The 1,081,850-nt window shown below is 51.4% G+C and overlaps 349 protein-coding genes across 349 annotated transcripts; 181 read left to right on the top strand and 168 right to left on the bottom strand.

Annotated features, from left to right (window-relative positions):
* Nucleotides 1–1,550: 1,550 nt before the first annotated feature.
* CABS01_02495 (serine/threonine-protein kinase SRPK3) lies at nt 1,551–3,058 on the bottom strand (the record flags this gene model as incomplete). Its single annotated transcript, XM_060535873.1, has 3 exons — nt 1,551–2,152; nt 2,201–2,772; nt 2,841–3,058. The coding sequence occupies 3 exons, from the start codon at nt 3,056–3,058 to the stop codon at nt 1,551–1,553; spliced, it is 1,392 nt and encodes a 463-aa protein (XP_060396178.1).
* A 1,869-nt stretch (nt 3,059–4,927) lies between these two features.
* CABS01_02494 (subtilase) lies at nt 4,928–8,778 on the top strand (the record flags this gene model as incomplete). The annotated part of the gene is made up of 11 exons (XM_060535872.1): nt 4,928–5,116; nt 5,182–5,926; nt 5,980–6,107; nt 6,182–6,318; nt 6,372–6,511; nt 6,568–6,765; nt 6,844–6,893; nt 6,951–7,090; nt 7,160–7,590; nt 7,644–7,822; nt 7,876–8,778. The coding sequence occupies 11 exons, from the start codon at nt 4,928–4,930 to the stop codon at nt 8,776–8,778; spliced, it is 3,240 nt and encodes a 1,079-aa protein (XP_060396177.1).
* A 338-nt stretch (nt 8,779–9,116) lies between these two features.
* CABS01_02493 (uncharacterized protein) lies at nt 9,117–10,043 on the bottom strand (the record flags this gene model as incomplete). The annotated part of the gene is made up of 1 exon (XM_060535871.1): nt 9,117–10,043. The coding sequence occupies one exon, from the start codon at nt 10,041–10,043 to the stop codon at nt 9,117–9,119; it is 927 nt and encodes a 308-aa protein (XP_060396176.1).
* Nucleotides 10,044–12,777: 2,734 nt separating this feature from the next.
* Nucleotides 12,778–14,488, bottom strand: CABS01_02492 (major facilitator superfamily transporter; the record flags this gene model as incomplete). Its single annotated transcript, XM_060535870.1, has 5 exons — nt 12,778–13,740; nt 13,788–13,950; nt 14,011–14,216; nt 14,278–14,322; nt 14,381–14,488. 5 exons carry the CDS (start codon nt 14,486–14,488, stop codon nt 12,778–12,780), a joined length of 1,485 nt encoding a protein of 494 aa, XP_060396175.1.
* A 1,802-nt stretch (nt 14,489–16,290) lies between these two features.
* CABS01_02491 (uncharacterized protein) lies at nt 16,291–16,749 on the bottom strand (the record flags this gene model as incomplete). The annotated part of the gene is made up of 1 exon (XM_060535869.1): nt 16,291–16,749. One exon carries the CDS (start codon nt 16,747–16,749, stop codon nt 16,291–16,293), a length of 459 nt encoding a protein of 152 aa, XP_060396174.1.
* A 636-nt stretch (nt 16,750–17,385) lies between these two features.
* On the top strand, nt 17,386–19,772 carry CABS01_02490 (uncharacterized protein; the record flags this gene model as incomplete). Its single annotated transcript, XM_060535868.1, has 3 exons — nt 17,386–17,410; nt 17,466–18,208; nt 18,264–19,772. 3 exons carry the CDS (start codon nt 17,386–17,388, stop codon nt 19,770–19,772), a joined length of 2,277 nt encoding a protein of 758 aa, XP_060396173.1.
* Nucleotides 19,773–20,005: 233 nt separating this feature from the next.
* CABS01_02489 (F-box domain-containing protein) lies at nt 20,006–22,072 on the bottom strand (the record flags this gene model as incomplete). The annotated part of the gene is made up of 2 exons (XM_060535867.1): nt 20,006–20,026; nt 20,096–22,072. 2 exons carry the CDS (start codon nt 22,070–22,072, stop codon nt 20,006–20,008), a joined length of 1,998 nt encoding a protein of 665 aa, XP_060396172.1.
* A 1,849-nt stretch (nt 22,073–23,921) lies between these two features.
* Nucleotides 23,922–25,007, top strand: CABS01_02488 (D-isomer specific 2-hydroxyacid dehydrogenase; the record flags this gene model as incomplete). Its single annotated transcript, XM_060535866.1, has 1 exon — nt 23,922–25,007. The coding sequence occupies one exon, from the start codon at nt 23,922–23,924 to the stop codon at nt 25,005–25,007; it is 1,086 nt and encodes a 361-aa protein (XP_060396171.1).
* Nucleotides 25,008–25,499: 492 nt separating this feature from the next.
* On the bottom strand, nt 25,500–27,305 carry CABS01_02487 (major facilitator superfamily transporter; the record flags this gene model as incomplete). Its single annotated transcript, XM_060535865.1, has 1 exon — nt 25,500–27,305. One exon carries the CDS (start codon nt 27,303–27,305, stop codon nt 25,500–25,502), a length of 1,806 nt encoding a protein of 601 aa, XP_060396170.1.
* A 4,249-nt stretch (nt 27,306–31,554) lies between these two features.
* CABS01_02486 (uncharacterized protein) lies at nt 31,555–34,282 on the bottom strand (the record flags this gene model as incomplete). The annotated part of the gene is made up of 3 exons (XM_060535864.1): nt 31,555–31,744; nt 31,802–33,945; nt 33,998–34,282. The coding sequence occupies 3 exons, from the start codon at nt 34,280–34,282 to the stop codon at nt 31,555–31,557; spliced, it is 2,619 nt and encodes an 872-aa protein (XP_060396169.1).
* A 2,457-nt stretch (nt 34,283–36,739) lies between these two features.
* Nucleotides 36,740–37,453, top strand: CABS01_02485 (thyroid receptor-interacting protein 13; the record flags this gene model as incomplete). Its single annotated transcript, XM_060535863.1, has 5 exons — nt 36,740–36,865; nt 36,946–36,975; nt 37,039–37,132; nt 37,183–37,390; nt 37,447–37,453. 5 exons carry the CDS (start codon nt 36,740–36,742, stop codon nt 37,451–37,453), a joined length of 465 nt encoding a protein of 154 aa, XP_060396168.1.
* Nucleotides 37,454–39,599: 2,146 nt separating this feature from the next.
* On the top strand, nt 39,600–41,554 carry CABS01_02484 (uncharacterized protein; the record flags this gene model as incomplete). Its single annotated transcript, XM_060535862.1, has 3 exons — nt 39,600–40,513; nt 40,565–40,748; nt 40,805–41,554. 3 exons carry the CDS (start codon nt 39,600–39,602, stop codon nt 41,552–41,554), a joined length of 1,848 nt encoding a protein of 615 aa, XP_060396167.1.
* Nucleotides 41,555–42,828: 1,274 nt separating this feature from the next.
* CABS01_02483 (potassium uptake protein) lies at nt 42,829–45,619 on the bottom strand (the record flags this gene model as incomplete). The annotated part of the gene is made up of 4 exons (XM_060535861.1): nt 42,829–44,712; nt 44,782–44,968; nt 45,027–45,074; nt 45,147–45,619. Coding segments are annotated over 4 exons (2,592 nt in total), but the record flags the coding sequence as incomplete, so codon positions are not given.
* A 3,230-nt stretch (nt 45,620–48,849) lies between these two features.
* CABS01_02482 (branched-chain amino acid aminotransferase) lies at nt 48,850–50,317 on the bottom strand (the record flags this gene model as incomplete). The annotated part of the gene is made up of 3 exons (XM_060535860.1): nt 48,850–49,215; nt 49,287–50,050; nt 50,149–50,317. Coding segments are annotated over 3 exons (1,299 nt in total), but the record flags the coding sequence as incomplete, so codon positions are not given.
* A 1,376-nt stretch (nt 50,318–51,693) lies between these two features.
* CABS01_02481 (uncharacterized protein) lies at nt 51,694–54,337 on the top strand (the record flags this gene model as incomplete). The annotated part of the gene is made up of 8 exons (XM_060535859.1): nt 51,694–51,743; nt 51,835–51,936; nt 51,990–52,122; nt 52,189–52,244; nt 52,308–52,430; nt 52,501–52,820; nt 52,889–53,763; nt 53,834–54,337. 8 exons carry the CDS (start codon nt 51,694–51,696, stop codon nt 54,335–54,337), a joined length of 2,163 nt encoding a protein of 720 aa, XP_060396164.1.
* A 422-nt stretch (nt 54,338–54,759) lies between these two features.
* On the bottom strand, nt 54,760–56,212 carry CABS01_02480 (cytochrome P450 oxidoreductase; the record flags this gene model as incomplete). Its single annotated transcript, XM_060535858.1, has 4 exons — nt 54,760–55,180; nt 55,256–55,428; nt 55,512–55,810; nt 55,876–56,212. 4 exons carry the CDS (start codon nt 56,210–56,212, stop codon nt 54,760–54,762), a joined length of 1,230 nt encoding a protein of 409 aa, XP_060396163.1.
* Nucleotides 56,213–57,015: 803 nt separating this feature from the next.
* On the top strand, nt 57,016–59,438 carry CABS01_02479 (uncharacterized protein; the record flags this gene model as incomplete). The annotated part of the gene is made up of 7 exons (XM_060535857.1): nt 57,016–57,263; nt 57,322–57,341; nt 57,404–57,502; nt 57,556–57,625; nt 57,683–58,665; nt 58,727–58,891; nt 58,972–59,438. 7 exons carry the CDS (start codon nt 57,016–57,018, stop codon nt 59,436–59,438), a joined length of 2,052 nt encoding a protein of 683 aa, XP_060396162.1.
* A 1,336-nt stretch (nt 59,439–60,774) lies between these two features.
* CABS01_02478 (uncharacterized protein) lies at nt 60,775–61,798 on the top strand (the record flags this gene model as incomplete). Its single annotated transcript, XM_060535856.1, has 4 exons — nt 60,775–60,933; nt 61,102–61,159; nt 61,279–61,442; nt 61,643–61,798. 4 exons carry the CDS (start codon nt 60,775–60,777, stop codon nt 61,796–61,798), a joined length of 537 nt encoding a protein of 178 aa, XP_060396161.1.
* Nucleotides 61,799–62,616: 818 nt separating this feature from the next.
* Nucleotides 62,617–65,639, bottom strand: CABS01_02477 (glycosyltransferase family 20; the record flags this gene model as incomplete). The annotated part of the gene is made up of 4 exons (XM_060535855.1): nt 62,617–62,657; nt 62,712–63,381; nt 63,434–65,414; nt 65,617–65,639. The coding sequence occupies 4 exons, from the start codon at nt 65,637–65,639 to the stop codon at nt 62,617–62,619; spliced, it is 2,715 nt and encodes a 904-aa protein (XP_060396160.1).
* Nucleotides 65,640–67,640: 2,001 nt separating this feature from the next.
* Nucleotides 67,641–67,823, top strand: CABS01_02476 (uncharacterized protein; the record flags this gene model as incomplete). The annotated part of the gene is made up of 1 exon (XM_060535854.1): nt 67,641–67,823. One exon carries the CDS (start codon nt 67,641–67,643, stop codon nt 67,821–67,823), a length of 183 nt encoding a protein of 60 aa, XP_060396159.1.
* A 1,055-nt stretch (nt 67,824–68,878) lies between these two features.
* CABS01_02475 (uncharacterized protein) lies at nt 68,879–70,796 on the top strand (the record flags this gene model as incomplete). The annotated part of the gene is made up of 6 exons (XM_060535853.1): nt 68,879–69,020; nt 69,125–69,249; nt 69,346–69,389; nt 69,689–69,701; nt 69,839–69,942; nt 70,469–70,796. The coding sequence occupies 6 exons, from the start codon at nt 68,879–68,881 to the stop codon at nt 70,794–70,796; spliced, it is 756 nt and encodes a 251-aa protein (XP_060396158.1).
* Nucleotides 70,797–75,261: 4,465 nt separating this feature from the next.
* CABS01_02474 (uncharacterized protein) lies at nt 75,262–76,712 on the bottom strand (the record flags this gene model as incomplete). Its single annotated transcript, XM_060535852.1, has 5 exons — nt 75,262–75,572; nt 75,629–76,068; nt 76,127–76,250; nt 76,299–76,440; nt 76,503–76,712. The coding sequence occupies 5 exons, from the start codon at nt 76,710–76,712 to the stop codon at nt 75,262–75,264; spliced, it is 1,227 nt and encodes a 408-aa protein (XP_060396157.1).
* A 611-nt stretch (nt 76,713–77,323) lies between these two features.
* CABS01_02473 (WD domain-containing protein) lies at nt 77,324–78,935 on the bottom strand (the record flags this gene model as incomplete). Its single annotated transcript, XM_060535851.1, has 2 exons — nt 77,324–78,649; nt 78,711–78,935. The coding sequence occupies 2 exons, from the start codon at nt 78,933–78,935 to the stop codon at nt 77,324–77,326; spliced, it is 1,551 nt and encodes a 516-aa protein (XP_060396156.1).
* Nucleotides 78,936–79,465: 530 nt separating this feature from the next.
* On the bottom strand, nt 79,466–80,880 carry CABS01_02472 (uncharacterized protein; the record flags this gene model as incomplete). Its single annotated transcript, XM_060535850.1, has 2 exons — nt 79,466–80,403; nt 80,454–80,880. The coding sequence occupies 2 exons, from the start codon at nt 80,878–80,880 to the stop codon at nt 79,466–79,468; spliced, it is 1,365 nt and encodes a 454-aa protein (XP_060396155.1).
* A 522-nt stretch (nt 80,881–81,402) lies between these two features.
* CABS01_02471 (MutS domain V) lies at nt 81,403–84,619 on the top strand (the record flags this gene model as incomplete). The annotated part of the gene is made up of 8 exons (XM_060535849.1): nt 81,403–82,122; nt 82,176–82,497; nt 82,548–82,588; nt 82,642–82,911; nt 82,963–83,050; nt 83,106–83,506; nt 83,554–84,022; nt 84,096–84,619. The coding sequence occupies 8 exons, from the start codon at nt 81,403–81,405 to the stop codon at nt 84,617–84,619; spliced, it is 2,835 nt and encodes a 944-aa protein (XP_060396154.1).
* A 684-nt stretch (nt 84,620–85,303) lies between these two features.
* On the top strand, nt 85,304–87,773 carry CABS01_02470 (uncharacterized protein; the record flags this gene model as incomplete). The annotated part of the gene is made up of 7 exons (XM_060535848.1): nt 85,304–85,362; nt 85,413–85,539; nt 85,622–85,709; nt 85,761–86,210; nt 86,271–86,522; nt 86,618–87,601; nt 87,676–87,773. The coding sequence occupies 7 exons, from the start codon at nt 85,304–85,306 to the stop codon at nt 87,771–87,773; spliced, it is 2,058 nt and encodes a 685-aa protein (XP_060396153.1).
* A 440-nt stretch (nt 87,774–88,213) lies between these two features.
* Nucleotides 88,214–89,348, bottom strand: CABS01_02469 (myo-inositol 2-dehydrogenase; the record flags this gene model as incomplete). Its single annotated transcript, XM_060535847.1, has 2 exons — nt 88,214–88,957; nt 89,022–89,348. The coding sequence occupies 2 exons, from the start codon at nt 89,346–89,348 to the stop codon at nt 88,214–88,216; spliced, it is 1,071 nt and encodes a 356-aa protein (XP_060396152.1).
* Nucleotides 89,349–90,760: 1,412 nt separating this feature from the next.
* CABS01_02468 (uncharacterized protein) lies at nt 90,761–93,599 on the bottom strand (the record flags this gene model as incomplete). The annotated part of the gene is made up of 7 exons (XM_060535846.1): nt 90,761–91,000; nt 91,064–91,170; nt 91,260–91,962; nt 92,040–92,581; nt 92,755–92,801; nt 93,137–93,297; nt 93,582–93,599. 7 exons carry the CDS (start codon nt 93,597–93,599, stop codon nt 90,761–90,763), a joined length of 1,818 nt encoding a protein of 605 aa, XP_060396151.1.
* Nucleotides 93,600–95,282: 1,683 nt separating this feature from the next.
* CABS01_02467 (uncharacterized protein) lies at nt 95,283–97,141 on the top strand (the record flags this gene model as incomplete). Its single annotated transcript, XM_060535845.1, has 4 exons — nt 95,283–95,782; nt 95,836–96,348; nt 96,410–96,810; nt 96,873–97,141. The coding sequence occupies 4 exons, from the start codon at nt 95,283–95,285 to the stop codon at nt 97,139–97,141; spliced, it is 1,683 nt and encodes a 560-aa protein (XP_060396150.1).
* An 832-nt stretch (nt 97,142–97,973) lies between these two features.
* Nucleotides 97,974–100,406, bottom strand: CABS01_02466 (fungal specific transcription factor domain-containing protein; the record flags this gene model as incomplete). Its single annotated transcript, XM_060535844.1, has 4 exons — nt 97,974–99,574; nt 99,634–99,812; nt 99,894–100,031; nt 100,096–100,406. 4 exons carry the CDS (start codon nt 100,404–100,406, stop codon nt 97,974–97,976), a joined length of 2,229 nt encoding a protein of 742 aa, XP_060396149.1.
* A 9,562-nt stretch (nt 100,407–109,968) lies between these two features.
* On the top strand, nt 109,969–111,761 carry CABS01_02465 (uncharacterized protein; the record flags this gene model as incomplete). The annotated part of the gene is made up of 3 exons (XM_060535843.1): nt 109,969–110,062; nt 110,140–111,314; nt 111,372–111,761. 3 exons carry the CDS (start codon nt 109,969–109,971, stop codon nt 111,759–111,761), a joined length of 1,659 nt encoding a protein of 552 aa, XP_060396148.1.
* Nucleotides 111,762–113,232: 1,471 nt separating this feature from the next.
* On the bottom strand, nt 113,233–115,905 carry CABS01_02464 (vacuolar sorting protein VPS1; the record flags this gene model as incomplete). The annotated part of the gene is made up of 5 exons (XM_060535842.1): nt 113,233–113,493; nt 113,550–114,758; nt 114,811–114,937; nt 114,987–115,549; nt 115,609–115,905. The coding sequence occupies 5 exons, from the start codon at nt 115,903–115,905 to the stop codon at nt 113,233–113,235; spliced, it is 2,457 nt and encodes an 818-aa protein (XP_060396147.1).
* A 1,071-nt stretch (nt 115,906–116,976) lies between these two features.
* Nucleotides 116,977–118,768, bottom strand: CABS01_02463 (sugar transporter; the record flags this gene model as incomplete). Its single annotated transcript, XM_060535841.1, has 5 exons — nt 116,977–117,511; nt 117,588–117,961; nt 118,024–118,158; nt 118,231–118,337; nt 118,390–118,768. The coding sequence occupies 5 exons, from the start codon at nt 118,766–118,768 to the stop codon at nt 116,977–116,979; spliced, it is 1,530 nt and encodes a 509-aa protein (XP_060396146.1).
* Nucleotides 118,769–119,425: 657 nt separating this feature from the next.
* Nucleotides 119,426–121,901, top strand: CABS01_02462 (uncharacterized protein; the record flags this gene model as incomplete). The annotated part of the gene is made up of 3 exons (XM_060535840.1): nt 119,426–119,547; nt 120,056–120,751; nt 120,818–121,901. The coding sequence occupies 3 exons, from the start codon at nt 119,426–119,428 to the stop codon at nt 121,899–121,901; spliced, it is 1,902 nt and encodes a 633-aa protein (XP_060396145.1).
* Nucleotides 121,902–122,155: 254 nt separating this feature from the next.
* CABS01_02461 (Cel3c) lies at nt 122,156–124,925 on the bottom strand (the record flags this gene model as incomplete). Its single annotated transcript, XM_060535839.1, has 5 exons — nt 122,156–122,537; nt 122,592–122,983; nt 123,039–124,080; nt 124,158–124,737; nt 124,805–124,925. 5 exons carry the CDS (start codon nt 124,923–124,925, stop codon nt 122,156–122,158), a joined length of 2,517 nt encoding a protein of 838 aa, XP_060396144.1.
* A 664-nt stretch (nt 124,926–125,589) lies between these two features.
* Nucleotides 125,590–126,417, bottom strand: CABS01_02460 (3-oxoacyl-(acyl-carrier-protein) reductase; the record flags this gene model as incomplete). The annotated part of the gene is made up of 1 exon (XM_060535838.1): nt 125,590–126,417. The coding sequence occupies one exon, from the start codon at nt 126,415–126,417 to the stop codon at nt 125,590–125,592; it is 828 nt and encodes a 275-aa protein (XP_060396143.1).
* Nucleotides 126,418–127,902: 1,485 nt separating this feature from the next.
* Nucleotides 127,903–129,269, bottom strand: CABS01_02459 (uncharacterized protein; the record flags this gene model as incomplete). The annotated part of the gene is made up of 3 exons (XM_060535837.1): nt 127,903–127,949; nt 128,011–129,034; nt 129,186–129,269. The coding sequence occupies 3 exons, from the start codon at nt 129,267–129,269 to the stop codon at nt 127,903–127,905; spliced, it is 1,155 nt and encodes a 384-aa protein (XP_060396142.1).
* A 545-nt stretch (nt 129,270–129,814) lies between these two features.
* Nucleotides 129,815–131,170, top strand: CABS01_02458 (uncharacterized protein; the record flags this gene model as incomplete). The annotated part of the gene is made up of 1 exon (XM_060535836.1): nt 129,815–131,170. One exon carries the CDS (start codon nt 129,815–129,817, stop codon nt 131,168–131,170), a length of 1,356 nt encoding a protein of 451 aa, XP_060396141.1.
* A 77-nt stretch (nt 131,171–131,247) lies between these two features.
* CABS01_02457 (aldehyde dehydrogenase) lies at nt 131,248–132,864 on the bottom strand (the record flags this gene model as incomplete). The annotated part of the gene is made up of 3 exons (XM_060535835.1): nt 131,248–132,226; nt 132,282–132,680; nt 132,737–132,864. 3 exons carry the CDS (start codon nt 132,862–132,864, stop codon nt 131,248–131,250), a joined length of 1,506 nt encoding a protein of 501 aa, XP_060396140.1.
* A 1,318-nt stretch (nt 132,865–134,182) lies between these two features.
* On the bottom strand, nt 134,183–134,584 carry CABS01_02456 (endoribonuclease L-PSP; the record flags this gene model as incomplete). The annotated part of the gene is made up of 1 exon (XM_060535834.1): nt 134,183–134,584. The coding sequence occupies one exon, from the start codon at nt 134,582–134,584 to the stop codon at nt 134,183–134,185; it is 402 nt and encodes a 133-aa protein (XP_060396139.1).
* Nucleotides 134,585–135,474: 890 nt separating this feature from the next.
* Nucleotides 135,475–137,200, bottom strand: CABS01_02455 (uncharacterized protein; the record flags this gene model as incomplete). Its single annotated transcript, XM_060535833.1, has 2 exons — nt 135,475–135,671; nt 135,727–137,200. 2 exons carry the CDS (start codon nt 137,198–137,200, stop codon nt 135,475–135,477), a joined length of 1,671 nt encoding a protein of 556 aa, XP_060396138.1.
* Nucleotides 137,201–138,477: 1,277 nt separating this feature from the next.
* CABS01_02454 (alcohol dehydrogenase GroES domain-containing protein) lies at nt 138,478–139,647 on the bottom strand (the record flags this gene model as incomplete). Its single annotated transcript, XM_060535832.1, has 3 exons — nt 138,478–138,569; nt 138,632–138,727; nt 138,795–139,647. 3 exons carry the CDS (start codon nt 139,645–139,647, stop codon nt 138,478–138,480), a joined length of 1,041 nt encoding a protein of 346 aa, XP_060396137.1.
* A 1,129-nt stretch (nt 139,648–140,776) lies between these two features.
* On the bottom strand, nt 140,777–142,747 carry CABS01_02453 (tetratricopeptide; the record flags this gene model as incomplete). The annotated part of the gene is made up of 1 exon (XM_060535831.1): nt 140,777–142,747. One exon carries the CDS (start codon nt 142,745–142,747, stop codon nt 140,777–140,779), a length of 1,971 nt encoding a protein of 656 aa, XP_060396136.1.
* A 2,394-nt stretch (nt 142,748–145,141) lies between these two features.
* On the top strand, nt 145,142–145,717 carry CABS01_02452 (uncharacterized protein; the record flags this gene model as incomplete). The annotated part of the gene is made up of 1 exon (XM_060535830.1): nt 145,142–145,717. One exon carries the CDS (start codon nt 145,142–145,144, stop codon nt 145,715–145,717), a length of 576 nt encoding a protein of 191 aa, XP_060396135.1.
* Nucleotides 145,718–146,041: 324 nt separating this feature from the next.
* CABS01_02451 (uncharacterized protein) lies at nt 146,042–147,191 on the bottom strand (the record flags this gene model as incomplete). The annotated part of the gene is made up of 3 exons (XM_060535829.1): nt 146,042–146,217; nt 146,283–146,938; nt 147,004–147,191. 3 exons carry the CDS (start codon nt 147,189–147,191, stop codon nt 146,042–146,044), a joined length of 1,020 nt encoding a protein of 339 aa, XP_060396134.1.
* Nucleotides 147,192–149,016: 1,825 nt separating this feature from the next.
* On the top strand, nt 149,017–150,957 carry CABS01_02450 (cyclohexanone monooxygenase; the record flags this gene model as incomplete). The annotated part of the gene is made up of 1 exon (XM_060535828.1): nt 149,017–150,957. The coding sequence occupies one exon, from the start codon at nt 149,017–149,019 to the stop codon at nt 150,955–150,957; it is 1,941 nt and encodes a 646-aa protein (XP_060396133.1).
* Nucleotides 150,958–151,686: 729 nt separating this feature from the next.
* On the bottom strand, nt 151,687–152,347 carry CABS01_02449 (uncharacterized protein; the record flags this gene model as incomplete). Its single annotated transcript, XM_060535827.1, has 3 exons — nt 151,687–152,063; nt 152,122–152,188; nt 152,243–152,347. 3 exons carry the CDS (start codon nt 152,345–152,347, stop codon nt 151,687–151,689), a joined length of 549 nt encoding a protein of 182 aa, XP_060396132.1.
* A 4,064-nt stretch (nt 152,348–156,411) lies between these two features.
* On the top strand, nt 156,412–163,134 carry CABS01_02448 (uncharacterized protein; the record flags this gene model as incomplete). Its single annotated transcript, XM_060535826.1, has 2 exons — nt 156,412–156,578; nt 156,639–163,134. The coding sequence occupies 2 exons, from the start codon at nt 156,412–156,414 to the stop codon at nt 163,132–163,134; spliced, it is 6,663 nt and encodes a 2,220-aa protein (XP_060396131.1).
* A 1,013-nt stretch (nt 163,135–164,147) lies between these two features.
* Nucleotides 164,148–166,903, bottom strand: CABS01_02447 (uncharacterized protein; the record flags this gene model as incomplete). The annotated part of the gene is made up of 2 exons (XM_060535825.1): nt 164,148–165,053; nt 165,104–166,903. The coding sequence occupies 2 exons, from the start codon at nt 166,901–166,903 to the stop codon at nt 164,148–164,150; spliced, it is 2,706 nt and encodes a 901-aa protein (XP_060396130.1).
* Nucleotides 166,904–167,597: 694 nt separating this feature from the next.
* Nucleotides 167,598–171,775, top strand: CABS01_02446 (uncharacterized protein; the record flags this gene model as incomplete). The annotated part of the gene is made up of 2 exons (XM_060535824.1): nt 167,598–168,975; nt 170,073–171,775. The coding sequence occupies 2 exons, from the start codon at nt 167,598–167,600 to the stop codon at nt 171,773–171,775; spliced, it is 3,081 nt and encodes a 1,026-aa protein (XP_060396129.1).
* A 671-nt stretch (nt 171,776–172,446) lies between these two features.
* Nucleotides 172,447–172,653, bottom strand: CABS01_02445 (uncharacterized protein; the record flags this gene model as incomplete). The annotated part of the gene is made up of 1 exon (XM_060535823.1): nt 172,447–172,653. One exon carries the CDS (start codon nt 172,651–172,653, stop codon nt 172,447–172,449), a length of 207 nt encoding a protein of 68 aa, XP_060396128.1.
* Nucleotides 172,654–172,903: 250 nt separating this feature from the next.
* CABS01_02444 (sugar transporter) lies at nt 172,904–174,843 on the top strand (the record flags this gene model as incomplete). The annotated part of the gene is made up of 4 exons (XM_060535822.1): nt 172,904–174,260; nt 174,346–174,489; nt 174,554–174,662; nt 174,726–174,843. The coding sequence occupies 4 exons, from the start codon at nt 172,904–172,906 to the stop codon at nt 174,841–174,843; spliced, it is 1,728 nt and encodes a 575-aa protein (XP_060396127.1).
* A 1,016-nt stretch (nt 174,844–175,859) lies between these two features.
* CABS01_02443 (uncharacterized protein) lies at nt 175,860–176,270 on the top strand (the record flags this gene model as incomplete). The annotated part of the gene is made up of 1 exon (XM_060535821.1): nt 175,860–176,270. One exon carries the CDS (start codon nt 175,860–175,862, stop codon nt 176,268–176,270), a length of 411 nt encoding a protein of 136 aa, XP_060396126.1.
* A 223-nt stretch (nt 176,271–176,493) lies between these two features.
* Nucleotides 176,494–177,929, bottom strand: CABS01_02442 (lectin; the record flags this gene model as incomplete). Its single annotated transcript, XM_060535820.1, has 3 exons — nt 176,494–176,905; nt 176,973–177,688; nt 177,765–177,929. The coding sequence occupies 3 exons, from the start codon at nt 177,927–177,929 to the stop codon at nt 176,494–176,496; spliced, it is 1,293 nt and encodes a 430-aa protein (XP_060396125.1).
* Nucleotides 177,930–180,653: 2,724 nt separating this feature from the next.
* CABS01_02441 (cellobiose dehydrogenase-1) lies at nt 180,654–182,103 on the top strand (the record flags this gene model as incomplete). Its single annotated transcript, XM_060535819.1, has 7 exons — nt 180,654–180,912; nt 181,045–181,157; nt 181,209–181,302; nt 181,396–181,506; nt 181,556–181,638; nt 181,707–181,793; nt 181,864–182,103. 7 exons carry the CDS (start codon nt 180,654–180,656, stop codon nt 182,101–182,103), a joined length of 987 nt encoding a protein of 328 aa, XP_060396124.1.
* Nucleotides 182,104–183,045: 942 nt separating this feature from the next.
* CABS01_02440 (ABC transporter) lies at nt 183,046–187,971 on the top strand (the record flags this gene model as incomplete). Its single annotated transcript, XM_060535818.1, has 11 exons — nt 183,046–184,014; nt 184,078–184,360; nt 184,416–184,649; nt 184,705–185,471; nt 185,532–185,694; nt 185,763–186,110; nt 186,168–186,291; nt 186,355–186,414; nt 186,480–186,530; nt 186,584–186,648; nt 186,701–187,971. The coding sequence occupies 11 exons, from the start codon at nt 183,046–183,048 to the stop codon at nt 187,969–187,971; spliced, it is 4,335 nt and encodes a 1,444-aa protein (XP_060396123.1).
* Nucleotides 187,972–188,534: 563 nt separating this feature from the next.
* On the bottom strand, nt 188,535–190,284 carry CABS01_02439 (uncharacterized protein; the record flags this gene model as incomplete). The annotated part of the gene is made up of 7 exons (XM_060535817.1): nt 188,535–188,925; nt 189,002–189,097; nt 189,175–189,551; nt 189,648–189,721; nt 189,782–189,815; nt 189,939–189,958; nt 190,089–190,284. The coding sequence occupies 7 exons, from the start codon at nt 190,282–190,284 to the stop codon at nt 188,535–188,537; spliced, it is 1,188 nt and encodes a 395-aa protein (XP_060396122.1).
* A 1,981-nt stretch (nt 190,285–192,265) lies between these two features.
* CABS01_02438 (FAD binding domain-containing protein) lies at nt 192,266–193,862 on the top strand (the record flags this gene model as incomplete). Its single annotated transcript, XM_060535816.1, has 2 exons — nt 192,266–192,355; nt 192,423–193,862. 2 exons carry the CDS (start codon nt 192,266–192,268, stop codon nt 193,860–193,862), a joined length of 1,530 nt encoding a protein of 509 aa, XP_060396121.1.
* A 337-nt stretch (nt 193,863–194,199) lies between these two features.
* Nucleotides 194,200–195,084, bottom strand: CABS01_02437 (uncharacterized protein; the record flags this gene model as incomplete). Its single annotated transcript, XM_060535815.1, has 1 exon — nt 194,200–195,084. One exon carries the CDS (start codon nt 195,082–195,084, stop codon nt 194,200–194,202), a length of 885 nt encoding a protein of 294 aa, XP_060396120.1.
* A 2,360-nt stretch (nt 195,085–197,444) lies between these two features.
* On the bottom strand, nt 197,445–198,062 carry CABS01_02436 (uncharacterized protein; the record flags this gene model as incomplete). The annotated part of the gene is made up of 1 exon (XM_060535814.1): nt 197,445–198,062. The coding sequence occupies one exon, from the start codon at nt 198,060–198,062 to the stop codon at nt 197,445–197,447; it is 618 nt and encodes a 205-aa protein (XP_060396119.1).
* Nucleotides 198,063–199,797: 1,735 nt separating this feature from the next.
* CABS01_02435 (RNA recognition domain-containing protein) lies at nt 199,798–201,275 on the bottom strand (the record flags this gene model as incomplete). Its single annotated transcript, XM_060535813.1, has 4 exons — nt 199,798–199,860; nt 199,918–200,476; nt 200,529–201,044; nt 201,094–201,275. 4 exons carry the CDS (start codon nt 201,273–201,275, stop codon nt 199,798–199,800), a joined length of 1,320 nt encoding a protein of 439 aa, XP_060396118.1.
* Nucleotides 201,276–201,991: 716 nt separating this feature from the next.
* Nucleotides 201,992–202,678, bottom strand: CABS01_02434 (uncharacterized protein; the record flags this gene model as incomplete). Its single annotated transcript, XM_060535812.1, has 1 exon — nt 201,992–202,678. A coding segment is annotated over one exon (687 nt), but the record flags the coding sequence as incomplete, so codon positions are not given.
* A 3,056-nt stretch (nt 202,679–205,734) lies between these two features.
* CABS01_02433 (uncharacterized protein) lies at nt 205,735–206,241 on the top strand (the record flags this gene model as incomplete). Its single annotated transcript, XM_060535811.1, has 1 exon — nt 205,735–206,241. One exon carries the CDS (start codon nt 205,735–205,737, stop codon nt 206,239–206,241), a length of 507 nt encoding a protein of 168 aa, XP_060396116.1.
* Nucleotides 206,242–214,150: 7,909 nt separating this feature from the next.
* CABS01_02432 (proteasome component ECM29) lies at nt 214,151–219,859 on the top strand (the record flags this gene model as incomplete). The annotated part of the gene is made up of 3 exons (XM_060535810.1): nt 214,151–214,306; nt 214,375–214,421; nt 214,486–219,859. 3 exons carry the CDS (start codon nt 214,151–214,153, stop codon nt 219,857–219,859), a joined length of 5,577 nt encoding a protein of 1,858 aa, XP_060396115.1.
* Nucleotides 219,860–221,269: 1,410 nt separating this feature from the next.
* On the top strand, nt 221,270–223,023 carry CABS01_02431 (UBX domain-containing protein; the record flags this gene model as incomplete). The annotated part of the gene is made up of 2 exons (XM_060535809.1): nt 221,270–221,858; nt 221,918–223,023. The coding sequence occupies 2 exons, from the start codon at nt 221,270–221,272 to the stop codon at nt 223,021–223,023; spliced, it is 1,695 nt and encodes a 564-aa protein (XP_060396114.1).
* A 1,887-nt stretch (nt 223,024–224,910) lies between these two features.
* On the top strand, nt 224,911–225,313 carry CABS01_02430 (uncharacterized protein; the record flags this gene model as incomplete). The annotated part of the gene is made up of 2 exons (XM_060535808.1): nt 224,911–225,153; nt 225,251–225,313. Coding segments are annotated over 2 exons (306 nt in total), but the record flags the coding sequence as incomplete, so codon positions are not given.
* A 455-nt stretch (nt 225,314–225,768) lies between these two features.
* Nucleotides 225,769–228,055, top strand: CABS01_02429 (uncharacterized protein; the record flags this gene model as incomplete). The annotated part of the gene is made up of 4 exons (XM_060535807.1): nt 225,769–225,850; nt 225,910–225,940; nt 226,014–226,330; nt 226,395–228,055. The coding sequence occupies 4 exons, from the start codon at nt 225,769–225,771 to the stop codon at nt 228,053–228,055; spliced, it is 2,091 nt and encodes a 696-aa protein (XP_060396112.1).
* A 3,133-nt stretch (nt 228,056–231,188) lies between these two features.
* Nucleotides 231,189–232,505, top strand: CABS01_02428 (uncharacterized protein; the record flags this gene model as incomplete). Its single annotated transcript, XM_060535806.1, has 2 exons — nt 231,189–231,486; nt 231,625–232,505. The coding sequence occupies 2 exons, from the start codon at nt 231,189–231,191 to the stop codon at nt 232,503–232,505; spliced, it is 1,179 nt and encodes a 392-aa protein (XP_060396111.1).
* A 433-nt stretch (nt 232,506–232,938) lies between these two features.
* CABS01_02427 (uncharacterized protein) lies at nt 232,939–233,344 on the bottom strand (the record flags this gene model as incomplete). The annotated part of the gene is made up of 2 exons (XM_060535805.1): nt 232,939–233,153; nt 233,215–233,344. 2 exons carry the CDS (start codon nt 233,342–233,344, stop codon nt 232,939–232,941), a joined length of 345 nt encoding a protein of 114 aa, XP_060396110.1.
* Nucleotides 233,345–236,179: 2,835 nt separating this feature from the next.
* On the bottom strand, nt 236,180–236,818 carry CABS01_02426 (uncharacterized protein; the record flags this gene model as incomplete). Its single annotated transcript, XM_060535804.1, has 1 exon — nt 236,180–236,818. A coding segment is annotated over one exon (639 nt), but the record flags the coding sequence as incomplete, so codon positions are not given.
* A 2,117-nt stretch (nt 236,819–238,935) lies between these two features.
* On the top strand, nt 238,936–239,457 carry CABS01_02425 (uncharacterized protein; the record flags this gene model as incomplete). Its single annotated transcript, XM_060535803.1, has 1 exon — nt 238,936–239,457. One exon carries the CDS (start codon nt 238,936–238,938, stop codon nt 239,455–239,457), a length of 522 nt encoding a protein of 173 aa, XP_060396108.1.
* Nucleotides 239,458–240,386: 929 nt separating this feature from the next.
* CABS01_02424 (uncharacterized protein) lies at nt 240,387–241,796 on the top strand (the record flags this gene model as incomplete). Its single annotated transcript, XM_060535802.1, has 1 exon — nt 240,387–241,796. The coding sequence occupies one exon, from the start codon at nt 240,387–240,389 to the stop codon at nt 241,794–241,796; it is 1,410 nt and encodes a 469-aa protein (XP_060396107.1).
* Nucleotides 241,797–242,161: 365 nt separating this feature from the next.
* CABS01_02423 (uncharacterized protein) lies at nt 242,162–243,726 on the bottom strand (the record flags this gene model as incomplete). The annotated part of the gene is made up of 3 exons (XM_060535801.1): nt 242,162–242,346; nt 242,399–243,556; nt 243,606–243,726. The coding sequence occupies 3 exons, from the start codon at nt 243,724–243,726 to the stop codon at nt 242,162–242,164; spliced, it is 1,464 nt and encodes a 487-aa protein (XP_060396106.1).
* A 583-nt stretch (nt 243,727–244,309) lies between these two features.
* CABS01_02422 (dimethylaniline monooxygenase) lies at nt 244,310–245,859 on the bottom strand (the record flags this gene model as incomplete). Its single annotated transcript, XM_060535800.1, has 3 exons — nt 244,310–245,041; nt 245,108–245,669; nt 245,723–245,859. The coding sequence occupies 3 exons, from the start codon at nt 245,857–245,859 to the stop codon at nt 244,310–244,312; spliced, it is 1,431 nt and encodes a 476-aa protein (XP_060396105.1).
* Nucleotides 245,860–247,521: 1,662 nt separating this feature from the next.
* Nucleotides 247,522–247,938, top strand: CABS01_02421 (uncharacterized protein; the record flags this gene model as incomplete). Its single annotated transcript, XM_060535799.1, has 1 exon — nt 247,522–247,938. The coding sequence occupies one exon, from the start codon at nt 247,522–247,524 to the stop codon at nt 247,936–247,938; it is 417 nt and encodes a 138-aa protein (XP_060396104.1).
* Nucleotides 247,939–248,277: 339 nt separating this feature from the next.
* CABS01_02420 (uncharacterized protein) lies at nt 248,278–248,934 on the bottom strand (the record flags this gene model as incomplete). Its single annotated transcript, XM_060535798.1, has 3 exons — nt 248,278–248,411; nt 248,557–248,651; nt 248,726–248,934. 3 exons carry the CDS (start codon nt 248,932–248,934, stop codon nt 248,278–248,280), a joined length of 438 nt encoding a protein of 145 aa, XP_060396103.1.
* A 417-nt stretch (nt 248,935–249,351) lies between these two features.
* Nucleotides 249,352–249,591, top strand: CABS01_02419 (uncharacterized protein; the record flags this gene model as incomplete). The annotated part of the gene is made up of 1 exon (XM_060535797.1): nt 249,352–249,591. The coding sequence occupies one exon, from the start codon at nt 249,352–249,354 to the stop codon at nt 249,589–249,591; it is 240 nt and encodes a 79-aa protein (XP_060396102.1).
* Nucleotides 249,592–250,700: 1,109 nt separating this feature from the next.
* Nucleotides 250,701–251,492, bottom strand: CABS01_02418 (uncharacterized protein; the record flags this gene model as incomplete). Its single annotated transcript, XM_060535796.1, has 2 exons — nt 250,701–250,883; nt 250,962–251,492. The coding sequence occupies 2 exons, from the start codon at nt 251,490–251,492 to the stop codon at nt 250,701–250,703; spliced, it is 714 nt and encodes a 237-aa protein (XP_060396101.1).
* A 1,855-nt stretch (nt 251,493–253,347) lies between these two features.
* CABS01_02417 (sugar porter family MFS transporter) lies at nt 253,348–255,107 on the bottom strand (the record flags this gene model as incomplete). Its single annotated transcript, XM_060535795.1, has 2 exons — nt 253,348–254,448; nt 254,508–255,107. The coding sequence occupies 2 exons, from the start codon at nt 255,105–255,107 to the stop codon at nt 253,348–253,350; spliced, it is 1,701 nt and encodes a 566-aa protein (XP_060396100.1).
* Nucleotides 255,108–258,998: 3,891 nt separating this feature from the next.
* On the top strand, nt 258,999–260,321 carry CABS01_02416 (uncharacterized protein; the record flags this gene model as incomplete). Its single annotated transcript, XM_060535794.1, has 4 exons — nt 258,999–259,205; nt 259,260–259,294; nt 259,352–259,673; nt 259,737–260,321. 4 exons carry the CDS (start codon nt 258,999–259,001, stop codon nt 260,319–260,321), a joined length of 1,149 nt encoding a protein of 382 aa, XP_060396099.1.
* A 2,255-nt stretch (nt 260,322–262,576) lies between these two features.
* On the top strand, nt 262,577–263,713 carry CABS01_02415 (pectate lyase; the record flags this gene model as incomplete). Its single annotated transcript, XM_060535793.1, has 3 exons — nt 262,577–263,044; nt 263,107–263,512; nt 263,577–263,713. 3 exons carry the CDS (start codon nt 262,577–262,579, stop codon nt 263,711–263,713), a joined length of 1,011 nt encoding a protein of 336 aa, XP_060396098.1.
* A 448-nt stretch (nt 263,714–264,161) lies between these two features.
* On the bottom strand, nt 264,162–266,026 carry CABS01_02414 (carboxylesterase; the record flags this gene model as incomplete). The annotated part of the gene is made up of 3 exons (XM_060535792.1): nt 264,162–264,947; nt 265,005–265,266; nt 265,332–266,026. The coding sequence occupies 3 exons, from the start codon at nt 266,024–266,026 to the stop codon at nt 264,162–264,164; spliced, it is 1,743 nt and encodes a 580-aa protein (XP_060396097.1).
* Nucleotides 266,027–267,034: 1,008 nt separating this feature from the next.
* CABS01_02413 (aldo/keto reductase) lies at nt 267,035–268,306 on the bottom strand (the record flags this gene model as incomplete). Its single annotated transcript, XM_060535791.1, has 4 exons — nt 267,035–267,366; nt 267,425–267,835; nt 267,904–268,081; nt 268,142–268,306. The coding sequence occupies 4 exons, from the start codon at nt 268,304–268,306 to the stop codon at nt 267,035–267,037; spliced, it is 1,086 nt and encodes a 361-aa protein (XP_060396096.1).
* A 570-nt stretch (nt 268,307–268,876) lies between these two features.
* On the bottom strand, nt 268,877–269,416 carry CABS01_02412 (uncharacterized protein; the record flags this gene model as incomplete). The annotated part of the gene is made up of 2 exons (XM_060535790.1): nt 268,877–269,165; nt 269,349–269,416. The coding sequence occupies 2 exons, from the start codon at nt 269,414–269,416 to the stop codon at nt 268,877–268,879; spliced, it is 357 nt and encodes a 118-aa protein (XP_060396095.1).
* A 3,705-nt stretch (nt 269,417–273,121) lies between these two features.
* On the bottom strand, nt 273,122–273,343 carry CABS01_02411 (uncharacterized protein; the record flags this gene model as incomplete). The annotated part of the gene is made up of 1 exon (XM_060535789.1): nt 273,122–273,343. A coding segment is annotated over one exon (222 nt), but the record flags the coding sequence as incomplete, so codon positions are not given.
* Nucleotides 273,344–287,231: 13,888 nt separating this feature from the next.
* On the bottom strand, nt 287,232–287,528 carry CABS01_02410 (uncharacterized protein; the record flags this gene model as incomplete). The annotated part of the gene is made up of 1 exon (XM_060535788.1): nt 287,232–287,528. A coding segment is annotated over one exon (297 nt), but the record flags the coding sequence as incomplete, so codon positions are not given.
* A 682-nt stretch (nt 287,529–288,210) lies between these two features.
* On the top strand, nt 288,211–289,443 carry CABS01_02409 (methyltransferase domain-containing protein; the record flags this gene model as incomplete). Its single annotated transcript, XM_060535787.1, has 1 exon — nt 288,211–289,443. One exon carries the CDS (start codon nt 288,211–288,213, stop codon nt 289,441–289,443), a length of 1,233 nt encoding a protein of 410 aa, XP_060396092.1.
* Nucleotides 289,444–292,011: 2,568 nt separating this feature from the next.
* Nucleotides 292,012–293,300, top strand: CABS01_02408 (uncharacterized protein; the record flags this gene model as incomplete). Its single annotated transcript, XM_060535786.1, has 4 exons — nt 292,012–292,307; nt 292,370–292,566; nt 292,658–293,131; nt 293,197–293,300. 4 exons carry the CDS (start codon nt 292,012–292,014, stop codon nt 293,298–293,300), a joined length of 1,071 nt encoding a protein of 356 aa, XP_060396091.1.
* Nucleotides 293,301–294,513: 1,213 nt separating this feature from the next.
* CABS01_02407 (isocitrate dehydrogenase subunit 1) lies at nt 294,514–296,041 on the top strand (the record flags this gene model as incomplete). Its single annotated transcript, XM_060535785.1, has 3 exons — nt 294,514–294,546; nt 294,889–295,898; nt 295,957–296,041. 3 exons carry the CDS (start codon nt 294,514–294,516, stop codon nt 296,039–296,041), a joined length of 1,128 nt encoding a protein of 375 aa, XP_060396090.1.
* A 3,037-nt stretch (nt 296,042–299,078) lies between these two features.
* CABS01_02406 (uncharacterized protein) lies at nt 299,079–299,888 on the top strand (the record flags this gene model as incomplete). The annotated part of the gene is made up of 1 exon (XM_060535784.1): nt 299,079–299,888. One exon carries the CDS (start codon nt 299,079–299,081, stop codon nt 299,886–299,888), a length of 810 nt encoding a protein of 269 aa, XP_060396089.1.
* Nucleotides 299,889–300,636: 748 nt separating this feature from the next.
* Nucleotides 300,637–302,656, top strand: CABS01_02405 (cytochrome P450; the record flags this gene model as incomplete). The annotated part of the gene is made up of 7 exons (XM_060535783.1): nt 300,637–300,831; nt 300,933–301,230; nt 301,298–301,414; nt 301,469–301,872; nt 301,927–301,948; nt 302,004–302,204; nt 302,265–302,656. 7 exons carry the CDS (start codon nt 300,637–300,639, stop codon nt 302,654–302,656), a joined length of 1,629 nt encoding a protein of 542 aa, XP_060396088.1.
* Nucleotides 302,657–303,683: 1,027 nt separating this feature from the next.
* Nucleotides 303,684–305,231, top strand: CABS01_02404 (uncharacterized protein; the record flags this gene model as incomplete). The annotated part of the gene is made up of 3 exons (XM_060535782.1): nt 303,684–304,214; nt 304,271–304,398; nt 304,511–305,231. The coding sequence occupies 3 exons, from the start codon at nt 303,684–303,686 to the stop codon at nt 305,229–305,231; spliced, it is 1,380 nt and encodes a 459-aa protein (XP_060396087.1).
* A 591-nt stretch (nt 305,232–305,822) lies between these two features.
* CABS01_02403 (uncharacterized protein) lies at nt 305,823–306,614 on the top strand (the record flags this gene model as incomplete). The annotated part of the gene is made up of 2 exons (XM_060535781.1): nt 305,823–306,294; nt 306,394–306,614. 2 exons carry the CDS (start codon nt 305,823–305,825, stop codon nt 306,612–306,614), a joined length of 693 nt encoding a protein of 230 aa, XP_060396086.1.
* Nucleotides 306,615–308,180: 1,566 nt separating this feature from the next.
* Nucleotides 308,181–309,230, top strand: CABS01_02402 (zinc-binding dehydrogenase; the record flags this gene model as incomplete). The annotated part of the gene is made up of 1 exon (XM_060535780.1): nt 308,181–309,230. The coding sequence occupies one exon, from the start codon at nt 308,181–308,183 to the stop codon at nt 309,228–309,230; it is 1,050 nt and encodes a 349-aa protein (XP_060396085.1).
* Nucleotides 309,231–309,805: 575 nt separating this feature from the next.
* CABS01_02401 (dynamin family protein) lies at nt 309,806–312,433 on the bottom strand (the record flags this gene model as incomplete). The annotated part of the gene is made up of 2 exons (XM_060535779.1): nt 309,806–310,363; nt 310,421–312,433. The coding sequence occupies 2 exons, from the start codon at nt 312,431–312,433 to the stop codon at nt 309,806–309,808; spliced, it is 2,571 nt and encodes an 856-aa protein (XP_060396084.1).
* Nucleotides 312,434–314,202: 1,769 nt separating this feature from the next.
* CABS01_02400 (short-chain dehydrogenase) lies at nt 314,203–315,201 on the bottom strand (the record flags this gene model as incomplete). Its single annotated transcript, XM_060535778.1, has 1 exon — nt 314,203–315,201. One exon carries the CDS (start codon nt 315,199–315,201, stop codon nt 314,203–314,205), a length of 999 nt encoding a protein of 332 aa, XP_060396083.1.
* Nucleotides 315,202–315,980: 779 nt separating this feature from the next.
* CABS01_02399 (uncharacterized protein) lies at nt 315,981–316,401 on the bottom strand (the record flags this gene model as incomplete). The annotated part of the gene is made up of 2 exons (XM_060535777.1): nt 315,981–316,309; nt 316,386–316,401. 2 exons carry the CDS (start codon nt 316,399–316,401, stop codon nt 315,981–315,983), a joined length of 345 nt encoding a protein of 114 aa, XP_060396082.1.
* A 996-nt stretch (nt 316,402–317,397) lies between these two features.
* Nucleotides 317,398–318,167, bottom strand: CABS01_02398 (transmembrane adaptor Erv26; the record flags this gene model as incomplete). Its single annotated transcript, XM_060535776.1, has 3 exons — nt 317,398–317,732; nt 317,789–318,022; nt 318,098–318,167. 3 exons carry the CDS (start codon nt 318,165–318,167, stop codon nt 317,398–317,400), a joined length of 639 nt encoding a protein of 212 aa, XP_060396081.1.
* A 582-nt stretch (nt 318,168–318,749) lies between these two features.
* Nucleotides 318,750–319,665, top strand: CABS01_02397 (methyltransferase; the record flags this gene model as incomplete). Its single annotated transcript, XM_060535775.1, has 2 exons — nt 318,750–318,772; nt 318,840–319,665. 2 exons carry the CDS (start codon nt 318,750–318,752, stop codon nt 319,663–319,665), a joined length of 849 nt encoding a protein of 282 aa, XP_060396080.1.
* A 580-nt stretch (nt 319,666–320,245) lies between these two features.
* On the bottom strand, nt 320,246–320,946 carry CABS01_02396 (NADH-ubiquinone oxidoreductase 19.3 kDa subunit; the record flags this gene model as incomplete). Its single annotated transcript, XM_060535774.1, has 2 exons — nt 320,246–320,696; nt 320,756–320,946. 2 exons carry the CDS (start codon nt 320,944–320,946, stop codon nt 320,246–320,248), a joined length of 642 nt encoding a protein of 213 aa, XP_060396079.1.
* A 1,425-nt stretch (nt 320,947–322,371) lies between these two features.
* CABS01_02395 (C6 zinc finger protein) lies at nt 322,372–323,041 on the top strand (the record flags this gene model as incomplete). The annotated part of the gene is made up of 2 exons (XM_060535773.1): nt 322,372–322,390; nt 322,455–323,041. The coding sequence occupies 2 exons, from the start codon at nt 322,372–322,374 to the stop codon at nt 323,039–323,041; spliced, it is 606 nt and encodes a 201-aa protein (XP_060396078.1).
* Nucleotides 323,042–323,718: 677 nt separating this feature from the next.
* Nucleotides 323,719–325,475, top strand: CABS01_02394 (cytochrome P450 monooxygenase; the record flags this gene model as incomplete). The annotated part of the gene is made up of 5 exons (XM_060535772.1): nt 323,719–323,760; nt 323,812–324,612; nt 324,681–324,995; nt 325,064–325,230; nt 325,313–325,475. The coding sequence occupies 5 exons, from the start codon at nt 323,719–323,721 to the stop codon at nt 325,473–325,475; spliced, it is 1,488 nt and encodes a 495-aa protein (XP_060396077.1).
* Nucleotides 325,476–326,083: 608 nt separating this feature from the next.
* Nucleotides 326,084–328,888, bottom strand: CABS01_02393 (uncharacterized protein; the record flags this gene model as incomplete). Its single annotated transcript, XM_060535771.1, has 8 exons — nt 326,084–326,159; nt 326,227–326,305; nt 326,361–326,891; nt 326,962–327,169; nt 327,238–327,341; nt 327,425–327,695; nt 327,753–328,049; nt 328,106–328,888. The coding sequence occupies 8 exons, from the start codon at nt 328,886–328,888 to the stop codon at nt 326,084–326,086; spliced, it is 2,349 nt and encodes a 782-aa protein (XP_060396076.1).
* Nucleotides 328,889–330,691: 1,803 nt separating this feature from the next.
* CABS01_02392 (uncharacterized protein) lies at nt 330,692–332,425 on the top strand (the record flags this gene model as incomplete). The annotated part of the gene is made up of 1 exon (XM_060535770.1): nt 330,692–332,425. One exon carries the CDS (start codon nt 330,692–330,694, stop codon nt 332,423–332,425), a length of 1,734 nt encoding a protein of 577 aa, XP_060396075.1.
* An 869-nt stretch (nt 332,426–333,294) lies between these two features.
* Nucleotides 333,295–334,203, top strand: CABS01_02391 (uncharacterized protein; the record flags this gene model as incomplete). The annotated part of the gene is made up of 2 exons (XM_060535769.1): nt 333,295–333,655; nt 333,713–334,203. The coding sequence occupies 2 exons, from the start codon at nt 333,295–333,297 to the stop codon at nt 334,201–334,203; spliced, it is 852 nt and encodes a 283-aa protein (XP_060396074.1).
* A 998-nt stretch (nt 334,204–335,201) lies between these two features.
* Nucleotides 335,202–337,112, bottom strand: CABS01_02390 (uncharacterized protein; the record flags this gene model as incomplete). Its single annotated transcript, XM_060535768.1, has 1 exon — nt 335,202–337,112. One exon carries the CDS (start codon nt 337,110–337,112, stop codon nt 335,202–335,204), a length of 1,911 nt encoding a protein of 636 aa, XP_060396073.1.
* Nucleotides 337,113–338,138: 1,026 nt separating this feature from the next.
* CABS01_02389 (uncharacterized protein) lies at nt 338,139–338,947 on the bottom strand (the record flags this gene model as incomplete). Its single annotated transcript, XM_060535767.1, has 2 exons — nt 338,139–338,483; nt 338,534–338,947. 2 exons carry the CDS (start codon nt 338,945–338,947, stop codon nt 338,139–338,141), a joined length of 759 nt encoding a protein of 252 aa, XP_060396072.1.
* Nucleotides 338,948–341,615: 2,668 nt separating this feature from the next.
* Nucleotides 341,616–343,478, top strand: CABS01_02388 (uncharacterized protein; the record flags this gene model as incomplete). Its single annotated transcript, XM_060535766.1, has 1 exon — nt 341,616–343,478. One exon carries the CDS (start codon nt 341,616–341,618, stop codon nt 343,476–343,478), a length of 1,863 nt encoding a protein of 620 aa, XP_060396071.1.
* A 574-nt stretch (nt 343,479–344,052) lies between these two features.
* Nucleotides 344,053–345,588, top strand: CABS01_02387 (glycoside hydrolase family 76; the record flags this gene model as incomplete). The annotated part of the gene is made up of 3 exons (XM_060535765.1): nt 344,053–344,626; nt 344,685–344,933; nt 345,053–345,588. 3 exons carry the CDS (start codon nt 344,053–344,055, stop codon nt 345,586–345,588), a joined length of 1,359 nt encoding a protein of 452 aa, XP_060396070.1.
* Nucleotides 345,589–345,863: 275 nt separating this feature from the next.
* Nucleotides 345,864–347,414, bottom strand: CABS01_02386 (uncharacterized protein; the record flags this gene model as incomplete). The annotated part of the gene is made up of 3 exons (XM_060535764.1): nt 345,864–346,657; nt 346,718–346,998; nt 347,059–347,414. The coding sequence occupies 3 exons, from the start codon at nt 347,412–347,414 to the stop codon at nt 345,864–345,866; spliced, it is 1,431 nt and encodes a 476-aa protein (XP_060396069.1).
* Nucleotides 347,415–350,055: 2,641 nt separating this feature from the next.
* CABS01_02385 (C6 zinc finger protein) lies at nt 350,056–351,560 on the bottom strand (the record flags this gene model as incomplete). Its single annotated transcript, XM_060535763.1, has 2 exons — nt 350,056–351,285; nt 351,522–351,560. 2 exons carry the CDS (start codon nt 351,558–351,560, stop codon nt 350,056–350,058), a joined length of 1,269 nt encoding a protein of 422 aa, XP_060396068.1.
* Nucleotides 351,561–352,443: 883 nt separating this feature from the next.
* Nucleotides 352,444–354,338, bottom strand: CABS01_02384 (uncharacterized protein; the record flags this gene model as incomplete). Its single annotated transcript, XM_060535762.1, has 8 exons — nt 352,444–352,946; nt 352,997–353,064; nt 353,124–353,497; nt 353,556–353,623; nt 353,687–353,723; nt 353,786–353,970; nt 354,022–354,160; nt 354,213–354,338. The coding sequence occupies 8 exons, from the start codon at nt 354,336–354,338 to the stop codon at nt 352,444–352,446; spliced, it is 1,500 nt and encodes a 499-aa protein (XP_060396067.1).
* A 5,131-nt stretch (nt 354,339–359,469) lies between these two features.
* CABS01_02383 (high-affinity nicotinic acid transporter) lies at nt 359,470–361,280 on the top strand (the record flags this gene model as incomplete). The annotated part of the gene is made up of 6 exons (XM_060535761.1): nt 359,470–359,621; nt 359,699–360,019; nt 360,093–360,305; nt 360,367–360,788; nt 360,864–361,056; nt 361,115–361,280. The coding sequence occupies 6 exons, from the start codon at nt 359,470–359,472 to the stop codon at nt 361,278–361,280; spliced, it is 1,467 nt and encodes a 488-aa protein (XP_060396066.1).
* Nucleotides 361,281–364,672: 3,392 nt separating this feature from the next.
* Nucleotides 364,673–366,381, top strand: CABS01_02382 (uncharacterized protein; the record flags this gene model as incomplete). The annotated part of the gene is made up of 3 exons (XM_060535760.1): nt 364,673–364,738; nt 364,851–366,121; nt 366,261–366,381. 3 exons carry the CDS (start codon nt 364,673–364,675, stop codon nt 366,379–366,381), a joined length of 1,458 nt encoding a protein of 485 aa, XP_060396065.1.
* An 830-nt stretch (nt 366,382–367,211) lies between these two features.
* On the top strand, nt 367,212–367,523 carry CABS01_02381 (uncharacterized protein; the record flags this gene model as incomplete). Its single annotated transcript, XM_060535759.1, has 1 exon — nt 367,212–367,523. One exon carries the CDS (start codon nt 367,212–367,214, stop codon nt 367,521–367,523), a length of 312 nt encoding a protein of 103 aa, XP_060396064.1.
* A 156-nt stretch (nt 367,524–367,679) lies between these two features.
* Nucleotides 367,680–368,707, bottom strand: CABS01_02380 (dienelactone hydrolase; the record flags this gene model as incomplete). The annotated part of the gene is made up of 4 exons (XM_060535758.1): nt 367,680–367,882; nt 367,973–368,322; nt 368,405–368,504; nt 368,569–368,707. The coding sequence occupies 4 exons, from the start codon at nt 368,705–368,707 to the stop codon at nt 367,680–367,682; spliced, it is 792 nt and encodes a 263-aa protein (XP_060396063.1).
* Nucleotides 368,708–369,539: 832 nt separating this feature from the next.
* CABS01_02379 (riboflavin transporter MCH5) lies at nt 369,540–370,994 on the bottom strand (the record flags this gene model as incomplete). The annotated part of the gene is made up of 2 exons (XM_060535757.1): nt 369,540–370,493; nt 370,557–370,994. 2 exons carry the CDS (start codon nt 370,992–370,994, stop codon nt 369,540–369,542), a joined length of 1,392 nt encoding a protein of 463 aa, XP_060396062.1.
* Nucleotides 370,995–374,458: 3,464 nt separating this feature from the next.
* CABS01_02378 (glycosyl hydrolase family 7) lies at nt 374,459–376,053 on the top strand (the record flags this gene model as incomplete). Its single annotated transcript, XM_060535756.1, has 5 exons — nt 374,459–374,637; nt 374,707–375,130; nt 375,198–375,286; nt 375,345–375,801; nt 375,865–376,053. 5 exons carry the CDS (start codon nt 374,459–374,461, stop codon nt 376,051–376,053), a joined length of 1,338 nt encoding a protein of 445 aa, XP_060396061.1.
* Nucleotides 376,054–377,695: 1,642 nt separating this feature from the next.
* On the top strand, nt 377,696–378,795 carry CABS01_02377 (uncharacterized protein; the record flags this gene model as incomplete). The annotated part of the gene is made up of 2 exons (XM_060535755.1): nt 377,696–377,909; nt 378,005–378,795. 2 exons carry the CDS (start codon nt 377,696–377,698, stop codon nt 378,793–378,795), a joined length of 1,005 nt encoding a protein of 334 aa, XP_060396060.1.
* A 136-nt stretch (nt 378,796–378,931) lies between these two features.
* CABS01_02376 (acetyltransferase/esterase) lies at nt 378,932–379,765 on the bottom strand (the record flags this gene model as incomplete). The annotated part of the gene is made up of 1 exon (XM_060535754.1): nt 378,932–379,765. The coding sequence occupies one exon, from the start codon at nt 379,763–379,765 to the stop codon at nt 378,932–378,934; it is 834 nt and encodes a 277-aa protein (XP_060396059.1).
* A 916-nt stretch (nt 379,766–380,681) lies between these two features.
* On the bottom strand, nt 380,682–384,651 carry CABS01_02375 (uncharacterized protein; the record flags this gene model as incomplete). The annotated part of the gene is made up of 5 exons (XM_060535753.1): nt 380,682–381,991; nt 382,589–382,617; nt 382,997–383,271; nt 383,348–384,097; nt 384,172–384,651. The coding sequence occupies 5 exons, from the start codon at nt 384,649–384,651 to the stop codon at nt 380,682–380,684; spliced, it is 2,844 nt and encodes a 947-aa protein (XP_060396058.1).
* Nucleotides 384,652–386,018: 1,367 nt separating this feature from the next.
* CABS01_02374 (PLAC8 family protein) lies at nt 386,019–386,612 on the top strand (the record flags this gene model as incomplete). The annotated part of the gene is made up of 3 exons (XM_060535752.1): nt 386,019–386,103; nt 386,205–386,316; nt 386,417–386,612. 3 exons carry the CDS (start codon nt 386,019–386,021, stop codon nt 386,610–386,612), a joined length of 393 nt encoding a protein of 130 aa, XP_060396057.1.
* A 387-nt stretch (nt 386,613–386,999) lies between these two features.
* CABS01_02373 (uncharacterized protein) lies at nt 387,000–387,519 on the bottom strand (the record flags this gene model as incomplete). The annotated part of the gene is made up of 2 exons (XM_060535751.1): nt 387,000–387,283; nt 387,357–387,519. 2 exons carry the CDS (start codon nt 387,517–387,519, stop codon nt 387,000–387,002), a joined length of 447 nt encoding a protein of 148 aa, XP_060396056.1.
* A 1,476-nt stretch (nt 387,520–388,995) lies between these two features.
* On the bottom strand, nt 388,996–392,512 carry CABS01_02372 (uncharacterized protein; the record flags this gene model as incomplete). Its single annotated transcript, XM_060535750.1, has 3 exons — nt 388,996–389,940; nt 390,002–391,003; nt 391,589–392,512. The coding sequence occupies 3 exons, from the start codon at nt 392,510–392,512 to the stop codon at nt 388,996–388,998; spliced, it is 2,871 nt and encodes a 956-aa protein (XP_060396055.1).
* A 1,639-nt stretch (nt 392,513–394,151) lies between these two features.
* On the bottom strand, nt 394,152–396,077 carry CABS01_02371 (siderophore iron transporter mirB; the record flags this gene model as incomplete). Its single annotated transcript, XM_060535749.1, has 3 exons — nt 394,152–395,098; nt 395,165–395,781; nt 395,863–396,077. The coding sequence occupies 3 exons, from the start codon at nt 396,075–396,077 to the stop codon at nt 394,152–394,154; spliced, it is 1,779 nt and encodes a 592-aa protein (XP_060396054.1).
* A 2,632-nt stretch (nt 396,078–398,709) lies between these two features.
* Nucleotides 398,710–398,985, top strand: CABS01_02370 (uncharacterized protein; the record flags this gene model as incomplete). The annotated part of the gene is made up of 1 exon (XM_060535748.1): nt 398,710–398,985. A coding segment is annotated over one exon (276 nt), but the record flags the coding sequence as incomplete, so codon positions are not given.
* A 2,930-nt stretch (nt 398,986–401,915) lies between these two features.
* On the top strand, nt 401,916–404,669 carry CABS01_02369 (OPT family small oligopeptide transporter; the record flags this gene model as incomplete). The annotated part of the gene is made up of 9 exons (XM_060535747.1): nt 401,916–402,030; nt 402,079–402,380; nt 402,447–402,718; nt 402,780–402,979; nt 403,043–403,299; nt 403,380–403,706; nt 403,764–403,946; nt 404,012–404,576; nt 404,659–404,669. The coding sequence occupies 9 exons, from the start codon at nt 401,916–401,918 to the stop codon at nt 404,667–404,669; spliced, it is 2,232 nt and encodes a 743-aa protein (XP_060396052.1).
* A 957-nt stretch (nt 404,670–405,626) lies between these two features.
* On the top strand, nt 405,627–406,873 carry CABS01_02368 (aldehyde reductase II; the record flags this gene model as incomplete). The annotated part of the gene is made up of 4 exons (XM_060535746.1): nt 405,627–405,879; nt 405,944–406,324; nt 406,389–406,511; nt 406,563–406,873. 4 exons carry the CDS (start codon nt 405,627–405,629, stop codon nt 406,871–406,873), a joined length of 1,068 nt encoding a protein of 355 aa, XP_060396051.1.
* A 2,006-nt stretch (nt 406,874–408,879) lies between these two features.
* On the top strand, nt 408,880–409,398 carry CABS01_02367 (uncharacterized protein; the record flags this gene model as incomplete). The annotated part of the gene is made up of 1 exon (XM_060535745.1): nt 408,880–409,398. The coding sequence occupies one exon, from the start codon at nt 408,880–408,882 to the stop codon at nt 409,396–409,398; it is 519 nt and encodes a 172-aa protein (XP_060396050.1).
* A 669-nt stretch (nt 409,399–410,067) lies between these two features.
* On the bottom strand, nt 410,068–410,310 carry CABS01_02366 (uncharacterized protein; the record flags this gene model as incomplete). The annotated part of the gene is made up of 1 exon (XM_060535744.1): nt 410,068–410,310. One exon carries the CDS (start codon nt 410,308–410,310, stop codon nt 410,068–410,070), a length of 243 nt encoding a protein of 80 aa, XP_060396049.1.
* A 1,897-nt stretch (nt 410,311–412,207) lies between these two features.
* CABS01_02365 (5-methyltetrahydropteroyltriglutamate-homocysteine methyltransferase) lies at nt 412,208–413,484 on the top strand (the record flags this gene model as incomplete). Its single annotated transcript, XM_060535743.1, has 2 exons — nt 412,208–412,868; nt 412,916–413,484. 2 exons carry the CDS (start codon nt 412,208–412,210, stop codon nt 413,482–413,484), a joined length of 1,230 nt encoding a protein of 409 aa, XP_060396048.1.
* A 632-nt stretch (nt 413,485–414,116) lies between these two features.
* On the bottom strand, nt 414,117–416,162 carry CABS01_02364 (uncharacterized protein; the record flags this gene model as incomplete). The annotated part of the gene is made up of 5 exons (XM_060535742.1): nt 414,117–415,059; nt 415,112–415,195; nt 415,257–415,342; nt 415,419–415,586; nt 415,647–416,162. 5 exons carry the CDS (start codon nt 416,160–416,162, stop codon nt 414,117–414,119), a joined length of 1,797 nt encoding a protein of 598 aa, XP_060396047.1.
* A 3,438-nt stretch (nt 416,163–419,600) lies between these two features.
* CABS01_02363 (uncharacterized protein) lies at nt 419,601–419,801 on the bottom strand (the record flags this gene model as incomplete). The annotated part of the gene is made up of 1 exon (XM_060535741.1): nt 419,601–419,801. One exon carries the CDS (start codon nt 419,799–419,801, stop codon nt 419,601–419,603), a length of 201 nt encoding a protein of 66 aa, XP_060396046.1.
* A 2,025-nt stretch (nt 419,802–421,826) lies between these two features.
* On the top strand, nt 421,827–422,224 carry CABS01_02362 (uncharacterized protein; the record flags this gene model as incomplete). Its single annotated transcript, XM_060535740.1, has 2 exons — nt 421,827–421,869; nt 421,932–422,224. 2 exons carry the CDS (start codon nt 421,827–421,829, stop codon nt 422,222–422,224), a joined length of 336 nt encoding a protein of 111 aa, XP_060396045.1.
* Nucleotides 422,225–425,811: 3,587 nt separating this feature from the next.
* CABS01_02361 (uncharacterized protein) lies at nt 425,812–426,462 on the top strand (the record flags this gene model as incomplete). The annotated part of the gene is made up of 1 exon (XM_060535739.1): nt 425,812–426,462. One exon carries the CDS (start codon nt 425,812–425,814, stop codon nt 426,460–426,462), a length of 651 nt encoding a protein of 216 aa, XP_060396044.1.
* Nucleotides 426,463–427,059: 597 nt separating this feature from the next.
* On the top strand, nt 427,060–427,834 carry CABS01_02360 (uncharacterized protein; the record flags this gene model as incomplete). Its single annotated transcript, XM_060535738.1, has 3 exons — nt 427,060–427,063; nt 427,119–427,479; nt 427,534–427,834. The coding sequence occupies 3 exons, from the start codon at nt 427,060–427,062 to the stop codon at nt 427,832–427,834; spliced, it is 666 nt and encodes a 221-aa protein (XP_060396043.1).
* Nucleotides 427,835–429,555: 1,721 nt separating this feature from the next.
* Nucleotides 429,556–430,669, top strand: CABS01_02359 (uncharacterized protein; the record flags this gene model as incomplete). Its single annotated transcript, XM_060535737.1, has 2 exons — nt 429,556–429,729; nt 429,854–430,669. The coding sequence occupies 2 exons, from the start codon at nt 429,556–429,558 to the stop codon at nt 430,667–430,669; spliced, it is 990 nt and encodes a 329-aa protein (XP_060396042.1).
* A 326-nt stretch (nt 430,670–430,995) lies between these two features.
* CABS01_02358 (glycogen debranching enzyme) lies at nt 430,996–435,863 on the bottom strand (the record flags this gene model as incomplete). Its single annotated transcript, XM_060535736.1, has 3 exons — nt 430,996–431,091; nt 431,154–435,537; nt 435,634–435,863. The coding sequence occupies 3 exons, from the start codon at nt 435,861–435,863 to the stop codon at nt 430,996–430,998; spliced, it is 4,710 nt and encodes a 1,569-aa protein (XP_060396041.1).
* Nucleotides 435,864–437,244: 1,381 nt separating this feature from the next.
* On the bottom strand, nt 437,245–437,554 carry CABS01_02357 (uncharacterized protein; the record flags this gene model as incomplete). Its single annotated transcript, XM_060535735.1, has 2 exons — nt 437,245–437,393; nt 437,440–437,554. Coding segments are annotated over 2 exons (264 nt in total), but the record flags the coding sequence as incomplete, so codon positions are not given.
* Nucleotides 437,555–442,754: 5,200 nt separating this feature from the next.
* On the top strand, nt 442,755–444,151 carry CABS01_02356 (glycerol-3-phosphate dehydrogenase; the record flags this gene model as incomplete). The annotated part of the gene is made up of 2 exons (XM_060535734.1): nt 442,755–442,813; nt 442,930–444,151. 2 exons carry the CDS (start codon nt 442,755–442,757, stop codon nt 444,149–444,151), a joined length of 1,281 nt encoding a protein of 426 aa, XP_060396039.1.
* Nucleotides 444,152–444,860: 709 nt separating this feature from the next.
* CABS01_02355 (gliotoxin biosynthesis protein GliK) lies at nt 444,861–446,198 on the bottom strand (the record flags this gene model as incomplete). The annotated part of the gene is made up of 1 exon (XM_060535733.1): nt 444,861–446,198. The coding sequence occupies one exon, from the start codon at nt 446,196–446,198 to the stop codon at nt 444,861–444,863; it is 1,338 nt and encodes a 445-aa protein (XP_060396038.1).
* A 1,364-nt stretch (nt 446,199–447,562) lies between these two features.
* Nucleotides 447,563–449,827, bottom strand: CABS01_02354 (chromo domain-containing protein; the record flags this gene model as incomplete). Its single annotated transcript, XM_060535732.1, has 1 exon — nt 447,563–449,827. One exon carries the CDS (start codon nt 449,825–449,827, stop codon nt 447,563–447,565), a length of 2,265 nt encoding a protein of 754 aa, XP_060396037.1.
* Nucleotides 449,828–450,820: 993 nt separating this feature from the next.
* On the top strand, nt 450,821–451,708 carry CABS01_02353 (uncharacterized protein; the record flags this gene model as incomplete). The annotated part of the gene is made up of 3 exons (XM_060535731.1): nt 450,821–451,417; nt 451,482–451,554; nt 451,608–451,708. 3 exons carry the CDS (start codon nt 450,821–450,823, stop codon nt 451,706–451,708), a joined length of 771 nt encoding a protein of 256 aa, XP_060396036.1.
* Nucleotides 451,709–451,934: 226 nt separating this feature from the next.
* Nucleotides 451,935–453,486, bottom strand: CABS01_02352 (ThiF family protein; the record flags this gene model as incomplete). The annotated part of the gene is made up of 3 exons (XM_060535730.1): nt 451,935–452,937; nt 453,006–453,219; nt 453,279–453,486. 3 exons carry the CDS (start codon nt 453,484–453,486, stop codon nt 451,935–451,937), a joined length of 1,425 nt encoding a protein of 474 aa, XP_060396035.1.
* A 412-nt stretch (nt 453,487–453,898) lies between these two features.
* CABS01_02351 (uncharacterized protein) lies at nt 453,899–454,450 on the top strand (the record flags this gene model as incomplete). Its single annotated transcript, XM_060535729.1, has 1 exon — nt 453,899–454,450. One exon carries the CDS (start codon nt 453,899–453,901, stop codon nt 454,448–454,450), a length of 552 nt encoding a protein of 183 aa, XP_060396034.1.
* A 1,518-nt stretch (nt 454,451–455,968) lies between these two features.
* Nucleotides 455,969–456,688, top strand: CABS01_02350 (stress-induced bacterial acidophilic repeat domain-containing protein; the record flags this gene model as incomplete). The annotated part of the gene is made up of 4 exons (XM_060535728.1): nt 455,969–456,003; nt 456,076–456,189; nt 456,254–456,373; nt 456,490–456,688. 4 exons carry the CDS (start codon nt 455,969–455,971, stop codon nt 456,686–456,688), a joined length of 468 nt encoding a protein of 155 aa, XP_060396033.1.
* Nucleotides 456,689–459,408: 2,720 nt separating this feature from the next.
* CABS01_02349 (uncharacterized protein) lies at nt 459,409–459,859 on the bottom strand (the record flags this gene model as incomplete). Its single annotated transcript, XM_060535727.1, has 2 exons — nt 459,409–459,452; nt 459,655–459,859. 2 exons carry the CDS (start codon nt 459,857–459,859, stop codon nt 459,409–459,411), a joined length of 249 nt encoding a protein of 82 aa, XP_060396032.1.
* Nucleotides 459,860–459,970: 111 nt separating this feature from the next.
* CABS01_02348 (Ulp1 protease family protein) lies at nt 459,971–461,249 on the top strand (the record flags this gene model as incomplete). The annotated part of the gene is made up of 5 exons (XM_060535726.1): nt 459,971–460,156; nt 460,223–460,250; nt 460,499–460,548; nt 460,603–460,622; nt 460,694–461,249. The coding sequence occupies 5 exons, from the start codon at nt 459,971–459,973 to the stop codon at nt 461,247–461,249; spliced, it is 840 nt and encodes a 279-aa protein (XP_060396031.1).
* A 1,086-nt stretch (nt 461,250–462,335) lies between these two features.
* Nucleotides 462,336–465,337, bottom strand: CABS01_02347 (uncharacterized protein; the record flags this gene model as incomplete). Its single annotated transcript, XM_060535725.1, has 2 exons — nt 462,336–462,797; nt 462,872–465,337. The coding sequence occupies 2 exons, from the start codon at nt 465,335–465,337 to the stop codon at nt 462,336–462,338; spliced, it is 2,928 nt and encodes a 975-aa protein (XP_060396030.1).
* Nucleotides 465,338–467,580: 2,243 nt separating this feature from the next.
* CABS01_02346 (uncharacterized protein) lies at nt 467,581–468,666 on the bottom strand (the record flags this gene model as incomplete). The annotated part of the gene is made up of 1 exon (XM_060535724.1): nt 467,581–468,666. The coding sequence occupies one exon, from the start codon at nt 468,664–468,666 to the stop codon at nt 467,581–467,583; it is 1,086 nt and encodes a 361-aa protein (XP_060396029.1).
* Nucleotides 468,667–469,814: 1,148 nt separating this feature from the next.
* Nucleotides 469,815–472,313, top strand: CABS01_02345 (uncharacterized protein; the record flags this gene model as incomplete). Its single annotated transcript, XM_060535723.1, has 1 exon — nt 469,815–472,313. One exon carries the CDS (start codon nt 469,815–469,817, stop codon nt 472,311–472,313), a length of 2,499 nt encoding a protein of 832 aa, XP_060396028.1.
* Nucleotides 472,314–472,972: 659 nt separating this feature from the next.
* On the bottom strand, nt 472,973–475,072 carry CABS01_02344 (acyl-CoA oxidase; the record flags this gene model as incomplete). Its single annotated transcript, XM_060535722.1, has 1 exon — nt 472,973–475,072. One exon carries the CDS (start codon nt 475,070–475,072, stop codon nt 472,973–472,975), a length of 2,100 nt encoding a protein of 699 aa, XP_060396027.1.
* A 2,257-nt stretch (nt 475,073–477,329) lies between these two features.
* CABS01_02343 (aristolochene synthase) lies at nt 477,330–478,420 on the top strand (the record flags this gene model as incomplete). Its single annotated transcript, XM_060535721.1, has 3 exons — nt 477,330–477,618; nt 477,678–477,951; nt 478,003–478,420. The coding sequence occupies 3 exons, from the start codon at nt 477,330–477,332 to the stop codon at nt 478,418–478,420; spliced, it is 981 nt and encodes a 326-aa protein (XP_060396026.1).
* A 1,802-nt stretch (nt 478,421–480,222) lies between these two features.
* On the top strand, nt 480,223–481,529 carry CABS01_02342 (pectate lyase; the record flags this gene model as incomplete). The annotated part of the gene is made up of 6 exons (XM_060535720.1): nt 480,223–480,374; nt 480,428–480,606; nt 480,665–480,771; nt 480,837–480,955; nt 481,006–481,182; nt 481,262–481,529. The coding sequence occupies 6 exons, from the start codon at nt 480,223–480,225 to the stop codon at nt 481,527–481,529; spliced, it is 1,002 nt and encodes a 333-aa protein (XP_060396025.1).
* A 788-nt stretch (nt 481,530–482,317) lies between these two features.
* CABS01_02341 (glycosyltransferase sugar-binding region containing DXD domain-containing protein) lies at nt 482,318–483,664 on the bottom strand (the record flags this gene model as incomplete). Its single annotated transcript, XM_060535719.1, has 1 exon — nt 482,318–483,664. One exon carries the CDS (start codon nt 483,662–483,664, stop codon nt 482,318–482,320), a length of 1,347 nt encoding a protein of 448 aa, XP_060396024.1.
* A 911-nt stretch (nt 483,665–484,575) lies between these two features.
* Nucleotides 484,576–486,718, top strand: CABS01_02340 (acyltransferase; the record flags this gene model as incomplete). Its single annotated transcript, XM_060535718.1, has 2 exons — nt 484,576–484,796; nt 484,888–486,718. 2 exons carry the CDS (start codon nt 484,576–484,578, stop codon nt 486,716–486,718), a joined length of 2,052 nt encoding a protein of 683 aa, XP_060396023.1.
* Nucleotides 486,719–487,934: 1,216 nt separating this feature from the next.
* CABS01_02339 (uncharacterized protein) lies at nt 487,935–489,290 on the top strand (the record flags this gene model as incomplete). Its single annotated transcript, XM_060535717.1, has 1 exon — nt 487,935–489,290. One exon carries the CDS (start codon nt 487,935–487,937, stop codon nt 489,288–489,290), a length of 1,356 nt encoding a protein of 451 aa, XP_060396022.1.
* Nucleotides 489,291–490,383: 1,093 nt separating this feature from the next.
* Nucleotides 490,384–490,869, top strand: CABS01_02338 (uncharacterized protein; the record flags this gene model as incomplete). Its single annotated transcript, XM_060535716.1, has 1 exon — nt 490,384–490,869. One exon carries the CDS (start codon nt 490,384–490,386, stop codon nt 490,867–490,869), a length of 486 nt encoding a protein of 161 aa, XP_060396021.1.
* Nucleotides 490,870–493,367: 2,498 nt separating this feature from the next.
* Nucleotides 493,368–495,096, top strand: CABS01_02337 (cytochrome P450; the record flags this gene model as incomplete). The annotated part of the gene is made up of 3 exons (XM_060535715.1): nt 493,368–493,601; nt 493,656–494,043; nt 494,099–495,096. The coding sequence occupies 3 exons, from the start codon at nt 493,368–493,370 to the stop codon at nt 495,094–495,096; spliced, it is 1,620 nt and encodes a 539-aa protein (XP_060396020.1).
* A 530-nt stretch (nt 495,097–495,626) lies between these two features.
* Nucleotides 495,627–496,414, bottom strand: CABS01_02336 (uncharacterized protein; the record flags this gene model as incomplete). The annotated part of the gene is made up of 4 exons (XM_060535714.1): nt 495,627–495,786; nt 495,861–495,970; nt 496,059–496,221; nt 496,296–496,414. The coding sequence occupies 4 exons, from the start codon at nt 496,412–496,414 to the stop codon at nt 495,627–495,629; spliced, it is 552 nt and encodes a 183-aa protein (XP_060396019.1).
* Nucleotides 496,415–497,286: 872 nt separating this feature from the next.
* CABS01_02335 (uncharacterized protein) lies at nt 497,287–497,878 on the top strand (the record flags this gene model as incomplete). The annotated part of the gene is made up of 2 exons (XM_060535713.1): nt 497,287–497,642; nt 497,740–497,878. 2 exons carry the CDS (start codon nt 497,287–497,289, stop codon nt 497,876–497,878), a joined length of 495 nt encoding a protein of 164 aa, XP_060396018.1.
* A 516-nt stretch (nt 497,879–498,394) lies between these two features.
* CABS01_02334 (calcium-translocating P-type ATPase) lies at nt 498,395–501,933 on the bottom strand (the record flags this gene model as incomplete). Its single annotated transcript, XM_060535712.1, has 2 exons — nt 498,395–499,258; nt 499,315–501,933. The coding sequence occupies 2 exons, from the start codon at nt 501,931–501,933 to the stop codon at nt 498,395–498,397; spliced, it is 3,483 nt and encodes a 1,160-aa protein (XP_060396017.1).
* A 3,763-nt stretch (nt 501,934–505,696) lies between these two features.
* On the top strand, nt 505,697–507,635 carry CABS01_02333 (quinate permease; the record flags this gene model as incomplete). Its single annotated transcript, XM_060535711.1, has 5 exons — nt 505,697–505,799; nt 505,859–506,665; nt 506,725–507,037; nt 507,103–507,323; nt 507,436–507,635. 5 exons carry the CDS (start codon nt 505,697–505,699, stop codon nt 507,633–507,635), a joined length of 1,644 nt encoding a protein of 547 aa, XP_060396016.1.
* A 1,440-nt stretch (nt 507,636–509,075) lies between these two features.
* On the bottom strand, nt 509,076–509,544 carry CABS01_02332 (uncharacterized protein; the record flags this gene model as incomplete). The annotated part of the gene is made up of 2 exons (XM_060535710.1): nt 509,076–509,380; nt 509,442–509,544. 2 exons carry the CDS (start codon nt 509,542–509,544, stop codon nt 509,076–509,078), a joined length of 408 nt encoding a protein of 135 aa, XP_060396015.1.
* A 1,163-nt stretch (nt 509,545–510,707) lies between these two features.
* On the bottom strand, nt 510,708–511,101 carry CABS01_02331 (uncharacterized protein; the record flags this gene model as incomplete). Its single annotated transcript, XM_060535709.1, has 2 exons — nt 510,708–510,886; nt 511,041–511,101. The coding sequence occupies 2 exons, from the start codon at nt 511,099–511,101 to the stop codon at nt 510,708–510,710; spliced, it is 240 nt and encodes a 79-aa protein (XP_060396014.1).
* A 2,260-nt stretch (nt 511,102–513,361) lies between these two features.
* CABS01_02329 (uncharacterized protein) lies at nt 513,362–515,382 on the top strand (the record flags this gene model as incomplete). Its single annotated transcript, XM_060535707.1, has 4 exons — nt 513,362–513,487; nt 513,550–514,222; nt 514,461–514,471; nt 514,723–515,382. 4 exons carry the CDS (start codon nt 513,362–513,364, stop codon nt 515,380–515,382), a joined length of 1,470 nt encoding a protein of 489 aa, XP_060396012.1.
* Nucleotides 514,825–515,289, bottom strand: CABS01_02330 (Bys1 family protein; the record flags this gene model as incomplete). The annotated part of the gene is made up of 1 exon (XM_060535708.1): nt 514,825–515,289. One exon carries the CDS (start codon nt 515,287–515,289, stop codon nt 514,825–514,827), a length of 465 nt encoding a protein of 154 aa, XP_060396013.1.
* A 1,572-nt stretch (nt 515,383–516,954) lies between the features above and the next one.
* On the bottom strand, nt 516,955–517,787 carry CABS01_02328 (uncharacterized protein; the record flags this gene model as incomplete). The annotated part of the gene is made up of 2 exons (XM_060535706.1): nt 516,955–517,431; nt 517,614–517,787. The coding sequence occupies 2 exons, from the start codon at nt 517,785–517,787 to the stop codon at nt 516,955–516,957; spliced, it is 651 nt and encodes a 216-aa protein (XP_060396011.1).
* Nucleotides 517,788–518,839: 1,052 nt separating this feature from the next.
* On the bottom strand, nt 518,840–520,609 carry CABS01_02327 (tannase and feruloyl esterase; the record flags this gene model as incomplete). Its single annotated transcript, XM_060535705.1, has 2 exons — nt 518,840–520,098; nt 520,186–520,609. 2 exons carry the CDS (start codon nt 520,607–520,609, stop codon nt 518,840–518,842), a joined length of 1,683 nt encoding a protein of 560 aa, XP_060396010.1.
* A 1,899-nt stretch (nt 520,610–522,508) lies between these two features.
* CABS01_02326 (uncharacterized protein) lies at nt 522,509–523,147 on the top strand (the record flags this gene model as incomplete). Its single annotated transcript, XM_060535704.1, has 1 exon — nt 522,509–523,147. The coding sequence occupies one exon, from the start codon at nt 522,509–522,511 to the stop codon at nt 523,145–523,147; it is 639 nt and encodes a 212-aa protein (XP_060396009.1).
* A 1,573-nt stretch (nt 523,148–524,720) lies between these two features.
* On the bottom strand, nt 524,721–526,377 carry CABS01_02325 (uncharacterized protein; the record flags this gene model as incomplete). The annotated part of the gene is made up of 2 exons (XM_060535703.1): nt 524,721–525,635; nt 525,685–526,377. 2 exons carry the CDS (start codon nt 526,375–526,377, stop codon nt 524,721–524,723), a joined length of 1,608 nt encoding a protein of 535 aa, XP_060396008.1.
* A 5,042-nt stretch (nt 526,378–531,419) lies between these two features.
* Nucleotides 531,420–532,448, bottom strand: CABS01_02324 (glycosyl hydrolase family 61; the record flags this gene model as incomplete). The annotated part of the gene is made up of 1 exon (XM_060535702.1): nt 531,420–532,448. One exon carries the CDS (start codon nt 532,446–532,448, stop codon nt 531,420–531,422), a length of 1,029 nt encoding a protein of 342 aa, XP_060396007.1.
* A 2,867-nt stretch (nt 532,449–535,315) lies between these two features.
* CABS01_02323 (uncharacterized protein) lies at nt 535,316–537,328 on the top strand (the record flags this gene model as incomplete). The annotated part of the gene is made up of 1 exon (XM_060535701.1): nt 535,316–537,328. The coding sequence occupies one exon, from the start codon at nt 535,316–535,318 to the stop codon at nt 537,326–537,328; it is 2,013 nt and encodes a 670-aa protein (XP_060396006.1).
* Nucleotides 537,329–538,512: 1,184 nt separating this feature from the next.
* Nucleotides 538,513–540,111, top strand: CABS01_02322 (riboflavin transporter MCH5; the record flags this gene model as incomplete). The annotated part of the gene is made up of 4 exons (XM_060535700.1): nt 538,513–538,675; nt 538,747–538,977; nt 539,037–539,129; nt 539,207–540,111. The coding sequence occupies 4 exons, from the start codon at nt 538,513–538,515 to the stop codon at nt 540,109–540,111; spliced, it is 1,392 nt and encodes a 463-aa protein (XP_060396005.1).
* A 1,189-nt stretch (nt 540,112–541,300) lies between these two features.
* Nucleotides 541,301–542,872, top strand: CABS01_02321 (NAD-dependent deacetylase sirtuin-7; the record flags this gene model as incomplete). Its single annotated transcript, XM_060535699.1, has 4 exons — nt 541,301–541,448; nt 541,564–541,766; nt 541,847–541,919; nt 541,986–542,872. 4 exons carry the CDS (start codon nt 541,301–541,303, stop codon nt 542,870–542,872), a joined length of 1,311 nt encoding a protein of 436 aa, XP_060396004.1.
* A 353-nt stretch (nt 542,873–543,225) lies between these two features.
* Nucleotides 543,226–545,194, bottom strand: CABS01_02320 (uncharacterized protein; the record flags this gene model as incomplete). The annotated part of the gene is made up of 2 exons (XM_060535698.1): nt 543,226–544,995; nt 545,123–545,194. The coding sequence occupies 2 exons, from the start codon at nt 545,192–545,194 to the stop codon at nt 543,226–543,228; spliced, it is 1,842 nt and encodes a 613-aa protein (XP_060396003.1).
* A 520-nt stretch (nt 545,195–545,714) lies between these two features.
* Nucleotides 545,715–546,041, bottom strand: CABS01_02319 (uncharacterized protein; the record flags this gene model as incomplete). The annotated part of the gene is made up of 1 exon (XM_060535697.1): nt 545,715–546,041. The coding sequence occupies one exon, from the start codon at nt 546,039–546,041 to the stop codon at nt 545,715–545,717; it is 327 nt and encodes a 108-aa protein (XP_060396002.1).
* A 1,961-nt stretch (nt 546,042–548,002) lies between these two features.
* On the top strand, nt 548,003–548,491 carry CABS01_02318 (uncharacterized protein; the record flags this gene model as incomplete). Its single annotated transcript, XM_060535696.1, has 1 exon — nt 548,003–548,491. One exon carries the CDS (start codon nt 548,003–548,005, stop codon nt 548,489–548,491), a length of 489 nt encoding a protein of 162 aa, XP_060396001.1.
* A 1,187-nt stretch (nt 548,492–549,678) lies between these two features.
* CABS01_02317 (pisatin demethylase) lies at nt 549,679–549,963 on the top strand (the record flags this gene model as incomplete). Its single annotated transcript, XM_060535695.1, has 2 exons — nt 549,679–549,774; nt 549,841–549,963. The coding sequence occupies 2 exons, from the start codon at nt 549,679–549,681 to the stop codon at nt 549,961–549,963; spliced, it is 219 nt and encodes a 72-aa protein (XP_060396000.1).
* Nucleotides 549,964–550,650: 687 nt separating this feature from the next.
* On the bottom strand, nt 550,651–553,279 carry CABS01_02316 (fungal specific transcription factor; the record flags this gene model as incomplete). The annotated part of the gene is made up of 6 exons (XM_060535694.1): nt 550,651–551,206; nt 551,269–551,519; nt 551,592–552,029; nt 552,084–552,379; nt 552,430–552,917; nt 552,969–553,279. 6 exons carry the CDS (start codon nt 553,277–553,279, stop codon nt 550,651–550,653), a joined length of 2,340 nt encoding a protein of 779 aa, XP_060395999.1.
* Nucleotides 553,280–553,729: 450 nt separating this feature from the next.
* On the bottom strand, nt 553,730–554,020 carry CABS01_02315 (uncharacterized protein; the record flags this gene model as incomplete). The annotated part of the gene is made up of 1 exon (XM_060535693.1): nt 553,730–554,020. One exon carries the CDS (start codon nt 554,018–554,020, stop codon nt 553,730–553,732), a length of 291 nt encoding a protein of 96 aa, XP_060395998.1.
* A 334-nt stretch (nt 554,021–554,354) lies between these two features.
* CABS01_02314 (ATP-binding cassette sub-family B member 5) lies at nt 554,355–558,701 on the top strand (the record flags this gene model as incomplete). Its single annotated transcript, XM_060535692.1, has 11 exons — nt 554,355–554,456; nt 554,515–554,702; nt 554,758–555,414; nt 555,467–555,746; nt 555,799–555,945; nt 556,009–556,750; nt 556,801–556,970; nt 557,034–557,551; nt 557,605–557,720; nt 557,776–557,966; nt 558,018–558,701. 11 exons carry the CDS (start codon nt 554,355–554,357, stop codon nt 558,699–558,701), a joined length of 3,795 nt encoding a protein of 1,264 aa, XP_060395997.1.
* A 3,636-nt stretch (nt 558,702–562,337) lies between these two features.
* Nucleotides 562,338–563,165, top strand: CABS01_02313 (uncharacterized protein; the record flags this gene model as incomplete). The annotated part of the gene is made up of 1 exon (XM_060535691.1): nt 562,338–563,165. One exon carries the CDS (start codon nt 562,338–562,340, stop codon nt 563,163–563,165), a length of 828 nt encoding a protein of 275 aa, XP_060395996.1.
* A 1,191-nt stretch (nt 563,166–564,356) lies between these two features.
* CABS01_02312 (uncharacterized protein) lies at nt 564,357–566,518 on the bottom strand (the record flags this gene model as incomplete). The annotated part of the gene is made up of 3 exons (XM_060535690.1): nt 564,357–564,551; nt 564,614–565,753; nt 565,835–566,518. 3 exons carry the CDS (start codon nt 566,516–566,518, stop codon nt 564,357–564,359), a joined length of 2,019 nt encoding a protein of 672 aa, XP_060395995.1.
* A 1,920-nt stretch (nt 566,519–568,438) lies between these two features.
* CABS01_02311 (uncharacterized protein) lies at nt 568,439–569,501 on the top strand (the record flags this gene model as incomplete). Its single annotated transcript, XM_060535689.1, has 3 exons — nt 568,439–568,540; nt 568,664–568,695; nt 568,751–569,501. The coding sequence occupies 3 exons, from the start codon at nt 568,439–568,441 to the stop codon at nt 569,499–569,501; spliced, it is 885 nt and encodes a 294-aa protein (XP_060395994.1).
* A 1,700-nt stretch (nt 569,502–571,201) lies between these two features.
* On the bottom strand, nt 571,202–571,427 carry CABS01_02310 (uncharacterized protein; the record flags this gene model as incomplete). Its single annotated transcript, XM_060535688.1, has 2 exons — nt 571,202–571,257; nt 571,322–571,427. 2 exons carry the CDS (start codon nt 571,425–571,427, stop codon nt 571,202–571,204), a joined length of 162 nt encoding a protein of 53 aa, XP_060395993.1.
* A 2,969-nt stretch (nt 571,428–574,396) lies between these two features.
* On the bottom strand, nt 574,397–575,434 carry CABS01_02309 (isoflavone reductase; the record flags this gene model as incomplete). The annotated part of the gene is made up of 3 exons (XM_060535687.1): nt 574,397–574,849; nt 574,919–575,347; nt 575,405–575,434. The coding sequence occupies 3 exons, from the start codon at nt 575,432–575,434 to the stop codon at nt 574,397–574,399; spliced, it is 912 nt and encodes a 303-aa protein (XP_060395992.1).
* A 986-nt stretch (nt 575,435–576,420) lies between these two features.
* CABS01_02308 (major facilitator superfamily transporter) lies at nt 576,421–577,980 on the bottom strand (the record flags this gene model as incomplete). Its single annotated transcript, XM_060535686.1, has 3 exons — nt 576,421–577,174; nt 577,232–577,607; nt 577,734–577,980. The coding sequence occupies 3 exons, from the start codon at nt 577,978–577,980 to the stop codon at nt 576,421–576,423; spliced, it is 1,377 nt and encodes a 458-aa protein (XP_060395991.1).
* A 2,198-nt stretch (nt 577,981–580,178) lies between these two features.
* CABS01_02307 (uncharacterized protein) lies at nt 580,179–583,058 on the top strand (the record flags this gene model as incomplete). The annotated part of the gene is made up of 1 exon (XM_060535685.1): nt 580,179–583,058. The coding sequence occupies one exon, from the start codon at nt 580,179–580,181 to the stop codon at nt 583,056–583,058; it is 2,880 nt and encodes a 959-aa protein (XP_060395990.1).
* A 1,099-nt stretch (nt 583,059–584,157) lies between these two features.
* Nucleotides 584,158–586,627, bottom strand: CABS01_02306 (phytase; the record flags this gene model as incomplete). The annotated part of the gene is made up of 3 exons (XM_060535684.1): nt 584,158–584,932; nt 584,986–585,950; nt 586,010–586,627. 3 exons carry the CDS (start codon nt 586,625–586,627, stop codon nt 584,158–584,160), a joined length of 2,358 nt encoding a protein of 785 aa, XP_060395989.1.
* Nucleotides 586,628–588,254: 1,627 nt separating this feature from the next.
* On the bottom strand, nt 588,255–589,486 carry CABS01_02305 (uncharacterized protein; the record flags this gene model as incomplete). The annotated part of the gene is made up of 2 exons (XM_060535683.1): nt 588,255–589,180; nt 589,234–589,486. The coding sequence occupies 2 exons, from the start codon at nt 589,484–589,486 to the stop codon at nt 588,255–588,257; spliced, it is 1,179 nt and encodes a 392-aa protein (XP_060395988.1).
* Nucleotides 589,487–590,251: 765 nt separating this feature from the next.
* Nucleotides 590,252–590,533, top strand: CABS01_02304 (uncharacterized protein; the record flags this gene model as incomplete). Its single annotated transcript, XM_060535682.1, has 1 exon — nt 590,252–590,533. The coding sequence occupies one exon, from the start codon at nt 590,252–590,254 to the stop codon at nt 590,531–590,533; it is 282 nt and encodes a 93-aa protein (XP_060395987.1).
* Nucleotides 590,534–593,486: 2,953 nt separating this feature from the next.
* Nucleotides 593,487–595,294, bottom strand: CABS01_02303 (cytochrome P450; the record flags this gene model as incomplete). The annotated part of the gene is made up of 5 exons (XM_060535681.1): nt 593,487–593,649; nt 593,720–593,886; nt 593,962–594,276; nt 594,335–595,120; nt 595,211–595,294. The coding sequence occupies 5 exons, from the start codon at nt 595,292–595,294 to the stop codon at nt 593,487–593,489; spliced, it is 1,515 nt and encodes a 504-aa protein (XP_060395986.1).
* A 1,925-nt stretch (nt 595,295–597,219) lies between these two features.
* CABS01_02302 (prolyl 4-hydroxylase) lies at nt 597,220–598,779 on the top strand (the record flags this gene model as incomplete). The annotated part of the gene is made up of 2 exons (XM_060535680.1): nt 597,220–597,520; nt 597,584–598,779. 2 exons carry the CDS (start codon nt 597,220–597,222, stop codon nt 598,777–598,779), a joined length of 1,497 nt encoding a protein of 498 aa, XP_060395985.1.
* A 952-nt stretch (nt 598,780–599,731) lies between these two features.
* CABS01_02301 (uncharacterized protein) lies at nt 599,732–600,297 on the bottom strand (the record flags this gene model as incomplete). Its single annotated transcript, XM_060535679.1, has 4 exons — nt 599,732–599,772; nt 599,832–599,938; nt 600,005–600,018; nt 600,091–600,297. The coding sequence occupies 4 exons, from the start codon at nt 600,295–600,297 to the stop codon at nt 599,732–599,734; spliced, it is 369 nt and encodes a 122-aa protein (XP_060395984.1).
* A 2,972-nt stretch (nt 600,298–603,269) lies between these two features.
* CABS01_02300 (major facilitator superfamily transporter) lies at nt 603,270–605,218 on the top strand (the record flags this gene model as incomplete). The annotated part of the gene is made up of 7 exons (XM_060535678.1): nt 603,270–603,425; nt 603,486–603,755; nt 603,876–604,001; nt 604,060–604,075; nt 604,131–604,372; nt 604,434–604,854; nt 604,920–605,218. 7 exons carry the CDS (start codon nt 603,270–603,272, stop codon nt 605,216–605,218), a joined length of 1,530 nt encoding a protein of 509 aa, XP_060395983.1.
* A 206-nt stretch (nt 605,219–605,424) lies between these two features.
* On the bottom strand, nt 605,425–607,282 carry CABS01_02299 (dicarboxylic amino acid permease; the record flags this gene model as incomplete). The annotated part of the gene is made up of 4 exons (XM_060535677.1): nt 605,425–605,654; nt 605,723–606,620; nt 606,675–606,825; nt 606,894–607,282. 4 exons carry the CDS (start codon nt 607,280–607,282, stop codon nt 605,425–605,427), a joined length of 1,668 nt encoding a protein of 555 aa, XP_060395982.1.
* A 909-nt stretch (nt 607,283–608,191) lies between these two features.
* Nucleotides 608,192–609,460, top strand: CABS01_02298 (cysteine desulfurase; the record flags this gene model as incomplete). Its single annotated transcript, XM_060535676.1, has 1 exon — nt 608,192–609,460. The coding sequence occupies one exon, from the start codon at nt 608,192–608,194 to the stop codon at nt 609,458–609,460; it is 1,269 nt and encodes a 422-aa protein (XP_060395981.1).
* Nucleotides 609,461–609,720: 260 nt separating this feature from the next.
* CABS01_02297 (uncharacterized protein) lies at nt 609,721–611,776 on the bottom strand (the record flags this gene model as incomplete). Its single annotated transcript, XM_060535675.1, has 5 exons — nt 609,721–610,045; nt 610,137–610,439; nt 610,499–610,715; nt 610,778–611,484; nt 611,748–611,776. 5 exons carry the CDS (start codon nt 611,774–611,776, stop codon nt 609,721–609,723), a joined length of 1,581 nt encoding a protein of 526 aa, XP_060395980.1.
* A 534-nt stretch (nt 611,777–612,310) lies between these two features.
* Nucleotides 612,311–613,333, top strand: CABS01_02296 (alcohol dehydrogenase; the record flags this gene model as incomplete). The annotated part of the gene is made up of 1 exon (XM_060535674.1): nt 612,311–613,333. The coding sequence occupies one exon, from the start codon at nt 612,311–612,313 to the stop codon at nt 613,331–613,333; it is 1,023 nt and encodes a 340-aa protein (XP_060395979.1).
* Nucleotides 613,334–634,766: 21,433 nt separating this feature from the next.
* On the top strand, nt 634,767–635,452 carry CABS01_02295 (uncharacterized protein; the record flags this gene model as incomplete). The annotated part of the gene is made up of 2 exons (XM_060535673.1): nt 634,767–635,055; nt 635,121–635,452. The coding sequence occupies 2 exons, from the start codon at nt 634,767–634,769 to the stop codon at nt 635,450–635,452; spliced, it is 621 nt and encodes a 206-aa protein (XP_060395978.1).
* Nucleotides 635,453–636,169: 717 nt separating this feature from the next.
* Nucleotides 636,170–636,797, bottom strand: CABS01_02294 (uncharacterized protein; the record flags this gene model as incomplete). Its single annotated transcript, XM_060535672.1, has 2 exons — nt 636,170–636,190; nt 636,246–636,797. The coding sequence occupies 2 exons, from the start codon at nt 636,795–636,797 to the stop codon at nt 636,170–636,172; spliced, it is 573 nt and encodes a 190-aa protein (XP_060395977.1).
* Nucleotides 636,798–637,575: 778 nt separating this feature from the next.
* On the top strand, nt 637,576–638,681 carry CABS01_02293 (1-aminocyclopropane-1-carboxylate deaminase; the record flags this gene model as incomplete). Its single annotated transcript, XM_060535671.1, has 2 exons — nt 637,576–637,878; nt 637,956–638,681. The coding sequence occupies 2 exons, from the start codon at nt 637,576–637,578 to the stop codon at nt 638,679–638,681; spliced, it is 1,029 nt and encodes a 342-aa protein (XP_060395976.1).
* Nucleotides 638,682–638,837: 156 nt separating this feature from the next.
* Nucleotides 638,838–641,447, bottom strand: CABS01_02292 (uncharacterized protein; the record flags this gene model as incomplete). The annotated part of the gene is made up of 1 exon (XM_060535670.1): nt 638,838–641,447. One exon carries the CDS (start codon nt 641,445–641,447, stop codon nt 638,838–638,840), a length of 2,610 nt encoding a protein of 869 aa, XP_060395975.1.
* A 1,040-nt stretch (nt 641,448–642,487) lies between these two features.
* On the top strand, nt 642,488–642,838 carry CABS01_02291 (uncharacterized protein; the record flags this gene model as incomplete). The annotated part of the gene is made up of 1 exon (XM_060535669.1): nt 642,488–642,838. One exon carries the CDS (start codon nt 642,488–642,490, stop codon nt 642,836–642,838), a length of 351 nt encoding a protein of 116 aa, XP_060395974.1.
* A 1,452-nt stretch (nt 642,839–644,290) lies between these two features.
* Nucleotides 644,291–645,320, top strand: CABS01_02290 (uncharacterized protein; the record flags this gene model as incomplete). Its single annotated transcript, XM_060535668.1, has 2 exons — nt 644,291–644,969; nt 645,037–645,320. 2 exons carry the CDS (start codon nt 644,291–644,293, stop codon nt 645,318–645,320), a joined length of 963 nt encoding a protein of 320 aa, XP_060395973.1.
* Nucleotides 645,321–645,662: 342 nt separating this feature from the next.
* Nucleotides 645,663–646,235, bottom strand: CABS01_02289 (uncharacterized protein; the record flags this gene model as incomplete). The annotated part of the gene is made up of 1 exon (XM_060535667.1): nt 645,663–646,235. One exon carries the CDS (start codon nt 646,233–646,235, stop codon nt 645,663–645,665), a length of 573 nt encoding a protein of 190 aa, XP_060395972.1.
* Nucleotides 646,236–647,439: 1,204 nt separating this feature from the next.
* CABS01_02288 (uncharacterized protein) lies at nt 647,440–648,801 on the bottom strand (the record flags this gene model as incomplete). Its single annotated transcript, XM_060535666.1, has 2 exons — nt 647,440–648,534; nt 648,616–648,801. 2 exons carry the CDS (start codon nt 648,799–648,801, stop codon nt 647,440–647,442), a joined length of 1,281 nt encoding a protein of 426 aa, XP_060395971.1.
* Nucleotides 648,802–650,865: 2,064 nt separating this feature from the next.
* CABS01_02287 (uncharacterized protein) lies at nt 650,866–651,936 on the top strand (the record flags this gene model as incomplete). Its single annotated transcript, XM_060535665.1, has 2 exons — nt 650,866–651,545; nt 651,609–651,936. 2 exons carry the CDS (start codon nt 650,866–650,868, stop codon nt 651,934–651,936), a joined length of 1,008 nt encoding a protein of 335 aa, XP_060395970.1.
* A 1,552-nt stretch (nt 651,937–653,488) lies between these two features.
* On the top strand, nt 653,489–654,508 carry CABS01_02286 (dihydrodipicolinate synthase; the record flags this gene model as incomplete). Its single annotated transcript, XM_060535664.1, has 1 exon — nt 653,489–654,508. One exon carries the CDS (start codon nt 653,489–653,491, stop codon nt 654,506–654,508), a length of 1,020 nt encoding a protein of 339 aa, XP_060395969.1.
* Nucleotides 654,509–658,157: 3,649 nt separating this feature from the next.
* On the top strand, nt 658,158–659,050 carry CABS01_02285 (uncharacterized protein; the record flags this gene model as incomplete). Its single annotated transcript, XM_060535663.1, has 2 exons — nt 658,158–658,886; nt 659,003–659,050. The coding sequence occupies 2 exons, from the start codon at nt 658,158–658,160 to the stop codon at nt 659,048–659,050; spliced, it is 777 nt and encodes a 258-aa protein (XP_060395968.1).
* A 3,453-nt stretch (nt 659,051–662,503) lies between these two features.
* On the top strand, nt 662,504–664,448 carry CABS01_02284 (peptidase family M20/M25/M40; the record flags this gene model as incomplete). The annotated part of the gene is made up of 3 exons (XM_060535662.1): nt 662,504–662,850; nt 662,984–664,224; nt 664,294–664,448. 3 exons carry the CDS (start codon nt 662,504–662,506, stop codon nt 664,446–664,448), a joined length of 1,743 nt encoding a protein of 580 aa, XP_060395967.1.
* Nucleotides 664,449–664,749: 301 nt separating this feature from the next.
* On the bottom strand, nt 664,750–670,273 carry CABS01_02283 (WSC domain-containing protein; the record flags this gene model as incomplete). Its single annotated transcript, XM_060535661.1, has 3 exons — nt 664,750–669,627; nt 669,756–669,877; nt 670,189–670,273. The coding sequence occupies 3 exons, from the start codon at nt 670,271–670,273 to the stop codon at nt 664,750–664,752; spliced, it is 5,085 nt and encodes a 1,694-aa protein (XP_060395966.1).
* A 4,998-nt stretch (nt 670,274–675,271) lies between these two features.
* CABS01_02282 (uncharacterized protein) lies at nt 675,272–677,718 on the top strand (the record flags this gene model as incomplete). The annotated part of the gene is made up of 2 exons (XM_060535660.1): nt 675,272–676,921; nt 676,975–677,718. The coding sequence occupies 2 exons, from the start codon at nt 675,272–675,274 to the stop codon at nt 677,716–677,718; spliced, it is 2,394 nt and encodes a 797-aa protein (XP_060395965.1).
* Nucleotides 677,719–678,514: 796 nt separating this feature from the next.
* On the top strand, nt 678,515–679,648 carry CABS01_02281 (uncharacterized protein; the record flags this gene model as incomplete). Its single annotated transcript, XM_060535659.1, has 1 exon — nt 678,515–679,648. The coding sequence occupies one exon, from the start codon at nt 678,515–678,517 to the stop codon at nt 679,646–679,648; it is 1,134 nt and encodes a 377-aa protein (XP_060395964.1).
* Nucleotides 679,649–680,433: 785 nt separating this feature from the next.
* On the bottom strand, nt 680,434–682,366 carry CABS01_02280 (FAD binding domain-containing protein; the record flags this gene model as incomplete). Its single annotated transcript, XM_060535658.1, has 2 exons — nt 680,434–681,883; nt 682,074–682,366. 2 exons carry the CDS (start codon nt 682,364–682,366, stop codon nt 680,434–680,436), a joined length of 1,743 nt encoding a protein of 580 aa, XP_060395963.1.
* A 2,160-nt stretch (nt 682,367–684,526) lies between these two features.
* On the top strand, nt 684,527–686,163 carry CABS01_02279 (uncharacterized protein; the record flags this gene model as incomplete). The annotated part of the gene is made up of 8 exons (XM_060535657.1): nt 684,527–684,677; nt 684,755–684,780; nt 684,847–684,883; nt 684,940–685,010; nt 685,070–685,092; nt 685,174–685,333; nt 685,406–685,515; nt 685,599–686,163. 8 exons carry the CDS (start codon nt 684,527–684,529, stop codon nt 686,161–686,163), a joined length of 1,143 nt encoding a protein of 380 aa, XP_060395962.1.
* Nucleotides 686,164–688,068: 1,905 nt separating this feature from the next.
* CABS01_02278 (major facilitator superfamily transporter) lies at nt 688,069–690,009 on the bottom strand (the record flags this gene model as incomplete). The annotated part of the gene is made up of 3 exons (XM_060535656.1): nt 688,069–689,333; nt 689,433–689,792; nt 689,949–690,009. 3 exons carry the CDS (start codon nt 690,007–690,009, stop codon nt 688,069–688,071), a joined length of 1,686 nt encoding a protein of 561 aa, XP_060395961.1.
* A 3,999-nt stretch (nt 690,010–694,008) lies between these two features.
* Nucleotides 694,009–694,278, top strand: CABS01_02277 (uncharacterized protein; the record flags this gene model as incomplete). The annotated part of the gene is made up of 1 exon (XM_060535655.1): nt 694,009–694,278. The coding sequence occupies one exon, from the start codon at nt 694,009–694,011 to the stop codon at nt 694,276–694,278; it is 270 nt and encodes an 89-aa protein (XP_060395960.1).
* A 985-nt stretch (nt 694,279–695,263) lies between these two features.
* Nucleotides 695,264–695,794, top strand: CABS01_02276 (uncharacterized protein; the record flags this gene model as incomplete). The annotated part of the gene is made up of 1 exon (XM_060535654.1): nt 695,264–695,794. One exon carries the CDS (start codon nt 695,264–695,266, stop codon nt 695,792–695,794), a length of 531 nt encoding a protein of 176 aa, XP_060395959.1.
* A 72-nt stretch (nt 695,795–695,866) lies between these two features.
* CABS01_02275 (uncharacterized protein) lies at nt 695,867–696,735 on the top strand (the record flags this gene model as incomplete). The annotated part of the gene is made up of 2 exons (XM_060535653.1): nt 695,867–696,252; nt 696,306–696,735. 2 exons carry the CDS (start codon nt 695,867–695,869, stop codon nt 696,733–696,735), a joined length of 816 nt encoding a protein of 271 aa, XP_060395958.1.
* Nucleotides 696,736–697,264: 529 nt separating this feature from the next.
* CABS01_02274 (uncharacterized protein) lies at nt 697,265–698,444 on the top strand (the record flags this gene model as incomplete). The annotated part of the gene is made up of 4 exons (XM_060535652.1): nt 697,265–697,382; nt 697,671–697,988; nt 698,099–698,269; nt 698,413–698,444. The coding sequence occupies 4 exons, from the start codon at nt 697,265–697,267 to the stop codon at nt 698,442–698,444; spliced, it is 639 nt and encodes a 212-aa protein (XP_060395957.1).
* Nucleotides 698,445–699,313: 869 nt separating this feature from the next.
* CABS01_02273 (uncharacterized protein) lies at nt 699,314–699,676 on the top strand (the record flags this gene model as incomplete). Its single annotated transcript, XM_060535651.1, has 2 exons — nt 699,314–699,432; nt 699,496–699,676. Coding segments are annotated over 2 exons (300 nt in total), but the record flags the coding sequence as incomplete, so codon positions are not given.
* Nucleotides 699,677–699,684: 8 nt separating this feature from the next.
* On the top strand, nt 699,685–704,915 carry CABS01_02272 (uncharacterized protein; the record flags this gene model as incomplete). Its single annotated transcript, XM_060535650.1, has 4 exons — nt 699,685–699,771; nt 699,840–700,211; nt 700,277–704,509; nt 704,562–704,915. The coding sequence occupies 4 exons, from the start codon at nt 699,685–699,687 to the stop codon at nt 704,913–704,915; spliced, it is 5,046 nt and encodes a 1,681-aa protein (XP_060395955.1).
* Nucleotides 704,916–705,661: 746 nt separating this feature from the next.
* CABS01_02271 (uncharacterized protein) lies at nt 705,662–708,556 on the bottom strand (the record flags this gene model as incomplete). Its single annotated transcript, XM_060535649.1, has 2 exons — nt 705,662–705,795; nt 705,886–708,556. 2 exons carry the CDS (start codon nt 708,554–708,556, stop codon nt 705,662–705,664), a joined length of 2,805 nt encoding a protein of 934 aa, XP_060395954.1.
* Nucleotides 708,557–709,881: 1,325 nt separating this feature from the next.
* Nucleotides 709,882–710,436, bottom strand: CABS01_02270 (YjfJ protein; the record flags this gene model as incomplete). Its single annotated transcript, XM_060535648.1, has 3 exons — nt 709,882–709,976; nt 710,034–710,225; nt 710,325–710,436. The coding sequence occupies 3 exons, from the start codon at nt 710,434–710,436 to the stop codon at nt 709,882–709,884; spliced, it is 399 nt and encodes a 132-aa protein (XP_060395953.1).
* A 1,167-nt stretch (nt 710,437–711,603) lies between these two features.
* On the top strand, nt 711,604–712,727 carry CABS01_02269 (uncharacterized protein; the record flags this gene model as incomplete). Its single annotated transcript, XM_060535647.1, has 3 exons — nt 711,604–712,086; nt 712,192–712,385; nt 712,499–712,727. 3 exons carry the CDS (start codon nt 711,604–711,606, stop codon nt 712,725–712,727), a joined length of 906 nt encoding a protein of 301 aa, XP_060395952.1.
* Nucleotides 712,728–712,958: 231 nt separating this feature from the next.
* CABS01_02268 (TTL domain-containing protein) lies at nt 712,959–713,942 on the bottom strand (the record flags this gene model as incomplete). Its single annotated transcript, XM_060535646.1, has 2 exons — nt 712,959–713,846; nt 713,907–713,942. 2 exons carry the CDS (start codon nt 713,940–713,942, stop codon nt 712,959–712,961), a joined length of 924 nt encoding a protein of 307 aa, XP_060395951.1.
* Nucleotides 713,943–715,785: 1,843 nt separating this feature from the next.
* On the top strand, nt 715,786–718,641 carry CABS01_02267 (uncharacterized protein; the record flags this gene model as incomplete). Its single annotated transcript, XM_060535645.1, has 4 exons — nt 715,786–715,973; nt 716,041–717,430; nt 717,485–717,620; nt 717,677–718,641. The coding sequence occupies 4 exons, from the start codon at nt 715,786–715,788 to the stop codon at nt 718,639–718,641; spliced, it is 2,679 nt and encodes an 892-aa protein (XP_060395950.1).
* Nucleotides 718,642–721,701: 3,060 nt separating this feature from the next.
* Nucleotides 721,702–722,544, top strand: CABS01_02266 (uncharacterized protein; the record flags this gene model as incomplete). The annotated part of the gene is made up of 2 exons (XM_060535644.1): nt 721,702–721,972; nt 722,093–722,544. The coding sequence occupies 2 exons, from the start codon at nt 721,702–721,704 to the stop codon at nt 722,542–722,544; spliced, it is 723 nt and encodes a 240-aa protein (XP_060395949.1).
* Nucleotides 722,545–722,975: 431 nt separating this feature from the next.
* On the bottom strand, nt 722,976–724,822 carry CABS01_02265 (prenylated Rab acceptor 1; the record flags this gene model as incomplete). The annotated part of the gene is made up of 2 exons (XM_060535643.1): nt 722,976–724,220; nt 724,298–724,822. The coding sequence occupies 2 exons, from the start codon at nt 724,820–724,822 to the stop codon at nt 722,976–722,978; spliced, it is 1,770 nt and encodes a 589-aa protein (XP_060395948.1).
* A 6,380-nt stretch (nt 724,823–731,202) lies between these two features.
* Nucleotides 731,203–732,282, top strand: CABS01_02264 (uncharacterized protein; the record flags this gene model as incomplete). Its single annotated transcript, XM_060535642.1, has 2 exons — nt 731,203–731,285; nt 731,475–732,282. The coding sequence occupies 2 exons, from the start codon at nt 731,203–731,205 to the stop codon at nt 732,280–732,282; spliced, it is 891 nt and encodes a 296-aa protein (XP_060395947.1).
* A 3,036-nt stretch (nt 732,283–735,318) lies between these two features.
* Nucleotides 735,319–738,156, bottom strand: CABS01_02263 (Cullin family protein; the record flags this gene model as incomplete). The annotated part of the gene is made up of 3 exons (XM_060535641.1): nt 735,319–735,493; nt 735,549–737,818; nt 738,082–738,156. The coding sequence occupies 3 exons, from the start codon at nt 738,154–738,156 to the stop codon at nt 735,319–735,321; spliced, it is 2,520 nt and encodes an 839-aa protein (XP_060395946.1).
* Nucleotides 738,157–738,955: 799 nt separating this feature from the next.
* CABS01_02262 (DNL zinc finger) lies at nt 738,956–739,519 on the top strand (the record flags this gene model as incomplete). The annotated part of the gene is made up of 1 exon (XM_060535640.1): nt 738,956–739,519. The coding sequence occupies one exon, from the start codon at nt 738,956–738,958 to the stop codon at nt 739,517–739,519; it is 564 nt and encodes a 187-aa protein (XP_060395945.1).
* Nucleotides 739,520–739,822: 303 nt separating this feature from the next.
* Nucleotides 739,823–747,777, bottom strand: CABS01_02261 (down-regulated in metastasis; the record flags this gene model as incomplete). The annotated part of the gene is made up of 2 exons (XM_060535639.1): nt 739,823–746,345; nt 746,399–747,777. 2 exons carry the CDS (start codon nt 747,775–747,777, stop codon nt 739,823–739,825), a joined length of 7,902 nt encoding a protein of 2,633 aa, XP_060395944.1.
* A 341-nt stretch (nt 747,778–748,118) lies between these two features.
* On the top strand, nt 748,119–749,824 carry CABS01_02260 (uncharacterized protein; the record flags this gene model as incomplete). The annotated part of the gene is made up of 2 exons (XM_060535638.1): nt 748,119–748,135; nt 748,198–749,824. The coding sequence occupies 2 exons, from the start codon at nt 748,119–748,121 to the stop codon at nt 749,822–749,824; spliced, it is 1,644 nt and encodes a 547-aa protein (XP_060395943.1).
* A 3,905-nt stretch (nt 749,825–753,729) lies between these two features.
* On the top strand, nt 753,730–753,978 carry CABS01_02259 (uncharacterized protein; the record flags this gene model as incomplete). The annotated part of the gene is made up of 1 exon (XM_060535637.1): nt 753,730–753,978. One exon carries the CDS (start codon nt 753,730–753,732, stop codon nt 753,976–753,978), a length of 249 nt encoding a protein of 82 aa, XP_060395942.1.
* An 87-nt stretch (nt 753,979–754,065) lies between these two features.
* Nucleotides 754,066–754,434, bottom strand: CABS01_02258 (uncharacterized protein; the record flags this gene model as incomplete). Its single annotated transcript, XM_060535636.1, has 1 exon — nt 754,066–754,434. One exon carries the CDS (start codon nt 754,432–754,434, stop codon nt 754,066–754,068), a length of 369 nt encoding a protein of 122 aa, XP_060395941.1.
* A 424-nt stretch (nt 754,435–754,858) lies between these two features.
* On the bottom strand, nt 754,859–756,735 carry CABS01_02257 (rhodanese-like domain-containing protein; the record flags this gene model as incomplete). Its single annotated transcript, XM_060535635.1, has 4 exons — nt 754,859–756,017; nt 756,077–756,296; nt 756,365–756,432; nt 756,497–756,735. 4 exons carry the CDS (start codon nt 756,733–756,735, stop codon nt 754,859–754,861), a joined length of 1,686 nt encoding a protein of 561 aa, XP_060395940.1.
* Nucleotides 756,736–763,852: 7,117 nt separating this feature from the next.
* CABS01_02256 (uncharacterized protein) lies at nt 763,853–766,404 on the top strand (the record flags this gene model as incomplete). Its single annotated transcript, XM_060535634.1, has 6 exons — nt 763,853–763,976; nt 764,079–764,446; nt 764,875–764,993; nt 765,441–765,657; nt 765,908–766,039; nt 766,219–766,404. 6 exons carry the CDS (start codon nt 763,853–763,855, stop codon nt 766,402–766,404), a joined length of 1,146 nt encoding a protein of 381 aa, XP_060395939.1.
* A 130-nt stretch (nt 766,405–766,534) lies between these two features.
* CABS01_02255 (uncharacterized protein) lies at nt 766,535–766,849 on the top strand (the record flags this gene model as incomplete). Its single annotated transcript, XM_060535633.1, has 1 exon — nt 766,535–766,849. One exon carries the CDS (start codon nt 766,535–766,537, stop codon nt 766,847–766,849), a length of 315 nt encoding a protein of 104 aa, XP_060395938.1.
* Nucleotides 766,850–769,485: 2,636 nt separating this feature from the next.
* Nucleotides 769,486–770,154, top strand: CABS01_02254 (uncharacterized protein; the record flags this gene model as incomplete). Its single annotated transcript, XM_060535632.1, has 1 exon — nt 769,486–770,154. The coding sequence occupies one exon, from the start codon at nt 769,486–769,488 to the stop codon at nt 770,152–770,154; it is 669 nt and encodes a 222-aa protein (XP_060395937.1).
* A 1,431-nt stretch (nt 770,155–771,585) lies between these two features.
* Nucleotides 771,586–772,208, top strand: CABS01_02253 (uncharacterized protein; the record flags this gene model as incomplete). Its single annotated transcript, XM_060535631.1, has 2 exons — nt 771,586–771,714; nt 772,086–772,208. The coding sequence occupies 2 exons, from the start codon at nt 771,586–771,588 to the stop codon at nt 772,206–772,208; spliced, it is 252 nt and encodes an 83-aa protein (XP_060395936.1).
* A 3,725-nt stretch (nt 772,209–775,933) lies between these two features.
* On the top strand, nt 775,934–779,191 carry CABS01_02252 (DNA polymerase phi; the record flags this gene model as incomplete). Its single annotated transcript, XM_060535630.1, has 3 exons — nt 775,934–777,080; nt 777,137–777,536; nt 777,595–779,191. 3 exons carry the CDS (start codon nt 775,934–775,936, stop codon nt 779,189–779,191), a joined length of 3,144 nt encoding a protein of 1,047 aa, XP_060395935.1.
* Nucleotides 779,192–779,632: 441 nt separating this feature from the next.
* CABS01_02251 (uncharacterized protein) lies at nt 779,633–780,508 on the bottom strand (the record flags this gene model as incomplete). The annotated part of the gene is made up of 1 exon (XM_060535629.1): nt 779,633–780,508. The coding sequence occupies one exon, from the start codon at nt 780,506–780,508 to the stop codon at nt 779,633–779,635; it is 876 nt and encodes a 291-aa protein (XP_060395934.1).
* Nucleotides 780,509–781,625: 1,117 nt separating this feature from the next.
* On the top strand, nt 781,626–782,058 carry CABS01_02250 (uncharacterized protein; the record flags this gene model as incomplete). Its single annotated transcript, XM_060535628.1, has 2 exons — nt 781,626–781,763; nt 781,930–782,058. 2 exons carry the CDS (start codon nt 781,626–781,628, stop codon nt 782,056–782,058), a joined length of 267 nt encoding a protein of 88 aa, XP_060395933.1.
* A 993-nt stretch (nt 782,059–783,051) lies between these two features.
* Nucleotides 783,052–784,578, bottom strand: CABS01_02249 (uncharacterized protein; the record flags this gene model as incomplete). Its single annotated transcript, XM_060535627.1, has 1 exon — nt 783,052–784,578. The coding sequence occupies one exon, from the start codon at nt 784,576–784,578 to the stop codon at nt 783,052–783,054; it is 1,527 nt and encodes a 508-aa protein (XP_060395932.1).
* An 854-nt stretch (nt 784,579–785,432) lies between these two features.
* Nucleotides 785,433–786,062, bottom strand: CABS01_02248 (uncharacterized protein; the record flags this gene model as incomplete). Its single annotated transcript, XM_060535626.1, has 2 exons — nt 785,433–785,789; nt 785,853–786,062. The coding sequence occupies 2 exons, from the start codon at nt 786,060–786,062 to the stop codon at nt 785,433–785,435; spliced, it is 567 nt and encodes a 188-aa protein (XP_060395931.1).
* A 498-nt stretch (nt 786,063–786,560) lies between these two features.
* Nucleotides 786,561–786,845, bottom strand: CABS01_02247 (uncharacterized protein; the record flags this gene model as incomplete). The annotated part of the gene is made up of 1 exon (XM_060535625.1): nt 786,561–786,845. A coding segment is annotated over one exon (285 nt), but the record flags the coding sequence as incomplete, so codon positions are not given.
* A 1,437-nt stretch (nt 786,846–788,282) lies between these two features.
* Nucleotides 788,283–789,713, top strand: CABS01_02246 (DnaJ domain-containing protein; the record flags this gene model as incomplete). The annotated part of the gene is made up of 3 exons (XM_060535624.1): nt 788,283–788,355; nt 788,422–789,344; nt 789,423–789,713. The coding sequence occupies 3 exons, from the start codon at nt 788,283–788,285 to the stop codon at nt 789,711–789,713; spliced, it is 1,287 nt and encodes a 428-aa protein (XP_060395929.1).
* A 1,837-nt stretch (nt 789,714–791,550) lies between these two features.
* CABS01_02245 (uncharacterized protein) lies at nt 791,551–793,511 on the top strand (the record flags this gene model as incomplete). Its single annotated transcript, XM_060535623.1, has 4 exons — nt 791,551–791,694; nt 791,758–791,862; nt 791,936–792,856; nt 792,924–793,511. 4 exons carry the CDS (start codon nt 791,551–791,553, stop codon nt 793,509–793,511), a joined length of 1,758 nt encoding a protein of 585 aa, XP_060395928.1.
* A 1,024-nt stretch (nt 793,512–794,535) lies between these two features.
* Nucleotides 794,536–795,417, bottom strand: CABS01_02244 (uncharacterized protein; the record flags this gene model as incomplete). The annotated part of the gene is made up of 1 exon (XM_060535622.1): nt 794,536–795,417. The coding sequence occupies one exon, from the start codon at nt 795,415–795,417 to the stop codon at nt 794,536–794,538; it is 882 nt and encodes a 293-aa protein (XP_060395927.1).
* A 2,648-nt stretch (nt 795,418–798,065) lies between these two features.
* CABS01_02243 (proteasome A-type and B-type) lies at nt 798,066–799,242 on the top strand (the record flags this gene model as incomplete). Its single annotated transcript, XM_060535621.1, has 3 exons — nt 798,066–798,068; nt 798,212–798,436; nt 798,589–799,242. 3 exons carry the CDS (start codon nt 798,066–798,068, stop codon nt 799,240–799,242), a joined length of 882 nt encoding a protein of 293 aa, XP_060395926.1.
* Nucleotides 799,243–801,536: 2,294 nt separating this feature from the next.
* CABS01_02242 (pyruvate carboxylase) lies at nt 801,537–805,789 on the bottom strand (the record flags this gene model as incomplete). Its single annotated transcript, XM_060535620.1, has 10 exons — nt 801,537–801,644; nt 801,704–803,004; nt 803,063–804,812; nt 804,880–804,941; nt 805,000–805,119; nt 805,181–805,212; nt 805,267–805,304; nt 805,459–805,466; nt 805,528–805,548; nt 805,660–805,789. The coding sequence occupies 10 exons, from the start codon at nt 805,787–805,789 to the stop codon at nt 801,537–801,539; spliced, it is 3,570 nt and encodes a 1,189-aa protein (XP_060395925.1).
* Nucleotides 805,790–806,300: 511 nt separating this feature from the next.
* On the bottom strand, nt 806,301–806,963 carry CABS01_02241 (uncharacterized protein; the record flags this gene model as incomplete). Its single annotated transcript, XM_060535619.1, has 2 exons — nt 806,301–806,793; nt 806,908–806,963. 2 exons carry the CDS (start codon nt 806,961–806,963, stop codon nt 806,301–806,303), a joined length of 549 nt encoding a protein of 182 aa, XP_060395924.1.
* A 759-nt stretch (nt 806,964–807,722) lies between these two features.
* CABS01_02240 (uncharacterized protein) lies at nt 807,723–807,911 on the top strand (the record flags this gene model as incomplete). The annotated part of the gene is made up of 1 exon (XM_060535618.1): nt 807,723–807,911. One exon carries the CDS (start codon nt 807,723–807,725, stop codon nt 807,909–807,911), a length of 189 nt encoding a protein of 62 aa, XP_060395923.1.
* Nucleotides 807,912–809,078: 1,167 nt separating this feature from the next.
* On the top strand, nt 809,079–809,348 carry CABS01_02239 (uncharacterized protein; the record flags this gene model as incomplete). The annotated part of the gene is made up of 1 exon (XM_060535617.1): nt 809,079–809,348. One exon carries the CDS (start codon nt 809,079–809,081, stop codon nt 809,346–809,348), a length of 270 nt encoding a protein of 89 aa, XP_060395922.1.
* A 2,477-nt stretch (nt 809,349–811,825) lies between these two features.
* CABS01_02238 (uncharacterized protein) lies at nt 811,826–812,639 on the bottom strand (the record flags this gene model as incomplete). Its single annotated transcript, XM_060535616.1, has 3 exons — nt 811,826–812,099; nt 812,182–812,254; nt 812,567–812,639. The coding sequence occupies 3 exons, from the start codon at nt 812,637–812,639 to the stop codon at nt 811,826–811,828; spliced, it is 420 nt and encodes a 139-aa protein (XP_060395921.1).
* Nucleotides 812,640–816,901: 4,262 nt separating this feature from the next.
* CABS01_02237 (carbohydrate kinase) lies at nt 816,902–818,185 on the bottom strand (the record flags this gene model as incomplete). Its single annotated transcript, XM_060535615.1, has 4 exons — nt 816,902–817,033; nt 817,095–817,814; nt 817,915–818,012; nt 818,083–818,185. 4 exons carry the CDS (start codon nt 818,183–818,185, stop codon nt 816,902–816,904), a joined length of 1,053 nt encoding a protein of 350 aa, XP_060395920.1.
* A 633-nt stretch (nt 818,186–818,818) lies between these two features.
* On the bottom strand, nt 818,819–821,095 carry CABS01_02236 (ATP synthase subunit alpha; the record flags this gene model as incomplete). Its single annotated transcript, XM_060535614.1, has 7 exons — nt 818,819–819,082; nt 819,140–819,657; nt 819,723–820,191; nt 820,246–820,366; nt 820,427–820,483; nt 820,621–820,778; nt 821,024–821,095. The coding sequence occupies 7 exons, from the start codon at nt 821,093–821,095 to the stop codon at nt 818,819–818,821; spliced, it is 1,659 nt and encodes a 552-aa protein (XP_060395919.1).
* A 1,338-nt stretch (nt 821,096–822,433) lies between these two features.
* On the bottom strand, nt 822,434–823,079 carry CABS01_02235 (ribosomal L5P family protein; the record flags this gene model as incomplete). The annotated part of the gene is made up of 3 exons (XM_060535613.1): nt 822,434–822,727; nt 822,794–822,876; nt 822,935–823,079. 3 exons carry the CDS (start codon nt 823,077–823,079, stop codon nt 822,434–822,436), a joined length of 522 nt encoding a protein of 173 aa, XP_060395918.1.
* Nucleotides 823,080–823,546: 467 nt separating this feature from the next.
* Nucleotides 823,547–824,495, top strand: CABS01_02234 (LSM domain-containing protein; the record flags this gene model as incomplete). Its single annotated transcript, XM_060535612.1, has 6 exons — nt 823,547–823,570; nt 823,646–823,654; nt 823,733–823,804; nt 823,865–824,176; nt 824,232–824,313; nt 824,365–824,495. 6 exons carry the CDS (start codon nt 823,547–823,549, stop codon nt 824,493–824,495), a joined length of 630 nt encoding a protein of 209 aa, XP_060395917.1.
* Nucleotides 824,496–826,029: 1,534 nt separating this feature from the next.
* On the top strand, nt 826,030–826,917 carry CABS01_02233 (uncharacterized protein; the record flags this gene model as incomplete). Its single annotated transcript, XM_060535611.1, has 5 exons — nt 826,030–826,048; nt 826,103–826,221; nt 826,300–826,589; nt 826,643–826,730; nt 826,786–826,917. 5 exons carry the CDS (start codon nt 826,030–826,032, stop codon nt 826,915–826,917), a joined length of 648 nt encoding a protein of 215 aa, XP_060395916.1.
* A 1,821-nt stretch (nt 826,918–828,738) lies between these two features.
* On the bottom strand, nt 828,739–828,935 carry CABS01_02232 (uncharacterized protein; the record flags this gene model as incomplete). The annotated part of the gene is made up of 2 exons (XM_060535610.1): nt 828,739–828,837; nt 828,891–828,935. 2 exons carry the CDS (start codon nt 828,933–828,935, stop codon nt 828,739–828,741), a joined length of 144 nt encoding a protein of 47 aa, XP_060395915.1.
* A 171-nt stretch (nt 828,936–829,106) lies between these two features.
* CABS01_02231 (uncharacterized protein) lies at nt 829,107–829,628 on the bottom strand (the record flags this gene model as incomplete). Its single annotated transcript, XM_060535609.1, has 2 exons — nt 829,107–829,145; nt 829,344–829,628. The coding sequence occupies 2 exons, from the start codon at nt 829,626–829,628 to the stop codon at nt 829,107–829,109; spliced, it is 324 nt and encodes a 107-aa protein (XP_060395914.1).
* On the top strand, nt 829,170–830,011 carry CABS01_02230 (uncharacterized protein; the record flags this gene model as incomplete). Its single annotated transcript, XM_060535608.1, has 2 exons — nt 829,170–829,684; nt 829,921–830,011. The coding sequence occupies 2 exons, from the start codon at nt 829,170–829,172 to the stop codon at nt 830,009–830,011; spliced, it is 606 nt and encodes a 201-aa protein (XP_060395913.1).
* A 5,031-nt stretch (nt 830,012–835,042) lies between these two features.
* CABS01_02229 (uncharacterized protein) lies at nt 835,043–835,686 on the top strand (the record flags this gene model as incomplete). The annotated part of the gene is made up of 3 exons (XM_060535607.1): nt 835,043–835,060; nt 835,107–835,398; nt 835,445–835,686. 3 exons carry the CDS (start codon nt 835,043–835,045, stop codon nt 835,684–835,686), a joined length of 552 nt encoding a protein of 183 aa, XP_060395912.1.
* A 1,167-nt stretch (nt 835,687–836,853) lies between these two features.
* CABS01_02228 (uncharacterized protein) lies at nt 836,854–838,479 on the top strand (the record flags this gene model as incomplete). Its single annotated transcript, XM_060535606.1, has 1 exon — nt 836,854–838,479. The coding sequence occupies one exon, from the start codon at nt 836,854–836,856 to the stop codon at nt 838,477–838,479; it is 1,626 nt and encodes a 541-aa protein (XP_060395911.1).
* A 704-nt stretch (nt 838,480–839,183) lies between these two features.
* On the top strand, nt 839,184–839,513 carry CABS01_02227 (uncharacterized protein; the record flags this gene model as incomplete). Its single annotated transcript, XM_060535605.1, has 1 exon — nt 839,184–839,513. The coding sequence occupies one exon, from the start codon at nt 839,184–839,186 to the stop codon at nt 839,511–839,513; it is 330 nt and encodes a 109-aa protein (XP_060395910.1).
* A 1,897-nt stretch (nt 839,514–841,410) lies between these two features.
* On the bottom strand, nt 841,411–841,566 carry CABS01_02226 (uncharacterized protein; the record flags this gene model as incomplete). Its single annotated transcript, XM_060535604.1, has 1 exon — nt 841,411–841,566. The coding sequence occupies one exon, from the start codon at nt 841,564–841,566 to the stop codon at nt 841,411–841,413; it is 156 nt and encodes a 51-aa protein (XP_060395909.1).
* CABS01_02225 (uncharacterized protein) lies at nt 841,547–841,927 on the top strand (the record flags this gene model as incomplete). Its single annotated transcript, XM_060535603.1, has 3 exons — nt 841,547–841,569; nt 841,652–841,744; nt 841,813–841,927. 3 exons carry the CDS (start codon nt 841,547–841,549, stop codon nt 841,925–841,927), a joined length of 231 nt encoding a protein of 76 aa, XP_060395908.1.
* Nucleotides 841,928–842,497: 570 nt separating this feature from the next.
* On the bottom strand, nt 842,498–844,456 carry CABS01_02224 (uncharacterized protein; the record flags this gene model as incomplete). The annotated part of the gene is made up of 1 exon (XM_060535602.1): nt 842,498–844,456. One exon carries the CDS (start codon nt 844,454–844,456, stop codon nt 842,498–842,500), a length of 1,959 nt encoding a protein of 652 aa, XP_060395907.1.
* A 2,025-nt stretch (nt 844,457–846,481) lies between these two features.
* On the top strand, nt 846,482–847,267 carry CABS01_02223 (uncharacterized protein; the record flags this gene model as incomplete). Its single annotated transcript, XM_060535601.1, has 1 exon — nt 846,482–847,267. One exon carries the CDS (start codon nt 846,482–846,484, stop codon nt 847,265–847,267), a length of 786 nt encoding a protein of 261 aa, XP_060395906.1.
* Nucleotides 847,268–848,023: 756 nt separating this feature from the next.
* Nucleotides 848,024–849,985, bottom strand: CABS01_02222 (uncharacterized protein; the record flags this gene model as incomplete). The annotated part of the gene is made up of 1 exon (XM_060535600.1): nt 848,024–849,985. One exon carries the CDS (start codon nt 849,983–849,985, stop codon nt 848,024–848,026), a length of 1,962 nt encoding a protein of 653 aa, XP_060395905.1.
* A 693-nt stretch (nt 849,986–850,678) lies between these two features.
* CABS01_02221 (peptidase family M13) lies at nt 850,679–853,158 on the bottom strand (the record flags this gene model as incomplete). Its single annotated transcript, XM_060535599.1, has 4 exons — nt 850,679–852,049; nt 852,103–852,336; nt 852,396–852,841; nt 853,023–853,158. 4 exons carry the CDS (start codon nt 853,156–853,158, stop codon nt 850,679–850,681), a joined length of 2,187 nt encoding a protein of 728 aa, XP_060395904.1.
* Nucleotides 853,159–855,280: 2,122 nt separating this feature from the next.
* CABS01_02220 (DnaJ domain-containing protein) lies at nt 855,281–856,399 on the top strand (the record flags this gene model as incomplete). Its single annotated transcript, XM_060535598.1, has 5 exons — nt 855,281–855,301; nt 855,427–855,496; nt 855,558–855,618; nt 855,675–856,227; nt 856,322–856,399. The coding sequence occupies 5 exons, from the start codon at nt 855,281–855,283 to the stop codon at nt 856,397–856,399; spliced, it is 783 nt and encodes a 260-aa protein (XP_060395903.1).
* Nucleotides 856,400–857,249: 850 nt separating this feature from the next.
* On the bottom strand, nt 857,250–858,788 carry CABS01_02219 (uncharacterized protein; the record flags this gene model as incomplete). The annotated part of the gene is made up of 1 exon (XM_060535597.1): nt 857,250–858,788. The coding sequence occupies one exon, from the start codon at nt 858,786–858,788 to the stop codon at nt 857,250–857,252; it is 1,539 nt and encodes a 512-aa protein (XP_060395902.1).
* A 1,641-nt stretch (nt 858,789–860,429) lies between these two features.
* Nucleotides 860,430–862,121, top strand: CABS01_02218 (uncharacterized protein; the record flags this gene model as incomplete). The annotated part of the gene is made up of 1 exon (XM_060535596.1): nt 860,430–862,121. The coding sequence occupies one exon, from the start codon at nt 860,430–860,432 to the stop codon at nt 862,119–862,121; it is 1,692 nt and encodes a 563-aa protein (XP_060395901.1).
* A 216-nt stretch (nt 862,122–862,337) lies between these two features.
* Nucleotides 862,338–863,357, bottom strand: CABS01_02217 (uncharacterized protein; the record flags this gene model as incomplete). Its single annotated transcript, XM_060535595.1, has 1 exon — nt 862,338–863,357. One exon carries the CDS (start codon nt 863,355–863,357, stop codon nt 862,338–862,340), a length of 1,020 nt encoding a protein of 339 aa, XP_060395900.1.
* Nucleotides 863,358–864,862: 1,505 nt separating this feature from the next.
* On the top strand, nt 864,863–865,971 carry CABS01_02216 (alkaline phytoceramidase; the record flags this gene model as incomplete). Its single annotated transcript, XM_060535594.1, has 4 exons — nt 864,863–864,952; nt 865,039–865,225; nt 865,284–865,737; nt 865,788–865,971. 4 exons carry the CDS (start codon nt 864,863–864,865, stop codon nt 865,969–865,971), a joined length of 915 nt encoding a protein of 304 aa, XP_060395899.1.
* Nucleotides 865,972–867,381: 1,410 nt separating this feature from the next.
* On the top strand, nt 867,382–868,721 carry CABS01_02215 (uncharacterized protein; the record flags this gene model as incomplete). Its single annotated transcript, XM_060535593.1, has 3 exons — nt 867,382–867,803; nt 867,865–868,090; nt 868,140–868,721. 3 exons carry the CDS (start codon nt 867,382–867,384, stop codon nt 868,719–868,721), a joined length of 1,230 nt encoding a protein of 409 aa, XP_060395898.1.
* Nucleotides 868,722–869,829: 1,108 nt separating this feature from the next.
* Nucleotides 869,830–870,446, top strand: CABS01_02214 (uncharacterized protein; the record flags this gene model as incomplete). Its single annotated transcript, XM_060535592.1, has 2 exons — nt 869,830–870,045; nt 870,129–870,446. The coding sequence occupies 2 exons, from the start codon at nt 869,830–869,832 to the stop codon at nt 870,444–870,446; spliced, it is 534 nt and encodes a 177-aa protein (XP_060395897.1).
* A 1,342-nt stretch (nt 870,447–871,788) lies between these two features.
* Nucleotides 871,789–874,402, bottom strand: CABS01_02213 (peptidase S41 family protein; the record flags this gene model as incomplete). Its single annotated transcript, XM_060535591.1, has 4 exons — nt 871,789–872,805; nt 872,857–873,563; nt 873,629–874,024; nt 874,195–874,402. The coding sequence occupies 4 exons, from the start codon at nt 874,400–874,402 to the stop codon at nt 871,789–871,791; spliced, it is 2,328 nt and encodes a 775-aa protein (XP_060395896.1).
* Nucleotides 874,403–876,684: 2,282 nt separating this feature from the next.
* Nucleotides 876,685–878,315, bottom strand: CABS01_02212 (fasciclin domain-containing protein; the record flags this gene model as incomplete). Its single annotated transcript, XM_060535590.1, has 3 exons — nt 876,685–877,743; nt 877,920–877,964; nt 878,181–878,315. The coding sequence occupies 3 exons, from the start codon at nt 878,313–878,315 to the stop codon at nt 876,685–876,687; spliced, it is 1,239 nt and encodes a 412-aa protein (XP_060395895.1).
* Nucleotides 878,316–880,159: 1,844 nt separating this feature from the next.
* Nucleotides 880,160–881,053, top strand: CABS01_02211 (uncharacterized protein; the record flags this gene model as incomplete). Its single annotated transcript, XM_060535589.1, has 1 exon — nt 880,160–881,053. One exon carries the CDS (start codon nt 880,160–880,162, stop codon nt 881,051–881,053), a length of 894 nt encoding a protein of 297 aa, XP_060395894.1.
* A 489-nt stretch (nt 881,054–881,542) lies between these two features.
* On the top strand, nt 881,543–882,478 carry CABS01_02210 (SnoaL-like polyketide cyclase; the record flags this gene model as incomplete). Its single annotated transcript, XM_060535588.1, has 1 exon — nt 881,543–882,478. One exon carries the CDS (start codon nt 881,543–881,545, stop codon nt 882,476–882,478), a length of 936 nt encoding a protein of 311 aa, XP_060395893.1.
* A 1,932-nt stretch (nt 882,479–884,410) lies between these two features.
* On the top strand, nt 884,411–886,581 carry CABS01_02209 (alpha-L-arabinofuranosidase; the record flags this gene model as incomplete). Its single annotated transcript, XM_060535587.1, has 4 exons — nt 884,411–884,536; nt 884,597–885,058; nt 885,117–885,233; nt 885,295–886,581. 4 exons carry the CDS (start codon nt 884,411–884,413, stop codon nt 886,579–886,581), a joined length of 1,992 nt encoding a protein of 663 aa, XP_060395892.1.
* Nucleotides 886,582–887,282: 701 nt separating this feature from the next.
* CABS01_02208 (heterokaryon incompatibility protein) lies at nt 887,283–890,144 on the top strand (the record flags this gene model as incomplete). Its single annotated transcript, XM_060535586.1, has 1 exon — nt 887,283–890,144. The coding sequence occupies one exon, from the start codon at nt 887,283–887,285 to the stop codon at nt 890,142–890,144; it is 2,862 nt and encodes a 953-aa protein (XP_060395891.1).
* A 284-nt stretch (nt 890,145–890,428) lies between these two features.
* CABS01_02207 (uncharacterized protein) lies at nt 890,429–891,497 on the bottom strand (the record flags this gene model as incomplete). Its single annotated transcript, XM_060535585.1, has 2 exons — nt 890,429–891,242; nt 891,313–891,497. 2 exons carry the CDS (start codon nt 891,495–891,497, stop codon nt 890,429–890,431), a joined length of 999 nt encoding a protein of 332 aa, XP_060395890.1.
* Nucleotides 891,498–892,523: 1,026 nt separating this feature from the next.
* Nucleotides 892,524–893,598, top strand: CABS01_02206 (short-chain dehydrogenase; the record flags this gene model as incomplete). Its single annotated transcript, XM_060535584.1, has 5 exons — nt 892,524–892,723; nt 892,791–892,867; nt 892,926–893,009; nt 893,073–893,141; nt 893,198–893,598. 5 exons carry the CDS (start codon nt 892,524–892,526, stop codon nt 893,596–893,598), a joined length of 831 nt encoding a protein of 276 aa, XP_060395889.1.
* A 285-nt stretch (nt 893,599–893,883) lies between these two features.
* On the bottom strand, nt 893,884–895,512 carry CABS01_02205 (uncharacterized protein; the record flags this gene model as incomplete). The annotated part of the gene is made up of 1 exon (XM_060535583.1): nt 893,884–895,512. The coding sequence occupies one exon, from the start codon at nt 895,510–895,512 to the stop codon at nt 893,884–893,886; it is 1,629 nt and encodes a 542-aa protein (XP_060395888.1).
* A 1,744-nt stretch (nt 895,513–897,256) lies between these two features.
* CABS01_02204 (uncharacterized protein) lies at nt 897,257–898,637 on the top strand (the record flags this gene model as incomplete). The annotated part of the gene is made up of 4 exons (XM_060535582.1): nt 897,257–897,982; nt 898,044–898,310; nt 898,384–898,521; nt 898,581–898,637. The coding sequence occupies 4 exons, from the start codon at nt 897,257–897,259 to the stop codon at nt 898,635–898,637; spliced, it is 1,188 nt and encodes a 395-aa protein (XP_060395887.1).
* Nucleotides 898,638–899,525: 888 nt separating this feature from the next.
* On the bottom strand, nt 899,526–902,358 carry CABS01_02203 (CocE/NonD family Hydrolase; the record flags this gene model as incomplete). The annotated part of the gene is made up of 6 exons (XM_060535581.1): nt 899,526–901,092; nt 901,157–901,396; nt 901,473–901,558; nt 901,619–901,743; nt 901,819–902,208; nt 902,292–902,358. The coding sequence occupies 6 exons, from the start codon at nt 902,356–902,358 to the stop codon at nt 899,526–899,528; spliced, it is 2,475 nt and encodes an 824-aa protein (XP_060395886.1).
* Nucleotides 902,359–902,980: 622 nt separating this feature from the next.
* Nucleotides 902,981–903,931, bottom strand: CABS01_02202 (crisp-1; the record flags this gene model as incomplete). The annotated part of the gene is made up of 1 exon (XM_060535580.1): nt 902,981–903,931. The coding sequence occupies one exon, from the start codon at nt 903,929–903,931 to the stop codon at nt 902,981–902,983; it is 951 nt and encodes a 316-aa protein (XP_060395885.1).
* Nucleotides 903,932–905,249: 1,318 nt separating this feature from the next.
* On the bottom strand, nt 905,250–907,407 carry CABS01_02201 (glycosyl hydrolase family 2; the record flags this gene model as incomplete). Its single annotated transcript, XM_060535579.1, has 5 exons — nt 905,250–905,550; nt 905,603–906,063; nt 906,124–906,530; nt 906,590–906,774; nt 906,836–907,407. 5 exons carry the CDS (start codon nt 907,405–907,407, stop codon nt 905,250–905,252), a joined length of 1,926 nt encoding a protein of 641 aa, XP_060395884.1.
* Nucleotides 907,408–918,848: 11,441 nt separating this feature from the next.
* On the top strand, nt 918,849–920,277 carry CABS01_02200 (transmembrane amino acid transporter; the record flags this gene model as incomplete). The annotated part of the gene is made up of 2 exons (XM_060535578.1): nt 918,849–918,968; nt 919,039–920,277. The coding sequence occupies 2 exons, from the start codon at nt 918,849–918,851 to the stop codon at nt 920,275–920,277; spliced, it is 1,359 nt and encodes a 452-aa protein (XP_060395883.1).
* A 2,030-nt stretch (nt 920,278–922,307) lies between these two features.
* Nucleotides 922,308–925,146, top strand: CABS01_02199 (kelch domain-containing protein; the record flags this gene model as incomplete). The annotated part of the gene is made up of 3 exons (XM_060535577.1): nt 922,308–923,004; nt 923,053–923,130; nt 923,189–925,146. 3 exons carry the CDS (start codon nt 922,308–922,310, stop codon nt 925,144–925,146), a joined length of 2,733 nt encoding a protein of 910 aa, XP_060395882.1.
* A 2,062-nt stretch (nt 925,147–927,208) lies between these two features.
* CABS01_02198 (uncharacterized protein) lies at nt 927,209–928,529 on the top strand (the record flags this gene model as incomplete). The annotated part of the gene is made up of 3 exons (XM_060535576.1): nt 927,209–927,437; nt 927,499–927,749; nt 927,816–928,529. 3 exons carry the CDS (start codon nt 927,209–927,211, stop codon nt 928,527–928,529), a joined length of 1,194 nt encoding a protein of 397 aa, XP_060395881.1.
* Nucleotides 928,530–928,656: 127 nt separating this feature from the next.
* On the bottom strand, nt 928,657–929,989 carry CABS01_02197 (2OG-Fe(II)oxygenase superfamily protein; the record flags this gene model as incomplete). Its single annotated transcript, XM_060535575.1, has 4 exons — nt 928,657–929,313; nt 929,405–929,548; nt 929,609–929,776; nt 929,828–929,989. 4 exons carry the CDS (start codon nt 929,987–929,989, stop codon nt 928,657–928,659), a joined length of 1,131 nt encoding a protein of 376 aa, XP_060395880.1.
* Nucleotides 929,990–930,753: 764 nt separating this feature from the next.
* Nucleotides 930,754–933,056, top strand: CABS01_02196 (high-affinity nicotinic acid transporter; the record flags this gene model as incomplete). The annotated part of the gene is made up of 12 exons (XM_060535574.1): nt 930,754–930,764; nt 930,882–931,323; nt 931,391–931,543; nt 931,603–931,654; nt 931,714–931,766; nt 931,823–931,889; nt 931,961–932,220; nt 932,287–932,438; nt 932,491–932,552; nt 932,624–932,682; nt 932,748–932,774; nt 932,838–933,056. 12 exons carry the CDS (start codon nt 930,754–930,756, stop codon nt 933,054–933,056), a joined length of 1,557 nt encoding a protein of 518 aa, XP_060395879.1.
* A 372-nt stretch (nt 933,057–933,428) lies between these two features.
* On the bottom strand, nt 933,429–936,104 carry CABS01_02195 (low-affinity potassium transport protein; the record flags this gene model as incomplete). Its single annotated transcript, XM_060535573.1, has 8 exons — nt 933,429–933,761; nt 933,874–934,703; nt 934,763–935,092; nt 935,159–935,203; nt 935,255–935,548; nt 935,603–935,739; nt 935,810–935,930; nt 936,068–936,104. The coding sequence occupies 8 exons, from the start codon at nt 936,102–936,104 to the stop codon at nt 933,429–933,431; spliced, it is 2,127 nt and encodes a 708-aa protein (XP_060395878.1).
* Nucleotides 936,105–937,358: 1,254 nt separating this feature from the next.
* On the bottom strand, nt 937,359–940,499 carry CABS01_02194 (rnapii degradation factor def1; the record flags this gene model as incomplete). Its single annotated transcript, XM_060535572.1, has 3 exons — nt 937,359–938,644; nt 938,711–940,039; nt 940,199–940,499. The coding sequence occupies 3 exons, from the start codon at nt 940,497–940,499 to the stop codon at nt 937,359–937,361; spliced, it is 2,916 nt and encodes a 971-aa protein (XP_060395877.1).
* Nucleotides 940,500–941,941: 1,442 nt separating this feature from the next.
* CABS01_02193 (uncharacterized protein) lies at nt 941,942–942,349 on the top strand (the record flags this gene model as incomplete). Its single annotated transcript, XM_060535571.1, has 1 exon — nt 941,942–942,349. The coding sequence occupies one exon, from the start codon at nt 941,942–941,944 to the stop codon at nt 942,347–942,349; it is 408 nt and encodes a 135-aa protein (XP_060395876.1).
* Nucleotides 942,350–943,010: 661 nt separating this feature from the next.
* On the top strand, nt 943,011–944,397 carry CABS01_02192 (uncharacterized protein; the record flags this gene model as incomplete). The annotated part of the gene is made up of 3 exons (XM_060535570.1): nt 943,011–944,170; nt 944,224–944,257; nt 944,317–944,397. 3 exons carry the CDS (start codon nt 943,011–943,013, stop codon nt 944,395–944,397), a joined length of 1,275 nt encoding a protein of 424 aa, XP_060395875.1.
* A 699-nt stretch (nt 944,398–945,096) lies between these two features.
* Nucleotides 945,097–946,140, bottom strand: CABS01_02191 (zinc-binding dehydrogenase; the record flags this gene model as incomplete). The annotated part of the gene is made up of 1 exon (XM_060535569.1): nt 945,097–946,140. The coding sequence occupies one exon, from the start codon at nt 946,138–946,140 to the stop codon at nt 945,097–945,099; it is 1,044 nt and encodes a 347-aa protein (XP_060395874.1).
* Nucleotides 946,141–947,815: 1,675 nt separating this feature from the next.
* On the bottom strand, nt 947,816–949,267 carry CABS01_02190 (uncharacterized protein; the record flags this gene model as incomplete). Its single annotated transcript, XM_060535568.1, has 1 exon — nt 947,816–949,267. One exon carries the CDS (start codon nt 949,265–949,267, stop codon nt 947,816–947,818), a length of 1,452 nt encoding a protein of 483 aa, XP_060395873.1.
* A 2,599-nt stretch (nt 949,268–951,866) lies between these two features.
* CABS01_02189 (uncharacterized protein) lies at nt 951,867–953,888 on the bottom strand (the record flags this gene model as incomplete). The annotated part of the gene is made up of 1 exon (XM_060535567.1): nt 951,867–953,888. One exon carries the CDS (start codon nt 953,886–953,888, stop codon nt 951,867–951,869), a length of 2,022 nt encoding a protein of 673 aa, XP_060395872.1.
* A 2,142-nt stretch (nt 953,889–956,030) lies between these two features.
* CABS01_02188 (uncharacterized protein) lies at nt 956,031–957,288 on the top strand (the record flags this gene model as incomplete). The annotated part of the gene is made up of 2 exons (XM_060535566.1): nt 956,031–957,095; nt 957,184–957,288. 2 exons carry the CDS (start codon nt 956,031–956,033, stop codon nt 957,286–957,288), a joined length of 1,170 nt encoding a protein of 389 aa, XP_060395871.1.
* A 541-nt stretch (nt 957,289–957,829) lies between these two features.
* Nucleotides 957,830–960,278, bottom strand: CABS01_02187 (uncharacterized protein; the record flags this gene model as incomplete). The annotated part of the gene is made up of 4 exons (XM_060535565.1): nt 957,830–959,027; nt 959,094–959,469; nt 959,586–959,704; nt 959,767–960,278. 4 exons carry the CDS (start codon nt 960,276–960,278, stop codon nt 957,830–957,832), a joined length of 2,205 nt encoding a protein of 734 aa, XP_060395870.1.
* Nucleotides 960,279–961,696: 1,418 nt separating this feature from the next.
* CABS01_02186 (uncharacterized protein) lies at nt 961,697–963,535 on the top strand (the record flags this gene model as incomplete). Its single annotated transcript, XM_060535564.1, has 4 exons — nt 961,697–961,893; nt 961,957–962,112; nt 962,165–963,042; nt 963,096–963,535. The coding sequence occupies 4 exons, from the start codon at nt 961,697–961,699 to the stop codon at nt 963,533–963,535; spliced, it is 1,671 nt and encodes a 556-aa protein (XP_060395869.1).
* A 456-nt stretch (nt 963,536–963,991) lies between these two features.
* On the top strand, nt 963,992–965,946 carry CABS01_02185 (uncharacterized protein; the record flags this gene model as incomplete). The annotated part of the gene is made up of 6 exons (XM_060535563.1): nt 963,992–964,267; nt 964,322–964,410; nt 964,492–964,636; nt 964,705–964,768; nt 964,843–965,707; nt 965,769–965,946. The coding sequence occupies 6 exons, from the start codon at nt 963,992–963,994 to the stop codon at nt 965,944–965,946; spliced, it is 1,617 nt and encodes a 538-aa protein (XP_060395868.1).
* Nucleotides 965,947–966,174: 228 nt separating this feature from the next.
* CABS01_02184 (major facilitator superfamily transporter) lies at nt 966,175–967,769 on the bottom strand (the record flags this gene model as incomplete). Its single annotated transcript, XM_060535562.1, has 3 exons — nt 966,175–967,376; nt 967,433–967,513; nt 967,583–967,769. 3 exons carry the CDS (start codon nt 967,767–967,769, stop codon nt 966,175–966,177), a joined length of 1,470 nt encoding a protein of 489 aa, XP_060395867.1.
* Nucleotides 967,770–968,736: 967 nt separating this feature from the next.
* Nucleotides 968,737–970,677, top strand: CABS01_02183 (fungal specific transcription factor domain-containing protein; the record flags this gene model as incomplete). The annotated part of the gene is made up of 1 exon (XM_060535561.1): nt 968,737–970,677. The coding sequence occupies one exon, from the start codon at nt 968,737–968,739 to the stop codon at nt 970,675–970,677; it is 1,941 nt and encodes a 646-aa protein (XP_060395866.1).
* A 431-nt stretch (nt 970,678–971,108) lies between these two features.
* On the bottom strand, nt 971,109–971,541 carry CABS01_02182 (uncharacterized protein; the record flags this gene model as incomplete). Its single annotated transcript, XM_060535560.1, has 3 exons — nt 971,109–971,135; nt 971,196–971,255; nt 971,377–971,541. 3 exons carry the CDS (start codon nt 971,539–971,541, stop codon nt 971,109–971,111), a joined length of 252 nt encoding a protein of 83 aa, XP_060395865.1.
* A 1,159-nt stretch (nt 971,542–972,700) lies between these two features.
* On the bottom strand, nt 972,701–973,779 carry CABS01_02181 (fumarylacetoacetate hydrolase; the record flags this gene model as incomplete). The annotated part of the gene is made up of 3 exons (XM_060535559.1): nt 972,701–973,572; nt 973,628–973,709; nt 973,768–973,779. The coding sequence occupies 3 exons, from the start codon at nt 973,777–973,779 to the stop codon at nt 972,701–972,703; spliced, it is 966 nt and encodes a 321-aa protein (XP_060395864.1).
* A 3,450-nt stretch (nt 973,780–977,229) lies between these two features.
* Nucleotides 977,230–979,247, top strand: CABS01_02180 (fungal specific transcription factor; the record flags this gene model as incomplete). Its single annotated transcript, XM_060535558.1, has 4 exons — nt 977,230–977,268; nt 977,352–977,482; nt 977,547–978,842; nt 978,899–979,247. 4 exons carry the CDS (start codon nt 977,230–977,232, stop codon nt 979,245–979,247), a joined length of 1,815 nt encoding a protein of 604 aa, XP_060395863.1.
* Nucleotides 979,248–979,758: 511 nt separating this feature from the next.
* CABS01_02179 (uncharacterized protein) lies at nt 979,759–980,850 on the top strand (the record flags this gene model as incomplete). The annotated part of the gene is made up of 2 exons (XM_060535557.1): nt 979,759–979,850; nt 979,929–980,850. The coding sequence occupies 2 exons, from the start codon at nt 979,759–979,761 to the stop codon at nt 980,848–980,850; spliced, it is 1,014 nt and encodes a 337-aa protein (XP_060395862.1).
* Nucleotides 980,851–982,290: 1,440 nt separating this feature from the next.
* On the top strand, nt 982,291–984,107 carry CABS01_02178 (cytochrome P450; the record flags this gene model as incomplete). The annotated part of the gene is made up of 4 exons (XM_060535556.1): nt 982,291–982,475; nt 982,552–982,711; nt 982,777–983,211; nt 983,265–984,107. The coding sequence occupies 4 exons, from the start codon at nt 982,291–982,293 to the stop codon at nt 984,105–984,107; spliced, it is 1,623 nt and encodes a 540-aa protein (XP_060395861.1).
* Nucleotides 984,108–984,273: 166 nt separating this feature from the next.
* On the bottom strand, nt 984,274–985,117 carry CABS01_02177 (uncharacterized protein; the record flags this gene model as incomplete). The annotated part of the gene is made up of 3 exons (XM_060535555.1): nt 984,274–984,456; nt 984,536–984,667; nt 984,803–985,117. Coding segments are annotated over 3 exons (630 nt in total), but the record flags the coding sequence as incomplete, so codon positions are not given.
* A 1,428-nt stretch (nt 985,118–986,545) lies between these two features.
* Nucleotides 986,546–986,881, bottom strand: CABS01_02176 (uncharacterized protein; the record flags this gene model as incomplete). Its single annotated transcript, XM_060535554.1, has 1 exon — nt 986,546–986,881. One exon carries the CDS (start codon nt 986,879–986,881, stop codon nt 986,546–986,548), a length of 336 nt encoding a protein of 111 aa, XP_060395859.1.
* Nucleotides 986,882–987,910: 1,029 nt separating this feature from the next.
* Nucleotides 987,911–988,231, top strand: CABS01_02175 (uncharacterized protein; the record flags this gene model as incomplete). The annotated part of the gene is made up of 1 exon (XM_060535553.1): nt 987,911–988,231. One exon carries the CDS (start codon nt 987,911–987,913, stop codon nt 988,229–988,231), a length of 321 nt encoding a protein of 106 aa, XP_060395858.1.
* Nucleotides 988,232–989,713: 1,482 nt separating this feature from the next.
* Nucleotides 989,714–990,542, bottom strand: CABS01_02174 (uncharacterized protein; the record flags this gene model as incomplete). Its single annotated transcript, XM_060535552.1, has 2 exons — nt 989,714–990,455; nt 990,508–990,542. The coding sequence occupies 2 exons, from the start codon at nt 990,540–990,542 to the stop codon at nt 989,714–989,716; spliced, it is 777 nt and encodes a 258-aa protein (XP_060395857.1).
* A 1,388-nt stretch (nt 990,543–991,930) lies between these two features.
* Nucleotides 991,931–993,102, bottom strand: CABS01_02173 (uncharacterized protein; the record flags this gene model as incomplete). Its single annotated transcript, XM_060535551.1, has 3 exons — nt 991,931–992,702; nt 992,766–992,795; nt 992,906–993,102. 3 exons carry the CDS (start codon nt 993,100–993,102, stop codon nt 991,931–991,933), a joined length of 999 nt encoding a protein of 332 aa, XP_060395856.1.
* Nucleotides 993,103–993,658: 556 nt separating this feature from the next.
* On the top strand, nt 993,659–994,586 carry CABS01_02172 (short-chain dehydrogenase; the record flags this gene model as incomplete). Its single annotated transcript, XM_060535550.1, has 2 exons — nt 993,659–993,824; nt 993,880–994,586. The coding sequence occupies 2 exons, from the start codon at nt 993,659–993,661 to the stop codon at nt 994,584–994,586; spliced, it is 873 nt and encodes a 290-aa protein (XP_060395855.1).
* Nucleotides 994,587–994,848: 262 nt separating this feature from the next.
* Nucleotides 994,849–995,660, bottom strand: CABS01_02171 (dolichol-phosphate mannosyltransferase; the record flags this gene model as incomplete). The annotated part of the gene is made up of 2 exons (XM_060535549.1): nt 994,849–995,467; nt 995,563–995,660. 2 exons carry the CDS (start codon nt 995,658–995,660, stop codon nt 994,849–994,851), a joined length of 717 nt encoding a protein of 238 aa, XP_060395854.1.
* Nucleotides 995,661–997,968: 2,308 nt separating this feature from the next.
* CABS01_02170 (uncharacterized protein) lies at nt 997,969–999,066 on the top strand (the record flags this gene model as incomplete). The annotated part of the gene is made up of 2 exons (XM_060535548.1): nt 997,969–998,023; nt 998,204–999,066. The coding sequence occupies 2 exons, from the start codon at nt 997,969–997,971 to the stop codon at nt 999,064–999,066; spliced, it is 918 nt and encodes a 305-aa protein (XP_060395853.1).
* A 5,515-nt stretch (nt 999,067–1,004,581) lies between these two features.
* CABS01_02169 (uncharacterized protein) lies at nt 1,004,582–1,007,674 on the top strand (the record flags this gene model as incomplete). Its single annotated transcript, XM_060535547.1, has 3 exons — nt 1,004,582–1,004,641; nt 1,004,707–1,005,255; nt 1,005,311–1,007,674. 3 exons carry the CDS (start codon nt 1,004,582–1,004,584, stop codon nt 1,007,672–1,007,674), a joined length of 2,973 nt encoding a protein of 990 aa, XP_060395852.1.
* A 636-nt stretch (nt 1,007,675–1,008,310) lies between these two features.
* CABS01_02168 (uncharacterized protein) lies at nt 1,008,311–1,009,916 on the bottom strand (the record flags this gene model as incomplete). Its single annotated transcript, XM_060535546.1, has 2 exons — nt 1,008,311–1,009,808; nt 1,009,876–1,009,916. The coding sequence occupies 2 exons, from the start codon at nt 1,009,914–1,009,916 to the stop codon at nt 1,008,311–1,008,313; spliced, it is 1,539 nt and encodes a 512-aa protein (XP_060395851.1).
* Nucleotides 1,009,917–1,010,953: 1,037 nt separating this feature from the next.
* CABS01_02167 (uncharacterized protein) lies at nt 1,010,954–1,015,135 on the top strand (the record flags this gene model as incomplete). Its single annotated transcript, XM_060535545.1, has 1 exon — nt 1,010,954–1,015,135. One exon carries the CDS (start codon nt 1,010,954–1,010,956, stop codon nt 1,015,133–1,015,135), a length of 4,182 nt encoding a protein of 1,393 aa, XP_060395850.1.
* A 362-nt stretch (nt 1,015,136–1,015,497) lies between these two features.
* CABS01_02166 (uncharacterized protein) lies at nt 1,015,498–1,016,247 on the top strand (the record flags this gene model as incomplete). Its single annotated transcript, XM_060535544.1, has 1 exon — nt 1,015,498–1,016,247. One exon carries the CDS (start codon nt 1,015,498–1,015,500, stop codon nt 1,016,245–1,016,247), a length of 750 nt encoding a protein of 249 aa, XP_060395849.1.
* Nucleotides 1,016,248–1,017,184: 937 nt separating this feature from the next.
* CABS01_02165 (oxidoreductase family protein) lies at nt 1,017,185–1,020,611 on the top strand (the record flags this gene model as incomplete). The annotated part of the gene is made up of 4 exons (XM_060535543.1): nt 1,017,185–1,017,402; nt 1,018,313–1,018,893; nt 1,018,955–1,019,495; nt 1,019,846–1,020,611. The coding sequence occupies 4 exons, from the start codon at nt 1,017,185–1,017,187 to the stop codon at nt 1,020,609–1,020,611; spliced, it is 2,106 nt and encodes a 701-aa protein (XP_060395848.1).
* Nucleotides 1,020,612–1,021,015: 404 nt separating this feature from the next.
* CABS01_02164 (Tim44-like domain-containing protein) lies at nt 1,021,016–1,022,966 on the bottom strand (the record flags this gene model as incomplete). Its single annotated transcript, XM_060535542.1, has 2 exons — nt 1,021,016–1,021,691; nt 1,021,753–1,022,966. Coding segments are annotated over 2 exons (1,890 nt in total), but the record flags the coding sequence as incomplete, so codon positions are not given.
* Nucleotides 1,022,967–1,023,152: 186 nt separating this feature from the next.
* Nucleotides 1,023,153–1,023,872, top strand: CABS01_02163 (uncharacterized protein; the record flags this gene model as incomplete). Its single annotated transcript, XM_060535541.1, has 1 exon — nt 1,023,153–1,023,872. The coding sequence occupies one exon, from the start codon at nt 1,023,153–1,023,155 to the stop codon at nt 1,023,870–1,023,872; it is 720 nt and encodes a 239-aa protein (XP_060395846.1).
* A 244-nt stretch (nt 1,023,873–1,024,116) lies between these two features.
* Nucleotides 1,024,117–1,024,951, bottom strand: CABS01_02162 (uncharacterized protein; the record flags this gene model as incomplete). The annotated part of the gene is made up of 2 exons (XM_060535540.1): nt 1,024,117–1,024,773; nt 1,024,847–1,024,951. 2 exons carry the CDS (start codon nt 1,024,949–1,024,951, stop codon nt 1,024,117–1,024,119), a joined length of 762 nt encoding a protein of 253 aa, XP_060395845.1.
* Nucleotides 1,024,952–1,026,136: 1,185 nt separating this feature from the next.
* Nucleotides 1,026,137–1,029,668, top strand: CABS01_02161 (uncharacterized protein; the record flags this gene model as incomplete). Its single annotated transcript, XM_060535539.1, has 6 exons — nt 1,026,137–1,026,211; nt 1,026,298–1,026,855; nt 1,027,062–1,027,608; nt 1,028,228–1,028,273; nt 1,028,326–1,029,349; nt 1,029,477–1,029,668. The coding sequence occupies 6 exons, from the start codon at nt 1,026,137–1,026,139 to the stop codon at nt 1,029,666–1,029,668; spliced, it is 2,442 nt and encodes an 813-aa protein (XP_060395844.1).
* A 727-nt stretch (nt 1,029,669–1,030,395) lies between these two features.
* Nucleotides 1,030,396–1,031,436, top strand: CABS01_02160 (uncharacterized protein; the record flags this gene model as incomplete). The annotated part of the gene is made up of 1 exon (XM_060535538.1): nt 1,030,396–1,031,436. The coding sequence occupies one exon, from the start codon at nt 1,030,396–1,030,398 to the stop codon at nt 1,031,434–1,031,436; it is 1,041 nt and encodes a 346-aa protein (XP_060395843.1).
* A 295-nt stretch (nt 1,031,437–1,031,731) lies between these two features.
* On the bottom strand, nt 1,031,732–1,034,494 carry CABS01_02159 (serine endopeptidase; the record flags this gene model as incomplete). The annotated part of the gene is made up of 2 exons (XM_060535537.1): nt 1,031,732–1,033,641; nt 1,033,738–1,034,494. The coding sequence occupies 2 exons, from the start codon at nt 1,034,492–1,034,494 to the stop codon at nt 1,031,732–1,031,734; spliced, it is 2,667 nt and encodes an 888-aa protein (XP_060395842.1).
* A 1,834-nt stretch (nt 1,034,495–1,036,328) lies between these two features.
* On the bottom strand, nt 1,036,329–1,040,415 carry CABS01_02158 (uncharacterized protein; the record flags this gene model as incomplete). The annotated part of the gene is made up of 7 exons (XM_060535536.1): nt 1,036,329–1,036,358; nt 1,036,475–1,036,816; nt 1,036,876–1,037,177; nt 1,037,242–1,037,578; nt 1,037,642–1,037,905; nt 1,038,094–1,038,641; nt 1,038,711–1,040,415. The coding sequence occupies 7 exons, from the start codon at nt 1,040,413–1,040,415 to the stop codon at nt 1,036,329–1,036,331; spliced, it is 3,528 nt and encodes a 1,175-aa protein (XP_060395841.1).
* Nucleotides 1,040,416–1,041,663: 1,248 nt separating this feature from the next.
* CABS01_02157 (uncharacterized protein) lies at nt 1,041,664–1,042,065 on the bottom strand (the record flags this gene model as incomplete). The annotated part of the gene is made up of 1 exon (XM_060535535.1): nt 1,041,664–1,042,065. The coding sequence occupies one exon, from the start codon at nt 1,042,063–1,042,065 to the stop codon at nt 1,041,664–1,041,666; it is 402 nt and encodes a 133-aa protein (XP_060395840.1).
* A 1,062-nt stretch (nt 1,042,066–1,043,127) lies between these two features.
* On the top strand, nt 1,043,128–1,045,432 carry CABS01_02156 (uncharacterized protein; the record flags this gene model as incomplete). Its single annotated transcript, XM_060535534.1, has 2 exons — nt 1,043,128–1,044,313; nt 1,044,369–1,045,432. The coding sequence occupies 2 exons, from the start codon at nt 1,043,128–1,043,130 to the stop codon at nt 1,045,430–1,045,432; spliced, it is 2,250 nt and encodes a 749-aa protein (XP_060395839.1).
* A 162-nt stretch (nt 1,045,433–1,045,594) lies between these two features.
* Nucleotides 1,045,595–1,046,666, bottom strand: CABS01_02155 (hemolysin III family channel protein; the record flags this gene model as incomplete). Its single annotated transcript, XM_060535533.1, has 2 exons — nt 1,045,595–1,045,987; nt 1,046,085–1,046,666. The coding sequence occupies 2 exons, from the start codon at nt 1,046,664–1,046,666 to the stop codon at nt 1,045,595–1,045,597; spliced, it is 975 nt and encodes a 324-aa protein (XP_060395838.1).
* Nucleotides 1,046,667–1,047,150: 484 nt separating this feature from the next.
* Nucleotides 1,047,151–1,047,567, bottom strand: CABS01_02154 (uncharacterized protein; the record flags this gene model as incomplete). The annotated part of the gene is made up of 1 exon (XM_060535532.1): nt 1,047,151–1,047,567. One exon carries the CDS (start codon nt 1,047,565–1,047,567, stop codon nt 1,047,151–1,047,153), a length of 417 nt encoding a protein of 138 aa, XP_060395837.1.
* Nucleotides 1,047,568–1,047,755: 188 nt separating this feature from the next.
* CABS01_02153 (uncharacterized protein) lies at nt 1,047,756–1,048,145 on the bottom strand (the record flags this gene model as incomplete). Its single annotated transcript, XM_060535531.1, has 3 exons — nt 1,047,756–1,047,850; nt 1,047,943–1,048,032; nt 1,048,124–1,048,145. The coding sequence occupies 3 exons, from the start codon at nt 1,048,143–1,048,145 to the stop codon at nt 1,047,756–1,047,758; spliced, it is 207 nt and encodes a 68-aa protein (XP_060395836.1).
* Nucleotides 1,048,146–1,048,940: 795 nt separating this feature from the next.
* Nucleotides 1,048,941–1,052,350, top strand: CABS01_02152 (uncharacterized protein; the record flags this gene model as incomplete). The annotated part of the gene is made up of 4 exons (XM_060535530.1): nt 1,048,941–1,050,914; nt 1,050,969–1,051,510; nt 1,051,584–1,051,941; nt 1,052,126–1,052,350. The coding sequence occupies 4 exons, from the start codon at nt 1,048,941–1,048,943 to the stop codon at nt 1,052,348–1,052,350; spliced, it is 3,099 nt and encodes a 1,032-aa protein (XP_060395835.1).
* Nucleotides 1,052,351–1,065,013: 12,663 nt separating this feature from the next.
* On the top strand, nt 1,065,014–1,065,514 carry CABS01_02151 (uncharacterized protein; the record flags this gene model as incomplete). The annotated part of the gene is made up of 1 exon (XM_060535529.1): nt 1,065,014–1,065,514. One exon carries the CDS (start codon nt 1,065,014–1,065,016, stop codon nt 1,065,512–1,065,514), a length of 501 nt encoding a protein of 166 aa, XP_060395834.1.
* A 762-nt stretch (nt 1,065,515–1,066,276) lies between these two features.
* CABS01_02150 (uncharacterized protein) lies at nt 1,066,277–1,067,125 on the top strand (the record flags this gene model as incomplete). The annotated part of the gene is made up of 2 exons (XM_060535528.1): nt 1,066,277–1,066,489; nt 1,066,688–1,067,125. The coding sequence occupies 2 exons, from the start codon at nt 1,066,277–1,066,279 to the stop codon at nt 1,067,123–1,067,125; spliced, it is 651 nt and encodes a 216-aa protein (XP_060395833.1).
* Nucleotides 1,067,126–1,067,609: 484 nt separating this feature from the next.
* CABS01_02149 (uncharacterized protein) lies at nt 1,067,610–1,067,993 on the top strand (the record flags this gene model as incomplete). Its single annotated transcript, XM_060535527.1, has 1 exon — nt 1,067,610–1,067,993. The coding sequence occupies one exon, from the start codon at nt 1,067,610–1,067,612 to the stop codon at nt 1,067,991–1,067,993; it is 384 nt and encodes a 127-aa protein (XP_060395832.1).
* Nucleotides 1,067,994–1,068,270: 277 nt separating this feature from the next.
* On the top strand, nt 1,068,271–1,069,887 carry CABS01_02148 (uncharacterized protein; the record flags this gene model as incomplete). The annotated part of the gene is made up of 2 exons (XM_060535526.1): nt 1,068,271–1,068,955; nt 1,069,040–1,069,887. 2 exons carry the CDS (start codon nt 1,068,271–1,068,273, stop codon nt 1,069,885–1,069,887), a joined length of 1,533 nt encoding a protein of 510 aa, XP_060395831.1.
* An 8,119-nt stretch (nt 1,069,888–1,078,006) lies between these two features.
* Nucleotides 1,078,007–1,078,144, top strand: CABS01_02147 (uncharacterized protein; the record flags this gene model as incomplete). The annotated part of the gene is made up of 1 exon (XM_060535525.1): nt 1,078,007–1,078,144. The coding sequence occupies one exon, from the start codon at nt 1,078,007–1,078,009 to the stop codon at nt 1,078,142–1,078,144; it is 138 nt and encodes a 45-aa protein (XP_060395830.1).
* Nucleotides 1,078,145–1,081,850: the final 3,706 nt, after the last annotated feature.

Raw genomic sequence — 1,081,850 nt, 5'->3', positions numbered from 1 at the left:
GTATGATCAGCAAACCAAGCATTTGTTATTCTGCTTGGGCCGCCGGCGGGTTTGTGCCGGTTCATTTAGCACCGCCTCCATTGCTTCAAATTTCCATGGAAAACTGGGAGTGATGCGAAGCTCGTGTCGCAGATCACTGTCGCCGTGGGGAAAGCATCTGCGGAGGCCGAGGCCAGCGATTGAAGTATTGAAGGTGAAGGGAATAGGCGGCCTGGGCTAACTGACTTGGTCAGTTGGCTCGTGCCGAACAGCTCTGACACCATACTACAGGAGCTAGTGAGTGAGGATATGCTGTCTCGTGTGGGCTTCCCCTTTGGGCTTTCTGAAACAGCGCTTTTTCCAGGCCATCGGCAAGCGATCCTTTCAGTCTCATTTTTGAGATGGATTAGAGTTAAAATGTTGAGTTGAATAGTTCACTGTTCATGAAATATCCATCAACTGGTCGGGCTTTGACTTAGGTACTGAAAAATTCAGACTAAGATGTGTTGCGCGTCCCTGCTTGCTTGGACGCCCGATCCGGGCGTTCGGCCAGATCATCATCCCAGCTTCTTTCACAGTTCTCTCTCACGGCGTCTGGAGTAATTGATTTCGATGTTGCAGGCTGTCCGATTATCCGCGAACTCTTTACCTGACGGGCTAGGAGCTTTTTTGCCGCGGAAACTAGTTGCCGTGTCTTTGTTAGCGACAAGCTAGGATTTAAGTTGTCTCAAGTAAAATGAGTGTTGAGCAGGTTTTACCGGGTGGGTTGAGCCTCTTCTATGAGCCTTGGTCTTCCAGCCAGGTGTATCCTTGCTCGAAATCTATCCCACGACCATGGAACTATCATGATGCTCTGCCGTGATCCGAGCTGCCCGCAAGTTAAGGAAAGCATCAGAGAATGTGCCCATTGTGATGAGATGAGTTCTGTTAGATCGAATGGCAGGCTGCATCTTTCTCCGCATGTGCAGAAACAGTCAGAGGAGGTGGATGAGCTCAACCGTGCGGTATTAGTCAACACTTGAGTCAGTCAGTAAGGATGACATGATCGTTGACGCTTCAACTTCATTGAGGCTGGAAAGTCACCGGTCCGTGTTTAAAAATTCTCACGTGGCAACGATCTTCTCAATCTTCCGCGGGATCCCATGATCTGTCCCGACGGGATAGGGTACTTAGGTCTTCATCGATGCTCGGAGCTCCGAGAGTACTCATACGTGACGGCCAAGAAATCTTTCAGTGGCTCTGCATCTCGCTTTAAGAGGCAGTAGCCATTCAGATCGCCACATGATGGACGGTCTTGAGAAGAGAGCCTGCTGAGTAGAAAGAAAAGCAAGGCCGACTCTTCTTATTACCCCCAGCAAGACCAGGCATTGGAATATTCTTACTGTCAAGAACCGTTTTCTGTCTACTTTGACCCTAGAAGAACATGATAATGATTTCGAATCTTCAATGAAGCCATAATTACGACGAGCCTCTACCTCTAAGAAATGCGAATTGCCGCACTATTGTGGTAGTGAATATCGAGGATGGATTTACTTATTGTGAATTCGTTGCATATTTACTTGTGTTTCGCTTCAAGTAGTCAACCAAGAGAAATCAAGCAATGTCCCTGCGGATGGGCGTTGCAAAGGATCGTAACGGAAAAGGGCCCTCAGAAATGACACGATCTGCTCTTCTTCCTCATCGCTCATATTGGATGCCTTATGGACCTTTACTAGCTTTTCGAGTGATTTGTGGACTTGTGGCGGAACGCGCTTACCTAACTCGAGACCCGACCCATCCACATCTTCGACTCCATCAGAGCTACCATCAATTGAACGACAATCAGAACTGCTTTCTTCAGTGAACCCATCTATGATATCCGTTGGGACCGAGTCGAGTCTTTCTCCGCTAGAACCATAGTATTTTGCTGCATTGGACCATTTCACCACAAGAGTCTGTGGGAGAGGTCCAATGATGTCGGTCATCTGTATCAAATGTTCGTCTTTTTTCTCGCTATCGCTAAGGCCGAAAGGAGGAAGTTGAAACAGTGCGGCGCCTGTGACAAGCTCGTAAACGATACAACCAAAACTCCAGATGTCAATGCCTGTCCCGATAGCTTCGTTGAGGATCGCTTCTGGTGCTCGAAGGGAGACTGGAGTCAGAACAGACAGCGGCGGATCATCAATGCAGAAAGCTGGACCCACGTTAACTTCAAGAATTATAGAGACTCAGATGTGCCTACCTCCACCAAGATCTGATAGCTTTGTCACTTGATATTGCCCCTCAAGCATGTAATCTGACAGGGGATCCGATACGGCCAGATATTTAGGCGCCCACCTGTCGAGCTTGCCATCAATACGCCGCAACATGTCTATCTTTGAGGCGTCATTTTCATCTTGCTTGAGCACTTGACGATCCAAAAGATGAAAATCTTGTAAAGCGAACAGGATGTTGCCTGATTGAAGGTCGCCGTGCACAATTCCATTGCTGTGAAGGAAGTTGAGGCCAGAAAGCACATGCCGCAAAATGCGTTTTGTTTTGTCACTCTTAAAGCGTCGTACAGGAGGGTTTCGGGGATCATATATCTCGACCGGCGCGTTAAGAACCGATGACAGGCTGGGACCCATAGGTTCAAGTACGAGGCAAAGGTGATGACCGTTGGGGCCATCCTGATAGAAGTAGTCCAAAAGGCCCACGACAAACCTCGAGCTTTGATCATTTGATACCTTATTGGCCAGAACGCGATATATCTTTACCTCAGTTGGATCCTTTCGCTTGGCTACTTCGATCTTCAGAGCAACGTAGCGGTCACGGCTGGATAGGATATCAACATCGCTGTGAAAATAGAAACATTGGAGATATGGATACAGTTGAAGACTTACGACGAATCGAATGCCAGCCAGACCGTGCCGCAGGAACCGTTCCCAAGCTTACGAAGAATCTCGTAACGGCCTTTGAAGACGTCGCCAAAGTGGACCGGATGAAATCCTCCTGGACGATAAGACTCGGCCCACTCGCATGGTGTACCGCTTTGAAGAAATCTGAAGTTCCTCTCAGAGTTTGGGTCCTTCGGAGAAGGCGTTGTTGCTGGCGAAGACATCGCGAAATTACAGATGGCCTGAGAGATGTGGCAGAGAACATGCAATAAGATCATGCAGAAGTTTGGAGTGTTTGGAGTGTCGATTTGGACAAATTGTTCAATAAGCCTCCTAGTCTAAAGGAGAGTTGGCGAGCTGCTTTTAGGAAAAGGCGAAATGCGGATCAACCTGAGAGGTCCGGTTTTTAATGACTGACTGGGTGCTCAATTGGCCTCAATTCCGCCCCACCATTGGCTAGAGTTTCAATGATTTATCTGTTGTAACGATGAGTCCAACTCCAAAGGATGCGGCAAATTAGAGAACACCGAATCCTCGATCATCATTTAATACACAAGGGGAACAACCTCATCTTTCATCGTCGGTACTCCTCTAAGTTTCTCTCCAGAAGTTGTTAGGGAGACGCGGCTTCCATTGGTGACGAGTTCGGGAATGGTGAGGATACTAGCCACCTTTATTAGGAGGATACAACTCAACGCGATCTTTTTCGTCTCAGAGGTAGATTGTCAAACCGCCTCTGCGGACTATACGAGCATCTGGTTTGAAGTATTGTGCTGCAACTTCCTCAATAGATCGTATTTCAAACCGCTGAATCGAATAATCGAGTTTGATCCCGCCCCTCCCCACAATCTGATAGCCTGGCATGCTGCTCTTGTAGCGCAGTAGTAATTCGAGGGCAACCAGCATCCAATCCCAGTTTCCAGACTTTCAATTAGATGCACACTCTTTCAGGAAGGTGTGTTGGAGTCATTGTCCTTCGGCTCCAGGGATCAAAATTTGCGGACACATGTTGTACCCGGTTCCGTTGCAATCAAGCAGACGAAGTGTCTTGGCCGCCTTATTTTGTTCCTAAATTCCTGGCGAGGGAATTACCCCTCATCACCTCACCTACCACGCCATGCAGGGTCTTTGCCCAATATTGCATGCTTGGCACCGCTCGGGAATAACTCTATACGACAAGACAGGCATGTCAGAACGAATCAAGGCAGGGCCCTGCGCGTTACCATATTTGAAGGCTCGGCTTTTGGCTGGGGATCTTCTAAGGTGAATATTGTGTAAGACTTTAGTCAGTTCAGCGGCCTGCCAGCTAGAGTTAACTTCCGATGAATGACGATCAGCCCTCTGCTCCTGATTTTACCCGCAAACCTTCCATCTCGTAACGGATTTCCTGTCAATAATAGACGACCGACTTCGGATCTTCGACAAGGATCCCGATTAGGCTTCGTTCCGAACCTTCCACCTTTACTTCAGCAAACAGGCCGGGACCTGCATGAGATGCCGGAGCAAAATCCTCATTGGAACGCACAGTGGTAGTGTAATGCCTCTACATTCAGTCCGTGATGGTCTTTACTCCTGCGTGATGGCCGGGGTAGAAAGTCATTACCACCATTATGCTCGGCGCGATACCCGAGCTGGAAAAGTCTCGCCTTCTACTACGCCAGTTCCGTGATTCGTTTCAAAGACTTCAATTGGCGAAGATGTGCCAAGATCCGACCACGGATGTCACCTCGGTAGAAACAAGGTGACCACCGACTATCACCGAGCAGGAAGCTAGCATCTAATCTAATCTTTTCCGTCTTGCTTGATCCACTCGAATGCAACTGAGTACAACCAAATCCCTGCATTCCACTTGATCCAGTTGACAAGATACTCCGCGCCAGGCGGGACGAGGAGCATTGGGAATTTTGGTAACATCCCCTACCTGAGTTTCTACGCCGTTGGCTTCCGTAGTATATAAGGTGACAAGAGCCTGCATCGTTGGTCATTCATGTTGCACTATCCCACCGGCTAAGGCTCAATGCTGCCTTGTCCCTCTCGTCAATCAAGACCTGCCCTGAGTCCTGAGTAATCGTTGTCAGACGTTACTTTTCATCATGGGAGTCAAGTCTCTCTTGGCTTTGGCCTCCTTCATCTTCTGTGGAGAAGTCCTAGGTCAGACGTCTCCAGATGACCCTGAAGCAATTCTTGGGCCCATTTCTCCAATCTCCATCGAAAGCGGCCGATACATCGTCAAGTTCTCATCCTCCGGCTCAGCTAAATTCAGAAAGCGTGACGGAGATCTTGTATGACTATCTCAGTCCCTGATTTTGTTTTACGAAAGACATTAATTTCTCTGACACAACTACAGGACACTGCCGGCTTCTTTACCACCCTCCAGAATGCCGGCAAAGATGCTTCCCCAGCAGTGAGCTTCAACTCGCAGCTGTTTCACGGAGCTTCCTTTGACTTGGGGAATGATACCTCTGAAACTGTAGCCGATATTCAAGCTCTGCCGGAAGTTGAGAAGATATGGTCTGCTGCACTTTTCTCACTTCCCATCACGACTGAAGCGGTTGTACAGACAGAGTTCCCCACTTGGAGCCCTCACAATGACACCAACGTCGCTCTTGCACATGCCAACGGCCATTTTGGCGAAGGGGTGACCGTCGCTATTGTTGACTCCGGCATCGATTACAATCATCCCGCTCTCGGTGGCGGCTTCGGCTCTGGGTTCAAGGTTGAGAGTGGCTACGATTTTGTTGGCGACAACTACGAACCTGGAGACATCTACCTCCCAGACGAGGACCCGATTGACTGCAATGGCCATGGCACACACGTTGCTGGCATCATCGCTAGCAGTAACGAGTTTGTGCCTGGTGTTGCACCCTCGGCTCGTCTTCGTGCCTACAAAGTATTTGGGTGCGGAGGTAGCACCTACGAGGATGTAATTGTTGCGGGCTTCCTCCGAGCTCACGAGGAGGGCGCAGACATAGTCAGCGCCTCGCTTGGTTCTAACAGAGGATTTGTTGACACCCCTCTTGCGGTGGTGGCAACCGCCATTCAAGCTGCCGGCACTTTTGTCTCTATCGCCGCCGGAAACGCTGGTGAAAGTAGTGAGTTCTCCTCAATCCAGGAAAAATCATTTCTGACTGATTGGCGTCAATAGATGGCCCTTGGTATACTAGCAGCGGCGGCAATGGCATTGGTAGCACTGGCGTCGGGAGTGTAGAGCATGATGAGCTCGTTGCATGGACGGCAACCGCGCGTTCCAGTAGTGGCGAAACTCGTGATTTTGTTCGTATTTGATACCCTAGCAACTGCAGTGGTTGTATCTTCCCGATTGGCTCGCAGCTCATACATGTTTTCAGATCTACCTTGCAGACAACGGGGTCCAGTGGTCTCTTAACGGAACGGCCCCAGCTTCATGGGCCCCCAATCCTCGGGACCACGCTGATCAGTGTGGTATCGACTTCACTATTCCTGACACCAATGTTTTGGTCCTGCCGTAAGTTCAAATGACTGCCAGTTTCCCTGAGTCTTTCTAACACAGGATTCCAGCCGGGCGGACTGTGGATGGCAAAGAACCGATAGTGGCTTAATGGAAAAGGTGGACTGGGTTCTGATTTACAACTATAACGGCTCCGATTGGGAGATCCCTGGCCGTGTTCGATACGATGCTGAGCGGCAAGCCAAAGGGTGTAAGTTAGATATCTCTCGCGTCATGCACAGGAATGAGTCTGACCACTACTACCAGACAGCTTGATCAACTACGAGGACGGAGACTGGCTCGTCAGCCAACATGAAAGGAACTACACCGTGACCTTTGAGTTTGTCAACGACAACAAACCTGCTGCGATTGATCGTCCTTCCTTCGCAGGAGGTAGGATCGACCAGTTCACATCTTGGGGGCCAACCCTAGATGCGCGCATGGTTCCCCAAATTTCCGCACCAGGTAGGTTTCCCAATCGATCTAAGAGATTATGCGATTGACACTTTAGAGGCGGCTCGATATTCTCGACTTTCCCGATAGGCTCAGGCAGTTGGGCAACACTTTCAGGTACCAGCATGGCTACTCCTTACGTGAGTGTTGTATCGAGAGTACCGATGCGAGCTGGATGTTTGACTGATACCCATTAGATATCCGGCGTTGCTGCCTTGTTCTTCTCATCGCGAGGTGGACGCGCTGCCCTCGGGGATGGCGGTGCCAAGTTGGCTCATGAAGTCATCGTTTCAAGCGGCAAGCCCATTCGTCATTACGACGGCACTGATAGCCTCGCGTAAGTGGTTCCTTCCTGTCTCGTCTTTTTCTTGGGAGACAAACGCTGATACAAGTTCTATGCTCTTAGCTCTGTGATTCATCAGGGAGCAGGTTTGGTTGATGCCTTCAAAGTTGTGGGCTACTCGACCCTCGTGAGCCCAGCGGTGCTCAACCTCAACGACACAGAGCATTTCCAGGGTACTCAAAGTGTGCAGATCACCAACTCTGGGGATGAGTCTGTGACATACCAGTTCTCACATGAAGCCGGCATTACTGCCCTCACTAAGAGTGCCGGAACTGCCTGGGTATCCGTTTCACCTCCATACGTCTCCGGGGATGGGAATACTGCCACAGTCGAGATTTCCCCCGCCGATCTGACCTTGAGTCCCGGTGAAAGTGGATTTGTCTCTATCACTTTCACTGAGCCGTCTTCACCTGATGCTGCCACTCTTCCAGTCTACGGAGGGTCAATCGTGGTCGCTGGGTCTCAGGGAGAAGCAGTACGAGTGTCGTACATGGGTGAGTCGGGTATATTCCAGAATCCACATCCGTTTTAGCTAACCAGGCTCCAGGAATCAAGGGCTCTCTGTATTCCAGTGATATTTGGGAAATGGAACGAGGCGTTCCCCTACTACTCAGTGGATATGGCGGTCTCATGGAGGAGGGCCACAACTACACATTTGAGGAGGGTGGCGATGTCCCGCAGCCGTACTTCAATGTTCTTTGGTCAACTCAAGAAATCAGCTTCGATGTAAGACCGGTCACTTCACTTATTGGTACGAAGCTCTAACACTGCACCACTAGTATGTCGCTCGCGACTGGAACGAGACAGACTGGGCCTACCCAGCAGTCCCTGGGCAGGCCAAATACTTAGGTTCCTTTATCACAGTTCCCCAGGGGCTTTCGGACTCTATCACCTCTTTTCCTCTAAGGAACTACCCGCGGAACGGTGGCGGTGTCTATGCCCCTCCACAGAATGTTTTCGCTCATGGGGGTGATATCCCAGCTGGCGAGTACCGCATTCTCTGCCGCGCACTCCGTACCTTCGGTGATCCCAGCAACCTCAATGACTGGCAGTACAAAGTCTCACCCTGGTTCCGCATCACTAGGGAGAAGCCTCCGGTAACTGCAACCCCCACGACGGCGGAGGCTACCCCAGCCCCAACGACCTCTTCCGTCAGCTTGCCGGAGCCATGCGCCGCAACTTCGACACCAGTCAGCATCGAAGCAACCCTTGCTTCGGGCGAAGGTCCTTACAACCTATACCTCTACGCTGACTTTGCATCGATTGACCTGAGCGGATCTCAAACCCCGTTGAACTTCTCCATTACCAACGGCACTCAGGTTGAGACCTGGTTCAACTCCTCTTGGAGGTTCCTCTCTGTGCATACCAACACCAACAGCTTAATCTACGTGTACGCGTCGAGCCGTGTGACTGGCGCCTTTTCTTTCCTCGGATGCACAGTAACAGATGGTGTTTTGGGGTGCGAATCTAACGGCAAGTCTGCGCTTTACGTTTGCGATAGCACGACTGGACTTTTGCGTCACGGAACTCAGCCTCTGGATGGGTGCCAGACTGTCACGCTCAAAGTCGGGCCAAGAGAGAATCCGAACTGCGCAGCTACAACGACTTCTATCACTGCTACGGAAATAACAGTGGCGCCTACTACTTTTTCGACTGCAATTGTCTCGGTCTCGTCGTCTTAGCTTGAATCTGCTGGAACTTTCGGATGTGATCCTGGGTAGTTGCTAACCAGAGTGGTACCGCCGATCTAGTAAATACTGTCATTTGACTCCGTATATAGTATTTTACCTTATCTGATGTAGCTACAAACGCTGTCGGCACATTAAATCCGATGCACAAATTTCCGTCAAAACCTAGATGTTGCCTTGAGTGCGCCAGCGAGATGCTCTCATTTATTTGCGTATAAATTTGCTTCTCAAACTATATAGACGATGAACTCATTGCACCAGAAAGTTTCCATATCTCGAATGGTAAAGATTTTACTCTCAACTCCAGTCATAAAACATCTGTGATTCATCCCTTAGTTGGGGTAGTCCTTCAGTAAAATTCCGTATCCCTCAAGCAGAGATGGGCCACCGGCAACAACCGTGATCTGGTCATTGGTTCCGACAACAACACCATAGAGGTACCGATCTCCGTTCTCGTTGATCCAGAAGGGACCTCCAGACTGTCCACCTTGAGCATCGGCATCAGTCACAACAGGAGAACCTCTGTCACACAGAGTCGCGGAAGAAGCTGTAATAGCCTCTTGACGGTAAGGCTGTTGTCCGCCCTTGTCGCCAGGGTATCCGTAGTGGAAGAACATGGCGCGGTTGAGCTGAGTGTCAGGGTTCACCGTCTTCAACCCAAGCCAACCGTTGGTGGATCCAGCCTTCTCGCCGAGGACGAAGATGGCCCAGTCGTAGGCGTTGGCGCACCAGCCTTCCTGACCGTAGTCGGGGCGGAAGACGCGGATCACGTCGTAGCCGCCGAGGGCCTCGCCATTGTCGTATGCGGGCTGGAAGCGGGCGGTTGCACCATTCTCTGGGATGCAGTGGCGCGCTGTGACAACGTGGCGGGAACCTATCAAGGCACCGCTGCAGATTGCACCGTTGGAGAGTGCGATTCTGCCCATGGCCCGGTAAGGGTAGTCCTTGTTAGTCCAGAGGACGCGGTTGTCGACACCCCCGATGATACCGCGCTTAGAGGGTTGAGAAGATCCGGGATTTGAGGGGGGGAAGTCCGTGAAGTTCGCATCCTGGCCGGTAAGGCTAAGAGTGATGACCTCGGGGACAACTCCTGCGACCTTGCGCTCCTTTAGCGAGGAGACAATGGTAGGGTCGAATCCGATGGGCTTGATCAAGGTTGATGGATCTGGCAGTTTTGCACCTTCCACCGTGGGAGCAGCGAAGGCGCACGATCCAAATGAGAGAGCCGCTGTGGCTGCAAAAGAAACAAAGCGAACCATTGTGATATGAGGTCTTGAGAATAACCGGTTGATAGTGATCGGGATGTGAGACTGGGATGAGCTGATTCTGGACTCAATGATGTCTGCGAGCAAGACAGACTTTATACTGCTGTATAGTAAGCTAAATGTCAACTTCTCATCACATCAATAATACTGCATGTGAGATAATCTCGACCTGGTCATGACCCAAAGCTGGGGATGTTCACTAGAATCATTGCTGCCTGGGAATGCATGCTACGTTGACTTGGACCCCATCAACCAAGCTCTATACGATGTTGCTACGCAGTCAGACTGAGCTGGGGAAGATGGCCCCCATCGTCGGACTGAATAGCGAGCATAAGCGCCTGGAACGTTCGTTCGGAAACTAAGGAACGGGTAAGATCCTAAGTCTACGCTATGAGGACGAGCGGCTATTCAGACTTCTGCCCTGTCGATCCAACTACAAGGTTCAGAACCATCAGCCGACGACCAGAGACCTTTGCAAAGGACCGCTTGGCGCATCCAAAGGAAGATGAGAAATGGCACGGTCTTCAGGGGATGTTTAGACAGTCCTGCAGCGCTGATAGGTGAGATCGCGTTGATCCCTGTCTGTTTATTTAGGTTGCGAGATTGAGCTGAGGCGGATGCTACCCGCCGTGGAAGCAGTCAGACGAACTCCGCAGAATCCTTCAGGGCCATGTTAAGTTGAAGCCTATTCGAGGATGCGGGTTGTGGAAACAGCACAACCGGATGAACGGTAGGGTGCATTTACGGTTGTCGGTATCTTTTTCAGTATTACTAATTACCGCACTTTCGCATAATATCCACATTGAACAGTCCTCTCTTGATCTTCACTTTCTGACCAAAGGCTTCAACTTGGTCGCTAACCGCAAAAGACCATGTATTTCCAGTCATCTCAACTCTCCAAGCACCCGAACTCCGTTGGACATCCAAGGCAACATTCGCCGTTGACAATTCTAAGCACATGAGATGATGCACATTTGAGTTTCTGGTTAGTGAGACGAGAATGCAGCTTGATGAACTTTACCTTTTCCGTGATTGTCAGCCCGACCTCTGGGTAGTGATCCCACGGGGTGGAGCTGTGCAAGTAAGCAGAGCGTAACATCGACTGAGAGGAATTGAGTGCCAAGCTTCACAAAAAGCATTCACCAGTCACGGTAGAATCAATCGAATCACGCAACATCCTAGATTCCTCATTCTCACGCGGAGTATTTCTCTGTGCCTCAGTCGTCAAAAGTTAGTGTGGCTGTGTGCATGTTCGAAGCCCAAAAATACACTGGCAATCTTGAACAGTTTGTGAGTTACCTTCTGTGGGGCCGCCGATGCAGGTGAGCCTCCTTCGTGGGCAGGGTAACTTCGCTCAAAGTGTCTACTACTCAACTTCTCAAGACGTCTTAGCTCATGGTAAAAGCAAATAGCTGGCACGATTTTGGGACCGGCTTATTCATCGTTTACTTTCAATCAAGAAAAGCCATGCGCAACTCTTCTGAAGCCCATCTTCTGTGAAGCACTGGAGCATAGGACATTGGGATTATGGTCCACTTAGGGTAGGTAGACCGCAGAGCTAGTTTACAAATGGAGGCATACAATGACAACCATAGGGCCTTCGGCCGCAAACTCCTGCCCAGAGCTTCGGCCCGAACGACATCAGAGTAACCACGACTGGTAAGGAAAGTGATAGATCGTGTAATACACTCTACTCTCAAGATCCGTACTCGGCGGAAACCAGCAAAGTAAACGTCATACAATCAACGGTCGACACAGATGATAGTGTACGGCGGACAGTGGATCCCGAAAACACGGCTGCAACACTCGCACAGGACTCGATCTCGGATCTGTCGTCCAGAGAAATCAGACGGAGCAGCTTCACAGACTCCTCAGTATCTTGTCGCCAACCTCCCCTCTACCTATCCAGGCACCGTTTGGAGGCAAAACAAGGTCCGTCGTGTAGCCGCGCAATCGAGCTCCATGGCACAACCCAGATTGAGAAGTTTGCGCGCGCGTGGAAAGAGCCATTCCAAGTGCCTACGTGATGTGCAGCGGCGTCACAGACCCAATGAATGTATTTTTCAACTTTTGAGACGGTCGAGCTATGGTGGTAGGAGGCACGACACGCCGCCGTATTGGAAGGTTTGTGGCGATGTGCTGTAATGTCTTAAATGTTGTCAGGTTCGGTGGTCCATCAACGGTCAACCGTCCCGACTGCATTATGGGTCCGGCGTCTTCAGAAATGTTACCAGGTGAAAGATTAGAAGATGGGGATCATAAGAATTGCTGTTTCGAGCAAAATGCAAAAGGTTTGGGCCCTAACCAGGATTCGAACCTGGGACCTCTCCCAGACGTGTCGCGAAGACCCTAAGGGAGAATCATACCGCTAGACCATCAGGGCGGTGGACCAGATCTTGGATCTGATTCGTGACTTCTCGGCTCAATTTGGGACTTATAGATGGTCATAGCCTCTCAGAGAGATGAGTTTCCATTACATCTGGTACAAGAGGCCTTTGGCTTGAATGACAAGAGCTTGCGTGGCAATCATAGCAGACGGCAATTCTTAGTTGACTAAGAGGTGTGAGATTTCGCATCGATAAAGACACGTCGTCTATTACATCAGTGCATCTCTTTGGCCACAAGACATTTCCCCCAGTGCAAGTATCATCCATTCTCCTGAGAGGTTGTTCATGGCATCAAGTCTAAGTGAATAGACAAGGTCTTGTTGAAATTTCAGTCCTGTGCATTACAAGGTGTACTGGAAGTCTGGCCTCTTGTCACCGAGCGCCTCAATCTCCTTCTCAGATTTATTCTCAACCCAGTGATCTCTTTTCCCCTGCCTCCTCTTCTTATTCTCGATCCTGAGCAAAGTCGTCATGAGCGCACTGCCGCCACACAAGAAAATGGACATGTACGCCAACACAACGCCATGGCCCTCTGGGAACCGCGGGCCGTGGAAGTAAATGTTGGAGCTGACGATACCATTCAAGTTTCCCCATCCAATCACAAAGCCCAGTACCACGCCGCGCTTGTAGACGCCCTCATTGTTGTTGGCGACCCAGGTGATGGTGTTGGCGATGCATGGGTAGATGCCGAGAGCTCCGAGAAAGGTGCCTGCGTATTTGACTTGGGCGCTCTCGGTAGCGATGAGCATACAGAAGCCTACCATGCCGATGAGGCTGACTCCAATGTTGCATAGACCACGCTGTTTCGTCCTGTCCGCCACATATCCGATAAAGATGGTGAAAATCGCCGCCGCAGCATAAGGCGGGACCGTCATCAGCTGCGATCGTACGATACTCGTATTCCACCCAAGTTCGTTGACGATGGTGGGCAAGAACAGACTAAAGGCGTAAAGCGGCATGTCGCAGCCCATGTAGATGACCATGCCCAGCCACATCTTCCAGTCTTTGACAGCCTGCCAGAAGAACGTCATCTTGAACTCCTCGTGGTTGGCAGAGGCCTGCTGGTCCATCTTTAGACGTCGGATGACGCGGGCCCGATCGTCGTCGGAGAGGAACTTAGCCTCGTCGGGGAAGTCGTGGACCATCCAGAAGGAGGCGACGCCGAAGACCACGGTGAGGAGGCCTTCGAGGATAAAGATCCATGCCCAGCCCGGGCGGCCGCCGACGCCGGCCATTTGCTCGATGCCTGCTGCGAGGGCGCCACCGAATGAGCCCGAGATGGCTGCAGCTGAGAAGAAGACGGCCTGGACAGGTTAGCTTGGAGGGACGTCTAGTTGAGCTGAGAACTTACAGCGCGGATGCCAAATTCTGATCTCTTGTACCAACATGATAGGTAGTAGTTAACGCCCGGGAAAAGCCCAGCCTCGGTAAGGCCCAAGAACCAGCGCGCGGCCATCAACCCACTCCAGTTGTGTACGAATCCCATGCCCGTCATTGATGCCCCCCAGAGAATCCTGTACTGGGTCAGCACACCATGCCAGATAAAGACTGGAACTAGGCTGTCCTTTGCTCACATGATGATGGGAATGAAGATTGACGGTCGCAATTTCTTGAGCAGAATGTTCGTCAAGGGCTCGAACACCGCATACGAGACGAAGAAAATTGTGAGCGACGAGTTGTACATGGAACTCGTCAGGCCCAGGTCTTTGTTCAAACCGGCGATTTTCGCATTCCCAATGTTGGTTCTATCGAGGAAAGCTAAGAGGTAAAGGATGCATAGCTGCGCCGGCGTCAGTTAAATGCACTTATGCCCGCAGGACATGAGCATGCATGATACGTACCCATGGAATCAGGATCCAGTCGAGCCTCCTGACTAACTTTCGCTCCTGCAATGTGTAGGTCAGTTTACTGGGCGTTTGATTGGACACGAAGGGCATGACATACGACTTCAAGCCTCTCTTCTTCACTGAGGTGCGCGTCAGGGTCACGCGGAATATCCTGCGTGCCTTGGTCTGATGTATGGGAGGCCGCAGCCTTCTCTGTGTCGCTCATCGTGGTGGGGTGTATCTGAAGCCGATATCAAAGTTTGGTTTCGGCCGCGTTTGAGACGAAATAAGAGAAAAGCCTCGCAATAGAAGGCTCAGATTTTGAGAACAGACGTAGTCAGATATTGGGGGGAAGGCTGAGTAAATGCTGGCTCGGGTGGCGGACGAATGAGTTTGGGGTGGTAACCAAGATGCTTGACGGAAGCCAAACCAGATCGGCGGGAGACCTGGTCAAATATAAACTAAGGAGACCTGTCCGCGACGGCGGGAGGTGGGGAACGTAAGAGCAACCCTCCCCCATCACCGGCAGACGACCTTCGGGATACACTCGGCAATGGAACCTTCTCTGTGACTGGTAGCCAAACCGCTGCAGCGGAACAAGTGGCTTATCGTTAGTAGCCATTGGGGGCTCCACGTTTGACGTGGAACAGAGAACTCGGTCAAGGGATGTTGATACGCCGCTTTCGAGCGGCGTGATGAATCTGACAGAATACAATGCTAGGGTCTCCAGTACCGATTAGACCGCGTGGTTATCCTGCAGGACCAAGACCAGGAACGCGGGCGGCGACGTCAATAATAAAGGGATGAACCTCAGCAGCAGTATCTGCTTCTCGAAGGATGCGAGGGAAGCCAAGGGGAAGACATCGGAGACACGCGCGCATCGGTTGATTTCTCTGACGTGTCTTAGCCTTGCGAACTCCAGTCCATGACCACGAACAGGTATTCACCATGGACCGGAATCCCGAGACCCATGGTGGCTTGCGAGGTAGTCTAGAATCGTTGGGTTCACAGCATATTCTGACTCCATGCTTGAGGAAGTCACAGGTAGATGGGAGAGAGGGCGCATCTCATCCGCATCGAATGCTTTTCCCGACAAGGTGAGAGCTTGCCAGTGGAGCTAGTTGACAACATTGTATGAGCCGGGGGCTCCATCTGAGACTCCATTTGCCCGTGGGGAGAGTCTGGGGAGGGGGGTTCTACCCGTCGAGACTAAGAAGAGAGGGGGAATCTAACGGTCATCGGTCCGCGTGGGCAAAGACTAGCTTATCTCCGGCGTGACCCCGCGGTTGCAAGCTCAGTCACTCGACCACAACAAGCATTGATCTGCGTCCTAGCGCTCTAGCATTGGGGCGGGCTGATGCCGGGCAAGCTTGATTTGACGGCCGACACTTCGAATGGAAAAGAAGTACCGCTGGATCTGCAGTAAGCTCGGTCAATAGCAACTGGTTGACGGTTCCCCAAGATGATGCCAGCCACTCTGCCCTTCCTGCTAGTCTTAGTGGGACGGGGAACGGGCTGGGTCGTTGTGCACGTATTTGGAATACACCCACGTGAGGACAAGGGTGACGCCGTTGCTCAAGATCTGTGCAGTAGTCGCACGAACACCGCCGAGTGGCACAAGAAACACCGTATGGCGAGGTTGGATGGCCAATAATGCACCCTGCTCGGTTGAGCTGGTCTTTCTGTGCGACTTGTATGTAATGCAGATGGCCGCCCCACAGATAAGTCTTTGATAATCAGAATAGGCAGGTCCATGACTACAATGGACTGACGTGCGACCACGGGCATGATTCAAGCATATCGCCGGTTCGAAGAACGACGTTACTTGGGGGTTCGTCAACAGATGGGCCCAAAGATGCTGGCCGCATTTGCGCCGTTGAACATCCCCGGGATGGTAGGTCTTGTCCCGGCTTGGCATGCTGCAGCACCATGGTCCCTGGCAGAGAATGCTAGTAATCATGATGGGTCATTGGGCGGATCGATGATCAGTCGGTGCTGGATATTCATCCGAAGATGAGTGGACAGGGGCTAGGTATTTGGTGCCATCCGAAGTTCTGAATAAACGTAGGTAGGCCCACTGACTGCACGAAGCCGAAGAGATATCCATGTCGGTGCGGCGTCTGGTCCCGAACCGGCCGTAACGGGTCCCGACGCCCTGGCTTGGCAATCCGCGCCCGGGGCCAGGCTGGCGGTAAGGAGGGCCTGTAGCTCGGGACATGGCAGAAAGCCGTCGATAATTCTCTGTCGCAAGCCGACTGGCCGTCGTTGGGCCGCTCCGACCATCAGCCGTCTCGAATAGTCCCTGCTTTCGTGTTCCAAGCTTTCGGGGCGGGAGCTTGCCTCAGAGTCGATGGACTGAATGGTTCTCTTCAGACTTCGGGAGCTTGCGGATAGCTGGACTTCCAGGCTCGGCGTCCTGGACTTGTTCGACAATTGACATTGGTCGAACTCAACCTGCCCGGAACAAGACATGAAGGCTTCCAGCATGGCTGGCATTCTGGCGGTGCTGGAGCTGACGATGCATGCCCACACGGTATTGCTTGTCAACTGCGGACGTTTCGTGCATCAACTGCATTGCATAGATGGCGGACGTGTCGCAGCATTGTGTAACTAATGAGACGATGAAATTTCATGATGACATATTGGCGTGCGAAAAAGGCGATGCTTAGACCGCGAGCTGCAGTGGATGCGATGATGGAGCATGGAGAAAGAGGGTTGGGAGATGGTGATGACAGAGGCCAGTGGAGTGGACGGGAGTTGCCAGCCGGCTAAACGTCATGCCGGCTGGCGCTAAACAAGACCAACCCAGCTGAGTCATCGCGGAAAGCGCCGGCGTCGATCGGCGACAAGCCCCACCATTGCCGCTAATCCCCGACTGCGACGATGGCGCTTTCGGCGGTGGCTTCTGACGTGAGAACTTCATCTCTCAGGCGATGAGAGGTTGCAGTGCTCACCGTCACATGTTCCCGTCTTCAAGGGATGCTATATACGATACCCTTCCCCCAATTCATCCCGAGTTCGACTTCCTAACCCATCCAACAGGGGTTTGATTCTGTCAGTGAGGGGCAATTCACTCACACACTCTCGAACACCCCACCATCCCCTGCGTTGAGACCCATCACCATGGCCAAACGTGTATGCATCGTCGGTAAGGACCACCTTCTCTCTCGCGCCCGAGTCTTTGCTAACACCATAGTCTCAAGGCGCCGGCCCCTCCGGCCTCGTCGCCGCAAAGACTCTCCTCCACAACGCACCAAAGGGCGCCTTTGACGTGACAATCTTTGACGCCCAACGGCGCATCGGCGGCTTATGGCCCACGCGCCGCGACGATGTCGACGGCCTCGTCCACCCTCTCATGCTCGCCAACCAGAGCAAGCACACCGTGCAGTTCAGCGACCTCGCCTGGGCCCCTGAGGACCCGGACTTCCCGCGCGCCTGGATGGTTGGCCGGTACCTGGAACGCTACATCGAGCGCTACCTCAAGGGCACTGATGCTGCCGCTGCAGCAACCTTGAAGCTCGGCCACCGTGTCGTCGAAACGAAGCTCTCCTCCAAAGACGGCTCATGGACCGTCACCGTCGAGAGCGAGGCTGGCGGAAGGGAGACGAGCGTGTTTGATTACCTGCTTGTGTCTTCCGGCTTCTTTGGCAAGCCCATTGTGCCAGACGTCGTCTCTGGCGGTGCCGGTACGGATATCCCCGTGGTCCACAGCAGCAAGTACCGGGATCTACAGACCCTGTTCCCGGACGGCGTCAAGAACGGCGGCAAGATTCTAGTCGTGGGAGGGCAGATGTCTGGCGTCGAGATCGCGGGGACCATCGCCACGCACATTTCCTGCGCCATCAACGCACCGGACCCGAACCCCGTGCCGAACGCGGAGAAGCTCACAGTCGAGCATCTCACCCAGCGTCCTACGTGGGTGTTTCCACTCCACACCACGCCAAAGGTATGCCCCATCTTCCAGACATGGAGAGACTCGACTTGCTGACACAAAGCTCAAGCCCGGCGCGAAAGCAGCCCCCTTCCTACCACTAGACTTCCCATCCTACAACCTCAGCAACCGCCCACACCCCCTCGAGAACAGCCAAGGCCACATCACCCCAGACGCCGCACGCCTAACCCACGGCATCTACACAACCTCCCTAGGCCAAGACCAATCCGACTTCTCCCCCTCCGTCGCCGTGACGTCCAAACACCACTCGGACCCGGCCTACCTCGCCGTCTCGGAGAACTACATGGAATTCGTCCGCGCCGGCCTCATCAACATCACAACCGGCAAACTCGACTCCGTCACCGGCACAACCGCAAAAATCACGAACCCTTCCTCCTCCTCCTCCGCCGCCACTCCGGAAATCGAGAACGTCGCAGCCGTCATCCTCGCAACGGGCTTCGACCCCTCCCCCTGTCTCTCCTTCCTCCCCTCCTCCGTCCTCACAACCCTAAACCACTCTTCCTCCCACCCCTCTCTCCCCCTCGCCCTCGCCTTCCACGGAACCCACGTCAAAGACCTCCCGACCCTCGGCTTCGTAGGCTTCTACCGGTCCCCCTACTGGGGCGTAATGGAAATGCAAGCCCGCTTCCTCTCCGCCCTCTGGACGTCATCCCCTTCGACACGCCCGCCGGCCCTCACCGAAGCCCTCCTAGACGACGCCTCAGACTGGCGCACCGTCTCCCTCCGCGACGACCCCCGCGCCTCCCAGTTCCCAATGGGCGACTACGCCTACCTAATGCAACAATTCTCCCTCGCCCTCTCCATCCCCATCTCCCTGCCCGCGAGCCCCCTCACCCCGGCCCTCCCTCACAACAACAAACCAATGGACATACTCACCCCAGCACGCTACCTCTCCCCACTCGCCTCCGAGTCCGCAAAATCCGAAGCCGAGAAGTCTCTAGCACAAACAAACGACACAGCAGTCGCAGGCCTAACCACATCCCGCTTCGTGCCCCGCGCCGTCTTCCGCAGCTTACTGGGAACATGGAAGCTAGAACGCGATCTCACGAGCAGATTACCGAGCCACCCAAGCGGCCACTTCAGCGGGACAGCGCAATTCCTCCTCCGCAACAAGACCGCCGACGGCCTGAAGTGCGCCTCCAGACCCGCCTCCGCGGATGAAACCCCAGACGCCAACGACGACGGCGCCCTGGCGACAGAATACCTCTACATCGAAGACGGCGAATTTCGCGCCTCAAACGGCCTCGTCTTCCGCGCGACCCGCCGCTACGTCTGGCGCTACGACGAAAAGAAAGACACAATCAGCGTCTGGTTCGCAAAAGTCAACGAGCCGAAGCGGGCAGATTACCTCTTCCACGAGATCGAGTTCGAAGGACCGCCACAAGATGACCAGAAGAACCCCTGGCAGGCAAAGGCTGGGCACCTTTGCATTGACGATTATTATGACGTAAAGTACGACTTCACCTTCAAGGCTGTCAACCTCGAGGAGTGGAATATCAAGTATACTGTCAACGGGCCACAGAAGGATTACACGATACATGGCATCTATAGACGCTAGAAAGATCAATGACTAGAAGACGGATGAAGCGAAATCTTACATCTCAGGCTTTGAGAATCTAATCATTTCTATAGGTAATACTTTTCTATTTCCTGTAATTGTCCATCATTCGCTATCGGCCAGCATTGCTGAAACCAGCATAGCCCAGTGTGCAGTCTCGCTATTGCACACCTCCAAAGATAACATTTTCCATCCTCGCCACTGGAAACACATCAGTATCGCTCACCAGGATGTCAGCGTTTGTCCTGTGCCGCCTAATAGTTCATCGTCAGTGACCAATCCTAGCCCGTCTACAACATCGTCAAATCCCCATCGCCGTCCACCTTTCGCATGCTTCCGTCACCCAAGATTGCATGCCTTCGCACGAGCTTGGTGTTTCCGGTGTTCAATGCCCAGCAACGAGCCAAGCCCTCTCTTCCAAACGCCCAGATCATCATATCAGGGCCTAATCCCATCGAAAGGTCGACGATGCCAGAGCAAACGGCAACGACTTGGCCGTAGACATCAATTGGAAACTTTGGCCTTGGGTTCCGGTTGTCCTTGCTGTTCAACCCGCCGTTCTTGGCTTTGAGAAATTGTTGAACTGTATGCTGCAATGTCGGCCACCAATGAGCCCATTGATGTTCCCCTTGGCTGTCGACCAAACTCAGGAGGCTGTTAGTGCTTGAGAGATCTCGGAACATATCTGGTGGGATGGTGTAGAAAGCGAGAATTTGCTCCCCTGGTTGGAACCCTTCTCCTTCCGTCCACCGTGTCGTTGGGAAAACGGCAGCAATTCTCACACCATGTACCAAGTCCCTCCCAACGGCATACATGAGCGGCGCACTTTCGCATGCTGCCGCTGGTGGACAAAACTTCACCTTGGTCACAATGCCCCGCCTCGACCATTTGGTATCATCACAAACCAGGCTCAGGTACCTAGTCTTGGGGTCTGTAAAAAGGATGTGAGACCCGTCGCTCAAGGGCACGGCTCGATAGTTGTCGGCAGTGGATAATCTAGGCCTTGGGAGGACTCTTCCCGTTCTTGTCCACTGGCTTCTTTGATTGGCAAAGGGACCGAGGGAGGCGGACAACTGCTGCTCCATGATGGTATAGACGTTCGAAGCGTCTTCCTCTAGTTCAGACGTCTCAAGTCGTGAGATGATAACCGGGACTTGGGGGGTAAAGTTGATTTCATTGAAGCCAAGCCCACCCAATACGTCTTGCAGCGAGCCGGCGTGGCAGTCTGAGATTGACGCAGCGCTGATCAGGCGAAGTTTGCGTCTTGGGTCGTTTGCGTCACCCGGAGGAAGGAAATAGATGTAGTCGCTGGGTGTGGACAAAGCAAAGCGGCGGGCATTTTGCTTTGCACCTCCATCATTGTTATGTATCTCGATAGCCGAGGAGCTGCCAAAGGCGACGTAAGAACGATGAGGGCAAATGGCGACGGAGCGAGGAGGACAGTCGGCCGTGCCCACGTTGTAGTGGGTGGATTGTAGCTTTGCTTGCAAAGGCAGGGAGTGCGGTATTTGCTGTGTGTCACAGTTACACAGTTTGTTTTGGGTTGAGTACTTGATGGGCAATACGGGTAACCCTTGGATTTCGAAGACAAGGCCAAGACGGCCTTGAACGAGCACAGCAACATGGTTGCGTGCCCATGTCGTGTCCATAGCGCAGGCAAGTACAGGAGATCCGCAGTTAATGACAGTGATAAGTCGAAGTTGGCCCTTGCGACTCTTGCGATAGTTCGAGTGCTCCTTCCGAGAAGATATGGGCCATGGACGTGAGAAGCTCTCTTCGCACTGGTGATGCAGCTCATAGACCAGGATGGTGCATCCGTGGGTGACCATCAAGTATCGACCGCACATACTTACGGTGTAGACAATGTTTCGTTCGTCGCTGGTAGATATCGGAGAACCGCCGATGAAGTGCGTCTGGCCGATTTCGACGAAAGCGGGCTTGCTCCCGTTGTGACGCGGGCCGAGAGTGCATTCTCTCGTGAGCCATTTGGACATGACAGACGCTCGACTTGGCACCGACTTGTCCGTGTTGCTGGAAGCTTGATGGCCAAGTATGCTATTGATGCTCGAGGTCCACCCGCCCCTCGACAACATGCGGCCAAGAATAGTCTCATTCATGCCGGCTAAGAACCAGGAGCGGCAGGTGTGCCGTGAGGAATTGAAGTCGCATGGATCCAAGAGCAAGTAGATACCAAGCAATATCTCGATTGGGAGCCTTTGAGAAACTGGCAGCTGTTGCATCGCGTGATAGCCATGGCCATGGCTGTACAACAGCGGACGCTGGCCGGGCTGGTTCGTCATGGCAGAGTCAAGCCAGGGATCTGAGGTCTGAAATGTTGTCGAAGAAAAGATACCTAAAGAGAGTGATAGAGTAGAGACCGGGATAAAGGTTCAGGGCGTACTTCGGGCGATGATAGAAGTCCCTGGAACTGCTGGTGATGCAAGTGGTGACGTGGGTGATGTTGATGCTGGTCGGGGCTTGATGATTGAAGACGATGTTGTGGTCAAGAAATGAGTTCTCACGAGAACGGGGACTCGCGATTCTGCAAACTCATAAGTAGGATACAAGCTCTATGTACGCCTCTTGCCAGCAGGTGACTAAAAGTTTCTGGAGTTTCCATCTTGTCAGTTGCAGTGAGAAGGTGAAGAGATAACGGCAGGTGAGTGCTAGCCGTGTGGGTTGCAGGAAGGCAGAAAAGCAGTTGCCAACGACATCAAAGTGCCTGAAAGAGCAACATCTCCTGATTTAGATACCAGAGTGCTCCTACCCATCCAAAGCTGTCTTCATTAGAGAGAGTCTGGAGAACACAAAAACCGACAGGATGCACGGCAAAACTGAGGGGGAGGAGAAGTCGAGGAACCGAACAAGCTGAACATTCAAGTATGAGCCAGCTCCAGGGGATTATCAACAACTGGTCGGTTAGCTCAGTTGGTTAGAGCGTGGTACTAATATTTCACCTGAAATGTTGTGTAATGCCAAGGCCGGGAGTTCAAGCCTCCCACTGATCATTCTTTTGCTTTTTGATCGAGATAATTCGTACAAAACACCCATCACGTGCCCATATTATTATTAAAGACATTCTTCTCGCGATTTTCGTGAGTTTCTTGTTCAAAAACGTTGTTGTGGTGGTAGCTTTGTGCGACTCTCGGATCTACACTCATTTGCTGACTCATTCAGTACCTCGAGCGTGTCTGTGGACCTGAGAGGGTGCGTTCATGCAGTGGAAGACCCAGCCCGGAAAAGCATTTAAGGTGAAGAGACCGATTGTTCTTATGATTGGTTTTCCAACATGCATGAGTGAAGATGAATCTGAGTATTCTCAAATTCGTATTGTCTCGAGTCCTCAACCGTGAAGCTGGTGATGTCGATGAAAACGCTCAAATGCGACTGAAGATTTACTGGGGCTCCCCTGAAGATCCAGGGCAGGGCGCCTGACAGTTCCTCTGACAGGACCGGACCCAGTGGGGTTGTAATTCTGCTTTCGGTTAGCGAGATGCCCAGAGCTCCCGACCTGGCAGAAAAGCATTCATGGATGGCGGGGTAGCTCTGGGCGCAAGCGAATGGCATTCACCACGTAGTCAAGCTTAAAAAAAGAGTAGCAGCTGCAGTTGGGGGTTCATCCACGTCATCTGGCAGAGTTCAGCTGGAAACTGATTTTGAGCGCCGGATTGGGCAACCACAGAAAGATGCTGACGCAGATTTTGCCATTGACACTGACATGGAGAAGGAAAGAACGCGGGCACTGCACTTGCTGCTCCCAATGCGGCACGAGGCAAGATGTACCTTTGAATAGGTACCTTAAGGTAGGTAGCTAAGGAAAGAGAAGGTAGGAGGGAGAAATGAGGGAGGAGGAAGGAGGCATGGCCCGTCTGCGGGCAGCCAAGAAGGAGAAGGAAGGAGCTGACGCGCGCCTTTGCTTGGCTTCGTTCGTTCCCGACCCTCCTCCTTCTTCTCCTCTGTCTCTGCTCTCCCTCATCTTCATACAAAATCCCCTCAATTCGTACCACCAATTCCGATTAACTTTTCCATCCTGCTCTGCACCCTCTTCTTAGACACCTTTACAGAAGACTCTCCCCAAATACCTACTCAGCCAGCTACTGTCTCTCCACGGCATCAAACTCTACCCCTCAATTGCGTCCGACCGCCACAATGAAGCTCGCCGTCTTCAGCGCCAAGGCGTACGACAAGAAATACATCAATGCCGCCCACGACGTCAGGAAGGAAGAGTTCAAGAAGCATAACGAGAAGCTCGTCGACGACAACACTGACTTTGGCATCATCTACCACGACTTCTCCCTCTCCACCGAGACCGTCTCGCTCGTCAAAGATGTCGATGCCGTCTGCGTCTTTGTAAACGACTCCCTCACCGCCGACGTCGTCGAGGAGCTCCACAAGGCCGGCTGCAGAGCCATCCTCCTTCGCTGCGCAGGCTTCAACAACGTCGACCTTAAGACTGCCGAAAAGTTGGGCATCTTCGTTGCCAATGTCCCTTCCTACTCCCCCGAGGCTGTAGCCGAGTTCGCCGTCGCCCTGCTTCAATCCCTCAACCGACGCACCCACCGAGCCTACAACCGAACCCGCGAGGGCAACTTTAACCTCGATGGCCTTCTCGGCAAGACTGTACATGGCAAGACGGTGGGCATCATTGGCACCGGCAGGATTGGCGTTTCCATGGCCCGCATCATGAAGGGCTTCGGCTGCACACTATACGCCTTTGACCCCTACGAGTCAGACGCCTTCAAGGAGCTCGGCGAGTACCTGCCTCTGGAGGAGCTCCTTCCCAAGTGCGACTTCATCAGTTTGCACTGCCCTCTGATGGAAAAGACGAAGCATATCATCAACGAAAAGACGCTGAAGCAGATGAAGCCTGGCGCTATGCTCATCAACACATCTCGTGGCGGTCTCGTCGATACCAAATCTGTCGTTCACGCCCTCAAGACTAAGCATCTTGGCGGTCTGGCCCTGGACGTATACGAAGGCGAGGGAGATCTCTTCTACAATGACCACTCTGGTCATATTATCGACGACGACTTGCTGACCCGTTTGATGACCTTCCCCAACGTCCTCATCTGTGGCCACCAAGGTTTCTTCACCGAAGAAGCGCTGCAGGAGATCTCCGAGTGCACATTCCGCAACCTCGAAGACTTTATGCTGGGACGCAAGTGCGACAACTCTTTGGTCAAGGAAGAGTTTTTAATGTCTCGCAGAGAGTCTCTCCCGGTGCGTATTGTCTGAGGTTAGGAGAACCCTGCTGGTGGCTGGTGGGTATGAAACAAAGACCTGTAGATTGGTGAATACCCTTCTCTTCAACTCTTGAGCAAATAGATGGCTACAGATTACGACTTACGAATAGACGATTCCCTACATCCACTGTCGCATCGCTCCTCTCATGCAGATGAAACGTTTGACGAAGAACGGATTGATATTTCCAAATGGTTGCATTACCCACATGTGCATGCACTTGAACCCGACTGTTTCAATTTCAATTTTATTTAGGATTATGAACGGCGCCGGCCGTTGGGCTTTATATGGGTCTATAGTCTAAATGCCTTTCGCTCCTGGATTCCACTATCCAACGCCAGCCTCCTCTTTACGCCGAATAAACAAAGATTACCATCGAATCCAGGGCCGATAGCCAAGGCGCCAGGAACAAGTCGCTGAGATACAGCAGCTCTCTGGGTGTTTTGCTATGTATCGAGATGTATACATATCGAATATCCGAATCGCTTACGCGGGCTCAAAGGTGCGGGTAGGAGCCAACGCGTTCTTCGGCGGCTTGGCCTTTTCCTCATCGGATCCCGACGTCTCCTCGTCATCACCAGAATAGGCGTACTTGCTCCTGGCACGGATGCGGGCTCCGTAGACCCAGAAGAGGAAGGGAATCGCACAGCACGCGAGACCGAGGAAGGCGAGGAGGGACGAGGCCCACTGGTCGCCGAGGCGGTCATACATTTGCTCGGTGAAGAGGACGACGGCGGCGCCCCAGAAGGAGCGGATGCAGGTCTTTGCGGCGAGGGCGGAGGCGGCTTGGTGCTGGTAGGAGTCGACGAGGTAGTTGTTTGCCGAGTTGTACAAGAAGATGAAGCCGAAGCCGACGGGGAAGCCGCCGAACGCGGGGCCGGCCCAGTGGAGATCTGCGTAGGAGGTCCAGGCGAAGATGAAGAGGCCGATGGGGATGAACCAGCAGCTGAGCATCATGGGGATGAGGCGGGCCTCGGCGGGCGGGTGGCCGTTGTGCTTCGCGACGAGGGTGAGGTAGTGCTTGTTCACCCAAGGGGAACAGGCGGCCGACAAGAGAACGCCGACGGCGAGGGGGATAAACATGAGACCCGTGGAGGAGGCGGAGTAGCCCTTGCGCTTCTGGTAGATGATGGGGAAGGCGACGAAGAACATGTAGAGCAGGCCGTAGAGGACGGACATGTAGATGGAGATGAGGAAGACGATGAGCTCGCCAAAGAGGAGCTGGAAGGGCCGGATGAGGAAGATTCCCAGGCGCTCGCTGAAGGGACGCATGTCGATGTCCTGCTCCGTGACGTGGGTCGCGTCGCCGGTCTCCTTGCGCATTTTCGCGGCGCGGCGGGCGAGGATCGTGGGCGCGTAGGTCTCGGGGACGGTGAAGGAGATGAGGACCCAGACGACGAAGGCCATGATGAGCTGGATCCAGTACAGCCAGCGCCAGCCTGCCGCGTCGGAGAGGAAGCCTCCGACCAAGGGACCGATGGCGGGGCCGATGAAGGGCGCGGCGGAGAAGGCTGCCATCGGGACGCCGCGCTCCTCGTTGCGCCAGAGGTCTGCGAGGGTGCCGCCCACGAGGGTCATGGGCGCGGAGAAAGCAATGCCGTCGATGGCGCGGCAGACGAGTAAGGTGGCGAGGTTCTTGGCGACGGCGCAGGGGATGATGAAGATTACGGCGAGGAGGAGGGTGGACGCGTAAATCACCTGGCGGCCGTAGATTTCGGAAAGGGGCGCGAAGGCCATGGGACCGATGCCGAAGCCGATGACGAAGACGGTAATGGAGACGAGGGCGGCTTCCTCTGAGACGTGGAACTCTGCTGCGACACCCTCGATGTCGGCCGTAATTACGGAGGAGCAGAAGGCGACGACGAAGCAGGTCAGGGCGACGACCATTGTGCAGTACCACTTGTATGCCTTGCTCCAGTTCTTTGGGTTCTGGGGGTCGTTGGGGACGAAGGTGACGAGCTTGTAGTCTCCTCGGCCCGCGGGCGCTGCTGAGCCGTCGGCTGGGATCTCGCCATTGTGGGTTTCTACGCGGTACTCGTCGAGGTTTGCGTTGGGGGAGAGGGTGCGGTAGGGGAGGTTTACGTCCAGCTCTGGGTCGATTTCCTCCTTCGTCTTTACGGGGTGGAGGACGTTTGAGGCGATGGAGGAGCGGCGGTTCGGGCGGGCGGTGCCGGAGGGAGTGCGGGTGTGGGCGGATACCGGGGCGTATTGGGGTGCTGGTGCGGCGCCGTCTGAGTCTGAGGAGGAGCCTGGCGGTAGGGTGTGTGATGATGTTCTTGATGGCTGATCCATCTTTGCGGTTTGGGTGTGTTTGCTTTGGTTGATGTGGTTTGTCTTCAGGGGGTCCCTGGTGGGAAAGGGGGGTCTTGGGAGGGAAGTCTGAAGAGTTGAGGGCTATGGTGTATGGCCCGGTTTGAACACACGATAATCAAGGAATAGTAAGATACCCTCCTCGGATGAAAGGGGGGGCATCACCCTGACTTTATACTCGGCCTCATCTTGGGGAGAAGAGCCACACACGAAGGGAACTGAGTCACTGTTGGTGTGAGATGAACAAGGTGCCTTGCATCGGGAAAGATACGCACGCCCCTCCCCTGCACTCCATTGAATGGGTAAACAACCTGAGAGTAAGGGAACCGGTCGCAATTCGGGCTATGGCTTGGGAATGGGATACTTCGGCGGCGGCATTCGGGGTGGTGCCCCACTTATCTGGATGGACGGAGACCCGCTTTTCCCGTCCGAATCGCCCAACCCGGTTTATCGTCGTGTTCCATTGTTCTCCCTCCTACCCCCTTGTTTACTCTCAAAATTTGCAGTAGAGTCGAGTCTAGACGCAGCGATAACAGCATGGTCCGTGAGTCGTTCATGTGAGGGTCCTTTTGCTCTTTCTGAGTGTAATATACCTACACGCGTCGAGTTTTCGTGGACCACTTTCTCTGATTTTCTTTCCGCCGGGATGTTCCCCACCGCGGAAAGGCGAAGGGGCGTGTGTCAAAAATTGCGAGAACGGAGGGGTGACATTCCAAGCTGCCTAGAGAAAAAGAAACATGTGAGAGGTACGAGATAACGTGCTGCCCGTTCGCGCCGCCCTAGCAGATGCAATGGCAAGCTCCCTGCAGCTTTGGGTTTGGCGGCTCTGGTCGAAGAAGGTAGTGGACGGCCATCACGGGGAGGCGAGAGCCAAGAAGTCGGGTTTGGAGTGGGGGGCAGAGTAACAAAGTAACAGTTTGTGTGGCCAGCGCGAATAGAGCCTCTTCAAAATGTCGGCGGCGCGTTTGACACGAGCGCCGACTGTTGCTTTTTTGGCTTTGCTCTACGGAGGGCGGTACTGGTTCTAGGCGCGCGTGCAGGGGGCTTCTCTGACCTTTCATACTGTAAAGACTGAAGAGACTGAATCAGATTCTGAGGCTATCCCAGGATTGGACTAGAGCGAGAATGCTGGTCTGGTCTGGTCGACAGGCCGTGTTTGGAAAAAGCTTCATTTGAGGTTGGAAGAACACGCAGCGGGAACGGATCCAGCAAATCGTCATCGCAACTTCATCCGTAATTCTCATGGGGAAATGTCCACGGCGACCCCGGACTCAGCAGCTTTTGAGGGAAAAATAAATGCTATTCCAAGTTTGAGATCTCAGTCAGCCAAAACGAAACCCTCAATACGCTTCTCGTTCTTGTGAAAAGTACACACTTCTTCGCGGCTCTGCCCGGCGACGCAAAAATGCAAAAGCAGGACGGGTCTGGGAATAAGAGGGAATGACTTTTGGGCGGCACTAGAGCGTCTTGGCCTCTGGATGACAGGGGTAGCCCCAGTCCGACGTCCGCGATTGTGTGGCCTTCCCAGGGCTGAGGAACAGGGGGGAGAAATCTCGGGACGAGCTCGGGGTGTCGTCATACTAAATCAAACTTGAGGCGATCCATACCAAATTTTTCATCTCTGGATTTTTTTCGAGCCATAGCCGAGGACTTGTCAACAATTGAGCCTCAGAATCGTTGATACTTCTATCTGCGAAGCGATTCTCTTGTCTACTCCCCTTCTGGAGACGCCTGCTCACGATCTCTCTCCGTCTGAGCCTCGAATAGCTTCATTCATCCTTCTTTGTCGGTATTCAGAAGTCAAGAACCACGGGCTTTCGAAGCCTGGGATACAGCTAATTGTATCGGTTGACAAGTTGGTATTTACCGAAGTACCTTGCGAATTTACGATTCCAGAGCCGAGCTGGGCGCCTTTCGTCCGGGATGCACGGACCGCGTGGATACCCGGCGGGCTTGAAAGTGGGCCCTCCGGCCGGACACACAGTCAGTCACGCAGATGGCTTCCCGAGATTTCGTTGCTATGGAACTTGCCGTTGGGAGTGGCAGCTTCTTGACGAGTTGATCAGCTTGCCGCAAAACCCACACCTTTTTTCTTTGAAATTCTTTCTATGTGCCTCTAAAGTCTTGATGATTGGGGTCTCGTCAAGGGTAACCAGCCAAGGTACATACTTCAGCTGGGGATGCTCCTCTCCAGCCAACATGAACGACGCCGGTGAGGCTTCGAAGCACGATACCTTCAACGTAGCAACCAAGCAAGGACTTCAGCAAGTGGGTACCGCTGCAAAAAGGTTTTCTCGAATTCCAAGGATCTCAAGACTCTTAGTGCATGCATTTGATTACGCTTGCAAGATTGTGCTTATTCCCGCCGGACCCAAGTGGGGGGCCATGGGCAGGAACTCACTCCCTGATACCTTACTCACCACAGGCTTGCGTCCGCGGCGTTATCAGCGAGAAGCCCAAGTCACCTCGGTGTTTGGGCGTATCACCATCTCACTGATAGGCGACTAGGAAGTTCCGAAGTCGTGCTGCTACAGCCTACGGTGTACAGCTGAATTGTTCCCACATGGCGGTGGCCCCGATTCTCCTCCTAGATGTAAAACCCACGAGGCGAGCCAAGAGGTTAATAAGAGGGCCCAGCGGGCGTCTCTCGAGCAATTCGAGACCTTTTCAACTGGGCGACAGTCTGACAGATGCCACCGATGTCGCAGAGATCAACAAGTGGTGATACAAGAAGAGGCTCCAGAGGCTCCAACGGTTCCAGAACTGACTGCAGGTGGATAAGGGGATACTGCAGTCTGCAGTGTACCTGTCAAGGGTGGGGGTTGGGAGCCCGCGATGACAGAGCATCTTACGATTCTCCAAGGGGTGCTTCTCCCTGAACGCAGACCTGCGAGATGAGCCCGGAATGGTGGGAGTGGGAGTAGGGGCAAGCTAAGGTTTCATTCTAAAAGAGCCTCTTTCTCGTGGCAAGATGGGCTACGGTGTGGATGGCACGAGGTGCTAACATTTCTTTGGAGATCCTGAGACCTTGACCATTGACGTGGGTTGCCATTTTGGCAATTGCTGCCTGACGGACTAGCACCCGGTATCGTGGATTTTATCCCATGATCACCTACCTTACTCATGTGTACGGCTACTAACCCTCGAAGGTAGGTAAATAAAGGTGTAAACAAACGGGTATTAACGAACCGTTGAACCATAACCAGCGCTATCGCATACCTTGAGCTCACGAGGTAAAGACTTCAAAAATAGTGGGTCCCGTTTCGAAAAAAGTCGGAGCTCGCGCCTACGGTTCCCGCGCCCCCATCCGCCCCGGCACACCTCGTGGTCGGCGTTTCCAACCCTCTAGCCCCCGTCCCTAAAGCCGCCAAGCCTTTAAGGAAAAGATTCCTTCCTGTGATCGTCACTAGACCCTAATGTAACGTAGACGGAGTGACGCATTTTGAGCCTTGGCTTTTCGATTATCTACTCTTTGGGCTCTTTGAGAGATAGCCCCGGTCTATCGGCCACTCGGGTCCCAAGCTCAAGCAGTCAGATCTTGGCTGCCTACCCGTTACCGCTGCCGTTGCCGGTGTCAGAGACAACCAAAGATACACACACAGACCTCGCGGGGCTTTTACTCTCCGCGAGTAGACCGGCCGGTGTGATAGTCCATCTGACATGCAGCCAAGCAGAACCTGTCAATCTCTCTGCCCTCGCCTCCATCTCCGCCGACTGCTCACGACCTCCGACCGCGAACGTAGACCTCCTTGTCATTTCCACGATCCGGAACGGCCAAGCTCCGCTCATCGCGAGGTGGAAGATTGTCGATTTTGGTGGTCGATGATGGCGCTTTGGAAGTCTCCGAATGGAGTGTAGCACCAGTGCAAGGATCCACTAAGCTTACCAGCTTCATCACGAGTTTTGCGATTCTTGAAAGTATTCTGTGACTGACCATAGCATAAACCCGCGGTCGGTGTCTTGGCAAGACCTATAAACCGGGGGGATTCGTCTTGAGACTTCGACAGTATCACCACATGGACCAGCCTGTCACTGAATCCGTCTGTCTGCATCGTTCATGAATTCTCATTATCTTGATGGAAACACTCAATCACTCCAAACTCCAGTGGTATAGTGCTGTTACCCCCGCTACCCACCCCGGCGTCTCCTAATCATTAAGCAATGTTCCCTTATGCACACATGAGAGTATCTACAAACGCAGCTGCAAACAGCTTGGCGAAGCTCCTACGCACTAGCGATTGTTGCTGTCAGCCTGCTGTCGCCAGATGTGCGTGTCGCCCAGGCTCATTGAGCTGTCTGAGGCGGCCGAGGCCGTGTTCTCGGGAGCATTTGGAGTCTCCGTATCCGGGCCGCTCTCTTCGTCGTCGTCCGTGTTATTGTGGACTGGCGGCGGATCCTGGTAGATCCACGGCTCTTCTAGACTGCGGAGAGTTAATGAACAGGAACGAATCGACATGGTTCAACATGGTTCAACATACCGAGAGGTCAAGCTTGGATTCGCAAAGGTCAAGCCCTTTTCTTTGTCCTCATCAATGGTGCTCCCGCGCCTGAGCAAACCTTGCGAGGGTCGCGGCCCCTCAAAGTCTTCGTCAAGTACAGCCGCATCCTCAGGGTCAATCTCAATGCGGATGCTGCGCAGAGATATGTATCGCGTAAGCGGCTCGAAACGACGTTTAAAGTAGAAGCTGTACCAGACCGTAAATGCAATCAGAGGTAAGACAGCAATAGACTGGACAAAGGCAAGCGACAGTGCCATGATACTGGAAAGTATCACCTGCGACACGAACAGACCAAGAATAACGCGGTAACTGATGATTCTCCAGGCGCCGCCGGTCGCATGCTGAGGCTGGTCCATTGCGTAGAGCAGTTGGTATTTGTAAGTGAAGTAGCCAAGAATGAAGTAAAAGAGGCCGACGGTCAGAATGAGCCAGCCGAATCCCAATGTGCTGTACAACAGGCACAGCATGAAAATGAGCATTGCCGTCGGTAGGTAGAATCCGTAGCTGAACACAGTTGGCTGCATGATTTCGGCAAAGTCCCTGGGGGTCTTGGCGCCCATCCGGTAGATCGGGTAGAGGAAGACGCTGCCGACTTGAAGCAGCCTAAAGGGGAAGAGGCCAATACCTTGAAGCATGATGAAGTTGGTGTAGAATATTCCGAGGTCCTGGATCTGCCCGGCAATTTGTCGCGTCAGGGTAGCAGGACTTTTCCAGATATCCTGGATCTGACGAACCAAGTTGGCAACGGTGAAAGCTGCGTTGGAAGTGGCAAAGACAACAAAGATGTTGAAGAAGGTGAAGAAGAAGTTTTTGGAAATGATGGAGAGCTCCACGTCACCCTTGGAGATCATACCTTGCTCGTACGAGAGGTATTCGTAGAGATATGGCACGGCAACGTTCAGCAACGAAACGAGAAGCGTTGGCAAGCCGGTTTCGATCAAGGCACGTAGTGTTGGATATTGGTCGAAAAATCCAACAATGCCAGGGAACCACGTCTGGAAGTTGCGAACGCTTAGCAGACTAGCAATAGACGCAACGATTGTCAACCACAGCACGGAGAGGACGGCGACAAATATCGTAATGATCCATGAACGGAGGCGACGAATCCCACGAGGTGCGTACGTGTTGGGCCACATTACATCAGAAGGAGCGGGTGCGGGCTTCGTAAGAAGCTGTCCCGGTCGAGGGTCGATGCGGGCCTGGATTGCCATCTGACAAGCGGCGATCGAGTCCATCGTGACGAAGGCCAGATCGGCCGGGGTGAAGTTCTTCTTTCTCGCCTCGCGGATTCTGTCGTCGAGGCGTCGCAGCTTCTCCTCGTAGTAGTCAAGGGCGTCTATCTTGCGACTCTGAAGTTTGAGCAAGCCATACCATAATCTCACTTTGGGGCGCGGTCTCTCGACGAGTTCGGGGTTGATGTTTTCGTGCCCTAGTAATCCACCATTCTCTCCAGCCTCCTCGTCGACTTCGTCTTCTCGAGGCTCCAAGACTGAGGGCTCGGCCTGGGGGTCGCGGAGGCGCTGGACTGACTTGGGGAGCGCTGCCTGTTTTCCGAGATACACGCTCCAAGTCTCTTCAAGCTGAGCCAAAGCCTGCGCTCTTTGAGCAATGAGCGAGTCGAGCTCCCGCCAGTCGCAGCACAGATTGACATGCTCGACCTCGCCAATTTCTAGCTTTTCGATGAGTTTCTTGATTTTCCCTTCGTCGCGTAGATTTCGAGGAATGCCAGTAAGGCGGAATGTTCTGTCGGTGATTGTTGACTGTGTGCCGAGGTACTCTTGACGAACATGAATGACTCTAAAGGTCGCCTTGTTTAGGACGTAGAGGGTCAAGCCCGTGAAGAAGTAGCCAAACGCCAGCCATGCCCAGATGTAGCTCTTTGCCATGTTGAAACTCTCGTCGTCGCCGTCCGGAGCATCCCAGACCGAGTTTTCGTCGTGTGAATAAACTCCCAGAGCGCGAGTCTCCATCGCGATAGAGGCCGTAGGAGTTTTACTAGGTTTTGGTTTCGTTGGAGGGAAAGTCTCAGGTCCGAGCGCAGCATTGATGGGTAGCATCACGGTATAGGCGAAGAAGGCCAGTATAGCCAGAATGCGGATAGCCATTTTGAAGAAGGCAAGAAACTGTTCCCGTCAGATAAGTATGCCCAGTCACGAGTGGTATCTTCGGACTTACGACAAAGGCATCGAGACCGGCAGAGGCGAGGACTTGCTCCTCAGTAACGCGATAAAGTCCCGGAATCCACCCAAAGAAGGTATCCGGCAGTGCGGGCAAACCGATTTTGGGGTCCAGTCTGCGCTTGCGCGCGGCGTACAGGGTCGGCCATCGTGGGCGCAAGAAGCAGAAGGTGGTGAATGCTGTGAGGCCAAGAACCAGGGACAAACCGAGTTGGACCCAAACGTCACGATCGCTCGGTTTGATGGCCTCTGGCGGTTTGTCTTCAAACACCAAATATTCCATCTTGCGTGAAGCAGGTCTCCCCGATTCGGATGCGACTGATGGAGCTATTGAGTCGCGAGTCGTTGGGTAGAAATTGGTGATGTGTTGGAGAGACTCCAAATCGTGAGGTACGGTAGTGGGTTGAAACAGGTGCTGGGAGCTCCAGGCCCGAGGGAGGTCTCCACTTTCATCCGAACCTGTGACGTGATGATGCGTCGGGTGATTGTGGTTCTGGTGGTATTAGATAAGCAACGCCACAGTTTTAATGAGGTGGCTGGGATGAACCAGCGCTCCAGCCACACGAGGGATCGAAGGGCGCGAGTGCGCACGCTGTGCCTGCATTCTTCTGCATCAAAATGCACAAAAAGGCCCCTCAAGAGTACGGGGTGTTCCGGCAGCCCTATAAGGCTTTCCTTTTGCTATCCGGTCATGGTCCCAATTGTTCAATGAGAAGAAGAGTACGCAAGGTTGCGGCCGGCACATTGCAGATGCCGAATGAGAGGCCCTACGGCACAGCTTACTTTTTCGGCAAGCCACTTGACCTTAGATTTGATACGCGGTGCTTCAAGATACTCACCCTTTACTGTTCCTTTATCTGCAGGACAATTAGTGACGGCCAAGACGGACGGCTGCTCGGCTGCTCCCTCAAAAGTTTTGGCGATCATCGGCCCCACTGCCGTGGGGTGGGACCTAGGTAGACCGACGCTCTCCCGGCTTATTTCGGCCCTTCCACTCTGTTCACCACCGCTGATCCGAGGGAGATACTTACCTCCATTCTTGCAGGGGAAGAATTCAGAGCTCATGAAGTGAAGCTGCAGGGCTTACACAGCCACGCGGCGCTCTGTCTAGCTAGTTCTGATGCCCGGTGCTGCAGGCGAGCTGCATTTCGAACGAGCACGCCGAAAAGCTTCACCGTGAGACAGCACAGCCTCAACGAAGAAGCCGTTTGGCGGAGTTTTCCATGCTATCTCTGTTCCACGGGCAGAGTATTTGGCAGCAATTACCAAGTGCTCGGACGACCAAAAGTTGAGATGGATGGGAATTTCCGCCTCAAAATTCCACAGGTTTCAATGCGTTCCTGGTGAAAGTGCCATCTGGGCAAGCCGCGCACTGACAAGTAATGTTTGCAGTGTGCCCATCACAGACATCGGAACCATGTTCCAGCTTCGTGCATCGTGCATCGTGCATTCATACCGATTATTGGGAAGGCGGTGCATCGCGGTGTTGTACCTCTTCCTCGATTCTTTGAATGACAGTGTGGTCATCTGCAGTCGGCGACAAAGAGCTAGATCATCGGGCGCCAGTGGCTGCAGAGACTTGGCGTCTGCAGCGCGCCTTGAGTAACACCGTTTGCAGTACAGAGTTCAGAGAGGCATGGCGCCCATGGACGCAGACGATGACAACTGATGCGCCCGTCTACACATGGCCAGATATGGCTTCTGCAGAGAACAAGTCTGGATTTGGCGCATGTACCTACAAATGCTGCGGACATACTCCGTCGGAAGGGTGTTGAAGTTGAAAACAACGACATGAGAAACGGGAGCAAAGAGCAGGCAGCAAAGGGAATAAAACGTCTTGCTTCAGTTGAGACTCGGGCGAAACAGTCTGCAGGGCCACTCGAGTGCCAAGGTGCGGCCCGGCCGGGGGCGAGTGCAGCGCGGGTGGCTCTGATGCAAAGACGGTCGAAGAACCATCTCATTGTTTGATTGTTCTTGTTCTGGCTGGCCGCCGTTCTTTTTTATAACCGAAACTTCAGCAAACTTCATCGAAGCAAGGGGAGCGGCGGCCATTGCCTTTGTTATCGACGGGTCTGGATTGGTTCTCCTAGTGTCACTTTTCTCTCTTGTCAAAGTCTCAGTCTCGATGTTCCTTGTATTTGGGTCTGTAAGCGGGCATCCGTACCTTAATCGAAGTGACAAACTGCGTCCGGCGACATTTGGAGACGTTCCCAAGGTTCCTTAATACGACCGGTCCCTGCCGCCGTGGTTATTAGCGCTCGTCTTCCCGCCCCTTCCCCTCCATTTACCCAGTTCCCGCCCTCCCTTTTCCCCAGTCCAGTCCCGTCCATTCCCGTCCAGACTCCAGGCTTCAAGCCCACCGCTGCACCGCATACCCTCCCGAGTCGCTCTTTCCCGACGCTGTGGAATTGGGATCAGCCCTTGCCTTCCCATCCAATTGGACTGCACCTTCCTCCAAACCGACCTGCATTGGATGCACCTGCCTCCACGGCTTTTGTCGGCCCACAACCGGTACAAAGTACATCGAGAAAAAAAAGGAAGGAAGGAGAGGAAAAAAAAAAGAGGGAAACCACTTCCCCGGTCGTTCCACTCCTCCCGGATTCGCCAATCGACCACGAAAATTTCGGCAATTTCCAATCTTTTCTGCCCCATTTCACGAACCCCTCCATGCCCCTCTCTCCTCCACAAACTGCCCGCCGACATCGACGACGATCTCCGAGAGCAATTGAGAAACAGGGACATGCTCGACACACTCAAGATGAGCGAGACCCAATTGACCTTTGGTCGGACCGACGACTACATCTTCATCTCCAAGCCCAAGAAGGGCATCGCTTATGTTGAGGCCCGTTTTAAGGATGGCAAAGGTGTACGTTCTGCCCCGCAATGCTCATTTTCACGAGCTTTTCCCCCCAAATTTTGTCGGACAGTTGCTTACAATGAGAACAGCTTGCGCACACAGACAAGGGATGCCAACTGGTATGTTCAGTTCTCTGATATGAACCTCATTGATCCCATTTTCCGTCATCTAACGTGCCTCAGCTTCTCTCCAAGCTTGAAAGAGAATGGAGCGCACCCAAACTCAAGGATGACACTGTCATCTCACTTGAGGCTGACCTCTTGAAGGAGCCAGTTTGTAAGTTTCTTCATTCTCTTTTGGGATCGCACTGCTTACCATCAGCATAGTCCACAAGGAGATTCCAAGCGACATGTTCCACTCTCTTCGTGTGGTTGAGTTCCAAGGCCTGGATCCATCTACTCGTGTCGTCTCTATCCGCGACGTTGCCATCAAAGTCAACCTCTACGGATGCACTCCAGAGTCACCCTCTGAGTCGGATGATGAGCTGGTGGACATTCTTCCAAGCGCCACTAAAGTCGATGGCATTTGGGAACTGTAAGAATACCTCTCTCGACTATAACGTGCATATTACTGACCTTCTGGCTCTCTAGATGCTGAATCTGATCACTTACTGGCTTGGTTACTGATTAAGCTACTTCATCTGAAATCAGCGAAAGAGACGCAAATACTGAGGCCGTTTCCCGTTAACTTGGACCTGGCACTTTAGTCGATCTCTCCCGGCGACATTCCGTAATGCCGTGCTTCTCACAGGGGGGACCTCCGAGGTCCGGAAAAGCGCTCGGCCGAGAACGCCGAACACCCCATCATCAGCTACCATTGTGGGCGATGTTGAGAGCATCGACTGACATCGCGAACCCGATGACGTCGAGCCACGAGTCTGCATGGCCTATTTATGTGCATCACAGACGCTCATTCTAGCAGCCTTAACAATCTAAGGGCGCGACACGCTGTCTCGGCCAGGGCCACACACAGCATGATCGACATGCTCGACCGCAATCTCTGGCATTGGCTCTACATCATATCGACGGCATCACGACGGCATGCATTGGAGCATTGCGATGAAACTCCAATGCATGAAGCAGCAAAGGCCGACGGAAGATGAGATTCGGCAATAGGCTTTCCATCAGCTCTGATGCCATACTGCTCCCGCTGATGATGTCGTTGTCGAAATAGACATCATCGATGACTTGGATTTACACCAGCCTTGTCACGACTGTTGCTGCCAACATCAAGAGAGATGGGTGCTCCGAGCGAGACCGACGGCGAGGTCCATCAGCTTGGGTGCAGAATGAAATATACCGTCATCAACGACAGTGTATATTTGCTGACCAAGATCTAAGACCTCTTGGGCATGACGAGAAATGTAGAAGATCGATTAGACTTCCTACGGCCTTTCGACATTTAATGGGCATATGATAAACTCAGGAAGTGATGGCTGTAATCGATAGCAGTAGATGAATAAAAGGAGGAATTTCCGATCCCGGAATCTCAATACTCGCCTTGCCATCTTCCAACTAATAAACCCCGCATTGTGATCAATCTTCCTCGAGCAGTCCCTTGGGGGCGAAAGCTTTAGACTCAGGGTCTGTCTCGTCGCATTCATCCAGGGTTACTGCCCAGCCGAGACTTTTGTCTCGGCCAAGCATCCAAAATGCAGTGTCCAGAAATGCCCTACCGTGCTAGCGACTTCAGCCGCCGCGTGCCGTCCCTCACCGGTACATGATCAATCACCATATTGGTTTGCTTGCATGAGGGGTCCAGACCACTCATGGCCTGAGCTTCACCGAGCGACTCGAATGAGGTGCTTCTTACTTGTCGTTCGGTGGCTTGCGTATGTCAGTCGGTAAAGTTCCTAGCGAGTTCCCCCGCACTTGATCTAGACGCCAAGCTGAAAGCTCTAGGAACTCTGGCTTCTATTTTGTCTTGGAAAATGGCCCGAAAGCGGCATCGATCAGTAACGGGCGGGAATGGGCGGGCTGCAGCTATCGTCGACACATGCCTACCGTCGAGAGATCGTCAAACAGCAAATTACGATATGTCCTCAGCTCTTCGTGAAAGCCCTTCTGAAAGTTCGATTCACGCACATGCCATCGGAGATGCCTGATTAGCCAACAGGATCGGGATCACTTCCTGTAGTGAGATTTGTGCATCAATGACTTTTGTAAGTTTCGAAGCAGTCATGTGCATTCGGGAAGCTCATGCAGTACCGTAGAGACTGTCAAAGAACATGAGGAGAGCTTCTCGTGAAGCTCTCGAGATCTGCGGTATTGGGCCAATCGCAGTGTCCCTTCGAGCTCCCGAATGTCTCATTCGCGACAGACTTGCCCATTCCCAGCGTTCACAGGTCACAGCTATCAGCCGGCGCTAGGCAAGCCTCAAAATAACATCCAGAAGCGGGATACTCCATCCGAGATTCGAATGCGCTTCTCTCAATGTCCATGGAGATGGGCCAGATCCCTGATTGCAACATCTCGGTTTCTGCCCAACAGAACATCAGGAATTGACTCCTCATCAGCTCTGTCTCGCTCGCTTCAGCTTTCAGGTAGCCACGGGGACCTCGTTCAGCTGGAAGCCATCGAACGAAAGCGTGCATAGGAGCGCTTGCAACAACAAACTCCAAGGAGAGGGAATCCGACGGCGAAAAGCCATCTCGCGTTGTGGTTTGGGCTTTGGAAAATTCGCATAAATTGCAAGAAGAAGAACAACACACAAGGTCTTTTTCCATCACATCACAAACTATAAGATGTTCAGTCTCATCCTACGAATCCTCTCACTTCCTCTCATCCCATTCAGAAGATATCTACCTCCCTCTCCACCATCCCCACTGCCCCAACCCAAGAAACCACTTCCTCCGAAGGACAGCAACAATTCCCCTTCCGCTTCTTCTTCTTCCTCTTCCAGTTCTACTACTGCCCCGCTGGTCAAATCCACCGCCATGTACGTCTATCTCGGAAAGCTCGACTGGAAGCCTTACGGCCTGGACGAGACCTTTGTCATCACCTTGCCCAACGGTCCCGCCCGCGCCGGTGACCCTGCCTACCTCTTCTCGCAGTGGACCAAGGACGCCCGCGGCGCGCAGAAGGCCAACTGGTTTCTCAACCTCGTTGTTGACAAGGTCTCCAAGACGGCAAGCGGCGATGATGTCTTCACGCTCAAGAACTCGCACTACTACTCCTGGGAGATCACTACCCAGAAGGTCTACGGCGAGCTCAAGGTCACCATGTCGAACCCCAATAAGGACAAGAGCACCATGACTTTCAACCGTATCTGGAAGTCTGAGTCCCAGACCCCCTCCGGCTCCCTGCGCATCTGGACTGGCAAGATCAACTGGCCCAACTATGCTACTAACGAGATGGCTACCTTCATCGTCCCTGAGGGCTTCGGCAAGGATAAGCCCGTTTTGGCCGTCTGGCAGTGGACCAAGAATGGCGAAGGAAAGCCGAAGAACCCCAACGTCCACGTCGCCAAGCAAACTATCCTTTCTAGCCCCGAGAAGACTGTCAAGTTTGAGTACAACTCCTTCTATCATGTGACTTGCACTTGGCAGCAGAGCACCGAGAGACTTGCTGTCCACATGAAGGGAAGTGGAATCGAGAGCAATGTTAGCCAAGAGATTGGTGATTTCGCTCTTGCTGTTCACCTGGACCGTCACTCTCAGTTAGTATACTCTTTTCCCTTGATGTGGATATAGCTGACCATCCAAAACAGCGACTTCAGCCCCCCTGAGTCCAGTCCCGACAAGTCCGAGGTAGAGCTCCGACTTCCTCAGACTCAGCCGTCTCTGCCTCGCATCCTAGCGCCGTTGCCTTTCCCGCGCGGACTAGTCAGCACCTTGACTCACGCTCAGGCTTTCATCGACCAAGCTGGCTATCTTGCCAAGTACGCCGAGGATGTATGCATTCATTGGTCTAGTCATTTTCTCATACATTGTATGCTAACATTTAGCAGCGTTTCAAGGCTCTCGATAGCGATCTCCACGCCCGCGACAGCCAACTCGCTGCTGCCGAGGCCCAGATCCGGGAGCTCATCAAGGGCAGAGACATCTTGAACAGCGACGACAAGGTGCAGAAGGCAAAGATCGCTACCCTTGAAGACCTTCTGAAACGGGCCCACGATGATGTCAATCAGCTGGAGGCCAGGGTGACCAAGCTTCAGGATGACATTAAGGAAGGCCACAAGCACGATATTGAGGACCACCAGGAACTCGACAGCTTGAGGGATGCCAGGCTGAAGCTGAAGAGAGAGCTGGAACAGGCTCTGCCCGCCCTTTCAGCTGCAAAGGCTCGCGTCACAGCCCTCACCGAGGAGGTAGCGAAGCTGAAGGCCGAAAGAGATTCCGCTCTGGCTCAGCTTCTCGTCCAGAAGAACCTCAACAAGACTCTCACGGACGAGGTTGACGAGCTCAAGAAGGCCAACAAGAAGCTCACTGAAGATTTGGAACCCCTGCAAACGAAGAATAGAGCCCTTCAAAACGAAGTCAATCAAAACGCCGAAAACTGGGACACGTATGGCAAAGAGCTGAACGACATGCGGGTTCAAAGAGATAATATCGCCCACAAGGTCGTGGTGTGGGAGGACAAGACTTACAATGCCGTGGTGATGAAGAATGCATACTGGAGGGTTCTGAACAACCACGGGTTCCTTGGTGAGGTAGAGCAACCGGCGCTCAGGAAGATTGAAGAGCATAAGATTGTTTGATTTGCCCCGAGACATTCTTACTTAACCCCTTTCTTTTATTTGTCTCATCTTTACACTAGTAATCCTTACAGAATTAATCAACAGATTGGACTGCGCAGAAGTATTTCTTAAGAGGATGAGAGAAACAGATAATGCATTCGACGAACCTCCTTATTGTGATCTTTTGTCACGTAACAGGGATAGTAGCCGCATCTCACGGAATGCTTGTTACGTACTATATTAGGTATGTATTATATATATCTTATATACAGACCTTTCTCTTTGATTTATTTTTATTCAAATAGTTGAACTACTTAATCATAATCCGTATGCCTATGAATATGTACCATAACTCGTGACATCTTTCTCATGTCCTTTGGCATCAAGTGCAGCGCAAGGAAAATACGGTTTCATTATAATACGGCTAGTCTAGATATCTAGAAGTCGAGCTGGCTTTTAGGGTACAGAGCCGACAATATCTGACACTGCTTGAGAGAACTATGGACACGATCAAGCTGCAGGGCCTGGAATACCGCCTTCCTCCAAACCACGATTTCTTCCAAGTTTTGAGCTTGATAATCAATGCACTTTCCAAATTTTGGCGGCAAAGTCGGAATACTCTGAGCACCTCTATAGATAAAAACATCATATTTCGATGGCAGCTTGGACGGCGATGTCGATATGCTGGCATATTCTTTAGAGCCCTTCGACCTGATTCCTCAACACTGGGGCATAAGGCGCGCTGCAATGTTACACAGCATTAGTACAATGTTACCGCGTATCATGCCCCACCCCCTCAAGGAACCTCTAGTAATTCATTTCTGAAACTGAGCGAGGCAGGCTATACATACGCACCGTGCTCGTCGTGTTACCATGAACAGATAGGCGTCTTCCTTTGTTCAGAAGATGTGTACTCCACTAAAATTCATCGACTCGATTGCGTCTCGTCTTCGAACATAAGATCGTATCTTCTTCTGACACTTTCCCTACTTCCGGGGATGTGAACTGCAGCCGTTGCACGTAAGGAGACTACGTCCACAGAATAGATTCCTGTACCAGAACACCTTGGCACGAGCAGGACGACTCACTTCCTGCCAACATGCAGCACAAGATGATTGCCAAGGCAACTATAGAGCACAAAAACGACAGAAGCTGCGGAAGTCATCTCTGGGGGAAAGGTTCAGTTGGAATTAAACTACGAAACCAACATATTCCAGTACAGCACCACCATTCAATCCCAACCACCAAAACCCCTCGACATAACATCATTATGTACTTGTGTGTATGTATAACTCTTAAATCTCCTTGACAAACCCAACCTCAACAACCCTATCCATCGCCAACCTCAGATTCGCAATCTTGGCCCGAGTATTATCCCGAATCCACAAGAAAGTACCCAAAGTGAAGCGCCGGAGAATACTCGTCCCTGTCCGGATATGCATCTGCCCCTTACCGACGATATACAGCACCTTGTGCGAATAAGCACGATCCAGCTTCGCCAGCTCCGCCGCAACTTTCTCGTCCCGAAGCTCCACAGGGCCTTCCGTGTCCTCCCACGAGGCGTCCGTCGTCGTCTCTCCGCATGCGGTAGCCGCCTTACTCGCCGCCTGCTGGACGACAAATTTGCGCACCTGCTCGTAAATCAACGCGCCCAGATCGGGACTGACGACTTCATCCATGAAACCGTGGCGGACGACGAGGCGATAGCAGCCCGCCAGATTTGCGAACCGCGAGATGTGGTAGCGCTCTGAATCAGGAACAGTGGGAACCTCGACGGGGTGAAGATGGAAGAATACCGCCACGTCGGGGAGCGCGCCAAGCTTGGAGGCAAAGTGCGTGAAAACGCTTGGCGTCTGTACGCCCGTCTTGTCGAAGAAGATACCGAAACCGCTGACAGGGGAAAGCACATCGCCGCCCCAGCGCTGCGTGAGCGCAAGCATGCCCTCCTTGTTCTTGGTGACGAGGGTGCTGGGCTGGAAGCGGTCCTCGGCCTCGGCGCGCCACTGGTTCTCCTTGCCGAAGCGCCAGAGGAGGAACATGCCGGCCATGAGGGCGGAGATGAGAAGCGTGAACCACGCGCCATCGGGGACCTTGTTGAGCGCCGAGGAGAGGTAGAGGCCGTCGAGGGTGGCGAACATGAGGGCCGGGAGGGCAATGAGCCAGACGGGCAGGCGCCAGACGAGGATGGCGACGAGGGTGACCATGAGGGTGTCGAAGAAGGTGACGAAGATGACGCAGACGCCGTAGGCGTGACCCAAACTGGTTGTGTTGTTGTAGACTGCCGTGACGAGGATCGTGCCGAGCATGAGGAGCCAGTTGAGCAGGGGCACGTAGACCTGGCCGTGGAAGGTGGAGGAGGTGTGGACGACCTTCATCTGGGGGCAATAGGAGAGCTTCATGATCTGGCTGGAAAGCTGGAAGGTCGCCGTGATGATGGCTTGCGAGGCGACGATGGCGGCGAGCACGGCGAGGATCAAGCTCGGGTAGAGCATGCCGGGGGGCACGGTGTTGAAGAAGGGGTTGGTGTACTTCTCCGGCATGAGGGCGAGATGGGCGGCCTGTCCGCTGTAGGCGAGGATCAGGCAGGGGTATGTCCAGAGCAGCCAGCTCATCTGCACAGCGCGCATACTGAAGGCACCGAGATCGGCGAAGAGGGCTTCGACACCGGTGAAGCAGAGGAGAACGCCGCCGAGCATCCTCCATCCCTCCGTCTTCTTTTCCATGAAAAAGTGGATCGCGTAGTAGGGGCTGAACGCCTTGAGGACGGTGTAGTCATACTTGACGAGGTTGTAGATGCCAAAAGCGCCGTTGAAGCCCAGCCAGATGATGACGATGGGCGCAAAGGTGGTGGCGAGCTTGGTGGTGCCGAGGGGTTGGATCAGGAAGAGCAGGACGAGGATGCCGCAGGTCGTGCCGACGATAGTGGAGGTGCTGATGTCGGGCTTGACGACGGACAGACCCTGGATGGCGCCGAGAACGGACTGCGCGGGGGTGAGGATACCGTCAGCGATAACCATGGAGACGGCGAGGACGCCAATGGTCTTGAGGAAGCCTCGTGTGAATTTGGACTTTTCAATGGCCGAGCGGATGCCACGAGTGACGGGGCGGACGTCTTGGGTGTTGTGGCGTTCGATGCGTACTGTTGCCTCTTCGCGGGGATCAAAGTTTGTGATGTTGGCCTTGGTGATGTTAGAGCACGTACGCGTAGAAAGAAGGAAGCATCAGTATTTGAGGCTGATTCGACTTACAAATCGGGTCAAGAGTGAGTAGCACGAAAAAGTACCACCCTCGCCCTCGTTATCGGCGTGTAAGACGATGAAGACATATTTAACCGTGACCATGAGAGTGAGGGACCAGATGATGAGAGACAGAACCTGAATGAGGTCGTTCTTAGTTGGAAGATCAGTGAAGGTGGACGAGTAGACGTAGAGAGGACTAAACCGTTGTTAACAAAACAAAGAACTCCCGCATATGTTCCTTGATATGGACTCACCTGGTTCCAATGTCGCCGTAGATGACGCCAATAGACTGGTACGCAAGCCTGCCGAACCCGTCAGCACATAAGCCCCCTCAAACCCTTACAGAGGGAGCGCGTCACGGCCAAACAACATACCACATCAACGTCGTGCCAGTAAAAACCTGCTTCTTCCTCCCGTCATCGCGACGCCAATCATCGCCACCATCATCAGCCTCGGCATTCGATTCCCTGGTAATAGCGCGCGAGAGGCGGTTCGAAGCGACGCGGTTCAGGTCGCGGCTCGAGTAGATACCGCCGGCGATGCCAGAGCTGGAGCCTCCATCAGGACCTGGGCGCGGGAACGTAGACCACTCGTCGACGGTCGAACCGGACTTGTGCTTCTCGAGCTTGTCTTCGATTGTGATTCTAGGAGCGCTCGGGGTTGTTGGGGTGCCTTGGGCGTCCATGCCAGGCTGGAATTCTATTTCAGGGGGTGGAAAGGTTGAGAAATGGGGAAGGGGAGGAAAAGAGAAGGCGCCGGCGTAAAGCACAGCGAGTGAGAGATGAGACCTAACAAAATAGCAGGATCTTGAGGGCAGAGAATATCTAGCAATGTGGTAAAAAGGGGACTTCACAAGAACCAATACACGGTAAGATCTTGCGGTTGAAGATTGAAAGGGCGGGATGCGACTTCTTTAAGTCCCGGGAATTTGGAATGACAGGGTCTTGATGTTTCTGGGTTGCCCTACCCTAATCTCAGGATGAAATCTTTGTCTCAAAAGACAAAAGACAAAGACGGCAAAGTTGGATGGAGGAAGGGGAGAGAGTGGGGGTGCCATGAGGGATCTTGGTTCATCTTGCCCATCTCGGGGACCCTCGAAGAGAGTTACAGAGAGACAGGCCAGCATGGCGGTCAAGGCTAGCCCGGCTAGTGTAACGGGAATTTCGATGCATCCTTGATGAAGCGGCCCTAGTACCGACGAGGCCTCTACTTTTTGTCAATTAGCCCCGGAGAGCAAAAGCCACCGGGCCCATATTAGCATCGAGGAACGACTGGGCGGTCGACAACGACGGCCATCCCCGGGGGTGGCATTCCAGGAACCCAGCCCACTTGTCCCCCTTCCCACCTTCTTGACGTTACCCACCTCGGGGCCTACTTGTGAGATCCCATGTGGCATGTGGCGTGCAGGTTTCCCATCTGCACATATGCACGGGCTTATCTGTAAACAGACGGGGATGCCCCTCCCCCTTTGGGTGCTTATGAGAAAGAGTTTGATGACAGAAACAAGACTGTCACAAGCTTTCTTCGATAATGGGGGTTGGCCCTTCGGAAGCGGAGCGGCTATGACTAGGTGCTCTTCCTTCGGCTCTGGGGTTGGATGGGCTCGTGTAGTGGACTTCAGGCGAAGTGCGGCAAGGTGTGCCGGGTGGGAGGAAGGCCGGATGATGCAGGTGAGGGAACGAGCGCCCGCTGCTAGGTATGTATGTGCCGGCATGCTGTAAGTAGGCTGTATCCATTAAGTGGTGATGATGAACGTTTTTTCTGCGAGACTGCTTGCGAGTAGGTAGACTGAGTGGAGGGGCCGGTTGGCAGGGGTAGCTTGCGTAAAGGTAGGGGTAGAGGCGGCTCTCCTCCAGTCAGAGATGGTGGGAGAGCACGTAGTACCTAGAGTCTTTGACTCTTTTGAGGCTAAGAATGCGGTGTTCGCGGGACCCGTTACCATAGTTGAGTTGGTGGTGTCAATTTGCACACGGCCATTGAGGCAGCTCCGGCGGCTTTGGACAGCCAAAGGATGAGGCTCGAAACTTTTGGCTTTCCATGGCAGAAAACGGGCCACACTCGCCAGAATGATGACGGCGTCTCTGTCCCTCTCGCGCGCAAAGCTTGTTGAAGGTGGGATGCCGCTGGCCATGTTGTCTCTTGCTAAGAGTCTCTAGCGCATTTTCAGCTCTCGACTTCTACACCCTCTCGCGATGCTAGGTATGTCTGAGTTGTTGGTTTTCTCTGCCAGTCTGACCTGATGTTGCCGCACGTGCCAGTGATCCAATATGCTGCCAAGCCCTGACTACAGCGCGTCTGTGAGAGCAGTCACCAAGGTGGGATGGATCCTTGGCCCTTTACTTTTTCCCTCCGAACAACTAGAGCCAACTTGCCAAGGCGGCGCCCAAAAGAGCCAAGCTGCGGGCGTAGGGGAAATTGATGTTGACGATGTGGTCCGTGGATGGATGGGGGGCATCCAGGGAAGTGAATACCCAAAGAAGGATGGGATCTGTCAGACTGTGGCCGGGCTCTGCTCTTCAACTTTGAAGCAGCAACATAATGCCTCACCATGTCCACAGTCCAACTCTGGCCACTTTACGCCGGATGCCGGTCTTTGCCGTACCTAGGTAAATGGTCCGGGCTGTGTAGACTGTAGGGCATGACTAGACGGTGATGGGCAGAATGACAAACCCCGGGAGGTTGGATGGACTCTTAGCTTTAGAGTGAAAGAGAGAAGAGAGACGGGGCAAAACAGAATGGAGGGAAGATGGGCGTCGGGAGGCAGCCCGAGCTAAGATGCTGGGTTCTAACATAGTAGCATGTACTCCGTGTGTACCTATCCATAGTAAGAGTTGAATGCAGACAAAGAAGGGGCAGGGGAGGATGCAAGCGACACGCCCGTAGCTACCCCTGCCATCCCCGGAGGGTTTCTGCGGGGACATGCAAAACAAGTGGATCCTCTCGAGAATAAAGTGGACCGAATGTTCGGAGGCAAGAACGGGTATCTGGACCCACCCGGCCGTGTTTGGTTTGTTTAGAGCTGCTAAGCTTCTGCTAGCGCCCGCCAAGCGTGCCGCATCCATTTCCTTAACAATTTCCAAGAGGTCGGCTATCCGCCCTAAGAAAAGGCGACTTTGGTCATGACAATCTCATCTAACTGAAAAAAAAAAGCCTCATATTTGAGTCTCTCCGTCAAACTTTTTGGCGTGAGGGAATTTTTGGGCAAACATGGTCCCATTGGACCGCCAAGACATTGCTCACTTTTGTTTGCCAAGACTTTTCGTCTCTCCTCCCACTCTTTGGAGTCTCTGGCCTGTTCACTGCGTATGTGTACGAAGCACACGGCTAGTTGTTTTGCATAGCCACGCGGGATACTCGATACAGCTGTCGTGCCCGTCACTTTCCAGCTTTCTTTTGCCTTCCCGTCCCATTAACAGACTGGTCAACAGACGATCAACAGAGCTGACTTGCCCATGTTGATGACAACTGACAGATCCAATCCAGTTTACGCCCGCGTGTCGCGCCTGGCACGGACTCTGACGATGCTGGTAAGATTGCATCGCATGCCTGACCGTCCCAGACTGTTGGAATCAAGCCAGGGTGAACATTGGTCTGTGACACCCGTGATGCCAGGAACCGAGAGATGCTTACTCTCGGTTGATCTCTCTTCTCTCCGTGACCTAGCTAGGGCAATGTCCGATGTTACACGGGACTCGCGAACCACAGCCTGTCGCATCTGTCAACCCAAAACTCAATCTTTCTTCGGGACTGACTATCAGAGTAGTCCGTCAAGTCCCAAGTAGCTTGCATCGCATGGCGCCGACACCATGGTACACCGCCCAAGCCAAACAGGCGTGACAAGATGCGCATCATTCCTACGCGAGGTCCGGTAGTCCGTACATCTGGGTCCAATCAATGCTCTATTTCATTTCTGTCGCTTTTTGTGCTTTTAACTGATTTACTCCACTCCCATCAAGCCCTTCCCGAAACATATGTGCGCCACAGAAACTATGCCACTCTAGACAAGTGCTGGCGACGATAATGTCGTATCATAGACATGACTGAGCCTTCCAACGTCCTCTTCCCAAGAAGAGCACCCTAATCCATCTGATCAACAGTCTGCGCAGACCCATTCGTCTTGGCCTCCCCCACAACCGCCGTGCCGTCCGCCTCGCTGACGACAAAGTTCCATCCGAACTCGTCCTTGAGCTTGCCGAGCTGGATAGCCTGCAGCGTCGACAGAAGCTTCAGGCAGATATCGCCCGCCTCCTCCTGGCTCTCGGGGATGAACGTCACCGTCTCCTCCCCAGCCTTGGCGCTGCTGACGCGCTCCTGCGAGCTGCCAGCGAGGGACTGAGGGGAAGAGGCGTCGACACGCCGCGTGATGGAGCGGATAGGCACCAGGGCTGCTGCCGTGCCGGCGGCCATGACCTCGGTGAAGGTGGGGAGTTCGCTGTACTTGATCTGTTGTGCATTTTGGATTAGCATAGTTCCTTGAACTTTCCAAGGTGGTATGATAGATGCTCAAAACTCACCACTCGCTTCTCAACCGCCCAGCCGAAGCTACGGCCAATATCCTGGATGCTGGCGCTCGTCACGCTGTCAATAACGCACTTGGAATCCGGCACGACAAGCGTAATCTTGTCGCCCTCCTTCTTGGCACCAATGAAACCACTTGTGCTAAACTCGTCAATCTCCTCGTGCTTGACACTGTCGAGATGCAGCGTAATTCCGTATCCCTCGCTCCTCGCGCGGTCACTGAAGCGCAGCACGGGCGCGTAGTTTCCGCCCACCTTGGCGTGTCCGGTACCATTCGGCGCAGCACGGTCAAAGTCGTCGAGAATCAGCGCGTTTACAGGGTGGCTGCCGTGGTAGACGCCCGTGGGGATGACAAACACGGCGAAAATGTACTCCTCGGGCGGGCTGAGGCCCAGCTGGGCGGAGGAGCCGTAGAGCTGGGGGCGGATGTACATGGCGGCGCCGGTCTCGTGGGGCGGGACGTAGCCTGCGTTGAGGGAGACGGCGGCCTTGACGGCGGCGATGAAGAGGTCTTCGGGGACGCGGGGCATGGAGGCGACGTCGGCGGAGTGCTGGAGGCGTTTCGCGTTCTTGTCGGCGCGGAAGATGTTGATTTGCTTGTCACCCGGGGCGCGGAAGGCCTTGAGGCCTTCGTAGGCTTGTTGGCCGTAGTTGAGGGCGGGCGCCATGCCGTGGATGCGCATGAAGGGGTCGGCGACGAACTTGAGGGGCGTCCATTTTCCGGTCGTGACGGAGTAGGTGGACTCGATGTGGCCGTTGACTGTAGTTGACGACGTTAGTTTGTGGTTGCTTAACGAAGACGAGCATTGCAAGAGAGGTGGGGTTGAAGGAGGGGCAGTGTTGGGAGGAAGCTCTCACCTTCGCGGATCTTGAAGCCGACGTTGGACCAGTCAATGGTGTTGACCGGAGGGGGCGGGAAGGCAGCCATTGTGAGTGTCGTGTGTGGTTGAAACGAGGATCGTGGGTTCGCGCAACGTTGATTCTGTTTGTGTTCGGGGCTCGCGGAGGGGTGGATGGCGGGGTGACTCTTAAGTCAATTGGATTTGACAATTCGATGTGGTTCGATGCTGACGAAAACTGATATCCACTATGGATCTCACGTAATAGCCTCCGTAAAGCTGGTTTCAATACAATTCAATGGAAGATTGATCGTGGAGTGGGAAATTGGGTCAGGAGTCATAATTTCGTGATTTGCTTGGGCAGAGTTCAAACTTTTGGAGGGGCGCCGATCTCGGGACTGCGGGGTGACCGCATCCGCCGTGCGTCTGCCCCTTTTGGTGTGCCGTGATTGGCTCATTGCTTACTGAGATGGCGGGGCGCCCCCTGGCGTAGCCTCCGTCTGCCGGAGGGCCGCATCTGCCAGACGCGAGGGGCCGACAGGATGGTGGTAGCAAATATTTGACAGCTCGATGGTAGGTAGACTATTCGTGATTAAGTAGGATCCATTGACTTGATGTGATGTCATTCTTGTAGTCTCGCACACGCGACAGCTGCAGGATGGACGGTCGAGGGCACGTGTAGATCAGATGAACTCTGCCGGCGTTGAGGGGAATGTCTTGGGGTTTCTGTTTTGGTGTCCAAGTATAGTGCATGCATGTTGTATCGAGTCTATATAAGGCTGCTTGAACTGTACGCAAAGTACTGTCTATCCATTGAATAGACAATGGTTCAACATACAGGTCTTCACATAAGGCATACCAGGGAAGGCACATCGATCATAACGGCCCGGTTGATGGCTTCCACGTGGGCCTCTCACTATGGGTCTTGTAGGTTCCCAAGATGGATAGTCACGTTCTCATGGGGAGCAAAATCGAAGAGGCGGATATAACCAACCACATCTTCTTGTTTTTGAGGAGAAGTCTGTAGGTTCTCTAGGTTCTAGAAGGCAATGTTCATGTTAAGCAAGACCGAACGGAGTTTCCGTTTCAAAGTTGAGTATGTGCTGCTCAGGGTAACACAACACCATAGAAGAATGCAGAGTTGAAGAGATGAACATTCAATCAGTTAGGATAGACCTCGTGATCGGCTCTATACGGCGAGGACCACGAACTTGGGTTGGAGAAGGAGGAGAAAGTCAAAGAGGAGTCTTATCAGCGGTGGGTCTTCCCCACGACCGGGATGTGTCACCCGGGCCGCCTGTTTATCAATTACCCTGCAAAGCAAATGTGCGGGGACATTCCAGTCTCTGCCATCTCCCATCTGCCACCCATTCATCCATGGTTCAAACCCATGCGAGCCCATATCATGCCGATAAGACGGGGGGCTGAATCCTTAACCACTTATCGCCTCAGCATTAACGAGCTATCTTCAAGTCCGAGTCCAACCCGAAGACCCCGGATTACAGACAGAGCATAGACTAGGCTGGGTCAACTACCATAGCGACTGAAATTCCCCTAATGGAACATGCCTCCCGATAGTAGCCTCATACATCTTGACGACTCATACATCTCTACGTACGGGAACAATACATTTCATTGACGCGTCTTGGATCATCCTTCACTGCGGAGCCCGTCCCCTCCCCTCCGGGAACCCACCCTATCGCAGCAACGCCAGCCTCTACCCTCTGGGGCTTCTTGACGTCTCCCTTGTGGTGATGGACGATGCTCGATATGCCAAACGAGCACGCCAGGCCTGCGAGCCATGTCGGTACGGAGGATCCGTAGTTCTTGCTATTCATAAGACTCTGACAACAATGATAGTCGCAAGAAGTCAAAGTGCCCAGGCGAGCGTCCTACATGCTCATATTGTGAGCGACTGGGACAACAATGCGTTTACAATGCGCCTGGCGGCGAGGTGCCAGACTCGCAACTCACAAAGCACAACAGAGAGATGGTTCGTTTTCCAGTCTAGGTTTGACTTGAGTATGCGACGGTGCTAATTCGAGGCCCGCGTCGTTAGGAAACCCGACTCAATAGTCTAGAGGATAAGATGGACCGCTTGATCCAGCATCTGAGGTTCGCCAACGTTGTTCAGGCAGCACAGTAGCAAAAGCAACTCACGTTTCTAACTTGAAGTAGTCCTGTGTCACATCATACCCAACCATCCGTCGCGTCTCGCCATGTGCTCTCACCAAGACTCAGCGTATCTGCAGAGGAAGTAGGCCCAAAACCAGACTCAGCTCCGCCAGCATGGAGTCCTACGTATGTAAACGTCAATCATGCAATCGATTCCATTCTCATCCCAAACATCTGCTTATACTCGACAACCTAGAAGCCCATCAAGTGCCGCCGAGGCGCAGTTGATGGACACAGGGCGTCGCTACCTCTTATGGTTCCACGCCCAGCCCATCACCCTATTCGCCGAGGAGACCTTTCTGCATTCTCTCGCCTCGCGAGATCCAGAGCTGATCCTATCGCTCCAAGCCCTGGTTCTACGATGTCCGCCAGGGTCCCTCACGAGCCAGATCAAACAGCAGGTGGACGACCTCGCAAGATCGGCCCGCCGCATGGTCATGGAGCGAGTCACGGAAGGGCGCGTCGAGCTGTCGACGTTGCAGTCACTATGTCTCTTGAGCATGTTTGATTTCGCCAGTAAGCGTTCCGAAAAGAAGTCATTCCTTCATCATCATCATCATCACCTAGCTGACATGCCCTCGTAGCTGGTAACATTATGCAGTCCGGGCTCAGCATCACCACGGCGAGCCACCTCGCACACAGCATCCCACCAACAAACAACCCCAACAACGCTCAAGAAAGGAACTACTGCCTCAGGACAATCATCGTCCTCCAGCATCTCCAGGGCTGCATAATGCCCGCCCCGCGACTCATGGGCGCCCTCCCGGGCCCCTCCTCCACCAACAGCGGCTCTCACGTCCTCGGTCTCACAGCATACTGCGGCATCCCAGAGTACAACCTCGACGACAACCCAGACAAGAACATCTCCACCGTCGCCTCCGACTTCTGCGTCGTCTGGAGAATGGTTCGTGTCTACGCATCCTCCAAAGTCAGCCCCGACGCACCACCGCCCTGGGACTCTCGCTCCGATTACTCCATGGTGCTGCAGAGCCACCACGACATTGACTGCCGAGCGCCACAGAGGTTCCGCTTCGCAACGAACCGTATCGATCAGCAGAGTCCTGAGTCTCTACAGGCGCAGCGGCAGTATTGGATTCCATTCCTCTTCAGCCAGTTCGTCCACGAGACTATCCCGTGTCTCCTGAACCACCCTTTCCTGCTGTCCATGCGCCTGCGGCATTTCCGACACACCATACCCGTACATTTCATCCAGCAGTCTTTTGAGAGTATGAATCGGACTGCCGGCTGGATCATCTTCTTCTTGGACGTGATTGAGAAGAAGTCGCTGCCGGTCATGGACCCGGTCATGGCGCACTGCGTCGTCATCGTGGCGACGATTCATCTACAGCATAGTTTCGTCCATGATCAGGTACTCAGGAGCAGAGCAAAGTCAGGCTTCGAAAAGTGTATGAACTTTTTACGAAAAACAGGAGCCGTCTGGCCAAGCGTCGCCAACATGGTGCGTCACCCTTTGCCCCTGTCCAAGTTACACTCTCAACTCCCCATAGACGGAACTTACCATTTCCTAGGCAGGCAATCTCCGACGCCTTCAAGACAGCGTCGTAATGAAGTCGCCTCCCGATCGCGGCGACAACACCTCCCAAAACCGCTCATTCTCCATCAACACCCAACTCCTCTGGGACCTCCTCATCTACGACCGCGCCTGTCGCCCCGACGCAGGCTGGGACCAGTCCATGTTCGGCGCCACCCTCCGCTCCGACGCCCGCGAGCTCTCCACCGAGACGGGCGCCGCTGAATTTGACCTCGTCGGCTCAGCCGGCATCTCGGGTCACAAGGCTGTGCCCAACGACGTGGGCGTGTACGCTCCCAATGACGACATTGCGCCTGTGTCGATTGCGGAACAGGCCCCAACATCGTCGCACTTGGTCGGGCAGGGGTTAGGTGATATGGGGCCGTCGTTTGAGGATATCTTTTTCGAGGGCGTAGGACCGTTTGGGGATCAGTCGAATCGTTTTATTGAGGCGAATGATTATGGAAGAGCGATTGATGATTGGTTGAATCTTGAGAATTAGCACATTATCATGACAAAAAGCTGTACAGCAAGAACGACTCTATTTCCATTCACAGTCCATCACAATGTCTTCGTGCCCGTTAGATGATCTCTTAGTGTGATCCTTGGTTGCTCCCAGTTCCAGCCGAAATATCCATATCGGCCTCAACATCGTTCTTGTGGCGATTCCAGAATGTCTTCATCTCCTGATGATTGGCCCAAGCATTATCACCAAAGGCTTGGGAACGAAACCGGTCTGGATGTAAGATCACCTTACAGGCAGCACAATTCGAAGTGATCATTCTGATCAACACGCCAGAGAAGTCGCTAATCAATTTGTCTCCTTGCGCACCCAAAATCAAGGCTTCATCCAAACTCGCGAAGTGCTCAACAACAAACGAAACGCTAGTCTACAATATGACGTCCACTGCTCTCCGTCGATGCTCACCAAGCCAACCCCTCAATCTGCCCCTGCCCAGCCCCACAATCAAGACTCCGACAAAACGACACATCCTCCCCCGTCTTGTCAGAGACATCATGCTTGGGCGTCGCTGGCCAAATCTCGCCGCCCTCCTTATCTTCTTGCTCCTTGTGCCGCATCACAAGGTTCCGCGTAATCTCTTGGAAGAAGAGCGGTCCCTTCTCTACGCGCGGGTGGAGCTCCCCGTTCATGAAAACGCCCGCGTTCAAATTCTTTTGCGCGCCGTTGCAGAGGTCTTTGTCTTCGCGTAGAACCTGCTTGAAGAAGTCCGAGATGTAGTTGAAGGCTTCGTCGGTGGCTCTGTTGTGGCGGTAGACTTCGTATTCCATCTTGGATTGGGTTGATGAGACCGGGACGCAGCGTTGGATGTACATGAAGTCTGGACTATGTAGACAAAATTGTTAGCCAGCATTCTTATGTGCTTTGAAAGCTTGTGAGTCGAGGGGGAGGGATTCTTACGTGACAGTCATGGATGCGTTAGGGTAGAGGTAGCAGCTGTGAATGCCCAGACCAGGAACGGTCTCCTTGTCGACGTTCCAGTGCTGAATCCAGTTTCCTTGCGTTTCGACCCAGTACCTTGTCAGGTCAGTGGTAGCAGCCACTGCAGGGTGACCAGTCTGGCAATGATAGCACTACGTTTTGATATCACAGTCAGCCTCAAGATCCAGAGAACACCCAAGCTCTCACAACCTAAGGATAAAATTTGCAAACGTACCTCATTGTAGTTATCGGCAAGCGTCTTCCAGTTGTAATCACCCAGCATGTCCCACGTGTGATCAAAGTGGTAGTCATCCAAATTAAACCCCTCCAACCGCGGCTGCGTATCCACCTCGGCGAAGAACTCCTCCCACGGTACCGACGGCTTCTCCGCGCCATCCAGATTCACCCAGATGAAGCCGAGCTGATCTACATGTACATGGACCTTGAACAGACTGTTCTTGCTTTTATCGAACGAGGGCAGCTCTTGGTACTTGGGCGCCTTGGCCAGCTTGCCGTCGAACCCATACGACCATGCTAATATACCAGGGTAAGCATTGCACATTCTGACCGATAGAATCTTGCTGAATAAAGTAACTTACCGTGATAGTTGCAAGCAAGCACACTCATATGTCCGCTGTCCTTCTCCACCAGGGGGTACGCGCGGTGCCGGCAAATGTTGTGGTGGCCCCTGATCTCGCCCTTGCGGTCCTTGACGAGAAAGAAGTTGAATCCCGCCTGGGTAATCTGCACAAAGTCACCCGCCTCGACGAAGCGCGCCTTGTGAGAGACGAGCATCCACCGTTTAGAGAAAATGGCTCGCCTCTCTAGCTCGTACATGGCTGGAGAGCGGTACCATATCGCGGGCAGAGCACGGACGGCCTTTGGCTCGTCGGGTTCCGTTGCAGCGGAAGGTTTGCTGAGGCCGAACCAGCTCATGTTTCCAAAGATACGCTGGGATACAAGATAGAGAGATTTTGGTATAAGTCTAGTTCAAAAGACTTTGTTAAATAAGCTCCAAAGTATGACAGGCAGTTGGACTGACAAAATGCGAAAAGAAATCTCGTCTTCAGCTCACGATTATACTAGCTTGCGGAAGATGTTGCAATATTCACTATTTGTAACAGTATACACAATCCCTGTTCATGATAACGACTCCGCAGTCCGGAGTCTACTCCATCGCTGTGAGGTATGCAATGGGGATCATCCCTTCGAACGTCGGAGTACGGAGCCGAGAAAGTGGGGACGGACCGGGCCTCCGGATCCATCTAATCGGGTGGATTACCCCGATCCAGGAGATAAACGTCCTTGTCCACCTCCGTGGCGTCCCTATCTTGAGCCATTGAGAAACTCTACGCCTATCGGTTTGTTATGATTGTCTCACATTCGATCTGCTCAGAGGATATGGAGGTTTGATGTTGCAATGGGAACGACGCCCGTACAGTTTGTTCTTATCTGCACTCCGCGCATCACACGGGCCGGTTCCGATCACTCTAATCACGCGCAGCCATCTCTGGCGCTGCTTGTCCGCATCATGCAATGACAGTCTCTGGACTTATCAAAATACCTTACCTGCATTAAACTTTGACTTGTGACACTACATCATTGGCATATCAAACTTATCTCTACACTTTCTGATCTTGATTCTAAGACTCTCACAATCTGGCACCTGCAATATCAATCCCCCTTGCAAACTTGATCAAAATCCATTGTGACACCTAGCAGAGGCTCATGACCTTACAATGACGGCGAATGGTAAAGTAGAACCGAATGCCAACGGCAGCACACATCACACCGTCAATGGTGTCAATGGCCGTCTGAATGGCAGTTATTCGGCGGCAGAGGCACCACACAGCACAAATGAGACCTCATCACATGTCCATATCAACGGCACCTCCAACCGTGTCAACGGTAGCTACGTTGATCAATTTGACAATGACACCCCCAAAAAGGATCGCCAGCGGCTTCGTGTAACCATCATAGGTGCTGGGTGAGTAGACAGACCCATGGAATATGAGAGAGAATCTTGGCTTATGGAACTGTGACAGAGTATCCGGGATCTCGATGGGTGAGTCTCGATGATTCTCACTGGCTACTGTCGATCCCGTGACTGACCGCTCTAAACCACAGCCTACAAACTTCAAAAGCATCTCAAAGACTATGTCGAGATACATATCCTTGAAAAGTCACCAGAACTTGGCGGGACTTGGTTCGAGAACAGATACCCAGGTTGGTACCCCCTTGATATGACCTGCAAAGCTGACTTCGCTCACTTTCCATAGGCTGCGCATGCGATGTTCCAAGTCACTGCTATCAGTTCAGCTTCGCGCCAAATCCCGACTGGTCACGGTTGTAAGCATGGCATGTCTTCGAGCAAGCAGCATCCGGTAAACTGATTTTATCACGCAGCTATGCTTCATCTCAGGAGATTCAGGCTTATCTTGACGGTGTAGCACGCCATTTCGATCTGCGCAAGTTCATCAAATTCAACACAACAGTGACCAAAGTAGAGTGGTCGGAAGATTCCGGCACATGGTCTGTAAACACCGCGGATGGATCAACGCTCGTATCCGAGATTCTCGTCAACGCCAGCGGCATTCTCAACAACTTCCAAATGCCAAATATTGAGGGATTCGAGAATTTTGCCGGCCCTGTGCTTCACACAGCCAACTGGGATTCGTCCGTAAACCTGAGCGGTCAACGAGTCGGCGTTATCGGGGCGGGCGCGAGTTCCGTTCAACTGCTCCCCGAGATCCAAACAGAAGCTCGCAAAATCAGTGTCTTCATCCGAACACCGTCGTGGATATCTCCGCCGGTAGCCCTGCCAGAGGCCAATCGTCCCGGACACACATACGGCATAGACGAAAAGGAAGCGTTCAGAGAAGATGAGAAGGAGTATCTCGAAACCAGAAAAGGTCTAGAATCGCAGTTCAACGGAATGTTCCAGGCCTTTTTCAAGGCGAATCCAGAGCAGAGAACTATGCGCCAGCGGTTCGAGACGAGAATGAGGAGTCTCATCCAAGACAAGACTTTGCAAGACCAGCTCGTCCCAAAGTTCGAAGCGGGATGTCGACGGATCAACCCAGGGGAGAGGTATCTACTGACACTACAGGAGCCCAATGTCGAGCCGGTGTTTGACGGAATTGAGAGAATCACATCCAGCGGTATCGTCGCGGGTGGTGTTGAGTACCCTGCCGATGTTTTGATCGCTGCGACAGGCTTCAACACCTCGTTCCGACCTCGTTTCCCGATTCTTGGCCGCAACGGCGTCAACTTGCAAGATCTGTGGGCTGAGGAGCCAACATCATATTGCGGGACTGGGGTCTCTGGGTTCCCCAATTACATGGTCTTCCTAGGCCCCAACACACCAATTTCAAACGGAAGTCTCATGGGTACGTCGTCTTTTGAGTAGATGTCATTGTTGTTGAGCGACGACTAAGTAGGTCCTTCCAGGCCCCATCGAGGCGACGGGAGATTACTTTATCAGAATCCTCTCAAAGGTCATCAGACAGCGCGTCAAATCCTTTGACGTAAGACCAGAAGCGCAAAGCGACTTTGATAAGCATACTCAAGAGTTCATGAAGAACATGGTGTGGACGGGCACATGTCGCAGTTGGTGTAAGTAAACAACAACCTCCGAGCACCAACCGCGCTCTCAACTTGAGAAAATTGCAATCACTGACAGTGTGTACAAATAGTCAAGAAAGGCGTCACAGGAAAAGTCAGCGCCCTCTGGCCAGGAAGTTCCCTTCACTACATGCAATGCTTGGCTGAGGACCGGTGGGAAGACTACGACTGGCGCTACGACGGTGAAAGGTACTCGTACTGGCGCGGGGGCTTCTCCTGGATCGAGCAGCCCGAGAAGGATCCACTCGGTATCGACCAGCGGGAGTATGCGACGTCCATGACTACCATCCCCCACAGGGCTTCTGATCTCAGCTTCTACCTGCAGAAGGCCGAGTCTCTCCCGCCAGGAGCGGTTGCGTTTGTCCCTCAGGCTCACGAACAGAAGCAGTATGTTGAAGAGGACGTGAAGATAGTGAACAATTTGGAGGGGTCTGGAAAGAAGGATGTCTCAGATGTCGTCAAAGACCAGACTTGTGCGTCTGCTCAGAGCATTCAGAACATCGAAGCTCTCAGACCGAGTGTTTTGGTCCCGGTCTAAGAGGCAGGCGGTCATAGATGATTCCTTACATTTGCAGCTTCCTTGCAACCGCGATCGGACTCTGTTAGCATAGAATTATCGGAAATACTAGAAATTAGAGGAATGATTCTAAAGTATCTAGCAACAGCTGTGGCGACCAAGTATTTTATGGATATGAAGTAATGCCCAACACTAGAGGGAATCTACAACAAGATATCTAGGAGAAGAAGGCTCACCACCGAGGGGTAAGCTGTGAAGCGTCAAGGGAATTCGGGGCGAGTAGTTCCTGTGGACATGGCCAGTGTAGTCAAATCTTTGATTCAAGGGTTCGATTTTGTTCCGTGTGTCTGTGAGTTTTACCAGAGGTAGAAAGGGTAAACGAAATTAGTCGTCGGATGCTCGTCCATGTTAGCAAGAACATTTTCAAACTCCATAATTTGCTTACAGGAATTCCGTTGCCTAATCCGGCTCAAGAGAATCAAGACGATGTATCGCGGTATCAAACAGCCACGCAGAAGTCTCAGGGCTTAATGAAGAATAAATCGAATTAAGCCCTCCAATTTTTGAACCCTAATTCAACTACGATTAGGTATGGTTCTAACCAAGGCGGCGATTATATGCTACTCAACTCGTGGAATTGGTGTTTTCCACGTACCAGGAACCAAATCACGTCTTACACGCCCAAGAGCCCCCCCATTGGAGTTTATATCTCCACCCCCAGCAAATCATCCCAGTCTTACCCCAGACTTGCCAACCTCGCCAGCAATTCACCCACTTACAATTGATCATGTCCTAGCTTCACCAAAATCAAACCACATGAATCTCAACGTCGTACCTAGATGAACAGAGTCTCACATTCAAATTCATACATCATTGTCTGGACCGGAACGCGGTCCGGACGTGTGTCATTGTGCAGGACGAAAAGTCAAAGTGGGGACGGACCGGTATCTCCGTGGCCCACGGGGACGATGAACCGCATTTCAAGGTGTTCCCACTCCACCACCATCCATCCCCTCCAAACCCCTCCATTCCCCCGCCTTTTGTCTCGACAGACAAGACTAGTTATGGCCTGGCTTGCTCCCACCGATGGCGGGCAACGAAGTGGTAAGCAAAGAAATTTGCCGAATTAAGTAATTCTTCCCTGCCCTTACGCCCCAGAGTTGACATATCACTTGAAATACCTACCTCGTCTTGCAATACGTACCTACATGCTCCGAAATAGACAGACCCTGTACAGAATAGAAGCTTGGTCCCTTCCTCTCCTCTCTTAATCCACCTGAAATCATCCATCCAAGCGCCATCTCTCCCGTTTTGACTAACACCCATTCCGCACTTCACGAGGCTCTCAGAACAAGCCATGGCTTCATCAATGGAAGTAGAATGCTACCTCCTCTCATCCAACCCAGACGCCCCGAACAGTCCCCTCCCCGTAATCCACTACAGAAACGTCCTCCCGGAACCCTGGAATGAGGAGTCGGTGACGGAGTTCCTGACCCGGAACCGGTGGGAGAAGAGGGTGAGTCTGTCATGATCACATCACAATGTGCAACCTAGACCTCAACTTTCCTTTTCCGCTACCTTTCTCTTTTCAAGATCTCTCATCACCGTCACGATAAGTGCCTCGGATATCTAGGGAGAGTAAGACATCCATTCTCAACTGACACTTTCGCGTCCCCGGCAAAAGGGTACCTGGGGCCACATCCCCATCCGCCACTTCCACCCAAATAGCCACGAGTGCTACGGTACGTCCAACTAAACCCATCACCCCGACCAATATTCTTCCATTCCCTCCCATACCACATCGACTTGATATCGAGCCGCGAAGGAGGAAGCTCTAGACAAGTATCTGATCATCACAAAGGCATCTTCAGCGGCCACTCAACGCTCCTAATCGGCAAAATCAACGAAGGCACAGGGCAAGAAATCTCCGTATCGACAGGCGACGTCATCGTCCTCCCCGCGGGCACGGCACATTCTTGTCTCGAGAGCTCGGAAGATTATCGATATATCGGCGTCTACCCCGAGGTCAGTCTATTTACTTCTGTTCACGCCCTCCCTATCTACCTATTATTCTCCTAACACATCCTCCGTCTTAATCATGCTACTCTGCTCCCTTTTCTCCTCCATGGGGATAGACCAACTGCCTCTAGCTTCATCTCATGTTCTCCCTAGCCGCAGGACACAAACGTGCTCGGCATCTAGCTAACACTATACACATAATCTAGGGTTGTCCAAGATGGGTGAATGAGATGGGCAAAAAGCCAGCCGGTACTTTCAGCCCCGTCATCAGAGATGTAGGCATGCCGGAACGGGATCCAGTATACGGAGTAGACGGGCCGTTGATGAGACTCTGGCATCGGAATGTGCTAGCAAAGTTGTAAAGAGCGGCGATGGAGATAGGAATTCATTTGTCACGATACACATGATATACATCACTCACGAGAAACGTCACGTAACTTGGTGGGAAGGCTAGTCATTCACCCATATGTGAGCATGCCGTGATAGTTGGTCTGATGCTACCCACGCCTCGATCTAGACCTCTGCAATCCTTCTAATCTTCATGCGTCTTTCCTCATCCCACTTCGTACAAATACATGGACAGGTACCCTAATGATACCAAGGGGGCTCGTCTCTACCCTTAGCCCCCGATTACACACGATACGCAACAACAAGAATTTGATAATACAGCAGAGTAGGGGGTTGTGTACTCAGAAAAGTGGTAAAGCGTTTCAAGGTCAGTCATCTGCATCGTCACAAGCTTCACGTTAAAATCCGCAGGCAGCGAACATAACTAAGCGTTAACTCGTGAGGTGTGTGTGGTACTGAAGAGGAAACAAGAACTGGGAAAAAGAGTAAAAGAGGAAAAGAGACATTAGGAAATATTCCTTTGCGAGAGTCGCCCCTCGTATGCGTATGATGCATGCCAATGCAGTCGTCATCGTTTCCCAAATGCCATGTTCGTGATCCTTCCTTCGCCGGTAGGAAAGAGTTCAAAAGAAAAAAAAAAGGAAATCCTAGCTGCCCTGTTTTATACGCCTTTGCGCTCCGTCTCTCCATGCTATCCCACTGTGGTATCATTCGCCTGGTGGCATAGCCAGGTCAATTACGATCAAATGTAGTGCGCCCAAAGTTGGCAGCACAGGGTTCACAGCGTAGAGCCGTTTGCTCGACTTTACCATAGCTCTATTAAGAGCTCGCTTTACTGAGTAGTGGCAAGCTTCTGGAGAGCTAGCAAGACACCTAGTCACAATTAATACTTGAGTACGAAATTGAGCAGAGGGACAATCAACTTACCGCTCACACCTTGTGTCAATGTCGCACCGGCCTCAGTGTTGCGGCTGTGCAAGCTGACAGTTACAACATCCTCGACAACCTTGTCTTCTCCAAGGGCGTTGGCCCACTTGAACACCTTTTCATCCTCACGCCCGTCACCAACGACCATGAGGAAGTCAACAGGGCTCTTGTGCTCCGAGTCAGGGGCCATGTGGACGCGGAGATCATCAAAGATCTTTTCTGCCGCGGTGCTCTTGGTCCAGTCAATGGGCTCAACGACAATGGAGCCATCGAGAGGAATGGCGTGGACACGCTGTGCCTCGCATGCATCGTTGACATGACTGGCACAGTCTCCAGCCTGGCGGGCCGCGGACTCGTAATCCTCGGCGCTCTTGTAGTGAAAGATCAAGCTGCAGCGCCGCTCTTCGATTTCGGCACCGGGGGTACGCTCGAGGAAGTAAGTCATGATGGACTTGACGGACTCTTTCCAGCTGGAAATCTGCTCTCTGTCCGCCATCTCCTGCCAGGTGTTCTTGCCGCAGTCCTTGAGGAAGCAGCCGTTCTCGGCAATGAGACCGAGGTTGGGTACGCGGCGGAACAATCGGTCGAGCTCTTCCGGGCGGCGGCCGGACATGATATAGACGGTGTTGCGCTCATCGAGCAGAAGCTCGTTCAAGACATCCAGGGTACGCTGCTCCAATTAGACTTGTTAATAAAGCAGAGGTTCTTGAAAGGATTCTTACCTGAGGGCTGACAGGGATGATCTGGTTCATTGGGCCCCAACTAACCAAAGTGCCTTCATAGTCGAGGATAAAGAGGCGTCGATTGCTGCGAGAGTATCGCTGAGCCAGAGTGTTGATGTTGAGACGCGGGACCGAAGTTTGGTCGTGCTTGTGCTGCTCGTCGTATACGCGATCGAGGCGGGACAAGAATTCGCTGAACCAGTGCGATCCGGTGTGGTGCATGACGGCCGAGTAAAGCGCAGTCCAGCGGCGTTCCTTTTCTTCGTCGCCCATCTCGAGTGCTGTCTTGATCGCGTCGGCGCATTGGCGGTAGTCCCAGGGGTTGACCGAAAGCTCGTTGCCGCCAAATAGCGACGATGTACCAGTGAATTCGGACAGAATTAGCGAGCCATGCTTCTTCTCGGAGAAGACCTCGCCATCCTGGCAGAAGAGATACTCGTGCGATGTCAAGTTCATGCCCTCGCGCTGGCTCGTGATCATCAGCGCATCGGCCATGGTCAACAGGGCAAGGTACTGGGGGTAGTCGATATCCTGCTTCAAGTAGACGACGGGTTGGTAGGCCAGGTTGGCCCAGGAAGAGTTGACTCGGGTGACAATGTCGCTAACAGTCGCATCCAAATCAGACTTTTCGCTACCGGAGAGGGCGACTTGGATAAGGACAATCTTGTCGCGCCATTCGGGATTCTTGTTCAGGAACAGCTCGTAGGAAAGAAGCTTCTGACGAACGCCGCGAACGTGGTCGAGCTTGTCGCGAGCTACAATGAGCTTCTTGCCCTGGTAGCGCTCCTTCATGATCTCGACCCATCTCTTCACATCGTTGTCGCCGCGGTGTTCGCTGAGGTTGACAGGATCAATGCCGATGGGCAAGTTAACCACGTCGACAAAGCGATCCTCCAACTGCAGTCCATCAGTGGTTGCTTCGACACTCAGCAACCTGCTGCAGGTCTGCAAAAAGTGACGAGTGTACTCGTGGATTTGGAAGCCAATGAGATTGGCACCCAACATACCCTCGAGAAGCTGCTTGCGCACGGCCAAGCATCTGAAAACCTCGGAAGAGGGGAAGGCAACGTGCAGGAAGAAGCCAATCTTGGCGTCGGGCAGCTTCTTGCGCACCATGCCGGGAACGAGCAGCAGGTGGTAGTCGTGTACCCAGATAACGTCGCCGCGCTTCCAGTTCTTAACAATCTTGTCGGCAAAGGCCTGGTTGACGTTGACGTAGTACTTCCATGAGTGATCCTCGAAGGCCTTGCTCTTGGGGTTGTCGGGGATCTGGTAGTGGAAGACGGGCCAGAGAATCTGCTTGCAAAAGTGCGAGTAGTGGCCGTCAAAGTCCTTGTCGGAGCAGAAGACGGTCAGCATGTCGTGCTCGGTGGCGAGCCTGTCCTCGATGTCCTGCTTCTGCTGGGTACCCTCGAGGGCGTCGGTGGGCATGCCGAGGGTGCCAACCCAAGTGTATTCTCCAAGCTTGCCATCGCGGGCAGCGGCCTCGGCGGCGTTGCGCAAACCACCGTTGCCCTGGTCGGCGTTCATAACGCGCCAGTTGGCGTGGGAAAAGACCCGGTCATGGCTGTCGCTTCTAACGAGCGGTCGAGGCTGGGTGATGCCCTGACGACCAAGTTCTCTAGCCTTCTCGAGGGTGCGACTGTGCTCGGCGATGAAGGCAGGCGGGGGCGAGCTCGCGCGGGACTTGGGCTGGGTGGCTCTAGCACCCCACTTGGGAGAACCTTTGTCGATTGGCGCACCACGCTTGCGCTCTTCGTCGGGGAATATACGGAAACCGTCCTCGTTCGTGAAGGGATCTTTCGGGACAACGTCTTCGGTCGGGGTAATGGGAGGTGTAATGTCGCGGATCGGGTTGAAGAGACTGGGTTGGTTGTCGCCTTCGGTTCGCTGGGACTTTTCGGACTTTTTGGCGCGGCGCAAAGGGTCGCCACGTTGAGGCGTTCCGGGGAGGGCGAAGTGGACGGTTTTAGGGAGAAATCTGGACGTCGGCAAATTAGTTCTTGATCTTGCATGGCAAGGCGCTCAAGATTGAAGCCCAGCAGCCGGTGGGAGTCTTGGATGGTTGCATGAGAAGTATCTGCGCAGAGGGGGGTATCCTGGCAGATACTTCGTTGACGTTGATGTGACGGAAAGGCAAGTAAGGCAGACATATCATAATCTTGAGACGCAGGAGAGCTTACAATGATGCGATAAATACCGTCATGTTGGGCAATCTGGCTAGTGGCTAGCCGTCTGTGTCGTGTGAAAGTGGGAAAAGGCCTCGGGGAGGTAGATGGTCCGGTTTGGAAGAGGCCGCCGAGTGATGGCAAGGGATGGAGGTTGAATAGAAGTTGACGTGAAGGTCGAGACGGAGGAGACGGGTAGCTACTAGCAGCTTTTCGTAGGGCAGAACATGTGGGAAGAGTCGAAGTGGTGTGTGGTTGAAAAGATCAAGTGAATGTATTCTGGGTTGAGAGGTTTCTCCGTTGTCAAGGCGAGGGAGAGGAACCGAAGGCGAGGTGACGTTGTTCGTTTGTAACAAAGTACCTCTTGCTGAGAAAAAGCCCTTAGAAAAGGACGGGATGGTGGATGAACAGACGGAGGGTTGTGTGTTTGTGGCTGAGGTAAAATGTGGGAGAGCAGTGAGAGGTGATTGGATTGATGCTTGTCTCAGACACAGCCGTAGGTGAAATGTGAATGAGGATTCCTTTAGGTCAGGTAAGAAAAGTGAGGATGTATGTAAAGGACTGGAAGATGAGGCGAGGGAGAATTTGGAAATAAAGAGCTGCCGGGAGCTGTGCAGTTAGTTGTAGTTGCTGCTGTGGCTGCTGCTGCTGCTGCTTGCTGTGTTGCTGGGAGCTGCGCAAAATGTACCGTCAGCTTTGAGCTTTTTTATTTTCTTGGTTAATCAAGTGCTGGTCCTTGTCCCCGGACCAGCCAGAGCCTGAGCCTTGCGTAATGTAAAATAGCACTGGCTGACACTGGGCTGGGCGGAGGCGCATGCGTCAGGGAAAACACAGAAAACGGTTGGGCCAGTGAGCGATGCAGCTGCGAGGAATCGATCGGGGTGGGTAGAGGGGGGAAAGGGAACGGTGGAAACAGAAGAAGTGAGGATAGGATGAAGGGTACGGAGTAGTGTTTGTGTCTGTACAGAGAGTACCGTGAAGCGTTTGTCTTGTGTTCTTCTTCTTTCTTCTCCACGATGTTTCGGCATGCAACGTTTTCTCGAGAATATTCCAAAGTGGGGTGGGAATGCCGCTCTCTCGGTCTTTTTTTCTCAAACTTTTTTCTTCTCTCACCCTCAACCCTGGGCGAAAAAAGTCACGATGAGAGGGTGGGATTGGACGGGATGGGATGGGACAGGACAGGACGGGGATTGTACTTTAGTGCGAGTTTAAGGTGAGGATGAAGTGGATGTGGTGTGGGCGTGGTGGATGTTGAAATTTGACTGGACTGTCACTGACCGGGAGAGCTGCAAGTGTGAAAATGTGGATGGAGCAGCGGGATTGGCCCGGAGGGAATTGGACGGACTCGACTGGGGTGAAGGCTGATGATGATGGGCTGGTGGATGGTCCAGGGGTGTGGAAGCTCTCGGGATGGATTGCAACTGCAAGAGCCTGGAGAGCACGGGAAGTGGAATTGTGAGGATGAAATGATGAAAACCGTCTCCTTGCTGTGTACATACTAAAGGCATGGGCTGGGGAATGACGGACTGCAATGAAGCAAGCGTGGTTTTTGAAGGTGACGCCATTCGCGGAACGGCCCAGCCCACTCACTTATTCTCTCATTCACTCACTCATCCGATTTTCTCTCTCTCTCTCTCTCTCTCTCTCTCTCTCTTTCTCTCTAGCCCTCTTACTCTTAGATGACCGGCTGTTTGAGGCCACGAGTGAGATGAGAGAGCGAGGTAGAAAGTGAGAATGAGATGAGGGTGAGGATGAGGTTGAGGATGAGAGTGAGAGATAAATCTGGCCGGGAAAGGAAAGAACAAAACAACAAAGGTGGACGGGCGGGAAGCAACTGCCAACGGGCGAGGAACGTCACTGACGTAATGAGGAAACCGAGCTACGTACCCTGGACTCCTAAGCCTTGAGCCTTGAGGCGACGAATGCGAGTGGGAGCTAACGCAGTGCACGGAGACGTACCGTCGACAAGTCGAGACTGCGCAAAACGAGGCTAATGCACGCCGTCTACCAAGACGGAACCGGAGAGATACTCAGAGTCGATGTGTACCTCTTCGTATTGCAGGATAAGTGCTGGACAAGAGAGAGCCTGGAGAGGCAGCTGCAAGATGAGATGCAGCGGGCAAGGTAGACGGGACCTCGAGCCTAGAGATAGAAAAGAGGCTGCCGCTAGCCAGAGAAGCTACCTTGATTCGAACCGGCTATGCGCTCCCTGCGATTGGTAGGTATTCGTATGGTAGATTGTACTTTGGGTAGCTCGTCCGTAGCTTTGGTTGGATTTTGTTGGCCTTTGAGGCTTGCGTGGTGGTTGTGGCGGTGGTGCTATGTTGAGAATCCCGTTGGACCTGTCTTTTTTTCGATTCTTTGAGGAAATAGGATTGTAGATTATTTCCCCTGATTTTCTAATCTGAGTATGTTTCGCGTTTCGGGTCTGGTCATCAGCGTCCTTCGACTTTTTCTTCGCGGCGTCAAATGTCGTTTTAAGTTGGGCGCCCCGGGGTAGGGTGTTCCACGTCGCAACAGCGATGCACCCTCGACACTGGAGACCGGGTGAACGGCTAGGTAGACGGGGGGAGCTCGACCTCGAGCGAGGGAGGGGTGGGATTGGGAAGTGTGGATGGGTTGGGTTCAATGGGTTGGCCAGCTGCAGCCCTGGCAGTCGACAACTGAACGCACGTGTGGAATGCGACGGACCCGACGGGCCCACGACGGAGCAGACGTCCGGGAGAGTGGACGGCGATGTTCAGAGAAGGGCGACGAAGATGATGAAGTGGACGACGATGAGGCCGAAGACTGGAGAAGATGGAGGGACGCTGAAGGTTGGCGGTAGTGCTGACGACGATGCTGAGTTGTAGTGGATAGCTTTAGGAGGTTTTGTTCCGCCACAGGATCCAACTACACGGAGTATCTTGGTTTGCAGATGCTCGATGAATTCTGAGCTCTAGAAGGTGACGGAGATGGCCCAGGGTAAATCAAGGAAGAGCCGAGAAGACCAAAGAGCTAGTGTGGGGAACGAGAGGACGAGGGACGGGAAGGGAATCGAAGATCGGGATGGCAGGAGACTTTTAACTAGTCACACCCTCACGGCTCGGGGGTGATACTGCGTGGAAGATGGAAGAGCATGATTGAAGAATCCAAGGGAACTCAGTGATCTTGTCCCATTTTCCATGTCTGTCCTGTTCTGCCCGTCCCTCCTCCACATCGCTGAGTGTGAGAGATGCCTCTTTCATCCTACCCTAACCACCCCCCCTCGAGATAGCATGCAACACCATGCCACGCCATGCAACGGACATTTTCTACGGTTCCAGAGCGAGCGGGCGATGGGGCCCAGGCCAGCCGCCGTCTCGTCTGGGAAAAGCTCAATGTGAGAAATGCAACGTCTCTCCTTCTCGGTGAGGCCTCTCCTTATCCGCGTCTACTAGGTAAAGAGGAGGAAGTACAACTGTGTACATTGAAGTTGGTGTTGCCCATCACTTGTTGCTGTTGTAGTCTGACAACTTGACAAGCATGTTTCCCACCAGAATAGAAAGGAAGCTTGTCGCCGTTGGTGTATCATCCCCGAGCAACACGACCGAAACAGAATCCTACCTCATGCGGGAAGAATTGGAAGAAGCCAGGTGCCGCGATGGCTACTACCGGAACGGATTCGCGGTACGAACATCACCACCCTAGCTAGACCTTTGCCTTACTCCGTCCAGTACGTATCCGCAGAGACACCTCGGTTTCCGTGCCGCTGTGACTTTTCAGAATCTTGGGGCTGACAGGGATGGTGATGCTGCCCATCTTCCCTGGTCAGTGGTCCCAAGGCAACGTCAGGGATCCTTCGGGAATGACTGGACGGAAGCCACAGCGCCGCCAGAAGACTGGCCAGTTTCGACAGCCATGTTCCTCATTTACAGGCACCTAGCGAACCACCAAAGGCTGCTCCGTAGCTGACCGGACGACCGAAAGGTTTTCTTATCACCCCAGGGTTCAAGACATTGAGACACGGTGGCGTGCCAATGATTGAAGAAAGCCAAAGCTGGGAAGCGCAAAAGACAAAAAGGCAAATATGACTGATGATGGACTAATGATATGTCGTTCCCTCAAGGCCGACAGGAGCCGTGAGTATGACCTTTATCGTCCATCATCAGCCGGGACTCACAGCATCACACTGCGAATGGTCGGATTCTCTCATTTGTGACTAAAAGAACTCCCTTTGGTCAAGCTTTCGGTCTGAAATTCCAACATGTCAGACTAGGACTGGCCGGCCTGGACTGTGCTCACTCAATCACTCACTCGCTCATTCACTCCCATCATGAACAGCACGAGCCAGCAGGAAGATGATGCGCTTCGTGGCCCTGGGTTGGGTCTGCTGATTTCATGTTGCCATCAAGATTGTCGAGACAAGCCCGCTTGCACCCCTTGTTACCTCGTTCAGTCCGCCTCATTCAAGCTGAAGGGGCATGAACTGAGACTCATGTCATGGACGCTCTTTTCACCAGTGTTTCCTGCCTCTCTCTCACCCCTCCTGTCACGTCAATCAACCAAGTGCAACGCGCCGACAAGCCACTGCTATTTGGTGAGGTACACTTGCCGGATTGGCGCAAACGGGGAGCGGAAGGGGCCTCCCTCGTGGAAACTGGAGACAAAATACAACCATGCGTCGGCCGTGGCTGCTACAAGAAACATCCGGAAAGCATCACATCTGGTCTGGCAACATCACGTAGTCTTTCGCTTCTGACGTCTCTCTCACATCTTCGTCCAGTCTCTATCATCGCAGCCCCCTCTTCTTCTTGGCCTTCACCTTGACTCCTCTTTTCTCCTTTGGGTTCGAATGAGGGGGAAACAAAAGACAAACACTAACACTAAACAATACCACCACCACCAGCATAACCATCACTACGACCACCTTGTTCATCTTTCTTCAGCAGCAGTTCCAACAAATCATCACTGCCAGCCAGCCACCACATCGCCGCTTAGTTTTGCCCGACGAGATTCGGCAGAAGCATCGATCACCACCACCATGGCCATCACCAGGTCCTCCAATAGCTCGGCGATACTACCGAGCGAGGACGTTCCCTTCCCTGAGAGCGTTGCCGCCCACCAACCTGGCGCGCAGACAAGCGTCGTTCTACGGTACAGCACGCCTGCACATCAACATCGACGCCGCATATGCACCTCGTGCGACCCCAGCACAGCCCGATATTCAGAGATAACCTGGTGCTTCGCCTTACGACGAACAAAACCCTTTGGATTGACGATACGCCACCCTGGGTAACCCATCCACTCGCCGCCCATCGCGTGGCCACCCTTTGACCACACGTCTAAGCACGCCTCGCTGACGAAATCCTCAAAGCTGAGATGAATGATTTTCCGGGCGGCTGTTTGTCGCCTGCAGCGCCTCCGATAGACAACTTTGAGATCTTGTCATCGTCGTGGAGCATTACGTTATTGATCCATCTGCCGTCAAGGAAGACTCCCTCGTACCACCGCCAGAGAGCTTCAACAAACATTACTACGGGCCACGAACTAACATCGCATATTCCCCGGCAATGGTAATCCGAGAGCTTGTCCCCTGGCCTCCGTTGCCCACGTTAGACCTGGTGCAACGCGGAACCCCAAACTCAATCCATCATGCAAGCTCTTAATTCCACCATTTTAGGCTCTCAAGCAATGCCTGGTTGGTGTCGCCCAGTGTTGGGAGAGCTCTACAACAAGCTGAACAAAAGACAGCTTGGGACCAGCAGAGTCTTGATTGAAGCTTGTGCAGTTTGACCGAGCGGCCAAAGCAACCTCCCAAACATTTATTATTATTTTTTTGGCTCCCATGTCATGCTTCTACACCTTGGGTGGAATCTCTGGCTCTGGCCGGGTCCCCGGTCCCTGTGGAGTTGGGCTCGCGTTCCACGTTTTTTGTCTTCTTCTTTTCTCCTGCCTTTCTCCCCCTCTGTTTCTTCAACGCTCAAAACTTTTAATGGACCATTCTGATATGGAGCAGCTTGTTCATGTGACAGGAGGCCCCCCTTGAAACTAAAAAGGGACTCGGGGAGAGCCCCAACTTTGTCTCCATCTTCAAAGATCTAGTCAATCACCCGGCCAGTTCGGCCCAGCTTCCCATCCACCTTCATCCACCGAAGCGGGCGTGGCTCAACGGTGCCCACTTCGATCTTGAGGTTCGGAGAGACCACGGCGCGGGGAAACTTCGCTCTGGGTTTTCGGGTTCCGTCAGGATGCGTCTTGTGAAGAAATTCCACAGGAACCCATGTCTACCCTCTACAGGCCCTATCATCGTTCAGGCTATCGCCCACTCTCACAGTCATCCTTAGAAGCATGTGCTTCCTGCAACGGTCCCAAAGGAGCGACTCGCCAGCAGATATCCAGGCAAGCCGTAACCTCGTCTGCCCCAACAAGGCGGAGACGGCGAGGGCCCGACAGCCTAGAGCACCGAGAGGTCCGAACCTGAACCAGGACGCGTGTTGCTACAAGTCTGGGCTATCGTGCAGCGCACCTGGGGGCCTGTACTGGTGTGTCGACTCATCATTACCTCCACGAATTCTTTGGAGGCCTCGGGAAATGGTTGAGGAGCGACATTGGCCCCCTTGTTGCTGCTTACCATTCTTCACGATGCAGCCACAACCGAAGCGCGATATTACTGAGCCTTGGTCCCTGGAGTTGTTAGTCCACACATTCACAACAGTGCCATTCGCGTTGGGCAATATGCCATTGCCAAGGGTCGACGCACTCGCAGGCCTTTCACTGCAACGCCGATCGGCAACTAGTACGGCAATATAAGCTCGGCTGTGAGTCTCTCCTATCGCTATTCGCTTTGCTTGTCAACGTTTAGGTTGGGCACCAGAACCAAATATCACCAAGTAAGAAATGCCTCAACAGCGGCCGTTCAGCCGAAGTGGCTGTGACTCTGAGAGTTGTAGCGGCCCAATCAACCTCGGGGCGAAAGAACTGTTTTCGAACATGAAGTCTTCCCTCCAGTCAAAGCTTTCATGTCAACCTCGTGGCATCCCACAACACAATCCACAGGAGAAATCCACAGCTTGATTCACTTCAACTCCAAATCGATGTCCCATCCTTCCCCACACAATGAGACCCCAGTCCAGACGACATGTTCCCCTCACATCAACCGCAGCCGCGCTGCACCCCATTTCTGTTCTATTCCTTCGATCTAAACTTCTCAAGTCTTCCTGGACACCCTCATTGATACTACATCGCCGACCACTTCGATAGCACGCGCCGGTATATCCCGATGGTGCAGTGGACACTCAGTCCTCCTTGGTTCTATAGGCTGAATGCAAGACGGCAGAGAATCATCCCTTCGGCGCCCAGCGCGTCTCAGAATCAACTTGATCGAACAAGGCGCCGCTGAGGTGACTGAGAACAGCTAGTCGATTGCTCGACTGTCCGCCACATCATGCCTCTCCTCTCTAGGCGCCAACCGCAAACCAGCCGCTTGGCATATGCCCCCTTGTCTAGACACAGAAAAAGAAACATCATATATGATAGAATTTCCCCGCCCATCTCGTTCGAAGCCACCATCCCAGGCCCTGCGCTCGAAGTACAGCTCAGCCGGATCTTGGTCACTCCGTGTCAAGTCGGTCCAACAAGGAACATTTGAATCCCTCCCCGATGTTCCAGGATCACCCGTTTGACACTCTGTCCGGATTTTGTCACTGTTCAGAGGTCAAGCTGAGGATTGAAGATTCAAGCACTAGTAATGCACCTCCATTAGCGCTCGGCTGGTCAGGCAAAGCACCAAACGCCCCGGTTCGACTCGGTGACGGCGCTGCCTGGCCTCACTCGATACTTTACTAGGGGCGGCCCGGCCCTGTAGTTCCGCCATAGCACTGGGTAAGGTAGCTACGAAATAGTGTGCACTTCCATGCACCGCCGATGGGATGCCATCATGCTCATGCCAGAACGAACCGATGGGATAGCCCAGATGCACATCCCATCAGCACACCAGCGGCACGGGATTTCTAGCCCAATCTGGATTTCAGATGGTCACGTTTGCCCATGGTGCGGAGAAGGACGTAAGGCAGTACATATTCTTTCTTTAGGATACATGATAAGCTGTTGTTGGGGAAGAGGGACGGGCCAAAGATGGAACGATCGGGTTTGACGGACTAATGCCAAGGACCCATCGCAGAGGTGCAATCGCATGCAGGCCGCGACGACGTGCAGCAGAGCATTCTCACTCTAGGAGGGATCTTCGGTACGCCTGTTCGTGCTGTCGCTTTCGTTCAGCCTCCTTCTGCCTACACAGATATTTAGGTGTTTGCTGGTTGGTGCCATGGGATGCCATGCTTAGAGACTACAGTATGCAGGGCATCCAATCCCATGGCTCGCTCAACCACAGGTACACATGGCGAATAGCACGTCTATCTCCATTCCTGACTTCGAAATTGACGAGGTATGAGGGATGTTGGGATGTAGCAACAAGTCATTGCTATCCTTGCGGTTGAGTGATGGCGGTTTAATTCCCGCCAGCGCACATCCTACACGTAGATCAGTGTGGTGGGTATATGGTGATCATTGCTAATGCCTGGGCTGCATGCAAAGGCAAAACTCGTGTTGCTCAACATTCGACGACAATGACACATCGGCAATACAGTACGTCTGAATCTCACGACTAACATGAGCTGTCTTGGTTGTGTCCTCGATCTTGTGAAGTCACCCTATTGTGGACTTGCGCTGTAGCCATGGTAAGACCTCGGCTAAGGGGAAACAACCTGATCTGATCTCCCGGCTTGTTCGGCTACAAATCATTGCCATGACTTGTTTTCCCCCGCTCCCTTTGTCCCGACTCCCGACTAGATTCCGCGATTATGCTCCGATTTCAGGATCCCGTTAGTCCGTAGGTGGGGCCGATGACATACAGTTCGGATGGATGGAGTGGGACTGGGTTCGGTGTGGGTTGAGGCTATTCGGGAGAGCGGGTGGGATTCAAGGCTGGCTTGGATTTACAGCAAGTGTGAACTCGCTAGACGCTATTTCATCAACAGCCATAATCAGTCTGTTTGTCGTGGTCATCCTTCAGCTAAACTATCTCTGGCCTACGCTTGTAGCACGAGATGATGATGCTAACATGGAGGTGCTTTAGGGGCTCTATCCCGAGGTACATAGTCCAAGATGGAGACGAGAGAACGGCAACCATACAGGGACTGTTATATATAATATCAAGCTGCAATAGGTTTAATTCTGGGGGAAATACTATTCAGGCACAGAATTAAATAAGATGCAGTGCCTTCATGTCCTCATCAACGGCTGGCAATCGCCCACGAGATACCACCGAGGTTCTGCCTCTCAATCATAGTACTACTAAGGTACACCGAGAAACAGAACTCAGCACTTGACAATTGAAGAAAAAGGAAAGAGCAAAAAAGAGTTCACCACCGGTGTGGCTACATCTCTTGGTGCTCATGCTGGGATTCGAACTCGGGTACTCGTATGCGCTAAGCCTGTCGTCGAGTAGGCTGGTTGGCGATTTTAATTGTTGACCATGAACCACTCCACCACCCAGCCAGTTTGACCTGACCCGTCGACCTAGACGGGCGCCTGCTGGCTGGTGACGGGAATGGAGTTGAGGGGGGGTATATACCTTCAGACGGGAATATACTAGGCAAGAACGGAATACTCATACATTCAGGTTCGGAATACCCACTACGTCTATCTCGAGACTTCAATGATGCTATGCACAGCAGACTTCAACCTCCAAATATTGACAACACGTAATCCAACCGAGGTGATAAGCTCCCTCCACTGATCCTCCGTCCGCTCTTGACCGGCGACCATGGCCATCATCTGGATATCGAAGGCGGTTGTCTGCGGATGTGCTAGAGCCGTTTCGACAATGTTATCGTGGATGAGTAACTTGCTGGATCCGGGCGTCATGGCGTCTCTCTGAATTTCTAGAATCTTGCGGGCTGGGGCGTCGGACCAGTCGTGGAGTATGGAGTGTAGTAGGTATGCTCTCGCTCCTGTCGCATGTGTGAGTGGTGAGTTCTAGCCTACAGACCGGAGTGAATCAACTCACCTCTTATCGGCTGTGGTGTAAAGAAGTCGTATGAAACCCTGTTTACTCCCTCCGGCAAGACAGCTTGATCTACCACGGACCCTAAATCCTCGAGATACAGTCGGGAGGCTGTCTCTGGGTAGATGGAGTGGAACTTGAGTACATCGTGCCCGGTACTCCCACCAACATCTACAAGCAAAGGCGTCTGAGCATCATCTCCTTCCATCAGTCTCTCGACTGGGAAGATCTCTGTCCACGCAGGATGTAGTCCGGAGATTGTCTGCTGAATAGTACTAAACTGCTCTTGCTGTTTGGGGTGGGCTTGGTAGTAGGACCATAGATCGCCGTCCCACCTGTGCGCGTACTGGAAGACGGTGTAGGAGGAGTCTTGCGGATTGGTGTAGTCCGTTTTTGAAAAGTATTCTGGCATTTTGGCGTACATTGGGAGGATCGTGTCATTGCTTGAGAGTGTCAGTCCAGGGATGCTCTTCTAGAAGATGGTGGAGGGAAGGTTCCCACAAGCTGTGGATCAGACTGTCGAACAATGGTGCTGTGACGGAAACTCCGAATGACGTCGGCTTGAAGACACCTACGGAGGTTTCTTCAAGAAGATGATTCGATGCCATTAGACGTAGGAACCGATCTATATCGTAAGACATTATCAACTTTACGACATGAACAGAAGACTCACAGAGTAGCGCGGGATCACAAGTGCCTCCAAGAAGCTCAGCAAGCTGGCAACTCGTCATTGGCTCGCCGTTCCGAGCTTGCCATTTCTCAAAAAGTTGCAAGTCCTTCAGAATCTTCAGAGTTGCGCCAAGGGCCGGCTGTGTCTGTGTGAGAATTAATGCAGCGAGCTGAGGGAAGTTGATTGACTATGGAGTCTATCTCTTACCTGTGTCATACAGATCCTCACCAATGTCTCCCATGGAGGTTCTAGGCGCGCCATTAGAGCGTATGTTCCGAGGAGTGCTTGCATGCGCTCATCTTCACTTGCGAAAGAGGTTGAGGTTACATCTTGGATGCCCTTGAGAAACGATGCTGTCGTGAGCTTCGTACTACTCCCATCCTCCGACGCCTTTTGTCCCTCGTCCTTGCTGTTCATCGCGTAGTTGGAGGTCTCAAGTATTTAGCTTAAAGAGTTTTCTTTAGGGTCATTAGTTGAGGTTAGGAACCTATCTTCTCGTGACCGAGGCTTTTGGCTTAAAAGGGCCTATTCTAAGGTAGCCGATAGACGGCGGTTATTTATTTTAACGCTGTGCAGATCAAACAAGTCTGCAGAGGAGATTCTTCCATTGAGTCTTGGCCATCCGGGGTGATGCTGGATGTAATGGCCCATGCTCTGGGCAAAGCAGAAAGGCAAACTTGTGTCACCATTCCAGGAACGTAGTTTGGCTTTTGACAAACGCTTACGAAATGAACAACTGGTCTAGGTGTAGAGTTTATCTGGTACAGTTCATGTCAGATTGAGGCGAATATGCAGTGCCCAACAACACAGTCCTGCGACGTCGAGCGGAGTGGTTCAAGATGTCTAGCAATGCAGGCCAAGGCAAAATTCGTGAGATAAGGCATGGGCAGCTTGGGAACAAATGGGGTATATTCTCTTTTGTGTATCCGTATTCTAGTTGCCAAAAACCCATCCATCATATGCGCAAGACCACGCATGGCAACAGTTGCCCAACTTCGCGCAGCAGAGACGCGCAAAACCTTGCCCCCTTAATGACACCACAACCTCACAGCCTTATCCTTTCCACCACTGCCCACGCGCTGGCCATCTCTGGGACTCCAGTCAACGGCATACACCTCATCCTGGTGCCCCGGAAGGTCTACAGCCAGCTTGTGCGTCGCCATGGACCACACCTTGAGCGTGGTATCTTTTGATGCCGTCACAAGCAGCCGCGAGTCGGCGGAGAAGGCGCACTGGTACACAGGCGCGACGTGTCCGCGCAGCGTGTTGATGAACTTGCCATCCCTCGCGCTCCAGAGCTTAGTATGGTTGTCCCAGCCCGCGCTGGCGATGAGAGTGCCATCCGGGGAGAAAGTGACGTGGTTAACCTGCTTCTGATGACCCAGCATACGCGCCACGGGCTTGGTGCCTTGTGACGGGTCCCAGAGGTACATTGTGAAGTCGTCGCTAGCCGAGACGATGCGTTCGGCCACCTTGCCCTGGATCTTGGCGGCCTTCTCGAAGCGCTCCTTAGCCTTGGCGCGGCGAGCCTCCTCCGTCTCCGGCGTGGGAGTGTGGTCGAAGAAGCCCGTTCTTAGGGCAAAGTCGGAAGATAGGGCGAGGTGGTTGACCCAGTGGGCGTGTGAGGAGAGCGTGTGCACGAGAGTGCCCTTGACCGAGTCCCAGACCTTGACTGTCTTGTCGTGGCTACCCGTGTAGACGAGCCCAGTACCGCCCCATTTCACGCAGCTGACGCTGCTCTTGTGGCCCGACAGGACGTGCTCTGTCCGACCCGTGTTGACGACCCAGATGCGCACCGTCGCGTCCTTGCTGGCGGATGCCAGGCGGGGAGTGCCGTCGCGCCAGAGGTGATAGGGTTCCCAGGCGATTCCAGTGACCCATTTTGCGTGGCCAGATAGGGGCTGGCCGACAGCGACGCCTTTGTCCGGATCCCAGAGGCGAACCGTCTTGTCCATGCTGCCCGTTGCGAGGCGGCGGCCGTCGGCGGACCACGCAACGCAGAGCACCCAGCCGGAGTGGCCCGAGAGTGTGAACTTCGGGGTGCCTGTCTCGGTATCCCATATACGAGCTGTCTTGTCGCCACCGCCCGTTGCTAACCTCTTGCTGGTCTCGGGGGAGAACTGGGCTGAGAGGATGGCTTCGCCGTGACCTGGGATGCGATGGGCCATGCGGGTGACGGCTTGCACCTTGAATACGGCCTGGGGCTCGGCACTAAGAGTGACTGTTGTTTCGAAGGGGTTTGCGACGCCATGGCTGCGAAGGAGCTCGAGGAGGTTGGTGGGGTATTGGTCGACGATGATATCTGTGTCGGGGATGTGGATTCGGAACTTGTACGGGAGGAAGTCTTCTCTATCCTGTCTTGGGGGTTAGACAACGGTCGTATACGGGACTGCCAACAGAAAGTATATGACTGACCTTTCCTTGCAAGGTGTTGAGAAGGAGAGTCAAGTTCTTCTCAGAAGCGTCGGCGAGGGGCACCTCGATCACCTCAGCCAGCTGCTGTCCGTCGCCATCAACGAAGCGGGCCTTAAAAGAGCCCTCAAGGCCCGGAGCCATTGCTGTGACATCTTGCTGAGTCTGTGTCTTCTCGAGCGTCTCGCGCTTTTGACGCTTCGAGGGCGGGGGGAGTACCGTCGCCATGGTTGTTGCGTCGGTTGACCGCCTGCTCGAAAATAGTCCTTTTTTGGTCTTTGAAATTGTCAGAAATATTTCGACTACAGCGATGCGGGATGGTGGGGCAGAAATTTTGATGCGCAGACGGGACGGTGGACCAGGGACCATCGGTCAAAAATTGCCCGTGGTTGCGACGCCCCCACTACAACGGTCTAAAAAATGTCATCGCTAGCATTTGCAAGTGGAGAAACAATATGTTGTCTGTTAGTGCGGGCATTGACAAGATAAAAATGACCCCCAGTTCAGACGATGAACAAACTCCGAGAGCCATCCTGGCAGCTCTCTCCCGGAACTGTGCTTTTTCAGCGAGAAGAAAACTAAGTATGTCCGGGCCAGCTTGCTGCGCTGGTATCCTTATAAACGCCATGCCCCAGTTCCTCCATCCGGTAGGGTATCTGTAACCCTCTTACACATTACACACACTGAGCCCTCTCAAGCTCATCATACACAATCTCCCCTCCTCCTCTTCTTCCAATGACCAACGGCACAAGCGGCGACTATCTTCCCATGTGAAGGCTGGGGTCGAGTGTCTGGTCCATAGCTGTCTTCTTCGGCCGGCCACGCCTCTTTGAGCTTGTGGCCGGCGAGGCACTTGACGCTCCCTTTGACATTGCATTATTTGTAGGAGTCGCAGTGTACTGATGGAACACTTGCGGCTGACCTTGCGCCGACTGCATGCCGAATTGAGGCACAGGAATAGGCGTCTGTTGGACAGCATTCTGCTGCTGGAAGGTGTTGTTAAGGTGCTGCCCGCGCATCTGCATCGTCCTCTGGTTGCGCTCCTCGATCTCAGCTTGCCGATCTCTATACTGCGCGTGCTCGTCGTGGGTTGTCTGCTCAAACGGGTGCTTAGGCATACCAGCCATGCCATCCCGGGACATCTGGTTCATCTGCTGCTGAACCCGATTGTGGTTATGGCCATGATTGTGGCCAAGATTATGATTCTGTACTTGTTGCTGCTGGTGCTGTTGGGGATGTTGTTGATATTGTTGATGTTGCACTTGCTGATGCTGCTGCTGTTGTTGCGGTTGAGGGGGTTGCTGTTGTTGGTGCTGTTGCTGTTGCTGGGGCGGTGGTTGTGGTAGTTGTTGCTGTGGTACCTGCTGCTGCTGTTGCTGCTGTTGCTGCTGCGGCTGTTGTGTGCTTTGCGATTTGCGTCGACTTTCTTCGATCTCTTGATGCTTCTTCTCCTGCCTAGCCTGCCTTTCTTGTCTCTGCATATCCTCGTTCTCGACGGCATATATGGCTGCGATGCGCAGTTGCATCTGGGCTAGTATACCCAGGCGTTCAGGTTTCGACATCTTGCGGTACTCGGACTTGAAGTTGTGAAAGGTCTCGCCGGTAAGTCGCATCGTGTTGGGAGCGGCTCCCACCATGAGAAGGAGGGCAGCTGTTGTAGGATCTGGCGCCGGACCAGAGTTTTGCACTTCCGGAACTAGGAAGGTTAGCAAGGAACAACGGATTGCACCGGGGTAGGAGGCATACCAATTGATACGTCCTGAACGACGTCGGCATCTCCCTCCGCATCAGCATCCTCCTCATCGGTCGGCGGGTCGGGCGTACGCGCTTCATGGTTGTGTTCGCTGCATATGATGGTCAAGATCCATTTCCCCAGCGTCTTACGATTGACGGCTTTGGCCTTCCAAGGGCAATTGGTCTTCTTGGTGGATGTCTTCAGCTGCGTCGCTGTGCATTTGTAAGGCTGGCCACCACGATCGCAGACGAGATCACATCTGACGACCTCGCTTCCTTTCTCGTAGGTGCCGCCGACCTTGTTTCGATGGGTACGTGACTTGACGACCTTGTACCCATCTTTTTGCATGCGCGTCTTCAGCGCCGCGAAGAGCTCGTCGAACGAGGCATATTCCTCAGTGCCGTCGCTGCGGTCGCGGGCGCCCAGGATGCCGAACATGTTGACGGCGGGGCGGGGCGACTAAACACCAATGTCGCGATGGCTTCAAAAGCCTGGTCCCGGATCGGTGTCGGTCGAGATGGGCAGTTCGAGTCGTGGTGTCGCGGCGCGACGCGGTTTGGCTTCCTGTGCGGATTGGTTTTCCAAGCCTGTCGCAAACTCTTCCTGGCGTGTCAGGGCCGTGGGGATGACGACTTGACTCCACCAGCCGACATCTCATTACTTTAGTGGCTGTGCATCCGATAGTTATGTGGCTAGTGCTTGTGGCTCCACTCCTGACAAGACCGGGGCAACCCCGGCTCGGCCGTGTAAGTCAGGCAGGAGCTGTTGCCCGTTGCTGCGATCTTGGTATGAGGTTCTTCGATTCTTCTCAACGACGCCCCATCTATTTCTTCCGAGTAAGGGTAACCCCGATCTGTTCTGCTAGTTGAAGCCTCACCTCCCACCACTGTAGTCTACCAAATATATCCTGAACTGCGAGACCGCCACTATCTCGGCTGGTGTAGTCCACATCGCCACAAGATGGATGCTCGATACTTGCGGCCGCCGAGACCTTCGACGGGTTACATGACCACTCCTTCTCAGACACCAGCACCATACGGAAGGGCGTCTCCTTACTTCCCCCAAACAACCTCAAGAACGGGCACAAGCTCAGCAAATCCGAGAGAAGAAGGCTCCTACACGGCAACGCCGATACCATCTTCAGCGGAAGATCCTGTGTCTAGTTCTTACTACACCCCAAGCTACGACTACGGTACTGATACTGGTGGTACTATATCGAGACCTCGTACGACCCGGCCGAGCACTTCCCACACTAGTCGCACGTCGCGAACCCCTTTTCTGCCCAACAGCGCCAAACACACCATTGTGTGTGCCCTGAGCGAGGCTCGCGGAATCACGCCTGCTGTTGGAATTGTATTCTTCAACGTTGATACCGGAGAAGCCATCCTCAGCCAAATCTCCGACAACAGGTTCTTCGTTCGCACTCTCCACAAACTTCAGATCATGGAGCCAACCCATCTCCTGATCGTCAGCTCGTGCTGCCCCCCGAATCCCAAGTCGAGGCTTTACAGCCATATCGAGGAACATATGCCAGATACAAAGATCACATCTCTTGATAGAAAGTACTGGTCAGAGATGGATGGGCTCAATCGTATTCAAACCTTCGCATTCCGAGAAGACGCAGAAGCTGTAAAAGTTGCTATCGAAGGCAGCTTTTATGCGACTTGCTCATTTGCCGCGGTAGAAGTATCCTCGGAAATCCACGCTAGCATAATCACTGACTTTATGTAAAGGCTATGAGTTTCTTGGAGACCGAGTTCTCCGTGCGTGTTGTTCCACACTCTCTTCGCATTCGTTACCAGCCCTCGGAGGATACAATGATGATTGACGTATCTGCCATCATGTCTCTCGAGATCCTGCAAAATCGACGCCACGCGGCGTCTAGCGACAGCCTTTACGGTGTTCTCAAGCATACACTGACGCCCATGGGCGGCCGGGTACTTCGAAGTAATCTACTGCAGCCGTCTACACTAAAAGAGTCATACCTTGAGCCAAGATTTGCTGCATTGGAGGAACTTCTTGCAAATCAAGACATGTTTGCAGAGGTCCGAACAGGTTCGATTCTCCCATCTTTTTGTCATCGGCGACTGACTAAGATTGTGCAGCTTTGAAGGCTTTTCCTGATGTCGAGAGCATGCTGACCAAGGTACCGAACCACGATAACTGCTGATATCTTCCAGGCCCTGCTGACTGGGATAGCTTGTCATCATCCCTAACAAACCGTCCGTTGAGGCGTCAGAAAGAGCAATCAATCATGTTCTGATGGTCAAGACCTTCATAGATGCCGTTCCACCAGTGTTCCAGGCGCTAGGCCCTGCCACGTGCCCTCTTCTCACCAAAATCAGAGATCTCTGCCAGCCAGAGTTGACTGCAGCCGCCAGAGAGCTTGTGTACCAGAATATTCATGAGGATGTTCATTATGTCAAAAGCGCTCTAGACCTACGAAATCAAAGAACTTTTGCGGTCAAAGTAAGTGGCTTTGCGGTCAATGATGCTGAAAATTGGCTAACAATGCAGCAGCCTGGAATCAACGGGCTTCTCGATGTTGCCAGACAAGCCTATAAGGAAAACACCGATGACGTCCATAAACATGTTGAAGAGCTAAATCGTAATTGAGCTGACCCTCCCCCACCGTCCACTCCTCATTCTGACAAGGATTGCAGGCGAGCATAGTATCGAAGCTATCCTACGGTTTGATAACGGGCGCAAGTACAGCCTCCGAATGCGAGCAGTGGATTTCGAGGACCGGGCTATTCCTGCGGTGCTTGTCAACCGGACGATGAGGGGTCGTTACATCGAATGTCTCACAATGCATCTCAAGAAACTGAACCAGAGAATCACCGACTCCGTTGCGGAAGTGGTCATGCTGAGTGACAAGGTTATTCAGGACCTCATCGACAGCATCCGGACTCAACTGCAGCCCCTCTACCGCGTCTGCGATTCAATCGCACTGCTCGACATGATTGCGTCATTTGCACAGGCAAGTTCGACCTTCGATTGGAGAAGACCGGAAATATCAGATACTCTAGCGCTGAAAGCTGCTAGGCATCCCATCATGGACAAGGTTTGGCCTACCCACTGGCTGCCTCAACACATGCTGATCGTAAGCAGACTCTGAAGGGTGGCTTTGTACCGAATGATTATTACGCTACCGAGGAGCACCGTTTCCAGATTGTGACTGGCTGCAATATGAGCGGGAAAAGCACTTACATCAAGAGTATCTCTCTGCTCCAGATCATGGCACAAATTGGCTGCTTCGTGCCTGCTGAATACGCCAGTTTTCCCATTGTACACAATATCTTCGCTCGGGTGACTACCAACGACAATATTGAGTCCAATATGTCAAGCTTCTCGCTTGAGATGAGAGAGATGGCTTTCATCCTTAGGTACGTAGTGTTGACGCAGGAGGTTCCAGTACTGACGTGCCCAAGCAATGTCACCCACAAGAGCATCGTCATCATAGATGAACTAGGTCGAGCCACAAGCACTCGAGATGGACTTGCTATTGCGATCGCCATAGCCGAAGCCCTTATACAGAGCCGTGCCATTGTGTGGTTTGCAACTCACTTCACAGAGCTTGGTAGGTCCCCTGGCACAATCCCTTGACTTCGTTACAGGTGGACCTGGTCGGGAGCTAACTCAATATGCCTTAGCCGACGTCCTAGCCGATCGTCCCGGAGTGCTGAATCTTCGTCTCGTCACGCAGGTTTCGACGACGGACAATAACGTACCCAAGTTAACTATGATGTACAAGGTTGAGTCGGGAAAGACTGAGGAGTTGCTCTATGGCATCACACTTGCGAAGGCAATGGCATTTCCCAAACGGTTCCTGGAAGTTGCCGAGGAAGTTGCTATATCACTGCATCAACGAAGGGAACAGAATAAGCAGTCTTCTCAAGCGAGGAAGATGCTCAACCGACGCAAGCTGATACTTAATCTTCACGAACAGCTCAAACAGGTGAAAAGTTCAGCAATGGATGATTCATCGATGAGAAGCTACTTGATACGTCTCCGAGAGGAGTTCGTCTTGCGTATGGAGGCCATCGAGAACGGCGGCAATCAAAGCAGTAGCAACGCTAGTGAGGCTCTCGGAGACGGGATGGACGGGGAGGATAAGGAGTTCGAGGACGAAGACGTCTTCGACACTGTTGATGCCGAGTCACTTTGGAGCAGCTGAGTGGAATACTTGAGGAAAAGCGATCTGAAGATGACTTTCAAAACAACATGGTTCTTTCGTTGCTAGGTTGTGTTATAGGTATGGGTCGGCCACCTACTTGGCTGTTGTTCATGAGATGGACGTGTATCGTAGTTCGCTTCTTCTCATAGGAACACACAAGATAAGGCGAGAGGTCTGGTTCGCTCAGTGATTAGAAACGGTGTCTCCTAGCAGCTTGAGCTTCTGACATGTCTGTCCAAGACTGCGTACACAGAGCCATGAGGACAACTAGTCTTGTATTGGTCTTCAAATGGATGGTAGGAGCTTCTTGTGCATAGAAGCAGCAAGGTGCATCATCCCAGTGCTCTTGGATTGATGCCATTCGCAATTTGGTACGTGTTGAGTCTGGCTTGGAAAGGGCAAGAAGCACCCACCGCTCCTTCCCTCCAGGGGATAGGGAGTTTACCGATCGAACGGAAGGCACCAACCACCCTCGGACCTTGCATCTTTCCCTCATCGCAACCTCCACGGTCGGTACCTCCCCATCCACCCACCTTGCCGCGTCTATCCTGTACAACGGTTTTCTTTCATCGATCGACTTCCCACTCTGCCTTGAGGCCTTGTCTTTTACATCCAATTCATTCCTCACCTCTGGACTCGAATATCTTGTGCATTGTACCACGCCCCAGCGGCCTTTTGCGCGCTATGAAGAGCCCGCCTTGTGAGTATGGCGAAGAAGCCATGGAGGAGTTCGACCTACCATCGTGAGTTCCCCCAAGGGTCTATTTATCTTCACCTTGCTGACGTCCCATAGCCTCTGGGAGACGAAGAACGACGCCGACATTCTTCTTACAATGGGTGCCAGCAAATGGGAACTTCATGACAAGGCGGTACGCGGAAAGAGCGGCTTGATCGACCACATCCTAGAGATGGTTCAGATGGTAAGCTCCTCATGCAGCGTATCGTCTCGCGAGGTCTCGCATGGCCTTCAAAGTGGCTTTGACTACTAACGGCCGTTTCCAGAAAGAAGGAATAAGAAAGATTCCACTGAAGGAGCGCATGTTCCCTCATTCAGCTCTGAACACAGTGTTGAAGTACTTCTACTTTGGAGGTGGGTGATTTCTTCGGCCTTGAGAAGGCGGAGTGTGCTGACCATTAGCAGAAAGCCTGATCACGGAAAAGACTGAAGTGATAGACCTCCTCTCCTTGTACGAGGTGTCCGCGACACTCGGCATTCTCCCGTTGCAAGAGAGGATTGCTTTCCAGGCAGGCTACTTGCTTGGCGAGATCCTCTCCAGTGGCACTGACAGAATGGGAGATTTCTACATCGTCATCGAGGTCATCATTGAGGAGCAGGACGACTTGTGGGTTTTCATGCACGAGGAGATGCAGCGAGCACTTAGCCCCTATCTCCTCAAGCTTCTTCAACAGGACACCTTCGTGGACCTCATCAAACAGAACCCGGCATTCTGTTTGGAGATTCTTTCCACCGCTGTTGATCGCATCGAGATACTCGAAGACGCTACAAAGGAGGTGACTAGTGTGAAGGGCGCGAGTGACGTCGGCACTCAAGCTGTGATCGAACATGGCAGTGGTATTCCGAGACGTTATGGTAGGTACTTGGTTGTCGAGTATCGGCTCCGCCTTCACTGACACAAAGAAGTCGAAGCAGGAACACAAGCAGACATTCCGCTGCCGCACACCCCGAAAACCATCCCTTCGGCTACAGGTAACGATGACCAGCACCCATGCTCCGACGATGAGACGATTCCTCGGCCCAGAAAGCGCGTATCCATGGTAAATTTGGGCACGGAGTTCATCAGTCGACCGGATGATGCTAAACACTCTTCGCAGTCTATCCCTGGACCGGCGAACAAGTCTAGAACGGCGGAGAATCCCAATCCCACCTCCAAAGATGCCAGAGGTAAGTCCTTTTCCAGCCATTCGGCGAGTTCTGGATCCATTTTCGAAACACTTCGGGATCCTTTTCACACGTTTCACAGGCTGATTGTGCGATAGTGAGCCAAATTCCGCAAGACTTCAAGTTCGACTTTCAGGCAAAGAGCCCCGAGGTCAAGAGTATCTCAACAGGTATCAACCAGAGCCAGGTATGCAGTCTTTCGGCGACGCCGAAAGTGGTCACTGGAAACGGGGCTGTTCCGAATGTTCGCCCTCAATCATCATCATCATCACATGCATCTACTCACTGGGAGTCTTGCAGCGAGGGTGGTGAGAGAGCCGTCCCGGTCACCGAGATGAGCAAATCAATCGCTACGTCTGCCTCTGTCGAGCTTTCATCGCACATTGGTGTAGCGCCAGAGTCTCAATCCAAAGATGAGAAGGCACAAGTTGGCTCCGGAACCAAGAAAGACACGATTTTGGGGAATTTATCGTTGAATTTCTCTAGCCATATTCAGGGGGTATGCCTACCAATTTCGCTGCCCGAAGACTCCGGTGCCCGTCAGCCCGAGCAGACTGCAGTTCCAGCCAGTTATGAGCGGTCAAGTCGCTCATACGCTTTCAAACGCGACAGCCTCCCTCGAGGCTTTCAGTTCTTCCAGTCCTCTAGTGGACCGCAGCCAGGGCAATGCGATGTCTCTACTTGCAAGGCTGCTTCTAGTCACTCTCAGGAAAATAAGACAGCTGTTACGGGAGTCGTCGAAAGACAGCGAAGAGAATACGTGTTGCGCGGGTCTGAAGTCACACAGACCGAGGGGACATCTGCTCCCGCCATTCCGGAGCGGCCAAGTCGCCCGTACGGCTTCCATAGCGCAGACCTACCACGAAGCTTCAAATTCTCTGAGGGGGCCCAAGGAGAGCACTCCAAAGAGCCGAGTGTCAAAGCATCAGGCAGTAAGACACCTAACACCAAAGCCTCCACCAGCTGCGCTCAGCAGAGTACCTCTTCGTCTTCCCACACCAGAGTGAAGCCGAGCCCTTGGAAAGCCGACAAGGCAACGGCGAAGCAAATGAGAAAAGGACGGCTGATAGTCGAGCCTCCTGGTGAGTTGCCAAAGCCGTTCAACTTTTGGTGGTGCGGGGTTCTGCCTTGCCACTGGCTGCTCTGTTATCCAAAGGCCTTCTTCTCACCATCACCACAGAAATCTCCTCCAGCTCACGAACAAACTTCAACCTCGAAGGGGACAACTTGGAGGAATGCTGCAAACCTTCTTGAAGTTGACAGATCTCCCGAAGTTCATCAGGGAACTCAGTGACGCAGCATCATGCGAGTTTTTGGCCGGGATTCAGTATCCAAAGATACTGTATGAGTACTGGATGAGCGACAGGAATGTTAGGAGAGGATGCATTCGAGGACAGAGGCATCCAACACGTGTTTATCGGTACAAGGTATGGAGATCCCTACAGAACATCGCAGAGTATGACTGACATCACCTCAGTGCTGAAGGTTTCCACCCAAGAAACAAACCCTTGTGGATCATGTATCCCTGACCATGATGGTCTGAAGGTATTGGAGTCTCAGAGGGGATGATGATGGAAGAAGCAAGTGAATGTAGTAGCGGCCATCACGGAAGGCATGGCATGATACAGACTTCCCAATGTCAGGGTAGCCTCGTAGATAGATCAAGGCCAAGAAGACCGAATGCAATTTACTGCCTACAATTGGGCCTTCTCCGTCCGGTTGCCCTGCTCGTCAAACCAGATCTTGGTTCCCTTGATCATTGACTCCTGCAATGCCGCACCGATCTTGACAGCAGCCACTGCTGAAGTCAACTTGATCGGCACAGGCTTATCCTCCAACACACTCTCGGTAAACTCAATCGCCTCGGTCGTGAAAGCAGCCCTGAACCGATCCCAGTACGTTTGCGGCAGCTCTTGCCGGATGCCTCCCGGTGTGTAAATCTTTACATGGTTCTCCGCCGGCAACAGGTTGACGGACAACTTGCCCTTGGTACCAATAATCTCCGTTGAATCCTCCTGGCCCGCGGCCATCATGCGCGAAGCATACAGATACGCGATGCGCCCATCGTAAAACTCGACCGTGCCAACAGCGTTGTCGCGATCGTTGTGCTTCCGCAAGTCCGGTTCGACGGCTGTGATGCCCACGGCGTGGACGGACTTGACCTTGGTGGTCTCCTCGTCAAAAAACCAGAGCGCGAGGTCAATGTCGTGGATACTGCAGTCGACAAAGATGCCGCCCGAGAACTGGGCGTAGGCGACGAAGAAGCCTGAGGGGTCGAGGACGTCGCAGGTCTGGCTGCGGAGGATGGCGGGGCGGCCGATGAGGCCTTGTTGCATCTTTGCGTGGGCGTCGCGGTAGGAGGCGTCGAAGCGGCGGGAGAAACCGCACATTACTTTGAGATCTGGGCGTTTTGCGGCTGTGTCGACGACGGTTTGTGACTGTGGCCGTGTTGTTAGTTCCCTCTCGCCGCACATGTTCAGGTGGGAAGGACAAGACACTTACAACTTCAACAGTAGTGCCCAATGGCTTCTCGCACAAGACGTGCTTGCCCTTCTCAATGGCCTTGTTGGCCTGCTCGGCGTGGACAGAGGTCGCGGACGCCACGCAGATGGCCTCTAGGCCTTTGTGGGCGAGCATGTCGTCGTAGGACTCGTAGACGGTGACGCCGTGGGGGGCGAGGTTCTCGGCGGCCCATTGGCGCTCACTAGCGTCGGGGGAGCTGACGGCCACGAGAGTCGCGCGGGGCACGTTTTGGTGAAAGTTGAGAGCGTGGCGCTTGCCCATGCGGCCGAGGCCTGCGACGCCTACTGAGAGCTTCTTGGTTGACATTTTGCTTTCTTTGCGGTTCTGGTGACGTTTCGTGTGGTGATTACTGAGGTGGTCGTAGTGTAGTCCGGTGTTCAGGGTTTGACTTGTGATCGTGAGGAGGGTGGATTGCGGTCTATGTCTATGTCTATCTTCTCTGGTGCGCAAATCGAACGGGAGCTTGACGGTCGTAAGGGTACTAAAGATGAAAGAATCTACGAATAATGGCGGTGACGAGGACCGGTGGGATGCTTCTCCTCTCTAGTCTAAGACCATTGGCGCAAATGTACGACCTGGGAGGAGTCGAAAGGTACCGAGGACGGCTTAACATAGCTCTACAAACAATCAGGGACCTCTGGTGTCTTATATTTCACAGCCTTTCATACGGAACCTCACCGTCCTCGGAGCTCTATCGGAAACCATTTCCCGACACGAATAAAGAGCTCCATCGCGGGGCACCTCTGACGCCGTTGAGGGGACCATCTCATGCCAATTGACCAGTGGGAAAGTGGAAGCGCATGTCGGAATCCCACAAAAGCGCGCTCAGGAGTCAAGACGCGTCGAGGAGCCCACGTGAACTTGCAGCAATGCTGAGCTGTAAGAAAGCTTTGAGGCATCTCGAAACTTGGCTTGCAACCGGTGTAAGACAGCCCACTTTCCCCTTTTTGCGAATGAGGCAGGTGGGGGGTTAGAAATGAACAAAAAAGAGCTTCGCATTGGTTGCTCAGCTTATCGGGGCAAGTTTCCCCGAATCTCGAATTGGCGTCTGCGGTAATTTTGTCCGGTCTTTATGTCTTACGGGCAGATTACGTGAACGAGACCAAGCTCTGCGTATAAGCTCGCCACCACACGACTAAGTATGGTACACTACGAATATACCCCAATATCCCAAAGCTAAAGAAGAAACTAAGAAAAACTTGTTGGGTTTGTTTAGGAACCTGGGGTAGCCGACAAGTGTGCGTTCCAGAACTGGTCATGCCCTGCATGTGTCACAATCTTAGAGGTAACATGTATTAACCCGCATTACGGATACGGGGTAATGTCCGTGTTCAATGAGTCTATCTGATCCTCCGCATTACCTAGATCCGCTTTGTCGGGATCACCAAATTCCATCCCCGTACTTCACCCCCTCCCTTTTCCCTATCCTTGGTGCCGGTTTCCTGGGGTACGGGGTAACAAGGGGGATCAGATGACTGGAAATGAAGTCGTTTAGTCCTGTCTGTACGTGCCCTTATCCCCATGTTTGTTACGGAATCGTCTCCGTGATTATTGGCCGTCCATAATAAGACATGTAGGCACACCTACGGGCAATTTTCGGAATCCTAATCCCGAACTTTTCATGTAACGTGCTGTGACTAAAGACACAAAAAACATCAACGTGGTATTACTGCAAGGTACAGTAGGCAATTATGTTCAGTACTCAAAGACATATTCAGTCATGAATCGTCCTCCCACCCCCACGCCCTCTTCAAGTGTGACTGTGCCGAAGCAGTGGGCCACATGTGCTCAACATCCGTCTTGACTAAAATATCCAATAGTGCTTTTTGCTCGGCATATTCGACGAACCTGTCCCCGCACGCCGTGACACCCATACAGGCCGTGAACATGGCTGGTATCGTCTGCTTGTTTGATAGCGCGGCGCCACATAGTTCTCGGACTTGCATACGAATGTCGTTCTTAAGTTTCCCATGTTAGCTAGATCTCAGGTCGAGATTGGTAGAATGATTGGAGCCGCTTACATCTAGCTTTTTTCGAGCTCGGATTCGACTAGGTCCTATCTTGGGAATGCTCTCGTCGTGGCACATCAAGAGCGCTCGTGCTAACGCCCCATGCACATTTCCGATTACTGGCCTATGTTAGTGGGCTCGTTCACTATGTCGCCACGAGCAAAAACTGGAAAATAAGTCCTAGCTTCAGGGAAGGGAGAAAACTAACCGACTGCATGATTAATGTAAAAGATTTGCGGAAACACCAAGCCTGAAGCAAGGTCCGGCTCAGAGTACGCGATAGGCAGCCAAGAAAGCGGCCTCGCGCGTAGCCAGTTATAGTCATACTCAACCAGCCGCTGATACTCGCTCTTGCGGTTCTCCACCTCGCCAAAACAGAACTGCACCACCTCGGCGCAGTGCACGACGATGCGATTCGCCCAGCAATCGTCATCAGTCGGCGAAAAGGACCGGTCAATGAAGAGGTGGTCGAGCTTGACCTTGATCGGCCGCTGCGTCGCAAACGCCATGGTAATTTCCTGCCGGAGGCCTACCCAGAACGAAGCCTGTCGGAGGGAGCTCGGCGGGTCGAGGGCGGATGCGTTTTGCGTGTTCATGAAGAGCTGGATGCCGAGAAGATGGCCCTCGTGGTCTGTTCCGATGAGCGGGACATCGAGCTCTTCAAGGGTGCGGAGGAGGATTGTCGCCGCGAGGAGGTCATCGTTCGTAAGGGCCGACGAGTCGTTTGAGATGGTAGTGAGGTGTTTGAGGCATTCTTGATGGTAGCGGTCCGAGGCGTAGGGGTCATACTGTTCATGGAGGCTGAGGTGGCGGGAGGAGAGGGCGAAGATTGCGTTGAGGAGGGTTGGACATGTTGTTGCTCTTCGGGGAACGACGATTGCAAAGTGCCGTCTTGCGTCGCATAGATCGAACTGAAAAGGGGGTTAGAACAGCCGTGGAGTTGCCAGATCATACTCCCTCCGAAGGTAAAAAGCGTATGACCACTCACCCAGGTGCACATGTACTCTAGATAGTACTTCATCAACCTCACCTCATGAGGCTGCGTAAAAGGAAACACGACATCGTCATGATGCTCAAAGTTGGCCAACCCGAGAGTTGACCCGGATGGAATAGCGCTGTAAACAGATGGCAAAGTTGTTGGTGTCTGCACCTGCACCTCTCTCCAACTCGCAGCCGGCGTAGAGGCGGGTTGGCTGTGAGGACTCGGGACTAGAAGCCGGGCATCACGATGATCTCGGCTATGCGAGTCGATGATGAGAGCCGGGGATGCGGATGCGGCGTCATCGGGTTGCCGTTGTTCTCGGCGTCGTTGTTGTTCTAGATCCACTAACAGCGCGGATGATGATAATGATGAACCAGGATCAGGATGTGTCGCTGGCAGTGGTACCCGCCGACCCTCCGCCGGTGCAAGCTGCGGCTGTAGTGCTGCCGGTGGATGGAGTTGCAGTTGCGCTTGTGGTTGCGGCGGCGGGCTGCCGTGTTCAGACCAATAAAGAGCCTCAAGTTCCTGGGTTTCATCGACAAAGTGTACTATGTGACCGAGTTAGGCAATTTTGACAGGAAATAAACGATGTCGGGATAAGCTTCGTTCCAAGATGATTCCAAACAAGGCATTTCTCGCCGTTTTTGCTCGTAGATCTCCTCCTCATTTTCCCCAACTTCTCCAACTTGCAAGGTCTTGGAGGTGGGACTGGTAAACTTACATCGCCGCGGATAGGGCACCCACGTCTGCTCCGTAGCGCTCGGCGTCCTAAATCAGCGAGACAAAACCCATAGTAAGCGATCAGCGTTCCCGCAAAAAAAGCAGTACAATATGGCGCATTACGGAGTCTAGAGTTGCAGATTCGTTCCCGTGACGAAAACGAAATGGGGGTACAACGTATTGTAGTGGTAAACGGGGCGGGCGAGACCATTATCTCGGTTCCGCTTTGCGCAAATCTTGACTCTTGCTTCACCAATGTCGCAACTCGCACATTGTGTAGGATAATTCGCAATTGAGCGGGGAGCGACTGGGGTGCCACAGAGCCAAGTACAAGTTTGCCAGAGTTGATGATAGGGAATGAGAGGAATTTGGCCGTCACTTACTCAGTGGCATGCTTGAATCGAATTGCGGGGGCCGGAATACAGTCCTTGCCAGTTGCTCTGCATCGAATACATGATTTCAAGTAGACGTCGGGCCGAGCAGAAGACGGAGACGCATCGTCATCTGTGCTCCACGCGCATTTGAGATGTTGCTTTTTGCAAGTCTATTGTTCATGTTTATTAGCTTTGGAGTTGAGTATGTCCGCCAACGTAGGTACGGTGGGAGTCGGAATGGGATGCAAAGTCCGACCGGCAGGCAGTCCAGTTTGGTCATCTCATCCCACAGATTCCACATCGCCAACCCCAGATATCTCAGTCAGCAGCAATTCCACAACTTCTGATTGCTTAGGCGAAATCCGGGGTAGAACACGGATCACGGAGGGTCGGGCGTGGGCGACAAACTCTGGGGAAATGGGGTGAAGAGCCAAAGCGAATAGGGCCGACTTACCAGACATGTCGTCGACATGATTTGACTCCCACCTCTTTCAGTCTCTTTTCGTCCTGCCTTGTCGCAGTTTCGTGAAATTGAGACGATCACGACGATGTAGGGAAGTTGGGGGATAAAAGCATTTCCTCCTTGGTGAAATCAGGAAATCTATGCATCGGGGCAAGCTGCTTGTTAGTGTAAAAGAGGAAGAAAGCTCCTAGTCTCTCACCCTAGGCCCTACAGCCGTCGGTGAGGCTCCTTCGGTTCAAATTTCCACGCCAACCATGTCCTGGCCTCCTCCTCCTAGCCTATGACGAAAGTGTTAATGCAGGTTGGAAATGGCCCCTGACTCGTGTTGGGGAGAGGCCACCCCCTGGTCGGCCAGCCCCCATCCAAATCCATGGAGGCTCGGCACTGCAAATCCACGGCCAGATTCCGGAGTATTCTGGTATTTCGAGACATAGCGTACAGAAACCCCACCTAACCCGTCAATTCCCCACGGGCAACTCATGTGCGAGAATCTTCTGACAGACGGCCCCTGTACTGCGTGGAAACCGCGTTCTTATCAGCTTGGAATTGCCAGAAGCACGCAGAAGACTCTAATCATGTGCAGCCAGTATCTTGTCCTCTTCGACGTCCTTCTATAGTCCCACCCAGGCACTCCGTGGTCGATGGTCGAACGGTGCCTGGAAGGGCGCACATCGTCTGTTGAGTTTTGTCATCGAACTTGATCTCGAACGCGTCTTCAATTCTTCGCAAACACCCCCAAAACTCCAACTGCCAAGTTCTCCAAATACCGTGGGGCTGACGAGGGCGGGCATAACCCCGGCCGTATTCTGTCTCTCGCTGGTTCGTCGTCAGTGCCTGAATTCGTCCTCTCTGCCGGACGGATGGCCGAGGGGTGCCCCATGCTGTCCGTGTCTGTCTCTCTTCTTCCCACCCCCGTATTTGGTGTAGCGTGAGTCGTGATTGGCGTCTCCGCGCAAGGAACGCTGGAAGCCTGACACGGTTTCCCCAATATCCCCAGAAAACCCATCTTTGAAGCACACCCCGCGATTTAGCGGCTCCTCCACGTCCATTCTTGACCAACTAGCATCCGGCCATTGGTCGTGGTACTCGTGGCGGCTATTGTGCACAAGCGTATCCGTAGCGTTCCTCTTCCCCATCCCGTCCTGTCCTCTCCCCCCCGGTGCCCACCCTCGTCACTCATCAAGGCTCGGCGTAAACAAGTATCTACGGCTTTCCAAAGATGTGGATCCCCCCAACCGTGCCCCCTAGGCCGTCAATGAATCTACTTGACGGGCGTAGTCGGGATGGCTTGGCCATGGGCCAGGCGGTGGCCCCGAAAGTCTCAGAGTTCTATAAAGACGACGTTGCGTGCCATGCTTGACGTTGATCTCGACTCCCTCTCCTGCGACTCAGGCGGGTTCGACCAAAGCTTCTTCCTTCTTCTTCAGAGATACCCCTCCCGATTTCTTCTATTCCAGTTTCATCAGACTGAACCGGTCTGTCGGATTCGTGTAACCTAAACCTCGTCCCTGGCTCATCCAGTGCAACTCCAGAACCTCAACCTCACGGCTCAGTCCGAGTGAGTTCATCCCAAGGACCCCTATACACCAGCTTAGTCACAAACCTGTTTCACTACACCACATCCATACAGCGAATTATGAAAACTTTGTCGAACTCCCCTCATACTGACGTTTCCACAATAACAGCTCAAAGATGGGTGCACGATCAACCTCCGCCTCCGAGGTGGAGAAGTCCTCAACCAACTACCCAGGCGTCTCTACCGAGCAACAAGAGACCGTCCTCTCCGATGCCTCCCTCGAGCCATACGGACCCTCTGGCTTCAGGGGAATCTTCGCATCCCACTATGTAGCTCTCTGCGCTGCCTTCTCGGCAATCGGTGGTCTCCTCTTCGGTTACGATCAGGGTGTTATTTCAGTTACCCTGGTCATGGACCAGTTCCTCGAGCGTTTCCCAGAGGTATCTGACCACGCTGCTGGCTCTGGCTTCAAGAAGGGTCTCATGACTGCCATGATCACTTTGGGTGCCTTTATTGGTGCCATGAACCAGGGTTGGCTTGCCGACATGATCTCCCGAAAGCGATCCATTATGGTTGCTGTTGTCATCTTCACCATTGGCTCCTCTATCCAGGCTGCGGCTGTCAACTACGATATGCTCGTTGGAGGTCGTTTCATCGGAGGTTTGGGCATCGGCATGTAAGTTTTGTCAATTTCCCCTTTCGGAACATATCGAATACTGACAATTCTAGGCTTTCCATGGTCGTCCCCCTCTACATCTCCGAAATCTCACCTCCCGAAATCCGCGGTTCTCTCCTCGTGTTCGAGCAACTTTCCATCGTCTTCGGCATTGTCGTAGCCTTCTGGATCACCTACGGCACCAAGGACATTCCCAACCACTGGTCCTGGCAGCTTCCCTTCCTCATTCAGATTCTCCCTGGTCTCTTGCTCGGATTCGGCGCCGTCTTCCTTCCCTACTCCCCTCGCTGGCTGGCATCCAAGGGCCGCGAAGAAGAGGCCCTCTTCAACCTGGCCAAGCTCCGCGTTCTTCCCGATACCGACCCGCGCGTTCGCCGTGAATGGATGGAAATCGTCTCCGAGGCTCGCTTCCAGTCCTCGATTCTCGCTGAACGCCACCCTACACTCGTTGGAGGCGGTAGCATTGCCAGCACTATCAAGCTCGAGTTTGTTGCTTGGGGAGATTGCTTCAAGAAGGGATGTTTGAGACGTACGCACGTTGGTGCTGGTCTCATGTTCTTCCAGCAGTAAGTTCATGTTACAGTGACAAAGAGTCGATGTTTGAAGGTTTGACTAATATTTCGATAGATTTGTCGGAATTAACGCCTTGATTTACTACTCACCAACTCTGTTTGCGACGATGGGACTCGACCACAACATGCAGCTGATCATGTCCGGAGTTCTTAACTGTGTTCAGCTGGTCGGTGTTATCCCCAGTCTGTGGACCATGGATCGGTTCGGACGTAGATCGCTGCTGTTGACGGGTGCCGTGGGCATGACGATCTCGCAGGCCGTCATCGCTATTCTTGTCGGGCTGTACTCGAACGACTGGCCCAGCCATACTACTCAGGGATGGGTCAGTGTGGCTTTCTTGCTGATGTACATGTTTGTCTTTGGCGCAACATGGGGACCTGTGCCCTGGGCTTTGCCTTCCGAGGTGTTCCCTTCATCGCTCAGAGCCAAGGGCGTTGCCATTTCTACTTGCTCCAGTAAGTTGATAACGGCCTCTTGCCATTCAGTCCTATTTCAATTGCTGACACTTATGTTCCAGACTGGATCAACAACTTCATCATCGGTCTCGTTACTCCTCCCCTGGTCCAGGGCACCGGTTTCGGCGCATACGTCTTCTTCGCTGCTTTCTGCCTCCTGGCCTTCGTTTGGGTTTGGTTCTGTGTGCCGGAGACGAACGGAAAGACTCTTGAGCAGATGGACGAGGTGTTTGGTGACCGTACTGGACTTGACGACGTGGCGAAGAAGAACCAGATCTTCCGGGAGGTTGTGGATGAGCAGACCCATGCCACGGTTACTCTGTCAGCTTAGATACTTCTGAGTGATATAGAGAGGAAGCAAATGATACTGAATGTAGCAATCATTGGTACTACTTTTGGTACTCAAGAGACTACTCACAATACGATGATGTTAAGATCTACCCACGGCTTCTTCGTGTGAAGTATGAAGTTTACGTCAGCGTAAAGAATGGAGAATATGGTTACCTATGTGTGATAGAGCAGGTATCCCCTTTTAGAATATTCGTTCCATTAGTAAGTGAGTATCCCATCGAGTGCTACAAGGCGATAGTATATCTGAGTGCGGGGGAAGAACTAATCAGGCGTTATTCCGATTTATTTTCACTATATCCGCAAATCAAAAAATTTATATCTTAGAGAATTTAGAGAAAAGCTGGAGACCATTGTACTGTCGCCTTGTAGTACTCGATAGGATACCACGGTCTTCCGGCTTCTTGAAACATACGCAAGATGGTGCCCCGCTAACCTGGAAAATCAGGCAAGGTTGGCAAGTACTGAACTTCACCTGGGTGTCCTTACCATTTACCTTGGGATGAAAGGTGCCTCCTTGTTGTTTATGCCCCTCCGTGCGCCGCCAAACTCCCGCAATCCTTCCGAAGTCATAGTGGTGATGGCCTAAAGGTATGATTTTCGTTGTGAGGGCTACTGTTCGAACCGGTGTTCCGTCACAGTTCGGCTCCATTCCTTCTGATCAAGGAACAATGCTTCCTTGCTCTCAATAACTTGATATCTTAGATGTCTCATCTGTAGTGTGACCAAACATTGAGATGGTCAGGCTAATTCTCAATGGATTTCTCAAATGAAACAGATAGAACGATAGTTGGGTATGTTGGCTTGCTTTAAAACTATAATACAGAGAAGTTTTGATATTGTACAAATGTGCCTTCTGCCTGATATATCGGACCTGCCGTAGTGACAGCGCTGGGGACAATGTCATAAGTCAGTGGCTCATCTGCTCCTCTTCCTCCGAACCCTTCCACGCCACTCCAGTTGCTCCGCTCTACGGTAGAGGTTGCCCCTTGTTGGGATATTGGTGAAGTGAGCTGGGATGAAGTTGGGGGGCCAAGCATCGGTGTGCTATGGGTAATGATTTGCCTCGGTGTCCCGTCCTGAAACCCCGGCCAAGCTGGCAATGGCCTCTGAGAGACGGGTGCGTTTGTTGCGAATGAGTATGTTTGCGTCATGGGAGTACTATCTGAGTAGGACCGTGAATGACCTTGGGTCGATCCCATTCGCTGCCCCATACTGGTGCTTGTCGCCATGACAGGTATCTTGACGCCGGCGTGGCTCGGGTTCGGGCCCCACGGTCCCGGTGGTATTCCTCCTATCTTTCTGGGACCACTATCGGAGGTTTCTGGCGGATATGACTGTGAGAGTATGCTCGATGGCAATGGACCGAAATGGAAGCCTTGGATTCGCTGGCGTACTTCGACAGGGTATCTGTTGAAGAACTTGTTCGTTTGCGAGGGGATGTAGCCAGCTGTACCCTTCCCTAACAACTTTGCATGCTCTTTCGTGAGCTCTTCGAGGTACGCTCTAGACGATCGAGAAGATTCGGCCTCGTTGCCGATTGCCGACAGCTGGTATAGGCACTTGCTAACGAGTTCGGAAGAAGACGAAAAGGTCTCTGCTGCCATCGGAGAGCTGGCGAACGAAGGAAGTCCGATTCCAGCGCCTTGGTCTTGGCGGTCGTTGGTATAGTGCATCCCGTGGACGTGAATCGTTCCGGCCGTGAAGATGCAAAAGGAAATGAACGCCGGAAGTTCCAGCAACTTTGTCTGCATGGCGTGGTCGATCAGCTCAATGATTGCCGTGGCGTGTCGGAAGGCGACTTCCGTTGCCTCGATCACCCAGTGTTGTATCATCATGGCCCCGGCCGGCTCGCTAAGGTGCAAGGGGAGAAGCGGGCGGTAGATGAGGCAGTGCACCAGGTGGTAGATGATTTGGCACTCGAGCATGGTGTTTGCTTCTGCTCCTCTCGGGTCTTGGTAGAGGTAGTCCGGGTTGCGGCTGATTTCTGCCGCCCATTGATCGAGATCATGCCGGATCTTGTGGCGATGTGCGAATGCTGCTTGTGTTGTTGGGTCCGTCACGAGCAGGTATCTGTTGGCGTCGGAAAGGATGTGGGCGACCCATACCATCTTCTGTAGCCCGTTGTCTGGGTTGTCTGCGCGTTCGCTTGGAGGCTCGCATTCGACCGTCAAAGAGCACTCGTTGTTTGGTGGCCAGCCAGCCGGTGAGGCTTGTCTGGACGACTGGATAGTCGTCTTGACGAGGGCATCGTCAATGAGTGAGGGTCTCTCGAGCCATGTTGATACGAAAACATTCATCACGTAGCAGGTGCAGAACAACCTCCTCCTCATCTTGCCCTGCGTATGGTTGTAATCGTCGTGTTGTTCTGATCCTTGGTACAACTCGAGCGCCAGGACTACGCCCACAGCTTGAGCTTCGGTTTTTCCGTTAGTTCAGTGTAAAGAAAAACGATCACACTCTCTCAACACTCACAAAGTACGCTGTAGGCTTTACGGCCGTTCCCCATTGCCGCAAAAGCTGTCACTAGCAACAGCAAAGCCTGACAGTTTTCGATTGTAGTGTCTCCTAAGTCTATGTCCTTGAGAGCCCAAGAGGCGTACGTTTCTGCGGAAACATGGCTGCTTGGCCCTCTACCGGGCTGTTCTGAAAATCTACTTTCATGTCAGGTTCATATGGTTTTAGTATCCTGATGGTTGCAAATCTACCTAGTTGACACTGCACAAATAGCGTACAGTAACGACTTTGGCATCTTGTTGTTTCTCAGCTTCTGTCTAGTGACCTCCTCGTCAAGGATACGGTACGGATTGCGGTGGAAGTGCGTAAAATAGGTGTCCACTAAGCCTTCTGCGTTGATGATGAATGGGAACTCACTAGCTCTTTGTCAGTCGGGTAGGTCCTTGGAAAAGTCGATGGATGTGAGATCGTTCTACATACTTATTGGCCCCAAAGCTTCCCTCGTGAAAAGCACTGTAGGGAGAAACATCTGATGATGCAGAGCCACAAGGGTCGGCACTGTTGTTGCTGCTGTAGACATACAGTTCGTTGAAATCGGCTGGAATAGCATCGGAACCAGGCGGGGTTGGGGTCTTGTCGGATTTGAGGAGCTCTTCGAGGCCATCGATTCGTTTGATCAAAGCACTCAGCGACTCTTTCTTGGGACCTCTCTTTTTTGGGACACCCTCTGGATTAAAGATTAGTTGTTCTGATGCACAACGACGGTGATGATGGACGACGGAGTTTACCATAGAAACATGACCTCTGATAGAGTTGACAGACTCCACACGCTGGTAACGCTCTGTCGCATTTGATCTGCACGAGGGCGGGAAGCCGATCAGAAAACAATCTTATCTGCGGCAGTGGAAACAAGATACCTTGCGGACTTGACATGGCTTGCAATTCATCACACCCCGTGATGTCTTGGTAGCTGGGCTGTCCTGAGGACTCTGCGATTGTTTTGTGCCCGACATGTTTGCACAGGATAATGTCCGTTGTGCAATGAAGTGATCTCGAGAGCCGAAAAAGTGCCAACCGTCATTCCAATCAAGTTCAAGAACGTGCCGGCATGGTCGATAATAAGTGTGGCTGATGTTTGGCTTCTAGGCTGGTCCAAAACATCACATCCAGGCTGAATCGAGGGCGATGAAATCCATGGGTCGTGTTCCGGCACCAACATTCCCGGGTGGGACGCTTGTTTTATGAAGTCATGTATTGTCTTCGCGGTATTTTCTCCAAGTAGTTACTCAACCCCCTCGCTGTGATACCAATTGCACATGGGGAAACTTCAGATGAGCTTATCCTCTCCCCTGAGCTTTCCTCGTTGAAACTGTCTTCACACCGCGGCCTGGTGGGGGTGGGCTTGGGAAAACAAACATGTTCGCTAGGGCCAGGGACCGCCCAGCACCGCTGTTCAAAGGTTGGGCCAGATGAAGTAGCCCCCTAGAAGAGCTCCAGAATCAAACGTTACCTTGTATGCAGTAGTGTTGTGTTCAGAACTTCAGAGGGGCTTGCGTCGCTAACCGCTGGGATGGCACAGACATGTCTGCCATCTGTGACGACTGACGTCTTGTGACAAGTGGCTAAGTGTCAATACATCAACTTCAGATGAAGCAGACTGAGACGAGTGTAAGGTGCCTAGTCCATCCACGGAATGATGATGAGGTACTCTTTTTCACGATTTGCGTCTTTTGGGAACCAGCGATGCCCTGGTATCTACCATCCCGTTGATTGCCGCGTCACCGTGAACGCGGTTAGTGCACATCATTCCTCGGTTGTGCCCAGCAGTTCTTCTCCGCATGTGAGCAGATCATAACAATCGATCGCTAAAGAAGTCAAAGTTGACACCGCGCGGGTGGGCAACCTGCCATTCGATAGTTTCACGGTAGATAATGTTGCAACGCCTCGTCGTATGCGGGGCTCAAGCGAAGTCCATGTCGAACTGGTAACCATTCAGAGATAGTTGTTAGTAAGATGATGTGCCGAAATTACCCACCTAGGTTAGTAGTAAATAAGGGCACTGCTGTTGCTTAGACAAAATGCATCACATCCGGACCGATTGCGAGTCGACTCTTTGGTCTTTGGCCATGACTTTGGTAAATTGCTGCCTGCGTGAAGTCTTCTCAACAATTCAACATGACCTGATCTTCAACCATGATTCCATTCCGACAAGCGAGCTTTGGGCATCTGTGGATCTCCTAAAAAGGTTATTTCACTTGTAGATCACGACCCAACCCTACGGACTGAGGCTTAGAGATCAACAAAAGGTCTTAACTGACAGTGTTATTGAATCCGAGCACAAACCACATCGGGGCAGAGGCACCCAGTTTCAGTTCCCGTATTCTAACACCACCTTGGGCGCGTGCAACCTCATGCTACTCGCAACGAATCTTGGCCCGCCCAAGAGTTGGAAGCAGTCGGTTGTTTCCGCTTATTACGAAGAGAAGGGTTTCCTGTCAGCTGTCATCCTAAACTCGTGGCAGCTCCGGCGTATCGATTCACGAGACGCTTGGCAGAAAAAGAGTATTGGTCCCGAAGGATCAAATAAGCTTGTTGCAGGTTGGGAGCATGGAAGGTCCATGACCAGATTCATAAACCTGAGACAGGAACGCGGCGATCGGTCTGGGAGCTCCCGGCTATCGACCAGGGGCTCTGTGAGCTGTCTACTAATGTCTTCTCCGTCGGCGTTTTGGGGGGAGAAATTCCGATGTGATCCGGTTTTTGGTATATTGCCCATTCCACTTGTAGTGTCGCACACTCCATTGTCGTCTCGACGAGTAGCTAAAACATGCTCACTCGCGGACTTGGGATGGCGTTGAAAGGGGAGCGCGGTATTCGTTCGGGCACAGCGCCCGAATGCTGCTGTATTCAACCGATAGGCCGCCGGGCTTCGAGCTCCCCCGCCGCCGAATATGGGGTATCATTGAAGTAAGGACTCCGCCCCCGATCTGCTGTCTCTTTCTGTGCCGGGTGATCCGCTTCGTAAGGAGGCCTCTCCGACCGCGCAACTACATGTGACTCGGTCTACAGCTACCGGATGGTTTAAGACGTGCACTCGGCCGAGCCACATTAGTGTTGACTTGATATGCACGACTTCTGATGTCGTGCCTTCGAGCCTGTATGTGGTATATGCTCATATTAATCACAAAATAGGCTTCCGGGTCTTTCAGACACCACAACATGGTAGGTGCATGTGTAATACCCCACGCAGTTAATCTCTGGGTTTGGGCTGACTTTGAGGCGCTCGAGCAACCTCACCTTACTGACACACGCTCGGAACTGAGACCCGACGCAGATGCCACATAGAATCAGCTTCTCCGCCTGTCTTCAAGGCTGTCATATCAGTCCGGTACACTAAGGTATGTCAAGACCATGTTGGGATGAGGACGTTTGACATGTCAGACCCCAGTGCGTCGGGCCAAAAGGTACCGGAGAACTTCACATCGTGACTCTGACTAGTTTCGTCTCTTTTCATAAGACATCCCACGGCTTGGCAAATTGATTCATTTCTTTCTTCCAGCGATTGGGACTTCACGACTTTGATCGCAAAGGCGTTGATGCTACACATGGTTCCTCAAGATTGCCGCCATCTAAGATTCTGCAAAGGAAGGTTACCATCGGCACTTTAGGCTGCTAAACTGAAGTCGCGACTAAAACGATTAAGGACTCTAGTGGGTTCTACTGGCGCTCTAGGGGCTTCGATTGCAGGGAAAGAAGAACAGACCTTAGCGTTGCGTCCAGCATTGTGATCCGCGTCAAAATTTGAGTAAACTGTTCAAGTCAGGGTTTAATCCTCGAGGGTTTTTCGGGCCTTCTCTTGCATCAATGATCATACGATCGTTAACACTTTTTTGACGCGGTTCCATCCTATGAAAAGTCTGTTCGCGGCCTCAATATTTGGATGATTGGTTACGACATCAAAGGGCTGATGTTAAGGTTTGCCGCTAATGTCAAGTACCGTGGTGATCGAATGTGGATGCAAGAGAGCCTCACTGAGTGGTTGGTATTGCATGAAACGGCATTGCCGATAGTCTGCAGCGAGTTGTTACCTGCAGTCCATAGGGGTAGTTACTAGGGTCGTCGGACTCGGACATCGCATAGCGAGATGCGCATAGCGCTGTCTTTCCAACGCTCAGCCTTTCCCAATGTAGTAATTACATGTAAGCGGTCTCTTCAAGCTAGTAAGGCAAGTCAACGCAAGCATTCAGCACATACTCATTGATCAAAATAACGCATTCGGGGCCTCGGGCCGAGGAAGTGGACATTCGCAGATCGAATACACGAGCTCGCAGCTTCACTTAGATGTGGACTAACGATCACCATCTGCTCTTCGGCCTTCAGGTTGCACTACGTGCTGCATTGACTTCTTACATGATGAGATTCATGCACTGGCAGATCCCCAGCTTATCCTGAAAGAGAGAAAAAGGAGACCCCAGAAGTATGAGGTATTTCTTGGGAAACTCGAGCGCCAATAGTAGCAGGGTACACCATGGAGTTCTAGGCCATGCTCGCATGCAGTGAAGCTCAAGATTGTAACCAGATAGTTTACTTGTCTGGTTCTCCGGGCTATGAGTGAAAGTCAACTTCGTACGACTGCGGGCTGCGGGCTGCGGTGAAGCCGTAGATGGTTCTAGACTCGATTTTACAGGTCGATCGAAAGGATAATCAATTATCCCTACAATGGCAGAAGCGCCAGTAACTTTCACAAAGACAGGAGACTAAAGCTGGATCTTTCTGTGGCCCAAGTGAAGCGCCAGTACCAGCAAGAAACAATAATAGTTTCCATGACTCAAGCTGTTCACTCAATTGCTATCCTCAACTCCGCTATGCCAATGTCTTAATCCATTACATTACAGGCTGTCATTCTCGAGTATGGGTGGTCAGAATAGTGCCTTGATTCAGGTTCAAACTGGAGATCGTTTCGCTCTGTAGCCAGAGTAAAGGAGCCTAAGACTAGGGTTGAGAGTCTAACTGAAGGCCAAAGGACGAAATAGCCAGTGCTTTGGCAACGATCAATGTGTATACATGCAAGAGCACACTTACCGTAACACAAGGGATGAGTCAAGTGCGAGACTGACACACTATGGTTTGGAGCTTGTTACGTACATAGTTCTATCCGAAAGAACTCCTGGAAAGACAGCTATCCTAATTTCAATCAAACTTCAGGTTGTTTTACCTCTATACAGGATCCACCCAGAACAATAATTGGGTAGAGAAATACAAGCGTAAACGACAGAACACATATTTATGCGCTCTTGATTGCAATGAAAGAAGTGACCATTGAATTATGCTTTACTGATTCAGGTCAATGTATGAGCAGTGAGCGACCTTTCTCGCTGAAACACCAGCCAGTCGCTCCCATCATCAATGAGGTCTAAGATGAAATGAGAAGAGAAGTACATGTACGCACTCATAACGATCTCCATGAAAATTCTTGATTGTTCGTCTGTTTGATTCGTGAAGGTGTACGAGGTTGTCAAGCTTACCTCGGATCTCATATTGGTTTATTTGCTGCTTCCGTAATACTCGGTAATATGTTATGCTAGGTAAGGTAGTCTACGAAGGTATCCTAAGCCAGGTAGTAGCTGCGCTTCACTCAACGCAATCAACGCGTTCATAACATCAGACTTGGATTGATTGAGCGTCGATTTATAGGAGCTAGTTGTTTTGATTGTTGAGTTGATTGATAATGTTGTGTTGAGAGGAGCGCTGAGAAGTAGTAGGGAGTTGAAGCAGAAGGTCTCCAAATCTGCGAGACCTGTACCAAGCTTGCTGTGGGCATTTTTTGAGAGAAGCAGTGTTTTCAGTCTTTAGATCTCACATTTATAGATCACACTCAAGTACTATTAGACAAAAATTTGATGAGTCGGTCGGATGGGATGGCGTCCGGCTTCCCCACCGGCCTGAAGTCATAGACGGACCCACCTTCCCCGGAGGCATAATACGTACTTCGCCGGAAGCTTCGGCGTGGAGACCCCGCAGCAGCCTTATACAACGGGATCTTGGCCCGTACTTGCCCTCTATGGAGTTTGATTCAACGGCAGATTATGGATTGGGCAGGATCACAAGCAGTCTTGGCCGAACCTTCGAGCATTCAAAAAGGGGCTGTTGCAAATCATGCCGATCTATTGTTAGTCTAAAGATTGCTTGAGGTATCTAGAGAGCATGGGAACCTATTCTCGTTAAGCTCATTGTGCGTGCAATCGCTGTCTCGAGTCATTATTCAAGCAATCGGCCGACTTCCATAAGCACGTAACCCAAGGGTGTACGGAATGTGTCGCGCTTTTTGAAAGTTAAATCTTGGAACCAGAAGATGCGTCTCTAAGCCCTATCCGACCGAAGGTTTTACTGAACGATCAAAGACTAGAAGGTCTTGAATCTCGCATCAAATCGTCGTCGTCACAGGCGGCACCCGATTATCCTGGTTGATGAGAACAAGAGTTGGATACATCTCGCAAGGGACTTCTTGATTACGAATGCATGGCCAAGCATTCGCGTCAAGGACGTATTGTACATGACTTTTCACCAGTAGCTCGGCAGCTTTCCGGTGTAGCGGCGCCACTATCGCGTTATTGGAAGAAGTTTCATATCAAAGTCCATCTGCATCAGGCTAGGAGAACAACAGGCAGAGTGGAACCCATCTCTCAGAAACGACGTCATTTTCAAGATCTGAAGACCCTGACCAAACGGCCAGGGCCCAAAAGCAAGAACCGTTCACCGTAGGTGTGGCGCTCGCGGCTCACGTTAAGCGACCCATCTCAGTCCCCTATCGCGGAAACTACTGCAGACCAATCCTGCCTCACGTTTTGTAGCGACGAAGGGCCGACGTGCGCTCGCGCGGCTGACGTGAATTTTGAGGTCAATTTAGACACCTCACCGCAGGGTCACATAATGATTCTTGTGTGCTTTGAATTGCCAGTGGTCCAGATATTGCAGGAAAAAACGGGAAAGGCTCCATTGTCTCGGAGCAGAACCACAGAGCCACAGGTTCGCTCAACATGTCACACCGTTCTGTGACCCGAACTGACGCCCCTCCTCCATCTTTCTCCTCAGGTTCTCTATCATCCCCTCATCCCCAGTTTTTCTCTAGTGACAGCCAAAAGTCCACCGTAGGCTGCCTCTCTCACCTTCAAACCGGACTCTGACTCCGACCGTCACGAAGCATTTCTCTTGCACCTGACAGGCGGGTAGAGAGGCCCTGCGTTCTTTTGCAGTTGCTTCCAGGATCTCGATCCACTCCAAGTACAAGAAACTTGGTTTCTCGGTGTGGGGCCGAATTTGCAGAATTTTCCGGCCCGGTCAATCGGCGATGCAATCGGCTTGGCACTTCCGCCTCCCGTGCTCTGTCACAACAACACCAAAAAAAAAACTGAAAGATTGATGCTCGATTGAATCGATTGAATCGAGTACTACTTACTTGATGGCAAAAGAAGATCTCCTTATTGTCCCGGGATATGGGCAGTCTCAAACAAATCCAATCTGTCCTGGGGTGGAGTTTCCATTATGAGTCTTAATCTCCCGTCCAAAACTCACACGAGTCTACCCGATGTGTGAGACTTTAACTCCGGCGTTGGATTCCCCCGATGGATTTCAGGTCAGCGAACCAATATTTCTACCATTCGAGATACATCGCAAACGCGCATACGAGGACCCGGTTTTCCCATGCGCCAGGCATCACTCGTCCGATGTGTGGAGACAAGCGGTACAGACAATCCTTCCAAGACGCCAAAGAGAATGCACAGTCAGGGTCCTGCCTTCTTCGGTTGACGTTTCGATGTCCTAAAAGCATGTGCTGTTATGAAGATCTCTGCAAAATTGCAGTGATAGACGCTGCGTGTGCGTTGTACGTCAACAAAGGGGCCTGAAACATAACATGGAAACCACGTTCTGCCAGGGACCTCGACAGTTGACAGCTTTGTCAAACCGAGTAGTTGGTAATGAGATCGGCAGAACTTTGGCCCATCGTTGAGGCTATCACCAAGGTTAAAGGCCTCCAAATGACATTCGCGACTCATAGAGAGAGCCTGAAAAGTGATCATCCACTGCAATACGTCAGTGTACATAGAGATGCCTGACACAAGATGCAGAAGATTGTTGCGCCAAGTAGGTCCAACATCGGCCTCATTGCCCATTTTGCGCAAACGTCAACCAACAGACTGTATGTTTGTGGGCCCCCGAGTCAGTTCATTTTGGGTTTGGGTGAAATTTGACTGGACGTTCAAACCACACAGTTTTTGTCCACACAGGCCCATTTCTCCAGTTCAGTTCATGCGGGAATGCGGGTGAAAAACGGACTTGACACGAGGATACAAAGGCCCGTCAGTTTTTCCGTTCGTTCTCGCCGGGCCTTGGAAGTTTTTTGTCGCATTTCATTGGTGTTGGTGCGAAACTTCAGTCGGCTCGCTGTGGGCTTGGCTCGTCTGCTGATGCGCCTGGCGCGCCTCTTCGGATTGCCCAAATGGGTAATGCCGAGAAGAGAGAAAACTCCTACAGTGTCGACGTCATCCCGAGATACTTGGATAGTGTAGATCGGAGTTGAGATTTCAACCTTTAGCTCCAACAGCCTCCACAGTTAGCCGCCATTGGTCTTGGAGACTGGAAGCCATAAGAAATGAGGATTCACAATACCAAGGGATAAACATTGAACAAGCAATGGACAAGAACATTGGCATAGCTGCCAATGCCCGCGGTTCGTCTTGTCAAGGCTTGTGCTTGTAGTGCTTATTCTTAGCATCTAGTCAAGCTTTTAGCATCCTAACGACATGTGCTCGGTTCAGCATCTGCTTAATTACTCCAAAGCGACATGGGAATCACGAGTCGGAGAAAAAGACAAAACAAAACCTAAAGTCTAACCTCCAGAAATCAATATAGCCTGAACCAGTACGTCATGTGGTCCACCAATCTCGACGCACCTTGCTACCAACAACTGCCGACATTGACAAATCGCGTGCGAGTATTTTCAACTTGAAACCTGGTTCTGTCGCCCGTCGTCCCCACGACCGCAGGTCCAACTTAATCTGCCAAAGCAGCCAAAGAGAGAGATGACAATGGCCGGGCGAGCAGATAATTGAGAGTCAGAATCCGCAGCTGCAAGCGCTCTCAGCGGTTACGATGCTACCCTGCCTTCTCAGTTCTTCCTCTGGCCAAGTCCCGTGTCCTCGGCGCTTCTCGAGAGGGAGGGCGGCGGTGGTCGGCTCAAGGTTGCCGCAGGGTTCGCACAGGGCCCCCTGACTCGCAGACGGCGCCGCTCGGACAGGAATAGTTCCAACCCAAGTCTGACTGAGCCAACGGTATTGGCCCAAGTTTAGATGTGAGATGCACAAAGGGCACTCTCGAGTCTCGAGGTACTTTTTCCCTTGCATTACTTATCAGTCTGCTATCAAAGTCTTCAAGGTATGACGTCGTAGTCTCCAGTACTTCTCCATCTAAACTCCACCGACAATGTACGATTATGGACACAATTGCGGCTCTTTTGGGTACTCTTTGCTCCGCTTTCGCACTGGTGCTGCCTTATCCTTTGGTCAAGCACGGGCGTGATGGCAAAGGTACCATTCTCGCGTCGGTGTCTCTCCGAATTCTGCCGCGCGATAGGACGGAAACTCCACGAGTGTTCGCGTCTCAGAGCGGTGAAGCCACCGTATTGCAACGTCTTGTAATGTACGAACCCGCAAAACTCTTACCCTTCCCGGCGCCGTATTGGCTACAAGCGGCCCCGCGCGTTCCATGACGGCGTCTTGGCCGGACCTGACGACATGTCACCAACCGTTCTTTGTGTCCTCCCCTCGGGCCCCATTGTCCACCCCCGTGGAACCGGATGTGGAGTCGTTACCCCCCTCCTCAAGGTCGGAGAATGTCCCCTCCCCTCCAGAGGGATCTTGGATCGTACGGGGATTGGGGGAAATCGGGGCAGCCTTTCGTGGGACGGCTGGGGATTGGCTACTTGGGGTTTTCTGGGTTCGGTGTAAACAGCACCAACGCCAGGGTCCGAGGCTGGCACGAGTAGCCATGTTACCATGTCAGTGCAGGTTCGGGCATGTACTTGCGTCTTGTGGTATGAGCGTGAGTGGTGAGGAGAAAGAAGTAATTCCTGGCGTCGCGCTGAAATTGCCGATCTTTACCCTGTCGCGGTAGGTTTGGGATTTTCATCTATAAGGTCGACACGTTCGCCATCTCAATTCGCATCTGATCTTCTTGTTGTTACCTCTCATCCCGACTCAACCTCATCCCCTTCACCAACCGATCTACGACCTACAGCCCTCGACATTGTTTGGAACCCGTCGATCCAATACTGTCCGCTGTGAAAGAGTCTCCAAGATGGGCAAGCTCAACTACTTCGGCCTCAGAGGCAAGAGCCTTAATTGGGCCATCAGTATTATCGCAGGATGTGATTTCTTGCTTTTCGGATATGGTAGGTTTCAATCTCATATCACGGACTTGACTCCGAAACGGCCGAACAACATGGACTAACTTGTCATTCTCATCCAGACCAGGGTGTCACTGGTGGTATTCTCACTCTGCCTGCCTTCCAGTCCCAATTCCCTTCCATCAACCCCGAAGAGGCCGGCCTTCTTCCTCACATCAAGAGCATGCGCTCTACCAACCAAGGTATTGCCGTCGCCTCCTACAACCTCGGCTGCTTCCTCGGCGCCATTATCACCATCTTCATCGGAAACCCCCTTGGTCGCAAGCGTATGATTATCCTCGGTACCTCCATCATGGTCATCGGAGCTGCTCTCCAGGCTTCTGCATTCTCCATCGAGCATCTCATCATCGGACGTATCATCACTGGTCTTGGAAACGGCGGCAACACATCAACAGTCCCTACCTGGCAATCTGAGACTTGCTCATCGCACAAGCGCGGCAAGCTCGTCATGATTGAGGGTGCTCTCATCAGCGGTGGTATCATGATCTCTTACTGGATCGACCTCGGCATGTCATTTGCTCCCGGCTCTGTCGCATGGCGTTTCCCCCTGGCTCTGCAGATTCTCTTCTGTCTCTTCATCCTCGCCTTTGTTTGGAACCTGCCCGAGTCTCCTCGCTGGTTGATTCTCAAGAACCGTGATCAGGAGGCCAAAGAGGTTATCGCCGCCATCGCCGATCTGCCAGAGGACGATCAATACTGTAAGAATGAGTACATTGTCATGAAGGAGACGGTCGAAGAGATGTCCAAGGGCAGCTTCCGCGACCTCTTCACCATGGACAAGAACCGCAACTTCCATCGCGCCGCTCTCGGCTACGTCAACCAGATGTTCCAGCAGATTTGCGGTATCAACCTGATCACCTACTACGCCGCCGTCATCTACTCCAACCTCGGCATGACCCGCTTCATGGCTCACTTGCTGGCTGCTCTCAACGGTACCGAGTACTTCATTGCTTCTTGGCCCGCCGTCTTCCTCGTCGAGCGCGTTGGCCGCCGCAAGCTCATGCTCTTCGGCGCTGTTGGTCAGGCTGCTACGATGGCTATCCTTGCTGGTGTGAACTCCCAGAAGACCTACGCCTGCCAGATCACTGGAATTGTCTTCCTCTTCGTCTTCAACACCTTCTTCGCCGTTGGCTGGCTCGGCATGACCTGGCTCTACCCCGCCGAGATCGTTCCCCTGCGTATTCGTGCTCCCGCCAACGCTCTCTCTACTTCCGCCAACTGGATCTTTAACTTTATGGTACGTTTCTTTCCGAGCCTACTTACTATCGAGTCAACACTAACGTTGGAACTACAGGTCGTCATGATTACTCCTGTCGCCTTCGACTCCATTAAGCACCACACTTACACAATCTTCGCCATCATCAACGCCATCATCGTTCCTGTCACCTACTTCTTCTTCCCCGAGACCGCCTACCGCTCTCTTGAAGAAATGGACTCCATCTTTGCTAAGGCCTCCCCCGGACTCAAGGGTGCCTTCGACGTCGTCGACGTCGCCCGCAAAGAACCTCACCGCTACGGCAAGAACGGCGAGCTTCTCATCACCTACGACGACGCTAAGGAGACTGGTCACGCCACCACCCGCGAGAACCGTCGCGAGGGCAGCACCAGCAGTGGTGAGCCTAACGGGCTGTGGGCGCGCCAGGACGAGGAGACCCAGAACGTTGAGAAGGAGGAGAAGTCTTAATTTGCGGTTCAGTCCCGCCCTCAAGATTGCGCACTTGAGCCCCCTGGTCGGGATGCGGAACTTGGCCAGGGTGGCCCAAAACCGATATACCCCATCTCTACGAATTATGTCCTTTGCCGGGCAGTTTCCGGCCTTCTCAAATTGGGCACGGATTGATATCCGATGTCATTAATTCCTATTCTCTTATGAAGTCTGTAGGACTTCGACTGTTGTTGAGATACCACTACCTAGTTTATCTAGATTCAAGCATAGATACCACAACAAATGATTCAATTATCCAAATACCATGAATCTACGTCTCGTCTGCTTTGATCGTGGCCAACGTTCGTAACGCCTCTTGATTGATACTGCCGTGTCTCGGGATTAACTATTGCCGTCGACGTCAGTTAGTCCATTGCCACTCGAACAACATTGGTTCCAGTTTGCCTCCCGGACGTTGCCCGGAGTTGCCAGCAGGCTAAGGTAGCGCTTACAGCAACTCCCGGGTTTGACTCGGAGGCAAAACCAAACTTTACACTTTGGATTCAGTAGTCGCCAAGATCCAAATTCACCCGTTCAGCAGACTGGTATTGCCGACTGCAGGAATCCGACCATCAAATCAATCAGTCAGCCACCGGCGGAGTGCTGTCCGGCCTCGCGAGCCTCAGACACACTACCTCTTGATGGTTGCTCCGTAAACTTTACCCCGCATGTCCCCCAGGATTTTGCCGTCCCTGTCCCCGGAATGCAAAAAAGGCACCATTGCGACGCAACTAGACAGCCTGGACCACCATAAACCACGCCATCTCATCTCTAACCGGGTCCTGACAAGAGTCTCTTTTGTTTCTTTGCACGGTCTCAGTCTCGGCTTGCCCCAAGAGGAAATCCCGGACAGGAATGTGCAACCGCTCATGCGCCGCTTCGGCCTCCCAACCTGTATCCGTAAGCGGCTGCGTTCCTGATGCACTACTTACTTTTGTTGGTAGCATCTTTGCGGCTCCCAGGGGTCCAATTTCTAGCCGATTTTCCGCAACTCTTCACTTGACTCTCCGGCCCGGGTAACACGCCACCGGAAAACTCTATCTGGGCCTTTTCATCATGGATCGTGACGAACCCCATGGGGAACCACGTTGACTCGGGGCCATCCAGAAACAGGGTTCGCGACGGTTGGCGAATCTACGGACCGTACTTCTGGGCAAGTGAGTCAGGATCCGCACAGGGTGTTCGTTCTAGACTTATGCAAGAGAAGCCATTCCTGCTTTAGGTGCGTCTTCGCTAGTAATACCATCCCAGACTGTTGATTCGTGTTCTTTAAGTGAGATACACCAAATTGTTACGGACAATCAGGCTTGATATGTATGCTTGAGAAGTGTATAGAAAACGGGAGAAATCGATGGATCTGAACTATCAATCTCCTAACACCTGGAAGCCAACTTCTATCATACACCATGATCACGGCTTTCGAGTCTCTCGAGCACCCAGTGAGGTAAGCTCACATGTCCCCAAGATTCCGAGTCTGAATTCTAGCCTTCTCGGCTATTTCATGCGCAGTTTGCAGCTTCTCAATGACTCCGTCATAGTGCGAACGTCTCTCCATTGTCTCGTCATCCTCGCGAGCGAGCCTGTGAACTTCTTCATCAGTCAACGTGAAGACCCAGTCCGTGGACAATCCCAAAAGGGGCCCCTTGGAGAAAGATACGAAATCTTCGACAATATCGTTGGTGATGTATCTGATGAAGGCCTCGAGAGAAAGCTAGACGGTGTGTTAGAAACTTCTCAAGGTGTGGCATTGCAAGGGGCTCGTCTTACTTCGTAGTAAACTTTAACAACGTCATGCACATCGTTAACCATGTTGCCCTCGATTGAGTGATGTAACTGGTGGAAGAGAACCTTGGAGCTGCTCAGGTCCAGACCTTTGAACGAAGAAAAGCTGTTGCCAATCGCTTTGAGAAGTCGAACAGTCCGTAGAGCCTGCAGCCTTTCGTGAAACCTTGCGTCTGTCGTCTGGAGGTGAGTTTCTCTCTCGCGCCGGCAGTGCTCTTTGAGCTCTCGTAAAGCTTTCTGCTTGGCTTCATGCTGAAAGTGGGTGAGGGCTCGAGCTAGCTCCTCGCACAGAATTTTTGAACAATTGTCAGGCGAACAGACATCCTCGAGAATCGAATTAGAAGCCCTTTCTACATCGTCCGCAATGTTCTCAATGTGCTGTTCAGCAATCCGTTGCCACTGCTCTGACTGCGTTTTGTAGAGGATCTGAATGACCTCTGTGTTCACCATCCCGGGGAGTTCTGTTGTCTGCCAGATGTGAAGCTGCTCACGGATTTCATCTACGAACGACGCGCCGCGATGGGACTGAGACTTGGTAGGTTGTTGAGGTGGCGGTGCATGTCGCTTCTTTGGCGGTGTTGTCGGTGGCGTAGTAACTTGCTCATGCCCGGTTGGTGTCGGAGCTGTGGCCGGTTGTGGATTTGACAAGACGGAGATCGTGTCAGAGAGCTGGGTCAAAGGGTCAACTCCATGGTCTTCAAAGGCGTGCGTATGCCCGCGTGCAAGCATTTGAGCGGTGAAGCTCTCGTTTGCGCGACGAACTAATCCTCTGACCCGTAGACTGTCCTTGGCCAACGATCCGGGGCTCTTGAGAGCCTTTGTCGCCACTGTGTGGTACTTCTCGACCACATCCCTGATATATTGCTGACGGAGACTATGGCTTGGGCGAGGCTCTCCGAGGCTCTTCCTGCTGTCCTTGGCGTCTGAGAGCAACTTCCGGACTGACTCTTGAATCGCGGGAAAGTTTCCTCGAATTTGAGCGCAGAGAAGATTGCCGAGATATTTCTGAAGCTGTACGGAGCCTCGTCGATTCTCCGGGATCCTGTCCCAAGGCGAGCGACTGAAGAGTTTGCGTTCAGCTTCTTTGAAGTCAAACTCTTCATCGTCGGCATCGGATCGATTTCTCACTACAAACCAGCCATCCTTAATAGATCTTGTAGAGTCTTTGCCATATCCACTTGCGATGTCAATGACCTGACGAGGATTAGCAGACATCTAGCAACATGAAGTCTCAGTCGCAGCTGACCTCGTTTGGATTCTCCAACCTGTCACACTTAGTGAAGACTCCAACAAGACGACTTTTGTCGACAAAATTGGCGGCCATCTTGAAGATCTCTTGCGTAGACAAATCAGCCGTAGCGGCGGCCACGCAACTGCTACTCATCAGCTTTACGAATGGCCAAACCGCGAGGTTCAACTGACATGACAATGTTCGCTGTTTGTCTCATGTACTCCTCGACCATCTGTCTCACACCATGCTCTTCGGCCTCGTTGACATCATGAGCGTAAGAGAAGATGCCAGGTACGTCAAGAATGCTGAAATGTGATCGGGAAGGACCTGACAGTTCTATCCGAAGTACTTGAGAGGCAAAGTTTTTCGTCGAATGTCCTTTGCCTCTCTTGATTCCCATGTAATTGGTGGTGATCTGCAGTGTCTGTAAGAGATGGCGCTGTGTAAGGAACATGAAGGGTTGGACAGGGCTTACACTTTCCATCAGCTGCGTAAACTCTTCGACGCCCAGATGATCAGTTACATAAGGCGGAAATTCTTTGTACGTATCATCCGGTGGATAGCCAAATTTGTCAGTAACATCAGGTTCTACTATTGTCACCTTGACGGAGCTACGACTTCCAGGCGCGGTTCTCCGAGACACGATCCTTGTCGCGAAGCGAGTGCAGCAGCCTGAACCGACTGGAAAGGGAATATCGGTCAAGCTCTGGAGTAATGACGACTTCCCTGTGGATTGACCACCGACAATGACAAGCTGAGATATGGATCAACTTGCAAATTTTGATAAGGTGCTAGGAGATATGCTAATCTTACCTGAGGAATGGCCAGCTCTTGGCTGATTCCACAAGATTGAAGCTTGTCAATGGCATCGAATAGAACCCTGCTGCTCTCACTGTCGAATGGATTTTCGGGTATTAAATCAGATTTGTCTTGATAGTGACCGTTGTCGTAGCATGGAGAGGTGGCTCCAGAGCCGGCGGCATAGTCGACCTGCGACTCGGTACCCTGTGACTCGGGGTAGGTACCGACTGGAGATATGGGCAAACCTGGCGACTTGCGTTCGAACTCGAACAAGCTAGACGGGATTGAGAGGGTTGTTGGTTGAGCCATTCTCAATCGAATAGTTATTGTAAAGTTAAAGGGAGTGATAAATTGCGGGTTGATGAGAGGGAAAGATAAGAAAGAGATATGACGATTTCGGTGTGCTGTGAAGACTTGCTGTGTGTGTTCATCAATACAAAACACGGGAACGAGACTTAAGACGAGTTAAGACATCTTTATACTCAGAAAGAGGAAGAGAATTTCAATGCCCATTTCCCTGTGACTGCCATTGTTAGTTGGCATAGGGATAAGGTTTCATCAATAACACTTGGAATTCTGCGCCAGGGGAGCTGACCCGACGAGGCAGATTCATCGCAGGTACGTGGTGTGAAGGCTGTGATCTTGGCATTGTGAAGCAATGGTGAGCAATCGAAGTGGACGTTGATTGAATCACCAACTCAATTGAGATGTAGCGGCCGATTCTGAATGCAGGGGTTGTTTGAAGTCGAATAGCACCATATTGTTGGTAGCAGGTTGGACCAGGGGCCTTTCAGGAGGCAAGGAACGACCCAATCTAGTTCGTCAACGAAAGAATGCTTATCTACCCCAAGAGACCCAAGACAGTGGTCGCGAAACGAGATGAGCGCGATCCTGGAACCGGCCACGCCGATGTAACCACGTTTTGAATGCAGTCAATAGAAATGGGTTCTTACCGCCGTGCCGGGCCGCCTCGGGCTGGACCGCAACGGGCAGGTTACTCCGCGTGGACCGAACCAACAGGACTCTGGAGTGAACTCCGCTGTTACCCTCGAGGATAAACATATCGAAACAATTCTCAAAGAGGTTAATGAGACCACATCATGAAACAACCTAGCCTTTCCGTGGCCACATTCAACCACATTCTGCTACCAAATTTGGATTCTGGCCAGAATTATTTCTCGACTAGTAAGAGAGAATAGCCCCTACATAAGGGCTGAGCCTCTCATCAGTTGATGAAGGGGCGGGCACAGCACAGCTTTGGGAAACATTGAGATTTGGCAACGTGAGATTTTTGCCCCTGAGTTTTGCTCTTGGTTCAGGAATTAAGATAGATCATCTAGTGACCGCCGAATATAGCACCACCACAGACTTCCTTCCGTGTTACGCCTTCTCCGTGTGTCTTGCGGTCACAACAATCCCGGCCTTTTCGCCGTCTTCTGGCGTAGCCTGAAACATGTCCTCCGCCTTGTACTTGCCGAATTTGCGCAGCGGGACCTCTTCGTTGAACATCCGGTCGATCTGTTCGAGAGACTTGCCCTTGCATTCAGGGATGCAGAACCACGTAAAGACAAGCGCCAGCACCAGGATTCCCGCAAAGATGAAACCGACTTTCGAACCTAATCCTGCGCCAGGAGTGTAGAGCAGGTATGGGATGCTGAAGTTGACGAGGAAGTTGGCCAAGACGTTGACCATTGACGCCGTTCGTTGAGAGGCGTCGCGCAGTCGGAGGGCCGGAATCTCGGTCGTAACGACGTAGTTCAGAGGCGCCCATGCAAAGACGTAGCCGGCGGCAAAGATCGTTAGCATGGCCACGATGCTCGTCTTGACGGCGAATGATGGTTCGGCCACTGTACCCAGAGAGCCCATGGTTACAATAGCGGCAAATTGCCAAACTGCACCGATCAGGAGGAGAGGTCTATGGATTAATGAGATTAGTACACTTATGGCCCAGAAGGCACGACAGAGACGGTCTGTGGTACAGATTTACATACCGACGTCCCACACGATCATTCAGGTAGAGTCCGACGAAGACCATGCAAAGGTTCACGACGGCGTTGATGATGGTCATGGTAAAGGGGTTAACGGTGCCAATGTCCTTGATGAAGATTGCACCGTAGGTAGAGGCGAAAGCCTGCCCGGTCGCTTGCTGGAAAAAGTTCATGGCCATCACGATACCAGTTCTCTTCAAGTTGACACCCTTGAAGAGTTCCATATAGTTTCCTTGTTCGACTTCCTGTTTCAAAGCGTACTGGAGGGCGGCGAACTGTTCATCGATCTCGGAGTCAGGGATAGTGCCGGCTCGGAGTTTCCTTAAGGAAATTTGGGCTTCTTCGACTCTGTCCTGGGTCAACAACCAGCGAGGTGACTTGAATGAAAGTCAGTAGGTGCAGTCTATCGCATGGGGGGTTGTGGTCGACATATGCTTACCTCGGGGATGAAGAAGATCAGGCCCATGACGATGACAGGAATGACATAGAATAAGCCCATCGGAATCCGCCAAGATGCATTGCCATCCAGGGTGCTGGTTCCTCTGCAGATAGAGTTGACAATCAGAGTGCCAAACTGGACAAAAAATTGTTAGTTGAGCAGGCCTGTTACCTTAACTACTCCACTGACTGGAGACAAAAAGCTTACCATGAGACTGAATTGGTAGGAGCCGACTGCAAAACCACGAATCTCCGAGGGGACAATCTCAGACTGATACACTGGGACCACAGCGAGTTCCATGCCAACGTAGATGTCTGCATGCTCCAGTCAGCAACTCTGATGCAGGACGAGGGAGAAACCGCTTACAGTTCAGAATGCGTGCAGCCATGATCTGCTCTCGGGTACTTGAAGTAATCGCGATTGTTGCAGGAATAACGGCCCACGCACTCATTCCAAACATGCACCACCGGCGACCCCAGCGAGCACTGACGAGGCTACCGATGATGACCCCGGCCGCGAAGCCGATGTAGTTGAGACTGTTGAACAAGGCGAGCCAGCCGGTGGGAAGCTTCCACTTGCCAGTTGTGGGGTTCTGGTCGCCAAACTGGCGCTGGAACGCGTCCATCGCCTGTGTTGTTGAGTAGCCGGCGTTATCGAAGCCATAGTTGAAGGTCGAGACGGCAATTACGGTAAAGGCCGCAGCCAGGGTGCCGTTGAAATGTTTGAGGATTCGGTTGGGCGCCATCGCGAAAGTGAGACCTCGTAGATCTTTGTGCGACTGTTCGAATAACCTCAGCTCCTTGCCTCAGGTGACAGGGTGCTCGGGCTGAAATTGGCGATGCATTCTTTGCCCGGTCTTTATGTATTCAGACGCGTTGAAGGAATCAAACTCTACGCCTCGTGGTTATTACGTTACTACGTCGTTCCCTGTCAAGTGGAGCCAGGACTCCCCGTTGATCTGAGCTAATCACCCCTTTCACTGGCAATAGAGTCGTCCGATCAGACGCACGAGACGAACCAACACATGGCCGAGGAGGTTTCCCCAACTTGGGGAACCCACTGGGGAAGCAAGCCGTTCACGGCGCTAGGGACGAATTCCTGGAGGTGAGTGGAGGAATGGAGAAAGCCACGCTGCGACGGAGCGACCCAGCGTACCAGCAGAGAGTCCAGAACGAAAATCTTTTGCGGGTGAGGAACCCGGTGACCGCCCGCTTGGGATTTTGGCGTCCAACTAGGGTGGCCCCCGGGGCCCGGAACTCGGGCGGATGCGAGAAAGACAAAATCAACGCGGAACTCGGGCGGAAGACATGTCATCTCTTCTTCCCCCGACTTCCCACCCCGTCCCCCGACCTTATGCATCTTCACTCTTTTGATCAGAAAATACTGCGGGTAAGACTCGAACATGGAGACGCCTAATCCATATCGCGCTTCGGGTCGGCCCCGAAAAGGGTTGCAGATATGTTTCCAGTGCCGGAACCGCAAGGTAAGTCGCGGTCAACTTGCACCCGGAGTCTCCCTGCCGCGGTCCTTCGGGAAGAGGGTCCCCTAACCCGTAGCCGATAGGTCCGATGTGACGGCGCACCTGGAGGTTGCGAAAATTGTCGTCGGCTCAAGTTTCATTGCTCCTTTGCAGCACCTGATCAGTTGCCGGATGCTGCAAATTCTTCCACTCCTAGCAGCAGTGACCCAAGCCATCTGAGGCTGGAGAAGCGTCGCGTGCGTACTGCTTGCATACAATGTCGTGACAAGAAGACAAAGTGCTGTGGCACGCAGCCCTCATGTCGGCGATGCTCTCATCGGGGTGTGGACTGCCAGTACCCAGATGTGTCTAAGTCTTCATCAACCAGAAACCCAAATTCGGATCTCCGACACCAACCACCTGCTACAGTGCGTGGTGGTTCGGAAAACAGCATGGAAAATAGAACTTCATCTATGAATCGAGATTCCTCCGTTGCGCATTCCCCAGCCTCGTCACTTGGGTTGTAAGTTGAGTCCCTTGCAAGTCTACTTGGCAATTCCCTGTGTGCTGAAGTTTACTGAAATATGTTCTGTTATGTAGTGAGTTGAACTCGAACAAGACAATCATCAAGCAACACATCGATGCTTTCTTCGACTTTGTCTATCCAATACCCTGCTATGGCTTCATCCACAAGGCAACCTTCTGTCAAAGCTGGGCACAGGACACATACAACCCGCGCCTTCTGAAGGCAATGTGTGGTCTGACAACGCGCTATATTGCATCAGGGGACAGTAACCGTCTGCAACAAGCGACTAGATGGATCCAAGAGTCGGAGATGCAGCTCTTTATGCGGCTCAGTGAGCCTTCCATGTCGGATATCGAGGCACTTATGCTCACTACACTGGACCACATCATCGCTCGTCGATTTAGTAAAATGCTAGTATCTGCTTGCCTCGCAGCAAGACTAGCATTCATGATGCGACTCAACTATGAAGATGGCCGCCTAAGCTTCCTTACTCAAGAGCGTCGCCGGCGTCTCATGTGGGGGATCTACACCATGGAGACGCTTTACTCCAGCGGAAGAACAGAATTCACCGGGTGTCCGAAGGAAACAATACACCTCCAACTTCCCTGCCACGAGCGATCTTTTACTCTGGATATTCCTGTAATGACAGAACCTCTGAAGCCCCCGGAAAATCAATGTTCTCTGGAGCTAGGTCTGATGGCATACAATATCCGAGTCCTCGACATTCGAGATCGAATACAAAGGTACAGTATCAAGATTTTATTGCTGCCTTGACGGTCTGTCGGCCCCAAGCTAACCAGTATATCTAGGTTATCGCACACAATCACACATCATCGGAAGCCCTTAGTTGAATGTGTTTCGCTCCTCAAAGGACTTGTGGACGAACTCGATGCGCTGCGCCGTTCGCTACCGCCGCAATTTGCATTCGACAAAAAGAACCTCTTTCTCCGAGCCTACACCCCACAACGCACCCCTTTCGTCATGTTCCATACATGGTGGCATCAGTGCCAATGCGATATGTACAGGTTTACAATACCGGGCTTTCGGGAAGGTCTCCCCGTGGAAGAGTTGCAAACTCTGCCTCAGGACTTGGTCTCTTTCTGCAGAGACAAGTGTCTCCAGCATGCGCTTGCTGTTGCGAATATCATGGCAACAGTGAATGAAATGGGGAGAGACATTTTTATCACAGATCCGGCCTTGGTGATGTGTACTTTCCACTCTGCCCGTGTCATATCACGGCTTGGATCAAGCCAGTTCGCCAACTTGCCCAAGGATGTCTTGATATCTAAACTGAAGGCGTGCTCAGATATTCTGGAGACGCCAGCTGAGATATACCCCACCACCAAGCTTTTGCGAGGTGGAATTGCAGATCTCATACACGATGTGGAGCGTGACTCTGGGGACTCCAGCCCGCTCAGATCCAATTGGGAGGCCGAACAGCCAGGATCCGACAACGAGGCGACCGGGGCTCAACAACCTGGTGTGGAGAGAGGTACGCAAGGGTCGGTAACGGAGGTCTATTCAAAATACAGCGTCACAGATGAGATTCGGAAACTGAAATTCCAACAAGACGGTGAAGAGGACAGGGATGAGTACCAGTCAAATGCGCCGGCAATAGGGGTGGGCGCAGATGGCGTCACACCTCAGCAGTTCCTGATGACCGATATGTCAAAGGAGCATGGCCCGCAGCCATACATGCCGATGCCTCAAGATTTGACAGCCAATGGCTTTGGCTTTTCAGAAGCTGGCTTCGGTACAAGTGCGGCACCATACGATGTATCAATGACTCTGGGATTTGAGCCGAGTTACGGGGAATGTCAGCCAGACTTATTTCTAGATACCTTCATGCCACTCCAAAACGACTGGAATATGGCTGATTCTGGTTGCTTTTGATCGTTGGTAGCACCGATCTCGAGATCTGGAACCCCAAATTCACAACGCTCTTGGCACTATTGTCATCTTGCAACGGTTTTCAATGACTTTGTAGCAGGCTTCATGGAGCTGTCGATGAGATCCTCAAGCCCTAAGCTTCGAGGCATTACGCAAGGTCTTTGTCTGAAGTCTCTATATAGAACAAATACTTAGTGCGTAGGTATATGTACATGTAACATCTGGTCAAGCCCGACCACGCATATGGGGGCCTTTACTCAAAGGCCAGTCCAGAACACGTCCTTCTCAAGCTCAAAGGAGCCATCTAAGATCGCGCCTCCTGCAACGATTGAAGCAGTATATCGGCCTCTTTCACAACACCAACTGTTCCTCTTCTCATCCCAGACAGCGGTGCTATATCTATCGATAGGAATTGAGACTCTTCTTCTCTCCCCTGGCTGCAAGAAGACTTTCTCGAATCCCATAAGCGAGCGAACGGGACGCGAAAATCTTGACTTGGGAGATGTAGTCGAGTAGTTGATGTACAGGCGAACAACTTCTGCGCCTGCCATCCGCCCGGTATTTTCTATGCTGATGTGAACTCTGGAGGACGATACCTGCATCTCCGAGATTTGGAAGGTAGTGTAACTCAGACCATGGCTGGGAGAACGTCAGCTTGCAGGCTTCTGCAAAAGTACAAGCAAGTCAACTTACCCAAATGGGAATGCAACCTCCATCTTTCTCGCTTCGTACCAGCGGTACCCAACAAAGATGTCTTCAGAGTAGTAGACCTTGCCATTGTCGCTGCCGAATGCAAGGTACGCAGGATTGTCTTCTAGCCGAGCAGGGAAGGTCATAGGCAATTTGCCGCTGGGGTTGATGCGTCCAAATATAACGTCCGCTACGGCGTTGCCCGCCTCATTGCCGCCGTACCAGCTGTGGACCATCGTCCTGGCGCTATGCCTCCAAGGTAGGCTGATTGGATTTCCGGCTTGAGTAATCACGATAGTGTTCGGTTGCGCATCTAGAACCGCTGCGATAAGGTTATCTACTTGTGGCGGCATGTTCATCGTGTCTCTATCTTTGCCCTCCTTTTCCAAGTCCGCCTAGAGTAACTATCGTCAGCTTTCTGGGATGCAACAGTCGTTGAGAGTTTCTTACGTTTAGTCCGGCAACCACAAAAGTGTACTTGCATCTCTTCGCTAGCTCGACGGCTCTCTGGATGCCCTCTTCAGGATCAATTTTACGGCAACCACCTAACCGGCACGCGCCACCTGGGATCGCTAACAGTGATCCACCCTTCACCTTTGATGTTGCAGCACTGCCGGCCTCAACGCGAAGGTGGTACCGCTTCCCAGCTGTCATCTCATACGTTGCTCGCCTTTCGGCTGAGCCCTTGCCGAAGAACATGCCTCCCGGTGTCTGTTCTGTCGAGTTGTCAATGACGAGCTCATCATTGATGAATAGGTCACCAATGCCGTAAGTCGCCAAACCGAATTCGTACGTGCCGGTGTGTTCTGGAACGAAATTCGCACGCATAGACATGAAGAAAGTTTCTCCCTTCTGGGGATGCTCGTAGTCCATCAGTTGATAGGTGGTGTCCGGTATCGTAACACGATCAAACGCCATTCGCTGTTTGATGATATGCGGCTCGTTGAAGAATTCGATCGTCACACCTCGCTGACCTTCATCATTGCACACGTTGTCTTCTGTGAAAGGCGGTAACAAGATATATCCATACACACCCGGCTCATGGTGTACTTCAGCTGTAGGAGGCAGTGAGTCCCGTATGCCCTTGAGTACGGAACTGGTGTAGTATGGTCGAAGACTCGCGCTGCCTCCTCCACAGGCAGCTGCGAGCTCAGCATTTGGCCCGATGATGGCCACTTCACTGCAGTCTTCGGTTGATATTGGCAATAGATTGGCAGAATTCTTCAACAGCACGATACTCTCGGCTGCCAAACGGCGATTCAGGGCCCTGTCTTCAAGAACATCCCGCATACTCTCTTCCTTCTCGACGCGAGCTGAAGCCGCGTCATTGACAAACTGTAAAACTTTTCGCGCTCGCTCGTCTATGGTGTGTTGGTGTACTTTGCCGGAGAAGACTGCGGCAAGGGCTTCTTTCTCTCTGTAACGACTAGGGCCGGGCATCTCAATGTCAACGCCAGCGTTGAGCGCTCCCTCACAAGAGTAGGTGCCGTACCTGCACGTGTTAGCCGATACACTGTTGAACGAATGGAGCATGAGACCTGCCAGTCACTCATAATGAGACCATCAAACCCCCACTCTTTCCGCAGGATGTCTTGAAGAATCATGGGGTTCTCAGAAACATGTAGGCCGCCAATTTTGTTGTAAGAAGACATCACTACTCTGGGGTTGCTATCTCTCAAAGCGATTTGGAAAGGTAAGAGATAGACTTCTCGCAGTGCTCTGTCAGACATGCGCACGTCGAGAGACATCTTTTCGGTCTCTTGATCATTAGCCACAAAGTGCTTCAGAGCTGCCAGAGTCCCTCGGGATTGAACCCCCCTGATGATAGCAGCTGCAAGCATTCCACTCAAGTGCGGGTCCTCAGAGAAGGACTCGAACCCACGACCATTCAGCGGGGAGCGAATGATATTGACCGTTGGGCCGAGCCAGACATGGGCACCTTTGGCGTCGCATTCTTTGGAAAGCAGCTGGCCAGCTTGCTCGATCAACTCAGGGTTCCATGTTGCTCCCAGGCCGCTCCCACAAGGGATGCAAAGCGCGGGCACTGGGTTGAAGAATCGTGAGCCTCTGACGCCATTGGGTCCATCGGTGCATTTGATGGCCGGGACGTTGTGCTGGGGAAGAGGGGTGGAGTGCCAAAAGTCGGAGCCTTTACCCATAAGCTGTCAGTACTAGGGACTCAGCTTGATGATTTTCCTTTCTTGGGGGATTCTCACCGGCAAGTAGCGAGACCTTCTCTGCGAGTGTGGCATTTTCGATGATCTGATCAACGTTGACAAGCTTTCTTGGAGGCGGTTGCATGTTGGATGAAATCAACTCGTTGTCGTGAGACACCATGTTCAACACCAACAACCAGTATAATAAACGATCTCAAAAATGATGAATAGAGAAACTATCGAAATCGAAATATGGAGTGAACTCCTCAAACGAGAGCTGAGAGGTATACGGAGAGCTACCCGGATACCCGGGCTGCCGTTTCGGATGTCGGGAGCCGGAGCAGCCCGGAAGTCGCCGTATTTGGTGCGCTGCACGATGCGAAGGTGGAGTGAGCTAAAATAAGCTAGGTACATTGCGGAGTGGAAATAGCGCTGAGGGGCATGTAGGTTAGCCTTCCAATTGCATGTGATTAACCACTGTGCCACTGTAATAGTGTGAGGACTCGTCTTTCTCATGAATACGTTACGCAGTATTCCGCAAGTCGGGCATGAAGACATGAGCTACGACTTGAACAGCCTTGTGGCTTCTTGTAATACTTCAATTTATGAATGGCTGTTGCCGTCAGATTGTCGGTCGCGGCGACCCCTTCCATGATTGAACTGATGGCAGAATCATGATATCTGACTGACAGAGAACGATGGAATGTTATGAACGTGGCGAGTATGATGGGACATGGGAGGAGGTGTGGAGGTCAAGTGAGTATTGTTCGTAAGTTACCGTGGTTGATTCATGTACTCTATCTGAAAACGTCCATATAGGTGATCCAATATGTTGAGCCATAAAATCAGCCAAAATGAGCAAGGGTTTGACGATGTCCACCGTTTGCGCTGACAGCAGCTCCGTTGACCCAACGTCCCTCTTCACTCGCAAGAAATCCCACGATATAGGCGATATCATCAGTGTTCCCAAGACGTGGACCAACAGTCATGTACTCGATCTGCTTGTCGATGAACTCCGCATGCAGTTCCCTCGCCTTAGCGAGCGCATCGGTCTCCGTGGGCCCAACCGCCACGCTGTTGAAAGTCATTCCCTTCTCTGCGGCAAAGGTGTCTGCAAAAGACCTCGTGAAGCTATCGAGCGCGGCTTTCGTGGCTCCGTACGTCATAATCGGGCTCGGATTGCCTACTCTACCGGCAATACTGGAGATGTTGATGACGCGACCACCGTACTTGGGCGCATGCTCCATGAAAGCCGTTGTCAGGCTGACCGGGGTGTAGACGTTTGCGACCATGATGTCGTTGAAGTCCTTGGCCTGCAGCGTCTTGACGTCTGAGGTGTGGGTAATATCAGCGAGAATCGCATTGTTGACCAGAATATCAATAGTCGTAACTTTCAGTCCGTTCAAGGCATCCTTAATGATCTTTGGAGCGATTGTGGGATCGGTTGAATCCGCTTTGATTGCAACAGCATTTCTGACACCCAATTCGCGACATTGTGCGAGAGTATTATCGGCAGCGGCCTTGTTTGCCACGTACGTGATGGCGAGGTTTTCCACGCCCTTGCGGGCAAAGTGTACGGCAATTCCACTGCCGATTCCGCGGGAGCCTCCGGTGACGATGGCAGTTTTGCCCTTCAAGGACCACGGCTCAGCTGGAGAAGTTGTGCTAGACATTTCAGACTTGTTGACGATGTGTTCTGATGGGATGAGTTTGATCGTTGGTGGATGGCTTATATGGGACGTGAATGATGTTGGAAGAGATCGTTGGGTTTACTACCTGTACCTAGACTGTAGGGTCCGACAGTCTTCATAAATAGTACGTTCGAACAATGTTCGCGAGTACGAGCGGTTTTAAATTTCAGACGGTGATATCACCGATGCATAAGTAGGTTTGTCATCTTCGTTCGAGCATGGCGGACCGCAAAGTATGGATCCGGGGTATCTCAAACGTCCGAGCTGTAGACCGACCGCCAAGTCCGCAAGCGTAATGTTGATCGCCAGGGTATTTCTCATTCACTGATATGGCAATAAGCATTATTCCGATTCAAGAGTATAGATACAATGACATGGATGAATAATTCATACAGAGCCAGCAAACATGCTGTCTAGGGACGGTGTAACGGCGCTGTACTTCGCACTTGGTGGGAAAGAATGCTTTCGTCCATTCTACACTCTCCCAAAAATTGGACGAGTTTTGCACAACACTGATCTACACACATTCAGATCTCCCCACTTTCAATTCTTGCTATGCAGTAAGCCATGTCATCTGCGCCTCTGTTCACTTGTGTGTCAAACAAGACTTTGAGCGCTGGCTGCTTCGTCACTGGAAAGAGGTGTTCCTAGTGGAGTTACTTGCGGAATTCATGCGGACTTGGCTAGTCCTAGTTCATCTGTTAAAAAATTGCAGTACAGCTTCTCGTATCCATGCTCACTGATGATTCGATGTGAACTGCACATCGGTTCGGCGGAGTGACAACGTTGCATAACACCCGGGCCGAATTCACTTGACATTAGAAATATGCGCCATAGGCCATGTCAGCTTGGATCCTGAAGACCTTTGGAAGAATTTTGAGAATTTTGTCTCGGCATGGACCACTAAGGCTGTGTTCAATCGCCACCTGGGCAATACTCGAGACATGTCACTCGGGCCGTGAGTTGGTTGGCCACTCGTTCAGCACTACGGTTCTCCTCAGTCTTAACCATGGTGGATTATGTCAGGTGCTGAGCCGGCCGGTCCAACACTCGGACGAACTGGGTGGGATATGGAGTTTGCGGAGGTTAGCGCCGGCACACCTTAGCGGAGCGGGTAGTCAGCTCCCCCATGCCACTGACCCGGGTCACGATCACGATTCAACGTTATCCTTTAGGAACATCCTCCTCCGGGAGGCCTAAGGGCTCCGATCCGGGCGAAAGGCTGCTTTTGATTAGCATTCTAGTTTTCGGAGACTTTCGCGCCCCCGTAATAAATAAGATCTACCCGACTATCCAATTCGCCCACTGACTTGATAGGGCGTCCACGGAAACCAAAGTGCTTCCCTCTCGTCGGAGGTATGACTTTGGTTGATTTTGTGTTCTATGCCGGTTTCTATAATAATCTTCTAACCTGGTAGAAGCCGTTGTGTTTCCAGAAATCTTCCAAGCAAGTATTAATTCCTCGATCTAGTTTTTCTTCTGGTTGATGCCGAACGTTGTGAGATGCGGCCAATCTAGAAAGCCTCATTAGCAAAGGACTCGATCATTACCAGTGAAGTAAGGTTGAAAGCTTACCGAAAGTCGTTCTGTCCGAATTAACGCGGGAGATTCGCGCTTTCTGTCCCACGCTTAGTATCTCTCCAACAGCTGATCCAAAGCAGTACCCATAACGTCCAAAGACAGGACTATACTTGGCGCCCTTGTCAACTCGGCGATCTTTATTCAGCTTCTTCCACACCAATCCACGATCGTCACTCGCAGTCTTGCCAGTTTCATAGTCAACAGTAATGCTCTGGCAACGATAACAATTGGCCGTCACAGGCATCTGGACACCGCCGTCGAACGTCAACTCGCCCCAAAAGTCCTCTGCAAAGGGACCGCTTGCGCCTTTCACGACAAGGTTCGGGCGGAACTTTCGAACGTCCATCGTCAAGTCGCCTTCTAGGCGAGAAGAAACCTCCGCGGTGGACTCTTCAGTGACGACGAGGTAGTGTGCAAGGTCGTTGAAGACAAGACGCTCCTCGGGAAACCGGGCAAATGGGACAAATGACCTGAGACGTCTGGCGAGTCTAGCCTTTTGCAGACCTGCTTTGCTGTTTGGTGCCAAAGACCCCAGGACAGGTCGCGAGCCGTCACCAATATAGGCGAGTCTCGCCTCAACACCGAGGCGCTCCGAGAACCACGTCGCAAGTTCGTCGCCCATGTCGTAGGCTTTGGCCTGACTCACGTGAAGGCTTGTGTCGATCACTTCTAGCCCCTCTGTACTTGGCGATAGGGCGAATCGGATTTCGTCAGTGGTGGTGATGTTCGCTTCGTTGATAGATTTGCCATGCTCCGTTCCCCGGCCGTGCCATTTTACTATGACTTCTCCATCGGTCGCGTTTTCTTGCCTTCCATCATGCTCAATTGAAGCCCGGAATAGTGCCATATAGAGATAGTAGCCGATGAACATGGTCTCATATGTCTTCTTGGATGGGTCGGTCTTATCCCGAATGACCTTTTGCAGGGAAAACGTCCTATCTCCGACTAAGCCGTACTTGCCCAAATGTGCTCGTTGCACAGCGCATCCTCCTAGCCCTTTGATAGGATAGATGTATAGCTATGAAACTTTAATCAGAATCATTCAAATCGGCTATTTTGCACACTGGGAGGCCAAGTTGTACTTGTGTGATTTCTAAGGGTTCACTCGCTGGTTGCGGTGACCGGGCTAGCCGGATGCCCAAAATGAGAGCTATGATCGAGCAAGCTACCAGTGCGACGGCAGTGCTCATAGTTGTCAAAGGGTTAGGCGTCATCTGGACTTCAGCCCATGTCTCATTCGTTGCAGGGTCCATTGTTGACTTGTCGTGAAGAGCTTACTCTTTATCGGGGTCGGTTGTTTGTCTACTCGAAATTTTGCAGCCATTGGGTTCAAGGCGGATTATGACCGCCCACCGGATGGGCTTCCGACGCGTTCTCTGATCTGCAAAACAAGGTTTGATCCCGGATACCAGTTACAGCTGTCACACAAAACAGTAGACCGGGTCATTTTAACTGCCGCTAAACCCCTTGGGGAAACTAGATGGACCAAATCTCGCAAACTTTGGAGCTTCGTCGAGTCAATCCAGCCCGGATCCCATCCGTGCTCATCCCCCTTTTCCCCCGCACAGCTTCCCCATCTACCGAATCCTTCTCGAGCACTTGGGAGGAGGGGCCTTGATACCAGACGGGAATCCGAACCCTGCTGATAGCAAACCACAACATCAGGCTTGGATCTCCACTCACTCGTCACTATCTGCTATCGCGAACGTCGCCGAGAGCTTACTAGTACCCAATTCGACACTGACGCAGCCTTATAAAACATCCAGCTAGCCGTCTCTTGACCGTTGGAGCCCCAAAGATGCCCACAAACAGAGTCAGGGTAGTCGAGGGATCTTGTTGGCCCTGCAAGAAGCGCCGCATCAAGTGCGACCTGACAAAGCCGCGGTGCAATCGTTGCGCCAAGATTGGGGCGGATTGCGACTTCAACGCTCGCCGCCTGAAATGGAGCACCCGGCCCACGATCAAGGCTCCGGCCATCTACCAGATCGCCACCAGAGACGCGCAGCTCGCGTCCTGTCTGGCTTCAGACGAACGGCGCGCCCTGGACTACTTCCACCACCGCCTGTGGCCGCTTCTCACGACGGCCCCGGAACCTTGCGCGGCCCCAATCTTACAGGCTCTTGAGCATCGGGTCGTACTTCTCGCGGCGTGCGTCATTGCGGATGCGCACCGGGTTCTCCAGGACGGGAGGAACAGCCGCAGTCTTCTTCGTATGAAGCGACTCGAGTGTCTTGCGGCCGTACGTGGTGAGGTCGGCGGCGCTCACATGGTCGATAAGAGTTCACTCATGACCCTGTTGCTTGCTGTGCTCTTACTCTATTTCCACGACGGATACCTTGAATGCGCTCAGGCGTCTGCGTCAACGTCCAGTCATCATGGGGGCGTGAAGGCAATCATCGACAGTCTCGGGGGCATTCTCCCGGTCCTGGAGACGAGTCATGAGTCGATCCACATGCTCCTCTCCGAATTTGCGTCAACGGATCTCACAACTATCATGCTCAAGGGAGGGAAACCCTCGTTCCCTCACGAAATATGGGATTCGATTGAGAAGAGATCCGTATGGTGGGGAAGAGACATCCTTGGACGCTCATCCCTGGCCTCAGTTTTCCAGCAAATATCTCGGCTAACAGAGTTCCGAGATGCTCTGAACAACGGCACCGAGCAACTCTCAATGGAAACTATCCGCAAGTTCGAGACGGCCTTGTCTCCCATGTATGCCAAGATCACGGACACATGTTCAGATACTGGAGATGTCGATCCGGACTCGGAGGCAAACAACGATTTCACGTTAATTCGTGCCTTTCAGCATACGGCTCTCATCTACATGTATCGAGCCATTTGCGGCCTACCAGTCTCTCATTCTCTCGTACAGCAGCACGTTCTGCCGTGTCTAGAGTGCATCATCGATATGAAACAGCCGTCAAAGGTGCTAAATTGTGTCATTTTCCCTTTGCTCGTTGCTGGTGCGCATGTTCAGTCCCCGAGACACAGAAAAGCAGTTCTGGGTATCCTTCATATTATTCGTGATGAGATGCGGTTTGCTAGCTTACATACTGTCTCTGAGGTTTTGTGCGGTGTATGGAAGGCCGCTCGAGAGGACGTAACGTGGTCGGAAATGTACTCCGACTTGGCGTCAGATGCCGTCGTGCTATAATTAATTCAAAAAGGAAGTTTGGGGCTGGCAATAGATCGTGTGGCTTTGGGCTTTCAAGATTTCTCTACTTGACCAGTTCACAGCTTGAATCCCATGTTGACGTGCACTGCCTTTGTCTGTGAGTAAGCAGCCAGACCAGCTTCTCCCAATTCGCGACCAATGCCACTTTGCTTGACGCCACCGAATGGAACACGAATATCAGAGTCATTCGAACTGTTGATCCAGACCATTCCAGATTCGAGGCGGGCGGCTACGCGATGGCACCGCTCGATATCGCGTGAGAACAACGCAGCGCCGAGTCCGTATGAAGTGTTGTTAGCCAAAGAAACTGCCTCTTCCTCCGTCTTGAAGGGCGTGATGGCGACGAAAGGACCGAAAACCTCTTCTTGGAAGATCCTCATATCTTTCTTCACGTCGGAAAAGACTGTTGGCTCGATGAAGAATCCTTTGCCATCCCCGACGTTCTTGAATGGAACTCCACCAGTCACAAGCTTGGCACCTTCATCCTTACCGGCTTGGATGTATCCCAGAATCTTCTCATATTGGATCTTGGTGATCTGCGGTCCCTGGAATGTGTCGTCGTCGAAGGGGTTGCCCACCTTGTTCTCAAGACATATCGCTTTGAACCTTGCAACATAGTCCTGGTAGACATCTTCATGAACCAGGATTCTGGATGTGGATGTGCAGATCTGGCCCTGGTTGCTCATGATGCCAACATGGCCCCATTTTGCTGCTTGGTCGAGATCGGCATCGCTGAAGACCACGAGAGGTGACTTTCCGCCGGTCTCTAGCGTGATGTTCTTCAGGTTAACGCTCGCAGACTTCATAATTTGTCTTCCGGTTGCTGTGGAGCCAGTGAAAGCAATTTTATCAACATCGGTATGAGAAACTAGGGCGTTGCCGGCTTCCCTTCCAAGTCCATTGACAATGTTGATAACGCCTGGAGGAAATCCTGCTTCCTTGATCAGAGTTGCAAAGTACAGGACAGAGAGTGGCGTTTGTTCGGCAGGTTTCAAAACCACTGTGTTGCCACATGCCAATGCCGGACCGAGCTTCCTGGAAGTTAGAATTAGTTCGTGCCTTTTAACTGCGAAGAAGAAATTTCACTAACCATGCTGCCATCATGATTGGATAGTTCCACGGAATGATTTGTCCACAAACTCCAATCGGCTGCTTGATTGTATACGCAAACTTCTGAGGCGTTGTAGGAATGGTCTCGCCGTGAATCTTGTCTGCCCAGCCAGCATAGTAGCGTAGCGTTGAGATTGTTTCCGCCACATCTTCTCCGAGGGCCACGCCATACGGCTTACCGCCGTTCCACGTCTCAAGGGTGGCCAGAGTCTCTTGGTTTGCCTCGACGAGGTCGGCGAGCTTGAACATCAATCTGCCCCGATCCGTAGCAGAGATGTCACCCCAGCCTGGGGCATTTAGTGCTGCCCGTGCTGCTTTTACAGCTTTATCAACATCTTCAGGTGATGCGGCTTCCACTGCAGCGATCTCAGATTCATCACTATGATGTCGTCAGTCTCGTGATATTCGACGAGTAACTTCAAATTCTTATCGCACCTTGGGTTGATGGCAGTGATCTTGGATCCTGAGCTAGCCTTCACGAACTCATTGTTGATGAAGAGCCCTGTAGGCAGGGAGATCTTCGTGCCATTCGGCGCTGTGAGGCTCAAGGTAGCAGCTGACATCTTGGTGCGAACTCCGGAGTGTGTGGGTAAGGGGAAAGAAACCAAGACACAACTGCCGTAGTTGAGCAAATCAGGGCAGGGTGTCTTGCTTCAAGTCGAAGACGTGAGGCAGCCCGCCCTCTTATTATCCACGCAAACTGTCAATGCATGTCGGACAGACTAGGCAATAAATGGGATCATTGTGTCTCCGCCATCAAAGTGTCCCAGACAAGTGGGGAAGCGGATCTGTGAAATTCTGCAGATCGTCAGCGGCTAGCTATCAGACGGGGCCACACTGGCGGCTCGGAGATCCTGAAGCAGACAAAAGATGGACAAGATCCCGTCTCCTAGTCGTAAGTGCCCACCAGGTTTACATGTGTCCGGATACTTCTCCCCACCTTAGTTACTCCAAGCTGTGCAGCGTCAATTTCAACCATCCCAACGCCAATGAGAGGGGTGCGGGGTTTCCCGCAGGAGCTGTCCGAATTAGGCAACTTTTTTGACCATTGGCGCGGGGCTGTTGAGGTACAGCAGCACAGGGTGGTCGGATAGCTTGAATTAGAGGGCCGGGAAGTGGAAGCTCAACTCGGTGATTGCTTGACATGATTCCAAGTTGCGGGTACGAAGCATGAGACATTTTGCCCAGTCCCAAGTCGGAACTGGATATCCGAGACAGGCAACACACCACTACATGTAGTGACGCTCAAGTTGCAGGTTGGTCGCATAGGCCTCAACTTTGGCCACGGCGGTCCATCACTACCCTGAGAAGGTTTCTCAACTGGAGCAACCAAGCTCAAGTTACTTAAACTTACTTCGGTGCCGCCAATCAGAATTTTGCCAACAGTGAGCTTACTTGCGGGTTGCGCCACCGCTGCATTTGCAGCCGACTTTGTGTCAGGATGAACTTGCGTCTTGGCTTGGACCTTCTACCAAAAGTATGGAAACTAGCGGTATCGTCGCAAGCTCGCAATGATACGTCGGAGTATTATTGGTAGTTAATTAAGGTGAAGTCGAAAACTAACCTTTTTACACTCTCGGAATTCTACAGCCTAGCCATGGTCCCTTGAAGTCCACAAGGTGGTCAAAGGGCTGTCTGCAGTCACATAGTTGCATGTACTTGAAAGTATCAGAGTTGAGTGATTTTGCAAAATTTCGCTCAGTTTGTCAAAACAAATGATTCACGGCGAAAGGCTATACGATGTTGCACTTGGTGACTGATGATGCTCTGAAGACAGATAGCCGATATGGTACATAAAGTACCCAAGACACCGCGCCGATGTTGATCGTGTCTAACCCACAAGATTGGGAAAGTTTCTCTTGCATCCTACATCCATGTTCCTTAGACGGGGATCAACGCTTCAACTTCGATTTCAACCTGCATCCCTTCCAATCCAAGCTTGCCAATTTGGATGCACGTCCAGATAGGTCTATGATTCGGGAACAGTTTCTTGAACGTCGTCGTCATGACGTCGAAACTCGAGTCCATATCAAGATGATAGGAGCGAATCGCGTAAATGTCTTTGAAGTTGAGGCGTGGGTGAACGGCTTGAAGAGCTTTGAGAGCATTCTCGAACGCAATAGCGATCTGCTTTTCGAGGTCGGTTGTGATATTCCCTTGCTCGTCCCAGCCACCCTGACCTGATGTGCGAACGACGTTTCCGGTCTTTACAGCTTGGGAGTAGTGGTATTGCTCTGCGTTGGACTCAGTCCCTGGATAGTTGAAAAATTGGGCAGGAGCCATATTTGGGACTGTAGAGGATCGTGGTAGGCTCAACCTGGTGTGCTTGAAAGAATCTAGAAGCAGTATTGATGCATAAGATTCGTCAGACGGGCAACAGTACCATAGTTAAGCTAATTATCTACGCGAAAGGCAGTTGAGAAGGGCAGCCAAGAGGCTCAAGTAGTTTGCATGCAGCTAGTGCGGGGGGTCTGTATGGTGAAGTAATGCCAAGCTCGTACCGCTCTAGTATTGCAGGATATGCTCTCGGCTTGCCGCTTTCAGATGACCTGTCTTACTCCTTAATCGAGAAAGCAAGTGAATCAACGATGAGGGCTGGCTTGAGTGGTGTTCCACAACGTAAGTCTCAAGTTGGTCCATCTTGTTACCCCTTTGGGAAGGATGTTGCTCGTAAGATAGAGGGGACGGCTAGATTTCCAGTTTAACGTGATAATGAATCAATTCTTCTCATCTACCTTAGAAGCCCTCACACAACTCGGCTGAACTACTGCCCGAAATGCGATGGCTTGCACTCGTATTCGTGTCTCGCCAAATCGGAGAACCAAGATTATGTCCTAGGCTTGCCTCATGAGTAGCACTAGAACGAAGGGATCCTCTATGAGACTTGGTCGCCGTGACTTTCAAAATGCTTGGGTGTAGGGTAGAAATGTCAAAGACAAAAATGTATGCGGGCAATCCAGGTGTACTGGGTGCCCTACAAGGATTCAGCTGCGCGGTATTTAGCGCTGACAAGTATCACATGTATAGAATAAGCTTAAGCCTAGGTGTAACTGCATGTAGGTTTTCATAACACAAACGCAGTGTGGTTAAAAGACCTCCTTTGCACGTGTGGAATGAGCGAGAATTATTGCATTAAACTCTCTGTAAGACGTAGCTAATTTTTATGTAAAGACTCAGTGTCCTGAAAGGCTATGCTTTTCTACCATGTCCCAGTAATGAGGCGCCGCCATGCGTCGCAACGGTTTCCCTAAGTACATCATGACCAGACACAGTGCCCAGAATGTCACTCCAAGAACAGCTGTGACGATGAAGGCATCGCGAAGACCAATGCTATTGATCATCGGCACTACAGCATAGCTGAAAGCGAAGCCTGGGTATGGTCAGCTTTGAATCTGACGCCAAGAGGAATGACGGCGTCAACTTACCCATCGTGTTGCGAATAAGGATAGCTGACACGAAGCCCTCGCCAGCGAGGTCCTTGAAGCTGTCGAGGATATATGTGAACGCCATGCTGGTTCCCAGAGGGAGAGTGACAGAGATCAAGGCCAGCCCGAAAGCAATACCGACCCAGTGGATTTGGTATGAAGCCCCCACGCCGTATAGGATGCAACCGACAGGGTGGGCCACAATAGCCAGGAAGCATAACCAAAGACGATGCTCTGGTTCCATTACTCCTCCATGTCGGCGGGCCATCCACACTGACAAAGAATCGCTCGCCAAGCTTGATATCAGACATCCGATCGATACTCCAATCACCGAAGCAAGGTAAAAGAGGCCGATAACGTTGGAGCCAAAGTTGTATGGTGGGTTGCCAAGGATGAGAGCCAGAGACCCGCCAACTACGTTGTACCACGAGAGGATACCTCCAACCAGAATACCGGCGAAAATGACGGAAGGGAATCGAAGGAGGTAAAAAGGCAACAGAGACTGCTTCAGCTGTCTTGGTTTTCTGTCGTCTTGATATCCCCATAGCTTGAATTTCGACCAGAAAGCTTTTTCGGGTGCTACATTGACGCGGTTCGGTATAGTGCGTGTCTCGATTTCAGAATTGACACTGGCTGCACCTTCCGCAGGCTGAGGCTTCTGGTCTTCGGTCCGCTCGGTATCGATTGCGCTCTTGTCGCTATCAAAGAGCCCCCGCTGCTGATCGGTGATGCCACCAACATCGGCTTGTGAACTAGGTCTGCAGAACATGGTCTCTTCGAAGAAGAGAAATGTCAGAATGGTTATTACGCCACCTGTAATGGATAGGATGTACTGGATCCAACGCCAACCCAGGTCTTCGGCGATGAATCCTGTAGCGACCGGGCAGAGGAAGGCACCACACCACAACATCCAACTGTAGATACCCATGTAGAAGCCTCGTTGGTGGACGAAATACAGGTCGTCAATTATGACTTCGATCAGAGTCTCCATTGGCGAAGAGACAATGCCAATGATGATGCGATTAAGAAAGAATTCGGCTCGAGACTTGACGTAGGCAGTCCAGAGACTGACAAAGGTCATCGCGACCATCGAATAAACGAGAGTCGGGCGCCTTCCGTAGTTGAGCGCGAAGTTCTGGGTGAGCAGAGTGCCCCAACCGAGAAAGAGGAACATGAGGCCATTGCCAGTGCTAAGGTCTGCTACAGAAATGCCGGTGTCTGCTTCGATTTGCAGGTAGGCGGGAGACAGGCCGGATATGATTGCAGCGCCGAAGAAGCACCATGTCATGACCCAGGAGATGTTGAACGTCTTGCGCTTTCGCGTCCATGATAGCGGATCGTTCGGGTCGCTGCTCGGTTGTGGAACAAGAACGATGTTGGTGTGCTCCGAGCCATGCTTCACGTCGAGGACGCCTTGTGTGTCGACTAGCTGCACCGTGCCCGGAATATCGAACGTGATAGTTGTGTTTGTCATGATGGTTGCTGGCACGGCCCATACGGGAGACCATCAAGAGCCCCAGCGGTGGCTCGACAATGATATACCAACCGACCAAAATTCTGCTCTTCTTCCATCGACTAAAAATTCTACACTACCACCTCCTTTTCTGCCGATTCAACGCCAACGAGGCGGACTGGTAGACCATTAAACTGCTGCATGGACCATCGGGCCCTTTTCCAAACTCTGAGGCCTCATCCATGCCGGCGCTAAACCGTACGAGGGTAGGAGATGGTCCAGCACTGCTAAGCCAACTCCTCGAAGCATGTGTTAGGCGTAAATTAGTTGGCTGCGAATGCCACCTTTCTAGGCAGTCTTATCAATGCGGTATCTAAGTTCTGGAGATTTACTGCCCAACGAGGCCGTGCACGCGCGAGGATTTCTGCGTCCGATGCAACGTGAAGACACAAGCCGGCCCCGCGATGATTCACTTCCGGGCGTTTGGCCGTGGGGGAAATGCCTCCACTTGAACCCGGAGACGCGGTAAGACGTGCATCCTTAGATAATGCAGGTCCTTTGGTGGACTCGACGTGCACTGAATGAGGTTGCAGATCTGGATGCCAAAGAAGTGGTCCAACATGTTTCCGAATTTGGCCATGCCTATCTAGCAGAGTCGCTGGTTTGATAAGACGAGATATCCCCATGGACAGGGAATCAATGTCTGCAATCTCTACGTTAGGTATGATGTAGTTGGACGGGAAAACGTGCATCACGCGATTGTTATACGGGCATGGCATGGATTATTGCGGCTTCGAAATGCGCGTGACATTTGATACGACCCAGGTGCGAGGCCATTGGTGCGATGTAAATATTGAAATCAAACATTCATGCCGGTGATACGTATGAGTACAACATGAAGTTCCGATACATACTTACGTGGCAGTCAACATGGGAATGTATCACCAATGATTGAAATCTGCGAAGAACGAAGAGACAACCACTTTGATATGAGTCTTCAGTCTCCTTGATTGACAGTCACACTCATAAACGGTATCGATGCAGATAGTAAACTTTGATATTTTGATATTTGAAAGACTTGGCAACTTCAATCAGGGCATAACTCCAGCAGCGGTCTATTTGTGAGGAGAATCTTCTTCCCCATATCATTACAAGTAATCATGTAAGACAGCCCTGTTCTTGTGAAATAACCGTTATCAACATTGAAACCTCCCTATCTTCTCTGAGGCTCTCAATCTGTCAAAAGGTAGGCTTATCCGCGGGATCAACGTTGAGCGAAACGTGTGGTATCCGAAGTCTCAATCCACATCAATCACAACCTTCAAAGCACCATGTTTAGACGCTTCTCCGAAGGTATCATATGCCTTCTCCATGTCACCAAGCTTGAAGTCTGAAGCTCCTGTCAGTCATGTTCTCATGGAATGTTGCACGATCTTAAATAGAGATTCTTACGGTGAGTGATAAGTTGTGAGGGTTGCAATTTGCCAGACTGTACAAGCTTCAAAAGCATTGGTGTCGTTGTTGTGTCCACAAGTCTAGTGGTGATTGCTGTATGATGAATTAGAATTGGCGTCGATGTTTTCGATCACCCAACAGCTCGATATTTTGAACTCACAGATATTCTTGTCCCAAAGATTTTGGAGGTGAAGGTCAACCTTGGTTCCATGAACTCCCACATTCGCTAGAACACCACCAGGTGCGAGCAGGCTCTGACAGAGATCAAAGGTGGCGGGAATTCCCACCGCTTCAATGACCGAGTCAGCGCCCTTGCCCTCCGTCAACTCTTTGACTTTGGCTGCAGCATCTGCCTTGGAGCTGTCAATAGTCTCGGTTGCGCCAAATTGCCTTGCAACATCAAGTCGCTTAGGATCCATATCGATGGCAATGATTTGAGACGGGGAGTACATCTGAGCCGTGATAATAGCCGCCAGACCGATCGGACCTGAGCCGACAATAGCGACGGTACCGCCCGGCTGTACCTTCCCATTCAGCACACCACATTCGAGTCCCGTCGGGAAGATGTCGCTTAACATCACCAGTGAGGAGTCATCGGCGCCGTCCGGGATCGGGTGGAGACTGGATTCGGCGTGGGGAATGCGGACATATTCGGCCTGGGTGCCGTCAATGGTATTCCCGAGGATCCACCCACCGGACGTGCAATGACTGTACATGCCCCGGCGGCAGTACTCACACGTAGCGCAGCTGGAGATGCATGAGATGAGGACTCGGTCTCCTTCCTTGAATCTTGTGACCGAAGCTCCCGCTGAGTGGATGATACCTACGCCTTCGTGACCCAACGTGGTGCCTGGCTGGCATGTCGCTACGTCGCCCTTGCGAATGTGGAGATCAGTGCCGCAAATGGTTGTCTTTGTGACTTTGACTATGACATCGGTTGGCTTCGAGATGGTAGGGAGAGGTTTATCCTTCAATGACACTGAGTTTGAACCGTCGTAGACGAGGGCCTTCATCGTTGACAAATGCCTCATCAACAGCGAGCCGGCAGGGCTTAAGTTTGTGCGAGTGAAGGCTGGGGAAATGCAAGTCGCTCGGCTCGAAGCTGCCAGTGCAGGCAATATTGATCTTGAAGCTCGAAACAAAAAGGATCTGGCAGCTCGTGAAGTTGCAGCCATAATGCAAGGTATTCTTCAATTACTGGCGATTCAGAATGATAGTAGTGAATTATATAACATTCCAGGACAAACAAGTATAAGGCAATCATACAATGACGGAGTTGGATGTCAGGTCGGTAAATATCATTGGCAAACGGTCCCGAGGCTCTGGACTGGGAATCGTCAGATCATATGAGTGACAAGCAGGCTGTGAGCTTATGGGCTGACGTTCCGTGACGTCTGGGGTTGATGTGGGGATATTGCCTGCAGAAGAGGGGAAGCACCTGATTCTAGGTCTGTGGTTCGTCTCGGCAAGCACGGGAACCAGGACCAACTTCACGGAAAGCCTGTTAAACGCAAGAGTATTCCCCCGCAATCGGCTAACTGGACATCTTCGCTGATCATGGGGGACGATGTTCCCTTGTTGTTGCGTTGGGGACAAGGTACAACATCAGGAGTTGCGGTTCCGCAGAGTCCATGCGGTTCCGCTCTGGACGAGTCATTGCCCTGTCATTTCCCAAAAGGTGTAGCTTCCAAATATTTGAACGTGATCAGCGCATCACAGTATAGAATGTCGAACAAAGAGGCCCGAATCTCGGGCTTCTCATTAATGAAGGCAACCTGAAGAGAGATATTTGAGGCACGCGGCGTTGAGACACCTTCAATAGCTGTTTCATTGTTTAGACGCCGTGATTCCGGCAGGTCCTGTGGCATCACGCAAGCAAGTCAATTGCTAGCGCGGTCCATCATAGATTGACTTATACTTCTGGAGTTGTGAAACCATCACTCGTCAATATCGAGGAGAGGCCGTAGTATCGCTATGGCTAGTGTGGACATCCGCTTAGCATGAGCCAGATAATTTGGTCTGATACCGTCTTTCGTGTGTGGAGGTCTATATCTAATGCAGGTGGAATGATCGTTCTGCTATTCTAGTCCACAACAAGGCCGATGAGTCTATCCAGCATACCAGGAGTCTGGGTCTTCATCTTCACTTGCGGGGAGCTGCCTTTGTGAGCCATTCCCGAACCCTCTCTGATGCCAGACGAGGAACACCATCGTACTTCTTGTCTTCATATGTCGCGTCGATATCTTTCGCCAGGCGCTGCGCCTTGGCAATGGTAATCCTCTTCGCGTTGGTCCAGTGCGTCGTCGAAACAAAGTCATCCGCGTCGTTTACCAGCATTTGGCGCTTTTGGCGCAACTTGGCGTCGTCGGTCTTCTCACCAGCGCAAAGAGCGCAGTTGCACTCGAAGCCCCACGTCGTCATAAGAGCCTGCTGTCTCGCCTCGTAGTTGCTCGACTCATCGTAGCTGTGGAAGATTTCCTCGCCCTTGGCAATTGGTCGTAACGCGCGGAGGACCATTAGATCGCCGACGTAGTCCTTCTTGGCGTTGGCAATGCAGGAATGATTGATGTAAGCCGCCCAGACCCAGAGACCGGTGCTTGCGTTCCTCGCGCCCTCCTCTCCGTACTGGCCGCCGGGCCCAAAAGCGTTACGAGAGACGATATCGTGGATCCGGAAGACGTCGACCACCGGGCCCTCTGAGGTCTCTGACGTGGCCTTACCCTCACCCTGGTAATCTCCGTAAAGATCCAGCACCTTGGCGATTTGCGAAGGATTCCTAAGGAGCTTCTGAGAGATGGCCTTAGTTAGGCCGACGGGTGCCACCCTAATATTGTCGTCGCGGACATCGTAGGTCATTGCGGTCAGAACCTCGCTCTCATGACCCCAGACCACACAGAAAGCCTTCTCAACCATGACTATCTCTCCAGCGGCAATATCGCAAGTTGCGAACAAGCCTCGGCCTCGCCCTTTGCTATCCTTGACCTCAGTCTTTGCAGTGAAGGTTGCCGCGTCGGCCCGTGGTGAGACTCTCGTGAGATTAGCCCTGATCTTCTGCAGGTCATACGACCCCTTTTCCTGTTCGCGAAGCCGCATCTCCACCTTGCGCAGATACACTGCCGCACCTCTTTCCGCGGGTGCGAGTTCGTGAGCCTTTTCGAAGTACTGCTTGGCCTCTTCAAATTGGCCCAGGTTGTAAGCGCCGCTGCCGGCGCGGAAGTAGGCTTTGCTGTCGAGTTCCTTAGACTTCTGATCGTCGGCGCCAATGAGAGAGGCCTTAGCGTCGGCGATGGCTTCGTCTTGTCGGTCCATAAGCAGATGCACGTGAGCTCGGTTCCGTGCAATGTCTCTTGCGATGTCCGGGTTCGTCTTTTGGACGGGCTCTTGCCTGGCAACCTTGAGTCCTTGGCTGTAACTTGTCCGAGTAAGAGGGAGGTCCTTCTTTTGCAGTGCCGCGTTACCCTTGTCTTTGCACTTCTTTGCAATCTCGTCCCCCTTGGTTCCATCCTCGACCTCGCTCAAGCTGCCTTTCACGATCTCCTCTCTAATGATGACGAGATCGGAGGGGTGGTCGATCCGCAGGGTAGCCTCACCCTCTTCCGTCAGCGTGAAGTACGGCTCCTTGATGATGAATCGCCGTGCCGACTCAAGGGTATCTTCGCCATCTGTTGTCTTATGCAGGACCATCTCCAAACGTTCCGTCTCCTTCTCTTCCTCATCTTGGACAACAGTCCATGACCGGGCGGCAAGAGCCACCACCGGACAGCGCCTCGCACGCTGCACTGTCAAAGAACGCCCACGGTGATGAGTCTCTAGTGTGAGTTCCGAAAATTTCATAGGCTTGAGTTCATCCAGGGATACGGTGCTTGGTGGATATGACTGCCCAACACCAAGAGCTGGGATTGTGTCCTTCTGACCCTGTCCACTCATTTGACCCATGTCCATCATGAGTGATGTACCAGTCGCCTGGCTAACAGTAGCGTGAGCATCTCGAAACTCTCTGGCGTTGCCCTTTTGTGTTGAGCATTTCTTCTGTGTCTCCTGTACAGTGGTCCGAATCCGCTGGGCCTCTTCTTCGGTCAGTAAGACAGTGTTCCCGCCGTTCTGATGCGCCATTTTGGAGTACTGCTGGTGGTGCACGGTCTTCGCGTTAATGAGATTTTGACAACTGCTAGGCGACACCGTGAAAAAAGCTGCTAGATAGAGGCGGCTATGCTCTTGGTCGTACAGAGACGGAAAAACTAGAGGTGCCGGAGCCAACGAGGCCGTGAACTTAGATCAAGTTCTGTGTGCAGTTGTTCCGAGCAAGCTTTAGGGTTCGATCTGCATGACAAAATTTACGCATGCCACCTCCGCCGTTGTTCCCACCGAAAAACTCAGAAACTAGTCAATTCGCCCAATGGTTTGGCATTTCCACGGACTTTGCCTGCGTCATGCTGCCCACTCATACCCCACCATCCTCAGCGACGTCAGTGTCACCGGGATATCCTAGATACTAGAGTTAACGTGATGGGAGGTTGACAGGATTCATTGTTTTTTCCCCCCAATACTGATAATGTCACTCCCAAACACAACCACTTGATGGGCCATGGAGACAAGCCCAAGGTATCCTCCCGAGCAATGTTCCAAGAGGAGTACTCGTCCCTGGCATTGTGACTTATCGCGGCGCATCCTGTCAATGGTCCTTTCTGGGGTGCTAAGATGTTGAACCGCCAAGTCTCTGAGGTCCAACACTCGATAGCCACTACCGTATTACTCCCAAGGTAGAACAAACGTGAAGGGACCGAGTTTCTTCTTGAACCGGCTATCCAATTTAACCAAATTAGGTGCCCTTGTTAGGTAAATGCATTCATCATGGCAGTCGAACACGGACTACGCAGGCGCTTGGGAATCTACGCTTGTTCCTGCAACTTCTACCCTTGGAACAACCTATCAAATTCTCCCATCGTCATCCGCCATTTCATGAACGACTGGGCCTGCAAAATGGCAATCTTACACTCGTCCGATATCTCTCTCGTTACAGAGGTGCTTTGTCGCAGCATGATTTTGAGGAGACTGTCGCTCAAAGTGCCCGAGGAATCCAGGTAGAAGTCGGTGGGATGAGGAGGTTACTACTCTAGAAGTCACCAGAGTCGTGCCTCGTTGTAACTCAATCCCGCGGAAAAATGCAATTTTCGACTTCAAGATTCCTTGCATTGACTTCACTGCGCGAAGGGGTACTGCGATTTTAACACTACCCACAATACTTCTGGTGACATGCAATTTCCACTCGATTCAAAAAAAAAAAAAAAAAGCCGACACCCTCGGGAGCCGTCTTGTGATAAAGAACCCTCCAGGCTTTCTGCTGACTTGCATGCGTTCACATGCATAAGCATACTCGTGAGGATTCTTGGGGCACCTCGTCTGTACGATCGTTGAATTTGACCCATGGGAGCTCGTGGGCTTTGCCAGGATGGCTCAGGTCGGCGTCCCACCATCGTCATACCCATCTACCATATCTCAATCGAAGCCACCAGACATCAGCATCCGCCACATGGCCAATTGTTCCTCCAGGCCCAATTATTGCCTAAAGATTGTGCCTGGCATTCGGCTTGATTGGTTCTGGGAAGAGTTCACCTACGCGCATGGGTGTTTACCAAAGTCCCTCATCTTTGGAAGTAGGTCAGAAAATGGCGGATTTGGCTTGAGGGCCTCGGTACCGTAGCTTATGCAGGTACGGACACAGCTCCGCTTCAAGTCCAATCCCTGGCAAGAATTGAGGCCAATCCTGACGGCCCAGGCCAAAATTAGCTGCCAATCCAATTCATGCCGTCTTCTTTCTCATTCTTCCTTGGTGTAACACAGCCTGTGGCACTCACCCACGCTTTCACTATGGCTTACGGGTGAACAACACGAGCGGCGAAGCATTCTCGTCAATGGCCGTCTGACAACTTACCGTCGCTCGAGATGATAGGGCTGTGCCACATGTATTCAGCCCCCAAGGTTCTCCTCGTGATCTGCCTCACCGCCCGAAGACCTAGGCTGACAGGACCAGGATGTTCGGTCGAGAGCGGAAATTCATTACGGGGTCAGACAACGGCCAACAGCGCTCTTCGGCCCTATCAAGCGGCTCAGATTTCAACCCGCAATCAGCGCCAAGATGCGCTCTGTAGGCAGCCGGGCGGCACAGTCAGAAGCTTGTCCAGACTAATGTTGTCGGGTACCATTGAGTTAACCTGGAAGGGAAACTGGTTGACTTCGATTTCAGCTTGCCCTAGAAAATTCATTTCCTCGCTGGAGTCATCGGGCAAGGGTACCTTTGGTTGCTTGTAGGCATCAGCCCACGATGAATTGAAACTGTTGCGTGTCTCCCGATGATAAATAGTTGCTCTGTTCCGGTTGCAAATGAATGTCCACGATCTGTAATTGCATCAATAACCATTTTGAGGACTCTGTCTCTTTCGAATAGCACCTATCAAGCTCAACCCACCTTGAAAAATCCTCCTGCTTCGTCCTTGTTACTGAATCAACATGCGCGTTGCTACCGTCATCTTCGGCGCTTTCGCCGCAACTGTTGCTGCTGCCGCCGGCGACGTCCACCTCCAGCTCCATAAGAGAATCGAACCGACCAAGATCATCAAGGTCCTTGAAGCCCGCGGCACCCCCGAGTGTACAAACGCCGTCTACGCATTCGCCAGCGCCGTCACCGGCAGCGACCCCCTCCCCACCCCGAACTTCGCCCTTCAAGAGTGGGCCGCCACCGCGTCCCTTGCCAACGGCACGGTCGACCCTTGCAGCACCATCTCCGTCACGGACTCGATGAGCGCCCAGTACACCTCATGGTCGAGCGCCGTTGAGTCATGGCAGACCGCCCATATGTCGGAGATGCGAGCCGTGTGGCATGAGTGCACCGACATCCCCATCATCGCGGCCGAGGTCAAGAGCCTTCTGGCCTCTGGAGGCTACTGCAGCACCAAGCTGGCAGCGCTCACCAGCGAGGGTGGGGCGGGGGCGACTGCCACCAGCAAGGGCGCCGCACCGAGAGAGACTGGAATGGCTGTTGCTGCTGCCGCTGCTGCCGGCTTCGTCTATGCTGCTATGCAGTAACGAGAGCTCGATACTGTTGGTGAATGTTGTCATGGTCTGAATATCCGCGATGCCCTTGGTGTTTGGTGTTGGGAATTGCCGGGATACAACACTTGGAACTTCGCCTGCTAGAATACACACAGTGTATGGAAGGCCTGCGCTTCATGATGCGTCAATGATGTTTGATACCAATAAGCTTTTTAATATAATAGTTGTTTCTCGTCATATTCTTCGTCTTGTCACTGTGTTCTATAATGATAGTGCGTAACCATTTAGAGTTCAACATTCATACAGTCCTTGATTTTCTGTGAGATCCACGGCGCTTCCGAAATTTCTGCCAAGCTTCTAGAATATGGCCAGGGCATTTGGCGGCGATCCTACAAGACAGGAGACGTTCATAGGCGCAGAGGTCAAGAAGAACGAGTACCTTCCTGTCTTTTGGCAGTATGTCGACAGGCGACTGAGATCCCATAGCTCGCCGATGGGCATGCCGAAAAGACTCAAGAAGTAGGGATGAAGAACTGCAGCAAGAGTTAGCCGGGCTCGTTCTGCCATTGTTTCCTTCCAGCTCATCACAATGACGTACCAAGATCGGTCATATTTGCCAAAGTTCCGTCTGGCTTGACAGGTGGAAATGCCTCAAAGGCACTGGAGTCGCCAGCAACAGCGGCAAAGTGCTTGTTCCAGAACCACTTGGCCGTCTCTTCTGAGCCATGCACGCCGGATAACTTATACTGCCCCAGCTTTGCAAAATCCTCCGGCGTAGGCTTATCTAGGATCTCAGTGATGCCTGTTCTAAGCAAGAAAATATCGCCCTGCTTGAACTCTACGTCTTGATGCTTGGCTACAGCCTCGATATCTTCGATAGTGATGCGGTAGCCCTCCATGGGATGGTAGTCTATCCCCTTCGCGTCGGTATATGCCTTGTAGTCGATCAAAACCCCGCGTCCCACCACGCCACCCCGCTCATGCCAGTGATCGATGGTGGGCATCTTGTTTGTCGCTGTGGACGTCGCCGAAAGTTCTTCTTGAGTTGGCTTGAAGCCATTGTAGGCGAGTCCCGTCGGCTGATGCTGCCAGTGGACAAGACTGTCCCACTGACTGCTGCCTTGTGTGTTGAACTCTAGCTCGTCGTCCCAGCCAATCCCTTGACTGAGGCCGGCAGTCTGCAGCGTGTACACCTTATGAACCGATTGCTTGCGTCCAGGGATAGCCAGCTTGTTCATGCTGTCTAGAGGCCAGCTATATAGCGTTGTGTTAGCCATGGGGCGTTGGCTCTAAGTAACTTGGTAACATGGGCATCTCACTTCAACGAGATGGACACGCCATCTCGTATTTCAGCGCCTGCTGCCTTCACAACTGAAGGGGTGAGCAGATTTAAGGTCCCGAAGAGGTCTTTCTTTCCATCCTTGTCGAAAACTCCCGAGGCACAGCCCTTGGGCATGCCCTCGACAGGCGGAAGGTCATCGTAGTCAGGAAGATGCAAGCCATCCATTGTGACGGAAGCCATGATCTCAGGGTGCTTGAACTTGAGGTCAGCTGTGACGAATGGGTGTGTAGGGGATACCTTGAACTCACTTACGGATATTTTTGGCTGAATACGTGAGGTTTCGTTCGATGCAATCGTTCACTGGAGCAAGCACAAGAGTGAACTGGTCTGGCGATGATGCACCCGCCTGGAGTGTCAAACACCTGGCTTCTCCATAAACCCTCCGTTTCGCTTGAGGGGTAAAGTCAGGGGGTTGAGGTGAACAGCGGGTCACTAGTAATGCGATGGGCATGTACGAAAGTGGGTAGAAATGCCAGTCGGTGGTTAGATCGCGAGCCGTCGATTTTCAGTTGCGTCCAATTTGGATGCACGTGGGATCCGAACTTCAATTTTTGAACAACGAATACAAGCAGAACATTGCGCGAGACTGTTCACTCTGAGACTGGCACCTTAGTTAAGTGCTTCGCGTACATTCTTACTTACTTACTTAAGTACTTCGCCCAGGTTTGTGATGGGCTCTCGGATCACTCAATGAATTGACATCGAGAGGGGTAACGTTTATCTTCATTCTACCGCACTGGTTGGAGCACCTGGTCCATAGCCATGACTACACTGATCCGCGCCATATGGTTGCAAGAATGGATGAAAACCTGGTCAATCGGTGCTTTAGGTACCGGACTCAAGCTCATGCACAGACTAACTTACATCTGTCGCCAGCATGTGGTCAACATAAGCTCGGCCATCCCATACCCCGCTGCATCAAATTTGAGTTGATGCAAGCTTATCCCTAGCTTTAATACCACATCACTATGAGACTTGAGTCTGAAGACGAGAAGCGCATAAACATCAACGTCGCCCGTCCGTACTCACTTTATCTATGCTGTTGCAGGTCAATTATGACACCAGGCGAGCTGGTTGTGGCACACGGCGGTCGCTCCCGCGCAGTCTAGCGGGAAGTACCCGTTCGTGGAGTCGTCTGATCGGTTTCGGTCTCGTAGCGGTGGGCCAGTCGCGTTGGAGTCTCGAAACCGAGCGTGCTGCACGGAGCAATGCGCATCGAGTCGTTAGACAATGACACCATGGATACATGATGCAGCAGATGCGCCACTCGCCAGGCCCCAAGCGAGACACGCATGTTCATCTCCAAACTTCTTGAAGTGTCGACCTATAATAGTACTCTTAGCCACGATAATCCACCAAGACATGCAGGTGGTGTTTGAGGCCAGACACACGGAGTTTGTTGCATCTGGCTGTCTTTGGACGACAGCTTCTCCGCAACGGTTACCCATGTAGCGGAGCAGGAGCCGGACCCTTAGAAGCTTGGCGGGTCTATGTAGATCCTGAGATCGTTTTAGTCTGGCAAAGGACAAGATCCACCATCAACTACCGCATTATTCTTTAAGCGACGTTGCTACGTTGCACTAGAAATGCGACGAACGAATACGAATACGTTTGTGTCGATCTGGACGCACTGGTCCCTCCAGTAATGGCTCGTCGGGCTCATAGTACTCCCCGACTAGCCATAGAATTATGCTCCAGTACGATGACCCGCAAACACGCCCCGGCTCAGAAATATCGTGGTAGGCGGGGACGCTTGGCCCTCTTCTAGGGAACCCCAATGGAGACCAGATGACAAGTGCGAGCATGGAGTATGTCAATGGAGCTGTTTGAGGACACCGCTTGGACTGTCCTCAACGGACATGTATTACCCGCATATTTTGGCGACTCAAAACTAGACGATTCGCCTCCTCGTAGATATGATACAGAGGTCACCAAGCAGAATCACTTACCTCAACTACACCTCTATTCAACCTGCAAGTCAAACGTCAACATGGCTGCACCTCCACAGATCACGACAGACACCGCGGCCGGGGCTGCCGCGGCCGACTTCATGGCTCTCAACAAGAAGTACACAGAGGAGAAAGAGAAGCGCCAGCGGTCTGACGGCAACGCGCAGTACATCGAGATGGAGACAAACGCGAAGTTCAGCAAGCTGGCCCAAGATCCATGGGTCGATCATGAGAAGCTCAACGCCCAGACGCCGAGCCTCAAGGATGGCGACGAGGTGAAGTTCATCATCCTCGGCGCCGGCTACGGAGGACTGCTGTTCGCAATTCGATTCATCCAAGCTGGTTTCAAGCCCGAGGATATTCGCCTGGTCGACGCCGCTGGTGGATTTGGCGGCACGTGGTATTGGAATCGTTACCCGGGTCTAATGTGTGACGTCGAATCCTACACCTACATGCCGCTCCTCGAGGAGACGGGCTATGTTCCCAAGCACCGATACTCGTATGGCCACGAGTTGCGGGCCCATGCGGACCGAATGGCAGAGACATGGGACTTGACAGACAAGGGTGTGTTCCGCTCGCAGATCAAGAGTTATGAGTGGGACGAGGACGCTAAGCGATGGATCGTGGTTATCGAGCAGGTTCGCGGCCCGAATGAGTCGCCCATCACGATGACGGTTCGATCACAGTTCGTCGTTCTGGCCAACGGTGTTCTGAACCATCCTAAAGCGGCCAAGAATCTCGAGGCATTTGAGGGCGATATGTTCCATACTGCGCGGTGGAACTACGAAGTCACTGGTGGGAACGCGGAGGACCTCGAAAATGTCCAGCTTACTGGCCTTGAGGGAAAACGTGTTGGCATCATTGGTACTGGCGCAACCGCCATCCAGCTCGTTCCACAGCTCGCCAAGTGGGCGAAGGAGCTCTACGTCTTCCAAAGAACGCCGTCATCTGTGGAAGAGAGAGGCCAGAGGCCTACTGATCCAGAAGAGTGGAAGAAGATTGCCGACGGCCCTGGCTGGCAGAGGCGTCGCCTTGACAACTTCAATTCACTCGTTTCTGGCGGCGAGGTAGAAGAGGACTTGGTAGATGATGGCTGGACGAAGATTCAGACTTACAAAGGCCTTGTCGGCGCACCACACGAGAAACCTCTTGGATTGGAGGATATTCCCAGCCATATCGGCAGTCTTCTCGCCCTGGATGCCCCGAGATCAGAGAGGATTCGACGTCGAGTTGAGGAAATTGTGAAGAATAAGTCAGTTGCTGAGGCTTTGAAGCCATGGTACCCATCATGGTGCAAGCGACCGACCTTCCATGACGACTACCTCCCGGCGTTCAACCTACCCAACGTACATCTTGTTGATACAAACGGCAAGGGAGTTGACCACGCCACCAAGAATTCACTAGTCGTCGACGGTACAGACTATCCCCTCGATGTCATTGTGCTGAGCACGGGATACAGGCCGCCTGCAGCAGACATGGCCGAGCCATCAAGCAGATCCAACATGACCATCAAGGGCCGGAACGGCGAGCTCCTATCGGATAAGTGGTCGGGAAAAGGCCCGTCTACCTTCCACGGCGTCCTCACCAACGGTTTTCCAAACCTGTTCCTGACCGGCCCTTTGCAGATCGGCGCCGCGGCAAACTTTGCTTATGCCCAGGACGTCCTTTCTCAACATTGCGCATACATGGTAGTTGAAGCTATGAAGCGCGCGGGGAAAAGCACTAATAAGGTGACTATAGAGAGCTCATTGGCGGGGGAAGAAGCATATGTCGGTTTCATTATGCAGCATGCGGCTTGGTTCTCTAGTTTGTCTATATGCACACCAAGCTACATGAACAATGAGGGCGAAAAGGCCCCACTGGAGGCACAAATGAAGTTGGCCAGAGGAGCGCCGTTTCCACATGGTATCAATGCCTATGTAAAATTCCTGGAGGACTGGCGGGCAGGTGGCTCGATGAGCGGTGTTCAAGTCACAGCATAGCATCGAGCTATATTGAAGTGACATGGACGTTTAAACAGAAAGGCTGGAGGACTCAAGTAGATGACATTATGTCAATGCATATGCAGCCTGTACGTAGCCCTTCGTCTAGCTTAGCAGAGATGAGAAGCTGAGGGCGTTTTACTACGCCTTACTTTATAGCAATTGGCCGCCATTGTGCTTGTCGGCGTTCTGTTCGTCTTGGAAAACGTTTGTAGAGCAGCAACAGCAACGAAATCCTGTCGGTCGCGGGTAACAAATAGGCATATGCCCACGTCATAGAGTCAATGGAGGTGACAATCGGGTAGATTCGATTTTCGGTGGAAATATTTCAATACGGGAGAGCTCATTTGGATATTTGAATCGACATCAATCCGCAGTTAGTCGGGTGTAGTAAGGTAGTGATAAGACCTGGGTACATAGATACATAATCAAACAACTCGACAGGAAAGAGTGATCACACGTACAGTTTATCTGTCCCCGAGAGATGACTCATTCGATGCTCCAGCTTTCAGAACTTAAGTAACTTTGAGTTTCTGAATTCATTAGCAGACTTGGAGTAATCTGCGGACAGTGATCTATAAATATGTTCCTTTCCTTTAAGTCTTGATTCATCTCCCCAGGAAGTGCTATTGACATGGTACTGAAGATATTATTCATTGTTGTTCAAGATACCAATAACAATGGCGATACTCAACGTGGACAAACCCCAATTACTTGAATGCCAGAATTCTAGTACAGCACAGCCAGGATACCGATGGCCACCGACAGCCAACTGCCAGGTTGTAGGGCTTGCGAGCCGGCTGTCGGAACGACCACGACTCCTGTGCCTGAAGCCGGACTTCTAGTCGTCGCGGTCTGCCCTGAGCCGCCGTTACCGCCGCCAGAGCCACCAGAGGCACCGCCGCCGGTAGCACCACCCCCGGTGCCACCTCCGCTACCTCCTCCATTGCCACCACCGTCTCCTCCATTACCACCGCTTCCACCTCCGCTACCTCCCCCACTACCGCCGCTACCTCCACTGCCACCACTTCCACCGCCACCGACGGTTCCAGTGGACGCAGGGGGGTTGCCAGCTCCGCCAGGTACAGTCGCACCCGGCACCATGCCTGAAAGATTGTGGTCAGTGGTTGAACGCGAGCCTCGAGATTGGAATATGTTACTCACCACCAGTGGGATTGGCCCCAGGAACGCCCATAGGTACTGTTGGCAGGCCTGTAGGTATGACAGCGCCCTTAATAATATCAGAGATTGCTATTAACACATCTTGGGAACAGGTCAAACTCACGGAGCAATCAACCGTCGACGTCAGGGACATGACCCTGATCTCAGTAGTGACTGCCGCCGTCGAACATGCGTATAGCGCAACGCCTAGCACCATGTGGGTCTTCATTTCGGCGGTAGCTCATTCAGAGGAACTTGAATGTGGTTGTTCAGAGCCCAGTGAAAACGAACCGGACTAGAGGGCCGATGTGTGTTGAGTTTATATGCCGTGGGAAGGTAAGCAGTTGGAAGATTAACCACATCGGATCCGTGCAGATGATGTCAGTCTTGTAGAAAGCCGCAAGACAGCTAAGTTCTTGCTCATCATTCAAATATTCCGGAAGAAGATTAAAGAGTTAACTACCGGGGTAATCGGTGGCGTTGCTGTTGAGAGGACATCGCGTGGGAATAGATCCAGTGTCAGGTGGCTTCAGCCTTTGCAGACTTAGCCATTCCGAGTCTGCGCTCTGGTTTCTTTATCGCGCCATTGAGGATCCGCGAGGTTATCCGCTTGCGTCTTTGACTGATTATGAAATCTCAAGGTGAATGGGTCGTCAAGGTTTAGTGATGGAGATGTACTTGGTAATGAAGTATCCTGTACCTGTTCTTGCAGACCATGCCACGAACTCGGTGAAAGTCCGTTCATGGCCTAGCAAACGACGAGGGTGTAAGCTTAACTCAAGCGTCATCCATGGATACTTCGTATTCGGATAAGATGCCGTCCTGAGCCTGGCAAGGAGGTATAGCCACAAGACTATGCAGGGTCGAAAGGATGCCGGCCCTCGCGCTTGGCATGACTGTTAGTCTGGAAATATTCGTTCGGGATACTACTAGCTAAGCACGAGCTGGATCAAAGACTTGTGATCCCTGCCTGGTACCCCACGCCGATCTGATTCCTCCATCATGCTAAGCTCATGCACCCCGGTCTTCTAGGAGCTGCTTGCAGATTATGAACGGACGTAGAGTTCCTGGCTCGAAGCTTGAGCGTATTGCAGGTCGACACCATAGAGGTAAAGCTGAACTGTCACTCTTGTAAGCCTTTTTAGGCTACAAGCCATAAGGTCGTTCGCTGCTAGGTATTCTTCCCGAAGCTTTTGCCCTCCTGTGGGGTCAAAGCCCAGCACGAGACACCAAACCTCGTATTGGAGTGAGAGAAGCTTCTGCGAACTATGTTCTGCTAGCTGAGCTCGAGGATTTAGACAAAGTAGCTTATTCTTTGAACGCGATGCTACGTTGTTAGTTGCTTGGATTTGACCGCAAGCGTCAATAGGAGAGGTTGAAATTTCCGAATAGATCCAAGGGTTAGGCCGGTGTGAGAAGATTTCGGGATCCTGATTCCACGACCGATGAGTTAGTTAACGTATTTAAAAATGCAACATCTAGAAACAGCCTAAACAGGAATGCCAAGTCTAGTGTCTTTATTCCTTCACTTTAAAGATTCCGAAATATCCTCTGCTATAAGATAATTACTAAAATCCGAAGTTGTTCCCATAGGTAACGGATGGTATATGCGGCGGCAAATTTGGTAAATTCCAGCAAATCCAGATGATTTTACTGAGTTAGCTGACACAAACTGAAATGTGGCGGCGAAACCTCACACTTACTCTGGCTACCAAACGGCTAACAGCACAACGCTTCTGGCCGACGCAATGGAACTAAGAATCCCCGTGCCTGAGACTGGATCTGGGTGATCGCCCACACAGAACGCCCGCCGATTGTTGGCACTCAACGTCGCGGCACATTGTCTCAGTTGAGTCTCCGCACAGTGTTCGCGCTACTGACGCTATTTCTGCTCTGGGTCGAGCTAACTTCTGGAGATGGCTTAATTGCCGAAGTTTATCTTCCAAGGAGGCCAGTCAGCTTTCCCCATTTGGACGACAGCGTTCTGTTTGCCGATAATGGGTATACCTGAAAATCTCGTCATGGTGCCCTTTCTGGGACTTCGGCATTACCTTTTTTCTCGGCTCTAGTGTTCCCAGCGGCACGGCTGCTACGTGTGCCGGGCAGTGCAACCACCAGTCGGATGCCTGAATGACCGGATTCTCGGACGTAATCCACTCAGCCTTGGGAGGATGCAGATATTGAGGAATGATGGAAAGCACAGGGCTTGCTGCTTTCCATTAAAGTTACTAAAGGCAAGCAGCCATCTTAGTGAGATCATCTTGTCGTGATGTCAGAAGAAGAATGTGGCGAGCGTCCTATCACTAAGTACTGACTGGGGCCGGAACCGCTTGATCAATCCACAACTTACACATAAGTCGGCCCGCAAGAGGCTGTGATTGTCAGCAATAAGGCCCAATCAATCTTTTACAAAAGCTTCGCGAACTTTACTGCTCAAGTGGACCGCAGTCTCACAATATCCCTGATCACATCAACATGACCAATTGCGTCGGCGGGATTATCGGTATTGTCTCATAGTCAGCATACATGGCTAAAATCCGAAATCATAAAATCAGCATGTTCAACACAGGTCCAAGGACCGAATTCCTCATCTGCATGTAGCGAAGTTTTACACATAGTGGACCCTCACGAGACTAGTCTGTATGCGAGCGGTGCGTCCCGTCCTCGCTGGAGCCGCTAGACGATCCAGTCAATCCACCAGAGAGCGGGTATCAAGCCATCTTTCCCCCATGCTTCATTTGTGCTAAGGGGGAGGTTTGGCATGCTCCGGATCTGGGATCTAACAAATAGGGCACGGCATGTGTTGTGGGCGATCAAAAACACCTAATCCGGGCACGAGATTAGCGACATTGACGGTCCCTTGGCTGCTACTTCGGAGCCTGCTCCTATTCCGAAGAGCGACGGCACCCCACACGCCCCCCGCACGACCACTCGATCACAAAGACATTGATCCAACTAGCAAGCCTTGTATCTCGTCTGTACATTGCAATCAAGTACATGGTGGTTCATAAACTTTGCTCAGCACCGTCAGCCAGGCCCTTGGCACTCAACTCCCGCGTCATGTTGAACGGGCTCCCTTCAACCCTTGTTTCGGGCTCAAGACATTAACTGATTCCAAAGGATTCACGCCGCGCAAAAATTTTCCGAGTTCGGTCTCGACTGAGCCGAGTTTCATGTACTTCTTTTGAGTGTATGTACAAATAATTCTAGGTGTTAAGATATTAGATAAGGAACGAAATGTTCTTGGATTAAAGTATGACCAACAGATTATGAAGCGTGCTTGATTCATGCAGGTACAACGCTCTAACAATTGTCAAAGGCTGTTTTCTACATATCTCATTTTGTAACAACCGGCTTCCTATAACTCTGCTGAATAGAGTTGCCATATCGGCATGCAGCATCAACACCAACTTGTTTTGGTCATTTAGTCATCTCGCCGGTGCTTCCGAGGCGTCAAAGGGCTTGCCTATTTTGACCTAGTCTTTCGAAGAAGAATGCTGACAGGCTAGCGAAACGCTAAGTTTTTCTATAGTCAAGCCTTCAAGCGTGCGAACTAGCGTTATTAGATCCCGGACACTGTACACTCCACTACTATTCAACCGTACACCCTCAATATCTCTCGTTGTCTTTTGCACCAGGTACCATGACAGTCTAGTCAATCACAGTCACAGTCTGATCCAGTCTTGTTCAAGATAATAACGTTACCACGCTTATGGGAACTAACGTGCTTTTGGAGCAAGAAGTATTAGCTACCTGACAACCAAACCTGCATAGGGATACGAACTTTGCCTCTCAACCATGGACTTTTGCTTCGTCAGTGTAACTGAGTGACACCCAATTAGAGTCTTGGGACAGGCTGATCACCAATGCCAGACAGCATACAGTTCCATGACGCAAACAGACAACATCTTCTGAAGCGACCGAAGGCCTCAGCGTCCAAGAGATGTCTAGGAAGACCGGGAAGGACCTTCTCCGGCCGAGAAACACAGCATGTCTGCTGTTCCTGGTGGCAACGTCTAGCTGGGTTGGCTAATTAGTTTGTTCGCAAGGCAAAAGAACGATAATCATGTTGAACGTTTGCGGAATTCTGCGAGGATGGCGTATCGCATGGAAACATCTCCAATTTGTTCTACACAACGACGAGCAACAACTTGAGATTAAAAGACGACCGTAATCTCTCTCGTAGGAGCCTTTACTCAGCCAGAGCATCAACGACATCAAGCTTCCTCTACTGCATCATCAGAAGCTCAAGGTAAGTATCGCAACAGTCGGATTCGCCAGTTACACGACAAGATGAGGTGGAAAATCCCACTGTCTCTCGTCGTCCACTGGACGGGGATTGCCAACGCCGCCGCACTCTCCAGTAACCCACCATGTCCAACAGATGCCAAAGTAATCATCGAACAGCAACCGTTCGAGATTCAATGTTCCGGGAGCATCTCCCTCTCGACCAGGACTAGGTATGTCATCTATCTCAGACTCTTGGGTCGAAGAGAACAACATTCCTTAACATCTTGCAGGACCTACACTGAGTGGGTGACCACCACCGATGTTGTCCAGGGTGGGACCACGTCAAAGGCAACGATAGTTTACACCACTTCTAATCCTCCTGATATTATTACCGTCACTTCGACCGGCACTCAGACGGGAGCTACGACTATTCCCCCAAAGAATCCCGGCGATCCGACCACTATCGTCACCTATGTTCCACCTCTGCCCACCGTCACTTCCCTCGCCAGCACCGCCGGCTTGACTACTGTTCCGCCTGGTCCAAACGGTGGCCCATCGACCGTGGTCACCTTTGCGACAGGCCCTGTCACGGTGACCTCGTCGGCAAAGACTACCGGCCTTACCACAGTTCCTGGTTCAAATGGAGGTCCTCCTACCGTCATCACTTTTGCCACCACCCCGTTGGTTCCAGTGACCGTAACTTCGACCGCTTCAGTCACCGGGTTGACAACTATTCCTCCCGGACCGAACGGAGGCTCGCCCACTATAGTAACCTTCGTGACACCCCCTGCTGCAGTCACGATCACCTCTTATGCCTCCACGACCGGCTTAACAACTCTGCCTCCTAGCCCGAACGGTGGCCCCCCAACTGTCATTACCTTTGCAACTGGGCCTCCAGGCACGGTAACGGTCACGTCTTTTGCGTCAACTACGGGCCTAAGCACCTTTCCGCCCGGTCCTAATGGCGGCCCGACGACTGTCATCACTTTTGCTACTACACCCCTAACCCCTGTAACTATCACCCAGACGGCATCCACGACCGGCTTAACAACAGTCCCTCCTGGTCCGAACGGCGGCCCCCCAACTATCATCACGTTCGCTACTATACCGCCTAGTACAGTAACGATCACTTCTACCGCATCGACTACTGGCTTGACGACCGTTCCTCCCGGCCCCAACGGTCCCTTTACTGTCATTACCTTTGCTACTGGGCCTCCGGGCACGGTAACGATTACGTCTTTTGCGTCAACTACGGGCCTAAGCACCCTTCCGCCCGGTCCTAATGGCGGTCCGACGACTGTCATCACTTTTGCTACCACACCCCTAACCCCTGTGACTATCACCCAGACGGCCTCCACGACCGGCTTGACAACAGTCCCTCCTGGTCCGAACGGCGGCCCGCCGACGGTCATCACTTTTGCCACGGGACCTCTGCCTCCCGTGACGATCACATCGACAGGATCAACGACCGGCCTGACCACGGTCCCGCCTGGTCCAAATGGCGGTCCTACTACCGTCATTACATTCATTACCGGTCCCCCACCAGTCACCCTCACATCCACTGCGTCGATAACTGGCTTGACCACCCTCCCAGTTGGACCCAACGGCGGACCTCCCACCGTTGTCACATTCGTCACGCCTCCTCCTCAGACCCCCGTGACCATCACCCAGACGGCATCAACCACCGGCTTGACTACTCTTCCCCCGGGCCCTAACGGCGGCCCGCCGACAGTCATTACCTTTGCTACCGTCCCTCCGGGTGTCACTCCTCCCGTCACAGTGACTTCGACCGGAAGTACCACCGGCCTCATCACAATCCCGCCCGGGCCGAACGGTGGCCCCACTACGATCGTTACCTTGGTCACCGGTCCTCCGCTAGTTACGGTAACGTCCTTCGGAAGCACCACCGGATTGACCACTTTACCTCCGGGTCCCAACGGAGGCCCGCCTACAATTGTCACCTTCGCAACCACCACCCCGCCAGTGCCGGTCACAATTACTCAGACTGGCACTACTACTGGGCTCACAACCGTTCCTCCAGGACCCAACGGTGGACCTCCCACAGTCATCACTTTTGCAACGGGACCTCCTCCTGTGACTCTCACCCAGACTGCTAGCACAACCGGCCTGACAACGATTCCCCCTGGCCCCAACGGCGGTGTCCCCACAGTCATTACTTTCGTAACCCTTCCTCCATTGACCCCTGTCACCCTCACTCAGACTGCGACCACCACTGGTCTCACGACAATACCTCCTGGACCCAACGGAGGGCCACCAACAGTCATTACATTCGCAACGGGCCCTCCCCCCATTACTATTACTCGAACTGCCAGCACAACTGGTCTCACCACTATTCCCCCTGGCCCGAACGGCGGCGTTCCTACTGTCATCACTTTTGTAACCCTTCCGCCGCTGACTCCAGTGACTATCACTTCAACTGGTACTACCACAGGTCTTACGACTGTGCCTCCTGGACCTAACGGTGGCCCCCCGACGGTCATCACTATCGTCCCAGGCCCGTCCCCAGTGACTCTCACTCAGACTGCAAGCACTACTGGTTTGACTACCGTTCCTGGCGGTCCCGGTGGTCCCAACACAGTCATCACCTTCGTAACGACCCCGCCCCCGGTAACTCTCACTCAGACCGCAAGCACTACTGGTTTGACTACCGTTCCTGGCGGTCCCGGTGGTCCCAACACGGTCATCACCTTCGTAACGACCCCGCCCCCGGTAACTCTCACTCAGACCGCCACAACTACCGGCCTTACAACTGTGCCCGGAGGACCCGGCGGCCCTAATACCATTATTACCTTTGTCACCGGCACTCCCCCAGTTACCGTCACTCAGACAGCCAGCACGACCGGCCTCACTACTTTGCCTCCGGGGCCCAATGGCGGACCGACTACTGTAGTGACCTTTGTCACCGGCACTCCCCCAGTTACCGTCACTCAGACAGCCAGCACGACCGGCCTCACTACTTTGCCTCCGGGGCCCAATGGCGGACCGACTACTGTAGTGACCTTCGTCACCGGCACTCCCCCTGTCACTGTGACCCAGACTGCCAGCACTACTGGTCTCACCACGTTGCCTCCCGGCTCCAACGGAGGACCGACTACCGTGGTCACTTTCGTTACTGGCACTCCTCCCGTTACCGTGACTCAAACCGCCAGCACTACCGGCTTGACAACCGTTCCGCCCGGTCCCAATGGGGGTCCCACCACCGTGATCACCTTCGTGACGAGCCCTCCCCCAGTTACTTTGACCTCCACCGCCACTACAACTGGCCTCACAACTTTGCCCCCGGGGCCTAATGGAGGACCTCCTACTGTGATCACCTTCGTGACCACCACCCCCCCAGTCACAATCACATCAACCGGCACCAACACCGGCCTGACTACAATCCCTCCTGGAACCGCAGGCGGACCTCCCACTGTGGTGACGCTCGTGACCACTACCCCTCCAGTCACCCTCACATCCACTGGCACAACCACCGGTCTGGTCACGATTCCCCCCGGCCCAAGCGGTGGTCCTCCTACCGTGATCACCATCGTACCTCGCATCGGTATCATTCGGACTTTTACTCAGACCGCCAGCCAGACCGGCGTCACGACTTTATCAAACTCCGATCCCTTCGGCACGACTACCGTCATCACCTTCGTCACGGTGCCTACTGGTGCTCTGACTACTGTCACTTCGACTGGTACCCGAACTGGAGCCACAACCATTATTCCCACGGATCCGGCCGGCACTACTAGTGTCATCACATTCGTCCCGCCAGCGACCGGATTCGTCACGACACTCGTGTCAACGGCAACCCAGACGGGCGTCACCACTTTGCCCCAGACGGACCCCACTGGCACAACAACCGTCATCACTTTTGTCCCTGTGACGGGAGCCATCACAACCCTCGTATCGACGGGTACTCGAACAGGCGTTACAACTTTACCTCAGACGGATCCCTCTGGAACAACAACTGTGATTACGTTCGTTCCCCCCGTGACAGGCGCGGTCACAACTCTCGTATCGACAGGCACGCAAACGGGTGTCACAACCTTACCCCAGACGGATCCATCGGGCACAACAACCGTCATCACTTTTATCCCTCCCGTAACAGGTGCGGTCACAACTCTCGTGTCGACAGGCACGCAGACGGGTATCACAACTTTACCTCAGACGAATCCCTCTGGAACAACAACTGTGATTACCTTCGTTCCCCCCGTGACAGGCGCAATTACGACTCTCGTTTCAACGGGCACGCAGACAGGCGTCACGACCTTGCCCCAGACAGATCCCTCTGGTACAACGACGGTGATTACTTTCGTTCCCCGTATAACAGGCGCGATCACGACTCTTGTGTCAACGGCGAGCCAGACGGGAGTAACGACTTTGCCCCAGACAGACCCTTCCGGTACTACGACCGTCATCACTTTTGTTCCTCCTGTTACTGGCGCAATTACGACTCTTGTCTCTACGGCTACCCAGACGGGCGTTACGACTTTGCCCCAGACAGACCCTTCCGGTACTACGACCGTCATCACTTTTGTTCCTCCTGCTACGGGCGCAATTACGACTCTTGTCTCCACGGCTACCCAGACGGGCGTTACGACCCTGCCCCAGACGGATCCCGCTGGTACTACTACCGTTATCACTTTTGTCCCTCCCCCCACGGGTGCTATCACGACGATCGTATCAACCGGGACGAGGACGGGCGTAACAACTCTACCTCAAACGAATCCCACTGGTACAACGACCGTTGTCACCTTCGTCCCCCCCGGCGCTTGTGCCACTCCGCCCGTGGATTGTGCCGCATCCGGCCTCACTCTCAAGCTCTACGCAAACTCGGTCCAAGTTGCCGATGGCTATGGAGTCTCAGACGGCCGATCTGGAGTCGGGCCCGATTACTACCTCACTCAGAATGCCCTGGCTCAAGGCAGCACGAACTCAATTTCCGTTCCCTACAAGGATGCGAGCGGCACGACCGTCACGCCCTACACTCCCCAGACATCAGGCTCTTCGACGGGCTTCCGGTACTACGAGGGTCTGACGCAGACGTACGGCGGCATCACGTACAATGCCAACAACTTCACCCTCGTCTTCACCGGATACTTCCGGCCTGATCAGAGCGGAACGTACAACTTCTGCTACGGGTACGCCGACAACCGCGACGCTTTTTACCTTGGAGACGCTGCCTTCGCTTGCGGCAGGCCCGCGAACGCGGATACCCCCAGGGGAGCTACTCCCCTGGCAAAGAGTTGGTTCGCTGCCGACGGAAACACCGGTTGCGCCAGCGTCAACCTCGTCGCGGGGGCCTTCTACCCGGTTCGACAGGTGTTTGGTAACTGGGGTACTCCCTCGTCTCTAAACTTCTTCTTCAACGGGCCGGGCCACGCGACGAACTCATCTGACATCTCGGGGCTTGCCTATCCTGAATCGTGCACCGCAGCCCAGCCCTCCAGCTCGTCAACAACTTCAGCCGCCACGGGCTTCGTCACTACGATCGTGTCGACGGCGACGCAGACCGGCGTGACCACATTGCCCCAAACGAATCCCGGCGGCACGACCACCGTCGTCAGCTTTGTGCCTCCGGCCACGGGTGCCGTGACCACCGTGGTCTCAACCGGAACCCAGACTGGCGTAACTACTCTGCCCCAAACCGACCCGACTGGCACGACTACCGTGGTCTCGTTCGTACCCCCAGTCACTGGCCTCGTAACTACCGTGGTCTCGACAGGTACCCAGACCGGCGTGACTACACTACCCCAAACTGACCCGGCTGGCACGACCACCGTAGTGTCATTCATACCTCCGGTCACTGGTGTCGTAACTACTGTGGTCTCAACAGGAACGCAAACTGGTGTAACCACTCTACCCCAGACTGACCCTGCCGGCACGACTACCGTGGTCTCGTTCGTACCTCCGACGGGCGCCGTGACGACCGTAATCTCAACAGGAACTCAGACTGGCGTGACGACCTTGCCCCAAACCGACCCGGCCGGCACAACTACCGTCGTCACTTTCACAACGCCCATCACCGGTGCCATAACGACTATCGTCTCAACGGGTACCACGACCGGCGTGACCACCCTCCCCCAGACCAACCCGGCCGGCACAACCACCGTCGTCACTATCACGACGCCCAGCTGCACCCCGGGACTCCGATGGGCTTACTACGGCTTTTCCCGCGCAGCCTCCGACACCGTTAGCACAGCCGGTCGCATCCCCTACCACAACACCGACGACACCTCCAAGGCGAACTGGAAGACCACCTACTTCAATATTCCAACTGTCCTCAATGGCCAGACCCCGAGCAACACGGGCTACACCACGACCATCGGCCTCGCCCAGCAGTGCGACACCACCACCCGAACGGTATACGGTACAACGACAAGCGGCCAGTCCAACTTCATGATCGTTCAGCACATCGGCTACTTCCACCCTCTCACTACCGGCACCTACACTTTCAGCTTCAGTGGCGTGGATGACGGCGTCTATCTCTGGCTCGGCCAGGGAAGTGCCGCAAAGACGGGCTTCACTAACGCGAACGCGCAGAAGAACGTCGATTACTATGACACGAGCAGCTCCGGCACGTACACGTTCGCGGCAACCGCGGGGCAGTACTACCCCATCCGTCTCCTCTTCGTCAACGCTCAGCAGTGTGGTCTGTTCAATTTCTCGCTCACGAACCCCTCCGGTGGCGTCGTCGTCTCCAACACCCAGGCCGTCACGAACAACCAGCTCGTGTTCAGCTGTCCCACCGTCGCAGACGCTCAACCATTCAATTTCTAAGCTTTCTTTTGTCTTTTTTTCTCGATAATTTCATATTGGTCTACATTATATCCTCATCTTCCTCTTCGTCAACTGGCAACAATATTTTGTTTGGTTCCTGTCTTGTGGCGTCTTCGGGGCCGGAAGATCATACCTCCTCTGTGTAGAAAGGGGATATCAACTCAATGGATATAATCGGGAGTCGCTTCGGACACGGATAAATATGTGGTTGTAATTGGTCATGGGCTAGCATTATCAAGATTAGTTTTCTTATTTTCCTACAATAGGGTTTCTCGCAACTTGTCTTCATCTGATGACTGTTTTGAACCACAGTTTTGCTATCTCGTAGCACGTATAGAACACTACAAGCGAGTATATCAGTCGTGGATATAATACATTCCTTACATGAAGCATATCTTTCCAAAGATAACTCTCAGTTGGTTCCCTACATGGATACTAGACATGATCACACGCCTCTGAGGGCGTTGCCAATCAAATGATAGGCAAACCGGTTGTCCTGACAGTGACTTCTACTGCGTTCGATCTTTCGAGTAAATTTGATGTGATTAAAAAAGAAGCTCAACTAAAGTACTAATTTCGCTTTCTTCTTGTGGTTGAAAGTAAGAAGCACGTACACGTAAACTAGCTTCAGCCCCGGATCATTCGTTCTCTCACTTGCATGAGGCACAGTGATCAGTTTGACCAAGGTTCCATACATTACAGTTTGATGAGACTTTATTCAGGCTGCAAAGTATGTTTCGCGGGAGCGAAGAAGCAACAAGTCGGATGAACTGAATAACATCACCTTGGCACGCTCACAATCCGAGGTCCCACCCGTATTGATTATTCTTCGGCGGACATATTGACGAAGTATTGTCGTAAAACAGTGATATCTTTACACCAACAGAAACCGGACTTGTAATGCCCTTGATAATTTTAATCACCATTTTCCGTTGCATTACTAATCTACTACGACGAGTTAGTCGCAGTAAGTTTAAGTAAGTCGGTACTCTGCCGTCTATTAGGATCTATTATCATGACTTGCTCTTCAGGGGTAATACAGGCCAGTCATAATCCCGGACAAAAATCGTCTTAAAATTCCATTCCCCCACACCTACCACCTCCAGTTTCTCTCCCTCTTCGCTCAGTAGCACAACCTCGGCGGTGACACCATGAGGTATACTCAGTCTAACATGCAACATCTCTTTGCCTCCATTGACCACTTTCGTCTCCCAAGAGCACTCGATGAGCCCATGACGACTCATATGAGACGCCGAGGCGTGGGAGAACTCAGCTCCAATAGCTGGAGCAATGCGGCATCTCGTCCACCCTGGCTCAAGTCTCTGAAGACCTGCTATTCTTTCAAACAGGAACTTTGCAATAGCACCGAAGGCATAGTGATTGAAAGAGGTCATCTCGCCTGGATTGATGCTTCCGTCGGGGAGCATAGAATCCCACCTTTCCCAGACCGTTGTAGCCCCCATAGTGATGGGATACAGCCAAGACGGGCATTCTTTTTCCAAAAGCATGCGGTAGGCTACTTGAACATGCCCTGTGATGAACAGTGCCTCGCAGAGGTATGGTGTTCCAGCAAATCCTGTTGCAATTTTGAAGTCATTCTTCTTCACGAGTTCCGCCAGACGTTGGCCGGCCCGAACTTTCTGCGACTCGTCCAACACATCCAAGCAGATGGCTAAAGCGTATGCTGCCTGGGTGTCTGACACAATCCGCCCATTTTGAGTCACGTATTCTTGATGGAACTGTGCTTTGGCTGCCCTGAACTCTGATTCAAAGTCGACCTTCCTGGTCTCTTCACCAAGGATGCCAGATATGCGAGCCATCAGCCGCAGACTCTGGATGAGAAACATGTTGGCGACCATCTTCGCGTCTGTCGGGGATTTCCACGGCGCATCTGGGGGAGCGGTAGGATCGAGCCAATCCTGTCGAACATCAGTATGACCGCAAAACTTAAATCGGGAGAGCCACGCACGCCGAGCTGAAAAACTGAGTTGTCCCACAAGTGCCTTGCACCAGATTGGTTGCGTGGCAACTTGGCCATCCAAGTCAGCATGCTGCCATACTGTTGGGATAGAATGCTGTCGTCTCCAGTCTCTTGATAGAGCGCCCAAGGAGCTAGAATAGTCACATCGTGCCAGATAGCGCAAGGCACTCTTCTACACCATATCGGATCTGGAAGTGTGGCATTCGGACTGACCATCGGCGGCACACCACCCAGAACCTCTTGGTCGTATGCTACATCAATGAGCCAGTTCTTCAGCATTCCATAGCAATCAAATAACAAAGTTGCCGTCGGTGCGAAAAGCGCTAGGTCACCCGACCAACCAAGCCTTTCATCTCGTTGAGGGCAGTCTGTCGGTACAGACAGAAAGTTTCCGCGCATGCCCCAAACAATGTTTTGGTATAGCTTATTCAGGAGGGGGTCGGAGCAGAAGAATGACCCAGCAGCCTTCATATCTGTATGGCAGACTATGGCTTCGACTGATGATATCAAGTCATGATCACCAGTCCACCCATCGATCTGTGCATATCTGAAGCCGTGAAATGTGAATCGAGGTTCATACCCTTCTCCCTCTGGGGCACCGCTCAAGATGTACTCATCTACAGCTTTACAGATACGCAGAGGGCGCGTTCCGAGCTCATCGTTCTCTAGCACCTCGGCGTGTGAGAAGGTAATTTTGTGATTTCTGGGTCCTTTGATGTTACGAAACTTGAGACAGCCGACGAGGTTTTGACCAAAGTCGATGACCGTCTTGCCGGAGGGAGTCGTTATTTGGTTGACAGGCCCGACGGCTTGAGTTCTCCGCACCGGCTCGCCGTATCCAGCGACCAAAGTGGTCGAAATCGGCAAAAATTCCAGAGTTATCACTTTCTCAAAGCGAAGTCCGTCCGACATGCTGGCGGCCACCCATTTCGACCAATTTGGCAAGTCAAGGGTGGCGTCATACTTCTCTCCGTCGTAGATCTCAGCAAGTATGATGGGACCACGAGCGACCTCCCAGGATCCGTCTGTCGAGATTCTCTGGATAATCCCATCGCCAGATATGATTTCCAGCTGAGCAATAAGTGCTGTGTGAGGACCCCAGATATTTCGATGACCGCCCTCGAATCCTATACGCCCAGAAAACCACCCTTCTGCAACACGGACTCCAATGCAGTTCTCAGGCTGATTGCTAGAAAGCAACGAAGTCACATCATACGTCTGATACTGAAGTCTTCCTTCATAAGATGTCCATCCTGGAGCGAGGAAATAGTCGCCAACTCGCTGACCGTTAATTCCTGCCTCGTAAACGCCCTGTGCTGTGACGTACAATCTAGCCTGAAGGGCGGGGAAATTGACTGAGAATTGCTTGCGAAAGAGCTGCTCTGGGTCGGGAGCGACTGTTCCGGGGCCCCAGGGTGCAGCGATGCGCTCACTACTCCAATCTGTACGAGCAAGAAGACCGACCTCAAAGTGCGATGGTTTGCTCCAATCAGTCGCCTTCTCGTCCTGGTCCCAGATTCTGATTCTCACCGAAATCCGCTGACGTGAAGAAAGTGGCTTTCGAAATGGCCACGGCACCAAACTTGATGCAGATGATACACATTTCAGGGTCGATACGACCTTTGAGATAGTAAGAATCGTCTCAGAGAGCTCAATCTCATAGGAAATTTGACGAAAGTCTGTGGAGACTCCCTCGATTTTCCAAGAGAGTCTTGGTGTGGTCTCATGAACTCCAATACAGCCAGAGGCATGATAGTGCTCGAACTGAACAGAGGTAATCGTAGCCATGATGTAAATCTCGCTGTTGTTAATGATGAACTGCGATGGCGTCTTTTCAGAAGTCGGTCTTGATGTGGCCAGCGAGAATGGGTCTCAATAATCCGCAAAGGTCGTGAGCTTGCCCATCGATATGGCTCATCACTCAGCATCTGTAGTAATTCCGACCTGAAATTCTTACAACCGTAGGCAGCATCTTCTCGGGTTTCTGGTAAGCCCCGAAAGATTGTTGTGTCGGCGCAACATACAGCGACCTCAGCTAGGAACCATCTTTATTGTCTTATTTTAGTAATTTTCGCCTAGAGCACAGCGGCGGAAAACCAGGCGCAGATCCTCTAGTGACCTAAGTCCAACAGTCTCCACCCGTATTCGTACGTATATCGTATTGATGCCAAGCTAAGAGGGTACTTTCAAGCAGGAAGCTTGGTTTTTGACGTGTCAGTTGAGCCCAAGGTGACTGTCTTGACTGCTCCTCGTGAAGCATACATGCTGAGTTATGAGCCCCTCCCCGCAGCGAGCTGACCAAGAACAGGAGGATCGCTGTATCATCAGAACAGGCTCGGTGAATATTGATACGAGTGTTTGCTGCAGTATGCTGGTACTTAAATTGTCCCATTATTCTGATCGAAGACTGCTTGACGCTTGCACCCAGCTTGGCTGGCATTGTCATCATCATTCCGATCTCAACCAGGCTTGTTTTCCAATCATGTCCAAAGAAGCGGCCATGTTCCAGGCTGGAGACCTGGTGGCATACAGTCAGTCAACCGGCCATGATCTCCTACGTGAGGATCTCCGACTTCCGTCAGATTTTGTCTGGGGCACCGCCACTGCCGCCGTCCAGATTGAGGGTGGCATTTCCCAAGATGGAAAAGGGAAGTCGATTTGGGATGTGTACACCCATCTCGAGCCGTCAAGAACAAATGGTGAGAATGCCGATGTAGCATGCGACCACTACAACAGGGTAGCCGAAGATGTAGAACTCATGTCCTCCCTCGGCGTTGACGTCTACCGATTTTCCCTGGCCTGGACACGCATAATTCCTCTCGGGGGACGCAATGACCCTATCAACGAAAAAGGTGTCGCTTTCTATGACGATCTCATCAACCGACTCTTGGCAAACAACATCGAGCCTGTGGTGACTCTTTACCATTGGGATCTCCCACAAGAGCTCTACGAAAGGTACAAAGGATTACTCGACACAGCCGAGTATAGAGCTGATTTCCAGAACTACGCCCGGATCTGCTTCTCTCGGTTTGGCGATCGAGTCAAGAAATGGGTGACCTTCAATGAGCCCTATATCATCTCGATCTTCGCGCATCACAGTGGTGTACTGGCGCCAGGCCGCTGTGCTGCCAGTGGTGCCAACACCAAGACAGAACCTTGGCGCGTCGGTCATACAATCATTTTGTCTCATGCTTCCGTGGTACAAGTTTATGCGGAAGAGTTTCAACCATCTCAGAAAGGAGAAATATCGATTGTTCTCAACGGACATTTTTACGAACCTTTTGATGAAGGCAATCAGACCGACGTAGAAGCCGCTCAACGCAGAATGGAGTTTTACATTGGCTGGTTCGGAGACCCAGTGTTTCTGGGAACAGACTACCCATCCTCAATGAGAGCATACCTCGGCTCGCGCCTCCCTGAGTTTACGGCGGAAGAACGTGCTCTTCTTCGGAAGACTGCCCCAATCAACGCATTTTATGGTATGAACCATTACTCTACCAAGTACGCGCGTGCTCTGCCAGACCCCCCAGCAGATGATGACTGGACTGGCAATATCGAAGAGACGTCAGTTAACAAGCAAGGAGTGGAGATTGGACCCATGTCGGGCGTCCAGTGGCTACGACTTGCGCCAGAAGGATTCCGGAAGTTATTGAACTGGGTGTGGAATCGGTATCAGCTTCCCATCATAGTCACGGAAAATGGGTGTCCCTGCCCCGGTGAAATTGATGTCGATGTTGCGCGGAAAGATCACTTCCGTCAGAGATACTTTGGCTTCTACCTTGACGCTATATCTCGCTCCATTTATGAAGACGGGGTCAGAGTAGAGGGTTATTATGCTTGGAGCCTTATGGATAATTTTGGTAAGTTAACCCCCTCGAAGATCAGTATTCGCAAGTCGACCCGAATGGATCTAACACAGCCCAAATAGAATGGTCCGCTGGGTATGGTCCACGGTTTGGAATTTTTCATGTAGATTTTGAGACGCAGAAGAGGACGCCCAAAGGATCTGCCCTGTATTTGAGAGATACATTCCGGCGACGAAGAGGGTCACCCCACTAGCTCTGCTCTTCTTTTATGTTGCTAAGAACAATGCAAATGACACATGAGTAGTGCAATTGACCATGAGACCGAAACGAAAATTAGACTAGTTTTTAGATGAATCATTGGTGGAACAACGGGATGTCGCTGTAAAAAAAAGAATCGGAGAGCTGCTTGAATTCAATAATGACTCCTAGAGGTATCCTGGAGCTCTAAAGTACGTATGAAACTCGCCCAGATCTTGCAGTCTGGCAAACACTTTCTCTCGTGATTGCAACATGCAGACATCTCTATTACGGTCTATTGGAAGACACCTTATTATACCTTCAGGAGAATGGGTAGTCGGGGAATATTTCCGTTCCCACGACCGTAGGAGACTTTTGACCACATGGCATCCACTTGAGGAAGGTAGTATCGAGATAGACTCAGACGGAAACAAATTTCAAAGAGGGGGTGCTATTGGCATCTAGCTTGTTGTTCATGAGTCCACAAGTCGAGTTAGCATCCTCGCATGCTGAGCCGTATTCCGTATTCATGGGCCCCAATTTTCATGAGCGACGCTGTCTCCAGAATAGCCCGAAAGGTTCGTATCGGGATCTTCACGCCAGATTCAGGTCCGAGAGTTTTCCATGATCATAAAGACGACTGCTGGTCGCTGAAATATGTGAAATTGAGAGCACGGCTATATAGATGTGTCACAACATTGTCGAGAAGCGAATTTCTCGATTTCACACAACTGTCTCAGCCATGTTATCTTCTATCCTCGCGGTTGCTCTCACAGCCAGCCTCGCAACGGCGGATACCGTACCTTCACCCCCACAACCGGAAGTATTCCATATTGTTGAGCTACCTCTTCCCCCCGTAGCTCCATCTTCCGATGAAGGTTCTTGTACAACTTTGATCAACCCTCGTGGGACAGGATGCATCGCCAAAGCCGTCGGCGACTTTCAGGCGGGAGACTTCACACCGGATGGCAAAAATGTTATCGTCAACGTGGTCTTCACCGGCGCCCCTACAGCTCCCAACCCTGCAAGCATCTACGATGGGGAGCATGTTCTTCTCATCAAGGCAGATGGCACCAACTTCACCAACGGCGATCCATGGAAGTGTCTCAGCTGCGGTGTTCCCGCCGTCAACGCCATCTCTCTTGACCCACAGAAGGACTACCCTCACGTCTTCCGCAGCGGCGACAAGGCGCTTTGGGGTCACAACATTCTGGACTGCGGCGGGGCGCCTCTGGAAAGCGATGCATGCACCCCGAACAAGACATACATCTACCCGATCCACTGGAACACTGCAGCCGATGGCTCGGGGAAGGGCGGCAGTCCTCGCGAAATGCGCCTGCATCCAGACGACGTTCACATGGGATGGAGCTCTTTCACCAGTACAGGCGGTCAGTTCGCTTACACTGGCCGCCTCAATTTCAACGCTGAGCGAACTGTGGGCGAAACACTCGCCCCTCGCTATGATCTCGTCGACGTGAATTTGCTCTTCGACCCTACGCGCGCGAACCCCATCACAACCAATGGCTCCGAACTCATCATCCACAACAATGCTATCGCCGTTGGCGAGCTGCGCGGTTTCAGCGGGAACGGCGAAGAGATCACCTATATCGGCAACCCCGTTGAGTCAACCAACATCGACGTCTTCGCCGTACATGTACAGACGGGCGCCGTCCGCCGCCTCACTAGCCACCCAGAATACGTGGATCCCATGGCCTTCTCTGCCGATAACGACTGGTTCGTTGCCATGGACACGCGAGGTACGAACCGCCAGATGTGGATGTCTGGCATGCGTGGGATCCCGCCCCTGATCGACCTCGTTGCTGTGACTGTGGCCGCCTCCACTCGCAACAACGGCCCCCGTCGCTTCTTCCAGACAATCTTAATCGATCGCTACGGCGATCGCGGCGACTATTATGGTCAGCGGATCAATGCTGCGGGGGTCGAGAGCGGCGGTGCCATCAACGATCCGAACTGGAATGGCAGAGCGGACCCGGCCTTCTCCTTGGACGGAACAAAGATTACGTACTGGCAGGCTCTCGTGGTCTCCCCTTCATGTGGTGGCGCGAATCCCCTTCCTTGCCCCGAGTCTACGGCCCAAGGAGGCAGGGAGTATCGCGTGATGTTGGCTCAACGGATTGGTCGCGAGGCTACCGCGCCGGCGCCAATTTACAAGATTCCGGACGTGATCCCTTGGGCCACGCCATTTCCTCCGGGCACAGCTATCCCGGAGTCGCCGTTTACGGTCGAGCCAGGCAACTATACACTCCGTGGGAAGGTTTCTGGTATTGCTGGTGTAAGCATTGCCCCGGACTCTACTAATGTGAGCGGGCTGGGCAGCGTTGCAGTGAACTACACCAACTACTCGGATGATGGGGAGCACATCCTGAATGGCTTTGAGGACGTCACGGTGAAGATTCTTCTCCCCAACTTCTGGACGAATCAGGTTGACTGGGTTTCTGATATTGTTCAGACTGGGGTGGTCAATGGGACTAAGAAGACTAGCGAGGGAGGTTTTCACTTGATTATTGACGCGGAGCTGAACTTATTCAACGCGAGTGGGACTTTGGTCACCACCATCGATGGTGTTGAGTATAAGCAGCCTGCTAACGGTACTTGATTATGGAGTATGTTGTGCAAGAGGTGACATGTACTTTGGGATGGCGGGTTTATCAAGTACCTTAAATTACGTCTTCTCTTGCAAGTCGACTTTCAAATGACACCATTGTTCTGATTAGTCAAATCAATTGCACCTTTCAGAAATCTGATCTTCCTTCTCCTTACCTGATGTGCGAGTACTTGAGGGCACATGTAGACACTATCAACACACTCTCAAAATTTCAAGAGGAAATGTCTTCGCCATCCCCCTCTCGTAAACTTGACAACTTCAGTTCGACCTATGTCATCCAGTGTCCTAGTCCTTGCATCCTCATCAATGACCATGATGCCATTCCCGGTTACTCGGGTAGTCTTTCCTCAAAGCACCCAACAGTCACCCAATTCCGGTCCATCTTTTGGAGAATTTTCGTACATTTTTTCGTACTCTCGTCCAATGAGAGATATAGACGTTTACTAGCCCCAACCACCACGTCGCATTGCATCGGAGGTCGTTACTGCATAGTAAAGCGTAGATGACGGCAGCCCAATGGGAAAGCCCTGTGTACGGCATACGGAAGATACGAACAGTCTCCAAGCTTGACATCAATCGTGTCAACGTCCCAATTCAAAAAGGATTATGCGTGCTTGTCCCAGGTACTAATTAGCGATAGCTTCGGTATCCTCCGTACTTGTTTATAGTCCGAAGCCTCGGAACGCCCATCTTGGGTAAGTTCCCCCCCCCCCCCCACCAAAGTAACCTAGATTATCCCCGTGGGGTCCTCGCGGGGTCCCATACCCCGGATCGTTCGTCATGAGAAGGCTTGGGAAAATAGACAACGAGCAGCGGACCCACAATACGAATGCGAGCAAATGTCCCTGGCAGCGGACAGAAGTGTCCATTCTTCGGGCAAGTCCATCACATTATTGTATACGAAGGTCTTTGGTGAGCTGGACACAAGACGTTGTTTGCAGACTGTTCCGATAGGTCTAGACCACCACCGTCTCGATGAAAATCGATTCGTTTCGTGACAACACGTGCCGATGTATCAAGATAAAAACCAAGCCAGATTCCGAAATAGAATAGCAATCATCATACCAAAAAGTTAGTAGCCATACTCTTTTCTGGTTTTGCCCTTTATCCTGTGCAGTAATGGAATCTCCACGTGGAACTCCCAAGAAGCCGGTCGACAACGTGGCCTACGTTGAAGACCCGGCGGATGATGGCCTGAAATTCAGCGACGCAGCTGTCGACGCGGCAACCCGCGGCCAAAACATTTCGGGATACGAGTCTCTATCCATATGGGAGACGGTCAAGCTCTTCAAGATCGCCTCAGCTGCGTGCTTCGCGGCGGCCTTCAGCGCCGCCACTGATGGCTATCAAATCGGGTACGCTTCACACTTTGCTCCTCCTCGCGCATCCATTGTGCCCCAATCTCTAGTTTACATTGCTAACCCCGTCACGCCACCCACATCCAGCTTGAACGCCAGCATCGTAGCAAATAAGGGCTTTGTCCACCAATTCGCGACCCTTGCCGACGCCTCTGGAAAACCTTACCTTGACTCCCCCATCCTCTCGGGCTGGTCCTCCATCATGTCCGTCGGCCAGGTCCTTGGCATGACCACCATCCCCTTTCTCTCCTCTCGATTCGGCCGGAAGGTTGCCATGTATACCCTCTGGCTTGTCCTCGCCGTCAGCGTCGCCGTTGAGAGCGTCGCGCGCGCTTGGCCCGCCTGGCTCGTGGCAAAGCTCCTTGCCGGCGTCGGCGTCGGCTGCCTACAGTCGACCCTCCCCGTCTACATCGCCGAGGTCGCACCTGTTCGGATCCGCGGCGGCCTGCTCATGTGCTACTCCTTCTGGTGGACCGTTGGCACCTTCTGCGCCCACGTCGCGCTACAGAACCTGAACAAGAACGAGCCATACAACTACTTGAACCCTATATACACGCAATGGGCGCAAATTGGCCTCATGATCCTCATATACGTCTTTCTGCCCGAATCCCCAGCTTGGTGCGTCAATCGTGGCGATGAGTCGCGCGCAAAGAAGTGTCTCGCCTGGTTATATCGCGGCGTTCCCGATTTCGATCTCGACCGACAGTACGCAACGCTGCTGATGACGGTGGAGCACGAGCGTTCCGTAGCGATGGAGCAGAAACGCGAGAAGTGGACGGCGATATTCCGGGGCACCGACGGACTGCGGACGCTGATCTCCCTCTGGACAAACCTGTCGCAACAGTTTATCGGCCTCACACTGTTTGCGACCTTTGGGACATATTTCTTTCAGCAGGCGGGGCTACAGGACCCGTTCCTTATCAAGGTCATCACATCGTCGATCAACATTGCCACAATTATCGTGACTATTTTCACGGCTGATTGGCTTGGTAGACGGTGGATCGCGTGCGGAGGCATCACGCTGTGCTGGGTCTCTTGCGCAGTCATCGGCATCATCGGCGTGATAAAGCAGGTCAGGGCGTCGACATATGTATTCGTGCTGTTCGCCTGCTTTTGGAGTAAGTTTTCGTCGTACAATTCATCAAAAATGGGCGGACTTTATGATCATTGTACACGTGCCTGCTAACAAGATTGTTTTTGAAGATATTGGCATGACGGCTAGCGGGGCGGCCGGTTGGGGATTCATCGGCGAGATCTCGTCGCAGCGGCTACGCCCCCACACAGCCGGCTTCGGTGCCGCGTGTACCTGTGTCATTGGTATCGTCATGAACGTTCTAGTGCCTTATAGTACGTTGATTAACTCCGAGACGAAGGGGTACTCGATAGAAGAAGTGCTGACAATATGATCTAGTGGTCAACGCCAATAAGTGGAACTGGGGTCTCAAAACAGGCTGGTTCTATGCTGGCGTTGGGCTGCCTTTCGTGATTGGCATCTGGTTCCTTATCCCCGATACCGCTGGGTAGACAATCCATCCTACACATTTTGCCAGCAGAGCCACTTGCTAATACAAGCTCTTTTGCAGACGATCCGCAGCCGAGCTGGACGAGCTCTTTGAAAGAAAGATCAAACCGTGGCAGTTCCACAAGATTCAGACGGCCACACAGACTTTGGTCAAGCAACAGGAGTCGGAGTATCGCTGATTTAATCTGCTGCCGCAAGTCGCGCAACTACAGTGGGCAGCATGTGAGGGGTATTTCATCTTGGGAAAAAGCCAAATTCGTGGAAGTAACGGCTTTACAGTCAGCCATGTAGCAGTCAGTCTTGTTTCCCCACTATAATTATGCTGTTGAATCGGACTTGTGTGCTCTTGGTCTTCCCTACGGATCACTGTTCTTGAGCACTCTTGTCAGCACATGTAAGCTTGTCAATGACCCTGTCATGGCACAGCTACTTCCCTTATTGTGAAGTATTTGCACTATTCATCATGCGAGGACGCTTTCCTTACTGGAAGTCTCCTATCCAGCGCTTTCTACGTTCCTTCGTACACTTGATATGTAATGAAACTCCAGATCTTCCATCATCCTAGTCGTATAATACCTCGTCTGCTCCATTCTCTCTAAAATTAGCCAAAGTGGAACGCTAACTAGAAATATACCCGTATAACTTATCCGAGGATATTATGTGGTAGATACGTCGCTTTATTCGAATCATAGATTAAGCCCGCCACCGAGGTGATACGTAAAACCTATCCAGCTAGACGACTCGTATCCATACCTAATAGCCAACTATCTCGGCCTTGGTGTCAAATAATGGCCGCGACCAGCGCCTAGATACTTGATAGGAAATTTTTCGAAACTCTAATTAGCAGTGGTGCAGATTTTGTAATGGAAGATGAAGGAAAGAAGGCACCTCTTCATTGGGCTGTAGAGTAGGGCCACGGGGGCTGCGTCGAAATACTCCTGACTCATGATGCCGCAATAGAGTCGAAAGACGAGATGCAGAGGACACCCCTTCACTGGGCCTCTAAATCAGGAAATCTCGACTGCGTACGAAAGCTTCTTGATAAAGGCGCTGATGTGGAACCAAAAGATCGCGATGGTATGGCGGCGCTTCATTTTGCTGCCGAGTCTGACTACCTTACTTGGACGTCGTTGAGGTACTTCTCCAACAGGATCCGAACACCAACTCGGTGGCACACAAAAGACAGACACCATTGATGTTAGCGGGCAGAGTTGGTCAAAGAAAAGTTCTTGAGGTTCTTGTTCAACATGGCGCCAAGTGTGGTTTACAAGGTATTATTACAGGAGGAACTGCCTTGGAACATGTAATCAAAGGGTGTCGTTCCGAGGTTATCCCTCACGTCATCAAGAATCTAGTCAGGTTGGGAGCTAAAGTAGATGCCCGCGGGAAAGCGGGACATACACCTCTACTAGCCGCTGTTAGCGATAACCACATCAGACCTGCGCTCCCAGCTGTGAAGCAATTGCTTGATTGTGGCGCAGAACTTGAAGCCACAGAATTGCGAGACAGAATAGCATGGGTATTGGCTTCTTGTTGGGGCCGCGACAATCTAGTCGAATTTTTGCTATGGATCCGAAGATCGCGTAGGCTGCATGTTCCTGAATAGTACACATGGCCTCTTGAAAGTCAATTTTTGCAGCTAGCCGGATAAGGCCCGTCTCTGGTATTCATCCTTCGTCATAGTTGAGTAGTCAGTTACGGGGTGTTATCGAATCAAGTGTATAGGCTTATGGTGTTTTCTAATGGGAAATCCGTATGGCACAGGAATAACCTTCGTTGCCGTGATCGTAACCCGTAGTTAAGCCGCCTGTCACGTTCGCAACACACCTTCACCCGCAGCTGGAACCGCGGACGTAAGCATGGTTCTGCTGACCACCTGCCGAGTTGCCATAAGCAGACCCTTGATAACTGCTCAGTAAACTACAGCTTGTGCTACTGCCCTGATAGAATGAAGCAGCGACACACGCTGAGTTTGCAGCACACTTCGAAATGCAATCACCCAAGCTTGTGGCATCGACGTAGCCAAGATAGTCTCCGGAGGCAAGCCTTCCGCAAATGATCTGGAACTTCTTCGAACTCAATGTCCAGCAGTAGCCGTTGTTTGCGGAGCAAGTTGGGTTGCTGGTCACCGTACCTGCGCATGCTGAGCCAGGGCAGGTTGAACACGTCCCTAGTGAAAAAGATTTCTGGCATCCAAAGCCACAGAAGTCGTCGCCGGTGTTGCAGTATCCATTCTTCGAGCTTTAAGATAACTTGTCAGTGGTCTAGTAATGCAAGAGTATAGGAAGAAGTATTGTCTATGACTTACCAACACAACCCAGATGGGCATGTATAACCATTGGAGCCACCACAAGTGTTGTCTGGACTCGTCTTGACGCCAGTGGATGCAGGCTGCGCTGCTGAAGAAGAGGCTGCAGCCCCTCCGCCTGAGGACGCAGAGCAGGTTCCAAAGGATGATTGGCAGCCGGTGCTGCAGTGATCGGTAGACGAGCCACAATATCCCCACTGACTGCAGCAGTCACCGAAGTTGCTACCTCGACACGTATTTCCACCTGTTCCACCGCAGGTTCCATCCTGGCTGACCGTCTTGCCACCGTTGGTGACGGAGCTGCAGTCACCAAACTTTGACTGGCAAGAGTTGAGGCAATGGGCATCTGTGTTGCCGCAATATCCCCACTGGCTGCAACAGGTTCCGAAAGTGCTTCCCTTACAGGTGTATCCCGCGGTGCCGCCACAGGTGCCATCCGAGCTGACCTTGCCGTTAGTGCCGGTGCTGCCGCTCCCGCTGCTGCTAGAGCCAGTGGTGCATTTGCCGAACTTGGATTGACATCCTGTTCCGCAGTGTGCGTCAGTTGTTCCGCTAGTGTACCAGGTCAGCTTTGGTAATTCTTCGCAGTCTCGTCTATCATCATCGAGGTTAACCTTACCACCAATTGTATTGACTGCAGCATTGAGATCCTGGACAGGTGTAACTGTTGGAACCTCCACAGGTCTGATCTGGAGAGGTGGCCGTTGCAGCGATCCCTGCCAAGGACAGCAGTCCAACAATGGCGATTTTAACCATTCTTCACAAGACGACAAGGTATTGATGTTGACGGACCTTACAACAAAGAAAGCCGCGGTCTGCGTTGGGGGCTGATAGAATTGACGACAGTTCAGTCTGGATGACACGGTACTTAAACCTCCCGACTTTTGAGGCTGCCTCTAATTGGAGATTTTGGTGCTTTTTGGGCGGCCATCGCTTGCGGATGCATGCGGCGGTCATGGGAACATTCCCAGGCTCTCTAAAGCGGATCTTCGATACGGAAATTTGGCTTCTAGCTTTACTCCAGTCTGCACTCCATATGATCCGTTTCCGGTCATCATGGACCAGAGCTGGTCACTTCACCCGTCCAAAAAGAGTCGAGATGAACTCTTCGGCCGGATCTGTCCGATCTATGCTGCCGGCCCGAGGAGATGGCATGGCTATCGTCTCCAAGATCGGATCTACAAAATTAGTGCTGCCGTTCACGCCGCTCTAGATTTCCGAGAATTTGACTTACCTTTAAGCGGAGCTACAGGGATGTGCGAGTGTAATCAGGTGTTGACTGAAAACGGAAACAGATATCAAAAGTAACAAAATGGCTTCAGTCTAGATTACGTGCCGCAGAAATGGAAAAGATTAGCGCACTTGCGGTGATCGAATGGATGTTGCCGTCTGCCGATGTATGCAGTCATCCAGCCGGCTGGGTGCCTCGTGCCTGCGCGCTTCGTCTGATGACAAGCAGATGTCTCAAACCTTCTTCACTGTTGCTTTCTTCGGCTCAGCTTCAAGCCACCTCCACGCTTTGTTCAAATAAGGTTTGAGATTTCCATGTCGGTGTTCAACCTCATTTCCAACGTCAATGTCAAATTTTTTTCTTTGATCCTCTCCTAGTTGAGGGACGTTCTTCCCCCAAACACTTCTTCTCAGAATCCGAATACAAACAAGTCACGCTGTAGTTCTCCGGGGACTATCGCGCCAAGTCTGGGGATTTCCAGGGCTCGACGGCGTGATCCAGGCCATGATAGGGCTGTGGTAAGCGGCTTAGTAGCGCTGGACCGTGCGACGGTGCTTTGGACAAGGCAAACATCTTCAGCGCTCAACTGAATCACGAATATTCTCAGTTTCCAACAAAAGCATTCCTCCTATCCCTGACATAAGGCTGGTACTTCAGCTGTGAGAGGACTTGTGCGTGGAATGGTAAAATGCATCGGAGTTTGCTTGTATGCAGGATATCAAGTCGCGGGTCGATCGCTGCAGACGCGTTCTTGTTCTACGATCCATCTCTCTGCCAGAGAGTGTGATTACGCCGAACGTAAGTGATTGCTGAGTATGCGGCGAAATGTCCCCAGTGGATTGGAATACGAACCTGAAGAGTAACTCTAATATTATGAGGCACTCGTCAGCGCAACGCATGGCAAGGACACAGGAGGGGATCCCTAGCAAGCCGACTGGCAACATATACACAAATTTCAAGGCGGAGATCCAACAATCGGAAGGGTGGCCGAGTTGGTTATGGCGCCAGGTTAAGGTCAGCTTAACATCTGTTTCCTGGTGGGGCAACCCGCGCGAGTTCGAGTCTCGTCCCTTTCATTTTGAAGTTTTTGACGGGTCTGACAACTTTTCGGTCTTGTACCATCAACGTCTTGCTGCTCCTGGTCGTTAGTCAAACCTTTTGTTACCAAGATAAGTGGAGGGCTCATATCTTATGCCATTGGAAAGTGTAAGGCCGATGTGAGTAGACCTTCTTTTGTTTCTTCCCACAAGGCGAAGTTGAGCGTTTGAAAAGGAAATTGGTCAGTCTCCAAATGGCGATTCCCATGTGCTAGTGGGTGGGCTTTATCACTGGAGCTTGATGTATTTGAGATTGGGACTCAATCCACTTCGACAGACTTTTATTGCTGCCTAATAGGTCTTACCATGTCTGAATGAAGTTGGCTATCTCGATCTTTGGCCGTGCTTAGTCTCTATCAGGATCTCGGAGACATACTATGTCGCAGTCCTTGAGTATCAAACGCTACAAGATACCTTGAATTTCATCTCACATGATAATTCATCCCATGAGCCAAAAGCGCAGGATTTAAGTCCCGTTAAGCAACACTATTCCCACGCAGTGAGGCATTAGACCTGCCAGACAGCGCCCAGCTACTGCATTCATCGGGAATGCCTAACTTTTGGCCATGTATGAAATTAAGGAGGTGACTATTCCGATCTTTTCACATGGACAGCAGGAAATCCTGTTCTAAATGTCTTTGCCAAGATGAAACAACAAATTGACGCAATGAACTGTTTTGCCAAGCCTTAAGGCTCCGCGGGCAATGCATCGACTATCTTCAATGTCACGTCAATTTACAGCCTCGAAGGTGCACACTGACTCGAACGAATGCCTGCAAACTTCACGAGCTAAGTGCCGGCATGTATGGTGGCCCGGGAGGAATAGTCACTGCTGATAAGCTTTCTGCTAGTGGCAAGAGTGTGCTTCTAATCGAAAGAGGACCTCCATCATCTTTCAGATAGGGCGGAAGTAAGTTAATAAAGATCGCTGGGCTAACTACGGTACCAAGCTCTGACAGTTGTGTGTAGGGCGGAGAGGGGCCTGGCTTGAGAATTCCAATCTTACAAGGTTCGACGTTCCTAGGCTTTACGGGCACATATGGCAAGATAACGCTGGCATCAAATGTCTGGATGTTGTTCCCATGGCAGGCTGTGTTCTCGGGGGTGGATCTGCTATCAACGTGGGCAGTTGATTCAAGGTTAGTGCATCCTTTCTGTTTCCTATTCAATCTTCTTTGGCCGTTACTAACATTCCGTAGCCTTCAAAGCTTGGACTGAGATACACAGTTTCCCGATGGCTGGAAGGCCAAGAACCTGTCTGCTGCCACAGGCCGGGCCTTCAGGCGTGTTCCGTGGACTGATGTCCCTTGCAAAGATGGTGTCTTACACAACTGTCAGGCCAGAGACCTAATGATGAAGGGGCTCGTCGAAAACGGATGGAACAGCGTTAAGGCAAACAATGAGCCAGATGCTAAGAGAAGAACCGTTTCCCAATCAGAGTGCTTTTACCAGCATGGTGAGCGAGGTGGGCTCTTGGAAACCCATCTTGTGTCAGTAGCAGCTCGCGGTAACGTCAAGCTCTGGACGATCACACTCGTCACTAGAGTGGAGAGAAGGGGAGATAGCGTCACTGGTGTGCAAGTAGAGTCTGCTGGCGAGGGCGGTTACGATGGTACCGTTAAACTTGCTGTTGGTGACCGAGTCATTCTTTCTGCTGGAGTATTTGGCTCAGCTAAGATTCTGTTTCGGATTGAGTGTTCCCCTCTCAATCCAATGGCGAGATGACTGCTAACTCTCTCGAAAGGCGGGATTGGCCCGAAAGATCAGCTAGAGACTGCCCAGAAAACCGAAGGCGACGTACTCATCGACTCTGCCCAGTGGATTGATCTTCCGGTCGGTCACAACCTCGACGACCATGTGAACGTAATACTTGCTTCAGCGTAGTATAATCAAGTTAATCCTCCTCAGAAAAACATTCTCTTCGAGCCCCCAGGCATAGCCAACTACGACTTCAATAGCACTTACGACAATCCCAGTCCGGATGACGCTGCAGCATACCTATGTGAGATAACAGATCTCTCCATGCGAGATGGTTTGACTTTATTGACTGACAGTAATCTTGCGGCCAACCGATCAGGCATACTGACCCAAGCAGCCCCAGACATCAACCCCATTTTCTGGGATGCGGTCAAAGGAGAGGATGGCATCGAAAGATGGTTTCAATGGACGAGCTATGTTGGCGGGCCGCATAAAGGCAAGACATACAGTGCGTAGTCATATTTCTGTTCTCAGATGATCATTATGGATGGCCACAGATACCTCTGGCATGGCAGCTGCCCTTGGACTCGGCAAGACTTCGAGGGGTCGCGCCACAATCAACTCATCCCTCATCATGAACGTCAGGGTGCTTTCTTACTTCAATGACGAAGGGAATCGCGACTTTGAGACAGTTGTAACCACAGTCAGTGGAGTTGTCAAGGCAATTTCATCCATTCCAGGCGCTACAATATCAACCCCGCCCCTAGTCAAGACGTGCGAGACTACGTCCAAAAGGTGAGTCAATCTTACTTTTCGCTCGGAAGTCGATATGAACGTAAGTACGCTGAACATATTGTGTGAGTAGTTGTTTGGGGATATTGGCCGTACTGCCAATCACTGGGTTGGAACCACCCGTCTTGGAACCGACTTTGCTCTGGAAGGTGGTAAACCCGTCGTTGATCTCAACGCGCAAGTCTATGGAACGAAAAACCTGCACATTGTTGACGCAGGAATACTCAATGGGATTTTCACTGCGAACCCGCAAGCTGGAATTGTTATTGCTGCCGAGAAGGTAGCCGAAGACATTATCAAATTGCATGGATAAACGAGCTTCCAGAGTTTCGGCAGCGTGTCTACATGTAGCGGTGGTGAAGATTTAAGAGGCTCGCTCGATTGTTTAAGGTTAAGGTATCCTGGCTTAGTATGTAAACCTCGGTAATTGTCGCCTGGCAGACAAGCTTTCTGACCCGACGGGCTACTCCGGACTGATTGCCTGCCTTCGTGGGTGACACTTTAATATCGTGCCGCGATTATGGCTCTCATCATCGTCTCCGTGATTCGTGAAGACTTTGGATTCGACGCAATCACGTCCAGGCAAGGATGGCCTCAGCACTTGAAGTTCATCAATCCCAGAAAACTCGTAGCCATACGCGCAGCTTGTACCCACGTCCGCGTTTCCACAGGCTTGTCTGGCAGCAGCTTAAGCCCCAGACTCAACCGGATCTCGGCACGAACGCCTGGAGCTCCAAAGTGACATCCTTAGCGCATTTGCAACTCATTTCCATGTTCAGATGACCTTCCTGTTTGGTGATCGTTCTTACATTCGTCCCCCAATCTCGGGACTCGCATTCAGCCGCCCGAAAAAGCTTGAAATCTCTCGTACGGCTTACCAAGATGAATGATTCAACGTGTAATTCGTCACCAACCCGACATTCGATGATCAGAGCTCATCCAGTTGCTAGTGGCACCGTGCTGTGGTAGCAAATCTTTGAAGTCCTGATGCCCTTCAAGCACTAGCAGCATCATTGTCGCTATCGTCGCGCCAGATTGCGAGTCATAGCCCGACTCGCAAGATTTCTCGCGTCCTGAAGCAGAATGGACCCTGACTCCGTGTGAACTTACGATAGCACCCCAAACTTGCCGCCTAGGCGCATCAAGGGATCCTTGGCTTGATTGGCAGCACCGCATAGTAAAACACTAGGCGAGTTCGTCCAACAAGAGGTTCCTAAACTGTCGACTTGCAACTTCATCAATCGTCGCAGCCGCTATGGACAACTTCACGACCATCGCCGAATGCGAGGGGTCTTTTGGCCCCGATGCAACCGTATGCAGCGATCGATTTGACTTCACCCTACTCTTCGAACAATCTATCATGAACATTGGTCCGTCTGCAGTATTGCTTCTGGCCCTCCCTTTCCGGCTACAGCAGCTTCTTCATCAACGCCGCAAAGTCCTACGACATCCCTTGAATGTCGCCAAGATCGCCACCTGCATCGTCTTTGGCGGACTTCAGATCGCCTTGCTCGCGCTATGGACGCAAACACCGCTCTCCAACCGCGTCTCTGTCGCTGCCGCAGTCCTCGGCGTTCTAGACGCCTTGGCCCTCACTCTCCTCAGCCACGCAGAACATCTCCGATCCATTCGACCGTCCACCACGATCTGTGTCTACCTGGCGTTCTCGCTCATCTTTGACGCCGTACAATGCCGCACACTATGGCTGCTTCCCGGATTGCACAACTTGGCCAGCGTCTCCTGTGCTGCGCTGGCAATGAAGTTGACGATGTTTCTTCTCGAAGTGCAAGGCAAACGCACATTCCTCCTCGCTGCTCTGCGCCACTTGAGCCCCGAGGCCACGAGCGGCATCATCGGCCGCGGTTTCTTTTGGTGGCTCAACAGCCTGCTAGGGAAAGGATTCAAGGCCACCTTATCTCCGTCGACACTCTACGACATAGATGATGATATGCGGTCCGAGCCCCTGCTCCAGAACCTCAACACCGCGTGGAATGAACGAAGAGGGCATGGGAAGCGGGCCCTATTACGCTCGATCTTCAGCACGACGAAGATGGCTTTTTTGGTAACAGCGGTACCCAGACTCTTCCTGATTGGATTTAAGTTCTCGCAACCGTTTCTCATCAACCGAATCATCAAATACGTCGATGGGGACCGCGGATCTGATTCCAAATCTATTGGGTACGGTTTGATAGCTGCGACGGGCCTAGTCTACCTGGGCAATGCGGTGGGTTACAGTGAAGCTGCTCGGTTGTAGTTCTCTCCGCTGATACGGCTCGTCTTGTGTTAGTTGTCGACAGGTTTCTACCAGCACAAGCTCTTCCGTTATATCACGATAATCCGTGGATCTTTGGTTTCCCTCATCATGTCCAATAATCTCGAGTTAGACACAGCGAAGGCCAGCGATCCGTCTGCACCATTGACCTTGGTCAGCACCGACGTGAGAACCATTTGCAGGTCGTTCGAAACGATTCATGAGGTGTGGGCAAATCCCATCGAGATAGGCATTGCCATATGGCTACTTCAAAGACAGCTTGGTCTTGGAAGCGTTGGACCGGCTGTAACCATTATCGGTAACCAACTGTTTCGAACTGAAGTATGATGCTTTTGATCTAACATCGACTTGAGCTTGCACAATTGGTATGGCGAGGTTGTCGAAACTTATGCCTCGAGCCTCGAAGATTTGGAACGAAGAAATCCAAAAGCGCATTACAGTCACTTCGGAAGTTCTTGGTGCAATTAAGGAGACGAAGATGCTGGGAATGGTAGACTTCCTTCAGCGTGCGATTCAAGACCTGAGAGTGGCAGAGCTGCGCAGAGCAAAGCAGTATCGCCGGTTCATCACTTATATGAACATGCTCGGTAAGCTTGAGGTTCTTAATCTTTTTATATCACAAGCTGACACCTCGATATCCAGGCAACGCCCCATCAATGATCGGTCCCGTTGTCACTTTTGGCCTTGCCATCCTTGCGCAGAAGATCAACGCCGGGTTGTCACTCTCTATCGCCACTGTCTTCACTTCTCTGACCATCATCGACTTGATTGCTGGGCCTCTTGCGCAGCTCATCACCTCGGTACCGAGCTTAGTGGCATCATTGGGAAGTTTTGAGAGGATTCAAGCCTTCCTTGAACAGAGTAGGCCATCAACGGTCACAGATCCTGATTATCTTGAAGCTGCAAGCCACTCTGACGACCTTGGGCATGCCGGAACTGATCATGGCATAGAGATGGGTACGATACGGCCGAAAACGTCGTCCGAGCCATCTTCCGAGCAGAGAGATATCGCGACAGTTCAAAACGGTTCGTTCAGGCTCAAGGCTGACGAGGAACCCATTCTGCGCGATATCAACCTCCACATTGCCCCTTCCACCATGACTATCGTGATTGGCAGAATTGGCTCGGGGAAGACCACCCTTCTTCGGGGACTCCTCGGCGAACTTCCGACTAGCGGATCGGTCAAGACTCTTGATGGTCCTGTAGCGTATTGTGCTCAGACAACCTGGCTGACGACAGCAACCGTCAAGGAAAATATTCTCGGCGAGACACCGACTGATGAGGACTGGTACGAAAGGGTGGTGCACGCTTGCGCTCTCGTACCCGACTTCTCTCAGCTAGCAAACGGAGATCACACAGTGGTTGGAAGCAAAGGCCAATCCCTGAGCGGAGGTCAAAAGCAACGGGTTGTAAGTTAATATTCTTCATCTTGCTGTCAATCGTGCATAATCGCTCACTGGCTTTGACAGGCTCTGGCGCGAGCAGTATTCTCTAGGAAGTCTGTTCTAGTTGTTGACGATGCGTTGAGTGGGCTAGACAACGCAACCCAGACTCATATCTGGGACTGTCTTTTCAGTCCACGAGGACTTGTCCGCCAATACGGGGCAACCGTGATCTTAACAACACACTCACGTAAGTGGAAACTCATATATCCCCAGCAAGATTTCACAAGATAGGCTTTGTACTCATACTGTCTGCAGTGAGATATCTCAAATTTGCGGATCAAATCCTCATCCTGGGCGATGACGGACGTATTGCCAGCCAAGGCAATTTTGACACTATTCGGGAGAGCGCCTATCTTCAGAGCCTTTCTTTCGAGGATGCGCAGCCCAGTGATGCAAGGGACACTGAGACTATTTCAGTCGCAGGATTTCGACAGCAAAGTCAACCACAAACCAAAGGGGTAGAGGCTAAATCAGAGCAGGACCTCTTGAGAAAGGCGGGTGACACTACCCTATACTGGTACTACCTGAAGTCCATCGGTTGGTGGTATGGCTCCGCCGGTGCGATATCCTTGATTCTTGACTGCTTCTTCCGAGTCTTCCCTCGTAAGTTCATGTTCCCTTCAAATAATTGTATCGACTATGGTTTCTGACCTCTGATAGAAATTTGGCTCAAGATCTGGACGGAGGAGGACGCAAGGACCGGTTCATCAGATACAGGCTTCTACTTCGGAGTCTACTCTGCGATTTCTGTCGTGGGCTTGTTTGTTATTGGCGTCAATATCTGGTACATTGCCAAAGCATATTCCTGACGACTGATAATCCCGGCTCTGCTAACAGAAGCCTACAGGATCATGTTTGTTCTGATCGTGCCTAAGTCTTCTCAAAGCTTGCACTGGACACTTCTCCAGTCTGTCATGAGGCGGGTCACACTTTGCCAAACTGTGGTGCACATCGTTGCTTACTACTTTACAGGGCCCCGCTGTCGTTCTTTGGATCGACAGACACCGGCGACTTGATCAACAGGTAATCATATCAGAATCATCTCTAAAGCTGTAGATGCCTAACATGTTTTACAGGTTCAGTCAGGACTTGTCTCACATTGACCGAGATCTTCCTACAGCGTTGTTCATGACCTCAATCGGTAAGTGGCTTGTCTCGGGTATCAGCGAGACTACGTAGCTAATCCCTCTCAGCTGTGCTTGATTGCTTGGCAGGAGCTGTCCTGATTGTCATTGGTGCCAAATATCTTGCAGCTGTCATCCCGTTCGCCTTGCTCGCTCTCTACTGCCTACAGGCTTTCTACCTCAGAACTTCTCGCCAGATGCGATTCCTCGATCTTCAGGCGCAGGCTCCTCTTCTGACCAAGTTGATTGAGACCATCGATGGCCTGTCAACCATCCGCGCCTTCGGCTGGCAAACTGTCTTCCGAGAAACTTCACTTGAACTCTTGGATGAATCCCAACGGCCGTACTACCTGATGTTTTGCATCCAGCGCTGGCTCACTCTGGTTCTCGACATTCTTGTCGGTGCTATTGCAGTATTGCTGGTCTCAATGGCCATGATGATACCGGACGCTACTAGCACCGGAGCCATTGCCATTGCGCTCTACAATGTGCTCAACTTCAACCAATCTCTGGCAACTCTGATTACCTCTTGGACAGAGCTCGAAACATCCCTAGGAGCAATCTCGCGTTTGCGAACCTTCGTATCTCGGACACCAATCGAACCAACGGCTGAAGTGCTTGACAAAATCCCACGCCAATGGCCTGCACAGGGCCAGGTCGAGTTACAGAATATCACGGTATCTTACTCCGCGGAAACGAGACCGGTACTCAAGGGAGTTTCGCTATCTATCCAGCCAGGAGAGAAGGTTGCCATCTGCGGGCGCACAGGCAGTGGCAAATCGACCCTCACTCTCTCTATCTTCAAACTTCTTGGCCTCGATGCAGGGAAAATCCTGATCGATGGTGTTGACATTGGCAGTGTTCCAAACGATGTGCTCCGCCGATCACTCATCGCCATCCCGCAGGAGCCGCTCCTCTTGCCCGGAAGCCTGCGCACGAATCTGTTCCCCTTTAGCGATGACACAACCGCAGGCGAGGCGCCGTCCGATGCCGACCTCATAGATGCCCTGACCACGGTCTCACTATGGTCAGCCATCTCCTTGAGTGGTGGTCTCGACACGGATGTTTCCAACCTACCACTGTCCAAGGGCCAAAAGCAGCTGTTGTGTCTAGCCCGGGCTTTGGTCAGGAAGAATTCTAGCAAGGTCCTGGTTCTTGATGAAGCTACCAGTGCCGTCGATCAAGAAACCGAAGACATGATGGCTAGGATCATCGAAAGCGAGTTCGTTGATCATACTATCATATCTGTGGTTCACCATCCTCAGGCCCTCCGTGGCATCGATAAGATTGTCACCTTGCAGGACGGCCGAGTAGTAAGCGTGGGGTCTGCAGAGAACTAGGAATAACGCGGGCTTTAGAATGCAGGGGCGGGAAAGATATCTCTAGACAATATCAATGACAAATAGGATAAGTTTGGATCCCGGTTGTTCATTGTTTTTGTCTTGGCTAATATGAAAAGCCTGGCGGTCAGCTGTTGGTTCTCACCGTGGGCTCATAGGCCTGGTTCCCTGTGTATTATACTGTAATTTTCAGAGCGGAACTCCTTGGTATTGCGTCTTCGGCACGATCCGCCGGGTGGCTATCCGCCCTGCGATGCCACCAAGGCTTTACTTCGCATTGGCCATTATGATGAGAACCAGGATGTACAAGGGGGTCTTCAACGTCGATCGCTTTTCTGTTGCCGCAGTTGAGGTTTGCTGGTTGCGTCAAAGTTGCCGAGGATCTTAATCTGACATGCGTGAAGATGACTTGAAGTTTAAGAAATGGCGTTACTTTTTCACATAACTACACAATAACGCCTTCGAAATTTCTTTCATTCGACCCATGTACCTTGATAAGTGGCTAATATCATGCGTACACTGATAGCCTATCATCTATATTGCGTTTCGTGTGATCTGAAGTCTCATTGTTTAGTGCTGTACTCCACCGTGATTGTCTTCGTCTGGATAATATTGTTTCCTCGCATGATGGCTTTCTCTGATGAATCATCCTCTGTCGGATCACCCTCGGTATGACCAGTCGCGATAGTAGCTGGGTTATTGGACCCCATGCTGGCCATCACAAATGCCTCGCCATTGTTGTCGCGATCAAATTGCGAATACTCGGCTCTATTCCGCGTCCCATTTGTACCACCGATAGTCATTCGTGATATGGGCTTGCTCCCAGTACCACCGACAGTCTTGGTTCCCTTGCCATATGTGCTTTCGCCGATGATCTTGGGTGCGACGTGTCGGAAAAACTTGCGTAAGGTCGGCAGAGAGGCGCAAATTACGACTAGGTTCGCTTCAACGATACTGAAAAGATCGATTTGTCAGAAAATACAGCCACGGATATTGGGGATAGGATCAAAGGAGGCCGAGCTTCACTTACATCCACAAACTAGCCCATGAGATGACCCAGCTTTGGTCCATGCTTGTAAGCATGGCTGGAAGGAGAGAAACGCGGACGATCGAAGTGACGACTGTACTACACGTCTTTTTAGCTTCGCCAGAGTCTCGCTATGTGTACCATCATCTTGAAGAAGAGTGGCGATGCTAACTTACAGTGACCCAACTGCGAAAATGAAGAACAGCCCAACTTTCTGCCTACGCGGAATCTGTAGCTTCACAACGATGGGGATCGGAAGCGCGAAAAGTATCAAGTCCGAGATGATGTTTGCCGCAGCAGTCGCAATGTATAGTGATGGTCGGTTGATGCATGTGCCTTCCGTGATGGTAACGTCCCAGCTCATTGCGATTGGATCACAGGCGAATACCAGAGCAAAGAAGATGCCGATACTGTAACCGGCAATAATCGCAAGAGAAATCCGCACAGCTCGTTTGAACCATCTCTGAGGTGATAGTCGGAAGTAAAATATCAAGAGGGAGACTTTGGCGAAACTTCCACAGAGGGTATAGATGGCGGCGGCGAGGAAAACATCCTGCGTTGACGATTACGTTAGTACACCGGGCTCGCAAAAGAACATCCTAGTCTCCAAAGACGGAATGAACAGACGGTGAGATCCGGTCCCACTTACCATCATGTATATGTTGTACTTTTCGATAGAGATCTCCCATCCGTGGACACCTCCAGACCCATATGCAAACATATCTACCGAGGGCTTGTCAGCAACAACCTAGCCGACCATCTCAGCTTGGCATTTTCACTCACGAACACATAATCCAATGGTAGCGATAGAGGTGAACTATAATACAGTCAGCGATACTGGTCTCAACAAGTTGGCCAAGCTTGTCAGCGTTGTGTGGCTGGGCTTGAGGCTGCACGTTGCTGCAAGTCGCGACCCGGTGTCCGAGATACTGGGACTTACCCAAGCCAGAAGAAGGAAGACTGCCAAGACCAAGCGTTAGTCCACGCAGCTTGCCAAGTCGCTGCTTAAGATATGATGAAAGTCAAGTAGTGACGATACAGGATAGTGTAGGAAAGGAATCTCATGGTGCTTTTTGTTGGGTATTCTTACCATCGTCCCACTGCAATCGACCGATCAAGAAGGCTTTCGTGTACAGCCTTTGCGCCATGAGCAAAACACTGAGAAGTGTACCAAATCCAGCTACATAGTAAGCTTCGGGTACAGCCTGCCGCTGTGGGTTATCGAAATTGACCACATAGCCTTCAGGAGGCGGAAGAACAGTGACAACGCCCTTCACCAATGGCATGGCTTGGATACTGCAAATCGGATAGGCAAGCTGCTGATTCCGTGCTGATGCTTGCGGTGAAATGTATCACTCAACAAAGTCGATCAAGTGGCAGGAACACAGTATCATAAGTATGTGGGCGCCCGGTGGCTTAAAGGAGATTACGTCCTTCGAGCGAAAGGTATTTTCGGACGCCATGGTCGTTATGTACCAAACGATACGAGAGCAACCGTGGAAGTATTAGTTTTAGCATGTATCATTCTCGACTCCTTGACACCGACACTCTTTGCACATCGTATCTAGAGTGTGATTCGCAAGCATGTTCACGTTTATGTTAAACCTGAGCTTTGAAGAGCGGAAGAAGGGAGTCCACATCCTCGGCCCCCCGTGCTTCCTGATGCAAAAGGTCCTGTTCTTGTTCCACCGTCCTGCAGTCACAAATTTCTGTTGGAACCAACGCCGTAATACCCTTGACTAGCGGTTGGCCAAGATAATTCTGCGCGATATCACTTCATCCGGCATTCTGGCCCGAAGAACAGCACGTAATTGTCGATGTTTCCACTTTTACCTGTCGCTCAACAAGCCCGGTCACAGGGATGAATTGTGTTGGAACTAGGGTCTTGTGAAGTTGAGACAAATCCTTCATCCTCTCTTTCGGCGAAATGCACGAGAGAATTTAGCAACCGCGTGGCGGAACCGACGACCAGGTCGTTCGATTACCTATCTCGAGGCTCAAATACACTCGCATAAATGCGCCTCGTGCCTGCAGTTCTTGGCTGCAAGAGGCTGCATCTCAATTTCAAATGTCTTGGGAGTTATTTGCAGCATTTTTTCTCACTTGCCACTTGTCGGGTCTTGATCTCCGGTCTGACCGCTTTCCGTGCCACTATGTGAAAGGAAGTTGTAGCAATGGCAAGTTCGATCGATGCCTCTTTTGCAAGGTCGCTTGGATGAAGAGGTATAAGATGCTGATAATTCCGGAGAAAGAGGTAGCTTCAGCCTTCCAAATGGACAACGCCGATCAGACTTTGTCCTAGCATACCTTCATCACCTTGCATTGTGGCGCTGTATCTGATAGCACCCGTACCGTCGATGAGCTACCCCGGATGATGGCGGGGGCTAAATCGTTCGATGCGGCATGGCCCCCCGTGATCGGCTCAGTCCGTTGAAGCGTGGGTCAGTAAGCATTTTCTTCTGGCCCTGGCCGAGGCGATGTTGGTTGCTCGTTGTTGTCGGCGTAATGCCTGTAAGTTGTCAGGGTTTCCAGAAGGATGGGCTTACGCGGAGGGCACGGAATCGAACCCCAGTGCCCGGTAGCAAGTCAATTTCTTCCCCGACAGCAAGGCCCAGGATCTTGGGTGGGACGACGGAGCTTCGGTGACTGGGTTGGTATTCGGTTACTTCCAACAACATCGAGCAACGTTGTGGAAAGACATAGGATGGGAAGAGGGAAAAGAGAAACAGGGGTTGAAATCGCACCAACGATATTCTGTGCTGCCAGACGGGGGAAAGAAGGATGTTTGCCAAGTCTCCAACGCAAGGATTGCAGCAAACTTAGCCACATGCAATGGATGCTACCCACCCTTGCCAGAACTGAAGATTGGACCGATAAACATCACATCGATGACAACTGGACGGTGCAAGCCGTGATGAGGGGCCGTCTTGTTCTACACTACTGCATCACGGCAGTAATGTCCCACCTTCATCTCAGTCCTTCGTTTGTCCAGGCCCTTTCATGGACCAATATTCCATTTCGGGCTTCTTGCGGTCCACCGTGCTGGATTGCAGCTCCGAGGTTGCTTCAGGACAGGGTAATATAAGGACAAGCTGACGGCTTATCATAGAAAGTCTGCCTCCATGTTCACATCTGTCAGTGCAACCCACTCCCGTCGGTCTTTTTTCACAAGTCGCTCCTTGGCTCTGGTGTCGGCCTTGCCACCAGAATTCTCCCCGTCCGCCCTATCAACTGACCGTCGCGTTTCAACCCTTTCCAGCCTCCAAGATGAAGTCTAACATCATGGCAATGAGCACTGCAGCAGCTTTGTTCGAAATCGCGTCGGCTGCGACTTGCTACCCACAGTCAACGGCATGCGTGAGTTCCCCTAGCTATAGACATACCTCCGTCATAAGAATTCAAACATGTTACTGACTTTGACCAGTGCTTGAAATTGAACAAGGCCCCAGGACTCGCTGGCAAGATCTACTTCCCCAACTCCACCGAGTATGTGGAACGTATGGACTCGTACTGGTCCATCACCGCTGCCCTGGACCCTTGGTGTGTCGCACAGCCCTCAACACCCGAGGATGTCTCGACCATCATCACCACCCTCGCTGCGTCTAACTGCACATTCGGCGTTCGCGGCGGTGGCCATGGCTCCTTCGCTGGATCCAACAGTGTCAACGATGGTGTCACCATTGACTTTGGCTTCTTCAACAGCACCACCTACAACCCAGACACCAAGATCGCCTCCATTGGACCCGGCGGTCACTGGCAGACTGTCTACGACACTCTTGCCCCGTATGGAGTTGTCGTCACGGGTGGGCGTGCTGGCACCGTCGGAACTGGAGGCTTCATTCTCGGCGGCGGCAACTCTTTCCACTCGGCGTCTCATGGTTTCGCATGTGACCAAGTTGCCAACTTTGAGGTGGTCCTTGCTGATGGATCCATCGTTAATGCCAATGCCACTTCCAACCCTGATCTGTGGCAAGGCCTCAAAGGAACCGGCGCCAACCTTGGTCTTGTCACCCGCTTCGATATGTACGCAATTGACTTTCCCGACCCAACAAAGCCGGTAGTCTGGGGAGGCAACCTCATCTACGACTTGGAGTCCGGGCCCAAAGTCATCGATGCCCTCGTTGAATTCACGGAGAATGTCCACAAGGACGAGAACAGCTCTTCCATCGTCTACTGGGCGTACCTCCCCCAGCTCGGCGGTATGATCCTCAACGCCGCTATCGAGAATACCTTGGCCGAGGTTGCGCCCCCTGCCTTTGACGCTTACTATGCCGCTGGCAACATTACCCAGGACACTACCAAGGTCGACTTAATCTCCATCGTCGCAAACGAACTCGGTTCCGGTCAGCCCGCCGGCTTCCGCAACGCCTGGTTCACGCTCGCATTCGACAACGATGCTCGGATCATGAACTACGCCGTCGAGAAGTTCTACACCCTGAACGCGGATCTCGAGAAGGCCGTCGGTGCTGACTCAGGCTTCAACACCCTCTGCATGTTCCAGCCCATCACCAAGTCCATCGTCGACAAGGGCATCGCCATGGGTGGGAACAGCATGGGGCTGGACCACTACATCACCAGAGGCAACGGCATCATGTTCCTCATCACCTTCGCCGTCAACGGAGCTGAGAATGAAACCATTTCCTTCCCGTACATCCAGGCTTACACAGAGGACGTCGAGGCTTATGCTGCGTCTTTGGACTTGAACTGGGGTTGGATCTTCCTCAACTATGCCCACAAGGTACAAGATGTTATCTCGTCGTACGGTGAGGCTTCCATCGAGAGGCTGAGGGCCGCTTCTACCAAGTACGATCCTACTGGTGTTTTCCAAAACCTTCGTCACTCAGGCTTCAAGATTCCCTTCTAGATTTCCGGTGCAACAGTTGGCGAGAGAGAAAGAGCCTCCAGCATCAGAGATCGTCGATCTACTTGGCACCTTAATGAAGAAGGTCATTATCACATAGACTCATAATATTAGAAAACACACCCTCCGACTTTGGCGACCGTCTACACTCCGTGCTAAATCTACGTGCTCAAATTCCCAATCGTCCTGACACTTCATTGGGAATTTTGATAACACTCAGTATGGAAGAGTTAGAACAAGTGACTAGGTAGTTGGTATTAAATTCACAACCGCTAGAAGGAACGCTACGTTTGCTATGTACTCTATGCAGAAAGCGACCTCTATCGAACAAATCCGACTATCAACAGTTGCAGCCACCGCTCAAGGCCAAACACGGCAGCCAAGTGCAAGACTCCCAGAAAGATCCATCACCCGCCACGCAAGTACAGCAGTAGCAACCAGCGCAACAACAATCTGGACCCAGGCTGCCGCCCACATTGACACCACTCCTCAAAGGATCCATCTGTTTTCCAGCCTCATACGCGCCATACACGATTCCGGCTCCGGCTCCCGTGGCAGCGACACCCCATAGCCCGTTCTGCATCGAATTCTGGAACCCCTTGACGGCCTTGTCCGGAGTAATCTCGGTGAGTCTGTGAGTTGGCGTCTCAAGACTTTCCTTGAACCAGTCATAGTCTAGTGCACATCCTTCAGGCGTCTTGATGATGCTGCCGAACCTCTTGAGCAGCTCCCGGCAGTCGTCGTATCCCAGATCTTGGGCGGGAATGGATGAGCGCGCGGCAGCCCATTCGGTGTTGACTTCGTCTTTCGTCAAAGTCGTCCAGCCGATCTGACAAACGGTGTAGTCACGAGTGTGATAGCCCTTGGACGGTGTCGAAAGCTGAAGTGCTCTGAGCTTATTCATCTCTTCCTTTAAGGACCATGCAGCCACCCTCGCTTCATACACCCGAGCAGGCTCGAAAGAACTGGTCTTTTCGCTCTCTGGCACCTTGTCCTTCGGCTTCGGAACACTGCCATTCGGTAAGCGGAGCTCGTATTTCTGGCCGTGCGTGATGATGGCCCAATGTAAAAGACACCCGTCGTCGACGCGGCGAGAGTACCACACTTGTTCGCCCTTGGTTGTGTCCTGTCCCTGCTTGCCGCGAAGGTTCACTTCCTCTTTCAACCTCTTCCTATCTTCTTCTTGTTCCTCTCTGGCCCTCAGGACCTCCGAATTCTTGAACATTGTATAACGAATTCGGGTCTCGTGTAGAGTTATCGAGGCCTGTGGCGTAATGGTCTGTAAGAATTTGACGACGATAACCTCACAAACCGAGTCGGAACGTATGGCAACTTTCGCTCAATAGACATCGGCATGTTACACTCCATAAAATAAACGTGGGATCCTGGTTATCAATGCTTCAACGAAGCCGCTGACGGCATGAGCTGCAGCAGTGCGGCGTGTCCAGACATCGCTGCGTGGGCTGCGCGGACTGCGCCGCAGATAGCTGCCAAGTCTTCCCCATCTCATAGGGCAGTTCGCTCTCACGCATTCTCGGATTGACCAATGTCAGCCTACTATCAATGGGATGTTTTTGGGGAGGGTCTTTTCTGTCTCTCTTTACTACATGCAGGGAGGCGCACCGCCTAAATGGACGACGAATATGACATCACCCCCCAGTCACGGGAAGATCTTCCCTGCATCGCCTCTGCTAAGCTTTCGGGCGGTTAATGTGGGGCGGTCTAATACCGGTCTCCTTCCTCCATCCGATCAGTGAAAGACTAAACGATACTTCATATGTGCACGGGAGACACGTCGAACTACATGTAAGTTTCGCGTGCCACTCGGCAGAGGTGATGGGCCATCGGAAGACTTGCTCCCTCCAGTCCTGATGATATCTGTGCTCACTGCGCGCAGTCTTTTTGTCGTACCCTAGTTAGACCCAAGCAGGCAAGCAAAGTACACAAATTCGACATGAAATACTGACTGCAATTGTTACTGAATGGTGAGCATGTAAGCTACCCAGACTTTTAAGCAGCTGTGCTCCCCACGACCTGCCGGAAGAGCTTCGTACTGCCCTTCCGCCTATGGTGTACCTCTCGACGCCTACTATTTGGACCTCATGCTAAAAAGCATACTTGGTGGATGGTCGGTCTCAAGTCAGCAGCGACAATAATTAGCCACAGGACATTCCGTCTCTGTATTCGTCATCTCCTTAGTCTTTTCAAGAGAAGTAATTATTAATTGGTCGACACTCAAATGGGTAATAAAATAGGATGCTAGTTAAGAAGATTAGAACGCCTACCTACCTACATACCATACCTAATATTCTTATACTTTTTATTTTTTCTATTATTATTCTTGTTCTCTTTCATATATTCATTAAAGAAAACTCTTTAGAAGACAAATAAGAAGATGGATAATAGAAATAAGAATAACGGGGTCAGAATGAATAGTAATAGCAATAATCGGAATAAAAAGAATAGGAATAGTAAAAAAGGAATAGAAATAATAAGAAAGAGTTGGGGAGGATACTAATAGAGCGACAAGCGATTTTATTACCGGCTCAATACTTTACATCAACCTCCATCTTTAATCAACTCTTATTGATAGCGTGCAGCGATAGGTCATAACCCGTTGATGAAGAAATAGGCCCATACAACACTGGGAAACCAACTACCTAGCCATTGCTCAAAGGAAGCTGGCTGAGAGAAAACTTGACTTTCCGAAGCCGTCAAATACCCTCACGCTTCAACGAAACATCGAAGCAAGGTGTCGCAAAAAACCCATAACACACTAATCTCATTCTCAACTCATAAAGGTCTAACGCACCACTGCAAAACCCGACTTTATCCTCTTTCACGCGTCAAAGCTAAGCTCTGAGAATAGAATTGCGCAACTCACGAGCGCGGAGCTGCAGCCTCATGCACCTGCTGCCGGAAAACGCGGCATGCAGCAACGAGCCGCGACTAAGATCGCTGTTACCCAGCCGAGACTCCACATTCAACTAATGGCAACATGGCCGAGTGGTCCAAGGCGATAGACTTGAATTGTTCACGATTCAGACATCTATTATCTTCGGATGCGCAGGTTCGAACCCTGCTGTTGTCGCAAATGTTTTTGCTTGGCAGGCTTTCAGGATTTCTTTGCGTCTTTGGTCAGTACAGTTGGGCGAGGATACATGCATGGATGGCCAGTTTTTGCGGTTATGGCTTGGCATATCTGAGAAGAAGTGTGGACCTGGGTATGGAGTTCATGTTGGACATCAATAGAGCAGCAATCTCATCAAGTACCTGTATCATTACAAAAGCCTCAAGTCGTTGCCAAATGTTAATAGATGTCTTGACTATGGCTTCGACAAAGTGTACGAAGCAATTGATGATGTATTGTAGTTAAGTGCGTAGCTAGCGTGAAATAAATCTGACCTGACCTGGCACTCTTCCCAAAGCAGGAGGAGTGCCTTTTGGTATTAAACATTAGAACCACGATGCAGAAAAATCCCCGCTCCCAGGTTCGTCACCTTGACAGACAACAGCAAAAGTTAGCCCACAGGGTTCTCAAAGCAAGTGGCCACGGGGTAAAGGAACCCAGAAAACATACCACGATCAGCAGCCATCCGGCCGTTCAGAAAGGCACTGGTCCATGCAGTGATTGCCCACAATAGCACCATACACCTTGCCAGAGACGTAGCTGCGCATGATGTCACGGCAGTTGTCGTACACAATCTCCGCGGCGGGCACGAGCTCCGCGACGGGCGTCGGCTTGTCAATGAAGGCGGTCCAGCTGACGCAGCACCGCGCCGTCTCGATCTCGAGACAGTAGTCCTGAGGGGTACCGCGGATCATGTCGTTGGCCTTGTCCGTCTTGAGGACCTTGATGAGGCGATAGCAGATGCTGGCCATGGCCTGGTGGCCCTTGTCGCAGACGAGCTCGTTCTCGCCGCACATGGCGGACGACGGCTCGCCGGCGTCGTCGTTCTTGGCGACGGTGTTGTCCTCACCGTCAGCGGCGGGGGTCTGGGTGATGGTGATGTCGGTGTAGTTCTTGCGGCCCCAGACGGAGAAGGTGCCGATGTCGTTGGTGTAGAGGTCGAGGACGATGCGCGAGGGGAACTCGGCCTCCATGGCGAACACGGCGTCCGCCTTGGGGAGAAGGTGAGGCGGCAGAGCTCTCGCGACCTGCATGTTGGCACTCAGCGCCGTGGTGGCCTCGGGGATAATCATCTTTGGCGACGGTGCACTATCGATGATCAGTTGTCTGTATGTTGCACTCTTTACACTTGGTAAGACTTGATGTGACCTTACCTTGAAGGCAAGATTGCCTCGACTTGCTTGTGTGAAGGAAAGGCTGTGAAAGAGGGAAAGATAGAGCTGCGAAAGGCAGTCCGTACGCCGCAGGATTTATACACGCCGTAGGAGAGAAAACATTAATATGTGTACGTGTGCGTGTGGCTGACGAAAAATCCCTACCTAGGAAGTAGACAGCGAAATGAGAGACCGTGAGTGTAGAGCCCTCGAACTAAAGGAGTGCAGGAGAATAGTATCTCAAGTGTGGGAAGGACAAAATGCCGTCAAGGTCACGATACTCGAAAAAGCGTATCAACTGGTAGACCACCCTGCTAGAATGAAAATGGCCCTGCCGCAGACCGGGGCACGGGGGATTGAGTTCTTTTCTAGACAGACTATGTAGTTGTGGACTCCGAGGTCTGCTCAGCAAGGTCCAAGGCAACGAATGATCTATCATGAATAGTAATGCCGGTAATGAGCACTCAATCAAGTGACATTGAGTGAGCAATCAAATATTCTCAGTGGCTGCATCCTCTGTAGCAAATACAGAACTTAATGCGTCCTCACCGCAAGGGTCCACGCTCTTTTGCGTCCCTCTTCCCAACAGAGCCTGCCAGCTTCCCACAGCTCGACGGCAGGTGGCTGCATATGTACTTCTTCGTAAGCCCTTGCATGAACGTCGGCGTCCCTCTGGGATGATGTTAGTTTGAGCTGAGCAGGCCCTCAGGTTCCAGACCGATAAGTTGAGGCTGGAGACTAGAAACTTAGAGGAGGGGTGTAAGTAAGGAAGCATGCCATAAGAGGTAAGTCACCAGGAAGCAGATAGACCGGAACACACGGCCATTAGAGTCACAAAAGTGTGGGAAAACAACAAGGTTTGAGGTCTTGACAAACTTGATTTCACCCAAAGGTCCCTCTCTGCCCGGAGCGGAAGTATCCCTACTCATCCACCAACGCCATTCGCCCAACGTGGGAAGCCACTAGATAAACCACACCAAGCAATCTGCTTTTCGCCCAACGTACAGCGAGGCACACTCCCAAGTCCCAGACCGAATGATCATCAAGATTCCTACGCCAACCACCTTCGAATAGCGCCAGCATGACCCTCTCGTTAAGAGAAACAGACAACGGGTTAAAAGGACCATGATACAAGGCGAGGACGCACAGCCTATTTAGTACTACAAGCAGCAGCAAATTCGTGAATGACTGAGGGGTATCGCAACTGCAGACCAATGACCGACCAACTAGCAAAGCAAACAACAGGATTGGTTCACACGCAGAACGGTCACGAACAAGTCAACAACGTGGCGAAAAAGCAAACTAAAAGCTAGGAAATCTCTGTTGGGGGAGTCCCGTGTGGAAGTAAGACGAATAGAAGGGGCAACCAAGTCGCAAAACCATCCGAACCCGACGCCCAAGACAAGCCCAGATGTCCAGAGAGGTAACTAAGGCCGCAAAGCATGCAATCGTCGTTCTCGTGATGTCTCACAATCGTATCCGCTATCCGTATGCCTAACATCAAACAAGTCCAAAGAAATATGTGTCATTCGCCCAGGTATCCATCGTGCAGCGTTAAGAGTCCAAGGCGGCGGCAGCGAACGAAGAACGATGAGAGAAGCTCGAGAAAGGGTGAAACAATAAGACAGTTGAGAGCGCAACTCTCAATATTTCCTCAAGTGCTCAACTTGAGCCCAGAGGCAAGGGGGCCGTCCAGGAGACCCTTGAAACCTTCGATCTACTACAGAGGATGTTAGCCCAGGTGTGTTCTGACACATGACCCATGGATGCTTACCTGAGGAGGGGCACCAGGAGGGCCCTGAGGTCCCGGAGGGCCATGAGGACCCGGCGCACCGAAGTGAGCAGGTCCGTAGGCGCCAGGGCCGGGAGCCGGAGCGAAGTAGTGAGGCGGGGGAGGGGCAGGACGGTAGGGGGTACCAACACCAGAGTTGTTTTGGCTGCGGCCCCAGCTCAAACGGACACGGGAGTTTCCAATAGGGTATCCCTGCATCTGGTTGATGGCCATCTCGGCAGCGTGGCGATGGACGAACTGGACGAAACCACAGCCCTTTCCAGGCGGGATCTTGACGTAGGTGATCTCTCCGAATCCTTGGAAGAAGCTTCGGAGCTCATCCTCAGTGACGTAGCCAGACAGGCCACCGACGAAAACGGTCGTGTTGTTGGGGTCGGTGAACTGGTTCATCTGCTGACCAGGAGGGTTGTAGGGGGCTCCGTAAGCACCGCCGTACTGGGCAGGCGAGGGAACGCCGTAGAAGCCCTGCTGGTGAGGGGGGAGGCCAGGCGCCATCATCTGGTTACCATGGTGCTGCTGGTAAGGGCCGCCGTGGTTGCTTCTGCTTTCGTTAGTTTCTTATATTCAAAATTTGGCAAGACGTGCAGACTCACCGGTTCTTGGGGGTAGCGGTGGAGATACGCATGGGGCGGTTGCCGCAGTAAACTCCCTGCATCTCCACAAGAGCACGCTGCTGGTCCTGCTCGTCGGTGAAGCGGACGAATCCGTAACCACGCGACTGTCCCGACATGGCATCGGTCATGATCTTAGCAGACTTGCAGGAGGGGAATCGCGCCTGGAAGAGAGACACGAGAACGTATTCGTTGACCTCAGGGCCAAGGTCGCCAACGAAGATCGAGTACTCGGGACCACGATCGTCGCGGCGGTCGTTGATGCCGCCACCGGAAGCCCAGTTGAGCTTGAAGGCGCGGTTGGAGTTGGGGACGGGGGATCCGTTCAGGGTGAGGGCCTTGCTGGCGGCCTCGGACGAGGTGAACTCGACGAAGCAGTAACCGGCATTGCCCGAAGTCTTGTCACGAATGACCTTGACGTTGACGGGCTCTCCGGTGGCGGTCAAGAAGACACCCTTGATGAAGTTCTCATCCATCCAGGGCTCGAGCTCGCCCATCCTGTCTTGTGTTAGTCCAAGCTAGAATGCAAATCTGGATGGTCACGTACCAGAGAGTGTTCTTATTCGCGTCCTGCTGGATGGGGGCCTGGCCGCCCGGGATCTCTCCGGAACCATTGTTGCCGGGGAAGGGCATGCCGCCGGAGACGGGAGTACCGAAGCCATCGCCGTTAGCGTTGGGAGGGGGGGCACCGTTGCCCTGAGCGGGGTTGTACGGGTTGATTCCGTCCATTTTGGTGGTAGGATAGTAGTGACAAGTTCAGAAGTGTAGCTGTCCGCTTTCAAAAATGGTTGATGGTTTCGAGAATCGAATCAGAACGGCCTGTTTTAAGACGCAAAACCTGTACTCCGAAGGGAACTTGGTAAAAAGTCGATTCTCTCTGACGCCTGCACGCCCCGTTGTGAAAACGAAAAATCGAGATGTCGCGGGATGTTCGTGCAAAAATGCTTTAGCCGCCGACTCAAAGAACCGAGCAATGCTTCAAATTCGACTTTTAGGTCTGTTTCGCCGTGGCCAACGTGAACTTTGAACGGTTCGAGAAAAGGTCAGAGGAAGAATCCGAAATGATTGGACCTGACTAGGGTTAGCGTTCAGATGTACACATGTCATCTTGTCAGCTCGTTGTGACAGTTGCATTCACAATCGCATTCGCAGTCACTCCGCAGTTGCTCGTCCAGCAGCTGTGCCCGCAGGAATCATCGTGGGTGGTGGTTGAGAGCGCAGCACATGCGGCATGTGTCCAATGCCGGTCAAATTGGTACCGTGGCAGGGACGTCCCAGACAATCCTTCGCAAACAGACACCTGAGGGCTGGTATGGCGTAGAGAGCTTGCAAGCCCTTCAGTCCGCTTGCAGTTGAGGTATAGCAAGCTTTGAGAGGGCGGTGGCCGGGCAGCTTGTGAGGCAATTGACGGAGGTCATCTGACCGTCTGCCTTTCGCGAGACACGTCATCTTCTCAGCAACGAGAGGCCTTGGTGACACAAGACCAGATATTGCCATCTAGCCTGGTGCTTTTTCCTGTCCTCGGTGTGTGATGCGCTGCAAATCCAATCTTCGCCCTCTCCAGTGTGTTGCGGCATTTCGGCTAGGCGTTGGGCTTCTAACGAGAGAACCGTGGCATACGTCAGGCCGATATTGCAGAAGTTCGTGATGAGGCCTTCCTTCCTTCCCCATGGCCAAAAGAAGCTGCGAACACAGCGCGGCGGGTGAGGTAAGACGGGACTTGCGGATATCTTGGGTGCGGGGGTGAGAAAGAGCCGGTTGCTGATGGTGCATATTTCGTTTTCCCGGGCGTCTGACGGTGACGACTCGTTGCACGACACGTCAAGGCTGATGGCTTCGGCATTTGGTTGTCGATCTTCAAGCGCGATCCGGGATGATCCACGATGCATGGAGGGGTTCGATGATGCGCCCAGAACTGCAATTCCATCTTTTCTCCGACCAACATCCTCCAGAATCGCTCTTGGGGTCAATTCGAGGCGAGCAACGTCGAGGTACTCAGCAGAGGATTGCCGAGGATGCCGAAGGCCGGATGGTCGGACACGAGCGTTCGATTTGCGACTGCGGTTGCGGTTGCGGATGCGACTGCGAGAATGCGACGGAGGAGGGGAAGAGGAGTAAAGGCAGAGAGAGAGAGGTAGGAAGAAACAGTGAGGCAGAGATAGAGAGCATTGATTACTTACTTTTGGGCGCCAACAAAAAGACTCTTTTTCCGGATGACCAGGAAGAAACGTCGTGCGACTCGTAAGGAGGGTGGGTGAGAGTGGTGAGGAGGAAGAATTACAGAGTAATTTTCGTGTCGAGGGAGGAATTTGGGGATGGGGGGGTTAAACGACGTGGGAGGAACCGGACAAGGAAGTTGCGCGAAGAGATTTTTTTTTTCGCAGCTGGTGAAGGCCGTGGATCTCGCTCTAGTCAGTGGTGACGTGAGGTGGACAAAAAACGCGGCAGCTGGAGCAGCACGGATTTCTTTTGCAACAACCAAGACAATCGCTGAAAAGGATGCTTCGATTTTTTTAGCAAAACCCGCAGAGCAACGCAGAGGAGCAGAGCAGATCGCAGAGAGCAGACAGAGAGACGACAGAAGAGGCAGAGAGAGGTGCAACTCTAAAGAAAGAGGAAGAAGGAGAAATGGACGATGATGGGGGTAGAGGGGGGAGTGGGAAGAAGAAGGAACCAAGGGAAGGGAAAGTGGAAGGAAAAGGAAGAGACCACCGGCCAGAGACTCACGCCAGACGCCAAACGGGGTACCTAGGCAAGTACCTTCCTTACTCACTGGCAATGGAGGACGCAGGTGCAGGCGCAGGCGCAGGCTCGGGACGTAGAATGTGGATTTTTGGGCGAGGGGGAAAGGGAAAGCACGACCTGAACTCTAGGGGTGAGAGGGGGTGTGCGAGGCGGAAGGAAGACAGGCAGGTACCTTCCTGGGTATTGATTTAGTATGTGCGTGTGTGCGCAAGAACCTAAGGTTGTGTGTGTCCATATGTGTGTGTGTGTGTGGGTGTGGAAGGAACCTTGGGCCCTTAGGGTGAGGTGAGCTAAGGTACCTTACCACATACTTGGCTATTCTCTCTGTCTGTTTCTCCCGTTTCTTCCGTCTCTGTTTTGCGTGTCTTCGATGCTGTTGCTGGGGACGGCAAGTGCTTGTGTCCGGTACCTAAGGCAGCTAGAAGTATGGGATGTCTGTGTGCATGTGGTGCTGTGCGTGCCTCCTCCCCAGCTCTTCGGAGCAAGCAGGGCAAGGTATCTCTTACCTTAGCTTAGCTCTACTTTTTACAAGGTACCGGTGGGAGAAGGTAGGTACTTTTACCAAAGGTAGGTAGGGAAGGTATGGAGTCGAGGTTGAGGTGCCTTCCAGGTTGAAAGTTGAGCGCAGGTGGAGCATCAGCAGACGAGCCTGTTTCCTTACGTACCTACCTCGACTTAAGCCGCACTTTACTGTGTGTGTACTAGCCGGGTGCATCTCAGCAAGCAAGCGCACCGGGTCAATCCAGGTCAGCCGCAGCAAAATAGAACCTAAGAGGCTCAGACTCCAAATCGACGAAGCAGCAAAGTGGGCAAGTCTCCATTGGCCATAAGTCCATGGAGGGTTGGTGTGGGTCTGGTGTCGGTGCTGATGCCGTGCGCTGGAGTTGGGGGAGCCGTGGCTGCCACCAGCGAGCTTTAATAGAACGCCGGCAACAGGCGGACTGACATCGCGTTTTTCAGGTCAGGTACGTGCATCTACGGAAACAGCACGAGGCGCCCGAATGTGTTTGTTTTTTCTCTCTTGGTTTGCCCTTGCCTCCATGTTGAAGTCGTCGGCGAGATTTTACTCCAGGACATTGGATATATCGATGACAGTTTGTGGTGAGGCAAGTACTCTCAGGGCTGGCCTGGGGCATCCACCTCGTGACTCCGAGGCCAGATTACCGAATGAGAAATAGGGTGTCGTGTGTGTGGGAAGGAATGAAAGGAAGGAAGCCGACAGGTACGGAATACAAGCAAAGGTGCAGGTGCAGCTGACAGCCCTCGCGGCAAGTGACAACCGACTTTCCTCGCGACACTTTGATTCTGTCCTGGAAAGGAGTTTGCGCTTCCCATGTTCTTTCCACCTGGCCGGATAATATTCAATTCGATATACCTTAACGGAGCACCGATGCAATAGGTAATAAGCTCTTTCCGTCCGTCCGTTCATGCCCAATTGATAATGGATTGGCGCGTGCTCTGTCCCTTTCTACCCTGACCCGGGAAAAGAACGAATGAAGAGCGCCCCAATCCAATCCGGCCCAGCTTGTCCAGGTTCTTTGCACCTTGCAAATGGCAACTGTACGAAAAGGCAATGTCCGGGACTATGGGCAGCAGAGACTCAACCTCGGAGGCTCAGGTTGGCCCGGTCACTGGCGGCGTGAACGTGGACTTGCCCTGACAGGAAAGGCATCCCGGCTCCTGCCCTCGCGTCCCCCCATCTGCCTGAAAACCTTGTTGCTGCTCATGGGCTCCATCTTGTGCATCCTTTTTTGGCTCCGTGACTCCGTCCGGTTTCTTTCGTGGACCTATTCCGCTTCCCATGCGTCTTTGTATCTTTTCCTCCCAGCTGCATGCCGTACCGCATCCGCAAGATGTAGATCGCCCCAAAGCCAGACGACAGAGAAAAAAAGGCTTTCAGTCACTTCTGATGCATGCCGCCGGCCATAGCCAATCTACGATCTTGCACCAAAACGACGGTACCTTAGGCCTCATTAGGGCGAGGTAGGGCAATCCTCCGGGCAGATCATACGGGGGCGGGAGAGACACGCTAAGCGCAAAACGCAGTTGCCCTACGTTGACGCCTCGTCTCGCCTGCCTTACCTTGCCGTGCTTGCCTTAGCTGGAGGGGAGCTCACGGCGCGAATCCCAGTACGTACCGGATCAAGACGCGAAATGGCGTCACGCAAAAAGGGAGGAGCAGGGGGTCCGCCGGATTGGGGAGGGGCTCTTTTCTTGACCCTGCAGCCAGGTGTCGCCTTATCCCCGATGCCTCACCTCAAAATCGGGAGGAAGGCACGAAGGTACCTATCTTACCACGGGAGGTACTTCGATATCACAGTTTGATACGGCAGTGAATTTTCGATCAACCTAGTATCTGCGCAACATGCAATACCCAGTCTGCCAGAAATCCATTCTCAACAGATAGGTAATACCTCATCATCACATCAATCAACCTTTTCATATGCAGCCACCTTGGTATATTGGCCTCAGTAGCCTTACTCAAGACAAGTCATCTCTCCACCTTCACGGTCGTCGGACGCCCCAACCACACCAGCCACAGCAACAGGAATGCGAGCTGTTCTTACTTCACCTTCACTGCGAGCCTCGAGGACGATCATCCCAGGCTTTGCTTGCTTTTCCGGTTGAGGCCACGCGAATTCACTCGCTACTCGCACCGCATCCAGCCGGACTCGAGCAACGTCGGCCCGGCAATGGTTCGCTTGAAATGCGCCGGCTCAGTCCCTCATTCCAGATGCCGCTCACCGATCGGGCCCTTCCCGCTCGCATGTCTCTCCATCATCAGCCGCTGGCCGCTGGACGAGCACGAACGACGAGATGGCGGATGCGACAAACACCAAAGAGCGGGCCGCATACAAGACATGGGCCTCCTTTCATTTCTTTTTCCCCGTCGCTGACTTCCTCCACGGAAATCTCCTCGACAACTTCTACATGCGCCAGCCGATGTTAGTCTTCGACGCGTGTTGACTCCCCCCCCCCCCTTCCCTTCGAACATGTCCCAGAGTCAGCGGGACATGTCGTGATATTAACCTTTGCCGCAGCTGTCTTCGAGCCTTAACTCGCTAACCGATTGTGCGCGCACCATGTTTCGAAACACTTCGACGGTGTCAGTTTCCGCTCCGATCCAAGGACAGTCCTCGCTCTTGGCCACCCGTTCGCTCCCCCAACAGTGCAGAACACTCGAGCTTCTTCTGTCTGTGCAGCTGCCGCACGACCGCCCTCATTAATATCGAGGAAGCCATTCTACAGTTTTGTACATAGTTCCGATTACCACTTCTAGCAACGAGATCAACAAGTAATGCGCCAGAGTATGCTGTTTGCACACGGTGGACTTGGTATTCGTGGCCTGCGACTATCTCCTCCCAACTCGTCACGACAGACAGCTAGTATGACCGTCACCGAAGATGCCGGCCGAGTAGGAATCCTGGCCGACCGGCTAACCTTGACTACGAAAAGACACGTCAAAAGGCTCTGATATCGGCAAGTCATGGCTGCCTTGCCTTCCTTGGTACTCCCGTCCGGGAGATGGTCGAATAGCAGCGTTGACGTTGCACGGTACTTGCACCGCACTTTACGCGATCCTCGTCCTCTGAACAGGTCACCCCTGGCTTACCGGTGACGTTGGCAGAGGCATTGATTAATTGTTCGTCTACGGATACCGCAGTCGTCAACGAAAGCCGCAGCGGCCAGAACAGCCCCTCCTTACGAAATCTGGTTAAAGTGCTGTCTCCGCGCCTCATTGACACGCTGGCACTCCGGCAGCTAAGGCACGCGTCTCCTTGTCCGGGGCGGACGGCTGTGAGGTTCAACAAGGAGCCGAAGCCTCGGGATCTGGGCATCGTCCGCCGCTGTGCCGCATCCACCCTGTCGGCTAATTGCCCGAGCGATGCCCAGTGGTGGTGATTTTACGACTTCGAATGGGCTGAGAGTACACCGCGCGTCCGCCATGGGTACTATTCAGGATTGTCCATATTACGGATTAAATCTTATTCGGATCGCTCAAGTTCTCATGTATGCAAAGGGCCGAAGCTGTCGTCGGGCTTGCAGCATTTGCACAGCACCCAGTAGCAGCCAGCACGACTCGCATGACGGTGAATTTCGGGTCTCCGTCGCATGCCGACTGACGCTTATTGGGTACATCAATCATTGGCTTGACAGTATTTTTTTTGCCCTGAGAAATGAAATCATCGGTCGGACCAGGGTGGAAGGGGGTGGCCGCATGAAGGAGAGTTCCCACTGCTACCGTGGATCGAGGTGTGGGAAGAGTTAGATCTCTGGATTTTCTAGCCCTTCTCTCTCACTGGTCGCTGCCTCGACGCGCCATGTGGCCCGGCCTCACTCAGAGATGCTGTGGGCTTGGATTGGTGGTGAGTTCAAATGACTCCCTTTCCCTCCTTCATTCCTACTCGTGGGCAGTGGTATGCTATGCGGCAGCTGTCCATGTAAATTACCCTGTAGGTCTCGGCCGATAATAGGCATCAAGTATTATCGCCCGCCAATTGATACCTTAGTCTGCCGTTGCGTGCTCCCGCGGCTCAAGTTGGAGCATGATTCAGCTCGCACTAGCAATCTCCGGTGCAACTCTTGAGCACTCGTCTTCTCGAGCCGATTGATGGCACCGTCCCCTATCGTTCGCGCAGGTCAGCCAGCTCACGGACGCAAACCTGGAACCTCTCGCTCAATGTCCATTTCTCCACACTGGTCGTCAAAAGAGCCTTCCTCAGCAAATGCTCAGTGTACGCCCCAAAAAGAGCATCGGTATCACAGGGGCATCAACATATCCCTGCCCGCCGTCGTGACCATTTCTGCGACGCATCAACGATCATACGAAGACTCGTCTGGCACCAAGGAAAAAAATTGTCGTTCCATGTACATCATGTCCGTGGAGGGCATTAGTCTCGATGCTAGCCCCAGTTGGTGTATTCCTTCTGGCAGCAGTGACTTGCGTCCTCATCAGCATGAAGACTAGCAGGGTTCGGCATGTCTCAACCGCATGTTGTCGCGACGAATCATCAAGGGGCTTTTGCAATTCCACCAGGTCGTTAATGCATCTTCTCCCTCATCAGGACACGTATAGCAGCATCTGAGTACCTTGTTATCGAAGAAAGTTAATTCTTTCTAAGTTATAAGTATAAGAATATAGTTTTAATAAAATAGTATAGTACCTACCCAGTACTTAAATTAAAATACTTTTTTAAACTTATTATAAAAAAAAGATAACTATATTACTAACTACTTATTATCGAGGTCTATAAGTAATACTATAGTTTTAATTATAATAGCTTCGCTTATAATAAGCGAAAAGTCTAATTATAAGTCCTTTAAAAGCCTCTAATTAAGAGCTATAAAAGCCTCTAAGTTAAATTAAAATACTTACTAAAATATTAATAACTAAACTAACTTTATAATAATAACTTTAATAAAATACTTAGTAAATAACGCTAGAATCCTTATTAATATTAAATACGATTTATAAAACGTAATAATACGGTTATAGAATATTATTAATATATTTTACGCTAAGAAAGGTATTATTAATATTAATAAAATAAATAGGGCCGTATTAATATAGTACCTCGGCTTCTTTTTATAACTCGAGGATAATTACTTTAAATAGTATTAAAAATCTATTAAAAAGCTTTTTTAAATACTTTAATATATTTATTATTATTTTTATAATAATAAGATTTTTAATACTTATATATAAGAATAGGTTACTTATTTTTAAATAATAATACTAGCTTATTAATAAACTATTAAAACTACGATTCTAGCGATTTCTTAATAAGGGAGAGGGTAGAATAGAAAAAAGGATAGGTAAGAAAAGGGTTAAGGTTAAATAGTGCGGAATTTGAGGGCAGGGTAGTGTTTATATATACTACGGTAATCCTCTAGTAATGCAAAACGATAGAGTTAAACAGTGCGTATAGCAGCATCGTGACCTGCGCACACATCCTCTGGCAGGTAGGACTGGCGCGGGTGGGTGAGACGTGCAGCTTGTTCCTCAGAGTACCCCCTCAGTGGCTCAGACCATATTAATTGACGAAAGGGCTTCTTCTCGAAGCCAAGCTGACAGGCACCCAGCTCCTCAACCGGACGTGTAGGTATTACCGTATTTCGTCTGATGATCCAGGGTCACATAGCCTGCAGACCACAAAGTACAGACTGCGAAGAAGCAATTTCCCTCCCTTTCTCGCACCCTTCAGTTGCGTTCCCCAGCTTTTGGAGGGGTCTAGGTACAGACTTGAGACCTTCGATCAGCGACTTCGTGCATACCACAGACAGGCCGGCGCTCTCTGCCTCGTCTAATTCTTACGCTCCATGGCTCCCTCGGTACCGGGCTAATTAGTCCGCAAACACATGGCCCCGGCGCCCACGGATTCAGTTCCTCATGCCTAAGCCCAGGAAGCTGAAGGGCCCAGGAATAACTCGTCGTGGGACTTACGCCCCGACGTTGAGGCACCAGGAGCCTGCCAACTCGCATTTATTTGCGCAGAACGAACTGGCTTCACCTTTTGAACTCATCTACCATTGCTTTCGTCTATGGTACCCGACAGGGTGTATGTCTAATAAATTGGTGAGCGACAACCTTCCCCCTTGACTCGCGTACCCAATTCTTGGTCTCAGTCTTGGGCGGAACCTGAGGTACTGGTCGTACTCTTGCTTCTTTCCATCCCTCTCCGGCTACCCGGCCATTGCGCTCAGGCAATGCAGCGGATACCACTGCTGACTGCCCAAGACGACATCGTAGCATCCAGTCGCGGCGCTTTGAATGGCAATATCGATGCCAGCCTTTTGCATCAGTCAGGAGAGCAGGCTTCTAGGTTCCTACATAGGCACAGGAGGAGTTGGGATGGACTCGTTTGATTTTTTCCAACGAGTTTAGGAACTAGTCGCAACGTTGAGTGTCGTTTGCAACTCGCCAAAGTGGCTCGTCGCAACCTCGCCCGTCATGAACCATGGAATATGGAGCTCATCGACTCGGCAATCTGCCATGGATTGAATCTTCGTCCTCAGATGGTTTGGGGGCCTGATGACACAATGGTCACGCCGTCGCCCAACTTCTCTTCTCCCTAATCAGCTTCAAAACAAAAGAAAATGGTAGGTTGGAGTGCGTACGGGATACCGATATGGGGTTGGCTTGCAAGCCTGGTAAAGCCTGGAAAATCCGTACCTTCCAAATCGCGAACTTTAAAAATGAGTTTCGGAACAGGAGCTAGTTGTGAAGTAGCGTCTTCGATTAAGTGTGGGTGTGTGGGAGTATCGATGTGATGTGATGAGGTACAGGAAGACTTTGTCATGTGAAGCTGACTCTTCCCATGTTGCGGGGATGGTTTGGCGAGAGGGGAAGGAAAGGGGGGAAGATGTAGTGTGATATCAGAAGGACAGATGTGAGTCCTTTTTGAGTTTCTCCTACAGCTACCAATGAGGCTTCTCCAATGGCACTCCGCGTTGGTGAGGTGGTGAAGGCGTGCTGGGATCATCTCTGTAGAGTTGTGGGATTCTCGCGGTTTCGCTGTGTGCGTTTACTGCATACCAAAGTGGTGAATCGATAGTCGATATTCGTATTTAGGCCGATCTCGGATCGGTCTTGGTAGGATTGGAGAATTGATGGGGTATGGCAGACAGGTAGGTAGGTAGACGACGTTGACGCGTCGATGTTGTACTCTGTGGTAGGTTGTAATCTTCCCCCGGGGCCCCGGAGCGGGCGCGCTTAGCGGGCGACGGTATCTTACGCCGGCCGCACGGCGCGCGTTCCATCAGCGAATGCTGTGTCCAAGTCGTATCTTTGCCCAAACTGCCGCCAGACTAAATTCTCACTAGGTTTGACAAGCGGTTATCGTTTAGCCGGCTGGAAAGGGGGGAAAGAAAGGCTTCCTTGATGGTTTGAATGTGCATTTGAGGCCCCTAGTGTCGAATTCTGAGTAGTTAGATGATCTGCCGGGCAAAAGTCAATCAGACTATCCTTCTGTAATGACTTTGGCTGAGTTACATCGTGGGCGGGGTTTATGTCGTTGATGCGCAAGCGTTACCGGTTGGCGATATGGTTCGTGGAGACGATGGTGGGAGTTTGAGGCTGATTGTCAATGAAAAGACCGCATTATATATTTTGTCACAGCCAGGGGACTGGGAGCATAGTTGAGGCTGATTATTTAACCATCGGGTCAACAGCAATCTGATGAGTTCAACGTTTAGTTCAGCTAGAAGAAGACTATGAGGTGAATGCTCACACTGATAGGGGTCCGTGGTGTTCACAGAAGGGCAACCAGACACATGTCCATCAGGGAGTGGTAGTTCCGTCTCATGTGGTGTTGCAAGAACTGTTAGTCACCTAGGTTCAAGGGGCTAGCCTTCCACTTACTAGTTATCCCTCATGTTGGGGTTTCGTCTGGGATCGGCAGGCGGGAAGGAGTGACTAGGAAACTCAGCATCTGCGATTTGTTCCGGGTTGCTAAAGTAGATCCGAGTTTGGCCGAAGGGTTTGTTTGATCTCTAAGGTAGAACGGGATGCCCTCAAGGGCTTTTGATAGGTGTATCTGATTTCCCTCTTTTGGCGTCCGTTGATATCGATTAGGATCAGGTCATTGCAGAAGAGAATACGGATGGCTACTTTGACAAGATCTCTCAACACCTGCGTTGTGAACATTGCTCTCTGTAACTCCACCACTTCCTGCAGCATGAGTCCAACGATACTCATGCTTTCAAGTCAATGTCTATGTCAAGGGATCTTGAACACCTCTGTCCAGCTGGGTGGCTTATGAGAGTTGGGGGTTAGGGGGGAGCGTGACAACTTTTGGCTGACATTGGCGATCTCATTTGGCACCTGAAATATACCGATGCTATGCTTTTGAGAATCATGCAGATTACATCCACGATCTAAGCGGTCTCTGGCAATCAGAATGCGAGCTATGGGCTTTACGACCGTCAGGTAATCGTAAGATTTGGGTATGCTGTCAAATGCCTCCAGGCATCAATAACGCCCTGATGGCCCTTCCAACTCGGAAGATATTAATTCCGGTCATGTGCCTCTACTGCCATGAGTTCAACTGTCCCTGATCGCAACAGTACCACTGGATGCTTGATGGAGACACACGCAATAAGCCTGATACTATGCAATAATTCAAATGGAGGGCATGGTTCATCTGACCTTGGCCTCAAACCTGGAAACACCTCGCAACTAATGGTGACAAGAGATATTCTGGATTATCATTCGAGACAGATAAAGAGTCTATGCACCTCAATTTGATGGAGGAAGTTCAAACTTGGACAAATGAAATGATCTCGCGTTTGCGCATGTGGCTCGACGACTTATATCGGCAGATAGGGAAGCTTCCAGTGAACTCTGCCTTTGCTCGTCCTGTCATACAATTACACATCTAATCACACTAGCCGGTGCACGATGATTGAAACAAACCTCACGTTGAAATAGAGCTTGACGAGTTCAGATTCTCACTTTTCTTCAACGTCACTCCAGAGCCTACCCATCCAGTATACTGACACTTCACCAAGAGTTCGAGGTCACTTCTGTACACATGGCTCTTTATTCAGGTAGCCTTAACCATAAGTTCACCATACTTTAATCTCGCGATCAAAGAAATTGAAAAAAGGGCTTCACTCCAATTTCCTTCGACTTTAGTTCACAACTCGACATGATCTAGCTTACTATCATCCACCTACAGCAAAGTGCACATATCGAGGCCGTTACGATTGCAAGCGATGTGACCTGACTCAACGGGTGTTCGACCATTTCTGTGGCAAAGAAGTAATAAGGGACCCTGAGGTAAGGTATAAAGCGCCCGGCTCAAGCTTCAATGCCGGATTTCACAGCACCTTTGCGAGGGAGAGGTGGGTTAGGGTTTCACTCCCGTCGAGTTTCAGTGATTCACCTGTGCCGTATCTGTAAGTGACTCCATCTATCTCACTACTTCGACTTATTCTTTACATGAAAGCTCTAGATTTCGAATCTCCTCATCTCACTGGTAGCATATGTTTGGGAACCGCACCCTGATAATTAAAGACAGATGCGGCTGAATGTGAACTCCAAGATGACAAAGCCCTCGCATGTTCTATGTGATCAAGATCAAATCACCCGGTAGAGCGTGATTGCTTTTTGCTTGCCTTGTTGTTCCCTCACACGTCCTGATAACAATATTCATAATTGAAATAGGACGGCACTGAACTGAGACGGCGAGTGCTCTCGCCTCTTATGGTTAAGTGAAGGCTGCTTAGAAGAATTGTACCAACCCCCCCTTCACCTTGCATTGTTCAACTCTCTAGGCAGATTAATCCTGCAGGGCCATATCCTTAGGGAGAAAACCAAAAGAGGACGGTGCAGAGGTAAAATGGGGAGAGCTCTCGCCTTGTGTGGTTAAGACGACTATTGAGTAGACCCGCATTAATTACACGTCACCTTGTCTACCTCTCATGACACGCTGTACAGAAATACAACCAGAAACCAAAATAGGACGGTATAGAAAAAACCAGCGAGAGCTCTCGCCTTGTGTGACCATACACTTTGGAGCTGGGTAGCACCCGCCTTTCTAGTTTGTTTCTGTCTCGGAGTCTCTCGAAAACATCTCCGGCGTTTACTCGCTAAACCGATTTCGGAGCAAACATTGGCCACATTGTGGCGGAGGTAAGTTGCCGCCCCCAACTGTTTCTCCCCCTGTTCCGTTCCGTTTTCTGTGGAATTTCTGGAACCACTCGGACACCAAGCTTAATCAGCTCAGGCAACCGGAAGCAACGTCGACTCTTCCCACAGCACACGTCAGGTACATTTACATGTACCCCCACATCTCTCTCTCCATCATCACCTCTCATCATCAACCCAAATTCAACGCTGCGACAGCTTCTTCAAGATGTCTGGCGAATCTCCCGAGGCCAAGGAGAAGCGCCTCGTGGGGACTGTCCAGATTCGGCTTCTCGAGGCGTCCAACAACGAGACCAAGTTGAACGAGTTGTTGGGCAAGTACCTGTGCGCGCTGCTACTTAAGGCCAAGAGTGACTATCCTGCAGTCCGCACTGAGGCGAGAATCCACCGCAAGCTTCACATAATTATTTCTGATACTGACGTTCGAGTTAGGTGATCACATTTGCCGGTAAACTCAAAGGCCTGATCATACACCCGAGGTACGAAATTCCTTGTCTTCCGCGTCTTCCAGGATTTGAGTGTGGGCACTAACGGAGTACACAGCATCATTCTTCCGGTGGAGAAGCTCATCGACCAATATCAAGAGGTCGACTCTCCTATTCTTCGCGTCTTAGATATTTCCTTCATCCAGCATAGCATTCTGCGTCTGGATGATTACGAAAGACGTCATCTATTCCCCAAAGTGGCAAAGGGCATTTCATCGCCCAACCATGCCGCCACCCAATCATCCATGTTCAATGTTCTCTTGAAGATCATTCCCGATATCCAGGTACCATCACGCGGCAGCGAAGAAGACGCGGTCTTGAGAGAAGCTAGCGGTCTTTCAAAAGATGCAGACGCCCTCTTCGTCGCAAGATGGCTGGGTAAGGTGTTACTCCTCAGGATCCCAGGTGGCTCGAACCCAACTCGACAAGATTTTGAGAGGATGAACCCGGCCCTGCTTGCAGCGGACCTGGACTTCCTGAAGCCGGAGCAGCGCGATACCGCAGCTGCATTCCAGAATATGCAGGCCCTCCGGCGCAAGATTGCTCAGCTCTTGGCTAGCGGTGCTTTCAAAGATGAGGAAAGACTCTTGCCTGCGCTATCTGCTGCAGCGAGCCCCGACTATCAAGTCTCACAGGCCGGGGAAGACATCTTGAAAAGAATCACAATCGACTTCGAGAAGGCGTCGGTTATTGAGGAGTTGTATAATGCACACGCCCGACTTCCTGCGCCCCATAGAATCAAGATTCTCCCTCTGCTTTCGAAATCGAAGCTTGCCACGACAATGCAGGATAACATCATGAACGTCGTGACGCTCGACTTTGGTACAGAGACTTCATCCATTGCGCCAGCTCATTTACAAGCAGCAAGTGGCCTGGAGCGTACCAGACTTCACAAAGCTCTGTTTTATTTCCTCAACTGGTGCGCCAACATTGGACCTACTCAGGCCCCCTTCACCATCGGTCCCAAGTTGATCGACAAGATGCGGACTTACGTGGAAGACCAGGGCTGGCCTGTTTCACGGACATTGACGGCAGACGAAGAGAAGCTTCGGTCTATGGCCTACGACTCACTTGGTGTTCTCGGCGCGGGAAGTGCATCCAGCACACAGGACAAACTGCATCTCGTCGGTTGGCTCTTTAGATCCATGTCCGAGGACCCTACTGTGGAGGCGGTCTCTGCCATTGAGGGCTCACTTTCGGGACTGACCAGAAGCTTCGACCCAAAGACAGTCAGCGGCGACGGTCGCGGCAGTGGTATGATTAGCCTCATCTCTCTCCTCCTGCACTACATGAATCTCCCTGAGGAGAACCCTGCCGTGCGAAGTGCAAGATTCTCAGCGGTCAAGTGGGCGAACCAGACCATCGCATCATGGGATGTGCGAGGCAGATGGATCGATATCCTGGCCATAGCCGGCCGCAAGTCAGAGCGCACAGAGGTCGTCGAGGAAGGCAGAAAGGGCTTGGATCCCTGGACGTACAGGGACGCCGAGGCGCACAAGATGCCGGATTGGATCCAACTCATGACGTACTTCTTCTGCGACAAGATATCTGACGAAATCTCAAGTGACGAGTGGAGCAGCTCAGCGCCCCCCAAGCTTGACTTCGATGATGACCGTACGATGCAGAACTTTCAAGGCGAAAAGATGATGGCTTACTCTGTTGCCGTCGAGTATGTCAAGAGGGCCCTGTTCGTCGCCGCGCTTCCGGACTTTCCTTTGGTCCCTGATTGGAGTTCCCAGCTCGACACTCTTGTTCGGAACGACGTCAAGACCCGGGAAACCATCAGAGCCTACTTCCGTTCCGTTGAGCCGGGGTACATTGGCCTGTTCATCAAGATCTGCTTCGATGGTGTTCGTTACCTGAAGAACCTGGATGGAACCGATCGCGTCGTTGAGAGCTGCCTGAAGTCCATGGTTGATGTCGCATCACTCGCCCCCGCTGGCACTATCAACTACATTGCCCCCTCAGCATGGGTTCTGCAGAAGTGCATCGCATCAAACAACAGACACACCCGTGCTGCCGCCGCGCAAGCCGTCGGAATTCTCCTTCCTCACCCCCTTAATAAGGTGGACCTGGCGATTCCCGAGGCGGCTCCCCACCAGACGAGGAACGAGAACGTTCAGAGGTTCCTGAGAGATCTCAAGGCTATGATTTGGGGATGGGAAAAGCATGTTGGAGCAGTCGCCAATGGTGTCGAAGGAGCCCTGCAGGCATTCGGCCACATCTTTTCGAGGGCCGTGTACTATGGTCTTCCTATCCCGATCGACGTTCATCTTCCAGCAAGGATGCTCATGGACAAATCGCGCCATGGCCCGACGTTGGAGAATGCTATTCTCGAATGTTACGGAGAACTTTGGACCGCGGGACTTTCCCAGTATATTCCGGACAATGTTAACAACCTTACGGCGGATTATGTGATTGAGAGACTCACGGAGAATGCAAATGCAGGAAGCGACAAGTCCATCTTTGCACTCGGCCGCCTTGCCTTGGCGTTCAACGAGCCGAATGAAGAGGCCACCCCCGAAGACGGCCTGCTGTACCCGTCTAGCAAGACTTCAGGCATCGATAGCGTCCTAAAGAGCCTTTTCGGACTTCACGCGAGAAAGGAGACCGAGATCCAGTTCACTGTCGGCGAGGCCATCACTGCCGCTATCGCCTGCTGGGACTCTGACTTTGTCAAGCTCTCCATGAATGTCGACTGCACCGACGGTCCCTGGAGAAAGGGCAAGCGCAGCCAGAGAATCACCGCCGTGCTCGACAAGCTGTTCCGCGACTGCAAGACGACAAAACCCAGCTTGCTTAAGGCCTCTGGCATCTGGCTCTTCTGCGTCGTTCAGTACTGCGGACATCTCGACGAGGTCCAGTCACGTCTTCGAGAGGCCCAGGCCGCATTCATGAGATTGCTCAGTGCGCGTGACGAGTTGGTACAGGAGACGGCCTCCCGCGGTCTGTCACTGGTGTATGAGAAGGGCGACGAAGGATTGAAGCAGGATCTTGTCAAGGACTTGGTCTCGGCCTTTACTGGGAACACCACGCAGATCAAGGTTGAGGATGAGACGGAGTTGTTCGAGCCCGGCGCTTTGCCTACGGGCGAGGGCAAGTCGGTCACGTCGTACAAGGATATTGTCAGTTTGGCGAACGAAGTCGGTGACCAGAGTCTCGTCTATAAGTTCATGTCTCTTGCGACGAACGCCGCGACCTGGTCTACGAGATCTGCCTTTGGCCGCTTTGGTCTCAGCAATATCCTCTCCGAGTCAGAGGTCGACCCTAAGCTTTACCCTAAGCTGTTCCGTTACCGCTTCGACCCGAACTCCAACGTTCAACGATCCATGGACGACATCTGGAAGGCGTTGGTCAAGAACCCGAATGAAACGATCGGCGAGCACTTCGACGCCATCATGCAGGACCTCCTGAAGAACGTCCTCGGCAAGGAGTGGCGCGTCCGACAGGCCAGCTGTGGTGCCATCTCCGACCTGATTTCCGGACAGCCCTTCCACAAGTATGAGAAGTACTATGCCGAGATCTGGACTGCGGCACTGAAGGTGCTTGACGATGTCAAGGGATCTGTCAGAGAATCTGCTCTCAAGCTGTGCATGGGTCTGACCAACACTATTGTCCGTCAACTCGAAGAGGGTGGGTCTTCGTCGTCAGCGCAGGCTATGCTGAAGCAAGCTCTTCGTTTCCTCCTCTCGCCCAGCGGTCTCGAGAGCGGTGTCGACGAAGTCAAGATGTTTTCGCTCAAGACGATTATTGACATCACTAAGAAGGGCGGCCCTAATCTGAAGCCCTTCATTGTCGACTTCATCCCTCCTCTTCTGGGTCTTCATAGCACAATCGAGCCAGAGCAGATCAATTACGCTTACCAGAAGGTTAGCGAGGACTCCCGTGACCAGCTTGATAAGCTCAGAGCAAGATGGGTCAACCAATCGCCAATCTCGGAAGCCATCGACAACTGCCTTCGGCAGCTTGACGCCGAGGGGATGAAGCAGCTTGCGCCGAAGCTCGAGGAGATCATCAAGACCGCCATCGGCATGCCGACCAAGATTGCATGTGCTAGACTGATTGGTGATCTCGTCATGCGCCACGCCGTCGACTTCAAGCCGGTATCACCAAAGTTCATGCAGATTATGGAGAAGCAAGCACTCGACCGCAACGACGAAGTCAGCAAGGGCTACGCCAGAGCCGCGGGATACCTGATGCGCATCGTTCCCGACGCATCCAAGGAGCGCCTCGTCGATAAGTTTACCGAATTCTACTTTGCCAGCGAAGACGAGGCCCGCCGCGCCAAGGTATCCGACGTTGTTCTCGGCGTTTCCAAGCTGGCCCCCGACCACTTCAACGCCCTGGCGGCCAAGTTCATCCCGTTCACCTACATGGGAATGCACGACACGGACGAGTATACCCGAAAGTGCTTCGACGAAGTCTGGAACCAGCACGGCGGCAGCTCCCGCACCGTCGCGCGCTACGTTCCCGAGATTGTAGGCTTCAAGAGAGGCCTCGAGGCGCCGCGATGGAATCTTCAGCATACCGCCGCCTTCAGCATCGCGAGCATGATCAAGGCCGTTGTTGCCTCCAGCGATGCCACTGGCGGACAAATGTCCGAGGCAAACCTGAAGCTCATCTGGCCCGTTCTTGACAAGGCGCTGGCGCTCAAGACCTTCCCCGGAAAGGAGAAGGTTCTCGAGTCCTTCCCCCAGTTCGTCGGCAAGGGCAAAGCTCTCTGGCAGAACGACTCGACCATCGCCGCACAGCAGCAAAAGATTGCGATCCGCGAGGCGAAAAGAAACAACGAGGACTACCGCCCGCACGCCTTCAAGGCTCTCTGGCAATTTGCAGAGCAGCGCGACGACTTGGACCTTCTCGAGACCATCTCAACCATTGTGAGCGGGCCTCTGGACGACTTCATTGACGAGGACCGGATGGATGTCGACAGCTCCGGCGACGCGACTCGCAAGGCGGCCGTCAACGGCATTGAGACTGTCGCGCGGGGCTACAACCGCAAGGAGATCAAGGAGAACCCCAGCGCCGTGCTCAAGAAGATCTTTGAGCTTCTCAAGACGTACCTCGACAACGCCAAGTTCGAGGGCATCAAGCGAGAGGTGTGGTACGAGTCCGTCAGAGACCTGATGGAGGCTGCGCCTGCCCCTGCCTCCAGCACCCCTGCCAGCAACGAGAAGGAGGTCGCTCTGGCCTATCTCCGCAGCCTGGATCCCGAGTCCGTCGACAACGGCACCGAGGCCCAGCGTACGATGCGGGCCCTCGCTATTGGCGGAGTATTCAAGGCCATTCAGCGCGGGGTGTTTGGGGAGGGAGCGGCGGCGGCGGAGGAGAGGAAGGGCTTTGTGGAGATGGTGAAGAAGGCTTTGGGGGCTGAGAGGTCTCTTGAGGTGCAGAAGCACCTCAAGGAGATCCTCGCGGAGTTGGAGAAGTAGGAGGAAGAGGAGAAGATACTTCTTCCTACTTCTCCAGCAAGGGAAGCTGATGTTTTTGGCCGCGAGGCGGCAGGATATGGCTCGCGGGGTGTTGATACCCCTATATTAGAACTTGCTCTTTACTTGAATGACTGTTACAATGACGCCAGCCTTCCTCTCAACGTGCTATTGATTTCGCAGAAACAGTTCATCGATGTACACATGAAAGATAATGGAAAGAGGGCAGAACCAATGGGACAATTTTGAAGCGCACTTTGTGTAGCTAAGGTTGGTTACGTATAGATTGATGGCACCGGCTCGGAGTCGCAAGCCAAGGGATACCTGTCCAGTCCCGGTGCTGCTGCCTCGAAGCCTGAGTGAATCCTCTGATCTATGTCAGAGTGCACCAGCTACTTACCTTTCAATAGTGCGGCAGACCACAGAAAGCCTAGATGATAGTTCTCCTTGACAGGGGCCTATTCGCAGGTAGTAAGATTCCTACATCTTGCAATTTGTGGGTGCGGGACATCGCGACGCTCAGCCAGATATCCGTTTCTTGAGATGGCAAAACCGGAAGCAGAAGCTATATCTTCATATCTTGATGTAGATAGAAATGGTAGGCCAAGGCAGGATGAATCTAGAGACGGGCCTGTGCATATAGTCAGAGCAAGAAAGAAGCAGGCTGCAATGCTCTGCGTGAGGTGCTCTTCAAGACAAACATCTTCGTGTGTGGCTGAGTACAAGCCACAAGGTCAGCCACACGAGATTGAGCACCTTGGTGGCCGTGGCGCAGTAAATCACCTCATCGCATCAACATTCCACCATTTCTCCGAGACAGCCCAGAGCAGGAAGGATGGCTCCGAGGCTCGACCGGCGGTTGCGTCACAGAGTTGGACGCCTTGAGGGTGGCACTGGCCCGATAGCAGCACCTGCCCTGCGCTTCCACCCGTGCCTGCACTCATTTGCCTTTACACGCGCCGGGACAAGCCCGCAACACCATCCCGTCCTCAGATCAGTGGCGGCGCAAACCAACCAAACCAGCCTTGCCTTTCCTTTCCCAACAAGAAGCTGAACCTGAAGCTATCGACTTTCTTTCAAGTTGCTCGTTTGGAAACCGCCGTGGACTTCTTCACTTGACGGGGCCAGACAGTTTAGACCCAAAGACCAACGCGCCCGACGGTGACCTGCAGCTACCCCTCCGCCCCGTGCCAGACTCCAGCACCTTCGGTTCAAGGTGGGGCAGAGGTGCCATCCGTCTCCCACCTTCAGCGACTCTTCTTCATTCACTCTTCTGACCGCCACCAGAAAAAAAAAAGGAATATCTTTCGACTGATTGCTGGTCAGTACCAACTGCCGAAGGACATCTCACGAAGCCACGCACGAAGCCAAACTCTTTTCAGCGACCTTAACAGTCAAGCGCACACCTTCGCCATGGACGAGGATATCTCCAACTTCGTCGCCATCACGGCAGCTAGCCCGGAGGCCGCTCGCGGCTTCCTGGAGATGACCAACAACAATCTGGAGCAGGCTATTCAGCTTTTCTTCGAGAACCCCGACATTCAGAGTAGTTTCAACCAGCCGTCCGCCACCTCCTCGACAGCGCCGCCAGTGCCCTCGAGCACCCGACCAAATGTTGGACGGCAGGACGAGCGCGGGGTCATTCACATAGATAGTGATGACGATGGCGATACGGCCATGACGGTGGACGACATGGACGATAACTTTGGACACGACGACTCCGAGATCGCGGCAAACGAACAGGTGGCGGCCATTGCCCGAAGCGCCCAAGAGGAAGAGGATGCCGCCATGGCCAAGAGATTACAAGAGGAACTTTACGGCGGTGGGCCTGGAGGTGGTGGTGGCGGCGCTGGAATTGGCGGCGGTCAGGATGATGTCAGATCACCCATCGCCAGAACCACCGAGACGCTGGTTGGAGGCTACGACGGTGACGATGGTATGGACATGGACACCATCATCCGGGCACAAATGAGACAGAGAGAAGCCGCCAGGGCAGCTCGAGGTGCGTATTGGGCAATTTCTACGTCTTTGGGTTTGCCATGCTAATATTTTGGGCACCAGCTGGTGGTGGAAACCCCTTTGCTCATAACCTGTCCATCTGGGATGATGACAGCCCAGCTGCCGCCCAGCCCGCCCAACCCGCTGCAACGGAAGGCGGCACGCGAGCCCAGAGACTGGCAGAGCTGTTCCGGCCGCCCTACGACATTATGTCCAGACTGGAGTGGGACGAGGCGAGACAGGAGGGCAAGGACGAGAAGAAGTGGATTCTGGTCAACCTCCAGGATATGAGCGACTTCAACTGCCAAGCCTTGAATCGGGATATTTGGAAAGATGCGGCTATCAGGAGGCTATTGGATGATGCCTTCATCTTCCTGCAGTATGACAAGGACGCCATGGCGGCACAGCAGTACATCAACTTTTACTTCCACGGCACCGGCCACGAGAACCCAGACAACTACCCGCATGTCGCTATCATCGATCCGAGAACAGGAGAGCAGGTCAAGGTCTGGAGTGGAAGACCGTTCCCCAGCGCATCTGACTTCCACGCGCAGCTGGCCGAATTCCTGGACCGCTATAGCTTGGCGGCGAACAGCAAGAACCCCGTAGTGGATCAAGCAGCGCCCCGCCCCAAGACCGTCGATGTCGACCGAATGACGGAGGATGAGATGCTGGAGATGGCATTGCAAAACAGCCTTGCAGCGTCCAACGGCGGTAGCAGCAGCAGCTCTAAGCCTAAGACGAGCGTATTCGATCCTGATGCGCTGACCAAGTCGGACTCATCCAGTGGCCGAGGCCAGGGCATTTCTCCAGTCGAGGAGGCGGCAGGCGGCATTACTCCCCCTGCTGAGCCGGCAGCGGCGCAGAGCACCTGGGCCCGGATTGCGGGTGACAAGCCGCACACGGAGCCAGAGAACAACCCGGCAACGACGACAAGGATACAATTCCGACACCCTACTGGACGTGTTATCCGTCGATTCAACCTGGAGGACCCGGTCAGACGCATCTATGAATGGCTCAAGGCCGAGCCCCTCGAGGGCAAGGAAGGGATTGAGGTTGAATTGAAGCGTATGCCGCAGGGCCAGGACTTGAGTGACGGGTTGGACACGACTATCATGGAGGCTGGGCTCAAGAACGGCACCGTCATGATTGAGTTCATTGAGGACTAGAGCTGGCCTGGGTTCGACTCAGCGACTGATGATTCGGGCGGGAAACGTCGGCTACGGGCAAGGTGCATTTATTCAGCAGGGCCAGGGCCAGGGCATGGCCGATAGAACCGGAACTGGACAGGCGGAAGGAAGCCTTCTTTTAACATTGTTCGTTTGGGTTCTTCTCATACATGGTACGATATCCGGCGAGGGCAGGCAGGCAGGCATGGAAGGACGTAGTTTATCGAGGACCACGGGTAGCCTAACAGAGTCAAACAGCGGGCCAGAAGATTCGGACGGCCATCCACCGTAGGTAGACGCTTGTTAACACAGAGACGGCATCAATAGACAGGGAAATGAAAGCAATGCTGGTCGCGTTGTGATACGATTTGAATCATTGAGACGCGCATGCAGTGAATGACTTGACGCGCATGTGTCCCTAACGCGTGTAAAGGAACAGAGTATCAACGTCCAACGATCCGATGCCAATCATCTTCAGCCTCTGCTGTCGTATTCAGTGTAGATAGATTATTAGTGGAAATCCACGCCCAGGGCTGAACGGAATCGGCGGCAAGGTCAACCAGAAGAAGAAGCCAAAGGAACAAAGATGGCTCAAAGGTGCTCCGTAGATGTCTTGGGCTGAGAAATGTGGGTGTTTCACTAGGCTAGAGCATGAACCATCTATCTTTGGGAAGTGTGCTTGGCTCACCTGGGCATCGGTGGTGGCGCCGGTTGGAGGGGAACCAATCAGAGGAGGATGACGGACGGGTTCCTGGACGGGACGTGTCACTGCATGGGAGATGGATGGAGGGGTGATTGGATGTGGTGGGTTGCTCTCGTCTGTTAGGTATAGTGCTAAGGTAGTACCTATATTGATGTTGGTGTTGTTGAAGCTGAGATGGCGAGATGGTGAAATGAGAGGTGGGAGATGGATGTCTGGTTGGCAGCGTTCGGGTCGATTCTGTGAGGTGCAGTGCCAATTGATAAGCAGGATGTGATCTGTGCACGCTCGCTTACGTTGGCGATAATGCATTGCGTATGTAGATACTCCGTACCTTACGGCATTCCATTGTTTTGACTGCTGGAGGTCGCTGACGTTTTTACTGGACAGGGCCACCCCGAGGACCATACCGATAGCAGGGGGGGGGGGGGATACTTGAGGTGGGATGAGGGGAACCTTGGAACCCAATTGACATCAACAGCAGTGGTTGCTGGTGAACCGACCCCTCGGTTACCCTTTCAGATCATGGCATAAACAACGGGCGATGGGAGGTCTAATAGACACCTCCTGATTCTGTTTCTGCCTTACTTTGGCCATTCCAACCTGCTTTACGAATACCTTGGATTCAATACTTCCTAACGCTGGAACGTCGCATTTCCGTTTACATGTATTTGGGGAGTCGATCTTACCAAAATAGTCCAAATCTCAAGGTGCCTACCTACCTACCTACCTACCTACCTACATAGGTACCTACGAAAGTCCAAGCCCCGGACTAGCACCAACACCAAGACCACAGCCCAAACATTGACAACATCCCAAGACAACATTCAGGAAAGCGACGACGACGCAAAGACAGCCACGCCACCGCCCTCTTCTTTGTGGCCTCTTTCAACCGTCCAGGGGTCTGACTGCTTGGTCTCGGTCTGGCTTGGTGCCGTCTCTTGCTACCCCACACTCTGCCTCGTGTGCCCAAACATCAGATTCCCGTCCGTCGTTCCCTTGGGACCAAAGCACAGGTACCAACCGCAACCCCACGACGCTTTCTTTTTTGCGCGGCTCTTCCTTGCCATACTCTGAGATTGCCCATCTCTATCCGTAATCTGTAGGTCTCTTGAATATCCCCTGCTGTTTGTTGTGCCTACCTATGGACTTTCGTCTACCTGTAGTACCGTGGCCCGTGGCACTGACGTCTTTCCTTCCCTCTCCCTTTCCTTTGGCTCTACCAAATCCACCGACTCGCGAGGAACGCGAATTATAGCGGCCCGCTACAGTGTCTCACCACCACCTCTGGAACTTTTTTTTCCTCATCCTCACCTACCTCACCTACCTATCGTAGTGGTTTCCCCCTCTCCTTGTTTACCTCGTCATTCTGTCTCTGTATCTTGAAGAAAAAGGAGAGACGAGACATTCGACACGCGACAAAAGCCCACGTACGATTGACGCCGCCCCCTTGGGAACTAATCACCGTTAGGCTCCGGCCGACTTTGTCTCTAGCACATTTTTTGCTAACCGCTCGCCTTGAACCAGATCGCTTTCTTTCTCTCCTTAGTTTTGGCCTTCAAAACCAGCCTTCTCGGGGGCCACTTGTGACCACCTAGCCCGGCCTCAATCGCTTCTACCTCAGCTCGACGACAAGCCGTATCCGTCGTCCCCCACCGCCTCTGTCTCTCTCCAGGCCGCTCGCCCTCAACTCCAGGATCCCCTCTTCAACCAGCTGCCCGCTGCTCGCTGCCCGCTGCCCGAGCACCAAGGGAAAAAGAGACTTTCCAGTCCGAGAACTCAATTTCCCGCCAACCGAACATTTCTCTGCCTGACGACAAGAGGCATCGGACCAGAGACGAACCACCACCGCGCCGACGCCGAACTACCGCTAATCTCACTGTGCTGACGAACTTTCGGACCCCTTGCAACCCCGCGATTCTCTCCTTTGCGACGGACGACAGCTCTCGACGGATCAGCCTCCTGTTGTTGCGCGGCGTCAATTGAACGACGGCTCCTCTCTGCTGGGAACACACCACCATCCTTCGCAGCGCTAGACCGCAATCATGGGCGATCGCGATAGGGATATCGAGGAGGGCAACGAGGCGCTTGATCCCGAGCTGCTCTACACCAAGGAGTACTGCATCGGTATGCGCGCTGCTTCCGTGCTTGGTGCGGCATGTTGCTAATACACTGGATTTGTCTAGGTGGAGGAAGCTTTGGCAAGGTCTACAAGGGGTAAGTACCGCCGAGTTCCCCTCCCCTCTCCAGCGAGAAGCACCAGAGGACTGACCATAACTCGTACAAACAGAGTCGACAAGCGCACCGGTCACGCCGTAGCCATCAAGATTATTGATATCGAGAGTGCCGAGGACGAAGTCGAAGACATTATCCAGGAAATCGCCATCCTGTCCGAACTGCAGTCCCCCTATGTTACGAAATACTACGGCTCGTATGCGAAGGGGGCGGAGCTATGGATTGTCATGGAGTTTTGTTCTGGCGGAAGCTGCGCAGACCTCATGAAGCCAGGTCTGATTGGCGAAGACTACATTGCCATTGTTATTCGCGAGCTGCTACTCGGTCTCGATTACTTGCACACGGATAAGAAGCTGCACCGCGATGTCAAGGGTACGTGGATCACTCTGCAATGCGCACCATTTGCTATCTTCCTAGAGCTGACATACGGATTTAGCTGCCAATGTACTACTCAGCTCCAACGGGCAGGTTAAACTCGCAGATTTTGGCGTTTCGGGGCAGCTCTCGGCTACCATGACGAAGAAGAATACTTTTGTCGGCACACCTTTCTGGATGGCCCCGGAGGTCATCAAGCAGTCAGGGTACGATCATAAAGCTGACGTCTGGTCGCTTGGTATCACGGCGCTGGAGCTTGCCAACGGCGAGCCACCGTATGCTGATATCCACCCCATGAAGGTGTTATTTCTAATCCCCAAGAACCCCCCACCACGGCTGGAAGGAAATTTTACAAAAGCATTCAAAGATTTCATCGAGGTGTGTTTGCAGAGGGACCCCAAGGACCGACCTACGGCCAAGGACCTGCTCAAGCATCCGTTTATACGCCGCGCAAAGAAGACGAGCTACCTGACCGAGCTTATCGAGCGCCACAGCCGGTGGGCTGCGACGCACAAGGGCGACGATGACGAGAGTGACCAAGGGGGTGAAGAATACTACGAGCGCCGGCAGGTCGACGAGGACATGTGGGATTTCGGCACAGTGAGGCTCGTAGGTGATCGTGGCGGCGTCGTTCCCCGTCCCGGACTTGGTGCCCTGGACGAGTCTGCCACCAACGCCAGAGCTGCGAGATCTACGGAAAGCATAGATGATTACGGAGAGCGTTCGAGAGACAGCAGTCCGACCAAGATTCGCGACTTTGGCCGAGACCTCGCCATCGCCTCTGATACCCTCAAGGCGGCCAGTGCCAACACGGGGACCTCTCGACAGGCATCGCCGCAACGGAAACCAGTGCCGTCAGTTGCGCCTGCGCTCCAGTCGCCGGCCAAGGTGCCTCTTCCAATGTCACCTGAGAAGTTGCAAAGAGGAGGAGGAGGGGGTCCAGAGACACCGCGACCCGTCTCTCGATTGATTCCTCCTGCCGTCCCGGTCAGTCAATCTCCGGACTACGACCGAGAATTGCAGGTTCAGTTGCAGAAGGACATGGGCTTGATGAGTCTAGGCCCTGTGATTCAGCCCGCCGACTTGCAACACCTCGATGATGCTACACCCCCGCGACCCCCTCTCCATGGGCCTCGGCCAAACAACAAGTTTGCGCCGATTACTCTTCCAGAAATCCCACCATACCGCGGCAGCCCGCAGGCGCAACAAACGCCGGTCAGGATACCGAGCCAATCTCCGAATGGGCAACATCGTCAACCGTCTGGCCAGGCGGCGCCGCCTCCACCACCAAAGGCATACGCGCTGCCCTCAAAGACGCAGATACCTACTCCTGAACCCGCGGCTCCTTCATCATTTCCCCCGCCCGCGCCGTCTAACCCCAACGGGGAGTTGGACGCCTTGAACGATGTCATTTTCCCTGCACTCGAGGAGGCGCTAAAGAGGAGACAAATTAGGCTGCAACAGGCATTCCGACCTCAACAGGGTTCGTCTAGCCTCGTGGCCATGAACCAGGTGACCCCAAAGCAACAACGAGCGGAGGCGGCTCACGAGAAGCTGCGAAAGCTCGTATATAAGCTCGCTCATGTGTGTAAAGAGATTGACCACTACGACAAGGCGGAGCCCGTGGGTATGGGCAGGGACGTTGGCACCTTCCTGGAGGGGCTGTTGGAGGAAATTCTCGTCAGGGTTGAACCCCTCGACGAGGAGGATGTTGCGGCGTGAACCGTCTGATGGTCCAGGCGGCTGTGTGTGAGGCGGAACGACAGACAGGGGTAATGCTTGGTGGGGCACCCGACGAGCACATGCTCGGATGCTCGCGAGTCGTCGCCGGCTGACCGGCGAGGTGGGATGGAAGATGGGAACGAGCTGCCCCGTTGATGACACGACAATACACGGGGTTCTGGAGGATATCTATCGCCCCAATGCGAAAACGAAGAGGCTTATTACGTACGATGCAAAGGGCCAAAGGAAGGGAAATCGGGGTTGATGGAATGCTGGAAACGACAAAGATGACAAGACGACGGATATGACATGACGGATAGGACACATACACATACACATACACACACTTGGCCCGTTCCCCTTCTCGTCTCTTGACTCGGAACTGGGAAGTAAACACCGGGTGGCGGATCCAGGGTTTGAGGAATAGAGGATGGGATGGGCAGGGAAGGGGACGCAGGAGTGGTTCACAAGACGCCTTTTTCCTTTCTGTTTTTCCCTTTTCTACAGTTCCTCATGTATTATACCCAGCATTTACCAAGAATAGAGTGCGTGCTCTTTCTCTGAGACTACCGGGCCACCACACCCCCGGAGAAACCGATGCAAGGCTGAAGAGGGAGGCTTTGGTGCACTAAGCCGTATGGGGGGGTTAATTCTTTTCTGCCCAGTGGCAGTGGCTGTTCCCGTGTCTGGTTAGATGTTGCCGAGAGTCAATACTTTACTGTAAGCGAGCGAGCCTTGGCTTTGCCGCTGCAGAGACAAGGCAAGGCCTTGGGAGAAAGTCTCGCTCTTTCTCGGGGCCTGCCCCGGCTCTCCTGAACATTCGTAGAGCGTTCGGCTGGGGGAGGGGGAGGAGAAAGGAAAGACTGGTGGATCGACCGTGGAGTTTATATGGTATACGGACGCCAAGGCGCCGTATGTGTGTGGTGGTGTTGAACCATGACTCTATCTACGACGGACCCATGTCCGGCGCGGCTGAAGAGGATGGAGGGGCCTGGAGAAATGCTTGGCAGGCCGTACGAATCGATCGAATGGGGATAAAAAAGTGCGTGAGGGGGGAACGAGGAATATGAGTCTTTTGAGGTTTCCGATGGCGGGATTCTGGGTGTGATGTTTGACGTTGTCTGTGTGTCTTTGAAGGCCCGTGGAATCCTTGTTAGAGGGATGAATCCGGACCAAGGCAGCACGAAGTTTACAACGGGATCCATCGAGGTATGATCTTTCTGCACTCCGTACGGATGGACATCCGTAGCTTATGGGAGAAAAGCAGGTTCCTGCAGCCGGCTTCGGCCGGCCTTGTGTTGGCAACCTTTGGGGGACTCTCGAGTCTTGAGTCTTGAGTTTCTTGGAGAGAAGGTCGCAGCGGCAGATAACCTGAAACCAGACGCGCGCGTGGGGCGGATGCTGCGGTGCTGGGCAGCCAGGAAACCCTGCGGCGAGTCATGGACCCTGAAAAAAAAAATGCCACAATTACAGATACACTCACTGGTGCGAGAGAGCGAAGAAGGTGGGAAAGCTGCTGAAGGAGCTGGAACGGCATTGACGATGGCTGGCCTTGCTGGGCAGAAACTAGGCCGTGGACCTGGGTTGTTAGTACCCACAGATGGCGCTACGGCGTTAGCCGTCGCTGACACCATGATCCCTACATCCTTTTCCCTCTTCTTTCAAGTCTGACTGGTTCTGTTCCCAAGATGTACGGACAGACACAGGCAGACCATGTTCTTCCGGGTCTTCTTCAGGCCAAGTCTGGGGGGGGCCTCTTCTTGGGACGAGTCAATCGAGTCAATGGTCTGCCCCCTCCACCCCGGTCTCTCCCTCAAAGTTGGGACGCTGGGCGCTGCAGGACAAGCAGTACGGCTTGGCTCTTGGAGGATGGGATCCACCATCTCTTGTATGTGTTCTGTATGGTCTTGTCCGGGTGCGGCTGCGGCTGCGGCTGGGCTGGCTTACCTACACATTATATAGTATCCGTGAAGAGTTGTTAAGTGGCATGGTAGCATGACCCCCCCGGGTCGGCGTGCTGCCGGCGAGATGTTCGTGGAGAACGGGACCTTTCTTCCCCCCCCTCATAATTCCCTCCTCCTGGGCAGCTTTTCTTCACGAGACCGATCCAAGAGGCGAACTCTGGATATGGGGCAGATGTGGTGGAGAGAGAGAGAGGAAGCACGGATCCAGGCTGCCGTGAAGAGGAGTTTGGGATATGTGACTTCTCTTAAGGTCTGGCAGTGCCGCCCTTTTCTCGTTCGTTTGGAAAGAAGGTTTTCGGACTTTCTTTGCAACTTCTTCTCGCTCCTTTTTTGTTTGCTTCCTGCTTCCTGCTTCCTGCTTTTCTCCTCCCTCCTTTGAAGATGAGAACGTGTTGATTACGTTTTCTCTCCCTATCCATCTCTACGAAACCCGAGCAGAAAGAACCAAACCCCCTTCCACTCATTTTTAGCTCGTTCTTCTTCTTGTTCAGCTACTACGCCTTGTCGTGGAGGTAATCTTAATCCTACGGGGGAGGATCAAGGAGCCTTCTACTTATCTTTGCCCTTCTCTGCTACTGGTCTGGTCCGTCTGGTCTTTCTGTCTTCTCGAAGTTGGTTCCTGTTTCGAAATCCCTTGGAAGAGAAAGAGCGAAGGTTGTCGCCTTACCTCAAACACGTTGGCACACCACCACCCATAGCCCAGCTATTACCTGGCAGAACATCTTATTACTCCTCCTCTCACATCGCCCACCCCACCCCTCTTCTACACATACCACCACCTCCATCTCATAATCACTCCCTCTACCTATCCTTCTCGCCGTCGGGCTTTCTCTTCCCTTTCCGACCTCCTTTCCCCGAACAAACATTCCAGCCTTTTGGGGGCCGGAGCCTCAGACTCGTCGTTCCTTTCGTCATCGAGCATCCCCGCCTTGTACGATCGATACGTTTGCGGCTCTTTTGAACGACTGTTTACGACTGTTTGGCAACAATAGAGGCTGGTTCTCTCGACTACACATCTTCTTGTCTTCGGCATCGATCTTGGTCGGGTTACCCTCTTCGGAACTGTTATTCGCTGGGCCAAGTGTATTTGGGCAAAACAGAATCCCCTGGCCTAGTCAACTCTCCCGGCCTCTCTTACCGGGCTCAGATTCATTTAAACGACATCAACCATGAAGTCGACGACAACAAAGGTGGTGCTGCTCACGCTGCTCAGCAGCAGCGGCTTCGTAACATGCGCCCGGGCCGCGGCGAACCTGTGCTTCTTCCCCGGCGGCGTGCAGAGTCTGGACGTCCCGTGCGATCCCAAGGCCGAGGTCAGCATGTGCTGCGGGAGCGTAAATGCGTGTTTGAGCAACGGGTTGTGCAAGCTTGAGGATACGTCGAATAACACGGGTATTGCGTATGCGAGAGGGACGTGTTCAGATCCGACGTGGCAGAGTCCAATTTGCCCGCAGCATTGCGTGTTGAGTAAGTCTTTGACGAATCCTTTCCGAGGACACAGGAGAATAGTCGGTCATGGGAGATCATGGACCGAGACTGGCGAACCTGAGATGGAGGGGTGTTTGGATTCAGGAAGGAACAGGAGTACTAACATGAGGACAACAGACCCCGACACAAGAAAGAACAACGGGGCATACGACTTCAGATTCAACGGTGTCCAGGTATGGCAATGCGACAGCCAAGGCTTCGGCGTACCGGGCAAGTTCTGCTGCGAATCCGCCGCCGAGAAGACGAGATGCTGTTCCACGCCGCCCGCCATCTTCGGGCCCCTCATCGCCGCAACACCCGGCAATGCCGTCGCCGTGCAGACCCTTAACACGGGCGCCAAATCCACGCCCACGCCCTCGGGGTCGGGCCGCGCCGGCGTCACGGGCGGAAGCAATTACCCCTCGCAGCAGACGCCTGAGATGACGGCCGTGCCGACGATGACGAGCAAGATCCCCGCCACGCCTGGCGGCGCAGAGGCCAGTCAGCCGACGGCGGATACGAATACCGGAAGCAGTGGAGATGGCGGGCAGAAGGGTATCGGGAACGTGGCTGTCGTGGGACTGGGTGTCGGCGCGAGTATGGGTGGTGCGCTGCTCGTGGCGGTGGGCGTGATGTGGTACCTACGCAAGGAGAGGTCTCGCCAGGGACCCGTGGAGCTTGATGGGTCGAGTATCAATGGTGGGTACGGCGGCAGCAGCGGGGCGAGCGATCTTTCGAGGTCGAATACCGGACATACCGGGCGGATCGCGTACGGGGGGATGAATATTCACAATATGAACCAAAACGGGGGCACGGGGACGATCAGCTCCATGGGGACGGGAACGTATACCATGTCGGCGACGCCTGGGATGATGACCGTGAGGAAGGCGAGTAGTGAGTGGGATGGGAGTCCCGGCGGGTTGGGCGGGAATTATCAGATGGCGGAGATTGATGGCAAGGAAGCGATTGTGGTGGCGGAGCCGCAGGGGAGGAAGAAGAGTCTGTATGAGCTGCCGTAGCCCGGTGGTCTCTGGAGATGGCGACGATGTTGAAGATGGAGGTTTGGCACGAGGCAAACCATACTGAGATGGCATTTGTATAAAAAAAGATGAAGAGGGACGGAATGGTGTATGGTGGTGTGTGATACCTTGTCACTTTTCGATAGCGGGGTGGTTTCTTTTCTTACACCCCCTTTTCTTTCAAGTTTATGGCTCATGAGAAATCAACTTTTATGAACTTTAGACGCCATCCCTTCTTGAATGTCTTCAGCCTTTGTGACAAACAGGTGACAATTTGAAACTATCTACTCAGTCAAATCTTGATCTGACGTGACTTAAGCTTATCCCTCATCTATCTGTGATCTACAAGTCTGGCGGTTGGGTTGAGAAAACAAGAGCTCGGACGGGGAACAACGATGCTAGCGTGGGAAACAACGATGATGGGCACTAGGGCCTATTGGTTGACAGCAAACATCACGACATCTTCACCATCACGAAGCAGTACGAGATCAGCAGACACGTAGAAGACGCTAACGAGGTATGGTGGTACGGAGAGGAAGGGAAGGGTGCTACCAGCACTCCGGAACCTGTCACGGTCGGAAGCGCATCCGAACGGATCAGCGACCACCCAAACGGTATTGTATTTTGTCGTGAAAGGCCCGCCAGAGACTGGAAGGGGGGAAGAGGGGGAAGAACGTGGTTTACCGGCCTTCTCGATCCGGCCACCAACACGTGCAGCGCCCTACGGCCTTGCTGGTGGGTGGTACTGTAAGTGGATGTCGACCCCCGAGGAGTGCAGGGGCACACTTGAGGGCTGAGGGGCTTGAGGGGATCGGGGACGTCTCCAGCCGTTGCTTCATGGTAGGGTAATGATCGGCAGGGGAGCGCTCTGCGGCTCTCTCGTCGTGCTTCGATGTGACGTTGGAGGGGGAAGAGCCGGAGAGGGACGGGTACAGTGCGGCTGGCCTTGGATCCCACGCGTAGTGCTGGTTAGGTTTTCTGCAAGGTCAGAGTATCGTTCAATCGTCTTTCCTTCGTCTTCGTTGCCTTGGCCGCTACTCTGCGAATTTGACGCGGGGAAGGCAAGGAAGGACTGCCTTGGTCTTGTCTTCTTACCAGGCCCGGCTACGTCGATCATTCGCCATCTTCCATGCTGGGAGCGGGTAAATGATCGAGAGGAAATGCGCAGCAGCGAAAAGAGGGAGCATGGAAGATTTTGATGTCATAGCCGTGGCGCGCATTATAGATCAGAGGCCTTGTTGCTCGTACAAGACAGAGTCTAGGATGGTATCCTGAAAGGGTGTTTGTCGTGTGTGAGTGGGCGGAATAGACGCAGGGACCTCGATGAGACTCGAGAGAGTGATCGAGGAGGGGATTTCGTTGCCGACGGCCCTGTCTGCGCTATGTGAGGGACCGGACAGGGATGCAGGGGGTTAGAGGGCATAGAGTTTGCCGCGACGTCTCATGAGGTATGATTGTCGATGGCATAAGAGCGATGGAGTCGATTTGTACGGCACATTTGTTGCCTTTCTGATTGGTGTGTCTGTTGCAGGCTCAGTGTACACATTTTGATTTGGCGATGTTGGAATAATTGTATCTGGCCGGCTTATCGACCATGTTGATCTACTTTAAATCAGCAGCTTCACTGGGCTTGGAGGTCCAAAGAAAAGCCGTTGAAAGTTTGACTTGGCGCGTCTCTCTTGACATGTCTTGGAGTTCGGGTGGTGCCTTGGGGTGAAGGTGCGAAAGGGGACGAGGGACGAGACGAGTGGCAAAGTGTATATTAACCAGACACACGCTCGCCAATGTAACTTTTGGACAGAACCAGATATCCAAAGAATTCGGCACCAACGATGGTTGCATTCAGTATCCAGCCACACATCACACGCATCACATAGGTAGTCCGAAGAAATCGGACTCGGAAAGAGAACGAAAAAGAATTTGCATTGATGATCGGATTCTTTCGGTTCGACACAAGACGCCATAGTAGACGGTTGAGTATAGGTTATATGGAACATTATATGATACGGATCTGCGAGCCCATGAATAAAAGCCGCAAATGCGAGGACCTTGAGGGTGAAGTACACTGGAAAAGGCACTCAGTCAGCCAGGGGAAGCCGGGCGAGAACGGAGTGCGGGAGGACTGCGCCCCCTAGACAATGAACATCCCCGGCCCCACCGGTCCCGGGGTCAACCCACCACCGCACCGGGGCCTTTGAGAAGAAAGCGGAGATGCGGTTCTGTCATCGGCTCGCGTAACTAGTAAGCAGAAGCGTGTGCTCACGACGGACCACTGACTGCCGGAACATCGCTTACTTGGGAACATAAATTACCGATGATTGCTCGTGTGTCTGTGCCGTGTTTCCACTGCGGCGGGCGCAAGATGGGAAGTCTGGGGGCTGATCTTAAGTTTCTTGCTTCAGACGTTATAGGGACCGCCCACATACTATGACGCTGATGTGCACGGCGGTAAACGGGGGCCCTTTTGGGGAATTACGTGCTGATGGAGATTTTCTGCAAGTTTGTCTCTTGCCCGTGCCTGTGCGAGTCTGTGTGGAGAGTGTGTCGCTTCTGGGGGCCGTTTCGAGGAAAGATGGGATGATGCGCTATTCTTGTCGATTGGTCGCTTCGAGAATGTTGAGGAATCTGGGGCGGCATGATATTGGGCTTTGTGATCTGCTGCACCAAGTGCTTATCTTGCTGATCGGTCATTAGTGGGTGATCATGGTCCTTCTGCTCGGTATCGCTGCCGGTAAATCCTCCTCTGCAGTTACATCTGCGCTTGATCGACATGATGTTGGATGAAGAATTCTACCCTCTCGAGAGGTATAGTAACCGGGGGACACCGTACCATGGAACTCTGTGAGAACTCTCACCTGAGGTGGATGGTCATGTTGGTAAATGGCTTGATTGAGTTAAAAATTTGGCCGAGATGAATAATTTAACTTCTTAACTTTCATTTACGTGAGATGTCGAGATGCAGCTACGAAGGCTCTCTACATAAAGTATTAATAGCAGTGAGAGTCAAGATGAAGCGCGCAGCAGTTATAGCAGGTATGGCAGTACCACCCCGTGGGTGATATGCGAATCAGACACTTCGAACGCGAGACTGCGTATCCTATAATTACGCATAGTTGTGATCCGGGTCAGGGTTCTCGATAGAGATTATCTGCCCACAATACAGGTTGTTTGAAGTTCAACAGATCGCGAGGGGGAGCGTGGATGCCGCGGGGAGGCAAAAACTCCCCAAACACGAATGAACCCCTCGATGAACCGCCCCCAACAATACGCATGAAATTATTGAAGAGTGCCATCGCGTTCCTAAAGTCTAAAGTTTCCTTACAAGGCCAGAAGTGTCGAGTCGCCGATGAGCCTTACTAAGTCATCTAGGGATTTGCCTGTATACCTCTGGAAGAACCGTGATATTATGACACCATTTAATGTCCCGTATTCGGTAGGACACATTTTGCACCAGTTCCCCACAGCGAAGATTCAACTTTGACACACACAGCACTATGCCTGATAGAAAAATACCAGATAATCACACAAAGATTCCAACGGCATACGAGAAATAGAGGGTTCACTGCTGTAAAGACAGAGGATGAACTTCCTCGAATCTATCACTTCGATCTCTAATACCCGCAGCCGGATGGACATCCTAGGACTGAGATGATGAGCATACACAGACTAGGTCGTTAGAAGCCACGCTGCCAATGTAGACACCTCCACAGCCCAAAGGCAGCCGCTGCCGCGAAGATTTCAGCCATCTTTGCCCTAGTAAGTAGTGCAAACAGGAATGAGAAAATCATGGTAAGGATAATGACAAGTCCTATACTATGCAACATGTTCTGCACGAAGTACAAGACGAGGATTGCAAGAGTTGGCAGTGCAGCGGACAGAGTTGCAAGAATGATGTCACTGAAGCGCGAGATCTTTTTCTCGTTGTGAGTACAGAGGGAGGTTTGTGTAAACCGGGTGCTAGCCGTCCTGTGTTGTCCAATCACTCTGTGATACAGGTTAACGACTTTGCCGTTCATGAATAGAGTAAACCTGTGCGTTTCGACCGCTAACTCCCCAATATTGAAGGTAGCGTCTTGGCTGGCCAAATTCCAAGTCATTGCTTCTATGCCTGTCATGTCAAGAAACCCATTCCCCCCTTTGAGCTTGCGCAGCCACGTTGCGAGAAGCTCCCATTCTTTGTCAGATGGCCGAGGCAACTTGCGTCGAGATGAGTCATGCCGAATCGCTTGATCTGGAATCGTTTTGAAGTTGAGATCATGCAAAGAAGTGAAGAAGTCCCACGTTATTCTTCTAGTTTCTGCCCAATCTTGAGCAGAATTGCGTACTGTATTGAGTCTAGATCATCTGTATATTGCTTCATTACCCGGAGACTAGATTCGTATTCCCGCCGTATGGGAGCTGTAGAATTTTTGTCCTCTTCTCTGATACCTTCGAGCTGCTGTTCAAGATCTCGGGGTTCAGACTGAAGACGAAATTACAGCCTGATCCTGTTCCAAGCAAAGGCGTTCTCATCGTGAGCGCAACTTGCAAGATCTCCTAGTGCTGTTGCCCTTTACCTTTCAATAAGCCAGACCCCTTGGGTTTGACCGCGTCGATCTATGGGGTCATATTCTCTCTTTTAAGGCTCAAAATGCTTTGCGAATAGCATTGAGTCGCTATTTCGAAAACCTGGACGCCGAAGAGAGTCTTCGGCGATTGGCTGCCTCGATGACGATGTTCAAGGTCATGTATCATGTATCTAGGCCTTGACCCGGAGGATCTCTCTTATCGCACAAGGGCCGAGCCGGCCGCTCATACACTCGGACTGATTGGGGAATTTCACCTGGCCGAACTGAAGAAAAGTCTCATTTATCCGAGTGACAACAAATTGCGGAAAACTTATTTCAACCACGTGGCTGGAACGCCCGAAACGGTAATGCAGCGACTCAGGGATATTGAACAAAGGTTGGTCGAAACTCAGGCTCTGAAAATCTTACGAGTGACTAACCGTCATAGCCTCATATTGCGGCGTATTGAGAGACTTGTCGTCAGATCCGAACAACTCCATTTGGACCGAGAGGCGGAGAGCAACAAAACACAACAAGCGGTAGCAGAGATTGACCAAGCTCTATCACTATACAAGTCACATATGGTAACGGATGGGAGAACACCGGATAATGTTATTTAGTAGGCGTTGGCCGGAATCGGCTACAAGCTGGAGAAAATTAGCTCATTATCTGTAGGCGGAGATGCTTCAGACCGAACTTTTAACGAGCTTCCCGCAGCACTACAATCAACCATAGGCAGATCTCAAGGGTTTGGCCGGAACCGAGTCGTTTCCCTATTCGTCATACCAAAGCAAGGGGCCGAGGATGTCATAGCTAGAGTCGTACTCGACACCGGCGTACAGAACAATTAGATTAATACGAGAATACTGGATAGAACGAATGTGACATATGATGAGGTTGAAGGGGCGGGGAATTACGTTGGGGCAGGAGGACCGCACTTTACACCTCTTGGCCAGGCACAACTGACTTGGTATTGTTATTCTAAGAATAAAACACTCAGCAAAGTCTCGTGCTTTCTGGGACACAGTGATCTTCCATGTGATGTTATTCCTGGCATCAAGTACATTTTGGAAAGTATGGATGAGCTTCTGAAGCCGGTTCTACCTATAAGGAACACCCACTTGGCCAAAGGTAAGTCTTCTCCCCCACCATAATGGCCTGACCTATAACTAAAAACATCTGATAGAGGACTATGTTAATCTTCAGCGGGCTGATAGGGAAAATGATGTCAAGAATGAAAGAATAATTGCCCTCCAGAAAGAGCAAAATGGAGCTGAAAGGGAAAAGAGGAGAGTCCAAAAAGCTGAACATCAAATGTCAACACCAAGGCCTTCGGCACCGTACACGGAGGCAGCAAGCACTCGTTCTTGGACCTCCGATGTCTTGTCGAGACGCCAAAGCACGCTGTCTTCGAGGCAGTTCTCGCCCCTGGACGGCAGTCACTCGAGCAGGCCACAATCTGTTTCTTCCACGATGACGTTGCAATCATCTACAGCTCAGGAATATGCAGTGAATTCTTCCGTGGACGCTCTTTCTTCGACGGTATCTTCAAACACCGCTATACCTGAGAGAGCAGGGGCACGTGAAGAAAATGGGTGAATCGGGAGTTTAGGCATTTGGTTAAACCTATCTTCTATCTCAAGAAGGCACAATGATACCTTTCATCTTTTCCGCAGCATTCCTGTGATCGAGGCCTTTCCGAAGTGAGCCGCTTGCCTCGCACCTCTGGACAAGACAGATCAGTTGCTGAGCAAGATCGAACGAAAAAGGCGGAGGAAATAAGAGGCTCCGTTGCCAGGTTGTATTCTCTACTCGCCCATGTCCCAATTAATTCGCTCAGAGCAATGGCTCTACGATTGAAGTTGAGCAAACATGAAGACATGATGGCAATCGGGCCTTTCGAGGTCCAAACGTTGATAACTTTTACTCAACCACGGGACCAGAACTTACTCAAGAGGTGCGAGAGTGATCTGCATTATCCGTATCAGGCCACAATACCAAGCATAGACTCTCAAAGTTGTGCTATACGAAGGGATCATGAGATCATAAATTCCCTGCTCACACAATCGCTGAGCGCGCTCTGCGTCGACCTGATATCGGCCCGTCGCATTGACTACGAGCAATGCCCGAATGGGTATTCCTTGAGAACTTCTTGGCGAAAGGTTGACACTCAGAGCATACATGTCAACTTCATGTTGCGTTCTACTACAGAGAATGCCATGGGCAGCTGTAGAGAGAATGATTGTCGTCCGAGCTATGCGCTAGAGTGGCCGTGTACCGTGTTTACCTACAACCGTGTGCTTATCAGCAAACTTTGGCCCGACGGTTGCCAGGACGCCATCGGATGGTTTAGCGCCGGGTTGACGGCATACGAAGAATTAGCAAATATAGGTTCGGTATGCTGAGATTGTTTCTCGTCAATATTTGCAAGGAGCTGAAGTTGAGGCAAGAATACGGTAGCATGGAATTAAGCTCAGAGGGTATGATGAGACTATACTTTGAGACCAAAAGAATAGGCTAACAGCCATACCGAGGCAATCTGCAAGCGTCAGCGACTCTTCGAATCATTCTTTGTGCGGGGGAACGAGTAAGTTAGCAACCACAGTACGCTTGGCGCCATGTTGTGGCGCTTTGGTGAAGCTAAGGTGGCATCCCGCGGGCTTCCATTGAAGACCCTAAACAAAGCCAGCCTACATTATGGACTGGGATAGACTTCAACGGTGTCTTGGGTGGGATGTATGATGGCTAAGAATGTTCGGACAATTTCACTCGAGCGTTCGACTTTGGGACGGATTACACGGGAGGAACTTGGGTCTTGCGCTAGACACCCTGCGATTCCTATTGCAGTAATCCTAGCAGCACTACCGAACTCTAAGATCAGCAAGACATACAATAGCACCGAGAATTGGGCATTTCCATTCGTTCCCCCACCTGAGAGATCGACAAAGAATCCCCCAGAGCTAGCTGATCGTCAAGTTCTCCAGCTCCCCCCAGAGAGCTTGCTCACAACACCTTGCCTAAATCCGCTCAACACGTCGTTAGGTGCAGTGTCACGGATCCGCTCTAGGGCCTTCAATGCCGGTAGCTTCGGACACGTTGTGGCGCGCACACTTTTCACACTTTGTTCTAGTTCTTACCTCATTTGAGTCCGATGTTGCTTGAGATATAAGTAGCTCCGGATCCTGATCCGAAATTGAGATCTTGAACTCTCCAAGTCATCAGCTTCCAAAAACAACCCAATTCATTCTCTCCCAAATCTTCAGTCTTTTCTTTCCTACTTAATCATTAGCAGTACATTTCTAATTTCACAACCCTTCACATAATAACTACAACAATGCGCTCACAGATTCAGCAACTCGTCCTGGCCGCAGCTCTGCTGCAGTCCGCTGATGCCGCCCCGGCCGGCCTTCTCGACGGTCTCGGAGTAGTAACCCAGCTACTGGCACTTCCGACCGACTATGTGTCCAGCTTGACCGGGGTTCTTGGCACGAAGCCCGGGAGCGGCGTCGGCGCCGGAGTGCTCAACGTCGGAGATCTCCAAACGAAGCTCGGATCGATCTGGAACACGGGAAGCACTGGTGACTTTTACGGAAAGCTGCAAAAGCAAATCGGCCAAGGTCTCGTCCCGAACAACCTCCTCTCTAGCTTCCAGGGACTTCTCGGCACTGGCCTTCTGGGTAGCTTGGACCTGGCCAACAATGCCAACAAGCTGATTGCTCCTCTCAACGGAATCGATTCGACGAGCAACAACAACCCGGTCAACCCGGCCAAGTCTGTCTACCCCAAGAAAGATGCCTCGGATGCGCCATACACCCTCTCCGAGCAGCAGCTTCGCCAGGCCATCTACATCCCCCAGACTTTCACCTACGGCCAGAAGCCTCCTGTTATTTTCATTCCCGGCACTGGTGTCTACGGAGGAGAGACCTTTAGCCCCAACTTGTTGAAGCTTCTCACGAACGTCCCTTACGCAGATCCCGTCTGGCTCAATATTCCGGGCGCTCTTCTTGGCGACGCCCAGGTCAACTCTGAGTACGTCGCCTATGCCATTAACTACATCAATGGCATCAGCAACAAGAACTCGAGCATCATTTCTTGGTCTCAGGGTGGTCTAGACACCCAGTGGGCTTTCACCTTCTGGCCTTCTACCCGCAACGCTGTCGCCAACTTCTTCCCCGTATCTCCCGACTTCCACGGAACCGTTCTTGCCAACGTTCTATGCCTTTCACCTGGCAACGGAGCCCTCAACGCTCCCTGCGATCCTTCTGTCATTCAACAGCAATATACCTCCGTTTTCATTAACACCCTTCGTTCCCGTGGAGGAGCCGACGCCTACGTTCCCACAACAACTTTCTACAGTGCTATTCTCGATGAGGTTGTCGAGCCCCAGCAAGGCACAGCTGCTTCCGCCTACCTGACCGATGCCCGCCGTGTCGGTGTCACCAATATCGAGGTCCAGTCTGTCTGCCCTGGCCGCCCCGCTGGCAGTATCTACGGCCACGCGACGATGCTCTTCAACCCCTTGACAGCCGCACTGATCAAGGATGTTCTTCAGAGAGGCTCAGGACCTGCCAAGATTAGCAACATCAACCTCAACGACGTTTGCAAGGACTTCATCGCCCCTGGCCTGAACCTCGAGGATGGCATTGCTACTGCTGGTTCGATTGTTGCTGCTGGCATTCGCTTGTTGGCCTACCTCCCGAAGCTCATTGCCGAGCCCACCCTCATGGCTTACGCACGTTCTTGAGCAATCTTTTGTGTAAACAAGATGTATCTTCCAGAGAAGCTATACTTCTCATGAGAATGACTACTAGGTTAATGTGGGTGCTTGGGACGAAGTAATGAAGATGAGGGTGAGAATAAAGTGAATGTAAATCTTCTTTGTAACACTGTAATTAGATGTACAATTGGGTATAAATAGACGTAATTAAAACAGTTGAACATCGACCGCAGTTTCAACATTGGGGCGCTCATTCCACACGTGCATTGCCGCCATTTAAATGAAGAAATTTGAGAACTCCATGGCTCGTTGAGTCTTGATTGGTTTGTGAAGGTATGAGTATGATTTGCAAAAGATCAATTCTGGATACCAGAAAATCCCAGAAGGCAAAATCACATCTTCGCATCTCTCCCAATACCCGTCTGCCCCACAGCAAATTCCTTTCTCTCATCCACTGACAACCTCGTCTCGGCTAGTTCACTAGTTTGTGACTGTTCCTCTACAGCTGCAAGTCTGTCGGTCTCTTCGACTGGGACGTGGTCTCTGACCACCAGCCACGTAGGATAAACGGCCAAACCTACATCGATTAGCATCATCTTCAACTTCATCATGGACTCTGCATGGCTTACCCAGGAGTATAGTGTTGACAGCAAGTGGTACTCGACCTCCCTTCCACTTCTGTGTGTTCAAGCCAAACGAGACAGCCTGGGAAAAGCTTTCCTGGCCTCTAAGAATACCCGAGAAACGAGTGAGCTCCGAGATGTTGTCCGTCTTGGTAGCGAGAAGGTAGTAAAGCCAGCTCTGCAGTGCTTGACGGGCGAAATCCCACAACAAGAGCACAAAGAAACCCTCAGTGAATCCCTTATCTTCCCAATCGTACGCAGGTGGGTTGCGAGTGTACTTCTCTTGAATGACCCAGCCGTAAACCCACGCAATGACGTGCCATACAATGACGTAGTAGAAGCCAATAGTGATGCGCTTCTTTACACTGAATTTCTTGTAGTCGAGGAGAGTGCTAATCAGCTGCGATGAGAGAAGCGTGCCGAAGTTGCTGACGAAACCGATGAGTGCGCGAGCTCGGATGCCGAAATAGTAGGCTTGGAAGTTTCCGCTGTACTGGTTGAAGTAGGCAGCCCAAAAGATGGGGAGAAGCAGCAGGATGTCCTTGCGCTTCGACACGCGGAGCAGCTCTCTGAACTCGGCCTTGAACGACTTCTCGGCTTTGATAATAACTTTGCTACCGTCGGATCTTTGGACCTTCTCCGGGGGAGATAGAGCGAGTGCAAGGGGCACGCTGAGACATTGTAGAGCAACGAAGACCAGGTAGGTCTGATATCCAACCTTGCCCTTCTTCTTCGCAGCCGCATCGTTGTTGAGGGCCAGAACGATGGCTCCACCGACAAGAGGACCACCGGTTCTGAACCAGAGCCAGATGTTCATGTACTTGCCACGCTTAGACGGCTCTGGGTATCCAAGAGCAACAGCGCCCTCGGAGGCCCAGAACAAGCCGGCAGAAATACCGCAGGCGGCAGCTCCAACAAGAACGAGCCAGACGTTGCCGTAACGGTTGTTGGTGTACAGTCCAGCGGAGTAAAGTGGGTAGCCAACAGCTCCAAGCAACAGCGTTCTTGAGAGCCCAATGCGGTTCGCGATGGGCCCACCGAATAAGCACAGGAAGGCCATGAGTCCGAAGACAAGCGCATTGGCGGCATTGACGAGGAACGGTTCTTGGGCACCACCTGCGCCGAGGGCGTTCATCGCATTCCACAGGCCAGGGGCCATGAAGCCTGGGTCATGTTAGTAATTGCTACTCTGACAGTGCACATGGCTACATACCAACTCCTCCGATCACGAAGGCATTGAACAAGGTGCTGTGGTACCACACTCGCTTCACCGGTGGGTCAGAGGCCGCATCGTGGACGTCCGACGACACGGACTTGGGTGATTCTTCGGCCATCTTCACGGTTTCTTGGACTCGAGGTTGACGAACTTCATTCACATACGTTGCTTAGAACCATCGTTGACTTATATGATAGCTCGTAGCCTCGGCTACCATCGCCACTTTGACGATGTTCTAGCCATCTCATGTTCAAAAGTCCCTCCAATTTTTTTCATAGGATGAACTCCTCATTCTCTACATGAATGACGAATATGCTAGTGCAACGTTGAACCCACCGTTCAAATGACAATCGTGCAGCTCATTCGGCAGTTGATCATCGAGGTCCACTAAACTCCGCGTGGGTTCCTACCCCTCGGTCGAACTCCGTCGGAAAATTAACCGCAATGGGTAGGTCTATCGCGAATTTGGCTGGGAATAACACGCAAAATCGCCTATAGATCTCGCGTAGGAACTGGCGTCTTGGCAATGAGAAAAGATGGGAAAGCATCTGGTTAGAAAGTTGCGCTTATGAGCGGAACAAAGCTTGTCAAAGCAAGGGAAATTTCTTCTGTTATTCTAACACAAGAGTCTAGTGATTAAAATCCACTCGAAGCCGAAGCAACATGGTCCTGTGTGCTCCTACGTTCAATGTGCATCGAGCCTACAACTTGGACTGGATTCTCTTTGCCTCCTCTTCCTTCCTCTTCAACTCCTTCCACCACTTTTGCTTCAGTGCCAAAACGCCGAAGCCCAACAACGCCCAATCATCTTCCCACGCAGGCAACTCATAAGCATCCGTGCCCGGTTCAGGAGGTCCGGCAACACCTCGCAAAAACTCGAAATATTCTGAAAAGTCGGGCTTGATTTCGTGGAACTGGGACGTCGGCCCCTTGTACTGCAGTCGCTTCACTTCCCACTCGTCCTGCTCTCGTGGAGAAGGCAGACCGCCTCCTCGGTTCGCGAAATAGCGAGCCACGGCAACGGCCTGGTACTCGTAGACACGGAACGAGATGGCCGCCTTGACCTGTCCAACGACTGTGAGTGACGGATCCGCGATGTTAAAGACGTGTTGGTAAAATCCTGAGAGGCGCCCACTTGGCGTCACGGGATCGGGACGCAGGAAAGGGTAGGAAAGTCGATAGCCGGTGCCGAAGTGAACTTTCTCGATACCGTCGACTTCACTGCCGTCCGAGAATTTGACTTTGACGGTGTTTTCAGATCCAACGGATACTCGTGTGATTTGCGGCTTGAGAACGACGTTGGGTAGTTCCCATGCATCCTGAAGAATTTCATTAGAGCCTCGCTGTGAGACATAAAGGGGCCCAGACACGATGCTGTGAATTTCTGAGACTGTGTCAGATGCAGAAACGTTGCCGCCGACGACAACGACTTTCTAAACCCTCGCGTTAGTCATGTTCATTCATCTCATTGACGGATAAGGATAGAAGTAAGTAGATACCTTGCCAACGTAGTCCTCAGGAGACCTGTAAGCCTTCGAGTGCTCAAACCTTTGAGGCAACACAGCAAAAGTCTCTTTAAGACCGTCAATATTCGGAACGAATGGTACACCGTAGTGCCCGGTGGCCACAACAACAGCATCGAATGTGTCTTGCCACCAGTAATCTCTCTTCTGGTTCTTCAGATAATGTTGAGTTTTCCTGAGAGTCAATTGCCATTTCTTGCCCACTTTCTCTACACGCTCCACATGCGTATTGAAAGTGAACAAGTGCGAAAACGGCTCTGCAATCTCCTCGAGGTAGCCAGCGACTTGCGCGTAGGGATGCGTCGGGTTCCTCTTGCCAAAGCGGTTGATGGAAGAGGCCGAGTTCACATCCGGAAACGGCTTGTAGGTGAACGCCATCACTTGGGAGCCGACATTGCTGTCCAAGGCGGAATAGAGACCTGTCCGAGCTGTGACATTTTCAGATGCTGGTGGCAGTGACTGTGGTAGCTTGGCTGGAATCTCTCGCACAGGTTGCGCCGAAGATGGCGAAAAAGGTTCTGGCTGCTCATCGTAGATCCTGGAGGCATATGTCAAATCGAGTTCAAGTATTTTATGATGTAGATTGCATACCATGTGCCACCGATGCCTTCTCTTCTGTCGAACAATTGGATTCTTTCGAAGACATTCTCTTCACTCAAGGCTTTCACAGCGGAGATGCCAGAAGGCCCAGCACCGATTACTGCGACACTGGAATATCTGGGAGCCATGGTTTGAAGTCGAACACGAGGATGCCGTTTATTGAAAATTGAAAACCAAAAAGCTTGGTGAATCTGTTCCGACAGTTTACGCCAAGTGAAGAACATATAGCCTCGAAAGCTCTGACGAATTGGTGTTGCATATGACGTGCTTGCACAACACTCAGAACTAGATGGAGATAGTGAAAGTCCCACCGAGGGCTTATCGCCATTATTTGCTGTGGGAGCTCGACTTGCATATTTCGTTGGGGCACTGATTAATACGGTATCTTCCTCATTCATTTATAACTTTACATTGAGATCTAGGCTGAGAGCCGAGAGACCTTGAAGGCGGTATGGAGGCTTTTAGCTTTCATGTCAATTGGTTAATTAACAGGCAGGAGGAATCTCATAGAACAGGTATCGTAGCTGATATTCAATGTTGTTTCTCCCCAGATCGTAATCTGTATTACGTGATTGATGGATGCTTGCCAGAGCCACTTCGCGCAATCCTTCCCTGCTATGTCGCGACAAACGCAACAGACAATAACAGCATTAGAGAAGCAAGTCCTATCTGTATCATGCAGTCGGAAGCATTAATAGGCGACTTTCTATCAAGTACTACAGCCAAGCCTTTCTACTCGATTCCTCGGCCATTTTCTCATCAGGTTCGCATATCAAGTCTGCATTCATCAACCTCCGATCATGTTAGACATACACTTTTTGATTCACCAAGCACATGGAGTTCCTCGAAACATATTCTCTTCGCTTTCCTCGGAATATGCGAAATGAGAGAACTGTTCAGTCAAACGTCTCACAAGTAACATCTAAGACTTGCAATTCATTGAGCGTTCAGAGTTGAGTGTAACCAGGTGTTCAGGGAAGACCAGACATGCGATTAGCAGGTGGGAAAGTCAATCGATTTCCGCATTTGTTTGCAAAGTAAGCGGGTTCAACTTCCGCTTCCAATTTTACTCAGCTATCCTGTTATCAGGATCTGCGGGAAAACAAAGGCTATCAAAAACGCATTTACACTTGCGTTTGTCAAATCGACGGAAAGTTGTCACTTGTCGGCTCGTCCAGCTCAAGTCAGCTAAAGGTCTGAGAAAGCCAGAGCTACTCAAAAGTCTGAGAAAATCTGTATCATGCCAAATCACACGAAAGGTTGCACCTCGGCAATTGGATGACATCCTGCGGAAGGCGCGCTGGACTTGGGCTTCCGAGATGTGTTTCCTGATCATTGCGCGATCACATACTTTCGTCTTCTGATACATCAACATTGAACTAGAAAGCTCATGATACTAAAATCATTCCCGTGAATTCTGTGCTATGAATCATCATTGACAGACACATGCTGGCCTGTAGTAAACCCTTGAGACTAAAGTCCATACATGTATTGAGTCCCCAAACAGAATCCTGAACCTAACTCCGGATAATACAAGTCAACTTCTATAGCAGTGCTCGTAACATATCTGGAGTTCATGATAAAGTTCAAGTCGATTTCGGCGATTTCCGCTCAGTCTCTATCGAGCGCTGACACCAGCAACCTTTGACAACTTGTTGGTGAAGTCAAGAACCCAAAGGGCTCTCAACATAAATTATCAAGGCATGGCGGATGGCAAGACTTAGGCTGTCGAAACAAAGAGTCTGGTCTCTAATTCTTCATTCCCCAAACCAAAACCAGTGCATCAAGAGATGGAACTCGATCACGAAGCCCTCGACTGTCCGAGAAGACATGTAGTGATCCAAATCGAAAGGGCGGCGGCGGTGGGCCCAGCATCGGAAAGGCAATGCTCCACCAACACGTGGCAGCCCGAACTGATGTGCCCCGCTCCAGCTCTCGCTACCGGCGTCGACCCGGGCCTGCGGTATGCGGGGCAAACAGCTGGTTCGATTCCTCAACGGCTCAAAGGTCGACGGACTCTGGGGATAGCGCTGGGTGATCTTCAGCCCGGCTTATTTACTGAGCCTTCCTTTGGTCCTTACTGCGTAACTGGAGTCTTTCCTGTGAAGCCGTGTCAGGTTGAGATGGCATTAGGGCTCCGCGACACCCTTCCGTCTGGGCAACTGAAAGATCTCAAGCAGCGGATCATTGGTGGTTCTGTTGTGTAAGTGTGTTCCGATGTAGATGAATTGAATAGAGAAGCATTACTCATCACCTGGCCAGATTATCAAAGTCAAACGCGACCAATGTGACTTATCGTAACCACTTTTTGTACTTATTAGTAGTGAGATTGCTTTCAGTGGCCTCTGCGGGCGAATTTTCGTCGCAGTTGGCTCGTTCACACCTAGGAAGACTTTCACATGCGTCATTCATCCCCTGCAGACGCATGTTTCCTGCCCCCGACGAACCCCATCGAATCCTCAAAAATGTTCCCGGCTGAACTAAACAAAGAAGCCAAAGGACCAGGGGTATAAGCTCGAGGTCACATTCTCACTCCATGTTTCTGTCTAGCGGATAGGGCCCATGGAGGCAAGCTGCAGGACTGCGTTGTGCGAGAGAAGGGCGTTGGACGCCGCAAGCCAGTCGGAGAGGCCCGTTGGTTTTGGGCCCTCGGTCTCCCGGCTCCACCCCGGGAAGTTCTCTAGTTTTCATTAGGCAGTTCTGACGGCAAAGACGGGCTCCATAAAAGTCAGGCCACCTCGACCCCATCCGCCTTGAATTATTCCCTCCTTTCTCGGGGCTTCCAGCCGTCACTTGACATGCTCTCGTTTGCGATTTTGCGGTACCTAGACATGGTTGCCGAGCATTCGGATACGCTTGATACGCCTGGCCAGCCATTGCTTTGCAGTTCTTCTTCTCCTCTTGGTGCTGGTTGTTGGCGCTATTCGAGGTCATGTTCAAGGCTCAGGCCAGTGACGAGAACGAGCAAGAAAGTTACAGTTACAACTAACTTACATGAACGCCCCCCACGTAAGGTACTCGGCAGGCGGATGTACCATAATATGTGTTGCTCGTGTTACTCGGCGTGATCCTTTCACAAGCCCTGTGCCTCCCTCCATGTCGTGGGAGCCAACCAACCCGTCCAAGTCCGAGCGTGCTCGTCGGAGGTCCCACCTTGCCGCCGGGCCGCTGTCGGTGAGGTAATCACCTGGGGAGGTTCCCATTGTCCCAAAAGGGTCTTTCAGGTATCATCCCCGGGTTGCCTCTCGAATAATAATTTCTGCCCGTTTCCTTGCCGTCAATCGTCGAACTTCCTCTTCTACACCACACTTTTTCTTTTTGTCCTTAATCGTGTTTCTTCCTCAATAGACCAAGTTCCTCTCTCTTTGCCTTTTCTTTTTCCGACAGATCGACCACGTATAGATCCAGGCCATTACATCTGCAGAATCATAAAGCCAAGTAAGCCGTGATCATCCTACCTAATTCTCGCTCGGGCCAAGATACCCCGCGAGGTCGCAGTCGCATTCGCTGACCAGGCTCGCGTGACTCCAGATTCCGAGCAAACCGAACACTTCGCAACAAAGAAGTGAGAGTCAACAACACTCAATACGCACGTAAACACCAACAAACAAACCGCAACAATGGTCCTCATCACGCGAGCCATCTCTCTCACCAACTTCCTCGTCGCTTCGTCGGCCCTCGGCTTCCAGGTCTTCGTCCTGTACCCATGGCACGAGCAGCTGTCCCACGACTTCGAGGAGCTTAAGAAGGAACACATCCGCGTTCTTGACTACGTCAAGGGTGTCGACGCCGGCCTGAGAAAGGGACAAGGCGGTGCTCCCGCTGGTCAATCTATTCTGGAGAGACTGGGCTACAAATGAGCGGGGCCAACCGCCTCTTTGGGTAGCCCTCGGACTTTTCCTTCTTTTTCTTTTGGGGTTCAATAAGGGTCGGTCGGTCTGTCTATCTGTCCAAGTTGTCTTTCATTTCCACGATTGCATGCGATACTCCCTGAGAGCGAATTCAAAAAGAGCTTATTCCCCCAATTCGCAGCAGCCTCATTTTGTGATTGTTCCACAACATTGCGGACCGTCTAGTGAGTCGTCAATCTCTGAGATGCCACATTGGATCGGCAGCAGCCTCAACAAGATGCTTCGATTGGCGCGATATTCTTGCAGGAGTGAGGAGACGTGATTGAATCGCCCCAAACTCACTTTCAAGCGATTGGAGAACTGGAGTAACTCAGTACACCTCATTAAATGAGATCGCCTGCCGCAACAGAACTCGCTCAAACCACCGATCGGACACCACCAAGCATCACGTGGGGCGAGACCCGCTTCACCGCCGACAGATACAGCAGCTCCGGAGCCCGCTCCGGAACCGCGCCAGCGAATCGACGCGACGATGAGCGATTCAAGGACTCGATGCATTTCGGGTCACTCATACACCTTGCGCGATGAGACTTAGGGCAGCCTGAAGCTTACCTCGCCCGGATTTGGCTCAGCCAGAGCGCATCCAGAGCGGTCAAGAGGGAGCACGCAGCACCTGGTTCTGTCTCATCCACCTCGAGGTCTGATGCGCGTGGCTCTCATTTCATACATATGTCCAGGAAGCTCTAGCTTGATTCCATGAGGCAGAAGTCGGACTGACCCACAGTGCAGCCATTGTTCATTGCGATGCGTTCACGAGGCTCATGAAAGCACTTGGTGTCTCATTTGATCTCATTCAGCCAGACGAAGTCATATTGCTCACGCAATTCAGCAAGTCTCAGCTACCTATGCTAGGGTATCGCGAATTCCAGAGTGAAGCATCAGTTTTCATGGGCCTCCCTCCCGTCCTTGCCCTTCCATATCAGTATTGTAACGCCCGAAGTTCCTGCTTCTTCGATCCAGCCCAATTTCATCACGCGACTTGTAACTCCTGAACTGGCGAATCATTTCGAACGTGTCACTCAAAGAAAACGCCATCGTGGCAATGCTATGCTGCTCGACTAGGCGTAGCTCTCGGCCTCGGCGGGCCAGGTAGCGACCCAGGCGACGCCGAAGATGAGAAGCCACATGATGAGCCAGGTAGCGTAACGGCCGCCGTTGCTAAAGCCGATAATGCTGCCGACGAGGATGGCGGCGTGAATGAAGGCGGTGACGAGCAGGAAGATATCGAAGTGCCAGCGACCCTGGGAAAAAAACAAAAGCTCATTAGCTGTGGTCCTCTCATCTCACCAGACCCCACCTCATCTCAGACAAGTACTTACAACCATGACGCCCAAAACCTTGCGGCGACCCTCGGCCTGACCGATGACGGCAAGGGCCCAGGCGATGAACAAGAATCCCAAGATTCCGAGAATAATGTCGAGAATCAGACTGACGATCTGAGCGTGGGTAACGTCGTGGACGATGCCGATGATGGTGATGGCGGTCCGAATACCGAGAATAATGATCATGCAGATACGTCGAAGGAGCACAGCCTTGTCGGAGGTTTTCAGGTTGTACGACTCCCAGGAGAATGCCCAGCAAGTACGCATGTTGGGGCACATGCGATTCTGGATGCTGCTCTGGCCGGCGGTAGTACCACCACCAGCGGCAGCGCCCTGCTGATCGCCGTAGGCCATGATCTCGCTGTTGGTGAGGCCGAGAAGGGGCTCAAGCTCGTCGTCCGAGTCGGAGGTGAGGTCGCTGGGCTCGAGGGTTGTGCGGTAGGTGATCTCGGGCCAACCACCAAAGTAGAGAAGAGCAGGATCGGTGCCGGGAGGCGGGGGGAAGATGAGCTGCGAAGGGTGAGGCATGGTGGGCGCTTCTTATATTCCTCTCCCCCACACAGACGGGTAACGGCCACAAGCGAGATGGGGAGAAAAGAATAATTGTCTTGGTGTTTGCGGATGGGGATCCCTGTGCTACGTGGCGCAGCGAAGGTTGTGCGAGGGTGGATGGCTTGGGGGTGGTGATGGGTGGAAGAAGAGGATCGTTGGTTTCATTGCAGGGGAGGCTTGCTACCTAGGTAGCTTCGCCCAGGAAATCCATGGCGGGTTTGTTTATGATTCATTTTTCTTAATTGGGCGAGAGCTATCGCAGTCCTCTTCTTGAATAGGCGGGTGCAATGGCTCGAGAGTCCAGTTACTCTTGCCCTCGGGGGTTGTTGACGATAGCATCACGACTAAGCGATGTCGTGAGTTTCAAGCAGGAGTCGAGGGGCTGTCCAAGATGACTTGTGACTGCTCGAAGTGGGACTCGGCCAAATGGCAAATACTTCCTTCATTCAGACAAAGAACTGAAGTTTACCGTATAGTTGCAAAGTAAAACGTTTCACGCCGGTTCACAGCGACTACAATCTTTACCAAAATCATCACAGACAAAGACTTCTCAAGTTTGTTCATTATCTTCGGGGTTTGGGCTTGTGGTTGGCTTTACCGGTGTAAGCCACCAAGCTGCGTCCAATGGGACCACCACCACTGGCAGCAGGGGACCATGTCTCTCCAACAGATTTTAAGCTTAAACCATCTATCAATAGACAAGCCACCATGGATCACTTGTTGGCTCTGGGAATAGACACCTGTCTGACAGCTCAAAGTCGTGGAACAGACGAACCATGACTGCAATAGACATGACGCCCCCTCCATCTCGACCTTCGATGTTGAGAATTAGGGCCATGAGACGCTTTGATTTCAGGGGATGGGACCCTCAATCTAGCGACTTCAGCCCTGTCCACTGTGGAGGTAGTAATTAATTAGGCAACGGCTTTCGGAAGCTCTGGCGTCTTGGCACACAAATCCTCACGGCTAGGTAAGCTTTGTAATTGCCTGCACCAGCCACATCCTGAATCCTTTGGAGAAGGCTTCCTAGAAGTTGTACCCGGGTCTTATAGGAGGAGTGTGCTGCCTACCTTAAGTTTTCATAAGTCCTACAGTGGAACCTAGAAAGAAAAGAGAATGAGTCACCCAAAGTTCTAGTCTAGGATTCCATCCTAGGCGACAGGAATTTGCAGCGCATTCAAGAAAGGTTTCTCATGTCCCTGTCACGGAGATGGACTCCGATTACTAGTATGAATCTGGTCCGATTGGACCTTGTCGCGGCAAGATACACCGAGCCATAGGGCTACGCCGGCCGGCTTAGAATGCCCGGACACGTTAGGCAGCCGGGCGATCCCGGTTCTCATCCGCCGCCCCGCTTCCCGGAGCTCGGAGAGAGCGATCGCTGAATACTGAGTCCAATGAATGATGGCTTTTCTCTTTTGCTGGTCGCAACTTCTTCGAGTTCGACCTTGCTATACAGCAGGTAAGCAGTCTGGTACGTTGAAAAATAAAAGTTGGGGGCATTCCACACAGACTCATAGCTTAGGTGACTATTGACATCGGTGAGTCATCACATGGGTGAGTTATCTCATGTTAAATCCATCATCTGAAGATCTCCCCAGTTAGCAAGTAATTACTCGTCGCGGGGAGCCATTCACAGTCTGGACACAATAAGACGAATGTAGAATGATCGAGTAACGAAATTTATGAGATTAATCTTTGACAAAAAATCTAAAGACGATATGTGTGCAAAATGCTTGCTGCTGAAAATCCAAACCCTTCTCTGATCCAATGGTATACTTGAACTAATCCCGAAATAATCCATCCTTCTCCTTCAGTTTCTCAAAGTCTTCTATGCTGAGGCAGTCTTCTCAATCTGGCTGACGGCCGCCATGGACTCCTTCTCGGAAATTCTGTCAGTGGACTGAGCTCCGTGAGTGAGGCCAGCAATCTCGGTCTTCCTGAACTTGCGTGCCGGAATGCGCTGATCAAAGAGAATCTCGAGCTCGCCATAGGTGCGGCCTCTAGGCTCAGGCAGACGGAACCAGGTCCAGACGAAGCAGATGGCACAGCTGACGGCCCAGAAGAAACCGCTCTTGGCGCCCCAGTTCCACGCAGAAGGGTTGAGCATCAGCGGGGTCAAGATGTTGGTCGTGATTCCGGTGATGTTGTACAGGTTACGCGCGAGCACGACAGTCTTGGTTCTCAGGCGGGTCGAGCTCAGTTCAGAGACGAGAGAGTAGCAGACGGGGCCGACAGTGCAGTCGTACATGAAGGTATAGACGAGGAGCAAGCTGCCGATGGCCCACTGTGCGGCGACGTTGGACTTTCCAGCCAAGGAGGCGAAGCCAATGGATGCGAGAATGGCGCACATGATGCCCTGGCCAGAAAGGTAGAGAGTGCGTCTGCCAAAGTGCTGCATCAGGAACCAGGAGAAGACTGTGCCGAGGGCGCCGAGAGCGTACTGGGCCAAGGACATGGTGAATGCGTTCTCCTTTGCCATGCCGGCTTGCTGGTAGAAGTATGTCGAGTATCCCATGAACGTCGAGCCGCAAAGAGTCTGAATGGCCCATGTGACGCAGACGATCTCGGTACGGCGAAGGTCGGTGCCCTTGAAGCAGTCAATGTAGCTTGTTCCACTCTGCGCGGCCTTCTCGAGCTCGTTGGTGTGGACCATCATGGAAATGGTCTCGTCGGCGTTGAAGTTTTGCTGTTGGTTGCGGCTGGTGAGGCGGATGAGAGACTTCTTGGCGTCGTCGAGGCGCTCCTTGCGGATGAGCCACCAGGGAGATTCGGGAGCAAAGAAGATGCCGATGATGAGGGGGACGGGCCACATCCACTGAAGGGCAAAGGGAATCTTGTATCCCCACTCGTCGGTACGGGTGATGACGCCGCGAAGGACACCGCTGGCAATGAGTTGACCAATGACCCAGCAGAGGTTGACATAGGTAGTCTGAATAGAGAATTAGCGATTAGCCCAAAAGGGGATCTGGCGGGAATATTGGGACTCACAAGGTAGGCTCGCAGATGTGTGGGGCAGACCTCGGAGGCGTAGGTGACAGTCAGGGTCTGGAAGATACCCCATGGAATACCGATGAGCATCTCTCCGATCAAGAGCTGGACAAGGGTCTCGGAGAAGAAGATGATGAAGATGAAAGCCGTGACGCCAACAAGGCCACCAATCATGGTCTTGCGGTATCCGTATCTCTCGGCAATGATGCCGTTGAGGAACAGGCCGGTGATCTCGCCGACAAGCGCGCCGTTACTGAGACCAGCCTGCCACGCCGCAGTCAACTGATAGCTGCCGTCGGGCTGGATCTCACCAAACTTGCGCTGGAAGACGTCGTAGGCATAGAGGTTGCCGATGAGGGTCTTGTCGAAACCCTCCATGATGACGGCGGTGCTGAAGAAGAGCGACCACATCACGGCCCTGGGGTAGAGCTTGATCGATGCCATGAGGCCCATACTGAGCTCGGCCTCGGTCGCTTTGGCCGCCTCACGAGCGAGCCCGGCGGCGTCGGCGTCGGCGATGGACATGCGGCGGGTGGCCTCCGAGTCGATCTGGATGGTCTCGGTCGGCGCCCTGCCCGCGGATGATCCGATGTGCACCATGGTTGCGGTGTACTGGTGTAAAAAATGGGGAATGAAAAAGGATTGATAAACCGGGGATGAATGTGGGTTCGGGCTCGATCTTATAAGATCAGAGCGGGTGTTCTAAGACTCCTGTCAAGGGGAATCGAAGATGCTCGAGCTTGAATTGTTGCCAATCCCAATGAAGTTGCTGAAGCTGATGTTCTGAAGATGTGTTGAGACTGGGGATATCAGATCATCTTATATCTTGTCTAGACGTTTGCTCGATCAACCTGATGCTATGCGCCAAGGAGGAGGTGGTGATAGTTCTTCCCGGAGAAGCAAGGTAGTCGATTAAGCGGCGCGGCTTCTCACTGGCTCGCTCAAATTCAATTCCAAGGTGGCGGAAAGAAGGTATGTATGATGTTGACGTTATGGACCATCCGTGTCTTAAGTCGCCGCACTTCAATGCGAGAAGACAGAACCAAAGAACCCCAAGGCTTCCTTTTCGCCCGTTCCCCCTAGCAGTCTAGGACCCAAGGCTTGGAATCCGGGACTAAGGACCACGCTATGCTCCACTTTCTCCGCGACCCATTGGCTCGCGCGGGGAAAGTCGAGGGATGGATGGTCTGGGGTTGGAGATGCAGTGTGGTTGGTACTTGTTTGCTGGTTGGGGATTGACAGCGAGATGTCTCGAACGGCTGGGTCGCATATGGATGTGGATGGGTCAAGTATTGGGAAAGGAAAGGGGTGGGAGGGTCACGGCAAAAGGAGAAGAAACCCACATCAGACAAAGTACGGGATAGCATTGCTTAGGCTCTAGCGGACACTTCTCGCCTCACCCAAAAGGAGAGAAAAACTGTCAGCCCAAAACTCAAAAAGACAAGACCACAGAGTGAGACGGTAGTGCCAGCTGGATGTCTAGACTTGCCGTACCGTACACTAGAAGTGTTCGCCGGCGACACCGCGTACATCCCTGCGCACATGTGGCGTACCTGATGCTGCTTCGGGTCAGCGAGCCTTTCCCACCAGGGAGTAGCTTGGTAGGGATCCTGTGCAAGAATCCATGTCTGACGAATGGCGGCACAGAGAACATTCGGCGATTCCACCCACCGGCAATTGGGGCGAAGATTTCTGCGAGATTTCGTATGGCGGGACGGCCAATAGGTCTTCTTGCCTGACGTCGCTGAAACTAGGCATCCCTGCCACCGACACTTGCAGATGGGATGACTGTCGCTGTGGGTGTTCTGGGGTTGGCGTTGGTTGCTCCTGTTGGTTCAAATTCCCTTTCTTTACGATCCTGACAGTTGGGGGCTGCGAGTGAGAGGAGAGATCTAGCAGCGATCGACCCCCATCAAGTTATCCCACTATTGCCGTACACTACTGCGTACGTGTGCCGTATCCGTACCAACTCCCAACAGACAAGCGCCTTTTTCTTAGCAAACCGCCTGATGATCGAACGGCGAACGGCAGCGTTCTTCCCCGCGTAGCCTCCCGCAGATACATCAAGAATATTGCGGGACGCTAGGCGGGGATTGGCGCCAGAGTTCTAGCGATTGGTCGGTACCGTCTTTACGCAACGTTGAAGGTTCGTTGGTCTGGTCTCTGGTGTCTTGTTTGAGTCTCTGGCGGGGGTACGGTGGAGTGAGGATACTTGGGATTTCGAGAAGAAGGTTGGGCGGGTGAGCGCCCCCAGACTGAACGAGTTCCAGGTCCGCGAAACTCAAAAAAGCACACTGGCGTATCACGCGCGAGCAGAATTTCGCTGAAATTAGGAGCTCCTCTCAACCATTCCCTAATCTTTCTGCCCAATTTCGTTCGGTGCGATGCCGGCCTCACCTGGATTCCTGGGTCAATCGTCGAGGCTCGACCAAGTCAACAGCATCTCTCCCCACGGGGACAATGTGGAACAAAGAGGTCGAGTCCGGGGATGGAACTTGTGGTGGACACAAGATCAAGCAAGCATCCGACAGAGCCAATAAGTCCCCTTTCCACCTGCCACGTTGTCGTCATTGCTCGCTTATGCGACATCCCCCCGCAGCCCATCGTGATCATCCCGAGTCTTGGCCCTCCAATCATCTCCAGATGTAGAAACCAAGCTCAACGGATAGATCTTACACGTGCCTCGGATATCGACGGGCAGTCAGCAAATGATCGAATCTTCTGCCCAAATCCATCGTATCTAAGTGACACGACAGGATATATGATATATCTCGATTTCTTTAGGGCAATGCATAGTGCGGCTCTGTCAGATCTACAGTCAGATCCTTAGACAGACAACCGCAAACCTGGCCAACCCAGATTTGAAGGCGGCTTAGGGCGAACTCATTATCGTGTCAATGAGACGTGAACCTAGAAAATGACTAGCAATTGAGGCTGACGAAGGCTACCACACAAGACTGCCGACGGGAGTGACAAGGATGGCACGAGTATCCCGCTGTACGATCCGGATAGGATTATCGCGAGTCACGAGTCACGGCTCCGTTCGATGTGCACCGTAAGTGGAGCCATAGGTAATCGGGTTCGGGCCTAAGCCCATCGTTACCGCAGCATCAAAATGGGGCAGCACCAAGTGGCCGGGTCCGTCTCATCTCCACGGCTCCGATTATCACATGCTAGGCCCGCCGGCTGTCTTCCGAAGTTTCCGGAACCCCTGAGCCCGGACCCGTCCCCGGGCACCAGGCTCCGCCCCGCACCAGTCACGGAAGCGGTAGAAGTAGTACGGACAGAATACCCCGCCATCGGAAGAGCACAGCAGAACTTGGCCATTGTAGAGATAACAATAGCCCATAGTCCTGTCTGTTCCTGTCGCAATCCATTCATCTCTTAACTACCCACCTAATGAAAATCAGGTTATCGTTGCCTTATGCAATCAAAATTATGGCTCTATGGTTCTGACACGACAACATGATCACGGGTTAGCAGATAATGCATTGGCTTCACGACTTGGGGCGGAATGATGATTATTAGGAGTTGAACGCCACGCTAAGCTCAAGGACAACGAGCGGGTGTGCTTTAGCAAGTTCGCAGACAACCCCTGGGCATGGATGGAGCCTACTTTGAGACTGTGGCTGCCACAATCCATGATGCACCATTGAGCTAAGCTTTTTTGAGGGATATTTATGATGGCAAGAAGCGTAAGAGTCACCCCGTGCAATGTTCATTCGCTTTGATGTTGAGAATACCTATGATATACCAGCATCCGGTGTCCCTCTGTGCCGACTATTCAATCATCGATATCAAGGCAAGTAGTATTGGATCCGGCCGTTCTTCGTATTCGTGTCCATGGCTCTGCGAGCAGCACGGACAGGTCAGACCGGCGCCTTTCCACAATAGGCTCGAAATATGGGTCTCCCGAAGACCAGCAATTTCATCAGAAAGCATGGTAAAGCGGAATGATGCCTGCAGAAAGGACAGAACGTTTCGAGAGATATCCACAAATTTCATCAGAATCCTCCATTGAGTGAGGACACGGCTCTACGGGAGCGAACGGGTTGTTGCATCATCTTCGCGATCCACTGTCTTTCCCATTTAGGCAGGGTTGACGAATCAGAGAGACTCCAGAGCTTTGCCCGAGTTGACGGTTCTGGCATCCGCAGTGGGGGTAGAGAGGCGCATTCGTATTCGGATTTGATTGCCATCGAGGAGCTTATCACGTATTCGTGTCTGACATCTCAGCCTTCCTTACTTTGTGAATGATAGAATCAATATGTCCAACTTATTGAACTGATGGTTGAAAGTAACGTTGAAGAAAAATCACTTAAAAGCAGAGGAGACGCTCGTGTTGATAAAAAAGGATGACAACACTTCGAGAACTACGTCTTTCAACAACCTCTGCCAATTTTCTACCAATTCTGGGCATTGCAAATCAACCGTTTCCAACTCGATTACAAGTCACAGTCATCTACAAATCCGACCTCGTCATTCATCATAATGGTTGGAACTATTCCAGAGGAAGGGCAGATGCTCTTGGCCAAAGATGCCACGTTTGAGAAGATTCTCCACAAGGGAACGTCCAAAGACGTCGGCATGTCAGCAATGTTGAAGAAGGACTACGAAGCCCAGAAGGCGGCCACGGACGAGTACTTCAGTCATTGGGATAATAAGAGCGCACAAAAAGAAACGAAAGAAGACCGTCATGTACGTTTGACCGGATCTCTTACCCAACTTTGCCTAACTATTGGTGTCATATAGGCTCGTACAGCAGATTACGCTTCTCTTACTCGGCAGTAAGCTCGACTCTCACACCAATAAGCAATCTTGTGGTCTAATTGTTGGCTTTCTAGATACTACAACTTGGCGACCGATTTCTACGAGTATGGCTTCGGCCAAAGCTTCCACTTTTCTCGCCCTTCTGCCGGTGAATCTTTCCAGCAGAGCATCGCAAGACACGAACACTACCTCGCTCACGTTATCGATATTAAGAAGGATATGAAGGTGCTGGATGTTGGCTGCGGCGTGGGCGGACCTGCTCGGGAGATTGCCAAGTTCACGGGGGCGTACATCACCGGTCTCAACATCAACGAGTACCAGGTGGAACGGGCCACGAGGTATGCCGTGAAATCAAAGTTGGATAAGCAGGTCCAATTCGTCCAAGGCGACTTCATGGTATGAATTCCTACTTTCAACAAAGCGCACCTGCGAGCCCAACTGACAACAAATGCTCAACAGAACATTCCCTTCGAAGACAACACCTTTGACGCGGTCTACGCCATCGAAGCCACCGTCCACGCCCCGTCCCTACAAGACGTGTACTCTGAGATCTTCAGAGTCCTCAAGCCTGGTGGCGTCTTTGGCGTCTACGAATGGGTCATGACGGAAAAATACGACAACGAAGACCTGCGTCTGCGCAAGATCCGCATCGATATCGAACAAGGAGACGGCATCGCCAACATGGTCAAGGCATCCGAAGCTGTACGCGCCTTCCAAGCAGCGGGCTTCGAGATGATCCAGAACGAGGACATGGCAGAGCGTCCGGATCCGAGCCCGTGGTACTGGCCGTTGGACGCGGGTAGCTGGAGACACGCGCAGACGGTGGGCGACTTGCTCTACACCTTCCGCATGACTGGGCTGGGACGGGCTTTTACGCATGGGTTCCTTGGACTTATGGAAACTTTGAGACTTGCCCCTCCTGGGATGATGAAGATGTCAGATAGCCTTTGTGTCGCTGCTGATGCGCTTGTTCTCGGTGGCAAGGAGAAGATTTTCACACCCATGTACCTGATGGTAGGACGCAAGCCTGCGAAACAGGAGTAGACGCTTGCGCAGCCATTTCATCTTTCCACTTCGACATTGAAGCAAGACTAGAACTATAGACCTTTACAAGTTAATAATGCCTGGCAAGTTGCGTTTCACCTCTTCTTTGTGAAGGTCCCTGAAGGGGCCCGGGGGGGGGGGGGGGGTGATCCGACTAGAACTATAAAAAGGAGCAGAGAATGAAGGGGAAGGAAAATGAAAAAAAAGGAAAATTAAAACACATATAAATATAATAGGGCCGGTCGATGTTTTTTTTCCTTTTTTTGGGGGGGGGGCCCGGGGGGGGGGGGGGGGGGGGGGGGGCGTGATCCGACTAGAACTATAATAAGGAGCAGAGAATGAAGGGCAAGGAACATGCAAACAAAGGCAAAAAAAGCAAACGCCAAAGCACCCAAGGCTCCAGGAAGCAAAAGAATGGACGATCTGGGAATCGAACCCAGGACCTACCGCATGCTAAGCGGTCATTATACCACTAAACCAATCGCCCATGATGATCTAGCCCGGACTTGAACCGGAGACCTTCAGTGTGCCCAGGTCGAGTTGCCTCGAATCTGTTAGACTGACGTGATAACCAACTACACCACCAGACCATTTGAATTGTTGAAGGCGGAAGTGGAAATTAGGCAATAGGAATCATTGTGGTGGGAGGGTGAGGAAGTGTGGGATTTGAGTCGTGAAGCGAGGGAGGAAAGCCCTGGTGGGGCCGTGTCTGCGGGGCGGAGTCTAGACCGGTGGTTGAGCCGGAGCTGAGGCCCCGAAGCAGACGGGCCTAGCCGAGAGGGCTGAGGTGAGACCGCCAGCGCCTCGAAAGCCCCTTACGTAAAGTTCTCCGCTGGCCTGGAATAACCCTCTTAAAACAACAGGTGAGCTGTCTCAGAAGCCTCCGAGACTTTCCTAGAAATCGTTGAGAAGTATCATGATGATAGGCTGATAGATGATCAACCGGATTCTTGAGCTCGACCAACATTGAGAAAGGTTTGACCCACTTCCTGGAGAAATGAGCACGTCAATTCATAGAAGTCGGTTGACTAGACGCAGTGTTACTGGACAACGTGGTTCATGGAAGAATCTGGACAAGGGCTCCGCGTGGCTTGGATTCCCGAACGCCTCCGAACCCAAAGAATGAAAGGAGGATTGAGTCTGAGAGCATTTCCGGACGAGACCCAGCTCCGCATACATGAATTTCACAGGCTGATTTAGCCTGGGCGTCGGGGCATTGCATCTGCGCCCTGCATCGTGTGCATTTCGTGAGGGGTAATGATTCTCTAGCCCTTGGAGTAATATTCAAATGCTTGGGCTTCAGACATAGGACAGCAAGAGGGGATTATTGCTCTGGGCAATGCAAGAAGTGTATAAGCTTATTGTTCGTACATGGCTGCTCTCTCCCTGCGACTGACACTCGACACAAAGGACCTTGGATGATTGATGTTATTCCCGATCGGGGCCGCATAGAGTCTCTTTTTGACTTTCGGGAAGTCCATAAGCTTATTCCACGGGATGATGGACCCAACCAATGTGAAGCATTTTTGTTGCATTGGAGCAAGGTTTACCCTATTTTTTGTAGATTAGGCTTTAACACCAGCCAACTGCATTTCTTACCTGTCCCTGCAGCCTGCCCTATTGCACCTGCAGATATCCTCTAATAACCCCCATCACACACCGTCACCTCAGGCAAAATGATCTCCATCTCGCTTGATTTTCAGCGGTTGGAGTCAACCTTGGCTGCGTCCAACATCTCGTCTTTCCCAACAGGCAGATGCTCTGCAACATCCCGTGCCATTTCTGCTGCATCCCATCATGGCCCGGAGTCTCCATTTTCCACCACTGGCAGTGGAGCGCCATCGCTAGCCGGATCTTGGCATGGCCTTTCCGTGGTTGCGTGGCTTGCCCAAGATGCTCGACCTGGTATCCTGGATGACTATCATTGGTGATGGCTTCTGCAATTTCTGCAAGGCATGCAGGGTTCTCCGCATGCTCGTAGGAAAATGTTTATGACGTTCATAGAATCGCGGAATAGCTGCAGATCCAGTAGCTTGGAACCTGGCTCGAGGCTCGGTTCGGGGTTTGAGGGATGCTGATTGACTAGCAGACTGTGAGCTCATGGATGCAATAGATGGTATATAAGTAGGACCAAGTACTGGCCTTCCAGTCAATGGGCCGTTCTTGTAGATCACGCAATCTGTCGTCAGTACTGGTCATTCTCCCCTCTGTGTCTTCTTTTCCGCCCCCGGTTCCTTCTCAAGATAATTACCACTATGAGAGTCAGCGTCTCAGTAGTTTTCTGCGCCTTCCTAGGCTTAACCACTGCCAATCCCCTCGATTGGCTCGGCCTTGCCTCTTGGGAAGTTGAAGGCTTCGCGAAAGACAACCCACTTGGCAAGACTACCGGAGGCAAAGGCGGCCCGACCGTGACAGTCTCAAGTGTTCCTGAGCTTCAGACCGCGGTGGCAGGCAGTGATCCCAAGATTGTGGTCCTGAAGGGCGAATTCGTCTTGCCTGCACGCCTAAACGTCGGATCCAACAAGAGCTTAGTTGGCTACAAGAACACAGCACATATTACCGGCAAGGGTCTCAATGTCTACAACGCAACCAACGTCATCTTGCAGAATCTCAAGATCAGCCACATCCTGGACAATGACTGCATCACGATCCGTAACTCTACTAGGGTCTGGGTGGATCACAACGAATTCACCTCAGATATTACCAAAGGCCCGGACTTCTATGTAAATGACCTTCTTCCGCATGAGCTTCCTAATTGGATATGTTGCTAACTCCAATCAAACAGGACGGTCAGGTTGATATTATCCGTGCCTCGGACTGGATCACTGTTTCCTGGAACTACTTCCACGACCACTGGAAGTCATCCCTCGTTGGGAACGATGCCACATTCCGCGATCTCGACTTTGGCCATCTTCACGTTACATACCACCACAATTATTGGAAGAACGAGGGCACTCGCGGGCCTGCAGGTCGCTTCGGACACCAGCACATCTATAGCAACCTCTACGAAGATTTCCTCTATCAGGCCATTCACTCTCGCTCCGATAACCAGGTTCTCGTCGAGGGCAATGTCTTTCGCGGAAACACCCGTGAGGCGCTCAGCACTTACGGCCTCGTAATCCCCGATGATTCTCCAAATACTTGTGTCTGTGGTGACGAGGAATTGGATGGCTTTGCTAATCTTGGTGCACGTATGTATTTGCTTATCCCGTCACTTGTTCGTGACTATCTTAGGATATGCTAACATGGTGATAGCCAATGACTGGGGAAAAGCTGGTGTCAACATCACCCAGAAGGGTACCTTCTACAAGGCGCCCTATCAGTTCAAGCTCACTCCTCTGCATTTGGTAGCACCCATTGTCAAACTTGGCGCAGGAGTTGGCCGAGTTTGAAATACGTTACTAGAGCCGATAGAGTGAGAGAGCCATATAAGTAGACAGAGTACTATCCAAGAAACTCAGATAAAATTGCGGGGCTTTTGCTAAGCTGGCGCGAGATCCTACGTGACAGATCGCATCAAATCGCTTCTTCGAGCTTAGGCGGACGTTTGTGTCATCGCAAGTCGGTATCAGACGACAACCGCATTGGCCACACTGACACTGAGATGGTTATGGGGGTGGCCAGGGCGACTACATGTACCCTTCATGGAACAGTAATCGGCATGTAGTCGTAGAGAATTGATTCAGTCGAGTATCAACTGATAAGAGCGGCGCCGCAGGTGCGCATAGCACAAACGCCAGTGATGTCGTTGCGAAAGGCCATGTCTTTCCAACCCCAAACTTCAGAAGACCATAGAGTCCAGCTCTAGTCCCCAGACGAACCGTAAAGTCTCCCACAAATTTAGAAGCGTAATTTCTCTACATTATTCAGCAAGAAGTTGAAGCTGTCCTGTCGGAAATCATCATCTATCAAATCCGCACTCTTGGCCATCATGTGCAGCATCTTATTCCCGTCTCTCCACTTAGGCCAATCGATCAACTTCACCTTTGCCTTCCCCGTGCCACCAGAGGAGTCATTGGGGTCCAGATTGTAAGCAAAGTTAAAGTAGTACGCCCGCGTCGCCGAAGCAGCGTAATTCGGCTTGATCCCATAAAATACCTGGAGGAGATCCGATCCGTGGAATGTTCCGAGGACAGGAGTACCGTAGTCGTAACTGGCGAGGTAGCTCCAGGTGTTGACTTCTGGCTGGACTGTTTGAGAGATGTTGAACACAGCTCGACGGGTGAGGGTGAAAACCGTGTCACCTAAGATGGCAGCTAGTCTCTTGAACTGCGGCCGGACTTCGTTAAACCCTGCGGTTCTGAACGGCGATCCTTCAGAAGGGCGGGCAGCGTAAGTGCCTACTAGGTCCTTGATCTGCTGCGGGGAGGCATTGTTGAAGTAGAGTTCGCCGAGGTATTCTTCAACCTCTCGAGTCCTGGTGATGTTCGGTTGGAACAAAGCGAAAAGGGTGCCCTCGTCTTCCTGGTCTCCTAAAATGAAGGGCACCTTGGGGAGCTTCCCAGAAGTAGCAAATACTTCTGGGCTTGACACTATGTTCTTCCCGTCAGGTCTCGGGAGGTAGGAAAGAGCTACTGAGCTGTAACTCAGAAGGCCTGGCACAGAGTTTGCAGCTTTGCGCATGTCCTAGCCGCATATGTCAGCCATAACAGTCAGAGATAGAGGTACGCCAGATAGCCTTACATCGTAAGAGAGATCTCGCAGGCACTTTAATCGGTCAGGCGCTCCATCACATCCGGCAGCAGACAGGACCTTGTCATAAACCTTTGTGGCTTTAGGAGAGTCCATCGGATCAGTCGGAACAGCAGATCCGGAGTTCATTATGGCGCCGCGGAAGAGGGCCTTGCCATTGCGTGTGATGTTGCCGTTGTAGAGAGAGAGTTGACTGAAGATTGATATAGCGCCAGCCGACTCTCCCCATAGAGTGACCTTGTCCGGGTCGCCACTAGAAGACAAGCAATCAGCATCTTTGACTTTTTCATTTTGGTTCAAAGGGACTTTGAGACCTACCCAAAGCTAGCAATGTTGTCCTGGACCCATTCTAGTCCCATTCGTTGGTCCAGAAGACCGGCGTTAGAGCTGCCTTCCTGCATGAGGTCCTTGCCCGGCATGAATCCCCAAGCACCCACACGGTAGTTGACTGCCACGAAAACGAATGGCTTGCCGGTAGACATCCCTTCTGCGATGAGTCCAGCTCCATTGTACATGGAGGTGCTGCCTAGTTCAAACCCACCGCCAAAGATCCAATACATCACCGGTAGCTTATCTCCCTCTTTGGTTCCGGCGGGGCGTTGCACATTAATAGTGAGACAGTCTTCTTGCCCAACGGCTAGGTTCTTGAGAATGGGTAGATTGAGGACCTTATCGAGAAGGTCTGGAGGAATAAGAGGCGAGCCAAAATCTGGTTGTAGGATGAACTGCGGGCATGACTCTGGTTGTTCCGTGGTGGCATCGACTTCGCCCATGGCTTCGGTAAGCCGGACAGGTGGCTTGAACCTCAAGTCTCCAATAGGAGGCTTGGCAAAGGGGATCCCATTAAATGATTCAACTTCACCAGCCTTGGCTCCAAGAAATCCTTTCGTTGTACCTTTCAGGTTTGCTTGAGGTGCCTTGATGGTGACTCGAGGGGTTCCACCGCCCCCTTGCTGTGGTGCAGCCCATGTCTGAGCACATAGAGAGACGAAGACCAAGTTCGAAATGATCATAATGAGGTAGAAAAGTATGCAAGAGCGGAGAAAGGCTCATTTGGCTTGTTCTCAACCTTCCACTAAGGCGAATCCATCGATCTAAATGGGGTTGTGGCGGCGGATTGGGATCGATATATGGCGCGATGGCCATTACGCCTGGAGCTTGTCTTCGGAATGAATGGAAAGGCAATGACTTCATTACGATCGATGAACCAAGATTCCATCGCTGCCGTCTTGGTTTGTCCAATGAGCTTAATTCCAGATGAACCAGGTAGCGCCGCGCGGGGGGTAGCGATATGGCGGACACTGTAGGTTATTCTTCGCATCGCATGGCCCGAAACGGAAGTGTTTCTAAAATTTGACAGCATTCCAAGATAGGAGGCTGCTCGTTGAACCTCTCAAGAACTTCAACAAGGGGCTCTCCCTACAACTCGATCCCATGGGTGGAAGCACGTTTCTCTCCACCCTCGGCAGCGAGATCACATATGATGGGTCGGCAGCTGTCACGCGATTATGCTATCAGATGGCTGCGACTTGGGATACGACCTTGGATGAATGAGTAGTGTAATGTAGACGGGGGGGGGGGGGGGGCACAAGGGCTGAAATCGGCCTGAATTGGCTGCATCGGCTACATTGGAGATAGTGTTAATTAAAGCATCGTCGCCGAATCAGGCAGAAACTTATGTTCTGCGACGGTCTGTGTTGCGAGGATTTGAGGGAGATCAGACGAAGACCGCTTCAGCCAATCTAGGATCCGAATCACCATACTTCCGAATTCGTGTTCGGCACCGTAATCTAAGTACCTTAGTATTGGGAGACAGATATCGGGGAGCGCTGATAGCTGAAGCGAAGCTTCGTCAACGTCTTGGAAGTGTCAATCATTGCCAGCTTCCAGGGAGATGCTGGCTAACTTGTGTACTCTTGACGCTACACAGAATCATTTGGAGGAGGCTAAAAGAAAGATCTGATTGGCTCTACCTTCATTACTATTCAAAGGTTATCTAGATCCTTCCCTGCGCGGCCGACTTAGACATGTCCCGAGATGGCCTTGGGTTGGTACAGTTCTTCAAGGTACTTCTCCTCCTCATCGGTTAGGACCTTGCCGTCAGCAGTGATTGCTTGGTCGATTCTCTCGACGCTACTGAAGCCGATAATGGGGCTCGTAATTCGTTTGTTGATCCATGCAAGAGCCACATGGGACATGGGCCAGTCCCGCTTCTCCGCAATCTCCTGAACTCGCTTGATGATGGTCAGGTCCGGCTCCACCGTTCCATGGCTTCCGGGCTGACCCTCCTTCTCGGTCTTGCTGCGAGAGGTGGAGCCGAAGTCCTTTGGTGGTCGGGCTAGGTGACCACGGCCTAGTTGATGTCACCCATTAGCGTGAGCCGAACCTGAATGTGAGGGCCATTGACTTACAGAGAGGAGCCCACGGAATGAGTCCGACTCCAGTGTCGTTACAGAATCGGTTCATCTCCCTTTCTTCTTCGCGATACAATAGATTGTATTGATTTTGCATGCTCACGAACTTCGTCCAACCATTCTTCTCAGCGGTGAACTGCATCTGGGCAAATTGAGTACCCCACATGCTGCTGGCACCGATGTACCGAACCTTCCCCGTCTGCACCAAGTCGTGCAGCGCCTTCATCGTTTCTTCTACGGGTGTTCTGGGGTCAAATCTGTGGATCTGGAGAAGATCGATGTACGGAGTGTCCAGTCTCTTCATGGACGCCTCCACCTGGTTGAAGATAGAAGCTCTAGACAAACCCCACTGGTTTTGGTAGTCCTTCGATTTGTTGATTTCCTCGCGGTAGTTGAAGTGACGAGTCTCTACAAAGTGCGAAAGTCGTCAGCGATGCGACCATGATTGTCACAGCATCAAGTACCGAGTCACATACCAGGCTCTTCACCGACAGCAAAGAAACACTTGGTCAAAATGACCACCTTCTCGCGGGGGATGTTGTATTTCTTCAGGGCCTTGGCAATCGTCCGCTCGGATGCGCCATTCGAGTATGCGTTGGCGGTATCCCAAGTATTCAATCCCCGATCGTAAGCCGCCTTCAGAAGCGGAAGTGCCTACATGTTATGTTTCTTAGCCACGCTGGTCGACGATCATCGCGTAAGCGTTCAGTATACCTCATCCTCATTCAGAGCCCAGTCGATGGACTGAGAGTCTCCAAAACTCATACAGCCAAAAATGGGAACTGAGACACGCAATCCGGACTTTCCGAGCTGGCGGTACTCGACCTTGGTGCTCTCGATACTTTCCCTCAGGCGTGCTGGGAGCTCCTTAGATGCCATTGCTGCGAGTTGTGCTGAACTTTTGATGAGTAAGTCGTTGTACGGGTGAATATGATCTGCTGAGACCGGATGGCAGGCAATTGTTTAATTGAAGATTTATAGAAGGCTGTGTAGGGCCGAGATGTGGTCTAAATAGCTACGTTGCCAGCACAAACGTCATCAAGCCCGATCGCGACATACTTTGGAGCGGTCACAGCGCGGGTCGGTGATGGAACCGAGAAGCGAAGAGCTACCCCGCACTGCGCTGATCACTGGCCTACCTCTTTTAGCCCACCATCTGGTGCAGCGCAGCTTGCTGACCATCAGAGCATTGGTGATTCGGAATTAGCTCTTAAACTAAGCTTGAGCTGTGGTCAATCATGCAAGGGCATTGAAATCGATGACTGGTCCTGAATAAGCTCCTCTGCCCCTGATTAGGAGCCGGACTTAGGATATATAAACTCCGCCGTCCACCAGGAAGACTGGCAATACATTGTCACATCCGTCTCGCTTGGGGTTGTGGTTGTTGGCAAGGGCCATTATGCCAAACGATTGAAAGATGGCTTGTATTGAGGGAAGAAGTTAGCATCTCTAACTGAAGCACTCCTCAAAAGTTCCCACAAATGGTCCAGCGCCACTGGGGTCGTTGTTAGGTTCGCAAGCACCGCGAGTGCTGCAGGTTCCTCTACCATTGTTACAAGCAGCGCCAGCATTGACTTCAGCATCCTGGTTACCACCTCCCAAGATGAAGTCGTCGACTTGAGATCGTCCGTTTCCGGTCTGACATTCCTTGAAGTTACCGACAAATGGGCCAGCGCCGCTCGGGTCGTTATTAGGCTCGCATCGTCCGCCTTTGCAAAACCCCCGGCCGTTGTTACAACTTTCTAGAAGTTCCATTAGTTTTGGCTTAGTCCAACCCCCATCTACACAGTTCAATCATATCCCATCGGGCACGGGAGTCAATTCGAGCAAGTCGGTCACCAAGTGATAGCCGATTCCTTTGTTCCAGTGAATGAGGTCACCAAAGTCGACCCTTACTACGGATAGGAGGCGAAGTACTTACGGGCCAATACCGAGCTCGCTAGAAGCGTCAGGCAAGCTGTCAGAGTAATCAGCCGCATTTTGAGGCATGAAGAGACGTAGATGAGATGAGTGGTATTTAATAACAGATGATCGAATAGATGCTAACGAGATAGATGGTATGAAATATGGCTCTGCGATTCTGTACCAGACAAGATGAGAATAATATGAATTAAGTCCAATCGAGGGATGAATGAGATATTTTCTTTGGATACGAGGAAAGTTATGGCCAAACTTATCTCCAGTGGCCGATCCAGGCTTGTTCTTTAGTAGGTTCTTGAAATTCTCTTACTGTTAGTATACACTTAGGCAGGTCAGACCTTTCGGTCGCGACTAGGTCAATAGGTTAGTATAGGTCTATTGCGTGTATATAAGAGGGGAAGATTATAAGTAGGGCCCGCGATCCCTCTATAGGTATAAGTAGGTAAAAAGGTCCGTCTACACGGGCCCAGACTACTTACCTACTACCCCTACTTAACTACCTAATAAGGCCCTTTTCTACCTCGTAATCTAATATTAATAGTCTTCTATTTTTATAATAAAAAAGGGTAGAATAGGGGCTAAGTCCCCCCGCTAGCGAGAACTAGTAATAAAATCCGTTATTAATCCCCTATTTAAAAATACCTAAAGCCGTATACTAAAATTTTAGTATAGCTTCCGCTATAATTATTTATATAAAAATTTTATTATCCCCTTTTTTTAATTACTTTTTAATCCTCTAATATATATAATTTATATATCTAAACTCTTTAAAAATCGTTAAATCTAGCGTAGTTAAAAAAAAGCTTTTTATTAATTTAACTACGCCCCGAATATATATATTTCTTTTTAAACTAAAGTCTAAGAAGCGTATACGTTCGCTAAATAACTTATTATTTATAATATATTACTATTTTAATTACGTATTACTTACCCTTTTATTTTAATTATAATAATTCCTTTATTAATAAATCGCTCGAGGGACTTATTTAATATGCTTTTTATAAACCTATTAGCTAGGTTATCGTTATTACTAATTTAATAAATTTTATAAAGCTCGTAGCGTTTATATAATTACTAAAGTACTATAATATTTATTATAAGGCGCTTTTTTTTTATAATACTTAGCTTAACGAAGTATTTATATAATAAGTATAAATCTATATAAATTATAGTAAAGATTTTTAGAACGTTAAGTTATTTAATAATAAGGTCTAGGGTAGTTAAAATAATATAAGCGACGTTAATACCTATAACTATTCTATAAACTTCTAATACTAATACGCTCTAAGTAATCCTTTTACTCTTTATAGAGCTATAGTAAATAATATTATTATTAATTATAAAGCTTTTATTAGTCTATTCTTTATTTATAAAAATAATAATATAACCTAGCTATAAGGTATAATTAGCGTTATTTATAAATAACTTATTTATAAAAACAAAGAGTTTAGCTATAGTTAGATCTAATAGTACGAATATAAGCCCTTAGTTTAAGTAATTTATTTACTATTTAATATAATAGTTTAGTATAGTATAGTTAGTAAATAATAGATCTATTTAGTATTAAGTAATAAATAACATATTAAAAACTACTTCTAGTTAATAAATTAATATAATATAAGTACCTCGAGCTTATTATTTAACGAATTATTATTTAGTATTTAATACTAAGGGGTTAACTTACTTAAGCTTCTTCCTTTAGTTCTTCTATCTAAGTACTATATTAATATCTTCTAATAAAATAATTCTATTATTAAAAATAAGCGGCTCGTTAGTTAATAATTATTATTTTAGTTTAGTTAGTAACTTAGTATACTTAAGCTCGGTCTTTTCTTTTTAACTAAAGGTCTTATTTAATAATTTAATTATATTATTAATCTATATTCTAATAATACCGAATAATCCGCTTTCTTTTATTAAAATTAATAAGTATAAGTTAAACGTAGATATTATTATCTAGAGTATTTTTAAATAATACTTACTATATATTACTTATTAATAAGTACTAAATTCTACGAGACTATATAATAGCTATATAACGTATAAAATAGTACCCTTAAGGTATAAGTAACGGATCTAAGTTAGTAATTAAATAAAAACCTTATAATAAAGAGGTTAGCTCGATTATATATATACTTAAGTAATATTTTATAGCTAGATAACGTAGCCTTTTTAAATTAGGGTTAGGGCTAGGGTAAGGATTAGATATTAACTAGTTTTTTAAATTATTAGTAACTATATAAGGATCTCTTTTTTTCCCTCGTTATTATACCCTTATATAACTAAATAGGACTTTTTAATAGAGTTAAGTCCTAGGTTTTTAATCTTATTAACGAATTAAGATTTAAATATCCTTATATCCCTATATTTAGGGCCGAGTTAAATAAATTTAATTATACCTCTCTTAACTAGTCTTAAAAGCTCTTCATTAATAGATTTTATAAAAAGTATTCTTAGTATAGTAATAATACTCTTATTACGGAGTTTAGTAGCTAGCTTAAAATTTACCTCCTCTTTAAATATAAAATAAATAATAATTATAAAAATATTACTACGGCCGCGCCATATTAATATTCTTCTAATCCTCTTTTTTTATAGTAAAGGGTCGTTATTAATTACTATGACGATCTTATTAAGGACCTTGTTAGTAGCGGTATTATTATTAGTTAGCTAGTTAATTATGGGGATTAGTAAGCGGTCGACGTACTTTATTACCGTAGTTAGTAGCTCGGGGTCGACCTTTTTTAAATACTAGGGTTTAATTATAATAGCCCAGAAGCTTATTAAGCCGTAAAGTAATTTTATTACGTATATAATATTACTTATTAAAACGAACTTAAATAGGCCTTTTTATCCCTTACTTTCTTACTAAACTTTAATATCTAACTATAATAATAAATTAATAATATAAAAAATATCTAGTCTATTTTAAATAACTAGTACCTTATTTACTTACTTACTAATATAAAGTCTACGGACTTCTCTTATTACTTTTCTAACTACTTTTATACGTTAAATAATATTTAGTAATAGTAGAGATTCGTTAGAAATATATAAAAAAGCTCCGAAAATAAGGAGTATAGGAACGAGGCTATTTAGGCCGACTATATCGTTAACTACCTTAATTACGGCCTAAAATATAGCCTTTATACTTATTAATAAGTACTTATTTTAAATAATATTATATACCCTTTTAAGTACTACGTAGTATTTCTTAGCTTTATTAATACTATTATAAGTCTCGATAGGTACTTCCTTAACCTTAATAAATATAGATTTAATAAAAGATTTAAACTCTACGGCGCTAAAGTTCTTATTAATATTTATAATAATCTAGTCCGGTAAACCGAGATAAACGTCGATTTAATATAGCTAAAATACTTCTTATATATACTTTATAATTATATCTATAAGGAACCTTACTACTTAAAAAGAAGTAGTAGTATTAACGATATAAAGTACTAATTAGTTAATACCTTTATAATTTATTAAGTATATTATATTAATTACGATCTCGTAATTAAAATTATAATTATCTTATAAAATAAATTTAAATTAACTAGGAATAATAGCGTTAAGTTAGTATTATTAATAAATCTTTATAAGCTTTTTAAAAGCTATAATCTTTATATCGTTACTTAACTATTAAAATAGTTTTAAAAAATAAGGAACTAAAAAGTAACTAAAGCGCTAATATAAGTAGCGTAATTTACCCTCCGTTAAGTAATTAGTAATAGCTTTTTTATTATTAAGGAGTAGAAACTAAGGGTATCCCTATTTACGAATAATAAGTACTATAACGTCTCCCTTAATTAGTAAGTTATTAATATTATTAAAATATACTCCTAGCTTATCTATATCCTTTAAGTAATATAAAAAAGGAGTATTAATTAGTAAAACGTAAAAAGTAATATTATTAAATAGGGTACTAACGACCGTAGATCTTAATAACCTTATAAGTTTATTATTACTAAATCGAATACCTATTTTACTAGCTCTAGAAATATTAAAAGTAATTTTAAGTCGTCGTTATTATAATACGAGGAGTTAAAAATAGCCCGCGGTTAAGAATTCTATAATATTAGTATTAAATATAATACTTTAAAAATCCCCTAACAAGTACCTCCTATTTAATAAAAAAGAGGTTACTAGTTCTATAAGCTTAGTTAACTCGTTAATAAAAGTAGTACTTATAAAGCTATGCTCTATTACCTAAGTAGTGAGGATATTTATAAGAGCTCTACTATTAGTAATAATCGTAAAGTATACTATTAAAATCTAAACTTTATCCTCGTAATTATCCTTATAATTAAAATTAAGGTTATTAAAGTATTAAATTATAATATTATTATTGTCATTATCGTTAATAGGGGCGGTTCTTTTATAAAAAGCGAGGAACTACGAATATAAGCTTAATATAGATCTTTTATTTTTTTCTTTACTATTTTTATATTTCTAATATACCTAATGTCGCTCTTTTTTTAAATACTTAGTTAATTAATAACCGGTTTTATAATAAATAAAGTATTTTTTATTAGTAATACCGCGGCTACGTTAATTTTACTTATTAAATCGGGTCTTTTTATTAAAGCTACTATAAATATGGTTAGTTTAGTAAGTAGCGAGGACCTCTTTATTATAAATATTATCCTAAAAATACTATTATTATTTATTATAGTCGCGCTCTCTCTTTATAATATTAATTAAAGTACTAAGTTAGTAATAAATACTAATAAACGTAAGTACCGGGTTAAGTATAATAAGTTTATATTCTAATATACTACTTACGTAATAGAGGAGTTAGTTACTTATATTAAAAATAAATCCCTACGTAACTAGCGTTTTATAAAAAATCGTAATATAATTAATAAGTACTTATAAGATCTATTAATTCGATTTACCTAGGTTTTTATAAACTATAGAATATTAATAAAGATTATAAAGCTTAGTAAAGTAGTTTTAATAACTCGTAAGTAGTTTAAAGTACTCCTAGGTCCTCTAATATATTATATCGAAGCTAAGTAGGTTAGAGGTATTACTAAGTTAGTTAAAGTAAAAGGTTAACGCCCTTCCCTTAAGTATATTTAAAAAGGTATTAAAATAGTATTATTCGCTAATTCTTACCCGTTAATATAATACTTTAAAAATCCGAAGCTTTTTATTAAAAATATTATACTTCTTACTATTATATTTATTTTTATTATTATAGAGCTTAGCGAGGTTAATTAATTAATAAGTATTAAGTATAATATTATTTTTATTTTTTATATTAAAGTATAGTATTTAATAAGATAGATTTTGTTATTAAGTAATAATAACTTTATTTTTTAGTTCTTCTTCTTTTTTTTCTTAAAGAGGTAGTTATTACGACCTAATACGCATAATAAGGCTAGGGCCTCGCCCCATAGGACCTACGGCGGCTATTATACTATATATATAGAAATACGGACTTAGGGTAACTCCTCTCGGGATAGAAAAACTATAAATAAGTTACGTAACTACGATTATATAATAAAATAAGGAACGGATACCCGTAAATAAATAGGACGAACGATCGTAAATAAGTAGGACGGACGACCGTTTAGTAAATAGTTAGATAATAATAAATAAGAATATTATAAAGGATATGTTTAAAAACGAGACTTATATATAGTATAAATTTAAGCCGAGCTTAAAAATAAACTTCCTATAGCTTCTTTAGTAATTAACTTAGTATTAAATCTTACGATCGCTTTTAGCTATTTTTATTAAGAACCCTTTTTAATAAGACTACGATTAATTATTAAAGCCTTACCTATTTATAATTATAATACTATTTATTTAGTATTCGTAGCCTTAACTTCTATTAATATACTTATTACGACTAGCTAGCTATAATACTTTAATTACTCCTATTTAGTAAGTTCACTCTATAAAAAACTAACTAAATAGTATAAATATATCGACCGCTAATAATAATAATACGGCACAGCTTACTAAAATAGCTATACTTACTATTTAATAACTATACGACATAATACTTAAACTTAAAAACGAGAATAAGTAACTTTACGCTTAGCTCATAGCGCCCTAACCTCCCTTAGTACTTAGAGCTAAGTACTCTAAACCGGAACCCTACGACGGGTCCCCGGATACCCTCTAAGGATTCCTTACTTAAACTAGGGCCTACTTACGCTACTATAAAACCTCTTTTATTATTAAAGCTAATAAAGTTTACTATATAGCTTTATTTTTTAAAAAGGATACCCTTACCTAGTTCGAACCCTCTATAAGAAACTACCTCGAGAACGAACGCAACCTTTAGGATAAAAACACTAAAAAGATCTTTAATAACTATAATAAATTTAAAAAAAGATTTAAAAAAACTTTTAGTAACCCTCCTAAAGAGCGAATTACTAAACGAAAGCTTATAACCCTTATATAAAAAGGGTTAGCTAATAAGTACGTATCTAAATTTAGATAGATTACCTCTAAACTTAATTAGGATAATAATACACTTATAATAGCCTTCTATCGTAGCCTAAAAAAAGAAATTAAAAATAACCTCTCTTAATAAAAACGATTAAATAAGCTTTATAATTATATTAATATAATAGTTAAAATCGATAATCGACTCTATAAATAACGCCTTAAATAAAAAGGATAGAATACTTAAAATAACCGAGCTAAACTTAATAATAGATATAAGTACAGACTAACGACTATTATAATAAGATATTATAACGGACTAATAAATCTTAGTATTATTAAAAGAGAATAACCTCGCTAGAAAAAGGACTTTAAGTACTATAACTATAATAAACTAGGATATATAGCTAGAAACTATTAATAACCTAAACGTATTTAATACTAACCTATCCTAGAGAAGCGAGCTAATATCGTAAACAAAAAAGTCCCCTATAAGTAGCTTTTATAAATAGCTTATTATAATAATAACTACTTTACTTACTAAAATAGTAAAAAACAAATAGGATAGTACCTAAAGTAACCTAAGAATAATAAACGATCTACCTTACCTTCTATTAAAACCCTAGTAGTAATAATAAAAAAAATAAAAATACCCGCCTACCGGCCCTATACTCTTAAAAAAAATAATATTAAATATATTACTATACTCTCTTAGATTTATAAAAATATAAAAAAAAAAGCTAAAACGGACCCTATTACGAGGGATATACTTTACCTCCTTAAAGAACGGATTAAATAAAGACTCCTAACTAATATAAAGGAGTAACTCCTTAAATTTAAAAAAAGAGGACCCAATATAAAAGAAATTATAAGTAGCCTCGTTTATATAGTATAATAAAACTATATAAACCAAAAACTACTTACTAAATTAAAAGCTAACTTAAATAAAATCCTGACTAAGTCTATTTATATAATAAAACGGGTAGACGTTAATAAGAAATTTATTCGTAAGGTTAAAAAATAACTTAAGGACCTCGTATATAAAAATAAGATCGAAATACTTAAGAAACCGATTCTTAATTTTAGAATTATAAAAGAGGGAAAAATTAACTTTAACTTTAAAGAAGAAGATATTAAAATAAGAACTAGCTCCTTCTATTTTAATAAAGCAAAATTACCTTACGATTCGGACGAACTTCGTAACGTTGCCTAACGACGTACTTAAATAGAAATCGATTATAAAGTACCGCTTAGTATTAATAATACTAGCTCTAAAAAGGACGACGACGAACTACGGTATAAATATATTTACCTATTTAAAAATAACTAAACCGTTTAGTTTTATAGAACTAAAGAACGTAAAAAGGTTATAATAACCCCCTATACGGATAAAAACTACTCTCTACTTAACCCCGAAGATCCTTTTTATAAGGAATTATTTTAAGTAGAATACCTAGATAACAAATATTTTTAGTACCTCGTATATAAATAAGATAGTCGTTTTTACTTATAAAGACGTAATAGTAAACCTATTAGGGATATTTACGTAAAAGACTAGCTACTTAGTTAGACGTTACTAAGTTTTAATAATAACGATAAAGTAATATTTAGCCTAGACCCTAGCTTTCCTATAAAGTACCTTAATAGCGAGTATATAAAATAAGAAGACTATAAACATAATTAATACTAAATTTACTACGTTAAAAAGGCTAAGGTATAGAGGGAATACTAAGAGAGATATAAATAAAAGAACCGTCCGAAAAAGTAAATAATAAAAAACTAAAAAAGCTAATTATAAAAGAATAACGAAAGGTAAAAATAGAAAAAAAGTTCTTATATATAACTAAATAACGTAACGACGCATACTTACGAATTAACTTCGATATTTATAGATAAGGATTAAATGCTATTATTAATAACGGCGCATAAAAAAGTTATATCTTACTAAAAATAATAAATAAACTTAACTTACTATAAGTATAAAAAGATAACCTATATTAACTATAAACAGTAAAAAGAGAACGAGTTAACTATAACTATAAATATATTAATTAGGAAACCGTATACCTCTTAATATATATTAATAACTAGTAAGAATAATTATAGTACGATATTATAAAAATTGGAAATATTGACGTTATCCTAAGAATCTCGTAGTTATAAAAGTATAACCCACGGATAGATTAGACTACTAACTAGGTCCTTTAAAAAAATTTAGTTACTAAATAACTTAAAAAAAAAAAGGGTTTAAACGGATTTTTAAGAACTCTTAAAAAACGAGAATAAATACGATACATAGTTTTTATTAGGATAATAAAAAGCTTTAAAAAGTTTATAACTAATACTAACGATCGGGGATTATAATAACTCTAGACTATACCCGAGGAGTACTAAATATATACAAAACTATTTATAAAACCCGAAGAAATAGGATTACTAAAACATAGTAGCTAGGATATAGAAATCGAATTTAAAAAAAGAACGCAACCTAAGTTCTTCTTAATATACCTAATAAACTAAGAAGAATAGGAATATCTTAACGAATATATCGATAAAAAACTCGAAAAAGGACTTATTTAACTATCGAATTCTCTTATAAAATTACCCTTATTCTTCGTACTAAAGAAAGGAGTAAAGAAACGAAGACTTATTATTAACTATAGGAAACTTAACGAAATTATAAAAAAAAATTACTATCCCTTACTGCTTATTACTAAGCTTAAAAACCTACTTTACGGAGCTAACTAGTTTACCGCTATAGATCTTAAAAAAGTATTTAACTAGATTTAAATTAAAAAAAGAAATAAATAAAAAACGGTATTCCGAACTCGTAAAGGACTCTTCGAATACCTCGTTATACCTTTCGGACTTACTAATACTCTAGTAACTTTTTAAATAATAGTTAACTACGTACTCTGAGAATACGTCGATATCTTTATTATTATTTATATTAATAATATTCTTATCTTCTCCCCTAACTTTAAAACATATAAAGAGCATATTTATATAGTATTTTAAAAACTCTAAAATACTAAGTTATATACCGAACCTTCTAAATATAAGTTTTATATATAAAAAGTAGACTTCTTTAAATATACTATTATACTAGAACAAATCTATATATAAGTATTAAAAATAAAAGTAGTTAGGGACTAGCCTATACTACAGAACGTTAAGGACGTATAAAGATTCTTAGGATTCGTTAATTTTTATTAACGATTCCTTAAGGATTATACTAATATAATTAGACCTCTTAATAACTTAATATAAAAAAATACCCTATTTATTTAGGATCCTAAGTATAAAAAAGTATTTATTAAAATTAAGAATATAGTTATCTCCGAACTAATTACTATAATTCTAGACCTTCGAAAACTTTTTAAAATCGAGACCGACGCTTTAAACTTCGCTATAAAAGTAGTCTTAGGATAACGAGACGAACAAAAAAAGCTTTACCCATATTACTTCTACTCTAAAGTATTCTATAAAGCAGAGTTAAATTAGTAAATCTATAATAAAGAACTTATAGCAATTATTAAAGTATTTCGAAAATAGAGACTATAGTTATCTAGAACTAAGTACGAAGTTACAGTTTATATAGACTATAAAAATCTTATAAACTTTACGATAAATAAAAACCTAAACAAACGATAAGTTAAATAAAGCGAGTTCCTATCTAAATTTAACTTCTAAATTATCTATTAAAAAGGTTTAGAAAATAACAAAGTAGACGCTCTTAGTAAAAGGCCCGACTATAAAGTCGCGGTCCCTAAAAAAACATAAGTTATTCTTAAGTAAAAGAAGGATAGTAGCCTTATACTAATTACAAAGCTCCTTATAATAGTTAGAAAGATTAATACTAGCCTAACTAAAAAAATAACCCCTAAGCTTATTATAAAAATTCATAGCGCACCGGCACACGGTTACTAAGGAGTTATTAAAACGTAAAAACGAATTTACTAGTACTATAACAAATCCGCTATACGCACTAAAATTACGAAAATAATTAAAAACTGCGCGACTTATAAAAAAAATAAAAATAGCCCATATAAACCTTATAATAAGCTATAACTACTATAACTACTAATAGAAGTATAATATTTAATTATATAGGACTTTATTGTTAAACTACTAAAATCTAGAGAACCATTTACCAAAGTATAGTATAATAATATCTTAGTTATAGTTAACCGACTTACTAAGTTTACGCACTTCATTCCTTATAAGGAATTAAGTACTATAAAAGACCTAGTATACGTATTTACTAAGGTTATATTTTTAAACTACGGTTTACTAAAAGAAATTATCTCGGATAGAAATAAGCTATTTACTTCGAAGTTTTAGAAATCCCTAATTTCGTAACTCGGTACAAATCATAAACTATTAATATCATTTTACCTACAAACCGATAAATAAATAAAAAAGATTAACTAGATCCTCAAAATATACCTCTGTTATTACGTAAATTACGACTAGGACAATTAAGTAGCACTTCTATTAATAGCCTAGTTCGTATATAATAATATAGTTAGCAAAAGTATAAAAAAATCCCCGTTTTACCTTAACTACGGGTTCTAGCCGATAGTATATAGAGAAGTACGACAAGGACTATAAGCTATAAAAGCCATAGTAAACATAAACAAACTTAAAGAAATCTATAAATAAGCCTTACTAAACCTCGAGTTCGTATAATAGTATATAAAAAAGAATATAGATAGATTAAGGATTAGAGGACTATCTTTAGAAAAGGGGGATAGCGCCTATCTCTTTTACTATAATATTAAAACGAAACGACTAAGTAATAAATTAGACTATAAAAAACTTAGACCTTTCGAAATTATTAAAAAAGCCTCACTAGTTAATTATAAATTAAAATTACTAAATACGATACGATACTATCCCGTCTTTTATATTTTACTACTCGAGCCTATACTAAGAGGTTTATATATAAAAAATCGTATTATTATTAAACTAAACTAACTAGAATATAAAGTCGAACGAATTATCGACTACAGAACAAAGAATAACAAAAAAAAATACCTTATTAAATAAAAAAACTACAGATATAAAGAAAACATATAGGAACCTATTACGAACCTCCGGAACTCCTAATAACTTCTCGAGGAGTATTAAAATTAAAATCAAATCCAGAACTCCTAGCTATTACGGCATCCTAATTAATAATCCTAAAAACACTATTAGCCTATACTTTACGGGCCGCTAAGGAAGCGTTTTCAAAATCCTTAAAAAACTCCTCCGATATAACTTAACTCTTTTTAAATACTATCCGCTTTTAAAAATAAAGACGTTCTAACTTAAATAACGACTTATTTAACTTAGCCTAAGCTTATTAATAAGCCTTAGCCTTTCTTTATAACTCCGTAGCCCTCTCCTAAAACCGCAACTTTTCTACTTCTTCTTTATAATTAAAATAATTAAACTCCGTTACTAACTAACTAACTATACCTAATTAGGCCAAGACTTAATAAAATAGAAACGTAATACTTATAAATATAAATAGTATCGGCGGATGCATTATACAAAATACCTAAATAATAGTATATTCTATAAACCTCGGAATTAAAAAGAACTAAATAATAAACCCCTCGTAAACGATAATTTAAATAAAGTATTATTTTTACGCTTTTGTTAGAAAAACGAATAATACGTAATAATTTACAATAAGACGTAGCTATTAAAGATTTCGATTTTTTAATTCGACCTAATATCGTATTAATATATTTTAAAAAAATACTTAACGATTCCCTAACTTAAAAATAAACGACCTATTTATAAGCCTAGAGGACTAGACTTTTAAAAAGAGAAGCTAATATTATAACTTAATACGTATAATAAGGCCAGGGCCTCGCCCTATAGGACCTATAGTAGCTATTATACTATATATATAAAAATACGGACTTAGGGTAACTCCTCTCGGGATAAAAGAACTATAAATAAGTTACGTAACTACGATTATATAATAAAATAAGGAATAGACGCTTATAAATAAATAGAACGAACGATCGTAAATAAGTAAAATAGACGACCGTTTAGTAAATAGTTAGATAATAATAAATAGGAATATTATAAAGGATATATTTAGGAACGAGACTTATATATAGTATAAACTTAAGCCGGGCTTAAGGATAGACTTCCTATAGCTTCTTTAGTAATTAACTTAGTATTAAATCTTACGATCGCTTTTAGCTATTTTTACTAAGAACCCCTTTTAATAAGACTACGATTAATTACCGAAGCCTTACCTATTTACGACTACGATACTATTTATTTAGTATTCGTAGCCTTAACTTTTATTAATATACTTATTACGACTAGTTAGCCGTAATAGTAGTAAGTTAGTTAGTTAATAATAAGGTTAAAGTTATAATCTCGTTTATTTTAATTAAGCTAGCTAGGGTTATATAAACTCTTTTACTATCTCTCTAGCTCGTTAAATAAGATCGTTAATATTTACTAATTATAGGAATAATAAATAAAAAAAATAAGGATCGTAATATAATATATTAAAATATTTAGTATAACTATAGTAAACTATAATCTTTTTAGAAGTCTAAGTAGGGAAGTACTAAGTATTAAGGGCGCTAGTAATCTTATTTACTATTTAACTACGGTCCTTAATTATTAAGTTAATATTATTATTTATAAAAAAGTTTTTTAGCTTCTTAAGAATTATACTTTTTATTTTTAAAAAGTCCCCTACTTCTTAGTTTTAAAAATCGGTTTTAAAGTCCTTTTATAGCTCCTCGCTCGTTAAGCTATCTTAATAATAAGATCTTATTATATAAAAAACGAAAATATTAAGCTTTTTATTATTTATAAAGGTAAATATAATATTAAATAAGCCCTATTAAGTTAGGTTAACGTAATCCTATTAGCGAGTTAGAATTAGGTATAATTCTATAATTTAAAAATATAAATAGGCTAAAAGTAATATTAACTAATTATTAGACCCTTCTTACTTATTACTAAGGCCGGCGGTTATTATAATATATTTATAAAATAAGTTATATAGTAAAAAATAATCGTAAGAAGTAATTATCGTATTTTAATTATAGTATAACGTTAAGTAGGTTTAAATAAGTAATAAGTCGGTCGTAGCGATCGTTTTAATAATAATAAGCGGGCTATTATTATTAATTAGAAAATTTCTTTTTTTTAACGAAGTATATAAATAAAAAGTTATTAAAATAAGTAAAAAGTCGTAAAAAAAAAAAAGGCCTTTTATAACCGTATTTTTAGTAATAAATAGAGGATTTTATTAGCTACTAATTAGCGATTCCTTTTAGTACTTTTTATACTTTATTTTTATTAATCTAGTCTCAGAGCTTTTATAAATTAAAAAAAAGTAGATTTACTAATAATATAAAATAAATCCCTACTACTACTATTATTAAAATCTTTTCTTTTCCTTAGTATCTTAAAATATTTTGCTATCCGCGAGGAATACTTCGCTATTAACGTATTTATAATTCTAAAGGTCTTACTATTACTAAGTACTAATACTTTAGTAATCGTTAGATCGATCTCTTAGTAATTAATCTCTTTTTACTTATTATTAATTTAAAGTAGCGCTTAGTTATAATATATTTAAAATAGATTCTTTTATAAGTAGTTTAATTAGAGAGAAGTTAGTAATTATAATAAAGTTAATAAAAATAATATTAATAATAAAAGCGAGGTTAATAATAGTAATAAAATAATTAATCTTTTTATAATAATAGCTTTAATAAAAAAGATCGTATATAATAGAGCGCGCTCTTAACGGTCCGTAACTAATTAATTAGTTATTAGCTAGTAATAGTAAAAAAGAGTTAAAGTAGTATAAACTAGGCTATTTATTATTAATTAGATAGATAGAACTAAGTTAATAAGTTAGAATAGTTAGCGAGGTAAGTCGAGGCTATTTCTTTTATAATTATATTCTTATTAATTTATAATAAAAATATATATATAATTTAATTACTAATTAGTATTAATATATACTTAGGTAAGTTAAACCTTTTAGTTATAACTAGGTTAATAGGTTAATATAAGTCTATTACGTATATATAGGAGGGGAAGATCGTAAGTAGGGCCTACGATCCCTCTATAGGTATAAGTAGGTGGAAGGGTCTGTCTACACGGGCCCAGACTACCTACTTACCACCCCTACCTAACTACCTAATAGGGCCCTCTTCTGCCTCGTAATCTAATACTTACTATCCCAATGTTTTAAAATCTTTGCAAATCCGAGATTGACTTAGGGCATGATTCAGGAGATCTTAGTCTATTATCCCATTTGTTCTCGGCGTGATCGCTGTCAACGGAATACATAGCCCTATTTTACGTATTCGGTATCGTAAAAGGCTTCCTTTGACCTGTCTGACACGTTGTCCCGTCACATAGTCGCCTTGTGGGGTTCGGGGGATCTATGCAATGTTCTAGGTCAGTCTGATCGCCGTTAAGACGACATGCTATGATCCGCCTGACATGGAGTTTCCAGTAGTTTCATTGGACCGTCCATATGAAACTCAAAGAAGCTCGTCAAGCTCGAATTAGCTTTGTTACTAGGGTCGAGGATACCTTGTTTCAGTGATTAGGAGCTGTTGCACATCGAAACCGCAGCATTCGGACTGCACCGTCAATGATCTCGCCTGCAAATAACTGACTATAGGGATAGCGTGCACAATCTCTCCCACAGTGAATATTATCTCGTTAATGGCATGCGTCAGAATATGTCTGCTACGAGGCGTTGCACCAGCTGAAATGAATACCGAGCCAGGCCTCGGCTTTCACGACCAAGATTTGCATCAATGCCACCAACTGAAACCCCCCTCAATACGAAGCGCGTGTACAGGTCACTTGTTCAAAAAGACAGAGGTTCTGCAACCTAAGTGATGGTAGTTACACCCCACCTCACCTCAGGGCAGCAGCGACTGTAAGATAATGAACTTGCCTCAGAGCACGACACGAAGAGTAATAGCAGAGAGCCCTCGTCTTCAGGCTCAACTTTGTCCATTTTCATCTGTACTTGCACGTCTTCCCGCAAAGCCATCTCATATTAAACACCATAGCTGGTCAGTGGACTTATTGGTAGGTCCTGACGAACGCGTTGCCAATGCCGGTTGCCAGTGTTTAGCATGTGTACAAAGCGAACGGAAAACACTTCACCGTCATACTAGCCCTATTAGCGCTAGAAATCAGTATCTGTCTCACTCTCGCGTCGAAGTTCAATTCATGCAGCATTGCGATGACAGTCAGAGCACGATATCTTTGTTGCCAACATTGCTGCTTCCCATCTCGAATCTGACACTGTAGGGAAATGACGAGAGATCTGTTGTTAGATCCCCCTTCCCCCCTGCTATATCGGTAAAGATATGAGAAACATGGTGAATATCGTTCCGACGTGTGATTTCCTCAGCACGCCGTTGGTCGTATCATCTATTGCAGAAATTCTTCTCTCAACTTATTTCAAAACCAAAGGTGATTACATGTAGGCTCAATGCAGTCTTGAGATAATTGACTTGACAGCGGCGATGTACTCAACACCTTCGACCATTGGTCCGGCTTTGGCTTTGCTACATGTACTCACGTAGTCTACTAAGTGTGGGAAGCCAGCAAATGTTCCAACATTCTTATGGCGGTTCGCAAAAGATTGTGATATAAGCTAGCCAGTGAATACGGCCAATTAGTCAAAGTAGTTGGCTAGGCAAAAACTCTTTTCTTTTGCTATCATGTTTGTCTAAACGCCTCATTTCTTGATACCTGCTGTGAGTACACGAACGTTTGATTTTGTTAGAGACACTTGAGCCCTTGAACGGTAGTTGGGTGTTCCTCTACCAAAACGACTAACTAATCTCATCAATCAAGTAGTATCCATATGCTACCACAATACCAACGCGATTCGAATCATTGGGCCCGGACAGGTGGGGGTGGTGGCAAATCTCAACAGCTCATGAGCAGATTTCGAAGAGCGGCTTCGTAACTCAACGTCATGTAGCAAACTTTACAGTGATATGACGTTTTACAATACGTCTGAGCTCAAAGCATCTGATTTAAGAGTCCTATTGGAGGAGGACTTCTTCATCTTGACTCAAATTACAGATGGCGAGCAAAGGTGAATAGACCTCTCTGTATGTTAACATTGTAAAGCCGCTTGTCACTCCAAGGATGATTCTCTGAGGCTCAATAGAAGCATTGAGAGACTCTTCGGCAGAAATGTGGCGGCCTTTCATGAGGACCAGTCTCTGAAATTTTACAGACGGCGGAACAATCAGAGCATTATGTTGATAGGCGAAATAAAAATTAAGTGAGTCACTCGAGAATGACAAAGAAGAATAAGCGTGTTTTTTTCGCAGCGAGTTATCCAAAGGCAAATGATGCATATTAAGGCAAGCGTTGTATCAAGGCATAACAGCCAAAAGAGCATGCTCTATTCCGTCAGGAGATGTGTTAGTCCGTGACCTAGGCACCTTGTCGTACCTTCGACACGCGAAATGAGTCCTCGATTTAAGACATGAGTCACCCTTTAGTTCTTGTATGAATATCTTGTTTGCATGTTCTTACAGCACCCGTATGAACAATCGCATGCAATCAATGTAGACTACCGTAGAAACTCGTCCAACTCGTATTTACGCTAGGCCGTGCTCCCGCTATCTCAGATAGCTTTCGACCAATACTTACCTCGATTCAGACTATGAATCTCAATCAGTGGCGGATATCAGCAAGTTTTTGACACTAAGAGAGGCTTAAATCATCAAGTACACGGGCTAGCGCAAATACGAGTTGGACGAGTTTCCACGGTAGGTATCAAAGTAAAGTGGCGAACCGAAGTCGAGTACCGTCGATAGCCATGATTGGTTTTCCCAACCGATCTTTACAGGCGATGAGCTGGGTTGACTTTGAGCTTGGACTCCAACAATTAGAAATGAGACAGGCCACGCCACTCCTGGTACGGACGACCGCATGAAATGAAGAGGCCGCCGCCAAAGACCCCAGCAAGTCAACAAGTCTGCCTAAGCATCTGGCAACCAAACGTATGGGACGAGGTAAGCCCTGAGACTAACAAGGCATACTTTGAATAAACCTATGGGCTAAGCAATATGCGGACCGGTCCAGGCCGCATTTCGACTATGAGAGCAAGGCAGTGCCTGATACCAAGCTGAGGCTAATTGTAGTTCAAAAGACAAAAATGACGACGGTTGGATGACGAGTGTGGCAGAATATGACATGTTGTAGCTTAATCAATTTTGAATAGTCTGTCTTCTCTGATCCATGGAGCAGTTTCACCGTATTGACAGCTCACACACTTATCACATCTCTCCGCTGGTGATGAGTCCACGACGTAACCACACTTCGAAGAAACAGCTGAGCCACACATGGCGAAACACAAGCGGACGCAATGACCTCTGGCGCCCTCGCCCTTTCACCGGCGCTTCATGTCCGCTTTAACCATACAGCTCCAGCCACATCAGCCCTATCGCGACGAACGCGGGACCCGCGTGCCATGCCGACCGTGCTTAATAAAGTGGTTTAAACTGGGACTAAGCAGGGAGGAATCGGGCTTTGATAATAATCCACCGGGAGTAAGCCGGTAAAAAGAACAACAAAATTTTGGAGGCCATGCAGAGAGCGCCACAATGACGTCGAAATGCAACAAATATACACACGCAACGAATGGAAAACAGCGGGACAGAGGAGCCAATGGACAACGGCAAATAAGAGAGAGGCGCAGAATGCGATGCAACAGCGGACGTTGTTGCGATGCGGTAGAGTCTAGACCAGGACAGGACCTTAACAGTCACACACGCCGCACCGCAGGACAAATTCTTTACCGAACTATCAGGTGGCCCCGGAGGTGACTCAGCGCGTAAGCCAGGAGTCGAGTCCGTCCGCTGTGTCCGCTGCCCGCGGGTTTTCCTTTGCCTCTCCCTCTATTTTGATGTGCTCGGAGCTTTCCAAGGCGCTGCTTTTTCCGGCCCCTTGTGTTATTAGCTGATGATGGGCTGGCTGCTAGCCCCAGCGCTGGAGCTCCCGTCCCCTTTAAGTGGTCTGGTGATGGTTGGACCCAGTCGGAATCTTCGGACATACCTCCGTCCATCCCGAGCAGCGTCACGAGAGATTAGAAAGCAATCCGGTTTGCGGCTCCGTCAGATCTTTCTCCGTTCTTTGACTGGGTGGTTTGCCATTCGGTCATTGATGATTGATCGAATGCCAAACAGACGAGTAAAGAAATGAGAGTACTATGTATAAAGGACTTTGGGCCGCCCATCACCTGTCCCCTTTCGCCTCTCCATCATTTCTTGGATGCACACTGTGATACCCAGCTTGCTTGCCTTCCTGCCTCTCTTGATTTTCTCTCTTCTGTTGGTCGTCTTACCTCTCACCTGCGAACAGAACCACAAGCCCCCTGAATTCCCTACAGCCGCACGTCATCTGCCATTCCACTCGCAGTCATGTCAGCAGCGGCAGCGATTGCGCAACCGCCATCGGCGACAACAATACCTCACATCGGTGATACGAGTCCCCGTCCCAGCGAGACCTCAGATGACGTCTCAACATTGAAGCCCGCCGGTCAGGCATCATGGAAGAAGAAGCATGGCCTGCATCTTGGCCGCAGCAATAGCGACCACAGCAACAACGGCGCAAAACATGAAATCAACCGCACAGCATCGCCTAAGCGGTCCAAGACGTTCTGGAAGTCATTCAAGTACCTCCTTGACTTGACGCCAAAACAAGTTGACGATTTTATGGCATCTTATGTCATTTACAGCCTTGACTGGGCAGATGAGGAGCAGATGGTTAAGACGCTTGGCCCGGATTACAAGACCAAAGTCGGCGATTGTTTGCAAGCTTACTATGGAGTCCTGAATCACCTTTGCGCGCTGGGCGACGTGGAGAAGATGTACATCCCTCCCTTGATGGACAAGAAGGCGTCCGTTCTCGATAATCAGATGCTGTACGAGGAGTCGATCGCCCAGGATATTGGTCTGAAACCCGGAGACAGGGTCCTGGACCTTGGATGCGGCCGCGGAAGAGTCGCGGCCCACATGGCGGCTGTCACCGGCGCCGTGGTCACCGGTCTAAACATTGACCCGAACCAGATCGCCCAGGCCAGGGACTTCACCGAGCAGATGGGTCTGGAAAACAGCTTCACGATTCAGGACATGAACGAGCTGCCGCTGCCCTTCAAGGACAACTCTTTTGACGCATTCTACCAGATCCAGGCGCTTAGCCTGTGCAAAGACCTCCCGAAACTTTTCAGCGAGCTGCGCCGCGTCCTGAAGCCCGGCGCCAAGATTTCGCTGCTGGATTGGGTTAGTCTGCCGGCGTACGATGCGACGAACCCGGAGCACGCGGAGTTGATGCGGCGGACAAAGCCACTGATCGGAGCTGTGGGGACACCGACGCCCGAAACTTTCGAAAAAGCCTTGAAAGATGCTGGTTTCGCCATTTTGAAGTCGGACAATGCCAGCATAGATGGACTACAGGCGCCACTCATCGACAAGGCCGACGTGTACTTTCGCAGTTTGCGACAGGTTATTCTTGGTCTGGCCAAGGTGCACTTGCTGCCGCCCCACTTCAAGACGCTCATCAACCGGCTTTGTCTGGATGGGCAGGCTTTTGTCAAGATGGACACCATGCGGTTGGTGACGACGAGTTATAGAATCATTGCGCAGAAACAGTGATTCTTTCTGAGGCGCTTGGGGAGTGTGGATATTTGTTTAAATGGCATGGCATTGATTTTAGAGCTATTTGATATTACTTTGACAGCGTGGCGAAGGGCTGATCTACGCTCTCGATGGTCGTCTCGAAAACGTAGCATACGTGCTTTTGAAACTTAATTGCTGGATTCATAATATACCATAGATCATGAGGAATCGTAACGATACTATGAAAATTCAATACATCTCACCATGCATTGACTGAGACTCCAACATCTAACAGTCATGAAGTACAAGTTGCATTGGAACGAGAACTTCATCTTTGCAGTATTCTTGAGTGACTATGCAACAACGCAATCATAGTAGACGATTTGGCAAAATGTAAAATTTCGGCAAAATGTAAGCATGGCTGCGCCACCACTCAGTGCGGTCTGAAGGAACTTGAGAACAGCTAGCCCAAGGGGAAGGGAGTCACCACCATGACTCCTGGCCTGGCTGGCCATTACATCGCGTAACACAAGTCCCCAAAGGTGGAAGCCAGTCGAAGTCAACCCTGACCGTCATAGCTTTCAAGTTGATGATGTCTGACCACGTTTGACGCTGTCTGGGTACCACTGGACTCATAGGTCTCGGGTTCAACTTCATGATTGCCGTATCTCGACTCAGTATCGGAAGCTCCATAACTAGCACCGTACTTATAATTCGATGATAGCCTGATGACGTTGCCTTCTATGTTGTCGATCGTGATGATAATGTAGCAGGCTCTTTTACGGTACAGCCTGGAATCTATTCGACAAGCTATTGCCGAGCTAACTAGCATCTGCATGAAATTGCCCATATCGTTCACCAGTCAATCTGGCACCTGATCTAGATATTTTCACTCCACCTGCATTTGGTAGAACGCAAGCGTACTTCCAGGCTTTCCTTTGCAACTGTCGTATGGGGGTTTGAATATCTAAGTAATCTCTACAGCCTCACCTTTGAGGTTTGACATCAACGAGAGCTCGGAGGTAATAAAGCCAAGTGGTACTATGTAGACTCGCTTTACCGGTAGAAAATACTTGGTGTTACCTGGCGGAGAAAAGCCCGGGGATTTCAATGTTCAGATTGTGGCGGTGACGAAATAGATTCCTGCGGGTATCCGGGACGAGGACAGTCGCCTCGGACACAACAGACCACACATCTTAGATCGGAACCGTGGAGAGGTTTCCGCGGTGCCTTTTGCCAGATACACAGATGCGGCTAAGTGCTTTGGTGCTCTTGATCGAGGTCACATGTCACCTAAGAAGTTGTGGTGAATGCCACGATAGTTGCTCAAAGTCTGCTGTTCCCTTTTACGGGCGCCTAAAAATAGTCATTCTTGAGCCAAAGAAGTCAGCGAGAAAAGGCATTGGACCACTTCCGACTCGTCCTCTTGAGGTTCTCAGGATATCGTGGCGTGAGACAAACGTGCGATCGTGGGAAATGGTTGCCTGATATCACGATGACTATGCCGCTTTGGCATAATGTCCGCAACACTGCCATTACGATGTCGAACTACAACTTAGCGTGTCTCAATCTCGGTGGTTTCGGAGGCATTCATTGTACAATGTATGACGACTTCGTCGGAATGTTTCTTTTTCACGCTTCGTGCAATCTTTAGGCAATAGCATAACTTTGGTGGAATCTCATCCCAAGGTGTATGGCCTTGAGCTCATCTGATGTCATAGTAAACTACGTGCGAGCTGAAAATACCATGAGTCTGGAACTAGAGAAAAAACCCTGGAGCTGGGTGTATCTGTATAGTCATCCAGTCGGGGTCTAGGCATGAGCTGTGACGGCCCGGCTCGAGAACCCGAGCGGCCTTCAGTTCCGAACCTGGCACTGACTCGGTGATCTGGATAATTTAGGTCACGGGAAATGGCTTCCCAAATATTGGGTGGCAATCATGGATTCATGGTATACAGTGCCATGCCGTGCCTCCTGATGTGGCTGTGTGTTGGCCATTCTAGGCCAGATGAATACCATTTGTTTGCCTTGATGTAGCCTGAATATCATCAAATTTCGTGTCATCGGAGTTGTGACTGCGATCTCAAGTTTGACCGGGAGATGAGATGTCTTGAGCTCTAGACGAGGGCCTTGTTTGCGGTCACACTGCAACGGCACGGAACGAAAGGCGTGCATCCCTATTGGATTCTCTTTCGATGGTGGGACGAGCTTTAGAGAGGCAAAAGATAACATCGTGTTTGAAAATTTTCGCTCTTACCACCTCGAGGAACTTCGTTATCGTGTGCAGCGTTCTTGTAGTGGCACAGATCATCAGGGACTATATCTCCTGAGTACGCAATGATTGACGATGATTGGCGATGATTGGCGATACTGAAGCGTTGCTGGTGTTTTCAAGACGATACGGCCGACGATAAAAGGGGCAGTGACAAGATCAACTTTCTCATGACCTCTTCTCTTCAACTATTCAATCATTCGAATTCATCGCAGTCGCCAGATAATCATCATCAAGTACTTGATCATCCAAAGGTTTCCGCTCTCGCTTTGAAGCATCGCACTTCTCATTACGCCCATCTCTCTTTACACAAGATCTTGATCTCACCCATAATGCTGGCCATCTTGAGCCTACCCTGGGTGCTCGCCGCTGTGCTCGGCATCGGCCAGGCTTCTCCAACGAACGTTGTCGATGTCGATCTCCCCGAAGCCGCAAAGCCCGCAGCTCCGACGAAGACTTTCATCCTCACTCAAGAGGACGTCGACGCCTACTACGAAGAGAACAGCATTACTGGCGTAGTGGGAATGAATGGAATGGACGATATCTCGCTCTCAGACTTGGATGACGCTCCCGTCTACAACATCACCTGCCCCGAAAAATGGCAAGTCTATTATTACAATTGGTGGCCGTAAGATACCCTGTCCCATGATCATAATGCTCACTGAGCATACTGAAGCAGATACGTCGCAGTTTACTCAACACGATGTGCCGCACAATAACCAAGATGGGAGGAGCTTGGACGGACGGGCCATGGACTGGCGTCTTCGGTGGCAATCAAGCCAAAATAGACAGAGCTAGAAAAGTCACCTTCGACTGGGTACAGACGGGTGAGGATTGTCAAGGAAGCTGCGTGCAAGTCTTCAGCACTTTGCGCAACGCGGGTTCGTGTAAGTGAATCTGCCCCCATCAGCTTACTTTACGTCCTACTACGGCCTCATGCCATCGCCTAGATGAGCAATACTGACGGTATCTCGATAGGCCGCGGCGATGAGTTCTGGATGCATGAAAAGATTAACATGAACTACGAGGGCTGCGGAATCGCAAAGTTCGAGTATCAATACCAGCAACAAGGGGTACTGGAAGACGGAAGAGGAGAATGCTGGAACACCAAGGATTACCGGCCGACATACCTGCCCGTGAAAGCAATTGTCAAGGATTTCTGTGAACAGTCCATCAAGACGATCCGACAGCGAGGAGCCGATCAGTTCGTCAAGGACGTTTCACGTGGAAAGGACGGACACTATTTCACGAGTTATAACCGCCAGGTCGACGATGCGGTGAACAATACCAGGCTGTACGATGTCGGCATGATTCACTTCTGGATCAAGCCGAGGAACAATACCATTGCTTGTCCTGCGGGCAAGACCGTTCAAGACATCATTGAGGATAAAGTAGGCGGGCTCAACGAGGCGCTGTGCCAGCAGCGCATCTTGTCTATCGAGAATATGGACTGTAAGTACCCTTTGCGTCCAGGATAGTGAAGACGGCACATTGGCTGATTCTGAGATGAACCATAGGTGGGGCTCCCCTGGGCAAAAGCGATGGCGGACGCTTGTTTGCAGACTGTTTCGAGTGGGGAGTCGAAGCATCTGGTTACAATGGCATCGACATTCTTGATTAAGCTGTCGGGACAGGGCCGTACTCGCTTCTCTCGTACGGACTCACCACATTCATTGGCAATGTAAAGGCTGGCTGGGCTAGCCGTTGTGATGTTTTGGGGAGGATATCTCCGCGATTTCGCAGCCACAGCAATCTTTGACTGAGAATGCCGGCCAAACGCTAGGTCTTTTTCCTGACTTTGACGAAATTGAATCATATTGTAAGCTGAAATTGATCTTGTCGAGATAACAACTGCGGGTTTCATTCTGCTGGTATCCGTGTTGTAATGAGTAAAGATCGCGCTCGGCCGAATGAAGTCGCAACATCGCAGATACGGCCAGGGAGGCCTAAGACCGACTTGGCGGTCTCACAAAAGGAGTGGAGAGGTGGGCTGGCGGGGATTTCTCCGGAAAGGATGGGCAGGCGCGGCTCATTAAGATGTGAGATAGCCGACGTTGACCGAAAACGCCCGTATGAGAACTAGGATTGCTGATGAGATGAAGCCTCAAATCAACACATGAGGCTACATATGAGCACTCATTGAGAGGTCAACGTGAGTTGAGAAACCAAAGATGAGAATGAGCGAGTCACAATTGAATTGCGACACGTGACGTCGTGGGATACTGTGAGTCCAGATCCGAGGCTCAACCGCGAAGAAGAGAGAATGGAGACGCTAAGACCGAAAAAGGCAAGGTGCCCCACGTTTGGTTCCTTCCCTTCCCGAGTGACAGAACTGCTGCACTGGCTGAACATTGAAGCAGGCGCGGGCACTGCGCAGTCTCTCTTTCCCGCGGATGTCGCCCTCCATTCTTCCGACCGCCCGGAAAAGAATAAAGCGGGTCTGATGGTCAGTTCCAGCCATTCAGATAACTGGAAACGGCAGAGAATTGGAGACCAGCCACTTACGGAATCCCCATGGTGCCCCACCTGCGCAGGCGTTGGAGAGAAAGAACGGAAAGCACGACGGCCAGCCGAGAAAGAGCAGGAGCAGAAAAAAAAAGCCTGCCTCAGTCAGTATCTGCCACCTTCGGTCTGTACTTTGACCGTGTACCGTTCCCAGTTACCGTCCCCGTCTGTCGCCGTGGTGCCTTGCTCTTGCGGCATTTGACAGCCAGCAACTCTGCCTTTCTCGAATTCCACTCTTTTTCTGAATTCTTCCACTCCCCAACTCCTCCGATCCCGAACAATATCTATTGCTCCGCGAATACCCTCACGAGGCACCAACGACCGTCACGATGCTTTCCCGAGGATCCGCCCGCACTGCGCAGGTACGTCGCCTCTTTGCCAACTCTCAATTGAGTCCCTTTTCTGCTGTGCAAGCCGCGACGTGGTTTTTTTCTCGGTGTGTGTCTGTACATCGTGATCGCAGAGGCAAGGCTGCGATGTAAGAGGGGGAGAAACAATAACAACAAGCACCAAATTGCGACCTGGTAGATGACGCAGAGAACATGACGACGTCGGCCAGGATGAAAGTTTTTGAAAGGAATACACGAGAAGCAGACATATTCACAAGCACACAAAGCACACGACCACCAGAAAATGGTCACACATGCAGCCAGATATACCACGATAACCCACGGACAAATGGCTAACAATCCTCCCCCACGCAGATTCTGCGCACCGCGCAGCCCGCGCGCGCCTACGCCACGGTCGGCTCTGACATCTTCAAGCCCACCAAGTTTGGCGGCAAGTACACGGTCACGTTGATCCCTGGTGACGGTATCGGTGCCGAGGTCGCCGAGAGCGTCAAGACCATCTTCAAGGCCGACAACGTCCCCATTGAGTGGGAGCAGGTCGAGGTCTCCGGTCTCAACACAACCACCCCCGAGAAGACTGAGGACCTCTTCCGCGAGTCCGTCGCCTCCCTTCGCCGCAACAAGCTCGGCCTCAAGGGTATCCTTCACACTCCCATTGAGCGCTCCGGCCACCAGTCCTTCAACGTCGCCATGCGCCAGGAGCTCGACATCTACGCCTCCATCTCCCTCATCAAGAACATTCCCGGCTACCAGACCCGCCATGAGGGTGTCGACCTCGCCATCATCCGTGAGAACACCGAGGGTGAGTACTCTGGCCTTGAGCACCAGTCCGTCCCCGGTGTCGTCGAGTCCCTCAAGATCATCACCCGCGCCAAGTCTGAGCGCATCGCCAAGTTCGCCTTCAACTTCGCCCTGGCCAACAACCGCAAGAAGGTCACCTGCATTCACAAGGCCAACATCATGAAGTTGGCTGACGGTCTCTTCCGCTCCACCTTCCACCGTGTCGCCAACGACTACCCCACCCTCGAGGTCAACGACATGATTGTCGACAACGCCTCCATGCAGGCTGTTAGCAAGCCCCAGCAGTTCGATGTCATGGTCATGCCTAACCTGTACGGTGGCATTCTGTCCAACATCGGCGCTGCCCTTGTCGGTGGTGCTGGTATCGTCCCCGGTTGCAACATGGGCCGTGATGTTGCTGTCTTCGAGCCCGGTTGCCGTCACGTCGGCCTCGACATCAAGGGCAAGGACCAGGCCAACCCCACTGCTCTGATTCTGTCCGGTGCCATGCTTCTCCGTCACCTTGGTCTCGATGACCACGCCAACCGCATTTCCCAGGCCATCTACGGCGTCATTGCCGAGGGGTAAGTTCTTTCGTCTCTCCTGGGATTGCAATGAGAATAGCTGCTAACAACCCAACAGCCAGGTCCGCACCCGTGACATGGGCGGTGAGGCCACCACCCACCAGTTCACCAAGGCCATCCTCGACAAGATGGATACCTTGTAAATACAGCTACAGACACACAAACCACCATCCCTGTAGCTATACGATAAACCAACCACAGCGGGCGGCTTCCCACCTTCCTCAAAACGACCCCCTATTTACCTACCTTTTCCCCCGACAACGCGATTAGACTCGAAATGAGGCGAGACTGGGACGGAGATAGATACCACCGACGCGGTCGAATTGCATAAACAAGCGGAGGAATAGATTTCTGTTTTGGACACTGGGAGGAAGGCTCGGTCTTGCTGGGAGATTGTAGTTGTACCAGTTGTACGTAGCATAGGAGTCACGCAAAGCATATGAGTTCCTTTTTCGTTCTTTGAACAAGACCTGACCAAGCTCCACTGGCCCCATGTGCTCTCTTTTATATGTTCAAGGTGACAATTGCCCCAGATTCTAAACTTAGTCCATTATCTATTGATGACGAATGCCCGCGCTGCTATTCGACGACTCGTGTTCCCTCGAACCAGTTTCGCATTGTCATCAGGTATCTACTATCACCGACGTTGCTCGGAGTACATATAGCCTTGCGCCGAACGAAACGGCATCATTCTCATGAAGTTCTCAGCCTCGCCTCAAGCGTGGGGCATCTGCGGACTTGACAAACCAATTAGCGGTCGTGCCGGCTACATGGCCTCGGACGTGAGTTTGGCTTCGGCTCGGAGAGCTGGCGGCGTGCTGACTCGGATAACATCGGCAATCCGAGGTGGTGCTCGGGCGCCGATGTCTCGGCCGTTTGGTAGGTGGGCCTTTTGGTTTTGCCGAGGTTAAGCCTTTTGGGTGCGATATGCTTTCTTCAGTCTTGAAGATGAGTGAAGAATGTGGGTCGGTTGTAGGGAAGAGACAACTTCGTTGCTTTGTCGCAGCAGCAACGAGGAGTCTTTGGGAACAGTTTGGTCGGTGTATTTTCCAGTCTGGCGTTGTAAATGTGACAGTTTTGTAGTGTCAGTTTGTGTTGAAGTTTAGGTGCAATCGCGTAGCTGGACTGTTTGCTACCTTATCAAAAACTGAGAGCCAGTGTTTAATTGAGTTGAGTGGTAATGATTGTTAACTCAAGAGATACTCTTGAGTTGTCTGAGTCCCGAATAACTGCAGCAACGCAGACACCAACGCCGACGACAGCAACTAAAGTAAGTTTTCCGGTATCTGCAACCCGAAGATTGCTGTCCAGAAGTTTCTTTTGCTCTCGACATATTTCGAGGTTCACGTTGCTTCATTCAGATTTTGAATATCTTTTACAAGCATCGCTGGTCCCCTAAGTCTCATCATGCAGTTATTACCTATGATCAGTGATGCCACCACGCAAGCATTCATGGCAAGCAATGCTGGCAACTTGTGGGATGAGGTAATGGATTAGCCTCAGAACTTGAGGAGTGATGCGGGAGAATGCTTTTCAATTCAGGGCAGAAAAACATCATACAACTGACAAGAAAGCCATACTTCACCATATGTTCTTGGTAAGTGAGCTGAAGATTGACAAACCTCCAGGAAAAATACGGTCCTTGACAATGCCTGAGCTAAGAGAGCTTCACAGATGTGTACTTGGCCAGTATTTCAGCTCCTCCCGACCACTCTCGCCAGACAGAATCTCTGTACACATTCAAAGCCTCCTAAAGCCAGTACGTATAACTTCCCTATTTGAGTCAACGAGGACAGGATCGATAGTCCGTTCATCTCATGTCTAACAAGCTTAACTAGCAAACCCAAAAATAACAGCTCACGTCTGACGATCAGCCATCCAGAGACAGTTACTCGCACACGACCGATCTAGCAGCCAGGCTCCTGGGTAGACCCAGATTACGCTCATAGTGTCTTGTGTCACATCTCACACCGAGGGGTTCAGTAATCTCTGATGACAATCTGCATCCACTCCGGGGCTACCTAGCTGGGGTGTAAAATGGGGGTTGGAGGTGCACGCAAGCGCGTGACAAGATTGCTTGCTGCTCTATAGGTACACTCCCTGGCTCTTTTCCTATTGTGTCTATTTTATTGTCACTGTTCTTTTTTTCTTTATTTCTATGAACCCTATTTCTATGAACCCGATTCCTTTTCTGTCTTTGAAGAGCATTCTTCGATGGATATGTAGAAAGAAAAGTGATAGCAGAAAGAATCAAAAAAGGAAAGAACAAGATCAGGTAAGAAGGCGTTAAAATCTTGTTGACTAGCATTCTATTCTGTAACCCGATTGGCAGGAAGAGAGATATCTGAGATCTTAAGAGTGGATGAAGCTGAGACAGCCTGTAATCTCTGACGAGCTTCCCCCTTTTTTGTGCGACTTGCGATTTTCTCTATGGCTTGAGAGGGTAACTGACTACCTCTCACAACTCACTGAGATGGTCATGCAGCCCTTTACGAGATTCTTGAGTCGTGACTCCTTTTCCATCATTGTATGTGGTTTACTGTGCTCCCATCACAAACCTACTATACCATATCACCGGACATCAGAGAATCCCCGACCCGACATCTTCAGAAAACTCAGTCGCCAAAGAAGCAATACAATCGCAGATCGCCTCCATTTTGCCTCAATTTTACTCATGAGAAACAGCAAAACAGCCCACACTGGCCTCGAAGCGCCGTGTCAGGGTGCTATCGTACAGGGCTCGCGGAAGTCAACTACATAAGTCCCTATTGGCCGAGTTTCAGCCACCCAATTTGTGTAAGCGATTCTCGGGAATCGAAGACGGCCGGAATTATGGGTCCTCTGGTAGATAGATCTCTGTACGATCGATCGCAGATGCTCCGCCGGATCAGAAACAGAAACAGGTTCATGGGAACCGACACACAGTCACCCAGCATGAGCGAGCGATATATCGGTATCCAAACCCAGATCTGGCAGACTATCCTTGCCAGGCAGGGCAGTTTCAGCGGAAGCACTGTCTGCAACACGGAATCACACATGCCCCCTTGAAATGTCTCCGTAACATGGAGGCATCTGTCCATGTTGGCTTTGTCACACAGGAAAGTCAGCGGAGAGCGCATATATATCCACCAATCGCGAGCCGAAATAATCAGTTCAGCCTTGGAACATCTCAAAGTATGCATGAGATTTGCTTCATCTCGAGCAGAGCATGCACTGCGGGTGCACCTCAAAAATGACGATGCAGCAATAACCCGTCTTGCAGGGCAGGCCTCGAGGAGCAAGAGCCCGAGTTCGCGCTGGGAGGTGGGGAGATGGAACGGGACAGGCGTCTACCCAACAGCCAGCCGCTCAAGAGGCCAAGAAAACAGCCAACTCGCAAGGACTTCCCAACTTGTTACGCCGACATCAATAGTTTCCCCTTGTTTTCTCTCTCACTGTCTCCACCCCAGAATGATTGGATGGTCGGGAACTTTCAAAAGTTGGCATAAGGCGAATCGGTACGTCTTGATTTCAGGTGTCTCTGTAGGCAGACGCAATCTCTGTTGTCTTATTCGACCTGGAGAACGAGTTGCCGAGAGAAGGGGGTGCCTTGTTCCAAAGATCCGGGACCCGTGTAACCTCGCGGCAGCATCCGCTGTGGCCGGCACACATTGTATGCCATATGGCTTTTACCCTGTTGCAAAAGCCATGCTTTCCAGCGGGCGTTGGCAGTTCTTTTCACCTACCCCGCTTCAACGGCACAATCCTAAGGAGTTCAATGGTCAGCAGGATAATCTCTGTCAAGGCAGTCGTGGAAGAAGAGTTTGTTTGCCCTCTTGGCGCATATGCTTCCTTTTAATCCCCCTTGCACTAGACATTGCTTACATTCTCGTGGGAGTTTTGCGGATCGGCTCTCCTAGCGTGGGCGTCAGCCATGCGGGAGCAAGGATCAGTCTCACGCTTGAAAATCCTGAGATTCTCTCTTACACCCCCTCCCCCACCCCTCATTAACGTCAGGCCCTCGTCGACCGGGATGTAAACAGCGAAAGAAGCACTCATGTCTTTCCGGATATGCAGATCCAGTGGCTTGATTTCTGTGTTACAGCAAGACTTGAATTATCGTTGTCTTGTGATCAAAGAAGTGCAGATGCCGGGCCAGGGTCATCCTGTCAAACATTGTTGGGAGTTGCAGTTGGTGGCGTTTTGACTTGGGTGGGAATTGTTTGCCTGTCTTGTCTTCGATACCGTTGGTCCGGACATGGCTTGGAACACCCCTGGCGAAGGATTGTGATGGCTTAATGGGGGGTAAGCATCGAAGTTGCAGATTCGGTCTAGGAAGAAATCCCTTTGGGTGACATGTTTGGCGGGTCAAAGGCCCGGTAGAAAATAGAATCAAAGGTGAAAGGCGGAATATCGACAATGGCTTGCTTTTTTCTCCTCTAGGTTTTGATATTCCTTCCTTAAAGATGGGCATTCGCTCCTTCTCATGGAATGTCGTCCGATCTCTTGGGAACTCTAGACGTTTACAAAAGAGCTCAATTCGACTTCCAATCTACAGGCTTCACCTTTCCGCCTTTCCACCCACTTCGCCTTTTCACCTTCGCCTCCCTTTCTACCCAGCCCATCCAGTTTTCGTTGAGAGAACTGGTATCAACTCTTCTTAACCTTGATCCTAGTTCATCGTTAATCTCTTCACTATTATCTCTCCTTCCGACCTGGACGTTACGCCATCCTTGTTCTTGCCCCTTGCCCTGGAACCATGGCTTTGAAGCTCTGCACAGGCATATCGCTTCTACTTGCAACTATTGGCATCAGATTTTTGTACCTGGATCTTTCTACTGCATTCAAGATCATCTTGACTTCATTCACCTTGCAATGTACTTTTCTCTTAGGATATAATGCTTTCCTCTATCCTTTCTTCCTCTCACCGCTGCGGCACCTTCCAGAACCAAAGGTAAGGAGTGCCAACTTTGCTCACATACACAACAGAAGGATCGACACGACCACTTGAAAGATATGAGATATTGCAGAAGCGCTAATTCACGAAGCTTATAGGGCGGTCATTTCCTGATTGGTCAGATGCTCAATCAGATCAGAACCCCGGGGCCAGCCGATATCTTCATATCTTGGACAAAACGATGGCCCGACGCGCCTTTTGTGCGCTACCTCTCTATGTTCAATGCTGAGACTCTCATGGTCAACAGTCTGGCGGCTTTCAAAGAGGTTCAACAGACGAAGGCATTCTCATTCCGAAAGTCACAGTTGGCAGCACGCATGTTCTCCCCCATCACCGGACATGGACTCATGTTCTCAGAGGGCGAGGAGAGAAAGAAGCAGCGAACCCAGTTGAACCGTGAGTTCCTTCATTTCAAGTTACCCCTTGCTTTATTCACGTTACTTTTACTGACATTGCTACATAGGGGCGTTCTCAAACCAAAATACGCGCACGATGCTGCCAGTCTTCCAGCTCAAAGCCAATCAGATGTGTGAAGCAATCTTCCGAAACATGGGCGGAGAGGACGTCAAGCTTGTTGATGGTATGCTAAAGTACTGTCTTTTCCTGACTAACTGATGCTGACTTCTGTCTCAAGTCGAACCCTACATCCGAAAAGCAACTCTCGACGTCTTCGTCATTGGCTCGATCGGCTGCGATCTCGACGGCATCTCCATCCCTGAAGCCCACTTCTACGACGTGTACGAGCGCATTATCCGCCAGCCTCCTTCCGGCCACGTTCTCACCTTCATCGATGGCCATATCCCTGTCCGCTCTTGGCTCCCTCTTCCTAGCAACAAGAGATGGCTGAAGGATGTTGCCCTGATTCGGACAATGCTCCTCACCTGCGTTGAGAACCGCCGTGCTGAGATGATTGCTGAGAAGAAGCTTGGTCTCAGTGAGAAGATAACTGAGCATCGCGATATCTTAACCTTCATCTTGGAAGATTGCCAGTTTGACGATACCCAGACCAATTGGACTGACCTGGAGCTTCTGGAATACGTACGGAGACCTGTGATCCCGATGCTTTGATGTGTGCTGACATTTCATGAACAGATGCTAAACTTCATCGCCGGAGGTATGACAAGACACAATGTGAACAGCCAAAGATGTACGCTGACCCTACGTTATAGGCCACGAAACTACTGGATCTATCACCATGTGGATTGCCCATATCCTTGCCACGGAGTCCAAGGTGCAGGAGCGCCTGAAGCAAGAAGTACTCGGTCTCTGCGCCGGCAAGCCTCGAGACTGGAACCCGACCTACGAGGAGACCGAACATTTGGTCTACGTCAACAACTTCCTCAAGGAGATGCTGCGCTTTTACTCCCCTGGTAAGCCTTATCGAAACTACATACTTCGGGGTTCGATTTGCTGACCAGATTCATGAATAGGAATCTTCCTCCCTCGTGAGGCAGCAGAAGACGTCACAGTCTGCGGAACCTTCGTTCCCAAGGGAACACAAGTGACTCTCTGCCCGGCTGTGGCACACTTCAACCCCCTTGTATGGGGTGAGACTGCCGACATCTTCGACCCCGATCGCTGGTCCGACGGCCGTGCATCCAAGGACTCGTACGCCATGGAGTCGTTCCTCCAGGGCCCGGCAGGCTGCATCGCTAAGAACATGGCTTTGCTGAACGTTAAGAGCGTAATCTTTGCTCTCGTGCGGAACTTCAAGTTCTCGCCACGTCCTGGATATACTGGCGTGGTAGAGCTTGCCAATCCCAACTTTACCCTGCGGCCCAAGGGTAGTATGGCTGTGACGATGGAGAGAGAGACGAGATAGACGGCGCTTATAGAATGCTGCGCTAGAGTCTACAGGGTGCCGAAGCATGTGTATGCTGGCACCGCGTACGATGGGGTCCTTTTGAAAGGACCGATTAACTATACATAATTTGGACAAGGGGCGAGGTAGACTAGAATTCGCTCGTAATTACATTGAATACTAATGAAACTGGCGCTTTCTTCTATTCTCCCCATGATGCGTGAGATGAGCTTTATACTTCAGGGATAGTGATCGAAGCCTCAGGAAGCACTGTAATGTCTTGATAATATTGTCTGTTGATAGAAGTCTGAGGATTTACCTGAGTCTCTCTTCATCTTGACCGCCGTCTTGTCCCTCAAAACTACCTTATTCCCTACACCTGGTTTCTCAGATTAATTTCTAAACGAATTCCCAAAGGAGTCTTTGGCACATCCCAACTCAGGAAACTGACTCATTTTAACTGAGGATTCAGATACCTAGGTAGATGAAATAGCCGTTATACTTTTTCTTCTCGTTAAAAAAGAAGGAGGCTTAGACACATTGACTTGGTTGCTCCTGCCTTCCTGAATGATTTTGAAACCCCAATTACATCTGGAAGGCACGTCAAACAACTTCGCTCTCAAACGCCCCTTCCCGTACTCGCCTTGGACCTGCACCCATTTGAAAGCCCATATCGCCGCCTGCTTGGGCACCCTATTTTTCCCCTTCACCACACCTTTCCACCACTTTACGCACTCCCTTCTCTGTGATACCCAACCCAAACACCAGAATATTCTTCAAAGGTATCTACTTAACACTTCTGGCATCGCGTGAGAAGAGCTCTTTTGGCTTTCTTCTGTAGTACTAATTTCACGTTGTCGTCATCACATGCAACATTGCATCTTTTATCAATACTAGCATCGACCCAAAAGACAAGGCCCAGGTCTGATCAGCGATTCATATCATCGTCATCACAGTAAGACCTCCTTTCATTCCTTCATCTCCTGCTTCCCAAAGTAATCTGAAACGTTCAGCAAATCTCATTATTCACCCCCAAACCCTTGCCACGATGGCGGCTCCATCCAAGGTGATGCTCGAGTCTGGCTCCGACATGGATCACAGTGTCATCAAGCCTTCCAAGCCTTTTGACCCTCTGCAAGGCACACTTCATGAGAATCACGCTGCCTTCCAGACCATGCTCACACTCAAGCCTGATGATATACCAATCTACAAGGTCGACATGGGCAAGCCTGCTGAAGAGCGCTACATTGAGCTCGCCAAGGATCTTGCTCCCAAGATAAGAGAAGTGAGCCCTCTCTTTGACGAGGTGATTGAGGCGACCGTACCTCGGGGCATGTCTGGATTTGCCAAGTTCACTTCCCGGTTCACCCTCCGTAAGGTCTTTGACCCTGAGCAGACCAAGGAGATCAAGTCCATCGCTGAGATTGCTGGCATCCCCGTTCACCAGCTCATGGCCCTCAACACCTTTCTTGACCTGATGCTTGGATGTACATCTGGAGCTGCCTTGGTCAAAAATGACTCCAAGCGCAAGATTGGCGGCGGTAATCCTGACCATCTGATGCACTTTCGCACTCTTGAGGTATGGCTATATCCCTTTCTGAACAAAAAATATCTAGCACTAACGACTCATCGCAGTGGGGCATGGATATCCTGCGTGATATTCTTGTCATCATTGAGTATGTCAACACGAACAATGACTCGAATGAGGTGATTGCCAGATCAGTCACCTATGCTGGCTTTGTCGGCATGCTGACTGGTGTCCGGTAAGCTCTACTTAGATTTCCATTGAGGACTGACATGGGCTAATGATTATCTTAGCAAAGGTCTATCCGTCTCTCTCAACTTCCGCCCAAACCATTAGTGTGGTTCGGGCAGCCTTCTTAGGCACCAAATTAAGGTCCTATTCGGCTTGCGCGAGTCCGTTCCCTCAATGCTCCGCCGCATCATCCTCAACGAGGATATTTCCTTCAAGAATACCAAGGCCTATGATACCAAGGACACAAGTTCCCGTGAGGACAGCAGAAAGCTCACCCCCATCACGTCCATCGGCAAGAAGCTTGCCTCTTCCGACGCGTCGCCCTGCTACCTGATCCTCTGCGATGGGAGAGAGGTAGTGAACATCCTCAAGGACCTTCATGACGGCAAGATCAAGACGAGCAGTGTCTTCCAGATTCAGTGCAACCATGACCCTGACCATCGACGCTGCTGTGGCCGCATGACTGGACGCCACGGCGCCGACCCTGCCCGGGCAAAGCTCATGGAATCTGAGGACTGGATCGAGGTGTCTGCGGATCGTCAGAATGCCTTCCACGACAAGTGGATTGAACATGTCCGTGCTATCACCAATGGAGACGACATCACCTGGGCCAAGCAGAATAGTTGCTGCACGGATCTTGAGCTTGATGCTGAAGCCAGCAAATCTGGCGAGATGACTGGCGTTGACGAGGCCAAACTTCGCGAATGGATCGCTACCTATCCTACCACCAATGAGTCGACTCACTTCATGTGCATCATGGATCCTCTGACTGGTGAGATTCGCTGGATCTCTCGTGGTCCTGACCCTCTCGCAATGTTTGAGTTTGGCGACGAAGCTTAGTCATTGGCCCTTATACAATCAAGAGAGGAAGCAGCTGGACTTTGCACAGCAATGTTTCTCGTCTGACAGTGCTAGGAGGATACCAAGGAAAGGAGTTCTCGAGGCACTACATCGACACCAGGCTTTTGCATTTACACATGAGCACAACAAAAAGTCGGCAGTGCAAGAGAGTGGCATTGGATGGCCTCAGGGTATGGGTTACATGGGAATAACGTCATGTAACGCTGACAAGAGTCGTGAGAATAGAGCATGTCGCCAAAAAAAGGCCACTCAAGGCTGTAACGATCAGGTGGTGATTGTGAGTGGTGCCTTTAGAGAGACCTTGGTGTAAGTGAAATGTGCTGGGGCTCAGCTTGCACGCTGTAGGGTGGGGAACACCTGCAGCGTAGCTTCTTCAGCGCTTTCCAAGAGCGACCCAGCACCATATCACCCTCAAAGAGAAGGCCAGAGGAAGGAAGTGCTGTACAACACCACAATCCAAATTTCATGATTGAAATTTTGAAACTTCCACACTGCAACGACCACAAACTACCTCGTCGCGACTTCTTTCCATCACAGCTCCTATCAAAGCCGAATCAAAAGACCGCCGAAATGCCAGCATCAGCACCAGCTCTTGCTCTGAACCAGGGTCCAATGACCAACGAAGTCCTGAGGGGCATCTTCGCGTCCGACCAAGACATGTACCCCGCGCCGCTGACCTGGGACCGCCTCCGGAGCTGGACGACTGCAGCGCCCGAGCTGGCCACTTGCTTCTACCTCTCTGCCGACGCCGTGGAGAACGACGACACCCAGACACTCGTCGGAGCCGTCATTGCACTCCCGATACTGGCACCTGCGTGGCGGGATTTGCTGGCGGGCGAGGTCAAGGAAGTGGATGTGGATGCTGGGACTATGTTTCCTCGCGATGGTGCTGAGCATCCAGAGGTCGGGCTGCACGTCTTTCACGTCGAGAGGTTCGATGTGCCTGAGGCGCGGGGTAAGGTGCGAGGATTCGCCGAGACCTCGATGCAGGCTGTCGTAGCTGCTGCAGAGAGGAAGGGATGGTCGATCATCGGCTATTCAGGTAAGTGATTCGTGGTGGCTGGCCAATGCTGGCGTTGCAGGCTTTCGACTGATGTCCATTGTGGGAGGGAGATATCGATGTGATCTGACATTTTGGCAGCACTCACAGCAACGCCAGAAGGACGAAGATGCTTTGAGAAAATGGGCTTCGAAGTGACGGGCTACGAGGAGTTCTGGGTTGACGACGGTCGCGAAGGTGTCAAACTGGTTACAATCACAGCGGATACCGCGCCCGAGAAACGCGAAGTGCGAGAAGCGGCGACAGTTCGAGGCCAGGCGAGGATGCTAGTGAAGCACTTGCATCCAGTCACCGATGCTTAGCTGCGCTTGAGGGTCATCGGAGATTTCGAGACTTCGAGAACAATCAATGAATGATCGACGATGCGGAGGGAGGGGCCTCCCGTGTGAGTACGGAGTACAACGCAAGGAGTGGAATGCCAGCGGAAATTTGGCTTTGAAATCAGAAATCCCATCACGAAGTGAAAGCTGGGTCGAAGCTCCTTGACGCTGGGGCAATCATTCAACCGAACATAGCAACAAGCCAACAATTGCCCCGGACCCCGTTTTCCTCGCCAGAATCCCGTTGGTATCCATCAACAAAGTGCGAAACGAACCTCGGCTCCTGTCACCCAGCAGACGTGGTCCAGACTCATTGCGGGTACCTATGATGCTACGAATTACCCAGTTGGCAGCTCCGTACGGTACACCAAACCTCGGCCTCCCGCCCCGCGGACCTGGCAACCGGCACGGCTCAGGCGACTACCGATGTTTTCTGCGCTGTTCTTACTTTATCGGGGCCCTCCTCCACCGAAAGGGGCAGCCAGCTCCGGGTGGTCGAGCGCCAGAACAATAACGGCATTGAGCTTGTGCTTTGTCATCATTGCTTCATTGGTACGGGGTAGAGATTTTCTTATGGCACGTTTTGGAGAACGGAGAGGCGACTTCGAGCAAGATTGGGTCAGGACTAGTCAGTGATGGGCCTCACCCTGACTCGAGTTTCCTGAGGCCGAGGCCATCCCGTTGAATCATCAATTCCTCGAAGCAAGAAGAATGATACAGCAAGACGGGCCCACCAAACAACAATGGCGGGAGCTGTGCAAGTCAAAGTCTACATACGACCACGTCGATTAACGAAGCGATCTTGACCGCAGATCAGAGAGTCTGGGAGGCCCTGGCCTCTAATGGCCTTTATGGTGACATCGGTGAGCTTGATTGGGCCTCTCAGACACACCGCCTACCCAAGCGATATCTGGTATGTGTTTCCGCATCTCAAAGAGGGATGTGCCCCGCCATGAACCGCGGCATATTTCACCAAGAAAAGATGGAGGGGCAAATGGAAAGGAAGAAAAAATCTAGCGCCCATGTTTAAGTGCTGCTGCTGACAGATCAAAAGAAAGGGTCCGTGGGGACAACAGCGGCCAAGTCCCGTTTGACAATTCCGCTATCCTTTTTCCAGGGACCACCTCACAAAACACGGTCTATTGGGCATGGCCAATGCCGGCGACCCCCGGGCTGTCGAAGAAACTCCACCGGTCGAACAAGCAAAGTGGATGCCCCTCCTGGCAGTTCTTCCATCATGACGTTGCCGTTTCCAATGCCTTCCGTCGCCCCGTGTTCACCAGGAAGCTTGAGGGGAGCTGAACATTGAACCGTTCCAAGCGGATCACAGGGTCGGACCCGGCGCGGGCCCGATGGACCCTTTGACGGGATTCGTCATGATATGGAGCAGATGGTTTCTACGATATATTTAACACCAAGATCATCCCAAAGTTTCCGGTCGAAGTTTGAAAGAATCACTTACATCTCTTCCCTATATATCCAATCCACTACATATTCCCTTTCTTGATATCCCGCCACTTAGACACTCACACTTGAAACACTTTTACAATGGCTCCTACTCCCAACAAGTCTTTCATCTTCAAGCAGGTCCCCAAGGGCCTGCCTGTCGCCGGCCAGGACCTCGTCACCGAGGATCGCCCCATCGACCTCGAGCAGGACCTCAACGGCGGCATCCTCATCAAGGTCCTCTACTCTTCCTTCGACCCCTACATGCGCGGCCGCATGCGCCCCGCCGAGGCCGGCAAGTCCTACATTCCTCCCTTTGAGCAGGGCGCCGTCATCGCCTCCTCCATCGTCGCCCGCGTCGAGCGCTCCGATGCTCCCCAGTTCGCCGCCGGCGACCTCGTCACCTCCTTCATGGGCCCCAACGCCGAGTACGCCGCGATCCCCGCCAAGTTCCTCCCCGGCTTCTTCAAGGTCCCCAACACCCACAACGTCGACCTTCCCCTCTTCGTCGGCGCTCTCGGCATGCCCGGTATGACCGCCTACGAGGGTTTCTACGACATCGGTAAGCCTAAGAAGGGTGAGACCATCTTCGTCTCCTCCGCTGCCGGTGCCGTCGGCCAGATTGTCGGCCAGCTCGCCAAGGCTGAGGGCGTCAAGGTCATTGGCTCCGTCGGCAGCGACGAGAAGCTCGACTTCATCATCAACGAGCTCGGCTTCGACGCCGGCTTCAACTACAAGACCGAGTCCCCTCACGACGCCCTCAAGCGCCTCGCGCCCCAGGGTATCGACATGTACTTTGAGAACGTTGGCGGCGACCACCTCGAGGCTGCCCTCGAGTCCTTCAATCAGCAGGGCCGCATCATCGGCTGCGGCATGATCTCCGACTACAACACCCCGCGCGAGCAGCAGAAGGGCGTCCGCGGCCTCTTCCACCTCGTCGCCAAGAAGCTCTCCTTCCAGGGCTTCCTCGTTAACCTCTCGCCCGAGAAGTACAGGCCTTTCCAGGAGAAGGTTCAGCCCATGATTGCCAACGGCGAGCTCAAGGTCAAGATCCACCAGACGGATAGCATTGACCAGGCTGCTGAGGGCTTCATTGGCATGCTTACCGGCCAGAACTTTGGTAAGGCTGTCTTGAAGATTGCCCAGGAGTAAGAGTCTCGAAGCATGGACGGATGGAAATATTGCATTGAATAAAGGTTTGGGAAAAGCATGTTAGATGTATACTATAATGACAATTGATGACCAATGAACCAACGACGAAATTCCACTGTGATTGTACCTGTCATTGTCTGCTCGATATGACAGAGTGATGCGATTTTCGTCCTGTCTTGAGTTTACCGGAAAGGCTCCGAGTTAGCGTCCTTCTCTCAAGTGATGTCGGACCAAAAATGTGCATGCTGGCTACGTGACATGGTTTTAATCGCAATGTCGCAAGGCGTCAGGTCTTCCCTTCTACTCCAGATTGCTTTCTTAGGGCTCATAAATCACATTTGTAAAGGTCCATTTTCAATTGATATTGTGTATAATTCTATATAAATGGTATCAAGTGCTATCCAATCCAAGCTATTGCACCTGGCAAGTTTCCATCCAATGTCCCTCTGTCTCAGAGACCACTGTCTACCCAAAATGGGAAATCGGATCATCCTACCAAACGCCAACAGATCGTATCGCTAAATTTAGAATCCCGTGCTCAAACTGAGGCCTGTCTCTCGGTCTACTCTTCCGTTTTAACCTCTACCAAACAGCTTCTTGGCAGTCACACGTCTCGTAGACGAGGGCGCGTGCTCATTGGCGTCATAATACCCTCCGTAACCATTAGCGTGCTGCTGCTCCGAAATCGAAGACTGCGAGCGGTGGCTATACGCATCCGACGCCGCATCCTCGGGCCTTAGCTTCTGGGGACGAGGAGGCGGGGGAGGTGCCTGGGCCGGCGCGGAGGCCTGTTGGGAGGAAGGGGCTCTATAGTACTCTTCATCTTCCCACTGAGATGTGCTGGTGTTTGTCCTAGCGGGCTCGGCGCGCTCCGGTCTCGAGGTCGGGACGGGAGGAGCCTGGGCCGGCGCTTGGTGGCCGCCGTAGGAGTAGCCGTTCGTCACCGACTCAGTGGGTTGTGTTCTCGCTGAGGGACGCTCCTCGCGCTCGTCGCGGGAGCGTGTTAAGCGGTGAGTTGTTTCGCGGCTCGGGCTGGCATTGTTGCTGACAGGCTTGCGCGTAGTTGTCTGCTTTGGCTTGTCTTCGTCTGAATCGGAGCTGTTGTCCTCTAGATCGCGGTCTTCATCGGCATACTGTGAGTTAGTTGTTAGCATTGTTGATTGTGATGAGGGGAAACAGATGTGGCTTACCATTCTCAGCTCCTTGCGCATGGCCAAGCTGGCGCAAATGTCGCGGGCCTCCTCGATCGCAGTCTTCTGCGTCTTGAGCGTCATTCTGCGGTCGCGCGTCTCCTTGTTCTCGGCGGCGATAGCTTCGACCGTCTCGGCAGGCATGCCGAGAATCTCAACAGAGTTGAAGATGCTGTACATGCCCTGCAGCAAATGTCTCTCGACGACCTGCGTAATGGTGTTGCGGATGAAGGTCTTGGCCGCAAGCTCGTAGAAAATCAACATCTTCTCGCAGACTTCCTGCGCCTCGGTGTAGGTGGCACCATCCTTGGTGGTCTCGATCTGCCACTTGCGAAGACGCTCCTCGTATTCGGGGTCGTACGGCTGGATTTCGAGGTTCATGTCTTGCGTTAGGTGCTCAAGCTCGACCTGTGCGTCGGCCAGCAGCTTCTTCATCTGAACATCGAGGAATTGATAGCGCAGGGGCTCGCGCATACGCTGAGGCCACGCGAAGTCAATGACCTCACTGAGAAACTCGTTGCACACGACGCCGAGATTGTCCTTATGCTCCTGAGCGAGCTTTGGCCAGTTCTCTGAGTAGCTCTGGAAAAGCATGTAGACAGCGCGAGGCTTGGGATCCATTGGAAATTCGGAACCACGAATCTGTCGCAGAAGCATCTCGACTTCTCTACCGACAAACTCTCTCTTGCTGCTATCGCTGATGGTAACACCATCTGCGGTACCGGGTGCAGTGGATGACGAGAAGCCAAACTTGCGACCGTTCTGGCGGATACGATGCGAGAACTTTTCGTTCTCCTCAATGGCGCGGGCACGCAAGTTCTGAGCGGGAGTGCCGCGGGGGTCGGCTGTGGCGCGGAAGAAGTTCTTGCGAGGGGGATTCTTGTAGAAACCGTAGACGGCGGGGATAACCAGTTCCTTGGAACTGGAGAAGAGCTCAACGAGCTCGATGCGCATCTCCTCGACAGTGTCCTTTCCAGTGCCCATGGACTTGAGCTCTGAGTCGCAGTCGTCGAGCGCCTTCTGGATCTGCTTGCGAAGTGTCTTAACGTGACGACCAATGTGACGTTGCAGCTGAACACTCAGCTTTTGCTTGAGCGCATTGGCACCACACATGGAGCTGGGAAGAGCACGCCATTTTCCGCGGCCAAAGAATTCTTCCTCACGTTGACGACGTTCACGGGCTGAAGGCCATGGCTGGCCTTGGTCGCGGGGTCCAGGGTTCAGCAGAACGTACCAACCGAGCTTGAAGTAGTTTTGCTTATCTCTGTTCTGGACGAGCTCGATGAACTTGTCTTCCAGACCGATCGACTCGCAAAGATCGGGTTTTGTCAGGACACCAATGGTACGGCTGCCAGAGGGGTCGAAGTGGCGTGCCTTTGTGAGAATGGGTGCCTGGACGTAATCGGTGTTGCCGCCAACGACAGCAAGGATAATGGTTCGGGAACTCTTCATATATCGGTCGCAAAGGGTCTCAATCGTCTTGATGTCGTCCATCGACTGGTCGTTGTTGGCGTTTTTGACGAGACCTGGAAGATCGACGAGGGTGAGCAGGGGCATGTCGGGACCTCTCTTCTCAACCACCAGAATGTCGCGAGCGGCGAATCTGCCCGGAATGTTCTTGGGGGCAATCATTTCCACCGCAGATCTCATGAGAGACTCAAAGGACATGTCTGTGTCGACAGCTCCGCCAAATTGTTTCAATCGCTCCTGGTCTCTGAAAGGCTTGTTCTTGTCGGGGATGATGGAGACGTTGAGACTCGCTTCGGCTGACCTGCGCAGGCGGATCTCGGTTGCGAATCGTGTGCAGGCGCCGGCATCACGAGGGAACGGGGTGCCAGTGATGGCCTCGAGGACGGAACTCTTTCCCGCCGACTGGTCGCCGACGACGACGATCTGTGGCAGCTTGACATTGTCGAGCTGGGCAAACTGCAGCTTGTCGATGAGCTCGAGAAGGCCGCGCTGCTCATTCGCCATGTCCGCCGTCCCCAGCGCCGAGTCGATATTCGGAGCCATGTCGCGTTCGGGTCTGATAGAGACGTTAGTTGGGCGGTGACGACTGGTTTCTGGAACCTCGTACAATGATCCCATCACAGACTGGTCTCGATGTATGTGTGATGTGGGTGATTGCGCAAGGAAAAGTCTTGGACCTCGAAAACAGGGTGCGAATACAACACGGGGAAGGGAGAGCCTTTTAAAGAGGAGACTACTGTTCGCCCAGCCCAAAGACCAAAGAACAAGCTTATGTGGGATTACGCAGTTACGCAGCGCAAGCCTGCATTACGGCGCGAGACGTGTCTCGACCGAACATCACATGCCCCCCAGGTGTGAGTGTGCCCAATAGCCTTGAAAGGGTGCCTGGATCTGGGCTCCAAGTCGTCGCAAAGCCGCGTCGTCAGCCCCCAGTGACGACCTTGGGGCGTGGGGAAAAGGGTAAAGCTTCGCCTACTTCTGCGTCGCCACCGGGGAATACGGCGGTACGGCGACATTAGAGTTAGCATTCCATGGATGTTGCTTGGCTTGAGGCAGCCCAGCAAAGAAGAGGCATCCGTTTGGGCCCTTTTTTGGCCCGCCTACGGCAATACGGATACTGCAATTTCGTCTGTCACTCGGCGTCGGATACCAAAGCCGAGACCAGTCAAGGAGACTGGCAGATTGGATACTGTGGGCTAGAGCCTTTAGGACCACTCGGTCTCCGTTATGCAGGGCGAAAAAGACTTTGAACAACAGCGAGAAAGGTGAAAGCAGTCCCATGTGCGCAAAGTCACCGAACCTTGGGACGGGGACCAACGCGTTTGTGTCGAGTTTGGACGAATGACGTCGGTAGCTCGGCAGTGGCACAGCCTCATTTTCCCTGTCTGGCACATCCAGGAAGCCCGCCGTAAGAGGTGGAGGGCCATGGAGGCACACTTTTTCCTGTCAAGCTTGTTGAATCGGCCGCCGCAAAGTCGCACTTCGTCTCGCTTCTTAGCCTGGTTTCGCCCTACGCATGACGAGCGTACGCGTCGGGAGGCACTCGAAGCCCCAATCAGAGGCGGGTATGTCCGTCTAGGCCGGTGTGAGGAGGATTTCGAGCCAGCCAACATGGTGCTAGAGACGACGACGTTCAACGCCAAGATGTTGCTGGTGGTTGATTTTTCGCCACTCGTCGGACTGCAAGGATCAGCCGGTGAAACAATTGGAGTCCAGTGGCTGTGTGAAGGAAACTGTGGCTAAGCAAGCACAAGTGAGGAAGTTTTGAATGATTAGGTAAGTGAGAATGCCCCTCTATGTGGCTATGCTACGGGCTTTCTCGAACTGTGGCGAGTGCTCCGGAGATGTGGCTGAAGCTACCCTCCTCCCATCCTCCATCTCCAAGGTCCGCCGAGACCCTCGAACATCCCGTCCTCGATCGCTCTCAATCCTACTTACCTGTATAGCTAGCTACCTGACTCAGGTCCAGTAGTGAATCTATTCAAGCATCTTTACTCATATCTAATGCTCACTTCAGCAACCCCAAACCCCCCAAGGCATCAAGCATAACGGCGTTCGGATCTTTAAGGAATAACAGAGGTCAAGGAAGTATGAGCGAGCGAAGGCGGGGGACGAAGTCATGAGAAAAAAGTCAAAAGTTCAGGAGTCAAACTTGTGAGGTTCGATTTCCTATGAATCTCGGTTGTTGTGCCACGTCGTGATTCTACCGGTTGTATGCCGCTCGGCTACTGCGGGTGATGGCTTTGAGATGAAAGTTGAATTATACACAGCTGTATTTAACCAGAGGGAGAACGGAATTCATATAGTCCATCTCAGTATCTAAACTCCTGCCCAACAAGCTTCTCGCTCAGAGCCCACAGCATCTCCGCATCGACTTTGCTCCTAGCCCAAGGATATACCTCCTCCTTCCACGGGTCGGCAACACGACAATCAGTAAGAAACTCCCCATTCTTGTCCTTTAGCTCCGGATCAAACGCCGCAAACACGTGCGTCGCGGCACCCTGGTCCATATCCTTGGGCTCGATATCCCCCATTCCCCACATATACTTGCTCCCCACCACAACATCAGCCTTACGCAGGGCTTCGAGGAACCCGGGGAAGTCATGCGCCTCGTGCGCGGCAAGGTTCGTGGGGACGTACCCCGGGCACAGACTAAACGCCATCACACCCTTTGATGGTCCCAGCCTCTCGGCAAGGGCGATGGAGAAGAGGCTGTTGGCCGTCTTGGACTGCCCGTAGGCCATCCACTTGTCGTAGTGCTTTCCTCTGTTGAAGTTGTAGTCCGTCCAGCGCACGTGGCCGAGCCTGTGGGCGTTGCTGCTGACGTTGACGATGCGCGGGGGGGAAGGGGATGCGAGGATCTTGAACATGATGAGGTTTGTGAAGAGGAAGTGGCCTAGATGGTTTGTCTGGAACTGGCTTTCGAAGCCGTCTTCTGTGAGGCTGTAGGCTGAGGCCATGATGCCGGCGTTGTTGACGAGGATGTCGATGTGGGGGACGTCTGGCCATGAGGTCACTGTCTCTGCTGCTTTTCGGACGCTGGCGAGGGAGGTGAGGTCTAGAGTCAAGGGCTTGAACTTGATCTCGGGGTGTGTGATTCCGAGTTCGTCGATGAGGGGTTGGAACTTTGAGGGTGAGCGGCCGGCTAGGATGAATGTGGCTGGCCTAGCTACGGCGACTTGTTTGACGAAGCTGTCGCCGATGCTGCCCGGGGAGACGCCCGTGATGAGTATCGTCCTGCCGGCGATGTGGGGGGCGTAGACGGGCACCAGCTCGCTCGCTTTGGTTTGGTTGTTGAAAGAAGGAGACATGACTTTGGTGTTCTGTGTCGTACTGAACAGTTTAGTAGTGCTTAGTTTGGGAAGAGAGAGTAAGGTATTGCTTGTAACTGCCCCTCGGACAAGATGATGAGAACGCAGGAACGGCCTCTATATACCCACCAGTCTCAAACGATACCTAAAATAAACACTAATAAAGCATGTAAGACGCGAGGCAGCCCGCACTCACTGGAAGCATGCTTGGAACGGACAGCCTTGAAATTGGTTCACCCGAAGATCACGACGCGTAAGATAAATGGGCTGCTCATGTTGCTTCGGGGCCATAGTTACCCGTTCTGCTACATGAACCCATCAGAAACCCCTTACAAAGGATACGATGCCGGAGATAGGTATCCTTCATTGGGTGTTGGCAGTCTTGCTTTTCCTATATGGGAGACCTCAAGCACGGAGTTAACGGTCCTAAGAGATCATACCACCGTCATTAGATATTGTCAACGGGCTATGTTGGCACTGTCGGAGAAGTACCTGCGGCACAGATCATCTATAGTCATCTTGGAAAGCGCAGAGAAGACATGTGGTAATATTGTCAATCGTGAAAGATTGCAGTCACATCCCCTTTAAAGCCCAACCTGGAAGTACACCATTCCGTTTCGCTAGCCTTCACGCATGCACAATTGTGTCCCTATTTTAACCCAACGCCCAGTTATCCGTCCCAGATTCCGTCCCTTGAAACACCCGAAGAAAAACCATCGACTCTTATTGTCGATGAACGCATGCTGCTGTGCGGCGTTCGACGCGGCCTGACTCTGCGCTCAGTTCTGACGGCCGTGCCCGCTGCCCCACGTCGCGCCGTTGCTACTCGGAGCGGGTGCGGGGCCCCGCATGTTCGCGCCGCCGGCGGAAGCCGAGGCCGACAATCGGTAGGCGGCAATGTTGTGGAACGGCGCCGCCGAAGCAGGGGCAGTCAGCCAGGTGTTGAGACTGTCGGATTCATTGGGTTGATTGTAGGTGAAGACGTTTGAGAATTGTGCTTGCCTGGGCCGGGGAATGGCGGTGTATTGAGAGGGGGAATGAGCTCGGTTGGAAGACATCTTGGCGGCTGTGAGAGCAGGACTTGGGTGCTTGTTCGTCTTTGCTGCGACTGAGATGATATGTGTTGTGTGAATTGCAATGAGAGATTGAGCGGCTCAGGATAGGGGAAAAATCGCTCGACGGACCAGCTTTTGTATTCATGATGAATGCTCCTCATGATCCTCGCTCCTCACCATCATGAGGAGTGAAGCGGGAGGGTCCTCCTCCTCTTCCTCTTCTGCCTCCTCGCCCTCCTCCTCACCGACAAAAACATCAGGGGCTTTTCAGCGGGGTCTTTTTGCGGCTGACTCCAAGGTATCGAAGAGATTAATAAAAGTCTAAAAGTCGTTGCCCATGATGATGATGAGGTCTGAGAGCCGGTGATGATTGCCTCCTATCACCGCCGCCAGACGAGAGACTGGGCCGCCGCTCAAAAGAACCCTGCAATTCAAACCAGGCAAAAGTACGCAGGTACTTTTGACTCCCGAAGACTAGTGCAAGGCACGGCCGCTCGCCCTTGGTCCCTGATTGTCCATTGGATCATGAGGATTTGCGAACGGATGTGAGATAGCGGTGCAAAAAGACCATGACAGAATGCGAGCGGAATGGAAAGTTCGATGATCGACCGCTAAAGGTCTGGCACTTTGTCACCGAGCTTTTTGCTTAATCCTTCTGGCGTGGACTTTTGCCGCTTGGCCGCCGTACGGGTCAAGTTCCAGTCAACAAGAATATGGCTAGCATGGGTCATGCAGGGTACTTCTGCCTTGAGTTGGGCTTGATTGGCCGCCTCACCGAGGCCGCAGTCCGAGAACACTATATTTCAGAGATGGTCGCTTGCGTGGCAGGTCATGACTAGCAGATTGGTACACGCATTAACATGTGAGCCTGGTGGCTCTCTTCATGGTTATGTGTTGAGAAATCCATCCGCAACTCGTCTGTAAGTTCAGACAAAGTCGGCTGACCTTTAGTGCAAAAGAGCCGCACAAGCAGCACAACGCCAAGAGGAGCCTTTTGGCTGGAGAAAATCCCCAGGTATCTATTCTCTCGCTCCTTTTCAGGGTTGATAATACCGTAGTTACCGTAGACTACCGACATATTGTACACACCACATGCTCGGCATGTGACATCCGTCTATTTTTCGCTGACGCTATGAGAAGATCAACTCCGCTCCCATCCGACTGTTCTGAAGACTTCCGCGAGCGCACCAAGAACTGTATCTACGATAGACTTGACGAAACCTTGGCGCTTGCTCTTGCCAGAGGAGTCCCGCAAGGGGTCTTCGCTTCCCATCGTAGGCAGGACGTTGTCGCTAGCGGACAAGCTCACGAAGAGAGCAAAGGGAATGAGCCAAACGCAGAGCCCAAAGTATGAGGCGATCTCGGTGAAACTCGGGACGTCGGGTTGATCGTAGTAAGAGTGCATGTTCGAGTACGATCTTTGCTGCGCGGCAGAGAAGTGGCGGAACCAAATGTAGTGGTTGACGAGGACCAGAACTAGAACAAGCAAAGGTTAGTTCCGAACGTGGATGTATAGCAGCACAGAAACATACCACAAGAGGCCAGAAACAGAGGGTCAGTCAGCCTAACGAAAGGGAATCGGCGCATGTTGCCGAGGTAGACGACATGGGAGACAACTCCCATGAGGGTCAACTTGAAAGGAAATCGGTCGACGATGCACAGCAAGAGCTGCAAAACAATAACCGAGTAAATCAACTTTGTAAGAAGGCGCTTCGCAAAAACGGTATGCTCCTCGACAAGCTCCGATAAGTAATACAGACCGGAAGCTGGACACAGGGGTGTTAGTAAGGAAGCATCCTCAACCTGAGTGCCAAGGGAGAGTCCGGGGGATCAGGACGAACCGATGGCGAGGGTCAGAAAGCAGAAGCCCACGATGGAGCCAAGGTAGCCGACCAAAGGTAGAATCCACATGGTGACGGACGTTATGTTTAGAATGTCGTCGTAGTATGTCGCATGAAGTGAAGTGAGAAATGAAAAGAGAGAGTGTGTGAAGTTGTTGAATTATTGGTCTGCCGGGGGAGGAGGGTTGTGCACAGAAGCTCCCTACATTGTCTCTTGAAGCTATGACGGAGCTGGCCAGGGCGCGTCGTGAAATCCACTTTGCGAAAGCGTGGCCTCTGCGCGTCGGGTAGGTACCGTAGTGGACGGGCACTCGGGAGATTCCATGATCCGCGGTGAATGAGATAAGCGATCGTTTGATTGGACGCATCCTCCGGCCTTCGACCTCACTAACCTGAGTACCTTAGTGTAACCCCCGGCTGTCGTCGGGGACCTTATCCTTATCGATAATGATTGATGGTGGTTGTCGGGTTCCTTATCGATAACTATCCGTGACCCCCCAGTTGTGAATTTTCGAGGATTTCTCACGACACACAATTCACCGCCCAATTCTTCGATGCGCCGGCTTGACGACAGACTGCCTTGAAGCGAATATTGACGGGAGGCCCCATTCAAGATCGGCCGAGTTCAATCTTCCAACAGAAACTGCCCAATATGTCGCGCCCTGAGGATACCCTGTAGGCTACAGGCCTCCCCTCCAACCCCGCCATGTGCCTCCAGCTGACCAAATCTCTCTGCTCTCAGTGCGGCCGACATCCACTACAATGACTCCGAAGCCCGCAAGTACACGACGAGTTCTCGTATCCAGAATATCCAGGCGTCCATGACCCGCCGTGCTCTTGAGCTCCTCGACCTCAAACAGCCTTCCTTCATTCTCGACGTTGGCTGCGGCAGCGGTCTCTCCGGCGAAATCCTTACCGCCGAGGGCCCTGAAGATGGTGGACCACACACCTGGGTCGGCATGGATGTCTCACCATCCATGCTCGATATTGCTCTCCAAAGAGACGTAGAGGGCGATCTCCTCCTCGCAGATATCGGACAGGGCGTACCATTCCGCGCCGGTTCCTTCGACGCTGCTATCAGCATTTCCGCAATTCAATGGCTTTGCAACGCCGAGAGCAGTGATACCTCGCCCGAGGGCCGCCTCACCAGATTCTTCAACGGCCTCTACGCGTCATTACGCAGAGGAGGTCGCGCCGTGTGCCAGTTCTACCCCAAGAACGACACCCAGCGCAATATGATTACTCAGGCCGCAGTCAAGGCCGGCTTCGGCGCCGGTCTGCTCGAGGATGACCCCGAGACAAAGAACGTCAAGCTCTATCTTGTGCTGACTGTCGGCGGTACCGCAGAGGGCGGTCGCGGAGGAGACATCACAAATGTCGTTGATGGTATGGACAACGTCGATGTCGAGGACGCGAGGAGGAAGGCCAGTCAGCAGAGTGGTAAGGGTGACATCAAGAAGGGAAGTAAGGCGTGGATCGTCAAGAAGAAGGAGCAGATGGAGAGGAAGGGAAAGGTCGTCAAGTCTACCTCCAAATACACTGGGCGCAAGCGCAGAACCGCTTTCTAGACGGGCGGTGCTTGGGCAGGGTTTCGGGGATGTCGCATGGCATGGCGTTCAGGGGTACAACGGAAAACTTGTTTTAAGAGATCGAAAATTGAATCAGATACCCTCATTTACCTCTCAGAGTCTCTCTTCTCCATCCGAATCTGTCCTCGTCACGAATTCTGGACTTGGGGAGACCAATGACCCCGGGTTTGCAATACGGAGGGAAAAAGGCATCTGACGACACCATGAATTGGACAACGGATGCAGTAATACCTCGGGAGACTTCATCGAGGTAGACAACAACTCAAGCATCCAACTCATGATGTGACAGATGACAGATGAGGCAACTTTGCATCCTATGACCCCTTTCCCCTTCATCTAAAGACCGAATCCACCAAGGTATGTAGCCTGATACGGTATGATCCTTTACCACTTGCCTGTGCCATAGAGCGCTTTTCGAATGCCAGACGTCTTTAGAATTCCGCCTTTCCAGCTAAGCCATGGATTTGATAAGATACGATTCTTTCCTCTTCATCAATAAGATGAGATAAACAGCATCTAGTAAGCGTAGATAACAGATCCACAGGAATATTTGTGCAGCTCATTTACGATACCACATTCTCGACGTTCTTCCCTGTCGCATCTTCCGTTGTAGTTGCATCATTCCATAAAGCAGCGCCTCGCTCGTGGGCGGGCATCCAGGAACATAGATATCCACCGGCACCAAGCGATCACAACCACGGACTACAGAATAACTGTAGTGATAATACCCTCCGCCGTTGGCGCAGCTCCCCATACTAATGACCCAACGCGGTTCCGGCATCTGATCGTAGACCTGGCGGAAAGCGGGTGCCATCTTATTCGTGACAGTACCGGCGACTATCATGACGTCTGACTGGCGCGGTGATGCTCGGAACATGAAGCCGAATCGGTCTTGATCGTATCGTGGCCCGGCGATTTGCATCATCTCTACGGCGCAACATGCGAGGCCGAATGTCATTGGGTACATCGATGACTGACGACCCCAGTTGGCGAGCTTGTCGAGGGTGGTTCTGGCGAGAGAGTGATTAGTAGCAACCCAAGGGTGGTGCGCCTGGGACTGGGTACATACACAGCATATTCCACAAGGGACTTAGGCTGTGATTGTGTAGGAAGAGCGATCTCGCGACGGTTGGGGCGTGGAGAGACAGATTTCTGGTAGCTTAGGGAAGTTGCTATGCATCGAACGCTGGCCGGTGCTGGAATTGATCTCGTCGCGAGTCCCACGGCGCGGGGCACCTGGCTTGCAAGAGACTTTGACATAATGTACAGGAGAAAGGACTTTTCCTTCCAGAAGTAGGAGCAATAAGGATTGGAATAGACGGAGGAACGGAAGGGGTAGCGGGCTTCTTAAAGCCCGGGAAGTGCGCATGGGTCCCAAGCTCTGATACTCAGGGCTAGTGGTAAGGCATATAGGAAGACTAGAACCAGGGGATAGGATCTCAGGGATTTACTAACTTGGTTTCGACTAGAAATTGAAGAGAGCAGCCAATTCGACTTACAGCGTCGTGAACACGAAGCCTTCATGAGGCTTCAGCTGATGCTTGTCATGGTCCAAGTCTGTGCATCTTGCGAAGCTAGGCCTCAGATGAGTTTACCAGAACCAGAGCAAATAATCCAGAATAAAACGAGAGTTAAAATACAATGGTATTATCATGTTTAATAATGAGATCCCTCATCAAGTTATTCAATAATCGCGAGCTTGTAGGCCTTTCGCGCATTTCGTTGATCATAATTGGCCCTCCGTCTAAGTCGAAGCGCAGCCCCACTTCGTTCTCGTCGCGAGTCCGAAGTGGGGCCAAGTGATCCGAACCCGTCTGCGCGGGCCCCGTAAATCCGTCGTCAGTAACTCAACCGCAAAGGCAACCCGTCCGCTTCATTCCTTTGACAGAACAACAATCTGATCAAGACAACCCGTCATGCGTTTGACCAGCTCCCAGACTCGCCGGTGTCGATGCTGCTAGATCCCTGGAGCAGTAACCCCTGACCTCGGCTGCAACCCACTGACGCTTGCCGCTGGACCCCTAACTACTTGATACCTAGTGCCCGCCGGAGCTGTTAACGCTAGACATTGACATGGAAAACCTTCCTTCCTTGAGAAATGGGCCTAAGAGAGCTCATAAGAAGGTTCGAACGGGATGTATTGCGTGTAAGACGAGGCACGTAAAAGTAAGGCAGGCGGCCATCCAAGGCCAAGTTGAGCCCATATCTAACTTCTATTCGGGATAGTGCGATGAGAGAAGACCACAATGCAGCCAATGCACTAGGCAAGCTATTGCCTGCAGTTATCCTTCACCAAAACCATACCCTCCCACGGAGACTACGACATCAACTCTGTCTCATAGTCTTTCTTTCAGGGACGGAGCACTTGATCTCAATATGCTTGATCTCGAACTCATACATCACTGGACACTCTATACATACGATAGCTTGACAGTCAGCCCTGTGATTCGGACTTTCTGGCTGAGGAATGCGGCGCAAATCGGGTTCCGCTGTGACTTTGTCATGCGGAGCTTACTGGCCCTGTCCGCCGTTCACCTAGCAACTCTGAACCCAGCGCGAGAAGAAGCCCTCTTTCGACATGCACTGAAGCACCACAACACATCGACAGCGGCAACTATTGCATCAATACATCATATAGACCAAGTGGAAGATATCGCAATGCGAGAAAACCTTTTTTTATATTCAATGTTCATCATGTTTTACAGTACGCACCGCCCACTTTCCTTCTCGACCGATATGTGGCGCTAATATCCCTTGTACTCCTGTAGTCATCTCACAGACGGAACGCCCCCAAGATGCCTTCTTTGGCCGCCCGAGCCGGAAAGAAACATCATCCCCAGACTGGATGGTTTTCTTCCACGGATCAAGGTCAATCGCGCTGGCGTCAATGGCATTACACACCACAACCAGTCTAACCCATCCAGTGATTGGATACACGATGGGAATGCTCGCAGACCGTGAGAGAATATCAAAGAAGCAATATCTCAGCACCTTACTTGCCCGCATAAGAGAAACCGAATCGAATGAACATTACGAGACGTACCTGCATGCTGCGGAAGAGCTTGAAGCAACCTTTGCGGTCCTGACCGAGTTCCCGGAGAGCAGAGACATCTTCCACGGGTTCCTCTGGATCAGCAACGTGTCAGACCACAGGGGTGATCTGATCGCCTTGATCCAGGGCCATGATGCCTCCCAGGAAGCACTGGTCGTGTACACGTACTTTTGCAAAATAATCCAAAGGCTTCCGACAAGATGGTGGTCTGAAAAATGGGTCCGGGGACTCGAGGATGGTGCGTTTGTCTCCCTTGATGAGGATCATCGAACCTGGGTCGTTGAACTGCCAAGTTGGACTTGATTCGTCCTCAAGCGCATGGCTTTATTCAGTCGCCTCGGACATCAGGAGTCACCCGCAGACGTGCCGGTATGATCTCCATATTCCCCGACATTGACTCGTATTTTACGAGCATCCATGTTCCCCCGAACGGTCCACGGACAGCTCTGACAGCTAACCGATGACAACCTCATCGTACCTTATGCACATGGCGTAAACTAGAAAGCAACGCTGATCCTAGTGCCGAGATGTCGGAAAGCAAACGTCAGACGCTAAGACCAATGCAATACCTTGGCTTTCATTGGCTGGACGCTAGGGTGGACATTGTGCGATAGGCGAGGAGCCGTTAAGACAAGGTTCGCCGTTCGGGAAACGGCCCCCGGCTTGGAAATTGAGACCCGAGCTCCTGGGAGATCGGCGGGCCGGGCGGGCTGCGTTGCGCAACCGAGCCGGAACCAGGGGACGGACTGACAGGACAGAGTGGTACTTTTAGGCCGTTGCTCGGCGGACGACTCAAGTTGGTCTTGCGAGAGTACATGGAATAGAAATACCCTAAATGAACCCCTCGGCATCTGTTTACGTGGTTTTTGAGCAAGAATCATCAAACCAAGCTACGATCTCTGTTACAAGATCTCAGTTGATACTCGTCTTCTCACTATCTCTTAGCAGTCACTGCAGCTAAGTCTGTCATCACATTCGCGATGCCTTCAGCCGCGTTGTCGCTCCTTGTTTCAGCGGCCGCGGTATGTCAGCCGGAAACAGAAAGGCCTTACCCAAGCTAATCACTTTCTCAGCTAAGCATCTACGGAGTGGCAACGGTCATCTACAACCTCTTCTTTCACCCCTTACGCCGCTACCCGGGACCCAAGCTATGGGCAGCTACGCCTGTACCTGCAGCCGTCAACATCCTCCGAGGCACTCCCCACCTGTCCATTCTGGAACTGCACAAGCGCTACGGCGACGTCGTGCGCGTTGGACCCAACGAGCTGGCACTTGCACACGCTGACGCATGGAAGGATGTCTGCGGACATCTCAAGCGCGGACAAGACGAGAACGGAAAAGATCCAAAGTACGGCAACGAAGAGATGGACAGGAGTCTTATTTCGGCATCACGCGAGAGGCACGGGCCCGCACGACGACTTCTGTCTCACGCGTTCTCTGCTCGAGCAATGGCGGAGCAACAGCCCCTGATGGACCGATTGATCAGCCTCTTTATTCAGAGAGTACATGAACACAGCAAACGTGGAACGGTGGCTATGGATGCTTCCAAGTGGTTTGAGTGGACGACGTTCGACATTATTGGGGATCTGGCCTTTGGCGAGCCCTTTGGATGTCTGCAGAACTCGGCCTCGCACCCTTGGGTGGACAGCTTCTTCGCGTCCATGAAGATCATCCCGTGGATTCAAGCCATTAGCGACTTCCCTCTCTTCTCTGTGTTAAAGCCTCTCTACTTCATTCTTTTTGTTCCCAAGGATGTGCTGAAACAGCGGCATCTAAGCCAGGTGATGGCCGAGGAGAATCTGAAGAAGCGGCTGGCTATTGGGGGTGATCGGCCAGACTTTGTTCAAGCCTTGTTGAAGAGCGGCGAGAAACACGTGAGTACCAACTATCGAACCCACAGCCCAAATCTCCTACGTTTTCGTCTCACAGATATGGTGTGTAGGAAATGTCTCCGATGGAGATGAGGGATAACATGGTCCTTCTCACCACCGCCGGCTCTGAGACAACTGCCACGACTCTCGCGGCAACGACATACTTTCTGGGCAACCACCCCGAAGTCCTCGCAAAGCTGAACGCCGAAGTTCGCTCAGCATTCAAGAGCGAGCAGGAGATTGATGTCAACAGCGTCCAGAGTCTTCCTTACATGCTTGCTGTTCTCAGAGAGTCAATGCGAGTTTATCCTGCTGTTGCAATTGCCTTGTTGCGTCAGACGCCTCCGAGCGGTGCGCAGATCGCCGGGGACTGGGTCACTGGAGGAGTGAGTTTACCTACCTGCATGATGACGCGGCTTGTTTGAGTTTCATGCTAACATCAAATACCATGCAGACGACTCTTGGTATCTGGCAGTATGCTGCGTATCACGATCCCACTAAGTTTCTTTATCCGGACGCGTTTATCCCGGAGCGTTGGTTGGATGATGAGCGTTTCGATGGCGACCAGAAAAACTTGCATCAGCCGTTTTCTTATGGCCCTCGCAATTGCTTAGGCATGAAGTATGTTTTCTAGTACTTGAACGTGCTCTTCCTCGACCTTGAGGTCTTGATCGAGATGGTTGCTAACATCATGCGTGTCTAGCCTTGCTTTTGCTGAGATGAGGTTAATTCTTGCCCGCATAATTTGGAACTTCGACTTGAAGCTGGCGCCGGAGAGTAAATCTTGGGCAGCTGGTCAAAAAGTTTTCTTCTTCTGGGACAAGCCTCCCTTGTGTGTGTACTTCAAGCCCCGACAAGAGCGATGAAGCAGTTGGTACCCAGTATGTGCAGATGAGGTGATTTCAAGATAGGTACGTTAGTATCAAAGTCTGAATGGCAACATCTTGCTTTGCATACGGTACCTTAGTCTGCTCTCACTTGACGGCTCTATCTCAATGAGTGGAATGCGCCGCCTTAGCCTCGGATTGCGGCCTTCATGTTCAGTGATAAGTTCTTACATGAAACTACCAAGTTAGTTGTCGCTCAATTGAAGGTATGCAAATCCGCTCTTGTAACCTTGAAAATTGCAAAAAGAGTGATCGAGTATATAGATGGTAGCATTATAGACAGGGAGGGAACAATTATGCATGCAGGCTAGAGACTAGCCAGAAGGATCTTAATATTTGCAGTTCTGGTTTGCCGTCTTAGGCATGGAAAGCAATCGGAAAGAAAATTCTCGTGAAAGCTTGGAAATTTGGTTTCTCTTTTGTATGACCCTAAGAAGTAACCACGTAGGAGTATCAACATCATGTTATCACGATTGTACACTTGAGTACTGGAGACACCAAGCGCGGACACATTCTTTTTTGAATCCTATACTTTGCTGAAGACAGAGTTAGCCAAAAAGAAACAAATAGGACGCTCTTGAAGCAACTTACTTGAATGCTACGCCCGCGTCACTTGAACTGATCCCAGTTTGGATAAAGGTATCAGACCACACCTTGTTATACCTGAGGTGCCAAATGTTAGGTTTTCGCTGATAGTTTGAAATCTGACGCTCGAACGGGAAGGACGAACCTATTGCAGATATAATAAGGGTTGTAGGCACCGCGGTTGAATTGAAGAACCCTGTAAAGGAAGACAGAGGCGCATTGATCTTTGTGAAGAGAGTGTTAGACGTGAAAGACGGCTCGTGGATGGAGTAGACTGACCTGTGCACTTAGAGAGACACCACTGCTCTATTCCGCTCGTCACTCCCTCACTTGCGCTATCAGAAGTGGCATCGTAGTCGGCACTAGCTACTCCATCACGCTCCAAAACCTTAGTAAAGCCTTGGGGAGCATCACTCCATGTCGGTTTTGGTGGCGGGGAAGGCTGTGCAGATGCCGATGACGAAGGCGCAGCAGAGGTTGGAGCTGGAACAGTGGTCGAGGTCGGCGCCTCTGGAACAGAGGTGCTGGTGGGAGCTGCAGAGGCAACGGAAGTTGCCTGACAGGAACCAGCGCCTCCCGAAGGCGCTGCTTGGCGACGTCTACCCGCAGAAGATCCAGGGGCAGAGCATGCCAAACCACGAGGGTCAATACCGTTCCAGATGACGGCGGGCTCGCCCTCGACTCTGGAGTATGCGAGAGATTTGACCATCTCCTTGACGTTTGTGGCGACTGAGCCCGGGACCTGAAGACGCGCCTTGTGCTCGTCTTGAGAAAGCCAGACTGCAATCACGCCAGCGACTGCGGGAGCGGCTTAAGATTGAGTGTTAGTCATGTGTGCTTTTCAGACTGTAGTCTTTGTCAAAACATGTCAAATACTTACCGAACGAAGTCCCATAAAGCTCCTGCGAACCGGCAGATCTACCAGAGGCACAATCGACGAAACCGGGAGCAGAAACAGTTAGTTGATCTCCAGTGCCTTGGGAGAAAAATGCACGGTAGCCGTCATTCTCAGTCGCTCCAACGACGATGATATCCGTGGTAGGCCCGAAGAGAGCAGGGTACTCTGTCACATCATCCACGCCATATTGCTGAACAATGAAACGTGATTAGCAAGATGGAAGGCCATAAATAGAAGGCGCAATTTTGGAACACTCACAGCATCATTTCCAGACGCCGTGACGATGACGATATCTTCCGCCATAAGGGCTACAAGCAGTAGCTTGTACGCGGTGGTGGTAGACGACAATTTGTCGGGGATACCTGCCATAGGTGGATGGTTAACATGTTCTGAAAAGTGCAGCACAACCAGGCCGATAGAGAACGAGGCTTGTCGTGAGACTTACGAGATCCTAGGGACATGTTGATGACAGCTTTGCCTTCAAGCTTCTTCTGGAAGACATCGTTGCTAATCTCAATCAAAGCTGTGAAGATAGCGGAGAGCGAGAGAGTGCCTGGTAGCTTCACAGCAATCAAATCAGCTCCCTTGGCGGTGCCGTATGCTGGTCCGGCTGCTTTCGAAGCTACACAGGAGCCATGGTTCAAGAAGTCAGTCTCGTCCTTCGTCGCGCCAGGGGCGTACATAAAGCCCTTCGTTCCCGTCATGCCCGTCCATTCCTGCCATGAGTTAGCAATTGGTCTCGGACGAGGGCATTCTTTTTGAGGATTTCATACGGAGTTCTCAGCATTGGCGCCCGTGTCAATGACATAAATCGTGACTCCCTTTCCTGCTTCAGAAGCATATCCGAATCCAGGCAAGTCCGCAATGCTTGCTCCAGCTGGCTGCGAAATTGCCTTGAGTTCATCAACTGCATCCGATTGTAGCGCAATGTCAGACGGGTTAGGAACACTTGTCTTTGGCGAACCAGGAGGACCAGTCGCTGTTGGCTGGCGCGATGCAGATGAAGGCGGTGCAGAAGATGACGGCGGTTGCTCTTCTTCCAGCCTCTCATCAGGAGTGACACCGGCAACCTATGTGTTCTTTTAGTATTGTGAGCACTTACGTACTTAAAGAAACTAAGACTTACACCAGGACGCTTGGACATAGCGTTTGCCTGCTCAGTAGTGATGTTCGCCTTGAACATGGCCACCAAGCCGGTGCGGTCACTAATGACCTCCTCCAGTGACCTTGGTGCAGCATCTCTTGAGAGTGTGTTGTTGAGGTCTTGAATCTCTTGTTTTGTGGAGTTTTGCGAAGTGAGGATGATGTAGGGCGTTGGTACAGCTGTGGATGATGGTGTGGAAGACGATGTTGCAGATGTTGAAGTAGGTGCTGCGGAGGTAGAGCTGGGAACAGACGGAGCAGAAGAAGGAGGCTTGGATTCTGCCGGATCCGAGGTTTGCGGATTTTGTGATGGGGCCGGATTCGAGATGTTTTCAATCTCAGGAGTATCACCGTTCGCTCCGGTACCGATGATTGACACAACAGCTCCGGGAGCTAGCGCGTGGGTGACACCTGCAACCACGAGAGATCCGCCGCCAGCGCCAGCTACGTAGGTTGCTCCGATAACTGCTACGACGACCTCTCCACCAGAGATTGTCTGAGTTGTCGGTGCTGAGCTTGACGTCCCGATGGTTGTCCATGTGGATGATACGCGTGTGGATGTTCTAGGGTCGGGAGTGATTAGGGGTTGTGTGGAGGAGGCCCTGGTGCTAGCTGGTCTTGTGGTGTTTGAGACGGGAGCTTGCCTCGCCATCAGGTGGCGTCTGCTGTGCATCAGATCGTTCCGGCTATCCTGGTGCGGGAGAGAGACAGCCCCGCTGCTGAGTAACAGCAGGGTGAGCCCGCGGAGTAGGCCGTTGAGATGCATATGAACGAAGGGGTAGGTAAAGAATGACTGTGCTCAAAGAGCGAAGGTAAAGATTGAATGAGTCTCAAAGGATTGTGAGCGGTGGACAGATGCAATCGATATGGAACGAATCATCTTTTGGTACTAGAATATATAGAATTCTTACCGTCTAAGACGGGTCACCAAGGCTTCTGCTGGCGGCCGACGAACTGAGGCCCTAGCTGTCATCTCAACTTTCCCGTCTTGGCGTAAAGTTCAGTCAATCAATTTACTGTCAGGAGAACTTTGCGCCATGTTAATGAGCATGATCGCGAGAAAGCTCCCCCACGTGCCTGGGCTGACTGAGAGCTGCTGGTGCGGTTATTCTTAGCGATGGTGCAAGTCGCTTACACGATGCCGATAATTTAAGCCATACGGAGATAAACTTTAACAATGTTTGGACTGATAACTCCAGAGGCGTGGCAGCCCTACGAGTTTATGACTCGTGGACGAAGAGTCCAGGCTCCGTCGCCCCTCCTTCAGGATCCTGCGACTTTATGTAAAGCATGGATATTGGCTGAGTGGTAATAAGAGGCTGTGTACCGCGCGCATCTTGACCAATACATGCCGGTTTAGCCGTTCAGGTCATGTTTCGGAATCCGCAGTGCCTTGGCTTGCGGATAAACTTGGAAATTCGTGGCCGAGCCCGAATCGACTGTGGGTTGACCTAATAAAAGAAGCCAGATCATGACGCGGTCGATGAAGTTATGAACAAAGTGCAGGGTCCATCTGGCAACTCCTCGTTATCGCTATGGAGGAGACGAATAGCCCTAGTAACAACCTAGTGATAGCTGTTCTGGACATGAATGTAAGTACTGACGCGCGTGTGGTGCGTCTGCGGCCTCGGAGGGTTCGGAGTGAATCTGAGACGCTCTCCATGCCTTCTGATTGATTACAAACAAGGGGACGATGATGAGACCTACTCGATATTTGCGTCAAGCCAGAACTGAATATCCCAGTAACAGCCAGATGGCGTCAACGTATGTGGACGGGTTTTCCTATAAAGTGATAATGAATTATAATGACAGTCAACCTTACTTCCAATGTTTTAGTCTCTGGAAGGTTCAGAATTAAGCGAAAGCTGGAGAAAGACTAGTGACGGATATACTGACGGCTTCTAGTAGTTGATGGGATAACACGGCATTTTCCTAGCAACTCCTTAACGTGTATCCGCCAACAGTGAGTACCTGAGTGAGTCTTGAAGATCTCACAATGGGATCACCCGCTCTTGGCATGCTTTGATGGTTTCAAGGTGATACTGCGTGTCCGTTTGTTTCTCATCATTACATTGTTGATCTCGATGCCACCTCGACCTATTACTACTGCTCCGTTACCGCGATTCCCCTCTCGTGGTGCAATGTCGAGACGTTCGACATCCTATTTAGGGGCCGAAGTCACGTTCTGGAAACCAGGAGGTCCTGTCGTCAACTTAGGCAATCTGAATTCCTTCTCATATCCACGTCGCTAATAAATGCTGTACTGCTCCAATTACAATTGATTTGTGAGCTGATCGGTTAGGTGGCACCAAGGACTAATGAGCCTAGCGACACTGATCATTTAACTCCAGCGAGCCAATTGGGAAGAGACGCTAAGTCCTGAGCAGTACCCGACACCGCTTTCCCCTCCCTTACTTTTCTCTCTTCAACATCGCACAGCAACCAAGCGAGACAGGTCTACAGCGCTTCATGAATCGGAAGTGATCGCTACGTTGCTGTCATTTTGCATGTACTTGGCGCCAAGTTTTCTAGTCTAGTGTCCTCGTCTGCCGACAGCAGTAGCCTGGCGATGGCTCTCTTCTCGACGTTGAAGGATGCTGAACCTGAAAGATCCGAACCACAAGAGTTCGCTTACGCTCTCCGATGCGTTCAATTGCTCGCAGGCTATGGATCTCAGCCGATCAGTTGCAAATTGAAGCCATCTGTATTGGGACAGATCCAGCACAAGTATGAGGCGTTGTCATACGCATGGGGCGACACCACGAAGAAAGTCGAGATTATTCTGGAAGGACAACCATTCAAGATCACCAAAAACCTCGAAACGGCTTTACGTCGCCTGCGGTTGGCAAAAGAAGATCGCTTGTTATGGATAGATGCAGTATGCATCAATCAACATGATCGCCCCGAAGTCAATCTGCAGGTCAAGAGGATGTGGTCAGTGTACAGATACGCTTCGAAGGTCATTGTTTTCCTAGGCGAGGGTACGACTGATACTCATCACGCCGTTGACCTGATACAGGCTTTGGCGAGAGAGGGTAACCGGCTTGGCCATCGGCGCGTCACGTCTTTATTATTCGCCAAAGATGCTCAGCCCACGAAAAAGGCTCTACAAAGGTTAATGAGCAGTCCATGGTGGAGCAGATCCTGGGTCATCCAAGAGTTCGCAGTTGCGACTGAGGTTGCTTTTGTCTGTGGTGACCTAGAGTGGTCCGGTGAATCCTTTTCAGAAGCACTGCGGACCCTGGTAGATGTCAGATTCAATGCAGCTCTACCGCGCGGACAGGAATACTTTATGAGGGAGATCGCATCGACACCGATAAGTCATCTGATGACGGCGCGCAAAGACTACCAAGATAGTCATTCGGAGGCGTCAAGGTCGAAAGGCGCCCCCAAACGAGACCCGCTCAGCCTTCTCTACAGGTTTCGGAGTTTCAAAGCTTCCGACCCTAGAGACAAGGTATACAGCTTGTTCCATCTAATCGGAGAGGTCTCGATGCTACAACCGGACTACAACCGCCCTGTCAAAGATCTCTTCATAGATGTAGTCAAAGCTTCCGTCGGCTCGTCGGGAACTCTCGAGGTTCTCTGCCATCACAACAGGACAAAAAGTTGCATGCCCGACTTGCCGACTTGGTGTCCTGATTGGACCGTGCAACGAGGCCAAAGGATTCTCCTATGGCAGAACGACTATGCAGCTGGGGGTAACGGAAGCAAGCCTTCTGCCAAATTCGAAGGAGATGAGCTACTGTTGCAAGGTAAGGTCCTGGATAATATTGAGTGGGCGGTGTCTTTTGAGCCAAAGATGTTCAGGAAACCGGGGTTGGTCTTTGATCAGATTATGACAATCCAAGCCCAGGTCCTAGAACGGGCGTCTTTACTTCCGAGTGGAAGTCAGGGGGCTACTTCGTTGGTCGACTCGTTTCGAAGAACTTTGGTGGGATCCCGCGTCAGGATAAGAGGGCCGCGTCACGAGGCGACGGTTCTCGGTCAAGGTGAAGCTGACAAGTTCTGGGACGCCTGGTATGTTTTGATGACTGACCAAGAGTCATCGGGAATGCATGGAGCTGCGAAAGCCTATAATGACGCTTTATACAGCGCATTAGCTGGAAGAGTCTTCTTCATTTCTGAGAAGGGCCGCATGGGGCTGGCTGACAACCCGGCAAAGGCCGGCGATGTCGTTGGCATTTTTGCTGGTAGCCGTGTCCTCTTCTGCTTGCGGGAGAAGGCGGGAGAAAGGTCAAAGAGCGATGAAGATTCGAGACGCACTTACAGTCTGGTTGGTGAATGGCGAGTGCTCCCCTAATCTTTTATGAGAATCCCAACTGTCTGACTACTTACTAACAGTGTTGAATGGTAGTTACTTGCAAGACTTCATGGAAGGCGAGGGCGCCTCTCCTGAAGAGACAATGTCACCAATTTGTCTGATTTGATCACGTATTATAAGTGATTCCTAAGTCCCCTCATTGTCCATGGTGGAGGGCTAGGTTTTGAACAAACCATAAGGTTCGCTTCACTAGCGGAACGCTCCAAAGCACACGTGGTTTACAGGAATGAAGAGGACGCAGTTGTTTCGGTGGCTACAGGAGGTCCAATGTGAGGTAGATAAGGGAGACCCCAATTCAGAAACATAACAACAAAGAAGATGATAGCGAAGAAAAGCGCGCTTCGAAGAATCAGCGAGGTGTCCTAGTCCGCTACTGGCATACCAGAAATTATCAGATGGCCCCTTGCCTCTTCCGAAGAAGGCAATTCAATCGTCGGTGCAATGCCAAGCACCGAGGCCCCTTGTGATTGCGGCCCGGAGCTTAACCCCGCAAGAATGGATTCGACTACACTACGAATAGTCTAGTCTCAACAATGAATAGGTGGATGCAACAGGCCACGACTGTCCTAGGTAGGCCAGGGGCTGGGAACATAAAGTGTTGCTGGGGCATTCCACTCCCCACAAATACTCGAGGTCCGTTCATGCGCCGGCAAGCTTCTCGCCTTGACTCCAGTCTTTTCCAGATCTGACCTTTCTCTTCATAGATGTTCCCGACCACGCCAGATATTCTTTCCATTAAATCCAGTCTCTCCATTTCTCTCTACTCAAGCAGCAGTATCTCTGGGGATTTGTCATTGTTGGCTTACACATAGCCCCCGAAACATCGATAAGAAGGAGATCGTGTCGTCATGACGTTAAGCGAAATCACCCCTGTCCCTGCACCATGGAAGCTCAAGGGCGACGTCTACTTCTTCAGCTTCTGGGTGCCCAGAAAGCAGGCAGAGCATCCTCCAACGATCACGTACTCTCCACTCGAAGCGAACTCTTCATTTATTTGCCCAGATGGTAGCCGTCCCCTTGGAGGGATCAGCATGATCCAGATCATTCGTTACACTGAAAGTCCAGTCGGTCCCTATGATGAACTGATCTTGAGTCCGGGATTTCACGAGTATACGATTGAGGAGAACGGCAAACGCATCAAAAAGAAGAATGCAAGAATCACCAGGATCTACGTTTCGCAGAAGTACACATGCTGGAATGGGCGAAAGAGTGAGTTTCCTTTGTCATTCACCACAACGCTACGCTAGTTGCTCACAAAGGAGGAAGATTGGAACATTCCTAAACATCTAGCAGCCTTCGACTGGAAAACAAACTCCGACGGTAGCACTTCTGTGAGAGTCTTCCCTCACGACACATCCGGTGACATCGAAGAAACCGCGGCAAGCACCACACCTCTCTTCCAAGCCACATTCAAGCCTATCCCATATGTGCCGTCGTTCCCCCTCTCTCTTGACATTTTGAAGTACGTTGGTGTGGATGCAACTCTTGTTCAGCCCCCATTGCCCCAGGGAAGTGGAAGTCAGGGGGAATTACCAGGGACCGATCGCTGGTGCAGCATTGCGCCAGGTCAAAGCTCAAAGAAGACGAGTCTAGGTTGGTTCGATATCCGACAAGCTGATGAAAAGGGACACATTATCGGGGAACACGAGAACTTCTGGCCTATGCTTGGAAGGTGGCAAATTGGCATGAAGATGGAGGATTCAGTTGTTTCCTTTCCCGAACCTAAATATTGGGACGCACCCAAATCGGTCCTGTAACCAAGTATTTAGCCATTGAGACCAAAGGACCGGACTATTGTGCCAGCGCCTGTGTCGTAGTAGTAGACCTCAAGGTGAAGTGCCATGGGTATTGTACGTGTATACATTATGTAGGACGCCAAGTAGCAAGGAGACCAATTCGGGATCTTTCGCGCTTGATGAAGCCTGTCGACCCAGTCTAGATTGTTCCACCCATACCTCTGCAAACCCACCAAGGGATGACAGCTCATCGACAGGGGAAAAGACGTCTGGCGGTTGTCTCACTGATTACGCGGGGCTTTCCAGCCAAATCGAGTTATCGTCTCTGCCGCCCTAACTCAAGCTCGCCTCAGTGTGAGTCCCCCACTGCCTCAAGTATATATCCTGACAAGTAGGTGACAACATAAGGTAGGATGCTGGCCAACAAAAGATTGTGTAATGCTCAAGTACCTGCTGCTTATTATTTTTTGTATTACTTTTTTATTCTTATTTTTGTTATCTTTATCATTTCTATTACAAGTCTTATTTCTTTGCCCCTTCTCATTTCTACTACTTTCATCTTATGTATATTCCTTCGTGAATGCTATTTAAAGAAGAATAGGAATAAGAATGATAATAGGAGAGCTAGGTAGAGCACTTGTAGACTAGCAATCGAATGTTGTCACCCACTCGTCTCCTAGAAGACACATGTTGGCGGCGGTCTGGCCATCTGAAACGGCTAGGCAATAGCATCACAGGGATTTCGACTGTAGTACTCTCGTATCAAAGTAGGAATTTCTCTATCTTCAGCCGGCGGCTCCATTTAAGGTAGGCTTGTCAATAAATGTGTTCATCCAGGTATCGACCACTTAGTTTTGGGTTGTTTTGAACGGCCTAAAGAGCAAGAAGGACCCTTGAGTTGATATTCGATTGTGAGACACTTCCATTAGTCGTGAAGACTTGATTGTGGAAGGGAAAAGATAGGCGGAGAAGATAAAAATGCGACGCTCGCTCACGAAGTACGTTATCTGTCCGTTGAACTACCTAAAACGCATTCTGTCCTTCATCAACAACCCGTGATTTACTGCGTTTACGGCCTCCCCCTTCATCAAACCCTGCACACACGACTCACCCACCAAAAGCCAGCAGTCTCCCTCCTTACGCACACAGTACGGCACATCGCCGCCTGCAAGCACGACAACAGCATCTCCCTGCCGAATATTTGATGGACCAATGCCCATTCTCCCGTCTGCCGTAACCAAGAAGGCCCTATCGAAACCATAGTTGTGAACCAGGCTCTTGTAGTAGTCTGCAGCTCCACCGGATGATAAGTCCTGGAGTACGGAAAGAGCATTCGGATCCCCGCTCTGCTCTACGCACAAGGACGAAAGTGATATGTCATTTAGCAGAAGATGATGGACATAGGCTGCGCCGTCCGCGACAGACTGTTCCCAGTCCCGGCCGACAAAGGAATGCTGCTCGACTGTAGTTGCGCTAACAAACTGTCTCATCCAGGCAGATATGGTCTCCCGATTGAGTGTCTTCAGCGCCTCTGACAAGATGCGCGTCATCTGCTCTGTAAAAGGCTGCTCGGGTTCAACCTTGCGAGAAGGATTCACACCAAACGGCAAAGCGACCTCGACTGTGGTCACCCTGATACCCACGAGTGAGAGTACTCGCGGATCGCCTTCATGACGGATCTCAAGTTCAAGCCCAGACGCTGCAGAGAATTGTTCGAGAAAGCCGAGTCTGGCTGGCCTAGACTTGTCTCCGGCATGAACCCACGAGAGACTTGTAGCGATGCCCTCGTTGGGATTCTTGAAATCGCTCCAGTCCGGGCACCACGAGGGTATATCTAGACTCTCCTCCCGCTGTCTTCTGGTGATACTGCCATCGACACAACGTGCTCGGGTCAAGAACGCAAGCGAGCGGCTCTGTTGCAGCATGTATCGCCCAACCCTCAGGTATACATCCGTCACGTCAATCTGATAGTCTGGTCTCAGCTCGAGAGGCATAGTAGCCAGATCCTGACATTCGCAAGCAAGACCCATGAGTCCATAGATCTTGTCCCTCTGGTCGGTGGCGTTGAACTTGACCTGCGTGATTGAGACGAGCGCATCAAGGGGCCACAGCGTCTGCGCTCGCTGGAGATTAGCCATGGTGTCGATATTACGCAGCTGTTCGGGCACTTGAGACAGTCGCATGTAGCCATTTTTGCGCAGCCAAGCCGCCGCCCAGCCAAAGTGACTCCAGGGGAAATACTGCTCCCCGTGGAGGAAGATTGGATCCTGCGTCGACAGGGCGACCTCCTGAACGACCCAGATCCTAGAAAACCACCGCCTCCTTACGAGGTTCTTAAGATGCGACCACCGAAAGTCTTCCCATGGCGGCAGGCCGGAGGCTTCGTGTGCAGAGGGTCGGTACATGCGGGTGGGTATGTCATTCGGCTCCGTGGCTCTGGGATTCTGTTGCCTGAAGATGTGGTGTATGCTGTCCAGCAGCTCCCACGCGCCGTAGCAGTCGCTGGAGTCGGGACCGAGCCAGATAAGTGTTCTGATGGCGCTGCGGTACAGCTGACCCATGAGGGAGACTTGAGCCGCGCGCTCATCGAGATTTGACTGATCGATGCAGATGCTGTCGATCCAGATGTGACGAACGGGAGGGTCGAGCTCGGAGTTGCTTCCTGCCAATTGCGAGAGCCTGTGAACGCAGGCGGCGAGATCAGCTCCGAGCGTGACGACTTGGCTGTTTATGAGGACGTCCCGGTAGCTGTGCTGGCTCGTCCAGCTGTGACTGAGGGCGTAATATGGAGGAGCCTCGCGCAGTTCCACTACTTCTAAATTTCCCACTTCATCTGAGTCGGGGTCTGGATTCAGCCGCAGAAGCCGAACTTGGTTGGTCTTGAGAGGGTTGTAGAGGCCGGCCTCTTTCGGGCCCTGGTGAGAGCTCATATTCGGTTGTCACTGGAAAGATTTGAAGAAAAGCAGCGGGTTGTGGCTCCCTTCCGTAATTTGTACGAAGTCCTGTGGAGGATGAAACTTGGGATGCAACCCTCGTCAAAATCAGCCTGGCCTGCCTATTCCCCGCCTTCTTGGAGAGGAATCTCACGTCATTCGTGGAACTGGATTAAGTGCACAGGCTTACAGGTGGCGGCAACAGCCACAAACGGCTACTACGAAGGGGCTCAGTACACAATACTCTTCACTACGCATATGTCCTTTTACTCATGAGGTGGAATTCGTACAAGTTGGATAAATTGGAAACCATTCTTGTGCATCCATGCTTGTATAGCGCACTTAAGGCTGGCTCAGGAACTCCTCCGGATAGCCATCCCCAAAAAAAAATAGGCAGAACCCATGAGACACAGGGGGTTGTTACTCAGCTCCTAGTCTGGCTCCTACACAGTGATCCCGCCGATTCTCGCGAGGCAAGGTACCATTGCAGCACGCTCGGACGCAGGAAACGTGGGTGTTCATCTAAGCTTCTCATGTCTTACATGACGATATGGGCAGAAGTGGGACCCTGCTGCTTGGGACGGCCCGAAGCGAGTGCCAGCGGTTTGACTGACACCAAACTATAAACACCTGGTCACCAGAGCCCGACATGAGTCAAGGCGGCCTCCCTGGCCTGCTGTATTCGCCGAGGAGTGTCCCTCATCCGCGTTCGAAGTTACATGGGATTTAAAATTAAGATGGGGAACTCCAGTCTGGTTATCTGAGCTTGCATTATGAGCCGTCCCGGGTCGAACGGTTCTACTATACAACACAAACTACGAGAGACTCAACACTGAGATTGCGGCGCTATGAGTTTTATGTGATCATTCTTTCGGCTCATACTTGACATTCACACTGAGTCAGAAGATCCTTCATGGTCACCAGTGTCACCGGTAACAATGGAGGATGTGGTCATGAATCGTAAATTTTACAGGATATCTAATGCGCCGAGCTCTCTACATGAATGGTGAAATCTATTGAACTCTAAGCTCTGACCCTCTCCTGTCCAACCTTGGCAGCAAGCTCCAACCCCTCAGCGACGTCGTTCGGCTGGGACAGGAAGGGGGAGTGGGAGGCCTTAGAAGAGTAGGTGATGGCCGTAGGGCCGAGAAGAGTGGCCATACCCTGCTGGACGGCGAGGGGGATTGCCTTGTCCTCGTCGCAGAAAAAGAACATGGAGTCAATCTCGTGCCACGGCTCGTAGGTCACAACATCGTCGAAGACCTGGGCAGACTGGTGCTGCAGCTGCTCGATAGCCTTGGCGCGAGTCTCAGGCTCAACATCGTGGTAGAAAATCTCCTCGGGGGTCTGGGCGTAGACGTAGTTGCCCTGTGACAGTGTGAATATCGGAATGGCGAAATCGTTCAGCTTCATCTTACCTCAAACTTCATCCACGGGAGGAACTGGCCGCCAAGCATCTCTCTGATGCACTTGCCCTTGGGCACAACGAAGGCGGTAAGGTAGACGAAAGTAATGACACCACCCTTCTTACCCTCTTTGATGCGCTGCTTGTAGCCAAGACCCTCGACGGCATTGGCTCCGACAAGACCACCGTAGGAGTGCACAACGAGAACGATCTCCTTGCCCTCGTCAGCGAGTCTCTGGAGGACAGCTCTGACGGCATTGGCATCGTCTGTGAGGCCCTTGGTAGGGGGCTCAGCGCCGACAGAGGGGTACTCAACGGCCTCAACGGGGTAGCCGCGAGACTCGAGGAGTTGCTGAGCAGGCGAGTAGCAGGTCTCCTTGTGCCAGGCACCAGGTGCGAGGACGAAAGTGGGCTTGGTGGTAGACATGGTTGGTAGTGTGTGGGTTGTGTTGAAGAGTTAAGCGAGGATGGTGAGCTCGGCAGGGGAATTCCAGAAAAGTCAAAAGCTTGAATCATTGACTGGCAGAAGGAAGACGCTGCCATGCTATTAAATATGAGTGATATCTGATCATGGGAGCCGGCGCTCAACTCGCGTCTGCCCCTCGCCTCACCGCAATCCATCCTTTCCCCTCACCTTTGTAAAACGGCAACTTTACGGCCCCGGTGATATCCCTGAAAGACGCGCCTTTAGCACGCCTCTAGCTCCCTGGAAACCCAATCCGGAACTCGGGAAACCCTGGAAAGAGCCCACTAACGTACGGCAACTGCCACATCTCTCGCGAGAGCTACGGAGTTGCGTGCGGGTCGGGCGACTCATGAGCTTCATTGCGTCGCACTCAATGCGGAGCATTCTTCAGCGGCACTCCCCAACGAGGTCGCATTGTCCAGTAATGGGCCGAATTCAGATTGATAGGGGTCTTGTCAAGAGGTGCGTGCGCACGTCAAGAGGGGACCTCAAGGATACTGTTCCCGGACGACTATGCCGGCGACTTTTCTCTTCAGGTGTCCTTGACTGGGGTCACTTCCGATGATTCCCTTGCCAAGTTGATTTCTGCACCGATTTCTGACAACAGCGTCGTAGTAGGCGACCCTTGTGTCATTTTGCATGCTTTGTTTGGAATGTTTGACCCTCAGCCCACGTGTAAAACGAGAGGGTCTTCGGAAGCAGGGTATTGGTGGAGGGGTTGCTCGACGATCAATGACCTGGGTCAGTCTCTGTTGGGGTGACGTTGGGCAAAAGCTGTTCAATCCACCACTCCCCGAAAGCTGACATCGCCGCTACCTGCTACCTAGGTCGCCTGTACATAATGGCTCTTCACGAACTTACCCAGCTAGCTCACGTTGCGCTACCCGCTCTCGCAAAATCTGGGACTTTGGGAGCATTATTTCTGATAGGGGCCGTATAATCGGCCCATCGGAACATTTTCATGAGGGGGAGAGTACTCAGCGAGGCAGCAAATGCCATTAGGCTGCTGATACGTCGGAAACAACCTGCGCGCATCATCGGTCGTCATCAAGACAAAGAAATAATTCGCCGTGGATATTGTCACTGCTGGTTTACTTGTGAATAGTGAGGATTGTTTTTAAAGTCATGAGCAAGGTCCAGAAGTGGTCAGCATCGTCCGCCTCTCGTGTTAAAGAGGGCTGGCTGGGTTTTGCCGCCTTCATGCGGTCTTGATCCCAAACGGTTCATGCGGCTGTAACAAGAACGCATAGCTGAGCAGGTCCATTGAAGGCTGACATCTTCGAAGCGTCCGCATTCGGTCCGCCCTACTGCGATTAAGTGGCATTGGTGCTGACGAGGCCATTTGGGAAGAAATAGGGCTGAGTGTGATGCAGGCCATCCTCAAAATGGTTAGATATTACCCAACGAAGTGGTCATTCGGGAGAGGATTCTCGTAGACAATGACCAATAAACTTACTCCGCAAGGCGGAGTGAGACTGTTCCATTTCCTGCTTAGCAGAAAGGCGGGCGGGCGGAGACGTCAAGTCGCCGTAGATCTTGCTTTAGTTTTAGTCTGGCACACACACGGCCTTCATTGGCTTAACGTCTAAGCCGCGAAACCAAGTTTCCTGACCACATATAAAAGCCTTCACGGAGACCTCAAGCATCTGTACTACCTATTTAAGGAACCTACCAACACCTACTGAGCACCGTGAGTGCCAAACTAATGCTCGAGGCTTATGAGACATGATGCAGATGACCTGAAGCACATCTGGACTCAAACATGGCTCACGAATGTAGAACAACAACGGAGTTGTTCACAATGAGCGAAGAAGCACAGGCACTGACTCATTCATATGCCTCAGATTCAAGAGTGAGGCCGCAAGTCTGAAAGTCATGAGACGGTTAATAATATCCATGACTAAATCTAAAAGAGACGGCAATGTTTGACGAGGGACCACGTCAAAGTAAGTCGTCGCATCTTAACCAAGAAACAGCTAGAAGTCCTACTCGCGTGAGAGAGTAAGCAAGTGAAAGTTCAAAGTTATTACCGACTTTGTCAACTTGTCAAGAGGGCTTCGTTTCATAGGTCCTCTCAAAGACGAAATCAACTCAGTTCATTCACGTAAATTTATCGCCAATGTCACAACTTATTTGACAGAAAAAACCTGGTTTAATATTGTTCTCAACGATGAGAGTGCTTCATTTTACCAATCTGTTGGGAACGGTGTGTTTCGATATGAACACAACCATGAGTGCATATGCACGATCTTGTGAGGAAAGCCGCAGCAAAGCCTGACTGTCTCACTGTGTCACAGATTAAGGCGCTTCCATCCAACGATTGGCTCCAACAAGCGGCGTCAGCCTTCGATCTAGATTCAGCGAATTGGACTATGCCACATCCCGTCATGCGTCACGCTGATTCTTGGATCCATTGGGCTAGCGCCGCATACCGATTTCAGTTGAGTTCCAGGGTAAGCGGACATCGGTGAGACGATCCAGGCAGCCTCGTTTCTGCCTGAAGCTTCACGCAGCTTCATAAAGTACCTTGCCTCGCGAAACATCGCAAAAGACTCTTAAAGTCAAGGCTGGCCCTCAGTTTGTTTTCTTCACCAGACTTTTACAGCTCAATTACGTTGTGAAAGCGATCATGAGTGAACTCTTTAGGCTTACCAAAGCCTCGCTTCTTACCAGCGCTACTGGCGCCACTGATGCAACGTCTCAAAAGTTATACCAAGGACTCAACGACTTTTTGGAACGTACTGCACCAGGATTCAAATTCTTTACAACTTGGCTTAAACTCGACATCACCACAATCATCCTCCTAATAACCTTGGGAGGAGAATTGCCAAGGGCTTTGACGGGCATTCAAAAGCTGGGAACTCAGATCTACTGGTGGATTACCCGCTTCTTCACGGCTTCCATCTCGATAGGGAGTAACGACAAACTCAACAGAGAGGTTCTCAACTGGCTAGGAGCGCACGTTCTCACCCGGCAAGGCACTCGTGTCCTAACAGCCCGAACTGAGGTGATCCAGAATGAGGCGTGGTATTATCGGAAGCCTATCGAGCGAGACGACCTCCATCACGAAAAGAGGGTACCAGTGCAATATTTGCCAACCTTTGGTACAACCTGGTTTATCTTTGAGGGAGGGTTCTTCATGGTCCGAAGAGTGTCTAACGTACGCGTCGGCTCTGCGTACACCGGTGTTCCGGATGAATACTCTGCCGCCCCGGAGGGCGATGAGCCGCTCGTCGTGATGCGCTTGGGGCGCGCTGTCCAGCCCGTCAAAGACTTCCTCAACAACTGTCGGCTCTTTGCGGACAAGCAGCGTGAAGCTTTTATCACGGTGAGAGCAACAAAAAATCAGTATAATCAAGAGAGTTGGGACACCACTATCCTTCGACCGATACGGCCACTAGAGACCGTACACTTTGACGAGAAGACGAAGACAGAGCTTGTCAATGACATCGAAACGTATCTCAACCAAAAAACCAGGAAGTTTTACACGGAAAGAGGGATACCGTACCGGAGAGGCTATCTCTTCTACGGCCCACCCGGTACAGGCAAGACGTCTCTTTCTCTTGCCCTAGCAAGCTACTTCAACCTTGAGCTCTATCTACTCCATATTCCTAGCATCAGAGATGATAACGACTTGGAGAACCTATTCACCGCGCTGCCGCCGAAATGCATCGTCTTGCTGGAGGACATTGACGCGATTGGAATTCAGCATCGCAAGAAGTTCGAGCCGGATGATTCCTCATCGGAAGACAGTGACAGCAGCGCTAGTAGCGCAAGGTCTTTCGGGCGATGTCGTTGTACTTTATCAGGTCTTTTGAACGTCTTGGATGGAGTTGCGTCCCAAGAAGGCCGCATCGTCTTGATGACGTCCAATGTGGCTCACAAACTTGATAGAGCGCTCGTAAGACCAGGTCGTATCGATAGAATGATATTTCTAGGGAACATTTCAAAGGGAAGCGCCAAGGGCATGTTTGAGCGCATGTATCGACCGCACCTGTCAACCGAGACTCTCTTAGCGGACAAAGACGACGAGGCTCTGAAGAAGCAAACCTCAGAATTCGACAAATTGGCAGAAGGATTCAGTTCTCAAGTCCCAGACGACATATTCACCCCGGCACAATTGCAGGGATTCTTGCTCAACCATCGAAATGCACCGGAACAGGCCGTCAGGAGCATTGCTGCATGGGTTGTAGAAGAGAAAGCCGCGATGGATGAAGCTCAGCGACGGAAGAAAGCGGCAAGCGAGCGGAAGGCGAGGAAGAAGAAAGCCCTCAAGATGAAGGCGCTTAAGGCACTGGCTTCGGAGTCCGACAGTGAAGGAGCCAATGAGAAAGCTGGCGCAAAGGAAATTAAGAAGGCCAAAGGGGCCGTGGGAACGAAGACCAAAGCCGCTAGCGACCAACCCCAGAGGCTTCCAGCTGACGTGATAGGGGAAGAGAAGGCATCTGAGGATGCAGAGTCGCGAGTTGAAGGCAAAGAGCCAACTGAATAATTGATGATAGAAGCAGACATGAGGTTAGCGAACGGCATCTAGCATAGCATCGGAGTTACGGCAACTTCAACTTCTGGGCAGAGACTGTATTTGAGTCGGAGTTGCTATGGTCATCAGTAATCGCCAGAGTAAATACGAGCAAGGCAACAGCTTACTTCTTGACGTAATAGGCCTAGTGCTGGTGATGCCAAGAGGAATTCGATCGAAGGCGGCTAGCCGATACGGCACAGCAGGGGTAAACAACCCCCGACTCGAATGTAAGCGATGTATGGAACTCCGCAAGAATATTTCGAAATCCGCTTTCTCCCTTTCATGTACACAACTTCGATTCTTTTCGTCGAGAGATGTCCTCACTGACGTCGTTGTCTTTATAAGCCGGACTACGTCGTACGAGGCGGGGAAACGTCAAATACCCAAGTAGCCCACAGAGAGTTTGACGTTGTTCTCTGTGACCTTGAACGCGCTTTTCTGACTCACTTATCGACACTCGTTAATCATTCACCTGGCCTCGATCACTGCGTGGAAGTGCCAATTTGAGCTCGCCATATCAACACTCTCTATTCACAATTGCATCATGCCATCTCCACTCGTTTCAACCCTCTCAGGGGCTCTCCTGCTACTGGGCAACCTCCCCAATGTCGTCGCGGAACTTGATATCAGCAGCGCAGACCGCATCAAAGAATCATCACGATCTCTTGCTAAGGACCTTATGACGTTCTATCAAGGCGACAAGCCTGGACAGACTCCGGGTATACTTCCGTGGTCGTCTGAGGATGTTAACAAATACTGGTGGTACTTGAGTGGCAGCTTCTTCGCCACCTATCTCGACTACTGGCATTTGACAGGAGACGACGGCTACGCGGCTACAGTCAGCAAGGCACTACAGTTCCAGGTTGGACCCGAAAACGATTATATGCCCCCTAATCAGACAGCTAGTCTTGGAAATGAGGATCAATGTTTCTGGGGTACGGCTGCTCTTATGGCTGCCGAGTATGGGTTCCCCGAGGTGGATGGGAAAGCGAGATGGATCGACCTTGCGAAGAATGTGTGGACGACTCAAGCATCGCCTGATCGCTATGATGAGACCTGCAATGGTGGCCTTCGCTGGCAGATTCCATTGTCCAATAATGGATATGAATGGAAGCATAGTAAGTTACGGTGCTTCTGTTGATAAGACTAAGTGTAGTCAAAGCTAACCTTACATAGCGGCATCCAACGCGTGTTTCTTCAACCTTGGAGCCCGGCTTGCTCGGTTCACTGGCAACACAACTTACTCTGACTACTCTGATAAGAGATGGGACTGGCTCACTGGAGTCGGTTTCGTTGACACTAGTAACTGGAAGGTCTACGACGGGGCACTGGCAGAGAACAACTGCACCCAAATCGGCAAAGCTCAATGGTCTTACACACCAGCCATGCTCATTCAGGGCGCAGCGTTCATGTATAACAACGCAGGTCTTCCTATCCGAGCATAAGTCTCGAGGCTCAGAGAATATGACTAATATCGGTGTAGACAAACGGCTCCGAAATCTGGCGTGACCGTGCCGCGGGACTCTCTGACACTCTGTTGAAAGACTTTTTCCCTGACGGTGTCATTTTCGAATCGGCTTGCGAACCAGCTGAGGGTCGCTGTCCCACTGACGCCCTTTTCTACAAAGGATTTGTGCACCGGTGGCTCTCCTCGGCCACTCAACTCGCCCCTTTCTTGGCAGACACATGGCTTCCGGTCTTGAAAACTTCCGCTGAAGCTGCGATCAAGCAGTGTGAGCCCGGGAATTCGGAGATCAACAATCGCTGCGGCTTCTATTGGACCAGTGGCAGATTTGTCGACCCTATGACGGCTGATCACACTACGGGTATTGGTGAAGGGTTAAGCGTTCTGGCTGCAGTCTCGAATCTGCTCATCAAGGATGCCAAGGCACCGATCGTTGAGGCTGCTAAAAGTGGCGGAAGCACTGGCAACTCTCCTAGCGGCACGACCGGGGGGTCTTCGCCGACTTCGACTACCTCGACGACGGCTAATCCAGGATCAGGAGCTGGGAAACTTGAACTGGATATCAAAATACCTTTCCTCATCTCATCATTCATGCTTCTGGCTTGGCACCTCTGATTTCAGGTGACGGACTCAGGACTCAAAACACATATATCTATCCTCAGATGAAGCTTAGACAAGCGTCAGAACAGTCACGTGAAAGACGAGCGAAGGCGTAGAACTCGAACAGGAGTTGAAAATTAAAGATGTAGAGATTGCTATAGCAAGATACTAGTTTGCCGCTCATACAAAGTAAAATACGGCCCCATTTAGCCCTTGCGCCCAACCCAGTCAGCCCCGTGACATTATGCATCATTCCGTCGTAAGCGTCGTAAGTGTAGTCCAAGCCCCGCCTATCTATGAGACCTCCTGGCTTGACCTGCAAACCCCAAATATTCTTGAGTATCTTGTAGTATAATACCAGATTCCTCCTCATTATCCATGACATACCTCGGCATCGTCGCCGATCCCATTCCGATCAAAGTGTTGTGTATATCCTTGGGATTAATTGTGTCTTTTGAGTAGTGACCTTGAGTAGGGTAGTCAAAGGGGAGGACCTGGTCAGTGTCCATGGTGTAAGAGTGGTAGTCGGATGGCACAGTTGATACGACGTCAAAGACGGGCTCAAAGACTTCAAAGCCTGAGGCGTCGAGGCTGTCAAAGTCGTCCACCGTGCCGGAGTGAGAGTAAGTTTGGTAGTCTGCTGGAAGTTGCATGCCCGCGTAGTTAGCCTCGGCGGGTCGACTATTCGATCGGGTTTTCCGAGAGTCGTGTGATGAGGAGGTGACGCCAGATGTGGTAACGTGTTGTGTAGAGTCTGTGGCAAGAGACATGTTGTCCATGCCCCAGTTCTGGTCTTGGTAGCCAGAGTTGTGATAAGTATGCGAGCTGTATCCGTGGCCATTTCCAATGGTCCGGCTGTATCCACCGGAGCTCGCAGAAGGGTATGCGCTCGAGGCATCTGTTGATGATGCACTCGGGCTGGATCCGGAAAGCCTCCGGTACTCGCGAGATCTCTCCGAGTCCGCATCGCTTCCGTCAGAGTCGTAGTGCGTGGCGTACCCCCTTTCCCATCTATCCACTGCCTTTTCCATCGCATCAAACATGAGCTGCGTAGGCAAAAGACAGGGAGAATAGGCGTCGTGGTCTGTGCCGTTCAGTTAGCTTGTCATGTCAACTACTTGTAAGTGCGCTTGAGTCAACTTACAAATCTCCACTTTCTTCGCCCAGTCTTCCTGGCCGGGGTAGAGCTTCATCAGAAGCTTGTGGCGATACTTGTAGTCGAGCGATTGCCCACTTGCCCGCACCGAAATGTTCTCCAGAACCCGTTGTTGGTCCTCGGAGAGCAATGGGGGCTCGTGAAGCGACCACACCTTGGTGCAGCTGCGCGAGTGTGATGACTTGGACTCCGCTGGCTTTGAGCCGAATCGGGCTCCACAGTGATGGCACTGCTTGTCACTTCTCAGATGAACTCGCTTGATGTGCTCGCTGGGTTGGGTAAGTCAGAACGCCATACCTGCATGACTTGGACAGGGGTCGTAAACTCACATCAATTTACCGATCCCACCCTTGATGTTTCCATCAGTACAGGAGTTTCGGACATGAGTGAATGCTGCCGGGTTTTTGATGAAAAGAGGGCAGGCCAAGTTGACGCTCTTCTCATCAACGTTGTCCTTGGATTGGTGACGGTGCAGGGGTAAACCCATCTCCCTCCTGAGCTCCGTCATGAGGAAGTCCTTCATGCTGGACCAGCCCATTGGTGACTGGGGAGTAGGTTGTTGGATGACATCGACAGGGACATTGGTGCTAAGTTTGGGTCGCTTGACCTCCAAGACCTGGCTGGACTTGCCGTGAGTGACAGACTCACGGCTTCGCTGCCGGACTCGCTTGCTGTTCTCGCCCATGATTGCTAGACGGCCAAAAGTGTGGTTTTCTTGGCTCCTGAAACGCTGCGAGGTTCTCTGTGACCTCTTCTCCTATCTGGTAAATGCGCTGAACACGATGTTCAGTGACCTTGGCCTCGGTTTTGAATCCTTGCTCGGAGAGCTTGATGAGGTTTGCCGGAAATGTGGCTTGCTGTTCCCGAACCCACGCTTCTGTGAGTCTGTTGCTTGGTCCAATGTACTTTGGGTCGCTGCTGACAACCGAGCCGAGTGAATATGAAGGCTGTTGCTGCCGAGTAAAATGACCCTGCGATCTTGTAGATCTACCCTCGACCGAATCGCCAAAGTTAGTTCAACTCTCCATGATTATAGCGTAGTTCCAGGGCCAAGGATATAGTTCGGCTTACACCCGATTGGGGATAACTCACCTCTTTGGCGTGTTGTTGAGCACCATTCGGTTCAAGTCAGATAGACATAGAGAGCAGCCATCAACCCGGAACTACACACGAACGCGCAAATACCGGATCCTAGATGATGGGAAAAGACAACAAAGAGTCGTGAACAACTTGAGAACACTCTTGAAGGTGAATTCAGAATGAGAGAGGAAGAGGGAGTCGATCCATGGCTCAACGGGGCGGCTTACGACTAAGAAGCAATCTTCGATCGCAATTGCGATCAGGGCATCCCGGCCCCGTCCGCCACCGCCAACAAGTGCCGTTGGTCGCAATTGAGAATGTGAAAGGGGTCCAAAATGAAGCAAACATGTCTCTTGAATCCATGGATTGATTTCCAATCGTTTTGAGGCGATTTGGGTGGGTTGTGGTAGTTCGACATGGCTTCACGGGTGGTCTGGGATGGGATTTTGGCATCGGATCTCACTACGTGGGAAGATTGAACCCAGCAACGATGTTCAACTCAGCGTTTTTCATATGCAAAGACTGTTCAATATTGTTTCTGAATAGTCTCTTTGTGATTGGTCGTAAAAGAACGAGTATTGATTTGCTCTGGCAACTTGCGCACTCGCTTGGCGTCGAAGGGGAGGTCTGGGAGCCAACCGTCCGCGCTTGCATCAAAGAAACCCACGACTACATGTACCCGAACAACACGCAAAAGGATTTCGATCTTTTCTACCACGAATTTGGAAACTCTGAAACTAGTGCCATTACTTCAAATCGAGCCACAATGAGCCCTAGATCACCGTCCAGGGTCGTTTAACTGGTGATCCTATGGACGTGCCCTCGGAGAATTAGCTCAATAGCGCTAGACTCATCCAGGGACCAGGAGTCTGGAATGCTTCTACGGATATTCTAGTACGTGGAAAGGCCAGCGTTGCATCGGCAAGCTTCAAGAGAAGGATGATAGACTTCTTCACCGCCTGATTTAAGGTTTTTTACGGGAGTTTTCAATGGACGAACCCTCTCTATGTGGAACAGCCGATGGATTCCTGTTCCGAGCCTACGGTCTCGTGACAAGGGGTTCATGCGGGCGATCTTGGATCAGGGTTGACGACTTGGCCATCACGAAGGGGTGATCGCAAAGTCGCAAAGTCGCAAAGAAGCAGGAGCAGTTGCACTGATTCTGGAGATGTGAGAGAGTCCCCAAACCCGGGGTTTCGGCAGAGTAGCGGTCAGAAACTGTGTTCCCCTGGCGGAAACGGCCGTGTGAAGCGCGCTTCTGTGCAGGCCTACTACTAGTGGCCAAGCGGACTGGATCTCTGCTGTTCCGGCCGTCGCCATTTTGCTGCTCCGGATGCTTCGACGCGGGGTGGTGTTCCCAACGACGGGTAAAAACATCTGCCCTGCCCTCCATCTCTCTGCCACATAAATTACATAAACCAACCACTCGTTTCGATTGTTTCGACATGGATGCCCAGTAGGATGATTGCCACACCCTTGCTTGGATCCGATCCACCAAAGGCCGATTTGCTCCGTGTCCCTGGATCTGTGCTCCGCTGGTCCCATACCCATCGATTCCGAGTCGCTGGGTCGAGGTAGGACAAGACGCCTCGCCATTGGAAGAGGCGCAGCAACCTGCGACGCTGCCCCTGATTCCGATGGAGACTTTGAAGCGGTGTGAGCACGCTTGAAGCAGTTTACCCATGACCGCGGTACCAACAACCAGGTTTGCCAACGACGAGATTGGCATCCCGGATCCTTCAAACCCTAGTCTTCAGGCCGCGGCGCAGTCTTGCTTGTAATTCGCGCTGGAGCCGTTACTTGTCAGTCACAAAAGCCTTCACGAAAAGTGGCCAACTTACCTTGACGAGACGAGCAATTACAGGATCGGATGCAGGCTGACGTAGGACGCGCAAGATCATGCAGGCGTAATCTCTTGAACCAACAAACTGTGAATGGTTGCGCGATTCCGGCGCGAATCTGTGTCGCCGAAAGAAGACGCCGCAATATGGACCAGAAGTGGTGCAGAGATCCCAACCTCCACCCTGTCCTCAACGCATTCGTCTGGTCACCTGCTCTTCCTTCGATGGGGTCGATGCTGATCGGCCCTGGCGCTCTCAAGTCCGTGGAGTGATGTTGTCGGAAGGTCGCCGAGAGGCTGATGATGATGGCTCGCTCGCTATGACCTACTAGGCCACCGCCCTTGGTCGGCAGCGAGCGCCAAGACGTTGAGAAGCTTTTTTGCGATACGTCAAGAAGGCGAAGCTTCAATCAATCATCTTTTGAACTGAAAGCACACCGTGGTCGACGGACCCCGGCTTCTTGACCTGTTCGGCTGGCCATTGAAGCCATTGGGCGTACTGAGATGGCAGAGTAACGAACAGCCCTTTCATGAGATGCTCCGACCAGCCTTGCATGAACCAGAAATGTTCGAGGGTTTGAACCAGGACATTAAAGTGCCCTAGCAATATCAGGGATAGCGCTTCCTTTTGCTGGATGCGAATTACAAAGTCGTCGCTCATGCTATACAGCCATCGCATAACGACTTCAAATCGGCCCTGGACGTGCGCCTCCGGCTCCGCTTCGGTGCCAAATGTTTGCTTGAAGCAGTCCTTGAGCAATTCAAGTGAGATCGTGTACATTTGGCGCTCGGGCTCAGGCGTGGTGGCCACCAGATCGGCGAGCTCTTCGAACCGTTGTTCCCATGAAACCATCTTGTGCACGGGGTCGGGTAGCGGCGGACAGTGAGTCCAGGTATGTTCGAAAGATATGTTTCCGTCATCCCAGCCCGCGATGATGGCTTGTATACCCATCTTCTGGACGACTATACGGACTCCTCGGAGTAAGCCCCACCAAGGAACCTCGCCGTCCGCTGCGAGGACTAGGAGATGCCCTGGGCTTGGCTTCTTCGCAAACGTGTAGAGGCAGACGAGCACCGTGGTATGGTATAGCGCTTGACAGTTGTCTATATTGATATTCGGTATAAGGTTCGTGATCGCCGGTAGGGCACTTGTGGAGTGCCGCTCTGCGAGGGTCTCGTACCGCAGGGCCTCTGCTGGCCGGAGTCTAGCGAGATGCTGTGCTGATATCGCCAGAATCATGTGGAAGACGTATTGATGTTGGAAGCCCAGCCGGGGCACATATTCTCGCCATACACGTGCTTCACCAAGGGTAATTGCTGTATGGCACATGTAGTGATGCAGGAGTTCGAGATCGTCCCGGTTTAACACCGCGGGGGCGATGGAGGAGAAGGAGGGCTCGGCGGACGTTGTAGGGGCCGGTGTACGCGGTGTCTTGGTAGCATCGGATTCGGAGGCAGTCGGTGTCGGTAATTTCCGGACGGCGTCCCAGTCCTTCCGAGGACGGCCCCGTTTTCGCGGTGCCGGTGGCGGGAGGTCGGTAGGAGATTGGGTGACGAGGTTCGTGGGCGGAGGAGCGAAGTCGCAGTGCATCGAGAATCTCAGACAGTTGCCGCATTCAGGCTTGATCTCATCACACTGTCAGGTCCATTACAGTCAGCATTGATTACTATTCAAAGTCCAATTGCGCGGTATGCGTGGGTAGACAGCGATTCAGCGTCACGAGAAGGTATGGAGACACGCGCCTTGACTTTTCTCCTTTTACAATTGTGGCACCCATTGCGAGACTTCTTATGAGATCTTCTCTTATTCTTACGACACGTCCCGCAGCAGCAACCACTGCCGCTCGTGTGCTTGTCCGACGCCGTGCATACTGATGCTGTCGGGCCGGTCTCGTTCTGGCCCTCGTTCATGGTTCGCGATCGTGGGGCGGCGCTCGTCGAGCGTGGATTCGGTTAGGCTGGGTAGCGGCTAGGTAAGGTATCGGACAGCAGCTCGAGCGGGACGGCCTCGTCCATTCCTACGAGCGCATTCCGCATATGACGTCGCTTGGCATCAGTTTGGGGTAGCTGGGAGTCAGCATTGGATTAGTCGACACATAATCCAGCGCCTCAAAGAGCTTGAAGAATTGCAGAATGTCGACTTGGCCAGCTCCAAAGCTGTTCGGCAACCTCCCCGCACGTGGGTCCACGGCCTCGCTTTCGGGGTCTCGGATGATTTATCGTATTTGATCCGAGAATTGATCCGGTTTGATTGGCTGAGCGGCACTCACTCTCCCAAGAGTTGAATCCCTGTTCATCAAGATCTCATCAATTGAACCTTTCTTATTTCAACTCACTGCAGGCTGCTTCTGTGCTTGGACTATGAGAATCGAATGAACGTATTCAATCATTTTGATTCGAATAGGCTCCGACTTCTCATATCAGACACAACAGCAAACATTGTCATCCAACTCAACACCTGAGCCACGATGCCCAAAATCAATCCTCCATTAACATTCTGAATTCCGCCGCAAAATGAACCTCACGGATAATTCTCCGCCAAGTTGGCGCAACAGAGATGAAGTCCCTTTTTTATCTCAAATCTTCTCTGACGTTCCATAATAAGTATGATCGTCATAGACCCCAGCTAAATTCAGCGTTTCAGTCTCACAGCTGTTAGCAATCAAGGCAATTAAGGTAGGTACATCTAACAAAATTGACGTTCTATTGCATTCGAGTAACTTCTATATCAAATCTGGGGTATCAACCTCTAACCTTATGTATCAAATGGGTATCTCTAAGTCATGCACGCGTTCTACATCCAGGTCTTCGTATTAACGACCCCTCTCAAGTCTAACTCGTACTCTGCATTTGCCTCTCTTCGGAAACTCCTAATGCTCATCGGGGTCATCGGCGTTCTAGGAGCCTGCAATGTGGCGCTATCTCTCCACGGAGGCTGATAACTTAGCGGCTGTAATGGCGCTGGTGGCAGTGGCTTCATCCTCGGATCGAGATGCTCCGAAATGTGAACCTTGATCATGAATGAGTCCTCTGAAGGCGAGGGCTCGGGGGATGGTACCGTTCGGGGCCGTGATGCGATGACGGGAGCTGGAGCAACAGGCTTCTTGTCTCCGAATGAGAGCCGGCTTCTTGCTCTGTTCAAAGTTTCCTTGACTTCAACCGTCGGGCGTGTGCCTCGGATAGTCGTGAGAAGTCCCGGGATCTTCTTGAGGAGAGGTCGTAATGCAGGAAGACTACCGCACATCAAGGCGCACGAGATCTCGGCCATACTCCATGTCACCACATCGACGTTATCCCCTGGCTATGTCAGTCTTCTGCTTGGGATGTAGTCTAGCGCCTGAACTTACATGTGGTGTCATAAGACTCCGCAAACAGTACGAGCCAGCGCAATCGCACAATGGAAGTGATGCATGCGCTGAAAGAGATCTGAGTTAGCCGAAAGACTCGAAGTTCCAATGCAGCGCTAGGACTCACAATGATCCAAGACTCAACATGAAGCCAACCGCAATCTTCTTTTTGAAACCCAATTGGAGCCTGCTGAGCTGCTGGATGGGCATAGCGAAAATGACGATATCCTCAACGATGCTGAGAATTGCGCTGGCCATAGCAACGGCGTTGACGTTGACGCATTTGCGCTCGATAGTTCGGTCCCAGATTCCAGCGATGGGGGCACATTCGAACATGATGACAAAGAGAAAGACCAGTCCATGGCCGACGAGGAATACAAATACCAGTTTGTTGATGATTTGGAACTTGCGATCGGGGAACACGCGGGCGAAAAGGGCAACGATGGACAGCTTTGCTAGGATGAGGACGACGACGTAAAGCATTTGAACAGCGTAGTAGAGCTATGATCAGTCCATTAGTGACATTGAGCTTCGTAGTTGCGCGGCATGTTCAACTTACTTGAAGAATCTTCTGGGCATTTTCCGGGTTCACGTTCCAGTAATGAAGCCCGAAGCCAAGATCGGCGGCTTTGAAAAGTCAGCAACTGAGTTGTACCAAAAGCAATATAGACGACGGCGTGGAATACTCACTCGCAACTACGCAACCAAGGGTGGTAGCTAGTATAGCCTATGATAGATATCAGTCGCTGAGGACTAGGTGAAGTATAGTTGAGACATCAATCAACTTACGGCAGTGACTATCGTCATCCAATCATCGAGCTCTAGGCGGCTTGCTATAATCCATCTCGAAACCAATCTCAATATCACAATCGGAAAGGTTATCACGGCCAACACCGCCACGACCAGCTTGATTTCGGTGTCTCGAGATGGATGAGGGTAAGGACGGCAGAGGTCATCCGTCATATAAGATAATGCTAAAATTCATTAGTAAAAGCTAGGCTAGGTACGTCAAGCTGAGAACTCACACAGCTGATCTTGCCAGCTACACGATGTTTGCACGCATCCAGATAGTCCATCTAGGAGGGTGACGTTGGTGCAAACACATGAGGCGATGTTGTCTAGTCCGCAGCCTGAACTGAAAAACGCTGTCGTAACACAAGAGACCTGCCATAGGATGAGATGAAGTTAAATGGAGGCTGAAGGTATCGACACTTACGGCGCATTGAGGGATCTGAGACATGAGCTCCAACGGAGAAGTTGCTGCATTCGTGCTGTCTTGGCCGAGAACGGTACCTGCTACCCAAGGTAGCAGCGCAAGAAACCACCGCACGTGGTTCTTCATGGTTATATGAAACGTGGAAAAACCAGAATACGGGGACCTATCGAGTTCTTGTTTATCTGAAGAGTGTTATCCAGCCCGAATATGCGCCTCGGGAGACTCGGGGCATCGTTCCTAAATGCGGCTTTCGGCGACTCCAGCAAGCACGCATGAGACGGGAGTCGAACCAGAGGAGAGCTTGGCCTTGAGATAAGTATGTTGAATCATCGTGCCTCGGACGGACTTGACAGCCCGGATCCAAGATTCGAATGCCCTTGGATATCCGCAAACCGTTGGTCAATGTCTATTTCCGACTAGGTTCTCATGTACGCGAGCCCTGCGAGTCTGTCATCTGCATCTTGGCAGAGAGCCCAGAAATACTACACATGCATGCAAAGCGTCTGATATTGATTCGACCCACGCGAGTATTCTTGAGTTGGGGTTACAATAGTCTCCGAACAAGGCAAAACGCTATGAGCCTCGCAGCTCAATTCGGCATGAGCGACCACGATGGTGGGCGGGGTGAATCTAAGTCTGAATCATGAACCCTGGTGCCGGCAACGAGGTCCATTGGTTCGTCCGATGTCCGCTGGGTCGGGGTTTCAAGTTGACATGCCGTCTGGTGAGCCCGTGCAACCTTTCCGGCCATCTCTCTGGGTCACTGAGAAACGGGTGGGCAGATCATATTGCTTGATCAATATAAAGAAACTCAAATATCGTGGTGGTTTTTGGCGGTTTGCTGCAAGCAGCACTCTATCGACCTATCCACTCTGGCGCAAGCGGCCCTGCCTTTGCTTCATGCACCCGCACGAGTTGACAAACACCCCGCCCGCTATCACATTTCGGCTCCATGTGGCTAACCACGTGTAGAGCGCGTGCGATTCAAGTCCGCGCGCGGTGATGCCCTCACATGGGGTTCGTTGTGGAGCAATTGAGTTGAATCACGTCAAAGTCCCCACGCGATAGTCGCAAACGCGGGCCCGGACTCTGAAGAAGAAGCGATAAAGAATCAGGATATTGACGTAACCTGGAGGCGGGATATTGATTGAGCTATCCGCAGCCACACCCGCAAATACGACAAGTTATATCTTCCTCCTCAAAGTTGAGCTTCCCAAAGGTCATGTGCGATGGTGCGACCTTGCGGAACCACGAGAACGAGGAGCTCGGGTCGGCGTGAATTGGCCCAGTTACGCTAACGCCACAGCCGCGCTTCTCTTACGAGGTGTTCCCTGAGTCAAGCGCCCGCCTCAAGCCACGCCAAGTGCTGCAGATTACCTGGAGTAATCAAGGGGTTTTGGAACCAAGCTTTAGCTCATCATCGTAAGGTGTGATGCAACAGACGGATACCGTTGGTCGGCCTTCCGCGTACTCCGGACTTTTTCGGCCGGGACCTCTACCATGGCGTGGCCACATGCTGCACACCGGTGTGACAACGGTTGCTTAGCGTGCTCCAAACCCATGGCAAAGACGTGCTGCCGCATGCCTATTTTGCACTTAAACTTTGAGGCAAGGGCTGCCCCCAGCTGTAGAAGCCGTTATCTCTCGTGCACTGGTCTGGGTTTTCCGATCCTGAGCAATTTAGCACTCAGCTTGCGCCTACCTCTAGGCTTGGCTTGCCTTACCTGGCGTTGCGATTGTGAGAGTTTACTAGCTCAGGCAAGTCATTAACCTTAGCCAATCCGGGGTTGCACAATGTTTGGTCTTGGGAAATGCTCGCTGTTTCTGGTAAAATGAAAGCTAGCCCAGACGGAATAATAATCAATTGACTTATGAAGACAGGCTTCAGCCGAGGAATCAAGATACGCTTGCTACCGACAAGAAAGTGAACTTTCATCCAACGCAATTGATTGATCAAATGAAAGACATAGCGTTGCATGATAATCGTGAAAGGAGAGCCAAGCGAAACCAGTCTTGGCACTGTGCCGCCATGCCGCAGCCCTCCCACGCCGATAGCGTAGCAACGGCATTGAAAGCTGTAGGAAATGAAGATTTGACACTTGCGTAACCCTATCGGTCATATCCGCAATCTGACAGATGATGTGACAAGAAGGCAGGATAGCATTATCTTCATACCCATGGCGTTCAAGTTCGTCCCTTTTCCGACATGACCTTGATTTGTTCAATCACCACTGCAATTGACCGGGCTTTTCCCCAGTGATGCACTCCCGTCATGCCGAATCCACTCTATGGACCTCTCCCGCCGGCGGGAAGCATCCAGGTCCTCAGTATCAGACCAGGCGGTGAATCGAGCGTCCTGGAGGCGGGTTCGGAGGCGGGTTTCCAGGCGGGTTTCGAGTCATTAAGTCCCGAGACTCCTCACGACTGCGTCTTTTCTGCACGTGGAACAGGTTCTCATTTACCTGGACAATGAAGATGATTCGTGCGAGCTTAGCAGTGGAACCACGATGTTGAGGTGCCTTGAATCAGTACCAATTCACCGATTGCGCCATTTGCTCATAAATTCACAGATTCCTTGCCCCAATGTCGATAGATATGTTCTGTATCAGTCCGAATGTTGTTGACGATCTAATTCACTAGCTCAACCAACTAGTCACGAGACATTCGTAGATAAGTAAGCGGACGGCCCAGAAGTGATCAGATGACTATGTATATGAGAGAGTGTCGTCTTTCTTGAATCAAGTGAAGAAAAGAGGCATTAAGTGCATGTTGGTAAATTTCGAATGGACTCCCTTGGGGCTGGAAGTGTCTCTTAGTCGTGTCAATCTCGATGAACACAATCAGACTTTTCCAGTCTCACCAGTTGTTCCGTGGGAGAGCTGTATCTCAACATAGGTGCATATGTACTGTACTGACCGGTCTCCCATCGATGCCAAGCCGGCATGAGGCTTCGTCTTGAGTCCTGAACCAGCCGAATGAACAGATAATTTACTACCGCCGTAGCAAACGGCAGCAGTGCACAGGATGTTAGCCCCAAAAAGGCTGCTGTATTCTTTCACAACAGAGATTAATACAGTCATATTCTGTCATTGGTGAAATACATTGAAGGCTAAAAGAGCTTCACCTGACGCTAGGCAGACAAAACTCAGCCAGATACAACTAGTATCAGGCCCGCTTCCAACCAGTACATTAACAGTTGAACCAGTGTAAAAGACTGATCTTCCGTTTCCGAGTCGTTCTGAAAGAATATCAAAGATCGGTTTTCATGAAGCATTCATGTCTCGGAAATCGAAATTCAGACCTAGATACACTATATCAGATCTTACACTTTGGATTAGGGCGGATCAGACTCTGGCGAGCTGCCCTTCCAAAGAATGTCAGACTGCCTCTAAGCACTAAGCATGTATACAGTTATCACGCCTCGAGCGGTGTGATGACGCACTAGGACCAAGCCTCGTCAGCGTGCTCGCCAGCGTCCATGAAGAAGTTCCAACTCCTAGTACGGCCATGCTCTGATATGCAATAACCTCCCCACTTCTTTGGCTTGAAGACCTTATCAGAAGACATATGTCGTCGAGTCTTGAACCATAAGGAAGATGGAATTCGAACTTGCTCGATCAGCTCACCGAGATAGTAAAGGACTGCTGTAAAATGTTATGGTATGACATTGCAGATCGCTCTTAGTGTTCCTAATTCAAGTTATGTTGGCCAATGGCAAAAGAGCCAAGAAGAACTGGGTAAAGCCCAAAGTCGCAAAGTATTTATTATTCATCAAACATAACATTACCTGCGTGACTTGACCCATGTCCTGCGATTTCACCATCGTCGAAAGATGGGTATCGTAAACCAGGGTGCTGTGGATGGTAGCTGCCTTAACTACGACCTGTGGGAGCATTTACGGTGTTATCACTAGTATCAAATGTGTCTCATTATCTTAAAAAGGCGCTGACACCGCCAATGTAGTTGAGTTCGGATGTCATGACATGAACGCGTCACAGGTGGTTATAGTCGCGAGGTTGTATTGGAAAGAGTCCTCATCTTGTAGGATGAAAGGGCATTCGTATCTGCCATTGGAATTTGGCGCTGATAAGATTCTTCAGACTGCCCTCGGCGAATTACTTTCTGGAAGTGAACTGGAATCAGAGCAACGCCTGGGAACCTCGATATTGAGGAGGAAGAGAGCATGCATGTATGCCTTCCTCAATCTCCAGAAGTCCTAACAACCCGCGCGCGTACATTCGAATCATGTCGTAAATGAGCGACTGAGAAAGACGAAACAAAGACTGGCATAATCTTATGAGGGCCAGCATGAATCTGATATCCGCATCTTTCCGTAAGGTAGAATGATGCAGGTAGTCTCGTGTATCACAAGGTCAAAGACAATCTATTGCTGACAAGGATGCATCTTCCGGATTTGGGTACCGATGAGCATCAGGGTGCCTTCCGTACCTTGATATGCGCGTCGACTAAAACACCTTGTTGCGGAATACGTGGTCTTACTGCTCATTTTCCCACGTGCCCTATTAGAAGCCTGATAGGGTCCCTTGAATCTCTCCCTTCTGCGGCCAGCCGAGGCATCAAGACCCTGTCCCTCTGCCCGAAATATTTCTTATTCATCACCATGCATTCCGACGTGCATCCGCCCATCAGCAATTGGCCCTTTTGACAGAGTGATGAGCACGCCTATCTTGTCTCGGCGGTAAGCGACGATTTGTCCGTTGGGCGTTCCCTTGTGTCGCAGGACAGAAAAACCAGACCAACGGTAACCAGATATAGGAAACGAGAACCCCGATGTCACCCCAGTCTCATCGCTTTTTTGGGAAGGTTGCAACAGATCTCGCGGGTGTTGATTCATTGGGACTCGGCCCGTAGCGGTCACAAGTGAAATCCTTCTCCCATCGGCCTTTAACCTTTGCGAGATGCATGCAGGCTTGCTGGTCCAGACCAATTGGCCAGATACCCGAGTGCGTGTCCAACCTCCTGTCTTACCTGCATGTTCCAATTTTGAATCCTTCCAGGGCTAGGTCCAGTCAGCCTGCGTGCTGCTTGCCCTGCTGGCGGTGGCAATATCACTAGGGCTTTGATAAGACGTGCTGACAGGGAGGTTTAGATCTTTGGTGAGGGTTCGAGATGGAGTTAAAAGCTTGAGTTCGGCAGTCGCATCCTCCCCCGCAAAGCCAAGTCGTCTGCCCCAGAAGTTCGTCTGATCTGGTTTCCTCGGTTTTCTGTCCTGCTCTCGAGCTACTGAATTGTCAAAATGGAGTCCGACAGCGCCCAAGTATCAGAAAAACACGCTCGCACCGAATCAATCGAAGTTGGCGAGTCGCAGCCCTTCGACCAACATGCGACTAAGAAGCTCTTGAGAAAGCTAGACTGGCACATCATTCCCTTCATGAGTCTGATCTACCTGTGAGTCGTCGCACAGACATAGCGCCAATGCCACCACAGCATCCGGCCATGCGACACTGGTACTAACCTGGATCAAGACTCTGCTTCCTTGACAGGACGAACATTGGAAATGCTAGGTTGGACCATTTGGAGCAGGACCTCAAATTGAAGGGCATTCAGTACAATGACTGCCTTGCCATTCTTTTCCCGTTCTACATCGCGGCCGAGATCCCGAGCAACATGATGATGAAGCGCCTTCGGCCGTCGATCTGGCTGACATTCATCATGGTCTGCTGGTCTGCGTCGATGATCGGGCAAGGATTCGTCAAGGACTACTCAGGGCTCATGGCGACTCGCGTATTTCTCGGGATCTTTGAGGGTGGTCTGTTTCCCGGCGTCAACTACTACATCACGCAATGGTGAGGCCTCTCCTCTGATGCTCCGATGAACACGTCCTTGGTGTGGACGAGGCTCTAACAAATGGTTGCATAGGTACTGCCGACACGAATGTGGCTTCAGAATGGCTCTCTTCTTCTCAGCAGCGACTCTCGCCGGTGCGTTTGGTGGTATCCTTGCGCGAGGAATTGCCGAGATGCACGGAGTAGGCGGCCTCTCGGCCTGGGCATGGATCTTCATCCTCGAGGGTCTTCTGAGTATCTTGGTGTCCTTCACTGCGTACTGGGCAATCTACGACTATCCTGCCACGTACGTTGAAAATTCAGACAACGATGTATGTTGCGTATGAGCTGACAGTCATCATTAATAGAGCACAATTCCTTTCGGAGAAGGAGCGATCAGAAGTCCAACGCCGACTGCAAGTAGACTCAGGCCACCTATCTAACGAGTTCAACATCAAGTATGTCTGGCAGGCCATCAAGGATTGGAAGATCTACATCCACATGCTCATCTGCATGGCGGGCTTCTGCCCCATCTACTCGATTGCCCTTTTCCTACCAACCATTATCAAGAACATGGGCTACACCTCCAACACCGCTCAACTGATGTCGGTGCCGCCGTATTGCTTCGCTTGTATCTTCACGATCGCCGCCAGTTGGTATGCGGATCGCGTGAGACAGCGTGGTATTTTCCTGATGGGCTTCCAGCTGGTGGGAATCCTGGGCTTCGGTCTCTTGGTCGGTACCAGCAAATCCTCTACGCAATATGCCGGCACCATTTTTGCCGCCATCGGTAAGCTTCTACACCCGTCGTGACTCGTCCTGATGGGGCACGAATCTACCTACATGCTAATCCATCATGACTAAGGCATCTATCCTCAAATCCCACTTGGTCTCGCCTGGAACAGTAGCAACATCGGCGGAAGTTTGAAGCGGGGAACCGGTATTGCGATGCAAGTCATGGGTGGTAACTGCGGCGGCATCATTGCGTCTTACGTCTACCTTAGCCGGGATGGACCCCGCTACACTACCGGCCACAGCATTCTCATTGGCTTTGTGAGGTAAGAGAGAACCATAATGATACGTTGGCCAGTGATGACGCGTGCTGACTTTGCCTAGCATGGCCTTCTTCTTGACGTTGTTCATGACCACATGGTGCAGAAGGGAGAACGCCCGCAGAGACCAAGTTGCTAGTGATGCCGGAGTGCAGGAGTTGACTGCAGAGCAAAAGGAGCTTGAAGCTGAGCTCGCAGATAATGTGCCGTGGTTTAGATACACGATCTGAGAAGTGTGGTCTGGGGAATCGCCTCTCTCTCAAAGGGCTGAGGCTATAGAGATCAAATAGAGGGGCAAATCCATCCACGCAGGTTGTTCGACGCCTTGCCTGACGGTATTTTGCCCCGAAATCAGATCGTCCGGTGATCCCCTTGGACCCTTTGTATAGGCCAGGAACGGTGCTGTGTAGAGGGACTATGCACTCAGCGACTGGCAAATAGAGTAGGCTCCACTGAAGTCTCGGCCACGATCCGGGCTCTGGTCATTGGAACCTTTTTGTAACGAACTCAGTCGGATCGCAACCCTAAAGTCGGGAAGATCTAATCGCTACCGTCGCTATTATAGCTCTTCTTATTGACACAGGTTCTCGGCAATGACATCTGACACCTCCATTTTCGGTCCGAACAAGTGAGAGCCGCTACGTCCCATGTTTGTGTGAGATTCGATGCGGTAGTACATTGTAGACGCCAGCAGGCGACGTGGCCGACGAAGGGGCCTTTCAGAAACCTGGGCGCCGCGGTGGGTGGCGGGCGGGATCAAAGTAAGCTTTTGACGCTTCGTCGATCCCGGAGGAGTCCTTGCGCGGGACGAATCGTTCCATCGCGCTTAATCCGGGGCCTAAACGACGTTGAAGGAACATGGAACCCAGGATGGCGGTTTCAGAACAAGGGACTGTTTCCGCGAGAACGTTGGTGGTTTGAACTGACTGACATTGTCATGAGAGACTTGGAAACTTCTAACCAGTCGAGAGCGAGCGAGCAGAAGAATTGAGAATGATCCAAACATGTTTGGTCGTTAGACAGCACGATATCGAACCTTTGCAATAATCAGATTGTATCCGTCATACCCGGTGTACGAGAATCTCCGGGTAGCTCAGCCACTTCATCGCCTAAGAATGACAGAACCGACCGGTCTCGAACGTCATACGACAACGAACACGACGAATGCGACGAACACGACATGACCAAAGACGTCAGTTTCCGAAGCCAAGCCACAAGACTACAAAGCCGGAAATATGCAAGGACTTTAGAGTATGGCTAGGAGTAGAGATTTCGATCTCAGTAAGATAAAAACCCGCGAGTCCGTGGGGCTATGTTGGTTGCGCGATCAGATGGATACAGGTGAAGAATGATAGGTACCAGGGCACAGAAGATCATTGTTCTTCTAGAAGACCTTTTCAGGGTTCGCTCGGTTTCGGTTTCATCGATACTCTCCGGCCCCGTGGCTAGTGGGCTCGCGCCACGAAAAATGCTTAGCTAGCCTAGCGCCCCACGATGGTAGATGAGCTGATTTCCTTTGAGCGCACGTCCTTGCCGGTAGAATGGGACATTGGGCCGTTTTATGCCCTCGATGGACCTCGTTTGGGATATAACTCGGCGAGGTGGAATGCAGCCTTACAGATAGTAGTCTGTAACGCCCCCGGAAAGGTTGTGGCTATCCGTAGCAACAGGTAAGCTACGAGGGGGAAAGGGGAGGGATGGCAAGTGTGCCTTGCTGCCGGGCTGACAGCCGTCAAGAAAGATTTGGATTGATGGACACAGGGGACCGGGTAGTAGCGGGAGCTTAGGGTTCATGGAGGTAAAGGGGCATAGCAAGGCCCCGTCCTGTCCGTTAACCCCGGAAGCCTAACACAAATCTCGTCGCCGGGATCACGGCGTGATGGCGAGGGCACTGGCCAAGACGGGAGGATAATTTTGGGAGGAACCTTGGTAGGAACCTTGGTGACAGAATGCTATGCTGCCACACTGACTTATCTCATCTGCGTGGACGTTGAGTGGTTGAGCGGCGTAGAGGATCCTAGCCATACACGTATTGCCTGTGGTGCGTTGCCCACCCAATACATGTATTTGGGTATGCCACTCCACGCAACGCATGTCGACGTTTGATGGAGGCTTGGTGGAGGAATTGACGTCTTGATGCCGTGGCTCTTGGCCACATGAGTGATATTCAGGTGTGCATGTCTACAGATACCTCCTAGTTGGTGGTAGTCCCCTACTAGTACTTCCAACGGGCAGGATCAGGAGCCCCCAACCCGACGTGGATCGTCATTTAGCGAACATGGATCTAGAGAGAGGTGTTGAATCTTTATTAGAGTGCTGCCCCTCTCGTGGCACCCCTGAGCCTAAGCCGGAGCCTGAGCCACCACCACCATTGGCACCACATAGGAAGAGTCCTTCGGTCTGATGATAGCTTAGACGAAACGTAACCGTACACACCGACACACACCACTCTTGCTTCTTTACAATCCTGCCCATCCCCTCCCTTCAATCTCTACACTCGAGAGTCAACAACAGGGCTAGGCTCCAATAGGAACGGGCAGCATACGGCCTTGTTCGTTTCACTTTCTCCACGCACACGCCATTCCAGATCCGTACGAGCCGCTATGTTATTGTGTTTCTGACGCACGCACCCGTGCTTCGGCTTGACTCGTAAGCAAGGCGCAGTTTGGAGCCAGCTTTTCTTCAATACCCGCCCCGGCGCTGCCCAGTACGGGACGGGGCAGACTCACTCCCAGTCACTCCGAGAATCCCAAGAACCATCTTCCCCGTCTAGGTCACTGGTCACTGCTTCGCTCGCGTCTCCCTTCACGATATAACTCGAGTGGCTTGCTCCGCGCTTCGATCTTGGGCGAATGTCCAAGACCGGCCCCATTCGGATTTGAACTCAACCACGGCTTCGTCGTGCCAGCAAAAGCTTCCTCCCCGACGACAGACAGGACTGGACCATAGATACATCACATCACCACAACTCGCACTCACCTTAGTAACCTAACTTTACCTTACACTACATCCATCACTTATTCACGCTACCGTCGACACGCGAAGCCATTACCTCAGCCGTTCCGCTGCAGAAAATACCACAGACCATCTCCGGCCCCGGCGCTCATCTCCCCGACTTGCCTCTCCTCTTTCAGTCCCAACCTATTCACCATTTACCATCCACCAACCGACCATCCATCCATCCTCTCAACCCCACATATTCGCTTTCGGTCTCCTCGACCTGCTTGTCGAGACCTCCAACGACACGCCAAACGATCGTTGTCTACGGTACCTTTAGCGGACCGCGCCGCTCTTGAAGTGAAGAAGAGCCACATCTTGCTGACATCTCGTCACCGGTACTCAACCGATTCGTCAGATTGCCGCCTCCTTCCCCTGTTCATCGCTCTCATCGGATTTCTGTAGCAAGGGGGTTTGAGGTCTAGGTGTCCCCCCAAATCGTGAGGGTTCTCTTCCGGCAGCCCAAAGGCACATCGCTCGCCTGTCTGGGGTCCAGCCTGCCCACTCTTCATCGGACGCGAGGTTGGGGAAGTTACGGCAGTGTTGTCCCTTTTCGCCAATCTAGGATAAGAGCCCAGGTCTAAGAGGGAATAACGAAAGGGTTGCTTATTCTGCTTGCTGCAAGATGCCGCGCCTAGGGTACAAAAAGTCTCGCGGTGGCTGTGCAAGGTGTAAACAGCGTCGCGTAAAAGTACTTACCACCTTTCATCCATTCGCATACACATGCACACTCGTCAACCTCTCTACCACTCACAAACCATCTTGTATATTGAACGCGGCCCGGCTGACACTTCTGAACCCAGTGCGATGAGAACAAGCCGTGTGGCGCCTGTATCAGGCACAACACCCAGTGCAGTCTTCTTGAGGGCTCAGTGGACGGAGGCTCCGGTGACAACATGAGCTGGGAGCCGACATCCAATTCTAACGCATCGGGACTTTCAAGAGTGCCGAGTTTCCAGCGAAGGAGCTCATCGCGAAAGGGGTCCAGCGGCAGCCGCAAGACGCAAACGCCATCAATCAGTCCGATAGACCACTCATTGACGCCGCCTAGTCTGCTCGAGGCCACCCTCAACCTACCAGCAGACTTCGTCAGCGACCGGGGCTCATCCATCGGAAATAGGAGGTCATCTATCGCCGCCTCGAGCCCTGACCCCTTTCCTTATTTTGTCAAGTTCTCAACCGAGCCCGTGGAACCGGTTCATTTGAGCAAGTGGATTACAGATCTCGAGCTGATGCACCACTACTCCACGGCCACTAGTCTCACGATGCCCAGGTCATCAGACGTGAGCAGCATCTGGCAGTTTGAGGTACCGAAGCTTGGTCTGACGTACATGTTCCTGATGCACGAAATCCTCGCCATTGGTGCTTTACATCTGGGTTATCTGCACCCGGAGCAGCGCGAGTCTTATGCCTTGCATGCCTCACAACATCAAAGCGATGCGATAGCGGGCATGAGAGAGTCACTCATGAACATCACGACCGAAAACTGCCACGCTCTGTTCGCGGCGTCTTCATTACTGCTGCTCAACGCATACTCCACTTTCCCATATCAAAGGGGAGCGCCCCATTCACAAGAGGCACCGACAGTCGACGACGTCCTCGACGTGTTCTTACTAGTGAGAGGAATGAGTCATATCCTATCGTCATTCCAGCCCTCTATCCAGAGTGGGCCATTTAGGAACTTCTTCACAGAGGTGGTCACTCCTGCGTCAACACCGTTGCTAGAGGCAGTCACACAGCACCTCGAGAACCTCCAAATAAGCTTAAAGGCATCCAGCGCCGACGAACCGACCAAAGCCATCGTCAGCAAAGAGATTGACGTGTTTCTCGGGTGGATCATGCACGCCGTCGAGACAACGGCGTTTCCAGAGCTGCGAGTGGCCTTGACATGGCCCATTAACCTCACGGAGGAGTATCTGCAGCTGCTGCGGAACCGCGATCCGGCGGCTCTAACTCTGCTAGCTTACTATTCAGTCGTCGTTCGCTCGACCGAAGCTACCACGTGGTTCATGCAGGGATGGGGCATCAACTCGGCGCGAGCGATAGTATCAGACTTGGATCCAGAGTGGAAAGAGTTGGTCAAATGGCCTTTGGCATTCATAAGCGATAGAAGTATACAACTTTAGTTGTTATCTAAATAAATTAAAGAACAAAACATTTAGACTACCATATTCCGCTCATGCCCTGATTTGCCTCGTCGGAGATCACACTAGCTCTGCAGATTTGAGAGCAGAGTCCAGACAGTCAGGGCTACCGCGGGTCCTACGAGCCGTGTACGATGATCCAGTGCTATTCTACGACTTGGCGGTGTCGCCAGATTCCGCCGCCAAGTAACAGCTGTTCCGTTGTTCAACGTCTACCCGATTACCCGTTTGTCTACATCTTTTAGGCTCGAAAGTCTAACGAGCCGATTACCAAAGGCCTAAAGATTTCGGCCGAGCGGCAGCAGAGCGCATTGCGGGCTACAGTGGCCCGGAGATGTCTTGGCGACTAGAGCTCGTTCGACCTACCTACTTAGGATAGAACTCATTAGCATTGAAGGTAAGGCATATTCAACTACTTCGTACAGAAGCTACTAGGAACACAAATGAGCTGTAGAGTCAGAGTGTGAGCGATCTGAAACGATCAAATCAGGAACAGACGGGTTGTACCTCAAACCCCGAAACCGAAACCGAGGTAGGTGGGTGCGCCTGGTTTGGTGCTACGACTAGTGGGGGTGTTGCGAATGTGCGATCGTCCTGGAAGCTTAAGTGATCCGACCTAGGGGTAATACTTAGCGGAAAGTGAGAATTGTAAGGCTGATTATGACTCTGCCGCCAGATCTAAACACTGCTTGACGCGCTGCATAAGGCTTGTCACTACCTTTGTAGCCCGTTGTCCCCGGGAGAATTTGTCGGCAGGCTGCAGCTAGGGGTCCCCGATGACATTGGATCCTAGCTTTTCGCTCGAAAAGAAGCCACATGATGACCATGACGTCTGAAGGGATAAAAAGCTTAATGATGCTAACTGACGCCGCGGACGGCAATAGTCGGATGAGGATGAGGTCTAGACGCGTCTAACGCGTGGGACCACAACTATGGAAAGCGAGGTGCATCTTCTCTGACTGGCCAATTTAACAAGTCTTAGCTTCTCCGGTTCTGCGGTCATGCCGATGAATCTTGACGATGGCAAACTTGCAAAGTTGTTCTCGGAACTTCCGTGCCTATTCATACATCTCCTTGGGCAGAAGAATTCTACGAGTCCTGCTGCTTACAGCGAGGGCGGCCATGTTGCTGATGAGCTGTTTGCTCTCGCATTCAATAACGTTTCCTGGCAAGGCTCTCGACGTATCTCCTTGGGGCGGATTCGAACTAGCCCTCTCTCAAGTAACCTCATTATCGCCGCTAACATGTCAATTTTACCTCCTGGTACAGGTACAGACGATGAGACGAACGATTGACCTCATAGTACGATTCGCGAATATTCCAGACGAATAGACGAAAACGGATACACATCTCTCTTTCCAGACAACATTGAGAAAGCCTTCGAAGCGCGGGTAACTGTTGGACTTCAATTGTTGAAAGCAATCAGTACAGTCGAGATCATATTTGGACAGCAAACTTTTCGAATATGTACAAGAATTGTAGGCTCGATCAAGCCCAGGTGTCAAAGAAGCGAACAGCCTGGAAGAAAGCCTCCTCCTTGCCGAACTTCTGTCTGGGGTCCGAAATATTGGCGCGAACGCCGAATCCATGCGAGGTACCACCATACACAGCGAGGGAGAAGGGCTGGCCAGTCTCACTGAGAAGGGCCTCGACCTCGGCACGACGAGCGGGCGACATGAGGTTATCAGTTTCTACAGCGGCATTGTCAATAACAAGGAACAGTTCAGGTACCCTTCTACAGGTGCCCTCCTGGGAGGAGAGGGGCCGGGATTATAACGTACCGGCGGCAGCGACACTCGCGGGACCAGTGATGGCCGTAATCTCCTCATCGGTAAGAAGACTCGGGTGCGCGGCGAAGCCGACATCAGCGCCCTTGCCCTCGGCGAGGACGCGGAAAGAGTAGCGGCCTCCGAAGCAGTATCCCGTGACGGCGACCTTGCTCACGCCGAGTTCCTCGCGCAGGTACTTGATGGAGTTGGCGATGATCGGGTCAGTAACGTTGGGTCCGTGCTGCGCAAGGAACGCCGTCGTGTTGAAGCCGGGGATGTTGATATCGTTCGGGGCGGGGCTGCCGTTGAACAGGTCCGGCGCGACGGAGATGTAACCGGCGCGAGCAAAACTGTCGGACAGGCTGGCCGCTTGCGTTAACATCGGTATTGGCACGACGGTGCCATATGGCGGCCCGAGGTCTATGGCTGGTGTAAGGTACTCACAGCTTGTTTTGCGCGAGCTGGATTCCGAAAACGTCGGTCAGGTAAAGGACTCCAACAGTCCTATTACCACGCGTGCTTGGCTTGGTGACATATTGGGTCACTGCATACAAATCGCGTCAGCTTGTGCGCCAGATAGACGTCGCGACGAGATTGAAAAGACTCACGCCCATTGTACTTGACCTCCTCGCCAATTGGAGTGCCAGTGTGGGCAATGGCGGAAACGTCGGCAACGGGGCACTTCTTAGCAGCATTGGTCAGAGATACGAAGCCCAGAAGGGCTGCGACAATAGTTTTGCTGAGCATCTTGAAGGTTTTGGACTGGAGGTAGGTCAATCACAAAGCACGGCGGACGGAGACCGGATGGAGGTAATGGGACGGGACGGGATAGCCCAACATCTTTTTAAGATTTAAGCTTCTCCCCGTTCCACGCGTCTAATGATTACAAATAAGCCAGATCGGAACCTATTTTCTTGGATGGTCATCCGGACGGAGATACGGGTGGTATCTTGGAGATATCCTTTGCCAAGGCGGTAGACATGGCGCAAGACCCTTGAAGACGTCATCCAATCCTCTAGCCGTGTGCTCCGCGTCTCCGCAAACACACCGTGAACGGTGAAGGATTGAGAGTTGCCGGGGCGGGGAGAAGGTTCCAGTCTGGGCCCAAGGAGGAAGCCGAGCTTTTTCTTCTCCGCTTCAGAATTGTGCGCCAATCATTGTGCTCGGTGCCCCTGTTTCGATGGTGGCTTTTGTTTGCTTGTTTAATGTTTAAATGCAACATTGATGGACGTGATGATCCTTGGATTCTCTTAAGGCCAAGCCGTGCGGCAACGGGAAATGAGCATCGTTTAGGACGGACTGCCGTGATTTGGATGAGGGGTCCGCGTGGGGCAATTGCGACTTATCAATGGCCGGCTCGCTGCCGAATCGGCAAAAGCGTTGAATGTTGAGTCTTTATTACTAGTTCTTAGTAAGGTTTCGGTGAGGGTATTCATTCATCAGACTCGGTCAAAATGATCCAGCCTATCCAAGTCTCCATGACGTAGACCACCATGGCAGCAATTCTCTCTCAACAACCGTTATGCCGTATCTCAGCTCTTGAATACCAAGGCTGGCTAGCTTTCATTCAAGCTTCTTCTCAGACAAATCCTAAAAGACCCTCAGTAGTGAACAGCTTTGCGCAAAGCGTCAGAACCGCCCCGACCATGCAAATGACGCCGCCAAACACGGAAATCTGGTCGTAACCGTGGTACCGATTGAGCAACGCGCCGCTGACCGGTGGCCCAATCAACACAGCAATTGATGCGAATGCGATGCCCATTCCCATATAGGTGCCGATATCCTTCGGCGTCTTTGGGCACAGGGTGAAGACCACGGACCCTCCTGAGATGATGGCGCCAGAAGTGAGACCATACGCTGCGGCAAAGCCAATGATTCCAGCCTCAGTCACTGCCTTGGGCCAGCAGAGAATCGAGATGGCGGTTAAGAGTCCTGCAGTGAATAAGATGTTGATGCGACCAAACTTGTCGCCGAGGACGCCTGGAATGATGCGGCCGGGGATCGAGGCTCCGTTAATGACTGCCACCAAATAAGACGCCAGTGACGGGCTCAAGCCGTGATCGATACCGAATGTCGGCAAGTAAAAGAAGGGGATGAACATGCCCACAAACATGAGGCACACGCCACCAGTGAGACACAGAAACAGCGGCTGTCGAAAAGCTTTCCAGATGAAGAACTGGCTCCTTCGAGGGGGAAGACGGGCCCTGACGGCGACGGACGAGTATAAGAGGAATGGCATCATGATGAAGCCGCATATGCGAACGGCCCAACCGAATCCCAGCGTGTCCAGAAGCTCTGAGAGAACGATGGGGAAGACGACTGCGCCCAACGAGGAGCCGGCAATGGCGAGACCCATGGCTGCTCCTCTCCTCCTCTTGAAGTATTGAGGCGTGGCGGCCATTGCTGGGAACATGATCAATCCGTTCGATAAGCCGCTGAGCACACCTTGAGCGAGCATGAAGTGCCAATACTCGTTGCACAAGCTCGTCATCATCACTGAGAAGATGTATACTATCGCGGCGGGACGAATGACCTAGTCAAGGTTAGCTTCTTCTCGATGGCGATACCAGCACGCCTGTGTCTTGTGTGCACTCACCCATGCGCCATAACGGTCAAAGATTGGCCCTCCTATAGCACCAGACGCAAACACCAAGAATGCCTGTATTGATCCGATCCACGATATGTCGTCTGGCGTATGGTTCGAAAGCTGATGGCGCGTGTAGTACGCTTGAAAAACGCCAAACGAGTTGGTGTACCCCAGAGAGCAGAACAGGATGGCTGCTGTGCCGGCCGCCACTGACCATGCTCGCGTGCCGCCTTCGGGGAAGTCATCTTCAGCCGACTGAATAACCTTTTCGTGTTTCTCCTGCTCGCCTGATCGTCCTTGGTCTGTCGATGGCGTTGACTTACTCTTCTCCGACTCGGCGCGCGACTGTTGAAGTACTTCCCCGCGACCCTCGCCCGAATTGGCTCTCGACGGACCGCCCTCGACGATATCCTTCACCTCATCCTTGGTCTCGGTTGATTCGTTCATTGTTGCGTTGTTCTCAGAGAACTATGTGTCTTTGAGAGATTCGAGAAGCTTGGATCAGCTCCATCCTCAAACTGGGCACAAACAAGGCGCGTCGCTGTCTATTGAAGGCCACCAAGACCTCGCGCACCTCGGGACCGACTGCCCGCGGCCACCGTCACGAGATGCCCACCTGTGAGGCGTACATGAACTTTTGAAATCTTCACGCAACAAGTGGGCTCTGTTTCTGCAGCTTGGCAGCTAGTCGGGAGGAACGTGCCAGTCTGAGCCCTTGGGACTTCACCGATCGACTTGCTTGACTGCGGCTACGGCACGGCCGAAAGCGCACGTGCGCCGGCGAGCTCCCGGAGGCTGATATGTTTACAGTCAGTTTGAGAAGACGCAGCCCAGCCCGACGGGAGCCCCGTTAGAGGCGGATCTCGCAAGGCCGTGGCATCTGCAAGCTCGTTGGAGGCGTTTTAGGAGTGACAATGACTTCATGGTTGGCAAGTGGCATAAGCTCTGTATACTTTAGGTTCATGACGCTATCCACGGTTCACAACCAACGTCGTCTGATCACAAACTCGCAAGTACCGTGCAGCACTGCAACTTTCTCAAACAGCACGTAGCGTACTTGGATCGACGCCAAGGGAATGCGAATGCGGTCCTCGACACTGCAGCTCCTGTCGATCAATAGTCCCCGACGCAGGCTGTACGTCTGCCCTCGCATGTTTACCTATGTCATCATGACCAACAACCTTAAATCGATGAAAGCATTCGTCTGTCGCGTCCGCACCCATAACATGACTTGTTGCCTATATGTAACTCATGCCCCGAATTACTCTATCGTTCTTTTGGTGTAGCAAATTCTCGTACACATTGCATCCTTCACGAGTTCACCAGAATTCAACAAGGTTTTACCCTCAGGCCTCTGACCCAGGCTTGGGGGTCGACGAAACCTTCCAGGCTTATCCAGAACTCATGGAAAGATGATTGCGCTATGCCGATCAAAGCGTTTGAAGACATAGCGAGCTCTTCGACAACAGTGAGGTGGCTCATCACAGATTCTGATCCCGTCAAGGTCCTACCTTATCAAATGGCGGGCGCAGTCCGTGTGGTTGACAGACTTCGGAGTATGGGTTGAAGTCATCCTGTCTCTTCGGAGAAGTTGGGTCAGCTATGGTGCATGTTTCTTCGTATGCAACGAGTCTGCGCCTTGGTGGACTTGCAACAGCTGAGTTATGCTCATCTGCTCTTGAGCTCACTCTGTCCTTCCGAACTTCTCAGCCTAAATTGAGTCCAACGTTCATTCGTCTGAGGTCCTGTAAACGCCCTGGTTGCCAAGCCGGCTGAATCTCTTCATCCGACACAGCTATACATTTACATTAGATGCTGTAGATGCTCAGACTACACCGTTGACTCCTAGACGAGTCGTTCCGCGTTCAAAGTTGTCAGGTTGACGGTTGTCACATGAAGAAAAGAGCAGCTCCAGACAACACCACGAGCAGGCAGATACTATGAGGCCACCAATGCTAAAAGCCCCGTTCTCTCCTTCCCACCATGACGTAGTTTAGTGAGCGCCATGAGAAGCTAGGGTAAAAACTTTAAGTGTATGTTACTTGAGACTCTCAATCCTCCGAAGGCTAGGCCAGGGAGTGAGGAAGGTCCGGTGACAGTAGACTCAACGTTGAACACTTTACTAACGCGCATCATGTAATCTATACACAGATTACTTCGTCACATAGAGAAAGACTTGGAGAGCGTGTTGCATTCAATGTCCTGGTTCCGGCCCGCGTTTCGACTACCTTGAAGGTCAGCCTCAGCTAGGCCATACGCAACTGCTCCAACCTACATGTATGAACATAACCAATACGCAAGTTGGTCTTCAATGACAGTTCTTCTCACTTTACTAGGTTACTAGGCGGAGTTTGCACAACATGAGAGAAACGGCGTTACATCGCAGATTCCAAGAGGAAGACACATTATCACCGGCAAAGTCACACATGACGAACCCCTTAATATGGAAAAATGGCATCACGAACGGAGCTACAACCTCCGCGAACCGCGATGTTTGCCCGTCTACCCCGCTACGGAACCAAGGGGTCACAACTATTTAGCCCCGGCTCCCCTGCGATCGCTGCACGCCGAGACTCACGCCGAGACTCACCCCGCAGATCCCCCAGACGCCCGTTCGGCACAGACTTCGAGCCAAGAGCAAAGTTTCGGACAACGCAACGTCTGCCGTCCATGGGCTGTCAAGCAACTGGTGGGTAGCCACCTATCTTTCGACGATGCTGAGTGAGGCTTTCTGTCTGGAGGTCCGGTTCGCTTGACACTTCTCAGCACCAGTCTCCTGAAATTCCCGCTTGTTCCGTCTGCGCATTTCACAACCAGCCTTCGTTGGTAGTCGCCAAGAAAGCTTACGATGTGAGTAATGGCATACTGTATTCGTGTCGCATATCCACTCCTGTCACATTGACTGACTCTAGCTGCGTAGCAGGAGGTAGATTGCCTTGACGGAAATACTTGAAGGGTGGTTCAAGCCTCGAAACATCCGCATATACCTGTCGTCGTGGCTCGGTAGGCCATGGAGCTGCTTAGCGCCAATGGACACCTGGTACTATACTGGAGGGTTCAGGAAGATACCTTCGCCGAGCCTTATTATCCACACAAGTCTGCTTCGACGTTGATCAAGCTCCGACACGGGCAAGGGAGCCCTGCCGGACAAGTTCGGACGGTGGGCTAGCGAGAGCCGAAGACAGGTACGATCGGCAAGGTATCGCGGCCGTTCCTGACGACCGTCGTTCACCTAGTCCCGTACGTCCCGGAGCTATTTGCTCAGTCTTACCGCCGCCGAGATCTTGGCTCTTGGAACCTTGACTTGGCTCTCCATCACCTGGCTACCACAAAACGTTGACTCTCACCAACAAGCCAATGGAGTAGACCTCCTCTCCGCTTACAAGACCTTGGCAGTCTTTTGATATGGGGATTGCTTCGGTGCGACAGTCTTCAGATCCGCAACCCAAGGGTTTCTTTCCCTGCATCAAACACTCAACTTTTGCCAACTCTGGAAGTGGGGCTTAGCTGCCGACGGGAATTTCGTCCCGGTCAACTCGTTCCAAGACTTGGACGACAAGGTGTATGCGATCTAATGTCACATGGCACGCGTTCGAGAAGAGACTTTGTCCTTGCGGGTAATGGCGATGTAACGATTTGACACTTTTCGTCGACTTTCGAGAAATGCTAGAGACTCGATCACGGAACTGAACGCGATGTTGCCGGAATCCGGGACGCTAGAGAGAATCTTCTCGGGGAGCCTCATTCCGCAATATCAAGAGGCCGAATACCTTTGGAAGAAGATAAGAGCATAAATATGGCGCGGAGATCCGCGTTCAACTGGAATGTAAAGTAGGCTTCTCACAACTTACGCTCAGCCTTCACTTTCCAACTTCCAAGACGATTCTTCAGTCTCTGCAGTTTCCTTCACGATGAAGTACACTCTTTCAGCACTTTCCATGCTAGCCATGGCTGTGGCTCAGCAGGTCGGCACCGAACAGCCTGAGACTCATCCCAAGCTGAGCTGGCAGAGGTGTACTTCTTCATCATGCTCGAACGTCAACGCTGAGGTCGTCATCGACGCCAACTGGCGCTGGGTTCATGGCGTTGGGTAAGTGGCGATGCTGATTGTTGTCTTTCTTCAGATGATGACCGACTCCACTGGCTGACACTGATCTAGCGGATACCAAAACTGTTACGATGGAAACTCGTGGACTGGATTGTGCACGACCGGAGACAACTGCGCCCAGACTTGCGCTGTCGAAGGAGCCGAGTACGGCGGTACCTACGGCGTCTCGACCAGTGGCAATGTCATGACTCTAAAGTTCGTTCAGGAGCACCAATACGGTAAGAATATCGGCTCTCGTATGTACCTCATGAACGGGGACAGCAAGTACCAGACCTTCCAGCTCCTCAACAACGAATTCGCTTTCGACGTCGACCTGTCCAGTGTCGAGTGTGGCATGAACAGTGCTCTGTACTTCGTTGCCATGAAGGAGGACGGCGGTCTGTCTTCGGAGCCTAATAACAAGGCGGGAGCCAAGTACGGTACTGGCTACTGCGACGCGCAATGTGCTCGCGATCTCAAGTTCATTGGCGGCAAGGTAGGCCTCAACCCTCCATGCTTGACAATACGGGAAAAAAGCTCCGACTGACAGTGACGACGAATAGGGCAATGTCGTAGGCTGGGAGCCTTCTGAGACCGATGGCAGTGCCGGTGTCGGCAACATGGGCGCCTGTTGCGCCGAAATTGATGTCTGGTAAGACATTCGAACCAATTCTCACTCGAGAGTTGCTCAAGTCCTGACCAATACCCAGGGAATCCAACGCCTACGCGTACGCTCTGACTCCCCACCCTTGCGAGAACAACAACTACCACGTCTGCGAGGGTTCCAACTGCGGCGGCACCTACTCCGAGGATCGCTACGGCGGCGGCTGCGATGCCAACGGTTGCGACTACAACCCGTACCGCATGGGCAACCCTGACTTCTACGGCCCCGGAAAGACCATTGACACCACCAAGAAGTTCACCGTCATCACCCGCTTCTCTCCAGACCGCATGTATCAAGTCTTCATTCAGGACGGAAGAACCATTGAAGTACCCGGCGCCAAGTGGGCGGGTGTGCCCGAGACTTCAGAGATCACGCCCGAGTACTGCGAGCGCCAGTTCGCTGTCTTCAACGAGCGAGACCGCTTCAACGAGGTCGGCGGATACCCCCAGCTCAATGCCGCGCTCAACATTCCCATGACTCTTGTGATGTCCATCTGGAGCGACGTAAGTATTTCCACCAATATCTCTGTCAGCCTTTGATTATGCCAAGCTGATGTTCCGCTGTAGCACTACGCCAACATGCTCTGGCTCGACTCCACCTACCCGCCCGAGAGGGCTGGAGAGCCCGGCACCGAGCGTGGACCTTGCGCCCCGACTTCTGGTGTCCCGGCCGAAGTTATCGAGCAGTTCCCCAATTCGCAGGTTGTCTGGTCCAACATCCGCTTCGGTCCCATTGGCAGCACCTACGCTGTCTAAAAGGACTGAAGGAAGACTCGAAGTTGCACACGACCCTGATCGCTTCGGGAGTGTCTCCAAGAGTATACTGAGTGGAGGATATCTCTTCTTTTCCCTGTATATAACTTCTCTTCTTCCATCGCCGGCACCGTTTCTTTCATCCGGCTTTGTCCCATAGACTCGGACCTGAATACACTTATCCACACTATCCAACGCAACGAAGTCTTTCGGTGTTTGTGTCTCGGAGTCAAAGAGATCTGTCGTGAATGCAGCTCATCAACTTCAAGCGATGGTTGATACGAGTAGCATTGGAATATCAGAGAACCGTACACGCGTTGGCAACAGACCGCAGTATTCGACAAGCATCTTGGCCAAGAGCCTCCTGTAGCTTTCAGGAGCGGGAGGAAAATGTGCCTTTGGCTATTAAAAGTATCGACTCCACCCTCTTGCTGACTCATTTTGCTGGCAAGTACCGCGGTCAAGCCACGGGCGCGGGAGCGTTCAAGGGCATCGGGGAGTATCGGCTTTAGGATGATCGTGATCAGTTGAGTCGGTGAGTCGTTGGAGTCGTTGGAGTCGTGGCATGTACGATGATCGATTCGCAGGCTCGGGCACTTTGACAGAGTTCGTCTCGATGTCGGCTTGGTTCGGCTCGGTGATATTTTGCTACCGCATCGATTCTCGATCGGAAAAGCCAGATAGAAGAACGAGGGCTATCAACTTCTATCTGTCCGTACGGTAGATGAACAATACGACTACGCCCCTGACTCGTGGTGATCGTGGTAGACCCCGAAGTGGAAGCGAGCATCCGCTTAGGGACAGTAGAGAGTTGTGAGATAGAGAGTTCTACATATGGACTCCTACGGGGTGGAGGACGTGCCGACTAGAGATATGGGATGATCAGCCAAGGCATTAATTCGCGATTGGGAAAGTCTAACAGTTGAATGTTGTTAGTGCACCGACGTGATGGACCAGCCTCAGGCTGTAGCTCCAAAGGAGAGCGAGAGCGAGTTACTCTAAACAGGGATAGCCCAGACGCTCTCCGCGTCTTGATTCGTCAGTATGAAGAGACAAACGTCAGTCTGCGGACGCTAATGCAGACTGCTGACACGCTAAAATCTGGTTAGAGATCAAACAGGGGCTTTAAATCCGTCCGAATACACTCCCGTCTGGGAGAGTGCTTCGCCTCGCCGATGACAACGGCCAGATAGTGCTTGGATTAGCAATCCATCTCGAAGATAGTAATTCACAAAAAGGAGAAACATAAGGACAACACTAATCCTGAAGTTTGCTTTCCCTCAAGCTTCCGCAAAAGGCCCTCAAGTGTTCGAAAATACAAGAGATAAGTCGTGGGCAACCTCGACTTTGCTGAGCCTATCCGCACAAACTAGGCCTGAGTCAGTAGGAGTCCCCACCATCGAAAAAAGGCATCGACGCCGATTCGACCATTTAGGTTCCGGCCTTGTGGCACCATCCCTGGCACTTAGACGGTGGAAGGCTGTCAGCAGGCTGCATATAGTCTTCTGGAGGACCAGTCTCATCTCCTTCGAGCATTGTTGTCATTCGTTTGTCAAAGATTGACCAGATCTCGGAGCTGCTGACTGCTGACGCTCCCGGCCTTGTTTCTTCGGCTCTCTCATTTGCCCAATCGCCTTTTTTACCAATGTCTTTCGAGGATATCTTTCCACATATAGAAGCGACGGCAACAATGGAGATGTGTTTCAGTCCCGGCCCGGCGATTCCTGCCGGGACAGTCATCCCAGTGATTGCGAATCCTCGTTTGGCTGAACTACGGGATCCTTCAGAGGACTGGACCGGAGTTACGAGTACGGCGGAGAGGCGTAAATTACAGAACCGGCTGAACCAGAGAGCGCGAAGTGAGTCCACCTCGGTACCGATCTGCTGACATCTACTACCCGCACGGGCAAGGCTAGTGGTATCATTCAGCTAACGGTTACACGCGTATTACAAGGGCGGAGAGCACAGAAGAAACTCGGCAAACATTCTCCATCAGATAGAAGTCCGTCAACCGAGGTGGAATCCGACCCATCGACAGCCTTGGTGAAGAAAGAGTCCGCCTCGCCAACTAACGAAAATACCCAGACAGCCCTGGCGGCCATCATCGCAGGGAAGATTGGAAAGGCCGCCGTTCCAGATGTCTGCCTCCTGGGCAAGACAGGCATGCCAGCCATGCTAGAAAAGTTCGCCGAGGGTGCCTACGAGGACTATATGCGCGGCCGGCCCTGTACAGACTACCTCACGACCCTCGTCCGCGTCAATGTCTTCCACGCCTTTGTTCGCAACGCCAAAGCCCTCAGCTTCAACAAGGAGTGGCTGACCTACGACGCTATCTCGCCCTTCAACAAAGCCGGTCCTGACCTGGGTCGCGCCACGATATCGGCATCGTGTCCGTCCAACATGCTGCCCACGGCGCTGCAGTTGTCCGTCGAACATCACCCCTGGATCGACTTCTTCCCGCACCCCCGAATGCGAGACAACTTTCTACGAATCGTGGCCGAGCACGGCGAGGACTACATTGACGAAGACGAAATGTGCCGGGACGTGGTCGATGTGGGCGCGGGGGCGGGAGTCGAAGACGCGGCGCTGATTGTTTGGGGAGAGCCGTGGGATCCGCGGGGCTGGGAGGCCACGGAACCGTTTCTCCGGAAATGGGGCTGGTTGCTTGACGGCTGCACCGAAATGCTCGAAGGCACGAATTACTGGAGGGAGAAAAGGGGCCTGCGGAAACTCAAATTTAACTAACCGGAATCCTTGCCCAAAGCAACACTCCCTCCGCCCGTGTCGAACACAACGAAGCATGGGTCCACATGGGTAGAAAGATACCAGGTCATGATGCAGGGTCACTCTGGTGTCTTTTGACTATCCACTAATCTTATCATCAAGAGCTCTTGCCCTTGGCCTTGTCTAGAATGTCCATCAACTCGACAAAGTACGGGAGAAACGCCTCGCATTCGACTCTGAAGCCCTCGTGAGCACCCGCGACGTCAAGCTTCGGACACCCCAGAATCTTGGCCTGCTCGTCGACCGCCTGAGCATACCACGCCTCTCTGCTCCGAATGCCCCTCATCAGCCCGATGCTCGTTCCGTTCTCCCTGATGCGATACAAACTCGGCAGATAGCCCAGCAAGACGGCAAACTCGTTGGCCCAGTGATTCGGGGGATTCATTGGATCCGATGGCCCCGTGCGAGGAACACCTTCATCGAAATAGCCGATCAGCTTAGAGCTGAACTTTTCCTGCGCAGCATCGACGCCTGAAGCCTCATATGTGTCGAGACAATTATACAAGAACTCAAAGACTTCGGTGGCATTGGGGAGAAGCATGAAGGTCGGAGCTTCGTGAGAGATGACGTGTTCGACCATGTCTGGAAAGTCGAGGGCGAACTGAAATGCAAGGATACCGCCCATACTACTCCCGAAAAGAGTGGCTTTGTCGAAGCCGAGGGCCTCGATGATGGCGCGAATATCGCGGGCTTGCTGTGGAGGATTGAGCCTCTTGTTGACTTTGGCTTGACTTGCTGACATTTGACGACGGTCAAGGGTGGCGCATGTATATCTATCCGATAGAGAGGCTATGATCGTGTCATATTGCCGTCCGTGGCCATTGCCTCCCGGGATGAAGACGATGAGCGGACCTTTGCCTAGGGACCAATAGTGAATATCGCAATCCTCGATGTGCAGGACTGCGCGGGTTGGAGCAAATTCTGGTGCCATTATCGTAGCTGCTACTTGCTCTCAATTGTATGGAGGATGATAGAGGATCAGACTTGGTCTAGCTGGAAATGGTACTGAAGTCGGTGGATTCCGTGGAAGTAGATGAGACACGGTGATACAGACGCCGGCTCGCTATATAAAGCATGACTGAAAGATTGAAACTCGCATCTGATGACTTCAATTAAGATACGTGATCAAAGGACTGCGGCCGTTTGATGACCCGGCTTACGGCGTTCTCGATTAGAAATACATAGGACGCGTTGTCTATCTGCGGGGTGATGATCCTGTCAGCATGGGCAGCTTCACCCGGTTCAATCACAACCAACAGCGGATGATACGGGCCGTATCTCCTAAGTAAGCTGATGAGAAGGCGTAAGTGATCAAAGATGATGACTTCTGGATCCGGATCTGAGCGCACCGGAAAATGAATGTCGGGGTCGGCGCCCGGCCCCACATTGCCGGGTCGGCCATCTTGGCACTGATGATGGCTCAGGTTCTTACCTGCCTCATCTAGAGTCCAGGCGGCTCAATGTTTATATATTTGAAATACAACTTGCCAGAATAGATAGGCAGATTTGCTTTAATCGGTCACAGTACTTATCAAGCAAGGCTCTGAGCGCGACCCAGGTCCTTCGTACTTCCCCAAACCCTTCGGCGACTCTCGGGAACGATGGCTAACATGGCAACTGTCGTACCTGTCACCACACCATAGAGAATTGGATGGTCGTAATGTGCAGCTCATCAGTTTTGGAGGACTTTCTGACGGCTACTCAGTCAAAATTTATGGCATTGTCTTGTGTACTCCCTATAGGGTACCTATAGTGAAGGCCTAACCACCCCACCTTGTAGTGGTTTCCTCTCGCGACCGATCGATCTGGTGGTAGAGTCTGGCGTGAATGAGCAAAAGAGTCAATGATCAAGTATTATCATTCCCTGTAGCGAATTCAAGTCTTTCAATCTCTTTCCTCGGCCACTGCAGGAAATCCAAGTACGCAGCATCTAGATTCGACGCCACGCCTTGTAGAATTTGATCAGCCCAGCCGCGCATGTACCACAGCCACTCGAGCTTCTTGACCAGTACAGCAAAGTGGCCCAGCACAACCAGGGCGATGGTCTTTTTCATTTTGAGACATCGCACGAAGTCGTCGTCGGTGCGGTAGATGCAAGCCATAATCACCTCCATCTTGCCCTCGGACGCGGTGGTGGGCTCAGCGAATGTTCCAAAGGTTTCTTGGAAGGCGGAGGATACGTATTGAATCATCTTTCTGTAAGTTGCTTCGTCGGGATCCGCAGTGTCAGCAATGAGCTGTGCGATGCGCCCGAGAGCATGTTCCCATGTAACGGGTCTTGACGCTGTCGGGCTTGAACGCGACACTGAAGCCTGACCTGACGGGTCCTTCCTTGGTGACGGCTTTTCTTCTGAAGGCGGAGGAGCGAGGACGCCTGAGAAGATGGCCTCGAAGCCGGCCGTCTCGATGACGAGCCTGACGCCCCTGAGCAGCTCGAACCAGGCCACCTCAACGCCATCCGAGACTATGAGCAGATTTCCCGGCGCGGGACCGCGGGCAAAGCTACAGGAGCAGATGAGGGTGGTGGCGATGTAGAGGACGCCAGCGGAGTCGAGGCTGAGGCGGGGCATGAGTTCCATGGTCTGACGCAGGCCGGCCTCGTAGTGTTTGTCTGCCAGCCCTCGATACCTCGTTCGCTCGTCTGGTTTTATGGTAGCTAGATGAAACGCGGACACGGCGAGGAGGAGGTGGAGGACGGAATGGTTTTCGAAGGCAAGGATCGGCACCTTTTGACGCCAGAGGATTGCGTCGCCGTGGTCCAGAGCTGGGCAGGTGAGGAAGTGGTGCAGTAGGGCAAGATCATCAACGGTCCATATCCATGGGATGAGTCCTTTTAGGGATGTTCCCAGAAGTAGAGAGTCTGGACCGGCCGATGTGCTGCTGCCTGGCGAGGAGGTGTGGCTCAGGGTGCTGGAAGACGAGGAAGCCACTGGGACACCGAGCTGCTGGTTGTGTCTAGTAGAGTAGTCGCTTTGAGGCATATCATGCCGAGATTCGTTTGCCTTCGAGTACTTGGAAGATTGGCCACGATTGAGGGCATCATGAGAGGCATTGGCTAGGGTGTCCAGGTCTGAGCTTAGTGTTGAGGACTCGAAGCTGCAGTTGTGTAGGGCTTTCGAGCACTGCCCGCACTTGGGCTTGACTTCGTCACACTGTGCTAGTCGGTAAGTTTCGTAGCCATGCAACGTATTATGGGAGACTTGCCTTGATCCTGCGCTTTTTGCACGTTTCGCAGCCTCCCCTCGACTTTTTATGCGGCCGCCGCTTCACGATGTGGCATGTTGTGCAGGTGCAGCCCGGATCAGCGTGCGCCGCATGCGGAGGACCAGCACCCAGCATTTGTAGGCTAATTAGGTGGTAAATAGCTAGGCAGAATCGAATCACTCAGCGTCCAGAAGACGGTTTCAATGTATTGGACGAAGTCATCAATTATAACTTCGAATTGAGCGCATTGGGGATGGTCAAAGTGAAGAACGAGATACGAGACGAAACGAAAAAGATAAAAATCAAACAAGGACGCAGGCCGACGAGGTGGGGAGCAGTAGCCAATCACCAATGAGCAGTGACTGAATCATTTTGGCTCCGTCCAGCCCCTTTGGCTTAGTTCAACCGACTTCAGGGGATCTCGACCTCAAGGAAGATAGGAAGCAAACGCGTCCACAGGGTGACTCAATTCTCAGTATCTAAGGCTATCTCATCGGCCCCGACGATCTCCATATACAACAGTGACGACCATTCTATGCCTAACACTCACAATCAAGACCACCGTGTGATAGCAGGTCACTGGTGTGACATATACAGCTGATAAAGTGTCGTCAAGGCAGACTCACGAATCAAGAAGCCTTTCATCCGCGGCCCTTATTTGCGGGAGACGCCTGAAGAAATCTAAACTATTACATGTAGAATATAGCAACCCCCCACATTACCTACGTCACGAAGCCTATGCCGTGAGATGCATAAAAGAAAAAGAATCGTTCGAAGCAACGTTTGTGAGTGATAACGAAACGGCCTAGTTGTATGAACAGATCGCCTAAAGCCTGAAATCTGACTAGAGCTAACAAACTGACCCCCGTTCTCCCAAACCCTACCTGATAGCCAAGGTGCCAAGTATCAAGGTTATTCAGAACAAGACCAGCAAGAAGTTGCGTTCTTGCTCGCACACGCGTCATCAAACCTCGCCTTCTGCGGATACGGGCACAGCACCTGCTCTTGCGTCGATCCATCCGGCAGCGTCACGATCACTGGTGAAGACTCCGGCTCCGTCCCGTTCTCGACCCAGGCCCGAAGCTGCGCGAAGATGGCCTCGGGCTGTCCTCCTCTGCCACCCCAGCAGTGTTCGAGCCCGGGGACGCGATAGTATTTGTAAAACGAGCTAATGTTGCCGCCGACGACGCAGAGACGGTGTTGTAGTATCGGAGAGTGCCGCCAGGAGAGATGCTTTGATCGGCCTTGAAAATATTAGCTTAGTACAATGTACGGTAGTTAGGGATCAAGCAACGGAAGGGGCATTTACGAGTCCGTGGTAGGTAATGATCTTGCCCCCTGCGTTTTTGAAGTCGCTCAGGTCCGCCTCGTCGGTCTCCATATTGGAGGCAAAGACCAATTTGGTGGCGCGGTGGATCGTGTCAAACGTTGTGTCTGTAAGAGTAGGCACCTTAGCATTGGGGTCTTTGGAGACGAAAGCCTGCCAGGCAAAGGCAACGTTTGCCTCAGCAGTGCTGCTCGTGCAGACCTTGCCGGTGCATTCTGTCGGTGCGATGACGGATAGATCGCTGCCCATCTCGTACCCATCGTAGATGAACCTCCCAGTGGAAGAACGGGGACCGGTCCAGGAGGCATTGGCCACGTTGGCGGCCGCTTCACTGATTTCGAGCGTCGAGTTAATCTGCGCGCACGTGAAAGACTTGCCAACCTGCGCGGAAACGTTGAAGTTTGCCCTGCAGGCCTCGGGATCACTGACAAGGCCGTCCTTGACACCGTCTAGCTCGTCGCAGGCAGAGATGGCAAGGGCGGTGATCGCGTTGAGTTCGCACCCCAGCGGGAACTGCTGGGTGTTGAGCATGTAGTAGCTAGGCCAGATAGAATTGAGGTAGAACTCGGCCCAGTTGACGGCGGGGGCGGCTGACATGATGCCGTCATAGGCGTCTGGGTATTGCTGCGCCAGTTTGAGGCCCTGACGGCCGCCCTGGGAGCAGGCGTTCCAATAGGATCGCGCAGGAGGCTTGCCGTAGAAGCTTTCAATAAGCTGTTTCGTTATAATAGCCTGTTGCGAGAAGTTTTGGTTAGCATTGTGGCTTGGTACATGTATCATGTTGTCGACCAAGAAAGGCAGCGTACCTCATCATTCAGGGAGACCTGACCAAAGTTTTGCAGAGCGTTGGTGTCTAAGCTCCCCGGGCTTTTAAGCAGCCAGTCGATGGGGTTCGAGGTAGTAGGGATTCCGGCGTCGGTGGTGACAGTCGCGTAGCCGTTGGCAACGGCGTTGATCATGGCTGCGTAGCTGAGGATGAAGCGGCCGGGGTTCCAGCCACCTCCGCCGACTGACTGCAAAATCCCGTTGTAGCGGTCTATGGGTGGTAGCCAGGCCTCGGCCGTGAGGGTGTCGTTCTGTCCTGGGTGCGTGTAGGTAACGGTGACGTTGCAAAAGGTGGCGTTCTCGACGTTGAGGGCCGGCTGAGAGTAGGTCCATCCCTTTGGGACGTCGAAGCTGTAGTCTTCCACCAGGTTAGCTTGCACCGCGAGAATACTGGCCTCTAGCAGTATAGGGGTCCCGAATGTCGCGCTTGTGCAGCGGCTTCCATTGACGGCGAGGGCCATGTCGGCTGAATGAGGTATGATGACTTGAGCTTCGTAAGGAGGTTTCCAAAGCAGTAGATTTGTGCGAGGAAATAGGGGTGAACAGCAAACCACCTTTCTTATATAGAGTAGTGTACCGGCAACAATGACGAGAGCTCTCGGCATGTGTCTCCAGGATGAGGCTTTGCAATTGCGGAAATTAAGCATCCAGTTTCTGCAGCATTGTAGACCCATCGGCCGCAATAGTAGGGGATCAAATGAAAGGATGTCAATCCTCACCGTCGGCATGATAAGTGATGAATCAGGACTGGCATGCGTATATTGAATGGCTCAACCACGACTGGGACCACTATTCTTCTCCTTCATCCTGTCATGACGCCAACAAGTATCCTCGAGGCCTGGCAACAATCTTCAGAGCCATCACTCCGGGGTCGCCGCAGCTAGAGGTGGAACTCTCCATTGTTTATTCCTGGGTCTCTGCATGTCAAAACTTTTCTCGAAGACGCAATGGAGAAGTCTGCGTCGAGATGATGCCAAAGTGACCTCGAGACGTTGAGCTGGGGTCCACCGGCACAAGTACGTGACTAAAGTAAGTGACTGGGGTCGTATTTTATACGACCCCTGCAGACGATCTTTTCGTCGGCCGCTAATGGATCCTGTGACTCGCGAGGAAGTGCCCACATATGATACTAACGTTGCACTAACTACGCGGGGCCTAGGCTTGACGACAACATTTCTGGTGAGAACAGAACCGAGCGGACAACATTCGGCTGTCATATGCCGTTCTTCTAGTTGAGGTGACCCTTTCCGGCAGTTTGGGCAAGTCTCGACTTTCCAACTCGTTTATTGTACGGACCTAGCAAGCTGATAATATTTTTCAGGGCACGCCTTTGCAAGGACACCCTTGGTGTCGTCGATATCTTCCTATTCGTGTGGACCCGGTGATGGCTTGCCAGCTATCGTACCTTACGTGATGTGGATTTGGAGATATTATGCATTGAGCAATGTTGAGGTCGATAGCCTAGGCAGTTTGTGGTTCGAACCTGTTCGGCTATTATATAAAGCCAGGAAGCAGGAACCTGTTCGTAGGATGGTCAATGAGCTCAGCCAGACTTCTCAACCTGTAATATTCTCATCACTCGTTTACGGCAGTTAATGGTGTTTTCTCTATCATAAATCAGACATATAACAGAGAGGCTCTCTTTTGTCAATGCTTACGGCTTCTTCATGCATTCTTTTACTTTTGCTTTCGCTTGATTCTGCTTCCCAGAGTCGAACGCTCGGAGACCAAATCGAGTATATCGGCAGCTGTGTATTCGATCAAGCTGACCTCGGAAGGGCTTATCTACATTCATAATCTGCTGGTTTATCTTCGCCCTGCTCTCACGATGCCGAGTCAAGAATGGCAAAGCGATCTCATGGACTGCAGCCCATGCGGCACCTGCATGATGGCCTCATTTCTTCCATGCATGGGTACGTCAACTTAACCTTTCCCCAAACCATCTTACCTTAGTACCTTGTTACCGATAATCCATCCAAGTGCTGACTTACATACCCCCCGTCTCCTGCATCAGTCTTTGGCAAGACCTCCGAACGCTTGCGCGACCCCAGCCTCTCAGACTACTCACCCATCAACGGAGACTGCTTCATGATCTCAGCCCTTGGCTCCATTGGTCTCGGTTGGCTGTAAGTTAATAAGATGCTGAGCCGGCACCTCCTGCCATCTTTCCCCTCAAAGCACCTACGGCACTCTTTGGCAGCTCGCTGACTATGCCTTTCTGACTAGGTTTCTCATGAATAAGCGCGGCGATATCCGAAAGAAATTCCACATCGAGGGAAGTACATGCGGCGACTGCTGCGTGTCGTTTTGGTGTCCCTGCTGCGTGCTCATTCAGCATGAGAACGAGGTCGAGGGGCGAACCGATTATGGGCCGATCAATACTGGGTACCAGTCGCAAGCACAGAACATGGGAATGAAGTAATCACGCGGGTTCATGACGTGGTATTTATCTAAGTGTTAGATGGCTGATACTGCGCTCTACCTACCCGCGTGGTATTTCAAGGAAAGGGAATCAAAACTGTTGGCGATTCTTGCTGTAGAATCACATTTGATGTCGAACTCATCTTCAGACTGCACATGTAGTCTGTCAGAACACATAAATTCATGGATAGAACTGCTTGAAAATGATGACTGAGGCATTCAAATTATTTAGTATGACTCTGATTCAAGAGATCAAGCTTGTACTTTAGCCGATCCTGAAGCCGCATACGGCAGCTTGAGTGCACGTCTCGCCCAGCGTAGCGCCGACATCCTACTTGCGAAGTAAGCTGCGAGTAGCAAAACCACCGATATTGCCTTCATGTTGTCTTCAAGAAGGCTGGATCCAAGGTCTACACCTCGTCGCCGCACAAAAGCCGTTGCAACATGGCCCAACGTACTGCCCGTTGAGATCGTAGCACATCCCGTACGTCGGGACACAGATACCGAGACAGCTGACTCCCGTGACGGGCTGCGGTGGTCCGATGATGACCTGCTGGAGACCCTGGGGCGTGATGCCGCCGACCAGAGCCTTCTCGCCGTTTGTATAGAAGGTGCACTGGGAGAGGGCGTTGTAGTCCGGCGCGTCGATGATGTTGACGGAGATGTCGTTGTCTATGTGTGGACGGTTTAGTGTTCCTTCTTACACTCTCAACGATGCGAACAATTGTGTGGGATTGGGACTGACTTGTAGGATACACCTGCCCATCGGCGGGAATTGTCATCTCGTAAGACGCGGGGCCACCGTGGAAGGTAAGGTGAACTGTCTGAGGGGCATCGCGATCCTCGAGCGGGTGAGAGAGGGATGGAAGGATGAATGAGATTGAGGTAAGAAGCACTGAGAACTTCATATTGAGAATTCTTGAATTAGAAAACTTCCAAGGTAGGGCTGAAGGTTGAAATTATGTTGGTGCTGGCGGGCCGGTAGATTGATGGTTAAGGTAGGACGAAAGTCTGACCAACTTTATCGAACCTAGTCATCGAGACTTCACGAGCATCTTTATACTCACTCAGAAACACGATGCGACCTCAACCACATCCTCCTGACTTTGCGAGGAAGCAAGACGCCTCGGTTCTTCCTCACGTAGATTAGTACAGCGCCTACGCTGCTGTACGATCAACACTCGTCCTCCCACAACCGTCAATGGCCCGTCTTCGGGAATGACACCCGTACGACGGATACGAACTCACATGGTCTACGCCTCGAAAATATTTTCGTACCTTGTCAGCCATCATGACGATGTCCTACTGGCAGAACATTGACAATACCATCTTCCTCCCAGGCTAAATCCTCACCACTGCCGATCGATCTCGTAAAAAAAGAAGGTTGTGGCAGAAAAACCAGGGAAAACGTCCCGAGAGTGGCGTCAGTCGGACCAATGCCACGATCTCCCCGCAAGACACTAGAACAGATTGATCCTCGGGCTGACTTGGGTTCAGTCACTAGCGTGCGTGCGTGCGAATCCCTAGGTGCTTTAGGTAGAAGCTGAAATGGCACCGGCATGGAGGGGAAGTGGAACACGTTTTGTGTAATGCCCTCTTTTACCGGCTTTTGTTGGGGACTGTTTGGCAACATGAGGGAGGGGAGGCACCGGTACCTAATCGCCTCTTCGTTGGATGCATGCAGGTTGATCGCCCTCGGTCCCAAGCCCGGTCTGGGGAACCTTAGATCCCGGATCCCAAGGGCGGACTAACAAAAAACCTCGTATCAGGGCGGAAGGAGAGGGGTTGCCCTGCGCATCGTATCGAGCATGTTACTGACGTCCATCTGGGACCATGTCTCAGTTGGGCCTTCTATCAAGTGTAACCTAGAAGTCGGTGTGGATTTGAGAAGGATAAGACATAACATTTTGTGATAGGGAGTCAAGTATGGTATTCAACGATGGGACGAAAGTGTTTCTCCCATCACTCAGTCGGATTAGAGTAGGACTTCCTGCGGCATCTCTTGAAACTTCGTGGCAACACAGTCAAACTCGGATGCCGGATGTGAGATCGGCTTCAGCTCCGCTCAGCTAAACGTGCGTCTGACATCTGCATACAGCGGTCAGCAGTGGTATCTCCAGAACAAGCACCCAGTTGTGATCAGGTGCTTCTCGGAAGCATCTTTCATGCAAGGGTTCAAACGTTACAAGTAAGCTTCAACGTCTTACGTTTCATTGAGATCGTTGAGCAATGTCTGACTTTCCCAGTGTCTTGAATCTACGATTCTAACAGGTAGCTATTTGCTGTTCTCGTATTCCCATGGTCACCCTGTGGAGGCGCATCTACGAATACCTCTATCCTCGCCATAGACATTTCCCGAATCTCTTGTTTTATCCCATCTTGCCTCAATAGACACGGTGGGATCTATCATGCGGCGGCGCAAGAGGCGCCACGTTGACGCTTAAGCTATCCGACTTACAGGCGTCGCCATCCCAAGGGCCACAATCAGGCTGGCAAACGGTCCCGCTCTCCGGCACTGTCCCATGCTCAAGATACTCCCGAAGGATCTTGGTCGTACACTTGCTCCCCGTGGCAAAGGCAGCGTGGCCCACCGACTCTTGAATCACAACAACTGACCCGGGGTGTCCCTCACTCGCTTTGAAAGCGTTTCTCAATGGCGTCACGGGATCGAGTCGCGAAGACATGAAGAGCAGCGGCGCTGCGGGCCGGCCTTCTACAACCGCAGCATCGTGCGGCGGTGTCGTAAACGGGCCTGTGAAGCGCCACTTGGGGCGGACGAGCCAGCTCGTGCAGGCGGAGCGAATCTGTCCCCAGTAGCCGGCGAAGGTCGGCGACTGGGATTCGAGCACGGCGACGTAAGCCCTGTAGTCGGCGAGGGTCATATTCGTGTTATCTTCGCCGTCGCCGCAAAGGACCGCCTGGCCGCCGTCTCCCCAAGAGAGCCTCAGATCTGTGGCGTTGGGATGGGTACAGGCTTGGTCAATCTTGGGAATCTCAGCGGAGGCGGACTCCAGGATGGCGGTGTAGTTTCCCTCGATGGCAGCATTGATTTCGTTGGCGAGTTTGATGAAGCGAGTGTAGGGCGCGTAGAGCGGGTTCTTGAAGGAGAGGATGACATCGTAGCCTGTCAAGATGTTTGTCACCTTGCCGTTGAGTACCGCGACGGGGGCTTCGTCGAGACGTTTCACGAGCTGATCGACTCGATCACGAATGTCTTGCCACTGCTTGTCCGAAGGCCGGCTCAGCGCGCATTTCTCCTTAGCCTCAAAGCATGTCTCGTAAAAATAGTCAACAAGCTTCTCCGTGTCTTGAAGGTTGGTCTTCCAGCCCTAGTCACACGTGTGTTAGCCGCATGCGAAGAGGTGAATGGGAATATAGGTACACTCTTACCCCTGCCACGTAGTCATTTGAATCCGCGATGCCATCAACAATGAGCCGGCCTACGCGCCCAGGATACATTGAGGCAAACGTATTGCCGAGGATGCTGCCGTATGAGAAGCCCCAGTACTGAATCCGCGGCACGTCCTTAACTTTCCGGAGCTCTAGCGACTGCTCGGGTTGCGAAGCTGCAGCTTCTCCCTTGCGAAACTCGTCAATCTTGTCCACCATCTCGACCATGTCGCGGCAGACAGATGCCGTCGTAGCAAATGGGATGATGGAGCCGTTGCCCGGCTTCTCGGTACAGAGCCTGCCGTACCCCTGAATCCTCGCCCACTGCCTCCTCAATGCATCCGGGCTGGCATCAAGCGGCCCGATGGCCAAACGTTGGATGTTGTCCGTGTCCCTTGCGAGTTCGTCCTCGTAGCAATCAGCCACAGGCGTCGTGAATTGCACGCCGCGCGGATCCCAGCTCAGCATCTCGTACTTTTTGCTGCCGCCGCTTAGCGTGCGGCGCATATCGTGGCCATTGCGGAGCAGCATGCTCACGCCGGAGCCACCGGGCCCGCCTGGGTTGGTGAAGACGGTGCCGCCAAAAGATGGGTCGTCGTCGGGGACGGTGGCAGGGAGCTTGATGATTGCCAGAGCGACCGTGTGCTCGTTCGCCTCGTCGAGCCAGTCGAGAGGGACGCTGAGGCGGGCGCATTGGTATTCTTTGTAGCATGGGTGGTATTCCAGCTTGCGGGCGGGCGTGATGGTATCCCAGTCAAAGTCGGTGATCTTGGGAGGGTCGGGCTTTTTGGCGGCAGTGAAGCCGGCGAGGCCCGTGACGGCGGCCAGGCCAATTGAGACCTTCATTGCGTTCGGGCTATGAAAGACTGTGATGAAGCGATTGTGTCGTGATGAAGTTGACGAGTACTTATCCCGATGCAGAGAAGTTAACGAATGTCGGAAAGATGCCTTTGGCGAAGAGACGTCGCGGCTTCCACCGTGTTCGTCGCTGCTGCCAATCACCTGGCGCGCTTTAGTTTATCGCCGAACTGCAGCTAATGTTAGGGAAGGCGCCGGTCGACACGATTGAGTTGAAGATGAACAGCGTGAGATGAGGGGAAGCTTGCTTTTCATGGGCCTGAAGAATGAGTTGAGCAACCGAACAGCCTTTTGCTGCGTCAGCATGGCCTGCCTGTAAACCCGTAAGCGCGGCGCGCAATGATCCCGTCTTACGCCCTTTTGTTCACCAGAACACCAAATGTTGGACGCCGCCAGGCGGAATGAGGAAGGTAAAAAAACACCCCATGATAAAGGCGAGATTGGTCAGGTCATTTGAAAAACTCATTTGGAGATTCATTCTACTATTATAAGTCCAAGCCTATTGGGATGCATGAACAATTATGAAAACGCCGTGACGCCTGCTGCTCAAAATCTGACAGTTTTCCACCCATCAACTCACTCACTCACTCAACCACGCTCATTCACTCATCCGCTCACTCATTCGCTCACTCAAGCCTTCGCATCCGACAACCGAATGAGCGATGATCCAACCCCCGTACTGCTTGCCCACTGGCGATGGGCATCCTGAATTTCTTCGAGCTCCCACACCTTTTTGATGGGAACGGTGATCTTGCCCTCGGCCACCAACTCAAGTAAAGCCTTCAGATTCGGCTCAAACGTCGCGTCGTCGCGCGTAATGTAGTAGAACTTGGTCCTCTTGCCGCAAAACGGCACCATGCCGCGCGCCATAAGTTTCATCGTCGGCAAGATCACAGAGCCATGCTCCGATTCGTCATTGAGTGAGCGCAGATTGCCGCCGTAGCCGACCAAGATACCGGTAGGCGACAGAACCGAAAACGACTCATCCCAGCTCTCGAAGCCGAGGGGATCGAACACGGCGTCCGCCCCGCCGAGCTCCTTCACGGCCTGCATCCACTTCTTGTCCGTATACACGAACGGGTGGGCCCCTTGCTCCCGAGCGGCCGCGTGGTTCCGCTCCGATGCCGTGCCGTAGACCTCGGCGCCTTGCAGCTGGCACAGCTTCATAAGGGCATAGCCGACGGCCCCGCTGACGCCGTGGATGAAGACGCGCTGACCTTTGCTGACTTTGGCGACGTCAAAGACCATGGCGTACGCTGTGTTCCAGTCTAGGATGAGGGCTGTGGCCTGCTGCAGGTCGGTCCCGGGGGGTACTCTGATGAGGTACTTTTCCGGCAGGTTGACCAGCTCGGCTTCGGCGTCGTAAATCGTGAGGCAGGCGACGAGATCACCCGGCGAGAGCTTGGATGTGCACCCTGGGCCGGTGGTCTTGACGGTGCCGACCAGGCAGTAGCCCGGAGTCAGCGGGGCCTTCTTCTGCATGGGGTAGACGCCTTTGCGCATGTTGATGTCGGCACCTGAGAAACCGGAGTAGATGGTTGAGACCTGAACGTGGTTTGCCGGAGGCGGCTCGATAGTGTCCTGAATGATTTGGACCTTGGAGACGTCGCCGAACTCCGTGATGACGGCCTTGCGGATAGTGGTTGCAGACATGCTGAAGTTAAGAGTCTGATATGAAGTTTGTGATGGTGGTAGTGTGTGGTGAGGGCGAACCTGAAGATATTAGAGGTCGGAATGTGATGAATGTCTTGATTGATGATCTTGTAGTCTCGTTTCTAAAATCACAACATCTAGTCGTTCCATCATTCATTACTTATACCCATCCTTCTTTATCCCGAACTTGCATGGCAATATTATCATTCCTAGGTTATGCTATGCCTCCCACGCTGCGACCCCGCGCCGTGAGACGGGAGGCTGGCGTCGCGGATGACGCCTCATGGAGTCCTGTTGTGCCGACATCTTCACCAAGTGGCCATTGCTCGAAGCACTAAGGACGCCACCGTGAGCTTGATTTCACCGCTCGACGGATGAACTCCAGCAATATGCTTGAGTATCCCATACTCCACTTGTGGCAGTACAGTTGGGGCCGGTGCGAAGGATTGGAGTGTAAGCGGGTGGCTTGCTGCAGGGAGGGGATTTCAGAGAGGAGTTGTGCCGACCAACGGCGCTAGCACCTCCATTGGCTTTCGAATGTTTCACTGGCGCATCCTTCGTGGGCGTCGCTCTCGCTCGGTCTGACATTGGACCGCCTCGCTTCATTCGCTCTTACGCGGCGCCACAGGAGACGGAGGGTCTCGCTCTTGCTGCATGCAGTGATATCTTACCATAGATTTGAACCCACAACGGATCGGAGCAATCAATTGTTGCTGATTGTCCAAACACCACGGCGCAGGAATGCCTCATGGGACTGTGCGGGGGAGCATATCTGACTCTGTACATGTGGCCTCTGGCGCCAGCATTTAATTTGGCCACAGCTCAATATCCATACATGTCAAGCCACATGGCAATGAGCTGCTATATTGTCCGATTCGGGATCTTCCCATGTCAATGTCGCGTGGATGAAGCTCAAGATACCACGTACATTCGACTTGATGATCAACCCGGACAAGATCATCATGCACCACGGAGCCTACTGCCAATCTCGACTGGCAGTTGCTGCTGGACTTGTCGTCTGACTTAGTATCCAATCTGAGGCAAAGTGGTGGTAAGTTCGAAGCAGATGAACCTCGCTCATCTCTTAATCGCAGCATAGAAGCTTTGGCATTAATGATTTATACTGATGCTACAAAAAGTATTCAGGTAGGCTTCACCCAAAACTGTTTCCTGAGTGACAGAGCAGTCACAATAACAGAGCCGCATTGAGTATAAAGTTGCGAGGTTCTCGTAACCTTTCCCGAGCATCTGCGCGACACGATTACCTGCTGAATCTTTCCCCGTAATGTGACACCACTTTCCACGAAAGCTCGTCAAACTCAATTGTCTCTTGAACACATGATCATTCACAAAGCATACAGCGAGGGGCACAGGGTTACTTCATAAGAGTGTGATATTGAAAAAGATTATTTGTCGGGTCCCCTTTCTGAGGCCGGCCCATGCGATTAAGTACATTTATCGAGTCCAACCAAGGAAGATTGAAACACATTGGTTTTAGCAGGTCCTCGACATGCGGATAAGGGGTATGATGAGTCCACAATGCCTAGTCTCTGCCGGATGGCTAGAAACACATGATGAGAATTTTGGTCCATACGGACTTGGGGTTGTCCCAGGCTGGTAAAAGGTAAAACGGATTCGTTTAGAAGACGTTGCCCTTGGTCTGGGTACCCTTCTCGCTCTCGACCTTCTTGATGTTGATGTGCTTCCACAGGAGGATGGAGGCCAAGCAAAGGGGAACCAAGCAAGAACCGGCAATGACCATCTTGTGCTGGACATCAGCGTAGGCGGCAACGATGGCGTCGCGAATGGGGTCGCCGTCCTCGAAGGACATCTGGATCGTGACGTCGCCGAAGATCTCAGCGGTTCTGTTCTTGGCGTAGTCGGGGAGGTTGTTGTACAGCTCCGTGGGCATGATGTTGTTCCACAGGCCACCAGCAATGGCGAAACCGATGGAAGAACCGATACCACCGAAGAGGGAGTAGATGGCCATAGCGGAGGCAATCTCCTGGTGGGTGACAACGGCCATGACGGCGATCTGACCGCAGGCGGCGAAGAGACCGGTGCCGATACCGTTGAGCATCTGCATGACGACCAGGGCACCGACGGGGGTGCTGGGCTTACGCAGGGGAATCAGGAGAGCGGTACCCAGAAGCATGAAGGGAACACCAGCAAGCGCGGTGTACTTGTAGTCACCAGTCCATCTAATGATCAATCCGAAGATGGGGCCGAAGAAGGAGGAGGTCAGGGAGAAGGCGTTCAGGATGTATCCGGCGTAGGTGATGCTCTGTCTGTGGACAACCAGGAGGTAAGACTGGTAGTAGGTATCCCAGGTGAAGATGGAGATGAACATGATTCCGTAGAGAAGGAAGGCGCCGATGAGGGTCGGCTCCTTGAGGTACTTGTAATCAATGAAGCTGACGGGGGCGAGGTACTTCTCCCAGATGTAGATGATCGGGATGAGGACGACTCCGACGACCTCCATAGCAATGATGTAGCCAGTCTTCCAGCCGTTGGGGGCGTAGGAGACGATGTTGAAGGGAAGCATGATCATGGAGAACATGGCAATGATGAGGACAATGCACATGACTGTTGGAAACATGGTTAGCGCCTGGTCCCGCGAATTATCCAATCAGCTGAAACGGAAAAACTTACTATCGAACTGAATCAAGTAGTAGATGAAGCCCTGAAGGTAAGAGCGGTCGTTGGACTTAGCCTTGGCCAAGAGACCAGCCTTCTCGGCCTTGCGCTGCATGAGCAGCATGATGGTCAGGGCGGGAATGCAGACACCAGCAAGAATGATGGCGAAGGCACCGAAAGCCCAGCGGAAGTTGAGGTTGGTGTAGAAGAGGTCGGCGATCTTGGGGCCGGCGAAGGTGACGGCAATGGTGGGGGTACCGTTGATTCCGAACATGATCATACGGTTCTGCAGCGAAGTCATATCGGCGATCATGATGTCAATGACGAACATCATGCCAAAGTGACCAACGTAGTAGATGGTGTGGGCGGCAACGTAGGTCTCCATGTTCTTGCAGGTAGCCTTCATGATCATACCGATGACAGAGCACAGGATCATGATGGCGAAACCCTCGGAACGTCCCCAAACGTCGATGATCTTTGCAATGACAAGCTGGCAGCATCCTGACAGGATAGTAGCGAAGATGCTGACGATGGCCAGGAGACCGTGCTTTCCGAAGGATGATGTGACGAAGGCGTTCAGGGAGCCCTGAACGGACTGCAGAAGCAGATCGGCGAAGGAGACAAGGTAGAGCCTTTTCAAAACGAACACAAGTCAGTCATTTGCTTCAGGGATCACTTCGAGTTGCCCAGGTGGCGGAATGCGAGATACTCACAAGCAGAACATGATGATCATGGTCTTCTTGGACCACACGGAGGTGATGGCTCTGACACGCTGAACACCACCCTGGAAGTTCTCGCTCTCAGCGTCAGACTCCTGCTTGGTGTCATGGTTGACCTCCTGGGCGCCATTGTCGTAGGCAATGTTCTTCTCATAGTCGATGCCAGCCTCTGTGCGGTGGGCGGCCGTTTGCGGCTCGATGGTAGCCATTGTTGATTATCGGTCGCAAGAAAAAAGGCGACGAAGTGCCACAGTAGAAAAACCCAACGAACAGGGTTTTCAAGAGGGTGGAAACGGGGAAGCTGTTGGCAAGAAGGAATAGTATATTGAAGGCGAATGCCTGTTTGACCTTGCTTGAAGAACCAAGAGAAGGAGAAAACTCAGATCGAGGACACGAGGTTCTATGCGGGCCTTTCTATATTGGCAGATGGACCCCCCTCCCAACATCCATAAAAATCTCCAGCCGATGTCGCCCAATCTTTGCCTTTATCAGATGATCAGATTAGATGGCAAGGGGCGAATCAAACCTTGGGGCCCATCGGAGGTATGGTTAGGTTCGTGCTAGCGTAGTGGGATCGACCAAGCCGGACAGCTCTAGGTCGGAGGCCGCGTAGCTGGCTAGACCCTCATTGCGACTCCGTCTTGTGGAATGCCCAGGTAAATGGATCGTTATGGATGGGCGGTTTATACCGGAAAGTGAAGGGATCAGCGAATCCGTTGGTTCAGCGGTCATCATTGGCAGCAAAACTTCGAGAAGAAAAGTGGCGTGAAAGGGTGTGAAGGCCCTTGAAGCAGGTGGAAGGGTCTGTCTCTGCAACTCTGGTATTCGGAGGGCTCCATCATCCATCGTGTCTGGTCGGGCCGCCAACGTGGTGGTGGGGGTGGAGCGACTGGTTTCTGGTTCCTGGTCACTCACATCTCACCAGAATATCTCCAACTCTCCAGTTGCTTCCTGCTGCATGTGGCCGCCGTGTTCCAAGGTCGACGTTGCAAGTGGGTGCGCGGGAGTAACCCTCCTCTCCAGATGCCATCTCCAGCCTGCTTCACATGCCTCGGGAGCTTGTCATCGTACGCACCCTCCTTGAAGCTCTTCATGCTGTGAGTGTTGAAGCCGTCGAACGCCTCCCGAAAAGCTCACCAGGACAGTGCTAAGCTTCTGCAACTACCGGTAATAGCGATCTTGATTTTCTTCAATTTTGCGGCACAGCCGTTGGCGGTAGAAAGGTTTTTTTTTCCCTCAACACTTGGCAATGCAGGGAGCATCGCTGAAAACATGGGTGCAAAAACGAGACCAAACAAGGGACCATCTCCCACATATCCGCAAGCTAAGCCAAACCCCCACTTTCAAGCGGGCTTATTATCCATGAACGATCGAATGGTCATATCCCGTCGGTCAGTGCTGGAGTGACACCACAAGGATCCTTGCAGAAGTAGTCTGTCACCTCAATGTGGCCAATCAACAGCTGTTCCCGTGAAGAGAAATCCAAAAACTCGGCGCCATCCATGCAGACAAGGTGTGCCAGGACGCACATCGCGGCAAGTGGGATCGAGCAGTGAGCAGTGCGAGCCAAGGCGGTGATGGTGTCCTCGGTCTCACTCTGTTTTTCGCCTCCTGCCCGTCACCCGTCTACCATCTGTCTAGGTAGTGATGAGCACCCATAGTGGACTAGATTCCAAAAAGACACCCTATGGGACCATGCGATGATCTGCTGGTGTCTTGATCCGTAGGCTTGGCTTTTTCCCGGAGGGAAGGTTATCATGTACCTCGGGCCACATCAGGGCGATTCCGCCGATCACGGTCCACGGTCGGCGAGGAACGGGAACGGCTGCTGCGTCCGACTTATTGCCAGGACGCCGGCATGATGTGCCGTTAATTACTGTGCCGTTATCCATCTCGAGTGAACCCCCAAATCGTCGAGTCATAGAGAAGGGCGTGATGGTGGGTTAAGCGCAGCTGACGTGGCGCGTTATGTGTTTGATTTCTCTGGTGTCACGGTGTGGCTGTTCAGTTGGTCTGAGTTATTTTGAACTACGCTTTCAATAAAATGCAATTTTCTATGTGTCAAAAATGCTTGTCGGCGCCAGAGCGACACGAAAAAGGCTCCACGATCGGTCCTCGTCGCGGAAGTCAAGCGATATTGAGTCTCTCAGCCGTCAATGCAAAACCTGAACGCCAACAGGGGCGCGCTGACCGACCAGGACAATTGTCCAAATTCTCACTGGCCGGTATCGATAGCGGCGGCAGTTCTCGACTGACACCTGAGCGATGTGGGTTTATGGAAGCATCCTTCGACAGGTCAGAAGTACGAACCAACCGAGCAAGTTACTGGAAAGGGAAAATACCCCGAATGGCCAGTCCCCGAGAAAGAAAAAAAAGACTCATCAAGAGAAGCTGAGTTTCCAGGCAGTCTTGGCCGAATCCGATCCAGAAGGAAAAAATCATTTAGTATTGCCACAAGCGCCCCAGGCGGTTGTCTCGTAACTTCAATTCTGACTGGATCGGAGGTAATGTGCATCGCCGTCAAATGTCGGTTTTATCACGACGTGCTCCGAGGGAAAGTCCTCACGAGCCCACTGACTCAAGGAAACAAAGACAGCACAGCACCCCAACTTGACAGCCATCGAAATCATCTTTCAGTTTCACACGCCAGACCGTTACGACGATGGGCAAAAATAATTTTCGAGAAGCCGCAATAGACGAGTTGCAGACGACAGTGTCCGAGTTACCCAAGGATGATCCGATTACTCTCCTGGACTCACGGCCTCAGCCTACGATGAACTCGAAAACCTCTCGCTTAGAGTTTCCACGTCCAGGATGAACTAGGACGAGGTCCAACAACGAATAGGCGCGTCAACCCGAATCGAGCTCCGCCAAGAGACGTCCAGGCCTTTCTCAGCCAAAAACTTTTCAGCCAGCAATCTAACACAGCAGGCTGCATTTCTGCTGAGCTCATCATTGCGTTTGCCGACAAGTTTCTCTGAGCGTATGTCAACAAATTTGACATTGTCGAAACAAAGACCCAGCCAGTACCGCTTTCTTCGGAGTTTCCGAAGGTATGCCTCGGAGACAAGACACCCATTGACTCTGTGCGGCTTGAATCACCAGAAGTCGAATTAACAACATTCTAGAAAGCCATGATTTCTGAGCTTTGGCTTATGTCGCTTTTTACAACTTGGACAAAACTAATCCCCAGCTACAAAACGAAGTTTTTGTGAAGTCAAACATTGCCAGTAGAATTGTCGGTAGTTCCCTTGTCAAGCTACTTTCTCAAATATGCCCAGAGATCTGAGCTGCGAGCACAGATCACCACTTATACGGCTCTACTAGGCGTGTCTTGGCCAGGCATTGAACACAAAGAAATCACCGAGTCCTCGCTGTTTCTCGTCATGAGGTTACTAATGAGTTGAGTTTCACGACATAATTCGAATTCCGGGCCAACACTGAAGCGAAGAAGAGCGGTCATCCGGGTTTTGGGATCATTTACAGTCTGAAAGACAAGTCTTTGGCACGATCAAGTAGACGAGCAAAGATGACATTGCATTCAAAATGTTTAAGTTGAGGTCTTGGTGCTCCTTGCTGCGCGGAAGTAGAGACTTAAGTCAGAATTTCCACCATGATACTCTGAGTATCTGTTCGATAACATTTGATGAAACGAGTTTTGCTTCAAGCATAGAACATTGCAACTTTCTCGTATAGTTCAACATCCACGTATCTTCAGTCTTTCTAGTGTTGGAAGCCTCAGTTTGGTAACAGCTTTTCGAAAATTGCTACATGATGCGAACGGATTATAGGTGGTAAGATTTGTGGTTCCTGTAGAGAGTAGACAAACTCATGGCAGAGTTCGATATATGCTGGGTAAGTCACAACTATGGGGCTGCGGGCTGAGTTGTAGTTTCAGAGTCTTTGTATATCATCGAAAGTCATTGGTTTCCTTTTGAAATTCTGTAAGAAGCCGCCTAAGGGAGAACCGCGAGCGAATGTACGCCGATGGTACAGCCTTGCAAGAATCTTATCACAGGGTACGACAATTTCAACCAAAGTCCCGATGGGCTACCAAAGTACAACTTAGATCGGAACTGCAATACGCAGGGACCTGCAAGGCTCGCAGCCTCGCAGCAGCAGGATCCCAACCCAGGCTAGGCCGCGATGGAGACGGGCAGCAGCTCCAGCCAGATCTAGACCTTCTTCAGTGTCTCGGACGAATGGTGAGACAAGTAGTGGTGCCTCAGTGAACTCTGCGATCTTTAAAGCTCTAGACTTTCCTCAATGCACTAGGACCAAATCCACATCCTTCTCAGCACGGAGTGTCTTAGAGAAGGAATCGGAAGTTGGCCGGTCTTCAAGGTCATTTGGCACTTGGAAGTTGGAAGTAGAGTTCGCCGCCTCGAGATGCGAACTGAATGCATAATGTCATGTCTGCGAACCAACTGTTGGAGATGAGAAGCAAGCTCCAGGCCTGTGCTGAGCCGCCTTGGCACTTTGAGCTTATTATTGACAGGAGACCCAAGGATCTACGAGGCTCCTCAAAAAGAAGAGACGAAGGCACGCAAATCCACACTTTGCCCATGGGTTCACTTTTCACGACTGCAGTTGCAGAAAGTTCGTCCAAGTCATATCCAATAGCTCAGCTTACACTGCAGATGGAGTCTTCAACCTGCAGGACTGCAGGTTTCGCAGTTACCGAATTCAGGGAAAGAGTTGGAGAATCGCGAGAGGGAATGCATGGTCGTGCATGCCCGCGGAATGCGGAAAGGTAGTCTCGGTTGGAAAGGCCCCACGAGCGGCTAAATGTGTCAATGGTGAACGATGATTCGGCCTCTTCAAGGTCGACGGAGTTTGGCCGTGGGTTAACGGGTCAAACCGGTACAGAGCGGGTGGGGTTGGTCGGATTTCGTTCGGGAAGAAGGGGGTAGAGCGAGAAACTGGAGCTTTTTATCCCTCATTTTGGCCGCCGGCGTCAGCAATTTTCCCATTTCCACGGACCATCGATAGACCGGCTTGAAAAATGTTGTTAGATCGTTGCGATTAGTGGAAACTTCTCGTCGAAGCGCTGAGCCTCGGTGGCTAGTGGTGTCAGGCTGCATCCGGCATAGTGTCAACTGTTTGTATCGAGCTCGGCAGGTTGTCGTAGGTGTGATCTGTGAAGAAAGACCGAACGATTTTTTTGAGCAGTCTGTCACACGAGTCTTATAAGTCTAAAATAAGCTAGGGGTGACTACCCAACAGATAAAGTATGTTCGGATTCTGAATGATGCTTCGTATGTATCGATCTTCATCTCGTTTGTCAATGCTTCGGAAATTCGGCGAGTCATCAAATATGACATCTCCTTTTTGGGTCGAAGAAGCTCTCAGTACCCATACCTCCAATGCGAAAACCTCGCGCCACAGACACTGTTGGTTTGTCAAGATGGCTGACCTCACGATAGCTGCACTTGACCTCGAACGGAATAAATATCCAGCAGCCGTCGGCGATTAAGAGAATTCTTGACTACACAAACGCCTCTGAATGGACAGAAAGATCTTAAGAGTGGAGAAACCATCTGATCTTGAGGCCGCATCCCCGTCTCGGCGTCCCCTCCACCACTTTCTCGGGCCGGACGGCGTCAAATGCGTGATTAGCGCTACTCCAAATGGCCCTCGTTTAGCCCTACAAGGCCATGGGTTGAGCCTCCCGCGGTCGCCGTGATCAAGGATGATGCCAACGGAGCGAAATTCCGATGCCTCCTCGTTGCACCTGAAGACATGGTTGGCCATATGCCTCCCATATTCGGAACCATTTCCGTAGAAAACACGAACAATTACCCTCGAAACATCCCATAGTATCAGTCACGGATTCATCAAGCTTACGCCAACGGCCGGAGTCCGGCACGGGACATGTGGGACCCCTCCCACTCTGGCGTCGCCGAGTCCCGTCTTAGACGCGGAGGCTCCGAGGTCCAAGCTTTGAGCGGGAAGGATAAAAGTCTGATGGAACCTCTTCGCATCTAATCTGATCTAATCTTGATGATCTCGTCCCAACTGAGTACAATCTTCTTCGACAATCGAATATGGCCAACGTCGAGGCGAACCAAAAGTCCGCCATCGAGGGTGCGGACATCGCGGACGTCGCGCCAGAGGCTGTGACACCGACGACGTCCATTGAGGAAGCGAAGCGTTCTTCAGGTGCGACATACGATTCCATTCAGAAATTTCCTTCCTGACCAAGATTAGACGAATCCTCCGCCCCGAGTCGAGATGTTCTGTATGCTGCTGGAGTTGGTTTGAGACCCGATGATCCTTCCCTGCCATGCCTGACGCTCCGCATGTGGGTGATTGGCATTGGATTTTGCCTTTTGGGCAGCGGTGTCAACACTTTGTATACGTTCCGATTCCCATCCATCAGTCTCTCCCAGTCAGCGATCCAATTTCTGGCATACCCTGTTGGAAAAGCATGGGAGTTTGTTGTTCCCGACTGGGGCTTCAGCATCAGGGGTAATCGCATCAGCCTGAACCCAGGCCCGTTCAACTACAAGGTTGGCATCATCCCTGAATGTCATAGCCCCTGTGACACCCGACGCTAACAACCCGTTATCTCGTAGGAAAACATCCTAGTCTATATCATGGCCAACCTCAGCTTCTTGACTCGGCTGAGTGCCGACGTCTTGACCGAACAGAGAGTCTTTTACGGGCTTGAGGCAGGATGGGGATTCGAGTTGACTGTTACACTGTCAACAATTCTCTACGGCTTCGCTCTGGCCGGACTATGCTATGCATTGGTTGTTGAGCCCCCAGGATTGCTGTGGCCTGGTGTTCTTGGAAACACAGCCCTCAATGCTGCGCTGCACACTGGCAAGAGAGAGGACGAGACCGAGTAAGTGCCCTCACATTATTCAATGCTTAGTTCAATTCATTCTGACATATCGGCACCCTAGAGCAAAGTGGACGGCATCTCGCTACAAGTTCTTTATGCTCGCCTTTATTGCCTCGTTTTGCTGGTACTGGTTCCCAGACTTCATCTTCCCGGCGCTGGGCTACTTCACCTGGGTCTGCTGGATTGCTCCGAACAATGCGGTTGTCAACCAGGTATTCGGCATGAAGAGTGGCATCGGTTTGTTTCCTTTCACGTTCGACTGTAAGTAAACCCTCATAGGCCCAACAAAGTCCTGGAAAGCTCGTTGATACTAATATCAAATAGGGAGTCAAATTGCCTATATTGGTTCTCCGCTTGTCGTTCCCACGTGGGCCATTCTCAACATCCTGGCCTCTCTGGTGTTCTGGATCTACATTATTTCCCCGGCGCTGTACTACTCAAACACCTGGGACTCAGCTTACTTACCCATCCAGAGCAATTCCATCTACGATAACTTGGGAAAGACGTTCAATGTTTCCAGAGTGATTAACAAAAAGGACGACTTTACTTTCGATCCTGTCAAATACGCCAACTACTCAGACGTACGCAAATACCCCAAACTCCCCATACTATATTATTTTTAGTAGCTCTTCAAACGAGAATGCTGACTTCTTTTACTTAGATCTACCTTCCCGTCACGTATGCGCTCAACACCTTTGGTCTCTCATTTGCCACAATCGCATCACTCTTTGTCTGGTTGTTCCTCGAGAAACGCCGACACATTGCAGCTGCGTTCAGGTCCACCCAGCTTTCTGCTCTCCTCGGGGGCAAGATCGTCCCTAGACACAACCCTCAGCCAGGCTACAAGGCCGTCCCGCTCTGGTGGTACTGGGTTGCTGCGCTGCTTGCTCTGGGATTCGGGATGTTTGCTTGCGAGTTCTACCCGGTTCAGCTTCGCTGGTACGGAGTAGTCCTCGCGTTCGCAGTGTCTGCCATCTTCTTCGTTCCCGTAAGCACCTTCTAAAACTGCTGCTGGTATGAAGAAATGCTAATTCGTCAAATTCAGCTCGCTTGGGTCTATGCGACGACAAATATGAAGATTCAAATTGATATTTTTTGCCGTATCATTGCAGGATACATCTGGGAAGGCAAAGTTCTGGCCAATATCTGGTTCTTCAATCTTGGCTATATTTCTGGCATCAAAGGCCTAGCATTTGCCCAGGACTTGAAGTTGGGCATCTACTGTAACGTGAGTCCTTCGCCCCGTTTCCCCTCCAAAGCCGCCCTCTACGTACTGACAACGCATCGTTGAAGATTCCGCCCCGAAAACTGTTTCTCGTTCAGTCAGTGGGCCTCGTCATTGGCTCTCTGGGTCAAGTCTCCGTTCTCAACTGGGCTCTCAACCACATCCCAGAGATCTGCTCTACAAACGCCCCCAACGGCTTCACGTGCCCCTTCTCTCGGACGCACTTCAATACCAGCATGGTTTGGGGTGCTCTCGGGCCCCGTAGATTCTTTGCCGATGGCGCAATGTACCGCTCGCTGCTGTGGTTCTTCCTCGTCGGCGCCGTCCTGCCCGTGGTCGTCTACCTGGTGAGGAAGAGAGTCTTCCCCGAGGCCAAGTGGTTGAAGAAAGTCCATATTCCGCTCTTCCTTGGTGGACTCAACTATATTCCCCCGGCGTCCGGAACGAACTACGGCAGCTGGGCGATTGTCGGTCTCGTTTTTGGCTTGCTCATCAAGAGAAGGCAGAGGACTTGGTGGAGACGTTACAACTTTGTTCTCAGCTCAGCGCTGGACTGCTCAGTTGCTATTGCTGGAATCGTCATCTTCTTCGCCATATTCTACACCGGGGCTTCCAAGAAGCTTACTTGGTGGGGTACGGAAGTTCACAAAGTAGGTTCATGACACCTTATAATAGCATCTCGTGGGAATAGCATGCTAATCATGATCTTACGCAGGATACTTGTGACTGGAAAAGTTGCACTTACATGAGCCGAAGCGCCCATAAAAGTACCTGAAAATGGAACGCCAAATTTGGGGTTCGGGAAGCGATAGGCACGCGGGATATTTGCGTGGGGGTTGTTTTTCCGTAGTGCAAGCGTCCCACCTACCTAGTAGTTGAAGTTCGGAGGGTCTTCGCACTTGAAAACTAAATTACGTAGTAGACTTATCTTAATTATTAGTACCTTTATTGGAGCGTGTTGTCATCTGAGCACTCGGTGTTAAGTGCCCGTTGAACCAGGTTTGTGCCTGAAGCTGTAGTCAAGTCATGGGTCGGCGCTGTCAATTGCTGTTCATGATCGCAGCTACTATGTCGGAGAAAGTCATGGATGAAAATTGAAAGAATTTATTTTTGATGCTTACAGTGGCGCCAGTGCTATTGGAAACAATGGCATTGGGACACGCCTGGGTTTAAGGCTTACTGTGACGGTCAGCGCTACCTCCGAAAGTCCGCGCATTGCGGCGGAGGAGTCATCGCCGGCTGAATAATGCAGCAATGATCTGCACTGCTCCGACCGTTCGGCCGTGTATGCGGCCCCCAGGCGGCACATGCATACGCCGGCCGGAAGTCTGCGTGGCCTTTACGCACCTCTTCGCGAGTTTGCATGTCTTCTGTCTCACATCATGTATAATGTACACTCCCAAAGTCCGCTACAGTAGCTTCAGAACTCGGTGGATGAGTCAAGTTTCATGGGGTTTACAGTGTAACTGAGTAAACCGTGCTCCGCAAACATTTGTAAGCGGGGCCCGAACTCTGGGCACCCATACGGGGCCGATGGGATGAAGCCTGAAGGGCAGCAACCTTCGAACGAGGTCGAGAACTCTATTTACTCCTCTCGGACTCTATAAATGTAGTTAAGACCAGCCGTATCGTTCCAGGTCTCGTCGCATTACCTCAAAGATCTTTCTATTGATCAACGACAACATGACTACTTCAACAAGCCCTGTGATACCCACCGGTTCGACGATCCTCGTTACTGGGGCCAATGGATTTATCGCATCACATGTAGCCGATCAATTCATCAAGAATGGTTACAAGGTTCGCGGTACTGTTCGGGACATCGAGAAGAGCAGCTGGCTCAACGCCTACTTTGAAAAGACTTATGGCAAGGGCCACTTTGAACTGGTCTCAGTTCCAGATATGCTTGCAGGAAACGCTTATGACGAAGTCGTGAAAGGTAGTATTTGATGCCCCTACTGTTAGGTAGATGAGTGCTGTGTTATTATGCTGATACCTGCCAGGTGTCTCCGCTTTCATTCATACGGCATCCATAGTCAGCTTTGACCCTGACCCAAACAACGTCATTCCGACCGCGAAAGAGAGCGCCTTGGTTGCCCTCAAGGCTTCATACAAGGAGCCGAGCGTAAAGCGCTTCGTGCTAACTTCATCATCGTCAACGACATTAGCCGCGAATCCTGAAACTTTCATGGAGATGAAGGGGGCGGTTGTGACCGAAGACACTTGGAGCCCTGACGCGAAAGAACTGGCCTGGACGCCGGGCCCGTGGGGTCCTGAGCATGGCGCTTTCGTCTATGTTGCCAGTAAGGTTGAGCAGGAGCAAGCCGTTTGGAAATACCACGAAGAGAACAAGTCCAAACGCCCTGACCTCGTTGTCAATTCTGGTAAGAAAAGCTTGCATTGTGAGCTCCTATGCTTTTTGGTCTCGGATATTAACCGTCATATTAGTCCTGCCCAGCATGAACCTGGGAAAGAGTCTTGATGTTGTAAACCAGGGACACAGGTCTACTTCAGGTTTCATCCTGCCTTTCCTCGAGGGACAGAGAATGCCTCCTCACTTCAGCCACCCCCGTAAGTGCTCAAAGTGAAAGTTGGACAGTCCTATAGCTAACTTTGTGCTAGAATACTTCGTCGATGTACAGGACGACGCTATTCTGCATGTGGCTGCCGCTATTTTACCTGATGTCAAAAGCGAACGCATCTTTGGTTTCGCTGAGTCGTTTTGCTGGGATGATGTTCTCAAAATCTTGCGCAAGCAGCACCCGGGCAAAAACATCCACGAAAACTTTGCCAGCGAACCTTTCCCAGTTATCATCAAGCCCGTCGACCGCGCTGAGGCACTATTGAAGAGGCTGGGACAGCCTGGTTGGACTTCCCTGGAGGACAGCTTGCGAATGAACACAGAGGACCTCAAAGCTGAGATTTCTGCCTGAGAACAGGGCTTTCATGTGTTTCGATGTTTTGGTGTAGACGTCGGGGTTTGGTAACTTGAAATCGAAAAAGCCACCTTCGGCTAGACAATCTAGGGCTGAGACTTCACATCAATATTGACCAATAGTAACTAATCAGCCCGCAAGTCACACTTCAGCTGCACGTTATAAAGCAACCGGCATCACAAATGTACCCCGCATAAGCGCCGGCTGCTGCCTGAAAACGGGTCACTTGTAGCCAAGATGCGAGTTCGATCAAATTGGACTTCTTCTGGTCAGCACGACCATCGGGATCTTTCTGATACCAACATGCCTCGTTTCAATTTTTTCAATGGGCTCGAGAACAGCACGGAGAGTGATTGACTGAGTCAATACCCCAACACATCGGGGCCGACATGGACCCTTGCAAGATTTGCCGGCATTTTATTGAGTATACCGCCCGCTTAAAGTCTCTTGTCAAGTTCCAACCACCAAGGATCGTATGGGAGCAGGAAACCAAAGAACTCTTCGTTTCCAAGAAAGATTGCCCGTTGTGCGCGGCTCTTTGGGAGTTGCTGATTGAACATAGTCTGAACTAGGCTAGAGAGCGTTTCAAGCACGTAACAACAGAAAGCTCACATCCCGTTGCTCTGAAAGTACTGGAGGTAAACAACACTGGTAGAATTCTCTGGGCAAGCCTTGAAGTTTCATTGGAAATCACACGAGACAGTTTTGTGTATCTTTCAGAGGCATCAATAGGCATTTCGCCACAGGATCCAGATGAGGGTGTGTCTCAACCCAATTCTTATTCCTAAACCAATACTGCAGAAAGCTTCACACTCATGTACTGACCACTTCCCGTAGCATACCAGCATCCTTCTTTCTGGATGTCAGGTCGGACATATTCACTCCGGACTTTGGCAGAAGACAGGATACTATGCGCAAGGACTTGGTTGAATACTTGTGAGAGCACGCACGGTAGCTACTGTCAACCACGCAAGGGAGAATTGCCAAAACGTTTCATCGATACGAGACCGGATCAGCCTTTACGCCTGGTGTCTACCACGAGTGAAGTATTCCAGCAACTCTCCGCCGTTGTGCGATATGCAACATTGAGCTATTGCTGGGGAACATCGACTCCATTAAGAACTACAAAAGCTACGGAAGAAGACTTTGGCGTTTCTATACCTGAGAACCTTCTTCCTAAAACTTTCCGACACGCTATAAGATTAGTCCGCTCATTAGGTATCAGCTATCTTTGGATCGACTCCTTGTGTATAGTACAAGATGACCAGGCAGAGTGGGAATTGGAGGCATCTCGCATGGGGGATTTCTATGCTGGAAGCCTTATCACTATAGCAGCAAGCGACGCTTGGGATAGCGAAGGAGGCTGTTTCCCAGGAGACGATAATAGCATGGAAGCAGTTATAGATGGAAAAGACTCGAGTCCAGGAGACACTAATGATCCTGAGAGTGCGGCAAGAGCTAAGGCAGATCCTACAGTCCGGATGTTCACCTACAAGGGAGAGGACGACTACTCCCAAACGTCTTGCACTAGAATGATCCGTTTTCAATGCCTTGACCCCCGCGAAATTCCACGACAAGCACAGCTCAGCACACGAGGATGGGCGCTTCAAGAGCGAATCTTGTCTCCAAGGATTCTTCACTGTCTGAAGTCGGGCGTTCACTGGCAGTGTCAATACTTGTACGAAACTCAAGCTACTCAGACCTACCAGGTCCACCATTCTACAGCAAGTGATTCGACATACCCCATCACGCAAGTTTCCCAATTGTGGCCTGAATGGATCGAAGATTACTCCAAGCGAGACTTTACTATCGCCTCCGACCGGCTGCAAGCTTTCGCCGGGATTACCAAACACTACACAAACTTAACTTCAAAGAAACCGATTCTCGGAATTTGCCCTGACAATCTTGCTCGAGACTTGGCTTGGATCAGAAATGGCCAAAAGAAGGGCCCCGGTATTCCTGGAGCACCCTCTTGGACCTGGTTTTCTTGTAACGCCCCAATCATGGTAGATGATTGGGGCTTCAAATTTCAACGCCGCTTCAAGGTCTCAAATGTCTTGGACTTGGTCGCCTTTGGCATCGAGTGGAAGGGAATCCCGATGACGTCCCAGATTGAGTCTTGTCATCTCATCATACGTGGAGTTGTCAAGAGTATTTCAGTCCGCATACCGCCAGAAGCCATGCTATACAATCCACCGTACATGCTGCTCAACGATGAAGAGACCGATTTCTCCAAAGGCCCAATACCTTGGACCTGCTCAGGACGATTCGACGATCCCGGTCATCCGGTAGATTCCGGACTCCCATACCCTTGCTTGCTTCTCAGGACGAGGATGATTGAGGAGGCCAAAGTTGGCACGATTTTCATGGATACGTTTCTGATTCTTTCTCGTGAGAATGACCCAGCTAAAGTAAAGTCGACTGAGCATGGGAGCTTTCGACGCATCGGAATCGCATCATTCAGAGGCAAGGACAGAATCTTCGTGGACAATTCCGACAGAAAAACAGTATTCCTCATCTAGAAAGATTATACCAGACCATCCCGTATACCTACATTGAAAGAAGCTTTCAAGGGTCAAATGTTTATTTTAGGAGATGTTCTCGGAAAGTACTGAATAGACCTCCACCACTCCTTCTTATTCCTACTTTAGCGAATGATGCCGCATTCTGTAGTCAATAGTATCAGTCGTCTCAGGACATCCATACACGCAAACAGGATTTGCCACTTCTGGATAATGTGCAAGAGTCCAGTGCCAGCTACTACGCACATTACACACGCTTGCGTAGGGCTTGAGAGGGGAAGTTTGAATGATGACTTGAGTAGAAGGTGAGCTAACTGAATCAACTGGGCTGTACCTGTTGTATTCGACTCTGAATATGTGCAGTGTTTCACATAAGGTTCAAGGAGAACAAATTCGGTTATTTCAATCTAAATGAGCGCTCAAGGTAATAAGAAATGAGATGGATTATGGCAAGCTTTAATAGCTCGTGATCTTCAGCCTCAACTCAAAGAGCATGTTCAACACCTTATTATTCTCTACCCCCTCAGTCGTCCTTGGGGTTGCGGAAGAGTACAGGCGGAGGACTTCCTGGCCGTTGTCCATCAAATTGCCTTCGGGAAAGCGCATTCGGCTGCCAGACATAGGTCAAACCAGGCCTTTCCTGCCTTGCGGTGGCAGGAAGAAAGACCGTCATGCCTTCTGGTATCTGCTGGGATATGTGTAGAGGGCGAAGGGAGACTGTGCTTGGCAGACCCGGAGTAAGTATTCCAGTGTGACCTGCAGTTCATCCTCGTTCGGATAACGCGAACATCCATCGATGGCGCAGAAGACCACCGCTCCTGGAATAGACAACAAAGTTATCTCGAATAGCTGCCGCAAGGCGTTAAAATCCCACTCAGATAATAGCGCATAATCGACACCCATGGCCAACATTCGCTCAGCTGGTGATTTCTCAAGCAACTGAACGATCAAATTGCGCAAAAGATGGAATCGACCTTGCGCGCTATCCTCGCGGAGGATACCACAAAAGTAGTGAAGAGTGACGGCTGGCTACATATCTTGGAGACTGGCAACTAATGACAATCAAACGCTCGAAAGGGGTGTCGTCAGTCTTCCGGGCTCATGAATTCGGACAAATAGGATTTGTGACTGATTTGACTGCATCACATGCGAAATGTTTCGATTTGTGTCACTTTCTTGACGATATCGCTTCCGTTGATTCCCTCCACCCTGGCAACTGATCCGATGATGTCTAAAGCCATCTCTATTCGCCGCGAAGAAACTCCACGCATGCCTTGAAGAACCTGTCGACTAAGTCGCGACGTCTCTTGCGGTGCTTGCTGGAGCATCATGAACACTGCATGAGATGGTGACGATATTTGACTACTTTGATGCTGGCCAAGCAGCTTCATTTCTCCTGCGAAATCAATTAATTAGCTTTCCCTATTTTATATAATATTTAACTCGGCAAAAACTTCCGCTGTTCTTCCAATATTTTGTTCTGGACTGATTCAAGTTCCTCAAATTTCTTCTTTAAGATCGCATGTTCCCCTGTGTGTTTGGGGACGAGTTAGTGACTAAATCACACTCAAGCGGAGATTAAGAGTTCATGTCTATCAAGGAAGAAATAAATGTCACCTACAGTTCGACTCCGTTGCTATGGAGCGAAGCGTCAGGGAATCATCGCTCAGAAGCGCCAAAGCACCTCGTTGAGCCATGGCAGCTGCTATTGGTATCTCTATCACAGAGTTGTTGGTTCGGATCGCCTAGTTCTTTGGGTGATGAAATGTATTGGTCTATATTTTTATTTTGCACAAAGCGAAAAGGGCCGTTTTCAACGGTAGGTTGACTGGGCTGTTGCAAGTTGATATAGGGACTGTTACCGGCCACTGCGTGCCCTAGCTTCGCTGGTCGGCTTGGACCTCCAATTCGACAGCTGCTTTCATACTCTGAACAGTGCCTTTGGCTTTGATCCCGTGCCTGCTCGTAATTAAGAACATTGCTCGCGAAAGGCTGGTGCAAAGGGCTCGGTCTTCTGTATTGTACAGAGAGTCTCCACTATGACAAACACACATCTTCGCGATCAAATGAAGGTCGACCGACAACGCCCCAACGTTATCGTCTACCCCGGTAACGCTGTGACCATACTTGTCTTGTAACTACCGTCAGAGCTTTGCCATTTCTTCTATTATGTGCTTCAGTCAACTCATTTCTTTTTTCAGTGTTCTCTCATCTGCTCACAAATTGAAGCCAGGACGTCGAAGTGTTAGGAGTGTAGTAACTATTTTGGGGTTGACACACGAGGTTTTCCGTCTTCTTAATGGGACTTTACATCAACGTGGCCATGCGACTGCCGAAGTACTGAAGTGGAGAATGAGGGGTAAAGCTGCTTCTCGGACAATAAGAAGAGGGGACAAATGCACCCCAGAAGCTAGTTAATTCTTCAGAGCTCCGACGAAGAGTCGGCCGCGCAGGGCGGCTTCGAAGGAGACAACCTTTCGGCCAATGCTACCAACTCTGGTTTCTCATCTATTTGGGTTTTCACACTGGCTGACGTGAGCTACTCTGACCCCTGGCGACTTGCTTTCAGCTCAACCTTGGCCATCAATCGGCAAACAATACATGTCTGAATGAATTGACCCCTCACTTTGCCCCGCCATGTAAATCCGTTTGCTATAAATCCGGTTGCCCCGCCTTCGACACTAGGTAGATCAGCCACCCACCGAGATATCGCGACCTTTAAAATTCTTGACGTGAGGGGTGTTTTGTAGAGTATAGAGACATACATCTTACTTCCCAGCATTCCATTGATACCAGTAGTCCTTCCAAAATGTCCACCAAGTTCCACAAAGCGCCCCCTTTCAGGGCAGAGCACATGGGCTCTCTCCTTCGCCCTCAGAAGCTCCTCGATATTCGCGAAGGCAAGATCCGTGATCAGGGTCTGTCCGAGGAGGAAGCCGGTCTTCCCGCCGTCGAGAAGGAGTCTGTCGCCGAGGTCGTCCAGCTGCAGCGCGATCTGGGCATCAAGGGCGTCACCTCGGGCGAATTCAACCGCACCCGTTTCTGGGGCCTCATGTGGGATGAGTTCGAAGGCTCTACCCGCTTGCAGGATGCCGAGGCCAGCATGTTCCGGCTGTACCACCCCGACGTGGTGAGCCTTATCGAGAAGGACCGCAAGGTCATGCCCGGCGACTCTGTCATCGCCGGCGGAAAGCTGTCTCACTCGCCCTCAAAGTCCAAGTCCAACTTGCATGAGCTGCGTTTGGTGCAGGCTGCCCTGCCGAAAGAAGAGTGGAAGGACATCAAGTTGACCATGATCACGCCAGCTTGGTTCCACATGCGCTACAAGCAGGGCAGAGCATACACCAAGGAGGCGTACGCCAACGATGCTGAGTACTTCAAGGATGTTGCCAAGGTTTACCAGGCCGAACTCCAGCAGCTTTACGACGCTGGCTTGCGCAACGTTCAATTCGACGACCCCGGCATGGCTTGTGAGTAAGCTGAGTCCGGCAACACTACAATTGCTAATCTCTCGCAGACTTCTGTTCGCAACAGTTCCGCAAAGGCTGGGAGGAGGACAAGGACAATGAAGGCACCGTTGAAGACCTCCTTGACGCCTACATTGCTCTGTACAACGACACAGTCAGCAAGCTTCCCGAAGACATGCACACCGGTATTCACCTGTGCCGCGGCAACTTCATCGGGGGCCGCCACTTCGCCGAGGGTTCTTACGACATCATCGCCAAGAAGCTCTTCCAGAACCTCAACGTCAACACATTCTATCTCGAGTACGACACCGAGCGCGCCGGCGGTTTCGAGCCCCTCCAATTCCTCCCTAAGAATAAGAACGTCGTTGTGGGTATCATTAGCACCAAGATCCCCAAGCTCGAGGATAAGGAGGAGATGAAGGCCCGCGTTCTCAAGGCTGCGGAGTACGTCGCCAAGGGAAGCGGTGAGACCAAGGAGGAGGCGCTCAAACGTATCTGCGTGTCTCCCCAGTGCGGTTTCAGCACGCATGAGAGCGGATACCCGTTGAGTTTGGAGGACGAGAAGAGCAAGCTTTCTTTGATTAGGAAGATTGCTGACGAGATTTGGGGCGAGGCGTAAGGGAATTTACCTAGGTGCACGTGAGAGGAATGAAGGCGAGAGTGGTGGTGTAACATTCAACATGACAGTCTCGAGGGAGAGCGGGTGTAGATTACTGATTGCAAGCGTGTCTAAAGATGTTTGGTCTTTTTTCTTTCAACCTAGTCTTAGGAATCCAATGTCTTTGATGACAAAGTACTTCAAAAATGATGGCTGTCGAGTTCAATCCTGCGATTATGATTGCTTGGAGATCTTTAGAGTACTTGGACCCTCGCTGACCCTAAGCACGAGGGTCAAAGGTCTAGCTTGCTCTAAGTAAATTCAAACAGCTTCAGCCGTCTTGCAAGCTTAAACTCGAGTTACCAACAGACAATTCTCCACATAATGGTAGACAAAGTTAAGGCCAAAATTGAGATGACACCGTAGTGAATTGGTAGCTGACTGCCAACTATGGACTGGGTGAGAGACATGAAGAATGGTACTAGTACTATAGTATGTTGGTTGAATCTCTTCAACCGGGTATTGAGTTAAATATTGAAGCGAAAGAAAAGTGTCGGGCTACCGTCTGTGACGTAGTGTGAAAAGAAGATGACCTCGAGAAGGCGTCATGTTACGTCGCCTTCACAGCCAAGAAGGTTCGGGCAAGCCCAATCCTAAATAGCCTTGACAGATCTCAGAAGGCTCGAGACACTACTCGAGACTTTGGTCAGAAGAGAAGACTCGGATTTTGTTGTCTCGGCTGTCATAACACTCCGGCTGGTCTCGCTGGACCGTCGCCTGGAGTGCATCTCCCGGACAAACTTAGGCCAGGTGTTTGTCAACACAAGATACTTGATGTGGTCTTGTGCGCTATCAAACACCGTAGAGCTGAATCCCGCGGGGATATCACCGGTGTAGCGAGCTTGATGCCGGATATCACCGCTGCTTCCCGAGCTTGACCCTGTGCGTGATCTAAGGTAAGCGTCATCGAAGGGGACAGCAGTGTTGACAGAAGCGTCTTCCCCAAACAAGATGCGGGCAGGCTTGTCAAATACCCGGAACAGCTGCTTCATATCCTGTGATGGAAGGTTCAGAGGGAAATCAGCATGCTCCAGAGAGATGAAGTCGGCGTAAATCTGGAGGGCGAGATTGTATGCATCAAGTTTCTCTTCTGGAGCGAGAGACTCGCGAGATTCCGAATCCGAAATGGCATTCGGCCAGGATCTCGACTTCCATTCGGAGACGCGAGCGAGGAAGGCAATGTTCTCGCCGGAGAAGTCGCTGAGGGCAGAAAACTCCTGCAACGCGCCCTGATTCTCCCTTAAAGCGTGATCGAGTGCGGTCATTGTCAATAGACGACTATCAATATCTGTACCAATATCGGCGGAATCCGTTTGGCAGACAATCGGCTGCCCCTTTTCAGCTTGGCTGGAAGAGACTGGATGTTTCTTGCCATGGAACGACGTTACAGTCGACGCCCTGAGTGTTGTCTGTGATTCAGTCTCCCATTTTGCGTTGGCTTCCGTGACGTTCCTGAGGAGGATGCGGAGTCGAATGATTTGGAAGAGTGGGACAAAAATCGTGAAAATCTCAAACATCATGGTTGAGAGATGAATCCTAGGTCCTTGCATCAGCAACTACAAGGCTTTGGAGTAGTAGGGTTACCAACCATTGGCTTGGAGGGAAGTACATGTTGATGGTGTTAAAGGCTGGTACATATGATGCAATGAGAAACATCGGTGTTGCATGAAGACTTAGAAGTCAATGCTGTCAGCAAAGTTCGAACGCGAAGACGGCTAGGAATTGTAACGCACCCTGAAAGGCAGCAACCGATGGTCTGAGTTCGCCATCCCATTGTATCTCGAATACTCCATGCCCGCCAGATGAGTGTCGGCGCAACCTTTAGGCAGTCAGCTATCAGTGTATCACGCGGAGCTGAGGGTTATGAATCAAAGCAAGGAAGGAGAAAGTCATACAATCCAAGTCCAAATGAACTGCCAAAGGAGGGTTGGCCACCACTCCCATCCGCGGCCCAGGTCAATCAACTGCTCTACTATGTTGTCTCCGCGGATCTCTGTGCCGGGGATGCCGAAGGTAGGGTGATATTTCTTGCAGGCAACCCACATGCCGGTTGTGAGTAGGCACTTGAGAGTGTCAATATCGTTCAGTTGAATAGGGCTTTTGAGTTCTATCATCCAACATACCTGAAATATCGCACCGATACCGATGAAAATCAGGATTCTCCTCCCATAGTCCATATTCCTAAGGCGACAAAGCCACGACGTCTTCGAACCATTGCATCCTCTTCGGATACTACCAGCGCCAGTGCCAGTGAAGTGAAGCCTCTGCAACTTCGCAACGTGTAGAAATCTGCTGTTGGAGGCGTGGAAGCACGCAATACCGAGCGGAAACCAGATACCCATCACAAAGTACTGAACGTCGTACGCAATGACCACGGGCATCGTTCCGCCGATCGGGTATGTAATCTGAGCCATGCACCAATACAAGTGCAGAAAGATAATGGACCCAAAGGCCAGAGGCAGGCCGCGAAGTCTCAAGATGGGGTTTCTTCGGTTGGCCCAGAGGAAAGCCATACCCGCAAAAACGATTGCTGTCCATGTTGCGCAGAATGTGATGTAAAATATGCCAATTCTATCCCATTTTGGCGGCATGGGTGGGAAGTTGTAGATTGTGAGGCCGGCCAATGCTGCTGGATCCATTGTTAAGGTGGTATGTCGTAGTGTCTGTACGTTGCATGAAGAAGGCAAGGGAGAGGGGGGTAGTCGTGATCTTCTTGAAGTTCAGATACGGACTTGGGCAGGGGGCAGCCGCACTTTTCAAGACAACAGCATTTTCGTGGATGTGGGTTGCAAGACAAAGTTTTTGCCGCAGTAAGACCTCGTCCACGCTTCACAAACGACAGCATTGGCACCTGAGAAGTATGGGGATCGCCCATCTTAGATCGCTAGATCCAGCCGTGGGATAGCGTGCTTGGCGATAATATCAATGTGGTACAGATGCTCAGTCCCTCCGAGGCAGCGAATCCCATTGTTCCGTGCTGTCCCCCTCGCATTGTGGCGTCCCTCAGCTATGGCGAATACCCTGTTTGGCACTTTGGCAAGCCCGCAACCCATGAAAAGCAGGGTGTTCACCTCAACTCGGGCTGCCTCTGTTCCTCCCCGTCTTCTTTGCTTCTCTTCTTCATCTTGTCGATCTTTCGATACCGTCTGTGCTCCAGTGCCCCCGGACCAGACCGAGTTCGCTAGACGTTGCGACTAGCCCGCGCTAGATGAGAGATGGCCCAATCAGAGGAGTACCGTTTTGTCTTGGATTTTGCGATCTTCACGACTCAATGTCACCCAGGAAAAGCGAGATGGGGTGCCTTGCATGCGTCAAGTTTTGGAATCTTAGTACTCAACAATGACTTAGTCTGAGAAGTCCGAGTCAAACAGCCTGCTCGAAGCCCCACGAGATCCCCTCATCCAAACGGCATGCATACTTGCTTACTTCATTGGGATGGCTACGTCCTCGACCTGCTGAATGTGCATTAGCGTTGGGATTGACGGCAATAGACGTCTGTTGATCTTTCCTTAAAGCTCCAACTTTTCTCAACGACCGGTTGGCACCGTCAGCCTCTTTGAGACACGGCATTTACGCAGACGAATGAACAAATATGAAATGGAATCGCTATCCTCCTATGCAGTCCCGGCTGGCTTAGAGGCCCTCAAGCCCTTTCGCGCTCGTGTGTGGATGACGGAACCACGTGGTTGCACGTATAGAGAAAGCAGATGTAAGTCAAGAACTCCAAACCTCACGTATAGATGAATGTATTCCTTGCACATGGGATCAAGTCTCTTATCATGAACTCATGCCGCACAGTCATTATTCAGAATACTCATCTCGTAGAAATCGGGCCCAGAGCGCTGGAGCAAGCCGATGCAACCAGATTCAAGTCCATCCCAAATCCAGAGACTTGGGACCCCCAGAGCATTCAGGGGCCCTTGTAAGATGCACAGGCTTGGGCAGATCCCGGGCATGCGGCTGTCTCCCCCGGTCGATACAAAAAATGATTCCATAGAAGTCATCAAATTCAATCGTGCCAAGTCACTCAGTGTCACTAGTCTCGAGTGTCATGTCTTATTTCTTTGGTCCGGTAAACCATTTCTCACCTTGGAATCGGCATTTCAAAGGCCCGTGCATCTGGATAACGATTACGGTCGTCGCTGTCAGCTCGGATCCCAGTCTAGACCACAGCAAGGAGCCCTGCATGATTTTGCGAAGACTTCAAGATGGCTTCATGTGACCAAATCCCCTTCAACGCTTGGTGACTTCAATTGAGGCCCCCAGGTACCTTCAATTTTGCCCAAAAACGACGAAATGGTGTCCGGTTTTGGTCCAGGACCCTTCTCTCGCAAGGTTTGACAGGAAGGGAAACTAACCTGCGCCACCATGCTTTCTACTGCCGACGCCTCTTCGAACAAAGACGGCACCCAAGCATCCGTCGACCGTTCCTAATGCCAAGAAACCGGCCAATCGTCTGTCATTGTAGCGGCCGGCTGCGCAGATAAACAATACCAGTCGAAAGTTCGCGGCTCAAGCGCAATTCTAGTTCGCCGTTCGACTGACCACAAAGGGCCTCGGGCCGGTATTATTCGATGATGGCGCAAGGGTGGTATCAGTGGAAAGTGCTACGTTGCGTATCTATGCCACGCTATTAGTCGCCGATCCTCATGGTGCTGTGATGTTCCGAACAATGATACGTCTGAAGTCATGGTGTAAGACCGGCAGCTATCACAGCGCCACATACGAAAGGCATCTAAGCATCGCCAATGCCTCTCCTGATTACAGATATCCAGGCCTAGTCTAAAGATGATTTGAGGGTCAGGTTTCAGTAAATGTCTTGATTGAGCGCCTGAAGAACATCCAAGTCTATCTGCCTTCAAGACGTGATACTACAGGTTCATATCCAGTACATTTTGTCGATCCTAGGTACCTACTCACAGAGGAGCCTAACGTGAAGTCGAAAGCATACATTCACCTTGACTCTATGGAGCCAACTGTCATGCCTTCTTGGCTGCTCCCAATGTTGGCTCAGTGCACCATGCTTCCTCCGTTGTTGGACCGATTGAGAATATTGAGGAGGATTGATTTTTCTCGTGACGAGCATTCTCGTTTCAAAACAGAGTCATTTGAATGCTCCAGTATATCAACAGTAACTGTTCCTGGGCCGTGGTGATTTGATGCAGAATATGCCCAGTTGCGCTTGCTGTAAGCTCCATGAGGGTCTGTTGGTGGATTCAAAGGTACTGCAAATCGTACCTAACCATAAAACAGTTACCCCTTGGGAGCACCATCAGGCCATTTGTTCCTGTGATAGTTCGAAACTCTTTGAGTTCTCCGTAAAGACACATGGGATGATATTGCAGACAGCAAGTGACGTTTTTTATAGTCGTGGCCTTCATAGGCTCAATTGCTAGGAACATCCACAAGTTTCGTATCTATATCCTGTCACATGCCGTTGTCGTGAGATTACAACTTTGGGTGTAAAAGTCTTTCAGAGTCCGAAAGGGGATCAGATACCGGTGCATGACTGCAAGTTGTAAATGGTAGGTACTTTAGACGGCTCATTACTCTTCTGGAGCCCCAGACCATACTAGCCAGACTAGAAGAAGCAATCGTCAAAATAAAGTCGGCAGTCCGTGTCGAGGCAGTCGGCAATCATTGACAAAATCTTGAACCCGATCCTCTCTACATAGACCGTTCGATTTTCGCTAGAAGTTGCATTTCATCAAGCCCAAACTTCGGTTCATCGCAGGAGCTGAACCATCTCCGTCGCGATAATCTCTTTCTCCCCCAGATCAAAAATTCCAATGAATCGAAGATTCCGGTAAAAGCTTCTCTAGCGAGGCACAAGCAAATGTAAAACGCTTACTCTCCAGCTCGCTTCCCGAATGTCTCTGAATCGACTGTTGTGGCTGTTAGCCTGTGCCGTCTTCGGGATGCCTCACTTACCATTCTCTCAGGCCGACGAGCGCCACATTTCGCCTGCCACGGATTCTTCGTGTCTTCAAAACCATGTGGCCGCAGTCGTACGAGCACGTGGCACCGACCCCTGAGGGGCTGAACGGTTTCCTTCCAGAACTTCTTCCGTGGAGAGCTTAGCAGAACGGGTACACGAGAGCTCCTTCGGCTGCCCTTGGCGTTATCTTGCGAGAAAGAGGCTTGATCCCCTCCTTGCTTCTCTTTGCTGCGTTGTGTAGTTGTGGCTTGGTGGGCAGTGGTCTGACGGTCCGACGGATGATGCTTGGCTTGAAGCTTGGTCGCACCTGTATGTTGTGTACGACGCTGAAGGACCTCATGTCTCAGGGCAAGGTCTGGGGCTTCGGGCAGAGAAAGGGAAAGAGAATGGGCAATCGACGATGGTCTCTGTTGAGCCGTTTGTTTTTGTTTTTCCAATAAGGCTAATCATGTTTCTCCTACTGCTCAGACCATCTTCGGTCTCCCCGATTGGACAGAAGGAGTGTCTACTATCTCGACAGATGGAAGACTGAAGGTGTCACGACATGGAAGGTGGGATACCGAAACTTTCCGTGCCGTTTCGTGGTGAATCACGATCTTCCGGCCGAGATGACGCTCGCGTTCCTGGCACGTCGCTCAGCTGGACGTTCGATGCCTTTCGCGCCTGAAGTTTATTGACTCGAGTGCTGTCGTCCTACGTCGCTCTGCCAAGGTGTCACTATCCTAGTGTATCGATGGGGGCCACGGTTGAACTTCCAGACACGTCAGAATGATCGTCAGGGGGAGGCAATAGAATTCTTCTGCCAAGCGTGACTGTTTCGAGATATGTAGACTTTGTATCTCGCAGCGTTTCAATGGTGTGTATACTGTTCACAGCCTTGGCTGTTCTACGAACAGCGTTGGATTTACGTGAACACTACGCACACTATTCATGGCATCCCGCGGAATCGCAAGCCTATGAAGGTAACAACTGTAGAGGTACGACAGGTAATAGACCGGGCAGAATTGATAGATCATCATATCGATGCAATCGCCCTTCGTACCCGGACCCAAACCATGCAATCCATGTCGGACACAGAAATGTAGCTAGCCGCGGGACAGATTAGGTCGACCCCGGGCACCGGCTTCCGGACATAGCAACATGGCACCACGAGTCTACAACAGCCCTTGTTCCATCGAATCGCGTATCCTTCCGAAAGTCAAACAACTGGTTCCAAGATGTTGGTCGAAATGCAGGTCTGCCCGAGCTTCCCAATTCCCCTTGCCCCTCCCCGGGTGCGCAAAGGTACATGTAGCTCCGAGCGCAGGTCTCGGACGGAGAACGAGACCAATATTTCCTTCTTCTCAATGTTCGACGGCGTCGATGCGCAGCTGCACTATGCCGCGCGTGCGTCTTCAGCGGGAGGAGGAGCGAGACCTGTACTTCGGACAGCTGTTCGGGCTCGAATGCTTCGTGCGCGCGAGGATCCTGTTTCTCGAAGAGGAAGGGCCCCGACAGGTGGGTGCGTGCCGGGTTGTCTTTGCAGGTGATGCTGAGACATTACAACGTGGGAAGAGTCCCACGGGAGCCAGGTGTGAGGGGCAAGGCTTTGATGCTCCGAAGATATTGACATTTTTGTAGACGGGTGGTGGCTTTTACCAAGATTTGGGAGCACTTTCCCACGGAGAAAGAGATCTTCTGCTCGAGAGGAGGGAACGAACCGTCTTGCTATCTGTAGGAAACATACACTTTGAACATCACCTAAAGAGAAGACTCAACTTCCAAGTCAACCTCTAAGTTCTTCGCTTTTCTAGCAGTCACATGTTGATATGCAGTCCTTACGCAATAGTCTGCCGTACTGCGAGGGGAAGAGAAAAACTAGCATGGAAACCACTAGTGCAGTGCAACATCACAAGTCGTACTTGTGCTCGTACACTTGACACTTTTCATGGGGCCGCACAAGAAGCCATGCGGTGTTGCGATACTGAAGCGGTTCCTTGGATTCGTCGGGCAGCCTCCTCGAGAAAGTATGTGCCACCGGTGGCGTATCGAGGCCTTGGCTAGACGTGACTTTTTTTTGAGTATCTTGTCGGTGAATTTTGTTGTCATGGATAGAAGTGAGCGGTGGATTGAGCTGACGATGGGAAGGAGATTCACGCGGGCGAGAAAGGAGTATAAAGAGGGGCTCGAATCTCACGAGTTGGTGATCGGAAGATGGAGAGACATCATAGACATCACTTGGATCATCATCTTCCCAAGCAATAACTGCACATCGATACTCATACTCTTACCTTCAGATACTCAACAAGAATCAGCAATACCTAGTTCAAGGTATTCAGCTATTCTCAAACAAGGGCATCTTTCAGAGTACCTTACGAAAGACAAGATGGGCAAGCATACATCCAAGCAGTCTTCCTCGAAGTCTAAGAGTAAGATCTCCCCGATCCTCAAAACTAAGAGACCATAGCTAACTGAATCCACTACCGGCCAGGCTCCGGCACCAGGGCACCCAACGGGCAGAGCTCCTCCTCGTCCAGCACCGTCCCGGTTGACCGATCGCTCGGCAGGAGCCAGACAACAACAACGACCATGGGGGCTCACGACAGTCCGATGGGTATGTGGCTAACGCAGCCGTTCCATCAGGAGCCATACCACAACATCGCCGCGGTGTCGGCGGACGGATCGGCGGCGGGGCAGGCTGACGGACGTCAGGGGTCCGGGGCATCGGCGACATACGCCTCATCCCGGCCGCAGCACCAGCAGCAGCAGCAGCAGCCGCGCTGAAGTACCTACTGCATGGTCCTTCAAGAGATCTTAGTCTGGTTACGGGACTGTTCTAGTTCGTTTTTGTTAGAAAAGTCTCGTCATTGGATCAACGCCGCCTATTTTCTCTTCTGTCACCACTCTTCACTTCAAAGATAGACTTAGATGCACTTTGCAATCAACATCTTCTCCCGTGCCTAATCGGAAGAGCCTCTCGATTCTCTACCCCGCGCATCATCATGGAGATGAAGGGGTCCAGAATCCGTGCGCACAATGTCAGAAGACGCAGAGGGCTATGACTGACTTGGTGTCATGGCTTGGCGATGAAGTTGGGATGTGGCTCGGGAAGAAGCCAGTGGATTCGGGCTAAAGTTTCATGAGGCTGATGAGGAACTCTGAGAGATTGGGGCCAAGGTGGCTGAGAATGGCGCGCTTTGATTAGTGCCATCAGCCCCGACTCGATGCAGCGTAAAGTTGCTGTTGAGCAACAAGTCCTCATAATACCTACTACTCCGTCCGAACATGTAAATCTGACATCGCCCCCAACAACGAACATTGAAGACAGAGTTCCGAAGCCTTGGTACCTAATTCTCTTCTTCGGGACCCGCGAACGCAAAGTGCCAAGGGAATCTTCGTATTTGCTTTTTTCGGTTCTTCCCCTGCCTGGCCCATCTCTTGGCTGTTGGCCCTATTCGGCACTCGTTCTCTCGGACGCATCCGGGCAAGCGTGCCGAGCCCAACGGCGCAGCTTGGCAAGGCCTCCCAAGGACCCAAAGCACAGATGGAGACGTCATGCAAGTTGCACAGTCACTTGCCGCTGTCCCCCGCGGGCTGCAAGCAGGCGGCCAAGAGACTTAGGAAGCACTTGAGAACTCTCTTGAGAGAGGCTGGTAAGAAGATACGGAATGTTGGGGAGAATTGAAGTTGAGTGAATACCCGGGCAACCCTGACGGTGTGCGTGATTTCCCGATGCGTGTGTATGTGTGTGTGTGACTTGTGAATTCGATAGTCTGGAGTTTGAGTATCAAGTTTGGACTTTTGGCGAGATTGAAGAGTTGCAGCGGTGGTCGTAAGCTGACTGAGAGCCGAATTATTTTGGGGATGGGCGTCCCTTTGTCCGGGGTTCAATTTCCCTATTCTCGCATGCTCGCTTGTTGACAGCTCGACTTATGTCAGCGGCACAAGTCGACGAGATGAGGTCAGCAAGATACGTACCCTCTCACCCTCTGCACAGAGTTGCTCAGGCTCATTCTCACTCTCACTCTCATTCTCAATCTAGTTCACCTTACCTCTCACCTGACTCTCAAGAGTCTCAATCGTCTCAAACATCTGAATTGCTTTACTGGTCCAGGCTAGCCTATGTTCACCCTTCCCTGCCGGCTAGGGACAGCAAAAAGCATAAGCATAAAAGCAGAAATGAGACGGACAACCTACATGACGTCAAACACTCCAAATCAGAAGGCCGCCATCCTCAGTAAGCTTTGACCGAAATTAATTGGCAGCGGACGATGGGCACTGTTTTTGGTTTCACACACAAATGAGTTTTCTGTTTAGTGTTCGCGGTTGCTTGTGTTCCCCAGGTTCAAGCCCCCCCAAAGCGAGCCAAACCTAGCGCGACCATCGAGTCTACAGTGGAGGGAAGGGAAAATCCTTCGAGGTAACAGATCTCTCTATGATGTGCACTAACTGCCCATGTTTTGCGTTGAGATCGCTTCGCTTCGTCTTCCATCATCGGCCCCCTTCTCCACGTGGATGCTCCTTCGTTTTCTGACGAGAGAGGGTCAAGAGCCCACCCCTTTTGCGCCTCAGTTTCAGTGTTCTTTTGAGTGTTCCGGCAGGGAGGACGGCGTGGACGGCACCAGGGACAACACTGTATGAATAAATGTGTGCGGTAGTTGGAGGGTGGAGAAGGGGCTTCAAGGGGCGATGAATTTGTTTATTTGCAAGGGGGCAGCAAGGGAAAGGAGACGAAGAGCGGAAGACAACTGCAACACAGCGACGAGAATGTCACTGAATGATTGACTGAGAAGTGTTTGCAGCATGCGCTGATCGCTGGATGCAGGGCCGGTGAGACAGAGAAACGACTGTTTGGGTCCCAGGAAGACCCTCTCTCGAAGTCTTCTCTCAGTCCTCGCCCAGTCAATCAATCACTCTCTGACTTCCCGCTCCCGCTTTCTGCAGAGTTCCCAATTCATTTGTTCTCGACCAGTCCACTTCGTCCCTGACGAGCTTTCCTCCACAAAATTCCTGCAGAAAGATTGGAAAACGAATGACTAGATGGGCATAGCGCGCCCCTCCTCACGCGTAACCCAGCCACCCCCTGCACCACTTGACTCTTTCCGTCCTTCCGTCTTGTCACTCTGGAGTCTGTTGTCTCGAGTAAGAGACGGAGAGGAGGAAACCAAAACGGAGAGCTAAACGCTATAACGGTTGACAGCACTGAGAGCAGCTAGGTAGGAGCTGGAGGTTGGCGCACCTTTTCAGCTTTTGTTATTGACGCCTCGTGCAACACGCGCGACACCTTTGTTGACCGGGGCCTTTGTTCCCTTCCTAGACACCTAGATTGTGTCGAGCAAGGTATTGTCCGCGTCTTTGCAACCACAAAGAAGGGTCTGGTGGCAGGAAATGCAGTTGACAGGACAGCAAGCCATGAGAACGCCCTGTGCCGCAGAGGTGCCGTGATGGTGTCTTCGATAGCCAAGCCTCGTCCTTTTCTCAGATGGCTGGCTCTGCCGTAGAGATGTGCCCAGCTCGCTCGGCCGGCCCGAGTAGCTCGACTCTTTAGCTCGCTGGCGCTGCACCGCCCGGTTTGTGCTCTTCCATCATCGATATTGGGGGCCAATGGGGCCAATCAGTCAGAGACATACGCGGCAAGGCCAGTGAGTTGACGAGCATCACGGACTCCCGTGTTGCGTGCAGCAGGCTGCATAGGTGTCAGCAAAACGATGTACGGATACGTGAGAGCGAGAATTGCGACCAGAGCAAGATAGAGTTCGAGGACCGCTGACAACAAGTTGAAGAGAAGAAAAAGACTGCAGTTGTGACCGAGCCTTCCGAGCTACGGCGGGACAATTCCCAATGCAGATTCCACCATTCGGGCTCCCATGAACACGGTACTCCGTACAGAATACGGAACCCAGTAGAGGAGGGGGAGCCATAACCTAAACCTGAAGATGCAGCAATCCTTGTCCCGCCCTCGATCAGGGACCGGACTGCTTTTCGCAGCTCGCTAGAGTGGAAACGCTGGTCAAGCTGGAACCCCGGACCCAGTTTCTGACCCAGCCGGTGGCCACTGGTCCGTCGAGTTGATGAGGAGCCCGTCGTTCCCGCAGCGCTTCCCATGCTTTCAGCGTAGCAAGGCCCCGGTGATCGTTAGTGTTTCCCCTCTTGGGCCCGTCGACAGTGTGTCTTGTCACTGTGGCTAGTGCCAAGTTTGTGTTCGTTGTCGGGAGTGTCGTGCTGTGCTACATACATGGTGAATGCTGAGATGCAGAAATGGTGGTTCCGTGGACGATGGATGAATGGAGGATGGGGGAGGGATGTAGGCGCTGTTTAGCCGTTTGCTGGGGCTGGCGCTTCTGCATCGGCAGGTCAGGACAGGCCGGGAAATGTACTTGTGCACACACCTTGAAAGCGGTGGCAACGAAGGTACCGCCCCTGGGTCGTACCATCCCATCGATCCATCGCCCGTCCTTGGTCGGGTGTCTTACCGCGCATTTCTTGCTTTTTTGCCCTGTCGATTTCTCCCAATTGCCCATGTTCCATCGGCTCTGCCATCCAAATTCAGTCCCGTCATCAATCATCCGTTTCCCTCATCTTGTCTCCTTCTCACCACCTTTCCTCCCTTCCACTTCCTTCTCCTGTTCGTCACCTTCACTTTCGCCAAATATCCGACACAATTAAACAAACCACAGCCAACCCGGCTTCAGTCTCCTTCTCCTCTCCCGTCCTCTTCCCTTCTCTCCTCCATCTCCCCACACGCTCGCTTCGTCACTACAACAAGGAGGAGCCTCGAATCCAGTATCAGCCGTGCCGACCGACATCGTCAAGCTTCACGCACTCGACGTTCGCTTCCCGATTATCGTCACTCGCTTGTACCACCTCGCCCCTGGCCGACCGACGTACAATCGACGAAGGATCCAGATCAAAGTCCACTGAAACGCCGCTTCCCAGGACCCGTCCTACGTATACGAGAATCTCGCTTCCTCCAAATACCTACGCTCCATCCTCCGAAGCCCGAGCCGACCGAACGCTGGTGACAAACAACACCCGCAATTGTCAGAACCCACGCTTCCTCGACGTCACAAACCGGAACACGAAAAATCATCAGAAGGACTTCCATCCGCACGGAATCTCTTCCGGAAATTTTCAGAACTTGGCTTTCGTGCATCGAAACGCACATTACGACGTTTTGAAGCAATCTGTGCGGCAGAACCTGGGACGGCAGCTGGACCTGGCTCAACCTCGACCGACTTGGGACGAAAACCACACGCTGACGTGCATATCCGCCAACGGCATTGTTCACAAATCGGGATTATTTGCTGCGACCAAATTCAATCTGCGAATTCACCGCTGCCAACTGTGCATCGCATTCCTCTCCGGCCGCCAATTTTCTGGGCTTGACTCGCTGGATTGTGGCTCAATTTCGCACTCGTGCCACCCGACGTGTCTTGGACCACCGCAATAAGGAGGGAATACCTACCATCGATTGCTCTCAACGTCTCCGCATTCCAACGACTTGTTTTGGCCGCAACGGCTGACAAGTTGCCTACTTCTCTCCGAATTCCTTCTCCTTTTTCCATCTCCAACGCTCCATCTGTTCCCTTCCTCTCCAACAAATCGCCAACACCGTCAAGATGTGTAAGTGACAATTCCGCAATCTTGGACGATGAATCCCTAGCTAAACATGATGCAGCTGGCCTTTCAACAACGATTATGCCCTTTGCGCAGTTGCCCGCGTGCGCTGTGAACTGTGGCCCCTTATACGACGCCAACGGTGCCTGTGTTCCTCCTGCTGTCGCGGCGGCAGATGCCAATACCTACGACAGATGTTTCTGTAGTCAGGGTGTTCTGCAAGCCTTCTCAACAGCCGCCGGCGGTGTCTGCCCCGCTGCTGGATGCGACGACGCTGGCTTCAGCAGTATCCAAGGATGGTACACTTCATTCTGTAATTCCGTCACAGGTGGTGCTGCGACTGCATCCTCGTCCTCGGCAGGATCTTCCTCAACAAGCGGAGCTTCAAAAGGATCCTCCAACAGTGGAAATGGCGGCGATTGGTGAGAATATTCCCAGCCTTCCATGCCCCGCTATCACTAACCTTTTCAATATAGGCTCTCTAATCACTGGAGATGGGTCGTCATGCTTGTCATCCTCGTTGTCGCCATTGCTGGTATTTGGGTTGGCGCCTGCATCTGGCGCCGACGCTACCTCCGCCGTAAGGACCGCATGTACGAGCTCGGCAAGCACGCACACAAGGGACCTAGCGGCATCATTGCCGGTTCTGGTGTCAATGTCAACCAAGCTGGTATCGTCAACTCCCCCGGCCAGTTCATGCCCGGCCCGCCGCCTGCCGTATACGATGAGAAGCCCCCCAAGGAGAAGAAGAAGTGGGTTGTCAACGAGCGGACATAAGAGTGCGACTTCAGTAGACATGTTGTGCGGCATCACTCTTCATCACTATCTCTCAACGGCTTAACGAGACGGCGTTCACATATTTCACGGCATTGGTGTTTGGATATTCACACATACTTGTTCCCAGGCAATACTTGTTGCTCTTCCTTTTTTCCTTTGGTCATTGATTAGGCGTACGGCTGGAAACAATGGAGGGTTCTGTCGTCGGACATAAACAGCATTGGTGGTCCTGGTTCTTGACAGTGAAACCACGCAATCAAAAAGGGCGAGTTTGAAGGGGTGGAAACAGGCCGATGGCAGGAGACCCCCAGTCTCACACAGCTGCGTAACAGAAGCGGCCTGTTTCCCTTGGGCCCCGGGGGAAATGTTCTTTGAAGAACTGGCCCCGGAAAGCGGGAGGGCTCGTGTGGTCAGCTTAGCATCATCTCGAATCAAATGATAATTTCTTATACCCGTTCACAACCACGGCCACTGAAACGCTTTACATTCAGAGCACCAGCAATGTTTTGTTTTGTTTTGCAACTGTAACTGACTCGATGCCGATATCCCGTGGTCGTATGCGTAAGCTTTTTTTTTCTTTCAATCCCTTGCCAAAGAGTATTATCCACAATCATGAGGCTTGTCTGAGCGGGTCGATCAAACTGCCATGTGGGCGCAGAGGTCCTGGCACCTGCAGGATGTTTCGCAGGCATCGCGGTGGATTTTTCGATGGTTCCTGCTCATAATTGGTTCGAGCTTGCGTGCGGGACGAGTGTCGTTTATGCTCCGCTACAGCTTCACTTCTTGGAAGAGAATTTGGCGTCCGCCGTTGTCGAGCTCTGCTATTCAATTGACGGGCATGATTACTGCTGGTATTTGTCGTTCGAGATGATGAGACTCTACAGGTAGGTTGGACGAGATATGTTGAAGGGTGGAGCTCTCCGTCCCTCTGCAACGAAGGATGGCAAGAAGAGGCGTGGACGCAGGTATGAGATCTCTTTGTTTTGGCAGTATGCTTACAGTCTTTCGTTCCACATCTGGCCTGTATGACGAGCCCAACACTTCTGGTTGATATCTTGATCAGGTCAAGATTGTGGAAGAGGAGTTACGGTGTACATGGTGCTCCAGGGTATATCAACCTACATGTTCCTGCCAACCATTTCCTGAAGTGTAAGCATCTTGACTTTCGTCCGAAGAAACAGCGAACACGGATAGGTAGATTTCTACATCTGTAAAAAGGTTCCAGCCGGACACATGATCTGCGAATGAAGGTCTTCGGCTGTTATTTTGTAACAGGATGTCTTTCGTGTACACAATAGGTCCTCAATTGGGACTTCTTCCTCACTCAATCACAGACGTAGACACCGATTCAACGGCTGCCGGCACGCGAGCTCAAACTAGAGAGGGCGCTCCTCATTCGTGCACCTATGCATGGTACTGAGGCTGGCATGAAGTCCATCACACGCCATACGTGAGTTCATCTGAGCACTAGACGTGCACCCAACATGAAGTCCAATCGGCTCCGATTATCAAATAATCCCCGACCGACGGGACTCCCCCAAGCTCGCCGGCTCCCAGCTACCAGCACACAGACATTTACAACCATCCGCATGTCTTCTAGATACAAGACAAAGACATCATCCCCAAGCACCTTGGTTCCCCTCGTTCTCCCATGCCTTAGCAAATTGACTTTATCTTCATCTTTCTTACAATCGTTCTACCACATCCCGTTCTCTACAGCCATGGCCGATGAAGCAACCCCCAACCTCCCAGCCCACCGCATCCCCACAGACCGAGACACAAATTCCCCGTTCTGGACCGAGACCCTTCCCCCTCTCGAGGAACATACAAAAAGGCTCTTTACAGAATACGCAAAGATCCCAGAAGATAAGCTCCAAGACCATCTCGAAGAAGCAGTAGGTTGCTCACCGCCCGACCTCTCAAACTCACACTCACATTTCCTCCCCCTGGACTCTCCCAAACCCGACTTCCTCAGCATCGTCAACGAAGTACTAACCCACGGCCTCTCTCTCTCCTCAGCGCAGAAAGGCATGGAACGACTGCCCCTACCCATGCATAGGCCTCTGGCTCTTCCTCAAGCTGCAGCTCCGAAACAACAAGGAATTCGACGAGGCCGTGTGGCGTACGCAACGAGGCGAGAACCTCGTCGACTTTGGATGCGCCGTTGGTCAGGATCTACGTAGTCTGGTGCGTCTATCCTTTCCTCTCCCGCCTGACGTCTTACACTCCACGCACCCTCACCATCAACTCCACAAGAACGCCATACAATACCATGAAACCATCCCGACCAGCAATCAACTAACAACTCCCCAGGTCCACGCAGGTTCGCCCCCACAATCCCTCCACGGCATAGACCTAACTTCCTCCTTCTTCTCCGCCGGCAAATCACTCTTCAACGACCCTCACACCCCAATCACATTCCTCCAAGCAAACGCCCTCTCCCCGCCCTCGACCCTCCCCCCCTCCTGGCGTAACAACTTCACCATCATCACAGCAAACTACGTCCAGCACTGCTTCAGCCTACAAGACCAAGAAACCTACGCCGCCTTCCTGCTAGCTTTACTCTCGGGGAAATCAAACGACTTGATTTTCGGCCGCACAGCGGGCACGACGGAAGGCGAGGCGCGGAGGGAGGAGATGCACAAGGGCCAGAGGCTGTATCGGCACACGGAAGCGAGTTTTGTCGAGTTTTGGACGAGGGTGGCGGCGCAACATGGGAGGAGAGCGAGGGTTGAGACGTGGGTTGATGAGGTTCCTGCTTTTGAGCTCAGGGGCGAGGGGATGGAGAGGTTTGAACCTGTCAAGAATCTCATGTATTCGATTCGGTTTGAGTGAGGTGTTTTGACATGTGTTCGGCACGCGTGAAGAGTACGCAAGGCCAAAGGTTATTCACCCTCGTGTACTTGAACTATGAGACATCTACAAGTGTGACCAAGCAAAGAAGACGCAGTTCAGGTGTACCATGCTATAATTCATGCAGTCTATCTATATGCCATCAAACGCGTGTCGTGTTCGGATCCAAAAATCAACAAAGTTCATACTGCTTTTGATCGGGCCCAGGGTGTCTTTTCTGCATCATCCGCGTGGAAACTCTCAAAGCGCCTAACTAATTTGAATACGGTTCCCAGTAGGAGTTATTAGTTTTCGCAACGTCGAATCATTTACTTGGTCCTTACAGGTAAGGCGATTTTGGCTTTGTCGCTTTGCTCTTCAGCCGCATCCATGTACAAGTCAATCAGACAACCGGCAGACCACGCCTGTGTAGGGCACTATTGTTTGTTAGCAAATGAGCCACTGTTTACAATCAGAAACAACTTACAGAATCGGGGCAATCTTCGCCATCCTTTTGCGTCAGCTCCGCGAGTCCGGCCCAGACGCTTTCCCGGATCATCTGCTTGCAGCCCATGAGTCTCCGCGTAACTTGCTGGAAGGCCTCGATGCGTCCAGCCTGGTCACCTCTTCTGGCGAGGTCAAACTTGAGCAGGGCGCGGAGGAAGAAACCAGTTGGCCACAGCCATTCCGGGCCCTGGTGGTAGTTTCGTCCCTTGCTAGTGGCGAAGTCCTCACTGTCTTCGCTGTTGCGGTAGTACGGCCTGTAGTTGAGATCGGCGGGGTCGAGAGTCGCCATGCCTGTAGGCCCACGGATGGACTTGTCGGCTACCAAGAGGGCATGCAGCGCATGCGCGGGATCGAAGAGCTCGGGTGCCGCGCACATGGCGATGGGGAAGTTGGCACGCAGCTGGTAGTCCTCGTACTCCTTGCCAGACTTGTACAAGTCCTTGTAAATTCCGCGACGATTGATGACCTGCGGGTTGACATCGTACTTGCCGTCTTCCTCAGAAGAAAGAGGAACCCAGTAGCATCGCTCAAAGCTGTCGCGAATCAGGTTGGCCCACTCTCTGTGAGAAATTGTCGACTCGTCTGCCTTCTTCACGGACGAATACTGGTACTTGCCTTGCTGGTTGAGCGACGCCACCCACTTCAGAGTGCTGTATAGGAGACCAGTGATCTCAATGGCAGCGCCGTCACGGGGTGTACCGGGAACACCCTTTGAGCCAGCTTTTTCGCTTTCACCCATCTTGTCCATCCATGTACCGCAGTTATTCTGGTTACCACCAAAGATGATGCCAGTGTCCCAGTCAGTCTTGATGGAAATGTTAAAGCCATTGTCACTCATCTGCGAGTCGATCGAGGGGCCAGCATTGGCCTCACGGAAGGACATGCCAGATGCGTGTCTCTGCAGCGCTTCCTGGATGATATCCTCGATGGTGCTCTCCTGGGAATAGGTGCGAGAGTCATCGACATCGAACCAGGTGTCGTCGTAAGGCAGGAAGCGTCTCTTGACCTTTTCCTGGAGCAGGTCCAGTCCATTGGGTGCGAACTTGGTGTAGTCTTGGATGCACTGAAGGAAGAACCAGATGGAGTCGCGAGAGTTGTAACGCGGCAAAGCTCCGCTGCTGAGCAGGTTGGGAATCATACCGTGCTTCAGAACGCTGGCAAAGGCAAGGATGTGCTCCTTTGCTTCGTCGAAACGGCCGGTGCCAAGGTAGAGACCACGCAAGGAGATGAAGACATCACGTCCCCAGCATCTCGCCCACTCGACGGCAAAATGAGGCAGACCGGCAGCCAACGATGGGACCAGCTTCTTGGGCCACAAAGAGCCAGATTTGACCAGGCCAGTCTCTTGCACGCTGACCATGGCGAGACTTTGGAGGAACCATTGTCCTTCGCGAACGTTGTCGTTCATGAGTTCAAGTCCACGCTCCCAAGAGGCAGTGTACAAGGTGCGCAGAACGAGGCCAAAGTATCTTGGCAGCAAGAAGCTGGGGATCTTGCGAATCGCATCAAACCGCTCCTTGAGCCAGACGGCGGGCTTCTCAAGGTTTTCAAAATCGGGAGTCTTGCTGATGCGCTCCAGGCGTCCGACAATGTAATCCAGAGCCCATTGGCCGTCACGAAGATTCTGGCACAGAGGATGAGCAAGGTTGTTGTCCCGGATGATATCCTTCAGAAGACTCCACCATCCCTGGAGACCGGCATAAACGAGCTTGCCGTAGCCGGGAATCTCGTAGCAGCCATCGTTGCCACCGCTTCCATCACGTTCCTCGGCCTCACATCGGTAAAGCAGGAAGTTGAGATCCACCAGGTTCAGGTTCTCAACCGCGGACCTAGCACCCGAGGTGACGTAGTTGTCGAGACCAGATGAGTGCTCAGCTGCCGGGATCCATGTCTCGAAAAGAGCAATGCTGCCAGGAGGGAACTTGTCGCGCACAGTAATAATGGTGTCGTCGCCCTTGACCTCCATGCGAACGCCGGGGACATCTACCACGCGACTAGGCAGGCCACGCAGAAGCTTCTTGTCGTTCAGAGCCTCCTTGCGAGCCTCGTCGCTTGCATCCACCTCAAGCATCCAGCTGCCAAGATGACGGGCTTTGGTGCCTCCAAGGTGTACCGCGTTGAAAGCGCCATTGCCGTTGCCGTAGCCAGGGAAAGCAGTGTGGGCAATCAGGAAGTATCCCTTCCGCGACTCAGGGTGTACTCTGTGTACGGTAATGTACTGATCCTCATGATGAATGTGAGTCTCATCGTATCCGTCCTTGCCCATGAGGGTGTGGATCTGGTTCAAGAGCTTCTTGATGCCACCAATGCCGTTTCCGCCGCCACCAATCTTAACAGGCTTGGAGGATGACTCAGATGTGTACAGCCTAGTCTCGTTGACGAGGTCAACAAGTTTGGGGTAGATCTCATCATAACCCATGACACTGCCAGTTGCACTGGCGCACATGTTGACCAGAGCGGCGTTCGGGAGGGTATCGCGTGCATCACGCTTCTGAGCCGGGGTCTCGTTGTCATGAGTGCAGTCCATGAAGAGGGCCTGAACTGGTACAGGCTTGATCCTCCGGATGATCTCTCGCGAGGACGGGCTGCTCCCGTTGAGCAGGTCGCTGCCTTCGTTGGCCGGGCTCATGGGGCTCATTGGAGACTTGGGGTCTGCCTTTGAAATCTCGTCAACCTCGAAGCTTCCAATGGGACGACCGCCGTGCTTATGGACCAGGCGGCTGAGCTCTCCAGTGCTCCATGCTTGCATGGCTTCACGGATCAAAGCACTCAGACCCAGCCTCTTCACGAAGACATAGTCCATCTCCTCGGAGCCAGAGAACAACTCTGCCACGACATACAAATCCGGTCGGACTCGGCGTGCCTCGTCCAGAATGTGCTCGGCAACATGGATTGGCGTAGAGTGGCAGTTGTCAATGCGGAAACCAGCAAAGTACTTGGCGAGCATACGGGCATACTTGGTCATGAACTCCCACAGGAAAGAACTGTCTGAGGGACCCTTGCCGTAGCGGAGCTTGACGCAGTCGCCCCAGACAATGACCTCGCGTCTCAGGTATACGCGAGAATCCGGGCCGGCATTGTCGACCAGGGCGTTGCCGCCCCAAACCCAACCGTTGTTGACCAAGACATTCTCCTCGGGCTTGTTCTTGGCCGTTGTGTCGTTCTTGGGCAAACGAGTGAAGTAGGTCTCGATCAGAGGGAACTCCTTGTTGATGGGGCCCATGCGCGGGCCATGCTCATCAAGTCGGCAGTACTTGATACGATTGAAGAGCTGCTGCAGGATCTCGCTGAGCTCGTTATCATACTCTTTGTAGAATGGCAGGTTGATCTCGTCGAGAATAGACACCAACTTTGACTTAGCTGCCGCCTTGGTCGGACCGCTACCCTCTTCACCCTCGTAGCGTCCAAAGATGGTGGACAGGAGTCCAGAAGCCACCTTAGGGTCGACCTTTCTCCTGAACCTCTCGCCCATGCGGTCACCGCCCTGAAGGCCGTTCTTGATGAGGAAATCAGCCTGGTCTTTGAGAGATGCATCTTTCAGTCCCGTCACATCTGCGTCGCCAGTGGTGTCTTGCGGCAGGGTGGTGCTGCCGGCAACCCAAGCCTCCAAGCCCGCCTCAACGTCGCGCTCGACGTCAATGGCGTAGTATTCCCAGAGGCGAATCTCGGAGATCACCTGCTTCTTGATGGCGTCCATAATCTTGATGAGGTCATCGTCGCTCTTCACCTCGGTGGGAAGTCCAAGCTTCTCAAAGTTCTCGCTAAGCTCCAACAGCTTCGAGTCCAGCAGCCACGCGGACTCTAGCCAAGGTGCCGTGACCAAGTTGTATCCGGCATCCGGGTGATCTTGCAGCCATGCGGTATTGTGTGCCGTGTGATTAAGGACAATGTCGGTCAAACTAAGGAGGGAATACTGCTTTTCCAAGCTCTCCACCAAGCCCTTAATGTCTTTCTCGCCGGCAGGGAAGCATTCGGGATCCCAGCCCAATTGATCGTACAAGCTGTATGGGGAATTGGAAGCACCGCGAACCTGCAGCGGGGTGAAGTGAATCATGTTGTAACCGCGATCGCTAATACCGCGAAGATGCTTTTCCCAGTCGCCTGGGTATTTGCCCATAAACTTGCTAATGACTGAGAAGATGGACAGAGCGGGCAGTGGCAGCGGGCGGCCATCGAGACTGAGACGCGGGGCGACATCGATGTAGTAGAGGGGCGTCTTTTTGTTGGTGGCGCCGGTCTGGGGAGTCGAGTCGAGCTCCTCTTCAAGCTCTGGCAGCTCGGCATAGGTGGTGTAGAAGGCGTAAGCGCCGGCCTGGAAGATGGGGATGGAGATTTCAATTGTCCGATTGAAGTCGGGCTTCAGTCTAGAAAACGCATGAGTCGCAAGCTACATACACGAATACACGCCAGAAACTGGACAATGGCAATGAGGAGCAGTGGAAGCCGCAGAGAAAGCTTACTTGAACTCGCGAAACTGGTCTCTGTGAAACTCGGCGCCCTGCTCTGGAATGTTGACCCACAGACTGCCATGGCGACAGATGGATGAGGTACCCTCAATTGCAAAGCGAATTGTTACAGGATCGTTTGTCTTTGGGGCGAGATAGATGTATTCGCCGGCGACCTGAGGCGAGCCATCATCGTTGAGGGGGAGGAGGTATACTTCGTTGGATACCATGGTTTTCGGGACCATTTGCGTAGGTTGTAGGAGGCAGCTTTCGTGCCCCGCGGACAGATCGGCGGCGTGGGTATCAATGAGGGCGAGGTCGAGGACGGGGCCTGGGGACGACGGGCAGCAAGCTGTGGCCGTGGACCGTGAACCTTGGGCGTGGATGGGGCCTGTAGATGACCTGGACGTGGAAGAGAGCGCACTGGCTTATGCGGAGACGATTCCGGCCAGAAAAAGAATGGGCCGGTTGCTGGGGTTTGAGCGAGGGTGAAGACGCAGCTAGATGGAGCGAGTGGCAATTGCAGGTGCAATTGATTGAGAGGCGACAGAGATGGAGGAGAAACGATTCGACGGTAGGATGAGCTGGCCGTGGGCCTCGAGGATAAACGGGCTGCTGTAAGAGGTGGGATAGGCAAAGGTGATGGGAAGAGAAGAAGTTTGGAGAGTGTGTGGGAGAGAAGGAGGAGGAAAAGAAAAACACGGCCGAGGACGGTGACGATATGACGGACTGGGCCAGAAAGAGAGACAGCACCATCAGCTTAGCTCAGGTACATGGCCTCACCTTCCCAACAGCTCCCAGCCCGGCCGGTCTTCTCATGTACCTTAATTACTTCTCACCTTGTACCAAAGTACGGCAGGTAAGATCAGGAAGGGCAAGACATGGCGGGATTTCGCTATGCTCCTTTACCCTGCCCTGCCTCATTTTCGTTCCTGGGCCAAAGTAGCGAGGCTCACCTAAGAAATTCCAAGAGCTCAGCAAAGCAGCAGAAGATCCAACAGAAATCCAGGCCAATCCAAGGTACGGAAAGCAAAGCAAGGTGCCGGGGGCTGCGGAAGCTCTGGTCAAAATGCGATGAAGAACGCTGGGATTCCGTGTATCCCGTGTTAGTGCTGAGAGTTCTGCTAGGCCATCTCGCCTAGGTACTTCTCGCCAACACAGCTACAAGGAAAGGAAAATTTGACGAGATACAAGCTGCCTCACCTCATCCTGAGGTACTTATCCAGCTATGGCTTTTTTCCCCCTGGCACCTACGCCAATCTCGCCAAATGCAAGAGCTTCCAATGTCAGTCAGTTCGGGAAGCCAAAGGACGAAGAAAAAGTCTCCAATGCTCCAGTGAACAGAGACTCGAACGACAGGCGGGGGGCGGGGCAGCCATGTATCTCTCCGCCAAAAGCATGCGGAGAAGGTACATCCATGGATGTCATCGCCCGCAGCAAACCCGCAATTGTCAAAGCTGCCAAAATTAAAATAAAAATAAAAATAAAATAAAAAAAGACGGGCACGGCAAACATGGGAATGTTTGGCAGCGCCCAAACCGGATAGCTTGGGCGGGGACAACACAGAGGCTCGCACGCTCGGTGGGGTCTCCCATGCTGCTCTAGACGCCCTAGCGGAGTTTGGTCTTAGCGCTGCGCCGGTCGTGGGCCGTCATCGCGATCCTCGAGATTCCAGACCGCTGTCGACACTGAGAATTCCCACTCTTTTGGTGCTTCTTGGATCGCGATGCAGAGAGACTGGTGTGAGTTGGCCAGTGAGAAGCCAGCCAGTGTGCCTATGGCCCAGTGCGGCGAGTGTTCCATATCGTGTGTGCAACAAACTTGAGCGGTAACCGGGGGGTTTAATGTCGCATGCCGGGGATGGAGACTCGGACTGAGACGAGACTGGGAGAGCACGGCAGGCCGCAGCAGAGATGAAAGACCAGGACAGGCCAGACAGGGATCAAGTCATAGAGAGGAGTCCGACAGCTGTAATCCTTGCCCAATCTTTCTTGGAGTATCATCGTCATATCCCAACGGTTTGTAATATCAAAGTTTGTCTTATCGATGTGCCGTCTCAGGTCATCGCAAAGATGGACACTGAAGATGTTTTCTGCATGGTCTGCCGGTGGTGGCCTCTACCTGATTTGGCTTGAAGCAGGCACTGGCAGTGAGGCTCGCTCGTATGAGGGGCCAGGAATCCTTTGGGCGACCATGATCTGACTCGGAAGCTGTGCGATTCTCGGCGCATGCTGCGGTCCACGTCGATGTGCGCCAACTAAGGCAGGCTCTAGCATGATCTGATGCGTCTGGCATGCCATATCTCGTTGAAGACCTTCGTGTTTCTTTTCATTGTCTTTCCTTTCCTCGAGTTTCATTACTAAGGTAGAGTAAAGGATAAGAGACGTGGACGGAAACGAAGAAATCGGATGAAGAAAAAATAAACAAAAAGATGGAAGTCTAGAATCAGAAAGAGCTCCATCCCAGCACTCAAAAGAATGTGACGTCACCAGCTATCCCTCCGCATCAGCTCTAGCGGCTCGCCTTGCTGCACAGACGCGGTTTCATGCCCCGCCTTCCTTTCTCTCTCCCTAGCACCTTGCACCTTCCTTGCTCTTTCCGGAAAGATAGCTCCAGCTCAGCTTCCAACGCACGATCGGCAACCACCACCCTCCTCTGCTCCTTCTTGCCCTCGCCGGTGCTTTCCTCCTCCTTTGCCCTTCCTCCTCCTTTGCCCTTCCTCCTCCTTTGCCCTTCCTCCTGAGGTATCGGTAGCCTGTCACACCTTGCCGCTTCCTGGCTTTGCTCTCGCTGATCAGCAACCAGCGTTACTCGTAGCTACCTTCCATGTGCCGCTCCAATTGACTTTCCGTGCCTGAATATCACCCGTCGCAACGCGACATCGAATTCTTCATTTCCCATTCTTCACCCCCATTATCCGAACTCTCCAAAATGAGTATTTCTTCCCAACTCCTCCTTCTTCCAAGGTCCTCCTCCGACTGGTCCACGTCTTCACTCTTTTGCAGATGCTATGGAGTCGACACCGCTTTTGTGCTCCATGTCAATTTCTCCCGCCATGACGTATCTCATGCAAGACGCACTTAGTGCTCATCTCTTATATGAGTCTAGCCTGTCCGCCCCCTGTAACCAGAGATAGCCTCACCGTGCCCATGTGGGAGATAGCTCAGGCTGCAAGGGTGGCTTGGCCAGGCTCGTTAGCAACATGACTGGATAACATCAATGGTGTTATGTGCTTTCTTTCATCTTGCGGCACTGTCCAATAGCGGCCGTCCGCTAGACTTGGTGTAGGAGAAGGCTGTCCCAATGGTCATGGTGGGCGGCTTTGACCAAGGACTTTTCCCATCGGCAGTCTGGACGCGATGTGTATCATAGTATCTCGAATGCCACAAAGCCATAAGGGTTTCGGATTAATTCTACATGTAGGTTAAGAAGTCGAGAAATTTTCCAGCCCCAATGAAAAACTATAATTCCACTTCCTTGTCTACAAGGTGTTGCCTACAGCATCATGATGGACATGTGTCATGTCAGACCACCATAGCGTCTCTAGGCTGGTGAAGCAGTCACGACTAAGGCCACAATGCTAAGTGGCAATGCATTCATTTGTAACCATGAAATCTATCTCCGGGCGGAGAGAAATCACAGATGAAGCAAAGCACTCAACGAACTAATTTTCCAGGGGCGAATATCTACTTTCTCATAATGTGAGGTGACACTGAAGGAATATCACAAACTCTTGCCCGCTGCATCGCCCAAATCTGGTGACTCGCCGTCACTACTCAGACAACACACAAGGCATGCCACTAGAGTTTGAATCTCACTACCTAGAACCTGGCAATCATGAGGATACAACTATTCCACCGCTACATACTTAAGATCACTATGTAGAGATCAGTCTGTTCCATCAACGTTGCGAGTCTGCACACCTACGCCCATCCAAAGTCGCTAATTGCATTCGCATCAGAGGAATAAGTCAGTGTGCGTTCATGATCCAACGGCAAGGCGGTCTGTTTACGCGTACTTGGTACTCGCCGGAATGACTGAGCCTAGGGAGCTTGCATCGCGTTCGGAACCATTAAGGAGGTGGACCTCTTCGGGCATTCACCGCGGCGTAGACGCATACTCCTGTGGTAAGTGCGAGTGTCTGACAAGTGACATCTCTAGATACACCACACCCCTCTTGGCCCTCCTAGTATTTTGCTGAGCTATCATTCAAGTCAGAAGCTGTCCCAACAGCTGTGCTGCTTCTTAAGCCATAGAACAACGCCTCGTAGCTACGTAAGCCTGAAGTACTGGCAATTACCATCATGCCGGGAAGGATTTCATTTTGCGAAGTAGATAGTTATCGGCGATTCAGCAAGAAGCTGGTGCGATGTATTCATAAATAGAGTCTGATGATGACTGAAGTGTGGTTGAGGATCTTCCAGAGCCAAGTCCGGGGTACCTCGAGGGCAGAGCATGTGGTCGAAAGCGACGAATGAGACCTTATCCCAGCGCCACATGGGGTTGAGCCTCATTATGCATGGTGAACATACCCTGCCCGCGATTTCTCGGTCTTCTTTCTCCCGGCATTGACGCGAGTCTCAGAATCTTTCGGGCAGGACATGTGCTTTATAACCATTCCACTTAGGTCAGTGCGGACCGTCCCTTTTACCTCTCGAATAGAATCGAATATTTCATTGTCAGTAGGATTGAGTCATTACAGACGAGAGGAAGCGTAATTTTGCCTCATCTCCCCTTTTCCTCAGGGTTCGCCGTCACTACTTCTGGTAATGTTAGGGCCAGATCACCATGCAGAGTCAACGAGACTACAGCAAAGACGAAGTTTCTCCAGAGCTGTTGTGTGGACCACTAGTAGAAGTCACCGGGGCATCTTAATTGCTCTGAGCTTAATGGGGCGGCTTCAGGCAACTGACCGTGAGATTGGGCATACCTACTCGTCCATGTAGCAACAGCTTCAAGTGCTCGGGAGACTGACTGACTAGCCTCAGTCTGGCTTACTCCATCAAGCTACGAGCAAAGGAGTTCCATGCTACATGAACGGCTGCTCTCCGATAGTATATCTGCTTCGCGAAAGAAACAGGATGACGTATATTGATCGTACGCAGGCTACTTCAAACCTTCCACAATACATCTGTAACTGCACTCATTCGCTCATCTACGTTTCTGGGGTTGGACAGGTGTAGAACCATCAGGCAATTCAGCCAGGGAGACGTGTAGACCCCTACTCCAGGCTGCCAGATGTCATACAAGCCTCGAAGAGCGACTGTTGAACAATGACATTGTCAAAGGAATCTAGCACATGTCAGCCATCGTAGGGATCGTCACTCGGCCGCAAATGGTACAGAGACAACGACGGCAGGACCATGCCACATTGAGGAAAGGCGGCAAAATCAGATGTCACTCGGGAAGAAGGGGCAATTTAGTTTAGCGACGGCGGTGGCGAGCGGGATGTAGTCGACGGGATGTCTGGCGTCTGCCGCGGCGCGGCCACAACCGCACGCCGCGTTGCCGCGATATCTTGTGGTTGTGCCAATGAGGAAACGGCAGAAATATTGGAGGAAACCCGAGCTCCGGTAACATGAATCCGCGTGGCCCCATGCGACGATCAGCATCGTGGACTAACGATTTACCCCCGCGGTCGGGATTCAGGGACGCCGTCCGCCGCACGACGTCGACAGGTGAAGAAGCGAAAGGGGTAAGACGAGCTGGCATTCTGGCATGTGATTTCCCATCTATGGATCCTGGCAGTGGGGGGCGAAGTGGGAGGATTGGAGTGCCAATGGTGCATTGCATCTAATCTTGGATCGGTTTTATTTGTTTGGGTTCCCACCCAAGAGTGAATCCACTTTTAGACACGAACATTGGAACTGTGGACATGGGGAGGCGGAGGCAGAGGGGACAATTGATAGGGACGGTGGGGTGAGGAGCAATTTGTTGACTTTTTTTTTGTTTCTTGTCTTGAGCTTTGGGGTCAATGAGGAGAACATGATGGAGACGATGGGGACGGATAGAGGGAAGTTGACTCGCTGTTTTCACGATACAAACAAACGTGCAAATGTCAGATTCACGGGCCCCTACTTGCCTCGGCCAGGGCCGGAGGAGGCGGAGTGTCCGGCCGAGGCTCTCCGGTGGTCAGGGACCTTCGCCCGCCCGGGCCAACTCAGCACTCAGCTCGATCCTGCCTGCCCAAGTATTTTGAACAGACAGCGAGTGCTAAAGATGGACCGACCAGAAAAAATTAGGGAAGGGGCCCGCCGACTCGGCCTCAACCCCCTGGCATTTCGTTGAGCGACTATACTTGATTGGGAAAGCGGTCACGACTGCTGCCGCGACCCTGCTGGTCTGGATGTGCGTCATGCTGGTTCTCAACACTGCCGCTGGGCAGGAGCACCCCGGCACCTCAGGTACTAAAGTAGGTAGGTAGAGTTGAGCTGACTGCGGATTCTGGCTGCAATTGGTCGCAGCTTCCCTCACAGGACGGGGATGGGACTGGGGTTACTTGCGACGGTACCTAGTTGTGGTGGCAGGAGCAAACCGACACCAGAATGCAACAGCATTGAGTGCGGTGGGCGTTGGTGGATTCCCGGAAAGATTCAAAGACACTGGACAACCGGGATAGCTGGAGACAGACAGGGGGAGGAAAGATGGAGGGGCAAAACCACATGCTGAGCTGCACCCTTTTTTTTTTTCTGCCATCTGCTGCTCACTGCTAATCAACTGCTTTTTGCTGCTGCTGCTACTGCCGCGCTTCCATTCGATTCGTGACCGCCGAGTGACCCTCACCAGGACCCGTGAACCAAGACACGACACGCACGACACACACCGAAAGAAGAGCCGATGCCGATTCCTGTCTGGACCCTCCCTTGCCGTAGCTGTCTTACCTGAACTTCCCGGCTTTACCCTTCCTCCACTTGACCTACCTTATCCTTGGGCCTTACCGTACCTCACCGTACGGATACTTCCTCCAGGTCCCGGCCAGTACACTACTTATTAAGATAACCTTCACCCCCTCCTTTTTGGCGCGTTTCCTACCTTACCCTCTTGCTCCACTGTACCTCATGCTTTTCAGACTGCGACCTGTTGTTTCCATCGCCAGAAGCAGCTTTCCCCTACGACGATTCAACTCCACATCCGCAATGGCTTCCCTCGGCGTAGAGAAGAAGCACAAGGTGACCGTCGTGGGCTCCGGTAACTGGTGAGCTAGTTCCTCTCATACACCCCAATATCTCATATCGCGACCCCCATAGCTTCCTCCCCCATAGCTTCTACCGCACCGACTAGATGAACAGACACTAACATAACCCAACTCAGGGGCTCAACCATTTCCAAGATCGTCGCCGAAAACACAAAGGCCTTCCCCGACCTCTTCGAAGAAGATGTGCACATGTGGGTGTACGAGGAGGACGTCACCCTCGACTCGACATCGCCTTACTACGATGCCTCCGTAGGCGAGAAGCCCCAAAAGTTGACCACCGTCATCAACAAATACCACGAAAACACAAAATACCTGCCCGGTATCAAGCTCCCCCACAACATCATCGCGAACCCCTCCCTGCAGGACGCCGTCAAGGACTCCACCATCCTCATCTTCAACCTCCCCCACCAGTTTATCGGCAATGTCTGCAAGCAGCTCAACGGCCACATTCTGCCCTTTGCTCGTGGCATTTCCTGCATCAAGGGTGTCAACGTCTCCGACGACGGCGTCTCCCTCTTCTCCGAATGGATCGGTGACGGCCTCGGCATCTACTGCGGCGCCCTCTCCGGTGCCAACATTGCCTCCGAAATCGCCGCCGAGAAGTGGTCCGAGACCACCGTCGCCTACGACCCCCCGCCCATGGATAACTCGCGCGCCCCGACCCCGCGTGCCACCTCCCCGAACCCCAACGCCAACGGCGGCAATGGCCTTGCGCCCCTGACACCCGTCGACATGCAGCACAAGGACGCCCGCGGCCGCACTTCCAAGACGAAGCTCACCGCCGTGCCCGCCGAGTACCCGCCCCTGGACCACCAGATCTTCAAGCACCTCTTCCACCGCCCCTACTTCCACGTCCGCATGGTCTCCGATGTCGCTGGTGTCTCTCTGGGCGGCGCCCTGAAGAACATTGTCGCCCTTGCTGCCGGCTTCGTTGACGGCCGGGGCTGGGGTGACAACGCCAAGGCCGCCATCATGCGCGTGGGCCTGCTGGAGATGGTCAACTTTGGAAAGGAGTTCTTTGGCCAGACGGTGCACACGGGGACGTTTACCGAGGAGTCGGCCGGCGTGGCGGATCTGATTACCTCGTGCAGCGGTGGCAGAAACTTCAAGTGCGCCAGGATGGCCGTTGCCGAGGGCTTGAGCGTGCAGGAGATTGAGAAGCGCGAGTTGAACGGTCAGCTGCTTCAGGGTACGAGCACGGCGCAGGAGGTCAACAGCTTCTTGAAGGCGAGGGGCCAGGAGAAGCACTACCCTCTCTTCACTGCCGTGCACGGCATTCTCGAGGGACGATACAGCGTCGACGATATCCCGACCTTGGTGTCTACTTCGGAGAACTAAGGTCTACTTGGTGGGAGTTTGAATACCAAAAAGAGGCATGCGGATAACACGGAACATTATTGATCGTGACGGACAGAGGTCCAACGGCACGCTGGTGTGTGCGAGTATGTGGTAGAGGCCCGGAGTATTGGGTTTGTTATCGGTTTTTGAAAGATGTATGTTGATATCCCTGGATCATTTACCGCAATGGCATGGTGTGAAGGAACGTATTTAGACAGTTTAAGCAATGACACACATTGTTCTGGTCGATCTTGTGGTTGGTGATATATCCTACGCGGTACCAAGTGAATCATCCGTTCTTCATCCTTGATATACACCCCCAAGTCCATTCCCGTCACCAGCCAGCAGGCGCCCCTCTAGGTCGACGGGTCAGGTCAAACTGGCTGGGTGGTGGAGTGGTTCATGGTCGACAATTACATTTCCTACGCCAACCAGCCTACTCGACGACAGGCTTAGCCAGTACCCGAGTTCGAATCCCAGTATGAGCACCCAAAATAATCGACAAGAGATGTAGCCACACCGGTGGTGAACTCTTTTTGCTTTTCCAATCTAGTTACATAATCGTATAACGTCCTCGTTGTCTGATGGAGAGTTACAAGCAAGCTAAGCCTAGATCCTTCAAGACGTAATTCTCTGTATATGTACCCCCCCCCCCCCCCACATATATGTATATCTCCATACCCTTCAATAATATCCCCAGACGATATTCTCAGTCCATATTCTCGAGCAATCCCATCTTTTCCTCATCACCACACCCAACACGTCCACTCCATGACCTGCCCCTCACCCACCCCTTCTTCTCGTCACCCTCCTCCTCCTCCTGCGTCCTCTCCCCATCCCCAAAAACAGGCCTCAACACAGCATCATACGCCATCCAAAGCAAATTAAACACAACCCCCAACGTGACCCCCAACCAAACGGGCACTTTCCCTTCCTCGTTGGCCACCTTTTTGTTCAGCGCGAAGAACACCAGCAGCACGGGGAGGAAGAGCGCCTTCAACAGCCGCTGCGCCAGCTTCTGTCGCAGCGAGGTCGGGGTGTATGGCACGAGGGAGCCGAGCCAGCGCTGGTAGTCGTCCGGGAGCTCGTGCTCTGCCGCGCCGGAGGTGATGAGGTTCAGGTACCGGGGGGAGGGTTGCGCGTAGGCGGGGTCGGGGCGGCGGGTCGGGCGGAGGAAGCGGTAGTACCATTTCTTGCGGGGGTCTGTTGGGGTTTTGTCGTCGTCGCCGCCGTCCTTGGCGTTGCTGTAGTTGTAGGAGGAGGGGGAGGTGGTGGTGGTGTCGGGCTCCTCGGGCTCGGCGTCCGGGATGGACGGGGAAAAGAGCGTGTGCGCGAGGAACGGGCGGGGGATGTCGATGGGCGGCTTCTCGGGGACGGAGACGCGGGGCGGGAGCGGGATGCAGGGGGTCAGGATGTCCTTGTACGAGGAGCCGCCTCCCTCTGTCGCTACGATTGTGGCGTAGTCTCGGGGCGTGACTTCGTAGACTACGCCGATGAGGCCCTTGTCCCAGCCCAGGTCTGGCGTCGTCGGTATGGTGTTGTTGTTCTTCTCCCTCTTCGTCTGGTTCGACGCGGCGGACGGGGGCGGTAGCGGCGGCACGGGCGGGAATTTGGGAGGGTCGCTCGGGTCCGGGAGGTTGGGGATCTTCCGGGGCGCCGAGTTGGCGAAGCATGGTTCCGTGTAGGGGAGGCCGGGGAGGTCGAAGACGAGGGAGAGGCCTGGGGCGGAGACGTTTACTTGGGAGATTGGACGGATGCCGCGGGCGCCTAGGAAGGTTTCCGCGCTCAGGTTGGAGCCGTAGGCTAGGTAGAGGACTGATGTCTGTTCTGCGGCGACGGCGACGGCGGCGGGGGTGGAAGGTGCATCGTTGCTGGAGGCGTCTGGGGGAGCTGCCGCTGCTGCTGCGAGGCGGGAGGGGGATGTGCGCGGGATGCTCTTGACGGAAGGGTAAGATTTCTCGGACGGGGCGGAGGAGGTTGAGAGGGTGGCGAGGTCTTTTAGGCGGCGGAGGAGGCAGATTGGTTCTTGGGGGAGTGAGGTTGTCATTGTTCCCCGTGCTTTAACGTCGAATTGCGACGGACGAGGTTGAAGGTATTGTGGGAGGCGGAGCCAGGTCGGTCGGTTTTATTTTCCGTGTTGAGAGGCACCGGCGTTCTTGTGGGGGAATGAGCTCGAGCTCAAGCTCAAGCTATAGATGAGAGGTAAGGTAGCGAGACCGAAAAAGCTGGGATGATGCCAGAAAAGTCCAAGGAGTGATGAAGATGGGATGTTCAAGCGGGAAGGGAAATGCTGAAACTGACGAGTTGCGCCAGGGTACTAGCTGGTTGTGGGTGGGCGCGGGAGACTTTTTGTGTCGCCCCGGGTGTCTCTGACGTTCGGACTTTGGGGGTTTGGATGACGACGCTCTGAGGGAGGTTCCCGGCCTACTAATAAGTGCCTTTATCTTTACGGAGTAGGTACGGATACCTTAGTGTCAAGTAGTATTCGCTGCGGGCGCGCCGGGGGAGCGGCGGACGGAGAATGCGCGCGCGTCGGAGTTGGAGGGGTTTGGCTTATGTAAACCCCGGGCGGTGGGATGCGGGATTGGCGGAGGTGAGCTGCGGAATCATTTTCAGACAATAACTCGCACCTGTCAACGTCGTGAGCTGATGGGATTTGAAGCTGGTCTAACGAGATGGCATAGGGTATTTTGAAGATACTGTGCAAATGCTCCAATCCCTTACCTGAGATTGGAAATGCCATTACCCTTGAATCTACACTACTCTGCGGAGAACGGACCACAATGCCTGTGCTGCATCATCTGATCCTTTCTTCTTACTGTACAAGTCAACGAGATCCCAGAGCTCGAAGAAATAAATGTATAATTTTAACTATCTGGCTATGCTCTCCATGTACCTCATTCGGGTCGCACTAAGCATACGTAATTGACCGATGGTGAGTAAGTTGCGTTCTCGCTGACTTGAGCCTCAGCAACTCTTGGATCATCATGTTCGCGAACCTCAACTGCAAAAGTGAAAATCCAAGAGACCAGGAAAACATCGCAAACCTCTAGAAAGCTACCATAAATGGGCTTCACCCATGTTTGGATATTGTCTCCACTACACTGGAAGATATATCCCATACGTGATGTGGGCAGCTTGTGGGACGTCTATAAACAACCAATTGAAACAAGTTGGTGACATATCTCTTGTCTTCCAGGCTTGGATACAACTCGAGGACATCACTTCCAGTGGGCGACCCACAACGTTGCCTGCAAAAACGATATCCTGGTCTTGGTATCACTGTTTGATTCTTTTTTTATTTCTTTATTGTTTGATATGTAGCTACCCGCTGATCGCGAATCTAAACCACTATTTTTGATCCTACTCGATGCTCACAGGGAATCGCTATCATATCTTGGTCATTGCTATTTAGAACCGTCGCTCGGGGTCAAGAAGGTTTCGAAAGTCGGTAACGAGCATCATATCGTTGCCTTCGTCATCATCGCCCTCGACTTTGATCTGGTCCATAGCATTCTCATCTCCGTCCTCTGTCGCGAGTGCAGCCTTAGCCACAGCCGGGACCCCATTACCATTGACGTTACTGTGATCGCCATGGCCACTGACAAGTTCGTCCTCGCCCTCAACCGCCCGCGACACGGACGAGTACTTCTTCGGCACGAGGTACTTGTCCATGGCGCCAGCCTGCACGTTCCTCTTTGGCGTGGTGCCCTTTTCAAAGTAGAACCTCTGAATCACGTGCTGCGGGATGTTGGACTCTGGCTCCCAGGTCGGGTTCATGGAGGAGGGCCAGTTGCCCTTCCACCGGACCTGGAAGAAGCGGCCTAGTTTCTTGCCGCTGCGGCGGGAGACGCGGTCTTCGAAGCCTTCGATGCGGAGCACTTCGTAGACTTGTTCGTCTTCGTCTTCTTCTTTGTCATCATCTTGTGTTGCTGTTGATGCTACTGCAGTTCCGGTTTTCCGCGCGGTGTGAAGTTTGGTTGTGGTGGGTTTGGAGTTTGTGGCTGCGGTTTTGCTGCCTGTTGTTGTTGCGGGAGGTGCTGAGGCGGTTTGTGGTAGGGCTGCTTGTTGTGGTTCTCGTAGGGTTGGTGCGATGTGTGGTTTTGGGCCCGGTATCTTGGGTAGTGGTATAGGCGTCGTAGAGATGGGTTGTTCTATTGACTGAACTGGCTGCGAGGGCGTCAGTTGGGAGTAGGAGGACGAGGACTTTGAGGCCGCGAGGGAGATCGTCCAGGGGGTCGTGTTTGATATCAAAGGCGTGGAGCCGGGCTTGGGTATTGGTGTGTGATTCCAGCCTGTATTTGTGCCTGTCCCGTTCTGTGTCGGGTTCAGCGCGGGGGGCGCCGTGGCTGGCGGGGGAAGCATACTGCTCGCTTTTGGTATAGGTGTTTGCACCTTTGGCGAGGACGATTGTTGAGGCGTGGAAGGGGGATCTCGTATTGAGAGGAGGGACCGCTTCGGCGGTTGCTGCGTCTTTGCTACCCGCGGGGCCGTGGGCGTGGATGTGTGGTTCGCAGAGGCCGGGGGTATCGGCGGGAAGATGGGCGTCTCCCGAGGCCGGCCACTACTACCCTGGAGACCCGGCGCTGGCGGTTGTGGTAGCGGCGGCAGGGCCGGTGAGCTGGTGGCGCCTCTGGACGAGTCGAAAGGCGTGCTCCGGCTGCTGGTGTCCGTCTCGATTCCCGGCATGAACCGCGAGAAGGCCGGTCTCGGTGACCGGGTCCTCTGTTTCTTGCTCGGGGGTTCTAGGCCCGCGGGTAGACTGCTCTGTTCGCCAGAGTCGTATGAGTCCTCCGTCAGAATCAAAGGCGTCGTTGTCCCGGTCCCATTGAGCTGCCTGAAGATGGCCTCGTCGTCGGCCTCGTCATCGGCCACTTCTTCCATCTCGACGTCCGCGTCGCCTTCCGTGTCGAGCTCCCTGAAGTCGTCCACCAAGGCGCTCTTGGACGGCGTAGAAAGCGAAGGCGCATTCTTCCTCGGCCTGCCCCGTTTCTTCTTCACTCCGTCCGCGGCCGTGGCGGGTGGTGGTGTCCTCAACTCCGCCGCCACATGCTTCTTCTTCCGGCCCCTCTTCGCCCCCTTTCCACCCTTCTCGCCTGGTATCGCGACGCCCCTCTCCCTCGCCACAGCCTCCTCAACAGCGCGCACATTCTCCGCCTCCTCCAGCCGGCGCTCCTCCTCATCCCGCTCCTCAGCTCTTGCAGCGCACCACTCCTCGTATGCCATGGGCGAGACGTAGTCGCATATCTGCTCGGCATCGATCACGACCCGCGCGGCCGGCAGATCGGTCCATCCCACCACGTACTGAAGACGCTTCTTACCGTCGTTAGAGAGCGCGGGCGGGACGAAAAACTCGTCGCGAATGTAGGCCGTCGAGTCGCGGGGCGGAGCGAGGGTTATCGGTCGCAGAGGGGGTCCGGAGCCGCGTTTATAGCGGCGGTAGGTCGGGAGGTCTTCGAGGACCACGGCGAGTCTGCGCGGCTCGGGTTCGGGGTTCTTTCGGGGCGGTTGGGGTTGCCGGGTCGGTAGTGAGGATGCGGAAGATGTGGTGGTAGTGTTGGTCGTGGCGGCGCCGTTGCTGGTGTCGGCCGGGGTGGGGGGTTGACCACCGAACCAGACGAGTTTCTTTGAAGGTCGCGACATGGTTTTCTTGCTCCTTTCGGAGAAGTCCACCATGCCACGCCTGGCGCCTTTTTTGTGATTCCGTTGGACGAAACGGTGCAGCGGCAGGTCGGAGAAGGCTTCGGTAGGATCGTCCGTCGTCTAAAGCAGGTATCTGTGGTTTGGGAATCGGCGTTCGTGTTCGTCTCGTGTCGTGTCGCGGTTTCCGCCAGTAAAGACAACGCTTTTGTTCTCGACAACGCCGCTGGCTAGAGGCGTCAGAAAAATACGACAGCAATTGAAGAATTTCATTCATATCACGAAATTTCGTACCTGATTTTTGCGCGTGGTTTGCCGATACCTGCGCTGTGTTTCGTGGCAGTGACGCCGGTTGGGTGGGAGAGGTAGGAAACTTAGAAGCCTTAGTACTTTAATTAGCTTATTCTCCACCAGCATGACCACTACAAATCCCAATACTCATTAGAATTAAAATAGTTAGCATTAGTACATTAGAAGATATTTTATTTCATTTTAAACTTTTTTAATCATCAAAAATCAATTATTATTTAATATCATTTTTTTTTAGTTTATTTCTTAAAATCAAAGTATAAACAAATAAAAAAAAACCCTGCTTCTCAAATAGCTTGCTCAATTCTGTTAAACTAATATTCATCTTTAATATAACAAATCCTACTACCTTATACAACACCTTTAGGTAGTAATTAGCTGAGCGTGATGCTGTATTACCTAAGGCACCAAGTACCCTTGGAATTCAGGATCATGCGATCCGGGGAAGCAGGTGCTGCAAAAGGGTCCGTGCAGAAGCTGCGGCTGGGCGTCTACCGGCGCGCTGTGCAGGGCGTCAAATCTTTGGTGGGCCGAGCTTGACCTCATCGCGAGGAGCACAAAGCTCCATCCACCACATCCCAGCTTCGGTTTCCGTTTCTTTCTTCGCAAACCAAAGCCAAACCACCAAAAGAAAATCTCCCCTCCACCCGCGCGCACCGCAACGTCGATGCCCACGACAACCCGAACCTAATCAACACTCTTCGCCAAGGCCTCGCAAATATGCTGACGCCCACGAGCACCTTCGCCATCCGCCTCGCCGGCCAGGGCGCCGCCCGCGCATCGATTGCCTCTTCCATCGCCCGCACCACCGCATGCCCGTACTCGACCGCCTCCATGAAGCAGCACCAAGCCTCTGCCCGCCCAATTGGTCTCGCCTCGACAGCCGGCCCCATCGCCCGAACCAGCGCCGCCTTTGCCGCATCCCCCTCGTCCTCCATCGTCGCCCGCGTCGTCCGCCAACCCTGCTCCCAACGCTGCAATACTACCGCTACCGCCTCCGCTGCGGCGCAACAAAAGTCCGCCCCTTCGCCGGGGGACAGGTTGGACTGGGAGACCTTCTTCCAGCTGCGCAAGTCCCGTAGAAGGTGGCAGCTTGGCTTCAGCGTCATTTCTGGATTGGGATCCTTTGTTGGCGGTGCTGGCATCTTGGCTACTGGCATTGCGGACCCGTTGGTGACACAGGTTCCGCTGGATCCTTTCATTACGATGGGCCTTATGACGATGGGCTTCGGTGCTCTTGGATGGCTTATTGGACCTAGCGTTGGTTCTCTGGTGTTCTACACGCTGAACAAGAGGTGGAAGACTCAGATGACGGTGGTAAGTTGCCCTCTTCTACGTTCCGGAGGACAAGGACTTTTTCTAATCTGGATTACTGCTGCAGAAGGAGAAGGAATTCTTCGCCCGCATCAAGAAGAACCGTGTTGACCCCTCTGTCTCCTCTGTTGGTAACCCTGGTAAGTACACCCCCCATCAATATGCCACGCTCTCACGTGCTGATCTCTACTAGTCCCCGATTTCTACGGCGAGAAAATCTCAAGCGTCAAGGGGTACCGTCAATGGCTCAAGGACCAGCGAGCCTTCAACAAGAAGCGTGTCAGCTTCGTGTAGAGTACCACCACAACGACCACCCACCACGGCTCTCTGCCAAGAACAGTTTCTTTAGGATTAATCAGGATCATGGCTAGCGGGCGAAGGCAGCCCTCCTCTCTTTGTAGCAATAGGGGTATCGCGTAGGAAAAGTATGTATCATGACGACCCAGCCCCCCTCGTCAGAACAAATTCAACTTTTTTATATCCAAATCTTTTCTCTCCAGTGGCCCCGTTTCGCTCCATCTCAGGTAAAAGGCAACGTGGGGTCCACGTCTCTCTTCCACGCCCGCATGCCGCCGTCAATGTCTCCAATGAATCTTTTGCCATTGTTGTCCAGCGCTAGATCTTTCAAACGCTTTGCCGCAAGCTGTGAGTCGTTGCCGACCCTGCAAACAAGGTAAATGGGCGAATCCTCTGGGAAATCCGACGGCAGCCACTCAGGTTGAGGCTGAACTCCCTCGCTGGACGGCTGCGTCTCCTTCATGAACTTTGCAATCGGTACGCTTACAGCGCCATCGATGCTACAAATGTCAAAGTTTTCGCGCTCCCGAACGTCCAGCAAAAGATGCCGGCCACCTTCCTCCTTGGACACCCGCTCGTATTCGGTCGCAGAGATACGCTCCTCGGGAGCGAGTATGCTGACCGGCGCAGTCACACCGCAAAACGACACATAGTCCAGCGATCCCGATCGCAGAGTCTCGAGAGAAAGCGTCGACGCCGCAGAGCAAGCGAAGCAGTCCTTTCTCCGGCCCCGCATACGAACAGACCTAAACTGTCCCGACGTCGCCGCGCCCGAGAAGATGAGAAGCGAAGGCGCCGCCGCAGTCGCGCTCTTGTCCGTCACATCGGGATCGACCGCGCCCAAGGCAACGAGCTTGATCGCCTCGAGAGCCTGCAGGACGCCCATGACGCCAACCACGGGCCCGAGGATGCCGCCTTCGCCGCAGCTGACGACGCTGTCGGGTGGCGGCGGCTTGGGGAACACGCAGCGGTAGCATGGTCCTGCGCCTTCCAGAGTTCCCTGCGGCGCAGCGGGGGAGTTGAGGATGATGAGCTGGCCGTCTGTGCGAAAGGCCGAGGCGGAGACGAGGGGTTTCTGGAGGAGGACGCAGATGTCGGAGATGAGGTAGCGGGAGGTTGGGTGGTCTGTGCAGTCGAGGACGAGGTCGTATTGGGAGACGATTTCTTCGGCGTTGGTTGGGGTTAGGTGTGTTTTGTGTGGATGGTATGTTACTAGGGGGTTGAGGCTGGGAGGGGTGGGTTAGTGTGAGCTTTCGTGGAGATGGGGTCAGAGGAAGGAGAGAGGTTTCCGTACCCCTTCAGATATGTGATTGCGCTTTCGACCTTTGAGATGCCGACCCTATCGGTCGAGTGTGCGACTTGGCGGTGGAGGTTGGAGACTTCGACGACGTCGCCGTCGACGAGGCCGATGGTGCCGGCCCCTGCTCCGGCGATGTAGGCCGCTGCGGGGCATCCCAGACCCCCGGCACCGATGATGAGGATCTTGGACTTTTTCAGTCTTATTTGTCCTAGGAGTCTCGTTTCAGTGGAGTTATTTCACAAATGGTGTGCCATTAATAAAGCTCACCTTTGACACCTACTTGGGGTATGATGAGCTGTCGTCCATATCTCTCATAATCCTCGGGTTGCAGGGGCCATTTCCAGGGTTGAGATGACGATGATGCTGAAGCTTCGTCCTGTGCCTCTTTCTCTGCGCTGGCCAGCTGTTCCTTGAGGTTCCTAAGGTCGAGTTCAGCCTCTGCGACTTTGCGTCGCAGCTCTTCGACTTTGCCCATAATTGCGTCGGTCTGCGCGGTCTGCGGTGTAAGTGAGAATCGATGACTCCCCAAGCGCGGAATTTGTGAGCGGCGGGGCGGACCTGTATAAAATGTCGGAGGTTCCGCCCCCGATCTCCGACCCCGCGATTCTAGAAGACCCACATCTCTATCTTTTCGGCCCCACCACGAATTTTTGAAGCTTTGGGTCAAATCAAGTACGTCCTCAAACTTCAGTACTTTGCATCCCACTTTGACCCAGATCCGACTTTGAACTCGAGCCGTCTCAACCATACAGCTCTCCAGAACCTTCAGTACACATATCACTCAAGATGGTAATGCGATCTGATTCCTCCTCGTCGCCGCTCCCCAAACTAACGCCTCCAAGGCGCCCACAGCACCAACAAAAGCCCTCTCAGCCCGCGAAAAGCGCATGGCCCGCATCCGCGGCGACATCCACCCCCTCGCGCCGCACAAGACCCTCCGCCCCGAAGCCCAAGTCGACGACGGCTTCCTCACCAACAAAAAAGACAAGCGAACGATGAAACACAGCGCCTTCCTCAGCAAAGTCGCCAAGACGGCCCCGGGCAGCGGCAAGACCCTGAAACGCCGGAGACCGAACAAGAAGCTCGTCGCGACCATGGAGTCGCTCGCCGACGCGCTGCCGGAGCTGGAGGAGGGCGCGCAGACGCTGGATCAGCTGCGCGAGGGCAAGGTCAGGCATAAGAGTCTCAAGAGCAGGCCGGGCGCGCTGAAGAGGAAGGAGAAGGTTGTTAAGGCTGAGGTGGCGAGGTTTGGGGCTAGTATGGCAGCATTGGCTTCCGTGCCAGCTGCTGTGAATGCCGGCGGTGCTGGTGCTGGTGCGATGGCGGTTGAGGAGGCGGGATCGCACGAGACGACGACGAGTGCGACTTCGAGCCGGTGGGCTGCGCTGCGGAAGCACATTTCGAGCACGATGGAGCAGAACCCTGCCTTCAGCACATAAGGCTTGATGGTGGTATATTTACTACTATCACTGGCAGAGAGGGATCTTTGACGGACTTGATCACGACAGCGGCTGAGAGCATGGCACACCGGAGCATGATTTTTGCGTCTGCGAAAGGGGCCTGAGACTTTCTCATGGTTCCGCAGCACACTTGGGATATATCCATGAGCAGACGGTCCATCTTTCAGAGGATTCCTGATGCTAGAGAATCGTTGGCTCCGAGCGAGACATGACGAGGGGAGCTTTCCTTGAGACGTAAGGGAACCCCTAGAGGGTCCCATTTATTGGACGAAAAGTCGAGTGCGGTAATCCTGGATTGGGGATACAACTGGAAGCTGGCAAACAGTCTCGATGGCGCTCACTATTTTATTGCCTGGCGACCGCGATCGTGTCTACGACGTTTATAGAGTTGCCAAGGCCGGGAAACCTCTACAAGACGCGAACCGTGTCAAGTATACGTTGTGGTGGAGAGTGTACACGGAACCAATGTCGTAGTTGAGCTGCGGTTGGTCCACCACTACTTTCCGATGTTCAGGCTACAGACTGGGTACAGACTGAGAGCGTCTTGGAGGCACTGGAACGGCATCAAATAGGATGGGCAGTACGAGGAACCGAGGAGGTCCAATTAAGTAGCCAGGGAGGATAGACCCCTAATGCACCCTGTTGATGGAATTTGTGTCTACATCAAAAGAGATATCAAACATAAATTCGACGTGCTTGGGTTTGCCTGATGAATATCTTGCCTTGAAGATTTCGTTTGTCACCATGTGCATTGTTTACTCTGGCAGGGATATCAGCCTAGCGTTTCAAGGATAGCAAATCAGAAAATATCCCAATGACGATCTTGTGAGCCGACGTCATTTTGCCCAACGTCAAGGGTGCGAACGCGTCGCAATAAGATATTCTGTGTGGCCAAGATGAAAGAAAAGTAAACAAACAGATCGTCAGACTAAGGTGCGCAGGGTATCTCCAACGGTCTGGAGTGGTCTATAGGGGCGTTTTGTGGACTTCTTGGCAGGTTTGACGAAGGGGTGATGTCAGTTCAAGTCCAGGCATGGCGGTTCTAGACAACTTCATCGCCAATCAGTTAGTCTCTGGCGACATGGTTTGCTCAATCTGCACAAGATTCTAGCAATTTGGGTAGCGCATTTGTGAAGTTCTTCATGGTGTTAATTTGGGGTAGAGCGTGCAGGTGTGGTCTTCCCTCGTCATATTATGTGGTCGGCAACAGCGATCTACAGGAGGGGAAGGCTCGTTTGCTTAGAATGAACGTCACAAGGAAGGAACTGTGCAGCTGAGCAGGCAACAGCTGCACCTATTTCTTATTGAGCAGCTCCTTCCCTACCTTACCTTACTTAAGTACAAAGGTACTCGTCCTTTGCAATTGATATAAAGATCCACGAAGCTCTCCTCTTAGCCTCGAATCGTCATTTCCACATCACACCCACGAACAATCACTTCCCATCTCAAGTCGAAACCACTACCACTTACACGAATTCCATACCTCAAATCAGCATCATGGCCGACACCAACCCCGGAAACTTTGCCAACCGGTATGTTTCTCAGTACCCTCCCCCAGCGTCTACATATCTCTTGACTCTTGAGTAAGTGCTAACGGAATAAAGTCCCACTGAGGAGGTCCGCGAGATCGCAGCCAAAGGCGGCCATGCCAGCCACGGCGGTGGCATCCCACAGGAGGTACCCAGCGGCAACACAAACCCTGGTAACTTTGCGAACCGGTACGTTATTTCTGCCGTGAGATATGTTGTCTTTTACTACCATGTATCTGACAATCTTCAACAGCCCCACGGAGGAGGTTCGCGAGATTGCGGCCAAGGGAGGTCACGCCAGCCACGGCGGCGGAATCGAGGCCGAGACCCACTCGGCCACCGGCAACACCAACCCCGGCAACTTCGCCAACCGGTAAGCTGGCTTCGTATAATCCTCCGGCATCCGGCTCCTTCACAAATCAAGCTTAACTCAAAATTATGCCTCGCATGCGCTTGTATTGTATGGAAAGACTACTAACGCGACCGCAGACCCAAGGAGGAGGTTCAAGAGATCGCAGCCATGGGTGGGCACGCAAGCCACACGGGCGGTTTCGCCAGCATGGACGCCGACAAGCTGCGCGAGGTTGCTTCCGAGGGCGGCAAGGCGTCGTCCGGCTCGTTTGAGCCCGGCTCAGAGAGAGCGCGCGAGGCGGGACGCAAGGGAGGTCTTGCGAGTGGATCGGACTGAGATGTTTGTTATCGCGAGGTAGCAGCACTCAGAGCTCTATTCTCATATTTATTTGAGCGCAACGACACAGGACAACAGGACGAAGCAACGATTGTACGATATCCGGAACACAAAAGGATGGAACATGAGACATGATTGATGGGCGAGAAAGATAGGATTGCCCCCACGACAGGGGCTATCCTGAGGAAATACCACAATTGAGATTCCAGGATTCTAGATGCCTGACCAACGACATTGCTGACTTCCTATTGCATTGCCCTGTCAGGCGTTTCGTCCCACTTCCGGGCCGTGAGCGGATGGCTCCGAGGTTTTGCGTGCTTTCGGCGCCTCCCTTTCCTCTCTCACTCTCTCGGACCCCCACCATATCAATCCCGGACGGTCGAAGAAGGTGGCAGGGTGGTGCAAAAACGCACGATTTTCAAAGTCAATTGTTCAAGACCCCCTTCGGCATTTTCCAACCAGATTGATCCTACCTATCTTGCTCCAGGATAAGTGTGCTACGAGAGAGAGTGCAGCAGCTGAGATGCATTGAATCCATGAGTCCTCCCTTTCCCACACCGAATCGACCCTTTGGCTAGGTCATTCTCCACCGGCACCCCATGTCCGTTCACCAGCCCTGCGGGTGGGTTGCTTGGGCTGGTTGATCAACTTGGCGCTCTGGGTCGGGGCCCTTGGGAGGAGCAAGCCACGTTCGGCAGACGCCGATGCAAGTGACGAGCGTTTTCCTTTCCTCCCCCCGCCTGCGCTTTTCCACCTCTTGATGGATCGACGTACCCAAGTACTGCGGATTGAGGGTCCACTACACCAGTGATGGACTTGGCTTCGTCACTGAAGCCGCGAGCGTTTTCGTGCGACTCGACCTGTTGGCGGAAGTACGTTCTCTACGGTAAAGATTTCGGGCTAGGCAAAAAAGTAGCGAGCGGCTTGTTCTAGTCCCAGGCGGGAATGGCTAGACCCGGCCCATGACATTGGGTGCCTTTTTCCTTTCCGTGACTTTCGTCCCAAAAGGGTTTGCGGCGGGAAGTGCGCCAGGTGGGTGGTATCGCAGATTCAGCAGCATCATGATGCCGCAGCACGGTGACGTAGACGAGGTGAAACTTGGCTGCCCTTTTTCTTCTCCGTCGCTCACCCCCAGCGTCTTGCTTTGAATTGAGACCACGAGAAGATGGAGAGATGATCAAATCAGAGACTCATCACCAAGCGATTATCTCACCTCCGGTTCAGTTCACCTTGTTCAATGAAGGATGCCTACTAGTGAGGAGGAGGGGGAAGGGGGAGGGTCTGTAAGTGAGACTTGACTGTGAGAGAGAAAAGGTTTTTCTCAGTTAGAGGCTTAGCCATGGCTCCCACCCCCTCTTCCTTCTCCAATGGTGACTCCTCCCTTCACCGTCTCAATTCATTCGTCACAAGCAGGCAGGCAGAGGGGACGTTTCTTTGGTGGGAATCGAAAACAGAATCGGGATGCAGCGGCACTACGTAGAGTTTCTCCATACCTACTCCAGGTCTCGGGGCCCTTTCTTTTTCCTCCTCGCGTACCTTACCTTTACCTTGATTACCTACTGTGGCATCCTGCCCATCCCTGTCTTTAAGGTAGGTACTGAGGTAAGGTAGGGCAAGGTAGGTCTTGAAGATGATCGGCCATCGAGACTAGCACGTTTCGTTTTTTGTTCCCTTGGGACGCATGTTAAAGTCGTGTGTTCCCCCCTCGCCCACGCTGCCACGCAAGTGTTATGGTCTTTTTGAAGCAAACACTTTTTCGACTCCTTGCTATACCCCTTCCCACCGACTGTACTGTGCAGCTTTTACATCCTCACCAAAAACACCTTTTGCGAGGATCTCCCGATACCCCCAGTCCCTGGTACTCCCTCGGACTCGGCCGGTGCTTCACCTTTATACGATGGCCGCGGCAGTTGATGTTCAAACAGCAGCAGGTGTACCGCATACGGGTATCAGCCGGTTAAGCAATTCAAGGTACGATTAGGTCTTTCTTCCTCTCACTTCCAGTTTCTCAGTCCTATATCCTCTGCCTGCTTATTCAAACGAGAACATGGCGGGAACATCATCATCGTCATCCCTTGGGTTCTGGAGGGTGCGCCGGAGGCACCATGGGAGAGTGGAGACGCTCTTCCGAATCAGGTTAAGCTCGGGATAGTGGTCCTAGCTCCTCGGCTCCCCCACAAGTGTGGCTTGTCGGCACCTCGTCACCTCGTCACCTCGCATTTTTCGTCTCTTTTTCCTCCCATCATGGTGCTGCGCCACTCCTGGGCCACGTCTCCCCCCGTCGTCACTCCTCGTTCAAGCCTCACCTCTTGCCTCTCCACCCTCTGATTCTCAGAGAGTCAGCACCTCTTCGCCTCTCTCATCCGAGCTGCACTGCACACACTGCCCGCTGCATGCACGGAAGCAGCCCAACTCCAGTGCACCCAAGGTACCCAGCCAGCCCAGTCAGCCCCGTTCATCGTCTTTTCTCCCCGTTCGCTTCCCCACCGTCGTCCATTACGCTCCGCTCCGTCTGCAACCTGTGACCAGGAGGATCCTGAAGTTTCCCACCGCCCACGCAGAAACAACAGAGACCCTCGTCCCTTCCCCCCCCGCTCATCAATCCCGAGCGAGAAAAAAAAAGAGCGGATGCGAAAAAGGGCCCTGAATTATTTTTTTGATTTCATTTCTTAGCCTTGGCTAATTAACCCCCCCCTCGTCCTCCGTTCTCTCTTCCCACTCTACTCCCGATTGATCCTATTCTCGGAACCCTTCTCTCTCCGTCCTGGTTCACAATCTTCTTTCTATCCGTACTCTATACCGGTTCCTCAAGTTCCCTACCACACACCCGTCAACCTACGTACCTACGCAGTACTTCACCTACCTTACCCCAAAGTCTTTCCTGGAAAAGATCGTCGCTCTTCTCGAACCGAACCAAAGCATCCCCCCTCTGACGCAACTCCCCGCGAAAAACAGCCGCTTCTTACCCTTCCGCTCCTCTCGCAACCGACAACCATCGCCGCCCCGAGCGATCAACTCCTCCCGCTCCGGCTCGACCTCGACGACGTCTTCGATATCCTCTACCGCATCGGCTTCAGAAGCATCACCACCAGCATCCCTCCAGCTTTCCCCCTCGACCTCCCCGACGAGTAGTACAAAGTCCGGCCACAGGTCCGAGTCGCGCCTGAGCATGCCTTTCAGGAAGATGGCCCGTCACTTTGGTGACACTGTAAGATCTTTCTTCTTGCAACCTCCTGCTCCTTCCCGTCTTTGTCCTTGGACCTGGCCAAGCTTGCTCTCACCATGCCGTCGCCGCCGCAGCAGCACTGGGAAGTGCGACCTGATGAGGTCACAGTCTTTCATCATCTCCTGCACTCCAGGTCGGACGACAGCCGCAGACGGGCAACAGACGGGCAAGCACATGCCCATCTCGTCTCGTCGCTGCTGGTCCCAAGTGTCGTCGGTGGTGAGGCTGGCAACGGCGGGGTAGTATGAGAGGGGCGGCCGTCCTGTTTCAGCGCAAGCGCCAGTGAACTGACCCGAATCGCGTCCTAGCTCTCCCCGCAGCAACCTTACTTGTCGTGTAAGTCGCACTCCTCCTTGCTCCCAATGAGACGCCGCACCTCCCGCGGTGTTATCCTACCATCCCGTGATGATCATGGCCCCGGCTGACAGCTTCTTTTGGACGATGCAGATCACGATATTCTCCGTATGTTAAACCCTCTGATGGATGACGAGGTGCCGGGACCCTACCGAGTCCGCAGGTTCCGGCTACTTGAACCTCCGATTTAGCACACGGGAACCATTTGGGCTTACTCGTGTTGATTGCAGTCACCTACGAAGACATCAAGTCGCTCAAGAACGACTGGTTGACAGACAACGTACGGCACACCTCCTACCCTGCGCTTGCTCCTACCTGGCTAACAATTTCACAGAACATTGCTTTCTGGGAAGAGTGAGTCCCAACCACTTACATTTTGACGATAATCACCTATTCTGAACCCTCCTGACAACTGCCAACTGCAGATGGCTGGAACGCGAAGTCCTCCCCAAGTACCCTCAAGCCCGCATCATCCTGCTTCGGCCCTCAATGACCTTCCTCCTCATGAAGGAGCCCGACATGCGCCAGATCCGCTCCGCCCTCCCCGACTTCTCCAAAGTAACACACATCTTCCTCCCCATCAATGACGCCCGCAACGTCGCCCAGGCCGAGGGCGGCTCCCACTGGTCCCTGCTGCTCGTCAGCGCCATCGACGGCGTCGCCTTCCACTACGACTCCCTCGGCGGCGCAAACTACGCAGAAGGCCGCCTCGCCACCCACAAGATGTCCGAGATCCTCGGCCGCCCACTCCGCTATCTCAACCTCGACGACTCTCCCCAGCAGGAGAACGGCAGCGACTGCGGCGTGTTTGTGTGTATCCTAATGCGCCACCTGCTCATCAAGCGCCTCCTCAGCGCCAACGCTCGCGAAAAGGTCAGCATGAGCATGGCCAATAAGCTGATTGACAGCCACGGCGGACGTAAAGAGATGCTCAAAATTATCGAGAGCTTGCGCAAGGAGGGCGAGCGGAGGAGATCGTAAGCGCTAATCCCTCAAATTACCCCCTCCACTGAATTTGGTCTTTGTCTTTTTTGGTCTCTGCGGCATGTGGATGATGGCAGTACTATCATCCTCCTTACTGTACCTGTACTCTCCAATCTTTGAAGCGTCACAACCGTAAACTTGTCTTGAGGGTTCCCTGACACCCCTTCTTTCCAAAAGGAGAAGCGCATCACCGTACTCGTCAAAGACGCCGCCACGGATCGAGTAGTCAACCAAAGGCAGCCCTTCGTACCTTACCCCTACAAAACTCGAACGAAAGAACGACAACGAGACCGTGATTCAGCACAGTCACATCCTTGTCGACGACTTTATTTAAATGTTTCGATATACGATATCCACGAACGCATGCACTAGTGTATTTTATTCAACCACATGAGAAAGGGGGCAGAGGAATGTAAGCATTTGGTAGTGGAAGACGGGAGTGACGAGCGGAAACCGACGCGTCCGAGAGATCCCATCGAGCCGATTCCATCCGCCGAGATACGAAACGACGATTCAGCGACGATCAGAGGTTGTGGGCAAGATGAGGCACTGTGAGATGATGGGCGTAGAAGGGCCGACGCTGCGGGCTATCCTGGCGGGGCCACGTTGGAGTAGAAAGTTCAAGACGGATGGCCGTAGTAGAGGAGCAAGAGAGGGGTCCAAGTCAGGACAATGCAAAGGCGAGGCGTTTTTGGCGTCTCAAGGTCGGACGATTAGCCAGGAGAGATACATTTGATCTTATTCCCATTCATCCTCATCCGCGGCATTCTTTGTAAGGTATGTTGGATTGCTTGATGCATCGTGCATGCATTGCCGCGAACTCTCGACGAGCATCACCTCATCATGCCTTCGTCAAAATTACGCGTTTCGCTTGGGACCTGAAACTCATGTAAACGGAATTAGCTGTATCACGCTAGTTGAGAATCCTTCTCCAAACCATCTCTGAGCTGGACCATCAATCTATCGCTCTGCGCTCACCAACCAAAGCCCAACAGACCATCCACAAGATGGCAAAAAGTCGTCATCCCGACGTGCAATCGCAAGATCCTTGGCCGCATTTTTCCCCATTCCTATCCACTCCCGTTACCAAAAGGGGCCATCATCCTTGCGAGCCTTCTTGATGCTCGCTTCGCGCTTGTCTTGCGCAACCCGGGCTGCCAGCTTGTTGAATCCTGCCTTTGTGATTCCGTGCAGGGCTACACCTCTGCTCATGACCGACGGAGCGACGGACGAAGGAGCATGGTTGATCTCCTGAAGGCGCTGACGGAATGCCAAAGACGTAGTCGGTACATTGGTGTTCGGGATCGACGGAGCGTCTAGAAGAGACGGGACTCCCAGTCCAGTGTTACCGCCGACGCGGTCGTACTCGGTGCCGGCAATTGGCAATACGGCAGTGACGGGAACTGATCGATCGTTGCCCCTCATACCAATGGATTCCGCGAAAAGCTTGGCCGAGAGGTTGGAGCGGCGAGCGGCCGATCCGTCATTCAGAGACTGCTCTGCGTCTCCGTCAACGCCGCCGTCGTCAACGATGATTTGCTGTTGCTGTTGACGCCTTGGTTAGCGTCATGGTCTTGCTCATGTTGCTTCTTGTTCTTGGTCCGAAGATAGGCATTCACCTTCCGTTGATCAATCGCGCCAGTGCTCTGGTATATCAAATCCGCAGTCTGCTGGGTATAAGGGTCAGTGCTGTCGATATTATAATGCAGCCATTCCTTTTGCGACTGCTCCGTGGTGTAGGCCCAGCCAGCAGAATACCACATTTGAAAGGCACCTGATTTGGAATCTTTGCGGTGACGAACCTTTTTTCTCTGATCAGGATCATAAGCCATGTACTCAACGGCCTCGTCCCAGTTCGCGCCTTTCTCCCAAGCAATGGGCTTCTGTCTCTCTCGGAATGCATCGAGCTCTGCCTCTTCCTCCGCATCATTTGAGTGGGCATTCGCAAGCCATGCCTCTTGATAGCGCTGATCCTCGGCTTCAGCCTCTTCTTTGGTCTGAAAGCCGCGGGCGTTCTCTGCGGAGATGGCATTGGTATTGAACGAGCGGGATGTAGGGAGGTGTCGAATCTGGAGAAGATCATCGAGCGAGGCATCGCACGGGTCCGGGCAGAAGATGACATCGTGCCCCTCGGGTGATCCGCTATAAAGAGGGGATCCAATGATACACTTACGAACAAGCACAGCTGACTCAATGCTGGAGAATGAAATCTGAAAGCTTTTCTCGTCGGCGTACGCAAAGTGCGTGATGACTTCAGCGAAGGTGGACGACAGCCCAACTCTCTTGAGAACCATGTGCAGATCCTTGACGGGGAATCCGGTGACGGCCAGGCATCGAGTATTTCCCTCGCGAATCATGGTGAGAATTGAGTCCTTGAGGGGAAATGAGTCCGTGTTGGGCATGCTGATGCGGACTTGAACTGATTTACCATCAGCCGTGGTGAATCCGATTTCGCGACCGCGGTCCAGGCTGTATTGGAAAAACGCCTTAGCATCCTCCGGAGAGGTGAACTCAATGTACGCATGGTTGAAACGATTATCACTAGTTCCCATCGGCATCGCGTGGGCTTTGAGAATTCGACCGCCTCGGATGTGCTCAAGGATGCGCTGGACGTGAACCTCATCGGGAAGTCCAGTCATGATGATCGTCCTGGAAGACACATCTGATACGCCATTGTCGGCGGTTAGCTTCTGACCAGCCCCATCGCGTATATACCGAAGGCCGTATTTCAACATACCCGGCACCGCTGAAGGGTGACGCCTTCCAACGGTACGCTGGTGCGTCTGCAACGCGCGCTCCTTCTGAAATGGACTGTCCCAGATGTTATCGCTGCCATCACTCCAGTCGAGCCCAGTCACGATGTCGGCCGTGCGAGTTGCAGTCTCGGTATTCTGGTTGTCAAGGTGTTCATTGAGGGGAGCAGGATGCAGCTTTTCAGCCAAAGCGTCGGGCGTGACAAAGACTCCCTTGAAGGTGGAGGGAACCTCGGGCTTCGGAAAAGTTGCCTGGTTGGCTCGATCAACGTTCTGGGGCTTGGAAGGTGTCTGGAGAGCTGGAAAATGGTCCTCAAATGATATCAAAGGCTCGTCATTGATGCCAAGAACCGTCGGGAGACCAGGCTTCGTGGTTGTGCCGTCATCAGGAGAGACTCCAATGACTGCGAAAGCTTCTATAACCTCTGGGTGATCAGTGATAAAGGAGCGCATGAAGGCCTCGTACATTTTGGCCCGCTCAACAGCGTTGAGAAGGCAGTTCTGCATGGCCTGGAGCTGAGCAACGAGAGGTGCATTGTTTGCGACCGCTCCGGCATACTTCGCCTTGTATTCTGTGAGCTGCTCTTGACTATGGTCGAGATCGTCTTGGAGTCTGCTCAGTACTTCTTGATCCTTGCTGCTTCGCTCATTCTGTTCGACAGAGTAAGTCTGCGCTCTGCATCGGAGAAGATTGGCCTCCTTGATATCTTTCCTGAGCTTGGCGATTGTGTCCTGGTCCAAGTTTGCTTGATGCTTTAGCGATTCGTTGACGTATTCGAGGCTCTCATTTTCGCTTTTGAGGGCTTCGTGATCGGCCTCGAGCCGGCTGAGGCGAGACTTCATGGCGAAAAGGCCAAGTCCCGCGTCCAAGCTTTGGCGAGCATCTGAGTAGGACGAGAATGACTGCTTTGACGACAAATTGTCTCGGTTCGTGCTGCTGGGGGTAAATTCGGCTGAGGATGGGTTCAGTGGCTTGCGACCAGAAACGAACGACTCGATCGGGGAAGGTTTGTTCTCACGAGGCGGAATCGCGGTCTCTTGGGAATCGCCCTGCTTAATGACAGCGACACTCGTAATCGTCTGGGCGTGATTGGTGTCAGAGACAGTAGCTTCCAGATCCTTGGGGTCATCGAAGTCGTCGCCAAAATCAATGAGCTTCTCCGAGTTTGACTGGGGAAGGATCGGACGAGCAGGGGCGGGTGGGCTTCCGGCGTCGCTTTTGTCATCATTAAAGCCATCGTCAGTCGACGCGTAGATGCTCTCATCACCGTCATTGTTGTTCTCCTGCTTGATGACACGGCCGGGGAAACGGGGGTCGTATTTGTCAACCATTTTGGCCGCCGTTGCGTTGTGCTGCTGGTGGAAAAGGTCCAGAGGGTCTATCGAGACGTAGGAGCTTTCGGCTGATTCTGTGGGAAAACTGTAAATGAATGGTGTTAACGAATGGACCGACGATGCTTCTCTTGAAGAGAGAGAAATGCGAGATATGAATGATGAAGATGATGCGGGAGTAAAGATAGGAATCACTGGCTGAAATCGATTCTTGTAGCGATTGGATTGGAAATGACGCTGAGAGTACCGCTTACTCTGCCAACCTTTGACGGTCGGGTCCTCGAAAGTGGTGATGTAGAAGGGGACAGACGAAGGGCGAAATCAGAATGTGAAGGGAGAAGCTCTTGGAGCGCCCGTGTTTTCATTCCGGGAAAGGCAAGAGCGGCTGTTGACGCGGGCGGAAAGCGCCATTCGTAAGATGCTGTAACTAAGGCAGGTGTGCAGGAGGGTCGGGAAGTAGGGGCAGGTTCTTGGGGCGGTGAGCAAGCAGTGCTGAAACATATCATGACTTACCTAGCTGAGTCTGAAGGTGCTTGAGCTATCTTGACTCAAAGAGACCAAGAGTTGCAGTAGGCCGAGAAATCACCACGAGGGGATTCTTTGCATTCAGCGTTGCTGCTACCTGTTGTTGAGGTAGACGATATTGGTGAATGATCTAAATGATCTTGTTTCGTTGTCGATAACTGGCTTATAGAAGGCTTGTTCTATAAGAGCCAAGGCGCGCCGATGCTGACGTCAAGAACGCCGAAAAGCAAGGCGAAATCTCCGTCTCTATGTCTATGCTGCTGTGTTGTTGTGCGGTTGCTCTATAGAATCGAGGCCAAGACTCGGAAGCAGACTTGTTCTGGAGAAGAAAAGATTGTTGCTTCAGGTAGAAGACTGTAGACGACCTGAGATATGTTAATGATGCTCAATGCTGATCTCAAAGGTGAGTGAGGCTCTTGCCTGGATGACATACCTGAGTACTCCGAAAGGGAGAGGCGAGGATATTAAGGTAAGTGAAAGTGCTGCCTCTGCGTGTTGATGTGGATGTATGAGGAAGAAGACTCTGTGAAGAGGCGGGAGGAAGAGATTCTCTCTCTTATAGACTCTACCCAGAGATAGACTCAGCAGAGAAGGGACTACCGCGGAGATAGTCGCGGAGCGAAGCGCAAAGCCGAGAAGGACGAGGCGGCGAGGAGTTTGGCGGTAGGTAAAATGCGAAGCTGGAAAAGGGAGTAAAGGAAGAAGCACCCTTCTCATCCAGATCCTCTGCAGATGCCAGAGGGAAGAGGGAAGTTGCTGAGGAGGAGGAAGAGAGGGTGGTAAGGGAGAAGAGGTAGGTGAAGGTGAGAAGAAAAAGAAAGAGAAGAAGAGGACTGGTGAGCTGAGAAAAGAATCTGACTTTTACAGCCCTAGGGCAGCCGGAGACGGGAACTGAGGCTATGCGGGGACTGTGGTAGACGGAGGAGCTCAAAAGATCAACTTCACGGGAGACTGAACACGGCACAGATGGACCAGAGAAGTATAAGACGAAGCAGGTCAGACGGGAACTTCACATGAGGGAAGTTAGAAAGGCATTGGTTGAGACCACTGAGACTTGGTAGACACATTAGAGCAGACAGTCAGAGACTGAAAGGGGTTCTTGGGAAGGGAGGGGCTGTTCTCATTATGAAGAATGATGAGTTTGAGTGCAGTCAACCCCAAAAGGGGTCCCAAAGAGTTGCGAGACCACTAGGTCCTGTTATTGAAATGTCACAGATGAGCCCAGGCAGTCCAGTCTTCATGGGAAGATAAGTCACCGTGAAGACAAGTAGGATGTGAACAAGTCTGAAGAGGCACAATTGCTATGAGGGGACCCTGGTCCCAATTCATTGTAGCTTCCAGTATCTTCTGAAGACGATCCAGTGAAGGAGGTTAAGTGAAGGGAATCAAGTGAAGTGGACAGAATGCGTGTAGTCTGAAATAAGCTTGTTACAAAGGCCTCGAGAACTTATAACAGCATTACTAGAATTGATGAGGTATGTTAAGTTAAGGGTCACAGGAGTTGCAGTAAACAATCACCAAGACTTCAGTGGGAGACAAATATGACCACATGTATCGGAAAGCATAGTCTGAAATCTGGTATCTTCAAATCTTGGAAAGGAAACTGATACTACGCAAGGAAAGGGGGTATACATGCTAGCCCAACGCCGTGCTTTGTTAACTCAATGGCCAAGGGAAACCCTTCAACCTCCCCTACTGATACTCGTTGAATACTTGTCTTATACTTCAACGACAAAATCTCGAACCATGTTGAGGAATCTCTCCCGATACTCCGTAGGGTTGGCAGTAATGCTCATGGGGCCGTGGCCGGCAAACACGTTGTACGACTTGACGAGCCCAGTCATGGCCTTCGCGCGAAACTTGTGCTTGGCCCAGAAGAAGTCGAGAACGATCATGCGGTAGGTCCAGTTGCCGTCGGCGTCCGTCAGACCGGTGCGCCAGGGAGGTGCGTCGGATTGGATCGTGGGTACGTCGCGAGCTTCGTCGAGCACATTGGGGCCGGGGAAGCGCACCATGAAGAGGGAGTAGTCGACGGCGTTGTTCTCGGCCAGGAGTTGGGTGTCGGCTTCGAGAATGTCCAGCAGCTCCTTCTTCTGGGCGGGTGTGACGCGAACCTTGTCCTCGAACTCGTCAATCAAGCGTTCCTTGACGCTCTGTGGTGCAAGATTGCCGTTGGCGATATCACGTTCGGGGAAGAAGTAGTCGTTGGGCTTGAGGTCGTATGTCTCCCACTGGTTCCTGCGATGATCGGTCTCCTCCTCCTTCTTACCGAACATCAGGTTCTCCATGATGATGTGGTGCGTCGGCGCCATGCCGAGAATGCCACCAATCGTCGCTTTCGCGGTATAGGCCATGTCGGTGATGCGAACCAACAGGCTGTGCGGGTGCTTCTTCATGTGTGCAACGTAGGCGTCAAACAAGTCGTGCGTGAAGAACTCGTGCTCGAACCGGCGGGGCAGCGACTTGATAAGGAACTTCCCATCGGCCGTCGTGAAGAAGGTCGAGCCGCTGTACCCCAGATCGCCCACAGGCACGAGATCGGATTCGCGGCCCTTGCCCTTGGCTGCCTTCTTTGCGAGGTGGAAGGAGTTTGTGTACTCGTCTTCATCAAATTGCCAGACATTGTGTCGGAGTTCGAGGAAGTCTGCGGCGCGGTATCGAGCAAGAGGGAGGTGGAAGACGGATAGGAAGGAGGTGAAGACGCGAAAGATGCGCTTTTTGAGGCTTGGTTTGTCGGGGTTGTTTGAGTCGCCTGAGATGGCTGCGAGGATCGAGGACGAGATGGAGGTGCTCCGGATCTGCATGGTGGCGGTTGGAGGCCAAAGGGCCCAGGCAGGTCTTTGATATCCCGCTCGTGGTAGTGGACAGTGTCTGTAGGGGAAATGCCTTGAGAAGGAAGAACGTAGGCACCGTTGGAAAAAGAAGTTGAAAGACGTAGCTTGAGCTCGGTACCTTGCCTTAGGTGCGAAGGGATGGGAGCTTGACGGGAGCTTGTCTTAGACCGACAATGGTGGAGAGCTACTGACGTCACTTTACCGGGGAAGGCGCATGTGCCCGCCAAAAGCCACAACCAAGCGGAGCAAACGTTCCTGCTCAGCAATGCCGCAACCATTTAATCCATAGATGAATATACGCGCAGGATTATACATGAATCTCTTGGTCCAAAAATCTCCATGGTTGGAGAGTCAAAGGGAGACTAAGAGGACTGCCTTTATTGCCCTGGCTTTGAAACCCTTCTTCTTACCCACCCTATTGTGATCAAATGATAGGCATCTTACGCTATTAAGGTGTATTCTGAGAGGAAAATATAAGAAGTAAAGAGTACTAATGGAAGTAATAACAATAACAGCAGGGGGAGAAATAATTGCAGTTAGCAGAATTGGTGGAAATGAAAACAAGGTTCTGAGTTGTAAATTATCGAGTGACATATCGCTGAGACAGCTCTTGAATCAACCCACTCTGATGAAGATAGAGACATGAGTCTTCTTTTATTATAGCTGGAGAAGGATGCTGGGTCCCGGTGTTGTCATATCTGGAAGTTGTATTTTCCCCAAGCTCGGATCTTGACTAGAAGTCTACACTACGACGCATATTGAATCAAACTTACGGAGTGTGTCGAGTGCTGTAAACTTCTAGAGTCTCGACCCTGTCCTCAAATATAATACAAGTCCAGCTGAAGCTAAGAAGGTTGCAAAAGTCTCATTGTGAGAGGGGACTTACATGCTGTCAGTCCATATTACGTGGGTCTGGAGAGCTTCACGATACGCCATTCGCTCACCCGTCTACCCACTCATCATTGGCCAATGATGTCCAAAGTCCCGCGACCCCGCAGCCTCTGGTGTATGATAAACTCTCTGACGGCTGCCTGGCTTTATTTTCCATTCGCTGACTTCAATATGAGACAGTATCTGACAACTTGAAGACCCAACCATGAGCAGAGAATGCAACAAACATGTCCACACACTTAGACGGCAGGGACGGTAGCCGCCTGAGGGATTGCATTTCCTGTTCAGATAGCAAGAACCCCATCATCCCCAATCCCCTTCTTTGCAATGATTGCCAGCCATGGAATGACTTTTTCCATGTTGTCTATTGCTGCTACGCATCACAAAACGTGGACGTCTCAGCTTTCGATCCCGACTTTGATGAATCGGAATCTGCCTCCTACGGTTTCCAGTCTCTGACCTTTCGATGGTTGAGCAGCACCACCAATAGCCCAAACTGTATGATATGCAGCTTCATCAGCTCGGAGATAAGCACCGTAGATGGCGCCGGCGATGACACTGAATTCGCAGTCTGCGGGCTCTTCCCGAGTCGTAGGACGGACCCAAGCTCTCGTACCCTCATATCTAACAGGGCACATGAGACTTCGTCCTTTGCCGAGAGCTGCGCCTTGGCTATCTGCGTTTCGGGGCTTACACCGCTATCGGGCAGTAAATCAAATCACATTTATCGACCTGTTGTTCTGGGGATTAGACTTAAGTATGGGTCTAAAGATGGAACCCGACTTGAGTTGGCAGAACCCTGGGATCGGCGATACATCAACGTCAGCCTCCTTCGCAGCTGGCTGGCGAGCTGTCAGGACTACCACGGACCCAAATGCAACGAGCCCTTGACAGAATCAAGACTCCCTGCCGGGTTCCGCGTAATAGACACCAAATGTAGGCGGATTGTCCAGCCAAAGACCCAGGTTGCCTTTGTAGCATTGAGTTATACGTGGCGGCTTGCAACTGCTTCAGCGGATCGGGACCTTCATTTGACGACGTCAAACGCAGAAAAGTTGAACCGGACTGATTCTCTTGTGGCGGATCTGCTGCCAGAAGTAGTTGGGGACGCTATCCACTTGTGCCGGAACATGAGCCAGCGATACCTCTGGGTTGATCGCTTGTGCATCCTGCAGGACGATGAAGATCTCAAGATGGCACAGATCAACGCTATGAACGACATTTACCAACTCGCAGAATTCACCATTGTTGCAGCTGCGAATGGTGTTGGTGTTGGGCTACCCGGTCTCACTACGCGGCCCAACATTTCCACTCACAAGAACCATTGCTGGCAATTCATTAAGCACGTGCCTAAAGCAGTCGAGGGTACGACATCGGGCGGGAACTCTGCCATGGAACATGCCGTTGTCGGGATAGCCCCTCTCAGCGAGAACCAGGTCATCAGCTCCAGCGAGTGGAACTCGAGAGCATGGACATTTCAGGAGAAGCTGCTCTCCCGGCGGCACATCTTCTTCAGCTCCGGGCACGTCTACTTCAGCTGCTTCCACGAGGGCTCTGAGCTTCATAGGTACCCGGACATCAGGCACTACCGACCACAGGAGGAACCAGAGACTGCCGGCGTCACAAGGACAGGTCAAGACCGGGGTGGAAGAGGTTTCGAAAAGGGCCTCCGATCCGATGAGTACAGCGATGACGGGGTCCTCGGATTTTACCCGCTTCTAGTGGACCAGTATACTAAACGAACACTCGGCCGTCGGGAAGACGTGCTGAGCGCCTTTGCTGGCGTCGGGAATGTTGTCGCTGCTCGGGCCAGAACGCAGATGCTGCTGGGGCTTCCGGAGAGATACCTGGCACATAGCCTCCTGTGGTCGTTTTGCTCTCCTCTAGGAGTTACATATCGCACGACTGAAGGGCTGAGACTTCCGTCTTGGACATGGGCTACCCGAAAAGGCTCCGTCATTTATCAACGGTCTCTCGGGGGCAGAATTGACGGCGACTGGTTGGACCCGATGTATCAGATTCACTTTGGACATCTCGTCTCCTTTTTCTACTGTGACCCGATCTCTACTGGCCCCTCTAGGCTCAGGCACATTTGTGAAGGCAAGGTTTGGTTTCCAGAAGATCGAATTGATGGTTCTATGCGGCAGGAAGACTTCCAGCGAGATATTGAAGCCTTCTTTCAACCTAGGGGAAAACTTTGCCAGGTCACTGAGTACAAGGATCCTCGACAAGAGGCACCGTGGATCTCCGTGGTTGACATGTGGAAACGGTCTCCGCAGAACCCTATGACAGCTCGCCACCACATCGAGCTTGATGATAAGACCAAAGCCAGGGCTGAAGAACACCCTCGCTGTCTCGTTTTCAACACCACAGTTGCCAGAGTCCGGATAGGGTCATACCTTCGCGGCGATGATGACGGAATTCAACTTACGATCTACAACAATGATGGCACAAAGATAGGAACCACTGCGCCTATGCATAGGCAGTGGGCTTTGAAATGTCTGAGCATGGGGTCGAGCCACTACATGATAGTTGTCGCCGCCGGCCTTAAGTTTCCTGAAACCTGGGAGCATAATGCTGTGTTTGCGGGAAGCCAAGGATTTGGGTTCTATGTGCTCATTACATCTCGCACGAGCGGGCTCTACTCGCGTCTTGGGATCGGCTTTATTTCCTTGGATGGATGGGCCTCTGTTGAACCCAACTGGGAGCCTGTTATTCTAGTATAGTGGTATAGTAGAGCGAATCACTGTCACCAGGAAGACTTCTATGAGTTTCTCCGTGGGCGAATAAGAGCAGACGCATTAAGGAGTAGAGTAGAGATTTGCACTGCTAGGTCTCGGTATCTTAGAAGTATGGGGGTCTAGGTACCAAACGAAGTTAATGTCCTTACTATTGGGAAAAAGTAGATTTTTCGTCATCATTGAGTCGATTCAACTAGAGAAGGAAAAATCAGCGGCGGAGTGGTCAGTTGAGCTGATGATCTGGAATGCTGACGGGGTCGTTGCCGAGACCTGGCCCCTATCGGCCCATGTCAACTCAGGCTGAGGTGCCGCTGCTACCGGCCTCGCCTCCAATTATGCGGGAAGGAAACTGAACTAGACGGCTTGCTATTGTATGGTGTATGGCTGCTACAACATGCGAGTCTCCGAGTCACTCGCACGACCTTTAGACCATGTATCGTAGACCTAATGCCCTGACATTTCCAGATAATCAGAGTCACGATTACTCATGGCAGAAGAGGAAGGCCCACGGCCGTTGCAGATAGTACTAAGTAAAGTCTCCCATTCTTTCAGATTCTATTCATCTGCGTTGCGCTGGTAATTCTACAATCAAAACATTTAACCATCCCTTATAGTATCTATAGTCTCCCGTCTAGTGAGATCATTTACAACTTGCTTCTCAGGTCCTTTCTCTCATCCTTCTTGAACAGCACCTTGCTGTTGGGGTAGGGGTCAAACACGACGCTGTTGAGCGGGTTGTCCTCGCTGGCGCGCTTGAACATGTCCTCGTACACCTTGCCGTCATAGCGGCCCAAACTGCTGTCCAGGACCCAGTCGTCAAACTTCCAGGCATCGACCAGGCGGACTGCGTGAGGGCGGATCTCCTCCAGGAGGGTCATGACGGCCTTTGTTCTCGCCAGCGTGATCTGGCGGACAGTGACAGCCGCAGAGCTGTAGAACTCGCTGGCCTCCTGCTCGAGGGTGTTCAGAGCATACAGTCTGAAGAGCTTGTGCAGCAGACCGACGGTGTCCTTGTCGAGTTGCTCGGTGGTAGCCTTATCGTTGAGAGCCTGGTGGAAGTTCTTGACGACCATGTACTGAGCGTGCGCGGTGCTGAGGCGCCAGAAGTCGACGAGAAGGCTGTTCCAGGACTGCTTGTCCTCGTCTCTGTGGCGGAGGGCCTCAAAGGTGAGGAAGGACACGCGCCAGGCAAAGGCAGCGACGAGGTCCTCGTCTGAGCCGAGGACATCGAAGGCTGCGCCGATGTCGCGGCGGCGGAGGAACTCAGAGAGAATACGAGTGGTGTCGTTGTTGCCGGCCTTGCCCTTGAGGACGGAGCGAGCGGACTTCAACAGGTAGCGGGATACTTGCTGGGTGAGCATGTAGTTGTCGCCCTCCCAGGTCAGGGTTGGCAGGTAGTCGGCGTACCAGGAACCGATACCGCTGAAGGAGGAGTATCCGTGGCCTCCGCAGGCGCGGCGGCAGATCTCGAGACCCTCACCAGCGACGGTTGAGCCGTAGGCCTTGAGGGCGCAGGAGGTGGCGTGGAGATCGGCGAGGAGGTCGGTGCCGGGGTTCAACTCCTCGGGGCCGGGGTTTCTGGTTCCGTCGCTGAGCTTGCCGACGTCGCCCTTCATGCGCTTCTGGTTCTCGTTGTAAAGGTTAATCATACCGCGACCGGTAAAGTGAAGGGCAAAGGTGGCTGCCAGGAGGGGGAGCAGACGAATCTGCACCATGGTGTAGTTGAGAACTTGGTTTTCACCAGGCTCACCCGCCGGCGCATCTCGGTCCTGAAACTGTCGGCGGACAGCGCAGTAGCGGGTGGCGATGGTGACACCCTTGGCCAGGACGGAGCCTGACTGCAGGACAATGTTGGATCGCACCCATGTGAGGGTTCCGTAGATGAGAGAGGGGTTCGCGGGACGGATGTACTTGCTCGTGTTCGGGTCGATGGACGAGAATCGGGCGAGCATGTGGTTGTGCGGGATCTTGACGTTGTTCAACAGCAAGAAGCCGTTGTCCATGGTGTTGTAGCCGAACTTGGGGCCGATATCGCCGACATGGACGTTCGGGAGAGGCTCGTGAGTCTTCTTGTCGCGGATCGGCACGACGAAGGGGTGGGGGCCAATCTTCTTGCCGTTGAGGATCAGTTGGGCCATGACGACGGCATGGGTGGCCGTCTTGCCCAAGGAACCGATCCACCACTTCGAGGCCGTTAAGTGAGGCGAGTGCAGAACGAAGCTCTTATCAGACGGGTCCCACGTTGCCGTGGTCTCGAGGCCACGAACGTTGGAGCCGTGGCCAAGCTCGGTCTGGGCGTAACATCCGAGGATCTCGTAGTTCTCGGCGGGCTTGAGGAAGAGCTCGTGCTGCTCGGGAGTGCCCTGCTCGCGCAGCGTGACGAGGAACATACTGGCGTGGAGGCCATACGGCGTCGGCTCAGCAATCAGGTCGTTGGCAACGATGTAGTCTTGCTGAGACCAGTTGTGCTCCTTGGTCAACTGGAACAGTCTCTTGCCTCTCGCCAGCGCAGCCTCGATACGGGCATTTCGGCCGCGGAAGTAGTTCTGGGTCTTGTCAAAGACAGGCTCCTTCTTTAGGATGTTTAGTATCCTCTCGCTGCGCTCGAGAGCCTCATTTGTGAACATGAACGACGCGAGCTGGTCGACGTTGAGGTTGGACTTTGCGCGCTCCTGAGCGAGGAGCTCAGTGCCCTGCGGGCCAGATGGCTGGAGGGCCTTGACCCAATCCGGGGTATTCGGCATCGTGACTTTTGTGTGTGGGGATGATAAGCTGGGGTAAGTGAAGGACTGGGGAAGTTTGTCTGGAGAAATGGAGGCTGCAGATGGGATTTTGTAGGATATGCTGTTCTTGAGTCGTGAGGTGTGCGCTGTCCAGATCTAATCTAATCGAGGTTTCGAGAGTTCCGACTCGGAGAGCAGCTATGATGCTTTGAAGGGCAGTGCCTCGGTAATTACTACATCTAGTTAGACTCTAGCTCTTGGTTCGCGTCGAAACTCCACAAAAAGGCTCTCTGGAAACCCCTTATTTCACCAGGTAGCCCACCAAAAGCCAAACATGTCTGCTCCCGATCATCGGACATGCTCGGCGCCGACTCCGACTCCCGAGGGAGAGGGCACCCCTAGCCGATTTCCCTCGGTTGGTTTTCTCTAGTGCCGGGTGACCGCTTCTAGACCTCCGGGACACGCGGGGTTTAAGTCATCTATCTTACCATCCATCACTATTACGCGTGCCTTATGACACCAACCAGCTCATGGCCAAAAAGCATGGGAAGACAGTTGACGATTGGGGCAATTGTGAGATCGCACATGTTAGTTTTCACTGGCTTTGCGTGATGAACTAAGCTACCTTTTTTCGGGGAAGAGTTTCGTCGACATTGCCAAGCGGGCGCAGTGAGCAACTGCATTCAATAACCAGAGCTCAATGCAACTTTGAGGCACACGTTCTACTTATCCTTCGACGGTCACAAACTTTATTTCTGATAGTTTATCTTTCACAAGCTAGAAGCTCAGGAGAAGCTCTGTCAACCACAGAGGTCCCCCGCCGGTCGCCACCTGGGAAAGATTCATTCCAAGTTCCTCAATCCCCCATTTAACTCCAATTACATCTCTTTCAGAGAGGCATTCCCCTATACGAGAAAAGAGTCTCGATCCGCAGATACTCGACCATCCCAACCGGATTTCATCCATGTCCGGGGCGCTTGGATGATGGATCCAGATAGTCGGATCTTGATCCCTGCCACAACAAATGATGCGTCATCCAGCACCAACACCTGACAGATCCACCAGACGCTTGGCGGGACCCAGCAACAACAAACATGTGAAATCGTCTGCTTGAGTCGTGCCATTGGGGATTTTCTTGGAATAGCTATTTTCCTTGTGTCGACGCGGTTTGGTCATCCGGTTGAGCTCAACGAGTGCTATGGTTATGGTGCTTCTTGCATATTGGCAAGGCTATGCGGCTCATGGAAGAATGGTCTATGTAGGCGTAAGATGCACACCATCTATCTTGGTTGACAGGAAACCGACCACCCTTTAGTGCCAATGTCGCCACTCCCGATGCTGAGCCATGCAGAAGATTTCCATAATCCCGAAACTCCGAATGGATGGTTATTCGAGAGTCTGAGACCCTGAGAGTAAGTAAACCATGCGGAGCATTCGTGATTGGTCCATAGTATGGGCACCGTGTTTGCGCTTAAGCGGCACGTTCATGTTGGTGCACTGTATAATGAAGTTTGCTTGAGACAATGAGCAAACATTGGCAACCAACATGGAGATGATGGAGTCAAAGGGACGAATCAACAAGACTATCTCAAGCCAAGAACTCACGTATGTATCTCCGGCCCCATCGTATTTCAGCTTCTGCGGTGTGCCTTTGGCGTCGCCCCAGTGCGCGCTATCAACGTGCGACACATCTCCCTCCCAGCCTGGATAAATCCATCTAATTCCGGAGGCGGAATGTGTGTTTGCTACCCCAACAACAAGTCAGTCCCTGTGGCGTCACGATCCTTGCCAAGATCAGTTGTTCGTTAGCTGAAGAAAGTAGCTAAGCTGTCAGATTCACCGGCAAGGGCCGCCATTGGGCGATGCGACGAACGGGGGGGATTTCTAAGACCAACTACTATCGCAACAAACACGAAGGTTGCTTCGTCGGTGGCTCCTGTCCAAATTCAATAAGGCCCTTGCATAATGGAACATCGCCGAGACCTCGACACAGGATGTGAGATTGGAGGTGCATTTCCGGATCCTCGTCCCTCGAGTAGGCAGCCTGATGTGGCCGGCTTTGTCCTGACCCTTCAGGACTTGAGCCTCAGAAGTCCGGAGGAGATGGTACGGCTAGATCTCCTGGGTCTCATTAAGAGAAGATTGATATGAGTCTCTGTTCACATAAAAGGGCCAAGTTTTCCCGCGATGCTTGGAAAAGATTTTATGTTGAGCCATCACAAAAGCAATCACCGCGAACTATCTCCTCAAGCTTCTTTACCTTACAGCCCATCGTATAATGCCTTCCAGAATTGATATGGCTATCACAGAGGCCCCAATGGCTAGACGCAAGAACAATGACCCTCCACGTTCCCACATGGTGGGACGACTTCACCCATCTGGGTTGAGGATCACCATGGAGGTCAACAACTACTTCCTCAACAACTGGCCTTTCCCTGATGAGCGAACCAAGCTCCAGTTTGTTGCTGAAGGCCTGCCAACTTGGCACTTGTGTCAATACCCGACGGCCCGCGAGGACCGGGTCGGTGCAGCTTGTCGCTTCATGGTTATGCTCTTCCTTATTGATGGTAAGTGGGACTTGTTTGTGCCCATGTCAAGAGTATGGTCTAATCTTCTGAATCTTTAGACTTGCTGGAGCATCTCTCACTGAAGGAAGGCTCGTCCTACAACGAGCGGTTGATCTCTATCGTCAAGGGTGAGACGGCGCCTGCCCAAGATTCGCCGATTGAGAAGATGGTTTTGAATGTCTGGGAAGATATGAGATCCATCGACAAGAAGCTCTCGGATGACATTGAAGAGCCTACTTTCGCCTTTTGGCGGTCTCAAAATGACAAGGATCGTCTGGCGAAGAAGAGCGTGGCAGAATATCTCAAGTATCGAGAGCTCGACGTCGCTTCTGCGTAAGTCTCATGATGTTAAACTTCAAGCTTCGATCATCTGACCTTCTGCAGCGTGCTTCTAGCTACTCAGCGCTTCCAGGATGCAATTTACCTCAGCAAAGAAGAATTGGCCTCGGTTGCTGATCTGGAACTCAACTACACGCACCACATCTCCGTCATCAACGATGTCATGAGCTGGGATAAGGAGCTTCGAGCTTCCAAAGATATCGCGGCTGAGGGCTCCATCGTCAGCAACATTGTACAAACTCTGGCTGATGAGAGTGGCCTTGACTACGATGGCGCGAAGCGAACCTGCTGGGTCATGATTCGGGAGTGGGAGAGACAGCACGATGCCATCGTCCAGCAGAAGCTCCAGGAGGGCTGCTCTGATGCACTGAAGACCTACATGGATGGGATCGAACTGCAGATGAGTGGTAATGAGCTGTGGAGTCGAACTACGCACCGCTACAACGCCCCTCATCTTAAGTAGATCCATTCAGAGATTGCTATTTGTTTAGTTAGGTATGGTAGTTCGACTTCGTAGGTATCAATACACGATGTCTTTTAAATGTGTTATCATTGGCTAGAATATGTTCGGAAGCGGATGTTCAATACATATAAAGTCTCTCCACGAATCAAAGCCTTCGGAGGACTCTGAAGTTTGAGTAGTGATTTTTAGTCTCCACAACTGCTAGCTTTTGCAGAAGGCGCAAGACTTTTGGAGAAGATTCAATGAAACCTTGACGTTGGAAAGCCTTATGTGTGTCATTTATTTCTAAATTCTGTAGATGTCGAAGCACCCTAGAGATTGTTCGCCAGCAGCAACAGTTCGCTTCATCATCCGGCTGTAACCTTTCGTGCCAAGCCCATCTTGGCGATGCCAAGATATGTCAGGTTCCGTTAAATTCGACGTCGTTCATGTCGCAGACTCCAACTACGCTAGCCGATAATTCAACAGCTAGATGGGGCTCTTCAAGTATTGTCGATCTTATTCCTTCTGGAATCTTAGTTCCAGACGGTTGGAAGCCGAGATATTTCGGCAATCTGTACCCGAATAAAACTACTGCTCGTGTTCGGATGTCCGGCATCATACCTGCGCGGAGGCGAAAGTACAAGGTTACCCGCATATGCTTACAAGAATGATGCGACCATCTTGTAAGAGAACATCTGTCAGATTACGTACTAAGTACCCGTTGTGACTAGTGAGGAACGAACATGCCTTACGCTCTATTGTGCAACGGCTGTTACTTGGCAATGAATATTTCGTACTACCTTACTTTCAAGGGCAGGCTCATATTGAAGGCATAAAGTTGAAGAATGTAGAATCTTTGCACACAATCGCACAACGGTCCTTCAAATTTCGTGCTGTTCCTCGTTTCCATCCTATTCACTTGCAGACCTCTTCTCACCACGGGAAAAACTCCCACTTGTCAATTCCGTCCAAACAATGGCCTCAGCTGCATGGACGCGTCTTCAAACTGCCGCCCTTGCATGAACACCTGGAAATCGCCAATCATATTCTGTGCTCTGTTTCCTCTATGAGATGCCACGGCTTCGACGGTAAGTGTCTGGTTCCCGGATGCTGCCGGTACCTGCACGCTGGGCCAAGGCGAAATGCTGATTTGAGGAAATTTCCCAAAAGTTTACCCCGGACACCCACCCCCCGTCCTGCAGTCAAGGGCTCAACTTTACATGACACAAGACGTTTCCCCACCGAATAAAGAAGTCATTAGCGGACGGAAAGCTTCAACTTAGTAAACAAGCTTGTTTTGGACGGCGCCTCCTCTTTTGTGATTCGCCTGTGTTCGATGGCGTTAGCGTGGGCAATCTCACTACTTCTGGTTCGCAATTTGCCTACGGAACAGGGGTCTCTCTACGACAGCTGGAGAGCCAGCGGGAGACCAGCTCGAGGGGTCGATGAGCTCCATACCAGAAGCACGCTGCCATTCGCGGAATGATCATGTTTTCTAATCCGTCCATCAATGTTACCTTCTCGTACCTTGAATCTCAGGTTTCGAGGGCTAGCCTGAAGCTATGCCTGCATTTCGTGAGCGTAAACCGTAATCCGTGGAGACTCAGCACCATCTCGTGATCATAGTATCCCTGTTGCGTTGACGGAAAAGCATCCGATCGAAAGCTTGAAGATGTTGTATAAAGAGATGGTAATGAAACATGGTTTCTGGGTTCTGGATTGCTCGGCATCCTCTACCCTCGACCTTGATATCTGTTGGCAGACCCTAAAATTCCCCTTGATACCCTTCTAATCATCATCGTTGCACACGGACTTGCAAGATGAAGATCACCTCCGCCTTGGCTACGCTGTTCGCCCTTGCGGCTGCGACTCCGACCCCTACCGTCGATTACACTGCGGAGAAGGCCCACCTCGTGAAGCGAGCCTCCATCTCAGACAAGGCGACTCTCGGTTATGCCACTCTGAACGGCGGGTAGGTTTGATAGCGAGGGATCTTGAAACGCAGCAGAGCTAATAGTGTTGTAGAACGTCAGGAGGATCCGGTGGCACGGTCACTACCGTCTCTACCCTGGCCGAGTTCACTGCCGCTGTCAACGAGAAAGATACCGCCGCAAGGATCGTGGTTGTCAAGGGCACCATCAGCGGCACTGCCAACGTTCGCATCGGCAGCAACAAGTCCGTCATTGGCGCATCTGCTGGTGCAGGTGAGAATCATTCATACCTCATGTTGCCCGCACCCTGTCTTACCTTCTCGTCTTGCAGGATTCAACGGCATTGGACTGCACGTCCGCCGCATGTCCAACGTAATTATCCGCAACATCAAGTCTACCAACGTGCTTGCCTCAACTGGTGATGGCGTGAAGATTGAGGTGAGCAGCCTTCTTAGATGAGCTATAATGCCGAGCATCAAACCTGACGGATCTTTTCTCCTTAGGAAAGCATCAATGTTTGGATCGACCACTGCGAGTTCTCTTCGGCCCTTGTATCTGACAAGGACTACTATGACGGTCTCGTGGATGCTTCCCACGCTGCCGACTACATGACCATTTCCTAGTAGGTCTTCTACTCAGCCGGAGTTAGGGATGCTTGCTGACATTCATCAGCACATACTTCCACGACCACTGGAAGACTTCTTTGGTCGGACACAGCGAGAACAACGGTGCAGAGGACAGCGGCCACCTGCGCATCACCTACGCCAACAACTACTGGGCTAACTTCGGTTCTCGCGGCCCGTCTCTGCGCTTCGGTACTGGCCACGTCTACAACTCCTACTACCTCAAGTATGTACCTCCTCAATGTTTAAAGTTTACATTATTACTCCCAAGACAAAGATCAATATGACTAACGCCTCGTGTCTAGCGGTAATTCTGGAATCAATACACGCCAAAATGCCCAGGTCCTGATTCAGAGCAACGTCTTCAAGAACGTCACTGTTCCCATCACCTCTCAGGACTCCGACATCGTTGGATACGCTGTTGCTATTGACAACGATCTTGGTGGTGCTTCCAACCTGGCCCCCGTCGGTACCATGAACGCCAACTCTCCCCCTTACTCCTACAGCCTGCTCGGTTCCGCCAATGTCGTTGCTACCGTCCCTGGACAGGCTGGCCAGAAGCTTACCTTCTAAAGAGTTAAAGTAGCGGTTCAGCAGGGTAATCGAGGCATGTGGAGGCTTTGAAGTCATGGAAGCCCGAAATTTGTACATAAATCGTCCCGAATTTGGGTTCAAGTCCGGATCGAGGTGCGAGAGGGCTTGGAAGCACATAGCATTAACTTCATCGTATATATCATGAAATCAGAATTTTCATTTTTTGAGAGACGCTTGTTCAGCTGTGATTAAACATCCAACTGATAAGCGCTGTCAGCCCAAAGCAATAATACAAAGCAGAGCACTATGCGGCTTGAGGAATTTTGAACTGATGGAGCATTGATTTGAACCAAGTCAGAACATATAGCATTGTGTAAAGATGCCGCCGGTATTGAAAATGCGCTACTAAGGTATGTACAGGAGTTGTGAAGGGTATCTTCGTTCCTAGTCTTGTGTATGTCGCTCTCAGCTATTTATGTGTCTAATCATGCGAGTGGCCATGATGTCCTGAACCTTAGCATCCAGGTTGAGTCCAAATGCTCAACCTGTAGACATAAGAGGATCATCATGCAATTGCCACCCAATTCCACACGTCATGTACCATATCCCGCGCAGCTCTTCCGGCTGACTACCGGGGAAAATTCAAGTTCATAACCATATCTCGCACTCTTGACTCGTAATGCTTCGTGTTTGTCGCATTGCTTTTCGAGCGCGCGAATCGATCTTGCGCGTCATTATTCTTGCTAGCGACGCGGCGATCTTAACCGTCGAGGCGACGGCGCCGTGAGGATAGTTTGCAGACTTTCGGGTCTGTGAATTGGGCCCTCTCATACCATCTTCAGCTCCTCTTGTTGTGCAGGATCTACAGGAGGTATTTGAAGAGGCTGTTGAGGCGGCGGGAACATCAAAGGCTGCTCGGCAGCCTTTTGTTCAGCGGCCTTTTGTTGTTCCAGCTTTTGCTGGTTCTGTTGTGCCTGAAGTTTCTGAAGGTTCTCATGCTCCTCGACCTTTTGCTTTTGTTCCTCGGGGGAGAGAGAGTTGAAGGCGGCGATGTCCTGGTCCCACTTGATGACGCACTCAATGTTCCAGTTGCATCTCTCTACCTCGCCGAAGATAGGATGCCTGAAGCGGGGGTGACGACTCGGCCAGTTGGAGGCGTGGTAGTGGTGCTTGACAAGAGCGCCCCTGGAGTTATGGTTCCCAGAATCCGAGTGTCCCTGGCCGGCGGCAAAGGACTCGACATCGCGAACGAGGATGTTGCTGACAACTTTTGACTCGTCAATGTCGTGGAATGTGTCCCAAGTAACTGGCCCGGATCGAGAACGCGCACTCATAACTTCCAGGACGGCTTTGGTGAAGGCCGAGGGACCGGTACCGCTGATGACCTCGTCAAAGTCAAGCTTGATTGCTGAGATGGGCACACGTTGGTTCTTGGAGACCTCAGTAAGCCATGCCATGATATTCTCAACAAGCTTCAGCATGACGGGGTGACCAGGTCGCGACATGAATGTCCATTGACAGAAGGACATGGACTTCTTGCCGAGAATGGGATGGTCCTTGAAGTTCGGTTGGTCAATCTCGACGCCAATGACGAGATCGAGGTCGGCCTCTTTGTATCTTTCCGGGATCCATCGGCTGACAGGTCGGAGATCCTCGACATCAATATCGGCGTACACTCCTCCCTCGGCGTACATGATCATGTAGCGGAGCAAGTCCGCCTTGATGATGGTGGCATTAACGTTGCGATACATGTCGACGATATCCGGGCGATCGAATCCGTCAGGGCCGTAGTGCTCTTCGACATACTCCATGTCGTTGTTGTCGGTTAGGACTTCATACCGGTACCCAGGGTTCTTGTCCGTCCAAGTCCGTGCAGTGAGAATCTGTTCGGCTTCGAATGAGAAGGGCGCAACCTTCCAACTCTGCCATATTTTCTTAGGGAATCCACGAGTGCTTGCTGTTGCGTGGCGACCACCGCGCTTGGAGAGGTGGACAGGTTTGGGCATCGACCCGAACAAGTCGATGTTGAGAACGAGTAGAATTATGCATACACAAGCAATGTACAAAGGCAGACATCTCCTGAGTTGTGTCGGGACTCTGTTTCTGAACAAGTTTGCCTTGGTCGAGCCCGTAGGGCTCAATGGACTCAATGGACTCATGATGGGTGAAGACATGTTGTCCGAAGTCGTCCAGAGAGAAGTGGAGGTGTTCGACCGAAGAAGCTTTTGAACCAAGCTTTGACAAAGATGCGACGAGCATAAGAACAAGCAAGACGAGTGGGATGCATGTCGAAATTTGAGGAGCTTTCTCCATGCAGGCACACAACCCCAGAGTATCCTCATCGCCGAGGCGGGGATTTCCCTACAGTTGTTCCGGCCCATTCCCCCACTCTCCTCGCCTATCAGTTGCGCATCATTGTCACGAGCCGGGTGCCAGGGTAAAGAAGGGAGAACGCCGAGGTCACCAAAAGTAAAGTCGCATCGTGTTCATCCCGTCTGTGCCTTACTGACGCCACTGCCTTGCCTCTGTTATCTAATTAAGTTTGGGACCTTCCGTGTGTGTGAGTGGCTGCTCTCACTGTCCTTCGATACGAGCAAGGCTGGAACATGAGCTCAACGGTTCCTATCCTCATTCGTGCGGCCGGATAGCAGCGAGCAAGCCACCATCTTACACTACCAAAGAGTCAGACAGCTGGAGGATCGAAGCCATTCAGGCCAGCGGGGATGTGATGAGGACCACTCATTGCAGCTGGTCGCATTTTGCGCCATAATAGCGCCGGGACGTTGAGCTTGTTCGAGCGTCCATTGGGCCGATCCTGGCCACCGGCACCAACGGCTCTGATAGTCAGGGGAGGCAAAGGCGGTGGAACCTTCCAAATCAGGTGGGCTTGCAGGTGGATAATGCAAATTTCACGAGGGGATTCTTGCCCTCTCGATTGCTCAACCGGCCGAGTGCTCGAGTCGGAGGAGCGGTTTGTGTATCGGATGATAATCCCAAGCTAGGCCGACTGAATGCTACGCCGCTTGTGATAGCTGCCAGGGACGCCCGGTTTGATTGCAACCAACGAAGGGGGAGATGCGTCACGATGAGGGAGATGAGTGATATCGCTCCTACGCCGCTTAACTTTGATCATTTCGTCGCTGGACTTTGGAGTCTTAGCCTGGCTCTCCGCATTCTACCCCGGTCTATCCCCCGCATATCGAACCAGGAGCCCCCGGAAGGATTGTGGACCTCTGATCCTGGACTTACAGCGCCACCCCGCATGCTGTCTTGGCTCGACCGAGGAATCTTTGTCAGGTTCAGCTGGTTATTCCTCTTTTCCTGGCTTGTGAAACTCTGGATGAACGACTTGTTGACACGAACTAAGTCTATGGGCCTTTGACTTTGCGCGGAGAAGGCAACGCAAGGTTCAGTCGATCAACGCCAAGCCGGACTACACCCGCCCCAGGACTCAAGGAGCAACCTCCTGGCTGACGACTGCCGACGAGCCCGTGCAGGATTCGTTGATACTGAAAAGAACCCGTGCCTCTTTTCCCAAATCATCAAAATTTCCGGAGAGGCAAGGGTCGAGAACACCTCTTCCTGCAGCATCACGCAAGCGAGGACACCCGGCGGCCGTCCTCGACCGTAAGCACGCATCAAGTGTCAGCTTGAGGCTGAAAAGACTCCTTCTTACACGATTCATTGTCTTCAGCAAAGTCTTCAACAGCCTGAAGATGCCTCCACGAAACGAAGGCATTCTCGACAGCCACGAGTGGGATGAAGTTAAGCCTACCTGGTGCGACAAGTCCAAATGGCTCGCAGATGAAAGCGACTGGAAGCCTGCTTCCCTCGTACGAATTAGGCGGCCATCTCGACTAAATATCTCCAGTCTGAGCACCTTCTTCTGGCCCATCAAAGACACCAAAAATCCAGAGAAGCTGCGGCCCACAGCATACCTTGACGGCTTGCGAGGTTTCGCTGCCTTCTTGGTGTACTGGCACCACAATCAATTATGGGCTCATGAACCTCACGTCCAAAACAGAATCTTTGAAAACGCCTTTGGATACGAAAACAAATATCACTTTATTGCCTTTCCTGGCATCCGCCACTTATTTACTGGAGGCCACTTCTCAGTATCAGTCTTCTTCGTCATATCCGGCTACGTCCTCTCCGCTAAACCTCTGAGCTTGATCCAGTCCGGAGACCACGGAAAATTCGCAGAAAATGTCGGATCAGCCTTATTCAGGCGATGGCTAAGACTTTATATCCCATTGGCGGCGACAACTTTCTTCTACATGACATTCCTCCACATGTTCAATATCTGGGTCGACAATATTGAGCGTGCGCCAACTTGGAGAGATGACGTCTGGCTCTATTATTGCGAGCTGAAGAACTTTAGCTTCGTCTTCACCACTGGAGGCGGTCCTTTCTTCAGTTGGAATCCACACCTTTGGTCCATCCCTGTTGAAATGAAGGGCTCAGTCATCGTCTACACGTCTCTGGTCGCATTTTCCAGGTGTACCAGAAACGCTCGACTCTGGTGTGAGGCTGGTCTGGCTTTTTACTTCATGTACATCGCCGATGGATGGTACGGAGCCATGTTTGTCATGGGCATGATGCTCTGCGACCTCGACCTCCTGGCGAAGAAGAACGATCTCCCCAACTTCTTTCAGCGACTGGAACCCGCCAAAATTTTCATTTACTACCACCTCTTCGCCGTTTCGATGTATCTCGGTGGTATCCCATCTTACACCGGAGACGTCATGAAGATGCGAGAGAACCGCGGGTGGTACTATTTGTCGTTTCTCAAACCTCAAGCCGTCTTCGATTACAAGTGGTTTTACCTCTTCTGGGCAGCCACAATGCTGGTATCTGCGGTTCCACGAATTTGGTGGCTGAAGAGATTCTTCGAGACACGCTTCTGTCAGTATCTAGGACGAATCTCCTTTGCCCTCTACTTGGTCCACGGACCCGTTTTGGGAACTCTGGGCGATCGACTCTACACAGCCGTCGGGTACCACAAAGAGACGGAGCGACAACATCTCGCGCACCTAGTCGACAGGTTTCCGTTACCCAAGGTTGGGCCCCTCGGCTTGGAACCGGCCTTCCTCATTCCTCATGTGATACTTCTTCCGGTCACTCTTTGGATTGCTGAGATTGTCACGAGGTTCATTGATGAGCCTAGTGTGAAAATTGCTCAGTGGCTCTACCGGAAAACACTGCCAACAGCGCCAGCAAAGGCTTGAGATAGGCTGAGGGGGATCTGGCGTTCGGGCACATGTATTTCGGGACTGCCGAGACATTTACGGCATCTAGCACGAAGTAATGATTAGTGTAAACCACTTATAATTGATCAATTGACAACACTGTTCCACCACGCAAGACTAGACGAAGACGCTCAGACAAACGAGGTGCTCAGTGTCACGGTGCAATCGGATTGGCTGCTATCCAGAACCATGGACCTGAGCCTATTCTAGTTGAACTCTAGAGCCCGTCTAGTATGCAGCGACGATAGACTTGCCACGCGGGCCGCCAGGCTGAGCCAGCGGTACTGGCGGGACTGAGTCCGCCACGCGCTGTCTAGTTGACTCAGCCTGCAGCAGGTAAAGTTGGGGGTTTGCCCTTCCCGCCCGAACCTCAATTTCTCCTGTGTCTGCTTTTCCTATCGACTTGCAGCTGTATCACACCCAATGACGCTGCAAGAGCGGATGCTTTCCCCAAAATGGAAGTGGTGTGGCAGCTCGTGAGGGGAATAGGATTGCAACTCAGGCCAGGGGTTCGCGCAGCTCACCGAGGCAACTTACATGCTCACATGCTCGAAATAGCGAGATTATGCTTTACCATTCACCAATCTGCTTGAGGAGCTAATCTTTGATCAAACTTGAGAGTTGATCTGAGGGACACTCCATCACTAAGCTTTGTGCATGCATCCCAGTTTACCTGACCCTTCGCACTAAAAATGCGGGTGGCTGGGGTTGACGAGCAATAGTCGGCCGCGCTTGTCAACTTGTAAGTGAGGGGAAGTTGAAAGCTCCAACTTCCATGGTAGTATTCACTTGCTCGTCTGTCGATCCCCATCACACGGCATACATCTCCCGAACACCTCCCCGTGTTTCTCATCTTAGCTTTACTTCGACAGCCTTGCATTCCAGGTCCCCCACATCCCTTGGAACTCTCATTTGTGATGCAATCGTGATCCATCGTCCTGGAGCTCGGTCAGCACATGTTGCGGGGACATTTCGCGCAACCCCCAAAGCCCCAGACCTGCTCTTTCACGTAACCTCACTATCGGAATTGAGCGCCCCAAGTGCCTACCTACACATTCACCGCAAGGTTATCTGTCAATAGGACTAGCTTGATCACTTGACTCTGCATGCTCCGACCCCACGTTCGACGTGCCGTCCGTTCCAGTCGCTTGTCCCTCGACACCTCGGCGCATGCAGACAATCCTCCCACCTCGCGATGATAGCTAGAGACTTCAAGCGCGTCATCCTCATCGTAGGCCCCTTCTTGTTTCTCGTTTATGTCGGTATACGGTGTCTCGACTTCAGAGACTCTGCTTCGGGGTTCAATTCCTGGTTCGATCACATCTTTGCACCGAATTGGAGACAAGGCGATGAACTCAAACCGCACTCGGGGCCGGCGTCTTCGGACGTACCGACGGAGGTACAACCTGTAGATGGCGCGCCTGAGCATCCGCCCGCATCAAAACAAACACATCATGAGATATTCTCGACGTCAACTTTCAACAAGAAGTTTTTCGCCATACGATTTGACGACGAAGGCGCGATCAATCCTAATATCATCCCGCATCCCACCATTGAGAATACCTATGTTATTGTTGCGCAAAGGCGGAAAATTAATCACGACGACTCTGAGCATGTGGAAATCACTTGTAATGCCACTTTCACGCTGGAAGGTCTCGTCTGCGTCGATGCGCCCACGGTTCTACCCATCGCAGCCACGAAGAGCGGTGATGACAAGTGCCCACCGAAACTGGCCTACATTGCCATGAACGTTGGGCCTCACGATGCGAGGGTCTTGTACGGACCCAAAGCCCCGTTCATCGTATACGGTTCCAACTCGATATTCGCCTGCTTCGGACAGTTCATGCAGGACTTCCGAACTCTCGGAGACTGGGGCTTCGAGATGTCGTTGGATCAAGGTTTCGCGCTGGGAACGGAGCTCCAGCGTCCTGCGCCTTGGGGCATGATGGAGAAGAATTGGTTTCCGTTCTGGGACGAAGAGGGCGCAGTCTACGTCCACCACGACGTGGCGCCGAAGCGAGTCTTTGCGAAGTTGAACGCGGACGGCTCCGTAGGCCCGAACCTCGGGCCGTTGGCTGTCGGGGACGAGGCTTGCATGAGCAAGTACATGCCGCAGCTCCCGCCGGATCTCGAATCAATACACCAGGCGACGAACTCGCTGAGCATTACGTTTTGCAAGCGTAGCGACCCAACGTGCAAAGCCACTAGTGACAATACCTTTGTCTTTACAGTGTTCCAGCACAAAACTTTCTATCAGTTCCACAGCGAGTACGAACCGTATGTGATGGTGTTCAGACAAAAGGCCCCGTTCGAGGTATTCGCCATGTCAAAGAGACCCATATGGATACACGGGCGGGAAGAGAAACTTGGTGGAGGGTCCGACATGTTTTACGTAACCTCCATGAGCTGGAAGAGGCAAGACCAGAGGTATCACGGATTCTTGGACGATGTTTTGTTCCTCTCGTTCGGCATTGAAGACGAAAGAACCGGCGCTATTGATGTCTTGGCTGAGGACTTATTGGCTGAGCTTGGGACTTGCTTGGAACCGTGATAAACTTAAGCTCTCCAACATAGCAAATGATTAATACCACATATTTCATACGAGCCTGAGCTCAAATATATTTGAAGGAGAGTGTATCGGAAGTTCATGAGGAATGATAGCACATTTGACTTAAGGTCCTCCAACAATCATTTTCCAGTGTGCTCGACGAAGCTTTTCAACGTGAAGAACAGACAATTTTGGGCCCCAGCTTTGTCTCACTTGTATACCCGACTTCAGCCAACGGTCGAGACCCTTCCACGCCTTCGTACTAGTATTGACTCGCTCAACAATGAATCCGGGGAATGCTCACTGGCTGAGGCCCGTAGCCAGTCCCCCCAACATTCCACTCCTTTGTTCGGAAAACGACAGAATGAGTAGGAGAGCTAAAGAAGAGGAAACACTCGGCCATCGCCTGTGGTTCCCCGACAGTATCTCTCCATGGGAAGAACCTTCTTATGGACTTGAGATTTACCAGAAGATCGGCCACACATCAAACCCCGTGGTGGTGCGATTGTGTTGAAGACCCAGAATTACTAATCGGCCGAGATGATGTGAATGACTTGAGACTTCCGCATTCCGGCCCAGCGTAAGCCAGAAGTCGACTCTGGACAGGCACGGCAACGAGCGCACTCATTCCGCAAACGGAAGCATCCCAAACCAAAACTGGTAATAGTCGTTGCCACTTCCAGCCGTCCCATCATATTCATAAACCATTCCTGATTCATTCGACAACGACAATGCAATGGCAAGTCACGAGAGCGTCACCGTAAGCCAACCAAGTATCGTTCCTTACCGGAAGCAGCGCCTTGCCCCGGGAATTTGTCAACCATTGGTAGCTACCAGATTTCCTGGCGTTTTTGGGGAAGCCATCTCTCACATGTCTTTGCCTTATGAATGGAATGTGCCCCCCTGTAAGCGCCCATTTTCATCTTCATCCGGACTTCCGCCACATTACTGAGTTTCTGCCACGCTTGGCGAGAAATCCCGACGACGCCGCGACCACTCCATCCTTGCACCCTTACGGATACTTATACTCAGCACATAGCACCCAAGCGCGCGCCTTTCGCACGGAAGCCCTAGGATGTACAACCCAAACATCAGAATGATTAGTCCCGATCATTCCCTCACATTTAGCAACTTGGCGTCACAGAGCTTCGAGCTCACGCAGCACAATGTACCAACGTCCCCCGATATCCGGATGATTCAGGACATCAGTCAGGTCACTTTGACGCCTAGAGATGGAGAATCAGTCATGTCGTGGACAAAGGGGTGCTACTTTGGGAAGAGCGGGTTCGACGACGTGATGCTCTGCTGGCAAGAGCTGGAAGCCTTGACGTCTTTTTGTATCGGCATTGAGTCTCCTGAGCGCGGCTTCTTCAAGCCTATTCGGTCCCATTGGAAAGTGAAGTACAACGACGGCACGACAATCAAGGACTGGTTCTTTCCTTCAGACGACCCGTCAGATCCGTACACGTTTCCGAGCTCAATGGATGTTGACATTTCGGTTACGAGCCATTCGGTGAAGGATCAGCTAGAGCTCAAGATTACGATCAAGGATAAGACACCAAATGCTGAGCTTAAGTCATAAAATATTGTAAGTAAAGGCACTACCTACTATGAACCAAAAGCTAGCGCTTACCATCACCAATCCAGTATGTCGACGAACCACTGCACGTCAATACTTTATAGACATCCGTACGGTTTTGCGGGACACAACAGTTCAGATAGCAGTTAAGATGAGATAGGATATCCGAGATGGAAAGAGATGGGATGATTCAATACCGGCGTTGTTTTCAAAAGCATTTTGGGAGGCGACTTTATTTAGATGCAATAGTTCCTCCTTAAGATTTAATTGTTCGATCAATGTCTTTAAATATTTTCGTAAACTTCGTACTGTAGGAACATTTGTTATATATTGCCCGTCTTGAAGTTTCACCTTTTATTCCCAAACCTGCATGGCGTGTAAGTGCTTTCTACCCGAGTTTCGTTAGGCTAGCAATAACCTGCTGATGATCTTGACGTACAACAGACTCTTCTGTGAGAATTCATAGGAGATCTAAGCTGGTATTCGATTGTTGTAGTCTACGCAGTCTCGCCAAACTTGAGCCGCTTGAATGACGACTATCACTCCCAAAATGAACGATGACGTCCCGTTTCCCGGTTGTCAACGTATCTGTGAGATTGCTTCAATCGAATATAGAAGAATTCAAAAGTTCCATGCAACGGTCTTCTATCGTACTGATACTCACCTCACTCATAAGCCTCACTCCCATACACGGTTGCCTTCAAACTCAGGCTATTTTGAATCGTGGTTGGAATACAGCCAACACCTCTTGAACTGAGCGATCGATGACCAAAGCAGGTAAACCTTCTCTCTCAGACCCGTTGGGTACTGTTAAGTCTTTTGGAAAAAGTGAATGAGTCACAGTGCAATGGCGATTGCCCACTTGAGCTCTGCTCTGTCAATCGCCAACAGCGTTGAATCGCAGACACGACACAAGAGTCGTGATGTACTTCCCCGCAATTCCATTCTTGCGGGGATTGAATTTTTATCCTCCTACTCTGTTGCTAACAAAGAGATGATCGCTTCGGAAATTGAGGCTGACTTCATTCTCCGTTCCAGGCTCACAGTATTATTGTAAATGATCCGGGTCAAGGCATGATACGTTCTCTCCGTAGGATTTGGCTTGAAATGATGCACATAAGGTAAACAGCTACCCGCTCTTTCAAGCTGTCCGCACTCGAATGAAGCCTAACTTCCTCAGCTGTGGATCCGTGAGACAAGGCTTGGCTAAGCTTCAACTCTCCACAACTCGTACCCAACCATCTTCTTCGCTTCACGAACTTCTGCATCGGGACTCTGGGAGCCACTCTTGGAGCTATCCACTCCGCAATCTCTTCATCATAAGATGGTCTGGTGGTGTAGTTGGTTATCACGTCAGTCTAACAGTTTGAGATCTTCTCATCGAACTCTCCCCCTGTTTCACTGAAGGTCTCCGGTTCAAGTCCGGGCTAGATCATGACTGGGCGATTGGTTTAGTGGTATAATGACCGCTTAGCATGCGGTAGGTCCTGGGTTCGATTCCCAGATCGTCCATTTTTGGCTAGTTATCATGCATGTGTGGTTGAGAATGAGCCTCATGTTGACTTTTTAGTCTCTCAGGATGCTGCGTCACCCAATAGCTGTATGTCAGACACAAGGTTGCATCACCCCTGGCCATCTCGACAATGACAACCCGGCAATTTGGAAAGCGACGTTTTTCCGATCAAGCCAATCGTTGAGAGATCGCCTTCGCCCAATGATAAGTGAGAGAAAGCGGATTTCCGTTTACGGTAGAGTGGCTGCTTACACGCGCTAGGGTCTGGAGTGGAAACTCTGGGAGCTGACATCGCGCTAAGGATCAGGGTCTCGGCAGGCTCTGCTGGGCGTGCTGGGGCAGGACAGCCGTAGATAGTACGGATATTGACTCGAATGTGTAAAGAGAAGTGGCATTTGCTGTCCTTACCCAAACAATGACAAAGGCGACAGAGTAGGTCATAAATGTGTTTAATACAAATATGTATGCTGTTATTGTTCTAAGAGCTCAAGATTAACTAACTTTATTTCATCGTTACCAAGGATTTGGCCAGTTGGAGCTATTGGGGTTATGATTGTTTGTGCATGTATTGATACAGAATGACAAAAAGAGGCTCATGTTGCCCATCAGACATACAGAGTCATATTAGCAGAGTGCGAAAGATACTTGATTACTCCCACGGGATCCGAGACAGCCCTATGAAGCCCAGCTTGCCCAGGCATCCAAATTACCGCCATTGACTACGTGGAAACGGGCGCGCTAAGAGGATCATCATCCCTGTTTGGCTTCCCTGTGAGGCCCACCCGCCTCCAACTTTACAGCTCAAAGCTCCAACCAGCGTGGTTTACTCTAGCTAGCCAGCAGATGGGATGGAATCTGTCAGCATTTAGGGACCCCTTTAAAGCTCGAATGTTTCGCCCAGATTTCCGGCAACATGTGGTGAATTACATCCCGCATCTCTCTCGCTCAATCACCACGACAGCGTAATTGTCTGTCTTTGCGAACCAAGATGGCGCCCATATCACAGCTTCTCCCACCAGTTGCCAGCTTGTCCGGTGTCGGCTTGCTTGCGCTGGGGTCAGTGGCACTGCTGTATATCATCAGCCGACTATTTCTCAGCATCCCTTACCCCAAGGGCATCCCGCTCATTGGCGAGCCTGATGGTGCCACACGATTCAGCATCCGCACGTATTTGCGGTTCTATACCGATTGCCAGGGTCTGTTCCGTGAGGCCTACGATAACGTACATCCTGTCTTGGTCCTCGCATCTCCTCCCGTTCGCTAACCTCAGGCCTAGTATACCAAGAAGGGAAAGCCGGTAATCATTCCAGGCATCGGTTTCCGCCATGAGGTCATTATGCCCACGAGCTCGATGCGATGGGTTCAGACACAGCCGGAAAGCCAGCTCGATCCCAGCACCGCTTTTGCAGAGGTTGATCAGGTTCATTGGGCTCTTGGCCACGACCGATATGTGGTGGATGCGTGGCAAGGTCACCTGGTCAAGACCGAGATGAATGCGATCCTGGAGAACATTTGCGCCGCCATGAACGAGGAGCTCGGTACTGCCTTTGACAAGTGGTTCGGGACCAATCCGGAGTGGAAGGAAATCGACCTATTTGAGTCGTTGAAAATGGTCGTTGCGCAGGCTGCGAGCCGCTTCACCATCGGCCCAGGCCTGGGCCTTTGTAGGTACCCTCCAGATAGATGGCTGCACAGAGACATCAAGCTGACGGAGAGTAGGTCGTAATGAAGACTACCTCAATCTCAATTTCGATATTATCAACCAGCTCATCATGAACGCCGGCGCTTCCGGAGCCAGCCCTCGGGTTCTTCGACCTGTTGTAGGTAGGGCTGTCAACTTCACGATACATGGCAAGATCAACAGACTCAGGAAGATGTTCGAGCCGCTTTGGAAGGAGCGTCTCGAGACTTTGAAGTACGCTCGCGATGACCCAGACCACATTGAGCCTCAAGATCACCTGCAGATGATGGCCCGTTACGCCAAGGACCACCGCCAAGAAGAGTTCAATGATTTGGACATGATGACGCGCCGTCTGATCGCAGCCAACTTCGGATCCATGCATCAGACCAGTATCCAAGCCACCAATATGCTTCTCAACATTTTGGGATCAGACACGGAGTTCAACACCATCACGATCCTCAGGGACGAGGTTGATCGTGTACTGTACGCCGATGGAGACAACAACTGGACAAAAGCCAAAGTGAGCAGGATGCTCAAAGCCGACAGCGTCGCCCGAGAGACCCTGCGCCTGAACTCCTTTGGCGGACGTGCCGTCTTCCGAAAAGTCTTGGTCGACGGCTTCAAGACCCCCGACGGCTATCACCTCCCCAAGGGGACCCTCATCTCCTTCCTCGGACAACCCGCTCAGACGGATGGCGAGGTGCTTGAAGACCCGCTGAAGTATGATCCCTTCCGCTTCTCCCGTATGCGGGAGGATGCAGCCGCAAAGGACGAGAAGGCGCCCCCGGTCACCTTTGTCACCACGAGCCCCGAATATCTGCCTTTTGGGCACGGGAAGCACGCATGCCCCGGTCGATTCCTGATAGACTTTGAGTTGAAGATGATCATCGCCTACGTTCTGGGTCACTATGACGTGGAGTTCCCTCCTGAATACAATGGCAAGCGTCCGGAGAACTACTGGCTCACAGAGGCATTGTTTCCACCAAACGGTGTGAAGCTTCGAATCAGGAGGAAAACGGAAACCAAGGGACAGTGAAGCAGCCTGTTGCTCGAGACATAGAAGCCTGAGATGCGGGAATAAAATTATTTTGAGTTAAATGATGTGAAGCCGGTGGGATAGTTTGGGAAGTCTAAGAAGCACATGGGATTCATGGTCATACACAACAACCGACCGATCTGGGAGACTTCTTAATACTTGCAGCGAGTCTTAATTAGTTAATTCTTCCCGCGCCATTGCATTGGCACATAAGAACTTTGAAGTCGTCTTGTAGCAAGTCTGTGGGGCCTGAATAGGATCTGGCAAGATGTGAGGCCGAGTCTATACCCTTTAGATCTTGCATCATACTCAACCATTCTAAGAATCCGGGAGTTCTAAATGAGACCGGGCATAGTCCAGCATAGAGGGACTCTGTGCATCCGTAGACCCGGAAACATCGTTTCGCCAATGTCAACATGCAATTCACAAGTCATTACCCCAGGCGGCTTATAGTGTAGTCTACTTCATTCAAATATTCACATGCCACAACGCTATGCTATTGTGCTACAAAACGAGGAAAGCTCCCATGATCACGCCTTCAAGCTATCGCAAGGGATGTTGGAAGGCACCCCCGTCGGGTTGACGAAGTAGTCATGGTACCAGTACACCTGGTGCTCGGGCTTTGTAGACAAATTCGGCGCCGCGTCAACGCCTTCTGTAGTCTTGAGGACAGTGTACTGCGTCTTGTAGCTAAAAGTCAAGTCCGGTCAGAAAAATGCTTTCTCACTCATACTACTTTAAATCGAGCCTCATGCTTGACTTACTAAATTTGCGAGCAGTTGCCCGCCTTGAAGTTATTTTCAATTCGTCCATGAGCCTCGTAGACAGTCGCCGTTGCATTGTTGTCTGCGATGAACGTCGTATTGGGGAAGTGCTGTCCCATGTTGTTAGCCAAACAGACAATTCAAACACATTGCATGCACGAAGGTTATATGCATGAAGAATGGGAGGTGTTCTCATACGGTAAGTGACATGCTGCCATCGGTGGGCAAGAATCGCTGCTTGCACTTGGTGATGGCATCTGCACCGACGCAGTGGATGCTCAGCGTCGTCTGCATGCCGTCCGCGGTGAAGAAGTCGGTGTACGCCGTCGTGGCGGTGGGATCTTCTGCGGGGGTGACGAGACTACACATCACAGACGTCAGTATCCATTCATCAAGAGAGAAGTCTTCCTTTTGGGAGATTGTTGAACAACTTACGCCTTGAGGAAGGCCTTGAACTCGGGTTGCACACCAGGCTGCGGGTCGTAGTCTGTGAAGTCAATCGCCGCGACGAAGCGCGCGGCGAGGAGGGCGAGGAGAGCAAAGGTGAGCTGCATCTTAGGATTTAGAAGTGCAAACAATTAGGGCACAGAAAAAGAGAGGCTTCTATGAACGCGCTTGAAACGAATGGGTAATGCTTGAGGCTGCTTGAGAGAGAATGAGGCTCTCGTGAGATGGGGCCGGTGGGATTTTATAGAAACATGAAATGCGTCTCGATAGCCTGTGTACACCGACGGGTTGAGGTGGGTAACTTAGTCAACGCAGGGCTGTGTCTACTATCGGCGTTTCGTACAAAAGATACTAATGCGACAGAACGAACTGTATAATCATGATAGCATAAGCGCCCAGGCCCCTATGTACTTACTACGGCGAAAGCGAGAGGCTCTTTGAGTGGGCAATATGCTCAACACTGCACTTTTTGCGGCCGGTTCGCCCCTTATTTCGGCCCAAGTTGACCGGTCCGTCCTAAAGCTTAATAGACGACCATCTGGCGATTAAGCGGGTACAAGAAGCAGAAATCGCCAAAAGTACCAACGGTACCAGCGGAAATCGTCCCCAGATATACGGGAAAAGGCTGGGCCCGAGCTGGGGTGCACCCTGCCGGACATGGGATGAAGGTTTCCCAGGGCCTCCCGTTCCCGCAGAACGCCGCGCCGCCCGCCCCTTTTCTTTTCCTCGGAGCACCCGGCTGGACCGGTGCTGCCGACGGGGGGGAGCTGACCGCCTGAGATACCCCCATGTCAGAAGGGGCTTTGGATCGGACTTGGTATGATCGAAGGCGGGGTCTTTAAAGAGCTGAGTGAATGTCCTGGGAGTGACGACAGGCTTCAGCATCCGTTGACTCCTCGAGAATCCCACAACTATTGAACTTCGTGTCCTTCCAACAAGCCCAGTCTTTACCGCGAAAGCAAACAACATATTACCAAACATGAAGCCCTCAACTCTCCTCCCGCTAGCCGCAACCCTCGTCGCCGCGGTCGACATGGCGCCCTACAAACCCTCCGCCGGCGTCGACGTCGCCTTCGCCGACTTCGTCTCTGAATACTACCGCACATCAGAAGACAAAGCCGCCACCACGACCTTCACCAACTTCTGGCCCGCCGACGGCAAGATGATCCTCGCGGGACGGACGTTTGAGGGCGCGACGGCCATGCTGGGCGTCAAACAGTCGCTGCTCCCGCCGAACGGGAACAAGTCGTGGTGGCATCTGATCCGCGGGGCGACGGTGGGCGGGGAGACGGAGACGGATAAGACGTTCGTGGCGGAGATTGTGGTGCAGACTACGTATGTTGGGGGGAACTGTTCCCAGGCTTAGTAAGTTCAATTGCCCAATCCTGCATGCTCAGATTTGGGATGATGGTACTGACGATGTCTTTCTTAGCGGGAGCGCGGCGTTTACGGTTCTGAAGGACGCCCAGGGTGCGCCGAGACTAGAGCCGCATTCGGAGAGTTTGAGTGTGTATAACCTCACAGTCTCGACCACGGATTCGCCCACGGATATTCCGTGCAGCAGTTCGTAGTGAGCGGGCAACCACGATACAAGTAGCATTAGCTAGAAAGGATCAGATTTACAATCAGAAGTCAAAAAGTACTGGAATATGATCACTGTGGAAAAAGCTCTGTTCAATTCATCGTACTGGATACTGTCCCGTATCTCGAAGCAACGAACATATTCTATCGTATCATATCGTAACCAATAATGCAAGTATCGCTCTCTAATGCCGTAATGACAGGTTTTGCCCTCCGTCCCAGTGTGCCGAACCATTCCACACGTGAATTTTGGTGCCCCGAGCCCCAGTAACGCCCCGTGAAACAAGACTAGATTGGTCTTTGGTGTATGTTGTAATACCCACCGCCAGTGTTATATATACGTGCGCAAAACAGAATCCGGTCGTAGAATCGTGCCAAGGAAATAGAAACAAGAACAAAAGGCCGCACTAAATGGTATCGTAGCTAGTAACATGTAACAGAGGAATGGAAGTATATGCCAAAATAAAGAGCCTGTGAAGAAGCGGATCATCAAAGATAGTGGCTGATCACTGAGCCTTCTCAACATCTCTGGTGTTTGTGTTCTCCTCCTGGGTGGAGATGACAATCTCGGGCGCAGCGACCTTGGCGTCATCAGAGCCTGAAGAAATACCAGCGTCCTCGGATACGGCGTCAGCCTCGGTAGTCTTCTTGCGACGGAAAGCGGCACCGATTGTGGTGAAGAACCTGCCGAGGGCGCGATAGACGATAACAACGGGTCTGCCGACCGTCTTTGCAATCTTCTCGAACCAGGGATCGGGGAAGAGACGGATGAGGACGGCCATTGGGAGAGAAACGGATGCGAGAACGATGGAGACGGCCCAGTGCTCGCCGCTGATACCGCCTGGTGTGATGCGGAAGGCCTTGCCACCGACAAAGATGATAGCAACCTGGGCGCCAACCATGATGCAGTTGATGACGATGAAGAAGTAGTTGCGGTGCACGCCCTCAAAAATGTTGAACTTGTTGTCCAGGCGACGGTTGTTGAACTCGTTGAAGATTTGCATCCACACAAAGGTGTTGAAGATCATGGAGTCGAGCTCCAGCTGCTGGTCTTCGTTGTTGGCGTCGTAGCCAAAGATGGCGTTACCGGCGAAGTGAAGAATTAGGGTAGCGGTCAACTGGAAGATTGCCTGACCGATGATCATCTTCCACATGTTGATGGTGATGAGGGGCGCCTTCTTGCCTTGCGGCAGGCGGTCGAGGATCTTCTCGGTCGGGGGGTCCGTGGCGAGCGCAAGGGCGGCGAAGGTGTCCATGATGAGGTTGACCCACAAAAGCTGGACGGCGGTGAGGACGGATTCCATGTCGGGATCGGAGACGGCGGTGATGAAGGCGAGGAGAACAGCAGTGATGTTGACCGTGATTTGGAACTGGGCACAATTATGTTAGCTTCAATCGGTAGGAAAAGGGTTGTGTATCTGCATACCTGAAGGAACTTCTGCACGGCGTCGTTCACTGCTCTTCCCCACTTCAGGGCCGTAACAATCGAGGTGAAGTTGTCATCCATCAAGACGATAGAAGACGCCTCCTTGGCGACCTCGGTACCGGAAATACCCATGGAGAAACCGACATCAGCTGCCTTGAGCGCAGGCGCATCATTAGTACCATCGCCAGTGACGGCAACGGTTTCACCAAGAGCCTTGAGTCGGGTGACCAAGACGCGCTTGTCTTCTGGCGAGGAGCGGGCAAGAACTTGCAGGCGGGGCAGCATCTCGTTCATCTGCTCGACAGAAAGCTTCCTGAAGACGGGACCCTCCATGATGAGACCACCTTCGGTGAAGATGCCGCACTCGGTGGCAATAGCCTGGGCAGTGACAGCATTGTCACCAGTAACCATGCGAACGACAACACCAGCATGCTTAGCCTTGCGAACAGCTTCGGGAACACCAGGACGGACGGGGTCCTGGATACCAACGACACCGGCAAAGACGAGGTCGTGGAGGACATCTCCGAGATCAACGTGTCCTTCGATGGTGGTGTTGACACCGTGAGGGGGCCATTGGGGAAAGTCTTGGTAGATGAGAGCGATGGTGCGGAGAGACTGCTTGGCGTAGGCGTCAATCGTCGCCTCGAGGTTGAGGCGGTCGGACTGCTCCAGAGTCGAGATGGAGAGATCGTTGACGTTGACCTGTTGGCTGCAGTACCCGAGGAGAATCTCGGAAGCACCCTTGACTACAAGGCGGTACCCCTCGTTGTCGGATAGCTTGATGACGGCAGCCATGCACTTCTTGCTGGAGTCGAATGGCATCATTTGCGCAACTTCCTCGTTGGCACGAGTCTCGGCCAGTCCCTGCATGCCGAGGTGGTCCTTGGCGAACTGGAGAAGGGCGGTCTCGGTCTTGGAACCAATGAATGTAGCTTGGCCTTCCTCCTCGCCCTCGAAAGCGGTTGAGTTGATGGCGACAGACTGGACGATGAGCTTCTTCGTAGCTGTAGGAAGTGATTGAGCAAATTCAACGGCGCCGATTGTCTTCTCGCCCTCAACCGACTTGGAGAAGCTGGCAGATCCAAAAGTGCCGGCAACGACAGTCATCTTGTTCGTGGTCAGAGTACCAGTCTTGTCGGAGCAAATCGTTGTGGCGTTGCCCATCGTCTCGCATGCCCTAAGGATACGGACCAGGTTGTTCTCCTTCAATAGACGGGTGGTAGCAAATGCCAAAGCCAAAGTTACAGCCAGAGGTAGTCCTTCTGGGACGGCAACGACGATGATAGTGATGGCGACGATCAAGATATCCATGAAAGTGGAAGCTTTCTCGGCGCCAGAGCTGTTGTTGGAGCCCAGGCCAGCCAGGAAGCGGATCAGGAGGACGACGAAAAGGAGAAGGGCAGCACTGCTACCAAGCTTGGCGATAGCCATGGCCAGGCCCTCGAGCTTCTTCTGCAAAGGCGTTGCCTCCATCTCGGTGCGTACCGACATCATAATCTTTCCAAAGCTAGAGTTGGTACCGACGGAGGTGCAGACAAACGTGCCAACACCCTCGAGAACCTTAGCGCCAGAGATGATAAAGGGGTCGAGGTCCTTGGTAGCGTTTCCGGATTGCAGGGCGTTGTAGACGGCATCACCGCCCGTCTTCTTGAGAGCGTCGGACTCGCCTGTCGCCGAGGACTCGTCGCACTTCAAATCATGGCCGCTGATGAAAATACCGTCCACAGGGACGAGATCACCGGGTTCGAGATGGATAACATCGCCAACCAAAATCTCCGCGACGTTCAACATGTACGATCTGCCGGATCGGATAACCTTGACCTCTCGGTCTTCCTTTTTGGCGTTGAGCTTGACAAAGGCTCGTTCCTTCTGCCAGTCATTCAAAGATCCAACCAAGGTGACGATAAGAATAGCAGCGATGATAGCTACTCCCTCAACCCAGTCAACCGGCTGGCCTGCCTCAGGATCGTGCTCAGCACCAAAAGTTTCGTAAAGGCCAAGCGCAAGCGAAATAGCGGCGGCGACTGTAAGCAAAATGATAACTTTGTCGTTGTATGCACCCCACATGAGTTTCCACAAGGGTGTCGCCTTCTTGGCGGGCAGGACATTCTTGCCGTAAACTCGGGTTCGGTCAGTGAAACCATTGGCATCAGCGTGGTGTGTTGTGGCTGGTGGCTGTGCACCGGATGTGGCAAAGGAGGGCTCCTGATGGCCGGTGGCCTCCTGGAAGCTTACTCTGCCCCCGACGCCCACCTCATCTTGGGATAAACCGGCTTTGACATCTGTCTGTAATCCTTTTTCGATACCGCGCAGGCCGCCGAGCGCGAAAAACGCGGCCAAAGATTTCGGGTTGAGAAGTTTGTTGAGGTGCCCAGGGCTAAAAGCAAAAGGATTATTCTCAACGACAAACTCGCCTTCCGTGCCGGGATCGGGGTGAAGAGCTGTATCCGGATCTTCCGTTAAAGCGGTTGAATGCATACTTGTTGCAGCGCTGATTGCCGGGGTGAGAAACGGATTTGAGTGCGTCGATATAGGTGACGGTGTTATCGCGTCGTCGTTGTCATTCCCGCGAGAATTGCGGGTGTCGACGCGCAACTGGGGTGGTGCGAGAGACGCCATTAGCACCGATGCAGAGTAGTCTTGAGTTGATGCTATGACTTTCTCATGGACGAGGTGAAAATGAAGTTGAGGAAAGAGTTCTAGGGAGAGAGAAAAGAGAAATTGATTGCAACAATAATGATGCTAGGTAGCAGGAGTTGGTGTAACCTCCGGCGAGTTGAAGAGTATTAAGAAGGCAGAAGGGCAACACACGAGCTGTACAACAAGGCTGTGTAGGAGGCAACTTGCGTACGGAGGTGTCTTCGCGTTCCTTCCAGGTAGAGAGAGCCTCAAAGGCGTACCAAGAATTCCAAAACGCTGAGCGTGAAGACTTCCGTGAGCCTTGGCGTAACTGCGCCCTTAGCCCCGTCGAAGAAAGTTTCCGTCTCTTAAGTGTACACCGACGCCGTCAAGTCAGCCTGCGTGCCTGCTGAATGGTGACAGCAGAAGAGGGCAGTGCAGAGAGGAGGGGTTCGATTCCGGGCGAGAGGCGATAGTCTACTTTCCGTCGGATGGCGTGTGGAGTTGAAGAGGATAGTGCGGGATAATCAACCTTGAGTAGCCGTCATGTTTGAGATGACCTTGAAAAGTCCTCACACAAGACGAGACTGATGATGAGGGAGAAGAGTTTTCAAGAGCGTTAGAGGTATAGGCTGATGTTGTCTGGAATCTTGGACCGGCGAGACTTGAGAGTGGCAGTGCAGAACGAGCGTTCACAACGACATGCCCTTCTTGGCAAGTCAAGAGGGTATGAAGTCAACCGAGACCCCACAGAGACAGGATGGATTGGCCAGAGAGAAGCCAAATGATATTTGCATCAGAGGAGGGGAGAGAAAAAAGCGCGCTTGCTTCTGGACTATCACAGCAGGAAGCATATGTTGGTCTTGGCGGTCAAGTAACAGAACAAAAAGTCTTGCACGACGTGATCAAGAGGGGAAGGAGCCAAAAGAGAGGAGCCAGGAGAGGAGCTCCGATGGAGAGATAGAATGATGTGCCGGGGGGAGAGGCTCTCATCTTGGGTGAGATTAGCAAGACTAGCTGGTGCAAAGGTGAGCCAAAGGGTGAGAAGGAGGTAACCGCCCAAGGTCTGGGCATTGAGGCTGTGCAAGAGGGAAAAGTGCAAAAGGACCCAATGAGGGAATTAAATTGGAGCATCAAGAAGCGAGCTCTATTCAGTGGAAGAACGGCTTGAGTCGGGGCCATCCTAGAACCGCTGTGCAACAACGAGATGGGAAACCAAGCCAGGGGGAGGAATGGAGACTGACAGCGTGTAAATGGGATCTTGGCAACATTGGCCATGCCAATGTTTGAACCTTGGCGTTTTGTTGATGCAAGTGCCGGGACCTTATCGCGTTTGATTCCGAGGTATTCGTTTTCAATCTGATTGGACTTCTCCAGACGAAACCGAGGTTTGCAAGTACCGCCGTGAGCGTCTGTCGATATGGACATATACGGATATTGCGCCCGAGACTTGAGTGGCGTGCCCATCCTTCGGGTCGCAACAGGTGCGGTGCAGTATCGTGCCATGCGGCCGCCCGGCGGGGGGTGGCCACCATTAGATAGACGCCGTGGGCATCCGTGCTGTTCCCGTGTCCGATCGGTGGCCGGCCGTAATCCAGATGGCGTATCGCTCTCAACCTCTTGATACTGCCAAGGGAATGAGACGCACGCAAGAGTTGGGGGAACGAACGCAATCGAGTGGCCGTCCTTTGAAGCCCGGTAGATCCGCTTCTCTCCCGCGCTGGCGAAGAGAGCCACCAAACTGCTGTGGTAGAATGGCGATGGCTTCATCGACCAGCATTACTCGAGCAGGGACCGACCGATGCAGGGCCGAATATACACGGCGGCGGCGAATGACCACTCGGTGTCAGCGGGAAACAGTTTCCCATGGAGGATGGTCGGAGAGGTTTCGGACTGGCAAAGTTTGATGACGGAATGGGTGCATGGATCGGGACATTGTCCGTTCATGGTCTCAGTCATATCCGGCTTCTGTGCCACTGCCCCGTACGCTGTACTTGGGAATCGATACCTTGGGGGCTGCCAGTAGCCACAAGGAGATATTGAGAACGAGATCCATCAATATCATCCCGCGGTGGAGTTGTTGGCTCAAGTCTGGGCGGCCGGGTCAGCATTTCGAGGTGGAGCTTGGAGGCATTGCGGGAGTATTGAGACGTGAAGCTCGAGACGAATCAGTCGACGGGCAGCAACAATAAGCTAGCGATGATAAGCTCTTGGCTGAATCCATGCGGAGTGGTGATGTAAAGAATGAACATGGGGAAGGTTTAGGAGAGGACCGGAGCAACAGTGTGGAGAAGAAAAACGGGAGGAAATTGATTGAGGAAAACAAAGTTTGTGAGATGAGAAAAAGGAGGAGTCACGGCACGGAGTGAACAAAAAAAAATGTGTATGTAGACAATGTCGAAAAGACAAAAAGAGGAGCCAAGAAATGAGGAAAAAAAAAACAAAAAAAAAAAGGGCGGTCGCGATGCACAGTCACAGTCGAATCAAGCTCGGAGTGGAGTCCCCGGGGGTCGTGGGGGACCGCGCTAGTCAGCGCCAAGAGTGGCTGTGGCAGGCACGCTCCAAGGGTTCCATTGGTTCGCTTAGCTCAAGCCGAAGGAGGTGATCCACATTGGTCCATTTCAGGTAAGCAGCTGCAGGCAAGGATGGCACGCACCTGCCTTCCCGTGCAGCTGGTGGCAACTGCTCTTGCTCGCTCTTTCCTTTATGGATTTTCAAAGTTCTGGAACATCTTCGGGAATCCGCTGGGCTGGTTGACCAATGAACTCACAGCATGCTCGATACGTACCGCCAGATGTCCATGGAAGTCTCCAGGTCTCCACCGTCTGATCCAACTTGTCATTCTGCAACCTGCATCGATGCACACACCACATGGCTTGCACCACATCACAGCAGAGCAACCTGGAAGCTTCAATTTCCATCCTGGTCTCATACACAACCTCTCAAGTCCAAGAGCGTTTGGCCCAGTCCAAAACTCTTGGCCAGCATTACACCAATGGCCCCAGCGCTCGACGAACGCCTTGACTCGAGCATTTTCCCGAACTAATATCATCTAGCGCCACCTCGAGCGCTTTCCCTTTCTGTCTAACGTATGGTGTATCTCTCAGCATCCCGATATCTGCAATGTTTCAAGCATCAACTACCGTGGTTGCGGAAGAATGTCAAGGTCACCATCCCGGTCGCTGCATACCTAACGCGGGGAACGCGGGGAAGCTTGTCGTCTAGCCAGAGAATCTTGGCCATGATCCCCTGAACAAGACGGTCTAGCTTCGACTCAATTGCATCCAACTTGTCCACCTGATCTCGAAAGGGTGTATCGCTTGAAGCATCCAGGTCAGGAAACCATCTATCATCAGCATGGGGTTTTCCGCCAGTCTACAGTGCTGTTCAGTGAGATGAACTAGCGTCGCGTTGATCTGTCAAGTCCTACAACGTAACGATGCCATGCAGGCAAACATGCTGCCATGTCGTATCTCATCCATAAAGGAGACATTATCGCCTTTGCGCATGTCAATCAACGAATCTGCCTGGCTATCCAGATTTTTGGGTATCGTGGCTGGTGTCATTGCCCGTTCCATTTGCCAGTCCTCGCGTAGCTTACGTTCGATTGTCATCAAGCTTTCCTGTCACTGCGCTGCCAACAGAGACGGCGCTTCCCATCATTTCGTTTAACCTGCCAAGAAATTGGTAGTCCAAGACTGATCCTGAGGTCATACTCGTTCTCGCCACGAGGCTGAGCACTGAGCACTGAGCACTGAGCAAGATGGGGTTCAACCTCCACGCCGATGGGACGAACGATCCCAGTGAAGTCCGCAATTGGCGCATTCACATGATAGCGGTCATCGCCTCAATGAGTGCTATCGCCAGTAAGTTTCACTTCGCCCCCAAGCCCAACAGAGACGGCACCTAGACTAACACAGCCCAGTGGGTTACGACACCTCTGTCATAGGTGGCACCATGGCTCTGGACTCATTCCGCCGGGATTTCGACCTTGCAGATAGCTCGCCAACTGTCCGTGATACTCTCCAAGGCAACATCGTCTCCACGTTTCAGGCAGGATGCTTCTTCGGCGCCCTGCTCATGTTCCCCTTGGCAGAGTGGCTCGGCCGCAAGAGAGCAATCATGATCTCTGCTCTCGTCTTCCTGGTTGGCGGGACTCTCATGACAGCATCCCACGGAGAGATTGGGCTCCTGATTGCCGGAAGAGCCATCGCTGGCTTGGGCATCGGTGCTACATCCCTCATTGTCCCTGTGTACATTTCGGAAATCAGTCCGCCGTCCATTCGCGGCCGCCTCGTTGGGCTTTTTGAAATTGCATCACAGGGAGGAGGGATGTGCGGCTTCTGGGTAAACTACGCGGTGGACCGCACAATCTCAGACTCGACACAAACGCAGTGGATTGTACCCCTCGGCTTGCAGTTGCTTCCGGGTGTGCTTTTGTTCTTTGGCATTTTCGTGTGTCCTGAGTCGCCGAGGTGGCTGGCAAAGAACGATAGATGGGAAGATGCCACGAGAGTCTTGGTTCATGTCCGCGAGCTGCCAGCAGACCATGACTATGTCAGCACCGAGATCAGTGATATCAAGCGCCAAGTAGAAGACGGCAGCGCGAATCGTATGTCAAAGTCTCAAATGTTCAAGCGCTTGTTTGAGAAGGGCTCTCGCAACCGTATTGGTATCGGTCTGCTTCTGATGGCCTGCCAGAATCTGACAGGGGTCAACATCATCACATACTGTGAGTAAAAGAAAACGTTCTTATGATCTAGGTTCTCTTCCACTAACATGAGAAAATAGACTCGCCCCGTATCTTTGAGACTCTTGGCATTACAGGCACGAGCACCAAGCTTTTCGCGACGGGCTTCTACGGTATAGCCAAGACCCTCGGCATGGTCATCTTCACCGTCTGGCTCGCCGAAAAGGTCGGTCGGCGCAATGGTCTCATCTGGGGTGCTTTCGTCGGATCCCTTCCAATGTGGTACATTGGTGGCTTCACGTTTCTTGCGGACCCTGCGGGCCAGGCGGCTGCTGGTAATACCGACCGCAATGCATGGGGGTACATCGCCATGGTTTGCGTGTATCTCTATGGCTTGATCTACTGCGCCACCTGGTGAGGCTCCTTTTACTAGTATCGGTAGTCTATGAGTGAGGCATGAAGTCTAATCAACCCTACAGGCAAGGCATCACATGGCTGTACTGCAGCGAAGTGTTCAGCTTAGACATCCGCATGCTCTGCGTCGCAATCACAACAGCAGATCAATGGCTGTGGAGCTTCATTGTCTCACGGACTACGCCTTACATGATTACGTCGCTCGGCTACGGAACTTACATGTTCTTCGGCGCTCTCATGATCCTGATGGGCGTGTGGGCTTTCTTCTTCGTACCGGAAACCAAAGGTAAGTTTTGTTACCCACTCTCACTGGTCTCTACTGCCGTCGGAGTGTATTATCCTCAGCCACTTTCTCCGTCGTCGTTGTCCTTGTGGCTGACGCAGGCGCCCCGTGCTAGGTCTTACGCTGGAAGATATGGATCTACTCTTCATGAGGAGCATGCACACCACGGTCTGGACCGCTTTGCGAGAACGCAAGAGCGTCAAGGATGTCTTGGCGAATACTTCGCCCGCCGCTGTGTACGCGACTGGTTCGGAGGAGAAGGAGATTCGGTTAGAGTACGTGGATACTGTGGAAGACAAGTCAGTGGCAAGATGAGATGGCGCAAGGAGACGCAACGAGCTGGAGGCGGATGGACTGGGTAGTTTCGAGGCGGCCTCTTTTGCAAACATTTGGTAGGGAATTTGGATGTTTCCTTCATTCGTTCGACTGATTGCTCGTTCAATCAAATGGTACTTGCGACTCTGTGCGAGGTACTTTCGGGTTTGCCAAGCCCCGCTGTTTACTTTTGCACTGCCCAGCGCAAAAATATGCACTGCCACCGGTAATTATGCGGTGTGACGTAGTTTTATAACTCTTGTCTTTGTAAAGAGCAATTAGATCTCACCGTTTCGTGGTAAAATTCTGGCTGGGATGTGGTGTGTGTCTCGACTCTCCAGAGGTTGGTCGGATGCGCCAAGTCTTATCTTGACGAGGCGCAGTTCACCGACTTGCAGTGCTTCGAGTGGTTGGGAGTCAAACTTGCACTGATAGCTGCCGCACTAAAATTGAACAAACTGAGCTGTTTTCTGCAGGCCGATTTATGAAATGCACCGCCTTTTCTGAGAATTTTCCATCGGCGTATCGCGGAAAATATGTTGATCTGATAGACACTTGTTGTTTGATCCCAAGCCTGATACCGTGCAATGTGATTGGTCGTTCTAGGCCTACTTGGCGGCCCGATATCCAACCTTCCCAACTTTAATCAGGTGGAATAGCCCTGACGAAGAGGGCGGTCTTAGCATCACTTCCATAAAGCGGGCCGACGCTCGCCGAAATAGGGACATGTTAATTGCATTGAGATTCGTCGATCAGGCAGACTCTGCGTTGAGGGCCTGATAGGCACCCTCGCTGGCAGTGTCATAATGCTAGCCTGCATGAATACATCGCAGCTTACATGAGCTTTTGAAATTGTACTAGGTTCGGACTTGGAGTCATCGTTTATTACATCGCCAGTTGTAAAAAAAGTCGGCGTTCTCGGTGACGCCTATTCCCGGTGGGATTGATCTTCCTAGAGTCCGGCCTCGGAGTCAAGGGGCCTTGTTCGATCCCCCGTCTGTCCGATCGAAACGGTCGGCTAACACAGCCTCCGCCCAGTTACGCGGGGCCGGAGATTACTGCTGACCTTACTTACGACTGCGGGAACGAGAACGAGGGTGTTACAGACTATGTCGTATCATGTCTCGTGGATGATGATGGTGGCACGGGATTTTAGAAGGAGATTGACTCCTATAGATCGAATATGACTGAGTTTGCGTCGTTGCCCTCCGATTGTAGATGCTGCAACCACAATCGCCCTAACGAGTCCTTGATCCCGTCGAGTGGAAGCATTCAAAAGGAATCAACTTATTGATTGAACCGAAAATCGTGGTAGCCTGGGCGAGAATCGTGTCCATCCTCTTGAGATTCCTCTGACAATGAATCTACCATCGGAACTACCATTGGAACGTTGCCTTAGATGATCATGATTCTCTCCCTGGCCAAGCTGCTGAACAGCGCTTAAGCCACACCGATATCACTCCTACCCCAGACATCAAAACGACCCAGCCTCGTGTACTTGCACTTCTCCTTCTTCGACTCCTTCAGGATCGAGAATCTCGTGAAGCGAGGGTATTCCGCGTCTTCCACAAAGGCTTCAATCAACTCGCTCGGTAGATCGCATGCCGGCGAGCTGGCCGCAACACCTGTATCTTCCTCACTCACCTCAGCAATTCCCCTCTCGCCCGAAATCTTCCACGACATCTTCACCAGATTGCTCAAGCCATCAACCGTCCCATAAGCCCCCTTTCTCCAGAGCAAAATCCCTCGTCCCCAAAAGCAACACCAAGACCTCGGTAAGATCAGATCCCCATCTCTGCAGCATACTAGGCGGGTTATCGGGCGCGAACTCGATAAAGATATCATACGTCTCGGCAAATCTCAGGAAACACATTTCCTTGACGTCGCCGCCCTCGTAGATGCCCTGCATAATGCTCAGCCGTAGGCCGCGAACAAGGTGTCCGTCGAGCGTGACGAAGCCGGACGAGACCTGGCCCGTCGGATCGTCGGCGTTTGATGTAGACCAGATCGTCGCCTCCAGGGTCGTAGTATGTCTTGTGGTCCAGCGTAAAGAGAGTTTGGTTCAACTGGAAGAAACCCTCGGTAGCTGAGTTGCTCCCATCGGCCGCTAAGTATGAGTGTTGCGCCAGAGTACATCGCATACATGAGAGCCGCTTCGTGAGCTCAATCTTCTGCGAAATCTTCAATGATACAAAGCCGACCGACTCAGAGATAGTCCAGTTCCAATGTCTTTGCTGTATGAACTGTATCTCCTATCGTCTCTGGAAGTTCGCTGATTGAGATACCAAAGTTCTGATGAGCCTGGTAGCTATCTTTGGTAGTGATGAGGCCCGGTCGGCTTGGGCTCCAACAGTGGCTCAATGTAGCGTCACTACCTTCAATCCCCTTTGACTCTTTTAGATAAACTCGTGAGAGATCCTGGACTCGCAACACCAAGACACGAGACGGTAGGATATGCGGTGAGGTTCCTGCACACTTGGAATGTCTTTTGCAGCAGTTATCCCATCGACTGCTACAAGGCGACAGTACAATGGTCTCCAGCTTTTCTCTAAATTCTCCGAGATATGAATTTTTTAATTTGCAGATATAGTAGAAATAAATCGGAATAATGCCTAATTAGTTCTTCCCCCGCACTCGGATGTACTGTCGCCTTGTAGCAGTCGATGGGATAGAGCCATGATTTGGCGAGCTAGGTAGCGTTTTGCAGATTCCAACCTGCCAAATTCTTCTTTCTTCTTCTGCTGGAAAGACTTTGTTGACGGGCGTCTCGTGAGACGAAGTTGTGGGGAAGAGGTTAGCACTCTAAGCCTGATAAAGACTCTTGATGAAGAAGCTCTTTGCGCAAGATATACTTCTTACAGATGAAAGGGCCCACACGCATCTCCTTTTCCATATCCGCACAGCATTTCGCCCCCTCCTGGCATATTAGTTTTCCCCGCGCATTTCAAATGCTTCTTCAGTTGCAAGATCAGAAACAATAGAGATCCTCAAACAATCCCGCCACTGTTTCCTGACCCTGATTGTAACTTTCTCAACATCATCAGGGGGCCACTTGAGGCCTTCTGGAGGAGACTAAGCAGACCGTCTCCACACAAAAGTACAGAACACACAGCTTCTACTCTCAGCGACTTCCTTGAGTGTACCGCCCTTAACTGAGAATTCCTCGTAAGGCCAACGGTGCATGTCGGCCAACTTAACCTCGAGTCGCTCGATATCTTCGCAGACGGAGCAAACAGTAGGCTGCGCTTGCACTAATCAATGGCCTGGGTCGTGATCAATGCCCTGACCGGGAACGACTACGCAAGTCGAACAAAGGTCTGCCTGCGTTCTTCCACAGTCTAGACACCAGTAACGGAGGCCGAGATCAACTCATAATCACCTAGATCATGGCGTAGCTTCTCGTACCTGTCGCAAGTTGCGTCGCTATAATTCGGCGGGTCGAGAATGAGGCGAGTGTGAAAAGCATCGTGGCACTCGTATAAAGAGTTGGCAGCTTCAGTTTCAGAATCCTGCCGTTTTTGGATGGCTCTCTCGCGGAGAGGTAAGACATGTCGGGATTTTATCCAGTGTAGGAGTGACATGATTCAGTTGTCTCGTCTTAGGGGCACTGAGAGTTTAGATCCAAGTTGTGCTCCGAGATAGCGTTTTATAACTGACTTGCCCTTCGTTCAAGATATGCGACTTGTGTGTTGATCGCAGACAGTACGCATTTCGCGCCTCAGCCTCACATGCGCTCTAGGCTCCTATACTGTAGTGCGTCACTCTGACTAGACCGCAACGTGGGCTAGGCAGAGGCTTGTGCGGAAAGCATCACCATTGCGACGCTGGGTTAAATTCGGATCTTCTCCCCCACACCAGGCACATTCCACTGTCAGGGAAATGGATTTGATCAATGTTCACCGTAATCACCCAGAATCTCGCTTAGGTACTCGATGTGATACGAGCTCCAATAGAAGTAAACACATACACAACTACCCACTTCAACCACATGCAATAGCTTCTGTAATTCACAAGCGCCATCAATATGTACGCTGAGGGCCCCTGAGTGTTTGGTGTTAATCGATGCAACAGAAACATCGACACTATGTGAAGTAAGTAGTCAGTGCTATCAGTTCCTTCGAACCTCACCGTGCTTATGGGCTTTGAGGTGCGTTAAGTTTGTTGTCCACTGGTTTCCAATACATCGAACCCCCGGATTTGCTTCGTTCTCTGGCAAGGACAGATCTGGAAGTAGAACGCAAGGCTGATTTTCATCGCTCAACATGGTCATTTTACGTGATACTTCCGGCTCACGTATGTCCATCTGTGTGATCCACTGCTACTCCCTTGATCAAGTATTTTCATTAGGGTATCATCTTTGAAATCCAATTTGGGCATAGATGGGTCGCCGACAGGGGCCTCGAGTGGTGTGCGGACGGATTGGGGTGCTTCCGTAACGTACCTAAGTATGAGAGTTAATCGAGTCCTTAGTCTGCTCTATCAAGCCATATTCCACGAGGGAAAGACCGAGCCATCGGCAGACTGTGGAGTGACGATAGACTAGCTCGTACGAGGTGAATAAGGCTCAAGACTAGACAGAGACAAGCTCGATCTTTTCATCCAAGCTACCTCGTCTAATATCATCCTGGCCGAGGTATGTTTATTCAGAACCCATCACAGTAAAGTCCATCCATACCCAACTAGTACACGATTCGCTACCGCACCATTGGTAAGTTGACGCTTAGTGACAGGGGCCGGGGAATTTTGGACGAGAGACATGTGCATATCTCTCACCGAGCATTTCTTGCTGGGGAGAACGTGATGCAGGAGGAGAGAATGTCGCCCTGCTACTGTCTTCAGTCCTGTTGAAGATTGCCCAAGGTAGACGTTGCGAACGTTAGTCTAGATCCTGCGCTGTAGAAGTCACATTCGGATAGGCCGATCCTGCCAGTGGGATGGTATCATTGGGGCTTGTCGGATCACAACATGAAACGCCTAGGACGCCCCATATGCCAACGAAGCCGGGAATGACTGCAAGACTTCGCATTTCAATGGGCAAAGTGGCTGTGCCGCTACATTACATATTTGAAAGTGAGCATGAAAGGACAGCCACAATAAACAGTAGTGAGCGACCTACAATGAACACTCATCGGTAAAGACGGATGAACCCCTACGTCTGAAAAGAAGAGTCAAACGTGCAGAGCTGACGTTGGGTTTGGACTCCGTCTGAACTTATTAATACTCGACTGTATCATTGGTTTGACGCTAAACTCTGTTCTAGACCAGGCCCAGTAGATCCTAAAGCTTGTTTTAAAAGTCCCCCGCAAAGCGCCCTGCGGAGGCGGGACCCGGACTCATAGAGACTTAGAGTGCCTACCAAAGGCCTGGTCCCCTTACATTAGAGTGTGACCACAGCGTCGGTCTCGGTTCTCCTGCTCGGAAATCGAGGTGGCCTCGGCAGCTCGGCCGAAAGGTTGCCTCGAATTATTGGTATTCACGAGATCATGGACGCGAGTAAAGCTTCATGAACTTGCGTTTTCAGTCTAGCTCACGGGTTCGGCTGTGGTTTCGGGTGACTGACCCCTGAACAGGGGATGAACTGGTTTGTTCATGAGTCTTCTCTCGACCTCTGGTTGAGGAGGTATAATATCATGTTCGCCTGGCCATCAAATCTTAATTCTTTGTACCAATCAGTCTCTTGATATTACAGTAGATCCGTCTTTCGATATCAATCTTCCAGCAAGTCAATGTGTCGGGTTCCCTTCCACGCGAGGCTCTTCGGGCCGTGGCTCGCCATCGCTGCGGTCCTGGTCCTCGGGCAGGACGCAGCAGACAAGGCAAAGTTTGGCGACCCTATCAACGTCCTCGGTAGTGTAAGTGCCCTTTCCATCATCCCAAAATTCAACTTCCATTTGCTAAAGACAACGTCCATCAGATGGAAAGAACCGACCAGGACTTCCAGGACGGCTTAGCACTAGACCTCTTCTCACCCAAGAACCGCACGCTGGTCGTCCAACAGAACCTCACCCCGCTGCCGGGCAACTTCGTGACGGGCACCACGGGCGGTCCCTTCATGGCCCTCCAGAACTACTCGTACGTCATCAGCCTCAACGAGTCGGCAAACGACCTCATCGCCAAGATCGAGATCCCCTACGACCCGGCTGCTCTCGCCGCGATCGGCATACAAGAGAGCAACACCTACGTCGGTACGCTGGCCGGTGACAAACGAAGCTGGATCGTCAACGATGCGACGCGCAACGTGCATAGAGAGGAGAACAATACTCGGATCATCAAGATGACGTCGCTCCAGGGCGAGTATATCCTGCTTGGGCGCAAAACGGTGGATACGGCCAACGAGTTTGTGCAATATGGTCAGGGAGCTACGAGGACGGTCAACGTTACGGCGGGGAATCGACAGGAAGCTGAGTTCATTGACGGCTTAAGGCTGAGTGTTGTGCCGAGTACCGACATGGGCATCAACATTGATATCGTGAATGGGATTTCGCCGCAGGCTGTTCCGCCCGGGTTGGTGCCGGTTAACAGTTTCGCGTGGGTTGTCAACTCGAGTTCACCTGGCGCTCCTATGCTCGCAGATATGAAGTTTCCGTGTAAGTGCTCTTGCAAATAACGCCATCAGCCATACATGATGTAGCCCGTGAACTGACAGTCTGGTATCTAGTTAATCCTTCAATGCTTTCCGCCGTTCGGGGATTTGTTCAGCCTGCCCCTGTCAGGGTGGCAAAGAAAGCACTTGGGACTACCGCCGAAGTACCGTTTCAACTTATGGCCGGGGAGATCATTGGAATCTTGCCAGACAACTCGGTTACCATTCCCAATGTAACACAGGTAGACGGGCAGTATGTGTTGCTCATGGTATCATAGGTTCAATTCATAAGTAGATAGTACATACCTTGCTACATATTAGTCACAATGACACAAGTGTTTTCCGCTAGCGTGACCAATGAGTGTATTTGAACGTGCCACCTGGCTTGAAGGTTGAGCTTGAAGATAGTCGATGCCGTATAAGCCGTAGCCCCATGTATCCAAATCTTGGCAAAATATGATTAGAAAAGATGCTGGTAAAACATTAAACATTGAAACTATGCAGGCATGTAATCACACTCTCCTCGTCCTCAAGTTCAGCCCCTTCATCAACACCACATGCAACCTCCCCCTCCTCACCCTACCTCCCCCATCTCAACCAAACCCCCTAAGCACAAAGCGTCAAAACGACATCCTGATCCGCCGTACAAACCTTAACCTGACTACCCCCGGGACTAACACCGCCCTCCCACACAATAGCAGGACAACTCGCAAGCCGACTCGCCACGACAATCTTGCTCCCCTTGAACCCGTCCCCGAACACGGTGCTCAAATCGTACCATACTCCCGCGCCGTCCAGGTTATACGCGTACACGAGCTGCGGCGCGCCGGTGTAAAGGCCGTCGCGCGCGCGGGTGACTTTGAGGGCCCGGCCGCCGGTGGTCGGGTCCCGGGTGAAGGTCTCGCTGTAGGAGCCGCCCTTTGCGGCCAGGGGTCCGGCGGCGCGGACGTCGCCGCCGACGGACCAGAGGGAGACTTCGGTTGCGCAGTTGTTTACGACTGTTGCTTTGCCGAGGGCTGCGGTTTGGGTTGCGGCGGCGAGGAGGGGGATGAGGAGGGAGGTGAGATGCATGTTGGAGGCTGGGGAGTTGTGTGCTTGAGTGGAAATTTGGTAGATTCTGGAAGGCTGAGGATTGTCTCTGGCTTGAGACCTTCGTGGTTTTAATGAATTGTGGTTATGTTATCGCAATGAAGTTGAGGCTGATGCTGTTCAAGAGGTTTGATGCGAGAGTCTATCTGTAATTTATATATCCAGCCGGTGACCGCCTTTTCACAGAAGTTCCAAGTGAAGTCATGCTATGTTGTCACGAAAGTCTCAAGGGTCTCAGCTGCCGGGCGACGGCACAGAGACCGAGATTCTAGATACGAGCGTCGATCAGCTTGAGAATGTCACCATATTTCCTAAATGAGCGCTCATGGCACCTCTAACCTCTGAGAACCTCTGCCCTGCCGCCTCTGTCATGAAGGAACTTCTGACTAAAGATCATCCTACCCTACGTAAAATAGACTTAACCTCCAAGACAAGCCCCAGACTACACGAACCGATGTGACAATGCCACGATGTCAACAGACGAACACGAACTTGTATCTCGGCGAAATAGGTTGACTGAGGTCACTCCGCCCCTCAATCGGGAACTTTGGGGGATGATGGTCAGGAGGTTCAAGACAACATTTTAAGCATGGTGAATACGAGCTTTCCCCCTCCGAAAATGTTGCCTGGCATAGCTGCATGCAACATCGGTTACGGAGCCTATTCGACCAGTCATGTCGATGGTGGTTCTTTGGGGAAACAGGGAAAGTTGGGGGAAAACTGGCCGGTGGGCTGACGTGAAAGCGTTGTGTTTTGCGATGGTTTTTGGAAGAGTGACCTCGTGAGTGATCTGCCGTGTGGGTTCATTCACCTTCCCCGCATCCCTCCCCCTCGGCGCGGCTCACCGGAGACATTATGCTGTTAGCTGTGGAGCTGAGTTGTCGCCGCCGCCGCCGCGCAGCTGCCTTATGCTTGCACAGCTTCACCCCGGCTCATCCGCGACCTGCCGCAGACTAGGCAGATTGAGGTACAGGACGAGAGGAGCGGGGGAGGGAGCTAGCTTCGGGCGGGAGGGGCATTTCTGTCTTTGTCTGTCAAAATAGCATCCCCTCAGCTGCATCGCTGTGTGTCGAATGCGGATGAGCTAAAGTCAGACACTCGACGTCGGTGGTCAGACACGGGTCAGCCCTTGCTTCCGCCTAGCTGTCAACGGGGGCAAGATCTGTTGAGAAGAAACGATACCGCCTGAGCCTCAACGAGACATGGAGATCATCTGCTATTTTTCAGCCACTTTACCCACACTTTAGAGTAACGTTGCGATGCGTCGCGGTGTGGCATAATAGGTAGTAGTAGTGATAGAAGGCAAATCTGATTTGATTCTTTGGTCGGGTATATCTCATAATCCACCTGTCCGTTGCGCCAAACACCAGCCGAAATAAGGTCTCCCGATAGAATAGAGAAAAAAAAAGAAAAGAAAATCAAAAGAAAAGTAGTCCATATCCATCTCATCATGTTGGGTATCAATGCCTAAAAGCAGCTTCCAACGCCTTGCAGCCGTCTCGTCATTCCATTTTTCAGAACCGATCATAGATTGCTCTTTCTGCCCCATATATCCGTCGACGTAGCTTAGTGTAAATAGTGAGGAAAGAGATGAAGAAAAAAAGAAGAATAAGAAGAGAAATTATAAGGAAAAGATATATGAGAAAGTTAGCGAGATCCAAAGGTGGGCATCGTCGATTCCTCTTTCTTGCGCTCGCGTTTGGCGTAAATCAGTCCGCAGACATTACACAGCGTACTGGGACCGTCGGGACCAGGCCGCCATTCCGGGGTATCGACGCGGTGACATTTGTGGCACGAGAAATCAATCGTCTTGCGGCGATGCCTGCGTCCTGGGGGACTGCCGCTGTTCCCGGCGTGGCTCCTGGCCGCGGCGAGCTGTTGCTGTTCACTACTACCCTCGGCCCCCGACCTGCGCTTGTGGGCGTTGGGATCTTCCCTTTGCAGGGTCCTGATCTCGTGTATGTCGCGGGCGATGCTGTGGGATAATCTTGACATGGCACGCAAGTCGTGCTCGGTGGGTAAGGCGTGATCGTTGGATGCATTGTAGCCTCCTTCAGGGCTGGCAGCATTGTGGGCGGGGAATCTGCCGGTTAGGCGAAGTAATTGCTGGGCACCATGACGGATCTAAGGAATCGAGAGGTCAGAGAGAGGAATTACTGCATTGACATGACGAGGGTGAAGTTGCCCACGAGATGATGAAGTTAGGTATGTTCTAACAGAGACGACGGGTGGGCCCGATAAGGTCACTCGATAAGGGACGGATGTAGAAGGGGAAGGAGGGCAGAAGGAAGATAAAATAGACTCACGCGCTGATGACTCTCGCCCTGACGAAGATGATTCCAAGAGACCCTATTGGGAGACCCGGGTTCGTCTTGGCCATCACTGCCGGTACTGATAGCAGTCGGGCCATGGGCGCCAGCGGGCGACGACCCTGATTTCGGGGTGGAAGCGGATCGTGGGTTGGAGGGGCCGGAAGGCATCAATGGGAGCGGTGGCCCAAGGGCCGTCCAAGCACGGAGGGAACGCACCCGGCAGAGAGGGGCCGTAATCCCCAAAGACGAGACGAAATAATAGACAAGGCCTGGAGTCGAGGCCGAACGAATTGAACAAGGCCGGGGGTCTAGACCCGGAGCGATCGGAGCAGGTCCGCAGACGCAAAGGTCATGGAGCTGGACGGTGCGGTGCGACAGGCAGCAGTAGCGGCAGCGGCAGCGTCAGGGACCACGGCGGGCTGGTCAGGTCGCAGCGACAGCGACAGAAGCACAGGCTGGCACTTCAGGCTGGCCGTGGAGGGCAAATGGTACGAGTGTTGGTTGTGTGTGGTGGTTTGTCCAGGATGTCGAGGAGGGCCGATAGATCGGTGGTGTTGAGGCTCGATCTTCGGACATGGAGCGAGGAATGGGGATCGAGAGCGATCGAAAGGAGGGTGGTTTTAAGAGGGAAAGTTGGCGTCGGGCCCTTTGTGAGAGGTGGCGAATGTTTTTTGCGGCCTTTTGCGGCTTGCGCATGGGAATTTGCTAACAAGGGGAAAAAGCAGAGGCGGCAAAAGATGCTAAAGTCAGCAGAGAGGGGCCAAGGGGGTGGGCCAGTAGCACGGGAGAGGGGGGCCATGGGGGGACCACTGGCGGGGGATTGGACCCTGAAAAACTGGGAAATTCGGGTTTGGGGACGCCGATGGCCCAGTGGGACCACCTCGGTTCGCCGTGGTGGAGTCACGTTTTTCTGCGGGTGTCGGGGTCCTTCGAGATGCTCTTATGTAAGCACTCTAAGATGAGATAAGCGTCTTTTTCGAGCGGGCCTTTTCCTCCGGAGACAGACACAGTTACCCAGTACCTCCAAGGTGCCTCATTGCCATTGGCGGACCATACTCCGGAAGAACCCTTCGGAACCTAGGCAACAAGACCACAGCTGCATCATCTATCCACGATGTTCCATTCCACGAAATCATGATATTATTTTCTCTACCGATAGGATGCCATCCAAATTACTTCACCTGACAGGGAACACAATCCTCCACTACAATCCTCCAACACTACAACTCATCCCTGTTCCACTCAGGCTTCGGGCAACTTTCTGATCGCTTCTCGCAGATCCACGAGTCCTTCTTATCCGCATCGCCACCGACAAACTTGACAGTCGCGGGATATGCGCACAACGGTCTCGTCGGCGCCGCGCTATCGTTGCCTCCGCTTAGTTTAAACCCGTCCATCACAGCCGGCGTCTTTCCCTCCTCGACCCAAGCTCGCAGCGTCTCCAACCCCTTGAGCGGGTAAAACGTTCCATTCAGCCCATAGCAGTGGTACACTCCCGGCGCTTCGAAGTGGCGATAATACCCATCCGCGGCAGCGTCCACCGCCAGCACCCGGTCGTAATAGTCCCTTGACGTGCGCATCGTTACACACTCGTCGGCCAGCCCGTGCCAGCTAATCATCTTGCGCCCAAGTCTCTTGAACTCGGACAAGTCTGGATTGTTGGCCCCGATAATGCTGTCAAACTCCCGCCTGCTAGTCTCATATGCCGCCTCAAGATCGGCAAACGTCATGCCGTTAACGTCGTAGCTCGGGTCCTTGTGCACGAGGTTGCGGATCCATTCCACCGACATCTGGAATGGCCGACCGACGCACGGCGCGTCCGGTACACTGCAGTTTGTGTTACCGAGCCCGAAGCGACCTGTGAAGGGTGCGCCGACTGGATACCCCTTTGGCAGCCAGAGCGGTTTCCCGTCCGCGCCGTGTGGGCCCCGCCAGATCTCCCGCGCGACATCAGCTGCTGCGGCCGACATGACCATCTTCATGTTCCCACAATCGAGCTCCTTGCCGACAACGCTTGCCGGGTCGAATGCGCACTTATCTGGGTCCGCAATGATGTTGTCCTTTACGCCGTCAAGCTCGTCGCATGCGTCGATCGCGAACTGCGTCATGAGAATCAGTTCGCAGATATGCGGGTACACCCCCTTTTGGTTCATCACGAACTGAGGCCAGTACGTGCTTATGATGAGACTTGGCTGGTTCACGGCCGGTGCACCGGAGAGGATGCCGTCGTAGTCTCCCGGATATCGCTGCGCTTCGATGATGCCCTGCCGGCCACCCGTCGAGCAACCGCTCCAGTACGAGTACTCTGGCGTCCGAGAGTAGTATTGCGTTACAATCGACTTTGCGATGATGGTCATGTCGTGCACCGAGACGTGGGCGTAGTTCACGAGTAATCGCTCATTGACCGTGCCATCTTTCGTCAACGCCCAAGGCGCCTCCTCCCACGTCGTGTGATCGTGCCCGGCGTCCGTTGAACTTGCTATCGCCCCGTTAGTCTGCGCTCACGCGTCTGAAATTCCAGCAAGAGCACCCGCGAGCAGAGAGGACTCAATGACGGAAAACATACTCGCATATCCCTGTGCCAGCGTCGCAACGACCTTTTCGCTCCCAAACTGCCCGGCCGAGTACCCTCCTCCTCCGACGCCCACGAACCGTCCGTTCCACGCCTCGGCAGATGGAAGCCATATCTGCACCTGCGTCACGTCCTCGAAGCCCGTGTGGGCGTACTTGACCGTCACGTTGCAGAAGCTGACACCCGTCGGCGGGATGGCTGCGCGACCCTCTGGTGTCAATGGGTTGAACGTCAGGTCTCTGACCTCGGCCGCCGTTACGCCCACGAGGTTTGCGCGCTCGAGCTCCGTGGGGAATACAAAGGTGTCGGGGGAGCACGGCTTCGCGGCCGTGTTGCTTGATGGTGTTGCCTCGCTTTGGGCTGGCGTTACCCATTCTGCCAGGCGCAGCAGCGAGAGGAAGGTTGAAAGGCTTCTCATGATCGCTTGTCAACTAAGGAGCTCCCAACTACACGATTGGCATCAAAATCAACCAGGTCAACTTGAAAGAGGCTGCCAATCGATTATCTAGGTTGGGTGTGGCGGTGGTTGGTAACTGAGGCGTTCCCGCTGGCTCGGTGCTCAGACCTCGAGCATGACACGCAACGAACACGTCGGGTTGATGCGTCACAGTTCTCCAACAGCTCAGACGGAATTTCGGACAGTATGAAGGCCCCGTCGCATGAAAGAAAAGAATCACACAAGTGGGTTCGTGGTATGGTATTAAAGACTGTCGAGAATAAGCGGCATCGCCACTCTTCAGCTAAGGCGCGCCTGGTGTGGGATTACATGTCATGGCAAATGTGTGGGATGAGTTGGCAATGCGGCCAGGCGCGTAGGCGGGAGCATGTTTCCCGTCTTGCAGCTGCAATTACCCCACAAACGGGCGATCAAACCTGACCTTACTAGTCGTCACATGCGAACCGCCGCGTTGGCGCGTACATCCAAGACAGTAGTAGCCCTGCAGCGTGAGCCGGCGGGCTGCACAAACACGTCAGCCTTACTAACTTGGCAAGTGTCATTTAGATCATCGTAAGCCTTGCGCTTTCCCACCCTCTCTATTTTCTCGAAATCACACACAAAGTATGAGTGCAGCCAACTTAATTCAAGTCGAACGTTACTCTACTTTCCTATCTAAGGTAGGTAAGGTGAGTTGGAAAATCGGAAGCTTCCTCGGGTCCGGAAGCTTACCTGCCAAGTCTGCACGGTTTTGTACCTGGTTCGGGTTCGCACTGCAACAGATGCGATGAGTGGTCAAGCTTCAGGCGAAGCAAGATACGAATCTTGTATGGTTCACGCATGAAATATTTAGACTATCGTGAGGAGGCGATCCTATCGGAAGCATTCCTATTCGTTCGCCACATCCCGACGTCAGGCGTGGCGGACTATCAGACTCTACACCTTTTGAATTTACATGGTTTGTTGAAAGATATCCAACGTTAAATATCCAACTTCTTGTTGTCAATGTCTCCTCTCTTTGATTAACCTCGTGTGGCAGCACATGAGCTTCGCCGGAATGAAGAAAAGACTCTGGGTAGGGAAATCAACTTCAGACGTGGTTCGACACGTATCAAGCTTGAGCTCGCTACATTAGCTGCGATGCTTCACTCACATGCAACGCAATCAGTCAACTGTGGGGTTTAAGTTGAGTTGATTGTGAGCAATATTCTGAAAGTTGATTGTATGGTTTGTTAAGTTGGTTGTTGAAGTCACTTTAAGTGCAGTGTTGACTACCTGAGTCCTGTCACTTGAAATTTACTGTGAAATGCATGCAGATTGTCTACTTTAGAAAAAGAAATGTGTTCAGTCTGCACCTCGAACAGCATTATTTCGTTCATTCACATTCTTTCACGCCTTGGCTTTGCTAAGTGTATATCCACGCTGTGCTGTCAATGAAAACGCCTTCCTCAACTTGCCTCGAACAGGAACACATAGCTGAGTGGAGTGCAATGGCATTATCTTCTGTAACTCAAAGACCTCAAAGACTTTGTGGGCATTATCGTAGGTTGACAAAGCCCAGGACTATTCTTGGTATTGTGATTACGCAGACTTGTGAAGAATGGTTGATGCTCTCCTTTGACAGCGGCTCAATATCATTGTGCAACTAAGAGATCTTTCTCTTCATTGTCATATTTAGAACGAGCAGCCTCATGATGTTGCAGCTGTATATGAAGACACAAGATGAACCTCATCTCCTGTCTCAGACTTCATCAACATACATACAAACAGACCCAAGAACCAATTTACCACCTCAAATCAATCCAGCTTCGCTTACAGAACAATCCATCCCCTTCACTCTCAAGACACCTCACCCCAGTACCTGAGAACCAACCAGACAAGATGCCCGCCGAAAGGAAGATGTCCATCATCGGCAAGGTCCTTAGCGGCGTGAAGATCAAGATGGAAAGAGCCATCAACGGCAAATACCAGCGCCACTTTTGCGAATCCAACAAGGTCGAGCCCTCACACTGCCGCCGACTCGTCATGATCGAATGCACCTTTGACTTCTGCGTCAAAGCGGACGAGTTTGACAACATCATCACGAACTGGTTCGACCCGCACCACGGCACGCTGCCCACGAAGCTCTACAGGAAGATGGCCAGCATTGGCGTCAGGAAGGAGCACGCTGACGGCGTGCGCACCTCCTTTCGGGTGTTTTTGCTGTTTGGCGAGGATATCCCGATCGACATGGTCATGAAGCGGGGCGATCCGGATATCTTGCCCGATGTTTTGAAGATGTTGTTTCCGCTGAATAGGGCTTCTAGTGTGAAGCGGGAGATTATCACGTGTGATTGTTCTCGGGATGTTTTTGATTCTCATGTTACGCTGCATGAGACTCGGTGTTTTAATGGAGTCTGGTATGACAAGGATGGTGGATCGGTGAAGGCACAGGTGATTGGAACAACGGAGCCGGTGGATTGGAAGACTTTCCGGGAGAACTTGGACTGGCGGCAGAAGTATGGGCATGGGACTTATTAGGCTGTTAGCTTCTATTGATTTTATTAGCGGTAATATATAGATTGGGCATCAAGTTGTTTGGGGATAAGAAGATAAATGCCATCAAACTCTGTCGCGAATTGCTCGACTTCACTACAAGACTCTGAAATGCTTTGACTAGGCCGAATGATGATTGATTCTTAGGGACTGCCTGTTCCGTTATGTGCGTGTTATCGTCAGTATACGAAGACGTTCTCAAGTGAGGCATAATAGCGTGACGGATCATACTCTGACCTTATTTCTGATATTTTTGCATGCATGTATAGAATACTTTCCAAAACCGTCGAGTTGGAGAAAAACTGGAGGAACCTGTCTTGACGTCAACTCGTACTCGATTCGATGGGATAGGCCGTCGTCGAGTACGCAAGCCATGACTAGCATAATTCAGACCGCGGTTGCATTGGGGAACAAGCTGCTACCCGCCCGGTGATCTACTTCGGTGGGAACCGCTTTGTTGCACACATGCTAGTCCCTGCATCCGCTTGAGGGCGCGAACGAAGGAGCACAGCGGGAATAGCCAACGCTCATAGGATCTTCCATCATCCCATGTATGTACGGCCGATCTAACCCACCGACGGTCCGTTGTAAGACTGAGCCAGAATGCTTGTGACGAACTCAGTGGTTTCTCAGAACATGACGCAGTACTCATTATGATTATGACTTGACCCCATTCTGTTAAGTCTTAAACGAAAGCTGATACAATCATCGAAATCCTGACAGGATCTTCGTACTGCTGAGTTGACTACCCACAACAAGAGGCGGCTGAACAAACACCAATTTTTCCCCGTTCTGAGGGACCATACTGTGAAATTCATATAAGCGGGTAGCTCCTTTCTATCATTGATGAAAAACAACCGAGGGAGAGGATTCGACTGGGCATACAGCTGGTCATCCAATTTATGAGGTGATGTTGACATTGGTTCGTGTTTCTACTCCGTGCGCGCTTCATACTGCCGAGTGTGTGGAGACTTCAAGTTGTTTGTTGGTTCCAAAGTCTAAATAGCGTCAGGACTTGGCTCCCACTTCGAAACGCTAGGCGGTACCAGAGACGATGGGATGAAACCCCTAAAAGAGGTCCAGCCCCAACAAGAGACCAGCACAGGGCACGGCACATTGCCGCTTGGAGAGGTATCGTGATCTTCCATGTCCTCAGAAACAGGTTCTCTGGCGATGATTTGGTATCATTTATTTTGTCGGCCGACCGATTGCTGAGGGATCTTGGAAGAATGACACTTAAGGCAACGCAAGCCGAAGGCTCGCAAATGCCGTATTGCTGGGTGCTGGATGAAGCTATTGGAATAGACATTCAATCGCACTAAACAATTCTGTACTTTATTCGTCTCGGTTTTACACGTATCGTCACTAAATATGGTATCACTCCTCAAAATCAGTCTGATAACTGGAGCCGCCCAGGTTTGGTATCCCAACTCCCGCAATGTAACCTCATATGCGCGCCAAACCATTATGCTCAAAGTAGCCGACGCCATCTTGCCAACCCTGCCTGAATCTTACCACGTACAATTACACCCAAAATATCGTTTCAACCATCGTCATATCAAATTTCGTTCATTAAAAACCTGGCCTGACTGATACCAGATACGTCTGCAATGTAACGGAGGCGGCCCCTCAAATACCGTCTCTGTCTTGGCGTGGCGTAGTCGCTCTTCAAGGCCATAGCGAGCGGCCACATGACAATGAGACCGGCCTCGCCCTTGAGCGGATCATCTGGCTTTGTCGTGCCGCAGGGGAACTGAGAAACAATGACGCCGTACCCGTTCCAACTGCAAAAATACGGTACTGCTGAAACGATGTTCGCTACCCGGGCGCTCGCGGACTGAACCAGATCGCCGTACTCGTCGTAGTCGCTCAAGCCTTCTCTACCAGCCGATGCTAACCATGAGCTGGCGCGGATCATCGTCGTAATGAGATTGAGGTGAGAACACCATGTGACCAAATGTAACACAGCCATGGGTAAGTTGAAAAACTTGTACACTTGGCCGTCAAACGTGGGCTCGGTGTCGAGTTCTTCGTCGGTTCGGTCAAAGACCCATTCGGCGACCTCGACTTTCCACTGCGGATTCGGATTCTCGCTGAGCTTTCTGAACTCGTCTTCGAGTTTCCGGCATTTTTCGAGTAGCTCGAGCATCTTATCCACAGTCTCATCTGTAGGGTTTCTCGCCAGGGCGATGATGCGATCCACGCCCTGCTGGAGTTGGTTGCAGAGGAGATTGATGTCGACGGTGGCGCGATTCGAACGCTGGACCGCCTCATTGTACAGTAGCCATGAGTAGCCGGACATTTCCGACTCTTTGAATAGGTTCTGGACGGATATGCATTGGTTGCGTGTCATGGCGAACATTTCCCGACCCTCATCCGTCTCTAGGCACTTCTGGCCACGTACTTGAACAATCTTGGCGGCACCTTTGAGATGGCTGATATACTCCTTCATTGAGTCCTTTGACATTAATGTCTGTAATATATCAGCATAGAGTAGAGCCATTACAATAATGATAGCTTACCTCGTAGAAAGCCAGCATCAGAACGGCCCCTAGGGTTTGATCGCTGTCGATCTCCTTGGGATCGGCAATCGCTTGGCCAACTGCTCGTAAAGCGGCCACATGGTGCTCTTGCGCACGAAGGAGGGCAGGGCCTCTTGCTCCTTTAGACTGTCGCATCGCCAGGGCGGCCATAGAGGTTGCCTTGAAGGCAGCTGAAAGGCAGACTGAGATCTGGCCACGGCCGAGGAAACGCGGCAAAAAGGCATAATAGCCCCGAGCTGTTGGTGTCAAAGGTACGTTGACGAATTCGGAGAGAAAGAGACACGAGGCTTGCTCGTCGAGCGGATTTGTCAATCCTCCTGGAACGTTTTTGAAGCATTCGATGAGGTCACCCTCTTCATGTCCGATTTTGAATGGGGATGAGTTTCTTCTTGGCGGGCTTAATGACGATGTTTTGTCGCAACAGTATCCGGGCGACCCGATCTTAATTTTCGTCGATGAGTCGGCGGAAGACATATTGCAATCGGTGCTATTTGTTCTCATCTTCTTGAATTTGTCGGCGGACTTTGACGAATCGCGAACGACGGGGCCGTAGCCTGGGCAGTGTCTCTTCGACTTCGTGCATCTCATGCAGAAGGGCTTCGCCTCATCGCACTTGACCTTTCTTATCCTACACAACTTGCATCCGCCCGAGGGCTTCCCCGTGTAAACCATGTTGATGAGATTTCGTGTATTCCGGTAGTATGGATGAATGGACAAGAAACCCAAGAACGATCCAATCTTAAAAAGGAAGGCGGGAGATGGGCTGAAGAAGGGGAAGGGAATCGGGGGGCAGACCCTGCGGCTGACTCGAGCAAGCTTTCGAGCTTGTCGCCTCCAGGGTTTTAAACCAGAGAGCCGGGAGATCAGTATCCTTGGCCCCCCCCCCCCCCCCCCTCCGACACGGACCAAGAGCAGAATGGAGTGTTCCTCAGGTCATGTGATGAGATTGAGCTGCTTTTGGTCATGGTTTCCGCTCGAATTGCTATCACAAACCCAGGCGAGGCCCCTTTGGTAACGGGTCGTGTCCTTCCCGCCCGCTTCAGCACGAGTGTCCGAGGACGGCATGCGCATGATATGATGTCGGTGCGCTCGGTTAGTCTGCAAGCCAAGATCACAGATCCCATCGTGTTTTGCATCTAGGCTATTTACAGCTTGACATATCCGCGGAACATTCGTTTAGATCTGATGCCCTAAATTTGGGAATCAAGCCCCTCGCTTATGGTTCACTCGACTGGGCGTGCAGGTGTGGAGGGCACCCGGGCACAGGAAGTTTCTTAAAGATGGTGCAGCTTAGGGCTTCGGATCATCACCAATTGCTGCAGGTAATGATGAAGCCGTGCACGCTGTCAACGTGTGACAGGAACCAAATGCGGCATCGTAACGCATGTGTTCTTTGACCTTTCCACGGTCTCGGTCTCGCACGGAGAAAGAGGACGTTTCAAAGACACTGAGGGTGAACCTCCTCAGCTCTCTTTTTCGGGGTTAACATATCGGCCGAGCGCCCCTGAAGTTGTTTCGTTTCACTAGGTCTCTGACGGATCCGAAAACCACTACGCTTCACACGATCTGAGCTCTAAGGCGATCTGCTCCAGCTCTTTGCTTCGTCCAGCTTCTTCGAAGAGACGAACGTTGAGTCACACGGGGCAGCTACAACACTTGATGGCTGCAGAATAAGGATGACGTTGGCCATGTTTGACTCGTTTAGAACAAGGGCTTTCCTATCTAGGTAGTGGAAGGGAGAAGCTTGTTTTGATCTGGCCCGGATGTACTCCACAACCCGGCCGATCATGCCGTCCGATCAGGAGTTGAAGAAACACTGGGAGAGAAAGCTTCGATATCAAAGGAGCTTAGTACAGTGATCATCACGTATGAATGGCAAACGCGATCAGACTTAGCCTGTGCAATATGCACAAGGAACCCCCACATTCCGGGTTTGAAAATGGTCGAGGGCCAGCTGTTGCAACATCGAGTTGTTGAATAGAGGGCGTTGGTACGCAGTTCAAGAACACCGATGTGGCAAAGGTAGTGGTGCAACTTTATGGTGAGCAAGCAGCAGTCAAACCGGCGTTCTGGTATGGTGTTCTGGAATCGCATGTGGTTTTCCTCAAGATCAAATCGGTACGTTTCTGTCACAAAGTAGACTCGCTGCGGAAATCGATTTGTAAACAAGTGTTTAGCATTTTGACATTATCAAAAAGAGGGCTAGAATTGTGACCTGTTCAGTGATTACAGTTGGCAGACGGCCCATTCCGGCTGTCCTCTGTTGTTATGTAACGAACGTGAGTATTGAGTCGCAGAATGCTCAGCAATAGCCCAGACAGCAAAGAGGGAGAGGGCATGTTATTGTCGATTTCGTTCCGTAAGATCGCAGGTCGCAATGATCGTACTCGGTCGCTCCGTTTCGATTCGCTGCCTTAACAGAGGATTCAATAATGAGTTTAAGAGAGTTGTCTAACGAGGGTCGGAAAGAGTTTCTCGGATCTGTCCTGTGTTTTAATTCCAATGCGTACAACCTGACACATTGTCAGTCAACGGCACATGATACCTCTGTAGGTTTGTGTTTGAAGAGTTGACAATTATACGTACGCACTTCTTGGACGGAACGGATAGAATTCATTAAATTTCCGCGACTTTCAGACAGAGAATTATCACTGGGCTCAGTTGATTTTCTTGCTTGGGCCGGATAGTGGGACTCTCCCCTTTCGACGTGCAACCCACTCCGGCATACTCGAGCCTTCCGACGAAGACTCCATGGAGTTCTTCATCTGGCCAACGGTGAGTCTATGAATTCGAACAGTTTGACTCAGCGACAGCCGTTACTTACTTCGAAGTCATGAAGAAGTCCGTCATTCTCAGTGACCATGGCACGAGGCACCGCCTGCACCACAACACCCGCGAGCAAAAACAAAGCAATCTTGACCGGCATTCAAAAGAGCTGTATTAATAGGCAGGGTGATGCGTCTAGAACGTAATTGTCTTTCAGAGATAAGTACTAGGTCGCCAACCATTTTATCCTCCCACTGAGGCGGTCACGGTAGTGCTGGAATATATGGATCATTGAGCAGTATTGCGATACGGTTGATCAAATGCTGCAAACTTTTGGTATTGAATATTGGGAATCCCGAGGGTTCATTTTCTGCGGGTCACATCAGATGTTTGAATTACTTGGAACTGATAAGCTCAAGATCCCCGTGAAGAGAATCGTGCATGGCGTAAGAGATCCTCTGGCTGGTCCAATCATGAAGTGGTCATCCGCGGAGTAAGTCGATCCTGCCATGAAACCATAGTTTACAGGCTAGGAATGCTCAACATGCTCCTGAGATCTTGTATCGTTGACGGCATCAGACTTCGTCAAGAATGGTCATCCTAGGTCATAGTTATAAGGATAGGTGATAAAAAACCGAGGAGGACCCTGATAATGTCTGTCGGTCTCTTGGATGGTACAGCGCCCGGCGAGGATGACTGATCACAAGTCTGATATTATGGGCCGCTCATCAAATGTCACCGGCCGCGTAAGACAAATTTCAGTTTGTGTTTGCAGCTATCTACGATCAGTCGCGTTTGGATATGTCGCATCGTTCGCAAACGGAGACATGTGCCTCGACCGTCGTATCGTCGTTCAATGATTGAAGCATGCTCATATGCCCGAGAGGAAGCATGTCGGATAACGTGAGCGGAGAATGAGATCTAAGTTGGGGCTTGCAGTATTTGCTGCCCAACAACCCATATACACCAAACGCGAGATTGAATTAGGATTTTCGGTTCGTCAGCCGCGTGAAACTTTGCATTGGAAAGTTGCGGTCCTCCGGAGGGGTCGTTGCTTGTCAGCTTCGGTGGCAAGGTTTGAGACCCGGCAAGACCCCCCACAGCGTATCCGCGTTATGTGGTCAACTCAAGGTTCCATTGTGTCTGATCATGTTTTGACCCCACCCAGTAGATCGGGCATTTCAACGCTTTTATTGGAGAGAATATTCGAATTATCCCAGCTATCATCTACGTAGGAAGACTACGCGGGTCTTGGGCGGGTGTGATATCGGGTGGAGTAGTGGGGTTGTTCCAACTTTAATGAGATGGATGGCGCAGGGATCCAGTGACTGGCCAGAAGCTCTGGGATTTCCCTTCTCCCGTCGGCTGAAATCTCACTGACTATTTCTTTAGCTGTAATTCTGCTATCTTATGGTGGTTTGTGAACAGCATACCCTTCATGGTGCCCTAGGCCGTACTGAAGCAGGCTTCCTAATATTATACTTCCACCTTTTTGGGGCTGGAAAAGGCAAGATCCTCATACAAGTGTAATCAAGTGAGTCAAAGCGCTTTGGACAAGAGTCTCAGCCAAGCCTAGACCGATTTAAAAGGCGTGATTGTTCGAATGTGACAGTTTCCTGCTGTCTTGTGCAGTGTTGCTGTCGGCACGGGCACAAAGCTATCAAAAGAACAGCCGACTATTACCAAGACAGCATCTTCAAGCGATCCTTTCACGAGTCTAATCATCTTTTGTATGTTCAGTCAGCCCTATACTTTAATCGACCGCATAATCTGCCCACTGATAGTTCAGGGACGATGAACCGATTTGTTGGCTCGTGCCATGACAGCTTCAAACCGAGAAGAATTTCATCTCATCGACATCAGACCAAAGCTCTCACAGAACCCACACGCCGTTCTCATCATTGCTACTGCGTCTAAACTCAGGGCTTGCTTCAGTGCTACTATCGTACTAGAAACCGGATCCCAGTATAGCAATCATCCCCTTCACTCTTCAAAGGACTGGGGGACACCTTACGGATCTCAATTCTCAATCTAACATCAAAGATGGTTGGATCCGCTTGAGCAATGGGCTTTCCTGAATGTCCGATATGTAGCAATCTCAATATGCTGAGATACTTTTTTTTTTTCAGAAGAGTAGTTCTTTTGGGTACCCTGGTCCCTACTATCGTTATCCTTTGGCCGTATTTGTCTTGGGTGTTACTCTTCCAACCGAAGGAGAAGACATACACAATTCGAATCTTAAGCTATGACCCGCTGATTGTATATATTGTTGAGTTTCTGTCATGGGTGGAAAGAGCCTATTTACGACGTCTTGGGTAAGTTCATATCACCGTCAAGTCTCTGTGGCTAACAAGCTCCTTACAGGAAGCCGTTATTTGAGAGATCGACAGTGTACAACAATGGCGCTCAAGAGATAGATATGGGTCGAACAAGCAGCACCGCATATCTTCCTGACGAAGACCTCTACACACCGACTGACAACCATTTTCGCAATCGTCGAAGCCACATGCGATAGGTGCGGGACCCAGTTCCCAAATATTCTCCTCAACTGGACATTAGAAGATCCAAGACGGTGCAAATTTGTGGAATGTCGCGACGTCGTGGCCCTCTCGGTCAAGGCTGTTCCCGGTAATGCATTATTCTGAAAGAGCTGGACGAACTCAGGGAGACTCGACCCGGGAACACTCTACGCTGGGTTAGCTCCCGAAAATGGTATCAAGACTGGTCTTAACATATGGACTCATGGCTAGATTAAGTTAGTTGATTTATGTTACGTCACTTTTGTAATTGGTATATCGACGAGGCATTCGAAAACTTCGCACTGAACACGACACGCATCAAGTGAAGGTCGACATGTTTGCAATTGTGATTATATGTACAGAATTACATGACATAATTACAAAGCACTTCGTATCCAAGAGTCCGTACCCTCTCGAGCTCCAACTGACTTAAGTGCATTGGGAGTAGTACTGGTTCAAGACTGTGCATGTCGAGCCAGAAGCACAAACAGTCCCACCTGTCCACCCTTGTCCTCCACATTGGCCGTACTTCGGAACGGTTCCACTACCGCCACTCGCGGCTGTGGTCGTCGTCGTTCCAGCTCCGGTGCTGGTCACACCCGCCGCAGTGGTAGTCGTCCTTAAGGTAGTCGGACTGCTGCCACCACTTCCTCCGGCCGGTGTTGCGCTCGACGTCGCGGTGATGCGGGCAGTGCTCTGGGCAACGGTCGAGGCAAGTCCCGAGACCAGGGTAGGGCCGGGAACAGGGTAAACGAGAGGGCTCGTGTAGAGATTGAAAAGAATGCCCGGGTCGTCAGATTTGTACAGTGCCGTGCCCTTGACGCCGGCCGGGGCAAGGGAACCTCCTCCAGTGACCTGCAGGTTGAAGCACTGCGGGTACGCCTGCGCGCCATTGACATTGCCGCCAGAGTGGAGAGCAATGATCTCGTGACGCAGCACGTAGTTGCCTGGGGCCAGAGTCGAGGGGATCTGGACGGTCCATGTGAAGTTGTTGGCCATGAGGACATCGTCGGCCCACTTGCCGTTGGTAAGAGACATGTCAATCAGACCACCAGCATCAATCTTGAAGAAGTTGAGGGTGGTCTTGTCGACAGACTCGCAGTCGCCGGTACACTTGGCGAGATAGTCAATCACCGGGCCCTTGTGTGACTCTGGCCATGTGTTCCAGATGAGCTGTATGTTGGTGCCTGGGGCGACAGTGGCGTGTCCACCGGCCGGGCTTCCGTTCTTGTGGCAGATAATGTCGCCAGTGCCGAAGTTGACTGGTTCAACGAAGCCATTATCAGGGGCATCGATCTTCCAGCCCACGACAGGACTCGTTGGAGGCGAGTACGTGAACGCAGGAGAATCCCAGCCGCGATAAGCGACGCCATTGGCGACAAGCCAGTCGACGTGGCCGTGGCCCGCGACGGTGGCCGCCAAGGCGAGTAGAATGGAGGGAGGAAGAAGATTGCCCATGGTTTCGACGGCTCTGTAATTTGCCTGCGTTTCCGAGAATCTGGTTGATGAGCGCTGCCTAGTTCAGGCAGAATGCGTTCTAGACAGACGAGGAGCGTGGCATATATAGTGCTGCATTGGTAGTACCAGACGGCGCGTTGACAGCGTCGGAATCACGGCATTCGATATTAATTAATTGACACGCGAGCCAAGGTCTCTAGTCTATGGTGAAGCCCAGAGTCAGGCATCGTGCCATCGCGAGGTAGTCACGCTGACACGTTGGCGTAGCATACCAGATACAACTCCCGAGTCAAGAACAAGACAAACCACCCCGGAGAAGTTGATTCTTCTCCATTTCTCGTTGGTCTCCCGTATCCCTCCTTGCTTGACAACGCGGCAGGCACCTGTCACGAGCACACCCAGAGGAGACGCCATGATGGAATGCATTCATCCGTAATGCCTGAATTGGACGTTTGGTATAGTGCTACCTACCACAGGAAGACTTGATTGGGAGCTGACAAAGTAGTTGGGTGGACATTCCGGAGGGAGGCTATGTGTGGCCCTGAAACGTCGGTAGCGAAGAGGCGCCATTGGAAAAGAAAACTGCAGAATTAGGAAATCTCGGTCGGCTGCCACCGAGAAAATGTGACGACGCGCAGAAGGCCGGGGTTGCATCGGAGCACCGGAGTTGATGCTATATGATGATTGGTGGTTGAGGAAGGGAGGACCAACTTCATTTGGAGAAAATTTGGTCGGGATGTCAATCCTGCACTCCCTCCCCTAAGTTTGATCCTTCTTAGTAAAGTGGTAGAATCTCGAGGAAGAATCTCGGGGGCGGCTTGCATACGTCTGGATTTTGAAGATTTAAGAAACGCAGTCCATCCGCTGACGCTCCATGATGATAAAAGGCGAGATCGATGTCGCTTCTAAATCATGACTCTCACAGACAGGGAGATGCAGTCGATACTGTACTGCTATCATCACGTCTCTAGTGCTTTCGTTGCATTTCTTGTCATGCTTCGACCCCGATGGCCCTTGTTCTATCGAACAATAGAGACCAAGGTTTACACGATTTGCTAGCGGTGTCAAGCTTCCCTGTTCATGAGCCTACAGATAAAAAGGAAGCCACCGGCGGTGTCAGTTAGACCTAGACAGAGTTGGGGTAACCATCAAGGTTGGGTTCAGTAGTACTAGCAGTAGGAAACGTTAAGCGACACTGGTATACAGCATATGAACAAAAGTAAGGAGTGCCCCGCCCTTTATACAGCATATGAACATTCGACACAAAGATCTACATGGATTGCCTGCTCGATACTGAGGCATTCAGTCGCTACCTAGACTACAGGATGTGATTATCACTCTGAAAATGTGTTGGAGCCTAGCCTTTGCCTCACAGCCAAGCTACCCTCTTAGGTATCTGTCTATGTAAAATTATGAAGTGCCAGAAACGAACCAAAACTATGTGCAAAGTCTCGAAGCTCGAACGTGTCACCTACTCAAATAGTTGGTCCCATAACGAGCATCGTCTCCGCGATCTAGCATATCTAGGATTTTCGGCGAGTGCTTCTCTTCGAAATAAGAAGCTGCTTCAAGTTTTGAGCACTCGTGATGAGAATCACTGATTCATTCTCACAAACACTTCCCGACGTCAGTCGTTGACCCTAATGGGCCTGGAATTTCATTGAGACCCGCTCGTTTGGTCTGCCAGATCTGATATTGGGCATGCTGGTGGGTTTCCTTGCCATAAACGAGGCGACCAAATGGTGCAAAAGTTCTATGATAATCAAGCGATATGGAGTGAGAGTTTCGTGTTATCGTGCTTCCAGTGCTCAAATCCATATTCCAGCGAGTATGTCGATGCAATTCTCATGGCACAAGGGGATTTTGGTCAATTTCGTAATTAGACACTGGATCGCCTGTCAAGGTCTGAGGCAAATTGAAATGGACCACACCAACTATGCCAGAAGCGGCACGGTGTGGACTAAGGGTACCTAGGGATTTTGGTCTCAAGACGTTGAACTGACTGGTCCTTCAGGACTGGGAGTGAACGCATGACAGATAGTTGGTTGAAGTGAAAATCGACCGCGGCAAAACTGAAGAAATGACTTCAATGAACGCACGGGCCGTAGCTACACATTTTGTAAAGTCGTGCAAATCACCTTTGGGACTAAATGTGACAAGGAACATGAAGCTCAGAAGTGTCCAAGATCTGAAGATATCTGCGATTTGAAGTTCGCCTTCTCATCCCGAGTTACGGAGTATACTACGGAGCTTAATCAAAGTATGTCGACCGCATCGCGCTTACCATCGTTTCCAATGTTCTCCATTGGTTGAGGATTCAGAGTTGTGCTTCCAGCCTCATGCACACTCTCGTATGAATGCCGTGAGTTGAGCATGAGATTTATGAATGAGTGAGGCGGTCACAAAACACCGCACATTTCCCTCCTGAAGCGCTCCTCACCGAGGATCGGGATGACTCATGACGTGCACTAAGATACGGAGAACGGACAGAGGCAGAAAAATCCCCATTAAAGTCATTTCTAGATCATTTCTAGAAGCATCGTGACTAATTGGCAAATCCCGTTTTGATTGAAGATCCGGGAGAGTGCACCGAAATAGGCCTTGAAACTAACGACGTGTCTTCAGGTTGCAGTGCTAGACCCCAGTCAGGGGGCGGTTTGTCACCGTGAGACAAATTAGGGTGGCATGAGCGGCCCCTGCATCAATGCGATCTCCGGGCCAATTTTGTTTACTTCACGTGATCTCCAGTGGGGGAATTTCCTCCCCCCTTTGGCCTTGGGAATTTCGTCGATTCCGAAAGAATTGAACACGACAACCTTGACTTTATCCTCCCAAAAGGAAGGGGTCAAGCAGTGCGGAAACACACCATGTCGACGACTAAACATGAACGGAACAACGACGAGTGGAAGGGCCCGCGACGGCTTCCCTCCGTCAAGGAGAAGCTGTCCAGCTTCGTGCGCCGCGGCCGGGAAAAAGCAAAGAAGACAACACTGTCTGTCTTGGGCGAGTCACGACAGGAGCGGCCATCCCTGGACGAGAGCATGAAAGCTCTCCCGCGGGTCCAGGTGTCAGATTTCGGGACCTCGAGTCTTGAGATCGACCTGCAGTCTCTCGAGGCATTCCGCATTGCGCCGTCGCAGCCCGCGAGGGGAGCAGAGCAAGCGAAGCAGGTCAAGAAGACTTCTTCGCGGACCTCGACAATGACGCCAATCGCCGACATGTTTGCCAGAAAGGCGACAACAGCTGCACTTTCCACGGTCGACATGAGGACCCTCAACAAATCCTCGCCGTCATTACTCACCTCTGTCGCCAGCAGCAAGCCTGCCGAAGCACGTCGCCCTGGTCAAGCTCCCTCCATGTCTTCGAGGTCCACTGTTGTTGCTACTGCTGCTGCACCAAGCACTGCATCGAGCGTCATCATCATCAACAACAACAGCTCGACCGGCCAGCCACAATCACACACCTCGAAACCCTGGCCACCACCAGAGACTCCCCGCACAGCTGCAGCACCCATTCGCACTCAGTTTTCCACGGCATCGACTTCGACATCGAACCAAGCCAACAAGCTGCCGCTTCATGAACCGCCACGACGCGCCGCCTTCGTACCGGCCTACGTCCCGTCACGGGCCGCCCCAATCGTCACGCCAGTTGGCCCTGTTATTAGGCCCCACCACCAAAATGCCGACACCGTTGCCAGACAGCAACGGCTGCAGCACAACACGGAAAAGCGCCACTCGAATCCCTCAGGAATGCCCTCGTCGTCAACGACGACCACGACCGCCCCTGCGCCGAACAAGCTTCTCCTCGCAGAAATCACCAACACAGACCGGAGACGGTCTTGGCAACCGGCGCCGACTTCGGTCCCATCAGCTGCGGGAACGCCAACATCGTCCGGCCCACCATCCGCATCCGCCCCGTGGCGAGGTCGCGATCTTGATGGCAGCAGCAGCAAGAGAGCATCATCCCGCATCGCCTCGGACCGCCTCGCCTGGATCCGCGAGCTGGAGGAGGGCAAGAAGAAGAAGTCGACAATCAATGGCGATCTTCCCGTTCTCAGGAACATGCAAGGCAGCGTGGCAGACAAGCTAGCCAAGTTTGAGCAGCAGAAGCAGCAGCAACAAATGCAGCAGCAGATCCCCCTCACCCGGTCCAACTCGACCAGGAGCCGCATCTCGTCTGTCGCCGACACCACCTTCTCCTCGTACAACGGCCCGGCCACCGCCCGATCGTCTCTCGATACCTGCCGCACCTCCTCCGTTTTCTCGCACTACGATGACTCGTTCCGCGAGAAGATGGAGATCATCACGGGAGCTGCCAACAAGACAGCCGACGAGGAGAATGAGGAGAAGCCTGCCCTGAACAAGGTCACGGCTACTTTTGTGCCGATCGAAAAGAAGGAGCCCATTGTGGCGCCTGTCACCCAGGCTGCGGAAGACGAGAGCGCCGCAAAGACCGCTCCCGAGGATGTTGCGCCTGTTTCACCAGCAGTGGAGAAGATTGAGCCCGCCACGACCGATGCACCCATCCCGGCAGATGTTCCTCTTCCGGAGGACGTTGAAGAGAAGGCCGGCCCGATCGAGGTCCCGACCATCTCTGTGTCATCAGAGACCGAGAAGATGGAGCCCACCACGAGCGAGGCTCCTCTTGCGGCGGATGTTCCTCTCCCGGAGGATGTGGAGGTCGAGGAGAAGCCCGCCCCCGAGGAAGTCCCGTCTGTCTCTGTGTCAGTGGAGAAGGCGGAGCCCATCGCGATTGATGCTGATCGTGCGACGGATGAAGCAGCAGAGGAGAAGCCCACTGTGGCCGACGTCTCCACTGCCGTTGTGGCAGCCGGCGAGATGAGCAAGCCTACCTGCGCCGATGGGCCTCAATCCATTTGATTTTGGTCACTTATCTCAGTTGGACGACAGAGTGTGTCCGCATTTTTGTTTTCTTGTTTTATTTTGCATCCGAAGAGATGTAGGCGCGCAGCGCACAGTTTGATACCAGTAGAGCTTTCTCTACTCTTTTGCATGATATTCCCCCCCACACCCTAAAGACAATTCGCTGAGACTAGATTCTCCAGCGCTGGGTTTTGTTAGGAGCGTTTCTATTCACCAGGCTTGGGAGTTTGCATTGTTTCTTGTGTACTAGCTGTAAGATGATAATGATAAGATGTCTATAACGATGGAAATTCAAATTGCCATGCACTTCGGCGATATTACCGAATGAAGTTACTTGAAGTCACGATGTGAGCTGAAGTGAGGGAGCATAACTGATGTTATGCGTGTACAGTCAGAATTTTGTATACGTGTGCATTGATCATGTCCTCATGAAGCTATCCTGGAGACATGCATTCCTGCGCGCGTGCATGTAACCATTAGTTGCGTCTAACCGATGTCAACGACTTTTTACCCACTTGGGTCTCAATCCGGTCGTGAACCTTCTTTAATATCACCATTGGCATTGATTATATGTTTTTACTTGCTGACTCGAAATTCCTGATAGATGAAGACAGCTGCGGGATCATCCGACCAATCACCTTACATATTGGCATACATCATTCACCATCCCTAAGATGATGCAACACAGGCTCCTAGAATGCGATCCCCCCATTGAAACATGAGAAAACATCTAGATAATCCCGTTGAGAGGAGCATATCCAACCGCCGGCTTGAGTATCATCTGCAACCTTGACATATTGTTCAACTGCCCTTCTACTGTCAAGATGGGGGCTGGCTTATCAGCAGGCTCCGGTGACATTTCGCGACAAATTTCCCTTAAGTGCCCAGATAAGAAGGTGGGGGCGTTGCCGCGCTGATCGCAGTCGGCGCGTTCCGATTTTTGCTTCCCCTCAACAACTCGGACCGGTCCGGCGGTCTCCATTTCCCCCGATGACCGGTCATTGCCCGCTTCACGCATTAGAAGTCAAACGGCGGCGGTCACCTTGTTCGTCTGATCGTGTTCGAGTTGTCTCACCCCATGGCTTTTGCTAGGTCTGCTACCTCTCAGGAGTTATCTTTTGCAAGTAATACTCAGTCAGAAGTTGTGTTCAACGCGAGCGTGCGAACATCAGTCGAGTACCATGGAGGAACGTCGCGACGATGAACAGGGACTGGGAATAGATAAACAAACTGGACTCAACCCCGTGATGCCTCATCGATCCTCGAACGATCACGCAAGCATCGAAGCTTTTTCCAGTGCCCCTCAGCACACACTTCAAACTCCAAAGACCGCATTGGACACAAGTAAGTGTGAGCCAACTCATGCTCTTCGGCCTCGAAAGCCCTTTGGACGAGCTCTAATGAGACCCAAGTAGACGATGAGCTCCACGACGACGAAATCGGGTATCCCGACGGCGGGCTCCAGGCCTGGATGGTGGTGGTCGGCGCGTGGTGCGCCATGATCCCGCCGATGGGCATCATCAACACCATTTCCGTGCTCCAAGGCTGGCTGCTGCAAAACGAGCTCAAGGGCGTACCTGAAAGCAAAGCGGGATGGATCTTCTCTTGTTATGCTTTTTTCATCACGGCTTGCGGGGCACAAATTGGTCGGTGTTCTCTGGAGTGCCGGTAACCCAACTGAGACTGACGATGGAGTCAATCACAGGACCAGTATTTGATGCATTCGACATCAGGGTGCTACTCATCCCAGGCTCCATTGGCATGATTGCCTCAATGATCTTCCTCAGCTTGTCGACAGGTAAACCCCCTCACACCAGCATCGCACCGACAGCACCATGGTCCGCATCAGTGCTGACACAACGCCTACGTGCCCAGAGTTCTACCAAATGCTGCTCTCCTTCGGCATCTGCGGCGGCATCAGCGCCGCCTTCCTCTTCAACCCGGCCCTCTCCGCCATAGGCCACTGGTTCAACGAGCGCCGCGCCTTCGCGACAGGCGTAGCCTGCACCGCCGGCGGCCTCGGCGGCATCGGCTTCTCCCTCATCATCCAGTACCTCGCGCCACGCATCGGCTTCCCCTGGGCCATGCGCATCATCGCCTTCATCTCGACGGGCAGCCTGGTCGTCACGAACCTCTTCCTCCGGAAACGCCTCCCGCCCAAACGCGAAGCCAAGGCCCTGATCGACTTTCGCCTTCTGCGCGACTTCAAGTTCGGCGTTACCGTGGTGGCCGTCTTCTTTGTCGAGTTTGCCGTCTTTATACCCTATTCGTACATATCGTCCTACGCTATTGAAAAGGGGCTCGGCCTACAGAAGTCCTTCCTCCTCAACGTCCTGCTCAACGCTGGCGCGATACCGGGCCGGATGTTACCGGGTTACATTGCCGACCGCGTGGGCGCCTTCAACACAATGTGCGTCACATCCCTCTGCTGCGGGGTCTTGATTCTGGGTTTGTGGCTCGCCGCCGGCGACGTGGACGCCAAGATCATGTCCTTTACCACACTATTTGGATTCTGGTCCGGTGCGGCCATCAGCTTGTCGCCGGTGTGTATCTCACGCGTCTGCAAGATTGAGGACTATGGCAAGTCGACGGGCATGGCGTACTTCATTGCCAGCTTTGGTGCGCTGGTAGGTATTCCCTTGGCCGGGTTCCTGTTGAAGACGGGGACCGAGCCTTATCGGAACTTGATCATCTTCGCGGGGGCGGCGTACATGGTTGCATTTGTTGCATTCTGTGGTGCTAGGGGCATCGCGGGCGGGTGGAAACCAGCGTTGTTCTAGAGGAATCGCAACTTGCGGATGAGCCCTGATAAGCGAAAAAGCGGCGAAAAGAAGCATTTGAGCAAGTGGGTGATAGGGAAGGATGCCGAGCAAAGGGATCAGCAGGATTGATCGTGGCATTGATGGTAGCATTGATGGTTGCGATAATGTTCTTAGTAGCAGCAGCGCTGTCAGTAGTATCAAGAACATAAGTAGCCAGCTCAGTTACTTCACCCACTTGCCAGGGTACCGCAGCGAGATGGTGTCAACTGTCAAGACAGAATTCATGTTCATGTTTCTTATTATTCATTGTCGACTAATCATCATAATTATTGTGCCTAACTGGTCAAGCTGTTCAATCATTTCGGCTATGATGTAAACCACATCTTGTCATTCACAATTCTTCGTCGGCCGAAGTGCGGGAATGCCGGACTCCACTAGCCGGAGATGAGATTCCTTTCCGCCACATCGCGCACCAGGCCTGCAATCTTGCAAGTGGGCTTTAACATGACTGATTTGATGGTATCCAAGACTGGTCACGGCATTCCCCTTGGCGAATAAGTCATTTCACTAGATAGCTCAATTCACTTTGACAACTTCTGTACCTGAACGAGCGGACAAGAGCGATAGTGAAGGGGCGTTAGTCAGACTGTGCATTTGGGCCGACGCTGTACTTCGCACCCTCCGTTTCCGCAGAACTACTATCCCGCAATTTGACTCATTGGAACGTAATAATTGCCGTTGGGATTCCTGCTTAGCCAGAATTGGCAATCACTGTCCGGTGGCTCTGCAATGCTGTAGCGGGAATAAACCCAACAAACTCGAGACTGACCTGGGATGGCATGCGTATAAGAGGTGTATGCATTAAATGGGCTCATGCTGTGTACTTCAAACTTTCACCACCACTAACATCCTTTCATGATCACTCAGCTAGCGCTAAGCCATACCTCACACACTAGCACGGCTTATCACAAGTTGAAAGAGGAGGCGATGGCTGCCTGATTATAATGGACAACTTTTAATATCCAATCAAACATCGCGTAGCCAACATCACCAAACGTCAACAACACAATGACCCTTCAGTGCCATTTTATATAAAAAGGAACCCGTCTGATAGATCGAGTTCGCACTGGATAAGTCTATTGGCCAACCTAAAGAACTTCTTACCCTCCAAGAACGAATTTCAGTTTCTCGAATCTTGTATCACGCCATGGCAGACAGCGCTCCCAAAGAAGCCGAGCCGGAGCGGCGCGAGGCTCTTGACATCCTCGAAGTCAAAGCCTCTCAGTTGGTGAATTTAATCAAGAAGAGCAAGCACTTCATTGCCTTTACCGGTGCAGGTATCTCTACCTCTGCAGGTGAGCTTTATCCTCCATTGATATGAGATGCAAGTCGCGCGATTCGGCTGGGCCGCCCTAGTTGCTTGGTCTACATCATCAAAAAAACATTCAGGGCTAGACAACGGTATCTTAGGAATTCCCGACTTCCGCGGACCTGAAGGTGCCTGGACACTCAGAGCCCAGGGAAGGCAGAGAACGGGCAAGACGACGGACACGCTCCAGGCCATCCCTACCAAGACGCACATGGCGCTCGTTGAGCTGCAGGACCGCGGCATATTGAAGTATCTCGTCAGTCAAAACTGCGACGGCTTGCACCGGAAGAGTGGAATTTTACCAGTAAGTTTCTGGCTTATCACTGCTGGGGTTCGGAGGGTTGATCAGACAATGGCTTACGCTTGTTATTACCCTTCGTCCAGGAGAAGATTTCCGAGCTTCATGGAAACAGTAACCGCGAGTATTGCAAAGACTGCGGTAAAGAATACCTCCGAGGTATCGTACCCCCTTTTCATCACCAAACCCCCATCATCACTGCAGATACTAACGAAAACCAACCAGACTTCCGCGCCGTAGCAACCTACGAAAAATCAATCCGCGACCACCGCACCGGCCGCAAATGCCCCCTCTGCAACGGCACCCTCCTCGACACAATCATAAACTTTGGCGAATACCTCCCCGCCGAACCCCTCGCACTCGCCCGCTCCAACGCACGGAAAGCAGACCTCTGCCTCGCCCTCGGATCTTCCCTGACCGTGCCCCCCGCCTGCACGATCCCCGAGACCGTCGGCAAGAAGAAGCGCACAAAGACGTACCCGGACGGCGGGACGCTCGTGATTTGTAACTTGCAGAGTACCCCGCTGGATGACCTGAGCGAGGAGCTCCGCGTATGGGCTACGACGGATGATTTGATGGATCGGGTCATGGAGAAACTCGAAATCCCTATCCCGCGGTTTGTGCTGAGGCGGAGGTTGGTGGTTGAGGTTGAGGCGGTAGGGGAGGAGAGGTATCAGCTTACGGCGAGGGGGGTGGATGTCGACGGCACGCCCGCGAGCTTTTTGCAGTCTGTGAGGATGCAAGGGAACAGGCGCGTTGCGCGGACTGAGCCATTTAAAATTCCTTTCCGGGGCGAGGTGGTTGGCGAGACGGAGGTCAAGGTGGAACTGGAGTTTATGGGACACTATGGCGAGCCTGTCTTGGAGATTGGGATGAAGTATAACGGAGAGGAGAAGCTGGAGAGGATGTATCTGCTGGAATATGATCCTTCGACTGGGGCTTGGAAGAGTAGTACACAAGATGATGGGACTTTTGCTAGGCGGGGTGGCACGGCCTGGACAGACGAGGACATGGAGGATTCCCTGATGATCTCGGCCGAGGACGCGGGTGTGCCTAGCCATATCATCGCCTCGTCTGCGGCCAGTGAGGTCATCGACCTAACTTCACCTTGATGTTGCGTGCCTGCTTCTGGAGGACTGAATAACGAACGGTTGATCTGGCATGAGAAGTAGCTCTCTGCTGTTGGGATTTCGAAAAGGATTAAGTATGTCATCTATCTCTTGATGAACGAATCCATCAATCGTAATGAGTAGCAAATCAGAAATGACATCCGAGAACTACAAATATATCATCAACATAGCTGCATGAAAGCAGCATTACTCAATTTTTGTAAGGTACGACTATAGCTATGAACACGCATTACATATCCCATATCCACAAAGTGTCGTGTGAACGTTAATTTTCATGAATTACACATTAAACAAAAGCTCGCTTGAACGTCCATTAAGCATGCGCATGGCTCGTATCAGAGCAGAGCAGCAACTACGACACCAGCGGCTGCGGCCATGATGCCGGAGCCAAGACGCTCAGCAGCGTTGGTGACCTGGACTGGTCCGGTGGTGGTCTTGCTGGGCGAGGCGACGGGCGTCGTGGCAGCGGGAGGAGGGGTACCAGCAGGAGGAGTTTGGGCAGGAGGTGCAGAAGGTGTGCCAGCCGGAGGGGGAACGGGAGTACCGGCGGGAGGGGTGCCAGCGGGTGGGGCAGGGTGAGTGCTCGCTGGCGGCGCGGGAGGAGTGCCAGCCGGGGGAGTACCAGCAGGAGGCGCCGGGTGGGTGCTGGCGGGAGGAGCAGGAGGGGTTCCGGCAGGAGGGGTGCCAGCGGGCGGCGGAGGAGGCGGGCTGCTGGGCGCGGGGTGCACAGTGGTGAAAGTGTGAGGCACGCTCTCGGTGACAGGGCAGATGGTGGTGGAGACAGGAATAGTCTCGGTGGTGGTGTGAGGACCCTCGGGGCAGTTGGGAGTATCAGGAGGGCACTTGGTGATGGTGTGGACCCTGGTAGTGTAAACTGTGGAAGTCGTCCAGGTCGTTGGTGGAGGAGCTGGGTGGGTGGGAACAGGCTTTGTGGACTCCTCGGTAACGGGGCAGATGGTCGTCGAGACGGCGATTGTCTTGGTTGTGGTAACAGGCGTGTGAGGGCAGTTTGTGACGCTGGGAGGGCATCTCGTCACGGTCTCGACAGTCGTAGTGTAGACGGTGGAAGTCGTCAGCTTGCTGGTGCGAGTCTTGGTGTGAGGAGGCTTCTCGGTTGTCGTGTTGGCGTAGGGGGTGGTCGTGGGAGGAGGAGGGACCCAGGTGGAAGACTTGCTGGGGTGAGAGTGATGGCTCTTGGTCGTGCTCTCTCCCTTGGTGCTGCTAACGGCAGTCTCGGTGGTACAATCCTCAGTTGTAGTAGGAGGGGGAGGAGGAGGGGCATGAGTCGTGGGGGGCTTGCTTGAGTGTGAGTGTTGGCTCTTGGTGCTCACGGTCGTCTCGGTGGTGCAATCCTCCGTGGAAGTGGGAGGGGGGGGAGGGACATGAGTCGTAGGGGGTTTGCTAGAATGTGAATGATGGCTCTTGGTGCTCACTGTCGTCTCAGTGGTGCAGTCTTCTGTCGTCGTGCTGTGGCCCTTGGTACTGCTTACAGCAGTCGAGGAGGTAGTGCAGTCCTCACTTGACGTAGAGGTGCTGTGGACCTTGGTCGAGCTGACAACTGTAGACAAAGTAGTGCAGTCCTCCGATGAAGTGGTTGTGCTGTGGACTTTGGTGCTGCTGACGGCGGTGGAAGAGGTAGTGCAATCCTCGGACGAGGTGGAGGTGCTGTGCTCCTTGGTCGAGCTTACAGCCGTTGACGATGTAGTACAGTCCTCAGAGGAGGTGGAGGTGCTGTGAACCTTGGTGCTGCTGGCCCAGGTGGACGATGTGCTCGTCTCAGAAGTGACGGGAGTTGAGGATGAGTGCTCCTTGGAAGACCAAGTGTTCTTGGTTGCCTCAGTGGTACTGACGGTGGTCGGGGGAGCGGGAGTGCTGGTAGTCCATGGGGCCGAGGTGCTGGTGGTGGGAGGAGCCGTGGTGCTTAAGCTGTAGGTGATGCAGGAGCAGGCAGAGGAGACAGCCTTGACATCTCCACCACAGTTGTTGAAGTCGGTGGGAATAGCAGCGGCAGCAGTGGTGGTTCCGTGGAGGAACTCGACACAGAAACCTTTGGCCTCCTCGGCGAAGCGTTCGTCGATGAGGTTGCGGTAGCACCCATCGTGTTCCTGTAATGGGTCAATGGAGAGTTCTCATCAATTGTATAGTTCATCCCATGAAGCAGTGACTGAATAAGACGAAATAGGGAATATGATATGGTGTAGTCAAAGTAGACAGGGGTATGAGGAGACGTACACAATAGGGGTATTCCCAAGCATTGACGGACGCCAGGGCAATGGCGCCCAGTCCCATGTAAAGGCCGCGCATATTGAATCTTGTTCTTTTGAAGCGAATGACAGTGACTTTGAAAGTCTACTAGTTGATTGGAGCGAGAGGACGATTTACTCGTAGCGACCGTGGGTAAGGAGAGAAAGAGGAGACACGAACCATAGTCTCGGCGCGGCGAAGGGGACTTTATCAGAACGTAGACGAGGGTGTGGATGGTTGCCGGTTGCTGGAGGCTACGTCGGGCCACGGCGGGGAGTGATGCATCCATCATCCATCACCCATCCATCCCACCAGGGCGGGCTGGCTAGCAGAATACGAGCTGGAGCCGCAGCACGGCTCGTGGATGATCTCTTGGTTGCCTTTTACCCATGTTCCCACCCAGCCATCGCACGAGATGAGGCACCATGTCGATATGCAAGGTAACAGTAGTGCCCTTGCTGTCAGGCCGGGCTACATCATGGCCATGGCATAGCTGCCAGTAGGCAGAAGGTTGCGCCGGTTGTCTACTAGCGAGCCCAAGGCCACTCACACCACGTAGGGCGAGTTCAAGGTTGACCAGTCACCGGTCAACCGTCGGTGATTCTGTCGAGTTTGGGTACATGGCGTATAGGCGATGGTGGCGCCCGTCAGCTCGTACCGATTTGGACGGACCAGGAATACAGCACTCGTAGAAGACGGGCGGAAGTTGACGGCGAGATATGGTCGCCATGGTGAAGGAAACCACCCGGAGAAAGCCGGGTCTGTCAGAGACGGGAGTGACTCTGGATTGGAAGCAGTGCTCGAGAAGTGAAGGGCCCGGTGTTCCAGTGATGATCTCAGAGGGTGGAGATGGCACCAGGAACACGGTGGATAACTTGCTGGAAGAATCTGGAGGATCTTCAAGCATAAGGAGAAGCGGAGTTCGATGGAGCAAGGTTGTCGAGTTGATAACCCTTGCGTTGCTCCGGTCATTGGACGGTTGTTTCGACGTTTGTCGACGGCGCATCGGCCAGGTCCACAAGAGGCAGTTGAAAGTGGAGTTGATGGGTGAAGTTTCTTTGTAGGCTTGCAAAGTCTGTTTCTTTTTCTTCCGCTGGCCGCCTCCAACGGTGCGGTTCGACGGCGTGGATGGCGTACAGTAGACGGGTGGACTCGAGGTTGGAATGACAACTCGCGTGGGAAGAAGACCGGCGGAAAATCCAAAAGGTCCCATCTTCCTGCCTTCCCAAGTTTCCCCCCTGCCTCATGGCTTTCGCTTAGCGTGCTCTAGCCAGGGGTAGCCTAGCCTGTCGGATGACCGAGACGACCGATCAAAGCCAATCAGTGACAGCCTTAGCCAAATTGGGACGGACATGTGGGGCATCGCCAGCTCTATCCGGTGGGGCACTCGCTGCCTCGCTGGGCAACTGCCAACTCCAGGAAAGCATCGCGCCTTCCTTGTACAGGAGGGCACAGCTCGGCTAACACGGAAGTCGCCAACTGAGATGTTCTTGCCGTCTACCTTGGGCACCATGTTTCTTTTTTTTTTTCTACACAATTCTTCGAGACTTTGTGCGTCTGCCTACGTCCTGGGAAAGTTAGGTAAGATCGGTACGTATCTTGAATTTATGCAACCTGGAAGTGCGCTCTTGCATTCGCAGCCGGGTCTCCTTTCGCTTCCCCAAGGCTTCTTATTCTCCCGCCCGCATTCCTCGACGCTTAACTTTCCACTTCGCATGAGCTCGACCCAGGTAGCTTACCATGAATACTCAGCATGGTATTCAAGCTTAATGCTAGTCATTCTTATACGATGGGACAACAATCACCAGCTTCCAACCTCTACCCCTCCGTCAGGTGCTGGGCTGGCTTGCCGTTCCTTCCACCGCTAATCCCAATCAGGACACGACAACAGCGTGCTCTCAACTTTTCACTTTGGCCTCACGAACGCTCCCTTCTCGCTCAACTTACGAAAAGACCGAATTACGGCCATGGCCTAAGAAAAGAAACCAAGCTTGAGGCGTTTTGGCACCCTGGCCGCGCCTAATGCACAACGCTGCACCCCGTCGCCTTACTCGCCCACCCTTTCCCGTCTTGTCTTCCTTGCAGCTCGCCGCTTGCTAGCTCGCTGTTCCCCTCACGCCGCCGCATCATGCGTTGCTAGGAGGGTTGCTACAACACCTGTTGTCTTTTGCTCACTCGACGACCTCATTGGAAAAGATCTTTTACCATAGCGAGATGACGATGGACGCCCATGAGGTAATTTCGCGCGGATTTCCACCTCTCCATCCCACCATCTCCTAATACTTACCCGCCTACAGTATTGCTACTCACACTTGACTTTTCTCCGCAGACTGTCGGCACTTTACAACATCATCCCACCATCTCTGGCACGTAGGCTGCCTAGCAGGGTCCGTCGTCGGCTGCCTTCGCCCGACCAACCACTTGCCCGAGTCACCTTATTGCGGCACAGCGCTGCGTCGTCACATCGTCGCTTGACCAAAATCTCACGATGGATACGAGAATCCCCTCACTTCCGGCGAGGGCCGCGGGGTTCCCGCCACTCTGCATCGCATCGCTTCGCCCCATTTCTGACCGACCTTCGTCAACCAAAACAAGCTTTTGTCCTTCACACCTGCAGTAAATCGAAGCGTTCTCACGACGATACTCACCGCAAGTCGACCGTGCCTTCGATGAAGTTCCACGGCCAGTCGATTCTCTATGTGGTCCCAGTTGCACGTACGTCGTCAGTTGCCAGACATGCTATCGCGCTACTCTGGCTGAGATCTGGGGAAGTTGAGCGGCACAACATTCCATCCCATCACCAGTTCCACGACCAAGTCCAAAAACGTCGATCAACCCTCACCTAACCCTCGCACGTGATTCTCGTTCATGGAACTCTTATCGAAGAGACAATCGGCCCCTGGTCCAGGTATGGTAGTTGTGTGGTGGCCGAGTACTGTAGTTTACTTCAGCTGGCAGCTTGGCAATCAAGCCACTCCCTTGCACCCGCAGACAGGCGCAACGTTGCTTCACGTTGAGCCACCATGGCGCCGCTTGAATGGACTGCGCACAGCCAGGTCTCTCAATGCATACCTAGGTGAAGTCTTGGAACAGGGTCCTTGGTCGACATGCAACTCTTTTCGACTGCATAGGTTTGGATCACCGACTGAGACTTCTTCATGGACGCGCCCAGCTTCCCTTCCTTCTAAGTTGGCTTCTGCGATCCCTCGGACCCGCCGGCAAACACGAAGTACAGCTAGGAACCGCTTCCTTCGCATTCATGTTGCAGCCTATCCTTCGGGTGCCTCGGCTTCTTCAATTCTACCCTCCAAGTTGCTTTTTTTCGAATCAGACCATTGTGCTGGACTCGTCTCGTGACGTCAAGTCCCCCCCCCCCCCTTGTTCCACCGGTCACGGTCCACTACGCTAAATCGCCTCGGCCCCGCGGGATTTCCTCCGTGAGTGCTAGGCGGGCCAAGACCAAGAGGCCCCGAAGCCTTCGATTATTTAGCTTCTCTCGATTGGCCACTCACAACACGACATTCTAGTGATACAAAACGCGCTGCCATTGATAGTGTCTCCCGAACGTTTGGCTCTACTTCGCTAGCTGGACGTCGATGTATGCATCTCGATCTGTTGATTGGACCTCGTCTAAGTCAACTAAGGCGTTATTCGCCTTTTTTCTTTTCTTTTTAGTTATCGACATCAACGAACTCGTATCCACAGCCTTCAGCTATGATCTAGCAGAGTTAACCAGATTGGCTGCTACTGAGAGGGAGAGACACAACGAGTCGTGCAGGGAAGCTGGGACTAGATTCAACGCTACAGTCCCCATTTTGCGATCGATGACTCTAACCCATTCGCGACCGTTGTCGGAGCAAGAGTTGGTTTTACTCCAGAAGCGTCAAAACTGGAAAAATGGCAGCCACATTTGACATTCAAAAAGGAGTCAGTTATCGGTAAGCGATAAGATATCCAGTGGTCCTGGTGTCGCGAATGACGAAGTGAAATGAATATGTGTTGAATACAAGAAGTCTTCAAGGAACTTACTTTATTATAAACCCGCATATACATATAACGCGTAGTATCCCATCGACTGCTGCAAGGCGACAGTACATCCGAGTGCGGGGGAAGAACTAATCAGGCGTTATTCCGATTTATTTCTACTATATCCGCAAATCAAAAAATTCATGTCTCGGAGAATTTGGAGAAAAGCTGGAGACCATTGTACTGTCGCCTTGTAGCAGTCGATGGGATAGAGATTGAACGCTCTTAGCTTGCCTATCTTGTTATTAAACAAGTAAAAGTGCGAAAGATACGTTTTCTCTAGACTATCATTAAGGAAGGCTTGCGTATTTATTTACCGGTTATACCTACGCTAAATGTCGAAAGAAGTCCTTAGAGGCGGCGATACTTTTAAAGGCGTATACCTGCTGGAGGGAACTCGCGTTAGATACGCGGCGCAGGGAACTTTTTGCTAGGCCGAAGTCTGGAAATAGGATAAGGATATAGACGAGTTTTAACTGGGCCGATGGCTTGAGGTAGATATGGAGAGATTGAAGTTGATGGAAGGAACGCTCGAAATTATGGTTGAGCATGGGAAGTGGAAATGTCTGGGGAGGAACGTGGCGATGATGGAACTGCATCAGGTCTTCATCGAGGTATGTCCCTGTCACAATCTGGCGCGTGTGGCTCGTGCGAAGACAATGTGCTGACGCTCAAGGTAGTTGCTGCGAATGTATGATCTGGTCCTGTGTGAACCGACGAAGCCGTGGAAGTCATTGAATTACGGGATGTTCCTGCAGTCTCAGTTCTGGATCGAGGCATATGCCATAAGAGAACACGTATAATGCGGAAACCGTGGGGAGAGTGTCGTGCCCTTGGCTATCGTTGGTCACTACAGACGAACATAGATGGCGGCAAGGAATGTTTGCACTGCCGCTCGTTTCCAATCTAGCAATGAAATGATGTCTGCGTCAATGCCTGTCTCCTTTTTTCGACTTTAATTGGGCACCAGCTAGACCAAACAGGACTGGGGATATGAGAATCGAGAACAGTGCTGTGTGACACTTTAGCATTGTCCATGTACGATTGGCCAGGCTTGAACAGATCGTAGGAGTCGTCCTCACATTCCCTACCAATTGGCCTGGTATGTCGAGCGACGGAACAACTGCGCCGGTCGAGCTTCATCAACTGAGGGTCAGATAGTCGGAGAAGATGTGGCGTGCATGTCCAATTGCGTCCTTCTCAAGAAGTAATCAGTTAGTGAGCGGCGCATTGAGAATGGGCGCGAGAACGTCTGCAAGTGCCAAAGAAGACAAAATGGCGGTTGAGTAGGAGAAGGAGCGGTCAAATACCACAAGCATGGAGGAAGAAGAGAAGCTCGAGGAGGCAAACAGCCATTCCGTGCATCGAGCCGGCAAAGCACGACACCGGCGGGAGGCTGCAGAAAGACTCCCAGACCATCCTGTCCGCTTTTGGCCCCCTGGCCAAACGAAGATGCAGACGAAAAGAAGGAGTCGGGATTCCATCCAGCCTCAGAAATAGCTGTCTTCCAACGCCCTGATCATTTGATTGTTCATGTAAAGCCAGTTTCCCAGCTGCGTTCCCTGTTGGTCGACCTCCATGCCAAGATCTCCGGGCATCGTGAACGACCCCCCGGACATCCAGCTACTTCCTATGTTTTGCCCATCGAATGCGGCGTCCAAGCAAACCTGAGACTCTTCCGTGGAAGGAAACTCCGTTTGAGGTCCATCTTGCGAGCCCAATCCCTGACCTGTGAGTGCTGCATTTTGGTGGACGGAGGACGGCGTCATCAGTGATGTTGCAGCAGCAGTCGCCCAGACGTCGGCACTAGGGTCAAGTGTCTGAGGCGACTCGTTTGTCTTCATCTTGATATAGCTGCAGGCAACGTCGTACAAAACCTGAAAGAGGCGAATCTCCTTTTTGACACCTGTGGAGAAGTCGTCCGCTAATAACGACTGGAGAGAGCCAATGAGCCCGCCTAGACGTTGGAGATCTGCTTCGTTGCACGTCTCGATTACATGGCAGAAGAGAACTGTGAACGGCACGAATGGAGATTGCAAGAGAGCCCTAGTTACAAACAGTGTCAGTCTCGTCCGGCAGGTAGTTGTGTTGGAATGGTCAGAATGTACCAATTCACGTAAGTCTCAAGAAAGTCTTCGTCTAGGTTATGTATGATCGCCATGCACTTTTGGTGTTCTTCGAGGGCTTGGCGGGCGGTCGCAATGCACTCCTTTCCGAAGATGGTGCCCTCACCTTGCTCTGCTGGGATAGCGCGGTATATAAGACAGAAGAGCGATAAGTGAGTCAATCTTTGAGTGCTAACGAAAGCTTCGTAAAACAACTCCCCGACGGCAACTTTCATTGCTTGAATATACCGTTTCTGTAGCGTTGTAAGATTTACCCGTACCTTGAAGAGTCGGGAAGCTGGAGCATTTGATGCGAAATCACTTACATCTTCTGGAGAAACCTTGGTCGTATGCGCCCCTAACTCAGAAGCCAGACGTCTTGCTTTGGCCACCCTGACTGACTGAGGTTGAATTAAGGCAGCGGGACTGTAGATCTGATCATACACCATGCCCTGTAGTCGGGCTAGCTCCGTCCACTTCTGTAACTGGCCAAAGATAGCCTGCTCGGACCTTGGATTAATGGCCATGGGCGGGACGGTGATGTCATTGTCGCGTATGGTCGAGGATCGACCAAGCCGGAGAGAGAGCCCCTTCTCATGGACATATATCAACCAGAACAACTTGAGTTTCTCCCTCTTAACTTCAGGATCGTCATTGATCATAGTGACGATACTATGCATGCCGAGGGTCTGGCTCATGTGGCTGGCTGTGGCTATGAAATTCCATGCCGCAGAGGGTTTGCAGACATCGAGGCAGTACGTTGCCTGTAGAGCGTATTAGCGGTGACAGGTGATGAGTTGTGTAGTGCATGCACGTACAGCCAATGTCATCGCACAGGTAGTGTCCATGGTCGAGGGTAGGTGGAATGGCAGACTCGAAAGGACAGTCTCGAGATTGGCTCGACACATGGTGGCTTGCTCAGTGTAGTCTGCTTTCTCGTCTGGATCTGTTGTGACATTCTTGCACTCCAGGAAGAGCCAATAAAGGCCTGCGTTGACAATTATAAGATCTGCATGGGCTGCATATCCAGGAGAATACACCTTGAGAAAGTAATCTGTGAAGGCAGACACTGAATTCGCTTCATGGTTCCAGAAGAACTTTACACGACGATGCTCTGCAGGAGTATTAGTGTACTGTAGTTACCGTGTTAATGGATACGTGTACCTTTGGCCAGTCTAAGACAAGCGAATGCGGATTGCACAGGGGGCATAGGAAGATCGCGGAGACCCTGGCCCGGCTCGAGAGTTCTGGCATGGGGATAGAGGTATTCGGGCTCTTGCTCCCTCTTTTGGTTTCCGATGGTGCGACTCATAGTGTCCAGGACCGAAGCCATCTCACCAGTGATATCAACCGACGGCTTGTTGCTGACGGCATCTCGGAGAAACCTGTCCGCGAAGGCAGCCTGGGCTGACAGTGATGATTCCCCCTCGTATTCGAGTTTTGGTGTCAAGATTTTGCCATTGTCGCCGCTAGCTGGTGAAGGTACAGTCAGATTTCCTGCCGTGCTGTTGTGAGCAGATGCAGGGCTCACAGATGACGATGAGCGATAGGGTTTGGTGGATGAGTTTTGTGGCTGAGACCGGCTGTCTGCATCTCCCAGGGCATGGCCGAGTTCTTCGAGCTTCTTTGCTATGAAGTCAATCTTTCTTTCACTGTTTCCTTGGTTAATCAGACGTCATCTTGAAAGGTCGCTCATCACATACTAGACTTCCGAAATGAAGACTCTTTGTCGTCGTTCTTTGGGCCTTTGCCTCTCGGGATACGTACACGGTGCGTCTATGCGAAGACAATAGGCACACGGATGTCGGCGATCGCATCGCACTTTGCGACGGCGACATCGATCACACTTGATCCGGAAAGTCAGCACACCACGAGCATGACCTTGGAAGGCGTGAGGAGATTTTACGGATATTTTAGACAGTGGAATCTCATCATCTTCATTTTCTTCGTTGTCATCATGGGCCTGATCCATGGCTTCGTGCAAGGTGCTCGCGGTCCCGGGGTCTGCGTCCATCTTGTCATCCAGCGCAAGTGCAGACGATTCCAGCGGATTGGGTCGATGTCAGTGCGGGTGCAGCACGAAGGCGCCGTTGAGATGAACGCGAAAAGAGACGATGGTAGGAGGCGGAGCTGTTGTTGGTCAGGGAGGCGCAGCAAAGGTGCGGAGCGGAGCTCGGTTCCAGCAGCTTGCGATTGGTCGAGCGATGCGATTCGTAACTTGCGACGAATTGAGTTATGCAATACGCAAAGCGAGAGCAAGAACGGGAGAAATAAGGTACGCCTTTTTGCACCAGTGAATCTCTTGCCAGAGGCAGAGAGATAGGCGGACGGTTGGACGGGGCGTACGAGCTGCCCGCGGGACCCGGTTCTCGGGGTTTCTGGGTCTTTAGGCCCCGATATTTATCTCGAAATGACACCTGAAATGACGCGCAGGTCTCAGAGTTGGGTGAATTCTGGCTTTCTCCTAATCCACGTTGTCGAGGTAGCTGAAAACGTCGTGTTCTGTGGGTTTTCTGGGGCATGGGGTGCGGTCGAGGACTCTTGGATTCCCGCACTCCGCGGTTGGCAAGCGCATGGCAGGCGCATGGCAGGTGCGCGGGTAAGGGGTCTTGGCGTCCCGCCCTACCGGCGCCCCAGTGCGGGACGGAAGGCGCTGGGCCACCGGCGCAATCGATCTGCGCGTGAACCTAGACCGGCCCGGGGCGGGGTTAGCCTCCTTTCTCTGCCTGCTGCCCATTTCGGCAGGCGAAGCCATGAGTAGGTTTGTTTTGAGACGCGAGCTTCGTATTTTAGAAAGAGCCTCCAGCGCTGCTTTTTTTTCCGAGCCGTGCGTGAAGGAAGCTTTCCCTGCCCTGTCTTCGTCTCAGTCTTTCCCTTTTCTGCATCTACTACGCGGCAGCGGGCAACTACACCATCCTTATACTTTGCTCGCCCCGTCTGAACCTCGCACCTTTCATCTCTTTTTGATCTCGTCTGCTCCTTCCCACACTTTCTAAGTACATAAATCGTGTGTCTCCTGCCCCCTCTCCCACCGGCCTACTACTCTTGCTCAATACTCGCATTTCTTCGCGAGACGCAGATCAAGCACGATGGAGAAGGCAGGTGTCTCCTCGAGCTCTGCATCCGCCGAATCAGCAAAGATCTCGAACAAAACCGACGGCAAGACGACGACAGGTTTCGGGGGATTTCTGGTGCGGCACTCTTTTTATGTGATGGGACTGGCAGGCAGACGGACTAACACCGTGGCAGAGAGTCTTCAAGTATGGAGAACCGATCGACTATGCCCTCGAGGCAGTCGGCATTCTTGCTGCCATCGCCTCTGGCGTGGCCCTGGCGATGATGAACCTGATTATTGGTGGTATGATGAACCTGATGAGCGACTTCTCATCCATCACGGCAGACCCTGATAAGTTCATGGCCAAAGTCAGCAAGAACGCGTACGGAACCTGTGCAACGCGTCCTGATTCTAAAATTTATCTGACTATTTCTCAGACTCTATTTCGTTTACATTGGCATCGCCCGATTCGCCACGACTTACGTCTACTCCGCACTCTTCACCTACGTCGCCTTCAAGCTTACCCGCAACGTTCGACGAACCTACCTCCAGGCCGCCTTGAGCCAAGAAATCAGCTTCTTCGATCACGGAACTGCTGGCTCTATTGCGATGCAAGCCACTACGAACGGCAAACTGATTCAATCCGGAATCGCTGAGAAGCTCGGCCTTTTCTTCTCCTCCATCTCCACATTCGTCGCCGCCTTCATCATTGCTTTCGTCAGCCAGTGGAAGCTGACTCTAATCATCAGCTGTATTGTGCCGGCGATTATTGTGGTCAGCGGAGGAATGGCAGCTCTCGACTCAGGGCTCGAGACTAAGATCCTCCAGATCAACGCAGAGGCAGGAACCTATGCCGAAAGCGCTCTTGGAAGCATCCGCGCTATCAAAGCTTTCAGCCTTGAATCCCGCATCATGCACAAGTACAGCTCCTACCTTGGCAACTCTCGTGCCATTGGGGCGAAGAAAAGTCCCATCTACGGTGTCATGTTCGGCTGGCAGTACTTCATCGTTTACGCAGGCATGGCCTTGGCGTTTTGGCAAGGAATTGCCATGATAGCCCGCAAGGAGGTGGACGGTGTTGGCACAGTATTCACGTCAGTTTCCCGCGAATCGACGGTTTCCTTCTGCTAACCGCGATTTCTGCAGAGTTCTCTTCTCGGTCATTATCGCCTCAACATCCATCAACGGTATCGCTCCTCACATAATGGCGTTCAGTCGCGCGGCAACCTCTGCTTCCGAACTTTTCGCCTTGATCGACAGGCACTCCGAGATCAACCCCTTCGACGAAACCGGCAAGGTCCCTGACACCGTATCCGGCCACATCGACATTCGAGGGCTTACCTTCAGCTATCCTACACGACCCGACACTCGAGTTCTGCAAGATTACTCTCTCAGCATTCCCGCTGGCAAGGTCACAGCTCTCGTGGTATGTTTTGCGGTCCCTCGAATGTCAGAATCCCACACTAAATACAACGCAGGGAACCAGTGGCTCTGGTAAAAGCACCATTATCGGCCTCCTGGAGAGATGGTATGACCCCGCCTCCGGTTCTATTCACCTCAATGGAACCAATATCCGTGACTTGAGTCTCGGCTGGCTACGCACCACTATGAGACTAGTTCAACAGGTACGGCAAAGCCCACGATAGACATCAGTATATCCGGGAGTGTCAAGTGCTGACCAGCCACAGGAACCTGTTCTCTTCAACGGCACGGTCTTTGAGAACATTATCAATGGTCTAGTTGGAACTCCTTGTGAGACGGCTTCGAAAGAAGACCAGATGGAGCGCGTGAGACAAGCTGCTAAGATTGCGTTCGCTGATGAGTTCATCACCAACCTCACCGAAGGCTACGACACACGCATCGGCGAGCGAGGTGGGTTATTGTCTGGCGGCCAAAAGCAACGCATTGCTATCGCTCGAAGTGTCATCTCTGAGCCAAAGATTCTTCTGCTCGACGAAGCGACGAGTGCCCTGGACCCTCACGCCGAAGGCATTGTACAACAAGCCCTAGACAGCGCTTCGAAAGACCGGACGACAGTGGTCATTGCCCACAAGCTTGCCACAATTCGCAACGCAGACAACATCGTGGTCATGTCCAAAGGAAGAATTGTTGAGCAAGGAAAGCATGATGAGTTGGTAGCACTCAATGGAACCTACGCGAAGCTGGTCAAGGCTCAAGACCTGTCCATCAAGGAGAAGAGCAGCCATGATAACAGCTCTGAGGACGACTCGACCGAGGCGGCTGAGCCTGTTCAATCGCTCGCCAAGTACGACACCGAAGTCGCCCAGCGTCTCACTTCGTTCAAGAACATGGAAGACTTCAAACTCTACAAGCAGACTGGATTGGTCCACACAATCGGTAAACTGATTCGTTCAACCCCGGAGCTTAGGATGTGGTACGGAACGGTTTTCATCGTGTGTATACTGGGAGGTGAGTTGAGCTTAGCGAAGAAGCATCGGCATGAGCTAATCCAGCATCAGCTGCTGTTTACCCTGGACAGACGCTTCTGTTGTCCAAGGTCATGGATGTCTTCTCGTCGCCGGATATGGTCAAGAGCGGTGAATTTGTTGCCTTGATGTACTTCGTCATGTCAATCGGCACCATCATTGTGTATTTCATCATGGGATGGGCGACGAACATTATTGCTCAGGTAAGCTTCTTTGGTTTGTTCTATTTCGCATCGAGTCACTAACTCCTTTGGACCCTCAGCCAGAAAGTCCGCAAAGGTCTCCTGGGCGGTATGCTCAAGCAAGATCTTCGCTTTTTCGACAGAGCAGAGAACACGGTCGGCGCGCTCAACAGTCGCATCGACTCAATGGCCCAAGCTGTGCTCGAACTGATGGGCTTCAATGTCGCCCTCGTCTTTCTTTCCTTTTTCAACGTGGTCGCTAGCAGCATCCTTGCTATCGCAATCTCCTGGAAGCTCGGCCTTGTCGGTGTCTTCGCCGGTATGCCTCCGCTGCTTGGTGCAGGCTTTGCTCGTATCCGCATCGAGACAAAGCTAGACTCCAAGGTGGACGAGAGGTTTTCGAAGAGTGCCTCTCTAGCATCCGAAACTGTCAATGCAATCCGAACGGTCTCATCGCTAGCGATAGAGAAAAGTGTCATCAGGAGATACACCGGCGAGCTGGACAACGCCATCTCCAGCTCGACCATGCCTCTCTTCAACATGATGATCTGGTTCGCCCTTACTCAATCCATTGAGTTTTTTATCCTGGCGCTTGGCTTTTGGTAAGCACACTACTGTTCTCGCCCTCCCGTCTGCTTTTGGACTAACAAATCAGGTGGGGATCTAAACTCGTTTCTCAGGGAGAGGTCTCATTCTCTCAATTCATTGTTTCCTTCATGGGTGTCTTCTTTTCAGGACAAGCCGCAGGCATGATCTTCAGCTTTTCCAGCAGTAAGTACCAGTCCCCGATGGGGACCTTCGATTACTGACCGCATGGCACCATCAGGCTTCACCAAAGCAAACGCTGCTGCAAACTACTACTTCTGGCTCACGAGTCTCGAGCCAACGATCCAGGACACAGATGACAACCAGGAGAAGGGCCCATCGAATGGCTATAGCTCCATTGACTTTGAAAACGTCCAGTTTTCATACCCCTTGGCCCCAGACAGCCGCGTTCTCAAGGGTGTTTCTCTCACAGTGAGTTTTTCCATCTGCTTGAGATGGTCCAGCTCAACTAACAATCGTCAGATCGATCGCGGCCAATTTGTGGCATTTGTGGGTGCTTCCGGTTGCGGCAAAAGTACAATGATCTCACTACTCGAACGCTTCTATGACCCAACCAGCGGGGCCATCACCATCGACAACTCCGCTCCCCTCACGGCCATCTCTCCTCGCCTCTATCGCAACAAACTCGCTTTAGTCCAACAAGAACCCACCCTCTTCCCCGGCAGCATTCGGGAGAACATCGCAGCCGGAATCGATATTGGTCCTGAAGAGCAAGTCGACGATGCCGTAATTGAAGAAGCATGTCGGGCTGCCAACGCATGGGACTTTGTGAGCTCTCTTCCCGAGGGTCTCGACACGCCGTGTGGTCAAGGAGGCAACCAGATTTCAGGAGGACAGAGACAACGCATCGCTATCGCTAGAGCGCTGGTCAGGAATCCCAGCGTCATTCTACTGGATGAAGCCACCAGTGCCTTGGATACGGAGTCGGAGAAGGTGGTTCAAAAGGCTCTGATGGAGGCAGCCGCAACGGGGGATCGCATCACCATCGCGGTGGCGCACCGCCTCTCGACGGTCCGTGATGCCGACCGGATTTGCGTCTTCTACGGCGGGCGCATTGTGGAATCGGGTACCCATGATGAACTGATTGAGCAGGGAGGCATGTACAAAAAGATGTGTGAGGCCCAGAGTCTGGATAGAGCGGCTTAGACGTGGATGTGAACGAACGTGAGTCCGAGTTCGGCGCGGCGATTTTCGTCATCTGCATGGCATGGCGAGCGATAATTCACTTTCACTTCTTGTAAGAATTAAATTTTTAGAATACCCAGGAGTGAGCTGTCTCCTCCGGATTGCCGTAATAGGAAAGTGGTTGTTAAATAGTAAGTCAGAACACCCCCATTCGGCCACCCCCCCCCCCCCCCCCATTCGGCCACCCCATCAAAAGTAGGTCTAGGCACATCGCTACTAACTATAGTTAATTAATTAACTACTTTCTACTACTATTATAATATAATTATTACCCTTATTAAGTAATTCGACTTTTACGGTTTAATTAGGATTAATTAAATACTTATTAACGTCTTTTTAAGCCCTTTTTATATCTTTAATATTAGTAAACTTAGTATTTAAGTTTATTTAAATACTCTTTTTTTTTTAAAAGCTATATACTTAACTCTAGCTTTTAGAACTCGAACTTATTATTAAAATAAAGTTAATGAAAAGGACTTTTTATTAAAAGCTTTTTTAATTTTATAAAAAAGTAAATATTAAATATTATAGTTAGGCCTAAGTTTTATAAATAGTTTTAGCTATTTATAAAAATTATTAGCTTTTTTAAGAGTTAACTAGTTAATAATAAACGCTATAGAGGTTTAATTAATAATTTTAATAATATTAATAATTATTTACTTAGTATTAGTAATATTATTTAATAATATAACTAGGCTAGACGATATTATAAGATTATTAAGAAGTATAATTATATTAAGTCCGTGGTTGTGAACTTTGCAGGAGGGAAAGTTAAAAAGTTGGAAAATCTAAAAAAAAAGTCTAGCGAGACAGTGTGAGTATCCACTGATACCGTGTATTAATACCGTGTAAACGACATCGAGAATCGCCCGAGCAGCCAGCAAAGGTAGAAATAAAAAAACAAATAATTATATTAAGTAGTTATAAACTAATTACTTTTTAAATATTTTATATATTATTTTTTATTAAACTAAGTAAATAAATAATAATATAATAAGCTAAGAAGTACTACTTTTTAATAATAATAGAATTATTTATTATATCCTCTTTACTAAGCTCTTTTTTATAATAGGTTTTAATAAAACTAAAAATAGTTATATTTAATAATTAGAGCATATAAGAGGTATATAGTAATAAGAATAATAAATAAACGTTATTAATATAGTATTTTTATATAAATTCTATTATTATATAACTTTTATACTTATTTAGAATTAATAATTAAGGCTCTAGTTACAAGTTAGGTCCTCTAGTTAGGGGGGGCTAAGTTTATAATAAAAAAACTATTTTTAACTATATAAAAATAGTTTAATCTATAGTTTACTTATTATTTATTATTATAAACTCCTAACTATTAAAATCTTTAAAATTAAGGAGGAACTATTATTATTAAACTAACTTTTTTTATAAATTAGTAATAGTTTAATAGCTTTATTATTAATAAAAATATATTTAATAATAAAGATTTAGGAACGCAATCTAGGCTCTTTTTTCTATACTACGTTAGTCTTAATTATACTTAAAACTAGTTTATTAAATCCCTTATTCTTAAAAATACTAATTTTATTTATATTATATTTATTAACTTATTTAATATTTTTAATTTTTAAGATATTAAATAATCGGAACTAGGGCTTAATTATTTTAATAAATACTTTATTAATACGCTTTAAATCTATAAAATAACTTTTTTAAACCTTAATAAATAGGTTTTATTTTAAAAAAGTATTTTTTATCTTTTTTTAAAAAGATAATTATCTCCCTAAGTTTATAGAACTTACTTAGTAAATTCTCTAACTTATTTATAAATTAATATAATTCTTAAAATATACTAAATATAAACTTATTTAGTTAGCTTATTTTTTATTAAGGGGGAAGCTTTTATTAATTAATAAAAATAATTACTTTAACTTATTAACCTCGTTAACGATTTTAAAATATACTTTTTAAAATACTAAACTTAATCGAGGCCTTTTTAACTAAAGTACTATTTTTAATTACTTTAAGCGCTTAAATAACTTTATTTTTAATATATAATATTATAGTATAATAAAAAATATATATATTAAAAAGAAATTCGTTTAGATAATAATTATAATTATTATAGTAGTTTATAAATTGAGGGTAGGATTTTAATTAGGGGGGTTGGGAGGGATTTTTGGGGTGGCCGAATGGGGGGGGTGGCCGAATGGGGGTGTTCCGACTTACTTTCGCCGCGAAGGAACGACACCTAGAGAGGCGGCCCAGCGCTATTCGACTCACCCACGTCTGTCTGGCGCCTTCATTTCCGTGGCACTATAGTCATATTTATGCATCACCGTCCTCTCGCCTGTCAACCTCCCATCCGGTGGTCAGTAGTTCACGAGCACAATTGCTAAATCTGTAGGGCTAGATCTGTAGAGCTAAATCTGTAGAAAATCAAAAGCAGCCGGTACTCCATGTATGAAGTGCCGGGCACGACGGTTGTCGTCTGGAATGACAGGCTGCCGCACGCTCTCACTACGCAGATGGACTTTGGCCAGCCATTCGCTGACGCATCAAATGTTAGACGTAGTTGATAACATTTCCAGGTCTGTATATCTCCAATCCAAGGCAGTCAAAAGAAGAACGTCAAACGTGCTCTTTGTCACGCCGTAGAGATGAAAGCTTACGCCGGGGTCTCTCACGGCCATCTTAGTTATGCAGTCAATCGAGGACCATCGAGTACTTCTGATGTTGAGCTACCTTACCTTGGCGTAGGTATAAGGTGCGCCTACCTATATGTAAATGATAGTCACCAGTGTACGGTTACAGGCTGCCGTAGCCGGCCCGGCGCCCTGAATGATCTCCCCACGCTCCCCAACACGTTCAGACACTAGTCGAAAACGCCCCACCGCAGCACATGCTAAGCCCTGCAGTCCTGGGCGATCGGTTGGCGGTGTTTTGCAAGGCAGACAGAACCATCTGCACTGTGAAGTGCCTGAAAATGGGCAAAAGGAATGCCAGAGAACCAAGCTATTGCAGCATCTACTAGTTGCGGTTGAACAGGATCATTTTGAGACAAGCACCGAATTTTCATGATACAGACAGGTGCGTGAGGATCTCGTTCTTAGCTACTTAGTCACATAGAGCTCACGCATGTATTATCCAGGCGGGCCAGGAGACAGCCAGGTACCTAACGATGTCTCAATTGCTGCGCCGCATACCTCATTTTTGCAACAAATTCGGGGCTCCAGCGGTGACCAATCAGCGGCTGCCACTCGAACAAAAGTAGAGTGACATGAATTCTCTTCTTCAGGCTTAGTGCCTGATAGCGCTCACTGCCTCCAGCGTATTTTCCAAACTGAGAATAGCCTCCTTCTGTCAGTCACGACGTCACTGTCGCCCACATATACTATATATCAGTTCCTGAGTGACGCCGAGACGCCAAATCTCCCAGCTTCATCACGACCTCGCGAAAAATAGTTGAACGAGGTCATCACCACTTATAACATCCTCAACGCTATCAAAGCTACAGACACAGCCAACTTTCTCCCTCAAGAAAGATTATACAAGTTATTCCATTCCATCAGAGCACTACAATAGCAGCATACCGACCATTCCCAAACCATACCCACCATGAGTTCAATCTCGTCTGGAAGCTCGGACTACAATGACGCGCCACCTGGTTACAAGGAAGCAATCGATTCGGGAAGCTTCGTGTCACCAAGCGACAGCGGCATAATCAGCCAGCTCGACATCCAAGCCATCGGCTATGACACAACCCAGGCCCTCACGGGCAACAAGCTGGAGGATATCCCGGTGTGTCGCGTTGGCTCAGGCGAGCTAGAGTACACATCCATCCGGCTAAAGAAGAGCTCCAACTCCTGCGCTCTCGTCCGCGGTTCCGACTCCAGCCAGACACCTCTGATATCGACAATCTACCGTTGGGGCCCCGGCCGACGTCCCAGAATGAGAATTCTAGCGCCGGGAACTACCGCCACGGTGGAAGAGGCGATCAACTCGGATCACCTCGTCTGCGAGGTAGTCGAAGTCAAAAGCCGCAACATGATGTCGCGCACGCAGGAATTCAAGACGTCTTTCGGCACCTTTGAGTGGCGCTACGGCGGGCGCGACGAGCGCAAGGAAGCCTCCGAGGCGTCCTCCCTCTTGGTCTTGGAGCGTACTGACGACGCTGCCACGGCCTTGGCTGGTAATAGTGGCAAGGTGGGCAAGCACGGCGTCCCGGTCGCGCAGCTTGTGCGCAACAAGGAGCTCCGGACACAAGGCACGAGTCGCTGGATGGGCGGCAACGGCGGGCGTTTGATTATGAACCTTGGAATGTGGGCGGATGATAAGAAAACGACGACTAAGGACGCCGAAGCTTTCGTCGTCGCCAGCTGTATCCTCATGCTCAAACGAGAGGCTGATCGGTTCAAGGACAATACGATTGCTGCTGTTGTATAAACCAAATAAGCTCGGTTGCGCATGGTCGGTGAGACTGCCTATGAGGAGGCCGGTGAGCCGTGATTGGTCTTTTCCGTGGCGTCATGTGGAGGATGAGGTACTCTAAGAAGAGTGGAATGATATCCTGTGAGAATTTTGAACATTTCTGGCACTTGGGAGCTCTAGACGAAATTAAAGTTGAATTACATTGAACATGAAATAAGTCTGATTCTACTTACGGAACATGACCTCCATAAATGGAGAACTTCACACGGTGGAAGATAATTCCCAATTCTTACAATGGCTGGTAATCGTTTAAATTGATTGCAAAGAAACTCTTCGAGCTAGCAAGTTTCAGGAGACTTTTGTCTTTTGACCAAGAGGATTCAAGAGCCATACCTGGACCGTTATCTGCAATTATGGTTTGAGGTATTAATGTGTTCCTGGACGTAGATCGAATAAGGCGCTCTTGAGCCGAAGCGGCGAAATTACATGTAGGTATTATGTAACTATCACGCTGCTAGTTGATGGGATACATCTCCAAGGAACAAGTAGTGTCAATTTACAGACTACACCTTGTATGAGGCAAAACCGTATGACGTTCAAACGAAGACGTGGATGCAAGCCATTCAACTAAACAGATGGAAGTCCTGAAAGACCTGTTTTTTCAGCCGTGCCAGTACGAATATCCCTGGTGCGGGGATATCTTTGCGCTACTAATGAGAGCCACATTGTTGCGGGCAGCCTCTCTGTAGAATGCGGTTCCTACAAGCAAGCCAGCAATGCCATTCAGTGTTACCGCGCCTTCTCCCCTCTTCAATCACGCTACGAGGCACATCCTTTGAATGACGTAAGTGCGGCACAGCTAGGCAAGCGCTTCCAGCTCTGTCTAGGACATCTCGGTAGGGACTTTCCACGAAGATAGATTGAGCAAACAAACCTCCAGTCAGGAGATTCCGATGCATGCTTCCAAAGTTTCAGCTGGCATTGAGAAGACCGACTTGAGTAAGATGAAAATCAACGCGGTATATGTAAAGCAGTGTGAAGCCGAAGTGGACATGCGAGAGAAACGTGGCAACGAGTTTAAATTCAATTTGTTGAGAATCTCTTGGGGATTTCCGAAAGAAACGTATTTTTCCAGTCATCCACAATATTTCCGCTAGAACATAGTCAAAAGGTGCCAGTCCAGACCCGCTAATCCTCTCCCAGATGTTAGAGTTTCTTGCCGTCCTTCCTGGTTTGTTCCCATCGGCAGTTTCCATTGCTGCCCTTTGTAATTTTCCACTCATCATTGTAATCATGGAACTCCGAAGACTTCTCCGGATCTTCAGGATGAGTGCCTTTGCCAGCCAAAAAGGTGACCTCAAGATCCGGCATTACTTCCTCCTGGATGACCTCGCCGGGTAGCTGTTACGTAAATTAGCGCCTTTTTTCCATACCAAGGCCGGACTTTAGGGGTTGCAACGTACAGCCACGACTCTCCAGTGCAGGTTCTTCTTCACATAATCGAGGACGTGGTCCGACCCAAGATGCTTGATGTCGTTCCACCTGTCCTCGTCAATAGCTCTCTTCAATAGCTGCAGTGTCAGAGGCACTTGTCCCTTTGAAAGCTGCTGAATGCTCTCCTGCTTGACGCAGTTGGCACACGCCACTCCGCTCTTCTTCCAGTTCCTCGAGAAGCTGTGGATGCTGCCAATATAGTCCTCGCTCCAGAGATTATCCTGGGGGTTTCCGGAGGCGTTGCTGTTGTTGCTACCGAGGAAGAAGTAGATGATGTAACTTCGGCCTCCAAGAGCATAACGGTTGTACAGAACGTTGATGATGAAGTCGTTATCTAACCCGGCAACGTTCTTGTGCGAATTCTCCTTCAATAGGTTCCTCAGGATGCCGTACTTGGCTGTCAGGCGGCCAATGAGTACCTCAGGGGTGACGGTGGGAGCATTGGATTCCTCCGAAGGCGTGAGGTCGTCGTAGGTGTATCCAAGCTTGGTCCAGTACTGTAGCGCGTCAGAGGTCCAGTGTCCAAAGTTGGCATCGGTATGAAATGGATACAACGGGTCATTGGAAGCCGGGTCGTTCTTCACGTCCTGGCCGGACCACCAGGGCACGGAGTTAAGAGACTGGAAGATCGCAAGCTGACGATCCACGTTGCAATGATGGAGCCAGAAGATTGGGTCAAAGGCCGCGACACCGAGGTCAGCCATATGGCCGTAGCCATACTTCACCGGGCGAACCTTGGAATCTGTAGGCGGCGGCCCCGGCGGCTGGCTTTTAGTACCGTTGGCGGGCGGGTCAGGAGTGTAGCCGACGCCACCCGTGAAGTCATGAATACAATTGTGCAGCAGCTCGAGAGAGAGCCATCCACAAGGACCCTGTTTACCATGTGCAGTTGTCGCAAATTCGGCGAAGTTGTTAAAGTTGCTGGGGACGAAGAGTCGCGAAACCTGTTCGGCAAGCCTGCCGTTGAGCCCTTTAGCATGCTGGACATTTGCCCAAGGCGGTGTCTGTAGTGCAGTATTTACGGCCTGGTTATTGACTATTCCGGAAATCTGTTGAGTCGTGATAGGGTTGTCGAGTCCCCATCGGCTTGTGGCATACGTTTGGTTGGTCTGGAATTGAGGTAAAGAATCATTCTCCGTTAGCTGGCCTGAGACTCTCGAAGCGCTCCTTTTAGGAGAACCCTCACTTACAGGAGGTTCATCAAAGATGGCAAATTGCCCAAAGGTCGTTTGATCGGCAAGAATAGGCTGCATGGAAGTGGTCTTGAATTGCGTCATGTTGGCCGTGCTGAACTGATAGAGCGGGTTCCAATCCTCTTGCGACGTCCCATCTGGCATCTGGATGGTGATCTTTTGAGTACTCGCAACATCAGGGACACTTGGAATGTTGGCCCAGTCCCAGTACGGCAAACGCCAGGCATTCGCTTCGGTCATCCACTGCTGCTGAGCGCTGGAGGGGGCTGTAGGGACGATCTCTTTCGTCATAATCTCCCAAAGGCGCTGCTCGAAGAGAAGCAAGTAGGCACGGTGCCAAGTTGGGAAGATTAACGAGTTGTGTGGGCAATAAAAGTCAGGAGTCTCTGAGCCTCCCTTGTGAGGGTTATTGTAGTGGCCTGGATAGGATTTTGTTACCTCTATCGGGATAGGATCGTTGTCCCAGGACGTGGCCGGAAGGCCATGGATACCGGCGATGCGGTAGTAGGATAACTGATCCATGAAGTCCATGCTCTGAAAGATTCGCAGAGCCTGGATGAAGAGCGATAGCTGGATTGGGTTCTGTGTAGCCCAAGCGTTGATCTCACGTCGGGACGGTGGGGGACCCGTACCCTCAGTCGGGATTCCGGTGATGGCATATGATTGAAATGGTGCAGACATGGTGCTTGAAATTATTTGGGAACTGTTGGGGAGCGATGTGAGTTGTCAGGGTGGTAATGTGCAATGGTTCAAGTTCTGATAGATGCTACGTAGCACATTACTTATACTTTTTACAGACCCAAAGACTTACCAGAAAACCCTCAATATTACATATGGGTTTCTAAGTCCAAAACTCAGCTCTTTCAGCTTTGCCCTGTGGAATTTCTTTTCGCCTTGGTCTGTAAACGAAATTTCTGAAGCGAGTCTTGCAAAGTGGCGAAGACGCCTCTCCATACCGCACTTTAATCATGTCTGACTGTAATCTGCAGGAGAGATAGACGAGCTCAGGTTGCGTCCATGTGATAGGTATATCTAATTTGAGCGATGCGGGAAACTTTTCTCACCCCTTGGCTTGTTTCTGACAACGTGACATCAGATGTGTAAACAGCGGCCTAGCCCCCTAGTTGGTTCCACAGGCGTCCAGCAGACCGTTGAAGTGTTATCACCGTGAACATAGTTTCATGCCATGATTAAGCCAACCACGCGTTATCACACGAATTTAGACGCCTTCTCCTTGCATGTCTGAGCATTCGCGACCCGGTCCGCGTGTCTTACCAGTGTCCCGTTGCCCGGACCGTCAATATCGCCCGGCACGTCGCGGGGTGAGACATGTAGTGCGGCTGAACGCCACGGGATTCGAAAGATTTGATTTTGTAAACAATCACGGGCCTGTATTTTTCAACAAAACTTCCTTGGTATTTCTTACGAGATTGAACGAGGACAAGGCTGTGCAAATCTTCTCAAATGTTCTTGATACCTAGATTAAACTGCCGGCATCTCGTGTCGCTCGTGCAATGATGGGTCTAGCTTCAACCGATCCATTCGTCGATGTTGTGGTACTGTAGGAGATAACAATGAGAACTCAAGTATGTTTGGTCGAGAGTATAGTCATGGCTCATGTGCCAGAAGATGTGAAGAGCTTACTTCAGAAATACAGATGCAGCCTGCAGAAACGAAAGTGTTTGCCTGGCGTCTTTGATTCAAATCTGCTCGTGAGTAGGGCAGAATCAAGAATGCCCTCAAAGAGCTGTTACATAAGCTGGAAACTACGCAATAACAAGATGAAAAGTTGCGAGTGAACCTGAAGAAGATCGGGTACAAGATGAAGATAAGTCTGGTGCCTCAGGTAAGATGCAATGTAGTGCGTGATTCTGGGAATCAATAACGACGAAGCTGTCTTAAAGACTGAAACCAAGAAAAAGGGAAGCTCCCAAAATTTCCAGAGTAAGAGATCTATGGCTGCAGTGCAAGGGTCAGGTGAAGCCAACTGCGGATTCAAGCATAGTTGCCTATAATCCAAGAAGGCTGGAGTAAAACAACCAGGGGAGATGTTGTGCATTCTAGAAATGTCGGACCCTCATAAAGTTCACAAGCATGATAAGTTATTTACAGCTTGGCGGCTACACTTTGTCTGCTTGGAGATGGCCCTCGACTCACAAAGGTCAAAGGGCATTCGAGCAACCCTGTAAGACCCCTTTGGAGCACACTCTACTATGTTTCAATGACAGTGACTCAGAAGCTGTGGACTTGCCTTTTTGTCGACCTTGACCGTTGATAGATTTGATCTTCCCGCTTCTGGCACGTACGAGGTTAATACAGATGGCTTGGGAGGAGGGAATGATGCTGGGCGGGAAGGTTGCCATTGACTGGAGGCAGATCAAAAATAGTCATCAAGACATCCTCCCTTTCAAAGATGCACATCAGAAAACTTCGAGAATCTGTTTCTAATTGTTTCCAGACCACAGACAGCAGCCTTTTCAAGTTGGAACGTTCTGCTCTCAGACTATTTTACCTGCCCAATAGCCTGCATTTGTCAACCACGAAGCATCCAAGCCTCATGGTACTATCACTTGTTAGTCTTCCAAATTCCGACGCATCACCATGGCTCCGCCAGGTATTACCGGTAATTCTTCGCGCAAAAGATCAGCTTCACCGTTACCTAGCGATGAAAATGATCGCTACGAGTTACGCAGCAAGGCAAAGGTAGTTTTCCTGTTTTGTCATCGATCCCAAACTTCCAAATGTCACACAACGGGACTTACTAATTTACTTCTACTTGTTAATTATTTGTCCCTGGCCACCGAATGAAAAGCTAACGTCCTCAAGAAAGCGAAAGTCGGCCAGAAGCTAGGTTTCTTGTAAGTCTCTACGTCGAAGGTGTAAAGTGGGCTGATGCTGACAACAAAGTCCTAGATCACTGCCAGCCGAGTTACGCAACATGGTCTATGATCTCACTCTCGTACAAAGACGAATCATCATCAACTGTGATCGTCGCAACATGCGTTTTCGACACAATCAAAACCATCCTGTCTCTGGTCCTCTCTTACGCACCTGCAAGACGGTTTACGCTGATGCCAGAGCTCTACTGTACTCAGCCACATTCGAGCTTGAGAACATGGATTACCTCGAGAAATGGCTGAGAACCCTCGGTTCAGGAGCTGTCGACATACGAGACATCAGATTGACACGGTCATTCCAAGCATACTTCGCTCAAAGTTACGGAGTTAATCTCCCGGTGCGGAACCAAAAAGATTACAGAGCTACCACGCGACAGGTTGCCAAACTCCTGAGTGGCTGCCGACATCTCGAAAATCTAGAGTTGGGCTTCTTGTACACCAAGAAGTTCCGGACGACGCCCCTCATCGAGAACAAAGATAACCCTGCGTACTGGCAAAAGGAGGCACGACTTCTTGCCGAGATGGTGTTCCGCGATTTGTTCGTCCTGCTAGTAGCGGCTAAGGCTTCCGGCCAGACAGTGGACCAAGTGGCGAGCTTACCCCAAATCCACCACAAGAACTTTGAGTGTATCAAACACCATCCCTCCAATGTGGGGAATGGTAATCCACAACGAGAAACAGCTTGTCACATGAAGTTATTGATTGCGAAGTACATCGGAAATCGATCACACCCCCGGAAGCCAGGTAGCCGAGCTTTTTTGGCATAGTCCATCTATGTCACAGCAACCGGAAACTAAATGAGCGTCAACGGCTAAAGATGTGTCGAGTTTACTGGAAAGCGAGCAGCGTTCCAGCAGTTGGAATGCCCTCAATGATATCCGGTTATACGCGACAAAACGAGCAGATAGCGGCGTCACAGGCACCACAAGCATCGCAGGCGAGATGAATCGTGCAGTTGAGCATTTGATAACACCGGGAAACACGGCATCTGCTTGGGCAGCAGATGAAGACTGGCAGCGGATTAGGAAGAAAGTTGAAGGTCAAAAGCATCATAGCTATTAATCCCTGTATTTTACATTAGTTGTTAGCGGGAGGAAATGCAATTCGTAAATTGAACATGGCTTTACTTGCAAGCAACGCTGAGATATGCGGCTTATCCTGTTTATCAGCCTCGCGCATTCTCAAGGCAGAACATGATCCCTCAATGTATGCTAGTGATCAGTGATGTTTCAAGTAGGTTTTTGAAGGGGAAACCCAGCCGGAAAAGTAATCAAAGATTTTCATGTCTCTCATTGAAGGAGAGAACGATTTTTGTCATCATGGTGAGCGGCGTGGGCTTGTGGATAGGGAAGACTGAGAATGGACTTATCGCATTGAAGGCGGTCCATATTCGAAATCTCAGGCTCGAGAAAGAAAAGATGGTCAACGGACTGTTCTGCGGACTTCGGGGGAATTTGGGTGAAAGAGGTTAGCCTCTTTTGGGGCAAGCTTGGCCATGCCTTTCACCTGGAAACAGTCAGTCGCCCATCAATATTTCCCAATTCAGATGTTGCACAACTTTTAGATGCAGGAGACCCATCGAGCCACAGATAATTACCTAAAGCATAGAAGGACTTATTATCACGGATCGAGCATGCCATCATGATCAAACACATCACTCCGAGGCGACGCTTGAAATCAAACACATCCGCCTTTATCATAGTTTGTTGAAACAATTCCGTGGCGAATGGCGTAGCCGTTTGGCGCATTGGCCAGTAATTCCGGCAGGAATCAAGGAATGGTCTTAATAGTATGTAATGACTAGCCAGAGGATTAGGATCTGGTGTCTAAATTTGGCATTGTGATAACAAGGAAGAACATGGCTCGACTTCAAACAAAACATACCTCAACACTGGCCACTGATCCTAGCCCAAGTCTCCGAGCAATCTGTAACTGTTTGCGCTAACAAGCATTTCTAATCCACGTCTCGCGCAAAAGTTCAGAATACGTAATTTGAATGCTTATACGAATTTATAGGGTATCAAAATGGAGCTTCTGCTTCTAAATTACAAAGATTGGTATGGCCAAATGACATCGCTTTGTGAAAGTTGTCGTTGCCTCTGAACGTTGCCTGGTATCTCGTGATATTTGGCAGGTCGACTTCGGATTGCTAGCGGGACACGGAGGTACAGGACATAGGCCGCCGTACCGCCTTGCTTGAGTCGATATTGATTATGGCGACCCTTTGTCTATGCCAATGTGACAAGTATCGCTGGTGTCCTGCACCGTGGTTTGGTGTGGGGTTCACTTAAGGAGCGTTGTACTTCATGTTTGCGCTGTCTCTATCTCGGTGTTCGCAGTCTTTCGTAATGTTTGTGGTGAGTGCGTGGTTACTGCAACCTAGAGTTGCGTACATTAGTTTCTGCTGTTGACTAAATGGTCCATCATAGAGAAGATTTGGCTTACATTTTCGGTGTCGTTCAGTTGTTCACCGGTGGTTGATCCAGTAAATGAAGCCGCCCACACCAAATATACATGTACCAGCTGTGCACATAAGTCAGCTAAAGTTTCGGTTACAACCACGCAGCTCTGGTGTGAGTCCACTTACCCACTGCCAGTGTCTCTAGTACAGTGTGGTCGACGCTCCTTTTCATAATTTCGTGACCAACTTCCATCATCCCCTCCTGGATGAGTCGCGTATCGAGAACAGGCATGTTGATTAAGTGGGTAGTAAGGTAGATAAAGAAACGCGATTCCGAGGGACCAACGATAAGTGCAACTAATCAGAAGGAGACGCGCAACGATCGCCGGGATCAAGAAACTGAACGAGCCTTTCTTTTGCAGATGAACTAAAACAAAGTTGTGGTGCTGGGTGCCCATATATCATCAAATTCTAGGTCTCTCCGATCGCGTCGGTCCCACATCACAACCATGCCGGTGCGACGGGGGAGGGCCGGGGTTCGTGGGATAATCACCAGATAATGCCAAGAGATTCGAAGCGCCAACCTGGGTCTGTATGGTCATTCCCACACACGCGGGCTTGGGAATGGGCTCATGTCATCTCATTTCGGTTTCAAAAGGGGGTGCAGCAAATGCGAGAGGATTGCGTTATCACAGTCAGAGGAGATGGTCCCATTGACTAAAAGGTAGTTTCGGGGCCGCCCTTGAACTAGGCTGGTACCGGGCCTTGGGGTCGCATTCTCGTCGAAGAACCCCACCAACTCATCTGTCACCTGGGGTTTGTGGGTTTTTCCAACCTTGATTTACGGATCTACGAACCACTACCGATGACTACTAGACATTTGAACTAACTAGTCTACTTCAATGCACTGTCGCCTGCACGTCTAAGAAGTGAAGCCGTTCAGCCAACCATTCTTTTGTCATTCATATTTTCCATTACAGCATCTCCTGTCCTTTCCCCCTTCAAGTTTTACCAACAGCACAGCCTCACACCATTGTCCTGCGACTTTATCGCGATGTGAAGCCCAAGTGAGTCCATTCTGAGGCGAGAACAATGTGGCCCCCCACCGTTTCAGCCTCCTGAAACAAGGAGGATCTACGGAGAGTTGCGTGAACCCCTGCCCAACTGAATGCCGCGTCGGCTCATCTACCCTCTCCGTCCGCCGGCCGGAGCATTTTATTACATTAGACGGCGAGGAGTTCCTCATCGTCCAATGTCAGGAACCAATCCAGCGATCACGTTCCTCGGTTGTGATCTTACGGGCAAGTGGAAACGAGCGCCGCTTCAGCCGCATCGGATTGCTAGACACCACTCGCTCAACTTCGTCCTATTGAAATTTCCGAGTCCGACTGGCTTAAATGCCCACAGCTCAACTGTCCATGAATGGCTCATTGCAATAAAGTTTTTACCTTTTGTAACGCTGCTAGCCAAGCTACAAACCTCACTTGGCAGTTGTGTCTCCCCCGATGTGACAAGCCGCGACGTCTTGGCCAAGCTCTTGGCCTCGTGTCTTCCAGCGCTGCCACGTCGGCACTTACGTGATTTGAGACGACCCAAGAATTTTCGGCCGCAGAAATAATCAACGGCATCTTCTCCACCTGGCAGTACCCACGGTTGTGGAAAGCACCCGTTCAACTTTCGAAGAACAATCGAACAGGCTCGGTGGTGATCTTGTCGACCAAGGATTTTTATAAAGTCTTTTGCCTAGCCACTCAACCCAGCCTTTTTTCGCCCCTCTATCAAGCCTACACCAATGGAGAGCCTAGACATCAGCGCCACTGTGACGCGAACGTAGATAAGAAGAATACCACCTGTGCATTAGTTCGGTAGCCGGATGATGCAGAGGATACCACACCAACTCTCATCGATGTGCTTCATCGTTCAGGGGCTCGCGTTGCAAAAGCCGTGTGAGGAATTCTAACTGATAAACTTGCCATCCGTCGTCGAAGCTTTGGTTATGCACAGCCTTCGTCGACATGCGTTGGAGTCGGTTCACGGTATGATACCTCGGAGCCGGTCATCCAGCTCAATTCTCCAATAAATTCGGCAAGTGGATTGTTTCAGTAGAATCAATGATGAGGCTTCAGGTTCCTGACCATGTTCCATTGACAGCAACCAGGAATGGAGCTATTATTTTCTAATTCTCTTAGGGTAAGCGATGTCACCATAGGATTTCAAGGCTGAGGTTGCGAGATGGATTCTGCGGCTACTTGATATCCAGGACTGAAAGGAAAAACATCAACACTTGGATTGCCGCAAACGCGACGTACTGTGGCACTAATCTCGAAGGTCGAATCTCGCCGCAGATCGCGAAACGTAAGGTAGGTATTGATCCAAATGGGTCAAGTAACTTCATCTTGAGGTTCTCAAGAAATCGACCCAATGCATAAGCTCATGCTGTCCTGGTATACCTCATGTGTTCATAATGTCTCGGCAATGGGCATATTGGATCAAATTTTCGTTCAGAACTTAGCCAAAGGACATTCTTCTCATTGAAGAGCTCATGCATACGGGCATACTCGTGAAGTGAATGACGAAGCAGAACCCCCACCCCCGAGCCAAATCATAGGACCTAGATACGTTGACTTAAGGTAGTTTAAAGCGCACTACTGACCTCTATCAAGTCAGAGCAACCATGAATAGAACTTGCCGATACCAATGCGGATCCAATTCTGAGTCGGGCGAGCCGGAGGAAGATCTTAGAACGATCCTAATCGTTCCCTAGCAGAGGTTTTCCGAAGCTCAAGCGAGAAACATTGAGCATTCAAACCAACGAATATATCGCCAGGTGGGATATGTCAGATCTAAGGTACGTGATGTACCACATGCCCACGGGCAAGTCGGTCAACCAGGATAAGATGTCAACAATATGGAAGGAAACTGATAGAGGAGTTGTAATTGAATCCTTTTCAGTCAGGTTAGTGAACTCCCGAGAAGTTTGATGTTGCCTTTTGTTCTACCTCGTTACGGGAACTTCATCGCAAGCCCCCTTTCAAGAGACTTTCAACGAATGCTTCTGCCGTACTTAATCAGAGTAGTAAATAGCTGGCATACGCATAAACGAATTACACTATAATTAAACAGACTGAGAGCAAAGCGCGTATAAACTAAAGAATATAGAGGGAGAACTGTACTTCAGACAGACAGTTGAATTGCACTTGAAAACACACATTCAGATAGACTTTGCTCATTTTGCTCGTCTAGATTGCCATTCGGCTTTTTCTATGTGCTGTGCTCCTTAATGTATCCCCTGACAACCTCCCGCAAGTCACTTTGGGGAAGTTCCAGAATCTTGTTTGCCTTATCTTCCTCCTTGATAGTGTGGCCGGGTACGTCGCCAAACCAGTACTTTTGCAAAAACTCCTCAAAGGGGAAACGTCCCCCAGCCTTGAGCTTCTCCTTGCCCTCCTTCTCTGCCTCATCGGCAGTCTTATGCTCGACCGTGAACTTTGACCCCGTCTCCTCCTCAAAGAGCTTGTGGAGCTGGTTCTGTGTGACTTCGAATTCTACAATGTTGATGTACTTGTTGGCGGTTTCGGCGGGGTGTTGCAGCACCGCGACAATGCCCTCAGCGAGGAAAGCAAGCGACGTCGTCGAGACCTTTTGGTTTCCGGAGTCGAAGATTGTGATGCTCTTGTTTTCGAGTGAAATGCCGTAGATTCCTCGGGTGATGCTCTGTTAGGAAGCGGTTAGTTACACCCTCAGGAAGTTAGACAAGTTGAAGTGTCGATGGCGAGGACTTACCCAGTCGAAGAAAAGACTTGTTCCAATGCCAGTCCAGGTAAAGCTTGGGTTAGCCTCCGCCTTCTTGATCAAGTAGTCGACAGCGGCCGTCTTGGACTTGAGCCAGTCCCCAAGAATCTCACCCTCCAAGGTGCGTGTGTTGAGGCCATACTCGGATGGGATGAAGCGTTTCACGCCAGCAGCGATCGCCGCATCGATGAGCGGGTCTTGTGAACCGGGGACGATTACAGCGACAGTGGAGATGGCAGAGATGACGGCATCCTGACCGGCAAAGGCGGCCGTGAGGGACTCAACAGACGACAGGTCTGCCTTGCGGACGGCGACGCCAGATGGGAATGTTGCGGTGGAAGCTTCACGAGAGATGGCCGTTACTTCAAATCCCTTTTCTAGGAGGGCTTTGACGACTCGCAGACCAACGAGGCCGGATGCCTAGATTCAGTTGTGAGCTTCGGTCTCCTGTCGCAGTGTTGTCCAGTCACTACTTACACCAACGACGGCAACTGTTTTGATGGACATTTTGAATAGTATTTGATATTGATCGACGAATAGAGCGCAACAAAAACCCGAGAGAGCGAAGACTTCGCATGCAAGGCACCAGATCTAGCTATTTATACGTGAAGATAGAGCTTACGAACAAGGGGATTTCTGCCCCTCCAACCCCTCCATCCCCGTCATGAACTCTAAGGTTTGCGCCATCTGGCATGCCGGTTCTGGTTCCGCGGAGTGCAACCCTACGCGGGGGCTCTATATTCAAGCTTCCCCGAACACAAAAAATAGTGACACTTTCGCAGCGATACCCACGCAGTTGCCCTTGCATCATTTTAGATCGACGATATGCCGCTGGTGGCCCTGGCAGAGCCTGGCAAGGTGGCATGAGACCCCATATGGTCCTTGTTTATGGGTCGAAGCCCGGGTGTCCTTGCCGGGTAGCAATGGCGAGTCAGGGCACCCGGCTCCCACTTTGTGCAACCTGTTATCTAGACGGCTCCCACTCCTCACTTTCCACCGTCCATTAATACGGAGTAGGTTCTTGAATAACTTGGCGCACACTTCCATAGCCCTCGGTTCCTCCAGGCGGTTCCTTCGCCATCGGGACTGGCCGTCTGCGGTACCTGACGGCAGCACCGTGACAGGGGGTTTCCGACATTCCGCACCTGGGTATGCTTGAAGATAAACTGCCGCAGCTGCGAGCCGAACATGGGTCACGGCTGCGGCCCGGAAAGAGATTTAGCTCCGTGGAGTCCATTGCTACTGTGACGTAGCTGGCAGTCGCACTGCCGGCCCATCTCACGAGATCCTTCGTCTCTTCAACTTGACAGCTTTGAGAACAGGACTCAATTGGGCTTGAGCCACCTATATCAAAAAGTGGCAATCTCGTCGTCTAAGAACCCCATGACCAAATCACATTACTCGTAGATCAGGTATCGGAAATGAGTGATGATATCTCTGTATAACTTTTTGCATGTAACTAATCATATGTACAACACAGCCAAGGAGGCATCTCAAACCGCCTTGTTCAGCTTCCAGCCACCAGCAAACCCGCGCGAAATGCAAATCGTGACACCGCTAGCCGCAAGGCAACATCCCGACCAGATCCAACCGCTCAAGTATCCATGCGACCTGGACAGCGCACCAGCAATCGGCGATCCGAACAGGAGTGCCACCGACATGACAGTAAATGCCATGCCAAATCTGGTGCCCATGTAACTTTTGTCAGCTGTAAGCTTGACGAACGTAGTCGGCTGCAAGCCGAAGAATGTTCCGCTGAAGAAGCCGTACACCACAGTGACGGCAATGAGTGAAGCCTGGCTGTTCGTCGCCGCGAAGCAGAAGGCGGCAATCGACATGACGAAGACGGCGCTAGCAATCATGTTCATGATGCCAATGTAGGGTGCAAAGAAGTTGGGGATGATGCGCCCAACAATAGAGGCGCCGTTAAGCATCGAGAGAAGGTAGAGCGCGACATTCTCGCTGGCCATGTGGTTCTCGAGGGCGTAGCTCTGCACGTAGACGTACGGCGTGTACATGCCCAGGAAGAGCAGACAGCAGGCGCCGAGGAAGAGAAGGAACGGGAGGTCGTGGAAGACGGACTTGTCGACGAGCGGTCGCCGCTTGAGAGGGATCTTGAGCTTCGATGTCTTGATGACGAGGTTGGCTACGCCGAGCGTCACAAGCGCGATGAGCGCGAAGACGAGGACTGTCCATCGGAAGCCGATCTTAGGTTGGATTGCCCGGAACATTGCTGGTAGGACGAGACTGCGCACAATGTTAGTCGACTCTAGGCTCTAGGCTCTCGCTCAAAGCGACACTTACCCCCCAACACCGCTACCGTTGGCCGCGATGCCATTGGCAAGCGCGAGCCTAGTAGAGAACCATTGCGATGGGAGTGCGACGCCTAGCGTAGACAGACATCCGGTTCCCAGGCCGATGATGAGACCCTGGCAGAGTAGGAACTGCCACAGGTTCTGGCAGAAGGCTTGGAGGATAAGCCCGATCAGCACCAGGATGGATCCTACCACCAGCAGGTATCGTGAGTAGCCCAGGTCGTAAATTGGGCCGATGATGAAACCCAAGAAGACCATAAGGAAGTTCTGCAGGGAACCAATTGTCGAGATCTCAAAGGCAGTGTTGTTTTTCAGGAGATCAGACTGGTAGTAGGCCTGAAAGGCGCCGAAGCTCGAGATGAGACCTGGAACGATACCCGGTCAGCGAACCACATTCCAAGAGGAGGTTGCCCCATGTTGGCGTTGCCGCTGCAACATCTCACGATGGTTGCATCGCGTAAAATGCGAGTCTAAAGATCGATCTTGCTTACCCCATGTGTTAAAGTAGATGAAGAAAGACCCAAGGATGTGGAGCCATGCTTGCAAACCACCGTCTGGAGGTCCAGCAGGGGTTGTTGTTGACTTCTCTGCAGTAGGTGATGCTTGAGACGATGATGTCGGAGGGCTGTCGTTACTGCTTGTGTTGTCTGTCGCAATAACGGAGGTATCTATCGCGGCCTCGCGTGTGCTGGCGTCCTTCCCCTGGTCCCTTGGACTTTCATTCGAAGTTGAAGCCATTGTCGACTGAGCAAATCATCCGAACCCAGATCCGTCCTATGTTAGCGGCTCAGGGCGGGATGCCAAAGTCTATCCCGGCTTCAAATGATCTGAAAGATTGCGATAACCGCCTTATCAGTGCGCCAATGCGACAAAGTAGAGAACGAAAGAAAGTTTAAGTGATTGAAAGGGGGTGTGTGAGTTAGCATCAATTGGACAATGCAGGGTCTCAGTCGAGAAACGCGGTTCGGCAGTAGGCAAAATACTCCCGAGCCACGTCTTCTTACGCTCATCTAAGCAAAAAATTGCGTTGTCAAAGGCCCCTTTTTTCATGGGTTGTGGGGAAATTTTTTGCCTTGGAATTTTTCTTCTTATTCAATCGACTGACAAGATGAGCCGATGGTCTTGTATTGATTCAACCCACTTCCCTGTTCTCAATGCAACCCTTTATTGTTGATGTGATCGGGTCCCCCGACAGTACCCGCTCCGCACCGCGGCACCTGCAGGAGATCGCATCTACAATATTAGATGTGGCGCCTCGGTATGGCATCGGAACAAAACCGTCTTGAATTCATCCTTGGGAATGGATAATCTTCAAGTTAACAACAGGTGCCCTAGGTGTCAGGTTCTACCAAACTTGCAATCCGTATTATTCAAAAGCATCGCTTGACACGGCATCTATGAGACTCAATTCACTCCTCCCATCTTCTCTCAGATGGATGGCCAAAAACATTGAGAACGTGCTGGCGAAAGCGAGACCTCGGCCGGTGCCCGGGAAGGATCATCAGAGGTGCGGAATTCAAACCGGCGACAGCGCCAGTTTAGGCAGGCTAGCTCACTGATCTGCCGCGCGCGTCGGGTCGCCACTGGGGCAGAGTCCAGGGTTATGCTGGCCAGAATGCAACGGGTTTGACAACCTACCAAAATGGGCTGACAACCCATCCACAGATCCAGCGGGATAGTTTTGCCCATTTCGGGTCAGAAACTGGGGCCGGCTCTGACCATGTTTCGGCCGTTCTCTATTGACCATTGGTCGTGCGTTTTCGGCACTGACCGTTCACTGCTCGAGATTGTCGTAACCAAATTGAGATGGTATTGAAGAAATGACGTACGGTCATCACTATCCGTCGTGTTGTTTAGGTTCAAAGTAACCATGGTTGCCATGGAAGCTGGGCCGAACAACACCTTTTCTGAAAGTGCTCTGCTCAGCCCTGCACTATCGTCATTCCCATTGATCAAATTTGATTTAACAATAGGAAGACGACCAGAGCAAGTCAACCAAAGGCTTTCAGAAAAAATCAATAGGGGAGGAGGGACTGGTATTGGCTGTTCTGACTAGGGTGTCTATTGCACGGACGCGACAACCCGGGGGTTCATGTTAAGAAGGGCGAACACTTCACGCGCCCATTCCAAGAGCTCAATCTTGCGCACTATAACAAGAACTGGCGGCAATATTTAAAGATCGCAACGGCTATCCATCATCATCATATCTTGATATGTCACAATGCAAGCGTATCATCAGATTTGCCGGAAACTCTTGTTTAGTGGCGCCACGCATAGAATGCAGATTGGCCGGGCACTTCGAGAGGACTCTTGATGAATTCGGTCTAGAATAATCAATCTCCAAGATTCCTCGTCATTGAGATAATGGGCACAAAGCGACCTGTCATCGTTCATGGTCGAGAAGCTTCTAGAATTCTCAACCTCATTGTGCTTACGCCCTAAACTTGATCTGGATCCTAGGGCAACTACACTTTCCTTGGCGACAAGGTTCCGCGACCTGAAATACCTCGTGTTGCTACTAGAAAGGAATGTTCCAGTAGAAAGAGAAAGGATTTACGCTGTATGGTTGGACGCCCTCAAGAGTTCATGCATAGTCAATTGCTAGGTTAGCAAACATGTTCAAGTTGAGATGACAGTCAAAGGGCGTCGCTTAAGCAGGCAACAACGTCTTACAACTTCTGTAGGCTTCTCCAGCGGCTGGGTTCGCTCTAGGGGCGGGGAACTGAGACTGTATCGTTAAGATTATCACGCACCAGATGTTTTGGAAGAACAGCTGGCAAGTGTAAGTAACAGTCCCTCAGGATGATCGACGGATACACATAAGTAAGTGAGTTTATCATGGATCCGAGAGTTCGGGAAACAAATGAACAAGGAAGTATTATCATTTAGCAAAGACACAACCTTCCAATCTTCACGACTTTCAGAATCATTGTACAATGTCTTCAACATCAGTTTTATCGAAGACGCTTCAGTCCATCACCAGTACTAAGATTCGCGAGTTGGAGAAGCAACGAACTCAGTACGAAAACCGCAAGGCCAAAATCCTCCAAGAGGCCGAAGAACACATCAACCAGGGCGACCGTATCAGCTGCTTGCTTCGAGGGGTCAAGGAACTTTACGCAAAAGGACGCGACGACAATCCTAGCATCGACAATATCGACAACTTGCTGGCTCAGTCCAAATATGACACGTCAGTGCCTCCGTCAATGTTGCAGTCATCCGAGGACCTGTTGAGGTCTAAGCTTGACGTACAAAGCCATAAGCTTAGCATGGCTCACTTGTACTCCCGACTTGTTACCGAGTGGATCAATCCTGGAAGTCCCATGGAGGATTCCGACGCCGCCAAATTGTCAAAGGAGGACTCCTCTTTCGAGGTCATCGACCAGGAACAAGAGCGTCTTCAGAACCTCCGTAACCAGTTCGAGAAGGTGGTGTTCACACCATTGGAGACTGACGAGTCGGAGATCAATGCATATCTGGCAAGTCTCTTCAAGACGAGGGAGAGTGAAAGGGCGCTTGAGGACGTACGGCAACGGACCGCGCGAGCGAGCGAGGACTTTCTCAAGAGACGGAACCCGTTCACCACTACCACGCTGAAGATGTGCATTGCCAGCCTCCTCCAGCAGGATCTCTTAAGCGATGAGAAACAGGCTATCTTACGCGAGTTCGAGTCCAACAATGTTGTTCTACGGGAGATCGCGGACGTCCTTAACACAAGGTTCGTCGATTTTGAGAACTGGGAGTGGGACGCCGGCGAGGATGGAGTATCGTACGTTCCGCGCCAGCAAGCCAACGGCAAGTACCGCATCTGGATGGACGAAGATGTACTGCAGGCTATCTTCATTCACTGGGTCGGTATCAACAGCTGCGTGAGCTTGAAGCGGACCCTCACAGACCTTGTTTCTCTGGACGGGACCAACCAAGTCTGGAGGTGGCACGCTGAGCCATCCATGACTGAGAGGCAGATTCAGCGGCGAGCCTATTATCTCAGCGAACTTCCCACCCTGGTTCTTGATGAATCCTCGCATTCAGCAACAACGAGATGGCCTAGGGGAGGTACCAGGGGGCGCGGAAGAGGTGGAAGGGGAGCATTCTTCCGGACTACCCAACGTCGACCTGCAATCTCTGATGATACGGTTGCAGGTCTTCGCAGGAAGAATTTCATTGATCACTTTTGCCTCGCCGCCCTGCCGAGCCAGGTAAACACGCTCAACGAGGAGATGTACGACGATGGAAGAATGTCAGAAGAGGAGGACGACGATGATGTTTCCTCGTCTGAATGGGGAAAGGCCAAGAAACCGGTCTTGAACATCAAGCAATTTCTTTTGCGCACGATTGCAACTGAGACGATGCTTCATCAAGCGCTTGATGGCACAGCTGCCGCGTTGCAGTCTGATCTCAAGTGGTTCGGGGCCGGCCTGTCCCACACGTCAATCTTTGCCGTCCTCCGCTTCTTTGGGTTCCCAGAGAACATGCTTGCGTTCTACCGGAAGGTTCTTGAGATGCCGGTGAACCTAGGCTTCATTTCGTCTTCCGAGTCAGAGTCCACATCAAACGCACCGCGCATCAGGCGCAGGGGTATGCCGATGAGTCGATCGCCAGCAAAACTCATCGGCGAGTTGGTCTTGTTCGTGATGGACTTTGCCGTCAACCAAGAGACAGGGCTACAACTATACCGCCTGCATGACGACCTGTGGGTTGCAGGTAGTCCTGCGGACACTGCTAGGGCATGGGCTACCATGCAGCACTTCGCCAAGGTTATGGGGTTGGAGTTCAACATGAAGAAGACTGGCTCGGTGTACTTGACCAATGAAGGAGTTCCTCGAGATGAAGCTCTTGATGAGCAGTTGCCTAAGGGTCCTGTCAGCATCGGCCACCTCGTGCTCGACCCTAAGGCTGGAAAGTGGACCATCGACCAGGCGAACGTCGCGGAGCACGTGAAGCAGCTTCAGAAACAACTTGCCGAGTGTCGAAGCATCCTCGACTGGGTACGCACATGGAACAGCTGCATCGGCCGCTTTTTCGGTCAGGCGTTTGGAGAGCCGGCCTATTGCTTGGGCAAGGAGCACGTTGAGAGCGTCTTACGAACCTACCAGAAGATGCAGCACGACATTTTTGCGCCATATTTAGCTGGCACCGGCGACGAGTCGATTGCCGGCGCGGCGAACAGCCAACTCAGTGCAGTTCACTACATCAAGTCCAAGATCAAGCAGCGTTTTGGTGTCTCGGATGTGTCGGACGCCTTCATCTTCTTTCCCGACCAACTAGGTGGCTTGGGACTCCAAAACCAGTTCATACCATTTCTTAAGGTCCAGAAACACCTGTGTGGAATAGGGGTATCACCAGAAGAGATGATTCAGAGCTTTTTCGATCGAGAACGCAATGACTACGAGGACAAGAAGAGCACATTCATGTCGAACAAGGCCACTGAGGCGCGTGAGCTAGGGGATGAGCCCCTCAGCCGATTCGACGCGCAATTCCTCAGCCCAGAGGACTTGGAGACTTTCTTCACCTACGATGAATTCACCAAAAACAGAAGTACCACGAGCAGTCACTTGAAAGAACTCTACGAGCGTGTTCAGGGGACCCCAGCCGTGCTCGGCCCTAAGGCTGACCGGCAAGTTTATCAGGTATTGGAGGACTTGCCCATTCAATCGGCCAATTTACGGTCTGAGCTGAGATGGGTGGTCCAGATGTATCATCAGGAGGCGAAAGAGCGATTCGATGGTCTTAGGCTCATTGAGGAGCGGTTCTTGCCGCTGGGTGTCGTTGACATGATGAGGCAGAAGGCCGTGAGATGGGGTTTGGTTCTTTAACATACTGTGCACAGAAGTAGTCAATGAGGCATAGATGGCGTAAAATCCGTGTTACAGTATACTGTGATTTGCATCGCGTGCATCGGGCTTTTTGACTGCTAGTCTCACGAATATTTGAACTCGCCTAGCTGAGTATATTCACAAATGTCTTCAATGTTCGCCCTTGACCTCAATATCGACCATCAAATGGACCAATAACTTTGCGAGTCTCGCCTTCGGCTTTTATTAGTAGTGAATGTGGTATTGTGTGGCCCCAAACAACACTAAGCCCACATACGACTAAGATGAGGGAATTGTATGAGTATGCAGTGATTCAGGAGCCTTACTGAACTTGTATATAAGTCACGAGCTATTCTTCAACGAGGAGTTGGACTCCTCATTTTACACCACTACTCAGGTTGAGCAAGTCCCACTACATCGCCCAAGTAGGTACATGTTCTTCTCAAACGCGGAAAGACGCAGTCATTACAAGCGAGAACGAGAATCGACTCCAGCCAAGTCAACGCATTTACGCATACTTGATTCAAGTAAATCGCAACACAACAGATCATGTGCAAGCCAAAGCACATCACAACTCCATACATGGACGGGCCATTGCTTCCGGCGGCAGAAGACCGACATCGGCGACAGCGCCTACGCGCCAGAGGGCCCAGCAATATTCGCCCGCCTAGATCAGTTTGATAGTTTCAACTGCCTTGGAACAAGAGTGCCGGTGAAGAGGGGAGTGGGTGAGAATGGGAGAAGCCCGTAGCAATGGACCTTTCATACTCCGGTATTGGCGATGTTGCGAAGTAAGAGTGATCAATTCGTGGATTGAAATCTTTCAGGTCGCATCTCTCCAATATGGTAGCGGCATCCCCCTTTCAATTAGACACATTCTGAAGTTCATAATAGAAGTCGAAATTGAGCGGCAACTCGCTGACTCCGCTTACTTCATGCCAGTGACATTGCCATTTGCGGGGTGTATCATAGACGTATTTCATCAAGACCGGTGGATCACATGGTTTCCATCACTACAATCGTTCAGGCTAGTAAGTTTGATATATTATTATTGACTTCTGTGCAAGCTTGTAGTCACATTGTCGACCCATTGTTCTAATTACTTCCTTGGGTCCCAATTAGCATCAACATTATCAAGGAGGTTCATAGCCTTGATCACATCGGCCCCCAGAATCTTCTCCAGGCTTACTAGCTTAAAGCTAGCTTCGGTACTGGTACTACCGTCAGGCAGTTGATTGGCATCATCGTGAGTAACGAATAATCCGTGAGGGAAGTCCTTTCCAAGATGTGTCCCGACCGCGGTGATGCCATCGGTATTCGAAACCGCATCAATCTGTCCATCCGACGACTTGGGAATTGTGAAAGTTGTCACATAGTAGTGTGGATCGGCTCGAGTATACACGTTGTAAGAACTGACGCCCTGATTAGACACGAGGATGTATCCTTGATCAGGTTTTACGCCGTAGACGAGGGTAACGCCCTCCACGTCGGCGAAGGTCTGGCCGTCGCCTACAAAGGCAATTTGAATGGCATCATCGTCGGAAGAATCGGGCTCGGCACCATAACGCCACAGGGCAGAGGGCTCTTCGCCGAGGAAGATCCAGCCATTCTCCTCGTCCGTTACACATCCCTCAACCTGGCCGCCTGAACCCCCTGTAAAGTCACGAACGAGAGTGGTCTGGAGAGTACCATTCGAGTTGGACGTCAGCTCGTATTGTAGATAGCGAGCAGACTTTTCGTTGACAAAGAGATATTGCTTGCCGCTGATGGGAGACTTGTACACGCAGGACCCATAGACTTTGTAGTCCTCCGGGACAGGCTGAATGCCGCCGGGGATGTCTTTCAGGGTTCCATTCGAGGTCATCTCGAAAAGACTGCAAATGTGTCAGTGTAAGGTGTTTCAGGCGACTTGAAATACTCAACTCACCAAAGCGTATCGTCGCCACGGCAGGCAGCGAAAGCGAGATCGACAGTCCTGTTCCCAGCCTGGAAGCCATAGATCATATCGACGTTGTTGGGCTCCGCCGCCGGCAGGGTTTGGAGCAGCTTGCCCTTCAGATCGAAAACACCCAAGCCGGCACCCTCAGTGGACTTGGTCGTAGTAATGATGCGGGACTTATCGGCTGATTCCGGCGAGATCCAAATGGCGGGATCATCTCCGTCGCCGCCATTTTGGTCAGTTTCGTAGGAAGCCTCGACTAAGACAGCCGAGCAGAACAGTCCTCCCCATCCATTCTCGCATTTGCACTGTTGCGGCCCGATACACTCGCCATGTCCAGAGCAATCCTTCGTGCACTGGACCTGATCGCACTTGTCGCCGGTGAAGCCAGCGAAACAGCCACATCCTAGGGCATTCTCTTGACAGTAGCCGTTGCTCGAGCAGGCGTCGCAGATCGGAGAACGGTCGCGGGATCCAGTTGCGTTCCGAGGATCATACGCGGTGTTGGCTTCTATCCCGAGATCATCGAGAGCACTATCCAGTGACACCACTCCAAATCCAGCGACGTTGTCTGCTTCGACAGCAAAGCCAAGAGCGCCGCTAGGGTACTTTGAACTTGAGCCCTGATAGATACTGAGGCCCTGGACTTCGATATCCTCGAGGCCATTAAGCTTGATATTGCCGACAAGATCGAATGGGTACTTGTAGACAGCAATGCTACTTTCTTGAGCGACAAACAGGTAGTCAGTGCCGGTGGAATTTGAGACATATGTTGCAATACCAGTCACATCTTCCGCAGCCTCGCCAAGCTTGGTGATTTCTGGGGCAATGGTCGATTCCTTGAGATCGAAGACGTAGATATCCTTGTCATCGTCGGCATTAACGACCATTTTAGCCTGTGATTGTACCACAGCACAGCCGGAGAACTCTGTTGGGACTGGGATGCTTTGAACCTGTTTGAAGTTTCAGTCAGTGAGAAATGAGTTGAGGAGCTGGAACCGGGCTTTCTCACCTCCACCAGTTCAATGGAGTCCTTGGTCGGGCGGACCACATACTGCACTACCACACTCTTACCGAAGAGAAAGACGTAGTCGTTCAGACTGTTGGTTCGCCACGAGCACATGGCTGCCCAGTCTCCAAGCATGGTCACTTGGGCTGACTCGATTTCCTTGAATCCTGGCATCTCGTAGACGCGAATTATGGAGTCCGGCATCGCAATAGTAACCGCATAGTCTTTCCCCGTGACATTGTAGACTGTCGTGATGATCTTTGTTCGGCCAGTGATCATGGACTTGACCTCGGACAGTGGCGAATCGCTGTTCAGATCCCACGCGTGAAAGCCTCCCGTCGCAGCACCTCCATCGTTTCCTAGCAGTAGAGGCTTCTCTTTGGAGTAGAACATGTTTGTCCAATCGGCTTCGAGTTCGCCACCAGTCAGGGCTGTGATATTGGCCTCGACGTCGGCGGCCGTGGCTAGCCAGGGATGCATCGCGACCGCGGCTATTGCCGCGGCGCATGCGAGATATCTGAGGCCCATGGCGGTTTGGTCAAGTCGATAGAGGTCTGCCTGACATGGCAAGACGTGCAAACTGAAGGCTCGCCTTGTGAGGAGGAACAGTCCATTTATCATGTCGTCTCATTGCCTGCCCCCTCCAAGCGGGCGGGCAGCGGAGGAGCGGGTAGCCCCACGCCTACAGGGCCGGGATGGCAATGCAAGTTCAGCCCCTCCAGGTCCCCTTCAGGGATGAGAGACTAGGCTGCGACCTTTCACCGAATCTGCTTTCAGTTTGGCAATTTGATGGACGATGTCTGCGTCAATACTGTGGGTGGTGGAACACTGATGGTTCCCTTCGGGTGAAACGCGTGCATGAAAGGGGAAAAACAATTGGTGGACGCGATGGGACGAAGAATATTGGAGCTTCCACTTTTGGAGTCGTCCGTCTTGGCATTGGAACACCATTAATCCAAGGTGAAGTCACAGGTCCGAACGAGGAGCTGGTTGAGAGAAACTCGACTTTTGATTCTGTCAGAAAAGTTATCCCAATACCCGCTATACTTTAATTGTACGGTGACATCGGGGGGAATTTCCGAGGCCGACAATCGGTTTCCGCTTTCTGTCCTTCGCAACTTCACAATTGGCTCGTGTTCAAGGCTGGGCCGATTTAACGCGCTCGGGTCTCGTCACGGGCTTCAGACGCCAAGTTCCAACTTGTCATCATTTGTTTTGACTTCTCGATTTATGTGAAATGTGACTGGACGCAGCTTGGCCAAATCAACCATCGTCTCATGTCTCGGGCAAATGACGATGAACTTCGAGAGCGCATGCAAGTAGGATGGATTTGCCGCGGTTTCTTTCACCTTATCAGATGAGCACCGACAGCGTGCGTTTTCTTGCGGCTTGTGATTGGGAAGTACTAATAGTCCGTTTCTTGAACTTTTCTGACTTGCGCTCCCTTGTCCTTCCCAGACACGAAAGTCGACTGAAAAGTCGTCGACATTATATAATCGTTACCAATATAAAGTAGCATCAATGCGGGTAATTCAATGCTTCTAATAGTGGCCAAAATAAGACAGACAAGACGGTATCTTCACACAAATCGCAGAACAGGGAGATCGGGTTAGAGTAAACATCATTCAATACCCTAACGAGCTACTCGAGGTTCGAAATGCAGTACATTGAAGGAGAGTAAGTAAGAAGATCCATCAAGGTAAATGCCGCAAGCCTTGACAGCGGCGTCGCCGAAGAGTTATATCTTCCAAGTATATATCTCAAAGGCGTGAATCCCCATGTAAGAGCATCAGCCAACAGTAGCTCCAGTTACGATCAGAATAGTATGTCTTACCTAAAGGATATACCCGACCAAAGGCTACATCACGTCGTATCTCATAGCCCCCTTCGAGACATCTTTCTCCCCGGCATGACTTTTAGGCACTAAATCCTCTCCTAGATTTCGGAGGCCTGGGTTAGATTAAATCAAGCAGACTAAATCAAAATTAGGCATCTACCTCACCTAGCTTCTCTAGTAGGATGATCACCACGGCATGAGCCAGAAATCTCCAGCAAAAGTATCTTCAGTACATATCAGCTGGACATGTTTGGAAGAAAAATTGAAGTATGGATGAAATGGTATTTGCGCGCTCAATCCCATTGAGATTGTATGTTCAATGCATCTAAAGGTATTTGAAGTTCTATCATACAAAGAAATTGTAACAGGTAGCTCTCGAAGTCCTGCGTCAGGCCCGTCGACTAAAGTGCCTTACGAAGGGGGAGCAGCAGTGCCGGAAGGAGGGCTGCCGCTCATGGTGCCGTTGCCACCGGGGCCGCCGGAGCCACCGCCACCGCCAACAGTGGCACCAGTGGAGTGGCCACCATCCTCATCAAGGTAGCCGGCAATGTTGTAGTAGTCGTCATCGGTGTAGTCAGCGGAAGCATTGACACCAATCTGGATCCAGGCGAAGAGACCGTCCTGGAGGTCATCGCTCAGGTAGACGAACTGAGGGAAGGGGTCGTAGGAGGCATCGGCCTGGAGGATGGACCACATGTCGTCGGCGTTGGAGGTGACGTCCTGCGTGTTGGTGTTGTAGGGGTAGAGCTCCTCGACGGCGGAGCGAATGGACTCGGGCCAGAAGACCTGGCCGATGTGGCTGACGGGGGCATTCCAGACGGAGATAGTGCCGTTGGGCATCAGAGTCGCGTTGGTGTGCGAGAGCAAGTGGGTGTGGGTGGCGCGACCTTGGTAGTGGCCAGGGAAGATGGTCTCGAACTGGGCGACACCGTCGGCATCAGTGAGCTGAATGCCGCGTAGGAACGTGCTGTTCATGCCGTCGGCGGCGTAGTTGCCGTTGGTGGAGATGCCGGAGTAGATACCGGTGGCGTTGCAGTTCCAGATGTCGACGGCGACCTGGGGAATGGGGTCGCAGGTAGCGACGTCGACATACTGAACCTCGAGGAAGACGGGGACACCATCGCACCACTTTTGCTCAATGACGTTGGAGCGCATGTTTTCGCCGACGATGTAGTAGGGGCCGTCGGTAATCTCGGGAGCCAAGACGCAGGAAGTGTTGGCGCTGAATACATCCTCGAGGGGGGTGAAGATGCCGTTGTTGCTAGAGCCGGTCATGTTGTGATTGACTTCCTCCCAGGCGGTGAGCGCGTCCGCATCACGACGGTACTTGCGGGCAGCTATGGAAACGTCAGTAAATATTCGCAGAAGTCTCAGACAGATAGGTACTTACGGGTCTTGAGGCCCTTGGCGGCGCGGATGTCCTTGACCTTCTGGGCACGGCGCTCAACGGCGCGCTTCTTCATGGCCTGAGCACCAGCAGTGTTGGAGCAGGCGTTCAGGGAGCGCTGGCCGACGGCGGCGACGTTGTCACGGAGCTGGATGTTGCGCTTCATGTGCTCATGGCTGTGGTGCTCGCCGGGGTGAGCAGAGACGCAGCCGGCGAGGGCGAGGCCGGCGGCCGAAAGGGCGGAGATGCGAACCATTGTTGATGCTGTTGTAATGAGACCAAATTTATAGCGAATGTTGAAAACGATTGTAGATCTTTTGTTGTAGAAGCGACTGCTGTTGCTGCGATGGTTGCGGCTGATGGTTCTTTCGAAATCCCAGATGTCAGGCGCTGGGACCAGTCTTTATACAAATCGATCTGCGTTCTACATCTCCGCCATCTTCCATTATCAACGCGTTCATCTCTACGTGATGTGGACAGTCGATGGAGACTTCGCTCTCGTCCGATCCCCCTACATGGGGGAGCCCTCGTCACCTCCCGTCCCGCCCTGCTATTTTCGACTCTTCCATCGAGCGTCTGCGGTCCATCGTCTGAACATCCGTCCAACCAGGACCGCGCAAAAGGTCATACGCTACCCGTTGCCGTCGTGGCGCGCAGGGATTCCGTACTTCTGAGCCTCATATACACGACTTCGTTCCCCGCTGAGGGCGCATTCTCAACTTTTCGAGTCAATGCGTCTCCACGCCAGTGCCTGTCCTTAAGTGTCCCTGACGTCCTTAACTCAGCCTCAGAGCACACGCCAAGCGGTTAAGAAATGCTTGGAGAAGCTTGAGATGGAAAGAAGGTGGTTCTAGAGCGGAACCCGGGGTCGATCCGGAGTGGGGACTGGTCCCGGGGGCGACCTTCGGGCCTCCCACATTCCGTTTCGTCGTTGGGGATCCCGACGTTGGCGGGAAGACTGCCTGAGTTTGGTTCCTTGACATTTTGGGCCTTCTCAGGTAAAAGTTCCCAGGGGCACCGGATGACGAGGCCACTCTCCACTTGGCGGGTGGCGCCGCTGCGCGTTTGCGCAAGCTTCAATGAGATTGGACTAAATTCCGCTGACTTGAACAAAACATGCTTGACGGAGCTCGGGAGACAGTGGGCTTCAGCGGAGAGACCATGTCAAGCTTGTTTATTTCCCTGGGCCACATCGGTCTGTGGGAGAGCTTTGGAAAGGGGCGGAGAACGCTCTCGCGGGCCCCGAATTTTCATCCCTTTTTGTCTTCTATGCATCAGTCAACGCGGAACAGTTGCGGACTAGATGGGAGCTGTGAGAAAGAGATTGGAGAGGCAACTCCTACTCAAGATATTGATATCCAGCTCAATTGACTTTTGACTTTGAGCTATCTTCGTCATTGAGCAGACGAGCTGAGCGTGCATGCGTGGTGTGGAGCAGAAAATCTCCCATACTGAAAGAGAGTGTCGGAACTTTTAGGCCTTGCGTAACTTTATTCAGGGGGGTTCATCTTGTCTCAACGTCCCGCGGCTCAGCCTATGTAAACCAAACAAACATGAATCGTCCAGCGAAGATGCCCTACTGCAGTCTATCTGCCTCCCTGTGCCCGGATTCACCGGCACAGCGATACTTTGTCCGGGGTCCCTAATTCTCTATTTCTAGGACGAGACGAAATGGACCTATCTGGGCGCAGCCAATCAATCTGAAATGCCGTCATTGGCTGTCGGGCTAGTTGTGACCCTCAACCGCAATGAAGGTCTGGAGGGGGGAAGGGGTGTTCGGAGTCGTCATTTGACGCGTGTCAGTCATGACTTGTCTAATTCCGGGTAAGGGCGCCCTCTATCATTTCGTAATGCGACGCCGCAACGGTTCTCAACAGCACATTGATCTGAAGTCGGTCTCCAGCTAAGCACATGCACCGTTGAGACTAAACCTTTTCAGTCACGTCTGGAAACATTCTCCGGACAAGTCAGAGAGGACTGGCCCTTGACCGAGGTTCTGTCCAGAGTCCAGACTCCAGTGAGGAAGATGGAACGAAACTTGCGCACAGCCAATTTGCATTTTCATTTGGATCGACACGTTGAATGACCAATATGGTTACTTTTGACAATTTCACCCTCAAAGTGACAAAACCTGAGTTTGTAAATTTCACCGGTCACAGCTCTCCATTCAAGCACCACTGCTTAAGATACATTCTCAAAAACAACATCGTTGGTCATTCCATACGTTTTCCAAGTGGCCATTACAAGCGCAGACGTATTTGGCCCCTTAATCCTTTAACCAAGAAGATTCCGTCTCCGTGTGCGGGCAGATTTGGCTGACCTATGGATATGCATCACCCGGAACGAAGAGTTGACCATCCCAAACAACCCCCATCCACATTGACATAATGTCAACCCTATTTGAACGATCTTTCACTGAGGGTTCATTCAAAGGCATCATTCCTACTTCCGAGCATCGACTCATAGGAAAGCAAGGCCGATACCTTGTGCAGCATCTGCGAAAGATCTCTCAGGTTCTACCTTGAAACGCCAGGGCTCCCAAAAAAGGATGATTGATGTATCCTACCCCTTTTTCCAACAATTCGACATTACACAATCTTGTAGGCAATAGCATCGGAATCAAGCGTCAATGTCAAGGCGACGTGAACCATCCGCACAAGACTGCAGCCAAGCGGCAGCAACCTATCTCGACACAGGCACATCGGCGCCAGACGCGTCGAGGAGAGTTGACACGATGCCTCGTGCACATCTCTAGTTCATCCCATTGTCGAGGCAGGGCACGACGATGGCAGGCTGATTGGAGATACCGACATGGAACGAGGAGGTTACTGAACCCTCCAATATGGCACCGAGTGCTATCCGTGTCCTCGGACAGGCCGAGAATATGTGTTCCTGGGCCAAAGGAGTCCAAATGATGCTAGACAATGATTATCACTGGTTTATCATCATGTGCATGTTCACACGTAGTCCTAGATTTCATTCCAAATCTCCATATCATTATAGGTCGTTGATCATGAATATGTCGTCGGCCGATAGTAAGTACTCAGTTGGGCATGAGGCTGTCCGCAAACATTGAGCGTTTGGGGAGCTGTTCACATTACGCACGCATGTCCCTTCGCTTAGGGCGGCAGTCTCAGCATTGACCGAAGGGACGACGGCTTCGACAAATTCTCAATCGCATGAAAGTTAAGAAACTCCAGCTACACAAAGTGCTCTTCAAGTTTTGTTTGAGATCTTCGGGAGGTGAATCTATGCCATGAGCGTGATATCAAAGCATACATGTGTCAAAGTAGCCTGAACGTACTCCATCTCGATTGAATTTGGCTTTGCCGAGAATCGGGCATGTGCTATTAGTTTTCTAGGGTGCAATATCCTCTAAGAACCCGGTACTTAGGTTAGAGCCAAAGTGATTCAGGAGGTTCATTTGAAGATTTTACTCGACAAATCCACATGATGCTCCCCGAATTTGTCACGATGTTGCCAGATACTTTCGATATCACTCATCTAGGCACAATTATAAGCAATGTTTCTCGGAAAGTATCTCAATACATAGTTTGGAAACATTCCATGCGGAATCACATCCTTCTCGGCCACTTGAGATTGACGTATACGAAAGAGTCTACTCCGGTACAGTTTTCAGGTCTCGAATTGCATCATCTTGATACAAGTGTTCATTGACGCGGACCTAGACTTCCACTCTCTTGCCTGGTTGAGCGTAGATGTCATCAATCAGACAAAAACTATCCTCCAGACATAATTCACCTATAGGCTATACGGCAGTTCGCGATCCCTTCTATATTGAGTACCTTAGCTCGAAGAGTCCTATGTCAATTTCTCAAGCATGTCCCCGTGACTTACTTTCACAACTTTCCGGCAAACATCAAATTGCAAGGCTTCCAGTTTCCTGATGGTTTTGCACAAGGTTTATCAGTCCAACCTTGCATGTAGTTTCTCACTCATCAACACCATCATGTGCTGATCGCACTGGAGGGCGGAACATTCAAGATGGGACGTCCCTTCGAGATCTACATGATTGCATGGGTTCATGCTGGGGTAGCAAAGACGACACTGGCACCAAGATTTTAGTTTGGCTCAAGTGACGAGCACAATCCATGAGTAACGATATGCAATTGATTTCATTTCCAAACGCCTGCCCGTAACTACACGCAAGCGCATGACGCCGAATCGATCTCTCGAAGAAACCATCTTATAAGACTGCCAACTAGTGTCTATACAAGCCTCGACACGCATGACATTCAAACCTTTTCTCTGGGGGTGAGATAAACATTAACAGGGCCCTTTTCCCAAAGAAGATAGACTTGGCTCTTGTCGTCCCAGCCTCCACTTTCCTCCGATAGCTTCATGTCGAAGTTCCAGATCATTCTCGCAAGAATGAGACGCATTTCCGCGTAAGCCAAGCTATGAGACGCAGCAGATTAGCACCCGACGATTCAACACGTTATCGAAGGCGGAGGATAATGCAACTTACTTTCTGCCAATGCAGTTTCTAGGGCCGACCGAGAACGGTTGGAACGCTTCCTTCTTGTCGCCAGAGAAGCGAGCATCATCGAGCCAACGTTCGGGAATAAAGGAGTCAGGAAGGGTGAAGTTCTCCGGGCTGTGGAAGGCAGGCCAGTGCCAGACCTGGACCAGCGTCTGTGTATCACCACCTTGTCAGCATGACGTTCTTACCCCCTCTCAACGCTTAGAAAAAATAGAAAGTAAACTTACCCCGCTTGGCACGTATTGACCCAAGAATACGCCGCCATCGTCGGTAACTCTGCGGACGATTCCTGTAGGGACGGGAGGGTACATTCGAAGACCTTCGTTCATGACCGCCTGCATGTACTGGAGCTGCTGCGCGCTGACCATCTCGATCTCTTCCTCGGAGGAGAAGGCTGTTCGAACCTCGTGGGTGAGCTTGTCAAGAGCCTGGCGGTTTGTGCAGAGGTAGTAGGTAATTGCCGACAGAGCTGTTGCGGTAGTTTCCGAGCCGGCGATGATCAGGACCGAGGAATTCGATTTGAGTTCTTCAAAGGTGAGTTTCTGGTGTACCCAATGTTAGAATGTGTAGGCAACTTTGCGGCTAGTAGGTTCGAATTACCTGTGGCCCCTTTGTGCGCAGCATAGAGTCCATAAAGTCTGGTCGGTCAGTCTCCATGGCAAGTCTCTTGGAAACCTTCTCCTTAGTGAGTGCAATGTGCTGATCTCGCTTATTGCGGAGGTCGGCCGGGATAAGATGTATCAAGAGCTTTTCGATCGGCGGGAATCGTCGCATGCAGTTCTTGAAAGAGTTGCCCTTGATCCCGTCAAAGATGAGCTTCACCCAGGGATGGTAACCAGAGTCATCCAAGCAGTGAAATGGCTCGCCAAAAGCCAAGTCCCCGATGACATCAAAAGTCGTCCAGTTGTACCACGCGACCATGTTCAGAGCCTCGGCACCGCCAGCGCACTTTTCATGAAGTCGCTGGAAGAGAAGGTCCACGTACTTCTTGACAATGGGTTCCTGCTCCAGCATAGACTGCGCGGAGAAGCCATGCGACAGGGCCCGTCGGAACCGCGAGTGATCTTCGCGGTTGGCGCCGATGATGCCATGCCTGCTATCCTGGGTCGCGACGGGATCTCGTCCGTGGTCGCCGGTGCCGTTCTTGAGGTGTCCGTGGAGATCCTTCCAGGCGTCGGGGGAGTTGTATGCGAGCTCGTTGGGAGCGACGCGGACGATGGGTCCGTATTCCTGGTGCAGCGCCAAGATCTTGCGGTGGACCTGGCCAGAGAGGGTGGCGCGAGTGAAGGGGATGCGCGAGGCTGCCCAGAGCTTTGGTCCGGGATATACGCGAAGGGGGTGGAAGAAGACGTTGTAGATGATGGTCCCGAAAAGGTAAGCGACGCCCTAGATGAGTGGTCAGATGCGGTCAGCGTCGAGGGCTACAGTGAAATCTAATTGGTCACTAGATTTGAAGGATTGCAAGTCATCACGTACCAGAGTAATAACTAAAGCAAAGGCTGAACAGAGGGTACGGATATTGAGGATTTGGGCTGTGAAGCCAGTACTGTGGTCCGACATGTTGAGTAGCGTGGGTTCCCCGCGAAACCTGAAACTGTCAAGATGGTTACAGACGGGATGAACTTGATAGGTGGCAGCTCATCAATCCTATCTTCAAGTCTGGCACCAAGGCACTTTTTATCAACTCATGGTTGATTTAGGCGACGGAATTCGGTCCAAACCTTGAAAGCCGAACGCCCTGTGAAACGACGATCTCTCGTAGGACTACTGCGGCATACCGTTACATACTTGTGGAGAATCTGGAGATAAACCTAAGCTTCCGCCGAGTGTAGCGGCGGGCGAGCGTCACCGTGGGTCGGATGGTCTCCGTGCTTTGCACATTTCATGCATAACTCGCCCGGCTTGGCCCGACTCCGGTGTACGTCGCCCCCCACTCGTGATCTAGATCCCGGCACTTGCTACCCGTCCAGGGCTCGGCAGTTAACGGTTTGTTTGCTCTGGTGCTGTACGGAGTACTCCTTAGCGCTCGGGTCTGGTGCGGGAATGACAGAGCGAATGTGTAACCAACTCCACGAATGTCCGCCAATGTCCGCGATGTTATTCCTTGTGTACAATTTACGTCAAGCATCAACTGGCTTTTGCTGATTGGTGCTTGCACACCCAGTGTTGTGTGAGGGTGTGAACTGGCATCTGGGGAAGCTTCGTGATCGACGGCTATGCCGCCCTTAGACTCTGACTAGAGAACTCAGTTCCTCTACTCTGACCCCGAGCGGGCAATGGTAAAAACACCTGAGAAGCACAGGACAGCTACCAAAACCACTAGAAGCTTAAGTCTACTCTCCGGGGCCCGTCGCAGTCCGTCGACATAAAAAACCTTGCCGCTATTTGTTAGTTCATTCGGCTCACAGGGTTCTTTTAGAGACCGCTTCGCTCTGTCTGGGTTTATTCAATTTAGATGTTGTACGTATGAGCCTTGCGTAACAAACGCAGCCAGGCGTTGCAACTTCCTGTGTAGACCTCTCGATTTGGCCTGTTATGCATGTGCATCGCTTCATCCCTCGTATGAGCATAGTGGGTCCGCATTCTATGCATCTGCAAGCTCCTTGACATTTCATCCCATGACGTTTTCTTGACAGATTTAGAGCTGCGACTGCTGGTATCCAGACGGTCATAATTCCGCGTCGGATTTCGAGATAGTCAACACCCGCATGGTCCCGCACCGGCTTTGGCGTTGCAGGTCAGAGCGCCATGAGGAGAATTGACACTGAACCCATACAGCCTGTTGTGCAGCAACAAACTGCACTCTCTGTCCCACTAACTGACCGCTCATATCGGTTCCTTTTCGGCTTTCAGCCGCCGATTTGAATGCGAATCACGTGCAGGCTTTTCAAAACTCAATATTATAGCCACTTTGGTATACTATACAGCATGTGGTAATCCTCACAGAAGCTACATGAACCCTGATCTTCTGGCTTCTTTGAAGAATCTTGGGTCTTCATTGCACTGTCGAAGACTCTTCTATGCATTGTGCCCTGGACTATAATTTAAAATATGATTGACGGAATAGTTTGACCAACATTACTACTTGTTCGACAGTTGGCTTGCCAACACAACGAGATAATGATTCGCAGCGACAGAATTCCGAGTTGTAGTCGTAATACGGAGTAGTCCTCATTATTGTGCCACCTCAAAACTGAGTAGATTGAATAATGAAGCGGGGGGAAGTAGGTCTAGCCAAGGGTACCCCGGACCTAGACCGATCCGCCCCGGACACAGGCCGGCCCCACAGCGGGATTTAGCTTCGATGCCTCAGGCTGCAACTGGGCGATTGGCCGAACCCCTCGGCGGGGCAAGACCCTTGGACTGGCGGTGGTGCATTGGAACTTTCGAAGCTTTGGTCCGAAATCTCAGCTCACTGAACGCCACTCTACTCCTACTTCTTCGTCCGACGACAAACGCCTCATCACGATTGTAACATCTCAACAATGGCGAAATCAAAGGCCGCGAAGAAGCGCAAGCAAAACGCGCAGGAGGAGCTTCCGCGAAAAGCTCCCAAGACCGCAGCGACAACAGTTACGCCACCTGACAGCGACGACAATACCGCCTCAAACCTCGAGCCCAAGAGCCTCCAGACGGTCATATCGGACGAGGAACTCGACATCGCCATTGACACGTTAAATACCCTCGCTAAATACCCGAATCTTATCAAATCGAAGCAATGCCGAGACCTTCGCGTTGCCGTCTATGACTTCCGTCAGAATTGCGCAAGTGGTGTCAACAATGCCCGTGTGTAGACCCCATATCACACGATGTCGCTATCTGCCAGGAACTGACAATTGATTGCTTCAGCCGGTACAAATCTTGGACTTACGGCACGAATCACCGGCGCGCTCACCGACGAGAAATACGATGATGCCAGAATACTGCTATCCGAAATGAGAATCCGTGGCCAGGAACCGAAGCTAGGAGCACTGTGTCGCTGGGTGCGAGACCTAGACGTCATTAGCGGCCTATCCACATTGCCTGAAGGGGAGGGAGACGGCGTCACCCTACAGAGAACTGAGAGGGACGAGCAGCGACTCTTGGTTCTTGATGCCGTCTTACGAGCTTGTGGGCACTTCGACAGCAATCCCAAGGCCATGCCTTTGCCGCTCTCTTCTACACCCGGAATCGCCCTGCAGAACACCTGGGATCTCCGTCCCACCACGCCATCCCTTCAGGTATACGCCTCTGTACTTGACAAGACCATCTTTGAATCAGCGCCGGCGAATTTGGCAGCGTCTCTTCGCGTCATCGAACGAACCCCCGGCCCGCTTCGGAAGCCACCCAACCACCACGACGCACTCCTTTACACGACCGCCCCGAACACGATACCCCTCGTCGACAAACGGCCACCAGTAACAGCACACGCACACCCTGTCGTGCCAGGGCTCAGCCTCCTGAAAGACGTTCTCTCCGTAGACGAATGCAAAGCAATTATAGCCGCCGGCGAAACTGTCAACTTCCTCCCCGATGCCCCTCTTCGTGAGGATGGGGACATTAGCATTCTTGCGCACAACTTCTACTGGGTCGTTGATACAGCCTTCCACGATGCGCTTTGGTCCAGAGTCTCGTCCTTTGTTCCCCAGTCAGTCGACAGACGAAAGGTGCGCGGCCTCAACCGGCGGTTCCGCGTGTACCGCTACGTCCCCGGAGCCGAGTACCGCGCGCACATTGACGGTGCCTGGCCGCCTTCTGGTATTCTTCCAGACGACACATATGTCTACGATGCATCGCCCGAAGACAAGAAGCAGAGCTCCCTGTTCACGTTCCTAATCTACTTGAACGACGAATTTGAGGGCGGCGAAACTACTTACTTCCTTCCAGCGGCGCGGGAAGGCACGCTAAATGCGTACCCGGTGCGACCGGTCATGGGCGGAGTTGCCGTCTTCCCGCATGGAGATGCAAAGGGTGCACCTCTTCACGAGGGTACTGGTGTAAGAAAGGGTGCCAAGTACGTGATTAGGACGGAAGTCGAGTACGACGTTAAGCCAACGGAGGCATGATGAAGTACACGTCCATCAGAATGACAGCTGATTACACACGGCATTTGGAACTTCGGATGCGGGCTCTCGACCGAAATATTTGGGGCAAGTCTGAGCCTTTGCTATCAAATCAATCCCAAAAGTCGGTAGTGGGCTCGAGCCTATGTCTCGTGGTGAATTGACTACGATTCTCTGCTAAGCCGCTGTGACACTGGTAACTTAAGGTGCCGTGAGTCCAACCAGGATGCTACTCATCTCCGTACTGGCTTAAGGGCGTCTGTGGGGCTGGCCTGCACCACACCAGCGGCATCTAAGTTGAGCTTCCACTTTCGCATCAACAAGCAGAAACCTAGAGATGCCTTATGGCATTGTCGTCCAGTGCCTAGCTAAAGGCTCTCCGATGCCGCACAGCTGGCACGTCTGGTAGACTCGGGATCAGGATGCAGGGCCACATTCACCGCCTGTGCTATTGCGGACAGCCTCTTCGACCTCAGTCTCTGAGCTAGCCGGGAGATCGGCAGGGTCTCGAAGTCAGCTAGACACAGCACTAGCTTGGCGATATTGTTCTTCCCCGCAGACAGTCCGACGGGCAAGCGTAAAAGAGGAGGTGATGGTCAAAGGGCATAAGAACAGACATTAAGATCGGCCTGACTTCTACGCTTAGGGCCAGCCTGGTCGCAGTCTGGTATGGGCGCGGCTGGATACAAAGGACAGGCGCAGAGGATACACATGGCCAAAGACGGGATTTGAAGATACTGAGGCTCGTCTATAAATACACTTCGATTAGATACTTAGTCGAGGTCTTCAGTAATCCACCAAATACACATTCCGCTTAAACATGTCTGGGGCATTTAGCCTTTGACCCTCTGACAAAGTATCCATCTCTCGATTAGCTCCCACTGTCCTGGGCCTTGAGGTTTTCCCTATCACTCTATGTATTCGAACCAATTTCAGTTGTGGCCGGCGCGAGGCTTTAGCATGATAAGTTTCCGTCGTTGTTGGTCAGGCAGGTATCTACAGAATTGTTAGCTTCGAAGGCATCTAGCCAGCCATGACACAATGCATATACATACCAAGGTTCAGAGACGAAGGCTGCTTAGTTCCAGTAGAGTCAGTGCAACGGCAGTTCAAAATCTTCTTGTCACTGCCGAGACCACAGTCACAAAACTTGAAGGACGGGCTGGCGAGAGATACATCAGTACTTGGGGGATTCCTCAACCATTCTGACTTCTTGAGAAGACTATACCTCTTAGGACGGCACTATGGTTCACAGATTAGTCGATTGAACCCTGGATTGTCGGAGAACCTAGTATGAAAGAGGAATAGACGTACGACAACCTTGCCCCCAACGTTGGCAAGGCACTTTGACAGGTCAATGGGGGCCTTCTCGAAATAGGGATCAACAAAGTTGTTCTTGCATTGCGCGGTGAACGTGGTACCCGAGTAGGTCATGTCGCTGCATGTCGACGCGAAACCACCCGCGGCGACGAGTTGAACAGCAGAGGCTGTGAGGAGTGCGAGGACAGTGAACGCATGCATGATGAATGTGTGTTGAGGTAAAGTAAGTGAGTGACGTTCAAAGAGTGAAAGACAATGAAGAAGAATCAGAATGTAAATGTCTTCTCCAGGGTCTTAATGGTGAGATTGGTGCATCAGATCTTACTTATATGACACGAAAACTGGCGGTGATCAGACCAACTGGATCACTGCGGAATACGAGTATTCGATGTCGAAGCTTTGTGACACTAATGTCAAGGACCAAGTAATCGAGTCATGGTAGTCAATTGACGATAACTCTATTTCCTCAATCTTAACTTGAAACCATGGTCATTCATTTGTTCGCAAAATAGTCGCAAATTTGTGTTATGAGTAATGGTCATATAAACGCAATGCAAACATCGTTCTTTGGGAAAAGTTCACGTATTCCTTCATGTTATACTGAAGTTTTTACCAGAATGGCGTAGCAGATTATTCTTGTAGTATATTGAGCGTTGAATGCTGCCCTCGATTAACGGGCGTGGTTCTCGCGACAGTTTTGTAGAAGATAGATACTAAGTTAGGCCTGGCGGTATATGCGTGCATCCGCGCGTACAGAGCGGGCGTATATGAATGGAACTACTCAGCTCGCCAAAAAGTTGCCATGATGAGATTGAACCGGATGGTTTTTCTGGAGTTTATTCAGACGACAAATCGTTAGGCCACGTAGTATTCGGCACTGATCGACAAATTTTGAGGCGACTGACTCTGTTAATCTAATTATCTTTCAGTGCTACAATGTACGGAGTACTCCGTACAAAGTTACTGTCTGGAACCGAATGCGAGCAGTACGGCTGGCATATTCAGCACAGACAAAGCTGCCATTCTGTTACGTGCTTCCTTACATGCTCTCACCGAGTATATATATATTTCCTCGCTGCCCTTCGCTCTTCCACTTTCTAGGAAGTCATTTTCTGCTGTGCTCGTAAGTTTCCGGCGAATTGCCGGACGTGTAATACCTTCACCTTTTCAGCGACTAATCGAAATCAGCGAACGAGTTAAATTGAGACCGGACACATCGTACAGGTAATTGATGTCAATTCTGTCCATCGATGATGGTGTTGAACGTATTCGAATTATCAAGCAAACATCGAGACTTCTGCAAACTTACGGATCTAGAAGACTAAATACTGACCGATCTTGACCTTGGTAACGCCTCCACACCGGCAATGTCGGGTCCCCGGGAGGGCAGAAGAGGGTCCTCGCGCCGCCACAGGACCGAAAGCCGGGGCGGGCCGGCAAAGGCGGCACATCGGCGCCGCAAGCACGTGGTGGGCAACACGGCACTGGATTGGCCGCAGAGAAAAAGGTCGCGCAACGGCAATACGCAGAGATTTTACCATGATACATCCTAGTGCTTGTGAATTGAGAAATGATGTTTGTATGTACGGAGCAACCCGACCACGTGCTCTCATGCAGATGCTTGAGCCGCGCAATTTGGTAAAGTTTTTCTCGAATGACGGCAGTTCGGCGACCGACCTGCTGTCCAAGACTCAATAGATCTAGCCTGGAGTCTTTGTAATATCGGACTTACTGTCCGCCTCTTTGGCTATCCTTCAACGATTTATGGATTCCATGTCGCATGTTTTGCGAAATAATCGGCCTAGTCTCGGTTGCTAATACTTTGAGAAGCAGCACGTGTTGAAAGTTGTCAACGTATTCGCTCGTAGGTTTTCATGTGTCACAGGTCAGCATACAGTGCTCTAGGCAAACCACAACTACGCTAACCATTTCCCCCAACGTACCTTAGCTCAGCAACAACAAGGTCGCATGGGAAAAGCCTTGGCAGCAGGTGGGAGAGCGCCAAGTGAAGTGAGCCTCCTAGGGCTGCCGAGAAGCGCTAGACCGCTTGGAAAAAGCTTAGCGATGCATCCTTTTCTCATCGAATCACAATTGGCTGTTGTAGGAAATCAGACACGCGACCTCCGATTCTCTCTGGCTTACGGTGCTTCTTCTCATCGCAGCGTCATCTGTGCCACCTGTTCATCAACCTGTGGAAAGCGGGAGACGAGTCGAGAAACACATGAACTACTGCAGCTCTACACGAACCAACAGGTCGCCTAAGGTAGCGGATGGGTAACATCGGGTTCCCACACTCCCTCCATGTCCCCCTCCACTCCTCTCTCCCCGTGCTTTGGTTCTTCAGAATTCCTCCCCGTGTTCCCCAGGTGAGCGGCGTATGGTGTGTTGCCCGCGCCCAGACCGAAAAGTCCCAACGGGTGTATGTACTCCGTAGGGAATCGCCAAACTCCTCCCCCTCTTGCCGCATAACCGTGCCTTATCAGCATACAACCCGGTATCTGCCCGCAAATGTTATCTGGTGTGGATTCGTTCTCCCTCGAAAGAAAACCAACAGACCACTTGTCTGCCTCTGAAGAACCGTTCTGGGAGCCGTGGGTGACTCGTGAGAGAGGGGAGAGGGACCCATAGAATCCTTTCGATTATGTTGCATCGGGGCTGGCTGCCCATTATTGGGTGAACCCGGGTCCCGTCCGCCGGGGAACAAGGTAGGGTGGGACGGGACACCCGAGGCATTCCCAAGGTTTATCTCTCTCTTTTGTCTGTCACAAATACTTACTTACCATAGAACGAAAGCAACCAACAGCAGAGCTGCTTCCGAGGGCGTGTGGTAAGTGGGGGGAAGAAGAGACACCGCAAAGCAACATGAGAGAAGAGAGGCCCCTCTGGTTGGCAGATCATGCTGTGGCTGGCCCGAAGGGCTTGTGATCGTCCGAATAAATACCATGTTGATTTCCCCTTGCGCTTCTTGACTCGTCACGCCTATTCTTTTTAACCTTTGCGCGCCGCTTCGCACAACCTCTCGCCTCTCCCCCCCTCGCGCACGCGCACAATCTTGTCTGTGCCGTCATCTTCTCGATTGTTCGCTTCCTTCTGTCGCAGTGTCGTAGGGCCTTTCTCCCTTCGACACACTGAGCGCGGCTTTGAGCACTTACACGAGAAAAAGAGCCGCAACAATGCTTAACTTCCGAAGAAAGAAGTCGGCAGAGTCCGAGGCAACGGCGCAAGAGGCCGTCGCCGTCGATGATGCGCCCCGCCAACCGTTCCGGAAGGCCATTGTGCCCGTCATTGCCTGCGGTGCCGGTCTCTTCTCCGACGGCTACATCAACAACGTGAGCGCAACCGCTTTTGGCATAACATCTCTCAGGAACTGTCATTGACGTGGGGCATAGGTCATCGGATCCGTCACCACGATCCTCGCACTGCAGTACGGCGACCTCTATAAGAACTCCAACGCCAAGAAGTACGTTGGCGACATCGCATTTGCTGGCACCGTCGTTGGACAGCTCGCGTTCGGCTGGCTCGCTGACCATTGGTCGCGAACCAACTCGCTGCTCGTGTCGACCGTTATCCTGCTCGTCTTCACTGCGCTCGCCGCCGGATCCTATTACAAGGGTGACGATATTGGCATGTTCAACATCCTGGCCGCATGGCGATTCTTTGTAAGTCTGAACCAGACTGGTCCTCCTTGCTTCGTTGTCAAATCTGGCTCGAAGTGCTCGGGACAAGCGCATGGGCTCAGAAGAAAGTGCAATTGTTAACGTCATCGCGATGACATTTAGGTCGGTATCGGCATTGGAGGAGAGTACCCCGCGGGTAGCGTCGGCGCAGCAGAGTCCACCGGCGAGCTAAAGTCGGGCTCGAGAAACTTATGGTTCATCATGTTCACAAACACCATGATTGATTGGGTTCGTACCTCGCCATCTTCTTACTGTCAATTGCATGTTTGCTAACATTGTGAAATAGGGTTTCGTTATTGGCGGTTCGTTCTGCAGACTCTTGATCTTGATGTTGGCGACACTGATACTAGAGCATAGCATTCGTGCCATACGTTGTCGCAGCCGCTTGCCACAATGGTCACTACAGCACCATCTGGCGCACCAGCTTGGGCATCGGCGTCGTATTCCCCATGTTCCTCTTCGCCCTCCGTCTCTTCGTCAAGGAGCCCGAAGCATCGACCAAGAACTCAATGCGCTACGCGAAGACGCCCTACCTTCTCTCACTCAAGTTTTACGGATGGCGTCTCTTCGTCGTCAGCTTGATCTGGTTCATCTATGATGTAAGTCATGTTGAAGCTGTGGGCACTATGATGAATCACACACACTAAGTTCCGACATCAGTTCTCCGCTTACTCCTTCGGTATCTACTCCTCAACAATCTTGAGCAACCTGTATGGAGATACGGCTCCGCTCACCACCGTCTTCGGCTGGAACACGGTCATTAACCTGTTCTACATCCCCGGCACCATGCTTGGCGCCCCGGCCTCGGACTGGCTTGGTCCTCGCTACGCCCTCGCCCTCGGTGTCTTCCTGCAGGCCGTCGTCGGCTTCATCATGGCCGGCGACTACTTCAACTTATCGCAGCCCGGCATGGTCGGCGGCTTTGTCGTCGTGTACGGCATCTTTTTGGCGCTCGGCGAGTTCGGTCCCGGTAACAACATCGGTCTGCTTGCCGCAAAGACTTGCGCGACGGGCATTCGCGGCAAGTACTATGGTGTCGCTGCTGCCATTGGCAAGATTGGCGCTTTCGTCGGTACATGGGGTAAGTTACACATGCCTGGTGTAACAAAGGTTATAGAGATTATTTGGCTAACAAGGTCAATCTAGTTTTCCCGTACATCCAAGCAGCCGCCGGTGACAACGCCGTCGCCTCTGCCCAATATCCCTTCTGGGTATCCTCCTCGCTTTGCGTCTTGTCCGCCGCCCTCGCGATTTTCTGCCTGCCGCACATCGGCCAAGACACCATTGCACTCGAGGACGCGCGCTACCGCGCTTACTTGGAAGCAAACGGCTACGATACCCGCCAGCTCGGCATGAAGAGGGGCGAGAGTTTCGAGAACACCGATGCTGAGATTCCCGCTGAGGGCCTGACTGAGACTGCCAAGGGCGAGAAGGTTGCGGCTTAGAGGCACCCCAATCCGAACTCAAATGCTGTTAACCTGGAGATGTACGTATGGATTTTGCTATTGTATGATAGCTGGCGAGTGAAGATATCATGGTGATGAGTGCATGTGGATATATGTCGGATGGGGCAAGACCTGAAGAGCCGCGATGATACCACTTGCGAATTAAACCTGTCCATATATGTAATATCTATTGAATAATGTCAATCCTATCGCCTAAACCGTTCTGCCGCCCATGAAGCCGCCTTCTCTAATGTACTGGGATACTTGCTTCCGTCATCCTCGAGCCTGTTGGTAACGAGATCCATCGAGTGAAGCTCTACCCGCCGTGTCTTGGCATAGACTTTGTAGCTGAAAATATTGGCCAAATAGATGGCAACGCCGATGTAGGAGGTCATGAAAGTGGATACTGTGAACTTAGGGATAAAGGCATTGTAACCTGTGATTAGTGTCAGAAAGATCGCGCAATAAATCTTCGTGTAATCAACTAAGAAGGCGTGGACTTACCATTGAACAGGACAACCAGTACGGTCACAAATAGAGCAAAGTATGAGCCGTACGGCTGCAACGGCCCACGATACGGCATCAGACTCCTCGGGATACCCTGCGCTTGCATACCTCTGGTGAAGCAGATGTAACTGGTCAAGACGCTCACCCAGTTGAGGGTGCCAAATACCGTGACCAAGCTGACCAGATACCCGAACACCTGGGACGAACTCTTGGCGGCATTCATGTAAGCCAGCGCCGCAAAGACGCTCGTAGCCGCGACCCCGTAAAGCGGAACGCCCTTCCCAGACGTCCTCATAAATAGCCCTGGCGCCTGGCCATCCCGCGCTAGACCAAAGAGCGTACGAGACCCAATGTAAATATCCGAGTTGGCAGCGCTCAGGACGAAGACAAGCAGACACCCGTTGACGACGTGTGGAAACACTGGGATGTTGGCAATCTGCACCGCAACAACAAACGGACTCGCGGCGGCCCCGGTACTCTTCTTCGTCCCGCCGATAAGCATGTCGTTGGTATACGGCACCGACATCCCCAGCACCAGCGCACCCAAGACGTAAAAGAACACGATGCGCCACAACGTCTGGCGCACGGCCTTGCGGATCGTCCGGCGCGGGTTGGGCGCTTCGCCAAAGGCCACGCCGACGACTTCGGTGCCGGTGTAAGCGAAGCAGGCCTGGACTGTTGCAGCCCAGAAGCCGAGGAACCGGCCTGTTGGCCCCTCGACGAGGTAGGAGCCGAAGGCGCCTGGGTTGTGCCAGTATTTGAAGCCGATTGTTTCGTGAGAGGGTTGTCCGCCCATGGAGATTATGAAACAGGTCAGGATGAGGGTTACGATTACGAGGAGTTTTACGGCGGACATCCAGAATTCTGCTTCGCCGAAGAAAGAGACGTGTAGGATCTGATGGTTCGTTAGTCTAAAGAGTAATGGTAGTTGTCCGGATACTCGACTTACATTGACAGCAATAATGGCTATGGTGAAGGTTGTCACAAAAATGGCGACATTGAGGTCTGGTCTCCAATATTGTATGATGATGCCTGCTGCAGTGAGGTTGTTGGGGAGGACGATAGCGTATTTTAAGAAATAGTTCCATCCCGTGGCATAACTGTTTCCACGTGTAAGTTAGCTTGTTCCGAACAGAAGTTCGTGTCGACAGTGTGATTCTAGTCTTACCCCAAAGCCGGATCAACAAAACGTGTAGCGTATCCAGCAAACCCCTTGTCCGAAGGAAGCATCGTCGCCATCTCTCCCACGGCCGTCATGATGAAGAAGACGACCGCTCCGATGAGGGTATACGCGATGAGCAGACTCGCGGGACCGCCCCTGACGAGACCCGTACCAGAACCGATGATGAGTCCGGTTCCGATAGCGCCGGCGACAGCGATCATAGAGACGTGACGTTCTTTGAACTCCCGCTTGAGTTGTTGTTGTTCGCCTGTCGTCTCTGTGGAGGTCCCCTCGACGTTGGAGGTTGAATGCTCCATGCCAGAAGGCTCTACCACTGTGTCGACGACATCGTTGACGGTTTTGCCATGTTTGCTGTTGCTATAATCGCTGCCCATTGTGAAAGCGGGTTTGCCCAAAGGATCCAGAGTATGCTACGGTGTGACTTCTTAATCATAAGCACTTGAAGCAATTGAAACAAATGAAAAAAAACCCGTGAGTGATTATGATGTTCAGTAGTCGGTTCTCGACGCCGGGCAGCAGTTTCTTTTAACCTGCGTGCCAACAAGATAAGGGCCAAAGGAACTAGGCGTATTTGCCTTTCGGACTTATCTCGCAAAACATATTCTCGGCTTAGCGATTGTTAAAGTCATGAAGTGTATGGAAGTTATTCTCCGTGATCCAGAGTTATCTTGGAACCTGGGGAACCGATAAGGACTAATACATTGTCCAGACTAAGGATGTTGGCGTGGAGCGAAATTGCACCAACATGCGGGGAAAGGGGCCTCTTATCAACGTGCGACCCGCAAATGGAGGTCGAAGTCCGCGCTGCCGGATTGACGATCGTGGATCCTTGGGGTGACCCTGCAACGACATCAGATGATTCGATATTGACCCAACGCATAGCTCACACAGATGACATACTCAGCACTGGCCATAGTCTATCACTCCATGAAAGACAAGTTTCGGAGGCTGAACGTACGGCTCGGCGGGTGATACTATCAGGATTGCCCCGCACACTTGGCGCTCCGAGATCCTAATCATCCGCCAGGTACTAAAGACGGACTTCAACCTCCATGAGCTAGCTTTGCCAATGATACGTCCACAAACTGATACGCGTCAAGTTCTATAGAGTCATATCGGGCCATCGACCAATCGCCGAAAAATAACTCTGGATGTTGGTGCCGATATAGGAACATGAGGATACGATAAAAGCTGGCAGGGTCAGGACGGAGAGCCGAGTCCATCGCTGTACCTCAATCTCATCAAACTTATCTCTTCTCCCATACAACCCATTTAGATTCATCATGTCGCCTAGTGCTGTTCAAGAACATGTGGACGATGTCCCAACCTCAATCAAATCATCCCCTCAACCTCCTTCGGAAGCCGACTTCTCCACCTTCCGGTCTCTAGTCCCTCTTCTGGCTGACAAGAGCCTCACTTACCTCAACGCCTCCTACCAACCCCCCTCAAACCTTATAGTCCACGGTGCCATCGCCAAGTTCACTTCCGATGCCCTCTACAACCCTCATCCAAAGCCTCAATGGCAGAACGCTGTCGAAGAGACTCGTGCTTTAGTCGGCAGGTACATCAACGCCGACCCAAGCTCCCTAGCCTTCACCCGTGACACGACAGAGGCACTGGGGTGTTTCATCCGAAGCCTCAAATTCGAGCCTGGCGACAACGTCGTCGTCCTGGACACAGAGCACCCGAACCACGTCTACGGGTGGATGGCTCTCCGCAGAGCCGGCCTCGAGGTTCGACAGGTGCCCACCATCTCGACAGCGGAAGAAACCGGGCACGTCACGGCCGCCAACGCCGCAACATTTGCGCCGTATGTCGACGAGCGTACCAGGGCCATCGGTCTCAGCTCCATCATGTTCCACAGCGGCCAGTGGAACGACGTGGCCGACATCTGCGCAACATACAGACCACGCGGCATTCACGTTCTCGCAGACCTCACGCAGCAGGTCGGCTTCGCAGAAGTGGATGTACGAGCTCTGGGGGTTTCTGCGGCGGCCTTCAGTCTGCACAAAGGGTTGAACTGCCCGACGGGCTTCGCGGTTCTCTACGTCAACCCGGAGTTCATCGCCGACACCAACCCCACTCCGCCTATCGTCGGTTATGGGGCCGTCAGCAACGTGCGCGCTGACCTGTTGGTCCCTTCCGAGGAGGTGATATATCACTCTTCCACTCGCCGATACGAGCATCTGAATTTGAGCTTGATCAGTGCCGCGGCTGCAAAGGCGTTTTTGACGTTTTATTTGGATTCCATGGGTCCCGGGCGTGTGCAGGAGCACCTTTACCGCCTGGGTGATGTGTTGAGAGAGGAGTGCCGAAGTCTCGGGATGAAGATAGTCGGGCCCTCGGCCCGCAAGGATCATGCGCCTCATTTGTACATTTTGGATTTGCATGACCCGAGGTGGATGGATCTCTTGAAGGAGAGTGGTGTGCTTGTTACGCCCTATCGCCTGGGCATCAGAGTTTCTTTTGGTTTCTACAACAACACCTCAGATGTGAAGAAGCTTGCTAGTGTCCTAAAAGCAGGATTAGAGGCGGGCCTTCCCTTGCCCTGAGGGCTCTCGGAGAAAGAGGATGTAGTTCATGACTTGCACTAGAATGACCACACTACATACCGTTGAAATATCCATTGTGTCTAGAAGCGCCAACCCCCCTTGCTAATAGTCTTGGAGCTTGACATATAATCAGTGCAGTATCTCGCCCCTCTATTGAAATGCTCAAATTGGGGAGGGCTACCTCTTAAAGTCTGGCATGGTGCTGGACTGCTTTACTCTCTACGCAAATCAAATGGATGGTGGAAAGTTGCAACAGCATCTCACGCCTCGATTCGTGCCAACCTATCTTTCGCCTGGTGGGCCAATGTCCAGGCAGATGAACATTCGTCCAAAACATGCAACAAGTACTGAGCTTCTTCCGGCGTGCCGAATAACGACAGCGTTCTCACCGCTTGCATGACTCCGTAGATCATCATAAGAGGGCTGTGTCCAAGACCATACTGGCTGCGGTATTTCCGTACAATGTGTGCGATGTCTTCCGCAGATGATAAGGAGTCTTTGCGGGCGTTGTCCTTCAGGGCTGCAATGTCATGAGACACCGCTTGCTCGAAATTCAGCGCAATGCGGACGCTGTGAAAGAGCAAACTGATGGTGGAATTAGTTTTCAGCCCCATCTTGCACGATCAAAGCGATAGAAAAAGGGGGGGGGGGGGGTGGTCAGTGGGATTGAACTAACTGAAGTGCTGCCACGCTTGGGATGAGCAGGGTGCTTGATGGTTCCCATCTGTTCCATTTCGCACAGTCCGGCAATGCTTCATACCAGCTACACAGCTCAAAGTTGAGGCTGTCGAGACAGGACTGGCGACCGATGCCCTCCAGGCTGCTCTTGGTGGAGAACAACTTTGAAAGCATCTTCTCGATGATCTTGGAAAGCCGGATCTGCTCCTTGAAACACGGGATGAGGGGATTTACGACATCGAACTCCCCGTCATAATCCGAGAACCCAGCAGAGAGCCAGGGCTTCATCTCTGGAAAGTCTCTGATCGGCAGTCAATACATGGTAAGGTGGAAACTCGTAGATATACATCTTGGACCTACGGGAGCCTGTTGGTGGTTTCGACTTCTGCGTCATCGTAGAAAAGATAGACTGATCGTCCAAGGATCAGGCTAATCAACTTATCAGAAGTGTAGCATCCCCAAAAGATGCGTCTGCGAATCTCCAAATCTTCCTCGGTAGCTAGCGATGCATCGTGGGATACCCAATGTTTCGGGTCCCTCTGAAACCCCATGTCTTGTGCCATGCGGAACGCGATTCCTAGACCCGCCCATATTCAACATCTCGTATCAACGAACTGGGCATCATAAGCAAGGACTTACCCGAAAAGCCCCATCCCTTTGAGAGATTTCCTCTTCCAATCTCGTAAAAAGCCAGGCAGAGGAAGCCCTGTACAGTAACGATTGAAGGTTTCGTGAAGCCGGAGACGATGAGTATGCTCTCGGCAGCGGAGAAGAACTGCTCGCTCGCATCTCTGTGGCGCTTGTCTGGTGACATGAGTGTACCCAGGGCACAGATAGACAGGAGTAAAGCCGATGACCAATACTTGCCGTGAACCCGGTCACCAAAGTGGTCCCTCAAGAAGGCTTCTCGGTAAATAAACATGAAGTGCGGGTACTGCCATTTGAAGAACTGCATCAATGCGTCATCTACCAGTTCGTCGTATAAGCTGATTCCGAAATGCTCCGCCACATGCTCAAAATTTGAGTCGGGACCAACAACATAGTTCTCAGAAAGCTCGCGTGAGGGTGAGGCGTTGCCCCGTGCTGGCACACCGAGATGGGCGCGATAGATACTCGTCGCACCATGGTAGATGAGCGAACCCTCAAGGTCGACCTGAAGGTTCTCGCTGCTGCCTCGAGATGGCTCTGGATTTCTCTCTTCGCTCACGTTCACTACTGAAGCTGGTCCCGGGGCCGAGAGGTGATCCCCGAAGGAGACGGTCTTTAGCAGGCTGTCCCGCTCCGGGCTTGGCGCGGCTTGAAGTTTGCCGATGAACGACTCCAGCCATGCGACTCTGTTCTCTAAGCTGACGACATATTCGTGTGTCGCTGGCCGTCGTTTACGGTCGACCTCTCGATACTCGCAAGTCTGTTGAGCAGTTGCGCAATTCTGGCAGGGCTCCGTGCGTGAGCATTTTAGCTATGAGCGCAGAAGGCCGAGTCAGTGAAGTAACGACTACTCAGGTTGCGAGGGTTCAAGATGCCTTTCGGTATTGGCATCTCTTGCATCTACAGCTAGTGTCAGCAGTCATCTTCACATTGTCTCTCATATAGAGGCTCAGAAACTCACGAGATCTTCTTGGCGGGCTTTGTTGGCATGATGCCCTTATCACGGTCATTTCTTCTTCCGACGATGAGTCCTGGAACTTGGAAGTAAGGCACGGGCGGAGTACTCCGCAGCATAACCTAAACCCGAAGGCTAACGGCGGGAGTAGTGCTCTTGATAGCGCTTAGTCACTACCTTGGGTCGCCAATGGGAGCATGTGTTGCACTGAACCACTTCCCGAACTCCAAAGTAAGGTTCGTGGCATCCAGAACTAAACTAGGGGGCCCCAGCAAAATGGTAAGGGGGCTAGTTTCGGGGAGCAGTTGTCAACCTTCGTCGCAATACCCCCCCTTTCGCACTCAGCTACCTCTCATTTGCGTCTTCACGATGTCTCGGTATCGGTCTCGCTTTCCATACGATGAAGTCAATTGAAACCGAAGAGGAAATAGAATATAAGAGACCATGGGCGGGACACATGTTCCTCACAAGAGGATGGCCTTCTGCTCCAACTCTCCTCTAAAAGTAATTCTGTTTTCTAGCGACCATCTTTTTACATTCTCTTTGTTCAGACCCAGCCTGAGCCCGTCATGAAGCGTGTTGAAATCACGGCGCCCGGTGTTGTGTCGTGGGTCGACCACCCGAAGCCCGAAGCTGGCCCTAAGGACGTTCTCCTCAAAATCAAAGCCTGCGGTATCTGCGGCTCAGACAGCCTGTACACCGACCACGGCGGCATCCCGCCCTACCAGGGCTGTACGCCCCTCGGCCACGAACCAGCAGGAGAAGTTGCAGAAATCGGAGCGGGCATTGAGTCACCAGACGTCGAAGTCGGCGACCATGTCGTGGTAGACACAATGGTTTTTCAAGACGGCCTCTTGGGCTCGGGCGGTGCGCAGGGTGCGCTGTGCGAATACGTCGTCATCTACAACTACGAGCCACGGAAGCACCTGAAGAAGATTCCGAAGAGCATACCCTGGCACATAGCGGCACTAAACGAGCCCATGGCGGTCGCCCTGCACGCGGTAAACAGGACGAGCCCGAAACCGGGCTGCAAGGTTGTGGTTTTTGGCGCGGGGCCCATCGGTCTGGGCGCGGTCTTGGGGTATCGCAGAAAGGGGGCGAGCCACATTGTCGTCGTGGACGTGGTCAACGCGAGGCTCGAAAAGGCTCTCAAAGTCGGCGCCGATGCTGTCGTCAACTCAGCTGAAGCTGAAGATCTGGCGGCAAAGTTGGTTGACTTGCAAGGAGACGGAGCGACGGCACAAAACCGAGGCACTCGTCCTGGTACCGATATCTTTCTGGACGCGGCGGGCGCACCGCCGGTCCCTGCGCAGGTGTGCAAGATGGCGAAGCGAGGCGCCACATTTGGTGTGGTAGGAGTCCACAGAAAGCCAACGGAGTTAAACTTTGCACAGTTGATTTCGACGGAATTGACGATTGTTTTCAGCGTGGGATATCCGACAGAGATTTTCGAGGTCACAGATGATATCGTCGACAACTGGGACAAGTACGCGGAGATCGTCAGTGATCAAATCCCGTTTGACCAGGCGATAGATGCGTTGGAGTTGGCCAAATCAGGCAAAGCGAACAAAGTTGTCGTGGTTTTTGACTGATTTCAGAGAGAGATTCATGAGAAACAGACAATTCAGTTTTTAGATCTGAACAGTCAACACAGGTGCTCGGATGGGCTCTCTGGTAGCTCATCTACAATCCGGTCAACCTGAAGAGCCCATGTCGCCAACCTCCACCAACCCCAGACAGTCGAGCAGCCCACAAGCGTCATGGTCGGGCTGAAATTTCTGAGCCAAGCAGTTGAGATAGGTGGGATCTCGACAGTACTGTAAAGTACAATTTACGACTTCAATTTTCTACAAACGAGAAGCGACATATTTGTTCATAGTTGCGATTTGAGAGAGTATTTAGCGTTCCGTCAAATGACATATAAAATCAACCTATCACTGATACCATCATCTTATAGATTTGAATCAGAATACAGGCCAAGAGATATTCACATAAAACTGAGTTGGTTGATGATATTGAGTGAATTTATACAAATGACACTTAACAAACAAGTTGCTCCCCCCATGATCTGCCACCGATCTTTGCGACTCAAATTCTGTTGAGTTTGGCATTTCAAAGCAAAGGCATCCATGGTGATGAGGCGCGGCTTGAATAATTTGACCATGAATGAGCTACGAGTCAAGAGCCTTAAAGTGCGTGTGTATCCTCTGGGTATTATCCCATCGAGTGCTGGACAATGTCATACTGGTTTGCAGATACGTTTTAGTCATAAGGGGTAGTATAACTCGCGTATTAATCTAAGTTATCATGTATCAAAGCCGTGGTATTTCTAAGTGCTGTACCTAATTAAAGGTGCTAAAAGGATCGGCACTGGAGAAAACTGGAGAGGTAAATCTTGACTTTATCTAGCACTCGATATGACAGTTCATCAGGTTCAGTTCTTGGCCCAATTACTAACTTCTAGTAATTATGGCGGAAGGTCCTGTGGCCTGCATACGTGGGCTTATCTACAGACTACGACAATGACAGCTTGGCGTTTTGCAGTGATAGTGATTCGTTTTGAACGAACTGTAAGCTTAATCCCTTTCAGACTACCATCATCTCATCGTTGTTGACCGAGTGTTGATAGTAGCTACAGCAGTAAAACTACTTGCGTGACGCATATCTCTCAACTCCCGTCTGAGCAAACGTCCTACTAAGGCAAAAGTTTTACCACTTCCAAGCGGCGAAAGAGAGAAATCTCTCAAGAGTTACTTTGACTGATATGCCATGGGTTGTAAGATCACCATGAAGAAGCGCGGGTGTCAAGGTTTCCTCAGAAGTACCTGTAGTCATTTCCTCGGTGAAGCTTGTAGACATCAATAAAGATGTCCTTCCAGACGACATTCTACTTGTAGGATTGCGATGGGCAAACGTCAGCAATCACTGCACACCGTCTTCTCCAGGAATGGAATCGTGTTCTAGCATGGATAAAAAGCAGCGCGTACACGATTTCGCAACTTCCAGTCTATTAAAATTTCAATCCGCTTGTCTTCGATAGTTAAACTTAATACTTCCTTCAAGTGATATATTTATTCGACATTAATAAAACTATCGGATTAGAAGTCCAATTCGACCGCAGCATACGGCCAACTACGTAGGGGCTAATTAGGGGCCCTATTTATAATTATTATAGCTAGCCTAACTTACGGTTAGAACCTCTTTTTTATACTTATTACGTAAATATTTATATAATTTAATTAATCTTTTTATTAACTTATAGTTCGAACTAATTATTTTATAATAAGGATATTAATATTAATTAGTAATTAAATTTTATTATTATAAATTAGTAAGGTATCTTATTACGTAAAAAAAACGACTTTTTAATACTATATAGGATAAGAGATTTATACTAATTAACTTTATAAAAATAAACAAAAAAGGGGGCGATTTTTAAATATTATATAGAATTAAGTAATCGTAGCCCTTTATTACTTATAAAAAGTTAATATTTATTATATTAAATTATATTAATTAATAAAACTACTTAAATAACTAGACTTTTATTATTATTTTAAATAGCTTTTTTATTAAATAACTTTTCTATAGCCGGCCCGCAATTAAAAATTAACTAATTAACTTAGTAAAAAAAAATACTTATATAATAATTACTTACTTAATTAATTAGTATAATAAGTAAGCTCGATAATATAATATTAAAAAATACTATATAATTAAAAAAAGGGATTTTTAAATATAAATATTCTTAGTTAGTATAGTAAGAAGCGTATAGGAGTTATTAAATTAAGAGATCTATAGTATATAAAAAAGTCTATTATTACGAAGATTTTATAAGTATAACTTTAAGCTTATAATCTAAATAACCTCTTTATAACTCCCTTAACTACTCCCTAGGTATTACTTAGGAATATAATATAAGAAACGGTTTAATAAAAAAAGAGAAGATTTAAAGGTCTTAATAGTATTAAGTTAAAAGTATTATAAATCTTAGAGATTAATTTAAAAAAAAAGTAGCTACTTTAAAATAACCCTATAACTTTTTAATAAAGTTATTATTAGCTTAAAAAAAGGCTAAAAAAATAAAGATTTAAGAAGAAATTCTTTTTTTTTTTAAAAAGCCGCTAAAAAGCTTTTTTTTATACTAATTCCTAGTGCGAAATTACTAATTTTAAAAAATTAATTAAGTAATAAAAAAGATCGTTAATAAATAATAATTACTTAACCGTAATTAAATTATAAAAAAAACTACTTAAAAAATATAAAATAAGGTATTAAGAGGTTATAAAAAATAAGATTTTTAAAGTATTTAATTTTATTACGTATAAATAATAAATAGGTATTTTTAATAAGTCCTTAAAATTTACGATTTTATAAAAAAGAGGGCTTAAATTTATTAACCGTACTTAATAACCTATATAGTTCTTAATAACCTATATAGCTCCTTTATAAGCTACTTAATATCTATTTTTAACTATTTTTATAAAATATTACCCTAAAGGAGGTAGGTTAAAAAAAGAGGCTATTAAGAGATTATAAAGAGTACGAGGCTTAAGAGGCTAGAAGTGTATAAAATAATAAAAATTAGTAATTAATAAAAATCCTAAGATTAATTATTATATCGTCTTATAGTAATATAAACGTTTATTACTATTATTAAAAAAAAGAATTATTAAAACTTACCCTTTTATATTAAATAAAAAAGAGGATTTTAATAAGTATAATAGTTAGTTATTTAAAAAGATAATAGTAATTACTAAAAATAATAAAAATAAGAGTAGTAGCGAGATAGTAAAAAAAAGCGGGAATTTCTTAGACCTTAATAAATTTATTAAGTAATAAAAGTATAAATTTACTATAGTTAGCGCGCGGATTAAATATATTCTTATTAAAATTAAATATACTAATAATTATTAATACGGGTATAAACTAAAGTATAACCCTTAATAAGTTAGGGTAAAAAAGAAAAGGATAAAACCCGATCCTAAATAAAATCCTAATCCTTTATAAATAAGTAAATATTAACCTAGATTATTAAAGAACGTAAATATATAGAATCGTAAATTAACTTAATAATAAGTAAATTAACGTAGTATTAATCTATTTAATTAAGGTTTATAAAAAAAAAGGGGCTATAGGGGTAACCCCTATTTTATAAAATTATAAACGACTTTAGTTATTAGCTAAATAAATAGTTCGTAAATATAAGTCTAGGAATTATAAAAGTAGTTAATAAATTCTTTTATAGGCGAGGGGTATTATTAACGTAGTTATAGTTATTTATTTTTTATTTCTACCTTTACTAGCTACTTAAGCAATTCTTAATATCGTTTATATAATATTAATACATAATATTAGTAAATACTTATATTATCTCGCTAAACTATTTTTTTAAATTTTCTAACTTTTTAACTTTCCCTCTTATAAAGTTTATAACTACGGATTATTAATAGCGATAATAAGTACTATTACTTTATAAGCCCGCGTACCTAGCTAAGTTAATTACTTTTTTAAATAATAATAGTTTATAATAGTAATATTAAAGATACCCTCGTTACTATTATTAAAAATAATATTAACTTTATAATATCTACCCTAGTACTTTTAACTTTATTTATATATATATATATTCGTTACCTTATTTTCTTTATTAAAGTTAAAAAACGCTTCCCTTACTATTTATTACTATTACCCTATTACTATTACCTTATTACTATTACCCTATTACTATTACTATCGCTATTATTATCGAATCGTTTATTTTAAATATATACTATCGAAATACTAAGACGCGCAATTATTATTAACCCCTAGGGCTTTTTTAATAACTAGAAGTTCAATCCTATAAATATTATACTAAAGGACCCCGGATTATAGTACGGCCGTCTTAAAAAATACGAATTAGATACTATTAACTTAAAAATTAGAAAAATATATATTAATATAGCTATTACCTTAATAAGTACTTAGCTTATATAATATAATAGTTTTAAAATACTTAACTAATTTTAAAATACTATTAATATTCTAAAAACGTAATATAAGAGTAAGTTAAAAAGAATTAAAAAGGATATTCTAAAGTTATTAAATAAAATAAAAAATAGGGGGTAGTTTTTAGCTATTTAGAAAGTAATTAATATATTATAATAGGATCGTTAGTATTTAATAACAGCTACGGCCGGTTATTATTAGTTATAAAGTTTATTACGTAATAAAGATATTTAATATTAACCCTAATAAACTAGCTTATTTATAAAGGCAAAGATAGCCCCTAATAAGGCGGACCGGACCCTAAAAGGGTAATTATAGTTATAAGAACTATATAAAATCTTAATAATAATAATTATAAAAGAGGAATTCGTATTATAAAACTAAGTATAAGTCAATAGGGCGTATAATTACTTTAATAAATTTAAAAAAAAAGTAAACAACGTAGATTTCCTCTCTATAATTATTAATAATAATCTATTATTATAAAAAGATATATAAAAATAAAATATAATATTAGAAATACGATAATCGACGATTTTACTTATTTCGATTTATAGCTCGTTACTATTATTAATACGAAATTTAGTACTAATTAGTTAATAAAAAAAGAAATAAACGACCCGAAGTTATTAATAATACGTAGCTACGTAAGGATCGTATATAAATACTAAAAATATAGTAATAAATACGAAGTAATTTACTAACTTTAAAAAGATCTTTTTAAAAAAGAAATTATACTCTAAGAGGAAATATAAGGTTTTATAAAAAACCCTAATAATATTTTATAATTACTATAAAAAAGTTAGGATTAGGGAATATTAGTACTATTTAGTAATTAATATCGTATTTATAAATAAAGCCTCTAATTATTATTACGAAATAATACGTAATTTTAATTAAAAAGACTTTTTTAGTATTATTAATATAATCTAAAGCCGTTTTAAGACTTATAATAAGAACCTAAAGCTCTTATTTAAGCTATAAGCAATTTTTTTTATATTTATAACTAGGATTATAAAAAGTAAATCGTAAGTAAAGATCTTCGAAAAGCTTATTAATCGAATTAATAAACTAATAAAAACCTAGCTAAATAAGGGAATTAATAAGCAAAACGTTAGATATTTTTATATTATAATTTAGTATATATTAAAAATAAAAATAACCCTATACTAAGTACTTAAAAACGACGAGACGCTCTACTCGAAGCTAAGATCTAGCTTTAATATTAAAATAAAAATACTATACTAAACCTATTTTTAAGTATATAACGGCCCTTATTAATAATATTAAGTTAATTAAACGTATAATAAAAAAAGAAAAAAGGCTAAATATAATAATTATTAATAAAAAGGCCTAGATTTATTAAATAGGCCGAAATTTAATTCGTAAATAGGGTAATAAAAAAAGTAATACTATATTTATAAAAAAAATAAATATTAGTTAAGTAACTACTTTAAAAAAGAGTATACTAAATTATATAAATAGTATAAAAAGTTAAGAATAGTAAATAGTAAAACTAGCCCTCGTTAGTTTAATTAATTCCTCGTTATATATAAGGGTAGATCTAGGAGTACAGAACTTAGTAATAGTAGTTAAAATAATAGCTTAAAGTATTTACCCCCTATAAAAGATTTAGAAAATAAAAAAGATCTTACCCCCTATACTAACGAATTAGATTATAATAAAATCGATAATATTAACTATTCTTTTTTTACTTTATTAGCTTTTAGAAAATATATAAAGTTAAATAAATAAAGGGTAATAAAAGCTTTTAATAAATAAGCTTTTATTTATAAAGAGTAAAGAAAAGTCCCTTAAATAATAAATATAAAAATAACTAAAAAAGTAAATTTAATAGGGCCGAAGTTTATTTTCTTAATGTTTAAAAAGAAGACGCTATCTTTTTTAATATTTAAAAAATAAAATAAAATACTAAATAAAGCTAGGGGTAGTTAGAGGGGTCCTTTTTATATTATTTAGATTACTTAAATACTAAGCTTATATAAGTATTTTATATAAATAAAAGGTACGGCCTAGATAATTTTTATAAGATTATTCTAAATATTAGGGTATTATAATAGTTAATAAAAAGAAAAGAGTAATTTTAAGTATTATAAAAGATTGCGTTAATAATACTTAATATATTAATAATAAGTATTATAAAAATTAGCTTTAGCTTAAGTAAGGAAATCGTTACCCTAAGTATAATAAAAATAGAGACGTATTTTAAAATAATAACTTTTTATATTTTACTTATTAATACCCTATTTCTCTTATACTCAAAAAATATAAATTAACTAAGTATTATATTTAATAATATAAGGAATAGAATTTTTAGTAATAAGTATTTCGAGATAGTTAAATAATAATAGGGGTATGCGTTTATAAGGCTTATTAATAATATAAAATCGATTAAATCTGTGGTTGTGAACTTTGTAAGAGGGAAAGTTAAAAAGTTAGAAAATCTAAAAAAAAATAGTCTAGCGAGACAGTGTGAGTATCCACTAATACCGTGTATTAATACTATATAAACGACATCGAGAATCGCCCGAGCAGCTAGCAAAGGTAGAAATAAAAAACAAATAAAATCGATTAATTATTTAACAAAAAGTAAGCTTAGATAACTATATTAGAAATTCGGGTACCTATTAATTACGAGGCTATATAACCTCTTAAAGTAATTAAGTAATAATAATATTAAAATAGGGGTACTAGAGTAGTTAATAAAAGTATATTACTAATACTAAATAAATATATAAAGCTTATATAGATTTAAATTTAAATTACGTAATAAGCTTAACTTTAATTAAGAAATCGTTATTAATATTTTTTATTTAAATAGTCGGCTAGTCCTATATATAATTAATATAGTTATATCTTTTTAAATAAGATAATTCCTTTAGGATTTATAAATAAAAATAGTATAAGTAGCCTTATAAAAAGGATAGATTAATATATACTAAGGACTGCTAAATAGTATTAAAACCGACGCTAGTATTAGTTTTAAGTTAATAAAATTTAAAAAAAATACGACGGCTTATAATATATAGCTAAAAGTCGTACTTATTAAAGCGTATTATAGTATTAAAAAAGTAAAAAGGGTATATTAGTAGTTAAAAAGGGCGTTTAGAATTATTAAAAAAGAAAATTCCGATTTTATTAATAATAAATACCTCTAGATAGTACTTAAATACTATAATAATATTATAAGGCTTAATAGGCTTATATTAATGCTATTAATATTTAGAGTATATTTAAAAACGACCTTAGCCTCGCTATTATTACTAAATATAAGCTAACGAGCCTAAGTAGTTAAAAAAGTAATATAGGTATTATATAAAATAAATATAAAAAAGTAAGTTAATAAGGTAATTACTATATATAATAAGCCTAATATAGGGGGTAATTTAAATATACTACTAAATTCGGATATATAAATATAGTATAAAATTACTTAATAATAAGCTAGGCTATATAAGTTAGTTTTTATTAACGAGCGCTCTTATATAGTTATAAAAGATCGTAACTAGCTATTTAAAATATTAATTACGGTAATTAAACCGTATTATATAAATCTTAATAAGATAATTTCTAATTTATAAAAAAAAGAAGAGCTAGGGGAAACTATATAATTTATAATAAAAGTATAAGAAATTATCCTTAATAAAATCGTTATAATAGTACTAATAAATAATAAGAAAAAGGAAATTATTAAAAGGGTACTAATATTATTAGTAAGACGTTATAAAAAACTATAATAATAAGCCCTAATATAGTAATTTATTATTAGTAACGAGGTAATTAATACTTTTTATATAGTAAAAAAGAAAGCTAATTTTAAATTAGTAATTAAACTACGTAAAAAAGGCGTAATTATAATTACTAAAAAGCCGTATAAGGGATTAGATTTTATTAAAATAGATACTTTTTATAATTAAGGGGTTTATTAATTTATTCTCTACGACTTAAAAAAGTATATAAACCTCTATATATTTAAATTATAAATAGTTCGTAAAATTAAAAAAAAAAGAATACCCTAGTTATATAAGAAATTTAAATACGTAATTTAGGGGTACGGTAACGTTAAAAAAGTAACGCTATTTATATAATTACTTATTATATAGCGTTATAACTAACGATTAATAATAGTATTAATAATATTATTATAAAAAAAGAGATACGAGATTTAGAGCCGTAATATTACTTAAGCCTATACTTAATTAGCTATAAGGCTTATAAAAAAAATCCTAGCCTATTTACTAAAAGAAATAGCTAGTAAGTACTTAAAAAGTACGATTATTAAAGTACTTAAGCTATTATATAGGCTTGTAAAATCGGGTACTTATTAATAAGCTACTTATTACGATTTTTATATTAATTAACTATTAATAGTTATTTTTATATATAACCCGTACTTACTAGTTTCTAAATATAAAAATAACTAATTTAGGATTATTAGAATATAGATTAATAATATATTAAGCCTATTTAATATTAACTTTATAAAAAAAGAGAATAAAGAGCTTTAAAAAGTAAGCTTCGTAACGAAATTAAAAAAGGTTTTTATAATAAATATATTATAACTAGCTAGTCGTAATAAGTATATTAATAGAAGTTAAGGCTACGAGTACTAAGTAAATAGTATCGTAGTTATAAATAGCTTCTTTAAAACTATGTTTATAAATTATAAAGTAAGTAAGGCTTTAGTAATTAATTATAGTCTTATTAAAAAGGTTCTTAATAAAAATAGCTAAAAACGATTATAAAATTTAATACTAAATTAATTACTAAAGAAACTATAAAAATCTATTTTTAAACTTAGCTTAAGTCTATATTATATATAAGTCTCGTTTTTAAATATATTTTTTATAATATTTTTATTTATTATTATTTAACGGTTTACTAAATAGTCGTCCGTTTTACTTATTTATAATTATCCGTTCTATTTATTTACGGGCGTCCGTTTTTTATTTTATTATATAATTATAGTTATATAACTTATTTATAGTTTTTCTATTTTAAAAAGAGTTATTCTAAACCCGTATTTTTATATATATAGTATAGTAGTTATTATAGGTCTTATAGGGCAAGGCCCCGACTTTATTATACGTATTAGGTTATAATATTAGCTTCTTTTTTTAAAGGTCTAGTCCTCTAGGCTTATAAGTAAGTTATTTATTTCTAAATTAGGGAATTGTTAAGTATTTTTTTAAAATATACTAATATAATATTAGGTTAAATTAAAAAATCGAAATTTTTAATAGCTACGTTTTATTATAAATTATTATATATTATTCGCTTTTTTAATAAAGGCATAGAAATAATATTTTATTTAAATTATTACTTACGAGGGGTCTATTATTTAGTTCTTTTTAATTCTAAGGTTTATAAAACGTACTATTATTTAAGTATTTTATATAATACGTTTATTAATACTATTTATACTCGTAAGTATTACGTTTTTATTTATAAGTTTTAGCTAACTAGGTATAGTTAGTTAGTTAGTAATAAAGTTTAATTATTTTAATTATAAAAAAGAAGTAGAAGAGTTACGGTTTTAAGAGAGGGCTACGGAGTTATAAAAAAAAGCTAAGGCTTATTAATAAGCTTAGGCTAAATTAAATAAGTTATTATTTAAGTTAGAGCGTTTTTATTTTTAAAAGTAAATAGTATTTAAAAAGAGTCGAGTTATATTAGAGGAGTTTTTTAAGGACTTTAAAAATACTTTCTTAATAGCCCGTAAAGTATAAGCTAATAGTATTTTTAAAATTATTAATTAGGATATTATAATAATTAGGAGTTTTAAATTTAATTTTAATTTTAATATTCTTTAAGAAGTTATTAGGAGTTCTAGAGGTTTATAATAGGTTCTTATATATTTTTTTCGTATCTATAGTTTTTTTATTTAATAAGGAATTTGTATATTTTATTCTTAATTTTATAATTAATAATTCGTTCGACTTCGTATTTTAATTAGTTTAGTTTAACGATAATATAATCTTTTATATATAAACTTTTTAATATAGGTTTAAATAATAAGATATAAAAAACGGGATAGTATTATATCGTATTTAGTAGTTTTAATTCGTAATTAACTAATAAGACTTTTTTAATAATTTTAAAAGGTCTAAGTTTTTTATAATCTAATTTATTACTTAGTTATTTTATTTTAATATTATAGTAAAGGAAATAAGTACTATTCCCCTTTTTTAAAAATAGTCTTCTAATCCTTAATTTATCTGCGTTCTTTTTTATATATTATTATATAAACTCGAGGTTTAGTAAGGCTTATTTATAAATCTCTTTAAGTTTATTTACGTTTATTATAGCTCTTATAACTTATAATCCTTATTATACTTTTCTATATATTATTAATTAGAATCTATAGTTAAGGTAAAACGGAGATTCTCTCGTATTTTTATTAACTATATTATTATATATAAACTAAGTTATTAATAAAAGCACTACTTAATTATCTTAGTTATAGTTTATATAATAACGAAGGTATATTTTAAGAATTTAATTAATCCTTTCTATTTATTTATTAGTTTATAAGTAAAATAATATTAATAGTTTATAGTTTATACTAAGTTACGAAATTAGGGATTTTTAAAACTTCGAAATAAATAGCTTATTTTTATTAAAAATAATTTTTTTTAGTAAACTATAGTTTAAAAATATAACCTTAATAAATACGTATACTAGGTCTTTTATAGTACTTAATTCTTTATAGGGAATAAAGTAAATAAACTTAGTAAGTTAGTTAATTATAATTAAAATACTATTATACTATACTTAGTAAATAGTTTTCTAAACTTTAATAATTTAATAATAAAGTCCTATATAATTAATTATTATACTTTTATTAGTAATTATAGTAGTTATAGCTCGCTATAAGGTTTATACGGGCTATTTTTACTTTTTTTATAAGTTACGTAGTCCTTAATTATTTTTATAATTTTAGCGCGTATAGCGGATTTATTATAATACTAACGAATCCGTTTTTATATTTTAGTTATTCTTTAATAACCGTATACTAATATATTATAAATTTTTATAATAAGCTTAGGGATTATTTTTTTAGTTAAGTTAGTATTAATTTTTTTAGTTATTATAAAGAGTTTTATAATTAGTATAAGGCTACTATCCTTCTCTTATTTAAGGATAATTTATATTTTTTTAGGGACCGTAATTTCGTAATTAGGCCTTTTATTAAAAGCGTTTATTCTACTATTTTTTAAACCTTTTTAATAAATAATTTAGAAATTATATTTAAATAGGAATTCGCTCTATTTAACTTATTATTTATTTAAATTCTTATTTATCGTAAGGTTTATAAAGTTTTTATAGTTTATATAAACTATAACTTCGTACTTAGTTCTAAATAACTATAGTCTCTATTCTCGAAATATTTTGATAATTATTATTAACTCTTTATTATAAATTTACTAACTTAATTCTGCTCCGTAAAATATTTTAAAATAAAAATAATATAAATAAAGCTTTTTTTATTTATCTTATTATTTTAAAACCGCTCTTATAATAAAGTCCGAAGCGTTAATCTTAATTTTAAAAGGTTTTTAAGGATCTGGGATTATAATAACTAGTTTAAAAACGACTATATTCTTAATTTTAATAAATACTTCTTTATACTTAGGATTCTAAATAAATAGGGTATCCTTTTATATTAAGTTATTAAAGGGTCTAATTATATTAATATAGTTTTTAAAAAATTATTAATAGAAATTAACGAATCCTAAGAATTTTTATATATCCTTAATATTTTATAATATAGGCTAATTTCTAACTACTTCTATTTTTAATACTTATATATAGATTTATCTTAATATAATAGTATATTTAAAGAAGTCTACTTTTTATATATAGAACTCGTATTTAGAGGGTTCGGTATATAGCTTAGTATTTTAAAATTTTTAAAATACTATATAAATATATTTTTTATATATCTTAAAGTCGGGGGAGAAGATAAGAATATTATTAATATAAATAATAATAAAAATATTAACGTACTCCCGGAATACGTAGTTAATTATTATTTAAAAAGTTATTAAAGCGTTAATAAGTCCGAAAGGTATAACGAAGTACTTAAAGAGTCCTTTACGAGTTTAGAATACCGTTTTTTATTTATTTTTTTCCTTAATCTAAATTTAGTTAAATACTTCTTTAAGATTTATAGTAATAAATTAGTTAGCTTTATAAAATAAATCTTTAAGCTTAGTAATAAGTAATAAGGGGTAGTAATTTTTTTTTATAATTTCGTTAAGTTTTTTATAATTAATAATTAGTTTTTATTTCTTTATTCCTTTTTTTAATATAAAAAATAAGGGTAATTTTATAAAAGAATTCGATAGTTAAATAAGTCCTTTCTCGAGTTTTTTATTAATATATTTATTAAAATATTCCTATTCTTTTTAATTTATTAAATATATTAAAAAGAACTTAGGTTACGTTCCTTTTTTAAATTCGATTTCTATATCTTAGTTACTATGTTTTAGTAATCCTATTTCTTTAGGTTTTATAAATAGTTTTATATATATTTAGTACTTCTTAAGTATAGTTTAGAGTCGTTACGATCCTTAATTATTAGTACTAATTATAAACTTCTTAGAGCTTTTTACTATCCTAATAAAAGCTATATATTATATTTATTTTCGTTTTTTAAGAGTTCTTAAAAATCTATTTAAACTTTTTTTTTTTTTAAGTTATTTAATAACTAAATTTTCTTAGAGGACCTAGCTAATAATTTAATCTATCCGTAAGTTATGCTTTTATAACTACGAGATTCTTAAAATAATATTAATATTTCTAATTTTTATAATATTATATTATAATTATTTTTATTAGTTATTAATATATATTAAGAAGTATACGGTCTCTTAATTAATATATTTATAATTATAATTAACTCGTTCTCCTTTTACTATTTATAATCGATATAGGTTATTTTTTTATATTTATAATAGATTAAGTTGATTTATTATTTTTAATAAGATATAAGTTTTTTATATACCGCTATTAATAATAGCGTTTAATCCTTATTTATAAATATTAAAATTAACTTATAAATATATATTATTACGTTATTTAATTATATAGTGGTTTTTTTTCTGGCTTTATAGGTATAAAAGATCGACCTTAACGGGATTACGCTTTTAAAAAAAATTATACGATATAGTATACTTTTTAACTATATAATACGTACAATGTGCCCTAAGTACGTACTTAACGTAATATAGTAATTTCGATATAAAAACTACTATATAATTTGGGATAGGTAAGCTACCCTTTACGTAGCGGCACTAGCTAAAAAGGTCGACGGTAGAGGTCGGCTATAATAGTTAGTTATAATAGTCGGCCGTAATAGTTAGAAGTAGCCTTCCTTAACTATAAAGGTTCTAAACTTTAATAGTGACATAGAGGTTTCTAGAAAAAGGGCTAAATAGGCTAATATCTACTACTCTTTTACTATACTAGAGCTCGTAAAGATTCTTTTTATTCTCATCGTTTTTAATATCGCCTAAAGCTACTCTCTATTTAAACTAAATAAATTTACTAAATAAATCTACTAAATAAACCTATTAATATATAAACTACTACTCTACTAAAGATGCCCCTTAATAGGTCCCCCCCTCTGGGGCTCGATAGATTCTTAGGCCCCCTCGATGCCCTAGCTATCGTGGCTAACGTAGGTATGCCTAAGGAGTAGCGTAGTACTTTTTGGTAGTACAGAATCTAGCTAGGTAATAGTACGAACGCCGTAGATAGCTGGGCTAGTACGGACGTTAAGATCCGGTATATTAACGCTAGCTTAGAAATTATGCTCTATGGAACTAGAAATCCCTCTAATACGGGCTATATTATAGACGTAAGGGAATATATAAAGGGTCCCCTAACCCTCGACAAGAAGGAGTATATAATACGGGATCTAGCCGCCTACGCGGGCTAGTACTAGGAGGTCTTATATACGTTAGAGTGGGTATAGCTCGCCCTCTAGACGGGTAGCAAAAGGTTGGGAGTTTTAATTAGTAGTTAGGTATAGAGCGTAATATACCTAGTTTTCCCTAATACGTAATATACGGTATGGCCCCGGCGGATTGCTCTGTCGGGGGGACGTTATTTAATTATATATAAGAACTTTTTTTTTATTTTTACTTTTTATTATTCTTTTATAATTAGCTTTTTTAGTTTTTTATTATACGCTTTTTTTATCGAGTACCTTATTTACTTAGTTCTTATTATTTTCTTTAGGTTTTAGCTTTTTTAATATAATAAACTTAGTATTAGTCGTATTTATAGTCTTTTTATTTTATATACTTATTATTAAAGTATTTTATAAAAAAGCTAGGGTTTAGGCTAAATATTATTTTATTATTATTATTAAAACTTAGTAATATCTAATTAAGTAGTTAGTTTTTTATATAAATATTTTTAATAAGCTTATTATTACGTTTTCGTAAGTAGAAGTAATTATTTTATTTATATATAAAGTATTAAAAGTATTTATTATTTAGGTACTCTACTTAAAATAATTCTTTATAAAAGGGGTCTTTAGGGTTAAGTAAAGAGTAATTTTTATTTATATAGAGGGTTATTATAACCTTTTTACGTTCTTTAGTTTTATAGAACTAAATAGTTTAGTTATTTTTAAATAGATAAATATACTTATATTATAATTCGTCGTTATCTTTTTTAAAATTAGTATTATTAATACTAAGTAGTATTTTATAATTGATTTCTATCTAAGTATATTATTAAGTAACGTTACGAGGTTCGTTTAAATTATAGGGTAATTTTATTTTATTAAAATAAAAAGAACTAGTTCCTATTTTAATATCTTTTTTTTTAAAATTAAAATTAATTTTTCTTTTTTTTATAACTCCGAAGTTAAGAGTTAGTTTTTTAAGTACTTTGATCTTATTTTTATATACGAGGTCCCTAAGTTATTCTTTAACTTTATAAATAAATTTTTTATTATTATTTACTTTTTATATTATATAAATAGATTTAGTTAGGATTTTATTTAAATCGAGTCCTTTTTTAGACTTAGTAAATTATTTTTAGTTTATATAGTTTCGTTATACTATATAAACGAGGCTATTTATAATTTCTTTAGTATTAGGTCCTTTTTTTTTAAATTTAAAAAGTTACTCTTTTATATTAACTAGGTATTTTTATTTAATTCGTTTTTTAAAAAAGTAAAGTATATTTTTTATAATAGGGTCTATCTTAGCTTTTTTTTTTATATTTTTATAAATCTAAGAGAGCGTAGTAATATATTTAATATTATTTTTTTTAAGAGTATAGGGTTAGTAAGCGGGTATTTTTATTTTTATTATTATTATTACTAAGGTTTTAACGGATAGTATAGTATTATATCCGGGTCGTCCCTTATTTTTAAGTTATTTTAAGTACTATTCTATTTATTTTTTATTATTTTAGTAAGTAAGATAATTATTATTATAATAAGCCGTTTATAAGAGTTATTTATAGAGGACTTTTTTACTTATAATATTAACTCGCTTTTTTAAAATAAGTTAGTATTAAATACGCTTAGGTTATTAATAATCTCTAGCTATATATCTTAATTTATTATAATTATAATATTTAAAGTCCTTTTTTTAGCGAGGTTATTTTTTTTTAATAACGCTAAGATTTATTAGTCCGCTATAATACCCTATCGTAGTAGTTATTAATTTATACTTACGTTTATTATTAAGTTTAGCTCGGTTATTTTAAGTATTTTATTTTTTTTATTTAAAGCGTCGTTTATAGAGTTAATTATTAATCTTAACTATTATATTAATATAATTATAAAGCTTATTTAGTCGTTCTTATTAAAAAAGGTTATTTTTAATTTCTTTTTTTAAGCCGTAATAGAAGGCTATTATAAGTATATTATTACCTTAATTAAGCTTAAAAGTGATCTATTTAAATTTAAATATATATTTATTAACTAATCCTTTTTATATAAGGGTTATAAGCTTTTATTTAGTAATTTGTTTTTTATTAGGGTTACTAAAGGTTTTTTTAAGTCTTTTTTTAAATTTATTATAATTATTAAAGATCTTTTTAGTATTTTTATTTTAAAAGTTATATTCGTTTTTTAAATAGTCTTTTATAAAGGGCTTAAACTAAGTAAGGGTATCTTTTTTAAAGAATAAAGCTACGTAGTAAACCTTATTAGCTTTAGTAATAAAAAAGGTCTTATAATAATATAAATAGGCCCTAGTTTAGGTAAAGAATCCTTAAAAAGTGTCCGGGGACTTATTATAGGGTTCTAGTTTAGGGTACTTAGCTCTAAGTATTAAAAGAGGTCGGGGTATTATAAGCTAAGTATAAAGTTACTTATTTTTATTTTTAAGTTTAAGTATTATATTATATAGTTATTAAATAGTAAGTATAATTACTTTAATAAGCTGCGCTATATTATTATTATTAATAGTCGATATATTTATACTATTTAGTTAGTTTTTTATAAAATAAACTTTATTAAATAGGAGTAATTAAAGTATTATAACTAACTAATCGTAATAAGTATATTAATAAAAGTTAAGGCTACGAGTATTAAATAAATAGTATCGTAATTATAAATAGCTTTTTTAAATTATATTTATAAGTTATAAAATAAATAAAGCTTTAGTAATTAATTATAGTTTTATTAAAAGGGTTCTTAATAAAAATAGCTAAAAATAATTATAAAATTTAATACTAAGTTAATTACTAAAGAAATTATAAAAGTCTATCCTTAAGCTTAGCTTAAGTTTATATTATATATAAGTCTTATTTTTAAATATATTTTTTATAATATCTTTATTTATTATTATTTAATAGTTTACTAAACGGTCGTCTGTTTTACTTATTTATAATCGTTCGTCTTATTTATTTATAGGTATCCGTTCTTTATTTTATTATATAATTATAGTTACGTAACTTATTTATAGTTCTTTTACTCCGAGAGGAGTTACTCTAAACCCGTACTTTTATATATATAGTATAGTAGCCGCCGTAGGTCCTATAGGGCGAGGCCCCGACCTTATTATGCGTATTAAGTCGTAATAAAATACCTCTCTAGTATTTAATAATAAGATTCTTATAATTAAAAAAGAAACCGTTATTTTTTAATAAAAGGGGTAGGGTAAGAAAATTAACTTCGTTAATCTAAATATAACTAATATTAAAAAATAGTATAAAGCTAAGCTTATATAAGGGGTATATATTATAAATATTTATTAACTTAAAATAAGTTTTAATTACGCTAGGGTAATATAAGTTATAGATCTAACTAAATAAAATATTAAAATATTTAATAAGTAGCTTAAGTAGTAATAAATAAATCTCGATCGAGGCCTCGTTTATTACTTAATCGACTTTATAATTAATAAGCTTTATATTTTTATTAATAAGTTATTTACGAATAATAATAACCTTATTTTATAATTAGGGTATATTATTATCTTAGTTAATAAGAGTATAAGTAAGAGCAAATTTATTATATATAATAATATAATCTATTACTTATTAACTAAAAATAAATAAATAATAAGAAATATACTAGCGTTAGAGGTTTATAATATAGTTAATAGCGTTAACTTTTTTTATATAATTTTAATAACGCTAAGGAAAATTACTAATTAACTTAGCTTTTTACCTATTCTAACGGTTATTTATACTAATTCTTACTTACTATATAAATACTTTATTAAATTAAAAATAATAAAAAAAAAGAGGCTTATAATTGATATTATAGCCCTTAAGTAATTATATAAAAAGTATAAAATACTTAAGATTTATTAAATTAATAATAAAAATAACTTCGTAAACGCTTTTATAAAAATAGTACTAAATAAGGGATTAGAGTAATTTATAAGTAATAAAAAAGTCCTTATATAAATAGAAAGATAGGTTATATAAAAAAAAGAAAAAAAAAAAAAAAAAAGAGATAATTTAGTAAACGGGCCCGAGGTCGAATTATATTTCTAATTATAATAGTTAAATTAATAAAAAAAAGAGAAAGTTAGTATTAAATTAGAAATTTAATTTAATTATAATATATAGCTAACTATATAAGGGCTAATTAGGGGCCCTATTTATAATTATTATAGCTAGCTTAACTTATAATTAGAACTTCTTTTTTATACTTATTACGTAAATATTTATATAGTTTAATTAATTTTTTTGTTAACTTACGGTTCGAACTAACTACCCTGTAATAGGGATACTAATAGAAATAGACTTTTTTGTATCTCAGAAACTCAAATGATTCAGGTCGTACTGAGAAATCTCGTGACATGGTAACTCGGCTTTTGTGATAACATGCTTTACTAGAGCGACAACAGGCAACTTCAATGTATCCTATCCAGCCCGCATTGAGTCAGGCGATGTTGCTGTTTCTGCTCTATCCGGTTTTCCCAGGTTACCTACTCGATCAACACAGTATCCGGGACATCATGAGGAAGCAGACACTGCTAGATTTAGCTTCCAATTTTCTCACTACTTAAAATTATGTCTTGCAAACTGTACTAAGCCTCTACCTCGTACGCGTATGATGATCACGAGATGACGACCAATCTTCTTAACCTTGATGAGCTGGGACTTCCCTGTATTGGTAGACGATGCGCAGATCTCGACGCAGACCTTCCAAGCAATCGGGCTCAATCAAGCCGGCTAAACGGTCAAGAGAACAACTCCATGACCAGCCCAACCAGACGAATATAGATCGTGAAGTTGCGGTCTGGCTTCCGGACAGGTACAAGTCGGATGTCCCCACTCTGAGTCTATTCCTGTCATACCAAATTGAGGCTTTTACGCAATTCTGATTGTTGTATCCAACTCGATTCGCTTTCTTCTCCTTCGCCCGTCTTTTCCAGCGAGGCGAAGCTTCAGTAATGTCTTGGCATATTGCGTGGACCCCATGAAGAGACCAGCAAATAGACGACAATTATTCGGACAAAGTAGCTCACGGTAGTTTCTTTCGCTGCGATTAAACTTCTAGAAGCCCAAAAGTTCGTTCGATCATAATCAGAGTTTGAAGCTTTTTTGACCTCAAATTTCCATTGGACCTTGTGTCGAATTTTGTTTGTCGGTTGAAATTTCTTTTGACAGAGTGCCAAGATGCAAGCGCATCGTGAGGCCCTAAATTTAGCATCACAGTACCCGCGCCTCCTCTCAGCTAGCCTAGACATGGAGACACCGCGAAGTTTTGGAGCCTTTTTGGGAAAACGTAGAGCTACCCCGCTTCGAAGCTGCTTCGACTGTCTCTCTGCGAATAGAATTACCCATGAAGCTGCAAGAAAAGCTGGGGATAGCGTCAAGAGTTGCGTGGATTTGACGAAGGCTGGCGGAGACTAACATCCAGTGAACAATCACCATCCCAAGATAAAAGCCTCCGTTAGTGGTCAAATTTCTGCGCCGATGCTGATCCCAGTGGCAGGACGCGGTGTCGATCATCCGCAGCCCAGCGTCATTTTGGGGCACTGAGTGGTAAGCTGATGTATCTGGCAGGGAACACCCCCTTCAAGCTCTGAGAACATGACTGGACGAACCGTAAACAACAAAGTACTGGACTGACTATGTACAAGGCTCTCCCTCTCCGGCACTATGCGCCAAGTAGAGATGTGAAACAGGACAGCTCATCTTCGGATCTTTTTCTTGGGATCCTTGGGTAGCGTTAGGTCGGTGATCCAGTCGGAAAGAAACCCTTACGGAACGCCTGTCGGAATGCATGTTTTCTATGGTTGCACGAGCCTGGGAGGCGGGCTGGTGCGTGTCGCCGTGGCTCTGCTGTGCTTGGCGGGGATGTGCCGCCGGCGAGTTTTCTGATCTTAAATTTTTACGTACGGTTTGTAGCGATTACTTTACCTCTCTGCAAGTAACCAAAGTACATTAAATTGGCAGATAATCAAAATAACGAAGATTTAGTCGACGGGGCAATGGGTCTTGGCAAGATCCACGGCTGCCAGCTTCTGGAAGAGGCGAGATGTCCAAGTTTAGTGATGGATCTTGCTTCGCATGCCTCATATCGAGAAGGCTAAGCATACGCGTAGACAGCCATGTTCTTCACCTTGGCAAATGGTACTCTATGTGCTAACGAGAGGCACAAAAGTAACGCAACTGTCTTGCACCCGTGATACGCATTTACCTCTGGCATTTTGTTGGTTGGTTATTATAGCGCCACTTCAGGTGTTTGGGGGTGCTTGGCTGCTCGCCCGGCTGTCGGCCGGCATTGACCTTGCCTAAGCGGTCATGTCCGTAATTGTTATGCTGTCAGTTGTAGCACGCGACACTTATCCGTCTTAGAGTCGGCAAATTGTGACTGTTCACCTGCTCACAAGGGGCCCTAGTCGTATCATATTAAGCTTTCCTGGGGATTCGGGGACGGCGGAGGTAGAACAAACATGATATAGGGCTCTAATGGAGCAATCTGACAACCAACAAGCACCGAAAGGCCCCCAAGCAACACTTGCCGAGAGCTCGACTTTAGGTAATTAGCGCGTGTTCAATTTAGACTTGTTCAGTGGGCTTTAGCAAATCGGTCACACAACGAGAAACTACCGTCGAATAATGCCCGGGATGTTGAGTCGTCAATTGAGGCTGGGGCAGCTAGGGGGCTTCTTGGCTTCCCTCATCGAAATCCACTTTCGAATAGCGGCAAACTGAGTGGAAGCTGCGGAGATGGAGAACTGCCAGCGCCAAGGGACCAACCAAGACCCAAGCCTCTGAGTGACGATGCGCGGTCGCTGCCCGAGACACGGTCATGCTTTTCGTACGTGGTCTGTCTGTCTATTCCGCCGTTGATCGACTCTGAGTTGTTGATCCATGGATCCTCGCCCCTGGGAGGAGAGTCGTTCGCCGAAACATGAGTATATATCCGGCAACATCCCGCTCTACATCCTGGATTCACATCAGCATTCCGACACCATCAACAATCACAACATCAACTCATTGTGACATATTTCAACCAGTTTCAACCTGAAATCGACTTTAGTCACCCAGAAAACAGTTACAATAGCCATAATGCACTTCAACCGCGTCGCCTTGTCCCTTGCTGCCGTCGCCTTCGTCCAGGCCGACCTCCAGCTCGACAACGATGACATTCCCACCCAGTGCCAGGCCGTCTGCCGTCCCATCTACGACCTCGGCCAAGCCTGCGAGGTGAATGACGACCTGGTCAGAGATGACCTGACCGAGGACCGTCTTGAGGCCCAGTGCGTCTGCACAAACAACAGCATCAACGTCTCCCAGTATGCCGCACTCTGCGCAAGCTGCATGGACCAGAACGTCCGTGACCGAGATGACCTAGATGGTAAGCAGATGAACCACAACACATCATCATTCAATGTCGTTTTATACTGACACACATCGACCTAGACATCAACGACATCCTGAGAACCTGCGGCTTCGCCAGCACCTCCTACGCCTCCACCGCATCCTACGCGTCTACAACCCCGTCCGTCTCAGCGGCCCGACCCACTGCCTCGGCCCAACTCACCACAACCATCACCCCCGGCGCTGTCGGCGGCGGATCCTCTTCCCCGACTCAGACCTCCGCATCCGGGTCCGGCAGCAACAGCGGCGGCAGCACTACCACCCCGACCACGGCGGGCGGTCAGACATCCCAGACCCCCAATGCTGCGGGTGTTGTGTCGCCTCAAGGTCTCGGCCTGATTGGTGCCGTTGCCGTTGGCGCTCTCTTCTTGTAAATTTGGGGATGGGGGGTTCTTGACGAATAATCTGGCTTTTTACGAACATAACATCCAACAGGGTATGAAATCTGTGTTTATGGATTTGGATTGCATATTTTAGGCGCTATGGAACATATACCTTAGCATTTACTGTCGTTTCAATTATCTCCTTTCGAGGAGTCTGGTTCCTCTCAAGGGACATAATCTCTAAGGCTTATCAGATAGCATTATCGATCCCTACAATCTTTTGAGCACGCCAGCTGCATAATTAACTTTGTTTCGGATCGCATGTGTGAACACTCTCAGGCCCGCTGCCGTGATGTTCGTCGGTTTTTGCTCGACTTGAGACCCGCTTTGACTCGGCATGGTGTAGAGATCGATTCACAAAAGGGCTGAATGCTAGCGAAGTGGACGCAGTAATCATTCCTGATTCCCTCATTCTTACATCTAAGAATATGATACTTCGAACAGATTGGGACATTCCCGGTGAATTGATATTCTTATCAGCTATTACCTGCAATCCCCGTAGCATGATGCGGTGTATGTCGATCAGATTACGGGTTGAATTGAGCTGCCATGTCGGAAAGATTTGATGTTGGTAAGATCCGTCTGCATTTGCCCCTATCGTGCATTTTCCATTTGAATACGGTACCTCGAATTTCGCCTTGATGGTGCTGATATTGCCAAGCGTCGAATCCCAGTGCAGAACTGATCGATAATCCTACGCCAAAGAGCTTATATTTCCCCCTCATTCGTCTGAAATTATCAGTTACGGGTTTTTTCTGCTCGTCTACCGACTATCTGAACTTACATCTGGAGCATCCTCAATTTCGGGCAGCATCTTCTCGCTGCCAATGCAGAGCCAAGAATCAAACGGGCCACGGTAATTAACAGCTAACGGTTCGTAAACCAGATTGTCCAACAAGCAAAGGTCTTTCGATCTAGGGCCTGCTTTGACGTAGACGGCATACTTGCACTCTTTGCCGTTCGAGAGAGGCTGCTGACACCTATCCTGGCACTCGTAGACACCCTTGAGAATTTCGGCCTGGTTGTTCAGCGTGCGCTTTTCGATCTCGATCCTGTCGACGTAGCTATCGTACCAGCATCGTGCCTGGCCTCGGGCCCTCGGGATGCGGTTGAATCGAGCAAATACTGTCGGTTCCGGGGCGTATGTTGTACATGAGAGGGTTACGTTGGGCTTTACACCAGGAATCTCGGTGGGCGTTACTGTTGCGCACCAGGTCGTGGTGGGAAACACCTTCTGGGTGGGATTGGGCCTGAGGGGTGTGTAAGGGAGCGGGTCAACGGGAATTTGGGCCACGCAGGCGAGAGGCAGGAGCCAGTAGATAACTGCCCACTTCATTGTTGCTGTTATATATCCGGTAATTTGTACCTGGGCTCTTTGTCGGTGTTGTGTTTTTGCGGAGGAGGTATCACGCGCGCGTAGGGGAACGAAGATGTCGAAGGTAAGATGGGAAGGGTGCCTGGCATCAAGCAGTAGAGTGGGCTGCTTCTCTACTTACCTGTGCAATACCTCGATGGCCGAAATAAAGTCTAACTTGACGTACTGCGGCCAGTAAGGCTGGGCAAGATCGCGGGAGACGAGCAGTTTATCGATATTGAGCGCGCCGAACTAAGAACGGTCGCTGAATGGCCTGCACTTTGTCTAAATCCCGAGTCTCTAGGGAAGACGATGGTGTCGTAACTTCCAGCCATAGTGATAGACCATAGGTGGATTTGTATCCCTCTGCTTGGATAACAATTAGATAACAAGTGTGTGCTCTCACAAGACAGTATTCAAGGAGATTTGACGTTTCGAGCGCTACTTGGTCAGGTGCGTCGGTATCTACTTGACATCATATGAACGTGGATTGAATACATCGACGTACCAGAGTATCTAATCGTGAACAGCCAAGTTCAAAACCACCAGCGCTGACAAATTACACGACGTTTATCCCAAATCGCACGTCATAGGCTCACATAGAATTAGCTGGAGCGGGGTCACTCATCTCACCTTAGATGGCCCCTCTTCCAAAGTCTCAAGTTGAGGCCGCAACTCTCGCGTCTCAAACCAAGAGACCAAGATCTTTCAGAATATTTCCGAACCATATCCTTTGAATGAAGCTAGAGATCAAGTAAACATGGTCAATCTTCCACATCCATTCAGCGAGATCCCTCGTCTCCAGTTGACTTATGACCGGCCGGTAGACATTGAACAGCTGCACCGACTACCTGAGCAGGAGGGGACCAAGGACGGGGCCATCTATATCGCCCGTGATGACTGTAACTCTGGTCTGGCGTTCGGAGGCAACAAGGTGCGAAAGTTAGAATACGTCTTGGCGGACGCTATCGATCAAGGTGCGGATACAATAGTCACGACTGGCGGAACCCAGTCGAACCACATGCGCCAGACCGCTGCGGCTGCGGCAAAGCTAGGTTTGAAAGTGAGTCTATGCCTCTCGCATAGAGGTCGTAATTACCCGTCTTCAGATGGCGCAGGTCTCCTCTGACAGATAGATAGGTCGCCCTCTTCCCCCTCACTGCCGTTTCATCAGAGGACCCGGAGTACAAGTACGCAGGAAACATCCAGCTCAACTCCATTCTCGGTGCAGAGACCTTCCCGCCAAACACGAGCAAAGAAGACGCCGTCACCGCCCTTGAGAGCCGCGGGCAGAAGCCATACGTGATCCCAGCGGGCGCAAGCACACACCCCCTCGGCGGCCTAGGCTACGCAAGATGGGCCTTTGAGCTTCTCGAGTGGGAAGACAAATATAGCACAAATATCAGGAACATAGTAGTCGCAGTCGGCTCCGGATCGACCCTGGGCGGCCTTGTCGCCGGCTTCAAGCTCGCGCAGCAGGTCGGCCGTGATGGTGCGCGGAAGCGACTAGTCGGATACTCGATCCTGAGGAAGGCCGAGGACGACGTCGCACAGATGGTGCTGGATATTGCGAGGACCACAGCGGAGAAGGTTGGGCTGGATCCCAAGTTGATCACGAGAAACGACTTTGAGATCGATTACGAGTACCTTGGAGGCTCGTACGGCCACCTTGATGAGCGAACGGCGGAGGGCATCAAGACATTGGCTCGGACGGAGGGGATCCTGACGGATCCGGTTTATACTGGCAAGGCATTTACTGGTCTGCTGCATACTGCCAAGGCGGGAGGGTTTGATGGGAAGGCGACGCTGTTTTTGCATACTGGCGGGCAGGCAGCTCTGAGTGCGTACCCGAAGCTGACGCAGTAATATCCCGTGCTCCTATGCTGGTATTAGAACATCATAGAGTGCAAGTGAGGCTAGAGTTGATGAATCTTTTGGAAAGACTTTTCAATATTCTAAGTGGTATCTTTAGACAAAGGAAAAAACATGCATGTACATCCTCGCTCATTCAAGGCATCCAACTCACTCAACCTCTCTCCATCTCTTCTCCAACGTCCCAATAACATGCGTCCGCGATCCCGACCCATACTCCGCCATGATCAAGTTGGCCTGCTTGCTGTACGAGGCCCCCTGAGCCTCAAAGTGGTTCGAGAAACCGAATCCAACGCCGGGCACACTATACACCCCCTGACTCGGCATCACAACCTCCTTCGCCTGTCCCATAGCCCGGCTCGTCGAGCTTGCAACATTCAACACGCGCTGCTGCCCCAACGCCATCTGCGCCTCCATAATCATCTGCCGGATCGTAGGTACCGTCTCGACGTAGACGGCCCGACGGGCTTTAGACACCCGGAGCAGTTCCGATGGGTCGTTACGGGCACAAGCCTGGGCGTAGAGGTTGCGCATGCGCGGGCTGTACATCTCGCACATGAGGCTCGCGCCCACGGTGACGCCCTTGAGCGGCATGGCGGCCGCCAGTGTAGTGCCGCGGATGGACTCGTGGTAACACGACGGGCAAATTGTGCAGTCTTGCCATCCGTACCACCGCCTGTCACGGAAATCCTCGTCGCGCGGGCAGAGGGGCAGGCTGGCGAACTCGAGGGCGTAGGACTCAAGCAGCTGGGTGTCGGCTGTGAAGTGACCCTCGAGAAGCTTCGTCATGTAAGGGGCGAAGCGCGGGTTCGCGGGGTTAAAGCAGCACAGAAGCGTCGTGCCGGATGACACGCCGCACTTTGGCACGAGAGAAGAGCTCAGGCCGAGGGGTTCGGCGACGTTGGCCACGCAGGCGGCGCAGATGCCGAACTCGGCTGGGTGGGAGGGGAACGTGTACCACGTCCCGTCTGTGATGCCCTGCGGGCTGCAAAACTCCTCATTGCAGGCGGCGTCGAGGGCTTTCCAGAAGATGGAGTACTGCTTGGCCTCGGTGGCGCAGGACATTGCGATGCCAATGTTGAAGTGGCCCAGCGCGCAGTAGACGAGACTGCCGTATCGTGAGGCGAGGTTCGTGCCGGCGTCGCACCATTTTCCTTCCTCGCCGGTGCCGGCTACGAAGTCGCAGTAGCAAGCGGCGCAGACCAGGACGCCGTCGTGGCCCGCGGCCGTGGGCGTGAACCACTTGCGGGAGGTGACGGTAACCTTTTGGCGTTTGGCACAAGGGGGGAGGTTCATCCTAGCGAGGGCTTCCTTGGTGAAGCCGAGCCAGTCGTCCTTGACGGCCGCCTCTTTGTAAATGTTCTGGATGTAACGGGTGGAGAGGTCGCAGGACCAGACGTCGTTGGTGGCTTGTCCCGTGGCCTGCTCAAAATTGGCCGCGAAGCGGTACGGCTGGATATGGTCCTCGAAGCAGGCCTGGCAGACAACCATGTTTGGTACGGCATTGTTCTTTGGACGATACCATTTGGCGCCTTCGCTTCCCTTGGCTCCATCGGCGCCCCTACAATCCGGAACAGCGCTCCTGTGGAGGAGGAAGGTGACGAGGTCCTCGATGCGTCCCGTGGCGAGGGTGTTGCGGAGAAGATGGTCCCTGACGCGGGGCTTGCTGAAGCGGCAGACCCGCGGCTTGTTATCATCGCAGATCTTGCCACGGAAGTCGTGCTCGAACCGGGTGCCAACGAGGTGGTCCTCGTAGCACTTTGAGCAGATGGAGAAGTCGGGCGCGGTAGGGTGCGTGTACCACGTCGTGCAAAAGGTGACGGGGCTGTCGATGCAGGCGACGACGCCGCGTCCTCGCTTTCTGCTGGGCGGGCTGGCTCTTCGAGAGTTGGCGCGCGGTCTCGTGGGCGACATTGTGAGTTCCTTCTTTGGCTGCTGCTTTTGCGCTGGAGGCGGTCCTCGAGGGGTGAGATCCAACGGCGTCACGGGCTCAGGGGTCGGGTTCGTGGAGGGAGGCGTGAAGCATGATGTGGTGGTGCTGGCGGTGAAGTCTGGCGTGGCGAGCTCGTCGCGGGGGGTCGACGGGGCGGAGTAGATAGTAGACAGCATTGGCGAGGGCGCAAAGCGCAGGTTCTGGAGCGTCTCTTCGAGGTTGTCAAAGTCGATCACACCAGGCCGCGGTTCAGGTGCCCCAGTCCTCTTCGCATTTTCGGGTGGTGTCAGGACTCCATTGGCCGCACTAGCCGGGATACGAGCTGCGGCCGCCTTGATTTGTGCTGATGATAGTTGTTGCTGTTGTTGCTGCCCTGCGCCCGCTGGGAAGTAACCGGTGGGCTCCCTCTGTGGCGGTGTCGGCGGAGGTGGAGGAAAGCTGGTGAGGGCGCCGGGTCCCGGGCTGCGGAGGTCGGCGACACGGCCGAGGCCGGATAAGGGAGCTTTCGGGGGAGCCGAAGGGCCGTTGGCGCCGGCTTTTGGTACTGGACTTGCGGGTGGCGGAACGTTGAAGCTGGTGTAAGAGGGAGGGCTTGGGTTTCCCGTCCACTGCTGCACCGGTGGCTGAAGCTTGTGAGAAGAAACAGGGCGAACGGGCTTCGGTGCAGCGATAGGAGTTGTCTGCCTCGCGGACTTGGAAGCCGGAGCTGGCGCCGGAGCCGGAGCCGGCGCTTTAGTTCCCTTGCTCTTGGAGGCCGAGCTGGATACCTTCTCGGTCTGGGGCCGCGAGCCCCGGGCCGGCTGCGGCGGGGCCTGTCGATGGGTCATACTATAGTCCACGGGCCGAAATGATAATCAAAATGAAATCCCCACTGCAGCTGAAAGAACAGAAAAAAAACTTGACGATGGCTTCACGCTTCTTTTGGTCTGGTTCGGGAGCGGGATGGGACGGTAAGGACAGGCCTTTTGAGAAAATTTCCCAACGAAAACAGCAAGAACGCAGCGAATATAAGAGCAGACAAGGAAAGGTCTTGCGGGAGTCATGCAACAGTGGCCACTCGCTCTGGGACGACGTGCATGTTTAAAGGAAGCTTCCAAAGGGAGGAAGACTTGATTGGCATCAACACTTCATCTCAAGAGAGCGGCGTCGAGTTGGTGCCCGATGAACGGAATGCCGGGATGTTCGTGGAGATGATCCACACCACCTCATGCCCGACTTGCAGCGATCGCCCTGGGACTGGGGGCTGGAGACCTCGGAGAGGACACCAAGAGAGCAGAGGGCTTCCTTGACAGTTTCTCGTCATGTTCACTAGTAGACCCGTTCCGACCTCGTCTTCATTTCCCAATGGCAACGGGAACCTGTTTACTGTTAGTGTTACGGAGACTCGAACAGCCGAGGACAAACACAAGGCTTTCAGCTCTCAGGCGTCAGTGGCAGAGCGGTTCAGCCATAATTAGAGGAAGAAGAATTCTAGGCTGCATTCCAGGGCTTCCAAACCTCGGAGATTTTTTTCTTCTGGCAATGGCCTTCTTTCGCAAGGAAAAAAGACGACAAGGGCTTGGACAGGGGCTTGGGCCATGGAATGCTGTGAAAGCAGGTTGCTTTGGGCCGTGGGAGTTTGATTATCGGGCGTCAAGAGTTGAGTGTTGTTGTTATTCTCAAAGTTAGCGAGGCTGGAAAGCAGGCTTTTGTCGCTCGTTTCCCCCAGCTCGTTCGTTTCCCTTGCCCTTTCAGTATTCCCATGGAATATTTTCGAGGTTGGGCTCCTCGCAGGGACACCGTTGGGATGAAAAACTTGAGATGAACGGTCCCTTCATGAATCGCAAACTCTGCTAGTTTGAACACTTCCTCCGCACATACCACTGCCATGACTCTGTTCAAGTTCCCTTCTTCCAAATGCTTCCAACGGTTCCCTTTCCTCTCTGCCCTTTACCTCTGCTCCTTGCTCACCTTACCCTGCCGCAGCTTGGATCAAATGACCACGGCAACGAATATGAGTGAAGCACTGAGGCTCTTTGCTCTTTCCAAAATGAGGGGTTCGAGATTTTGCGCCACTCAACACTTCAACTGTAGCACAGTCCGTTGCCGTCGCGGGAAAGCGGAAGCGATCGAGGCCAGGCAAAGCGCAACGAAAAGCACGCCAAAGCGAACAGATGTCCGGCGCGGGCTCATGCACGGCGGACCGTCATCTTGGGAAGCAGGGCTAGAACTCACATGAATCCGTACCGTCTGTTAGAAGAGTGGAGGGGGGCCAAAGGATCATTTTAAATCACTATGGGAGGGATGAGGGGTTGACTCGGGCGCAAAGGTACAAAACTCGCGGCGCCAGCGCGACAAAGTCAGACTCCCACACTTCCTTCGCGTCCACCACAAGGTGCTTTCTTTAGCACCCGGTGGCTGGCACGGCTGGCTCGCACTTTGGAGTTCGCACATGTTTTCGTCTTGTTATCTGTGTGCCTGTCTGGTCTGGATGCGCTAGGACCGTTTCTTTTCGATGAGGGTAGGGGGTAAGCCAATTGCTTGGGGGAGCTAACTTGTCGAGGAAAACAGCCCGCCGAGCGTTGTCTTGATCGGTGGTTTTGGGAATGGTGAGTCGGGTCGACCGTCACAGTTGCATTGCATTCCTCGGGTGAGGCAGGCGAACATCCCGAAAGTATGGGCACGGCGCCGTTTGCTCGCATTGCAGTCGGACAGGCCGATCTCTGGATATCATCTCTCACTTGATCTTTTACTTCTTTCACTTCGGTGCTTCAACTTGTCCAACACAACTGATTTCTCATACTGGTCAAGAACCACGAACCAACACCTTCATGATCCTTGCCCCTAAAACCACGGTTCCATGGTGTAGATTGCTTGGACGTGCCAAAGCGGCCTAGTCCGTCACATCATGCCCCAGGCCCGGGAAATTATCACAACAGGGGCACCACCACTTCCGGACTCTGTTATATAGGTCCTTTTATTGATGGAGAAAGCCCAGCAACAGGGGGCCAGGAGGAGAGTTTCCTGAACGGATCATGGATTCGCGGGTAACGGTTGACTCTGTTTGCCCACTTTTCGTTTCTGTCTTACCTTTCATTCTTCCTGTTTCCCCTTCCTTCACTCATTCTCATTCATTACGTTTCGCTTCAATTTCATTCATTCAATTGAAGGCGAAACGATCCCACAAAGCGGTTCACTCTTTTCCCGCTCGACATTGTGACGGGGCTGGGGTTTAGGAATACGGGCAGAGAGAGAAAACCGGACCCCCAAATTCAAATTCACGGCAGCGCGGCGCATTGCGCTTCCCAGGGCGCGCCCACTTTCGCTCGTTTGAAACAAGGTCGCATTTGTTCGAGATACATTCGTTTCTTTTATATCAAGGGTCCAGCCACGGCAAGGCTACGAAACTCTGTCCTCGTCCCGGGAAGGCCGAGATAATGGTGCGGGATCTCGCCGTATAACCCAACCTACACGCAACGCCAACAGCCTTGTCGCCGAAAGAAAGCAACTCTGGCAATTATTGTCTGCAAAGCCTGGCATCGGCAATTGCAATTGCCAACTTCTTGCTTCGGGATCGAATAGGGATTGGGCAATACTAGAGGGAAGTTCAATTGGAGGAATCCAACTAGAGGAATCGGAAACGACCAGATCAACGTAAGGTGGCAAGAGGACAGGAATCATCGGTAACAAGATGATGAACGACCGCCCTCCCCCGCCGGACGAACCGGACCCGATCGTCCCCCGCGACCTCAAAGCAAAACGCACCGTGCCGTCACCCCGCAAAGCGGCCACCATCCGGAGCGCAAAGGGATCCATCTTTGGCAAAGCATCGATACCCAGCGTCTACTGGGCCGGCGACGATCCGACGCCCATGAACAATGAAGAATTCACGTTCTACCGCGAGGACACGCCGCCGCTACCTGATGGCACCGGCGGTGACAAGGCTGCTCGGACGCGGGGGTATCGGCAAAGCGTGTTCGATCACGACGAGGAGGATAGCGATCGCAAGAGGAAGCGCAAGTGCTGCGGTATGACGATGTGGGTGTTTTGGTTGCTCGTTGCTCTGATTGTTGCGGTTGTTCTCGGAGTTGGTATTGGTGTTGGTGTCGGCATTGGCGCGAATCAAAAGTCGGACCAGAGCGCCGCGACGACGAGGTATGTGCTTCATCTTCTCTTGAACTTTGACATGCGCGTGGACCTGTCGATTAACAAAGCTCTCCTCAAGCTCAACTTCAACGCCCACGCCAACTACTGGTGCAAGCTCGACATCAACAACAATGATCGTGCCCACAATGTCCAGCTCCTCCATGCCACGGAGCGGCAGCGACGCAACTGCGACCGAGACAGCATCAACATCGATTCCAACCTCGGTGACCAGCACCTCCACATCAACGCCATCTCCAACAGCAACTTCGAGCGGCAATGCAATCTGCCCAGACGCGGACAACACGGTCTACAACGTCATCGGCTCCGACAAGCGCTTCCTCCGGGTCTGCGGGGTCGACTACAGCGGCGACGACGGCGCCATCGACATGTCCAACACGCAGGCGAGCACCATGGGCGACTGCATGGAGATCTGCGCAAAGTCGGCTCAGTGTACCGGCGTATCGTGGGGCAACGTGATGATCAACGGCGCCGCGGAGCTGCGGTGCTGGCTGAAGCGGGACTTGAAAAAGTCGCATGCAGCGGTAGAGAATTGGAATTTTGCCGTCCTGTTATGATGAGGGAGAATTCTTGTAGATATTTTGGAAACAAAATTAATGATAATGTCAAGTATGCGAAAAGACATATGGGAGGAAACACTAAGATACCAGATGGAAGCGGGCGTATACGGAGTCATTATGGACAGCTTCAACGAGGGGAATTAAAGTATCGAGTATGTTTCTCCTTCATGTTTGATGCCATCTGAAAAGGACGTGAAATACCCAGCAATGCTATAATTCTCATTACATCCTCCTCAATCAAGGTATCAACTAGTGTCAGTAAGCTTTCGTTCCTCGTCTTCATGACCATTCCCCACGTTCCTTCTTCTTCAGGTGAAGGCACACGCATCAAGTCAACTCTCACTGAATAGCAGCAACGACAAATCCAGCCATGACCGCCGCCGCAACAACAGCCCCGGTCTCCCTAGGCTTAGCAGCAGCGTTGTGCGACCCCCCGATACCCCCGGACCCGCCGCCGTTAACCGGCCCCGCGCTGGTAATTTGCGCCACAACGGAGCTACACTGATTCGTACCCGTAGGCAAAACGTCCACGATGCCGGGAACGTCGCTGCAAGCCTGCCACAGCGCACGGAAGTCGGTGATGTGCTTGTCTCTCCACGACGTGTACGATGACGCGTAGGTTGAGTACGCGGAGCCGATGGATCCCGTGATGGTCGGGTCGGAGCAGGCGTCCGTGATGGTCACTGAGAGCGCAAGGTAGGCGGCCACGTCGGCGGGCGGGGCGGGCACGTTGTCGGTGATTTTGGGGAGGAGGGAAGTTGCGACGGATGTGCAGGCGTTGAGGTCGCGGCGTTCCTTGATGGCTGCGTTGGCGGCTGCTATGGCTTCGCTGGCGCGGTTTGGTACGTCTATGGCTTGAAGGGCGTTTGCAGTTGCGCAGAGGGCTGCGACAAGGTAGGTAGAGGGACGCATTGTGAGAGTTTGGGTGGGTGTATATGAGTGTGTGTGAGTGCGAATGAAGCCCCGTCTTGCAAGTACTGGGTGATGGATGGGTTGATATGGCTGCGGGCAAGGTCTCTGGGCTGTGAGCACGGTCGAGGGAGGTAATGGTGACTGGAGTGATGACGGTGATCTAAAAGGTGAATGCACGTTCTGATGTCGTCCGGTCCTTAACCTCCTGCTTGGGAAAGGAGTGACGGTCGTCTTATATCAAATTCGCCGATACACTTGTGCCTCGAATGGTGTATGCGAGCTTGGCGGGAGGCTGACGGTCCCACCTTTCGCTTCACGAAGTGAGGTATGAGGTTCAATACACCTTAAGGGGGCCAACTGATCGTCGTGATCTCTGCTGCATGAGTTACAGGGAATGATGCATGCTCGTCAGAACTCAGGACAAGCCGCAGCAAGAAACCCTTACTCTCGTGTACTTTGGTATGACGGAAGACTCAGTCGCACCTCTGCCTGGCATGACATCCTCGGCCCGCCTTCTCATCGTCTCGTGTCGGAAGAACCTGTAAAACGCGACCCTACGCTCAGCCACCGCTACGCCGAACGCGTTGAGAAGAGCTTGACGGAGGCGGGACATCAGCGTCAAAGCCAAAGTGTCAGGAATGGGTGGCGCTCTCATTGGCATGCGCGTGAAGGCCGGGGAATGAGACATGTCGCGCTCTAGCGTTGTGGCGCTGGGCAAATGTCGGTGCCTGCACCCATATCTTCCTCCCGTTCAGCCCTGATCCCAATTTTTGGTGATACTCCGACGCTTTCAGAACCACCGGCGGCCTGTTGTGGCTTCTTTTGTCTCAAGGGACATCAGCCTTGCCGGCTGACGGTTTCTCCTTTTGCGCCTCTTGGTGGTTGAAAGTGCCAAACGCTTCAACGATCAGTGACATCGCCGGAAGGGGAAACGATGGGAACGTGCTGACCAACCCTGAGAGCGAACTCACGATGAACACCGCCACGTTGCTTTGACCTTGCGAAAGAAATGCTGACATTTTCTCTAACTCAGAAGTAATCCGATCTTCGGCGTATTATGGCACTCCGCATAGCTTGGTGTTCTCCTACCCTGCCTCAACCAGAGTCATCAGACTCATCATGTTCGTCATTCTGTCTTCTTGGTTCTGTCCATTTCGTCCTGTTTTCCCTCAAGGTTCACCACTCGCATGGAACAAATTTGCTTTCAAGATCCCTCTGATGTACAACTTCCCACCTCCTTGAGCTCGGACTCCTTGACCGTCTTCGAGTGCCTGGCATGCGACTCAAAGATGCCCATGAAGGGGATGATGAGTAAGAAAATGGGAACGAGCTGGCTGTATACAATCTCGCTCTCGCCATGGGCAGTATAAACCTCACCCATTTTGCCTAAACGTCTCTTATCGTCGAGAAGAGAGTAGACACCGAAACCAAAATAAAGAGTTAACCCCACTAAGTTCCCAACTTCAGACGCGAGGAAATACCAAACCGCTAGAAGCGACATTCTCAGCGCCTTCAAGAATTTGTTCTCAGTCCATCGTTTGAAGATTATTTCGGGATTCAAGACATTGATCGGTTGGCCTTGCTTGTCGATCAGTGAGCCTCTGATATGGTCCATCCAAAAGATGCGACCGGTACGCCAACTGAGGAAGGTTTGTAGTGCATAAAAGTATGCCATCAAGGTCATGTTGGCTACCATCAGGTGTCTAGGCCATCCGCCCTTCTTCTTTCCCAAGGTGCATCTCATCGGGCACCTCATTCGGTCCGGAGAATAGACATCTTCATAGCCAGTGACCCAGAATGCAAGTAGAAGGAGTATAAAAGTGGCCGCCATCAGCACAATCCGTAGGGCGCGAGCCAGGCGTGCAGTCATTTCAGTGTTTTCGGGATTGCATCGCTGCGGGTGTGTCCTCTTGACGCTATCACGGAACCCGCGAGTGACCACCAGCGATAGCAGGTGAGCATTCGTACAGAACCACGCGAGATCGGTGACGATCAAAAAGTGATAGATTGAGATCGATTCATCTGCCAGCTCCTTGATCCCGGCGACTAATACCGCGAGACCTGTCACGAGCTGGAGATCGCTGAAAGTATTGACGAGGTCGTAGGCGACGAGGGAATGCAAGTCGGGGTTCATGCCCCTTCGGAACATGAAGCGGCGAAGAGGTTCGGATATCCATTCGCAACCATATCGGTCAATCGGGTTGAAGGTCCGTCGAGTTTGATTGGTACGGCCTACGACGATACAGAAAATTGCTGAGAGGAGAGTGAAAAATGCCGTGAGGGCGAAAGCCACGAGCACCTAAACTCGCCGAACGGTTTCAGTAAGAAGTCATTCATTTTCAATCTCAAGAGGTCGTGCTAGAAAAAAAAAATAACTTACACCTGTGCCTGCTATATCTGGCTGCGGTGACATCATGGGACACGCGCAAGCATCGTAGTCTTTACAGCTGAAGTCCCCGATGTACATGTAGTACTCTGTGTTGTTGGCGTAATGACATTTCAGAAAAATGTCGTTCAAGATTTCTTTGAACACCCCCTCATACTGTTCCACAGGATATTCCGCCATTTTGTATTGATTTCAACCGTTCGGGTCTGGTGTTGTTGTAGAACTTGCATTCATAGCCGACGGAAGACGAGACAGGTAGGAGTGAAGATGGTTAATGAAGACCGGGTCAGAGACTTTTTGTAGGTTGGCAGCCTCATGATATTTACTGATGCAAATTACGATGGCACCGCAGCATGGAAAATAGCTCAAATAGACCAACAGTTGCACAACGTGGCATCGGCGAAGTGCCGGTAAAGAGCCGCGCGCCAGCGCCGGCTCCGGAATGTTTCAACGCCATGACTTTACTAAAAGAACTTACACTTCAGCTCTGGGCCGTAATGGGCCCCATCCAAATTGAAGGCTGAAGAAGGTTGCACTGCTTGCGACTCAGACAACATGCCTAGCTTTTCAAGCTGAAAATCAAAGGCTGTCATGTTCTTTATATTTCCTTTCGCCAAGAGCCACTCGACGTGAGCGTCGTACGACTGGTGTGATGATAGCCCGGAAGCATGAGCCCGATGATGTGGGGTGCGCCGATCCCGGCCGGGACGTCCCGAGACGGAGGCTACGGCGTCAGTATCCACATATCACCCGGCAAATCTCTACTTTTTGAGGCTGACGCTTTGGATCTGTGGTCTCCTCTCTTCAAGCTCGGGTAAACCCCGAAATTGATGGTGCATGCACTATGAGTACCTTGAGTCTTTAAGTGGCTAACTATGAAAACGTCTCTCCTAAGGTAGTTGCATCTTCCTTGACGCCTACCTCTCAGTCTGGACTCCTACTCTGCACCCAAGCATACCCTAGAATTAAAGAAAAAGCACGGCTCAGATACGCATACTTCGTTCAGCAAACCTATCTCCTAACATGTCTTGTTGCTCTACTTGTCACTCTGCAGCGTTCCGTGGCTGAATCAGTAGTAATTAAGTATCTTTGAACTTGTGTCGATGCTGCAGGGTTTTGCTTCAATTCTAGTTTTGGTGCGGGTGATGTGTAAATTTTGCCCCCAACCTTGATGACATTTGATACCCGCAAAAGTACGAGACCATAAAAGTGAGTTCAGCGAACATTTTGGTACCAGCTGCACCTTGGTAGCCCGAACAACCGAGGAGCCTATAGATAGAGAAGGCTCGGAAATGTCTCACTTGCTCGGAAGGGTTTCTTTTTCCTCAGACCTATGATGCTGTTAGATGTTGCAACTTTGTTGCGAGCTAGATTGTGCGAATCGATAAGCGACCGAGACCCTCATCTGCTTCTGATGGCTTGGCGGGTTGCTATCAAGAAGGCTCGGTCCTCTCTCCATCGATACGAGTCTACAGCTGCAGACTCGTACGAGGATTTAGACCGACAGGAACGGTGATGAACATATCGACCACGGAGCAGTTTGTCTCTTGATTGAGATATGCATCAGACTCGCAAGATCGTATTCTGAGTTCTCCTGTCTACCACTTCGTCTTGGAATCCGCCTCTGCCCGTGGGATCTCCTCCAGACACCAGCGACCCAATAAGAATGTCATGGAGTGGTCCTTCCGTGCTGAGTAATAACTACGGCGCCCCAGAAACCGTGACGTTGGAGATGCGTTCCTCCACAGTACAGCGCTATTATTTCTCAATTCTGAGAAGATCTGGAGAACGAAGAGTGTGCTCTCGTCACAAATTGGTAATGGTCCGGGCGCTGGGATACGTTATTTTCCTTCATCAGCACATCGTCACCTTCAGGACTTTTTTAGACTTTTCTACATATACTCAGGTCTTACAGTATTAACTAAGCCCGAGACTACGCACCGGGACCGAAGTCGGCGATGTCAAGGGCGTTAGGTTCAAAACGATATGTTAAGCCGCATCTTAGACGAACTACCTACGCAGAAATGACACACCAGTTGCCAATCGCGCTTCTAGCAGCCAAGTGCCGAAAGCCTATTATGGAGATGTAGTCCAACGTTGATAGCAAATCCTCGAGCGATTGGTCAAAGCTTCTCATGCCTTCAACTCAATTACTGTGCTGCCTCGATCGAAAGCAGCACGAGTTCCGAACCTCCGTGTGACCTTGGGTATAAAAGGCTGTCGAGTTGCCCTACATACCACACAATGAACTCCACACTATCGGAAGAACTCTCAAAGGCACTTATGACCTTGTTCCTGAACTCTGATAGAATGCCAGCAGTATCGCATCCGCAGTCCCACGCTGGCTTGGAACCATGGAACAAGGACCAGGATACCGTCTACGCCCTCAACCGCGGCGACCTCGCCAAAGAACGTGAACGACTCGAGTACAACCACAGGAACATCTTCCTCCCTCTTTGCGGTGGACTCTGTCCCCAGCAAATCTTGACACATCTTAAGAATCAGCAGAACCCTCGCGTTGCAGAAATCGCCACCGGCACCGGCATCTGGCTGAGAGACATGGCAAAATTGCTCCCCTCCAGCGCCGAGCTGCGAGGCATTGATATGGACACCACCAAGTTCCCGCCACCATCTGACTTGCCTCCGAATATTTTTCTTCTGCAGCATAATGCGTTGAAGCCGTTTCCAGAGGAGATGCATGGATCATTCGACATGATACACATACGCTTGATTGGATCTGGGATGCGGAAAGAGGATTGGAAAACTGTGGCGGCGAATGCGTTCACGCTCTTGCGCTCCGGGGGGTACATCCACTGGGAAGAGGCCGGCGATACGTCCTGGAAGTGCGTCCCGCCTAGCCACGCTTTCGACGAGTGGTCTCGAATCAGAATGTTGTGGTCTATCAAAGTCGGCCGTAATCCCTTGTAAGTTCTTCAATTTTCTCAATACTGTCTACAGCGCTTTGGGACAAGTTCCTATCACTACAGTCATAGCGTTTTCATCTTACTCATCCTGGTCATCCAATACAGCATGCCCGCTCAACTTCCCCTCGTTCTCCGAGACGCTGGCTTCGCGGATGTCGACGATAAAGTTTGGAACACTTTCAGTGTGGAGGGCATGATGCGAGAGTCGATGAGAAAGATAGCCACCGAGGTTGCTCAGCCAGTAATGCTGTCTATACTTGAATCTGGAGGCGTCGACACTCTCCAAACTACTCAAGACATGGACAGGCTTGAGTCAGACTTGAAGAGAGATATCCAGAACGGGGCGTCGATCGGAATTTCTCTGACCTGGTTCTGGGGTAGGCGCCCGTGAGGTTGCATACGAGCTGATGCACGAGTAGTTCAAGGCTAGAGAAATGAAGACTCTTCACCCCATCAGACAGAAAAGAACGATGATTTAGGCGGCAATGTAGCATGTCAAGAGCATGTACGGTAGCCAGCCACCACTTAAAGGTAGCTAAATGTGAGAAGTATGATGGATCCCAGAAACGACTGGGGTTACGAACATTTACTCGCTGGAGAGACATGGCAACTGGAATTCGCACTCAGCAATTTGGTAAGTACTGTTGAGTCAAAAGCCGGCACGAACTTGAGTTCACTTTACTGACATAACAATCTGGTCCCTCGATTGCCGTTCGGCATCCACAAAAGTTCAACCATGTCGTACTTGTGGTATTCAAAACACAACGGGGCAGGGACACAAAAGATAATCGACGTTGGCCTGATTCGAACAGACGCTCCCGAAGGAACAAGATTTCTAGTCTTGCGCATTAGACCACTCTGCCACAACGCCGGTGATCCATATTGCAGATGCAATGTGGTGTGGAGATGTTCGGGGAGGCCAATCGTGAAAAGAAGACCCCACGCATAGTAGACCCAAGTGAAGTGAGGTGGGTGACGACAGTGTAGCACAGGTATGCTTTGTGTTGCCAGGAACGAAATGCAGGCGCTGGAAGCCATAAAATTCGGGGCCTGTATACGTGCGTTTTTGATTGTATAATTTGATTGACTGCTTTACAACTGGCCATGTCTGTGATATCATACGGCTACCTTAGACCAAAAGTTACGGGGACATTGGTGGTAGGCAATATCTTCACGTGAACTCTTCCGGCCGCTGTATTCAGTCATTCAATCTCTCGAGACTGATTAATTAGGTCCATAATATATGGATAAACCTTTTTTAGAGCGATTATTTGGAGTATTCTGGAACCTAGGTAGTGAAGTCATCTCACTACATGGATTCGGGGTGGTATGCGTTCACCAGGAACACAAAGCGGCATGATGTACTGACTACAGTGCAACACAAGATCTACGCATGACAGTCATATTAAATGCAACGTGATCTGTCTTCAAGTGTCAAGTCCTAGTTTTTAGCAAGACTTGCGTGAAAGAACGGAGTGATTAAATGCGTTCTTCGGAAGATGTCGCGGTGGCGCACTTTTTGATATAGGTACTGATATCGGAAACCTGCCGTGTCCACCACTCAACGGGCTCTCAACTTAACATTCTCAACTGTCCAGTGGCGCATCGAAAAGGGTAGGATATGTCGTTAGACAAGCAGCCATTCCAACGTAGACTCCTGTCCTTTCAAACCTTAAAATTGCTGCCCACCCTCTTGCAAAGCCACATGTTCACTGAAATGTATTTTGCTTTAAAGGGGGGCCTATCGAACTTTATTTGATGTGAATCCTATTGACTTATCACCTGGTCATTAACATGGCGAAGGTTGCTCCGAGATATTTGAGCCAGGGTTTTCAAAGAGAGTATAAAGTTCAAGCTGCCCTGCATGATTTGACGTGGCTCTGAGATCTTGCGCTTAACTTGCTGTTATGTACAAGAACGACTATTGTGAACTATCAAGAACGATGTCGGATGACAGTGTGGCTCATGATTCGCAGGCGGAAGCCTCGCAAGGGGCACCCAAGACAAAGCATCTTCGTCTCCCCAATGGAGTATACGCTCCCACTCTCGCCTTCTTTACTTATTCCGAGGACATCGACACAATAACTCTCGAGCATCATGTCACCAGACTCCTCAAAGCAGGGGCAGCAGCCATCGTTATTCACGGTTCCATCGGCGAAGCAGTGCACCTGACGAGGGAAGAAGGCAGCATCATGATCATGTGCGCAGCCGATGCTGTCTATAGAGAGTATTGCGACAGACTCAAGAACACCCGCGCCATATTGATAGCCGCGTGCGGTGCTCAGTCGACGCGTGGAACACTTCAACTCTGTCGAGAGGCAGCCGAGAGCGGCGCGTCTCACGCATTGATAGCAGTTCCAAGCTACTACGCATCTCTGGTCAACAATGAAATGATTATACAGTACTTCTACGACGTCGGGGACAAATCACTCATCCCACTGATCATTGAAAACTTCCCGGCGGCAGCATCGGGACTGCAACTAACCTTAGACGACATCCTCCGTATCGTGAAGCACCCCAACGTCGTGTGCATCAACTTCAAATACGACAACATGAAGAACCTCGCCCGGGAGGCGTATGATCTATTTCCCAAGGGCTTCTTTGTGGCCGGCGGCAACACCAACTCCATCCGCCAGTGTCAAGTCCTCGGGGCGACCGGAACGATCGCGAGCCTTGCCAATTTCGCAACGTACGCGTGCGTGCGCGTCAGGGAACTCTTAGATCGAGGTGAGCTCCGTGAGGCGGAGCATCTGCAGGCAGTCATTTCGAGAGGGAACTCGGTCGTCACTGGCCTAGGGCTCGTGGGTATGAAGGCTGTGGTCAAATGTTGGAATGACTACGGAGGCGCGCCGCGGAAGCCCTGCTACCTGCCGCCACTTATTGAGGTCATCAAAGTTTCAGAGGAGCTAAGTGAGCTATTCCAGGCAGAGGAAGAGGCGGAAACGCCGGTTACGAGAGGTTGATGAATGATGTGGCCCCAGCCTGCTCTGGTTACACACGAGAGGCCGGATAGTTGTGGCTCAAGCTACCGAATGAGTTGAAATTGATCAGCTTTTGGATGGTTGTCATTTGCGAAGTATGAGCTGCACTCTCGGAATTGTTAAGTGAATGATGTTGGTTACTTTGTTTGCCACCTCAGGTTCAACATCGCTTCATATATGAGAATCACTCATTGACCGCCGCGTCGAGTCGAAAACGTTCACACAGCCGGTACCCGCCCGGCTATCACAACAAACACGTCCGAGACCAAGACGAGGCACCGACAATCGAGCCGATGAGGGAGGCCGCAGTGACGGCGAGGGAAATGGGCTTCCGGCCGGAACAGCGAGACTTGTCCACTGGCGGCGTCACAGCTGCAAGGGCCGTGTCAGATTGAACGCCGGGCGCGAAAGACGGATGACGCGGCATCTGGAAGTGGAACTCCATAGCTGCGGATGGCGGCCGGGGAAGAAGTGCACTACCGATTCAAGCATACTCAACTTAAGACGGCCTAAAATTTGCAGGGATGGTGAGTATGGCAATCAAGATTCATGAAGACAGTTCTTTGGATGCTCTGCGCAGAACAGCGGCAGTCAAAGAACAGCCATCTAATTCATGATGGTGCGAGCTATCACCGAGTTGAGTGCTGGAGTGCGACCAGCGAAACACTCATAACACAGATATGCCATGTAGTGTTGTAAGTTGTAGATAAGCGTCAGGAGTTGACTTGCCGATTATGAAGGACGAATTCTCCTTCGGATTGTCTACGTCTCATCTCACGCCACTCAGGAGGTCTCTATCTTGACGGCTGGCGTTTGAGTCATAGACTTCCACTGTGTGCATGTCCGAGTCTCTTGCTTTGATTTTGTACAGAAATAAGAAAGACTCGTCAATCTGATGTAGTATCTAGCGTCCCTATCTTTGATATTAGAAGCAAACCTCTTGAGTACTCTGTGGGTCGTGTTAGGTAGGTGGCCTATCTCGTAGAACTTATGAAAGTGATGAAGGCGGCTTCTCGCATGAGTCTCATCGGCCCTTCCACGCATCTCATTTGGGACCCCAAATGGATAGCTCTTGTCAATCTAGAAGCCATCATCTGGCCAACCGCCCGGCTTCATGCCGAACGGCGGCTACTGACGACATCCTGCTGCATCCCGAAAGTCAAAGGATCCACTGTCCGACCGCCGGACATCAAAAATGAAGAGAGATTGGAATTCAGGAGAGCTTCTGTGTGTACGGAGTATGATTATGTCATCCCCTCTCGGCCGATAGAATCGGTCAGTAACCGAATCAAGCAGATGGAGGTCTTGGCCCATCTCGAGAGGCACAGCGGGAATGTGGAGGGGCCTCAGCTCCTGTTTCTCCATCTTTCATCCCAATGATCCCATAAATTTAAAAAGTGCATTTCATCTCCCACATTCTCCGTCGCATAAACAGCTGCAGCCATGTTCTTCGCTTGTATATCCGCGCCCGTCCCCTTTTCCCCTTCCTTGCTTCCTCTCCTCCTCACCTGTAGGTAAAATTCAAACGGCCCAATCCAACGGGCTCAGTTCTGTTCAGGAGGAGTCTGGCTAGGAGGAGGGGCCGAGGGGGGCCCTGGAGCCTGTGCCCGGTCTGGCCCAGGTACCCGCTGATGGGACAAGGTTTAGCGCCCTTGACCCTGCTTCGGATCCACGATGTGGGCACGGGGGTGAGTTTCAATGTGTTCAGTTGATGATCGGACGAAGAAGGCGAGAAGAAGAAACCAAGACCGATGAGCGCCCTGCCTGGCAATACCTGGCCTGGCCTGGCCGCGGGCAGCCAGTCTGCACACCGACAATCAGCCAAGCCGGGTACGAATAGCGGACCAGAAGAGTGAACAGAACCACTTTGGAGGATTGGGAATGCGTTGGCGTTTTCGAATGACGCGTGCCATTGAATGAGCCACGACCCGGGAGTCAAGTCGGGTGCGACGGAGTTTACATGGGCAAAAGTTCATGGTCTGAAGTTGATGAAAAGATGCGCTGAGCGTAAAGGCTATGAGACACGGCTGCACGCCGAGTGATGCCATCAGCGCGATCGGGCTGGACAGCTGAAGTTGCACTAGAGAAGGATCTCATTCTATGTGAGATGCATCCAGATTGAACGGCAGTGCATTGCTGTCACCGTTCACCAGTCGGTAGCTAATTCCGGGCGACGATTACTGATACGGTCAAGTTTCGACTACTCGCCCTTGCTTGCATGTGAACTTGAAAGGGTCAGGCTCGACCAGCTCCAGTTCACATCAATAGATTGGCAACAGTCGAGATTGTCTTCACGGAGGGAGCTTCTCGAAACAGGCCAGCTACCCGCACAGCAACTCAAAAATTTTCCCAAGAAGGAGACGAAGAAAACGTGGAGAGCGACAAACACGATCTGTCATGCCCCTTTAAAGACAGGCAGCTTCCCGACAAGCGCATCGACCTTTTATTTCTCGCTTGCAGGGACGTTCCAGGTCGTAATGATCCTCATATGATCTCCCGTTGAGGTCATCGAAGATGCGAGAGGCCGAGGAACCGAAGATGGGACGAGGAGAGGGACCGTGACTCCTCCCTCAATCACATAGCTTTTGCCTGTCTACGACAACGTGAACGAGGTCAATCGTCCAGATCCCATCGAATCGAGTAAAGCAAAGTGGTGGGGGTCATATGGCGGAGCCGCCTGAAAGATGCGTGGTGGCGCCGTTTCAGCCATCCCGGTTCAGGAGCGAGAAGGGTGAGGCAAGGATCATGTCAGACGGCTTCGTGCGGCGTGCGCTCCCCCCTCCCCATCTCACGGTCGAGTCGTCCAAGTCGAACCCTCGTCAGTTGCCGTGGCCGTCACGGCGTCTGCGCTGGAACGTCAGCCAAAGACGGGCAAGACTCGGTCGAAAGAGTGTCCACCTAGCCTCACTCAAATTAAACAACTGGGCGACTACTGCCCGTTGTGGGAGCCCTGCCCGTCATCCGCCCAATCGCTGCCATTCCCTCCACATAGAGCTGACCGGGGGTCGTTGGCTGGCATGTTCCAGGACCACGGATGGATCACATCTCTAGGCTCTTGGTGGCCGTCTTGGTGGCCGTATACAGTCTTGGAAGGCTGTTGGAGGGTTGCTCGCTGATGTCTATCCGTACTCTAGAGTATACGCAACATGTCTCGTCTTGTCCATGGCAGGCTGACTGCCCACGGCTGGCCTGAGCTTTTCCTCGTCTTTTGCGTATGAGTCCATGACCATGCAAGGTGCTATCAGTTCCCCTGAAAGCTTCGATCGCAACAAGCCGTCTTGCATAGATTGCTCCGGGTCCGTGGCTGGGTCCGGACTGGGTCGCCCATGACACCCACCACTTTGACGGCAAGTCGTAGAGACGGGTTTGCCAGTCGAACTGTATAAGACCATCCTCCATGGCCTTCAAACTCTTCTTGCTCGTTCTTCTGATCTGATCTCCTCGTCCCATTCCAAACTTGTCCGAATTTTCATTCACGTTCATTCTTTCAACACTCTCTTTACAGCTGTGCTAGACACAAGCCATTCTTTTGAAGCTTTTTTCAGAACATTGCAAGACAAATCCCAAACGTCAACCCTCTTTTTATACCAAAAAACCCGACCCAAACTCTACCGTGTAGAAATCAGTCAAAATGCAGTCCAACATCCTCACCGTCCTCTCTTTCGTCGCCGCCGTCTCGGCCCACGGCAAGGTCACCTCGCCCACTCCCCGCCCCGCCGGTGATGCCTTCAAGGAGGCCTGCGGCACCACCATGTGGAACACCGAGCAGTCCGACCCGTACGGCAACATCCAGGGCCTCGCCCAGCAGGCCGGCAACAGCCTCGACTCCTCCAAGTGCGAGCTCGCTCTCTGCAAGGGCTACAAATTCGCCGACAACTCTGCCAACATCCAGAGCTACACCCCCGGCCAGACCGTCGACTTCAAGGTCGAGATCCGCGCTCCCCACACCGGTGTCGCCAACGTCTCCGTCGTCGACACCACCAGCAACTCCATCATCGGATCTCCCCTGATCTCCTTCACCAACTACGCCTCCACCAAGACCGGTGTCGCTGCCAACAACACCGCCTTCAGCGTCACCCTTCCCGACTCCCTCCCCTCCAACTGCGGCACCGCCGGCAACTGCGTTCTCCAGTGGTGGTGGGACTCTGCTGAGGCCGGCCAGACTTACATGTCCTGCGTCGACTTCACCTCCGGTTCCGGCTCTGGCACTGGCACTGGCTCTGCCACCCCCTCTGCCGCTCCCACCACCCTCGTGACCTCGGCCGTTGCCTCCGCTACTCCCTCCACACCTGCCTCTGGCAGCTCCGACCAGGCCGCCGACCCCGTCTCCGCCACTCCCTCCGCTACCCCCTCTTCTTCCGTAAGTCTTACCTACACCAACGTCCCATCTCTTTGAGGCTCTTTTGTCATCAGAGTAGAGTTCGGATTGAAACAGTTGCAAGTGGTTCACATTCAGCTAACCTTACCATTCTTTAGGCCCCTTGCAAGCGCAACGCCAAGCGGGCTCTTCGCAAGCGCTTCTAAAGTGGAATTTAGAGTTTTAGAGTAGACAGTCGGACTCGCATCTGATACCCGGTCAGCCTTTTGAGACGAGACGGAAGGGACGAGAGAAAGACGAGATGACTCGGAAACGGATCTCCCAAAGTTTCACACCAGGCGCTTGACCCCAACAAAATCCTGGGATTTGCATGTTCTTGTACAAAGTTTCACACTTCAATGTTCAATACTTATTCTTCACCCATTATACCCTCCCTCTCGCAGCGACGTAATCGTGACAGTCTCCGTCGTGACATGAAACGTTATGTCTATGTCGGTTCCTGGCGACAATGTCCGAATCCGGGGAATACGAAGGTAACTCGCTCTTCGATTCTGTTGTGTTCCCCCTCGTCTGATTAAATCCTTCTTGCGTAATTTGTCAGCTAAATTTTGTCGTAGGTTTACCGAGTCGGCTTTTCCAACGTCTCAACTTCCACCCCACCATCTACTAAACCACCACGTGTAACTTTCCTCTTTCAGACCAGATGCACAACACAATCAACGTCCGAACTGGCGACATTTTTGAAATGGTTTAGTGTGGTCTGATGTGAAGTCATCACAAGTCGTTCAAAAAACCCCACCAAAAAGATCACCGCTTACGACGATCGGCCAAGAGCCAGGGGTGCGTAAGGCAAGTAAACATCGCGGGAATCCACAGCTGCAAGGGAGTCGAAACTTTAAAAAGAGAACAATCAAAACTGATAGAAAGAGCTCGCCCTTGCCAAAAAACAAGTTCCCGCATTGCTGATCGCTAGTAAACGCCCAGAGAGAGCTTTGTTGCATCCGGCCGGCTGGGCACTTTGCTGCGGATAGTATGTACGGGGCAGTCCGCGTGGGCAAAGCCCGGTGGGAGAAGTTTAAAAACTCTAGTGCCAAGCTCGAGAGGAATTTGGTAACCCCCCAACTTATCCATACACCCCTTCTCTGCGGCATCCGTCTGAAACGAAACAAACCTCTCGGAGAGGGGCGGCCGTTGAAACTTTGATCAAGACGGGACGGGTAGCCATCCCATGACTCTCCGGTATATCGGACACCATCAACGGCCGACGTAGCCGCGTCGAAGTCGGGCAACAGGCAGGCCTACGCTGGGAAGTTACTCAGACGAGGGCGGGACGAGGATGGAACGAATTCGCAATTGCAGTCACTCTGTTCCGCAGATCCCGTCCATCACATAGCCTGCACCTCCACCATCGGCGATTGACGTCGATTCCCATCTCTTCTTTCTGCCCGCCCGCAACCGTCGAGTCATCAGCTGTCGCAGCCCTACCGGCCTGGAACTTCGGACTGGCTGGGGAGTCTTGGCAACCCGGACCAGCCAGAACCCGCCTGGGCAACGACAAGGAACCGACATCCTGCAAAGGCCGCGACGGTGGCGGGACCTAACCAAACGACCGGTTCGAAGATCTTACAGAACGTAGACGACGGCCATCAGCCATACCCACCGGGGTGAGTAGTTCGGGTTCTCGAAAAAAAACCTCCAATGCCTAGCGATGGCACTCCAGCCTGGGACTCTGTCTCAATGAACCTACAAAATAAAGGAAATTTTTACACGCCTCCTGGTGTCGATCGCTTTGGAAATGTTGAAGCGATGAGCTCGGCAAATGAGGTCTTGGACTCCGACTTACCATCCGGCGACAGAGTTCACCAGGGGAATAACCAGCTCCAACCACTAGGCGGAGGACTCCAGCTTCTCTGACCTCCAACGGTGGCAGCTGGGATGCTAGAATAGGAATTCCAAAACCCGGGGGGACGTACTACGCCGCTGACTTAGAGCGCCGTGTTTATTGAACCACGGCGTCAACTTTCACAAGATATCCTCGCTGTACCTAACGGGAGACTGCTCTTTCCGACACTAACAGGGCGAAGAGCGAGCCATTAGGCCCGACATCTGGTCGTCAGTTGGAGAGTTGGCGGTCCGAAGCCAGTGTCAGTTCCTGGGCCACGCCGTTTTCATATGTCATTGATGAAAAGTCTAGTGGAATGGTCACAGTCTCAAATTACAGAAGTCGCCTCTGTGAATTATACCTTCCTGGATACGCTTCCAACGCCTCCCGAAACGGCAGATGAGCCGTACATCACTGCAGTAACTCATCACGCACTCGACTGCTTCAATATTTTTCTGGTGGTTTCTCTAAAGGACCCGAATCCTTATGTTCTTTGCTTCGTAATTGACTGCCTCACTCAGATGTCACCTATTAGCTTGGAAAAGGCGTCCAGGATATCGAGAAGAGCACAATCCCCCAACCACACGATGGTATTTATAGGAAGGGCTGCGGTTGGCAACTCGTGCGATGTACTTGCCTCTGAGATTGAACCCAGTCGCGAAATGATATTCAAAACGTAGACTTCTCTGCCGCTCATTGGCAAGTTGCGGAACCAAGCCACGGGCAACGGTGGCAGCCGCAACGGTGCTTGGCATGAATCCCGATGAGCCCCGCACATCGGCCGGGAACCCCGCGCCGAAACCGGCCGTCCAGGCGCCGGCGCCGTTGTAACTTGTCAAACCAACATGAAATCAAACATAGAGCCTCTCTGTAGCTTGCGGTTGACAATATTTCTATAAAAAAATAAAAAAAAGGTGGTAGATCACATCTATCGAGCCTAATACCTATCATCCTTGTGTCACTCACCAACAAATCGAGCATCATCAATCCCCCAAACACAACTCCCAACTCTTCGAAATAGCCGACCGGACGATACCCGACGCAACTGACTTGCACCATCCATCAACCGACCAATCGCTCCACCCTCTTAACCCTCCACGCTCCGATTAGGAAGGTCCCGCAATCCCACAAAGTTGCCCGCGGCATCTCTCCGACGAGACGGATTGCACGATAGCACATCATCGCCCAATGCTCCCCTTCTCTCTAAAACCTCTCCGTCCCATTGGAGCTCCCTCCGACATCTCCGTATCGGCACCGGCTGCAACCCTCCATCCACCCGCTCAGCCAAACGGTTCACGTCCAACCGACCACCCCCATCCCCGGGCCTCCCAAACCCGGCTTCGGTAAAGGCTGGGGTCCAATGCCGTTATCAACAACCCCCACCAAACTCCTATCTCGGCGGGGGAAAGCTCTACCTCAGTATGCAGGATCGGCTGAGGAGGATGGGGAGCTCTCGAGCAGGAGCTCAGTTATGCCTATCACGCAATGAGCCCCGACACGGCAAACATGGATTCGGTGGGATTGCATACATAACGGTGTACACCCGTCTCTAGCCATCTCTTTGCTGTGATTTCCTTCCTTTCTCTCAATTCTCGACGTTTTGAGGAGTCAAGTGTGGCGGTGTTGCTAGTCCAAAGCTCTACTATCTCGACCCGGGGAACATTGAGGCTGCTCAACCAGCAACCATTTGATGACCTGAATTGGTCCATCATATCGCTTATTGCCAACACACATACCTCTCCCCTCGCTTCCCCTCGGGACAAAACAAAAGCCCAAAATGCGCTCCCACCTCATTCTAACCCTCCTCTCCGCCAACCTCGCAACCTCCTCCTCCCCATTCTACGCCGAACCCCAGTATCCCATCATCGAGACCGAAGATACCTCTGCCTCCTCCTCATCCTTTAAATGCGACCTCCCGCCCCCCGTAACCCCCACCGACGGCCTCCCCTCCGCCCGCGACCTCTTCACCTCCAAGGCCGCCGTCCAGAAACAAGTCGAGCGGCACGCGGCCCTCGTCCGCGTCCCCTCAATCTGTTACGACGACCTCGGCGATTTCGATAAAGACGAGCGCTGGAACGTGTTTTACGAGCTTCACGATGTGTTGAAGAAGACGTATCCCGTCTTGTAAGACTCTGTCCCCCAGCCCTTCCACCAATCCCTCATCCTCCACTCCCTCCTCACCCTGCTCCTCCAACCTCTCCTTGTGACGCTCTTCAGATATCAGAAATGAAGCACGCATAAACTTACACAACCAAAGCCACGCCCGCTCAATCCTCGAAAAAGTAAACACCTTCGGCCTAGTCTACACCCTCAAGGGAATAAACCCATCCCTCAAACCCCTCCTCCTCGCAGCCCACCAAGACGTCGTCCCTGTAGCCGACGCCGCGACCTGGACCTATCCGCCCTTCTCCGCCCACTACGACGGCGAGTGGATGTGGGGCCGCGGCGTCTCGGACGACAAGAACTCCTTCACAGCCCTCCTCTCCGCTCTCGAGACGCTCCTATCCCTTCCCGGTGACGATGGTGCCGGCAGCTACGCCTGGACTCCGACCCGCACAATCATCCTCGCCTCCGGCTTCGACGAAGAGTGCTCCGGCGCCCGCGGGGCGGGCCACATCGCCACGCACCTTCAGCAGACATGGGGTAACGACAGCATGGCCCTCGTCCTAGACGAAGGCGGCATGGGCTTGCAACAGCTCGACGACGGCACGCTCTACGCCCTTCCCGCCGTTATGGAAAAGGGCCACGTCGACATCTGGATCAACCTCCACGTCACAGGCGGCCATTCCTCCGTCCCCTTCCCCCACACGGGCATCGGCATCGTCTCTGAAATGGTCGTCGCCCTCGAATCGAACCCCTACTCCCCTCAGCTCACGACCTCGAGCCCCCTGTACGAACACATGGTCTGCCAGGCGCGCTACTCGCCCGACGCCCAGCCCAAAATCACCCAGCTCTTGGAGGAAGGTGACCTCGACGCCCTCGCGGCGGAGCTCATTTCCATAGATCGACCGACGCACTACCGCCTCCAGACCTCGCAGAGCGTAGACTACTTCCAGGCCGGCCAAAAGATCAACGCCATGCCCGAGAAGATCAAGGTCGGCGTTAACTACCGCGTTGCGCCGCAGAACAGCATCCCCGAAATCCAGCACAATGTCGTAAAGTATATTAGCGGCATCGCTGAAAAGTACGGCATCAAGATCAAGGCGTTCGAGGGCGACGAAGAATACGAGAAGTACGCTGCGCTGCACAAGTCACACGATATCGGGTTGATGAAGAAGCTTGAGGATGGCGTGAAGCCCCTGTACGACGTCGATTATAACGGCACGCTCTTTCTCAGCCGCACGCAGGCGACATTGCCCGCGCCCATCTCGCCTACCACAGGGCCTATCTGGGATCTCTTCTCGGGCACGCTGCAGTCCAGCTTCCAGTTCGACGGTGGAAAAGTTGTGCCCGTGGGCGAGCTGATGACCGGAAACACTGACACGAGGCACTACCTGGGTATGTTTATCATCAGTGACTGGCACAAATCCCAGAAAAATGAACGATGAGCTAAAAAAAAAATGACAGGCCTTACTCGCAACGTCTATCGTTTTGTACCTATTCGCAACGGGTACACCATCAATGCCCACACCATCGATGAGAGGATTAGGTTTGACGCACACATGGAGATCCTTAGATTCTACTACGACCTCATTCGCAACTTCGATGCCTCAGACGCCTAGGCAAATCATGATCATGAGTGAGATCTGTTCAGAGATGTTTGATGAGCAGGGCTTGACCATGATCAATCCGATGAAAGCACGACTGTAGAGCTCAGAGGCAAATGTCAATGAATCGATGATATGATATGAACAAGATAGTATGAATTTGAAGCGAAGTCTAGATATGCAAGTGATTGTACGGCATCCAGTCTGAGGGTATGCCTGGGTATGTAAGAAATAACATGCTGAAAAAGTCCGAGGTCTTCTAAGATAGACCACTATTATGCAATAAAATTTAAAAAGATTAGATGGTATCCATCCATCAGTTTACTGTCTGTGTGACTAGAGGCCCGCCAGTTGTAGGCCAGGCTACTGCAGTCGACAGGGCGTACAAGTCAAACATGCGCGGTCCGCCGCAGTAGTTGTTCGTGGCAGTGGTAGTCGTAAGCACACCGTTCGTCGAGAATGTGCTAACGCTGCCGTAGCAGTAATCCTTGCAGGCACCGCGTCCGACCAGTGACGTAACGGCAGCACCGTTGAATTCGAAGTTGCTACCGCCGTAGCACTCGTGGTGGTATTCCATGAAGACGTACGGCAACTTGGTCGTCGAGGTCGGCGAGTTGCTGAAGAGTGAATTGGCGTAGCCAATGCAAAGTTCGGGTGTACCGCTGTTGTTGGCAAACAGTCCGGGCAGTGCGTGCCCATTACCGGTGTCCTGGAAACAGCCAATGTAGTAGTAGCCGTTTGTGGGGGTGGCAGTCGGACCGGCAGTAGTGCTTGCGAGAGAAGAGCTGCTTGCCGTGGTTGATGCGGGAACGGTGGGTACGGGAATGGTTGAGGAAGAGGATGTCGGCGGCGCTGCAGATGAGCTGCTACTGACGGATGTGGTTGTGAACGCCACGACAGAGCTAGACGAAGAGCTTGACGAGAGAACGGACGAGCTGGGAACCTGCGAAGAGCTGGTAACAATAGGCGATGAAGAGGATGAAGTGAATGCGCTCGAGCTGGAAGTATCGCTGGCAGTCTGGCCCGTGAATGCAGCCGATGACGAAGAAGATGCCGAGCTGCTCGGTTGAAGAACGGAGGAAGAGCTCGACGGAAGATTGGTTGATGAAGATGACACCGGTGAGGCAGAAGAGCTCGAGCTCGAGCTCAAGATCGAGGACGCTGTCTGAATAGACGACGTTGACACCACACCAGATGATGAGCTAACGATTGTCGAGGAAGTCGATACTACAGTGCTTGAAGACGAGCTGGAGCTGGCTGGGGAGAACGTGTACAGGTCAAGACGCCCACCAGAACCACAGTATTGAAGCGCATTGCCCTTGCAGACCATGTTGCAGTCTGTCAGGGCAGCCGGCAAGGATCCAGCGTTGGTGGTATTGCCGCAGAAGCATTCCCGGGCGTACTCGACACCCATATACTGCCAGTTGCCGGCAGAGCAGAAGGTGGCGCAAGCCTCGACAGTCATGGTATCCGCAGCAGTGAAGGCACCAGTCAAGGCACGAGTGTTGCTACCTTCGGTCTGGCAACCCAAGAACTTGTAGTTGCCGGCTTGAGGGGCGTGCTGAGGAGCCGAGGGAGCCTTGTTGGGGATGATGTTGCTGTAGACTGACAGCCTAGCTCCTCCTCCACACAAACCGGTCTTTGAGCCAGCGCATGGCATAGAACAGTCCGACTCCGAGGCAGAAGTTTGCGACGCCTTCACATCCCAGCCGCAGAAGCACTCGCGGCTGTATTCGACACCAAAGTAGTTGAAGGCTCCTCCGTTGTAAGCGCCGGCGCTGCAGAATGCGGCGCACTTATCCAAGGTCATGTCATCCGCAGCCAGGAAAGATTCAGCCAGCAGGCGAGTGCCGTTGATGAGATCCTTATAACAGCCAGAGTACTGCCACTGGCTACTGATAACAGCTGGCATGGCGGAGTTGATGGGCGACATGACCATTGTAGACGAAGGGCTGGAAGATGAACTGCTCGATGAAGAGGTCAGTGTGGATGAGGCCACCGTGCTTGTAGCCGGCGTGCTGCTAGGGAATCCTGTCGCGGAGGAACTGCTGGAGATCGCGCTACTGGATGAAGATCCGCTTGCAGAGCTAGTCGAAACAGTGACGGCACTGCTAGACACAATGCTTGAGCTGGAGCTCGTAGCAGCTGGTACCGATGAGCTGGAGCTAGAGCTTGGAGCGTTGAGAGAAGCGTAGAAACCAGCAATGTCGAACGAAGTGATGTCAGCGTACAAGCTCATGTGGCCACCATCGCCTCCGCATGCCTGGGTATCATCACCTGTGCAGTCAAAGGTGCAAAGGTTGAGAGACTCAGATCTGTACGTCGAAGGGGTCTTGATGCTTCCACCGCACCAGCACTCTTGATGGTACTGAACTCCGGAGAGGATGTAACCCTTGGCAAGGCAAAGAGTCTGACATTGCTGGAGGGTGTTGGTCTTCTGCTGATCAGCCGTGTTGACAGAATTCTGCAAGTTACGGCCGGCACTGCTTGTATCTTGGAAGCATCCAACCCATTGATAACGCGCGGTGCCATTCGTGAGGAGAGGTCCGACCTGCTTCGAGACAACGGTGCCGGAGAAGGCGATGTTGTGCAGTCCAGACGCTTGGCCAGTAGTGGGATCGTTACCATCGGAGCTGATGGTCCACAGAGCCTTGAGCGCTTGAGACGGATGGTTGGGCTGGACAGGCGCAGCGTGAATGCCGACACTGCCAATGGCACACGTACCAGCAACAACCTGTGTTCCCTCGGTAAGCTCGGCAGTAGGGTTCAAAGCAAACAACTGAGGCGTCGCAGGGGGCTTGGAGATGGTAATTGTCAAGGGAGCGCCACCCTTGTTGCAGACTCGGATTTGCTTATCGACCGATGTGCCAGCAAGAACATTGCCAAAGGCGACGCTGTAGTCTGTGAGTGCGTTCCAGTTGCCTGCGCCGTCGGAGAGTTCGAATGTTACAGCGGGAGCATCGTTGACGGAGGCGCTCAACGTGAGGACAGAGGAACCACCGTTAGACCAGATGACGACCTTTGAGGAGTAGGAGCCCGCAGTGGATTGGAAGAAACGGAGAGGGACCGAAAGACTCTTTCCAGAGTCCAAAGTGGAACCAACAGCAGGAAAGCCCGAAGAAGTGAATCCAGCACCCAGAGTGCCGTCGTTGGTGAAGTTGGTGTAAGTGCCGGCAGTGTCCTGCCAAGCAAATCCAGTAAAGGTGAGGGTGCCATTGCCGATGTTCTGGAGGAGAGCAGTGGCGGTGAGACCATCGGGTGAATCGCGCAGCACGAGTCTTCCGAATGTGATATCTGATGGAGTCGCCTTGAGGAAAGCTCCTTGCTTGACGACGGTGCCCTGGACTGTCACAAAAGTGCTCGCGGCGTAGTCTGCCGAGGCGTTGACAGCGAGTGTGATAGCACTGGTAAGGAAGCCGGGTACGACCTTTGCAGCAGTGTTTGAGAGATTCCACGTCACATTCAGGCTGAAGGATGTGCCCGCAGCTACGGCGCCTTGGGGGAGAGTCGAGTTGGAGCACGACCAGGACGCGTCGGCGACGGAACATCCAACAACACCAGCCAAGGCGACATTGGCCTTGCAGCTGACAGTGGCGCTCGCGGTAGATCCCAGTTCCAAGGAGCCAAAGTCAAGAGGAGAGGTGCAGTTGACGGCAGAGTTGACCGGCGCACCAAAACAGACGAGCTTGTTGGCGTTGACGTGGAAGAAGACTCGGCCGTCGCCGAAAACGGGACGCTGGTACTTGTTTGTGCCTTGAGACGAAGGAAGGGTGATGGGAACCATGACGCCGTCCTGAGGAATAGCCTTGAAAGCCATGAGACCAGTGTTGACATCAGTAATCCAAACGATTCCGGAACCAGCCTTGCCATTGTCGGAGGTAACTGTCATTTGGCCAACACCAACACGGCCGGCCGAGATCCAGGAAGACTGGCCAGCAAGACTGAACTGCGGCACGCCCTTGGAGTCGAAGCCGAGCTTGTAAGCAACAAGGGCACCGCCGACAGTGGTTGCATAGATGTAGCCACCCTCAGCAGGGTAACTGCCAAAACCGCCATACAGAGAGCCACCAAGCTCGATAGTTTGCAAGACACCATCACCACCGTCTGCGGCCTGACGGAATCCACCAAGGTTGTCAGCGTTGACCACGTATGTTCTGCCCTTCTTACCCGCAGTCACGCCGATGCGGTTAACACCAGCGCCCTTGAAGACAGAACCGTCCAAAACGGCAAGACCAGAAGAGCCAACGTCGCGGTCACCGGCATCAAGCGCGACATAGTCGTAGGGTTGGAAGTAGTCGATGAGAGACCATTTACCAGTAGCCGACAGCTCCATCTTGACGATACACTCATCGAGGGTTGACATGGAAATTCTGCCGCTCGCCGGAACATTGCCGTTGGCGTGTCCCTGGCCGTTACCAGCCACGAAGTAGACGTTGTTGCCGATGGTGGGCAGACCCATACCACTCTGCCAGATGCCTGCCTTGCCGCTTCTTTCGTTGGCAAGGTCCAGAGCCTGGGGGCTAGGTGCACCGGGGGCTGCTTCCGTCGCCCACATGCTCACGGGACCGACGCCTGGAGTCTTGCTGACCGAGACGATGTAGCCGGTGTAGTTCCAGCGACCACAGTGTGATCCAAATGCAGCAACAATGTGGCCGTTAAGCTCCGTCAGGGCTGGGCGCTGCAGGGCCACACCACCAACAAGATACCGGCCACGGTCGTTGTCGGCATTGATACCGTCAATGAGAGTCGGGAAGCCAGAGACGTCTTCGAGGCTAGGAATCCGAAGGGCGTACATCTTGTAGACTCCGTTGGCGGTACCGGAGGTAGTTCCGTCCCGGTAGCCTTTTGAGAAGAGGTACATGATATCGGTGTTGGGGTCGATGATGGGGGTTCCCGTAACGCCAATGAAGTCGGGGATATCGCCGCAGTTGCTGTCGGCGGCGAGGAAGGGTGCTTGAAGTGTTCTCTCCATCAAGCTCTTGCCAGTCTTTCCGTCAAAGACACGGACGATGTTCATCTCGGAGGCGGTGATGACAAGCTCAGATCCGCCATTGGGCGTGTAGACCAAGGGCTTGGCGAGCCAGTTCTCCTTGGCATTGGGAGATTGGAACGTCCATAAACTCTTGAACCCTGAAGAGCCTGCGATATTTGGGTTCAAGTTGTGATTGGGAAGGTAGCCGGATTGCGGTGCATCCTTTCGGGAGGGAAGAAGTCAGTATTGGATACTCGTTGAATTACACCCACATGGAGCTGGCATGCGGAGGTCTCGCCGGCTGCCGAGCCGCAAGCCAGTGTAAGCGGGAACAGAGGAACGGAACTTACAGCATCGCGGTACGAATCGGTAGAGGCAAGTGAAGCAACAAGCGCCGGCAACGAAGCCAGCAATCCTAATGAGAGTCTCATGCTGGGCTGTTGAAGAATGAAAGCAGTTAACAATCGAATGCCTGCTTCGAGTATAACAGTCCCAGAAGTGCCGCGAAAAGTGAATGGAGATGAGCACTTGGTGATGATGGCATGCTTGGATTTGTCCGGGGCACAGGGCGGATAATAAACAAAAGTATGTGCCTGCCAAGTCTGCAGGCCAAGCTCAAGGTCTCAAGGTCTGAACTGTCTGATGGTCGGAGGGCGACGCAACACAGGACGAGCAGGGCAGCTGTCGTCTGCTTCGAGACCGTTGTTAGTCGAACACATGGCGCGAGCTAGGGCCGGTCGAAGGCAGTTAGCCGGCGATGCAGAAGCCCCCTCCCAGGGTGACTGCAAGCGCGAGAGTCTACCTTAGTGTAGGGTGTACGGAGTACTTGGACGATAACCGTATGAGTGAGGTAAATCGGCGCACCCATGCTTGGGATGGGCTGGGTTTGGGTTGTTTCGACTGGCGATGTTGGGTTCCGTAGGGATGGTGCGGATAGCCAGGCCTAGTTTGATTAGGGCGAGATATTGAAGGCGCCAGAGACATTTCAGGACAAGCGGAAAAAGCATAGCTGGGTGAGCAGGGAAGTCTTGTCTTGGGAGGGGGTCGATCCGGCAAGGACCGTCTAAAACACCACCAAGCGAACGCACGCTCATGTTCTGAGCGTAAAGACGCGTAGACAAGACTGGACTCGAAAAGGCCAAGACAGATGCATGGCCAGAGAGCTTGGGAACCAAGGGAGCGGAACGGGACCGGGCGCGACGGCGAAGGCGACGGATGACTGTACTCGACTGGCTGTGAAGGCATCAAGCACAAGTTGGTCGAAGCCATGCGCCGCCCATGGGGACCCGGAGAAGGGCCACCATGTGTCCAGACTGTCGGATGGATCCGTGGAGAAGGCCATGTGACGGTCCAGGATTATTCGGATGGCAGGCCTCTCGTCCAGGAGCGAGGCAAGGCCATTGATTCTCTCCATCTTTCGCGCTCTCTCTCTCTCTCTCTCTCTCTCTCTCTATGTCTCTCTCCGTTTCCTAGGTTGAAATCCACTTGGTCTGGGGCTGTCATGGGTTTGAAGGCTGAAGCTGATGACTCGTGAGGTTGGGATCAGTTCAGCACGTCAGCAGCCGCAGCCGCAGCCGCAACCTAATGGTAGGTATGGGCGCCTCTTCACTCTTACACCCAGCTGGTCGGACGAAGCTTTGTGGCTTTAGGTCTCGGGGTTGGCGTTTGCCTGGGTAACTGCACCATAAAATTCTTGCATTGTCATCGGGTTGGAGCTGAAGCGGCCGAGAGGCCTAAGGGAAACAATCGGCGTGGTTCAATTTGCGTCTAGACCTCGAAGGGGAAGAAAACGACCGACGCGGGGCGGCAGCTAATTACTTGCCACGAGTAGATTGGCTTGGTGTTGGTTTGCGTTTCCTTTTTTTGCATATCGGCAGAATGAGATCTTCGCAGGCGCATCCCAAAGGTTGAAGACATGAAGAAGCAAGCAACAAACCAGTGACCACGAACGCAGACTTTGCTTGGTGTATCTGGTGCATCTGGTACATGGGAGAGCCAAGATTCTAGTCGGGTGAGGCGTGAGAGAAGCAGCCAAAGAGCCCAAAAAAAGAATCAAACGGAGGAGAGCAGGGAATGTGGCCTGGGGAAGATTAAGTGGCTTTTCTGTTTAAGCCCGATATGGAGTTATGGGGTCTTGAAGCGAAGGGCGGCGTAGGCGGGGACAACCCTCGAATCCCGCACCTGCCTCCTGCGACACTGGACACAATGGATGAGGAAAGGGCACTTGCCTCAGGCAGTGTAGGTACGAAGTACGGAGTAGACGTACCTTTGGTAAGGCAAGAGTCTGGAAGCCACAGGGGTTGCCAAGTCGCGCACCTGCACCTGCACTTGCACTTCACCTGCACTTACACCAAACCTAAGTGACCGGCGCGGCTGCACCTAGCCACGTCGCACTTTCCAGGAAAACACCACGATAATTTTTCTCTGGCATACTACCTAAGGTACAGAGTGATGCGCTCGGAGAAATGTGCATTGGCTGCTTGGCTCCATCATCTTATTGTGCATAAGGTTACTGGCGCTAGCCATGCACGCTGCTGCACGCTGCACTCTGCAAGGGCGACAGCACGCGGTTGGGGTTCAGCCGGAGAGAAGCTACCGCGGAACACCTGAGAAATAGCGTCCACGCCTTCTCCCTTGCCCATGGAAATGCACGTTTTCTTCTGAGGTACTTCGTAGGAAGTACACCATCGTGAGGGCATGAGGTGATGACGTCCATTCGGGAAGTTGGAGGGAGGCAGGGTGGCCCCTCGCTGGCTTCCTCGCCAAACTCACTTGGACACGAAGCCGCGACTATTGAATCTTAATCCTCGAACTTATCGTACAATTTGGGAAGGGAAGAATGATGAACGATGAGGCAGGCACGTCTGAGGCAAGCCACCTCATAGTACACCTTCCAATGCCAGTGACGTCCTGCCATCATCCTCGTCCCTCTTTCCCGGGTTTTCAACCTTGGGCGGGAGACCACTGACAAAGGCGGAGGAAGAGGAAAGAACGACTGTCCCTACCCTCCACTGCTACGAATACACGTGCTTGCCGGCCGGACGACGGTGCGCACCTTCCGCTGCCCTTCCATGAGGGGGGGTGGCAGGGTGGCGGCCCAAATCATCGGTTTCAACACGTTTTGGGGGCAGATGCGGTTGTTTGTTCGCGCCTTCCACCTATACTACCGGTCCTGCCTTCCAACTTCTTGCCTCCAGTGCACTTACCCCGCCATTGAACATCACCACGAGGCTTCGCTCCGGTCTTCGTGGCGGATAAGCAGCCTTAGGTTTTCAGCTTCTCACCGACTTGTGTCCCCGTGCCTCTTCTTTTTTCCATAATCATCATCACCGCCTGTTTGCCTCGAGTTTGTCGCCATGTGAGGTGCCGTCTCATTACGGATGCGTCTCTCATAAATACCATGAGCAAGCAACAACAGCCACACCACGTCAGGCCCAGCTGAGATAACCCTTTCTTTCTTTTTTCACACAGCTTGTTCCACCAAACCACGAAAACACAAATGGAGCATTGATAGATCTCAAACATTGGCTTCACATTGGCACTCGGCTGCATCGTGACAGACGCCCCCAAAGGCTCACATCTCGTACGACGCGCTGCCTACCGTACGCCGACACCCTCATTGCATTTCTGCACTTGGTCGTTCTTGTCTTCATCCCACGGCACTTCAACTTCCGAGTCATCGCTTTCCTTGCAGGCTGCAGCCGTCGCGTCCCGGATGCAACTCTGCAAACCAACCTAGGGCGCATAAAGAGCAATTTTGCACACAGACTAATTAGTCAGTCATCATTCGTCGGATGTTTTCTTCATCCCAAGGTCTGTTCGTCACAGTACGGATACTCCCTTCTGCGTCGTCCCATCTCACATGGCCATCCCTTTGCTTGGCTGCAGTCACTTCAGTAGTCTCCCGTAGTCTCATGTCGGGAACCACGGCCCATCACATTGATCACACACTTTCTCTACGTGCCCTCAGGTTTGGTTTCTTTTTTCCACCATGTGTGTTTGTACTTACTAATTCGCGCAAGCGTGACGCCAATGTAAGGTACCAACGGCACTCATCCCCCCTTGACACAAACAAACTTCCCATCAACCATTTATCTTTGTCTTTATTCTCACCATCAGCCGTTTCCCTCAGACTCGGAGAAGAACTGAGAGGCTATCTTAGTCGGAACATGATCGAGTGGCCCTGTTTAGGCAGTTCGCTCGGGTACACTGACAGATTGAAAATGCGGCTACCCAGCTTGGGCAGACTACGAATGAGGCCTGCCTCTTTTCGGCCAATATTCCGAAGCCACGCCGATTCAGCGTCCGGTGAAGCTTCCAAAGTGCCGGCAGTCGCGCCATTTCCGCCGTCTTTACCACCCTGGCGGAGAGGCTGATACAGCGACCACAGCGACCACTGTCGTGTCTTCCATAATCAATGAAGGACTTTTTTCGCGACTTCACGCAGGTCCAGCAAATTCATGGCAACGGCCATTTTGCAACTCCGATCAACATTTTGTCCGCCCCTTTTCTTCTCACCCTGGTCTCCGTTCATTTCGAGGGTCCCTTCTTGATGCTTCGTAGATCGGCAAGTCGCCGTCAGTTTGGAGGCACTCAATCTCATCAGCTTTATCCCAAGGACCTTCAGAAGGCCAAGATGTCGCAAGGTGTTCCGACTTCATTCGCGAACATGACGGCGCGTAACCTGGCAGTGCCTCGAGCGTTTCAGTTCGCTTGACATTGTCGGCCATCTCTCAAGTGACAAGATGGATCATTTACCCTGGTCCCGAATTCTCGGGATTGGCTTTGATCTCATGGGGCCACGTCGAGAACTGCCGCACGTCGCATCCCACATGGCAAGTTGCGGCTCACGAGGCTTCAAACCTTTACAAAATGTGTACGGAACGGCACCGGCGGTGAGGCGTTCTTCTACTCGAGCCATCTCAAAAGCCATTCCAGCTGGATGTGTTTCAGATCTACAGAGCGGTCTGCCAAGCCATCTTCTGGTCATAGCCACGCTTTGCAGGTGCCAAAAATCGTGGCCAAGGAGGATGCCGTCGCCGCCACCACATCCGTGTGTTTTCTCTTGTTGTCTTTTTTTATCTTCTGCGAGCCGGTCCCCGAGCGCCTATTGTTTACCACGTCGATCATAACGCCACACTCGGTGGCGTCGTAGCTCTCTTCTATCTCGGATCTCAGAAGCCTCGAACCAATCGTTCAGGGTCGACCGTCTCTCCCGTGCGGCTCTTAACGCCTCACTCCTTCATCTCAAGTTGGGACGAGAATTTGATGCTAGTTCATCTTGATTTTCCTGTACCACGTTGTTGCTCCACTCAACGCCCCTGACTTCTCAGCTCGTCACAGCAACAAGTCTACGACTCAACTCCGAACCGCTACGGAGACCCTTACTTGAAAGGGTTATTACGGAGTACTAGATACGCTATTTCATCAGCTCCATTACTTTGTTCTTATTCATCCTGCGATCAACCAGTCAAGCACGGTTCTCAGGTGGTGCCAAACCACTTAAGCATGAATTACATTCTGTTGCCCCCGCAGAAAGTGCCGCAGTGGATTCACGAGTCAGGGATGGTCTGCGACGGGGGCGAACCCTTCTTGCAGACAACACCTAAGAATACGAGTAGCTGAACGTTAGCGGCCTCGGCAATGTGACGCCGTGACCAGTCTCCACCATGAAGATGAAAAAAGATTGAGGCGTCTGAAGTTTGCCGGTCGGTATTCACCACGCTCAATTTCCTCTCCCGCATCTTCGACATCACTGTAATCAGACGACCAATCAACATCCGCCACCTCAACTTTAGGTCGTGATATTGGTGGACTGCGTACGATCTGTGTGTATTGAGACCACTCATCGCGACTGAGGCCGGGAATGCTCGCACGCCTTGGTCTGGTAGGGCTTGTGGCCACCTGTGCCTCAGGGGCCTATGTGCAATGGCAGGGCTGTGGTGGTCATTCAAGCAAGACAGATGTCTTCGTTCCCCAGAGTCTGCGAGCCACTTTGGAGCCGTCAGACGATGGGCGCCAGAACCAGCTGACACTCCAGGTCGGGAGATGGATGGAAGAAGCGGAATGCCAGGATCTGGCTCGAAGGATGCCCTATGCAACACTGGAATTCGAAATGCTAGGCCGTTCTGCTGCGTATCAAACCACAACCAAGACAACATGTGAAAAGCTCAACTTTTCCAAGAATTGGCGCTCGTCACTGGTCAACCCCTTCAGCCTTCATTTGTCTATTTCGGAAGATATCGGCCATCTGCCACCGTTGTCAACGTTCCATACGACTTTGCACCTCGAGGGAAATGACTCGGAGGAGATCAGCTGTCATCAAGCAAATATCACTCCAGCACTAAGTTCAACCGTCACCGCAATCGTCACTTACTCGACATGGACCATCTTTATCTTTGTGCTCCTTGTCGGTATTTTACGCTCTACCTACAGCACACCGATTGCGCTAGACGATGAGGATGGCGAAGAGCAACGCTCGATACGGACTGTCCTACCGAACGTAGGGGATTGTCTCCAGTACCTTCAGTTCATCTTCTTGACCGGCGGGCTCAGTTTGCGGTATCCTGGATTCTACCAGCCGGTAGTCAGTCACCTCAACTTGTTTTCCCTCTTTGTCAACGGCCCAGTCACCCACGGCGTGGTGTATGACAGGGTCGAAGACGGCATCTACGTATTGAATGGCACATACGGCGGCACGTATGGCCTGGAACTCATGACCCAGATCGCAGGTGCACCAATGACCATGGACACTTGGTTGAACATGGTCGTTCTCATGTTCATCATCGCCTTTGGTGTCGCTTTGGTCCTTGAGGTCGTCTGGTTTATGAAGCGAAGTCATGACTTTGACAGCGAGTTTTCACGGTCGGCCGGCGGCATGAGATACACGGCTAGTCGTGTCTTGCGTGGTATCTTGTCGTATTTCATGTTTTCACTTGCAGCTTTGTCTTTCTATCAGCTCGATAACGCCTCGATCCTTCCCGCATACCATACATCAATGGCTGTCGCACTAATTCTTGCCATGATGGCCGCTTTTATTTGGCTTATCCGCAAAATTCCTACGCGCAGCCTAGGCGTCCTAGTTTTCGACAGCACTAAGCGTTATCGACAACTCCGTGCCGTGGACGATGCCCGCCGCCGGGATGGAACTTTCATTTTTGTCTTATTCGCCCTCACGTTTGTCCGCGGCGCCGCCGTTGGTGGCCTGCAGATTTCCGGGCCGGCTCAGTTGGCCGTCCTCGGTGCCTGCGAGCTCGTGCTCTTGGCTAGCATCGCCGGGTTTCAAGCATACTCGACTTTCTCCATTGGCAGCATTGCGGCGACCATTCGGCTTTGCAGCCTGATTTTCCTGGTTGCATTCCTACCCGGACTTGCGACACCGATCAGCGTCAAGAGTGCTATCGGATATCTACTTCTAGCTGTTCATGGCGGCATGCTACTACTTGGCTTCTTCGTTCCTACTCTCTGTGAGCTATCGAAACTTGTCAAGGGCTGGTGGACAGCACCGCGACCAGAGGTAAAACTTAGAATTCCATGTATTTAATAACTTTTCTAACACATGTTCTATAGATTTATGGCCTCCGCCAGCTCCGTCGACGCGAGGTGTCAAGAACCAATCTCGCTTCCATGTATACGTCCAGCATGCCAGACACATCGTATCCTGAGCCGAACGCTGTTGAATCACCCAACGCGGGCTATCTCCGGCCGACATATCGGTCGGATAGTCCCAGCACTATGCACCTAGCCTCTTCGACTACCTCTAGTCGATACTTCCGGCCACCGCGGTCCAGTGCGTCTATCTCGTCAGTCGAGAACCCACGCAGTCTCGGCTCCTCCTTGTACACTACCTCTACGCCTTCAAGAACGACATCGACTTCTACCACATTTATAGACAAGCACTCTGTTCAGCGATCCGAGTCAATCATGTCCCCCAGCCGGCTATCAGAGTCAACCGAGGAGGATTCCAGTTCGACATCCCAGAGATCACCCACAAGGCCCAGCGATGGGCCTCTCGGGCCACGTTGGAATGACTATTCCTTCCGTGAAGCAGATCTCTACTACAACGTACCTCGCCCGCCACCAGTAGAGCGGGCGTCGGAGGAGTTGCCCAGGCCACCGGCTCCGCGACCCTCCTTCCGGTCTTCGTCCGGGCTATGGGCAAGGGTAACTGGCCAATCTGGCACGGGGGAGCAGGGGTTTCAGGTTGTCCGACCTCGACCGGCCTCGGAACAGGGCTTCGTAGTTGTTCGACCCAACAGGCCAAGTAATCTCAGCAACGGTGCTCCAGGAGCTGCGCCCAGTGCGTTGCAGTGACTTGATTATCAACTCGATCACGAAGATTTTCCCGTCAATGTCAACAGTTAAATATTGCGACCTGTTTCGTATCATTGTAAATATAAAAGTTAATAGCATAATGCGGCGTTGGGGTGCATTGGTTTTCGGGCTGTCTGGCAATTCAATCGACTACTTGACTGAATCAAACTGTTCAAAACTTTTCAAAATTTTGACACACTTTTCCGCGGGATCGAAAGTACGAAGAAAGTCTAAACCCCCTTACACAAGCTTGACCATGGCATTCATCCCATCTTTACTTCCCTTTATTTCCCACCGATAGGCAGTTGCCTAATCCGATCCAGTGGGTCCCGTGGGGCGTCATGTGATTGGTCAGGACTAACTCATCCAAAACGACGACAACATGCCCTATATCGAGTCGATATTGAGCTACATATCAACAACATTTCGGGAGCTACCTTAGGTCAGATTCCTAACATCAGAATTATCACGTCAAATATATCATTATGAGAAAATTCAAGGAGGCCTGGTGCCTATGATTGCACGTGAGCTGACTACAACGGCTGCCTGAAGACCACAGAAATGGGATCCCGACTTTTCTATATCAAAGCTCTCCTGCGTCCGTACTACTAAGAAGACGAAAACTTCATAATACTTATTCTCTATTCTTCTCGACCTAAGGAGTGCCAAATACAAGAGAACCTTTGTACATTTGCTTCCCTGTGTACGCATCCCCAATATCCTTTGCCCCCCTCTTCGCGTCACCAACTTTGGTCGCCGTCACCAACACTTCAAGAACATACAACGGCAAACAGAAATGTCGTCCTCCACGCACCTCATCCCCGCCACCCCAAATACAGCATCCTTCCTAGCCGAGGCGCGCGCAGGCTTCACCGCAGACTTGGCCTCTCCACCGTCAACCGCCAGAGAACGACAGGAACTCTTGGCCTCGATCCAGGGTTTCGCGTTTCAATTTCTCAAAGCCGCCGCTCACGCCTCCCACTCCCATCTCGAAGTCGCTCAGACGGACGACAGTCCAAGAGGGGAGCGAGATGAGAGAGATAGTCATGCGGTAGAAGCAAACATGGATCCAGAAGCAGAGACAGACGATCTCGCCCGGCAAGGTCTCAATGTCCTATGGGGAATGTTCACGTCCACGGCGCAGGTAATCGACGCAGCCGACGCGTTTCACGATCGTCTCGTAGGTTTGCTGGCGTGGACGAGGGAGTTTGACGGGGCTTATAGACGGCTTCATGGTATCGTCGGGGGTATTGCTGGTGGTGGTGGTTGGGGGTCGTATGGATTCGGGCAGAGTCTACAGCTCGCGTGGGAGCAGCTCGTCACAGCAGACTTGCCGAGCGCGGCGGCGACGCGGAAAAGTCGGGATCTTGCGGCGTTTTCTGCGAGGGCGTTGGCGAGGGGGTTGTGTGGAGGGTCTGTTGCTGGGACTGCGTTTTGGGTTTTTGAGAGGGCTTTGGGGGGAAACGGGGATGGAGATGATGTTGTGTCGAGGGAGTTGATACCTGCAGTTGGAGTATGGTTGGAGCACGCGTCACATGCCCTCCTCGCGCGTTGCTGTCCTTCTCCCGCGGCAGCTGGGCTTGATCCTACCACTACCGCGGCAATGGATCCGATCTCGCGGGCCGACGGTCCTTCAACGGACCAAGTCACCGCAGAAACCCAGCGCGACGAGTTCAGCATGTCCAACTGGCTGCGCTGGCGACGCCGTCTCCAGGAGCTGAGTCACGATACCGATGCCGATGTGGCGAGGTTGGCGAAGAAAGGGTTCATGAGTATGATTTTCTGTGGGAGGGATTTGGGGGTTGAGGTGGATGGGGAGGCGAGGTTTGCGGAGAGGTTGCAGGGCGTTATGTATCGGGAGCTTGTGAGAAGTGGGAAGGGGGTCATGGAGGGGGAGGAAGTTGAGATTGAGGTGGATTGGGTTGACTGAGGTTTCTGGGTTTTTGGGTTTGAGGAGGGATGTAAGAGAGCGAATTGTGATGGTGGTCGGTTGTTGAACGAGTGTACTTTGGTGCTCTTGTGTGAATGTTGACTTATTGTATGTGCCCTGGTACCTTGACCTGATCATGACAAATGTCCCGTTTGGGGGATAAATCTTGTTACTTGATCATTGAAATTCATAATGATCATACTAAGAACCAACGCAAACAGTTGCTTACAGTAGTTATCAAATTCCCGGTTGTAGATGGTATACCAATACAACAAGCTTGATAGATGCGGACGGTTCATTGAGTTTGCTGCAAAAATAAGATGTTTTCTTGTCCAGATATCCCTGTGATCATAGTCTTGGAAGATGACATTGCTTTGACAAAATCAAGGCCACCGATAGACAGGTACAACTCTGAAAACCGGTATTTAGACACTTTTGTAGTATGGTCGAATAAACATTTCGAGCAACAAAGCTCTTCCAGCATTCTGGGGAAGCAAATGGTTTATCAAGGTGTGTGAAACAGCAATTGTCCGATGCTTTACTCAAGGCCGCTAGTTAGCATAATACTCCATCGCGCCCGTCTATAAGAGGTCACTGTTAAATTCACCAAGTGTTGTCGATGAAATTAGCCATGTTGATATCCAAGAAAAAAATGAGAAATCATCGACGCGTAGAAAAAGGTCATGTTCATAGCACATTACTATAAGTAGGTACACATTATACATTTAGAGTTTTAGTGGCGCTTGAGCGACCTTGACCTTGCGCGAGGCATTATTCTTAGCAAGTTAGCTGCTCTTGCACATGCGTCCATCGTTATCCACAGTCCAAGCCTCGCTACCGACAGCGGCCACGTTATACAGCAGACCCTTGGGGTCGTACTTGTTCTTGATGCCCAGCAGAGCCTCGTAGTTTACGCCGTAAAACGTCTCCTGCCAATCCTCCTGCTGGAAATCGGCCTCGTTGATGTACGCGCCCGCGCCCGGGGTAGCCGCCTCGATGACGGGCTGCACGACCTCGGTCATGCGCGTCTGCTCGGCCACCATGTCCTCGAAGGGCACCTCGAAGCTCCAGGGCAGGGTCAGGGAGACCTGGACGATGGAGTCGCGCCACTGGGGCAGGACGGCGTTGAACTTGGCGCTCTCGTCGGCGCCGTCGTGGCCAAAGTGCGAGACGTTGAGGCCGACGCCGATGTAGGTGACGCCCAGCTCGACCAGCTGCCGCGCGGTGGGGCCGAAGTCGGGGAGGACGGCGCGGGGCAGGAGACGGCCGCCGAAGAGCTGGGTGCCGACTTGGATGTTGCCGGAGGGTAAGGGGCCCCAGTAGTTGTTGTAGTGGTCGCGGTAGCTGTCGAAGGAGGTGAGGTTTGGCTGGAGGGTGATGTTGAGCTGGGCGAGGGAGTCGGTGAAGGGCTGGAGGATCTGTTCGACCTCGGCCTGGGTCTTGTTGTAGGCCGTCATGGCCGGGGACTGGAGGAAGCCCGGGCCGAAGAAGTAGATGATCATGACGCCCGAGTCGACGATGGCCGGGAGAGCGGCGTGGAAGGCGTCAATGACTTGGTACAGCGTCTCGTTGTCGGCGACGGTGACGGCGAACTTGGCACCGCTGACGGGGGCGTCGGGGTGGGCGCGGGTGGTGATGGAGGTGACGACGCCGTAGTTGCCGCCGCCGCCTCCGCTCAGGGCCCAGTACAGGTCTTCATTCTCTGCTCTCGAGGCCGTGAGGAGCTCTCCCGTCGGGGTGACGACCTCGAAGGAGAGGGTGTTGTCGGCGGCCAGGCCGTAGATGGTGCTAAGAGCAGAGTGGCCGCCGGCTTGAACATAGCCTCCAGCAATGCCAACGGTAGGACACTCTCCCGTAACGACGGCAAGCCCAGCTTCGTTGGCGGCGGCGATGGCCTCGAAGCCTTGCACGCCCGCGCCAGCCTTGAGGGCCTTGCCGGCGTAATGCTCATCATCCCAGTCCACGATCTCGGTTCCCTTCAGGTAGTGGGTCCAGATGGCCAGGGCACCGGCACCGGTCGACCGGCCGTTGTAGTCGTGACCCGTGTTCCGGATGATGAAACGCACATTCTTTTCATCCGCGAACTTGAGCGCGGCCTGGACGTCCGCGGGCCCAGAGGCGTTCACTGCGTAGCTGACATAGTTACCCAAGGTGCAAGGGACGTCTTGCGCCGTGAAAGGGTCGCAGCTGGCGTTGGCGAACAGGGGGGCCATAACCGAGGAGGAGGACTCCATGCTGCGAAGTTGGACGCGAGTCATTAGTCCTTGTCCATGATATCTCTCACACGCGCGGGACGCGGGTTTGGGTCACGCAACTCCTCAAAGAGGGAGGTGTGACTGCAAGCTGAATTTGAGCCGGAGGGAGGAAGAAAGCAAGCGAGAACGACTACGAGGTAGAAGAGACAGAGCGAGAATGGCAAACTCACTGGACTTCCGAATAGAGCCACGCCTCCTGAAGACGAGCGCACTCAGTCGCGTTGTAAGCATCGCCGTGACATGCGCTTCCCAGCGGGACGGTAGCGACCAGACGTCCCCCGACGGTCTCGTTGAGCTGCGCCCAGGTGTTCGCAGAGGGCCATCCCGCGTCTCCGGGCAGATACTTGCACGAAGGCGCCGTCGTCGACGAGTTTGTCGAGGAGCTGCCCAGGCCCGAGCACCTGGTGGCGACGGAAGCGCTTCCGCCGGCCAGGACCAAGGAAGCGAGGATCGAGACGCGCATCTTGGCAATGGGGGTAAGGTTATTTCGAGAGAGGAACGTGCTTTCTCTAGGCTAGGCTCTTAGCTTCCTCGCAGATCGCTGCACAGTCCGAGCAGTAAAAACTCAGAAAAGGAGGCGGAGGAAGGAGGATGTCGCGAGAGCGAAAAGGCGGAGAGGGGGTGAGAGGGGGCCAAAAGAGACACAAACCACTTTGGAAAAGTTTCACACGAGGCAGATGCTCTGATATTGTATATGCGACGCTGCCCAAAGTGGACTCTTTCTTCCCTTTGCTAAATTGCCTCAATCTGTATTGCCGTCTTGTCCACCGGGCAAAGATACAAGAGGGCGCAATATTCCCACTCAATGACCAGCACTTTCTGCGCGGTTTTGCACAATTCTGGACATGATCTCCGGGGGTTCGTCGGGGTAAACCGCTGCGCCCCCCGCAAGCCGGTGCCGTCTGCCGTTGGTCGGCTCATTTTTGCTGACGATTCGTACCTTGCATCCTCAATATGCAGGCGGGCCAGTCGTTGGAACCAACAACAAATTGCGGGCATACGCAGTAAAGCCGGGCACCATGGATACCATATAGTACTCCGTAAGAAGTGGGAAATCTCTGTCCCTCGGTCCGCCTAATCCTCGGTAAACCAGTCAAATGGAGAAATCCAAAAGCCGTGTTTCCGCTGCGAACCCTTGAACCAACGGTGTAAAACCGCACTTCTTCATCTTGGCGGTGGGAACCGCGCGCGGGGGGTGGTTTATGGTATTGAAGTGAACGGGCAAGGGTCGCGGCGCGGGGGACCCACATCCGGGGGTGGTCCGGCCTCCCGATTTGCCTCGCCGGGCTCGCCGCATCTCGGCACCCCTGCCCGCGCTTGACTCGTGAACGCCTGGGCGGGACGGACCTGGGTCATCCGCGAAACCTTAATCTCGAAGGACTGGGGTTTCTACAGGTTGAAAGCCCTCTGTAAAGATCAGATATCACAAAAGGCGGCCCTGTCGTTCATTTCGTTTTTTATGCCCTGCCGGTGCTTGTGAACCCCAGCTTCCTAGGGTGATTATTTTTTCTTCCCTCCCTCTCTGGTCGTATCGTCGTACGTGCAATGGATAGTAGGGCGGGAACACGGGCTTTCTTGGGGAACCGATTTAATCGATCATCGATCAGATGTTCCGTCCACTTGCCTAGGCCTTGAGCGGGCCAGGAAAAGCGAGGCGAAAGTTTGAAAATAGATGAGCGTGAGGGATACGAGCAGTGTCTTGGATGGTGTGTTTTGCATAGTCTCGCATCATTGCGAGGGTCTCACAGACACAAGATCTTGGGGGAGCCTGAACTTCTGGTGGCGGATGACAAACAGGGAGGAGAGATGGCCACCTCCCAGGCCCCCTCGAGAGTCGAGACACAGATCCAGGCAAGGTGTGATTTGTGCTGTCTGGCTCTATGACTGAGACATAACGCGCGCCGTTCGGCGAGCTCTTTGGAATTTGAAGCCTGATCTCCAGGAACAAAGCCATAGTCCAACAAGCCATCGCCGACGCTAAACTATGTCACACCCTGCCATAACGTCAGTACTCAGGACTTGTCGTCCCCGCATGGTGGCCACGAGCTTAAGCTCCTGCCTTCGCCGACTAGTGACTACGCATGCGGCAAACGCGCACGCAGATTGCACCGTCGAAACGACGCTGCTGCATCCTTCCCGCCCGGCTGGGTGTTCCCTTTGATCTTCGTAGGCGCCGCGCCGGTGAGCCTAGCGTATCCTTACAAAGTAAGGTACGAGATAGAGACAAGAGAAGGGGAGCTGGGGGGAAACTGGGTATTCGTCAATTACCGCCCCGGCACATGTGGAGAATTTGGAAAGCCCGAATCTCTTCAGCAAGCCACTCGCGCAATTTCGACGCCTCACACATGCAGTGCCGCAGCCGCAACGAAATGTGATGCAGCAAGGGTCTGCCACACCACTGGGTTCGGAGACGGGCTTTTATGAGTACGTGGAGAAAGAAGAAGGGCAAGCAGCAAAAAATGGACTTTACCTTCTCTTACTAGTGCGAGTATACCTGGTGTGAGCTGTCCTATACTTGTCTTTAAGGTCAGCGGTCCCAGATTTTGATAATTCGTCGTCCCCCGTCCTCCTTTCTACTGGGCTGTTTCCTTGCCGTCGTCAACCGAACTTCCCGGATCCAATCATGACTGGCTGGACGTACAATACGCCTGATGATGTACCGACCGATGGACCACGAATAACGGCAGTTTGCCTGACTTTTACCATCATTGCGCTCTTGTTGGTGTGTTTGCGGTGGTATGTTCGGACGACGCTGGTCAAGGCTGTTGGCTACGGTATGTGGGATCGGACTTGAAGGATGCCAGGCAGGGGTCTATCGCGCAGGGCAAAGACTAACAAAGCGAATCTCTAGATGACTGGGTGATCGTCGTCTCCTGGGTAAGTCAACATCAAAGTCTCGATCCCTTTTTGACAGTTTCTTTGAATCCTGACGAAAGCTTTTAGCTCGGGGCTTGCGGCTACACAGTCTGCAGTGTAATACGTAGGAATCCCTCTTTTGTTGAGCTAGTTACAGACTCAAATCTGACCGAAGTGTAGAGACAAAATGGGGCTTGGGAATCACCAGACTTGAGGACATGCCTCCGCAAAATGTGCTTCCCTTTGGCAAAGTAAGAAGACGTACAAGCCGTGGAATCTACTCAACATTTGCTAATTGTCATTCCGATAGCTTCAATTCATTGGCGGTCCATTGTAAGTATCTTCCAAACTACCCTTGCAGCGTACAACGTGAACTACAAATAAGTACGGACTCAGCTGACAATGCACCATCAGCTACGTCCTCGGCATCTGGGGCTTCAAGATGAGCCTGCTGTTCTCCTATCTGCGATTCTTCCCGGCCGGCGGCTACAAGATTGGCACCATCATCGTAGCGGTAGCTTGTACGATGGGACACATTGCCTTCATGTGCGTCTTCATCTTCCTGTGCACACCGGTACGTCTTTCTCAACATCTCCCCCTTCTGCCGAGGCCATGTGTCGACTAACACAGGGCAACGCGCGACCAGATTGAGAAGCAGTACGATCCATCGATCCCGGCAAACGAAGGCCACTGCGTAGACGCAATCACATTCTACCTAACTTTCTCATCCTTGACCATCGTATTTGACGTCATCATGTAAGTCCCAGATTCATCATCCACGCGTTGTATACACGTGCCTCCCGAGCCATTGTCGCTGATGACAGACTGCGAAAACACAGAATGTTCCTCCCCTTCCCCGTAATCCTCAAATCCCAAATCCAAAAACGCAAAAAGATCGTCCTCCTCGCACTCTTCATCCTCGGCATCTTCGTCACAATAATCCAAGCCATCCGAATCCAAACCATAAAAAACCTCGTAAACTACCTCGACTCGGCGAAATCGATCCAGTGGTCCGTCGTCGAGACCTGCATCGGCATCATCATCTCGTGCGTCCCGACGCTGGCGCCCATGGTGAAATACTTTGCCGAGCGGAGCCGCAACGCGGGCAGCACCACCGGCGGCGGCGGCGGCGCCTCGAGACCAAAGAGTTCAAAGTATGCGCTGCAGACGTGGGGGACGAGGAGGAGCGGGATGCAGCCGCTGGGCACGGGGATCGATAACCGGGACGCGGACGGGACGTCTGTGAGTGGCGGGAGTTTGACGACGAAGCCGGAGGATAGTACGGAGAACATACTCGATCCGGGCGGCGTTGTGTCCAAGGGGAGGACGCTGCATGCCGCGACGCCGAGTGAGCCCGAGTCGTGGACAGATTCGACGGATAAGGAGAGGAAGCAGGATGTTTGAGGACAGCATGTGAGGGAGGAGGACTGGAGGGAGATCACAGGGCATTTTTTCACATGATACCATTTTGAATTTCAAGGTGTTCAGAGCGAACTAGCAAGCGTGTTTTCTCGCATTATTCAAGTACCATAAAGAAATCAAAGGTAACATAAAACTTTTTGCAAAAAATGGTTCTCAATGACCCAGACGTCCTTTGCAAGCTCTCAGGTTTCGACGCGTTTCGTTTGCCTCATTCCTCATGATTTGGGCATGGCAGGCAACGCTATCAAACCATACCATCAGAAAGGAATAAAGCATGCCAGTTCCACTTATGCCCCGGTCACAAGCGACCCCTTGATCCGCATACGGGGAACAGGCCTTGATCTGTTCCGTTGCAACCATATCGCGATCCTCCACGATCGCAGGCGGAGACACGTATCGCAGGTGGCATATGCCATTGACCACCCGTACCTTGGTATACCCAAAGATTCAACTCCTTGCTTTGTGAAATATTGTACCGAGAAAATAAAGTCAATCTGATACACCTATAAGCTGGGGAGTCTTCAACTTCCCATCATTTAGGTAGATAGATTAAAGCCTACTGATGATAGACAGGTACTATCGCGGAAAGAATGTAGTTGGGATTAACCAACATGCTTAACAACAACTCCTCAAGAGCGACCACAGAGTACCAAAGCTTGGAATATTTTCTTCTTCAGAGCTTACTAAGATAGATTCAAACTAGGTAACACAGTAAAGATCCGCAGAAACTCAGAAAGTTGATTTATCAAGAGTCTTCTCTCCTTCTATGCCTCATTCAGATGAAAATGACTTACCAAAGCATCACTTTGAAAAGTTCACTATAGCATCGCATACTCTGTTTTTCACCTACTCCATGATGCTCTGTCACCACAAGCCTGCTCGGTGCTCTCGTTATGTCCCGTCACTGCAATCAATCACATCATCAGAGCTGCAAAACTTCTACCATGGACGGTCTGTGACATGAGCAAGATATGAGTAAAGACTTACGTCCATATGTCCGCATTACTGCACCAAACTTGGCTAATGAAGAAGATAATACGGGTGAAGTCTTCCGGTACACAATTGTCAATATCCTACTGAGCAACATCTCGACATCGAGTATGAGGGCCTATGCGGTACCATTCTTGAAAGCCTAGTGCTTGATTACATGTCATGATGTAGAGTCTCTCTTAGTAAGGTAGACAGGTCGCAGCTTATACCATCTTACCTTAGTCTCTCACATGTCTTCTGCAGCCGAGCAGAACAAACACTGAATCCACTAACACGAGCTGAGTCTAGCTAGCTGCTACACTTATCGCAAAGCTATGACCTGCGCGGTTATTACTTAGAGTTTACTTTAGCGCGGATAATGCAACCGTGTACGTCAGAAATTCTGCCAATGTTGTTTGTCCAGATGACCATCTGATTTCCACAGCTGCCAGGGTTCGTTCCTTCATCTGTTTTCCACAGGCCGTAGACACACGTTCGAGAGGATGAAGGATCGGGAGAGATGGATTAAAGTCAATTCGTATGCGTGGCTAACTCCCGCAAAGTAAACAATCATTCGTAAATGTTGTCCAACAAAATAAGCAGAGTCGTGTATATATAGAACGCCTGCATTCCATTCTGGAAAATAGTTTCATAAGACCATGAGCGCGTACATCAACACCAAAGACAACAAAGATCAAATGAATATCAAAACACCCCATGATAGACCGTTACCAAAAGGCTCATTAAATGAGGAATGTTGTCGCACAGCTTCGCACATATGCCAATGCCATTGAACGCAACAAAGGTATGGTGAGAAAGATGGAAGGGTCAAAGAAGCCAAAATAATCAGGATGGTCGTTGGGAAACTCCCCCCCGCCCCGGTAGGTGCAGACATTTCGAAGCTTCGTCATAATCCACCTAAACAATACCATTCGGGCGGCGGCCACGGGTTGATTCGATGCTGTCTCTCCTCATGGACGTGACCGAGAAACGTCTCGAAATGGCATTGTCAATCTCCACGTGGTCCACGTCGATGTGCTTCTTGGGCACCCAGATGACCTGGATTAGTCCGATGACGGCGAAGAGGGCACAGCTAAACCAGGCGGCAGCAGAACCAGCGAAACTGTAAATGATTCCCACGAGAGGCGGGGAGACAGTTCTCGCCAGACAGGCACCGGACATGGCTACGCCATTGACCTTTCCGAGGGCTTGCGAAGTGGGCGTCGCGTTCTTGATCAGGATCAGGGTAACGGGGCCAATGATGATGCCGTAGAAACTCTGCATGATGAGGGAGAACCAGATCCCAGCCTCGGTGAGGCTTTCAGGTAGGGCGGACAAGAAGGGCAGCAGCAAATACGCAGTTGGGTATACGATAATCATGGAAATGAAGGAGCCCCAAACACCGACGCGTTCTACAAAGATGGGGAAAATAAGACCCTGGATGAGCAGTCCAAGGACACCGTTGATGGCCAGATACACACCGACATCGTGGAGGGAGTATCCCAGACCGCCCCGGAAATCGAGTTGTCCGCGCGGATGCTTCTTGTCGGAAGGGTCGTCGAGCAGATACGTGGGCAATAGAGTACCGGCGGCCATCTGGTGGTACGAGAAGATGATGAAGGCAATGATAAGCATGACGACGGTCTTGTTGAACGTCTTGACCTTCTTCTGCCCCGTCGCCTGGGCACGCGAGTTCAGGAGGTGTTGGCGCAGGTCTTCAGGGATGACCTTGATTGAGTGTACCGTTCCAAAGGACGATCTCCTGAGGTCAAAGTCGTGCTCGAATGGCAAAGGCAAGCTCGATTCAGCGAAGCGCGGTCGCGAATGGCTAGTGGAAATGGAACGTCGCGGGTTGAAGGTCCGGATGGGTGCGCGGCGCAGGGGCGTGGTCTCATCGACGGCGTCATCATCGTCCACGGCGACGCTATTGCGACCGTTGTGGAGGTCATCGTCCTCCTCGAATTCGAGAGTCTCCTCCAAAAAGAAAGCACCCTGCAAGACGGCCAGGGAGATTGCTGCCATGGACACGAGATTCGGAAGCAAGTAGGGATTCCGGCCGAAAATGCCATCCTCAGAGAAGACCGAAGGGTAGTAGACGGCGGGTTGGGCGAGGAAACCGCCCATGGCAGAGCCAATAATGCCGCCCAGTGTCCATACGAAGGGTTGGACGGCGTAGGCCTTGGCTGTTTCCCCAACAAAAAAAAATCAGTACGCTGTCGTTCGCCGCAATTTGCGCCGATAATTACACCGGCATAGAGAGAGAGAGAAAGAGGGAGACTCACGCTCATGGTCGGGATTTTTGACCATTTCTGCCACCATGGTCTGCATGACGGAAACGTTGCCGTTGAGAGCGCCACCAACAAAACGGGCAAGTAGGGCAACCCAATACGTCTTTGCGAAACCAAAAATCAGACTCGAGATGGCGACACCGACGAGACCAAATAGCACGACTGGTTTGCGACCAATGCGATCGGACAGGGTTCCCCATCCCATTGAGGTGATGGCCTCGGCGACGGCGTAGGCGGAGATCAAAAGACCTGCGTAGAAACCGGCGTCTTCCTCCATGCCGAGATCCTTGACCATCTTATAGGTGTAGGCCAAGATAGAATTGAAGGCGATGGGCTCGGAGAATCGACATATCGCTATATGTTTGTGACGCGCGCGTTAGCCCACAGTCGCAGTGTGTTCCATTGAATGGCACTGGACAGCGCTGATAAGAAGAAGAGATTCCTTATCTGAGTTTGTCGAGAATGAGACGGAGGGGAAAGTTGGAAGAGAGAGGATGGGGATGGGCGTACCGAGAACGGCCAGTTGGCGCGTAGGAAATGCTTTGGGGTCTTTTCGTTTTGATGGAGCCATGGTGTGGTATCGTAGGTATCGTGAGAGTCTCCTTTGTCTGGATGTCTTGGTGTTTCTCCTACACTTCTCAGAGGTTGGAATGTTGGAGAGAGTAAGGTACGCAGAGTAAGGTTATGGGAGGAAAAGAAGAAAGAGGATCGGGATGACGATTTTGGCACCATGTAAATTACTGCGGGGTCGTGGAGAGAGGTTGGGGCCTTCCTTGGGGTGGGCTCTTGGCCTTTACAAGCTTGGGGGGCAGCTCAAGCCGCAAATCGCAGGGCAATGGGGAAGTAATGGCCTGGGGAGTGATAAATGGGGGGCAATGGAGGCAATGGGGGAGGCTTGGGAAAGGCAAGTAATTCCCGTCCGCTGCTCCGTACATAATACGCAGTAACGCAGGCAGGTGGATGACAGTAGTGACTTGCCTTAGCAGCAGCAGCAACAATTGCAGCAAGCACAGCGGGCAAGAAATAACGGCATTGGCGGCCCGCGACACCGCCCCACCAAAACGCATGCACCTCACCGCCTGACCGGTTCATGATCGGCGCTTGACCGTTGGCCACACACGTGCAAGCAGCAAGAAGCATCTCATCATCCTTACAGTAACAAGATCCTAACACACGCAGTACGAATACTTATCCCCTTCTTTGCCTCCCCACGTTCATCATCCCGATATCCATGCATGAGGTGTCGTCATGTTGGTGAAGCCTTGGAGATCCATCCGGCACGGCCACGTACAGTTAGTTGTCCTCAGTGGATAGGTATTTATTGTCCAAACCTCAGAACTTGGGGTAAGTAAACATTGAGTTTCCTTTGAGACCCCCGACCCAGAGAGCAAGACATGGCGGATTCGGAACTTAATCTGGGGAACTTGACTCAGGTCAGTGCACCCCGTAGTCTTATCCGTAGTGTAACCGTCGCACTTGGCGGTTATTGAAATACCTGCCGCTGCCGCCGCCCGCTTGAGGTGAGGTCATGCACCGTGATACCTACACCTACTTTGCTCCTGTACGTAGCAACACCACAGTTGATGATCTCATCCTGCAATTCGAATTCGCCCCCATTTCGAGCACCCATACATCATAACACAGCTCGCCTCAGTCGCCTCCACCACCCATTAGGTAGCAAAACCAATTGACCGACTTGATGTTAGCGCAAGCTCCTTTTCCCTTAGTTGACATGGACTAGCAATGAGGCTCGTCTCACGACAAAAGTAGTGCGACGCTCGGGACTGTCCTTTTTTTTGTCCTGCTCGAATCCGGCCTACCTTGGACAACGACAGGCCGGTCACCCACGGTCGGTAGTAAAGCAAACAAGCCTCAAATTCGAGTCTGCAATTGTGCCACTTTTCTTTTGTGTAAATTTCCGGAGCCGAACCTCCTGCCGTTTGGGGTCTACCTTGCCTTCCAACATGCTTAGGTCGACTGCCCGCACCTTGGAGCCTCCTTCTTGGACCTGCCAATTTGGAGGAGTTGGAGATCTCAGAACTGGCGGTGTGCTCACAATCTCACCAACTCCCCATCCCACAGGCAATCTCAATCTAAATCTACCTTGACTCCAAATTTAGCTTCCGAGCAATTGACCGCGCTAAATCTCAATCCAACTTACCTTAGACAGCTTAGGTCTGACATCGTCATGTTCTTGGACACCCTCCCCTGAAATCAACGCCATCATCTACCCAGTACTTACGTAGTAGTGCTCAGAATTCATTCAGCCAAGCGCGACGCGCCTTTTCTCCCCTCCAGCCAAATATTTTCCATATCAAAAGTGCTTACACCCCCGAAGCCGATTTAAGACTGAGACACCACCGAGTCGTTTTCCCTGTTCACTGGCAAACTGCCACAAGTTCTTTTGAGCTCATCACGGCGCAGCCTTCACGAGTTGACGCGGTTTCCCAAATGACAATGCTTCATACTCGCCGCCGACGATGTGAAAGCCACACAGGCTTTCAGGGCCTGGGAAGCTCATGCTTCGCCTTCCATAGCGATTCAGATTACCCATCAACAAGCAAAACCAGTGGATTTATGCGCGCTCTCTTGAGAGACGCAGGAGTTACCTCATTAGTATCTGTGTTCATCACACATGGAGTCGTCTCCCAGCCCAGTGTTTCACCGCTCATCACGCTGCAGCATAGTATACAACATTCTGTCCTTCCAAGCGACCTAAATGAGAAGGCCAGCGTCATTGCTAGCTGTGAATAGGCCTTCAGGCTCATTCATATGTCCGCGACTTGAGTGGCTTTCAAGTTCCATCGTCTGTGTTTTTGGAACTCGTAGACTGGGACACGACTCTGGGCTGGACGCGGACCCGAGAACAAGGAGTGTGGAATTCAATGAGCAAGCGATCAAGATATATGTTAAGGTCTCATTACCCTCCCAAGTCTGCCTTTATCGTCGTGGCTGTTTTCCCATTACCTGACATTAGATGCACACATCGAAGCACCGAAGCAGGTAAGCAGGTAAGCAACCTCCCGCGTGCTTCCGCCCAAAGGCCATACATACTTGGGGCGCCATCAGGAAACAGACCCTAGGGCCCCCTTCTTGAGCCTCAAGAAGAATATAGCCTCGCATCGCGTTAAGAAGGGTATGTACCAAAAGATACGAATGGAGCCCGGATCGTTCCAGGCATGATTCCCTTGAGTCAACACAACGAGTATTTGGTAACTATTGTTCAAGCACTGATTCCTACATATCTTCTGCGGTTTTTGCCAAAGACTGGACAAGGGTGCTGCCCCGATCTTGAACGGTTTAAAGGTTTGCGTCGATGGATGGATATTCTGAGCCGTTATCTGGACCTAGAATGGTTCGTCCCCAGTGAACCCCTTGACGGCGGACGCGCGCCGCTAGGCAGGGGCCCAGGGTGTTGGTGGGACAGATGGATAACGTGGGGGAGCAAGGGTTTGGGACATTGACGGTGACTCTTCAAAACCCCAGGCAAATCCATCCAAGAGCTTGGAAGGGTTCTCATCTATATCGGAGTGTGCCATTGCTAGACTTGACCTTGAAGCTTGAGAAGATAAAGAGGATCTAGTTTCAGTGGAACAGATGTTGAAATGATTCTCGAATCCCTTCAGTTTCAAGCAATGAAGAGTCGCATTTTCATGGACTCGTCTCGATGATAAGCTTTGCTCTTCGTCGAACGTAGATTTGTAACATGAGAGCCCCATCGCCTGCTCTACGGTCCCTGCTTTATTACCTGTCTCTATCCTTCGTCACCAAGTGATGGGTCCCCTTACTCCTTTGGTACGTTTGACCTTACCAACGCCCAATCCCTACATCGACTGCGTCGTTACACTGTCTTTCGGAAAGCGTTTACCTGCCGATGTAATCAAGACGCAACTATTCTATTGAAGCAATGTCTAGATGCACACGTCTAACCCAAACCTTGCTCCCCGCTGTGCCCTTATTGAGGAAGTTCATGAGCACAAAAGCCGGTATAACAATGGCCGACCTAGCACAAACCTTGCCGCTTCCAAACCACGACCTAACATCCTCCATGGTCTATTACCTGTGACCAGAGCCTTCTACTGTCGCCAAAGAAAGACTTGAGGCCTCGCTGCATGGTTGGGATTTGAGTCACTCGACTCTCTGTCACCTCGGATTCCGAACTCTATCGTACTCAGTCCAATGTTGTGCAGGGATTTCCCAATGTTTGTGTCCTCGAACTACTTTTCACTACCGTCTGTATCCCCATGGAAAAGGGAGAAAAAGATTAGCAAGTCTCTTGTGTTCTGTTCGAGAGAACCAAGAAACCTCACTGGTGCTTGTAAGGGCGTCTGCCGAGTTTAGTTTGCTGCCAAAGCCCAGAACAGAACTCCTCAACACCAAAGATTGTGAACCCACGAAAGTATCTCTCGATGAAGACCTTTGATTATGGCGAAGACACCGGGATCCAAAGACTCTGACTACGAAGCCAAGTTGTGAATGCCCATCTTAAAGTACAATAATTAGATCTAGCTCTATTGCTTCCCTCCCATTCATTGCAGTTCACATCCAAGCGAGCACACAATCAACAGATATGAGAATCGCAACGAGTCTGAAACTCAACCGATCAGAGCCCGATGACCTCTCCGTCGAACCACCTCTCTCAAACATCTGCCGACGCGCTCCCCACAAGGTCCTCGTGCTGTCCTTCATGGAGGACCTCTCACTCTTCGCCATGCTGACCATCACCGCCAACGCCCTCGCCCTCGCAAAGGACGACCTCGCTATCAACCTCACCATAGGCCCTCGCCTCCCACGCCCACTACGCCTGGGGCGGCTCCGCGTTCCGGGCCGAGCGCGATAGGAAGATCATCGGCAGCCGCGCTGGGAGGGCGATGTTGAGGCCGAAGCATTTTGCACCGGCCACAAGCAGGCCTGCTGAAGACGCTCGGCTGATCCAGCGCATTGAAGGCTTCTCGCGGTCTGAAGGCCACGAAGACCTGCTGCTCGCGACCTGCTCGTGGCCGTTGCCTAGAGGTATGTATGCTTGAGATTCGCTGTCTCGTTGATATATGAGACGTCTGACCGACCAGATTTCCACAGCGACTACTGCCGAATCTTCACATCAACTTTGACGAAGCCAATTTTCTTCCCTCGCATGTAAAATTTTCAAATCTTTGCCATCGAGTCGGCGGCATCCAAGGCGATGTCGACAAAGCAAGAGGTGGACCAAAACGACAATAACCTGAACACGAAAACAAATATAGACTCCCATTGTTTCCTCTTCTCGTAACAGGCTACTTGCCGCCGATGAGACTCAGGATATCGTCTTTTGTTTCAAAATTGTAGAGGCGATGGAGGAAAGGACCTCTCGACGCCTTTTGCATATGTTTGATAGTGATCGGGCCTCAAGTTGTATGCTCCCCGTCTCCGCGAGATGACAAGGGGTGGACAGTCGGTACCTATATGATTGAGACGGTCGTCTCGGTGAAGGAGCAATGGCTTCCCGAGAATGGGCATTATATCTTGTCTGCTAGCAACGTAAAGTGCCGGCTGGCTAGTGCGGATTGTCTAGCATCTCCATGATGTTTTGCGAGCCTATACCGAGTTTCACAGAGATGGGTTCGAGCAGCCTCTGCGACAAGATCAACACTCGAGTCAAGAAAGAGCGGATACTATATCTTGCGTTGAGCACACGGGCGACAGCAGAGCCCGAGCTTGAGCTGTCACGGCACTTAATGTGACAAGATTCCAGGATCTGAAAAACCTGATAAGCCGGTGCATTTCACATGGGCCATGCTACTAGGCAGGCAATTCTACTCATCAAGAGTGACCATCAAGTATTTACGATGGGCGAATGTATGTACGCTCAATCATTGCGGTCCCCCTCACGTGCCCGTAGGCCGAGGGGCACCGCACCCAAGATTGTTCGCTTCCTTCTCCATTTCGATCTCCGTGTCCGATGGTCCTGGGTCCAGCAAAAGAGCGAACCTCTCAACAGACAATTGTTTTCACGAGAACATGAATGTTTTATTTTGCGTTGTTCAATAATGAAGAAGAAAGGAGGAAAACAGAGTAAAGATGCGCTGCGTAGGCCGCGTTTTGTAGTGCGCCGCAAGAATTTTTTGGCAGGGTCCGTGCCTCAGGCAGCCAATCAACACAACCCGACTGGACGACCCAAATGGGCGGGCACGAGGAAGACTGGGAATGAAAGGAAAGAAGGGTCCTTCCTTTACGGTGCCCCCCTGCCTTCCAAGTGTTTGACACCCGCGGCCGGTCTTCGGCAAGCTGCGCTCCCCAGTGGGTCGGCTGCAACGACATGCCGTCACTGGGTGCTAGTCATTCCCAATCTCCCGCCCGTGCTGCTAGCACCAAGATAATCTCCCCTGGGATTGGGGATTGGAGATTGCTTCTCCAAACACCAACACAACAAAACCACACATACACACAAGATGGCCAAACCGACAGCAATGGCCGTAGACGCCCTTCCGAGGTTCCTGCTTCCTAGACTCAGCTGGACTGGTCCTGCGACAGCATCCCAAGCCCTACGGCCTGTTTCGGCACTCCCTCCGAGCTCGCGCCGTCGGATGCACACCCGAACCAGTGCTTTCCACGATTCGAATTTACCATCCAGATGCCGCAGCAATGGCTTCAAGACCGAGCGCGCCTCTATACTGGCGAGCCCGGGCCTCACGAGGTCCTTCCATGCGACTCCTTCAAGGCAAAGAGACCACCACTTTGATACCTTGAAGTTCGTCCAGCGGATGAAGAGCGAGGGCTTCACGGAGGTGCAGGCCGAGGCCACGATGAAGGTCCTGAACGATGTAATACAAGAAAGGTATGCGACAGCGCCCTTGGTTAGCATATTTATCCCTTCTGACAGCAGAGCAGCATACAGAACCTCACCCGAACCATGGTCCTCCGCGAAGACGCCGCCAAGGCAACCTACACGCAAAAGGTCGACTTTGCCAAGCTGCGCTCCGAACTCCTGTCCGCCGACAGCACCGAGTCGAGCACGACGCGCGCGTCCCACGAGAAGCTCGGCAACGACATTGCGAAGCTGAGCTCCCGGCTGCGGGACGAGATCGGCAGGACGCAGGCCAGTGTCCGCCTGGACCTGAACCTGGAGAAGGGTCGCATCCGCGAGGAGGCTGTCGGCCAGGAGCTCAAGATCAAGGAGACGGAAACAAAGATTGAGCAGGAGGTGGCGGCGCTGCGCGAGAAGCTTGAGCAGGTCAAGTTCCAGACGCTGCAGTGGCTGATGGGAGTGTGTACCGGTTTCGCCGCTCTGCTTCTTGGTGCCTGGAGGTTGCTCATGTAAACGGACCCGACTCCTGGGCTCGGCATTGGCACATTGTCGCACATCGCCGGCGGCGTTTCCAGAGTCAAGTGGAATATGCCAATGCACTTTGAGAATGCAACATGCAGTATCCACGTAAGAGGACGTTCATCCCATCTTACCTTTGTTCGCAGCTGCCCTGCAGATCCCAGGTCTCATGACCAGGCAGCTTGCTCGAATATTGTACGAAAGTCCTTATATGCACTTGCCAAATAGATGATTGGGTAAGAAACCCTCCAGTAAAAGGAGTTCACCATCATATAAGACATTTCTCCCGAATCACACTTTCCTTCCGCCGAAACCTTTCTTCTAGCTTCTTCCAAACCCCCGTTTTCTCTACCCCGTCTACCCATGCACATCTCCCGAGCTTTGAATATGTCAGCATCACCAAGATCCCAAGATGAATCCCACTATGGGTTTTCCATCTTTCCCTCGTGCCTTTCGATGATTCTGTAGAGATCACATCAGTCATGCCTCCCAATTCTGTGAATCGAGCAACACCATCAACGATATGGATATAGAACCTGAAGACCCGATGACCTACGGCTGGGCCTTCGGCGCGTACGAGAGAGTTGGCCCGGATACAGGGGCTTTGAAGCTCAGCGGAGCTTCTTTTGACGTCAAGGTAAGTCTCTCCCGCTAGTTTCCATATCGAAATCGCATCTGACTCGCTTCGTAGACGTCTCCCGGTCATATGGAGAACACATACGTTGGTCACCTCTCATGGCTAGTGCAAGTCGATCATATCTACGGAATACCTTAGTCGCGTGTCAACTGATGTTTCTCAAAATCTTGTTTCCGCATAATGCCGAGCACCTCACAATCTACTTCACGTCAGCTACGGAGAGGATTCGCTTTACTATTCTGGAGCCCATCGTCAGCACAGAATTTTCGTAACTTTACCATTTTTAGCCTAGGACGAGACCCTTGGAAGAAGGAACAGCCGCTGCCTCGCGAGTACGAGTTTCTAAGTGAAGATGCTGATGCCTCTGGCCTCATCATGAGCTTACTCGTGACGGGAACCTTCCCTAAACATCCGCATGCCAGTGTTCGATCGGCGTCCGACATGACTACCGAATTAATCTACGCCGGCGAATTGTCATTTAAGCTCGGTCTTCGCTGTATCAAGCGTTTCCGCTGCGCTGTATCTCTTCACTTGCGACAGTTGCTGCTAGAGGACCGAACAGCGCTGCTCGAAAGGCACATTACAAGCCTGTACAAACTCCTTGCCCGGCGTAAACTTTGCGCCCTTTGGGGGTTCAGACAGATGTTTGCGCAGGCAATGGTCAAGCTTGGTTGCGTCACTTGGACATCAGCCCAGTCGAGCCCGTGGACCTTTGCCCAGGCTCCGCCAAATTTGACACCATATGGGATGGTGATGACCCGGAGGAGTGGTCGATTATCGTCAAACATTGCCTTAGCCTTATAGGCCAGAGCGAACGTTTCAAAGCCGATGTTAGGTGGTACATGATCCAGACGCTTGAGAATAGAACGAAGTTCAGCTCGGTTATCGCAGGTGAGTTGAGTTCGTTATTCTCAAAAATCTACCAGGCACTAATAGCACCATCGACTAGAGGCATCCCGCCACCCTGTTACTCTACTAATCCCGGGCAGCCCACTCCCACCTGTCACTTGGAGCTTTGTCACCTACCGCTACAGTGTTCCCCTCGTACCTGCTGGAAGCAAAGTGAAGGCTCAACGCTTTACTACGACGGAACTTTCGCGAAGTGGCTGACCCCGGTCTAGTGACGGTCCTGACCAACCTCGGTTTGCTCTATGGTTCGGGCACATGATTTTGCTGTGAAGTACCGTTCATTCATAAAGATGCCGACGAAATTGTAGTCGGCATGGCAATTTGAGATACGAGTCATCAATTGAGCTTGGAGTCGAGATGTTCCGCAAAGAAAGGGCGGATGGTGAATTGCGTTGAGTTTGCGAATGTGACAGAATTCTTGCAAGATGATTGAAATCTGGGCAAGTAATTTTCAGTGAAGTAGATGACATGACTCTGAACACCACATCTACAGACTTCTCACACTCCCTTGCCTTGTGTGCCTAGTACATCAGTACTCATTACCTTGCCATACTGCGTATGTGTTCATGATCCGGGACCCAAAAAAGGCTCCCGGGCTAAGGTAGGCTAGTCGGGTCGCCGGACACGGGAGGTGATTAGTCGCTTATGTCATCCCGCATCCGGTCAAACATGCCTCCGCTCAGGAACCTGGAAACGGACACCATAGCAAGATAGCCACGTGACAGGCCCATGGCCATCCAGCCAGTGAAGGTTGAAGAGACAAGTGCACGGTCCAGATGGGTGGATACTTGGCTGAAGACAGCAAAGACCGGCAGGAGCAAGCAAGCCTGGCACGCCTGGCCAGCAAGGCAAGCAGTGAGGGTGGAAAGCTGGCAGCAAACCACAGACTTTAGGCGTCGCGCACCTGGCTCAGTGCGCAACAACCTGGCACTGGACTGGCAGGAACGAACCGAACAGGCAACGTAAGGTACTGCACCTAAAATAATCTCCAACCTTCCACCTCACCACAAGCGAACTACGTATCCCGTACCCATCTTTCCCATTCCCATTCCTCCCACCACCACCACCACCGCCGCCCCAAACAAAACACCACCATCACCGTTTGCCCAGCAGATTGTCATCACTGCGAGGTGCATCTTTACCCCGTCTTTACGTCTCCTCTTTACCGCTCTTTGTTTCCCTGTATTAATTGCCTTGTGCGCATTCAGTCGGGTCGCAAGGAAGCTATCCCCAGCTCCTACTCCTTTCTCTCCCAAATACACGACATCCACGTCGCCGTATCCACGAAATCCCGCGACACCCGATCAGCTGCGCGATTCGAATCCGCGAACTGACACAACCCAGCTAAGGAGCGCAACTTGGTCTCTGGAAGCTTCTTGTCACACATAACGCCAGTCATGGCGCCACTACCGATCAAGTTCCAGGAGCTGATCCAGCTTCAGACTGCCGGTGTCGAGGACGCTTCCATCGGCTTCAACTCCTGCGTGAGCCATCACCGCCCGACCATCTCCCTGCTCAATGGCATCATCATGACTGACTTGTTCTCTTCCAGACACTCGAGTCAGACTCTTATGTCTGTATTCGGGAAAAGAAGAACGAAGCTGCTCAACCCGAAGTTGTCATCGTCGATCTCAAGAACGGCAACAATGTCACACGGCGCCCCATCAAGGCCGACAGTGCCATCATGCACTGGACTCGTCAAGTAATCGCCCTCAAGGCGCAATCGAGAACACTGCAGATCTTCGATCTTGAGAAGAAGGCCAAACTCAAGTCTACCACAATGAACGAGGACGTCCAGTACTGGAAGTGGATCAGCGAGACCACTTTGGGCCTGGTTACAGATTCAGCAGTCTACCATTGGGACGTCTACGACCCCAGTCAGGCCCAGCCTGTCGAGGTCTTCAAGCGCAATGCTAACCTCAACGTGAGTGCAATGCTTCCTCTATCCTCCGCATGTCACCGAACTGTCTACTAAATACTATCAACCAGGGTTGCCAAATCATCAACTACCGAACCAACGCCGAGGGCAAGTGGATGGTGGTTGTTGGTATCTCGCAACAGCAGGGCCGCGTCGTCGGCGCTATGCAGCTGTACTCCAAGGACCGTGGCATTAGCCAGGCCATTGAGGGTCACGCTGCGGCCTTCGGCTCGCTGCGCCTGGAGGGTGCTCCTGCTGACACCAAGCTCTTCACCTTTGCTGTGAGAACCGCTACCGGCGCGAAGCTTCACATCGTCGAGGTCGACCACGCCGAGTCAAACCCCGTATTCCAGAAGAAGGCCGTCGACATCTTCTTCCCTCCCGAAGCCGTCAGCGATTTCCCCGTGGCTATGCAGGTGTCGCAGAAGTACGGTGTCATTTTCATGGTCACCAAGTACGGATTCATCCACGTCTACGACCTCGAGACCGCCGCCTGCATCTTCATGAACCGAATTTCCAGCGATACCATTTTCACCACCTGCCCCGACAACGAGTCTCGCGGTATTGTGGGCATCAACCGCAAGGGTCAAGTGCTCTTCGTTTCGATCGACGACGCCAACGTTATCCCCTACCTCCTTCAGAACCCGGCCAACACCGATATGGCTATCAAGATGGCATCACGAGCTGGCCTCCCCGGTGCTGATAATCTGTATGCTCGTCAATTCGAGCAGCTCTTCAACAGCGGTCAGTTCATGGACGCTGCCAAGATCGCGGCCAACTCTCCCCGACAATTCCTTCGAACCGCCGAGACGATCGAGAGATTCAAGTCGCTCCCCCAGCAACCTGGTCAAATGTCCTTTGTCCTGCAATACTTTGGCCTCTTGCTCGACAAGGGAGCCCTGAACGAGCACGAGTCTATTGAGCTTGCACAGCCCGTTCTCGCTCAAAACCGTCTCAACCTGTTGGAGAAATGGCAAAAGGAGGGCAAGTTGACTGCGTCCGAGAGACTCGGTGATCTTGTCCGTCCTCACGACCTGAACATGGCTCTCACTCTTTATCTCAAGGCCAACATCCCTCACAAGGTTGTTGCTGGCTTTGCCGAGACGGGTCAATTCGAGAAGATCCTGCCCTATGCCACCCAGGCCAACTACCAACCCGACTACGTCCAACTCCTCCAGCACATCGTTCGTGTCAACCCGGAGAAGGGTGCAGAGTTCGCCACAGCCTTGGCTAACAACGAGGGCGGTTCCCTAGTCGATATCGAGAGAGTGGTCGACATCTTCCAGTCTCAGGGCATGATCCAGCAAGCTACGGCTTTCTTGCTGGATGCGCTCAAGGATAACAGACCTGACCAGGGTCACCTTCAGACTCGTCTCTTGGAGATGAACTTGATGAATGCTCCCCAGGTTGCCGATGCTATCCTTGGAAATGACATGTTCTCTCACTTTGATAAGACTCGCATCGCGACACTTTGTGAACAGGCCGGTTTGGCCCAAAAGGCATTGGAGCTCTACGAGGACCCCGCTGCCGTCAAGCGTGTCGTAATCAACATTGCCGCCACCCCCAACTTCAACATCGACTGGTTGACCGGCTTCTTTGGCAAGCTGTCCGTTGAGCAATCTCTGGACTGCTTGGATGCCATGATCAAGCACAACATCCGCCAGAACCTGCAAGCGGTGGTCCAGATCGCCACTAAGTACTCCGACTTGCTGGGTCCCGTCCGCCTGATTGATCTCTTCGAGAAGTACAAGACTGCTGAGGGTCTCTTCTACTACCTTGGCAGCATTGTCAACCTTTCAGAGGACCCCGATGTTCACTTCAAGTACATTGAGTCTGCTACCAAGATGGGCCAGTTCAACGAGGTTGAGCGTATCTGCAGAGACAGCAACTACTACAACGCCGAGAAGGTCAAGAACTTCCTCAAGGAAGCCAGACTTCAGGAGCAGCTGCCTCTTATCATCGTCTGCGACAGATTCAACTTCGTCCACGACTTGGTTCTCTACCTGTACCAGCAGCAGCAGTTCCAGTCCATCGAGACTTACGTCCAGCGTGTCAACCCCAGTCGGACTCCCGCCGTCATCGGTGGTCTGTTGGATGTTGACTGCGATGAGAGCATCATCAAGAACTTGCTGTCGACCGTCAACCCCGCCTCTATCCCCATCGATGAGCTCGTGTCCGAGGTTGAGTCTCGCAACCGTCTCAAGCTTCTTCTCCCCTTCCTCGAGGCTACTCTTGCTGCCGGCAACCAGCAGCAGGCCGTGTTCAATGCTCTTGCCAAGATCTATATTGACTCGAACAACAACCCTGAGAAGTTCCTCAAGGAGAACGACCAGTATGACACCCTTAGCGTCGGGAAATACTGTGAGAAGCGTGACCCCAACCTTGCCTTCATCGCCTACTCCAAGGGTCAGAATGACCTTGAGCTCGTCAACATTACCAACGAGAACGGCATGTACCGCAACCAAGCTCGATACCTGCTCGAGCGGGCTGACCGCGAGCTGTGGACCTTCGTCCTCAGCGAGAACAACATTCATCGCCGTTCCGTGATTGACCAAGTGACCGCCACCGCGGTTCCCGAGTCCACCGATCCCTCCAAGGTCTCCGAGGCTGTTGCTGCCTTCCTTGCCTGCGATCTTCCTCTTGAGCTCATTGAGCTGCTTGAGAAGATTGTTCTCGAGCCGTCACCTTTCAGTGACAATACCAACCTTCAGAACTTGCTTCTGTTCACCGCTGCCAAGGCCGACAAGGGTAAAGTTATGGACTACATCCACCGTATGGACAACTTCAGCGCGCCGGACATTGCATCAGCCTGTATCGACGTTGGTCTCCACGAGGAGGCCTTCGAGATCTTTAAGAAGACTGGTGACAAGACTTCCGCTGTTGATGTCTTGGTAGAGAACGTCGTTAGCATCGACCGTGCCCAAGCTTACGCCGAGGAGGTCGATTTGCCCGAGGTTTGGAGCAAGGTCGCCAAGGCTCAGCTTGATGGCCTGCGCGTCACTGACTCTATCGAGTCCTACATCAAGGCCGATGACCCCAAGAACTACGAGGAGGTTATCGAGACCGCTGCCCGCGCCGGCAAGGACCAGGATCTTATCAAGTACCTCCGCATGGCCAGAAAGACGCTGCGCGAGCCTGCCATCGACACTGCCCTCGCCTTCTGCTACGCTCGTCTGGATGAGCTCGGCGAGCTCGAGGACTTCCTTCGCGGTACCAACGTTGCCAATATCGAGGAGTCTGGTGACAAGGCGTATGAGCAAGGTCTGTACCAGGCCTCCAAGATCTTCTTCACCAGCATCTCCAACTGGGCCAAACTGGCAACCACCCTCGTCCACCTTGAGGAGTACCAGGCTGCAGTTGAGTGCGCTCGCAAGGCCAACAACATCAAGGTCTGGAAGCAGGTTCACGAGGCCTGCGTTGAGAAGAAGGAGTTCCGTCTTGCCCAGATCTGCGGTCTCAACCTCATTGTTGACGCCGAGCAATTGCAGACCCTTGTCAAGCAGTACGAGCGCAACGGCTACTTCGATGAGCTCATTGGAGTCTTGGAGCAGGGTCTTGGCCTTGAGCGTGCCCACATGGGTATGTTCACCGAGCTTGGCATTGCCTTGTCCAAGTACCACCCTGAGCGCTTGATGGAGCATCTCAAGCTCTTCTGGAGCAGAATGAATCTGCCCAAGATCATCCGTGCTTGCGAAGAGGCGGCCCTCTGGCCCGAGCTGGTCTTCTGCTACTACCACTACGATGAATTCGACAACGCTGCTATGGCGGTCATTGAGCGCCCTGAGAACTCATGGGAGCACCAGCAGTTCAAGGAGATCGTCGTCAAGGTGGCCAACTTGGAGATTTACTACCGCGCCATCAACTTCTACCTCGAGCAGCACCCATCCCTGCTCACCGACCTCCTCCAGTCTCTTACTGCCCGTATTGACGTCAACCGTGTTGTCAAGATGTTCGAGAAGAGCGATAACCTGCCGCTCATTAAGCCTTTCCTCGTCAACGTCCAAACTCAGAACAAGCGCACCGTCAACAACGCCATCAACGACTTGTTGATCGAGGAGGAGGACTACAAGACCCTCCGCGACTCTGTGGAGAACTACGACAACTACGACCCCGTCGACCTTGCCTCTCGTCTGGAGAAGCACGACTTGATCTTCTTCCGCCAGATCGCTGCCAGCATCTACCGCAAGAACAAGCGCTGGGAGAAGTCCATTGCTCTCTCCAAGCAGGACAAGCTCTTCAAGGATGCCATCGAGACGGCTGCCATCTCAGGCAAGACTGATGTTGTGGAGGACTTGCTCCGCTACGTAAGTTGTTTTCATCCTACTTGACTACGCATTGAATACTAACACGTCACAGTTCGTCGACATTGGTAGCCGTGAGTGCTACGTCGGCATGCTCTACGCTTGCTACGAGCTCATCCGCCCCGACTTGGTCCTGGAGATCTCTTGGCGCAGCGGCCTTACCGACTTCGCCATGCCTTACATGATCAACATGTTGTGCCAGCAGACCAAGGACTTGGCCGCTCTCAAGGCCGACAACGAGGCTCGCAAGAGCAAGGAGAAGGAGCAGGAGAAGGACGAGACCAACACTCCTATCCTTGGCGGCAACCGCCTCATGATTACTGCCGGTCCCGGCGGTATGGGCGCTCCTCCCGCGCCCTACGGTCAGACCAACGGCTTCGCTCCCCAGCCTACTGGCTTTGGATTCTAGATGAGGACACCAGAACGTGGTTGGATTTTTGTGCCTCTAGCGAGGCTACATGATAGGGCCACACAGTTTTATCCCCGGTCTATTATTTTCGGCGGCATGAGGTATCTGGCGGCTGGTGGGGTCTACTCACCTGCGCCTTTAAAATTCAATGAACGCGGACGATGGCGTTGAGATAACCAAAGGGCTTCCTGTAATCGTATCTTCTTTGCTCTCTGGATGGATGAGCATGTTAGGCAGGCGGATGGAGTGTGTTACGCGAAGGGAAACTATGGGGGTGGTGCCTTATCTTTCCTATGTGCACACACTACGCTAGACTCTTGCCATTGCTGGACCGATTCAGGGATATCGCGAGCCTGTCGCCCGAGCCCAAACCTGTATGATAGTTCTTTTAACGTTGATTCTTTCTGATGACGAATGGTGTGCCAAAGCTTTCATGTGAATCGCCTCGTCTGCGCTTCTCCTGATACAAGTATCTCGTGGACCAAAGACTCAAGGTCCCAACCCATTTTACCAACCCCAGTCCCTGAACGGGCAACAGGTAGTCCACAGCCCAAGAATGGCATCACATCAAGGAGGTATTAACCTGCTTCAGCATCATATTCAATACAATGTGTCTGTCGGGTTCGAGATTGCGGTTGAGCATGCGCCCGAGTAGATTCTATCAACGCAATAGCTTCACAAAAAAAACGTGACAAAATTTGATATCGCTCCAAAAACTCCATCTTTAAATAAACCAGATGATAAAATTAAGACTTTGGTACACCGTCAAGCTTGGCTACGCTCGACCTCTTCTCCTTCACCTTGGGCTCAATCATTGGTTTGGCATCCGCGACCTTGAGCCACTCTCCGTTGAAGGCGTTGATGAGCCAGTTGTTTAGTTCTAGGAGGCGGTGCGGTTAGCATGGGTTCTCCGAGTGTCCTGTTGGGTCCTCTGGGGTGACGGGGGGGGTGGGGGGGGGGTTGGACTCACTATCGTAGACAATCTTGTTCGCATTGTGAAAGTAAATACCGTGGTCGCTATCAGGGAAAACATGGACGTCGTAATTCTCGACGCCTTCGAGGTTGAGCTTGTCGAGGAGGGTGAGGGTGCTTTGGTAGTGCACGTTGTCGTCCGAGACGCCGTGCATCATCAGCCAGCGCACGTTGCCGGCGAGGGCGGAGACGTTGGAGATGGCCGTCTGGTCGTAGCCGTCCGGGTTGAGCTGGGGAGTGCGCATGTAGCGCTCCGTGTAAATGGAGTCGTAGAAGCGCCAGTCCGTGACGGGCGCGACGGCCATGCCGTAGCTGAAGGTCTGGCCGGCGTCCATCTCGAGCGTCTTGAGGGTCTGGAAACCGCCGTAGCTCCAGCCCCAGATGGCGATGCGGGCCGAGTCGACGTACTTGAGGGCGGACCAGTGCTTGGCGGCGGCGATCTGGTCAATGGCCTCCCAGTGGCCCAGCTTCTCGCGGATGAGGACGCGGTTCTTGCGGCCGATGTAGCCGGTGCCGCGGCCGTCGACCGTGACGACGACGTAGCCGAGGGAGGAGGCGATATAGGACTGGAAGTCGACGGAGAACCTCTTGCTCACGGACTGGGATCCGGGGCCGGAGTACTGCTGGAAGAGGACCGGGTACTTCTTCTTCTCGCTGAAGTGGGGAGGGCGGCGCTCGACATAGTTGAGCTCGACATCGTCGACTTTGATGGTTCCGTATTTGAGGATGGGAAGCTCGTACTTCTTTGCATTTTCGGCGAGCTGTGTATTCTGTTCGACGACATGCTCGTAACTGGTGGGGTTGCCGGGAGTGCTGATGACCTTCTGCCAAGGGATCTTGGGGCCCAGGTACGAGAGAAGGCCGAAGCCTGCGCCACTGGAGAAGGAAATGTCGTAGTAGCTCTCAAAGTTGGTGTCCGTGAACGGCTTCAAGTCGGAGCCGTTGAGGTGGACGCTGTAAACGTGACGCTGGATAGAGGACTCTTTGGTTGACACGAAGTAGACCAAGTTGTTGGCCAGGTCGACGGCGGAGGGGCCGTTCACGACTTCCCAATTGCCACCCGTGAGGTAGACAGGCTCGGGGTTGTCCATGGGCGAGAAGTAGGCAATGTGGTCGCCATCATCGTGGATCACAGTGTCGACGTATCCATCGTCCGGTCTTCCATTAGCAGGGTCCGCAGGGATGAACTGGGTTTCGTGAGAAATCTCAAACCAGCCGCCGTCGATTTTGCCAACGTCAATGGTGTTCACAGTCTTGCCTGTCCGGGCCACGACGTCGACGAGCACCACGCGCATAATATCGCTGACGCGGTTGGTCTCCTTGATGAGGACCTTGTTGTTAGCCCAGAGGACCATGTTGATGAGTCTGTCGTCATCGGCAAAACCACCCTCAATGTCCACGGCGAAAACGTCGCCACGCTCGACATCGTAAAAGAGCAGGTCTACGACGGGGTTGTGGCTACCGGCACGAGGGTACTTGATGCGCTTCTCGTCCGGATATGTCTCTTCGCCGGCGGGTTTTTCCTTGCCCGAGGGTCTAGACATGAAGTACTGCAGTGGGTACTCGGGCACACCCGTTTCGTTGGTGCGCAAGAAGGCGACATACTTGCCATCCTGAGAGTACCATGTAGCGCTGTTACTGGCAAAGACCTCCTCCTCGTACACCCAGTCGGGAATACCGTAAAAGTACTCGGGGCCACCATCCTTTGTGATTTGCGTAACCTTCTTGTCACCGTCAAGCTTTCTCAAGAACAAGTTGTTGTCCCGAGTGAAAACGATAGCATTGCTCTGGGGGCTCCACGTCGCAAGCTGTACACGCGCGTCAGAATGCTCGGGGTCAAGAGGCTCAGCAGTCTGGGTCTCGACGTCGAAGATCCAGTACAGCGCGGTAAAAGAGTGGCGCCAATTGTGCTTGCGATCGGTCGAAACGAGCACCTTCTTCATGTCCTTGCTCGGACGGCCGTCGTACGGCGTCATTTGGCGGCCGCCAACGTTGATCCAAGGATTCTTCATGAGCGTGCGACTCTGGACGACCTCGGCGGAGACCTGGCGGTCCAGCTTGCCCGCCCTGACGTCCTCGACCACGAGATAATCCTTGCCTCGCGCACCCTGCTCGAGCAGCAGGCCATCCTCTCCATTAGGCCCCTCGATCCAGCTTATTGAGTGAGAGTAGGGCGACCAGAAGCCGGTCATGATCTGGTCCAAGGTCACCGGCTTGCCGGATCCGCGCGATGTCGCAGAGGGGTCGTGGTCGACCTGACTGCCGTGCTGGTATGACTTGCGAGACAAGAAGACGAACAGAGCACCTCCCCATGCGAGGAGGAATGCGGCGGCGAGTATGCATATCCCCTTCTTCAGCCCGCGGTCCATGCCTACACGGCGCATCATGCCCGTCGTGGGCGCCAGAAAGGGCCCCGTCTCGAGGTCATTGGCGTCGGACTCTTTGTAATCGTTGTCATCGTCGTCGTCCGGGTGGTCGGCGTAAGCGGGGCGCGAGGCGGACGGAGCGCGCCGTCTCTGGGAAGATGAAGACGAATATGACTTTTCATTTTGCTCGTGCAGTCGGTCGAAGACGAGGCTGGTGGTGGAAACGCTCGAGAGGGATGATTCGTGGGACATCCTGGGGTCCTCGGCAGTGGGTGCAGCGGAAGCGCTTGGTGCTGGGTCCATGGTGTCGGAGAACGGAGACGGAGAGGTCTCGTCGGGTGGTTATCAGTTCGTCGGTCGGGAGGGTTTGACGGTAGGTTCGGTTCTTCCGTCCGGGGGGGTAAGCTTTGCCAAGGCGAGAGGGCAGTAGGGCAGCAGATGGCAAAGCTAAAGAAAGATGGGATCGAAACTAGGTGGATTGCGCGGTGACTTGAAACGGCATGCTGTCTCGAGGCAGCTTCAGCCCTCTTTTGGAAATCAAAGGACGCAACGACACCCCATGGACCGGAGGGTTCGTATCTGGTGGTATTGCAGGAGGGCCGCCGGAAGGGTAGGACGAGCACGCAAGAAGATACGAGAAGGACCCGTGGGTGAAGGAGGAGAAGGGGGAATGTCGGAGAGTTGTGTAGGTGCGAAGGATCGTGAAGTGGACGTGGACGAGGCCGAGGCCGTGGAGGCGAGTCAATGAACGAACAAAGAGCACTTGGGTGGCACACCTATCGGGGTGCTGGGCTGGGGAGCTTTGCGGGTGGTCCACAGGTGCATCCATTGGCTTGGGTTTAGTGGCGGGTCCCCTGGCGGAGGTGGCCTGGATGTCGAGTACCACTGCTGTGGGAGACGGATGCGGAGCGCGGTAGCAAGTGGGCTTGGCCCGTTTCAATGGTTCTTCGGAGCTAGCCGGGGGCAGTTAGCAGGGTGCTACGGGTGTCTCGTTTAATTGTTCGAATGTAGCAGGTCTTAGCTAAGCGGTCCTTATCTTGCCTTATCGCGGGATTCGGAGCCTGCCATTTCAAGGTACCTGACTGTACCTCAAGACCAGCTGCATCTGCACCTTCGTTCCTTCCATCTGCAAGCCAAATATTCCATATGAGGCAGGTCTATCAGGTCCATGTTCTCATCTCAATTGAGTAAGAGAGAGGCATATTCTTCACTCAGACATTGGCTAACCATTGTTTCTCATCTCAACTTCATCTGCGATCCATCCGGTCCTCGTCAATGCACGAACATCACGACATCAACTGCAGATCATCGACAACAGACCATCACTGTTTCAATGATCTCCGTATAAGAGCAGTCTATACTTGACTGTCCAAACATGTTTGACTTGTCAAAGTCCTCGATTCAGCTGCCTCTCAAAATAACATCAACTACAACGCAATGGTATCAAAACTCCTCTGCCCAGCTACCTCAGGCCTCCATTTCAGAATACCTCACACAACCGCAATCCTCCGTGAAACAAAAATCTCACCCTGCCAAGCTCAACCCCCACGACAACCTCACCTCACACTTCCTCTCCCCCTTTCCTTTCACTTTCCGCCCCATCTCATTCTACAGTGCTACAAACTCTCTCAACTCCCCGCAAGCTGCGGCGCAACCCCTTCTCCTCCCTCAACCTTCTCAACAACACACGCAGTCCCGTACGCACACGTCTGCGCGAACCCGCCTAAATCCGACGCATCAAACCTTAAACAAATAATCGCGTTGCCCCCCCTCTGCTTACACTCGCTCACCACTCTCCCCAGCGCATCGTTCCGGCAGTTATACAGCATCGTCGTGAACCACCGCAGCTCCCCGCCCGCAAGCGACTTGATCACCATGCCCAGGCTCGCGGCGATGTTGCGCGAGCGCACCGAGAGGCCGTAGACTGCGCCTAGGGTGCGGGTAACGCGGTAGCCGGGGATGTCGAACATTGCTGCCCCTGTGTAAGCATCGCTGCTGTGTAAGGTATGTATGTGGAGTGTACAAGGTAAGGTAAGGTAAGGTAAGTGATGGGGTAAAGATGCGGACGTACTGGTTGTGATGACGCCGCCCGTTTCTGTGAAGCAGTGCAGGTCTGATAGCTCCGGCGGGACGTTGGCCACGTCTTCTTGCTTGACGTCGCTTTTTCTGCCCATGAAGTTCATTATGACTGTTCGTGATTTTGGCTTCAAGTCAAGTGTGGTGACGAAAATCTTGGGATTTCAAATGTTCTCTTCCCACTGCTGCAATACCTTGAGAGTATGAGAAAAGGCTGTTCGTCTCTGTAATCTAGTAGGGTGGTCGCCGAGAATGAAGACAGTATGCCCATACTTTATACAAAATTCAAAAGCATCCAGTTGCCCTACTTCCTTACTTCCCAAACTTTACGTCTTCTTCTCCAAGACTACCAACTATGAGGCCAGCAGCTCCAATCCCGTGCAAGGCCGATCACCGCCGGGGCAATGGATCCCAAGCAGCCAAGCGACCAAGCGGCCATTCACGGCCCCATCCGGCGCACCCCACCGAAGCTCACCATTGGACGCAGCCGGGGCTGAGTCCCCCGGATCGTATTTCGTATCTGCACCGATGACATTAGGCAGAGACACACGTGACGGGAATTGGCAATGTCTCTTCCACTTTGCACTCGGACGAACTGCGGTTAAGTAGCTGATGCGATTTGAGACATTGATCAATATCTTTCATGAAGGTCTACTCGGCCCTGTTTGCTCAAACGATATTCTCTGCACGGGGGCTATGTTGTGTAATCGACTTGAGGTTGACGATGAGCTCGGCGACGGGTTGATCTCTGGACTTTGAACTGTTGCTTTCTTTCCGGAAACTATGAATGCCTTGCAGCTTGATAGCGCGTTGACTGCATGGTAACACAAGACTGGCCAGTCCTAGTTTTGGGCCAGCCATCTCACAAACGCCATCAGCGTTTGGCTTTCGGTTTGATATCTCATGCAATCATCAATTGCAACTGAAGTACCAGCTGTGGGCAAAGGACTTTTAGCATTGGCTATATGGGACCATAGGAGCAAGCGGCACCTGCGAGGCTGTAGCCTCTCTAGGAATCTGGAACAACTTCTCCCTTGGCCTCAAACGTCTCGGAACGTAGCCGCCGTCGACATATCAAGAACACCATCAACTTGAGAATTCGACCGAGCTTCTCGAAGAACACATGGAAAGCAGACAAACTGAGTTGCTTCCTCCTCCTTTGACTAAGCTGTATCACTTTACTTACTTACCCTAACATGTCCAACGCTACCTTGCTCCAGAGGTTTCCCTCCTATTAAGCCGGCCCTTTCACTTCGCACAAGTCCAAACATACGATGCGTTCGCCTTTCCTCATCCCTATCCTCCTCGCTATCCCTTCCGCTCTGGCCTCGCCTTCATCCTGTACCGCCGCAACGATCCAATGTCCACTCATCTTCGACGGCCGCGTCCCCGCCGAAGCGACACCTCAAGACTTTGACACGGCCCTCGGCGGTGGGTGGAGTCCGTATAATCCAGACTACGTGAAGGGCGCGGACTTGTCCTGGTCGGATATCATCCTCCTGCCGGGCCCGGCTCCGGTCTCCACTCGGCCCGGGTCACGGTCCTCCCGCTTCGATGTCGCGGAGAGGAAGCGTCCTCTCGAGGTCACGATCTCCGATGCGAGTGTCTTCATGAACCAGCGAGGCTTCCGGCGCGCGGGGTTGTTGTTTGCGGAGGATGCGAATGAGGGGAGTCCTGCGGGGGAGGGGGTGAAGACGTTGCATTTCAGTGCGAGGTCGGATTTGGAGAGGCCGTTGAATTTGACGCACGAGTATATTGTGAGTCTTCTTCTTTCGATGCCTCCATTGACGGAGGATGTGAAGGCCAAGTCGCGAATGCATACTTTGGTGGCATTCGATCTGATAATCTTTTGGTAAATGCAGAATGTCTGGCACGAGACGGCGGCGTATGATGCGAATCAGTTCAATTTCCAGACCGGCACCATCATCGGCCAGCCGGAGTTACCAAAAGACACGTACAAGCTGTTGGATCGGGATAATAAGCTGCTCTGGGCGACGCCGATGGCGATGGACGGGTCGTGGCAGAACTTTGCGCTCACGTTGGACTTTTTGAACAAGTGAGCTAAGCCATTCTTACTCCTCCTGGCCCTCTGTTCATCCTCGAATGACTGATCAAACTACGTTTGGTGCTTTGCGAAAAAGAACCTCCGGCTGATGGTCTGCCTCTAAGTACAATCCAGATATGGTACTCTGCAGGCAACAACCCGCTCGCGAGGCAGGGCGGTGTCGTCCCGGTTGATCTCGCCGGCGACGGGCAGTACCAGATTGGCATCTTGAAGAAGCCCACGGGTACCGGTGACGTGGTGAACTCGGGGTATCAATCCAGTAACCTGAACGAGGGTCTGATTTACGGTGGGATCTTTATTGAAGATAGCGCCAATAGTTGTGTGTCCATCTAAGAGTCTGCTCGTCTTTACTTCGTCACTTGGGTTATTGTGAGCCCGTCTCTTTACTTCCAAGTTCAAATCTGCTTCTCCAAGTCTATTTGTCCGAATCTAGAACCGCCATCTCTATGTCGCATGTTCGTAAACGGACCACTAAGGACGCCAGAACTCTAATTCTATCCTTTCTCACCGAGCAATTGGGGAGGGGGTGGGTGACCCCCCCCCCCCCCCCTCCCCCAGAGAGGCTTATTCTTGCACATTCACGGCAGTAAAGCTCGCCTTCAACGGAGCGATGCTAATGACGCCATTAAGCGAAGCCCACAGGTCCTCACCCTCGGAACTCTCCTCAGCTTGTCGTTTGATATCACCAAGCTGCGGCGCCCACCGAAACCGATACGTACGCGACGACGATGCCGGCGCCGACATGGCCAACTTCTTCTCAGGGTCGGCGGCAGAGTCCTCGAGCACGGGAACGAACAAGCCCCCCGTGACCCATCTCCCCTCCGCGATCTTGGTCAACCTCACCGGCGCCTCACCGACGTCGGCGACCATGGGCACATTGACGCTGTACACCTCCACGTGCGGGTGCCACTCGCTCGCGAGCTCCTCCACGAGCTTCACGGCCCGCACGCACGCCGCGCGGACGGTCGCCGGCGGTTGCGGGTCTTTGCTCCCGAAGCTGAGGGCCACGGCGCGGCGCCCGCACTGCGCGGCTTCCAGGGCGCCGCCGACGGTGCCGCTGCCGAGCGCGTAGACGGTGCTCGCGTTGCGGCCGTGGTTGGGGCCCGATACGACGAGGTCAAAGTCTTGCGGCGATAGGTTGGGCGTGTGGAAGAGGCCTAGTTGGGCGCAGCTTGCCGGGGGCCCGTTTACGATGAGCCAGCGGTGGGTGCGGTCTTCAGTCTCGCCGCAGCCGGGGACGCTGCAAGTTTCGTTGGCGTCATCTGGATAGAACGACGCTGGACATCTGCTCTCTGCGGTCAGGGTCTTGCCGACGGCGTGGGCTTTTCCGATCCAGGAGAGCGGCTTGTCGGGTATGACCACGACGGTTGTGTGGCCCGCCTCGTTCAGGGCGGTGATGAGGGGTGCCAGGTAGGGCGAGACGGGGGACGGGGGACCGTCGTCGTTGACTACCTACGGACACGGAAGAGGGAGAGGCGTACTCATCAGCTTATTCGATGTTCCACCCCGTACGTTTGTAACCATGTCAGCCGGGTATAACCCACGCATTGTGCGTATGTGAGTAACCCGGCCAAGGGGGGGGGGGGGATAGTAGGCCAATTTATTTACCAAGAGCCGCATTGTCGCACGTCGGCGATGTCCTAAGGACAGTGAGGTCCAAAGAAAACAAAGAGATAGGAAGAGATATGCCGAGGTCGGGCAGCAATATATTGGCAAATCTGGCGCCGACGCGTTCGGCCTTTCTGATGCCTCTCTTCTCTGGTGGGTTTTGATGGGGTAGTGCCGTAGTCGTAGTGGTAGTACGCCGTAGATCCAAAGCAGGCTGCCGCCGAGCCGCAGCAGTGACGGACAGAAGAATGCAGAAACAGGGATCAGGAGAAAAGAAGGCAACCGAGGGCCAAGATCAGGCTGCCCGGCTGTGGTTCCGCGGATGAGGCAGACGAAAGGAAAAGATGGTGTAAAGGAGAGTTTCCGGGACAGACTGTAGCTGGGCGAAGTATGACGCGCGCGCTTCGGTCACTCGAAAGAGGGAAACATGAGAAAAGGGCTGGCTGGTTTGGCTGGATTATAAGAGACAACACCAAACCGGGGGGTTACAAGAAAAGCTCCGATGTGAGGTATGACTCTTACCGTGGTCCATGGGAGAACCCACAGGGCTGATATTCTGTGTTTACCTTGACCCTCTAGTCGGAGTAAAGAAGGGTCTGTTTTGTGTCGTGTCCTGTCATGTGGCACGGTATTGACTTTGTCCGATGATTCTGAGAAGAACTGAAAATTGATGTTCCCCTCCTCATCCATCCCGGCCCAGTTCTTGTCTTTCGGTTGACCCCGCCGACCACGGAGTACGGCAACGCCGCATCGGATGGATCTACGAAGGGGACCAAGGTCGAGTGCACGAGAAGGGAAAGTCGAGGTAGATGAGGGTGGGATACCTAATGCCTCCAATGTTCGGATCAAGGCCACAGTCCACACACACACACACACATACACACACGCCATGAATGCCATAAATGCGACTCAGAAGCAGCCAAAGAACTTGGCACGCTTGTGGGCTTGTGGGAAATACTTGAACTTTGGGACGAGGCGTCCCGAGTCGGTGGTGCGCCTTGCGGTTTGCCCAACGTGAGCTTCTGCAGGCTCTCTCTCTCTCTTCTCTTGGTCCACCACACACTCGCCCTGTCTCTATGGAGTATGGACTACGAGATGGTGTAGTGGAGAGGAAGTACTTAGCTGGCACCCTGCTCATGTACCCTCCTCATGTACCCTCCTCTTGGACATCGCAACCTTGCCATGTACGGAGGGAAACCAAACATTGGGACGAGGAAAGAAAGTGTCTAAATCATTGGACGAAAGGCGTGCGAGAGAACCAAGAACCGGTGTAAGCCGCCATCTGCCGCCCTATATCGGAGCCCTGGAACTCCCTTCCCCGGCGCCAACTTCTGCTGTAACACACCGAAAGGCGTGCACGTTTCCCCTTGCCTAAGGGGTCTGGTTGGTCCATTTAGTCCCCTGGGCTACACTAAGGAAAGCACCGCGCAGATGCCACAGCAGAGACACACAGTGACGGAAGCTTTCCTCTCGTCCGCTTGTTCCCACACTTACACACACACTTACACACACCCTTCGTCAACCACATGCCAACAAGACAGACAGACGGACAGACAGACGGCTCCAATGAATCTGATCAAGGTCCAGCCAAGCAACAGCAGAGCCTCGTCTTGTCAACCCAGGCAAACAATACCTTATGAAGGGCCTCCCATCCCCTCCCCAGCCTGTTTGGGGCACTCACTTCCTCTTCTTGCCACACTTCTGGGCAAACTCACTCCAACACAGCCTTCTTGGAATAAAGTAGGCATTCATCATCAAAGTCATCTTGACATTTCACACTGGTATGGCACACTGGGATAACATCAGGAACAATACCCCATTCACATGGGCCGGGCAATCGGCCGACGACCCCTTCAGCCAACAACAATGGCCAGCAGCAGCAGCAGGCCATGATGGCTCTTCTGCTCAGCCCATCGGTCCCGCCGGCCTCCTCAGCACCGACGCTCCTAGAAACGATGAGTCCTTGATCAAGTGAGTTGAAGCCTCGTTGTCTCCTTTGCCCGAGACACCGTCATAGTCATTGTCTAACATGGCTCAGGGACTTTTACGACGAGCTTCCAGATTATCTTCATCAAGCCGGCGTCTCCGCTCTATCGTCCACTTGGCCGCCTACCCACGCGGCAGTGGCAGACCAGAACGATCTCCCTTTCGACCTCGCCATTGACAATGGCATCGAGCTCGACGCCGCTAAACCTGTGTCGTCGGAGCTGGCCCGAACAAGCAGCCAGGCGAGCTCGTCTGGCGTCGATGAGGAGGAATCCGTCGTCTTCAGCCATGCTGGCGACTTTAGTAACGGTGTAGGCTTCGATGACAGCTTTGGACAAGGCTTGTTTGGCAGCATCAACAGCCCGAGCACCACCTTCTCCGACGCCATCCTGTCTGCGAACCACTCCCTTGAGAGTAGTCCCATCGTGAATACTAGATGCCCATATCTCAGCTTGCAGGTAGAGAGTCCCGTTTCTGGCGCTTCGTCGGCGACGGCGGCCAACACCCCGCAATCATCCGTACTCGGCGTCGATGATGCCTTTTCCGACATTGGCTTTGCTCCCGCCGATACGCCAAGAAGCGTCCCGGGCCCGCATGTCAGCGCCCTGTCGACGGGCTTGGCGAATCAGACTTCGTTGTCAACCAGCTTGAGTCTGAGTCCTACTTCGCCCTTCTATGATCGTTGGGATTCTGATGTCGGGGAGGGGAGGGTTGACGACTTTGACCGTCTGATGTGGGGCACTCCATCGCTTTCCGAAGGCTTCATCCCGTATAACGCGAACCAGTTGGGCCCGTCGTTGGTTATTGTTCCACCCGATATGCCCGACATTCACATGGGCGACTATGGCGATAGTGCGACTCCCGACGCGCCTTCACCCTCGCAGACGCATCCCATCGACTACTACCTTAACGAGATGTACGCACCTCCTAGACTAACACAACCTCGGAGCGTCCCAAATACATCGGCAGCACAGAACCCTGCCGTAACCGCGGCGAGTGGCCTTCTGGTCCCGGGTAGGAGACTCAGGAGACGATCAGACCCGGTCCGTATTGATGCAGTCGTCAGAGGACAGGTCCCCAGACTTCAATCGGCAATGAGCAGCACCACTCCAGCATCGCAACGCAGAAGCCCTGTTCAGCGTACCACGGCTCAGTTCCTGTCTGTATCTGGCGCTTCTCACTTCCAGAGATTGCGCCCATCCGAGCCACCAAGGAGGTCAGGAGTGACAGAGCCCATGCCCATCGTGGCCCGCCCAAGAAGGTTGAGCAACAGCAGCAGTAGCAGATCCTCTGATACACAAAGCCTCGTGGGCCGGCCCGGTCGGTCAGGCCCGGCTCGCGGGCGCCGCCACGGCCCGATGGACCCCGTCTCTCGTGGACAGGCCAAGGAGACGCGGAACAAGAAGATGGTGTGCATTCGCTGCAAGCATTCCAAGCAAAAGGTAAGCACTTGTAACCAAGGCAGTCCGTGGTACTTTTCACTAACCTGTACCCAGTGCAATCGAAGTGATGATTCCTCTCAGGGCTCTTGTACCGGATGTGACAAACACGGCGGCTCTCAAAGATGGCCCGGGCCCTGCGTCAGAGCCCATTTTGAGGACCTTATTCAAGCGGGAACGTGTAATTACATCTGTAAGTCAATCCTTGGAGCACCGATATCTTCCACGTGGAGACTAACCATCATGCAGCCCAACACGCCATCTATCATCCGACCCGTGACAACAAGACCCGCATCCGCAGAGAGCTCCCTAGGCAAATTCAAATCGACAATCTCATCCACAGGGTAAACCGCGCGCGAAGCCATTTCGATATCCGCGTCCACCAAGACGGCCGCCCCATCTATGTCCTAGACCTCGACGCGTGCCACGAGTACCTCCACGGTCTCCGACAGCAGATGGACGGCAGCGAGTGCAGCTTCCAGGCCTTCATCGACCGAGAAATCCTGCGCGTCGATCCCAAGACAGACGACTGGGAGCGCTGCATGACCCAGCTGACGACGTCGCGAGACGATCCACTCGCCTTACTCTGCCTCGTCAACAACATGCCCAGCCGCGCGGGCTTCTCCTACGTCTCCAAAAGGCAGTTCACGCCTATGGGCACACCCGTGGAGCAAGCCCTGAACCCTGAGAGTCCGCTCGAGGCCGAGAACCTCGTCCTCGCCGCGCAGCTTTCGAAGCTCATGTGTCGCAAGCTCGAGGTCAAGGCCTACGGGAACCTTCAGCGCCTCCTGCACGAGTCGGGGAACATGGACGACGATAAGGTCCTCCCGTTCTTACAGAGGCTCGGTCGGATTCTCCTGACGCTGCGCTGGCGGTTGTCGTGGTGGGCTGTGGTACCGGGTGACGCCGCCGCCGTGTACGACCAGGCGGACGATGATGCGAGGAAGCAGGCTGTTCACACAAGAGTACAGTCTCTGTGCCGGATTCTCTACTTTTACTACTGCTGCGTACGCAGGAGGTTGCCGGTGTGGACAAACGTCGATGCGCTCAGGGGCATTCACTCACGGTACCCGGACACCGAGGCCGAGATTTGGGATGATTTTCCGGGAAACGAGAGCCTGGAAGGGTTTGATGCGTGGATTGAGCGAGGCACGGGGCTTATTCGCGACGCTGGGGTGTTGAGTCGATTGCGCGCCATGGGGTTGACTGCGTGAGAGAGAGGGAGAGAGAGCGTGTGTGCGGTATGCATTTCTTCCTTGTTCTTTTGAGACCAGTGTTCGTTCTCTGTTCTACGTTGTCTTGATTACGATCTTTTCAGCGATGTAGGCGTTTGGAGGTTATCTGCTACAAATTCGGGAAATGGGGAAACAGCACACTCGTTGGAAGATGTTACTTGAGATCCAGTTTGGCGTTCTGTTTTATGACTATATGAGATACCATAGAGGAAACGGGCGTAACTGGGAGGTATAGCAAGCGTCTGTCTTTTCTAGACATACCATACGACCGCCTTTTTTTTCGATGCCATGTCTTGGAAATGTTCTTGTGAACAGAGCAGTATGCCACCCTGATTGTGACATGATGCAGAACCGGACCGGGCAAAGCACCACTCATTCAAGGTGCTGCTGCTGGCCTGCTCAATTCTGCGAAACGTCTCGATAATAGTGTTGTAATCGTATTTCGCCTTCCAGATCTGGACATTTAAACTGCCTACCTTGGCTTTCAATTTCCTGGAGTGTGATTTACTACATATCTTTCAGTTTCACAGCTCTTCCCGCGTATGATGCTCTAATTCAATGACGCTACTATTACTGCTGATCCGGGATGGGAAAAAAGGCTCCCCGAGAGCAAAGGAACCCAGACTGTCCGGGTTTCCGTCTTCATAGAGGATGCACTGATCACATTCGTACTTGCCATTCACCACCACACTACCCTTGACATTCAAAAAGGTAGAGCACTGCTGGCCATACGCAGACTTTCTCTCACTCCTACCATGCGTACGTTAGGAAGGCAGATGGGAGCTCCTGGTAAGGTGGTCGTTGGTGGGACCTTCTGCGTGATCTGGGCAGCCTAGAGCACCCCTTCCCAGTCAAATAACTGAGCATTTTGAGGTAGGTACTTTGGGAAATGTCCAGCCAAAATCGCTTAAATATCAGGGAAGGGCCAAGGGAAATCACCTCATCCAACGCAGTTGAGAGGAGAGACCAATCCTTCCTTCTGTTAGAGTGTCATGTTTTTTCCGGACCTACGATGTAGGTTTAGACCTGAGATAGGCACGACCCGTTGGAAGGCTAAGCAAGTATCACTTCCACGTCTCTGACATTTCGTCGGGACCTCTGAGGCAACATACCCGGGAGCTTCATCTTGTCGATGTCCAACATCAAGAAATGAAATTACTTTGGCCCAAACACATGAGATGTACGACTCGGTGTCCAAACTCGAAGCCTCTGTCTTTGAGGAAGTCAACCCTTCTCGAAATTCGTTCCTAGAGGAGAGAGAAAGTTGAGAATCCCGTCCCATCCCATCCGCAATGCTCCCCACCAGACCGCAACTGATCATCCACAGATGCCATGCCCAAAGCCGTTTAGCGTTTGGACTACCCCGGTCACAATCGAGCACCAAAGCTCCTTTAGCTTCGGCCTTGGGAGAGACAGGATGGGGACCCTGCGAAACCCTGTCCAGACGGTTTTCTCGATTCCCAGCCATCCATTTTTTGGTCTTTTACATGCTTTCACATGGGATACGTACCAACAACATGTGAGACCAAAAGCAATCAATTGGGATCATGTTGGAAATACGAGAGGAGTTACATACATCTCAAGAAAAAGGCGACACACAGGACGACAAACCAGCGGTGAATGAACAAAATCAAAAATCAAAACAACAGACAATTGATACGTTGCAATCGAGACGTTGGGACTTTGCACAGTCAGGCTCTGAAAGACTCATACAACTGGAGACCGTCCACTTCTCTTCAGCATCCAGACAACTAGAGTCACCCTCATTCGCCGAACCAAAGAAACCAACAGGTCCAACACTTGCTTCCTGTGCTCCCCTCCTGGCCAGACCTGTTCTCTACTACGTATATCCATCGGAAGCGGACACTCGCACGCAGGGCCACGCATTGAGTCGCAGAAGAGTCCAAAAATTTGGTTGCGAATTCCCACATTCCGCCGTTCCCCGTCCACTCACAACTTTTCAGCCCCCAGTCCGCACACTAAATCTTGCCATTTGCCGAACGAATTGCTTGCGTCGGAAATCGCTTGCATATCCAGTGAAGAAAAAAAAACGAACCCTGGTTCTTGCGCACGCGAGAGAGTTGCGAGAGCCTACGAATTCACCTGGCCTGGGCCCTTGAAAGACGTCTGACTGTTGACAAGCTGGCAACAACACTGGAAAGATCCACGATCAGGTTCAAGGTGTCGAGGAGATATCCACGTTTGGGCTGAAGTTGTCCAGCAAAACGAACTCCATCCAGAGTTCAAAACCTAGGGTGTACCCTCGTCGTTCTCGTCTATCTATCCCCATTCTTCGCCTCCTGGTCTCTCTAGACTCTCGTCTACCAAAAGCACGAACCAGTTTCCCCTCCCCCCTCCCCCTCCGGCCTTCCCACCAGTTCGCGAGCTTCAACATCGCTCCCCTGGCGAGTCCATCCAATTCAATTAGACCCCATGTCATAAGGCTACGAATACAGCATAGCCAGCTCTATCCGTACGAACGCCTCATCAAGGCTCAAGACAAGACAAGACAAGACAACCCCCCAGGCATAGTAAAACTCGTCTCCGTGTGTAACGCGCCACATCCCATCCCGCAAACCGTACTCCCCGAACCAGACAGTGTCGCATTCTCCAGCCTCGCACAAGGGTTTTTTAATTCCCTCCCCGGACTGGTTTGGCGTCTGTGGGTTTCCACCGCACCGTCTCACCACCTCCACGTCTCGATAGCTCTCCGACTCTCACTCTCACTCTCACTCTTCACTCCCACTCTCTCACTCCTTACACAAACCTCTCCCCTCCTCCACCTCTCAACCTGAGCATCCACAAGAGCTCGCCTCTCTCACCACGACAATCACAGCTTGATCCCAGCTGTGTCCCTCCTCCTTCATCCACTCACCACCACGACCTCACATCCCGGACCTAGTCTCCGTACGGATAGTCTCAGCCACCCACACCCACCCAGCAAGAAGCTCTCCCACTACAGAGAGCTCTCCCACACCACCTACAACACCTACACCGCAAGACAATCGCGAGACACGCAACATCACACGCAACATCACAATGGGCTTCTTCGACTTGTCCACGGGCAGCGTCATCTCCGGCCGCTCCTCCCACTCCCGCCGGCACTCCTCCCACCACTCCAAAAAGCACAGCACCAAGCACCGCTCCCGCTCCCGCTCCTCCTCTCGCTCCCGCAGCAAGCGACACAGCGCGCCCAGCATCGCCGCCTCCATCTTTGGCGGCGACGACTACAAGAAGAACAATGCGTCGCGCGGCTCCTTTTTCGGTATTCCCAATGCCTCGCGCTCGTCATTCTTCGGCTTCGGCGGTGGTATGTCTGTCCATTGAATCCTCGACCCAGCCTCCCCCTCATCCAGCTATTCTACAACTCAGGGAACTCAATTCGCTTTCCCCAAGGCCCAATACCTTGGAACTAACACGATTTATCAAGGCCGCCCCTCGTACTACAAACGCTCCCCGCGAAACGGCTTCGTCCAAAAGACCCTCAAGCAGGTAAAACGCCTCTGGCGCGACCTGGTCTACTACGCCAAAAAGCACCCCTACAAGGTCGTCGCCCTCGTCATCATGCCCCTCATCACGGGCGGCTTCCTCACCGCCCTCCTCGCCCGCTTCGGCCTCCGCCTCCCGCCGGGCATCGAGCGCATGATTGGCATCGGCGCCAAGGCCGCCTCGGGCGACTCCATGGGCCTCGTCGGCGAGGCGGTCCGCATGGCGAGCGGCGGGTTCGGCGGTGGTGCTGCCACCCGCGCGCATGTCGAGAGAGGGTACGATGGAGATTATTCGTGGGAGAGGAGGAGTGTTGAGCGGGATGGTGGTGGTGGTGGTGGCGGCGGTGGTTGGGCTGATGGGCTTATGAATGGTGTTGCCAAGATGTTTGTCTAAACCCCGACTCACGAGGCACCGGGAGCAAAGAGAACGAACGGGCAAGAACTATGATTGGTATGGGTGGACATTCTTGTTCAGCATTTTTATGACTGAAGAGCGTTTTCTTTTCTGGTTTACGGGCTTTTTTTTTTTTTTTACTATTTATCCTGGTTCGTCCCATGCATTGTCCTGGGAACTGGCCTTTGGAAAAATTGTATGCCACGTTACGACCGTGCATGGCGCATTTACATATATACCTCTAGATATATCAAGATACGATTGATGACCTTTAAACAAACTTGTCAAGGGGAGTACGCATGGAGACTAGAAGCGCAGAGATGCAGGCAATGGGAGAGCAAGGAATTCATTAAGAAATACGGAGTATCGTTTCTATTATCGGTACTAGACACGGCAGACAACTTTTGACCCAGCCCTCGACAGCGAAAAGACTACTTCTTCTTGCGCCGACCACCGGTAGGCTTCCTCTTGGACGGCGACGGGTTGGCAGACTTCTTACCCCGCGAAACCTCACGTGCCGGTTCACGGGCGGCAGCCTCCTCCGCGGCAACGGCCTCCTTGCGACCTCTCCGCGTAGTCGGACCGGATGACGGCGGACGCTGCGGCGGCTCGACGATCTGAGCACCGTTTCCGATGCCGTCGCTGGTGCTTTCCTCGCTGCTCGCCTCACTGCTTTCTTCGCTGCTACTCTCCTCGGGTGGCGGCCCGCGCGGAGCCCGGCCGCCTCGACCCGTCGGAGGCGCAACGGATGTTCGGCGCCCGTCGGTGGAGCCCGATACGTTGCGTCGAGCGGCACTGGCGGGACCTTCAGTCTGGAACTGGAATGGGTCAACGCCATTTCGAGATTTTGGCAGAGACGAGGTCGAAGAAGCAGGCGACATGTTATCCGATGGCAAACGCTGGCCTGGAGGCCCCTGGACGTAGGCATAGTTGAAGGGCGACGAGCCCCTCTCGCCCATGATTCGAGACGTCGGTCGCTGCGAAGCGGAAGTTGCCGATCTAGGGCGGGTGCGCGAAGCGTTGGGCGGCGGAAAGTATCCCATGGGCGGCATCGCACCACCGTCTTGGACATTGGCGAAGGTTCCAGGCGACGGATGGCGGGGCAGATCGTCCTCCAGAGCCAACGTAGGCGACCTTCTGCGAGAGGAGGTTGGCTGGAATTGCGACAGCGGAATGGCGAACCGCTGCTCCTTTTCGCGCCGCTGCTTACGCTCCTGCTTGCGTGCTTCCTTTTCAATGCGCTTCCTCCGTCGTTCTAGGGCGGCCATCTCTTCTTTGCTAAGGTTGACCTCGAGCTTGCCCCGTTCTTGTGCACGTCGAATACGGGCCAGAGCTCTGTGCGCGAGCGCCTCATCCCGCTCTCTCGGAGAAAGCTGATCCCAATCAATCTCTTCTTCCTCTTCTTCGTCGTCTTCCGAAGAGGACTCTTCCGAGTCCTCGCTGTCGTCTTCGCTGTCGTCCTCGTCATCGTCCGAATGCTGGTAGTCGTATCCTCTACGCAATGCCGTCGTCCGGTCACCCACGTCTGTACCCGTAAAGCGGAGCGGGTCGCTTGCGAACCGCTTTCCTCGCGAAACCAAACCAACGCCTTGTGTATCTGAATTGTCCAATTCCGTCTCCTCTAGCTCCTCGACAACTCTCGTCCCGTCCTCCCAGGACCCCTGTTGCGCAGCTCCCTGTTTCCTCCGCCCGCGCCTTGATGGTCTTCCCCACTGGGGCGCAAATTTGGGAGCTCGCGGCCGACCATCTAGACCGCCTCCCCGGAAAAAGCCTCATCGATAGGCTTGTCCATAAAAGCAGCGTGGCCGAGGATGACCACGCCAGAAGCACCAACGAGCCAGAGCAGCGTCGCGAAAGGCGAGGCGTACAGGCCCAAGGGCACAGAGATGACGAGAAGACCGGTCCACAGTTGGGATGTGGTGGCCTTGAAAGAGCCGATCTCGAGATCACGACCGTCGAGCTTGCCAATGAGGAACATGCCCGCAATGACAAAGATGATGTCGAAAAGCAACAGCCAGTTGGTCAGCAGAGCGTAGATGCTGAGCATCAAGAAGACGACGCTGTAGTTGTTGGAGAAGTAGGAGAGGTTGTAGTTCCATCGCGACTGGACCTCGCCAAAGTTGGCGGGCTTGGAGAGGCGCTTCATGTCGAAGAACTCGCCGACAGGACGCAGGTTGGCGAAGCGGCCGCTCAAACCGCCGGAACGCATGCTGTTGAAGCGCTCCTGCAGGCCGAGACGGTTCGTCAGGGCGTCGATGGGGATCTGGATGCGAGCCATGGTGTCGGTGTTGGATGTGGAAAATGCGATTGATGCGCGTCGGTAAGGTGGAAGGCGTCGGTAGAGGAGGGTAGATGAAGATGCAGAATGTCAGGGGGAGACTTTTGTACGGTTTGTTGATCGTCACACAGGAAAAGACCGTGTTCTATATGAGCGGGTGCAGGTTAGCGGGATGCATGCACAGGGTGGATGGTATCGGTATTATAGGAAGAATGGTGGATTTGAAACATTTTGGGAGGTTCAGGCCATGTGTCTTTTCAGCTCCATTCCTCGTGGAATTAGCTTTCCTGACGCGCGGAACGGAACACGTACGCACCTTGGGGCGATGAGAGATACCTAAGGGGCGGTAAAGGCTAAAGAAAGCTGCCTTGGGGGATGGGCAAGCGTGATGCTGCAGGCAGAATTTGGGTACCCAATGCGGTAGAAAGTTGGTGCTGACTAGGCAGAGGCTGAGCAAAGTCGATGAAGGCGTTTGGTGATGATGGTATTGTTGACGTTGGTCTCGTCGTGGTCGCGGTGGCTCGGTACTGAGGAACCGAAGGCGATCTTTTTTTCTCCCGTCAGCTTTTCTTTTTCCGTACTCGGTACCCAGGCAGGGAAAATCTCGGTAGGTGCTGAGCAAGGCAGTGTGGGCTGGATCCGTAATCTCGTCAATTCAGTTCAGGGGTGGGGATTGGTGATTGGCACTAGAAACCGTAAAACGGCACGGTTTCCCACACGTTTGGTTGGCGTGGGAGAGGAGAAAGGGGGCCCCTGTCCGGTCGTCCGTGTTCCCCGTCTTGGATCTTGAGTTTTCGGGTTCGTCTCGTGGGAGTTGGGTAATGAGAAGGGATGAATGGATATATTGTTGTAGAGGCTGAGACTGAGGGAGGTGCATGCTCGAGCAAACGCTTGAGGAATTCGCTACCTTGGGCCGAATGCCAGACGAACCATGATGCGGGAAGGGAAGGTACCGGTAGGTATGTGAATCATGTGATCAAGGCAGGGGAACGAAAGGGAAGGAAAGGCCAAAGGGCAGCTGTAAGAGATGGAAGGAGGCCTAACTCCCCAAGAGCTGGAAGAGGAAGGCGACGAGGGAAACATGGGATGAAAATGAGAAAGAACGTCGCTTACCTCTTGCCAACTTTGTTGTGAATTGACCACTTCCTTCCCTCGAAACTCCCAGTGTTTTCACAAGGAAACAACACTTTCTCTGCTTCTTTCTCTTTCTTCCTGTTTGTCTTTCTTTCCTATCGTGACAATTCCCGTCCTTCGGTCGCGCGGGGGGCGAGCTGCGGGGCTCGCCCTCTCGTTGGTGGTTGGTTGACCTCTGTATTCCTTCCACGCTCGGAAAGAAACAAAAACACTCAAAGGCTGTAGTGATGCATCTCCCGCTGGTCCTCCATCCGACTTTGTCAGTCAGAAGAAGAGGAAACACAACCGGTAAATGACAAGACGATAGGGAAGAGAAAGGGAAGAATCCGACAAAGATCCGACCACCGAAGGGGATATGGGCAAGCTTAATGAAGGAAGCGGAGAGAGAGAGAGAGACAGCCAACTCAGCTACCAAAGAGCTCTGACCGCCCCTCCATTAACCAAGGAAGACTTTTCTTTCTCGTCATGGTGTATCTGACTTTTGGGCTCCAACTAACACTACTCCGTACACCGCACTCCGTACCCAAACCACCGCCTTGCTTTATGACACAACCGCCCGCTACTACTACCCATTACTTCCCTGGTTTCTATTTCCCGTCGTTGATCCCCCCGCGAGTACGGACGCATCCGGACGGGGGAGCAAGACAGACGAGAAAGCTTGAGAACCACATCCGAGGATAGCTCAGAGCCCATAGGTAGCTTCAAGCTGGGGCGACACACAATCCTCAATTGGGCTCCATGGGATAGGACAGCGCGGCAGCTGGATCATGGAGGGGGACCCCTCTTGCATGCCTCTGGCAAGTCAGAGCCGGCCAAGTCGCATTCAAGGCTGTCAAGCCGGAGTGTGTTTCCACACCGCATGGTCGTCTGTCTCCAGACTCCGGTTTCTAGCAGCATCTTGTCTCTCTCCCGAGCACCCACGCATCTAGGTATGCACCCGTCTCCCCAAGAGCGAGACGGGAGTTTCTACTGAAAAGAATCTGGAGGCGGTGGGAGAAAGCAAAGGCTGGAAGCTCTGTTAGACTCCCCCTCCAAAACTAAAAGACAACCACCACTCGGTCGACGATCGCCCCAAGGACCAATGACGGACTAGCGGTACCTAACGATGGCGACCCAAGCGGCAGACCCCCAAGGAAACCCCCAGATGGCAAGAATGACACTAATGTGAAGAAGAAGCAGCCATCGCCCGCTAAATCGTGACGTGAGGCCAATGGGCTGGAATGAAAGAAGGGATGACGGCCGAGCCAAAGCAGACTTTTTTTTTTTCTCTTTCTTGCTCGTGGCTCTCTCTCTTCACCTTTCCTTACCTTCCATCAAATCCAGCCCGACCGCGCCACGCCCTTCGATGCCTGCGGCTTTTGTTGGTGTCTCAAGGCAAGCTCAGATATTGCCAGGCCCACGGTTCGCTCGCCAATGCGCCATCACCCTCACGTCCATCCATACCTACCTTGCGACGATCAACCTCCCGAGGCAGTTAGGAACATATTCCTGCGTAGGGTAGCGTGGGAAGCCGATAGATAGGCAAATGGCGTGCGCCAACGCAGTAATGCATTCATGCGGCAGCTCGAGGAAGAAGATCCGGGTCGGAGCTTCAAGCCTTGCAGCCCTCAGGTTGTATTCCGTGGCGCTGATTCTGGGAGTCCAAGGTAGAGTCACAGTCACCTACCCAAACGGCACAGCTTGTGTGGGTAACCTCCTGCTCGCTTAATGAGCTTGGGGCCTCTGGATTGAGAGCCTCGGGATGGAATCCAAGTAGTCGCAATGCTCAAACGCTTTGTGGCATCGTGTATCCGTACGCTGCCGCGGTATCTGTGTTCGCCTGTTAGCTACCTTCCTTACCTACCTTATGCTCAACTGCTTGCTTCATCTTGTTTTGCCCAAGGTCCCGTCATTTCCTCCGATATTATTTTGGGTACGTACTCTGAGCAGCTTGCTAGGGTAATCACCACAAGCGCTTCACCAACTTGGAAGCTACGGACTACCTCGCCTTAGGTAATCCTGGAATGGAAGGGAATGAGACACCTCTGGAAGAATCTGGAGCCCGAGACAATACGTATCATCTAACAGCACCTCAATCTTTCCTTCTTAGAATGCAAAAGAGTCCAATCGCAACATCTCTTCGTCACAAAAAATCCCGCGGCAAAGCATCAGATATTCCCATCTCTAGCTGAGGTCTCCGTACAGAGTACACTACCTTGCCTACTAGGTAGTAGGTACACAGTCAGACAGTACTTGCTTCTTCCCTTACCGTCTCTCCCGCCCGCCGTCAGACTGTCTTGTCTCGCCGTGCCGCCGCCGGAGTCTCAATGACAGTTACAAACTTGGAACCCCAACTCTTTCGGCGTCCACATGATGATCAAAACATGAACAAATCGTTTGCTTCGAAGGGTCAGGTTCCTCGCTCGCCCGCTCGCTCAACCGTCATCACATTCGCTCGTCACCAACAACATGAGCTGGGGGGTATATAATTAATCCCGAGATGCAACTGGACCGTCGAACCGTGAGGCGGTCTCCACCCCATCCCCACAAACTGTTGGAGCCCGCACCTCCTAGGCTCCCATGCTCGGTGATCATCACGAAATCTTGTCGAGCCCACTCGGGCCTGAGGCCAGGTCCTTGACTCAGGGTCTCGCATCGTCTACCATCCATGATTCAACTTCAACGCGGCGCAAGGTGAAGAAGCTCAGAAATGTAAGCAAATTGTGGCAGGTTAAGAGCTGATGATACCTGTCAGCAGGAAACCCCGTTGAGATATTTATTCGGCTTGAGCTCATTGTATCGTCCGCAGGATCCGTCAATCAGTCGCAGCATCGGGGCCCATCCCATTCGGACGGATACACTTCTCCCCTGCAGACGCCTACCTCACCTCTTCCTTCGAACGAAAATATACGTGGACCTCTGAGGTGGAGGTGGTTGCTGCTGCCACCTACACAGTACTGCGTAAAGCGTGTACTGCTGACAATACCTTACCTTCTTCACCTTCCCCTGACCTTGCACTTTGTTCGCACCAACGATCCTTTTCATGAAAGTTCCTTTCCAGCATCCGAACCAGAGCGCTACCAACGTCATCTCCCGCTGCCGCTCATCAAGTCGTTGCACCAATGCAGCCCTCTCGAACTCAGATTCCCAGACTCCTCCTATCCGCGGACGGTGAATGAATGCTCGAGGCTCAATGGAAGGCTCAAGCACTCGTCAATCTCGCCTCGTCTCATATGCTTCAAACAGACCCGTCTGTCGTCGTTGTTCATGTCGTCTATCGGAATGATGGACACGCACGTCCTTGATCCTGGTCGCCTCTTACACCCTCTAGGCTCTGCCCCTCCGATCCCAATCCTTTTTTTGAATTCGGATAATAAGTGACGGGGCAACTATTATTTATTACCATTTATCAAATCTATTCTCATCCCGGGGCAGCACACACACACACACACGCACACACTCACACTCTCTCATACTCACATGTACACACACTCCTAGCGCCTCTATCATACTCCTTACCCTGCCTTAGCATAGGGACGCATACCTCACCTTTACGGCTATAGTCCAGCAGCGAGACGAGACAGATGCAGGCTCGCCCGCTCATCCAACGCACGCTACATGCCGTGATTGCTCTTGCTACTGCTGCTGCTGCTGCTGCTGCTGCTGCTGCCGCCGCCGCAGTTCCATCACATCTCATCCCTCACTCCCGCCAAGTCACTTGGTGTGGGAGGCTAGGAGCCACACCCAGACATCCTGACACCCCCCTTTACCACCCCCTCCCTCTCCCCCAAGGCGCCCCGAAGGAATCCAAGAATTCAAGGACAAGTCTCAAGAGACACTCCCCCCCTTCTGCTCGAGAACGAAATGGGCGAACCGTTCTTCCCGGGGATTGGGCAAACAGCGTTTTAAACCCCGCCACTCTCACCAGATGCGTTGCTACGAACAGGATACGTACCATGACCTTTTGTAGCAGTTGTGTCGCTGTCGCATGAGCTGCTGTTGCTGTCCTGGTTGCTGTTAGCCGTTGTAACTTGTTCAAGTTGTTCCTACGGGTACTGCTGTTGATGTTGCTGCTACATGATGCCCCCTACCTTACCATGCGGATACCTTGGCTTGACTACCCGTATTACCCTGCTCTTACGGATCACCCAGAGCAGATATGGTACCTTTTCTCAACGCACCTTTAAAGCAATCTTGCAGTAGCAGTCGCAGTAGCATTTGCAGTCACAGTCACCCCCCAATAAGCGAAAGTACTTTTAGCTGTGCCGTACGAACGGCCGCCGTACCTGAACCAACCTGGGACCTTGCTCAACCTACCTAGTCTCTTTGGTCCCTTGGAATTGGCCCGATTGATCCTCATGCTCCTGCTGCTACAGCTGTTGTTGCTGTTGCTGTTGCTGTTGCTGCTGCCACTCCTGCTTTGCTTTGCCTCTCTTGCTCATTTTTTTTTTTCTCTCTCATTTTCCTTTTGACCATTGTAGGTAGGTACTAAGTTGGTTCGTTCTTCCCCTTGGGTTGGTTGGTCCGCCCGGGTTTCGAGCTGGTTGGTTTGCTGTGGTGTGTTGTGTTGCGGCTTGCCCTGGGAGGGAGGTAAGAGGGGAGGGGAGGAGAGGAGAGGAGAGGAGAAAAGCAATATTCATCTCCTGGTCCCCAAAGGAAGGAACGAACAAACAACCGAGCATTAAAGACCTTCCGTCCTGTTCGCAAACTCACTATTTTCATCCTTTCCCGTCGGGGGTTTGGAGGCCCAGTATGAAATGATCCCTACGTCCAACTTCTTCCCTCCTTCACCATCATCACCAACTACAACGGCACGCCAAAACCAAATCCAACCCATCCCAGCCTTCCCGTCCGTTCGTCTGTCTGCCTTTCCCATGACGGCTCCGTGATCCGTCTGAGTCTCACCTGACACGGACGACGATTGCTCTTTCTCTCTATCGCCGTACCAAATTGCCCGTATCTCATCTTTCTTTCGCCGCGCACCCGCGGCCTGTTATGTCTCTAGCCAAGCCCAAAGGTTTGTTCTCACTCCCTATTTCTGCGTTCCCTGGGTTCAATTGATTGCTCTTGATTTTTCCTTCTTTTTGTTTGCATTATCTCGATTGCCGACGTCTGGATCGACTGTAGGCCTGCTACGAAACACGGGAAATTGGCCATACGAGGCGCGGCAGGATGAGAGAGGAGAGGACAGATTCGCCATGCCAGGATTACGGAGAGAGCAAGAGACACAACGCTGATTTATATCCCCGGGCAAAGAAACCACGTTCATGATGGCCCCTCCAACAGCCGCAAAAAGACCGCACGCCGCCGTGAGCAAAGGTAGCGCAAACATGTCTACCATCGAACCATGGTAAGTCTCAATTTGATGACAACAGCACAGCACCTCTGCCGCTCTTTTTTTCTCCCCGTTTACATCCATCGAGAGAGCATCCAAGAGAGCCCCCTCCATCTTCTCACCCGACAATTGAAGACATGCCGCGAGTTTTCTTTTACAGCTCTTTTCTCAATGCTGACCCTTTCTCGCGACTCAACCATAAAGGGCCGAGCTACCGTATCCCAACTTTGACTGCTCAAAGTACAATTACATATTGACCGACGACGGCGGGTTCTGGCAATTGCAACAACAGCATTCGCCCTCAGAAGAGCTCCCCAACGTTGTACCGCGCATCGCAACGAGCAAATCGCCCATACAAAAAGTCCAAGATATCGAATGGACCTGTCTATCGGCAGCATGTCCTTCGAAGCCATTCAAACGGAAAGTCGACCTCGACAAGCATTACAAACAGGCTCATGTCGATAGCCAAACCACGGCGCCTTCGCCCGCGCTCTCCCTAAAAGATATCACGCCCGCGACAAGCACCAGTAATCCAAGTCCCAAAATCACAACCAAGAAACCGCCAGCTGGCACCAGCAAGGCTAAGGGCAAAGCTGCGGGCGCAGGAGCGGCAGGGGCGACAGGGACGGCGACGGCGACGGCGACAGCGGCGCAAGGGAACAGGAATAACAGCGTAAACGGCGCGGGCAACAACAGCATCAGCAACAAGGACGGCACCGCCGGGGTCTTCCTCTGCGACTATCCGGCATGCAACCGCAAGAACGAACCGTTCAACCGCAAGGACCGGTTGCGCATCCACCTTACCGACGTCCACAAGGAGGACGTGAGCGCAAAGACGTTTGAGATGACGGTCGCGTGGCTGCAGGAGCGCAAGATCTATCCCAAGTGGTGGCGGTGTTCCAAATGCCTCGACAGAGTCAAGATCGAGGAGAGCGGGTGGTCATGTCCGCGGGACGGGTCCAAGGTGGAAGACATACGGCGCGAATTTCGTGAGAAGCAGCATAACATGTGAAAGACGTATCGCGGCGTCAGCATCGTCCTTTGTGTCTCACCGGATCGTTCATCGCATCCCACCCCCATCATCGCCATTTGCATCGCGTCGCCACACCACGGGGGATCACAGGTTATTAAAATCGGAGTTCTTTTTTTCATCGCATTAAAAAGTTATCTTCCGGGGATGGAGGAACTGGCGTTTTTTTTTTACATGTTCCAAGGCCCGGTTTGGGCCTGGTCCTATTCTATTCGATTAAGAGTGGACGGGAAGTACTAAGATTGGGTTACGATATTCTGGGAATCGCGGGAGTCTCTTCATTTCTTCGAGTTCGTTTTCAGCCCTCCTGGCATTATCGCCTCCACTGGGCTTGTTGTCAGTAACTTGATTCCCCATCCATCTTCTAGGACAGATTTTGCTCCGTCTGGGTAGATAATTCTGGTGGCCTTTCTCCCTTTTCTTCATGCCATCCATGCTGGCACTCTATTAGGAATGATGACACGATTGGGGGTTTTTCCTTCTTTCTGCCCGCCTTCTTACTGGGATAGGTACTGAACCCAATGATGAGAAAAACCTAGATGTTGTCAGATGGGAAGGGACCACCATTGTCGATCATTGACCCGGGCAGAATTCCACTTTGTTCGTAAGGTAGGCGAAAGGCAGTAAACCGGATGATTTTTCCAACATTTTTTTCTCTTTCTTTCCCTCTTTCGAAAAAAGTTTCCGACGAGACGGGACCCCGCTGTTCATCTCGTCTCGTCTCATCATTCCATCCATCCCTTCGGCATCGCCTCGTTTTCGCAGAGTTACTCGTTTACCTCTACGGAATATCCAGCAGGAGCCCACCTAGCACCAAGCTGCACTTGAGTTCTTGAACACCCCCCCCCCCCCCCGTTCGGCGCCGATCGCAAGCTGGTCAACGCTCCCGATCAAACCCCCCCGGAATCCCGTGCATCGTATCCGTAGGAAACTCCACCCTTGAACCTACGGAGTAGAAAGCTTTTTTGTCAAGAGATACATGCGCGCTGAAAGTTTCCCGGAGAAGACCGCTCGTCTTAATCCCACGCGTGTGACGAAAACTCTACTTGTTCTCTCTCTCTCTCTCTCGAGCGAGCTGTCATTGCCAAATAGATTGCAGGAGAATGATGAAGCCGACCGGATGGAAGGGAGGGAGGGCATGAAAACGGCCTGCAGGATTGGGGGCCGAGGGGTGTGTGGTGGCCTGATGTTTGAAAGGTACCTTGCTGCGTGTATGAAGTAGGGGCGCCCCGGTTATGTGTGAGCGTGTGAGTGGTGCTGCAGCTACATACAGCCTCCGAAATCTGGGTTGAATCCAAGCTGTGGTCCTGCCTGCGTCTCTCGGATTTTCTTTGGGGTCTCCGTCTTGATGCGTATGCTTGCTTGGCTTCTCCATGATTGGAGAGGAAATACAGGAGAGTGTGAGATCCGATGCAGCCCTTTTTTTTTTTCTTTTGGGTAAGTTTGGAAAAAGAGAAAGATGGGGGGGGGGGGGGGGAGGGGGGCCCTGTCTTTCTGGGGGTTTTTGTATGGTGTTAGTTGTGCTATGTTTGTTACGGGAGAAAATCGACGAGGCAGGCCTTAGTGTAGTGTCTAGTTTTCGTTTTTGTTATGCGTTCATGAATGAAAAAAAGCGGGTGGGGGGGGAGGGGGGTAAGGTGCGCCCTGCTTCTGCGGTCTTTTGAATTAGGTAGCGTCCCTTTACATTGTATCCCATCACCCTACTACGAATATGTGAGGTTTTTTCCCCAGTGCGCCTATTCTCCCACCCGTGATCAGGATTCCGAATTTTCCCCATCGTCCTGCGGTTTGCTTTCCTTTCGACTTTCCCAGTTGGTTTCAACTTGGAAAGCGTTTGGAACTCGATTATGTGAGTGCAAAGGGAGGGGGGGGGGGTGTTGCCTTTGTGGACTTCCTCCTCCTTTTCCGTGTGTTCCTGCTTCTCTGCTGTTCGGTGGTTTGGTCCCCCCGGTGCTGATGCTGCTGGCACGAAAATCTCATTGTTGGTCGTCCGCGAGAGTCAACTTTACTCCGTGCTCCGTACACCGCGCATTTCGAGGTGTCCGCCCCCCGGGTCAAGTAAACTCGAACCCTTCCCCGGGACGCCGATCGAGTCGGATCCCCCTCTTACTAATCGAAAGGGCACCCTTTCAAGTCATTCGTGTGTGACGATCCCGTAGCGCAACTTACACTACGGAGTAGAAGAAATAACAGGACTTGAAAGTTTTGGGATTGGACATGCAGAAGGGGAGGAAAACTTGGGGATAATTCCGTGTGCACGTAGGCAATTGAGACAGTGAGATCTGCTCTGGAGGATCGACAGGTTTGTGGGGGGCCAGATACGGGTGTTCGTGTTCAGAAAGGCTGTATAACATACAACCCAGTGACGATCCTGTTGATCTCATCCGTCTTTGAACACGGAAGACGGACGCAGAAGGAAACAAAACATGGCATTTGGCAAAGTGTACAACTATGAGGCTAAGGCGCAGTCAGCTTAGAGAAGGACAGTTAGTTATGAGCTGCTCATATAGTGATTTCCTGCAGAGCCCACAGAATAATCAGGTGTGTAGAGTCCATTGGCATACGTCTGGCGAGGACTACACTTTGTGACCATTCATGTTAAGTAGGCCTAGAATTCTATACATGCAAAAGAAGCAAAGTATGTACATTCGATTCCAGATCAAATTCCCTTGGAGTAGACGTCGGGGAGTCAAGTGACCTGAAAACTCAATTGCCTTCAATGAAGAGCAGCGTCAACGAAACCGAGTTCGTCTGACAACCAAAAGGCCGAAATCCCCGGTATCCCAGAACCACCACGTAGGGGATACCTCTCTCCCGTCCCCGTGTCCGTGTTCCAGACGAATAATGTGCATTTTTCTCAAGCAACCCTCCTGAAAAACGCCGTGCCTGATTTTTTAAGAAATCCCTTGAACCCTCCCTATGCAGCCATAAATGCCCTTCTAACATCCTTGTATCATGAGAATCGTGTCCATCGTTTCGTACCGCACCAAAGGCGGCCGGTGGAGGGCTTTCTTTTTCTTAAGCGAGGTAGCGATACGTCGGCGTCGAGGCATCCTCTACGCGCTCGAGATACTCTCGCACAATCAAATCCTCGATTCGCTTTTTGATGAGACTAATCTCGGGTTTGAAGCGACCGCTGAGTTGATCAATGACCTCTGTAATGAGCTGCGAATGACCAAGTTCCTTGCGTTGCCTATGATGGGGTTAGTTTAGCCAAGAGACAGAACATCAAGTGGTGGGTAACGTACTTCATGATGCGGACAAGAGCGGCATCGATAACGTGGGCTCGAGTCTGATTGTTCTTCTCTTCGGTTGCCTTCCGTTCGTCGTCGCCCTCGACCTTGCTGGTAGCATTGATGATGGGTGCCTTGATACGGACAGTCTTGCTGACGAAAGAGGCGTTGAACTTGAACTTGTCGCCGGCCTTGATGCCCTTGGTCGCGGGTTCCTTGGCGAGCACTCTGGCCTTGGGAACGATGGACAAAGAAGTCAGAGTTCTCGCAAGATCTGACATCGGGATGTTGGTCTTGGCTTGAATTTCCTCAAGAGAAAGCTCTTCGCCCTCCTCGAGTTCGTTGAATAGCAACAGCACCACCATGCCATAGGTCGGCACGTTGATCTCGTACTTTCGCTCTCGCGCCAGGGGTCCCTTGCCTCCTGGAATCGCGGGGAAGGTACACCGAACGTCCGCGCTGCCGGTGGACCCGAGCCAAGTGAGCTTGCGGCCGCTGCGGTTGGTGAGGTAGTACTTGAGTAAGCTTTCCTGGAGACGCTTGATATCGTCAGGGAAGATGCAGCCACCACTTTCAGAAAACTGTGAGGTGCGACCCATGATCTCGGGAGGCCATGAGTTGGTAGTCAAAATGTTGACAGCCAGCTCGATCTGCTTCCGAGACACGTCGCCCAGTCCCCTAATATGGTCGCGATAGCCTGAAGTCAGCTCGGCAGATGACTCCATGTCTCTGAACATGCCCTCGAACTTGGCCGTGAACTGGTTGCCCAACTCCTGCTTCATTCGAGAGATCATTGACTTTTCAACATCATGACTCTCCGATTTGTTGTTGAGAAGACGCTTGGCCAGGTGCTTCTGGTAGTAACGCTCAAACAGATCCTTATCTGAGAGATACCGGATCACAGTAATGGCCTTCTCCAACACCGCCTCGGTTTCGGTCTCAGTCTTGCCGCGAATGCCGCGTCGAAGATTATCGTCAATGAAGAGCGATACGTATTCAGAGCTCTTGGTAAACATGTTGATGAAATCGGAAAAGCTCTTTGTGAGCGAGGTTTGGATAATCAAATCCTCTTGGAAGCACTTTTTCCACAGATTATCGAACTTATCCTTGAGCTTGAGCACGTCGTCAACCCACTTGATCGCCGCGGCCGTCTGCTGAGCCGATGAGCTCAGCGCCTTGGCCTTCTCCCCGCCCTCATTATCTTCTCCGTCGGCCGGCGCAGACGCTGCAGAGAAATTCGTCTCCTTGAGCATCTGCTCAATCTCGAGTCCCAGTTCGACCACCCGTGTGGACAAAATCTTTTTGAGAGATGCCTTTTTGGCATCAACCCTTGATACCAGTTGGTAAAGAATTGTGAGCTCTTCCTCACGATCATAATTGACCATGGACTTGAGCCCACTTCCTTCAAGGTTCAGAAAATCGTCCAGATGCGCCGAAATCAACTCTTCCTCAACGACCTTGATGGATCTCTCTCTCGTCTCATAATGGATAGTAGTGTCGCATCGGTCGTTTTCTTCTTGTAGTCGGCGCTGAGTGTGCCGCAGCCAGGCGCCGGCGTCAGCCTCCCGGAGCAAGCGTTCACACTCACGCTTGTAGTACGTTCGCTCGGAGTCAAGGTAAGCGGGCTCGAATACCGTCAAGTACAGCTTCTCTGCCTCTTGCTCCTCGTCCGACTCGTAGAGAGAATCGAGCATCCTTATGATGTTGCGCAACAAATGCCGATCGATGGTGTCACCATCGCGCTCCATGTTGACGTGATCGAGGATGACCGAGTTGAGGATATCGAATACAGTATATTGACCTCCTGAGTTCAGTGACGCTCGCAGAATATGGTCACGGAACAGGCCAATCGTGGCGGTGTAGATGGACGGCCGACGAGCATCCTGTGTGTAGCCGCGGTCGAGGTACATCAATATATCAGCCGTCATGTTCATTGACGTGTTGTGATGCTCCCATGATTTTCTGACGCCGCTCAGAAAGTGCTCGCCCATCTTGCGTCGTTCGTTGACCGAAGTAGCCGCACCACCCATTGCAGCGCTAACGAGGTTGGCCGTGACCAGCTTTTCGATATCGGGAATGACGTGTTCGGAAAAGTACTGCTCTTCGAATTGCTTGACGCGATCGTAGAGCATCTCACCCTTTTTCTTCAGGACTATCTTGTAAGATGCTCGGTAGAGCTGCTCGAATGAGAGTGTGCTGCAGTTTTGGTTGTGAATGTCGGTCAGGGCTTGCTTCAGTGTATCCCAGCACTGCTCGAAATCGCTGGTGTCGATGCCGGAAGTCAACTTTTGACGGGTTAGTTTATGTTCTGAAAGTCTTGCTAGTGGTCATCCAAAGCATCTCAGCGGCCGCCTTGCAGCTTGACGGTTCCTGAACAGTATATACATGACGTGTGCGTGATGAACAGAGACAAGCATGCAAGGATCACAGTTGTAATAGACACAATACTCTGGTCGGCGCTGAAGCCATCACCACTTAAAGCACAAGAGGCAAAAGACACACATTGCAGCTACAACAGGGATTGACCGCTGGAGTTGGGAAGACTTACTCGTCCGGGGCGGCGCGGGGGCCGAATGCGACCGGCCCGCATGGCCGTACCCCCTCCACCTCTACCAGAAATCATCGCGTATGTATCTGTGTATGTCCTCGAGTCGTACCCGTACTATCGCTGCGGAATCCGGTCGTGGTTGGGTGATCGTTTCAAGTCGAGAAAGCTATCGTGGGAAACCTGAGTCGGTGGCGGCGGGGTAGCTCTCGTCAGAAAGTGTGGCGGGCAACTGAGGGATGCTGAATAAAAAGAGGAGCCAGGCTGCAACGCTTCGTAAGAAATAGAAGTGAAAAGCCGTGAAAGCCAGAAAAAGAATAAGACAGCCTGGCTATTGCAGAAAAAGCTGACCGCGTCAAGAACTGCGGTTTCTGCGGCAGGAATCGGGGTATTTAATACAAAGCATCTCGAGGAAGGAAACAATCTCGGGATGTAAGTCGCAAGTTCAGCGAAAGCCACAGCAGGGCAAGGCTGCGGAGCCCCGAGGCCGGAATGGTCCGCGCTTCCCACACGCGAGGCGGAAGGAGCGACCAGGCAGTTGGGTCCAATCAACTAAGTCCTCTATCCTTGCGCCTCACAGCGCTCTAATTGGTTCATTTGGATCGACGCTCTGGACGGCGCGTCTGCGCCACAAGTGGCGGTCGTTTCCATCGTTTTCTTTACAGGGGAAAAAAATAAAGCGCAGCAGTGACACTCCAGAAAAAAATGACGGCATTCCCAGTCCACTTTGAGAACAGCTCAGCCAAGCTCTAGATCTTCTCCCACAAACTTCAACATCAAAGGCTTCCACCATACACCAGCGCAAAGCCATCACCACCACCACTACCACCACCACCACCACTATCCTTCCCTTCGAAAACGCAGACGACACATCACCATGGCCTCGCGCTCAGCATTCACAAAATTCGCGCCTGCGCTGCGACAAGCTCGCCTAGGCGCCTCGCCCTTCAAACGCAACAGCCCAATCCTCTCAGCCCTCCAAAATCAACAAAGACCACCAACTCCCCTGCAACCCACAATCGCCGCGCGCTTCGCCCACACAGTCCCGAAGCCCAGAGCAGCGCGCGAAGCCGAGGCAAAGACGCCCGCACAGATGCGCATGGAGACCTCGCCGCACTACCAGCTCGACTTCACCTGCGTGCCGTGCGACACTCGCTCCCGGCACAAGGTCTCCAAGCAGGGATACCATCACGGCTCCGTCCTCATCACCTGCCCCTCATGCCGCAACCGCCACATCATCAGCGACCACCTGGGCATCTTTGGCGATCGCAAGGTCACCGTCGAGGACCTGATGCGCGAGAAGGGCAGGCTCGTCAAGAGGGGCACACTGGGCGAGGATGGCGATATCGAGTTTTACCCCGACGAGAGCGCTGCTGCTGCTGCTGATGGTGCCGATGCTGATGCGCAAGCTGCGGAGTCGAAGAAGGATGGGTCTGCTTGAAGGCTTTGGAAAACGACTGTAAAATCTGTACAACATGTATGGCAGACTCGATGAGGGCGGTCGAGGCCTCGTTCTGCCAATGGATTGGATGATTGCATATAAAGGCGTTTCGGATACCCATCGACACTCATGGGAACACTAAAATGGCGGGACACAATGTAACAACAGAATAGATCTCACATATGAACGGGCAATGGTCAGCCCCTGTACTATATAAATACAACCCTTTTAAACCCTCTTGAGCACCCTTTCTTTTAACCCCCTTCCAGAAACGCCAGCCCATGCAAACTTTTTTGACGATGATTACCACCCCTTGTACGCCTGCCTCTGCTGCTTGTGCTCCTGGCCCCTGACCTTCTTTCTCTCCTTCTTCTTCTCCGTCTTCTTCCTCTTGTCCCGGCCGTACTTCTCCGGCTGCGCAATCGCCTCAATCTTGCGCTTGCTCGACCTCTGCTGTCTCCTGTTCCGCACCTCCTCCCTGATGGACAACAGCTGTTTGGTGTACTCGGCCGTGCCAAACTTCTTCTGGAGCGAGTCCATGAGGATCTGCGCCCTCGTCTTGAGCGCCTCGAGCCTAGTCTTGAAAAGCTCGTCCGTCGAGTAGGGCACAGGGATGTTGGGGTCCGTGAGGTTCTGCAGAGGGTAGAGAATCGTCTTGAATGAGGGCTCGAGGTGGTCCTGGGGAACGCGGCGGCAGATGGTCTCCAACACCTCCATGGCGACCGTCTTGGGCGTGATGGCGGTCGACTTGGGCCGGACGTCCTTACGCAGGATGGACGAGAGCTTCCAGAACAAGTACTGCAGATCCTTGCGGTGCTCCTCAATTCTATCCTCTTCCGCCTCGGCTTCGTCGCGGTCGCCGAGAGTATCTGCTTCGGGCACGGTTTGCACCTTGACGGGCAGACGGGGGCCGAGGAAGATCAAGATCTGCTTGATCTCCTCGGCAAGCGCGTCGTCGATCTCTGGTGTTCTCAGGGCGTACAGCGTCAACCTCACGAGCTCCTCCAAGTCCTCGAGCTCGAGGTTCAGACCATGAGATCCTTGGAGTACTTCGCCTGCTTTGCTTGGCTTGCCAGCATAGTCCGCCAGGAACGTGCTCAGTACCTTGGTGGCGCTAAGCTTGACTGAGTTCTCGGGGTGTACGAGGCAGCCGCGGACATCGCTCCAGAGTTCCTTGGACTCGGTAGATAGAAGTCTTGCTGGGTACTTCTCCGTCAGCACCTGAAGGTCGCGAAGAACCGTGTTGAGAAGATCTTCATCGGCAACGCGGATATCGCCTGTACCAACAATCTCTCCAATTTTGGCGAGAACCAACTCCAGCTCCTTCTTGTGCTTAGTCGAGGGCTCCTTGGCTTCGAAGAAGAACCCGAAAGCTTGCAGCGAAAGCTTTGTCACCGCTTGGTTATCCTCCTGCTCAACCCATGATCGGAGCAGCGTCATGAAATTTTGTGTTCTCTCCTTATCAGCCTTGCGGAACATCTCCTTCACCAGTTCCCCGGCAGCCAGACAGCACTTCTCGCTGTCGTCGTTGGCAAGCACCATGACGAGGGGCAAGAAGCAAGTGGAAATGACCTCCTGCACGAAGTCGTCCGCAGACTTCATGAGAAGCAGGTGGACCACCTCCATGACGGACAAGCGGCCGCCTTCGCGGTCGTACGTCAGGTTGGCGACAACGAAGTTGAGCTGCTTCACCCATCGGGCCTTTCTCTGCGGGTAGTCCTTAAGGAACTGGAAGAAAGCACCTCTCGCCAGATCACGCGTATCCTTGTCATCATTCGTGATCATGACGGTGCCGACGTAGTCGAGGGTATCGTAGACGACTGCCGTCTCGATCTTGCGCTCGAGAACAGAGCGCACAAAGTTGAAGGTGACGTGACGGTAGAGAGTCTCTGTGAGGTCGTCCTTGAGCTTGCCGAGGAGCATGTCGATGGCTGCGTCCTTGACGGGGATGTCCTTACGCTCGCGGAGGACAACCGAGAGCAGCTTCAGAGCCGCCTGCGACAGGTCGGTTGTAGTTGAGGTTGACATGGAAATGCTCTTCGTCGCCTCCTTGACTGCGACTTTGAAGAGTTGGATGTCCTCGTTGTTGTTGAAAGGTACCTTGACAAGCACAGTGAGAAGCTTGAAGGCCGCGACCTTGACGTCATCCTCCTCGCCGATGATGGCGTCTCCGAGGATGGGCACAAAGCCACCAATGTTCGCGCCAGTACGCAGGCTTTCGTACTTCTTCCATACCGACCGGAGGATGTCAAAGGTGAACTTGACAAGCTTGAAGGTGTATTTCCCAGCGGTGCCAGAGTTGTCCTTCTTCACGCCCTTCTGGTAGAGGTACTTCTTCAGGCGGAAGTCGATCTTGGGCTGCACCTCTGGCTTCTTGCTTTTGTAAACTTCTTGAATAACCTCGTAGCAGAAGACGAGAGTGTCACGGCTCTCTGCGGCCGGGTTCTGCATCAGACCGGCGGTAATTCTTGCCAGCAGAGTGTCAATCTTGCGGACCAACTTGAGATCCACCTTCTCCATGAGGAGAGATTGCAGAGGGTGGACGAGCACGACAAGCTGGCTGATGGAGGCCGACTTGGCAATCAACTCCATGGAATCCTGACTCTTGCTTGCCTTGACTTCCTTCATCTCACTGATGTAACCTTCGGCATCCTTTTCTTGACCGGTAGCGCCAAAGATGTCGTCAATGATGATCGCAACAATGGCCCGAAGAGTATAGTCGAGATCACCCTGCTGGAACTGAGGAATAACCTTGAGGAGCATCGAGTGTAGGGTATAGGACATGACGTGAAGTTGGTAACCTCGCTTGAGAGCGCCGCGCAATTCCTTCAGGATGAAGCCAAAGTAGGTCGGGCCGAGGACCGATGCGATTTGCACAAGAGTGTCTCTGGCCATCTCACGAGCATCCCAGGATTTACTGCGCAGGATGTGACAGATATCGGTCAGAACACCAGCAAGCTTCTGGCCCATTTCTTCGGACGGCAAAAGCTTGAGAAGCTTGACGATGATGACACCGACGGGTACACGGTAACTGACCTCGGACTCATCCTTCTCGTGGATATGCTTGACCAGAGGAGGGAGGAAGAGGTTATTGATGTCCTTGCTGAGCTTTTCTTGTGTGGGAGTCGTGAGTACAAGTCTCTTGCTGGTAGGCGTGGAGGTTTCTGAATCATCAATCTGCATCGCCTCGACGCCCTTCTCTTCGACTGCGAGAACGAGAGCATCGCAGAACTTGGCAAGCAGTCGAATCACCTGCTTCTGGTTGTTGGGCTTGGACTCGACGTAGCTGATGTACCTCTGCAGAATAACACGGTAATGCTTCCAGTCCAAAGACTGAGCCAAGTTGCCGATCGTGTTGGTCGCCTCAGCACCCAAGCCCTGGTCGTCGCTACCTTCAGCACGGCCAAAGATGAAGTGCTCGAGAAGAGGGATGAAGAACTGGCTCAGATTCTGGCTGCCAAACTCCGAGGTGTCGTTGACAGAGTTCAGCATCTTGATGGCTTCCAGCTGGCGCGCCGTCGCAGGACTGAGAATGTTGAAAAAGAAGGGCAACTCAGACGTCTCCTCTTCCATATCACTGGCCAAGAGCCCCTTCATATCCGCAACAGGCTCCCAGGTTGGCATCTGCGAAAGAATGTAGCCAAAGACTCTCAAGTACTCTCTCCTGACGATGGCAGACTCCTCACGAGCTCCAGTGTAGATAGAAGGCAACAGAATAGTCTTCAGATGGGCTTCGAAGCCGCTCTTGGATGTCTCGTCTGAGCAGGCCGCCACCTCTCTGATGAATTTGCGCAGGGAGTCTGCAGAGTTCGATGCCAGGATACCATATTCCTCGTCGGAGCGGATATAGTAAATCAAGTTGTGCAATAGAGGAAGCCACTGCTTGACATTGAAAGGCGTTTCCGTGTTGGTGATTCGGTTGAAGGCGGCGAGCCGCTTGTCGTAGTCTGGCTCGTCGATACGGTTCGGTGCGAAGGCATTGAGGTCACGGCAGATTTCGGCAATCTCCTGAAGGGTCGTATCCTTCTCGGCCAACACTGTGAGGACGCGGGCCAAAGACTGCCTGTTGTCCCTGTCTTTGAAGTAACTGAAGAGCGAAGACAGGGTCTCGAAGATGGCAATATCAGCAGTCTTCTCTTCCGCTTCCTCGGAGCTAAGAATGGTGATGAATCGCTCCAGAATGAGGAGAATCTTGCCCTTGGCTCTGGGGTTGACTCTTCTCGGAGGCTGATTGAGGAGGAAAGTTGCGATCTTGAGTGTCTCACGCACGTTCGCCGAGGTCTCAACAAGCGGAGAAAGCTCGACAATGGTCTCAATACAAGACTCGAGCAGTTCATTGCTCATGGTTTGCGTCTCCAGCGTCGTAGTGACGGTCTTCAACATCAGCTCCATGTTTGCATCCAGAAGCTCAGTACGAATGAGCTCATTGAACTCGGATTCCACAGCTGGTGCCTCTGCTATCTTGATGAGGTTGCGGATGATGCTGAGGGCGAAAATCTTGACGTTTTCCTTCGCCTTGGGCATCGACACGCACTCGACAACCTTGGGCAGGATCTGGTCGTTGATCGAGATGAAGAGTGCTGCCTTTGGCAGCTGAGACCAAGTCGAGACAAGCTGCATGATGCTAGAAATTGACTGGGCCGTCTCAACGGGGAGCTTCTCGATCCTGGGAGCAACGACCTCGTTGACAATGGGTTCAGAGTATGGTGTCCAGTTGAAATCTTGGGCATTGCGGAACAGTGCAATGAGACACTTGACACCGACAGTCCGAATGGTCTTGAGCAGAGACTCCTGAGATTCCTCGTTCGTTTCCTCCACCTCTTCATCTGACTCGACGGTAGTTGACTCCTTGAGCCGTCGGCATGCAAAAATGAGACAGTACAGAACAGGATTGAGCAGTTTTTCAACGTACGGACCCACGTGCTGCCCCAGCTCATTGATAAGGGGCAGCATCATGTTCATGAAACCAGTCTGCTTGCGAACGGGAAGAATTTCTCGGTCAAACAAATTGGTGCGGAAGCCGGAGTCATCAACGACACGAGCTCCTTTCAGACACCCAATAGCGATGTCCAAGAAGCTGCCTGTATCTTCAACGCTGAGGGTTCTCAAGACGGCCAAACGAGTGGCCTGCAGACCATGTCGACCACTGGAAACACCCTTTTTGGAAATGGTCCGTCCGTACAACAGCCGCAGAAGAACGGGCATAAGCTCTCCGCGATGTTCAGGTTGGATCGTTGATTCACCTTGGAGGAAGACTGTGAGTTCGTTCTTGAATCTGGCTTCATCGAGTAGGTACTCCAGGTTCTCCTGGTAAGGCCGAACGCCCGCTTGCTTCCAGGAGAGGATAGCTTTCAGCGCCAGCTTTTGCACCTCCACATCACCATTTTCCATGAGGTGAAGCAGTGCAGTGTAGACCCTTTCGTGCTGGTAGAGCGCTTTCGGGTTGATGAAGAGAGCGAAAACACCAACCAACGCCTTGCGATCGTAAAGAGACCAGTCTTCACTCTTGACTTCAGCATCCTCATCATCCTGGCTTTCTGACGAGTTGTCTTCATCAACAGCAGCCCAAGACAGGAAAAAGGGTACGAGTTTGCGAGAGCGCTTCTCGGCAAAGTGAGGCATGGCAGTAAGCACCTTCAATGCCTGTGCTCGAGCATTGCCAGCGTGAGCTTCGACAGTCTCCTGCTGCTTGTCAAATGACTGCAGCATGAGATCGATGGCGTTGTTGACAACCTGCTCCACCTCCTCCGCCGTGCTCCAGAGCTCTTGCATGTGCTGGCAGTCAAAATCGGTGATGGCTTGGCGACCCTGTAGTGTGGGCTGACTGAGTGGTCCAGACCATCTTGGAGAAGGTGTCTCTAACCAACTGAACGCGGTCGTCGCAATAGCCTCTTCGCCAGTCTTGGTAGCGCCAACCAACTTCAAAGCTGTGATGGTATCGTCCCATAATGGGGAGAGCTTGACCGTCAGCATGCCGAACATGAAGGAGGGAATTGCCTTCAAGAGCCACGAGTTCTCGCTCAATTGTGAGTAATTTTGTCCAAGTTTGCGAAGATGCATCGCAATATTCCTCAAGCTGGAGGGTTCCAGAGGGGTGTTTCCGATGTCCAGCATAAGAGTGAGACAATGGTGTTCATCGGGAAGTGACTCGAATTGCTGGAGGATCTTGAGAGACGCAAGACGGGGTTCATGCGAAGGTGCCGAGAGGTTTTCGATAAGGGCCTCAACAACCGGATCCTCTTCTGAGCCCTCACTGCTATCACTGCTCTGACGGTCGACGGGAGGCGGTTGGTTTCGTGTGAGCTCGGTGTAGGTGAGATAAGCCTCCAAGAAGCCCACCGAACGGCTGAACCTGGGAAGAGCAGCACGAAGGAGCGGGTCCAAGGCTGGATCGACTGGCCCTGCCGCTTTGCTCATTCGCAGGTACGCGTGGAAACCCTGGCTGATGCTGAAGTGAACCTCGTCTGACGCCAATGTAGTTGAAGGCTTGAGCGCCAGCCTCAGTTTTCGAAGTAAAAGTTCCGCAATCTTCGCATTGGCTGAGGGGTGAACAGTCGTCGAGAACAGAAGATCCAACAAGGCAGAGTACTTTGGCAAGCACCTGTCTCTCCATGTTTGAGGGTCCTTATCATACGCGCCGCGCTCGGGGAAGGGCGTGCTTTCGAGTCGCTCAAACTTCGACACGATCTGGTCCTGCCAGCTGCGCGGGAGGTTGCACGTCTCCTTTGCTCCCGGCGAAGGTAGACTTCCGTTTTGCACCATGCGAGGAAGGAAAACACACAGCATATCTTCGTTTTGACCATCGGACCAGTGACTGACGATGAATCTATTGTCTGGTTAGCTTCAAGGAGCCCAATGGCAGAGTGAAGGCATATATACCTTTGGAAATATGTCTGGAATAGACTTCGGAATCGTGTCGAGTCTAGCTGGGAGAAGTAGGCACAGAAGGGAATGTACCACCTCATGAGCCTCTCCCTCTGGAGTGCATTCATGAAATCCTTCATGCAGGGAATAAGTGCTTCAACCGGCGCTTGATGCCACACAATCGCAGCATTGACGATGACATGTTTCCATACAAGATCCAGCTTATCTTCTGTCACCTCAGGGGCATGTTGTGTCGTAGAGACCAACATGGCAGTCAAGTTTTCAACGAGAACGGGCCAGTTGCTGATGCGGTTTCCGTGACGAACACCCGCTGCTGTGCCAAGAACCCTGATCAGTGGGACAAACTTCCAAGTCTTGCTTGGCTTGGAGTCGTTCAAAGCCGCCTTAACTTGCTCCTGAATCGCCTCGAGAACGTCGGCGAGATCCTTATCGTTCGAGTGGTGGATAATGCTGGTCAAAACACCGCATACCAAGTCGGTCCACGTCGTAGTCTGAGTGAGATCCGCTTCCGTCTCGGGTATCGCCTTGAGGAGAGACACAAATAGGGCCGGTCCGGTCGAGTGAATGGTCTGGCCGGGACCCTTCATGGACTCTGCAAACATGGTCATGAGGCCATCCTGGTACAGCTGGAATGAGCGTTCGCCGACACTGCTCCGGAGATCGTCTCTTGCGTGGCTGACAATCGCGGTGAGGGCGGTCTCTCGGTGACCGGGCGCTGCAGCCTTCTTGATCAAGAAACTCAAAGCTTCGGCGGAGAAACGGGCAATGTGAGGAGGATGACGAGCCCTTCCCAAGAGAGGTGCTACAACATCATATGTTGGTCGCAGATTAGGCACAATTAGCCTAGACAGGTATTTGAACAGGAAAGCCAGCGCTGCGAAGGTCCATTCGATAACGTCGGCGTCTTGCGGCTTGGCGGCAATGGCAACAATAAGATCGAGAGACTTTGCGTAGTACTTTTCGAACCTCGTTCCAATATCATGCGCAAATGCTGTGAGCAGTTCCAGGAGCGGCTCTAACATCTCCTTATCCTGCTTCGCCAGCGCCTCGGCTAACAAGTTGAAGATCTTCTCTTCATGGTGCAGAATCTGGGCCAGCGTCTCGCTCATGTACCATGCTTTCGTCTTGACGTCGTAGAATCCCTTATAGATATTAAGTTCTGACCATTTTTGCAGGCCAGTTCGGAAGTAGGAGGTTGTGGATTCGAGGTCTTCGGCTTCGAGGTCGTGTCGGCGGACTTTTCGCAGAGGATCGAGTGCGTTGAGTTTCGCGATTTTGGCTGCGAATGACTCCCACCGGTGGTTCTTTGAATGGGGAGTCAAGTTCTTGCCCTTTCGGGACTTTGTGATCCGCCCTGATGAAGTGGAAGGCATGTTGGGCGGTTTGACAGGTGTGGTGTGCAAAAACCCGTCGTGATCGCCTCCCAGCTTCACTGCTTGATCGCGAAAAAAAAGTTCCCCGCCAACTCTTCAGAGCTCAGCCAGAAAATTGAACTTTTTTTCTGTCGGCAGAAGGTCGGCCGATTACGATAACTGATAAGACGTATCTTTAATGGGTCTCGTCCAATGGTTGGGCTTGGATATAAAGGGGCCCACATTAGGTACTTTCGTCGCGCGCATCTTTCGGTCGCATCTTCAACTCCAAGCTTCCTCCACCAACAACCTGACCTCCAGCCACACAGCTTCAACCTCTGCACCCAAAGTCTAGAGGCGCAATGGCTGCACCCAAGGTGTACGTATCACACGAGTTGCAAGTGTAGATGCGCAACGTTTGAGACTAATCAAAGCTTTCAGGATCGTTTTGGGAAGCCTCAATGGCTCGCTGACACCTGCCTTCACGAAGCTCGCGACCCTCCACGCCAAGAACAGCTTCAACTTTGCCATTGTCACAGGCAATCTGTTCAGCAGCGAAGACGATACCACTGTCGATTCACTTCTCAACGGTGAACTGAAGGTCCCCCTTCCTGTCTACTTCACTGTCGGCACAGCGCCCCTTCCCCCAAAGATCGTTGCTAAAATCGAAGCCGACGAGGAAATCTGCGAGAACCTCCACTTCCTCGGAAAACGAAGTATCACGAAGACGTCAGAGGGGGTCAGAATTGTCGCACTCGGTGGAAGGCTCGACAAAGATGTGGTCGGAGGGCAATCCAAGGAGCAGCACCTCCCGTTCCACACAGCGGACGATGCGAAGTCGCTGAAGGGTGCAAACAAGGCCGACATCCTACTTACGACCATCTGGCCATCTAGTGTCTGGACAGGATCCAAGGTCGCTCTTACCCCAGAGAACCAGGCAGCGATTGAAAGCACGGCTGAGGTTGCTGAGCTGTGTGCGACCCTGAAGCCGCGATACCACTTCTCGTCTTCACCCACCGAGTTCTTCTACGAGCGAGAGCCTTTCGTGCACCCTCTCGAGGAAGGCGCAGAGGATGCGGCTGTCACTCGCTTCATATCGATGGCCCCCTATGGGAACGCAGCCAAGGCGAAGGCGCTATATGCATTCACAATCAGCCTTAACGAGACCAACGTCGAGAAACCCGCCAACTCTACTTTCACGCCCTTCAGCCAGAGAAAGCCAAAGAGGCGGGCGCAGGATGAGGGCTCCTACAGCCGCTTCGCCAACGGAGACGACGATGGCCGCCATCACCGCCGCGGAAATAAGCGCCGACGTCAGTCGCCTCCTCCCGGGCCGGACCGGTGCTTCTTCTGCTTGAGCAACCCCAACCTCGATACCCACATGGTCTGCACCATTGGCGAAGACAGCTATCTTGCTACTGCCAAGGGCCCTCTAGCCACATCCCAGACCTTTGAGGAGCACGGTATCAACTTCCCTGGCCACGTCATCATCACGCCTCTCGCGCATACACCAACCGTTCACTCGTCTGGCGTCGAGAGCTATACCCCTGAGGAGGCGGAGAAGACCCACAAGGAGATGACCCGTTTCCGCGAGGCCCTCCAGGCCATGGTATCGGCCAAGTCGAACCGCAAGCTGGGTGCCATCACCTGGGAAATCAGCCGCGGTCGCAACATTCACGCTCACTGGCAGTTCCACCCTATTCCCGCGGACTTTGTCTACAAGGGTCTTGCCGAGGCCGGCTTCCGGGTTGAGGCCGAGAACCTCAAGTACCCCGAGTTTGAGAGCCGCGAGATCTCGTTCGAGGACCAGGCCGACTTTGGCGACTACTTCCGCATCTGGATCTGGGCAGACGACGGCGAAGACAGAATTAAGGGTTCTAGTCTCGTGATGAAGCTCGATCCCAACATGCGCTTCGATCTGCAGTATCCGCGTAAGGTTGTCGCGAAGCTCCTCGGTCTCGAGAAGCGTTTTGTCTGGCAGGACTGCACGCAGACTAAGGAGGAAGAGGAGAAGGACGTGGCAGCTCTCCGCGAGGCTTTCAAGGAGTGGGATTTTGCGCTTCAGTGAGGCGCGCGGCACATCTAGCGGCGATATTGAGGGCGTTTGGCAAGTTTGAGCATGATTACATCATTACATCATTTTCCTGGCATGGCATTTGGCATGGGTGGCGTTTGGGGGATACCCAGGTAACCTGCATATCTTTGCTATACAAGCAGGCCAGCAGTGGGAAAAGATTATCATTTGGCTTTTCAAAGTACTTTTTTTTTTTCACGAGCGGAGGCATATCACAAGGAGCAGATCTATCCATGGCTTCTTTCGAACCGGGGATACTGGGGAAAGCTACGTTGCTTCATCGCTTAGGGGCTACGTTGGACCTTCATAGACAGGCGAGTTAGGCCTCAAAAAGTTTTTCTGAATCGTTTTCATCATTCTTGATCTCTGGTCAAATTTCATCTCTGCTCATTTCGCCGAGGCATGTGGTTCGAGTCGTGGATCCCATCGCGGGTCCCATCACGGATCCCAATTCCATTCAAATCATCTTCCGAATCTGAGATGAAGCCAACGATGCAACGATGCAACGATGCAACACAGCAACATAGCAACCGTAATGCCTCGTTAGAAACCCCCACAAAAACAGCTTTTCCCATCATGAAAAAGAACAAAACATGCGCAAGCACGGCAAAGGCGCCCTCGACGCCCGAATAAGCTTCTCCCTTGCTTGCCGCCACAAATGGACCCCTGATTTGTCTACATACTATCCATCTTAGGCAAAACTATCCACACGTGCAGGTGTCAGAGCCTCTTCGGGACACACTCGCAAGGGAGACTGAGACCAAGACCTTTTGACTTGGGCCCATTTCCTCTCACCGTTTGCCACTTTTCCCCATTCTCGAGATTCTAACCCCGGACGGGAAAAGATTCAAGACAATAGTGACATGCCACTGAGATGGCCAAGGCCATTTTGCCTTCCCGAAACGCAAAGAAATGGCCTTCTCAGCGGCAAATCACCTTTATACGCGGAACTACATCACGAAGTTCACACACTAGACTTTCCAGAATCCATAGCAAAAGTAGTGGAAACAGCACCTAGTCTCCGAGCTATACGGCTCAAGATTTTCACAAGAAAGAAAAGGACTCAGCTGAGATGTGACTACCCATAATCTGAGAGATGACAACAGAAAGCCGAATCACAACTATTGACATTCTCTCGCCGTATCCCCCAACGACGCTCACCTACCCACCTACTCCAACTGCCCACCTCAAGATTGGTGATTACGGCATCTCCCACCTCTGAGACAAAGTCTCGCCCAGGGAAGAATGTAGACCCCAACGGAAGTGGCTGAACTCTCTCTGACGAAATTTGGCTCGCTTGACTCGCTTGCATCGTTCATCCTAAAAGAGAGAGAAAAAAAAGCCACTGACGAACCACCACGCAAGGGAGAGAGAGAGAGCGCGGCTCAAAAAAACAAGCCACAAAAGAGCCCCGAACCCGAGCCCAACAACCAAAAACAAACAGCCCCAGCGTGTCCGGACCGAAACGTCTTTCTTCTTTCCGTCCTTCTTGAACCCCTTCGGTGAGCTTTCCTATTCGGGAAGCACAAGTCAAAAACCTTTGGTGCTCTGGCGGCTCTCAGGTTCAGTCGGTGGTGTGAGATGATCTGGCCTTGTCTTTTTTGGGGCTACTTCTCACCTAGCACGTGTCTTTGGTAAGGTAAAGTAGATGTTCTCTCCCCCGACGCCGAGTCCGTAGAACAAACGAAAAGGGACAAAGAGAATGGCGCTGAAACCACACCAAAAAAGCTGTTGAGCGGCTGGCTTGTAAAGTTTCTCTAGAGCCTACATAGTTACCTTTGCCCCATATGGCTTCAAACAATAGTACCCGCACACAAACGCACAATACATACGCTCATCTTACCCCGGCGCCAGAAACGTGTCTGCCCGCCTCTAACTCTAGGCTACTCTCTAGGCTACTCTACTGCTGCCGTCGCCCATCGTTGGACGGGACGCTACTCTTCTTTAATAGATGGCCTGTCACCATCCATTCTTCTCTCTTTGTCTATCGAGAACGAAGAAGCCGGTGAGGGATTTGTGATGAACAAGGGGGGAGAACTTATCCCTCTGCAACTCCGACTCGTGCGCGCCAACTCTCGACCATGACACGACACGTTCGCAAAAACCCGGGCCGGAAACGGCAACACGCCGCGTGGTTATTTGAGTTGGATACTTCACCAGGTAAGGACGCCTTCGCACGCACCATACTCATTATCTTGTATGGAGTCTATTCATCTCTTTGAATTCCCATGTAGCGAACATCACAATAGAGAAGGGGAACAAAAGGCCCGTAACCTTGAGCTCCGGACTCGGTCAAGTGACTAGTCCCTCTCCTCTCCTGGAATTGGAATCTGCCCAAGAATGCTCCAATAAGACCCTTCCTCTCCATCCCCCAATGGGGAAAAAACAAATTGTACCAATGAACGGATTTAGCATGCCTCCTCAGCAGTCAAAGAAAGGACCGTTAGGCCTGTATCACCGCTCGCTCGCGTGCTCGCGTGCTTACGCCCACCCTTCCCTACTACCCCCAAAGAAAAGCCACATCTTGACATTCTCATCCAAATAAAGCAACAGACGTTAGGCTGATGGGACATTGAGGCTGGCGGGAGAGTACGAAGTAAGGGGGGGGGGGGGGGGGGGGGAGGAGGAAAAAAAGGCCCCCCCCCCACCCCCCCCACCCCAACACCAACCCCATACGCCCCTAAAAAAAAAACAAGGGCGGGGGGGGGGGGGGGGGGGGGGGGGGGGGGGGGGGGGGGGGGGGGGGGGGGGGGGGGGGGGGGGGGGGGGGGGGAGGAAGAGAACAAAGCCACCCCTCCCACCCTTCCACGCTAGAACATTCGGCAGAACAACCCAAACATCTTGACCTTCAGCCCCCTCTTACCTATCCCACCTAACCTCACCACACACGAGACAGGCAAAGCCCGAAACAACCCCAAAGTCCAAAGACTCTAACAATAGACCCTCAGGTCCCAAACGCCAAAACGGGGAGAATAACAAATACATACGGAAGAAAGAGAGAGAGAGAGAGAGAGAGAGAGAGAGATCCTAGCGCGGAGGCTACGTATGAACTAAGGAGTAAACTCCGACCCTAGCTTCGGGAGATGAAGAGGGGACCGAGCAACAAACAGATCAAGGCGTGCGAGGCTCTCACTTGCATCATAACCGATCCGACAAACCCCAATCACTCACAACTCATCATTCCATCGGGCCTTGCTCAGGGAAGAACGGAAGGGGGGCGATAGGACCGAGTTCGATACCACCGTCATCTGCCACCTGCCAAATCTCACCGTCCATCTACAGTCTAGACAAGGGTTGAAGCCTAAAGGGAGAACAAAACAAAAACCACAATGTCACAAAAGACCTCGCTTCGGTTCGAAGAAAAAGAACACCAGTCAAAGCTGACGTTGAATCGTGAAACTCAAGTAGCCCATACGGGTCTCGCGGTCACGGGAGCTTCCCTGCACAGTAGACTATAGGGAACGGATAGAGCCTCAATACGAAGTCTAAAAAGACACATTCGTGGGGGACGGGCCCCCGAGTTTCGAAACACCCCATAATCCACAGTTCGGGACGAACCAGAACAACCACAAAACCTCGGACCTCAAAAGTTTCGCACAGACGATCCAGCCATCAGCCGGTGCGATCTCAACGGCTTGAGGTGTTCATCGGGAATGGCTCAGACAGACGCGCTCGCGCACAACATGTAGACAAGCACGCGCTCGCGCGCGCGCATACCATCACAGCCGCGCCTTGAGCACGTGTCTCACGAGTCCAAGCAATGACGAGCGTGTTTTTTTGTTTGTGTGTATTTTCATTCAATTGTTATGAGCTAGCCCACAATGATCCGACCATGGACCATTGGTGTTTGGTTGGCAATTTTTGGTCTTTGCATCGCCAGTACTGTACAGAAAGAGGCAATGGATTCACCCATGCCGGTATTGCACCAATCCAGCTTCCAAGCTTGCAGTGCTATCTCCCCCATTGGCCAATGTTACAAGGCATTCCCAAGCAACTGCTTTTCATCCACTGTACTAGCTTCTCCGCTCTTTGCATGCGTTCTTTCGCAGCTACTCCTACAATATACACAAGGAGGTGGAGTCCTCCCTAAAGCTCAACCATCGGAAGAAAAAAGAGGTCCGTGGGGCTTCTGTTTTGAAAAAATGTAAAGGGAATGGGGTGTCGAGAGGTCTGTGAGTGCCATCCGATGACAAGGATGTCGGGTATCCGGCGTTTGGATAGAAAGGTGTGTGGTATCAGGTGAAGATGGTCAATGGACCGAGTTGAGCACAAAGGAAAAAGGGTCCGCCGATGGAGGGATGGTCCGAGAAATAATACTCCGAAAATATGTGGAGATTCCGACAGAAGAGCAGACAGACCGAGACGTCATACTGAAATGCTCCCGCGTTTGAAATCTGTGGAGACAGACAAGCGGTGGTGGTGGTGTTGTTGTTGTCGTTTGTTTGTTGGTATATGTGTGTTTGGTTGAGGACCATCCTCCTCGGCGGGATGCAGAAGTCTTTGACAAAGGAAAAAGAAACAAAAAAAACCAAGGACAATGCTGTAAAATGCCGACAGGGAGCCACCCCAAGATGCCAGATCCAAAGTGGACTCCGTACAACCATATCAAGGCGATGCGGGGACAAATATGCCAAATGCGTCTAATGCCGGGTTGCTGGTTTTGTTGTATGTTCAAGTTGCAGAACGAGGCTCATAACGAAGTTCTATTAGCGTAACAATTGAGGTCATCGCGGCCGTGAGCGTTGCGTTAGCTGCTGTGTAGTCCGGATTGGTAAGGGTGGAAATATAGGCAGTCGAATCGAATAGGGGTTCGTTGAACATGTGCAGGAAGAGACGCGAAAAACATCGACAATCAGGCTGCTGTGGTTCGCCCTATTAGGGATGTCGAGCAGACAGTCGACAAAACAATGGACAGCTTCGAAGTCTGCGGAGACCTCGAATTCCCCCCCTTGCCAAGCAAGGAGATCTCACCCCTCCACTATGTGCAGCAGACAGTGGGTGTGAGAGGGGCGCAAAAAGATGTATGTGCTAGTAAGACGCCATGCGTCGTGCATGGCATCGCTCGCCGAGGATTGGAGAGTTGCCAATCATGGCGATGGGATCTTGCCGGAAGCTGATGCTGGGTCTGAGGCCACTGGGGCGCGCTGGAGCTGTGGGTGATTGGTCGACGCAAGAGTCGCGCGAGCCAAAGGCGAACGTTTGCGCTCTGCCGAAGCCCTTGCGAGGGTTCTTGAGGCGGCCAAGTTCGCGTTCGCAGGTGCGCTGGTGAGCCTCATCCGACATTTCCACGTAGTTTTGGGGATAGCAACGGCAAGGGTGCTCGGCGTAGAAGCCGCTGTATCCTCCTTCAAGAATATACACGTCAGGGTATGTGAGTCGCGGGTAGTGCTCGGCGTTGACAGTCCTGTCCTCGGAGCGGATATGGCGAGCCATCATGGGGGCGCGGTGCGCCGAGTATTCGCAGTGGAAGATGAGGATTGTTCTTCCTTGCATGGGGTGTTGGATCAGCTGGGAGGCGAGGAGGTCCTTGCTGTTGTAGTTGACAGCTCCGTCAATGTGTCCTCCGTCGTACTCGTACTCGAAACGGCAGTCAATGATCATCTTCTGGTCGAACTTGTCACTGTACTTTCCGTCCAAGAGATCAATCATGGTGGCCTTTGTTATCCGCGGAATGGTATCCGTGGGGTCATCGGCGAGGAAGTGAGGCAGGATGGGCTCCTGGACATCATCGGCATCCATGCTGGTAACAGACTCTGGGGTGGTGGGCGAGGAGTCGCCGCCTTCTGACTTTGCCTTGGCAACATCGCCAGGGTGCTCAAACATGCTCAAAGAGCGACGGAACTGCTTGCGGGGACGCATAAAGGGATTTGAAGGGCGACGGCTGTGACCGTTGCCAAAAGGGCTGTTGCGGTTACCAGAGAGGCTGGAGAATTGAGGACGAGGACGAACGGCACCAGGCACGGCAGGAGTAGGGCTATTCGCAGTCTGAGGTCGTCGTTCTTGAGGAGGTGATGTAGCATCGAAGCATTCTCCCAGGGACATTGCGCTGTTCATATGCGTCAAGCGATTCTCACCAAATCGGAAAGTGGGGAGCTGGGTGTCTGTGTTGGAACGGCCGGGAACGCCACTAGTCGAGTAGCCTTTCATCCGAGTCAAGGAGGGCCGGCGCAAAGCTGGCTTTCTCCGTCTGCCCCCTGAGTTAGACGCGACCCCTTGAGCTAGGAGGAATGTGGCAATCAAACTTACTCGGCTGCCAGTGGCTTGGGTGGCTCCAACGACGCCTGCCGAGGAATGGGGGCTGGCGAATCCAACATCATCTCGTCGTCCTCGCCGGTTGGGGTTGATCCCGGGGTCGGTGACGTTATCGCGATCTGGGTCATGAACGGGAGCTTGTGCGGCAACGGCGAGACATCCATCAAATCGTGGGCAGGTGACGATTCGGGCAGAGGAGGCGTAGTCACGTATTCTGGTCTCACATCAGCTTCCTAGTCCCATTTCCTCTCTTTTGTGCTTGCAACCCATAGAAGAACGTACCGTAGGAATCCGCGTCACCCATCATGTTTGACGTGAACAAGGCACGACGAGGTGTGGGGAACTTGGGACTAGACAGAACGTTGTTAGTTGACGGTTTTCCAGACTGAATGTATTGGATGCACGTCATCGTACCTCGCCTCGGTATCCAGACGGAAGTTTTGTGAGAGGTCGGCGGCCAAACTAGCAGCGGGCGAGGAACCGTGAATGTCCTTGACATTGAAGTAGTTGTCGGGCCTGTGAAGGTGTTCGCGCAGACTGATGGGTACGGCACCAGCGAAGGTGTTGGGGCGAGGGCGGAAAAGATCCTTATTTCCCCAAGAAGGAACTGCCATGGGACGGTGCATAGCCGCCAATGGTGATGAAGCCTCCATGATTGTGGTGTGTGGTTGTCGGGACCCGATCGTGGGAAGCGAAAGTATTTATTGCGGGTGGTGATGGGTGTTAGTGGTGTCTCTTTTTGTTTCTTTGGTGTGAGTGCTGCGTCCAAGACGATACTCGATATGTCGTGACGAAAAAAAGAGGGACGGTCGTTAAGAAGAGGCCGCAATAAGCGAATGTTGCAGCAAATCCCAAGATGAATATCTGTTTTAGTCGTTTCCACTCAATGGAGAGGGAACAAGACGTCGCGACGAGTATGAATCAGAGGGCGGTGGTGATGCAAGCTGTAGAGAGAGGCTTCTTCGATCTCGAATCGAGCGTCGATGTTGGCTTGATGGGATTTCGTGGCGGCGGGGGTTTTTCGAGAGGGCGCGTGCAGCAATGCAGCTGAGATGGAGAAAAAAGACTGGCCGTTCGTTATTGCGTCGGTGCAAGCAACATTTGAATACCCGAGGAATGAAATAAAATGCGTCCTATTTCTCCTTGATTCATGAAACGTATTTTTCTTCCTCCCAGAGAATATCGGTCGAGGTCGAAGTCGATATCGAAGTCGAGATCGAGGTCGTTGGCGGCGTCTCTAACTGGGGGGGAGAGAGAGGCGAGAGAGGCCGGCGGTCCACGATGGGGGCCTTGGGTGGTTGCAAGGGGAACAAAGGTGGGCGGATAATCGTAGGTGGGAGGGAGGCGCCTTTTGCATGCAACTTCCTTCTCGAACAAAAGAGCAGAGAAAGAGCGCACCGAAGAGACTGACCGAATCCTTAGTGCCGGAGCAGGAGCAAAGGCAAATGCGGATGCGGTGCGGGAGCTGCAGTGCGGCGTCGGTGTTGAAGGTGCGTTTCGGAGGCTACGACCCTTTTTTAGTTCTTTGCTCGAGCTACGCTTTTTCGGTGGCCGAGCAGGAAGGGATGCTGCAGTGATGCAAGGACGCAGATTGCAGTGAGTGAGTGAGTGAGAGAGAGAGAGACTGGCTTTGCTGGTTGGTACTGAGTAGCGACACAGAGAGAGAGAGAAAAGATCCGAGTGTACAGCAGTAGCACCGGACAAGCAATGACAAGAGAAACGAGTGCAATGCCTTTGGGTTATCTAGTGCTGGCGCAGGGACGGGGAAGAAAAAACGTCAAGTAGTTTCTTCCAAGCGTCTAGCCTTCTTCTTCTTGGATTCCTCTTTTGCTTGTGCTTCTCTTGTTTCCTCTTTCGGCTTCGTTCTCGTCCGTCTGCTTCTTCTTCTTCTTCTTGTTCTTCCTGATTACCCACAATGCCCAACGGGGGAAAAGCAGTAACAGACGCAGAAAAGAGCAATCAAACGAGAAAGACGGAAAATTAGAAATAAGAGTCGTGAGTTGAGTTTTTTGCTGGTTGAGTGTGTGGACTGGCCAACAGAAAGGGCGGCGTCGAGTTACGATATTGGTCGTCGACGACAGTTATGCGATACGATGGGAGGACGATTATAGTGTGGTAGTCCGTGGGCGTGAGATGTTGGTGGTGTGTAGTAGGATTTTGGGTGCACGTTGAGTACGATAAGTTGTAGAGAATGGCTGGACCTGGAGACCTGGGCACCTAGGGATGATTCCTGAACTGAACCTCTCTGATGGACCTAAGAATAAAGGTATCCGTAACTCTCTAAACCTACCGTACCGTCGGACCGTTGGTGGTTATGGTCGGGGATGAAGGGGGGAAAGAAGAGAGAGAGGGAGGGAAGAGGTCGGAAGAAAGAGGAGACTAGAGGTTTTTGAATGAAGGTGTGGTGTGTGTGTGTGTGGTTGACTGGTCGTGGTGAGCAAAGTATGGATATGGATATGGATATGGATATGGATTTGGGATGGGATGGGAACTGGGTGTGTGTCTTGTCTCTCTCTCTCTCTGCCACTCTCTGGAACCATGGACCATGGATCAAGGTGTGTAGTGTATGGATGGTGTGCGTGAGAGGTGTGGTGTGCAGCAACCATGAGGTGTGTGTGACGGGATTGGGACAGGATGGGATGGGATACCTGGGATGGGGATGGGGATGGGGGATGGGACAAGAAGCAGCAACCAAGCAACCAGAAGCAGGAACCAGGCCTCTCTGGGAGTCAGGATAGGATGGGATGGGATGGGATGGAACCAAGGCAGACGCCGCACACAGCAACGGTGCTATGTACCACCACTACCACCAGTCTACCACTGCTACTTTGCGTAGCCGACTAGGTAGGAAGAGTGTACGGAGTATCAGCGACCAGACAGACAGCCGCCAGACAACGACGACGACGACAACGGGAGCGAGCGAAGAGAGAGGGTGTGTGGATGGAAACCTGAACCAGGTCCAGGAAGGCAACTCGACGGGGTGGATTGAGACTTGACCGGGATGGGGGATGTCACTGTCAGTTGTTGCTAGCCCAGGATGGTCAAGATGGATGGGAACTTGGGAAGACTGGAGCTGGACGAGCTGGAACAGGAACCACCAGCAACGAGACAGGAACGGGTACAAGATGACATGCCGGGACTAAGCATTCAGACCAGCAACGACAATGTACAATATCAACTTACTGTGTAGGTACTCCGTACACCAAGAGAGAGTGACACAGAGAGAGGGCGAGACATCATACATACGCACAGCATAGCAGTCACGCACAGCACACTGCAGCCGCCGACGATATCCCTCCACTCTTTCTGCTCCTCCTACGCAACCTCAATCTCAGTACAATGTACTTTTATACAGACAACAATTCTATACTATGAATTGTCTCCATGGCTCGCCTCGTCTCGCTTCTTGCCTTGCCTTCCTTTCCCTGCTCCAGGTACGGAGCATCTGGCCTTACGACATTGGATGCCATGTCTGATGCTGGACTTTCTCTCTGAGCAACCAGTGCCAGAACCAGGTACAAACCCCCAGCCAAGGGCCATCAGCTCCAGAACCTCACACTCGAACAGGGAAGCGCCAAACGGGGGGGACCAGCCCAGACTACGGATACCTTACGTAGTACGGCGTAGTGAAGCCAAGGTGCGGATAAGGTAGAGAGAAACGACCAAGGGGGCGGTACATGGCTGTCTGTACGTACCTGGCTGTGAGGTGTGCTGCAACGAGTACGTATCTGACAGCCAGTACGTACCCTTCTTCGTGATGGGACATTCCCCCCTTCGTCGTGGAGCCTCCTTGGTGATCTTCCTCTCTCTCTCACTGCGCGTAACTTCTGGTGCGATGCCCACCCAACCGCGACTTGAAAGTCAACTTTGAACTTGGTTGTCAGGGGAGATTTGGTTGCTGCTGCAGCTACTGCAGGACTTGCAGCTGCATCAGAGCTTCTGGGTGGACGGCGACGACAGGGAGTGTGTATGCACCAGATGGAGATGGAGATGCAGATGCAGACAAAAGATGCAGATGGATGGGGCCCGGGTGTCTCTCTCTGCCTTGCCTCCAGGCTCTGTGGCTCTCTTGCTTGCTTCCCACCGTTTACCAGTTGCAGCAATCTGGGCTTGAACCTTTTCCCTCTCAGTCTCCGAGGTGGTGTCTGGTGTCTGTGTGGTGTATGTCTCTCGCTCTATCTCGACTTGTCTCTGAACTGTCACTGAGTAAATGATACTGCAGCCAACTTGCATCGATGCTGCTGCACAACGTACACTAACTCGCCTTCACTCACTGCCATTGGACGTAAGCAACATGGCATGACCCTGTAGGTCTTTCGTCTGCGGTCCTTCTCTGGGACTTTGCTGGCCATTTACACAGGGCCATTCCTGGTAATACATCCGCACCTTATTCTAGCGTGCCTTTTTTTCCAGTCTTTTCCTCGTACCCTTTCCCCCCCACTTTACACGTTGCCAAGGCACAATGTGTGCGTGTGTGTGTGTGTGTGTGTGTGTGGTCATTGAGCTGAGAATATCTTGCTTTCTCTCCCGTTGCCCTGCGTTCCCTGGTTCTCTTCTTCGGCTGAAGCATCAATCGATTGTCAGTCTTCCAGAATAAAAACAAATGGTCGGACGGCAGAAGCTTCCAAGGCAGAGGCAGAGGCAAGAGAACGACCCGAGCCAAAGAGCACGTGGCTCGAGGTACGTACCTGGGAAGCAGGGCAGGGCAGGGAAAAGGAAGACTTTCTCACCTAAGATTCCTTCCAGCTCGTCGGTGCCTTACCTTGCGTCAAGGTAGAAAAGCCGCGAGCGGGCATAACTAAGGTAATGCGCAACAGCAAAAAGGTTATCTGTGCTGTGCAGCAAACCAGCAGAATCGTGCCAATCGCACCAAATTCCGTCTTGTCTTAGCCAATGCGCTTCGAGCTTTGCCCGTGTGGTGCCCTTGGATCCGATGCACAGCACAAGCAGCTGGAGCCAGCACAAGCATTTTCATCCAGCAGCAAGTCATGGCCCCCCAAAAGCAGGTACGAGTAATTCCTCATCTCGCCGCCATGCTGAGATTGGAGAAGACTGGTCACCGATGCTCCGTACCTTACCACATCTGCGAAGAATACACACAGGTATCCGTCCCGTCCACATGTCTCTTGCAGTCACACACCCCCAAATCCACCCAGCATTACCGACATGAACCACGCCCGCGCCCACATTCGCCCTGTCTTCCCGCGAGGTACTTGACGCCGTACGTGACGCCGTATGAATACCAACGCTGTAATTGGGTCTCGCACCCTCCCAGCTAGGGACCCTTCAGGGGCGGAAGAACTGAATTCGACTCCACGAACATCCTCCGACGACTCAGGCGCCCAACAACGCCGTTGCGGCGTACAGGGGGCCCCTACTTTGGCACCAATCCCCTGGGGAACTTTCCCCCCTTACAGGCGGTTGCCGCAACAATTGACGGATTTACAGCGGCTTCGCCTGAATGTTCCATCACCCCACTGATGGCCGCTGGCGGCTTGCCCTGGAGCGTCGAGTTCATGCTCTATCGGTTGAGGCGTCAGGGGCATGAGGGGCTCTCTCCATCTTCCCATCCGCCCTAAACGTGAGCAACCCTTCACTGGGGACTGGCGTGCTTGCTGGCGTGCTGGGCTTCCCGTCTGGTCGCTAGGAAGTTTTAGGGCCCGACGCAGTGTGCACGTACTCTACTCGGTACGCCGTAGCCCGTTGACTCGGTAGTATCGGTAGCGCCAAAAGGGTTAACATGTTTGATACGGAGAAGCGCGAGGCCTTTCGTGGTCTGGTCTTGGTCTTGTTCTCCAGTTATCGGAGGCGGTCTCCAGAAAGCTCGAGTCTGGAAGTGGTTCTCGTGCTCAGTCGTCACCCACCTGACCGGCCATGTTTCTGTCTGGCGTTAGATTGGAAACTCCCCGAGAAGAGATTTTGATGTTCTGTCCGCAACTTGGTCTGTGGGCAACATAGCATACCGTCCCAGAGTCCCCGAGTCCCTCAACAGAGGCCCGCGGGGTGGTCTGTGGTGTGCGGTGCAGCCGTGGACTGGAGCACCCGGAGCTGGTCGCTGGGCAGCTTTCGGAACGGGATCCAGTAAACTCGCCATCAAACCAGTGTCACGTTGGATGTTGGACCCGTCGACCCGTTGCGGACTTGCGGTTGCTGCAGCATCTTGAGGCTAAAGGTATTCGTAACCCGGACCGTAGTGATGGTCTTACATGATACGGATACCAAGCGTCGAGAAAACCCTTTCTGATCCCCGCTGTTTCCCATGGTAGTGAGGCGGAAGAGAAGGAAAAGAACGGGTTGCCCAGTGGAAGGGTCTCGTAGCCCGGTGATCCGTCTGCAGGGAGAGAGAAAATTGAAGAGAAGAAAAAACCGTGCAGCGGACCCGGCGCCGACCCAGATGCTACAGCCTGCGGGGCCTGTGAGGAAAGTGCGGAGTGACGGGAGGTGAGGTACCTTCCATGCGTATCCGTAGGTCCCTTCCTTCTCCCACGCCTCAGCCATGGAAGGAAGTCTCCAGACCTCTCCACCTTCTGTAAGTGATATTGGCAGGCACTGAGTACCTTGCCTAGTGTACTTACCTAAGGTACTCTACACAGTAACTACCCAAGGTATTCCTTGAGTCCTTCCTGCCTCACAATGGTCAAACCTGAGGTGTAAGGCTCAACTCTAATTTGGAAGGCACCAAGTGTCCAATGGAAGGAAGTCTTTTCCTTCCACTTCCATTCAATTATTAGCCAGGAACAACCAACCTAAGGCAAGGGAGGTTTCGACCCCGTTGAATGAATTAAACGTTTTTGTTCCTTTGTGCTCTTTGTGCTTTGTGCTGTTCCTCTTAGTGCTGTGCAAGCTCAAACATTCATACAATTCAGCCCAGCTTTCCAACAAAGCATCTCTATGCCGCACCTCTGCTTCGACTTATTGCCCGCAAGCGTTCCGTCTACTACTTGGTCCACTTGTTGGACAATTGCGATTAATTTGGCTCTCCCTTCCTTCGGGCAGAAAGCACCACTTGCGAAGAAGCGCCGGGCCCAGCGAAAAGCGGTATCAACTTTCGACTATCTTCTTGGCTTAGTGCAACAAGCCAGACGCAATCCCAATGCCAGTCCGACTCGAGTACCCTGACGACAACAGCACATCGAATATGGCACAGCTCCAACGGAAATCACTGAGGATTCTCTAGATACGAGTCAACCACCGGTCCATTGAACTGTAATCCGAGATCCAAACGACGCGCACAGGGAAACACTACGTGCAGAGGACCACCTACACGCGCCTCCCGTGATCCATCCATATGGCAACGACATGCGCCTATTGCAAGCCATCATCCGCTCGTCCCTTTTTGCCCCCAACGGCCGCAGTCATCCTTTTACCCCTCCCCCCTTCCATCAACTAAAGACTGATTTCACCGTCGCCCCGGCTGTGAACTATGGTATCTAGTTGACGATGGCCCCCGTGTGGCTGAAGGCTGGCGCTAGGCTATCCGAGAAGCCAACTTCTAAGCGCCCTTCACACGAACCTCGAACCGAATCGACAGAGTCAGCTTCTACTGTCCACGAGGTTGCTTGAGGTGCCAGCCGACCTGCCAGCTGGACACTGTCACCTCCAAAATGCCTCTCTGCCTAGCACTAGCAAACCTCACTTGGCAGAAGTGGGCCTAGGCCGTCGACTTACATCATCGCCCGGCGCGGGAAACCATCAGATCAAGTTCGGCACCGCTGACAACGCCGCACTTCAGCACCAACACCACCGCCAGTGACCATCGCGAGCCTGGAAATGAGCGGTGAGTTGGCGTATCGCCCTACTCAGCTGTCCCCTGTCCAGGGTGTGTCTTACTACAGAGCACCTCCTAATACTTCGGCAGTGCACTGGACGTGCGAGCATGTACTCTTTCACATAGGTACGGCTACAAACACAGCATTCAGAGACAAGACAGTAGCGGCTTGTCTCTCCCGTCTGTCGCCTGTCTGCCAACTCACTGACTTTTATCCCCTGCTCTGAGCAACCGGCTGCTTAGCCTACCAGCATTCAGGGTCTGGAGCCAGCAATTACCTCAGGCGCCGCCTTGCCTATTGTGTCATCCGCTTCCTGCACCTTAATCGTGATGCTTCCATCCTCATTCGCCAGAAGACCCCGGACCACGACCTCCATCCTCATGTTGGACACAGGGTTGGCAAGGCTACCTCACAGCAGCGGCAGAAACGGAAACGCCTGGCGGCTTTGGACAGGGCTCCCACGCCCATGATCTCCCGAATCTTGCCCGTCTCGTCATCCCTTCAGCTTGGGTTCACTGTTCAGGCCACACGGCACACCAAGCTTGCTACTCGGACCTGGTGCTCCCAAGCAACCACGCCCCCGGAGGCATACACAGTATGCCCGAATCCAGACCTATTGATGTTGCCGCTGCAGGCAGGGCACATCCGCTGCGGCCGACACAGGCGATGACATTTCCGGGGCGTCAGCAAACATCTGAAGTGAGACTTCAGGACCCTAAATGACTCCTTGCTGCATTCTTCGGTTGCCGGGTCGTAGCCTGCGAGAAGGGTCTTGCTTGAGACAAGGTTGGAATAAAATGGCGTGGTGACTATGGGCCATGTCAGACTTTTCCCCCCTTTCTCTGGTACGGAGTACGAAAAAACTCGTGAGTGGCTTGTTGGCCGCTAATTATTCACAGGCTTATCCCGTCGACAAACAAGCCATCAATGGGGATGATACTGTGCAATTGTTCGCTAATTCGGGACGTAGATCCTTGGCTGTGATACCCTTTTCGGACCCAGTCTACATTCCTCTTCCTACAGATACACAAGACAACAGCATTCCTTGGTGACCTCGAGATGGCCTCCCAATGGCCCGCATCAGTGACATGCACAGAAGGTCAAAACGTCAGGGCTGCAGGAATCACAAGCCCAGCAATGACGTAGATTTGGGTGTCGAGCATCTGTGGTGACCTTGCTCGTATCCTCCATCTCGAAATCCTGATGCACTCCAAGCGAATCTAGACGGCCCAGCTGTCCGGCCAGCGAACGGGGCCCGAGCCTGAGGAAAACCGGCCCTGCCGAGTTATTCGGTCTCTACCGCACCGTACGACAAGAGCCGAGAAATGGCAGATCTGGCACATAGGCTAGTGTACGGAGTCGCGTCGTGAGACTTTACACTAAACCCATCAACATAGCTGAGCATGTCTGCAAAGATTTTTTTCAGCACTTGCTCCAAAGACCCTGCCTCCACAAAGCGGATCTCAGCAATGATCCGGCAACGACCAAAAGGAGGTTCCGAAGACAGGAAGAAAATTCGAAGGAAAAAAAAGAAGTGCTCCGTACATTAATGACCCGGTAAAACCCCCATCGTCATCTTCTCCCCACAGCAACCAACGGGGCCGGCCCTGGGCTGAAGACGTGGGATCGGCTGGGATCAGCTGGGCTTTGACTAGGGTCCGACAAGGGGGCATCGGCAGCTCGCAGGGCTTCACCTCCATCTCCGCCATCGCGACTGGCCAGAGCTCTCGGCCGCTCTGCCTCAAGTTCTCAACTCTCTCAGCCAAGCCTAGGGCAGTCCCTCGCTTTCCCCCGCCCATCGGCCCAGTACGTGACCCCGGTCCTGGCCCCGGTTTCTGTCTCGTGCGATTTGTATATATGCGCGCTGGGCTAGACTCCGCTCTCGTTACCTACCTGGGAACCTCAGGATTGCTTATCACTGCCACATCGTCCCGTGCAACCCAAACTTCAAACCGACCGCGGTCCTCGAATAAACAGTTTGGACCTGCCAGAGCCTCTTGTTCACACCGATTTGGCGTTGCAATTGGCTCGCTATCGGTCACTAAGAGAAACACAGGGTCTAGCGGGCGCTGAGACACTGTTCTTGCGGCGCTGGCACAGCTGGCTTACAGAGCATCCTGTTTCGGAAGGCAAGTGGATACACTGTAAGCACAGATGGAGCTTGGTGCGTGGTAATAGCTCGGGAGCTTGGGAAGAAAAGAGACACACAGAAAGAAAGCTTTGTTGGAGCTCTGCTGAAGCTTCAAGCTCGGCCTGGAGCTGGGTCTGGGGCTGGGGCTGGGGCTGAAGCTCGGAATATTAGCAGACACCAAACCCGGACCAGGCGATGCACCGAGATGACGACTGACAACGACCGTTCTGACAGAGCAACAGAGTTCGAGTCTTGCCCCGGTTGTCCATGTCGACTCCCTGATAGTGATCCATCCAGCTGGTCTAGGCCTGGGTCTTGGCTTACCTGGCTTGACTGGCTGGCGAACAGACGGGCGAATGGCAGCTTGCCCTGTGATCAATGGCGACGCCAACATCAGCGGCGCTGGTCAAGCATTTGAATGATGCGGATTTGACGGCGCGACACTTGAGTTCAGGGCACGGGTGTTGAAGGCTGCCAGATGCCAGATGCCAGTCAAAGTCTGTCTAAGACCGGCTGGCGGTGAAGCGGCACGCTCAGTCTTTCATCTCCACAATGAGCACCGTGCATCGAGGAACAGCGATAGAGACATTGGTTTTATCGCACGTCGGTACGTGTATCTCGCTCAGTGGTCAGGCCGATCCGAAGCCGGCGGCTGGGGAGATGAAGGTCGCATGGTCGCAGAAGCGGCCGGTGTTTGTCTCCAAGGACACAGTCAGTTTGGATCCTTCTGCGTTTCGTAGACTTGTTCGACGGGGCAACAGAAGCAACAGGGGAATCGGGACGAGCAAAGATTCGGGCGCCAGTCCCATATGCTCCCCCGCCTACAGAGCACACTACCGCGCGGCGGGCTGCAGATGTGCTGCATAGCTGATGCGCGTATGCGAGCTCGATGCAGAAACTGTGCAGTACCCACGGATACGTTTGGATGGATAGTCGATGAAGATGGATACCTCGGATGCAGAGCTGCACTTTACATTGCGGACAGATGGCCGGGCTGCATCAAGCTGCTGCAGCTACTGCATGCAGTCCAGGTTTCCAGAGTATTACAGCCATGTTTCTGATGCTCCGCCGTGTTGGCCGGCCCGCCCTAGCTTCCACAGGGTCGAAGCTCCCCCGGCGACCGCGGCTGTCGACGGTGAGATGCTCCAGCTTCTTGCAGGACGAGTTACGCACTCACGACTCACGAAGTGGGGTTGAAGAAGCTCTCGATACAGGCGAGACAGGCTCTCGTGCCTCTCGTTTTCCTCTGGGACGACATGACAACATCAGCAACGGCAGGATCCTGGTTTGAAGCTCCAGAGCTCCACTTACAAGGCCCGGCCAAAGGCATGTTTGTCATATTTCCGTGTGCACAGAGGTTTGGGCCAAAGAAGAACCCCTCTCGTTGGTGACCACCATGCAGCATCCCCGGCTCCCTCGAGACGCCCGCCGTCTTACTCTGTAGGGGACCTTTTGTTTACTTTGGACTGTTCTTGGAAAGCTCGTCTTCAAAAAATCAGCTCGATCGACAAGCCGGCTTTCGGCCTTGGGCCAACCTTGACCGTGAGCATGACCATGTTGATCACCTGGGCGTCTCGAAATAGGATTGAAGAATTCCATCCCGCCAGGGGTTGCGCAACAATGGATGAGGCTCACGATTTCAAGAATGGACGAAACGTTCATAAAGCTCTTGACTTCGCTTAAAGGGCCGATGCCATCGTCAACCCTGTTGATATTGACCGGCCTACCCTGTCTTGTTCCGCTCCTAATCTACGGTTGCTTGGTTAGAGAAAAAAAAATCGTCCATGGGTCGCGTCCCTATTCACCGAGCCCTGGAACCCCGCGACACTTTACCGGACGGGTACACTACGAGCGAGAGGCTACGCACAGCCCACTCATCCTCCCGATTCCAAGCCACCGGCTGCCATTGGCGCACTAGCGACTGGCGTTGGGATCGTGATTGCGAGTCGACAGCTTCAAGTCCAAGCGGGTGCACAGGCAAGTGCACTTGGCCGTCGGTGAAGGCGGGTGGAGGAATGTGAATGATCACTGACAGTGAGTGTGGCTGACGCAAATTGCCATGTCGAGCTTGTCTGATCTGATGACGGGCCGCCGCCTTGGAACTATTCAGAAGGGCGCCTCAAACCTTGTGACGAAAGTCGGAGCTACGGCGTTATGCCTGGCGCCATGGAGAACATCCTCGGTGCTACAAGATGAGTCTCCTTTCGCGTTGCTCTATCAATCGCACGAGCTTCACGCCAACAAGGGTTCAACACGAACAGGTCAGCGGGACCAACTCCTGAAAGCCTTGAGAGTGTAAGATGAGGATGCTCAAACAGCAAAATGCGGATGAATCATCCGAATACTCGGTATCCAGCATCGCCCGATCCCGGGCCAGGACCAAGAAGCGACCGAAACCCCAACACCACCACGCCCCTCCTCCATCAATGCGGTCGGAGAATTACTGACATAAGCTGGTTGGAGGCACGCCGCACAACTACTGATTGGGTTGCGATAATACATACGCATATAGCCCGATCGCGATTTGACTCATCAGACGCGAGAAGGAAATTCGAGAAGAAATGGGCACAACAAAAACATGGTCTTCAGGCATCTTCCCATGCCTCAAGACATGGTCTCACCCGGCATTTACACATCGAGAAAAACAAGGTCTGGCCATCATCCATGACTTTGAGGCTAACAAGTCAAGCTTGCGTATCCGAACTTCGTACAAATATGGGCGGCGACGTAGAGGGCGATGTGAGAACCCCCCCGTCGGCCATCTCGATGTAAAAAAGCATCGATCACGCACCTCCCGTCCCGATCACCTGCGGCCGGTCTAGTCCGGCTCTAAAACAGACGTCATCCTCTCGGGGTCAAGCCTGGCAGTGATCGTCAAGATTCAAGAACACCCCCCGGCCTGCGGCCCCTCCCCCAAGGCAGAGCGCTCGTCTCGCCGTCGTGTATCGAGATCCTGCTTAGCCGGGCCGTCATTCTCATGCGGTCACATCGTTCTTTTCTGGAGCATTTGCACAATTCGAAGCATCACGACCATGGGTATACTGGATCCAGTGCCAGGGCCGCATCGACAGCGACCCCGTACCCATCAACAACCGGAAACAGTGCCAATCACTAGAGAGATGGCTCACACGTACGACAACATGTCGGTCAAGCTTGACCGAAACGAGAGGGGACTCGACTCGGAGGCGAGAGAGAGCGACAGATGCCACCGAGAAACAGGATTGGATGGCTCGCCTTGTTTGTTTATTCGCGCGCACAAGACTTGGCCTTCGGCGCTACCAGGCCGTGATGCCTTGGATTGATGAGGCCGTCTCGCGCTATTGAAGATTACCTGCATGATAGGGAAGACAGGCATCGGAAACAATCCAATGAGGCGTCCCAATGCACTCGGGAGCTGTCAGAGCCAAACTTTCAGCTTGAATTTGACATTGATAGAAGGTTTGCAAGCCTTGTCGTACGCCCGGTATAGACACATCAGTCAGTGCCGCGTGACAGAATCCGCGATGGCGTTGTCCCCTCCCTCTCCCTCGGGTCTCCGTGCCCCTCCTCTTCCCCTCTCCCGTTCCTCAGCTTTACTTGCGCACACAGAGAGAGCCATCATTGCTTCCCCTCTTTTGCTCCTTGACCCCTCCAAGACCACGATCAAACACCTTTTACGCGGCCCACCATGGATAACGTGGAGAAGCAGAGAGTCGTCGCTCAAATCCTGCTCACATCGTTTTTGGTCTCTGGCTGAACGTTTGAGGATCGTCTCTAGCCTTGGACCCAGTCCAATGGACAAACGGTGCCGTTTAGGCCGTTATGGAGCTCTTTCTTTGTCTCGTCATCGTTGGTACGGCTATGGTGAAGCACGTAAGCGGGTGCAGACGGCGCGGGCGCGTTGCACCGCGGGTGGGAAGCAAGCCACTCTCCATACTCAAGTGAGGGGAATTTTCCTCGCTCTCTCTTCTCGTTGGCGGGCACTTTGTTTACAAACTGCGGTTTCGCGATTCATGTCAACAATGGGCCCCTGCAGACCCTGTTTCTGGATCCTAGCTTCAACGCGAAGTCATGTGTTGGTTCACGTGATGTCGACAAGGATGGTGTCTCCAGCAGTGACGTCTCTAGCCGCCGTCATCCCGGTTTGGCAGCTGGTTGGACGGTCCGGTTGGGCGAACCTGGTTCAAGGTTGACGTTTGGTGGTGTGGTAGTGGGGGAGGGAGGGAAGAAACCGACGAGGGGGGGGAGGTTCTCGAATGGGACGTGCTGATGGGAGGAACCAGGAACGTCCGAGCGGAGCTTCAGCTCAGGTTTGGGGGCTCAGTGGAGTCGGCATCCCTCGGCATGGCTCGTCGTGTACGGACGAACTCCGATTTTCGTTCATTCTTTCTGCGGCTACGAATTGCGGATAACATCACATCATTGAAGCCGGGAATCCATCAAGATGACCCCCGGGTTGTGAGGGTCAATACAAGAGAGGCGCCGCTTCGCAACTGCTGACGATACCATGATGATGACAAGGCTGGCGAAGGATCTTGGAGTCAGCGCAGGGGGTGTTTACTCTATGGATAGAGCTCCTCTTTCATGCTTCCTTCACCCCTCTTTCGAACCTCTCTATCTTACAGTCTCAATCGTCGACCCCGGAACCACTGGATGTTGCTGGGCTGAGACTGACTCTGGACTTGCTTGGAGAGCATGGGATTCTGGGACTGGGTTCCCCGCTTTCGCTATCAAGGGGAGCTCTATTTCGGGGCGCAGCAACCACGGGCAAACAGCTCCCAAGCACCCAAGCTCCCAAGACCTCACCCACTTGGTTGATGAACGATTCCTCAGCTCTCGGCTAATGCGATACGAAGATCCAAAGTTGGGTCGAAACATGTCGCCATGCATGCGGACCGGGGACTGATAGTTTCTCATTAATTGTCCGGCCATAGCAGCTACCGACACAACCGACCTATGCCTTGGAGAAGCAGGGCAACCCGCACCGATGTCTGAAACGAACGATATCACCCGGTGAGCCGGGCCCGTATGCTCTGTTGCCCGTCTGACCGACGGGTCTGACCTGACTCTTCCATTCCCCGGTCCATGTCGCAGCAGGAGGAGGAGCAGCAGCAGCAGCAGCAGCCTGCTAGCAACGGCAACAGCTGGGCCAACACCACAGAATCAAGTCGGGATGAACGAGCTTCCGGAATAGGCTCTCCACCGCCGTTCTTGCGTCTGAGAGTGTGAGCCAACGCAATGCCTTGAACGATGTTCACACGTCCCAAACCAACAAGGCATCCGAAACTCGCCAGTCACAGTGATTCCGCGCGCATTCCTAGGCGAATGCTACCCTAGCCTCGAGCCACCCACGTCGCGCCTCCAGAGGCGAACAATTGTCCGATGGGCTTGTTCACGGTTCCCGCGACGGATACAGGAACATCAGGGTCTTTTTTGCGTGCTCGCTTGTCTCTCTCGCCGCCTCTGGAGCCTTTGGGCCCTTGGCTGTCTTCTTCTTCCCCTCCCCCACATCCCCGAGACCTCAAACATCCTCTTCTTCCCCCTCCCAGGCTCCCACTGCCCAGGTTTGTCAGGCTACACAAGCAGCGAAACAGATCGGGCGAGACCGCCACGCCCGCGCCGATATGAACCGACCGGCCGGCCGAGCCGCCGTTCAGAGTCCGCGTTGGTGCAAGGTTGTTTCTGATGGCGGCGGCGACCTAATGTCCGCAACATTCCTCCCCGGTGGCCGTTTTGCCATTGCGGTTGATGCGGTATGTAGGTGGGCAGACCCCTACTTCTCAGGGACGCCGAGCATGGTACAAGACCCTTTTTTCATATTTTCTTTGTTCGTCTCGACTTGTTGAGTAGTTGCGTCGAACGTCTGACAGTCGGATCTGGAGTGGCTTGCGGTCCCGCAGGGACGGACTCTTTTTCGTCATGACGGCGCCGCTCGACTAACATGCGTTTGTGGCGTGTTCGTTTGGCTTCAAGTCGGGAGGCCTTTTTTTTCTCCCGACTAGTCCCCTTGGTAAGGCATATGAGTAGGTAAGTAGGTAATGCTGTTGTGGACGGGAAGTGTAGTCGATATAAAACGGGCATGGCGCCCTCCGAGCTAAAACATCCTAACATTCCCCCCCACGAGGGTCAGACAAAGAACAAAAAGGGTGGCGGCGTGACGGGGCGGCTCTTGGAATGGCGGCAGGCTGGACGATGGATGGACGACGACCTGATGGGTTTAGCCAAACGTTGCTTCCCCCTGAACTAAGCGGGAGCGAGTGGAAGATGGCACGATGGCAACGGGAGGGCGAGAGTCTCTTTCGGCGTGGTTTTGAGGCGGCTTGTTGGTAGCACCATCTTGGACCAGCATCAGTAAGTATCTAGCAAGCGGTCTAAGGAATAGCATCTTCAGCGTGGGCGGCTGGCGCACTCTGAGGAGGGTCTGAGAAGACGGAGACAGAGCCCGGCGGCCGACTTCAGCCTGGTGTACGTAGACTATGTTGGTGAGGTGTGTTCGTAGAGGGGTGAAGCTTTGGTTTTGGCGCCGTGATGTCTGTATACTTGTCCTGGATAGGGGATCAATTGTTCTAGAAGATCGTGCCTAGTTCCCGTTACTGGAGGCTGATCAGCAGTTTCAAACTAGACTACGATTGGGTGGTTGTTGTTTCTCGGTATTGTCCCCGTTGCCCTTTGCCCCTGAAGCCGTTGATTCTGTTGCCATCCCGGCCCCTGAATTTGTGTGGTTAAGTGCGGTGCTATATCGTGAGACTACAGGTCAGAGGTTTAGGGGAAACGGTAGTGCTTAGGTAGGGAAGGTGACTTTGGATCAGCGTTGGGGGTTCTTTGCCTGGCTTGCATGATTTGGGATCGCGGTTGGTTGGTGGGAGATCTGAATTACTTCAACTGCGGCTGGATCTTGTAGCAAACGTGGGCCTGGCTGAACCTCTACAGCCTTGGTACCGGTGTCGATAGCTATATTACTATCTACTACCGTTAAATCCAGCTGTCGTAGACTGAGCAGGTTTAAGGTATCTGTCCGGACTGGTTTTGGAGGAGGAGCGAGACGACTCCGGTATTGTGAATGCCTGTAATATCATCGGCGTCCCGTGAGGCTCTGTGTTACGAATGGGCCTAAGTTCCCTCTATAAAATGTCAGATCTGTCTCACGTGTGGAAGTGTAGCCAGTGTTTGCTCTATGTGGTATCCAAGGCCTGTATAATATATAGAGAGTGCATTGTAAGAGAGTACTGCCCTGCAAGTGCTGTTTATTCCGTGTGGAATATATTACAAGAGCTGATGAACGCTGTTAAAAGAGATCTAGAAATGTTCGGTTTGAATATCTTTTGAGTTCTCATGAAAACCGAAATACCACAAGAATCTTAGAAAGGATTTGATACACCCGAACTCCGGTCACCAGCCGACGGCACGAGAGGTTGGAGGAAATGACGATTTGGCGACAGGACCTCCAGCTCATCAGCCTGTTGTTGAATACTGTAGAACACAAGCATCATCGCTGGCACTCCGGTTACCATTGGCGCTCATCCCCAGGAGCAAAATGGCCGTGAGTGTGGCAAGTTCTCGGTGCCTGTCCCGGCAAGGAGAAGTGAAAGGTGTGTCTGGGTCTCTACTCCTTCCGATCCTGTCACCTAGTGAGTTGTGGGAAACGCGGTTGAGGGGTACAGGAGAAGTCCGTCAAGAGGAGTCCAGTGTTCCTTGGGAGACGTTATGGGTATCGCGTGACCTTTCGGCTGGTGTCCTATAGGGACGAGTTTCTTTGCCCACTCCTTTTCGTGAATTCACGTTCAGTGTCCCTATGGTTCCAGGTGCGCTTGTTCTGAGGCATACGGAGGGAAAGCTCTCCATTGTATATCAAGCATCTTACCGAAAGCATGTATGGAAGAATCGGGATATAGTTTGGAGAGACCGAGGCTAGATAAGGCATACATTGGTCCGAGGAGGGTGTTTGGAGAGTGAGGAAATTCATGCAGACTTGGAATGATGTAGTCGAGGCGCATGAACATCTCGGACCGCTGTAGAAGCCGGCAACATGGCTGCGAAAGATTCTTGTCCCCAGGACCCTCAGCATGAAACCTATTCTAGAGACGGCGAATTGAGGGAACATGCCGTGAATGTGTCGTGACAGACCATACTAAGTAGTGTTTGACTGTAATTTGCTAACTACACAGGACATGAGAAAGCAAACCCAGAGTCCCTTTTCAATGAGCATGAAAGTTGAGGACGAAGAAGAGGAGAAAGGCGTAGCCGGCGACGAATTTCTGGGTCTATTCGACAGTATGCCGATAGTAGAAGAAACCGGGGTCAAACAGACGAATCACGCTGTTCAAACACCCAGGAAGGTGTTTTATGCGCGACCGGCTGTCCAGTCAGACCTCAGGATAGCTGAGCTGTAACATGCTTCTTCTGACTTCGTCACACGACGGTATGAGAAGTACAAGTCTGCCAGGCTTTATAGATACATATTTACGATGTTCTTGAAAAAAAATGTGAGGAATTTCTGAGGATGACTCCTCAATCGCGAGTCTGGCCTTTGAAATGCTGCTAACATGTATATCGTTGATGTCCGGGAGCATTACGACCACCTTTTATTCTCCCTTGACGTAATCAGTCATCAAGCCTCGGGCCCTCTTTGAAGTGCCTTGAATGTGAGACAGTTTAAATTGGGAACAAAATTCTAGTTTTCACTTGCGATGATGTGTGGATATCTCATGTTCCGTCTTCTCGGGATGGTCCCGCCGGCCTCAATGCAGCCACCCTCGCGAAGATAGCCTCTACTACGGGAAACCCGGGGCCGCTGGCCTCGTTACCGGTCATCTTTCTCAAGTCGTCAAATTGGTGTTTCATTGGAATGCCGAGATGAAAATTTTGCAGTTCGATTGTCTATGAAGGCTTCGAGCAATTCTCTTCGGTGATTCAGGTCCCAACCTATAATACCTGAATGGAATATACGCTCACCTAACACCCGCCCTCCTACAGTCATTGTGAGCCATTCTAAGCCCAGAAGTCCTATAGCGAATTGTCGTTTCAGTGCTCTTGTTTTCATCATTGATTCTTTCTTCCAAGAATATGGTGCATATACTTATTCTGTATCTCGATCGATGGATAAATATGCCTTCTAGACGTGCTCTCCGTTTATTACCTCTGCCGTGAATCTCGATGCGACGTCGATGACTCGATCAGGTTGCACTAGCGGAATACAAAGGTATGGATTATATATCAGTTGATATATAATATTTCTCTTTCAATCATCTGAAAGTCACTTCACTCCTCTGTCCTCCTTCAGGACCAGGTTCAGCCTGAGACCTGGTGACGACCATTGTATGACACAACCAATCTTGGAACAGAAACTGAACAACACACACGAACAGACCGTGAAACAAGTTGAAATTCTCATTAGAAGTGTAGTGGTAAGTCGAGTTTCAGATGTTTGTGAATGAATAGCCGGCCAAACAAACACTCTGGAGCGGTTGATGAAGCTGTCGATGAGCGAGCTTCACGTCCGAAACCCCGCGAAGTACAAGATGTGCACACTACGGTTCAACATAATGCCAGACAAAGCGATGGAAACTAAGAGAGTAGCAGAAGGAGGGTGTATTATGAGAAGAGAGAAATTCTCTCTCAAAGCCACCTCAACATTAAGGTAATGTCACCGCCTCACTGTGACATCCAATTTCTGGCACAGGATTGAGTTGTGGACCCCTCGCGGGTAACAGTGGAAACCTGCAGGGACCCCCACCATCGGCGGGGCGTGGGTGAGGTGAAGTCAAAGCCGTTTTTTTTTTGCCGGGCGGTAACGTCTGGCAGAACTTTTTACGCTCCAAACTTTTTGGATGAGATCCTGGCAGCGATCACAGAATACCCTCTGCGACATGAGAACGCCCTAAGAAAAAAGAAAGTATCGCCAACTTCCATGATAATTTAATATTCCACTTTCTCAACGAACCGGTCTGCGATTGAACGGAAACATCCTACACAATGACCAAGACGGCGAGCGCAAAGCGCAAGCGCGCCGAGAGAGAGGCCCTCAAGGCCGCCGAGTCCAACAAGCGCGCAAAATCCTCCCACGACGCCTCGGCCGACGGTAGCAATTCCCCGGACTCGAACGATGTCGCCGACGCCACCACAGGCTTCAATGGCACTAGACTGCCCAAGATCCTGCTGGAGAAGAAGCTCTTTGTCGAGAACTCGACCGGCAAGGACCGTGTTCGCGAAGCGAAGCTGTACGACCTCCTCAGCAGCGAGAACGAGACGGACCGCCTCGAGGCCGCTGGCGCCATCATCTCTAGCCTTCTCGACGACGAGGGCGTAACGGAGGCGTGTCTGACCAGACATCTCGATTGGCGACTGTTCCGTGGTCTTGCTAGCGGCAGAGCGGCGTCGAGGTTGGGCTACAGCGTCGTCTTGACCGAGATCCTCAGCCAGCTCCTCGGCCCGCCCAGGAACTTGTGCCGCGACAAGTACCCTGGTCTGACGTTTGATAAAGTGCTGGAGATGTTGATGGAGAGGACGCGTTTCGGAGGAAACATCTCAGGACAGGAGGAGCGAGACCTGTACTTTGGACAGCTGTTCGGGCTCGAGTGCTTCGTGCGCGCGAGGATCCTGTTTCTCGAAGAGGAGGGCCCCGACAGGTGGAACGAGATTCTCAGACTGCTCGTCAAGCTGGGCGGCAAGAAGATTTGGCTGCGGCCGCAGTGCGGATGGGTCGTTGCGCAGGCCTTGGCGCAGCTGGACCGTCCCCACGTCGAGATGGTGCTGCAGCAGCTGGTCGAGCTCGGCTGGGCCAAGACCCCCGAGGGTGTCGGCATCTGGCTTGTCGCATTTGAACAGTGCCCTGAGTTGACTACCGGCGACAAGGCGAAGCACCACCACCCCCTTTCTTCGAGAAACCTGGGCGAGCTGGCGGGCATCCTGAAGGAGAGCGGGCAGGATGACGTGGAGAAGCAGCAGAAGCAGCAGCAGCAACAACAACAGCAATCGAGGAGGGGCAACTATGTCAAGAACAAGCAGGCCAACTGGACGCCGCAACTGCACTTCGTATGGGACCTGATTGTGCGGCACTTCCTGCGCAAGGGTCCTGCAGGTGTCGATGAGTTCAGATCTTTCTGGAAGCGAGTTGTTGATGGTGAGTATCGAAAGGTTGCAGCTTTTCCACGCGCCGAGCTAATCGAGGCATTGCAGACAACTTCTTCGCCAAGACCGCCACTGAGGGACAAAAGTTCAGGGGCTTCCTGGTGTTCCAGAAGATGCTCCAGAGCTACGCCGATATCGACGACCTCCTCGACGTGCTCTTCAGCAGGAACCTGATGACATGCCTCATCAACCAGGCATCGCAGGAGGATCGCTTCCTTCACCGGGCAGCTTTGAAGACTTTGAAGGTCGTTGAGGAGACTTCTGCGGCGCATCCTGAGGCCACTGGCATCATTCTCGACAACCTGATTAACAACAACGGACTGTATCGATTCGATGTCATGACCAAGAGCAAGACGGTAGACAAGATTCTTCAGCATGTGAAAGCCGATACTGGCGAGGATGTCATCCAGGTTCTTAGCGGACCTGTCATGAAGACTTCTACGACATCGTGCGTCGAATCCCCTTCCTTGCAGAATGACTTGTGCTTGATGCTGACTTTCACACAGAAAGGATATTAACTCGGTTAAGCTCGACCTCCGCGTTTACATCGAATACATCTTCCGCCTGACTACCTCGGCACCGGAACCTGCGCTTCAGGAGCTGACATCTCTCGCCTATGCCAAGCCCATATGGATCCCGGAGAACGCAAACTCGCTAGTTACGGAACTGAGCAGAAGCCGACTTCAGTCAGCCTTTGCAAAGCTCTCTCGCAAAGCTGAGGACGCCAATTACCTGTGCACGGCAGTGCAGTCGATCAACCCAGACTACATTCGTATGGAGGGAGAGATGAAGAAGGAGGTTCACGCAGCACGGAAGCGGTTGGAGAAACTCATGAAAAAGAGTGCCTCCGCTAGCGAGAGCTCGACGGACGAGGTCAAGATTTCACAGGGCTTGGCGCTGCTTCACGCCATTGCCATCTTCCAGCTCTACAACGAGGAGCCGGATGCGTTCCAGCTTTTGAGCGATCTCAAGGAGTACCAGACTCGCCTGCAGACGGACGAGGAGGGTGCTGCTGAGTTCTTGGTCGAGATCTTACTTTCACTCGTCTCTCAGCAGTCGTCGCTTCTACGCGAAATCTCGCAGCGGGTGTTTGGCTACTTTACTAGCAGAGTTTCTCCCAAGGCGCTGGAGCTATTGCTGGACGTCCTTTCCGCCGACGAAAGTGCCAAGGGGCAGCAGTCGCTCTTTGACGTCGACGCCGATGATATGGATCTTGAAGACATGGAAGAGGACGAGGAAGACGAGTCCGACGATGAGGCCGGTTCTGACGCTGAGGTGGACTCCAACGTCGAATTCGATGCTCTTGACGCCGGCGATGATGAGGAGAACGACGATGACGAAGGAGAATCTGGATCGGACGAAGAGGCAGACGACGAGGAAGCACAGAACCTCGCAAACCTCGACGACGCTCTCGGCCAAATTCTCAACAGCCACCGCCTCGACAAGGACGAAGACGCAGAGTCATCGGACAACGACTCGGACATGGGCGACGACGACATGCTGGAGCTGGACGGCAAGCTGGCCGAGGTCTTCAAGCAGCGTCAAAAGGCGGCGCCGAGCAAGAAGAAGGAGCGCAAGGCCGCCAAGGAGTCCGTCGTCAACTTTAAGAGGCGCGTGCTGGACCTCCTCGAGATCTTTGTGCGCAACGAGGCGGGTAGCCCGACGACGCTGGCGATCTTGCAGCCGCTGCTGCAGCTCGTCCGCACGTCGACCATCAAGACGCTCTCTGACCGGGCTTTTGAGCTGGTCAAGGACTACCAGAAGCGCGCGCGCAAGGCGAGGTCCGGTGGTGGCGGCAAGTCGACGGAGGACAGCAAGTTGGACCTTGAGGAGGCGGTCGAGGTCCTGAAGGGCGTCTATGCTGAGCTCAAGGCCGGCGAGACAAAGTCTCACGCAAAGGCCGCTGTGCCTGCCTGCCTGATCGCTGCTTCTGGCGTGTTCCACGCTGGCAAGGGAGACCGGGCTGCCGTTGATGCCATTGTTGGGGATGTGGAGGAGGCAACGGCGACGCAGCTGGAAATGAAGAAGGCCTGGGACGAGTGGTGCAGGAACCAGGAGGCTCTGAAGAAGAAGGCGGCCGGCGGTGCTGGAAAGAGTACATAGATGAGGGAGAAAGACTCAGATGGGGTCTAGTAGATTTTTATCTGATACAAAAGCTTTTGTTTCTGGCGCATGGGAATGGGATGGGAACAAAGATCTGGATTTGTGTCACGTCGAAAATAAAAGCATTGACCTCATGAGGCACAGGGAAGATTCTGGGCTCACGGTCTTGAGTATATTTAATACATAGAGCCCAACTTCCACAATTCATACAGATTTCGCAGATCATCATATTTTCTTTTCTCGCTTCTTGATACTCTCTACTCACCTTGAATTGGCTTGCCTTTTCAACTTATCTTCTACATGTCAATTTGATCCCTACTCACCCAGCTCCTTTAAATAGGAGAACACCAACCAATGATTTTTTTTTGTTTTTGACCTTACAAACTCGACCCAGAGTAAGCCCAGCAGACAATATCATGCCATATACCAAAAGGAAACTCTTCAAAACTTGACATCCCAAACTCCACCCTGGCGCTTGGGGTCGTTCCTAACAGGAACTTCACCGGCCCCTGAGCTTGCACCAACTTGGACAATTGTGGCATCACCTGGGCTAAATTCATACACTTCAACAGCTCGAGCCGTTCCAGTCTCATCCCCATGCCAGGTAGCTCTACGGCTCGACAACGTAGCAGGGGTAGGCAGGTGGAAGTCGGGGTTCCCATCTCTACGCAGCCTGGCAAGAGTACCATCGTCCCTGCTCACCAATAAGCCGAAAGTGACCCAGTCAACCTGGGGAGGCTCCCTTGTATCATCACCACCCAGATTCCCAGAAGCTTCTCCATGCGTCGACTCACCACTAGAAGAGATGCTCTGGCTGGTTGGCTCGGGTGGCGGGCTGCCTGCTTCGGATTCGGTCTCTCGGTCCCAGAAAGAAAGGTCATTGGGCGGGCCCTCATGGGCAAGGGAGTCTGTAGAATGAGACCATCTAGACTGGTTCCCATCATGACTACTAGAAGGCAAGCCCTGACTGGGTGAGGCCGAGGCTGGATCCGGGTTGCGGGCTCTAAGAGCACCTGTTGCGGCCTCGACCTCTCTAAGCCATTGAGAGACGCCGATCTGGGTTTGGTCAAATGCGAGCGAGTCTTCAGACGGAGACGAAGTGGAGCCTGAGCCTGAGCCGTCCAGCTCTGAGTTCTCGCCGAGACCTACCGTGACGTCCCCTGTAAGCTGGCGATAGCTCAGCAAGGAGGTGGAAGATGATGCCAGAGAGCCTTCTCTAGATAGAGGCAAGGGGGATACATAGTCCGGAGCTTGGTCAACCACTAACCGTTGCTGAGCCCTGCACAGCAGAGAGGCGAAGCAGCTAAAAGTATACATTTTGGAAGTAGTGTGGGTTGTGCTAGTATACTCCTGAGCGCGTATTTGGATACGTATTTGGATTTGCGGCAAGGTAGTTTGGAGGTGTGTGATGAAGTTGGGTGTGAGTATAATGGGTTCAGAGACTTGGACAATGGGTCATCTCTTTTTAAGCTCATCCTTTCAGGCAAGAAACCGCCTTGGGTAGTTAGCAACCACCTTGGGTCGTTCTGCTTGAACAATGTATAGGAGGGAACAAGGACATTGTTATCTGTCTAGTTGAAGGAAGTGTTTACTTCACAGCCAACTAACAAGCACTCTATACGTTTACTAGTGATACTATTCAGCCTTATTAGTTTAGGAAATAGATGATTGTGCCGAGTCATACTAAGTTCCCTTTCTACAGCACATGTTGGTCGTCATGTCTCTGTTCTTTCCCAAGACTGGTTCTGGTCATTATAGAACTACCATGACTTTAGCCCTACTTGAATGATACACAACTTCAACAAGAGCGTAACTTGATGTCAGGAGGGTCTATTTGGATCCAAGCTGGAATAACAACGGAAGAAAAGGCCCACCGGCTTACAATGTAGACTGGAAATTAAAATTCAGAAGAGCTCACCTTTTGCGAAGATCTCTGTATTATCCTTTAATATTGTATGCTAGATATCATTAGCTTGGTCTTGGATTAGAACCCTTTAATTGAGCTTTTCCCGGAATGACACCCCTTTAGACCGTCCAACCGCGCCACCAGCAACATCAGTTTTGTGGTCCAACACCCGGGCGGGCAGACGGCCGGTGATACCGTCAAGGTCGGAGCCGCTATACCTTCTCGTCCGCGAAGGCGTGGCTGTCATGCCGCAGATATCCTCAGATCAGCTTAGAGAAGCCAATCATGTTGCCGTCCAATGTATCGGTTAAGAGCCACGAGTACAATAACACAATTTTCGACGTAAATCGACCTTCCTGACTTGCCCATTTTTACCGCGAGTCCTGGCAACCATGATGGAACCGTGGGAGTATAAAGTCAGCAGTCTCCTTCACCCATAGAAATTATAGGCTTTCTCCTTTATATCTCCACGTTCCATCCAAAAGCCAAGGTTTCTCAAGTCACCACCACCTATACAAAGTCACCAAAATGCATCTAACAACACCCTTCACGGCCGTACTCGGCCTCCTCATCGCAGCCGGCGCAGCTTCCCCCATCCAGAAAGACAAAGTCTCTATCCCGGCGGACGTATCCGATGACCAATCTTCGGCGATGACCGTTCCAATCGTAAGTCGAAAACCTGCAGCCTCTTGCCGGTACCGACATAAGTACTTCGACAAGACACGTTTTGCGCATGAACACAGAAGCTAACAAACTCCACCACAGGACGTACGAAAAGCTGCTCTAATTCCATGTTCCCTCCGAGGATCTGTTTAGCTAACAAAAACCACAGGGACAATGCTTCTTCCGCTGCACCCCAGCGCTGATTATCGCTGTCACGTGGAACTCATGCATCAAGGATTGCATGGCGCCGAAATTGTCAAAATACCAAGGCAGAGTCGAAGATCGCGAGTGGCAGTGAACTGATTATGGAAGAATTTTGAGATTTTGTACGGATGGACTGCGGTGTAACGCTAGGCTGGTGAACTATTATCACGACTTACTTACCACTGGATGAACATATCAATTACCTGTAGACGCCAACTTTGTCGAATCAATCTCCCAACACGCCGAGTCTCCGGTTAGAGCGAGACCATCAATGGCATAACAGTTGTAAAGTACATGAAGCTTCACATAGTCAGTAAACAAAGTGAACCATGATGTGTCTCCCCATATCTGTTCCGGGAGAAAGACGTGGTGTCTGTTTAGGAAAGTTTCATTCTCTCCTACCTTTGATTGCCTCGGAGAAGATGGTATGCCAGTGCCCTAGGCAGGCAACATATTTTCCTAAACTAGGCTACAAGGGATTTTGGACATAAATTCACACTTTAGGCACTGTTACGACGCCGTTCCGTTGGCGTTGCAGGTGCAGCCTTGGGCCGATTTGTCCATGTCAGGGGTAATAGTTCACGATTACTAACACGGTCAACTGCTCGATGCCAAGATCTTTGGCAGCACAGTACACCCAGAGGAAAAGAAAGGAATGCTATCTATTCATACTGAGTGAACACAAGGCTGAGAATCTCGCCAAAATTTGTCCTGCTCCCACGTGGTGCTTCCAAGTCGATCTCGGGTTCACCATCTCGCGGTGTGGCTAGACCGTTCTTCTTGGAAGAAACACGAACACATCTCCATCCACTAACACTTGAGTTCGTCGCACATCTTGCAACCTGACGTGAAACATTTAGGAAAGCCATGCCTCTATGGTCAATCAACATGAATTCGCTTACCAAAGTAGATCACAGTCTCGTCCTATACATCTACACCCGCCCTCAGCACTAACTCACCTCATCTCCCAAGGCAACTTTCTCTCTTCACTTTGATCTCCTCGCATACCCGTCCAACTGTCCAACAACATTCACAAGCCTCAGCAATTTCCACGATCCCAAACCAAGTACCCAAGCCGCAGTTCTAATCAAGCACCCCACTGGGCCGGTCGATTATCCCAGTACCCATCAGCATTCGGATACGCCCGCAAACAGGCATAGAAACTAAAATCTGTCGTATCCGCCGGCCCGCCCTGTCTGATATTCGGCGAGAAATGCGCCCCAATCTTCGATCTACACAGGGGACAGCGAAACTCCGCCGCCCACGTCTCCTCCGTCTCGTCACGCCCGTCGCGTGCCCCGCGGAGGTCCCGCAGCGCCAGCCAGCTCTTGAGGCACTTGCGCCCCACGTACTGCGAGCAGCAGGGTAGCATCACGGGCTCGTGATTCGGGTACTCGTCCCACTCGGACATGCAGATATTGCAGTTTGGCGAGCCGTCGGCGACGGCCGCCGCGGGCAGCACGGCGTACATCATCGTCCTGGCGTCCGCCGAACGGTTCCGCGACCTCATGTCCGCGAGCGCAATTGCCGTGTTGCGGTTGATTGTCTCAAAGTGATGGAGGCCCGTGTCAAGCATCATGCCGAGCCTGTCGGTCGGTCGGGTGCTGGACGGAAGGATGGGCCAGTGGTGCTCGACCCAGTAGACGCACTCCTGGATGAGGTCGGCGCCGGGGAGATCGGGGTCAAGGGTCAGGTACGCCGGGTGCGAGGCGTGGTCCTCGTAGTGCGGATTCGGCCACGGGTTGAGCACGGCGAGCAGGGCGCCGCCAATATACATCATGATCTGCTCGTCTAGGCCGGCGTCTAGGGCGAGGAAGTTGTACAGCCAGGCGAGGAAGTGATAGCGCCGCCACACGGCGCGGCTCCAGTCTTCCTTGCCCAGCCAGGGCATCCTGTGGGAGTGCCAGTACGCGCTCGATGGGTGTTTCTGGGACTCGTCCGAGCCCCTCTCTGAGATGGCGTTGCGGGCTCGCTTCGCTCTCTCCAGGAGCTTGTGTAGGCGGCGTTCGTAGGTGTCTCTGCTCAACGCCACGAACGCCATCTGGTGACCGGGAAAGTCGCGCTTATCGTTGTGCAAATTCTCCAGGTTGATCGCTCTCTCGCTCGGCCCGGTGGTAAGTTCCCACACTTCCTCATCCTCATCGAAAGCTTGTCCCCGAATCTCCTCGGCAAAGACCTCGAGAGTTCCAGCTTCATCGGTCCTGTACGCCATATCCTCGAGGATATGAGCTGCTTCGTTTTTCCTCATGGCAAACGCAGGGTTTACGCGCCACACCTCGTCCATGGGCTTGCAGTCGCAGTGGAATACGTTATGCCCAATGTGTGTCCGCAACAGCTTGCACCAGATCTCTGGCCAAGCGGACGAGATTTCCATTTCCCACTCGCGGCTCTCGGCTTCCACGGGGAAAGGTTTCGATAGCATCGTCAAGGACAGTCTGAGTAGCTGGCGGAGGTAATTCTCGCGGTAGATTATGAATTTGTGAGTCGGGATGGCCTCCAAATAGACCCCTGGGCCCGGGAGCCTAATCGTTCTGGGGATTGATTGCATTACTTCGTCGGGGCTGTCATAGTACGCATCGACGTCGCCGGTACAGAAGTAGCATTCTCCGTCCATTATCTGAACCAAGACTCCTCGACAGAGCCCGTTTATGCAATCCGTTGCGTGCAGATGAGCGCATCGGATCAAGTTGTAGACCCAATGGATATGCTTTCTGTGCGGTACTTCTTGAAAATCATGTTGAGTGTTCTCTCTGAAGACATTATCTTCTTCTTTCACCAGATGATGGCCATCGATTCTTCTATCCGGCAAAGGGTGTGTTTGTTTTTCGCCATCATGTAGCGTATATCCAGGTGGTTTCGTGCAATAATACCTGCGCCATAAGATGATACACATATTGGATACGGTGTCTCTTCGATGCTATTCAAACCTGCTCGGAGGCAGGTGACGTTGTTGTCGAATCGATGAATTTTCTATGCGCTTGGGGTTGATAGTGTCTATTTGACCCGTCGCAAAGCTAGCAGGGAAGGTTTCATTTATTGTTGTTCATCCGCTCAACACTCTTCCAATACTCCAACTAAAGTTGGCAACTTAACGAGGGTTGAAAGAAACGCTTCTGCTCGAAGCAGCTGCTCTCGCTGTGCCCCCAGCCGAATGGGACAAGGGCCGCTTGTTGACGACGAAGGCAAACAAAGCCTCGAATGTGTATCAATTGTCAGAGTTCGTCAAAGACCATTTTCCCTTGTTACATGGATTCGCAGGAAAGACGCCACTGGATGAAGCCCTTGCATTTTTCCATTGTACTCCTTGAGCCCATTGTCCTCAATTGCTCCGACAGAGTATTGAAAACCACCCCTCTGGCGACTTCATGTCGTTCGCTCTTTACTTTATTTAGAATTTCAGGAAACGTCTCGAAATCCCGAAATACGACGAAGAGGATCCGGGAGGTCATGGTGTCCAAGTGCTGCGGATTAAGAGGAATGAAGAGCCAGGCCCCGAGTCACCGACCACTGGTGTACAAAGTGAGATGGGCCGTCATAAGTACGCAGGTGCCTTTCGGGTGCGAACTGGAGCACCAGCCGGTCCTCTCTGAGCTGCGCGACGTCCCACCAAATATACTTGGTTTCGTCTCCTAGCTTGAACTCCCACGTGCTGACCCAAGTAATCTCTGCAGAATTTCCAGTGACAAGGTATCGGAAAACCACAGCTGATTCTCGCCATGCACCGTATAGTTCCATTACACGGAGTGCCGGCATCTTCTTCGCGACCCTGCCATCTTGGGAAAGAAGAGTGTTGATGAGCTCGGGCTTCTTGCGGGAGCAAACATCCTGGCATATCATCGTCAGAACACGCAGACGCTGCCATGGCAGAGGCGATATAGGTACGCATACTCTGCTCGTGCAGGCGGCAAAGAAGTATATGGCACCAACGATATTGCAGATGACAAGCTTCTCTAGATCGAGACTGCGAATGAACAGATTTCCGACCAAGCCGAGCCGGACTGATAGGCGCCAATTGTAAAGCATTTGTAGATCGCCGTGCTCGAAGATGTGGATTTTTGATAACAGTGGTTTCTCTCGATATGGCCAGATTGCCAGCATGGTCGTCAATTCTATATTAGAAATTAGAGAATCTTCCATAGAATGCGAAGAGATGGGGTAGAAGACGGGCTAGCTTTCACTACTATATCATTGTCTGAAGAGTTTTGTTCCCGTGTATTAAGATGCCTCCATGGTTGGAAGTGAATTGTGCGCAATCCCGGTAGATGCCCTGACAGAGTTGCTGCAAAGGGGGTTAATCGTATTCTGCGCATGTCTTTACGCAGAACGGTAAAACCAGTGACGCAGTTGACGTAGGGAAGACTGAAATCTCCAAGGCTAATAGGGGCAAACACGTATCGCTGCTGTTGCTGCCAGTAGTCCAAGAGCCCTTCTATTCCGCACGAATTGCCGACATCGTTTGGCGAAGAGGCACTGATCTCCAAGTTGGTACTTGGGTATGTTGGTTCGCTAACTGAATCGACATCCTTCTATGCTTCGAGAATACAGAAAAGGATCAAGATGTTGATGGCGAAGCATCCGCGGTCCGCTGCGACCTCTTCATGAGTCTGACGTCTCGAACGATTCTCGATGCAATGGTCCGGTCAACTCGATTTTGAACCCCATGTGTTTAACGTAGTTTTGTCGCCAGTACTTGTTGTGTAATGTCTTGGCCAGGTTTCCCAGCGACTGATCATCCGAACCGACTTGGAGGACCCGAAAGTTTCTTGGCTCGATGGCGTTTTGCCAGTCCCTACGAATGCCTGCAAACCTTCCAGGGTCGTATTCGAGAATCTTGTCTCTGATCTCCTGGGTTAGGTCGCTCCATTGGGCCTCGCTTTTAATGTATTCATGTCGTTTGGTAGGATACTTTTGATAGGATATTTGGGCGCACTTGTTGTCAGACAGGCACAATGGGAAAAATCGAGTATGTTTGGCTCTAAGTCAAATTTTCTGAGAGGTTACCGCCGAATACTCATGGAATCTGAGGAAGGGCAATACCTCGGCTCAAAAGGGACCAGTGAATAAAGAGGAAAGAGAGAGGAAGAAGCAGAGAGAAAAGGAGAGGAAGGTAAGGTATCCACTTGGAATCTCGACTCCTTCCTCCCGTCCTTCACCTCACCACACCTTCACCTCACCACACCTTCACCTTCACCTTCACCTTCACCTTCACCTTCACCTTCACCTTCACCTTCACCTTCACCTTCACCTTCACCTTCACCTTCACCTTCACCTCACCCGGCCTCTATCTTTTCCTGCCTTTCAATCCCGTTGCTACCTACCTTAGCCAGCTACTGGGTACTCCCCAACACACCGCGGGTCGAATGATTATAAGGGAAAGTGCACTTTCTTATCAACACCTCCTTTGAGGACTGTACCTTGCCCCATTCTGGGGAGGAAATACAGTCCAAGGCTTTCTGTGCTCCCTTGACCTCATCGTACATTTGCTGACTTTGTACCACAGCTCGCATGTCAAGCAGTCGTGCAAAATATCCATCAGTGCCACCAAGAAAGTTAACAATAATCCGCGAGCAGTGTCTGATCGACTGGCCAACCATTGTGAAGATGCGCTGGAGATGGACAGAAGCCGTCAAACGACAGACCTCGACGATGTGGAAAGCTTACCTCAGCTGAGGTACTCAGCACTCGCCTTACATAAGACATCAAACCCACACAATTAAGGGAGCGAGATCTGGATCAGTCTAGGCCTAACGAGGATTGGTGCGATTCGTGAAGGCGACAGAATCCCTGCCCGCAGAGGTCGGAAACTTCTCCTTTCAGTCGGGGCCCTCTTTGCAGATGCACCAGGAGGGCGGGATCCCCTGACGCCTGCGACCCTTTTGCCTTTGCTTTGCTGCTACTTCCCACCCCCGGCCGAAGCAGAGGCCAGAAAAAAAAAAGATACCTTGTCCACGGGAAATTCCACCTCATCCAGAATCTCCCCCAGAGAGACCACATTTCCCATTCGCAATCTTGTGGGAGAAAAAATTCCTCTTCTCTTCTGCAGAGACTCGACAGATTCCTACCGGACGGGATACTGTCAATTCGAGACGACGAGTCAGGAGGATACTAGGGAAGGAAAAAAACGAGGTACGTGGTTGTTGTTGCTTAGCTGGCAGCTCGCTCCATGCCATCAGTTGTTCCCCACGTTGAGACGAAGCTAACAACACCTGGCATCTAGCCACAGCTGCGCTTTCTCGATCCCGATACTCCTTTACCTTTCGGCCATTGCGCGCCGCCTTCCCATTCCATCAGAACTCGACTGGACTCGGCAACGACAAGATGAAGTTCAGCAGCATCCTGTCCGTTGGCCTTTTGGTCGTCTCGCCCCTGGCTGCGGCCTGGAGCAAGGAGGGTACGAGCATCGCCATCCTGTCTTGTCTCCGTTGCGCACCGTTGGCTAACGTGTGATAAACAATAGATCGTGAGATTTTCCGTATCCGCGATGAGATCAAGGCCCACGAGGCCAACCCCGAACAGACCTTTTACGACCTCCTCGGCGTCAAGAACAGCGCTTCCATCGACGAGATCACCAAGGCCTACCGCAAGATCTCCCGCACTCTCCACCCTGATAAAGTTCGCCAGCAGCTCATCGCCGAGCGCACCAAGGCTAAGAAGAAGGAGAAGAAGACCCCCGGCGTCAATGTCTCCAAGGCTCCTACTCAGAAGGAGATCAAGGCCGCTGTCAAGATTGCCTCTGAGCGCCAGGCCCGCCTCGGTCTCGTGCGCAACATCATCAGTGGTCCCGATCGCGACCGCTACGACCATTTCCTGAAGAATGGCTTCCCGGCCTGGAAGGGCACCAATTACTATTACAATCGGTACCGCCCTGGTCTGGGCACTGTGCTTTTCGGTGTCTTCCTTGTGGCTGGAGGTGCCTTCCACTACATCGCTCTGTACATGTCCTGGAAGCGCCAGAAGGACTTTGTCGAGCGCTACATCAAGTTCGCACGCAATGCTGCTTGGGGAGACAACCTGAGTATTCCTGGCATCGACGACACCCCCGCCCCTGCTCCTGCTGCCCCCGCCGCCGACGATGAGGAGGGCCCCCAGCTGCCCAGAAACCGCAAGGAAAGACGTATGCAGGAACAAATGGCTCGCAGAGAGGCCGCCAAGGAGCGCGGAGGCCGATCCCGCAAGCCCGCTCCCGCCGCTCGCAGCACCAGCGGCAGCGGTACCGCCACCCCCCGCGAGACGGTTGCGCAGACCGGTCAGACCGGCCCCACCGGCTCCAAGAAGCGCGTTGTCGCCGAGAATGGCAAGATTCTTGTGGTTGATTCCCTCGGAGACGTCTACCTCGAGGAGCAGGATGAGGATGGCAACACCGAGCAGTACCTCCTTGACGTAAGTGCCCAAAATGCAAGCTAAAGCTTGTCAACCTACCGCGACACGAGGTCTGCGAACGATGCTAACTCAAAGCAGCCCAACGAACTGCCTCAACCCACCATCCGTGACACCGCGCTCGTCCGCCTCCCCATCTGGGCCTACAACCGCACTGTCGGCCGCGCCCTCGGCAAGAACACTACTGAGCTGGAGATCGACACCGAGGACCTGGACTCTGATGACGGCGAGATTCAACACACCCCCAGCTCTGACTCTGCCGCTGATGACTTTGAGCTCTTGGAGAAATCGACCGATTCTTTGGGCAAGGCCAAGGCTTCCGGTGCGCAGACTGGAGGCAAGACCAACAAGCGCAAGAACAAGAAGCGTTGAGGCATTGGTTCAAGATCTGGTTGATGTATAGAGCTTCACGGCGGGCCTCTTCGAACCCTCTGACGGGTTTTGCGACCTTGATTGGTCTTGAGGATCAGACAAGCGACCCAGAGGTGCATGATGCGTCATGAAGCTGCAGCCAGTCTCGTCGTTAACGTAGATTATTCATCAATGCAAATTCTCGTACGAACTGTAAAGTACAATAGGAAGGCCACAATCTGTTGAAGGTGTCAGTGTGCTGCATCGTGTCTAGTGCATTGTGCATTGGGGGATGAGGTTTGTTGAGTATGTGTGTGTGTGTGTACTTCACAACAGGCCGTGACAGATACATCATACGGGCACACTTGTTTCCATTCCATTTCTTCACACCATTGTCCTCGAGCACCGGAGGAAAGGCCCAATGCGGTTAATGTTTCCCGTCAAACATGTTGCGACCCTGCGCAAGTGCGTGAGGCCGTTACCTGCCCCTCTGCACCTCATAACTCTGTTTCGTCCCTTCCTATGGCATCATGGCTGCATGATGATTTGTTGGCACAGAAGATCAAGTGTCGCTCGGTGGTTCGTCCGCTTCACGTAGCGGCGATAGGCTTTTGCAGCACTCGACTTACACCAACACCAACACCAACAACAACCCTCGATGATGTTTCTTTGGCATCCATCACAGCCAGTCAGCCAGTCAGTAAAAAGCACAGCGGAGTCTTGACTCGACCTTGTTCAAGATCCAAAATCATCAGTCCACCTCTCCTATCTTTTGCGTCTATATCCGTACCTCACAACCGAATGTTTCCATCCACCACAACCACCACCATCCAGCCTCTCAACTGTCGGCCTGAAACATAGGAGATCCTATGCCAAAAACAGACCACTTGTGCCTAGCTTATACCCAAAAGAAACTAAACCCGCAAGCCAAGCGCCCACCCCGCTCTTCTATGATCTACGGCGACGACCAGGGCTCGAGCGCGCCGCACAGCAACCACGCAACCCAACGCTCGAGCCGCATGGTCGCCCGTTTCCGAGCCGGTTCCAGCTTCGCAGCCCCATTGACCTGATGATTCCTTGCCCTCACCTCTTCTTACCACGCTTTAGCGTCTGTTCGCCAGAGACGCCATTTGAACCGCTAGATGGAAACCCTATCTCAATCAAGACGCTACTTGCGTTTTTCCTACGCTTCTGACTGGCGAATATGTCGCTGGCTTCAAGTTCGCTTCAAGGCCGTTCCCTGTCGACCTCTTAGATAGAACCCAAGGTTGCCTCCCACCCCTCAGAGGCTCATGGCTAACGGAGCAGTCCAGGAACCTTCGCCAGCTTCGTCCCACCATTGATCTCGTCTCCTCAATTACACATACACACACATGGATCACTCCCCAACACATGAGCCGCGTTCCCAAGATCCTCGAGGGCGTCGGAGATTGTATTCGGACCTCTTTGGACGAGCGTTTAGTGACGATGGTCCCGCCCGCTACCTTCGTCTAGACTCGTGTGTTCAGGTCGCCCGGCTCTCCACACCCGGGACACTAAGCTATTCTTAAGACTGGCTCGTACATCGAGATATGAAGCTACCCCTAAACCTATCTGCCACTTCGGTTTAGACGTTCCTGATATGTATATCGGGTAGCCCCTCCCTTGACCCTGACGGGTCCATCTCTCTTCCCGTCGTCCGCTCTCTATATCGTCTTGCCCGGTCTTGTCCCGTCGACTCGGATCACACTCTGCACTTCCCATTCTACCAAGCTGTAAACCGACGGTCGAATGTCACCCTCGTCATGACGCTCACGTGAAGGAGAAAAGAAAGAATACTGCCTACCAAGGGAATACCCGTGGATGCTTCGATCCCATCATGGAGGATCGCAGCGGGCAAGTGCTGGCCGTGGCGGTCCTCTTCTTCATATTATGTTGGATCGCCGTCGGCCTGCGCATATACTGCCGTGGATGGATTACACGATCGCTCGGCACCGATGACAAGATGATGATCGCCCTCATGGTACTTCCCTACGAGACATCACACAACAAGTAAGAAGTACACACTCGCTGACTCTCTTGGCAGCTCATCTTCACCATCTACCTCATCACTCAGATTCAAGGAGTTCGATATGGAACAGGCCGACATAGAACCGATCTCACCCGGGAACACAATCGGGACGCTCTCATGGTATGCTCTTCTCGGAGGCCCTTGGAGCGCAAATGAGTGCTGCCAGTAGAATCGCGACTAACACCCTCTCTAGTACTGGTACATCTGCGAACTGCTTTACATTATATCAACCTGCCTTCTCAAGATATCTGTCGGCTACTTTCTCATCCGCGTGTCCATCCGCCGAAGCCACATCTGGATCCTTCGCATTCTCATGATCGGCACGGTGCTTTTCGGCTCGACATATTTCTTCATGGTCATGTTCCAATGTCGGCCAATCCAGACATTTTGGGAGGAATCGCCACGCACAGAAGGAAAGTGCTTCAGCAATCGTGTGGTTGTCATCATGACCTTCACGGCCTCGATTATCAACTGCCTTGCCGACTGGGCCTTTGGTATTCTCCCCTTGTTCATCGTCTGGTCGCTTTCCCTCCCCAAGCGCACCCGACTCCTTGCGTTTGGCATTCTCTCATTTGCTGCCATCGGGTCTGCCGCAACCGTGGCAAGATCCGTGTACATACCAACCCTCCTCGACGGCGACGACTTCCTATGGGCGACTACCGATGTAGCTCTGTGGAGCACCGTCGAGCCCGGCATCGGCATCACTGCCGCGTCGCTCGCCACCCTTCGCCCTCTGTGGCAACTCGTATGGTACCGCGCGGGCATGCGGTCTCAGGCGCCTCGCGCAATAGCATGGCGAGAACGGTTCAAGGGGCAGCCGAGTTATGTCCGCAGCGACGGCTCAGACCCTCGTCACCCACGACACCCCGTGCCAGACGACGCACCCCTGGAAGAGATCGAGGCTGATATCCGGGCCGAGTTTGAGGCGGAAGTGCCCCGCATCGCTCGATCCCAAGATGGCTACAGCTCATCGGCACCGACGAGACGGAGCGGCTTGAGTAAGGACTTCAATCTCGCATACGAGAGAGAGAGGCGAGACGAAGATGTGGAGTCCCTGGTGGTCCCCCGCGACGACGGCGATGGTGGGCAATGGCTCTGTCCGTCACCCCGCGAAGTAAGACACTTTTCTCCTGCCACTACCCCTTCATCAAACCAAACCCAGACTAATAATTGCGCAACAGGATGATAATTCGTTTGAGCTCGAAGACGGCCTTCACCTGACACCGAAAGTGAGATCACCCGCGCCGACCGTGAACTGGTGTTCACCACGCATGTCCGCCATATCGATGGGCTTCGGCTCCTTCAACCGAGAGAACCGCGACTCGACCCACTCAGCCCTCACACTCGGCGTCAACAACTACGACGGCGCAAACCCCACGGGCAACCGAGCGAGCAGACTAAGCAGGCTGAGCAGCGTCAGCAACGTTCACGATAACCACAACAACAGCAACCGGGCGAGCAGACTAAGCACCCTCAATAGTCCAGGCCACCACTACCGAGACAGTAGGATGACCGTGGAAACATACACGAACACGACGAACCCGCGCCACAGCAGCAGGTTCGACAACCGCTACAGCCGGACGACGCGAGCCAGCAGCCACTACACGCGCGGCTCGCAGTTCCTAGCGCCGCCCTCGCCTGGCGACTTCCCCATGCCTAGCCCGCCTCCAAGTACATGGCAGGTCAACGTCCCCGGGGGCATGGACTCGGCGCAGTGGCTTTCGTCTAGGATGGCGGAACATCCGGGCCATCCTAGCAAGAAGCGGTAGACCAGACCTACCTGAAGGGGTTACCTGCCTACTTTACCACATTCTCATCACCACTAGACGAAAAAACTTAACATTACCTAATTATCGACGACGACGAACAACTACATATACCCGGCGTACAGGATACCACCACCACCATTGAAATTTCGGAAACAGGGGGAAATGGACGAGAGCATATTGAGTCGTGTAGACGGGGGGGGAACACCAAGCTAGGAGTCTTGTTCATGAGAGGCAAACTACTTCGAGGAAGGAGCAAAAGACGGCAATATGCAAAAGGCCAGATAATAGTACGGCACATGATGTATGATATATAGAACTGACTTACCTGCCAAGGTATCTCAATAATTTGATTTAAATTGCTTCAAAGAATTTGGAATACCTACGTTACCACTATTGTACCTGGGTACTTACACCTAAATAAACGACAGGTTCTCAGCGGGATTCCATAGTGAAATTAAATGCTTGGCCGGGCTGTATGTTGTATGGCGAGAGTTTAGACTCGACGAGCAAGATGATGCGTGATCGAACACGCCAGCTTGAGGCCTTGGCAAGAGACCCAATCATCCGTTCTGCATCTTACCTCAACGTACCTTCTCTGTTGCCTGACTTAATGAACAAGTTCCCTTTCTACACTTCCTCCGACCGTCGCAACCCCATACACATACCGAGAGACCGCGGTGTATCGTCATCGGAATGGAAGCAAACGAGCTCCTTTCACCAAATCACCGTCGTCAGCTCAGCTTGAATTTGAATAGAATGTTTTATTGTTTTGGTAGTCCTGTTCGTTCCTCATGCCTGCCTATTGGTATACGCCCAATTACTTATTCATAACATTCTTGACAAAAAAGAAATCAAAAGACAAAAGAAAACTGGGGAAGAAACACATCTGCCTACGAGAGGCAATCCAATGATTGCCCTCCTGATTATCCGACGTTGTCTTCCCATGCAGTGTAGGTATCAAGGCAAGTGTCTGCTGCTATGCTGAAAAAGTGGTGATGTGCCATGGCTCTCTTTCCTCGCCGCATTACATGTCCATGGCCTCGATGTTACCGCTTCCGTAGTGCTGGAACGCACCATATTGGTTCTCCATCTGCATCTGCATCTGGAGGCTCTGCTCCCGAGCCCAGTCATCGCCGAAGCCCTTGTAGACGGGGTCGGTGGCAGGCTTATAGCCGCTGGTGCCGACTGCAGAGCCGTAGTGGGAATAGTTGCTAGGGGGAGAGGCCTGTGCCAGCTCCTGCTCGCGCTCGTACTCACGACGCATAAGCTCCTCGTAGCCAGACATCATATACGGCTCGACTTGCGAGGTGATGGAGCTTGCCAGCCAGCGGCTGTCATCTGACTGGACTTGGGTACCGTCGAGGCTCATGACGGCGTTCTGCTGCTGCTCCTGTTGCTGCTTGTCTGCTTCCATGCGCTCATATCGGAGTCTCGCCAGCTGCTCCTCTTGCTCAAGTGTTGTGCTTGTCCATGCCAGCGACGGGTTCTCTGTGCTCGAGGTAGGGGGTGCGGCGCGCCAAATCTCAAGAAGTCGCAGCTGGTGGGGTTCTTCGGAACAGCGGAAAAGTTGAATCTGAGAAGCAGAGAGGACTGAAGGGTCGACGCCGTGCTGGCTGAGGACGGCCTCGGGAGTCAACTGCTCGGTCTGGGGAGGCTCGGAGGAGGGGCGCTGAATGGGGGCTTCTTGAGCTTGCTGACGGACAACATGGGCGGAGTGGGTGTAGTGCTGAGTGATGGAGTAGATGATGGGCGCCGGCGTTGGGGCGGGACTGGTGAGGGTGGGTTCCGGGGACTGCTTGACTTCCTCCTCTACCTTGGGCTGAACTTCAGGGTTGAAAGTTAAGTTGCGGGAGAAGAGAGTTGCGAGGTCATCTTGGACCTGCATGGTGGGGGTGAAGGAAACCATCGTGCTGCATAGAATGTTAGTAGTGGTTCACTGTTATCGGTTCATGTTCCGTGTTACTTCCGGCGCCGCCGTGGAGGGGCCATCTCCGAACAAAGCCCGGCGGGGCTCCGGGCGTGGATGATGATGAAGGGCCCGATGGCGATGGGAGTTTGTGAGAGGAGGGGGAAAAACCTACCTTTTTGATTGATGGGAATCTGGTGATTGAAAAGCCCGAAAAGGCCCTTCGTCGTAAAGCTGCTTGCTGTAGAAGTAAATCTTGTCGGGGGTGGGAGCAAAGAAGACAGAAATGTGCTGTCTTCTTGATGCTTAATTTCTTTCTTGGCTTGGTAATCGGTTTCGGGGGTTCGGACAGTGAGTGGTAGCAGAAGAGAAGTGTTTCTTTATATTGGCTACTCTATGTAGGTACTCTCGAGTGTTTCTTCTTCTTCTTGGGATTGTTGTTGAAAGCAGAAATAAGAGCAAAAGAAACTCGAGAAAAGAGGAAAAGCGACAACGAAGAGTCACAGGAAGACAGCGGTCGAGGTGTTTCGTGAATCGGGTTCGGTACGGTGATTCCTTGGGCAGGAAGACAGCAGTAGTGGTGCCGGGGTTGGAGACTGGGTGGATGTGAAGTGGTGCAGCAAGGTCAGCGGATGCAGTGGGAGCGGGTTAGTGGTGGGGTGAGGGTTCTTCGTTGTCGCTGTTGTCGAATCTCGCAGGGGCGACGGCGGCGACACTCGGTTGGGTGTAGCAAATCGATAGTCAATGAAGTTCGTGCCAGGTAATGCGGACAGCCAGTCGTGAAATTATTTTGCAAAGAGGAAAGAGTCGACAAAGTCGAGGGTGAAAAGTGAAGATTGGAATTTTATATAGCAGAAGGAGCCACGGCCGTTTTCTGGGCGGGTAGAGGGAACCTGGAAGGAGGGGGATAGAAGTGGAGGGCGGCAGGCACGACGCACGAGGGGGGAGGGGGAAGCCTGGCAGGGGGAAATTGCCTTAGCTAGGAAGGAGGGGTCAATTTTGGCGGTAGCGGGCAGGTCATGACGCAGCGAGCCCAACGATGCGTTGATGGGAAGGGTAATGTGACCTGACGCTTCAGTCTCTCAGCGCACTTTCTCACTGAAGCCGGGCCCGTCTCTTGTCTCTTTTTTTTCGTCCCATCCCATGGGATCCCGTCTCCGGTGCAGCGTCTGCATCCACACATCACCACTTTCATCACCAACCAACATTCGCACCAACCAACGCTAGCCGACCCGGCCCAAATACTCCCTCGGTCAGGCAGGAATGAATGGCTACCTGAACTATCTGTGCTTCTCAAGAGCATGGTTCGTTTGTGATTCATGTTCAATATTGTGAGAATGGCCGATGATCAGTCAAGTCGTACGTGATTTCCATACCTAGGTACGGGTACACCTCCAGTGACATTTGATCCTTGGTGTAAGGTAATGGCCATGCACACATGCCCTGGCAGAGAGTCCGGCAGCAAGCGTCCAATTTGAAACATATTCTCTCCAAGATCCGCACTCCTCACCCAATGGTTCCGTGACACGATCAGTCCACACAGCTTCTGGAAGACTACGGAGGTATCAAATCAGTCTCCCGTGACACACTCGAGCCCACCTGCCATCATATGCGCACTCTGTAATACCTTTCCCACCACTTGGTATTACTTTCAGTCTTCGGCAGGATGTGGTGACGATGATCCTTCAACTCAGTGCAAATACTCAATGCCCTTGCTATTTTCCCACACTGACTGGCGCGTTTGTTGCATGCCAGAAAGTCCTCAACACTTTCCCGTCTATACTCGAGTTTCTCTAACAAAGTCTCGGGATCCCAGTCCAGTCTTCACCGCTCCTCCCCGAAACCCCGTCCCAACACTCGTTTCGCCGGATCCATCCGGGCCTGGACTCCCCTAAGTCACCGTACTATCGGTCCAAGACAGTATGGGAGTCATGCCAAACGCTTCCACGATTTTCATCGTCTCTGACAGATCCCTCAAGCAAGATGAAGAAGACCCGATACAGATCCTGTACACAGAGAAAACGTGAAAGTCAAGCAGCTCTCCAAAGGCCATTTAATCTCAAGGCACAGATGCCCAGCTGGTGCAACAAGTTGTCGTTCCTCCATGTGATTTTGCAATGTCTCTCTCATCCCGATAACCCCTCTATCCGTACAGCACCTGGCAGCTGCACACCACTGCAGGGTCAAGTGCGGGATGGTGGGGTTATTTTAATTCCCCTGTCAACGTTGGTGTTCACGATGACGGGAAACCGGTCATTCCACCAGCCACATCACGTCGTCTCCAGCCACCTCTTTCAAGTGGCTGGTGCCTTCCTTCCTTCCTTCCTTCCCGGCCTGGATGGATCCACCTTCCCCACAGCTTCCCTTCTCAACCTGAGGCACCCTTGCGTCTAGCCTCGCCCGTCAACCTCGCGCAGCAACACGCAGCTCAGGTTGCCTGAAGCTCTGATCTCAAGGCTCCAGATTCCCCAATTCCAAACCACGTCCCGCCATCGTCATCCACCACCACGAGCTCTCTCTCACGACTAGACAACGTGCCTACGACACCCACTCCATCACGACTCCTTTCGACGCCCAACGAACCCTCAAGTCCCCAATACCACACATCCGTAGCTTTCCCCGAATACCCCAAGCTCTTCTAATTCACAATGGTAAGCTTTCCCTTGCTAGGTTCCCGGGGAATCACCACCTCCAGCGACCGGGGGTTGGCACGAGCTACCAGAACCGACCAACCCAACCTTGGCTCTATATCTGTAGCACACAACTAATATGATGCCTCTCCCGCCTTATTTAGACGTCGATAGGCACAGGTTATGACCTGAGCAACTCCATCTTCTCCCCCGACGGTCGCAACTTCCAAGTCGAGTATGCCGTCAAGGCCGTCGAGAACGGTGGCACATCCATCGGTATCCGATGCAAGGGTGGTGTCGTCCTCGCTGTCGAAAAGATCATTGCCTCCAAATTATGGAAGCCCAATGCCAACAAGCGTATTGCTACCATTGACAGACATCTCGGTGTTGTAAGTCATCCGTTCCCCTCCCGCAATCAATTTACCCCTCCCTCCCCTGCCTCGATATGCATTGTAGCTTCCGAGAGTAGCTTTACCTAACCCTCACGACCTGCCTATCTGCATATCTCTCTGCTCTATTGGCCAGACTGACAAATCAAAAGGTCTACTCAGGCATGATCCCCGATGGCCGCCACTTCGTCGACCGCGCCCGTGAAGAAGCCCGCGGCTGGCGCGACACCTTCAAGACTCCCATCTCCACCGCCGACCTCGCAGCCCGCATGGGCGGCTACCTCCAAGCCTACACCCTCTACTCCTCAGTTCGTCCATTCGGCATTACCGCCATTGTCGGTGGTTTCGACCCCTCTACCGAGACCCCCGTTGACGGCGAAGTTGGTTCTGGCCCCAAGGTCGGTGCTGGCGGCAAGGACACCACCAAGAAGCACGGTGGTCCCTTCCTCTACATGATCGAGCCTTCCGGTCTCTACTGGGGCTACTACGGTGCTGCTACTGGCAAGGGCCGTCAAGCCGCCAAGGCAGAGCTCGAGAAGCTCGACCTCGCTGATGGCGGACTGACGTTGGAGGACGCCGTTAAGGAGGCTGCCCGCATCATCTACGTCGCCCACGACGACAACAAGGACAAGGAGTTTGAGCTCGAGATGAGCTGGATCAGTGATATTGACGGCCCCACCAAGGGCCGCCACGAAGAGGTGCCCAAGGAGCTGCGCGAGGAGGCGGAGCGGTTTGCCAAGAAGTCACTCGAGGGCGATGACGACGATGACGAGGACAAGAAGGAGGACGACAAGATGGAGGAGTAGGATACCGACAGCGAGGCGTGATTGGGTCCTGGCGATGAGTAGAGCGGTGGCCTTACGACAGAATGAGACGAAATCAAAAAAAAGAAATCTGTCAAACACAACACAGGGGAAGCTGCCGCCGTTGGGGGAATGGCGTTCCAGATGACCTTTGTGTACTTGTAAAAACACCATGATGAGGGCTATGGCGGCTGGATCATAGACTAATGAGACCTGGTTTGGGCAAGACTTAGGATTGCAAGGACTTGTGTGAAGCGTGATTGTTGCTGGTGAGGTCCAAGACGAGGTGCTGGGTCAAGCGATGGCCGTTTCTTTCAACTACCTGCACCAGCAATTTCCAGTACCTCTGTCCCACGTCATAGGTTTCTGGTGCTTCACGACCAAAGAGGTGAGCAATTCCGGACACGGCCATCTCACCCATATCGAGCCACAGGCAGAGGCACAGAAACGTGCTTTATCTCTATACTGGCTGCAAGAGGAGTATAGGCGATCTGGGCGTCTTTTTCCTTTTCTCTTCAGTTCGAGGCGTCTAAAGTCTACAGGAGAAGAGGAGGAAGTCGCTCTGCGGAGAGGGTGGGGGGGGGGGGGGGGGGCGGGAAGTGAGAGGATCTGGGACAAGCGGGAGGCGGGTGTGTGGGGGGGGTGGGCAGCGGGTCGGGGGGGGGGGGGGGGGGGGGGTGGGGGCGGGGGGGGGGGGGGGGGGGGGGGGGGGGGGGGGGGGGGGGGGGGGGGGGGGGGGGGGGGCATGCAATGTAGAGATCTCGGATCAACGCGAAGCAGCTGAGAGAGATTTTCCCATCCCGGGCAATTTTCGCTTGCCTTTCCTTTGCTCTTGGAAGCGTGGCTTGCACTTCTGTTGCGGGTGCCGTCTCTGGCGGAGGACTTGGCGGAGGAGAGTGACTGCCCTCACGGCGAGAATGTGGCGTCGGTTGATATGGATCGGTGAATGTTGTGAGTGGTTCATGTGTCTAGCCAGCTTGAGATAAGTTATTCACCCTTGCTCCCAGTCTTAGATCCTTATTATTGTCTGCGTTGTATTCTGGTGGGCACACGCAGACGCGGTGGGCTGGGATGGGAGAACCCTTAACGCCTGATCTTGGGGTGATGGGATTCGCTGCCCTGATTATAAGATAGAGACGACGCTTTGTGTTTATCCCTGATGCTAGAAAAAGGTCGACGAGAAATGACATAAAGTTGCCTGACTCGAAAAATGGTCTCAAGCCGGCTTCATTCCGCCCCTATCATGACGATCTTAGGAATTGACTAGGATGAAGGAGGTAGGGAGGAAGGCATATTATACCTTTTTATCTGCTTGAGTTGATTTCGAGAGATAACCCAGGTGCCCCCCTCCTGTAAAGAAACAAGAAGATACGTTGGTAAGATGGCTCACCAAGGACTTCCATCGTCGACGAGAGAGGTGGCCAATATCCGGCTCACTCATAGACGATAACAGTGACAGAAACGAGACAAGGACTTGAAACATTATGAGAAGACCGTCTATCCGATCGACCTTGTTTCCACTACTAAAATTGCACTCATCATCAACACTAGACGACACTCTCGGTCTACTCCTCGTATAGATCTCAATGGTCTGGCTCTTGCCGACTCGGAGAACATTTTGTACGACGAGCAATGCGAGGAAACCGAGGAACAGAAGGAACTACGTCGAGCAAACGTTCATAACTACTAGAATAACTTACGACGCGGCTCCCGCTTGCTTTAGACAACCTTGCTAAGTATGAAGAATTGACGAATGGATGGTAATTGAGATTGTTGGCTTACTCTCGTCGAACTCTCAAAGTCACCGGACTTTGCTATTTGTATCTATGCTATAGAGAAAGGGGGCCGTGTCTTTCGTTCGGTCGTCCTTATAACTAATATCCCCCAAGATAGGAGACTTCAGGCAATGGCTTCCACCATGAGCTGGATGCTAAATAATCTATTGAAGAGTCTTTGATAGTACGGTGCTAGCTAGGACGCTCATCAACAAGAAGAAGGGTACGCATCCATGTAGTATTCCGTTTGGGATAGTGTCAGGGAGACGAGGGGCCGCGATGTTGCCACATACGACGAAAGCACCAGGCACAGAGATGACACTGAGCACAGAGACAATACTGGTTCTAAAATGTACTTCAATTCAAACTACCAATATAACCGTTCATCACGCCCCAGAGATTTTTCTCATGTCGAATTCCATGCCTCTTTGGTTTTCTCGCTAAATATTTGGGATCATAAATAAAGAATTCAAAGGAAAGTTGCCGCTCTGCCGTAACCCAGCCAGGGTCCCCTTATCCCGTTTAAGCCTTGACAATTCTGCACACCAAGTCGGAGCCGTCGACTGAGTCGCCCTCCTTGACCTGGAGGGTCGACACCTTGCCGTTGTGCGGGGCGGAGATAACCATTTCCTAGGATTGAATGTTAGTAAACAAATTAAGATGGTAGCTGAATACGAAGCAAAACTTACCATCTTCATGGCGCTGAGAACAGCAATGGGGTCGCCCTTCTTGACATCAGAGCCCTCCTTGACACGGAGCTCAACGAGCACACCGGCCATGGGGGCGCCGACTTGGCTAGAGTCGGAGGCATCGGCCTTGGGACGGCTGACATTCTCGACGGAAGCCTTGTTGTCGTCGACAGTAACCTGTCTGACCTCACCGTTCATCTCGTAGAACACCTCGCGCTGGCCAGTGTTCTCGCTGAGAGGACCAATGGCCAAGAGCTTGAGGATAAGGACCTTGCCCTTCTCGAGCTCGACGTGGAACTCCTCGCCAATCTCGGGACGAGACAGGAAGTACTTTGTCGGCAGGACGGAGAGATCGCCGTACTTCTGGATGAACTTCTTGTAGTCCTCAAAGACCTTGGGGTACATGACGTACGCGGCGATGTCGCACTCCGTGACGGGACCGCCGAACTTCTTGTGCAGATCGCGCTTGATCTTAGCGAAGTCGACAGGCTCGAGGAACAGACCGGGGCGCTTGTCCAGCTTTCTGCGGCCGCGGAGGGCGTCGGAACGCAGAGGCTCGGGGAATCCGCCGTACGGCTGACCCATGAGACCCTCGAGGAATTCGAGGACAGAGCCGGGGAAGTCGAGCTCACTGGCGCGAGCCTTGACGTCCTCAGCGGACAGCTTGTTGGAGACCATGAATTGGGCAAGGTCACCGACAACCTTGGAGGTAGGAGTGACCTTGACGATGTCGCCAAGAAGGTCGTTGGCATGCTCGTAGGCCTTCTTGGTCTCGGCCCACTGGGTACCAAGACCAAGCTGGGAAGCCTGGAACATCATGTTGGTGAGCTGGCCACCGGGAATCTCGTGCTCGTACACCTCGGGATCGGGACCACTGAGGTGGGCCTCGAAAGGAGAGTAGAGGAGACGCAGCTGGGACCAGTAGAAGTCCAAAGCACGAACGTGGGCAGGGTTCAAGCCGGTGTCGTGCTCACTGCCCTCGAGAGAGGCAATGATGGCGTTGATACTCGGCTGAGAGGTCATGCCGGACAAGCTGTCAGTGGCAGCGTCGACAGCGTCAGCACCAGCCTTGGCGCAGGCAACCATGGACGCAACACCAGTACCGGCGGAGTCGTGGGTGTGGACGTGGATGGGGAGATCGGGGTACTTGGCACGGATGGCACCGACCAGCTTGGTGGCAGCGTACGGCTTCAAGACACCAGCCATATCCTTGAGACCAAGAACGTGGATGTCGAGAGCGACGAGCTTGTCGACGAGATCGAGGTAGTACTCCAGGTTGTACTTCTTCTTGGGGTTCAACACTGTAACGTTTATTAGCAAAAGAAACATAACTCATAATGACAGTTAAAGAAAGGGAACACTTGCAGTCGCCGGAAATGCAAACTGTTCCTTCAACGACACCACCGGCCTTGTGGACGGCCTTGATACCGACCTCGAGCTGGTCGATGTCGTTCAAAGCATCAAAGACACGGAAGATATCGACACCGTTCTTCTTAGCATGCTCGACAAAGTGGTCGATGGCGTTATCAGGGAGCGATGAGTACGCAACACCGTTGGCTCCACGGAGAAGCATCTGGAAGGGAATGTTGGGAACTGCCTTTCGCATGCGGCGAAGACGGTCCCAGGGGTCTTCGTAGAGGAAGCGGTAGGCAACGTCGAAGGTGGCACCTCCCCAGCACTCCAGAGAGTACAGGTTGCTCAGGCCGTGGCTAGTCTCCTTAGCAATGTTGAGCAAATCAACGGTACGGACACGGGTGGCCAGCAGAGACTGATGGGCATCACGCCATGTGGTGTCCATGAGCAGCGTTCCCTTGTACTCGCGGACAGCCTTGGCGAAGGCCTTGGGACCCTGCTCAGTGATGATCTGTCTCCAGCCCTTCGTGCAGGTCGTGGAGACGTCAACCTTGGAGCCATCCTCATTGAGGAGCTCGGGAAGGATGATGTCGCCCTTGAACTTGGGCTCGCCAATCTGGCCCTTGATGCTGCTACCGTTGACGGCGACGTCACCGAGGTAGGCGAGAAGCTTCTGAGCACGGTTCTGGCTGCCAATGAGGTCGAACAGCTGAGGAGTGTCGTCGATGAAGGTGGTCCAGCAGTTGCCATCAATGAAGGTGGGGTGAGTAAGGAGGGAAGCGAGGAAAGGAATGTTGGTCTTGACGCCGCGAATACGGAATTCGACAAGGGCACGGAGGACCTTTCTCCTAGCAATCTCGTAGGTGGAACCGTGGCAGGTGCACTTGACCAACATGGAATCGTAGTAAGGGGTAATGACAGCACCGGCGAAACCGTTACCACCGTCGAGACGGACACCGTTGCCACCAGCGGAGCGGTAGACCTCAATCTTTCCGGTGTCAGGCTGGAAGCCCTTGGCGGGGTCTTCAGTAGTGATTCTGCACTGAATGGCGAAACCTCTGGTGGAGATGCGGTCCTGGGTCAGACCAAGCTGCTGCAGGGTGGCACCGGCAGCGATCTGGATCTGAGCGGCCACGATATCGATACCCGTGATCTCTTCCGTGATGGTGTGCTCGACCTGGATACGGGGGTTGATCTCGATAAAGTAGTATCTGTTCTGCTGGTCGACCAAGAACTCGGCGGTACCGGCGTTGCGGTAGTTGACCGACTTGGCCAGCTTGACGGCGTCGTTGAGAATGGCATCGCGGACGTCAGAGGGAAGGTCCTTGGCGGGGGCGATCTCGACGACCTTCTGGTGACGACGCTGGACGGAGCAGTCACGCTCGTACAGGTGGACAATGTTGCCGTGGTTGTCACCGAGAAGCTGAACCTCAATGTGCTTGGGCTTGTCCAAGAATCGCTCGACGAAGACTGTGCCGTTGCCGAAGGCGGACTTGGCCTCGGAGGTGGCTCTCTCAAAGTTCTCCTTCAGGGTCTCCTGGTCGCGGACGACACGCATACCACGGCCACCACCGCCGTAGGCAGCCTTGATGATGATGGGGAAACCATATTGATCGGTGAAGCTCTTGACCTCCTCAAAGGTGGCGACGGCGCCTTCGGTACCGGGAACGACGGGGACACCGGCAGCGATAGCGAGGGTTCGGGCAGAGACCTTGTCACCGAGCGAGTCAATGACATCGGCGGAGGGACCAACGAACTAAGAAGGCACATCGAGTCAGTAGTGTTATCAGATTTTAGGGGGAGTTTTTAGCGGGATGTCTCACGATCAGACCGGCCTTCTCGACGTTGCGAGCGAACTCGGCGTTTTCTGAGAGGAAACCATAACCTTTTGGCGGTGTGTTAGTGTCTTGACCACAGCATCTAGACAAGATGCGTTTTCTTACCAGGATGGATCATTTGCGCGCCGTGCTCGACGGCAATCTTGATAATCTCGTCTCCAGCGAGATAAGCACCGACCGGGGTGTACTGGCCGCGCTTGCCAATGACGTATGCCTCATCGGCCTCTGTGGAACGCGGGTTAGAAGGGTGCTTTGGGGAATGTTCAAAGGCTAGATGGGGGCCTACTCTGTCTGTGCATGGAGAGACGGTCCTCATAACTGTCAGGGAGTTAGTATGTAGACCTTGGGGGTTGCCCAGGTGGTGTGCTGTACCTGAAGACTGCGATGGTGTGCAGCGAAAGCTCGTGGGCCTGTAGAGAGTCAGCGCTGGGTCTTCTAGCGCCAGGACGGCCGTGTTAGTTGGAAGAAGTTGGGTAACATACTGTTCTGAAGATCTAGACACATTCCAACGTAAGCATCACTGTTTCTGAAGCATTACCTGAGCTGGAACAAGAATCAACATACACGAATGGCTAGAAGGTGGTGGTGGTTAGCTTGCGTGAGTCAGGAACTCGGCTGGATGGAAGCACTTACGAATTTCACCACGGTTGGCCACTGTAGAGGGGTAAAAGACAAAGGGTCAGCATAGTTCTTGGATCCAGATCCAATAGCGCGAGAAGCCAGGGGGAGAGAATCCAATGGCCTCTCGAGAAAGCTGCGACTCACCCAAGATCTTCTTCAGGTGCATGATGCTCGAGTTGGCGCGGATGTGGTGGATGGTCTGGGGGTCCTTCTGGACCTCCTCAACGTCGCCGTCCTCGAAGACATCGTTGAAGGTGACCTGTGTTTGAGCCATATTGGGCGGTTGTGTGTGTGTGTGAAGGGAGGACAGGAAGGAAGAAGAGGAAGACCGAACGGATTCAGAAGCTACGACGGCCCGTATTTGAATGGACCAAGGAGCAGGGGAAGCTGTTGAGGTCTCAGTTGCGAGACAATTGCGTCGGGGTGTCGGTTGGCGGGGTGGTTTGGTCTGGGTAACTTTGGTTTGGGTTGGTGGGGTTATCTCCCAGGTCTCCCAAGCTTTAAGCCGGTCTAGGTCTGGGTCCAGGGCCGGTTCGGACGTGCCGCTGGGTTTGGACTTCTGCCGCCTGGCTTTTTTTTCTCTCCTCAGGTGCAGATCAGGCGCAGCAGGATGCGGCGGCGCGGGTACAAGGCCAGGGGTGACTGATGAGCCGAAGACCGAAGTTTGAGGCGCGCAACTGTTGTTGTTGCTTGTGCTGCTGTGACTGCTGGTTTGTGGTTTGCGGTGGTGTGTGGGCTGCGGAAGTTGAGCCGAGGGGGTATCGATTCGACACGAGAGGTGAAGATTAAGAGCCGAGGGGTAGCTCTGGGAGGGGAGCTGCTGCTTGTCTTCTCTGCCGGGGAGGGAGAGAGCAGGGAGGAGCTTCGATGACAGGCGAGCACAGCTCTACTCTATTTACACCCGTCCGACCGAGAGGGACAGAAAGTGGGTGTCGGTGGTGGGGGGGTATGACGGTGGTGGATGCGAGTAGGTACGGATGGTTGTTGAGTGGTATCTTATGGAGGAGCACAAACAACGAAGCAAAGCAGCTGACAGCAACTACAGCAAGTATGGTAGAGAGCCAGCAAAAGAGGTGGAAGCACGGAGGACGAGAAGAGGAAGTGAGAGAGGACGGGATGAACTGGAAGCTTGAGGGACGAGGGGATTTATTGTAATCTGAAAGCTGGGAGCTTGTGAGCAGCTGTGTCAGGGCTCGCTCGATACATGTATCAATGGAAGGGCTGGTTCCCCCCGTCTTCACAACTCTGTTGTGCTTCGGCTGTAAGTAGATACTTCGTATAAGACTGAGATGTAGCAGTAGTCACAATCTCATGGTAGACAGCCCCTGGCAAACATTCTTTCGTCCAGAGTGCGTAACGGGCCATGATCTGTGATTAGTAGGTACACCCCAGCTTAGACCGAATAATGGCAGACAGAGATAGACCAGACCAGGCCAGGCCAGATCCATCCGCCCATGTCCACCGTCCACCCTCAGTCACAGTTCAGACCAAGCCAATCTTGGTGTTGCAGATGGCCGGAGTGACTTGCTCAACGGCAGGGAACCCGCGACGACGATGCTGTAACTGGAGACTGAAGGCTGGCGGCTGGAGCTGGGATTGAGTGACATGACAAGAAGAGAGACGGAGAGCGAGGGACTTGTCCACCCCTCGGTGTCATGAAGGAGGGAACCTTGTCTCCAGCTGCTAGCGCCAAAGTAAAGTATTTCTTGAGGGTCGTCTGTACCGGTGTACTTCCATGGATGCAATTCACAGCCAGAGATGCAAGAGGGACGCGTTGCAGACGCCGCTGGGACGGTGAAGATTTGGCTCAGACGGAGCATAGGATGGTGGTGGGATGGATGGATGGATGGATGGAGGGGAAGAAGAGGGGGAGGGGTGAGACCGCGGAACATGTACCAAGGTACCGAGGTACAAGGTACATCCATACCTAGATACCTAGGCAGGTATTCGTAGTTTTCCCCCCTTCCCTTCCTGCCCCCCTCGTCCACTGACACTCCTTGATTGTGGTAGCTGCCCTGTCTAGGACAGGAGCTTAGGCCACTCTGCGATGTAAGCTGCACTACTCAAACAGCCGCTTTGTCGCGGCAAGAAGGACGAGAAAAAAAGAGAAGGAGCCTCCAGAGAGTCCAGAGGGGGAAAGAAGAGACCCAAGAAAGTCACCCCCGAACGCTATTAGGTACGCGATATGCCAATCAACCACCAAGACGATGACTGGACCGAGAATGACATGCCATAACATGCAATGGAATGTCTCCCCGGCATTCGGCTTCTCGATGTTCATCTCCCATGTCCCCCACCTGACTGACGACAACGGCGGCATGGCATGGCTGATCCTCGCACTTGGGATGTCTGCAGTCCACCGCCTCGCCTTGCTGCCGTCCTTGGCATTAGGTTGAGACGGATGCAGAGCAATGTCACTCAAGTTCCATTTCCAAATGTCTTCAACTTGATGACTCCATCTTGAAGAGGAAAGATGATGGAAAGGCCCGACAACCTGCCAAGGATCAAGGTGCGACAGGTACCCGTATCCAGTATCCATACTGCGTAGGAAACGTCCATGGGAGACCAACCTGAGATGCTGATACCTCTTGGCTCTGCAATGCCCCCGCGAGAGAAACGCCGTGAGAGTCTGAGAAGAAGGACGCCTGCCCTGAGAATAGCAGCAAGACCCCCAATCCCCGCCCATCCCTGACCGAGATCTGTTTCCACCGGCTCCAGCCTCCGTCTCCGTTTATTAGGTCGTCTCCAGCCCGCCGGCGCCTTGACCGCAGCTCCTGAGACGATTGGTGAGGATAGCCAAGAGATCTACCTTCAACAGAAACGACCCCCAAAGAAACACTGTTATCTTTAGAATATGGAACAGCCTCATAGTGAACATGGCAAACCAGAAGAACCTCACGAGAGGCGTCTACCAGGACCCTCAAACACAAGGCCTGGATCTGAAGAATGCAGCTAGCAGTAACAGAAAATAAATAAATATTCTAAAAGTAAAGAAAGATTGGCGGGGTCGCAAAACACCGCTAGACCAGAGGGAATTGACCAACCAGAGCCTGCCGATACAAACAGCTCTACTCCGGTTGACTAACGGTTTCTCGAGGTGACTACTTCAGGACGGGGTTAGTGACATTGCCGGCATGACAAGTGCCTGCTGTCTGTCTATGGGCAACATGGGAAACAGCAGACAAGCACTGTCAACCGATACAAGCAATAAGTGCCTATGCTCGTTACGAGTTCTCAGGAAGCAAGACGGATTGGCACCGACAGCATCCTGTGCAAACAAATGCAAGTTAACAACTGGACTTGCCAATTCAATGAACATCAGTATGGAAAGCACCCCAGGTAGTAAAATGTACCTTGTACTTCGCGCCTGCCTTTTTTATCTTTTTTTGAAGGTAGGTACGGGTGGTGGCGCCTGTCACAAGGCAATACCGCAATTACCATGAGCAACTAGCGGCAGGCAGGCCGACAGCACTGCACCTCACTCTTTCCTTCCTCAGTGCTCTCGGCTTCCCTTCCACCCTCAGGTACCTTGTAAGTTACCTTACCCCAAGTTGCCGTCTACCATGTCACATCAACTCGTCAACTCCCGAAAGAAAAGCAAAACATTCGGCAAACTTCGCGATGCCACGAGCACTTCACGGCTTCACGAGAATAACCTCATGGGTCTTCCGGGCCTCTTGACTGCCGAAGCCGAGGATAACACGGCTTTGCGCCGTGTCCTTCGGGCGTCCGCGTCTTGGAACCAGCACCACTGCCACCAAATCACCACAACTACCGGCTACTCCCTTTTTGCTTCGGGACAACTCGACGCGATATCAGCCTTTGATGGATAATCTTTCACCTGCTCGTCAACTCGTCCCTGACCTTTTTCGCCCTTTCTGCCCCGCGGTCCAATCCATTGCACAATGCGGGGTGACTTTCACAGGGTTCATCCGTCCGGCGCGTCATGCTATACTCGTGCCCCTTTATCATTGTTCCCGAGGCGTGTGCTAGGTACCGCTTACAGCCTACGGCAACGAGAGAGCAAAGGAGACCGAAGATATCGTCGACCTCGGTTTCTTGCCCCGAGGGACATGGCGGCGGCTTGACGGGTCACGGCTGCGTGCCCAGGAACGACGACAAGGCAGGCCACGCCGACCTTGGCCCGGCCTGGCTATCCCACCTAGCCGCCAACCAACCTCCGCCCACACTTTTTGTTCTTCAATTAGGGGGATGGACATCACCACATGTGCAACAGGCCAGCAATACGTACGAGGCCACACGGGGGTTATGGAAGCGCACCACCCCCCAGACCCACCAGGTTCTTCTCAATCTTGACAAAACCACGCATTCCCATAAATTACTTGAGCGTTATTCCCGGTCCACTAGTCAGATCTCTCCCACTACCAACTCCAATCTCGCATCATTGGTTACATGAGTTATCTGGGCTGTCCTAGATTCCTAGACCACGTTCGGATCGACTTTACAACGTCTTTGAAAACGACAACGACGACGGAGGGTTGGAAACGTCAAATCAGTATAGATGCAAGTCTTCGCATCAGCCATCTGATTCTCGACTCATCACACCGCCAAGGTGCCATGCTGGATCTCACTTGCGCTGCAAGTTCAAGGGCGACTCGGCCAGATTATCCTACGCAGCTAAGCCCGGACTACTGGGTAACCTACGATCCAAGACTCTTGGCCCCCCATCTGCAACAAGGCTATTTTTTTTCTTTCCGTTTCCTCTTTCTGCCCCCCCCCCCCCCCAGATCGCGCAAGCACCAAAGCGGCGTTGGCAAGGCCGCAAAGCGCGAAGGAGCGAGAAAATTTGACATGAAATTTTGGAAATAAGCCCACCATGAGATGAGGATGACATTCAACCCAGATCTGGATACTCCGACCTCGGCTGGTCCGGCATTTGGGCATTCGAGCTTCTTGGTCAAAGAAACTGCGCACGTCTACTCACGGCGTATCTTCAGTCCGCCACCAAATCGGCGCGTAGATGTCGATGGTAATAGCAATTAGCGATGGCTTCATGACATGCTGCGACATTTATTTCACCTGGCTGGCCCCCCCTTTCCTTCTTTAGGAGGAAAGGGTCTGCCAGCTTGCGTGATCGGCCTCTGTGTGACTCTTCCACGTCCGGATATCACAGGTTATTTGAGGCATACGCCGTCTGCGTACCCGCCCTGCACCCCACGATTAATCACGCCGGACTCCAGCACATGCGCGGTCCCAAAAGCGAAGATGGATCTGCACTCGGCCGGCCGTCCGGCGAGATCTGCGGCCTGTCCAAGACTCCAAGTGCCAGCAGCGAGGGAGGGGAGTGGGGGTCATCATGTCGGTGCTCTCGCAGTTTCGGAGAGGGCCACCATGTCACCATGCCACCATGCCATGGTGGTGCCGTATACAGTATCCTCGACTCTCGCGGCTTTTTGGTCCAGAGGAGATGAGACGACACCCTATTTTTTGACTCATCGAATTTAGCTCACCCTGTACTGTCTCCGGCCCCGGCCCTGGCCCTTGAAACTATGCGCGATTCGCCCGAAATAGGAGGGCTCCGCTCCGCTCCGTCCGCCAGGGCCGTCAACTGAGGCCCAGAAGAGCGGTTGATTTGGATCCTTGATGCGCGGAAGAAGAAGACGATAGGAACTTTTTTTTTTTCTTTGGTTGTAAGGACTTTGAGAGTTCGGGTCAGAGCCCCGAGAACCGCTGGCCCACAGTCAAAGCACCGTCAAGACGACGACAGCCTCCGTGCCCATTTTCATTCGCCTGCGGCTCACCATTACTGCTACCCACCTTATTCAGGTCCATGTTGTAGTACCTTAGTCCAGGCTGCTTGCTTGGCTTGCGGTCCTTAACCCTTTGCTGCCAAGCACATCACTTTGACTTTTCACGATTCAGAGCTGCCACACTTGCCGGGTTCCAGAAACAGTTCGCTGTTCTATTCTACGACTTTGCGGGCCGCAATGAAGAGGCTCGTCCCCGAGTGTTTCCCCGGGGAATCAGGGTCCGTTTCCGAAAAGCAAAACAACAATGCAAGGTGATGGTACAGAACCGCCAGCTACCGTCCGCCGCGGCTGGGCAATGCCACGTTATGCCACGCTATGCTTTGCCGTGCTGTCGACGGGGATTCCTTCCCGTCAAGACCTTACCACAGCCGTGGGCTCATGACAAGCCCTCGGCGCTCTTTTCACATCAAACTCGAACATCCCCCTCTGCGTCGTTATTATGTTGGCGAGGGCCTTTCCACACCCAGCCAGCAAGTGTCTTCCGCCTCGTATCGCCCCCTTTCCAAGCTTCTCCCTCTCCCTCGAGTGAGGGTTCACACTTATTTGCCGACAGCCTCCTTGACCTTGGTCTCGACCTTGGCCTCGATGGCATCAGCCTTCTTCTGAACAGTCTCGAACGCGTCCTTGGTTGCGGAAGCCTCCTTTCCTCCCCAGTAGTTGTACTGCATGTAACGGTATCCCTGGGTAAGCTGGGCGCCCTCGTTGATGAAGTGGCACATGAAGAGGAGGTAGTTCTTGGGCGAGACGGCGAGGGAGTAGCGCATGAAGGTGGCAGAGTAGATGCAGAGAGCACCCGTCATCTGGCCGGAAATCCTACAAAAAGGAGATGGTGTATCAGCATCTTATCTTGTCCGAGGAAGCGGATAGCGGGGAGACGAGGAAGGATTCGACGTACAGGTCGGGTGACTTTTGGGTGTCCATGACAGCGGCCAGAGGGATACCAAAGTTAGAGACGGGGCCCCAGAAGTCTGTGGTGCATAACGGGTTAGCTTGCCGTCCAGAGTCCATCTTGAAGCTATCGCGAGCGGCCGGCACCGGAGTATCGTGGTCCGTAAGCGCCGGGGGTCTGGAGGGGGGCGGTCCGGCACGCCAATCGCGACGGATTCGTTCAAACGAGCTTCATCAATGATTGTCCGGGACTCGAGGATGCCATGCGATAGCTGGTGATAGCTTCAAGCAAGCTCCCTTTTCCCATTTGCTGTGTGGGATAATCCCCGCTAACTCCGGACAACGGAGCTGCGAGAGAAAGAAAAAAAATTCGAGCGCGGGCAAAAACGTACGGGTAGAGCAGACATAGTCCGACACAGGGTTGGACCTGATCTTCGCGTTGATCGCCTTGACAATAGCAGCCATTTTGAATATGGTGTTTGTGGTTTGGAAAGGGATTATCGTGAAGGGGCAATTGGCAAAGGTTGGTCGGAGAGTGGAAGAGGCGGCGGCGGACAGTTTTCCAGGTTTGGATCGCGAAATTGTTGAGAGGCAGAGGCGATGACCAAAGCTCATTCCTCCCTCTGCAGACAGACACTGCTGCTGCTGCTGCGGCGCTCCGAAATTTCGCGGGCGCGGACTGGACGTGCACTCTACGCTGGCACACTGTCTGGCACACTCCCGCGCACCTTAATCGGACGGGACGGGGACTCACAACGGGCGCCTCTTTACTGGCTATTACAGTGCTGGAGGTGCTGTGGCTTCCTTGCTCCCGGGAATAAAAGGTGGGCATCAAACGGAAATGGTAGAAAAGAAAGGGTCATGATTGGATAGAATTTTCCAGGTCCGTTTGGAGGAGGGAGATGAGCTGTGATGACTAAGGTTGCTTACCTCATATTTGAAGGTGAAGTGCGAACCTCGGAAGGATGAGGATGAGGTTGGTGAAAGCCATTATGCATGGTCAACTAAGGACAGAAAGACCTTGATGATTCTGGGGTACAACACTGCTGGGCATTTCTCGAGGTGTCCATCTTGCGTATACGAGAGATGATAGAGCCTCAAGGGGTGCTGTTTCCAATGCCGATTTTTGACCTTAAGGTGGTTGACGTGAAGAAGAATTAAGTGATTCATCAAATTGATTTGAAAACAAGAAAGAGAATACAACTCGTCCACCCCCCACCCACTTCCTTTGTTGTTGTTCTTTTGCTCCTGCTATCAGAGTAGCTCGAACAATCTTATCCGGAAGAGATAGGTAGTTCAAAGACAGCCAAGGAATCTAGACCAGGACTGCCGGAGTGGTGGATCGATGTTTGGACGGATCTCTGCGGACTGAGCCGAACATCTCGCATTGGAGCGGATGGAGCCGCGGACTAAGGGGGGGGGGGGGGGGGGGAGGCATTTACCACCTTATTTTTTTTATTCATTTTAACGGCCCCGCTTCCCAAAAGAAAATGGGGGAGGTTTTTCCCTGAAACATTTAAGTATTGTAAAAGATTTGAAAAAGGACCCTCCTTATGCGGGGGGAAATGGTGGTTCGGTGTTTGGGGAGGGTGGGGGTGGGGGGATGCCATTATCAGCCTAATTTTTGTAATCCATTTAACTGCACCGCATACCTAACAGATAATGGGGAAGTGTTTGCCTGATACGATTCAGTAATGTTAAAGATTTGGATAAGGTACCTACCTATGCTGAGGGAAATGGTAGATCTGTCGTTCGTGAGCGTGAAGGGTAGGTAGGCCATGGATCATGAAATTAGAGCCCCCCAATTTGACGCGATATCCGTCTCTCGTCTAGTCACTGGAGCCTGGCGCCTATGGAATCAGTTGTATGGGAGTCTTCCCCATGTTTGTATTGTAGATTGAGGGGAGCGGGTAAGGCTGACGGATTGGTGCGGATGCCGCGTGCGACCCCCCGTCCTCCTTTCTGCCAACATGTATCGGTTCTGCACCGCTTCGGTTTCAGGCTGTAGTTCGTTTACGAGATGCACATGTGCACGTTATTTTAAACAATAGCTTACATTCAGTCTAGACTCACAAAACCGCGGATGGAGGTGGAGGAACCCGGGGCGTGCCGGGGTAAAGGAAAACGCGGGGAAGAAGCGGGATGGTATTTCTCGGGGATACTTCGTGTGGAGTCCGGGATTGTTCGTTTGCGGGCTGACGCATGGTGAAGAAGGGGGGTCCGGATGAGATGGCTCGGGGTAGATCTGGGGTTTCGGGGTTGGCTGCTTTTCTGTTTTTGCTTTGGTCGCTCTTTGTTTCTTTGTATCTGCTGCCGTTGTTAGGGGATGGGACATCATCGGGTTCGCAGCCGGGGAGGTGTAAGTTTGGTAGATGTAGCTCGGGAGTGTACCGGCGGGTTCCCGGATTTTGTTCCGAGTAAGGTTGGGCAATGGAAAGGTGTCCATCTTGATAGACCATTCAAATTGAGAGTAAAGGTAAGTTTCTAAGTGATGTGTTTCTCTGCCGGGTTTGTGAGGTCCAGCTGGGTTGAGCACATGGTAGTAAATGCTCGTTGACCAGGGCTAGCTTGCTTGTGTTATCAAGGTATCAGGCATATTGTGAAGTACCTTATTCAACTAGGTTTCCCCACGAGGGTTCATCTGCCTATGCGTTATGATCTCGGTGGACCTAAAGATAATTCTCCATGGGGGCCAAACGTTCAGATGGTGATTTCGGGATGGGACATTCATACTGCTCTCTAATATCTAATATATCACAGAGCATGATCAATGGACCGTTATCTGTTGGCCTGTCACTTTCAAGGCCCGGTTTATCAAAGATTGTCAGATGAACCTGAACCTTCTCCTTCCATTATCAACTTTAAAAAAAAGGCAGAGAAACCTCACTTTACTTGTTATCTTCCACGTCAGGTCTATAAAGAGAATCTCTGCGCTTCAGCGGTGGTTTTCCAGAACACTACAACCTCAAGGGCCTCTTTAGCGCTAACCTGTGGCGGAATCAAGCTTATGGGGCATGATGAATTGGTGTTTAGTGTCTGATAGCAAGGCATCATGCGCAGTATCTCTCACAGATGTGTGCTTGAGGTTGAGGTTGGAAGCTGGAAGTCAAAGATCGAGAGGCTCTAGGTTCCATCTGCTTCGTCTCATTATCAGGCGAATACGTCGATAAGAATGACTTGCAGTTAAGGATGAAGGATTAAGAAGGAGGTGAAGCTGGCTTAAATAAGGTGGGAAATAAAGTGGGAAATAAGGTCACCTGAGCGAGCATTGCATTACTCTGCCAACAAGCTATGGCTTTGGCCAGGCCATCCTACCAATCCCCAGCAAGTGAGTGTACGTCAACCCCAGCCTTGGGGACCGTGGCAAGCCTTTTTGTATGACGCGAATGATTAGTAAGTAGAGTCTGAACATTCGCTCAACGATTTCAGACCTTGAGGTACTTAGTATAAAGGTCATTGCCAATAAATACGTTTTCACAAATATACTCCAGCCCCGTGTGAAGTCGAAGTTGTCAGCACATGGTTATACTAGGAAAGGCGATTGGGAAGAATGTTCTCCACGACTTTCCATCAATGTGTCACTTTCTCTTTAGCAGAATGGAACCACCATGTCAACACTTAAAATTGTTCCGTTTGCGTCCGCAGTTATTTGTTCTACGAATATAAAGCAAACCTGGCTGAGGAGTAGTACTAGAATTCTTTTTCTAAGAGGATGCTGTCGAAGCATCATGCTCTTGCTATGACGGTCGCAGGAATGCGATCAAGACGAACCATTTCGTTGGATTCCTCAGATATGGCCGGTAGGAAAGGGTTTTATTCATACATAGGTCTGGTATGCCGTGAATGAATCCGGCAGTGAATTATGCCTTTGAGCGCTGTTCGCGGCATCACGTAGTAATACTCAATAATTGAGAGGAGAGGCTGAACGTTAGCTTGTGAGCGTGATAGTCTTTCTTGAGTAGGTCCTTGGGATAGGGGTCTTGGGTTTATGCTATCTTGCCTTGATAAGACTTCGAGACTAACGACTATGAGGTTTATTATATGTCACTGCTTTTGTTATTTAAAGTCTTAATACCGAAGAATACCTAAGGGGAAAGATGAGTAGAATAAGGAGGAAAGACATGTAGAAAGAACTTAGTGACTTTGTCTGAAGTTACAGCTCAGAAGCTATGTAGACCTTTGTTTCTATTGTTAGCAGAAGAGCATTCATCTTGTCTCTAGTGTTCTAAGGATACCTAATACACCAAGGAAATCGTTCTCGCAGCGTTCTCGCAGCCTCGGCTCGCCATCGGCAGTGGCTGCCAGATTTCGAGAAGGCCCACACACGTCGACGGCCTCATCCCGTCTTCGCTCCTTCCCTCCCCAGCACCCCTCGCGTCAAACCCAGGCAGGCAGCTTGGCTTATATTCAGGTCCAGGTCGTCATTTATCTCGAGAAGTCAACGGATGGAGGATTTCGTAGGGGCGCAGTTCGATTTACGGACTGCGCACCCGAGCTTTTGCTTTTTCTACCCTCTTGCCCATTTTGATGTCTCCCATCCCACGAATGCAACTGACTAGGCAGCTTCTAATTGACCCGGAAATTACCTGCCCGGGGTCGAGCATCCTTTTGACGATATTGGGAGCAGCTATTCAAGGAAAGAAGCTGACGATCAATGTTGTTCACCGCATGGCATTATCTTCGTCTACTGTACTACGACTACACGATTCCGTAGACATCCTCTTCCATCACAGCTTGGTAGCGCCAGCATTGCCATCCACCTCACCAAACAGCGTCATGAAGGCACCGTGGACCTCGTCAGTCAAGTCGCTCGCCTGCAAGCTGCGGCCCTTCTTCAGGAAAGCACGCCTGGAGCATTCCTATAAGCAATCAGTCAGCCACTAATTCATCCATCATCTCAGCAACGAACACCCAACTTACCCTCGTGATAGCGCTTCCTCCAAAAGCAGCAAGCCTAACCAACTCATCCTCCTTGATCGCATCACCACCCCTATCCCACAACCCCTCAAGATACGCATGCCTCCACCCCAAAAACGTCGCTATCGACCCCGTAAGCGTATCACCCTGCCCACCACTCCTCTTCAACCCGCCCTGCAGATCAACAACCAACGTATCCCTCCCATTCGAAATAAAGTCCTTGGCCCCCTTCTGCACAATAGTCACCCCCTCCAACGCCCTCGCCAGCGCCTCGACCTTGGCCGTCTCCTTCTCCTCCCCACCACCACCCGCCTGCTCTTTCACCCTCCCCTCATCGACCTCGAGCGCCTTACAAAGCCGCGAGAACTCGACAACGTTGGGCGTCAACACGGCCAGCTCGTAGCCCTTTACCAGCCCGGGATCCTTCTGCACGACGAGCAGCGCGTCGGCGTCGAGGACCAGCGGGATCGAGCGCTCGCGGGCGGCGCGGATGACGCGCGCGACGGTCTCCTGCATCAGCGGGTCGCGGCCGAGCCCGGGCCCGATGACGAGAACGTGTAGGCGGGCGAGCATGTCGATGATGGGACCCGATATCTTCTCCGAGTGCGTTGCTGCGGCTTCCGCCGCGTCTGATGGGGTTTGGCGCATGAGGGGGTGGACCATCAGGTTTGGCGAGTATGTTTTGATCACTGAGGCCGCGCCGGGGGTGCAGATTACGTGGGACTGTGGTTCCGGTTCTCAGCTCAGTACATCATGAGGCATCCCGCGTTGCCCCGATGAAGCCGGGATGTGAGGGACCGGGGCCGGACAAGACTGGACTTACCATATCGCATCCTAGCCTGGCACTCGCCATGGCTGAAAAGTACGGCGCGCCCGTGTAATCGACACTGCCACCGAGAACAGCGACGCGGCCCAATTGTCCTGGTCGTAAAGTGTAAGTAAGAGAGAAGAGCTTCAACCATCACATCGGGACTTTGAACCATGCAATCACCTTTATGGAACTTCTCCAACATGGGCGGAATCATCCGCTGCACCCGGCTGAGAACATCTTTCGTTGCCGCAGACATTTCCGGAGTACTAGAGTCAGATGACATTATGAGGTTGTATTATTCACAGAGTACGGTTGAACTTGAGTAGTTGTGCGAGGGGCAATAAGTTAAGTTGACGTTGGGAGCTCTGACAGCCAGATGATGTCACCTGCCGACATCCCGTACTATTTGTGAGTTGACCCGCTAGGCGGCCGAGGCCGTCCTCAAAATCCGGCGCGCTCTCAAGGGCCCGCCGTCCTCCTCGCGCGTTCCGGGATGCTATTGGGAGTCCGGCAAGATGATTTGTGAGCGGCAGCTGACTACTTCAACGACGCGGTAGCTTGCCGTTAGTACAGTAAAGCGACTGAAATTTCACGATTCGCAGCCGAGCCTCGTCTACTTTGCTGTTCGAATTTCCAGACTACAACATATCACGGCGGAACAAATTACTGGGAACAGGTTCATGAAAGGACAAAAGGAATCGAGGGCGTTAATTGAGTCTTGAGCTCTATTTTACAAGTGGTTCGACTGGAGATCCTTCCCCAAATATCGCGTCCCCTGGTGCTTCCCTCGGACCGGCGCAAAACCCTCGAGATTTCCTCACGCCTCTAGGCAAACAAAAACTTCGGTATAGACAGCTACATCAACCCCGAGCGCTCCCAGTCGGACCATTTATTATGTCAGGTGAGACTTGAAAATTTAGCCCAGGAAGCTCTTGGTGAAGGTGGTGATGACGTCCTTGAGGCGGGCCTCAAGGTCCTTGCTGAGAGCACCCTCCTTATCGATGGTGGCAATCAGGTCGGACTCGTTGGTGCGGAGGTGGGACAGGAAGTCAGCCTCCCACTGGAGGATCTTGGCGACGGGGACCGCGTCAAGGTGACCGTTGACACCAGCGAAGATGAGGGGAACCATCTCGTTGACGGCCATGGGGGAGTACTGCTTCTGCTTGAGGAGCTCGGTCAACTGTAGAATTGGTCAGTACTTGTCACGAAAGGGGATACCGATGTATTGTCAACTTACGCGTTCACCTCTGCTGAGGGTCTGCTTGGTGGAGGCATCCAAATCGGAACCGAACTGGGCGAAGGCAGCGACCTCACGGTACTGAGCCAAGAAGAGCTTCAGGGAACCAGCGACTTGCTTCATGGCCTTAAGCTGGGCGGCGGAACCGACACGAGAGACGGAAAGACCGACGTTAATGGCGGGACGAATACCCTTGTAGAAGAGCTCGGACTCCAAGAAGATCTGGCCGTCGGTAATGGAAATGACGTTGGTGGGAATGTAGGCAGACACATCACCGCCCTGGGTCTCAATGACGGGAAGGGCAGTCATGGAACCACCACCAAGCTTGTCGTTCATCTTGGCGGCACGCTCGAGAAGACGAGAGTGGAGGTAGAAAACGTCACCGGGGTAGGCCTCACGTCCGGGGGGACGACGAAGCAGCAGGGACATCTGACGGTAGGCAACGGCCTGCTTGGACAGATCGTCGTAGATGATGAGGGAGTGCTTGCCGTTGTCACGGAACCACTCAGCGACGGAGGCTTGAGAGATATGTTAGTTTCCTGTCTTCTGAAAGTGTGACTAAACTGTATGAGTGTTTACTTACCACCGGTGAAGGGAGCGATGTACTGAAGGGGAGCGGCCTCGGAGGCGGTGGCAGCGACGACGATGGAGTACTTCATGGCATCGTTCTCCTCAAGGGTCTTGACGAGCTGGGCGACGGTGGAACGCTTCTGACCGACGGCGACGTAGACGCAGTAAAGCTTCTTGGTCTCGTCGTTGGAGTTGTTCCAACGCTTCTGGTTAAGGATGGCGTCGAGGGCGACGGCAGTCTTTCCGGTCTGACGGTCACCAATGATCAACTCACGCTGACCACGGCCAATGGGAACCATGGCGTCGATGGACTTAAGACCAGTCTGGACCGGCTGGTTGACGGACTTGCGAGGCAGAATGCCGGGAGCCTTGAGCTGAGCACGGCGCTTCTCCTTGGCGTTAAGGGGACCCTTGCCGTCAATGGGGTTACCGAGAGCGTCGATGACACGGCCGAGAAGCTCGGGACCGACGGGAACATCGACCTATAGTGTTGTTAATAAACATTGGCCGTAGTCGAGTAAGCATGTTGAACCTACAATCTCTCCGGTACGCTTGACAGTCTCGCCCTCCTTGACCAAACGGTCAGAACCGAAAAGCACAACACCGACCTGGCCGGCCTCGAGGTTCATGCACATGCCCTTGACGCCGGAGGCGAACCTATAGGTGAAGAGTTAGACGCGATGCATCTCCGAAGTAAGTAAAGGGCGCTTAACGTACTCGACAAGCTCCTCAGCCTGGACGTTGGCCATGCCGTGAACACGGGCGATACCATCACTGTTGTTCCCTCGCCGTTAGCAAAAACTTTTCTTGGTGCCGATGAGTTGACATGCGAGCTCCTTGTGCAGTCCGATGATGCATTGAAGCTTTTCCGATGGTGGCTCGCGATGCCGAGAGATGCCGCTTAAACGTACCCGACGGACAGGACGCGGCCGGTCTCGGCGAGACCAGCCTCCTCCTGGACACCACGAATTCTCTGCTCGAGGATGGAAGAAACCTCGGTCGGGGAAGCCTTGGCCTCGGCGTATGTGCGAGTCTGCATGTTGAAGACGGCGGGTGCGGCATTTCGGGCCTGAGGGTGAAAAAACAGGTTAGCCGAACGGCCGAAAATGTTATGGGCGGCTCCCGCCCCAAAACAGCAACGCATCCCCCAAGGGAGCTCGATGAAAAGCTCTTCCACGCCAGCAACGCGACTCCCGCGAGGTCAAAAAAGCTCGGAGGGACCTAATTGGATATCGCGGAATCGATTGCTGATGTTTTTGGATGGAATTGACGTCGGTTCGGGGATGGGGAGGTTGACGGAAGGTGTGGACTTACGGCGGCGACTCTGCCGGCAGCAGAGACGGCGCCGACGGCGCGCGTCGACTGGCGGAGGGCGTTGCGGAACATATTAGAAGATCTTGGACACTGTCTAGATCGAAGGAGAATCAATTGCAATAGATGCAATTGAGTGGAGGGGAGATTGGGGTTGATGAAGGTGCCTTTGAAGGAGTGCAAATCGAGTCTTTTTTGGAAGAAGCCCAGTGGAGGGAAAAGAGAGTGAGGAAGCAGTGGAGCCGAAGCTGTGCTGGCCGGCCAATCACGGTGGGCCGTCGAGTTTTGCCTCAGTCCAACCCGAGATCTCCCTAACAATTTCCGACCACCGCATACGTGCCCGTCGTGGCCCCGTAACCCCGTGAAATGCCTGACTTACATAAGACAGGGGGAAAAGACGCTCTGACATTGACAGGTCTTTAACGCGCTGGGAAGGACGATCTAATCTCAACCGAAAGGAAGGGGAACTGGGCCCGAGTGAAAAAAAAATAATAAAACATAAAAATTGGTGCCAGTCTGGCTTTCCGCCGCACCCATTGAGTTTGCGATAAAATAGTTGTCGCCATCCATTGCGATACCGGGACTTTTCAGCCATCGCCCCGGTAATTGCCTACGTATCATGATAGCTTCAATTATCCCTTGACCTCACCTATTCTCATATCTGCATGCATGCGCTGTTCTCTTAGTCCAGGTAGCTTCCCAGTGTTGTCCCCCCCCCTTCCCCGGCATTTTTGGTGCAAAGCTCTCCACTGTGCAATTCCACTCTCTTGAGGAATGCCAACCTCTCCGACTTCAAGCACTCATTGAGAGCCCAGAGGCACAGGACACAGTGCACGTATACGGAAGGCGTACTGAAGCTGTGGGACTTTGGTGCCTCCATCCGGCCGGGAACACCGAGCCTGACCGCCTCGGAGCAATGTGAAATCCGAGTCGCATTTCTGCCGTCAGCCTCGTAGTCTTACCCGCCGTTGAGCCTCGAGGCCAAAATCGATTCTCAATGCAACATTGGTCACGTGCAGCCTCAAGAAGTGAGGTCAAATCTTGGCAAGGAAAATTGGCTTACCACTTCACGCGAGATGGGAGACATAGGCCGTGAGTACAGTATTGTAGCTTATTTGGACTAAAATAGACTAGCTAAACCACCAACGCCTAGGCCGCTTCCATATCGCGGGCCATCGTCACCAAAAAGAATCATGAGCAGCATCACGGTAAGAAGGAACTTGTGTTGTAAGCCGGCATGACGCCGGTCGGTCTCTGAGGCCGCGGCTTGACTGAATTTTTGCTCAAGTCAAGCGTGTTGTATGAACAACTGCTGGAAAGTACATGCCTTATAAGCCAGTTTCCCATTTTTCGCCAACCGTTAACCCAAGCCGTCCCAGTGTCTTTTTCGTTCGTCGCAGGAAATGAAAACATTTATCGGACAATGCCATCGAAGCGAGACTTGAACCACTTGACGGTCTCGTCACGCTTGATGCGGTGGCCAGAGCCGATGCGGCCCTTGCAGCGGCGGCGGGTGCCGACGCGCTCGCCCTTGCGGGTCATGCAGACGTAGAAGTCCATGCCGTAGATACCGATGGAGGGGTCGTACTTGATGCCGAGATCAATGTGCTCAGAGATACCGAATCCGAAGTTGCCGGTCTCGGAGAAGTTGCGCTTGCGGAGCTCGTACTCCTTGACCTTGAGGCCACGCTCGAGAATCTCCTCAGCCTGTAATCATCAAGTCAGTCCACCATCCTTCCTGCGCAGTTTCGAATTCCGCCAAAATTGTCGTACCTTGGGGCCACGGACGGTGACGTGGACAGCAATCTTTTCGTTACGGCGGATACCGAAGGTACGGACGGTGTAGCGGGCCTTGCCTGTCGGGTACTGTTAGTTCATCGTTTCTTGTCGTGGGAATTTTTGGTGATGCCGTACTGTAGACGGGGGTTTGACCGGACAGCTGCTCCAACACCTTGGCGGCACGGGTCAGTCTGTCACCAGACTCGCCGACGGAGATGTTGAGAACGAGCTTCTGAATGTGAAGCTCGCGCATGGGGTTCTGGGTCTTCTCGGACGACATTTTGGCGGTTAGTACTGCGGTACGGCTGGCTGGGCGTTTGGTGTCGATTGTCGATTGTCAAAGTGGGAAAAAGTTCGGCGCCAATTGGCAGAAAAAGACTTTGTGTTTTGGGGGGTTTGCGAGCCCTTGCAAGGAAGGTGGGTGACGACCCACTTGGAAGTGGTGCGCTCACCCGTGTTCTTAGCCACAACTACGAGCCACAGAGGCCCGAGTAGATGCTTCCATCAGCCACATCAAGCTACGTACCGATTGCAAGCATGGAGGGTCCCGTCGTTTGGCCTCAGCCTTCCAAGGTTCCCTCAGCCTCCCGAAATTTGTCTCCATATCCTCTGACTGCTGAAGCTCTGCCTATCGCAAGCATCAACAGTCGCGCTGAAGTCTCTCAGGCTTCGCAACAAGCATAACATCAATTTTTTGAAGACTTAGAGCAGCTACGAAAGTAGCTCCTCACACAAACATCACCCAAGATGTCGAACAAACAGGGCAAGATGGTGAGCAACTCCTGACCTTTCTCTCAAAGTTTCAAGGTTGACAATACAGGCTGACACGAAGTTCTTCATTTCTAGGCTGGTTACGTACGTAATTTTCCTCGAGAACTACCCGACGATCGACTCAGGCTACTGCGCAGGGTACAGACTGACGCGACTTAATAGATCAACTACCGCATGAGGGTTACCTTGAACGATGGCCGCCAGATGACCGGACAGATGCTTGCATTTGACAAGGTGCGCAACCCAATTTTACCCTCAATCGCGTCTCTACAATCATGCTGACAATCTGTACAGCACATGAACCTCGTCCTCGCCGATACCGAAGAGTTCAGACGCGTCAAGATCAGACAGAACAAGCCTGCCGCCCCTGGCGCTAGCTCCAGCTCCGGCCAAACGATCGAGAAGGAGGAGAAGCGAACCCTCGGCCTGACGATTGTCCGCGGCGCACACATTGTCTCCCTGTCAGTGGAATCAGAGCCGCCCGCGGACCCCAGTGCACGACTTGGAAAGAGCGCGCCTGGCGGAATTTCGGCCGGTCTCACCGCTGGTCCTGGTGTTGCGCGACCCGCCGGCCGCGGCGCCGCCCCGGCTCCCCCATCACTGGCCGTTAGTACCCCACTATTCTCTGTTCATGAGCTTCGGACGCTGACTTTTGACGTAGGGCCCTGCTGCTGGCGTTGGAGGTGGTGCTCCTCCCGGATTCCCTGGTTTCCCTGGTGCCCCGCCCTTTGGTGGACGTGGTGGTGAGTACACATACCCCTCTGACCCGCGAATGCGCTTCTCACACTTTACAGCTCCTCCCCCGGGCTTCCCCGGTGCCTTCCCGCCCCCGGGCTTCCCTCAAAACGCCCCCTTCCCTCCTCCTGGTTTCAACCCCGGCCCTCCTGGCGGAGCCCCGGGCTTCAACCCTCCCCCGCGAAGATAGGCTACGGATAAAGATATCGATACCTCGCATGCTTTGTAGTTGGAGGATGGTTCACGGATACCATTGGCGTTTGGGGATGAATGTCAAGATTACGAACAAAAAAGAAATCGGGCAGAACAGGCACGTTGTTAATCGGCCTCCTCTCTACCCCTGAACAAGTCATAGGTCAACTTGCCAACCTATACTCGTTGGATTTGCGGAAAGAAATGGGCAGCATGGATTCATTCGACAGTTCTCCAAGTCACTTCGAGGAGGAGCATAGGTAACCGGCGATTGCTGTTATATCAATACCTAGGCAGCACAATATTCACCACAACGTACCACCTCATTGCCATCCCCCCAACCACTAATTCGGTTCTTCATGTTGATTTTGATGTGATTCCTGACTGCAGAATGGTGTCTTGGTGATCGTTGAGCTTCTTAGACGGTCAGATACTTAGTCAATTGCTGGCTGAACATAAACAGCCTAGCAACAGCTCCCATCTGGCACAACTGTCGGGGATGGCGTTGAGCATATTTGAACAGACTTGGAAGAAAATAGATGGAAACCTGGGGGCACTTAAAAGCGGGATCGGAATCTACCTTACGGGCACGGCATGTTCATCGGCACACTGCAGATGGGCTTCCCTTCCCGGAGCATCCGTTTGTTTGATGGCATATCCTCAAACTCATGCAGATCCGTGTGCAGAGATCAAATACCGCACATAACCAATTGGAAACTTACACATGAATGAGACTACGTTTGCTCTCGGCAAGCCTTGAAACTCAATGATTTGCACTCTCATTCCTACACATGCTGCGAGACATTCCCCGTGACGCAACCTTTGCGAGAGGGCCATGGCGTCTATCTATCTTAGTTCGGGTAAGGTAGGCAAAGTAGGTAGTCCGGGTTGGAAGGAGCGGGTGAGTGTTGACTGTGCCTTCCACCTGAATACCCAGGAAGCCCATATATACCCGTCCAAGTCCATTCCTGTCACCAGCCAGGAGGCGCCCGTCTAGGTCGACGTGTCAGGTCAAACTGGCTGGGTGGTGGAGTGGTTAATGGTTAACAATTGAATTCTACACCAACCAGCCTACTCGACGACAGGCTCAGCGCATACGAGAGTACCCGAGTTCGAATCCCAGCATGAGCACCAAGAGATGTAGCCCCCAGTCTAGCACCGGGGGGGTGAACTCTTTTTTGGTCTTCTCTACGTGTTGACGCTTACCTCATGCGACTGCCTCAGAGTAACGTTTGCCCCTTCTTAGCTAGATGTTTGATGAAGGAGCGGTCGTTGCCCTTGCCTGTCTTGCAAACGGCAGGTGCGTGATCCCGTAGTCTACATGAGGTACATCCCTACCTGCCTACTTCAACTCTTCCACGTCGTCTCAGACTTTGCCGACTTCACTCCATTTCCTTTCGCTCCTACCTTGTGATTCCTTGTTTGCGAGGACCTTCTCGCACCTGAATCATCACATCCTACGGTCTGGTCATCTTCAGGATCTCAAAATTGTTGGTCTATTCGTCCTTCCAGAAAGACCTTCTAACCTAAACATGGGTCGTTGGGGATTCCGTATGCTGTCCTGCCCTCCCCTCTCTTATTCTCTGCTGAACAATGATACATCAGGTCTTTTCGAGGGCGACAAGGATCTTGACATCGTCGCCGCCATCAGAAAAGCTTTCGGCGATGGTCCTGAGAAGCTTAATCTCTATCTCATGATCAATAAGACCGACATGGTTGCTCCTGTGCAGACGAGAGAGTTTTAAGAAACTGAGGAACATGCACAATTCTACCGCGGCTTCGTCACAGAAATCCGAGGACAGCTTGACTCCGGAGTCGGCGACGAACTCTTCAAGAAGTATCGAGCCCTCGAACACGAGCATCAAGGCCAGTACCGAACCATTGTGGTCGGCGCCTTGATGATGCGTGGTGGAGCCAAGATCAAGGCAGACGACATGCAGCATCTACGCGACCTCGTTCCCAAGATACCTTGCCAACATCGCTTTGCCTTGCCGATGATGGACTTTGGTTTCCGTGACCCCGGAAAAGCGCAATTCCTTACTGCACTCGACAACTATCAGCCGGGAACGCCTCGAGACTTTCACGAGCCAAGGTAAGTATAGCCGGATTGTCCATACGAGGCATCGACTAACAGCTTGGGCTTAGCTGCTTCCATTGCGGCAAGATTCACGCAGACCACGGTATCAACCTGAAGAAGTGCGGCCACTGCCAGGCTGCCTGGTACTGCGGCATCGTAAGTACTCAAGCTCGATGGGGTTCTTGGAAAAGTGAAGCTGAAATTTCCAAAGGACTGTCGAAGGACCCATCGCAAGATCCACAAGGCTTCGTGCAAGGCAATTTGGGAGAAGGTTCTTGCCAACGTCGACCTGGTGATGAACAGACACCAGCCTTCACCACTTTGGCAATATCATACAGATTGATCTTTTCTCGCGGTTAGCCATTCGGGTGGGTAGCATGAGTCGTCGGCATTGGGTTGGTGTGAGACGCGAAAAAAGATATGGAAGTAAACGCATCTTTCTCGGACAACTTCGGTCTAGGTGCTGGACTGAAATCGTCAGATGAGTTAGGCAGACAGGAGAAGACCCAAATGATACGGTTACAACCAAACACAACCAAACCATCGTATATTGACCTGTCTCGTAGTTGTTTGCTCAAGCTTTTGTTCCGAAGTGGCCGAGGGCTTCTGTGTAGTTCTTCGGAGGGGGGGTACGGAAAGATAGTCAGATAGCAATGGAAAGTCTTCAATGATGATCCCCGAGACTCTAATGACAGGAGAAATATCCCACAGTTGCTCTAGATCATCCCTTATGCTACTAAGAACCGGTCACTAAGCTCAAATGCTCGAGTTCCACGTGGAACACCCAACGAACTAATGACCTCGGTTCATCGCCCCAAAGACACTGGCGATTTTCCTTGCTCTAGGCCTGCGGCTCGTGGAACGCGGATGCAATAGAACAGAATGCCCAGCAACAGCAGCTTGATGTCTACGCCGAGATCTGTGAGTGAATTACCACATTTCTGTCTCGAAGAGTCTACATGTATAGCATCTTGCGTTGAGGACTTTATTGCCACAGTTGAAGATGGTTGTTGATTTACACAGGTTGATAAACGGCCAATTGGTCAAAGAAGAGGCTTCACACGGGGAAGGGCAATGAAATCATACCACCTCTTTGATCCAATCCCTCTACCATCAGGTAGAAAATCTTCAGGAAAGCAACTCGAGTCACTTCTCCATCGCACCCAACCCCAAAGTACAATGTGAGGACGAAGGGAACAGCAACGAGGTAGAGTATGCCCACCTGGAGAACCGGCCTTAGACACATATACTCATCCCGGCATCGGCAAGGTTGCCACCAATCACACACGTATCATCGATTCACATGGCTGACGGAAGCTCTATAATCGAGCAAGTACCCCGACCACAAATAACACGATACTCATACACCACTCCAATATGGAGTACTCAACACGACTTTACATCTCGCTCGTTAAGCCAGCAGTCGACGTACGTAGTTTAACGTTCGTCACATTCTCAAAGGTCTGGTAAGCCCAAGATCGAAACATGCCGTCAAAGCTGCGTACGTCAACTTGTAATCTTGGTGATGAAAAGTCCGCTCGCCTCGGGCGTCAGTCAGACACCAGAATGCTTTACCTGGCACGCCTAAAATAATAGCTTCCAGGATGAAACGAAACGTCGGTTATCGAACAAGACCAGACTAGCAAATGGTGAAATCCATGGTCGGTATCGCTTAAAGATATGAGAGACAGTTGACTCCCTCTTCCCCATCCCTTCCACTCCCTTGCCCGAGTCCCTGCCGAGCACAGCACAACGCTCGATAGTTCCTGCAAGTTCAACAATAAAACGTGGGAAAGGGAAAGGAAAACAAAACGATTTTCTTCTGTATGGCAAGACAAGGAGGTCCAAACGTTCAAACGTGGTTTCCAGGATTTAAATCGGATAGATCATCCCTTTGCATCTATCCCGTCATCTGAAGCTTTCTCTCCCTGCGTAACTCGCCATCAACGGCCGCGGCGCCGGGGCCCCGGGGGTATATTAAAACGTTGTCACTTTCATTTCCACAACTTTCTCTCACCCGCCTCCCTGTCACAGCATCCGCGCAAGATTACATTGTCTCTCCTACTGACTTACTTACTCCATCCCAAAGCACGCGCCCGTTGGAACGATTACCACTGCACAAACTTTTCCATTTTGTCTCAGCTTGGGTCGCTTCGGTCGTCGACTACGCACTCCCTCCATGTGTAGGAGGGGAGCGATGGGTCAATAGTTTTGCGTATGTCTGGGGCTGGGACCCGCGTGGAGATGAAGACATTTTTCTGTTCAGTTGGTGTCGCATGTCGCGTGTTCGCGTGTCGTAGCTTCTAGAGGTCGTTGCTTACTAGCCGTCCCAGCTTGTCGGTTCCACGAGTGAGAGAACATGGATACGAGATCCGCTTGGAGCACGTCTACCTCTGTGATACCAAGAATGGAGATCGCTTTTTTTTCCCGGCAGCAACCTCGTAGGCTCGAGTCGACGCCCTAGATCTCGAGATATTGGCTACCTTCAACCGTTTATATGCCGGATAGAGACTCCCGTCCAGAATCGAGATATTAGTCAGGTTGCTTTCCGACTAGGCGACGGAAAATAGCCTGTGGCTTGTTAGTACGGCCGTCATGCTCCAAGAGCTGTACGTCCGTGAACCTCCGCTAGGTGATGGAAGATTCCGGAAAGGCTTCGACGGGAAGAGCACTAAGTCGACAGCGAAAGGGCCCAGACCTCAGGACCGACTACCCACCGCAGTCGGAAGCAGACGCTCAGTATCCCCGGCCGCATCGGCCGCAGCGTACCTGCACCGACAGTGTGAAGGTCTTGCTGCTGCAAATGTCTGCAAGCAGATGGACACCATTGGGAGGGGCCGCGCCGTCATGCATTCCCGGAAGCTGCACGACGGGGAAGCCGGTCTCGCCGGTGTTCAATGCTGGAGCTACATCTCGAGCATTAGGGTATCTGGACCGGAACGTTCCCGGACCCCGGTCGTGATTCCACGTTGTGAGCACGATGTGGGCGAGAGCTTGCTGCACCCCTTGCATCACCAGCTCTGCGCGGTGATGGAGGCCTGCCGCCACCGACATAGGCATTCGTCGTCATCCGGCACGGAGAGGCGACTTTCTGACTCGAAGGCTGGTAGGTACACACACATCCTGCTATGGTTTTTGCTTTTGCGAGGAATCGTTTTCCTGCTAATAAGCTTAGAAGAAACACGTTTGATGTCTCTCTTCTGGGGGCTTGGCCGATAGACAATCGACACGAGCGGGAAGCTACAGCAGAGCTCGTGGCTTTCAGGGTTGGAGGTGGTTTGCTTCCGATATTGCCAATCCAAATCAAAAGTGATGGCCCGAGATCGCTGCTACCCGTGCGTCACAGAGTGTCGAAAGGTGCCGAGAACGGTGATGTGCCTTCGGTAGTGATTGGCGATGAGATCGTGTGGCTTGCTCGGGAGGGTGTGGCTGTCTGATGGCCCGATTATGTACTTACTACGGCTGGCGACATCTGTGATTGAATGGGGAAATCTAGCCGTTCATGGTTAACTCGACAAGATATGACAAGAGATCGGATTAACGAAAGTGTGGGAAGAACTTGCTAGGCTCATCCTTCGTGATACGAGAACAGCCAATGTGCTCTGGACACACAGTACGACTACTATATGTTACAGCCGCCCGCAAGGACGCGAAAACCTTGGACGACCGAAACCGTGGTAGTATTTGTGTAAGCTGAAGAGGAGATGAGCTGAAGAATTTGTAATGTCTGTCACGCGGGATGAAAGCTTATGGAGCCTGGCTTGCCTGGATAGACAGTCGTATTTGGTGATATGGCATTGATGCTTAGTCGCATCGCAGTCTTGTAAACTTGTCGATCCATCCGTGGACCATATGCAATAATTGACGGCAGATGATCTGGTTATGTAGAGCGCAATGCCAACTGCTTCGGGACCAACGTCGCATCAAGTCTAGGAGCAAGCACTCTTTGAGTACCTTGGGCGGGAAGAAAGGCGATGAACAGCTGCAAGACTCGGCTAGCGACCTCCGCCAAGCTGGTCTGCTGTCGTTGACTACTACGAAATCATTTTTCCCTTTTCTGTCATGGGGAAGAATATTGACAGGGCCAGTACGCGTTTCAAGTGATGGGCAGTTGACATTGCGGATACAGTGGACAGGAATATCGACTCGAACTCGCGAGTCGCGGACAGAAGTAAGTAATGCCCACGCTCGAAAAGTTGCATGACACGATGGCCAAGTTATCATGCCTCGTAGTCATTGCTTTTTCCTCTAGATGCTGGTTGCCTCGCGCAACACCTACTATGCAGGTCTCAAGTCTAGCAGTAGGTATTGGAAACCCCATCTTTATCGGATGCACAATAGTACAGCCGCGGTGACTTTCGCCACGAGATACCTCAGAGGACACCATGTTGTTAGCCGCTGTGTAAAGTGTGCCATGGGTCTCTTTCCTGAAGTAATTTGCAGCACTTTTACACCTGCTTGGCCTCTTGTCGACAGCTTACGAAGGGCTCACCCAAAATCGGCGCCATTGGGTGGCTCACAAACTGGCTAAATCATTTGACCTGTGAGGGAGGTGGCAGAGGCGGTGTCCACACCGAAGTCGGAAAAGCAATCAGTCGAGACTGTGGCGTACCTTCGCTTGACGGCACTGCCATAACTAGTGCTTGTGTATTGGCTGACGCCGCCATGGCCAATCACCAGCCCTCATGATTTGTGGTATCTTCTCACTGACGACGGTCAATTGGATGAGCTTGCCCCTCTCAGGTCGAGCTACCTAGATACTTTGGCGACCGTCGACTTGCATCCGGAAGCGTGAGTACGGCGTCCGGAGGTATTGTCTCAGTCACCAGTGCGATGTTTCCGTACTGGAGCGGGTCTGCCCTGTGATCGAATGAGAATCCCGGAAACGGTAAAGCTGCTGATGAATATCCATCGGAAAATCGTCCATTGATGAGAGGTCAGAGTCGGGATTGGGTGAAGGTATGCCAAAAGAACTGCCCATCGTGTGGTCGACGATGACCTGAGACCACCAAAGTGACTAGACCGCTTCCATTGTAAACTGACTTGAGTCTCGAAGGCGGGCTTGACGGTAGGAGTGAGGCGATGACCCAACTTGCCAGCATCTGTCAGCTCTGGATCGTATCGTAGAGGAAGGACACGACGTTGTTTGTGTCACATGAGGTTGCGGTAGGCACGGGCTGTCGAGTCGCGACCGAAGAGCGGCTCCGACAAAGGTAGGTAGGTCCCTGTTGAAGACGAGCTCGGGCATTGGCATCAAGCTGCGGAATCCCGGTCAGCCAAAGAGTTGCGAGCTCTTGAAGAGTCTTCCAATCGGGCTTTGCGAGCAGAAGTTGCTTAGCGACACCTATTCTAGGCGTTTCTTCCCATTGCTGTTGACGAATCCCCCTTGCGCAAGACGCTGGTCAAGCTGGCCTGCCCCTTGCGTTTGGAAGTCCTCCCTAGACCCGCACTCACAACATGAATATGACTTCGTGGCTCAAGGTCGCTGGTGTCACGGGCCGATCTACGAGTGGGGTGTCTTCCAGCCTAGTCGAACAGACGTTTAAAAGCAAAAAACTGAGAGATTTCTGTGACAAGAGCGGTTGGCTGTGCCCGTTCCGACATAGGACTAAATCCAGGGACTCCTCTGAGCAAGGATCTCTGACTAGAGAAAGGGGCGTTTTTTTTCATTCGAGCCGATCAAGCTCTTGGATCTGAAGTCTGGACCCTGGGGCCGGGACGTTTCGCGGCCGTAGTCTCGTCTCGTCAAGAAATTCAAGCCATTGGTGGCTGGGCTGTCAACTAGGAGGAAAGTTCGTGACTGCATTCAGCAATGAAGGTTTATGACAACGTCCCAGCTAGGAAGCGGAGCTGAGGGAAGATTTGATATGGAGACGCCGCCGAGGGCCCAATTCTTAAAATCCAGTCGGGGAAAAGCAGCGCCGGAGGGTAAATTGCGTGTTGGGACGTTGATAGAAATGGGACGCTTCCGATGCCAGGGTGGCATCCCGGTGGATTTTCTCTGGGTCAACTTGGTGTTGCCATGTTGGAGACAACAAAGAATCGTCCACTCGGCCTTGACATCCGTAGTTTGTAATGATACAGGAAAGCCTGGAAGTAGGGCATTGTGTAAGAAGATGCAAAGCTTCCTTCAACTGGCCTGCTTGCACCCTCATAGTGCTGGTTTATTGGCTCGATGCAGCACCCTGCGGTCATTGTGGCTGCAATGAGGACACTCATCTGATGTTGACAAGTTTTGCGTGTTCGCATTAGCGGCGGCGATCTTTTCGGTGATGCCCTCAGAGGGTTACAGGTAACAGAAGTAGTGCGGCTGCCAGGTCGGCCTCGAAATCGTTCGTCGTGTTGCCCTGGCTATGCAATGCGCCAATTATCTGCCAGGAATTTGCGCTCTGACGACAAAGCGAGTCGTGTCTGCGGGATCAACAGGCACGAGGCAGTGGAAAAGGTGACAGCCAGTGTTGAAGACGACGCTCGAGCCCGGTTGCATGCAAGCGAGAAAGGTTGCACAGGGTGCTGCTGTCAATATTTGACGGCGTTAAGTCCAAGCTTCCGTGATGGTGGAGAGAGCCGGGGTGAAGAGGCCGATCACAGCGGCATCATATCAAACTAGGTGCGGACTGGCACAATTCGTGCCTGGGTCAAGCTGCCCGAAGTGTGCCTGAATCCGGGGGTGCAACTCTCAACGTCTCTGAAAGGCTCGACAGATGTCGTGCATGGCGTTGCTTCACGGCGAAGAGAGTGCGTAATCGTTTAAGAAAAGGCTTGTTCGGTGCCCAATACCTGGCGACATGGTAGAAAAGAGCTATGATGCGACGTAGGTATCGGTACCAAAGACTCCTGAGGTCTTTCTTTGAGTTGAGGCTATCTCATGTCATGCGTCTCGCATCTTGTCAGGATCGACCTCTGGTGGGTGGCGTCGAGGCTGTTTGCGACGAGAGACAAGACGTAACGGCCGTGATGGGTTTGATAGATGGCAGGAGTGGCTGGTGGATGTCGCTCTCCCCCGCCGACAGATGACAAGCAAACCTGCTCGATACTGACAAGGGAGGTCACTGTGTTACACAAAAAGACTCTGGTGACTGACGGAAGAGGGTCCGAATTCAGCCTCGAAGCTGCGGGAGTGATTGGCCCTCGGAAGGTCTAGCATGGACGACGGCTCGAGAGCCAGAGAGAGACTGGGGGACCACTGAGGAGCTGGCATTGTCAAGACGGTTGGTATATCCTGTTTTCGTGTTTAGGTGACGAAGATAGGGCGACGATGCGCGATGAAGGATCGGAGGGTCGTTGGGAGGGGATCGATCATATTGGCCCGGTAGTGAAATAAGAAACGAAACGAAACAAAATGATCAAAGAGGCAGCGAAAAGGGCATAGAGCGTGCAGCGGCAAGAAGCCAGTAGGTCTGGGCGAATATGATAAAAATGTCGAGAAAATGACGGGAACAGAAGATGACTGTCAAGGACTCGAGATGGTGATAGGAAAGCACTGAAAGATGCCTTACTTCCAGTGTTAATTACCTCAGCACTCGGGCACTGAACCTCGAAGGAAAAAGGTTCGTCACCTGCAGATGCAGCAGGGAAGGAACGAAGGACCCTTGTTCCGTGCACTGGTGCTCTTTCCCTCTTGGTCGTCCTCCATTGTCCTTGCCGTCTGTCTCATTTCTCATACCAGGTAGGCACCCACCTCAGGCAAGGTAGGAACCGAGTGAAAAGTACATACGATGTTTACCTTCAATGTGCAGGTGCAGGTAGGTGCAGTGACAGGAGGATCCGCCGGGAAAGATACCTTGAGCATTTGACGAACACAAGCACAGCAAGGAAAAAAAAACCAGCAAAAAGAGGGCCTTGCAGAGCTGGGTGCTTCTGCCCTTGCATCGGCTCATGCGCTTCTCTTCCCTTTTGACAATGCTCTTTGGGCGTCAATTGGCTCTTCGGTCCTGAGCATGGGGTAAAGTAAGAATTAAGGTAAGGTAGGGCAGTCAAGATATGCACCTTATTTCAGGTGCTCTGCTTTGCGCTGCCTCTCACGATCGGTCCTACCTCCGGGTTTGCTACCGTAGTTATTACCTTAGTGTTGCAGCTTGCTTGCTCTTGCCCTCTGAGAATCCGTAGCTTGAGGTCGACCTCGGACTGTTCTTTCCCTCGAATTGTGTCAGGGCCGTAGCTAGGCCCCAAATGAACCCCCTCAAGAAACATATCCAGTCACAACGTCTGAGAACCCTGCACAATCCCTGCTGAGCCATGAGAAACCACCCCTGTTTCTTTCTTGCCGTGTCCACCCACATCCATACTGGTCGGGAGGGAAAGAAGGATGAAATTTTGACTGAGCAGTTGCGACTGAGAGAGCTCCTGCCCTTGCTCCAGAAAGCGCGAAGCCAGAAGGTGCGCCCCACCCCACCATCCCACTTTCCAATTGCCTCTCCCGCCCGCGGACTCACCCCCGGTCTGCGCCTTTCCAGGGATGGCTACGCATGTGGCACCGGCTTGTGGTGAACTCCTCGGTACGTATCTTCTTAGCTTCATCCAGCCGTCTAGCTTCTCCCCTACCCGTCTCTCGCCGCCTCTCAGACTCTCAGTCTCTCGTCTCTCGTCTCACTCTCACCCTCACTCTTTGCACTTTTCATGTCTCGTCCACAAAATCTAAGACATCCATCTCGAACTTCGCTCACAGTCCTCGCCTTTCTTCGCACTAATACAGCGGGACAATACGCCCTCGTCCTCTCGTTCCCTCGCCTTCACCCACTCCTACTGGCCACCACGTCCACTCCTGCTCCCACGCCCGCTAGAACCTCTCTCTCCTCCATACGGATACTTCACGTCAGAGACACTGGTTCTCGACAGTGTCAGAGACCACACAGCACCTTAGACAGCAGCCACACTTACCTTCCCCGGCGTTGCTGCAGCTCGACATGGACATGGACCTGGATCTGGCCCTCGACCCGAATCTCTGACCCCGACGCTACCTCTACATCTGAGCGCACCCTCACCCTCCCGAGTCCCGTCACCTTCACCCTCTCACACTCGCCTTGAGGAGGATTCGACCCTCAAAAAGTACCTCAGTCTTTTGGCCCGTCCCGTCGCCGCGTTTCAACCAGCCTCGACTGTCATATCTTAAAGCCTTCACTTCTCCAGTCCCTCTCTTCATGCCCGTGTCCCTACTTAGCCTTCAGTACCGTACTTCACCCTCGGTCTTGTGCTGATCTTCGGTCGACTTTTCATTTTCCATCATAAGCATCCTTATAACTTAATTCCCTGCTCGGTCCTATCGCATTCACCCTCACCTCACAGTCACATTTGCCATTAGCTCCAGCTTCAACCTCCAGGCTGAGCTACCTTCCTTGCCTTTACCCCTTGCCTACAGCTTCATCCGACTGATACCGAAGGCTGCGGTACCTACTACCTCTTTCCACTTTTCCACCTTTCTTATTCCCATATCGTGTCTCGCCTTTTCCTTCTGGCAGCACAATTCTACAAAACGCCCCCCATTCCCACCCAACCATTTCGTTCGGTCGACGACGACCTAGAAGCTCAGGGAAAAAAAAAAAAACCAGATGCCCGCCATTTATATATCACGACCCATCTCACCTTGACGACCTGTCTCACCGAAGAGTCGTACAATCTTGATCGTACAAGTACCGCCTCCAGCCAATCTCTCCACGACATTCTCAGTCAGGGTTTCTGTGTGGCCCATTCTTCGGCTCATTGCTCTCGAGTTCGTTCAGCCGACGTCGCGCAGACGAGGGACCACTTCATTCCTGTGTCTGACCCTTCGCCTGATTACCGGTTCAACTCTCGCGTCACCTTGGGGTGTTCTGGATTCACTTAACTGATCCAGTGAGACTCGATTCACTCCAATTGTTGGCCTCTCCTGGTCTACCATTACTTCTGCCCGGGTGTTCCTGCCTACTTTCGTGGCCCCCGAACTTTCTGTCTCACTGTGACTTCACTTTGGTCAGCTCTCAACATTGTGGCCGAGGCCTCTTCTTCCCATTTTTACTCTCTACCTCGCTCCTTCCCTCACACCTCAGTGTCTCGACGACCACACACGTCCCTCTCACAGGATTGATTTCTAAAATTTCTTCCCCTCGTCATACCAACCACCCGCCTCTCGCGGTTGACTTAACTCATAATACTTATAATCACGTCTCATATCTGGTATGTTTTATTCTTGTCTGCCCAAGTGGCCCTCCTGCCAATCTCATATCCGAGCGCAAAGAACTTACAAAACTCTCTGGAGATCAGACAAACACGCGCAAGTAGCCGTCACTCGACCTCTTTCACCATGCCTACCAGCTTCGACCGCTTGGAGAAGCTCTTCTCCCGGAAAAAAGACTTCTCCGTCCAAACAAGCCCATCGACGCCGACCATGGAGTCATCGGGTCCCAGGACTGCAAGTTTAGACCACAGTTTCCCTCAGCCTTCCTTCATCCGTCCGCGAGTCTCCCGCATGAAGGCTAGAGAGGAGCGCATTGTAGCATCACAAAATGAGAGACGTGCCCAGAGCCTCCCGGAAAACCAGTCCGAGCGTATCTCAATACACATTTCTCACCTCAGCAGTGCAAGCACGACAACTCTTACTCTTCCAGCCCGCTCCATGTCGCTCAATCACCGCAGGGAAAGTAAGCCGGTGGCAAGTCTGCGTGGATTCGATTTTCCTTTTCCTCCCACATCCCCATCCCCGGCTTCGCCTTTTAGTGCCACTTTCTCTCCGAGAACCCTCCCCACAACGCATAAAGTTTCCCTCGAGCACCGCCACAGCTCTGTCATCATCCCTCCCAGAGCCGACACCCCACCTACCTCGGACCACGAGGACGACTCAAGCATAAAGGGATCCCAGGGCCGGCCTTCTTCTTCACTCAGCAGAGACCTGCCAACACCTGCCGCATCTCCAGAAATGAGGCCCATCAACGACATGAGATCCCGGGATTCTGCAGAGTTGAGCTTGGCCAAGAGGAAGGCGGCTGCTGCAGCGACAAGACGTCGAAGAGAGGAAAAGGCAGCTGCCTTGCGTCGGCCCCAGGGTCAGTCAAGACCTCACAGATCCATCACTTCATCAAGCCAGATCCTCAAAGGTGGAGATGTCATGGATTTCTTCAACCTCTCCGACGAAGACATCTTGGAAGAGCCAGAGTTGGAGGATACCCCGGAAACCCCGTTTATGCCGGCACCTTTGCGGCTACCACCCTCACCGCCGACCCCTGCCTATACGGTGTCATCGGTCGGTTCCAAGCGACGGACATCTTCTATCCATGCTGAAGACGTCGCCAAAGAAGGAGCGCTGCAGGTTGCCCAGATCGCGGCCAAGCACAAGTTTGACCTTGTATATATCGTCAACTTGTGGCCCGAAGGAGCGTCAGAGTCGTCGTCGCCCACGTTCCGTTCTTCTATGGATTTCTCATCAAGGCCCTCAAGCATGAGAAACTCTCTTCTTGGGCCCATGGATGGACCAACGGTGGACACAACTCCCGGTATGACTGGGCGTCTGCTCGCCGCCTACGGTTTGTCGAACCTGACTAGCCCTTTCCGCATTTCGGCCACAGTTCAGTCCAGAATCTTGAAGCAGGAGGGCTGGATGGAATACCGCAGCGACGACGCGCAGGCGGGCGAGATTGCACGGGGTTACGGCCACGCCTTCCACACGGCCACAGGTCGAAGGGGCTCCGCAAACTCGAGTCCCCGGAGTCCGGGTCCGCAAGACGTGGCCCAGAACGATCGCGGCATTGTCTTTGCCGCCTACCGCTATCCAAGCAAGGACTCACAAACAACCGGATGTACCAAGGAGGAGCTGGACGCATTGCGCGCAGATGCCGAAGGCCTCGTCGATTACCTCGTCGCCATTCACAAGGCTCGACGCCTCCGAGATCCCATGACCCTACAAACCTTGGTCGATGAGGACGCCACGCCTTAATCAACGCCAACGCCAGCGCCACACTTTAAACACGCCGACACGACCGTTTCCTGATTGATACCAACGCGATCAGTGCAACGGATATTAAATGATTACGACCCGTCATTCCCTGACACATTCTTCTTTGGCTGGATTTACACGTTTTTGCAATTCGTCTTTGATATGATACCACATGGAGAGCGTCGTCCTTTATTCGTAACATGGACTTCGTCATTTAGCTCGAAAAAAGGACATTTTCAGTCACATCCAGATAGTTCAGGTGCTAGGCATAAGCATCGAGCGTTGGAAGCGACTTCACAGAGGCATGGCATGGAGAGGATGGGTTCTGAACTAGTCCATCCTGGACTCTTACGTAGCAAAGTGGACTCGATCCATAATGAAAAATAAAAACTCATGATACCTCAATCCGGTTTTCTCCCCAGCCACACTCGCGGGTCCCTGCTCTGGGCCGAGACCATATTCCCATGACCGCATGACGAATCCGAGCGTACGCAGTCTTCGGCTTTACCGGCGCGAGTCGTCTTTTTTTTCTTTTTTCGACAACAATCCGATCTTTTGTCTTGATGAACTCTTTTCCTTCATGCCTCAAAGCTATTTTCCTCCCTTCGGCTGACATGGACGGATCAGCAAAGCTCATGAGTCGGGTCTTGATTTTTGGGGGCTGAGCTGAGTCCCATCAGCAGTGGCGCATATAGTAATTGCTCATGGGAGGCCTGACCAATTCGCCCATTCTTTTGGTTCTGGTAGGGCCATTGACAGGTCCCATCATTCCCGGCATCATCATTCCACCATCTGGCAGCGGGCGATTTGCACTACATTCACTGCTTGGGAGGCCGGGGAACCCCTGGTTTCAAAACTTCCCGCGACGCTGGTTGGGTGGGGGTGGAGAGAGAGGAGGGGATAGAGGATCCGGGTCATTTTTGGATCTTGTCTGGCCCAGGCTTTTTTGGCCAGTATGGATACTCCAATGGCGATGGGGAGGAGGGAGGCAAAAAAAGGCAACGCCGCGACGGCAAAGCATGGTCAGGCATTGAGGAGGTCTCCGTTCGCCATGTGGTTAGAGGGGGAGGTGGCTTATTCAGTTGTGACGATGGTACGCTGGCGTGTGTTCGGGGATGGAGTCGTGGCCGTTGAGAGCGTTGGTAAACTTGGCGCCGATGGGATTTGATTGTCGTTGCGTCAGGGTATTATCTTCCTTCTCAATCCTTTCATTTCTGTGTGACCCCGCCCTTGACTGTCTGGGTACAGTACTATTCACAGTTTCTGATGGAGGAATATGAGGACACCCAGTTGGAGGGATCATTGGGCCAACTCTGAATGTCTGAAGGGGCTTGACATGATGTCAGCTGTAGTTCTGACGACAGTCTGACAGAGAGCCGCAAACTCTGGCCGGGACAGTTCATGATTCGATGCGGCTTTTCTGGGGGGGGGGGGGGGGGGGGGCGGGCCGGGGGGGGCGGTCCGGGCGGGGGTCGGGGCGGGGGGGCCCCCCGGGGTTTTTGGGGGGGGGCCCCCCCCCCATTTTCCCCACCCCCCCCCCCCCCCCCCCCCCCCACCCCGTTGTGTGGGGGTGGGGGGGGGGGGGGGGGGGGGGGGGGGGGGGGAACGCGGCTACGTGCGGACGTACTGCACGGGATACTGCACGGCATGGCATCCCTGGGTCTTGTGAACGTTGCCCACCACCCATATTGCCTACATACCTCCCCTGCCCACCCGCTGAACCCCGTTTTGATAGGGTTGCAGTGGATTGGGGGGGGAGCTTTCGAGCTTTCCGGATGGTGGGAGGGCGGTTGCGAACGTTTGGCCGGCTACCCTCATTCTTTCTTACATCCTTGGCAACTACCAGGAAACGGCAGGTTTTCTCGGGTTTAGTAATTGACTTCCTACCAGGCCTTTACCTGACTTCAGCGGGGGAGAAGAGACATGAGAGGGGCGAACTTGTAACCTTCGACTCCCCCCGCGCAACGGAGAAGGGCAAGAAGAGTTCTTTCGTCTTTTGGGTGGATGCGACGGCGGCAGGACGGCACGAGTTGACGTGGTGGACGTGTGCCGGTGCCATGTCTTGATGCCCTGGGCTTACCTTTTGCGATTGTGGCTTTCATTTTTCTTCTGGTTTCCCCCGCCGCCGCGCCCGTGCGGATGGCTTTTGGTAGTCAACCAGTGATGAACGGCGTTTGGTACGGAACTACGGAGTATGAGTGCTACCCTTTTCCGCGGCTTACGGCTCGCGGCTCGCGGGCGCGGGCGCGCATGCGTACGTTGGGGGTTAGGAGTAGATGAGGGCTGGGCATGCAGGCCTGGGGTGCATCTTTGCAGGGCTAATCTGAGGGTACGACCACTTCTTGGCTGCGGCGCGGGCACCGATATGCAGCAGGAGGGGGAAGGCACAAGGGAAAGAAATGAACGTCTGCGGTCTGCGGTGTATTTCGATGGTTTTTTTCCCGCGGCGTGCCTTGCATTAAGTGCGTAAGGTAGGATTCAGTCTTTGTTTCTCGGTGTTTTGATAGCGGGTGGAAGCCGAAGGATGGGTTGCAGTGGTGGTTCTCTGGTGAGCTGTGTTGGTACCGGCAGTGAATCGTGGGTGGGAGGGCTAATGTAGGTTCTGGATCATCAATGGCGGAAGTGAATGTTTGGGATGCTTGATGTAGATCGAAATTCTGATGTGGTTTGACCGTTTGAACAGTGATGGACGGTGGTATTGGACCTGATTTTGAACACGTTTGGTTCAAACCACGTATCCGTTCGGGTCTCTCTCGTTGTTGACGTTTCTTTTTTTTCAATGTCTCGGCAGAGTCTCGTCAAATCGCCCATCAACAAACCCGAATCCGAGATGCAAGTTGGCGTTCAGGCGTCCGAGAAGGTGGCTGGCGTGCTTTCTTGAAATGCTCTTGACACTGCCACGGCTGCAGTGTTGCCCTCGCAAGTCGGCGCTCAGACGTTGACAAGATCGGAACCGATTTTCCGGCTCTCTCGAGGTGAGGTAGGATGGCGGGGATTGCAGTCCATCATTGGTCTTGTGGGGGCTATTCGCGAGATTGCTACGAGATAGCGTTCTGACTGATCGTCGATGGGTGGCGTGGTTGCCATGATGTTTGTCAGAGGCGGATGATTCAACATCAGAGTGAATGGGGGTTCATTTGAAGATCTGATTTGACCAGCTATTCTACATTAGTCTCAGAGGCATCCTCTATCTGAATGATGTGGGTAAGAACACTGGCGACGGTGCGATGAACAGCTCCGGTGGCGGCCAACGTCAGGTTGAGACGTAATGATGCCATTGGACGAACTGGACGATGATCTGAAGTGTCAGAAACACCCAGCCGGCTCCGAAAGTACGTTTGTGACACTACATCCGGCGCCGGCGTGGAACGAAGAGGAGGCCACGAGGCGTATGGGAGAGGCGTCTTGCCCGTTCAACGTCCGGGCGCTGGCAGGCCGTCTCGAATGAGTTGAAGCTAGGCTAGTAGGCTTTGGTGGACTAGGGGAAGCGTGGCTAAAGCTTCCGGGGCCGACGCTAGACTCTAGACGTGCTTTGAGTATCAACGTCTGGGTTTCAACTGCGAAACGGAACTAAGGCGATGATCGATTTTGATGGAGGGGTGGAAGAACTTTGAGGAGCAGGACGGGTTTGATAGAATTGCTTGTCGCTCAGTTGAGCTATAGACATCAGCATGAAGCTGCACGACGTAAGAAGAGCGTCGCCCTAGAGCGGCGAGCGAGGTTGTCGTCTGCTTCGCGATGTCAGTGGAGATGACGAAGCCGACTTTGGTTCATCAAGGATTAAGTTCCATGGCCTACCTATGATGGCCAAGGCTTCATGAGGCGATGTGGAGGCTTTCATTATGGCAGCGCGGAGTCAGGGGATGGTGACTTTGCTCTACCACAGTCTACATTGCCACATCACATAGGCGAGGGAACAAAGGCTCAAAATGGCCATTCAGCACTTTGATATTCTAAGTCGAGCGTATGTAGGACAAAAGCCGTCCGAACGTCTCCGCCCAGCGCCCCAAGAACCCCCTCATGAACCCAAGATCTTCCAAGCCCCAAGAACTCTGGGCGGCATACAGCTTTCGATCTCATTGCGAGCTCGTATAATCTCGATATCCCTGCGATAGGGTTTTACTGGCAGTACACGCTCCAGGGCATTATGGCAGGCTTGTACAGTGCTTAACATTGCCTCGTCATCCTCTTCCCCCAAGGGAAACCATCCACCACCCTCCCCAAGGACTTTGACAATGTCGGCTACTTCTTCAGCCAAATAATCACCCTGATAACCATCTGTTACACAGTCCCAGGGCCAAGTCTCCGTGATAGTGTCGAAGAAGTAACGAAGGGGACTCCACTTCAGATCCATACCAGGTGTGATAGTGGGAGAAGCCCCTTCCGTAATCAGCCACTCGATCGTATGAACCAAGGCCGCATTGCCTTCTTTGTATGCTCTGGGAAAGGCCCGGGGGTTGATTGCGTTGATAGTCGCATGCAGCGCAAGCAGGCCGATAGTGCAAGTCGTGACGCGGAAATGATCCTCTTCGACGGCTACATCTGAATGAATCGAAGACTCAGCGTCGTAGTATTCTATCACTGTAGACCCAACTCGATGATCGACAACTTTTTTGAGATTAACTTCTGGCTGCAACAGAAACCTTTTAAGGGTGGAGGTCTCTAGCGCTGGACAGCTGCACTGGCACGCAATCAAGAAGCAATCGAGCATCTCCTGGTCAAGAGGCCCAAAGTGAGGTTCGTGTTGCTTCTTGGTATGGCGCAAGATATCCGACATCCTCTCGTCCAGACCCGGTGCCAGATGTTTGTAGTAATCTTTGGTCCAATGCTGGGATCTTGCCTTTGAGAGTAATCGTCTCAGTCTCGAGACGACTTTCTCGTCGCTGCCTGGAGAACTGCACCAGGCCGCGCCTGGTTCTGAAATGAGACAGGTTGCCGTACCTGACTTTGTTTTGGTGCGAGAGAATTCGAAAATGCTGGTTATCGGTTCGGGCCATTCACTGGCCAGAGCGAATTCAATAACGTTGTCGTAATTGACATTCAACGCGTACGACTCGAAGGACTGCTCTGGCCTGGCCCCGAGACGTCGCAGGAGAGCCACCGTGTGCGTATCAGACGCCGCTATAGCGTAATACAGCGGCGTCGCACCGCCTTCTTCCACGACTTCGTCAACGTCCGTTCCCATGCGCTGTATGAGCTCTGTGATGATGGATCTGTTGCCGGACAGGGCGGCAGATTGGAGTGCGGACACCATTCCTGGCCCCTGATACTCTGTTGGATCCAACCCCCACCAGTAAGTGTCGAAGGCCTGGTTGAAGCGAGGGAATTTTGAAGAGCGGTGGCCCACGTTTGTACTGCGAGTCGAAGCGCCGCGAGCAATCAGCAGGCGGGAGACGGAGACTTGTTGGTTACAGATGGCTATGTGTAAGGGCGTCCAGGCCGGCACGGCTTGCCCTACCAGAATTGGACCCGCGGGAGCCCGATAAGTGCCTGGAGGAATACAGTGGCATAGAAACCTCGCCGGCATTTCCATGTCGACAGAGTGCTGGTCTAGAAGCCACCGGACGGCATCGTAGTGCCCGCCCTTCGCGGCGAGGTGCAAGGGGGTCGCGAAGCAGGCTTTCGACAGTGCGACCTCGACACCTTGTTTGCTTGGAACCTCTTGACTGTCCCGCCTCTTCGCCCACTCGACCCAGTCTTTGAGATGCTGGGGAGGATCGGCGGGATAAGTCTTGTTCATGTTCGCGCCGTGCGACGCTATGCGCTGGAGAGTGGCCAGGTTCCCTGTCGCGGCGCTCCTCACAATGATATCGGTGTTGTCATCGCGCATCGCCGCGATATAAACCTCCTTCTGAAGGTTCATGTGAAATTCGATGCTGACTTGCGCGAGCGCAGCGACGTCGACACTGTCGAGGAAATTGCAGACGTATAGCCAGATTTCGGCGGGAAATCCCACGCGCGATATAGTTGACGACATGGTGGGCGTCAGTAAGGGACGTGTGCTGTGATTGGTGGTGTGTGAAGACGACCAATGCGATGAATTCGAGGACATTTGTAAGTTAACTTACTGAAGATGGTAAGAAGTCTTTCAGGAAGTTTTGAAGCACGAAGGTAAGGAGAATCCAAGGTAATTATATACTTCGGTGCAAATCATCAGGGTAACCGCAACCACCAATGAGAACCTGGAAGGAACGAGGAGATAGCTCAAGCTTTCTCCTTCTCCATTGACTCTCCTTGCAGACAAACTCAAGAACCCTGATTCAAAGAATATTGCGCAGCCGGAAAAGCCCTCTGAAAATCATATCCCAAGGGACTCTTCGGCTCGTCGTTGAAGTACGACCCCGGCCTCCTTCCGGAAGACTGGCCCCACCGAGCCGGTCTCGTCTTCCGGACTCCACTCCTGCGGGCCACTAAACCTTCCACTGAAAGTGCATCCTCCGTGTCTTATCAGTCTGGCGATTCATAATTTGCGTTTAAAAGTATTGCGTGTAACTGAAACGAAGCTAGAAGCGTATAATGGCGGGTTCTTCGTGTGAGATTGAATACTAGAAACCTCCTTGGTACGCGAGAGACAGCACGTTCCTTCGCCCTATCAAGGCCCTGGACTTCTACTGAGCGACCACATCTTTGAATTAATGGTCTCGCAGTCGCTGTAGGGAGAGAAGGCGGTGGCGATGCCTTCCAAGCTTTCATACACCGACCATGCCCGGTCCTGCGCCGTTCGTGACCCACCCGGCGGAAAATACCCACATCGCCGATGACCGGCGCCGCACCGCCGCGGCGGCCAATGCCTCCCATCCGCCCAAGCTTTCGTATTTTATTCCCGAAATTTTTCGCGCCAGTGAACTCAATTGAACCCTGGCTCGAAAGAGATAAGAAAAATGCCCCCAAATTTCCCTCACCGATAAGATGAGTAAACGCGAAGGATCAAATATGCTATGAGCTACTGGGTAAGTTTGATTGCTGCAATCAACAAGATAATTCCTCGTCAGATAGCCATATTGGAACTTTGGAGGTACCTTAGGTACCTTAGGTGAGTGACGGCACAATGCTACATGGGGCATCCCTTCGGTCACGCCGCCGGACACTAGTCACGGACTGCGACCGACTCAAGGGATGAGCGGGCACCGGTGGAGAACAAGCCTTGATTGTCGCGAGAGAATCCAGGCCCGATCACGCAACGTTGACGAAGGGGTCTTTTTTTCGTCTATTCAAGCTTTCCCGGCGTCGGAGTCAAGTGCCGCCTTGCATACCGGATCTTCCGGATGAGCACAGCAGCTCACTTAGTCACTCTTGTTCTTTGACTACGACATATCTCTAGTCGCAACGCTACATTCGCATGTTAGCCTCTGGAAAACCCTGGGAATAACATGCGGATAAGAAACCATGCCCATCGCTCAAAGTTTCATGATGCAGGATAAACTCACAGGGTTCAACCCGTTTTTCCCGGATGTGCATGGCACCTGGCGGTAAGAGAGGTTTTCACCACCTACGGAGTAGTTCCACGCCGGTTCATTAGTGTTGGCCCAAAAAAAAAAAAAAACCATCCGACGTCATGACAGGCGATCCCTCCATCCCAGGTTACAAGTAATCTATTTTACCACGAGAGACTTTTTTCTTCACACAAGCCGAGGAACAAATGGCTAATGGCTGCCAAAGTGAGACCACGTTCCCGCCGCTAGGGCCGCCGACGCAGGCATTCCGCGTTCATCGGTTGACGGGGCGGCCAACATACTTCAGCCGCCCGATGCCCGGAGAGCTGAAAAGGCTGACGTTCTGTCACCTTCCTTCCGTCCCATCTCATCTCCTCTCATCTTATCTCGCTTTGCGGTTACATACGTCAGATAACACACTGCTATAAAGTCACCATTCATCTTTCAAATCGTAGACTACCATCTCACGCCATTGAACGAGGCCAGCAATTAAGAAAGCGCAATTGATACGGGTACAGTGGCCGGATAGTTTGAGCTACATACACGTCTGCTGTGAAAGCAACCTCAGAATGTCAACCACAAACGCCATCCTCACATCTTCACAACCAACAATGACACCGCCACATCTCCCACCCCCGCAAAGCTGTCATCCCTTCATGATACTCCCCCTCGAGCTCCGCCTCCTCATCTGGGAAACCTTCAGCTCGCAGCCCCGCGTCTTCGAATACCGAGAAGACACCCACCTCATCAAGCCGCCCCGGGAGTACCGCCACCCCCGTGCCGCCGCCCTCATCACAAACGCCGAATCGCGAAAGGCAACCCGAGCCCTCCTTCGGCCCTTCCCGCACCCGTACGACGTCCAAAAGGACTCCCGCCCGTCGCCACCGCCGTCCTTGGAATTCGTGCCCTCATCGGATATCATCTACCTCCCACCGCTCGTCTACCGCACGCGGCTCGGCGCGTGGGACTCACTCTGGACCACGAAGCCGGGGATCGAGAATGTAGGGATTCACTGGTCCGTTCTCCTCGACGAGCGGCGTATCGCGGAGGCTCTGCGGGCTTGTTCGCGGTGTTTCACCGATATGAGGAGGCTGTCCGTCTTTATCGAGTTCAAGCCGCTTCCGCAGCCGGAGGAGGAGGTTGGGAACGGCGGTATTGTGAGGTTGTTGGGTCCTGCGGAGGATGAGTACCGCTTGCCGAGTTTATATGCCGAGGCGCATGGGTTGATGGATGAGTTTTGGACGTGGGGGGAGTTGAGGACGGCGCTTGGGAAGGTTAGGAGGGCGATGAGGTGGACGCCTGAGATTGAGGGGGTGTTGTACACCAGGGAGATGGAGGAGGCGTCTGCTTTTTGAGACGGGATGGGATTGGTATTTTGATGAATTTGTCTCATCTGAGCTGGTCATTTCGATAAGGATGTCGAGCTGATGAGAGGCATGCCCTGACAGAGGGTGTAATATTTTGAGCATTTATCAGGGATCAAGTTCAGCATGCGGCGTCATGATTGAGCGAGGGATTTACGGCATTTCAGCGGGTTTGGGGTATTTTATGACAGGTCTGATACGAACCTGCCAGCTAAGGTAGTATTGAATGAGAATTCAAGTCATTTTGAGCGTATTTGGAGACTTTCCCGTGTATGCTTTCGTGTGAAAAGTAGAAAATAATGATCATGTTGCTCTCTTTCACTATAAATTACATCTCATTACATTTTCGAGGAAGCCGAACTTCCAGAGCCCTGTATACCTGGGTATCGTCTTCAACTTATTCGTACATCTGACTTTTGCCCTTACTCACGCCGTTGAGATGGGGTGCTCGTGGCTATAACCTCCTCCAAGCTCAGATCCACGCCCGCAGAGCTCCGAAGGCCTCGAAAGCCGTATTCGTGATCACCTCAATCTGAATAACCTCTTCTCTAAGCTTCCCCACACCCTTCCTTCAACCTCCCACTCATACTGGTCATAGTCTCCATCTTCTCACCCCGAATCCGACAATGCGTCAAGCTCGCCATTCTCCAGTCCCTCGACTCCGGTCTCAAGCTCAAGCGTAGACTCAAATCCATGCTCGACCTTGTACTCCTCTGTATCTTTCACTTCATCCTCCTCCATGCCACTTTAAAGGGCCTCCTCTTCGGTCTCCTCTTCGGTTTCTTCATCCCACACTTCACTCTGCTCATAATCGACACAAGTATCTTCGTCGATAAGCCCGTGCTGCCTCAGCACCTCCTCAACCTTGGGCCTGTCAGACCAGTAATCAAACGCATCGTGAATCGCGAAAGCCCACTCTGGCGCGGTTTCCGGCCTCTCATGTAAGTCGCGGACACACATCTCCCACGCCTTGTATACTCGAACAACTCCTCCGATATCATCCTCTCCGCACGGGATCCACGCTCCCTTTTGCACCAGAAGACGGACAAAAGGGCCGATTGAGCCCAACACAAAGGTCAGCGGCTCCGATTCTCGCGGATGGCCCACCGTGATCTTCTTCATCAGGTAGACAAAGGGGGTGAGAGACGGGTCCGGATCGGTGTCTCGCATGCCGATCGGGTTCGCGCCCTGGGTCATCAGCCAGTTTAAGGTCGTCAGGGCCCGCCCCTGATAGTCCCAGTCCATCACACCAATCGTAACACAGAGAGCGAGCATGCCGAGAGAAGAGCCCGATAAACGGTCCTGCTCTTTGTCGGGAGGCATAGTCAAGGGAAAAGTTGCGCGCCATAAGCCGTTCCGCTCCCCAAAGCCCCGTCTGATGAACTTCAAGAAGGGGCAATTCTGCTCCAATGTCACTTTGTCTCCGAAATCCAATACGTCCATGAAAGGGCGAAGGATATCCATACAGTCGCGATCGACGCTACAGGAGACCTCGCAGACGAAGAGAAAGGTCGACTGAAGTTCTCCTACAAGCGGGGCATATTCCGGCCGATGCGTCCGTTGGGTCTCCCGGATGAAGTCCGCGACGACTTGAGCGAACGAGTCGAGAACCGATTTACACTTGCGCCGGGTTGTATCAATCATCGCTGGTAACAACAGCTTTAGCAGTGAGATTTTGGGGCCGTTGTGTGCAAAAGCAGTCCAAAAGCTGTCTTCCACCGTCATAAGCTGCTTGGCGGCCTCGATATGACCCTGGGCGATGGCAAATTGGAGTGCCACCATCATATATGAGCCCTCATAACCGAATGATACCTCCGCATCGGCCCCGAGGCTGAGCAAATGCGACACAACTTCTCTCTCCGTGCGTACGTTACGCTCGGATGGACGGTACTCGCAGGCGTAGTGAATCGGTGTTGCGCCTTTGTCGTCACGGCTATCTACCGAGAGGCCGCGGTTCCTGACGAGATCGGTCATCACCTCCAAGTTCCCAGCACGAGCCGCATCGTGCAGGGCATTACACGGGCTTGAACTTTTCAGGGCATCTATTGCCCAGGGCCTCGTCCCTCTGGCTGGCGGTGGGACGAATGGGCATGTTTCCGCGCCCACTTCCGGATCCCAGTAAGGGGACTTTCTCTTGGCGTACACACCCTGCAACTGAGTTGTCAGAGAGGCTCCAGCAGAAAGCAGGAGGCGAGCGACGGAGCTGTGTCGCTGGCACAGGGCCACATGTAAGGATGTGCGGGCAGGGCGAAAGATGGAGGGGAAGGACTGGCCCAGTGCCGTCTTCCCGATTGGCATGCAATAGCATAGGTTTCTCCCGGGGCCATCGACATCGACATTCTGATCTAGAAGCCACTTGACCATCTCATAGCGGCCTCCTGCGGCAGCCTGGTACAGCGGCGTGCCCCAAGTTGTCATTCTGTCCAGATTTTCGTCGCCCCTGGGACCCCATGGTAGTGGTGCCACGGCATACGCCTTGTGAATGTCCGCGCCGAAGAGATAAGCGCGTTTCAGAGTGTCGAGATTTCCAGTCTTCAAGGCGTGAGTGACGCAGTCCGACGCGTCGTCCCGTATACTCTGGAGATACAGTTTGCGATTGAGGATGTCGTGGAATCTGTGATTGACCCGTACCAGGCGTGCCCTATCGGACTGAGAGAGGTAGCTGCTGACGAGCGTCCATAGCTCCACTGGTAGCTCATCAGTCAACATCGTAAATTCTCTCAACGCGATGCGAATATGGATTCAGCGTCGAAGTCGATGGAGAGAGCTGCGATGAGACCGATGAGTACCCTATTTTTACTCATGTTCTGGGACCCTCCCTTGCACGAAATTGCAAGTGGGGGGTGAGCAAAGCCACACACCGCCACAGTGCGGCCATGAGCCATGATAACCGCTTTCCACTCGTGTGGTCACACTTCAGGCATTCTGTGATAATCAGAGATCGGCTGTCCATGGGAGGGGGAAACAGGCACTTATCGACATTTCTTTCTCGTCTTGGCGAATGTAAGTTTCTTATGCGTGTTGGCGAACGCAGAAGATTTCCACGATCGATAGGGTGACTAACGGGCAATAAAAGAGTTGTGAGGCGCTCAACCTTTCTCTCATCGTGTTGGTAAGCCAAGGCTGAATGATGTTCAATCTGTGCTGGTGTAAATCTCCTGTGAGTCGGGATGGTAGCTAGTGAGGAACGTAAGACGGGTCGAAAACTACATCGTGAGAGATTATTGACATATGGCTTGTGAGAAGTTATTGATTCTTGATTTAATCTATGATGCATAAAGGCTTGGGTAGCGAGTGGAGGGCCAAATCCCCAACAGTACAGCCGGGCATCATCAATCGCCGGCGATACTCCTCTGACTCAGGAAACCGAGGCTATCGGCGTCTCAAGACCCCTCGGGACATCTACCAAAGCTCACACGTAGGCTGTCTTTGGGGGCAGTTAAAAACGCTGCGGAAGTCCTTCGAGTTGTCCAAGGGCCCTTTGATGCGAGCGAATCCTGGAGAGTGCACGTCGGCCCCAAGCAGGTAGACGTCGTACACCTTCGAAGACGACACGTCGCACCAGTTTTGTGCCCATTTCAAGAAGAAAATCTGGTCATGCGAGAAACTCTGCAGGCCAGGCAAGTCGAAATCTTGAGACTTCTTGTCTGCCTGTAGTTTCTTCCACGCCGCATAGCTTGTCGCCACACCTCCGGCATCGGCTATGTTTTCACCGAGCGTGAAGTTACCTCGAACGGGAACATTCGTACCATTAGGCGCAATGACCGTGAATTGCTGATACTGGTTGGCGAAGCATTTGGTACGATTACTGAACGCCTTGAGGCTCTGCTCATCCCACCAGTTTGTGAGAGACCCGTTGGCGGCGTAATTGTGCCCGCTGTTGTCGAAGCCATGGGTAAGCTCATGACCAAGAACGGTGCCAAGGGCGCCATAATTGACATATGAGGGATAGGCAACATTATAGAGGGGCTTTTGCTGAATACCAGCATTGATGACAATGTCGTTGAAGGTTGTAGAGTAGTAAGCATTTGTTGTCGATGGGGTTTGCAGCCAAATGTTCTTATCAGCAGGCTTGCCAAGCAGAGCCCACAGCGACTTGCTAGAGAAAGTGGCAAACGCAAGGGCATTGTCGAAGTAGGAGTCGGTAACCTTGAGCCCATTATAATAATCTGCAAGCTTGCGTGGGTTTGTGGTGTCCGGAGACACGTCGGGATACCCAATCTTTTTCGAAATGGCATTGACCTTCACTTCGGCCTCTTTCTTGACTTCGGATGTTAACCAGTCCTTCTCGCCGAGGCGCGAGATAAAGGCCTGCTGGATCGTGCCCATCATATTGATAGCCAGATCACGAGCTTCGTTCGAGTATGCCTTATCGAGGTAGAATCGGCTCAGAATCCAGCCGAACCCGGCAGGTAAGCTACTCCATGGGACACCCTCATCCACATGACCGACGCATTGCTGCCATCTCGGAGGCTTGCCGACCAACTCCGGATCTGTAGCGCGAAGCTTTGATTTCAAGTCGTTCAATCTTTCCGTGACATCTGTCTCGACGAAGTTGGAGAAGGTGGATACTGTTTTCCAGATGAAAAATCCTTGGACCGTTTCGACAGAGGTGTTGGCGAGAAGCTGAGACAGGTTGCCAAAGTAGGCCGGGGAAAACACAAGTTGATCCGGTGTATAGTCCGCGGGAATCAAGTTGTTGATGACGAAATCGTGACCAAGTTCTGGGGCCACGCTCGTGACCTCTTCCAACTTGAACTTCCTTGCTGGCGACTTTGGTGGCTGTCAGTTCCTCGGTCAGACGTAAAGGTCAGGAAATCACTCACAGTTGGGCTTGCTTTGCTGTCATCGGTGGCCTGCAAAGCGACTGCGTCCTTCTCAAACTTAGTGACGGCTAGAGCGAGTCTCTGAGCATTCATAACATCGAGTTTCGCCGGGTGGACTGCCTGAAGAAGTGCTGCCATAATGCGCTCATACTCCGCAATGGTATCATTATTTCTGGCTACAGAGCCTGTAAGCAACGGCGTGCCTCCTGGGACGACGGATATGAGTGTTTTGTTCTGCTTAAAAATCAGTATGCATCCATAGTGGCGGGCTCCCAGGTCCCAGATCAACATACCGTATTCTGGTCATCAAAGTCAACAGTGACGGACTCGAACGTAGAGATGCCGAGTTGACCAAAGAACAGTAGTGTCTTGCCCATGTTTTTGGCATCATTCTTCGAGATCTTGCGTTCCTTGTCCTCTGTAGTATTGGCCACAGGAAATGCCTCCGCGACACGGTTGACGAGATTGATGAGAGGACCCAAGCCTGCAGCCTTGACGGCGGTGTCATTGAGGCAAGCATTGTATGTCTCCACAATCAGCTGAAAGTTGTCCCGATCCACGCCTATTTGCTCTTGAGACAGTGATGCCGTGATAAATCCAGCGTCTGGTCCACTGGGGTAGGTGCCTTCCACGATGTTTTTCAGCACTATCGAAACATCACTCCCGACGATACCCAGCGATGAGGCCTTTCCTTGGCCGGCCCCAGGCGCATGGGTTGCTTTCCATCCAGAGCACGCATCTGCCAAGAAAGTGTATTAGCCAACCAGAGTCATGCAACATGCAGAATCCGCAGCAGTGTCGGTCAGGAAAACACCGGAAAAAGATGTGAGACAAGGATCCGAAGCTTGGGCGCGGGGAAACTAGAGCTGGAAGCCATGCGAGTGGGGGAAACAAAAGGCAATTGGAGTCCTGCGACGCACATTTGTCAAAGTCTGTGCACGGATCGATGTCGGTATGGTTCGGCGCGAGACTCATGAGAATGTTTGAGGCGATCTCGAGACAGATCGGCGTGGTGCAAAGGCTGCTGCCATCCGCGGCCGCAGTGAAGGGAGCCATTCTGTCGACTGTCAAGCAGTATTTCGAACGTCCTCACAGAGCTAGCGTCTCAAGTCAGCGACAAGGCTCTTGGGCAGTTGAAGTACTCGATAGACAGACCTGGGGATGAAGAAGCGACCTGGCTAGCCGGACAGGGAAGCTGAGACGCTTGATACTGGAACCAGCAGCGCCTTTCACCGACAAGCTGATGTCCAAGTTGAAGAGAGAGAGGAAAGCTAGCGAGGATCGGTTGGAGCCGGTTCATCCAGTGTGGGTTTGGGGACGAGCTGGTCCCTATATATAATGGCTTGTAAGGAGAGAAGAATATACTTTTCCTGCATTCCTTTTTTGGCCTAGACAATGCCGGGCATCGAGAACCATGGAATACAGTATAAAGATGCCAAAAGCGGTGACTAGAGGGCGGCGGTGGTGTGGTGTCGTCGATGTCGCAGTAGAAGAAAGGCAGCGAGGCGTTGATCAAGTTCTCTTCAGGCAGTCCGAGGGTAACCCCAATAGACCAAGTACCTGCCCTTTTCACCTGTCTCACGATCTTCACTGCCTCTAGCCAAGGCGGAGTCCAGCTAGTTGTACCTTCCTAACCCATCCTTGGACGAGCTGGAACATCGCAGACGGCAGGCGAGGCTGCCTTGTTTCCTGCCAAGACTGCCATTTGCCAAAGTCAAGCCAACCCCAGTTCGTTGACACATGGGAACTCTATGTGGTGACGAAGTCGACTCAGCGGATGTTCAGATGTGCATGCGGCAAAGGTAAGCATTGCGGAGAAAGGCAGTACAAAAGTGCCGCTCGCCAAGGATCGGGGACTTTCGCAGAGTAACCTCCGAAGTGACATTTCAGCCGCGGGATGCCGATCCTGACTCCCCGTCCCGTATCCCCCACGAATCTTAGCTTAGCTTGCTCTCTCAAGTTGAGTGGCACGACGTCGATCATCTTTGAGCATTTTTGGACAAGTATCGCTCGCAGTTTGAAGCTGCTAGATGGACTGGCTCGACTGGTAGCTTGGCCTGCCCAGAACGGACAGCTGGAATATTGGGCTGATATGTGGCTGCGAGTGAGCTTCGGTCCTGACTACCCCAAGCTGGTTTCGTAATGCCATGCGGACGCACGTGTGTCCCAAAAGCCGACAAGTTGGTTAGCGCGGTGGTCAAAAGAACGGCGCGATTTGTTTCTGGAGGCTAGCTGGTACTCTATCAACTGCAGTGAAGGATAGATAGCATAACCGCTGTTCACCTCCAACACCAAAATACAGCAGATGAAAGTCGGCGACCAGGCCACGCAGGTATCTCATACCGCGAACCGTGGGGAGAATACCACTTGGCAATCATGTTGGCAGCGCCAAGAGCCTTCGCATGACTGTTAAGCAATGGCCGACTCTCGGCAGGCCTGCATTTTGACTTCCTCAGAATAGGCTTTTAGCATGAACCTAGCGTCGAAGGCTAGAACTTGCGCGAAATGTGCTTCACTGAGGCTCTGGAATGTGCAGCGATTCGTTGGGTTGATCGGTATTCTCTCCCAGGATCCAGTGGGACGAACGAAAACCTTCGAGGAAGACCGTTTTCGAAAACGAATGCGGCATGATCATTTGCAGCTTGCCACGCCTCGTCAAGAGCACGCGAGACCAGACGATGGCGTTTCTTGGTGGCAGAGCCTCAAAGTAACCTAGTGTTACCGTTCCTGGCGTGGAAGCAAAATGATACCTAGATCCTTCATCCGGGCAGATGGGTCAATACTTGGGATGAGAAGGTCTGCACTAAATGCGGCCGGAGGCATTCAGCCATTGCTGCGAGTCCAAGACTTAGGCGCTGCTGCTGATCCGATGTTGGCCCTTGTCATATCCCACGATCTAGAGATCTGCAGATCGTGGGACAGACGCGGTTAAATGGAATTTGATAAGCCAAGGGTATCACAAAACTCTTGAAGGTAAGGCAAAGTAGGTGAAATCTGAGAAGACGCAGCGGAAGATGTCGAAGGAGGAGGGGCAGCTGGGCACGTGCTTACCTAAGAATGGCCTGTGCACGCCTTACCTCAGCAAAACAGCACAGACCACATTCAAAAAAGACAAGTGGGGGAATCCCCGGAGGCAATGCCCCGCAAGCTGATCAAGCCACGTTCACCCTTTGGTTTCATGCGCCACAATGACGTTGATGTCAGTCAGGCCTGGTCCCTCGGGGAGGCGATACCTCAAGCGCAATCTTTCACTCGATCACCTCAAGCCTGCAGCCTTCTCCTTCTCCCTTACCTTGAGGTTTTTACCGCTATTCTACCATCTAGAACGAGCCTCTTGTACCTATAGTCCTACCGATCATCAAGATGGCGAACACTGGCGCCCCTCCAAACTACTGTAAGCTTCCCTCCAATACCCCACTATAGCTACCAAACTGCGACTAACATTGCGCCTAAAGACAAGATTCTTGAGATCTCGGAGGCGGCTACGACCCAGCAAGTTCGCGATGCATACAAGAAGTAAGTGATACAAGATACTGAGCCCAAGTTTCCTCAGACTGACCTTTACTTTTCAGAGCCGCTTTAAAGACACACCCAGACAGGGTCCCCGCCGACTCGCCCGAGCGAGCAACGCGCACCCGCAAGTTCCAGCTCGTCAACGACGCATACTACACCTTGTCCGATACCCAAAGACGGCGAGAATACGACGCCCAGCGCAAGATCTTTGGCGCATCCGCCGGTACAACATACGGCGACTTTTCCGACGACGACTCCGACCCAGAGGAAGTACCCCCGCAGGCCGGCCCCAACCCGCAGAACGCCTACTCGTGGGCATGGAACTTCTTCACCGGCGGGAAGCAAGGTCAACAAAACGAGGGTCAGCGCGCACAGGCAGATAACGCACAGTTCGGCGATGTCTTTGAGGAGATGTTGCGCGAGGAGGGCATGGCCGAGGAGGGTACCAACCGCCCGACGAGCTCGTTCTGGAGCATGGTAGGCGGTCTTAGTGGTGGCGCGCTGGGCTTCATCGTCGGAAACATGCCTGGCGCGCTGGCGGGTGCTGTCGCTGGAAACAGGCTTGGCTCTGTTCGAGATGCGAAGGGCAAGAGTGTCTATGCCGTTTTCCAGGTCAGTGCGAATCTGGAGATATCTACCGGGTAGATCCCGTCAGCCTCTCTGTCCAGATTGTCTTGCAAGGTGGATTTGTACTAACATGATGCAGGACCTCCCCCAGGCAGATCGCGCGAGGCTGCTTACCCAGTTGGCTGCCAAGGTGTTCAGCCATACTGTAGGAGCTTAGGAAAATTTGGGACTTCAGATGGGTTCAGGATAATATCATATGGGCAGCTCGGAGTTTTGGGTTCGGTCAAGATCGGTATGAATAGGTAGCTTCACCAAGCCAACTTGGCACTTTGGCATCAATACACTAGATAGCTTTTATCGCCTTCAAGAGTGTTGCGTATTGTCGGAAATGTGACGTATCTGTAAAGCACAACTCAACGAACTTTTGCCCCCCCTTAACACAACATGACCCACGATCGGATGGACCCTGCCTCAATGCACACACCTTGGCGGCTTGGCCAACACTGACCGGCATCTCGTCAATTCCACTGTCAGTCACAACTCCACCAGCCCTCACGAACCGTTGACCAGGTGGTGTCCGCGGCTCCGCAGTTGTGGGTGTGTGCAGCGGGGTGAAGCGGGGTCGTCACGCGCATTATGAGCCGCTGACCGCCTGGGAATCTCAACAATCAGTCACTAGTCAAGGTGCCAGAGTGGTTAATGGGCTGCCCTGCTATCATACCTTGATTCCTGATTAGGCAGTGGCTTCGGTCGCGCAGGTTCGAATCCTGTCCTTGACGTACCAAATCTTTTGTCAATTTGACCTCTTCTTGCGGCGCTTGAGCTCACACAACATTTTTTTTTACCGCTTTCGTGGATATCTGGGGAGATGGTGAACACCAGGCAAATAACCTTCGGTACTGCATTGGCCTCCCGGATGTCCTAGCGGCAGTGCCCCGGGGCCGGCCCGTCCTCTACCCCACATCCTCCGAAAGTCCAACTCGTCACGGTCCGGAAATCACCTCCAGTCTGGTTGTGATGGCATACGTTATGTATTTATTACTTAGGGCTGATAGCTATTTTAAACTTCAAATACTCCCCCTGCGCTGCACTTGGATACGTTCTGGTGTCTTCTTTTCATTTAGAAGGGGGGTCATCATCTGCGAGAGCCCATCGCTGATAGATGCAACGGGTTTTGCACTCAAGAGATGCTGAGAGGGCTTTGTGTACTGCGCATCAACCTCGTCGTCCCAATTTTCCTGACTCGGCGCTTTGTGGTGATATTCCGATGATGTCACTACTTTCTGAATGAAAATCGGTTTCGTGGTCGTCCATGATTGCTGACCCGAGCCCACGAGTTTGACCATCATCAAGACCCAATTGAAGAGGGCCAGTGCCACGACTTCAGACACCTTTAACACGTGCTGAGCAGTCACTCGGCCCACAGATTGGACAGACTTGCCCGAGATGCTGTGGTCGCTGTTGTCATTGACGAGCGTCTCGTCGCCCGTGGAAAACTCGCTTCCATTCTCTACCGGCGATGATTGACGCTCGATCGCTACCGTAGCAGGCTGGTGGAGATACTGCAACAAGACATCCACCCCGGAGTCTCCCACCTCCTCGATTTCGTCAAAAGAGACCTCCTTCGAAGAAGATACCTCTTCAAAGGTTGCTGGCATAGGCGGTGGCATCTCTACCGGGGTATCATCATGGTTCTCCTTCTGCATTGCCATGTTTAGACCGTGTGCGATGCCGTCGAGCCGTTTCTTGAAGGTTGATGTTGCCGAAGATAGATCGATTTCGGTTGTCATTGAGTTATCGGTATCGCCTGACCTCGAGCAGAAGCGCAGAACCCGGTGCTTGGTCTGCCGCGCCTTGCTTTTGAGACGACCCTCGACTTCGACGCACATGACAATTGGTCTGCCGCTGTGTTCGAACGCAAAGGCTGTGTGGAAGTTGTGTTTTCGAAACGGATTGTTGTCTATTTCGCTTTCGTTGAGCTCCCATTCGAGGGATCGGAATCCTTCTCCGCCCTTTGCCCGCTTTACCGTTCCCTTGAAGGTCCAGCTGTCGACAAGCTCTCTCATCTTGCTCTGACGAACTCCCATCCCCCCCAGTTCAAAGAAGCCCCCAGCTCCAAGCGTGGGCTCGAAAGCCTTCTCCTTGATCTCGGAAGTGACAATTCTCGGTCCTGTGAGAGACTGAGGTCCAAAGAATTCTGTCACTTGAACTGCATAGTCTGACTCGAGTGAAGTTCGAACGTGTCTTTGTGTCCGTCCACTACCTCCAGCGTCGAATCCAACTGTACCTGTTTGCGTCAAAGTAACAAGCACAGTGGCATTGCTGAGGGTGTGTCCTGGGGGCTGTTTGATTGCGATATCGATGTAGACTATACCGGCAGGATGTCGGCGGGGGCCAAGAACACCCCATTGCGCCTTCCTCCACTGGTATTTGCATTCGACTTGGACTTTTCCGATAGTGCCAGATCCAACGCATAGGTGAGACCCACGAGCTGCCTCTTGATTGAAGCGTTCGAAATCTTGTCTGCCAAATCGGCGAACACGTAGCCCGGGACGAAATGAGTGCGGGCTCCTGTTTGCTAAATGTTCAATCGCTGTATCGGTCATGATTGAAGGGTCACGGCATATAGATTTGAATCGAAAGATTGTTGTTCTTAGAAAGTCTGACAAGGCTCTGACAACGTCAGAGGAACTGGCTGGGCAAGAGACCTCAAAGTTGAGGGGGGGCTCCCTGCTGCGCATGCTCGACGCTGCAGCTTACATCGCGCGCATACCGACTGCACCTATCATGGAACAGGAACAACGCCGAGTTATCTTCTCATACAGCAGTCAACTGAGGGGTAGCAAGCTCCGGTAATTCAACACGATACTATTGGCCCTTTTGTCTTCTGGGGTGGCTTGGCCATCAGCTGCAGCATTGGTCATGTACGCTTGAGGCGCAGGCTAGTACCGTACACTTGACGCCAAAATTCTTCTCCATTCTGTTATGACGACTTTTCTTTCGAAACACCGTTGCACCCTCGTCAAGCATGAAGCCTCCGTACTCAGGATTATTACCATCAGATTTCTGCTACATGTAGCATCGATCTGACAAGGCCGCAAGATCCCAAGCTTCCGAGCAGAATTCCAAACAATTTCCCAGCATCATGGACTCTTCCAAGTCACAAGCGAGTAGAGCCTCCCATCACACCTTCATGAGCGGAGCCACGCTTTACGACCACGAAGAAGAAGAGAATGAGGAGACGTACAGTCCGCGAAAAACTTCCATGTATCTCCAGAAACAAAGAGAAGCGCTGGCCGCTCAAGATATCAATCCACTTAGAAGAAGACTGCCCCGGAATATTCCGAGCAGGATACCATCATCACCACTGCGTCATTCGATAACGGACGAAGAGAGAACCTGGAAGGTTTACGAGCGAAGCCCCAAAAATCAAACCAACAGGTATATACTGCCTGGATTTGAAAGCAACGCACAACAAGAACCACCCAAGGAGCCCAAAGGCGGTAGAAAACCGCCTCAAAAACCAAAGAGCTCAGGTTATGTTGCTTTCGTTGAAGACTACGACGAATCTGCCGATTCCTCAGATGATGAGACGCAATCGGAGCCGTCCCTGGGTAGTCTACATCCAAGCGATGCGGCTTCCGCACAACTGCCATTGCCCCCCATGACGAAGTCGACACCCCCAGCACCTCCACCGCCTCCGTCGACCATCGAACCCAGCCGACACCCCGCCATTACTAGGCCCAGTCACAGGATTCATATGCAGATTGATCCCCGGTCTCTTCAAGACATCACAGTCCATTCAGAGCACAACGCCACTGACGATCTGGAAGAAGACTTGGAACAATTTGTAAGGCTTGTGAGGTTGGGACGGCTTAAAGCTGCTCGGGGACACTTTGATCGTCGTCTATCGCATTTCATGGATAATCCATATGTGTTGGACCATTACTGTGCAGGTCTTTTGGCAATGTGGGATTTTCACGCCCTTTCCCAGATTGACCAGAAGCTAATATCGGAACTTCGCCCTGGGGTCCTCCGAGCTAATATTGATATGCGCTTGGATCTAGCTGGAAAGATGTGTGGGAACATCTTAACCCAGAAGAAACATCTAGAGAGGTTGAACGTGTTCGACGTTATGCAGACAATATGGAAACGTTGGCCTAGGCTGGACTCAACGGAGGTAAGCAGATGCGAGTGTGAGGAACGGAGATTGATAAACTGCTAATTTGAATAAGCTTGATCTGGTGATGCTATGTATAGGCAGTGACCCTAATACTTGCGGTCCTATTGCACTGGCTGAAGTATACCTGCATCTCAAAGGTGAGGGAAGGATTTGGGATTTCAGAGACTTGCTGAAAAGTCTCCTATATGTTCACCGCACTTGCGTTTGCCAGACCCTTGGAAGTCTACTCGCAGACAGTTGTGATGGAACCGATGAGCGTCTGGCTAGAATGATCGAAAGAATCGAAGACGACTGGGGGACAGCCACTCCAGACGAACAATCGTCTTTTGCTTTACTGGATATCTTCACGACATTAACCCTAGCATCTATGAGTACGCATACGAGTACTGATATGGTCAAATCAATCTTTGAGGTTTCCCAGAGTCATGCCCTAGAGGTTGCTGGGATGCAATCAACAAACACGAAATCTCGACCTTATCTTTGTTGGATCATAGCGAAAGTCTTGCTAGAGCAATACGTCGATCCAAACATCACCGGATATTTCGCCCTTGCGTCTCATCTAGACAAACTACCGGGGGGTCATTATGACCCTGAGATCACGCTACCCACGAGTTACATGATTGTATACGCACCGGTTGATGAAGAAGCACCCAAGTGGCAACCGGATCCAACTACTACGCTGGGGCACGACGGAGCTCTTCGAACTGTCCTTGGGGTTGCGGAAGAGCTGGGAGATGCTCCGCTGCAAGTGATTTGCCTTGAACTACTCATTTATCAATCTCCTCAGCCAAAGCACCTGCTAGATAAGCTAGGTGACTTATGGCACTCACTGGGATCGCCAGGGGGCTTCCTCGAAACACGCATATATAGTTACATACCAGCCTCCCTCACGACACCCACATTCCGCGAAACCATCCGGAGGGAAATTCTCCTCGCTGGCGAAATTTTCACTGAAGGGCCAGTGTCACATGCGCGAGCCATGGTGTTGAGAGCCCTTTCTAGGAATCAACGAGAAAAGGACTACTATGAAAGCAAAGCAGCAACAACCCTCTACCGCTTCGACCAACTGAGGTTCGCACCCCCAGCACCAGGCACTGAAAGACCGGGAATGTCGCAAGTTCAACCAAACTTTGTCGCAGCACCTCGATATGCCGATCAGAATCCCTTTGATCCGCTGCATCGAACGAGATATTATACGGAGGCTGAGCCATTCGAAGGAGCACCATACAGCTTGTCGGCAGCAGAATATATGATGTCTAGACGAAATCCAAGTTACGAAACAAGACAGACGATGCGGCCTCAAGAAGGCACCGTGAAAAGCAACAAGCTGTCCCAAGAGACCTCATATTTGCCATCATCCATCGCGTCATTATCAGGAAAGGAACCGAGTCCTGGTAGTCAACCTAGCAAACAGCCGCAACCTGTCCCTGACCCTCTGCCTTCTATATTTAATAGATCCATCGAGGAAAGAGAAAAGCTGGTTGCTGAGCTAATGGAAAACATATCGAGTTTGATGTCTGAAGATGCCGGTAAGAAAGCAGGAAGCGGTGGCGATAAGCAATCAAATGTTTCGGAAACGAAGACAACAAGTTTTAAGCCTGAGAATGAGCTATCCAGGGAGCAGAGACAGAGATTGAGTGAGCGTTTTAGCTCGTTGAGAATCGGAGACGGAGGCAAAGAGGGGAAAAGGAAGCAAGTGGAAACGAGGCCCAAGACTCAACCTGATGGTTCAGCTTCAGCAGCAACACGAGAATGAAACATTACAAAGATAGTGGTAGCTTCACGAACTGAATTTACACGGATCACGCGACTGGGCGAAGTCATTGTAGTCCTGACTAGAACAGTGTACTCAAAGTACAGGCTTCTACTCTTAAGGTGGACCACCGTACTCGACACCAACGTACGGCATTCAGAAGGGACATAATTCACATGTATACCTATCTACTTGGAAATCTCGAAGTCACTGCTAATATCAATCTTCAAGCATCCCTGGATCAGTTGCGCTTCTGTAACATATTTTGCCATCGCGTTCCAAAAGCTCGGTGGATTGGCTCGACTGAGCGGAATCAGCCTTCAAAAACAGCTCCCTCCTTTCGCCAAGGATATCTCGTAGCCAAAAGAGCTCGTACATGAGAATGAACCTGCTAACCATCGCTGATGCCATGTAGCGAGCCATGATTTTTAGGCTATCCGTTGCGGAGATGAAAACAAGACTGGAAAACAGCATACTTCCGTAAATAAGATGACATGTGCCTAGCAGAGACGTGAAATACGACAAAAACATTGAAAAATATGTTTCATCCTCGCCAATGACTGCTCGAGTCCAATCTTTCTTATCTAGAGGTTTGAATTGTCGCGAAAGTACTTCCCCGATGTACCCACGTCGAGTACCCTCGGTGATCCGTGTTCGAGCCCACAAGCTAGCAGCTGCGGAGACATGGGAACTGATACCGATGATACTCCAAAGGAACTCCAAATAAGTCAGCTGGGGGGCGAGCATACTGACGACCATCACGCCCAGCTGATTGCACAGTGTATACGTATTGATGATGGCCGCAATGGCAGCAAGGAATTCGATAGCGAGAGTAACCCTCCTAAACGGCACGGATGATCTTGCGGTGCGTAAACGGTAGTGCCGGGGCTTGACCAACTTCATCGGGTTCATGTACTCGAACGATCGGACGGGATGGATGGCAGGCGATCCAGCGGCCACGAGCAAGGCGATGAGTGGTCTTTGGCCAATAACGCAGAGCGTTGAGGTCTCTTCCACGCTGTTTCCAACCGTGGCGAGAATTGTTGGCATGAGGCCGAGGACGACTGCGGCAGCTGCCATGTTGCTCATGATGTACTCGGACGTGTTGCCCAGAATGCAATTTGCTACGGGCTGAGCGAGCCTGTTTGTGTTGCCGCCTCCCGTAAACCAGTCGATGGTGGCATTTTCTCTCGGAATCGTCAAGTATCTCTCGTACTCGGCGGAGCAGTTGCCCTCCATGATAGCTTCGAAGGTAGGTCCGAACTCAGGGTACCAGTTTTTGAATTGGTCTTTGGCAACGTATACTGCGAGGCATGGCCAGTTGAGAAGGGCAACAAAAACGAAGGAAAGAAAGAATCGAGATATCTTCAACATCGAGAGAAGTGATGCAGCAATTGCGATGGAGCCGGATATTAGGAATTGTGGAATATCTGACTAGAACTTGTACAATTATGGCATGGAACTGATAGCAACAGAAGAAATGCTTCGAAACTCATGAAAGCTAGGACATACCGGGGCTTTTACTTATCACATAAGATACTGCACTGCAGCCTTGGGCCTCGCAAGCAAAACCTAACAACATCAATGTCGGACAGGCAGACAAATCCGGTTTGCAACAGCCTCTTGATGGATCATACAAAGAACGCCGGACACAGAGCTGGACAGGAATGACATCCTTCGAGCCACCTTCTTTTCCAGGAAGCACCCAGGAGGTGGGTTAGAAAGCGGCATTCTTCCGACAAGTAAGCAGCCTTGGGAGGCAAGAGACTTCACATTCGAGAGTCAAGTGTTCCTCCCAATGAGCATGCTCATTTTACCATCATCCAGTGGTACCAAGACATGTACCCGGAGTTGCGAAGGCTACACAACCGAAGCCTCATTCAGCCCGACCGATTACTGGAGTGATTAGAACCGATAAAACTCATCGAGGGCGGTAGTAAGCCTCTGAAATGGTGTGCGAGAGAGCGAGACTGGGATTAGGATTCTGCAGTACTTATAGCAAAAAGTCCCAAGCTCAAGGGCTGGGTCGTTAGATATGTTGACCAAGTAATTATGTAAACGCAGAGTCGAAACTGACTCGTCCTGTATTCGGCGGAGTAGAATCGTAAGAGCTCATCTTGATTGAACATATGCATGTCAATTGGCATTGCAAGTGCACTTCTGCATATAATTATGACCGAGACCCTGCTGTCTAGCTTCCAGTGGGATTAAGTTGTGCATTCCGAAGGGAGGGTTTTCGGGACCATTTGGGCAGATAAATCTGTCTTAATTCAGCTGGGGCAAGCATCCACTCCACCTGCCGAGACCTTTACGGATTAACATCCAATGGATTACTCAGCTCGGTCTCGGTACGAACGGCTACCCTGCAACTTGCCGGATATCCATACTGTGGCTTCAGGCTCGCGCTTTTTAAGGAACCAGCCAGACGCACTTAGACTTTTCACTCGTTCGCAACTTTCCAATAATCCCTCAGCAATCTTCACTTCGCCTTTCGCACAATTCGATACAAGCCACCGGGATGTTTATGAAATCTCCATATTCAAGGCGTGCAATCTTTCAACAGAGACGATTTGACACCGGCAACTTCTGAAGAATAGCGTAATTGAAGGGCAGCTTTGAGCCGCGGCCGTGCTCACACGTAGGCCTCGGAGAAGGCGATCCAAGTCTCACAGCAACATCTACGGTGTTCAGCTTACTTTTGTCACCGTGGTCTCTTCGTTTCTACGACCTCATACCAAGCCGGAATGCCTTTTCCGTTGCCGTCCATATCCTACCCACCCTCCAGGGACGGGTTTTGGAATCCTGTCACAGCAACCATCAACTGGTGCGAAGAGGTAGGCTTGTTGCGCAATATACCGAGAAGATCTACCAAACTTCTACCATCCGCTCGAAATTCACTGATTCTGACCTTTCTTTCCAGGACTACTATGTCACACCGTACGTGGCCGAGTTTGTCAACACTTTCACAAATGCGATATTCGTCTATCTGGCATTAGTTGGAATTTTCAGCTGTATCAGGAACAACCATCCTCGAGTATTTCTGGTGGCATATGTCGGGTACATGACCATCGGTATCGCAAGCGTGGTCTACCATACCTCATTGAAGTGTTCGTTGCCTCTGAAATCCTTGACCATGCTGTGCTACAGTGCTGACCCTCGAGCAAGACTGGATGCAGCTGTTTGATGAGCTGTCAATGATATACACCACATGCATCCTCTTCTATGCGGTATTTTCTCACGGAAAATCCTTGTTCGGCCAGGCTCTTCTGGGCACCTTCATCACTGGCTTGGCCATTTTCATCACAGTGTACTACCACTACCTCGGAGATCCCGTCTTCCATCAAGTCATGTTCGGGATACTCACAGCCACTGTTGTGTTTCGAAGCATGTACATCATGGAGAAGATACTCCGGCCCAAATCTACACCTCAGAGCAAGGCTGAGCTTCTCGACACGCAACTCCTCAAGAAAATGTGGACATTGATCACTTGCGGTCTTGTTTCCATAGCCATTGGATTTCTGGCTTGGAACCTTGACAACATTTTCTGTTCGCACCTTCGACATTGGAGACGAGAACTCGGACTCCCCTGGGGCGTTCTCCTCGAGGGCCATGGATGGTGGTGAGCTTTAACTAACATCGGTGCCAGAAAGAAGCTAACAGCCGGCTTAGGCACCTATTCACCGGTATTGCATGCTATATAAACGTGACTTACGGCGTCTGGCTACGCTATTGCAGAGACGGCAAGAAGGAAGAAGTCGTCTTGGCGTGGCCTTCGATGTTCGGTTCCATTCCCACTGTTGAGCGAGCGCAACAAGGAGGACATCCGTCGAAGCCCGGATCTAAAACAGAGTGATCTACAGTGCAACGACCGCTGGGACGAGGCTATCTAATACCAAGAACTGTGCCGGATAAGCGAAACCGAGATGGCGGCGATGGCTTTGGTTGTGTATCACAGTGTGAATTTTGCCCCCGGTCTGGCTCCAGAGAAAGGGGGCCCGATAAGTGCCAGTGAGGATGTGTAGGACAGCGAAGCGGCTGAGGAATATTGTCTGCTGTGACACCGCTTGGCTGTCAAATCGCAGACATGTAAGATAGGACTGCGCAGTGACATTTTCCAGCCAAGTCAATAGGGGGCGAAGGACGAGAAGAGGGAGCCACTCAAAACACACCAAGGCTTGGTCGCTACATGAGTGTTTAGGTGGGTGTGAGAAGCAGGCTACCAATCATGCTTTGAACTGGGAAACCGGTGTGAGGTGGATGCGACTGCATCCAGCAGACAATTCCAACAAAGGAATACACTTCGTTTCTCGTCGCGCCGCATGGGTCTCGTTTCTCGCAACTACACATTTGACCATTGACTTGACCCCCCTCATCTTCTTCCTTTCAAAGGTACTTATCTTCCCTAACAGATATCCGCGCTTTACTTCAACAAAGGCCAGAAATGAACAGAGCTTGAACAGATGTCTGTCACTGAAATGAGCAATCCTGACCAATAAGCTGCGGCGCCGACGCGCGCATCAGGTCTGCCAAGTGTTGTACAGACTCGAACCAACTGTCCACCACCCAAACGCTTGACAATTTAAACCAATCAGTTCCTGTCCGATAGCATGCAGCTGAGCATTGTTCACAGTGCTCCAATGGGCGCTTTCAAAGACGGGGGGAGGGCGGTATTTCCTAATCAACATCTTCATGCGTGCGGTTACACAGCATCAGGCTGCCAAACCAGTGAGCTGCCCCTACGGGCCGAAGAATTTTCGGGAAACTCGACCGTCTGGCCTTTGTTTTCTCTCAGACGGAAAGGAGTGCCTCGTTCCTGGATTTGAAAAGTTTCCTCTGCAGTCTCTCATTATCTGCAACGGTAGCTATTGAGCGACGACCGAAGTTTCACGCCGTCAGTACACACCCGAACATTCCTTTCCACATCCAAGGTCGACTTGGAAGTTCTGTGCGGCCAGCACCCCAAGGCGCATAAGGTCTGCCGTAGGCATGGCACGCCCATGGCCTTTTACATGTCCCTGGCGAAGTATCTTGGCTTTACTATCAAGCGTTTCTCTTTCCGTTGCATTATCCATCACAGAAGATGCCAATGAGTACGGCACCTCATTCACATCTCGCGATGTCGGAAGAGCAGTACCAGAGTTCGTGATTAATCACGGTAAGAGAACATCTCAACTGCCCTCACTGATCTCGAAAGATTCCCAGAGATTGCAACTAGCAGAATAAGGTATCATGCCAATACTGACCTATCATCATACTAGCGCCAATGATATGGCTACACTCAGACGACCCATTCCGCCCAGCAGATATACTCGAACATGTCCGCCATACCACGCCGATGGTGCACATGGAGCCCATCAGAGGACTGCCGCAACTCGATCTCGATAATTTGGCTATGCTAAACAACTACTGGAACAAAGGCCCAGTTTCGCTAACTGCAAACGGTGACATCACCAGTCTTCCTACCTGGCTCTTTGGAGAGTCGCCAGATGAGTCGGGGAAGCTCCACAATGCTACCTCCTGTGTTGTCATCACCGTCGATAGGGGATCAGGCGATCTGGATGCCTTTTACTTCTACTTCTACTCGTACGATCAAGGGGCAAACATCACTCAAGTTCTACCACCTATGAATGGGTTGATAGAAGACACTGAACATGGGATGCACTTTGGCGATCATGTTGGTGACTGGTCAGCTCCATGTTCAGACCCGTACCCACGAGATTGTATCCACTGACCCTTTGTTGAACAGGGAGCATAATATGATTCGATTTCACGACGGGAAACCTACCGGTATCTACTACAGTCAACACTCTTCAGGCTCTGCCTACAAGTGGAATGATAAGGGTTTGTCCGTGGAAAATGGCCGAGTATCAAACGACTCTATTCTTTTGACCGACTTCGATCACGCAGCTAACGTTGTCTTAGCCTATCGTTTACAGCGCATGGGGCTCTCACGCAAACTGGGCATCTCCTGGGTGAGTAATAAACCATACTGTCCCATCTACCGACATTGTGTAATGACAGCATTCGACTAGCGATCACGTTCACGACTCGGTCTTGTTAGACTACTGTGACGCAGGTCAAATCTGGGACCCGGTATCTTCGGCATATTACTACAAATTCGACCCCGAAACATCACTCTTAACGAGCATATTTCCACCCGGGGCGGAAGCTTCTACGAATCTTACATCCTTTTTGTACTATTCCGGTATATGGGGAGACTTTCAATACCCCGACGACCATCCACGTCAGAAGATCGTACCCTACTTTGGTCTGAAGCGTTACGTCTCCGGCCCGACGGGCCCGACTACGAAGCAGCTTGTAAGGAAGGGACTCTTTCCCGACCACCCTGAAAGAAAGAATCTTTTGCAGTGGGGAGTTGGCATATACATGTCGCTGTATCCCTGCTGTTTTAGGGGATGGAGAGCCTGGGTTTCTGGCATCGCCTTCATCGGGTTGCTGGTGTGTATTGTTCTTGGGACGAGACGCTCTTTGAAGTGGGCTAGGGCGCGGAAGGAGGGGTATAAGAAGATCGGCAACGAGGAAAGCATTCCGTTGCGGGAACTGGACTATTTAGATGACAGAGCTTCGAATCACCGGGATTGAGGGAAAGGGTTTAGAGCGTCTTCGATGTAAAACAAATCTCTGAGGACATGCTGACGAAATCAGGCGAAAGTAGTACTCAGCTCCGAGGTCGTATAGCCTTAGTATTTTGTAACATGATTAGATCGAGTCTGTAGTACATGTGGGCATAAAATAGAGCTGCGCCTTTTTGTTTCTATCATTAGATCTTGGGTTCCTCGAGTTCTGATACCCTCTTGCGCACCTAGGCTTTTTCATGCTAGCTTCGGCATTCTCTTGCGACCCAGCGAATTATGCTGATGTCGCCTGCTGATGTACATCGGAAAATGCTGAGAAGGAAATCCTGGATTTGAAGGTGGGAAGTCTTGCAACATGAAGTTTGGGAAGCCTATATCTTCGATATCGGGTCTCGGTTTGAGGATCAAGACTCTGTTCGGTCTTTTGGGCCTTGGAAACGTGCAAGATTGTCCACAGCCGCCTAAGCATACGGGACGGGTCCGTAGGTGAGTAAAGTAGACACATACTTCAAGCATTCATTGACTTTCGCGCAGAAGTTCATGAGCCTGTAGGCAGCATCGCCTCGTCGACGAGCCACGATGCCAAGCATGCGGTGTTGAAGCTTAACAGCCCGGGACTCATCACCACAGTCAAGGCTCACGTCTTTGAAGACCATTTCATTTGATCTGAAACGTTCACTCCGGACATCTTGGACAATCTTCTCCCCAACGCTCATGGTCCAAGCTGGCATACTAAGGCACTGTGGCGCTCGACTAAGACCGTACGCAGTTAGTGAGAAGGTCCAGCCCGTCTAGGCGGTGCGCCTAAACTTGTGTTGAGGCTACAAGACACTGTCAGCGTCTAGCCCACGTCGGGATAAGCGCCAATCCCGCCCCAAGGGATTGAGCTACCGGCTCCCAAGGGGGGGAATCCGAGGAAGGAGAGGAGAAGAATGAATACAATCACAGAGCCTCCCTTTCACTTCAACTCGTAATGATCTCATAGTCTGTGCACTCAAACAACAAACAACATCCCATCGGCGAGCGAACACGACTCGAGCAGAGCTTCCCCGGAATATCAAAATCGAAGAGTCGACCCTATTGTATACTAGTCTACAGTCCAGTACGGAGGCAAGATGTCCGTATCAGCTTATCTCGCAGCCTTCGGAAAGGCGTCGCCAGCGACGTACGCTCTCGGCAGCGGACTCCTCGTCACATCATCACTCTTCTTTGGAAACATCGGGCTGTCTCTCACTGGGCCTCTTCCTATCATCAGAGATCAACTTGGCGCGTGCACTCTGAGTTCAAAGCAGAAGATCAAAGTATGGAGACTCTTCTTCGACGAAGCCTCTGTGAGTGAAACCCTTCCTCATCATCAGCGAGATGAATATTCGCCGTCATAAGAGGAGTGATGAGTGCTGACGCCGTGCACCAGAGATACATCATCGGCGGCACCGGCGTGACAGCGACGCTTCACCTGGCCGCCTTCGCACTGGGCGAATCGCCCGTATCCCGCAGGCTCGCCGTCATGTCGGCGCTTTGCAGCATCTGCATCCTGCCGTACACGCTCGTCGTCATCATGCCCACTAACAACAGCCTCATCGCCCTGGATGACAAGGTGGCTCTATCGGAGCTGGACAGGAAAAAGGTCGGGTGGCTGATTGAGAAGTGGGATCGGCTGCACAAGATCCGCTTCTTGATGTACGGATGTGCGTGGGCTTTGAGTCTTGCCGCGTTTACGTCTTCTTTGTGAGCTGGACTTTTGGAGGAGTGACGAGATGCTAAGGATAATTACCTAGTTGATCGTTGCGTTTCTTCTGTCTTCGTTGTTTCCGGATGGGTTATAGGGTTGATAATTGGCGATGGCTCAGCCTAATGTATCAGATGTAATGTTAAATTGGATATGAGTAAACACAATGAACCTGGTAATTACAGACTGACCAGGGCGCGCCATATCGCCCGCAAGACCAGAATGAGGCTAAAGTATCGGCTATGACTTGCAAAGACGGAAAAGTGTGACAAGGAACCCTGACGACTGCTGTTGACATGGTCAAATATATGAGTTCATGACAAATTCGTAGTCCAATCGTGGTTACTTAAGCTTGATAATAAGCAAGAATCCGTAGCCTATCAAGTACGAGGTGCATGTGATGAAACCTCAAGGTCTCATGGCAAGAAAGCTTCCACGGATTATAGACCCGATGTGACCTGGAACACGTGCTTCGTCTCTCACGAAGTTTTGGGGGAAAGAAACTTTGCTCCAGCTTCTGGAGAGAACCCGAGTCCCGGACTCCGTGGAAAGTTTGGCGGCAACTCCACATGACCACTTTATGAGCCGATCACTGCTGGTCGAAGATACCATGTAGATCCGACAATTGTTTCCCCGGCATGTTGTGCCGTGATCTATATCCCAGTAATCTGCCATTTGCAAATCAGATTTGAAGAAGTTCTTGATCAGAAGTATGCACCGATCATTAGCATCGTTATCCTAGTATCATGTATTCGTGTCCTGGTGGCTGTTGTGACTTAGGACTCGCCGGCCAGCAGGCTTTTGGCAACAATTGGGAGTGCGTACATTTGATGGCTATTATTCGAGACTAAGACTAAGTATTCAACGTTGGACTGCATGAATTATTCACGTACAGAGACGGGATGAGATAGCTGTTGACTGAAAAGAAAATTTTCTTCTGTTTGTCGACCCCGATGCCATCATCCCCCTCCAATCCCGGAAGATGTGAGTCTATGTGGCCAATCCATGCGCCGCTGCCCAACCAAACTCCAAATAGACTTTACTGAATCATTTCCAGAAGCAGATAGGCCCAGCGCTTATTGAAGCAGGCTCTACCTTCCCCCCTCTCGTCTCAACTCTACGACAATTCAGGGATCCTGGTGCCGAACATGCGGTTACCCGACATCATGTCGGATAATCCCGTTGCTGTGATCCCAAATAATGGCCCCCCAAACTCTGTCATGGAAGTGTCATAGAACCGAAGGGGGAGAGTTCAGCCGTTGAAACGGTCCTGTTATCAGGTCTCTAAGCCATCCGAGTGCCATCGCAGTCGATGATTGAAATATGAAAGAAAACGTCAAAAATTCTACATGGCCAAAATCGCCACCGTGAACGTCGCGATGAGAACCGCGAGTCTGAGTCCAGCACCGGAGATACTCTCAGCTGCGGCACTCTTGCCAGCACCAGGCAAGCCGGTGTTGTTCTGGCTCTGTCTGAACAGGGGATCCATTGTAGCATTCTTCGTGACAGGCACCTGAGAGCCCGCAACGCAGAACTGCGTGGGGTTGCTCCATGTGGCGTCGACGACGCGCTTCCACGCGTTATCGGGCTTGAAGAGCATCTCGCGGCTGTAGAAGATGCGGCAGTTGGCCGGCTCCCAGAGGAATTGCAGCGGCGTCCTGGCGTCGGACATACTGTAGGCGTTCTTTGCGTTGATGGCACCGGCGCTCTTGGGCGTGGTCGCGCGCTTGATGGCGTAGCCCTTCGCCAGCTCGCCGAGTTCGCCGTTCATGATTTCTTCCTTCTTGTCCTTGGGGGTGAGGGCGATGATGGCCTTGGCGTCGGTGGTCATGTCGTTGAAGGCGAAGACCTGGGCGCCTTCGACACCAGCGATGGACTGCATGATACCAGATTGGGGGCGGCCGCCAATGACGGTGGTCTTGATGCCCATTTGGAGGATCATAAGATAGGAGAAGATCGTGCAGGTTGAGCCGCAGGTACCGTCAGTGAAGAGGACCACGTTCTCAGGGTCGAAGACGCGAGGGGGCGGGTTAGCTTTGCTGCCGACGCCGGTGAGGTTGAATGTGGGGTCGGTCTGGTTGAGTGGTGCCTGCTGGTATGCAGTGAAGGTGTCACCGTTGAGCGAGACCGGTGCCAAGATCTGGTCAACGGTCGTGAAGGCGGCTTCATCGGGCGTGTAGACGCCTCCAGGGAGCAGGTTGCTGACGATGGAGCTGCCACCTAGGGCCTCAAGGGCATCCTTTTCCTCGGGCGTGCTAGGCGTGAAGTTGGCAGGGATGGCAGCGGAGAGACGAGCAAGAGTAGTGAGACCTTCGGACAGACGCAAGTTGTTGGCCTGGAAGCGATTGACCTCGGGGAACAGCTATCATGAGGGTTAGCGAGGGAAAAGTGATAGGGGGACAGGTGGACAAACCTGAGCGAAGAGCTCGTAACCAGCAACAACGAAACCACCGCCGTTGGCAGCGACATCAATAACGAGACGCTTCTTCCCGGCGTCCTTGCTCTTCTTTAAGAACGTGGCGACGGTGCTCTGGAAGTTGGTCAAGTACTCAGTAGCGTCAATGGAGTCGGGAGGAGCGAAAGACGAAACAGCGAGCACGGCAACATCATCGTATCCCGTCCCATTGAGGAAGTAACCGGACGTGGTGTTGGCACCGCTATCACGGACAATCGGGAAGGGGTATCCCTCGATTGTCGGCTTAGGAGGGGGCGGCGGGCCTGAAGTCTTTGGCGGGGTCGGCGTCGTTTGGTTAGGCTTCATGCCAGGCTGCGACGGTTGGGGCTTGGCGGGCGAGTCGGGGTTGCAGAACTTGTTGTAGTAGTCTTCGCCGCTGTTGACGCCAGTGAAGTTTGCGCCGGTGCGGATGAGAGCGAAGCTGTCCTCGGAGCGCTCCTCGCCGTTGTCGTAGGTGATTGTCACCTTGGGGCCCTGGAAAGCGAGGGAGGCGGCGACGACGATGAAGCTCTCCTTCGACGCGTACGACTTGAAGTTGGCGTTCCATTGAGAGTCGGGGTCCTGGTAACCGCTGAACTTCAGGTTCAGGTCTGCGATCATGGTGGCAGCATCTCTGCCGTTGATCCTAACGATGGCGGGGGCGGTGGAGTTGCCATCAAGCTGGGCTATTGTGGAAAATCAGTGCTTGATCAATCATATTGATCGAAGGGCTAGCGTTGGGACTACTTACCAAGATGGTACAGCTTAGGCACTTCAATACCATCGCGCGAGACCGACACAATATCGGCAGCGAGGTTGTTGCGGAAGCTGAAGCCCTTGAACACATCACCACGGAAGGCAAAGTGACCATCGTGAGCCGAAGCAATCAGCTGGAAAATGGCAAGCTGGAACTCGTATTCGCTCTTGTACGAGCCGGCCTCCGCCTTCTTCTCAATCTCATCCAGGCCGCCCTCGATATCGGTAGGCGGTAACATATACGACGCCGGCGGGTTCTTGAGCCATGACAGCGTGGATTGCCATTGCACGTAGGCTTTCAAACTCTTGACCAGGTCCTTGGCCGGGCCCTTCTTGTTTGGCACCGTCTGGAGGCAGTCAAAGGCCAACTGAGCTGGCACTTGGGGTGTTGCTATTGAATGGGGCAAACTTTGTTAGCGAATATGCTTTTGTGATTGCTTTACACCATGACGTCCAACGCTTTTGTAGAGGATCTTGGGGAATCTCTAGCGTTCCCCGCCGTAATAGTTGCAATCTTCCTCCCCCCACATAGGTAGCTGGCATGCTCTTACAACAACGTACCTTTCGGGCTCGCCATGAGAAATTGTTGGACCTTGGGCTGAATCTGAGCACATGCCTCAGCATTGCCGCCAGGAACCGTTCCGTTGGGAGCGCTGGGCGTTGTCGGCGTTCCGCTGCTCGTGGGAGTTGGCGTTTGTCCCGGAGCCTGGGGAGCCGGCGCCGCCAACACAACGGCGGCCGAGGCCAAAGTCCACCACGTGAATCTCATCTTGATCGTCTGCTCGCGAGGTCTCTTGTTTCCCGTTCTCTTCTCTGCGCAAACTTCCGCGTCTCCTTCGAACTGTCACACCTCCTCAAAGAATAGAAAAGAAACAGATAGCACAGCTATCGGCGAGGCCAGCTCAAAGTCTCGAGACCGAGACGGGCACTGAAAGGAAGGGAAATAATGGGGCTGGAAGCAATTCGCCGAAGCCTGAGAAAGGAGACTCAAGAACGACCACGACCGGCGGGATCGACGAGCATATGGGGTTTTAAGAGTTGCATTGTCCTCTTCCCTCCTTTGCCCTCTGGGGCCAGTTTCTGTGGTCGAAAGGTAACTCACGAAATAGGCCGGGTCCCGCTCATTCGCTCTCGTTATTCCCTTGGCGGCGGGCGTTCTGTGTCTCTTGCGGCGCGCTGTTACCCCCCATGCCCACACACGTCCCAAGTTTGTGCTCCCAAATCATGAAGCCATCATGAAACACGACAACCCTCACATCTTCAGATAAGCATCCGCGCATCCTGGGTGCCGGACGCTGCAAGATTTAAACTCGGACATCATGCAAGGGCACCCCCCTCTACGACCCTCTTACTACTTGGGAATAGGCCAGATCTGTGCACCAAGGTAAATACAGAAGAGGCTTAGGGCAGCCCCCTCCCGAGGCTAGACAGGCAGAGTGCGGCGACATTTCAAAGGGTAAGGAAAGGGCCTCATCCTGTTGCTTGGCGGTTGATTGGGTTATTGTTTCGGTGCAAATCGGGAGAATTCAGTCTCTGTCTGAAGTTTGAAGACAGGCCATCCTCGACAACACACACGATACAAGATATCGATGAGTGATACTCGCGCCGGCTATCTACCGGGCTGGGCGTACGAGGCTTAAAGACTAAGTAGATCAACTGTGTTTTGTGCTGTGGCCTCTTTTCCGTGCTTTTCCTCCGTCTCTTCCATTCTTCCCGTGTTTCCCCCCCTCATCCCACCCTCCTTCATCTCGCCAGAGCCTCATTGTCACTGCCCTGAGATACTCACATCACATCCGTACCAATCCGGCCGCTTACATCCCCCGCCATACGTGAAGCTTCTCGTCGCCTCACCCTTGGCGATGTTCTTGGCAGCCACTACCCTGCTGTAGCAGATCCCGCCGGAGGAAACGCATTCCGCACCAGTAACGCTCAACCCCCACCACTACACCACCCACAAAACCACTGACTCTGGGCAGAGCCAGATCTTGTGTTGCATACGGGCAAGGAACCCGACTCGCGTGCTTCTCCTGAACCATGGACCATGACCCATCTGTCTCGGTGACGCCCGGCACTAGCTCGGGTCAAACCCCACGGGTCCTCCAAGCCAGTAAACAGCCCTAAACACCTTTAAACTCACCTTTGCTCCGTGGATCAAAACAGAGTCAGGGGATCATCCCCCACGGCTAGATCTCATTTGAAATGGCCCGTCCGGTCCATTGTGCACCCACTTACGCCGTGGGCTCTCTTCTTCTGCGCAGAAGCCTGTGAAGAAGCCGTAGCAGCGCGCACGGATAAGAGCTCCAAGTCAAGCTGAAGCGGGCAGTTCTTACACAAGACATTCGTCGAAAGGCCATGCCCCTTGAGTCCGAATCTGGTCACGATGGTTTTACGATTTTCCGCTTCGTTTGGAACGCTTCTACCCCGCCACAGCGGAAAAAGCCTTATTCACTTGACTCCTTTTTGTTGATCAACAAGCCCCCTCCCACCCCGACCGAAGCTTCATTGAAAAAGGATAAACTGGCGAAACTCTAGGTGCATCGTATGATAAGGTAGCGACCGGGGAACCGATCAACTATGCCAAGCGGGATGTTTGTCGATCGAAGCTTCACTGTTTTCACGCAAATCCTATGACCCCGCGATGGTATGGAAACCGTATAAGGCGGATAATCAAAAGCCAATTCGACACCTCATGTCTAGGTACGAAAACGATAAACAACTCGTTAGCGAGAAAGGTAAACAGCCAAATAATAAGCAAACGAGCTGGGCAAGCCGCCCGACCGCTCGCTCCCTCACTCAAATCAAGCACGGGTATCTCAGCATCCGCTACTCTGTCCAGAGTCCCAAAGTCCAAACACCGCCCCAGCCGTCTCTTCCACGGACGGTAAAACACGCGAGTAAACTCCCTCCTCCTCTCTGCTCCTCCTCTTGCCGAGTCCCCCTCGCCCGAACTATCTTACCGTCCGTTTTGACGTCGGCCGTACCTTATCCCTTCCCTGTCCATCCATGCAATGCGTCCATCATGCCTCACTCTTCTTCCATAGCCAATCCGCCTCAGACGATGACACCCAAGGCCTCCATTCCCAATACCCCCATGGCCAAACTCAATCCAGCCCCCGCAGCGGCAACGCCCACTAGTCCTGGACCAGTGCACCGCGCCGCGGCGACGCCTCCGGTGCTTGAGCTGGGTAACGCTACCCCTCCCGTGGCCGTCCCTCCGGCCCCGCTGCCGCCTCCGCCGCCGGTGACGCGACAGCTCGCCGTACAAGGCAACGCAGAAACGAACGGCGTAGGCGCCGCGGTGCCCGTCTCTACCGTTCCTGTGACCGTGAAGACCGGCGACTGCGAAACGGCCGTCACGTTCGGGGCGGCGTTGGGTGCGTCGACGTTGAGAACTGCGTCGATCATCTGCACTACGCCGTTGGCAATCAGAATATTCGTCTGGATCAGCCGTGCCGAGTTGACAAAGATGTCGTTGTTGAACAAGGTAATGTCCAAACTCTTGTTCCCAGTAGCGGCGGTCGCGAACTCGGTCCCGTTCTTTAGGGAAGACGCCTGCACTACCCGTGAGGGTACCAAGTGGTACTGCAACACCCGGCGCAGCGCATCTTTGCTCATACCGGAGAGCGTTCCCGCAACCTGCTGGAAGGCAGCGTTCCTCGGCGCGAAGATGGTGACATTAGGCATCTCAGCAAATTCGGGCACAAGGTCGGCCGTGTACAGCGCGCCGAGAAACGCCGTCAGATCCTGATAGGCGTCGCGGGCGGTGGTCTCGAGTCGTGCAGGCGTGACCATGAGGCTGTCGATGATCTGGATCAGCCCGCCGTCAAAGGCGACGTCCGTCTCGAGGACCGTGGTGCGGGATGCGACGCCCGATGTGATGACCACATCGTTGTTAGGCTGTTTTGTGACGAGGACGGTTTGGCCGCCCGTCACGTTGGAGTAGCGCGCGTCGGTGAGCAGGGTGGAGATGATGCTTGAGTCGCCTGGTGAGAAGGCGTTGAAGGCGACTTTGGAACCGAGGATGCCGTATTGGAGGGCGATGGCGATGGCGTCCTTGTTTGAGTCCCAGCCTTGGCCTTTGAGGTATGCTGCGTCGCTGGGGGCGAGGATCTAGCGTTGGTAACATGGTCAGTAACTACGTTACGCATTATAGTCAGGGCTTTTTGACGTCTATGCGCTGGGCTGTTGCCGAAGGGTTATGATCCAGATGGATGGTATGCATCAAATGTCTTTTCCTTGACTGGTCTGAAAATGGGGCACGGGAGCGAAAATAGGGTGAGCCTTACCGTGACGCCGGATTTGGGCAAATTTGAGAAGATGTCTGCGTTATCCTGCAGTGGAAGTTGTCAGCTACAATTACACTGGATATGGAGGAGGTTCAACCAAGTATTGAGTCCACATCGCAAGCTCGCCAAGGCACCGAGGTCCGATCGTTAGTTGCTTGTTGTGCATGCAATGCGCAAGAGACATATGTCTCGGACCTGGGCCCGCAGATGAAGGTGCGTTGGAGATCTGAGCGTGTAGTCATGAGTCGCTATTCTCTTTACCTTGACCAGTTCGCGGAACGTTGTCAGATTCGCTTGCTTGCTGAGTGCTTCTTCTAAAGTCTGGGCTGCGACTGTGGATATGCCTGATACCACCAATGCGACGGTAGCCCACAGGGCGTTTGTAGATGGCTTCATCGTCGGGAACGGCTCGCGTATTTGCTTGAGAGGAATTAAAATCCGGAGTCTTCAAGAACAAGATTAGAGACTAAGAATCTGAATGGTGATTTGTCAGAGAAGAGGCGATGGCGGCGCAATTATAATCATCTGCTGCATGCCCGGCACAACTGGCAAACGACACATACAATCGTCGTTGCCAGGACGAGAATGTTTGTGAAATCAAGGGATCAATAGATGAAAGAAACAAAAGAAGGTCTGACAGAAACTCCCGAGCGTGGGACAGGATGCAGATGACATTTTGAAGGGTAACTAGCTAAATCTTCTTCCTCCTTTCGACCTTCCCAATTTGCAATCCCGCATCCCGCATCGAAGCGGCGACGCGGGCCTGGACCCCTGGGTTGAAGCAACGGGACAGGGTCGCAATGCAGCATGGCAATAGGATCGCTGGCCCTTTGCTGGCGGACCATTTCGTGGCGTCGTTCAACGCGACCCTGGCACCATTTTTCGAACAATCAAACACGCCGTTTGAGTCTTGACAACTCTTTAAGCTTCTCAGCTCTTTCCCCGGTTGAAATTAGGCTTGAAGGAGCTGAGATATCAGAAAGCAACCAATTCGGGGGTGGCGTTCGACTCTTTGCGACTTTGCAGGATCGTGCGAAAACGTGGTGAAAGGGTGATGAAAGGAAGCTTAGGACGCTGCGTGGACAGGTGCAATTAAACTGGAAGGGCTGAGAGATGGTCAAAGAGGGAAAGGCGGCGCGTTCGTTGGGGTGTTTGGCTGCGCTGCCACGCTGGTCAGCTTTTAGCGTCATGTTCTTGTGCCTGGACTAGAGCCAAGAGGGTGCATCGCGCGTGTGTTGTCGACGAACGGGGGTGTCTGGGGCCTCTCTGGGGAAAGGTCATTCGCTGGAAACTCCAATGAGAACCAGTTGAATGACACACAAGCAGGACAAGATTAAGCAGAGTTGGATGTGACTATGAGTCTGTGCCTGGATGATGGGCTCGGAGCAGCGCGGGAGATCTTCATTATGTGGGCGGAATGTGGGCAGCTCATGTTCAAAGAAGATTATGGACGAGGGAACTCCGTCAGTCCAATTACTCAGTCTCCTTCAAGTAGGATGGTTGATGGACACTACCGTGAAGGAGTAGTCAACTCCCGACGCCATGTCCTGGATGTTTGAGCTGTCAACCGGGATGTTCTGAGTAAGAACCACAACCAGATCACCAGGCTATCCGTCAGGCCCTGGATGGTGTTCGAGGTATTTTCGGGGCCTCGAAACTGTTCAAAGACCAGGGGGCGTAAATCGGCGGCACGGCTCAGCTGCCAAGCCAATACCCTGCATCTAATTGAGGATCGTATGTCAGGCTGCAACAAAATGAGACTGAAATCGGCCACGACCGGGTTGACGACGAAAAGTGGCCGGTTTTATGGATATCAACCATACTTTGCGATAGTTCTAGGCAGTTTATTACGCTCTCGGATTTCTACAATCATCGGCCCCGCTTTATTATCGGCAGACCCGACCCGGTTTTTCGGCGCTGCCCATGCCGTGTGGATTCCGGCTGTCAGCTTCGGTGGGCTCCCTTGCCGTAAAGAGACAGTATATTTGTGGCTTAGTAGTAATATGCGCCGCTTACGGAGCTGTCGGTGATGATCATGATAGGCTTCTCATGTCCACAGCCACGGTTGGTGATGCAATCGAGCAGAGGATCCGCTATTTGGGACTTTGGTATCAGAGTTTCTGCACGCTGTGCTCGCTACCTACGACGAGAATGGGGCTACAAAGACATCCTAGTCTGCACATCGATGATCATGTCGAGTTACTCTCTCTAGAACTCATTTCAATGTTCCAGATCAAACAATGTCTTACCCTTCGGAAAAGCAAAAGGAACCGGTGAGCTCTTCCGCCGAAGATACTAGCCTAGGAGCACCTCCTCCATCCTACGAAGAAGCCGTGCCGAGCGCCGCCCAAGATGACCTACCAGAATATGGCAAACTATCAGACGACCTCCACGCCGAAGCCGGGCACTCATCCTCCACAACTCTCACAGCCGCGACACACAAGTTCCCGCCCACGGTAAACTGCTACTTCCAATGGGCCTTCACAAGAACCTTTATCCTCGGCCCCTCCAACGAGGAGAGGCTCTTCGCCGCCTCGCCGCACGCGGGCTGGCGCACCAAGAGACGAGAAATCATCCTCCATGATGGGCCTACGGACAAGCACCCCGTCCTCGCGACGATCGGCAAGTGGTGGGCCGCAAAGGCTCAGACGCCTGCGACCATCGTAATCCCGCCCCAGGAAGAACGCGGCGAGACGAGCGGGTTTGAGACGGAGATTACCGGGGTGCCGTGGGGCTTGGATCAGAGTTCCGCCCGCGTGTTTTCGATGACCGTCGGGGGGAAAGATACCGGGACGGAGGCTAGGACGGAGAGGTTTCAGTGGAGGGGCAGTCGTGGCGGGGAGGTCTCTGAGCTTGCTCACGGGGGCACGTATGGGTGGAAGTTGGTTAGGTTGAATGAAGTTGCCGAGGGCGCCGGAGGGAGTAGGCGGGAGAGGGAAGCTGGATATACGAGCGATGGGCATGAGATTGTTGCTATTCTGGCGACGAATTACAAGAGTTTGACAAAGGGGCTAAAGTTCTCGTTTGCTGGCTCGGGATTGACGGGGATGTTGGGGGAGAAGTGGGAGATTGTTACGGTCGCGACTGCGTTGTGGACTTGGTATACTCACATTGAGGGCACTGAGGGTTCTTAATCTTGATGACGGATGAAGCTGGGAGAGAACTGCCTTTGCATTCAACATATACCCTTCATCATTGCATGCCCTGTCTATTAGAATACCAGGATTTCGTTTTCAATCTATGACGTATGTTCATCCAGTTATTAACCGCCTGTAGCAAACCATCTCAAATCTGAGAAACCGTGGAATGGGCCATATGACTCTTCCGCCGCGAAGCAGTGACAAGAATCTGAAGTTGTAAGACAAGAACCGGCTGTCAAGGGATAGGTGAAGGGGCAATCAAGAGCTTTCCCCGGGTTGAGGGCGACGATCATCCGACCGCCGCCGACGGAAGTGCTTTCCGTCATTTTCGGCATCAACCCCGCAGTCAAGTAAGAAAACCGCTCCTTAGGTAATCACCATGTTTGTCAAACGGCGCGTTGTCGATCTCATGAAATAAGAAGCAACTTCTCCTCAACACGATACCAAAACACAACCTTCAGCTTCCCAGGTCTTTGCTCAGAAATGGAGTATCACGAGCCATGGCTGACGGAAAAGCAAACGCGCGAGAAGACTTTCCGTGATGTCATCGCAATATGCAACGACGGCAAAGACTTCACCGGTTTGGGGTGGCTCATCGACACGACAGGTATGCCTTCTGGCTCACGAGATGGTGACTGGAAACCAAATTTCGTAAGGCGCCTCAATGAACCCTTTGGACCAAATAGCGCCAATGTGGTGAAGATCGATATGCTTCTGCTCAGTAACGATAACGACTTCTTCGCCCGTCTCATCAACAGAACGACGCTCAAGGACTCCAACGAGGTCTTTGAGTTCCAGGAAATCGTCCTTGCTAGTTTCATACGGGATGACGGTGTTAAAGGTTGGCGGTCGTTACGGGACGTGGACGCAATGTCCAATCGCCAATATTCAACAGTCCCTGCTTCGCTACCTCCACCAAAAGCCTCGGCAGTGGCCCCTATGACGGCGGAGAAGCTGAAGGAATTCTATAAAAGATACATTGACTGTATCAATGAAAAGACAATGGAACGGGACTTTGACCAATTTTGCCAGCCGGAGCTTTTGCACAATGGTCGCAAGCTCTCGATCGCCGAGTACATACCTCTGATCAGCGAGAGCCAAGATGCGATTGAGGGCCTCGAATTCTGTGCCTACCCTGTCATCGCGGTTGAAGAGACGCAGCAGATCGCGGCGAGAATCGAGTTCACGGGGACCCCCGTCAAGGAATGGGGAGGCGCGAAGCCTAATGGCGAAGGCGTCTTCTTCGAGGAGTTTGTCATTTATCAGCTCGAGGATGGGAAGATTTCGAGTGTATGGTCGGTCGTGGACTTGGAAGCTTATCGAAAATGCATGGGTCCTGTACTCACGTACGATGAGCACTTGCGCGCACCTCGTGAGAGGATTTCTGAAGTGGACATAGACAAAATTTGGGGTACATAACACCTGTTCTTGCCGAATCTGAGCATAACATATCGTTTATGACGCATTGGTGCCGGAGAAAACAGCCTCTTATTGTACTAGCCATTGAACACAAACTCGCGTTTTGATAACGATTGGCTTCACTTCGCTATGGTACATCGGTAAGCTTTCCGCAACCGGCTTCCCTTAGTTTACATGATGATACATATTGCCGGCTGTGCTTGATGAGGGGCTTGAATCAATGTCCACTGGGACTGAGCTTGGACGTATCCCGTTAGCTGACCTCCTCCAGTTCTCCATGTTCCTGCGCAAGCGGGTGATGCTAGCGAAGCCGTGTCTCTGGCTTCGCCCAAGGATGCTAGTTAAGGTAAGGTACTTTGCTATTAGCTAATACCCGGTCTTATCATATGCGAAAGAGAGTTTAAGGCCGAGTTGAATATAGAGAAGGAAGCAGAGTTGACCAAAGATGCCAGACAAGAGAAAGTTCGCGCAATGAGATCGAAAGAGTGAAACCCTTACCTGCCCTTTCACACACGCGGAGGCTCGTGGCAAGTGAAAAAAAAAAAAAAAAAAAAAAAAAAAAAAAAAAAAAAAGAAAAGGGAAAGAGGGAGAGAAAAGAAAAAGGAAAAAAAAGAAAAAAAAAAAACAGAAAACACATTCCCCCCTTTTACCACCCCCGGGCGGAGAGGGGGGGAAAAAAAAAAAAAAAAAAAAAAAAAAAAAAAAAAAAAAAAAACGGCAGATGAGGTACCAGGCGAATGCCCAGAGATGATGCTACATCTTGCATCGAAGCGGTCCAACCCAATCTCAAGAGCCCAGGCTTTACTGCGGGGTGTTGGCATACGGTATGTAAGGCTAAGGTAATGGGAAGGACTTGATGACTGTTGAACTGTTGATGACTTGCTGCCCCACCGGCATCAGGAATTCACAAAACCCGAATACACTATGATCAAGTCATGATGCGTGCCATGCTCTCATCTAGCGCCAGGGACAATGTGCTCGCGCACATGGGGCAGACACACTCTCTTTGGCGGTAAAAAAGAGAGCCCCGATATTGTTGTTGATGCGCTCGAATGAGAGGACGCCATCGCCACGCTCGGAAACCGGTAGATGACGAGGGTGGATCCGGGGGATATCCCAGACCAGGCCGCGGACCGCTCCCTCTTTCTCCAACTTCCCCTCATTCTCTTCATCTCAAGAAGTCAAAAGTTCTGCCCTTGTCACCATGTCCTCCTCCTTGTCCTCCAGGTATTTCCCCACAGGAGCGGAGGAGGGGAAGCTTGCAAGGGGGGGTTAAATAACGTTGTCCTACTTTCACGTTCGCGCGCGAAGCTTCAGACATCAACCGGTGCGCGGCCGATGTAACGGTACTCTTCACAACTTGTGCGCAAACACCCAATCCAAGCTGCTGTTACTTCTGCTCCGGACCATAGACCCTTGCTCTTTCAGTGCTCGCAGATGAAGACGCGAAATATCAACCGAGCTGAAGCAAAGAAGCCCCCCCTGGTATCCGTAGAGTCCGCGGGGCGAAATCTTGCCAAGACTGCTCGTCCTCGGTCCTGAAGCCACCGACAAGCGACGCTCACGATGTGGGTTCTGCCGTCTGGGCGAAGAGACGTTCACGCCGGGTGCCACCTTATCTGAGCAGGATGCGGGGTGATCAGGCACGTCAGGAACACCGCTTCATTGCGAGGCGATCTTTTCCAAAGGCCCTGTCCATCCGGGCGAAATGAGCACATGTTCTTCCTCCACCCGGTTCGCATGCGATGCTACGCAAGTATGGCAACATTCTCCCCGGTCCATGGAGTCCCTTGGGGATCAGCTCATCGTGTACCCGTGGAGCTTGGGGTTCCTTAAAAAGAGGATGCCCCTTCGTAGTCGACTTGATGGTTCCTTCTGTTTGACACCCTCGCGTCGTTGCAACCTCAATCTCAAGCAATAGGGAAGCAAACATGGTGTCGCTCAAGTCGGCCATTCTGGCCGCTACTTACGCCGTTTCGGCTGCTGCTGTCGATGTCTCCATCAAGGCATCCGGTGGCAATGCCACCAGTGGCCACCAGTACGGATTCCTCCATGAGGTTTGTGAATCAATGCCGTCTCTTGCCCGGAGGTCTTCCAACTAACATCTGCATTTCAAGGACATCAACAACTCTGGTGATGGTGGCATCTATGCCGAGCTGATCCGCAACCGAGCCTTCCAATTCAGCCCCAGATTCCCCGTCTCCCTCGACGCCTGGCACGCCATCAACGGCGCCAAGCTCACCCTCAAGAACCTCACCGAGCCCCTCTCTGCCGCCCTCCCCGTCTCCGTCAACGTCGCTGGGGGCAACGGCTCCGGCGCTATCGGCCTCGAGAACGATGGCTACTGGGGCATGGACGTCAAGGTGCAGAAGTACACTGGCTCTTTTTGGGTCAAGGGCTCGTACGACGGTGTCTTTACTGCTAGCCTCAAGTCCGCTCTCAACGAGGACGTGTTTGGCTCTGTCGAGATTGAGTCCAAGGCATCGGCCGACGAGTGGGTTGAGCACGAGGTTGAGCTCACTCCTGAGAAGGATGCTCCCAACAGCAACAACACGTTTGCCATTACCTTTGATCCTGCGGTATGAACCTCTTACACATCTCCAAGCTGAGCCACATATACTGACGACTCGCTTTTAGGGCGCTGCCGACGGCTCGTTGGACTTCAACTTGATCAGCCTCTTCCCTCCCACCTACAAGGGCCGTAAGAACGGTCTTCGTGTTGATATCGCCGAGGCTCTGGCTGGACTACACCCCGTAAGAATCTTGCCCAATCCTATCAAATTACAACAAGAACACGCGTCTGACTGGTAGACAGAGCTTGCTCCGCTTCCCCGGTGGCAACATGCTGGAGGGCTTGAACAACGGCACCTACTGGGACTGGAAGGACACTCTCGGCCCCCTTAAGAACCGCCCCGGTTTCCAGGGCGTCTGGGGCTACCAGCAAACCCACGGCCTCGGTCTCGTCGAGTACCTCGAGTGGGCATTGGACATGGGTCTGGACGTTGTCATCGGCGTTTGGGCCGGCCTCGCCCTCAACGGCGATGTGACCGCAAAGGAAGACCTCCAGCCCTTCATTGACGACGCCCTCGACCAGATCGAGTTCATCCGCGGACCCGTCGACTCCAAGTGGGGTGCCCGCCGTGCCGAGCTCGGCCACCCGGAGCCTTTCACGCTCGAGTACGTCGAGATTGGCAATGAGGACTGGCTCGCCGGGTACCCCGGCGGCTGGACCTCGTACAAGGAGTACCGCTTCCCCATGTTCATGGAGGCTATCAAGGCCAAGTACCCCGACATCACCGTCATCTCCTCCGGCGCCACCACCGACGGTGATGGTTTCGAGATTCCTGCCCCTGGCATTGGTGATTACCACCCTTACCGCACCCCCGACGCTCTCGTCGACGAATTTGACCGTTTCGATAACGACATTGGCCACATTGTCGGCGAGGTCGCTGCCACGCACCCCAACGGCGGCACCGGCTGGGACGGCGACCTGATGCCCTTCCCTTGGTGGATCGGCACCGTCGGCGAGGCCGTCTCCCTCATTGGTTATGAGCGCAACGCCGACCGCATCCCGGGAACCTTCTACGCTCCCGTTCTTCGCAACATGAACCGCTGGCAATGGGCCGTCACTATCGTTCAGTTCGCCGCTGACTCGGCGCTGACTACGCGGTCAACCAGTTGGTTCGTCTGGGAGCTCTTTGCCGCACACCCGCTGTCGCACACCCTTCCCACCGTCGGCGACTTCGGCCCTGCTTACTGGGTCGCTGGCAAGAACGAGGCTAAGGGCAGCTTGATCTGGAAGGGTGCTGTGTACAACACTACCGACAGCGCTGATGTTGATATTAACCTCGCGTTTGAGGGTGTCACTGCTGGCACTACTGCCTCCCTGACTGTCCTGACCAACCCCAGCGGCGATCCGTTTGCGCACAACGATCCCCTCAACGGTGGTGAGACTACTGTCGCTAGCAACACTACTACTGTTGTAGCCAACGCCGATGGTGTTTTCACTTTCAGCCTCCCTGAGCTTAGCGTTGCTGTTCTTGATACTGAGGGTTCCAAGGGTAACCAGACTGCTCGCGCTCTTAGACGCTTCCACGCATGAAATATGCGGAAGACAGAATAGTTGACCCCATTGTGTAATGCGTCCTGCGAAAGTTGAACAAGACATATGAATCAATAAGAATATTGAACAAATGCTTAACTCACGTCTGCTGCAGTGACTTGTTAACTATCAAGACCACACGGCCAAGGCTCAAAGGTGATTAAGCGCGGGGCATACTTGTGTCCAGTCCTTGATACGCTCAGTGCTGCAATGATATGCAAGCAAAGGATGTCTCTCAGAAACGGCTCTGAATCAGTCTTTTTTAATCAAGCCTCACTGGGATGAACTTGCTCAAAGGTGTGAAACAGCACATGCAGTCTACAATGAGGCTGTATGGTTGTAATCGGGGCTTTGTGTCTGGTGCCATGCGGGCTTACTAGTAAGCCGCTGACTACCAGATTTCGACCTTGCTTGCCTATGACACACAGCACTTTAGTAATTTATTCAGTTATAGGACCATCAAGCTGGACGAATAGCATCGATGGCGATTCAACCCCAGCAGAACCATTGCGAAGCCACATTAGGTGCATGTATACATACATAGTACTTGGATCACCTGATTGATTCACTTGGGCGATCAGGCTCCGGAGCTGACAGCATGGCCTTTATCAATTTTCCAGACAACACGAAGATGATCATTTCTTTTCCGAGCGCACCATACTTCATTAGTTGCCGAATTTACTTCAACATCCCGTATCGCGATGTCTAGATGGCACGAACGCGGCTGCTCCCGGCCTGATGTTGTGGTCTGCGGCGGCCTTCCATGCTGTCGATTTTGCTACGGAGTAGCATCGATTGACGATGTCCAGTTTGACACTTCTCTCAGATCGACACAAGCTCCTGTCCGTGAAAATAACTCCAAGTACAACCTTCGGTGGCCTTCTTGCGTTAACTACACCGACTCTGGACCAGAAATCCCGTCGGACACCTTTGCTAGCTCGAGCTCAAGCTCTACCTTTCCTCTCGGAGGAGGGTCAACCCCTCTAAGAACAAATTCTCCCTCGAAGAGATCAGACCCGCCTTCGAAAGAGTTCCCGACGGCAGAAGAGTCACGGACGAAGCGAAGAAAACTCTTGATCGCTGACGAGTTGTATCGCCCCTCAAGATGCTACCCGATGCTGTGGGGCAGCCGGGAAATACGAATGTTGGAACTCGACTCAGGAGACAACGGTAGCATTCTGCATGGAAATTTTCATAATGTGCTGTTGGAATCCAAGAGGGCAAGATATGAGGCCCTGTCATACACTTGGGCCGATTCTTCTGGAGACTCTGTCAGGCGCAGACCAATGTTCATTGGACCATACTGGGATATCATCCCCATTACTCGGAACTGCGAAAATGCTCTCCGTAGCGTTCGACTGTTTGGCGGTAGCTCTCGGACTATTTGGATCGATTCTCTATGTATCAATCAGGACGACAAGGAAGAGCGAAATGCTCAAGTCGCTCTCATGCCACAGATATACGCCACGGCCATTGGGGTTTTGGCATACCTTGGCTCAGCTACTGATGACAGCGACAGAGCCCTCACGGCTATATTCAACTCACTGTCTCATCGCAACTGTGGTCACAACGGGGAAGAGAGAAAAGCTTGTGCAGAATGTGAAGGACCTATCCAGATGCTTCTTAGTCGACCGTACTTCCGGAGGCTGTGGGTTGTTCAGGAAGTTGTTCTGAGCAGAAAGCTGACGCTTTACTGTGGCTCAAGGTCAACTCCTTGGCCTTTCTCGGGAATGTTGACCCCTTTCCTTCATCACTCCTGGATGATCACGCGGGACAAAGCTACAATCTGTCCTCTACAAAATCTTCTCGGCCTCATGATAGACACTAGCGACTGTTTATGCAAGGATCCCCGGGACAAAGTATTCGCTCTGCTAGGCTTAGCCTCGCGATGGAATATGTGGCCAATCTACCCCGACTACAAGCTTACCGTAGAAGAGGTCAGCATTGGTATTGCGGCATATTTGACGCAGAAATGTGGCCTCGGCTTGGCCGTTCTTCTCTTTGCAGGTGCAAACCGAGCTAGGCGGAGCACTCTGCCCTCCTGGATTCCAGACATACAGGTACCGTTTCGTAAACGGGGCAGTGGTGGAAACCTTTACGAGCGGCTCGTAAAATCCGGAAGAATTGAGGGGAGTGAGAGGTCCAGGCTCGATAACGCCGTATTGAACATGGGAACTCTCTTCTTGCAACTGCCCTCTCCCTTCGATATCCATATCATGTCGCGAAGCGGATACTTAGAGGTCACGGCAATCAGGATTTGTAATCTTCGAAGCTTTTTCACCGAGGACGGTCGATATCGGCATTCATTTGTTCGACCTGGATTCAAAAACGGTCCGGAAATGAAAGTTACACTAATTCTCCCAAATCCATCACGCATATACCGAGAGACCAATGCAGCTGACGTCTCCCACCTCATACAACAAAATGACAATATTGTCTGGCTTCACGGCATCCACGGGTATGCAGTGCTACGGTCAACCTGTGCCTCTTCAGCTTACCGTCTCCTGTGTGCCTGTGATCTACAATTTGAAGACCTCGACACAGGTGAAGTAGCAAAAAACATGAGCTGCAAGCCTTTCAGCCTAAGCGAGCAGGCACAACTGGAAGAACATAAAAGGTATCTCATTGAAGGTTGCCGTTCCATTATTGGAGAAGACTGTGTGCAGCGGATGTTGGAGTTGCCAGCAGAGCCTCTCTTGTTGAAGCTCGTCACATATATCGCCCGCCATAAGAGCGATTCAAAAATGCGCCTTTGGAAGATATGGAAGCAACTCGAAGCCAAATTGAAACCATACCTTGAGGATGAACGGGGGATTCAGCTACTGTTTCGTAGCATAACTGGGGCAGAGCATATCACGCTTGGAACTTGGCAAGACGGTAGGCCTCGACAGGCCTTCGTTTACAAAAGTTGTATGCTGAGGTCCTCAGAGTCCCTCTTAACCCTCCTATGGTCGTTGTTACCTAAGACGAGGCACCGCGCCAATAAAGCTGTCGATGCGGAGGAAGTCTCACTTTCGGATGAAGAGCTACTGAAGGGCTTTCAAGAGTGGGCGGACATAACTAGCGACCTCTTATTTGCCATGGCCCATGCTACTGAATACGAGGACGAGCATTGTTTTGGAATTCGGTCATCTGTGGAGATGCAACAACTCTGGCTGAACGCATGGGATAGGTTCGAAAACAAGATGCTACCTCAACGTAGCAATATCATTGGGACCATGGAGGCCATTACTTGTACCTTGAAATTATTTCCGCACATGGAGCAGGAACATGAACAGTCACGCCCTTCCATTTACATAGATGAAAGGCTGAAATCTCAAACAAAGGAGATAGCGTGGTCACACTCTACGAGAGACTGTTTGTGGAACTGGGAAGTAGTAGGACGCAATTTCAAGAAAAAGTGGGAGATCTTGCAGCACTTGGGCCAACACCAGTGGTTAGCTTCATGGCGAGATGGGCCAACTGATAAGCTCGATGGACTGGAGCAGCAAATGTCGATTCGCTATCGACTGAATTCTTTTGGATTCAACCTGACTTTGCCTTCGAAAATTACGATCCAGTAAGTTCCGCTAGATTATCAAGATCAAACATCGAAATAGGAATGATAAATGAAGTCCGAGTGGTCGCAATCTCTCTGCTTTCTTGATCACATCCAACTAGGACTTTGCAGTTGCGTCGGATTGCGCTGTAGGCGTATGAAACATTGAATTCCAGGTTCTTCACGGATAATGGGGCTATATTAATAGGAATCGGTTTGGTAGTCAACATGAAGATATTGATAAAAGACCTCGGAGTTCGCCAGATAGAAACACCATCGTGTCGGTTTAAGATAACTGGCTCGGCTTGCTCAAGGAGCACCGCCATCCGAAAACTTCAATTCTTGACCGGAAACACCCTTGAGCACATTTCCAATACCCGGAACTTCGCCGTTTCCTCCTTGCATAATCGCAGCATAGTTGTCAGCAATGAGCTGGATTCCGGAGTCAAACCCTTTCTCGTCAAATTGACAATGGCCTCCCACGGGCTTGTTATTGGCTGTCTGAAGCTTGTTGATTGCTTCTATTTCCATTCCCTTGTCCTTGACAACCTTTTCGTACGCCTTCATGGTGGCAGAGATTGATCCTTGCAGGTGCTGAAGTTCCTTCTGGGTGCTTTGATAGTGAAGTCGAGTTTTCATGAGAGCGTCGCGAGAGGACTGCGATACTTCGACACGGGGTTCCATGGCACCGCAACCAAGCATCACCCCATTCCCGGCGAAGTTACCCATATGCGCCGGCATGAAGTATCCGGAAAGCAGAAGGGACCCGCCTGAGATCCCAGAGAAGAAGACATTAGAGGAATTGAAGGCCATGTACTTTGGCAGGGTCTGGAAGACGAGATCGTTGACTGCTTGAGCGTGCGCCACGCCGTCTGTGCGATTGAACCCAGAACCCCCTCCCCAGTGGAGGTTTCTGTCCGGAGAAAGTACTGTGACACCCGCCAAATTGTTTTTTACGCCTTGATTTGGCATTTCGAAGAAAGACGAGCCGCTGTCACCGTGTAGCAGGACGTGAAGCCCGAGGTTGCCCTTCGCGCCTGTTGTCTTGCCGCCCCCGGGTACCTTGCTTGCTGTTGTAAATTCACCTGCTGGACCACTGATGCGGAAGCGAATTTTCAAGTTGCTAGCTCAAAAATTAGCGCTTGCTCCGCTGAAAGTGCATAGCGGGGTTATTCTTTCCAAGCTTCACTTACTTGATTGTTTCTGTAGTATCAAGAATAATGGAACCATCCTTTGCGGGCATAATACCTTGAGGTATCTTGTTCGCTCTGTCGGCAGGAGATTCTCCACCTGTCTGCTGTGGCAGACACTGAACCCCACTGAAGAGAAGGACAAGCGCTAGCGTCAGTGCGCGCTGAAAGTGGAAGACCAACTCCATCGTAACTGCTGTTGATAATTCGAGTCGCTCTAGGAGGCAGGCTAGATAAGACGATAGGACCTGGTTCCTGAAATTGGGAACGGGAGGCCCAAGACCATATATCCATTCTTTCAGTTGCTCTACAAAACACATTTTCCTCACTCACGAACAGTGGTGATGGCAATTTTACCACGAAGGTTTCCTCGCAAAGAGTTTCATCTGAACTATCGAGGGATGTTTTAGGTCGGATTTGAGGCTCCCGGGGACGGGGACGAGTAAGGTGGAGAGCCAGCAAACAGATGAACAAGGTTTCGACTCGCATAGGTTCGTTCGTGATTTGTGCTCTACCCTGAAGTTAGGCATGCTGCATTGAGCCATGGGAAGCCAGTTATGTTAACAAGCAACATCCTTGATACTGCGAGGTTGCCATGAAACTGTTGCAAACACAGCTCAACAGGCGGTAGATGCCTTTACTGCATTGACAGCCCCAAGTTGTGAAGTTGTTTTTCTCATGGAGGAATCACGTTGAATCTCAACCGTCAGTCATGGCAATCTTGATAGCGGAATGTGTGATGGATCCTGCTCAGATCTTCGCAAGGAGTAGAGCCAATTGGGGGGGAGCGGTTCGATATTCCAGGCAGAGCACCGGCGGTGCTGTCAATAAATGGAAGTTAGGGTCGAAAATTGAACATGGTCGACATATCACAGAGCCAATTTCCTGTAAGCTTGAGCCATTTGCTAGATCTCAGAGTAGTCTATTGCTGTTTCTGGCGCCTCTTCAGAAGAGTTAAAATGCTGCGATAAAGACTCCGGCCGGGATTCGACCGGCCGACGGCTCACATCCGCCCCAATGATCCAGTGCCAGTGGACCGAAGAGCCCCCACCAAATGTCCCCTCCTTCGGACGACAGCGCACCGATGCGGAGATCTGTGGTCTTGGTCCTTTCGAATAAAGATCGCAGCTTGACAACTCATACGTATTGCTGGTTTTCAATCCGACGTTATTGTTATTTCCAAGTCCTTCAAACCAGCAAACAATACCTCCAAGATGTCGATGTCTACTGAAGATTGCGCAAAGTCCCGGGAAGGCTTCCCCCGCCCGTTCCCCAACACACCATCCAACGTCCTAGACCAATTGAGAGTGACGGGCAAAGTCATCGTGGTCACTGGTGCTGCTGATGGTATTGGCTATGCTGTTTCCGAGGCCATGGCAGAGGCCGGCGGCAATGTTGCCTTGTGGTACAATTCGTAAGAAAAGGCCTCTCTGGCATACTGCCTTGTCTTTGGAGCTATTCGATGGCTAATGACGTCACAGAAATGATGCTGCAATTCAAAAGGCACAAGATCTAGCAAGCACACACAGCGTCAAGACCTCGGCTTACAAAGTGGATGGTTAGTTTGCCGGATTGTTGAATTAGTAGTAGGAATATGAAGGCTAACATCCATTCAGTGTCCGATTCCAACCAGGTTCAAGAGACTATTGCCAAGGTATTGAAAGACTTTGGCAAGATTGATGTGTTCGTTGCAAATGCTGGTGAGTGATGCAGTGCTGGCCACACGCTTTGGTTCTGACCTACTTGTGACTAACTTCATGCAGGAATGGCCATTTCAAAGCCCATTCTGGAGCAAACCCTGGATGAATACAGGAAACAGATGTCGGTAAACGGTAAGTCGGCCAAGACACGCTACCTTATAGAATTTCCGAGCTAACACAATTATCAGTGGACGGAATCGTGTACTGCTCCAAGTATGCTGGTGAAGTATTCAAGAGCCAAGGCTTCGGCAATCTCATCATCACTTCGAGCATGAGCGGTCACATCGTCAACGTCCCTGTTGATCAACCCGTCTACAACGCCACCAAGGCTTACGTCACGCACTTTGGAAAGTCCCTAGCCCGCGAGTGGAGAGAGTTTGCCCGTGTCAACATTGTATCTCCAGGATTTTTCGACACCAAGATGGGTGCTGGTCCAGATGCTCTGCAAGAAGCATACCGCATGGCAGCTCTGGGAAGACAAGGCCATACTAAGGAGATCAAGGGCCTATACCTGTATCTGGCGAGCGATGCTTCTACTTACATGACTGGTAGCGATGTCCTTATTGACGGCGGCTATGTCTTGCCTTGAGCGGCCATACGTCAAGAAGACGCGGAGTCCAGGGGCTACGATTCAAAGCGGTAGAGATAATAGAATGCGCTCGATATCCATGACTCTTCTCATACCACAGAAATGATATTGATGAGTTCATGGGTGGGCTCTATTTGAGAATTGTATGGATAATTGACCGTGAACTACAGGCTATCGACTTAGTTATTTCGACGCGCAGACACCCCTCACACCCTTCTCATTGTGCAAGTGCCCGCAGATCCTCCTCAGAGCGCTTTTATCTTATTATACTTGACCTGAACACCTTCACAGGCGCGAGCTGCCGTGCACAAATTTCTTATCGAAGTCGATTCCAAGATCCTCGAGCACTCTCTTAGCTACCGGACGACCACCTCCCCAGACACCTCCGCCTGGGTGCATGAAAGGTCCGGCAAGGTACAGACCCTTGATTCCAGGCACGCGGTACTGAGCGAGGGCAGGTGTGGGTCGGTTGATTCCCATTTGGTCTGCCGCCATAGAAAGACCGGCAATGTCGCCGCGTTGGAAACTTGCGCTGTCGGACTGATGGTCCGGAGGAGTAACAACATGATAGGAGCGAACGATGTCGGGAGTAAAGTTTTCTAGGTACTTGGAGAAGTACGAGAAGACTCTCTGCACCCAGTCATCCTTGATGCGATCCCACGCAGCCCAGCCGCCGTCAGCAGGCTCTGACTTGCACATGACAACACAGTGAAGCAGCGACTTGCCTGGCGGGCAGCGAGTCTCGTCACCTGAGCTGATACAAGAGGCGCCGATCATGATATTCTCTGGGAGGATTCCTTGATTCATTTCGTCGTAGCTCTGGATAAGGTCTTTGAGGTTTCCTGGGCAGCAAGTGTTCATGACAGCCTTGTCGGCGATTGGCCCTGCTTTAAACTTGAGCGGGCGTTCGAGAGCGGCGTGAACGACGAGAAGACTGAAATCAGAGGTGCGGGTATTCGAGGCGGCCGAAATGACTGAAGGGTCGATTCCGTCGACGAGGTGACCGAGATTGTGAGGATGAATTTGCCCGATGACGGCGTCTTTTGCCCTGAGTTCTCCAAAACGAGTTCTGACCCCGACCGCACGCCCGCCTTCGGTGATGACTTTGATGACTTCTGTGTCCAACTTGACGTCGCCGCCGTGGTCTTTGAGACAACGAATGACGGACTCTGTCCATACAGATCCAGAGCCTTTGGGAACGCAAAGGCCATACATGTCGAGAAGTCCAAATGCCAAGTAGGCCATTAAGCCCGTGCCGGTCGATTTTGGATGAGCAAGTTGAATCTCAGTTACGAATCGCAGCAACGCAACTTGTAGAACCTCGCTTTTGAAGTATCTCTGAATGATCTCCAAGGAGGAGCTGGTCGATGCCATGACAATTTCCTCGGCTGATGGACTGCTGGCAATATCCGCCGACATGTCGCGGGGAGGTTCGAACATAGAGGGTATCAAAAGCTCGGTGATTTGTCTACATTTGTCCACAAATACATTGTAGGCATCGGCATCTTCCGACGAGAACTCTCGAATGGCATCGACGGTCCTGTGACGCTCTCTGTAGATGGGTAGGACCTTGTCTTCCATGACGATGGCATAGCATGGGTCTAGCTGCTTGTAAATGAGGCCGTACCGAGACTGCAGACCAAGTTCATCATGAGTGATCATGGGGTTTGCGAGAATCATTTGATGAATGGCGCTGTGACGTTCGCTGATAAATCCTGGCTCGGCCATCTGCAGGCTGGCCACCCCACCTCCGGGGTAAGAAGCCTTTTCGAGGACAAGGACCTTCTTTCCAGCTACCGCCAGATACGCGGCTGCGGTCAAGCCATTATGGCCGGATCCCACGACAATGATATCCCATTCAGTCATGGCTGGCGAAGAGGTGAATCTTCCCACTTTGGAGAAATCGGTGGCCATGGTGAAAAAGGAGCGCGGTAGGTAAGTCTTCCAAGTGAAGGGGAGCTATCGGCTAATGGCACTAATAGTATCCTAATATTCGACTTATGTTGAAGTAAGGTGACAGAGGAAGCAAGTGAAGATAGAGGAATATAGCATGAAGTATCTAGAGAGCGTATGGCATCATGAGTCGCCTTTATAGTCAGTACATTTACACCAGATTAGTCCCCGCACCCTGAAGGACCGAGGCCAATGCTTTACGTTGACACCCTAGTTGTTGCAATCTAAAGGTGCTTTACACATTTCTCCACCAATTTTGACATGCGAATACCTCGTATGGGACTAAGGAGCGCTTGGTCAATCTGTACCTGAGTTGTCAGGTGGCGTAGAGCCAATGGACGACCTTTTTCTTACTAGTGACATGAGGGTCGACGCTTCGATAGGTGTGACCAGGGTGCATCCTGTACGGATGGGCGACTGCAACACGAATCGCTGGTATGAGCCTCTGTTGCTACACCGCAAATCGGCGACGGACAGTTCATAGAAGCCGATCTTTTTATTCGGCCAAATCGTGATCTGACACGCCGGTAGTTGACTCGGGCCGTCTCGTGCATCCGCGTTAGATGCCATCCCCACAAACTCTGTCCCCGCGATTCTCTATTCCGAGAGGGGTATATAGAGCTATGAAAGTCCCCCGCAGCCTCCGAAAAACACTCGAGCTCTTTGTGGCAACTACCCCACAACCTCCGACGACACCAGCCTACCTCAGCAACCACCCGTGGCAACTCCATAACAGGTCGGAGACTCAGAGTTGTAACAGAATACGTCTACGTTCTACGTTTCCTACTTCCGATGGGGTCGAAGCGAGACCATGGCTCTGAAATGTGACATCTGTCAAGCCGAGTTCCGCCGTACGGAGCATCTCAACCGCCACTTTCTTCGTCATCTCGGCGTGCGCCCTTTTGCGTGCCCGACGTGCACCGCTAGCTTTGCCCGAAGGTAAGATGTTCTGAGCAACACGAGTCTCGCATGTCATAGGTTGATAGGTGTACAATCGCCTCGTTGAGGAGGCCCTACCCGAATCAAGTGGCTGATCTTCAACCCCGGCAGAGACTCTCTTCAGCGTCACATGCAGAGTCATGTAGACGTTGACTCTCCACCCACAGGCTCCGATACTCCGAGGAAAACCCGCCGGCATTGCGTTCCTAAAGCTTGCCAGCAATGTGCGCGCTCGAAACAGCGTTGTGATGGTGCCAATCCCTGCGCCAGATGTGGTTCCAGGAATCGTTCTTGCCTTTATGCAAATGACGACCGCCGTAACCCTGATTCTTCCCAGGACTTTCGGGCATCAGTATCTGAGACCGGGGTAATCTTTGATGGGCTCAGTTCATCGGGTCTTCCTGGTCAGATTGCAACAACCATCAGTAACGAAGTTGTAAGTGACTACCATCTTGTAGCTTCCCTCATGAAACCCCCTTTATGGATAAGGAGAACGGTAATCTGCAACTGAACTTACGCAACCTTGTAGTTGCCAGAAACTCAGGTGGAAAATTCGCAAGAAGAGCCACCTCAGGAACCAGGCCCAGATGCCAGAGACAATTTCGCTGCTCTCTGGAACCAAGATGGGCTCCAATTGGAGCTGGATCCGCTATTTCGCACACCAAGCCAGTGGTGCTTTCCATTTTCGACAGCTAATGCATGGCTGAGCTGGGATGATTTCCTGAACAATGAGTTGGCGACACAAGAAAATACCACGGCTGCCCCTATGGCTGATGAAGATGGCTTGCGGCCTCAGCTTATCTCGGAATATGCATCTAATGAAAGACGCAAAGAAGCCCAGGATTGTTCTGTTCGTGCAGAAGTAGACGGCGCAGTCTCAGAAACAGCTATTCAAGAACCTACGCCAACTTCTCTCTTATCAGAAGATACCCCAAGGGCAATTTTTACTAATCACTCTCAACTTTCTTCTACTTTCGCATATGCTTTTCTGCGTTCATCGGCTTTCAGTCGAGATTACGACGACTCCACGGAGATTGAACAGAACCAGGTCCATCGAAAAAGGCACTTCGTTACCCATGGTCTCGAAGACCTCAGTCGAATTGCAGGTTCTTCCTTCCATCCCGAAGGTGTCGATGGAAATGAGGAGGACTGGGATCTCGAAGCCTACGACCATGTTCCGAGCTTAAGCCCGCAAGCTTACTCGATTCTCCAAGCACAGTTTGAAAAGCTAAATGCGGACACAGACTACTGCAAAGCATTCACAGATAAGTCATTTCCATCTCGAGAGGCCGTTGACGTATACATCCAATCTCATTTTGAGCACTACCACCCTATCTGGCCTTTGCTCCATCAAAAGACTTTCGACCCAGACCGTGTTCATTGGATACTCCTTCTCGCCGTTGCGGCGACAGGGTGCGGGTTTTCGAAGTTTGGCACACTAAGTGATGTCTTCCTCTTGCAAGAGCTTCTGCGGCGCTCGATCAACCTTTGTGTAAGTTCAAGTCGAAGCCTACCGGTGCACAGAAGGCAGTCTATACTAACAACCTGCAAAGTTGGACCTTGACCCTGTGCCGGATGCGGCTTCAGAATTGTGCTTGACACAAGCTGTATTACTGGGTCAGATAGGGTTGATGTTTTCTGGAAGCATGTCTTTCGCCGAGCACGCCCAAAGAAACATGTCTTTACTCGCGACACTTTGCCGACGAGCAGGCTACTTCAGCGACACTCAGTCACTCTCTGAGGATATTGCACCCCTGCCAGCCAGTTGGAAAAGATGGATTTTTGCGGAAAGCAAAAGAAGACTTGTGCATCTCTCATGGGTAATTCACCAAATCCCTTTTCCAGTCTGTAAGCGCGTAAAAGCTGACACTGCAATTGATCTCAAGCTATTAGACGGTCAACTGGGCTTGTTCTTTGATTTGCCTCCGACTATACCCACAGATCTCCTACTACTCCCGCTGCCGTCTGACGAAGGACTTTGGGCATCGGATTCTGCAGAAATATGGGCAGATCAAGCCTCCAGATCACCAAGTGAGCAATGCCCCGTACGCCGCAGGTATTGAACAAGACCACTAACCGGTAAGACTTAGCCAATGACAGCCTTCTTCGAGAACAACTTGTACACTTTTGGCGTGACGAGAAGGTAAAGGAAGGCTTGAGTAGCTTGAATAGGCTCTTCCTTACTTTTGCCGTGTATCGAGACTCCGCGAACAATCAAGACGCAATTCACTACCTCGAAATTTTGCGTGGCGACGAAGACATAAAGCCGCCGACCGGCAAAATTCAGAGGATCACACTTCAGCACAACCACGCTTTCAGCCTCCTTCTCCATATGCCTTTACGGGTACTCACTGCATTTTCTGGCTGGGGCGTTAGCCCTCAAGTTAGAGAAGCTGCAGACGGGAGACTTTCTCTATGGCTCCGCCAGAATAAGGGAAAGGCGCGCGTGATTATCTATCATGCCGCCAAATTGTTCTCGTATATTCGGAATCATCCCACTTGTGGGCATCATGAGAATAATGCCTTGCTGTACGCCACACTCTCCATGTGGATTCACACTCTTTTCAACAGGCATCAGACGAGCTCTCTCAGAACTCTTCGTCTTGATAAACCAAATCATCAAGAGGCCTTGGTTCAATGGCTATCAGGGGACTCTGACTTCCGACTATACGTGGCGGGCATTGGAGATTTAAATGATGAACGTGCATCCGATCGTTTGGTTCAAGAGAGTGTGCGGATTTTGACTCGGAAATCGGGCTGGTCTTTGGGTCTGGCTGTAAGTATGGTCATGAGGGCGCAATGGAGGTCGAATCGTGGAATACGATGATAATCTCTCTTGTTTGGGGTCTCCATTTGCTACCCTATTGTCGAAGAATCTTTGTCGCTATCAGGGACCTCCCGTATTACCATGCAATTGGATTGAAGGTGTAATACCATTCAAAGACAATCAAATATCACCGATTCAAATTCTGAAGTCAGTTCGTAGATCACTCATGTTACAGTTCTCGCGGTGCCTTGAGGTATTTACAATAAAGCTAGAACTCCAAATCCTTCTTGACCACGATATTCTCATCTCCGATCACCGCAAAAGACTTCTCTGCGTCAAAAGACTTTGGCAACTTCTTGAAAAGAGTTTCAAGCTTGTTCTTCTCGCTTAGGAATTTTGCCGCGGAGGCTCGGTCTGGGAACCAGTACTGCTCGAAAGCAGCCATCGTGTGCCAGTCGGAAGTGGCAAAAGGCGTTCCGGCGAAGAAACTGGTAGTATCCTCGGGGGTGACTTCCCGGTTGAGAACATATCTCATCAAAGATGTACCGGCTCCGAGTTCTGTGATGGACGCTGCTCGACTAGTAAGGTCGTTTTCGATGTAGGCTGCGTCTTGAGACCTTGCTAGGAAGATCAGCAGCAATGCTGCTTTGGTTTTACGCTTCTCAAAGAGGATGGGGTCAAACAGACTCTCCGCAAAACTTTGACTGAGGATGCCTGTCTGTGCTGAAATGTCTGCGAATTCGTGTTTACCAGCAGAAGCTTTGTACTCGGGAGCTTGGAATGAGCCCCAGAGACCTTTCAATGACGTCCACCCTAGGGTCGTCACCGCGTCCCAAGGCTCCAGACCCCCGTTCGGAACGCCTGGAATACTGGAATGAGGGAGTGCAACAGCCTGAGTGTAGTTCCGGAGGATGGGAACCACGTCGGAGATATGCTTCGTCATTGCAGCATGGACGCTTGTGTATTCCTCAAGAAACTTGTCTTCCGCCCAACCGGGGATCCGTCTACAGGCAATGGTCATCTTGACGAGGGGCCTCTTTTGGCTATACGCTTCCTTGACCGGTGGTATAACGGGCAACAACAGATGCGAGTCGTATCTCCCGCCAAAATGGATGACATGGCGTCCTTTGTTAATTGTGGAATTATGCCTGGGGATAGGAGCACCTGGCGGGTACTTGCCGTAGTCGTGTCCAGAGACTACGAGGCTAAGTCGCTCTCCCGCCCGGAATCGACAGCTCGTGGGCTGTATCTCGATCTCCATAGGCACCACATCTCCGGCTTTGAGAGGCTCCAGATCTCTTCGATGGAGATGAACTGGTTTCCATGGGGTCGAGGCTGTCTCATCCAACTCGCGTCGAGAGGCTCGAAGCCAACCGAAACCAATGGGGCCGGTATCGACAACTGTGATCCATGGGAAGTACACATCATTTCCATCTTTATCCTTCTTTCGCAAAGTTATGAAAAGATCCAGGTTGTCGCCACCATCAGTCACTTCGACCCAGAGTTTGAGCTTGGAATGGCCTGCAAACTCAAGAGAGTTTCGAAGAGGAAGCTCGAAGACAACTTCACCCTCGCTCGCATCGTATGATGTTTGGCTCTCCGCGCGCTGAGCAACCTTGCTCAAGCCAAAGCTTGGGGTCAGGAAGTACTGCGTATATTGGGTTTCTGGAATTGGGAATGCGTCACTGTATCGCCACTCCCCAGTGTAGTAGCGTTCCCTCATAGTGTAACGAACTTTGGGCCAGTACTGAATTTCTGTCGATAGCCCGAGCAGATAATGATCGAGGAAAGCCTTCTGGCGGGCCAACGACTCTTCAGTAACCGACCACTCCCATCTATCATTCATCACACAAAGGTTAGCGACGCTACTTTTGGCGGCGATAGTGGAGAAAGACTGACTTTTGATATTGATGGATCTCAAGATACTTGGCCTGAGAAGCGATCTTCTCCCAGGCGTTGAGTGTCCCACGTGTGTGTATAGCATGATCTCCCCACCCGCAAATGATATATGCCGGGGCTGTGATTTGAGAGAGAGCTGGAATCTTGCTTTGCCAGTACTCATCGAAGTATGGGTGCGTCTTGGCCCCATCCGTCGTATCCTCGACGTAATTCTTTCCCCAGTTGAAGAAGTACGGATAGCTTCAACCATTTCTAGTCAGCTCCACTTCATGAAGGATCTAGTTCAAGAATATTCTAAAGGAGGGAGAAAACTCACACGGCACTGAACTGGGTTTCGGGGATTCCGCCTTTCAAAGCCATTTCGCGATACATGTCAGTCATGCCGTCAATTGGAATGATTGCCTTTCATCATTTGGTGGTTAGCAATTCAGATTGATCCGAAGCAGGGATAGGAACACATACCGCAAGGGATGGAGGTTGTTCAGCTGCTACGAGCCAAAGCACCATTGCATAGCCACTGGCTCCATACAAGGCAACCTTGCCATTTGACCAACTCTGCTTTGCAAGCCATTCGACAAGATCGTATCCTGCGGGGATATTTGAGCTTAAAAATGGCTCTTCCTCCAATGATAATGTTAGAAGATATCAAGACAGGCACTTACCATCGATTCCGACATCTCGAGAGTAGTAACTCTTGTCGCCATCCGACTGAAAACAACCCCTGGCATCTATGCTGGCAACAATGTACCCGTGACGACACCACCATCCCGGATCCGCCGCTTCGAACTCGTAGTCTTTGGTGATGCGAGCTTTGTCGAAGCCTGCACTTGGTGGGAAACCTGCAATGTCGGTGGCGCCGTCTTTGCTGTAGACGCTGTAGTTGAAGATCACGGGCAGTTTCGTGCCCTCCAGGTGACGAGGCCGGTAAATGTTGCCTCGCAGGATTGTGCCGTCTCTAACTGGGATGGCAACATCCATATCGGAGACGATGTGACCATCTGTGACGGTACGAGGTTTGGCATCCTTGACGCCCATTACCTGCGGGTCCCAGGCTGTAGGCGATATCAGCAAGTACTTCAGAAAACCTCGTTTTGTATCGTTCCGCGAAATTCTGGCACAGTAAATAAAATCCTACCTTTGATGAACTTTCCCAGTCTATGGGTCTTTGCGAGTTCGGCCTTAAGAAGTTCAACATCAGCCATGTCTTTTAGGTCTTGATTAGTTATCGATCAGTGGTAGAAAATTGTAGTTGTTCGAGAGTGGGAAGGGTCCATGAGATTGTGGGATGAATGTCCGTAGGATCAATGACAACTTGTATTCAGTACCTAATACACCTCAATTGTAGCTCATATAGTCTCGCTCTTACCCTCTGACTTTAATACTATCACCGAAGTTTCCGACTCCAATGACAAATGCGATCTAAGACAACCCCAGAAAAGTGAACATTGCGGGGATCGGAAATCGTGGGGTAGCGGGGCCGACGCCGGTTGGTGGGGCCGATGATAGGTTGCATGTCGGCAGCAGCGCTCGGCTCCGGGCTGTGATACGCGGGGAATATAGGGCATCGTGATCCTTAACTTGCGGTAGTACATATCAGGTTTGGGGGCAGTTTACTCTATATTTCAAATAATCACACAGAGACAGGTTCCTGAACTCGTAGGGTCGTCTGTCATCTTTCACTGTTATACTCCTGTCGTTGGAAGCCGAGACTTTGTAGGGGCATTATGCAATAATATTATCTGCGGCTAATGATAGAGTAGAACCCCCTATGAGCTCGTAACGTGCGTTCATGCCGTAGACCACAGATCCCTCTTCCAGATTTCCTTAGTGGTTGCACTGGCTGGCGGGCTTCTGGCCCTTAACACCCTGAATGCAGTTGTTGGTGACATCAAGAACGTGGTTCTTCAGTAGAGCAGTGCAGGCCGGTCCCAGAGTTCCGCTGAAGTTGTTGCTGGTGAGGTTCAAGACTCCGAGAGTGTCGAGCTTGCACAGCCCCTCGGGAACCGATCCGGACAACTTGTTATCGCTAGCGTCAAAGACGGTAAGGTTCTTGATGTTGTAGTCTTTAGGAAGCGATCCGGACAAATCGTTGCCCAGCAGAAGAATCTCCTGAACGTTCTTCATGTTTCCAATGCTCTTAGGAATGGATCCGTTGAGCTTGTTGTTGGCCAACGTCAAGTAGATGACAGGGGAAGAGCCAACGTTGCTAGGAATGCTGCCCGAGAACTTGTTGTCGTTCAAGAAAAGGACATCGAGGTCGAGGTTGAAAGCCTCCTTCGGGATGGGACCGGAGAACTCGTTGAAACGCAGATCGAGGAAAGTCAAGTTGAGGTCGAAGACACCAGTTGGGAAAGGTCCGGAAAGCTTGTTGTTGCTGACGTCAATTTCCCACAGCCACTTGAGAGCCGAAAGGTCCTTGGGAAGCGATCCCGTGAAGCCGTTGCTGTTGGCGTGGAAGAAGGTGAGGTCGGTCAGCTTGTCGAGGAAGCCATCGAGGACCAGGCCCTTGCCCTCAAGTCCGAATCCATTGAGATCGATCCCTGACAGGGCGTTGTTTCCGGTGTTGGGGTTCTTGGCACAGCTGAAGCCGTCGAAGTTGCAGACATTGTTTCCGGTCCAGTTCTTGGTGACTCCTGACGGGTCGACGGTTATCTTGTGCTTGAAAGCTTGAACGAGAGAAAGATCTCTCCCCAGGTTTGAGCCACTGGAGGCGGGGGGCGCACCGAGCGCAACGGAGAAAAGGAGCGACGAGAAAAAGAGCGAAAGAGGAGCCATTGTGGGAAAAGAGTGTATGTCGAGACGATCAAGCAAGTGAAGTCACGATATTTCCCGCCGTGGGTAACATGGGAGCGCCTAAGGATTTATGTGTTTGCCAACCGGCCAGTCTGCATTCAGTTCGCCTACCTAATTTCTGCTGAGTTTCGACAAGTCACCGGCCTACGGCGCCTTTAAGTTTTCGTATTTAAGTGTATCACGACTCGGTTTGATTTCGCCCCCACAAATGTGCTGATGAACTGAGCTGCAGTTGTTTATTAACCTTCGTACTAGGGCGTCCGTGGGGCGAACAAGATGAACACACAATCAAATTGATAATTCCGCTTGGAACTCTCTAAAAGCAAAGCTCTCTTCTTCTGCAAATTGTCTCGGCGAAGCGGGAATTGCTTTCTTCTCAATTAGCTTCACCGATATACCTTCAAGCACCTCTTCGAGGACTGTGCACTAAGTCAGACGACGACAGATCGGTGTTCATTGACAAAGTTCTAGGCGGTATTGCAGCCTCCACAACGGATCTATCACCCAGTAGCACAAAGACTATAGCGTATTACAGGCCACATTCGAAGGCTACAGTTACTTTATATGCACTGAATCCACTGCGATGGCTTTCAATCGTAGCCAGCAGCACTAAGGCGTTTGTGCGGGGACTACAAGACTGTGTCCATACGGCCAGCGATTTAAAGCTGGAAGTGTGCGTCAACCCAGGATTTGGTAGGTAAATCTTCAAGGCCCGAAAGGTTAAGAAGAACAAAATCCGCGTCAATATGACAGGTCAACTGACATTAACATCATGATCATTCAACTTCGCCGATGCCAGACCGGCCTATTCTATATGCAGTCTATAACACCGGCCTTAAATGCAATGTGCCATAGTACTACGAACCATGAATTCCGCCCAGCAGAATCTACTTCGTCTTCCGGCTTTTACATGTCAACGTGACGGCAACTACCCATGGCGATAGCACTGGACGTATCCTGTTCCCGCCCGTATATGACGCCAGCGTCTTTGTCCCGATGGACAGCTTACCGGCACAAGTTCCTGCTTATGATTGTCGAGATCGCGCTTAGCGTCCGAAACAATGTGACACGGTGCTTCACTGTTGTACAATCGAACTCAAAATGAAATGGTGGTATCGTCGGCCATTATACGGTTCAGGAATCAGATTGAACGAATCTTATTTGACCCTCGTCCCTGATCGGACTATTTATTATGGTATCCCACGCTTAGCATTACTAGATCTCCCAAAAACTTTGTTGCAAATAAGTTGTGTGTGAAGAAGAGAAGTGAAAGGAAAAACCGATGTGTAGCCGTCACTGCTTACATTGTACCATTGACGGGACCGCTTCGGGCCTTCGCAGCGTCAAAGAGAGCCTTGATGTCGACCTGCCATTGCGCGAGATCGGGTCGGAGAACGCGGCGATCGTAGGTGACGAGACCGTTGACTTCGCCCTCCACATCGGTCGTCTGTGTCCAGACACCGCCGCTGCAGGCGTACATCTCAACCTGCTCCCGGAACTCCCTCAGCAGGACGCGCCCGCGGTAGTTGTACGCTTCAAGGTTTTCGTTGATTTCGTAAGTGGCATTGATCGAGTCGATTGCCTGCTGAACGTTCCAGAGACTATGTGGTGTTAGTTTCGCCTGATCGAAATTGAGCTCCATATCAGACTTACTGCTCAATCGAGACGTTATGTCCGATGCCACCGAACTCGCCCTGGAATCCGATGCGCCTGTTATCGTAGGGAGGTGACGCGAGAGAGTAGAACGGTGTACCGCATTGAGGGTTAGCGTAGTGGTGGTTATCAGCGTAGTCACCAGATCCATGGTCAAACCAGCCGCTGTTTGCGTTGATGAGCCTCGTGGGGTCAATCCCGCGAACGACGTCAACCAGTTTGGCTTCCGGGTAGGGTGGTGTTCTAAGTTGACCCCAACCTTCGTTGTAGATGGTCCAAGTGACAATGCTTGTGTAGCTCTTGTGCTCTTCGATCATGAGCTGAAGCTGACGCTCAAACTCGGCTTGTTGGTCGGCGTTGGGGAGACGAGCCGAGTTGGCTGTCAGACTTGGCATATCCTGGATGACAAGCAGACCGAGGGTGTCACAGGCGTGGTAGAACAGATCCGGCTCCACCTTGATCTACGGATTGTTAGTCTCTGACCGTCAAGAGAAGCTGCATAGGACAAATTTTAGACGTACGTGCTTGCGAACCATGTTCATTCCAATGTTCTTGAGAACCTTCAGGTCATACGTCATTGCCTCTACACTTGGTGGAGTGTGAAGTCCATCAGGCCAGTAGCCCTGGTCGAGGGTTCCAAACATGAAGATGAACTCTCCGTTCAGCAGTGGGCGGTTGATGCCGTCCACGATACCATGTGAGATGGTGCGGAAGCCAGTGTAGCTGAAGACCTCATCGCTACCCATCTTCAAGGTGATGTTGTACAGATTGGGGTTTGTCGGAGACCAAGCATTCGGGGATGGCACGGTGAAGTTGAATGCTGTTCCAGAGTTGCCGGTGCCTGTTCCTACCGTGTTACCGTCTGTGTCGAGAATCGCAATGGAAACCTCCGATGAGGTGTTGGAGGAGCTGTGAACAAGCGCATTCACTGTGGGAGGTTAGCAATCACATCCACTCATTCATACCATGAAGCTCTTTGCCTCTTACCATTTCCGTTGTGATCAGCCGAGAGATCCAGCTTAGTGATGTAGGTCGACGGCGTGCTTTCCAGCCAAACCGTCTGCCAGATACCAGAGCATGACCGGTAGAAGATGTGCGAAGGAGTCCTCGTCTGCTTGCCAATTGGGATGACGTACCCATCCGCGTCGGTGGGATCAAAGACAAACACCAGCCTAGAAGCCCCAGAGTTAGTTTGGAAAGGGACTGAATCAAAAGATGAAATGAAGCACTCACAAAGTGTTGTCTCCTCCAGCATTGAGGTAAGGTGTCGCATCAACCGTGTAGCGGAAGTATCCTCCACGGTGGAAGCCAACCTTTTGTCCATTGATGAACACGGTCGCCTCGTAGTCGACAGCTTCAAAGTTGAGGATCACCGATTGGTTTCCCCAGCCGCTGGGCACCTGGAACGTTGTCGCCAGCCAGAAGTGAGTGACACCGAGCTCCTGAATCCCGGACAGTCCGCTCTCAATGCATGAGGGAATGAGGATCTCGCGATCAAGCACGGCGCTAGTGGGCGGGTGGTTGACGTCGTCGTCACTGCTGGCGGCCCTGTAGGTCCATAGGCCGTTCAGATTGAGCCAATTCTCTCTGCGAAGCTGCGGGCGCGGGTGTTCCGGCCATGGCTTCGTTCCGACCTTGGCTGTCCAGTCTGTGTCGAGAGGCGGGGTCTGTAGCTGGTATGGTTCCGCGGTCCCGGCCGTTGGCGCTGAGCCTCCGGCCGTCGTCGTCGCGTTTTGCGCGTTGGCGGCGACGGCGAATGACAGCACCGCCGATGCGGATGAAAGAAATGAGCGCGTGAAACGCATCGTGGAAGAAAGACTGGAGTCGCGCGCCGAGGAGGAGTGAGGAAACTGCCTAGTCCTACCTTGAAGGGGGGAAAGGGCTAGTCGACTGGAAGCTATCGACGAAGCTTCGAAGAAGATGCAAAGAACGAAGGATAAGACGCGAACAAGAGGGGTCAAAGCATTCAAGGGGGGACTACTTCTGTTATAATTCTATCCTGCCTGGGAAAGTAAGATTTAAACTTTCTTCGCTCTTGGGACGAGCGTTGACATTCAACTGACTTATAAGCTTCGTATTAAGACCTGCGGCAGCGCACAGCTTGTCAAGCAAGGCAAAGCACGCACATCAGATTCTCCACCACTCCCGGACATCTCGGCATTGAGTCAAGTGGTCTGGTTTTGGACCTGACTTGGCGGCGGGAAGGAGGAACTACCGCAAGCTTTTCGAAAGTTCCTTGCAGCGTGCTCTTCGGGGTTGGGCACTTCGCGGTGACGTGCCATTCGAAAAGGAGACAATGCAATGTTGCGCGCCGATGAGCTAGACGACCTAGCTCCCCCGCACTGGAGAAATCGGCGTTCGCGACAGAATGTTTAGTTTCCCATGTCTTGGCCTGCTTGGCCATGAGGGGAAGAACATGCGGGATTCGCCCTAGTGCTACTACGTCGCGTTGGTTGGTTGGATCGTCCGATGGCATGTGAGTAAGAGTAAAAGGAGCTGTTCGAAAATAAGCCTAAAAAATCTTCTAGTCTTTGCACGATGTGAGCTGTGTGGTTGTGTCCATTGGGCAGCACGTGGAGTCGTTCGATGGGTGGCACAAAATAGCTGCATGATGCGGTCATCTGGAGAGGGGGAAATGGCTGGCCACAAGACCTCTCAACGGTCGATCTTGTCTGTTCTCGAATGTCCAGCAGAAAGGGTCGTAAGCTTCCCCTAGTTTTAGGCTGGCATCTGTGGCCGACGACGTTGAAAAAAAGAGGATGCGGAAAAGGAGAAGCGGTGCGGATATTGTGTGACCATGGAAAGTTTGTAAACCCTGACCGGGCATTGCGCTTCTCCCACCTTAACCCAGAAGATCCCATCCTGATGAGGCGCAGCTGCTAGATGAGAAGAAATCTGGAGCATCATGCTAGCTTAGTTCTTGGGACGAAGGAGTGATCGACAGGTCCTTTCGACTAGAAGAAACGCCAAAAGTCGTCCGGTTTTTGTCATGGCGAACTGTCACCGCTTGCCAGATCACAGGCGGTCAAACGACCTTGTCCCCCTTCTCCTCATCTATCCATCTCGAACTGCTACCCTAAGTCATCGGACATCTGCACCTCAACAGGCACGACACCAGCCAAGATTCTTGTCTTTCCTCCACTTTCTCGCTGATGCGGGGAGCGGTAGATTCAGTGGGCATATCCGACTGGCTCTCCTTTCTCTCCTCGTCGCGGGAGGGGCTGAACCTTGTTTAATCCCCGGACCGTGCATGCGGGGATGGCTGCTCGAGATCGACGGCAAATGTCTTGTTTTCCCACTTTCCCTCTATCGGTCTGGGCCCAGATGGCTTGGGACCTACCTCGACAGGAGAAACCATCCAGGTGACCTCTTTCTTTGCTTCAAGCGATCCAATGGTCTCATGGAAACTGGAACTGATCATCGCCATCGGCGGCGTACTTGTGGTTTACACGTGAGATGCATGTCTTGTGGTGTGTCTCGGGTGCCGGTGGAATACCCGGCATGACCGTTCTGCCCCTATGGTGAGCTTCAGTGAAAAGTCGACCGAGATGCATGATACTCGCAAACTCTCGCAAATGAAGTAATGGAACCATGCCCTTGCGCGATGCATCTTCACTCCATACATCGCTGCAACCTCACATCCCCGCACGTTTCTCAGCCGTCACTCAACCAGGAATTTATGTCATTTTTGATCGTCGATGCAGATGCAGTACGGATGAACATGTGTGGTCACGTTGAGAAGATTATTGAACACCAAATTGCAGTGATCACGCAAGCAATCTTGATCCCAAAGCTCGACTGATACAAATTCAACCTTGGGAACAATCGCGGTTTTCTACAGCTAGCAGTGACTTCCTTGTTTTGTTCGCGCAAGCTCCCATTATTTTTCAGCTCGAGACATTTATGTCGGTGTGATTGCCGTAATTATCGGACTCAATCGTGGGCGATACATCTCTTGCCTGCGCCTTCAGTCGAGCCCATATCTCACGTCACATAGAGCAGAGGGATGTAAAATACCTACAAGAGGTTTTACACACAACCTCTTGGCGATGACCTAAAACTCCATGTACAGTCTGACTCGTGCGAGAGGTGACAGAAACCTGCAGCAAGTTCTGCGAACAGATGCAGCGCGCCTCAATTTCTCAATCTCGACTGGTCCGTCTGATCAGTGTGCTTCGTCTGAACACATGTAGCTACCCGAAACGCGGATGCAAGATGCATAAGTCAATCCGCGATCTGAAAGTTTCGAATAACTAGGATGAGGACTTCACCAAACATCAAACACGATTCGAGCTCATGAGCCACCTTGTGGCCTTGAGGGGGACCAACTTGTCTCATAATGAAACTGTCACCAACTCTAAAGTCTCTTCCACTTGAACGATTTTGGTAGTCTAAACTAAGGAAATCATCGCCATGAATACTCCCTTCTACCAGGGTCGTGACTTTGAAAGAATGCATGTAATGAGATGGCTTGACAGCCATCCGGGAACCTAAGGGTATTCGTGATCCGCCACAGCATCTCGTCGACCCTCTACTACGAGAGATACCATCACATGAGGTAGGGTCTCACGGGTCTACATCCAAGTCTATCGACCGGCATTGGTCCTCAGGGGGGGTTAGCAGACGGATGAACGATGTGGTTGCTACCTTGGAATTTGCTGCCTGGTCTTCTAGAAATGTTCACAAAGCATTGCAGCATTACTTTGACTCAATAAGGGACCTAGCCTAGAGTTAGTCTCATACTAGGGGTTCTTAACCTATGCAGGAACGAAACACTGGCCAGTAAGAGTTGATGCTTCCAGATCTGCATCGTATCTGGCTTCGAAGAACATTCGGCTACGCCAATTGCCACGTGGGAACCAGCACAATTCTTCATTCCAGATTTAGAATCCCTTTGACTTGGGGTCAGGCACTCAAGATTTAGTTCACTTGATTGTAAAAGGCTCTCGTTGTCTTCTTCAGCGCTCGGCATGATATCGCGACCCATCTTATCTACTAACAGCTTGATGAAGGTGGGCAGGATTCACCAAATTCACTCAACTCTTCAGAATGTAAAGGGCGAGGCCAGATTTCAGCACTATTTCGAAGACGGAATCACCATAGCTTGCGACTGGTTATGTACCTACAGTTACAACCTTTCAACACTCATGTACTGCTTTCTCAGCTGAAACACAACGTCAATTCCTTTAATCGATTATCGATGAGCTTTAGGAAGTAACTGCCCAAAACTCGACGATCAAGATGATTCGATTAACATCAAGTCCTTTGGTATTGACGAAAAATGCTGCTTTCTGTGCCAATCACTATTGGTGAGAAAGAAAGTCCATGACGCGTGGGACATGGTTCCAAGACACGCGACCTTCTGTTATGGAACTTGGCCGATCTTCGCGGCCAGAAAACGGAGTGACATCGTAAGATAAGCAATGTGCATAGAAGCAACAATTTTGATAAGAGCTCACTCCATGCGGCTTATCTGCACAAGCGACACCTCGTATTACCCCGCGGTATTATTAAAGCGTGTCACGAGTTATGGCACGCAGCAATGGGCATACAGAGTATAGTAAAAGTGGCTTAACTATCAAAATAGAAATAAACAAAAAGAAAAGGTCTATATATACGATATCTAAAATAGACATATGATTTAGTACGTAATAAGTACTTTATAAGGTACGATTACTATTCTTATTACGTAATATACCCCCTAATTACTACTACTAGGGAGCTATTATACCTAAAATAGAATTTTTAAATACCCTTATAAAGGCCTAATTTAGTTAAATATAAATAAAAGAAAAATAAGTATAAGGGATACGCATTTTTTAAACTACGTTTATTATAAATATATCCTTTTATCTAAAGTAAATAGAATCTTAACCCAGAATAGCGCGTATTATACTATTTTTAGTATATAAATTATTAAGGGCGAGGCTACCTAGCTACTTTATATATATTTAAATTCTTATAGTATTACTTAGCTATTATTTTTTTTTTTTTAACCTCTCGTAGTTATTATAAGTACCCCCGTTTATTACGTACGCACACCTATACTATTAAATCGTTTACTAATTTTATTTTAAATATAAATATTTAATATATCTAGAAATAATAATAAGTTTCGTATAATTTTTATAATACTTTTTATATATATATTATATAGTTTATTAAGAGTTTAAATAAGTAATAATATTAATAAGCCTCTCTAAGTCGTCTCCCCCCCTTGCGACCTCTTATTTACTTACTAAAGCTTAGTTACTAAGCTCTCTCTCTCTAATTAAGAGGATATTAAAATTACTACTCGAGACGCTAAGGACTTTATTAAGTTCGAAGCTCTCTTTAGTAGCCGTAATAAGAGTAATAATAAAATAAATAATAATAATAAGAGCTCTAACGGGCTTTTACTTATCCCCCTCTCAGAATTTAAGAATAAGGATAAGACTAATTCGGATAATAAGCCCTTTAAAAAGGGTATATTATATATTTATTATTTTAGGAGTTTATATTTAATATTATTTTAGGGTTTAAAAAACGTAAGGCTAGCTCTTTTTAAAAGGGTAATAAAAAATAGAAAAGAACGCTAAAAAGTAAAAGTACCCCCCGTAGTAAGTATAGTTTTTTTTATTATTCTAAGCCTATTTAACGTATACTTAGTCCTTAAGAAGCTTAAAAAAGAGGCTCTTAAAGAACGGGAGATTTAGTACTTATTCTATTTTAAAGTAGCCCTCTAATATATTAACCTTAAGGATAGTAGTCGTTATTTTATAAAAAATAGTAGCTAGTATATACGCTATTTTAATAACTATTTAGCTAAGGGGTATATTAATATACTAGTCGTTTTATAACTAATAGCCTAGGCCTTTACTAAGGCTATTATAAGTAGCGCTCTCTCTTTTATAAGTATATTATCCTTTTTTATTATTAAGAAGCGTACTTCTAATTATAGTTTTAATAAGATATTACTAAGCTCTGCGGTATTATCTACTAAATAAATAAAAACCGGAGGCTATATAAGAACTATATTAGTTTTTATATAGAGGACTTCTTTAACCCGTACCCCCGGTCCTTTCTTACGCTTATTATAGTCGTTTATAACTAACTTTTTATCGCACTACCCGCTTTTATACCCTAAGTTATTAACTTAATAGTTATTCTAGCTCCTACGCCCCCCGCTACCCCCACTACTCCTAGCTTTATAAACTTCGAAATATATAAAACGCATTTCTTAATACATATACTAACCCTCTTCCTTAGTAACGCTATGCTCCTAGCGATTATATACTTCGTAAACTAAGAGTTTAAATAGTAAGTATAAGCCCGGGTCTTATTTTTATATATATATACTTTATAGGGTAAAGTTATTTTAAGAGTTTAGGCCTTTAGGCTATAAGAGGTTTTATTTTATTTATTTTAGGCCTCCGGGCCGTACTCTTTATTCCGTCTATTATTTACCTTTAGGTATTAAATTTTTTTAAGCATAGCTTAAATTAATTATTTTTAACTATTTTAGTTATTTATAATAGCTTTTTATATATTATAAAGGTTAAGAAGTATACGGAAATATTTAAACTTAGCTCGTAAAAGGTTTTTAGTAAGTCTATTTATTAGTATATCTTCTATTAATATATAAGTAACCTTAAAGCTACTTCTAGCGTGCTCTTATCTTAGCTATATATTCTATATATTAATATAGCGAAGTTAAGTAGCTATTCTTTTTCCTTCCCCTACGACAAGTTAAATCGTTTACTAATTATCGTAGTTAATTAACTATACTTTTCCTAGGTTAAAGGTAATATCCTTAAAAAGGCGTTTTAAAGCTATAGTCTCTTTTATAATTTTTTTAAAATAAAAAAGCTTAGCTTCGGTAATTAACGTCGTAACCGTTACTTAGTATACTAATTTCTATTAAATTAGGCTACTAAAAAAGAATATTATATATCCTTAAGATAATCGTCGTATTACTTTATTATTTATAAAGCTAGTATTTTTAATTAGAAATAATAATTACGCACTCGGTATATTACTATAATAGAGTATAAAATATCTTATTATATAGAGATATTAAATATAGTAATTAATTACTTTAATATAGGTTACGTTTAGGTTAGTTAAGAACCGTAATAATTACGAATAAGTAAAAGCGACGTTTAGTTTAATTATAATAGTTATATAAAGTATACTCCTAACCTTTTTTTAATAGCTTTTTATTTTTTCTTTTATTACCTACTCCTCGTTTAGTTTAAACTTTTCTTAAGAAAGAGGGGTAGCTAAATATAGTAAATTTATAAGGTCGAAGCGCTTAGTAACTTGCTTGATATATACGTCGTAGATAAAATAAACTTTACGAGTAGTACGGTTTTATAAAATCCGTATTTTAAGAAAATAATTAATTAGTTTATTCTCCTTAAGGTTAATATATTTTTTTATACTGTTAACGATCCCCTAAGCCGCTTTTTAGTCGTTTTAATAGTATAGAATAATAAAGTCGTTAATATAGAATATTAATATTACCTTCTTATCTACGGTTTAGTAAATATAAATTTCCTCGTAGCTATATATTATATTTATACTACGAAGTATAAAAATAAAAGTTTAGAACTAGAAAATTAGTAAGTCTCGGAGGCTATATAGAGCGCGTTAGAGCTTACTTATTTTATTAATAACCTTATATCCCTCTAGGAGTTTAATAATTACTAGCTTCTCGCTTTTAAGAGGCGCGTTAAGGAATACGTTAATAGTATTATATTAGTTTATTTTAAGGTCGAATTAGGTAGCTATTACTATTATAAGCCTAAAGGCCTTTATAATAAGCGTTGAAGCGTACGTATTTTATAAGGGGTTAAGTAGTTATATATCCCCCCTTATATATATATATACTTTTACCTCGCTAACTTCGTTATCGACGTCGTGCTTATAAGTATATACTTATTTTAATAAAAGTAGGATCCTTTATTTAAAATTATAGTCGACCTCTTCTTATATACTAATATCCCTTAGTTTTTTTATTTCTATATTTATAATATCTCTAAGTAGCTTCTATAGTTATAGTAAGAGATATTTAATATTACTAAACTTTTTTAGTAAGCTTTAGAAGTTAACTTTAATAAGTCGTGGTTTTTAAACTCCTCTAGAGCGCTCTAAATAGGTCTTATAAACTACTCCTTTTACTACTTAATAAAGTATTATATATCTTATACTACTTTTCTCTATAGTTTTTTACTAATTAGGTATAAAAGTAAAGAAAAAGTAGTCCTAGAGACGGTTATAATAATTACCGTTTTTTATATTCGAATATAAAAGCGTTATAAAAATACTACTATTAAAGCGTTATAGAGGTTTACGGGCCCGGTTTAAGCGTTTAGGACCTAATAGAGCTTTACTTAGTACTTAATAAGGTAGTTTTTATAAGCTCTATTCTTATATAATAATAAAAGTTTATTATAAGGGTTCCTTACTAACGTTAACTTTAGCGTTAAGAATTACTTTTTTATAATTAGTACTTTATTTATTACGTACTCTAGCGTTTTATTAAAAGCCGTTAAGAATTAAAAGCTTAAGAACCTCTATAATATATATAAGCGCTTATAAGGAGGACTATAGACTACGCAGAGCTATTTATAACCCGGTTATTATATCCCCTTTTTTACCCCTACCCCCGAGCTTATATAAGGGGGTTATCTTAGGGGTTAATAATAATAATAAGACTATATTAGCCTCTTTAGCCTTATTAACCGTACCTTAAAGTACGTTTATTAGTTACTTAGCGTCCTAAATAGTTAAAAATCTAATAATAATACTATCCTCGATTATAGAGTTATCTTAAGTACTAGTATTTCCGAAGTTTAGATCTACTTCCCTAAGTACTCGAACTAGTTTATTATTAGTATTAAAGAGTTCTTATATCTTTTAGATTATTAAATTTACTTACTTATTTACGATAGCTTATTCTTTATATATAGGATTATAAAAGACTTTTTTATTAAACTTAATATTTTTTATAATAAATACTTATTTGAGCGCGGGTACTTAGACCCTATATAGGTTATACGTTTTTAGTATATATTTAACTAGGTATCCTATATACCCGCGGGGAAGTATTTTAAACTCTTTTTAATATATACCCCTCTTACGATCCCTATAAAAAGGGTATACTTAGTAACTATATACGTAGAGGCTACCGAGATACGGGGTAACTAGTTTAGAATCCCATACTTAGTAACCCGTTTATTATTAGCGTTAATACCGCTTTTACTAGTTAATTTTTATTATAATGGGCGAATCTTTTTTATTAGCCTCCCGTAGGGTAATATTATAAATAAAGATTATTACTAGTACTATTTTATCCTATAGATTTATAAAGAGGTTTATAAAAAGGCGTATTTTATAGGCTTTAGTAATTACGAGTTAACTTGCTTTTTTAGCGTTATTTATAGGTTCTTTTATATATAAAAGTAGAAGTTCTATTCCGATTCCTAGTTTATTATACTATGTCTTATATATGCGTCTAACGTTTATAATTAGGAGGGCGGTTTTATTATTATTTCTAAAGAAGTAAATTGGGGTCCTTTTTTAATAACGAATTACTACCTCGAGGCTCTATAGTATAAAAAGCACTTCCTTTTTTATTTTAATTTTTAAAAAGAACCCCCTAAGTTACTTACTATATTTATTAGAAACTATAAATATATATTATCGTTTATTTAAAAATAGTTCGAAGTAGAAGAGATCTTAGTATATACGGTACTATAGCTATGAGGCTCTTCTCGAGGGTGGTCCTCTTAAGACTACTATCTTAGCTTTAAATAATATATATACTTTATACTTAACTTATAATAGAGGTTTAATACGCATACCTCGAGTCTTATATAGTAATTAATAAAGAGTATTAAGTCCGAGATAACTTATTTTAAAGTACTAGAGGAGTGCGCTATTAGACCTCTTATAGGTACGTTAATATAAGTAACGGAATTTTCTATAGCTAATTAGTAATATAATATTAGCTAAGCTCTATAAGATATGCTTAAGGTTTATAAAAAAAAGATAAGATTAGAAGAGTTTATATTTAAGGAAGATTAGATTATTCTTTTAAATAAGCTATTTTTTAATAGTATTCTTATAAAGCGTTCCCTATTATAAAGTATAATCTAAACTATAATATTAGAGTGCGCTTCTATTTAGTAAAGTCTTTAAGACTATGTTAATATAGAATCTTTTAATATAAATAACGTTCTAAAGCTTTAGATTATAAATTCCCTTTTTTTTAAGTCCGTTTAAGATACCCTTTATAATATAAGTACTGCGTATAGTAATAAGTAGTATAGTAGTTCTTAATTTAACGTAATTATTATTACCTAATAGTACGTAACTCTTAGGTTTAAATAGGCTCTTATCGTTAACTAAATATATTACTCTATAACTATTTATTACCGTACTTTAAAAAAGGGGGTAAGCGCTATTTATAGGGGTACTAAAGATTACGTTTACCTTTAAGTCCTAACTTTTTATAAGTATAGTAACTACGTAGCCCTTATCCTAGTTTACTAATAAGCTCGTTATAGGTTAGTTAGAGGATCTTTTTAGAAATCTAGGTTTCTTAGGGGTTCTATTATTCCTTAGCTAACTAGCTTTTTTAAGCTTATTATAGAGTGATTTTTATTTATTTAATTTAATAGTAGCGAGGACTTCTTTTATATAGCTCCTTAATATTCGTATTAGTAACCTATTAGTATTTCGGTTTATAAGTACCTATTTTAATTTTTAGTATACCGTAGGGTATTATAAGTATATACGATTATAAGAGTATATAACGTTATTTTTATTATTTATATTGTTAACTAAGTTAGAGCGTCTAGCGAAGGTAGAATAAGCCCCTTTTTAACTTAAAGGTCGTTTAGTATATACGTCCTAGGTTACTAAGCTAAATATATACGTAATCTCCTTAAGGGTCCTTATATACGTTCTAAAGGCTATTAATTTACTAAAAGTTTTATATATACGTTAGCCCTATATAGGGTTAAGTCTAGACTTAACTATAATTAAGAAGTTAAGTATAGCGATCTTTTTATTAATTTCTAAAATATTATACGTTTTAGCTTAGAAGTAAGTAAACTACTACTTTTTATATTAGCGTTAAGGGTTAATTCTAGTCCTCGCTTTATTAAGGGCTTATTAGTATTCCTTTCGAACTATATTCCTTATTACTAGTTCGGGGGGTATAAATTCCTACTTTAAATATTTAATAATTCGCTATATACTAAACTTAGCGCCGTTTTTAATAATTTTTTAAAATACGTATTCGTATAGTATAGTATTAACTAATTTTATTAATTACTAAGTAAGGATTTTAATATACGTATTAATAGTATTACGTTTATAAGCTATAAGTTACTTATATTTAGTATTAAGCTCTTATTATTTTTAAATATTCTTAAGCGTATAGATCCTTTTTATAGGTATAGTATAGGGATAAATTTATTTATATAAAATAAGTAGTATAACTAGCTTTATAAAAAAAAACCCAGCTTAGTCCTATAAGTTACTTATACTTAAAGAAGTTAAAAAGTTCGTATTAGGAGTTATATTTAAAAGCTATTAATAAAGGATTTCTTAATTTCTTTAGTTATTTTTAAATACCTTATAATAGGCTTAGTAAGCTCGTAGTTCTTTTTTATTATAAGTTATAACTAATTATCCGAATTTAAAAAGTAAAGTAAGCGTTATAAAAGGGTCGAGGAATATATCGGAGTTTAGAGTATTTAAGTTAACGTATTTCTAAACCCCGACGCTCTTATTTATAGTACGAAGTACGTTAAACTATTTAATCTAACTATTATAGTTAGTTAATTTAGCTTAAGCTAAAGTAGGTATAAGTAAGTCGGTTATTTTAAAAAAATCGTAAGAATCGTATTAATAAGTACGTTATTATAGTATAGGGTCTTAATTAAGAGCTAGGCTTATAATTATTACGAGTTATAGTACATAGTAATAGGTATACGGAGTATAGTAAAAGTAGCTTAACTATTAAAATAAAAATAAATAAAAAGAAAAGGTCTATATATACGATATCTAAGATAGATACGTAATTTAGTACGTGACGGGCACTTCGTGAGGTGCGATTACTATCCCTATTACGTGACAAAGCGCAACGGAGATCAATAAGCCATCGTTGAAGTACCGATCCTGTGATTCTTATGAACACATCTAGCCGCTTTATTTTCATTGAAGACAGATTTGAATTATATATCGTATCAAAATGAAACAATATCGGGATACATACGACAGGCGCGAAGGAGATATTGGACATTACAATGACACCAGCCGACCAGTGGTTTACGACGACCTCGACCCTTTTGGCCATGAAGAAAATCATCAGGTTCGTGGAGTGATAAGATCAGCTCTTCGTGTCCATCATGAAATTATCTCAGACTGACCGCAAACTGCAGATCAAGTATAAAACAATGTCATGGAAGCTTGTCGCGGTGCTCATGATAGCCGAAATCGTGAGCAACGGCATGCTATCTCTGCCATCATCCTTGGCGGTCGTCGGCATAGTCCCTGGAGTGATTCTCATCGTCTTCCTCGGCATTTTGGCAACATACACGTCCTGGTTGCTAGTCCAGTTCAAGCTTCGGCATCCAGAAGTCCACTCCATGGGTGACGCAGGCCAAATTCTCTTCGGACGGCCCGGCCGAGAACTGCTCGCCTTCGGAACCGTCGTCTTCGCCGTCTTCGCGACAGGCGGGCAGCTCCTGGCGGGCCAAATCGCGCTTGCGACACTGAGCGACAACAAGCTATGCCTGATGCTCTACACCGGTATCTTTGCCGTTCCGACTCTGCTCTTCAGCTTCCCGCGGACGATGGACCAGCTCTCCTGGCTCTGCATCCCTTCAGTACTCTCGATCCTCGTAGCCGGCATCGTGGGCATGATCGGCGCGGGCGTGCACCCGGCCCCGGGCCGACAAGTAGACGTGGCCGTACCCTCCGACTTTTATACGGCCTTCATCGCCATCACCAATCCCGTCTTCGCGTATGCTGGCCACTTCATGTTCTTCATCCTCATGTCGGAAATGCGGCGGCCACAGGAGGCGATGAAGGCGGCGTACACCCTCCAGGGCTTCGCGACGACGTTCTACGCCGTCTTCGCGGTGGTGTGCTACGTCTACCTCGGCAGCGAGGTCGCTTCGCCGGCGTTCAGCAGCCTGGAGCCGAAGTGGGCCAAGGCGGCGTACGGGATCGCGATACCCAACTTCTTACTTGCGGGTTCGCTGTACGCGCACACGGCGGCGAAGTTGATTTTTGTGCGGATTTTCAGAAAGAGCCATCACTTGCATAGTCATACGGCTGTCGGGTGGGGTACGTGGGCGGTTTTGGTAGTGCTCATGAACGGCGCGGCGTTTGTGCTTGCGGTGGGCGTTCCGATTTTCAATTATCTTATTGGCATAGCAGCGAGCTTGTTTGCGGCATGGTATACGTATGGTATCGTGGGTGCATTTTGGCTGCATGATAACTATCACGATTATGATGGATGGAGGCAGTGGGCGCGCAAGTGGTTCCAAGCCATGCTGGCGGTCCTGACGTTTGCTGCTGGCGGCTTCATCTGTGTTGCCGGGACGTATGTCACTGTGAAGGGCATCGTGGAGGCATATGAGTCTGGTGCGGTTGGGGAGCCTTTCAGTTGTTAGACTTGGAGTTAGTAACGCCCTGGTGAGGAGCTGCGGTAACAAGGTATCGGTAGGATGGGAAAGTGAATTTAATGGGGAATTCCTAAGTCTGCTCAACATTTCCGTATCCCCCAGTCGGTGTCTTGGATATCTCGACCCCTGTGATACTTCTGTCTCCAACTCTGAGGCTGATACCGTCGATCAGCAACATATTGAGGACACAAAGCATGTTACATGTCTAGTAGTGACAAAAATAGAATTAATTATTGAACGAAAACAGCCATACATCTTGTGATTTGGCGGGAATCGTTAGGTGATCAGTATGCTGCGCTTGCCACAGCTGCAACCAGCATCTCTTGTAACGACTGTTCTCCATACCCGTCCTGCTCAGCCACTGAACGGCAAAGTTGGAGCGTTGATACGTTCCTTAACTTGGAGTCTCTGGCAGCATGTGAAGCACAGTAATACCTAGTGAGAGATGGATAAGCCAATAGAGTACGGATAGAATGAGAATATGAGCTGATGATGGAAGTACGTACTTGAGCCCGGGACGGAGAAAAGGGACAAGGATCTTCCTGAATGACGTCAAGCTCGGCGCTGGGGACCGCATTTGTTCCGGTCTCCGCTCCCTCCCGCTGCTCCTCCACATGTGGGCCTCCCGGACTTCTACCTCACCAAACTTTACCTCGAGATCGCTAAGCTCAAATGTCTATGAAATCCTCTCTGATGCATGGCTGCTTTCAAAGGTGGTGTGTCGGTGTGTGGTGTGCCATCCGCTGATTGATTCTCATGAACTTCCATCGAATCAGACAAGACACGCGACACTCGCCAACCAGCAAATCATGCTTCAATCCAGGCCGGAAGCCGTCGTGCAGGGCTTCGCTCCCCTGGTGTTTCACTGGTTCCCGTCTTGGAATCTCGATGGAACCGACTCTCAGTCCCCTTTCTGGATGCTAGAAGAGGGCGTCCAGCGTCGCATTCATACAGCGTCTAGGTCGCAAACATGGCCTGCCGATGATGACTGGTGAAGTCATCGCCGCCAACCGCACCCAAGTGGGCACCCAATCGCCGCCAGCGCGCCAACGCGGTTGGTTCCTGGATTGGATCCAGCACCGACTGGCGTGCCAAGCCCTTCCAAGTTTTGGCTCGCCTGCTTTCTCACGCTCTTCTCCCCGTTGAACTTGCGCCGGTGCTAGCCATGATCCGCCCCCCTCTTCGCTTGTCAAGACGGCTTTTACCACCACCGGGAGGCGAGGAGCATTTGATGGAAACGGTATGATAGTGTGGCGTTTTCGTTGATGGCTTCCTGTTGGTCCACGACCATCAGCACACAGACTGGAGCTACTGGGCAGCTCCACGCCTCATCACGGCCACACACAACCCTCCACCCTCTCTCTTGTCTCCCTCCTTTAGGCCCGGCAGCTGTCTGCTAATTAGCACCGCTGCCATCGTTTGCAATGTTCCATTGACCGGTTGAATGCCAGAGGATGAAGGCTCCCCCCCGCGTTTTCGATTTCTTGGATTCAGGGCCAGGCCAAAAGTCGCCTCAGCCAGGGATCCAACTTCTAGACCGAGATGGGGTGCCACTAAGTCTAGTTTTTTCCCCTGGATTTTGATTCTGATGCTAATTCTTATTCTTGTTCTTGTTCTTGTCTAAACTTATTCCTCGATTCTCCTATCAATCCTCTCACGGGTTCGTTGTCACGTCACGTCACGAGCAAGAGCTCCATATTCTCAACCTCAAATCGTAGCCTTCACCCTCCAAAAGCTGTCGTTTCAATCATCATCCATTGCCCCAATAATAATAATAATCTCTATCTCTCCAATACCTCCATCACTCTGCCTGCGCAAGGACTGACTTCACAAGCCCTGCCATCCCGCTCCTGTGCTTGCGGGCGATGTGACAACCCCTACCACCCAACTGCAGGTGGCGACATCATAGTGTGCCTCGAACCATCCAACCGTCGTCCGCACATCAGAGCCTCCCCGTCACTATCTGGCATCCCTGACGGAACGGCCTTTGCCAGTTGCCACGCCTCTTTTCTCCCACGATGTCTTTCGTCAATCTCTCACGTCCCCCTCTCGACCATCGGGCCCATAGCGATACCAACGTCCGGCCTAGATTCAATTCACACAACACTTCCGACCGTCTAAGAGAAGGTTCAGGGCTCCGACCCAAGGCGTATCCAATGGTCAGCAACATCAAAAAGGGCAGGAAATCGGTATTCAAGGAGGTGGGACTGGACGACGACTTTAGCGACGACTGCGGCTCGCCCGTTGTGGAGACTTTCCAACAGTCTTGTGGCCGACAGGAATCGATGTCTAGCGAGAAGGTATTCGGAGATGTACCTGGGCTGGAGGAAGCGAAACGGGACGGCACATCAAACGATGAGGAAGACGACGCAGAGGACGACGGAGATGGGGACAGCAGGCGTTCTGCGACGGAACAGCGCGAAGCAGCGAATGACTCTAGACAACAGAGCTCAAGTCAGGCTGTGAAGGTGTCTTGGTACAACAAGCTTTCTCAGGGTTATCGACGACCGAGAATCAAGACGGTCTCTAGCGCACCACCACCTACGATCTCAAGTCTGCAACGCATTGGCATGATTGCACTACTCATCGCGGTCATCATCCCGGCATTCAGCTATAACAATGGCCGCCAGAAGATTGAAAGTGGTGCAATCGCGGGTGTCGTGCGTCCACGAGCAACGACATCAACGGATGTCTGTCTAAGATGGGCACAGCAGGGTGGGTTTCGGAAAACGTAGCATGGGTAACTCTGCTAACAGTGGTCAGCGGCTTTACTCAACGGCACTCTTTACATGTATGGAGGTCAATCCAAGGTGGAGTCTTCGCAAACCGTCAACACCTGGAGTATGACTTGCGAACCCCGTGGCTGAGACTCGGAGATGGATCTGACAATTACTTACAGACAACGACTTTCTCACTCTCGACCTAACAAAATCATGGGACACGAAATCGCCCTCTCTCAAGGGCATGACGATACCTAGTGGGCCTCCAGCAGTCGCCAACGGCTACTTGTGGCACGACTACGACTATCTCTATCTCTACGGCGGCCAATTTGCTGATAACGACGGCGCTGAAGGCACGTACGCCACCGTTGCTCCCATGTCGATCTGGCGATACTCTGTCAAGGACAACTCCTGGCTCGAGTTCAAAGACCCGCGCACGTCAGCTGGCAACTATTCGACTGCCGCCAATACCCCCGTCCAACGTTCCGCCGAAGGCGCAGGCTTGTCGGTACCTGAGCTCGGTTTGAGTTGGTACTTTGGCGGACACCTCGACTGGCTGACCACCGAGGGTTGGTCGACCCAGACTCCGAGGGTGTATCTCAAGAGCCTGCTAGAGTTTACACACCCCGGATACCTGAACACTGGTGTTGACGCGCTTCGCGCTGCTGGTGCTGCCGATGGCGGAGTGTTTCGCAACGTGACTGAGGGCGGGCTGCAGGAAACGGATGCGTTCCCGGAACGAGCTGACGGTGTCTTGGTTTTCGTGCCCGGGTGGGGTGCGAGGGGAGTCTTGATCGGCATGGCGGGAGGATCCGACAAGACATTTGTCGACGACCTCGGCACCCTCGATGTCTACGATATCGCTACGTCTGAGTGGTATCATCAGAGGACGACAGGTGACCGGCCCTCCGTCCGCGTCAACCCATGTGCCGCCATTGCGAGCGCGCCAGATGCCTCGAGCTTCCAGATCTACTTCTTCGGCGGACAAAATCTGCAGCCTTTTGTAGGCCAACACTCGTTTTCTGGAGAACTGGATAAGACTGACACATTCATGCAGGGCAACCAGACACAGTACAACGACATGTACATCCTCTCCATCCCCGCCTTCGCCTGGATCAAAGTCGACGCAACCGACGGTGTCCCCGCCCCTCGCGCCGGCCACACCTGCACCATGCGCGACGGCCAAATCATCGTCGCCGGCGGTTACCTCGGCCCCGACGCCGGGTGTGAATCTCCCGATGTCTTTGTCTTCGACGCGAGCAACCTCAAATGGAACACGGGCTTCAAAGCCGGAGCCCACGCAGCAGACTTCAGCTCCGAGAACTCCGTCCTGGCTGGGTCCTACGGCTACAAGGTCCCCGACAAAGTCCAGAGCGTCATCGGTGGTAGCTCCGAAGGCGGGGCTACCGCTACCACACCTGCTGCCGGCCCAGCTACGGGCGGTCCGTTTAAGACGGGTACGCCGCCGGTGTTCACTGTGACGCAGGGTGGCGCGACAGCTACAGTCACGGGCGCAGGACCCACGAGCACATCCGCGGGACAGGCGCCGACAACCAAGGATAACGGAGGCGGGACGAGCCCCGGCCTCATCGCTGCAGGCGTTATCGCCGGTATCCTAGGCGCGTTGGCCTTGTATCTTGGTTTCTGCGCGTGGCTCTACCGACGCCAGGTCGCGGCGTACAAGCAGCATCTATCTCAGGTGAACCGGTACTCCGGCGCAAGCTCCATGCACTTTGGTGCCGCGGGCTTCTTTGGTGCTGGAAATCGTGACGAGGAGAGGAGAGAGCGCGGACACCGCCGAGACGCGAGCACCGTCAGCGACGAATCCTTCTCATGGGTTGGCACCGGTGTTGAGCCGAAGTGGATGACGGACGATCCTACACCGGGCTCTGGATCTGGTGGCACGGCGAGTGGGAGCGGCGCTGGCAGCGGGTTCAAGAGGAAAAGTGAGGACGCGAGGACGTTTAAGAGCGGGCCGAGTGGGAACGATCCGCGCACGAGCTCCAGTCGACGCGACAATACGGACAATGAGAGTGTTTCCAGCACGGAGCAGTTGCTTGATGGGCAGGAGCCGAGTTTCTTCTCGGTTGTCATGGGGCCTAGGCGTGCTTTGCGGGTTGTCAACAGTACCGAGTAAGGTGATGAATAATACACGAACAATTTACGAACAGACTCTGGAGCGGGGGCCTAGGATAGGTAAAACACGAGATACACGAGGATACACGACCTTTTCTGTATATACACACACGATCAAGGGGAGAGGATCGAACCCTCAATCGCTCAAGCTAGATACCCTTCTTACTATGTACACGCTTCTTTCATGCTAAACCTCTTCCATTCAAAGACTTGGAAAACTTTGACATAACTCGTCTCCATCAAGGTAGCAAGGTATGTCCCTCGGCCGTCGGCCGTCGGCAGGCAGCGTCGTCTTCTTGACCGCCTCTCCCCAGAAACAAAACGCAACGATCGTCGTCCCATGTTTCTCAATTGACTTTTCCCGCGTCGTATGTCTTGGGTCTGTGGAACGTGCTTCTCCGCCACTTTTTGAATTGAGTTGATGGGGGGGTTCAGAGCTAAAACGGATGCAGACTACAGAATGCCAGTGAACGCATGGCCCAATCTGAGACAAAAACAACGACCATTGGCGGAGAGGATTGCGATCGACCGAGACATAGTGAGCTGTCGAACAAGATTTCTCAATAGTATCGCAGGAACACACAGTAGCTTAGGTAGTACAGAGAGGGACGGGCCGGCTTGGTTGAGCTTCATGTCGTAACTCGTACCAAACACAGCAGGATCGGGAGCCAGCTGATCGACTTTGTAAAAGTATCACTCTCGTCCACGGGCCTTGAGTCGTGTCTCTCCACAGATTGAACCACGGTACGGAGCAAATGAGGATGCATTCCGGATGTCTTCTAGCTCACGGCATAGCGGCATTCGGTCCTTTGACGCTTGTTTACTCGTCCATTCGGGGCCCTACAGGTGAGGGAATTAGCTAAGAGCTTGTGACTTCGAGATACTGGAGAAAACACCGTACAATAAAGTACACGGTCGAGATGTTGAATTCAAAGTTTGCGATGGAGCCCGCGCTAGACCCCAAAGCATCTTTGACAATGGAGAAAGCCTGTGGAGAGGGATGGGCAGTCCATTGACTCGTCGATTTCCCAATTTCTCAGTGGGCTCATTTCCCTATCAAACCTTGATCTTTGATGCTATTTCTGCCCACTGGTTTGCGTGATCAACAGATATTTTTTTTCTTGATTGTCTTTTGTTGAATCCACGGCCAGTCTGGACTTTTCTTCACCAGCGACGACTCTTCAGGTCAAGCTGCTCTTAACAGACCTGTCATATTTTCAATCTCTTGACTCGCAGCCACCTGAATATCCGACAAGGTCCTTATCGCGACATCGAAGGGCATGGCCGTTCCCCTTTCAAAGGTTACAACGACGTCCGTCACGTCATCGCGTATCCCCAGGGTCTTGACTCGACCCTGTTCCCTATTACAGCCAAATAAGCCCAGATAACCCTAAACAAAGCAACCCCCGGTAATACCGATGTGCCATAGGGATGAACTCTAAAGCGTAGCCCAGACTGCCCAGTCCCCATTATTCCCACCCGTCCACGGTCCACGGCGAGAGAGGAAGTCCCACTCTCGGCCGACCGAGATCGATACGACTCTGTACCTCGAGCCTCGACGCGGGCATTCGGGTTCTCCTGCACGAACTACCACATTCGTCAAAGTCGAGGATGCTTGATTGGGCAACATCGTCACGACTTCTCTACCGCGCAGTGCCCACACACACCACTCACTCTACTTGACGCTAATGTCGCGGGCCGGGCATCTCCCCCACACCAGACGGGCATGCCGGTGCGGTGTAAGGCGTGTGTCTCTCTCTCTGTCTCTTGGTTTTCGACGAGGATCGACAGCCGCTAGGCCTCATTCTAGCTGTCTCGCGAACATCGCATCATTCAGCTGCTGTGGCACGGAATTCACAATCATTCCCACCCCGCGAAGAAGCGGAGGGTGGATGGGGTTCATGTTTGTTTATAATGAGCGGCGGGGAACCCTCTTCCTTCGTCAAAGCTCTCCTGATAGTCTCGTCACTACAGTTTTCGCTCGAACCCGCCGATAATACCAAAAAGCCTAGCTCTCGTTCATAGGCTTTCTCTCCCTCCACTTTCGTTCTGTTTAGCCCGCCATGAAGTTCACTCTCAGCTCCCTCGTGCTCTCAGCAGCATCGAGCCTCGTTGCGGCCCTGCCCATCAACGACACCCAGGTCTACGATGCCATCATCGTCGGCGGTGGCCCATCTGGTCTCAGTGCCGCGAGCGCCCTCGGCCGTGTGCGTCGTAACACTCTCCTCATCGACTCTGGCGAGTACCGCAACGCACCTACCAGACACATGCACGATGTTCTCGGCTTCGATGGTGAGTGATCCTCGTTCAGATAGCTTTCATGTTCTTGTGGATGGTTTCTGATACAAAACAGGCGTCACTCCCGCATGGTACCGCTACGCCGCTCGCCAGCAAATCTCCCACTATGACACTGTCACCTTGACCAACGGTACCGTCACCAAGATCGGAGGCAGCGATGCCACCGGCTTCGTCGTCTCCGCCACCTACGCCGACAACTCCACCAAGTCGGTCCGCGCGCGCAAAATCATCTTGGCCACCGGTCTGCAAGACGACCTCCCCGAGACCCCGGGTCTGTGGGAGAACTGGGGCAAGGGCATCTACTGGGTACGTCACCACCAACATCCGTCCATCATCTCACACCAAACTTCGATTCTAACATGCTCATTCTAGTGCCCCTGGTGCGACGGTCACGAGCACGCAGACCAGGCCCTCGGCCTCCTCGCTTCAACCTTTGACGACCTCCCCTCGCTCGTCCGTGAGATCCTCACTCTCAACACGGACATCATTGCCTTCGCAAACGGCACCGACACCCCCGCCGCCCGCGCCGAGACGGAGGCCAAGAACCCCAAGTTCCAGGAGTACCTCGACCTCCACAACGTCACCATCGACAACCGCACCATCACGGCCATCACTCGCCTCAAGGACGGCGGCAACCCGCCCCACGACCCCTCCCTCCCCACCGCCCCCGAGGAGGATCTCTTCTCCGTCAGCTTCAGCGAGGGCGAGCCCGTCGAGCGCGCTGCATTCTTCCTGAGCTACCCCGACGAGCAGCGCAGCACCATCGGCGCCGAGGCCGGCGTGCAGCTTTGGGGTGGTCGTCTGGCTGCTGATGTGAGCAAGGGATACGCGACCAACGTGGCCGGCATCTACGCCATTGGCGATGCCAACTCGGATAACAGCACCAACGTCCCCCATGCTCTGTACACGGGCAAGAGGACTGCCGTCTTCCTGCACGTCAAGCTCGCAAAGGAGGACCAGGCCAAGGAGACTGGTGTCAATGTCACTGCTCTGAGGAGAGAGTTGGACCTCGAGGAGCGCTCCATCTGGGACGTTGCGAACGGTCAGCCTACCGACATCCTGTATGCCGGCGAGTACGACCAGTAAATAATTGATGTGGAACATACATCTCCCCAAAAGCATTTTGATTTTTTCGCGATAGCGATGCCAAAGATACCTGAATAGACATTGTACAATTTTTCGACTTCATTCACATACTCTGTCTCATATGTGTTCACTCCGCCTCATCTTCAATCTCAAGATTGCCGACCCGAAACTTCTTGCCCTTCATGTCCGCATAATCATTGTGATCGTGATAATCCTTTACCCGTTCCCTGACATATTGCAGCCCTCTCACCGGCGCCGCCTCCTCCGCATTCTCCCCAATCAGCCCAAGCCTCTTCAACAGCGGCGACGGCGCAGGCTTAATATCAACATCGTCACCAGGCCTCACAAAGTAAAACAGACCCTGCCGAAACAAATGAGCCTGGTCCTCAGGCGGCCTCACAACGCGATGCGTCGTCGACTTCAAGTACCCCGCGGACCAGAAATCAAGCGTGTCGCCGACGTTGCAGACAATGCCACCGTCCACAGGTGGGACATAGCGCCACTCGCCCGCGCCATTGGGATTTGACGAAGAAGAGGTCTTAATCTGGAGGCCCGCGACGTCCTGGCTCCAGAGGAGGGTCAAGGAGCCAAAGTCGGTGTGAGCGCGCGACCAGGTGTTGCCGACTTTGAGGTCGTCGGCGAGAGGGCGGGGGTGGTAGCCCATGTAGCGGAGGTGGTCTTCGCTCGGGGAGGCGTAAGCGTGGCGGGAGGAGAAGTAGTCTTCTGGGAGTTCGAGGATGATGGAGAAGAGAGTGAAGACTTTGCTTGCTAGGTCGAGAGAGCGCTATTGGTGTGTCAGACTTGCGTGAGTGAGACTCGGAGAATGAGAAGCCAGTTTGGTCGTCAAACAGAAGCCTGTGTAGATGTATACGCACTCTTGAAAAGTCTTCAATTTCTTGTCTGAACGGCTCGAAGAACGGATGGAATGGCTCATCTTTGTACTTCGGGATGAATTTGGCGATGTTAACCGACTCGACATTGTTGAGCACATCCGTTCCTTGCATCTTCTTATCATGCGCCTGATGCAATATGAGCCACTCTTCTTAAATAATCACATCCTCAGACACTGCTAGACTTACCGATCTATATCCAAAGTAGTTCCCCTTGGAGAAGTCGCACGTGTTACCCGGTCTGGCCTTATCTTCGGCATCGAGGTTGAAGAAACCTTGGCCAATGTCATACTGGCGCTGCACTTCCTCGGGTGTGAAGCCTGTGTTGATGAGACTAAAGAAGCCAGTTTCGTGTACCTAATAGACTTGTCAGATCTCTGAGATATTGCAAGACTCGAATGTCCTTACAGCTTGTCGAAGTTCTTCAGCTAGCTGCTTCTTCCCACCTGGCTGGTCAAACTTGCTAATGTCAATCACAGCGATATCTGCCCAGGGCAATTCGTGTTTTGTCTTTGCCGGCCGCTGCCATTTTGGCAGGGAGACTGGCTCCGAAAATATGGCTGAAGGCATCTTGATGAATCTCGAATTGAGGCGGCTTCTGGTTCCAGTGCGCAGGCTGGAAGTCAATTCGTGTGAGGTCATAATTGTCTTTCCATAAATACCCCTCCATCCGATGTCGAGCCGTTTATGTCTTGCCCCCCGCGCGCCCCGCGCCACTCCCGTTGTGCCGTGTCGGAGTGAGATCGCCGGAATTCGAGCACGCCATCTCGACCGGGATGACGAGCCGCATCCTGATGTTGGTACTGACAGCATGTGTCCAATCACCGTATAAGCTGTTCTTCTCTAAGCGTAACTGCCGCTGTAGTGTGTCGTTATTTTCGGTATGTTTCCGAGGCTTTTCTTTCCCATCGTCTTATATGATTGACAGATAAACATCGAAACATGTTTCGGTTTACCTGGGGGACGTCAGGTCCCGATGATCATGTAGTGTGCGTAGAATCGCGATTGTCTCGAGCCAAGGTCTCGAAATTTCGTCTCTCTCTTATATGCCTGTCAATTCCAATAAAGTTATCTTTGGGGAGTCAAATCTTGCTCGATGTTGGGAGGGAATGCAAGCAATATTGTTGTTCTCTTCGGAGTGTTAGCCAGGTCACTGCAACGACGGTCTCCGTAACTGAAGTTTACCTTAACGTGTGAATGTGACGTTGTAAGGACAAATCCAGGCACCTCGTTCCGCCAGACGCTGGAGGATTCGAGCAGAACAAGACAATGGCCAATGAGAATGCCCTCAGTCGTCAATTGCAGGACGTTACATGGGCAAACTTGCTGTGCACATGGCCCCGCAGTAAGGCGTGCTTCGTGCAGACATATCTTGGGCTCTGTATCTGCCGTAATCGGCATCAATTTGAATGAGAAATTGCGAGATGTGAAAGACCAACCATCTTAGATACTAGAATTAAAGACTTCACCTAGTTGATGCCTTTATATTACATCTGAAGCCATATCTCCTCCCTACAAGCTGTGCTCGATCACCTTCGCCCGCGGTGAACCTCAAATCGAGCATGGGAACCCAGCAGAGCCCCGAGAGCAGGACCCTCTCTCCCTCTGAAGAAAAGCCTCTTCTCAAAACAGCTCATCGCAAAGTCGATAAGAGGCTCCTGCTATGGTACTCCTTCGTCTACCTCATCATGCGAATCCACGTCAGCAATATCAGCAACGCAGCCATCATCAACCTAGAACAAGGCACCGGTATCAAGAAGCAGCTCGGCAATCTTTCCAGTTCAGAGTGGGCGTGGGCGCTGAGCATCTTTTATTATCCGTACATGTTCTTCGAGCCTCTGGCCACGCTCGCCTTGAAGAGGTTTACACCTTCGGTGTGGATGAGCCGGATTATGATTACTTGGGTAAGTATGTTGGGATGCCAGTTGAGCTCTGTGCAGTGGCTGTTTGGTTTGCTAACTGTGATGAAAGGGTATCATATCAATGTGCCAGGGCGCAACTCAGAATTATGCTGGTATTCTGGCCTGTCGGTTCTTCTTGGGGCTTGCTGAGGCCGGGTTTTACCCTGGTGTTTTGTACCATCTCAGTTTCTGGTATCCGACTCATAGACTTCCGCTAAGGATTGTAAGTTCAGAAGCTCTGGCTGAGTGAATGGGAAGACGCAAAAACTCATGCTTTTCTAGGGCTTCTTTTACGCCTGCGGGATGTTTTCTGGGACTATCAGCGGTCTTCTAGGTGAGTAGTGGAGAACTGGATGTACTCAACTGCTACAAATTGCTGAGACTGATTGATAGCATACGCAATTTCGTTTATGAATGGCGTCGGGGGTCTATCTGGTTGGAGATGGGTAAGTCACCTTTTCTCAAAAAGTCACCGCAAGTATCGTTGGCTAACTCAACGAAGCTCTTCATTCTGGAAGGAATTCCCGCCATATTTTGCGGCATCTACACGTTCTTCTTTCTGCCAAACTGTGAGTACTACATCATTCCTAGCTACGTCTCGGCTTGTTGTCAAGGTATACTCACATGAAACCATTTCTAGACCCCGAGACAGTCACCTTCCTCACGGACTCCGAAAGAGAAGCGATCCTATCCGATCTTCCAGAGCAAGCACCGACCATGAAGTCCAAAACCATCAACCTTCAACAGGTCAAAGATCTTTTCCGCGATCCGACTTTTATGCCATTCTTGATGATTTGGATTACCCACGGCATCGGCGGATGGGGAATATCCTTTGTTCTGCCGACTGTCATTTACGAACTCGGCATTTCGAACACTGCTATTTCACAAGTGATGACCATGGTAAGTTTCAAGGTCTTTCATGTTGTGCTCGTGGAGCGTGTTGAAGAAACACTAATCTTCAAATAGCCCCCCTTTACCTTGGTCTTCGTGATACTGTTGACGCTCGCCTTCTTTGTACACACGAAGCGACTTAGTCCCTGGGTCGCTGGCCTGGGCCTAGAAGCTGCCCAGATCGTTTGCTACGTGCTTCTCATCACGGTCAAGCATCCCATTGCCAAGTAGAGACCTTAACCCCCCTGCCCAATGATTTCAGGGCTGACTCTGTGCCAGATACATTTTCGTCATGATTGCAACCGCCGCGTCTCAAAGTTTCTTTGCTATAATATGGCCGGGTACGTGGTGCAAACCAAACACTACCGAAGGTGCCTTGGGCCTAAAACAGCTGACAAAAACCCTACTGTAGAGCGTATCAGAGCGGCGAAAGGAACCACGAGCGCAGGCCTCGCCATCGGTGTGACCAACGTGAGAAAGCCAAAGCTCCCACCTACCAGAATCCAAAGCGATGCTAATCCAAAATCAACCTTCAGGCATCATGTCAGCTCATGGGCATTGTAGTAAGTGCAATCCCATGTCAATATCTCGCTCGTTGCGCGTGCTAACTGACGAACTTTGACTAGGGTCCCCAGATATACCAGTCGAGATTCGGGCCCACATACAGGGTCAGCTACTCCTGCTCCATCGGCCTGCTCTGCGGAACGCTGTTGGCTGTTTCCGCGGCCGGGTTCTTCGTTTCTAGGCAAGATCGGAAGGAACGAAGCAATGGACGCGTAGAAGCAGAAGAAGACTCGGAAGATAGTGGCCATATGAGAGGAACCAGTGTTGAAGGCAAGGCCTAACTACTGGCAGTTACATCTTAAGAAACCCCAAAGAAGATATGTAGCTCCCTGTTCATAGCTTCAGTATATGTGGGATCGAGATTGGTAGTTTCCTTTGCCTTGAGATGTTGCAGGCTTTCAAAGCCAGGTAGAATTGACATACAGGAACGCAAAGTTAGGAGGAATTCGTAGCATATTGGACGAGTACCTAGGTATCGCAATCTAGTCTAGTAAAGGGGCGCAATAAAGGTGAGGGAAGTCTACCTCGTTACCAATGTAGTTCCCAGTCGCATCTCTTCTAGAAACAAGAAGGAATCAAACCTGATACTTCATCTTCCTCACAGGATAAAAAAAAGTCCATTGCCAGTGGACGGCTGATCACTTGGGCTAGTTTCACAGGGTATAGTTAGTCTTGGTGTAAAGCAACTTCTGGCGCCTGTCGTGCATGAAATATCTCTCTTCCCGTTCCGCCGCCGCGCGTCTAGCCATCTCGGACTGCGAGGAGCTCTCTTCGCTGGGAAGCATGATGGCACGGTCGAGCGAGTATGGCAGTCCGCGGTGGCGGCCGCGGATCATCATGGCGCAGATGACGAGCTTGCTGAACGTCGTGAACTCGCCGCTGAGGGAGGTCATGACCGACGGGTGTCCCAAGGACAGCCCGACGTTGCCGCTGTAGTTTAGTGAGCGATAAAAGACGTGGGATGGTAAGCGGGGTCGGGGTACTTGCTATGCGCTGACGACTTCAAAGAAGACTGGGAACACGGAGAAGGCCTAAGTTCAGAATGCATGTCAGTGATTGAGGTAAGATTGATCAGCACAGGGAGTGGGAAGAACGAACCGGCTCGTTGAGATCCATGATCCGTTCTGACTCTGCGATGCAGATGCAAAAGGTTCCCAGGAAGATGTACCACAGGTCAAAGCTGAGTTGGTTGCGGACGTGGGACATGATGTATGATGCGCTGTTACTCTCGTCGAGCTGGCTGTCGTCGCTGTAGATGCCCAGCGCCTTCTCCTCGTATGTGTTGGAAGCACGGATGCTGATGGCAATCGGGTAGATGGCAATGTACATCATGGACAAGAGACTGAATTGCACAGCCGGGTTGACGAGGGAGAGGTTCAGCGTGGCGGTACCAGTGTGACGCGCCGAAGCAGCCTGGAAGAGCGCGGATAAGATGCGCGGGCCCATGGGTAGGTCGTTGACGGCCGCGTTGTCGAGGTCCAGGACGATGATGAGCAGGACGTCGATGAAGTTGAGGGCGAAGACTATCCCGAAGAGAACCCAGGTGGGCTTACTGGGGAACAAGAGCGTGTAACACCGTCTCGGGTGGTCAAGCAGAAACTGGAGCTGTTCCCTGATGGCCGAATTCCGGGGGACGACTTTTGACATGCCCCAGATGGCGAGGCGGAGGAAGACGGGGTAACAGGTGTTTCCCGCAAAAGCGAGGAACGTCATGACGAGCATAGGCCAGGTCGCGTCCCTGAAGCTCGCCATCGAGTCCGGCGTGAGCGTGAAGCCTAGGTTGTCGACCATGGTCTGGGCCGAGTAGATGGCCCACCAGGTCCGGTCCTGCGCGCTCTGAGCCAGGACGTCCTTGTACTTTGACGGTGCGTTGTGGATCCACGGCACGAGGCAGACGACTCCAAAGAGATGGAGCCCGACGAAGTAGACTACCGCTGGATCAGCCAAATCTGTTTCCGAGGACAAGGGGGGTAATGCAGGCGTGTACTAGATATGACCTTGAGCAGGAGCTTCAGGCTCCGGTACTCGATGCCGCCGAGGGTCTCGCGGTCTTGTTCGGTGAGGTTGAAGAATTGGGAGTTGCGACCGACGGTAACCTGTTGAGATAGTCTGGGAAGGTCTATGGTGCGGGAGCGGCTGAACGTGCCAGAGCGACGCGATTCGGTATCGGTGTGTCTTGTCTGTCCCAAGACCAGCATCGAAGAAGCAACCTTCTCGATGGAGAGGGCCGCACGCATTGCAGGACCATTAGCGTGGTGCGGTCTCCGTCTCGACAGGCCAGTCGATGCCCTTCGAACAGGTCGGATGGCGTCAGTGTCTTTTCGCCATGTCAGCTCAACCACACACACCCTAGTCTGCTGGAAAGTGAGTCACAAGTGCCTACCATCAGTCTCACTGCGTCCAACAGATATCTCAGTGATCGGCTGGCCTAGAAAAGGGGCATTTAGCTAGCGAAGGCTGAAGAAAGAACGGCACACACCATTGATGCGATCTATAGGCCCAGGTACGTGAAGCACAGTGGTATCCGCACGACCAAGAGGCCTAATTACGGGCAGGCGGTCGTCAAAAGTGACGTTAGTCGGCCTAGATGTAGTTTTGGGCTGTTCGTCCATCTCATGGGATGCGTCCTCGTTTCCCGATGCCTGGAAGGAATGGTCTGGTAATGGAGCTGCTTCGTGCTGCAATGGCTTCTCACTCTCTTCACCAAGCTTGCGTTCAGACTCTGTGTTGGCCTCTACGTCTTCGCCGCCATATCTTCTGAGTGAACTAGGAGCTTCAGGGCCCTGTTAGCTCGGACAAGCATGAGTAATACGCTTTGCAACTTTACCAATAATTCGAAGACGCTGCCGGAACCAATACAGACGCGCTACGACCACGACAATGTTGACAAACATCAAGTTGGTGATCATAGGAATCACGTAAATGTACACCTGCTGGTAAGTCTTCAAGTCCTTCACATCAATGCTGCAACATCATCAAATTATTAGCTTCCCACTGCGACTTGGAATAAGAAGAAGGCCATGCTCCCACGTACGTGTTCAATCCAGACTCTGTCGACGAACTGCAGCCGAAGAAGAAGGCATCCACGGCGGCCAAGTTGCCGTACGGATATAGTAACACCCATGACAGTAGGCTACAGAACAAAATCCACATGTCTAAACATTTAAACAAGATCCAGTCAGTCTAATTCACCTATTGACGCCGACAACGTCGACTTCTGATGCGGCAAAACAAATCGCAAAGCCACGAGAAGAGCTCGCTCGCATTCGCCGAGGGCAAGGGCGCGACATACAGTGAAGGGAGATGAAATTAAGCTTTGGCTTCCACATGGCAGCGGCTATGGAGGGCTTTCAGAGGGGGGGGGGATGTATATTCGGACGCAGGATACGCCAATCGATGCAGTAAAGAAGGTAGCAACGACAAAACGTATGGTAGAAACCGAGTTGAGGGAGGAAACAGGCAAGTTGAGACACCGTGGAGGCCAGTGTCGTTGTAAATAGCGCATGACCCCAACCGACAGACGTAATCTCAATTTCGCCAAGACCAGAGGCCGCCAGCTACGCCAAGAGCACCCCGCACCGTAGGTATGGATGCGTACACCGGGAGAGTTGCGTAGAGAAGTTCTTGAAAGGTTTCTCCTAAGTTATGTTATTACATACTTAATATCTCAGTTGTCTCTGTATCTATTTCCTACAAGAGATAAACTTACACAAGTCCACGCAAGACGGATCTCACCTAACCTTAGAGGCTGGAACGGACGGCGCAGCGCATACTCTTCATAATCGGTGTGAAGCGACATCTATGCATTTCAATAGGATGACTATTGCATCTACATCCACATCCACATGCGTGAGGTATCCGATAAACAACACCCCAATTGGCAGAGATTTCAAGGCCTGGAGGACTCGTAGCAAGGCCATGGTACAAAAGTCGGACGAGGCCCAGGAAACATCTCTAAACTAGATCTTAGATTCTACCGGAGCGTTACTGAGAGGAAGAGCATATCACACATCACGTCATCAGTTGAATGTAGTATCTTGCAAGACAAAAATGTCATATGCCATGTGTCTTCATTGGCTATCGTGCTCCCTTTCCAAGGAGTTCAATCTCAGTATTTGGCCCTCCATCGGGCAACGACCAACGACCAACCCTCCCACCGGATCCGTTCCATCTGTCATTTCAATCGAATTTTCAAGGCCGCATACCACCACGCCACCGGCTATCATTCTTAGAAAAGCCTGATGAGACCTTCCCATCGCGAAAAAGAAAACAAAAAACACAGTTCCGTTGCGGCCGGTGACCATCCGAAAGTGTTTCCCCTCCCTGATTCTTTTTTTGTTGATAGATCGTACACGCTCGAAGACCATACACTTGGGTAATGAGTAGAGAGAAGAAAGTTTTCCCGTAGAAAGAGACCGCATGAATTATCCTTGCCACCTGCAGCTTATAACCATCTGCAGGCCCAAAGAGAGAGAGAGAGAGTCTTGTAAACAGTTAAGGACGTGTTCGGGGGCACCGAGGCCTTAGCCACCTCTCATTCCACCGTAATGACGTGGGTGAGATGGCCGACGACCACTACCTTCCTAGTGGTAGTTTCCGCCCCAACCGCCGCGCTGCTGTTGCTGGCCGCCGCTACCGTAGTATCCACTGCCGTAAGCGCCCTGCTGGCCGTAGGATCCGAACGGAGCGCTGCCGTGCTGACCGCCGGAAGCGCCTCCCATGCCGTAGGCACTGTTTCCGTGCAGGTTGTGGCCCTGGAGATGGCTGGGGTAACCGCCGTAGCCACCCATCTGAGAGGCGGACTGGGGCGGGGGGAGACCAGTCTGGCCCGAAGGAGTGTTCGTGGCCGAGCCGGGGCGAGCGCCGCCGAGAGAAGGCGAGGGACCGGCACCGGGCTTGCTCTCACCGAAAGGCTTCAAATCATCGTTGGCAGAAGCAGCGTTCGACTGGGCGGTGCTGTTAAATCCTTGTCCAGCAGGGCTCTGGAACGAAGAGGAGCCACGGCCAAAGGTGTCCTGAACACCGCCGAAGCCACTGCTGGCCAGGCCGGGCTGGTTGCCAGACTGGGCGGAACCAGCACGGCCTCCAAAGTCACCTCCAAGTCCTGAGCTCAGACCGCTATCGGCACGGTGCAGAGATGACTGGCCGAAGCCAGCAGCAGGGGAAGAGGCGTGGTCGTAGGGGCCCTGAGGCGACATGCCGTATCCGGGGTGGCCGCCATATCCCTTGTTGCCGCCGTATGGAGCACCGCCATATCCTCCCTGCTGACCGTAGTGGTTTCCGTAGCCCATGTAGCTCGAGTAGTAAGCGTTATTGTAGTAGGGGTGGTTATTGTAGGGGTAGCTTTGTTGGCCGTGAGACTGAGGCTGCGAGGCCTGGCTGGCGGCCTGCTGGCTCTGGGCGGTGGGGTTGGGAGTACTGTGTCCGCTGTTCTGGGCGTCGTTCGTGACACCCCCGTAACGAGACTGGTTTTGCAGACCGCCGCTCTGGGGGTACTGGCTCAAGTTATCAGCCTGCGAAGCATTGTAACCACCGAAAGATCTCTGCTGGGAAGACAGGTTGTCCTGGTGACCCTGAGCTCCCTGCTGGCCATAGGGCTGGCTGTAGTAGTTGTAAGGGGGACGGTTTTGTTGGTCCGCCGTGTAGTAGGAGGAGTAGTCGCTGGGAGCAGAGCTGAAGGCTCCGCCGGGTTGCTGGCTCTGTTGCGATTGCTGGTTGGAGAAGCTGTCGAACTGGGTCTGCGAGGCAGCGGGGTTATTGGACTGAGTGAAAGGATCGATCGACTTTTGGGGGAAGGACGAGGGCTCCTGGGGGCCAGCCTGGCCGAAGCGGGAGTAAGGCTGGGCGGCAGCAGCGGCAGGTTGAGGGACTAGAACAGTTGTCAGTATTTGTGAACAGGTATGAATACGTGACTCTGGCATGGAGGGGGACATACCCTGAGCGGCGGGAGCCTGGGGAGCAGCGCTTGCGGGTCCTGAGAAGGGTGCATTAGCAAAGTCGGTGACATTGCTAGTTGAAGCAAGTGTACCGGTAGGAGTGGCAGCAGCAGGAGGAGGCAGGCCAGGAGCAGGCTTCTGAGTACCGATGGCTTCAGGAACAGGAGCCTGCTGAGGAGCGGGAGGAAGAGAGGTTCGGGGGTGAGCGACGGGAGAATCAGCGGGAGGCTGAGTCCGGGTCTCGGGCTCTTCGCGATCACCGTCAATGTCATCATCCTCGTTCAAGCTGAAAGCACCGAACTGGACAGCAGCGCGGTCAACCTCACGATTGCCAGGCATGCGGACGGCCTCCTCCTGATCAAGAACGCGACGTTGGTAGCTCGGGGTGCGGGATCCTCTCTCGGTGGTGGCCTTGATGGCGGAGGCGGCAAAGCCGCTGTTAGTAGTGGGAACAGCAGGGCGGATGGGCTGGTGCTGCTGCTGGGAGGCAGACAGAGGTGTCGCGGTGGCGCTGGCGGCGTTGTGGCGAGGATCCCAGGAATCGGCGGCGGTGCTTGCGACGGTAGCAGTCGCGGGAGGGTGCGATTCGTCGACTACCTGTTCAAGATTCGTCTCAGTAAGTTGGTCCTTGGAAGGCGGCAAAACCACTTCAGGTTCGATGACGGTTGGTACTTCTGCAGGAGCTGATTCTTCATGGGCGGGTTCCACAGGGAGTTCGACGGGGGCAGCAGGCTCAGGCTGTGCCTCGGGTTCGGGCTCAGGTTCGGGCGTAGGTTCGACGGCAGGGACGGCAGGAGGGAGAGGTTCGATGGGTTCGGCGGGCTTGGGCGCGGGCTCCTCCTTGGGCGGCTTCGGGGCAACCTTGGGCACGGTGGATTGACGGAGCATGCTAGCCCACGTCTTGGGAGCGGCAGCGGCAGGCTTGGGTGCGTCGGTGGAACCGGCGGCGGCCGCAGGAGTAGGAGCGGGAGCTGCAGGCTTCTCGGTCGTCTCCTTGGGGGCCCAGGGGTCTTCGGCGGGTGCGTCCTTAACGTCCAGCTTCGGGGTATCCCATGCGTTCGACTCCTCGGTAGGAACAGAAAGCGGCTGAGCATTCTCCTTGTTATGGCGAGAGCCATTAGTAGCTACTGTGTTTGAGGCCCTGCCCCGGCCACCGCGACCTCCTCTCTCAGCAGTTCTTCCGCGACCGCGACCAGCCTCAGAGACGTTGCGTCCGCCACGAGTGGGTCTAGCGTTGGATGAGTCGATGTTCGAGGCTGCGGTCGTGGAGTCCTTGGCCTTGGAGCGGGGAGCCTTCTTCGTGACTTCACCCCATTGGGAGATGGTGCCTAAAAGCAAGAATCTTTGGTTAGCTGAGAGCACGCAAGCGATGTAGTTAAGCAGCGGTTGAGGGGAGAGAGGGAGGGAAATTGATGGATTGTTGATTCGTCGCGCGGGAGAGAGTTTGGCTGGCAGCCTGACGAGGCAGGAGCCGTGCGCTCACATACCTTCAGCAATGCGGGTGACGGTGAGGTTCTCATCACCATCCGTCTCTTGAAGAGCATAGAGAATATCCTGCTCAGACCAATCGGGGAAGAGCTCCTTGATGAGGGGCGCCTTGGATCCGTACTGTTTCTTCAGCTCGCCGAGCTCGCCTTGGTCCTCAAACGCATCATCGGCGTTGGAGTCAAACTTGTCGCCATTGGGTCTGCCTGAGGTGCGACCACCCCGGCTGGCGAAACCACCTCTTCCACCGCGCGCAGAGCCTCTGCCGCGCGAGGCGGCAGGCCGAGTCTGTACCTCAGACATTGCTGGGTTTCTTTGTATGAGGGGAGGGGTTTTCCACGATGGGAAAATTGGAGGGAATCAATTATTCACTGTCCCGTATCGACACGACAGCTTTGGTGGGGGTTTCTTCAGTTGCGTAACTCTTGCCGGTGAAGAGGAAGAAAAAAAGAGGTAGGAAAAGAAAAGGGTGCCGCAAGGTGGGAGAGACGACGTCGTCGTGATCGTGGCTGACGAGACGAGACAAGTGAGGTTTGGGTGGTGGTGGATGTTGGTGGGAGAAAGACGAGGTGTGGATGGTGGATGGATGTGGAATGTTTGTGCAGAGCCAGACGCAATTGCACTGGGGCACTGGGGGAAAAGTTCAAAGGGAGGTTTTTTGCCCAGGCGCCCAGCAGAGCAGCACACAACCTGGGAGCGCAGGAGCAGCCGACCTTTAGGCAAGGTACCTGCTCAGGTACCTGAGGTACGTAGGTAGCGAGTGTGTGGCAGCTGGGGTCCCGTCAGATTCGCTGTGGCAGCTGGTCCAGTCACAGTTGGCAGCAGCAGCAGCAAAGCCCAGTTGGAGCACGGTCGCGGTAGGGTAAGATACCTTACTAGCTTAGGTAACCCCAAGGTGAAGTAAGGTACCTTAAGTACCAAGGTTCCCCGTCAGCTTTCAAGCTGCCCTGTCTGGGCTGGGCCAGGGGGAGAGTTGGGGGAGGAGAGGAGAGGTGGGAGGTAGGTGAGATCTGGGAGTACGTACCGACAATACCTCCACGAATTTTGGTGCTTCTACTCTTTTTTTTCTTGCGTTGCTTCCTTCTTGCTGGTGTTGCTTGCTGCGTTGCGTTGCCCCCATTTCTGATCCAGTCAGGCTAAGGTTTTTGGCCTGAGCGACCGGCTGCAGCGAATGACGCCCCCTTCCGTCCGCAAATGGTTAGTGCGTCGTGATTGTAGCGGGGCATTGCAGATCCACTGCCTCAATTGTCGAGCTGAGGCTGCGTACCGATACCTACCAGGACGCAGAAACTACGTGAGCCTTCGAGTATATGGACACGGTTGCAGCAGCTTCGCCATCTTGGAGGAAAGTACCCAAGCTAAGTATCTCTATGCTCCTGTCGGTAGTATAGGTACCTGACTTGGGGACCTTCCCCTTGGCTGCTGCTGCCTTACCTGCTCAAGTCTTCATGTATGTTTTCCCATTCGTGGAGGGAGAAGATGAGGTAAGAAAGTAAAGCAGTCACGTCGAGTCTTGGACCTTGGATTGAAGGGATAGTTCCTCCAGCTCAGCTCACTTGGAATGGCCACCAGATCCCAAGAGGTTCCGGTAACTGAACGTTGAACAAACGCAGCAATTTGTGTAGTAAACAATGAAAGCAATCAACGGAGGCGCCTGGCCAGGTTGCTAATTTATTCAAGGAGCGCTGTTCAGTGACAACCAGGTAACAAAGCAAAACCTGGCAGTGCCACAGCCGAGGCCAGGAATGTTGCAAGTCGGGAAGCTCCAAGTAGCTGTTTCTAGAAAAAAGCATCGTCATTTCCCTCCAACTCAATTCGCCGCACGAAACAGCAATCCTAGTTGTTTGCTCTGCCCATCGCGAGGTCGAGATCCTCTGTGCGTCGGTGCATTCTTCGGATTCTACTGTTATATCCTTCAGCTTCACATCACGGCGTGGTGTTTACATAGATACCTGCCGAAACACGATGGCATTGTCACGTTGTTGTTGTTGTTACGTATCGCCTCTCGCAATGGGTTCCGTCAAGCTTTTGCCCATATGTTGAGGAGAAAGGCACCCTGGTCGACTTGTGTCATATGTTCTCGGTCACGAGGCTGTATCCGTCACTCAGAACCACCCATGTGCAATGGCGAGCTGAAGCTTGAATGGAGGTGATTGGTGTGACTTTCGATGTATGGATAACCAGTCAAGTAGCCGCTACAAGCGAGATCTCGAGCGACAGTGGCTGACCGTGGGCGGCCAAGCAAGCTATTCGCTGCCAGCGCCTGGATCACAGACTCTAGATCTTTTCAAGCGTACAAACTACACAGAACTTGTCCTCGTCAGAGAGGAAATAGCATCTCCATCACGTCTCCAGGCCACTCAGACAGCCAGCCGAGAGCCCGCATTTTGCCCACGCTTTCGATACGTACCGCATTTCTGCCCTGAGCTTTGATGTGGGGTGGGTGTCGAGGGCCTCTGATCATCCTGCCTGAGGTATCAAGGGAACCATCTCCGCATTATCCATATCACATGACCCGTCAGTGGCATGACGGAGGCCCGGCTCGGCGGGCAACCTGACTCCATGGCACCACGATGATGCGTGTCTGATGGTTCTGACCTGCCTTACCACTTCATACTTCCACCAGACGTTCCAAGCACCCCCAGCACATCGTCTTTCTCTGGGACCGCCAACTCCGAGCGGAGAGACATCCACTCCGTACTTCCGCACTTTCGGCAAACACCATCGACCACTGCATAATCTTGCAACAACTTCACAAAAGGCCGTCTGCGCCGACCCTGCTATTTCGATACCTCGAATCCTACGACTTTCACAATGTTCGCCACGAAGCCCCTGAGCTCTATCAAGAATGCCATTCCCTCGATTCACCAGCCGCTACCCCTCTCGTCGAAGCAGTCCAAGAAGCTTCTCAATGTCTTGAAGACATCCTTCCGCAAAAATCTCGACAAAGAGCATGGCTTCGCCCCCGAGACTACCGACTTGTCTGCGGCCAAGGCTACTTCTTTAACACACTCTCCGTCTCGCCCGACCGACCAACATCTTCGCTCCATTCTATCCAACCCGCTATTCAAGATTGGCGCTCAACTCGGCAATGTCCCTTCCACAAGTTCCAGTCCTAGAGATCCGATGGACGTCTTCGATGAGGCAGTATCGCGAGGCATGATGACAAATCGTGCGGCACAAGGCTGTCTGAAGGCGAAACGACTGCAGATTCTTCAATCCAGTACCCTGTCAGTGGAGGACTCAATGGCGGCATCTGCAGCTGGATTGCGGGTAGTTCAGTGGCTGAGGTCCTCTGGCCAGGAACGGAACCTGGAATTTCTCGCCGATGTCGGCTTGAGCCGTGAGCTCCTCACGTTCATGGTTGCAGAGGGGCTGGAGGAGGTCGCGTGGACGTGGGCGGACCGACTAGTTCGCGGTGAAGGACCTGCAGATGGCTCCAGCCAGATTGTGGGATTCTTGGTCGCCAACTTGGTGCGGGCGAAGTCTAGATTGGAGGACCGCAGCCTAGATACGGCATTTTCAACAATGCTAAGAGCGGAAACCACTTGGAAGACGAATTCTCAACTTCCTCAGATTCTCTGGCAACCTTTCCGCCATCTGTCCTGGGAAGCCACAGTCGATGCGTGGAAGCGACCACTACCCTCCGCGCCGCTATACGAATCCTTCGCCAGAACCGCTACCTACCAACGACCCCTGATCAAAACTATCAGACTCGACCGCGCACATTTGGACCTCCACCATCCCACTAACCCAGATCATACGGGGGCCTTGGCTGTGCTCCGTTGGTTCCTGGAGGATCGAGGCACCTTGGAAGGCGACGGCCGTCTACCTAGAAGGCTGAGGACAATGGCCATGGATATTGTCACCCATCTCACAAAGATCGGCCGGGCTGAGAGTGCCGATACGGTTTTGCGCCTGTTGCACGATAACTCTTCGACCAACCCGTGGCAGCAGCCCGGGCCACTGAACGTGTGAGCCATGTGTGAGGCGTTTTCTTTCAAGCTCACACCAACACATCTGCCAGCACACTCGGCATCACGCCTGCCGTCGTCGCCTTGGTAGGTGGATCACGCGACACGCCAAGGTGTCGTTGATCTGACAATTCCTTCTCACACAGGGCCTGCCTGAGAAGATCCAGAGCCGCGCCATCGTCAGTCACCAAAGAATCGACGCTGCTGGCTCTATTCAGATGGCTTGAAACAATCAGGTGGACAAATTAAGTTCCGGATTTGAGACTACACCATTTCCTGCAATTGCGAACCAAATGTCCCTGAGATGTGTCGTAATTAACCTACGACTGGATATAGGAAGGCTGATGGCTGCTGGCGACAACCTCTTTTTTTTTAACAAAGCTCATGAGATACCCGCAAATGAACAATCATTTCAACCCATTACATGTTTCAATCTCTTGAAGTTGTAGCTTTGGTGATGATGAAGTTCTCATGACTTCAACCCTCGGCCGCCTGTCTATGCGCAAACAACGAATGCGCTGTTTCGACACGGGAGGTCCCTCACGCCGAGTCTTACATGAGGGATGAGATGAACCAACAGGCTGGCTTGTTGGCTCGTGCCCAATCACCGTGCAATAGGCCGATCGAAGTTAAGATGGGTTGCATACATTAGTGCTTACTGGTCGAGAAACTCAATCGATTCACTATCTTATTGAATAACATCGAATCTTTACCATAACTCAATGACTGAATTAGACCTTGCTTTGCGTGACTGCACAGAAACTCCACGAGAACGCCATAGAAGAGAAGCAACCCACCCGGCCGCCTTTTCCATATCAGCCGTATGGTATGGAAGAATTGCACAATTTTCCTGTTTACCCTTCCGTTCCCCTCTTCACCTACCTCATTCCAGAGATATGAATTCCCCTTCCTCAATCCAGAACCCCTCAAGCCTTGTTCGCGACCTTCACCACAATCTTACCAGCAGCCGACCCCTCCTTGAGCTTCTCGTACGCCTTGACAGCATCCTCAAACTCGTACGTCGAATCAACCACAGTCTTGACCTTACCCTCCGCCATCCACGCCGCAATCTGCGCCAGATCCGCGTGCACATTCTTCGTCATGAACGCCTCAAACTTGTGCTTCGCGCCGCCGAGGAACCCCGGCAGGAACATGCTCGGCACGAGACTGCTCACCTGCGCAAACGACACCGCCCCACCCACGAACTTGAAGTGGCCGCCCTCGAGCAAGAAATCGTCAGACGCCTTGTACAGGTTCGGCGGCGAGTTTCCGACATTGTCGACGACGACGGCGAAGACCTTGCCCTTGGCGCGGAGGGTCGAGACGACGTCGGAGGTCTTGTAGTCGATGATCTCGTCGGCGCCGAGGGATTTGCAGAGGGATGCCTTACCGGTGGAGCACGAGACTGTAACGGTGCAGCCGAGCGCCTTGGCGATCTGGATACCAAACGTCCCCGTGCCGCCCGAGCCGCCGTTGATGAAGACGTGGTCGCCCGCCTTGACGTACGGCGCGATGGTCTGGTACGCCGTCAGGCCCGCCGTGCCCACCGCGCCGGCCTGCTCCAGACTCTCCGCGGCCCCGGATCCGTGGGGGAAAGCGGCTACGCCGTCGCGCTCGGCGACGAGGTACTCGCTCAGGGAGCCGTGGGTTCCCAGGGGATCGACGCGGCCGACGACGAGGTCGCCCGGGGCGATGTCGGTGATTTCGGAGCCGACGGCGACGGCGCGGCCGGAGAAGTCCATGCCTGGGCAGCGGGGGAAGGAGACCATTGCTTTTGCGACGAGGCCTAGGTCCGGGAGCTTGTAGTCTGCTGGGTTTATTCCCGCGGCGACGACCTGAACGAGGACTTGCGTTGGTTTGAGGGTCGTGGCGGACGGGGTTGGGACGGTTGTTAGGGCGAGGTCTTTGATGAAGGCGCCTGGGGCGGGGATTTGCCAGCGGCGCATTTCGGTGGGCGGTTGTTGGGTCATTTCGGATGGTCTTTGAGGTTTATGATGCACTATCAAGGTTTATGGTGTCTGTTGATGAGATGGAGATGGGTGGAGTGAGGTGAAGTATGAGGTTGTGAAGTTGTGAGTATGAGTACGAGGTTGGGTGTGGGAGAGAGGAGGTCTAGATAAGGCAGCTCAAGCTTCCTCCCCGCGGGAGCGCCCCGGTCATGATATTAACTTTCACAGACGGTCATTGCTTCCAAGGTGGGGTGACGGCCACTGACGAAGTCAAAAGTCAACCGGGCAGCGCAAGCCGGGGAATGCGGGAACCGTCCCCCCTCGCCAACCATCAGTCAGTTCATAACTCTCTTCCCTCCCTCTCACCGGGGGGGAATGGCAACCTAGCACAAGCACGGCCACACCGCACTCGATAAGTCAAATGGCGTCACGACTCGGCTTGCCCCGATCCGGCTTGTTCGCTCCGATCATTTTCCCGGAGACCCCGATCAGACCACGGGAACTCGGAGACTGGTTCAGACGTCAAGTCCAATCCGCATGAATCTTCAAGGTTGATATGAACAGGTGCTCCACCTCGTTGGGGCTGCCGATTGGAAGAAGCGGGCGACAGAAAAAAATTCCTGCGGTCGAATTTTTCTAGAAGAAAGTGGGTTTTTATGTGGCAGCTATGGCAACCAGTGCATGGCATGAAGTATCAGTCCTGGAATTTCTCAAGGATGCGACATACTTTACTATCTTATGCAGAGCAGTTACTGTAGCAAACGACTCCGATATGCAAGATTACGGGAATAACATCAGCCTAGGCTCTATTGACTTGTGAATATTGAGCATTCTGAGGTAAAAGTCCACGTAGGAAGGGCTGCATCTGAAGGGTCAATGAAGATACCGGTAGTCACTCCACAATTCCGACCTATCAGAGTATCGAGGATGCAACGCTGCATTGAGTGGATGCGTAAATGTGGCGGGTCACCCCACTATCAACGACAAGAGTCTTGATGAGGTCCAGGAACATCATTTAGTGGCTATCTGTTTCCGATTGATACTTAGGACTGAAGCGAGCTCATTAGATCTTTCTGCCGAAACTTTCCTGATAATACTCAAAGGCTAGGGTCAATGGGTGTTCACGATCGTTGTGGGTAATTCTTCACCTTCCTAATCGACCTTGTTTAGGATGAATACCTAGGCTGTTCGGGCCGGTTAAAAGTCTAAGCCATGGCATTTGTATTGAGGTAAGATAGAACATCATTCTGTCAACAGTTTCTTGCATTGTTTAGTTTAGAGCCGAGCTCTCTTGCCTAGGTAAGTAGAAGCACAAGACAAGCTTTCCATTTGGTATAGAAAGACATAACGCCTGATTCTTTCCTCTTTAAATCTCGATGCCATGAAATTCTTGGTATCTTATTCTTCCTCGTCAAGCAACCCAAATACGCCAAACGGGAATCCAGTGCGCGGCGCAAGCCATGCAGTATGTCCCGGGGTGCCTTGAACACTCTTCTTTCATCGATATCGTAAGCCCAGGCGATGCTTCCGCCAAAGTAACACATTAACTTCATACTTGCCGCGATTATCAACACCGCGATTCGACTTATCGTTGAAAGCATCCTCGCCCGAAACAACAAGAAAAACACTTGTCTTCATTATTGTTCGTTTCCCCCCTTGTCCTTCCCTGAAATGGAAGCCTCCACATCTCTTATACTTAGGCGCACCACGTAGACGCCCAGCGACCAAGCTCATTGGGCCCACAGATCCTCTCCATATCATCCTCCCTCAGAGCAAGAAGGACCTCCCAAGGAGCATCGCCCTTGGAAACACCACGACGCTGCATGATATTCATGCTGCCGTCGTTAGCAGACCATGTCTTGCGCACGTAGTCAGCCCTACCCCCCGTGCCCGGGATCCCAAAGTCCACATCCGCGCCCATGTGCGTCCAGACGCTGCAGCCAAGCCCAGCGTGGCCAGGCTGGAGCGCCTTCATGAAGGCCTTGCCTTCCATCGTGGGGTCAGGAAGGGAGGCGGCGAGGGCGATCCTGGCGGGGATGTAGCCCGGCGTGCTCGCCTTGCTGACAGCCTGGCGAACGCGCCAGGAGGCGTCGAGGATAGCGGGCACGGCGTCGCAGGAGAGGATGCCAGAGCTAGAGGTTTGAATTAAGTCCCCTACTGGTATCTGGCCAGTGGTGGTCTGTGTGTATACGTTGCCCCATGCCCCAGGGGAGAAAGGAGGGGATAGACGGGGGCGGGCATCTGCGGCGGTGGTGAAGGAGGTGTGGTCCTGCTCCGAGAGGTGGGCGAAGCGGGATCTGGTGACGTGGACCCAGATCATGGCGGAGAGGGTGTCTGCCTTTGAGACAAAGGCTTTCTCACCGTGCTTCCCACGTACATGAGCGAGGGCTTCGCTGTGGATTTCGGAGAGTATCTCATTCGGGAAGCTGAAGAGTACACAGACTGCTTTGGGGGCCTTCTCTGAAATGCTGTGGGTGCTGGTGACGGTGTTGCTGGGGCTGAAGTCGTACTCTGGGAACATGGCCTTTGAGATGTTGGTGGAGATATAAGGGGACATGAGCGGACGTTCAATCGCCTCGTCAAGAAAGGCAAGCTCAGGGTATTCATCATGGCCCTGGCCAAAATACTCAAGAAACGCCTTGATGAAACCGCCGTCAAAGATTGCGTGATGAGTAGAAAAGCAGACAAGGAGACCTCCTCCAGAAACCTCTGTAATCTTCAATGTAACAGGAGGGCAGGATTTACCCGGCTTTGGGTGATTAGGAGAGAGGGACAGGATGTCCTTGTCCATGAATGAAGGAGGCATGCCACGCTTCTTGAGACATTGGTAATCGAGACCTCCAAGGTGCTCAACTGAGCTATATGCAAAGATGTCTGGCCGCTGATCCATGTTGATCTGGGGATAAAGCAGATCATAGGTGAGCTCTAGTTCATTTGGTCGACAACTGTTACTGGCTGGGCCAATCTGGCCTGACAAGAAGGGCCAACGGGCAAGAGCAATCCCGAAGCGAAGCTTGAGATGGGAAATTGTCTCCTCGGTGTACTTCCCATCCTGGTCGAAGACGAAGATCGATCGCACGTAAATTCGCGGGGCGATTTGGTCCAAGGGACCGAGTTCAATGGTATCCAGGACGGTGGTGCTACCCATTGTGAATATTGGTGACAGTATGGGGAAGAGTTGTTGGTATAAGTGTAAGTGAGGGGTTTGGGACAGAAATAGCAGGTGTAGACCAAAGCTCACGAGGCTCGTGTGAGGAATCCTGAACGTCGCCGAGAATTGAGTGAGACCAACTTGGATGCGAGTAAAGGTACTTATTGAGCAGAAAAGACAAGCTGTTGCCCTCAAGATATGGTCACCTTTAACTATTGCTTGGAAAAGTTGTCTCCGGCTATTTTGCGACTGGGAATGGAGATACCTTTCGCGTTATGCGAAGGCGGGTAAAGTTGAAGTGCAATATAGCGGATATACAGGTACTGCCCTTTCTCGGAGATAGGTTGCTCTCGCAGCGCTCGTAGCTCTCCTAACAGATGCTTGGGCGCTGTTCTTCAAAATCAGGAAGCTATCACTGTGGCGAGATAACTTGCTTAGCCACTGATCTATCTAGGTAAGTTTGACTTCTTGGGGCCCGTGGTTGATCTCGTGAGTTTATGAAGAAATGATTCGATGAGTGAAATATGAAGTTCGAAGCATATGTTTACTGAGGTTTAAGAAGACATGTCCTCGGAATCCTTCCGGCTAAGGCCTGTAGATGTTCGGAAACAGCTGTGTCATTTCTTTTAACTTGTTATTCAATTTGATGGGAAATCAATTTGGATTGATTCATTTCGAGAACTGTAAATATGATAAAACGCATAATAGAGATAATTCAGCTTGAACTAGGGTCATGATCAACATGAAAGCACTGTGTTGTATTGGACAATGAAAGCTGCAATGTTATTTTACGTTTAGTCTTTTTTCCCTCAAAGGAGAGCAACACCAGCCCCTTGTGAATCGTTCGATTGGGAGCCTGAGCTTTGAACACACATATTGAGTCTCAGCATTTCCGGCCGCAGTTGCGACCTTTATTCTGAAACAGGGAATAAAAGAAGAAGGCTGAACGCCGTTAAAGACGCAGCGTCCGTAATGCAAAGGCGAGTTCTAGTCCGCAGGGCCGCTTGATTCGACCTCCACTAGCATCTGACGAAGTCCTGGTCGTTTGATCAATACTGTGCCGGTATCGAGAGGTGTCTTGAGGCATTTGCGAGGGAATATTTTGGCAGTGCAAGTCACCTTTATCAGAGTCAATTTGCAATACAATCTTTGAGCTCTGTGACAAGGGGTGCTCCGTCCTTCGGAGTTGATTATCGATGAATGACTTTGTGGATGCCGTACTCTGGAGTCTTGTTACGGGAAGACCGTGGAGGTCAACTGAATTGATCGCAGTTAACGGTTCATGGATTGGCCTCAGGTTACAGAATACAGACCAGTCTCTGGAGAAAAGTAGCCTCGAGTCCAGAGATAAGCCCCCTATCGTTGTCGAGATGGAAATATCTGTGCTTCATGTCCTGTCCATGGCAATCTCTCTATGTAACTCGAGAAAAGCAAATATTCCGTCCGCACGGAGGAGAATCGTAAGCCCTTAAATAAGGTAGGTCGCCAGCAAAAATAGTTCGCTATGGGTATCGTGATTGCGCACTGAGCTAGGGGCCCGGAGATGTAATGGGTCGTGTTCCCACGGCTCGTACTATCATTTTTGAGTTTTGCGCTTCGGTATCGTATGTTCAAAGGGTCGCCTTCGTTGTTGGGCAAAAAGATCTAGAGCCCTTGGCAAAGTCGGAGCACAGGATGGTCTTGATGTGGCACTTGATCAAGTCTCTAGCGTAAGGTAAAGTAGGTGAAGCAAGCATCGTAATTCTCGCTGGACATGGCCGCGTGGTCATCGTCGACGTAGACGTATACCGGGTTGGCCACCTGACATAGGCTCTAAGTGTGTAAAAGGGAACGGGAAGAGTCACCAGTCACTATTAGAGTATCCATTATCTTTTAAACTAAGCAATCATCAATGGAAACGGCATTAAACCTGCCTAAGTTGAATGTGAAATGCGAAGATCAGTAAATCTTTCCAACATCATGATTGGGATGTTCCACATTATAGGAGGAAGTACATGTAAGCACAAATCATTTTACCTGTATCACTGAATGGACGAGGGATGACTTCGTCCCATAGCGGTGTTGCTGGAGGGCAGTAGTTTCATTCCCTGACGTCTGACATCCTGTTGGCTTTCGATATCTGATATCAGCGTGCTCCTATTGTTTGCAGCCTCGTATCTCACGTTTGTGTGCACCATCTTCTTTTCCTTCTGGTTGTTTCCTTGATAGGCATTGACTTATGTTTCCAAGCTTGAAAATTTCGTCTTCGGCAAGATGAAGCTTGACCAAACGTATCAAACGACCCGAATGTAGGCAATATCGAGTGAGCTTCTGTACTTTTTGATATCACTACGCTGTACCTTGATTTCATTGTGTAATTTCCGCCAGAAGCAATCCATGATCCTGATAAGTTATACCACAATCACAATAACGGAACATAAGTTTAGTGTATAAGACATAGACTATTTTGCATGTTGCGTTTGCTATAAAGTCCTATCAGTACATAGACGATGACATTGGATTATAGCCTTTCCTCAGGCAAGATTTTTGCGGGCAAAATGACTCTCTCCTTATAGGCTAGTACTTCTATCCATATTCTCATCCCTGCATCACCAAGCTACTGGCATCTGGGATACGAGCTTCCACAATCAGGTGCCAGAAAACCCTGATTGATTCCCGGAGGGCAATACTCAAACTCCATGCAGTCTCCCGATGACAAAGCACAATGCTCCCCGTTGAATTTCTGGCCTTCGGGACATTGAGGCAACGTCTGACCCACGCATTCCTTGGAAGCAGCATCCCAAGTGGTATTGGAGGGACAGACAGGGTCCTGCTCTGACTCGCAAATCCTGCCGTTGAATTGGGTGCCCAGAGGACAACTAGGCTCCACGATAGACGCACACCGCTCTCCGTCGAACTCAGTTCCAGGCTCACAACTCGGGGGGTCACCAACGCAGACGGTTCCGTTGAAATGAGTGCCTAGGTCGCACTTTGGTGTCCCGCCCGAGATACACTCCTCCCCGCGCGGTACATAATCAGGTGGACAGGCCTTCTCCTCGACGTTCTGGCATCGGCCACCGCGCCACTGGTGATCGGGTGGACACCAGGGCTTTTCAATGCTGATGCAGGCATCGCCCTTAAGGTATAAGCCCTGCAGACAGGCAGGAGGGCCTCTGATACAGTCGCCGCCTATCAGTGCTGTATCCTTGGGGCAGACTGGTTTGTACCCGGTGACGCATGCTCCGTCACTGAGGGATGAGCCCTTGGGGCATGCAGGCGGAGTGCCTGAAACACACCGGGAACCATCGTAGGTGGTGTTTTCAGGACAGCTGGGAGGAATACCTCCCACTCGTGTGCAATCCTCGCCATCGAAGTGGGTACCATCCTCGCACTGCGGTCGGCCGTCGATGGCGCAGTCCCTACCATTGAACTTGGTTCCAGAGGGGCACAAAGGTAGCTCAACGGTGATACACTTATCACCCTGAATATGACTACCCGTGGGGCAGATGGCTTCCTTTATGGAGACGCATTTTCCGTTGGTTAACGTCGTTCCACCAGGGCAGACTGGGGACTCAATAGAAATACACGTAGTCCCATCGCGAGTCGAGCTTGGAGGACATTCTGGTGGCGTGATAGAGATGCATCGACTGCACTCCAGCTTAGTTCCGGGAGGGCATGTAGGAGGAAAGACAGTGATGGTCCTGCAAAGATCGCCAACTTGTGTGGTTCCCTCCGGGCATCCTTCGGGAGGTACCTTGTAGGAGCAAACATTCCCATCCCACTTCAGAGGAAGTGGGCAACATCGTGAAGTGCCTGAAGCCCTGTCGACAGACATCTCAGTCCCAGGTGAGCAAGCGGGCTCATCCGGGGACACACACTTTGTGTCTTCTAGGGTATCGCCAGGGGGGCATGATGGCGGTGTCTCCATGATGCAAGTGTTTCTCTCCACGCTGAACTTTGTTCCATGGGGGCATTCGGGGCCTTCCTTAGTGATGCAATTGCCTCCTTTGGGGGAGGTACCCGCTGGACATTGAGGAGGCTGACGATGGATGCAAACGTTGTTGACTTCGTCGTATTCGCTGCCGGCAGAACAACTCGGGGGCACTGTACTGATGCACATTCCGTCGGAAAGATCTGTGCCCTCAGGGCAAACTGGTGGGGTGGAACTGACACAACCTTTGCCATTAAACCGATCGCCATTGCCGCAGATGGGCAGCTTGGTCGAAATACAGATTTTATCGGCCAACTCTGTGCCAGAAGGGCACTTAGGTGGAGTTTCCCAGACACAAGCCTTATCTTTCAAAACCGACAAGGAAGGGCATGATGGCGGAGTGCTCGTGATGCAGACGAGCCCGTTGAAGGTCTCACCCTCCCGGCAGATGGGCCCGGTGACAGAGATGCAGTGGCTGCCTCTCAGCGTTGTGCCGTCGGGGCACCTTGGGACCCCGAGGACGCAAGAGTTGCCATCGAACAAGGTTCCTTCCGGACAACACTTAACGCGGCCGGACTCTGGGTCAGTGAGGGGCTTGATTGCGTCCAGAGTCCATTTGTTGCGGACTGCCGAGCCAAGTGGTGTTTGGAAAGCCGCTGCCTGGAGGGCAAAGAGAGAAGAAACGAGGCCCGCTTGAAAAGCGACCATTATGACAGGTCTAAAGAGATTCAATACTTGAGACTTCGTAGGTGCGTTGGAAGACAAGAAGGAACGCAGTCTTGATTGAGTGACACGCATCTTACTTAAGTATACACCTGATTAGTAGAGATACCGAAACATTCATACAGCACGAGAAAGAATACGTGTTGAGAACGGCGAGTCGGCAGTCGCTCGCAGAATGACGCTTCCCCCCATAACAGCCACGAAGCAGACTGAATCCGGTCCTTGCCCCATGCTCATCATGATCTGCGATTTCGCTGACCAGAGCTGCTTGTTGTCTGCAAACGTGAAGCGACTCTTTACGGCTGAATTGAGTCTTCTTGGGAGTCATATTTCGCATCGACCCCGCGTTGAACTCGGTATCAAGGGTAGGAATCACTAAAAGTTGAAGGAACGGGCGGAGGCACGACGCAAAGGCAAGAAGCGAAGCTGAATGTCAAAGACGACACTGAGCGTCGTTGGCGGCTGAGACCAACAAGCCACAGACTTGTTGCTTATCTATGGAAGACTCTTTCCGTTGAATCTGAACAGCTGCTTTCAGAAAGAGGCACAGATGAGCTTTCTTGCTGATTCAACGAGGTAACGTGCTAAGGGGATTATTACAATGGCCAAATCAATACATCAGGTCTGCTTCTTAGAATTCGATACAATTTGGAGTCGCTTCCGTCGGGCATGATTCGCCGAGATAGCGTCGTCGAGTGCGTCGCAAGCCTACTTGTCTGCCCGCTGTGGCTCTAAGTGTGCGGCTGAGACGCCTTTACCCATCAGATCATCTGAATTGACAAGGGATCTACCGAGACATGAATATCGGACCACATTCCGACAGTACCTACGTGCGTATCTCGACCCCTGGGACCAAACGATTCATGATTGATTTGGCCTAGCTCTGTGTCCTATGCCACAACGTCTGAGCTATAATTACCGATGCTTGCGGAGTGCAGGAAGATGCCTTCTCATTGGTGATTTCGTGTTCTAGGCGTTATTGCAAGCCATGGCTTTGGATTAAAGATCTCGGAAGATAACCCAATGGAATGTCTTTCAAATGGCCGCGTAGATGGTAGATCATTACCGAGTGCGTATGATTTGACCAATTTGGATCTAAGCTGCGGGGTACTTTGAGACAATGTCAAGGAACGGGACGATCCAGTTGCACGGCTATCGACTTTGACTAACCGCGTGTCTCACGAATCACTTCCGAACCCAAACAATTTCAAGGTCTCTAACAGGCCATCTAACAGATACTGAGGCCGCCATTCGACTCATTAGCTTCTGCGGGCGACAGGGGGAGCTGTTCCCGCTCAAAGCTGAAACTTGAGAAACCTCTCCATAGAGTCCTGGGAATAACTGGGTTGAAAATCCCTCTTAGTGACATTATGATGAATGCGTCAGACAATGTCGCTATTTTGCGGCTTTCCGGAAGAAGCCTCAAGGTTACCACGCCATTTCATTTCTTAACGCAGGAACTTGAAGGTGACAGGTTCCTGTCTCACTCTGCACGTAACTTTGAGATTGGTCGGCTCACATCAAGAACATCGTGGATAGCCGGACAGTCCGAATGTTAGCCCATGCATCAAAGTTAGCCTAAGCTATACTGGCGTATCAAAATCTATCTAGGTGAAGAAACAGTCATGAATTCAGCTAGACTATGTCAATGTATCTACTGCATTCATATTTCCATCGATGTGGCTGCTGGCCGGACGATCATTCGCTACATGGCAATCACCAATCAGAACTGAAATGCCTCAAGAATTACCAGTATCGGCCTGAACTTTTAGTAAGACAAGAATACCTTCCTCGAGTAGCGCACCCTAAGGTGATGAGTCTGATTAACCGCTAGTCTGAAATCTTCGATTATGAACCCGGCATGTGAAAAGCCGATCTATCTAGCTGAAATGATGATCATATGTCTTGAGTTTATCACTTGAAAGAAATTGACTTGATGTTTGTCAAATAACCCGAGACTTTCACTAGAAAATCTTGCAGAAGTATTCTTCAGAACATAAATTCGACCACTTGTGCAAATTTATGGGCGACGTTTTTACACGCTTCAAGGTCCTCCATCGCTTCTGCCTTGCTTGAATTACCTCAACTTAACTACGTCGCAAGTGTCCATCTCGCAGGTCTCGCACAATGCATTTCTCTTCGGCCGCGCTGCTCCTTACTCCGAGCATCATCGGGGCCTTGGCAGCAGACCAGGCACCTCTCACCAGCGACAACGGCAGTTGTCTTTCGTCCCCAAGCTACAAGTCATGCTGCCCAACGCAGAATTCCTCCGGAGAAGGCGGGATCAGCGGTAGCACCTTCGAATACACTTGCGGTTCCTGGCCATCTGCGGCTGTCAAGCACGCGGACAAGTCACTTACGCCTGCGCATTGCGCGGAAATATGCGCACGGGATCCGCAATGCGTCGCAGGAGCCTGGTCTTCGGGGGCTTGCTACATAACTAAAGACCCCGCCTACAAGCGCTTCGGTCCTGGTGTCCAATCCATCATACTACTCGTGAAGACGGATGATGCTTTTGAAGGGAGCACATCAGGCGGGAGTGGCCGCCAGAATGCAGCCGAGTGCGAGAGAGAAAAAGATGCCATTCAGAGCCAGATGGCATCTCAATGCGACATCGAGAAGCAAAAGCTTCAGACTGGCTGTAAAGATGATGTCCGGACGGCGGAGGAGAGTTGCAATCAGGAAAAGACGGCACTTGAGACGAAGGCGGCCACGCTTGCACGGGAGAAAACGCTGTGCGAGGCCGACAAGGCACGAGAACTTACCGTTGCCAAGGCGCAATGTGATGCCGACAGGTCTCGGGAGCTTACCGATGCTAGAACGCAATGCGATGCAGAAAAGTCTCGAGAGCTCACCGATGCTAAAACGCAGTGTGATGCCTTGAAGTCCGCCATCGAAAAGCAACTACAACAATGCCAAAATCAACAGGACCAGGGTAAAAACAATCAGCAAGGGTCTCCTCAGGAAGCCGAGTGCAAGACCACGTCATGGCAAGCCATGTGTGGTAGTAGGCAATGCGCGGATAGATTCTCCATCGAAGGGGTTGAGTATGAGCGAAGGTGCGGCGTGGCTACAACGAACACGAGGCAGAAGGTAATCTCGACCGCTGTTTACCGCACGCCGTGGGACTGTTTGAAGTCTGAGTGCAACGGAGTTCCGAATTGCATGGGAATTGGTTGGACTAATGCGTTTGTAAGTCTCCCATTCTGATTCCAGATCCATCACTGCCAAACTTGAACTTGGAAGTACGCGTTTGCTAACGGTTCTGGATGTGAAATAGAATCTGTGCCACGTTCACCTGCATGCGAACACTGTAGGAAAGGTCCTCAAGCCTGTCGGTTCACACCATGCTCTATTCAAGGTGGACTGGAAACAGCCATTCTAAGGACAGATTAATATTTTGAGGAAATGTAGAGGAGGTTATCCCCTAAGGGCAACAGGTGATGGCAGCATCAGGCCAGAGTAGCAAGAATCCCTAAGGCCATACAGACTGTTGAAGACGGTGAGCAAAGGTCTCTTTTCATCAATATGATTATTACTTCCAGCGTAATTAATCAATTGTCTGGGTCTGGGTATGTTTTATGCTGAACATGGCCGATCATGCATCTTATTGATGTATCTGGTTGCCGTCAACATATCAAAGCTGATTCATTGATGAGCCAATGTAGGCCACGTAAGCCTAGATAAATGATAACAAAGACTGAACAACAATTGCCAGAGGAAAAGTCTCTCGTTACATTGACCTCATTCTGTTCGTGAAGGCGATTCATTCTTCCCCCTCGAGTACACAACTAAGCAGGGCTGTACCGAGTCGGAAGCAGGTTTCCAGAAGTTGTCTACCATAACGCCGCGCAGGAAAGAACTTTCAAATCCAATTTAGCCATTCCAAACGCTTCAAATCCAGTTCCCGCCATCATATTGAAAAATCATAGTGTTGTAGCATCAGGTTTGGCACCTGGCAGCATCATGCGAAACGTCCAGCCCTGAGCTTCATAGACCTCACGCGTGACCTTCTTGAGCCAAACAGTCGGTACGATAGGAAGCCAAAACTCGCACGTCTCAGTCTTGAGTATCTCTGATCCAGCAGCCCAAGATGCTGAGGCGCCAACTGCATCGCCGGCGGCAAGCTGCGCGTGAGATAAGGACAAATGTATCGTCGCCGCCGTGAAGCCGGCTTCTGCTTTGAGAGCGTGCATACGCTGAATCTCTTGCAGGGCGTATCTCCATCGTGCTACGGCGACGTTCTTATCCGACCTGAAGTGGGCTATCCGAGCTACAGCGAGGACAGCACGCATGTGTAGCTGCTGATCAAAGAGCGTGTCTATACCAATCGGAGTGGCATGTTGTGTCTCGAGCTCTCTGAGTAGTAGTTCCGCTGCGTCGAAGTTTCCGAGTCCGATATTGAACTCTGCCGATGAAAGTAATAGACGCGGATAGGCCCTACGTGAAAGTTCGGGCTTGTTCGAGCTACTCAGCTCTGGCCGGAGAATCTCGGCCGCTTTGGAGTATTCTTCCATCTCGCAATACATGTCTGCAAGTCTGCTCACCAATAGTCGGCGTGTGTTTCCCCGCAGCGGTTTGGTCATGTCAAGGGAGAGAGTCTGTTCGAGGGAAGCCCTGGCGGCGGCAAAATTCCCGATGGATTGGAAGAAACGCGCTGCTGTGCTCTGGAGTCGGAATGTCACTTCGGTATCCAGAGTTGAGAGCGGTAATTCCGCCTTCCATTCGTAGATGAGCAGGGAGACGTCATCGTCAGTGCACTTGATCTTGTTCTCCATCTGAGATATGTGAAGCCGTCCATGGAGTGAGTGGTCCCGCCGGGTAACGGGTCGCGGGCCACGCCATACAAAGTCGCGTATATGGGCCTCTGACTTTGTGAATTCTCCATCATTGCGGTAAAGAACGCTGCGGAAGAGGACGACGGTAGCGTGAAGATAGTAAGGCATAGACTTTCGCAACAATGATCTAGCCCGGTCCACAGCAACATGGCGCATGGCAACCGAATCCCTTTCGCAGAAGAAAAGAATAGCCTCGAGGACTTGTGTTCTAAGCGGCGTTGGGACTTTGTACGCTCTAGTCGTCTTCTCAACAATAGGCCAGGCGGCCAATTTGAGTGGTTCAGACCTGGATGATCAAATATCAGCAGGGAAGTCCCCATGTCAGGTGTCATCGGTCAGAATTAGGCCATACCAGTCCGTATTGCCCTCGTAACATGGTGGACAAACAAAGCAAAGCACCTTCAGAGCGACTGTCCCTAGCTCTTCTACAGTCCTTGGTCGTAAGACGCGGGACAGAAAAACAGAAAATTCGGGGCATAGCGACAAAGCCAGGGTGTCGTTATCCAACCTGCGTTTGATGATATTAGGGCTCTCTATGGCACATGAATACTCAACATCGTCGGAAATGAGTTTGACAAGCTCGTTTGAAAGCCCAAACTTGTCAGCATCGACAGCATCTATTTCTCCGTCGGCATTCCAGCGGCGCTGTGGTCTTCGCACACCCTTCAGAAGGACCTCAGGGATTTCGACTGCGCCGAACGCTTGGAGTAAGAGCAACAGCTGATCCGCTGCCGGTATCAGCTCTGAATAGTCGACAAAAAGATTATAATAGGATGTTTTCAAAGATGGATCTGCGGCCGTGGATAAGTATAAGCCCAGGGAGGGAAAACATGAGGCAGCTCACCACGTAGCTGACTTAGAATGAGACGTTGTACTACGTCCGCGTGATCCGTGACTTGCGGAGCAAGAGATAGTAAATGATTGAAGACTTCCTCGTCATCTATGTTCAGGTATCGCTCATAACTTCCCGGCATAAGTCAGTTTTGCAGGTAACTACATGGGTAGTGCGCACTCTTGAGTCTTACGTGGAGGGCGGAATGTCTAAAGGAAGCCAGAGAATCGATCCCAGACCACCCAATTTTCGGGCGATTTGAATATACTTTCTTCCAGAATTACGAATATCCGCATAGTTTGTCTGTCCGTGAAATGGCTTGGCGATATGTGGTGGAACTGAGGCTTCAGGATCCAACTTGGATCTCAGGAATATTACTATGCAAGCCAACCGGCGACGCAAGTCGGCATTGACACGATCGTCAGAGGCTACCCAGAAGCCATCGACGTTCTCGCTGAAGACCTCATAAATCTGCTTGACGGGCGCGAGGTCAATGGAATCCACGGACAGGGCCTTGTTCGTCCGCTGGTTGCGTGGCGTGATTTGATACTGCACGTCCCGGGACAGTGCCTTTGACTTTGCCAGGAGTCGGCGGACGTCTTCAAGGTGGCTGTTGAGGGCAGGGATCAACTCTCTAGCTCGTTCTTCGTCATATTGCTTGGATAGAAGCCGAATCGAGCTACAGAGACATATAGAGTTATCCATCGCGCGGCGGCTCGGAGCATTTGATGGCGACTTGTGCGAGAGAGGCAATGGCACCCCCCCTTTCATGCAGAATTTGAGCTCCACCCATGCACCTCGGCTTTGGTCGGATTTGCGGAGAACCGACCCGCACTAGGAGTCATCAATCAACTAACCCTTGATCTCTGCCCACATTTACGAACAGAGACAGTTAGACTGCGATTCATTTAGTTCTTTATCAGCTTATCAGATCATGGCGGATCCCGTGAGTCCGCCGAGCACCGGGAGCATGGCTCGGAGATGCTGCTTCGGAGCACTTGAATGCTGAGAATACTATGGACGAGTGAGTAAGAAACCCGCTTCAAGACTTTTCTAATACTCACTATTAGAACTTCCCAATCATCTACTGAATTTTTCGAATGATCAACGACGTAAGCATCTGGTCGCACGCTCCCCAACTTGTTCCCCGTTGCAGAATCTTCCCACCATTTTGTCCGTGATTGTTCAACATCTGTGAAACGAGCAGGGCCTTAACCATGATCTTTGCCTCGTTCCAAGAGTCAACGAGTTCCTGTTGCGAATAATCATACAATAAGAACTTAAAGTGTCTTGCTCAGATTTCTCGTTCGAGACACGAGGAAAAGGTTTCGCAGTTTCGCTAGATAGAATCGTGACTAAGACCGTCTCGCTAAGGTTGCTTAGAACTTAGGAGACTTCAGTGCTGAAGCATCATGAAATCTTGAGACAACAGTCTTGCAATATAGTTGAGGTATCAATCTCAACACCCGGCCAAAGTTCAAGTCAGCCAAGAATACTCTTCAATATCCACAGTCCTGAATCCTGAGCTGTGATTCCGCCCTCGAACCTGAACAGATGATCGTTGTCTCACTAATTAGCACACTTTCTCCAAAAAGTTGAGCAGGCTAACGCCACAAGCTCACCGAGTCCGATGCCGGTAGTCATTCTGACTTCCCTTCGTTGCGTTGTTCTCCACTTCGCCTGCCATCAGGAGGTGTTTGCTCACCGTGAGAAATCTGCAGCATTCCACACCCCTGTCGTCTGGGTTTTCACCGTCGAGGCTTTTCTCACCGTGAGAGAACGCTCGATGTTAACTACCCTGCAGCTTTGGGGTAACCCAGCTTAAAGATGGGATTTTGTCAGCTGTCAGTGTTCAGACTGGGACTTCCCAAGCTGTCTTACATAGAACGGCCAGCTGGCCAGCTCACGTGTCAAAACATTTGTCTCTCAAGCGACCGCGTGGCATACTGTGTGTGGGCCCTCCGAAAATCTCTTTGGTGGATGATCTTATCAATCTTATCAATCTTTCCCCATGTTCATCTTATCAATCAGCGCACATCTCCCGTTTCGTGACTCGATGTGCCTGCGCGTTCGTTCTACCTCGGTCTCACACATCCGTCTCCTTAACCATCCTCACCAACAAGATGGTGCAAGCATTCAAGAGCCCAAAGCAGAAAGCTAACGAGGATACTTTGCATTTCTACGTCGCGTTTCTTTTTGGTCTCGTGTTTTTGACCTTCGTAGCCTATTGGCTGCGCGAGGCTTCCAACAAGAACCCATGTTCTAAATCAGCTCAGGGGCTGAAGGGTCCTGGACGCCGGGCATGCGTTAACTTCTTCCGGTATGTGGGAACACGCCTTGTCGGCCCAACACTTAGATGCTATCATGCTAATGAGGCCCTCAGAAAGTTGGAAAGACGTGTGGATTGGGGATGGTTTGGAAGGCCCTCTTTCGGGTTCATCGCGATGGTTGGAGTCTACATCGTCGTCAACGTCACTTTATGCTCAACCAACATCGTTATGAGGCGCCTTCTTAATCATTGGGCATCTAGATTTGGATGGTAACTCTCTTTCACACTCTTCAAGTCTTTTCGCATCGACTAAATGTTCCAGGATGTGTGCCGCAAACATGACGCTGTGCATCTTTTTCGGAATGAAGAATACACCCTTGACTCAAATGGTGGGAGTATCACATGCACAGCTCAACATTCTACACCGCATCGTGGGATATACTGCCGTTCTGTTGCTAGCTCTGCACGCCATCTTCTACACGATACACTTCCATCGCTATGGCAAGCTGGCTAGCTTGCTGAAACCCGAAGACTTGGCTGGTATCGGCGCCGCGATCGGAATGATCATTCTGTTCCTCGGCATCCTGAGACACAGGAACTACGAACTTTTCTACATTAGTCACATTGCTGGCTTCGCGGCCGCCGTCATCTTGACGGGGCTGCATCGACCAAACTGGGCAAAAAGAATACCAGCTTTGATGAGCTTTGCGTTCGGACTTTGGCTACTAGATCGTACCATCAGAGCCTCCAGGATGCTTTACAATCTCGTCAACAACTCTGTCGCCTTCTATCCGCTCCCGGATGGAGGCACGCGCCTGCTTCTCAAAAGGCCAGGCCTCCAAGCTGCCTCACCCGGGACTCATATCTTCCTGTGGATCCCGCGGGTCCATATCTATGAGAATCATCCCTTCACAATCGTGAACAATGGACCCTCTGGCTTGGAGATTGTGATGAAATCTCACCAGGGTTTTACCAAAGCTGTCAGCAAATTTGCTACATGCCATCCTCGTTCTACGGCGTGGGCATCGGTCGACGGGCCCTACGGTGTATGTCCCAACATGGACAACTACGACAAATTGATCTTTATCGCTGGTGGGAGTGGAGCGGCTTTCACGTTTGGCCTCATGAATCGGATCCTTGGACAGTCTGAAAGACCTAAGCTTCAGTCCGTCGAGTTTGTGTGGACTGTCAGACGTACAGGTGAGTTGTATTGCATACTCTTCTTTCGGTGCGTTTCCCTAACGCGGCGATAGATCATCTGAAGTGGTTCTCCGAGCATCTCAGTAACCTCATGAAGATGGGACCGGCTGTCAGAGTATCACTCTTTGTCACAAACGAAGAGGCAACATCAAGCTCAATAGCCCCGCCATACGATATCGCTCACGATGTCGAAAGTCAGCTACTTTCTGGAAACAGAACCCCGGGTTATGGAGCCGTATCGAGCTCCGACGATACAAGTAGTCTGCTTGCCCGAACAAACGGCCATGAAGTCGAGCAGGCTTATAACCTCCATTTTAGAAGGATGGATATAGAGTCGGTTATCAGTGATGCCATGCAGTTTGTTGAGAGTCGCCAAAGAGTTTTGATGGCCACTTGCGGCCCAGAATCGCTGATGGAAGCTGTAAGGGATTCGGCGGAAAGTTGGCGGAAGAGGCGAGACCTTCGAATAGACGTACACTCTGAAGACTTTTAGACGGGGAACTAGAGATATCAAGCTAGAGCTCAAATCACGAGCGATAAATTACAAGTTTCTTTTACTTCCATACAAGACGCTATTACTTGCCAAAAAAGTGACATGGCAAATCTCACGAGGGGTAAATGAGGCATCCGTCCCAGGGAACCCAAAGCCCCTGCTGTCAGCCGGCACGATGCCACCCAAGATGCGCCCACTTGTCTAAAAGCCGCCCATGCCCATCATAAATGGGTCGCGTTGGGGCGCTTGCATTAGTGCACTTCGCTAGGATTTCAAGGTGTGTGGAGCCAAACCGACGCCGAGCCACGGTCTGGGCGGTTTATCTGATGTACGAACAAAGATTGATAAAACTTGATCCTCCTGCGCCTCCTCGGCGGTAAACTTTGGCCCTTTTCATGCTCGAAAATCTCGTCTTTTACCTATTATCTCCTAAGCCACTTGTAGCTGCGCTCCGCAATGGTCTCTAAGGATCCAATCGAGCGGTCTCTGCCCGTTGCGAATGGCGATGACAACGCCTCCCCAACACGATCCGAGACCGACGAGAAGGGCATCGCAGACGCTACGACTTATCCTTCTGATGATGCTGAATCAATCAGAGACTTCCCATGGACGTGGAAGGCTACCGCTCTCATCTGTGGTGTTGCCCTCTCCTGGGGCTCGTCTTTCTCCGAGAACACCCTTGGCCCTCTCAAGAGCACTTTGATCAAGTATCTGAATATCAACAACTCTCAGGTAAGGTTTGGAAGTGAGGTCTTACAGAGAAAGACCTTTACTGACTATTTCTAGTACGGAGCTATTTCCTCGGCCACATCGCTCGTGAACACCGTTCTTCCGATTCTTGGGGGTTACGGGCTCGACCACTATGGTGTCGAATGGTAAGCTCTTGTCAAAGTTTTCATTCTATTAGAGGAAAACAAACAGCATAAGGCCTTTATTTGCTAACATGATATCAATAGGGGTTCTTTGGCGTGCTCAGTAGCAATTTTCATCGGCGCGGTGATATCAGCGGCTGGCTCCAATCAGGATTCATTTGCTCTAGTAGTCGCTGGCCGAGTAATCATGGGTTTTGGCAGCACTGTTATCGAGACATGCACATCTAAGGTCGGTTTTTCTTGAGTGCTATGACGTTGTCAAACTTCAATCAACAACCTGGCTAACGACGGTTGAAGATCTTGGCCCATTGGTTCCAGCATAAGGGACTCGGTTTGGTGTACGGCTTAGATCTGTCGATCGGTACGTTTCTGCTATTACATGTACACGACAAGATGCTTCAGAGATACAGATACTGATGTTTGGTCTGGATTTAGGAAAACTCATCGTCCTCATTGCGAAAGCCACCGCGGTCCCTATGCGAGATGCTACTTCATTCTGGGGCTGGGCGCTCTGGATCCCCGCCATCGTTTGTTTCGCCAACCTTTTGCAAAACATCTTCTACGTCTGGTGGGTCTGGACACGTCCAGCCTGGACTCGTATGCCCACAGGCCAGGAACGAGCCATGGAGATCACTCGCCGTGAACGTCTGCAGGCTGGTAACACCGAAGTTGCGACTACCAACACCAGCAAGAGTACCCGCACATTGCGAGCTCTTCCTGACTGGAGCTCCCTCCTCCGCGTCCCTCGCTTCTTCTGGCTCGTTGCCTGCACACAAATTCTCCAAGCTGGTGTGGTAGGCGGGTTCAACGGTCTCAATGCCGACATCATTACTGAGACTCGAGGTTCCACCGCTCAGCTTGCTGGATACACATCCGCAGTGCAACAGGTCATCCCTGTCATCTGCGCACCATTGATCGGCTCTTACTTTGACTTCTTCGGTCACCGAATGGTGTTTGTCAGTGTCACATCTGCCATTTGGATTCTGGTTTATTGCCTCATTGGATACACACAGACGAATGCTCTTGGCTCCATGGTCATCGCATCTGTGGCTTCGACAATGAATGCACTTCCCTTCTTGGCATCGATTCCCCTCATCGTCCCTGACCAGCTCGAACTTGGACTCGTATTCGGAATCTGGAAGGTTTTCAATAATGCTGGAAGCGTCATCGTGGACATGATTGCCGGAAGACTGCAAGACATAACCCCTGGAGGCACATATGAGCGTGTCATCGCCTTCTTTGTGGCTGTCAAGGGTCTGGAGTTTTGTCTCGGCCTGTTCTACGGGATCTTGGACCGAAAGTAAGTTGAGGTTGCTGAAACATGATATGCACTCGTTTGGTTTACTAATATCCATGCCTAGGTATCTTTCGGGAATTCTTAGCATCAATAACAAGAAGCGGATGGGACTTGAGAAAGAGGGCAAGCTTGAGGACTGCGTTGGACGCAAGCCATCTAAGGTATACACGGCAGTAGGCATTAGTCTGGTCTGCTCGCTGATTATCATCGCCTGGGTGCTGTTCATTAAATATTCCATTTGATGTTTTTGCATTGAGATAATGTCAAAATTGACAGAATTTAGCTTTACATATTGCTGGACAAGCTACTGCATCACATTTAGGGCAGCAGAATGAGACACAAGCTCTTTTTCCGCAACAGAGGACGTAATCTAAGGTGCTTACAAATATGCAGACATGTATTTAGCTATGTAAGGTGATAAGGAAGTATCATGATGAGACTTTTGGCCGCTGGAGAAAATTCCCAATGCCTCAAAGCGTGTATCGGAAGTCGGGATGCCTATCACCCTTCTTTCCTTGGTCAATCTCTCGTGACCTCTCATCGATACTCATGTTCTCCCTCTTCTTGTTGATTCTGTTCAGCAGATTCCACATGGTAAAGTAGCCAACCGACGCAATCGTAATGGTGCAGATAGAGACCGCATGACCAATCGTGTATCTTCCGTCCGAAGTAGTGATGCGGTAGATCTGTCCAGCCATGATACCAGCGCTGTTTCCGATGGTTTGTTGTAGGCCAATCGCTGTGGCACGCTTGAAGTATCCAGCGTTGCTGTTCGAAATCCACGTGACGTTGAGGCCGACAACACAGTAGATACCCGTTGCCGTGACGAAAGTCGCAAAGTAGAGGACCGAAGTTGACTTCATGTTTACACCAAGCATCAGAGCGTAGCCTGTGGCGGTGATCAAAGCCATAGGAACCATGAAAAGAGCACGCTTGTTGATCTTGTCCGAGATGTAAGCAATAGTGAGGTAGACTGCCGATGCCCAGATGTAGACCGGCACAGTCAGGAGCTGGGTCTTGATGCTGCTGTATCCAAACCCGCGGATGATGACTGGCAAGAAAGTTCCGAAGCCGAAAGAGCAGGTGTTCGCGCAGAATTGGCAGCCAGCTGACAGCCAAACCTTGGGATCTTTGAATGCGAGTTTGACTTCTTGTTTGTCGAACGATTCCGACTCACCCTGGTAGACCCTGGACTGCTCAGCACGGATGCGCATCAGCGCCTTGTCATCTTCGGTAAGCCATCTGGCCGACTCGAAGCTGTCAGGAAGGAGAAGAATGAAGGCCAAGCCAACCGCCACGGAGATGACACCTTCAATAAGAAAAAGCCATCTCCATCCAGCCAAGCCGCTCGCACCGTGCAAGCTTGTCAGCCCGTAGGCCAAAAGACCGCCAAAGGCACCAGACAACGCAGACGCAACGAAAAGGTATGAAATTCTTCGAGCTTGCTCCTCGCGCTTGTAGTATGTGCTAAGGTAGAGCGTCAGGCACGGGAAAAGACCACTCTCAAAGACACCAATGAGGAGACGAGTTGCGAGAAGACCGGCATAGTTGGTGACAAAGGCCGAACCGATAACTGTTGCGCTCCAGGACAGGATGAAGAATGGGATAAGTCGACTCGGCCGTGCTCTCTTGAGAATTAGGGATGCCGGGATTTCGAAGGTGATGTAAGTTACTGAAGTCCGTGTGAGCTAGTGTTATTCGTTTGTAGAACAGGGTGTGTCATCCTACCATAGAACACAGTGACAGCGACATTCAGCTTGTTGCCCGTGAGGCTTAAGTCCTCTGTCATGCCTGCAATTGCGGCGTTGCCTATATGTAGATCCGGACCCAATTAGATTTGGTTGATTAGAGTAAACCTTTGAGTTGAGACTTGCGTACCGATATTGCTGCGATCGAGGTAAGCGACTAAGAAAGCAATGATCATCATTGGTGAGAGCCATGCGTCCAATTTCCTTAGAAGACGCTTTTCCGCAGCCGGGTCGATCGTGAGGTCGGAGCTCGCGGCTGCCGAATGGGGCTCGATATCACCATCTTTGGCGTCCATTGGCATCTTTTCCGAAGACATTGTTCTATGTCCGGCGGTTGTTGAACGTCTAAGTTGATCAAGCGAATTGAAGCAATTATGTTGCGACTCTGTATAGAGCTGACGACATGTCCATATGACTAGACATGGTATCCCTCAAAGGGCATATATCTACCTTATGCGAAAGATGCATCACAAAGGCACGGTGAGGTCACTGCATTCGCCTATCAAGCAAAGTCGGCTTTTGACCGACGCACATGGCTAGCCATCGGGAAATTGGCAAGCTTATCGTCGCATCGAAAGACCATCCTGGTGGTCTAGCGGGGGCAAAGCCGGGGAACGTAGGATTCTTATCTCTTAGTCCGCGAATAGCCTAGAAGCGCCGAGCTTTTCCTTTCGGCAAAATGTGGAGAGACTGATAGCCAAGTCTCTTTTGCGACTCGAATACCCCGACATCGCCCTCTGGTCCGTACAAAAGAAACCCATTTACCGATCTTGCAAGCACGCGACAATACTTCGGCAGACAGTCCGAGCATCTTCTCAATGGATACCCCAACGCCCAGGACGACTAATCCGAAAAGTCCGATTATTCGCAAGAGGAAGAGAGGTAGGCATGCGGTTGCGTGCGAGTCGTGTCATCGGCGCAAGCAGAGAGTGAGTGAGCTTGCAGTCTCAATTCATCTTGGCACGATACGATGGTCTCATCGAAGCCATCTCTTCATTTCCTGACAGCCTACATGAAGCACCATTACGCTGAGATTCCATTTTGAGTAGTCTTGCTGCAAACATAATTGACGGCGCCAATGCTGAACTCAGTTTGACGACGGCTTGCAGGGCTTCCTCAGATTCTAAACCAAATTCTATCATCTCACTAACTTCACCTCATCAGTGCAATGGTTCGCGACCATGTTTCAATTGTGAAAGGCGAGGAGTCGGTTCGTCGTGCTCCTATAGTCACTTAGTCGAAGACGATGGCCCGAGAGTGTCTCAAGGCCACCGCGATCCTCTCATGACTTCGCCGAACGCCAACTTGGCGACCCCAGTCTCACCTCCTTCCACGAACGCAATCCCTGCACGAGATGCTGAGCAACCTGATAGCTCCTCGAATTCCAGGACCTTCCCATCAAGATCTTCGAGTCGCGGCGGAGGGCGGCAAGGCGAGAGTGGCAGCCAAGATCAGTCCTCAGAAAACCTCGTCGGCAATCTCTTCAAAAGCCGCGATGCGCCATCCTTCTTCGGCTCTTCATATTTCGGCCCTCAAGCCGCCGCAAAAATCATTCAAGCGCCGGCTCCAGAGCTATCAAGTGGTCTCAGCTCAAAACCCCAGGCGGGATCAACTCATTCATTCAGAGAAGAGAATGGCCCCTTCTCTCAGATTTGGGATCTCCTCGGACTGCTACCGCGCAAGAAGTCCACAGTCGATAGGCTGACGGAATGCTTTCTTAACGAGCTCAACTGGGCGATTGACGCGGTTCAGCCAACCTCCTTCAAAGCCAAGTACGAAAACTTTTGGTCTCGCAAGTTCGGCTTTGATGACTTTGCCACGATCGATCTTCGCTGGCTGGCCTTGCTGTTCATTGTTTTGGCCTATGGGGTGTTGTTGGATTGCCCAAGGCCGCGGAACAGGGAGGTTCAGCGTGAGGTCTATGACACATCACAGCGGTTCTACTGGGCTGCTCGGAGAGCCATTGTGATTGCCCCGACTTTCTATGGCGAGTCAACGGATCTCGTGCGAGCTGGTGTTCTGGTCACTCGGTATCTCATTTACACCCGTCGTGTACCGGAGTCGTGGCTCACAACGAGTTTCGCTATGCGGATGGCTCAAGCGCAGGGCATGCATATCGATGGTGAACGGTGGAGACTTCCCAAGAAAGAAACAGAGACCAGGCGACGACTATGGAGTAATCTCTACATGCTCGATAAAACCATAGCACTAGCTCTCGGCCGGCCGTTTGCTATTGTTGATCAACAGTGTCTTGTTAAACAGGCTTCCAATGTCTGGCTAGACGACCTAGATGACGAGGAGGCTGCCTCAGTCCCAGAAGCACCCCTTTCTGAGCCAACCGCGAGCGTCTTCAGCCGGCTCGCTCACGAACTCGCCGTGGTCGTAGGCAAGATTCAAGAGCGATGTTTCGGTCTATTCACAGTTTCATATGAGACTGTTCTCACGCTTGACAAAGAGATCGATACCTGGAGAGGCAGGCTACCACCGTATTTCGAGTTGGAGGACCCGGACATCTCCAAAGACGACCGTCTCCCTTTCCTCCCCTGGCAGAGATTACATCTGCACAGCATGTACCATTTCACAAGAGTCACACTACATCGACCGTTCCTTCTCCGCCAATCCATCACAAATCGGTACAGACACAGTCACGACGTATGTATAGCTTCCGCCTGCGCAGACCTTGACATGGGTCTCAGAATGTTCAATCAACCTCTGAACGACCGCTTGAAGTGGAGTCTGGGACCACATAACCTCTTCAATAGTGCTCTTGTTCTGGGCATCATAGCTGTCCGTGACCCTCACTCTCGACGTTCTCAGGCCATCCTCGAGGACTTATCTGCATACTGCGAGATGCAGAGAAATGACGTCTGGCTCAATGAGTTTGCCCTCGCTGAAGTCAAAATAGTTGAGCTCTGTGTCAAAAAGGCAAGGCAATCTCACCCGCCACCAGCCAACACCCTAGTACCGCTAGCTCTGGCTTCAGCCTCACCTAGCAGGCGCTTCTCTCAGCCCGTTGGCCAACCGCCAGTAATGGAGACACAACCTCAGTTGCCAGTTGAAAGTCCCGACTTTGATCCTCTGATGGCTGGTCTGGGACTTCCTTACAGCACGACAAGCGCGCAGATGACGTGGGATGATCCTGGATTCTTTCTTCCCGAGAGCGGAGACCTATCGCAATGGGAGCATGTTATCAACACTCTTATGCATGATCATGCAAGCATGTGATCTCAGCATGAGTTATAGAGTGGCAATTTGAAAATTATGAGGAAGTCGCGAATTTAGGTCTACATTCAAGCCAGTGCAAAACTTATAGACAGGCATTTCCAGTACTAGATATAACATAGCATTATCTCAAATGTTTTTACCATTAAGTATAAAGTATCCGCTGTTGAGACTAAGTAAAATGAAATAACAGATGAAGCCTAGCTTTCCGGTCTTAATTCGGAAGGTCGTGAGCAGACTTTTACGAAATTTAGTTGAGACACCTAATCTTCTACGACCGCTCAAGTCGGGCTGCTAGAACGTTCGCCCGAACTATGACAATAGAAAGAGAATATTGAAGTTTCATAAGTATAATTGGTTTTGCTTTCTAAATACTTCGGTATCTACACTCGCTTTTGCCGCTGTCATAAGTACAGTAACTTTTCCCAATTTCCTTACGCAGCGGGGCACCTGTCTCCGTTCTGGGGTAGTCAATTAGTATATGAAGGTTTTTTTTTGGAAAAAGCTTCATGTAGACTTACCTCCGAAATGTCACCCGGCGCAATGCACTTGCAGCCATCCTTGTTGTAGCGGACGCAGCACTGTCGATACAGTTAGTGACTTGTCTCAAACGGACCAATTCATCTACAAGACCACTCCTGGCCTCGAAGTGGCTTTCGTGAACAGTGAACATTTCGGTTGGCGATTAGCAGTGTGACTTACCCAGGCACCGGCGCAAGCGGCTCCAACACCACCGCAGTTGCTCTTAATGCACTCCATACGGACGTCAAATACGCTGTTGCTGCTAGTGCGCTCAGCGGCAACGCTGGCCATAGCCAGGGGAGCGGTGGCGAGGAGGATCAGCTGGGTGATGGTAGAGAACTGCATGATGGCGACTAGGCTGTTTAGTTGCTGAGAGAACTGGATGGTTGATTGACTTGTTGGGCAAAGATTGAGTATTTGACTGGTTGATTGACTGTTGACGAGGAATTTCATCTGCCATGATTACTGATTCTAGCTCGGTATTTGTACTTCTGATATGGGAAAATACGGCATTATTGCCATCCGGCGTCCGGCATTGCCTTCTCCGGTCGTTGCGGTGGGCATAATTCTTCTTACCCCGGAGGCTAACGACAATTAATCTCATTCAAAAACTGATGCTGTGTTTAATTACTTTGACTTTGTTTTGCAGTCCACAACGCGCTCTGTCCAAGTATCGGTGTCGGTTTCGGTTAGTTACGAGTCAGCGCAGTAAGTATTACTTGCACAATAAACCGACCTGTCTTTGTGCGTACCTTACTCGTAGCTAGCAAAGCTCCTTTAAGCTTTCCATACGGATACAATTTCCTACCAGGATAGCCAGGGCAAGATTTCGCGGTTACGTAGCATAATTAAATTGAGTCTTGGGCCACTTTCCAAGGGCGCGACCCGCCAACCTAAGATACTCGTATTCCATTTCTGCCAAAGTTGAAGCTAACGAGCTGAAAGCTTCTCTATCAGAGAAATGATCGACACACAACTATTTCCTATTTGTTGAGCATCCAATGCAGTCAAATGGAGATGGCAACATCATCACAACTCGTTGCACAATTCATCGCCTTTAAGCGTACGGAACTTCAATTTCCGTAAAGACCCATTGACGGTATCTGTAGTGAACCTTATCTCATCGGACAGCATAGAAGCCCGTCCGAGACGACTCTTGGCCTTGTAAGGCTTAGGAGCCCCGGATGTCGGAGTCGCCCCGCAAGGCATGTGCATTACGGCTATGCATATCCGCATTATCAGCGGAGAACTAAGTGGTAATTCCGGGGACTTGGAAACTCTAAGTCGTGCAGGACGGAGGGTTTTACAACGATCTCTGTATACTTACCTAAGCGGCATGGCTCTCGGAGTTCGGGACTGAGCAAGATACGTCACAATGCCCCTCAAGTTGACTAGCGATCCCAGAAAGATGGAAATGTCGATGTAACAAAGAGTCCAAGTTGGCAGGTCTAACGGATAAATATGTGATGTCCATTCTGCAGTGGTCTATGAGTGCTTCCTCAGCTTAATGGAGTCCATTGACCTTGACTTCTTTCACCCCATTCACACCGTTCACCACTTTAATTCCATTTGACCCATTCATTTCCTTCTGGGGTTTCTCCTCGTATTCCACCTTATTGACCAAACTGCCTAGGCCGTGGCTCATCACGATGCGAAGGTCATCCCCAGGAGCCAAGAAAACAGGCGGAGTTCTACTCACACCGATCCCGTGAGGAGTCCCCGTCATGATCACAGTCCCGGCCTCCAGTGTCGTGCCTTGAGACAAATACGCCACGAGCTCGGCAATGGGAAAGATCACGTCGTCCCCTCTACCCTCTTGCATCACCTCGCCGTTGAGGACCGTCTTCAGCTCAATGACTGAAGGGTCTGGGAGGCCGCTCGCGCTGACGATACACGGACCCATCGGAGCAAAGCCGTCGAATCCCTTTCCGAAACCCCATTGAGCGCCGGCGAATTGGTGCTTTCGCGCCGTGACGTCGTTGGAGCACGTGTAACCGAGCACGTAGTCCATGGCATCCTCCACGCTGACATTCCTCGCGTCACGGCCGATGATGACAGCTAGCTCAGCTTCGTAGTCCGCTTGAAGGTCTGTTGCTTGATGAGGGATGAGGAGTGGCGCGTTTGACGCGTTGAGGCAGCTTGCGGGTTTGAAGAAGAGAGTTGGATGTTCTGGAAGTTCGAGGTCCATCTCTTTGGCGTGCTTGCGGTAGTTGAGACCAATGCAGCGGATCATGCCGATTTCTTTGCGTGTCAGGGGCGGAAGAAGCTTCTGGACGTTGAGGATCCTTGATGTTGGCTCTGCTGAGGCGTCCAGGGCTGAGATCCCAGTGAAAACCCGCACCGGTACAGGGAGGGATGCAGCCAGCGCAGCTCCAACTTTTGAGAGTGTCAGAGAATATGATTTGACTTGACCAGGAAGAAGAGGTCATACCGTCGACAGTCTCGTCGACTGGTTCGCCGATGTATTCCCTCCAATCATCTTCCGCGATGAATCGCACAAGCCGTTTCCATCTCTGAAGATTGTCAGTTACAAAGACCTACGATGATAATGGTGCTTTGAAGCCCACTTACAGGAGTTATCATCTTGACTGACTAATTCTGAGGCTCAGTTTACGAAGAGATTTGAATTAGTTGATCGTGTTGGATTACAGCCTCAGGTGAATTCGAATGAGCTTGTTTGCGATGAGAGTCGGTATGGCATTGCCTATGAGGCGGATATAAACACCCGCATCCAGAAGACAATCCTCCGACCATTGACCGGATGCTGACTGCATCGAGTGACGTCGGTCATCCTCCGTAGTCGTGGCGCTTTTCCCGATGGCTTCGGGAAATGTGATCGGCCTTTTCTCCAAAACCAAGGCCAGTATCCGCACCGAGATAACGTCGGGATCCTCACCCCGCAAAGCCCACCTTAAGTCGACAAGAGATGGTCCGGTAGATAGATAAAGACTGGTCGATAATTATGTAAAATTCTATAAACAACGTAGGGAGAAACGTGGTTCTGTCCCTATTCTCCAGACACGCGCCCACGCGATGCCGATTCGGCCACTTTGCCGGACCCATCTCCAGTGGGCCAGACTTCTCGGAGGCCCGAACGCTTGGGTTGGTCTTCCTATCTCCATTTTCACGACTGGTAGCTTTTGGCTTTCGAGAGATCCGTCTATCCATACAGGTCCACCACAAGAGTCAGAAAGCTTTGCCTGATTAAGGTAGTTGAAGTTGTGGCATGACTATTCCTCTGAGGCCGCTGAGGCCAAAGTTGTCTGCCACACTAGCTGATGGGCCAGCAAAATTTGCGGCCCTTGAGTGGGTCACACTTTCATCCACGTTCCCACAGCATTGTTAAATTCAAATTGAGCCTCGTCCCTCAACAATCAGAACAAGCACAATAGCTCAGGGGTAGAGCGCTGGGCTCATAACCCAGAGGTCCCTGGATCGAAACCAGGTTGTGCTACGAAAACCTTGCTTTTGAGAGTGTTACCTTTTGCGGCTCCTGTCCTGATCTATGCAGTGTTTTCTTTTGTTCTTTTGTAGGGTGACAAGGACTTGAACGTCTACAAGGGGCACAAAGGACAATGAAACTTTTGCCGAACTTCAGTTGGCTACTCCTTCGAGCCTCCATTGTTCGGCGAAGTGTTCGTTATGAGGTGGGCACACTCTCTTTCACCAGAGTTCAACGCCAAAATGTTATTGATGGACGTCTCCATCATCTTCATTGTACTTATGATATAGGACGACATTCTGGTCAACTTTCATTGTATGCCGAGCCTAACTCGATTCTGTTCACCTTATAACCTTCTGTCAGGACTCTCCCAATGATTTCCGTGGTCGTTGGTGGTAGCAATGTATCATGGACATTCCCACTGATTGCTTGTATCAAAAAGATGGATTCACCAACGCCCACCGACCATTGTGATATTCTCGGCGTCGGGAATGACGCGACACAAGAACACAATGAATACGCGTTTCATGGCCTGGTGGAAAGAGCTCGTCAGTATAGTCAGCATGAAGCATATGACAGAGCGGGAAGACCTCGGAGTGCAAACCTGGCCAGTTCGTCCAGAAACCAAGATTCCAACAGGATGTTAACCCGACATGGACACTTTTCAGTCTATCAAACGCACATCACTGTCAGGCCTCGCCGGTTAAGGGATAGCTTAAGGGGGCATGAGGAGGAGGACCAAGCAACAAAGGAGCAGCTCAGGCATATATAGAGCGTTGGTAGTACACCTCGAGGGAAGGGCAGATTTCAGTAATTCATCTTCTAGGCCCTAACAGCAGTTGGCCTCTATGAGCTTCTTCCCTGTGTCACACACCTATTGACAATCACAACGGCTTACAAAGTTCTCAGTGACCCTTTTCTGTGCGCGCAATACGACAAGTCAAGACAACCCGTAGTCAGGGCCAAGAGCTTGCGTCTCCGCAAGTTTTCAGTGTGGAAAAGACGCACGTCCGACGATGAGTTCCGGAGATCGCAAGTATCAAACAAAAGCTGAAAGAAAAGCTAAAGAAAGGCAAGAAGAAACTTGAAGCTGCTTTGGAGACAGCGGCGCACAAGGCGAAAGAGGCAGAAGTGCGACAGAAATCTCGGTGGCCTGAAGTGCTTGCAACTCCCCAGGAAAAGAGCTTCTACAAGCAGCCGGCAATGTCACAGCCTCAACCTCACCAGCTTCAGAACAAATTCCATGCAGAAGAACGTTCGGAGACCCCGACGATTTATGAAGACGGTTGCAAAACTTCGAAGGGCTATCAAGTTCGAGATCGGGATGCTACTACTGATTTGTACAATGGGGACCCGCATAGCTTTGACGAGGCCGTGGAGCCAAGAGAGTTGAAAACGCGCAATCTGCCCAAAAAGGCGCGACTTGTCCCTCCTGGGCGACAGTCGGGATGCATAAACAACAGACCTCATGGGTGAAAAGGATGGTATCCAACGAACAAGGGCCTTTCAGCACCCGACTGTCCCATTTGCGAGGAATTTGATTCGAAATTTTTCTGTACGAAGTGCAACGCCACGACTTGCATGATGTACAGGCTCGTTTAAACAGCGAGACTTGCGCTGCAATATAGTACTTCCAAAAACTGTGGATGTGCCCCGTAGCCGTACTTAGATTTGCCAAATGCACAGATGTTTAAACCTTTGGCAATTTACATCATGAGCATACTAAGTAAGTAGGATCCGGGAAGCAACTACCTTCTCAATATAGAAGTCACGTCCTTAACGTGACTGATTTGATACGAGTTTCATTGTATGAAGATGGATGAGTAAAAAAACCTGTGCCCCGCATCTCCCTCTAAACAGTCATTGAAGGCAAGGCGAAGGGGTGTGTGCGTGCATGCCCTAAATAGAGTTTCCGAGGAACGGTAAAGTGTAAAGGTTTGAGTTACATTTCAGAGATGTCATCCGAACTCCAAGCAGACGATATTCGGAGCCGCGCAAACGACATCGCGTTCGTCCTTGACTACTAGTCTCAATATAAATCACAGCCCAAACGGTTGTAAACATCTCCACCTTTCAGAGATCAGCCAATCGGCGTTGTGGCAGAGTGGTCTAATGCGCAAGACTAGAAATCTTGTTCCTTCGGGAGCGTCTGTTCGAATCAGGCCAACGTCGTCTTTTGCTTTTGTCTCCTCTGGCTCGTCGATTTTGGTCCTAATTTTAGATGCCTATATCAATCTGCAAGGTTTAGAGCGTTTTGGCATTGCAGCAGGCAGCTTTAAGGAAGAACTTATGTGATTGTTATTCAGGTGCCTGGAGTATTTCGTGCAGAGGATCCTGTTCTTTGACCTTTAACCCTATTGGGATTAGCCCATCCATTTGTAAGCGGGGTCTCATCAGACAACTTCCCCAGTCCCGCCTTCAAGCCACGGCCATAATCTACTTGACTACTTGGCCCCATCTAAGAAGTCATGAAGAGCTCATCACAGCGTGACTGTCGTTACTGAAACATCAGAGTACTCCATCTCATACCGGGTCGAATGACAGAGCCTGGACGAGGACATAGATACGCGTTCTAGCAACTAACAGAGACGATGGAGACATCCAAGCCCAAAAGAGTCAGGAGGAGAAAGGTGAGTGGCTCCAACTCCTAAAACCTACCTAGCCGGGTGAATGCAACCTTCAAAGAAACTGACAATGGACTTGAACCGTACAGGCCTGCGATCTGTGCTATCATAAGAAGATCAAATGTGATGCCAAAGAGCCACGATGTTCCGGTTGCAAGTTATACAACTCAGAGTGCACTTACACAGGCCCGACGAGGGCGACTGCCGTGAAGTCGAATCAGTATGTCTTCACTTCTAAACTCTCTGCAGAGAATTTTGGTCAACTGACGGAGTATTCAAAATAGATCCAAGAAGATCGAGATGCTGGAAGCAAGACTAGCGCAACTGGAGGCCCAAAAACAACCTTCGCCCAAGGCACCCAACCCAGAATTCTTGCTGACATCTTCGGTGCCCGATTCGGCTGCAAGTATCTCTGAAGAGGAGCAGCATCTCTGGGCGACAAATACTGATTCAACACTCAACGAATCACCCGGCTCCTCTACTAACCCAGGCTCAAGCATCTCGGGTCGCGAATCCAGCAAAACACTCCCGCCCTTGCGTCAGATCCTGCCTTCAATAGAAGACTACTTTCAGACCTCGAATCAGGTGCTCCCTCTATTTGAGCGAGAAAGCTTCGTTAAGATGCTGCGAAGTTGGTACGCGTATCCGGCGCACCGTAAATCAGACGTCTGGGCCGCCATCAACGTTGTCTTGGCCCTGGCACACCGGCACTCCTACGCTTCCAGTTACGAAGAGACGCAGAATATGCAGCGATATATCGACAATGTTCAATCCGTCTTGAACAAATTGGTCATCAATGAACCAAGTATGCTGGTCTTGCAGACTTTACTTGGACTGGTACTCGTATTCCACGGCTCAGCGGACCAGGGCCCGGCGTCCATACTGATTGCATCTGCAATTAGGCTTTGCCAGAGCCTTAGACTCCATACAAAGTCTACGGCGCAGGAATTCGAGCCGGCTGAGGCTCTCCAGAGGAGTCGAGTCTTTTGGATCGCCTTCATACTCGACCGCGACCTAGCAATGAGATTGACGCAGCCGCCTATGCATCAGGAGTCAGAGATCGACATAGAGATTCCATCTCTACATCCTCCGGATGATGTAGGTATAATCATGGGGTTCTCTGGCCAAAAGTTCAATTACTTCCGCAGTACTGTTCAGCTCGCCTACATCCAGGGAAAGCTGTATCACATGTGTTTCTCCGTTCGGGCTCTCAAGCTTCCAGACCAACAAAAGAGTCAGAACATGCTTCGCATCCGTGAGATGCTGGAAAATTGGCAAAATTCAATACCTATCGAGTTCCAGCCAGAGCTGGCAGCAGCAACCGTGGCCGCTGAGTACCTTCGGTACATTTGCCTACTTCACTACACCCACCTGCAGCTCATCGCGACAACGCACTACGCCGACTCGCACCATCTCGAGTGGCTTCAAGGGCTGCTCAGCTGTAACAAGGGGAGCACTCCGGCAGCGCGGTCCGACCTGGCAGCACGGCTTCCGAACTGCTGGGACAAGCTGGTAACGGAGGCACGGACTTGCATGCATCTCTATGCTGCAACACCCGAGAATGACTCTGCTCTCACTTGGTATTTGTGGTTTCCTCCTTCACTCCTCACAGCTCTTGCTAACAGTTTCGTTGCAGGCTAGTGTCGTGCGGCTACTTGACAAGTATCATGTTCATCACCGTAAACAACCTGGCCTGTCCAGATAGCCCGTGTCGACTGACGGATCAAAGCAATGTCGAATCGGCATTACTCCTACTCGAGCGTCTCATAAAGGCTACAGACGACGGAAGACTCAAGAGGATCCACAGTGCTTGCAAAGACATCAACGAGAGGGCGCGACTTACCGTGTTGTCAAGTTCATCAGACGAATTCTCACACTTCAATCCTCCCGGGCTTGAATTCGGAGATGAAGACCCTCTTGATGACGGAAGGTGGGGACTAGTCGACAACAACTTTTGGACGATGAACGAGTATGCCTCAAGTTGATTTGACCACTCGAGAGAATGGGGGCACAGGCGTCAGTACGGGTCACAAGAAACAGAAAATAAGGCAGGCTACGGCTGGGAATGGCGCAGAAGAACAGTAACGGGAGCAGCCTTGTATTATTGTCCAAAATGCAGTTGCTCCAGAACAAAGTGTATCTTACAATCTGTTTGTCCGCATTACATACAAGCATACCTGCTGTGTTGTGTGACAATGAAAGCTCCCAAACGAATAATGTGATACATACATCTAAGTGATTCATTGTCCGATTTTCACCCGACTGAAGGTGCCTTCTGGTGCCTGCACTCCCGGTACCTGCCTGCCTTTTTTTCCGTACCTTCCTTCTCAAAAGACCTGACGCTCCCTCCTTCCAAATTCAGGTGGTTTCCTGTAGATTTCCTTATTTTCTGTTCTCTTGGGTTTTCATAAATTGAAAACCTTTTCCTCTCACTAACAGGTCTCTCTTCTCATTTCCTACCGACCACAGTTAATTTCCCCCAAGCTCTCGAGAAAGATGGCCGACTCCGATGCTTTTCACATCGCTGTAGGCATCCCGCTGCCTACAGATGTCGGTGATGAGGACTTTTTCTCACGACCATCGACTCCGTAAGTTCAATCTTCAATATTACGGCACTTTGATGTGGAAATTATATGTTGTTGTTCATTGACCCGTTGTTCTCCTAGTGATTCTGGTGAGCGCGTCACCCTCAAATGCGGCGAAAAAGTCTTCACGTTCAGCAAGTCAAAGCTGGTCAAGGACTCTGACTACTTCAGAGCATGCCTCAACAGCTCCAATTTCGTCGAGGGCAGAACTTCCGTCATAGAGTTCGACGATATCGAGCCAAAGGTTCTCAAGGCTTACCTACGCATCGTCGATATGACGACTACCGGCAACCCATTCGATGAGTTCATAGCTATGACCAAGTGGTGTAGGGAACATGCGCAGGACTTCGTTACCGTGATTGAAGTTTACCGACTTGCCGACCGGTTGCTGAACGAGCCTGTGCGTGTTGAACTGGCCGAGTCTATCCTGACTTACATGCAGCATGAAGCAGTGACGACGGTAAACAAATCATCGCCAGAGGGTATCAAATGGCTATTCAACACATACAAGAACGCATATGACAACTTGGATCCCAACAGACCCGATGAGGCCAATCTCCAGTCTCAGATTGCGGAGGTTTGCTGTCAACAAATCGACATTGACAAAACCTACGCTTTAGCCCGCACAAATACCGAGGGAGAGGCTTTTCTGGAGGCCGTGTTGATGGCCACGACTCAACGTATGGCTACTCTCCTGCAGCAGACCAGATCTCTCGGCATCAAGATGGAACGCCTTGAAGCGGAGAATCAGATGATTATCGAGAATGGATACATGGGAGATTATAACGATCTCATGGAATACTTCTCTTATCACTACCGTGATCGCATGCACGACGGCGATTTTATTTCAATAGGTGATGACGGAGATGGTGACGAGGAAGATGATGAGAACGACGATGAGGACGAGAGCGATGAAGACGACGAGAGCGATGAAGACGACGAGGACAACGAAGATGACGAGGACAGAGATTATGGCGAAGACGGCGTGCGCCGAGATCATTGAGGACAGGGACTACAGCTCATCACTTGAGCATTGAATGGAAGTGAATAGTCGGAAGCAGGAAAAGATCTAGGTTCTCTGTGATTGGGCTATCAACTCGTTTTTTGAACTCAGCACAATAGGACAAGACTTTAAAATACATTCCTCTCATACCCCCGTGAAACACTGCCAAGACTGTGAGGAACTATGGAGGCGACTGGGTACTTACACAAGGATTATTTTCCAGCCTCTTCTTTGGTGTTCACAGCTTTGACCTACGCACTCACTGAGTTTTTGAGAGCTTCAGCGCCTCTGTCGACATGCCCATCAACAATCGAGCCGGGCAGTCACTTGAGGAACATGTTCAAGTAAACCAACAGCCTCGTGTGAGTATCTAATGCATAAATATGCGTCTTGGAAAAGCAGCAGAGAGGACTTCCAGCGACCGCTCTCTGCCTAACTTTCCTCCCTCTGTGGCGCAGTCATTTCGCGCACACAGACTACTTCGGCTTCTCGTCGAAGATGAAACTCGGCCTAGATACATGTCAGGTCGCTACGGCGGTGATCTTACAATACGAGCAAAGGGCTTTGGAAACGATGAACCTCACTGTTTCGGGTCACATGTGAAAGTAAACACGAGCGCTTGGTTCTTTTGCAAGCTGGATTTACTGGCGGTGAGAATAATTCGGAAGGTTTTGGGCCATGCTGAGTACCCGGGGTACTCATTGAATATCTTTGTTCTTCTGCAGTGGCATGATGTCTTTCTAACGCTCTCTGCCCAGCAGTAAGAACAATCAATCGTCATATGTTACTCCAAGAATGCCGACAGAACTTGCAGCATTTGACGAATTTGCAGCTCTTGCAATGTTCCACTTGTTAAGTCACTCAGTGCCGAGAGTATCAGCTTTTGTTCTGCGTACTTGCCGTCAATTACTCTTCTCGCTAACGATTGGCGTTGGAGCAGGCGCTTGAAAGAGCCTTGACAGTGATGCGTCGGACCGTCACATTGCATTTCCGTAGCTGGAATATCACACGTAAATCATTGGCTGCTTGCATGTGAAGCCAACAAGCTGTCCTGCAGCTTACTCTTTTGTGTTCTCTATGGAGAGCCAGGTTGCAGTCTGATACAACACGGTACCAACAAAAGAAGGTGGAACTTTCTCATGCTTCTGGGCCCGCTGACTTACGTAGAACGCAGCATTGGCTGCTTGGGTGGTCCGTTCGGCATACGTGGATGAAGTTGCGATGAGGGGTGCACACTTGGCACGACTAAGCCCAGATGATGATATGTGAGCTGCCGTCGACTCCCCGCATAGAAGTCAGCAGAGCAGATGATGGCTGGCAATTGAAATTGGAACTCGCTGTCGCGCTCTCGGTCTTTCTCTACTCCAATCCTTTCCTATCGCTCTTTCCACTTTGCACCGCTGACCGTTCACGGGAATCCTCCACGCCCCAATTCAAATCATGGCATTCCTGTTTCTGATCCCGCTGGCGATTTTAGGTATTGCCATCTTCAAGCTGCGGAATGTCGGCCGACGGCCCAAGAACTATCCTCCGGGACCTCCCACGTTACCACTGATCGGAAATTTGCACCAGATTCCACCGACGCAATCGCATCACCAGTTCAAGAAATGGGCCAAAGAGTATGGGTATGTTCAACGGAGCGCTCGCCTACATGGCTGGGAAGTACGGGTAACCATATACTAACTTTTGGGTCTTGGGTAGCCCAGTTTACTCGCTCATTCTCGGCACCAAGGTCATGATTGTGCTCTCGTCCGACCGAGCAGTCAAGGATCTCTTGGACAAACGCAGCAACATCTACTCCTCTCGCACCGATCTCTACCTCGGAAATGTAGTCAGCGGCAATCTCCGCGTCGTCATGATGGTCAGTTATTCGACGCATTTCCAGGATATCAACAAATTTCTGAATTTAGGACTGACGAACACAAGCAATACGGCGAAACCTGGCGCATGATCCGAAAGATATTCCACCAAGTCCTACACATCAATGCCGCCAAGGGCTACGTACCATACCAAGACCTCGAAAGCAAGCAGATGCTATCCGGGTTCCTGGAAGAGCCCGACTCCTTTGTCGCTCACATCCGTCGCTTCACGACCTCGCTGACGACGCAGATGGTATTTGGTTTCCGCACAACGAGCATACATGACGAGAAGCTGAAGAGGCTGTATCACTGCGTTGAGAAATGGAGCGAGGTCGTGGGTTCCTCTGCGGCTGCTATGCTGGATGTGTACCCACCCCTGAGGAACCTCGGGTTCATGTCGCCCGGGAAAAGATATGCTGAGGCGCTGCATAAGGGAGAGAGGGCTCTGTACGTTGGTCACTGGATGGATGCCAAAGAGCGTGTTCTTAAGGGCACAGCGAAAGTTAGCATTGCCCCATATTCGAGATCGCGTATAGGATACTGACCGATGCTCAGCCCTGTTTCTGCGTAGGCATCGTCGAAAGCCAAAAGACTCTCGGTTTCTCCGACGCCCTGGCCGGCTACATCTCTGGATCCGCGCTTGAGGCTGGTTCGGACACCACCGCATCCACGCTGACTGGCTTCGTCCAAGCCATGGTTCTACATCCATCGGTACAGAGGCAAGCCCAGGACGAGCTGGATCGGATTTGCGGTACCAAGAGACTCCCGAACATGGATGACTGGGACTCGATGCCCTACATACGGGCATGCGTTAAGGAGTCCCTGCGTTGGATGCCGACTGCGATCCTCGGCCTGCCGCACGCCGTCATACAGGACGACGAGTACATGGGCTACAAAATTCCCAAGGGCGCAGGCGTCATGCTGAATGTATGGGCCATCAACATGGACGAGAACCGGTTCGAGAATCCCCGCGCTTTTGACCCTTCTCGTTACGAAGGCGACGAACAGAACTCGTTTGAGTCAGCGATGAATGGCGACGCGTCGAAGCGCGACCACTACGTCTTTGGTGCTGGTCGGCGACTCTGCCAGGGAACGCATATCGCTGATCGATCGCTGTTCCTGAGTATTTCGAGGCTGTTGTGGGCTTTCAGCCTTGAGAAAGCAGTTGATACTGAGGGAAATGAGATTACACCAAACGCGGATGACCTTACTGACGGGTTTCTGGTCCAGCCGAAGCCGTTCCCTGCGAAGATTACGCCGAGGAGTGATGCTCATGTCCAGGTCATCCGAAGGGAGTGGGAGGCGAGTCAGGCGCTTCTGGACGAGAGTAAGCAGTGGAAGGAGATCCCGAGCGGAATGGTTTTTGAGTCATTGGTTTCGTTGGATCTCAAGGAATGACCTCATCGTGGACGTTGGGGTTGAACAAACGATCTGTTCCAGAATATTACGGCAGCTCAGATAAACGAATGAACTGTAAAATGGTCTCTCATAATTTGTGGTCTTCGTTAAAGTTGGAAACATCGCCGCGCCCTTGCTTGTAGGCACCGAAGTCTCGTAGTATCGCTCATGCTTTGAACTTCTCGGGGGCCCTCTCCTCCGCCTGATCTTGAGGCACTGCCTTTGCCTTTCCTCTTCCTGGTGCGTTCTCGAACTTGTCCTTCCACTTACCCTCTTGGTTGAACATTGTGAGGCACTGGATCGCTGATGGCTTGCCATATTCTGGGTCAGCACCACCCTCCAGGAGGACCTGCCAGAGTCAGCGTTAGCACTGTGACATGAGAAGTCCTTCCTCCCCATGATTTCTTGTGCAAACTTGCCTCGATTACTGCATCCAGGCCCTTGAAGACCGCGCCCGCGATGGGACTTTGACGCTTGTCATTCAGTCTGTTGGGGTCAGCTCCATGCTGGATCAGGAGCTTGACCACGTCCGCATGACCGTAGTACGCAGCCAACATCAGCTGAATAAGATGTTAGCCGTAAGCTTACTCAACACCTATCGTCAAGGTCTCTGGTTTAGACGCTGAAGACGGCATCCCCCCCCTCCCCCCTCCTCCCGCTGAGAAGCAGCCGCTAAGGTGAGCATCGCTACGCACCAATGTATCTCCCTTCTCATTCGTCAGGTTCGGCGGCAGCCCATCGAGGATACCTTCCTCAATGACAGCCTTGTTGCCTTCGCGGGCCGCATTGTACATGCTGGCAGCCAACCTGACGGCCTCCAGTGATGGCGAGAACGCCGTAGCGGATGTCAACGCGCTCATGTTTTCTTCTGATGGATGTTTTGAGAACGACGAATTGCGCAATAGTCTCCGAATGAATCTAGCACTTAGTAATGCTGATAGTGATAGTGGTTCCTCGCGGCGGAGCGCAATACTAGAGTGAATAGGATAGGCGAGGTTGTCGCCGGCTTCTGCTAGGTATTCGGTGAGGTCGGAGGGGAATGTTCGAGAAATGCCCGGTTAGTAAGCTGGACTGCTGATTGGCTCGGCTTGTGTTGTGACTCCGTGCATCACCGGAAGCTGTGGCTGCAGAGTCAGAAAACGGTCCCACTTTTTACCTGCTAAGAATATACTGGGACAAGACGTCTTGTTCTAGGTAGGTACAGTACACAATGCTCGCTTTCGGATTGCCCGAATTGCGATTAGCAGATTGTTCACTCAGCTTTTCTGTGCGTTTGCGAATTTTCCATCTGAGAGACAATATGCGGTTGTTCATTGGGATAGTTAATTGCACAACTGCTGTCAATCGAGTTACCAATGACTGCTGATGTCTAAGCGCAACACTTTTACTGCCAAGATTAAAATAACACGCTGGATGGACTATTTATTACCTTAGTTTGAAAGCAAGGCTCACTTGTATTGCCACCCTTTTTGGCCTAACTCCAACAAACTTCTCTCAACTTGAATACAAACAAGACGTACATGACCAAGGCATGCGATATCCATCAAACTCAACTACCAAAGCAAACTTTAGAGTCTTGATATCAATTTTACATATACACACTAGCCGCCTATACTATATGATCATCCTAGTCAGAACATCATAACCAGTGAGACCGTGATAGTTACATTGAAAATAAGGACGATAGCGTTCAGTTTAGAAAAAGCTTGTTATAATAATGTGATATGTCCAGGTCCGAGGCCTAGTGTGTAGAGTAAATTAGTATCCATTATAGCGTATTGCTAATAGTCGTAGTATCGGCCACGACGAGAATGTCAGTACTGGGCTATGATTGCGATGTCGACGTGATCTTCTTATGGTCAAGGCCAGGTACATATTGCCCCGGAGAAGACGCCGCCGTGCTCATCACGCAGCATCGGGGGGTAGATCGCATGGGTATACGGACAAGGGCCGAGAACCAGCGGCCGGAGGTGGAGTCTCCACGGCTAACCCAACACAACAGTAACAATGTCACGAGTCAGAGCGCGCAGCCACGATTCTGCAACGAGAGTGGAAAGTTATTGATAGTCAAGCTAGAGTACAAGCTGGGAGATTCCACGTCTATGTGCCGAACAAGAGCGAAGGACAGGGGAAAGGGCACATAGTAGATAGACGCTTTTGTCTCGGTAGATCATAGGCCGGCCGAGGGGCAACGGAAACGGCCGGTCGCGGCCCGCCCCTGGTAGCCGGGAGTGGAACCAGTGTCGTCTCTACCAAGGACCCACGCACTATCATGGATCCAACCCTTCCATAGACCCCACGCGCGATCGTCTCGCCGTCCGGTGCCGGGGAGAGGAGGCAAGCCTGCCGGCCCCGCCATTGCGGTTTAGGACAACCGCAAGCTACAACACGCCTCCCAACGGCCGAGCGGAACGGGCGAGCCCTCATCTCGCCACGCTCTATCCGACAACGAAACAGGTGGGGTGATTTCCGGCGGCAGCCTTCGAACGGCAGCCGCTATCGAAGAGGAAGGCGGGCTTCTGGTTGAAGGAGGCAGTTTTCGGGCAGCTGCAGTCCTTCAGGATAGTGCACCACGGCGACATGCAGGTGTACTCGGACTGATCCTTATCGCCGTTGCCGAATCTATAGTGGCAGGCGAGGTAACCCGCGCCGCAGACCTTGCGGGCCTCGAGCTGCTGTAAGGCGCCTTCGGGCTCGGCGACGGGCCCCGCGACGGGCCCCGCGAGCACCGGGGCGAGAGCAGCGGCGAGGGCGACGAATGTGGCGGGCAGCATAGTGGCGTAGTAAGAGATCGGAGGAGTGGTTGAAAAGCAAGGCGTACGAAGCAAACACCGGTAGGAGAGTGAAGGTAGGAGGAATAAGGTAGAGTAGACGAGGCCTGAGCGATGCGGGAATCAGAGAGCACTTTGGGAGCGTCGAAGCCCCCCTTTATATCTCTTCTTCTCTCCGACGGCACAGGTACAGTATTTCGTCGTCCCAAGATGCGGACGCCGCGGCCCACGAAGGCTACACACTGAGCGTTTCGAGCGAAGTCGTCCACGCGCAGAGGAGGGCGTATGCAAGGGCAATCGGAGGGGCAGCGAGAAGCCTTCCGCGGCGAAGCTGGACATAGCCATCGGCCATTGGGCGTAAACGAAGTAGAGCATAGAAGCGGAGGGTATAGTTCAAGAAGTCTAACCGGCGACTTAGCCTGCATAGAAGCCTAAGGGGAAACTGCGGACCGGTTCATAGAAGACCAATAGGCCCCTAGCCGTAGCGGCCAGTAACACGAGGGCTATGAGTAGAAAGACGCACGTCTTGAGCGGCTATCTAGACGAAATAGGCAGTAGCGTATAGGCCAGACCCTGGCGTCAAGATCGTTGGCTAAGTTGCGGTGCATTTTGATAACTAGGTTCCGTAAAAGTAAGACCGCGGAGGAGGTCTGTTTTAGGCTAAAGCTGCGCCGGGGGACTGCAAAGAGCAAAAGTCTACGGGTATGGTCTGATGATAATTAAACACAGTTCTCACCACATTTCGGCTGGCGTGGGATGGGCGAAACCGGGGATGGCGATACCTTAGTTTTTCAAAGAGGCCGACGGTGAACGAGGCGTGCCGGCGGAACCCATGGAGGCAGGAACGATTCTCGACCGGTTATAAAAGGGAGGGGAGGAGCGCGCCCTCGAGGTTGAATAGATTTTAAACACAACAGCCAAGACCCGCCATATAGTTTCCGGGAGCCCTTACTTTCCTACTATCACCAGACATACAACCGTACTATACATCTCCGCCTTCAACGACCTCACCAATCAACCGCAGACTTCAACATGGTCAGCTCGTGGAAGATGACAGCCAGCCTGCTGGCCGGCCTAGCAGCGATGGCCGCGGCGCGGAAGTGCCCGGCAGGACTGATCAAGTGCATCTACGTGGGACCGGACGACGAATGCTACAACATATGCACGCCGCTGATAGGAGAGTGCACATGTCCTCCGACGAAGTCGTTTCCCAGCTTAGGCAACGGACCGCCGGTGACGTTGCCCAACACGGACTCGGGATGCACGACGAAGCAGGCTATCAAGGGGTGGAAGCAATGTAAAGAAGAGAGCCCTTCGGTTCAAGAGGCAAGGCTAACAGCGGATCTAGGCTAGGCGAGTACCGGGAAAAAGCAGCAGACCGTCCACAGTGAAGTAGAGAAGATAGAGCGAGGGAAAGAGGAGGGGGAGGGCTGAGGGCTGCCCCGTCGTTGTCCTCCGCCATTCCGTAGCATCGTGTGCGATGGTCCTGTCAAATAGCCTGCCAGAGTAACACGACGGGCTGTAGAAGAGTTGATAAAAAATAAAAAAATAAAGTTTTTTTTTTTAAGTGTAGTATTCGCCGTCGGACCGCGCCGGGACACGTGCAACCGTATACAACTATAGGCCGAAGCCATCCACCGCCCCGCTCTATGCCCGTTTGCCCAACTAGCCAAGTTCAACAAGGTTGCGTGGCGGCTTTGATTGGATATGACCTTACATAGACCTACTCGTTCTTCATCAAGCCACCTACCTACCCTACTTTAGTACTGACCCCGACGCATTCCTGACTAAAGACGCCTTTTTAGCAACTATATGACCTCTTTCTCATGAGGTAGAATACCAAAGCAGGCCTTACGTCTTCCCTCTTCTGTTATTATATAACACCTGCTACATCTAGTTAACCATATTACCAATATAACATATTTTACGTACTTAATATACACGCAATGATGGCTAATCTTCCTTACCATCAACAGATCGTGCACTTAGCTATCAAGTGTATTTGCAAAGTTCTCATCCGAGAGGCAGTTTTCGGCTTCCGATTTCGATAGTTGACTGCACTGCTATTGTCAATCGAGTTGCCAATGACTGATGACGTTAAAGCGCAACAGGAATGATATGTTGGATGGACTAAACTTCCCAAAGTAGTATACCTTGTAGAGCTCACATGTGTTACTTACTCCCTTTCTAACGCATCTCACAAATGTGTCGTTGTAGGTTTCTCAGGCGGCCCGGCACGAGAAACTAACCCAAGGAGATGTGAAAAGCACGGGAATAGGTATTTAACTGATGGAGCTCCGTAAATGGACTTGATTGCTACTTTTGTTGGCTAGGTTCCTTGGACGCCTGATGACCTTCCTGCAAACTTATCTCAAGGCGACATTCCTGTAAGGGAAGAGAAGAGGATACTCAGGGCTCGGGTTTGGTCGCTGTAGCTCGGCTAAGGTACATACATTCTATCTTTTAAGTATGCCCCGGATGGTAGTCGTAAATCTCCTCGGGCACCTGCCCTGGGAGATACTCCAACTGATCCATAATGCTCTTATAATTGCCAACTTTCGAGATGTCATGTGCAGACACCCTCACCACGTCTGGCGGTGATGCCCGTGTATGCACCAGAACTTTCCGTGTCTCTATGTAAGGTGAACGCTAGTTGAATGACACACAGGATATTTGTCTATGTTACTGGATAGGTACTGGTAAGAGCGGGCATAGTGATGGCAACCACCAGCGCGTATCGTCGAGCAACTGTCTTTCTCTAGCAGAGCGAAGATGTGTAAACTGTAGTTTGTTTTGCGTTATGAGAGCGGCACTTGAGTTGAAAAGAATCACCCTCTACTTTGACTTGCGTTGGCGCATGAGATGGTCCCAGTTGCGAGCCTTACTCCTCCACAGCCCAGAAATCTTTCCGCGAGCCCGAGGGCTCTCAGAAAGGTACTGCATCATGGACGCGGCATACTCAGCCTGCTTCAAGCTCATCTTGGCAACGAATTCCGGATGGGGCTCCAAAGCGTGATGATGACGGACAAGGAGATCCCAATGGCAGTGTTCGCAGAATCGTGCGACCATTTCATCTCGGAATCTGGCCTGGACTGGATGATCGACGTCGAGCGTGTCAAAGGCCCTCGCAAAGGCATCGAAGCAGCGGTCGACTTCTGCGCCGTCCGCCTCTAGGGCCAGGAGGTAGATGTGTGCAGTCAATATATTGAAGCTGAGAACGGACCTTGCACTGCTCAGTAACTCCTTATTTTGGAGAAAGTCGAGGAGCTGATAAAGCTTGACGAGGCGCGTCCAGTCGGCGACGTGCAGGAAATGGGCAATCGATATGATGCCAAACGTACCCCCGTGCTCGGGTGTCTTGTTGAATTGTCGATGTGCAAAGCCCAGGTACAAGAACATTAGATCAGCGTCAACATCAAGCATGCGGATGGTGGACCTCTTCGATTCTTGGAAATCGTGGCTCAGGCAGGCCCTGAAGAAGTCGGAATGCCTAGTGAGGAGGGATTTCTGGACAACAAAGGACTTGTCGTTGGCACACTCGATGACAATGCGAACTTGGTCGCCGTCATCCCCGCTACTGCCATTTGTTAGGGATACTTTTGTCAGAAAGATCGATCAGGGCGCAATACCGAATGGGGAAAAGAACCTCTCTATCTTGATCCATTGTGGCTTTCCGTGTATCGTGTATTCTGTATTGTTTTGTTTTCAAAGTTGAGAACGGCCCGATTGAGTAACAATACATTTAGTATCCCTCAGAGAGGCGGAAAGTAGGAAGAATCTATAAGAGAGAAATGAGTTGATTGAGGATGGCCGCGCATATCCAGTGTATTTTTGCCATCTCTGATCAAAGAAGCTGGAGCGTTCCAAAAAAGAAAGCTACCTTGGGTATTTCCAATAACTGCCTCTGCTACTGGACCTCGATATCGAGACACCATAGTCGTGCTCAAATGGGGCTGGGCACCCTGATGTCAACTTCCAGGTCTAACGTCGGTGGAAGTACAGCCTGGCGGCGGCAGTCACGCTGACGCACGAGGCAGTATACCACTTGATGGGTCGGCAGACTTTTCCTTGAGCTCAAAGGGTTACATCAGGTGTCGTTTCTATTAGGTGTGTAGTCTCCCTAGGATTCATTCGTTGGCAACTTTTGCTAAACCTGAACTACATGTACTCTCGAACTAGAAGAGTATTTACTCGGCAATACTCTTCCTTACAGATCAAGTCTTCTATCAAACCCCATCAGCATCATGGAAATTTTCAAGACAAATCCCGATATCGAAAAGGGACCACCAAGCGATATTGAAAAAACACTTCCAGTCTACACTTGCTCTGACCATATCCTTGATGCCATTTCCCGGGTTCTTGTGTCAGTTATTTCTTGTTGAAAATGACCTGGTATACTGTTGATCTCCTCAATTAGTCCATTTGCCATCCCAGGATACATGTTTACACTGAATGACGTTCTAAAGTTGTACGAAAACAAGCATGTATTTTCGATATCATTGTGGACTGGTGGAATGCCGCTTGTGACATGGATTTGGGCCACAGTGTACCTCGACGAACGTCACATTTCAAGGTTGCAGGAAACGGCGGACACTACTTCGGTTGATGGGTTGTCAGATGTCGTCCAGTCAGGAGAAATGGAACGCAACACCGTCGTCGGAGGGTTCAAACTTCACGAGTGGGGATTCGAGGAAATACAGAAGTGATTTCGTCGTCTAGGCATGATTTGACGAATTGAATTCGAAGTGGTCACGAGTCTCAAGATCTGAGTTACCAATATTATGCCGATGAGTTCCATTGGCAATTAATGCCATAATCTTGCCGATCTTTGTCCTAGTGTTGGCTTAGATATACTACCTGACAGTAGAGACTCTATCGATAATCGTACGGGTACGAACGAGGACTCTCGGTCTATCGGTATGGCCTCGATTGAAGACCGAACTGTCATACTAAGCAGCTGGAAACCATAAAGGATACCGTGTTTCAAAACGCTTTTGTTGAATCCAGGGGTATCAAATGCACCATATCTACCATCCCAACAGTACTCCCCCCTCACTTCGCTCTAACCTTTCTAATAACAACCTTCGCCCCGTCAAGCTCCCACCCAACACCGTGATCCCTCGTCAACGACTCCCATCCTTGGCCCGAACACTTCTCCAACCACTCCCGATCAACGCCCAAATACGTCCTCCCAAAGCACTTCAACACATGTGTCCGCACATCCGCCTCAGCAAACTCGAGCAACTTGGCCCGGTGCCCGTCCACGCTCCCCTGCACCCTCCGAAACGCAACATAATTATCGTGCGCCAGCGCCGCCAGCACCGCATCCACCTTTGCATCGCGCAGCTTGTACCTATGCCGAATCGCATACGCCTCAGCCAAATCTGCCCTCCGACACGCCGCGTCGAGGACGAGGTACGACAGCACCTCCTGCAGCTCTATACTGGTGAGGTTGCGCGCCGGATGGATCGTGCGTAGGACGTGGAGGATGGCCGGGTGGTATGATTCTGGGTGCTTGACGAGGACCGAGAGGCGGATGTTGAAGAGGTATGCCTGGATCGCGAAGTCGTCTACGCGTTTCGAGGCCACGATGCCCTCGCGGAGCTTGCGGAGGGCCATCATCACGTCCGATAGAGCCTTCGTGCTGGAGGGGTCGTCGAGGAGCCTCGGGGAGGCGGCGGGGGAGACGGAGGGGTAGTCTGCGATGTCGAGGGAGGCGAAGCGGCGGAGGAGTTCGTCGCGCTCGCCGGCGTCGGAGCAGAATGTCATGTAACGTTCGACGATTTTTGTGTAGTATTGTTCTTGCGTCTTGAAGCTTAGGAGTCTGGGTGGGCGCATAAGTCAGCATAGGTTCGTGGAGAACGGGGCCGAGAGTTGCAGGCCATACCTTGTGTCACCCTTTGAAGGAAGGCCGTAACTGTCGAGAGGATCCATGTCGACGGGCTTGAGTCTTCCCCACGGCCCTGAATGTGAACGGCCTCCTCTGCCGGGACCAGCAGCAGCACCACCGCCGCTGCCCCCTCTTACTATGCCTCCTCCTCTCCCTCCACCTCTTCCGCCACGAAACCCTCTGTTACCACCTCCTCTCCAATCTCCTCCTCCTCCTGCATAACCTCCCCCTCCTCCTCGACCTCCTCGACCTCCGCTGGTTGACATGGCTGTAGACTGGTGGGCTTTGAAGCTTGGCACGGCGGGATGTAGGGACGGCCTGGCGCAGGAGGCATGTCGTCAAAACAGAGACGGAGACATCCCACCTTCCCCCTTATCTTATCTAATCCCCAAACCGGGGCGCCAAGGCTCGAGCTTGGGGTGCCACTAGAACGTCACTTCCACGAATTGATGCGAGGGTTCAGAATGCTCTTTCTAATGTGCATGTTGTACCTGTTCTGCTACTCCAATGGTTTACACAAACATTCAGCCCACGAGAAGTCGACTTCATTGCAGCCCATTGGCCTTGAAGTTTGACTCGTTGGAGCTATGTCATCCGATGCTTCCAGCGAGTCCATCACCCGGACCCGATGGCTCTTACCCCACTACCAGTACCTCGTCACCTCGTCTAGGGCCGGGAATGAGAACCGCGGGGAACCTCGGCAGCCCAGGGGTCTTCACCTTGGAGCTCCAATGACACTTCAATCCTTGTAGAGCTGTTCCTCGAATCTCGCTCTTGCCTTTTGAATTATATACTGCGTAGCACCATATCGTCACTTGAGCTTGACCAGGTTCTAAATCACCACATCAATCAATTGAAGACAAGTCAACTACTTTGAGGCCATCGCCAACATGTCGGACCGCGTAGCGCAAATCGCATCTCACCTGAACTACCCCAAGGGTATGCTCGCCGGCCAAGTCGCCATCATCACCGGCAGCGGACAGGGGATCGGCGCCGAAGCAGCGCGGCTGTTTGCCAACGAGGGCGCAAAGGTTGTCGTTTCTGACATTGACGGCAGTATGACTTCCACAATCTCGCTGAGCAATTCCTCATAACTGACAATCTCAAACAGAAAAGGCACAGCAAGTCGCAGACAGCATCACCGCCGCAGGCGGCCAAGCCATCAGCGTGCCCGGCGACATGCTCTCGGCAGACTACATCACCACCCTCGTCGCCAAAGCAGCAGAGTTCGGCGGCGGCAAGATCCACCACATTGTCAACAACGCCGGCTACACCTGGGACGGCGTCATCCACAAGATGACGGACAAGCAGTGGGACACCATCATCGCGCTGCACTCCACGGCCCCGTTCCGCCTCGTCCGCGCCGCGGCGCCCTATTTCCGCGTAAAGGACGGCGAGAACCGCTGCGTCGTCAACATCAGCTCTACCTCGGGCGTCCACGGCAACGCGGGCCAGGCCAACTACGCCATGGCGAAAGCCGGCGTTACGGGCTTGACCAAGACGATTGCCAAGGAGTGGGGCCCTGCGTTTGGTGTGAGGGCGAATACTGTTGCGTTTGGGTTCATCAAGACGCGGTTGACGGACGCCAAGGAGAAGGGTGCGTTTATCACCGGGCCGGATGGTGAGAAGATTGCGCTGGGAATCCCGCAGGCGCAGAAAGCGGCTGGGGCGGCTGAGCAGGATGCGCATGCTGATATTCCGCTGCGGAGGCCTGGCTCGCCTACCGAGGCTGCTTCTGCGGTGCTTGCTGTGGTTAGTCCGCTGTTTAGCTATGTGAGCGGCCAGACGATCATGGTGACTGGTGGCCGGAACATGTAACAAGCTGTGTTCGGAGTGGATGTAGTTAGCGATTGTTGGGCATATGGCGGCCCCCTTCACATGACTGAACAAAATTGTAGATTTCATGCGACTTGTTCATAATTAGGTATCGGTACTTTGGATTCCCGTCGTCCCCCAACGCCCAATTCATGCCAAATGTGTCCAGCAGCAAACAAAAACTCTCGGTATCGTATCACTTCTAATTTTCTCTTCCGTTCCCTTTTCCATGTTCATTCTTCCACTTCCACGGAAGACTCCTCCCTTAGACCTTGGCCCACAGCGAAAGCACACCCTTGGCGTACTCGACAATCTCGTCACCACCAAGCTTGCTGTCGCCGTAGACGCGGTCGACAAAGGTAATGGGCACCTCGGCGACAGAGCACCCCATAGCCTTGGCGCGCACCATCATCTCCATCTGGAACGTGTATCCCTTGCTCTCGGTGCTCGAGATGACCTTGTCGAGGACGCTCTTCTTGTAGAGGCGGAAGCTGCCCGTCAGATCGCTAACGCCGGGGCGCAGAACGGTGTCGGCGAAGAGGTTGGCGCCGCGGGAGACGAACTTGCGCTTGAGGTCCCAGCCGTAGACGCCGCCGTTGCCGGCGTAGCGAGTGCCGGTAACGATGTCGTAGTTGCCCTCCTTTTGGCGGGCGACCATCTGGGGGATGAACTTGGGGTGGTGGGAGAAGTCGGCGTCCATGATGATGACAAAGTTGCCGGTGACGAACTGCAGGCCGTGGACGTAGGCGGTTCCCAGGCCCAGCTTGCCGGTGCGGGTTTTGAGGATGACGTGCGGGGCGTAGGCTTTGACGAGCTGGTTGGCGACTTCTTGGGTGCCGTCGGGAGAGCCGTCGTCCACGATGATGAGTTCCCATTCGAGCTTGCTGTTGTGAGGCATGTTCGTTAGTAGACTTATTTCCAGGCAAGGTTTTCTATAGAGACGATTCAAATCTGGGTTGAAGGGAGGGATCGCACTTACTGCTGGGTGAAGGTGCGGTTCAGCAACCAGGCGACGATGGGCAGGTTGCGACGCTCATTGTAGGTAGGCAGGATGACCGAGTACTTGTTGGTTGCCATTGTTGCGGTCGGAGAAAGGTTTCGGTACTGAAGGAAGGGCGGATATCGAAGAGAATAGAGACACAATAAGTCGAGCTTGGTTTGGCGGAAAGGAGCGTGGTGAAGTTGGCTGCGCGTTTGAAGCTTCACGGCGATGGATGCTGTCTGTCCTTTGGCGGTGGAATGCCATTTGGCACCTTGAGTGGATGATGACTAAGCTCCATTTAGCCCCTGAAATCTAGGGGGGACCACAGGGCGGGACACTGGAGCACCAGACATCACCACCTGGCACCACTGCACATCAGCTTCGGGTTGCCTTTACACTTCTTCATTGCCAACAAAACTGTCAATTGTTGCACCTACCAAACGAAGCACTCTCAGTAATTGAAATAAAAATAAACCACAAAGATTGAAAAAAATCTCGGCGATTCTCTTTCGCGTTATATTTCGACAGCTTGTCGCCCAAGCTTCTTACCCGAATTGGACTAAAGCTTCAAATCTTGACTACCTTTGCATGGAAGGAACCAACCATGGCATACATACATACCTTCCCTACCAAGGTACCTATGAGGCGGCTATTGATATGAAAGCCGTCCATGATGGAGAAGATGGCATTTGAATTGGATCGTTTCCTATCCACTTTGAAAAGTGTCTGTTGCAGCTCCGAGGGAACTATTGGTTTATGCTGCGACTTGGAAGAGCCTCTGAACTTCTTCCATCAGCCAAGGTGAAAGCTGCCTGGATTTGCTGATGAGTGAATACCTTCTTCGCAAGTCGGTATTGCATTGCGGTTAGGAGTGGAGGCTGTTATAGAGGATGGAAGAGACAAGTTGTGCCGATTTGTTGAATTAATCAAAAGCAGGAATCACAAACATCTACAGGCACGAAAATTTTCTTGATAATGCAATGGAAAATGTCTGCAAGACTTCCGTCTACACTTATACATATCCGTACATCTGCCTCAAATGAGTTTCCGGGGTAAAATCATCGATCAGAGATGGCGTGCAGCATGTCCAGAAAGCTCAGACGTGGTTCTTTCCTTGCGAGGTGCTGATTGGCTGACATAATATCGGTTGGCTAAAGGTGGAGATGATGCTCTGCTCTCACGGCCAGCCATTGGTCCTTCCCCGCATCCGCCTTGCTGCACCACCGCGACGCTGCAGTTCTGCCCTGGCAAGCGTCGCCCGCCAGCCAGGAATCGATCGCATCCCATCGGGAATTGTAGAGTGAGGTGAGCTTGCGCTTCCTGTGTACAGTGTGTCTCTGAAGGAAGTACACGGTCTGGCTGGTTTGACTGACCATCCTCCCATTCTTCGCGTTACAAGACGTTGAGACGGACCTGCAATACCGTCTTCTCAACGCCGAAGCGCTCTGTGCCTCTTTCGTGCTTGAAGATGGCATTCAAAGCATCCGAGAAACCACTTATGAGATGCCGTTGAACGGTAGCAATGGCAGCACACATGGAAGACCGTTAAACTCCAGCTGCTCTCATCGGCGTCTGCTCGCCTCAGCAGACTCGACCCAAAACACTCAGCTTGCCAGCTCTACCCATTGACTAAGCCTCTTTTGGATTAACCGGATCTTAACCGGGCCTTAGCTCCCCTTCGCCAGCCCTGTAACATCCCAAGATCGCCAGTTTTGGCCATCGGCGTCCGTGGAGCTCGCAGTCACGTCAGATTGACATGACGGTCCAAGGTTCCTCTCCACCCAATGTGCCGCGAGGGGAACCTTGCTTCTCCCGGCCTTCTCCTTGCAAGCTCACAGCTTCACTCTCGTCGCTCGAGGTCCGCTCCCTGTTGTTCATAGGTAGAGCTAAGGGTCAGCACAGCGCACGCACACTCTCACACTCACACACTTTCCCTCTCGCAGCACGGAAGCTGTGAGCGCAATGGCTGAGGCAATAGCAATGGCGTGTTCCGAGCCCGCCCTTTCCGTTGCTGATTCGTCCCGTCCCCCGTGGAACCAGAAGCGTTCCCTCCCCCCCAGTGTCTCCTGCCTCCCAACCCCATGTTTCTTCCGTGCGATGACTTGCTGTGTGGTTGCAGCAAGGCCCAGCCGGTGAGGAGCAGGAGCTCTGCCGAGTCCCATGCTCCGACGCCAACCTCACCTCTTCTCTTCTTCCCTCTCTTCCTTTCGTCTTTCCTCCTGCCACAAACTTCACCCTCTATTCTTCAGCTTTCTCATCTCCAATCGGCATCACCACAGCCATTTCCATCATCTACTACTTTCATAAATTCTCGAATTCGGCCATTGAGCCCTTTCCCACCACCGACTGCCACATCTCTGATTGCGCACTGTGCGCCCACCGGATACCCGTTACGTCATCGCAATGGACCCCAATCCCGTTCCTGGAGCTGTCCCAGCCGTAGCTGGCATCGACAAAGGTGAGCAAGAGATGTCGTGAAGTTCCAGCGGTGTCGCGTCGCCTCTGTACAGCGGTGCTGATGTATGCGCCCTGTGTCGGCTCATCATCTCTCGGTGTACCGGCGCATCGCATCTTCCCCCTCGCCGCGCCTATACTCACGCTCGGACCTTCTTGCGCTGACATTCTTTCCCTTGTACAGCTCCCGAGACTGTTGCAACCACCACCACCATCACCGCCGCAGATGAGAAACCCACAGAGACTGTAGCTTCGGAGACGAAGCCAGTCGAAGAGAAGAAGGCCGAGGTCGCACCAGTCGCAGAGATAGTAGCTAGTGAGCCTACCGAGCCCGCCAAACTTGCGGACCCTCCTGCACTGGCCCCACCAGCCGATGCGCCAGCTGCGCCAGCTGCGACTGAAGCTACCGCCGATGCGCCCAAGCCGGCTGCCGTCGAGGAGATTCCCGACAAAGACGGCCCTGTTGCGACGACTGGAACCGAGGAGGCCAAGGTCATCCCCGCTGAACAGCCTGCAGAGAAGACGACTACAACCTCTGCACCCGTCGCCGAGCCCGTCAAGGAATCCGTCGAAGAGCCTATCCCGCAACAGATACTCAAGGCACCCGCGGTTGAGGAAGAGGCAGTCAAGGAACCAATCATTGAGAAGCCCGAAGCCGCCAATGGTGCTGCCACCAAGGATGTCGAGATGACCGGTGCCCTTAACGACGCCGAGCCCACCGGTGCTGGAGAGCGCGAGGCCGCGCCGCAGGCCAAGACGAGCAACAAGCGCAAGGCGGACGAGCTAACCGAGACCAATGGTACCAACGGCACCAACGGTACTAACGGTGTCGAATCTGTCGAGGCTGCTCCGGAGGAAAAGCCCGCAGAGAAGAAGGCCAAGAGAGGCCCTGGACGACCCCCTTCAAATGGCGCTGCAAAGCCAGTCAAGGAGAGTCCCAAGAAGGAGAAGGAATCTTTTGGCCACAAGGTCGCCAGCAAGGTCAAAAAGGTTCTGCACTCCCCCGGTCGAACTGAGCGCAAGACTCGCTCTCAAGGACCCGTCTAAACCAGGCCACGCAGTGAGCCGGATGCTTCTGAGGCACGTATCCGTATCGCCTCGGATTTCCTTGGATGTCAAAGAGTCCCACAGACTACTCTAGCAACAACGAGACCATGATGGTCGAGGCTTGGGTTTGGACCAGCCGGGCGGGCGTCTCTCTTTTCACCCCGCGGATTTATGATGGGTAGGCAAAAAGGAGGCGCGGGTTTTTGTTTCTGCTTTTTTACCTTGTTGTCATTGTAGCTCAGGTCGTCGTCGTATCGAGACTGAGTAGTAGGAAACTAGGATACTGTATATACTAGGACGCTTGCACATTCAGTCTACCAGTCTCGTCGTGGTCTTTCTTATGCAACGGGTGATGGCAGAGCAAGGTCGATGGACGATTTGACTCAGAAACACGGGCAGTCGAGAATTGTGAGGCAATCATGGCATTTGCCGAGAACTTTTGTTTACTTGGTTCCGTGTCCTCGCTCTGATGGTCGTCAAGAACGACAAGTGACAATGAACAGGTCAACAGCAGACATGTGAGACCAAGTGACGAGGGTGCAATGCCGAGTCGGAAGTCTGACTATTTCAATAGTGAGCGAGCCCATTGAACCCCCACTTGTCGATTAGACCATGCCTTGAGGCTCAGAGGCGAAGGCAAGAATTTACCCGATGGCTGGGTAGGAGCCTTGAATCAAGATATCATGGATTCTGATAACTCGATGGTTTGACTTGACACTTGAACGTCGATGGTGCAAGGTGACGGGGCCTCGAATGATGTATCAACCCTTTCTAAACGCCCTTGTGAGTTTCATGGATAAGCTGATATGATGGTCGCTGCGTTCTCAACGCGTATCTCTAGCTTGGGGGGAAGTCGTGATATCTACAAAAAGTACCTCACGCACCCACGCATAGGCATCCTAGGGTTAGGTTTTGTACATCTCGATCGCCTGCATATCGGACTGCTAGCAGCAGTGCTCCGAGTCGGAAGCAATTTGTGGAACTTGCGCCAACGTCTTTGGATACTCAAACGCTGTCCGAGTCACAGATACGGAATAGCTTCTGATCATCTGTTTGACCGAATCAATGGAGGAAAGAGGCGGGATGACGTCTGCGGGATACGCGGGGGTTCGACTCGGGGCGAGAAAAGGCTCCTTTCGAAGCGGTCCAGACCGTGACGGGAGCAGTGGGTTTCTCCACCCACCGCGTCACCCCGAAAGTCAAGGGTTTGTCGATCGATTCGTTGTCGACTTACGTGGGTGCGGGTTTAGGGGGGCGTGGCAGAGGAGAAGCTGCAAGCACACGCGATGTGTCTTTTCTCTCTTTTTTTTTTTTTTTTTTTTTTTTTTTGTCTGTTGCCCTCTGGCTTGGGTCACCTTCTGTCCGCGTACTTTCAGCCCTTTCGAGGGTTCACATCACTCAGGAACAGGCTGTGCCGGAATGAAGGATGTTTAAGAAGCTTCGGGAGATGGGGAATGGGAACTGGGCGTACTTGGCGTGTCTCTCTTACAAGCCGAGGATGGAGGGACGCGTGTGTGCGGTTATGTGTGACGACAAACGTCTTTCTTACGCAGTCTGAAGAAAGAGACAAGTAGGAGAAACATCACGTCAATCTGGGTACAACAAAACAGGGGACCAACACCGTGAGGAATGTGCGCCTTCAGCCTCAGACCCAGGCGTGCGTGCGAGTGTGTGTGTGCGAATGTTTACTTGCGGTAATCCAAATTGGGAAAACGAGTAAACAATGAGGGAGCATGGACACGGACGCTAAGCGGTTTCGAGGAAAACGCAGAGATGGCGGTGGCGTTGTGCTGTGTTTTGGTACCTGACTCTGCGCCTTTGTCGTGTGTACCTTGGGTATGGAAAGTGTGAGGCGGACGGTAAGGTCTCTCAACATGTTTTACAGTTCAAACGGTACGGCGTCGTGGCGGCGGTGGGAAAGCGCACGGAAAAGGTTGCAAATGGTATAGGTAGAGGCCGCCGTCGCTTTGGGGGGGCGATGAAGCTCTGTGACGTAGGGGATCGATCTGGGTCTTACGGAGTACTGCGTAGGTAGGTAGGGTCTTGTGCAACAACAAAAAAAAAAAACGGGCCGGTTGGGAACGACGTAGATGGGATCTGGGCTTCTTCCGTTTTCGTGAACGGGCAGAGGGACGGTGGCTTAAGGTAGCTTAGCTTCCTTTTGAATTTGTTCTGGAAAAGGCGGCGGGAGTCGCGGGAGGGGAACATCGGTGGTCTTGGCGATGGAGGGGGATTGGGATGGACGGCTTACCTCATTTCAGCTTGACTGTCACGCCTCGACGGAGTTTGGTTTGTCTGTGAGGTTGAGAGTCTTCAGTTACAGACTCGCGATGGTACGAGATAAGGTGTCATCATGTTCAGGAACAGAAGACCCAGATGTTGTGAAAGGTGTGTGTGGATTAGACTGATAGGACGGGAGGGTTGGAGCAGAAAGAATAAGGAATGCTTATTTCTCATGTCATGCATCATCCCCCGAGGAGCAGGGTGGCTGAGCACCCTGTAAAGAAATGCTCCGATTGAGGGAGTTCCTCTCGCTATTCTAGAGTCTATCCATCTATGATAGCGATCCCTCCGTGGTGGTGCATGGTGTATCCTCCTCGCTTACCTTACTCACCGGTCGATTCCTTGACGCTTAATCACCGCGCCTATTGAAGTAGTACTGTGACAGCGAATTCAATCTTCTTGATCAGAAGTTCAGAACCCCCATCCTCTGTCCCGTCTCTCCACAAATGACCAAACCTCCCCAACTTCCCAGAGCCCCCCAAAAGGACCTCCCCTCAATGCACAGCCCTGTCGGCGAGTCGCTGCCGGGGTCTTGCCTGTCATGTGAACCCTCTTTACTGCGTAGTCTACTCCGTAAGGACCACTATAAACTTGTACGCAGCAAAAGGTTGGAAACGACTTCCCTTTCGGCATTGGGTCCTGCGGGGACACTTTGTTCCCCCTTTTTCACTTAACCTGACACGGGGGGCGCAAGGTGTATCCGTACGCTTGAGCACGGGATACTAATCCGTGCCGTTGTCTGTAAAGATGAGGGTTATTGTGAGAAGAAGAAAAAAAATTCATCAAGAGGAATCATGATGCTGGAAACGGAGGAAGAAACGGAACGAATTTGGCGCGGTGCAGTAAACGTCTAGAACTCTTTCGGGATAAACTGCGGCATCAAACTTTTCTCCCATGTGGAATGATGGCATTTCTCGCCTCTAGCGCGGGACCAGAGGAGGCTTGCTGCACATCTCGGATGCCACACGCGAGCAAAGACCCTTTTCCTCGATGTGTATTTGCATTCTTCCAGGTACAGATCTTCCGGTCCTCCGTACTGCTTGAGCATTTCGGCCGTGTAGAGGACGCCGATGGGAACAGGAGCCCTCAATCGGCCGGATACGTGATATCCCGACCTGCATAAGATGAAGAATGGTATCCGTATGAAAGGTATGAAAGGACTTTGTTGAATGGGCCTCGTATTCATCGACCACCAATCCATCCCCTTCTTGCCGCGAAGAGCCTAGCATTCCTTGGGGATCGTCTGCCACTACACAAAAAGGGTGCAGGGCCACAGGGCGTGTGATGTGGGTGAGTGGGACACACATTCGAGGTGTCAAAAATAGCCACAGCCACAGCGAGCGGCGGCCCTGCCGATGCGCTACAGCGCTACTACGCGGTATGCAAAGCGTTCCCGTGCTTCTGGGGGGGGGGGGGGGGGGGGCTTCCGGCGGTCGGGGCCTTTCTTATAGCAGAAGGGGCGGGCCGCGACTCCCGTTGGTTGGTGGGGGGGGGTTTTTTTGCAGTGAGTGGGGGTGCGGCCGGCCGTGTGGGGGGGGGGGGGTGGGGGGGGGGGTGGGGGGGGGGGGGGGGGGGGGGGGGGGGTCCATGCTGCTCTGGGCTCTTCCATTGAAGCCAAGCGGCGGCACGGCATCTCGTTGGTGCTGTGGACGGAGTATTTTGTACAGTAGTGGTGGGTGTCCCGAGCTCTGACAGAGGGAGAGAATTTTGGATGGCAGTTTTAGGGTATTCTGCCCAATGAGGTCGTCCGATGCTCCGTCTTCTTTGCGATTCCGTCCACGAGACTGAGGAACAACACCTGGCTGGAGGTGCTGGTTTGTGTACGTACCGAGGCTGGATACCTACCTTACTACGTACCTCATGTTCTTCCAACTGGGCGTTGCATGTTCCTGCAGATGCTGACATGTAAAGACATGCATTGTACACGGAAAACTGCCATCGTGAGATGTATTCTAGAATACGAAAATCTAACATTCAATGGTAGACTTACTTAACAACCCCAGAATCCCATTCAACGTGAGGTGAGCAGACAGGAAGCAAACAGCCACAATGTCAAGTGGAAGAGTGAATGACTTGAGCAGCAGGTACACAAAAGGATACGTACCGCATCCCTCAACCTGGTAGTGATGGGTCGGATCAAGTGGATCGCAAGCCTCGAGACCCTATTAGCGCAAGAATTGCAAGGACCTGAGGCGAACCAATCCCCTTGGCCGTGTTTTTTTACGTATGCATTTTTTATGATATTTTTTAATGCTGTGTTTTTTTTTTTTCTCTTTCCAAGGTACGGAGTACGGTGCCGCAGCTACCTATCCGTACCTAGTAACACTGCGCAGTATGTATGTATGTGAATGAGTTTTTCCTGGGCTGCCAACCCCACTCCTCCAGCGATGGACCCGGATATCGGCGCACCCACCGACTGGGATGTTCCAGGAGTGACATACGCAATCCTCCAGGCTCAACAAGCTTCCTCTCCAATGGTCTTTCCTTCTCACTGTTCTCCTCCACGCCTCTCCACCTTTCCCATCCCTCCTTCATCCCATCAGTCCCCTACTCCTACCGTAAGGTCCATAGCAGTCCTTCACTGTCTCTTCACCATCCCTCCGTGTCGTGCCGTAACCTAAACTTCGTCCTACATACGCTCGCTTCAAGGCCGACTTCCCCTCGCTTTTCCCAACTCTTCCCTCCTCCTCCTCCTCCCCCCAATCCCGCGATCCCGCCGACCCTCCGCCAGTCGTTCCAATCTCCCCATCGTCTCCCTCTCTTCGCGCCGCTTCGACGACATCTGTGGCTCCACTAATTGTCCCAATCGAAGCCTCCCGTTGCTCGCGTGCCTGGGAACCAGCTGCTCCTTTCCAAGGGCCCTTTTGACGATCTCTTCTCTCCCCGACTCTCGCTGCAGCAAACCACGTCATCCATCTGATTTCAGGCCTCTTTGCTCACTTCCCAGCGGTCTTTGTGCGCCCGGTAACATTACACGGCGACCCAACCCGAAAACAATTCTTTGCGACGAACAACCAGTAGAAGCCCCCGTTGAACAAGCTCCTGTGCCATCGTCCTGAATCCCAATCACCCACCCGACTAGCCGACCGAGATTCTCCCTCAACCACCATTTTTTCGAAGATTTGGTGCAAAGATAACATCAACAACCAGATCTCTCGCTGCCCTCTTCCTCGCCGAGGCCAACTAGAGACGCGACTCGCCCCCCTCGCCCCAAGGGGCCTCAACTTTCAAGATGAGCACCGACGCCGGAAAAGAGCTGCTGGACTTGCTGAAGAACCCCTTCAGTTCTCAGGTCTGTAAAACCCCCATCACTACCGAGCTTTTGATAATTCACGCTGGATGCTGACTGCCATATAGCTCGCCAAGAACTCAGTCTGGGCTGCTCTGGGCACCTCACTCGGTGTCACTGTCGGTATCGCCGTCACCTTCTCCTTTCTTCGACCGTACAATCAGTCCGTTTATGCGCCCAAGTTGAAGCATGCCGACGAGAAACATGCTCCGCCGCCCATCGGCAAGAAGATCTGGTCCTGGATCCCGCCGCTATGGAATACGACCGAGGATGAGCTGGTGCACCACGTCGGCATGGACGCCACCGTCTTCCTCCGCTTCGTTCGCATGTGCTTATACATCTTCGCGACCATCTCTGTGTTTGGCCTCGGAATTCTGATTCCCACCTACCTCAGCACTGCAGAGAGCAGTTCGACCAAGGATAGATCCTGGATCGACTTGATTACTCCCATTGCAGTATGGGGCAATGCGTACTGGGCACAAGTCGCAGTTGCGTATATCATCACCTTTGTTGTTATGGGCTTCTTGTGGTGGAACTACCGCAAGGTCTTGCGCCTCCGACGCAAGTATTTCGAGAGCGAGGAGTACCAAAACAGTTTGCACGCCCGGACCCTCATGGTAAGATTGATTTTCGGATGACGTACCACTGGGAGCTTCAAACTGACCCCAGCAGATGTACGATATTCCCAAAGCCAAATGCTCCGACGAAGGCATCGCGACCATCATCGACGAAGTTGTGCCGGCCTCATCCTTCTCTCGCACCGCCATCGCCCGTAACGTCAGGGAACTCCCCAAGCTGATCGAGCAACATGACCATACCGTTCGCAAGTTGGAGGTGGTACTGGCAAAGTATATGAAGAAACCCGACCAACTCCCGGCTGCCAGACCGATGTGCAAGCCCTCCAAGAAGGACCCGTCTTTCGCGACGTATCCCAAGGGACAGAAGGTCGACGCTATCGAATACCTGACACAGCGCATCAAGGAGCTCGAACTGTTGATCAAGGAGGTTCGACAAAGTGTCGACAAGCGAAGCACCATGCCCTATGGCTTTGCCAGTTACGCAGATATTGCAGAGGCGCACAACATTGCCTACGCCAGCCGCAAGAAGCACCCGCACGGCGCAACAATCACCATGGCCCCGCGCCCGAACGATATTCTGTGGGATAACCTGGTCCTGACGCCCTCGATTCGTCGCACAAAGCGTATTGTGAACAACCTCTGGATCGCGTTGCTTACCATTGTCTGGATCGCTCCCAACGCCATGATCGCCATCTTCCTCATCGACCTCAACAACCTCGGTAAGGTCTGGCCCGCTTTCCAGACGGAACTTCAAACCAATCCCGAATGGTGGTCCATTGTCCAAGGTATCGCATCTCCTGGTTTGATGTCGCTGGTCTACCTCGTTCTGCCCATGATCTTCCGTCGACTCTCGATGAAAGCTGGAGATCAGACCAAGACGGGTCGTGAGAGGCACGTTTTGGCCAAGTTGTACGCTTTCTTCGTGTTCAACAACTTGATCGTGTTCTCGCTCTTCAGCACCGTTTGGTCGCTTGTGTCGGCTATTGTGAGCGAGACCAGCGAAAAGAGCGTCGACGCCTGGCAGGCCATTATCGATCAAAACTTGGCAACCACCATCTTCACGGCGCTTTGCTCAGTCAGTCCCTTCTGGGTCACTTGGCTCCTCCAGCGCAACCTTGGTGCTGCCATCGATCTCGCCCAGCTATGGAAACTCATATACAGCTTCTTCGTGCGCAAATTCTCGAGCCCGACGCCCAGAGAGCTCATTGAGCTAACGGCACCTCCCACCTTTGAGTACGCCTCTTACTACAACTACTTCCTCTACTACGCCACAGTTGCACTGGGTTTCTCTGGCATCCAGCCCTTGGTTCTTCCTGCCGCCGCGTTGTACTACGGAATCGACTACTGGCTCAAGAAGTACCTCTTGCTCTACATCTTCGTCACCAAGACTGAGTCCGGAGGCATGTTCTGGCGCGTGCTCTTCAATCGCATGCTCTTTGCCGTCTTCCTATCCAACTGCGTCTTCTTCCTCAGCTCGTGGGCGCGAGCCGACTGGGCCTACCACAGCCAGGCCTTTGCCATTATCCCTCTGCCCATTTGCTTGATCATATTCAAGGTCGTCTGCTCCCGATTGTACGACGACAAGATCCATTACCTCTCGACCACCAACGTTGCCAAGCACCCGGAGGCTGGCGTTATGAAGGAAACTCGCCTTCGCAGTGAGCGCCTGGCTTCGCGTTTCGGCCACCCGGCCTTGTACAAGCCTCTCATCACTCCGATGGTGCATCAGAAGGCCCAGCCTTACTTGCATGTCGTGTACAAGGGTCGCCTTTCGGACGGAAGAGATGTCAACACTGGCGACATGATGAGTGTTTCTGGATACTCGGACGTGTACGCGTTGGATCCCATGAAGTCTGGCAAGCCTGGCAAGTCGGCCGGTATTCCCGGTTTCGAGTTCGTTTCCGAGTCCAACCTGGATTTCGAATTCTACAAGAACAGAGCGGAATTCGCAGAGGAGCATGGCCAAGGCGACATCTTTGGAAGGGATCCTGACATCATGCGCCCCGGCACCCCTGGATCAATGTCCGATTTCGGCTCTCGCCCCGGAACGCCCACGAATGCTGCTTTGCAGGGCGGCATGACAGGTCAGCGCCGCGACATGTCCGGTTCTAGGCCTACTCCGCCTGCCGGGTACATGTCGCCAACTGGAAGCGGCCGTCAGTCCCCTACCATGGGACCGCCCCAAGCTGGCTTCGCTCAGCAAGCGACCATGGGCGAGCGGTCCCGTAGCCCCCTGTACACCATCAACAGCAACGGCAGCGACACGGCGCTCGTGAGAAATGCCGCAGGTATGCCGATGAGCGCACCCACGGGTGGACCGAGTGTTGGCGCCCTGGGCGGCGGACCGAGGGGGTATAGTGGACTTCCTCAGGCTGACGCCGAGACGCCCGACCCAGACCCGACCCAATACGACTACTTCCGTGGGTCAGCAAGGCGGCGCCAAAACGACCAATGGTAGTTGACTGAGAAGGTGTCATGATTGGTTTTCAATTTTCTTTTTGTGTTGTGAGCGATGGTAGAGCGAAGGGTTGCCTCGCGGTCCGGGATCTGGTCTCCATGTGATGGCATTGCATTCTCGGCGTTGATTTGAGAGAGGGGGGAGCCCGAAGAGAGGTTCTATCATGGGTGGACTGCGGGCTGTGAGCAACAGGATCCCCCGTCATCTCGACCGGGCCCTGTTTGTACTTTTTTCCTTATTCATCAAAATGGTAATGATCAAAGAGACGAGACATAGACTGAAGATTTGCGTGGGACGATGGTACATAACGGTGCTCTCCCTCGAGCAATTGTTTCCCCTGGCGCGAAGCTGGTAGGAAACAGATTATAGATTTAATGAGTAACCCTTCCGCATTTCTTGTTCATGACTTGTTTGGTTCCTATTGATTCAGATGTGACTCCCTAGTTAGATACTTGTTGATCCTTTCATCTGTCGCCGGGCAGTGTAGCCGTACCACATATTGATCTCAACACCTTTGATTTCCATTATCATTACTTTGGTTTTCTGTCTGAGAATACTTCATCTCGAAGGTATAATCGTCTAGGAGAAACTAGCTTCCCTCGTAATCTCATCAACTTTACCCCAATTACCAATTTCTCACAAGCTCTCGCCCTCGGCAAGCTTTTTCGTCCACACCTCCAAATCACCAGCTAACCCCTCAACGACCTCCGGGCTGGTAACGGCCTCGTTCCACGTCAAGGTAATCGTCGTCTCGCCGCCAGCGATGCCGGCTACGTTGACGCAGAAGGCTTGGGCGACGGTGCCGGCCGATTGGGAGAAGACGGCGCGGGTTAATTTCCACCCGTCTTCGCCCTCAACCTCGGCCTGGCTGTCGCTGCTTCTGCTGCCCTCGATGGCGCCCAGGTTACTCACCTCCCAACTGTTCCCCCTCGGCTTGCCGTCTTTTTTTCGGAAGAAGTCGTGGAAGTCGCTTACGTAGCGGAGCATTGCTGTGATGTCGTCGTTGGGTAGGCTCGTCAGGCGAGTTTGGAGGTCGGTTTTGATGGAGGATGCGACGGTCCAGATTGCGGTTTCGAGGGTTGGACCCGAGGAAGCGGAGGAAGAGTTGCGGAGGGCGGTGGTGAGAGACTCCGAGATGGGATGACTTGTCGAGGTTACCAGGACGCACATTTTGTTATCGATGTCGAGAGTTGGGTCTTGCGCGAAGCGGCGCATGCTGATGGCGGATGACGGTTCAAAGGACGGTGCTGTCTCTGAGGGGAGATGTCGCGCGAGGGAGGCTGCGACGAGGGCGTGGATGAGGGGCGTCAGAGTCAGGCCTTGCGCGCGGCATGCTGCGAGGAGGTTGGAGACTGTGAGGGCGGGGACGGTGACGATGCGGACGTTTGTGTGGAAGGGCGTGTCGAGGCGTATGGCTTCGCCCGTCCAGGGCGTCGCGGCTGGCTTCGGTTTGAGCCAGGCGGGGCCGAATGCGGACCATAGTTCGCGGAGGAAGTAGGGCCAGGAGATGCGGCCGTTGACGAGGTTTTCTTGGGGGAGGGGGAGCGTCGGAGGGGTTGGGAGGGTGAGGATGTTGTTGGACTGGAGGTGGTGGGTGGTGGAGGGGGAGGGGTTGTTCAGGGCGTGGAGGAGGCGTCTGTGGAAGATTGAGCCGCTTGTGCCGTCGCTTATTGCGTGGTGGAAGAAGTAGAGTACTTCGATCTCTGTTGGTGGTTCACAACCTTGTGAGGGCTGGGTTGGGATGATGGAGATCTTCCATGGTGGACGTTGGGAGATCTCGGGCCACAGTTGGTCGTGTTGGTGGGAGAGGTGTTTGCAGAGGGTCGCGTCCGGGCCGCTGGCACCGGTGTTGAAATCGGGGCCGGAGCCGGAGCCGGGGTGGGACGGAGGGAACCACTGAATATGGTTTGACAAGTTGATTTGTGGCGCGCGCACGAACGAGGACGTCTGTTTGTCTTCGTCGGCGATGCCGACTTGCATGAAGGGTTGCTCTGCAATGACCTGTGCGACGGCGTCTTGGAGAAGTTGCTTGGCTTGGGAGAGGGTTGAGATGCCCTGTGGGAGCGCGTAGCGGCCGGTGACGGCGACGCAGCGGTAGAGGCTAAGGGAGTGCCGGGCTGTTGAGTACGTTTCCCTGTGTTCCATGTCAGTTTGGTTCGTGCGAGGGTGGTATCAGGAAAGTGAGTTTGAATGTATCATACATGTTGCCGCATGGCCGGATTACTTCTGTTTGTGGGGTCATGACTTGCTCCTTAGTTGGAGCTGGTGTATGGATGGCAGACGATGATTCTCGTCAATGGGACTACGAAGTTTCTAGGCAGATTAGTCGTGAGTAGTGGCTGCTAATGATGAACCAACACTTTGTGAGGTATGCTTATGCTGTTCATCCGTGATGTATTCCGTAATGACTGCTCGGATGAGCTGGAGCCTGGAGATGACGGGGTATACTGGATTCCTCCGCTTTGTTGCGTCGAGTACCTGGTCCCTGCAGGCGTTCCTGAGCACCCAGGGGTTCCCATCCTGAAGGGGCATAGCTCCCCGAGTTGCCCATTCATTGAATGGGCCATTGGACAGGGGTTGGGCATGACGAGTCGTACCGGTATAATGTTCGCTTAGGATATGAAAGTTGAATGAGCTGTGGGGGCCTTCGGATAGTGAACACGACATCAAAGAAGCTTAGCCAGGCACGCCAGACATGTGAACAAAGGTCGTTTGTTATTCTGGGAAACAAGACCCAGAAACGTGGTTACGGGATACCGTTAAACGTCTTTGAGAGCCGCGTGACGGCGCGCCGTTTCCAGAACGGGGATCGGCCGTTCAGGGTCCAGACCGGCGCAATTTTGGAGCTTGGACCATTTTGGACCGGAAGGTCCCGATTAGTCATTTCCTATCTGTTTTTCCGCCCCGAGATTAGGAGGGGCAGTGTGGGGGTTGATCCAAATGGGAAAGAAGCACCAGGGGTGGCCCCCGGTCAATTTCCCTAGGAAGACGCGGTTCACCACTTGCTCGCTCGCCGACCCAAAATATTGTCTTTCCCCATTGCGCGACCACCTTTCCCCTGATGACAATGCGAATAAACACAGCTAGGTTGACCATCTCGGCCTCATAGCTCTGAAAAGCTCGTGTCGCTGTTTCTACTGCGTTCTCGTACTGTTATGACGCGACCAGTCGCCAAATCGCATCGCAAGAAAATGCAGCTGCGCGCAGCTTGACAACATACCATCACCACTACACTGTCGCCACCACTACCTACGAACGTGGCCACAACCCCAAAACGCCATGGAATACAATCGATCGCCGTCCTTCGGCCTCGGCGCTCGAGCGAATCGTCGCGCTTCTACTCAATTGACTATCGACGAGGAAGGCCGTAAACCACTATTCTCTAAACCCTCCCGAGAGAGCCTCGAGCCTCAGAATCCCTCACCAGCTGCGGCAGGAAGTACCAGATTCGGATACTCGCCAACAAACGCCCAAACCAGTGCGACCGGCCGACCCCCCTCTCGCGCCGCGATCCCCCGACCTTCGAGCTCCCTTTCGCAGACGCCTTCCCTCAATTCGAACCACTCCATCGAGATCGTGTCTCCCGGCTCTCGCATCCCCAGACCCAAATCCACAATTGGCATTTTCGCCAAAGGCTCCGGGGTCTCCGTCGCCGAGGCCTGGAAGCTGGCGGATGAGAACCGTGTCCAAACCCTCGAGAAGGCGCGGCGAGCTACCCCCGCAGCCATCGACGCATCACCAAGCCCTGCCCCACGCCCCTATACCAATCGACAGGTCTCGGACGAGTCAAAATCGCGGCGATCTCTTGGCAAGGATGCGGTCGACTACAGCCGTCCTAGACCCCTTTCGAGGATGTCGAGCGACTCGTTGCGAGACAGCTACGTGGGACGCTACGGCGGTAGTCCAGGCTCGAACAGTCTCTCTAGCTCTGGAAGCTTCGATCGTCGACTGAGTCAATACGAACGGGAGATGGCAGAGTCGCCGAGCGCGTCTCGGGATCAGGAACATTTCTTTGGTAAGACCAGAGTGGGACCAAAGATTGCCGAGACAGGACACACCCTGGCGAGGAGGACAAGCAACAGCAGCCTTAACGGGTCTCAGAGTGCGAACCGGCGGGCAAGTAACAGCAGCTTGAACGGAGGCCCGGGCTTGGGTAGGAGGACAAGCTACGGCAGTTTGAGCGCCAGTCCGCGTCCCGGAGCATTCGCAAAGAGTCATGTTCCTGAAGGACACATCAAGGAGCTCCTGGAGCAGGATGAGAAGGGTATTAAGCGATCCGCCAGGCCGAAACCAGACGATGACAATGCAGCCGATACACCGTTGCCCTCTGTAGAGACCTCCCGTCTGCCTCAGGAGCCCACTCCACCAACCTCTCGCCCGGCTTCTACGAACCCGGATTACCGATCTCCGGACAAGAGTTACGCGTGGCAGCTTGACGCGGATTTCACGGCGGGAGACTTGCAGATTTCAGACAGTCCACGAATAAGAACCGATGGCGCTGGCTTCAGCGAAGCCTCCGATCGACGATCCTCATACGGCAGCACTTATGCTGAAGAGCAACTCTTGGGGCTGAACGGAAATCTCAGGCGGGAGTCATCGCTAGGGCCTTCTCCTCGTGCTGGGCGCTCTAATACTCGGATCGACGAGATTCGTCAGCGGGAAGAGAAAGCCAAGGAAGAGCTTGCCGAGTCACGAAAGGCGCTGCCAAGAGCTAGAAACAATACAAGGCTGGAGGAGATTCGCGAAAGAGAAGCAGAGGCAGAGGAGCATTTCGCGAAGCTACCCCGACGCTCCTACTACCCGACACCCGATGATTTACCAGACCGTGAAGAAGTTGATACACAAGCCCCGCCAAAAAACACGAAACTCGACGAGATACGAGCCCGAGAAGCCGAGTCATTGTCTAAGAAGGCCGTCGCCACTAGTCGATTAGAGGAGATTAGGGAACAGAACTCAATGATGTCGAGATCCATGTCGCCGGAAGCTCGGCGAAGCGAGGACTTTGCGAGAGAGTCGACGCCTGTCCGAGAAGCGGCTGGGGAGTCAGTGTGGCCCACAGAGGACGGCGAGCATGTCGCCAACACGCCTGTCACAATCTATCGCAACTCACCTGTACGGGAGCGAAACAAATCGCCGTCTGAGTCGCCGGCGGACCGAAACGAGCGGGCGAGTCCCAAGTCTGCGAGGCCACTGGGTGCGCATGCGCGAACGGACTCGAGAGACTTGTTGCAGAGGCTCGCCAGAGCTGCAAGTAGCAGCCCTGCTCCTGAATCCAATAACCAGCCCGCAGCTACAGATGAGAAAAAGTGGCCAAGCATTGAAGACCTCGAGAAGGAAAGGCTGGAAAAGGCGAATCAGGAGGTAGAGAGATTGGAGAAGGAGAGACGAACGAGAGACAAGCTCGAGAGGGAGAGGCTAGAGAGGGAGAGACTCGATAGGGAGAAGCTGGAGAAGGAGAGGTTGGAGAGAGAGAAGATCGAGATGGACATGCTCGCTAAGGAGAAACTCGAGAAAGAGAGACTCGAAAAGGAGAAGCTCGAAAAGGAGAAGCTCGAAAAGGAGAAGCTCGAAAAGGAGAAGCTCGAAAAGGAAAGACTTGAGAAAGAGAAGCTTGAGGAGGACAAGCGTGAAAAGTTGAAGCTTGAGATGGACAGGCTCGAGAAAGAAACATCCAAAGAGACTTCGCAGAGAGCCGAGACACAGCGGCGCAGAAGCGAGCCTAGACGGTCTGCCCCCGAACCCGAACCTAAGGCCAGTCCACCACGACGAAACCGCAGAGAAACTATCAAAGTGTCCGAGCCAGCTTCTACTGAGACGAACGGAACAGATGACTCCAAGTCCAGTTCCACGGACGAACTGAAAGCGCCGGAGGTAGGGAGGCCCCAATCTCGCGTGGACTTCGCTGCAAGGCGCCGAGAACGTCGTCAGAGGTCAACCGACTCAGCCAAGGACAACCGTAAGAGCGTGGCCTTGTCGGATGGTGATCCTACCGACCGTATCGAACAAGAGAGGAACCTTTTCGCGCCTGCGGACAACCAGTCTGAGCGTGGATCGAGAGCACCTTCTGCAGAGCCTACTACCGAGGATGAGGATAAGGACCTCGCCGGCGAGACTCCCCGGCCGAAGAAAGTCGACCCGCTATCTCTCCCCACACCTAGAGTGACTGGGGCTTACGTCGAGACGCCTGCGACGCTAAAGGTTGAGCGTATCGAGGAGAATACCCTACCCCCATTGAAGAGGCCTGACCCTTCGTCGAATGCGACTTTCGATAGACCGCAGAGCAGAAGAGGATCACGGCCAACATCAAGAGCAGGCACATTCTTCAAGGCCTCCGAGTCTGGCTCCGAAACGAGTGATCAGAAGGAGACGACCGGAACGAGTACTACTACCAGCCTGCGACGCCGGAATAGATCGACCTCTCGGCCGCGCAAACCTCTGACCAACTCAGTCAAGCCGCCGACAGTCAAGGACGATATAAAGGAACTGCAACGCATCCATCAGATTGAAGACTCTACCTTGGACGATTTTGAGGAGCTGTTTAACATGCAGAAGCTCCAAAACGACCCCGACCTAGATATTGAGTCGATGCTCGATGACATTGCGGTCAAGAAAGAGGAAGTCGCAGCCAAGCCGAACATTCCAACGAGTCAGCGAAACCACGAGCTGGAGCAGTACGACAGGATGAGCAAGACACTGAAGGACGGGCTATTCAACATCCGTAGTGCCAAGCAGGGCATCGAGCGCTTGGAGGGGCAGGTGTCTCACGCCGAGGGCAGCAAACATGATGATGCTGCTACACTTGGGAAAGTGTCGGAGAAGCAGCCGCAAGCCAAGGGGGCACATCACCGCCACAACCTGGATCACGCTCGCGATTGCCCAGACTGCAAGAGCCAGACTCCCATCAAGGAGGTGTCGTACCTTCACCTTCCTGTGCCTAGCCTTTACCGTCGCAACCCCTTCCGCCTTACATTCCTTGGGCTGATGCTTCTCCTTGTGTCGCTTTGGTATGCCGCTGAGTCTGCCATGTGCGAGGCTTACTGCCGACCAACTTCATGTTCATCGACACCTTGCGTTTGGTCACCGACGGATCCCACTTGGGGTGTTGCTATTCCTGTGAAGCTCGATGAGTGGGCCACAGGTGGCTTGGGCCGGCAACTCGCAAACCAATACTCCGAGGAGGCATCAGATCTTTGGGCGGATGCGCTGGATTTTGTGACAGGGACCGATATTACGACTATTGATATCAACACACTTGACTTTTACGACAAGCGACAACTCCGTCGTCGTCTTCGCAAGAAGGGACTTGCGAAGCGGACAGTCGTCGAGTCAGCCAACGACAAGGCCAAGTGGGACGCTTGGCACGCCACGCGCGTAGCCAGCGAGAGGGCGCAAAACGCGAGAGAAATGGGGTATGATATCGGCGACGCGGATGGGAGCCTTGGAGACGATGAGATATTGTGAGAGGAGGTAATTATTCCCGGTTGTTGTACATTACTACTAGTCTTTTACATGCCGCGCTTGCTGCCGGATGACAGCACGCTGGATAAGACGCTTTGGGGCACAGAACTCCTTTGGTAATTAAAGATATTGGTAAATCAACATGGTCCACCCCGTAGACTCTATACGTGATTTAGCCATGCGTGGGGGACGGATTGGCTGAGTCAAATCACGACATTCCGGGCCGATCACGGGCTCCGCCGGTTTCCGGGGGTTCAGCCGTCATGGCTCCGGTGAAAATATGGCTTCTTCTAACTTGCGTACTACTAACCCACAACCAACTACACGCACTTACTTGCCTTCAATGTCGTCTAACAAATTTCAAGATGGACGGATCCAACATTAGCTCACAAGTCAAGGCCAACTTGGTAGAGAAACCATGGTTCGGCTTCGACCTCGACGACACACTCCACGAATTCCGCCGCGCCTCTTCGGCCGCCACGACGAAGACGCTGGAAGCCATCTCTCGAAAACACGGGACTCCCGTTGACGAGTTGGAGGAGGCGTACGGCCACGTCCTCCGCGTCAAGACGGCAGCCGCATTTTCAGACGGTAAGACGTCGTTTGAGTATCGACGGGAACGCTTCTCTTCGGTGCTGGACCGGTTCGGGTCACCCAGCGCCGATGCGGCGTTTTTGGATTCGTTATTGGATATCTATGAGGGGACTTTGAATGAATCGCTCCAGCTGAAGGACGGTGCGGAGGCGTTACTCGAGAAGTTGAAGACTATGGGGAAGAAGGTTGTTGTTATTACGGAGGGTCCGCAGGATGCGCAGGAGAGGACTGTGAGGGAGCTTGGAATTGATGGGTATATTGATTTTCTGGCGACGACGAATTTCTTTGGGGTGGCTAAGACGGAGGGACTGTTTGGGGAGGTGCTGCGGCATCTTGGGATCGGGGCGGGGGAGATTGTGTTTGTTGGGGATAGTGTGGTGAGGGATGTCGAGCCTGCTTTGAGGGAGGGGATTTCGAGTGTGCTTTTTGATGAGAGGGGGGAGACTTCTTGGGAGGGGAGGATGATGAAGGTGAAGAGTTTGAGGGATCTTGAGGGCTTATTTGGGGATGGGGATGCGTGAGATGGTAGATAGCCAGTCATTCACGATTGCAGCGCCGAGGCGAAGGAAGATGTATTGGCATTCTCCTTCGGATATAGGGCGGTCTTGAGCCGGCTCCATCTTCAATTACGGCGACGCGGAGAATCCGATCAAGTCATGCCTCGGGGGAAGTGATCACTTAGATTGAAGTCATTACGAAGCTCTACACGGCTGTCAAAAACATGGTAGACGGCTGTGGTAGTAGCGATATCTTGCCAAATTCACGGCGGGACTTGTTTTGAGCACCAACACTTTGTACTCAAAGGCACTGTCAAGCTGATCAAGGTAGTATTGGATTGTTTAGTTCAACGGCGTAGACGTGCCTGTATGAGATGGCGGTTGAAACAAGCATCATGATCCATGCTCGGCCATCGACGTCACTGGTAAGCGCTGCCATTGCCAACACCAAAGATCGCCAACAAACCAGGAACGTCTGCGCCTCTGTGCTTTCAAATCAGGAACCTACCCCAGATTTTTGCAGTTACCCCTGACCACGATGGCTCGTTTTGAACCGGTTAAAATACCCCTCAAATGCTGGATGACGTCCGTACATAGGTATAGAATCAGCTGTGCTGCGCCGTAGGGCTTGGCAAGACTGCAGTCGGGCGGCTGCCAAGCTGACATTGAGCAACTGGGTAGAGAACCACTGATGACCTAATATCAGATTGTACAAGCAATTTAATCTAGATTGATCATGAAATCTCTTGGGTAAATGATGTTCTATGTATCAAATTTATACGAGTACATACAACAGCTATATCACGATATCTTAGCGAGACTTTATCTTTCCCACGAACGGATCCGAATAATACAGATAACAATGAGCATTACCATCAACCCGAACTCCAAGCACCTGTGCTTCTCGTCATCGTCAACTACAACTCCCCGGCTCTGAGAACCAAAACAACCACCCGTCGCAATGGCTACCGCAACATGTCCAGACCCCCACCTCATAACACAACCCACCCACTTTCCTATCCCAGAAAACCTCACATATGTCGTTACGCCAGGCTACAACACGTATGACACGCCCATGGCGGCCTGCTGCGACCCAAATTCACTCCAGCTCGCCGAGGGCTGCTACAAGTGGTGCGAGCTTCCCGCGACCTACGCCGACGAGAACACGGCGCTGTCTAGGTTCATGGCATGTCGCCGTCGCTGGGCCAACAAAGAAAAGATGAGTACTAATGGGACATTGAAATATAATGAGACGTCTGGATATCATTTCTACTTGCACGTTGCTGAAAGCGGGCCCGCGGGGTCGGGTGCTACGACTGTGAGAGTTGGTATGTTTGTTTTGGTGGCTTCGATGTTTATGGGTTTGGTTTGATTGTGTTTTTGGTATATGGGTTTCTTGATACAATCAAGATGTCATCCGGACTGTATTAGCATGGTGTTGGGAGCTAAGTCAGAAAGTTGTGGGGTGAAGGGATTCCTGGTGTTCTTGAGTGTAAACATGGCATTGCTGGCCCACCGCAGTCAACTCTATGGAAATATGAGCTTGGATGATTGATGACAGTAACGAGGGAATCGTAATTGACGAACACATTCTTATTTGGTGCCATGTGTCTCTACTCATTATAAAGATCTTCAACCGCGAAACTTTACGCATCATCCAATCAAGAGGAACATACTTCAAGAGACTCGCAGATACGGATTGCGTATCTGTTGATTGGGATTCACATCCGCTCGGGTCCCTCAAAGTGTGACAAATCATGAGCAATGAATCTCTCTCCACGGAGACCAAAAGCTCCTGTGGTGTAGATCACCGTTGGTTTCATTGAGATTCCGGTATCAAAGCGAGGGGGAGGTTGATTACCAAGGTGGCCGCAACCCCTCTTCCAATCGACTTACACCGCGATGCGCCAGCTTACAAATCGGCCATCACATCATCTTCAGTCTTACACACCTCACCTCCATACCGTTACTTCACTATAAACTCACAGTCCGAACCTTCTCATCTCGCTACAAGACCTCAATCGACAAGTTTTCATCCAACCGTAACCACCACCAACATCAAACAAACCCTCATAATGGCACCCATCAGAATCGGCATCATCGGCCTCTCCTCAACCGCAACAACAGCCTGGGCCTCAAGCGCCCACCTCCCCTACCTCCTCTCTCCGCGCGGCCGCTCCAAATACACAATCACAGCCCTCTGCAACTCGAGCGTCGAAGCCGCCCAGCGCGCAGTGAAAGCCTATAACCTCCCCTCCTCCACCAAGGCCTACGGCAGCCCCGCCGACCTGGCCGCGGACCCGGACGTGGACCTCGTCGTCGTCTCGACGCGGGTCGATCAGCACTACGACACGGCTCTTTCCAGCGTCGAGGCGGGTAAGAGTGTGTACGTCGAGTGGCCTCTCGCGCAGGACGCGAAGCGCGCGGGTGAGCTGGCGGATGCGGCGAGGAGGCGCGGGGCAAGGACGGTGGTGGGTGTCCAGGGAAGATTTGCGCCGTCGCTGTTGAAGGTAAAGGAGATCTTGGAGGAGGGGAGGATTGGAAAGGTGTTGAGTAGTGAGGTGAGGGCGGCGGGTGGTTCGTTGGATCGGAATGTTTTGCCGGCTGGGTTGAAGTACTTCACTCAGCGTGAGGTTGGAGGGAATGTGATCACCATCGGTTTTGGTCACTGTGAGTTCATTTCTTTGCCCTTGACATGGGAATCTCACCCATTGCTAACATGAGCGTTCAGTGTTTGACCAGATCCAGCACGTCCTAGGCGAGGCGACCATCCAACACTCGCACACCCAAATCCAACGCCCCGACGTCAAGATCCGCGACCCGTCAACGAAGCAAATCACCGGGACGGTCTCAAGCAACGTGCCCGACCTCCTCGTTGCGACAGCGACCCTCCCACCCTCAAACTTCGTCTCCGCCCAAGGCGCCACGCTCCTCGCGCGGTTCCGACGGGGTCAGCCCTTCGCCGGCGAGCCGCAGCTCTCGTGGACCGTCAACGGCGAAAAGGGCGAGATCCGGCTGACGTCGCAGAACAGCGTCGCGCTGCAGGCCTTTGCGGACGTGGACGGCGTCAAGATTGAGGTTCAAGACTTTGAGAGCGGCGAGGTGGAGAGTGTGCCGTGGGCGTGGGAGGAGGGGTGGCAGGCTGAGTTGCCTGTGCCGGCGAGATGTGTCGGGGCGGTTTATGAGGCTTTTGCGGAGGGTGAGAGTTTGCCTAGTTTTGAGGATGCTGTGAGGCGGCATGAGCAGGTTGATGGGATTCTCTACAAGTCTGGGTGAGTGAGATGGCTTATATTAGTGTGTAGGCTCATGGTCTTGTCCCGGGGCAGGGAACCAACTGAGGTGTTTTATCTAAGTATGATGAGAAATGTGATCTGCTTCTTCATCGCTCAAGTCACTATTCAACGTTTAGTATTGTGCTGTTTGAGATGTCTTGTGTTCTTAAACTCACTTCATGTTTTGACGTTCACGCTCACTCTCGGTTGAGTCATCCGGCGGCGGCACTAACACGCAGTTAGGCAGACAGTTGCCTTCAAAGTCAGCCTCACTTCTACATCACCCAACACATATAAGCTATGCAAACCTACCACCCCTTACGAACAGCATACAAGCTTCAAATTCAAAGAATCAGTTTGAACCTTACATCTGTAATCACCATGAACACATCGCCAATCTACTTTTGGCGGGAAACGGGGCATGAAGGCTACCTCTCCCAATGGTGGACCTCCAACCCCTTCACCCAATCTCCCTCTCCCTCTTCATCCTCATCCTCGTCCCCATCCTCACCTTCAACCTCCTCCACACCCATAACATTCAAAACAGCAGAACACTACATGATGCACGCCAAAGCCCTCCTCTTCACCGACCCCACCGTCGCCCTATCCATCCTCAAAGCAGACCACCCGCGCAAAGTCAAAGCCCTCGGCCGCAAAGTGCGCAACTTCAACGAAGCGCTGTGGAACGAGAACAGAGAGCGCATCGTCCGCGAGGGCAATCTCCTGAAGTTCCGGTCGGCGCCAGAGTTGCGGAAGAAGTTGCTGGCGACGGGGGATAGGGAGCTGGTGGAGGCGAGTCCGATGGATCGGATCTGGGGGATCGGGTTCTCGCCGGATAAGGCACCGGGTTCGGATCGGGGACGGTGGGGGTTGAATTTGCTGGGTAAGATTTTGATGGAGGTTCGGACGGTGTTGAGAGAGGAGGCAGAGGTGGAGGAGGAGAGGAAGAAGAGGAAGAGGGAAGTTGTCGAGGCTGAAGCGAAGAGGAGGCGGAGCTCTGAAGAAAGGGAAGGCAGTCAAGTTGTAGACGAAGGGGCTGTTAAAAAGTTGAGACGAGGAGAGGAAGATGCAGGATCCGTCAAGACGGCAAATGACACGGCTAAAGGGGGACAGTAATGATGGGGTGAGGACATTCTCAGTTCTCGTTTGGTATTACATCGCGAAGTATGGGTAATCGCCTCGTCTACATGAAAGACACATTTTTTCCTTCTACACGTACACATATAGCCTTCAGGAGCGGTGTTGGTTTTTGTCTTTCCTCCCCCTTTGGCCACACTTCACATTGTGGCAACGTCGCGTCCAATGTTCGCCAGTCCCATATGCCCCCCAGTATCTATTTTGTACAAGTAATAAAACACTTTTTTGTCGGCTGAAGATTTTTAGCGAGAAGGGGGCTCCTTTGTAGGTTGTTAATTCATCATCCAAACATCTTCTTCGCTTATGAGAAGTACCGCCCCCTTGAAAAGTTGGGAGTGGTGGGTTATGATAGTAGTGTTGTTGTTGTTGGTGGTAGTTTTGGTTTAGTAGTAGTCCTTTCCGCTCTTCTGCATCTCAATGAGACGCCATCCTCTCGTCTCAGGGTTGCTGACATCCTCTGGTACGCGGGTGATACCGATGGCGTACGTCACCAGCTGCACCTTATCCTCCATGCCGGCCGCGAGCTCGCCAGACTTTGCGTTGCGGTAGACGTGCACCTCTTGTGTCCTGCAGGTGATGACGAAGACGGGGATTTCACCGGGGTCCAGCATGCGGGCGCGGACAATGTCGACGTGGCGGATATCGAGGATCTTGCCGTCCGACTTGAGGCCGGCGGTAAGGTACTGCTTCGTCAGGGCCTCGTACACGGAGTACTGGGCCTCGGAGAGCCAGAGCTTGAGGGTCTCGATGTCGCCCTTGACGTAGGCGTCGAGAACCTCGGGCAAAATGTATTCGCGGAGCTCCTTCAAGAAGGGCTCCGTTCGGAAGCTGGGGTCCATTGTGCGGAACTTCTTGATGACCTGGGCCGTCTCATTCTCGGCGAACCATCCTCCAATCTTGTCCGTGACGAGTCGCGCGGTCTCGATGAGGGGGTTTTCGGATTCGCGATAGACCTTGCCGGCGCTGAAGAAGCCCTGGGCGAACTTGTTCGAGTCCTTGAACTCGTTCCACGCCTCCTTCCAGGCGGCGTCCTTGTGAATCGTGACGTTTGTGCCGGCGCTTCATCACAGTCAGTTGGGAGTTCCGGACCTGCAGGTAATCCGCTTTTTCGAAAACTTACTTGGGGTCTTCCTCAAAGATCTCTGGCTTGCCGTGCTTAAGCGCCTCGGCCTCGCGCTTCTTCCTACGCTCCTCCTTCTCAACCCAGCCACCGTAGCGCGAGCTGCTGCCGTCATCGATAACGTCCTTGACGTTCTTGTAGGCCTCGGTTTCGCGGATGGGCTTGGTCGCCTTGTCGAGCGCGTCTCCCGTCACGTTAGCGACCTTGCGGACGCCCTTCATGGCGGTGGTATCCCAGGTCCATGCGGCACCCTTTCCGATGGCGCCAGCAGTGGTCTTGACGGCGCTCGTCGCAGCAGAAGAGATGGCGCCAGAAGACTTCTCATAGGCCTCGCGGGCTTTGCGGACTCTCTCGCTCTCGGCAAAGTCCTGGATCTCGCCAGACAATGCCTTTGTCGACTCGTTCCACTCCTTGGACTTGCCAAACTCGGCCGTCAGAGTCTCTCTGAAGACCTCCCACGGCGTCTTGTCCCCGTGGGGCGGAGGAGGCGGCATGTCCTCCTTCTTCTCCTTTTGCTTCTCTTCGCCTTCCTTACCCTCCTCTCCCTCGGCCTTCTCGCCCTCCTTCTTCTCGGATGACTCCTCCTTGCCCTCAGACTCGGCGTCCTTGGCCTTGGCTTCCTCGGTGGGCTTCGCGGTATCCTCGGCAGGCTTTGCACCGTCTTCGGTTGCCTTGGGCTTCTCGGTCTGCTGCTGCTGGAGCTGTCTGGCCGTCAGGTGGAAAGACCTGGATTGCATCGAGCTCGAGATGCTGCGGACATCTTCAGGGAGAAACTGTGATCGCAATGAGGTGGGTCGTGCAAAGGTGTGTCGTGATGAGACCAGCACAGCGTTACCACTGATGTCTGTGGAAAGTAACCGGCTGAAGGCGGGTGTCCTGCTGTGGTTTTGGACCGCCGCCCGCGCGGAAGCTCTTACGAGCGCATTCTGAGGATTTCTCCTCGCCGATTGCACGAGAGAGTTCATACTGTGTGTGTGTGTGTGTGTAGTATAACCCAAGCCAACCGCCTCTCGACGATAAACGCAAAAGAGGATCTTAGGAAAAAGAGAGGGAGGAGAGGGGCGGAAAGGGGATGCAGATGACGATTGGGGGCGAGTAAAGTTGCAAAGAAATTTTGGCTCGCGACAGGTTCCGACGGGGTTCCAGAAGCTCTGGCGCTGCAGTGCTGGGCGAGCGATCTCGGTTGACAGCGGAGCGCGGAAAAAATCTGGGCCCCTGTTCAACCGAAGACGACCCGGCGCGCCACTCGGGAGCCAATCAGATAGCGGCAATGTCTCCAGACGTTCTAACGGGAGCTTTACCAAATTTCTGAAATCTTCATTGCAGCTGGGCCATCATCGTCACGGACAGGTCGCCCTCTCTCCCCCTATTGCGACAGGAAGCCTGATACAACTCCTGCGATGAGCTCCGCACCGACGACTCGCCTCTTGGCGAGATCCATCTTCCAGACTGCCGCCCGTCCATCCCCGATAGCACGATGCTCCCCGGCATTCCTCCGACCCTTCTCTCAGACCCCGATTCAGCGCGCCGACGATGCGAAGAAAGGAGGCCAGGAGCTTCTCGCTGCCATGTACGGCTCCCGCTCCACAGCCTCAACACCGGCACCGACACAGGGAACTAGCTCGCCCAGCCACAACCAGACAATGCTTCTCCAAACCCTGAACAAGGCCGCCGGCAAGTCGCTAGATGGCGGTCTCGCCTCAAGCGGCTCAGGCCTCGACGACCTTGTTCCCGAACAGGAGGACCTCTTGGAGCCGTACCACATGCACATCTACTCCCACAAGCACAACACGCATGTGACGGTCACGAAGCCCGACCGTGGCGCCATCATCTCCCTGTCGACCGGCAACATCGGCTTCAAGAAGTCCAAGAGGAAAGGATACGACGCCGCCTACCAATTGACGGCATACGTCCTCGAGAGGTTGAACTACGCTGGATGGCACAAGAAGATCAACAAGCTCGAGATCGTGCTCAGAGGATTCGGTGTTGGACGTGACGCGGCAGTCAAGGTTCTCATGGCCCCCGAGGGTAAGCTTTGGAGAAGCAAGGTCATTCGGGTGGCGGATTCAACGAGATTGAAATTTGGTGGAACGAGGAGCAAGAACCCAAGACGTGTCTAGAAAGGGGGTACGCTGTCTGGAGTTCGCGGGGGAAGAACAACGCAACAACGCCTGTACAATACATGTACAACTGTATCATATCACAAGAGCATATTTCCTTGCATTCTGATGGTTTCATATCAAAAATGCAGATGTCCAACCCCACTGGTATCAAGTGCTGTACGCCCATTAAACCCAAACGCCAGACCTTTGTAACGCCAAACATACCGCATACCCTGATGTAGAGAATCGACGACGACGACCTCTACTTTCGAACCGGAGCCCTTTCGGCAGCAGGTAGGTCGCGACCCGCAGTATCCCGTACGGCCTTCTTGCCCTTGCCGTTGCCGCCGCGGCGTCGTTCCTCCTCGCTATCCCAATCGGCGTCCTCCGCTTGACCCTTGGAGTTCTCGGTGAGGAACCTCGGTGGCGATTGCTTCAGCATCCTAGAGCCTTCGTGAGCACGATCATCCTCCTCCTCCTCTTCCAGAAGTGCGCCGTCGGCGGTATCGTACTCGGGTGGGTCGATCCAGTCCCTAGGAACAACGCAGGGTAATGCGACACCGATGCTTGCCGCACGGTTCAGCCAGCCGGGACCGGGACGGCCGGTAAGCTTTCTGCAGAGATAGGAAGTGAAGTGGTTGCAATTTTTCGTCAAGAGGTTATAGGAGGTTCCGAGGAAGTCTCTCGAGGCTTCTTCCAGAATCGCATCGATCTCGGCCTGGGTTGCAAAGGTAAAGCCGTGGAGGATCTCGGACTTGAAAGTGCCGCCGGGGGGCTCCGTCTTGGGCTTTGTCCAGTATACTCCCGTCACACCTCGTCGCTCGTGCCCGCCGTAGGCGTACTCTCTGCCATTGATCACAACACCCGAGTGCAGTAGTGAAGCGCCAAATGTCCAAAGAACAGAGGATAGGCGTCCTGGCTGTAGTCACTTTGTTAGCTGGGCTGGCGGTGACGGAACCAAGCTGTCGGTTCGGTGGGTCCGAGCAACTTACAGGTAGCAGATCATAGACATGGATTGTGACTTCGGTTTTGGATAATGACAATGTCGACCTATGCGACGCGGTAGACTGCCTGGGATTGCTCGATCGTGGAGGCATGTTTTTCTGCAATTTGTCGGGTGAGGTGTTTTTGTAGGTTGCGGGTGCTGCTGCCTTTTTGGCGTATTCCAGGTTACGTCGTGAGAGCCTGGGCAGCTGAGAGTCGGGTGGGAGGGGCGCGGCGTTGTTGGAGAAGATGAGACGAGGCACGAAACGGGGAAGAGGGCCAGTCTGGGGAATAAATGCGCTTAGGGAATACTTTCGAGGACACGAGATATGGGGGATGTTTCAGTGAATGAAGGACGCAAATACAATGAATTAGGCTGGCTGCAGAATGAACAGAAACGTTTGACGGAACTCGCGACGAGAAGGAGACGGAAGCAAACGCAATGCACCCGGCAAAGAACCTCAAGGCAGGTCTCGTAGCTTAGGTTCCTTGGGCTTGGCTCGGGCGGTGCTCGGCGCTGAGAAAGCGGGCGTCAGCAGAAAGGCAAAGTGCTGCATTGAACAACATCAAGGAGCCTGGAGGTTGCTGGTTGATGGGAGCTTGAAGGTAAGGTCAGGTACTTGGGCAGCCAGACTTGGGCCATAGAAATCGGGTGGTGGTATGCGGGATGCACAAGTACTCTTCACTGCAAGCGGGTTGAGCCAATTGCGATCCAATAGGATGCAAGGAATGAAGTCAGAGGTGGCTCCCAGCCCCGCGCTTTCCTCCAGCTTCCTTCGGGCTTCGAGCTTCCCAGCTGGGTTGCGTGGTTGCTGGGATCGTTCCTGCCTTGCTTCCACTGTTCAGTGGTGCTGTCAGCGCCTTCCAGGTTTAGGTGGTGGCGGCGCGACGGCGGAATAGAAACGCCGGGATGGAAGTTGGCCCCCTTCAGGTACCTGGGCCCCGTTTTTGGTGGGGCACATTAAAATTCATCTAACAAGGCCGGCCACAACACCTCTGTCGCGAAAGCTTTTTCTTCTCGATCAAACAATCTGCGAGGTTTCTCTTCCTCTTTCTACTCTCTTCTCTCTCTACCGCTCTGCTCTCTGAGTCGTCGGGCAAATCCGCGTGATTGAGGGCTGGTCACACAGCCAAGAGTCGCCAAAACGACGTCCTTCATCCTCCTCCCTTCTTCCTTCACTTCTAAATCTCCCTCTTTGCTACCCCGCGCAGCTAGCTCTGCCTTTCGCCAAGCTCAAGTGCTTCACTGCACTTTACTCTACACCACCACACGTCACTACGCAAAATCAAGACGCACAATGCCTCCCAAGAAGCAAGTCGTCGAGGAGAAGATCCTCCTGGGCAGGCCCGGTAACAACCTGAAGAGTGGAATTGTGGGTGCTGCGCCTTGAGCCTTCGCTTTCGCCTTGGCCTTAGAACCTGTCCGGGATCAGGCTGACCCCCCTTCTCTTCTCTTCAGGTTGGCCTTGCAAACGTTGGAAAGTCCACCCTCTTCCAGGCCATTACCAAGTGCAACCTGGGAAACCCAGCCAACTTCCCCTACGCCACCATCGACCCTGAGGAGGCACGTGTCATCGTCCCCGATGAGCGCTATGATTGGCTTTGCGAAAAGTACAATCCCAAGTCGCGCGTGCCTGCCAACCTTACGGTGTACGATATCGCTGGTCTGACGAGAGGTGCCTCCACTGGCGCTGGTCTTGGTAACGCCTTCTTGTCGCACATTCGCGCCGTCGATGCCATCTTCCAGGTCGTTCGTTGCTTCGACGATGCCGAGATTATCCACGTCGAGGGTGACGTCAACCCTACCCGTGATCTCGACATCATCAGCGACGAGCTGCGGTTGAAGGATATTGAGTTCACCGAGAAGGCCCTCGAGAACCAGAAGAAGAAGACTCGCTCTGGTGGCAAGGGCCTCGAGCACAAGAAGGCTATGGAGGAGCAGGCTACCATTGAGAAGATCCTTCAGCACTTGAAGGACGGCAATGAAGTCCGCAAGGGTACCTGGGGCCCCAAGGAGGTAAGATTGACAACTACATTTCTTTTCCCCATCCCACGCCTCTCGTCACATGATGACAAAGGATCTAAGATCCGAACTATAAACCCAGCTCTTCGAATGCTACGGCATATTGAGACAAAAAACCCATTCTGATTTGACACAACTCCCTCATACAATCTTGTTGCAAAACACTTGTGAGAGAAAACCATTTCTGACAAAAACGACAGATCGAGGTCATCAACCCCTTGTTCCTCCTTACCGCCAAGCCCGTCGTCTACTTGGTCAACCTCTCGGAGAAGGACTTCATTCGCAAAAAGAACAAGTACCTTCCCAAGGTTGCCGAGTGGGTTAAGGAGCACGCCCAAGGCGACCCCATCATCCCCATCTCCGTCTCTTTCGAGGAGCGTCTGACCCGCTACGAGACTGAGGCCGAGTCCAAGGAGGAGCAGAAGAACGTTGGCGCCGAGTCCGCTCTGCCCAAGATCGTTCTTCAGATGCGCAAGGTCCTCAACCTTGGCAGCTTCTTCACCACCGGCACGGACGAAGTCCGCCAGTGGACTCTCCGCAACGGCACCAAGGCGCCCCAGGCTGCTGGTGTCATTCACACCGACTTTGAAAAGACCTTTATTCAAGTCCTCGTCTACAACTTCACCACGCTGAAGGAGCTCGGCACTGAAGCCGAGGTCAAGGCTAAGGGCAAGGTGATGACGAAGGGCAAGGACTACGTTGTGGAAGATGGAGACATCTTGCTCATCAAGGCCGGTGCTGCCAAGGGTTAGAGAACGAATATCTGATGGAAACTTGAGATATTGGGAATGGTTAAAAGCTCTGCCTTTTCGGTTTAGATATCACTGCCCGTTAATAGAGGTCCTTTGCCACCATAGGCTGCCAGATATGAGATGTGTGAAATTTGTGAGATCAAGGGTGAAATACTGCAATGAAAAATGTTGTACATATGAAGTACTTTAAATAAGAGCCATGTGCTTGTTTCCTGGCTGCTTGTGTCCCTTAATCGCATAAAGGGGGGTTCCCCCGACCCAGCTTCTGAGCGACCGCAGCACAGACCAATTGGCTTCGATACCTGCTGAGCTTCATTTAGGTTCAAAGTGCTGCTGTATGTTCTCTCCAACAACACCTTTGAGATCCCTTCAACCTTCGATACGATGTCTCAACCTCCAATAAATCGTGGGCATGGACGAAACATATCAGTGACGAGGCGTGAGTGCTTATCATCCACCATGTTAAAACCTCCAACTTTAGAGCCCGCTTTCTTCTCATTCTAGGTGTATCTCATCACCCTGGCCCTGGCAGAAGCTATGGCCTATAGCTCATGAATGAGACTGAAAATGAGGGAGGGAGTGTCACCGAATCTTCACTAATACGTTTCGTACAGCGGTTCGTCCACGGTCCTCGACTAAGGGTCCGCTCGACCTGGACGAGTGAGTTTTACTTCTCATATTGCCATGTTGGCCTTCTCTGACAGGCTTTAAGCACTCCTCTGAATGACCCGTTGTCACCAAAAGCCGCCGCCACAGAAGACACGACGCAGCAACGCCCAATATCAGGACAACGCTCGCCAGCGCTGCCTCACTCTCCCGCCGCTCCGCCCGTGAAGACAACCGTCACCAAGGACTTTGGCTTCCTCCTGCGGCCCGAGATCTACCACACCATCCAACCCGTCAACGTCCCGGTCGCATTCAGGAACTCGTCCAAGCAGCCGCCGGCCGATGCTCCGCTCGAAGACCTGCTGGCAAAGGGCCACTTCCGCGCCGCCGCCATTGCCGCGGTCCAGGAGCTGACGGCCACGGGCAGCCCAGGCCGGCCGCGGGTCGCACCGTCGGATCACCAGAGGATATTTAGCCTGCTGTACACGCGGCTGGCGTGCCTGACGCTCATCGACGCGACGGCGGTGGCGGCGCAGGAGGTGAGGGCGCTGGAAGATTTGAATGCAGGCGTCTACATTGACGAGACCACGGGCGAGCACTTGGTGCCCTGGGAGCTGCGCGTGCTCAACGTACGGCTACAGGCTCTCGGGTTCAGCGACCCGCGCAGGTCCGTCATGAGCTACCACGACCTGGCGCGGGAGGCGCGCGAGCAGATCAGCAAGGCGACGGCACGGCACGATAACTCGGCGAGGGAGCTCTGGAAGGCGCGGCTGCAGGATCTGGGCGTTGCTGTCGCGGGCGCGCTGGTGGAGATGGATGACCCCGCCGGCGCGGCGCATCACTTGGCTACGCTCAAGGACCGCGGGAACGGAAAGATGGCGCTGTCGAGGGCCCTGTTGTGGCTTCACTTGGGGGATGCGGACGCGGCGAGGCGCTGCGTTGTGCCAGGGGAGGGTTCTGGGGAGGACGGGAAGCATGCTGAGACGGTTGTGGGCGCGCTTTGTCAGATGGCTGATGGGGAGTATGAGGCGGCGCTTGCGACCTGGAGAGGGCTGAGGGAGGAAGTTGCGGATGAGATGATTGGTGTCAACATGGCGGTGTGTCTTCTTTACACTGGCAAGTTGACAGAGGTGAGTGCTTTTCCTTCTCGGGCCTTTTCCCTCGTTCTCGTGTTGTTACTTGTGGTCTCATTTCATGACACACATTTCGTGGAAACTCTAGCATGACAAAGACGGCTGACAACCAGCTATACATCAGGCACGAGCCATTCTTGAGGACATGGTCGGATCCGGCTACTCATCGCACACTCTCTTGTTTAACCTCAGCACAACCTACGAACTCTGCACGGAGCGGAATCGGAACCTGAAGGTGAGGCTCGTTGATAAGGTGGCCGATCTGGAGGAGACTTCAAGAGGTTGGGAGAAGAACAATGCCGACTTTAAGTTGTAAAATCGCAAAGGAAATAAAAGTATAGCTTCGTGATGATCCTCCGAGCCAATGAGCCTATGGAGCATACCGTAAGGTAGGATAGGATTGTCATGTATTACTGTGCAAGCCTCATGTCCGTGTGGTCCCCGAAAACGGACTTGCCCAATTGTAGCCATCCTAGCAGATGACACCCCTGTCGGTTCAATGAACCAAGTCTCCGCACTGGCATGCACAGTCGGGGACCGGACTTGCTTACAACGCTTACCAAGATGCTTACCTACGAGACTTGCATGCTTTTGCAGACTGACAAACCGTACAGTCAACACCAGACGAAGTGCAGGTCGGCCGCTGGAGGGAAGCCAAGTCTTTTTGCGGCGGGGGGGAGTGATGCGAATACGGTTCTGATTTGTGTTCAGATGTTCAGATGGTGAGGTGATGTAAAAAGGATGGATGTTCCCGCGGTTTCCGGCGTCGGGCGGTCAAGTTTTTGAGGCTGGAACTTGTGGTGTTCTTATTAGAGACATCGCCGGTGGAAGTTCTCACGAGCCACGCAAGTCCTACTTTATTGATCGACTGCGTAGTCGACGACTGAACAGGTAGAGATCGACTCACACAATCAGAGGCACATTTTCAATTTTTCAGTTCAATTCAAAACGACATGGAGTCGAGAACCTTTCAGGAGCGAACTCTTCACCTGCTTGAGAGGATCGCAGAATCTCAGACGGCATTAGAAGCGCGCCTAGCCACAATGGAGACGATGCTCTCCCACCACAACACGCAGCCGCCGCAACACCTATCTTTTCCACAATTCCGCCAGCTGCCTCCCGAACTACGACTCCGGGTCTGGTCCCTCGTCGCCATTCCATCACGGGTTCTGCGTCTAGACGCACGGGATGGGAAGAAGACGAAGTCACACAAGTCAGGATCTCCGCCGCCGCTGTTACGACCGCCCGCCATCGCCGGAGCGTGTCGTGAGTCGCGGGCCGTGGCGACGAAGCATGGCGCGCTGGCGAGGCTCACGTACGAGGGGGGCGAGATGGGCAAGGGGGGGAGGACGCGGTGTTATTGGTTTGATGGGGATCGCGATGTGCTGGAGTTGGATAGCTGGGTTGACGTCGAGGGTGACCAGCCGCGGGGCATTAGAGGACTTGTACAGAGGGCGAGGCATGTTCTCGTGGGTCGTGCTGAGGCGGAGTGGTATGCCCGCCTGTTCGAGCGCGCGGCGCTGGTGAAGCGCGTGAGTTTGAAGTTTGATGTGTTGGGTGTACGGTGTAGCACGCATGGCCGGGACGCCGTGAGACGTATGTTTGGCGGAGGCGGGGCTGAGACTACGATCGTTGTCACGGACTTGGAGGACGCGGATGAGATTGCGCGTGTGAAAAGCGAGTTGGGCTCTGGATGGCGGAACCCGGTGTTTTTGGAGTTTGATCTGGAGCTTTGGGCGAGGAGCGGGACGGAGAGGGTCGGACGGGCTGTGAGGGATGAGAAGTGGATGAGGAGGTTGAATGGGACTTGGGCGAGCGAGGTTGCGAGGGGGTGGGTTATGGCTCGGGCTGGGGCGTCTATACTAGCCAATGACGGCGGTAGAGGGGATGGGGGTGATCAAGAGGAAGATGGAGTGAGAGTTACGAGTGACAAGGGAGCCTCAGAGATGAAGTTACGGATTGCGAAGGCGACGGCGTTAGATGTCGAGGATGAGTATGTAAGGCAGGCGCTTTTGGGTATGCCCGAGGTCAGGTTTGTGAGAGCATATTGTCTTGATGAAGACTACAATGCCTGTTGTTCATAGCAAAGCAGCCTTTGTTATCTTTGGATTTTAACTACCGCCTTTCAGCGAGACCTTGCGGCTATGAGCTTCACGCTGACTTCAGTCTCGTCCCCGTTCCATCAAGCCCATTCGGCCGTCAATTCTCCCGCTGCTCTAGAAGGCTTCTAAGAACCACATATGCACCTTTACCTCGGACCTCTGCCTCTCTAATACTATAGACGGAATCAAGGAGCAAAAGCTTCAAGTCAAGGCTTCTGTCGAGAGGAGAAACATGTGCACGAGGCTGTGCTCGTCTAACCGTTGCTTCATAGAGGCATTACACCGAAGGCAAGCCGGTACTGTTCAGACTGTAAGCCAAACTCCATTCGTCTGACCTCCAGAATTCGAAATGTGTTGGGTTTTCACGGTCACCATTCATCCGAAGTGCTAGTACCTCCCAGACATAGCTTCCAGCCGGCACAAATGTCCTGTTGTTCTCTGAGCCACCCCAGAACCACGCTGCCGTCATTGGCTCCGCGTCTGTTCCGACGGTGTCGTTGTGGAATGGCGCTTCGCCAGTCTTGGTGTTCACCATAGAATAAGTGACTAGCCTACTCCTTACAACTTGCTGGAAGGCGAATCCGGGATATATGCCATCAGGATAGGCGATGGGGTTCTCGTCGATGCCGACGCTGGCGTTGTAGGTGGCATTGAATATCCTTCCGGGCTCAACTTCGATGAATGCGAAGTCCGGCAGCCTGACTCCAATCAGTTTGGTCTGAGTCCGATCAATGATGGGTAAGTTGAGCAGCGATCCTCCATAGCCAGTGTAAGGCACAGTCAGAAGATTCGCCTCAGAAGCTGAGGATTGGACTGCGATGTAACCGCCGAAAAAAGACAGACGACTTGCGGCATCAGACAAGTCAGATTCGGAGAGGATTGACACTGCCACAGACGCAGATTCACCGCCCTTCAACGTCAGATAGGTGGGAGAAATTGACAGGCTGGCGAAGGCATCACTAATGTTCGGCAGCGAGAAGGCGTAAGGGTTTGCAGGATTGATCACGTAACCTGACCCCGCTGGTAGATGATCCAGCTGGTAAGTGAGCTCCTCGACACCCGTGTTGGCGAGGGTGAAACTTAGGAACGGTGGTCTGTGATCGGTGTCATTGAAAGCAAGATCCGTCACGTTGACCGTCGTGACGCTCCGCACAGCACTCCAGGCATCGACCCTCCCACCTCCTTGCTGCTGAACCGGGGCCTTGATAGCATGAACCTTGAAGTTTGGAATACCATCGTTGTAGTCTACAGGACGTGCCGTGGCCACGATAGCATTGCGGATCTGGCGCGGCGACCACTCGGGATGAGCAGACTTCACAAGGGCCGCGACGCCGCCCAGGTACGGGGTTGAGAAGCTAGTTCCGGCCCATACGCCGAGGCCGCCAAGGCGCGCGGGGAACGGCATGGCGACGTACTGCGACGGTCCGAGAACGGCAACGCCCATGTGTGTATCCAAGGCCGGACCCCATGTTGTCCAGGATGATGGCGTGAGGCCTGTCTGGTTGTTGGGTATGAAGCTGAGGTTCATGTTGGCTGATGATGGATCGCCGGTCAGGGAGAGATCTACGCGGCCGTGTTTCGCGAGCAGCGATACGAGTCTTGAGGCTTCGTCGAAACCGATGTTGATTGCCGCACGTACAGAAGGGGTTAGATTCGTACTACCCATGCGGGGGATGCTAAGTGCGTGAACGGTATAATTGGGAGCGTAACCCATGACATATGGTATTCCGTACTTGGTGGTGATATCCAAAGACGCGTCATCGGGGTCACTCCAACATTCGTATCTAGACTGGAGAAGAATCGTAGTTGCCGGATTTGAGGGCGGTTTTGCGCCGGTTGGAAGAGGTCGGCAAGGAGACACAACATCTTGGGGTCCCTCCAGAGCCGCAGGATCGAAAGCGCCAGGCCACCACAATGCCAGGTTGATCTGGGCGGGCATGTCGAATATTTGCGTATCGGTGGGATCACTCGGGTGGTAGTACAATGGACCAGCTTCACCGCCAGCGGTCCAATTCCCTTGCCATGTATACACAGGGACGAGGGAAGTATCGTAGGTGCCGATAGCCATGCCGCCACGACTGGCCGTGGGTGCTCTGATCGAGTACAGCCCCGGACCGGTGTTGCCGGCGACAGTAGTTACGAGAGTGCCGTTGTTGAACATACGCTCTATCAACGTGGGCCAAGGGGCTAGCCTCACGGTTAGCAAGTGAACGCGGTCAATCCGTACTTTAGGTGGATAGATACGCAAGAGTTGCCGAACTTTACAGAACAAGCATCACTTACCTTCAGGGTATTCCAACTCGTAGCTGTAAGGAATGGAAATGATGTCCAGATGCCGCTCGTACATGTGAAGGAAGTCATTCACCTGGTCGTCCCCGTTAATGGGGTTGACGCAGTCAGAGTTGGCGATCGCTTCAAAGGTGGCATCCGGTGCGACACCGGTATAGCCCCATTGCGGATCGCCCTTTCCGCCGGCGATGCCGAGATTCCCGGTGCCGTGCGGGTCACAGCTCCCGGCAGAGTCGTTGGCGCCGGTCCGCAAGTTGGTGGTATATGCGATGTTCGTTGCTACCAGGCCAGGTGCGGTCACATCAATCGCGGCATCCATGATGGCAACGCGGACGTTTGCGCCAGTTACATTCTCCTCGTGTAAGCGCAAGACACCAGTGTCCTCATGCGAAGCCCGGAGAAGCGCGGCCTTGGAGGCGATCCTGGTGCTGTCGACATTGGCTTGCACAGCGCCTCTGCGGCCAGGTTCGTTGATTTCTGGATGCTTTGGCTCTCCGGGTGGGAGTTGCTGTTGCTTTGACGTTCTCTGGTTTTCGAACAAGCCCCCTTCGAAGGGAAGACGCCATACATTTTGGGCATTAGTGATGATAGCGATTGTATCCAACGATGGTTGGTGGAGTTGAATCGCTCCTTCGCCGCATTTCAGCGAGAAAGAGGCTCCGTGAAGAATGTTTGAGTTGTACTCGCGAAACTTAGTGACGGAGCAGTAGAATCCATATTCTACAAGTCCATCCTCGATGGTCAATGGCATACCTTCAGACTATCGCCATATGTTAGCACCTTCAGTCATGGAATGTCCCACAGACAAGGTACCGCACGCTCTCCGTCGTAAAGCCATATTCAATGACATAGCTACTACGAGGTTTTCCACCTATAGGTAATGGGACAAGTGCAGCGGTGAAGCCTGCAAAGATGAGTCCGAGATGTCGAATGCAGCGCATGATGCGCAAGCGAATGTATGAGAATTAAGGACTTCGACATTGACGACAGTCTACCATACACATATCTGATAAAGATGCTTAGTGAGGTTTTATGTACTAAGGATCTTATAGGTGGGTTTAGGCTTCGCAAAGGTAGCATATCCATCCGAACCGGCCGACATCAGACCGCTAGGTCGAACTCTAGATAGATTACAATAATCAGGATTCTTGCTCTCCTTCTCAAAACAGCCTGGCACCTCGCGATGTTTTTAAAGTAAGTAAGGATTTGATCCGATACCGAGCTTCGTGGGCGGGTCTTCCCGGCTTACCTCTACACCCGCGCATGCCACGCGTGCCGCGCTTCCGATGGGTGTTGAAAGGTACGCCATGAGACCATTCAACAATTCTTACGATAGCTTTGCGACTAGGTCATGACCTCAGCTTTGGTACCGTGCGCCTTCCACAGGGCAAAGCTTGCTGCCTCGTCAAGATGGCTGTGCCAGTGTAAGCATTCTTCAGAGCATCTAGGGGTTGCACGGCCGATGGAAATGGCATCATATAGAGCGTGATGAATGATCAGAAAAAGACCGAGCCATAGCAATCCTCGAACCGCATTTCGTAGGTGCAAGTTGTTTCCGAGAGCGAGGGAATCGTTGTCAGAATGAATCGACTGCGCATTCTCTGGCTCGACTAGACTTTGGGACCAAACTCGATAGAATTTGGCGTTGAAGGGAAATCGTACAGGACTACGTTTGGACAAAATAATTGATTCAGCACTAGCATTGAATGTGTCAAAGGGGCGCTGTAAGTATGCCAGATGTCAGGTTTGTCAATGCTTTAGTCTTAGTAAAGAGCTTAATGCCGCCTATCTATAGTAAAGCGGCTGGAGCCTTCTTATATTTGGATTTGCATACCTACGGAGATATCGCTTCTATTAGCTCACCAACTTCAAAGTCGCCTGCAGTACCTCCGGCTTGCTCAGGCCGTAGTCTAGCCGCTGCAGCCTACAGAGGGCTGCTCAGGCTGTAAACCATACAGACCTGCTACAGGAAAGGGATCTGCCTCGACAACATAGACGGTACGGCTGAGCAGCTTTGAATTCCTAGTGCAAGGCAGACCCTGAGGCGAATTGATGTATCGTATGTCTTCTCAACTAGGAAACATCATGAACTCTAAGTATGAGGAAGGCGATCATGAAAAAACGGGAAGAGTACAATAGTCCATTGCGACACACCCGACGGAACTTCAGCTCGCTAACATATGGGACCATAAGTCTTCGGTCTCCTCACATATTTCCATGTCTTTTTTCCGTATTTCTTAATAGTCTCCGAGAAAAATGCGACTAGCCCTATAATGAGAGAAACTACGCTTGATACTAAGACTGTAGTAGCAAATGTCAATTCTTATCAAGTACACATGCAGGAAGCTACGCTAAACGAATAAGACTTACATATCACAAGATACGCCCAGGTAGGCGTCTGGAGAAAGGAAGAAACGTCTAGAGCGAAGAGGGATGAGAGGAAAGATAAAGGAAGCTTGGAGAGCTAGTCAGTGTGCAGGCAAACAATCCTTCTCGACATAAACAACTTACGAAGAGCAAAGTTGCAAAGGTGAAGACCACAAGGACCTTAGATTGTTTTCCTGCTAGTTCTCCTTGTCTGACAGCTAGCCTTGCTTGGTCCCAAGCCAGTTTTGCTTGGTTGTTTGCAATTTCGTTCTGTTGTAGAGAAATCGTTGCGTTTACCTTTTGCCCATTCCGGATCAGTGAATATACTGGTACGTGACCACTGACACATTGGCACCAGACTTACCGCCAACTGTATTCTGTCCGCAACAACGTCCAACTCTATTATATTGCTCACCACCTGTGCCGCGGTGAGATCTGCATTCTTTACCTGGCTGGGGGTCAATTTCCTTTGTACACTTTGCTGGTATTGCGCGACTGATTTGAGAATGTTCAACTCGTCGCGGACATCTTTGATGTCACTGTATAGTTTCTCCGCCTTGTTGATCGCAACCTCCATATTGCTACTGATCCGTGCGGCTTCCCATTCTCGAAGCAGTTTTGAAACTCTTGAATCGAGCCCGTCCTGCTCGTTCTGCAGCCGTTCCCGGTATTTGAATGAGTTGTAAAGTGCTGTTTCAGCCCTCCCCTAACTATGTTGTCAGCTGTTTCATGCTAGTGTGTTGCTAATGAAAGGAATGAGATTACAATTTGGTTCATGTGATTTGAGTAAATTTGACTGATTGACAGTTGTTGTCCAATCACAGGCTTTGAACTCCCAGAAGGAACAGTATCGATAGGAGGTTTGTGCGGTTGTATTTCACTGTTGGGGCGTCTCTCGTATGAACCAATGCAGTAATCGGCTATCAGTTTTGCCATCTCCACTGCTGAACTTGGCTGGGATTTGCGGCCTCCGTATTTTGCTTGCTTGCTGAGCTGGTCAAGGATTCCCTCCACCAGTGTACCGTGGCATTTACTGAACAAGCAAGAAGTTGCTGTCAGGAGCCATTCTGACCGTCAAATTCATTAGCTAACAGCAAATCTCTTCTTGAATACAGAAATAGATTCACTTACTGTTGCCGATGGTCCAAATCCACACCTGGTTGACACGAAGTAGCGTCAACTCACCCGTGAAGCCAGAAGCCATGGAAGACACCTCGCTCTGCCCAGTCTGTTCTCTAGTTTCTTCCCTTCTCCAATACTTGGTGACAACCTGATTCCGATTACGATGATCTCTATCATCGGCCGACTTCTGATTCTTTGCGAAATGGTAGTACCACTCGTCGAGAGTCGGCGACTTGTGGATGACCGACTGCGGCGAGTGGGCCTCGTAGGCTTCTAACAAGCTCTTATAGTCTTTCTCCACTTCTCGGTTATTACCTAGATTGACAGAGAAGCAGAAGTAGGGCATCTACAACCTTTTGTCAGAGAGGTAGTGTCGTGGTAGCATGTGATGCCTGAGTTAAATGCTTACGTAGATCGCTGACGTAGCCACCAAATCAGGACTACTCTTTCTAGAGCGGCCCTTCTTGGTAACTTGATTGTTTTTCTCTCCGTATTGTTCTTGATTACGGTCTTCCGCCTTGTCAGATTGTCTTAATACGGCTTTCGGTCTCACGATTCTCGAGTCAGACTTTTCATCTGGGACCTCAAGCCAGCTGTCCTGAAAAAAAGACTTGGCCTCGTAATACTGACGAGGACCACATTTCTCGTCCTTCATGATTCGGGTAAAAAGATCCTGATATGTGAGTGAGCTTGGACGATCTCAAGTTGGACAACCCTCTAGAGAACATGAGAGGACTTGGCCGGGAGCGACACCTACATTCATCCAATCCATCTGTTTTCCATTAGAGATGATCGATTGAGTCTACGTAGAGGCAAACTCACGTTTGTAGCCGGCAAATGTACCCATGTAAAGTCACATACAGGGTCAACCTCATCAACCTCTTCACTTAGTTTGGCGACGGCTGTTTGCATGGCTGTCCAGGTTTGCATCATCTCTTTAGGGCCGACATCGTAAATAACCTCGCGAATGGGTCTCTTGGCTTGAATTGTCCCAGATACGCCCTTGGCTCCATAAAATTGTACGATGGTAGCCTTGAACTTTTCCAAGACGTCGTCGCGGGACTTTTCGATCCTGGATCGTGGTATGTCGTATGCCATGGGCTCTCTATGGACTCGTGCAAAGGGGGGATCGCGGAGTATGTCTTTGAGCGTCTTCAAGTTCTTTGACTCGAAGGGTATCTGATGTGATCCCGGCACCAGCTTCTTGGTGTCCGCCACTTCCTCGTTGTTGCCCCTCCCCTGACCACCGTCGCGTTCTTGGACCCGAAGACCACCTGTCTTGGCTCTGGAGATATCCTCGTAGTCCTCCCCTCGTGACTTCTGGGCACTTGTAGGTGTTACGCTTTGCGGCTCCTCTTGCAATTTCCTCACTTCGCCCAAGGCTTTATCCAAATTCTTCTGGAGCCCGTCTGTTTGTTTGGAAGCAGTGATAAGGAGCCACAATATGAGTGGAAGCCGATCACTTGCTTCTCTGCTACCTGCTCTCTTGACCAGCTCCAGGGTTGACTCTAGGGTTGAACTGAGTGCCGTCTCAGTGTCAGGAGTTTCAGGACATGTGGAAATGAGCGCGAACAGAACCTCGGGAAGCTGCTCGTGGGCTGCCCATCCGATTGCGCTCCAAGCCTTTGAACATGGCGGTAGAACTCCTTGCTTTCTCGGCATTTTGCGCATGAGCAGTTGCGCAATGTGGTGTAGCTCGGGGTCACTAGCAGCCCACTTGAGGGTATCTTTCCAAGCGTCTTCTTGGTCGAAGTCGGCAACTTCCACCAAGTCCGATTCAAGCAAGGTTGCCATCACAGCAGCCCGCCTTTGTACTCCAAGACGAAGAGCGGAAGAGAGTACTGCCTGGATATCGTTGTTGCTGATGGACTTGTCTCTCTGCTCCATCTTTTTCAAAATCATTTCAAAAATAGAGTGCTGACCACATGCTGCGGCAAGACGCAAGGGCGTTTCCTCCCTACAGTTGGAGACTGCGATTTGAGCATCATTTTCGAGCAGAAGCTGTATCGTGGCTATGAGCCGATCAGGTTGTAGCCGAAGCTCTGTATTCGGCCCATCTCCCATTGAGAGATCAAGAAATGCCGATGAAGACTTCAAGGCCAGCTTTTCCTGAACTTCGAGGAGTGTAAGAAAGGCAACATGTAGCGGTGTATTGTCATCCGCGTCTTTTGCGTCTATGTCTGCATTTGCTTCCAGAAGCCATGAAGCGACCTTTTTGTCGCCTTTTTTACTTGCTAGATGCAATGCCGTCTGTCTAGATGCACCAAAGACATTGACATCTACGCTTGCCAGTAACTTGACTAAGCTCTCGCTGCCTTGATCGACTGCCAGGTGCAAAGGTGTCTGATCGTACGCATCCTGCAGGGTAGTCAATGTAGCCTCCACATCGAGCAGCAACTTGGCAATTTCAAGATGCTCTCCAGTCACCGCTGCATGTAAAGCAGTACGCCGGTCCACATCCGACAAGTTGAGGTCTGCACGGCCTCTGGGGTTATCCGTGTTGAGAAGAGCCTTGACTATATCTTCAGAACCCCAGAAGCTAGCTGCTATTAGAGGTGTTGCCAATGACTGCACAGTCTGAGCATCGCAGTCTGCTCCGGCATCGATCAAAAGGACCACGCCATCTAAGAATCCGTATATGCTTGCCCATAAGATAGGAGTCCGTCCCGTTAGGCTACGTTTCTCTAGTTGAACCATCACATCGCCGCTGTACTCTGATGGAGGCTTGAGAAGCTTTCTCATGACTTCCACCTGCTGCTCCCGAGTGGCCGTCATCAAAGGTGTGAAGCCTTTGTGATCTTGAGTTTCAAGGTCGGCGCCAGCCCTGATAAGCTCTTCAACGGCACCGACGAGGCCCTTCTCAGCCGCAACGTGAAGAGGAGTCATACCCATGTCATCTTTGACGTTGACTTCCGATTCGTACTCTTTAATCAATTCGCGGAGTGATTTAGGGTCGTCCACGGCTTCGGGGTGCGGATGATTCGCCATTGTCAAAAGTTGTTGCATCAAGTGAGACTGCAGTTGATCATTCGCATACTGTGGGTTGCTGTTGGAGTCGGAGGGTTGGTCATCACTTGAGTCGCTGGAATGTGATTTGCTGTCAGTCTCATCGACGGTCGGATGAGCTATCTCATGAGGCTCTGAACCCAAAGCGGCGACAGCAGAGTCTAGTTCAGACATCATAGCGGTTGGGGATGGTCGAGATGGGTGGAAGCAGACTATCGGTAAATGATCGATAAAGAACTGAATTCGTGAGAATTGATTTCCCATGTAAGCTCAGACTGAGATTGGAATTGGGGTATCCAAAGGAAAAGATGTTGAGGCTCTGAAATGCCAGAGACCAAGGAGTTCTCATATTTCTACGGCGTGCGCTTCTCTATTTTCGCTTTCGTTACTCTTTCCAAGAATAATGCGCGAATCAAGTCGCCGCCTTCATGCAAAAGCTATCTAATCTACAGCGTGATTTCGACTTGAGATTGACGTTACGCAGCAGGTGATATTGAATTATTGCTGCAGCATTCATGCGGGCCTCGCATGGGTAGTTCATTACACTCTCCAAAGCTTTGTCAGCTACTGGGGTATGTCTATTCATCCCTCCTAAAGTAAGTGATTCCAACGAACGAGCAAAATTTACTAGGTAAGACGTCGACACAGGACAAGCTCAATTGCATGTTTGTGATGCCTTGGTTCTACTCCAGGTGGACGCGGTGGTCAAGGTCGAAATTCTTGTAGGCGTTTGAGAAAGCCAGCCATGACATACCTGCTAGCCTCACTTCACTTTTTTGTCTGGTTCCAATCTTGGTCAACTTGAGATATGACCTGTCCGAATGCATGGAGCTTTCAGCCCCGACGCAAATCTGCTTAGCACTTCCCGTTTTCGGAAACGTGTGCATACTATCCACCGTCAATCGTTGGTTCGTTAGCCGTTCGTTCACGAACCTCATGGAACCCATTCCTTGGACTCTCTTTCCCTGGCGTTCTCTCCATGCGGCACGGAATCCTCGCACACCATCTGCGGATGCAGAAAACCCAAGCAAAGACCCCTCAGCATCCCGCCCTTCTTAGATTGACTCACGGAGCACGTCATCAACGTCTTGTGGTGCCCCAGAGGCGGGCCCGGCACGTGATATTATTGTCCAACGCGGTTGAATTCCAACGCGGTTGAATTCCAACGCCTTTGACATCTTCTCATCAGCTGGTCTCATCATGGAGCTGACCGATATGTACGGCATGCCCCTCGATAGGATATGTATATCGACGTTGCGGAGGACTGAAGTTGTTGCGGCATTTGTGACCCGGTTTGTGATTTCGTGACGGCCGAGGAACCGCCTCCACCAGGGAGTTGGCTTGCGGATGTTGCATTGACAGTAGGGCATTGCGTGAATCTGCTTCATCATTCACGTGTAGAGGGACAGATGGATTTCGTTACGTTCACCTCCAGTGGGGGTATTTGCTCTCCACGTTGGCTGGTTTCTCTTGAATGCCATGCATGAGATGTGGAATGAAAATAAGGGTGTAGAAGAGCTCACTAGTACTTCTCAGTGCGACAACTTCATCCTGCCCCGACTTTTCATCTGCCAGAAAGCCGAAACTCCACGATATCTTGGCGATCAATCGCAGTGAAGCCGCCTCGTATGCCCTCTCGTGCTTGGACCAGTATGCCGCCAGGTGGAGGTCCTTCTTCTCTGGGTATGCAACTCCGGACTGCGCGATGGTATCTATTATCTCCGGCGAGAGCCAGTACTCGGCTGCCACCGTAAGGGCGAGTGTACAGTCACATTTTACGGCTGGAATGGCAACAGTCGGGATCAACTTCGGCGGGGCTTCTCTCATCTCCACGTTCAGACTATTGCCATGGAGTATACGGCACATGGCTTACGTGGCCTTGGGATCGTCGTCCAGAAAGGGGAGGCGTGGGGAATCTGACGCCACAGCATCGTGGCTGTATTTTGCTATCGGTATGTTGGAGGCAAGGATGGAAGAGGCATTGATTAGGATGAGGAAATAGACGCATATATCATATCTAGATCGGCCGGCGACGAGAATGAGATCGCCTATTGGTGCCGGTGTTGTACTCGTCGGTGCGAAGGTCCCACTTTTGCCTTCAACACTGCGGTGAAAGACGATGTACTGGTCAGAGGACTTTCCAGTAAGGGGATATCACGAGTTTGAGACTTTTAGCTTGAGCGAGGTTGCCAAGTGGGTGACGAAGTAAGATGCTGGTCAACATTACACCCTGATGCCTACTTGCCTATTTACTATCCCTAACTTTCTGATTCTTTTGATATTCTCCAAGTTTGTACCATCTTTGCTGTTTTTATTATCCTTCACACTACATTTTAGCGTTCTAAGGAACAGCGCTAGGGCGGTTTGGTAATACCAAACGTTATCACGACTCCATAGATGAGGTCGCCCTGTAGGAGGACTTACTGTTGTCAAGAACTGCATCATGTTGCCATCGAGTTCGGACAACTATTGGCTTAAAAGATGGCACCGATACTCATTGAGGGTCAGAATGTCAATAATCGCCTTGATTGTTGTCATTCAATACATCTCAGGAACAGTTTGTATAGCTTGACGATAACTTGATAAATGAAAAAGATTGGGCACATCACCAGATGTGATGATGAGTTGAGTGGTGAGGTGAGCAGATGGCAGTTGGCACTGTGTTTTCCATGGCGGAGACGCTAAGACCCAGGGTTTTGGGCGGATCTCTCCGCCCCGTCCCTGCCGCAAGTCCCGCTGCAGAAATCGGCCCCGCATGGGGCACAGTGCGCCGGCTTCCGAGACTCGTACCTTTCTTTGGTTCACTTTCTTTTTTCACTTCAAGTCTCATTCCGCATCAACTTGAACCACTTCACTCCCGAAAGGAAACACCACACTCGTTTCGTCGTCATGGTGCGCACAAGGCCCCGCAACAAGACCAAACGCGTCGCCATCATAGACTACGGCTCAGACGGCGAGCCGCCAGAAGAAGCCCACGATGACCCAGAAGACGAAAATTTCGAGGCGCCGCCGCCGGACCCGGAAGACGATGATGAGGACGACCGAATGGACGTCGACGGGGGCGACGATGATTTCGAGGCAGAAGATCCATCCAACCTAGCCATTGATGACGGGTCACGCAGAAGAGGCAATGACAGTGACGAGGAGCGGCCCGCCTACACCAGCTCCGCCGGGATCAAGAAACGCCCGACGGATATGACCGCCCTCGACACCTACCACGCCGACGGCCGGCCTACGCGCTATTACACCGGCGAACTCAAGCGTGGTCAGCGGATTCAAGTGCTGGACTTCTTTTACGGGCCCGAGGCGGAGGCTGTTGGCGTCGCGAGTTGGTTGCTGAATCGGTGGGCTGGGTATGCGGTGCTGCCCAGTAAATTACCCGATGGGCCTGCTCATCCCGTGCTGAGTCCGTGGCTCGGAGAAGGGTTCAATGAAGACCAGCAGCGCGCTGCGAAGAGCTGGTTTGAGAGGCTGAAAGGCACCAAGGGGGTGACCGAAGCCGAGAGGGAGATGGGGGCGATAGAAGCGGAGGGGTACCGGTTGAACCCGGGCGGTCACTTGGTCTCCGTGATCGGGCCGTATCAAAACCAGCAAGAAGTCGAGATTCCGCCGTACGATAGCGTCGTACTTGGCGAGATGGGGCAAGTCCTGACGAAAGACGCCGGCGACGAGCAGAAGTCTTCTGGATGGATGTTCGATGTGGGTGGCATGGTTATCGGAATGGAATGGGCCCCAAGAACAGAGGGGGAATCGCAGATTCTCTCCCTCGCCGTGGTCCCGCCGACGGACCACCAAATGGGCCTCGAGGACGCTTACAATGAGAAAAAGGGTATCGTGCAGCTGTGGGAGCTTCGCGGACAGAAGGACGGCGACGGCATCTCAAGACCTGCCGCACGCCCTGCGCGACTTGCCAGGACGCTGTGCGTCGACTGGGGTAGGGTGAAGCGGCTCAAGTGGTGCCCTGTACCCTTCAGGGAGGACGGCTCTTTAGGCTTACTTGCACTGCTTTGCGGCGACGGGCAGGTTCACGTCGTCTCGGTCAAGGAAATCGGCGACCGAGAAGAGGACGCATTCAGTAAGACCATGTACTTCCCTGCCTCTTGTGTTCTTTACACTGACTAATTCCACAGCAAAACTCGAAAACTCTGTCGTATCCCTCGGCGTCTCCTCAGAAACCAACGTGACAGCAAGTTGCTTCGCCTGGGTCAACACAAACCGCATCGTTCTAGGCCACTCAGACGGCTCCCTGACCCTCTGGTCCATCTCCCCGCGCATCTGCCTCGCCCGCCACGACGTCCACTCAACCTACGTGATGCACCTCGATACGGCGTACCCCTCGGACCCGTACCTCGTCGCCTCGACCCCGATCGCAGGCTACACCACCCTCGTAGACCTCTCCGACCCCTCGTGCGAGCGGACAAGCTTCCCCTGCTTCGCCATCACGCCGCAGCCGAACCTTATGCAATGGAGTGACCACCTACGCGGCTTCTTCACCGCCGTGCCGTCCGCGAACCCGCTCAACGCCTCTGTCGGTTTCGTCCACGCGCGGTGGTACGCCGCGCAGGTGCGGAAAGTCATGGACGGGGACCGGCTGCCGACGTGTCTCGCTGTCGGCGCGCAGCATCCGTTTGTGCTGGTGGGGTATACCGACGGAACGGTGTGGGCTGCGAACCCGTCGAATCGTATCTTTGCTTCGAAGCATCATTTCGGGCACAAGATGAAGGTTCTCGACCACCAGCACATACCACGCGAGAGGCTCGACGCGGAGGTGGTGAACGGGCACGAGGGCGGGAACACAGCGGACCGGTGCCGTGGCGCGTCGAGGATATTGCAGGGGTTCCGGCCGGTGCCGAATGTGAATCCTAAGGTGGACACGTGGAAGACCAAGGTTGCGATCAACAAAAAGAAGGATAAGAAGGGCAAAGCCAAGGCTAAGGGTAAGGGTAAGGCAAAGGGGAAGAAAGGCGCTGCGGCGGCGGCGGCGGAGGCTGGAGAGGAGGACGATGCCGATGTACAAGGCGGTCAGGAGGAGGTTGATGGGCACTTTGCTGATCCCGAGCGGGCCGTGATTTCGGAGCCGTTGACGCGGATCACAACGATGGCGTGGAATCCGAATATGGAGTACTCGTGCTGGGCGGCTATTGCGATGGCGTCTGGCCTGGTGAGGGTCATTGATTTGGGATTGGAATGCTAGAGAGAGAGAGAAACCTCCCAAGCATAGAGTAACATAGGTGAAACAGGCAAGAAGTATGAATGATACCCTCTATTATCAACCTTCTATACAGTAAAAAACATCATGTATCCGAGACTCATGAACCTCATTACACCATCTACCACCATCTACAAACCCCTCTGATCAGAAACACTTGCCCCCTGTAACAGTATGATGATAATCAAAAGCCTTAGCCATGCCATACAAATGCGTCACGGCGGCCATCACCACAAAAAAGTGAAAAATCTGGTGCGAGCTGCCCCAGATGTCAAACGTCCGCGGGAACGAGCGCTCCGGCCAGCGGAAGGCGTACAGAAACGCGCCAAAGATGTACATGAGGCCGTGCAGGACGACCCAGCTGAGGCTCATGCGGTCCTCCATCTCCTGGCGGCCGTAAATTGTCAGGCCGTGGAGGACGGGGACAACGCCCGAGGTGCCGAGGGCGGTGAACATGCAGGCGCGGAAGGTGCGCCATTCTGGGGCGCGGAAGAATTCGATCCAGGAGACTGCGCCGCAGCCTAGGCCTAGGAGGCAGATCTTGGGAGGTTATGTTAGTGAGATTTGACATTTGAGGGGTGGTTATATCATGAGGAACAAGTGAAGGGTGAGTGAGGGATGCGTGAGTGAGACGTACCGTTGTGAGGTAAAACTTGAGCAACGCAGGATGGCAATAAAAGCCGTAATACATGGCCGGCACATAACTGCCCACAATAAGAAACACAATCCCCGAATAATCCAGCTTATTCCCCCACTTCGCGACCTCGGGCGAATGGTTGCTCATGGCGTGGTACGTGGCACTCATGCCCAAACACGCAACGGCGCCGGCGAAAAAGCACCCAAAGACAACCATGTCGGCATCGCTAGCCGACTCGTAGCGCGGCGCGATAACGGCATACAGGACCGCGCCGGTAATCACGAAGGCGACGGCGCCGAGGAGGTGGGACCAGATGTTGACGGACTCGTTGTGCAGGTACCCCAAAGAGCGGAAGGAGGCGCGGTACGAGTTGGAGTCTGGGCGATAGCCGGTGATGATGAATTGGTTGTCGCGGCGCCAGGCGGGCAGGTCGTCCCAGAGGACGAGGAGGGCCTTTTCGACTTTGCGTTCGAGGGCGGCGGCGGAGGATTCTACTGTTGATAGGAGGGTTGTGGTGTCGTGGGAGGAGCGCCGGCGGTTTCTGAGGCCGGCTGTGCCGTCGGCTATTTCTGGAGCTGTCATTTTGGTGGTTTATTGTTTAGGTTGATGGTATCTTTTGGTGTTGTTCTTGTCTATATGCGTCGGAAATCAAGAGAGAAAAAAGATGTCTATAGTAGCATGTGGTGTGGTCCTTCTTAAGCATTTCAAGGCCGTTGAGATATCACGGGCGCGCACGTTCAACAAAGGCACATAAGGTAAGGTGCTGCAACTGCGATGACGGATTGACGCCTAGCGCCGGGTGTGCGGCGGCGGGTCAGGCCAGGGGTAGCTACGTAAAAGGGAGGGCCCTGATTTATTGGGATGGGAATTGTTGGGATTTCCTCTTTTTTTCCTGCTGGCATCTGCATTTCCACATGCTTGAAGATTTTCCTTAGCAGCAACAGCAGACGGCACCAAATCATGTGTTTTTCTCTCGGTCCGCACCGAACGGATCCGAGGCCGTTGTCATCACAAGTGCCGCCAGCTGGAGCCGAGCAAAGAATGCGCTGAACGGTCGGCCCGTCGGTCAGACTGGACCATCCGCCGGGAAGAGAGCGGGCATCAGGTGAGACAATTGGACATTTGCCTTACATAAGGTAAATGTGCCTCCAAAGTTCAAGGTAAGCATGTGCTGCTGGACAGTCAGGCGTGAACATCGACTGTGAAACGGGCACTGGATGGAGAAGAGAGCGCCGGTGGGTTCTGTGGGAGGTGACTCTCGAGCGCAAATCTTTGCTACGAGTAGCAAAAGACGACGAATACCCGCGGGCGCATTTCCACTGTTTAAAGCCCCCCGCCTGTTCCAGTTTTTGGACGTTGCACTGCAATTGCAAGAACGAAGATCCTGAGTCCGATTTTCGAGTCTCGAGTCAACACAATTACAGTCTGACACTTCAAGAGACCTCAGAGCATGAAAAACAACAGTCAAGGTAGCCGGCATCATCCATGTCGATTTTGTCAAAGATCGAGAACTCTTTTGATATCATTTCATTGCATGCTTGTTGTAGGTATGTAAAAGAAAAAGCGCTCCTCCGTGGTCCCGGCCTTTGGTAAGTCGGGCACCGTTCTTGTTGTGTGCGCGCGGTCGTCGACTTCTGGTTATTTCGCAATCCCGCCCACCCAGCAGCCGGTTTATTTCTTGCCGCTCTTCTTGATGCCCTGGGTACCGGTGTTGAGAGGTCCCTTTCCGCCGGCCTTGGCGGCCATCTCCTTGCGAGCCTTCTCCTCTGTTATCGTACATTAGTCTCCATCTGCAAAGAAACTTGAGACGGGAGAGGGAATGTAGCATCCGTCCCGTCAGTACACGTGCGGGACCTACCGGCGCGCTTCTTCTCGAGGAAAGCGAGGTCGTCCTCGTCCATGTCCTTCTGGGCCTTCTTCGCGGCCTTAAGAGGCTTGGCCTTGCCACCTGTTGTTGTGAGAAAATCATTGTCAGCAACGCAAGGACTGGGTTGGAAAAAGCTGGGTTGTCCCATCTTATGCGACGGCAGATTGCTTACCTTCACGGCTTGCACCACCCATTTTTGCGAGGTTGTCGAGGAAGAAACTGGGTTGAAGATCGGCTTTGGGCGAGGAAGAGCGGTGGACAGTCAGGCGAAGAGGCAGAATCTGGAGTCGCAAATGTTGCACAGTCGTAAAGTCGAAAGGAGAAGAGGAAGCGCGGCGTAGCGAGGCGGGCGGACGTGGGGTGAAAATTGCCCCTCCTCGACGAATCGGTCAAGGGTCCCCGTTTATAAAGATTTGTTATGGTTTATTCCTTTCCGAGAGTAATATGCAGTTATATACTATATGCAGGTGACCCAGTGTAGTGGAGCCGGGACATCCACGGAACATTCCAAGCTCGACGTCGGTGTGGTCGGCTGTGTTCCGTGCCACCTTGATTTCTCCGGCGCGGCGCCAGTGTCTCGTCACCACCGAAAATCACCACCTGTCGACCCTTGATCGCTGGAAGGCACCGAGTCGTCTCGACACAAACAACACTGCTCTTCCTTGGCATTGCATTACGACACTTGATCCTCCTTCCCCCTCCTCTTTTAATTGCCCTCTGGTTTTCTAGTGTCGCCTTTGCTTCCTTCTTTCTCCCCATGAGCTGAGTCGACACAGTCATCCGGTTCGCAAACAATTCCTGCCGCACATCAATCTTCTGGTGATCTCTGCTGACACGTCGCTGCTGCTTTTTGCGCGCAAAAAGACCTAGGGGATTCCTTCCTCTGGCGGATCACTGCTGCAAAACTTACCTTACGCAAGGAACGTGCTTGTCTGCACACGGTCGAGACTAGAGCTCAAGAGCACCGCACTTGCTATCGCATTGCAAACATGGCGTCGAGTTCCGACGAGGGCGAGATCATGGAGAATGACGCCGTGGATTTGAAGGCAACTTCACTGCCGAAGAAGTTTGAAGGAAACGGTGTTGACCGTCAAGACAGAACTCGAGATAGACGCTCGGCCTCCAACTCCCCCGAGTACGACAGTTCCGCCAGAAACAACTACCACTTTTCGAGACGCAGCCGTTCCCCCCCGCCGCCCCGCGGCTTTAAGCGCGCCCGTGACGAGCGTGACTACGCTGGTGGAGGACGACAGGAAACCCGCCGCTTCCGCGTGCATTACGAAGACGGCGCAAGGGATGACTACCGCCGCTCACGCGTATCGTACGAAGACCTAGACCGCCCGCCGTCCCGCGGCTCGAACACCAGCTACGACGGTCGCGACAGGAACCGCAGCCGCGAGAGAGACGCATACAGAGACAGGGACAGGGAGCGCGATCGCGAGAGGGACCGATACCCGGATAAGAGACAGCGTAACCGTACCAGGTCGCCCTACCGGCCCCCGCGCGGTGAGCGAGGAGGTCGCGATGATCACTACGCCAGAGACGGCGGGCGCGATCGTCTCACCGATTCGTTCCGCGGCCTAAAGTACGATGACAACAGGGACCGAAACGCCCGAAACGGAGGCGCGGCGCCGAACGGGGTCGCTGTAGGAATGGATTCGCGCGCTTCCAGACAAGATGCTAAACCTGTGAAAGACTCTGCAGACCGTGAAAATTCTGCGGCTTCTCGCTCTCGGGGCCAGGCGTCCGTCTCCCCTCCTCCCTCCAAGAGGACTCGGTTCCTGCTAACGCCCGACGATAGCGCTCCGCAGGTGGTGGAACCTGATCATAGCTACGATGAGCCCGAGGAGCCGATGGTCATTGACGAGGAAGCTGAGATCGAACGCAGGCGACGACGCCGTGATGAGCTACTCGCAAAGTCTAGTTCAGCTACTCCACTGCTTATTCACGCATTGCATGCGACTGACAAGTCGGCGATTCCATCACCAGCCCGGGAAAGCACTCCAACAGCGGATATTGGTACCCCAGGCACAGGTAAGAATCTTGTCCTCCAGAGTTTGACAGAGGCTAAGTTTGCAGACATTGCCTCACCAGCCCGAGACGGGAGTTCGCCTGGCGCTATTGACATTGTGAATGAGAGTGACCTCATGAACACTCATGGCGGTGGCGACGCAATGGAAGAGGACGGCCCCTCAGCTGCAGATTACGATCCCACGGCCGACATGAAGGAGGACGAGAGGCGCGATGAACTGCGACACGGCAACGTGGGCGTTCATGGCGAAGCTCCTGACACAAAGCACGAGACGCAGCCACAGGATCAACCTCAGGAAGCCCCCGCGAAGAAGTCATCAGAAGACGACGACGACGATGACGATTTCGACATGTTTGCTGAAGACTTCGATGATGAAAAGTACGCCGCACCTAACCCTGTCAAGGTAGCTGTGGTGGACGAGTCCAAGGCCTCACCCGCTCTTGCGCCGACAAACGGAGCCATTCTCGAGGGCGACGACAAGGACGGTTATTACAAGCTTCGCATTGGCGAGATCCTCAACGGCCGTTATCAGGTCCAGTCGGCTTTGGGCAAGGGTATGTTTTCCGGCGTTGCGCGGGCCGTCGACATTACGAACAAAAAACTGGTCGCTGTCAAGATTATGAGAAACAACGATGCGCTGAGGAAGGGAGGTTTCACCGAGATTGCCATTCTGCAAAAGCTCAACGACGCCGATCCAGAAAATCGCAAGCACATTGTCAAGTTTGAACGGCATTTCGACCACAAGGGTCACCTGTGCATGGCGTTTGAGAACCTGAGTCTTAACCTGCGCGAAGTGCTCAAGAAATTCGGCAACAATGTCGGTATCAACTTGAGTGCTACGCGAGCATACGCCCATCAAATCTTCATTGGCCTTGCTCACATGCGCAAATGCAGTGTCATCCATGCAGATTTGAAGCCTGACAATATCTTAGTAAGTATTGCCAATGTTGGCTGTTGAACAAAGAACTCAACTAACCGTCCGTAGGTCAACGAGAGCCGAAATGTGCTCAAAATCTGTGACTTGGGAACCGGCATCGACAAGTCTGACGCAGCCACGGCGCACAACGAGATCACCCCGTACCTAGTCAGTCGCTTCTACAGAGCACCAGAGATCATTCTCGGTATGCCCTACGACTACTCCATCGACATGTGGTCCATCGGTGCCACCTTGTATGAGCTGTACACGGGCAAAATCCTCTTCGCGGGCGACAGCAACAATCAGATGCTCAAGGCCATCATGGAGATCCGTGGCAAGATCACGCCAAAGCTCTACAAACGGGGTCAACTCTCGGCGATGCACTTTGATGAAATGGGCAATTTTGTCAGCATGGAGCGGGACAAGGCGCTTGGAAAGGTACGTTATTGGTTCGTGGTCTCGGTGTTTGTTGTTTTGCTTGCATCTGTCTTTCACTCCTCTTCCCCATATCTCAACGCCTCTGCATTCTGTCTCGTTTCAAAACTTGAACCCATGACCCAATCATCCCTCAGAGTTGCTATTTTGGCCGACGGGGTCCCAAGTTGGGTCTAGTGGAGGCGGAGTGCGGCTGTAAGCGCTGAGGCGCGGCTGCACATGCGTTCGCACGTATCCACCCTCCCACAGCTATGCGGGCCGTCCGTCAGTTAAGGCCGAGCGCGTGCCCGGAACGCTCGCGTCGCGATGCCGCCCAGCTGACGGGCTGGTCGCCGTCGACATTGGACCAGTCACGATACTGTTGGAAGCAAACACTCCGGACTGTTCGGACTCGCATGACTTGCTGGGGTGGAATGGTATCCCAGTATGGAAGGCCCGCGAACGAATCCTCCCATCTTCGGAGGATGAGCTGTCTCAGGGACTGTTTGTCACGGCCGCATCATCTCAACTTCGCTCCATATCTAGTTTCCCCTACATACCCCTGTTTTTTTGCCTCTCCGCCACCCCTTGTGTCCTGCACAAAGGGTCCAACGTGTCGGGTCGATTTGTCAAAGTTGATAGGAAATGTTTCCCCCGACCGGAGGGTCCCTCCGCAGCAAGCCTATCCCGGTAGGCCCCTGCTACGCCATTGCATCACTACCTTGTTTTGTCGATGGGCCGATGATGGGCCCTTTTGTTTGAAAATAGTAGTAGAAAAGTTCAGCTGGTCGCTAACGAACATCCTCACACAGACAACCGCCAGGGTCCTGCCCGTCGTCAAACCAACGCGTGATCTGCGCACCCGCCTCTTTGCCGCGTCAGCGGGTATGAACGACGCCGAGACGAGGGACCTGAACCATTTTGTCGACCTGCTCGAGCACTGCTTGACGCTTAACCCGGAGAAGAGGATCAAGCCCGCCGACGCGCTGAGGCATCCCTTCTTTACTGCGAAGGCCGCCGCGCCTGTGAAGAGATGAGGGGCGTGGCGAGTAGTCCCATGTTGGGAAGACGCCGTTGGGTGTGTTTGTAGGATGATGACAGGGGTGTTGTTGTCCCTTGAGGCCACTGCTCTGATTCCAGGGGCACCCTGATCAACCTTGGTCGACAAACATAGCTAGACAGTGTGGCGTGTAGATGTTTGTATGAGGATAAGGGAGGCACAACTCTTACTGCGAAGCGCCTCTTTAGACACCAACAAAAGCATTAGATGAAATGGAGACTACATTGCGTTATGACATGATATGATCACTCCAGATCCGCAGAGTGCCATTTTGCGGAAAAGCCTCGGTATTGGCTTCAGGTACCTTTAGCAACAATGTGCCTGACCTTGGGTGATATTCACCATGGAGTCGGTTGAATATCCACACAGCGCATCCTTCATTCTCATCGCGAGGAACAGTGGCGGGACAGAAGGGAAGTTGCTGTAGTACTAGCTCAAGAGGCCTGGTGCTCTTCTGCTTCCTATCCGAGCATCATGTCCACGTACCTCTAGCCTATGCCTCTCTCTCACCGACCTTGCGAAGTATGGAGCGGGTGAACCAGCGCATTCATGGGTGAATGCTTGAATTCCTGATTCTTTCCTGATTTTTATGTTTCGGTTCCCGTGTCTATCCGTGCTCGTAACAAGGCTTGAGATATCTAAAGAGACTGGACCCTGATAGACCCGTTTACTATGGTAAACCTTTGTTGAGAATGGACGAAAAGGGTCGAAGATGCGAGCCAGTTGACAGATCTGTCATAGTGGAGCGAGGGTCCAAGGGCTCGCGGGGATCGAGATATGGAGTCGAGAGGCTCCAAGGGGAAAAGGGGTTAGGGGTTCAGGAGGTCAAGGGTTCGAGTATCTAGAGGAAGTATGTCAAAGACATGAATAGCACAGAGGCTCTCATCTAATCTCCAGCGTTTGGGTAAACCACTCTCTCCGTCCGTGAGGTTCGAGTATCCGGGGCATACGCCGTCAGTGTCCCACCCAAGGTGCGGAATGGAGATGCCACGCCATGTCATGTCAAATCTTTGATAGGAACTTTTTACCCCCCGTGCAGAAGGATTGTTTATCATGCGGCGGGGTTCGAGAACTCCGAGCCCGTGATGCTGTTCTCCCCTTCTGTTTTGTTTTGGGCTATAGCGCATTGTCTTGAGCTGTACATCTTGGGAGGGCAAGGGAGGATTGGGATTCCTTTGAGAGACTGAGATATGAGCTTGAGTCCGGGTGGGTAGGAGCGAGTGTGAGCAGGAGCATGGCGTGTGGTTTTCGATGAACGAGTTGGATGGGATCTCCTTCCAGGGCCAAGTGAGGAAGTTAGGCAGAGGGGGTAAAAGGAGTAACACCTTAGAGGGTCTAGTGTCCAGCTTAACGGAGGTCGAGGCGCCTCTCTCTCTCTCTCTCGCCAGCGATTACTTGAGATATGGCGTGGCTACTTGTTCTTGATTCCAGAGCCTAGATGTGTCATACACAGATTCCAATTTCTCCGGGAAGCATTTCCAATATCTCAGTAGGTGTCACCACAAGTATGATGATCGCATGAGATGACTTTCTAAGGAATAGATATCTAGATGACCTGGGGTCAACAACCATGAGTGTACAAAGTTGCCGTCTCTTACTACCTTCTACAGGGCAATGAAGTGATTTGTTTCTTTGGGTGTATCACATCTTCGTGACTGGAGACTGGCCTAGCCCACACATGCGACGCGAGGCTGAGATGCCTCGTACCGCTTGTGGAGAGTTGCGGCAATGATAATTACATCGACAACGTTGAAAAACGTTGAAAACGTTCCAATGAGGGTAAGTCCACGTGATGAAGTGGAAAAATACCGTTGGTGATATGACGCTTCACACTCAAGCATCACAAGGCTATATTCGCTATGAACCCAACCATAGTAAACATATGGAAAAAGACCATTATAACCAAGTTCACAAAATAATTCATTGGCCTTCAACCCTGCTAGAGAAAACCTTTAAACGCTAGAAAAATGAGCAATCTTGGTTTCTCATTCATTTTGAGAAATCGTAACACGGAAAGCCAGCTCGTTTGTAGTCAGTCTCACTGGGCAAATAACCAAGTCTCATCCAGAGACGAAATGAGAAAAGTGTCGCGAGGCAGAAATTCGGTAGCCAGCAACTCGCGCGGCATCACACACCAAACCAGCCACCCCGAGAACAGAATGACTCGTCTTCTACGACATGAACAGACTTTGTCAGGGCCGGGCCGGATCCTGTGTGAATACACAGCTGCACACCGAACGGATAACGCGCTCTCTGCCAATCGCGATATCTCAACATCCAGCCTTGCGGCCCCATGTAAACCACAATCGGCACCCTCACATCAATTCACACGCTATAAAAACCTCGACTGCATGAATTCAAATAAATCAAACCGTACAAAAGACGTCTAAATCCAGTCTGACTCATCCAGCGCTCGTTGCGAGGAAAGAGCCAACAAAGTCGTCGCTACCTGACCCCAACCCGCAGCCTTAGTACGGGAACCGCCCGTGCCTGGAGGCCACATACCTCAAAACGCAAGGCTACGCCCAGCCACCATGTGCATCACGGCATGGATCCAGGCAGAGTAGCCAACGTGGGAAACGCGGAAGGCAAAGCAAACTCCATACGCGCGCGCGAGAGAGACGCCGGCAGAAATGTCACGAGCGGCTGCCTTGCTATCCAGGCTGGTAGGACACCCGTCTACTGGCGTTGGCTTGTACCCATTCACTCGTTGAACGCATCCGAATTGATCCCTCCGCTGCTGGTGGCAGCAGAATAACATTGAGGCAATAACTCTACATCTTAAGCTACGTGCATGTTTGCCGCCCATAGAGAAGGATGGAGGCACAGTCTCATATGCATCGCTCCCGAACCACTAGACCTCGCGGCCCCCGCCTGTCGTGCAAGCAGCTGACGGGCACCCTCGAAATTGACCTTTCAGGTGAATCTCAGGTGAGCAGCAGCAGCGGCAGCGGGGGCGGGCGACAACGGGCGTTGGGGATCCTTCTGGCACAGCGCCGTCTCGAGGTTGCACAGCATCAATGACGGCTGCTGGAGCCTGGGAAAGAAAATTCATACACTTTCTTGGAAGACGGGGCGTGGCACCTTCCAACAGATGTTGCGGCGACCGCGGCTGCGTGCTTATGGCCGACCGCAGCGGGCATCAGTGGGATACAGCACGAGACGGCAACACGGGATCCCCTCCAAGTTCCTCATGTGCGGAGAGAGACGAGAGGCCTTGGCTGAGTTTGGTTGCTGAGCAAAGTCACGTAGGGCATATCCCGTTCGACGGAAAGCCCGTAGTCTGGAGGCAGAATGCGGGATCCCGGTGGCTGGTATCCCCATGCACCAGCAGGATTGACCTGCCTTACCAAGTACCGAAGAGGTTGGACCAAAGGGCACAGGTGTGTGAGGCGAGCGAGGGAAGAAAGGGAGAGAAGTGAGAGATTATCACGATGCCGTCGTTGCACGGCGCCGGGAAGCGGCAAGTCATGGATGTACGTTGTTGCTTTGATGCGGCCAACCGGCGGGTACTCGCACTGCCTACCAGAGGACGGGAGGTTGTGGTAGTGACGGTGGTAGGTAGTGTGGAGTCGTGGACGCTGGATGGTGCGTAACGGCGTCGGCCGTGTCCCCCCCGTGGTGCCCCCCGGTAGTGCCGAACGGAGATGGCGGGGGCCTCAATCAACGAGGCGGGGTAGAGCAAAGGGAGAGCCGGGGACGGGGGCCCTTCCTTGGGGACTGACAGCCCTGCTGTGACCTGCCGCCCTGTATCCGTGAGGGATAATGTGAGTGGCAGAGTGGTGCATCCGTATGCCTACCCTGCTGTGAGTACGGAGTATATCCGTAAGGCACTGATCAACGGCGTCGACGTCGCAGGGTCTCCCGTTCGAAAGACGTCCGCTTCGCTAGGGCTGTCATCGCCCGCTGATTAACCATGAACCAAGGGCCGTTGGGACCAACCAGCCAAGAAAACTCTCTGGATAACTTTTCCAATGATCGTCGTCAGGCGTTGGTTGGTTGGTTGGACATGTGTCGGGCACCCATCTTTGCTGCTCCATTCCCTGGATGCCTCACAGGCTTACCCCCTGGGCCATGCTCTCATCATCGTCGTCGTTCGACTCGCAGTGTTGGCACGTAACTGGTCGAGGTGGAATTAGGTTCGACGCCCGGCGGAGAGAAAGAACAAGAACAACATTCAATGCCACCCCGGACGTTGCATGATTGATCGACCCCTCCGAGATGGACCCTGAAATCCTCCACAGTAGTAGGAGTGTAGGACCAACCTGTTTAGTGGCATACCTTCGTTGGCACGGTTGGTCAAAATCTCCTGGTTATCCAAGAAAAGAATGTGCGTACCGCAGATCGGCCATCCGAGGCTTGCTGGTGCTGCATTCTTTCGCGCGCATTGAGCAGATCGAGTCGATCACCAAAGGGGGGGCGGCATTCTCCTGAAAGCTGACGGCAGAGGGCTGAGGGGTTGACGCCCGCCGGCCGTTTGGCTTATTGAGCCGCGGCGCACCGTTGGGACGGTCGTCTAGGTTGGTTGTTGGACCCTGAAGCATCGAGCCCTTCTAGTGGAATGCCGTCACGTCGTTTGGCTTGTCTCGCCTCGGGAGACGAGAGGAGATATGACAGAATACACGCGCCATGGAACCACGCTTGACGCAAGGGGTGAGGTCATTGAACGGTCCTGGCGCACGCCGCCGCCCTTTTTAGGGGTCCAATCCCTCCCTGGCTTTCTATTGCTCAACAGACCTCATGCTCTCTGAGAATATCGAGCTGGGACTATTCTCGTGAATGGCGGTGGTTTGAGCGTTCGTTTACTCCTTGTGGTACCTAGCTCGATGCTCGAGACCACCACCCGCGCTGAGATGGACGGGCGGTGCGGTGTGGGATTTGGTGATCTGCAGTACGGGATCCAATAACGTACTGACGGCCATCCGAAGGCGCCGTGACGAGACACTGGCACGCCTGGTCGTCCGTCCCAGAACCGCTGCAGATCGCTTATGCCATCGATCTTCTAGGTACCAAGAAAGCCCCAGTACTGGTTGGCATTCGACGACCCCTCTCGCGGGCCTGTGATGCGGACCATGAGATCACAGCTGCACAACACAGTGAAGATCTCTACCGTATGGCGAATGAGGAAGACGTCCTCTCCACAACCCTCCTTCCTTCTTCAGTCCTTTGCGACGGTTGGCTCGGAATCGCTGTTGGAGAATGAGAATCTCGATGGAGGTGTCCTCATAATCAGGGGATCGTTTAGCAATGCGAAAGTCGAACCCTAGGGGGCTTTGAGATCTGCAAATCGATATGCGAACTACCAGGCCATGCGACATTTACTCCATGTCAATGACATGTTGATGATCGATCACTGACCTGTGGCTGCCCACACCGCTGACATCGGTCATCGAGAATCCTCTTCCCATTCCATATCCAATGCTGGTGCATCCCAAACAGTCCTGGGGAGCATTTCACCCTGGCTCTCGTGCGGCAGTGCTTCACGTATACGAGGGCGGTATGGAGCTGACGAGGCTGTGCCCGTGTGTTTGAATCGTGGATCGTGAACCGGAGAAAGTGCGGGTTACCTTCCAGAATACGGAGTACTCCCCACTGAATTATCACTAATTATGTGGTCTGTATCAAAGTTCCCATTGCAGTGGATAGGTTGGATGCTGTGTGGGGCGCGTCTGCAAGACTTTGAGAGCTGCCGGATTTTGATTTGGGTTTGCCATTAACAACTTGTTTCGTTTGGAACACTTCGTTCTATTGGCGGGTGGTTCATTCATGATTCGAGGGAATCTTTATTATCGAGATAGGGTTTCCTTGCAGCCTCCGCGGCTTGCCATCAACTCTGCAAACCGCTCAGGCTGCAGAATAGACTGGGCTTCCATGCACAGCATACTCCGTACTCCGTACAACCATTCAGAGAGGTATCAAGCATGGATTGACTCTTGAAATCCGAGTCGATTCGACTGCATCCATCCATGATCCAGACCAGAGGCGCCCGGGCTAGCCGGTGCGTAGCTGTGAATGTGGGCTCGTAAGGGTTGGTTGGATGTTGTCCCTGATAGAGTGCAGCCTCCGTGAAGCCCACTCACACAGTCACACTGCCCTCGACTTGCAGCATCCATTGACAAAGTAGGATGTGAGGGCGAAGGACTTCAACCTGATCGTGATCACTGACGTGCTGCGGTGCGAAGAAAGGCCGTGCCAATGTAGCACAGATAGCCGAATGCCCGTGTTAGAGGTTGAGTCACTTTTGCAGCTAGCTCCTCTGTGCGTCGAGTTGTGATGATAACATCGCGACACGCCGCGCTTGTCTGTTTGCCCGAGTCCAAGGCGGTAAGGGCTCCAAAGTCACAATCGTGCCCGTTGAGTTTGCCAAAAAGATCGAAAGCACGCGTACCTTACGGGTAGCGCCATTTGTCAGCCTCGACAGCCTCAATTTGCATAGTTCTAGACCGCCATGGCGCGCAGTCCCTTGACCTTAGTTTGTTTGTTTGGCAGCGCCTCGTCGTCAGAGTCTCACCTTGTCCCAAGACCCCTAAATCGGATGTGCCTTCAAAGTTGCGGTTTTTGGGAGCGAAAAGGCCGTGTCTCCACGTCTTTGGCGCCGCACCGGGCTTCCACGAGCACGGATCGACCATGACACAATCCCGCAGGGATAGAGAGACATTGCTCTCGTGAGAATCATCCAGTCCAAGTGTCGTCTGGTCCGTGAGTTTAGCCACAGCGTGTGTGCTGAGTAACATGCCCGACGCATTCGCTAGCGCAGGGGATGGAATGGAACACTATTGGAAGAACCAGCCGCGTTCACCTGACCTGGTAGATTTTGACTTCCGGCGTTTCTGTCATGAACGATTCCGAGACGATACGAAAAGGAACGGCCGACCGAGACTAAGCTGCCGGGATCCCTCGGTGTGACTATGGAGCCCCTGGCTGCAGCGCCAATCCGGCCATCAACGGTTCAACAGTCGTGGATACTATCCGCACTTTTTGCTTCTTCGGTCCGCCTACGAGTGCTCGGCTGAACGCAAAATTGCGATCTGCTCGGCAAATGAAAAGCAAGCAGGCAGACTTGCGTGGTTGCCAAATGATCAGAGGCAGATGTCGATTTCACCGCAACAACTGACTGCCGCTGCGAACTTTGGCTAGCCGAAATCCGACGAGCACTGAGAGAAAAGCAAACGCAGGCTTCTCTGTCGCACAGCAAAAAAAAAGACCAAAAACGTTCTCTTCTTCCCTTGCGTTCGCTGGCCATGCTTGGCTTTTTGGAGAACAAGATTGCTATGTAGTTCAGGACGGGGGCGGGTGTTATGCGAAAGGTTGCAACATGCTTCTAAGAAAGTTCCATCTCACCGGCGGACCGTCGAATTTCGGTCAACCCTTGTCAAGCGATTCAAGTCTATCGCCTCATGGCGGCCGTTAGCGCCGCGTTTGTCTCCCCTTGCCCACCACTTCAGGAGAGCCTCATTAACACGAGGCAATACGTTGCAAGCTGTGGTAAACGTCCCGCAGCGTTTTATCCTTATTGAGTTAAGTCGCAGAATGATTTGATGAGCGCTAGGCCCTGACCGTGGTTCAAGTTCCGGAGCCGATGGAGTGTATATGATCGGCTTATTTCGCAAGGTTGCGCTGCGGGTCATTTATTGGCAGAGAATATTCGTCTGCGCGTAGTGTGTACGGAGTAATACTGTATCCAAGGCTTAGTGATGGTCTCGTTCAGACTCCAGAGTTCACCATACACAAGTCCAGGGTGCCATCCATCCTAAGGTAGCGAGGATGGGTAGCGACAAGGGCATCGTCAAACAAGAGAATAACCAGGCGAGCGCGCTGATTGGAAACCACACCAGCGGATTTGCTTACGTTTTCAAAGCAGCCCCGGGATGCCGGGCATCGCATGAATAGATTGGCCCCGTGAGTGACAGGTTGGCCTGGTCTTGCATGTTTGAGGTGTGTTGCGAACAACATCGGACTACTGGAAAAGTCCAAGCTCAAGCCGGGAGAAAAAAAAAAAAGAGAGACAAGGCTGGATCCTGATCGGATTGCTGAGGTGGCTTTGGTGGTCACCACAAACCCTGTCTTATTAACAAAGCAAGCCACGCCTGTGCAGCTGAATATGTGGTTGAGTTGCCTCATGCAAAAGTTTGAGTTTGTACGGGAGCGTGGTACCCAGTTCGCTGCACGGCAAGAACGTGGGGGATCTCCTCCGCCCCGGTCCAGCAGAGACAGTGACACCTGATGGTGCAGCAAGTCTGTGGTAGACTGAGTCTCAGGTCCGTGAGCCATGCTTGTGTTTCTCGTGATCTCTCAGCCGCGGAGGTTAAGCATGTAGCGGAGAACGACGTGAGCCACGTCTCCATACTAGCTATCGTCTTTTGGGGCAGAATGTGGGTTTGCTCAACCAAGGAATGCCTTCGACTCTTGAACATTCGAACAACGTTGCCGAGGAATGCTGGCTCGGTTGCGTCCGCTGTTGATTTCGGGGTTGGCTGGAGAGCCGAGTCACACGCTCCGAATATCCCCTCAGTCCGCCATGGGAAATGTCTAGCTGCTCCAGGATGCCTGCATCGGGACAGTAATTAGCTGTTCCGAGGATCACCAAACGCATGCCAGAGCTTGCCACGCCGACTCACGTGTTGGGTGAGTTCAGACCAGTAGGTTAGCTGGCTTCTTGATGCAATTCCCTCGACAACAGGACGTTTCTGACTAAATGCCTCAAATCGATATTGCAAGTCAAACGCACGCATTCCCCGAATGGATCGCCAACGGCGGTCGCCTAAAGGTCTGACGTTGGATACTATCGCATTGTCTGGCTGTGAGTGAGTATCGATCACTGCCGGTGTTCCTAGGAGGGAAACCACGATGCCTTCCAACATGGGCATGGCGTCTCTTCTCGAGCTCGAATATGATAATGCGGTATCGCCAGGAGTAAGATCAGTAGACGATCCTGCGAAAAGTCCCATTGGTAGAGTCCAGCCGCGGGGATGCTGAAGTCTCCGTTGTCCAGCGGAGACGCAAACAGCCGGTCCAAGTCAGCTAGTATCGAGAACTCGATAGAAGCCGGCATGCAAACCCTCAGAGAGCAAACACATCTATAGTGTCGAGCGAATCAGAGACGAAGAAGTAGACCCCAAGCTGTTATGTCTCAAAGCACAGACGACGGCGTGGCTCCGGCAGCGAGCTTAATCCCGAAAGGCCAAGACAATATGAGCGCTAATCTGCGTGAAATCGAGCGCATACCTAGATTGACGACCTAGCCACGTCGGATTGGTTGGCTTGCACCAAGCCCATGCAACAGGGGCATGTGGATTTCGACCGCCACAAACCATCTGCACTGTGACAGCCTGGCTGACTCAAGTAAGTCAGCTCAGGACGATGTAGTGATGGCGCGATATGAGGCCATACCGGTATTAGTTCTGGTACGGATCGCTCTTGGTCTGCGGGGGACGGGACGCAGGGAGAAGAAGTGCTTGACGGGCGTCTGCAGTGTGAATGTGCTAGACACCAACGATGCCGAGAAAAAGCAATTATGGTGTCGGTGGTAAGGTAAAAGAATTGGTGGTGGTTTCGGGGATCGCTGTCAATGAAATCATTTCCGTTCCTTGACCTGGTGAAGACCCCCAGCTCCACGTTTGTTTGAGTGAGATGGAAGGGCACCCCCAGAAAAGCCGAGATTGGGTATGCGCACCAGCATCTAGGTCTTCAATATTGCGGAGGTCGGATACGGATGCCCGGTGCAGCCTTGTTCTTGAACACGGAGCGGCATCTTGCCTCATCTAGATTGAAGGATCAGCAGCGGACGAGGGAGTGCGGCCCTGCGTGCTGACTGCCGTTTCACAATCGAGTCTCGCTTGAGAGCTCCCTGTGTACGGAGCATTTGACGGTCCTTTGCCCTGCACCGGAACACAAACAGACGGAGCTGAGGCTTGTGTCGCCAATCAAGTGGGTTCCACGATGACTCCTCCCTAGACTCCGTGGCTGGAGCGCCTGCGAGCTTGTCTCGAGCGGCAGGACGTGCGTGCGTGCTCAAGCCATTCGCATTGTGACTTGTTGGACGGAATTCGGATGGTTGGAAAATAACCCGAGATGTTATTGCTCCCAAGAGTTGCCGGCGGAGGAAACGCAGCCGATTTTTGTCTTGCAGTGTCTGGTAGCAGAAGGCGGCTGCTGGGATACATTCTTCTATTCGTGTTTGTTTATAACGCATTGGTATATCTTCGTCCTTGATAAGTGTATGCGTGTGTTCCGCTTTCCGCTATAGGCGATAGGTAGTCACAGTGTTTGAACACTTATAGGTATTTGTCTCTCCCTCCGCCACCATCTCAGCCTGCTAGCTGTTGTCTATTGCTCCTTAGGCACGGTTGCTGTTACTGGCTCCTGGGCTCTTGCCCATCTGATGATGGCGATGCTGACCACGATGCTTGGCCCGGCTGTTTCTCGTTTGCAGTAGCGGACACACTTGGCGCCTGGAACCGGGTTGGCCAAGTTGGCCCTGACTGGGAATGAGAAGGGCGAGAGACAAACAAGGTTTGGGAATGTCGCAGAAGCGAACCGCTGCTCTTAGCACGGCGTATTATTAACGTGGTGTTATACCGGGGCCGTCGCCATGTCGGTAATACGTGTAATGCAGAGAGCGAAAGAGCGTGGGGTATCCGAAGGATAGCGTCGCAGAGATTCGAATAGTCGGGATGATATTCCCAGGCAGGGACCGACGACGGACAAGGGCCAAGGACCGAGCTGCACGCCTTGAAGTTGGACGGGCGGACCAAGAGTTATGGAGAGAGGGAACGAGTTGGACGATGAGATCTGACAGATGCGCTAGCCCGGCTGCGGTAAGCGTTTTCCGTGATCGATGCAGCTCCTGCAGACCGCTTGTTTCTTTTCTCAGATTGATGGCCTGAGGCAGCATGAGCCATATTCAGGCAGCTACTGGTCATTGGTACACTATGCATGGGAAGGGGGAAGGAAGCATCCGGTGGGACCGCGGCAGGAGTGGCAGGGAGCAGGAAAGTGAGGCAGTCACGGGCTGGCTGAGGTGGATCTGTCACGTGATCTAATACGTACTCTATTCAAGACCCGCCACCAGCACCAGCCACCAGATAGCCACCGGTCGTTACCATGTTTCTCTGCCCCTTCCCGTTCCTTGAATCCTTCCAGCAAGTGTGACTTCAGACCGGAGAGGGCGCCTTGTTTTCTGATTGGTCAAGAAGGCTATTGGGATAGTCTAAAGTAGCACATGATTGGTTAGAGAATCGATGGGGCGGGGTGGTAAGGAAGGAAGGAAGGAAGGAAGAAACTCCAACGAACACCAAGAAGAGTAGCTACCTGTCTCCATCGTCATCTTCCTCAATCTCACCCCTTGCAGGACTGCACATCGTCTTGCTTCTCGGTAGTACGGTATGCTGCAATTCTCTCCATCACAATTAGTGGCTTGCGGTCGGACGTCGTAGCCGTGCTCGGAGAGTTTCTGTTACTCTTACACTCCGCTGTCTTCGGATATTTCGGTCTGCTTACGGTTACAGTGTCGCATAGACAAGCAAACCATCGTGATCGACGAGAGAACCACTTTCACGATACTAGGGACTGGCCTACGGATACACTATGTTCCTCCTGGACTGTCATCGCAGGCTCCATCGAATCCCAGTCTGACATTATCACATCAAGCTCGCTACCAATCGACCGGCCTTTATCTTAGCAGTGGCATCATAGCCTGCCACACCACTATGAAGGAGCGCATCATGAATGATGAGTCTCTGCTTTACCAACTTCCTGAGTGGAATCCCGTCTCACCGTCCATCTACCGCTAGGCGGCACGAGTAGTTCGACCGAAGAGACAGACGCCCGTGGAATCAAGACTGAGACTCTGCCTGGACCAAAACCCAGAGCCCGGGAGGCGCGCGCTGGTTGCTCTGCTCAGCTGTGCTTGCAAACTTGCCGATGGCCACACTGGCGGGGGAGTTGGGACTTCACAAGTTCACACACACACACAGACGATGCTACACTACATCGTGAACCACGGGCGCTATGCTACAACTGGACGCCCGAAATTGCCTATTGGGCTGGCGAGATCAGCCTCTGCAGACCATTATATGGGCCCCCCGTGGCCCCTTCACCATCATGATCCATCATGATCCATCATAGCTCCGTCGTCGACAGCCTCACTCGTCGGGAGCTTGCGCCCAGGGACCCCTGTACAGCGACCCCATCAAGTCGTTACGAGGCTGCTCTCGCTCGCCTGCAGCCTCTGCATTTCTTCCATTCCCGAATCGCCCGGACTGGCCAGTGGCACGCACACATGGCCCATGGACTACGCTAGAACGGCACAAGGTGACAAGACTCCAGAGACGCTGCCACTGCGCACCACACAGACCACATACTTTTTGACACCACACCATCACGACCATACCACCCATGTCTTGTCGACGTTCGACTCTCTCTCAAGTCTCACCCTCACTCTCAACAACCAGCTCTCTCTTTCGCGGCTCGCCTGCAACGCTGTGCCAGAATGACACACGATCCTGGCCTCAGGCATGACTGCTTCAACCTCAAGCAACCCTGACAGCGAATCAACCCCAGCCAGTCCCTCCCCGTTCTGCCCGTTTACCGCTCCGAGCCACACAGACGTGCAGCATATTGCTGCAGACTGCAAAGACCTATGCACCATACGCATCCAAGCAATGCAGCATTGCGGCGTTCATCAAGCCTGGATTGCGGCGTGCAGCGTCACGGCGTGCCTAGGGTCAAGTGTACGGCAGATTCCAGAGAAACGAAAAAAAAAAAAAGAGAAAAAAAAAAAGAGAGAGACCTCACAACATCAATCTGCTTGTCCATTCAGCGCCCGGCACGCTCAGGTTGCTTATCCACTTTCTTTTCATGGAACTCAACCCTGGCCCGCCCATTCAAACGGTCGTTCGCAATCTCAGGCCCATGTGCGACCCATGACCACGTTGGCCGCCGTCACTGGCCGGGATCAAAAGCCCATTCCAGAGGCAAACCGAATCCTCCTTCGCCCGCCCTGAGTCTCCACACGCACCGAGTCCAGGCCTGCTGTTCCGCTTGCTGCTCCGTAGATGCTGGAGTTGCCGCTGCTTCGTCTCCGGCCAAGTTGGCCACGGGCACGCGAACCCAAGGCCGACATGGAAAGATTTGGCCGTAAATTTCGAGGCACCACACTCCGCAGCTCATCATTTGCAGAGAGGCTACCGTGTCCTCGACTCCGCCAGCCTTTACCTACTGCGTATTCGTACCGAGTCTGAGTGATGCCTATGGTGCTAAATCCGACCCCACGGTCCTGAACCCGCCCTTACACGTCTAATCATGCTCTCAGTCTCGAGTCTACTGTCATGCTCTGATGAGACCTCAGAAGCTCAGACGGGCTCGGATTGACCGGCCAGAACGGCCCACAACCAGTTCGAAAAGAAAAATATCATGGCAATGATCCGTCCGTCATCGAGCGAACTTGGTGTCCTAATCGAGTCGGCCGCGGACTGCCAGCAACCAGACCAGCAGACATAGCCAGCCAGCACATAACTGTGCACCCGCAAATGTGAAAACCCCGTCGTTACTGTTTGGCAAAATATGCAGTCTACCCGGCCATTCGTATCGACTCGACCATACACAGTAGGTATAGAGCACTTAGCTCGGCACCAACTACTTCGATAGTCGCTTGTGCAGAACATTACTCATTGGCTCGCCTTACTAGCAGTCATGGTATTGACGCAAGCATCCTAAAGTGCTTCTCAATAGATGATTGGCCGTATCTATCCTTGTCGACCAATCATGGCGCTACAGGTGATCTACACTTCACAACTGTTGCTAAGAGAGAATGTGTGTGGTGTACGTACTCCATAGTTGGTGCAGCCACGGGGTGGCCACCAGGTGGAAGATGACCGCTTGCGAAAAATCCGGAAGCCAATCAATGCTCCCGCGAAGGATGGATGGGAAGCGACGGGCATCCTGTGAGCCAGAGCCAGATCTGCTTAGCATTGATCCAGTCACCAGCCTGCGAGGCAGCATCTGCAACAGAAAGGCTGACCGGCCACCGAAGCCCACACTCATCAACTCCCGGACTTTATGCAAACAGCTTGCCAAGCGCCACAAAGGCTCCGACGTCAGCTACGAGACCATGACAGTGAGCCAATTAGGTCGCGGGTAGCACTATTGTGACTGGGCATCCCAAGTCGCCCGCTCTCAGTCGGTGTTTGGCGGTAGTCACAGATTACCCTGCTACCAGCTCTACCCGGTGTCAACAGCGTCTTTTTCGACCTCGAACCACGCGGCATTGATGATAGCTGTGGCTCAAAGTACGGGGCTCTGCAACAAGCCATAGCATACCACGTCGCTAGACCAGGCCGAATACTCCCAAGTCGCGGTGAAGGAAGACGTGTCTCATTCGATCATCGTTCGACTGAGATTCCATGTCCGGTTCCGACGTTCCCCCAAGGGGGTTTTGTTCAAGCGTGAGGCTTTCCTCCATTATCCTACGAAAACGGGGACGTTCGCCCTGCGGCAGGCGAGACAAGGGCAGGCTGGAGAGAGAGAAGAATGGAAGAAGCTGCACATCACAGGTCACAGGAGGCCTATGACGATGGCTCACTCAGTATCGCTTAGGGAGGGCGAGCGGTGGCAGCAAGAGCACGGAGCAGTCAGTCACCAACAAGGCACCGGGCCTCTGATTGACAGCGAGAAAGCTGAGAAGGGAAGTGAAGGGAAGGGAAGGGTAGAGCAACGGACAGTCTGTGTTCCCTCCGCCAGGGTCGTCCCATGAGTGCTTAGGAGGCGACGACTCACGCACGCCCCGTTTCTTCGACACCCATCGACCATCCGTTTCGTCTGACACACTCAGCCAGTAGCGGTGGCAGGGGTATATGGAGCACGGCTGGGGGTGGTGGATAAGAATCAACACACGAGAAGTGAGGGGTGACACAGCTCACACCCACTCACACCTCACACCCCCTTGGGACGGGGCCACTTTACCTGGTGCGTCAGACAATACCTGCTCGTAAATTGCGCAGAGACGCCAATCACGACTGCTAGTGGCATCCTGGTGGCTGCTCCAGTAGAGAAGCTCTGCCGGTCACTTGTCCACGCCTGGGCACGACCACGCCCCCTTTGGCTCCACGCCCCCTCGGCCCTCTACGTACTGCGTAGCTCCAAGCCAGGCTCTCAGGCCTCAGGCTCTTCTATCAACTCTAACCCACTGGCCCGCTGCTCATGTCGAACTCAAGAATAGACGGTGCATTGGTGGATCCATGGCTAAGACATGGCAAGCCGCTCATCCCTGCTCTGCTAATATCGAAGACGACTGGGGTGTCCTTGGAGCCACCGGCCATGGTGGATGCTCCACGCAACGCACTTTGACATGGGTACGTAGCCGTAGCGCTAACATCATTTCGCCTCGTTCCTCATCGGGGTGGTGGCAGTCATTATCAACCACCCATATCCCACCACCGTACAACTGGCTCGACTTGTCTCGAGACTTCAATCATCACCTTTTCCACCACGCTCCTTCCCGTCGACCTCTTCACATCTCTTCACGATCTTCGGGAAACTGGAATCTCAGTCGCCCTCCCACCTCCGCCTCACAACAGACACCGACCTTCACCGACCTCAGCTCGCTACCCATCCCGCACTAGGCGACAATTACCGTGTTTGACTCGTTGACTCGACGTCTTGCACTTTCGACCTTTTCTACTTCCTCAGACCGATCCATTCATAGGACTACCAACCCATCTCAGGCCGTAGGATAATAACCCAGGACTATTACTTTGGACTCCCAGGACATACCAACCCAAAGGACAAAGGCCGTTTCTACTTTTTTCTTCTTCTCTTCCACTTTGGATCTCGCCCTCGAGACCCATTATAAACCGCCAGAGAAAGGATTCCCATTTGGACCCGCAAAAATCACATAACATGCAGCATGTATCAGGATTTGGCTATCCCACCCCTCCCGCGTCGCCGGTGTACGACAACACAAAGTGTTCGATCCAACAACCCATCACGACAGCACCTCACTGCCAGGCACGATATGTCCCGCTAACACCAGAGGCGAGACTCGGAAGGTTTCTTGAGGGCAAGTTGCAGTTGCAAACCATTCTTGGTACTGGCGCATATGGCGTCGTGTATTCCGCAGTGGATGTCAAGACCGGAGTCCGTTACGCCGTCAAGTGCCTCAGCAAATTCAACCCAGATGGAACCCCATTGGATCGTCGACAGGTTGCCTTCCAGAACCGAGAGATTCGTCTGCACTACCTGGCGTCGGCCCACCCTAACGTGGTATCGATGCTCAAGATTGTTGATGACCCGGATTGCATCTATGTTATCTTGGAATATTGCCCGGAAGGTGACTTGTTCTTCAACATCACCGAGTGCGGTCAGTATGTCGGGAACGATGACCTCGCCAAGAGAGTCTTCCTGCAAGTATTGGATGCCGTGGAGCACTGCCATTCCCTCGGAATCTACCACAGAGACTTGAAGCCGGAGAACATTCTCGTTTCGGACCAAGGATCAACAGTCAAGCTTGCCGATTTTGGCCTCGCAACCTCATCCGACCGGTCAGAGGACTACGGATGCGGCTCAACATTCTACATGAGTCCAGGTAGGCCATCCACTCCTAGGAATTTTCCTACTTTTATCAAGCCCCCTGAACACCACTAACATGTCGCTTCTTTCCTTTTCTTAGAATGCCTGGACCACTCCGCCCGGAGACCTTTCTACTTCTGCGCACCAAATGATGTCTGGAGCCTCGGAGTCATCTTGGTCAACCTGACCTGCGGACGCAACCCATGGAAGCAAGCATCCTTTGAGGATTCTACTTACAGGGCTTACACCCGATGCCCGGAAACTCTGAAGAGCATTCTCCCCGTGTCGGATGAACTGAACGACATCTTGGGGAGGATCTTCACCCGTAACCCGGACCAGAGGATTACTCTTGCCGAGTTGAAGGCAAGAATCCAGGCTTGCTCCATGTTTACCATCCCGGCGACGCCGACAGCTGTGCTTTCGACTACCCAGGTTCCGCATGAGCATACTACCGAATACGTTACTAGCGAGGACACGATTGTCGACGACTACGATAATACCCTCTCGCCTGCTTCCTCATCCTCGGACGAAGGATCTACCTGTTCTTCTGACGAGGGCTCGCTCACCTCAAGTGGCTCGACCATCGATGACCTTGATGAGGACTTCCTTCAGGAACAGCAGGAGACTATGGCATGCCATACCCAAACATACGAACCAGAGGATACCGGAGCAACATACTTCTCCACACAGGACTACATCCCTCAACATTACACTGGCCCTGTACCATCCCAGCTTGCTGGACCTGAGTCATTCCGTGTCCAGATGCCTGTACCAACATCGGCTCCTCTTCAGGCTCAACTGCAAGCGCCCAGCTGTCCAACCAAGTCTTTCGTCCAGTTCTGGTGGGGAGATGTGTTGAAGTATGCTCAGCAGGCCCCTGCTATCCATCCTCACGTCCCCTTCCACCACCAAGTTCCCATCTTGTCGCACCCTCAAGGCTGCTACTAGGAACAATTATCCGTTACGCCAATTCATGTCCAGGACCACCCCCAATCCTACGTATCCTGGAGGACATGGCGACATCAACTCAAAAAAACAACAACTAATCAACGTTCATCCTCGTGGGCCATCCATGAGGATACTTAATTCGTTACGAGACACGTGGACCATATTACCTTTTGGATTTATCTTCCCGGAATGGAATCTCCAAAAGTCGTGCAAAAAAGGACCGGAATTTCTCTATTACGCAACGGCGCTTGTAAACTTGTCGGAGCGGGTTTTCCTTTTATTGTTTATTATTTCTGTCTTCAGCGCGGAGTTGGGAACTGGAAAGCAAAGAGTGATGGTGTGTCGATGTCGAAAACTATGGAAAGCATATCAGGCGCAGACGGGGACTAAGACAAAGAGGCAGGAATTCTTCTCATGATTTTTCTGGGGGGCGGAATATTCTATTCTGACGCATTGATACGCAAACGGCTTGGGGAAAAGAGCTTTCACAGGGCTACTTTCCTGGCAACTGTTTGGATGATACCAGATTCTTTTTTTTTTCTTTTTTTCTTTTTTGGGGATGTGTTTGGGCCACTACGGGAGAGAGGGATTCTGTTCCCTCAAAGCTGAGGAAAAGACGGTTTAGACAATACCTGGGCCAAGAACCCAACCGTCAGCGGATATGTTCGCTGAACGGAGACTCGAACTGAGACCAAAGCCCTCGAAACGAGTACAGGCTAGGGACAACGACCAGAAAACAACTGGCGCCTATCAATGAATACAAACATTCAAACACCCCAAAACAAAGCCTTTCCACGTGTACCTGTGAATTACCACTACTATTGAGAACGATTTACTCTATCCGAAAAGAGCCCGTCTACCGACCTTGCCAAAATGTTGCTTAGCTAAGGCGAAGGTGGTGATGTTGGTCGGAAGCGGCGGGATGAGGCAGTCTGTGGTTCTCTAACCTTCTACGTAATGGCCTAAAAAGGGTGACATTCTTTTTTTTTTCCCACCTTCGGTTACGGTTCTTCCAGAACGTCTCGAATAATTCCATTCAGGTTTTACGAGGGGAGAAAGGGTTAAGGGAAACCCTCCCATTCTCCGAGTCTCTGACAACTCTGAGGGATGGTTATTCCCTACTTGAGTAATCTACGGTCTACCTTGTATTCTGCAGTTTAAAACCGCCCAAACGCGCGAGGCAGTGAGGTGGAGGAGAGGGAATGCGAACCCCCTCCCCTTCTGAGGAGGTGTCCCCCCAAGCCTATTCCTCACAGGCAGGGGAGAGCCATGGTCTTGTTCGGCTTTACTGTGAAAAAGGCGAGTTTGTGTCAAGCGGGCGGTATCCCTGATGAAATGTTCACTTTTCTAGGACTGACGTCCTTCTTCGACAAGCCTCTTTTCTCCATTTTTTTTTTTTTTTTTGCACGCCTTTTGCACGCCTGTTGCCTTAGGGGATGGGCCTATCTACTCTGCAGGAAGACAATGTGCGCACTTCTGTAAGCGTGCTAGGCGGAATATGGAGAAGGGTGGTGCTGCTCTCTCGCCAAAAAAAAAAAAAAAAAAGGACTGTCATGAGAAAGTGCAGCTTTCGAATGGATTGTGCAACTATGCAAACTGACTTACTGCACGGCAACTGCGTCGCTCCATAGAAAAGAGCACGTTCCAACAGACCAACACTAGAGGGGGGGGGATGAAGATCACACACACTCCAGCTTTTCTTCTTTCTGGCTGTGCCCGCAGTAGTAAGCACGTTCTAAGAAAGGCAGGGCTGTCGAAGGGGGATGATTTCAATGGATCGGTGGTTTCTGGTGGTGGTCACTTCTGGCGCTGGTGCCCATTCTCGAAAGGGGGGGCTGGCTGGCCTCGCACGCTTCGCTGTACTGGTTTCCGCGATGGTGCTGCAGACGTGATTGGACGGTGAGCACTCTGGAAAGATGTGGGAAACGGTCGTCGTTCGCCCTGTTTTCGGTGGTGCGGGTGGTATGGGTGAGTTGCGTCGAGGTGGTCCGTTCCATCCTCCCCTTCCAAGTCTTGTCGTATCCCTAGTTCTCTTCAATCATGACCCCTGTCCCTATAAGTCACTGCCGTAATGTATGTAGTATGGGTAGTGTTTTTCTTTTTTCTTTCTTTTCTTAATTGTTCTTAGGACCGCAGGTCGGCCCTACCGTGAGCCTTGAGGGCGGAGGTTGATGCCCTCTTTGGGTTTAGAGTGTACGAAGAGGGTTTGGGTTGAGACCGATTATCGCCCTGGTGGCCCTGCCGATATTTTTGTTGTATTGTTTCCTTCCTTGGAGCGAAAGTGTGACGGTTCCCACTGCCCAGTGCCAACCTGGGCATTTTTCTTTGGTGCATGGGTCATGGATTGTCACCAGCTTTTGCTGGGAGTTAGATGTCTGAGCAGAGCAGAGAGTCCCCTGAGAAGAAGGTTGAGCCTTGGTCGGATTCGGGCTCGTGCCTCGGTGACTGGGGGTAGGAGGGTTCGGGATGGGACGCGCGCGATGTCATGTAGTGACATTAGTTGTACGGATACGGTTGGTTGGAAGCCTCGAAAGGGGGAGGATCGCAATGTATGCAGAGGTAGTAGCACCAGGAAGAAAGGTTGCGGAGCCTTTCATTAGTGCGTCCAACCGGGTCGTGTTGTTCAACTTTCCCAACGTTAGGGAATCCCCGAAGATTGGCACACTGGGAGAGAAACTTGGGAAACAGTGAGGTGGACTTGCATGGGGCGTGTTTGCGCCGTTGTCACCTTATTACGCATGCGGCACGGCGGAGGATGGGTTGTGAGGTAGGGACGCCTCGGGCGTTGTGTGGTTTGGGCATGGAAGCGTGTGGGTGGAGCAAAGAAAGCACCGGGCTTGCATTTATGGAATGATGGATGGGAGGCCATGGGCACGGCATGGCACAGCACAGCATGGCATGGCAAGACGCGATAGCGAATCCCATCGTGGTGGGCATGCATGTAGGCAACCCTGTTTGCGATGAGGGTGGCCGAGGCACTGAAGCGTGAGCCAACTAGAAGAGGTCTGGAGGAGCGTGTGAGAGGTTGCAGATATGGAGAGATATGTGTGAGTAGGTACTCCGTAAGTGTGTGTATAGGTGGCTAGCTTCGTTACTAAACATGCAAGTGTGCTTTTTCGGTGGGAGCCGGCAGCCTTTTTGTTTCTGTTTTATTCCTTCAACATTGGTCGTTATTGGGTTGCGAGGTTTAGCACTTTACACGGACACTTTCTGAGGCGAATGTGCTGTTATAACTGAGTATATAGCATGTCTCGGTGTGGCCTGATGGGTGGATGGGGCCAAAGTGCTTCCCTCTCACAGTTGGAAGTGTATGGGGTCTTGGGATGACATGTCGTCTGGCTTACACTTCCGTGCTTCCCGCCGCGCCCTTGAGCACAAGGAGGCGTCTTACCGGATGGACGAGACGAGGTGGGGGGCTCTCAAGAGGGAAAATGGCTTGAATAGGTATAGGCAAAAGACGCATCAAACCACGCGAGAGGGATAGCCAAGCGGGATCATGGGATAGATGAAAAAAGGATGTTTGAAAGAAAGGACTGGAATTAGTTAGCGTGCCATGTGCCAAATGTTATGGGTTATGACGATGGAAGACTAGGTAGGGCCAAGTTCACTTATTGAACAAGCCAGACAGAGAAAGACAGAGGGGTAGATCAGTTGGCCAAGAGTATAGCTGGCAGAAAACTCTCTGGTGGACGGTGGTGGTGGGCTTGGTTTAGCACATATTTGGTGTGGTTGGGTTAGTTGCCAGTTTCGCCCGAGAGTCCTTACCCACGATCGCTGAGCCGTGAGTGGCTTGAATCACTTGACTTCCCGCTTGCGCTAGGCCTTGACAGCAAGCAGATGCATGTTCTATAGACTAGCTTACTGGATCTCAAGTATGCCGTGGACACGGGTTAGTTCTGACTGATTAGGTAGATGCTGGCGGCTCTCAACTCTGCGGGTAATTTCTCAAACCTTTTCGCATGATGAGGTGATGAGCAGTATGGACATTGGATGCCGACTGACAAGTCTTGAAGGGGCAATTACTGTAGTGAGCGAATGCTGGCCCCACCGTCCCATGATCGCAGCCTGTTTGTGGTGCCATCCACCGGAGTTATTGGAATGACGGAGACGAAGACGGCGGCCGCGGCGCACGGCGACAATGGAACACCCGGCCGGGGTTGATGGTGTTGGATGGATGTGGAACTTGATGCGGTGTGGCACTGTCATATTCGGTCTATGATGGAGAACGATAGCATTCCTGGCTGAAAGATCTGCTGATACTGCAGTTGGCGACGCTCTAGACCTGACAAGCGAGAAGCTCGCATTCATCAGTTGGCACTTTACTGGACTTGTTGTCAGCCAATCTCAAGAGTCCGAAGTCTCTCTTGCTGTGTCTATGGTTCCCACCCATCCACACTTTTTCATAGGTTGGGTTGGTCGCTATCTCTACGGGCTCTTCCCCGGTAGACGATCGAGAACTCTATCATTGTCTTGGCCGTCTATTCGTGCCTTTGGGACTGCGGAAGCTGTGGGTTATCAACTTATCGTCCTTTTCTTAATCTATCTTTTTGACAGCTCCGGCCAAGCTTTGCGTTTGACTTGTGATAGAGTTTGGCCGCGTTTTGAAAATGGGGTGGGATAAAAAAGCAACGGAGACAGGGTTTGGGCGTTTGGGAGAAGGCAATAATTCTGCTCTGCTGCGGTGTCGATCATTGGAAAGGGCATAGGTTGGCGAGTCGCTTTCTCATCCGGCCCCTGCTCCTGTTTGCTGGTTTGGGTTCCTCGTAGCGGTCGTTGTGGGCACCGACGAGGGTTATTCTGTCTTTCTCTGGATATCGAGGAATCAATTCGCGGGCGGTCTCAATGCAATGGATGCATACTGTCGGATTTGGCATAATCAAAAACTGGTTGAAGACTTCTACATTTGGTTGACAAGACCGGGTTGGCCATACCGTCCTCTGCTTTGAGGCCCTCGCGAACAACCCCTGCAACTATTTTTCGTTTCTTGCAGCAGTGACAAGTCAGTTAATGCGGAACCCGATATGCCGGGTTTTCGCTGCAAGCCGCAGGCCGCAAGCGGACGGAGGCACGAAGGGGGCGGTGAGGGAAAAAGGTCTAGGCCCCAGCTCGAGTTGGACAAGGTGGGAAACGACAGATCTATCGGGATACAGCGTGGCTTGATAGATGCCAGAGAAAAGGTGTATTTCCCAAACGTGATTGGGTGGGATGGAATCTGTTCTCTACATTTGCCTGCATTGAGCTGAGCGTTGTCACCTCCTCCTCCCCGCAATTCATGGTGGCGATAAGCCAGAGCTCTTCGTTGTGATGGAGACAAAACGAACAACGAACAGCCGGAGCCACTAGGTAACATGATGGATCATGGGCAAGTCTTCACTGGTCTTTGCGGTCTTTTTTGTTCCTCTCCCCCTTGCACTTGCATCTAGTGGGCTCACTGGGCTGGCGGACTGCGCTTTTCCAGGCCCCCGCCAGCTTGCGCCGGTAGTTGTTGAAGTGGTTCGGAAACGTTCCCGCGGCGTGGCCGGGGGGCTAGAGTTGAAGGGCCCTATTCCACTTTGGCACATAGTCTTAGGATGACACCTAGTACCTTAGACCGCTTCTGCGCATGGCGCATGATGGGTTTGATATTGACGGTTTTCTGCCCCAGTATGGACAGGATGAAGTGTGAAGAAGGGCGCGTCTAACGGGTGGGGGCGTTCAATATTCTCGTTCCTCTAGAAAGCCTGGAAGGTGACCGCTAGGGGCCGTAGATGATCAAGGGATGGGATGGACAACTGCAGATCGAGATGCGGAGAACGGCACGGCGGCGAGGCAGCGGGCAGTGACTGAGCGAGTGCCCTTTTGCGGCCGCAGAAACCGAACTGGTGGGCACACTGAAGAGTCGCAGGACTGGTTTGCCAAGGCCGCGCGCCGTTGGTACGATGTTCAATGCGTGATACTAGGCGTAATCTTTGGAGACAGACTGAGAGACATGGTGGAAGTAAGGGCGCACGGCAATTGTTGCTTCTCGGCGTCGTCTTGTCTCTCGGTGAGGGGTTGGTAGGGTTGTTGTGTCAGTGTGCCTATAATCAGAGAGCTCGTGAGTGGCTAGGCGAGAACGAGCTTGGCTGGTGAGGAGGTAGGCACTTTGAATCATCATGTCTTGGAGCCCGCGTTGAGGTGGACGCGCGAGATTACGAAGTGTGGAAGCGTGGTTGAGCAACTATCAGTCATCAACTACGTCAACTGTCTCGATATCTCAAAGACCCGCATAGGAGGGCCAAGCTCGCACGTTTGCGCACGTTCCCTTGTCGCAACGCCCACCGTTCGATAGATGGCTAGGGAGACATCGCAAGTCTACTAACTTGGAGGATTTCGAAGATTGTGGTCTCGGGAGACACTCACGGTGCGATATTAACAGTGAATCCATCTTATCAAACTATGATTGGCAACCTGCTGAGTCCGGCTAAACATGCTGCGCTTCCAAACAGTCCGTGTTCAACTGGAACACTTTAGTCTCTAGGGTGTAGAAAGCAGCACCATCAACGTCACGATCGCGATTCTGTGTAGATCGCCGCGTGGTTGTTATTCATCCCTTACCGCCGAGAGATCTTCAAAACACATTGGACACAGCTAAGGCCGCCCTTGCGAGAGCCGGTGGCAAATACTCATGCCTGGATGGTTCCCATCGTCACGGCCCCGGGGTCCCGCCGTAGAGAGTCGCTTCGCACGGACGGGGCCGGCGATTCACGGCCGGGGACTTTATTGACGGAATAGAGGGGCAGAGGGTGGGAGCGAGAGGGGTTGAACACAACAATTACCAGAAACTTGGAGTTATGCCGTCGCTACCGAACAAAACGATCAGCTTGGCACAGAGCCTCTGTCTCCAAGTCTCCAAGTGGCGAGTACTGAACATGGAAGACGCTTGATAAGATCTCAAGGTGTGGTGGACCGCATCAAGTCTGGATGCTACTATCTTTGGTGCATCAATTGTCACTCTAGGGCCCTAGAAGAACAATGCCCCCCTCGACTTCCAACTCTCACTCACTTTTCCCATCTCGACACTGACCACATTGCCCATTGCGTCGTTTTCGTTCCGCGATTCTATAGTTCGCTGACTCGCCGTCCAATCAAGGCCTCAGATCGCTCACCCAACCAGCGACTCTGCCGTCTTAGCTCGGAGAGGGGGGACTCTTCGATGACAGAAAGTCCCGATTGCACATGGCCGCCCCGATCTCCAAAGACATCACCGGCGCTCAAGAGGGCAACGACGTTTACCTAGTCCCGCCCATCCCTTCCGGCTTCTGCATCCGGTGTTGCGAGCTTACTACCTAGCTTTTTGCCTTTCCAAGGAACTGGACGACAGGCCTTGTTTCGGGGAAAGATCTTCGGCGTGGCAGAGAAAGACACAAAGCGACTAGAAGGGGCCCACGGAAAGACATCAGCACGCGGTTGACTCCAAGTGAGACTAGCAGTATGTCTGCGAACGAGAGACACTTTGCCCGTTCCGTCTTACGTCGAGATCTTGAGAGTTCAGGTTATGGACGATGGATGGGAGAAAATGGGGCCCGCGACGTTCAAGGTGCCACACTCACCGCAAGCTATTGGAGGCGTCGGCCAAACTCAACTACGGTACGAGAAAATCATCAGTGGATAGGCTCCATCGTTCGTCAGTAGCGCTTCCTATCGTGCCATATCGTGCCATTGTCTCTGCCATGTCTCAGTCACTAGCCGCAAGGTTCGAGATCTACGATCCTTGAACACGCGAGGTCAGAACGGTGCACAAGATTGCCGAGTGATTAACGTGCACCACAGAGATGCAAACGAACCGACGGGGCTATGATGGCTTCACTCTGGGAGCGTATAGCGAAGAGTGTTATCTCAAAATATCGTGATCTGTCTGCCAGCCTCATTCCCTAGACGCTCCAAGACATGTGGGTCAACCCACGCTTACACGTACGTCTGCCGTCACACGATAAGGGATATCCAGCACCAGCTCCAGCGTTCGAACGTTGACTGCCTCACCATACCCGTACCTGAAGACCTTCTCTGCGTCTACCTAAACCCTCGAGCGTTTCTGAACCCTACTCGTCTATGCACAGCCCCCTCTGACAGCCGCCGTCTGATGTTTTCCAACAGCGCCATGAGGTCAAGAACCCGAGCCGCTTCCGAGCCCGGTGTCAGCCATTCCCGCAGCGACCCCTCCAGGGCTGACCAATGGAAAGCCACAGAGATGGGCATCCCGAGGGTAAGGTATCGTATGGCATTGACCAAAAATTGAAGCCGGCCGGGAATGAGAAGCTGAAAAGGCCGCCTTGACGATCATACTGCGGTGGCTTGCGTGGCTGGGGGCGGAAAGCTTCAAGGCAATGGATGTGGACGGGGCGGTGGCTTGAACCACAGAGCTACACACGTTTTGATAGTTTTTTGATATTGGGGAGCACGGCAGTTCATCATCTGCCACAAAACGCCCCTCCCAGCAGTGCCACCTTACCGATATTTCGCTGAAGACGGCATATTGGAAGAGAAGGCCCGTGTTGGCGAGTATCTAACCTCTTCCAAGCATAGCCTCATGATGAAAGGGCCACACACCCCAAGCCGGCCCGCCCGCTGTCCACGTCGCTTGCCATTGTCAATAGTCTCGTATCCGTGCCCCGAGCTAAGACGATTCGTGGATCACGGGAAAGGGCCCCATCACCGAAAGAAATAACCCGACAGGGTCCCCTCTTTCTCTGTGTTTCCAAGTCCAAGTGGCTCGACACCAACTAAGCGAAGGACGGCGCACGGTGCCGCCTCTTCCTCTCTTAGTCTTTACCAAGCCTTGCTCATCGCACTAGACTAGGCTGGTTGGCACGGTTGTCTGTTGGCTTCTTGGGGTGGGGGGCACGACGACTGGACGCCCTCTCTGGCACCTTGGGCGTCTTGGGAAAAGGGACCGGGAGCAGTCGGTTTCTCTAGCGGGCGTCGAATGATCTAAGCGCTTCCGCGCCGGCTGGCGGGCGGCTTTTGTTGCGAGCGGCCCCCCCACGTCGAGAGACGGCGTTGGAGGAGCTTCTTCCCCACTCCGCGGTACCCACTCCGTGCGGCCGGAGAGGGCGGAGCCACACCCAAATGGCTGGGAAGAGATGAGGGATGGTGTTGATGATGTGGCTCAGGCAAAGCCGTTTGCGGTCACACGGGAACTTACCGTACTGTTCTACACACCAGTCGCCAAAAGGTGTGAAGGCCACAGAGGTCTAGGCCTGCCTTCATAGACACACGAGACAGAGAATCACTTGCTATGGGCGGGGGGATGGGACGCTAGCTTTGGTTCCGTGTGTGTGTCACTGGCTGCGGCGCCAAGAAATGAAGGTGCTTTGGCATCGGGCGTCATCAAGATGGGTTCGGGGACGGGGAGCCATCATCATGGGAGGGAGCACGGGGCGATGCACGGAGAAAACAACATCTGCAGGAGCCTGGAAGGTATCTCGATGCCTGCGAAAGGTGGTATAGCACGATGGGTGGTAGCATATTGGCTCTCGTATGAGCTGTTGAAGCTGTTAGAGAAGGCCACTGTGGGACTATAGTAGGCAGCGTGGTTGCTTAAGATCGACCCCGAGTTTGCTTTGTAAGTGCCGTCTGGTGTTTCTGTGAGGCGGACAAATCGTTTCTGGCACACCATCTTAAAATGATGCGACAGTTGGCTGGAGTAAGTGTCTGGAGCCGCGGGGTGGGCAGTGCACTTTCACACTTCTGGGAGACTTTCCTCCCCTCTTTACGCAAGAGGAAGGGCAAAGCTTGGGATGGACTTGGATAGACCTTGATGTACGTGGCCGGTCTCATGAACTATGGAGAGGATGACGATGTTCGCTCCCATCCGCTTGGATGTGGCTTGAGAAGAGGACCCCTATGCCCTGCCAATATGTCGTAAGGGCTGTTAAGGAGAGGCGGCGTTGGCACGGACCGCAGATATTCACACAAATCTCCATACCATGACGCCAGACGCCGCAGAGGCCACGAGTCTGAGAGCCTCATTTGAGTCATCAAGCAGCAGTATTTCCACTATTATGGCCGAGAACCATACCGTTGGTAAACCGCGGGATCCTGCAAGTGCACGGCGACCTATTGTGGTCAATCGTGTTCACGGCAGGTCGTCATCTGCCATCAAGGGCCGTGATTGACTTTCAGGAACCATCACGTTCGACGTGAACTCTGGCACAAAATGTATTGAATGGCAGGGTCCTTTTCCCCGTGCGCGCGTCGAGGAGAAGAGTTTGGGCCACCATGACTCGTCTCGTCATGGTGCGCTTCTTGCGCTTCGCTAGGACCACGCCGTCACGGCGTGGTCATATCCGACGGTTAGTGTGTCACGGAGTGAGGGTATCCAAACTCTGTCCTCTCATTGCTCGAAGTTAATGATGGTGAGATGGAATTATGAGATGGATTGAGTTGTAGATGGTGGCAGATGCTTTTGCTTTCTTGCAAGCACGCGTTCGTCGCGGAAGGCGCCGAAGTCGCGTGTTTGTAGATTTAGGAGGATGATGGTGTTTGGCTTGGCATGGTCTTGAGCGCAAGCAACGGGAAAGTTTACACTTTTGTTATGAAAGACATGTTGGTCGTATGTTAATGTTGCTGTTGCCCCTTTGGCCACGATCCCTTGATGAGCGGTCGCATCCGTTACGTCCTGGCTTTCTCGCGGCGTGATAAACGCGTGATGTTAAAACTAGCGGCGTCTAGGTAAGGTGAGAGAAGTTGAGAACATGTTATGGGCCCCGAGATTCTGCAGGGAGAGGAAACGATCGCGATGGAGCCGCGATGGTTCGGCGATGGTATCGTTTCGTTTGGTGAGAAACTGACTCGTTCGCCCGGCGCCGGTTCGTGAGATCTATCTAGGTTCCTGATCGCGGCGCAGCCAGAGACGGCGTTGCGAAGCGTCGCAACAGACCTCGTGGCATAGTATTCCGCTTCACCCGCTTCATCCGTTTGCAGCGGTCGGAAAAAAGGTTACACCATGGACGATGGAACCTCAGCCTGCGGGCGTCTTTGTCAGCGTGGTAGCAAGCGCACTCTGAAAGTTTGGCTTTCTGGTTTGGGTGTAGGTAGGGAAGATGGCAGATGAGAAACATCGTTTTCGGAAATCCGAGAAGGAAAAATTGCTATGGCGGTGGTGGTGGCTGACCTTAACCTCCTCCCGCGTCCGTCAACTCCACCGCCATCCAGGTTTTTACGGCCGGTCGGAGTCGGGTAAGCTTTTTAGTGGGAACTGGGGCTCTCCATACCGACGTCAAAAGGCTCGCGGTCTACGGCCTTGCTCCGTGCTCGTTCGGCACGATGGCCGGCGTTCGGTTGGAAGTTTCGTGTGAAACGTGACCGTCGAGGATAGGGACTCCCGTTCTCTGTTGAATCTTCTTTTGACTTTGAGGTCATCGTCCAGGAGCGACCTCGGACAATGGACAGGGCTGGCTGTCCTCGTGATGAGCTTTTGGGAGACTTCGGCCCACAAGGCCGAAATAGGAGAATCTCGGGAGAGAGAAAGACAGAAGATGGGGACTCCGTGGAATAAGGTTGAGTTTTCTCTTCCCACACTTGAGATAGCTTCCGCAGTGTTGAGACATTGACAGGTTGCTGGGGGTCCTTTTTGAGTTATCATGCACTTCTTCTAGAACAGGGTCCGGTAGCAGGACCCGGCGAGGTCAAGGATAGATGCCTTTGAGTTGCGAGAATGGATTCTGGGAGGTCAGGCTGGTTCGAAACATCCCGTCGTGGTCTGTCTCTTACAATGACATATTTGTCTTCGAGGTAGGCAGGGCTTGTTCGTGAGGTTTGTCGGGAGCTTCGGTGTTTCTGCGACGCACGGGAGCCATAGCTGATACTCGTTTGCGACTCCTTCCGGCGGCCATGGGATGAATCTCTTACCCGTCTCATTGATTTCTTATTTGTTTTGAGATGAGGATGAACTCAAGGTCTGGACGAAGCAGACCAGATGGACCAAAAGGGTTTGTGTTATC

The sequence above is a fragment of the Colletotrichum abscissum genome, assembly GCF_030869225.1.
Source record: "Colletotrichum abscissum strain IMI 504890 chromosome Unknown Scaffold_4.1, whole genome shotgun sequence".
Lineage (NCBI taxonomy): Eukaryota > Fungi > Ascomycota > Sordariomycetes > Glomerellales > Glomerellaceae > Colletotrichum > Colletotrichum abscissum.
Note: the sequence above shows the minus strand (reverse complement) of the source record. Positions and strands in the feature narration are given on the sequence as shown.